General features: G+C 39.8%; 4 protein-coding genes and 1 non-coding gene across 19 annotated transcripts; 1 reads left to right on the forward strand and 4 right to left on the reverse strand.

The window, feature by feature from the left end:
* Positions 1–9,410: 9,410 nt before the first annotated feature.
* On the reverse strand, positions 9,411–78,576 carry NETO2 (neuropilin and tolloid like 2). Of its 2 annotated transcripts, none has more exons than XM_032614774.1 (9): positions 78,123–78,576; positions 66,855–66,911; positions 63,907–64,047; positions 62,997–63,245; positions 57,929–57,973; positions 57,718–57,845; positions 34,701–34,929; positions 12,610–12,723; positions 9,411–11,469 (listed from the first exon to the last, which is right to left on the reverse strand). In XM_032614774.1, exons 1-9 carry the CDS (start codon positions 78,154–78,156, stop codon positions 10,889–10,891), a joined length of 1,578 nt encoding a protein of 525 aa, XP_032470665.1. In that variant the 5' UTR covers positions 78,157–78,576; the 3' UTR covers positions 9,411–10,888. The 2 variants fall into 2 exon arrangements, with proteins under 2 accessions (XP_032470665.1, XP_032470666.1); XM_032614775.1 differs by lacking the exon at positions 78,123–78,576 and adding an exon at positions 71,430–71,527 and having other exon boundaries at positions 9,454–11,469.
* Positions 78,577–90,298: 11,722 nt separating this feature from the next.
* On the reverse strand, positions 90,299–339,690 carry ITFG1 (integrin alpha FG-GAP repeat containing 1). Of its 4 annotated transcripts, none has more exons than XM_032614034.1 (18): positions 339,270–339,690; positions 337,504–337,576; positions 332,139–332,284; positions 330,936–330,993; positions 329,653–329,727; positions 312,489–312,583; positions 271,029–271,090; positions 263,442–263,523; positions 213,343–213,437; positions 210,940–211,112; positions 162,153–162,303; positions 160,514–160,622; positions 148,637–148,680; positions 122,777–122,855; positions 99,436–99,560; positions 98,789–98,871; positions 94,231–94,348; positions 90,299–91,588 (listed from the first exon to the last, which is right to left on the reverse strand). In XM_032614034.1, the coding sequence occupies exons 1-18, from the start codon at positions 339,475–339,477 to the stop codon at positions 91,529–91,531; spliced, it is 1,836 nt and encodes a 611-aa protein (XP_032469925.1). In that variant the 5' UTR covers positions 339,478–339,690; the 3' UTR covers positions 90,299–91,528. The 4 variants fall into 4 exon arrangements, with proteins under 4 accessions (XP_032469925.1, XP_032469926.1, XP_032469927.1 ...); XM_032614035.1 differs by having other exon boundaries at positions 91,192–91,588; positions 332,184–332,284; positions 339,270–339,502; XM_032614036.1 differs by lacking the exons at positions 90,299–91,588; positions 94,231–94,348; positions 98,789–98,871; positions 99,436–99,560 and adding an exon at positions 109,632–114,247 and having other exon boundaries at positions 339,270–339,688.
* Positions 142,295–142,397, reverse strand: LOC116744853. The gene has a single exon (XR_004347181.1). It is a non-coding gene; the product is annotated as a U6 spliceosomal RNA (small nuclear RNA).
* Positions 339,691–339,737: 47 nt separating the features above from the next.
* On the forward strand, positions 339,738–555,770 carry PHKB (phosphorylase kinase regulatory subunit beta). 11 transcript variants are annotated; one of them, XM_032614024.1, is made up of 32 exons: positions 339,740–339,853; positions 342,038–342,150; positions 387,818–387,907; positions 389,813–389,951; positions 395,094–395,193; positions 400,137–400,244; positions 403,004–403,084; positions 412,003–412,118; positions 436,317–436,380; positions 447,789–447,884; positions 450,015–450,212; positions 452,825–452,882; positions 453,421–453,498; positions 462,520–462,678; positions 468,933–469,027; positions 497,828–497,883; positions 498,397–498,490; positions 503,139–503,222; positions 503,942–504,046; positions 505,190–505,272; positions 505,479–505,569; positions 520,970–521,031; positions 521,113–521,275; positions 522,380–522,461; positions 524,300–524,357; positions 526,518–526,608; positions 529,424–529,626; positions 541,634–541,768; positions 547,886–548,015; positions 552,084–552,191; positions 554,207–554,347; positions 554,999–555,770. In XM_032614024.1, the coding sequence occupies exons 2-32, from the start codon at positions 342,096–342,098 to the stop codon at positions 555,134–555,136; spliced, it is 3,261 nt and encodes a 1,086-aa protein (XP_032469915.1). In that variant the 5' UTR covers positions 339,740–339,853; positions 342,038–342,095; the 3' UTR covers positions 555,137–555,770. The 11 variants fall into 11 exon arrangements, with proteins under 11 accessions (XP_032469924.1, XP_032469914.1, XP_032469915.1 ...); XM_032614028.1 differs by having other exon boundaries at positions 339,748–339,853; positions 389,063–389,951; XM_032614025.1 differs by having other exon boundaries at positions 339,767–339,853; positions 341,244–342,150.
* A 353,146-nt stretch (positions 555,771–908,916) lies between these two features.
* Positions 908,917–968,181, reverse strand: ABCC12 (ATP binding cassette subfamily C member 12). The gene is given in 33 exon segments (XM_032613629.1): positions 908,917–909,003; positions 909,106–909,270; positions 910,866–910,979; positions 911,936–912,014; positions 913,076–913,235; positions 913,678–913,867; positions 915,570–915,659; positions 921,158–921,314; positions 924,664–924,801; positions 927,432–927,658; positions 928,339–928,541; positions 930,465–930,557; positions 931,243–931,353; positions 934,155–934,213; positions 934,287–934,406; positions 934,495–934,557; positions 934,559–934,620; positions 938,008–938,030; positions 938,033–938,204; positions 939,886–939,958; positions 942,210–942,334; positions 944,699–944,770; positions 948,294–948,415; positions 948,418–948,570; positions 953,338–953,372; positions 953,374–953,438; positions 956,021–956,169; positions 959,645–959,792; positions 960,181–960,354; positions 961,656–961,889; positions 962,181–962,328; positions 964,907–965,062; positions 968,063–968,181. Coding segments are annotated over 33 exon segments (4,086 nt in total).
* Positions 968,182–1,047,822: the final 79,641 nt, after the last annotated feature.

Consider the following 1,047,822-nt stretch of genomic DNA (forward strand, 5'->3'; position numbering starts at 1 on the left):
AACGCAGGGGACACGGGTTCGATCCCTGGTCCAGGAAGACCCCACATGTCGCGGAGCAACTAAGCCTGCATGCCACAACCACTGAGCCCATGCACCTAGAGCCCGTGTTCTGCAACAAGAGAAGCCACCACAATGAGAAGCCTGTGCACCACAACGAAGAGTAGCCCCCTCTCGCTGCAACTAGAGAAAGCCCATGCACAGCAACGAAGACCCAATGCAGCCAAAAATTTAAAAATTAATTAATTTATTAAATTAAAAAAAAATCAACAACCTAAATGAAGTGCCCAAATTCCTTGCATTCCAGAATGGACTCAAGAAGAGACAGAAAACTAAACAGCCTTATCACAATTAAAAAAAATAAATTTCCCATTAAAAATCTTCAGACAAATAAGATATCAGGCTTAGATGGCTCCACTGGTGAATTTTATCAAACATTTAAGGATGAAATACCAATTCTATGCAAAATTAGAAAATGCAGGAGAAAGTAAATTACCTCCAAACTCATATCATGAGGCTTACAAATATTCCTCATAAATGTAGATGCAAAAAATTCTTAGCAAGTATTAGAAGTTAAATCTAGCAGTATATACAAAGTGTAATACATTGCAACCAAGTAAATTTATCCCAGGGATGCAAGGTTGATTTAACATTTGAAAAATCAATCAATGTCATTTATCATATAAAAAAGAGGAAAACCATATGATTACCTCAGTAGATGCTGAGAGAGTACTTGATAAAATTCAACACCTATACAAAATAAAATCTCTTAGCAAACTAGGTATAACAGGGAATTTCCTCAACTTGATAAAAAGCATCTATGAAAAATGTGTACCTAAATAATACTAAATGGTGAAAGACTAAATGCTTTCTCCCCTGAGATGAAAAACAATAAAATAACAATAAAAAAAAAAACAATAAAAGGATATCCACTCTCACCATTTCTATTTAACATCATACTGATGTCCTAGCCAGTGTAACAAGGCAAGAAAAAGAAATAAAATGTATACATAATGTACAACTGCTTTTATTCACAGATGTTATGTTTGCATATATAAAAAATCTAGAGGAATCTATAAAATGCCACTAGAATAAGTGAGTTTAGAAAGTTTGTGTATAAAGTTAATACACAAAAATCAACTGCATTTACTTAGTTGAGGCAGCCAGGCTCCTTAGTTGTGGCTTGCTGGCTCCTTAGTTGCGGCAGAAGGGCTCCTTAGTTGCAGCATGTATGTGGGATCTAGTTCCCTGACCAGGGATCAAACCTGCGCCCCCTGCATTGGGAGTGCAGAGTCTTAACCACTGTGCCACCAGGGAAGTCCCTCTTTATTTTGAATTGAAGCACAGTGGATTTACAATATTATATTAGTTTCATGTGTACAACATAGTGATACAATATTTTTATAGATTATACTCCATTTAAAGTTATTATAAAATATTGGCTATATTCCCTATACTGTACAATATATTCTTGTAGCTTATTTATTTTATACATAGTAGTTTGTACCTCTTAATCCCTTACCCCTATTATGCCCCTCCCTCATCCCACTTCCCACAGGTAACCGCTAGTTTGCTCTCTATATCTGTGGGTCTTGTTTCTGTTTTGTTATATTCAGTAGTTTTTATTTATTTATTTATTTATGGCTGCGTTGGGTCTTTGTTACTGTGCATGGGTTTTCTCTAATTGTGGCAAGCTGGGGTTACTCTTCATTGGGGTGCACGGCCTTCTCATTGTGGTGGCTTCTCTTGTTGCAGAGCATGAGCTCTAGATGTGCAGGCTTCAGTAGTTGTGACGCATGGGCTCAGTAGTTGTGGAGCATGGGCTTAGTTGTTCCGCGGCACGTGGGATCTTTCCAGACCAGGGATCAAACCCGTGTCCCCTGCATTGGCAGGTGGATTTCTAACCACTGCGCCACTAGGGAAGTCCCTATTCATTAGCTTTATTTTTTAGATTCCACATATAAGTGATAACACAGAGTATTTGTCTTTCTCTGTATGACTTATTTCACTAATCATAATACCTTCCAGGTCCATCTGTGTCATTGCAAATGGCAAAATTTCATTCTTTTTTATGGCTGAGTAGCTGAAGTATTTCTTTAAAATAGAATTCAACAGCTTTTGGTTGTTTTTTTCTTTTTGGAAACCCTTTAATCTCGTTATAGCAGTGGTTCTTACCTGGGCTGATTCTGACCCCTCCCTCCAGGGGACATTTGGCCATATCTGGAGACACTTCTGGCTGTCACAAGTGGGGGTGGTGCTACTGGAGTATAGGTCAGGGACACTGCTAAACATCCTACAGTACACAAAGTGGTCTCCCTGTAACGAAGTATCACGCGGCCCAAAATGTTAACAGTGGTGAGTTCGAGAAATCCCATTCTTTAGGATAAGAAAATTCATTTTTTCAAAATTAGATTTTCTCACTCTCTCCTCTAATTAAAAGGAAATGGAACTCCATTTTGTAAGTCATGAGAAGCAGAAATGATGTTATCACATGGTGATGCCAGTCACAATCCTTCTGATGTCCATAATTATTTTCAGAAAGTAAAAGTGCTTGATAACATCTTCAGGAAAAACACAAACTTCATATATAGGTAGTATAATTAACATTGTAAAGTATTAAAAATGAACTTACCTTTGGTTCATTGATAAAGTTCCCCGAACATAGCGACTACCATGGGTTGCTTTTGACTGGAGTTTCTTTATGAGATTGAAGTTTCCACCAAATTGTTCATTGCTTTCAGTTTCCCCATCTCCAAGACAGGCAAAAAAGGTACCTGAGAAAGAAGCTGTTTCTGTTCTTGTTTTCTTGCTACTGGCACATTAGTACTTGACAGTGGTGCTGTACTAAATTCTGGGGCTGCTACTGAAATGTCATTAAATTCCAACTTTACACATCTGGCATGCCGCCAAATGCAGCTCAGTGTGTTAAAGTGTGGATTACGGCCCCAAAAAATCAATGCTCTAGAATTCTGCGTTTATGTAAACCTACAATTAAAAAGTGGGCAATCACTTTCTTTGCTTATCTGATGAGGGGAAGAGAAGCGAGCTGTTTTTCTAGGGTGGAGAGGTGAAAGTGTCAGCTTAAAACAGAAGCATTCCCTGGCACATCCTTTAAGACATAGCTTTTGATAAAGACAGTTTCTCTGTACACCTCTCAGCCTAGCACTGACCTGCACTGGTCAGGGAAGGTCCCTCATTTTCACAGACAAACTTTGGGAGTTTCTTCAGAGAACCTGGTTTGATGTTGTAGAATTTCCTTAAGAAATGTGTGAGCATTTGTGAGTAATGGGAAAACAAAACAAAACACTGGATCCTCATGAAAGAAGGTAGCGATAGCACGAGAGGACAGTTTTTGGACAGTGCATGTGTGGGTATGCTTATTTTAAATGACAGAGAGGTTATCCACAAGGCTCCTAGTGGAAAGGCAGGCACTTCTCCCAATCCCGCAGGAAAACAACGTAAAGCTTCAAGCAGTATAGTCACTGCCTGCCATCTAGCAATTAAAAATGGCAGGATGGGAAGACTAGAGATTCATTTGGCGCCTCTCTTCCAGAGATCAGGGTATTAAGGTGGAGCTGCCAAAGCAACAGGTACTATCCTACTTCTAGAGGCTAAGGTTTGACGCATTCATATTAGAAAGGGATTTAGGACACAGTTCTACCCACGGGGCAAAACAATGTCAGCAACAGCAGCTTCAAATTCAAAGGAAATATTTATACACAGATACAATGAAAGATACAGTTTATCTTTGTAGCAGGTAGCTGTGGCTGTCAGTCAGCTGCTGAAAACAATTTCAGAAAAAAAAAAAAACTTTGCAGAGTTGGTTTTTCGATCATTTTGACCAAAGCAGAGCAAAGCGAACCAAGGCAAAGCAAAGCAAAGCAAAAAAAAAAAAAAAAAGGAAAAAAGAGCATTCTCTTCCATCACAACAGAAAAATCTCTGTATTGAAATGTTTTGGCTACATTTCTCATTTTGGGGGTAGAGTGGTTCTGGACATGAAAGATTTGTATTTCTCAGTGCAGTCCCCTCAACCTTCTTTTTTTTGCGGGTGGGGGTGTGTTCTACTGCTTTCTTAATCAGCTTTCCCAAGAATCACCTTTTCAAGCGGAGTAATGATAGAGCTATAACTAGCTCTGCAGTCTAGGAAACTGGGTGTTAGTGTGATTGGAAATATGAAAGATTTTGACTGAATTATGGGAATACTATCTAGAATTTGAATAGAATTTTATCCTTTATTCATTTTAAGATAATTTTATCTTACTCAAAGGAGACTTGATAAGTGATTTAAAAGGGGCACTATTAGAGAGTTAGGATTTAATTGTAATCTTATTTACATTTCAAATGCAGAATCAAATTTCAGTATCTTTTGCCATACTTGAGAGAGAATGGATTTAGTTAAGTGTTTTTATTTGTGGCTGGGGAGGCTAAAATAGCTGACAGGTACTCATGTAAGGGGAAGATTAGCTCTCCTCATTCCATGCTGCCGGGTTCAAGATGTGCCCACTGCACTGATAGTTCTGCAAACATATAGCATCATGTTAGATTCCATCAATATGTTTACCCCAGGAGTGAAACTGGGACATGCCATTGTCTTTTCTAGCTTCGTATTATCTCTGGCTGCAGAACAAATTACCCCTAAGTTTAGCAGCTTAATGCAACATATACTATCTTGGGTTTCTGAGTCAGTAATCTGGGTGTGGCTCAAGGTCCCTCACAAACTATAATCAAGGTGTTGTCTGTGGTCATCTCAAGGCTCCAGTGGGGGGAGGAACCTCTTCCAGACCCAGTCTCGTGTTGCTGGCAGGATTCAGTTCTTTGCAGGTGGTTGTACTGGGGGCCTCTGTGCTGTTGCCTGGAAACCCTGGTTTCTTGTCACATAGGCCTCTCCATAGGGCATCTCAGAACATGGCAACTGGCTTCCATCAGAGCAGGAAAGCACAAGAGTAATAGTGAGCCAGATAGAAGACAGAGTCTTTCTGTCACCCAATCTCAGGAGAGACATGTCCTTTTTGCCGTATTCTGTTCATTAGAAGCAGGTCACTAGGTCCAGCTCACATTCAAGGTCAGGGGATGATAGAGGATTGTGAATACTGGGAGGTAGGAATTGCTGGGAGCCATCTTGGAAGCCTCCTACCACTTATTTAAAGCGTTATTCTTTCTTTTTTTGTATTAAAAACTAATGACTGAGAAAGTAAGGTTACCTTCAGACGCTGAATGAAAGGCAGAGGCCACATATTTGAGTCAGTTGCAGCAAGTTACTTGTGCACATTTTCAGAGCTAAATTGTCTTCTGAGGCGTTACACGTAACAGACTGATAGAGTTACTCAAAGGTAGAGAAAACTCCCCTACGATTCACATGACTATTTTTGGGTTCAAAATTTGTGAATGCTTCTCTGAAACACCACTTAATACAAAGCTTAATACAAATCCTAGGCAATGTCATCAATGGAAGAATAGAACAAGATTTGAAAAGCATGTTCAAAACCTAGATTTTTTGATGGAAATTCCTTCTAGCAATCAGCAGGTACTCAAAATGTTTCAATAAAGAAGGTACCGGCTCAAGTGGCCTGCTAGCACCAGATGTTACAGAGTATGATAGATAAAAGCTATTTCTTGATCCTAAATAACACAAAAAGTAAAATTGCTCTGTAACTATTTGCGGAGACAGACCAGTGGTAGCTACCTTTCTTTTCTTCTCCTTTTGCTCCTTGATCTGTGTGACTGAAAGACTCAAGAGTTTTTGGCTTTCTTTGCTTTCTTCTCAGGGTACACCTTTCATGAGGTCTACCCACCCACCCTTACTAAGCTTGGCTGTGTACCTCAAAAGGACAACGTGTTCTGACAGCCCACTCTGTGGAAGATCTCAGAGCCACTTCAGTGACCAGAGGCAGCAGCCTGGATACTGCAGGCAACCTAAGACCATCTTGTTCTATTTTTTTGTTTTAAGTTCCTCACTTGAAGATTTATTTGAAAACTTAAAATGGTGTAATAACCTGAGGAAGCTTTTATTTTTTATCGTAACTATGATTATTTTAGTTTGGAAGCGACCAGATAGGAAATGCCAACTTTGCCTGGGAAGGAATTTAGGATTCTTTGCGACTTCTAGAGACTTTGGAAATTGAGGCAAGCCAGGAAATCAAAACACAAGTTTTATTCCCAGTTCAAGGGTCAAATTCTTTACTGTGATGTATCAAATCGAGTATTAAGCATATGAGAAGTCTTATATGGTCTGGAAGTTCACTTCTAAAAGAAAAATCATTGCTTCAAAAGAATATACTCAAGACAGTACAAACTAAACATGCACCCCAGTCATTAGCTTCCTGGGCTTTTATAGTCATTAAACCAATCACAGAAATACATGGAAAAGTTGCTTTAAAAAAAGCAAATTCAGAATTACGAGTTTGTTATTAGTAGAGGTATATAAAACATGGACAACTGATTTTGCAGAAAGCTAAAAAAAAGATATCCGAGGTCAACTTGTCATATTATTTAGCTCAGAACTCAAATCATTCTCCAAACTCAAGAGATACAGCACACACAAGTGTTTTAATTTCTAGAGTATACTTTTTTCCTTTAGATTTAAAAAGATCACAAAAGCAAAACACTGAAAGCTCTTTCTGTCCAGTGTCAAGGATATAAATTGTTAACAAACATTGTTTATTAAGAATTCACAGTAATTGTCTTGTAGAATTTGCAGGTGCCAAGAAATCGTGGCAACAAAATTGCAGAATAACAAAGTGCTACATAAGGAAAAATAAAAGTAAAATATAATGCTTTGAAAGAAATTGTTGTAGAATAAATTACATTTTAAATCAGAGTAATTGACAGCCTTACATGAAACATCTGGGCTGCTGTTTAGAGTGGCTTTTAAAACATATAGCCAGCTAAAGCAGGGAGAGAGCAGAAAGCAAGGAAAGGGCGCTGGACTAGCTCTGAGATGTGGGCACTGCCTTCTCTTCTCTGTGCTTCAGTCTTCTCATTAATAAAGTTGGAGCAGATAATCTTTCTTGGATCTTCAAAAAAAAACAAAATCTCAAGGTTCCTTCTGATCATGAACAATACAGCAGACACCATTCCGTAAGAGAGCATACTCTTCTCTGATTGGGAATTATTCCTGTAGTCACAACTAGGCTTCTCCTATCCTGTTCATCAGTTGACACACTCCTGAAACAAGGAAGCGTCCTCACCAGACAATAGCAGAACTATAAAAATGTTCAGGCATTTAGGAGGTTCTTTTAATGCCTAATAATCATATGAAAAGTGACAAAGACACTGACACAAGCTATTAACAAGTCAAAATAAAAGGAGTGTTTTTGATCTCTTTTGTGATTTGAAATGTGGAAAATCCTTTGCTTTTTGTTAAACCTTTGGGGTGAACATCTCCCCTCACAAAAGATACATCATACTTTATTCCTACATACTTCAGATGTTGGGATTAGTAAGTTTCCTGAAATTTGAGGGCACTTGGGGATTAATACCTTGTGTTAAATTTGGGATCAGTGGTGTCACAAATGACAGTGCTGTACAAGTGCACCTAATGCTGCTTCTGAATTGAAGATATTCTCTCCTCCAGATTTGCCTTTTTTGTTCTATGTTTAACACTGGGTATTATATTCTCTGTGAAGGGTGTAATAACTTCCACAAGATGGCTAAATTTCTTCTTAAATTACTAAAATTTATGGCTTTCACATTAGTAAACAATTTGCAAAGTTTTCTCATTACCTGAAAGATGAAAGACTATATATACAGCAATTAGCATTATTCTGGAAATAATGCCTAAAATTTATTAGTTTCATTCTCTTCTCTTCATATCATATACTGCCAAATGTTTAACTAAGAAATAAATGAGATCTAATACCCACCTATAGTTCAATGAATAATAATAAGCCAGTCTCACAGATGTAGAGAACTAACATATGGACGCCAAAGTGAGAAAGTGGAGGCGGGGGTGGTGGTGGTGTGATGAACTGGGAGATTGGGATTGACATGTATACACTGATGTGTATAAAATAGATAACTGATAAGAACCTGCTGTATAAAAAAATAAAATAAAATTCAAAATAACATAAAATAAAATAATAAGCCAGTCTCAGGCTAGCTTAGCTATTGATCGTCTGGTTCTTTAGTTCCTAGACTACACTGAGATGACGTGTCTTCACTGGGTTAAGATTTACCATTATGGCCTCTCTGTATTTTGCATTTTCTTTAAATTACGAGGAAATGTCGTTCAATATGAAGACCCTCCTTTCTTTAGTTTAAGAGAAAACTAGCCTCTTGCATATAAGTTTGAGTTTTCTACCATGAAAAACAAAGATTTCATTTGTTTTAGCAGCAAGAAAATTTAGAATCAAATTTGTTGTCCAAGCTTTGCTGAGTTGCCTGAAATCATGTACTTCTGTGCTTTTTTAAATGTTAAATATCTTCTTTAAAGGCTTTGTATTTTGTAGGCCTCTTCATACCCTTTTAAGAGACAGCAAGATACAAATTTCAAAAATAAAAATACAGGGGCTTCCTTGGTGGTGCAGTGGTTGAGGGTCCGCCTGCTGATGCAGGGGACGCAGGTTGGTGCCCCGGTCTGGGAGGATCCCGCATGCTGCGGAGCGGCTGGGCCCGTGAGCCGTGGACGCTGGGCCTGCGCATCCGGAGCCTGTGCTCCGCAGCGGGAGAGGCCACAACAGTGAGGGGCCCGCGTACCACTAAAAAAAAAAAAAAAAAAAAAAATACAGTTACAAGTGACTAGTTAAGCATATTGTATTATTTTCTACTATAGATGTTAAAGAGGATTTAATAGTTTTTTTTAATGGATATAATTTTACATAGAAAATATGATAATTTTCCTTTCATTAAGAATGAGATCACAGTTATTATTTTATTAAGGATTTACTGAATATTGTCTGGTGTGTTACCTACTAAAATGCCTTTTCAGCTACTGAAAGAATTTAGCTACCTAATCTGGCTCTGGTTCATTAGTTCATTGAATACTACATTCGGTAAGTCTTGGTAAGTCTTTTTACCTTCCCAAGTTATATTTTTAAAACAGGAAATTATGCTGACTTTAAAAAAACTTAAATCAAGACAATACTATTTGTAGGCTTTCCTATCTTCTGGATAGTATATACTTTTTTAAAAATAAAAAATGTGATATAATAAGCATTTTGAAGGAGTATTATACATGTATCATGTTTAAGGTCACAGTTTTCATTAATCTGAGAAAACATACAGATGTGATACTTTAAAAAAATCAATGAAATCCAGTGAAACTTTAATTTCTCATTTCATTGAGAATTTAACTACAAAAAATATTAAAAATGAGAATTTATCTTTTAGTTATAATTCAATAAATGGATTCCTTTCCATATATATCTTAAGATCGAAAATCTCAGTGCCATAAATAACATGATTGAAGAATCATGTAACAATGTATATTTTAATATCAGATTTGTGTAGTGATTTAGAACAATAAATATCACACAGTGAAAAATTTATCATAAACTAAATGCAATAACAAGAGGAAACAAACGCTTATGTACACATTACCAAGGTCTTTACAATAAATTATAGTGTACAGTTCCATCACAGCATATTTGTATACAAAGTCACTAATGCAAACACTGAAAGAAATCTGTCATGTAGCTCTTTAATCTTGATTTAATAAAGTTTGTACAGTATCAAATAATATCAAAAGTCTAAAAAAACACAATGAGTTTTTATATCATGTTTATAAATTATTGTTTATATACCATTAAAAAAAAATAAGGTCAAAAGTGCAGTTTAAAAAAAAGTGGAAATTGTTATTCTTGGTAAGAACTAGAAAAACGTACTGTCCCAAGTAAGAAGCAATCTAAAGGCTTATACAGTTTCTTAGGCATTTTCCTTTAACTCTCAAACAACCTTGGTTACCATATCCTACAAGAAAACCAATACAAAGGGAGTAAAATAATCTTTTTATAAAAATAATACAAAACACAGATCTAGTAATGAGAAACACTGGAAATAAATATAATGATAGGCCTCCCCCAAAATGCAGTAAATGACTTTTTGCTCACAGGAATGAATGGGCTATCACTGAATGTAATAAAACTTGGGAAATTTCAAAGCATTTCTAAAAATTTTAATCTTTGTCAAGTTTTTAGGTATAACTGGCAATGGTGCATACATCCCAGGATTATGAAACTTTTTCGTATAACTAAGACAAAATATGACTTAAAGGTGCTAAATCATATCACAGAAAATAAAGACTAAGGATCCAGTAATTAAGAGGCAGCAGTATAGAAACTAGTCAAGAAGAAACAGATGGACAAAACACAACTCTGTGTCTTAATTGGCACTTATCACAGTAACTAGTTATATTTTGACAAATTCTAGAACAAATGCCTATATTGAAATACGTGTGATACATGAACCACTTATATAAGAAACTGAAAGGGTAAAATTACTGGCTTACAAAACAAATTAAATTTAGAGAAAAGAAAAAAATAAAAGGAATGTGAAGAAAAATCTTACTTTTAAACATTGTGGGATCAAAACATTGACAGAGCTGTATCAATCAGGAGCGGTCTTCCTGCTGCTAAGACCCGCAGGCAGCTGAGCCTGGCGCAACACCACCCCTCATCTCTCCAAATGCTACTAGGTAACTGGTGCTTTGTTTGTAGGACACTGAGCAATAGAGGCTTATTTTTTGTTTTTTACTGAATGGAGTAAGTTCCCAGGTTGGGTTAACATATATAGACTGCCTGAGATAATAAAAACTTCACCATTAATTAGGTTAATGGGAAATGAAGATCTTCCTGGCTCTGACAGGAGAAAAGGGTTGGCTGCTGAAATCAGTATGGGTGCTCTGTAGGCTACATACGTACATACTTAATAATTAATGTCACCTTCAGTAGAAGATTAAAAATCGATGGATATGGATGCTTGTGCAGAATCTTCCCGCCCTCTGACATAAATTTCACAGGGAATCTCTTCCATTACTCTGTCTTCTAGGGCCTGTTCAGGGCACTCGTGTGCCTGCTTGAAAGTGTAGCTACTCTTTTTGAAGGTGCTATTAAATGTTTTCATTGGCTGCGGTTGTGCAAAATCATTTCGGAAGGGAAGTTCCATGGAACTGAGGTTGGTCCTGCTTTGTTTGATGCTGGGTGCCTGCGATCCACAGTGATGGTCGTGGATGCACCGCGACGCCGTGGAGGAGCACCGCGCCTTCTGGTAGCTGTCCAGTTCCTCCGACAGGTCGGCCAGGTCCGCAGACATCTCCTTGTCTCTCAGTGAAAACAGTTCATAATGAGGAGGATCAAACACTTCTTGGAATCCAGTTTTATTAAAAGCAGTTTTGCAAGCCATGACCTTTTTTCGAGGCTGTTTCACTTGTACTAAAATAGAAATAATGAGAAGGACCAAGACAATCCCTGACGTTATGCCAATAATTGTTCCGTGAGTTTTAGTGATTTGTTCAAACAGTCCTGCTTTTTTCTTTTCTGCAGAAAAGAGAAAGAAAAACGATGAGGCTTTTAAAATTCGTTCATGAGTCCTGTCACAAATTGGTAAAGTATTTTTAAGTAAAGCAGAACACTTCTGTATTCTTTTTCAAATACAACACAGAAAATGCAATTTAAAATTAGGTTTTTAAACAAAATAATCCCATTACGACTTCTGGTTAAACTAACCAATCGTAACGCAGCTAGACAGACTACGAAAAAGGAAAAGGACTTGGTTCTTTACTCAGAAGGTACATGAATACATAGCTTGCAGATCAAAGTAATACATGAATACAGAAAACGCCAAAACAAAATACCCTTGTTCTATCAAGTTTAGCTTTCTGTTCTATGGTAGTTTTGAGTATACCCATAGTTTTTCTACTGATGGCCATAAGCAAGAGAGAACGAAAATGATCTGACTAACCCACTCAGGTATGTTATCATGGTCTACTGTTTTTGAATGATTACCTGAAAATACTTTCTCTCAAATACTTAAGATAGCCATATCAGATTACATTAACTTTCCATAGTAAGATATTTATTGAACTCTTGGGAGAATAAAAGGGAGATAAACTTTAGTACTGAAACAGTGATTTGATAACCAGTTTGTAGACATTCAACTAGTATTACCACAAGCCATATTTATCTTCCAGGGAGTATATACTGGAAATATAGTATAGGAAATTCATGGAATAAAAAAAGCAGTCCTTATAATGATTCTGTTTTTACATTGTAAGACTGAATCCATCAGTTGATTTTTATTAAATAGTATTTTCATTTAATTTAAAAAATAAGAATACTCTAGGTTACAATCTAAATTATTATGAGAATAAGGTATCTTTACAATAGAAATGACCAAGAAAATAAGGGCAGGAAATACCATGATTGACTTTTGAACAACTTTAAGGTAAAAAACATAGTCTATAAAAAAAATGCTTTTGGTGAGAATAAATATTTTTCTTCACTTTTACCACATCCCAGAGGTCTATGATCCATTAAGGAGAACATTTTATATGTGTTTATTCCAGCCAAAGCAGTTATGCCAAGCACAGTTGTAGAAAAAGACATTCTAATTTTTTCTTAATGAAAGGCAATGGATACTCCTCTCTCAAAAAGGCTGGCCTTTGCCAGTAGACTCACCTTTACAATGATTTTCATCCCAAGGGTATGCACAGTTTTGAACCCCATTACAGACTAAAGAATTATTGATGCACATGTTGCTATGGCAAAAGAAAGTGCTGCCTGTGCAGGGAGCTGTAGGAAAAAAGGAAACTTTGTTGCTAAGAACTGAAAGCATACAGATTACAACTCATCCTGATTTATTTTACATTTACTCTTATAAAGTCAATAACTTACCTCAAAGGCTTTTTTGTGAACACACTCTGTACTACACAAACAATAAGACAAAGGCCAATATTCTCTGTTGCTGACTCATGTAAACCTGAACTTAGTTTGGGCACCAAAAGACTGTTTTTAGTGTAATGACAATATGAATATACGGTCATCCCATGGTATCTGAGGGGGATTGGTTCCAGAACCCACTGCAGACACCAAAACGTGCAGATGCTCATGTCCCATAGTAGGCCTCTCCATATCCAGTTCCTCATCTGTAGATTCAACCAACCATAGATCATGTAGTACTGTAGTATTTGCTACTGAAAAAAATCCACGTATAAGTGGACCGGCACAGTTCAAACCTCTGTTACTCAGGGGTCAACTGTATTTCCCATGGTTCTTATGAAACTAGTATATAGCCCGGTATATATATATATATATATTTTTTTTTTTTGGCTGTGTTGGGTCTTTGTTGCTGTGCATGGGCTTTATCTAGCTGTGGCGAGCGAGGGCTACTCTTCTTTGCGGTGTGCAGGCTTCTCATTGTGGTGGCTTCTCTTGTGGAGCACGGGCTCTAGGCGCTCAGGCTTCAGTAGTTGCGGCACGTGGGCTCAGTAGTTGTGGCTTGTGGGCTATAGAGTGCAGGCTCAGTAGTTGTGGCGCACGGGCTTAGTTGCTCCATGGCATGTGGGATCTTCCCAGACCAGGGCTCGAACCCGTGTCCCCTGTACTGGCAGGTGGATTCTCAACCACCGCGCCATAGCCTGGTACAGTTTTTCAAAAAGTTAAAAGAAAATGTTAGCAAAGACGTGGAGACACTGAACCCTTGTGCATTGCTGGTAGAAATGTAAAATGGTGCAGCTGCTGTGGCAAATAGTATGGCAGTTCCTCAAAAGTTCATATAGGTTACCATAAGCTCCAGCAATTCTCCTTCTAGGTATATACTCTTAAGAATTGAAGGCAGAGACTCGAACAGATACTTGCTGTTCATAGCAGCATTATACACAAGAGCCAAAAGGTTAAAGCAACCCAAATGTCTGTTGACGGATGAATGGATCACCACAGACAAAAAGGAAAAAAAGCACTCTTTGGAATTTCAAAAAAAAATGTTTTAAACAGTACAGATATATGGAATATATGCCATTGAATTTCATATTTGATATAATTCTTAAAAAAACCTTAATGGTCTCAAAGCTCATCATAAGGACAATAAGTATTAGTTACATACATAAGCTGTTAGATTAAGGATAGAAAAGCCAATGAAGATGTATGGTGGTATTTTATTCAAGTACAAAATTAGCTAGTGTACCCACTTCTGTTGTGTCATATATATCATAAAATCATATTACACAAATGTGTGTACTTTAAAATAGAACAAGTGTCCTAGAGAACGTATAACATTTTTGAATTCCTCATTTCTAAAAACTGGAGTTTTGTTTTTTGTTTATATATCATACCATAATTCTATTATATACTATATCATATTACATGTTGAATTCTTATTTTACCTATTTTATCCAGTTCACAAATGGGGATACAGGGAAGAGAAGCTATTTTCAAGACAGGGTGAGTGAAGGTATAAACAGCACTGTGGCTTCTAGGTATTCTGATTTTCTGAGTGAAACTATCATCAGCTCTTAACGTTTATCAACAGAACATTATATGACAGTACTTTGATGGCTCTTCATAGTTCCAAAAGTGGCAAAAAAGACAGGTTTTCTGTAGTGTTTCTTATTGATTGAACAGTGAGTGGAAAATACCCTTATTTTTTTTTTTTTTTTTTTAAACATCTTTATTGGGGTATAATTGCTTTACAATGGTGTGTTAGTTTCTGATTTACAACAAAGTGAATCAGCTATACATATACATATGTTCCCATATGTCTTCCCTCTTGCGTCTCCCTCCCTACCCTTAGTTTTTTATCATAGAGTTCTTTTTTTTTTTTTTTTTCGGTACGCGGGCCTCTCACTGTTGTGGCCTCTCCCGTTGAAGAGCACAGGCTCCGGACGCGCAGGCTCAGCGGCCACGGCTCACGGGCCCAGGGGCTCCGCGGCACGTGGGATCTTCCCGGACCGGGGCACGAACCCGTGTCCCCTGCATCGGCAGGCGGACTCTCAACCACTGCGCCACCAGGGAAGCCCCCATAGAGTTCTTTATAACTGTTCTCCACATTATTTAAAGCAATTAGAGAGCAGCACTGATATTGTCAGATTTCGTTTTGCAGAAATGTGAAGTATATTTAAAATTACAAATGTATTAAGCTTTATGGATTTTCAAAGGACAAGCATAGCTGTTTATAATGAGAATCAATGTATGAGTTACTGACATGGGTTGCTAATGACATGCTTCAATTCAAAACTATATAAAATGGCTGAATTATAAGTCTTTATAAATAAGGGACAAAGGTAACAGCAAAAATACTGCTGTTATGAACTACCTTCTACTTACAGCCTGAGGACTTTCTCCTTTCCCCTTTACTCACTATGGGTCATGGTGTGGGAGAGAAGAGGGGGTTAGGATTTTAGCTTCCCTCTACTTCTGATGAGATGTGGCAATGATGGTGAAAGATGGTTCTCTCCTTCAATTAGGTCTGCAGGGGACCCGTAGGGCAGTATGTCACTGAAAATCACACTATGGATTTATTCTAACAAAAATATCTTCTGCTGCTTTCACAGTTCTAGTCCTGGAAATTACTTTCCTAAAACCATTCCCTTTCTTAAAGAGTGAGGTATGTATTAGTATTCAGTGCTTGGGAAGAAGTCAAACATATCCTGGTCGCTATTCTGTATCATTCATTTTAGCCAAGTTATACTATTTTAGTCACATCTGCAATCTACAATGAATAGAAATGAAGCGAATCTCTCACGTAGAATTAGTCCATTTATATAAACCTCCTCATAAATATTTTCATGGATGGATTAATAATAATTACAAATCATTAACATTTTAGAGAACAAAAGAGTTTAACAATTTGAATTAATAAGCATGTAAAAATGTACTGTTTGGAGCTCTCAAATGTGCTTATCAAATGGACGTTCTTAAACTGGGACTTTTGTTTTATAAAAATTCACAAAATCCTTTATTTTGATCACACACTTTTTTTGGAGGGGAGGTTTTCTTTTTCTTCTTGGGTAATAAAGCTACATTTAGGATATGGAGCTGAGTCTACTGCAGCCTTCAATTAGTCTGACCTTTAGTGACTAGTGTAAAGATATCACTTGAAGGAGGCTTGTCACCTGTTTACTTATCAGATTTGTATTAAAGAGAAATCATTAGTGTTTATAGAGAAAACAGCTAAAACACGTTAGAGAAGAATTTTACATATAAGTTTAGACCACTGCCAAAATAAATATTATGTGAGTTAAGGATGTGAACAAGTAGCCATATTTAAAAGTCTTTAAAAATAAACTGGTGGAATTAATTCTGCTGATAGTTTACTTAACCTAATATATCTGTGCAAAAAGTTAACGCAGCAGGACCAAGGCTGCTACCTTTAGAAGGGTCTGTGTGCAAGGCTGGCCCTTAGCTGGCATCTGGGAACTTGGCTTTCCTCTATTACCTGACTGATAAGGTGGTTCACGGTGCCTAGAGTTTGTGTTAACAATGTCATCTATGCCAAATACTTGCTTTCCTTCTGTGAATCTAGAATTTCGGTATACGCAAGGCAGACAGTGCCGATGTGAACAGCCCCCAATATAAAACCTTGGGTGCTGAATCTCTAAATGGGCTTTTCTGGGCAGAAACATTTTACATATTACTGCATTTTCTGGTTGCTGGAGAAATGAACATACTCAGTGTGCCCCACTTGGGAAGGAGAGAGCATAATGAAGCCTGTGAAAGGACTTCTCCAGATTCAGACAATCTTTTTCCCTTACCGATCCTTTCAGTGTAATGATCTTCGCTGTTAGGACGAATGTACTTTGGGCCTAGCAAATCACCCATCATGCGGGTGGTGTTGGGGAGCCCTGAAACAATATCCAAAATGTTATCATTTTAACATGTAATCAATATAAAACATTATTAATGAGACAGTTTACATTCTTTATTTCATACCAAGTCTTTGAACTCTGGGATCTATTTTTGTAATTATAGCACATTTCAATGTAGACTGGCTGCATTGTTAAGTGCTCACCAGCTACATGTGGCTGATGGACCCTGTACTGGACAGCATGGGTAGTACAGATGTTGGGAGTAAATGTACTGAGGAAAAAGTAAGAAGGCTAAAAGGCTTTCTTGCTAACTGCATCTTTGTATCAAGCACTGATTTGAATTATTTGAAACAGTAAAACAGCCTTTGTAGGGTTGTTTCTTATTTTTCAAGTTTGAAAAGTTTTCAAAATAAAACAATTTTTAGAAACAAACTGAGGTATATCTATAGATCGATAAAAAGCAACAGCACAGTCTACTTGTGGCAAATACCACTGCTGAACTCTTGACATTTCCCAATGCTCGAGGAATTCACTACACCCAAAATAACTCAACACTTTCTTTTATCCATTCAGTTTTCATTTTCCAAGTCAGTCGGGCCCCAGAAAGTGACTGTCACTTTGCATCCTTGTGGAGTCTGTCTCCACAACTCTTCTTTCACCTCACTGTCACTTCTTTGGTTCAGACCTTCCTGGTTTCCCACCTCAATCATGGAAGTAACCTCCTAAGTAGCCTCCATGCCCCAATAAAAGTACAGCTCTGATTATATCTTTTTGTAGTATAACATGCTTCAAAACTCCCCAATGCCTGTCTAAATAAAGCCTTTAGTTTAAAGGCCTTCAAATTCTAGCTTTAATCTACCCTTCCCAGTTCATTTCTCTCTGTTCTCCTTTCCACTATTTCTTGTGGGCCAAATTAACTCTGATTCTATACCTTTTTCATTATAGTACCTCTGTTGGAATAATAACCTCAATTAACATTTCTACCTTCTAAAATCTACCTACCCTCAAGGATAAACCCAAAGGACCTTCCTTCAAGGACTACTTTCTTCATAAACAATGCTGCCCACTAGAAGTAACTTTGATATTTAATAAGAAAGCACTTTGTTTTCTGTCTTAAATGGTCTTTGTCATAGTCAATCCTGTATTTACTTCAGTTGCATATATGCCACCTCACTTAAGTGACTGTAAGATCCTTTAGGACAGGGACTGTATCATCCATTTTTGTATCTTTATAGCAAACACTTCATATTGTAAAAGTTAAATAAATGAATGGAAGGCAGGTAGGAAGACTGGTTGGCTAAAATTAACTTCATAACCCAACTGACCATCTGGCAATTCAAAAAGATCTTTAAAATTAAAAATAGAAGAGTTCAGCTACAGTAAAGACTGTATATGGTCACATACAACCATGATTTTAATATAGAATCCAAGGAATAATAATATAATACTTTGAAATTATAAGTAAAGGGTAAAATTAGTAATTCCCAAATTTCTCAAGAAAAATATCTGATAATATCTTACTGTTATACTGAAATATTTACTAACTTTGGATTTGCAAAAATCATATAGCTTACCATTATACCATACTCATCAGTCAGGACATAAAAGCTAAAACATTTGTCTCATGAGGACAATAGATATTATATACCACTTATTTTTTCAAATATATGTGATGGGAACATACACATGCAAGTGTATCCAGGAAGTCTGGGTGAGTCCTTAAATGGTAGTTTTTTTCATATAGGAGATGACTGTGAGGAAAGGAACCCATTAAACAGGCTAATCAGCCCTACCCAAATGTAGATTAAAGTTAAGGGCCATTCAAAACCAAGTCAAAAACATGATGGTGTAAAAGCAGTTTTTTGTCAAGCTAATGCAATATGATCTGCACTTACAATAAGCAAAATCAACAAAATAATTATTAGGAAATACTGACAAGTCACTTGTACTTTTATAGGAGAGACAAAAGCAGTGAACCATTTTGCCTTGTGAGGATTTGTTCACTTGAATTACCAGGAGTTTAAGGGAAGAATTCTAAAATCTGTTCTCAAAGTTTCTCCACTTATAAGCTGGGTCAGTGTGTCTACACATGAGCTACAACATCCTTTAATATGAAAAAGTTCCCACATGCTCATAAAACAGTAAAGATACCTTTAAAGACTTAGGCAATCAGAAAAAGACAAAATCCCCATTGTAACCACAAGGAAGATGTCTAAAGGATATGCACAGAAGGAAATCTAAATGTGTCACTACAAAAAATCAACCAAGCACAAAAGAAGGCTGTGATGAAGGAAATAAGGCATAACAAAGCTGTTAAGACATATAGAAATCAAACAGCAAAATTGCAGAAGTCCTTCCTTATTAGTAATTACTTTAAATGTAAATGGATTAAACTCTCCATTCAAAAGGCAGAGATTAGCAGAAAAGATTAAAAAAACCAAGATCCAACTATATGATATTCTATAAGAGATTCACTTTAGATCCAGAGACATAATTAAGTTGAAAGTAAAAGGATGGAGAAAGATATTCCATACATATAGTTACCAAAAGAGAGCTGGGCTGGTGATACAAATATAGGCACATGTTGGAGATATTGCTGGTTTGGCTACAGGCTACTACAATGAAGCAGGTATTCAAGTACTCACATGAATTTTTTTGTTTCCTAGTGCATATAAAAGTTACATTTACATTTTACTGTAGTCTGTTAAGTGCACAAGTAGCATTATATCTAAAAAACACAATGTACATACCTTAATTAAAAAACACTTTATTGCTAAAAAATGCTAACCACCATCTGAGCAAGTCTTTTTGCAATAGTAACATCAAAGATCACTGATGACCATAACAAATGCAATAATAATGAAAATATTTGAAATATTGTGAGAATTATCAAAACATGACAGAGAGAAACAAAGTGAGCAAATGTTAGAAAAATGGTGCCAATAGACTTGTTCAACACAGGGTTGCCACAAACCTTCAATTTGTGAAAAATACAGTACCTATAAAGTGCAATAAAGTGCCGTGCAATAAAACAAGGTATGCCTATTATCAGACAAAAACAGACTTTAAGTCAAAACCGTTACAAGTGACAAAGGACACTGTACATTGATAAAAGGGTCAATTCACCAAGAAGATATAATAATTATAAATGTATATGGGCCAAAAATCAGAGTCTCAAAATATAAGAAGCAAACATTGTTAGAATTTAAGGGAAAATTAGACAGTTCTATGATAACAGTTGGAGACATCAATACTCCACTTTCAATAATGAATAAAACTACACAGAAGATCAATAAGGATGGAATTCCCTGGTGGTCCAGTGGTTAGGACTCCACACTCTCACTGCCAAGGGCCTGGGTTCAATCCCTGGTCGGGGAACTAAGATCCCACAAGCCAAGCAGGATGGCAAAAAAAAAAAAAGACCAGTAAGGAAATAAAGGACTTGAACAATACATAAACCAATTGGACCTAACAGACATGTATAGAAAACCCCACCCAACAACAACAGAATATATTTTTCTCAAGTGCGCATCAAACATTCTCCAGGACAGACCATGTTAGACCAAAAAAAAAAAAAAAGAAAATCTTAATTGTAAAAGATGGACATAATACAAAATGTCTTTTCCAATAACAATGAAATGAAACTAGAAATTAATAACAGAAGGAAAACTGGAAAATTCAAATATGTGGAAAATAAACTACACACTCTTAACCAACCAATAGGTCAAAGAATATATCACAAGGGAAATTAGAAAACACCTTGAGACAAATGAAAATGAAAACACAACATACCAAAACTTACAGAAAGCAGCAAAAGCAGTGCTAAGAAGGAAATTTATAGCTATAAATGCCTACACTAAAAAAAGGAGACAAAAAAGGGAGAAAGACCTCAAATCAATAACTTAAAGAACTAGAAAAACAAGAGCAAACTAAATTAAAAGTTCCATGCCTTTGTCAGAAGCATTAAAATAATAAAGATTAGAGCAGAGATAAATAAAACAGCGGAAAAAAGACACCAGAGAAAATAAAAACCACCAAACTTGGTTCTTTGAAAAGATCAACAAAATAGGCAGACTTTTAGATACAATGACTACGAAAAAGAGATTAAAAAGACTCAAATTACTAAAATCAGACATGTAAGTTGGGACATTAGTGTACATTTTACACATATACAAAGGATTAGAAAAGAATACTAAGAACAATTTGTATACCAAAAAAAAAAAAGGCTAACCTAGATGAAACAAATTCCTAGAAACACACAAACTACTGAAACTGAACAAAAAGAAAAGAATCTCAATAGATCTCTAACTAGCAAGGAGACTGAATCAGTAATCAAAAACCTTTCAACAAAGAAAAGCCCTGGACCAGATGGCTTCTCTGGTGAATTCTACCAGACACATTAGAAAAATTAACACCAATCCTCAAACTCTTCCAAAAAGTTGGAGGAGAGATCACTTCTTACTCACTTATTGGCCAGCATTACTCTGATATCAAAGCCAGACAAAGATACTAGAAGAAAATAAAACTGTAGACCAATATCCCTTATGAATATCAATGCAAAAATACTCAACAAAATACTGGCACTGAATTCAGCAACATTTTAATATGATAACCAAGTGGGATATAAGGATGGTTCAACATACAAAAATCAATCAATGTAATACACTGCAATAACAGAATGAAGGGGAAAAATCCACATGATCGTCTCAAGTGAATCAGAAAAAGCATTTGACAAAACTGAACACCATTTCATGATAAAAACACTCAATAAAGTAGGAATAGAAGAACACTTCTTCAACACGATAAAGGCTATATATGAAAACCCCACAGCTAGTAACATACTCAATGGTGAAAGGTTGAAAGCTATCTCCCTAAGATTAGGAACAAGACAAAAATGTCCACTTTCACTTCTATTCAATATAGTGTACTAGAAGTGCTAGCCAGAACAATTAGGCAAGAAAAGGAAATAAAAAGCATCCAAATTGGAAATTGGAATTGGAAATCCAAATGATAAAGTTATCTCCATTTGCAGATGATATGATCTTACAAGTAGAAAACCCTAAAAGACCACACACACACACACACACACACACACAGATTCAGAGCACATAAACTAATTTAGCAAAGTTGTAGGATACAAAATCAACAAAAATTAGTTACATCTCTACACACTAACAAGGAACAAATGGAACATTTACAACACATTGAAAAGAAGAAAATTCTTAGGAATAAATTTAACCAGGGAGATATAAGATGTATGATGAAAAGTACAAAATGTTGCTAAAAGAAATTAAAGAAGACAAATAAATGGGAAGACATCCTGGGTTCATGGATTGAAGACTTAATATTGTTAAGACGACAGTACTACTCAAAGCAATCCACAGATTCATTGTGATTCCCATCAAAATTCCAAAAGTATTTTTTGCAGAATAGAAAAACTTATTCTAAGATTCATGGAATCTCAAAGGACACTGAATAGTCAAAACAGTCTTGAAAAAGAACAAATTTGGAAGACTCTTCCTAATTTCAAAACTTACTACAAAGCTACAGTAATCAAAACAGGTGGTACTGGCATTAGAATAGACAAATAGACCAACGGAATAAAGAGCCCCTCAAATAAACCCTCACATATTTACAGTCAATTGATTTTTGACAAGGATAACAAGACTATTAAAAGGGGAAAGAACAGTCTTTTCAAGAAATGGTCCTGGGAAAACTGTATATTCACATGCAAAAGAATGAAGCTGGGCCCTTATCTTATACCATATTTAAAAATTAACATGAAATGGATCAAAGTCCTAAATGTAAGAGTGAAAACTATAAAGCTTTTAAAAGAAAACATAGAGAAAAGGAGTGATGTCAGCAAGATGATGGTGCAAGTGCTCCCTTTGTCTCTCCCCTTCAGTCTACAACCAGTAAAACATCCATAACTCAACTCTGCCCAATAGACCAGGATGCTGGTGAATTGCAGACATCTGTATATGTAAAGGTGGGTGGACTGGAACACAAAGAGGAGGCAGCACTCAGGGAACAGCAGAGTCACTGCCTGTGATCTCTGCCACTTTGTTTCTATGGCTGAGCCTGCAACCCGAGAACCTGGTAGCGGCAGGGGAGGCGGCCATACAACACCAGCCTCCTGGCTGCAGTGGTACCTGCAGCCACAGGGAACCAAAGTTACTGGGACCTGCAATCCCAGCTCCCTTCTTCCCCTCCCCCTACTCCCATGGTATCAGAGCCTGCAACTCAGTAGATCCTGGACGTGGTGGAGGTGCCCGCAATCTCAGTGCCCCAGGTGGCGATGCCAACAGCAGCAAGGCACCAACAACCCTGGAGGCACAAGCGATGACAATAAAGAAGATGACAACGAACAAAGTGCCGATCCTCAAATGTATAACCGGAGGCAGCTCCAGTAAAAGAAACCAAAAACTTGTGTTATAGTGCCACCTACTGGAAAACTAAAGAAAGGCCTCAAATTACTAACCTGTTGAACCCTTAGAATCAAGAGGGGCGGGGGGCGGGGTCCAGTGGGTAAGGCTCTGCACTCCCAATGCAGGAGGCCCGGGTTTGATCCCTGGTCAGGGAGCTGGATCCTGCATGCACACTGCAACTCGGAGTCCGCATGCCTCAACTAAGAAGTCCGCAAAAAAGCTTGCATGCCGCAACTAAAAGATCCCACATGCAGCAACGAGGGTCCTGCGTGCTGCAACTAAGACCCGGTGCAGCCTAAATAAATAAATATTAAAAAAAAAAAAAAAGAATCAAGTCGGGGGGGAAAAAGCTTTGTTACTTCAAATGTGCGATCAGAGGAACAACTCATCAAGCACAATGACGAATCACGGTAACACCATATCACAAAAAGAAAACGAAAGTCCTCCAGAAACCAAACTTAAAGTATCAAAATAATGTGATCTGACAGAGGATCCAAATTAGCCGTCACAAAGAAACTCAACCAGCTACAAGAAAACTCAGAAAGGCAGCTCAATGTACTCAGGAATAAACTTAATGAACAGAGGTAATACTGTATCAAAGTGACTGAAACGCTAAAAAAAACCAAACAGAAATTCTGGAGTTGAAGAACTTAATAAATCAGATGAAGAAAGCACTGGAAAGAGAGCAGACCATATGGAAGCTCGAAGATAGAAATCTAGAAATGAAACAGGTAGAAAAGGAGAGAATTAAGACCAAAAAACGAGGAAATTCTATGAGACCTATCTCACTCTATTAGGAAGGGCAACTAATGGGTATCCCAGAAGGAGAAGGCGTCAGAGAGTTTATTTAAATAATAGCTGAGAACTTCCCAAACCTGGGTAAGGAACTGTACATACAAGTCCATGAAGCTAAGAGAACATCTAATTACCTCAATACAGAAAGATCTTCTCCAAGACACATTATATTAAAACTGTTGAAACTCAATGACAAAGAAAGAATTTTAAAGGCAGCCAAAGGGAAAAAAAGATGGTAACCTACAAAGGAACCCCCATTAAGCAAGCTATCAGCAGATTTCTCAGTAGAAACTCTACAGGCCAGGAGGGTGTTATGACCCACTCAAAATATTGAAAGACAAAAACTGTCAGCCAAGAATAGTCTTTCTAGCAAAATTATCATTCAGATATGAAGGAGAAATATAGGCTTTTCCCCAGACAAACAAAACCTAAGGGAGTTGATCAACTCTAGACATGCTTTACAAAAATGTTGAAAGGAACTCTTCTACCTGAAATGAAAAGGCAAAAGTATACAAAACTTTGAGTAAGGTGATAGACAGAATCAGAAAATTGCAACTCTGTATCAGAATAGGTTGTTAAACACTTGATCATAACATAAGGCTTAAAGGAAAAAAAACTGTAAAAATAACTATAGCTACTTCAATTTGGTAACAAACTCACAACATAAAAAGAAATAATTGGGACATCTAAAACACAAAAGGGGAGAAGGAAAAGGTCAGGACTCATATAGGCAAATGAAAACAAGATGTTATCAACAGAAAAAAAGTATTTTAACTATGTGATATTTTATACAAACCTTATAGGAACAACAAAACATAAAAACAGAGGAAACTGAGAAAACATACTAGAAAATGACCAAACTGAAATAGCAGACAGAAACACAAGGAAAAAACCCACAATGGAGACACAGACCAACCAGAAAACAAAAAATAAAATGTCAGTACTATGTCCTGATTTATCAATAATCACCCTAAATGTAAATGGACTGAATTCACCAATCAAAAAGCACAGAGTGGCTGGACGAATTAAAAAGCAAGACCCAACGATATGCTGCCTCCAGGAGACTCACTCAGCTTTAAAGACAAACATAGGCTCAAAGTGAAGGGATAGAAGATGATACTCCAAGCAAATGACAGCCATGGAAATCAGGTGTAGCCATACTCATATCAGATAAAACAGACTTCAAGCCAAAAAAGGTAACAAGACACAAAGATGGACATTATATAATGATAAAGGGGACAATTCATCAAGATGTAAGTTATTCATATATATGCTAACATAGGAGCACCAAATTATATAAAGCAATTAACAGAGCTAAAGCGAGAAACTGACAGCAACACCATAATAGGGGATTTTAACACCTCACATACATCAAAGGATAGGTCATCCAGACAAAAAGTCAACAAGGAAAAGTACACGTAAATGAAAAGTTAGACCAGAAGGACTTGATAGATTTGTACAAAACATTCTATCCAAATGCATTCTTCTCAAGTGCACATGAAATATTCTCAAGGATAGACCATATGCTGGGACACAAACAAATCTCAGCAAATTTAAGAGTGAAATCATATCAAGTATCTTTTCTGAGCACAACACTATGAAATTAGATATCAACCAGAAGAAGAAAGCTGGAAAAATCATAAATTTGTGAAGAACAAATGCTACTGAACAAGATCAGCAAAAAAAAATCAAAGGAAAAATTTAAAAATACCTGAAAATAAGTGAAAATGAAAATATGACATACCAAATCTATAGGGATGCAGCAAAAGCAATACTAAGAGGGAAGGTTATAGTGATACAGGCCTGCCCTGAGAAACATGAAAAATCTCAAATAAATCTAAACTTACATCTAAAGGAACTAGAAAAAGAAGAATGACCAAAGCCCAAAGTCAGTAGAAGGAAAGAACTAATGAAGATCAAGGCAGAAATAAGTGAAACAGAGACCAAAAAGACAATAGAAAAGATCAATGAAACTAACAGCTTGTCTTTTGAAAAGATAAAATTGACAAACTGTTTGCTAGACTACGAAAAAAAGAGAGAAGACTCTGATAAAATGAGAAATAACAAGGATACCACAGAAATATAAAGGATTGTAAGAGAATATTATGAATAGCTGTATGACAACAAATTGGACAACCTAGAAGAAACGGACAAATTCTTAGAATATCCAACCTTCCAAGACTGAACCATAAAGAAATAGAAAATTTTAATAGACTCATCTCCAGTAAAGTGGTTGAAACAGTAAACAAATATTCCCCCAAAACAGAAGTCCAGGATGAGACGGCTTTACAATGTGAATTCTACCAATCATTCAAAGATTTAATACCTATCTCTCAATCTCTTCTAACAAATTAAAGAAGAGGGAATACTTCCTACTCATTCTACTAGGTCGGCATTACCCTGATATCAAAACCAGGCAAGGACACCACAAAAAAATTATAGGTTCATCTCTGATGAACACAGATGCAAAAATACTCAATAAAATATTAGCAAACCATACATTAAAAGGATCATATACCATGATCAAGTGGGATTTACCCTAGGGATGCATCCATAAATTAATCAATGTGATACACCTCATGAACAAAATGAAGGATAAAAACCATGATTATCTCAATAGATGAAGAAGCATCTGACAAGATTTAATACCCATTTATGACAAAAATCTCTCAATAAAATAGGTACAGAAGGCATGTACCAAAAACATAATAAAGGCCATATATGACAAATGCACATCTAACATCATGCTCAATGATGAAAACTTAAAGCTACTCTTCTAATATCAGGAACAAGGCAAGGATGCCCAATCTCGCTACTCTTATTCAACATAGTATTGGAAGTCCTAGCCAGAGCAATTAGTCAAGAAAAAGAAATAAAAGGTACCCATATTGGAAAAGAAGAGGTAAAACTGTAACTATTTGTGGATGACATTATTTTATATATAGAATACTCCAGAAAATTCACTAGGGACTTCCCTGGTGGCACAGTGGTTAAGAATCCACCTGCCAATGCAGGGGACATCGGTTCGAGCCCTGGTCTGGGAAGATCCCACATGCCGTAGAGCAACTAAGCCCGTGCACCGCAACTACTGAGCCTGCACTCTAGAGCCCATGCGCCACAACTACTGAAACCCGCATGCCCTAGAGCCCATGCACTGCAACTACTGAGGCCCGTGCACTCTAGAGCCCATAAGTCACAACTACTGAGCCCATATGCTCTAGGGCCCATGTGCCACAACTACTGAGCCCGCATGCTGCAACTACTGAAGCCTGTGTGCCTAGAGTCCATGCTCCGCAACAAGGGAAGCCACGGCAATAAGTCCATGCACCTCAACGAAGAGTAGCCCCTGCTCACCGCAACTAGAGAAAGCCCACATACAGCAACGAAGGCCCAATGCAGCCAAACAAATAAATAAATAAAATTCAGGGACTTCCCTGGTGGCACAGGGATTAAGACTCCACGCTCCCAAGCATGGGGCCTGCGTTCGATCCCTGGTCAGGGAACTAGATCCCACATGCATGCTGCAACTAAGGAGCTGGCAAGCCACAACTAAGACCCAGTGCAATCAAATAAAAAAATATATATTTTTAAAAATTCACCAAAAACTTTTGGAAATAATAAATGAATACAGTGAAGTTTCAGGGTACAAAATTAATATTCAACCACCTGGTGCATTTCTATACACTAATAACAAACTAACAGAGCAGTTAAGAAAAGAATCCCATTTACAATCACAACAAAAAGAATATAATACTTAAGCGTGAACTTAACTAAGGAGGTGTAAGACCTCTACAGTGAAAACCATAAGACCTGTTGAAAGAAACTGAAGACACAAATAAATGGAAATATACTCTGTGCTCATGGACTGGAAGAATTAATATTGTTAAAATGTCCACATTACATAAAGCAAGCTACAGATTCACTGCAATCCCTATCAAATGCCCCAAGAACATTTTCACAGAAACGGAACAAAAAATTCTAAAATTTATATGGAAACATAGAAGACCCTGAATAGTCAAAGCTATGCTGAGAAAAAAGAACTGGAGGCATCACACTCCCTGATTTCAAATTATATTACAAAGCTGTAGTATTCAAAATAGCATGTTACTTGTAGAAAACAGACACAGAGATTAATGGAACAGAACTGAGAGCCCAGAAATAAACCCACACATATACGAACAAGTAATTTACAACAAAGAAGCAAAGACCACACAATGGAGAAAGAATAGTCTCTTCAATAAATGGCACTGGGTAAACTGGACAGCCATATGCAAAAGAATGAAACTAGACCACTACCTCACACCACACACACAAATCAACTCCAAATGGATTAAATACTTGAATGTAAGACCTGAAACCATAAAACTCCTTGATGAAAATAAGCAGTACACTCTTTGATCCTGGTCTTAGCAACGTTTTTCTGGATATGTCTCCTCAGGCAAGGGAAATAAAAGCAAAAATATAAAGTGAGGGCTTCCCTGGTGGTGCAGTGGTTGAGAGTCCGCCTGCTGATGCAGGGGACACGGGTTCGTGCCCCGGTCCAGGAGGATCCCACATGCTGTGGAGCGGCTGGGCCCGTGAGCCATGGCTGCTGAGCCTGCGCGTCTGGAGCCTGTGCTCCGCGATGGGAGAGGCCACAGCAGTGAGGGGCCCGCGTACCTTAAAAAAATAAAAATAAAAATAAATAAATAAATATATAAAGTGAGACTAAATCAAACTAAAAAGCTTTTGTACAGGAGAGAAAACCATCAACAACATGAAAATACAACTTACTGAATAGAAGATATTTGCAAATCATATATCCAAGAAGGGGTTAATATCCAAAATAATAGAAATAACTCATACAACTCAACAAAAAACAAACAACTGGATTTAAAAAATGGGCAGAGGTATTGAACAGACATTTTCTCAAAGAAGATATACAAATGGCCAACAGGCACATGAAAAATGCTCAACATTACTAATTATTAGGGAAATGCAAATCAAAACAATGAGATATCACTCACACCAATCAGAATGGCTATTATCAAAAAGACAAGAGATAATAAATGTTAGAGAGGATGTGAAGAAAAGGGAACCCTCATACAGTGTTGGAAGAAATGTAAATTGTTGCAGCCATTATGGAAAATAGTATGGAGATTTGTCAAAAAATTAAGAACCAGAACTACCATATGATCCAGCTATTCCACTTCTGGGTATTTATCCAAAGAATAAGACTAATTTGAAAAGATTTATGCACCTGTGTTCATCACGTCATTATTTACAATAGCCAAGATATGGAAAGAACCTAAAGCCCTACTGATGGATGAATGGATAAAGAAGATGTGGTATATATATATATTTGCATTTGCAACAACATGGATAGACCTTGAGGGTATTATGCTAAGTGAAATAAGTCAGATGAAGAAAGACAAATACCATATGATTTCACTCATATGTGGATTAAAAACAAAGAAACAAAGAAACACACAAAGAACAGATCAAACCAAACCAAACCAAAACCACAGATACAGAGAACAGAGTAGTAGTTAATGGGGGGTGGGGAGGGCAAATGGGTAAAGGGGGTCAACTGTATGGTGACAGATGCAAACTAAACTTTGGTGCTGAGCATGCTGTAGGGTATACAGAAATCAAAATATAACACTGTACACATGAAACATATGTTATAAATCAATAAAAAAATTGTTACCAAATTAAAAAACATAGAGGAAAAGCTTCATAACGTTGTCTTTGGCAATGATTTCTGGATTATGACACTCAAAGCACAGACAAAAAAAGAAAAAATAGACAAACTACATCAAACTTTTGTATCTCAAAGTACACAATCAAGACAGTGAAAAGATAATGCACAGAATGTGAAAAAATACTTGCTAATCATGTATCTGATGAGAGATTAATAATCAGAATACATAAAGAACTTCTACAACTTAACAAAAAAAACCCACCAAGTCAAAAACTGAGTAAAGGACTAAATACAGGCATACCACACTTCCAGACCACCACAATAAAGCAAATATTGCAATAAAGCAAGTTATATTAAGTTTTTGGTTTCCCACTGCATATAAAAGTTATTTTTACACTATGCTGTATTATACTATGTAATAGCATTATGTCTAAGAAAACAATGTACATACCTTAATTAGAAATATTTTATTGCTAAAAAATGTTAATCTGATCCTTTAGCAAGTCATAATCTTTTGGCAACAGTAACATCAAAGATCACTGATCACAGATCACCATAATAAACATAATAATGAAAGTTTGTAATGTTATGAGAATTACTAAAATGTAACACAGAAACAAACATGAAGTGAGAAAATGCTGTTGAAAAAATGGCATTGATAGACTTGCTCAACGCAGGGTACCCACAGACCTTCAACGTGTAGAAACTGTAGTATCTGTGAAGTGCAATAAAATGATGTATGCCTGTAGACATTTCACCAAAGAAGGTATACAAGTGGCCAAGAAGCGTGAAAAGATGCTCAACATCACTCATCATTAGGGAAATACAAATTGGAATCACAATGAAAAAAAAAATCACACTTTATAGCCATTAGGATGGTTATTATCAAAAAAACAAAAAATAAAGTTTTGGTGAGGATGGGGACCAACCCTGCTGCATTGCTGGAGGGAATGTAAAATGGCACAGCTGTGAAAACGGTTGGTGGTCCTTAAAAATTTAAATATAGAATATCCATATGATCTAGCAATTCTACTTCTAGGCATAGTATATACAGCAAAGAACTGAAAGCAGAGACTCAAAGAGGTAACTGTATACTAATGTTCACAGCAGCTTTATTCATAATAGCCTAAAAGTAGAAACAACTCAATTGTTCATCAACAGATGAAAGGATAAACAAAAATGTGGTATTATACGCATATGGAATATTATTCAGCCTTGAAAAGGACTGAAATTATTAGAAACGTTATGCTAAGTAAAATAAGTCAGATACAAAAGGACAAATATTCCATTTATATGAGGTACCCAGAATAGGGAAATTCATGGAGATAGAAAGCAGACTAGAGGTTACCTGGGGGTGGGGGAATAGGGGCATGGGAATTATTATTTAATGGGTATGGAGTTTCAATTTGGGATGTTACATAAGTTCCAGAGATGAATAGCGGTGATGGTTGTATGATGTTGTGAATGTACTTAGTGCCACTGAATTGTACACTTAAAAATGGCTGAGGGTACATTTTATCATAACTTAAAAAAATATACAACCATTCTGGAAGGGTATTTGGCAAACTATGAAAGATTTACATCCTTTTACATCAGTAATCCCACTTCTAGGAATCTATCCAGAGGATATACCTCCAAGAATATGAAAATACATATGCATAACATTACTGATTGTAACAGTATGCTTGTAATTGCAAAATACTGTAAATAACCCATATGCCCATAAACCGAAAGACTGAATAAAGTATGTACATACAATGTACTACAGGGTTGGCCAAAAGGTTCATTTTTTTCTGTAAGCTGGCTCTAGTAGCACTTAGTTGTCTTTAACTTCATTTGAAACAATTTTGTTAGATTGTGACATCTGTCATATCAGTGTGCATTTAAAAAAAGACAACAAAATTGGTGAATTTTTGTGTAGCCATTTTAATATTGAAGATGAAAGAAAAAAAGCAACATTTTCGGCATATTATGCTTTATTATTTCAAGAAATGTAAAAACGCAACTGAAACGCAAAAAAAGATTTGTGCCAGTGTATGGAGAAGGTGCTGTGACTGATCGAACATGTCAAAAGCGGTTTGTGAAGTTTTGTGCTGGAGATTTCTCACTGGACGATGCTCCACAGTCGGTAGACCAGTTGTAGTGATCAAATTGAGAGATTAACTGAGAACAATCAACGTTATACAACGCGGGAGATAGCCAACATATTCAAAATATCTAAATCAAGCACTGAATATCATTTGCACCAGCCTGGTTATGTTAATTTCTTTGACATTTCGGTTCTACATAAGCTAAGTGAAAAAACCCTTCTTGACTGTATTTCCACATGTGATTCTGTACTTGAATGTAATGAAAACGTTCTGTTTTTAAAACAAATTGTGATGGGTGATGAAAAGTGGATACTGCGCAATAATGTGGAACAGAAGAGATCGTGGGGCAAGAGAAATGAACCACTATCAACCACAGCAAAGGCTGGTCTTCATCCAAAGAGGGTGATGTTGAGTATATGGTAGGATTGGAAGGGAGTCCTCTATTATGAACTTCTTCCAGAAAACCAAACCATTAATTCCAACAAGTACTGCTCCCAATTAGAGCAAATGAAAGCAGCACTCGACAAAAAGCATCCAGAATTAGTCAACAGAAAATGCATAATCTTCCATCAGGATTACGCAAGGCCGCGTGTTTCTTTGATGACCAGGCAAAAACTGTCACAGCCTGGCTAGGAAGTTCTGATTCATCCACCGCATTCATCAGACATTGCACCTTCGGATTTCCATTTATTTAGGTCTTTACAAAATTCTCTTAATAGAAAAACTTTCAATTCCCTGGAAGACTGTAAAAGGCAGCAGGTACAGTTCTTTGCTCAAAAAGATAAAAATTTTGGGAAGATGGAAGTATGAAGTTGCCTGAAAAATGGCAGAAGGTAGTGGAACAAAAGGATGAATATGTTGTTCAATAAAGTTCTTGGTGAAAATGAAAAATATGTCTTTTATTTTTACTTAAAAACCAAAGGCACTTTTTGGCCAACCCAATAACTATGGAGTTGTAAATAATAAAGATGATCTCTATGAACTGATATGGAGTGATTTCCAGGATATACTGTTAAGTGAAAGAAGCAAAGTGCAAAGAGTATAATATGCTTGTCATGTAAGAAAAAAGAAGCTATGAGAAAATACACATGTATCAGCTCTTTTGTGTAAAAAGAAATGCATGATGGATACACCAGGGACTAATGTGATTAGTTACCAGTAGAGAGTTGGTAGGAATGGAGTGCAAAGAATTGGGGGTTGGGACTGGCACAGGAGAGGTGAGAAAGGAACAATATTTGAGTGTATCTTTTTGTAGAGCACTCTTTGAATAATGGCAATATTCCAGGTGCTCTGAAAATAAAAGCAATTTAAAGTAACCATGATGAGGGTGGGGGGGACACAAAACAAAATATAAACAGTCACAACAATCACAAATGAACCTAAGTGTACTACAGATGAACCACACGCAAAGGAGAGAGGAAGACAACTAACCTAAGTAAATGGAACACCATATTTTGACAGCATGGCTCAAGATAAAAAGAACTGCACACAAATAGTGTACTCTGTTAGGAAATTTCTAACAGGGATATGGGTTAGCAATCCTAAAATTACTTCATGTGTATCCTAGGATTGAACAAATAAATATACCATGGATAATTAGAGCCAGATTTCTCACTAGAAGAGAAGGAAAGGGCTTTTTGGAAACATGGTTGGTTCTAAGGCTTGGGCAAGGAAAACACAAGTTGAGCCTGGTTCAGCCTGCGGAACAGAAAGTAAGGAAGTGATTAAAAAAAATAATGGGCTTATTATCCAAAGCGTACAGGAGGCAACCTGAAGGAGCTCCCAATGGCCAAAGCCGGGACTTTGAGCAATAAAGTAACTTTTATTATAGAGTAACATATATATATTACATATAAAATAATAGAGTAAAATGAGCTCATACTGACACAAACAACTGAATAAATCAATGAAGGAAAAAGAACAGCTCTTCTTCACAGAATTATAATTAAGTGTAGAAGGAATGATGGAAACAGAAAACCACGATTAGGTAAATACTGAAGCAATAACTATTACAGGCAGAAATCATTAACAGATGCTAAAACTAGTGAGCAAAAGGATATTTGCATACTCTCAAAGAAACTTATTAATTAGAAAGGAAAAATTATTATTTATAGTGGAGAAATGTGGCAGACAGTACCTTAAGGAAGTGATCCAAGTTAGTGTAAGGCAAACCACATTACATACCCCACCTCACTGGTATGATGTACTGAGAAAGGTGGAATGTGATTTCTATGGTATTCTTGACAGAAATGCATAACCTCAATTGAATCCATGAGAGAACATCGGACAAACCTAAATCAATGGGCATTCTAAGTAGCTGGCCAGTGCTCTTCAAATGCATCCAGGTCATTAAAGACTGAGGAAGGGTCACAAATGGAAGAGACTAAAGGAGACATGACAATTAAAGGCAATGTGGGATCTTGAATCAGAAAGGGACATTAATGAGAAAACTACTGATTTCTCAGTAAGATCTCTATATTGGTTAATAATATTCCATCAGTGTTAATATTCAGTTTTCCAACGGTTTTGTAAGATGTTAACATTAAGGGAATCTGAGTGAAGGGCACAGGAGAACTCTACTATTTTTACAACTTTCTATAAGCTTAAAATTACTTTAAAAGTTTTTAAAAAAACAGTCGATCTAAATCTTTGGGGAACATGGTTTGGTGGATTCACATTATTCACCAAGCTGAATTCATACTACTGATAATTATTTTCAATTTTGAAAATCTTGAGAAGTCTCCACTTTTTGCACTATCATATGTTTATATCTTTATAATAGGTAGTGTTTCAACTTATGCATTACCATGTCTTTTTTCACGCCTGACAGTTCCTTAAGAATACATACTAAGACCTAGTTACTTTTACATTCTGTGACTAGCAGTCTTTGTCTAAAGGAAATGCTCTGTAATTGTATTCTGAATAAATGATTAAGTAAAAGATCTCAATGCTATAGGAATTATTTACTTACGCTCCACAAAGGAAGTAAAGAGCATTCTGAACCTGCTAAGCCGACTACCTTCATCAGCCCACATCCGTATCACCCCAACTCCTGTTTTAAGCGTTACATCGTTGGCCACAGTGCTGCAAAACTTGGCCTTCAGATTTTCAATAGAACTGCTCCCATCGTAGACTGCAACGAAATTTCTCTTGCATTCATTTGAGTGCTCCATCTGATAATCTAGGAACCTCAAATAAATCTGTAACATGAAAACAAAGAAAAACAGTGCTTTTAAAAAGATACATTAAAATTTCTAGTTCTATTATCCAATCAATATGTAAGTTAAAACTGCATTGAGTTATAACACCTGACAGAAAAACAATAACTAAAAGGATGATGCCTAAGTAGGTAAAAGAACTAAGACTAATGGTCTGTTTCTTTGGTTGTCTTACTAATGAAACCAAGCATTAAGGAACCTAGTTTGTGTTGTGTCTGTAAAGAGAAATTTTTTGCTCCATGACTATCTTACATGTTTTCCTTGTTATAAAAGCAAACTCGTGGTACTGAGAAACTGGGAAAATAAAAGAAACATAATTCTATTACTCTAACAATTATTGTGATAAACTTTTTTTTCTTCACATCTAAAAAAAAATTTATTTTTGGCTGTGTTGGGTCTTCGTTGCTGCGCGCGCTTTCTCTAGTTGTGGCGAGCAGGGTCTACTCTCGTTGCAGGGCCCGTGCTTCTCATTGTGGTGGCTTCTCTTGTTGCGGAGCATGGGCTCTAGGTGTGTGGGCTTCAGCAGTTGTGGTGCATGGGCTTAGTTGCTCCGCGGCATGTGGGATCTTCCCGCACCAGGGATCGAACCCACGTCCCCTGCATTGGCAGGTGGATTCTTAACCACTGTACCACCAGGGAAGTCGCTCTTCACATTTTCAAAACCTAAGTTTAATTGTAAGATACACACATCCTGCTTTTGCTGTAACACATCAAAACCTACCTATACTCTTCATAACTGTAATCATGCCCATGTCTTGTCATTTATTTACCCACTATCTCACTGTTGCACATTTAAGTGGTTTTAAGATTTTACTCCATAAATTAACAATTTCTATTTTCAGTCAGAAAGATTTAAACTGGAGTTTCAAAATACACACTATTATAGTTTTCTATTTTGCTTAGTATCCCCCTTCCTCAAATTTTATAGGCAGCTTGCTACCTGGCACTAAGTTATTCTTAAAATGTGCCTGACCCATTCTTATTTGAAGAGTTCCATTAGATTGTAGGCTTAGAAAGACCTTGAGCATAATCTTCAAAAGAACAGAATGAAATAGGTATTATTCTTTATGGGCTGGAAGGAAATTAAGGCTCACAGGGATTAAGGAATTTGCCCAAGGTTACTTAGGGCGAGGATTTGAACCTAGGTTGCTCTGACTCTTAAACTGTACGTTCTTCCCATTCCCTGGGATGCCTCCTATGTGTGCAGGCACACACACACACACACTCTCTCATACACAGTTCACCTTTTGGCTCTACTTGTTCATAGGTAACTCTACAATTAAAATAATACTTTAGTGAATGAAGAATGAAGACTTCTTTGATTGCCTTTGGAGACATCTAGTGGGTATTCACCTGCTGGTTGCTATCCTGGAGGTAGCAGTATGATGCCACACCCATTCTTTATTTTAAAGGGCTTCATAAAACAAAAATGTCAGATATTTTTCCCCCTAAAATACCTTGAGGACATAAAACTAAGAACAAAAACTCAAAAATACAGCTCAGAGTTAAATTTTGACTAGTAACTTTGGCTTATTTGAAATGACCAATTAGCCACTTTCAAGAGACTGGTGGAAAATCACCAGTAATGGATTTCCATTTCAAAATTTCATAAAACCTCCAAAAATATATTTTAACACAGAAGCAATGTGTTTGCTTAAAATATATCATTTGTTTTCATTACTTTCTTCATCATTCATATAACCAAAACATACTGCCCATGGTTCTCTGGCAGTATCACTACTACTGTAATTATTTGTCTTCTCCATTAGATTGTACGGTCTTCTAATGAGCGTATCACATGCTAATTCTATCCAGTACAATTCTTGCTGACAGCAATTAATGAAAAAGTGACTAGGTTTATAAAACCTAGTTTGGTAGAGCTAAATACCAGAAAAATAATCAGGAAGTTTGAAGTATTTACTTTTTTTTTTTTTTTTAACTGAAGAAACATGGTACTTGTATAAGGCCATAGTAAATGCTCTTTAAATATATAACTTTTAAAAGTCAAGGTTTTAAGGCAAGTCATATGACAAGAATTACATTCTTTTCTATTGTGAATACAGATAAATACTGGTTAATAGTTTAATTCAACTGATCTTCAGAAAATATTTCTAACAATATGAGGCTGACCAATTGCAATGGGTGAAGGGGTACACAAACTACTCTTCTCTCACCTAAATTACAGGAGACGAGATCTTTTAGTAAACACAAACACTCTTGGCCTCTTACCCACTCCTATACCCTCCCCAGGGAAGTGGAGAGAGTCACTTGGATGGGGGGGAATTTGGTCCCTTTTTCCTTCCCTCTTTCCCTGGACCAGCGAGTACGAGAAACAGTGACCTGGGTAAGTGGGTCTCTTCTGCAGATGCACTTTCCCTGGATGGGACGGTCCAGTCTAGACTGAGGTAGGTGGACCTAGTGGGTAGGGAATAAGCAAATCTAGTTTGATTCTCTCACTAAGTTGCTTCCCCTAGCCTTTAGTGTAATAAAGGGGCTAGTCTGAATCTTCATGTTCTCAACTGGTTCGTAACTCCAGTGGGGAAAAAAACGCTTTTTACTAGAGCCCCCAAAAGAAATGCAATGAAATCCTCAGAAAGCTGTTATTTTTATGGAAAGGCCACTGATAAAAATAGACTAAAACACTACTTACATACTCAACACCAATGACTTCTTTTGTATATATAAGTGAATATTTCTTCAACATCACCCATTAAGTACTTTACCCTATTTTGAGTACTCAAGGGTTATGGTGGTCTTTCATATTTTTTCTTTTAAAGTACTCAAATAAAATCATCTGCTTACTTTCTTATTTAACACAATTTTTAAAATCTGACCCACTTTTTACAAAATAAATTTATTTACTTTTGGCTGCATTGGGTCTTCGTTGCAGCACGTGGGCATCCTCTAGTTGCAGTGAGTGGGGGCTACTCTTCGTTGCGGTGCGAGGGCTTCTCACTGCAGTGGCTTCTCTTGTTGCAGAGCACAGGGTCTAGGTGTGTGGGCTTCAGTAGTTGTGGCACACAGGCTCAGCAGTTGTGGCTCACGGGCCCTAGAACATGCGGGCTCAGTAATTGTGGCTTGTGGGCTCTAGAGCGCAGGCTCAGTAGTTGTGGCACACGGGCTTAGTTGCTCTGTGGCATGTGGGATCTTCCCAGACCAGGGCTCGACCCGTATCCCCTGCACTGGCAGGCAGATTCTTAACCACTGCACCACCAGGGAAGTCCCTTGATCCACTTTCCATGTCAACTGTGAACAGTACTTTTTATGTTAATTTTAAAAAATCGACTTACTTTTATTAATAAAAAGTAACATTCTCCACTATTCAACATTCTAGGTCACACTCCTAAAAAACTTATGAATATAGAATCATTTCTTCATGAAGTATTTCAAGAAAGAGCAAGATCTAAAGTATTAATTTCACTTAAGCATTTAAATACTTAACTATTAAATATGGTCAAAAACCCCCACCTCTGTACATTCATCCCTCAGTATCCATGGGGAACTGGTCCTAGAAAGGACCTGATCTGGATACCAAAATCTGCAGATGCTCAAGTCCTATAGTCAGCCCTCTGTATTTGTGCTTCTGCATCTATAGATCCAACCAACTGCAGATTGTGTAGTACTATAATATTTATTGAAAAAAATCAGTATATAAGTGAACCTGTGCAGTTCAATTCTGTGCACAACTGACCCTTGAACAACGTGGGTTTGAACTGTGCAGGTCCACTTATATGGATTTTATTCAATAAATATATACTACAGTACTACACAGTCTGTAGTTGGTTGAATCTGAGGATGCGGAACCTCAGATACAGAGGGCTGACTATACAGCTATACTCAGAATTTCAACTGCAAGCAGGTTGGTAGCCCTATCCCCTGTGTTGTTCAAGTGTCAACTGTACAGCTAAAGCCTTCTATGTTCCCATTATCTTTCCTACACATCCCATCCTAAGTATAATTTTTATAATTCCTATGTACAGTTTTAGATTTTTAAATTTATGTATCTGTAAAAATATATAGTATTTTTTGTATATTTTATTTACTTTTTTGTGTATTTTAAAATCTTGGATCAACTGTAGAAATGAGTCACTATCCATTTTCCTTTTGGACATTTAGCTTGCTTCCACTTTTTAAAATATTAAATACTGCTGTAAACATTCTTGTATTCTCGTTATGCTCTCATATGATGAGTATCTGGGTATTTATCTAGAAGCAGGGTTGCTGTATTGTAGGACATAACAATTTTCAGCTTTACCTGAGCATACCAAATGACTTTCCAAGGTGGCTGTAGCAATTTATTCTTCCAAAGTAAGTTAAGAGAATTTCAGTTCCTCAATCCTTGCTGACACTTGGTCACAAGACATTCAGTCAAGTCTCAAGTAATATATAATAAAATCCTCTGACAAATGCAGAGTCAAGCGACAGCCACCATAATCAAGAAGTTCCATCACCCCCCAAATTCCCTCCTGCTGCTCCTCAGCAGTCAAAATCCATCTTCAATCTTGTTTCCTGGCAACCAATGACCTTTTGCTGTCGTTCCACCTTTCCCATATAAATAAAAAAATTTTTTTTTGGCTGTGCTGGGTCTTCATTGCTGCACATGGGCTTTTCTCTAGTTGCGGTGAGCAGGGGCTACTCTTCGTTGTGATGCGTGGGCTTCTCATCGCGATGGCTTCTCTTGTTGTGGGCCCCAGAGTGCACAGGCTTCAGTAGTTGTGGCGTGTGGGCTCAGTAGTGGCTCGTGGGCTCTAGAGCACAGGCTCAGTAGTTGTGGCACACAGGCTTAGTTGCCCTGCAGCATGTGGGATCTTCCCGGACCAGGGATCAAACCCATGTCCCCTGCATTGGCAGGCAGATTCTTAACCACTGGACCACCAGGGAAGTCCTAAGTAAAAGTTTTATACAAATAAAATCACAGTATTCTGAGTCTGGATTCTTTGATTAGCACAATGCATTTGAGATTCTTCTATGCTACTGCATCACCAATAGTTCGTCTCTTTTTATTCCTGAATACATTTCACTACATAGATGTACCAAACCTTATTAACAACTGAGGAACACTTAACACTGTTCCCAGTTTTTGTTCATTATGGATAAAGCTACCATAAACATTCACATTCATGTTCTTTGTGTGTAAACATATTTTTCCTTCTCCTGGGTACCCAGTCAGGAGACTGCTGAATAACATGGTAACTTTATAGGAAACCATCAAGCTGTTTTCCAAAATGGCTATATCATTTTGCATTCCTACCAGGAATGTTATTAGAGTCCCAGTTGCTCTACATAGTTCCTAGCACCTGGTATTGTTTTTAAAAATTAGTTATTTTAATAGAGGTATAGAGCTATCCCACTGTGGTTTTAATTTTCAGTTTTGAAATGTCTAAATCTTCTTTGGTGAGGTGTCTGTTCCAACCTTCTGCCCATTTTTAAACTGGGTACTTTTCTTATGGTTGCGTTTTGAGTTCTGGGTTAAAGAAGTCTTTTGACAAATGATTTACAAATATTTTCTCTTAGTGCCTTTTTTTTTTCACTCAACAATGTCCTTCACAGAGAAAAATCTTTAATTTTAATGAAGTCCAATTTATAAGATTTTCTTTTATGGATTCTCCTTTGATGTCATACCTAAAAACTCTTTCCCTAACCCAAAGTCAGAGATTTTGCCTATGTTTTCTTCTAAAAGTTTTGCAATATACTTGTTTTTATGTAAGATATTAAGATATAAGTATAGTTCAAATTTTTTTTTTTTTGCAGTATGCAGGCCTTTCACCGCTGTGGCCTCTCCCGTTGCGGAGCACAGGCTCCGGATGCGCAGGCTCAGCGGCCATGGCTCACGGGCCCAGCTGCTCCGTGGCATGTGGGATCCTCTCGGACCGGGGCATGAATCCGTGTCCCCTGCATCGGCAGATGGACTCTCAACCACTGCGCCACCAGGGAAGCCCCTGGGTGTTGAGTTTTTAAGATTGAGATAATCATGTAGCTTTCCTTCTTAATTTATATAATGAATTACATTGATTTTTCAAATGTTGAATTGGCCTTGCATTCCTGGGATAAACCACACTTGGCTGTGATTACTTAGGTGTATTATACTTTTCATATATTGCTGGATTAGACTGGCTAATACTTGAAGGATTTTTGCATCTATTTTCTTATCAAAAATTTTTTTTGACGTGGACCATTTTTAAAGTCTTTATTGAATTTGTTACAATATTGCTTCTGCTTTATGTTTTGTTTTTTGGCTGCAAGACACGTGGGATCTTAGCTCCCCGACCAGGGATCAAACCTGCACCGCATGCATTGGAAGGCAAAGTCTTAACCACTGGACCACCAGGGAAGTCCCCTGCAACTATTTTCTGGAATAACAATTATGATACCAATTCCAACATGTGGGTCTTTTTTGCCCCCCCCCACCAGTAATTCTCAAACATCAGCTGGGTGTCCTACAATTGAACTCAATTATGACACCATCTACCCAGAGACATCATCCGATTCTGAAGGTTGAGGGCTCCCAGGGGACTGGCCTCCACTTCAGATGCCAAACACGAGTCCAGGTTGTCACATGATTCTGACTGACTGGCTATAAATCTGATGTTCCTAAGATCTCATTCTTGGGTTCCTTTAATTTGCTAGGTGGCTTACAGGACTCAGAAAACCAGTTTACTTACTAGATTATTTGTTACCCTGGTAATAAGCCTCCAACTCTTGGGGATTTCCAGAAGTCACCTCATTAACATAAACTCACTTGTGGTTGAAAGGGGCTTGTTATGAATAACAAGACACCCATATCAACTTTATGGCACTGAAACATTTTCAGGAACTGGGAACAAGAGACCAAATATTGTAACAATAGATGCTCTCATTGCTCTTATCACTCAGGAAATTCCAAGGGTTTTGCGAGCTCTGAGCCAGAAATGTGCATGAAGACCAAATATATATATATTTCTTATTACAGAGCAAAACCTCACAGGGGGAATATTGATCAGTAATTTCCTTATAATGTGTTCGGTGGTATCAGGGTGATGCTTGTCTTGAGTTTAGAAGTGTTCCTCCCCTTGTACTTCCTGGAAGAGATTGCAAAGAACTGGCATTATTTCCCCTTTAAATGTTTGTTGTAATTTGTCAGTGTATCCATTTAGGAGCTTTCTTTGTAAGAAGGTTTTTAACTATGAATTCAATTTATTTCATAAATATATGGCCGTTCAGGTTACATATTTCTTCTTAGATGTGTTTGGGCAGCTTGTGGTTTTTAAGGAATTTGTCCAGTTCGTTTGAGTCATCTGATTTTGGGGCACAGAAAGGTCCACTGTTTTACTGGAGGGTCTATAGCGAGGTCCTCTGTTTTGTTCCTGACGTTGGTAAAATGGTTTATATTCATCCAGATATTTACCATTTCTGTACCCTTTCATGAAATTCCAAGATTCTTTCCAGTGCCATTTCTCTTTTATCTAAAGAACTTCCTTAGCATTTTTTTATAGCAGGTCTGCAGGAAATGAATTCTTTGTTTGTTTTTATTAGGGTATGTACTTACTTTGCCCTCATTCCTGAAACGATATTTTTGCTGGATATAAAATTCTTAAGTTCAGGGCTTCCCTGGTGGTGCAGTGGTTGAGAGTCCGCCTGCCAATGCAGGGAACACGGGTTCGTGCCCCGGTCCGGGAAGATCCCACATGCCGCGGAGTGGCTGGGCCCGTGAGCCATGGCCGCTGGGCCTGCACGTCCAGAGCCTGTGCTCCGCAACAGGAGAGGCCACAACAGTGACAGGCCCGCATACCACACACACACACACACAAAAATTCTTAAGTTCATAGTTCCTTTTTTCAGCACTTAAAGGTTTTGATGCTTGGCTTTTATGATTTCTGAAGAGAAATCCAGTCATTCAAATTGTTTCTTTATACAAAATACATCATTTTTCTGTGTCACAGCTTAAAGCTTTCGATCTTAGGTTTCAAGTAGCTTGATTTGATATGAGTAGGCTTTGTTTTATGTTTGTTTTTATCCTGTTTGGTGTTTGCTATGCTTCTTGAATCTGTAAATTTGTCTTTCAGCAATTTTTTTGCAGTTATTTCTTCGAATTTTTTTTCTACAACAAACTTTTCTCTTTCTGGTACTTAAGTGACATAAATTTTAGGCCTTTAGAAACTGTTCCACAGGTCCCTGAGACTTTAGTATAATTTGTTTTCAATTTTTTTTTCTCAGTACTTCAAATTAGGTCGTTTCTACTGAGTCACCTTCAAGTTTACTGACTTTCCTCTATAATCTCCACTCTCCTATTGGCCCATACAGTGAATATATTTTAGAAGTTTAAGATATATTTTTTCCATTCTAAAATTTTCACTTGGTTCATTTTTATAGTTTCTATTTCTCTGCTAAGATCTATCTTTTCAGGCTTCCCTGGTGGTGCAGTGGTTGAGAGTCCACCTGCCGATGCAGGGGACAAGGGTTCGTGCCCCAGTCCAGGAAGATCCCACATGCCGCGGAGCAGCTGAGCCTATGAGCCATGGCTGCTGAGCCTGCGCGTCCGGAGCCTGTGCTCCGCAATGGGAGAGGCCACAGCAGTGAAGGCCCGCATACCGCAAAAAGAAAAAAAAAAAAGATCTATCTTTTCACTCATTTCAGGAATGTTTATCTTTACCTTATGGAACATGGTTATATTGTTGCTATAAAATCTACAATTCATCTGAGTCCTGTTAGGGTTGGGATCTGCTGCTTTCTCCTTTCAGAATTAATCACATTTCCCTGGTTCTTTATATTGCCAGTAATTTTAAAATTATATCCTGCACATTTTGGATATAACACTGAAACTCTGGGTCCTCTTAAAAATCTGTGGACAATGCCGAGTTCTGTTGCTTGTTTTATCAGGCAACCTACCCAGAAACGTTCAGACTGCATGTACTGCCTCTTTTTGTGGGTGTGGGTTCCAGTGTTGGTTCAGTTTTCAAGGCCTTTGCTGTGCTATGTAGACTTGCCCAGGGCATGCCCTACTCAGGCACTTGGATAGTGTTTATAATGTAATTTGGTCCTCAACACCTTTGCCATGTTTCTATGGGCCTGTTCCATGCATATGCAGCTCAGGAGGAAGCCAGAATTAGCACCTGTCTCTACCTCCCTGTTCTCCAAGACTTCTCATTCTCTGGGTAACACAGTTTCCTCTTCTCGGTTCCTCTGGTGGCCAGAAAGATAAGTTTTCCTCAGTTTTTAATCTCTTAACCTGTTATGAGTTCTGAGTGACTAAGAACAAAGAGAAAAAAAAATAATGGGGATCCCCTCCATACTCTCCAGACATCACCATATCCTTTTCCAAGTTCTACTGGTTAAGGAGATGGGGTTTCAGTTGCTGCTGTAGCTGCTGTGACTGGTGCTGACCTTGGGCAGAGCTAGTAAAGGGGAAAAAACAAACCAGGGACGCCCCTCTGCCCTCAGTTTGTAAGGGCCCCTTTCTCAGTCTTCTGGCTAGAGCGCTTTCTTCTGTCTGTACCTGCTTTCAGTTCCACAAACCAGCCCAAAAGACAAAGGAGAAGGAAAAAAAACTGTGATTCTTACCCTTTTGGGGTGATTATTAAAGTTTTTACTTCCTTCCCAAACCCATCTTCTAATGGTTACTTTTCAGAATCCTTATGCAATTGCTTTTAGTGTTCTATCCAGAGTTCTCAGTTATAATAAGTTAAGAGCAATAAGCTATAGTGGGCTTACTCTATCTTGGCTGGTTCTGGAAGTCATTTATTTTAATGTAGTATAATTGATAAATCTTATCTTTATGGTTTACACTTTGTGTCTTCTTTGTTTTTAATAAAACGTTTCCTAACCAAAGGTTATATTTAGAACTATACTCCTGTATTTTCTTCTAAACGTTTTAGTTTTAACATTTAGGAATGAATTTTATGTCAAGTGCAAGACAGAGATCTCACATCAATAGTCAATTGTTGTAACATCAATTATCAAGTGTCTCCTTTTGATCCGGCATGCTATATATTATATACCAAGCTTCCATACGTGTGTAGTCCTACTTTTAGAAATCTTACTCAGTTTTATCAGTTTGCATACCCCAATGATAAATGCATTCTGTCCAACTACCCCAACTTTATCTCGAAGGGTAAGTACTCCACTTTGTTTTTATTCAAAATTGTCATGGTTCTTCTGGACCCTTTCCTCTTCTTTGTGAATTTTAGAATTAGCTTGCCAAGTTCCCCAGAAAGCCGTGCTGGGATCTGGACTGGAATTTTAAATTGATAGATTAATTAGGGAACAAAAAACATTTCCATCTTCCCATCCATGAAAATGGTGCATGTCTCTCTCTTCCCCCATTTCTGTAGGCCTTCTTTTGTGTATTTCAATATAATTTAAAAATTTACTTCCTGGTACCTTATGATTTGTTCTTTTCAGTTTTTTTTTTAAGTTTTACTTTCAAACTGCTTTTGGCTGTAGTACAGAAAACCAATTTATTTTTCTAGCTCATGAACATTTTTTCTTTCTCTCATCTTGTTGCATTGACCACCACCAATAAAATACTAGCAATAGACATAAGTCTAAAGAAAATGATTTTAAGGTTTCACCATCAACTATGATGTTTGCTTTAAGGATTTTAGTAGATATTCCTCATCATGCTGAAGATACATCCTATGTTGGAATTACATATGTGGTAAACTACATCATTTGATTTTCTCATATTAAACTGTCCAAAAATTTCTAAGATAAGCCCATCTTCGGTTATGATTTCTAAAAGAAATTTGGTAGGTTTAGTTTGTTACTGTTTAGTCTTTTTTTTTCCCTCCTTCATTTTATAATTCTCTGGCTTAAAATTCTCTCATTCTATTTATTTAGTTTTGATAAAACAGGCTGGGGAAAGTTCTTTCTTCTTCAGTTTTCTAAAACAGTTTATATAACATGTTCCTTGAGTATCTGGTAAAATCTAATTTGGCTAGTTTTTCTGTTAACATACTTTAAGTACAAAATCAATTTCATCAATTTGGTAAGAGTTTATTTAGGTTTTCTATTTCTTTGATTTAATTTTGATAAATTGTATATATATACACATACATTATATATTTCAGGAAATTGTCCACTTAGACTGTTTACAAATGTATTAACAAAGAACAGTCTGAAGCACTTTGATTATGGAAAATTTCAAACATGCATAAGCAGAAAAAAGAGTATCATAAACCCATTTCCCATCCCCTAACTTTAGCTTTATCTATACCTCTCCCCACTTCTGCCTCTCATGTATTATTTTGGGACAAATTCCAGAGATATCATTTCACATGTTAAATAGTTCCATATGTACTGTTAAAGATGACTTTAAAAAATAACCTCATATTATCACACCAAACAAATGAATAATTTCCTAATATAAAATACCAGTGTTCAGACTTCTAATTGTCTCTTAATGTTCCCACCCTTCTCTAGTTTGTTTGAGTCCAAACTCATTCGACTTACATTTTTTAATCATTTGACTTACATTTCTTAATCTGTAGGGTCCCCTGCTGGTTTTCTTTTTCCCTTTGTAATTTATTTATTGAGGAAATGCTTTTTTTTTTTTTCTTTTGTTCAGCAGGTCTTCTTCATAGTTTGTCTTATAATGGTTTCTAATCTCAGCTGTAGTTGATTTACCACCTTTTCCACTTCTAACATAATTTATGTCTTTTTTTTCTAGGTCAATCTTGCCAGAAGTATGTCCATTGTTATTATTATTTTTAAACAAAGGGCCAGCTTTAGCTTTTGTTGACTCTTTCTTTTTGTGAATTTTTTTTTTTTTTTTGTGGTACACGGGCCTCTCACTGTTGCAGCCTCTCCCATTGTGGAGCACAGGTTCTGGACGCGCAGGCTCAGTGGCCATGGCGCACGGGCCCAGCTGCTCTGCAGCATGTGGGATCTTCCCAGCGTGGGGCACGAACCCGTGTCTCCTGCACCGGCAGGCGGACTCTCAACCACTGTGCCCCCAGGGAAGCCCTCTTTTTGTGAATTTTTAATTTCACTTATTTCTGCTCTTTTATTACTGCCCGTTCTTTGGATATTTTGGTCATTCTTTTAGCTTCTTGAGTTGAATTTTAGCTCATTAAGTTTAAATCTTTTTCTTCTCCTAAAAGAAGCATTTATGATCATAAATTCCCTAAAGTACTTTTAGGAGTATCCCACAAGTTTTGATATGTAGTATTTTCACTATTGCTAAGTTTTTTATAAATGTGTACAAATTTCCATCCTGATTTTTTTATGTGACCTATCAATTACAAGGTGGTATATTATTAAATTTCTAAACATATGGGTTTTTTAAAGTTGAAGTTTAGTTGATTTATAATGTTAATTTCTGCTGTAGAGCAAAGTGATTCAGTTATATGTGTGTGGGAGGGAGATGCAAGAGGGAGGAGATATGGGGATATATGTATATGTATAGCTGACTCACTTTGTTATACAGCAGAAACTAACACACCGTTGTAAAGCAATTATAGTCCAAAAAGATGTTAAAAACAAAAAGATAAAAAATAAAATGTTTAAAACGGTTTTAAATTGTAAAATAGTTAGATATCAACAACAATGAAGACACTACATATCAAAACTCATGAAACATCTAAGGAAATACTTCGTAGCATACTGATAGCCCTAAGTACCTGTTAGAGAAAGAAGAACATTTGAAAATTAATTACCAAAGAATTCAATACAAGAAGCTGCAAAAAGAATCACAAGGTAAATCCGAAGAAAGCAGAAGAAATAAAAGCACAAATTGAGAAAATGGGAAGCAAAGAAACGAGAGTTGATTTTTTAAAAAAGCAGTTCTTGAAAACAAACCTCTGGCAAACTGATAAAGAAAAAAAAAGAGCAAAGGAACAAATTTAAAATGGCAAATAGAACTGAGGTTTTAAAAACTGGAAAAGAATACCGTGTAAAATATTATACCAATAAATGTGGAACCAGAAAGCATGAGCAATATTCTAGAAAAATAACTTTAAACTCAAAAAGAGATTGAAAATCTAAATAAACCTAAAATATTAAAATAAAGAAAAATATATTCTTTTCCATTATGGTTTATCTCAGGACATTGCATACAGTTCCCTGTGGTATAGAGTAGGACCTTGTTGTTTATCCATTCTATATGTAATAGTTTGCATCTGTTAATCCCAAACTCCCAATCCATCCCTCCCCCACCCTACCTCCCCCTTGGCAACCACAAGTCTTTCTCTATGTCTGTATGTTTCTGTTTCGTAGATAGGTTTATTGTGTCATATTTTAGATTCCACATAAAAGTGATATCATATGGTACTTGTCTTTTTCTGACTTACTTCCCTTAGTATGATAAGCTCTAGTTCCATTCATGTTGCTGCAAATGGCATTATCCTATTCTTCTTTATGGCTGAGTCGTAGTCCATTGTACATATGTACCACATATTCTTTAACCATTCATCTGTCGACTGACATTTAGGTTATTTCCATGTCTTCGTTATTGTAAATAGTGCTACTATGAACATAGGAATGCATGTATCTTTTCAGACTACAGCTTTGCCTGGATATATGCCCAGGAGTGGGGCTGCTGGATCATATGGTAATTCTTAGTTTTTTGAGGAATCTCCATACTGTTCTCCATAGTGGCTGCACCAACTCACATTCCCACCAACAGTGTAGGAGAGTTCCATTTCCTCCACACCCTATTCAGCCTTTGTTATTTGTAGACTTTTTGTTGGCCATTCTGACCAGTGTGAGGTGGTACCTCATTGTAGTTTTGCTTGGCATTTCTCCAATAATTAGCAATGTTGAGCATCTTTTCATATGCCTATTGGCCATCTGTATTTCTTCTTTAGAGAAATGTCTATTTATGTGTTCTGCTCATTTTTCAATTGGGTTGCTTGTTTTTTTGTTGAGTTGTATGAGCTGTTCGTATATTTTGGAAATTAAGCCCTTGTCAGTTGCTTCGTTTGCACAGATTTTCTTCTATTCTGTAGGTTGTCTTTTTGTTTATGGTTTCCTTTGCTGTGAAAAAGCTTGTAAGTTTGATTAGGTCCCATTTGTTTATTTTTGTTTTTATTTCTATTGCCTTGGGAGACTGACCTGAGAACACATTCATATGATTTATGTCACACAACGCTTTGCCTATGATGTCTTCTAGTCGTTCCATGGAGTCATGTCTTATGTTTCAGTCTTTAAGCCATTTTGAGCTTTTTTGTGTGTATGTATGGTGTGAGGGTGTGTTCTAACGTCACTGATTTACAAGCAGCTGCCCAACTTTCCTAGCAACATATGGGGTTTTAAAGTTATTGTTTGGTTGCTGGTTCCTAATTTAATTGCATTTTTGTCAGAGGATGCTCTGCATGATACCAAGCACTGGTATGTACGGCAGACTTCCTTTTTCCATTCAGTGTATGGATCAGTTTCCATAAATGTTTCAGGCATGCTTGTAGAGAATGAAAATTCTCTGGATGTTGCAAGTCAAAATATCATGTTCCATTAGGCAAACTGTGTTGTTTAAATCTTCTAAGCCTTGACATTTTTTTTTTTGCATGCTTGATTAATTACTGAGAGGCAAAAAAAATTACATGCTATAATTGTGGATTTGTCAGTTTTCCTCAGAAACTGTCAATTCATGTTTTGTACACTTTGAGGCTATATTAATACATAAAATTTAAAATATATCTTCCTTGTGAATTCGTGACAATCTTGATTTCAATTTTAATAGCTGTATCAGCTCTTTTAGTATCTATTTTATTCCTATTTCTGTATTTTCAAAATTTCCTTTAGTTAACCTAAAACAGGATTTACTTGGATTTTAAATATAGCAGTTGGTCCAACTATTATTTTTGCCCCCAAATACCTTAATTTTGCCCTCATTTTTTTTTTAATCCACACACTGTTTCCAGTTTTTATTTCAATTTTACCATTTGAAACATTTATTTTGGAATAAATTATGTTTTATGGCTGTATTAATGCTTTTCTGTGAGGGAACCATAACTCCTCAAATTTTAACATAATTTTGTGATACATATTTGGATATATGTAAATGACCTTTTGAATGTTACACTGTCATTGTTGAAGCATTTTAATTGTTTCTTTTTTGAATTTTATTCATTTTATTTGAATATTATTTATTTTTTTACACAGCAGGTTCTTCTTAGTCATCCATTTTACACATATTAGTGTATATATGTCAATCCCAATTCCCAATTCATCACACCATCCCTCCACCCCACTTTCCACCATTGGTGTCCATACTTTTGTTCTCTACATCTGTGTCTCAATTTCTACCCTGCAAACCAGTTCATCTGTACCATTTTTTTAGATTCCACATATATGTGTTAATATATGATATTTGTTTTTCTCTCTTTGCCTTACTTCATTCTGTATGACAGTCTCTAGATCCATCCACATCTCTCCAAATGACCCAATTTCGTTCCTTATTATGGCTGAGGAATATTCCATTGTATATATGTACCACAACTTCTTGATCCATTCGTCTGTCAATGGGCATTTAGGTTGCTTCCATGACCTGGCTATTGTAAATAGTGCTGCAATGAACATTAGGGTGCATGTGTGTTTTTGAATTATGGTTTTCTCTGGCTATATGCCCAGTAGTGGGATTGCTGGGTCATATGGTAATTCTATTTTTAGTTCTTTAAGGAACCTCCAAACCGTTCTCCATAGTGGCTGTATGAATTTATATTCCCACCAACATTGAAAGAGGGTTCCCTTTTCTCTGCACCCTCTCCAGCATTTGTTGTCTGTAGATTTTCTGATGATGCCCATTCTGACTGGTGTGAGGTGATACCTCATTGTAGTTTTGATTTGCATTTCTCTAATAATTAGTGATGTTGAGCAGCTTTTCATGTGCTTCTTTGCCATCTGTATGTCTTCTTTGGAGAAATGTCTATTTAGGCCTTCTGCCCATTTTTTGATTGTCTTGTTTGTTTTTTTAATATTGAGCTTCATGAGCTGTTTACATATTTTGGAGATTAATCCTTTGTCCATTGATTCATTTGCAAATATTTTCTCCCATTCTGAGGGTTGTCTTTTCGTCTTGTTTGTAGTTTCCTTTACTGTGCAAAAGCTTTTAACTTTCATTAGGTTCCATATGTTTATTTTTGTTTTTATTTCCATTACTCTAAGAGGTGGGTCAAAAAAAGATCTTGCTGTAATTTACGTCAGAGTGTTCTTCCTATGTTTTCTTCTAAGAGCTTTATAGTTTCCAGTCTTACATTTAGTTCTCTAATCCATTTGAGTTTATTTTTGTGTATGGTGTTAGGAAGTGTTCTAATTTCATTCTTTTACATGTAGCTGTCCAGTTTTCCCAGCACCACTTATTGAAGAGACTGTCTTTTCTCCATTGTATATCCTTGCATCCTTTGTCATAGATCAGATGACCACAGGTGCGTGGGCTTATCTCTGGGCTTTCTATCCTGATCCATTGATCTGTATTTCTGTTTTTATGCCAGTACCATACTCTCTTGATTACTATAGCTTTGTAGTATAGTCTGAAGTCAGGGAGTCTGATTCCTCCAGCTCATTTCTTTCCCTCAATACTGCTGTGGCTATTCGGGGTCTTTTGTGTCTCCATACATATTTTAAGATTTTTTGTTCTAGTTCTATAAAAAATGCCATTGGTAATTTGATAGGGATTGCACTGAATCTGCAGATTGTTTTGGGTAGTACAGTCATTTTCACAATACTGTTTCTTCCAACCCAAGAACATGGTACACATCGCTCCATCTGTTTGTATCATCTTTAATTTCTTTCATCAGTGTATTATAGTTCTCTGCATACAGGTCTTTTGTCTCCCTAGGTAGGTTTACTCCTAGGTGTTTTATTCTTTTTGTTGCAATGGTAAATGGGAGAATTTCTTTCAGATTTTTCATCATTAGTGTATAGGAATGCAAGAGATTTCTGTGCATTAATTTTGTACCTTGTAGTTTCACCAAATTCATTGATTAGCTCTAGTACTTTTCTGGTGGCATCTTTAGGATTCTCTATGTGTAGCATCATGTCATCTGCAAACAGTGACAGTTTTACTTGTTCCCCGATTTGTATTCCTTTTATTTGTTTTTCTTCTCTGATTGCCACAGCTAGGACTTCCAAAACTATGTTGAATAACAGTGGCGAGAGTGGACATCCTTGTCTTGTTTGTGATCTTAGAGGAAATGCTTTCAGTTTTTCACCCTTGAGAATGAGGTTTGCTGTAGGTTTGTCATATATGGGCTTTATTATGTTGAGATAGTTTCCCTCTATGCCCACTTCCAGGAGAGTTTTTATCATAAATGGGTGTTGAATTTTGTCAAAAGCTTTTTCTGCATCTATTGAGATGATCATATGGTTCTTATTCTTCAATTTGTTAATATGGTGTATCACACTGATTGATTTGTGTATAATGAAGAATCTTTGCATCCCTGGGATAAATCTCACTTGATCATTGCATATGATCCTTTTAATGTGTATGTTGGATTCTGTTTGCTAGTATTTTGTTGAGGATTTTTGCATCTATGTTCATCAGTGATATTGGCCTGTAGTTTTCTTTCTTTGTGACATCTTCGTCTGCTTTTGGTATCAGGGTGATGGTGGCCTCGTAGAATGAGTTTGGGAGTGTTCCTTCCTCTGCAATTTTTTGGATGAGTTTGAGAAGGATGGGTGTTAGCTCTTCTCCAAATGTTTGATAGAATTCACCTGTGAAGCCATCTGGTCCTGGACTTTTGTTTCCTGGGAGATTTTTTTTTTTTTTTTGTGGTAGGCGGGCCTCTCACTGTTGTGGCCTCTCCCGTTGAGGAGCACAGGCTCCGGACGCGCAGGCCCAGCAGCCATGGCTCACGGGCCCAGCCGCTCTGCGGCATGTGGGATCTTCCCGGACTGGGGCACGAACTCGTGTCCACTGCGTCGGCACGCGGACTCTCAACCACTGCGCCACCAGGGAAGCCCTCCTGGGAGATTTTTAATCACAGTTTTAATTTCATTACTTGTGATTGGACTGTTCATATTTTCTATTTCTTCCTGGTTCTGTCTTGGAAGGTTATACGTTTCTAAGCATTTTTCCATTTCTTCCAGGTTGTCCACTTTATTGGCATAGCATTGCTTGTAGTAGTCTCTTAGGATGCTTTGTATTTTGATGGTGTCTGTTGTAACTTCTCCTTTTTCATTTCTAGTTTTATTGATTTGAGTCCTCTCCCTCTTTTTCTTGATGAGTCTGGCTAATGTTTTATCAATTTTGTTTATCTTCTCAAAGAACCAGGTTTTAGTTTTATTGACCTTTTAGTTTTATTGTTTTCTTTTTTTCTATTTCATTTATTTCTGCTCTGATCTTTATGACTTCTTTCCTTCTACTAACTTTGGGTTTTGTTTCTTCTTCTTTCTCTGGTTCCTTTAGGTGTAAGCTTAGATTTGAGATTTTTCTTGTTTCTTGAGATAGGCTTGTATTGCTATAAACCTCCCTCTTAGAACTGCTTGTGTTGCATCCCATAGGCTTTGGATCGTCATGTTTTCATTGTCATTTGTCTCTAGGTATTTTTTGATTTCCTCTTTGATTTCTTCAGTGATCTATTGATTATGTAGTAACGTATTGTTTAGCCTCCACGTGTTTGTGTTTTTAAAGTTTTTTTCCTCTGTAACTGATTTCTAATCTCATGGTGCTGTGGTCAGAAAAGATGACTGATATGATCTCAACTTTCTTACATTTACCAAGGCTTGATTTGTGACGCAAGATGTGATCTTTCCTGGAGAATGTTCCATCTGAACTTGAGAAGAAAGTGTAGTCTGCTGTTTTTGGACGGAAAGTCCTATAAATATCAAGTAAATCTATCTGGTCTATTGTGTCATTTAAAGTTTGGGTTTCCTTATTAATTTTCTGTTTTGATGATCTGTCCATTGGTGTAAGTGAGGTGTTAAAGTCCTTTAGTATTATTGTGTTACTGTCAATTTCCTGTTTTATAGTTGTTAGCATCTGCCTTATGCATTGTGGTGCTCCTATGTTGGGTGCATATATATTTATAATCTTCTTGGATTGGTCCCTTCATCATTATGTAGTGCCCTTCCTTGTCTCTTATAACATTCTTTAGGTCTATTTTATCTGATATGAGTACTGCTACTCCAGCTTTCTTTTGATTTCCATTTCCATGGAGTATCTTTTTCCATCCACTCACTTTCAGTCTGTATGTGTCCCTTGGTCTGAAGTGGGTCTCTTGTAGACAGCATATATATGGGTCTTGTTTTTGTATCCATTCAGCGAGCCTGTGTCTTTTTTTGGATCATTTAATCCATTCACGTTTAAGGTAATTATCGATATGTATGTTCCTATTACCATTTTCTTGTTATGGGTTTGTTTTTGTAGGTCCTTTTCTTCTCTTGTGTTTCCCACGTAGAGAAGTTCCTTTAGCATTTGTTTAAATGTTCCTTTAGCTGGTTTGGTGGTGCTGAATTCTCTTAGCTTTTGCTTGTCTGTAAAGCTTCTGCTTTCTCCATCGAATCTGAATGAGATCCTTGCTGGGTAATCTTGGTTGTAGGTTCTTCCCTTTCATTGCTTTAAATATGTCATGCTACTCCCTTCTGGCTTGTAGAGTTTCTGCTGAGAAATCAGCTGTTAACCTTATGAGAGTTCTCTTGTATGTTATTTGTCGTTTTTCCCTTGCTGCTTTCAATAATTTTTCTTTGTCTTTAATTTTTGCCAATTTGATTACTATGTGTCTCGGCGTTTCTCCTTGGGTTTATCCTGCCTGGGACTCTCTGCATTTCGTGGACTTGGATGGCTATTTCTTTTCCCATGTTAGGGAAGTTTTCAACTATAATCTCTTCAAATACTTTATCGGGTCCTTTCTCTCTCTCTTCTCCTTCTTGGACCCCTATGATGTGAATGTTGTTGCATTTAATGTTGTCCCAGAGGTCTCTTAGGCTGTCTTCATTTTTTTCATTCTTTTTTCTTTATTTTCTCCTGCAGCAGTGAATTCCACCATTCTGTCTTCCAGGTCACTTATCTGTTCTTCTGCCTCAGTTATTCTGGTATTGATTCCTTCTAGTGTATTTTTCATTTCAGTTATTGTACTGTTCATCTCTGTTGGTTTGTTCTTTAATTCTTCTAGGTGTTTGTTCTTTAATTCTTCTAGGTCTTTGTTAAACATTTATTGCATCTTCTCGATCTTTGCCTCCATTCTTTTTCCGAGGTCCTGGATCATCTTCACTACCATTATTCTGAATTCTTTTTCTGGGAGGTTGCCTATCTCCACTTCATTTAGTTGTTTTTCTGGGGTTTTATCTTGTTCCTTCATCTGGTACATAGCCCTCTGCCTTTTTGTCTTGTCTATCTTTCTGTGAATGTGGTTTTTGTTCCACAAGCTGCAGGATTGTAGTTCTTCTTGTTTCTGGTATCTGCCCTCTGGTGGATGAGGCTATCTAAGAGGCTTGTGGAAGTTTCCTGCTGGGAGGGACTGGTGGTGGGTAGAGCTCTCTGTTGCTCTGGTGGGCAGAGCTCAATAAAACTTTAATCCACTTGTCTGCTGATGGTTCCGTCTGGGCTCCTTTCCTGTTGGTTGTTTTGCCTGAGGTGACCCAACACTGGAGCCTACCCAGGCTCCTTGGTGGGGCTAATGGTGGACTCTGGGAGGGCTTACGCCATGGAATACTTCCCAGAACTTCTGCTGCCAGTGTCCTTGTGTCACTGTGAGACACTGCTACCCCCCGCCTCTGCAGGAGACCCTCCAACACTAGCAGGTAGGTGTGGTTCAGTCTCTTATGGGGTCACTGCTCGTTCCCCTGGGTCCCGACGTGTACACTACTTTGTGTGTGCCTTCCAAGAGTGGCGTCTCTGTTTCCCCCAGTCCTGCTGAAGTCCTGCAATCAAATCATGCTAGCCTTCAAAATCTGATTCTCTAGGAATTCCTCCTCCCATTGCCAGACCCCCAGGTTAGGAAGCCTGACGTGGGGCTCAGAACCTTCACTCCAGTGGGTGGACTTCTGAGGTGTAAGTGTTCTCCAGTTTCTGAGTCACCCACCCAGCAGTTATGGGATTTGATTTTATTGTGATTGCGCCCCTCCGACCATCTCAGTGCAGCTTCTCCTTTGTCTTTCGATGTGGGGTATCTTTTTTGGTGAGTTCCAGTGTCTTCCTGTCGATGACTGTTCAGCAGTTAGTTGTGATTCTGGTGCTCTCAAAAGAGGGAGTGAGAGCACGTCCTTTTACTCCGCCATTTTGAACCCTTGCCCTCATTCTTGAAAGACAGATTAGTTGGACATGGAATTTTCGAATTTTAGATTGCCAGTTAATTTTTTTTCCTTAGCACTTTGAAAACGTAATTCTATTGTCATTTCTTCCAAGTTTCTTAATAAATTGCCACTGTCTCCCATCCTCAAACTACTTTCTGGGTAATTTTCTCAAATTTGTCTTTCAATACTATAATTTTTACTTGAGTAAGTTCCATTTGGTTATTTTTAAAGCATACTTGGTACTTTTCTTTCTCATTCTTTTGATTACTAATGTAGGATATTTAAGACTTCAGTTCTTGGGGATCTAAGAAACTTCTTGCTGTTATGCCTGTTAACTCACTCATGGTGGGTTGTTCACCTATGTTTTCTAATTTTAGGTTGTAAGCTTACTTCAGCAGTGTTTTAGCTATAGCAATCCTGTAGCCTACATGGTTATTTTGTATTTATCTTTTCAGGTGCCTCAAAAGGTTTAATAAGTCCAGGACCATTTTGTTCATTTTGGGGCTAAGTGGTTCCTGGGCTGAGCATGGAATGTAAGTTCACATCCCAAACTGTAATAAAGATATAGGTATAAACTGGTTAGGGGAGACCTCAGCCTCACCCGCATCTTAAGACTGAGCCCAGGATAAGCTTCTTTTTTACCAATTTGCGCTAGTGGAAGAGTTTTTCTAATCTACCATTTCATGGCAATAATCTCCCTTTGAGGGCTCCAGCTTCATGTGGCAGTCCTCTCAAAGGCCACACGAACCCTAGGCCTTTTATTTGTCTCAGTGTGGGTGATGCCAAGCTCCTGCAATATCTACCCTTGAGTAGTCATAGGTTACTGAAATCAGCAAGGGGCATTTGTACCATCGATTTCAGTTTACTGCTCTGATTTATAGCTCTTTCACTCTAGTTCACAAGAATTATCTTCTTTTTTGGAGCTTATCTATGGTTTTAAAAGGATATCTGTTATATTTTATCCAATGTTTCTAAGTGTTTTGTAATAGGTAGGTTTTCAGGTTATCTCATCCATCATATTACCAGAAACTTTAAATTTGATTTTCTTAATTCTTTAAATTCTCCTACCCTCTTTCTTTTCTGGTTACATATATAAACAATAAATATAATTTTAACTGTTACTATTCCTAGAAGTACAAACTAAAAGCAAAAAGCAGAAGTAGTCAGCAACCAGTCTCAACCTGTCAGTTATTTAAAAACATCCTTCCCTGTGGTACTTTCCAATCAAAACTCTATATGATTAGCAGAGGACAGCATGGTAAGAAGAGAACTAAGATGATACTTAACTTTAACGTCTATGGCCTATTTTACCTCCTCATAGAGGTGTTTATGAATCTATGATCACACTGATCAATACCTATACTCTCCAATTAGGAACACACAGATTTTAAGAATCTTAAAATAAGAATATTAATGTATGCGTGACATTCCTGAAGTTTATGTTGTAGTTTATTTAACTACAACAATGCTGAGATGCTAGGTGTTCAATAATGTGACTGAAATAAAATTTTTAAAAAGTTGTAACGTCAGTTTAAATAATAAGTATCTGCATGAACCAAAATAATACATTATACAAATCACATCTTATTATGTTCTTCTTAGAAGTGACTGCATACTTAATACTACCTTAGCTTTTGGAGTAGCTTTAATCGTCCAGATGCAATCAACTGCTTGGCCAGGTTTTGTTTTTTCCTCTTGTTCTACCTGACTAGAACGTATTATTCCGTCAGCTCCTGACAGCTCAAACTGGCAATCTAGAAAGAACAGATGAATGATGTTCAAAGGCAAATAAGACTGATCAAAGATGCCATGAGGAAAAAGAGGTAATATACTAAACCTGGGATGGGATTTAAAATACCTCCTAGGTAAGTAAAGTCTGGATCTGTAACAGAGAAAAGAAGAAAGTCATTGGCATTGAGGTAGTTTAGCGTTACTTTAAGGATTAATGTCTTACGTTATATCTAATGCTATACTTAACAAAGCAAGAGAAAGCTTTCATTTGTGTAAACTACAGACCACTGGCTATTTATGAGCATACTGAGGTGCTCACTTATAGGATCGATATTTTAAAAATGATAACCTTTATACTTTTGATCCAATTATGAACTAAAAACTTATTTATGCCACCTGAAAACTCACAACTCTATGTCAACTGCAGTAGCTAGTCCATTGATGGATGAATGAGTAAACAAAATGTAGTATAAATAATACAATGGAATATTATCCAACCTTAAAAAGGAATGAAATTCTGACACACGCTACAACATGGATGTCTGTGGAAACATGATGCTAAGTAAAATAAGCCAGACAGTTAAGGACACTATATGATTCCCTTAATTGAGGTCCCTAGATTAGTCGAATTCAGAGACTGTAGGGAGGGAGGGATAGGGAGTTAAGTGTTTAATGGGGACAGAGTTTCAGCTTGGGATGACAAAAAAAGTTCTGGAAATGCACGGTGTGATGGTTGCACAACATTGTTAAGTGTACTTAATGCCACTGACTTGTACACTTAAAAGGTATATGATAGGGCTTTCCTGGTGGCGCAGTGGTTGAGAGTCCGCCTGCCGATGCAGGGGACACGGGTTCGTGCCCTGGTCCGGGAAGATCCCACATGCCGCAGAGCAGCTGGGCCCGTGAGCCATGGCCACTGAGCCTGCGCATCCGGAGCCTGTGCTCCGCAACGGGAGAGGCCACAACAGTGAGAGGCCCACGTACCGCAAAAAAAAAAAAAAAAAAAAAAAAAAGGTATATGATAGTGAATTTTATGTTACATATAATTTATCCCACCACAGTAGCAGCTAGTAAGTTGTTTTTTTCACAATGGCAGGAAAAAGAGAGATGACTAGATGATATATAGGATAGTCTGCCCTATGAAATAGTTCATAGAAAACTGACAACCAATAGTTTATATCAAAATAACTGATTTAATTAAGCTGGCCAGGTATTTGATTTTTATGAACTAAATCAATTAACTGAACTGATTGACACTTTAGTATCAAAAGACATTACAAAGTCCTATATAGAGTCAGATTTTTGCAAATAAGTTTAGACTGCCTGAAAGAAAAAACAAACATCTTAATCATTTGAATAATGCTTTTAAAAATATTAAAAAACAAAGCCAGGCAACTTTATATGTAAAGATTCTTTGAAGAAATGCAGTTCTTTTTCTTCTATTAGTTTTATGTATCATGAGAGCAACTTCATATGGCTTATGGTTAAAATATAAATTATAATAAAATGCTAAGGATTTCTATACTATATTACCTTATATTTGCATTTTATAGTACTTCAGAGTTTCTACAGACCTTATGTTTAATATTATGCTAATGACAATAACATCAAGAAGATCATGTACTATTCTGTTTTATAGATGAGGAAACTGAATCAGAGAGATTATGACTTTTTTAGACCATATAATGGCAACATCAGGACTAGATTCTAATTCTCTAGACAGTTTTTCTTACTGTAACATTTTTCTTTCTTACTCTTTCTTGCCTTTATAGTGTGGCTGATGATACCACAATTTTACCACTAAAAGAAAAAAAAAAGTCAAAATAAATAGACAATTCATAAATAGCTAAATCATGGCTGTCTAGTTATTTAAAGTCATATAAAGTAAATTTTGTCTAAGTATTTGTAAATACGGATGAAACTTACTAACGATGATGAGAAATTAGTATCTTCTAAATAAATGAAATTATCTGAGCTACTGGTGATATTTGTTGAGGGAGAGGCTCTTAATGGATTGCTACGTCCCGGAAGTAACTGGGATAATTCTGGAAATTTTAGTGCAATAATGACAATGTCCTAGAATTCTTTCCTACCTGTGAAGAAATTCTGATTCACCTGCCAGATAGTTGCTATGACTTTCTACTCTAATGCTGTTTAAATTTAGATTTCTCTTTGACATTCCTCTGCAAAATTGCTGAAGTGCTGTCACTCCCTTTTATTTAGGGAGGTTGGGTTTAGATTATTAAGTTAAAAAAGAACAGTCTCTGTGATGTATCCTAGATTAAGCTAAAAATTTTACTCTTACTTTTTTTCAACATGTACTTTGATAACCATGCAGAAAGTCAGTGGTTAAGATTCTGCGCTTCCACTGCAGGGGACACAGGTTCGATCCCTGGTTGGGAAGATCCCGCATGCCACGTGGCATGGCCAAAACAACAAAGAAAACAATTTTAACAAGAATTGAGCAACCAGTTACATACAATAAACTGTGAATTAAAATAGGTTTAAACAGGCTAATTAAAAATTCTGAGATCTTTTAGACTAGCAATTTTTTCATTCTGGTGGGTTGATATATATGTCTTCTATCTGAATTTTCAAATTAAGCTTTTTTTAGACTCCTGTTTGTAATTTTTAAAATTTATTTTTATTGTAGTAAAACATATAACATAATATTTATCCTTTTACTCATTTTTAAGTGTAAAATTCAGTGGCATTAAGTACATTCACAATGTTGTGCCACCACCAGCACAATCCATTTAAATAAAAACTAAAGACAAATTTTAATATGATCCAGCAATTGCACGCCATGGTACTTAGCCAAATGAGTTAAAAACTTGTCCACACAAATACCTGCATATGGATGTCTACAGCAGGTTTATCTGTGGTTGCTAAAACCTGGAAGCAGCCAAGATATCCTTCAACAGAATGGATAAACAAACTGTAGTACATCCATACAACGAAATATTATTCTGCACTAAAAAGAAACAAGCTACCAAGCCATGAAAAAACATGGAGGAACGTTAAGTAAATATTATTAAGTGAAAGAAGCCAATCTGAAAAGCCTACATACTGTATGATTCCAACCGTATGACGTTCTGGAAAGGGCAAAACTATGGAGACAGTAAAAAGATCAGTGGTTGTCAGGGGTTGGGGTGGGAGGGATGAATAGGTGGAGCCCACAGGATTTTTAGAGCAGTGGGAATACTCTGTATAATACTGTAATGGCAGACATATGTCACTATACATTTGTCCAAACCCACAGAATGTACGGCACTAAGAGTGAACCCTAGAGAACAGAGGTATGGATACCAAGGGGGGAGGGTGGTGGGATGAATTGGGAGATGGGGATTGACATATATACATTATTGATACTATGTGTAAAATAGATAACTAATGAGAGCCTGCTGTATAGTACAGGGAACTCTACTCAATGCTCTGTGGTGACCCAAATGGGAAGGAAATCCAAAAAGGAGGGGATATATGTATACGGATGGCTGAAAAAAAAAAAAAATCAAAAAACAGAGTGAACCCTCTGTTTATGGACTTCGGTGATGATGTGTCAATGCAGGTTCATCAGTTGTAACAAATGTACCCCTAGTGCAGGATGTTCATTTTAGGTTTTGGAGGTAGCTGTGTGTGTGTGTGGGTGGTTAGGAGGTATATGGTAACTCTGTACTTTCTGCTCAGTTTTGCTGTGAGCCTAAAAACTGTTCTAAAAAAAAAAAAAGCATAAATTTTACTTTTTGAAAATGTTATCGTTTTGACATTGAGGACATAAATACTGAAGTGACACTTAAAAATACCATTGACACATTTACTAACAGGGAAAAAAAAGGTGACTACATTGTTCAGGCAAAAAAGCTGGTAATCTAGCTGAAAGAACAGCATGATCTCTGTTATAGAAAATAAACAAAGTAAACAGATATAGAAAAACATCTGAAGGGATACACACCATATTGTTAATACCGGTTTTTTATTTACAGGGTGATAAGGTTATGGATATTTTCATTTGGATATGATTTAATTTTTTTAAGTTAGCAAACTTCTTGCACGAAAACATAAATAAAAGCAAAAAGATTATATAATTTTAAGTTACTTTTTCATCTTATTAAGTTTGTAAACTCTTGGAAGACAGGAGCAATAACTAGTGTATCTTTGTGCTGTCACATTAGGGATATGCATATCTTTACAGAAGACAGGCTTTGAGGACTATAAAGTGTTCCCACATAACCGTGTGGTAGGTAAGATAGAGTATGCTGATAGGTGGGCGTGCTCTCCCACCACCCAAATATATGTCCACATCCTAATCATCATAACCTATGAATACTACCTTATAAGATTAAAAAAAGTGAATATTACATTTTAAGGCAAAGGATGTGATTAAGCTAAGGATTCTGAGAAGACAGGGGATGTGAAGATGGAGGCAGAGATTGGAGTGATGAGGCCACACGTCCAGGAATGCTGGGGCAGCCACAAGAAGCTGCAAGAGGCTAGGAATGGATTCTCCCCTGGAGTTCCCACAGGGAACATGACCCTGCTGGATTCTGGCCTCCAGAACTCTGAGAAAATAAACAACTGTTGTCTTCAGCTGCCAAGTTTCTGGGAATTAGTTATGGTGGCCTCAGGAAGATATTCCCATCTTAGCAACAGCAACTCTTAGGCACAGCTCTGTGCTTAATAGTAAATTTTATAGCTAGTAGGTGGCAGAGAAAGGATTCACACCCAGATCTTTTGCCTCCAAGTGCAGAGTGCTATTCTTTCTATTCCTCAGTATTTTCTAGAGACTGTTTATTCAAATGAGTAATTGAATCTTTCCAATGGAAAAAACCTGCCAAAATAATTTTTGGTATAGATCATGAAAATAAGACAATTTGTTGAATTATTTTTTAAATGTATTTATTTGTGATATCTTTGGCATTTGATATATGCTATAAAACATATAGAAATCTAAGAAATAATGAGACACCATCTATGATATACTTCAAAATTCAAGTGACATAGTTTTATTTCTAATTTTTTGTTAAGTTTTTATTTATTCATGGACTGATTTCCCTTTGACCTTTCTAACTTCTTTAAAGCCTTGATTTGATTACCTTGACTGAATTATCTCTTTTCTAGCCTTAAGATTCTAAAACCAGAGTGAGACCTAGCCACTGAAACAATAACTTCTTTACCTGGAATAAACGAATATTTTGCTCGAAATCCTAGTCCTTCAAGTTCTTCATCAGAACTGAACTTAATCCACATGAATCTCCCTGTTGATCTAATTAATGGAGGGCTTTTCACACCACAGTAACGATCTACAAGTGGAGAGAAACCAAACGGCCCATCTCGAACTTCCAAGTTATCAAACCGACATTCAAATGATGGTTCTATATAATAATGTTCATCAAAGGTCAACTCTATTCTTTGACGTGGAGCAGCTAGAAAATAAGAGTAAGCAAATTAGGGCAACGCAAACAAGAAAAAGTAAAAATGGCCTGACACAAGTGAGAAAAGCACAACAACTGCTCTGCTACTGTTTCATAGATGAGGATCATAATGAGAACTGTTATATATAAAATTCATGATAAATGTTACATTGTATATTAATAATATAATAATAATGCTACTCCGTAGAACTATAGTAATCTTTCCCTTTGGCATATGTTATTTATTAAATTGAATGTACTTAATTGATTAAAATTAGAGTTGAGAAGCTAATGCTTAGTTCATGAGATACAATGTACCATGATGAATAGAAAAACAGAAGAAATGAAAGAAACATATAATGTAACTATGGACATAAATTTGCAGAAAGGCTAATAAGAGATACCAGTAAGCTTAGGTTTCTTATCAGAGAAGTTTCTCCTATATACTGATGCATCTAGTTAAATTATATTTTAGGAGATCCAAAATTCCTATAAAATTTCAACCATTATTTTCTTAATGTCAGTATTAAGAAATATTTATAATGACTACAGTTTAATTAAAATACATATTTAAATTTTGTTCAAACTGGTTTAACCAGGGCACTTAACCAATATATTTAGTTTTACAATAAGTAAAAATTCATCCAACGAAAGACAGAAATTGGTCAAATACCTTCCAAAATGTAGATACATTCCTTGTTTGGTGGATATGAGTCAGGATAATTTGGTGAAGCAAAATGACCTCCATTGCTGGTTCGAACCCAAATGCCACACTGGGTTGCAGGAATGTGCTTGATTCCAATATTTTGTCCATCTTAGGGAAACATGTAAAACATCACTTATAGTTCCCCCCACAGCTTCCCCAAACAACTGCCCACTCTGTTACACACAAATATATATAATTTTTAAGAACCACTGACAAATTCAGCATAACAAATTGAACATAGAAGTGAAATGAAGGTGAAGATGGTATGCTGTGCTGGCTAGAAGCATTTGCTCTAGAGGACAAGTTTGCCATGTATAAGAACGGGGAAATAAAATGCGTAGATTTTACAAGGGCAAAACCATGTGGGAGAATCTGATATATCAGTAAAACTCTATAAAATTCAATTCTGACATAAAAATAAAAGGACCCCAGGAATTTATCTCTGGTGTGGTACCTCTACATTTAGTTTAGCACGAAGTCAAATAAGATTCAAAGATTACCAAGGGATTTTATTTTAGTTAAAGGTTGTAGATTGAACACATGCATTTGGCTCTGCTCCTTCTTCAAAGTCCACTTAAACGACAGTAAACAATTTTTTTAAGGGCATAAACCCATAAGTACAAAGAGGTGGATGCAATAATAACAACTGGCAGCACTAGGTATCTCTGGCAGTGGGCGAGGAGGTGGTGAAGCTGGGCTTTTTAAAAACATGAGGCTTGGTTAAAAGTCTCTTTGGAATCAATCTGATTTCTAATACCCTCCCCTACTCCACAAATCTAAGTAGCTGCTGCTCTATCACCATATCAGAAAATGAGACTATTTCTTTGGAGAAGGTACAACAGGGTTGCTGGACCAGGGGACACCAGGCACAGCTGAGGGTAAAAATACCAACCTGAAAACAGGGAGATGAGGTGAATGTTAACATGCTGAACCACACCTCCCGTCTCTTCCCCCACTCAACTTCCCAAAGGCCTCTTGATCAGATGTAGAGCCTCTAAGCAGGAAATGGAATCTTAATCTTTTCTGGGGAATCTAATAAGCCCAAAGAAAAAGACTCAAGGATGTGGACTTGGTCACTCACCAGGGAGGGTGGCAGTAAAGAAGCCCTGTCTACACTTGCAGACAGCTAACGAGAAGATCTGCATGCTCCTCTCATAACTATGAAAGGCATGCAAGGAGCACCAGACATTTGAGGAAAGCCTCTAATATGAAAAACAGATTAAAAACAAACAAAAAAGCAACTCTGAGGATACAAAGATTATAGAATATTAAAAAAAAGCACTAAACAAAACGATCATTTAATCTCCTCAGAGAACAAGAGAGTACAGTTGACCCTTGAACAACATGGGATTGAACCGCGTGGGTGCGCTCACTACTTGGTCTGCAGTCAGCTGAATGTGAGGATGCGGAACCGCGAATACAGAGGCAGGTTTTGACTATGTGGGGATCGACACCGCTCACCCCTGCATTGTTCAAGGGTCAAATGTATATCGATAAGACAAGAACAAGGCATACTCTAAAAAACAGAACATTTAGAAAACAAATGAAAGCTTTTAAAAATAGAAGAAATGAAAAAATATCACGTTTGGAGCAGAGGTCCATAAACTATGGCCCTGGACCAAATCTGGCCTGCTGCCTGTTATTGTAAATCAAGCTCACTGGACTATATCTATGCCCATTCATACTGTACCCATGCGTACTGTACTGTCTATGGCTGTTTTCACCCTGCAACTGCAGATCTGAATAGGTGCTCCTTCGACTACAAAGGTCTTCAAAACCTTAAATGATTACTATCTGGCCCTTTATAGAAAAAAGTTTTCCAATTCTTGGTTTAGCAGATAAAGTTGAGGAAGTCTCAGTGTAGACTACTGAGAAGAAAACAGTTAAAAGAGAAATGGAAAACAGAAAAGATTTTTTTAAAAAGTAACTTAATAATAAGAGTTCCTTGAAGACAGAAGAGAGAAAAATGGAGAAAAGGGAATTTTAAAAATTAAACAAGAAAAAAGGGAAAGAAAAATTTCCTACATCCAAAGACAAAATTTTCATATTGAAAAAGCCCAACGGGTGACTTGACGTAAACCCTGAAGAGATGTAACCAGAATTATAACAATACTGATGCGGGTGCTGTGGCACAAAGTTAAAACAACACTTGTATGTGGTAGGTGGTGAAGAGGAGGTGCATGAAACAGATCAATTCTCATCCCACATGGTGGGAAAATTATTTTCTACTACCTGAAACTGAAATAACCAAGAAGAGCTGTATGGTATATAGAAGTATAGAAGAATAGAAGTATGCAGGAAAATACCAAAAGAATCAGCTAAGAGTGGCTATCTCCATGGAGAAATGGGGTGATAGGCTGGGGGACTGATTTTTCCTAATTAACTTTTTAGAATGCTTTGACTTTTGTCATGTGTATGTATAACTTTGATGAAAATAAAAATAAGTCAGGTTATTTAGGAAATGTACTAAACTCTGACATGAATATCTGGCTCAAAACTCACACTAGCTAATCCTCTTTCATAAACAAGGACAATTAGAACAGGTCCCCAGGGCTTTGAATAAGCTATTGATGGAAACGTTTCATTTGTCTACACTGGAAAAAGGGATTTTTATTTTTGCTTAGTGATAAAGCATGAATCTCATTTGATTTTTGGCCATAATCCATAGTGTTCTAGGAGTCACTAGTTATGCCAATTTTTAAAATTTATCAATGCAAGACTTTATGTTAACAATTTACTCTAGCTAACTGCAGCTGAACCTAGCCGAACTGAGGCTGACAGGTTGATGGAAAGCCTTAGGTCACTGGAACACCCCAGAGGGATTATGGAAATAGTATTCAAAAGTTGAAATTCTTCCAAATAAGCCATCCCACTGTCCTGAACATGCAGTAAATTAGCACTGTAAGGTCTTTTACCTTGGGTCTTTTGGGCCACAGCAATCCCTTCCACTACAAGTATTGTTATTAACAACACTAGAGAAATAAAAGAGAAGAGAAGTTAAAAAGTTGAATCTACATTAGATTTTACCAAGTTTATAAGAAAAATCAGGTGACAAAAAAAAGATGAACTAAAACTCCCTATTTCTTACTAACATTCACTCTCAAGATTTTTAAGTGTTAAATGTTATGTTGAGTTACTATTTGACACTTAAGAGAACCCAAGAAAAAATGTAATTGGTATTATACTCATTTATACAAGCACTAATAGTACATTTTCAATTTATGATGGATTAAAAAACACATACTTTTTTTTTAACAACAAACTAAGCTGACCCCAATTATCCTGTATTTATTTTACTGTCTCCTCAAAGACTTTACATGCATAATGGCTAGCTTTGCAATGTATTATGCCAGTAAAAGTTCAATTAGATTATTTGACTTGTGAGAACACTCATAATAAAGACAGAAGTAAGGGGGCAGCAGTTTCCTAGAAATCAATTTAAGACACTCTATAGCTGTGCGGTACAGCGCTGTGTCCTGCATTACGAAAGCTAGCATTATTTAGAAAATGGAGCTTCTCCCCACCCCTCGCCCCCAAGTTTAACATTTCTGATACCCAATGAACAATATATTGTTTTGTATATGTTTGTGTTTTGAAGATAACATGTTATTTTTAAGAATGATGCACTGATATCTTTTACTCTCCCTTTCAATGGAAACCACACTATCAGCCTCCTGTGTAAACTGGAGTTTTTATTATTCATTCGTTCAGCAAGCACATACAGAGTACCTACTGGATACCAGGCACCGAGGATACACAGATTGAGGCAGGGGAGAAATACAGCAAAACAGTTAAAAGAGAATGGACTTCAGGAGTTTGGTGGATCCAGGTTGGGGTTCAAGTTTTGCTCTGTACCACCTGTGAGGCCTTTCCAACTCAGTTTACTTATTTGTAAAACGGGGATGTTGTGCTAATAACACCAACATCACAAGGTTGTTGCGAAGATTAAATGAGGTGATGCACATTGCACAAAGCCCTTTATATGTGCCAGGCATTCTGCTAAATAAATGACAGATTTTAGGACAAACTGCCATCCTTAAGGAGTCAACCTATTGTCAAAGACAATCCACAATACAAGGTGAAAGGAGTTTAACAGGGGTCATAACAGAAAGCACAATTGAAGCAGAAAAGGGAACCATTCATTTCAGCTGGGGGTTAAGAGGAATAGAGGAAAGCTTTAGAAAAAAAAGGTATGTTCTAGTGGGACTGGATAGAACTTCTACCCAGGAGAGGGAGAAAGAAACAGCTTAGACAAAAACATGGAGCCATGAGCACTTATCTATAGGCGATATTAGTGAAATTCTGAGTACAATAGTACAGTTAGCATGTGGAGGGGAAAGCGGTACATCAGGTTAGAAATAGTAGGATGAGATCCAACTGTAAAAAGCCTTGAATTCCATGCTAAAGAGTTTGGACCTTTGACTACAAGGAGAAATCACTGTGAGTTTTTAAACTAGAGAGTGACATTATCACATCTGTGTTTCAGACCACTAATCTTGATGGCTGTGTGGAGTCTAAATTTTTAAAAAGAGAGGTCATTTAGGAAGCAAAGATGATACGGTCTTGAAGCAGAGCAGTGGTAGTGTAAATGGGAAGGAGGAGATATTTATAACATGATTCAGATATAGAGTCAACTGCAATTGGTGACTTAAAGGATGTCTAGGGGTGAGGGAGATGGAGGCACTGAAGAGATTGCTATTAAGTGACTGGTAGATGGTCAAGCCATTGTTCACTCAGTAGCATGTACCCAGCGTCTACTACCCAAAGTCACCAACATACAAAGAGTTCTTGTCATCTTACGCTGTTTACATCTTATAATCTAATCATACATCTTCATCTTTGGTTTCCCGTATCCTTGTTGACCTTTGTTTCCTCTGTCTTCTCTCAACAACTTTAATTTCCCCTCCCTTTCTTTGGTTGCTGGCAGTGTTGAAGATCTCATGCTATGTAGGAACAATCCTTCCTTCAAACTCTTAACATCCTGGCACTGGATCAGAGTTAGAGGAATGGATTTTGAACCGTTTTTAAAAAACAAAAAACCCAGAAGATTTCTGATCAAAAAGAAAAACTAGGGCCTTCTCTGGTGGCGCAGTGGTTGGGAATCCACCTGCTAGTACAGGGGACACGGGTTCGAGCCCTGGTTCAGGAAGATCCTACATGACGTGGAGCAACTAAGCCCGTGTGCCACAACTACTGAGCCTGCGCTCTGGAGCCTGTGAGCCATAACTACTGAGCCTACAAGCCACAACTACTGAAGCCTGCGCATCTAGAGCCCATGCTCTGCAACAATAGAAGCCACAGCAATGAGAAGCCCACGCACCGCAACAAAGAGTAGCCCCTGCCCGTCACAACTAGAGAAAGCCTGCCCGCAGCAATGAAGACCCAACACAGCCAAAAATAAAAATAAATAAAATACATTAAAAAAAAAGAAAAGAAAAACTAGGGAATTCCCTGGCAGTCCAATGGTTAGGACTCTGTGCTTTCACTGCCAAGGGCCTGGGTTCAATCCCTGGTTGGGGAACTAAGATCCTGCAAGCCATGAGGCACAGCCAAAAAAAAAAAAAGGGGGGCTTCCCTGGTGGCGCAGTGGTTAAGAGTCCGCCTGACGATGCAGGGGACACAGGTTCGTGCCCCGGTCCGGGAAGACCCCACGTGCCGCAGAGCGGCTAGGCCCGTGAGCCATGGCCGCTGAGTCTGCAAGTCCGGAGCCTGTGCTCTGCAACGGGAGAGGCCACAACAGTGAGAGGCCCGCATACTGCAAAAACAACAACAACAACAACAAAAATCTAGGGTAACGTTAGATATTTGACAATTCAGCAAATATGACAACTATCTGTACCAATGTATCTTGATAGAGGACACTATTCCCCAAGGCATATCATCCCAGTCAGGTGATACAGAACTGGTCAAAATTTTGTGATTATACCTTTCCTCCTGATTCACGGGCGTAACAATTTACCAATTTTTAAATTTATAATTCACAGTATTTAAGCAAGTAATACAAAATCAGGCAGAAAGGGAAAGTAAGAAATCAACAAACTGAAACCAGGAGAGCAACAGTAAAACTATGGTAAAAAGATGAATTGTGCCTAGAAAATTATTCTACATAATGACTAATAAAAATTTGGCTTTGTAAAACACTTGATTTATGGAATTTGCACAGAATATACAACTGAGGTAGAAAAAATCACATTAAAAATAAAATTACAAGACCAAATAACCCTATTAATCTTCTCTACTTTATTTAGGGTGTTGCTCACAATTTCCCCCTGCCAAATGTTTAAAACAGCTATTCACAACTCTTATCAACCAAATGAACTGCTGCCACTGAATTTAAAAAAATGATATATAAATAAGGCAAATTTGCACAACAGTTAGGGACAGAAATATTTAGTGATAGCTGTGGTGATATAGTGGTGACTATTAATCATTCTAAATTCGGTATCATAAGAAACAGTTTTCGCTTAGTTGTATAACAGGATCTTTGTAAGCTGCTTGCTATAATCAGGCTGAGACAGTAAAACAAACTCTACTGATGCCAAACATTGGAATTATCTAGTACATGAAGCAGTGCTGTTGTGCTCTGTTCTGTCCTTAATCCCAATCTATGTGCCACTTGTTCCCTTCTTTCTCTTACCAAAAGGATCAATAATTTCTCAAATCCAGAGATACCTCACACTTTGAATTCAAAGACAACGTACCCAGGAAGGCACTAATTCTTTAAGGCAGAAATCCATGCCAAAATAAAAATTCTAAACTCCACAACCACAGAGTTTGGTTATGCAGAGAACCGCTTGTGATCTGATGCTTGGAAAAAGGTACTGTCCACCACTTATGACCTCACCTCTGGTTCTGGAGTTTAATGTAGTGTAGTTTAATAACCAGTGTACAGATCTGACTTAAAAATGAAGGCTTAAATGATAAAGACAGGTGCTATTCAAGGTATTAAATACAAATCCTCCAAGCTACTCCTTTTAACCCTGAATCACGGTTATCAGAGTTCTCTACTGCGATCCTGTCCCCAGACCTTCCAGTTTAAGGCCGTACTTTCCAATCAACTAAAAATCAAGGTCAGGTTTATTCTTTCCACTGTTACTTAATAGTGGCAACTCTGGCCAATGCAATAAATACTGGAAAGGAGACAAAATTATTATTTATAGACAATGTTATTTTAAAACCTAGAAGTCCCAAGAGAATTACTTGGAAAATGATTACACCTATTAAAGGAAGAGAGTAAGACCAAAATAAATTAAACAAACAAGTAAGTAAATAAATTTAATACAATGGAGAATATGTTTTGGATAATAAAACAATGTAAAAGTAACATTTCTTCCCAGTAAGTCATACAATATTAATGATGTTTTAATAAAAATCTTAGTGTGTTTTTTGGTACTTAAAATGCTTCTGATGGTCATCTTAAATACTTTTTTATAGTGGCCAAGGAAAATATAAAAATAAAAGACTAAAATACATAAAAATAATATACTTACTATAAAGCTACAGTAATTATAAAATGTAGCCACGGTAGAGGAAGAAATAGATGATCTGTCAACAAACATTACTAGCGTCCACTGTATTTCAGGCAGTGAGTCAGTCCCTGGAACTACAATGAACCAAGAAGACATGGTCCTTATTCTCAAGGGGCCTTTAGATAAGAAAATGGAAGAGGAAAAGCTCAGAAACAGACATACATATCCCAGAATTTATTAAAATATATGTGATATTTGAAACACTTGGTGAGAAGACAGTTTTAATAAATGGTTCTGGGATAACTTGTTAATTATTTGGAAAAAAAAAAGTAGGTCCCTACTTCAAGCTATCAATAAGTAGGAAAATAAATAGCAGATTGAGAAAAACATTATATTTATACTTTTGGGAGAACACCTTCATTTACAAAAGACAGGAACATAAATAAAAACTACAAACAGATGGGATAAAAGATTATGCCACCAGGAAAATGTGCCCAAAAAAATGCAGAAATTCTGCCTTACTAATATTAAAAAGAATGTAGATTCTAGTGTTGGTCAGGATATAGGAAACTGACTTATTCTGACACTGGATTGTAAACTGGCACAGCTTTTGGGAGGTTAATCTGGTAATATATATCAAGGCTTAAAAATGTACAAATCCTACTCAGCAGTTCTTCCAGATTTGAGAAATGAATCGTTGGGACAGTAGTTCTCAAACTTTAGTGTGCATCACGTTCATCTGGAGGGCTTATTAAAATAGACTTGGTGGGGGGTTACTTCCAGAGATTTTGATCCAGTAGGTCTGGGGTGGGGCTTGAAAACTTGCATTTTAACAAATTCCCTAGTGATGCTGAAGCTGTTGGCCCTGGCACAACACTTTGAAGACCACTACAACAGGAGAGTGACAGTACACTGAAAGAAACAGAAAGAAGTTGCCTGTTTTCTCCTTTGGTGACAGTAGGAGCATGTGTGGGCCAAGATGGATGGGGCGGGGCACAGGGTGGGCACAAGGAGTTGATGAGTTGATTTTGGAAATGTTGGTGAATGCTCTACTACATATATGTATGTATACATGTGTGTATTCTCATAATGTCCCTACAAATATCTCTTGTTTCTGAACATCTGCACTTGCCACGGACCTCCCTCTGCTTCTACAAAATAATGTTCACACTGCTAAAAACCTGCTTTTTCTAGGAACTCTCCCAAGATTAATTTTATTAGACAGCATTCATACTTTTCACTTCTGTAACTCTCTATCTCTGTATGGTTTTGTTTCTTTCACTGATTTTGCACACTCCTATTATGTTAGCATAAGGTCTGGCATGAGTAATAAAAAACCCAAACTAGTAGTTTAAACAAGATAGAATATATTTCTCTGACAAGTAAACAAACTGTGCAGGTAAGTAGTAAAGGGCTAGAGTGGTGGCTATACCATTACTAGGGACCTAAGCTCCTTCTGTCTTATTGCTCAGTTGTGCGTGACTTTCATTTCCAGGCTCATCTTATGGTCCAATATAGATGCTAGAGTGCCAGGTTCCATATCTTCTTTACAGCTACCATGTCTGCATTACAGTCAGCAAGAATGAAGAAATGACACAGGGCATTCCTCCTTCCTTTAAAAACTTTTGCCCAGAATCCACAATGATCTCAAAATAAAAATTTTAACTGAACAACAGATATACCACCACTTCCCCGAAGTTGAACCCACATCTAACTGGTCAGCCTTATTTAGTCACATGGCCACACTTAATCCTAAGGAAAGCTGGAAAATCTAGTATTTATTTTGGGTGATTGTGTGCTTAGTTAAAATTCAGAGAATCACTGAAAGGTAAAATGGATACTGGAAGAAAACTGGCTATTTCTGCCATAGTCCCCTATAGCCTACTCTGTCCCCGGCAGCCAGAGATCCTTTCAAAACATAAATCAGATCACATCACAGCCTTTCATAAAATCTTCCAACAGAGTCCCATTACATCTAGAATAAATCCATACTCCTTATTCTGACTTCAGAGGTCCTATGTGGTGTGGCACCTGACCATCTATGGCTACACAGCTCTTCTTTCCATTACTTTAACACACCAAGCTAATTCTAGCCATAGGGACTAGTTATTCCTTCTGCCTAGACTCTCTGTGCATGGATGGTTCCTTCCTGTTATTCAGGTCTTCTGAGGCCTCTCCGACTGCTAAAGAAGCTCTACATTTTCTTCTTCATCTTGTTTTATTATACAAGTAATATTTTAATTATTACTTATATTACCTGCTATTTTCTTGCTTATTATCTGTCTCTTCCTACTAGAAAGAGGGACTTGTCTCTCTGAATCACTGATGCATCTCTAGCGACTAGAAGACTGGCTGGCCCATAACAGCACTCAACAAAAATTAGATGAATACATGAAGTGACTAAGCAAAATCCTGATTATACTTTCTTTGTAACTATAACATATAGTACAGAGCCCCACTAACAAATTAACAAGTACACATCTTGGTTAACAGCAGGCACAGAGATGACCCAGCTTATTTGAGCATAAATCAGGGGACAGAAAAAGAATTGATTTTTTTTTCTTTTTCAGATATGCTACTACTCTTACTTTTCTCAAGCTGACTCAATACTCAATTTACCTTTGTTAGTAATTAAATGTACCTCTTTCTCAGCCTTCCTATTTTTAGCATCTAAGCAGTAAACATAAGGTTTGGTAAACCTATCATGAGACTCCATAACTTAAGAACTGCCTAACTGGTCTCCCTGCTCCTATTTTCTATAATGAAAGCAAAATGGAGTTCAATTAGAGTCCATATACTACTTGAGGTAGTAGTAACTTGTTTTCCATTAGCTATGTTCCAAAGAACAGAAAAGTACCCTAATTTAATCAAACTCCATTTTACTTTGTAGTTAAGAAAGAAGATGGATCTTGGTGAACTTTGGGATCACTCCACCCTCCACGTGCTAATCACATTGCCAATCACTTATAAGAAAGAGTAACTGCAGAAGTGCTTTCTCTTTCCTGCAGAATGTGACAACCTTCTTGTTAGTCAAATGCTCTTGAGATGGCAGTTTTGTATGTTCTAATTATACAGGAATCCTCAGACATCCACAACAACTACCATCAGACTTTAACACGACCAGGTCACATTTTGAAGAGTATTTGATATCTTCTCACCCACTAAGGCTATAACTTCCAATACATTACTCTAGGCATATTTAAACCAACATGTTTTAATGTCATTTTGGACGAATTGAACTTTCAGATTAGTACACCCTGTAATTTTGAGAACAAAGATGCTAAAAAGTGTTAGTTCTTTGGGGGCCACTCTGATTAGCGACTGAGAGGGTGAGGGCCCTCAGCAATCAGAGCAACCTTGCTCTTATCTGTTCTTTGTTTAGTTTTTAAGTACCCACTCATAAGAGTTCCTCTGAGGGAGTTCTGTTAAGGAAAGTTTGGAAACCCACTGGATTAGATCACCTTTTAGGATTCCCCTTTCTAACTCAAACACCACAATAACTAGGATCTCAAAGGGCCCCAGGGACACAGTAAGAAAACCCCAAAACCAACAGGGACTTCCCTGGAGGTCCAGTGGTTAAGACTCCACGTTCCCAATGCAGGGGGCATGGGTTCGATCCCTGGTCGGGGAACTAAGATCCCACGTGCCACAGGCAAAAAAAAAAATTACTGTGCAGGATCATAAATTTTAAAATGACAGGAGATTGTGCTGAATGGGTAGTAACCAAGGGCAGAACTTGGATTATTTTTTAGAATTTTAGATATGAACTTTACTTATAGTTTATCTTTTTTTCTATCTTATTCCTAAAAGGACTGAAAATGGCTTTGATTTGAACTTGTTTTGTAATGCACATGTATTACAGGGCTGCATGTTTTTCCTAAAAGGTGAGTTTGGCTTCAAAACACAGATAACTTTTCAACTGTCAGTATTAAAATATTTTCTCCAACTCGGGGGGGAAAAAGTCAAAAAGTTAATTTTTCCCAAGGCTATGTTTAAAAACTTCCCTATTAAAGGGATAACTTCTCATTATGGTACTTATTTCTGTATGGTTTAATTTCTTGTAAGAGGCTTAAGGATGAAGGACAGGAGTTAATATTTGTCACAGTCTCAGATAAGATTTTTAAAATATAGTGCCAAGGGATAGTTATGCAGTGTAACGCCATAAATTTAACCACAGCTTATACAGATTTAAATGTAACTGCGTCTAATAGGATCCTCCCGAAGCGAGTGTGCAGAATGAATATGAACAGTGAGAAACGGGTTTATAAAACTAATGTAATATTTTCATGTGACTATGATACTTAACTTTGATAGAAGGCAAATCAAATTTTATAAGACCTGGAGTGATCATAAACAGTTAAAAGTGAATTATTCAGATTTAACAATATATGAAAGGTTTAAAAGCCCAGCAGAGTTATCCTTTTGTTCTCACTGCTGGAAGTAAAACAAAGAATCAATGGCATCTTAAAGTTACCTTCTACTTAAAATTTCACACAGTCATTATGGCTGATTTGTTTTAGTAGAAACTGACCATAATATTCCAAAGGCGGCTTTTGGTAGGTAATATCCATAATTATGTAAATGTCAAATAACTGCTTCTGATAAGAACCTCTTCAATGTTGAAACAATTTACACCTTACAGGATACTTAAGGGCTACTCTTTCATGCACTGGTGCACACAATGAATGGTAGCACTGGGAAAAGCCAATATTTTTTAAAAGGTGATTTTTAAAAATTAAAAACACCAATGTTTATATAGGTAACAAATGCATTTGGTTTAAAAAAAATCAAGTGATACAAATGGGTGTGCAGTGAAACAGAAGTCTTCCCTTTACTCTTGCTTCTCAGTCTCCCAGATCCCTTTCTCAGAATCAACTTTTGTTAATTTCTTGAATCTTTCCAGACCAATTCCCCATATTTATAAGCACATATACATAAACTTTAGAAGACTTAAAAATAGCTGGCTTTCTCTCTAGTAAGCCTAACAGTAACAAGTTAGCTTGAGCTTTTAAAAATATGCCAGCATGTAAAAATAGTGTAGGTTGGGTAAAATTAAAAAAAGAAAAGCCAGATACTACATTGTTTTCACTGTAGCTCTGCCATCAACCACAGAATCCTTTCCTGAAAGGTGCAACAACTAAATGCTTCACCACGGTGGCCAGAGAGGGCAGTGTGTACCAACGACAAAGGCAAAGGCAGAAAAACTGCAAAACCCTTCACCATTCCAGGAGTATCAGAGATTCCGTCCTATCCAGCTCAATTTCAAGTTCTGCAGGTAAAGCTGTATAATAGATCTACGTGATTTCTCCCCAGAGGGGGCTACTCAGATGGAATGTCATTATTATTGAACACCCTAAGGCAAAGAGGACAACGAAGCAATTCAGATAAGGAGCACTGTCAGAAACCCTACTATGCACAGAATTTATTTTGAAAAAGTAAAACAAAATCTTAATTTCCAAGGAATGGCGATATAAATTGAGAGTTACAGAAAGGAAAGACTACAGAAATTGATTTCAGAGATATAAAATTTTAATACAATGAGGAAATCATTAATAATTTATGGGGTGACTGCGAAACAATCACCAGATAGAAAGTCTTAGGTTACCTTAGCACGAACTGTACATATAAGTATACAGTGGGTAGTTAAATTGCTGAAATATCAATTATGAATTTAGGAATATCTTAACAGTAGATAATTTGTGAAATTAAAATTTAAAGCAAAATTATACAGAATTTTCCAGTAAAACAAATTTGAAAAGTGTTAATATGGAGTGGGAAAAAACCCAACATTTTTCACTGTACAAATATCAAGATACAATGAAAAGCTCTAATCAATGCCTTAACTCCATACCCAATATTTAAAAAACGGGAATATTTCATAACATTACAAACACACAGCTATTCAGTTTTCAATCGAAGTCAGTAGCGGAAAAGGGAAGCCCTTTATTGGTGGTGGTGTTTTTCCTCCGAGGACCGAAAACAGGATTTATTCATTCCGATTTTCAGAAACAACTTTCTATCACCATATTAATTATCTATGTATATAAATTTTAATCTAAAATAACACCTCCTGGAAAATTCAAAACAGCTGTAGTACGTTTTGGAGCTTTGTGTACTTGGCAAGCCGACGGTTTTAATTCCCGGCACAACAAATCATAAAGAACCAGATACCGGCGGCAGGGTATCCTGAGGTCCCGGGAAGCGCCAAAGCACAGCCCCGAGCAGCGGCGCCCGCAGTGGTGCCGCAGCCTCCGCGGCCGCAGCAGGTGGGACCCGGCCGGCGGGGAGGCCGTTCCGCCGCACGCCACCGCGGGGCTTTTCAAGAGCAGCTCCGCGACGCCTCAGCTGGGGTTTTTATTGTTTGCTTGGAATGACTTTGTTACTAATGCTGAAAAAGAGCGGCCTATGCTCCACTCACACAAACCCCACAACTTTGCAAAGCGATGTGCGGAATTCCGAGGAAGAGGCGCGAGGGCACAGCTCGGAGGGCCGGCCGAGCCGCCGCGTCCCGTTGAGCTCCCCGGTTCCCCCCGCCACGGCACGCAGAAGGCTGGGGAGAAGCCCTCGCGGAGCGAGTCGATCCCGGCGGGAGCGGGGGCTCCGCGATCCGCTCGCGCCACACAAAGGGGCGCGTCGGACGCCCGGCGCCGGGCAGGGACACGAAGACGCCGGCTTCGCCCGCAGGGGGCGCAGTCCGCAGCTCTGGGCGCTTACCTTTGAGGACCGAGCAGAGCTGCTCCAGGGCCATGTTCCCGAGCTGCCCGGCGCTTCGCGAGGGGCCAAGGCGGCGACGAAGAGGCGGCGGCGGAAGCGCGGCGTTCACGGCTCAGCGCGGCGGCAGCCTCGCTCCGTCCCCATCGCCCGCCACCAGGTTGCTACCCGCAGGGTAGGACTCAGGTCCTGCGGCCCGCCATACCCGAGCCTCCAGGCGGACTCTCGCGCTGCCCCAGCCCCCCGACGGGCGCCGCCTCCTGCTCCGCGGCGCTCCGTCCCATCGACCGCCTCGCTGCCGGGGAGCGCGGACGCGAGGGATCGGACCTCCGCGGGCCCGTCCGCCTGCAACCGCGGCGCAGGCCCCGCTGAAGTGGCGGGCGCGGCGAGCCCACGCTCATTTAAGCAGAGAGCGCTAGCGCCGCGTGCCGGCCGCACCGCCGGCGCGCATGTGCCCGCCCCCCGCCCCCGCCCGCGTGCCCCTCGCAACCCTCCCGGCCAATCGCCTGGCGAGCCCGCCCGCGGCCTCGCACCCTGGGTGGGCGGTGCTCCCCTCTGGCGACCGTTGTGTTGGGAACGGGGCGAGAAGGTTCGGGGCGCCGCCCTCTCACTCGCACCCCGAGAGGCCGGCGCAGAGGGAGAGCCCGCCCTGCGCCCCGCAGCCCCGGGCCGCGGGGTGGGCGGGTCCGAGCCCTCGAGGCCTGCCGCCTGAGGGAGGGCTGGGGCCCGCCGCCCACCCGGTTCGGCGGCCCTAGTCCGCCTGCCCACCTCCGTCCGCCCTCGCAGACGGAAGGGGGGCACCGACCCCATGGCCTCTTAAGACCTCAATTCAAGGTCAAAACTCTGCCCTGCTCAGCCATTCTCTACTACCTGCCTCGGCAGGGGGCGCGGATCTGGGCGGAGCTCAGGGCAGAGCGGGTCTGTTTAGCGCCAAGTGAGTTAACCTGACCAACGGTAATGATTACTAAGATTTACGGACCACTTCCCAGATTGCCAGGCACTGCACCAAACACTTTCCATATCAATTCTGTAATCCTCGATTCACTTCCTGCGGGATAGGTACTGTTGGAGGATGGGAAAAAGGAGGCCAGGAAGGTTAAGTCATTTGTCCAGAGCCACACAGTGAAAGAGGGAGGCAGGGCTGTAAACCCAAGAAATCTGCCTCCAGAGACTGTCCTCCTTACCAGCAAGCCATGCTGATGGGGTCGCCTGACGCCGCTGATAGCAAATCTCCAAATTTGCAAACAACTGCGTAGTATGTGGTATTCTGTTTTATTTTCTCTATAGTGATTATCACGCTCTGAAATTACCTTGCCTATCTACTTGTTTATTTTTGTTCATCACCTGTATCTCATTTACCCCCACTATTAAAATATAAGTTGCTTGAGGGCAAGGAGGCTACATTCATATATCCCCTCAACACATACTTATTGAGCATTAATTATGTGCAGAAAACAGTGATGGGTGCTGGGGAAATATCCGTGATTAAGGCCCTATCATAACAGAATATTTATGCCTGTATCTGACACGTAGTAGGAACTGCATAAATATTTGTCTAACAAAGTTAAGGACAATTTGCAGCAACTGAAAATATCTCTTTCCTTCTATCCCTCCGAAAGTAAGTATTAACAAGGTTTGCAAGTGAAAACATATTTAACATCAAATAATATTAAGGTATTTAGCCCTTTACCTAGTGTGCTGTGGAAGGTATACGAGATGTGTATGAGGAAAATCACCTACAGTTAAATTGAGATAGCACACGAGAACCAACTAGTAAATAAAACATTTAAGAGGCTTTTCCACAAATATAATAAAGTGACTTATTGGGAGACCAGGACAGTATTACCATTATTAAATCTAAGTCACAGACAATGGTGGACAAAAAGAATTGGGAGGAAGGAGCCCTCTCAGCTTCTGGAATAATGGTTCTTAATGCATAATTGTTGACTGAAGGAAGAATCCATGTGTATATGAAGTCATCAGAGAATGCTTCATGAAGGAGGTGACACACAAAGAATGAAACGGCTGTGGATGCCAAGTGGAGATGAGAGAGAGCAGAAGAGCTTTCACATCAGGCAAGGAGCAGGGGTGAGCCTCACATCTGGGGCAAGTGTTGTGACTGGTAGTGAAGATAAAGTTGAATATGGTGGGTTTTGACTATGGAGATTCTTGCTTGATTGCTAGGCAAAGGAGTTTGTACTTGACTCAGGAGGCTAGAGGCAGTTGTTTTGTTTTCTTTTTGGTTTTTTTTTGCGGTACGCGGGCCTCTCACTGTTGTGGCCTCTCCCGTTGTGGAGCACAGGCTTCGGACGCGCAGGCCCAGCGGCCATGGCTCACGGGCCCAGCCGCTCCGTGGCATGTGGGATCCTCCTGGACCGGGGCACGAACCTGTGTCCCCTGCATTGGCAGGCAGACTCTCAACCACTGCACCACCAGGGAAGCCCTAGACGCAGTTTTTAATAGTGGAGCAATGGAGTTCTGGAGACATTAATCTGGCATTTGAGTTGATACAGTAAAAGGGGAGAGATTAGAGCAACCGTACAAAGTATATACACAGCATTGTTTCATTTAGCCTAGTACCTCTTATGGTAGTGCCATTTTGGTGAAACCTAAGAAGTCTTTTCTCTAGTATGTTGGCTGGGGACTAGATTCCCAAGGAGTGGATTGGGACTGTTCATTCTGTGGCTCCCTTTTAAGACACCTATCTTTTGGATGTACCAGTGTAATTGTAGTAGATTTTCCAAGGAATGTGGTAAAGCACAGATAATAGCTGAGACTACTGTGTGGCCATATGCTGACTAAATCAAAAGAAAAGCAGTTTGCATCTCTCTCAGCTGGGGAGTTCTGTATTTGAAATATTATTTCCCTGGAAGACCACCCAGTAGTATCCAGTCTGTTCCCAGATTACCTGCCAGTGCCCAGGTGATTGAGGACTGCTTTCATTGTTCCCTGCCTGATCTTCCAGGCATACGTATAGCCCCTCCAGCTCCTCACAGATCATTCCTGTAGTTTACATTTCGTTTTCTCTGACCAAGTCTTCTGTAGCACTTGAATGGTGTTGTGGAGCATTGACTTACTTAAAAAATGCTGAATTTTATCTCAGTGTTTATGTACCAAACAGATTTTTGTTGTCTCTCTTTTTTGCTGGAGTTTGGGAGCTCTAACATTTTATTAAATGATAACCTAGAAAGGCAGGTTATGTTTAGAGATTGTTACGGACTGAATGTTTCCCTCAAAGTTCATGTGTTGAAGTTTTAACCCCTAGTGTGCCTGTTGGAGATGAGGCCTCTAAAGTTAAATGAAGTCATAAGGGTGGGACCCTGACCTGATAGGATTAGTTTCTTATAACAAGAGACAGCAGAAAGCACAAGCATGAAGGAAATGCCTTGTGAGGACCTGATGAGAAGGCACCTGCCTGCAAACTAGGAAGAGCTCTCTCACCAGAAACCAAATTGGCTGAAGCCTTAATCAGGGACTTCCAGCCTCCAGAACTGTGAGAAAATAAATGTTGCTTCAGTCACCCAGTCCATGACATTTTGTTATGGCAGTTTGAGCAGACTAATACAGAGATATAACTAAGGAAAATATAGGAATTGACACATAACCAAACTGATATTAGAAAATATATTTGTAGTAAAAAAAAAATAGGGGTCTCATACTGCTTTTCTTACAGTGTGCAGATATGGCTACAATGATGGTGAAGTTTAGTGAAAAGCAAAATCATACAAGATCTCAGTGTATGAAGATTTCAGTGTCATACAACTGTGGGGATTTTTTTAGGGAAGGAAAAGAGGAAACTTAAAATTTTTTTATTCATTGAATTAGTTGGCCTGGGTTCTCATAACTAGATACCACAGACTGTATGGCGTAAACAATAGAAATTTATTTTCTCACAGTTCTGGAGGCTAGAAGTCCAAAATCAGGGTGCCAACAGGATTGGTTTCTGGCGAGACCTCTCTTCCTGGATTGCAGACGGCAAGCTTCTTGCTGTGTCTTCACATGGCCCTTCCTCTGTGCACCAAAAACTCCTCATGTCTCTTCCTCCTCTTATAAGGACACCAGTCAGATTGTATTAAGGTCCTACTCTTATAACCTCATTTAACCTTAATTACATCCTTAAAGGCCCTGTCTCCAAATACAGTCACATTGTGGGTTAGAGCTTCAACGTATGGATTGGGGCGGGGGGACACAGTTCAGTCCATACACTCATGAACCAAAATTATCCCTGTGCTAATGATATTGAAGAAGACTTGTCTCCAGGGAGTTAAAACTGGTTCTTTCAGTAACAATGTCACCTAAACTTGTTTCCAAATTTCTGCCTAGTATAATTCCAAAGCAAGAAAATGGTTAAGAAATATTGCCTACTACGAGTACTTAAGTATTTCAACTTTATCAGGAAAATTTCTAGTCATCCAGTTACTTTCCACTGCGCCACCAGGGAAGCCCCTCTTTTCATGGTTTTAATATTCATTTCCCTAATGGCAAATGATGTTGAGAACTTTTCATGAGCTTAGTTGCTATTCATATATCTTCTTCAGTGAAGTGTCCAAGTTCTTGCTTGCTTTTTTTTTTTTTTTTTTTTTTTTTGCCGTACATGGGCCTCCCAATGCCGAGGCCTCTCCCCTTGCGGAGCACAGGCTCCGGACGTGCAGGCTCAGCGGCCATGGCTCACGGGCCTAGCCGCTCTGCGGCATGTGGGATCTTCCCAGACTGGGGCACGAACCCGTGTCCCCTGCATCGGCAGGCGGACTCTCAACCACTGCGCCACTAGGGAAGCCTTTGCTTGCTTTTAAATTGGGTTATTGTTTGGTTTTGAGAGTTCTTTATACATTCTGGATATAAGTCCGTTGTTGAATATGTGATTTGCAAATATTTCCACTGCATATGTAGCTTGTCTGTTCATTCTCTTGAAAGTGTTTTTGGCAAAGAAAATGTCTTTAAATTTAGATTTTTTTCTTTTATCTTAAACCTTCTTTAGATTTTTTGGTATTATTTCTAAGAACTCTTTGCCTTACCCCAGCTCATGAGTATATTCTCGTATGTTTCCTTCTAAAAATTTGATAGTTTTATGTTTTACATTTAAGGTTATGATCCATTTTGAATTAATTATTGTATGAGGTGTGAGGTTTAGGTCAAGGTTTTTTTTTTCTTTGCATAGGGATGACCAAATAGTTTAACACTATCTCAAAGACCACCTTCCACTGAGTCACTTTTACACTTTTGTCAAAGATCAAATAGCTATATTTGGGTGGGATTATTTTTGGACTTGCTATTTTGTTCCATTGATCTATGTGTCTATCTTTTTCCAGTACCACATTATCCTGATTATTATAGCTTTATAATAAGTCTTAAAATCAGGTAGTTTGACCTCCAACTTTGCCACCTTTTCCAAAATTATTTTAAGCTTTTCTAGTTCCTTTACTCTTTCATATGAATTTTCTAATGATCTTGTCTATGTCCACAAAAAATACTGCTGGGATTTTGATAGGGATGTTATTAAATCTATAGGTCATTTTGGGGAGTGTTGACATCTTTACTAGATTGGATCTTCCAATCCATGAACACAGTGTCTTTAAGTCTTCCTTGATTTCTTTCATCGCTATTTTATAGTTTTTGGCATACAGATCCTATGCATGCTTTGTTGTATTTATACGTAAGAATTTCATTTTTGGGGTGTATTTTAAGTGGTATTTAAAACAATTTCAATTTCCAATTGCTCATTGCATTTATATAGGAATATGATTGATTTTTTTGTGTTCACCTTTTATCCTGCTGAACTTGCTGAATTCACTTAGTTCTAGGAAGTTTTGTGTGTGTGTATAGATTTTCTAGACTATTATGTCATGTACTAATAGGGACAGTTTTATTTCTTCCTTTCCAATCTGTATGCCTTTTATTTCCTTTTCTTGGCTTATCACTTTAAGATTTCCAGCACAACATTGTAAATCGACTATATTTCAATAAAAAAATTTTTAAAAGGGATTTCCCTGGTGGCGCAGTGGTTAAGAATCCACCTGCCAATGCAGGGGACATGGGTTTGATCCCTGGTCCAGGAAGATCCCACATGCTGCAGGGCAACTAAGCCCGTGCACCACAGCTACTGAACCTGCGCTCTAGAGCCCATGAGCCACTACTGAGCCCACACACCACAACTACTGAAGCCCATGTGCTGTAGGGCCCGTGTGCCACAACACTGAGCCCACATGCTGCAACTACTGAAACCCATGTGCCTAGAGCCTGTGCTCTGCCACAAGAGAAACCACCACAATGAGAAGCCCGTGCACCGCAATGAAGAGTAGCCCCTGCTCACAGCAACTAGAGAAAGCCTGCGTGCAGCAATGAAGACCAACGCAGCCAAAATAAATTTAAAAAAATTTTAAAAATTAGAAAAAGATCCTATATTAAAACAGATCTAGGGGTTTCCCTGGTGGTGCGGTGGTTAAGAATCAGCCTGTCCTGAATGCAGGGGACACGGATTTGAGCCCTGGGCCAGGAAGATCCCACATGCCACAGAGCAACGAAGCCCATGTGCCACAACTACTGAGCCTGCACTCCAGAGCCCGCGAGCCACAACTACTGAAGCCCCTGTGCCTACAGCCCGTGCTCCGCAAGAAGAGAAGCCACCGCAATGAGAAGCCCGCGCACCACAATGAAGAGTATAGCCCCTGCTCGCCGCAACTATAGAGAAAGCCTGCGTGCAGCAACAAAGACCCAATGCAGCCAAAATTAATTAACTAATTAATTAATTAAAAAAAAACAGGTCTACAAAAAATTTTCCAGTACTATGTTGAAAATTATCGGTGGGGGAAAGCATTCAGTCTCTCATCATTAAGTAGGTATCAATATTAGCTGTAGTTTTTTATTTTTATTAATGCCCTTTATTAGGTTAAGGAAGTTCTATTATAGTTTGCTTAGTTTTTTTTTGTTGTTGTTTTTAAAATTAGGAGCGGATGTTAGATGTCGTCAAATTATCTTTCTGTGTCTATTGAAAGGATAAGATGGTTTTTCTGACTTAATAGTATGATAAATTATATTACTTTTTTCTCCCCTCAAATAGTGAACTAGTTTTGCATTCTGGGATGAAACACACTTGGTAATGGTATATTATCTTTTTATATATTTCTGCATACAATTTGCTAATGTTTTGTTGAGAATTTTTGTATCTGTGTTATGAGGCATATTAGCCTGTAGTTTTATTTTCTTGCAGTGTCTTTGTTTTGGGCATTAGGGAAATATTGACCTTATAAAAGGAGTTGTGAGATATTCCTTCCTCTTCCTTTTCTTCAAGATACTGTGTAGAATAGGTATTATTTCTTAGATATTTGTAAAATTTGCCAGTGAAACCATGTGTTCCACTGAGTTTTCTTTTGTGGAAGGTTTGTTTTTTAATATAAAAATTTAACTTTTAAAAATAGATATGGTGTTTATTGATTTCTGCTTGGGTGTGTTTTGGTAGTTTATATCTTTTAAGGAATTGATCCATTTAATCTACTTTATTGAATTCATGGGCATAGCTAGTTCCTAGTATTTTTTATTATTATGCCTTTAATGTCTGTGGGATCTGTAGTGATGTCTTCTCTTTCGTTCATTATATTGGTTATTTATGTCTATTCCTTTTCTCTCCTGGTCAGAGGTGTAGCAATATTATTGATCTTTTCAAACAACCACCTTTTTATTTCATTGATTTCTGGTCTAATCATTTCCTTCTATCTTCTGTTTGCTTTAGATTTAATTTAATCTTTTTTTTTCTAGTTAAGGTGGAAACTTAGGTTACTGATTTTAGATCTTTTTTCTTTGTTAATATATGCATTTAATGCTATACATTTCCCTTTAAGCACTGCTTTCTCTGTCTCCTACAAATTTTATGTTTTATTTTATTTGGTTAAAAATTTTTTAAGTTTCCTCTGAGACTTCCTCATTGACTGCATGGTTATTTTTATTTTTTTTTGCGGTACGTGGGCCTCTCACTGTTGTGGCCTCTCCCGTTGCAGAGCACAGGCTCTGGACGCACAAGCTCAGCGGCCATGTCTCCAGGGCCCAGTCACTCCGCAGCGTGTGGGATCTTCCTGTACCGGGGCATGAACCTGTGTCCCCTGTATTGGTAGGTGGACTCTCAACCACTGTGCCACCAGGGAAGCCCCATGGTTATTTTAAAGTGAATTAATTTCCAAGTATTTTGGTATTTTCCAGGTATGTTTCTAGTTTAGTTCAATCTTAGTCTGAAGACTTATGTTGTATTTTTATTTGGTTAAAAGTATTTTAAAATTTCCTTTGAGACTTCCTCATTAGTCCCATGGTTATTTTAAAGTGCATTAATTTCTAGATATTTGGGTATTTTCTCTAGTTTAGTTCAGTTTTAGTCTGAGGATCTTTGTATAATTTCTATTCTTTTAAATTTGGTGAGGTTTGTTTTATAGCCCAGATAAATGTATCTTTTAGTGAATGTTCCATGTGCACTTAAGACAACTCTGTGTTTTGCTGTTGTTGGTTGAAGTGTTTTATAAGTCTCCATTAGGTTGATTGGTAGTGCTTTTCAGGTCACCTCTAAGTTTTCTGATTTTCTACTTTTTCTATCAATCACTGTAGATGAGTGTTGACATTTCCAACCTAAATCATGGTGTGTCTCTTTCTCCTTACAGGTCTGTTTTGCTTTATGTATTTAGTTTATACACATTTAGGATTTTTATGTCAAGAGGAGTGGAATGAACTTAGTTGAGTCTGTTCTCTTTAGCTGAGGCAGTCCACAAAGGGGGCTGACAGCCAACTATTGAAGGCATTCCCAGAAATTAGGATAATAAATCCTTTATTTTTGAAGGAGGATCTGGACATTATAGCATCTACCAGAGAAGTAATCAGGTTTTCTGTTTGAATCTGTTTTAGTTATGTCTTCATAGGAATTGGTCTATTTTGTTAAACTTTCAAGTTCCTTGGTATAAAATTGTTCTTAACATCTTCCTATTTTTGTTTTAATATATACTTTATCTGTAGTTATATCTCCTTTTTCACTTCTGATACTGGTTATTTGTGCCTGTTTTGTTTTTCTTGATAGAGGCTCTGGGGCAGCCTATAGCCAATAACTGAAGTGGGGGTGTAAAGGCCCAGCCTTCTTACCCTAACTTAGGACAGGTTAGGAGATAGAAGAGGTCATCCTATCTCAAAACTCACTGTAGGGTTGTAAGAGGCATTCTATTAAGAATGAATCACAACTTGATTTCTGCCTCTGCCCAGTCTTGCTTCCTTCCTTTCTTCTGTACAGGTGTTGATCAAGAGCACCCCCTAATCTATTATCTATTTTATTAGTCTTTTAAAATAACTGGCTAGGTGATGTAAAGCTAGGCTGCAAGTCATCACAAGGGCTGGTTAACTTTAGTTCACTTTTATACTGAGGAGTTGGCCTTAAGTATCCTAGCTTAATCCTCAGTAAGGTCTCTTGGACACAGTTCAAATTTTTGAGTTTCTTAAGTAGTTAGTTCTAGCTATCTGTAAAGATTAATATTTCCTGACGTTTATCCTTTCTTAGAGATTTTCTAAAGAACAAAAGGAAAATTATTTTTTAAAATTAAAAAAAAGTTATTTATTTATTGATGGCTGTGTTGGGTCTTTGTTGCTATGCACAGGCTTTCTCTAGTTTCAGCAAGTGGGGGCTGCTCTTTGTCGTGGTGCGTGGGCTTCTCATTGTGGTGGCTTCTCTTGCTGCAGAGCATGGGCTCTAGGTGCGTGGGCTTCAGTAGTTGTGGCACGCAGGCTCAGTAGTTGTGGCTCATGGGCTCTAGAGCGCAGGCTCAGTAGTTGTGGCGCACGGGTTTAGTTGCTCCATGGCATGTGTGATATTCCCGGATGAGGGCTTGAACCAGTGTTCCCTGCATTGGCAGGTGGATTCTTAACCACTGCACCACCAAGGAAGTCGAGGAAAATTATTTTTTAAAACATGGAATAAAGCTCATTTTTTTGTAATTACCATATGAACTCACTGGACCCTTGTATAAATCTAAGATATCTTAATTTACCTTGGTGATCTTATTTTTAGTAATAACTAAAATTTTTTAGTTTTTATAAGATTACTTAATCTTAGTAATCTTGGTGATCTTATTTTTCCTATATCTCAAAACATTTTGCTATAGGATTTCTCTGCTTGAAAAGGCTGTATCTATGTTGCCAAGATTGTTTTTACCTTTGATGGTTTAGTAACCACCACCTTTAGTAGAGAAGCACTTCACAACTTTATAGTGATACTTAATCTGAGGGTGAATCTCTAGGTATAGCTACTTGTAATAGGTCCCTACCTTTCCTTATCAAGAGTGGGAAGGGTATAAAAAGTATGTTTATAAGTCGTTACCTTTGAACCTGAGGCCTTCTAGGAGAAACTATTTTGAGAATTAAGTTTCTGAAAATATATAGTTTTTTGGCTCGTAGATGGAGAAATATAAAGCGCTAGTCTAGGTAAATGGTGTGTTAACAACAATGTATTTATTGTGTTTACAAGTATAGGTATATCTCGGAGATATTGTGGGTTTGGTTCCAGACCACCACAATAAAGCAAATATCATGGTAAAAAGTGAGTCTCACAAACTGTTTTGGTTTCCCACTGTATATAAACGTTATGTTTACAGTATATTGTAGCCTATACAATACAGCATTATGCAATAGCATTATGTCTTTTTAAAGACAATGTACATACATTAAAAAACACAAAACAAAACCCCAATTACAACAGTAACATCAAAAATCACTGATCACAGGTCACTATAACAAATATAATAATAATTTTAAAATTTGAAATATTACAAGAATTACCAAAATGTGACACAGAGACATGAAGTGAGCAAATGTTGTTGGAAAAATGGCACCAATAGACTTACTAGATGCAGGGTTGCCACAAACATTCAATTTGTAAAAAATGCAATATTTGTGAAATGCAGTAAAGCAAAGCACAATAAAGTGAGGTGTGCCTGTATGTGATTGTTATCTTCAAAATGGTTACTAAGTCTTAATTACTCCTCCTTGTTACCAAAAGGAGGAGGATTATAGAAGTAAAGATCAGTGGAAGACAGTCAAAATGTTGTTTGTCACTGCAATGGGAAACGGGAGGGAAGAAAAGAACCAGCATTTATCAAGTACTTTCTACGCACATATTGCTACTTAAGACTCAAAATAGTTTTTTAGGGTATCACTCAGTATCCTTGTTTTACAGATGAAGAAACCAGAGCTCAAAGAGGCAAAGTGACAGACTAAAAAGTCACAAAATGGGAGAGTTAGGCCCTGAATCCTGATTAGTTTGACCTCGAAGTCTTGTGCTCTTTCCACTACAGTATTCAAAATTAATATAAGGATCTTTGTACAGCTGGCCCTTGAACAACACGGGTGCTGACCTTCTGCACAGTCGAAAATCTGAGTATAACTTTCCTGTTAGACCTCTGTATCCGAGATTCCGCATCTGTGGATTCAACCAACCGTGTACTACCACGGTACATATTTATTGAAAAAAACCATTTATAAGTGGACTTGTGCAGTTCAAACCCATTTTGTTCAAGGGTCAACTGTATTTGATTCTCAATGTTGTGACACATTTTTCACCTGCTGCCCCTTAATGAATGACATTGATGTTTCATTGAAGGTTAGTATCAAGATACAGAAACACAGTATAAAGTCACTGATTGTATTGGGTTAGCCAAAAACTTCGTTCAGATTTTTCTGTAATATCTTAAGGGAAAACCGGAACGAACTTTTTGGCTAACCCAATATTTTTTGTTCTCATTACATTTTATATGCCTATAACACTATTCCTCGTAGACTCTGACTACAAGCGAGTTTTACAACTCATGCTATATCAGTTGATTGATACTAAACCTACCTGTCTTTAGGGACAGTGTAGAAAAGTGCCTGGCACAGTGTTGTAGGTTGATAAATGAATTTAACTGGATACCATAGTCAGAGATGCCTATCTTGCCCTGATAGGCAAGTCACTTCTGTCCAAATCTGTGATTTAGACTTCATAACCTCTAGGGCTTATCATGGTCCAAAGTAATTATTTACACACTCACCAAAATTCTTTGTTTCAATACAGAATATTTATTAAGAAGACATATTAACATGCTTAGATACACAAAGTAAACCACTTATACACATGCCATTCTCAGTGAACTGTAAGGAAAAGAACCATGAAGAACAAAATTAGTTGCTTTCAGATAAGTTTTTGTGTTTTATAGCTATCATACGTCCATTTGCATATTAGGAAGTTATTAGCACTGATATATAAACTTTTTCCCAATCTTACATGTAACTTTTTGGCAAGGGGAAGTTCATAAAAATTTGCATTGAAGTCTGAATGTAAATTATAGACTGTTACAAGCTTTTGAGAATAGAAATGTGATTGAAGATTTGCATTCCCAGATGCTATCTACAGCAGTTTCCTTTCAAGAAATCAAATGCTTTTCATTACCACATGATAAGAATCAGTGTTCAAATGAAAATTATTAGGGCACATTAATTCTTGGAGGGTATTATGATATAATTTTCAGTTAATATAAACAAGTAATAAATCTTTATAGAGGGTGTCAACACCAGGAATTTAAGTTTTCCAAAGACTATGCTTTCTACATGCCTGAAAATAAAATCCTATCAAGTCTAAATATATTTTGATAATTAGTTGTAGAAGTCTGTAAAAAAATTATTTAATAATAATAAATAATGGCAACTATCACTTATTGAAAATTTACTCTATGCTAGGCACCAAGCTGGGTACTTTGTGTACATCATCCCATTTAATGTATACAATACCTCAAGTGAATAGTGTATTAGCTCTGTTTATAAACAAGAAAACTAAGGCTTAAGCAATTAGCCAAGTTCAAACAGCTTGTAAGTTGTGTAACCAGGAGTTTAAGGCAAGTCTGACTGCGATTCCAAAGCCAGCGTACCCAATCACTATATTGTATACCATCAGTGAAAGACCCCTTGACATGCTATAATGAGGGTGAATGGTTAATAATTTTATCTCTGATACATTCACAGAAGTATAATTTGCATCGTTAGAATAAGAAACAGGATGGATTCAAGTGGAAAACAAAAAACCCTGCTCATTTAAATATTTTTATTTACACATATCTTTTTCCATCATCATTATTCTAATAAGATTATAAATACGTAAACACCTTAGTACATGCAACACATTCCGCGAAGGAACAAATATGTACAGCACAATTGAAAAAAGAACCCAAATTATTGTATACAAAATGCTTTAAAAAAAGACCTTGTAACACATTCAGACCATATTTATTTGAATACTTTCCAATAATTACCAAGGGATGTATCATTTATAAATAATAAAATCGCCTGTTTTCTTCTATAAGCCAAGTTTAGTATTTCAGTTAATCAAGTGAATAGCCGTTCCATTATGCACTGCTAAAGGCAAGTCACATAGCATCAAAATGAAACCGATGGGCTTCTTGTCGTTTTTCTCTATCATCTGCTTTCTGAAAAAGAATTTTAGACTAGTTTATAAATGATAGGAAAATGTCAAGAAAAGATTAATTTAAAAAGTGGTTAATTAAAAAAATAAAAGCCCTGAGCAATTAATAGGTAAAAGGTGTGATTTTATTATGTAATAATCTTATGAAATATTTTTATAGTTTACAGTAGCTATCTTATAATGAACAATCCTCTAAATTGAATTTAAAAAACCAACAAGAAATGTTCCTTAAAAGCTTAGTTTGTTATTTATTACTTATTTGAAAGTAGGAGTAAACATTAGATTTTGTAAGAATGGAATCAACTGTTACATTTTTCCCATTCTTAACACTGCTGAATCTAATTATATTAAAGTACATTAATTATTTTGGGGTTAACCTATTGATTTTGCATATATTTATTGATCCTCTATTCCCAGCAAAGTATTGTGCTTGGAATTTTTTTTTTGGCTGTGCTGTGCGGCATGTGGGATCTTAGTTCCCCAACCAGGGATCGAACCTGCGCCCCCTGCAGTGGAAGCGTGGACTCTTAACCACTGGACCACCAGGGAAGTCCTATGTGCTTGGAATTTTGAGGGATTAGAAAACCCCTCAGTTTTGTGTCTTGTTCTCAAGGAACTTATTAAAGCCTAAAAAGAAAATAGCAAAACATACTAAATAGCTATTTCAGCATAAAATGTGAAAAATGTTACCAATATTCTGAGATTACTTCTGGGTTGGCATGATGAAAGGCAAAGCTTTGAAAAGATAGTGTTTATGGAAATGAAGAGGAGGGACATTCACTGCAAGATGCGGGAAGAACAGGAACAATCCTGAGAAGTCTGGCAGGAGCACGGGATATGTGAAAGTAACTGATAAGATAAAGACTGGAAAGGTGTATGGTAGAGTCACATGGAAGTACTATGTAGGCTATAGGCTGAGGGAGTTACACATTTTAGGCAGGGGGTGGTCACCAGAGGTTTTTGAGCAGAGGAGTGACATGATTAAGACTAAACTTAATGATGAGTAATCCGGCAGCAAAGTGCTAAATGGAGCGAAGGGGAGAGAATGGAATTTGGGAGGACAGGGAGTATTTAACAAGGAGCTGAACTAAACTAAAAGCACTGGTGTAAGGAATTCAGAAGTGGAGTCAGCTGCAGAGATTGTAGGGAGGCACAATGAGGAGGGCAACTGATTAAATCCTGTAGTGAGTAAGAAAGAGAGACAGCTTTAGGAAACTGGTTTTAAGTTGCTTGCAAGTGATCTAGGTAGAGGGTGTCATGGTGACAGTTGGAAGTAGGGGAGAGACCTTTAGAGAGAGATGAGGGCTGGGCATCTCTGAGGTAATAGCTCAAGCCATGATTTTAGATAAAACTGGCAGGGAAAGTATATAAAGAGGGCCTAGGGCAGACACCGTGGCAGAAAGAACAGCCAGTGTAGGTGAAAGAGAAGTGGTCCAAGAGGTAGGAGACAAACCACAGTATCACAGACGGAGGCAGTACACAGATATGTATTTCAATCCGTATTTGTATTTAAAACTTCAGTTTTTAGCCACTGCATCATTATTATTGTAAGTCTACAATGTTTACACTGTAATTAGATCTCCTGTGAAATCAATAAAATTAATTTCTTTTCCTTCATAGGTCTAGAGCTGTGTAATATGTCATACTATGTTCTGACATTTCTAGACAAAAGTAAATAGAGTCATCTTTGATCTTACCTCTTAAGTTGCAATTTTAAAATCAACTGAATATGTAACTTTATGTTATCATTTTTTGTATGAACGGAGTGTTTTTTTGAGAGACAAACCTATGAACATTTATTAGAACAATTAACATGTTCTCTTTTTCATAAGTTAAAACAGGTAACATAAAGCAGATGGTAATTTTAGTTAAGAAAAATGATTATCATGAGCATCACAATCTAAAAATAATAGATGCAAAAATGAAAACACTTTTGAGACACATAGAGCCCATTTTGGAGAACATTATTGGAACCCACTAGTTATGTAATAAATATATATTCATACACAAGTAGAAATTAGCTTTTTAAATTTATATCTAAACTATGAATAAATTTATGTGATAGCCTTTTTCTCTCCTCATAAACATTATATAAAAACTACATGTTTGGAGTTTTGTTTTTAATTATTATTTAGGGTGTTATACTAAAGAACAGAAATCAGTTTAGTTTAGTACAAAGAATACTTGATAGATGGAAAAGATGTTTATCACTTTGCTACTTCCCACCTAAACTCTCTCTGCTCTAATTTTTTATAAAGAGATAGCTGTTATTCCCTGAAAATAATGTCCATGGCCCTATCAGTAAATAATGGACACAGGCTCATTTAAGAAATGATTATTATTTTCCAGGCCAATATGAAATTACTTCTAATTAAGCTTTTCGATATGCCTGTTGATTTGGGGGTGTTCACTTTATTACTTTTGTACAGTATCAGAGTTTTAAAACACATAGTCTGATTTGCAGGAATTGCTAAGAGACATTAGTAACTCAGGGGGATGAAAAAAATTATCATTAATACGATGACATTACAGACAGAACTTGAAAAATCAGAAAATCTTAGTCATGTGAAAAAGTTTGAAATATAGTGTTTTTAAAGAGTAACATATTACTATTATAAAGTTAATGATCCATTTAAATGAACAAACCTTTTCCTGCCAATGTAAAATGCCAATTATTGCCAAGATGAAAACACAGACTCCGATGAGCGCTATAGCAGTAAGCAGAACAATGTTACTTGGTGTAAGATACAGTTTGGCACTCCAGCTGTAGATGAAAAGAGAAGAATTAAAATTACACATTTTAATTTAAAAATAACAAAATACTATTGAGACCAAAAAGCAAAAGAGCTTATTAATTAATGAATCAGTCCATTCATTCATTAATTCATTCACCTATCTATCCATTCATTATAAATAAAACAAAAGCAATTAAAATTAAGATAGGGTTAAGAATATTGACGATCCAGCAGAGTTCAGATTTTTACTCCAAGAACTGAAATAGAATAGAATTTTTGATGAGATGCTTTCCTATTTTTCTTTGCTCCTGTGAGAATTATTCTTAGGTAAACTTATCAAGGGTACTTTAGGCAATCTTAGACATTGTTTTTATGTCTTGTTTGACTTACTGAATTAGAAACCTTGAACTTTAAGGCTATATAGTCACATGATTTTTGATAAGATTTCTATATCTTATTTTTTGACCCCTGTTCACATATGTACTATGACTAAGTAAAAGAACCGTATGTCCAAGTAGGTGTAGATAGATGCTTGTACAAAATGTCATGTTGGAGGGTTTACATTATTACAATGACACTGAGACTTCTTACAAAATCACTTTTAGTTCCTCAGTGTTAATGGCAATATACAAACTTCAGCATAAATAGAATTAGCTCTTTCTTCTAAAACAGTCCACATAATACAGCACTTGCAAACACTGAAAAGCCTAAAACTGAGGTCTATATTACCAATACTGTAGGTGGTTATATATAAAGAACTTTTTGTTCTCTCTGGAAATAGATAATGGATATATTTTCATCTTAAAAGATTAATAAAGGTAAGATTATTCTGATAAATGGCAAGCACCAACTGACTTATTTTGGGATAATTAAAATTTACTGATCCATAAGTTAGCCTCTAGTCAATAAATCTCAAAATACACCTCAAACTAAAATCAAATTGGTTTTTATTATGTACATAAATTTGAAAAGAACATTTTTTTTCAGAAAGAGCAAGAGAAATGTGAAAAATGTTGAGCTTATTATGGAAGAAAGGCTATAACAAAATTTCCCAGAAATTCAAGAGTAAGAAAACCTTAAGAAACAAATACTGTTAATCAGTTGAGGTTAGCTATTCTCAGCACCTTACCTCATACATAAGAAAAGGTCCTTTCATGAGATTTTTTTGGTAGTTCCAATTTATCTATCTATCTATCTATAAGTCTTTATTGAATTTGTTACAATATTGCTTCTGTTTTATGTTTTGGCTTTTTGGCCCCAAGGCATGTGGGATCTTAGCTCACCAACCAGAGATCAAACCCGCACCCCCTGCATTGGAAGGTGAAGTCTTAACCACTGGGCCACCAGGGAAGTCCCGGTAGTTCTAATTTAAAAATAGATTTTAAAAACCCATGAATAAAGGAATTTCGGTAAGAAAAACAATGAACAAAAGGCCAATACTGAGTTTCTTACTCAGAAGCAGTCATTCTTCTCAGTTTCTTACATATCCTTCCAGAGGTATTCTATACATATATAAACACATACGCATAGATATTTTCTTTATAAATCACAAATCATTGCTTATTATTCATAAGTGCATTTTCCTTTTATCTTTTGCTTTACCACTCTATTTTAAAAGATTATCATGATATTGCATGATATAGAAGTACTATAATTCATATAGTTTCTTGTGCAGATTCATTTTGTTATAAATTTCAAAATTTTAATAGACTCATTAAAAAAGTCTAAACTCAGACCATAACTGTTTTTTTTTTTTCTTTGCAGTACACGGGCCTCTCACTGTTGTGGCCTCTCCCGTTGTGGAGCACAGGCTCTGGACGTGCAGGCTCAGCGGCCATGGCTCACAGGCCCAGCCGCTCTGCGGCATGTGGGATCCTCCCGGACCAGGGCACGAACCCGTGTCCCCTGCATCAGCAGGAGGACTCTCAACCACTGCGCCACCAGGGAAGCCTGTAACTGTTTTTATTGATATCTTATTTCAAGCATAATGCTGTAATAAAGTTGTTTTCTTAAGTAGTTTGGTTCTAAAGCCCATAAATCCACCATAAAATACCTCCAGGGGTGTGCTGGTAAACTGGCTCTCTGGGGGGAAAAAACCCCCTGAGTGGCACTTGCCAATTTTCATGGTGTAAACAGTCCCATTATAGCTGATTTTAACGTGACCTCCCTGAACAGAAGTGGAAAGAGATGCACACAATCAGCTCATGAGGTGGCGTGAGCTGGTTCTAGCAAACCATCTAAAAATTTAATAAAGGACAATACAACCTGCACTTGTTATTTGTTATCTTTTTGATGATGGCCATTCTGACAGGTGTGAGGTGATATCTCATTGTGGTTTCGATTTGCATTTCCCTGATGATTAGTGATGCTGAGCATCTTTTCATGTGCCTTTTGGCTACCTGTATGTCTTCTTTGGAAAAAATGTCTATTCAGATTCTCTGCCCATTTTTTAATAGATACAGTATGGGGATTCCTCAGAAAATTAAAAATAGAACTACCATATGATCCAGCAATTCTACTCCTGAGTATTTGCCCAAAGAAAATGAAAACATCAATTAGAAAAGATACATGCACCCCTATGTTCATTGTGCCATTATTTACAATAGTCAAGGTAATGGAAGCAACCTAAGTGCCCAGCAATAGATGAAGGGATAAAGAAGATGTGAGTGCTCTCCCTCTCTCTCCTCCCTCTCTCTCTACACACACACACACACACACACACACACATTTATACATATACACATACACACAATGGAATATTGCTTGGCTACAAAAAAGAATGAAATCTTGCCATTTGTAACAACATGGATGGACCTAGAGAGTATCATGCTAAGTGAAAAAAGTCAAACAGAGAAAGACAAATACTGTATGATTTCACTTATATGTGGAATCTGGAAAACAAGACAAATGAACAAACATAACAAAACAGAAACAGAGTTATAGATACAGAAAAATAAACAGGTGGTTGCCAGAGTGGAGAGGGATGAGGGGAGGAGACAAATGGGTGAGGGCGATTGAGAGGTACAAACTTCCAGCTGCAAAGTAAATGAGTCACGGGTATGAAATGTACAGTGTGGGGAATATAGTCAATAATTATGTAATAACTTTGGCAACAGATTGTAACCAGACTTAACCATGGTGATCATTTTGAAGTGTTTATAAACATCAAATCACTATGTTGTGTAACAGGAACTAACATAGTATTATAGGTCAGTTATATTTCCAAAAAAAGTCATAGAAAAAGAGATTAGATTTGTGGTTACCAGAGGTGGGAGGTGGGAGGTGGGAGGGGGAATTGGATGAAAACAGTCAAAAGGTACCAACTTTGAATTATAAGATAAATAAGTACTAGGGGTGTAATGCACAACACGACAAACAAAATTAACACTGCCATATGTTATATATGAAATTTGTTAAGAGAGTAAATCCTAAGAGTTCTCATCACAAGGAAAAACGTATTTTTTTCTGTTTAATTTTGTATCTATGTGAGAAAATGGATGTTCACTAAACTTACTGTGATAATCATTTTTTGATGTATGTAAGTTAAATCATTATGCTGTATACCTTAAACTTACACAGTGCTGTATGTCAATTATATCACAATAAAACTGGAAGAAGAAAAAAGAACAGTACAGGCTGTATTTTCAGAAGAAATGTAATAAGCCACTAGTTACATTTTAATAGCTTATTTTTTCATATTGACATGAGAGTAGCCTTAAGAACAAGTTATATTTTTCCCAATGAAATTTAAATGTTAATGAATACTTTCACCACCTACTTTTTGAAATAATGGAATCAACCTAATAATTTAAAGAAAAACAAACAGAGATAAAGATTTAGAATTAAATGCTATATTATACAAGGAATATGTTTTGCTAATAAAGATAAAAATACCTACTGTTCACTGAAAAATTACTATATGCTGGGTACTGTGTTAAGCATATTTCATCCTCATTCTTGTAAGGTAGGTATTTTATCTCCCAATTTCTACAGTGCAGAAATTGACCCTCAGAGAGAACAAAGGACTAGCTTCCAATCTCAGTCAGCTAGCAGTGGATCTGAGTTTCTAGCCTGGGTCCGCTGAACTTCAAAATTTGTGCCTAACAACTGTGGGATATATACCACTTCTCAAAGCATTTGCTAAAAAAGATCATTGCTTATAAAGTTCAGCAGCCTGAAATTTTAGAATTTATGGCCAGTAAACTGAAGACCAGTTTATTTAAGCTGAATATGTATAAATCCCTAGTTAGTTAACCTGCTGTTTTTCTAATAAGGTTTAGTTTGTTCTTCGTGAAAAATGTCAGGGACCTTTTGTGTAGGTACGTTTAGGCATTTAAAGTTTGCTGTAAGCAAATTAAGTCATGACACTCATGGGAACACAGCAGGAATAGAGAAAGTTTTTAAAAGATATAACTATGATTCAGAGTTGACAGTATTTTTACCAAATTCAGTTCAAGCAAGGACATTACCTTCGAGGAACATTGTGAGGATATGGAATGACAATTAGCTGAGAATTTGGAATGATTGCGGTCCATTCTTGTTTCCGTATAGACTGGAAAAAGAATTTAAGAACATTTAACATTCAGTACACTTTAAAAACACAATAATGATTCTAAATAAATAAGAAAAAGCTTAAGTACTCTTTGATTAACTGAAATCCTAGGTATGGATTAAGCTGAATTTACATATATTAGGCCCCAAACAGGACGCCTATCGGCAAAAATTTCTCCATCTTTTCAGGGAAGGATTATATTTCTGTCTCACGGATTCATTAATTTATTGAACACACTTATGTAGCAGGCACTGTTCGAGGTGCTATGAACAAATGCTGCTTTGGAGCTAAAATTCAAGTTGAGGTAGAGTCTGACAATAAACAAAATAAAAACATTTGGTATGTTAGATGGTGAAAATGATAAGGAGAAAAAGCAGGGAAGAGGAGGGGCAGGAAGTCTTAAGGTTTATTTCTTCAAATTATAATGTGCTCTATGTAAGGTAAGCTTTGATTGGTCACTACCAATGAATTTTAAAAATTCTTTAAATGGAATAAAAATATTTTAATTCAAATATTTGAATAGTAAATATTAAAAAATAGATTAATTATACATTTTTTACTCACCTTCTCTCCAGATGGACGGGGAATACCAACATAAAGATGATCAAGAAAATTTGCACTTCGACCTAAACCAAGTACATTGTATGGCAGTTGGAGAGCTAAATGTGCCGACTGGCTAAGTTGTCCAGCTAAATTTATTAAAAGAAAGAAAAAAGAACAATACATCTTTGGAGACATTGCTCTCATCAAACATTAAAATGATAAATGTTACAAGTTTAGGTGCTAGAACTTATCTTTAAGCATAAAAATGTGAAATGAAATGCCCAGTTCATTATACTAATGATTCATTTTTTAAACAGTAAGAGAGATAATTCACATCTCATAAACATCACCTATTTAAAGTATACAGTTAAGTGGTTTTGAGTATATTCAAAAAGGTGTTGAGCTGTAAGCACAATCAAATTTTAAAACATTTTCATCACCCAAAAAAGAAACTCCATACCCATTAGCAGTTATTCCTATTTCTAAGCCCTACACTTCCAGATACAGGTAACCACTAATCTACTTTCTTTATAGATTTGCCTATCCTGGAGATTCATATAAATGCTATCAAGCAATGTGTGCTCTTTTTATGAATAATGCTGCTGTAAACATTCACATACAAGTTTCTGTGTCAACTTATGTTTTCTGAAATGGCTGTATCATTCTACATTCCCAACATTAATAGTTGAGGGTTCCAATTTTTCCAAATTCTAACACTTTTTTTTTTTTTTTTTTTTTTTTTTACGGTACACGGGCCTCTCACTGTTGTGACTTCTCCCGTTGTGGAGCACAGGCTCGGGATGCTCAGGCTCAGCGGCCATGGCTCACCGGCCCAGCCGCTCCGTGGCATGTGGGATCTTCCTGGACCGGGGCACGAACCCGTGTCCCCTGCATCGGCAGGCGGACTCTCAACCACTGCGCCACCAGGGAAGCCCTGTCTATCTTTTTGATCATAGCCATTCTAGTGGTTATGAACTGGTATGTCATTGTGGCTTTCATTTACATTTACCTAATAACTAATGATGTTGAGCTTTCTTTTCATGTGCTTATTGGCCATTTTTGTAGCTTCGTTTTTAGGTCTTAAGGTTGGTAGCGAGTGGTCTCTTCTTTCATTCTGGATTTCAGTAATTTGAGTCTTCTCTTTTTCTTGATCAGTCTAGCTAAAGGTTTGTACATTTTGTCAATCTTTAAAAAACCCAACTTTTGGTTCAACTGGTTTTTCTCTATGATTTTCTACTCCCTACTTATTTCCTCTCACTACGTCCTGTCTTCTGCTTGCTTTGGGTTTAGTTTGCTGTTCTTTTTCTAGCTTCTCGAGGTAGAAAGTTAGGTTATTGATTTCAGATTGTTGTTATTCCTTAATATAGGCATTTGCAACAATAAATTTTCCTCTAAGAACTGTTTTTCCCTCTAAGAACTCCATATATTTTGGAAGGTTGTGTTTCTGTTTTCATTCACCTAAAGTATTTTCTAGTTTCTCTTGTGATTTCTTCTTTGACCCATTGGGTTTTTAGGACTGTGTTGTTTCATTTCCAGATATTTTTGAATTTCTAAATTGTTATTGATTTCTAATTATCATCCCGTTGCAGCTGGGGAACATACTTGGGATGATTTCAATATTTTTAATTTATTGAGGCTTGTTTTATGACCTAGCATATGGTCTGTCCTGGAGAATGTTCCATGTGTGCTTGAGAAGAATGCATATTCTGCCGCTGTTGGGTGGAGTGTTCTATACAAGTCTGTTAGGTTTAGTTGGTTTATAGTGTCATTATCTCTTCTTTATTGATTTTTTGCTAAGTTGTTTGATACATTACTGAAAGTATTAAAATTGGGGTAATAAAGCCTCCAATTTCTCTCTTCATGTATCTTGGGGGCTCTGTTATTAGGTGTGTATGTCTTTGTAGTTGTTACATCTTCCACATGGATTGACCTTTTTATTATCATTATAAAATGTCCTTCTTTGTCTCTAGTAACAATTTTTGTCTTAAAGCCCTAGTTTTATCTGATATTAGAATGGTCACTCCAGCTCTCCTTTGGTTACTCTTTGCATGGTATAATTTACACCCCCCCCTTTTTAAAATTTCAACTTATTTGTATCATTGAATCTAAAGTGTTTCTCTTGCAGATAGCACCTAGTTGAGTCATATTATATTAGCCATTCTGCCAATCTCTCTGCCTTTTGATAGGAGTGTTTATTCCATTTACATTCAATGTAATTACTGATAGGGTAGGACTTTTGCTTGCCATTTGCTATCGGTTTTCTATATGTCTTTTTAATTGTTCTGCTCCTCCATTGCTGCTTTAATTCCATAGTTTCTTTTATTATATATTTTCTGAGCTATTTTCTTAGTGGTTGCCTGTGGATTGCAATTAGCATATTAACTTAACAAAATAACAATACCTAGCACACACAACTTTCCTCCCAAATCCTCTCTCCCTTGTAATACTGTTATTATACAAATTATATTTTTATATATTATCAGCCCATTGACACAAATTTATTACTTTATGTAGTTGTTCCGTAAATCACCTAGGAAATAAGAGGAACTATTTGACAGAAATACATAAACTATATTTTATACTTATCTATAGTTTTACAGGTGTTTTTTACTTGTGTGGATTCAAGTTATTGTCTAGTTGTCCTCTCAGTTCAGCCTTAAGGGCTCCCTTTAGTCTTCTTTTTCTTTTTTTTTTTTTTGCGGTACGCGGGCCTCTCACTGTTGTGGCATCTCCCGTTGCGGAGCACAGGCTCCGGATGTGCAGGCTCAGTGGCCATGGCTCATGGGCCCAGCCGCCCTGCGGCATGTGGGATCTTCCCGGACCGGGGCACGAACCCGTGTCCCCTGCATCGGCAGGCAGACTCTCAACCACTGCGCCACCAGGGAAGCCCAAGTGTGAACTCTTTGAGTTACTCTGAGTTTGTTGAGTTTCTATGTGCAGATTAGTGTTTTTCATCATATTTGGATGGTTTCAGCCATTCTTTCTTTAGATATACATTCTGCCCCTTTCTTTATCTCTTTTTCTTCTAAGACTCGCTTTATGCATATGATGGTATGATTGATGGTGGCGCCACAGGTTCTGAGGTTGTTCATTTTTCTTTCTGTATACTCTCAATTGACCTATATTCAACTTTGCTGATTCTTTTGCCAGCTCAAATCTGTTGTTGAGCACTCTACAGAATTTTTCATTTCAGTTACTGTACTTTCAACTCCAGAATTTCCATTTGATTCTTAAAATGATCTTTACTTCTTCACTTATATCTTCTATTAGTGGGACATAGTTGTAATACTTACCTTTAGTTTTTTAATCCTAGTTTCCTTTAGGTCTTTGAGCATGTTTATAATAGCCAATTTATAGGTTCTGTTAACTAAGTCCAACACCACTGGGCACATTTTCTGTTGTTTGCTTTTTTTAAAAAAAATGTGTATGTGGCATACTTTCCTGTTTCTTTGCATGTTTTATAGTGTTTTTTGGTTGTTGTTGGAAAGTGGACTTCTTAGATAATATAACAGCTATGGAATCTCCCTCTAAGGGTTTGATGGTCTTTCGTTTTGTTACTGTTGTTGCTCATTTGTTTAGTGACTTTCTTAGATGGATTCTATAGATTCTGTATTCCTTACAGTGCCTGCCACAAAGTTCTTTTATTTTCTTATTTTTAAAGTTCTTGTTCTAAGCCTGGTTTCCGAGGAGGCATATATGACTCAGTATAACTCAGTGGTCAGCTAATGATTGGCCATTAGATTTCCTTAAATATCTTGCCTGTATATCTTCCAAACTTTGTCAGTGGGATTTGTGTGTGAAGATATGCCTTCAAACTTCAGGCACTTTACAAGATAGCCTTACCTTTCATTTCTTGCTTGAGCAGAGCCTCGAGGTAGCACACTCAAGCTAAGTATCTGAATGAGGTATTTTCTTTTCTAGGCATGTTCTTAGCCATGTAAGATGTCCAAGAATATATTTTAGCCTTTCAAAGTTGCCTGTGGCTGTCTGGTGCCTCAGGGCTTCCTTTTATGTTTTGGCCAGGCTCTTGTTCACTACACCTGGGATTTTTCCAACAGACTGTTGTTTTGGGTAATGTCTTGGAGGAATAGGGCTTTTCTTTTTCCTGCTGGGTTGAACTCTGAGTCAAATCAAATAGCCCCAACATCCTGAGAAGGGATTTTCCAAGGAGTTGCTAGTTTAGACGCATATTGACAGTGCTATAGAGATGGGAATTTTAATGGACTCCAAACTTCCATCCCGTCCACTGACTGTGAGGCTACTAGCTATTCATGGCTGCTGCACCATTCAGCAGAGAGGGGAGGTGGGATGTAAACAGCCCCAAGAAATGCCACAGACCCTGTTGTCTTAAGTATCAGGAGTTCCTCTTGGATAGACAATGCTCAGAACATTCTGTGGCTTTGGTTAATTTCCAGAGTTCTGAAATGGTTAACGTTAGTTGTTAGGCCAGTACTTTTTGTTTGTTTGTCTGTTTGTTTTATGGGGAGGGAGGGGACAGCAGGTTCATGAAGTCCTCACACTGACATTCCAAAAATCAATCTCTCCCTATCATGGTTCACTTAAAAAGACGGTATTTACTTGCTAGGTATTTGCTACATAATTAAACAGAATATTTAAATATTAACAGGGTTAGGGACTTCCCTGGAGGTCCAGGGCTGGAACTCTGCACTCCCAGTGCAGGGGGCCCAGGTTCAACCCCTGGTCAGGGAACTAGATCCCACATGCCGCAACTAAAAGGTCCTCCCCATGGTGACAAGGATCCCACGTGCTGCAACTGAGATCTGGCACAGCCAAATTAAAAAAAAAAAAAAATTACAGAGTTAGTTAATACCTAAACATTTTAATATTCAGTGGGACTCTGCTAAACATCTACTAATGTACCCAGATATATGACATCATTGGAAAGTATATATACCTGATTTTTTATACAATTCTTACATTAGTAAGAGAAAGGTATAATGAAAAGGAACACTGAATTTAGGGATAGGCACTCTTAATACAGTTAAACTATGTATGTAAAACTGTAAAGCTGCATGGGCTACAGAATCAGTTTGTCTCATAGACTTATGCTGATTGAATGATAATGCTTAAAAGAGTGCCTAAGAGGCAGTAAATGTTGTTAAACTAAATGTTAAATATGGCAGAAGCAAGAACTACAATCCTGCAGCCTGTGGAACAAAAACCACATTCACAGAAAGACAGAAAAGACAAAAAGGCAGAGGGCTATGTACCAGATGAAGGAACAAGATAAAACCCCAGAAAAACAAGACAGGCAACCTTCCAGAAAAAGAATTCAGAATAATGATAGTGAAGATGATCCGGGACCTCGGAAAAACAATGGAGACAAAGATTGAGAAGATGCAAGTAATGTTTAACAAAGACCTAGAAGAATTAAAGAACAAACAAACAGCGATGAACAATACAGTAACTGAAATGAAAACTACACTAGAAGAAACCAATACCAGAATAACTGAGGCAGAGGAATTGGATATGTGACCTGGAAGACAGAATGGTGGAATTCACTGGTGCGGAACAAAACAAAGAATGAAAAGAAATGAAGACAGCCTAAGAGACCTCTGGGACAACATTAAACGCAACAACACTTGCATTATAGGGGTCACAGAAGGTGAAGAGAGAGAGAAAGGACCTGAGAAAATATTTGAAGTGATTATAGTCGAAAACTTCCCTAACATGGGAAAGGAAATAGCTACCCAAGTCCAGGAAGCGCAGCGAGTCCCATACAGGATAAACCTAAGGAGAAACATGCTGAGACACACAGTAATCAAATTGGCAAAAATTAAAGACAGAAAAATTATTGAAAGCAGCAAGGGAAAAAGGACAAATAACATACAAGGGAACTCCCATAAGGTTAACAGCTGATTTCTCAGCAGAAACTCTGCAAGCCAGAAGGGAGTGGCATGATATACTTAAAGTGATGAAAGGGAAGAACCTACAACCAAGATTACTCTACCCGGCAAGGATCTCATTCAGATTCGATGGAGAAATCAAAAGATTTACAGACAAGCAAAAGCTAAGAGAATTCAGCACCACCAAACCAGCTCTACAACAAATGATAAAGGAACTTCTCTGAGTGGGAAACAACAGAGAAGAAAAGGACCTACAAAAACAAACCCAAAACAATTAAGAAAATGGTCATAGGAACATACGTATTGATAATTACCTTAAACGTGAATGGATTAAATGCTCCAACCAAAAGACATAGGCTTGCTGAATAGATACAAAAACAAGATCCATATATATACTGTCTACTAGAGACCCACTTCAGACCTAGGGACACATAAAGACTGAAAGTGAGGGGACGGAAAAAAGATATTCCATGCAAATGGAAATCAAAAGAAAGTTGGAGTAGCAGTACTCATATCAGTAAAACAGACTTTAAAATAAAGAATGTTACAAGAGACAAGGAAGGACACTACATAATGATCAAGGGATCAATCCAAGAAGAAGATATAACAATTATAAATATATATGTACCCAACATAGAAGCACCTCAATACATAAGACAACTGCTAACAGCTATAAAAGAGGAAATCAACAGTAACACAATAATAGTGGGGGACTTTAACACCTCACTTACACCAATGGACAGATCATGCAAAATGAAAATAAATAAGGAAACAGAAGCTTTAAATGACACAAAAGACCAGATAGATTTATTTGATATTTATAGGACATTCCATCCAAAAACAGCAGATTACACTTTCTTCTCAAGTGCGCATGGAACATTCTCCAGGATAGATCACATCCTGGGTCACAAATCAAGCCTCAGTAAATTTAAGAAAATTGAAATCATATCAAGCATCTTTTCTGACCACAACGCTATCAGATTAGAAATGAATTACAAGGAAAGAAACACAAACACGTGGAGGCTAAACAATACGTGACTACATAACCAAGAGATCACTGAAGAAATCAAAGAGGAAATCAAAAAATACCTAGAGATAAATGACAATGAAAACACGATGATCCAAAACCAATGGGATGCAGCAAAAGCAGTTCTAAGAGGGAAGTTTATAGCTATACAAGCTTACCTCAAGAAACAAGAAAAATCTCAAATAAACAACCTAACCTTACACCTAAAGGAACTAGAGGAAGAACAAACAAAACCCAAAGTTAGCAGAAGAAAAGAAATCATAAAGATCAGAGCAGAAATAAATGAAATAGAAACAAAGAAAACAACAGCAAAGATCAATAAAACTAAAAGCTGGTTCTTTGAGAAGATAAACAAAATTGATAAACCATTAGCCAGACTCATCAAGAAAAAGAGGGAGAGGACTTAGATCAATAAAATTAGAAATGCAAAAGGAGAAGTTACAACAGACACGGCAGAAATACAAAGCATCCTAAGAGACTACTACAAGCAACTCTATGCCAATAAAATGGACAACCTGGAAGAAATGGACAAATTCTTAGAAAGGTATAACCTTCCAAGACTGAACCAGGAAGAAACAGAAAATATGAACAGAACAATCACAAGTAATGAAATTGAAACTGTGATGAAAAATCTTCCAACAAACAAAAGTCCAGGACCAGATGGCTTCACAGGTGAATTCTATCAAACATTTAGAGAAGAGCTAACACCCATCCTTCTCAAACTCTTCCAAAAAATTGCAGAGGAAGGAAGACTCCCAAACTCATTCTACAAGGCCACCATCACCCTGATACCAAAACCAGACGAAGATACTACAAAAATAGAAAATTACAGAACAATATCACTGATGAATACACATGCAAAAATCCTCAATAAAATACTAGCAAACAGAAACCAACAACACATTAAAAGGATCATACACCATGATCAAGTGGGATTTATCCCAGAGATGCAGGGATTCTTCAATACATGCAAATCAGTCAATGTGATACACCATACAAACAAATTGAAGAATAAAAACCATATGATCATCTCAAGAGATGCAGAAAAAGCTTTTGACAAAATTCAACACCCATTTATGATAAAAACTCTCCAGAAAGTGGGTATAGAGGGAACCTACCTCAACATAATAAAGGCCATATATGACAAACCCAGAGCAAACATCATTCTCAATGGTGAAAAACTGAAAGCATTTCCTCTAAGATCAGGAACAAGACAAGGATGTCCACTCTCACCACTATTATTCCACATGGTTTTGGAAGTCCTAGACACGGCAATAAGAAAAAGAAATAAAAGGAATACAAATTGGAAAAGAAGAAGTAAAGCTGTCACTGTTTGCAGATGACGTGATACTATATATAGAGAATCCTAAAGATGCCACCAGAAAAGTACTAGAGCTAATCAATGAATCTGGTAAAGTTGCAGGATACAAAATTAATGCACAGGAATCTCTTGCATTCCTGTACACTAATGATGAAAAATCTGAAAGAGAAATTAAGGAAATACTCCCATTTACCACTGCAACAAAAAGAATAAAATACCTAGGAATAAACCTACCTAGGGAGAGAAAAGACCTGCATGCAGAAAACTATAAGACACTGATGAAAGAAATTAAAGGTGATACAAATAGATGGAGAGATATACCATGTTCTTGGATTGGAAGAATCAATATTGTGAAAATGACTATACTACCCAAAGCAATCTACAGATTCAATGCAATCCCTATCAAATTACCAATGGCATTTTTAACAGAACTAAAACAAAAAATCTTAAAATTTGAATGGAGACACAAAAGACCCCGAATAGCCAAAGCAGTCTTGAGGGAAAAAAAACGGAGCTGGAGGAATCAGACTCCCTGACTTCAGACTATACTACAAAGCTACAGTAATCAAGACAGTATCGTACTGGCACAGAAACAGAAATGTAGATCAATGGAACCGGATAGAAAGCCCAGAGATAAACCCATGCACCTATGGTCAACTAATCTATGACAAAGGAGGCAAGGATATACAATGGAGAAATAAGTGGTGCTGGGAAAACTGGACAGCTTCATGTAAAAGAATGAAATTAGAACACTCCCTGACACCATGCACAAAAATAAACTCAAAATGGATTAGAGACCTAAATATAAGACCGGGCACTATAAAACTCTTAGAGGAAAACATAGGAAGAATAGTCTTTGTCATAAATCACAGCAAGATATTTTTTGATCCCCCTTCTAGAGTAATGGAAATAAAACCAAAAATAAACAAATGGGATCTAATGAAACTTGAAAGCTTTTGCACAGCAAAGGAAACCATAAACAAGATGAAAAGACAACCCTCAGAATGCGAGAAAATATTTGCAAATGAATCCTTGGACAAAGGATTAATCTCCAAAATATATAAACAGGTCATGTAGCTCAATATTAAAAAAACAAACAACCCAATCCAAAAATGGGCAGAAGACCTAAATAGACTTTTCTCCGAAGACAACATACAGATGGCCAAGAAGCACATGAAAAGCTGCTCAACATCACTAATTATTAGAGAAATGCAAATCAAAATTACAATGAGGTATCACTTGACACCAGTTAGAATGGGCATCATCAGAAAATCTACAAACAACAAATGCTGGAGAGGGTGTGGAGAAAAGGGAACCCTCTTTCACTGTTGGTGGGAATGTAAATTGATACAGCTACTATGCAGAACAGTATGGAGGCTCCTTAAAGAACTAAAAATAGAATTACCATATGACCCAGCAATCCCACTACTGGGCATATACCCAGAGAAAACCATAATTCAGAAAGACACATGCACCCCAATGTTCACTGCAGCACTATTTACAATGGCCAGGTCATGGAAGCAACCTAAATGCCCATTGACAGACAAATGGATCAAGAAGTTGTGGTACATATATACAATGGAATATTACTCAGCCATAAAAAGGAACGAAATTGGGTCATTTGTAGAGACATGGATGGATCTAGAGACTGTCATACAGAGTGAAGTTAAGTCAGAAAGAGAAAAACAAATATCGTATATTAACACATATATGTGGAACCTAGGAAATGGTACAGATGAACTGGTTTGCAGAGCAGAAATTGAGACACAGGAGTAGAGAACAAACGTATAGACACCAAGGGGGGAAAGCAGTGGGGGGTGGGGGTGGTGGTGTGATGTATTGGGAGACTGTGTATAAAATGTGTATAAAATGGATGACTAATGAGAAAAAAGAAAAAAGTTAACAACAAAAAACCCCCAGAGCTCCTGATTTTTCTTCCAATACCTGCTCCATTTCAGTTATGGCAACTCCATCTTTCTACTTGCTGTGGCCAATAACACTATAGATACAGTACTTTTTTCCCCTCATATCCTCTACCCAGTCTGCCAAAAAATCAAATATATATCCACAATCCCAAAATATACAGAATCTCAACATTTCTACCTGCATGACTATTACCGTGGTCAAAGCCACCATCATTTCAAGCCATAATTATTTTACTAGCTTTCTAATTAGGTTCCCTGCTTTAGCTCTTGCTCTTCCTATAGTCTACTGTTTTACTCAGTTTACACTCCATGCCCTCATTTAACTCAGATTTCATCTTCTACTCCTTAACCCCCTTCTTTCACTCTACTCCAAGACATTGGTCTCTCCACTGTTCCTTGGAAATTCCACGAATGCTTATACCTTAAGGCTTCTGCTCTGGCTTTCTCCTCTACCTGGAGTATATCCTTCAAATCTTTGTTCAAATGACATTTTCTCAGAGAGGGCCACTCTGACCACCCTACATAAAACTGCTAACTCCTTCTGTATCCTTCTTACCCTGCTTTATTCCCCACCCCCACAGTAGATATCACCTCCTAACCATGACATAGTATTAAACAACTCACTTATTATGTTTATTACCTCTTTTCACCTACTAGAATGTAATCTCTATGAGGGCTGAGAAATTGGTCTGTTTTTTTCACCTCTATATTATAAGAGCCTAGAATAGGCCTGTCGTATATTAGGCACTCAGTACATATTTGTTCAATGAATGAATGAATAAATGAAAGAACTTCTATCCTACAAATGTGTCAGACCTGAGACTTGTAACATATTCCAAATCAAAAATACTATATCAATTTATACCACATAGATACCAGTACAGAAAGACAGTCTACCCAAAGGTAAAGTATCAGTTATATATAAGAATTCTGAACAATTTATAATACATACATAAAAGGCATTTGTGACATCAATTATCTTCACTTTATTATGAGGAAATCAAGAGGTCAAACAATTTGGCCAAAACCACATTCTTTTTTTTTTTTTTTTTTTTGCGGTATGCGGGCCTCTCACTGTTGTGGCCTCTCCCGTTGCAGAGCACAGGCTCCGGACACGCAGGCTCAGCGGCCATGGTTCACGGGCCCAGCCACTCCGTGGCATGTGGGATCTTCCCGGACCAGGGCACAAACCTGTGTCCCCTGCATAGGCAGGCGGACTCTCAACCACTGCACCACCAGGGAAGCCCTGGGATTTTCATTTTGGTAGCTTAATTCCAAATGCCACATCCATCATTACCTGTGATCCTTTTTTTTTCAGTTGAAAAAGAAGTGTGATATTTGTCTTATTGCTCTATAAAAAGGACTTCTAATGACAGAATACCATTTCCTCCCCTCCCCACCAATGTCAGTTGTTCACTTCTTTTACTGTTTGGATCACTGTATTTGTGGGGTCCTAGGATATGATATGGTAACCGGTAACGTTTTCTACATAGACATTCCAGTTAACATGGCATTTGTTGATTTTGTAAATCCAGACTGTAGGGCATTTGAGCCCAATGAGCATACCTTAGGCTTTGTGATGGTCCCATTCTATACCTAAAGCCTGAGGTATTTAAGCAATTCTTCTGTGAGATGAGCCTGGTTTATCTTGTTGATCTTCTATTACAGACATAAACTTTAATACGATTATGTTCACAGGGGATACAATTATGAACATGACAATCCTCTGGCTATGGACTAGCCCTTAACCGACACTAGAATAAGCTCAGGTTCTCTGGCTCATTCCAGATAGTTTAAAAAGTTATAATCGGTAGAGTGAAAAATTTAGGACTACTCTCACTGCTTGTAGGGGGATGTTAAAGAAACATCGTCATGTATTTGTCCCCTGTGGTGTGTGTCTTAAATTATATTTTCCTGTAAGAAAACGGTTAGAATATCAGGTAGGGGAAAATGTTTCTCTATGAGGAGAATTTATAATTGTGAGAATGGCAAGCTGGATAATAACAAATGGTAGACTAAAGTCAAGAAAAATTAAGCTAAGACTTTGAAAGAAAAATATGTTTTCATATTTTATTGTGTTATCAAGAGTGATTAGGATTCTATTAAAATCAATGGATAAAAAAGGTACTGACAAATAATAAAATTAAAAGGTTAAAAATACTTTCATTTGTTCCTATTCTAATTTAATTGCCAACCGAGTAAGTTTCTGATATAGCTAATAAAATCTTCCTAGCTATAACAATTATCATGGTTCTTTGCTCTTGAATGTCATCCTGGGGTAATAATTTGTGTTACCTAATGTGATAAGGCTCATTGTAAATGTTTATCAAATCAGATATCCTAGCCAGAAAAACTCTAGCAGTGACATTGGTGTTTATGATCTACTCTGATAATATAATCCTTTTCCTGATATTTTAAAATAATTTAAAAAGTTTCAAACAACTTACATGTAAACTTTATAGAAAAGAATCCCTATGTCAGATGCTACATATATGTATTCTAACTCTGTGGAAGTTATTTAAAAAATCTAAGGTGACCTTTGTGGCTTCTTACTAAAATACTGAGTTGATCTGTGACTACACTGTCCCAAATATTCTGGATAATATAGAATATCATAGCTGTTACAGTAGGATGATTTCTGGTAATATATACCAGTGACCACTTTTTAAACAATAAATTATCAACGAAGATAGAATAGTAGTCAAAGAAAACAAGTGATAAAATGTATTAAAACAGTGATGATTTTCAACATTTAAATTCATTGCTGAAGTGTTTAGCCACTTTTAGGGAGGGACAGATAATTCCTATACATAGAACATGGTAATTGCAAAAAGGCTCCTTATTGTCAACAGGCTAAACTTACCTGCACTTCTCAACATCATATTGTAATGTCACACCAGAATTCAGAAGTGGGGAAAAAAAGAGGGCAAAATAGATTTGGAAGGTGAGGGGAAGCCAAAAGAAATTTTGACTGAGTACAATAAAAATATTGGAATTTAATTTTAAAATTTGGCTATAGACACTTGATATTTAAAACATTTACTAAATCATAGCTTCTTCTTATTTTTGTCTTAAAATTCACTGATTTAAATTAAATGGATGGCAACCCACATAGAAAAAAGAAATGAAGCAGTTGTTCTCTGCTTGATGGTAAAATCTTCTACTGGCTTATATGACTAAGGCACATCATTTTTTTGGACTTTGAGAAAAGCTAGTTTCCAGTGTAAGTGGATTCTCACTAATCACTTACTAATTCTGTGATTAATTAGTTTGTTTATTCTATAGATATTAAGCACCATGCTATATATCAGGCACTCTGTTGACTGGAGAAGCACCTTAATCTGTGATCAAATTATAAATCTAAGACATGTTAATTTAACATCGCTATATAAACACACCTTGGTTTTTAACAGTCCTACTTAGTAATCAGTTTAAGAACAAGAAATAGGCTGTCTTCATAGAAAGGCATAATCCATGTACAGAAAGTAGTTAATACCTTGAAAAATATGTGGTGTAACCAGGTGCTACAGAATGTGGATCCAGAAGAAAGAGCCTGTATTATAGTAAGTGAACACTATATAGGGAGTTCATGAAGCTACATGCCTAAATGCTAAATTCCTGTATTTCAGAAGTTAGGATTGTAGCAATTTATAGAAATTTTCTTAAAACAATGTTTGGCTTCTTTTCCTGGTAGTCAGTGGGTGGCTTATAATGGAGAGTAAAGGAATCCACTGACGTCTGACTTAATCCTTTGGAGTATTCTGACTTATTTCTGAACTCAGCTTCTAGATAACTGACAAGGATAAAGTGATGAAATATGTGGAAGAACCTCTTACTAGACTGAAAATAGTTCCATAAGAAGAGGTGCTTAGGTGCTTCCAATCTAGTGACTTAATCATTTCTATGCCCCATTCCTAGGGCCCAGTATAGTGGCTGACACATATCAGGCACGTGGTAAATGTCTGCTCTGCTAACCTGAAGGTTTGGTAGTAAACAACAAAGTAAAGTTTGTACAGTTGTTTAACTTTAGTTTTCTTTGAGGTCTAATAATATGCCATATCAATGACTGCTGTTGAAGACCTCCATTTTGGCTTTGAATTAAAATAACTTTGATATCAGCTTAAAGGCTGGAACCTGAACAAATGTGTTCCTTAACACAGGAGACCTGTGATGTGATATTATGGAAAGCACACAGGATTTGAATGCCAAAGACAGTATTCCACACTGCTTTGTTTGATCTTTAGAAAGCCCCTTGCCCTCCCTAAGCCTTAATTTGTTTATTCATTCACCTTAACTTTTGCTGAATGCACACTGTATGCCTTTTACAGAGATGAAAACGACAAATCTTGACCTGGGGATGCTTAAACATACAACAACAGAAAAATACAACTTGAATGTTTCCTCATCTACAAAATCAGAATTACAATACCACCTACTGAATGGGTTTTATGAGACAATTACAACAACAGTACTTAACTTTTTTTTTTTTTTTTTTTTTGCGGTACGCAGGCCTCTCACCGTTGTGGCCTCTCCCGTTGCGGAGCACAGGCTCCGGACGCGCAGGCTCAGCGGCCATGGCTCACGGGCCCAGCCGCTCCGCGGCATGTGGGATCTTCCTGGACTGGGGCACGAACCCGTGTCCCCTGCATCGGTAGGCTGACTCTCCACCACTGCGCCACCAGGGAAGCCCTAACTTTTAATGTATATAAAAATGCTTTTAAAACTGCAAAACTACAAATGTTATTTGTTATTTTTATTATTATATAATCATTCCTCATATTTTCTGTTTTTTTCTTAGGTTGAATTTCAACTTGATATTAGTTCTTGAAAAACAGTATAACATCATTTTTTCATAGAAGTTTTTCTGATTTCTCTTTTGGAATAAATCAGGAAGCTTAGAACACTGGTTCAAGCTTTACCTGTCAACCTACTTCCCAGCTATAAATTTAGAATATGAGTAGTTTTTTTCCTTTTGTTAAACTGATATATAATTCACATGCCACAAAGTCCACCAATTTAAAGTGTACAATTCAGTGGTTTTTAGTATAGTCACAAGGCTGTACAACTGTCACCACTAATTCCAGAACATTTTCATCACCGCAAAAAGGAACCCTGGACCCATTAGCAGTCACTTCTTATTTCTTCTCTGGCCCAGTTCCTGGTAACCCTCACCTGCGAGTTCCTTTCTATTTCTTATAAGATTTGCTTATTCTAGACATTTCATACAAATGGAATCATGTAATATGCAGCCTTTTGTATCTGGTTTCTTTCACTTAGAATAATGTTTTACAAGGTTCATCCATGTTATAGCATGTTTCATGTTTTTAATGGGATAATATTCTATTGTATTGATATGCCACAGTTGGTTTATCCATTTATTAGTTGATGGACATTTGGTTTGCTTATTACACTTTTTGGCTATTATGAATATGAATATTATGCTATGAACATCGATGTACAAGTTTTTGTGTGACATATATTTTCGATTCTCTTGGGAATATACGTAGGAGTGGAATTAATGGTTCATACAGTAACTCTATGCTTAACTTTTTGAGAAACTAAGTAGTTTGATTTTGATAATTGCTTTTCTAGAGCTTAATGCACCTAATGAAGGAATGAAAAAAGCCATTGCCAATGCATGAAAAAATAATGCAAAGGGAAACAATAAAATAAATCTACAACTCTCATAAAGCCAAACTGCATTGGGTGCTATTGCCTGTGGAGGTCTAATTTAATGGTCAGTACTCCTGTACAGAGTTGTATTAAGCAGGTAAACTTTTCTGAGGTTATCTGCAATTATGTTCCAGCTGTCACTCTCTGGATTAAAAAGATAAACTCTGGTTTCCAAAGTGGACAGTGTGGTATAAATTAGCTAAATGGGAAAGCTTGGCTTGTGCTTTAGTGCACTTTATTTTTCAAGTTGGAGATCTATACCTCTTTGAGAGGCAAACCCATAGGCCACGGCATGTTGCTATAAGCTGTGTTTTTTGGTGGTGACAAAAACCACAAGGGAGTAAAACTGTTTAGTTCTGAAGTAGGGATAAAAGACACATAGCTACTTTATAAATGGAAGATGAGAGGCAGTGTTTTTAGTTACAAATTGCAAGATAAGTTATTTTTAGTGAAACATTAAAAACAAATGTTTATTAGGCTAGGTATCTGTCACATGTTAGTCAACTTGGAGAGACCTAGATGCAATTCTTGGCTATCAACATACACAAAACACAAATATACCTTGAATTTTTCCTTTACTAAAGTCACTTATTTCACATGTACTTTTTTCCTAGAGGACGTGATTAAAGTTGTGAAATGTCAGTAAGCACATTCTCTTAAACGCTTAAGCTTTCAACTTCTCCTTCTCCACACTTCTTTCCCTTTACTGTCTACTAAAGTCTGCACTTCTCAAACATACCTTTTTAATACTGTTGACAGGTCCATCTCTGTAAATTCTTTTATATTTGGCTCTTAAGCAAAAAGAATACATTCCTTCTAGTGATTATTTATTGTTGTATAACAAACCAACTCAAAGCTTAGTGGCTTACAACCATACCAGTTTCTTTCTCATGATTCTGTGGGTTGGCTGGGCTGACTCACATGGCTGCATTCAGCTGGCAGGTCAGCTGGGAGGCCTGAGTAGGCATCTCTCCTTAGAATCGTTCATTCTTAAGGTGACTAGACTGGGCAGATCTCAGGGCAGCATCCCAAGAGGGTAAGTCTCAAAGTCTAAGAGCTTATCAAGGCTATACTTGTGTCATGTTTGCTGATGTCCCCTTGGTTAAACAGAGTGAATGTGGAAGGAGACTATGTTATGAGTTATTGGGGCCACTAGTGTAGCAGTTTGCACTTGAATATTCATTAAGATAAACTATATTTTTTATTCCTTTTTCTCTTTGCTCTTTAGTTTGGGAAGTTTCTATTGACATCTTCGAGCTCACTGATTCTTTCCTCGGCCATGTACAAGCTGCTGCTGAGCCAATCAAAGGCATTCTTCATTTCTGTTGCAGTGTTTTTGTTTTCTAGCATTTCCTTTTTTTTTTTTTTTCATTTGAGCCCTTAGGATATTAATCATAGTTACCATAAATTCTTAAGTCTTATAATTCCAAAATCTCTGTTATAACTGAGTCTGGTTCTGATGCCTGCTTTATCTATTCAAAATGTGGGGGTTTTTTGTTTTGTTTTTTTGCCTTTTAGCATGCCTTGTAATTTTTTTTGAAAGCTGGACATGATGTATCAAGCAAAAAGAACTAAGGTAAACAGGTCTTTAGTGTGAGGTTTTATGTTTATCTGGCTATGAATCAGATTGCATTTACTGGTTGCTGTAGCTGTAGGTGTCGGAGGCTAAAATTTCCTGTAGTGTCCTTGTTTTTGTCTCTTCTGTTATCTTTGGGTTTCCTTTTTAAATAGGGTTTGAACCTTGCTCCCCTGTTGTTTTATAGGAGCCTGATTGATGTGGTGGTAAGATGTAGGGGGTGGGTAAGTGTTCTCTAGTCCTGTGATTAGGTCTCAGTTTTTTAGTGAGCCTATGACCCTGGGCTGTGACTTTCATAAGTGCTTCTCAGGTCTTTTCCCCTCTAACCTATGAAGGTGAGACAGGAAGACTAGAGGGGGGCTAGAGCTGGATATTCATTACCACCAAGTCAGTTAGGCTCTGGTAAAAAGGAAAGTTGGTTAGGTTTTCGTAAAATAATTTCCCTTGAGGGCAGGCCTTTGTTAAGAAGAACTGTGGCTCTGGGAGTATCTGAAAATGTTTATTTTCCCCCTTTCTCCTGACAGAAGCACAAGAGGATTTTTCTTAGGTCTTGACCCTGAGAACCTGTGTGGCTCACAGAGGTAAAAATCATGAAAGTTTGGGTCCCCAAAGGTAGGAGTTTTTAATCTCTTAAACTAGTCTCAAACTGAGTCCCCAGAATTACCCTTTAAGTGTTCCTGCCAGTGGCTGGCCCTAGCTGTGGCTTCTGCTCTGGTAAGCTGCCATTTTATGCATTTGTCTGTCTTTCCAGTTTGGGGGGCAGCGGTTTGCCCAGTGTCTTCAATTCTCTAATGGATCTAAGAAGAGTTGTTGATTTTCATTTTGGTCATCATCTGGCTGGGGCAGGGGTGGGAATGGAAGGGAGGATGGGAGTATGATTTCCAAGCTCTTTACATGTTGGACCGGAAACCAGAAGTCCCCAGTACTGTACTTGTTAAACAGAGACTTTTCATTCATTTGTTTTTTCTTTCTTTTCTTTATTTTAAAATATATTTCAAGAAATGGGCAACCAGGCCTATTTTACATTGTTTATTGATTAAAAAAATATAAAATCTTGAAATAAATTAAGTAGCATTCATATTTTAAATTGCTACTTTTTATAAATGTACACAATTAAGTAAAAATGTATTATAATGGTTAGTAAACTGCTCACTGAATTAAATTTTAAAATAAGAAATATTTTGTGTAAAGACCAATCTATACTAAATTCCAGGCCATTTGCCAAGCTATACAAAAACACTAAAGCAACTAAATAAAACCAATGGGGATATCTGTCTAGGATACTAGAGTTTTTCCTCAATGCACTTATGAAAATAAAAAGAAAATATTCAAAGATATTATAGCTTTTGTGTGTTGTTTTTAAAAAACAGAACAAGATTTTCTTTATTGACTGTCAAATTATTTGCTTTTTGTGTTGCTCCTAATAAAGTTACATTTTTCATGTTTTGACTTTGCTAATGCTAAATCTATATTACTTCTTGTTCATTTCTGATCCATATTATACACCAATCCTTCAAAGGAAGACTTCCTTCACAAAAATGTCACCTGTCAGTCCACAATGGCCTCTTCTTTGAGTTCCTATTGTACTTATTGTTGCCATTAATTTGATACTTATTGCTTTGTAATTACTATTTAAGAAGACACTTTAAAATACCTATGTCGGGCTTCCCTGGTGGCGTAGTGGTTGAGAGTCCGCCTGCCGATGCAGGGGACACAGGTTCGTGCCCCGGTCTGGGAGGGTCCCACATGCTACGGAGCGGCTGGGCCCGTGAGTCATGGTTGCTGAGCCTGCGCGTCCGGAGCCTGTGTTCCACAACGGGAGAGGCCACAGCAGTGAGAGACCCGTGTACCGCAAACCAAACCAAACCAAAACAAAAACCTATGTCTAGCTCCTGAAATATAAAGTTCTTGATATTTGAAATATAAAGTAACAACGTCTTGATATTTTTGCACATTCATAGCACCTGGCAAAGTGTCATGTTCAGTTATCCAGGCAAATAAGGAGAAGGATATCAAATTTTTACGAAGTCTTATAGGTAATGATATGGAATCCTAGTCTTTTCTTAAGACTCCACACACTAGACACCTAAGTCTTATAGAAGGGGCCTGTGAATAGTGAAGTCAGTCATCTTCCAGAAAGTTACTAGTCTTCTAAAAATCTTTCAGTGGCTTATCATCTTATTTTTTCTTGTTTTTACTCTCCAAATAAATTACAGACTTTTTGAGGATGATGAATATATTTTATACTTTTTTTAAAAAATGTTTTTTGGCTGCTTTGAGTATTTTTTTTTTTTTTGTGGTACCCGGGCCTCTCACTCTTGTGGCCTCTCCCGTTGCGGAACACAGGCTCCGGACGCGCAGGCTCAGCGGCCATGGCTCACGGGCCCAGCCACTCTGCGGCATGTGGGATCTTCCCGGACCAGGGCTTGAACCCGTGTCCCCTGCATTGGCAGGCGGATTCTTAACCACTGTGCCACCAGGGAAGCCCGGCACTACAGTTTCTTATTTTCTTTCTTTTGGTTTTCCAGAATATGACCGTGACCCACTTGCATCTGTGTAGATGGGATTTCTAATTGCTGAATAGCTGAATAATTTGTAAACTTCCTTACAGTTTCTCAGACTCTCTGTATTTCTTGTAATTAATTAATTCAATTTACAATCAAATGAAGAGGATGTATCAGTACTGCTTAGAGCTATTCCATATTTTCCCTCCTTCCCTTTCTCTCTTTCATTGCAGTGAAAAAAAAAATCATTATTCGCAATGCCCTCATCTTTATTTCTGTGGACTTGACTATTCCTGTGAGGTCTTTACTTGGTGTGAGGTAAGGAAAGGGAATGATTCTTCTTGCAAGAATTCATTCTTTCAGATAAGAAGAATGTCATGGATAATCCAGCAGGGCATAACAACTCTTTCCATTATCTTGTTATGAATTATGATTTCTGACACAAAAATATGCCTGAATAAGTACTGCTCAAGCTAAAATTTTTGGGTATGAGAATTTAAAACGTGATGAGTAATTAAAATAAAATGACTCAAGACTAAAAAAATTCTTTTACGGATAATTATGTGTGGAATAATGGAACATGACTATACTTTGAAGATAATTTTAGAAAATATGCAGGTGAGAAATGAGCATAAAGAATAAAATGTGTTTTGACACTGGAAGATGCAATTGACAATTACTGATTAAAATGGAGAAACCTGAAAGGTTAAAATTATAGAAAGACAATGTGCTTATATGTTACAACAAATCATTTTTTCTCGATAATCTAATGTTTACCATCAATATGAATTTTGTTATACCTAATCCAAATGCTTTTTTGCCCTTTCATATCAGTCTACCATACATTTTAACTGCTCTTATATTTGAAGCATATGATGAAGAGTGCACAGTAGTTAAAGGTTACTTATGCTTTTCTCAGATATGTTAACAAATAGTAACATTAGAGGACTAAAGGGAAATGATTTTATAACAGCAGGGCCAAATAAGCAATTTAAGAGGTAGAAAACAATTCTTGGTCTAATAGTGTTATTATTTAGAAATGACCAACAACTCCCTAATCCATACAATTTGGCTTACATGCTCCTATCTACTAAGTTCTTATTAAATATTATTTAGGAAATTCGGGTACTTATTGCAGGTCTCTGGCTAATTTACAAGAGTAGTAAATGGTTATTTAGAAAATTAATGACTCCTCTGTAATATAACTGTCTAATAACATTTGGCTATTCACGTTTTGCTAGGAAGTGGAGTAAGACCACAGAGTATTTGGTAACAATAAGATCTGTCTACAAGCAGAATGAAATTTTACCATTTGCAACAACATGGATGGACTTTGAGCATATTATGCTTAGTGAAGTAAGTCAGACAGAGAAAGACAAATACTGTCTGTTTTTACATATATGGAATCTAAAAAATAAAACAAACAAGTGAATACAACAAAATAGAAACAGACTCATAGATAGAGAACAAACTAGCGGTTACCAGAGGGAAGAGTGGTGGTGAGAGAGGCAAGATAGGGGATGGGAATTAAGAGTTAAAAGCTACTAGGTATAAAATAAATAAGATACAAGAATATAATGTTCAGCACAGGAAATGTAAGCAATATTTTATAATGACTTTAAATGGAATATAATCTATAAAAATATTGACTCATTATATTGTACACCTGAAATTAATATAACACTATAAGTCAACTATACTTCAATTAAAAAAAATTAGGACTAGCTAGATGAACAGACATGGAAAGATTTACACAATATACATTATATGAAAAATAAAGAGGGAGGCAACTCTTTAAAAAATTGATTTACTGTTATGATAATAAAGAAATTTTCCCCATTTTAAACCATCAGTGCATTCCCGAGGTAATCACCTACTTGATGGTCTTAAGTAAGTAATTCTTTCAAAATACAGATGAATTTAAATTGTTAGTATTTTAGATAGCAGTTTTGATTGATAATTCACCAGTCAGCTAAGTTTTTGCTTTTGGGTATAATGGCTTTGTATACTAGCCATAAAATTATACTAGCTTTATGAAGTTATACTAGCTTCATAAAATGAAATAGGTAACTTCATCTTTTATCCCCCTGCATTCCGAAACATCTAATCTAGAACTAAAATTACGTGCATCTTGAAAGTCTCAGAGAGTTAACTGATAAAAAATAAAACCCGCTGGTCCTGGAATCTTTTATACACAGTTTAATATATATATGAATTAAAATGTAAATAAGTAATTTGTTCAAATCAACTATATCCAGATTTATTTTAAGTTTCCTTGACTGACAGTGGTACATTAACATATTTGACTATACAGCTGACCCTTGCATAACACAGGTTTGAACTGCACAGTTCCACTCATAGGCAGATTTTTCTCAATAGTAAATACTACAGTACTATACAATTCACACTTGGTTGAACTGGAGGATACAGAGGAATGAGGGCCAACTATAAGTTATAGGCAGATTTTTAACTACACAGAGGGTTGGCGCACCTAACCTCCCATGTTGTTCAAGGGTAAACTGTAATTGAGTCTGTAAATTTCTCCTTGAATTTTTCAGTTTTTGTTTCATGGAATGTTTCTGTGCTGATGCAGTAGCATGATGACAGTATTAAATGTGTACAGTTAGCTTAAAAGGAAATGCACTCTGGTATGTTATGTTATGCCATTATATAAAATGAAAATGGCTATATAATGAGTTCTTCCCTTTTTTTAGTTCATTTAACAATGGAGAGTAACAGTAACTCTGTTTACACGTACTTCTTCATGGTTAGGACTCTAGCACTCTCAAAGAAGCATATGAATTGTTAGGATTCCTTTTCCTCCTTAGAGAACTGAAATGTTCACAGTTGTATTTATGGTGATTTGGATCGTATCTCAGCCAGCTAGCCATCTGTCAAGATCAGACATCCTTTGCTTAGTCTTATTTCCCTTTTGTCTTGATTGATTGCATTTCCCTTTATTCAAACGTAAAACAAGATTTTTCTTTATAATCATATATCAAAACATATGATTACATAATATTATATAAATCTGTATAATAGTCCACATATGGAAAAACTAGGATTTTCTAGTTTCCAATTCCACATATGAAAAAGCTAGGATTAATCTAGGAGTAGATTGGAGTCCTAATTTTTACTTCTTCTAAGATGAGCTCTGTTAACTAATTTACTATTTCATACTTTGATCAAGATAACTGAAGTAAATGCTCCCAATCTCTCTGTTACTTCAACTGAAAAATAAGGATAATTATGTGGCTCCATACAACAGGAATATATGAAGAATTTAATGTTAATAGATTTGTCATGAGGACATTTTGTAATCTACTGATGTAAGTATACAGAAAGACAACGTATAATATAAAAAGTGAAGATTTTATAAAGAATGTGAAAACACGATGATAATTTTTGTCATCCAGTTTACTTCGTTAATATATTGATTAAAGGTGCTATTATGCATATCAAGTCTTACCTGAACCATTTTTCAGATATCCATTTGCATCTACAGTTGTATACATGATATAAGGTCCAGGCTGATTCACTCCAAAGGGCTGCAATAACAAAGAAATAGTTAAGCCTTGGAAAGTAAGTGCATCATTTGAAGTTTCTGGCAAATCTATTACAAAAAGTAAACACTCCTCCATAAAATTCTTACATAGATGGCAGTTACTTAGAGAACATGTTCATAAATAGATAACCAGTGTTATCTATTAAAAACACTCTGTATTAGTAGAAAATTCTTAACACTTTAAATGATTTGATAGTTGTATTTATATAGTTCATTAATTTTATTAGATATTTCTAAGATCTAATCATGTCTTTTCTTTATTACATAAGGATGAGTATTTTAGGCAAATTTTCTTTACTACTTTTGGTCCCACCTGGAATAGTTTTATTATGACATTTCTGTTGAACATAGCATTGCTTTTCCCTTCTGGAACAGACTGGGCATAGTTTACATTTTCTCAATAAATAAAATTTCTCAAAAATATATAAAATCCATCCATAATAATCATAATAGAATAAAAAATATTGCTGAGTAGTTCCAAAACATTTTTATCTCCTGCACTAGACTTAGAGAATACATTATTTTCCACTCAAGGAAAACATCACTGGCAGAGCCTAGTTACAATGGTGAGGTTTATCTCCAACTTGTGTATTGTTCCCTATTTCTGGAACATTCCTCACACCTTGATACAATTATTTATTCCCTTTAGAAATCAAAGTTAATTAAATGGGGTACAAAGAAACCAATGTCTGCAATGGGTATCCTAAGAAGAGATGAGAAAATGATCAAGAAATGCTTTGAACACTTTGCAGAATTAAAAATTCTACTGTGCTTCCCAATAAAGTAGGGAAAAGTTAATAAAGAAGTTTAGATAGTTTAATTATGCACTACAAATGATTTTCCTTCAAGATGACAGGCAAGAAATTATTAATTTCATTGATTCTACAATAACCTGATTGATATTTTAAGAACTTTAGAAATCCATTTGTTTCAATGACCATGAGAAAACAGGTTGCTACAAGAATGGAATTACTCATAAGACATTACTAATTGAATAAGTTTCATAATAGACTATCACACAAAAAATAAAAGCAAACTTGTTAATGAAGTACTTTTATGTAGAAAGAAGAATATTATGCTTTGTACAACATACTACTTCCATGAAAGAATTACCAAAATTCTATACCTATATTGCTGTTTGTAGATAGGCAAAAGAAAGCATTTTTCTTTAGATATGCATGTTTTTAAAAAAATTAAAGTATAATTGAAAAAGTGAAGTATATTGTGTTAGTTTCAGGAGTACAGCATAGTAATTCAGTTATTTTTTCCCATATATTCCTTTAAAGGTTATTAAAAACAAGATATTGAATAAAATTCCCTGCTTCCTCTCTCCTCTGGTAACCTTAAGTTTGTTTTCTATGCCTATGAATCTGTTTCTGTTTTTTATATAGATTCATTTGTATTATTTTTTAGATTCCACATAGAAATGATATCTTGTCTTTCTCTGTCTGACTTACTTCACTAAGTATAATATTCTCTAGGACCATCCATGTTACCGTAAATGGCAATATTTCGCTCTTTCTTATTGCTGAGTAATATTCCATTGTATGTATATACACCACATCTTCTTAAGCCAATTGTCTGTTGATTGGGTTATTTATTGTACATGTTTTGGCTATTGTAAATTGTACTGCTATGAACATTGGGGTACATGTATCTTTTTGAATTAAAGTTTTCATTTTTTCCAGATATATACCCAGCAGTGGAATTGCTGGATCATATGGTAGTTCTATTTTTAGTTTTTTAAGGACCCTCCATATTGTTTTCCACAGTGTCTGCACCAATTTACATTCCCACCAACAGTGTAGGAGGGTTCCCTCTTCTCCACACCCTCTCCAGCATATACTATTTGTAGACTTTTTGATGATGGTCATTTTGACTGGTGTGAGGTGATACCTCATTGTAGTTCTGATTTGTATTTCTCTAATAATTAGTGATGTTGAGCATCTTTTCACGAGCCTGTTGGCCACCTGTAGGTCTTCTTTGGAGAAATGACTACTTAGGTCTTCTGCTCATTTTTAAATTGGGTTGTTTTTTTGCTATTGAGCTGTATGAGCTGTTTGTATATTTTGGAAATTAAGTCCTGGTTGGTCACATCATTTGCAAATATTTTCTCCCATTATATAGGTTGTCTTTTTATTTTGTTGATGGTTTCCTTTGCTGTGCAAAAGCTTTTAAGTTTGATTAGCTTCCATTTATTTTTCTTTTTATTTCTTTTGCTTTGAGAGACTGATCTAAGAAAATGTTGCTATGATTTATGCCAAAGAATGTTTTGCCTATGTTCTTTTCTGGCTTTATGGTGTCATATCTTATATTTAAGTCTTTAAGCCATTTTGAGTTTATTTTTGTGTATGGTTTGAGGAGTGTTGTAATTGATTTGTATGCAGCTGTTCAGCTTTCTCAACATCACTTGTTGAAGAGACTGTCTTTTCTCTACTGTATACATATATATATATTTTCATGTTGCTTCTGAAATCTCCAGTTGTTTAATTTTTATATAGAATCTAGGTCTCTTAGATCCATAAAATCTATAGGCAAGAAGGCTACAAGGAATTACCATAAATTAGCTGGGCTAATGGAATAAATAAAAGGAAAGTTTTCATCTAATTATCTGGACAACATAGATAGTGTTAAGCTAACTGTCTAATCTTATGGCTCTAACACTTGTTAATTAGCATAACTGCTTGAATTATCTCCCTTAATAAATTTAATTTTTAGTGAAATTGACCCTAAACCACTCCTTTTGGAGGATAAAATAGAGTTGGTGTGGAAGTCTAAATAAATTTTATACTTTTCATTTTTTTATTCAGTTATCCTATTTTACGAGCAAGTGGAATTTCTAAGTCTTTCTGTGAATTTAGTCTCTTCTGATGTCATGATCAAATATCATCAAAATGCAGTGTCCCGGCTAGAGAAGTGAGGATTGTGTTCAGGCACTGAATATTGGTAGAGCATTAAGTGAAGAATTCACTGTGCATTTATAGCATTTACCAGGTCTCAATGAACTGTCTTTAGTATTACCCTGATCTCAGTGAATATGCTGAGAATTTTAGATTCCTAGAAACAATCATAATAATAGCCAAAGTTTATTGAACATCTACAGTATGCCAGATACAGTAGTAACAACTTTATATGCATTGGCGCAACAGTCTGTTTTATCCATTTTCGAGATGAGAAAAATGAGGGCTTTGCACAGGGCCCCATGTCTAGTAAGTAGCAGTCAGGAATCAAACGTAGGTAGTCTGGCTTCAGGGTCCACACTCTTAAACATCATGCTGTACTGACAGGCACTGATAATAAAACTGGAACCAAGCACTTTTTGAAATGAATATATGGCATTTTCACAAAAACATGAAGCTGTATTTATAATTCTTCAGGATGCTGGCAGTTCAACCTGTGTAGCATTTAAAAGCCCTTTAAAATAACAACTTTATAATTTGGTCTTTCCCACAAATTGAACACTATTATCACTGCCCCCCAAAACACACCTTTCCTGTATTTTTGGGATTCTTTGACCTTCAAAGTAGGATATGCTCTCTTGGTTCCCTTGCATGTGAATAATTGCTGCAGGTGATAGGACAACCTGGGTGGCTTTTAAGCTACATATGAATAAATTTTGAATGGGACGCTCTCTCAAAGGGATTTTTCTTATAGAATCCAAGGCAATTGGATTGTAGCCCAAGGCAATCCCTGCAGGGGTTGGTTCGAATTTCCCATGCTTGCTGATCCTGCATATACATCTCACAGAAAACTGTGCGATGCTAAATTTTAGCTCCTTTGGCTTCTGTGACTTAGAGTAAAGTAGTTTTCCATGCTGGTACTTCTTCCTGGGGTAGTGTGTATGTTCAGTAAAGAGTCCTGTTGGAAGAATTTGTGTTGGGCCGTTACTTTCCTTGCTTCAGATGGGATGGAGGACTCCCACAGCACACGCACTCCCTGAAGCCAATGGACTGGTGGGAGCTTCAGGAAGCAAAAAAAAAGCCCACCCAGTTTCTGGGGTGGGGTGGGAGCCTGGATTCATTTATTAATCAGGAGTTCTTGAGACAGGATGGACCGTAACCCATTGTTGTCCCCAGGAAAGAGTCTTTAAGAACTGCTCACTTTGGACTGTTCTTTAGAGATACTCAACACAGGTCTTAATTGATATGAAACCTCTCTGTGATTCCTCCTCTGTCCGGTTGTCACTCTGAGATGACAGAACCTGAACATTCTCAAATTTATTAGCACAAACTCACAGCACGCTGTAGAATGAGAGAGAGAGAGGTGAAGAAGAGGAAAAGGAGGAAGGCGGAGGGGGCGTGGGAGGAGGAGGAGGAGGAGAAAGGGGAAGAGGAAGAAAAAAAGGGGGGGAGGGGAGAGAGAGGCGTTAAATCAGGAGCACACCCATCACATGCAGACAGGATGCAGTGGAGGCAGCAGGCTTGCGGCTGTCAGTGATTGGTCAGGTTCTTGCAGTCCAGGAATATTCTGGTTTTCTTTCTTCCTCTCTTCACCTGCGTCTGATAAGTTTAGAAGCTGAGGAGGGAGGCAAAGGCTATTGTACTAGCTTTTGGTCCCTCCAGCTTCCATTGTATATTCTTGCCTCCTCTGTAGTAGATTAACTGACCATAGGTGGGTGGGTTCATTTCTGGACTCTCTATTCCATTCCATTAATCTGTGTGTCTGTTTTTGTGCCAATACCAGGTTGTTTTGATTATTTTAGCTTTGTAGTATGGTCTGAAGTCTGGGGAGTTATACCTCCAGATTTATTGTCCTTTCTCAGGATTGCTTTGGCAATTCTGGGTCTTTTGAGCTTCCATATAAATTTTAGGATTATTTGTCCTAGTTCTGTGAAAAATGTCATGGGTATTTTGATAGGGATCACATTAAATCTGCAGATTGCTTTGGACAGTATGGCTGTCTTAACAATATTAATTCTTCCAATCCAAGAGCATGGGATATCTATCCATTTGTTTGAATCATCTTCAGTTTCTTTATCAGTGTTCTATAGTTTTCAGCATATAGGTTTTTCACCACCTTGGTTAAGTTTATTCCTAAATATTTTATTTTTTTGAGGTAATTTTATTTTATTTATTTTTTTGCCGTACGTGGGCCTCTCCCTGCTGTGGCCTCTCCCGCTGCGGAGCACAGGCTCTGGACGCGCAGGCTCAATGGCCATGGCTCACGGGCCCAGCCGCTCTGAGGCATGTGGGATCCTCCTGGACCGGGGCACGAACCCACGTCCCCTGCACCGGCAGGCGGACTCCCAACCACTGCGACACCAGGGAAGCCCTTGATGTAATTTTAAATGGGATTTTTTTTAAACTTTCTCTTTCTGATATTTCATTATTAGTATAAAGAAATGCAACAGATTTCTATATATTAATCCTGTATCCTGCTAACTTGCTGAATTCATTCATTTGTTCTAACAGTTTTTCTGTGGAGACACTAGGGTTCTCTACATAGAGTATAATGTCCTCTCAAATAGTGACAGTTTTACCTCTTCCCTTCCAATGTGGATAGCTTTTATTTCTTTTTCCTGTCTGATTGCTATGGCTTGGACTTCTAATACTATGTTGAATAGAAGTGGTGAGAGTGGGCATCCATGTTTTGTTCCTGAATTTAGTGGGAAGGCTTTTAACTTTTCACCACTGAGTATTATGCTGGCTCTGGGTTTGTGATAGATGGCTTTTACTATGTTGAAATACATTCCCTCCCACTTTGGTGAGAGTTTTTATCATGAATGGATTTTCAATTTTGTCAGATGCTTTTTCTGCCTCTATTGAGATGATCATATATGTGGTTTCTGTCTTTCCTTTTATTAATGTGGTGGACCACACTGATTGATTTGTGTATGTTGAATCATCCTTGTGACCCTGGAATGAATCAAACTTGATAATGGTGTATGATCCTTTTTCTGTATTGTTGGATTTGGTTTGCTAATATTTTGTTGACGATTTTTGCATATATATTCATTAAAGATATTGGCCTGTAATTTTCTTTTTTGTAATGTCTTTGGTTTAGGAATCAGGGTGATGGTGACCTCACAGAATGAATTTCAGAGTGTTCCTTTCTCTTCAATTTTTGGAATAGTTTGAGGAGGATAGGTGTAAGTTCTTTGTATACTTGATAGAATTCCCCAGTGAAGCTGTCTGGTCCTGGACTTTTGTTTGCTGGGAGTTTTTTCTTTTAATTACAGAATCTATTCCACTTCCAGTGATTGGTCTGTTCAAATTATCTGTTTCTTCTTGACTCATTTTGGCAGGCTGTATGTTTCTGGAAACTTGTCCATTTTTTGGAAGGTTGTTCAACTTGTTGGCATATAACTGTTCATAGTATTCTTCTATGATTTTTAATATTTCTGTGCCCCAGTCTGTCTCTGCATAGCTAGACTGAATCTTTTCTCAGATATCACGCCAAGCTGTGGTGTGGAGTGAGTGGGGCTGGGGTGTTTGCCCCTTTCAGTTGGAAAGGGCAGCAAGGTGGCAGCCACCAGTGCAAAGCTCTCTCTGCCCTGATAGTTGGCAAGCCAGCACATGTGCACTCCTTGTGAGTAGAGTCTAGGCTTCTCCAGCCCTTTTGTCCATCTCAGCAGACTTCCCAGCAGGCAAGGGGGTTTGTCTCCTCCATGCAGGACCCCAGGACTGGAATGCTGAGATTGTGGCTCAACTAGCTTGCTCCTCAGGGCAAGGGTTGGTCTGTGTGGACCTTCTCTTCCTTACAGATCCCTCCCAGGGGTGAAGGTCCCAACCTAATGCCTTTTTTTCCCCATCCTACCCGGTTCCACGGAGATCTTTCTTGCAGCTTTGGTTTTCTAGGAGTTCTTCTGCTACTTTCCAGTTAGTTTCCTGTGGGAATTGTTCCACAGGTAGATGTAATTTTGATGTGTTTGTGGGGACAGGTGAGCTCCAAGTTCTACTCTGCTATCTTGATTCCTGCATATATATGCAGTTTTAAAGCAAATCACAGTTAACTTCTATTCAACTATCTTCTTCATGCAATTATTCCTTTTTTCTTTATAAGTTTTATCATATACATAAATGTTAAAATATATTTGGTTATGCCTATTTTAAGTTTTTATGTAAATGGAATAATACTATATGTATCCTTCTGTGACTGTTTAAAAAATACATTAATTTGAGACTCATCCATGATTAAGGATGAGTAGCTGTAGTTCACTTTCATGGCTGTAAAGTATTTCACTGTATGATTATAGCATAAATATTTTTCATTCTTTTGTTGATCAACGCTTGTTCCCATTTATTTTTTTGCCATGATAAACACCGCATTCTTATGTATGTCACCTGATGTACAAGTGCAAACATTTATCAGGGGTTATGGACCCAGAGGCAGAACTGTAAAGTCATATGATATATGTATCTTCAACTGTACCAGGTAGTGCCTATTCTTTTTCTTACTGAGGTGGTATTACCAGTTTATACTCCCACCAGCTGTAAGTTGCTTCACATGCTTAGCAACAAACACTACTAATGTGGTATACACTTCTTAACATAAATTATTTCATCTCTCCTAGGTTTGTTTCTTTGTAATAGGGTATGCCTTTTAACACTTTAAATCTGTCTCATTGCAATGAGGCTTGGAGATAATACTTATGAGGCTATATTTATCACAGTGTTATAACCTCAAATTTATTTTATTACCCATAGTCTAGTCTATGTACTGGAAGATTGGTATCTTGGGCTATAAGTATTGTTTTTTATGAACCATCCCAATTATATTCTTGAATATTTTTTTCTAATTGACATTTGGAAAATTTCATACTCCTATTCATAGTATCTTATTTTACAGATTTATATAGGCTTTTCTCTTTTGTCCTATAGTCAATTAAAAACATCAGGTAAGCAAGTGTCTGTTATGAGTCCTAAAGCTGAAATTAACTTCTCACCATGCACCAGTCACTCTGATATTAAAAGACAAGGTCCAAAAATCCAGACTTGATTCCTCTACAAAGTGGTTCTCAAAATGGGGTGCAAAGACCCCTGGAGTCCAAAAATCCCATTGGTAAAAGGGTTGGTAATTAGCAGTGGCACTAAACTATGGTTATTCAGACTTGGGTATTAGCCAACATTCTCTTGAAAATGACAAATTGAACGTCACTTTTGGGATGATAATTGATAGTATTTGTTGCTACTGATAAAATTTGAGCTTATAAATGAAATTTGAGTTTTGGAAGCCTTGTATCCACCACCATGAGCCTGACATATTAAAACCTAAAAACTTTACTTATGGGATCAGCAGTGATATTAACAAATGTGATTTTAAAATAGTATGTGATGAAACGTGTTAAAATTGGGAAGATATGCATACCTCAGTAAACCAATATTTTCTAAATGGCCAATGCATGATGTTACGAAACCATGCATACATGAAAGATCATTTAAAGTACAAGACAGACCAATGGATTTTGAAGTAATAGAGTAGGGGAGAATCACTTCTAGATCTAGTAAGGACCAAAAAAAGACTACATAAAAGAAATAAGAACACTGTCAAAAATTGTTAAATTTTTTTTTGCAAGACTCAAGGAGTATCTAAGAAAAACGACTGAATCTCAGTAAAACAGTGTTTATTGTTTTTTAATCTGCCCTATTCCCATAACCCCTCCCCAGCTCTGAAGTAGTCCTGAAGACCAATAGCTTTGCTACTAAGGGAGCTTTGAAAATGAACAGCTTAGCAGCAAAGGGAGGGGCGGATCTCCCTAATGTTCCATCCTCAGAGAATTATCACTATTTGACTTGTCTGGCAGTTCCCTGAAAAGCTACATTCTCAATATTTGTCTTTATTTGGCCAGACTGAGAGCTTGCTCAGTGTGAACAGCTCTATCAAACTGGAAGTTTATTAAAAACAGTCATTAGCAATTGTTTTTATTGATGCTGCCTGAGATAGTGATATCAATTTGGGCTAATAAGCGGTTGACCAAATCTTAAAAGGAAAAATGTGAATGAGATGTTCAAAGGGGACTTTGAAAAGCTCTGACATATTCCTGGAATGTGAATGAGATGTTCAAAGGGGACTTTGAAAACCTCTGACATATTCCTGGGATTCTAGAAGTGCACACATATGTGTAACCTGTTTTCAGACAAAAGAACTGAGAAGGACCTAATCTCTCAATCTTTTATTTAAGAAAAACTGTGTCCACTCACAGCTGACAATTAAAACTTACTGAATAAGGATTTCATGGTTATATACAATAAAGAATAAAGACTTCATAGTAATAATCCAGGAAACTCACTGGACAAACAGCAGAAATAACAACAAACTTAAGGGGGGGATTTTCAGGGTGAACACATTATTTATAATGTCCAGTTTTCAACAACAAAAAATTAAGACACACACAAACAGGAAAGTATGTTTCATACAAAGAGAAAAAAAAAGCTGTCAATAGAAATTTCCCCCAAGGAAGCATAGGTGTTTGACTTACTAGGTAGAGACTTTAAATCAGCTATTATAACTATGTTCAAAGAAAGTAAAGGAAATCATGTAAAGAATTTAAGGAAATTATGAGAACAATATCTCACCAAAATAGAGTATCAATAAAGAGATATGTCATACACACAAAGAATCCCACACTACTTCTAGTGTACAATAACTGAAATAAAAAAATTCACTAGAGAGGCTCAATAGTAGATTTAAATTAGCAAAAGAAGGAATCAATAAAATTGAAGATATGTCAATTCAGATTATTCAGTGTGAGAAACAGAAAGTAAAATGAGAAACATAAAGAAAATGAACAGAGCCTCAGAGACCTGTGGGGCACCATCAAGAATATCAACAATAATAGGAGTCCCAGAGGAAAGGAGGGGAGGAGAGGCAGAAAGAATATGTGATGTGAAAATGTCTGAAACTGCCCAAATTTAATTAAATACATGAAACTGCACATCTAAAAGCTCAATGAACACCAAGTAGGATAAACTTGAAGAGATCCACACCAAGGTACATTATAGTCAAACTGTTGAAAGCCAAAGAGAGAATTTTAAATGCAACAAGAGATAAGCAACTTGTTATGTACAAGGGATCCTGAATAAGATTAAAGCTGATTTCTCATCAGAAACCCAGGAGTCCAGAAGACAGTAAGATGAATATTTAAAGTGTTGAAAGGAAAAGATAGTCAACCAAGAAATCTAAAAGGTAGCAAAATTATCCTTGAAGAATGAAGCGAAAATTAACACATTGTGAGAAAAAAACTGAGAAAGTTTATCATTAACACACCTAACTAACAGGAAATACTAAGGGAGTTCTTCTGGCTGAACTGAAAGTAGACAGGAACTCAAATCCACAGAAATAAATAAAAAGTACCAGTAAAGGTAACTATAGGTAAATTTACTAGATGCTATAAATGTATGTTTGTTTGCAGCTCTTTTCTCCTATCTAATTTAAAACACTACTGCATAAAGTAATAATGAAAAAACCATGTTGTTGGGCTCACAATGCATGAAGATGTAACATGTATGCAAATACAAGCACAAAGGGGGGGGAGTAAACTGAGGCATATTGGAGCAAAGTCTGTTTATGCTACTGAAACTAAGTTGGTATTAATATGAAGTATATTGTTTTCTAAGTTACAATGGAAACTATAATTCTGAGAGGAAACACTAAAAAAATAACTTCAAATACAGAGTACAAAAAACAAGGGAATTAAAATCAAATTCTAGAAAATATATAACACAAAAGAGAGCAGTAATGGTGGAACGGAGGAAGAAAAAAGACATAAGACATATAAGGAACAAAATAGCAAAATGGCAGAGATAAATCTACCTAATTAGTAATTATATTAAATGTAAATGGATTAAATAGTGCTACCAAAAGGCAGAGATTAGCAGAATAGATAGAAGAACATGATCCAAGTGTATGCTGTCTATAAAAGACACACTTTAAATTCAAAAACAACAAATAGGTTGAAAGTAAGAGCATGGAAAAGATATACCATGGAAATAGTAACCAAATGAGAGCTGGAGTAGCCATACTAATAATAGACACAAACAGACTTTAAGATAAAAATGTTAGTAGAGATAAAAAAGGACAGTTTCATCAATCTATCAAGAACACATAACAATTATAAACATAAATACACCTAATAACACAGGCCCGAAATACATAAGGAATTGATGGGTGAAACAGGTAATTCAACAATAATGGTTGTCGGATACTATTATAATTATTAATAATACAGCAGCGTCATTAATGGATAGACCAATGAAGCACAAAATCAACAAGGAAAAAGAAGACTTGAACAGCACTAGAAATCAACTAGATCTAGTAGACATGTATAGAACACTGTGCCCAACTTTAGTAGAATACATCTTCTCAAGCACACATGAAACATTCTCTAAGGGGAACCATATACGAGACCATAAAACAAGTCCTAATAAATGTAAAAGTACTGAAATTGTACAAAGTATGTTTTCTGATGACAATGGAATTAAATTAGAAACCAACAACAGAAAGAAATTTGAGAAATTCACAAACGTGTGGAAATTAAACAACAGGCTTCTAAATAACCAATGGGTAATGTGACAGAGTTGGAAATGTTCACTGATATAGTTTCAAATTCCACATTACAACTAACCTTTAAGTAACTGCCACTGTTGAGTTTTGGTATACTATCAGTTATCTGAACAGGATATGAAACATTCTCTTTTTCTACTATACAGTTGTGTAAGGTTAAATTTTTTTTTTAATATTTCAACCAAAACAATAATAAACAATGCAAAAGGAGATATGAGAATCTTTTTTTTTTTTAATGACAGGTACTAAGGAGATTTGAAAAAAATACAAAGGAATGTTACTCTTCACTCATTTTGTATTTTGGAAAATAGTTATTTTTCCATAAAAATAACTTTAGTTTAGGTCAACATGTAATACGTCTATTGTTTTAAAATGATTTAATAAAAACATTTAAAGTTGTTTCAGTTTTTATTTCAAATAGAGTAATTAATACTGATAAACAAAACTCGCTTAAGAAAAACTATTTGGAGTCTTCAGAACAAGAAGTTTGAGAATTGCTACTCTGTATCATGTACATAATGAGTACTCTGCCTTTCCCAATGGAAATGATATGACTGATACATGTGCCTGTGTGTTTTGGTTTCTTAACCCTTATGTCATAGCATTAAACATGTTTCAGGATTTTTTTTTTCCCCTTAAATAGTGCCATTTACCTCCATATGAATGTTTAGTACAAAATGTAGTAAGTAGGGTTATACCTTCAGCAAGTGCAAAAACTTGGATAACTTTTCCTTTGTGTCTCTTCTAATACAGTAGAGATGCTAGGAGTATTGCTGTATCTTTTAATACCTTTTACATACCTAGGTTATATTAGTGGTGGTCCAAAGAATTTCAATTTTTATAAATTTATTATTTGGGAAGTGATTGTATCATTAAGGAATTTTCAATTTAAAAGGATTAGGGATTTCTGAAACAATTAATTCCTCTAGTTTAAGTATTTATACACATACCTTGAATTCCTTTATGAAAACCTGAAAAGCTAATATGCTGGGAATGCAAACTATGGGAATATCAATCAGCAATAATGACAACACATCTGTGAAAATTTCACGTAACTTCTTTCTTACTTCTCTGAATTCTTATAGATTGAATGTTTGTGCCTCCCCAAAATTAATACGTTGAAGCTCCAATCCCTAATGTGATGATATGTGGAAGGTAGTTAGGGTTAGAGTCATGAGGGCAGGGTCCTCATGATGGCACTAGTGTCCTGATAAGAAGAGACACCAGAGAACTTGCTCTCTCTCTCTGTCTCCCCCTGCGCACAAAGCTAGGACAGGCCATGTGAGCACACAGTGAGAAGAAGCAAGCCAGGAAGAGGGACTTCAACAGAACCTGACCATACTAGCACCCTGATCTCATGATCTTGGACTTCCAGCTTCCAGAACTGTGAGAAAATAAATTCCGACTGTATTTTGTAAAGGCAGCTTGAGGTGATTAAAACAAAAATTTAAAGGCCTGTGAGTTATTCCAAATATTTCATGTCATGAGAATATTTTAGGTATTAGCTTTCCAAATTTTGAAACTAAGAATGTAGTTTTTAGAGTCAGAGAATCTGGGTTCAAATTTTTCCTCTTCCACTTATTTTCTGTATAACCTTGGGCAAATTATTTAACTTTCAGTTCCCTCAACTTAAATTAGGGATAATCATAGTACCTATCTCATCGGATTGAAGTAAAGATTGAGTAAATATGTGTAAAATAATTAGATCAGTGCCTGGCACACAGTAAGTGCTCAATATGTATGCACTATTATCTTTTTACTTTGGCCAAATAAATTAACGTCTTTTTTGGTAGTGATATCTCATTTTCAATTATGTTGAACTACGAGTGAATAAAATTATCTTGATCAAAACCAGAAACATTTATCAAGTTAACATTCATTTTCTTTAGTGTACTGTAGGATTCTAAAACTACAGGAATAATTTATTTGCAAGAATGTACGTTTGGATGAAATTCCACTTCTGAGTATATATAATTGCTGTGTAAGAAGACAAGGTTGTTAGCTTACAGTAATCCCTTTTCTAAAAGTCCAGTGCTGTGGTTTTCAGACTTTAGCATATATCAGAATCTCCTGGAGGGATTATTAAATTATAGATTCACTGGCTGCATCCCAAGGTGTTCCTATTTGGTAGGTCTTGGTGAGGCCTAGGAGTGTGCATTTCTTACAAGTTCCCAGGAGATGCACTGATGCTGGTGGTTTGGGGGCCCCTCTTTAAGAGCCATTGATCTATTGGGACTACACTTTGTATACTTTATAAAAATTGGCAGTTTATGAGAGCATTAAGTGTAACCTACACTTTTGTATACTGATTGGATTTTGACTGAATACAAGACAATAAAACCATTAATATAGTTGAGTGCATAAAAAACAATGTTTGAAACACTTCTCATTCTTTTCAGCTGCTTTTAGTGGTGCAGAAAATTGTTTCTCTAGTAGCAGTGCTCCTTTCTCAACCAGTACAAAGGCAAAGAAATTAAATGAGGGCTCACAGAATTGAAATTTCACAGAACTGAAAGCCAGTTAGAGAAAGATTTATATTGGGATCATTAAGAAGCTTTCTGAATTGTGTGATATAATCTGCAATGTTTACATTTATTTTAATTTATTTAGCTGTAAAAGGTATGATCTTAAAGTACTTATTGTGTAGCTGTTTCCTCATGACCCATACTATTATGACATCAGCATACTCATTTTTCATGCATAACTATAAAATAAAACAGCACGACCTTTTCCTCTTAAAGGCAAACTTTAGGCTATCTATTAGCTAGGTATAGTCAAGTGCAGAATCTTGCTGGAATGTGTGTGGGAGCAGAATTGCCTTGACAAGCAAAGAGGCACATGGAATACAGCAGAAAATATAGATATTTTAGCATTAAGTAACCGTTATTAAAATGTAGAAGCAAATTTTAATTTGCACGTGACAAATTCAGAGAGAGAGAATAACCATGGAGAGGAACAGTCTTACCTTCAACAACAGAGTATTTAAAATAAAAGATTCCTGTATTTTATGCAGTGTCACAAAAGATAGTTTAAAAATGATTTGGAGGGAACATCTCAGAAAAGGAAAATATCTGATTAGATGGATAATTAGGATGCTGGCTTAAAAAAGTTTAGGTGTACTGGTCAGAACACACAGCAAATTAGAGAAAGATGAGAGTAACTTGCTTTCTATTGTAGTTGTTATTCTAGCCCAGGAGTTGGCAAACTTTTTCTTTAAAAAGCCAGATAGTAAATATTATAGGCTTTGTGAGCCATAAGGTCTTGTGATGCAACTACTTAACTCTGATGTTGTAGCATGAAAGCAGCCATAGACAGTATATAAATAAATGAGTGTGGTTATGTTCCACTAACATTTTATTCACAAAAACAGGCAGCAAGCTGGATTTGGTCCACTGGATGGAATTTCTCACCCTGTTCCATCCAATAGGAGAAGTAATAACGCAGAAATTACAAACTTCTAAGAAGTAGTTTGCCTGGTATAGACATCACTCTAACAGGAGGTTACATGCCAATCCTATGTTTTAAGGTTTATAAATGTTTTTCTATACATGGGGTAAGGAAAAGGTACTTAATATACACGGTCATACTTTTAATGATATACAAAATAAGCAATCACTTTTAACTTCCTGTATTGAGTGAATAATTATGGAGTTCTTCAAAATTCCATGAGACAGTTTCTTCCATTATACAGTGAGACATATAAGTTCCTGAGTTGAACAGATAAAGGTTCGTAAATGGTGGGAGCAGGCTATGAGTCATGGTGCCTAGGAATGGACCTGGTGCTGCTTTTGCACATCCTTAGTTTCATGAGAATTTTCCAGACACACTTTTGAGGATGCAACCTATGGCAAATGGTATGATAATCTTTGTTGTCTAAGTGCAAAGAGTTCTTGCTTAATGAAAAGAATGCATACCAGGGTTTCTATAAAATGAACTGTTTTCTCAAAATTGTTTTTAAAAAAGCAGAAACATATTTTCATGGAAAATATTTAGTACATTGACTTAATAAATTTTGGTAAGAAAGGATTAAGAATAAGCTATTCCTATGGAATGCTGAGCACTGTACCCCATCATCTAGCAAGTTCACTTTCTTTGTGAAAATCTTAGTACAAATCTCCCCCAGATTATCCTACCTTTCCTTTAAAATGTCACGTCTGATATTTGAAAGAATTCAGGAAGTTAAATTAAAAAACATTACTGATTTCTCAACTTTTCCATACTATAAGTAAAAAAGAACTGTTTGGTTCCTTTTTTCTTATTCTAGGATGTGTCATACTGATGTAATGAAGTTTAGGTGTTGTATTACATAGCTTTTTAAAAACTAACTGTCTTCTATATGCATGTTGACATTATAAAATTAGGGTTGACATGTATTTTAAATATCCTATCTTCACAGCCTAAGGCAGGGCTTAGCACACAAACAATGTGTAATAAATATACAATAGTCAACCTGAAATTAAGTTCCTAAATTTTTCAGAAACAATATTCTACAACCTGGATACAGTAGTAACTTCCACATATTGGGAAAAGGGAAGATAAGAAAGGGGAAGCGGGGGGTGGGGGTAGGGCTGGCGGGGAGCCTTTATTTTCTTTTACTGCTGGCTACAATTAAAAAATAAAGGTAAAATGTTCTTAAAAAAATTAGGGCTGGAATTCCTCTATTTTATTCAGAAAGCATCTTTTTCAGTAGCCTGGAGAAATCTTGGTGGTTTCTATGTCTGTCTCAAGTACCTGATTATCTAAGGATTTGTTTTAAGGACTTGGGCTCCTACAATGAACACCAAATATATTCTATATCACTGGCTCTGGAAGGTAAAACAAAACTGTAAGAACTCATAAGACATATTATGTTAATATGTCTTACATGATATTATACATATTATATATAAAATCAGTGTCAAGTTTAATTAAGCAATATAAATGTATGATTCTAAAATATTAGAAAAATAGCTGACTTATAGTGTGGACTTTATTTTTCTCAAAGGTAATCATGCTTTTCATGAACACCCACTGATATTTTTCCTTATCTTCATTAGTGTTAGTTGCATTGCTCAGTTTAGTTCAATGTTGAAATTTTTATATTGTTTCTTATTCATTTCTTCAAGACGTTAAATTCAATATATTATTTTCTTTAATTTTGGTTATTTTCCTGTTAAAACTGTAAGATAATTTTCCTTTGTAAAGGTCTGTAAAAAGACATATCTCTGGGAACATAAATAAGGGATGTTTTCCCTTTACATCAGGGCTTTGCAGAGTGCATTTCTCTTGTGACTAAGTTGTAATTTATTTTGCAAGTGTTCACACTTAACAGAGAATATGTGATTTTGGTAAGAGATGGTATGGTAAATTTATCAATGAAGGACCATTTTTAAAAAAACCCCAATTTTAGGGAAAGCTCATTTGTTAATACATCAAATATTTATTATATTATGTGTAAGGCACTACGTCAGGGAGTAAGGACAAAATAATAATAAACAAGCACAGCCTCTCCTCCTCAAGGACTTAATAAAGATAAAATACCAACTACAAAACAGAAGTGGTAAGTAGTAAGACTAACTAAGCACAGAGTGCTAAGAAACAATAGAACATGTGTTTAGTCCTATGTCAAAGGGTAGCCAGGGAATGATTCTCACAGGAAATATCGTCTAAGAGCTCACCTGAAGATCACAGGGAAGACTGGAGAAGATGAGAAGAAGAGGCTTCAGGGTAGAGGAATAATATGCAATTGAGACAGCACACAGAACAAGTAGAGTGCAGTGTGGCTGAGAGAGCTGGGAGAGGGTGTGAGGAGGAACAGCGAGGGAGAAGGCTGAAGAGATAAAAAGAGGCTCTAACTCAATAAACTAAATTAGAACCATTTCTCAAGGGCAAAGGGCAGCCACTGAAGGTTTGTATTTTAGATCACATTGGTTGCTTTTTTTTTTTTTGTGGTACACGGGCCTCTCACTGCTGCGGCCTCTCCCGTTGCGGAGCACAGGCTCAGGACGCACAGGCTCAGCGGCCATGGCTCACGGGCCCAGCCTATCCGCGGCATGTGGGATCTTCCCGGACCGGGGCACGAACCGGCGTCCTCTGCATCGGCAGGCGGACTCTCAACCACTGCGCCACCAGGGAAGCCCTCTGGTTGCTTTTTGAAGGATGGCTCAGATGACTCCAGTCAGGCCAAAAATGATGATAGCTCAACTCAAGTAACAGGATAGAGAGAAGGGACAGTTAAAGGGAGAGAATAATAATCTAGTAGATTTGAGGGGTGAGGGAAAGGAAAAGGTAACTAAGATAGGGAACATGAGAAGAGGAGTGGGTTTTTGTGGGGACACGCTAGATTTCAGTTTTAGAGGTCCCTGTAAGACACTCAGATATAAAGGTTTGAAGCTTAGGACAGACAGCTGGTAAATAGATTTGGGAGTAATCAGTATTACAAATAGAAAAAAAAAAAAGGGGAGAGACTGAAATACTTCAAGAGTACACATAGAGTGAGAAGAGAACTTAGGATGGAACCCTGAGACACAGCAACATTTAAAGGATGGCCAGAGGAAAATCCATAAAGGAACCTGGGAGAATGGCCAGAGAAGTAAAAGGGGATCAAGGAAAGGAGAGCGTAAAGGAAGCCAAGGAAAGGGAGTGTTCCTAAAATTGGTCAGCAGAATCAAGGGCAGTTTCCAGTGGCGTGACGCCAAAGGCTTGATTACAACAGCGGGTTAAGGATATGGAAGTAAACTGGAGAGATCCTACTGTACACAACTCAAGAAGTTTGGCTGGAAGAGCAAACAGGGATTAGGCAGTGGCCAGAGGGGATGTGGGGCTTTGGAAGGTACTTGTATATGCATTTATATATAGGAGAGATTTGTGCATTCTTAAATGTTGAAGAGAAGGCACTGACAGGGAAGTGGAATTGAATACACAGGCCAGATAGAATAAGCAATGGAATGAGGTCCCTGAGAGGTATGCAGGACCCACGGCATAATTGGTGCATTAATTTTTAGTCAAGGGAAAAAGGAAAAGAGATGGGTGTGGATGAACGGATTACATTTTAGTGCTACAGAAGGCAACTGACAAACTGTTAAGCACAAGGTCCTGTGCTAGGTTCTATAATACACTGGCAAGCAAAACTGATACTATCTCTGCCCTCATGGAGGTATTTAAAAGGAATGTGCACAGACTCTTTTTGTATATAGAGTATTAAAGGACTACTTCTAAACTCTTCTGCTGTTCAAATGGAAAAGTACTCATCTGCTTGCTTGTAAACTCATAATTTATAAAGTGGGAAAAGGCACCAGGCTTTGGTAAAAAGAAACAAGTGACAGGGAAAGAAGCTATAATCTCCACTAACACAGAGGAAGGCCAAAATATGCCTTATGCTGAGGATAAAAAATTCAAAAAATTAGCTGAGTATTTAAAGAAAAAAATAGGAAATAGGAATATATTCTTCTGATTCACAGATGTTTATGGTAGCTTTCACTGAAAATATTGATATCCTCCATATTCAGATTTCATAAATTCTGTGATATGTATTAAAAAAGATTTAATACGTATTAGATAAGAAAATAAGATAAGAAAAAATCAAGAAGTCAAGTAGACCTCTAGTCCTATTCTGAAGGCAGACAGAACACCAACATTTCTCAAATATTTGGAACTCACTATCCTTACTAATAAAAGGATGTTATAGAGGCAGGGAAGAAACATTAACATTGACAAATAACAGCAGATACATTTTTTGAATATTTATTGTGTATTAGGCCTCCACTGTGATTTACCTACATTAATTTCTCTAATCTTAATAAAAAACTTAGGTGGGAGTGTGGTAAGCAGAAAAATCATGCCCTAAAGAGGTTCACATCCTAATTCCCAGAACCTGCTAAATGTATTTCCTTATGTTGCAAATGGACTTTGCAGATGTGATTAAGGATCTTTTTTTCTCTTAAAAATATGGAACACTTCATGAATTTACATGTCATCCTTGCACAGGGGCCATGCTAATCTTCTCTGTATCCTTCCAATTTTAGTATATGTGCTGCTGAAGCAAGCATCCATGATTAAGGATCTTGAGATGGGGAGATTATCTTGGATTATCAGGGTGTGTGGGCTCAATGTAATCACAAGCGTCCTTATAAGTGAATGAGGAAGGCGAGATGGGTTAGGGTCAGTGATTGGAAGATGCTGCACTGTTGGGTTTGGAGATGGAGGAAGGGGCCATGAGCCAAGGAATGTAGGTGGCTTTAAGACATGAAAGGCAAGGGAATGGATTCTCCCCAAAGCCTCCAGAAGGAATGGAGCCCTGCAGACACCTCAATTTTAGCTCATGAAGCACATTCAGTGTTCTGACCTCAAATGTGTAAGAATAAATTTGTGTTGTTTTAAGCCACTAATTTTATGGTTACTTTGCTAGCAGCAACAGGAAACTAATCTACGTGGGTACTATGACTTTCCCCATTATATTGATGTGGAGAAAGAGACTTAACAAGGGTTAAATAATTTCCCCAAAGTTACTGCAGGTAGTTGAAGAAATTCCCGTTTTACATTCTTATTTTCTCTTTGAGGTAGGAGGCAAGGTGAATTTCTAAGAACTGGAAGTTGGGATTGGCTGTAAGGGAAAATTGGGAAGAACATAAAATAGTTCTTATGAAGAATAAGAATTTCTAGCGTCATATGTAAAGTCCTTATCTCACAGTGAGGTATTTACAGAATATAAGATATGATTAATTTGCCTTAAAATAATCTAAGAGGGGCCGCAAGGGGGATAAGCAGTAGGTGGGGGCATAGGTGAAATAAGACTGGGTATATGAGGATAGTGTTAAAAGCTGGATGGTAGTATGGGCACAAGGAGTTTTATTATACTAGTGTATATTTTTATATGTATTTAAAAATTTTCCAAAAACGAATTCATGGTAAAGGGCAATAAATGTCACAGAGGAAAATATCTTGAAAAAGTCATGAAGTAAGAAAACAAAAACAACTTTTAAAATAAAGCTACACTGACAGAGAACCTATCAGTGGTGCCTGAGGAAGAGTGGGATAGGGAAGGAAGGTCAAGGAAGGTGGGAAGGAGGGATAGCCAAGGGGCACAAAAAAACTTTTGGATATGATATATTCATTATTTTGACATTCATTATCTATCATCTACATATCTCCATTAAGAAGGTATAGTGTATACATACATATACACTATATATGTCATAACATCAAATCGAATATATTAGATATGTGCAGTTTATCGCATGTCAATTATACTGCAATAAAGCTGTAAGAAATTAACAAACAAAATAAAGCAATACTGATAAAAATGCAAGGAGAGCTTCTTTCTGGCCTGACACGTAGAGTTTGGAAGTCATCACTGCTGTACTCACAACAAAAAAAGCTGAAGAAACTGAAAATCAACTCTGCTTTGACCCATCAGAGAACTAAGGTCATAGAGCAAACTGCTACCCTGAAAACTGGAGAGGTGGATACAGAGAATCACAGCTTACTGGGAGCAGAAGCCCAGAACCAGAAGACTGAAACTAGAGCCAGTACTGGCAGGAACACTTAAACTGTGATTGTGACATTACTGGAGAATCAGTGTGAACTAGTTTGAGAGTTCAAAACTCTGGGGGAGAAAGCGAGGCAGTCTTAGGGGAGCCACACTTTTGCAAGTTTTACCTCCAGGAGTTCCATCAAATTCTCAAGAGGAAGATTGGGGGAAAAAACCCTCATGCTTCTAGCACAGAGAGGAAAGTAACCAGTTAAAAATATGCCCAGAGCTCTCTGTTCTCCTTCACAACAGCTTGCCCTTAAGGAAACCTATTTTACTAGAGATTAAGTAACTTGGGATTTACCAAAAACTAATCAACTTGAGGGAAAGGAAATACCTAACTTCAGCCCCCTCTAGCCTCCCTGTTTAACCTATAGAGGAGGGCAAGCTGAGAAGCACTTGTTCAAGTCACAGCCCACACAGGCTCACTAAAAAACTGAGACACAGGATGATAGGATGCTTCTCCTACCATAGTCTTCTACCTCACCACCACATCAACCGGGCTCCTGTCTAATAATGAGATTACAGTTAAAAGAACTGCAAACCTCAGACCCATTTAAAAGGAAGTCTGTAGGGTGACACAAAGACAACAGAAGAGACAAAAGAAAGACACCAGAGGAAAATTTTGCCTCTTGACAGCATAGCTACTGCAAACAATAACACAGTCTAACTCCTAGCAGATAAACATAAAACCTCATAGTGAAGGCTTATCTACCACAGTTCCTTTCACCCAATACATCATGTCTGGCTCTCAATAAAAAAATGTTAAGCCATGCTAAAATGCAGAAAACAAAGTTTGAATAGACAAAGCAAGCATCAGAACCAGACTCAGATACAGCAGGGATGTTGTAATTATCAGACCAGAAATTTAATATTTAATATGATAAAGGCTCTAATGGAAAAAAGTAGAGAACATGCAAGAAAAGATTGTTAATGTAGGCAGAGAGATGGAAACTCTAAGAACGAATCAAAAGGAAATGGTAGAAATAAAAAATACCGCAATAAAAATGAAGAATGCCTTTGATGTGCTCATCAGTAGACTGGACACAGAAGATGAAAGGATCAGTAAACTTGAAGATATATCAATAGAAACCTCGAAAACTGAATTGCAAAGAGAAAAACTAATGAAAATTTGGAAAAGAATATCCATGAACAATTACACAAAGGTTACATACACAAAGGTTTAACATATGTGTTGTGGGACTACCAAAAGGAAAAGAAGAAGGGACTTCACTGGTGGTGTGGTGGTTAAGAATCCACCAGCCAATGCAGGGGACATGGGTTCAAGCGCTGGTGCAGGAAGATCCCACATGCTGCAGAGCAACTAAGCCTGTGAGCCACAACTACCGAGCCTGTGCTCTACAGCCCGTGAGCCACAACTACTGAGCCCATGTGCCAGAACTACTGAAGCCTGCGTGCCTAGAGCCCGTGCTCCACAACAACAGAAGCCACCATAATGAGAAGCCTGCGCACTGCAATGAAGAGTAGTCCCCACTTGCTGCAACTAGAGAAAGTCCATGTGCAGCAAAGAAGACCCAATGCAGCCAAAAATAAATAAATAAATTTATTTTAAAAAAAAGGAAAAGGAGAGAAAAGATCAGAAGAAATATTTGAAGAAATAATATAAGAATTTTCCAAAATTAGTGACAGACATCAAACTACAGATCCAGGAAGCTTAGAGAACACCAAACAGCAAAAATACCTAAAAACCTATACCTATGCATTTCATACTCAATCAGCAGAAAATCAAAGACACAGAGAAAATCCTGAAAGTAACCTGGGAAAATGAATGGGAGAAAAGGGTGTCTAGGGATCCATATAAGATTATGATACAATTAGGAATGCTCATTTGAGGTTGATGACTATGAATCACTGGTGGTGACAATATTCAGGGCTGTATATTTCTCTTTAGAAATGCCCAGTAGCTTAGATCTAGGAGTGAACAAGAAAGATAGCTGGATTAACAACGCAGGGTTGTAATTTTGCCAGGCAGGTAGAGTAAAAAGGAGAGTGCTTTATGGGAGTTAAAGGTAGTGAAGTGATGGTTGATATACGGTAGCTAAATAACGAGGTAAAGAAAACAGGTTGATACAGGTCAAGAAACAAATAGACTTAAAGTTGAATAGGTATAGTTATAATAACAAGAGTGAGAGGGCTGGAAAAATAGTTTTTCAGAGTTGATGGATGGTACTGAGATTTCAAAAGTAAAACATTTCTGGTAGATAAGGTCCACCATATGGCCACGGGAGTGAGTAGCCATAGTTGAATGAAAATGAAACTGGGGTTTTCAGCATGGAAATAAAGGAATTTGGGTGAGATTAGTTGCTGATTTGAATATTATTTCCTCTCTCCATATGTCAGATAGGTTGCCTGTAGCAGGTGGGAATATATAGGCAACAGAAGAGCATTTATTCAACTCATAATTTAACTCAAGTGATAAAGAATATCATATGGTATGCACATTTTTCCTCTTAGTCTCACACTGGGTCATATCTTACATAACAGACTATGATCAAGTGGATCTGATGTCAAAACAATATGAAGAAGGCTCACTTTATCATGAAATAATTTTACAAGTGGGAATACATTTGATATATGGAAAACTGGGGGAATATAGTGTGGATTTGTTTCTTTTAGGTTGTCATAGAATTGTGATCTATGACATCAGTGGGGAAGGAAAATGATAGATGTGAAGGGCAGTTTGACAGGATCTGAACTTCAAAGAAAGTAATAAATGGATGAATGGGAGGCAGATGTATCAGCTGCAGAAAAGCCCGAAGGTGCTGGACTGTTAGGGTAATCACTGACAGAATGTGCATGCTGCACTTTACTTACATGACTTTCTAAATGACTCTGTTCTCCATATGATAGAAGTGACTTTTAGTTTAAGATAAGGAGAAGGGGAGCATTAGTGATCTTAGAACTAAAACCTGCCTTAAGCAAACAGCCTTTCCTATCAAATTTTCTGCTAGAACTTGTGGGTAAAATGAGTGGGTTCAATTTCAACTTTTTAAAAGTTCTTTGCTTGATGAGGTAATGAAAGAGCCACATGATGGGAATATGGTCAATCAGAGAAAAGGAGAGGAACAAAGGGTCTGAATATTTCACAAACTGGGTAGACAATACCTGAATAACCAAGTTAATCTTTGGCCTCCAATTAATCAGACTTGCACTTGATTTAAAAAAATAGACTTTATTTTTATAGCACTTTTAGATTCACAGCAAAATTAAGCGGAAGGTATGAAGAGTTCTGACATACCCTCTGCATCTCTCCTCCTCAGACTCTCCCCTATTATATCTACATTTTTATAATGATATGAAAGCAGATAGGTTTGACCAGGCACTCATATAGTTCACAGTGGATGTGGTGACACAGTCCAGACCTTCCCTTCAGGACTGAGGCAATATTCCCCAAACTGCTCCAAGTGTTGGTTGTTGATAGCTCACAGCTAGGTTCTTACCTAAAAATTGCTCTCAGCCAAAGGGAGCTGGCTTGTACAAATTATAACCCCTTCCTGGGGACTGCCTGCATGCAGTGTCTAATGCAGAATACAAAGGTATGGCCCTTTTGCTTCAATCTGGGCCATCTTTGAAAAACCAGCCTTGCTTCACATCTCATAGACCTGCTTTCCTCACTACTCCAGAAGCCTTGCTCTCAAGAATAGTCTAGATTAAATCTTTGTGTGCAAATCTCTGGGTCAGGGTCTGCTTCCACATGTCTTAAATACGGGAAGTTTCCCAACCATACATAAAACATTGATAATGAAGCAGTGCTTTAAAGGTGTAGTAAAAATATGACAATATAATCAGAACACCTAGTTCTGTGTTCTAGTTTCACTACTTAATGGCTCTATGATTTTGGATAATTTATTTCTCTGAGCCTCAAGTTTCCTCATCTTTAAATGGGGGATAATTCCTTATGTAACAAGGGTTACTATGAGGGCTCAAATTGGGATGTACCAACACAAACACAAACACACACACACACATGCTCATGCTTTCAAATATAATGTAATATTCTTATTATAATTTACATGAACTGGCAATTTCAAAATCTAAGCCTAATTATTTTCACATTCTGTTATTTCATGGAAACGTTCCATTAGACAGCTAGCCAATATTAAGATTAAACCAAAAAAATTCATTAATTGTTTACTATATGCTTGACCCTGTGCTATGAACGAGGTATACAAAGATGGCATGGTTCTTGACCTCAAAGGATTACAGCCTGGGGAGAGGCATTAAATATAAACAGATAAAGTGTGCATATGCCAAGGGACTTCCCTGGTGGTCCAGTGGTTAAGAATCCGCCTTCCAATGTAGGGGATGGGGGTTCGACCCCTGGTTGGGGAACTAAGATACCACATGCCATGGGGCAACTATGCCTGCATGCTTTAGAACGATCCAGTGTGCTGCAACTAACACCTGATGCAGCCAAATAATTAATAAATAAATAATTTAAAAAGTATTATATATGCCAAAATGGCAGCAGTATGCCCAGAAATAGTGGGAGGTGTGTTCATTTTTCCAAGAGTATCAGAAAAGACTTCATTAAGGAAGTGAACCTTGAGGTGAGACAGTTTTTAGGAAAGGTACTTTATTCCCAGTAAACTTTACTTGAGCACTGAAGGATACTTTAATCACTTCTAAAAGTAACATCAATTTGATTTAACCTATAACAACTATTTTGTGTGTATCTATCATGCAGAGAACTTTCACAGAAATATTTACAACTGAAAGTTAAGGTTACTTACTGTTATCTTACGAGGACATTCATTAGGACAGAGACCACTAAGAACTGTGGAAAAATTAAAAAAAGCCTATTATTACTGTTATAATATTAATATGCCCTATTGATTCATGGTCAAGCAAAAACCAATTCAATTTCTTTAGATCTGAGTAAATTAAATTTCTTTTGTTCACTTTAGGCCAATATTTCAAAAGCCTTTATTAAGCAGTCAAGCTGCTGCCATTTTGTGAAATATATAGATGATATAATTAATTATGGTTATAATATCATACCTACTGTTGGTTCTATTTTCCAATTGGTTAGCTACATTCCAAGGATGACTTAGAATCTGACAGAGAACTGCCAAATGCAAACCAATGAAAATTTATACTGAAAAAAACAAAATAGAACATTTAACACTTCATATCAAACTAGACTATTTCAATTTATCTAGTCAAATTTTCTGGGTAAAAGGGTTTGGGCTCCCTTGATAACTTTTATGGAGAACAAAACTATAAAATAATTGATGGGTCTATAACAAAAATAATTTAATGACATATTTATTCTATAATTACCAAAAAAGAAAAGGTTAGGATATCTGAACATTCTTTCTATAACTAACATGAATTTTGAAACATAACTACACTCATGTGAAGTAATTCCTTCATAAGAAGGCAGACTTTATGTGCTATTAAATATGCTATATGTTATAAATTTAAGGAAGACAGCTGATAATACTGTTCAGTAAGCATGAACTGTACCAATAATAATTGTGATTATTGGTTAGTTCAAATATATCCATAGGAAAATTGTTCCTTATGTTGAGTTATATTTTACAAATGTGAAATGATAATCATTCTAATACAAATATTATACTTAGGCAGGGTACATAAACTGCAAAGGCATCAAGAAATGAACATGACATATTTCATCACATAAGAAGATACTTGTTTATTTACTATAGTACATTTATATTAAATTCGACCTGAGGAAACAGTGAAATAAATGTTTCATACTTGCAAATCAGTTTTCAATGTTTAAGTTCCTTACCCCAGCATAGTGCCTAGTTATCACTCTTTTATTCTTAAACACTCCATGACCTTACTTCTCCTTCTCCTTTGTTCCTCTTCCCTCAACTCTGGGCAGACACTGGTACTTCTTTTTCACTTGTCCCCAAATGATTTTCCTAAACCTTCATTAAAACATTATCTTGCTAAACAGTATATTATTCACTCAAAAGTCTGTCTTTGTACCAGTATGTAAGCTCTGCATAGTTTTTTAAATCATTTTTTCAGGGCCTAGCCAAATGTATTTGCTCAATAAATACTTGTTAAAGGAGGGAAAAGATGGATTATTCAATAAATGGTACTGGGTAATTGGCTACTTGGAGGAAAATAAAGTTAGACTTTGATTCATAACATGAAAATTACATTTGGCAAAGACACTACTAGCATAAAGAACTCTTACACTACAATGATAAAAAGACAACCCAATTAAAAAATGGGCAAAGGACCTGAACAGGCATTTTTCCAAAGATGATGCAGACATATAAAAAGCTCATGAAAAGATGCTCAGCATCGTTATCATGGAAATGCTAACCAAAACCACAATGAGACGTACACAATACACAATATCCAAGAGGTGGAAGCAACCCAAATCAATGTCCATTGGCAGATGAATGAATAAACAAAATGTGGTACACACTCACAGTGGAATATTATTCAACTTTAAAAAGGGAAGAAATCCTGTCACATGTTACAACATGGATGAACTTTGAGGACATTATGCTAAGCAAGCCAGTAATAAAAAGACATGATATCACCTACATGAGGTGTCTAAACTTGTCAAATTCAGAGAAACAAAGTAGAATGGTGGTTACCAGGGGTTGACAGGAAGGGAAAAAGGGCAGTTGTTAAATGGGTACAGAGTTTCAGATCTGCAAGATGAAAAAGTTCTGGAGATCTGTTTTACAACAATGTGAATATACTTAACATCACTGAACTGTACACTTAAACATGGTTAAGATAGTAAATTTTATGTTACATGTTTTTTTAACCACACACACAAAAATGGTTAAGATTGTAAAAAAATCAAAACAAACCCACAATGAGAAACCATTTCACACCCATTAGGATGGGTATAATCAAAAAGTCAGATAAAAACAAATTTGGGTGAAGATGTGGAGAAACTGGACCCTCCTACATTTCTGGTGGGAATGTAAAATGGTCCAGCTGCTTTGGAAAACAGTCTGGCAATTTCTTAAAAAGATAAACAAAGAGTTCCTATTTAACCCAGCAATTCCACTCTTAGGTATATATCAAGAGGAATTAAAATATATGTCCACACAAAAACTTGTACATGAGTGTTCACAACAGTATTATTCATGATAGCCAAAAAGTAGAAACCATCCAAATGTCCATCAACTGATGGATAAACAAAATGTGGCAGGTATATTCATATAGTGGGATATTTGACAATTAAAAGGAATAAAGTACTGATGCTACAACACAGATGGATCTTGAAAACATTATGCTAAGTGGAAGAAGTCAGTCACAAAAGATCACATTTTATACGAACCCATTTATATGAAATATTCAGGATAGACAAATCTATGGATACAGAAAGTAGTGGTTGCCTGGGGATGGGGATTGAGGGTGGTAGCTGAAGGGTACAGGGTTTCAGGATCATTGGTAGCTCTATTTTTACTTTTGTCATACTGAGTGAATTAAGTCAGAGAAAGAAATATCGTATGATATCGCTTACATGAGGAATCTAAAAAGAAATGATACAAATGAACTTATTTACAAAACAGAAACAGACTCACAGACTTAGAGAATAACTTATGGTTATGGGGTGGTGGTGGTGAGGGTGAGGGGAAGGGATAGTTAGGGAGTGTGGGATTGACATATACACACTGCTATATTTAAAATGGATAGCCAACAAGAACCTACTGTGTAACACAGGGAACTCTGCTTAATATTATGTAACAACCTAAATGGGAAAAGAATTTGAAAAAGAATAGATACATGTATAACTGAGTCACTTTGCTGTACACCTGAAACTATCACAACATTGTTAATCAACTATACTCCAATATAAAATAAAAAGTTAAAAAAAAAAAATAGAAAAGGGTACAGGGTTTCTTCTGTGGTGATGAAAACATTCTACAACTGATTGTGGTATGTCGGTACAATTCTGTAAATATACCAAAAGCCACTGAATTGTATACTTGAAACAGGCAAATGGTATGGTATGTAAATTATATCTCAATAAAGCTGTTATAAAATTTAAAAAATACCATAAAATTAAAAAAAAACTAATGACAAGGGGCTGTGAATTTTAAAAATATACATTACAAAGAGATATTATTGCCAATATACAAAGAGCTTCCAGATATGGGTTAGAAGATGATAATCCAATAAAAACAAAGGATATCAAGAAGCAATATCCAGAAGAGAAAAGTACAAATAATCAAAAAACCAGGAAGAGAGACACTCAACCTCACTAGGCAGGAAAAAAATCAATTTTATACCTAACAGAAAGGCAAAAAATGAAAGACCAATAAAAATGTCTGTAGGAAAAACAGAATCAAAGATAAATGACAAACTATGAAGAATATTTACAACATATATCACAAAGGATTAATTTTCCTAATATATACTATGGTACATTTATAAATCAATAAGCAAATGAAAAAGGACAAGGACCATTCATAGAAATAAAAATACAAATGGCTCTTGAACATATGGAAAGATGCTGAACTTTACTCAGTATAAGAAAAATGCAAAATAAGACAATACTTTCACTTTACAACTGGCAAAACTTAAAAAGTTTAATAATCCATTGGGTTGGTGAAGGTATTAGGAAATGTGCATTCTCCTACACTGTCAGTGGAAGTTTAAACTGATATGATTTCTATGAAGGGACACCTGTTAAAAAGTTCAAAACCAGGCAGAATTAATCTAAGGTGTTGGAAATTAAGTTAGTGGTTACCTGTAGGTAAACTGGGTTAGTAATGAAAAGGGTGGGCATGAGGAAGCTTCTGGTTGCTGGTATCATGTTTTTCCTGATCTGGGTGTACTTACATGTGTGCATTTACTTTGTCAAAATTTATACACCTGTGTACTTATGTACACTTTTCTGTAAGTATATTTCAATAGAGTATATTTAAAAAGTGTACATGTATTATTTTTTAGTAATTCCATTTTTAGGAATTTATTCTATAGGATATTCACTGTGGCGTTAATTATAATAATAAGAGACTGAAAATAAGCTGGTATCTGTCAATAAGAAACTCATTAAATTATGTTGTATCCATACACATGATACTATTCAGTAGTTAAAATGAGGTAGCTCTAGATTATATTGTTATGGTATAATCTCCAAGATATATTGTTAAGTGGAGAAAACAAAGTCTAGAACTACCATTTATGTAAAATAAAAGCATATAAACATATGTGCTTGTATGTGTTTAAGATATCTTAGACAGACACAAAGAAGAGGTTGCTTTTGGGGAAAAGAACTGGACCACTGGGAAACACGGGTAAAAGAGCGACTTACTTTTCACTATTAGACTCTTCTGTATTTTTTCACCATTTGCATGTACTACTTATTTTAAAAACAAATTTGTTACAGAAATAAAAATTTAGAGCTCTCAGATGAATATGTGGTAAACTGGACAGTGTTATGCTGATGGGATATAAACGTCTATGACTGTTGGGAAAGGTAATTTGGCATTATCTATTAACACTAAAAACATAGCCCCTCAACTCATCAATTTCATGTCTATGAAATATTGGAAACTATCTATGTGTCCACTAAGAGAGAAAATGCTAAATAAATTATGGAACATCTATAGTACTATGGAATGACATCGAACTATTAAAACAATGAGAGAGACCTGTTAAGTGCTGACATGAAAGGGTGTTTATACTCTCTTGCTAAGGTAAAAAAGTAAGACAAAGGCAAATATGTTCAGTAAGATTCTATTTACAAATGTATGTGTTAGATGAATTTCATAGACATACTACTGAACAAAAGAAGTCAGACACAAAGAGTACATACCATCTGATTACATTTATATGACAGTTAGAAAAGGAAAAACTAATCTATGGTGACAGAGATCAGAACAGTGGTTACACTTTTGCAGGGGAACATGAAGGACCCTTCTGGGGTACTGGAAATATTTTATCTTGATTGGAGTGTGGCTACAAGGGAGTATACCTATGTAAAATCTCACCAAGCTATACGCTTTAACCTTATTTCCTCTGTACACCCATTGCTACAACTTTCTTTCTACTGTCTTATCAGCTCACACCTGGGTGACTGGTGTATTCCAGTGGTTACCCTCAGCCTGACCTCTCAGGTCAGAACATCTATTTCTTTTGATGAACGTCTATGTTTTTCTTCTGAACATTGCTGCAAAATCCATCTTCTTAAACTACATATTTGATCATAGACTCTCTTTGATGAAGAGAGTAAACAGTAAGTGTAATGGTAAGTTTTATGTGTCAACTTGGCTGGGTCATGAGGTGCCCAGATATTTGGTTAAATATTATGCTAGGTGTTTCTGGGTAAGATTAACATTTAATCAGTAAACTGAGTAAAACAGATTGCTCTTCATAATGTGTGTGGGCCTCATCTAACCAGTAGAAGGCCTGAAGAGAACAAAAGCCAGACCCTCTCTTGAGTAAGAATTCTCCTGTCTGATGGCCCTCACACTAGAACACTAGCTTTTCCTGACTGATGAACTGGACATCAGTTCTTCCTGGTTCTACAACTGCTGGCCTTTTGACTCAAACTTGGACATTGGCTCTGCAGATTTTGGACTTGCCAGCCTCTGTAACTGCATGAATTAATTCCTTGTAATAAATCTCTCTCTCTCTTTCTTTTTCTCTGTATTCTATTGGTGCTGCTTCTCTGGAGAATCCTGACTAATTCAGTAAGTATCTGCAGTTATTGTATCACAATGATTGATTTGCGGATACTGAAAAATCCTTGCATCCTTGGGATAAATCCCACTTGATCGTGGTGTATGATCCTTTTAATGTATTGTTGGATTCGAATTGCTAGTATTTTGCTGAGGATTTTTGCGTCTATGTTCATCAGTGATATTGGCCTGTAATTATCTTTTTTTAGTGGTATCTTTGTCTGGTTTTGGTATCAGGGTGATGGTGGCCTCAGAATGAGTTTGGGAGTCTTCCTTCCTCTGCAATTTTTTTAGCCCATGTATTCTTAAAGATATTTAAAGTATAAAACCTTGGCTTCTAGCTTTGTGATTCACTTTACATTAGCTACTTTATACAAATGCCAAAAACAAAAAACTGCAATAATTGTGCATAAATACTGTAACACCAAACCAACGTGCAGGTTGGGACAAGGATGAGTAGAATAAAGTCAAAGCTATAAAGGTCAATACTGTATAATGGTTTTAGTAGCATTTAAAATGAAAAATCCTTGCCTGGATTATGGGTGACTGTTCACATTCAGTCTCTGAAAATGTCTTTAGTTTTTGTTTAAGACACATGAATTCTAAGCAAATATTATAATCAAATATCACGTGTAAAATAAAGACCCCCATCCTACCCATTCTTGTCATTTAGACATTATTTTAGACTCTATATGGACAACTTCTTTTGTCTGTTATTGATTACCTACCTTTCATTCATTATTTTTAAATTAAAAAATCCTATGCTTAATAAAAGATATTTTAAGACATACCAGTACTCAGAAAATATATTAGCCTATGTACAACTTTTTGAAAATCTCTTGAGGAAGCATTCCATCAAAATAAATAGGAATTCGAGTCAATAAAGGTAAAGATGTGGTATATATGTAAATGGTGACAATAAAGCCAGTAAAACTTGTTAAGTTTAAATAATCATTGATAACACGGTTGTAACTGTTACCAAATCAGTCATCCAGAAATAAACTTCCACAATATTTCAACAAAATTTGGAAGAAGGCAGGGGAATAAAAGCTTTTGAAAGGTCTCATCTTATTTGGGTAGTGAAAGGTGAAGATACTGTTACAATTTTAAAAATGCAAGGAAATACAGGTTCACATATGTTAGAAATTTGTGTTAAGTACTAGTAGAATCAGAATGCAGAACCTCTAATGTATCTGACAGGAATAAGAGAAACTAATTAGAGCTAGGAGCTAGTTCTGATTCAGGGGAGCTAGGGAACCCCTCCAATTCCACAACACACAGAGTCCCCTGTGTGAAGAGCATTCTGTAGATCTGTGGTGGTGTGGGAATCAGTGAGGGAACAGGCAGAAGGATAGCATTACCTTTCCCTAGCCACACACAGAAGCTTAGGTACCCGAATTTCCTTAACTGAGACAGTGACATTTAACATAGGCTGGTTTGCTGGTTTGAGCATTAGAGTAACAGTTACTTTAGAGCAAAATCAACTCTGGACATTGTAGATGGCTTTGAAAGGGTAATTATATGCTAGTAACTGTCTGCTTAAGGAAAACAAGTAACAATCAGAGGAAAGAGTGGAAGAGCATCTCAAGACAACTAGAAGGTTATTTTTCACAAATGATTGCTCTAAATTATCTCATTACCCATGACCTTTCTATAAAGCATGTTATTAATATTTATGTTAATATCCGTAAGTGCAAAGTTATCTTGCTTTCTTTTTTTTTTTTTTTTTTTTTTTTTTTTATGCGTTACGCGGGCCTCTCACTGTTGTGGCCTCTCCCGTTGCAGAGGACAGGCTCCGGACGCGCAGGCTCAGCGGCCATGGCTCACGGGCCCAGCCGCTCCGCGGCACGTGGGATCCTCCCAGACCGGGGCACGAACCCGTGTCCCCTGCATCGGCAGGCGGACTCTCAACCACTGCGCCACCAGGGAAGCCCTATCTTGCTTTCTAAAACTAAAACTTCCTACATCAAATTGGCTATCTCTGGGTCTGAGCTTGGTAATGTTTGGAGAAAACTTTCCTTGGGAAACTGTTAAGGTGATGGCAGTGCTACCCAGTGATACCCATCCTTGACTTAGGTAAGGAAGTTACAGGCCACAGACTCTCAAGAGACTCTGGGGTTTTTAAAATTTTTACGTGTAATTTTTCAAACATAAACAAAATTAGAAAGAATAGTATCAGGAATCCCACTCATACTTCACATAATTTCAACTGTCAACAACACATGGCCAAAGTCATTTCACCTATACTCCATTTCCCACTTGCCTGGATTAAAGAAAAACCTCAGATATGTCGTTTCATTTTCAAGTAGTTTGTTGTATCATTACTTGATTCTTTAAAGAAGCTTACTTTTTCTTGAGAAGCTCTGAAATAGCCAAATAATACCCCCTTCAAAATCATAAAGAACAGGAGACAGTCATATGGATTAAAAGTACAGAAATGGTTAGACTCATAATACCAGTAATGTGTGGCTGCAGTAGTAATGAAGATGGGGAGATACTCTTAGTTCATTCAAATAAGAGTGAATTTGCTGGTTAGAAAAGAAAATTACATTTTCTGTCATTTTCACTTCTCAAAATAAATCTCTCAATTCATTATTCTGTCGCTTTTCTGTGTTCAGCTATTTATGACCGCTTCAAAACTGTAATAAATATTTATACAAAATACTGTGTCATTTCATTCACAAATGAACAGATATGGCTGTCTTGATGTCAACTATAATAACAATGACACAAAAACAGTTGCCTTTCAACATCAATTCATGACAAAACTCTCAGCAAACTAGAAATAGGGTAAACTTCCTTAATACAATACAGAGCATTTCCAAAAAGCTAATATCATTCTTAATGGTGAAAGATGGAACGCTTTCTCCCTAAAATCAGAAACAAGGCAAGGATGTCCACTCTCACCAATCTTATTCAACATATCAATAGCAATGGAAATTCTACCTAGAAGAAGAAAAAGAAAAAAAAAGGGCACAGATTGGAAAGGAAGAAATAAAACTGTCCCTCTTTGCAAATGACATGATTTTGTATGTAGAAAATCCCACAGAATCTAAAAAAACCCTCCTGGAACTAATAAGTGAGTTCAGCAAGGGTGCAGTATACAAGATCATCAAACAAAAATCAATTGTATTTCAATACACTAAAAACAAACGTGGAAACTAAACTTAAACACACAATAACATTTATAATCACATCAAAGAAAATAAAATACTTAGGCATACACTTCACAAAACATGTACAGGATCTCTACGATGAACATAAGTGTTAGGTGGAGGAGATGGTAGATAGCTTGCATGGTTGGGAACAGGTAACAGTGAACAAATAGGTAACTATACTGAGGAAAATGGGAGTTACAGAAGATGTCTACAAACAGAAAAGATTAGAAGGAACCCTTGAAATGTTGTGTTGGATTAGAAATGGAAGTAATGGTATGAATTCATTGTTATATAATATATATAAAATAGTTTTAGGTATGTATATTTGTGTATACAAATATATGTGTTGTATACACATATATTTAGGTATGTATATTTGTGTGTACAAATATATGTGTTGTATACACATATACAAATATATGTATATATGTGTTGTGTATGTGTGATACATTACCTGTATTTCTTAGTTCTGTCCATTGAGAAAACCTAGAAGAAATAACAGCCCAGTAGCAATGAGCACACTGAGCACCCAGAACTGGGTTTTAAAATACCATCCTCTACTCAAAGGAACCAGGGCTCCTTGAAGAAAGAGATCAGATTCTAGACTTAGGGCAAGGGAGGTAAAAGATGCACCTGGAATATCTTGTTTTGCCAGAGCACATGTCAAAAAGATAAAGGAGCCAGTCTGAAGGAGCTCCTACTGCCCTCACTGGGAACAATTTTAACATTAAAAGAAACGATATTATTTATTGAATAAAATACAAATACACAGATCTATACTGATAAATGAGATAAGTGAAAGATCTTCCTTAGAGTAGAATGCCAACCAAAAATGCAGGGGTGTTGGAAATAGAATCACTCTTTGACACCTATCAAATAGATGCTTGATTCAGGCAGGAGCTATCAATGGACTCTAAGGCTGTTAGGTAGAAATTTGATATGGAAAAGTCTATTAAAGTAATATCAGAATACCAGATATCAGAATACCCCTCCACAAAGTACTAATCAATGACAAAGGGGGAAGTAGTGAATTTAAGGTGGGGAAACCTAGTAGTCATCAAGATGACCAGATGATCAAGGTTATCACCAGGGCGGCAGGACAGGTCAACATCACGTGCTTACTGATTTGATGTACTGAGAGGCCACAGCATCGGTTCCACTAAATTCCATGTAGTGGAGTTTCTGCAAAGAATGTGTAGCCTGAGCTGGGTAAAGAAGAAACAGGATTATCCTACAGAATGTAAGGCCTGTATTCTTTAAAACTGATAAGGACATGAAAAGGAACTATTCCAGATTGGAGAAGATGTGACAGCCCAGTAACAATGAGCACACTGAGCACCCAGAACTGGGTTTTAAAATACCTCGACAGACTTCTGGGTCAGAAAGAAAGAAGCCATTGTTGGGACAGCTGGCAAAATTTGAACAGGGTGGTACTGTTGTACTGAAGCTGATCATCTGCTTTGGAGAGTTGTACATACGTTATGTAGGAGCATGTTTTACTCTTTGGAAAATGTGTGTTGACAGAGAGAATACAAAATTAAATGTTATAAATCTCAGAAAGATCCTTTTTGACCCACCTCCTAGAGAAATGGAAATAGAAACAAAAATAAACAAATGGGATGTAATGAAACTTAAAAGCTTTTGCATAGCAAAGGAAACCATAAACATGATGCAAAGACAAGCCTCAGAATGGGAGAAAATATTTCCAAATGAAGCACTGACAAAGGATTAATCTCCAAAATTTACAAGCAGCCCATGCAGCTCAATATCAAAAAAACAAACATCCCAATCCAAAAATGGGCAGAAGACCTAAATAGACATTTCTCCAGAGAAGATATACAGATAGCCAACAAACACATGAAAGAATGCTCAACATCATTAATCATTACAGAAATGCAAATCAAAACTACAATGAGATATCACCTCACACCAGTCAGAATGGCCATCATCAAAAAATCTACAAATGATAAATGCTGGAGAGAAGGGAACCCTCTTGCACTGTTGGTGGGAATGTAAATTGATACAGCCACTATGGAGAACAGTATGGAGGTTCCTTAAAAAACTAAAAATAGAACTACCATATGACCCAGCAATCCCACTACTGGGCATATAACCTGAGAAAACCATAATTCAAAAGGAGTCATGTACCACAATGTTCACTGCATCTCTACATACAACAGCCAGGACATGGAAGCAACCTAAGCGTCCATCGACAGAAAAATGGATAAAGAATATGTGGCATGTATATACAATGGAATTATTACTCAGCCATAAAAAGATATGAAATTGAGTTATTTGTAGTGAGGTGGACGGACCTAGAGTCTGTCATACAGAGTGAAGTAAGCCAGAAAGAGAAAAACAAATACTGTATGCTAACCCATATATATGGAATCTAAAAAAAAGGTCATGAAGAACCTAGGGGAAGGATGGGAATAAAGACGCAGACCTACAAGAGAATGTACTAGAGGACATGGGGAGGGGGAAGGGTAAGCTGTGACAAAGTGAGAGAGTGACATGGACATATGTACACTACCAAATGTAAAACCGATAGCTAGTGGGAAGCAGCCGCATAGCACAGGGAGATCAGCTTGGTACTTTGTGACCACCTAGAGGGGTGGGATAGGGAGGGTGGAAGGGAGGGAGACGCAAGAGGGAAGAGATATGGGGATATATGTATATGTATAGTTGGTTCACTTTGTTATAAAGCAGAAACTAACACACCATTGTAAAGCAATTATACTCCAATAAGGATGTTAAAAAAAATTAAACGTTAATACTTAATAGTAATAATAAAACATACAAAACAAATACTCACCAATGACTTTAACAAAATAAGCATCTGCTTCAAAGTTATTTTTTAGTGTATGGATGGCAAAATCATTCTTTGTATATCCTTTACTTAGTACTACAATGTCCAAGATTCCCTGGAAAAAACATAAAAATGGTAAGAACTACTAGACTGAATGAAAAAAATGATGAAAATGCATGATATGTTTACCATGTAAATATAAACCTTATTTATTCAACTTGATGAACATAAAAACTTGAATATTAAACTATAAATAAAATGAAAAACACCTATAATTTTAATCTCTGAAAATAACTGTTAGCATTTTGTACTTCCTTCCAGTCATATCTGCATGAATTTTTAAAGGTCTGTGATATGGAGTACCAAAGTGTTTCCAATCATCAGAGAAAGAAGGTACCTTTTCATCTGCCCTGGCCCCCATTATTTTTTTTTCCTAAAAAAGTGGGAAGCTTTGCTAATTTTATTGGGGGTAAAAAAGGTGTGTTCATTAAAATTTCCATTCTGCTGACTCTTAATGAGGTTGACCATTTATCATATCTTTTCATATGTTAGCTACTTGTGTTTTTTCCGTAAATTGCCTTAATCATGTTCTGTTTTTCCAGTGGGAGTTTCTGGTGACTTGTATCAGTTTGAACAAACCTTTCTACGTTAAGAATATTAATTATTTAATTCTTTCATAGCTAATTTATTTCCCAGATTTAAACACAATTTTAAATTTCATTTATATTTTTATGTACAGAAATTAATTGATTTGTAGTTAATTCTCTTGATTTTCCCTCTTGTGATATTTTTACCAATTACTTTCATGCTTGGAAATTGCTTATGAAAAGTGAACAAACACGAGATTTGGTAGCAGAAAGACAGAGGAAAATAAGGACTTGGATAATTCATATAATTGAGAATTAGCCTCTTATAAAAAAAAAAAAAGAAAACCAACCAACCAACCGGGCTTAGGGTTGGACATAATGTCTTGATGGAGATTTAACGTTTTAAAATAATCAAATTGTTTTACAAGGATATACTGTGACATATTAACTCTGGAATTTAACACATTTTTTTCAGAATTTATTATTTTTCTGAGTGATAAACTGGATTACTTTTAAAGAACAAAACAGCTTGGGAGATTCTATTTTCCCTCAACAATGCCCAGAAGCACTTGATAAACTGGCTTTTGACATTAGAAAGAAGAAAACCAGGGCCCTGAGCGCCTTTCCCAGGCCACCTGGCAACTGAAGACAGTCACAAGAATCTGTAGCAATAGATGCCAACTCTAGTTCACTAGGTTAAGAGAGAGTACACACTGAACCCATTCTTCTGTGATCTTGTGCAGGTTTAAGGGTCTGTTATCTGTTGGCTGTTCTTTTCTCTACTCGTGCACATGCACAATTGCTGTGAGCATGATTCTCTAGTGGTTTAATCTGAACAAGCATAAAATGAGATAAAAGCATTTTCGTATTTCACTGTACTGATCAGTCAGTGGTGTCAATAAATGTGTTCCCTTTGTCATTTAACATTAAAAGGAGCTTTCTTTAATTAACTCATTTGCTTTCATAATCTCATCTACGTTTTCTGGTCAAATAGGGTGAAAGTGAGATAAGGTGGACGGCAATTAGATTCCAAACACACAGAAGAGCTCTGAACTCACATCTTCGTAAATATCAAAGAAGGTGGCAACCACTGCATCTCTGATTTGGTTTAGGTCCATCAGCTCCCAGTAGACTTTAAACATACGACGCGCCCCCTCACAGCTTGCATTATTACAAGGGACATTCTCCAGTAAAAAGGCCTGCTGATTGCTGTGAGACAAAGGCAATGGCATTTAGTCAATATAACATATCAATGCTGAGTAGCATCAGCTATGCTGTATTTACTAGAATCAAAGAGATGGTAAATGGTATACACTTAAGTAATATGAAAAAAATCCCTACATCTTACTAATTATTGTCCTGAGTCATAAAAAACTTAAATTGTTGGCTATTGTTTTTCAGTCTTTGGCAAAAATCCTGAGGTTAGTCAGTTGTTGGCCTCTCTCTCCTCTTTTGTGATTTCCAAGTCCATCTCTCCGCCCTTCCTTGATGCTCCACAGTCATTGACCCTGTGTTTCATTACTGAGTTCCTGGACACTGTCATCATCCCTTTAGATCTGTATAACTCCTTAGGTAAAAACCTGCATTTTAAATAGAGATTCCTGACATCCCCAAGTCTTGTAAACCCAAAGCAGTAAATCTACAATGATACAATTTGAGCTTCCCAAATGGACAGTAGGGTAGATATTGCTGAGTACCTCTCAGATAAAAGATAGAAAAAAGAAGTGTTGTACTTTGCATAGCTATGAAGTCCTCCCTTTTGAATCCTACTCTATAGGCAAAGTGGTGATGAGTTTAGATTTTGGAACCAGATTACCTGGATTCAAATTCTGGCTCTATCATTTAGCAGTTACGTGACCTTAAACAAGTTATTTAACCTCCTGAAGACTCAGATCCTTATTTGTAAACTGAGTAACATGAGTACTTAAAGAATTGTTGTAAAAAAGAAATGAAACACCGAGTGCAAAATACTTAGAACAATTCCTGTCATTCACTTAGATCTTAGTAAAAGTGTATGTATTATCATCACTCTTACTTATGTAGTGCAACACCATGCCATGTAAAAATATTTTCTTTAAATACAGAAGTAACTTTTGTAAATGGTGTGATTTGATGTAATGGCTCCTATTTATAGGCATTTTCTAATATTTACATTCCTTCAGGTCCCTCTATGTTACATAGAAAATAATAAGCTAAAAAGCTTAAATTTTATTACTGCTCAATTTTCTCTAATAATTATTTTAAATAAAACTATAAAGACAGATTTCTTTTTTTCCATATGAAAATATTACTTTGGATATTACTTTGGGTCTGGGCAACTTGGAAAAGAAAAAAGTTCTATTATAAGAAAGGTAAAATTTTCAGTGTTCAATAGAGTAAGGAAACATGCAAAATATTCAATTTACTTGATGTACTTGATATATGATTAGCTTCACATTATTTTTCTAGATAAAAAATTCTAACACAAATAGTTTAAACTCCCAGATTATAACATTTACATGGAAAACTTTGAGGTGGCTTTGATCAAGGCCTAACATATAAAAGTGTTATTCCACTAGAAGGAATAATGATTTCTTCTTTGTCTCCTGTCTAATAACTGATTTTAAAATTCTAATTTGTAATACTTTTTCCAGGTAATTTACCCATCCTACCTTTGTAGCTAAACAATTTTACTAGATATTTCACAGAAATGAAGAACACTCTATTTTGTTATTAGATTATACTAAAACATGAGAACCAGTGATAAAGGTGGCCTGCCTTTTTTTTTTTTGGCTATGCCATGCAGCTTGTGAGATCTTAGTTCCCTGACGAGGGATCAAACCTGGGCGCACAGCGGTGAAAGCACTGAGTGTTAACCACTGGACCGCCAGGGAATTCCCAAGGCAGCCCTCTATAATCTTTTATAACCAACGCATCACACTGGTGACATTTTGAGTGATAATTTGCCACTGGTTTCCCTTTTCACAACAGGGATGAAAGGGTTTCACTATTGTATTATAACTCTGGGCACAATTTCAAATACACAACATAAGCTACAACAAAAACTCTAACTGCAGTTGCATAATTTGTCATTTTAATTTTTGATATGAGTTTGTAAAGATTATAAATGCCATGCACCATGGTTTTTGTCTGAATTCTCACTAAACAGGTTAGTCTTATACTCTGGAACATGGGGTCTATAAAATTTCAGTTCTTTTAAACTCCACTGAGCCCTACAGGTAGAGCCCAACAATCTTAACTATATAAAAAAAATTCCATTTAAGCCCAGGAAGAAAGAATTCTGATTCATTCGGTTTGGAAACCCTTGGGGAGAAACAGTCTTGCTTCTTTTGAGTCAACTGCTCTATGTGTTTTTGGCAATTACAACCGATATAACTTTTAAAAAACTTTTTTTTCCCCAAAACTATTGCAAAAGTTATTATAAAATTCAAGTAATAGAGACATTTAAAAAGTTGAACTCCTCCTTTCCAGGGAAAATCACTGTTAACAACTTGGTGTGCATCTTTCCAAACCTTCTTCTGGGAACATACAAATATTTAAGTAATATATCCTTCAAAAAAAACCACAAAACAAACCCAGTTGGGTTCTACTATACATATTATTCTGCAACTTTTTTCTTTCCACTCAATAACATAGCATACACATGGGGAAAAGGGATACAACCTGAATGAGGACTTCTGAAATCTATTTTGAAAATTCCCACCAGAGAAGTTGTACCAATTTATATCCCCCAGCAGTAGCCCATCAAACTGCCTGTTTCCCTACATGCTCATTCCTTTCAATGCTTACTCCATTATACAGCTATGCCATCATTCATTTTAACACCCTGCTATTGATAATCAGGTTGTCTTCAATTGTTCCCCATTACACACACACACACACAGACACACACACACACACACACACACACACAGACACACACACACACACAATTTTCCCTTGAGAATTTGTATAAGGATTTCCAAATGAAGTCATCTGGTCAAAGGATATGCGTATTTTAAATGTGAATAGGTAAAGCTAAATGGCCTTCTAAAAAAATGTACCAATTCATACCTCTAGTATATCCTTCTTCATATCTTGCCAATATTAGTAACACTGCTTCTTATTTTTGCCAATTGGGTAGCTTAAAAATTATCTCATTCTCCTGGTTATATGAGAGAAGCTGAGTAGTACTTTTATGTTTATTATCTATTCATATTTCTTCTAAGAATTGGCACTTAAATTTTTTAAATTATTGGTTTTTAGATCTCTGATTGTTAAGGACATTAGCCCCTACCTGTTATTCTCATATTCTTATTTGCAAAATGAGTGTAAAAACAGTACAGAAATAGATACATAGATGTAGAGAACAAACTTATGGATACCAAGCGGGGGGAAGGGAGTGGGTGGGATGAACTGGGAGATTGGGATTGACATATATACACTACTATGTATAAAATAGATAACTAATGAGAATCTACTGTATAGCCCAGGGAACTCTACTCAATGCTCTGTGGTGACCTAAACGGGAAGGAAATCAAAAAAAGAGGGGATATATGTATATGTATAACTGATTCTCTTTTGCTGTACAGCAGAAACTAACACAACATTGTAAAGCAACTATACTCCAATAAAAATTTAAAAAAAACCCAATGGTACATTACCTCAAACGGCTGTTGTAAGGATTAAATGAGAAAATACATGGTAAATGGTTTAATATAGTGCCCAGTACATAGCACAACACACTTTCAATATCTGCTGTTATTATTATATGTGCTGTTATTATTACTCTGATATGTTATAAACATTTCACCCCAGCCTTTTATTGTTTTTAAAATTTATGGTTTCTTTCACTAAAAGGTTAATAATACTTATATACTCATTTATGTCAATATTTTTCTCATGCTCTTTAAGAAATGTTAAAGGAAGTCCATCAGGCAGATGGAAATAACACCAGATGAGTATCTGCACTTACACAAAGGAATGAAGAGCAGTGAAAATGTGAAATACGTAGGCAAACAGAAAGTTTTCTTGTTATTTAAACCTCTTTAAAGATAACTGATAATTAAACAACACAGCATGGTGTTAATGACATAAGCAGATGTAAAATGTAAGGTTTCCTCAAAAACCTAAATTTTGAACTACCATATAATACAGCAATCCCACTTTTGGGTACATATTGAAAAGAAGTGAAACCAAGATCTCAAAGAGGTATCTGAACTCTCATGTTTGTTGCAGCCATATTCACAGTAGTCAAGATATGGAAACAATCTAAATGTCCAAAAATGGAAGAATGAAAATGTGGTATATACATACACTGGAATATTCAGCCTTAAAAAAAGAAGAAAATCCTACCATTTGTGTCAACATGGATGAACCTAGAGGACATTATGCTAAGTGAAGTAAATCAGAAACAGAAAGACAAATACTGTATGATATCACTTGTATGTGGAATATAAAAACACTGAACTTATAGAATCAGAGAGTGGAATGGTGGTTGCCAGTGGCTGAGGGGTGGGGGAAATGGGGAGATGTCAGTCAAAGGACATGAACTTTCAGTTATAAGATGATTAAGTTAAGGGGATCAAATGTACAGCATGATGACAATAGTTAACAATACTGTACTTTATACTTGAAAGCTGCTGTGAGAGTAGGGCTTTAATGTTTTTAACTATAAAAATAAGAACAAGAAAATGGTAATTATGTGAGATAAAGGATATTAACTACCTTAATGTAGTAAACATTTTGCAATATATACATATATCAAATAATACTGTATACCTTAAACTTACACAATGTCACTATATGTCAATTACATCTCAGAAAGCTGGAAAAAAAAAGGAAAAAATAAATCAATAAAAGATATCTGGAAAATCTCCAAATATTTAGAAATTAAACACCACTAAATAATCTACGAGCAAAAGAAGAAATCAGGCGGCCCCTCAGCGCATGAGGAGCACATGCCTTTGGGAATTTTCCGTGCGCTATCTCTGTTCACCCGGCTACCTGGGCTTGGGGCTTGCCCTGGTCTCTGCCTAGAGTGCCCGGCAGGAGCTGCAGGCTTTGATCACCCATTGCTGTGTCTGTGCCCCAGTAGCCGCAACTGCCCCGAGGGCTGTTCTGGAAGAGATCTGAGAGCTGGGTGGCCTGGGTCGTGAGAGCCCCGCACCTCTCACATCGTGGTGAAGAAGAACAGTATTCCCAATGGAATAAAATGTCACATCCAGTCCTCCAGACAGTGCTGTGAAGGACTATTTTGTCAAAAGGTGCAGTTACTTTCTGTGATGTCAGCCTCAGAAGATGAATCTGCCTTTGATATCCCTAGAGTCCTTTAACTCGAACAAGCTTTAACAAGACATGGGATACTAATGTTCTCCAAACTATTTCTCAAATATTGAGCTAGACTCAATTCTCACCTCAAAACATGAAACATTTTGCCACCTGAGCAGTTCTGGAGGAGGAATCTGTGAGCAGTTTCAGGCACTGTGTTAGGCTTAGCTAGCATTACAGGATATGCCTAAAATACATGAGAGGGTCTGGGAAAAGGTCAAGACTTCTTAATGATCAGCACCCTCAAAGTGATGTACAGATAGAGGATTATGACTATGTCAACAATGGACCTGCCCAGAGGAACTCTGGCACTGATAACTGCAGAGGCAGAAATAAGAGATACTGGAGACAGGATTAAAATGGCTCAAAGAGGGGGGACCTTCAAGACTGTGGAGGAGTAAGACGTGGAGATCACCTTCCTCCCCAAAAATACATCAAAAATACATCTACGTGTGGACCAACTCTTGTTACGGAACACCTACTGAACGCTGGTAGAAGACCTCAGACTGCCTAAAAGGCAAGAAAACCCCCAGGTACCTGGGTAGGGCAAAAGAAAAAAGAAAAAACAAGACAAAAGAATAGAGACAGGACCTGCACCTCTGGGAGGGAGCTGTGAAGGAAGAAAAGTTTCCACACACTAGGAAGCCCCTTCACTGGCAGAGACGGGGGGTGTGGGGTGGGAAGCTTCAGAGCCATGGAGGACAGCGCAGCAACAGGGGTGCGGAGGGCAAAGTGGAGAGATTCCTGCACAGAGGATCAGTGCCGATCAGCACTCACCAGCCTGAGAGGCTTGTCTGCTCATCCACCGGGGAGGGTGGGGGCTGGGAGCTGAGGCTCGGGCTTCAGAGGTCAGACCCCAGGTAGAGGACTGGGGTTGGCTGCGAGAACACAACCTGAAGGGGGCTAGTGCACCACAGCTAGCCGGGAGGGAGTCTGGGAAAAAGCCTGGACCTGCCGAAGAGGCAAGAGACCATTGTTTCAGGGTGTGTGAGGAGAGGGGATTCCTTCCCTGTGTGCTGACAGAAGGCAGGGCACCGCTTATGTTAGTTCCAGAGATGGGCATGAGCTGTGGCTATCAGCTCGGACTCCAGAGACGGCATGAAACACTAACACTGCTGCTGCCGCCACCAAGTATCCTGTGTGCAAGCACAGGTCACTATCCCCCCCCCACATCCCCCCCAGGAGCCTGTGCAGCCCACCACTGCCAGGGTCCTGTGATCCAGGGACAACTTCCCCGGGAGAACACACGGTGCACCTCAGGCTGTTACAACGTCATGGTGGCCTCTGCCGTCACAGGCTCACCCTGCATTCCAATTATGACTACCGTACCCCTCCCTCTCCCCGGACTGAGTGAGCAAGAGGGACCTAATCAGCCACTGCTTTAACTCCCTCCTGTCTGGGTGGGGAACAGATGCCTGAGGGCAACCTACATGCAGGGGTGGGGCCCAAACCAAAGCTGAACCCCAGGAGCTCTGTGAACAAAGAAGGGAAAGGGAAATTTCTCCATGCAGCCTCAGGAGCAGTGGATTACAACCCCACAGTCAACTTGATGTACCCTGCATCGGTGGAATACCTGAATAGACAACAAATCATCCTAAAATTGAGGCGGTGGACTTTGGGAGCAACTGTACATTTGGGGTTTGCTGTCTGAGGCTGATTTGTTTCTGATTTTTATGTTTATCTTAGTTTACTTTTTAGTGCTTGTTATCATTGGTGTATTTGTTTATTGGTTTGGTTGCTCTCTATTTTAGTATTTTTTTATTTTAATAATTTAAAAATGTTTAAAATTTCTTTCTTTCTTTTCTTCTCCCCTTTCTTCTGAGCCATGTGGCAGAAAGGGTCTTGGTGCTCCGGCCTGGTGTCAGACCTGAGCTTCTGAGGTGGGAGAGCCGAGTTCAGGACACTGGACCACTAGAGACCTCCCAGCCCCATGTAATATCAGCAAGAGTTCCCCAGAGATCTCCATCTCAATGCTAAGACCCAGCTCCACCCAACGGACAGCAAGTTCCAGTGCTGGATGCCCCATGCCAAACAACTAGCAACACAGGAACACAACCCCACCCATTAGCAGAGAGGCTGCCTAAAATCATACTAAGTTCACAGATATCCCCAAACACACCACCAGACATGGCCCTGACCACCAGAAAGACAAGATCCAGCCCTACCCACAAGAACACAGGCACCAGTCCCCTCCACCAGGAAACCTACACAAGCCACTGAACCAACCTCACCTACTAGGGGCAGACATCAAAAACAACGGGAACTACAAACCTGCAGCCTGCGAAAATGAGACTCCAAACACAGTAAGTTAAACAAAATGAGAAGACAGAGAAATATGCAGCAGATGAAGAAGCAAGATAAGAATCCACCAGACCAAACAAATGAAGAGGAAATAGGTAGTCTACCTGAAAAAGAATTCAGAGTAATGACAGTAAAGATGATCCAAAATCTTGGAAATGGAATGGAGAAAATAAAACAAACATTTAACAAGCACCGAGAAGAACTAAAGAGCAAACAAACAGTGATGAACAACACAATAAATGATATTAAAAACTCTCTAGAAGGAATCAATAGCAGAATAACTGAGGCTGAAAAATGGATAAGTGACCTGGAAGATAAAATAGTGGAAATAACTACTGCAGAGCAGAATAAAGAAAAAAGAATGAAAAGAATTGAGGACAGTCTCAGAGACCTTGGGGACAACATTAAACACACCAATGTTCTAATTATAGAGGTCCCAGAAGAAGAAAAGAAAAAGAAAGGGTCTGAGAAAATATTTGAAGAGATTATAGTGGAAAACTTCCCTAACGTGGGAAAGTAAAGATTCAAGTCCAGGAAGCACAGAGAGTGTCTGATACAGGATAAATCGAAGGAGAAACATGCCAAGACATATATTAATCAAACTATCAAATATTAAATACAAAGAAAAAATAATAAAAGCAGCAAGGGAAAAGCAACACATAACATACATGGGACTCTCCAAAAGGTTAACAGCTGACCTTTCAGCAGAAACTCTGCAAGCCAGAAGGGAGTGGCAGGACACATTTAAAGTGATGAAAGGGAAAAACCTACAACCAAGATTACTCTATCCAGCAAGGAACTCATTCAGATTCAATGGAGAAATTAAAACCTTTACAGACAAGCAAAATTTAAGAGAATTCAGCACCACCAAACCAGGTTTACAACAACTGCTAAAGGAACTGCTCTACGCAGGAAACACAAGAGAAGGAAAAGACCTAAAATACAAATCCAGAACAATTAAGAAAATGGTAATAGTAACATACATATCAATAACTACCTCAAATATAAATGGATTACATGCTTCAACCAAAAGACACAGACTGGCTGAATGGATACAAAAAGAAGACCTGTATATATGCTGTCTACAAGACACCCACTTCAGACATCGGGACACATAGACTGAAAGTGCTGGGATGGAAAAAGATATTCCATGCAAATGGAAATCAAAAGAAAGCTGGAGTAACAATACTCATATCAGATAAAATAGACTTTAAAATAAAGAATGTTACAAGAGACAAGGAAGGACACTACATGATGATCAAGGGATCCATCCAAGAAGATATAACAATTGTAAAAATTTCTGCACCCAACACAGGAGCACCTCAATACATAAGGCAAAGGCTAACAGCCATAAAAGGGGAAATCAACAGCAACACACAATCATAGTAGGGGACGTTAACACCCCACTTTCACCAATGGACAGATCATCTAAAATGAAAGTAAATAAGGAAACACAAGCTTTAAACGATACATTAAACAAGATGGACTTAATTGATATTTATAGGACACTCCATCCAAAAACAACAGAATACACATTTTTCTCAAGTGCTCATGGAACATTCTCCAGCATAGATCATATCCTGGGTCACAAATCGAGCCTTGGTAAATTTAAGAAAATTGAAATTGTATCAAGTATCTTTTTCGACCACAATGTTATGAGTCTAGATATCAATTACAGGAAAAAATGTGTAAAAAATACAAACACATGGAGCTAAACAATACACTACTAAATGACCAAGAGATCACTGAAATAATCAAAGAGGAAGTCAAAAAATACCTAGAAACGAATGACAATGAAAACACGATGACCCAAAACCTACAGCATGCAGCAAAAGAAGTTCTAAGACAGAAGTTTATAGTAATACAATCCTACCTCAAGAAACAACTCAAATAAACAACCTAATCTTACACCTAAAGCAATGAGAGAAAGAAGAACAAAAAATCTCCCAAAGTTAGCAGAAGGAAAGAAATCATAAAGATCAGATTAGAAATAAAGGAAAAACAAATGAAGAAAACAATAGCAAAGATCAATAAAATTAAAAGCTGGTTCTTTGAGAAGATAAATAAAATTGATAAAACATTAGCCAGACTCATTAAGAAAAAAAGGGAGAAGACTCAAATCAACAGAATTAGAAATGAAAAAGAAGTAACAACCGACACTATAGAAATACAAAGGATCATGAGAAATTACTACTAGCAACTATATGTCGATAAAATGGACAACCTGGAAGAAATGGACAAATTCTTAGAAAAGCACAACCTTCTGAGACTGAACCAGGAAGAAAAATATGAACAGACCAATCACAAGCACTGAAATCGAAAATGTGATTAAAAACGTCCAACAAACAGAAGCACAGGACCTGATGGCTTCACAGGCGAATTCTATCAAACATTTAGAGAAGAGCTTACACCTATCCTTCTCAAACTTTTCCAAAATATAGCAGAGGGAGAAACACTCCCAAACTCATTCTATGAGGCCACCATCACCCTGATACCAAAATCAGAAAAAGATGTCACAAAGAAAGAAAACTACAGGCCAATATCACTGATGAACACAGATGCAAAAATCCTCAACAAAATACTAGCAAACAGAATCCCACAGCACATTAAAAGGATCATACACCATGATCAAGTGGGGTTTATCCCAGGAATGCAAGGATTCTTCAACATATGCAAATCAATCAATGTGATACACCATATTAACAAACTGAAGGATAAAAACCATATGACAATCTCAGTAGATGCAGAAAAAGCTTTTGACAAAATTCAACAAGAATTTATGATAAAACCTCTCCAAAAACTAGGCATAGAGGGAACCCACCTCAACATAATAAAGGCCATATATGACAAACCCAGAGCCAACATCGGTCTTAATGGTAAAAAGCTGAAAGCATTTCCTCTAAGATCAGGAACAAGACAAGGTTGCCCACTCTCACCACTATTAAGGAAACACTGCCATTTACCATTGCAACAAAAAGAATAAAATACCTAAGAATAAACCTACCTAAGGAGACGGAAGACCTGTATGCAGAAAAGTATAAGACACTGATGAAAGAAATTAAAGATGATACAAACAGCTGGAGAGATATACCATGTTCTTGGATTGGAAGAGTCAACATTGTGAAAATGACTATACTACCCAAAGCAATCTACAGATTCAATGCAATCCTTATCAAATTACCAATGGCATTTTCCACAGAACTAGAACAAAAAATTTCACAATTTGTATGGAAACACAAAATACCCTAAATAGCCAAAGCAATCTTGAGAAAGAAAAATGGAGCTGGGGGAATCAGGCTCCCTGACTTCAGAGTATACTACAAAGGTACAGTAATCAAGACAGTATGGTACTGCACAAAAGCAGAAATACAGAGCAATGGAACAGGATAGAAGGCCCAGAGATAAACCCACACACATACGGTCACCTTATCTTTGATAAAGGAGGCAAGAATATACAATGGAGAAAAGACAGCCTGTTCAGTAAGTGGTGCTGGGAAAACTCGACAGCTACATGGAAAAGAATGAAATTACAACACTCCCTAACACCATACAGAAAAATAAACTCAAAATCGATTAAAGACCTACACGTAAGGCCAGACACTATAAAACTCTTAGAGGAAAACACAGGTGGAACACTCTATGACACACATCACAGTAAGATCCTTTTTGACCCACCTCATAGAGAAATGGAAATAAAAACAAAAATAAACAAATGGGACCTAATGAAACTTGAAAGCTTTTGCACAGCAAAGGAAACCATAAACAAGATGAAAAGACAACCCTCAGAATGGGAGAAAATATTTGCCAACAAACCAACTGACAAAGGATTAGTCTCCAAAATTTACAAGGAGCTCATGCAGCTCAATATCAAAAAAACAAACAACCCAGTTCAAAAATAGGTAGGAGACCTAAACAGACATTTCGTCAAAGAAGATATACAGATTGCCAACAAATACATGAAAGGATGATCAATATCATCACTAATCATTAAAGAAATGCAAATCAAAACTACAGTGAGGTATCACCTCACACTGGTCAGAATGGCCATCATCAAAAAAATCCACAAACAATAAATGCTGGAGAGGGTGTGGAGAAAAGGGAACCCTCTTGCACTGTTGGTGGGAATGTAAATTGATACAGGCCCTATGGAGAACAGTATGGAGGTTCCTTAAAAAACTAAAAACAGAACTACCATATGACTCAGCAATCTCACTACTGGGCATATACCCTGAAAAAACCATAATCCAAAAAGAGACATGTACCACAATGTTCAGTGCAGCACAGGGAAATGACAAACTACTCTGAACTGAATGAAAATAAAGACACAGCACATCAAGACTGGCAGTATGTCACTAAAGCAGTATTTAGATGGAAATTTATAGCACTAAACACTTTATTAGAAAAGAAGAAAGATCTCAAATCAATGATCTCACTTTCTTCCTTAAGAAACTGAAGTATAAGAGCAAATAAAATTTAAAATAAGCAGAAGAAATAAAATAATAACATAGAGGAAAGCAAAGAAGTAGAAAACAGAAAAACAATAGAGAAAAATCAACGAAACCAAAAGCCAGTTCTTCGGGAAGAACAATTTTAAAACTGATAAACTTCCAATGAGAATGGCCATTTAAAAAAATTAAAAAGAGAGAAGATACAAAGTACAAATAACAGGAACGAGACAGGTAACAGCACAACAGATTTTACTGATATTAAAAGGATAATAATGTTATGAAAATTTTTGTGCCAATATAATTGACAAGTTAGATGAAACGAACAAAATCCTTGGAAGTCACAAATGACCAAAGCTCATTCATAAGATAAAGAAAGAAATTCAAATTGCAGTTTTAAACCTTCTGAAAAACCCCAGGTCCAGATGGCTTCACTGATGAATTCTGCCAAATTTTTAGAGAAGATATAATATCCATTCTACACGAACTCTTTAGAAAATTGTTGAGAGAGACATGTTTCCCAACTCATCTAAGAAGCCACATTACACATCAAATTAGACAAAGATATTATAAGAAAACTACACACCAATATTCTTCACGAACACAGATGTAAAACTTTTTAACAACATTCTAGAAAATCAAATCCAACAATAGAGTCAGATCTTGCTTTGCATGGTACAGTGTTCACTCAAACTCATACATATCTTGCTTCATGATAACCAGAGAACCATGCAAAGATACAACATGATTCTGATATGGACATGTTTCAGTGAACTAAGTACCTTGCAAATTGAAGGCTACAGATAGAATAAAAAGATAAAAAATCATGATCAACTTGGGTTTATTGCAGGAATGCAAAGTTGTTTTAATATTTTAAAATAAATCAGTTCAATTCACTAGATTAATAAATTCAAAAAGGAAAACCATATGATCATCTCAATAAAGGTAGAAAAATATTTGACAAAATCCAATATCCATTCCTGATCCAAAATTGTAGCAAACTAGGAATAGAAGGAACTTTCTCAACATGATACAGGGTGTTCACAGAAAACGTACACTGAACATCATAGTAATAGTGAAAGACTGAATGTTGTCTTCCTAAGATCACTCTTCCTCCAAGACAATGATGTCTGCTCTCACCATATCCATTCAACATTGAATTACAGGTTGTAGCCATTGTAAACGGCAAGAAAAACAAAGAAAAGGCAACAAGATTGGAAAGGAAGAAAAACAGTCTTTATTCATAAATTATCTGACCACCTATTTAGAAAATCCTATAATATCTATTAAAAAAACCTAGTAGAACTAATAAGTACATAGAGCTAGGTGGCAGAATACAAGATTAATATACAAAAGTCAGTTTTATTTCTGTATGCTAGCAAACAACAATCAGCAATTTCAATAAAAATGTACAAGTGACAAAAGCAATAAAAAATGCAATACTTGCATACTGACAAAAGATGAACAAGACCTGTACACTGAAAGGTATAACACACTCCTGAGAAAATTAAAGACCTAAATAAAATAAAAGGACACACACACATCCACACACACAGTGGTCATGGGCAGAAGACTCGATATTGGGCAGAAAATTCAATATTGTTAATATGTCAGTTATCTCCATATTGACTTACAGATTCAATGTAATATCAATCAAAATCTCAGGACACTTTTTTTTTTTTTCCAGAAATTGATGAACTGATCCTAAAATTCACAGAAAATGTCAAGGACCTAGAATGGCCAAAATGATGCTGGTAAAGAAGAATAAAGTTTAAGGACTTACACTACCTGAATTCACTATTCATTGTAAACCAGCAGTAATTAAAGCATGTGGTACTGCTGCAAAGATGGACAGTAGATCATTGGAACAGAATAGAGAGTGAAGAAATATACTCACCAACACACATATGGTTAATTGATTTTCAGCAAAGATCAAAGGCAATTACATGGAAAGAAGATGCCTTTTCAACAGATGGTGCTGGAACAGTTTACCAAAAAATGAACTTGGATCCATATCTTGCACCATATAGAATAATTAACTCAAAATGGATCACAGACCTACAAGTAAAATGTAGAACTATAAAAATTCAAGGGGAAAGCATAAGAGGCAATCTTTGTGACTGAATTAGGTAAAAATTTCTTAGATGTGACACTAAAAATCATAATCCATTAAAGAAAAAATCAATAAATTGGGGTTTTTCAAAATTAAGCACTTCTGGGCTTCCCTGGTGGCACAGTGGTTGAGAGTCTGCCTGCCAATGCAGGAGACACGGGTTCGTGCCCCGGTCTGGGAAGATCCCACATGCCGCGGAGTGGCTGGGCCCGTGAGCCATGGCCGCTGAGCCTGCGCGTCCGGAGCCTGTGCTCCGCAACGGGAGAGGCCACAACAGTGAGAGGCCCGCGTACCAAAAAAAAAAAAAAAAAATTAGGCGCTTCTGCCCTTTGAAAGACAGTGTTCACAGAATGAAAAGACAAGCCAGAGATGAGAGGAAATATTTGTAATAAGAGGATCTGTATATAAAGAACTCTCAAAATGCAATATAAAAAACAAATATCCCAAATAATATGTGGGCAACAGACTTCGACAGGTGTATGTATATGTCAAAACTTGTCAATGTACACACTTTAAATATGTGAAGTTTACTCTATGTCAATTAAGGCTCAATAAAGCCGTGAAAAATATACGGTACTCCTTCATGAGAAAACACTAGAAACACAAGCAATAAAAGAAAATATAAGCTTGACATTGTCAAGATGAAAACATTTGTGGTTCAACGGACACCATCACAAAAATGAAAAGACAACCCACAGAATGGGAGAAAATTTTGTAAATCATGTATCTAACAAGAGTCTTGTATCTAGGATATATAAACAGTTATTATAACTCAACAATAAAAAGACAAATAAAGGGGCAAAGGGGGCTTCCCTGGTGGTCCAATGGTTAAGAATCTGTCTTGCAATGCAGGGGACGCAGGTTCGATCCCTGGTTGGAGAACTAAGATCCCACATGCCATGGGGCAACTAAGCCCACGTGCCGCAACTACAGAGCCCACATGCTACAACTAGAGAGAATCCTGTGCACCGCAATGAAGTGAAAAGCCCATGTGCTGCAACTAAGACTATTTATAACAATTTATAAATAAATAAATATTAAAAATAAAATGGGCAAAGGATCAAAATGGACAACTATCCAAGCAAGATACACAAATGGCCATTAAGCACAGAAAAAGAAGCTCAACATCATTAGTCATCAGGAAACTGCAAACCACAGTGAGATAACACTTTACATCTATTAGGATGGTAACAATAAAAAAGACAGGTAATAACAAATACTGGTGAGTTTATGCAAAAATTGGAACTCTCATACATAGCTGATGGTAATATAAAATAGTGTAGCTGCTTTCGCAAATAATCTGGTAGTTCCTCAAATGGTTCAACAAAGAGTTCCGTTTCTAAGTATATTCCACTTCTAGGTATATTTCAAGAGAAATGAAAACATGTCCACAGAAAAATCTGTATATGAATGTTCATAGGTCTGTTATTCATAATAGCCAAAAAAGTAGAAACAACCCAAATATATAGCAACTGAACTAAACGAAACATGGTGTATCCATACAATGGAATATTATTCAACAACAAAAAGAAACGAAGTACTGATACACGCTACCACATGGATGAACCCGGAAAACATTATGCTAAGTCAAACAAGTCAGTCATAGATTACCATGTATTGTATGATTGCATTTATACGAAATGTTAGGAATAGGCAAAACTGATAGATAATGAGTCGTTTCTTAGGGATGGTGAGATTGGATAGTTATGGCTTAAGGCAGGTGTGCTTATTTTTAGGGTAAAGAAAATGTTGCAAAATTGATTGTGGTAATGGATGCACAACTCCGTGAATATACTAAAAGCCACTGAATTGTATATAGTAAGTGGGTGAATTGTATGGCAAGTGAATTATACCTCAGTAAAGCTGTTAAAAAAGAATAGGGAATCCCCTGGTGGTCCAGTGATTAGGACTCCACGCTTCCACTGCAGGGAGCATGGGTTTGATCCCTGGTCAGGGAACTAAGATCCCACATGCTGCGTGGCAAGGCCAAAAAAAAAAAGTACAATTTTATGGTTTTGACACTTGTCTTCTCCATGTCACACATGTGTGCAGAAAATTTTAACCCACAGAAAATACCTGTGGGAAATGTTTAAGTGACATAACATGTAAAATGCATATATCAAATGCCACTTCTCTGAATTGGCCAATATTTACACATCTAGTATGCAGCCTTTTGAGGCTGGTTTTAATTTCTCTTTAAGGCTATAAAATCGGTGTTATTTCTTGATAAGCTACCACGTGACAAAGTTCGGGGTATTTTAAATTGTTATTGTTAATACGCTATGTGCATCTGTCTTATTTCTCATTAAAAAAGGAAGGTAGCTGATGGGTCATTTAACTTTAAGTTTGATTTTCTCCCTGGCTGCTCTCAGAGCTTGTGGGTTCAGTTTAGTCATTTCTATCTAGTGAGTTCTGCTCTTCTAGATTGTCCTTAACTCTCTTCCTCTTAATTCCCCAATTTCATTATCAACCTAGGCTCACATGGAAGGAAAAGAGCTTCAATTTGGGGATATGTCTTTCTGTGTAAACCTTAAGAAAGGCAGTTCTACACATAGAAGAAAAACAAATTAAGAAGAAACACAAATAAGCCCATTAGGAATTCTCTAAAAAAAAATGAAACAATTGTTTTTGAGTTGTTGCTCTGAAATCCATGCTGCCCAGCTATTGGTAAATGCAGAATTCTCAGCTAAGTTTATATATATAACTTCCACTTTGAAATTACTAAAATTATTTAAGTGTTCCTGTAATACAGACTACTGACAATTAGAAATGTTCAAAAGAGATGATAAACTTGATGTCCAGAATAAAGTTCACTTGAGCTCTGGGCAAAAGCAATACCTTTATTCCCCAGATAGCAGCTAGGCTAGGAGAGTCAGTGGGCAGAAGGTAAATGTTTCTTGAATGAAGAGAGGAAGCAAGCATCTTTTGTAGAGCAACGCCAATTGAAATGCAAAACTTAATAGGATGAAAGACTGAATGCTAAGCTTCTGTCAAATAAATGGTGAGAAAAGATTTTGCAATGTTTTAATTTATCTTTATTTGAAGGCATTCCTTGTATTAGTAATTTGGCGGCCACTGCAACATTTTTTCTAGGTATTATAATATTTGTTTTAAATTATGTAAAATGAAATATAATGGTCATTTTATTTGTTAGTTGGGTAATGGTATAAACAGAATATTGAGACTTTCAGAGTGAGAAATTCATGGACACACTGCAACTTATGAAGTATACACACATAGGAAACAAAGATTGGTTAGGAAATTATACTAGTTCTTGTTTAGTTGTGAATACTGTAGAATGCAGTGGCGAGTTGGATGAGGGGAAAGGGAGAGATGAAACGAAAGAGAAAGGGAAATGAAAGATGACTTCCACATTTCTGGTCTGAATGATTAGGTGAATGATAGTACCACCACATGAGATAAACAGAAAACTAAGAATGGTTTTAGGGGAGAGAAGATAGTTTCAGGTTTGCGGTGCCTTTGGTAGAGCATTCAGGGGAAGATCCATCAGGCAGTTATACACACAAGTGTGAGGCCCAGATACAGGGATTTAAAAGTCCTAAGCTTCTAAATTGTAATTAAAATAGCCAAAGTAGATGAACATGCAGAGAACTAAGGGCTGAGAATGGGGCCCTCAGAAATACCAGTATTTAAGAGGTCAAGGTGAGAAGAGTTTTCTGAAGAGATGGTATAGGAACAGTGAGAGAGAATATAGAGAGAACCAGAAAAGTTTACGAGTAAGTTATCAACCGCCCAATGTAGACAAAAATCTGGTGACATAAAGGCTGTGAAGTATCCACTGGATTTGTCAATTAGAAGCCACTGGGATTGAATGAGAGGTTTAGTAGAGTGGAATGGCCTGAAGCCAGACTGTGGCAGGGTGAATTTGAGGTAATAAAGTAGAGAAAGCTGTCTAGAGTCACAAAAACATTTTTAAGTCTGGGGAGACTTGCACATATTTAAATAAAGATTGGGAGGAAAAGAGGGTGGAATGAGATGATTCTGAAGGCAAAGCGGGGATAACTGATGCAGTAAGATCCAGAGATATAGGCAGAATTGAAAGGGAGGGGTTACCAAATAAAAAAATCAATGAGGAGACTGTTAAAATAATAATTCGGACTAAGCAGAAAGTGTCTTGAAAGTGTCTTGCCACTAGGGAGGTGCCAGTGATGATGGAAAAGAAAAGAAGTCTGAAAATCACATTATGAAAGAGGATCGTATCTGCTTTGTGGAGGAGTCAAAGGTAATTTAACTTTCCTAGGCTAAAATGATTGGGGCCATGATGATATCTTTGTAGTAAACAGGGAAATTATGAGGAAGAGTTGGATTTGAAGAGACGGGGAGGTGTGATTGGTTTTAGACAAGGCAAGTTTTAGACAAAGCAAGAGACAGAGAGGTGTGATTGGTTTTAGACAAGGCAAGTTTGGTTTTAGACAAGGTTTTAGACAAGGCAAGTTTGAGGATTGTTTGGTTTTAGACAAGGCAAGATTGTTTGGTTTTAGAAAAGGCAAGTCTTGAGGTTTTAGACAAGGCAGGTTTTAGACAAGGCAAGTGGTCGGACAGCCACATGGCAGAGAAGACAAGGTCTGAGATAAAGATCTGGCGGTTTTTCACCTAGAAGTTAAGAAAACTTGTGTTGTAAATCTGAATGAAATAACTGAGGAAAGAAATACAGGGAAAAAAAGTCAACAGCTGAAGATTCTGCCTTGTGGAATGTCCCCAGGGGGCAGATAGAAGATTTAAAAAAACACCCAGGACTTCCCTGGCGGTCCAATGGTTAAGACTGCGCTTCCACTGCATGGGGCGAGAATTTGATCCCTGGTCGGGGAACTAAGATCCCACATGCCTCGTGGTGCAGAAACAACCACCCAAAACAACAAACCAAACCAGAAGAATGAAAAGTATATATCTCACAGTGATGGAGAGAAACTTGTATCATTCAACATTAGAAATGAATAATTTTTTGATCACGTAAACTTAAGCTAAATATGACACCCTTTCATGTGATTGTTTTGAGTTATGCAATAGACAGTCCAAGCATCCAATAACTGAAGACTGATTAAATCAACCAAATGGAATATTTTATAATTGTTAAAATGGCATTATAAAAGTAATATTACTGACATATAAAATTGTTCATAATATGTTAAATGAATAAAGCAGGTCACAACACAGTATTAATAGTATGATCTTATTTTACAATACAAACAAAACATCACACACATGTACACACTCTTGAGCACACAGAGATAGAGCTGGGTTTGGAAGGACATACACCCAAGACTAATGGTGGTTATCTCTTGGTGTGCAGGGTTTTAAGTATGTTTTATTTTATTTCTTTTGATATGTATGTAGTTTTTGTAGCAGGAAGAAAATACTGTTTTCCTGTAGTCACCAGTCATTCTCACATCACCTATTTTAATTCACTGCATAGCCTTAGCACACTTTATTTTTCTTATTTATGATTTGCTTGTTTATTGTCTACTTTTCCTAAATTTATCTCTCTTATTCAGTCTTATATCCTCAGCACCCAGAATTTGCTTCAGTAGAACAGGCACTCAGTAAATACTTTTTAAAGTAAAAGATAACAGGTAATGCTTTTTTAATAAGAAAAATAAACACTAAAAGCTTAATTTATTGTTAAGCACTGCCATCTTTCTCCTCAGCTCCTCTATTTTTGAAGTGATCAAATATGTTAGAAGCAAAGGAAAATGGAGATGTAGTCTATCTGTACCCCTGAGGATGGCCAAATACCTCTCTGGGTTGCCCTGTGAGATACCTCACAAGGCCCAGTGTAGCCTGGGATTGCTGCACAAGAAAAACTGAATGTAACAAGTTAATATGACCAATTTTTATAGAAGAATAATCTCACAACACACACAAATCTTGTGTCCTCCAAGCAAGCTTGCTGTGATGCTCTATACTTATTTCAATGTCATTGCTGAGGACATTTTTGTGATTCCTCTTTGAGGATGCCTTTGGAAGATGTTGAGTCTTCTAACGTTCCCAGTGATGGTTAAGTCTTCAGTGTGAGCAGTAAATGTGAACTTAAGTGTTATGGTTAAGGTCAGTAAATAGGTTGGTTAGTACAATATTTATACAAAATCAAAGTATATATAAATCAGTGAGACTTATGTGAGTCTGATTCTTTAACTGACTTACTTTTATTGAGACAACTAATTTACCAAAAAATTCACCATTTTAAAGTGTACAATTTAGCAGTCTTTGGTATATTCACAAGGTTGTACAACCACCAACTCTATTAAATTTCAGATTATTTTCATCACCCACATGCAGAATCCCATCCCTATTAGCAATCATTCCCCATACAGGCAATTCTTACAGAAGAACTTCTAAAGTGTTTTAAACATTATTAAATAAATGTTTATTCTACCAAGGTGACTCCTCTGGACAACTGATTCATCTGTGTTTTAGATAAATATCAGTCAGATTCATTTAGGGTTGGGGATACCAATGAAATTCAATCAAGGAAAACAAATTGTTCTGTCACCAGCCATATTTCGTGTTTACACCATATTCTAAAATCAACTTCTATGAAATATTCATTGGTTCATGAAATGTAAGAAATCCTCTGTACTTGAATACCAGTGAGATGAAAGAACTAACCACATTTAACTTCAATTTTATCTTTTGGGGAAAAGCTTGACAACATGCTGACTTAAGATAATTATGTACCTTAGAAAAAGGGCATTATCCAATCAATGAAAATGCATTAAAATAAGATTAAACCAGGAATGTATATATAATCACCTATTAAATCCTTTATTAAGCAGAGTACAAAAAATTTAGATAATTAACTAAAACTCTGAAAGAAAAAGCAGATGTAACACAATTAGTGCTTCTATTAAGCTAAAACCCTCTCCCTCATCAGGTCTTTCTTGGCCTTGGGTGACCTCAAGTGACCCAATTTAAGATTTAAGTTCATCATTCAAACTTACTTTTTACTATTACTTGAAGGAGAGACAAAATTCTGTTTTGGGGGTAACGATGGCTTTAAAACTTCTAAGTAATGGCATACTACGATAATGAAAATTTATAGAAAATATCACTAATAAACTGCGATTCTCATGTTCATGCTAACGAATAGTAAGTTGCTGAAGATGTAGAGACTGTAACTCAGTGGGAAAGACCATGAGTTCAACTTTAGTTCTGTGGGAAAAAAACCTGAGTAAGTCTGTTTAAACATCCTAGCTATAATGGCTATAATGCAAAAGGAGTTTGAATTCAGGCAATCCATGATTCTCTTTCACTCTTTAGAACCCTATTTCACATTGTAGAGTATACGAAAAATGATCATTATGTATCACTCTCATTTTGGTATTCTACTTGATTTCTGATTACTTATGTGGAAAGGAGGGAAGGAGTTTCTAAGACCTATGAACAATAGCTTTTTAAAAGCTTGGCTAACATGGATTTTATATATCATATTTGTTTCCCTTGACTGGATTCATGTTCATAAATATTTTGCTAAATTTCCCACATGTATCTGAACATGTATCAATCTGTTATTCTACTCTTTTTAGTTGACATTGGTTGTCCACCTCCTGAAAGGACAATATATGAACAATATATTTTCTTGGAATGTGAGAATCCTAGGCCTCTCCCTTGCTATTATATTTCTTTAATTGCTATTTTTTGTATTACAAAGGCAACATTTTTGAAATGCTAAATATGGGCCTGACAAAAATGCTAGCAAGTGAATACACAGTAATAGGTATTTAGGGCTTCCCTGGTGATGCAGTGGTTGAGAGTCTGCCTGCCGATGCAGGGGACGCAGGTTCATGCCCCGGTCCGGGAGGATCCCACATGCCGCGGAGCAACTAAGCACTGGGAAGACAAGCCTCTAGAACATGTGGCACTGAAAGTCAGCAGAGCTTGCATACTGGAGAGCTGGAGAGCTCTAGAAAACAGAGATTTCACTCTTGGGTGCACGTAAAATCCCATATGCTCCAAGATCCAGCGCAGAGGCAGTAATTTGAAAAGAGCTTGGGTCAGACACACTTGCTGACCCTAGAGAGCCTGCCAGAGAAGCAGGAGGCAACTGGGAGTCCTGGGGATACGGACGCTGGTGGCAGCCATTTTTGGAAGCTTGTACTACCACGATAACACTGGTGCTGACAAGCATCATTTTAGAGTACTCCCTCTAATGTATTAGTGCTGGTGGCTTACACACATACCAGCTGGTGAGCACCAGTCTCAAGAATGCCCAGGTCAAGCAGCCAGCCATGTGGGGACACAGCCCCACTCACTAGCAGGTTGGCACCAGCTGTAGGTCTCTCTGAGTCCCAACAAACCCCTCAGCCAGCCACCCCAGAAACAGGCCCCGCCCAACAGCAGGCCAGTAGCAGCCATGGGACAACCCAGACACTGAAGACAGGCACCAGAGACGTAGCCACACCCACCATCAGGTGACTCCAGTCCCAGAACAGCTGCCATGGCACCTGGTCCTGCCCACCAGCAAGCTGGTCCCAGATCTGGGAACAGCAGGCCCTGCAGCCAGCTATCCCAGAACCCAGCCCCACCCACCACTGGGCTGGCACCAACCATGGGAATGCAGGCCCTGAAGCCAGCCACCCAGGGACCTGGCCCCACAAACCAGCAGACTGGCACTAGCCCCATGACTCCCCAGGCTGTAGAGCCAGGCGTTCTGGAACCTAGACCCGCACACCAATGGATGGCAGCCTCACAATGAGGTGGGGTCTGACAGCTAACTGAGCTAGGGGCCAGCTCTGCCTACCAGTATGCCCATAATAGTCAGCCCAGTCACAACAGAAGGGCCCATGCAGCCCACAAATGGAGCACCCCTAGAGCATATACCTCTGGTGACCAGAGGGGTATGTGCTGCTGGGGCTCCTACATAAGGCCACTTCTAGGACAACATCAAGCACATTAAAATTTACATTATAGGGACTGCAGAAAAAGAGAGAAAGGGCTGGAGAACTTATTTGAAGAAATAGTAGCTGAAAACTTCTCTAACCTGGGAAAAAAACAGACATCAGGTCTAGGAAGCACAGAGAGTCCTGTACAAGATTAACCCAAAGAGATCCACACCAAGGTACACTGTAATTAAAATGGCAAAAATTAAAGAGAGAATATTGAAAGCAACAAGGGAAAAATGACTAATTGCATATAACAGAACTCCCAAAGAGTATCAACTGACTTTTCAGCAGAAACTATGAAGGCCAGAGGGAATGGCACGATACACTGAAAGTGATAAAAGGGAAAAAACCTAAAACCAAGAATACTCCATAATGCAAGGCTATCATTGACTTGAAGGTAATATAAAGTTTTACAGACAAGCAAAAGCTAAAAGAGTTCAGCACTACTAAATTGACTTCACAAGAAAAGTTAAAGGGATTTCACTAAGTGGAAATAAACGACCACAACTAGAAGTATGAAAAATTATGAAAGGAAAAATCTCATTGGGAAAGGCAAATGTACAGTAAAGGTAATAAGTCAACCATATATAAAGATAGCAGGAAGGTTAAAAGACAAAAGAAGTAAAATCATTTATATATACGATAAATAGTTAAGGGATAAACATACTAAAAGATGTAAAATATGATGTTCAAAACAGTAAACATGGTAGGGGGCAGTAAAAATGTAGGGTTGTTAAAATGTGTTTGAACTTAAGAGATCAGCAATATAAAGTAATCACTATTTATAGACTGCTATATATAAACCTCATGGTAACCAAACTAAAAATTCACAATAGATACACACACACAAAAAGAAAGGAATCCAAACATAACATTAAAGATAGTCATCAAATCTCAAGGGAAGGGAACAAGAGAAGAAGATAGGAACAAAAAGAACTACAACACTCCCCCACCCCCACTGAAAACAATGAACAGAATGACAATAAATACAGTTATCGATAATTACTTGAAATGTAAATGGACTAAGTGCTGCAATCAAAAGACACAGAGTGGCTGAATGGGTTAAAAAAAAAACAACAAGACCTGCATATATGCTGCCTGTAAGAGACTTACTTTAGATCTAAAGACACAGATGGAAGTTGAGGGGATGGCAAAAGGTATTCTATGGAAATGGAAATGAAAAGAAAGCTGGGTACCAGAACTCATATCAGACAAGAAAGACTTTTTAAAACAAACACTGTATCAAGAGATAAAGAGGGACATTACATAATGATCTTGGGATCAATCCAACAAGAAGATATAACAATTATAAATATATATGCACCTAACATGCACCTAAATACATAAAGCAAATACTAACAAACATAAAGGAAGAAACTGAAAGTAACAATAACAGTAGAGGACATTAACACCCCACTTACATCTGATGACAAACTGAAATTATAATGAAATAATCATAGTTCAAGCTTACAAAAATGGAGTCATGTGGCCATGAAGGATCTGGTCTCAGACATATCCCTGCACCACTGAGAACTTAAATTTTCTCTGAACTGTATCAAAACCAAGGACACCATGAGCCATATTTGGAACATCCACCAGTGACAACTTTAGAGTCTCAAGGTCCCCCCTTGTAACTATGCAATGGTTTCAGACCCCATAAATCCTTGCTTAACAAGAACGCTTACTTCTTGCCACCTCACTGTGGCCTTACAATTTCTTCCATTTTGTAGCCTGACAGAATGGAGTTCAAGTGCTTCTTGAATCTGTGTCTCCCAGGTTGCAGTCCTAACAAAACCCCAAAAATGCTCCATTATTTCAATCTCTGTTTCTGAAATTTTGGTTGACACATCATCCTGACAGGACAGATCATCATGACAGAAAATCAACAAGGAAACACTGGCCTTAATCAACACATTGGACCATATGGACCTAACAGATGTCTACAGAACTTTACAACCCAAAACAGCAGAATACACATGCTTTTTAAGTGCATATGGAACATTCTTCAGGGCAGAGCATACACTAGGCCACAAAACAAATCACAATAAATTTAAGAAGACTGAAATAATATCAAGCATCTTTTGGGACCACAATCTTATGAGACTAGAAAACAACTTCAAGGAAAAAAAAAAACTGCAAAAAACAAAAACTCATGGAAAATAAACAAAATGCTACTAAACAACCCATGGGTCACTGAAGAAATCAAAGAGGAAACAAAAAATACCTGGAGACAGATTAAAATGAAAATACGATGATCCAAAACCTATGGGATGCAGCAAAAGCAGTTCTAAGAGGGAAGTTTATAGTGATACAAACCTACTTCAGGAAATAAGAGAGTTTTCAAATAGTAAACTTAACCTTATACCTAAAGGAACTAGAAAAGGAAGAACAAACAAAATCCAAAGTTAGGGCTTCCCTGGTGGCGCAGTGGTTGAGAGTCTGCCTGCCGACACAGGGGACGCAGGTTCATGCCCCGGTCCGGGAAGATCCCATGTGCTGTGGAGCAGCTAGGCCTGTGAGCCATGGCCGCTGAGCCTGTGCATCCGGAGCCTGTGCTCCACGATGGGAGAGACCACAACAGTGAGAGGCCCGTGTACCGAAAAAAAAAAAAAAAAAAAAAAATCCAAAGTTAGTAGAGAGAAAGAAAGAATAAAGATCAGAGCAGAAATAAATGAAGTATAGATAGCCATATAAACTTTAGCCAGACTCAATATGAAAATAAGAGAGGGAACACACACAAAAAATCAGAAATGAAAAGGGAGAAGTTACAACTGACACCACAGAAATACAAAGGATCATAAGAGATTGCTATGAACATTATACAAAAAATGGACAATATGGAAGAAATTGATAAATTTCTAGAAACATACAATCACAAGACTGGGTTGGAAGAAACTGAAAATATGAACAGACCAATTACTAGTAATTAAATCAAACCAGTAATTTAAAAAACTCCCAACAAACAAAAGCCCAGGATCAGAAGGCTTCACAGGTGAATTTTACCAAACAATTAAAAGGAGTTAACACCTACTCTTCTCATATTATTCCAAAAAATTGTAGAGGAAGGAACACTTCTGAACTCATTCTATGAGGCCAGCATTACACCGATACCAAAACCAGACAACTAAAATTACAGGTCAGTATCACTGATGAACATAGATGCAAAAAACCTGAACAAAATATTAGCAAACCAAATTTAACAATAACTAAAAGGATCATACACCATGATTAAGTGGGATTTATTCCAGGGATGTAAGGATGGTTCAACATCCACAAATCAATCAGTGTGATATTCCACATCAACAAATTGAAGAATAAAAAACAAATGATCATCTCAGTAGATGCAGAAAAAGCTTTTGACAAATTTCAGAATCCATTTATGATAAAAAATCTCAACAAAGTGGGTATAGAAGGACATACCTCAACACAATAAAGGCTACAAATGAGAAGTCCACAGCTAACATCATACTCAGTTGTGAAAAGCTAAAAGCTAAAAGCACTTCCTCTAAGATCAGGACTAAGGATGCCAACTCTTGCCCCTTTTATTCAACACAGGATTGGAAGTCTTAGCCAGAGCAATCAGAAAAGGAAAAGAAACAGAAGGCATCTAAATTGGAAAGGATGAGGTAAAACTGTCACTATTTGTAGATGAAATGATACTACATATAGAAAATCCTAAAGATGGCACAAAACTATTAGAATTAATGAATTCAGTAGAGGTGCAGGACATAAAATATACAAAAACACGTTGTTTCTATACATTAACAACAGACTATCAGAAAGACAAATTAAGAAAACAATCCCATTTATAATCACATCAAAAAAGAATAAAATATCTAGGAATAAATCTAACCAAGGTGGTAAAAGACCTGTATTAAGAAAACTATTAGACTCTGTTGAAAGAAACTGAAGATGGCAAAATAAATGGAAAGATATACAGTGCTCACTGACTGGAAGAATTAATATTATTAAAAGGACCATACTCCCAAAGGCAACCTACAGATTGAAGGCAATCCTTATCAAAATACCAATGGCATTTTTCACAAAACTAGAACAAAGAATTCTAAAATCTGTCTGGAAACACAAATAACCCTGAATAGCCCAAGGAACCTTGAGAAGGAAGGACAATGATAAAAATATCATACTCTGACTTCAAACTATACTACAAAGCTACAGTAATCAAAACAGTATTGTACTAGTACAAAAACAGATTCACAGATCAATGGAACAGAATAGAAAGCCCAGAAATGAACTCATATATGTGGTCAATAATATAAGCAAGAACATACAATAATGAAAAGATAGCCTCTTCAGTAAGTGGTGCTGGGAAAACTGGACATCTACATGGAAAAGAATCAAACTGGACTACTTTCTAAAAACATATACAAAAATAAACTCAAAATGGATTAAAGACTTAAATGTAAGACCTGAAACCATAAAACTCCTAGAAGAAAATATAGGCAGTATGTTCTTTGACACTGGTCTTAGCAGTAATTTTTTGGATCTGTCTACTCAGGCAAGGAAACAAACATCAAAGTAAACAAATGGTACTGCATCAAATTAAAAAGCTTTTGCATAGCAAAGGAAGCTATCAACAAATGAAAAGGCAGCATATTGAATGAGAGAAGATACCTGCAAATGATATATCTGATAAGGGGTTAATATCCAAAATAAACAAAAACCTCAACATCAAAAAAACAACCTTATTAAAAAATGGGCAAAGGATCTCAATAGACATTTACCCAAAGAAGACATACAGATGGTAGCAGAAACATGAAAAGATGCGCAAATCATCAGGAAAATGCAAATCTAACCTAAAATGAGACATCACTTCACACCTGTGAGAATGGCTTTTATTATCAAAAAGACAATAAATAACAAGTGTTGGCAATGATGTGAAGAAAAGGGAACCCATATACACTGATGGTGGGAATGTAAACTGGTATAGCCACTATGGAAAACAATATGGAGATTCCTCAAAAAATTAAAAATAGAACTATCATATGGTCCAGTAATTCCATTTTTGGGTATTTTTCAGAAGAAAACAAAAACACTGATTTGAAAAGATAAATGCAACCCTATTATCATTTCAGCATTATTTACAATAGCCAAGATATGGCAGCAACCTATGTAGCCACAGATAAATAAAAGAATAAAGAAGATACGACATTTATACAATGCAATATTAATCAGATATAGAGGAATGAAATCTTGCTATTTGTCACAACATGAACGGACCTAGAGGGCTTTATGCTAAGTGAAATAAATCAGAGGAAGACAAATATTGTATATCCAGTTACATTTGGAATCTCAAAAGCAAAACAAATGAACAAACATAACAAAACAGAAAAGACTCTCAGATGCAGAGAACAAACAGGTGGTTGCCATAGGGGAAGGGCGTGGGGGTATGAATGAAATAGGTAAGGGTAATTAAGAGGGACAAACTTCCAGTGAGAAAATAAAAGTGTTAAGGGGATGAAATGCACACAATAGGTAATATAGTCAATAATATTGTAATAAGTTTGCATGGTGACAGATGGTACCTTGACTTTTCATGGTAATCATTTTGTAATCATTATATCAGGTACTCAGAACACAGTGTTGTAGGTCAATTAAACTTATAATTAAAAAGTGTATTTTTCTGTTGTCCAGTGAGTGCTCTGTAAATGTGAATTAGATCTTCTGGTTAACAGTGTTGCTTAGTTTTTCTCTACCTGGCTGTTTTTCTTTTTAGTAGTTCTACTGATTACTGAGAGAGGGGTATGATGTCCCCAGCTATGTTTATGGATTTACCTATTTCTATTCTTAGTTCTATCAGTTTTTTCCTTCACATATTTGCAGCTCTGTTGTTTGATACATACACATTTAGGATTACTATTTTTCTTGGTGAATTAACCCTTGTATAATCAGGTAACATCACACTTTATCCTGGTAATTTTCTTTGCTCTGAAGTCTACTTTACTGTGTTAAAATAGCTACTCCACTTTTCATTTGATTATTGTTGGCATGGTATGTTTTCCCACACTTACTTTTAACTTACTTATATCATTATATTTGGAGTGATTTTCTGGTAGACAATATAACACAGGTTCATAATTTTTAAATCTATTTTGACATTCTCTGTTTAGTGTGTTTCATATGTTTACATTTAATATAAGTATTTTTATTAATCAATTAATTTATTTATTTTTGGCTGCATTGGGTCTTTGTTGCTGTGCGTGGGCTTTCTCTAGTTGCAGAGAGAGGGGGCTACTCTTTGTTGTGGTGCATGGGCTTCTCATTAGGGTGGCTTCTCTTGTTGAGGAGCAAAGGCTCTAGGCGTGTGGACTTCAGTAGTTGTGGCACATAGGCTCAGTAGTTACGGATCGTGGGTTTTAGAGCACAAGGTCAGTAGTTGTGGCACATAGGCTCAGTAGTTATGGATCGTGGGCTTTAGAGTGCAGGGTCAGTAGTTGTGGCACACTGGCTTAGTTGCTCTGCGGCATGTGGGATCTTCCCGGAGCAGGGCTTGATCCCGTGTCCCCTGCATTGGCAGGAAGAATCTTATCCACCATGCCACCAGGTAAGTCCCTACATTTAATATAAGTATTGATAAGGTTTATGTTGGCTATGGTATTAATTCCTCTGTTGTCTTCACTATTTTCATTCTTATCCCCTTTTCTGATGCACTGTATGGTTTTTTATAAGAACTTTTTTTAAGGTGCGTTGCTCTAGGGAATACATTTATGCATAACATACATCACTACATTCCAGTGTTTTACCACTTTAAATGGAATGTAGAAAACTTACCAATTCGCTCTGTTTACCTTTTACGACGTAATTATCTAGAACATTACCTCTTCATATGTTGAGAGCCATATCAGAAAATGTTAAATTATTGGCTTTCAACCATCAAACATAGTTTAAATAATTCCAGAGGAAAAGAATAATCTATTGTATTTACCCAAATATTGTTCTTTCCTCATTACTGATATTCAAATTTTCTTCTGGTGTGATTTTGTTTCTGTCTGAAGAATTTCTTTTAACAATGATTTTACAGCAGGTGTGCTAACTTTGAATTTTCAGACTTTCTTCCATTGAGAATGTATCTATGTCACCTTGATCCCTGATGGATATTTTTTGCTAGGCACAGAATTCTGCGTTTACAATTCTTTTCTTCAGCCCTTCAAAAATGTTGTGCCAATTACTCCTAGTCTCTATGGTTACTGATACGAAACACGTAGTCAGTTGAATTGCTATTCCTTTAAAGGCAATGCTTCCTTTTTCTTTGATCATTTTCCTTTTTTCTTCATCTTTAGTTTTCATAAATTTGATTATGCTGGGTGGATTTCTTTGGGTGTAATCTGTTTGAAGTTTGCTCACTTTCTTCAATCTGTAGGTTTATATCTTGCACTAAATTTGGGTTGTTTTCAGACATTATTTCTTCAAGTAGTTTTCAGTCCTGCATTCTTTTCTGTTGCTTTCTGGATCTTCAGTGACATGAATGCTAGATATTTTATTGTCCCAGAGAATTCTAAGGCTCTGTTCATCTTGTCTTCAATTCATATTTTCTCTGTTATCAGGCTGGATAGTGTCTATTAATAATTATTAACATCTATTAATATTATGTTGTAATCTCCATTCTGCTATTGAGGCATTCAGTGAGTTTTAAACTTCAATTATTGTAATTTTTAATTCTAAAATTTCCATTTTGGTCTATTTTATCACTTCTCTTTCTTTGTTTTCCTATTTATTTCAATAGGGTTTGTAATTGCTTGCTGAAGCATTTTTATGGTAATTGGTTAAACTTTTTAGATAATTCCAGTATCTGTGTTATCTTGGTGTTGGCATCTGTCAATTGTTTTATTCTTATTTGAGATTTTCCTTGTTCAGTGGTATGATAATGAGCAACTGTGGGTTGTACCTTTGACATTTTATATTACTAGACTCTAGTTTCTTTTTAAATCTTTTTTTAGAGGAGTCAATCAGAATGCATGTCTCAATTCACTTTTGTGGAATTCAATTTGAATGTCAATTTAGATTTTGAAACTACTGCATTGTTCTACTGGTCTGTGTTGCTTGTTTGCTACCAGAGGCCATTTTGAACCTAGGCAGTGTTCCACACTGTAGTTCAATTATCAGAAATTTCCCTGTGTTGACTGACCCTTGTCATTTTCATGCATGGCTACCTACAGGTATACCCAGGACTTCAAACACAGATTTAAAGAATCTCTCCAGCTCTCTCCTCTCCTTAATCCTTTCTGCATTCTATTGTTAGTAGGTAATAAGGCATTGGCTCTTTGATGACATTTGCTTACAGTAGGGTGGGGATGGTCAAAAATCCTCCATTCATAGTCTCCAAAGCACTTAAGAAGGAAAGGTTGGTACATCACTTTATTAATGGAGGGTGGGAATGGTCAACAGGGCTTTGCCTCAGCCTGTTTACCAAATGAGGAGAAGCAGAGGATTGCTTCTGTTAACGCACAGTCGATATATGTGTTCCACTCCCCAGTCTCCATGGTACCCAGTAAGGAGGGTGGTGGCTTCTGTCGTGGTGTTCATTTGGAGTACAGCAGGTGCTTTGGACTGAATCATGTCCCCCCCTCCTGCTAAATTCATATGTTGAAGCCCTAATCCTCAATATAAATGAATTTGGAGATTGAGCCTTTAGGGTAATTAAGGTAAAATGAGGTCTTGTGATGGCACCCTAATCCTACAGGAGATTGGTATCCTTATAAGAGGAGAAAGAAACACTAGAAACAGAGGAAAGTTCATGTGAGAGCACAACAGGAAGGTGGTTGTCTATAAATAATGAAGAGAGGTCTCACCAGAAACCAACCCAGATGGCACCTTGAATGTTGTGCTTCTAGCCTCCTAACCTAACACATTTGGTCAAGAGGACTTCTACTGTACAAGTCCCCCATCTTCCCAATCCTCTGGCTTGAGAGCCTTAGGGCTTTTTGTTCTGCCTTTGCTCAATGGCATTTCTGAGCTGTAGGCTACTCTAGTGGCAGGTCAGAATATTTAAGAAACAAAAAACAAGTGAACAAACAACCAAAATCCCCAATTAATTATAAAAATATTACAAAAACAAAAACTAGAGAACTCATCACTGGATTATCTCTCCAGTCCTGAGGTCCCTAGCCAGTTTATGTCCTTTTGTCCACCTTTCAGAGAATTGTTTTATGTATTTTTAGGTATAATTAGTAGGAGGTATAAGGTGCATTTTGAATATTCTAACTTCTCTGAAATTGGAAACCCCCATTTACTTTTGAATCCACTCCCACTGGACTTTAATCCTTTAAAAACAATCTTGTCCAAATTACTAAGAGCTTTGCATTGCTAAATCTAACGGTGAATTCTCAAGCTTTATTTTATCCAGACTCTAAGCAACATTTAATGTAGATGATCACTTCCTACTCCTTGACACTCTTTCTTTTGGCAGCCACACTGTGATGGTTTTCTTCACTGGCCACACCTCCTCAGTCTCCTTTGCTGGCTACTTTTTGTTCCTGACTTACAAATGTGGGAGGGCCCTTATGCTCAGTCATCAGTCTGCTTCTCTATCTATACAAATTCCCTAAATTATCTCATTCAGCATTAAGGTTTTAAACACTATATATAAGCTGACTCTTCCTCAATTTTTTTTCACTTCAACTTTATTTTATCTCTTCTGAACTACATATTTACATATTCAACTACCTATGCAAGAACTCCTCTGGGATGAGTAATGAGCATCCTCACCCAAACACAGTCAAAACAGATTCTACACATTCTTTTCTCCAGTGCCCAAACTGCTTTTTCCCCTGCTGCTCCCCATCTCAGGAAATGGTACTCCCACTCACTCAGCCAGTCAGGGAAAGAACCATGGAGTCATCCTTGACTCCTCTCATTCTTAGACTCTGCATCCAATTCATAAGGAAAGCCTGCTGGTTCTACCTTTAAATATATAGCAAAACTTATCATTTTTCCACAACTTCAGTGTTAACCCCTTAATCCACCATTATCTCTTGCCTAGAATTCTGCAGCAGCTTCCTAATTGGCTTCCCTTATTCAAATCTTCCCCAACTTCACCTCAAACACATTCTCCAAAGAGTAGCAAGAATAATTAGGAATGACTCATTTAAAATTCAAATTCTGCCTCTGTTCAAACCCTCTAGTGTTTTCCCATGATACTTCAAGTAAAATCCAAAGCCTTTACTATGGCCCATAAAGCTGTAAATGATCTGGCCCCTGGATACTTCTCTGGACTCATTTCCTACTAGCATTTTTTGGATCACTCACTCCAGCCACAGTCACTTCCTTGGAACACTTGAACATGATCTTTCAGGACCTTTTCCCTCTACTCAGAATGTTCTTTAACAGATATTCCCAAGGCTTCCTGGTCACTGCATTCAGTGAGCAGCTAAATATCATGGCTATAGAAGAGTCTCACCTGATTTCTATATCCAAAATTGTCTACCATCTCTCAGCTGTCCTCTACTCCCATCCTGTTACACAACTGCTCACTTAATTTTGTTTTCCTGGCACTTATTTCTTATATTTTATAATATATTTACATGTAATTGTCTGTGGTCTATTTTTTTCCCACTACAACGTCAGCTCTAGACTGATGTTATTTCCAAATAACATGTTGAGCCAGGAACATGTTATACCCTCAATAAAATTTGTTCAACGAGTAAATTAATGACCAAGTTTTATGGGGCAGTCACTAGTTCTCATGTGGCTACCTCCTTCTCATCATTTTAGCTTAATCTCAAATGTTATTACTTTGGCAATGCTTTATTTGACAAACATGTTAGACACCTTGGTCTCAGTCCTAAACACTGAATATAAAGGTCAATGAGAAGCAAGGGCTTTATCTCTTCTTGCTCCTGTTGTATCTCTAGCATCTGAAAAAAATGCCCAGCACTATTTAGTTTCTGAGCGAATGAATACATGAACAAGTATAATTTGCTTAAGAGAAAAAAAAATACCTTGACAAACTGAAATAACACGAAGATTAGGATAGAAGAAAAAGAAAACCGATAATCAGTTTATTTGATTAAAGGAATATTTTAGGTATTTTCAAGGTTATTATGGTAAGAAAAGATAGTTTTTTCTTCTCTTAGAGAACATATTATATTGCCTCCATTTTCGCAGATGAAGAAAACACTTTTAACATTCCATACTTTTTTTAATTGTGGAAAATATACCTAATTTATCATTTTAACAATTTAAAAGTATACAGTTCAGTGGCATTATGTATATTCACATTGTTGTACAATCATCACAACTATCTAGCTCCAGAACACTTTTCATCTTCAGAAACTAAAACTCTGTACTCATTAAACACTATCTCCTCATTCCCCTCTTCCCCCAGCTCCTGGTAATCACCATTCTAATTTTTGTTTTTATGAATTTGACTACTCTAGGTAGTTCATATAAGTGGAATCATATAGTATTTTTCCTTTTGTGACTGGCTTATTTCACTTAGCACAGTGTCCTCAAGGTTCATTCATATGGTAATGTGTCAAAATTTCCTTCCATTTTAAGGCTGAATAATATTCCATTGTATGTATAAATCACATTTTAAACTCCTTTCGTCTGTTGATGAGCATATGGGTTGCTTCCTTCTTGGCTACTGTGCATAAAGCTGCTATGAACATGGTGAACAAATATCTGTAGGAGTTCCAGCTTTCAATTCTTTTGGTTATATATCCAAAAGTGGAATTACTGGATCATATGGTAACTCTATTTTTAATTTACTGAGGAACCACCATACTCTTTTCTTTAGCAGTTGCACCATTTTACATTCCCACCAGAAACACACAAGAGTTTCAATTTCTCTGCATCCTCACCAAAATTTGTTAATTTCTTTTCTTTTTTTTTTTTTTTGGCAGTACGTGGGCCTCTCACTGTTGTGGCCTCTCCCATCGTGGAGCACAGGCTCTGGACGCGCAGGCTCAGTGGCCATGGCCCACAGGCCCAGTCACTCCACGGCATGCGGGACCCTCCTAGACCGGGGCACGGACTCGTGTCCCCCGCACCGGCAGGTGGACTCTCAACCACTGTGCCACCAGGGAAGCCCTGTTAATTTCTTGTATTAAAAAAAAATAGGTATTCTAACTGGTGAGAAGAGGCATCTTATTATGGTTTTGATTTACATTCCCTTAATGTACCTTTTCAGGTGCTTATTGGCCATTTGTATATCTTCTTTGGAGGACTGTATATCCAAGTCCTATTTTTTGTTTTTGTTTTTTTTTTGCGGTACGCGGGCCTCTCACCTCTGTGGAGCACAGGCTCCGGACGCACAGCCCCAGCGGCCATGGCTCACGGGCCCAGCCGCTCCGCGGCATGTGGGACCCTCCCGGACCGGGGCACGAACCCGCGTCCCCTGCATCGGCAGGCGGACTCCCAACCACTGCGCCACCAGGGAAGCCTGTTTGTTTTTTTTTTGAAGGGTGAGGGTGGTGGCTGTTGCTGACTTGTAGGAATTCTTTATATATTGTGGATATTAACCACTTAACAGATACATGACTTGCAAATAAATATTTACTCCTGTTCTGTGGGCTGCCTTCTCACTCTGTTGATAGCATCCTTTAAAGCATAAAAATTTTTCATTTTGATGTAGTTTCATTTGTCTATTTTTGCTTTTGTTGCCTGTGCTTTTGGTGTCATAACCAAGAAATCATTGCCAAATCCCATGTTGTGAAAATTTCCCCCTATGTTTTCTTCTAAGTGTTTTATAGTTTTAGATCTTATGTTTAGGTCTTTGATACATTTTGAGTTAATTTTTGTATATAGTGTGAGGCAAAGGGCCAATTTCATTTTTTTGTATGCAGATATTCAGTTTTCCCAACACCATTTATTGAAAAAAGGGTTCGTTCCTTATTGAATAGTCTTGGCACCTCTGCCAAAAATCATTTGACCATATATGCCAGGGTTTATTTTTAAGCTTTCTATTCTATTGTATTGTCTGTCTTTATACCAGTACCACACTATTTTGATTGCTACAGTTTTTAGTAAATTTTGAAATCAGGAAGTCTGAGACCTCCAACATTGTTTTTTCAAGATTGTTTTAGCTATTCCACTAGGTTATAAAAACATAGCATTTAAAGCTCATCTATCATCTCTGATATGTCATCTTTTGTGTTCAGTTCATTCTGTGGCAACCTCAGTTGCTCATCTGTAAAACTGTGTAACAGCTTACTGGGATAGTAGTAAGGATTAAATACAAAATATCATATTTAAAACTCTGAGCAAAACACCAGGATACATCAGCAGTGCTCAGTAAATACCAGCAATTATAATGTACCTATACACAACCTGTGACAGACAGAATAATGCCCACATCCTAATCCATAGGACTTATGAATATCTCAGCTTATACGCAAAAGGAACTTTTCAAAAGTGATCAACTTAAGGATCTTGAGGTATGGAGATTATCCTGTGTTTTATGTGATTATCTGGGTGGGCCCAATGTAATTCACAAGGGTCCTTATGAGAGGGAGGAAGGAGGTCAAAGTTAGTGTCAGAAGGTGATGTGAGGGCAGAAGCAGAGGGGAAAAAAGGTGATGGGCGCAGAGCCAGCAGATCTGCAGATGTGGGCCTCAGCAGAGCCAGGATAGCTTCTAGAAGCTGAAAGAGTTAAAGAATAAATTCTCTACTGGAGCCTCCAGAAGGAACCAACCCTGGCAACAGCTTGGTTTTAGCTTCATAAGACTCATACAGAAATTCTGACGTCTAGAACTGTTGCAAAATAAATGTGCATTGTTCAGCCATTAAATTTGTGATAATTTGTTACAGTAGCACCAGGAAACTAATACATATTTTGGTGCAGGAAGTGGTGTACTGTTGTAACAAATATCTAAGTATATGGAAGTGACTTTGAAATTAGGTAACCAGTGGAGGCTGGAACAATTTTGAGGAGCATGATAGAAAAAGCCTAAACTGCTTTGAACAGACTGTTGTTTGTAGAAATATGTATGTTAAAGACTGAAGGCTCAGAAGAATGATCAAAAAAATCTATACCTTCACAGAGTATACCTAAATCATCATAAATAGATTGTCGGTGGAAAACTGGATGTTAAAAGCTCTGCTGGTGGCTTCCCTGGTGGCGCAGTGGTTGAGAGTCCGCCTGCCGATGCAGGGGACACAGGTTTGTGCCCAGGTCCGGGAAGATCCCACATGCCGCGGAGCGGTTAGGCCCGTGAGTCATGGCCGCGTCTGACTTGTGTCCAACAATTATATTAAAAACAGAATTGTAACTGATGAATGTAGACCTTCAACTGAAGAGATTCTGAAGAAAATTTTTGAAGGTAAAACTTGGTTTCACTGTTTATAAAAAGTGTGACAGGTAGGAAATACATTGAGGGAAGGACTAGTCAACAAAAAGAAACCAGAACTTGATGATTTGGGAAATTATCAGCCTATGCAGGTTGAAAAAAGATAAAAAATTAAGAGATTTGGTCAGGAAAACATGTTCAGGAGAAAATGTCAAGGACATGCATGGACAATATTTTGTTAATGTCTTGAAAGGATCAAAAATCAAAGTACTCCATCATGAATCCCCCTAAAGACATTAGGTCTGTGACTCATGTATCCCTTTAGCCATCTCAGAAGCCAAAAATGGAGATGGGTTTATCCAAGAAAGATTTGCAGAGAAGCCTCTTGTCTGATGGAGACAATTCCTCAGACACATGCAGGAGACTCACCAAGATTTTCAGAATGCTATATTAGCATAAATACTGCCAGCTTAGATGGAAAGGAACAGAGAGGATGAAATAAAAGAAGGCTGTTAGACTCTCAAAATTCTAGAGTTAAGAAAGAGGCTGATGAATTACTCAGTTTCAAACATGTACTATCCTTTAGGAAAAAAGGATGAGCCACAGGCCGTTGGATGGAGCTGAGGGCCACAGAGGATTAGACTCAGGCCTTAAAACAAAAGTGGTACGTCTGGTTGGATTCTATAATTGCTTGAGACCAATAACTCCTTTTTTCCTTTAGTTTTCTCCCTTTTTGAATGGCAATGCCTATAATTATTATCCCATGCTTGTCCCACCACTGTATTATGGAAGCAAATAACTTTTTTTCTAGTTTCACAGATCCATAAACGAAGAGTAATTTTGCCCTAATATCAATTATTCTGATAGCCTTACATGTGCCTAATTTAGATAATTTACACGATGAGATTATGGGGCTTTTGAGCTGATGAGACTTAAATGACATTCTGGACTTGAGCTGATGCACTAACGGATTGAGACTTTCAGGGATGTTGAGATGGACTGAGTGTATTTTGCATGCAGTATGAGGCTGAATCATTAGGAACTCAGAGGGTCTCAGATCATGGTAAGCTTAGTAATCGTCCCACAAAGAAGACCACAATATTCCTTATAAAAGGGAAGTAGAAGAATGGTAGCAAGGGAGAAGATGTAACAATGGAAGCAGAGATCAGAAAAGATTGTCATGGTTAATTTTACCTGTCAACTTCACTGGGCCATGGGGTGTCCAAACATTTGGTTAAACATTATTCTGGGCGTGTCTTTGAGGGTGTTTCTGGGTGAGACTAACATTCAAATTGGTAGAATTCCTAAAGCAGATTTACCTTCCCTAATGTGGGTGGGTCTCATCCCATCAATTAAAGACATGAATAGAACAAAAAGGCTGAGTAAGAGGGAACTCTGTCATTGAGTTGGGACATGTTCTTTTTTGGCTTGGGACTCGGACTGAAACACTGACTTTTCTTGGGTTTTGAGCCTGCTAGAATTTGGACTGGAACTTATACTATCGACTTTCCTGGTTCAGACGCGGACTGGAACGACACACTGGCTCTCCTTGGTCTTCAGCCTGTTAACTGCAGATCACAGGACTTCTTAGCCTCCATAATCATGTGAGCAAATTCCTTAAAAAAATCCCAATCCCTCCTCCTCCCCTCTCTCAATTTCTATCTGTCTATCTCCTATTGGTTCTGTTTCTCTGGAGAACCCTGAATAAATACAATGATGCTACACTGTTGGCTTTGACAATGGAGGTTGGCAGCCTTGAGAAGTCAGAAAAGGCAAGGGAAGAGATTTTTAGCTACAGCCTCCAGAAAGAACCAGCACTGCTAGTACTTTGATTTTAGCCCAGTGAAACTGATTTCAGACTTTTGACCTCCAGAATTGTGACAGAATAAATTTGTGTTTTTATGAGATACTATGTCTGTGGTAATACACAGTTCACTGTCATTCTTGATACTCTTCTACAATATTGTACTAGTCACCACTTGAAGCTTGAATAAATAAAATGTGGTATATCCATACTTGGAGGATTATTTAGTAAAACGAGGTATTTATACATGCTACCTCACAGGTAAACCTTGAAAACACTATGTTAAGTGAAAGAAATCAGTCATTAAGGACCAAAAATTATATAATTCCAATTATCTATAAAAATATAGATCTTGCTACCACAGACCTATTATATTTTTTGTTTTGTTTCTTTTAATTCATGTGTAACAACATTGAAAATAGTGACCCATTGTAGCATTTAATCTCTCAGCTTTAGGGAGAAAAGGCTGCAAACTGAGTATCAGGAAAGACGGGATATTTTAAGTCACTTACTGAAATCAACAGAAGAAAACTTTTTGCTGATACCTTTTAATTTTCCTTTTTCATTTTCCTTTGGAAGCTGTTGCGGTACAAAATTAACAGGAATAAAATAGCCATCAGTCCTTTCTCTGACAATCTGTGTGGTCTATTAGTGGTAGGAGATCACTTAGCTGTCATAGGTCTTTTGGAACTAAAGTTGACATTCATGTTGTTGACAGTGTAGTTTAAATGTTTCTTAATAAGGTAAGCTTTGGAGGGAAGGAGAAGGAATAGTATTTCATTTAATCACACAAGAAACTTGCAGGTAGGTATATTCATCCTTATTTTACAGATTTATAGATATATAGACAGGCTAAATACCTTGCTGTAGGAAACAGAGCTACTAAGTGGCAGCACTGGCATTTGAACTGAAGACTAAAGTCTATGTTCTCTCTTTTTTTTTTGCTATCCTAAGCTGCACTTAAAAATAAACTTTTCTTTTAACCTCATGTGATATACAATGTAGTGGAAGAAACATGTGTTTTGCAATGCACCCTAAAAAATACCTTTTGGGATAAATGCTGTCAAAAATTGAAAAAAAAAGGCCATCAGCATTATGGTGGATTGAGATGCTCCCTTTGTTCTACCCTTCAACTTAAAACCAGTAAAACATCCACAATTCAACAAAGGTGCCTCTGCCCAACACACCAGGACTCCAGAGAATTCCGCACATCTGTACATCTAAAGGTGGGTGGACTAGGACACAGAGGAGGTGAGAAAGGGGGACAGTGAAGGCAGGAGCTACAACCCTAGTGCCCTGGACCCCTGGCCGCAGCAGCTGAGCCCACAGCCCCAGAAAACTCAGTAGCAGCAGGGGAGGTAGCACATATGACTCTGGCCTGGCCTCCTGGCTACTGTGGTGCCAGCACCCAGAGGTAACTGGGCAGCAGTGGCAAAAGGTCTAGGATCCTGTCCTTCCAGCTGCAGAAGTGCCCACGACTCTGGCCCCCCCACCCCCTGCCTGCAGGGCTGGCGCTCATGAACCAGAAAACAATGGACACAGAAGGGATGCCCATGACCCTGGCTCCCTCCTACCCTTTCCCTCTCCCTGTGGTGATGGAGCTCATGACTCAGGAGATCCCAGACAACACAGAGGCAAAAAAGCACCCACCACGTATGGAATATATAAAAAACAAACAAAAGACCCAAATAAATGGTCAAACCAAACCAAACAAAAATGTAGCTACAAAGAATAGAGTAGTGGTTACCAAAGGGGAAGGAGCGAGGAGGGAGGAAGGTGACATGGGTAAAGGGGATCAAGTGTATGGTGACAAATGGAAACTAAATTTTTGGTAATGAGTACACTGTAGTATACACAGAAACAGAAATTTAATGTTGTACACAAGAACCTTGTACAATGTTATAAACCAATGGTACCTCAATAAAAAAAAATTGAAAAAGAAAACTCACCTGTGTTTTATTTCTCTTTTCATTAATATAACTGATTGCAAGTACATCTATAACAGAGAGGTCTGAATCTAAGTTTTACCCTATTCATGGAGAGGCATTTTCAATTCTGTCAGCCTGGGAAATTGATTCCATATTCCCAGTTTCTACCACCAGTAGTTTAATTTATACAGCTGGTAAGAATTACAAAAACTGAAGTTCAAAATCTTCCATGTTACTGCTCTTCTGAAGGAACTCTGTTACTGCTACTTAGAGGTGATAAAACTTTGTGGCTATTATTCTGGGAAGGAAGGATTAAAATGAAATAAAATGGATTAAGTATATATTCCAGAATGCTTTTTCCTGTTCCAGAACCTCTCCACCAATTATAAAAGTTAACTGTATATGTTGATGATTCAAAAGTTAAAAAGCTAACTTTGCTTTATATTAGTATAATTTTATGTAAAGTCAAAGTTAGCAAGGTACTCATCAATTATATAGACAATGCTTATTGGAATTTATCTTGGTGGCCATAGCGTATAAAGTAATGAAATTTATCAACATAGTTCGTCTGGAAAGACTAGCATACACTCATATAAACTTAGAATCCTATTCTCTGCAAATTAGCAGGTAGGCTGGAGGAAAATAAAGAAATTTTCAGACCTGCAAGGTCTTAGAGAAAGAGGCTGCAGACTCTCCCTGATAGAATTACTTGACTCTACCCAGAAAAATAATAGATGAATCAAAGAATGAATGGAAGACAGGAGTGTTCAATGGTGATCAAAGCAACTAGTAAACTTTGTAGCCAAATGTAAATAACTGCCACAACAAAATGTGAAAATAAATACATAAATAGATAAATCCTAGATGATATCAACATGGTGATGATATCACTGAATGAGGTCGGGCTGGGTAGGGGAAAGAGAATTTTAACGTATGCTAAAAATCTTGTCTTAAGGACTGTTTTGTCTCTAGTAGTTCACTAAAAAAATGAAGTTTAAATATATGTACTAAACATTTAACTGTAACAACTACAACAGAAATGAAATTTATGATATACAAACTATCTTAGGAACTACAAAAGGAAGAAAAATTTGAATGATCAAACAGAAGGCAGAAAAATGAGAAAAAAATGATGAATACAAACATAAAATGGTAAGAGGAAATCAAAGCATGTGTGACCACATAATAATATTACTAATAATTAAAATAACAGTAGACACTACATAGAACTTATACTGTGCCATGCAGTGTTGTGAGTCCTTGTTGCATTGCTGTCTTAGGGTTTGAGTCTATAATTTTATTGTTCATTCTTAAGGTTATTGCATTGCAAATTCCTATCAAAATATGTACCTATCAAAATGTGTGGTTTGAAGTCAAGTACTTAGAAAAGAGTCTTAAAAACATTTATTAGAAACTAAGAAAATGGGAAAATTCTATTAAGTATTCAATGAAATAAAAACAAAAACAAAAATAAATCTAAAAAAAGCAAAAAAGGGAAGGAGTTAAATACAGAATTAGAAATAAAATATTTGTGAAAAATCCATCTTATTGAAAATAAAAGTAATTTTTAAAACAAATATAACAACAAAAACACAGACATTAATGCAATAATAAAACAGACCAGCCCTAAGGCTGATGAATTAAATACAAAAGGCAAATAACATTACAAACACCTATGGATTCAAAGGAAATGTGAAAATTACAGAAGAATGCAACATCATGCCAATAAACTCAGAGTGCGGGAGTGATTATTAATAGATTGATTAAAATTGATTGCTAATAGAGTAAATAATATTTAATATACATCCTTTTAGAATTAACAGAGACTGTCAGTGTTTTAACTTACCATCTACATAATTTTTTCCCTCACAACTAATTAGTGGATCCTTTTTCATTTTAGTATAGGGATTCGTTAGGGCAGAATAGGCAACCATATTGTAGAGAAAACATGAGCTTTACAAATTCCAACTACTGAAGCTGAAGTTGGTTTGTGAGTAAAGGTTAGTCAACATAGCAGTATGAGTTCTTCCATGATGAAACAGTATGAGTTCTTCAATGATGAGTCATCCAGGATAAGATTTCAAACGCATTTTATCATTTTTTACTCTGCAACATCATACTGGGCTAATTTAGTATTCTCCCTCATTTGAGGTATAGAAGCTACTGAATAAGACAGTACAATCAGAAAAAGTTTAAAATGAAAGTAAAGCCTGATTAAGATACTCTATATTGTAAAAACTGATTTTAAAAATCACATATTGATGTTGAGCATTCTTTCATGTGTTTGTTGGCAATCTGTATATCTTCTTTGGAGAAATGTAAATCAAAACTACAATGAGATATCATCTCACACCAGTCAGAATGGCCATCATCAAAAAATCTAGAAACAATAAATGCTGGAGAGGGTGTGGAGAAAAGGGAACCCTCTTGCACTCTTGGTGGGAATGTAAATTGATACAGCCACTATGGAGAACAGTATGGAGGTTCCTTAAAAAACTAAAAATAGAACTACCATATGACCCAGCAATCCCACTACTGGGCATATACCCTGAGAAAACCATAATTCAAAAAGAGTCATGTACCAAAATGTTCATTGCAGCTCTATTTACAATAGCCCGTAGATGGAAACAACCTAAGTGTCCATCATCAGATGAATGGATAAAGATGTGGCACATATATACAATGGAATATTACTCAGCCATAAAAAGAAACGAAATTGAGCTATTTGTAATGAGGTGGATGGACCCAGAGTCTGTCATACAGAGTGAAGTAAGTCAGAAAGAGAGAGACAAATACCATATGCTAACACATATATATGGAATTGAAGAAAAAAAAATGTCATGAAGAACCTAGGGGTAAGACAGGAATAAAGACACAGACCTACTAGAGAACAGACTTGAGGATGTGGGGAGGGGGAAGGGTGAGCTGTGACAAAGCGAGAGAGAGGCATGGACATATATACACTACCAAACGTAAGGTAGATAGCTAGTGGGAAGCAGCCGCATAGCACAGGGAGATCAGCTCGGTGCTTTGTGACCGCCTGGAGGGGTGGGATAGGGAGGGTGGGAGGGAGGGAGACGCAAGAGGGAAGAGATATGGGAACATATGTATAACTGATTCACTTTGCTATAAAGCAGAAACTAACACACCATTGTAAAGCAATTATACTCCAATAAAGATGTAAAAAAAAAAAAATCACATACTGAAAGCTTCTGGAGACTTTATAAAAATCTGCTTAGGAGGAAGTAATACATACCCAGAAGTGATGTGAATATGATTCTTGAATTCAGTACCCTTATTAATTTTGAAAAACAAACATTTTACAAAAACCTTACTCTACCCCTATGTATAATTCTATAAAATACCCTAAACAAAAATATTCTTCAGTCTTCAATAAGCTGTGAATGCAGATAACTTCCCTACCCAGAGTTATTACTCATTAACTAAGGATTAGTTAAAGATTTAGAGCATAAGACTTAGCGATGTAGGTTGTAATGTCAGAAACAGGCTATTCTCCCCAGTAACATTTGAACAGATGGAAATTATGTGACATAGCCTACCAAGATGTATTTTGCAAACTACCACTAAACATTCCCCGGCAGAATAGGCATGGAATGTTTTTTCTTTTATTGTAAATTAGGAAGTCTGTTATATTCTCACATTCATGGAAATGGTGATTAACTTCATTTAAAAAAGATTATGGTGAATCATTTGAAGTATAAAACATAAAATTAGTAAGATATTTGATCTAATTTAAAATGATATGAAACCCTTTGTTACAGTTCATAATAAAAATGAAAAACAACAGTGGCTTGAAATGTACAAGTAGATACAGGCATCTGTACTATCAATCTCTTTGCCCACTAAAGCAGAACATCTGAAATATAATGTAACCCGTCCTTGGTGACTCAGGGTATCAGTGTGAACCTAAATTATTTTATAAAGCTGAGGGTGAAGATGAAAATGCAAATTATACTGAATGGGTAATTAGCTAATAGCTGCAAAAGTCCCCAGTAATTCTTTTTTGACAAAGTTCCAGATCCCGACTTGCTTCTGGTCATCTTCCATCGTTTCATATTGGTAGCCTGAATGTATACCACCAACACATCCAAATTATACCTCTGGTTTCCAAATTACTAACATAAGAGGCCACGTGCTTGCATATAATCAATCTCCTCTGACAGCAAGACTCAGAAAACTTATGGACTTTATTCATTTGTCTTTAGCTTGCTCCTTCTTTCTCTTGTCAGAGAGACTTTTACTATCTGCCCAAATCATCATTTCTAACCTCTGCTAAAAATGTGTTTTTTTGGTTATATACTACTTCCTTCTAAATTTTTTTCTTACAGGGAAAGAAAAAGGATTCAGATTCTGTGAACTTAGAGTGCTGACTGAAACTGTGTGATCCTGGACAAGCAGTCTGACTTATCTGAGACTGTTTCCATACTTACAAAGTAAAGATAATACCACCCCATAGAAATTACTGTGAAGCAATATGCATGATAATCACTTTATAAACTAAAGCCCTTTGCTTCCTGGCATTAACTGACAAGGATATTGCATTTGGCCATTTATTGATTTACTTGCCATTTAACAGATTTTGGGAGCTCTCACAGCTGATACTCAGAATCTGCTCCTTTGCTGCTAAAATCCTTTGTTTAAAAAAATTTTTTTTCTTTTAGTACTTTAGAGTTGGATTCTCTATAAATCCCTGCTGGAAGCGGAGGTTTTGCTTACAATTTCATCCACTTTCAATTTATTAATAACAATACAACTTTTCTTAACTATATTAACATTCTGATTAATATGCAATAGAACAAAGACTAAAAGTCACTCTCTTATATCTTCAGTTAAATGCTAAAAATAAGGAATAAATATGCACTGTATGCGCTTGACAAAATGATAAGTAAATCATTAACACAACTTCTAGACTACAGTACCAGTGTTAAACAAACACGCATTTATTCTGAGCAAATTACAATCTATGTTAGTTTTGAATTTTAAAAAATCATACAATATGGTTTAGAATATTAATTTAAATATGGTTTATCAAATTTTCCTATAGAAACCTAATAGTTACTCAAAATTAGTATTTAAGTTTACCTATGACATTAATATTTCTAGGGGAATATTTAGAGAAATGTTTTTTCTAACATATGCATAAAATAAAATTTCTAGTATACCACATATTGGGCAAAAATAAAATTAAACTTTTCATTTTTGTGTACTAGTTTTTCTAGTAACTGGCTAATTAAGAAATAATAGTGATTAGAAATCCATAAGGACAAGAGTTTAATTAGATAAATGGTTCTCAAATATTCTTTGTTATAATTTATCCTCCAGTTCCTTTTAAAAACGTTTTTCAGTTCTATACTAAAGACTTAGGACATAAAATATCTTTTCAGTGTTATTTTACACATGAAATTAAAAAATTATAAAAACAGAATTATTATTAGCTTAAGAGCACACTATTGGAATAATGTCATTCTAAGTGTGCCTTCTTTCAAAAAAATGAAAATTCAGACAATTAAGACAACATGACTACACACAGAAGATGACAGTAAACACAGGGCAACTGAGTAGTAATGGGACAGCCAAGGGAAGAAAACATGGCTTTCAGTCAGTGGTGGCACAGATGTAAAATGGCTGACCTCAGACTGTGTTATTTTGTTTAGAGTCACTTGCTGCCTCTATATATGTCACTAATAGAGATCTTTTTCATGTAACATGATTCTAAAGGTTAACTTTCAACAATTAGACTTTTAGCATAAAATAAAAAACAAACAGAAAGCCAAATAGCAACTCTCCTCTGAAAACAAAAAAACACAAGTTAACAAGCCACGGTTTCAGAACTTCTTTTCATGAAACACATACTGTGGATTTTATTCTTAACTGCGTAGTTAATCTCTACCTGATTTTCAAAACCTGAAGAAAAAAGGAGACAGAATTCTCCAGGTAGCAACCCTTGAAATTATAAACTGCAACCCTGTACTACTTCTTAGCAATACAGCAGTCTTGAAATCAGTTAAAAATTATAAAATGCTTTTCAACAAAAGTGAACAGTAGAAAAGGATCGTAAGGTACACTATGTCTTATTTTCCTTCTTCTATGTTTCAAAGAAAATATTATGCTGAATTTTCCTAGACAGACATCTCTCAAGTATAGGGCTATTTCTCATCTAGTGATTTAATGAACACTGAAATGCACTGAAATCTATCCTTCAATTCTCATCTATCCCAAAAGAACAAAAAAGAAACCCTGGGTTTTAAACAGTTGCTTTTATAAAAGCATCAAGAGTCTATGACTGTCTTTTACCTTATGTTTCCTATAGAGCCATAGTGTTTGTTCACTGCTGAATTAGCTGTTGATATCATCGTTATTACTGAATGGTAAAGGTAAGTTAAATATTTGATGGTTTGAAGAAGAATATGTTGATAAAGAACTTTTATGACAAAACTATAAATTGTATGTTTTTCTAAGAATAAGTAATCACACTTAAATGAATTTAAGATGTAATTTCTTATTCTTCTGAATAGGGTAAATGTTCAAATTAAAGCAATTTTTACATTTCTTTGTTTTTACGTGCCACTTTAAAAGGAATAAAAATCACATTCAACTCAGCAGTTTCTTTTGGTTACATAAGATCTGTTTCACACATATAAGTTATGAGTGTATATACTACTCTCTGTTAAGGATCATGATGCTCACATCCCTAGAAAGTTTTGTAAACACAACTCAGAGTGATTATAATTTCAAATCAAGGTCCTTAGAAAAGTTTAAGTACAGACATTTTATAATTTCTATAAATATTTAGGGACAGTCACTAATAATGTGTGGTTTTCTAAAAATCACATTTCTAGATAACACTGTTTGATGTTAAAATCAACAATAGTCTGATTTTTTTTCCAGGAAAGTTATATTGCATCATGAGCCTGGTAGTAAATGTGGAGCTGAATCACCACTAATTCCAGAGCCAACAAATGAATTAATGCTCAGAAGAAAAATTATGGATAGATACGATGTACGAGGCAAGAAAGAATAAGGGGCAAGAAATACAACTAATTGTAATATGAAGAATATAATAAAGCATTAAAATTTGGAAAGAGTCATATTTATGGAATCTGTCAAGATCAGGGTAATTGTGAATTTAACTATATTGGTTTAGCTACTGGTACCTCTATCTAAGGAAAAAAAAGTAGCAACAACATTCAAAATCATTGATAATGCAATAAATATACTCAGAAATTTTGTATTTACAAATATTATCAATTGTCATGTCGAAATTCTCAACACCATTACAAAACAAGCAACAGTAAGGCAACATTCACTGATAGTAAAGTCAGCATGTGCTAAGTATCTTGCCAATTGCCTCATTTTTAATTTTTACCTCATGTAATTTCCACTACAACTCCATGACAGAGGTGCAGTTACTACTCTCAGTTTACAGATGGGGAGTTTAGGCAATCTGCTCAAGGTCACACAGGTGCTAAGTGGCTGGACTGAGAGCGAAGCCTAGGCTCAACTCTTAACCTCCATGGTCTTCAGACTCAAAATGTAACTGAGTCATTTACTTATAAAAATTTTGACCTTTTAAAGATCAAGTTTTGTTGAATGAAAAATAAGCCTTTTATTGTTCTATAAAACAGAAAAAGAACAGGTATTCTAAGCAGCTGGGAGAAGTTCAGAGCTCACAGTGTTCCTTATTTAAGGAACTGTACCATATTTAGGTGTTATTCAGCTACAAAGTATCACAGTGAAAATATTTCACAACAATTTCTCATTTGACTTCATTTCCATACCTTCCAGATGTATTCTTCAGTATGGCAAGAGCATCTGGATAACCATCCATGTTGTAGTCTCCAATATGAAGGGTAATTGGAATTGGTATTTCAGTTGGTCGTTGTTCATGCACAAATGGCACAAAACCCCAGAGTGTGCCCTTATTGCTAAAATCCTGTAGGACAGGAACCCACTGTGGATTAAGAGAAAAAAAATCAGATTTTATAGTTATTTTAGAAAAAAATTCACCATTTGTAAAACAAATGATCCACGAAAAGTCCTCAAGGTAAGCATCACCTTATTTAAGTTCTTTATCACTACAAAATGGTAGGGTACTATAATTTACTTTGATAAACAGGTAACTTACACTTTGGAAAAAAATCATCTCCTTTAAAATTTATCACTAGTCATCTTTCCTTGAACTAGCTCACAGAGCCTTAGAAGGTTTTTCACAGAACCACAAAATCTTAAGATTGAACTGATGTTGATAATCATATACTTGAATTGCCATTTTAAAATGTGTTGTGTGGAAATACAACCTCAAATGAATATTTAAAAAATTATAATATCATGTAATACTGATGTCCTTTCGGAGGACCAGCTCAGGAAGAATTAGAACATGACAGTCTCCCTTGTTCTCTTGCTTTGCCTCCTATACATGATGACGACTTTAGTCATCATTCTCAGAGCCAAGCAGCTCTGAGGCTTACCAAACAACACTAGCCCTGACAAGCTCCACCTGCCCCAGAGAATGAGCTCTGTCACCAAAAGAGCTGGAAGCTACATTTTAAATAAATTCTTTATCTCTATATTGATTATAATGAGAACACAGAGAACAGGATCATTTCAAAATGAGCTTTTGGAAATCCCTTTTTCTTGTGAATTCCCCAATCTTTACTTTTAATAACCTAATGCAAACTAAAAATCTGAAGAGTGGAAATAATCACATTAAAATTATAGATGTGCCCATAATTAGCTAAGAGCACGGATACTGGCATATAACCTGGAGATGTCCAAACAGAAGCAGGTGCAGCTGGCTTGAAATGACAGGAGGCCAAACATGCCTACAGATGTTTTTGTCCTTATAAGCAGGTGACTCATATATATAGCTCTAAGCCAGACTACATAAAAAATGGCCTCTTGAAAAAGGTTTAGGACATAAGATATCCCAAACATTTTCTATGTTATCCAAAGAAAGCATAGTTTGCCAAGGAAAAAGCAAAAAAAGTGGCTTAACTACAAAGACAAATTTACAGAAAACGAGCTGTTTTAAAAAACTGGTCTGCATCTTTAATAAAATTTTCAATCTTTCTTAAAGCAAAAGAGTATTATATAGCATCAAAATGTTTTAATGTTTCATGTGACTCTGAAAAAAATTGCTGGTCTTGTTTTGGAAGAGGATGAGAAATTTCACAAAATGCCAAGTTTTCACAAGTTTCTGAAGAGGTTGACAGTTTATTAATGAGGATAAAGTATTTCTGTTAAGGTAAATGTATTAAGGTCTAAGAAGTAAAATATTTTTCATTAATGTGACGTTCTTAACAGTCAAAAAGGAACTGTGACATTTATCTGCCCAGAGAGAACTGTGTAATTTGAAAATATTCTTACAGTAGTCTGTCACTTGAAGATAGGCTAATAATTACTAGGTTTACTTACAGCTATGAACCAACGATGAAGTGTTACTTGACCTAATATTTTCAATGATTCAAAACTTTAAAAAAGTTCAAGGTAATAAAGGTTATGGGTGTAAGAGTTAAATGCTTTTAGAATGCTGACTGGAGGAAGATTTGTTTTCTTTAGTGTCTTAGTATAAAAAGTGATACTTCCTACCCATAAGGGCTAAAAAAATCAAAATGTAATTCTATCATTTATTACCCTCAAACAGAAAATATAACTCATTAATTCTACTACTATATTACTGGTTTCCATTCAGGTGCTGTCAATATGGAAAAAATCTCAATGTCATAACCTATCATTCCCACATTAACCCTCTGCTGTGATTAACAGATTCTAAATTATTTACCTACAAGCTACAGGTATAAAGTTGGCACGAGAGAATGAAACAGATTTAGATATCACAAATAAAAACAAGATTAGCCTTGAAAATAGGTATGATGTTCTTCTACATAACCCTTTATTATAGCTATAGTGTGTCTTACCATATTCCCAGCATATAAAAGGCTAACAGATCATTTAATTACAGGATCAAGAGTGGGTTCTCTTAACCAGAAATGATTATGCCACTACTTTTTTTCTCAATACACCAATAAAAATAGATTTAAATGCATTTCATTAAGTTAAAATAAGGAAGTAAATTTATTTTTGGTTTTTCTCTTTTCTGATTCTTCAGATACTTCTTCTAACCTCTGAAATTTTTTTCCAAGAACATAACTCTATTTACATTAAGAAACAAGTAGATATACCTGCTTTGTTCTGGATCTTGCTAAGTAAATGGTACTTTTCTGGCAGTTTTTATCTTCACAGCCTGGCAATAAGTGATCCATGTTTCCATCTCCATCTGAAAAAAGAAACAGCCACAAAATAGTGTTCTTGTATGGCAGATTAAATTTCCTATTTGTTTAAACTCTGCATCAATCTAGATAAACTGAGGAATCTGATGCATGGCTTTGGAGTGAATGTGATTCAATTAAAAAAATTATTCTGGCCCTTACTATTACCTGGACCATGTCTTGTTTTAAATTGCTCACTCTTCTGTGGTTATTTATCCAATGGTGGAAAAACTCCTCATTTCAGGCTTTGATGTTAAAATTATCAATTAAAAAAATGTAGCTTTTGACCTATTTACATAATTATCATCACTGCCACAGGAGAAAAATAAGCATGCAATAGTAACCCATTATTATGTGGCTTATTTTAAATGTCTTTACAGATAATTTATCTTTACACATACTTTTAAGTCTCTTTTATACAGCATAAACGTCAATTCAAGAGTTATAAAGCTTTCAGCAACTTAGATTCTAAAAAGCACCAATACATTTTTATCAATAAAGAGGCAAATGAAGGGAATACAGATGTCGTTTCCAACTGACTGGTTTTTAAACAGCTGCACAATGTTCTGCAAAGACTTCTAGAGATGAGGTTACTGATGAACTTGGAGTCATTTCCTCTAGTGCTCCTTCCTATCTACTGTCCCCTACCTGATGAAGTTTACAGATTTTGATGTCCCAGAGCTAAAGCTCTATGGGGACATTCACACAATGGAGTAGTCATGAAGCTTTTAAATTTAGGGTCTAATTTTGTGTTGCTTTAATCACTGATTTATTTGCAATGGCTTAATGTTATCATTTAATATGTGCCTGAGGTAGTACCTTCACTTGGAAGGATATATAAGGTTTAACAATAAAAAAAGTCCTTCTAGGTTTAAATATTAAGAGAGATATATAACTATAACAAGCCTATCAAGTCTCCAATAATGTATGCACAAAGAAAAAAAAAATTTCAGGCTGTGTGGGATGAAAATCTAGCCAATGGAAGGTGACCTCAGCATGGAAAAGTAAAAGGCATAGCACAGTGAAAAATGAATTTCTTTCATTTAATTTCATAGTTTAATTACTTATGATCCTCACGGTTAATATTCTTTGTGATGACGAACGCTTAGTTAGAGGAGTATAACATTAAATAAAATAGTTGAATTAATAATGGAGAGTACAGAGAATACATGTAATATGACAGTATATACATTTGGACTACTGTGAAAAGTTGAGAGAGAGAGAAACAGTAACTCTAGGCAGGAATACTTGGAAAGGAGAAGGCTTTCCAAGGGCATAAACATATATCATAGTTTAAAAAAAAAAAAAGGAGCTAGCCAAGAGAGAATTAAATGCAAAGTGTGATTTATAAACAGACTCTAGTAATATCATAGACTTCATTAAAAGCCAAACCATTTTACTGCAATTAATGTGGGACTAATCAGAAGAGCAATTACTAAGTCTCTGCCCTTCATTTTTACCCCAATGGCAAAATACTCAGATTAGATTTTGATGTACACTTTTCTTTTTTCCTAGTTTATCTTTCTTCCGAGTAGTTTCCTATTTCCCACAATTATTTTGACCATGACTTGGCTGATATTTAATGCTGGCAAATAACCTTCTGTTAAACATATAACTAACTCACGTCACAACATCATAATCATGCCTTTTAGTAGGAATTATCAGTAATATTTTATAGATATGGTCACAGAAATCTAGAACTCTATCAGAGAATGTGCTCCTTGTGCTGACTCTAAGTGCTATTTTCTTGATGTTTAGGGTAAGTGGCAGAAAAGCTTTCTGAGAGCCCCACTTCACACGCAAAGGAAATTTTCTCTTAAAGGCAACAAACTTTTAAATCTTACATGTTACACTTTTCTGCATGTTTTTTAAAAAAACTTTTTATTTGTAAATAAACTTAAAATTGCAATAATAAACATAGTAAAAGAATTCCTGTAAACACTTTAACCAGATTGACCTATTAACAATTTACCCCATTTATTTGATCTGTGAAATCAGTTTTTTTCTGAACCATAATTATATACATTATAGCCCTTTACCCCTAAATACTTGAGTGTGTATTTCCTAGGAATAGAAATATTCTCTTAACCACAGTACAACTATCAATTCACACAGATACTTTTATCTATTGTACTATATTCTAATTTTGTCCATTGACGTAATAATGTCATTTGTAGCATTTTTGCCCCTCTAACACAGGATCCAGTCTAGGAGTAGGAATTACATGCAGTCGTTATTTTTAGCCTTCTTTAATCTAGAATATTTTCTTTTTTTAAAAAAAATTTTTATAGGTTTTTTCTTTTAAATAAATTTACTTATTTATCTTTATTTTTGGCTGCATTGGGTCTTCGTTGCTGTGCGCAGGCTTTCTCTAGTTGCAGTGATTGGGGCTACTCTTAGTAGCAGTGTACGGGCTTCTCATTGCGGTGGCTTCTCTTGTTGTGGAGCACGGGCTCTAGGCGCGTGGGCTTCAGTAGTTGTGGCACGCAGCCTCAGCAGTTGTGGCTCATGGGCTCTAGAGAGCAGGATGAGCAGTTGTGGCACACGGGCTTAGTTGCTCTGTGGCATGTGGGATCTTCCCGGACCAGGGCTCGAACCGGTGGTCCCCTGCATTGGCAGGTGGAATCTTAACCACTGTGCCACCAGGGAAGTCCCTAGAATATTTTCATAGCCTTTGTCTTTTACAATCTGCGTATCTTTTTTTTTTTAACCTCGGCCTACAGGAATCTTTTACTTTTCCAATAAGTTATTATACCTACAGAAGGAAGTAGTTTCAGAAAAATCAGTTTCACATGAGCCAGAGGCACAAGGCTAGGAACTAGTAATAAGCAAATTCTCTGAAAAACAATGAGACTAAGAGGAATGTCATGCTGACAGAGGTACCAGTCTGTGAACTTGGCACACATTCCTTAAAGAAGTCCCAGGAATTATTAACTTTGGACTGCCTTCTCCTCAGGACTTCAGCCCATTATATATCTCGAGTTTTCTTAAAGGCTAAAATTCCTTCTCAAAGGCTCAACAGAAACTGTGACAGAAGGAATGGCACGTTAACTCATTTCATAAAATGCAGTATAAAATTTGGCCTTTTGAATGGCGGACCAGTAGAGACTAAAGTACACACTAAACACATGTTAATTTCCATCTAATGTTAACCTTAGCCAAATTTCAAAAGAAATTCTCTTCTAAAACAGATAATTTTAATGAGCTAGATTTAATGAGTCAAACTGATTTTCTGAAAAGTTTTAATTTTAAAATCAAGAGAACACTAAAGTAAAGTCTTCATAAAAATGGATTATAATGAATTTTGGTATAATAATTTTTCTGTTTTTAATTAAGCAGAGGACAAAGAAGAAGATATACATGAGAAAGGGTCACATTTATATTATGTTTCCTCTTAAACATTCATAACATTTTCAGTCTCATGAAATTAAATGACCTGTGGTATTGCTTAAGCAAATTACAGCTCATTGTTCTGGCCCCAGATTACCCATCAACTCTGTAAACCACAATTTCTCTAATGCAGTGATTCTCAAAGTGTGGTTCCCAGTCCCACAGCCTCAGCATCACCTGGATGCTGGGAACTTGTTAGAAATGTCGATTCTTATGCCTCTGTCCAGATCTAATGAATCAGAACCTCTAAGGGTAGGGCACAGCAATGCATATTTTCATAAGCCCTCTGGTTGAAGCCCCCTGGTTGAAACGCTGGTCTTCCACTGACACCAGGGGGTGCTACACGTACCCTATTTCTGTCTTAATCATGCACCTCCATTAACGACAAACTTCATTTGCTAATCAAATTCTACTATTCATTTAGGACTCAGTATGTATCTTGCTCCAGCCTCTTGAGACTAAATCCAAGTCACCTTTTGCAAATTTTTGTACCTCTTGGGCAGGTCAACTCATTATGGCAGTGAAACAAGTACTACTACATAAAATAATTGTTTTTGGTGAACGTCTTGCCACTCCATGAGAGTGTATGGAGATTTTAATGTAATGGTAAGAAGGTAGGACTAAGATCAGTTAGATTTAGATTTTTAACCTGGCTTAACTCCTAATAAGTAATTAGACATGTACTTTTGGGAAAAAAAATACTGAAAAATATTTTAAAAATATTAGGATTTGGGGAACAGGTACTTCTGTATTTTTTAGGACTGCTCAAGAAGTATTCAGGTTTTCAGAAATGTCTTTTTCCTACTCTTGTCCCCAGCTCCCCTACACAGTGGCAACCACCATAGCAGTTTTTCTTGTGTATCCTTCACCACACAGGCTATGCATACACATATACTATATACAATTTTGTACAATTGTAGTGTACACTACACACTTTTTGGTACCTTCAGCTTTTGATTTAATATATCTTTGAGAGCATTCCACAGTGATAAATTTATATCTGCCTCATATATAGTATACAGTATTACATTTTATGGGTATATCTCAATATAGCCAATTCTCTACTGATGTACAAACACTGAGTTGTTTCCAATCTTCTGGTAATCAAAAAAATCCAACAATGAATAACTTTGCACATATAATATCTCATATTTGAGAGATTATAGTATAAATTCCTAAAATGGAAATTACTGATTCAGTGATTGTATGTAATTAAAATTTTTATTTTAATCTCCATAGAGGAGCAGTTTTCAAACTAGTCTCAAGAATCCTTTATACTCTTAAAGACTGAGGACCCCAAAAAGCTTTGTTTATGTGGGTAATATCTGTGGGTATTTCTATGGGTATTAACTTGAAATTAAGACTAAGAAATATTTATATATTTAAGTGAAAATACAAACCATAAATATATCACATATAAAGATAACTAATATTTTCATGAAAAATAACTGTTTTCCAAAACAAAGACGTTTTGTGAGAAGAATGGGATTATCTGGCCTAGCACAGAAAACCTGGAATTTCATACTGCTTTTGTATTCAATCTGTTGTTTTGGTTGACAAATATGAAAATATGTAGTTGGAGGAAGTATTTTAACAGCCTTTTCAGGTAACTCTAATATTCTTCCATGCTACGATCAAAACTCAACAAGTGACAATTTCTTAAAAATTTCTTGCAGAGCCAGAACATAGGATGTGTGTTGGGGAGGGCGTCTGGTTTCTATTTCTCTGTTTGTTTACATGTAAAATTACATCTGCGGGGGGGGACCTTGAAGATGGCGGAAGAGTAAGACGCGGAGATCGCCTTCCTCCCCACGGATACACCAGAAATACATCCACACGTGGAACAACTCCTACAGAACTCCTACTGAAGGCTGGCAGAAGACCTCAGACCTCCCAAAAGGCAAGAAACTCCCCACGTAACTGGGTAGGGCAAAAGAAAAAACAGAGACAAAAGAATAAGGACGGCACCTGCACCAGTGGGAGGGAGCTGTGAAGGAGGAAAAGTTTCCACACACTAGGAAGCCCCTCCGCGGGCGGAGACTGCGGGAGGCGGAGGGGGGAGTTTCGGGACCGCGGAGTGGTGCACAGCGACGGGTGCGGAGGGCAAAGCGGGGAGATTCCTGCACAGACGATCGGTGCTGACCGGCACTCACCAGCCCGAGTGGCTTGTCTGCTCACCCGCCGGGGCGGGCGGGGCTGCGAGCTGAGGCTCGGGTTTTGGTTTTGGACGGAGCTCAGGGAGAAGACTGGGGTTGGCGGCTTGAACATAGCCTGAAGGGGTTGGTGCGCCACGACTGGCCGGGAGGGAGTTCGGGGAAAAGCCTGCACCGGCCGAAGAGGCAAGAGACTTTTTCTTCCCTCTGTGTTTCCTGGTGCGCGAGGAGAGGGGTTTAAGAGCGCTGCTTAAAGGAACTCCAGAGACGGGCGCGAGCCGCGGCTAAAAGCGCGAACCCCAGAGACGGGCGCGAGCCGCGGCTAAAACCGCGGACCCCAGAGACGGGCGGGAGACGCTAAGGCTGCTGCTGCCGCCACCAAGGGGCCTGTGTGCGAGCACAGGTCACTCTCCACACCCCTCTTCCGCGGAGCCTGTGCAGCCCGCCACTGCCAGGTTCCCGGGATCCAGGGACAACTTCCCCGGGAGTACGCACGGCGGGTCTCAGGCTGGTGCAACATCACGCCGGCCTCTGCCGCAACGTCACGCTGCCTCTGCAGCCGCAGGCCCGCCCCGCACGTAGTGCCCCTCCTACCCCCATCCCCCAACCCCCGGCCTGAGTGAGCCGGAGGCCCCGAATCAGCGGCTCCTTTAACCCCGTCCTGTCTGAGCGAAAAAACAGACGCCCTCCAGCGACCTACACGCAGAGACAGGGCCAAATCCAAAGCTGAGCTCCTGTGAGCTGTGAGAACAAAGAAGAGAAAGGGAAATCTCTCCCAGCAGCCACAGAAGCAGCGGATTAAAGCTCCACAATCAACTTGATATACCCTGCATCTGTGGAATACCTGAATAGACAAGGAATGATCCCAAATTGAAGAGGTGGAATTTAGGAGCGAGATCTATGATTTTTTTCCCTTTTCCTCTTTTTGTGAATGTGTACGTGTATGCTTCTGTGTGAGATCCTGTCTGTATACTCTTGCTTCCACCATTTGTCCTAGGGCTCTATCCGTCCATGACTTTTTTTTAAAAATTCTTTTTCTTAATAATTAAGTTTAATTGTAATAACTTTATTATACTTTACCTTCGTTCTTTCTTTCCTTCCTTCCTTCCCTCCTTTAGACAACGAATCACCCCAAATTGAGGAGGTGGTCTCAGGGAGCAGGATTTATGATTTTTCCCCCTTTACCTCTTTTTGTGAAGGTGTATGTGTATGCTTCTGTGTAAGATTTTTTCTGTATAGCTTTGCTTCCAACATTTGTCCTAAGGTTCTATCCGTCCCTTTTTTTTTTTTTTTTTTTCTAAATATTTTTTAATTCAATAACTATATTATACTTTATTTTATTTTTACTGTATCATCTTTCTTTCTGTCTTTTTTCCTTCTTTCCCTCCTTCCTTCCTTCCTCCCTCCCTCCCTTCCTCCCTCCTTTCTTTCCTTCTTTGCTTCTTTCTTCCTTCCTTCCTTTCCTCCTTTTCTTCTTTCTTTACTCATACTTCTACTAATTCTCCCTACTTTTTCTCCCTTTTATTCTGAGCTGTGTGGATGAAAGGCTCTTGGTGCTCCAGCCAGGAGTCAGGGCTCTGCCTCTGAGGTAGGAGAGCCAACTTCAGGACACTGGTCAACAAGAGACCTCCCAGCTCCACATAATATTAAACGGTGGAAATATCCCAGAGACCTCCATCTTAACACCAGCACCCAGCTTCACTCAACGACCAGCAAGCCACAGTGCTGGACAACCTATGCCAAACAACTAGCAAAACAGGAACACAACCCCACCCATTAGCAGAGAGGCTGCCTAAAATCATAATAAGGCCACAGACACCCCAAAACACACCACCAGACGTGAACCTGCCCACTAGAGAGACAAGATCCAGCCTCATCCAGCACAACACAGGCACTAGTCCCCTCCACCAGGAAGCCTACACAACCCACTGAAACAACCTTAGCCACTGGAGACAGACATCAAAAACAACGGGAACTACGAAAGTGCAGCCTGCAAAAAGGAGACCCCAAACACAGTAAGATAAGCAAAATGAGAAGACAGAAAAACACACAGCAGATGAAGGAGCAAGATAAAAACCCACCAGACCTAACAAATGAAGAGGAAATAGGCAATCTACCTGAAAAAGAATTCAGAATAATGATAGTAAGGATGATCCGAAATCTTGGAAGTAGAATGGACAAAATGCAAGAAACAGTTAACAAGGACCTACAAGAACTAAAGATGAAACAAGCAATGATGAACAATGCAATAAATGAAATTAAAATCACTCTAGATAGGATCAATAGCAGAATAACTGAGGCAGAAGAACGGATAAGTGACCTGGAAGATAAAGTAGTGGAAATAACTACTGCAGAGCAGAATAAAGAAAAAAGAATGAAAAGAACTGAGGACAGTCTCAGAGACCTCTGGGACAACATGAAACGCACCAACATTCGAATTATAGGGGTTCCAGAAGAAGAAGAAAGAAAGAAAGGGACTGAGAAAATATTTGAAGAGATTATAGTTGAAAACTTCCCTAATATGGGAAAGGAAATAGTTAATCAAGTCCAGGAAGCACAGAGGGTCCCATACAGGATAAATACAAGGAGAAACACGCCAAGACACATATTAATCAAACTGTCAAAAATTAAATACAAAGAAAGCATATTAAAAGCAGCAAGGGAAAAACAACAAATAACACACAAGGGAATCCCCATAAGGTTAACAGCTGATCTCTCAGCAGAAACCCTACAAGCCAGAAGGGAGTGGCAGGACATACTGAAAGTGATGAAGGAGAATAGCCTGCAACCAAGACTACTCTACCCAGCAAGGATCTCATTCACATTTGATGGAGAAATTAAAACCTTTACAGACAAGCAAAAGCTGAGAGAGTTCAGCACCACCAAACCAGCTTTACAACAAATGCTAAAGGAACTTCTCTAGACACGAAACACAAGAGAAGGAAATGACCTATAGTAGCGAACCCAAAACAATATGTAAAATGGAAATAGGAACATACATATCGATAATTACCTTAAATGTAAATGGACTAAATGCTCCCACCAAAAGACACAGATTGGCTGAATGGATACAAAAACAAGACCCTTATATATGCTGTCTACAAGAGACCCACTTCAGAACTAGAGACACATACAGACTGAAAGTAAGGGGATGGAAAAAGATATTCCATGCAAATGGAAACCAAAAGAAAGCTGGAGTAGCAATTCTCATATCAGACAAAATAGACTTTAAAATAAGGACTATTAAAAGGGACAAAGAAGGACACTACATAATGATCAAGGGATCGATCCAAGAAGAAGATATAACAATTGTAAATATTTATGCACCCAACATAGGAGCACCTCAATACATAAGGCAAATACTAACAACCATAAAAGGGGAGATCAACAGTAACACATTCATAGTAGGGGACTTTAACACCCCACTTTCACCCATGGACAGATCATCCAAAATGAAAATAAATAAGGAAACACAAGCTTTAAATGATACATTAAACAAGATGGACTTAATTGATATTTATAGGACACTCCATCCAAAAACAACAGAATACACATTTTTCTCAAGTGCTCATGGAACATTCTCCAGGATAGATCATATCTTGGGTCACAAATCAAGCCTTGGTAAATTTAAGAAAACTGAAATTGTATCAAGTATCTTTTCCGACCACAACGCCATGAGACTAGATATCAATTACAGGAAAAGATCTTTAAAAAATACAAACACATGGAGGCTAAACAATACACTACTTAATAATGAAGTGATCACTGAAGAAATCAAAGAGGAAATAAAAAAATACCTAGAAACAAATGACAATGGAGACACAACGACCCAAAACCTATGGGATGCAGCAAAAGCAGTTCTAAGGGGGAAGTTTATAGCAATACAAGCCCACCTTAAGAAGCAGGAAACATCTCGAATAAACAACCTAACCTTGCACCTCAAGCAATTAGAGAAAGAAGAACAAAAAAACCCCAAAGCTAGCAGAAGGAAAGAAATCATAAAAATCAGATCAGAAATAAATGAAAAAGAAATGAAGGAAACAATAGCAAAGATCAATAAAACTAAAAGCTGGTTCTTTGAGAAGATAAACAAAATAGATAAACCACGAGCCAGACTCATCAAGAAAAAAAGGGAGAAGACTCAAATCAATAGAATTAGAAATGAAAAAGGAGAAGTAACAACTGACACTGCAGAAATAAAAAAAATCATGAGAGATTACTACAAGCAACTCTATGCCAATAAAATGGACAATCTGGAAGAAATGGACAAATTCTTAGAAATGCACAACCTGCCAAGACTGAATCAGGAAGAAATAGAAAATATGAACAGACCAATCACAAGCACTGAAATTGAAACTGTGATTAAAAACCTTCCAACAAACAAAAGCCCAGGACCAGATGGCTTCACAGGTGAATTCTATCAAACGTTTAGAGAAGAGCTAACACCTATCCTTCTCAAACTCTTCCAAAATATAGCAGAGGGAGGAACACTCCCAAATTCCTTCTACGAAGCCACCATCACCTTGATACCAAAACCAGACAAGGATGTCACAAAGAAAGAAAACTACAGGCCAATATCACTGATGAACATAGATGCAAAAATCCTCAACAAAATACTAGCAAACAGAATCCAACAGCACATTAAAAGGATCATACACCATGATCAAGTGGGGTTTATTCCAGGAATGCAAGGATTCTTCAATATACGCAAATCTATCAATGTGATAAACCATATTAACAAATTGAAGGAGAAAAACCATATGATCATCTCAATAGATGCAGAGAAAGCTTTCGACAAAATTCAACACCCATTTATGATAAAAACCCTCCAGAAAGTAGGCATAGAGGGAACTTTCCTAAACATAATAAAAGCCATATATGACAAGCCCACAGCAAACATCATCCTCAATGGTGAAAAACTGAAAGCATTTCCACTAAGATCAGGAACAAGACAAGGTTGCCCACTCTCACCACTCTTATTCAACATAGTTTTGGAAGTTTTAGCCACAGCAATCAGAGAAGAAAAGGAAATAAAAGGAATCCAAATCGGAAAAGAAGAAGTAAAGCTGTCACTGTTTGCAGATGACATGATACTATACATAGAGAATCCTAAAGATGCTACCAGAAAACTACTAGAGCTAATCAATGAATTTGGTAAAGTAGCAGGATACAAAATTAATGCACAGAAATCTCTGGCATTCCTATATACTAATGATGAAAAATCTGAAAGTGAAATCAAGAAAACACTCCCATTTACCATTGCAACAAAAAGAATAAAATATCTAGGAATAAACCTACCTAAGGATACGAAAGACCTGTATGCAGAAAATTATAAGACACTGATGAAAGAAATTAAAGATGATACAAATAGATGGAGAGATATACCATGTTCTTGGATGGGAAGAATCAACATTGTGAAAATGACTCTACTACCCAAAGCAATCTACAGATTCAATGCAATCCCTATCAAACTACCACTGGCATTTTTCACAGAACTAGAACAAAAAATTTCGCAATTTGTATGGAAACACAAAAGACCCCGAATAGCCAAAGCAATCTTGAGAACGAAAAAAGGAGCTGGAGGAATAAGGCTCCCTGACTTCAGACTATATTACAAAGCAACAGTAATCAAGACAGTATGGTACTGGCACAAAAACAGAAAGATAGATCAGTGGAACAGGATAGAAAGCCCAGAGATAAACCCACGCACATATGGACACCTTATCTTTGATAAAGGAGGCAGGAATGTACAGTGGAGAAAGGACAGCCTCTTCAATAAATGGTGCTGGGAAAACTGGACAGGTACATGTAAAAGTATGAGATTAGATCACTCCCTAACACCATACACAAAAATAAGCTCAAAATGGATTAAAGACCTAAATGTAAGGCCAGAAACTATCAAACTCTTAGAAGGAAACATAGGAAGAACACTCTATGACATAAATCACAGCAAGATCCTTTCTGACCCACCTCCTAGAGTAATGGAAATAAAAACAAAAATAAACAAATGGGACCTAATGAAACTTCAAAGCTTTTGCACAGCAAAGGAAACCATAACCAAGACCAAAAGACAACCCTCAGAATGGGAGAAAACATTTGCAAATGAAGCAACTGACAAAGGATTAATCTCCAAAATTTACAAGCAGCTCATGCAGCTCAATAACAAAAAAACAAACAACCCCATCCAAAAATGGGCAGAAGACCTAAATAGACATTTCTCCAAAGAAGATATACAGAATGCCAACAAACACATGAAAGAATGCTCAACATCATTAATCATTAGAGAAATGCAAATCAAAACTACAATGAGATATCATCTCACACCAGTCAGAATGGCCATCATCAAAAAATCTAGAAACAATAAATGCTGGAGAGGGTGTGGAGAAAAGGGGACACTCTTGCACTGCTGGTGGGAATGTGAATTGGTTCAGCCACTGTGGAGAACAGTATGGAGGTTCCTTAAAAAACTACAGATAGAATTACCATATGACCCAGCAATCCCACTACTTGGCATATACCCTGAGAAAACCAAAATTCAAAAAGAGTCATGTACCAAAATGTTCATTGCAGCTCTATTTACAATAGCCAGGACATGGAAACAACCTAAGCGCCCATCATCGGATGAATGGATAAAGAAGATGTGGCACATATACACAATGGAATATTACTCAGCCTTAAAAAGAAATGAAATTGAGCTATTTGTAATGAGATGGATAGACCTAGAGTCTGTCATACAGAGTGAAGTAAGTCAGAAAGAAAAAGACAAATACCGTATGCTAACACATATATATGGAATTTAAGGGAAAAAAATGTCATGAAGAACCTAGGGGTAAGATAGGAATAAAGACGCAGACCTACTGGAGAACGGACTTGAGGGTATGGGGAGGGGGAGGGGTGAGTTTTGACAGGGCGAGAGAGAGTCATGGACATATACACACTAACAAACGTAGTAAGGTAGATAGCTGGGGGGAAGCAGCCGCAAGGCACAGGGATATTAGCTCGGTGCTTTGTGACAGCCTGGAAGGGTGGGATGGGGAGAGTGGGAGGGAGGGAGATGCAAGAGGGAAGACATATGGGAACATGTGTGTATGTATAGCTGATTCACTTTGTTATAAAGCAGAAACTAACACACCATTGTAAAGCAATTATACCCCAATAAAGATGTTTAAAAAAAAAAAAAAAAAAAAAAATTTCTTGCAATGAAGAATCTAAACCTGTTTCAATGAACATTTCTTACTCTGTTAATTAAAATCCAGTAGTCCATCTTGCACTTTGAATGGGTGTTTAACCAATGTATAACTTTGTAAAATCACACATCAAACATTTAGAAGACAGTGTTTCATTGAGTTATGTAGATTTTGCAAATGCTGAAACATTTCATTACACAATATAAAAAATTCAGATTTGTTAATATCACCACCAATCTCATCAAAAAAGTCTTTAGGTACTGAAAAGCTGTCAGCTCATGGTAGCAGATAAAAAGTTTTCCCAAATTCCAATTTTTGCTTGAAAGATCAAAATTTATCATTGGCACCTTCCCATCAGTTGTTTTCTTGAAGTCTCAAGCTCACTTTGTTCATTATAGAGAAAATGGCTACCAAATCCCCAAGTCTGAAAAACCATAGTTTGTCTGTCAGTTGTTTTTCAAGCAAAAAATGGTGAAAATGGTATTACATTAAAAAAAAAAGGAGTTAGTTCAGTTTGCAACTCAATCACACCGGTGTTTTTCATTAAGACGACCACCATACTCTGTGCAGAAGTGTTTTATGCATACGTCTTGTTTCCTGACAGAGTATTAAAAAGGTGTGTAGTCAAGGGTTGAGATCTAATAAAATTAATATTTTTTGCTTCATCAATAAACACTCTTAAGAGAAACTATTTTTCTTATTTTCTTTTTCTTTCTTCTTTAATACTGTGAGTATATGGTGGTGAAGAATACAATGAATGGTAATAAAGTTTGGTGCCACTGTTTTGATTTGTGCCAAATGGCAGCAGCTTTACACACCACTGCTTTCATATCATCATCAGAGTCAACAGGGTGAAAAAGGCAAATAATATCTCAGTGTTCTCATGAAGGTAATTTTGATCTTGTGGACCCCCTGAAAGAGTTGCAAGAAAACCTCTCCCCACCCCTTGGGATCCATACTTTGGACCACACTTTGAAAAACTTTGCCAGAAAGGTTGCACCAATAAGCAAATTATCAAATATTTTGATTTTTGCCACTCTGATTAATGAAAATGGTATTTCATTGTGGTTTTAGTTTTCTTACTAATTATGGTGTTTGTCTTTTTAAAATTGAAGCATAGTGGATTTACAATATTATATTAATTTCAGGTGTACAACAGTGATTGAGCATTTTTATAGATTTTACTCCATTTAAAGTTATTGCCAAAAAAAGGCTCTATTTTCCTGTGCTGTACAATATATCTTTGTTGATTAATTATTTTACACATAGTAGTTTGTGTCTCTTAATTCCATATCCCTATCACGCCTCGTGCACTTAGACTGGAAGAATTAATATTAAGATATCCATACTACCCAAAGCAATCTAGAGTTAACACAATCCCTGTCAAAATACCCATGACATTTTTCACAGAACTAGAACAAATAATCCTAAAATTCATATGGAACCACAAAAGACCCTGAATTACCAAAGCAATCTTGAGAAAAAAGAAGGAAGGTGGAGGCATCACACTCCCTGACTTCAGACTATACTATAAAGCTACAGTAATCAAAATAGCATGATAGTGCACAATAAAAAGACACACAGATCAATGGAACAGAATAGAGAACCCAGAAATAAACCCACCATTATGGTCAATTAATCTACGACAAAGTATGTAAGAATATACAATGGAAAAAAAAAGTCTCTCCAGTAAGTGTTAATGGGAAAACTGGACAGCTATATATAAAAGAACAAGATTAGAATATTTCCTCACACCATTTATAAAAACAAACTCAAAATGGATTAAAGACCTAAATGTAAGACCTGAAACCAAAAAACTCCTGGAAGAGAACATGGGCAGGACACTCTTTGTTTGTCTTTTTTTTTGTCCTGCTGCTAATTTGTAGGAATCCTTTTAACATTAAGACAATTATTATTTTGTCTGTGATTTACTAACACTTTCCTTTACAGCTTCTAGGTATTGCTAACAACTTAGTAAGGCTTTTCCAATTCACAGTACTTTGGTACATTACTTTTACTTTGAAGTCTTAGATTCACCTGGAATTTATTTTAGCTTGTGATGTGGGTTACGACTTTTTACAGATGGATATATCCAGTTGTCTCACACCACTTACTGAATGATCCATCATTTTCAGAAAAGAAACTCAATTTCTCTTATATTACTTATCTTTATCTGTAAAATGATCAATAGGAACATAATTTGGCCATGGAAAGGGGTCATTGTGAGAATGAAATGTGGGGAAAATGACACAGCAGTAAACAATCATAAAGGAGTATATTATCCCTATATACTCCTTCTATCACTTGTGGTATGCTGTGTGTACTTAGGACAGTGGTATACTCTGTGTAGGTAGGTGGGCAAGAGAGTAAAAAAGCATAACTCCCAGAAGAATAGAGGGCTTTTTCTTCAGAGTGCTCACTTCCAGGACTCATTGTAATGCTTCCAGCAGGAAACACTGAAACATTTGATCATGAAAAATGAAAGCAATAATTTAGGATTTGACGAATGTTACTCCACAGATGGGGGAAAAAAATTGTAAGTAGATGGCTAAATATTTTGATCTATAACCTGGAACTCTGAGTTCAACAATAAAAATAAATCAGTGATTTCTGAATTATAGAGTAGAACACATCATGACAGCTCAAATGGGGAATAAGTCAAAATGACTCCTTCCACCATCTGGAAAATTTACTCATGGATGGCTATAGCATACACAAGATATAAATATTACAAGTCACATAACTAATCAATGGCAGAAGGTTCTAAACAGAATTCAAGGCTTTCTTTAACTTTTAAAATGTGGGACCCAATGCTGAAAGATATCTATAAAGAGTTTCTAAAACTGCATTTCTTGCCAAAATGGACCCAGAATATAGGTAGAAGTAACAGCTTTTCCATTACATTTGTCAAGAGACATGCGAGACATATGACAGAAAATGTATTCATATATTCTAAATTTTTTGTTATTCATTATTAATATAAAATTGGAAATACACATACTAAAAAAAAATTTCCTGTTCACTTCCACTATAATACAGTAAGTCCCCTACACGAACCTTCAAGTTGTGAACTTTCAAAGATGCGAACATGCATTCTATCAATGTCAGGCGTGAGTGAAATTGCAGCTTGCCGTCTGTCTCCTTTTGCTGAGGATCCTTCAGCTCTACCATCTCCCAGCTCCTCTCCCTCCTCCAGTCAGTAACTCTTCTTGCCTGTTCACTCGATGCCAGCCAGCCCCTGTATGCCAGCTGTTGGACTGTACTACTGTACTTTTCAAGGTACTGTACTGTAAGATTAAAAATGTTTATTTTTTGTTTGTTTTTATATAATTATTGGTGTGAAAAGTATTATAAACCTATTACAGTACAGTAGTATATAGCCGATTGTGTTAGTTGGGGACCTAGGCTAACTTTGTTGGACTTACGAACATATTAGACTTATGAATAATGCCTTCTTGGAATGGAACTAGTTCGTATGTAGGGGACTTACTGTATATGAAGTATATCACTTAATATTTTCCCGAAGAACACATCCTTAATGTAAGAGACATTATTGGCACAGAAATACATTGAATATGATATAAAAATGATTACATTATAGCAGCCAGATTAGATTCTTTGGGGAAATAAAATTCAGACTTTTAAAATAAATGATGAATAGTATAAAAAAATAGAGGGCATGCATGGAAATGTTTGATTTCTTTTTTTTTTAAATGCTCATGAACCAAACTGTGATAATAAGAAACAGGTGCTATAAAACACACATATACACACACAGGAAAAGAACAACATGTCACCTTATCATCTGGAAAGTACAAATTTACTTTCTTCAAAATATTCATTTTTAAATAACATAAACTGCAGATTTATGAATACATATATAAGTTTGCTTATTTTTCTTCAGATTTTAAATAGCATCCAGGTTGACTTTCAAGTTGCGCTCATATAAATATATATTAATATACTTAGGCGATTAAAGATGAGTCTACAGAGTGCCTGGGCCTTAGCAGAATTCAGTGGTAAGAAACACATATTGTGAAGGAATATGAACATGATCAGAACGGAAATATTGTAATTCTTTAATAAGATGCTGCTGGTTCCTAACCTAGTAATGCTGGAAATTTTGAGGTGAGGTCAAGGGTATAGAAAGTTAACTGAATTTGTTTTAACATAGGTTTAGGCTTTGTGAGTAGCTGGTCATGAAATAGAACTTTCATGATGACTTCTTTTTCTCTTGCAAGTCTAATAACTGTTCTTTTTGAAATGATAAAATATTTTACATTGTCATTTTAGCACCTAAATATCCATCAGGTTTCAATAATGTCTCCAGGATACCATCTACTGATGCTTTTCTGCTTTGTTGAATACACTGATTCTTTGACTACTAAGTTTTAATAATTCTTTTCCTAATTAAGGATATAAAGCAAACTAATGATGTATTTATTCAACTTCCTGTTCTGAGATCCTCCTGCTCTATTATGTGGATAGAGGTAAAAGCCAACTGTTTCAGTGAGTGAAGAGGTAACAGGTGAAGAGGCCCAAATCAGCCCACTCATCATTGGGTAAAGGATGGTAGAAATGTCTCCTTAATATTCTATGTGGCAATGCCTTGTTTATTTTACTTTCAGAAGCTGGGAAGAGGGTGAAGAGAAGGTTGGATTAGATTATTCTCAAGATTCTTATGACTGAATCTAAGCTCTATGAATATTATTATATATTAATTATCAAATGTGCTCTAAAATTATAATTCTTTTAATTTTCCTTACCCAAAACTCCTTCCTTCCTTTTTCCTTTTTTTAAATTGAAGTATAGTGGATATACAATGTTGTATTAGTTCCTGGTGTACAGCAAAGTATATATATATTATATCCTTGTTCAGATTTTTTTCCACTATAGGTTACTACAAGATATTGAATATCTTGTACCTGTGCTACAGTAGGACCTTTTTGTTTATCTTTTTTGTATAAGGTATTTTTATATAAAGTGTGTATCTGTTAATCCCAAGCTCCTAATTTACCCCTCCCTCAACACCCACTCTCTGGTAACCATAAGTTTCTTTTGTATGTCTGTGAGTCTGACAAATACTGTATGGTTATTTAACTATATATGGATATAGTGTAATTTTTCTATTATGTTTATGTATCATATAAAATGAATAAATATTCCTATTAATAACGCTGTAAAACTTTTGAATATATCTTTAAAAATCAAACCATACATTATTTGACACCATGTTGGTAAAAGAGCAGAAAAAGACAAATTAACTTTATTAAGTAAGACAAGTTGCCAGCTAAGTCAAACCTATAATTTGAATTCCAAAAATAAACAAGAATCTGAAACAAAATCCTATTTTTTTTGCTTTATATATTTATTAACGTCCATCCCATACATTAGGGAAGGTAGCTGCTAGTCTCTTTCCATCAAAATAATCCTGCCTCTGAAATAAGGTCTTAATATAAAAAAACAGAAATGTATTTAAACATGAAAATCCATACTTAAGCAAAAAGTGCAAAATGGCTCAAACTCTAATTTTGATAAGAATAAGGAAGCATAAAATGACAGTACAAATAAAATTACTTTCATTATTTAAGAATTAAATCTTTATACTCAAAAGCTTTATTATTATTATTATTTTTTGCGGTACACGGGCCTCTCACTGTGTGGCCTCTCCCATTGCGGTGCACAGGCTCCAGACACGCAGGCTCAGCGGCCATGGCTCACGGGCCCAAGCGCTCCATGGCATGTGGGATCTTCCCGGACCAGGGCACGAACCCGTGTCCCCTGCATCAGCAGGCGGACTCTCAACCACTGCATCACCAGGGAAGCCCAAAAGCTTTATTTAAATGCTAACAATCCAGTATTTTAAATTTGGGCAGATATCAGAATCAAAATGCACATGATGAAATCTGTTCTAAAGAATTCTCAGAATATGTAGATATCAATGAAAAAATATATTGCCTGCCATATCAGTCAACAAAGGATGTTGCAGCCATCACATTACAGTCGCCTGGATGGTGAGCCCTGAGGGAACTCAGGAAAGAAACAAGATGCCTGCCATCTAGCAGTCAGCAGCTGCAGCTGCCTCCCATGGCCCAGCCCTGAGGAGACTCAGGATGAGAAAGCACAGGATACTGGCCCCAGATAGCTGAGGTGCATAGCAAAGGAATGATTTCAATGACCCCAGACTCTTGCATCTTCCCATACAGAGAAAAGTTCTAAGTTCTCTAACTTGGGATATCTGGTTTTCTTTAATTAACAGTAATCTTTTGAAGTTCTGATTACCTGATCTTTGTTGCAAAAACTCCTATATATCCTGGCTCCTCCCTTACCTCTCCAGACCAGTCCCTCAGAGCTATCTGAGATTCTGTGTCCCAGGCTTAAGTCCTTAGTTTTGTCTGCCAAATAAAACAGAATTCTCAACTCTTATGTTGTGTATTTTTTTCATTTGACACAGACATGTCTGGAGGTAGTAGAAAGGACAACAGATTAGGAATGGGAAAGATTTTGCTTTTAAGACTGTTCAGTTACTAAGGCGCTTGGCCAATTCAGTTTTTCCATCCATAAAATGAAAAGGCTAGATTCCACATATGACATTCTAATGAGATCGCTTCCACTAAGGGCAGAGTATAGTTTGTTTTTTTTTTTAACATCTTTATTGGGCTATAATTGCTTTACAATGGTGTGTTAGTTTCTGCTTTATAACAAAGTGAATCAGTTATACATATACATATGTTCCCATATCTCTTCCCTCTTGCATCTCCCTCCCTCCCACCCTCCCTATCCCACCCCTCCAGGCGGTCACAAAGCACTGAGCTGATCTCCCTGTACTATGCGGCTGCTTCCCACTAGCTATCTAACTTACGTTTGGTAGTGTTTATATGTCCATGCCTCTCTCTCGCTTTGTCACAGCTCACCCTTCCCCCTCTCCATATCCTCAAGTCTGTTCTCCAGTAGGTCTGTGTCCTTATTCCTGTCTTACTTCTAGGTTCTTCATGACATAGTTTTTAAGAGCATGGGCTTAGGTGTTAGAAGGACCTTGGTTCAAATCTCAGCTATCACTTGATAACAGTGTGACCATGGGCAAGTTACCATTTTCTACCCTTAGTTTCTTTAACTGTAAAATGTACACATTACCCCAACATTTTCTTGTAAATATTAAATGATGATGATATTAGTAAGAATTGAGTGTTTTTTTAAAAAGATTTTATTTATTTGTTTAATTAATTTTAATAGATCTTTATTGGAGTATTGCTTCACAATATTGTGTTAGTTTCTGTTGTACAACAAAGTGAATCAGCCATATGCATACATATGTCCCCATATCCCCTCCCTTTTGAGCCCCCTCCCACTCTCCCTATCCCACCCCTCTAGGTCTTAGCAAAGCACCGAGCTGATCTCCCTGTGCTATGCTGCTGCTTCCCACTAGCTAACTATTTTACATTCGGTAGTGTATATATGTCACTGCTACTCTCACTTTGCCCCAGCCTCCCCCGCCACCACAGCACCCGTGTCCTCAAGTCCATTCTCTATGTCTATGTCTTTATTCCTGCCCTGCCATTAGGTTCATCAGTACCTTTTTAATTTTTTTTTAGATTTCATATATATGCGTTAGCATATGGTATTTGTTTTTCTCTTTCTGACTTACTTCACTCTGTACGACAGACTCTAGGTCCATCCACTTCACTACAAGTAACTCAATTTTGTTTCTTTTTATGGTGGAGTAATATTCTACTGTATATATATACCACATCTTCTTTACCCATTCATCTGTCGATGGACACTTAGGTTGCTTCCATGTCCTGGCTATTGTAAACAGTGCTGCAATGACCATTGTGGTACGTCTCTTTTTGAATTATGATTTTCTTAGGGTACATGCCCAGTAGTGGGATTGCTGGGTCATATGGTAGTTCTGTTTTTAGTTTTTTAAGGAACCTCCATACTGTTCTCCATAGTGGTTCTATCAGTTTACATTCACACCAACAGTGCAGGAGGGTTCCCTTTTTACCACACTCTTTCCAGCATTTACTGTTTCTAGATTTTTTGATAATGGTCATTCTGAATGGTAGAACTGAGTGTTTACTATGTTCAAAACATTGTTATAAGTTTTATACTTGTATTATCTCCTTTAAACTTCATAAAACCCCTATTGTGTTATTATCCTATACTATTTCCCCCATTTAACAGAAGAAGAAACAGGTACCAAGAGGTTAAGTCTTAAAGTCTTTTAAAGTCTTTATTGAATTTGTTACAATATTGCTCCTGTTTCATGTTTTTGTTTTTTTGGCTTCAAGGCATGTGGGATCTTAACTCCTTGACCAGGGATCAAACCCACACCCCCTGCTTTAGAAGGCAAAGTCTTAACCAATGGACCTCCAGGGAAGTCTTATGTTCTTAAATGTAATCCCCATGGTAACACAAACACACAAAATCTACAAAATATATGCAGAAGAATATGAGAAGGGAAGCAAAATAGTTCACTACAAGTCAACTAACAAAAAAGAAAGAAATGAGGACATTTCTTCATGGATTAAACTCTCCAATCAAAAGGCAGAGACTGGCAGAATGGATTAAAAAAAAAAGAGGTCTATTTATAAGGTATTTACAAGAGACACAATGTAGATCCAAAGCCACAAATAGGTTGAAAGTGAAAGAACTGAAAAAGATATTCCATGCAAATAGTAACCAAAGTGAGCTGGAGATGCCACCTTAGTATCAGAGAAAATAAACTTTAAGTAAAAAAACCTGGCAAGAGACAAAAAAGGACATTATATATTGACAAAAGGGTCAATTCATCAAGAAGATATAACAAATGTAAGCATATACACACCAAAAAGCAGAGCCTCAAAGTATATGAATCAATCACTCACAGAACTGAAAGGAGAAACAGAGTTCTACAATAATATTTGGAGACTTCAATACCCCACTTTCTGTAATGCAGAACATCTAGACAGAAGATTAAAAAGAAAATAGAGTGCTTAAACAACACTAAAAAGACGACTAGACCTAATTGACATGTATAAAACACTGATCAACAACAGCAGAATGTACATTCCCCTCAGGTGCACATGGAACATTCTCCAGGGTAGATCAAAAGTTATTCCACAAAACAAGTCTCAATAAATTTAATAAAACTGAGATCATACATAGTATATTCTCTGGCTGCAATGAAATGAAGCTAGAATTCAATACCAGAATGAAACAAATATTCACAAATACATGAAAATTAAATGACATACTTGCAAATAATTAATGGGTCAAAGAAGAACCAAAAGGGAAATTAGAAAACAGTTAATAAGATGAATGAAAATAAAAAGACAACATATTCAAAGTTATGGGATACAGTGAAAGCAGGGCTCAGAGGTAATTATATCTGTAAGTTATTTATTTATTTGTTTGTTTGTTTAAATTGAGACTTTTAAAAAAAGAATAGTTTCAGGTTCACAGCAAAATCGAGGGGAAGATATAGTTAATATATCTCTTGCCCTCACACGTTCATAGCCTCCCCCATTATCAACATCTCCCTTTAGAGTGGTACATTTGTGACACTTGATCCTACACACCATAATTACCCAAAGCCCATAGTTTACATTAGGGTTCAGTCTTGGTGTACATTCTATGAGTTTCGACAAATGTATAATGACATGTAGCCATCATTATGATATCATACAGTGTATTTTCACTGTCCTAATAATCCTTGGCGCTCTGCCAATTCATCCCTCCATCCCCCAATCCTGGCAATCACTGATCATTTTTACTGTCTGCCTTTTCCAGAATGCCATATAATTGGAACTGTACAATATGCAGCCTTTTCTGATTGGCTTCTTTCACTTAGTAATATGCATTTAAGGTTCCTCCATGGCTTTTAATCGCTTGAAATAGCTGTAAATTTAATGCCTACATTAAAAAGTAAGAAAGATCTGAAATCAATGAATTAAGTATATACCTTGAGGAATTAGAAAAAAAGTGAACTAAACCTAAAGCAAGAAAAAGAAAGAAAATAGTAATAACTACAGTGTAGATAAAGAAAAGAGAGGATAGAAAAGAGAATCAATAAAACTAAAAGTTGCTATTTTGAAAACATCAAAAGAATTTACAAATCTGTAGCTAGACTGAAAAAGGAAAAAGAGCAAAGATGCAAATCACTAACATCAGGAATGGAAGTGGGTACATAATTGCTGCCTTTAAAGAAATAAAAGCAGTATAAGAGAATAGTTTAAAAAACTGTAATGCCAAGAAATCAGATAATCTAGATGAAATGGACAAATTCTTAGAAACACACAAATTACCAATCTGACTCAAGAAGAGGTAGAAAATCTCAACAGATCTATAACGAGTAAAAAGATTGAATCATTAATCAAAAATTTCACAACTAAGAAATCCAAGCAGATAACTTCTCTGGATTTAAATTAGTATTTAAAGAAGAATTAGCACCATATTCTCAAACTCTTTCAGAAAACAGAAGATGAGGGAACACTTTATAATTCATTCTATGAGGCCAAAATTATCCTGATACGAAAGTCAGATAAAGACAAAAAGGGAAAATAATTACACACCAATATTTATTATAGTAAGTCCCCTACATACAAATGAGTTCTGTCTGAGAGCACGACTGTATAAGCCCAACAAAGTTAGCCTAGGTACCCAACTAACACAATCAGCTAAACAGTACTGTACTGTAATAAGTTTATAGTAATTTTCACACAATAATAACATAAAAAACAAAGAAACAGAAAAACAAAGAAAACATTTTTAATCTTACAGTACAGTACCTTGAAAAGTACAGTAGCACAGAACAACAGCTGGCACACAGAGGCTGGCATCAAGTGAACAGACAAGAAGAGTTACTGACTGGAGGAGGGAGAGGAGGTGGGAGATAGGACAGCTGGAGGATCGTCAGCAAAAGGAGATGGAGGGCAAGCTGCAATTTCAGTCACATCTGATGTTGATGGCACAGGTTCTGGTTCCATGCTGGATTCAATTCTATCTACCCTCTTGAAAAAATGATCCAGTGATGTCTGAGTAGTAGCTCTTTTTTCTCCTCATAGATGACATGGTAGCACTGGATTGTATTCTAAATGGCTGCACAACTATTGTGTACCGTTCTGCATTCAGGTCCTGTGCCTCAAAAACTAACAGTGCCTCCTCAAATAAAGAAAATCCCCTTGCTGTTACCTCCGTCGTGAATCTCGTCAGTTCTTCAGTTACTTCTTCTTCCTCTTGTCTCTCTTCGTCCTTTCTCTGAGCCTCCAATTCTATCAGGTATTCATTAGTAAGCTTCTTGTGTTGCACAGCAAGGAGTTCAGGGAAGTTGTCCTCTTGCAGATCTAGCTCCAGCTTCTTGCTGACGTTCACTAAGTTGCTGAAGACCTCTTTGGACTCCTCATCCACCTTCTCAAATGCACAAAAATCGTGAACAAACTGCCGGCAAAGGTTCTTCCAAAGTCCATTCATGGTGATGGCCTTAACCTCATGCCAAGAAAAGTCAGTGTTTTTTATGGCCTTGTAGATGTTATAGTCCTTCCAAAACTGTTGCAAGGTTGTTCCTGATTCATCACTCACCTTTACTGCCTGACTAAAAGTGTGACATAAATAGTATTTCTTGAAAGTTGCTATTAACTCCCTGGTCCGTAGGCTGGATGAGCGACGTAGTATTCGGTGGCAGATGCACAACTTTGATGTTGGGATGAAAGTAGTCCATGAATAGGGGCTGGCCTGGAGAACTGTTGAGTAGCAAAAGAATGTTGAATGGGACATCCTTCTCTAAGCAATATTTCTCTACCTCCAGGATGAAGTAGTGGAAAAACCAGTCCTGGAAAATGGCCTGTGTAGACCAGGCTTTGGGGATACTCTTCCACACAACAGGAAGAGAGCCCTTGGCTATGTTTTAAAGGGCTCTTGGGTTCTCTGAATGATAAACTAAGAAAGGCTTCATCTGCATATCACCAGAAGCATTGCCACCAAACAACAGAGTTAGCCTATTCTTTGCTGCTTTATAGCCTGGCATCAACTTTTCCTCCTTACTGATGTAACTTCAATCTGGCATCCTCTTCCAGTACAGTGCTGTCTCATCGACATTAAAAACCTGCTTGGGTAAATACATGCTTTTGCTGCTTCACCACTTACTTTTATGTTGTGAAGGTACTTTTATGTTGTGAAGGTTGTCTCTAGCCTTGAACTGATTAAACCAGCCATGGCTGGCATTAAAAGATGCGCCCTCTGATTCTTCACTGTGTTTCTTCTTCAAGTCTTCATAAAAGCTTTTTGCTTTCTCTTGAATCAGCACTAAGCTGAGCAGGACTTGACGCTGATGCTGATCCTGCATCCATATACTGAGAAGTTTCTCCATCTCCTCCATCACTTTTCCATGCTTCTTTGATATTATTGTCGACATCATCGGCACAGCAGACGTCACATGTTCTATGATCTTGTTCTTTAGAATCGTGCCAATGGTTGAACAATACATGTTATGAGAATGAGTGATGTCTACCATCTTTTTGCCTAGCTCCACTCTCTTAATTATTTTCACTTTTGTTTCCATTGATATCGCTTGGTGCTTCTTAGCAGTACCAGCTACATCACCATTGCTTTTATGTTTGCTTCCAGACATCCTGGGCTTGAAATAAAGGTACTGTACTACTTACTGTACTCTACACAGTACTGTACAGTAGAGTACACAAAAGCACAACCACTTGTAGAGGATGCATGTACATGACAATGTATGCCAAACACACGAACCAACTTACATGACTGGACATGCAAACACACGTTCACATCTTTGAAAGTTTGCAACTTGAAGGTTCATATGTAGCAGACTTACTGTATATACAATAAAATACTTTTCAGCTATAAAAAGAAGGAATTTCTGCCATTTCCAACAACATGGTTGGACCTGGAGGGCATTATGCTAAGTGAAATAAGTCAGATGGATAAAGACAAATACCATATGATCTCACTTACATGTGGAATCTAAAAGAAAGCTGAACTCAGAGATACAGAGAACAGTTTGGTGGTTGCAAGAGGTGGGGGATGTGTGAAATGGATGAAGGTGCTCAGAAGGTATAAACTTGCAGTTATAAATAAGTCCTGGGAATGTAATGTGCAGCATGGTGACTATAGTTAACAATATTGTATTGTTTACCTGAAAGTTGCTTAAAGAGTAGATCTTAAAAGCTCTTATCACAGGAGAAAAAATTGTAACTATGTGTGGTGATAAATGTAAATTAATTTATTGCTGTAATCATTTCACAATGTGTGTGTGTGTGTGTGTATATATATATATATATATATATATATATCAAATCATTATGTTGTATACCTAAAACTAATACAATGTCATATGTCAATTATATATCAATTAAAACAAAAAACACCATAATATGGTACTGGCATAAGGACAGACACATAGACCAATGGAACAGAACTGAGACAGAAATAAACACAAATATCCATGGACAACTGACAAGGATGCTAAGTCCATTTGATGGGGGAATAATAGTCTCTTCAATAGATGGTGCTGGGGTAACTGGGTTTCCACATGCAAAGAAGTCAACTGGATCTCTCACTCACATCATGTACAAAAATTAACTAAAAATGAATTGACCTAAATATAAGGCACTAATGAAAGGCCTCAGGTGGTGGAGTAGAAGAATGTGAGCTCACCCCTTCTTATGAAAAAACCAAAATCACAAAATCACTGTCACAGAACAGAATAAAGAAAGAAGATATTATACAGAATGAAGTAAGTCAGAAAGGGAAAAGCAAATACTGTAATATTAACACATATATGTGGAATCTAGAAAAATGGTACAGATGAACCAGTTTGCAGGGCAGAAATTGAGACACAGATGTAGAGAACAAATGTATGGACACCAAGGGGGGAAAGTGGGGGGTTTGGGGTTCGGAATGGGATGAATTGGGAGACTGGGATTGAAATATATACACTAATATGTATAAAATAGATAACTAATAAGAACCTACTGTAGAGCACAGAGAACTCCACTTTGCTGTACATTAGAAACTAACACAACACTGTAAAACAACTATAACCCAATTTAAAAAAAAAGAATTAAAAGAAATGAAGACAGTCTAAGAGACCTCTGGGACATTAAATGCACCAACATTTGCATTATATGGGTCCCAGAAGGAAAAGAGAGAGAAAAAGAACCTGAGAAAATATTTGAAGACAAAATAACTGAAAACTTCCCTAACATGGGAAAGGAAACAGTCACCCAAGTCCAGGAAGTACAGAGAATGCCAGGCAGGATAAACCCAAGGAGAAACAAACCGAGACACATAGTAATCAAATTGACAAAAATTAAAGACAGAAAAAATATTAAAAACAACAAGGGAAAAGTAACAAATAACTTATAAGGAACTCCCATAAGGTTACTGGATGATTTCTCAGCAGAAACTCTGCAGGCCAGAAGGGAGAGGCATGATATATTTAAAGTGATGAAAGGTAAGAACCTACAACCAAGAACACTCTACCCAGCAAGGCTCTCATTTAGATTTGATGGAGAAGTCAAAAGATTTGCAGACAAGCAAAAGCTAAGAGAATTCAGCACCACCAGACAAGCTCTGCAACAAATGCTAAAATTAATTCTCTAAGTGGAAAACAAAAGGTTACTACTAGAAACAAGAAAATTAGGAATGGAAGAGAGCACTGTGTAAAGAGGCAAATATAAAGTAAAGGCAGGAATCATCTACATACAAATATGATACCAAAACCAGCAACTATGAGGAGAGCACAAATGCACGATGTTGGAAATGCATTTGAAATTAAAAGACTAGCAATTTAAAACAATCTTGTTTATATATAGACTGCTATATCAAAATCTCTTGGTAAATGCAAACTGAAAATCTACAATAGATACAAACAAAGAGAGAAAGGAATCCAAACACAACACTAAATAAAGTTAGTCATCAAATCCCAAGAGAAGAGAACAAAGGAGGAAGGGGAAGAAAAAAGACATAAAAGAACAAATCCAAAACAATTAAGAAAATGATAACAGGAACATACATATTGATTATTACCTTAAATGTAAATGAGTTAAATTCTTCAACCAAAAGACATAGACTGGCTGAATGGATACAAAACAAGACCTGGAGACATACTGTCTATAAGAGACCCATATCAGATCTAGGGATAGAGACAGACTGAAATTGAGGGGATGCAAAAAAGGTATTCCATGGTAATGGAAATCAAAAGGAAGATGGAGTAGCAATACTCATATCAGACAAAATGGATGTTAAAATAAAGACTGCTACAAGAGACAAAGAAGGACACTACATAATGATCAAGGGATCAATCCTTGAAGAAGATATAACAATTGTAAATATTTATGCACCCAACATAGGAACACCTCAATACATAAGGCAAATACTAACAGATAAAAGGAGAAATTGACAGTAACACAGTAATAGTAAGGTAATATAACACCCCACTTTAATCAATGGACAGATAATCCAGACAGAAAATGAATAAGGAAACACGGGCCTTAAATGACACATTAGAGCAGATGGACTTAATAGATATTTATAGAGCATTCCATCCAAAAGTAGCAGAATACACATTCTTGTCAAGTGCACATGGAACATTCTCCAGGATTTATCACATGCTGAGCCACAAAGTGAGCCTTGGTAAATTTAAGAAACTGAAATCATATCAAGCATCTTTCTTGACCTCAAAGCTATGAGATTAGAAATCAACTACAAGAAAAAAATTGTAAAAAAACACAAACACGTGGAAGTTAAACAATATGCTACTAAACAACCAATGCATCACTCAAGAAATCAGACAGGAAATAAAAAAATATCTCGAGACAAGTGAAAACGAAAGCACAAAGATACAAAACCTATGGGATGTAGCAAAAGCAGTTCTAAGAGGGAACTTCATAAGAATACAATCTTACCTCAGGAAACAAGAAAAATCACAAATAAACAACCTAACTTTACACCTAAAGCAACTAGAGAAACAAGAACAAAATCCAAAGCTAGCAAAACGAAAGAAATCATAAAGATCAGAGCGGAAATAAATGAAATAGAAATGAAGAAAACAATAGAAAAGATCAATGAAACTAAAAGTTGGTTCTTTGAAAAGATAAACAAAATTGATAAAATTTTAGCCAGACTCATCAAGAAAAAAAGGGAGAGGACTCAAACCAATAAAATTAGAAATGAATAAGGAGAAGTTACAACGGACACCACAGAGATACAAAGGAGCATAAGAGACTATATGCCAATAAAATGGACAACCTTGAAGAAATGGACAAATTCTTAGAAAGGTACATTCTCCCAAGACTGAACCAGGAAGAAACACAAAACATGAACAGACCAATCACAGGTACTGAAACTGAAACTGTGATTAAAAAACTCCCAACAAGCAAAAGTCCAGGACCAGATGGCTTCACAGACAAATCCTATCAAACATTTAGAGAAGACTTAACACCTATCCTTCTCAAACTCTTCCAAAAAATTGCAGAGGAAGGAACACTCCCAAACTCATTGTATGAGGCGACCACCATCATGATACCAAAACTAGAGAAAGACATCACAAAAAAAGAAAATTACAAGCCAATATCACTGATGAACACTGATGAAAAAATCCTCAAAAAAATACTAGCAAACAGAATCCAACAGTACATGAAAAGGATCATATACCATGATCAAGTGGGATTTACCTCAGGGATGCAAGGATTATTAAATATAGGCAAATCAATCAATGTTATACACCATATTAACAAAGTGAAGAATAAAAATCATAATAACATCTCAACAGAGGCAGAAAAAGCTTCTGACAAAATTCAACACCCATTTGTGATAAAAACTCTTCAGAAAGTGGGCATAGAGGGAACCTACCTCAACATAATAAAGGCCATATATGACAAACCTACAGCAAACCTCAAACTCAACAGTGAAAAGCTGAAAGCATTTCCTCTAAGATCAGGAACAAGACAAGGATGTCCACTGTCACCACTTTTATTCAATATAGTTTTGTAAGGCCTAGCCATGGCAATCAGAGAAAAAAAAGAAATAAAAGGAATCCAAATTGGAAAAGAAGAATAATATAAAACTGTCACTGTTTGCAGATGACATGGTACTATACACAGAAAATCCTAAAGATGCTACCAGAAAACTACTAGAGTTCATCAATGAATTTGATAAAGTTGCAGGATATAAAATTAATATACATAAATCTGTTGCATTTCTATATACTAGCAATGAAAGGTCAGAAAGAGGAATTAAAGAAACAATCTTATTTCCCATCACAAAAAAAAAACCCCAAAAAACCTAGGAATAAACCTACCTAAGGAGACAAAGGACCTATACTCTGAAAACTATAAGACGCTGATGAAAGAAACTGAACATGACAAACAGATGGACAGATCCACCATGTTCTTGGATTGGAAGAATCAACATTGTTAAAATGACTATACTACCCAAGGCAGTCTATATATTCAATGCAATCTCTATCAAATTACCAATGCCATTTTTCATAGAACTAGAATAAAAAATCTTAAAATATGTGTGGAGACACAAAAGACCCTGAATAGCCAAAGTAATCTTGGGAAAGAAAAATGGAGCTGGAGGAATCATGCTCCTTGTGTTCAGACTATACAACAAAGCTACAGTCATCAAAACAGTAAAGGTACTGGCACAAAAACAGAAATGTATATCAGTGGAACAGGACAGAAACCCCAGAAATAAACCTACACAACCATGGTCAATTAATGTATGAGAAAGGAGGCAAAACGATACAGTGGGGGAAAGACAGTCTCTTCAGTAGATGGTTCTGGAAAACTGGACAGCTACATGTGAAAGAATATAATTAGAATATTCTTTAACACCATACACAAAAATAAACTCAAAATGGATTAAAGTCCATTTTAAAGACCATTTAAAGTCCATTTAAAGACCAGATACTATAAAATTCTTAGAGGAAAACACAGGCAGAACCCTCTTTCACAGAAGTTGCAGCAATGTATTTTTTGATCTGTCTCATAGGGTAATGGAAATAAAAACAAAAATAAATAATTGGGACCTAATTAAACTGAAAAGCTTCAGCACAGCAAAGGAAACCACAAACAAAATGAAAAGACAACCCACAGAATGGGAGAAAATATTTGCGATCAACAAGGGATTAATCTCCAAAATTTACAAACAGCTCACGTGGCTCAATATCAAAAAGCAAACAACCCAATAAAAAATGGGCACAAGAGTTAAGTAGACATCAAACAAGACATACAGATGGCCAAGAGGCACATGAAAAGATGCTCAAAATCGCTAATTATTAGAGAAATGCAAATCAAAACTACAATGAGATACTACCTCACACCAGTCAGAATGGCCATTAACAAAAAAAATCTACAAACAATAAATGTTGGACAGGGTATGGAGAAAAGGGAACCCTCCCACACTGTTGGTGGGAATGTAAATTGGTATAGCCACTATGGAGAACAGTATGAACGTTCCTTAAAAAACTAAAATTCGAGCTACCATATGATCCAGCAATCCCACGCGTGGGCATGTATCCGGAGAAAAACATGGTTTGAAAGTATACATGCATCCCAAAGTTCACTGCAGCGCTGTTTACAATAGCCAAGACATGGAAGAAACCTAAATGTCCATCAACAGAGGAATGGATAAAAAAGATGTGGTACATATATAATGGAGTATTACTCAGCCATTAAAAAGAATGAAATAATGCCATTTGTGGCAACATGGATGGACCTGGAGATTATCATACTGAGTGAAGTAAGTCAGACAGAGAAAGACAAATATCATATGATATCATGTACATGCAGAATCTAAAAAAAAAAAAAAAAAAAGATGTAAATGAACTTATTTACAAAACAGAAGCAGACTCACAGACGTAGAGAACAAACTTATGGTTACCGGAGGGAAGGGTGGGGAGGAGGGACAGATTGGGAGTTTGGGATTGACATGAACACAGTGCTATATTTAAAACAGATAACCAACAAGGACCTGCTCTATAGCACACGGAACTCTGCTCAATATTCTATAATAACCTAAATGGGAAAATTATTTGAAAAAGAATAGACACATGTATATGTGTAACTGAATCAATCTGCTGTACACCTGAAACTAAGAAAACATTGTTAATCAACTATATTATAATATAAAATTAAAAAGAATTAAAGTTAGGCTAATAATAGCTACTTAGTAGTGGAAGAAGATCTCTGATTTATAGAATTTGTGGTAAAGTAATTAGGATATGAGTCAAGTTTTTATTACCTTTGTTTCAAATATAATTTATGTGATTATAAGTTATATAACTTAATATTTAATCCTATTAAGCTTATTTCTGAAAATTTAGCAATCAGCTCTCAGGAGCTGGGACAGGCTGGCTCTAGAACACCACTGTAGCTACTCCTGAGTTTTAGTTAGAACTGAATAAAGTAATGTATGAGGGAGAGCTTGCATTTGTTAAAAATCTATCCATACAAACCTCAAGGTCATCATTATTTTGAGATGTTTTAAAGCAAGTAAGAAAAGTAAAAGTTAATAGTTCCTGCCTTATTTGTGTTGGAATTTACAACGTATCCCTAAAGAGAAAATAACAAGTTAATGAACAATGAGTTAAATTTCCCTACGTGATATAGAGAAAAGGCTTTCTGACCATAAAAATGGAAGAAGATTTTAACCTTTTCTTCACTCATGGTCTAAAAAGTTTATCAATTTGGTGTTTCTTTTTTGTAACTTTACTATTTAAAATTGCTTCTCTCTATAGATAGAAGGACCAACTATTAAACTTCTAAAAGATTCCTTTAAGTTATGAGACAGTTTTTTCTGTAATATTGGGTAGCATTCAATTTTAAGACTCCTTTGTATTTGGTAATAAGAGGTACGGTGAAAAAGAGTTAACTACACTAACATTTCAAAAAGTGACATCTTTTTCATGGTCACAGAAGGTATCCCATGTTGTTGAACTCTCTATATTTGTTAGTTTGTGCCTCATATATTGTTTACCAAAGTGGAAAAATGAATATAAAGTAGATGATTCTTAAAAAAAAATAAATATAAGAGCTAAAATTATAAAACTCTTAGTAGAAAACATAAGGGAAAACCTTTATGACTTTGGATTTGGTAACAGATTTTTACATATAAAAATAAAAACAGAAGGAAGCAAAGAAAAAACAGGCAAATTGGACTTTATCAAAATTAAAATATCTTATGCATCAAAAGACATTATCAAGAAGTGAAAAGTCAACCTACAGAATGGGAGAAAATATTTGTAAATCATATATATTTAAATATACATGTTTAAATATCCATGTCAAGTATTTAACATCCAGAATACATAATGAACTCCAACAATTCAACAATAAAGAGAGAGACAGCCCAATTAAAAAATGAGTAAAGGACTTGAAGAGACATTTCTCCAAAGAAGGTATTCAAATGGCCTAAAAGCACATGACAAAATGCTCAACATCATTAGTCATTAGAGAAATGCCAATGAAAATCACAATGAAATACTACCTCACATAATCTAGGAAGGTAGTAATAGTAATAATAATAATGATAAAAAAAGAAAAATAAATGTTGGTGATGATGTGGAGAAATTGGAACCTCTGTGCATTGCTGATAGGAATGTAAAACGGTGCTGCTGCTATGGAAAAGTTTATGGTTCCCCAAAAAGTTGACCCAGCAATTTCAGTTTCAGGTATACACTTAAAAGAATGGAAAGCAGGGACTCAAAACAGATACTTGTATGCCAATCTTCATTTTGGCATTATTCAGGATAGCTAAAAGGTGAAAAAAACTAGAGTTTATCAACAGATGAATGGATAATCAAAAAGGAAATTAGTTTATTTTGATACCTGCTAGAACCTGGATGAACCTTGAAAACATTACGCTAAGCGAAATAAACGAGACACAAAGGGACAAATATTGTATGACTCCATTTACAGGAAGTATCTAGAATATGCATATTCATTGAGACAGAAAGAAGATTAGAGGTTATCAAGGGCTGGGGGGAGGGAGGAATGAGGAATAACTGCTTAATAATTACAGGGTTTCTGTTTGGGGTTATCAAAAGTTTTGCAAATAAATAGTGGAGATGGCGCCACAACAGTGTGAATGTAATTTATACAACTGAACTGTACATTTAAAACTGGTTAATGTGGCAAATTGTATGTTTATATAGATTTTACCACAATTAAAAAAAAAGCCTATTAGTGGTTGTGTGGTGCAGGGTTGTCTAGGAGAATACACATGGGCATGAGGGAACTTTGTGGGTTAATGAGAGTATTCTAAAACTGGGACTGTGGTCATGGTTACACAACTATCACAGTCTATTAAAGTTTGCACTCTACTCTTAAAACAGGAGCCTTTCATTATGCAAATTATACCTTGATAAAATTGTTAAAAATTTTAAAGTATTTAAGCAGACTCCTTTCAAAGGAATTATTCATTAAACATTTATCAAGCACTTACTATGTGCTAACCAATATTCTAGACACTGAAATATAAATATGGAACATCATGCTCTCCGTCTCCAAGGAACCCCTAGGTAAGGAGGGAAATAGAAGTAAAAAAAATATATAGTTGCACCAGAGTATGGCAAATGCTAAAATACAGTAGGTGCAGCAGGAGCAAGTCACTCTAACTTGACACTCCATCTGACATAATCATCTAATCAATCATATAAACAGTTTATTTATCCATCCGGTAAACACTTTCAGGGAGACTACTATGCATGAGGTACTGTGATTAATGTTTTAAAAATAACTATTAATTAAAACCTGAAAGATGATTATGCATTAGGTGGGTGAAAAGAGGTGGAAGGGGATTCTAGGCAAAGGGAATCTCACATACTAGGGCCTGGAAGTGAAACAAAAAAAGGAGTATGATATATTTAGAGAACTGTACATAGATCAGTGTGTCTGTGAAGTCCTGTTATAGATAAGCAAAAAGAGGCCAGATCTAAAAGGGCCTGTGTACCACAGCAAAGACTGGACCTTACCATAAGGACAGCTATTAAAGGATTTTAGTATTGCAGATTCATTTTGTGTAGAAGCAGCACTACGGAGTGAAGAATGGTTTGGAGAGGCATATGAATAGTCAGAAGGTCAGTAATCTCTCAGTAAGCTAGGGAAGAGAGAAGTTAAAGAAGCAACCCTGGGAAAGGACAGTTTAAATTTTATTTATTTATGGCTGCGCTGGGTCTTCGTTTCTGGGCGAGGGCTTTCTCTAGTTGTGGCAAGCGGGGGCCACTCTTCATTGCGGTGCGCGGGCCTCTCACTATCGCGTCCTCTCTTGTTGCGGAGCACAGGCTCCAGACGCGCAGGCTCAGTAACTGTGGCTCACGGGCCCAGTTGCTCCGCGGCACGTGGAATCTTCCCAGACCAGGGCTCGAACCCATGTCCCCTGCATCGGCAGGCAGATTCTCAACTACTGCGCCACCAGGGAAGCCCCTGAGAAAGGACAGTTTAAAGAGATATGAATGAGGTTAAGACTCCATGGGTTTTGGTGGTTTGAGGAGTACAAGGCAGTGCAGAGGAAGAAGAATTTTAGGTAGATGTTCTGGGAGCAGCAGAGGGGAAAGAAGAAACTTTAAAGGAGGATTCTGAACTCCTCTCTCTTTTATCTTTTGAAGAATGTATTGAATAAAGAGGATATTAAACTATAAGTAAATGGTCTAAAATATTGTTATTATTATTGCAGCTCACATTTATTCAGCATGTAATGTGAAGGCACTAAAGCACCTACAATACCATTTTATGTTTACGATGACCTCGTTATAACTTCATATTGTATATGAGGAAATAGATGGATAAAGAGTTTGAATGACTTACCCAGAACTGAAATTTGAATCTAGGTCTATGTGGATCTAAAGCCTATGACAAATCTTTAATAGCAAAACAGTACTAACTGCTATAGGGATTTGTAATAGATTTAAAATAAAAAATATACTTACTCTATAAGCCCTCAACTACTTTTATTGAGTTGGTGATTGATTTCAAACAGTGTTGTTGTTTTTTAACCATCTATTAAATTCCTTTTCTCTGCTGCCTTAACATTTCATCATGAAAGATTCCACTTTTAAAACTGGCAGCTTATTTTGAAAAGATTATAAGAAATATGAGATGTAGGAGACTTAACTGACATCCTTAACCCATGCCAGATATAAGCAGATCTTTCTACTACTTCAAAGGACAATAGAAATCATCTGCATGAGGCAAAAAAAAATCTTGATTTAAAAAATATGAACTAGGAGAGGACATAAAGAATTTTTATACATTTATTAATGAATGTTTAAGAAAAAATGTGTTTAAATAAATTTAGAGAGATCCTGGTCTCAAATGATGAGTCACAATTTAGAAGTTAGAGTTTTAAAAACTGACTGAAAAATACAGATATGTGGCTGCAAAACGGTAAACATCTGGAGTAAGGGGAAAAATCAAAATCAAAGAGAAATCAAGGAGCTTATTCCTAGGAAATGACCTCCCAAAGTATTCAGAAACTTTACAATAGAATGACTTCATCCTAATAAAAACTATAATTTTTTTTTACTTGATAAAGAGCTTTTCTGAAAAGCTGTCTTAACGCAAGAGATATTATTATATAGTGAATTTTGTATCGAAATGACCAATGCTTGGTTTTGATTTTTTCTGGAATCCATAAGCATTATATATTCTAGAATTATTGATATATATAATCAAATTTTTGACATGGATAATGAATTAGAAAATGGTCAGATAGTATACAAATTCTAAAAACAATTAGGGAAACGCCATCATAAAATGCAGGGAGCAGAAAGAAAAGATTCACCATCAACATATTATTTGGTTTCAAAAAACCAAAACAATGCTGACCAGGAAGTCACGGTTGGAGACCATTAAGGGATGCTCAAACAGTTTAAGAACTAATGCAGAAGAAGGGGTGTCTCACAGCTTGTGAGACAGAGCCAAGGATCACTTCCTAGCTCTACTACTTCTTAGTTTTGTGCCCCTGGGCAAGTTTCTTAACATCTGAACCCCTGTTACCACATCTGTATAACGAGGATAAATAATACTGCTCACCTCAGAGAGGTTTGGGAGGATTAACTGAGATAAATGTAAAACACATTCTGTAAAAGAGTTCCTGCCAAATAGTAAGAACAGTTAAGTATTATGAAAAAGAAATAAACAAATATTTGAAAAATACCAAACTCCTGGACTTCCCTGGTGGTGCAGTGGTTAAGAATCTGCCTGCCAATGCAGGGGACACGGGTTCGATCCCTGGTCTTCGAAGATCCCACATGCTGTGGAGCAACTAAGCCCATGCACCACAACTACTGTGCTTGTGCTCTAGAGACCGCAAGTCACAACTACTGAGCCTGTGTGCCACAACTACTGAAAGCCTGAGCACCCTAGAGCCCACGTGCCGCAACTACTGAGCCTGCATGCTGCAACTTACTGAAGCCCATGCGCCTACAGCCCGTGCCCTGCAACAAGAGAAGCCACCGCAATGAGAAGCCCGTGTACCGCAACGAAGAGTAGCTCCTGTTTGCCTCAACTAGATAAAGCCCGCGCGCAGCAACAAAGACCCAATAGAGCCAAAACAATGATAATAATAACAATAAAATAAAATAAACAAAAAAAGAAAAATACCAAACTTCTAAATCCTTAAACTCTTAAATCCTTTGTCACTGATTACAAAACTTTGAAACTTTTCTATTGACTAAATTAAGAATACATTAGTTATTTGGGGTATAATGATAGGCAGGGGCAGGTTAGGTACAGATAATGTCCGTTTGTCTCAAGGTGTAACAGAGAATAAAAGGGTACTGACTTGGTAATGTGGAACAGAACAGGAAAATGGAATTGCTTTGTGAGAGCCGCTAAGGGAATGGATTGTTGTGGACAAGGGATATAGCAAAGGGTACTTTCATCCATCCACCCACTACCTATCTATCTGCCCAACCCATAGTGGGTGAAGGATAAGCACAGAGAGCTGTATACATACCTATATCCAGAAGCACACCTCTGCTTTTGCTTAACAATGGATGGGGCATTTAAACTGAATGAAAATGCAGAGCTGCAAAGAAAATGGGGTTTAAATGGAAGCCTGAGTTACTTGAAAATGGTGTAGGACATTTAGAAAGGGGATTTTCATAAATTATTCTCAGGCTTTGAGAGTATATTATTCTAATACTGCTCTGACTGATAGCAGGGAATTCCCCTCAGGTATAATATAGTAGAGAGGAATAAATTTCACTGTCTTTTAGTCTTTCCCAGGCTGCATGTAACTGGAAGGTCTAAGAATAGGCAAGATCCTGCAATAATCACTTTCCTAGTACTGTGGCAATCAACCAACAAAGAGATAAATGTATGGTGAAGTTCACAGGTCAGTTACATGGATTGCTCCAGTTATCATAGATCCATTCTATTAATTAGGGCAGGCTTAGAGAGACAAGTGTCCCAATTAGCTGCAGGTTGTATTAGATAAAGTATTAAAAATATCACCTGTTCAATTACAAAACAGCAATGTGATAATGTAAAATATAACATTATCCTATAAACTCTTTAAGTACTTTAAATTTAATATTTAAAGAAATAATTATATACTCATAATACCATGCACCTCAAAAAAAATTAAAAGAACAATGTAGCCTTGAGAATACAGTAAGTCAGAGAAATAGCTGTACTAAAAAAACCCTCTTACCTAGAAAGGCAATACTCTACCATATACAAACTTATACATAAAGACTTCATGGATTTAGGATCCTAGTTTTTCCTCATATTTGTAATCTTAAACAAAAGTTGTACAGCCTGATAGTCTTTAAATGCTGAGTATGTATAAAATCAAGACTCTGAAGTAGCAATTTTATAATTTGTATATAAATTACCATTTCCCATCAAAAAGCATTCAAGATATTTATCAAAATCACATCTGGCATCTGTGACTCACCAAAAGAGATGCCTCACAGTCTTTGCTAGAAGTAAAACTCAGGGACTAATCACTTTTGCTATGGCAACCGTTGCAGTGTGATCGCCAAAGTGACATGGAATGGAAAGAAAATACTAACAAACTAGACATATATTAGAAGAATATTCTAAGACTGTCTACTCACTTCCCGTGAATTATGGCAATGTGTGCATATAAAATATTTCGGTTTCACCCCAAATTTAGAATAGTATGGTCTTTCTTTGGTGGCACAGGGGCAGGTCAGCCTGCCAGGTTAGAAAGAACTATTTAAATTGGTTGCTCTTTCTTTGATCTTTCAGTACAAACTGACACTAGAAAGATCCAAAAGGATATTTAGAATCTGTGCAAATACAATGGTCTGTTTAAATGTTAAATAATATAAATTCTATAGATAACGTATGTTGTCAGAATTCAGGAATTAGAAAAATGGAAATATGAAAACTAACAATTAAAATTTATAAGGACCTAGGATGTCTCCTACTGAAATCAGCATCCATCTATTTTAGAGATTAAGAACAATTTTTAGTTCAATCACTAAACTTTAATCAAAATGGGCAAAAGTAATGTTAGATCAGTTCTCATCATGTGAATAACACTAAGAAGCTTGGGTTTAGGATAATGGCTGAAGATATTTAAGACATGTCCTAAATCTGGGCTCAATTCTTAAAAACCAATTGGTTTAATCAATTAATATATTTTTAAATTAAATTATTCATTCAAAATTATTTATTATTTACAATGTGACTGGCACTGCTTCAAGGCATGAGATACAGCAGTGAAGAAAACACACCAATGGAGTACATGAGTAAAAACACCGTATATCGGATAGTGACATATGCTACGGAGAAAAGTAAAGAGGGAAAGGGGCCAGGAGTGCTGGGGGCAAGGGTTACAATTTTAAATAGAGTGGTCAAGGAGGGCCTCTTGGAGAAGATGACATTTTAGCAAGACTATAAGGTAGTGAGGGAGTGAGCCATGGGAATATCTGGAGTAAGAGCATTCCATGCAGAAGAAAAAGCCCTTAGGGGGACAGTGCCTGGCTGGAATAATTTACATTTGTAGTGTTAGGAAGAAAGGTGGGATACTTTGAGCAGGTACTCCTTTATTTATCCATTATCCATTTTCTAAAAGGTATTTAAACAAGGATATGCTGATATCCAACTCTATGTCTCTTCAGACTTTGTATCTTGCACTTGTATAACATTTTAGTGTCCAATAGATATCTCAAACTTAATAGGTCCAAAATATTGTGGGATTAATTACATATCCCCTTAAGTCTCCTTAAAGCTCCCAATTATATCTAGAAAAACCCCCAAATTCCTTACCTTGGTTCTCAAGTCCCTGAAGACTTGGCCAAGTGCCATCCTTCTTTTTGTACTTTGAACATTCATTTAGGTGTTATCTCTGCTTGAAACAGTCTTCCAAGATTTTCCTGTGACTTCATTCAACTCGAAGGTGAAATATGACCTCCAATCAGCTACAGAAAATAGGCCTTCGCACTTCCTCTTTGTACTTCTATCTGCTCAAAGCTCTTAACACTTTCTAAAAATACCTCACGAATTTACTTCTTGTTGTTTTCCCTTCCTCAACAGAGTTTAAACTCCATGAGAGCAAGGTTCTTGTATGCTTCATTCATGGCTACATGCCAAGCATCCAGAATAGTCTAAATAGTAGGCGCTGAAAACAAGTATTTCTTGAATAGGTTAATGAACATCTTGTACATCTTCCAGTACAAAAGAGGAAGAAAACTGAATGGGAGAAAAACTGATCACTCTACAATTTTAAAGAATAGAATAAACTATTTGAACTGATATGTCTGTACCATAAAATTCATGGTATTTTATGAATTATATTTCAAAGTATCATATTTCAAATTCCTTGAATCCAGCACTTACATCCAGTTGTCCATATTCCATATATTAAAGTATTTTGTATTTATATTTACTTAATAATTTCTGACTGGTGATGAAGGTGCTATATTAGTACATTTAAGAGAGACTATCTGAAAAATTTTATCTTATTGACTAATGTCAACTGGAATTCAGTGTCCCTTTTAATGAAAAAATAAATAAGGCTACTTAACAAGAGAACAGCCAATTTTCAACTATAGGAAACAAACGAACAAACAAAAGTCCACTATTAAGTCTTTGGAATGAAAAGCAGTCTTAAATGACTCAAAAAAATGAGACCAAGCCCAGAAAGCATAATACTTAGAACTCTCCCCTATACAGCCTCTTTTGTAATATAATGATCGGTCTATTTGAAGGTATTTGATCTTTAAAATACTTACATATAAGAGAATGTGAGTGGGGTACTTTCACACCCCATTTACACCAATGGACAGATCCAGACAGAAAATTAATAAGGAAACACAAGCCTTAAATGACACATTAGACCAGATAGACTTAATTGATAGTTATAGGACATTCCATCCAAAAGCAGCAGAATACACTTTCTTCTCAAGTGCACACAGAACATTCTTCAAGATAGATCACATCTTGGGTCACAAATAAAGCCTCGGTAAATTTAAGAAAATTGAAATCATATCAAGCATCTTTTCTGACCACACTACTGGATTAGAAATCAATTACAGGAAAAAAACTAAAAATCACGAACACACGGAGTTTAAACAATATAAATAAATAAATAACCAATGGTTCATTGAAGAAATCAAAGAAGAAATAAAAAACAAACCTACAGACAAATGACAACAAAAACATGATGATCCAAAAGCTATGGATGCAGCAAAAGCAGTTCTAATAGCGATGTTTAAAGCAATATAATCTTGCCTCAAGAAACAAGAAAAATCTCAAATAAACAACTTAAGCTTACACCTAAAGCAACTAGAGAAAGGAGAACAAAACAAACCCAAAGTTAGTAGATGGAAAGAAACCATAAAAATCAGAGCAGAAATAAAAGAAATAGAAATGAAGAAAATGAACAAAAATCAATGAAACTAAAAGCTGGTTCTTTGAGAAGAGAAACAAAATTGATAAACCTTTAGCCAGACTCATCAAGAAAAAAAGGGAGAGGATTCAAATCAATAAAATAAGAAATGAAAAAGGAGAAAAAACAATTGACATCACAGAAATACAAAGGATCATAAGAGACTACTACAAGCAACTGTATGCAAATAAAATGGACAACCTCCAAGAAATGGACAAATTCTTAAAAGGTATAACCTTCCAAGACCGAACCAGGAAGAAATAGAAAATATAAACAGACCAATCAGAAGTACTGAAATTGAAACTGCAATTAAAAATCTTCTAACAAACAAAAGTCCAGGACTAGATGGCTTCACAGATGAATTCTATCAAACATTTAGAGAAGAGTTAACACCTATCCTTCTCAAACTCTTCCAGAAAATTGCAGAGGAAGGAATACTCCCAAGCTTATTCTACGAATCCACAATCACCATGATACCAAAACCAGAAAAAGATATAACAAAAAAAGAAAATTACAGACCAGTATCACTGATGTACATAGACGCAAATATCCTCAAGGATATACTAGCAAACAGAATCCAAAAACATATTAAAAGGATCATACACCATGATAAAGTGGGATTTTATCCCAGGGATGCAAGCATTCCTCAATATACACAAATCAATCAATATGATACACCATGTTAACAAATTAAACAATAAGAACCATATGATCATCTCAATAGATGATGAAAAAGCTTTTGACAAAATTCAACACCCATTTATGATAAAACCTCTCCAGAAAGTGGGCACAGAGGGAACCTACCTCAACATAATAAAGGCCATATATGACAAATCAACAGCAAACATCATTCTCAATGGTGAAAAACTGAAAGCACTTCCACTAAGGTCAGGAAGAAGACAAGGATGTCCACTCTAACCACTATTATTCAACATAATTTTGGAAGTCCTAGCCATGGCAATCAGAGAAGAAAAAGAAATACAAATTGGAAAAGAAGAAGTAAAACTGTCACTGTTGGCAGATGAGATGATAATATGCATAGAGAATCCTAAAGATGCTACCAGAAAACTGCTAGAGCTAATTAACGAATCTGGTAAAGTTGCAGGATATGTTCCATTCCTATAGACTAACAATAAAAGATCAGAAAGAGAAATTAAGGAAGCAATCCCATTTACCATCGCATTAAAAAGAATAAAGTACCTAGGAATAAACCTACTTAGGAGGCAAAAGACCTGTACTCAGAAAACTATAAGGTACCAATGAAAGAAGTAAAAGATGACACAAACAGATGGAGAGATATACCATGTTCTTGGATTGGAGGATTGAATATTGTGAAAATGACTGTACTACCCAAAGCAATCTACAGATTCAATGCAATGTCTATCAAGTTACCAATATCACTTTTCACAGAATTAGAACAAAAATTTTTACAATTTGTATGGAAACACAAAAGACACCAAACAGCCACAGCAATCTTGAGAAAGAAAAATGGAGCTGGAGGAATCAGGCTCCCTGACTTCAGATTATATACTACAAAGCTACAGTCACCAAAACAGTGTGGTACTGGCACAAAAACAGAAATATAGATCAATGGAACAGGACAGAAACCCCAGATATAAACCCATGCACCTATGGTCACCTAATCTATGACAAAAGAGGCAAGAATATACAACGGAGAAAAGACAGTTTCTTCAATAAGTGGTGTCGGGAAATCTGGACACCTACATGTAAAAAAATGAAATTAGAATACTCCCTTACACCATTCACAAAAAAAAACTCAAAATGGATTAAAGACCTAAATGTAAGGCCAGACACTATGAAACTTTTAAAGGAAAACATAGGCAGAACACTCTTTGACATAAATCGCAGCAAGATCTCTATTGATCCATCTCCTAGAGTAATGAAAATAAAAACAAAAATTAAAAAATGGATCTAATTAAAAAAATAAAAAATGAATCTAATGAAAAATAAAAAAATTAAAAAATGGATCTAATTAAAAATTAAAAAATGGATCTAATTTCTTTTTCCACAGCAAAGGAAACCATAAACAAAACAAAAAGACAACCCTCAGAATGAGAGAAAATATTTGCAAACAAAGCAACCAAAAAGGGATTAATCTCCAAAATATACAAAAAGCTCGTGCAGCTCAATATCAAAGAAACAAACAATCCAATCAAAAAATGGGCAGAAGATCTAAATAGACATTTCTCCAAAGAAGACATACAGATGGCCAAAAAGCACATGAAAAGATGGTCAACATCACTAATTATTAGAGAAATTCAAATCAAAACTACAGTGAAGTATATCACCTCACACTGGTCAGAATGGCCATCATTAAAAAATTTACAAATAATAAATGCTGGAGAGGGTGTGGAGAAAAGGAAACCCTCCTACAGTGTTGGTGGGAATGTAAATTCGTACAGCCACTATGGAGAACAGTATGGAGTTTCCTTAAAAAACTAAAAATAGAGCTACCATATGACCCTGCAAGCCTACTCCTGGTATATATCTGGAGAAAAACATGGTCCAAAAGGACATGCACCCCAATGTTCACTGCAGCATTGTTTACAATAGCCAAGACATGGAAGCAACCTAAATGTCTGTCGACAGAGGAATGGATAAAGAAGATGTGGTACATATATAAAATGGAATACTACTCAGCCATAAAAAAGGAAGGAAATAATTCCATTTGTAGCAACACGGATGGACCTAGAGATTGTCATACTGAGTGAAGTAAGACAGACACAGAAAGACAAATATCATGTGATATCACTTATATGTGTAATCTAAAAAAACAGTACAAATGAACTTATTTACGAAACAGAAGTAGAGTCACACATGCAGAAAACAAACTTATGGTTAGCAGATAAGGGGGGAAGGATAAATTGGGAGATTGGGATTGACATATACACACTACTCTATATAAACAGATAACTAATAAGAACCTACAGCACAAGGAACTGTACCCAATACTCTGTAATGGCCTATATGGGAAAAGAATCTAGAAAAAGAGTGGATATATGTATATGTAAAACGGATTCACTTTTCTGTATACCTGAATCTAACACAACATTTTAAATCAATAAAATTTAAATCCAATAAAAATTAAAAAAAAACAATAAAAGAGAATATGAACATTTAATTACCCATTAGCATTTAGGCTAAATATAAGTTTTAAATTTCCATACATGGCTCACGTGATTTTCTTTTATTTCCAGATCAAAACTAACAAGAAGCAATTTTAATTCATCAAATTGTTACTGAATACACCCAACTGTAAAACAAGAGGAAGGAAAACTGCTGTTATTTTGAACTATTTCAGCTGTACCATGGTTAATTTGGAATTTAAATCCGAATTTTTATCAAGCAGCATAAAAACTTCATAAAATAACTTGCTTGTGGGGTTTTTCTCCCTTTAAACATCATTTATTTTCTACTGTACTAGGCCATTGGGATACTCAATTGAATAAGATTTGGTTTCAATCATAAGTGATACTATTTATGGGGTTCAATACTTTCCAATATGTTAGTAACTTTCACGGATGACAAAGTTTCCTATTTTCATTAACTCCTTTATCACTTATAGGATTATTTGGGCCTGATTTACAATTCCCAGGTTTCTCCAACATGCCAGTATTCTTTCTTCACTTGAAGAAAAGTGTGATCTCTTTATGATGATCTGATACACAAGATTTAGATTTGGATATATAAATTTATGTATTTTATGAGATTTAAAATATGATTCAATCTATAGAAAATGCTGACGTTCTGTTAAGGTTTGTGTTCCCCCTTCAGTTTTGCAGCTTTTTATTGATTTCTATTACATCTGGCATTGCATACAAAATTAATGTTTTCTCTAAGTGTGGTTGTATATAATCTTTTTTGATAGAAAAAAATGTACCTTATTTTTCTTGACTTTTTTTTTTTTTTGCAGTACGCGGGCCTCTCACTGTTGTGGCCTCTCCCGTTGTGCAGCACAGGTTCCGGACGCGCAGGCTCAGTGGCCATGGTTCACGGGCCCAGCCGCTCCGCGGCACGTGGGATCTTCCCGGACCGGGGCACGAACCCGTGTCCCCTGCATGGGCAGGTGGACTCTCAACCAATGAACCACCAGGGAAGCCCAACTTTTATGTCCTATGTAGTTTAACAGATACTACCTTATTTGCTGAAATTCTAGACACCTTGATATTCTAAGCCTACCTAGAAAAACACTCAACTTTAACATACAGTTTAAAAGGGTGATATAATAGGGTAAGGCACAACATGTTTTCTAGAAGATGACTGCTTAAGTATTAGAGGCATTTATGGGTTGCAGATCTCCCAAGTGTGAGGCCAGGGCCCAGCTAATAACCAACAGCAACTACTACTTATTAGCTGATTTCTAAGGCTCAGGAAATGCTAAAGAGCTCTGTAAATGACACCTTTTTTGGCCACTAGTGCCCTGCTAAACTGTAAATCCAAAGGCCTTTTCGTGGTCATCCTTGTACATCACATTTTAATATCATCAATATTTTCTGATCACATTTTAGCACTCTTTTTTCTCCCTCATTATCCCTGTCAAACTCTATTCACACTCTCCTTCTTGGAGGGCTCATTCAGTTCTTGATCTCTTAGCTCTTGGAGGACTTTCAAACTTGCTTTGGTTTTATTACTAAACTTATGTTTCATAAATGTTCCAGCTTGTTGTCTTACTAGCATTATTAAAGTAATGACTCTAAAGTATCTTAATATCCAAACCAGCTTACTCTCCTGATTACCTATCTCTATGAAAATTGGTAGAGAAAGAATGATTCTTCTAGTTATTCAGAGGCAAGTTTTTTTTTTTTTTTTTTTTTTTAATCCTTCTGTTGTCAAACCAACCAGTACATTTACTGATTATTTCTTTGCAAAGTTTCTCCCAACTGTCCCTCCAATTATTGATGTAGTTAGCTCATGCTCACACCACCTCATGTCCGACCTGTCTCCTGACTGGTTTCCATCCTTAGGAGATCGAGTATTTCAAAACTGTTTAAATCTACCCTTTTTTTTTTTTTTTAATTGGGGTATAGTTACTTTACAATGTTGTGTTAGTTTCTGCTGTACGATGAAGTAAATCAGCTATATGTATATATATATCCCCTCCCTCTTGGACCTCCCTCCCACCACCCCCCATGCCATCCCATCTAGGTCACCACAGAGCACCAAGCTGAGCTCCCTGCCTTATACAGCAGGTTCTCACTAGCTATCTATTTTGCACACAGCAGTGCACATACGTCAATCCCAATTTCCCAATTCATCCCACCCCTGTGTCTACAGGTACGTTCCCTATGTCTATGTCTCTATTCCTGCCCTGCAAATAGGTTCATCTGTACCATTTTTCTAGATTCCACCTACATGTGTTAATATTTTTTTTCTCTTTCTGACTTACTTCACTCTGTATGACGGACTCTGGTCCATCCATCTCAACAAATGACCCAATTTTGTTCCTTTTTATGGCTGAGTAATATTCCATTGTATATATGAACCACATCTTCTGAAATCCACCTCTCTTTTGGTATGAAAATCTCAGGCATCTCAGAGATTCTAATAAACTTCCCCTGACTTCCTATTCCATGTCCCAGAAGCATTACCTTCTGCATATCCCATCAGACCAGAAGATTTTGTTTTACTTTCTGAAGTTAATTTAAAACAGTACAGTTGGCCCTACATATCCATGGGTTCTGCATCCATTCAACCAACTGTAGAAGCCACAGAAATGGAGGGCTGACTGTACCATGTAATTTTCTACACTATAAGGGACTTGAATATCCTCGGATTTGGGTATCTGGCAGTAGCTGGTGGGAACTGGTGATGGTGGGGTGATCCTAGAACCAATCCCCCGTGGATACCTAGGGACTACTACTGTATCTACAAAGCTGTAGGAGTTAAAGCCTGTGTGGAAGTACATGACCTTCTCTGAAGGAGTTGTTCATGCAACTCAGAGGATAGGATAAATTATATATGAACTCAGAGGTAATATGACAAAAAAATCTAAACACTTTAAGTACATACTTTGGTTTATTTCTTGCCATAGTTGCCTATTATCCTTCTATATTTTACTTTTTCATTACTAAATTAATCTAACCACATAGCAGAAAATTTGGAAAACAGGTAATAAGATAACCTATTTTCTGACTTTAACACAACCATTATCATCATTTTGATATATTTCGCTCTAGTCTTATTTTTTTTTAAATGATCATACTGTACAACATACTGTTCTGCTTTTTTCTCCTAACAGAATCTTCATAACTCCCATTTTATTGGCTGTGTAACATTTCATAGAGTTTTATTTAGGTGATTTCTGGGAAAGTATTTGTTTGTCTTATAAAGGGAATAAATAATGTTATCATAAGTCTGAATAATTATTTCCTTGTTTTATTAGCTAGAAGTTCCTGATTTGTTTGATTTCAAACCATCCTACCTCCCTTTCACTATACCAGCACAGCCTTCTTTAAGAGTAGGTTTTTTTGATATCTTTAAAAAAATATTTTACGTTAGAAACTAAAAACTTCATCATAGGTAAAAAACTTCTGTTCCTAGACAATGCAGGTGAGCTGGGAGCCATTTAAACATTCCTTTTTGGTACAGGAGTCTTCCTGTGAGCTATATCATTTATTCATGCGTGTGCTTCAAGCATATGCGTTTTTTTAACCAAACAAATGGTGAATTTCTGATATCACTCTGACTTCCTGGCTGTCAGTCACTTCCCTTGCCTTGGTTCAAAAGGAGTGGGAGGGGTGGTGGATGGAGGGCAGGATGCAATTTACAGACATAGTCAAATGTATAGGAAAATGCATATTTTTATATATTAATATTCATAACCTTATTCAATGCCATCTGTTTGGACTCATAAGCAGTCTTGTTTTTTGATAATACCCAGCTAAAAATACATCAAGTTTTAAAAAGACAGTGTGGGCTATTTCTTTAAAATTTACTGATCCATTGAAAAAGTTTACTGATATACTCACCTAAAGTTATTAAAAATAGGGGAGAAATAGTTATGTTTAATTGACTATATCCTATATTCTGCACATTGAAAAAATACAAACATGTAAGTTAAATGTCTCTGTTTATGGTTAGCACAATTAAAAAAAATCTTTAAGTAAAGCTACTAATAACTTTGTTACAAGCAAAGCACTTCATCATACAAAACACACAATAATAAAACAAATATCTTCAATTTGGAGGATCCTAACCAGGGATTAAGGGAGGTCTGTGAGCCTCCTGAGAATTATATATTGCATATATACTTCTTTCCCTAGAGAGAGACTTGCAAAGGGATTTGTCATTAATCCAGCTAATCAAGTCCATAAACAAATTAAATTCCTGTATCCTAACACTTGACTATTTGCATTAAAGACTATAAATCAGGCCCCAGAAATTTGCTCAAAATCAAAGTAATATTCAATGTAATAAAACTAAAATACAGTACAACAGAGATTCATGTTGAAATTTTCATCAAATAACACTATCAAACTTCCTGCTTTAGTTGTCATGGGACACGTCTCTATGACACTGAACAATGAGTTGATTTAGTCAGCAAAGCAAAAAGCAGCAAAAACAAGACCAAACAAGTCCAGTGAAAAGACTGAGATTATACAATAATTTCCTGTGCACTTACTCTGTGCCTGATACTGTGCTTTACTCACATTGTGTTATTCACAATAGCCTTGTGAGATGGTTATAATCATCATCCTCATTTTACAAATGAAGAAACTGAGGCCTCTGGAGGTGGTAATATGTCACCTGCATTTTGAGGAACAGGCTGAGGTGTTTGTTGGTAGAATGAAGGAAAAGCAGGATGGGAGTGAACTTTGGACTCAGGTAGTGGTCATCTGGACCACTTTTCCATCTTACACCAAAATCCTTTTAATAATAACCCTGACAAATGATGAAAGAGCCATATATGCTTTGGAAGTTCTGAACTTGATTTATTGTGTAGAATCTTATGGAAAACAGAGATTCATAACAGATGCTACTCTTTGGAATTAAGATATAAACAAAAATGTTTTTTAATATTCAAGTAGTTTGAAGAGATCAGGTTAATTTCTTCAATATTTTTGTTCTACAGTGTGGATATACATAAAAATGTCATGATAATTACTATTCGGTATTCTCTAGAAAAGCCTCAGTAGACATCCTTGTTTTTGCATGTTACTCCTGCAAACAGGAGTCCCTTAAATTCAAACTATAATTTAAACACACGTCATGAATTGCTCCTTATTGTATTAAAGAAGTGACCACATGCCATGTATAATACTAGGACAGGCATCTTTTAAATCAGTAATAGCTCTGAAGACACTAAAGTTACTTTTAGATATGGGGAATTAATATGACTAGGTCAGAGAGATGGGGAGACTTTCAAAGACAAAAACAATCTTACCAAAGTCGGCAAATGCTGACTGTCCAACTACCATCATATTTTGAGGTTTTTCAAATACAGTACTGAGAGAGAAATTTCCATCCTGTTAAAGGCAGAAAGTTTTGGATTAGACCATCATAATCCATTCATTTGTCAAGTGTGAAACAAAGCATTTTAACTAAAGCAGAAAAATAAATAATTTAAGACTTTTGTTGTACTGCAAAAAATTATCCCAATTTTCTGTTCCACTTTTCTCATAAAATGAAAGAAACTGCTGTGAGTTGAAGACGTGCATCTGGAGTGCTTTCCTTGCTGTCAATTCAGGTATGGTATGTTTTACTAAATCATCATCATAATTTCAGACAGAATGAGTGTCTTCTACTTTCAAGTACTGTGGAAGGTTTGGGGAATATAAAGAAGCCCAAAACATAGTTCCTACCTTCAAAGAGCTTACAGTCTAGTTGGGAGATAAAATGTAAGTCAGGAAAACAGAATTTCTGAAGGTAACATATAAGTGGTATAAGTAGGAAAGACACTATGTTTTACAGATTTCAAGGAAGAAGATTCTGTTGGAGGTTAATTAAGAACAGATATTCAAATGAAATGAGAATTACATTCATCCTTAAATGGCCCATTCATTATCAACCCAAGTTTATGTATCAATGAGAAAGGGAGCAAAGGAGTACAACAGCTGCCAAGTACTAACCAGAGGTGGATAAGCTAAACAAAAAAGGAGAACCCATTAGAGATCATTTGTTTCAGTTACTCTTACAAAAATGGAATGTCTGGCTTACAAAAATAATATACATTTCTTTAAATTATTGCCTTTCTTTTCTATAACTTTAGATTACTACACAAGAAAAAAACCCCAAAACTCTGCATTTGGGTTTTGAGCTCTCAGCTTTAGAGCTCTCTTCTTATCACTGATTTCTCTATTCACTATTTGATATACTGACCCTGATTCCTACATACTTTGTATAGGATACCTATATATTTTAAGATATTAAACAATTTTAAAACACTTTTCTTCTTTGTTTCTCTAAGGATACTGCATATCTGCAAGTTAGTTTCTTAAGAAATCATTTCTAACATTTACAGAGAAATGCATTGCTACACTGATAGCATGAAGACTACATGCTTGAGAACATGAATAAGTAAAATTTGCCTTGTGACAGGCAGTTTTCCAACCATTTTAATACACCATCATCCACATGCAGAAACATGTTTCTCCTACCTACCATTATTAAAGTATCTGATATATTTTTGAATGATTTTTCTACGGAAATCTTATTTACTTGTCTTAAAACTTAGGATTCCCCTCCAGTCTTACTTAGTACCTGAAATTACACTAGAGATACATCAAAATTGCCAAATTTCTGACAAGTGTCAAGTGAATTTGCATTCTAGAAAGATTACAGCATCGGGTACAAAGTGGACATAATTATTCTTGAATGAATGGAAAAATCTCTCTTAAAATACATCAGCCTCATCTAACATAAAGCTGAACATCAACCTATTAAATGACTCAAGTGAATGAATTACCCCAGTGAAGTTCTGTTAAACTCAATAAAATATATTTAGAAATGTTTCCAGATACAGGCATACTTTAGAGATACTGCAGTCCAGAACACCACAATAAAGTGAGTATTGCAATAAAGCAAGTCACAGGAATATTCTGGTTTCCCAGTACATATAAAAGTTATTTTTATACTATACTGTAGTCTATCAAGTGTGCAAAAGCATTATGCCTAAAAAAATGTGCATACCTTAATTAAAAAATACTTAATTGCTGAAAAAAAGTGCTGTCATCCTAAGCCTTCAGCAAGTTGTAATCTTTTTGCAATAGTAACATCAAAGATCAATAATCACAGATCATCATAATAAATATAATACTATGGAAAAAGTTTGAAATATTGTCAGAATTACAAAAAGTGACACAGAAAACAAGAAGTGACCAAATACTGCTGGAAAAATGGTGCTGATATACTTGCTTGATACAGGGCCGCCACAAACCTTCAATTTGTAAAAAAAAAAAAAAAAGCGCTCTCTGTGAAGTGTAATAAAGTGCAGCACAATAAAACAGGTATGCCTGTATAACTTCATGACGCATCTCCACCAAGAAACACTGAATACTCCCCAGGTGACAGCCTCCCATTTCTAAGATGCCACATTCACCATGAATCTCAGTATAAGAAGAACAAAACCCTCTTCTAACTGTAAGAAAAACAGAATCATATATTCTTGCTACAGTGAGAGCGTGCAGAATACATTATATATATGACATAATTGGGGGAAAAGATAACACTTTATTGAATTTATCTTTCCATCATTATCATTGCTTATTCTTTACTCCATTTGGCAGTACAAACCTATAGGACTTAATTTCAGTGTCATGTACATATTTAGTATTTGATTAAAATGATTCAATAAACTTAATCATCATGATGTTATTACTCTTATTAGATGACATATTTTAAAGTGATGCATGCCTACACTTATTTTCAAAGATGAAGCTGCTTTGTACCTATTTAATGTAGGAAAGACAAATGTGATCAATAAACTGAGAGAGTAGAACAGTTTGGTAGAAAGGGAAGTAGACATGTAGTTAGATGACGTGGTTCTAGACCTTTCATTGATAAGTTGTATCACTTTGGAACAGCCACTTACTGCTCTGGGTCTCTGTTCTTCAACTGTTAGAAGGGGATAAATGTACTGTGTACTTGCAGGGTTCTAGAGAGGATCAATGGAATGAAACATTAGGAAGAGTTCTGCAAAATGTAAAGTTATCAGGCACTTTTAAGGTATTTTTATAATGTCAGTCCTGTGCTTCTGAGCTGCAAGTACTCTTTTCATGGCCTGCTATTTGAGACCACTCCACTCTGTCCCATTCATTACCATGCTGTTCTTACTTGCCTTCATTGTAGTCCTGCAATCCAAAATTGGGCCAACCCACTGCTACAATTATAACTATGTCTTTTACCTTTTCTTCCACCTGCTTGGTTTCTGGAATGACTGTGCAATGACTTAAGGGTCCAAGTTTTAGAGACAGATTTCCTAGATCAACTCCCAGCTCCACTGTTTCCTAGCTTAGAGGTCTGAACAAGTTAGTTCTTTTTTTTTTTTTTTTTTGCGGTATGCGGGCCTCTCACTGTTGTGGCCTCTCCCGTTGCAGAGCAGAGGCTCCGGACGCGCAGGCTCAGCGGCCATGGCTATGGCTCACGGGCCTAGCCGCTCCTCGGCACGTGGGATCCTCCCGGACCGGGGCGCGAACCCGTGCCTGAACCCGTGCCTCCTGCATCAGTAGGCGAACCCTCAACCACTGCGCCACCAGGGAAGCCCTGAACAAGTTAGCTCTAATGTAAGCATCCGTTTACTTATCTCTAAAATGAATTTTTACAAGGTTTTTGTGAGGATTAGTAAAATAATCCATATAAAGTGCTTATTAGCTCAGCATATGCACAAATATGTATGTAGTTAACATTATAATTGGTAGTAGGAACGCTAGTATTAATACTATTATTTCTGCTACCCACCATTGAAGCAGCTAACACACTGCCATTGACAAGGGATTTGCCATTTTCTGCTTGAATTCCAGCCACAGGTGCTATGTTGTAACAAGTATCTTTACATGGAGGACCACCTATGCTTTGGCCTGCAGGTTTTAATATTTACTATTAAAACTGCCATATTTATAATGTTAAAAAAATGATCAGGAAGCAACATAGGATGACTATCATGTGTCTACATCTTTATTTGCATAAAGCAATGGTTCTTGACCAGAGGTGATTTTGTTTGCCAGAGGACACTGGGCAATATATGGAGACATTTTCATTGTTACAATTGAGAGGCAGCTTCTAGCATCTAAGTGAGTAGGGGCCAGGGGGGATACTGCTAAACAACATACAATGCACAGGACAGATCTCCACATTAAAGAATCATCTGGCCTATGGCCAGCAGGCACATGAAAAGCTGCTCAACATTACTAATTATTAGAGAAATGCAAATCAAAACTACAGTGAGGTACCACCTCACACAGGTCAGAATGGCCATCATTAAAAAGTCTACAAATAACAAATGTTGGAGAGGGTGTGGAGAAAAGGGAACCCTCTTGCACTGTTGGTGGGAATGTAAGTTGGTACAGCCATTATAGAAAACAGTATGGAGGTTCCTCAGAAAACTAAAAATAGAATTACCATATGATCTAGCAATCCCACTCCTGGGCGTATACCTGGACAAAACTATAATTCAAAAAGATATATGCACCCCTATATTCATAGCACCACTATTCACAATAGACAAAACACGGAAACAACCTAAATGTCCATCGATAGATGAAAGTATAAAGAAGATGTGGTACATATATACAATGGAATATTACTCAGCCATAAAAAAGAAACAATGCCATTTGCAGCAACATGGATACAACTAGAGATTCTCATACTAAATGAAGTAGAGTCAAAAAGAGAAAGACAAATACTATGAGATAGCACTTATGTGTGGAATCTAAAACATGGCACAAATGAACCTATCTACAAAACAGAAACAGACTCTCAGACATAGAGATCAGACTTGTGGTTGCCAACGGGGAGTGGGGGAGGGAGAGGGATGGACTGGGGGAGTTTGAGGTTGGTAGATGCAAACTATTACATTTAGAAGAGATAAACAATAAGGTCCTACTGTATAGCACAGGGAACTATATCCAATCTCCTGGGATAAACCATAAGGAAAAGAACATAAAAAAATGTATATATATGTATACTGAGTCACTCTGCTGCACAGCTGAGATTGGCACAACATGGTAAATCAACTATACTTCAAAAAAACTCCAAAAAACAAAAACAAACAAAAAAAACAAAGAATCATCTGGCCTAAAATGGCATTAAGTGCCAAGATTGAAAGTTTCTAAGGGTGGTGGGTGTTGTCCATGGGTCTAGCTTTGCCATTCCCCTCTTAACTCTTTCCCTTCATGATACTTATCTATTCTCTTCCTTGAGTTTCAGTCCTACATTTCTAACCATTTCATTGATATGTCTCTTATCTAAAACAATTTTTTTTCCTGCCCCAAATTAGATCTTCCTTTGTCTTTTCTGTTACCCTTGCATTAACGGTCATTCTGTCTTCTCATACCTATCCCTTCTTGTCTATTCCCAACATTCTACTCCTTTAATCATCCACCTCTTTCCCAGGATATAGATTCTACCTAAGTCATCCCCCCACCTCCAGATTTCCCATGCTAACCTATCTGATATGCAATAGCCAGACTAACTGCAATAATGAAAGCTCTATTTATCTCATGCTCAGTCATAAAACCTTTAGGACTTAAGCTTCTCAATAAATTTTTAAAAGATCAAATTACTTAGTTTAGGAGTCAAGACCTTTGCTGATCTTGTCTAAACCAATTGTTCTAATCTAACCTTCCAGTATCTTTTCATATTCTGGCCCAAACCAGCCACTTTCTACTCTATGTCCTGTGTTTCCCATGCATGCCCTTGCCCTCTTCCTTCTTCTCACTTTCAACCACTAAAATCCTGCTCATCTGTACCAGCCATTTCAAATACACATCTTCCTTGAAGCCTTCCCGGATGATCCTGGGTGGTCCAAATGGAAGCAACTGCTCTGTCTTTTAACTCCTTGCAGCATGAGGTTTGTACCTCTCATCATACCAGTCAGAGTTGCCTACACTCACATCTTAGCCCTCCTCCTCGTCTTCTGTCGACTTCTGATCTCCCAGAGCACCTACCATGGGGCTGTGCCCAAACTACCTAAAAAGATTTGCTGCAGCGCATATTCTTCTATTAGCTAATATGGTTTTATAGGGTTTGAGGGTTTTTTTTTTGTCAATTAGTGTGTTACTGTGAATTGTTTGCCCAACTTCTAATTAAAAATGATCCTCCCATTTTACAAAACCTACACTTTATCTGAACAAGTTAATTTTGAGTCTACATTCCCCTTACTTTGTACTAATGACTTTTATATTATTGTTAACGTGAGTACCTTATTGACCCAGCTGTTTTACCACATGAAAAACCCTTAGTCTCTACTGTCAAATAGATAATTTATTTTCTTTAAAGAAAACAAGAAAGGTAAAAAAAGAGTCCAATCAAAATCGAGTCTCTTCATGAAGATTTTTCTCCTGTTGAGTTGCTTCACTTTATGACCTTTAAATCAGCCTAGGTTGAGAGGAAATAATATACCCAAAAGTAGTCTGTAATTTTATATATATATATTATATTTATTTATAATGAGGCTTTTCTCCCCCTGATGGATACTAGTTTGTTAATCAAAATGATTGATTTTCTCATTTTCTAATACCTCAAGATTCACTTGAAGTATTGTTTTCAAGGCTACCTGAAAACGAGTATCCTCCACTAGTGGAAATTTTCATTTATGGTAATCATTAAAAATATAACTGTATTTCTATCATCAGAAAAACAAATACAACTATATTAAAAAATATTGTACATTAAACAAAGATAAATCTTTCTGGTTTAGATGTCTTTCTTTTTCCTTGCCTCATAAAGAAAAGAAAAAAGGATCAAATTGCTTAGTTTGGAAGTAGTTAGTAGTATTTAAAAGCCCTAATCTTGTCTAAACAAAGCTCTTGCCCAATCCTAGTTTCCTTCCATGAAGAAATCTGAGTCATGACTCTTCTATAAGAGATGGCTGATAATGAGTCTTCTTCCATGAGCCTGCACTTTACATTTTTAAAAATCTGTTTATTTTTCACGAGTATTTTAACAAAAATCTACAAAATGCTATGGGTTTAATTTAGATTGAATAAAAGACAATCTGGAGTAAACAGCTGGGAAACCAAGTGATCTCAAATTAAAATTTGGTGTGTAATGTGTGCCAGGTATTTTACACACATTGTTGCATTTAATCTTCACAAACAGTCTATGAAGCTGACATGACACTCTTATACCTGTTTTCCATATGAGGAAAGTGAGGTTTAATACTCGACCATTATTTGATGAATGTCACTCAGTTGGCCAATTTGGCTTGTCCTCAAATCCTGTCCTCCATTATGTACCTATAATTCAACTTTAAAAATCTGGGTAGTCTATTCTTCATTAATTAGTATTTCATATAATCTACATCAAGCTAAAAATAAAGTAAAACCATGACGTCAGTTTGGGAATATTCTACTTGCAATTAAAAAACTATATTGCCTCGTCAACTTGCCAGTAAATTTAGTATCTGTTGTTCTTATTTTTGTATATACGCCTGAAGGCAAGTAGGAAAAATTAGTCTTTTAAAAGGGGTTTTCTTCATCAAACCATCATGCTGACAACTTAAGTGACAGGCATCTCTCTCAACAGCTGACAGCCTAGCAGGGGCCCTGTTAACATGCGCATTAGGGAAGACTGATTGGTTTAATTGGCAGGTCATGCCTAAAAACCTGCAGAGAAATTGATGCTGAAAGAATCATTTCCTTCAGCAATATTCAGCAGTTTGAATGCAGCAATGCAACCAAAAGCTCTTAAAGTTGTCCTATTTATGTTGAAACCAACCGACCAAGTGATTACTTTCATTTTACTTTCTAAGACTGTGTGCTTTTTTTTACTGAAAGCCATCATTTAAAAATGCTTCAAAGAAAAGATTTCTTACCAAATTTTTCCATATCTCAAACTGGAAGGTACTAGAGGCAGACAATGTCGTGAGGAATAAATCTAGGAGGAAAATAAGAGAATTGTAAGTTCTGTTACTGATGTGTACATTTAAAAACAGGAAGAAGTACAATACATAAAAATAGTTTTAATACAGTTGTACTTAAATGTATTTAAAATTATATATATCATATATATATACTTTTTTGTACATCGAATGATGTTTATTGATAGTTTACATGATTCAGATCTAAGTGTCATCGATGGTGGGTAATGTGACCCTCTTACAAGATCAAGGATGAATGCTACTGTTGTTTTTTTTTTTTTTGGCTGCACCATGTGGCATGTGGGATCTTAGTTCCCTGACCAGGGATTGAACCTGTGCCCCCCTGCAGTGAAACTGTAGAGTCTTAATTAAACACTGGACCACCAGGGAAGTCCCTAAAATTACATTTTAACGAGAAGAAAGAAATCAAAGAAAAGAAAGCAGATGACCCTGTATTAGTACAATTAAGGAAAATGTATTTAAAGGAAGCATTTAGTATTAGTCCTTCAAAAGCATTTTTTATTTTTAAGAACAATTATGTGTACTACTTTTTTATCTTACACATTTTAATTCTAAGGTAGGCTACATTTTTAAAAAAGATATTCTAATCATAATCACATTTTGCTTTCTCACCCTAAAAGCAACAGTTACCTATATATCATAGGTTTCATCATGATTTTAAATAACAGTATTACAGCATCCACAATCTTTGGCACTCATGTTAAGTGAACAATAAACTGTATTTCAAATTTTAATAGAATTGTCTTCATATATTCCAACTAAAAAAGTTTTATTAAAAAGTGCAAGAATTTTAATAAAATTTTTTGAAAAACAGTAGGTTGACAGTCAAATCAAACAACCTATTAATCCAAAAGCCAGGTAATCTGCAAGTCTATTCTAGTAGCAGCATTTACTATGTTTGATAATGGCAATTTTACTTAATAAATAGAGAAGTTTTAAAATGATGAGTTGACTCATAGGAATATTAAAATGACATTACTATTTTGCGCTTTAAAAAGATGAACGTGGTATAAAGACCACAACTACCTTTAAGAAAAGTTTTTTTTTTAAATCCCATTAAATGTGTTTAGAAAACTATCATTGATATGTTAATGTTTTCTGTAAAGGCTTCATGTTAATTTAATGAAGCTAATTTATGTAATAATTACAATAAGAAAGATTTTCATAGAATCCTAGGAAAACTAAGTAACCTGTTCACTTTTATTATTAGTTGAACTCAAAACTAAGTGGAACAACTGTCGATGTCAATGTATCAAATATCTCTGCATTTATTTTCACCACACTAAAGATGGATATAGAAATGTAGTCTTTTACTAAGATAATTTCTTTAATCTGTCAAACATATACTCCCAATGAAGTGTTTATTTCCATACTCCTCTAGGAAAACTCCCAAACAATATCTGCGATTTATGTGATGATATACCTACAACCAATCTTCTCTCCTTCGCCCATGTATCCTTCACACTGCCATCAGCATGATTAAAAAACAAAAGTGCAAATTTGATCTCATTTCTTCTCTTCCAGGATATAGGAATAATCTCATCATCTGTCAGGTGAAAACCTACCTACCTACATTTCCAGGCTCATTTTTTGCCACTGCCATGATGTTTGTTGATTCTATTTTCACAGCTTCACTGGCTATTTATTAAGACTTTGAAAAACAGTCAAGTGACATGAGGGATTGTAAGTACCTTATAAAACAGATTTTAAAAAAATTTCATTTCATCATTCAATTATATAAAGAGGTTATAGAAAAATAAATAATTCATTATGCAGAGAAAGAAAATTAGAGACAATTAATTATTAAAAATTCAATATGAAGAATCATGCCTCAGACTTTGAATGAAATGAGAATGAAACAACAGCTAGAAAAAAATTTTAGTCAACAAAGCGATAAAGTTCTTACCCTCCCACATGCCACGGGGCAACTGGGCCCATGTGCTGCAACTATTGAGCATGTGAGCCACAACTAGAGAGCCCGTGAGCCACAACTACAGAGCCTGTGTGCTCTGGAGCCAGCACGTCACAACTACAGAGCCCGCTCACTCTGGAGCCCGTGCGTCGCAACTAGAGAGCCCACGTGCTGCAACTACTGAGCCCCTGCACCACAACTAGAGACAGAAGCCCATGTGCCACAACGAAGAGCCCACGCATCACAACGAAAGATCCCACGTGCTGCAACTAAGACCCGACACAGCCAAAAACAAATAAATAAATATTTAAAAAAAAGAGTAATTTACACAATAAAACGAAAGGAAATGTACTCAGTAAAACTAATGGATGCTGTGACATGCCACTGAGATCCCTCACAGAAATGAAGGGCTTATTCCCTCAGCTGCTGGAAATGCTGCTGGCAGACAGCCCTAAGAAACCAGCCCTTTGGAGGACAGTTTTGGCTGAAGAGTACTACCTTGCCAAAGATTGTGACCTTTTCTGTGCTAGCCTGCATTCAATAACTAGTCAGTTCAGAGGAGTAAAGACTAGACCCCCTCACCACAACTCAGGACAACTCTGCAGGGCCATTCCACATTCAGAGGTCCCAAGGTCAGCTGAGGCTTCTACTGACACTGAATCATAGTCCAACTTTTCCCTTCCACTCGTACTGACTAGAGCACTCCCTAAAACAAACTTCTTGTACACTCATCTCCATCCCAGAATTTTCTTTGCAGGGAACCCAATCTACAACAGTTAATACCAAAAGTGATCTGAGAAAGCAGACACTAAGATTTTGGAGTTGGATCACCTATCACGGTACTGGCAATAAAGATTCCTTCACTGGGGGTAAGCAGTGCACAGACAGCCACACTGTCTTTTACTGATGCTGTCTTGGGTAGTATTCTGGTGGAAGGGAATGTTCCACTGGGTGTGATACTCGAGGCTTTTTGAGAAATATTAGATAAACACTAACTATAAGGACAGCAGAGTTTGATGGCTATTGCTAAGCTCAATTTAGGAAATAAAGGAAAGACACAAAGGTTGAGCATGATTAATGAGAAATTAAAAGCTAAATGTGAAAGCCAGAGGGCCTCTTCGAGAGCAAAACAAGAGGTTCTCACCTCCAGTAGCAGGAGGGCAAGGAAAGCTGACGACTAAGACCAGGACTTAATGGTAAGAGTAGAAGAGCTTCCAAAAAGGTTAAATTCTCAACCTAAGCAGGTCTGCTATGTTAAGGTTAGAGCCCTAGATGGGAAAAAATGATATTTGACCCATGGGATAGGTAACCTGAAAATCATGAATCCCAAGATTCACTTGAATGGATTTTCAGAGCCTGCAGGAGTGGACTGTTAAAGGTTGACATTCCCTCTTGTTTGAAGATGAAGGAGAAGTTTCCCCTAAAGGCTAGAGCTCTCTCTTATTGGAAGATGATGGAGAAGTTTCTAACTGCATTGGGCAACATTCTTCCCACTTCCTACAATCTGTCCCACCTTCTCTGCTGTCACTAAGCCAAAAAGTGGGGTTAAGTTACAAGATAATCTAACCAGGAATGTGTGCACATTTGAGGGAGAAAGGGACTACAGCCTGAATTAAGTGCAGGACCTAGCTAACATGTACTGGCATTCTGAGAGCACTTGATCAAGGTAGGGGTTAAGGGGTGGGGTAGGGAAGATGGGGTGCAAGATGAGGCACAATAAGGAGTTGGGGGTATGGTGATTACATTGGACCTCATCTACTCTAGAAGTGGCAGCAATTCATTTTATAAGAGTAGATACATATTCTGGATAGGTGTTTGCCCTTGTTTTGAAAACTAATTTAAAAATGCTAATAGAAACAATATGATGATAGCTGACATCACTGGTATTCAGTTGAAGAAATAATCCTTACCAAAAGATTGCATTATAAGTTAGTTGAAAAATTCAAGATATAAACCCCAAACTCAATTAAATCCTTGTTCATTAGATTCTTTTAACAAGTAAAATAGTGAAAATAGTCTATGTTCATGCAGTCTCTTCTCAAAATATAGACACATAGTCAAGTAAGTGTGTACAAAAACTTTAAATGGTTTATGCTTCAATTATCTCCATTCATAGCGTGAAAGGATTAAACTACTGCATTTTAATCCTTGCCAAGTGCAGCACAGCCTTCCTTTCAAATGAAGAACCCTTTCGTTAATGTTGGCATCAAAAGGAAGCCTTAGGAGTTTTAGAAACTTAAATTGGAAGTTGGACTATGTGAACTAAACCATGTTAGGAAAAATCAAAACAAAGGTTAATCATTAATAATGGACACCTAACATCCTTTTGATATGGTATAAAGGAAGAGATTAAAAATTGTGATTTCTGGCACTGTATCCCCTTCAGTGTGACATCTCAACTTTTTAAGAAAAATATTCCAATGGAAATTTTTAAAAAGTAGTATTCGTAATGTCATTTATAGTTCCTGCATGAAGAAATTCTCCTTGGATACTGAGTCACTGTATTTCCAAAGGAGTTTACGGTTCATTTGGAAAAAACATAGCTAATAAAACATTTTTGGTATTTTCTAGAAGCATCAGACATTTTCACAAAGAATGGTTCAAAGCAGTATTCTGTACTGTTTCTATGCTTGAGCCAGGAGGATCTGCCAAGTTCATGTTTACATCTGTTCTGTAGTACTGTCCAGTCTTTCTTAGTCCCAGTTACACTAGCGAAAGGGCAGCATGAGAGTGTAGAATAAAATTATCTTTCATCTGTTTCCACTTGTTCATAAAACAGTACACCGAAGGCTATGTAACTGCTGAAATCATTAAGATAAACCAGCTAATGCCAACAACTCTTCCCTTTTGCGGCAGCAGTTTAACTGCATTCTGAAGCTCAGAGGTCATCAACTCAAACGCTGTAAGGCATGAGGCTCTAACTTAAAGAAGTTAAGAGGTCCTGGTACAACCAAGATGATCAAATAGTAAAAAGGCACAGGGCATACAAACTGACTAGAGATCTCAGGATGGGGGAGACAGTAGGAAGTAGGGGACTGAGAGGAACTAAAAAGAGTCCATCACCGACCAAAGAGGACGGCAACTAGTTAGCTCCAGCCAATTGTTGTTGCTACAGAAATATAATTTTTAAATATGGAAAATCATATTTGAGAAATATTGAAATATAATTCAAAATATTTTAAGCAGCATGGGAAAAAATTAAAAACATCTCTGCAAAGTCAATTTGAGGTACTAGATTAAAACCTGATAGATTATTGCTTTGGTTACATATTTGTTCACAGAGAACTAACCCTACTTCCTATATTCCCTATACCAAACACTGCCAGATAATATTCTGTACTAATGCACTAATTTAGTAGATGGTGAGGAACCTGTTTGAATGGGTCCCCATTCACAAGATACTATTCTAAGGAAGAAGTCCAAATTTCTAAGAATCATTTTAAAATTTCAATTTTAAGTTCATAAACTTCTATCTAGACTTCCTTTCCCTTTCTTTCTCTTTCCTATCCTGAAACATTGGGGCCCAAATGAAGATTCTCTATGCTTAGCAGAGAGCTCTGACTAGACACTTAGACACAATACTCTGGAACACAGGTACACATTATTATAAGACTAAAGGCCCTTAACGCTGGGTAAACAATAAACTTACTCCCGCCCTGCCTTCTCTTATCAGTCAAATCATCAGAAGTATTTTTGTTGTAAGAAAAAAAATAGGTTAGATTGATGGGAGCCTGTTAAGTGTCCTGAAATTGAATGTTTAAGGGGGTTATAATTTTCATTTGAGGAGTATTATTAACAAGTGAGAACTGGATATATTATAATTACTACATTTTTATTATAGGGAATTTATTTTCTATAACTTGGATGTTAGATTTTTAAGAGAAATGTAATCAAGGTAATTATGGTAAATTAGTGATCTTCAAAGACTTATTAATATTTTGAATTCCGTAGTGTTAGATGAATCTCAGTTGAAGTCATTTATCTCCTCTACTCCTATGAGATCGGGGTCTTAAGGAATCTGGGGGAGTTTGCAATTATTTATTTGTTTTTTGTTTGTTTGTTTGTTTAGGCTGTGCCGGGTCTTAGTTGCAGCATGCAGAATCTTCACCATGGCATGTGGATGACTTCTTAGCTGTGGCATGTGGACTCAGCTGTGGCATGTGAACTCTAAGCTGTGGCATGCACGCAGGATCTAGTTCCCCGACCACAGATTGAACCCGGAACCCCTGCATTGGGAGTGCAGAGTCTTACCCATTGGACCACCAGGGAAGTCCCCCGAGTCCGCAGTTTTAATTTTTCCAATCTTGTAATGTTTCTATGGGTTAACACACATTAATTTAAAATTCCAATATGAGAACACACTTCATCTCCTAGAAGAATCCTCTATGTTCCAGAAAGTAAAGAATTCATTAGAGATTATAATACTTAATGATGGAAAGATCTGGAGTACAGGAACTTGGCATTAATCATCACTAAGATTTTCAGATTTTCTATTAGCTCTCATTAAAGTTAATTTTCTTGAATGAAGGTTTTATAATACAAATTTTAGAACTGCATTTGGCCTGATGATTTTTCTTAGGGCAATGAAATCAGTCTTCATACATTTGGTTTATACAATAAGGCTACCTACTTCCATTAGTCCCTTTCATTCCTGATCCTTCCTTATCAGGTCCACTCATTCAAAAACAAATGTTAGGTAAAGCTTATCTTATTAATGTAATATACACACTAAGTGTATATTACAAATTTATACAAAGGTATAAAGATGTCATACTTGCTAATTATTTAGAAGCCACCTTCACGAGCACGACTATCCAAAACCAGTTCTTCAGGCAGGTGAAACATGGCATCTAGGATTTCTGAGTACCTATATTGATGTTAAAGGACCTTTCCACCAAATTTATTTTTTATGCATTTCTGTCTAATGAGTTGTTTGATTTTTAACAGAATTCTTAGTTTTCACTACATGATGGGCTCCTACTCAGGGGCTAGGGTTAGAGAAGAAACCTCAACTTTGCGCACAAAAAGAGTGGCTAGACATTTAAACCAAATTCAACCTAAAAATAATTTATTTAAGTGGCATGATTCAATCACTGTGATAAATGCTCTAAAATTTATGAGTAGAAGCTGTCAGTCTCTGATAATTGCTATGTCAGACTGAACTGCAAAACACAATACATATGGGTCAGCAGAGTTTAGCAGATTATTCCTCTTATAAATCCAAGAGAAGAAGAGTTAAACATACAAAATGAGTTATTTAAAATGATTCAAACTCAGTTACTCAAAAGCAAATCTCTGACAGTAGGCAGTTACGTCCCATCCTCTAGAAACTCCTGATTTCTGTACTGTCTTCTATTCTTAACTTGTTTTTCTAAACACCAGAGAGGAACTTTCTGCAGACTAGAATAATAGTGGACTTAATGAGATAATTTATCTATATTATTTCTGTGCATCATTTTTGGAACATACTAGAAGGGAATATTTTTGCTGAATCTAGAGCAGTGCAGTAATAAAATGCTTGATGTGTAATAAATTCCAATAAATTGTTAAAAGTAAAGCAAAGCATTAACCTCCCTGGGCTTCATTTCCCTGCCTTTGAAATGGTGTGATAAGACTAAATGATCTTTAAGATTTCTTTTGTATCTATCTACCTACTCATTCAACACTTTTTTTTTTTTTTTTTTTTTTTTTTTTGCGGTACACAGGCCTCTCACTGTTGTGGCCTCTCCCATTGCGGAGCACAGGCTCAGGACGCGCAGGCTCAGCGGCCATGGCTCATGGGCCCAGCCGCTCCGTGGCATGTGGGATCTTCCCGGACCGGGGCACGAACCCGTGTCCCCTGCATCGGCAGGCGGACTCTCAACCACTGCGCCACCAGGGAAGCCCCATTCAACATCTTTTAAGCATATCCTATGTGCTTGGCACTCAGTTAGGTATTGGTTAAACAGAAATGAGGCATGCTCCTTGCCTTTGAGAACATCTGTCTCCTTGGAGGAGACAGATCTGGAAAGAGCACATGGCAATGGCTCAGCTAGAATTATGAACATATAAGATCGGGACTGAGTTAACAGAGGTACTGTTGGGGGGAATTTGGGGAGGGCTTCACTTAGAAGATAACATTTCTGCTGGTCACAAACTTAACAGGTAATTAGTTTTAGAAGCAATACATCAGTGAAATGCTAATGCTACCAACACATGTCATTTTACAGCATATAAGGCACTTTTTATAGGAATAAGTTAAAACCAAACAATCAGATCATTAAGAAACTTCAAGTTAAAGCAACTTGTTAAAATAATGAGACATACTCATGGCCTCTAACTCATTCAAAAACAAATGTTAGGTAAAGCTTATTAATGTAATATACTAAGTACAATTACAAAAATTGCTCATATACCCATTCCAGCCATATGAAATCTGAAGTTAATGATAATTCTGATAATTAAATAATTTTCTCAAGATTATGGAATTAAAGTAGTCTCTAAACTTCACATGTGAAATTAGAAATATACTTCTCTTAAAGCAGAAGTACAGTAAGTACAGTATTGATTAAACATGAAAAGTGTATATTAAATGCATTAAAACTTCCTTTCAAATAGCTACATAAAATAATTTAAGAAATTTAATGTTAACTCCAAAAGTATATCTTTAACAATATGGAAAACACACAATTGTAATGCAAATAGTAAGCCTTATAGTTACTAATAAAACTCTAATTTTAAAACTGTCTTCTCTGTCTTTTGTAATGTAGTGTAGAATGCTATTTATAGGTCATGTTAAGAGTGCTCACTTCAATAAGAAGAGATTTAACCTTTCTTTTTTAATGTCAAAGGGCTTTATGTAAGAATTGGAACTTAATCATTTAAAACTAAAAACCTAATTAAAACACTGTACCAAAAATAAGAAGGAATGGCTTGTTAAGCCAGATAGGAAAGTTCAATTGATGCTTTGTAAATTTATCATATTTAATTTATACAATAATCTCTAACAGAGCAGAATAATCCCATGTTATAATAATCCCATATCCACTATAAACCTTCAACCTGAAACAGCCCCCCTCCCCAAAAGTATGAGCAACAAAATTCAATGCCATAGGTTTAAACAAAATCCACCATTTGGCATTATGATGGACTACTTTTAGGTTGGCAGAAGACCACCAAATGTGAAATTTCCATCTCTGCAATGGCATTGTGAGGAGCTAGTACTGCAAACTTGCTCCCTAGCAAAACAAGCATAACTGGGGAAAATCATTGAAAAACCCAACCTTTTAAAGTCTCTGGAAATTGTTTTAGATGAAGAAACATTCGTTCAAGAAAATAAAACTCGGTAAGAATAGTGAGTCTGTGGCATTTGAACCACGACTCGCCTCTCCCTTTCCCTCCTAGCTCAGTGTGATAGAAGCTTTGCTTCAGGCAGGTGCAGACAAAACCATAGGGCACCCTTTCTCCCCAGGTACCAATCAAACTATTCCTCTATACCGACCTATTCCTCTAGTGTAATCGAGGGTTATGGTATGTTCCTGAGGTGTGGGCAGGTACCAGCATTTCTCGTCTCTCCCAGCAACATGCTACAGAGGCTAAATTCCAAGCAAGTGTAGCCAAGATGTCAGAGAATCTCTTCTTCAACTCAGCCCCCACTGATGGGGTGGAGGATCTACCTCAGGCACAGCACATTCAAAACAACAGGGCTCTGATAACCTGCATCCCAGCTCATTTGTAGGCTATTGGTTCCATGCTGGAGAGACAAACCAAGAAGATCAGAAACTACCACCCTCACCCTGCGCTCTGCTCCTAAAGTGTGGGTGTCACTGGGAGGGAAGTACATCATTGGCTATACTTCCATCTCTGGAGCCATGGCTCAGAGATTCTGGCCAGGAGGAGAGGCAGGCTGTAACACAGAGAACACCAAGGTTCTTGTCTAAGGAAGTGACAACAGAAAGAGGGGAAGTTCAAGCCTAAGGGCACACTCAAAACCAATGGCAGGAAAGCAATTAACAGGAGGTTGCCAGCTTCATGGAACAAATAACCTATATCACTAATTATTAGAGAAATGCAAATCAAAGCTACCATGAGGTGTCTCACACTGGTCACAATGGCCGTCATCAAAAAAGCTACAAACAATAAATGCTGGGGAGGGTGTGGAGAAAAGGGAACCCTCTTGCACTGTTGGTGGGAATGTAAATTGATACAACCACTATGGAGAACAGTATGGAGGTTCCTTTAAAAACTAAAAATAGAGCTACCATATGACTCAGCAATCCCACTACTGGGCATATACCCTGAGAAAACCATAATTCAAAAAGAGTCATGTACCAAAATGTTCACTGCAGCACTATTTACAACAGCCAGGACATGGAAGCAACCTAAATGTCCACCAACAGAGGAATGGATAAAAAAGATGTGGTACATATATACAATGGAATATTACTCAGCTATGAAAAGGAATGAAATTGGGTCATTTGTAGAGACGCGGATGGACCCAGTCTGTCATACTGAGTAAAGTAAGTCAGAAAGAGAAACAAATGTTGTATATTAACGCATATATATGAAATCTAAAAAAATGGTATAGATGATGTTATTCACAAAGCAGAAATAGAGACACAGACATAGAGAACAAACCTATGGATATCAAGGGGGGAAGAGGGGGTGGGATGAATTGGGAGATGGGGATTGACATATATACACTACTGATACTATGTGTAAAATAGATAACTAATGAAAGCCTGCTGTGTAGCACAGGGAACTCTACTCGATGCTCTGTGGTGACCTAAATGGGAAGGAAATCAAAAAAAGAGGGGATATATGTATACGTATAGCTGATTCACTTTGCTGTATAGCAGAAACTAACACAACATTGTAAAGCAAGTATACTCCAATAAAGAAAAAAATCTAAATCACAGACCAGATAGTTTACTAGAGAGAACTAGGGGAAGAATAAATATGAAGAACCTTCCTGGGGGTCTGAACAACCTAAAACACTGATCTAAAAAACTAACCTGCAAAGCAGTCCAAATTTAACTATACCAGACTACTAAGCAATTTATGCCCCAAGGTGTTGTTAAAAATAATAGAGCAATCAGCTGGCAATTAGTGGAGCCTAACAGGTGAGTATGATCAGGGAAAGAGACAGAGAGCCCTGCTACTCCTGTCATCCCAAGGTGACGGTGCACATGTCAAAAGCTGTAGCCTCTGAGGAGCAACATCAATGAAAAAGTAGAGGGAAAAGAAACAAAACAATATAATAAAGAGAAAGAGAGCTAGAAAAGTGGTGGCATTGCCATTTTAGGATGATTGGAGCTTAAATGCTCCGGAAGAAATAAGGTAGGTCACCTGGTCCCCAGAGTTTCCCCAATCTGTAACACCGGCAAAGGACATGTCCACCTAATATATCTGCTCTTTTTCTGACTTCATCATTCTTGAGGGTGCCTGAGCCTCTATTCCTCTAGCATAATTAGATAACCAGTAGCTTAAGGATATACAGCATGCACAATACACTATCCAAAGGACTGTACTGGTGATGAAGTATTCTGGGAGTTCAAGATAGGATCCTTGGCAGATTGGAGAGATTCTATAAGAACAAGTGGCAAAGAGATAACAGGCAAATTTGGCTTTTCTACAGTGCTTATGGAATTGATCTTCTTGAGTTTTTTTTCAGAGTTAGGAGTGACATTAAAGAAAAAATTCTGGGGAGATGTAGGAATAGGAAGCACCAAGACTCTGTCTCCTCATCAAGAAAACAACTGCACTTGCAGAATCTATCTGATGTACTCATTTTGGAATTCTATAGTTTATTGAAGGCTTGCAACTTCTAGGGGAAGGCCTGCATGATAAACTGCAGTTAATTTTGGTCTATTTCAGCTCCTAGCACAGTATCAGCCACTCATACTGCACCTCCAGCTCCATGGAAGGCAGCTGTGCACATGTTCCTGGAGCAGTTATGGTGGGCAAAAAGGACCCTGACCTCCAAATATCAGAGATGTGTTCTCGGATCACTGATTGCTGCTTCTGATTATAGAGGTGCAGAGAAAAAGGGCAAGGGCACAGCCACTGTTGTTACACTGTTGCAACCCACCTCCCTTCCAGCTGAAGCGGCTACCAGGGGGATTTAAAGGGATAGGGCCCTTCTCCACTCACCCACCCACCCTCCTTCATTTTTCTCTTTTACCCTGTTAAGAAGCCAGACATTAAATACTTGACATTAAAAAGCAAATGCATATATGGGAAAAATTAGAAAGTAACTGTGCATGTCCAGGGAAAGATGCAGGCCCAGAAAAGACCTGAGAAGACCTTAAGTTTACCCATCAGGCTGACCCTTGGCACTGAGAGAGCCTACAACAATCATAAACAAAAACAATAACAAAAACCAGCAAGACCTGGGGAAGGGGAGGATATGATTTCAAGAGTTACCACATTATATAAGATTCAAATGTCCAATGTTCAATGAGAAATCACAATGCATACAAACAAAAAGGAAAGAACAGCCCGTTCAAAGGAAAAAAAAAATCAACACAAACTATCACGAAAAAGACCTGATGACAGATCTATTACACAAAGACTTTAAAACAATGCTCTTAAAGAGGCTCAAAGAATTAAAGGAAGATGTGCAGAAAGTCACAAAAACAGTATATGAATGAAATGGTGTATTTCAAACAGTACATGAAATACCAACAAAGAGACGACCTAAAAAGAAACCACATAGAAATTTCAGAGCTAAAAAGTACAATTACTGAAATGAAAAATTCACTACAGGGATTCAAAGGCAGATCTGAGCAGGCAGAAGAAGAAAAAGCAGTGAACTTGAAGGTAGTGCAATGAACATTACTGAATCTGAAGAACAGAGAAAAAAGACTGAAGAAAAATGAACAGAGCCTAAGGGACCTATGGGAACACTGTGGGAGTTTCACAAGGAGCAGAGAGAAAATCTGAAAAACAAATGGCAAAAGCTTCCCAAATTTGATGAAAGATGTGAATATAAACATCCAAGAAGCTCAATAAACTCAAAAAAAGATGCATTCAAAAAGACCTATAACAAGACATTATAATCAAAACTTTCAAAAGACAAAGAGAGAATCTTGAAAGTGATTTATCACATCTAAAGAATCCTCAGTAATATTAAAAAATAGTTTTCATCAGAAACATTGGAGGCCAGAATGCAGTGGGCCAATATATTCAAAATGCTAAAAGAAAAAAAAAATCAACCAAGAATCTTATATCCAGCAAAACTGTCTTTCAACAGTACGGGAGGAATTAAGACATTCCCAGATAAACAAAAGCTGAGGGAGTCTGTGACCACTAGATCTCCTCTGAGAGAAATGCTCAAGGGAATCCTTCAGGGTGGAATGAAGGGGCACTAGACAGTAACTTGAAGCTATATGTTGAAATAAAGATCTCAATAAAGGTAAATACACGGGCAATTATAAAAGCTAGTCTTACTGTAACAATGGTTTATATCTCCACTTTTTGTTTTCTACATAATAATATATAAATTGTTTAAAAGAATCACTACTCTACCGCGGGGAGGGGTGGGTTGGAACAACAGGACCACCGGCTGTAGCAGTGGAGCTCTAATTTAGGCCCCAGGGTCATGGTGTGCCCCTTTGGAGCTGCAGTTGGAACGAGACTGGTGCCCACTGTGGGGAGAAAAAAAAAAAGAATCACTGCTCTAAAAATCAGTATTATCATAACTTTGGTTTGTAACAACACATTTTCTTTACAACATAATTTAAGAGACTAATGCATTTAAAAGACTTATTAATTTATGTTTTTTGTCACATAATGAATCTTGTGACATCAACAACTTAAAGGAGTGGGGATAGAGTAGTAAAGGAGAAGAGTTTATGAAGTCTATGTTTTGAAGTTAAGCTGGTAGAAATTCAAATTAGAGTGTCTTAACTTTAGAATATTAAGGGTCATCCCTATGGTAACCACAAAGAAAATAGATACAGAATATACACAAAAGGAAATGAGAAAGGAATTTAAACATTTCATTACAAAAAAAATCAACTAAACACAAAAGATGATAGTAATTCTGGAAATGACAAAAAAGCTACAGCTCATATAGGAAACAAACAGCAAAATGATAAAAGTCAAAAAAAAAAAGTCAAAAAAAAAAAATGATAAAAGTCCCTCTTTATTAGTAATTAATTTACATGTAAATGGCTTAAATTCTACAACGAAAAGGCAGAAATTGGCTGAAGAGATAAAAACACATGACCCAACTATATGCTGTCTACAAGAGACTCACTTTAAATCCAAAGCTACAACAAGACTGAAAGTAAAATGGAAAAAGATATTCCATGCAAACAGGAATAAAAGATGTTCAACATCACTAAATAATAGGGAAATGCAAATCAAAACTATGAGATACCACATTACACTCATTAGGATGGCTACTATGAAAAAACAGAAAATAACAAATATTGGCAAGTATGTGGAGAAACTGGAACCCTTATGCATTGCTGGTGGGAATAAAACATGGTGAAGCTACTGTGATGGTGGCTTCTCAAAAAGTTAAAAATAGAATTATCATATGATCCAGCAATTCCACTTCTGGGTGTATATCCAAAACAATCAAAAGTAGGATCCCTAAGAGATGTTTGTACACCCATTTTCATAGCAGCATTATTCACAATAGGTAAAATGTAGAGCAACCAAGTGTCCATCGAGGTATGAGTGGGTAAGCAAAATGCCGTATATACATACAATGGAATATTATTCAGCCTTAAAAAGTGAATCTGACACATGCTGCAACGTGGATAAACCTTTAGGATATTATAATAAGTGAAATAAGTCAATCACAAAAAGGTAAATACTTTATGATTCCACTTACATGAGGTATGCAGAGTAGTCAAAATCATAGAGGTGTAAAGTAGAATGGCGGTTGCCAAGGGCTCGGGGGAAGAGGAGACGGGGAAGTTATTGTTTAAGATGGTAGAGTTTCAGTTTTATAAGAGGATAAGAGTTATGGAGAAAGATGGTGGTGACAGTAGGACAACATTATGAATGCATTTAATACAACTGAACTGTATACTTAAAAATGGTTATGTTGTATATTTGTTATATATAGAAATAAAAAATGAATAAAGAAAACTTGAAAAATTCTTATTCAGAAAAAGTGACTTTATGTTTACTGTAAATGTAAAGTTAGTCATTAAATATAAGACCATGGAATTATAACAAACTTCATCAAAAATCTGGCTGTTTTATGTGTGGGGGATTAATAAAGCTAGAGGTAACCATAACACATTAACAGGTCAGTGTCATTTAAAATATATAGCTTTTAATTTAAGTCTCTTAAATTGACTCCAAGGTAAACTGAGCTCTCTCGCTTATGAAAATGGACTAGGACTCATACTTTGAGATATTAAACATTTTACATACTTCAGTATATAATTAACATTTGTTCCAGGATTAATACTAGAAATGTTTCTGTAAGCAATGGGAAAGGATTTACTGAACAGCACAGCAGGCTTTAAGAACTATTTTTTAGTAGTTCATACTCTAAATGTTTTTGTAAGAGAACCCATTTCTTTCTTTCATCAGCACTATATTTTTAATAATCATAAAAAATTAACTCTGGCCTAAGAGGACAGAAAAACTTAAAGTTAGATCTAATAGAGGTAACTTACAGATATATTCTGTGCTGCTTTTAAGGAAAAAAAGGTGTGTTTGTTTGGCGTGTATCAGGATGAGAAAGGAGACTTTAATTTCAAAGTGTGACAAAGTGAAGAAAAAGTTCAGGAACTACGAGACAGAATAAAACAAAATAAAACCCTCTGAAGAGGGTCTGACTTCAGAATGTTGACAGTGAGTTCAGAGACAGTCTCTTGACTCAGAGATTATAATGTGTTTTTCTTGGAGAAAGACTGTAGGTGACTGGGTTTACCTAGGATTACTGTCTGAGTGTGACAGCATGAGAGAAGTGTTATTTCCAAGAGACTGTTTGTAATGATGTACCATAGATAGGGAGGGAAGCCCATGCTGGAGGGGGGAATGGGTGGATTTAAAATAGCAGGGTCAGTCAGTGGCCTGGAGGTCTCAGCGAAGTCCAAGAAGTGTTGCAGGGGAGACCCTTGAACAGACGGCCTAGAAGGATAGGAGGTGTGGTAGGAGAGTGGGATATCTGCTTAGTGATTTGGGGGACAGTTTACTTTCTGGTACCTACAAGGTACAGGGAATGCACTGAGGTGGCTGAGGTGGGGAGGTCATGGTGCTGGGCTAGGTCATCTCTGTGGTCAATGAAATCATCTATAGTGATGGCAGGAGTTAGACAACTGCCTGGGAGGCATTGTATCTCCAGTAAGCTAGGAAACTGGTACATGTCAGCAAAGAAAAATGGAAGATGGTTGCTGCAGCTAGGTGGCAAAAGCCTCAAAGGAGTAGGAGATTGCAGAAACACAGGGCAGAAATAAGAGTGATTTGCCTCCCAGGGGACATTTGGTGATGTGTGAGACATTTTTGGTTACTACTGGTATTTAGAGGGTAGAGGCTGGGGCTACTGCTAAACATCCTACAAAGCACACGACAACTCCCCACAACGAAGAATTATCCAGCTCAAAATAATAATGCCATGACTGAGAAACTCTTAGGTAGAGGAAATAGCATAAGCAAAGGCATTGCAATGAGGAAAACTAGAGCCCATTCAGGAAAAAGCTGACTTTAGTTCAGCTGAAGTGTAGGTTACCAGCAGAGGAAGTCAGAAGATAAAGTTGGAAAGGAGGCTAGTGTCACCCTGTATGCAGGCTAAGAAACCAGCAACTGACTTAGAGGATAAAGAGAAGAGGATAAAGAGAAGACACTGAAGATCTCTGAGCAAAGAAATGACACATCATAGAGTTGGGAGGCTTTATGTATGATTGCAGTCTTATCAATAATTTGTCTTTTCAGTTTACAAGCACTTTTAAGCAAAAGTTTCATCACTCTTTAATGCTTCATTGATCTCATCTCCTTAACAACAGTAAGTCCCTGGGTAAGAGACATCAGGTCCTATAGTTAACAAAGCACACACAGCTGGCTAGCCCGACATTCAGACTTTTAGCTACAGTGCTTTTAACAGCATTACCACACACACCCTTCAACTACTAAAAATAGAGAAAACATGAAAAAATTTAATTTCCTGTCTCTTCATTTCCAGTGTCTATTTAGAGGTGCTGAGGAACAAAGAAATGGCAGGAAGCATGAGGCAGGTAAAGAAAAAAAGGCCTGAATCAATAATATAAGAAGTATCTAAATACTTCCTGAAAAAACAGAGTGCAAGCTGTACAGCTTAATTTTGGAAATACTCATGAAAGCAAAACATAGGTCACTAAACTTCTTCAATCATTTTAACCCCTCTCTACAAGAAGGAAATCATTAATAACTCAAGCTTACAAATTTGTACCACTTTTTTTTTTTTTAGCTGTCCTATAAGTTTGTTCATCTCATTTCAGTTAGCAGTTACTTTCTATAATGATGGTAATTTATAAAAGCCTGAATATAACCAAGTCAATCTATTTCAAAGAAGAAAATACTATCTTGATTCAGGTTGCCTTTCCTATTCCTGTCCCTGAAAATAAATTAGACACCAAACAAGGTCACCAAGGCAATAATGCCCCCAAATAAATAGGACTCTTTCTGACAGGTAAAGAATTTAATCTGCTGGCAGGCATTCTGTTCAGAATAATAACCATAATACCAAAGTGTCACTTATTCCTTCTCCAGTGTATCAAATGGAGCCCTAGTGACATTAAGGAGCTAATATGATGATTTCATTGGTGCTCTTTCTATACTCATGGAAAACTTATTTACCAGACAATGTTTTAGTGAACATTAATCAGAGAGAGCTCAATTCTCCAAACCACATGCATGAGAAAAATAAAAAAAAAAAGAATGCCTATACGTGTATAACTGAGTCCCTTTGCTGTACAGCAGAGATTGGCACAGCACTATAAATCAACTCTACTTCAATAAAAAAAAATTAAAAAAAAAATCAAACCACATGCATGGATCAGACTAGATAAAACCCACTGGAAGAACTTTCCACATCAAGAAGAAGAGAGCTTCTCCCCCTTAATCAGCTAAGTGTTTCCCTTGCTTCACAGATCAAATTTTGAGGGTTAGGGCTACTCTGACAGATTGCAGAGAGCATAAGAAATTTTATCAAGGTACTAGTAAACTAATTGGTATCATCTATTAATAGATAATAGATTCAGTGAAAATGAGATAAAGGGTAAATGGAGTAATACTATTAAGTGAATTTTAACAGGCGATAAATTTTATTTTCCTTCTTTAAGAAAAAACACTTTGAGACATACCTCAGTAGACATGTTTCCAACAGAAAAAGTTCAGAAACCTCATGTTCTTTCCATCTGTTATCAGCTACAATAAAGTCCCCCTCTATTTCATGCAGCATGCACTTATAAAGTACATTTTTAATACACTGTAGTTAGGCTCACAGTTTCTTATAACAAGTACAGATTTTGTTTTACCTCACAACAGTTGTATTTTTATCCAGTTGGCAAGTCAGTTAATTTTTCTAATATTTTCAGGGGTTGAAGGCCACATATAATAGTATGCCTTGTGTCTCTTGATATTAAGTAAGCAATCTGTCAGTGGGTCATGTAGTTCTCTACGTACGTATATGTGCTTTTATTGTCAAAAAGAATGCAGTGATAGACAGCTTTTTAGTTCTACCTGTTCATATATTAGAATGGAATGAAATAACCTTATTGTATTATACTACAGGCACAGTGCTGGATACTTTGCATGTGTTTTCTAACTTTATTCCTTACCGTACAAGGTAGGAACTATTAACATTCTCATTTTTACAGATGAGTTTGAAGCGTAGGCAAAATAATTTGCTCAGCTGGTCAGTGGTAGAGCCAGACTGGAATCTAGATTCACTGGATACAAACCCTGCATTCTTAACCACAATGGTGCACTGTCTTCCTTAGCAACTGGCTTTCTTTCATTCTTCCTTAGTCATTCAAATAGGTATCACAAGGAACCAGGATTGTGTCAGAAGCAGGGGCTTAAGAGCTGACACTCTTTAAGAAGAAAAAGACAAGCAAACAAGCAATTATAATAGAGTAGTAGCCATTACACTGGGGGTCAGAGAAAGCTTCCCAGAAAAAAAAGAGAGGTCTCAGCTGAGAGCTAAAGGATATATAAAAGTCAGCTAGGAGAAAGGAGGGTAGGGGGAGTTCAGAGTATTTATTTTGTGCATGAAGCGTAAGGAGATGGGGGTTAGTGAGAGCTAAGGCTGGAGCACTGGGCAGAAACCAGACCAGGAAGGTCCTTGTGTGCCATGGTAAGGAGCATGGAATGTTTCCTGTGGATAATGAAATGCCACTAAGACATTTCAATAAGCATGTGATAAGATCAAATCTCTACTGTAGATGTTAGAATGCCACCTAAAGACTGGACTTCAAGGAAGGAAACTGGTGGCTGAGACCAATCAGAAGACTGTCACGGTAATGTAAGCAAGATAAAGTAAGCAAGATAAATCGGCAGCTGAACTAGTGGTTAGTTTGTTAGAAGGTAAAATCATGAATATCTGGGAACTGACTGGATGTGAGGGGTGAGAAAGAAGGGGAACAAGAATGACTCCTGTAAATGGCTTGACAACTGAGGAGATGCTGCCACCACTGTGATAGAAAGCAAAGCAGGATAAGGAGGTTTTGAAGGAAAGATAACATATTCTCTTTTGGACATGTTGACTTTGAAATGTCTATGGGTTACAGGAGTGGTAAAATCCGTAAGAGAGACCTGGGATAGGAGATATGTATTTGGGAGATGGCAGCAAAACTAATGTAACTGACATAAGCCATGGAAACGGACAAATTGATGGAAGTGCCCAAGGAGAGTGTTTAGTGTTAAAAAAAGGAAGAGGGTTGAGGACAGAATTCTGAACTTTACCCACATTTATGGATCAGAGAGAGGAAGAGAAGCCCATGGAAGGTTCTGAGAAGAAAGAAAACCAGGTTCCACCATGGTCAATGAGAGGAAGTATAACAAGGACACAAAATTTATGTAAGATGCTGCCTAGAGGTTAAATAAGAGCAAAAAGGATAGGAGGTTGTGGTCAGGAGTTCTGGGAGATAAGGACTAGGTATGTCCATGGACTGGTGCCTGAAATGAGGTGTGGGTGATGGACCATGAAGGTTATTATCAAATGGAGGAGATTTATTTTTAAAATTTATTTTTAAACATCTTTATTGGAATATAATCGCTTTACAATGGTGTATTAGTTTTTGCTTTATAACAGAGTGAATCAGCTATACATATACCCCCATATCTCCTCCCTCCCACCCTTCTAGGTGGTCAGAAAGCACAAAGCTGATCTCCCTGTGCTATGCTGCTGCTTTCCATTAGCTAACTATTTTACATTCAGTAGTGTATATATGTCACTGCTACTCTAACTTTGCCCCAGCCTCCCCACAGCCCCCTGCGTCCTCAAGTCCATTCTCTATGTCTATATTCCTGCCCTGCCATTAGGTTCATCAGTACCGTTTTTTTTAGATTTCATATATATGCGTTAGCATACGGTATTTGTTTTTCTCTTTCTGACTTACTTCACTCTGTATGACAGACACTAGGTCTATCCACTTCACTACAAGTAACTCAATTTTGTTTCTTTTTATGGTGTAGTAACATTCCACTGTATATATTTACCACATCTTCTTTATCCATTCATCTCTTGATGGACACATAGGTTGCTTCCATGTCCTGGCTATTGTAAATAGAGCTGCAGTGACCACTGTAGTACATGACTCTTTTTGAATTATGATTATCATAGGGTACATGCCCAGTAGTGGGATTGCTGGGTCATATGGTAGTTCTGTTTTTAGTTTTTAAAGGAACCTCCATAATGTTCTCCATACTGGCTGTATCAATTTATATTCCCACCAACAGTGCAGGAGGGTTCCCTTTTCTCCATACCTTCCTTCAGCATTTATTATTTGTAGGCTTTTTGATGATGGCTATTCTGACTGGTGTGAGATGATACCTCATTGTAGTTTTGATTTGCATTTCTCTAATGATTAATGATGTTGAGCATTCTTTCATGTGTTTGTTGGCAATCTGTATATCTTCTTTGGAGAAATGTCTATTTAGGTCTTCTAACCATTTTTGGATTGGGTTGTTTTTTTGACACTGAGCTGCATGAGCTGCTTGTAAATTTTGGAGATTAGTCCTTTGTCAGTTGCTTCATTTGCAAATATTTTCTCCCATTCTGAGGGATGGCTTTTCGTCCTGTTTATGGTTTCCTTTGCTGTGCAAAAGCTTTCAAGTTTCATTAGGTCCCACTTGTTTATTTTTATTTCCATTTCTCTAGGAGGTGGGTGAAAAAGGATCTTTCTGTGATTTATCTCATAGAGTGTTCTGCCTATGTTTTCCTCCAAGAGTTTTATAGTCTCTGGCCTTACATTTAAGTCTTTAATCCATTTTGAGTTTATTTTTGAGTATGGTGTTAGAGAGTGTTCTAATTTCATTTTTTTACATGTAGCTGTCCAGTTTTCCCAGCATCAACTACTGAAGAGGCTGTCTTTTCTCCATTGTATATTCATGCCTCCTTTTTCAAAGATAAGGTGACCATATGGGGGTGGGTTTATCTATGGGCTTTCTATCCTGTTCCATTGAGCTATATTTCTGCTTTTGTGCCAGTACCATACTGTCTTGATTACTGTAGCTTTGTAGTATAGTCTGAAGTCAGGAAGCCTGATTCCCCCAGCTCCATTTTTCTTTCTTAAGATTGCTTTGGCTACTCGGGGTCTTTTGTGTTTCCATACAAATTGTGAAAATTTTTGTTCTAAAATTTCTATGAAAAACACGATTGGTAGTTTGATAGGGATTGGACTGAATGTGTAGATTGCTTTGGGTAGTAGAGTCATTTTCACAATGTTGACTCTTCCAATCCAAGAACATGGTATATCTCTCCAGCTGTTTATATAATCTTTAATTTCTTTCATCAGTGTCTTATAGTTTTCTGCATACAGGTCTTTTGTCCCCTTACGTAGGTTTATTCCTAGGTATTTTATTCTTTTTGTTGCAGTGGTAAATGGCAGTGTTTCCTTAATGTCTCTTTCAGATTTTTCATCATCAGTGTACAGGAATGCAAGAGGTTTCCGTGCATTAATTTTGTATCCTGCTACTTTACCGAATTCATTGATTAGCTCTAGTAGTTTGCTGGTAGAGTCTTTAGGATTCTCTATGTAGAGTATGATGTCATCTGCAAACAGTGACGGCTTTACTTCTTCTTTTCTGATTTGGATTCCTTTTATTTCTTTTTCTTCTCTGATTGCTGTGGATAAAACTTCCAAAACTATGTTGAATGGTGGTGAGAGTGGGCAACCTTGTCTTGTTCCTGATCTTAGTGGAAATGGTTTCAGTTTTTCACCACAGAGGATGATGTTGGCTGTGGGTTTGTCATATATGGCCTTTGTTATGTTGAGGTAAGTGCCCTCTATGCCTAGTTTCTGGAGGGTTTTCATCATAAATAGGTGTTGAACACATTTGAAAGCTTTCTCTGCATCTACTGAGATAATCACATGGTTTTAATACTTAAATTTGTTAATATGGTTTATCACATTGATTAACTTGCATACATGGAAGAATCCTTGCATTCCTGGGATAAACCCCACTTGATCATGGTGTATGATCCTTTTAATGTGCTGTTAGATTCTGTTTGCTAGTATTTTGTTGAGGATTTCTGCATGTATGTTCATCAGTGATATTGGCCTGTAGTTTTCTTTCTTTGTGACACCTTTGTCCGGTCTTGGTATCAGGGTGAGGGTGGCCTCATAGAATGAGCTGGGGAGTGTTCCTTCCTCTGCTATATTCTGGAAGAGTTTGGAAAGTATAGGTTTTAGCCCTTCTCTAAATGTTTGAGAGAATTCATCTGTGAAGCCATTTAGTCCTGGGCTTTTGTTTGTTGGAAGATTTTTAATCACAGTTTCAATTTCAGTCCTTGTGATTGGTCTGTTTCTATTTTCTATTTGTTCCTGGTTCAGTCTTGGAAGGTTGGGCTTTTCTAAGAGTTTGTCCATTTCTTCCAGGTTGCCCACTTTGTTGGCATATAGCTGTTTGTAGTAATCTCTTATGATCCTTTATATTTCTGCAGTGTCACTACTTTTTCATTTCTAATTCTATTGATTTGAGTCTTCTCCCTTTTTTTCTTGATGAGTTTGGCTAAAGGTTTATCAATTTTGTTTATCTTCTCAAAGAACCAGGTTTTAGTTTTATTGATCTTTGCTATCGTTTCCTTCATTCCTTTTTCATTTATTTCTGATCTGATCTTTATGATTTCTTTCCTTCTGCTAACTTCGGGGTTTTTTTTTTTCTTTCTCTAACTGCTTTTGGTGTAAGGTTAGGTTGTTTATTTGAGATGCTTCTTGTTTCTTGAGATAGGAGTGTATTGCTCTAAACTTCCCTCTTAGAATTGCTTTTGCTGCATCCCATAGGTTTTGGGTCATCGTGTTTTCATTGTCATTTGTTTCTAGGTATTTTTGATTTCCTCTTTGATTTCTTCAGTGATCTCTTGGTTATTAAGTAGTGTATTGCTTAGCCTCTATGTGTTTTTTTTCCCAGATTATTTTCCTGTAATTGATATCTAGTCTCATAGCATTGTGGTCGGAACAGATACTTGTAACAATTTCAATTTTCTTAAATTTACCAAGGATTGATTTGTGACCCAAGATATGATCTATCCTGGAGAATGCTCCATGCACACTTGAGAAGAAAGTGTATTCTGTTGTTTTTGGATGGAATGTCCTATAAATATCTATTAAGTCCATCTTGCTTAATGTATCATTTAAAGCTTGTGTTTCCTTATTTATTTTCATTTTGGATGATTTGTCCATTGGTGAAAGTGGGGTGTTAAAGTCCCCTACTATGATTGTGTTACTGTCAATTTCCCCTTTCATGGCTGTTAGCATTTGCCTTATGTATTGAGGTGCTCCTATGTTGGTTGCCTAAATATTTACAATTGCTATATCTTATTCTTGGATGGATCCCTTGATCATTATGTAGTGTCCTTCTTTGTCTCTTGTAATAGTCTTTTATTTTAAAGTGTATTTTGTCTGATGTGAGAATTGCTACTCCAGCTTTCTTCTGATTTCTATTTGCATGGAATATCTTTTTCCATCCCCTCCCTTTCAGTCTGTATGTCTCCGTAGGTCTGAAGTGGGTCTCTTGTAGACCGCATATATACAGGTCTTGTTTTTGTATCCATTCAGCCAGTCTGTGTCTTTTGGTGGGAGCATGTAATCCATTTACAATTAACGTAATTATTGATATGTATGTTCCTATCACCATTTTCTTAATTGTTTTGTTATTGTAGGTCTTTTCCTTCTCTTGTGTTTCCTGCATAGAGAAGTTCCTTTAGCTTCTGTTGTAAAGCTGGTTTACTGGTGCTGAATTCTCTTACCTTTTGCTTGTCTGTAAAGGTTTTCATTTCTCCATCGAATCTGAATGAGATCCTTGCTGGGTAGAGTAATCTTGGTTGTACGTTGTTCCCTTTCATCACTTTAAATATGTCCTGCAACTCCCTTCTGGCTTGCAGAGTTTCTGCTGAAAGATCAGCTGTTAACCTTATGGGGATCCCTTGCTGATTTAATATTTTTTCTTTTTATTTACTTTTTGATAGTTTGATTAATATGTGTCTTGGCATGTTTCTCCTTGGCTTTATCCTGTATGGGACTCTCTGCGCTTCCTGGACTTGATTAACTATTTCCTTTCCCATATTAGGGAAGTTTTCCACTATAATCTCTTCAAATATTTTCTCAGTCCCTTTCTTCTTCTCTTCTTCTTCTGGGACCCCTATAATTCAAATGTTGGTGCATTTAATGCTGTCCCAGAGGTCTCTCAGAATGTCGTCAATTGTTTTCCTTCTTTTTTCTTTATTCTGCTCTGCAGTAGTTATTTCCACTATTTTATCTTCCAGGTTACTTATCCGTTCTTCTGCCTCAGTTATTCTGCTATTGATTCCTTCTAGAGAATTTTTCATTTCATGTATTGTGTTGTTCATCATTGTTTGTTGCTCTTTAATTCTTGTAGGTCCTTGTTAAACGTTTCTTGTATTTTCTCCTTTGTATTTCCAAGATTTTGGATCATCTTTACTATCATTACTCTGTATTCTTTTTCAGGTAGACTGCCTATTTCCTCTTCATTTGTTTGGCCTGGTGGGTTTTTACCTTGCTCCTTATCTGCTGTGTGTTTCTCTGTTTTCTCATTTTGCTTAACTTACTGTATTTGGGGTCTCCTTTTCACAGGCTGTGAGGTTTGTATTTCCCTTTGTTTTTGGTGTCTGCCCCCAGTGGCTAAGGTTGGTTCAGTGGGTTGTGTAGGCTTCCTGGTGGAGGGGACTGGTGCCTGTTTTCTGGTGGATGAGGCTGGATCTTGTCTTTCTGGTGGGCAGTACCTCATCTGGTGGTGTGTTTTGGGGTGTCTGTGACCTTATTATGATTTTAGGCAGCCTCTCTGCTATGGGTGGGGTTATGTTCCTGTTTTGATAGTTGTTTGCCATAGGGTGTCCAGCACTGTAGCTTGCTGGTCGTTGAGTGGAGCTGGGTCTTAGTGTTGAGATGGAGATCTCTGGGACAGCTTTCGGTGTTTGATATTATGTGGAGCCGGGAGATATGTGGAGGGCCAATGTCCTGATCTCAGCTCTGCCACCTCAGAGGCACAGGCCTGACACCTGGCCAGAGCACAAAGACCCTGTCAGCCACACGGCTCTCTCTAGGCTTTTATTTTGACAGCAACAATGTGACTCTGGATGGTGTAGGCCACTTTCTTTGCCAATTGGCCGAGGAGAAGTGTGAGGGTGCCCAGCATCTCTTGAAGATGCAGAACCAGTGCTGCGGCCGCACCCTCTTCCAGGATGCACGGAAGCCTTCTCAAGATGAGTGGGGTAAAACCCAGGATGCTGTGGAAGCCACCATTCTTAGGGAGAAGAACCTGAACCCGGCACTATTGGATCTGCGTGCCCTGGGTTCTGCCCACACAGACTCCCACCTCTGTGACTTCCTGAGGAGCTGCTTCCTGGAGGAGCAGGTGAAACTAATCAAGAAGATGGCGACCATCTGACCAACCTCCACAGGCTGGCTGGTCCACAGGCTGTGGTGAGCAAGTATCTCTTTGAAAGGCTCACCCTAGAGCATAAACAGGAGTCTCCAAAGTCCATTGGCCTTTCAGGAGTCCCTGTAGCATCAGAGCTTCTGCCTGAGGCCCCTCTCTGTAGCCACTAGGCAGGGTTTTTTTGAGATTTGTTTTGTTCACATAGGCACGTGATAAATGCTCGATAAATGTTTGCTGACTGAATGACCAAAGTGGCAGAATCATTTTGGTAGTAAATCTGAAACTAACTGAATCGTTTTTTCAAACCAAGGGCTCAAAACTCTTTATGGGTCATGAAATGAATTTCGTCAACAATTTAAAATAAAGTATAACACACATAGTATGGGTAAGTGTTGAAATATAAAAGCGTTTATACATGTATAGGTATGTATCTATAAACATACATGGTATAACTGTGTGTACAGGTTATGAAAGAAAATATTTTCTTATTATAGTTCTTGGTGATGAACACTCTAAAGCCACCGTATCAAGCTATTTTTACAAATGAGGAGACAAAGTCTCAAAGGACAAAAGGGACTTGCGCAAAACCTAGGCTGTGAGGAGACGAACCCAAAGCCCGACCTGGGTGGATGCCACGGCCACCGCTCCCTACAGGAGCTTGGCTCTGGCCACCTGGAGCCAGTGTGTGTGGTTGTTAACAAACTGTTCACTTACCGTTCTGTGATAAATATCTGGAATATATTTCCACTTGTTACCAAATGCCCAATTGACTTGAACTATTTTGTTTGATCTCAACAGTTTTTATAGACTGAGCTTATAGGTAAGTGATGATTTTTATTTCTAGAATATAAAACATGAGCATAAATATCTTTGCATAGACCCAAAGAATAGATGTACAACATATTAGAATCTCGTGTACTGAAATATAGTTTTGTTTTTAACACATGAGAAAAAATTGTACTTCATGCAACAAATTCTACTTAATTTGAATCAAAGGAAGAAATTCCATGTTGTTATTCTACCCAATAATCAACATATTGCACTAATATAAGAAAAAAGTAACTTAAAAATATTTAATGTTTTTTAAAAGATCACAAAGAGACCCTATAACTGCAATGACCCACATACTACTGTTTTTGTGGAAATACAACTAATATAATAAGCACTCATTACACTTGATACTTCAATTTTTTAAAAAGATAGTTGAAATATTTATAGTATTTTTTCCCTCCTTTTCTTCATAATGAATGAAAAAAAAAGTTCATCTATTTTGTAAAAACATACCAAGCCAATATCACTGAGCTTACTGGAGTACCTTCTATTTTTTACTTTAAGAAGCTGGTGCTGAAAAGTTAAACATCATGTGGAAACAACCAGATAAATCCATAATGTGGAACCTTATATAATACAAGTGTCCTGGACTCTTCAAAAAATCAATATCATTTAAAAAAAAAAAAAAAGCAAGAGTATAGCTAGATTAGGAGATTATAGAGAAATAATAACCAAATGCATATGTGAGTTTTAACTGGGTCCTTAATAGGGAAGAAACGAAGTTATGTAAGGTATTTTTGGAATAACTGTGATTTTATGGGATATGATTTTATGGGATAACTACTAATTTTCTTAGGTGTAATAATGGTATTGTGGTTGGGTAGGAGAACTTCCTTGTTCTTTGGAGATGCATGTTAAAGTATTTACAGGTGAAGTGTCAAGATGTCCACAACTCACTTTTAAATAGTTTAAGGAAACCCTCTCTCTTTACTTATGTATGTATGTATGCATGCATGCATGTATATATATGAAAATATAGCAAAATGTTAAAAATTGTTCAAGGTGAATAGTATTGAATAAGTTTTAAAATATTCTCTGAATGCTTGGAAGTTTTCAGAGTAAATAAATGGGAAAAGAAAAAACAAAAAACGTCAGTGCTGAATGCAGAATGCTTTCACTTAATTCCTCTGATTTCTGTAGATGTTGAACATGTACGTTTATTGACCTTTCCTATTTGTACTTTTGTGATATGCCTGTCCATATTTTTTGCCTATTTTTATAGTAGGTGGTCTTTTATCTTGATTTATAATTATTTTGGAACTCAGTTCATGCTTGGTTACATATGTTGCAAATATCTTCTCCCAACTTGTGGCTGTCTTCCCAATTTATTTTAATGATATCTTCTGATGAGTAGAGGCTTTACATTTTAATATAGTCTTTAAATCATTAAAAAAAAACCCAAAATAAAATCACATGCTTAAAAAAACATCTGGTAAACACAAACCAAAGCAATAACAACATTAATATCAGGTAATGTGGGACTTTTGTGTTCTGCATCATATATGTCTGTAATGTTTGAACATTTAAAGTGAGCTGTATTACTTCATTCTTAACTGGGGATCCTTTGAGAGAATTTATGGATAGTTCTTAGGGTATTCATGAACATAAAATTTTATTTTTATGGGCATTTTTTCTTGGGAGAGGTTCTATAACTTCCCCCGGATTCTCAGAAGGGTTTAGGACCACAACAATATTAAGAGTATAGCTCTAAAGTTATGTAAAATGTATAATAAAGTGTAAGTTTAGAGGCAGAAAGCCTTTGGGATTTTATGGTGTAATTTCTGGGGAAATTATTTAACCTCTCTATGTTGGTTTCACAGTATACATAATGGGGTTAATAACAGAACTTGTTCCATAATGTTGTCATGATGATTAAATAAGTGAATCCATATAGACTGCTTAGAAGAGGGCCAGGCTCATTCTAAGTGCTCAATAAATGGTAGTGATTATTTTTATTATTAATTCTTGACTCTCAGGTAAAAACTAAAAAAATTATGGCAGATTTGATACTGTGATAAGACTTTTGGGGGGAGGGGTGAGGAAGGGGTGGGCATCTCTGGATTAAGACCAGGTACTAATAATAGGTACTAATAGTTATAAGATAAGCAAGTGTAAATTGCTACAATTTACACAGAAGTGTTTAGGTATAAACGTGTGAAAGTATCAGAGAAAGTATCAGAAAAGTTATAGGATGCTTACAAAAAGATATTTCCTAATACTTTGTCTCCCTGGTGCCCTATCCTTATCAGATAACATCAAAAACAACTGCAGTTTTTAGTAAACAGGTCTCTTCATCTCTGCTGATAGAGATCAGCTATTACTCAGAAAAGAATCTGAATCAGTTCAAACTGAATGCATTTAGAAGGGATTTATAAGATAACCTTATGTTATCTTAAGGGTTGGAATGGTTTAATTTGTATTTTTAGAAAAATGGACAGAACTCTTGAGAAATGTCTCCATTATTTTCTACATCTGCTTAGATGAAATTCCCACTGCCAAAGTTTTTAAGTTTTGTATATAGTTCTGAGAAATCCCTTGTGGTGTTTTAAAAGAAAACCCATTTAATCATGTGTTTGAACTTCTGGAAACAAATACCATTTTTATCAAGAGTTAGCTGTTGGTTAGCTGTTAAATCTTTAGCTGAAAGAGGCCTACCAATTAGGGACAGTTTGAGCACATAAAAATATGCTAGCTGTCTTCAGATTCTGTTCTGCTGCCAAAATTTTTACTATTCAACAGATATTCATCAAGTCCCTATTCAGTGCCAGGCCCTGTTCTAGGCACTGAAGAAACAACAGTGAACAGAACAGCAAAAAAATCCCTGCCCTCATGGAATTTATGATATAGTATAAGAAGACATAATAAAAATAAGTTTATATTATTTCAGCAGGTGAAAGGGCTTTGGAGAAAAACGAAAGCAGAGAAAGAGCACAGGGAAGTGCGTGAAAGTTGCAATTTCAGATACAGCAGGCCTCACTGACAAATAAGATGACATGTGAGTGAAGATGTGAAGGAAGTAAAGTTTATTTGGAGAAATAACTTGAAAGAGGTTGTTGGGGAAGCTGGTAAAGTAGTCTTGTTCAGGCTTCAGAGGCAGTACTAATGACTCTACAGCTGGCTGCATGCCAAACTGCTGAGCTACACCCAGGCCAGCAGGGGTGGTGCCAGCACACATCTGTAATCCATTAGATAAGATAGAGAGTAAGTCATGGGATTTCTTGCACCTTGAGGGTCTGGCCAGACCCTGGGGATCAAGAACAATCCAAGACTTAGAGTTAAGACCAAGGCATTTATGACAACAACCAGAGCTGCAAACTTGCACGTAGGCTGACTGTTATCAGTCTGCGGCCTGTTGCTAAAAGCTGGGCTCCATCGAGTGGCAAACTAAAGTCTTACCCGTGGGGTAGACGCACCGCCTGGGGCCTTCCCAACTGGGACTCCAGAGACTGCTGTTCAAGGGACTTCCCAGCACTGCTTGGATCTGGATGTAGGTGCTTCCCCAATTTGGTGACGTATAAACCTCTGTCTTTTCTTTCTTAGTTATACTATTCTTTTCTTAATTAGTATACTGTAATCTTTGTTAATTCAATAAAGTCTCTCTAAATTCTTGTTTAACTGAGTGTAGAGTGGTTATTTTGCCAGCAAATCCTATGAACCTTGAAACAGAAAGTAAAGCTTTCTGCAAAACAGAGGTGATATGGATATATGAAGGAATAATATTCCAGGCAGAGAAAACAGCTACTTGACCCAAGCCCTGAGATTGGACCTTGCTTTGCAGTGTTTAAGAAACAGCATACAATGCTGTTATGAGCATACAATTAGTATGCTCAATTAAACTTCTGAATGCAGCACGAACAGAGTGTTGTCTTGCTATAATGACATCCTTGAGATTCATACCATTGTAGCTCTTGAGTCTGGAGATCTTGTTTTTCATCTTTGATCCCTTGGTTTCTAGTATAATGCCTTGCAGAGTAGAGGCTCAGTAAATAATTATTGAAATTGATGAATTAGTGAAAAAGGATTTGTGATATTAAAGAAATTTCCAGGTCACATTGAAATGCAAATCAAAATTACGAGATGTCACCTCACACCTGTTAGAATGGGTAGCATCAAAAAAGGACTACCTTGGTGGCGCAGTGGTTAAGAATCTGCCTGCCAATGCAGGGTACATGGGTTCGATACCTGGTGCGGGAAGATCCCACATGCCGCGGAGCAACTAAGCCTGTGTGCCACAACTATTGAGCCTGTGCTCTAGAGCCCCTGAGCTACAACTACTGAAGCCCACGTGCCACAACTACTGAAGCCTGCGTGCCTAGAGCCCATGCTCTGCAACAAGAGAAGCCACCACAGTAAGAAGTCCGCGCACTGCAACGAAGAGTAGCCCCTGCTCTCTGCAACTAGAGAAAGCCCTCGCGCAGCTACGAAGACCCAACACAGCCAGAAATAAATAAAAAATAAAATAAATTTATATATTAAAAAAAAAAAGACAGGTAACAAATGCTATTGGGGATGTGGAGAAAAGGGAACCCTTGGGCACTCCTGGTAAGATTATAAATTGGTATAGTCACCGTGGAAAACAATACGGAGGTTCCTCAAAAATTAAGAATACAACTACCATATGATTCAGCAATTCTTCTTCTGAGAACCCATGTGAAGGAACTGAACACCTCACCAATAGATCAGCCTCTAAGTTCCTACATTTGGCTGTGTGTCAGATGCTAGGACTATGATAATTATTTGGCAGGAACAAGAAAGAGGGGTCGGGGAATGCTTAGAGAAATTGTTATAATCTATCTGAGTTGTCACAGCCAAGATCTTATCTTTGCTTGATAAATGTATGTATGTATGAAGGATATTACATTACTCTTTCTCATTACTTTGTACAGTGACCCCAGTTAGCTAGAAGCATCCATTTACTTCGGGCAGCAGATCTCAAGCTTTTTGGTGACAGGATCTCTTTAAACTCTTAAAAATTACTGAGGACCCCAAAGAGGTTTTGTCTATGTGAGCTATATCTATTGATATAATTTACTATAAAACTTAAAACTGAAACATTTTTAAAACATAAGAATACATAAGCACACATACAAGACGTCAGAACGATGAGGTCATTATATGTTTTTAAATTTCTGGAAAACTCTATTGTACACTTGTGAGACAATGAGAGCAAGAATGACAGTGAAAAGGCAAATAATGTCTTATAGTTTTTATGAAAATTATTTTGCCCTCATGGACCCTCCAAAGGGGTCTTTGGGATCCTCAGGGATACCCAGACCACACTTAGAGAACTGCTGGCCTAGGAAAAGATTAGGGTTATTAGAGCAGGACTGCAAAAAAGAGAGAATATTCAGCTTTTGATTTCCAAAAATGGCAGTTATTGAGTCTCTATCCAGAAAAAAGTATTTAAAGTCAGACTTTGTTAAGAATGAAAACAGATATCTAAATCCCCAGAATTCTGTTTACATATTAAAAGAAAAACCTAAGGATCTGAACAAATTTTACTTTAAGTCACAGGTAGAAACAACTCAAGTCTGGATGTTAGCTACCTAGGGAAGCAATGAGAAGGCTTGTGGTAAAGAGGAGGAGTCGGAGATTGCAGGAAGACAGAGTAGAGTCAAGGCCAGTTTCCCTGACCACCCTCAATGTGAGGGTTCAACCTCGAGGGGGATAACAATGATGAAGTTGAAAGGAAAGCAGAGTACAAAGGAAGACCAGGACCCTGCTACTGGAATTCAGGGAGGAGCCTATCTTTTGAGATGATAGCTATGTACAGGGGTTATCTTCACAGAACAAAAACAGAGCATGGAGGGTGTAACCTAGTATTCTCAAACTTCCCTTCAATTTCACGTGTGGCAAAGGGACTTAAGACCCCCTGTGCTGAATATCAACAGTAGCCAAGCCGAGGGCCAATGGATCTTCCAAGGGCTACTACTATGGTAGAAGGCAAATGAATTCCATGGTAGACGATGAACAGTGGACAATCCAAGTCAGAGGGCTGAATGGAAGAGGTGGAGCTTCAGAGGAATCCATTAAAACAGAATCAGATTCAAGGCAGGATCAAGTCAACCAGGGAAGACTGTGAGGCTCTGACTGAGCAAGGAGAAGAGATCAGGAGGTCTCCAGCTGCCAAATACCAGCAAGTTACTTAATACACAAGGGCCATCAATATGGCTGTGTAAGAACCTCAGAGCAGATACAAAGAAAGACGTCTTCTTCCAATTCCCTGAGGACATATAAGCCTATCCTTACGCTCACCCAGTTGCCATTTTTGCTAGGAGAAGAGAAATGGGTTAATATCCAGAAAAACTGAAAATTTAACCAATAAATTAAAACCCTCAAGAGACCAAGATACATAATTTTAATTGAGAAGTTTAAATTCCATTTCTCCAATACCTGCCCAAGGCACAGAGCCTTGATTTTAGAAAACAAAGAGGTTATGTTTCCTGTGTATACCTATGTTATAATCTGTTAAAATTTTAATGCCAGTATTTATGATATTCCTTTTAAAGTGAGTCTTCTTTTATTTAAATATAATAAATCTCTAATTTAAATGATCAATGATTCAGACTGTTCCTTTTATTTATGGCAAACCTATAAGAAGGTTTTGATGACCCACATGCTCTATAAGGCAGGACACAGGTAAACAATAAGTTCAGGAATTAATTCCTCAATAGCAAGGTATGAATCCCTTGAATCCCAAGGCCTCTTTTGAAATGCATGTCCTGTTTGGCCAGGGAAAATCTGTAGCAGCGAACCTTTACCTTGTTTTCACTTGGGCTAGGCATTATACACTGCAAAACTTTTGTTGGGATAGATTGTAAGGGAAAAGTTTACTGCAAGGGATGAAATTAACTTTGTGGAAAATTCAGGGCAACTGGGGGTCAGTTTGAGAACATCAGCTGGCTGAAGAAAAGACAGTAATGTCACCAGAGCCCCAAGAGGATGAGAGAGACCAAGTACAGATGAAGGGACCTCAAGATAGGTTTCACCTATTTCACAGCTGTACTTAAGGCCAGCATTTCCACCAGTATTCCCTTTCATTCTTCACTCTTGGATATTGACTTTAGGATGGGAGAGTAAAGCAGAAATGAAAATGTTTTGGTGTTACTTCTTTGAAGAATACATCCTGAAATCACATATCTATGTTCACATCCCCCGTCAAGCCACAGCTTTTTTGAATAAATTAGTGAAGTTCAGCCTCTTCAATAAGTGGTGCTGGGAAAACTGGACAGCTACATGTAAAAGTATGAGATTAGATCACTCCCTAACACCATACACAAAAATAAGCTCAAAATGGATTAAAGACCTAAATGTAAGGCCAGAAACTATCAAACTCTTAGAGGAAAACATAGGCAGGACACTCTATGACATAAATCACAGCAAGGTCCTTTTTGACCCACCTCCTATAGAAATGGAAATAAAAACAAAAATAAACAAATGGGACCTAATGAAACTTAAAAGCTTTTGCACAGCAACGGAAACCATAAACAAGACCAAAAGACAACCCTCAGAATGGGAGAAAATATTTGCAAATGAAGCAACTGACAAAGGATTAAGCTCTAAAATTTATAAGCAGCTCATGCAGCTTAATAACAAAAAAACAAACAACCCAATCCAAAAATGGGCAGAAGACCTAAACAGACATTTCTCCAAAGAAGATATATAGACTGCCAACAAACACATGAAAGAATGCTCAACATCACTAATCATTAGAGAAATGCAAATCAAAACTACAATGAGATATCATCTCACACCAGTCAGAATGGCCATCATCAAAAAATCCAGAAATAATAAATGCTGGAGAGGGTGTGGAGAAAAGGGAATCCTCTTACACTGTTGGTGGGAATGTAAATTGATACAGCCACTGTGGAGAACAGTATGGAGGTTCCTTAAAAAACTACAAATAGAACTACCATATGACCCAGCAATCCCACTACTGGGCATATACCCTGAGAAAACCATAATTCAAAAAGAGTCATGTACCAAAATATTCATTGCAGCTCTATTTACAATAGGCCAGAGATGGAAACAACCTGAGTCCATCATCGGATGAATGGATAAAGAAGATGTGGCACATATATACAATGGAATATTACTCAGCCATAAAAAGAAACGAAATTGAGCTATTTGTATTGAGGTGGATAGACCTAGAGTCTGTCATACAGAGTGAAGTAAGTCAGAAAGAGAGAGACAAATACCGTATGCTAACACATATACATGGAATTTAAGAAAAAAAAATGTCATGAAAACCCTAGGGGTGAAACAGAAATAAAGACACAGACTTACTAGAGAATGGACATGAGGCTATGGGGAGGGGGAAGGGTAAACTGTGACAAAGCGAGAGAGAGGCATGGACATATATACACTGCCAAACGTAAGGTAGATAGCTAGTGGGAAGCAGCCGCAGAGCACAGGGAGATCAGCTCGGTGCTTTGTGACCGCCTGGAGGGGTGGGATAGGGAGGATGGGAGGGAGGGAGACACAAGCGGGAAGAGATATGGGAACATATGTATATATATAACTGATTCATTTTGTTGTGAAGCTGAAACTAACATACCATTGTAAAGCAATTATACTCCAATAAAGATGTTAAAATGGAAAAAAAATTAGTGAAGTTCAACAGTACTTCAACAATTAAAAGTATGCTTTAAAGAATTTATACATATTTACTTTTGGATTTTCCAATTGTTGTAATGGGATGACTTGTATTCATGTCATTTTCAAATAAAACGTAAAATCTACTGAGATACCTCTTTGGATATATTTTCCAACATCTGACAACAATCACTTCCTCTTTCATAAAAAAAAAATTCCTTACAGGCGGAGTTGGTGTTGATTAAGGAAATCTAATATTACTGAACTGAAAGAAACTAAGTTTCTAAAACCTCAAACGTAAAATATACCTTTCTTCAAAAAGGAATTGTAAAAAACAAGTCTGTCTGTGAGTGTGTGTGTGTGTGAATATGAATGGAATGATGTCCATCGACAGATGAATGGATAAAGAAGATGTGGCAAATATATACAATGGAATATTACTCAGCCATAAAAAGAAACGAAATTGAGTTATTTGTAGCGAGGTGGATAGTCCTAGAGTCTGTAATACAGAGTGAAGTACGTCAGAAAGAGAAAAATACTGTATGCTAACACATATATATGGAATCTAAGAAAAAAAAAAAGGTCATGAAGAACCTAGGGGCAAGACAGGAATAAAGACACAGACCTACTAGAGAATGGACTTGAGGATATGGGGAGGGGGAAGGGTAAGCTGGGACAAAGTGAGAGAGTGGCATGGACATACATACACTACCAAATGTAAAATAGATAGCTAGTGGGAAGCAGTCGCATAGCACAGGCAGATCAGCTGGGTGCTTTGTGACCACCTAGACAGGTGGGATAGGGAGAGTGGGAGGGAGACACAAGAGGAAGGAGATATGTGGATATATGTATATGTATAGCTGATCCACTTTGTTATAAAGCAGAAACTAACACACCATTGTAAAGCAATTATACTCCAATAAAGATGTTAAAAAATAAATTAATTAAAATAAAATTTTTAAAAAAGTATTTTACGCTTTAACTCCTCAACTTTTTTGAAAAACAGGTAGCAAATAATATTTGCACAAAAACAGTTATATAGATCAATGGGAAAGGATAGAAAGCCCAGAGACAAACCCACGCACATATGGTCACCTTATCTTTGATAAAGAAGGCAAGAATATACAGTGGAGAAAAGACAGCCTCTTCAATAAGTGATGCTGGGAAAACTGGACAGCTACATGTAAAAGTATAAAACTAGAACATTCCCTAACACCATACACAAAAATAAACTCAAAATGGATTTAAGACCTAAATGTAAGTCCAGACACTATCAAACTCTTAGAGGAAAACATAGGCAGAAAACTCTATGACATAAATCACAGCAAGATCTTTTTTGACCCACCTCCTGGAGAAATGGAAATCAAAACAAAAATAAACCAATGGGACCTAATGAAACTTAAAAGCTTTTGCACAGCAAAGGAAACCATAAACAAGACCAAAAGACAACCCTCAGATGGGAGAAAATATTTGCAAATGAAGCAACTGACAAAGGATTAATCTCCAAAATTTACAAGCAGTTCATGCAGCTCAATAACAAAAAAACAAACAACCCAATCCAAAAATGGGCAGAAGACCTAAACAGACATTTCTCCAAAGAAGATATACAGATTGCCAACAAACACATGAAAGGATGCTCAACATCATTAATCATTAGAGAAATGCAAATCAAAACAACAATGAGATATCATCTCACACCGGTCAGAATGGCCATCATCAAAAAATCTACAAACGATAAATGCTGGAGAGGGTGTGGAGAAAAGGGAACCCTCTTGCACGATTTTGGGAATGTAAATTCATAAAATACTTTTAAAGGAAGTTTTATTACTTTTACCAACCACCAGGCATGCTTTACTCATTTGCAATTAGTATACTATATAAAAATGTAATTGCAAAAGCTGATTAGAAGTGTTTGAAAACTGGTAAAAAAAAAAAAAAAAAGGGAGGAATAAGAAAAAGAAATAAAAGGCACCCAAGTTAGAAAGAGAAAAGTAAAATTATCTCTGTTCATAGATGATATGATCTTATATGTAGAAAACCCTAAAGATTCTACCAAAAAAAAAAAAAACCTGTTCAGACTAATAAATGAATTCAGAAAAGTAGTAGGATACAAATTAACATGCAAAAATCAGCTGCATTTCTAAACACTTACAATGAAAAATCCACAAAGGAAATTAAGAAAACATTTCATTTATAATAGAATCAAAATGAATAAAATACTTAGGAATTAACTTAACCAAGGAGGTGAAAGACTTATATAATTAAAAACTATAAAACATTGTTGGAAGAAATCATTAAGAAGACAAATAAAGAAAAACACATTGCATGTTCATGGACTGAAAGACAATATTGTTAAGATGTCAATACTACCCAAAGTGACCTATAGATTCAGAACAATCCTTACCAAAATCTCAATGGCACTTTTTATAGATACAGAAAAACCTGTCCTAAAATTTGTATAGAATCTCAAGGGACCTCCTAAAATAGTCAAAACAATGTTGAAAAAGAACAAAGTTGGAGGACTCACACTTCCCGATTACTAAACATATTCCAAAGCTGTAGTAATTAAACCAGGATAGTACTACAGCGAACTCTCCTCAATGTTATGTGGCAACCTGGATGGGAGGGGAGTTTGGGGGAGAATGGATACATGTATATGTATGGCTGAGTCGCTTTGCTGAGCACCTGCAACTATCACAACATAATTGGCTATATTCCAATATAAAATAAAAAGTTTAAAACAAACCCAAAAAAACCCCAGTGAGGTACCAGCATAAATACAGACATATAGATCAGTGAAATAACAGAGAACCCAGAAATAAACCCTTGAGTATACAGTCAAATGAATTTTGACAAGGGTGGTAAGTGGGGAAAAGACAAGTCCTTTTAATAAATGGTGCTATGGGACTTCCCTGGTGGTCCAGTGGTAAAGAATCTGCCTTCCAGTGCAGGGGATATGGGTTCAATCCCTCATTAGGGAACTAAGATCCCACATGCTGCAGGGCAACTAAGCCTGCATGCCCCAACTGCTGAGCTCGAGCGCCTCAACAAGAGAGCCCGAGTGCTGCAAACTACAGAGCTCACACGCTCTGCAGCCTGTGCACCACAACTACAGAGAGAAAATCCCCATGCCACAACTAGAGAGAAGCCTGTGCACCGCAACAAAGACCTGACATAGCCAAAAAAATAAATATTAAAAAAAAATAAATGGTGCTAGTAATGAAGTTGGACCCTTATCTAACATCACATATATAAATTAACTCAAAATGGTTCAAAGTTCTAAATGTAAGGGATAAAAGTATAAAACTCTCAAGAGAAAATATAGGGCAAAAGCTTCATGACAGTGCATCTGGCAATGACCTTTTGGATAGGACACCAAAGGCACAAGGCCACAAAGAAACAACAGAAAAACTGGACTTCATGAAATTAAAAAATTTTTTGCATACAAAGACACTATCAACAGAGTAAAAAGATATCCCACAGAATGAGAGAAAATATTTGTAAATCATGTATCTGATGAGGGAGCAATATTATGAACACAGACTAACTAAAACTTAACAACACCAAAGAAACAACCCAATTGAAAAATGGGCACAGGACTTAAGTACACACTTCTCCAAAAAAGATATGCAAATAGCCAATAAGGACATGAAAAGGTGCTCAACATCACTAATCACTAGGAAAAATGCAAATCAGAACTACAAAGAGGGAATTCCCTGGCAGTCCAGTGGTTAGGACTCAGTGCTTTCACTGCTGGGGCCGGGTTCAATCCCTCAATCCCTGTTTGGGGACTAAGATCCAGCAAGCCACGTGGAGTGGCAAAAAACCAAAGAAACAGAACAAACCCACACTACAATGAGATATCACATTATACCTATTAGAATGACTACTATGAAAAAAAAGAAAATAACAAATACTGGCAAGTATGTGGAGAAACTGGAACCCTTGTACACTGTTGGTGGGAATGTAAAACGATAAAGTTTCTGTGATGCCCATTCCTCAAAAAATTAAACACAAAATTATCATATGATCCAGCAATTTCACTTCTGGATATATACCCCAAAGAACTGAAAGCAGGATCTCTAAGAGATGTTTGTACATGAAAGTTCACAGCAACATTATTCACAACAGCTAAAATGTGGAAGCTGAGCAAAATGTGGTTATATACAATTCAGCTTTAAAAAGGAAGAAAGTTGGGCTTCCCTGGTGGCGCAGTGGTTGAGAGTCCGCCTGCCGATGCAGGGGACATGGGTTCGTGCCCCAGTCTGGGAAGATCCCACATGCCGCGGAGCGACTAGGCCTGTGAGCCATGGCCGCTGAGCCTGCGCGTCCGCAGTCTGTGCTCCTCAACGGGAGAGGCCACAACATGAGAAGCCCGCGTACCGCAAAAAAAAAAAAAAAAAAAAAAAAAAAAAAAAAAAAAAAAAACGAAGAAAATTCTGACTTATGCTACAACATGGATGAATTTTAAGGATATTACACTAAGTGAAATAAGCCAGTTAAAAATAACACACACTGTATGATTTCACTTATTCAAAGTACTTTTAGTGGTCAAAAAGCAAAGTAGAACAGTGGTTGCCACAAGCTGGGGGAAAGGGATGAATGAGGAGTTACGGTTTAATGGGTGTAGAGTTTCAGTTTTACAAGATGAAAAGAGCTAGATGGTCAATACTATGGATGTATTTAATACTACTGAACCACATACTTAAAAATGGTCACAATGGGGTCTTCCCTGGTGGCGCAGTGGTTAAGAGTCTGCCTGCTGATGCAGGGGACACGGGTTCGTGCCCCGGTCTGGGAGGATCCCATGTGCCGTGGAGCGGCTGGTCCCGTGAGCCATGGCCGCTGAGCCTGCGCATCCGGAGCCTCTGCTCCGCAATGGGAGAGGCCACAATGGTGAGAGGCCCGTGTATCGCAAAAAAAAAAAAAAGGTCACAATGGAAATTTTACATTACGTGTATTTTACCACATTAAAAAAAACTGGAAAAAAATGAGAAGGAAGAAAATTTAAGCATTTAACCTGCCTGTCTCAACTGTACTTCGGGTGACTACAAAGATAATAATAGATATTCCTTTTGTTTGTTTGTTTTAAATAGAAAATTCCAGCTGATAATATATGTTGAGGAGTGATAGATTTAGGGTGCTATGATTTTGTAAATCCTTTTGAAATAGTGGACTTGACAATGATCATCAATAGCTGCTTAAATCTAATCACTGGCTTAGAGGAAATACAGGGGACACAGTCACATATTAACATCACGGGGACACTATCAGCAAAATCCACACTTCGAGAAATTCTGTAAGACAGGTGTTTTTTCTTCATATGTATGTACCTCATTTAGCTCCTAATTTGATAGAAACATTTAGGAGAGAATTGGGGCATTTTGAATAGTGAATAAGCATTTGTTATTAAGAGAATATTGTTAAATTTTTTAATGTTTGAAAATGATCGTGAGGTTGTCAAAAATAAAAAAGTCTATCATTTAGAGATACAGATTGAAATATTTATAAATGAAATGATACAATGCTTGGGAATTCCTATAAAATTATCAGGGTGGGAGGAGGGCTCATGGGTGGTTATACAGATGAAACAAGATTGGCCATATACTGATTATTGTTGAAGCTGGGTGATGATTAAATGTGCGTATATCATACTATTCTGCCTACTTTTCTATATTTAAAATTTTCCATAATAAAAATTTTTTGAAGTCTTTGAAATTCTTTAACACATAAGGTAAATATTTTTCTTACAATTAAATTTACAGCATTTATTAGTCAATAATCCAAATTTTGATGTGGTTAACAAACAGCAAAAAACAATAACTAAAGACTTATTTATTGCATCCAATACTTTTTACATTTTTCCGATATCACTAACTTCCTTATAACCTTCTAACATTTTGGTCTTAATGTTCAATTCAATAGCAAATGACTACTAGGAAAACAGTAAAAATCTCATCATTCTTTGGCAGCCTAAAAGAAATACTTTACATTTATGTGCAACTCACCTGCTGTAAAATCTTCAGTTAGATCAATGAACGCATGAGAATGTGGAATCCGCATTTTACTTTTAATGGTCAATGCAGGATGCCATGATAAATTCCTAAAAGAAAAATTTTTTTCTTAAGGCAAACATCAAATGAGCACTGTTTTAAAACAAAAATATCTGCATGCAAGATATTTTAAAAACGCATTTATTCTTAGTTCTGTCACATACTCTAAAATTCACTCTTCCAGAGTGTACAATTTAGTCGTTTTTGTATATTCACAGTGTGCAGCCATCACCACTATCTAATTTCACATTTTCATCACCTCAAAATGAAACTCTGTATTCATTAGTAACTTCTCATTCTCCCCACCATCAAGTCTCTGGCAAACACTAATTTGCTTTCTGGCTCTATGGATTTCCCTATTTTGGACGTTTCATATATATGGAATCATATAACATGTGGCCTTTTGTGCCTGGTTTCTTTCACTTGGAATAATATTTTCAGGTTCATCCATGTTGTAGCATGTGTCACTACTTCAGTCTTTTTTATCCCTGAATAATATTTAATTACATGGCTATATTTTTTGTAAATCTGTTCAACTGTTGATGGACATTTGACTTGTTTCCACTTTTGGCTATTACAATTAAATGCTGTTATGAATATTCATGTACAAGTTTTTATGTGGACATATACATATGTTTTTTGTTTTGTTTTGTTTGCGGTACGTGGGCCTCTCATTGTTGTGGCCTCTCCCGTTGCGGAGCACAGGGTCCGGACGCGCAGGCTCAGCGGCCATGGCTCACGGGCCCAGCCGCTCCGCGGCATGTGGGATCTTCCCGGACCGGGGCACAAACCCACGTCCCCAGCATCGGAAGGCGGACTCTCAACCACTGTGCCACCAGGGAAGCCCCCTTTGCCTATTTTTAAATTGGGTTATTTATTGCTTTGAGTAGTAAGAATTCTTTATATAGACTAGATCCTAGATATTTAACTGATGCATGATTTGCAATATTTTCTCCCATTCTGTACAGTCTTTTCAGTTTCTGGATAGTGTCCTGTGCTGTGTAGAAGCTTTTAATTTGATAAATCCAGTTCTAATTTTTTTGTGTTGCTTTTTTCTTTTGGTGTCAGATCTAAGAATCCATTTCCAAATCCAAGGTTATGAAAATTTACCCCTATGCTTTCTTCTAAGACTTTTATGTTTTAGCTCTTATATTTATATCTTTAATTCCTTAAGTGTAAGAAAAATAACTTAATATTATCATGGGTGATATTTTCCCGAGACTGGAGAATGATTATCTTTTATAAATATTAATTCCAAAGTTTTCAGCCATGAAAAAGAATGAATTTATACCCCTATCTCATACCATATACCAAAAATTAACTCAGATGTCTCAAACTGCTAAAAGAAATAGAACTCTTGTATACTGCTGATGGGAATATAAAATGGTGCATTAGCTACGGAAAACAGTTTGGTAATTCTTCCAAAAGCTAAACAATGAATTGCCATATGACTCTGCATTTCTATACCTAGGTGTATACCAATAAGAATTGAAAAACACACTGTTTGCAGATGATATGATACTATACATAGAGATTACTAAAAACTCTACCAGAAACCTACTAGAGTTAATCAATGAATTTGGTAAAGTAGCAGGATACAAAATTAATGCACAGAAGTCTCTTGCATTGATATACACTAATGATGAAAAACCTGAAAGAGAAATTAAGGAAACACTCCCATTTACCATTACAAAAAAAAGAATAAAATACCTAGAAATAAACCTACCTAAGGAGACAAAAGACCTGTATGCAGAAAACTATGACACTGATGAAAGAAATTAAAGATGATACAAACAGGTGGAGAGATATACCATGTTCTTGGATTGGAAGAATCAACATTGTGAAAATGACTGTACTACCCAAAGCAATCTACAGATTCAATGCAATCCCTATCAAACTACCAATGGCATTTTTCACAGAACTAGAACAAAAAATTTCACAGGAGATAAACCCACACACATATGGTCACCTTATCTTTGATAAAGGAGGCAAGACTATACAATGGAGAAAAGACAGCCTCTTCAGTAAGTGGTGCTGGGAAAACTGGACAGCTACATGTAAAAGAATGAAATTAGAACGTTCCCTAACACCATACACAAAAATAAACTCAAAATGGATTACAGAACTAAATGTAAGACCAGACACTATAAAACTCTTGGAAAGGGGCTTCCCTGGTGGTGCAGTGGTTGACAGTCTGCCTGCCAATGCAGGGGACACGGGTTCGTGCCCCGGGCCGGGAAGATCCCACATGCCACAGAGCAGCTGGGCCCGAGAGCTATGGCCGCTGAGCCTGTGCATCCAGAGCCTGTGCTCCGCAATGGGAGAGGCCCGCGTACCGCAAAAAAAAAAAAAAAAAAAAAAAAAAAACTCTTGGAGGAAAACATAGGAAGAAGACTCTTTGATATAAATCATAGCAAGATCTTTTTTGACCCACCTCTTAGAGTAAAGAAATAAAAACAAAAATAAACAAATGGGACCTAATGAAACATAAGCTTTTGCACAGCAAAGGAAACTATAAACAAGACAAAAAGCCAACCCTCAGAATGGGAGAAATATTTGCAAACAAAGCAATTGACAAAGGATTAATCTCCAAAATATACAACCAGCTCATGCATCTCAATATCAAAAAAACAAACAACCCAATCCAAAAATGGTCAGAAGACCTAAATAGACATTTCTCCAAAGAAGATATACAGATTACCAACAAACACATGAAAGGATGCCCAACATCACTAATCATTAGAGAAATGGAAATCAAAACTACAATGCAGTATCACCTCACACCAGTCCGAATAGCAATCATCAAAAAATCTACAAACAATAAATGCTGGAGAGGGTGTGGAGAAAAGGGAACCCTCTTGCACTGTTGGTGGGAATGTAAATTGATACAGCCACTATGGAGAACAGTTCGGAGGCTCCTTATAAAACTAAAAATAGAGCTACCAGATGACTCAGCAATCCCACTACTGGGCATATACCTTAAAAAAAACATAATTCAAAAAGAGACAGGTACCACAACGTTCACTGCTGCACTATTTACAATAGCCAGGACATGGAAGCAACCTAAGTGTTCTCTGACAGATGTATGGATAAAGAAGATGTGGAACATATATGCAATGGAATATTACTCAGCCATAAAAAGAAAAGAAATTGAGTTGTTTGTAGTGAGGTGGATGGACCTAGAGTCTGTCATACAGAGTGAAGTAAGTCAGAAAGAGAAAAACAAATACCATATGCCAATGCATATATAGGAAATCTAAAAAAAATAAAATAAAAATGGTTCTAATGAATCCAGGGGCAGGACAGGAATAAAGACACAGACGTAGGGAATGGACTTGAGGACATGGGGAGGGGGAAGGGTAAGCTGGGACAAAATGAGACAGTAGCATTGACATATATATACACTACCAAATGTAAAATAGATAGCTAGTGGGAAGCAGCTGCATTGCATGGGGAGATCAGCTGGGTGCTTTGTGACCACCAGAGGGGTGGGATAGGGAGGGTGGGAGGGAGATGCAAAAGGGAGGGCATATGGGGATATATGTATAGCTGATGCACTTTGTTATACAGCAGAAATTAATACAACATTGTAAAGCAATTATACTCCAACAAAGATGTTAAAAAAAAAAAAGAATTGAAAACAGGTATTCAAACAAATACTGGTACATGAATGCTCTTAGCAGCACTATTCACAATAACCCAAACATCTACCAATGGATGAATGAATAAACAAAATGTCATATACCCATACAATGAAAATATTTTTCAGTCATAAAAATAACTGGAGTACCGATACATGATACAATATGGATGAATCTTTAAAATATTATTCTATGTGAAAGAAGCCAGACTCAAAAAGTCACATCTTGTATGATTTCATTTATATGAAATACTCATAATAGGAAAATCCTAGAGACAGAACGAAGATTAGTGGTTACCAAGTGCAGGGGTAGAGAGGAAAGGGAGAGTGACTTCTTAATGGGTACAGGGTTTCCTTTCGGAGAGATGAAAAGTCACTGGAACTAGGTGATGGTTGCACAGTGTTGTAAATGTTCTAAATCTCACTGAAGTGTACACAATGATGGTTAATTTTAATAATGTTATGCAAATTTTATCATTAAAAAAACCAATAGTACTAAGTTTTCACATATCCTTCATTTAGTTACTCCTAATGTTAACATCTAATATAACCATAGTGCATTTGTCAAAATCAGGAAGGTCATACTGGTTAACTATTAGGAACTACAGAAAGAAGAGCAAGTTTAAATAAAATCATTTCCCCACAATTCCTCACTAGTGAAGAACACTCCAGTGTCAAAGGCATTCCTATTTATCAAGGCCCTACTTAAATCAGCTTCCTCCAAAAGGCCTTTACTCCTCTCTCACTGTTTCACTATTATACTTTTCTCTAGTAATAGCACTTTAGTTTGCATTATAGTTACTTGAGGAACTATTTCTCTGAGAGTGTATCCTAGGTACCCTGACTCATAGATATTTGTATCTACAATGCGTAACCAGGACCTGGCTCCTAAATACTGGCTGAACTGAATCGTAGTCTTAAGTAGCATCTCCTATTCTTCTCTACTTCTAGTTAGAATTTGCTATTTTTTTCACAGTATTATGTTCCAGTCCAATATGGAAGCATAGATATGTCATCTCCAAAGAGCAATTAAAGACTAATTAAGTCTAAGTTAATTGTCAACACAGTATCCAATTGAGTAGACAGCAAACAAGGTTCACCTGTGAATTTAGTTTTGAAGTGTTTGGAAAGTGGGAAGAAACAATTGACTAATTTGTTATTGGTAGGTGGATTCTGGAAAAAAGAGTAAACATTCAACAGGAGAAAATTTTCTCTATGCAAAGGGTTCTACAAACAGTAACTTCTTCCCAGTAACCTTCTTCTGCATTCTTTTTAGCACATACTGGGCCTTATCTATAACCTAAACAAGACACTAAAAACCAAACCAAGCAGTATTCCTACAACTTGATTGTATTACTTTAACTAAAACCCCATAATATAGGGTTATGATAATAAGAAAATATTAATATATATTGAAAAGTTATATTTAGCATTTGTTGTATGGTAATTCAATACCAAGCATTCATGTCATGTTTTTCTTTCATACTACACAAGGTTAGAAATGCTTAAAATAATTTCAATTAAGTCCAATTTAATAATCATTGGTTCACTTCTCTTTAAGATATGCCATTTATTCATCAGTTCTTTAAATTCTAAGCATTAAAGTTTAAATTTTAAATTACATACAAAATAATCAGGCTCAGGCTAGAGATCCTATGACAAGTTTGACATAAAGTCATTTCAGGAGAGTTTTGCATGTTCCCAACAAATTTGTAATTATATGCTGAAAATGAATTAAAAAAACACAAACTTTTACACAGTTGAGCTCCATGAGGTTAATCGTGTGGCTGTCTTTAATTACTATGCTAGTATTTAATTACTATGCTAGTTATTGATCTAATTTCCCATAGAGTTTTTTACAGGTTTGCTTTGAAACAAGTTATAGCTAGAATTTTGGAAAACCTCAACTAACTTGTGACATTTTGTCTTAGGAACTATTTAACAAAACGTACATTTCAAATGAAGAATCTAGAACAGTGATAAAGCAAAAGTCATAAGTGGCAGACTATGGGCCAAATTCAGCATAAAATGTGTTTTATTTGATCTACACATTGTTTAAAAAAGTTTGAATTCAGAGGTAAAACAAATTAAAAATCAGATTTCAAATAAAAATCAGGATTTCCAACTTCTCTTGAAATATCAGAAGGTCTGGCAAGCAACTGGCCCTTTTCACACAGAACTAGAGCCTCCAGGCAGGTCAAGTCCGAAGCTTCCCAAAGTGTTCACTCACTTTGTTTTCCTTCTGGGCCCCATCAGACACTTGAGTTTGCAACTCATAATAAAATATTAATTGTAATATTGCTATCTTGAACATTTCAAATCAATATTCAAGTTCTTCACAGTATTTTAAGTTTTACACTTGTTGCCTATACTCTGATATTTTACATTAACATCTCTTAAAAGGCAGTTAGCAGATTCTTATAGTTTATTTTACATACAGTGTCTATTTACCATTCTGATGACTACCATAGGTGGGCAGAGAAAGAGCTTTTGATTCTTTCATGGTACATTTTAAGATGACTGACAACTTAAGTTGCCTAAGATAATTAAATTGTTAAAAAATTTAAATAGGTGAAAAAAAAATTTAAATAGGTGAAAATAAAATTCATTTCTCCTTCTGCCTTTAATGTTGCTCTTTATACACAACATAGCTTTTCAGTAAGAAGCAGACACCATAATTTTCAAGCAACTATACCCATATAAACTATAATTTCCTTAACTCCATTTGAATGCCAAGGTCACAGATGTAAACTGCTCTGATGACAAAAGAAGAAACAGCAGAGATGAAAAAGTGGGCAGTTCTGAGTCATGTTGAATCTGTTGACATTTCTTGACCTCTGTAGAAAATTCCAATTACTAGTTTGTCCCCAACAGGAAACATAATTATGTCAAGGTGTTCTAATTTGTAGGCATCATCATCTTTAATCTCAAAGAATAGCATTTATCAAAGGATGAATTTAAATGTAATTAATGTCAACTGTAGCTTTTAGTTGCCTATTACGGTAACTGCTCTTATAAATGACTGCTAATCCACTCACTTTTCAATGATCAGCCTACAATGAGTTGCCATTATTTAAGATGCCCAGGTAAGGGACTTCCTTGGTGGCGCAGTGGTTAAGAATCCGCCTGCCAATGTTGGGGACACGGGTTCAATCCCTGGTCCGGCAAGATCCCACATGCCACGGACCAACTAAGCCTGTGCGCCACAACCACTGAGCCTGTGCTCTAGAGCCCGTGAGCCACAACCACTGAGCCCGTGTGCCACAACTACTGAAGCCCAGGTATCTGGAGCCTGTGCTTCGTGACAAGAGAAGCCACCACATTGAGAAGCCCGCACACTGCAATGAAGAGTAGCCCCTGCTCGACACAACTAGAGAAAGCTCGTACACGGCAACGAAGACCCAGTGCAGCCCAAAATAATTGATTAATTAATTAATTTAAAAACCAACAACAACATTCATGTAATACAACTGAACTATTAAAAAAAAAAAGATACCCAGGTAAAAGCAGTTACTAGGAGATAAGTCTAGCGTGAAGATGGGTCTAGCATGCTTCTCTAAGCCGCCTAGTCCAGTGGTCTTGAAAACTTTTGTTCCAATAGACTCTTAAAAGAATTTACAAAAACTATATCCTTTAATACCTAGAAGTTCATTTCTAAGAAAGTAATATAAATATTTTCAATGCTACAAAAGCATGTAATCTTTAAACCTATTAGAATTACTGTTGTTTTTTTTTTTTTTTTTGCGGTTGTGGGCCTCTCACTGTTGTGGCCTCTCCCGTGGTGGAGCACAGGCTCCGGACGCGCAGGCTCAGCGGCCATGGCTCACGGGCCCAGACGCTCGGCGGCATGTGGGATCTTTCCAGACCAGGGCATGAACCCATGTCCCCTGCATCGGCAGGCTGACTCTCAACCACTGCGCCACCAGGGAAGCCCCTAATTACTGATATTTTAAAATAAAATGATTACTCTAATTAATGGAACAGAATAGGGAGCCCAGAAATAAACCCACACACTTATAGTGAAGCTATGACAGTGGAGGCAACAATATACAATGGAGAAAAGACAGTCTCTTCAATAAGTGGTGCTGGGAAAACTGAACAGCTACGTGTAAAACAATGAAATCAGAACATACTCTAACACCATATACAAAAATAAACTCTAAATGGATTACAGACCTAAATGTAAGACTAGATACTATAAAACTCCTAGAGGAAAACATAGGCAGAGCACTTTTTGACATAAATCGCAGCAATATTCTTTTGGATCCATTTCCTAAAGCAAAGGAAATAAAAGCAAAAAATAAACAAATGAAACGTAATTAAAACTTAAGAGCTTTTGCACAGCAAAGGAAACCACTGACAAAATGAAAAGACAACCTACTGAATTGAAGAAAATATTTGCAAATGATATGACTGATAAGGGATTAATATCCAACATATATAAACAGCTCATATAAATAACTCAATATCAAAAAAACAACCAACCCAATTAAAAAATGGGCAGAAGAACTGAATAGACATTTTTCCAAAGAGAAAATGCAGATGGCCAACAGGCACATGGAAAGATGCTAAACCTGGCTAATTATCAGGGAAATGTAAATCAAAACCATAATGAGATATAACCTCATACCTGTCAGAATGGCTATCATCAAAAAGAACACAAATAACAAATGTTGGTGAGGATGTAGAGAAAAGGGAACCCTCATACACTGTTGGTAGGAATGTAAATTGGTACAGCCACTGTGGAAAACAGTATGGAGGTTTCTCAAATAATAAAAACAGAGCTACCATATGATCCAGCAATTGCACTCCTAGGTATATATATCTAAAACAAAAACACTAATTCAAAAAGATATGTTCATAGCAGCATTATTTATGAAAGCCAACATATGCAAGCAACCTAAGTATCTAACAACAGATGAATAAAAAAGATGTGATATATATATATGTGTGTGTGTAACATACACACACACACACACACACACACACACGTATACATACACACAATGGAATGTTACCCGGCCATAAAAAAGAACGAAATTTTGCCATCTGCAGCAACATGGATGGACTTGAAGGGCATTATGCTAGGTGAAATAAGTCAGACAGAGAAAGATAAAAGCTATATGATATCACTTGTATATGGAATCTAAAAAAAACAACAAACTAGTGAATATAACATAAAGGAAGCAGGCTCAAAGATATAATACAGAACAAACTAGTGGTTACCAGTGGAGAGGGAAGGAGGAGGGGCAATATAGGGGCAGGGGAGTAAGAGGTACAAACTATTAAGTATAAAACAAGGATATATTGTACAACACAGGGAATAGAGCCAATATTTTACAATAACTATAAATAGCATATAAACCTTAAAAGCTGTAAATCACTATATTGTACACCTGTCACCTTTACAATATTTTATAGCAACTATACTTCAATAAAAAAATTAAAATGATTACTCTTAAAAATGTGTTCAGTAGAATATAGACACCATACTGATTATTATCCACCATCATCCACATACACCCACAAACTACATAAAAAAGCTCTTCTACTCTTTATCCTTGGACTTGTACTTCTATTCTATTTCTGTTATAGAACTTTATCATGATGTAAAATGTTTTTATATCTAGTCTTTTTATGTCTCCAAAGAAATGTACATCTTCAAATTGGTATTTAAACTGGCTTTATGCATCCAGGTGTTTTAAAAAAAAATCTCTTTGAGGTTGAGTTATTTTAACTACTACTGTACAACTGATGAAAAAGCTTTGATAGCTTATTAAATCAAAGGTAAAATTTCATTGGAAATGCATTTTTTTGAAGAAATGAATGGAGCTTTAAAATATATTAGTTTACTTACCTTTAGACTAGCATGACACTGCTAGAATGAAACAGGATTCAGCATAAAGTCTACTCCTTTTCTTCATCTTTATAGATACAGATGCTAAGAAATCTTGTTCATATATGTTCATTAAAATCTCCATGGAAATTTAATATTAATCTTAATTTTTTAGGTATGATAAATACATTGTAATTATGTATTTTAAAAACATCCTTATTTTTTAGAGATATATACTTAAATATTTATGGATTAAAAATGTCTGGGGAGGGAGTTAGAGAGAGAAATGAAGGAAAAGTTGTGAATGAAATAAGACTGGCCAAGAGTTGCTAACTGTAGCTGAATGACAGGTGTATTATATGCAAATTCATTGCCCTATTTGCTCTACCTTTGCATATGTTTAAATTTTTCCATAATGAAAGTAAAAAAAAAAAGAATTTAGAGCTGCTGATTTAGCTCATTCAATTTATGTAAAATGCCTGGTATATAATCCAGTTAGCAAAGCCAGTCCTCACTGTCAAACCAATCTCCAAATGAAAGTTATTTTCTGTCAGAAAGAGTTTGACCTCATTTTTTCAATTCAAATAAATTTGTTAACATGTGTTTCAAGGAACATTACAAAAAGTACTGAAAAAAGTACAGATTATATATTGTAGGAAAGATTACTAAAAGCAGTCAAAATTAAGGTAATTTTGATAAAAACAAGATAGTAAAGCAACATGCTGTTTCTCTTTAGTGAACTTAAAGCACTGCAATGTAAAGTACAGCTAAAATAATTTATAGTACAATAAGTATGATAAAAGTCATAACAGTCCATTAAATGTATGTGAATACTGACTCTGGTATCTGGCTTTTGGAGTAAATAAAAACAGATTATAAAAATGAGAAATCACACAATTTCTTTCTTATTTCTTTAGACATACCAAATTTTTCCCTATGACTTTAATAAATGAGAAAGGTATATACTACAAAAAATTATTTGGCTCAGGAGCCAGCATGTAAATTTATTTTCTATTAATAGGAGAAAGAAAATAGTAAACATTTCATAAGACAAGATAAAATATTTGACTTTAAATGGAATTTTCTTGATATGATTTGATAAAGTAGGTATTAGCTACATTACAGAAAAATGCATACCAAATATAAAAGAAATTATGTAAAAGTTTTATCCATAGGTTTGGCAGTCCTTGAGAACGTTCTGGTCACATCTGAAACAATCACTGGCATGATCCAAAACTACATAGGCATGAAAAGTACCTTCCTTCCATTTAATTACGTGTCTTAGGGATAGAGTACTAAGAAGAGCTAAAAGGTCTGCTTTGCTGAATTTGGTGTTTCTTACGGATGCTCTGTGCTGTGCTCTCCCAGGACCCTCTCTCAATAATTACAGATTCTTTGACAGTAGTCAGGGAATGCAGGAGGCAAAGTCATTAAACAAAAACTGTCATTACTCCCACAACCCCACTCTAGCACATCTGAATTCAGAACATATCAATGTGGATCAAAATGCTTTTTGCTACCAAGCTTCATCTGAAGAGAAATAGGAAGAAATAGGAGAAGAGGAAGAACTGGAAATTCTATTAGTTTAGTATACCTGTTTCGTGCTGTACGGGTTTTTACTCCCCAGGAAATGTATAATTAGTGAGATTTAGGAAGGGTAAAGAACATGGCATTCTTATATGAAGGAGGAGAAAGTTATAGTGAAAATAGGTACGTTTTCAGGCTCATCAATTTTAGGTAGGAGTACCTATGAAACCTGAGGATCTAGTTGCTTAAATGATCTGTGTTTGCATATTCCTTTGCAAGTCTTTACCTATGGTAAAGTAAATAAACACAGCCTACCATGCTGTGTATCCAAAGATGACCACATTATTTCCCATCCCACATGCTCTTTTACATTTCAGTTAAGCCACGCTCACATCTAGAGGTAGAGTACATAATCCTCAAATTTCCTAGAATATTAGCTAATTCTTTGATTAGAATGCCACAGAAGTGATGCTGTTTAACTGCCAGTACCAAGCCTTAAAGAGATCTCCAGCTTCTGTCTATACTCTTGTATTGCTTCTTCTTGGAAAACAACCACTATACTATGAGGAAGTCTAAGTTAACCATGTTGGAGCACCACCAAAGGCCCTCTGTGACTATAACAATGGTAATGGCTATACAGAGTTGAAGGCAGGAACAAAGGCTTTACAATTTGGAAGACCAAGATTCAAATCCCAGATCTACCATTTATTTACATTGCAAGCTTACAGTGGTCACTTAACCTTTGAATTAGCTGGCTCCTTGACAGCGCCTCTTGAACTACACAGCTACCCGTTGTGGGAAAAATATGAGACAACTGATGGAAACTGCCAACCCCAGAGTTACTAAGTAGATATTCTAAAAAGCAAATAGGCTTGTTTAGGATTCTCTTTCTTCTCATCCTTCCCCATCCAACCCTGAGCCTCACAGAGGACAATAAGCTGTGCAATCCTCAGTTATGCCTCTTCAGGAGGGGCATGGTGAGGAGTACAACACATGAGAGAAGAGTGGGAAAAGAAGCATGGCTGAAGAACAGAGTTACATTGGTAAATACTTGATGGGTTATTCACTCACTCTTGGGCCTCTATTAGAATTCAAAGGTATGGGTCAGACCAGATAAATCTTAAGGACCTCTTACAAATAGCACCTTATGTTCATAAGAGAAAATGTGGCGATTTCTTTCAGCCATATCCTTACTTTGTCCAAATGTTCCTACCTCCACAGGGTGTGCAACAGTGATATTACACCTGAGAGACGGCCCTAGCAGCACTGGCTCCTAGGGCAGGAAGACAGAAGAGTAGGCAGTCTGAGGAGAAGCACAGGCCCCCATCTCTACTCAGGACTACTATGGTACTCAGGAACTCATGCAGCTCAGAGCCTAGGCCTCCAGACTGTTAAAAATCAAGTATTTGTAGGGCATTTTCAACAGAATATACATTTTTAAAACATACAATAGGACTCTAATGAAAGAGAACTTAACCTGTATTTTCAGGAATTATAAGTTATTTTGATTCATTTTACCCTAAATTGAAATGATAATATAGACCAAGCTTACTCAAAGTCTGCTGTATACACATAGCTTCTCTAACTGTGCTTGTTTGTTTTTCTTTTTCTATTTTTTATTGTGGTAAAATATATATAACATAGAAGTTACCATCTTAACCATTTTTAAGTGTACAGTTCATTGGTATTCTGTGCTTGTCTTTTTGGGGTTTTTTTTTGTGGTACGCGGGCCTCTCACCGTTGTGGCCTCTCCCGTTGTGGAGCACAGGCTCCGGATGCGCAGGCTCAGTGGCCATGGCTCATGGGCCTAGCAGCTCTGCGGCGTGTGGGATCTTCCCGGACCGGGGCCCGAACCCGTGTCCCCTACATCGGCAGGCAGACTTTCAACCACTGCGCCACCAGGGAAGTCCTCTATGCTTGTTTTAAAATTGACTTTTTTCAATACATGCAAATCGTAATAAAATAAAACAAAATGGTTTCCTCTCAAAGAAGGAAACAAAATTTTGATATATGCTAATAGAAATATGTTGAATTCAAAACACTTTTAAATATCATCAATATTAATGATGACCAATTACCGTTGAATTTACTTGCACAAAAACTCAAAAGAAGCTCTCTTTCTAAATGATTACTACAAAGAAAACATATCTTAAAAATTTTAAGATTTAACTAAAAGCAAAGTGAGTAAATTTTGAGAATAACCTCTTAAATTCACTTAGAAACAATCAAAAGTTCACTTACATACAACACTGCCAACCAGAACATAAAACAAAGCAGTATAATAAATCACCAGGGAATCAAGCGTCATTTAATTGACTCCCCAAAAGCTTCTGGTGGGACTCCAGGAAATAAAATTATGGATCCTTGAATAACAAGTCACTTGAAATAATTAAGCCACAGCATATACAATTCTAAGTTATCTGCTAAAGCTTTCACTATTTCTGTGGCTTAATTTTGAAAAGAAAAGGTTTAGGCGAGAAACGAGAGAATCAATGAATTTATCTCCAATAGCCAAGTTTCTTTAGGAAAAGAGAAAAGTTATAAAACTGATGCTCTGTTTCTATGGAAATACCAATAAAAAACTTATTTCTTAAGTCCTAATAGATTCCTTTAAACAACAATGCTCAAAATACAAATGGTGTATAAGGTGAGAAAGGGAGGGGCTTGCTAGGGAAATTCTAAGAAAATATGAATCATCTCAAAGCTACCTTTTTCTGTTAAGACTATGAGTACTAATGCTGACTATAAAGTTAAAAGCTGTCCTGATGATTATTTGGTTTTCTTTTGTGTTATAAATCTCTTAATTTTCATATTTTTTCTAAATAGATTTAAATGACAAATATCATTATTTCATTAAGATAAATATTTGCAAAATTTTCTGTAATGCACCAGCAAACAAACAAATCAGCAGTAAAAATGAAGGGTGATTTAATAAATCAGTCATTGGTTATAATGTAAGAAGATTACATAGAAAAACAGGGATTTATTCCTTCTGAATTGAGATTAAATACCTATATTTAAATAGAAGATAGTTTTTTCTGCTAATGGAGGAAAAATATCCACTCACATAAATAAGTTAAAAATGGCTGCTTTCAGTGCCATTAATATTCCATTCAAAATATTCATGCAAATGTTTGTGAAGTAAATGGAGTATGGCAAAAGTGCTTGTTTGTCACATACCTGGATTAATATTCCCAGGTATACAACTTGGGCCTGACCCAGTAATGTGTTTGAACTCAGTATATGAGTCACAGAAAATATGAACAGACCAACATTACATTTGGCTTTGATTAAAATTACAGGTACAAGTGTTTTCACGTCAATACTAAAAACAATATCCTGAATGCTTATGCAACATCAGTTTCAAATACCCTTTTACAGAAAATGCTCATTAACGATAACCTCATCACTGCAAAAGCTGCTCTAACACTTAATAGCTAGGTGTTATTTCTAAGTAATGTGGCACATTATTACATTATTTCAAGTCATTATAAAGTGAGATGGAGGCGCAACCTGAATCCTCACCTTTGTACATTTAACACACTTCAATTATCTCTGGCACCTCAGCAGAGGTTTAGCACCCTTCCTGTCCCTATCAGATAACCCCCACAGTACCAATTAAAAGGGATTCTTCTACCTATCACTGTTTCCAGCTTAGGCTGACCATCTGCACCCTTACTCCAGCCGAACTGATGTTAGTTTTACCTGTGGGCAATCTCCTGTTTCCATGCCTGTACTGGGCCACTTATAGCCATGGACTTTCCCGCACAATCCCATGGGAGCATTTAGCATTCTATTTAAAGACCATTGCAAAATTTCCCATAAAATTAAGGTGCTAGCCAAATTTAATTAAATTTAAGATAATCTTGGGTCTGGCATAAATAGGCATAATATTTGAGTTGCAAAAGTTGGTTAGATTCCTTAATAGACTGGGCTGCCAATAGACTTTTAAGTCTTTAATAGACTTAAAAGACTGGGCTGCCAATCATTAGTCATGCAAATGGTCCAAAATGTCAATACTAATGGCTTTTTCACTTATACACCTAATCATATATCTGTAACATAAAATTGATATGGCGAAATACATTTTTCTTATTTTAGTAACGTATTAATGCTTGCCCCCATAGAGACATATTCAGCTTTCTGTTGTCTGAATAATGATAACGCAAGCAATAGTCATCCTAACAATGTTCTTGACAAAAATTCTTTTCTGTCAATTTTTATAATTTCATTTTAAAAGTTATCAGGACAAAGGTAACAGGATAAATCTTGGATACAAACTTGTTACCTATAATATGGTTAGCTACTATTGTTTAATCTGTAACTGAAGTTTAAATGAGAAATATCATAAAATAGTAGAGAATTACTCCAGTATACTATAGTATGCCAGAGAATAATGTATAAAAAATAAAAGTCAATATATCTTTAGGCAGAATAATTTTTTTTTTTTTTTTTTTTTTTTGTGGTCTCTCACTGTTGTGGCCTCTCCCGCTGCGGAGCACAGGCTCTGGACGCGCAGGCTCAGCGGCCATGGCTCATGGGCCTAGCCGCTCCACAGCATCTGGGATCTTCCTGGACCGGGGCACGAACCCGTGTCCCCTGCATCAGGAGGCGGACTCTCAACCAGTGCGTCACCAGGGAAGCCCCAGAATAAGTTTTTAAAGAAGCATCAGAGGAAAAAACAATCTAACATAGAATTCAGAACAAATAAATAAGCTATGACATTATCACACAATATCTAGTAGTTTTTACTTTTTCAATTATCTACAATAGCTGTTTCTTAAGTTTAAATTTCCAAAGGTGAAACCACATCACATTAAAAATATTCCAAGTATTTCTTTCACTAAAATGGAGATTACCATGAAATAAACCAGGCCAGAAGTCACCATCACATTCTCAATCACATGTCTACCCAAGACAAACAAGCAGGGCTTGCTATGGTAGGAGTCACCTGTGCCTTCCCCTAGCCCACCCACACTCAGTTCCTCCCAGACATGGCCGCAAAGGCAAAGCAAGATCTCCATCCAGCTGGTCTCTAAAGCAGGGTTCTCTTCCAGGTACTTTTCAAAGTTTGAGGAAAAAACAGGTTTCTCATTAAAGATTCACAGCAAGTCTTTCAAAGGTCACTATGACTAGCATAAAAATACTCATATTCTTTATGGAAAACTTTTAAGAAAAGGTGATAGGAAATGTAACAGTTTCACCTCAGAACAGCTCACATTTTGATAATTTACTTGTCTTTGTGCCTGTGCATCACATTTCAGAAACTAATCATAAAAATACATTACGTCTCCAAAACACAGAGGGAAAATTCATTAGATTTATAGTGCCTGGGAAGACAGACTGATAAAGGTGGTTCTCTGCACTTGCTGGAAAGTCAAAAAAATAAATAAATGTGTTCTGTACTCTTAAAATGTTTGCCTTATCAAATACAGAAAAAATTAACCAAGTTGAAGGTATCTCATGAAAAGTATCTTGCTATCATGAATTCTTGTGTTAGGAAGGCAGTTCTATTTAAATCTAGAGGAATTATAATGGAGATCTTTGAAATGCAAGATTCCAGGCAGTTTTCCCTAAGAATGGCATTCTTGGATAATAAGAGAATCCTAGCATACAAACTGATCAAGGATAAGAGTATATATGGAAAAGTTTCCAGAGCTTAGAGAAGGAATGTTTATATTTTCAGGCAATTATTAATTGCTCATTGAACAGAAGGAACAAGGCTTATCAATGAACATCTGGGAGTTAACATGACTAAGGTAGAGAATTCAATCAAGACGGCAGCTATACATACTATTTAAATTAAATCTTTCCATTTCTAAAAACATCCAATGAACCAATATTTAAATGGGGACTTGCAAAGTTTGTATCTCTAATTTCCAGAGGGATAAAAGGATTAAACTGGCTCTACACAGAAACCAGTCGCAGGTCAAATCCATAGTGTTTGAGAAAGCTTATATGTTGACCAAATGTCCTTTTAAAAATCTGAAACAAGGATTTCCAATGAGCTGGGGTTTTTTCCCCCAATGGTTAAAGCAATCCGTTCACATAGATACACAGTCCCTCCAACAGCAACATGTACAATTAATTACATGGATATAATAATATTTACTCACCCTCCTAATAGTATTTGTGGCTGGTTGGATTCATTTGTGATACCAAATATATCAGGAATTAAATCGGCATTGAAGCTAAAAAGAAAACATTAAAAACATTAAGCAGCTATTTTATTAAATTCTCACTTCTAATTTAGTTTAAAAAGAAAAACAAACTTTGGGGAGGTGTGGTAGACATACAACAGTCAGTATCTGTTGCAATCAATGGAATGTCAGATATGACGTGTTTCACTCTGAGGCCAAAGTGTTTAATTTTCGTTATTGGACCCTCCAGTCACCTTGGCAATGAGAACATGACGGTACAGCTCCACAGACGATGAGGCCTGTAAGACACTCTGAGAGCTGGCAAAAGAGCCTATCACTGACCCACACTGGACCTGCAGTGTGAGCAAGAAATAAACTTTTGTTGTGAGATTTTGGTGTTGTCTGTAACCTCTACATAGCCTAGCCTGTCTCTGAGTGATAAGGAGACCGTTATTTCAGAATCATGACCCTCCTTATTTAGTCAGATAGGCTTAGGAGAAATAACCCACAAAAGTAATCCCTAGTTGGTATAAAAATTTATACTAGCCACTGAATATTGTAACAACAATGAAAAACACCCAATTATAAAAAAAACAAGCTGAGCACCTTTAAAAAGATTAATCTGTGAATTAAAGTTCAGACTTCTAATGGTTACTGACCTATTGATGTATGACTATGATTTTAATAACTGTACAAAAGGCAGCACTGGAAACAAGAATGTGGCTATACATTGTTTACTACCCGAATTGATATCTACATCATTACCAGAATCCTAACAGAAATTTGGATTAACTTTATCCTGGTACATGAGTCTACTCTGAGGAGATAAATGATAATACTAAGGAAGAGTTGTGAAAAGGACAAAGTTTCTCCTTAATACAGAAATCTTTCTAGGTCTCTAGAGGAAATCCTCTACCCTTCGTATCTGTCAATCAAGCACTAACACTTTTATCCAAAAACAGTTTTCTTAGTTGAGTAACGACATGGCTAGAATCAACAAAGATCCATCATGGACACATTCAAAGCTTTTAAAACAAAACCAAAAAGACAAATCTCTCCCTCTCTGCAAAATAATGAATTTCACCTTTCTCTTTCTTCCATCATGGCAAATAAATATATAATTCAGAGGACAGGCCCCTATCAGCTTTAAATGGAGAATGAATTTAGAGTCAATACAACTTAGCAAAGTAGTTTCCTATGTGAAAGATTTTATGTTTGTAAGTATAAAATCATTCAAAGGGAAGCAAGCACATACTTACTCCATAATTAATGGTTCATCCTGAAAAGTCCTATTGAGTATGGTCATATTGCAAGGATCTGTTAAAAAAAAAAGAAAATATATAAATGAAAAGGCATTTTATAACACATTATTTTTGATATTTGCACTTAGGGAAAAATACTCTTTCATTCTTTTCAAAATTTATCTCTAATTAATTCCAACTATTAGCATTAATGAGACACTATAAATCTAACTTAAATGGACATCAAGTTTGTAAAGATATATTGGGAGAGTTTATTCTACAGTGAAGACCAGCATTACAATAACTTCCTTTTGAGTCTTCATTCTGAAAATCTCTTAGATGAGTCTTCTTTACATACAATTTAGCAGTAGAGCAGTTGACAATTAAGGTTTTGATATAAAGAACCCAATACATGCAAGACTACTAGACTCTAAAACGTCCATGCCCTCCTCTCCTCCTTTCTTCAGTCTGGCTCCATGAACAAAGTTGTCCATTTAGGTATAATTAATTGGCTTTTCAGATAAGACTTGAAGATTTGTGGGTAGATATGGTAGACTGACTCTCAACCTTTACTCTAAACTTTTTGTGCTTTCCTGTACTGGGGAGACTAGAAACCAAAAATAGCATTTCTCAGATATCCTTGCAGTTAAGATTCTAAATAAAATGTAAGCCTTGCTAATTAGATATGGTGAGTTTTCCAAGGCAGGAATGAGGTGAAGGCTGTGTTTCTGCCATTTCTGTCTTAATGTCTGATCACTGAATTGTAAGTACTAAGGGGGAGGGTGCATGGCATCCATTTTGCTGGTGAGCAAGTGTCATTCTGGCACCTGTCGTGCAACTTGCCACTTTCTGATGGTAAAAAGGCAATAGCTTCTTCGAAGGCTTTGAGGATTGTTCCTGAAAGTTCAACCTCGTGTGTGTTCTTTAGTCATCACAATAACTCTGTAAAGCATAAAAAACCTTTAATAAATTCTGTCTTCCATAAGCTAACAAAGTAGATTTTGTTCCCTGGAGCTGACTGCAGACCAGTTCTAGGTTGAAAAAGAAGAACCAGAAAAAAGACTTTTAAAGAAGTTTTTAGAGACAATTACTGACACTCAAGAACTGCATTTTTGAACTGATTTCTGAACATTATTTTTGTTACACTGACCTAAGAATACCAGGCATATTTCTCCTTTAATATCCAGTGATAAATATTAAAAACTCTTAAAACAAATTCACCTAAGGTTTGATTCTGTCCCCAGAAGATAATAGCTCCTAATTCACCGTTGGCGTGATTTTTGGGAAGATATGTCAGAAGAACATCCATTTGTGAATCTCCATCATAATCCCCCGGGACTACACTTGTTATCAATGTACTGTGATTCCTAAAAGAAACAAACATTTTAATAAACAAACATTCCAGTAGAGCTATAATAGAAAAGTACACTTCTATATTTATACCATACAAAAATATTTTCAATGCAAAATTTAAAAATTCACAGAACTGATTAATTACATTCTGTTTTTTAATAGCTTATCATCCTTCATGTATGTAGGCCTCTTTGGTCTATGAAAGAATTCAGGATGGATGCAGAGGGTTTTAAGAAACAAGAAAAAGTTGAAATATTTATTAAGAGGAAGCACAGTTTTATGTTCAAGCATTGGCTTAATCCTTTCACCTAGTTCTTTTGTCAAAGATACCAGGACATATGGATGGTGTTTATACGAATGGAGGCTCAAAGGACTTCCCTGGCGGTCTAGTGGTTAAGACTCTGGGCTTCCAATGAGGGGGTGGGGGTCAGGTCCCTGGTCAGGGAACTGTAATAGCACAGTGCGACCAAAAAAAAAAAACAACATAAATGGAGGCTCATTATCAATTGCTAAAGCACTGAGGGTATCACTGTCATTTTATAAAAGATATTATCTATAGATTACTTAATTTTAGATTTTAATGCAGATTTGAAATTTACAGTGAAAACTTGTCATTTTATTTCAAGATTTGCAATGAAAAATAAGTTCTTTTTGACCAAACCTGGCAATACACTAACAAAACATACATACCTAATTCTACATTTTTAATAATAAAATATTCTAAAATGGTTTACATTAACCTTGAAAACTTAACAAAACATTCTGGAGTCTTGTCATAATGCTGTCTGAGTGACCCAATCAAAAAATAGGCCTTAAATTCAATTTACATTTAATTCTACTTAAGAACAAACAGCAAGACAGTAAGTTTCCAAACAGCCTATGGATAATTATGTTCTAAACGGCATCAAGAATATAAAAATATATATAATAGGTTTTACTTAAAGTGAAAATGAGGAAAATACTGACAAGGGTAAGACTAAGAAAAACAACAACATAATAGCTTTATTTTAATTCAGCTACTTACTATGTCTCAGATATTACATCAAGTACTTAATAGCTATTATCTGATAATCTCCATCACCTGAAATAGGTATCGTAATTCTCACTGAACAGACCAGGAAACTGAGGTTGAAGTAGCTTTCATTGTTAAACAGCTAGTTAAATGGAATAGCTGGAATTCAAATTCAGTTGGGTTGGCCTCTAAAATTGATCCTCACTATGATAAAATATTTTTTGTAATGCCAGTTTCCTCAAAGAATTCCAACAATGCTTTAACCATTCCATGAAAAATAACTGGTCTTTAAAAATGATGATATAGCAACTGCACGTGCTACTATGTAGCAAGCTGCATCTAAGTGTATACCTCTGTATGTGTACCTGTGTATGTATGCATGTGCAGTCATACAAATGCTGCACATACCTGGCAGTAATACTTGTTCAAATAAATTAATGATTTGGGGTCAAAAAGTACCTTGAAATAGTCAGTAATATATTACAAAGGACTAGATGGGAACTTAACCTGATCAGGTTTTATTCCTAAAATTGCCCTTCTTTATGGTTGTAAAAATAGGAATTAGAACTTTACAAAATAACAGACTGACACACGAATTTATCTCTTCTTCTTTAGAACCTACTTCTAGGTTCTAAAGAACCTAGAAGAATGAAGAAGAATCTTCTTCATTTAGAACCTACTAAAATGATATGGAATTTTTTTTTTTAAAAAAAAGCATAACCCTCAAAGACAAAGAGATCATGAAAGGATCTGCCTTAGCAGGGCAAGGAAACTACAGTTGACCCTTGAAGAACACATGGGGTTAGAGGCACTGACCACTTGCAGTTGAAAATCCATAGCTGGTATAACTTTATACTTGGTCCTCCACATCCTTGGTTCTACATTCACAGATTCAACCAACTGGGAATAGTGTAGTACTGCAGTATGTATTTAGTGAAAAAAAATCTGTATGTAAGTGGACCTATGCAGTTCAGACCCATGTCATTCAATGGTCAACTGTATAAGCTGAAGTGCCTGGAGAAAAGGCTCAAGAAGCTTTTTGCCCTGAAGAACCTCTGAAAGGCTCAGAATTTGGAGTCATCTGAAATAGCAGAAGACAAAAGTAAGGTGTAAGGCTGAAAACACCTTTTCTGTGATGGTCCCTTCTCCTTCTTGCTCAGCATGCCAACAACCAAGTAGTTTTCAGGCATTAGAGATGTAAGGAGAGGGTAAGATATTGGCCTTACGCTAAAAACAGGGAGTTAATGGAAAGTCTACAAAGGAACAGTTTGGCCCTTGCCCTCAACTCTGCCAAATTCCTAGGATGCCAGTCAGCCAGGAACATATCCACAGGGCAGGAGACAGGAGGTAAGTCCCATTACGCAGAGTTTCCAATTAGCTCTTTAGTACCTTATTCTTGATATAGTATAATAAAGAGTTACCTGCCTTTTAAAGAAAACTATGAGTATTAAAGAGAGCCAAAACAAATACTAATAAGGAATCTGAAAAAAACAGAGATAACAGAGGAAACAAAAGAAAACTTCAAAACCACACTTGAAGACATAAGAAAATACATCCATTAAAAAAAAAAAGAACAGCATGCTAAGAGAAAAGAACAATAAGAGAACAAAGAAAACTTCTTGGAGATAAAAAGAAAACATGACAGCTAACATAAAACTATTCAATAGAAGGCCGAAGATAAAATTAAGAAAACTTCCCATGGGGAAAAAACACAAAATGACAAAAACACAAATGAAATAAAGAAATAAAGGATGGAGTTAGGCAGTCCAATAATCAACTAGTAGGAATTCCTGAAAGAGAAAACAAAAAAAATAATCAGAGAAATAACATAAGAACATTTCAAAAACGTCCCAAGCATAGAAGGCTCTAGCTTGAAGGGAGGCTAGAATAATGAATTAAAAAGTCTACACCAAGACATATTATGAAATTTCAGAGAAAAGGGATAAAGAAGAGACCCTAATAGCTTCAAAAATTAAAAATAAGTCATATTTGAAGGATTAGGAAAAAGAATAGCAATGGATTTAAAACCTGCAACCGATGAAGCTAGAAGACTATAGGCCAATCAAAGAGTGAGTAGAAAAAGGTTTTGGAAATGGAGGGACATCCTTTCTCAGGAATTTCTTGAAGGATACACTCCAGTGAAATAAATGAAGAAGCAAAGAACAAAATGGCACAGGATCCAAGAGATAGGGATCAAACAAAGAATGACAAAGGGAAAGTCTCCAAACAGTAACTCTGCAGAAGGCCTAGAGAATGAATTCAGATTGGGGAGGAGTGCAGAGGACTCAATGGGAGAAAGAAAAAGCACAACAGGTATATGGCAGGTATGATGGAACATCTGCAAAGAAATTAAGGATAGGTACACAGAAAACAGTGCAATTTATTTTTTAAAAAACAATCATTTACTCTTGGAGGGAAAAACCATAGAGAAATGAAATACTGTATACTGCTTGGCTCTGAAGTACACATAATCTACATGGCCAGAATTTATACAATGATTACTGACCAAGCTAAAATACGATATAACTATACGGAGATGGAGCCAATTTAAAGATGCTAAATCTTTGTCTATGCTAACAAAAAATCCAAGAGATGAAGATGGTAATTCAAGAAATTACAGTATAAAAACTTATTTTAGAATATGGAAATAAACATCAGAAGAAACAGCTCAAAGTTTTAAAAGTGGTTGCATTTGAGAGAGGAACAGGGGAGAGGGGGAAGAAAACAGTGAAGGACAGTTAGTTTTTCAAAACTATACTAAATAAATACAAGAGTTTCTAACTTTTATAAGTATATAAAACAACATTACATTAATCAAAGAAAAATTAATTGGGATTTTTAAAAAACTCAGTGGAACCCAAGTCTTTAATAGCCCACAAATTCCTTAACTTTTAATCTTCCATGAAAAACCACTTCTAGGCAGTTCCTTTCTTGGATGTAATATTTATCAACTTCTGTTCCCTCCCCACTCCAAGCATGCTGACATCCAGTATCAAGGAACATTTCTCAAAAGGGATAATCTGTTTATCCATCTATAACTTTCCCCTCAACGCCTCAATGTTCTAACTCAAGGCCAATTGTTTTTTACATATGTTTAAGTTAAATATTGTAGAATCTGAGCACTCATTACCCAATGTGGGGACTTCTTAAATTTTTTGCAGTTTCCAAGTAATCTCTGATCTTTCTACATACCAATTCATCCTGCACATGGTTAACGAGTAAATCAAATCAATTTAAAATACCGTTTTCACCACCTCTCCTTTAAACAAGAACCTGTAATGATTCCCCACTTTTCTCGGGATTGAGGTCAATTCTTTCTGATACTTATGAAGGTTCCTAGTCTGCCCTGATCTCATCTTCCTAGTCCATAACTTTCCAAAGTATACCCTCCACTTCTGTCAGGCAAATCTTTCCACCTCCTCTTCACAACCTGCTGTTTTTCACTACCATCTCTTGTTAATGCTGTGTCCTGAAGCTTGAAAGCCCTCACCTAAATTTTACTTATCTTAAGGTCAAGCACAAGTCCCATAACTTTCTAGAAGCTGCCACTTTAGCCTGCACTGACTCATCTCTTCCTCCAGACAGTGATCAATCCTTGCTTCTTATAGTTTCAAAACTGCGTTGGCTCACTATCGATGATGGTCACTGTGCTTCATGCAATGCCAGTCATATAAAAAAAATATAACTATTATTTGAACATTTAAAAAATTCAGTTTGATTTTAATTTCCTCAAAATCAACCTGAGTCACCTAGCAGTCACCACCTATCAGTCAATAAATGAAAAATTAGAACAGAGTTCATTGACCCCAGTGCAAACTCCTCCCTCAGACCACCGAGGACAAAGTTGATCTGATGAGCCTGTGACTGAGCTGCTCTCACAGGCACACTCAGGATGAGGTACAATCCACTCAGGATGAGGGACAATCCCCAAGACATTCAAGAAAGCATATCAGATTGCAAGGGACTGAAAGGTGTTTATGTAGGAACAGACCCGGTTCCACTCAAAATTATTTATTTATTTTTTAAAGCAAATCATTTTTAAACTTTGGTATGCTCACTAATTTTCCTAATAAATTACTTGCTTCATACCTCATAACTAGTGGTTTTGTACCACAACACCACTTCAGAGTAAAACTGATTTCAAAGACAATCCAACTAGTTACTGCATATCTATTATTACACTAATGACTGTTTTACAGAAACAAATACATTTGTACTTACTTCAAGGATACCTTTACTTTGGGTTTAAAATAGGGTGCGTTCTGGTCTGCCAAAAAGACGATTAAATCATTTCCTAAAAGAAGCGAGTATACATTAGAAAAATGATTCCCAGTGAAACATACGATTAGTGGTTACAAGAAGCTGTCTGGGCACTGTTTTCAATAAGAAAACTTTTATTTTACTCCAGTTCGTCTGCCCTCTCAAGGTTGGTCCTATTAGACTAATGGAATGGACATTCCTAACAGTATATCACAAATTCAATATTCAAAGCAGCAGGGAAACTAGAAGGATGAACAAGGAAAAATGTAGTTGGTCAAGGCAAATTGAAGCCAATGGCTTCTGCCAGGAGTCAGGCTGATTGACTTAAAGGAAGCATATAAAGAATATGCTTTATAACTATACTACGTGTTAAGTCTTGTCTTCCCCAAACCTAACAACTCAGCCTCTTATAAGGCTGTTTAGTCCATTGCACAGATGCATGACACCAAGGACACAGAAACTCCTACTGTGGGTATCTGACTAGTAACTAGGACATGATGTCATAGTTAAGCAGAAAAAGCTGAATCCTCCAAGACTACCCTCTTGTGGCTCCTACAGAACCATCCCCCAGGTTGATGCATTTCTGGAGTTCAATGAGCACTCATTTGGATCAGATTTTTGAAACTGTTTAGTCAAACACAGGGCATCTTTAAAGGGGAGAATCTCTGTCTCCAGTTTGGGTGGAGTGCCTATAGGTTAGGCAGTATACACCCTTCTTGCAGTACATGGAGTCATACAAAGATGGAGAAATGTCCACAAGAGGCTCTGGAGTCCTGACAAGGACTCCAAGAGATCTGGGCCAAGATCCTGTCAGTCAAACTCTATGAGTGCTTCACTTTCTTCTTTCACAGCCTTGACCTTAAACAGTACCTGCTTTGTGGGTACTAGAGAATACTAAGACCCTCTAATGCCCATTGTCAGCATCAAGATTTACAAAAAAAAGTTTGTTTAGTGATGTTTATAAAGCCAAGAACTCCCAAGAACCTCAAGCTGGAAAAGAAAACAGAGATTTGGAAGACTAGGGTGGTGGCCAAAGCAAGGAAGTCTTTTGCACACAAAAGACTAGGGCAGCCCAGAAGGGAGAAAACCCTGCAGTTTGAGAACCCTTTTCCAAGGAGACACTGGGTTTATTAGTAGTGCCTGTGAAATACTTGTGAGAATTGTGGAGTGTTTAGGCCCTTGGGAAGGAACAGTAGTTTCCAAGAAAGCTGGGACCCTGACAAAGGAAGGGGAGGGTGAACAAGGTAACTGAAGAGGGAGGGAGAAGTCCTCTACGAGAGGAAATTGTCAAGTCGCACGTTTTCCAGTTCATCAAAGGGGAAGGGAGACTGGAGGAAATACAGCAGACAGGAATGAAGGGACCTTGGGAGGGAATGTAAAGGCAAGCTACAAAGACTACTGGGAATCAGGAAGGACTTTGCAAGGTGATTCCATGAGAAGGGCGGAGTGCGTGAGTGACGGCCGCGGTCGTCTCGGGAAAAAAACCCAAAAAACCGGGGTGTTTCCAGTGCTTTCGGGGGTGGATCAAACGGTGGAGTGGTCAGGCCAGGACCTGGGTTTGGAAAAGATGGGGGAAAAAAGGCAAGCTGCAAGGATGCTGGAAATAAAGGGGGAGAGGGCTGGGAGAGAAGGGCCGGGAAATGCAGGAGGACCGAGAATCCGGGCAAGGGGTGTGGGGAACACTGGGAGGGGCACGCGAACAGAGGGAGGGCCGGGCAAGCACTGACTTTCCCGCAGCACGAAGAGGTCCGTCTGCTTGTCAGAGTTGAGGTCTCCGAAGGCCGCCAGGGTGCCCCAGGCCTCGGCCCCAAAGAGCTCGGCCGTGACGTTGTGCAGTGCCCGCGCCGGGACCGGCCCGACTCCCAGCAGCGCGAGGCCCCCAAGCAGCGGCGCCAGCAACACCCAGGAGCCCAGCAGCCGGCCTGCCGCCGCCATGGCAGCCCCTCGGCCCCCGCCCGCCGGCCCACTGCTGCGCTTGACGGCAGCCGGAAAGCACCGTGCCGCCGGCCGAGAGAGAAAGAGCGTAGCCCAGACGCCCGTACGACCGCGTCCAGGCCCCGTCTCACTCTCCCGTAGGGCTGCCCCACTGACGCTCGGGAGGCCGCGAAGCTAGGTTGAAGCTCGCCCTCGCGCTCACTTCCGGCCGGTGCGCCTCCCGACAGTGTCGCGCGGGGGGGCGGGGCCGGCCGGGAGGAGCTGACAGGCGGCCCCGGGGGCGGTGGCCAAGACGGCGGCCCGAGCGCGATGGCGGGGCTCGTGGCCGAAGTGAGCTGGAAGGTCTTGGAGCGAAGAGCCCGGATCAAGCGCTCAGGTTTGGCTGGCTGGGGCGCCACCCCTTTCCCCCCGCACCGTAGAGGGTACTCCCCCTCAAGAGCCTTGGGCAGGAGGCAGATGGGGGTCCTGGAATGAACCTGTGCCCGCGTGTTTCCCCTTAGAAAGCAGACGGTGGTCCCTGACTTCCTCTTGATGTCTTTCCCCATTAGGTGGTGGTCCCACCTTTGCTCCGTTTTGCTTCCCCAACTATATTTCGTGTGTGTTCCCTCTCGAAAAGTAGGTGGTGGTGCCGACTTCTGGAGTCTTCTTTGAAATCAGGCGGTGGCCACATTCCCGGGAGTCCCCTCCCTGTCTGTATTCCTCCCCTCATTTTTACATATGACTAGGGTCTGGTCCTAGAAAACTGGCGGCTGCTTGTTGCCTTATTTCGTATCTCCTTTTCACATTACAAGTTCTGAGATTTAGCCAGTTATCTATGTGGCAGAAATTGAGGGAGACCGGGCCTCAGGCCACGAAGGGGGTCACGGTGAGCATAGTTAGGACTCAGAAGGAAGTGGGCCCCTTCCCTGGGCAAGTGGCCCCAGGACGCCTAGTTCCCAGTTGTGGCTCCCAAACCCGAGGCCACCTAGGTCAGAAGACGCTGCGCAGGCAGTTTATAGTAGTTACAGTGTCCTGAGCTGACTTGTTCAAATTGCAGAGTCACATTTTGAAGTTAGCACTTGTGGCTGATAACTCATCTGACAGCCAGGATTGAAACTTCTCTTATTCCTGTCTGGCTGGATGTAATCTCGAGCTAAAAAGTGTTCCCATAAACAGGAAAGATGGTGGAATGACAAGTCTTCATCTAAGAATCTTCCCTTTTGAAGGCTTGTTGTTACCATATAAATTAGTGTTGGGAGATGATAATGTCAAAGTCGATAATCTGATAACATTGAAAGACTAATTATGCATTTGCATTGGTATTAAGGGTTTTGTTTTTTTCCCATCAGCTAATACTACCCCATTATATTTTGGCTTTTCCCACTCATGAAGTTCTAGTTGTTGTGCAGACAACAGAGTTCTTAGCAGTCTTTTTTTTTTTTGAAGAAAGTAATTTCATAAATCGTACAGGAGAAATCCACCCAATCTTTGTTGCTTATTCCATTCTGTTTTCAAAACCTTAAAAATAGTTGTGCACTTATTTACTTAGGGTTATAGCAAAACTACCATTTGAGAGAATTTTTCAAAAACTAGTCCTTAGTACATTTTAGTGTTAGTACATTTACTTAGAATAGTCACGTCTATTTCTGTTTCACACTTTTCCTCAAACTTTTTGTGTCATACTGAAGTATTGAGTTGACCACTAACAGTGAGTCTATCTGGGCTATAAAAAGGGTTATTGAGTTGATAATTTCCTGTCAAAGAGAGTAACTGGAGTTTTCTTACAGGAAACTGAGCTCCACCCTCAACATATACTTTTACAGCATTTCTCTTTTCCTCTAATAAATGTATAGGGTTTATTTTCTTCTCCAGTCTTAATTTCCTCTGAACTGCGTGTCATAACAGTAAGCTTTGAAAACCTACCTTCTCTTTCTTTACTGAGAAAAAAAAAATCAAATTTTATTTAACTATTGTTGAATGCAGTCACTTAAATCCAGTTTCATGTACAAGGTAGTTGAGTGTATTGTATAAATGTGGGATGTTCCTATATGTTTACATCATAGCAATAAAAGAGATGCCATTTGAAGTCATCCCTCCAAATTAGTTGAGGTTTCAGATTCTTCTGATAGCTGTGACGTGTAGACTATAAACTTTCTTTAATGAATCATTGACTTCCTGTGTCATTAAAAGTAATCGCCCTGATTCTGTTTGTTACTTTTAGAGGAGTATATAAAGTGAGTTTTGTTTGAAACTTGGACTAACCTGACTATGATATAGATGCCACTGCAAAGTTCTGAGCATTGTTACATAGTAGCATAATCACTTCACTGCTCAGTAGAGCTACTCGATGCTACTCTTATGTAATGTTTAATAAGTGGCCATTATATATTTCCTGCCTCATCCATATAAGCAAATATAGCTTATCAAAGCAAAGAAAATCAAATTTTCAAGTCATAAAAGAGAAAATAAAATTATAATGAACCTCAATTATTGCCTTTGTTGCACACCGCATCATGTTAATAACTGCTCACACTGCTTTCAATTAATCTAATGCTGATTGCTTCTAACCTTCACTAAACAGTTTTGAAAATTGCTATAGTTTAGCCTGCGATGCTTATGATTAGAGTCAACAATTTGAAATGGCCAGCTCACCTGATGCAGTCGTCTCTTCTCCACCAGCTTTCTTAAGGTCTGGTAAGTGTGTAGACCCCAAAAGGGTCACTTGGTAATTTTAAATACCTTTGTTTCTGAAGGTTGATGTCACCATATGATATTGTTTTGGTTTTATTTCCTCTTTGGTGGGCCGAAGCCTGAGCACCATTTCTGTTATTGTTGGGCTCAAGTTTGCACTGTATGGTGAATGTAGTCTGTGGTGTGAGAAGCATGAGAAATGCAGAGTGGAGCCCCTGTCTTGACACTAGCTCTGTTTGACCAGGGACAATTCCTCAGTATCTGGGAGCCTTAATTATCACCTGGGTAGTTAAAAAGCTTCTTCAATAATTTTTGTCTTTTTGCATAACAGAGTAACTCTTATAAAGTAGAAAAATTTGGTCAGCATCCCAATTATTTTCTCTTCATCAACTCCTTGTGAAGTAGGTATTTTTATATGTATTTTCATAGACAGGAAAGGGAAGCCCACAGAGATGAAGCAAGTTGCCCCAGGTCCTGAGACTATTATGTTTCAAGGCCATGTGCTTTGCCTTTCATCCCATGGCTTCCTGGTGTAAGGGCTGGAGGAGGTGTTGGTGCAGTGACTGTCAGGTTGGTGAGACCCTTTGCAAGCTGGATGAAAGCTGTGGAATTGCTCTCCAGTTGAGTGCCCTGGGTCTTGAAAACAATTTGGGAGAAGTCCATGCATCCAGGAAAGACCATATATGGATTCCCATTAGGAACACAGGCCTTTGAATGTATCTGGAAGAGAAGGGCTTTGTTAAGTGGCCATAGAGCTGAAATGAAGACTGAAGCCGTAAAGATACGGCTTTTTTCTGTGGGTTGTGACCCACCTTGGGCCATATAAAACCTGTTTTGTGTGTGAACACTGGGAGAAGCCTCTTGGCAAGAGGCTGCTTTGTCTTTAGTGTGCCTTAAGCAGAATATTCAAGCCTCAGGACTCATTACTGTGAGATGACTCAATCAAAACAGTGACAGTGAAAACTTCTTTCTTTTTGGTTTCACCATAGCCTTTCAGAGGTGGTTCCCCCACCGTTTATTTCCATTTGTATTTCAAGCCCTGTTTTGGCAAGATGGAGGGGAAAAATCTTGAAGAAAAGAAATAGGAAATAGCTTACAGAAGAGTCACAAACAGGAGAAAACAAAGCTTATACTTTAAGAAACAATAATGATCCATGTCTTTAGTTGTCATCTGCCAAATGACAAAATAGTATATTATATGTAACATTGCCAATTGATTTTTGATTTAATCTTTGAACTAAGAGAACAAGAGGACATGTATCTTTGAACGGTGCTTTCTTTTAAGCATCAGGCTCTCGTTTTCATCTTGGCTTTCTTAATAAGGGCTTGATGGGTTTTCAGCACTGACAAAGTCCTTCAGCAGTTACTGGGAAATAGAATGCTAAAGGTATGCTTTTTTATGCATCAATAGTCCCGAAAATTTCAAAACCTAAGAACTGTGCTTAACATTACATAGAGTGTTTAAAACCATATACAAGAAGTTTTTCCAGTACCATATTATTAAATCAAAATAGAATGCACCAAGACACTAAACAGGAAAATACCAAACTTAATCGTTATAAGCCATTTAAAAGATGGATTCCTTATAAATTACTTTCAGTATAGACACTTGGGGTTCATCTAACCAAAACTTAGTGATAACTATAAAGAAATAAAACTATTATCTGTTAAATAGAGTGGTTTGCATTTATAGCTTATTTACTAATGTAGAAATACTTCATTTATGTTGGAAACGATTTGTTTTCTGCTATTGTAGTTCCTTGGGCGTTATCATTGTGGGAGAGTGTATAATGGTGTGATTTAATTTAACAATCTTTAAAGAATGTCCTGGGTTTATAGCTAAGCTTTTCCTTGGTACCTTTGACTAGAAACTATTTAACATTACCAAAAGTGAAAGCCAGTATCTTAATTTTGGAAAATTAATTTCTAATATACCCAGATTGTTTTATGCATTTTAACCCTCTTTATTCCTCTTGGATTTGTTTCTGCTATGTTTTTCTTTATTTCTACTCTTTATTGAATTTAGTGTGTCCTGCGTTTCCGTGCGTGTATGCCTGAGCTGTGCTCTGAATGCTAATGTGTCAGTATGTGCTGTGGTTGAATATACTTTCTTTTGTTTTAACTGCTTAAATCCAAAAAGAGATCTGGATGTCCAGGCTTTTCTTTAAAGAGCATTGTGGTAAAACCTACCGGCCAATGAATTTATAGGCAAATTCCACAACCAAAATGAATTAACTAATTATTAGGGAAGGAGTGTAACATCCAGTAACTTAGATGGCTTCCATTTCTCATTTGACTACTGCAGTTATATTTTAGATTAACAGAGTTGATCAGCTAGAGCAATGACGCTGGCATTACAAGTTCAGTTATTTGTAGTAATTGCTATGGCATTTTGTGATGAGGTAAAAAATGTCATGGCATTTTTACTTTTATTCTTAGATGATAAGATAATTTTTAAAATTATTCCTTAAAATGAATCATTGGCTTATCTCTATCTTGGCTCTGTAAGTTTATCAGTATCTCAGTGAGTTTATCAGCATGTGACTTGAGTTTTTTTCTTTATTTATTTCTTTTTAGGTTTTTTGATTGATTTGATTTATTTGATTTGATAGGCATATCAATAGCTGGTAAAGTTTTATTGTATATTCTGGGCAAAACTCAACTTTTTATTTTGTATGTCTGACACTCTCTTCTTTTTAGGCACTTATGTAGCAGCCTTGTTTCAGCCTAATTTAGTAGTCAACCAATTAATAAAGTTCATTTGGCTTAAAGAGACCATAGGCCTGAGGCTTCTGGACTGTTATGTGTTGTGGCCTCCTTTAAGAGCCTAAGGAAAGCGTACACATTTTGTGTTCAGCTATACCTGAATCTCATCCTCGCTCTGTTGTTTAATACTTGTTTGATCTTGAGCAAGTAACTTTACATCTTTGAGACTTGGTTTCCTTCTCTGTAAAAGTAGGAGTAATAAAACCTACCTGAACATATTATTCTGAGGATTAAACAAGATGTTATATGCAAAACGCTTGATATTTAGTAGCTGCCCAATAAATTTTATTCTTTATCTTTGCTAAAAAATGTTTGTCTTTTACAATATTGCTGGTATGTATTTAAGAGTAGGATTTTACAAAAGCAGACATAGTTGCTTTTCTCTTTACCTCATTTTGGTATCTACCCTCATGGTAGCCATTTGATTAAGAAAACTAGTCATGAGGGGATTTGAGAAGATGGTGAAGAGTAAGACACGGAGATCACCTTCCTCCCCACAAATACATCAGAAATACATCTACACGTGGAACTGCTCCTATAGAACACCCACTAAATTGTGGCAGAAGACCTCAGACCTCCCAAAAGGCAAGAAACTCCCCACGTACCAGGGTAGGGCAAAAGAAAAAAAAGGGACAAAAGAATAGGGACGGGACCTGCACCAGTGGGAGGGAGCTGTGAAGGAGGAAAGGTTTCCACACACTAGAAGCCCCAGCGTGGGCGGAGACTGTGAGTGGCGGATGGGGTAGCTTCAGAGCTACGGAGGAAAGTGCAGCAACAGGGATGCAGAGGGCAAAGCGGAGAGATTCCTGCACAGAGGATCAGTGCCGACCAGCACTCACCAGGCCGAGAGGCTTCTCTGTTCATCCCCCGGGGTGGGCGGGGGCTGGGAGCTGAGGCTCGGGCTTCTGTCGGATGCAGGGAGAGAACTGGGGTTGGCGGCGTGAACACAGCCTGAAGGGGTTAGTGCGCCATGGCTAGCTGGGAGGGAGTCCGGGAAAAGTCTGGAGCTGCCGAAGAGACAAGAGACTCTTTCTTCCCTCTTTGTTTCCTGGTGCGCTAGGAGAGGGGATTAAGAGCACTGCTTAAAGGAGCTCCAGAGACGGGCTGGAGCCACGTCTATCAGCGCGGACCCCAGGCACGGGCATGAGACGCTAAGGCTGCTGCTGCAGCCACTAAGAAGCCTGTGTGCAAGCACAGGTCACTATCCACACTGCCTCTCCCGGGAGCCTGTGCAGCCCGCCACTGCCAGGGTCCCATGATCCAGGGACAACTTCCCCGGGAGAATGCATGGCGTGCCTCAGGCTGGTGCAACGTCACGCCGGCCTCTGCTGCTGCGGGCTTGCCCTGCATCCGTACCCCTCTCTCCCCCCGGCCTGAGTGAGCCAGAGGCCCCGAATCAGCTGCTCCTTTAACCCCGTCCTGTCTGAGCAAAGAACAGACGCCCTCAGGCAACCTGCAGCAGAGGCAGATCCACATACAAAGCTGAAAGCCCGGAGCTGTGCGAACAAAGAAGAGAAGGGGAAATCTCTCCCAGCAGCCTCAGGAGCAGTGGATTAAATCACCACAATCAACTTGATGTACCCTGCATCTGTGGAATACCTGAATAGACAATGAATCATACCAAATTGAGGAGGTGGACATTGAGAGCAGTATATAATATTTTATCCCCTTTTCCTCTTTTTGTGAGTGTGTATGTTTATGCTTCTGTGTGAGATTTTGTCTGTATAGCTTTGCTTTCACCATTTGTCCTAGGATTCTGTCCGTCTGTTTTTTTTTTTTTTAACATAAAAAATTTTTCTTTCTTAACAATTTTCTTTTTATTTTAATAACTTTATCTTATTTCATCTTACTTTATTTTATTTTATCCTTTCTTTCTTTCTTTCTATTTTTTCTCCTTAAATTCAGAGCTGTTTCTAGGACAGGCTGTTGGTGCTCCAGCCAGGTGTCAGGGCTGTGCCACTGAGGTGGGAGAGCCACCTTCAGGACACTGGTCCACAAGAGACCTCCGAGCGCCACATAATATCAAACAGTGAAAATCTCCCAGAGATCTCCATCTCAACACCAAGACCCAGCTTCACTCAATGACCAACAAGCTACAGTGCTGGGCACCCTATGCCAAACAAATAGCAAGATAGGAACACAGCCCCACCCATTAGCACAGAGGCTGCCTAAACTCATAATAAGGCCACAGACACCCCAAAACACACCACCAGATGGGCACCTGCCTACCAGAAAGACAAGATCCAGCCTCATCCACCAGAACACAGGCACTAGTACCCTCCACCACGAAACCTACACAACCCACTGAAACAACCTTAGCCACTGGGGACACACACCAAAAACAACGGGAACTATGAACCTGCAGCCTGCAAAAAGGAGACACCAAACACAGTAAGATAAGCAAAATGAAAAGACAGAAAAACACACAGCAAATGAAGGTAAAAACCCATCAGACCAAACAAATGAAGAGGAAATAGACAGTTACCTGAAAAAGAATTCAGAATAATGATAGTAAAGATGATCCAAAATCTTGGAAATAGAATAGAGAAAATGCAAGAAACATCTAACAAGGACCTAGAAGAACTAAAGAGGAAACAAGCAATGATGAACAACACAATAAATGAAACTAAAATTACTCTACAAGGGATCAATAGCAGAATAACAGGCAGAAGAACGGATAAGTGACCTGGAAGATAAAATAGTGGAAATAACTACTGCAGAGCAGAATAAAGAAAAAAGAATGAAAAAAACTGAGGACAGTCTCAGAGACCTCTGGGACAACATTCAACACACCAACATTCAAATTATAGGGGTCCCAGAAGAAGAAAAGAAAAATAAAGGGACTGAGAAAATATTTGAAGAGATTATACTAAAAATTTCCCGAATATGGTAAAGGAAATAGTTAATCAAGTCCAAGAAGCACAGAGAGTTCCACACAGGATAAATCAAAGGAGAAACATGCCAAGACACATATTAATCAAACTATCAAAAAGTAAATACAAAGAAAACATGTTAAAAGCAGCAAGGAAAAAACAATAAATAACACACAAGGGAATCCCCATAAGGTTAACGGCTGATCTTTCAGCAGAAACTGCAAGCCAGAAGGGAGTGGCAGGACATAGTTAAAGTGATGGAGGAGAAAAAGCTACAACCAAGATTACTCTACCCAGCAAGAATCTAATTCAGATTTGATGGAGAAATTAAAACCTTTACAGACAAGCAAAAGCTGAGAGAGTTCAGCACCACCAAACCAGCTTTACAACAAATGCTAAAGGAACTTCTCTAGGCAAGAAACACAAGGCAAGGAAAACACCTGCAATAACAAATCCAAAACAATTAAGAAAATGGGAATAGGAACATACATATCGATAATTACCTTAAATGTAAATGGACTAAATGCTCCCACCAAAAGACACAGACTGGCTGAATGGATACAAAAACAAGACCCATATATATGCTGTCTACAAGAGACCCACTTCAGACCTAGGGACACATACAGACTGAAAGTGAGAGGATGGAAAAAGATATTCCATGCAAATGGAAATCAGAAGAAAGCTGGAGTAGCAATTCTCATATCAGACAAAACAGACTTTAAAGACTATTACAAGAGATAAAGGAGGACACTACATAATGATCAAGGGATCAATCCAAGAAAAAGATACAACAATTGTAAATATTTATGCACCCAACATAGGAGCACATAAGGCAAATACTAACAGCCATAAAAGGGGAAATCAACAGTAACACAATCATAGTAGGGGACTTTAACACCCCACTTTCACCAATGAACAGATCATCCAAAATGAAAATAAATAAGGAAACACAAGCTTTAAATGATACATTAAACAAGATGGACTTAACTGATATTTACAGGACATTCCATCCAAAAACAACAGAATACACATTTTCCTCAAATGCTCATGGAAGGCTCTCGAGGACAGATCATATCTTGGGTCACAAATCAAGCCTTGGTAAATTTAAGAAAATTGAAAATATTAAGTATCTTTTCCGACCACAATGCCATGAGACTAGATATCAATTACAGGAAAAGATCTGTAAAAAATACAAACACGTGGAGGCCAAACAATACACAACTTAATAACGAAGTGACCACTGAAGGAATCAAAGAGGAAATCAAAAAATACCTGCAAACAAATGACAACGGAGACACGATGACCCAAAACCTATGGGATACAGCAAAAGCAGTTCTAAGAGGGAAGTTTATAGCAATACAATCCTACCTTAAGAAACAGGAAACATCTTGAATAAACAACCTAACCTTGCACCTAAAGCAATTAGAGAAAGAAGAACAAAAAACCCCCAAAGTTAGCAGAGGGAAAGAAATCATAAAGACCAGATCAGAAATAAATGAAAAAGAAATGAAGGAAACGATAGCAAAGATCAATAAAACTAAAACCTGGTTCTTTGAGAAGATAAACAAAGTTGATAAACCATTAGCCAGACTCATCAAGGAAAAAAGGGAGAAGACTCAAATCAATAGAATTAGAAATGAAAAAGGAGAAGTAACAACTGACACTGCAGAAATACAAAGGATCACGAGAGATTACTACAAGAAACTATGCCAATAAAATGGACAACCTGGAAGAAATGGACAAATTCTTAGAAATGCACAACCTGCCAAGACTGAATCAGGAAGAAATAGAAAATATGCACAGACCAATCACAATCACTGAAATTTAAACTGTGATTAAAAATCTTGCAACGAGCAAAAGCCCAGGACCAGATGGCTTCCCAGGAGAATTCTATCAAACATTTAGAGAAGAGCTAACACCTATCCTTTTCAAACTCTTCCAAAATATAGCAGAGGGAGGAACACTCCCAAACTCATTCTACGAGGCCACCCTCACCCTGATACCAAAACCAGACAAGGATGTCACAAAGAAAGAAAACTACAGGCCAATAACACTGATGAACATAGATGCAAAAATCCTCAACAAAACACTGGCAAACAGGATCCAACAGCACATTAAAAGGATCATACACCATGATCGAGTGGGGTTTATTCCAGGAATGCAAGGATTCATCAATATATGCAAACCAATCAACATGATACACCATATTAACAAATTCAAGGAGAAAAACCATATGATCATCTCAATAGATGCAGAGAAAGCTTTCGACAAAGTTCAACACCCATTTATGATAAAAAGAGGGAACTTTCCTCAACATAATAAAGGCCATATATGACAAACCCACAGTCAACATCGTCCTTAATGGTGAAAAACTGAAACCATTTCCACTAATATCAGGAACAAGACAAGGTTGCACACTCTCATCACTCTTTTTCTTTTTTTTCTAACATCTTTATTGGAGCATAATTGCTATTGCTTTACAATTGTGTGTTAGTTTCTTCTTTATAACAAAGTGAATCAGTTATACATATACATATGTTCCCATATCTCTTCCCTCTTGCATCTCCCTCCCTCTCACACTCCCTATCCCATGCCTGTAGGTTTTCACAGAGCACCGAGATGATCTCCCTGTGCTATGCGGCTGCTTCCCACTAGCTATCTATTTTACATTCGGTCGTGTGTATATATGTCCATGCCACTCTCTCACTTTGTCACAGCTTACGCTTTCCCCTCCCCATATATTGAAGTCCATTCTCTAGTAGGTCTGTGTCTTTATTCCCATCTTACCCCTAGGTTCTTCATGACCTTTTTTTTTTCTTTCTTCTTATATGTGTTATCATACGGTATTTCTTTCTCTGATTTACTTCACTCTGTAAGACAGTCTCTAGGTCCATCCACCTCACTACAAATAACTCAATTTCATTTCTTTTTATGGCTGAGTAATATGCCATTGGATATATGTGGCACATCTTCTTTACCCATTCATCCAATGATGGACACTTAGGTTGCTTTCATCTCCTGGCTATTGTAAATAGAGCTGCAATGAACATTTTGGTACATGACTCTTTTTGAATTATGGTTTTCTTGAGTATATGCCCAGTAGTGGATTTGCTCAGTTGTATGGTAGTTCTATTTGTAGTTTTTTAAGGAACCTCAATACTGTTCTCCATAGTGGCTCTATCAATTTCCATTCCCACCAACAGGGCAAGAGGGTTCCCTTTCCTCCACACTCTCTCCAGTATTTACTGTTTCTAGATTATTTGATGATGGCCTTTCAGACCGGTGTGAGATGATATCTCATTGTAGTTTTGATTTGCATTTCTCTAATGATTAATGATGTTGAGCATTCTTTCATGTGTATGTTGGCAATCTGTGTATCCTCTTTGAAGAAATGTCTATTTAGGTCTTCTGCCCTTTTTTGGATTCCGTTGTTTGTTTCCTTGTTACTGAGCTGCATGAGATGCTTGTAAATTTTGGAGATTAATCCTTTGTCACTTGCTTCATTCGCAAATATTTTCTCCCATTCAGTTGCTTCATTTCCAAATATTTTCTCCCATTCTCAGGGTTGTCTTTTGGTCTTGTTGATGGTTTCCTTTGCTGTGCAAAAGCTTTGACGTTTCATTAGGTCCCATTTGTTTATTTTTTTTATTTCCATTACTCTAGGAGGTGGGTCAGAAAGGATCTTGCTGTGATTTATGTCATAGAGTTTTCTGCCTATGTTTTCCTCTAAGAATTTGATAGTTTCTGGCCTTACATTTAGATCTTTAATCCATTTTGAGCTTATTTTTGTGTATGGTGTTAGGGAGTGATCTAATCTCATACTTTTACATGTACCTGTCCAGTTTTCCCAGCACCATTTATTGAAGAGGCTGTCCTTTCTCCACTGTACATTCCTGCCTCCTTTATCAAAGATAAGGTGTCCATATGTGCGTGGGTTTATCTCTGGGCTTTCTATCCTGTTCCATTGATCTATCTTTCAGTTTTTGTGCCAGTACCATACTGTCTTGATTACTGTAGCTTTGTAGTATAGTCTGAAGTCAGGGAGCCTGATTCCTCCAGCTCCTTTTTTCGTTCTCAAGATTGCTTTGGCTATTCGGGGTCTTTTGTGTTTCCATACAAATTGTGAAATTTTTTGTTCTAGTTCTGTGAAAAATGCCAGTGGTAGTTTGATAGGGATTGCATTGAATCTGTAGATTGCTTTGGGTAGTAGAGTCATTTTCACAATGTTGAGTCTTCCCATCCAAGAACATGGTATATCTCTCCATCTATTTGTATCATCTTTAATTTCTTTCATCAGTGTCTCATAATTTTCTGCATACAGGTCTTTTGTCTCCTTAGGTAGGTTTATTCCTAGATATTTTATTCTTTTTCTTGCAATGGTAAATGGGAGTGTTTTCTTGATTTCACTTTCAGATTTTTCATCATTAGTATATAGGAATGCCAGATTTCTGTGCCTTAATTTTGTATCCTGCTACTTTACCAAATTCATTGATTAGCTCTAGTAGTTTCCTGGTAGCATCTTTAGGATTCTCTATGTATAGTATCATGTCATCTGCAAACAGTGATAGCTTTACTTCTTCTTTTCCGATTTGGATTCCTTTTATTTCCTTTTCTTCTCTGATTGCTGTGGCTAAAACTTCCAAAACTATGTTGAATAAGAGTGGTGAGAGTGGGCAACCTTGTCTTGTTCCTGATCTTAGTGGAAATGCTTTCAGTTTTTCACCATTGAGGATGATGTTTGCTGTGGGCTTGTCATACATGGCCTTTATTATGTTGAGGAAAGTTGCCTCTATGCCTACTTTCTGGAGGGTTTTTATCATAAATGGGTGTTGAATTTTGTCGAAAGCTTTCTCTGCATCTATTGAGATGATCATATGGTTTTTCTCCTTCAGTTTGTTAATATGGTGTATCACATTGATAGATTTGCGTATATTGAAGAATCCTTGCATTCCTGGAATAAACCCCACTCGATCATGGTGTATGATCCTTTTAATGTGCTGTTGGATTCTGTTTGCTACTATTTTGTTGAGGATTTTTGCATCTATGTTCATCAGTGATATTGGCCTGTAGTTTTCTTTCTTTGTGACATCCTTGTCTGGTTTTGGTATCAAGGTGATGGTGGCCTCGTAGAAGGAATTTGGGAGTGTTCCTCCCTCTGCTATATTTTGGAAGAGTTCGAGAAGGATAGGTGTTAGCTCTTCTCTAAATATTTGATAGAATTCACCTGTGAAGCCATCTGGTCCTGGGCTTTTGTTTGTTGGAAGATTTTTAATCACAGTTTCAATTTCAGTGCTTGTGATTGGTCTGTTCATATTTTCTATTTCTTCCTGATTCAGTCTTGGCAGGTTGTGCATTTCTAAGAATTTGTCCATTTCTTCCAGATTGTCTATTTTATTGGCATAGAGTTGCTTGTAGTAATCTCTCATGATATTTTTTATTGCTGCAGTGTCAGTTGTTACTTCTCCTTTTTCATTTCTAATTCTATTGATTTGAGTCTTCTCCCTTTTTTACTTGATGAGTCTGGCTAGTGGTTTATCTATTTTGTTTATCTTCTCAAAGAACCAGCTTTTCGTTTTATTGATCTTTGCTATCGTTTCCTTCATTGCTTTTTCATTTATTTCTGATCTGATTTTTATGATTTCTTTCCTTCTGCTAGCTTTGGGGTTTTTTTGTTCTTCTTTCTCTAATTGCTTGAGGTGCAAGGTTAGGTTGTTTATTCAAGATGTTTCCTGCTTCTTAAGGTGGGCTTGTATTGCTATAAACTTCCCCCTTAGAACTGCTTTTGCTGCATCCCATAGGTTTTGGGTCGTTGTGTCTCCATTGTCATTTGTTTCTAGGTATTTTTTGATTTCCTCTTTGATTTCTTCAGTGATCACTTCATTATTAAGTAGTGTATTGTTTGGCTTCCATGTGTTTGTATTTTTTACAGATCTTTTCCTGTAATTGATATCTAGTCTCATGGCGTTGTGGTCGGAAAAGATACTTGATACAATTTCAATTTTCTTAAATTTACCAAGGCTTGATTTGTGACCCAAGATATGATCTGCCCTGGAGAGTCTTCCATGAGCATTTGAGAAAAATGTGTATTCTGTTGTTTTTGGGTGGAATGTCTTATAAGTATCAGTTAAGTCCATCTTGTTTAATGTATCATTTAAAGCTTGTGTTTCCTTATTTATTTTCATTTTGGATGATCTGTTCATTGGTGAAAGTGGGGTGTTAAAGTCCCCTACTATGAATGTGTTACTGTTGATTTCCCCTTTTATGGCTGTTAGTATTTGCCTTATGTGCTCCTATGTTGGGTGCATAAATATTTACAATTGTTGTATCTTTTTCTTGGATAGATCCCTTGATCATTATGTAGTGTCCTCCTTTATCTCTTGTAATAGTCTTTATTTTAAAGTCTGTTTTGTCTGATATGAGAATTGCTACTCCAGCTTTCTTCTGATTTCCATTTGCATGGAATATCTTTTTCCATCCTCTCACTTTCAGTCTGTATGTGTCCCTAGGTCTGAAGTGGGTCTCTTGTAGATAGCATATATATGGGTCTTGTTTTTGTATCCATTCAGCCAGTCTGTGTCTTTTGGTGGGAGTATTTAGTCCATTTACATTTAATATAATTATCGATATGTATGTTCCTATTTCCATTTTCTTAATTGTTTTGGATTTGTTATTGTAGGTGTTTTCCTTGCCTTGTGTTTCTTGCCTAGAGAAGTTCCTTTAGCATTTGTTGTAAAGCTGGTTTGGTGGTGCTGAACTCTCTCAGCTTTTCCTTGTCTGTAAAGTTTTTAATTTCTCCATCAAATCTGAATAAGATCCGTGCTGGGTAGAGTAATCTTGGTTGTAGGTTTTTCTCTTTCATCAGTTTAAATGTATCCTGCCACTCCCTTCTGGCTTGCAGTTTCTGCTGAAAGTTCAGCCGTTAACCTTATGGGGATTCCCTTGTGTGTTATTTATCCCTTGCTTCTTTTAATATGCTTTCTTTGTATTTAATTTTTGATAGTTTCATTAATATGTGTCTTGGCATGTTTCTCCTTTGATTTATCCTGTATGGTACTCTCTGTGCTTCTTGGACTTGATTAACTATTTCCTTTACCATATTCGGGAAGTTTTTACTATAATCTCTTTAAATAATTTCTCAGTCCCTTTATTTTTCTCTTCCCCTTCTGCGACCCCTATAATTTGAATGTTGGTGCATTCAATGTTGTCCCAGAGGTCTCTGAGACTGTCCTCAGTTCTTTTCATTCTTTTTTCTTTATTCTGCTCTGCAGTAGTTATTTCCACTATTTTATCTTCCAGGTCACTTATCCGTTCTTCTCCCTCAGTTATTCTGCTATTGATCCTTTCTAGGGTAGTTTTAATTTCATTTATTGTGTTGTTCATCGTTGCTTTTTTCCTCTTTAGTTCTTCTAGGTCCTTGTTAAATGTTTCTTGCATTTTGTCTATTCTATTTCCAAGATTTTGGATCATCTTTACCATCCTTATTCTGAATTCTTTTTCAGGTATACTCCCTATTCCCTGTTCGTTTGTTCGGTCTGGTGGGTTTTTATCTTGCTCGTTCATCTGCTATGTGTTTTTCTGTCTTTCATTTTGCTTATCTTACTGTGTTTGGTGTCTCCTTTTTGCTGCCTGCAGGTTCATAGTTCCCGTTGTTTCTGGTTTCTGTCCCCAGTGGCTACGGTTGGTTTAGTCGGTTGTGTAGGCTCCATGATGGAGGGGACTAGTGCCTGTGTTCTGGTGGATGAGGCTGAATCTTTTCTTTCTGGTGCCAGGTGCCCATCTGGTGGTGTGTTTTGGGGTGTCTGTAGCCTTATTATGATTTTAGGCAGCTTCTCTGCTAATGGGTGGTGTTATGTTCCTGTCTTGCTATTTGTTTGGCATAGGGTGCCCAGCACTGTAACTTGCTGGTCATTGAGTGAAGCTGCATCTTGGTGTTGAGATGGAGATCTCTGGGAGATTTTCGCCATTTGATATTACGTGGAACTGGGAGGCCTCTTGTGGACCAGTGTCCTGAAGTTGACTCTCCCACCTCAGAGGCACAGCCCTGACTCCTGGTTGAAGCACCAAGAGCCTTTCATCCTCATGGTCAGAATAAAAGGGGGAAAAAGAAGAAAGAAAGAGAGAAAGAGAGAGAGAGTGTGTGAGGGAGGGAGGCAGGGAGGGAGGGAGGAAGGAAGAAAGAAAGAATAGTAAAGTAAGATAAAATAAACTTACTAAAATCAAAAGTTAATTATTATTAAGCAAAAAACGGTTTTTTTTAAGTAAAAAGGAAAAAAAAACAGAAGAAAAAAAACAAAACATGGCGTGACAGAATCCTAGGGCAAATGCTGAAAGCAAAGCTATACAGACAACGTCTCACACAGAAGTATACACAAAAACACTCACAAAAAGAGGAACAGGGGAGCTTCCCTGGTGGCGCAGTGGTTGAGAGACCGCCTGCCGATGCAGGCGACACGGGTTCGTGCCCTGGTCCGGGAAGATCCCACATGCCATGGAGCAGCTGGGCCCGTGAGCCATGGCTGCTGAGCCTGCACGTCCGGAGCCTGTGCTCCACAGCGGGAGAGGCCACAACAGTGAGAGGCCCGTGTACAACAACAACAACAACAACAAAAGAGGAACAGGCAAGAAAATAATATATCTTGCTCTCAAACACCACTTCCTTAATTTGGGTTATTCGTTGTCTATTCAGGTTTTCCAGAAATGCAGGGTACATCAAGTTCATTATGGTGCTTTAATCCGCTGCTTCTGAGGCTGCTGGGAGAGAATTCCCGTTCCTGTCTTTGTGTGCACAGCTCCCGGGGTCCAGCTTTGGATTTGGCCCCGCCTCTGTGTGTAGGCCGCCTGAGGTCATCTGTTCTTCACTCAGACAGGACGGGGTTGAAGGAGGAGCTGATTCGGGGGCTTTGGCTCACTCAGACCAGGGGGAGAGAGGGGTACAGATGCGGGGCGACCCTGCAGCGGCAGAGGCAGGCGTGACATTGCACCAGCCTCAGGCGCGCAGTGCATTCTCCCGGGGAAGTTATCCCTGGATCACGGAACCTTGGCAGTGGCGGGCTACACAGGCTCCTTGGAGGTTCGGTGTGGATAGTCACCTGTGCTTGCACACAGGCTTACTGGTGGATGGAGCAGCATCCTTAGCGTCTCATGCAGGTCTCTGGGGTCCGCACTGATAGCCACAGCTCCCCCCCGTCTCTGGATGGATGTGCCCGTCTCTCCTTTCAGCAGTGCTCTTAATCCCCTCTCCTCGCGCACCAGGAAACAAAGAGGGAAGAAAACGTCTCTTGCCTCTTCGGCAGGTCCAGACTCTTTCCTGGAGTCCCTGCCAGCTAGCCGTGTTGCACTAACCCCTTCAGGCTGTGTTCACGCCGCCAGTCCTCTCCCTGCGATCCGACCAAAGCCGAGTCGCAGCTCCCTGCCCGCGCCCACCCCTGCGGGTGAGCAGACAAGCCTCTCAGGCTGATGAGTTCTGGTCGACACCAATCCTCTGTGTGGGATTCTCTCCACTTTGCTCTCCACACCCCTGTTGAAGTGCTGTCCTCCACGGCTCCGAAGCTTACCCCCTCTGCCACCCGCCGTCTCCGCCCACGAAGGAGCTTCCTGGTGTGTGGAAACCTTTCATCCTTCACTGCTCCCTACCACTGGTGCCTGTCCCGTCCCTATTCCTTTCTCTCTGTTTTTTTTTTTGTTTTTTCTTTTGCCCTACCCAGGTACGTGGGGAGTTTCTTTCCTTTTGGAAGATCTGAGGTCTTCTGCCAGTGTTCAGTGGGTGTTCTATAGGAGCAATTCCACGTGCAGATGTATTTCTGATATATCAGTGGGGAGGAAAGTGATCTCAGCATCTTACTCTTCTGCCATCTTCCTCAAATCCCCTCACCACTCGTATTCAACATAGTTTTGGAAGTTTTAGCCACAGCAGTTAGAGAAGAAAAAAAATAAAAGGAATCCAATTCAGAAAAGAAGTAAAGCTGTTACTGTTTGCAGATGACATGATACTATACATAGAGAATCCTAAAGATGCTACCAGAAAACTACTAGAGCTAATCAATAAATTTGGTAAAGTAGCAGGATACAAAATTAATGCACAGAAATCTCTGGCATTCCTATACACTAATGTTGAAAAATCTGAAAGTCAAATTAAGAAAACACGCCCATTTACCATCGCAACATAAAGAATAAAATATCTAGGAATAAACCTACCTAAGGAGACAAAAGACCTGTATGCAGAAAATTATGAGACACTGATGAAAGAAATTAAAGATGATACAAATAGATGGAGAGATATACCATGTTCTTGGATGGGAAGACTCAACATTGTGAAAATGACTCTACTATCCAAAGCAATCTACAGATTCAGTGCAATCCCTATCAAACTACCACTGGCATTTTTCACAGAACTAGAACAAAAAATTTCACAGTTTGTATGGAAACACAAAAGACCCCGAATAGCCAAAGCAATCTTGAGAACGAAAAATGGAGCTGGAGGAATCAGGCTCCCTAACTTCACACTATACTACAAAGCTACAGTAATCATGACTGTATAGTACTGGCACAAAAATAGATATATAGATCAATGGAATAGGATAGAGAGCACAGAGATAAACCCATGCACATATGGTCACTTTATCTTTGATAAAGGAGGCAAGAATATTCAGTGGAGAAAAGACAGTCTCTTCAATAAGTGGTGCTGGGAAAACTGGACACGTACATGTAAAAGTATGAGATTAGAACACTCCCTAACACCATACACAAAAATAAACTCAAAATGGTTTAAAGACCTAAGCGTAAGGCCAGACACTATCAAACTCTTAGCAGAAAACATAGGCAGAACACTCTATGACATAATTCACAGCAAGATCCTTCTTGACCCACCTCTTAGAGAAATGGAAATAAAAACAAAAATAAACAAATGGGACCTAATGAAACTTCAAAGCTTTTGCGCAGCAAAGGAAACCATAAACAAGACCAAAAGACACCCCTCAGAATGGGAGAAAATATTTGCAAATGAAGCAACTGACAGAGGATTAATCTCCAAACTTTACAAGCAACTCATGCAGCTCAATAACAAAAAAATAAACAACCCAATCCAAAAATGGGCAGAAGACCTAAATAGACATTTCTCCAAAGAAGATATACAGATTGCCAACAAACACATGAAAGAATGCTCAACATCATTAATCATTAGAGAAATGCAAATCAAAACTACAATGAGATATCATCTCACACCGGTCTGAATGGCCATCATTAAAAAATCTAGAAACAATAAATGCTGGAGAGGTTGTGGAGAAAAGGGAACCCTCTTGCACAGTTGGTGGGAATGTAAATTGATACAGCCACTGTGGAGAACAGTATGGGCGTTCCTTAAAAAAATACAAATATAACTACCATACAACCGAGCAATCCCACTTCTGGGCATATCCCTGAGAAAACCATAATTCAAAAAATGTCATGTACCAGAATGTTCATTGCAGCTCTATTTACAATAGCTAGGACATGGAAACCACCTAAGTGTCCATCAACAGATGAATGGATAAAGAAGATGTGGCACATATATACATTGGAATATTTCTCAGCCATGAAAATAAACGAAATTGAGTTGTTTGTAGTGAGGTCGATGCACCTAGAGTCTGTCATACACAGTGAAGTAAGTCAGAAAGAAAAAAAGAAATACAGTATGCTAACACATATATTTGGAATAAGAAAAAAAAAATAAAAGGTCATGAAGAACCTAGGGGTAAGACAGCAATAAAGACACAGACCTAATAGAGAATGGACTTGAGGATATGGGGAGGGGGAAGGGTAAGCTGTGACACAGTGAGAGTGGCATGGACATATATACACTACCAAACGTAAATTACATAACTAGTGGGAAGCAGCTGCATAGCACAGGGATATTAGCTCGGTGGTTTGTCACCACCTAGAGGGGTGGGTTTTGGAGGGTGGGAGGGAGGGAGACGCAAGAGGGAAGAGATATGGGAATATATGTATATGTATAACTGATTCGCTTTGTTATAAAGTAGAAACTAACATACCATTGTAAAGCAATTATACTCCAATAAATATGTTAAAAAAACAAAACAAAACTAGTCATGCTAAAATACAATTGGATGGAATCAGATTAACCAGAATCTACCTCTCCTTTTAATCCATGTTCGATTTCGTTTTTGTCCGTAATCATTACAAGTCTAAAGAAATGGTTTTTGACAGTTTCCATGGAAGCTCCTGTTAGACAACAAGGAGAGCAGTCATTATTTTGCATATATTTAGAAAAGATTTTTGGCTTATATTGGGTATGCTATGGTTTCCTTCATGTAGGATGGAATTTTCAGGAGCACTATGTAAATTGTATCCTGCTGGGAGCTCTGATGTCTTCTTACTGTGTCCTACCCTGAAATCTTATATGTTTGAAGAAGTAGAAGCCCTATGATATGGCTTAACTCCCTTGGCATGAATCTTATTGACATTAAAGTTTACTCTCTTTCTGTCATTCTCCTCAGCAAAGATGATGCTTCAGATTTTATAAGTGAAATGATTTCATGATTAGTACAATGGCTTGTCTCACTGCTTTAGACTGTTAAAGAATACCACATTGTGCATTATAAAAGCTATTTTCTTCTTACTGTTTTCTTGATCTTCAGTCTTCTGTGAAGCCAGGGAAAGGGTAAGAGGATCTCCCCAGTATTCCTGATTCTGATCTAGTTGCCTGCTGAAAATTTTCATATGGGTATATATATTGAGCATCTCAAATATAACCTGGCCCAAACAGAACTCTTATTTTCTAATCCTATTCCTACCCTAAATATATGCCTCTGTAAATCTTTTCCATCTCAGTAAACTAAAGCATATTCTTCCAGTGCTCAAGCTAAAAATATGGAGGTCATTACTCATTCTTTTACTCTTTTTATTCAGTTCATTTGTAAATTTTTTCGATTCCAGTTTCAAAAACATATACAGAAATCTGCCTATTTTTCTCCAGCTGTGCTCCTAGCTCCATAGTCTAAGCCACTTTCATCTCTGATCTAAACTACTGAAATAGCCTGGTTTCCTGTCTTCATCTTCTTGCCTCACTGCAATCTGTTCTCTACCCAGTAGTGAGAAGTATCTTTTAAATATACAACAGATCACATCACCTTCCTGAAATCCTTCATTATCTTTAGCTGTAAATCCACAGTCCTTCCCTGGGGTGACCCTAATCACTTGGCTTTTGCCTGCTTCTCTAATCTCCTCATGGAATACTCCTCTCTCCCCCACTATACTTCAGCCACGCATGCTTTGGTTCCTTAAGACACAATTTGTTTTCACTTAGGCTGTCTCTTATAGCTATTTCCTCTTCCTGGAATAATCTCTTATCTTGTTGGTTGGGCAGCTTCTTCCTTTTGTTCGTCTTTTCGGTTCACATCTTAAACTCAATCTTCTTAGAAAGGCCTTTTTACCTACTCAATCTAAGTGGCTCCCAGACATATCACTCTTAATTTTGATACTCTAGTATACCTCTCACTACTTGATATTTTTCTCTTAGCGTCTCTGTATCATATGAGAGAAGAGACTTCATCTGTTTTGTTCACTCCTGTATCCATAGAGCCCAGAAGAGTGCTTGGAGGATAATAAATGCTCAGTAAATCATATTGCTTAGAAAATCATATTACTTATCACATCTTAAGTCCCTCCTGTCCGTTTTGAGAGATAATGTAATGTGGTTAGTAAATCGACTCATAAAACTAGGCTCACATCTCAGTATGAAACTTATAAACTCTGTGAACTGCTTTTTCACCTACTTTCTGTAATTATACAGTGGAGATAATAGTATATCCCTCATAAGTTCTTTTGTGAAGATGAAATAATGTTTATGAAGTATCTAGTGGTTGTAAGGGTAGTAATAATAACAACAATGATTATAATGTTGATGATAACAGTGACAATTTCAGTAGCTAATTTTTGTTGAGTACTTAATATGTGACAAATAGTGTTCTAAGTGCTTTACATTTAAATCTCACAACAATCCTGTGCTGTAGGACTGCTAACTATCTCTTGAAAAATCAAAACACAGAGAAGCAAAGTAACTTACATAAAGTCACACAGCTAGGATACAAACTCAGCCAGAGCTCCCAACCATTGTTGCCTTCCCCTTCTTCAACATGCATAGTTCTCTCAGATGTTGTGGGAAGTGTGTAATACAGTTGGCCCTCTGTATCTGAGGGTTCTACAGTTTGAGGATGTGGAGGGCTGACTGTAGCATGCCATTTTTTTTTTTTAACATCTTTACTGGAGTATAATTGCTTTACAATGTTGTGTTAGTTGCTGCTGTATAACAAAGTGAATCAGCTGTACGTATACACGTATCCCTATATCCCCTCCCTCTAGTGTCTCCCTCCCACCCTCCTATCCCACCCCTCTAGGTGGTCACAAAGCACCGAGCTGATCTCCCTATGGTATGCGGCTGCTTCCCACTAGCTATCTGTTTTACATTTGGTAGTATATATATGTCAGTGCCACTCTCTGACTTCGTCCCAGGTTACCCTTCCCCATCCCTGTGTCCTCAAGTCCATTCTCTGCGTCTGCATCTTTATTCCTGTCCTGCCTCTAGGTTCTTCAGAACCATTTTTTTTTTCAGATTCCGTATATATGTGTTAGCATACGGTATTTGTTTTTCTCTTTCTGACTTACTTCACTCTGTGTGACAGACTCTAGGTCCATCCACCTCACTGCAAATAACTCAGTTTCATTTCTTTTTATGGCTGAGTAGTATTCCATTGTATACACGTGCCACATCTTCTTTATCCATTCATTTGTCAGTGGACACTTAGGTTGCTTCCATGTCCTGGCTATTGTAAATAGTGCTGTGATGAATGTTGTGGTACATGACTCTTTTTGAATTATGGTTTTCTCAGGGTATATGCCCAGTAGTGGGATTGCTGAGTCGTATGGTAGTTCTATTTTTAATTTTTTAAGGAACCTCTATACTCTTTGCCATAGTGGCTATATCAGTTTTACCATGCCATTTTATATAAGAGACTTGAGCACCCGAAGATTTTGTTGTCCTTGGCAGTGGTGGTATGGTCCTGGAACCAATCCCCCGTGGATTCCAAGGGATGACTGCATATGATACTGGTCCTAGAGAGCCCATAGCCTGATGGAACTTTTTGCAAAGCTAAAGATGACTTCAGTGCTTTTGCATACATGCAGTCTCTAACTCTCTCCTGGCCTCTTCTAGTTGTTTCCTTCTTAACTTTTCTACCTATAGCCATCAACTCCCATTGTACTACCTCTCTAGCTAGTCTGTTCTACAAGTTCTTATCTGGGTGATTTTTCTAAGATAAAGAACTCATTCTGTTATTCCTCTGCTTAGCACCACTTGTGAGCTCCGTATTTCCTGCAGGATTAGCATGGCACTTCAGAGAAGGCATCTGTGGAGATGACATTTGTGCTGAAGGAGGATATAGGAGTCAAATGAGATGTTGGGGTGAGGAGTGTCCTAGATTAGGATCTTGGGGATAGATAGAGCTGGGTATTTGAGAACAGTATCCTCAAAGGGCAAAGCATTGTGAATGACAATAATAGGAAAGAGAGGATGGCTGGGAGGGGCAGGGTGCTGGGAGGCTTGAAGATACTTGGATTTTATTGTGATTGGAAGGAAAAACTATAGAAAATTTGAAATAATAGGGATGATAATACCTGAGTTATACTTTATGAAGATCCTCTGGCTGTTATGCAAATAAATTGGAAATTGGTGAGAAGGCAGGGAGCAGCCTAATGGCCGAAGCCATGTTCTATATGTCTCTATCTCTATGTTTAACAACTAGCATAATGCACAGTGCTGGGCATACGGGGCATTCAATCCATCTTTGATAATGAAGGGCTGTGAAAGCAAAAATATTGACTCTGTCATCAGTCTAGATTCAGAAACTGTGGCCACCTTGATTATCTACCATTTGTACGGTATCTTTTTTTTTTTTTTTTTTTTGCGGTATGCGGGCCTCTCACTGTTGTGGCCTCTCGCGTTGCGGAGCACAGGGCTCTGGACCTGCAGGCTCAGCGGCCATGGCTCACGGGCATAGCTGCTCCGCGGCATGTGGGATCTTCCTAGCCCGGGGCACGAACCCGTGTCCTCTGCATCGGCGGGCAGACTCTCAACCACTGCGCCACCAGGGAAACCCGATTTTAAATGTTTTGATAGAAGCATTTACTGATCTGTTTCAAGGATGGAAATTTTGGCTCAGGTCTCAAGTAGCCTGTGTGCAGGTATATGTCTGTGTGTGTGTTCATATGTATGTAATTTGACCATAGACAATGTTATCTTAATTTGGGTGGCCTCTCTCCTTAAGCAAAAACAATACATTAAATAAATTTTTGAACAACGGCTGAGTGATTCCAAAGTGGGCAACACTGTTAGGTTTTAACCAGTTTGGAGCTGTGGATTTGTTAGGTGACTTCACCTGGAAATTTGTAGTAAGAAACCTGGAGCTCTAGAGTACATGCACTCTGCATCATTAATCATTAGGCTTTGCTTATGATGTAGTGTAGTATATAGAGCCATGCCCCGCTGGGTGCCATTTCAAACTTTCATACTTCTAAATACATTTTAAAAATATATCTTATTTAAAAATAATTTTTTAAAAGTCATTTTTTAAACATAATGTCATTTGGTATTATGCTAGGCTTTGGTAGAGAGCATTAATTATTTCTATTGATATTCTTTCTGCTTTGATGGGATTTTTTTCCAGTCAAATTGAGCCTATTTTAAATATGGCTCATATAAGCTAGTTGATTTTAGACCTTTACCTTTTGTTTGTGTTAAACATCTTTTAAATGGTCTCCTGATAACAGTGAATTGTCCATGTTAAATATCTTTAATAAAGAGGTATTTAAAATACTTGCTTGTTTTCTCAATTTACATATTTCTGACAGTAATTATCTTTGTCGAATCTTTTTATGAGTTTTTATCTGTTGTTTCTTTCAGTTCTGAGATCCTTGTGTTTGGATATGTTATCTTGTTTTAATGGATATATGCAATGAAGCACAATTAATTTGTTATACCCACCTAATCCCAATTCTCAATAGGCTTGTAGCTTTGATAATAATCATTTGCTCAATGACTGCAAGGATAAAAAAAAGAAAATCCTAGCAGGATGTAAAGTTAATTATTATTATTTAAAGGAATAAAAAACTGAGGATTAGAAATTATCACTAGACTCTCCTTCTGTATTACTCTACATGATGCTGATATTTGTACCTAAGACCTGTACCAAATTTAAGCCTTTCCTCAATCTAATTTTTCTACCTTTTAAATATTTCTTGAATATTCCCTCTCCTCTGTACCCCTGCTGTCATTATCTTAATTCAAGGCCCTAGGATGACTATTTAACCAAAAGTGGACTCTTGTGCCTAGGGCTCACCACTTTACTGTAATCTTTCACACTGCCAACAGTTATCTTTTTAAAGTTTGGATCGTATGATGCCCTTACATAAACCTCCCCAACTGCTCTCCATTATCCAAAGAATAAAATGCAAACCTGGAGTCTCCTGTTCAGCATCTTTTGCTGTTAGTCTTCTGGTTACCTTTCTACCTTCCCTTCCTACTTACATTCTCTGCTACAGTGCTTTATTTTCCATTTGTTTTTGAATAATAACATATTTTCATACTAAATATATTTCCCCCACTGTCAAGTCCATAAAGGTTCAAAGTTCAAATTCAAAAAAGAGGTATAATAAATGAAGCAAAATAGTGACCCTAGTGTGTAATAAGTTTATGACTTGATGAGGGCATTCTTGATTGTTTTTTAGCTGTGGACAGCTCTCCAGGGCCAAACTTCATGGCTCTGACTTCCTTTGCCCCTTGCTTAAAAAGCTTGAGCAGTCTCTGTGTACTGATTTTCGCTTCCCTTGCAGGGAAAATGGAGGAAATCACGTAGATTATTCATCTACAGTTTTATAAAAATGTAAGTCATCAGTAGTGTATTTATTTTTTTTTACACATAGAGAAGATCAACGATATATAATAGGTCTTGTCTATCACACTTTAGACTTCACATAAGATACCAAGAAATTTGAACTTGGCATTTAAATTTCAGGAATATTGTACTGAAGGAGAGTGAAATGATATACTTTTAAATGAAGTGGGAAGATACTAACTTTAAAACTTTTTTTTTTTAACATCCTTATTGGAGTATAATTGCTTTACAATCGTGTGTTAGTTTCTGCTTTATAACAAAGTGAATCAGTTATACATATACATATGTTCCCATATCTCTTCCCTCTTGCATCTCCCTCCCTCCCTCCCACCCTCCCTATCCCACCCCCTAACTTTTTAAATCTTGCCACCTAGAGTAAGTTCAACATTTTTCAGAATAAGAAATGATATAAAATATTTTTTTAATAAAACTATTAAACACAGGGCTAAATAACACACTAGAGAAAAATCTATGTTTTCATGTTAGACCTCATCAGGTCACAGTGTAGCACTTACAAAAGAGAGCTCTTTTTAGGTCTTCCTCATTGCAGTTGCCTTGAACTAATAGAGATAAAAGGAAATGAAGTCTAGGTTAAGAACAGGTGCACCAAGTATATAGTGGCTGAAATAGTTCACTTATACAGCTAACATGGAGAAAGTGCAGTGATCAATACTAGAATTGCTTGGAAAACAACTTAGTATTTTGGGGAAAATTGTTATTAAAGTGGTATTTCTTATTTAAATGTTCCTTTGAAAGCAGGTTATATATTGCTGGGAATCTGTATTATTTTCATAATAAGAAATGGAAATTTCAAGAGAACAGCTGAAATAACTATATACTCAACTTCTTTGCTTGTTTTATGTGAAACAAACAAAAAAACAAAGCATACTTCAGTGTTTAAGTTTTAGCTCTTCCACTTGATAGCAATGTGACTTTGGATAAGTCACAACCTCATTTTTTTAAATCTGTAAAATGAAAATAATAACAATACCTACATAATAGGGTTGTGAGAAATAAATGAAAGCATGCATATTTGCATATGGTAATGTTAGCTGTTTTTATTATGATGCTGGTAATAAGATTATTATATTATTTTTTACCTTTTTTGATCTCTTTGGTTAAAAGTGAGTTTTTGTGTTTATATTCAGTCTGGCGTGATGCATATTGACACCTCCCACTAAGTGTAATGTTTTGGGTATATTGGTAAATTATGTTAGAGTTAAGCAGTGTCATCCTCTAAGACAGCAGTCCCCAACCTTTTGGGCGCCAGGGGACTGTTTTCATGGGAGACAATTTTTCCCCGGGGTGGGGTGTGGTTCAGGCAGTAATGCTAGCCTGGGGAGTGATGGGAAACGGGAGATGAAGCTTTGCTCACTTGCCTGACACTCACCTCCTGCTGTGTGGTCTGGTTCCTAACAGGCCTTGGACTGGTACTGGTCTGTGGCCTCGGGGTTGGAGACCCCTGCTTTAGGACATAAAGGCCAAAATAATGAATGTAAATTTAAAATCAAAAAACAAAAACAGACCCCCGAAGAGGGAGTCAAGAGATTTTATTTCTGATGTTAGTTCTCTTTTTAACTAGTTCTGCCTTCTTGAGCAAATTGTGAAATTTCTTCCATAAAACAAAGGACTTAGACCAGATGCTTGTTCATGCTCCTTTCTACTTCAAAATGTTATGGCTCTTAATCATTGACTGTCAGGGCAGTCAGGGGAGAATATTTATAGGGTTTTAGAACTTAGACTGGGTGATTTTAAGGCAGATCTTACAAGATGGGGAACTGGTTGGGATTGGGCTAGTTGATGACATGATAGCATTGGATTGGTTGTATAGCTATTCAGGGTCTTGAAGCAAGCTTTTATGAACAAGCTGTTGTTAGTCTTGATATTAAGCTATTTTGGTTAGTTCTCAGCCTTATTGTCTAGGGGTTGTGAAGTTGGATTTTCCTAAGATAACAAAGCTGCTATGTGATTTTGATCCCTTCTTCTTCTCTTTTTTCCCCCTCTCCTCTCTTGTTTTTCACAAGATGGAATAACTTCCTCTGTAGAGCCTTGGATCTCGTTAAAATGCAGATTCTGATACAGCAGGTCTGGGATGTGGCCTGTGAGTCTGCAGTTCTAGCAAGCCCCCAGACAAGGCCCTGCTGCTAGTGGATCGCCTACACCTTGGGGATCAAAAGTCTATCCATACCACCATACTTGCTGAGCAGCAGTCCTGTGTAACATCCTCATGACTTAGATCTTGGGCTCTGAATTAAGTATTCTCATGTTCCCAATCTTGAACTTAGTCTTCAGATAAATATGTCGTTATTGGCGTTGCTGATTCCTGTTAGGCATGACCTCACATTCCTATGTGTGACCATGACTGTTTCTGCAGCTTCCTTTTACTAGTGTGGCTTTCTGCTTTTACCAGTTTGCAGGTCTACTCCAGGTTCTGACTTCTGACCTGGATTGACCTGGACTAAATCCTTTTACTCAGCTGACCCAGGGCATTTGGGTTGCTAGTTCAGGACTCTTGTTTGAGCCCATTGCTATACATTAATAACAAAAGTTAATTTTCCAACAAATGTTATTGGAAATTACTGGGTATTATTCACATTTCCTTCTAGTGTCTTTATCGTACATTATTTCTTTAATTATATTTTGTGATCCTTTCTATGTCCAGAAGATCTTGTAGTCTCCATCTCAGTAGGCAGCTCTGCTTCAGGATGTAATGACTGGCTCCATTTTCAAGGAGTTCCCTAGCCAATTAAATGGAAATGAGAGGCATATTTGGTCAGCACTAGAAGTTAAGCTTATTTTTCCCCCTTGTCCAATTTATTTTCCACAAGTATTTCTTTGAGAAACTGAAGTGCTGATTGCTTGAAGATCTTTGTTGGAGGCCCCTGATGGTGGTGGTGGTGGTGATGTGAGGAGGATCTGGCCTCTTTCATGTCTCATGTGCCTTATCAGTTCAGGCAGAATGATGCCAGTAGACACTGCCTTTAGAAAAATATTTTTTTTTCTAGGCATCCTTGTAAGATAGAATTCAACAGTCTTATACAGTGGACATAAAAATGAGGGTAGGTGCTTCAGGTAATAGATATAATTGTTTGAAAAGGAGAGGAAACAATAAAAGGTCTTTAAATTAACTACAAAAAACTAGCAAGTTCCAGGCTGATTTCTATTATGGTTTCATGTTACAGTATAGTTTAATTTGCAATAGTATAAGCTGAATACCTAATACTTGTTTTTGTATATTCTTTTTAAAAAAAATTATTTATTTTTTACTGTGTTGGGTCCTCATTGCTGCACATGGGCTTTCTCTAGTTGCGGCGAGCGGGGGCTACTCTTTGTTGCGGTGCGTGGGCTTCTCATTGCCGTGGCTTTTCTTGTTGCGGAGCACCGGCTCTAGGTGCGAGGGCTTCAGTAGTTGTGGTGCGTGGGCTTCAGTAGTTGTGGCTCACGGGCTCTAGAGCTCAGGCTCAGTAGTTGTGGCACATGGGCTAAGTTGCTCCACGGCATGTGGGATTCTTCCTGAACCAGGGCTTGAACCCATGTCCTCTGCATTGGCAGGCAGATTCTTAACCACTGCACCACCAGGGAAGTTCCTAAATACCTTAAACTGAATACCTTACCTAAATATCCATTATGATGACTCCAGTTTTCATTTCGCTTTTTTTACTACTATAAAATTCTTACAACTAAATTATAATGCAAATTAAAGTACAGCAAAATTTTGATAGTGTTAATGTTCACCCAGAGTTACATTCTTTCAGTTTTGTATTACATAAAAAATTAATAGCCCATAAAAAATATGGCACAGAGTCGGGGGGACCTTCAAGATGGCAGAGGAGTAAGACGTGGAGATCACCTTCCTCCTCACAAATACATCAAAAATACATCTACATGTAGAACAACTCCTACAGAACACCTACTGAATGCTGGCAGAAGACCTCAGACTTCCCAAAAGGCAAGAAACTCCCCACATACCTGGGTAGGGCAAAAGAAAAAAGGAAAAACAGAGACAAAAGAATAGGGATGGGACCTGCTCCTCTGGGAGGGAGCTGTGAAGGAGGAAAGGTTTCCACACACTAGGAAGCCCCGTCACCAGTGGAGATGGGGGTGTGGACGGCAGGAAGCTTTGGAGCCACGGAGGAGAGCGCAGCAACAGGGGTGCAAAGGGCAAAGCAGAGAGATTCCCACACAGAGGACCACTGCCGACCAGCACTCACCAGCCTGAGCGGCTTGTCTGCTCACCCGCTGAGGCAGGTGGGGGCTGGGAGCTGAGGCTCAGGCTTCGGAGTTCAGATCCCAGGGAGAGGACTGGGGTTGGCTGCGTGAACATAGCCTGAAGGGGGTTAGTGCACCACAGCTAGCCGGGAGGGAGTCCAGGAAAAAGTCTGGAACTGCTTAAGAGGCAAGAGACCATTGTTTTAGGGTGCTCGAGGAAAGGGGATTCAGAGCATTGCCTAAACTAGTTCCAGAGGTGGGTGTGAGCCACAGCTATCAGTGCGGATACCAGAGATAGGCATGAAACATTAAGGCAGCTGCTGCAGCCACCAATAAGCCTGTGGGCAAGCACAGGTCACTGTCCACACCTCCCCTCCCAGGAGCTGTGCAGCCTGCCACTGCCAGGGTCCTGTGTTCCAGGGAAGACTTCCCCAGGAGAATGCACGGCACGCCTCAGACTGTTGCAATGTCATGCTGGCCTCTGCCGCTGCAGGCTTGACCAACATTCTGTACCCCTCCTTCCGCCTGGCCTGAGTGAGTCAGAGCCCCCAGTCAGCGGCTACATCAACCCCGTCCTGTCTGGGTGGGGAAGAGACGCTCTCAGGAGCAGCGGATTAAATCTCCACAATCAACTTGATGTACCCTGCATCTCTGGAATACCTGAATAGACAACGAATGATCCCAAAATTGAGGCAGTGGATTTTGGGAGCAGCTGAAGGCTTGGGGTTTGCTTTCTGCATCTAATTTGTTTCTGGTTTATGTTTATCTTAGTTTAGTATTTAGAGCTTATTATCATTTGTACATTTGTTTAATGGTTTGGTTGCTCTCTTCCTTTTTTTTATATGTATAATAGTTTTATTTTTTCCTTTTTTCTCTTTCTGTGAGTGTGTATGTGTATGCTTCTATGTGTGATTTTATCTGTATACCTTTGCTTTTACCATTTTTCCTAGGGTTCTGTCTGTCCATTTTTTCACTTTTTAAAAAAAATTATACTTTTTAGCACTTTTATCATTGGTGGATTTGTTCTTTGGTTGCTCTGTTCTTTCCTTCTTTCTTTTCTTTTTTAATTACTTTTTTATGTTTTTATTTTTAATAATTTTTTTTATTTTAATAACTATTTTATTTTTCTTCTTCCTTTCTTTTTTTTTCTGCCTTTTCTTCTGAGCTGTGTGGCTGACAGGGTCTTGGTGCTCCGGCTGGGTGTCAGGCCTGAGCCTCTGAGGTGGGAGAAACAAGTTCAGGACATTGGTCTACCAGAGACCTCTCAGCCCCACATAATATCAAATGGTGAAAGCTCTGCCAGAGAGCTCCATCTCAATGCTAAGACCCAGTTCCACTCAATGAGCAGCAAGCTTCAGTGATGGACACCCTATGCCAAGCAACTACCAAGTCAGGGACACAACCCCACCCATTAGTAGAGAAAAAGCCTAAAGTCATAATAAGTTCCCAGAAACCCCAAAACACGCCACCAGATGCGGTCCTATCCACCAGAAAGAAAAGATCCAGCCTCATCCACCAGAACACAGGCACCAGCGCCCTCCACCAGGAAGCCTACACAACCCACTGAACGAACCTTAGCCACTGGGGGCAGACACCAAAAACAATGGAACTCTGAACCTGCAGCCTGTGAAAAGGAGACACCAAACACAGTAAGTCAAGCAAAATGAGAGACAGAAATACACAGCAGATGAAGGAGCAAGGTAAAAACCCACCAGAACAAACGACTGAAGAGAAAATAGGCAGTCTAATTGTAAAAGAATTCAGAGTAATGATAGTAAAGATGATACAAACCTTGGAAATAGAATGGAGAAAATACAAGAAACGTTTAACAAGGACCTAGAAGAACTAATAGCAAACAAACAATGAACAATACAATAAATGAAATTAAACATTTTCTAGTAGGAATCCATAGCAGAATAACTGAGGCAGAGGAATGGATAAGTGACCTGGAAGATAAAATAGTGGAAATAACTACTGCAGAGCAGAATAAAGAAAAAAAAAAATGAAAAGAATTGAGGACAGTCTCAGAGACCTCTGGGACAACATTAAACACACCAACATTAAACTTATAGGGGTCCCAGAAGAAGAAGAGAAAAAGAAAGGCACTGAGAAAATATTTGGAGATTCTATAGTTGAAAGCTTCCCTAATATGGGAGAGGAAATAGTCAAGTTCTGGAAGCTCAGAGAGTCCCATACAGGATAAATCGAAGGAGAAACACACCAAGACACATATTAATCAAACTATTAAAAATTGAATACAAAGAAAAAATATTAGAAGTAGCAAGGGAAAAGCAACAAATAACATACAAGGGAATCCCCATAAAGTTAACAGCTGATCTTTCAGCAGAAACTCTGCAAGCCAGAAGGGAGTGGCAGGACATATTTACAGTGATGAAAGGGAAAAACCTGCAACCAAGATTACTCTACCCAACAAGGATCTCATTCAGATTTGATGGAGAAATTAAAACCTTTACAGACAAGCAAAAGCTAAGAGAATTCAGCACCACCAAACAAGCCTTACAACAAATGCTAAAGGAACTTCTCTAGGCAGGAAACACAAGAAAAGGAAAAGAACTTCAATAACAAACCCAAAACAATTAAGAAAATAGTAACAGGAATATACATATCAATAACTACCTTAAATGTAAATTGATTACATTCTCCAACCAAAATACATAGACTGGCTGAATGGATACAAAAACAAGACCTGTATATATGCTGTCTACAAAAGACCCACTTCAGACCTAGGGACACATGCAACTGAAAGTAAGAAGATGGAAAAAGATATTCCATGCAAATGGCAATCAAAAGGAAGCTGGAGTAGCAATTCTCATTTTAGAAAAAATAGGCTTTAAAATAAAGACTATTACAGGAGACAAAGAAGGAGACTATATGAAGGTCAAGGGATCAATCCAAGAAGGAGCTATAACAGTTGTAAATATTTATGCACCCAACATAGGAGCACCTCAATACATAAGGCAACTGCTAATAGGCATAAAAGGGGAAATCGACAGTAACACAATCATAGTAGGAGACTTTAACACTCCACTTTCACCAATGGACATATCATTCCAAAATGAAAATAAATAAGGAAACACAAGCTTTAAATGATATATTAAGCAAGATGGACTTAATAGATATTTATAGGACATTCCATCCAAAAACAACAGAATAAACTTTCTTCTCAAGTGCTCATGGAACATTCTCAGGATAGATCATATCTTGGGTCACAAATCAAGCCTTGGAAATTAAAAAAAAATTGAAGTCGTATCAGGTATCTTTTCCAACCACAATGCTATGAGACTACATATCAATTACAGGAAGAAATTTGTAAAAACTACAAACACATGGAGGCCAAACAATATGCTACTAACTAACCAAGAAATCACTGAAGAAATCCAGGGGGAAATCAGAAAGTACCTAGAAACAAATGGCAATGAAAACACTATGACCGAAGACATATGGGATGCAGCAAAGGCAGTTCTAAGAGGGAAGTTTATAGACATACAATCCTACCTCAAAAAACAAGAAACATCTCAAATAAACAACCTACCTAACCTTACACCTAAAGCAATTAGAGAAAGAAGAACAAAAAAACCCCAAAGTTAGCAGAAAGAAAGAAGTCATAAACATCAGATCAGAAATAAAGGAAAAAGAAATGAAGGAAACAATGGCAAAAATCAATAAAACTAAAAGCTGGTTCTTTGAGACAATAAACAAAGTTGATAAACCATTAGCCAGACTCATCAAGAAAAAAGAGAGAAGCCTCAAATCAATAGAATTAGCAATGAAAAAGGAGAAGTAACAATTGACACTGCCGAAATGCAAAGGATCATGAAAGATTATTACAAGCAACTGTATGCCAACAAAATGGGCAACCTGGAAGTAATGGACAGATTCTTAGAAAAGCACACTGTTCCTAAACTGAACCAGGAAGAAGTAGAAAATATGAACAGACCAATCAAAAGCACTGAAATTGAAACTGTGATTAAAAATCTTCCAACAAACAAAAGCCCAGGACCAGATGGCTTCACAGGTGAATTCTATCAAACATTTGGACTAGAGCTAACACCTATCCTTCTCAAACTCTTCCAAAATATAGCAGAGGAACACTGCCAAACTCATTCTACAAGGCCACCATCACCCGGATACCAAAACCAGACAAAGATGTCACAAAGGAAGAAAACTACAGGCCAGTGTCACTGATAAACATAGATGCAGAAATCCTTAACAAAATACTAGCAAACAGAATCCCACAGCACATTAAAAGGATCATACACCATGATCAAGTGGGGTTTATCCTAGGAACGGAGGAATTTTTCAATATACACAAGTCAATCAATGTGATAAACCTTTAACAAATTGAAGGAGAAAAACTATATGATCATTTCAATAGATGCAGAAAAAGCTTTTGACAAAATTCAAAACCTATTTATGATAAAAGCCTCCAGAAAGTAGGCATAGAGGGAACTTACGTCAACATAATATAGGCCATATATGACAAACCACAGCCAACATCGTTCTCAGTGGTGAAAAACTGAAACCATTTCCACTAAGATCAGGAACCGGACAGGGATGCCTACCCTCACCACTATTATTCAACATAGTTTTGGAAGTTTTAGCCACAGCAGTCAGAGGAGAAAAAGAAATAAAAGGAATCCAAATCGGAAAAGAAGTAGTAAACCTGTCACTGTTTGCAGATGACATGATAATATACATAGAGAATCCTGTAGACTCTACCAAAAAACTACTAGAGCTAATCAATGAATTTGGTAACACAGCAGGATACAAAATTCATGCCCAGCAATTTCCTGCATTCCTATACCGTAATGATAAAAAAATCTGAAAGAGAAATTAAGGAAACACTCCCATTTACCACTGCAACCAGAAGAATGAAATACCTAGGAATAAACCAACCTAAGGAGACAAAAGACCTGTATGCAGAAAACTGTAAGACACTTATGAAAGAAATTAAAGATGATACAGACAGATGGAGAGATATACCATGTTCTTGGATTGGAAGAATCAACATTGTGAAAATGACTCTACTACCCAAAGCAATCTACAGATTCAGTGCAATCCCCATTAAAGTACCAATGGCATATTTCACTGAACTAGAACAAAAAATTTCGCAATTTGTATGGAAACACAAAAGACCCCGAATAGCCAAACCAATCTTGAGAATGCAAAACAGAGCTGGAGGAGTCAGGCTCCCTGACTTCAGACTATACTACAAAGCTACAGTAATTAAGATAGTATGGTACTGGCACAAAATCAGGAATATAGATCAGTGGAACAGAAAGTAAGCCCAGAGATAAACCTGTGCACCTATGGTCGCCTTATCTTTGATAAAGGAGGCAAGAATACACAATGGAGTAAAGACAGCCTCTTCAATAAGTGGTGTTGGGAAAACTAGACAGCTACATGTAAAAGAATGAAATTAAAACACTCCCTAACACCACGCACAAAAATAAACTCAGAATGGATCAAAGACCTAAATGTAAGGCCAGACACTTTACAACTATTAGAGGAAAACATAGGCAGAACACTCTATGACATAAATCACAGCAAGATCCATTTTGATCCACCTCCTAGAGAATTGGAAATAAACCCAAAATTAAACAAATGGGACCGAATGAAACTTAAAAGCTTTTGTACAGCAAAGGAAATCATAAACAAGACAAAAAGCCAACCCACAGAATGGGAGAAAATATTTGCAAACGAAGCAACTGACAAAGGATTAATCTCCAAAATATACAAGCAGCTTATGCTGCTCAGTATCAAAAATAGAAACAACCTAATCCAAATAAGGACAGAAATCCTAAATAGACATTTCTCTGAGGAAGATATACGGATTGCCAACAAACACATGAAAGGATGCTCAACATCACTAATCATTAGAGAAATGGAAATCAAAACTACAATGAGGTATCACCTCACACCGGTCATAATGGCCATCATCAAAAAATCTACAAACGATAAATGCTGGAGAGGGTGTGGAGAAAAGGGATCCCTCTTGCACTGTTGGTGGGAATGTTAATTGATACAGCCACTATGGAGAACAGTATGGAGGTTCCTTAAAAAACTGAAAATAGAACTACCATACCACCCAGCAATCCCACTACTGGGCATATACCCTGAGAAAAACATAATTCAAAAAGAGACAGGTACCACAATGTTCACTGCTGCACTATTTACAATAACCAGGACATGGAAGCAACCTAAGTGTCCTTTGACAGATGAATGGATAAAGAAGTTGGTGGCACATATATACAATGGAATTCTACTCAGCCATAAAAAGAAATGAAATTTAGTTATTTATAGTGAGGTGGATGCACCTAGAATCTGTCATACAGAGTGAAGTAAGTTAGAAAGAGAAGAACAAATACCATATGCTAACATGTATATATGGAATCTAAAAAAAGGTTCTGAAGAACCTAGGGGCAGGACAGGAATAAAGACAGAGGCGTAGAGAATACATTTGTTTACTAGGTGAGGGGGAAGGGTAAGCTGGGATGAAGTCAGAAAGTGGCATGGACATATATACACTACCAAATGTAAAATAGATAGCTAGTGGGAAGCAGCCCCACAGCACAGGGAGATCAGCTCGGTGCTTTGTGTCCACCTAGAGGGGTGGAATAGGGAGGGTGGTAGGAGATGCAAGAGTGAGGAGATATAGGGATATATGTATATGTATAGCTGATTCACTTGTTATACAGCAGAAATTAACACATCATTGTAAAGCAATTATACTCCAATAAAGATTTTTTAAAAATAAAATATGGCAGAGTTAAGCTACACTTAGAGTAGACAGGAAACAATTTAAGCCATACTAGATAGTTTGAATAGTGTTCTGCTTGTATACATTTAGTACTGAAAGAATGCCTATTATAGTGTTCCAATTCTATAATTAAATGTATGTATTAGAATGTAGGTTAATTTGTGTTTTAATATCTTCATTATAACATGAGTATGCTAACCTAATATGCAACCTATGCTTCTTAGTGACAGAGTTGATTCTCCTCCTAAGGGTCTTGAGTTTGCTTTGTCTCCCCACAGAGATTCCATGTTTTTTGGGAATGTTTGACAGTTGGCCATAATTAGACTTGGAGGTTGCTAGTGACATTAAGGTTAGTTCTGAATAGTCATGCTTCAGAAATAGTTACTCATTTTGGTTATAAAGTTGTATTGAAGACCTGTTAGCATCACTCCTGTGTAGTTCAGGGTCATATTTTAGTTGACCTTTTCTCCCTCTTCCACCCTAAGTAATGCTCATTTATCTGGCTTGTTTAGAGAAAGTGGTAATCTTGGTTTCCTATGGCTTCTGCACATAGTCACTAAACTATGTATACCAACCCCAGGGTACTTTAATATCACATTTACAGCTCAAATTCCATTCAGTTATGTTTCTGCTGTTACTTAATTACTGATTTTTAAAATTACAGATTTAAAATCACTATGTGGGGCTTATCCATCCTTGCATTGATCAGGAGGATTCTGTTTAACAGTTAAACAAAATTCCTTGATTTCTAATTTTCTAACCAGTCCTAGGCTAAGTGCAAGAGGAGATTCAAAAATTTAAGGGTGGAGAAAGGAAGACAATAAGTAGTTAATATACAGTGTGCCAGTGCTATACTTAAAATATTTCATTTAAGTCTCACTACAATCCTGTGAGGTTAAATTTTCCCCAGCTTTACAGGTTAGAAGTCCTAGTTCAGAGAGAGCCCAAATCCACAGTGTTGTGAAGGACATAGCTGTGATGGCAGCCAAGGTCTATCTGTTTTCTCCACCCATGTTCTTTCCACAACCTCCTAGGTATTATGACAGTGTCTATCCAGGAGCTTCCTTACACTCTGGGGGATGAGGAGGAGGAATGATGGAGAGCAGGGAGACCTCTTTACTTGATTGAACCTTGGGATTAACATTATTCACTAGAGTAAAAGATGGCTTCTAAAAAATGTGATTGGATTCCATACAAGAAAGTTTTGTCAGTTATGATTTTATTGTATGTAGGTCTTCACAGAAGGCAGTTTACAGAAGGCAGGACAGCTTTGGAGCAAATCACCAAAGTCTGATGGTATAGTGTAGAAAATGGCAAAAACGTCTCTGCCCTGTTTTACTTAGCCAGTGATGTAGAGTTCAGTGCATTTTTTGTGTGTGTGTGTGTGTGTGTGTGTGTGTGTGTGTGTGTGTGGTACGCAGGGCCTCTCAGTGTTGTGGCCTCTCCCGTTGCGGGGCACAGGCTCCGGATGCGCAGGCTCAGCGGCCATGGCTCACGGGCCCAGCCGCTCCGCGGCATATGGGATCCTCCCAGACCAGGGCACGAACCCGTGTCCCCTGCATCGGCAGGCGGACTCTCAACCGTTGCACCACCAGGGAAGCCCCGAGTTCAGTGCATTTTGATGAGAAGAAAATTAGCTAGCATTCATTGTCTACAAACTCTATACTGTCAGAAGTATTTCCACTATTTTTCTGGTTGAGAATATTTTTATTCTTAGTGTTAGCTTACTTTGCTAATTCATAGTTAATTGTGATTTTTATCGATTAACATTCAAGACTTCCTCTGTTCAAGCTTACCCTATAAAGTGTTATCAGGGCAATTTATAATTAGTAGTATTAACATTCATATTAAATGCATTACTGAACTCTGCCAAGACAAGAAATACAGACCAGGATTTATCAAAGTGTAAATGATAAAGGAAAATGGTTTGTTTCCATCTTTCTAAATGCTGAATAGCTTGAAAGTATTATTTCTGTAGGACTTGTGTTGAATAACATATGACACAGCAAAATGCCTCATGTCGCATGCTTTTAATCACTGTAATAACAAGACATAATAAAATTAAGTATTTCTTGTGAAGATTGGGAATGGTGTATAGTGAAGTTCTTTTCCCCCTCCATGTAATTCAATTAATATTTAACTAAGATGCTATCATTTAAGTCTTAGAAGTTTGGAATTGAAAATTTTTACTTGTAATATAAGTGTGAAATAATGACTCTGGGTTTCTCTTCAGAAATCTTATGTGTTCAGATTAGTATTATCCTTTATAAAGTAACTCACTTGTAAGCTATATACATTTATTCTAGTGATCAAATCATTTTTAAATCATATCCTTTTATGATTTCATTCAGATCCTCCTTTATGAGCAATAGAAGAAGAGAACAGAACAGATTAAAATAGAAGAATAGAACAAGTTGAATTACTACATGGTCACAGCTTAGGGTATTGATCAGTGAGTCTTACCTAACTTTATCTGCTCTGATGAATCACCTTATTCATTGCAGCTGATTCCGAGTAATTGTTGGCAAATTTTAGATATCAGAGGATATTAATTCCATTTGTTGAATAAATATTTATTGAGTGCTCACTGTTTTCCTGGCACTATTGGTACTGGGGTTATAACAGTGAATATAACAACTACTATTGAGAAATTTAAATAACTGTGTCATTTCTGAATGCATTTTTTTTCATAAAGGGAGTTCCAGAAACTTTTTAGAAACACTAGAATTATTAGAATACAGCTCTGACCTCACAGAAACATACATTCATGCTATATTATGGGAAGGGACTCTACTAGACTATAAATAAGAAAGGAAACTGAAATAGCTAATTGAGTGATTGGTATTTATAAGGTCAACTCATGAAACATAAACCAGATTTAATATCTTTAAATAGATTTTATTGGCCATGCTCCTTCCTTAAAGGTCACTGGAAGAACTTAATACCTTTTTATTAAAAATAAAATGGGAACAGTTGAATGGCCTTTTCACATCTTATTTGGATTAGTTGAAGAGGCAAATTTTACTTCATTTTTAAGAAGTTGTGCTATTTTATATTTGCCACTTCATATTTTACATTTAAAATACGTTTCTTACCCAACTTGCCATGGAGAAACATAGACTTAAGAATTTGAGGGTTCAGATGAACTGTGATAATAAATTGGAGTTAAGTAAGGAAAAGTATACATATATGTATATATATATGTACATATAATTTTGGAGCAATCTGTTGTTTGAAGCAGAAAATGAAAACAGGGATTAAGGGCTCTTAACTCTTCTTAGCCAAGCATTTTTATGAGGTTTCGTGGTATAGGACAAAGAGCACACATATAGTTTGTCTTTAGAGAACCCCGTGGTCAAATTTAGACTGCCATTTAATAACTTCTTTGTGCTTCAATTTAATGCCAACCTCCTTCCTTTGTCAGGAAGATGAAATGAGACAATGTATTTAAAGTATCTGGTACAATGCAAAGTAGTATGCATGCAAAATTTCCCTTTCTCATTTTAAGAATTTATACAGTAAAGAAAATCATGGTTTAAGTTTTGTTTTTTTGTTTTGGAAGGAGATGTTGGTGATCTTGAAGATGCTCAAAGTGCTGAGTCATGTATAGTGTATTTGAACCTTTTAACTATAAAAGTTATTGGGTATCCATTCTAAAGTTAGGTAAGTTTTTCAACTTGTCTAATCATGAAAGTCTGAAGAGGTGGGACTAGATGATTAAATCAAGTTGGATGGGAGCAGCAGGAGATAGCATAGCCTGTGAGAATATTGTATACTGGTCATCAGAAGTTTCCTGAAAACAAACTTTTTAGGAAAACTATTTTTGTCAGCTTCTCTCCATGTTTTCCCTTTTCTTACCAAACTTTCACTGCTATTTACTATGTACTAGATATGGTCCCTGTTGTAGATCGGCTTCCAGTGTAGTATAGCACATTAATCAACTAGTGAAAATAAAATGTATTGTCATAAGCAAGAACAGTACTTAAGGTATTTACAGAGTGCTGTAAGAATGCAGAATATGGAACAATTAACTCTGCCTGTGGAATTGAAGAAGGCCTCCCCCTAATCATGTGGATCACACAGTTCAGTTAAATAAACATTTGGATTGTGAACCTCCTAGTACAAGCATTAGGGATACAAAGGTGAGAATGTATTAGAATAATTTGTCCCTTCTATAGTAGTATCCTTCTAGTTTTTATCAGTGGAGGAGTAAAAGGGAATTTTAAGATGAAGAACTTATCATCCCAAGTTAATGATTTAATTTAAATTTCAAAGTTGCTTGAAAATACGTTGTATCATAATATAGATGATAAACATATAATTATTATACTCTGGGAAACCTTGATATCTTAACACCTCAGAAATTAATGTTTTAATAATTAACTGATAAACTGCAGATGTGGTTTGCATATATTTTGTATGTTCATATACAAGGCTATCTCTTTGCTTTTCCATGCCTTCCTGGTCTGTACCCTTCCTGCCCTCCTCACCTTCTCTATATGCAAGTATAAGGATTATCCAAACCTCATGAAACTGTGGGGCTTTTTGACCCTCTACAATGCAAGGGCTTCAGATTCTTCTTAGTTCCTGATCATTTTATTGGAGAATATGTTAGCTCAGGGATTTTGGTTATTCAACTGCTTCTTTGTACATACTTTCTTATTAGTTTATTAGCCTCTGCACTTAACAGTTTTCAAAAACTTAGGCTTAAGAGACTAACGCTTTCAGAGATTTTCCTGACTGAAAAATCACAGTTCTTAATGTCCTATGTCTATAAAATTAGCTGTTTACCATTAGCTCAGGCAGAAGATTCTAAAGTTGCAGTCTTTAGAACTGGTGAATCTCACCCTGCTCCATTCCCAAAGTTAGAGAATCATGAATAAAACGCAGACAGAAGATACTGGTTGATTCTTTCCTTGGGCTAAGATTCTACTTTCACATTTTCTGTGTATTTCTCTGCTAGAACCCAAGACCTATAGAAAAATGAAAGGGTGCAGCATACTTTATGTTTTAACTTTGTGTCAATATGCATCATTGAGTGCTACGTACAGTACTTAAAAAAAAAAAATCAATATATGTTGCTCCAGGCAATTGCGATATTTAGAGACATTAATGTAGCTGCACATGAAGCTGATTATTGTTTAAGCTGTTTGTAAATATCATATGTCCATGATGGGTTTGAAATCTTGTATATAAGTAGATCGAATGCTACATTATTAGATACTAGAGTTTTTATATAGCTTTTGAAAATTAAGTTGTATTATTTCAAGAGGAAATTGTCTATTTGAATCCCATAGTTTGAGATGGTCTCTTTATAATTTAGGACAAATGGATCTTTCTATTGAATATTTTGTAACCTAAAAAAAAAAATTTGACCAATTTGATCTTTTTAAAATGAATGGAATTTACTACTTACTTTAAAAACGGTTTAAAAAACAAATTCCCAATGGATAAAATAGCTAAGTGGGAAACTTTATTTTTTTAACATTATAAAAAGCTTAGAAGAAAATTGCAGTAACTATATGTATAACCTTGGGGTTATCAAAAACCATTTTATTTATTATTTTTAAATAAATTTATATATTTATTTGTGGCTGCTTTGGGTCTTTTTTGCTGCGCGTGGACTTTCTCTAGTTGTGGTGAGCAGGGGCCACTCTTCATTGTGGTGCGTGGGCTTCTCATTGCGATGACTTCTCTTGTTGTGGGCCCCAGACTGCACAGGCTTCAGTAGTTGTGGCATGTGGGCTCAGTAGTTGTGGCTTGTGGGCTCTAGAGTGCAGGCTCAGGAGTTGTGGCACACAGGCTTAGTTGCTCCGCGACATGTGGGATTTTTCCGGACCAAGCCCCTATCAAAAACCTTTTTATGTGGCATTTATGTTCGTAAAATTGCTATGGCCAGTATGCTAGTCTAAAGCCAAGTTATTTGAAATCTCTTTATGTTTAGGGGAAGTAAGGTAAAGATCTACACATTCAGATGTTAAGTGCTCAAGAATGTGGCCCCTCTGGGGGCTTCCTTGGTGGCACAGTGGTTGAGAGACCGCCTGCCGATGCAGGGGACACGGGTTTGTGCCCCTGTCTGGGAAGATCCCACATGCCACGGAGCGGCTGGGCCCGTGAGCCATGGCCACTGAGCCTGCGCGTCCGGAGCCTGTGCTCCACAACGGGAGAGGCCACAACAGTGAGAGGCCCGCGTACCGCAAAAAAAAATAATAGTAATAATTCAATACTACTTCTTTTCGTGACATTACTGAATGCAGAGTTGGGAAGATATGTATTGTAACATGCTATTACATAGTATTTCCAATGTACAGATATATAGGTATAAATAAACTCAAAAGTATATATAATGTAGTAAAATAATTAGGAAGTGATGAGGCTTATTTATTACCATTGTTTTTAATAATTAGTTGTAATTTAATTTGCAGTTACGGCTGTGTTTCACAACCAGTCCCAAAATTCCTGACAATTTCACAGTTGACTCTCTCCAGCCAGTTCTAACTGGTTCTAGCACACTCCTGGTTATATCTGTGTATATCTGTGTTTTGCAGTATTGTTTGTGATGGTAAAAATAGGGAGCAAATTATATACCTACTGATGGGGAGCTAGTGGAATAAGTTGTAGTATAGCAAAAGAAAGAGCCATCACATTTAGTGATTTCCCTGTGTGTTGTTAAATGAGAGGAGCTAAATGCAAGCACAGGTCTGTCATGATCCCATTTTTATAAAACGAGCAAGGGCAGACTCTTCTCTCATTCTTGCCTATATGTTTGATTATATAAACATGGAAAATGTGTGGTTATGAGTACAGAAGAGGGCAAGAGGATGAGGTAAGGAAAAAAAGGACTTACATCCATGAGAAAAACAATATGTATGTTATGATCCTATATGTGGTAAATTTTATGTGTTTATGTGATATATACACACTAAAAAAATATACACATTAAAAAGTGTACGCATTAAAAAATATATACACAGTAAAAAATGCCTGAAAAGAATGCACCAAAATGTTAATGTACCAAATGTACCAAAACGTACCAAAATTTTAATGATACCTTTTTTAGGGTGATAGAATGTTATCTTTTTTTTTTTAATCTGGAAAGAAATTATTTTAATTGAGGGAGAGAATCAAAATCCTATGGTCCTTTCTATGGATTTAAATTTATAATAAAATTATCGTGTGAAAGGGCATACTAGGGTCAGTGTGTCAATAAAATTTGCCCTTTAGTGATATAATTTCTTCACCTAAACCTTCATGTGTATCACTTCAAAAAGAATCTTAGTATATAGTATCTTGTTGCATGAGACACGTGTATAAGTTTTAGAACTGTACTAGGAACTTCCCTGATGACGCAGAGGTTAAGAATCTGCCTGCCAATGCAGGGGACACGGGTTCAAGCTCTGGTCTGGGAAGGTCCCACATGCCATGGAACAACGAAGCCCCTGTGCCACAACTACTGAGCCTGCGCTCTATAGAGCACGCGAGCCACAACTACTGAGCCCGTTTGCCACAACTACTGAAGCCCACGTGCCTAGAGCCTGTGCTTTGCAACAAAAGAAGCCACCACAATGAGAAGTGTGCGCTGCAACAAAGAGGAGTCCCCGCTCGCCACAACTAGAGAAAGCCCGGGCACATCAACAAAGACCAAATGCAGCCAAAAATAAAATAAATTAAAAATAAATTAAAAAAAATAACTATATTAAGTATGTGTGCATATATGTATATATATTTATGACTTAACATCTTCCTGGAGTTCAGTTGTTACCTTCATATTTAGATGGCAATTCATTATTTGAAATTGCTAGTAAGTTTAGAGATTGCAATGCAGGAGTTCCCTGTTCTCTGAGCCCCACAGGGGGATTAAATTTTCCTGTCCTTTGTCTTTTAAGGAACTTACCACTCTACCTTGTTATTCATATATATATATATATATATATATATATATATATATATAAAATATAATCTTATTCAAAACCTTACCTTTCTTCCTAATCTGTAGGCCTTGGTAGCCTGCTAGTTGTATGGTCCAGAGTCTTATGCATTCACTGTATATATTAACTGAATGAATAAATAATGATATTTATCTTAGTCCACCACCATGCATGGAAAAATGATAAAGGTACTTTAGGGATCATCAAAGTCTTGATTAATAATATTTTTGTATGTATTAAAGAGCTTTGAATCATGTAAAGTAAGACGCCCAAATAATACACTTCTGATGTTTTGGTTTGCTGATCAGTTTTCCACCTTGAATTTCCTCATGGGTCATCTATTTCATGCTTTTAACAGTTACTATTTAACTATCAGTGCTGTTTTGTGATTTAAGAGCCTCTCCATAACACTCAGAAACCTTCTGGGTTTATAGTGCAAATTCAGAAAGCTTATACCTTTGTTAAGTTTATCTCTTTCTATAATACTGTTTATGCCTCACAGAGCAGCTCATTCTTTAGTCTTTGTTAGTAAATAGCACTTTCTTCCTTCATGATAAAGCTGTAATATTTCTCTTCAAGTAACAACTTCTGCTTCATCTTTTTCGTCACTGTTATCTGTTTGACGTAATGTGTTCTGAAATGAAGATGTAGACTGTATTTTTCTAATACAAAGTGAATTGTCAGGTAAAAAATCAGGTTGACATGTTTAAACTCATTTTACAAACTTGATAACTGATAAGTTTTTGTTTACTTTGTGGTGTTTAGATATAGGCAAAATTCAAATGAGAAAAACATGGAAAGGAGAAATTTATATTTTAAAAATTCATTTCGTTTTGAACTCTAAACATTATTAGAGTTTTCTGTTATTTTGCATCTTTGTCTTTGGGAACTTGTACTCCATTGTTGATTTCTTTCTCCTCCACGTTTGTATTGGTATTGATGCTTTTCAGATGTTGAATTCTTGTTTAAAATGTTTCCATTATTGCTTTTCCTTTCTAAGTAATTTAATTTTATGCAGTTACTTTAGAAGCAATATAGTGGTGATCACTGAAGTGTTGACATTTATCTAGCCAAGCTGTTCTTAATTTACCTTGGGCTTTCTTTGAAGATATAGGAAGGTATAAGAAAACATAGATTCTCAGTGAATTAGCTGATTTTACTTTTCTGCTTTGTTTTGAACATCTTTTAGCTCTTGCTGAATGGGTATTTATTTTCTTGAAAAGTCTGGTTTCCCATTTATTTATTGTTGCTTCTAAGAAACTCCATGGGTGATTTTATTGAAAAACATTAGATGACAGAATCATTTTAGTCTTTTGGGGGAGGTAAGGGGCACCTTAAATGTAATAGTACTTTTAAAGGAAGTATTTTTTTCACTCTAAGAACCCTGATACAGTGTCATTAAAATAACCTTTCAAAATAAATTCACCTACTATTATAATGCAAGTAGATTTCAGTTTTGCATATTCTATTTCAATCTTTATCCATATGCACATGTATTATTTATCTAATTGTAATGAAAATGTATATGCAACATTTGGTGATTTTATTTTTCTCATATAAAGCAAAATCTTAGCTCTACGAATAGCGCTCTAAATAAAAACAAATCATTTCACCACAAAATAAAAACAAATCTAAATAAAATATAAGTAAAAACAAATCATTCCATAATCATTCCACCCCAGCAAACATGTCCCCTTTAGTCTTTGTATATCCATATGCACAATTTAAAACGTGATGATTTGTACCTGATTTTATTTTATTAATTATGGCTGAATTTCACCGAGAGTGTGTAGACCCCCCAGAGCTTATCACCTAACATGCAAGCATTCCTTCCCAGCTTCCAGGCTGCCCATATACTGCCAATATACTTAAACCTACCCAGAGCTAATTAAATGCAGAGAGGCAGAAGGCATGTGTGGACCCTTGCCTCCTTTGCAGTCCTGATGCTTTCCTCTCTGTGTTGGTAGTCCTCTCCATACTTCACTATGGGAGCCATTCTCGTTGGTGTCATTGTGAAGACTTTTTTAGAAAAATCTCTTCACTCAGAGCAAGTCAATTCATATTCCCTGTTTTCATCCGTAAGTCATCTCTCTTTCTAACAGAAGGTAATGGGACTATTGCCTGAATGTGTAGAACTTTACCTTACTTCCCCTAAACATTAAGAGACTTCAGATAACTTGGCTTTAAACTAGCATACTGGCCATAGCAATTTTACGAACATAAATGCTTTAATTTTCTTTAAAAACGGATTCTTAATGCCTTCCAACACGACCCCCCACCCTGGTAAGTTATAGGTTCACTCTTGCGCTATGTTGCTAGACTATATGACGTGCTTACCTGAGTCCCAGGGTGGATTAATTGTGACTTTGAGATGTTTATAATTTCTGAGTGCTTTTAACAAGAATGAGAGTCAGTACTTATTCTGATGGCTGAAGGGTCAGATGTCTTCCTTTCAGTCAGCAGTTGAGAAAGTGCACTAGTCAAGTGAACAATTTTCTGTATCCATTTTGTGGCAGATTATCATGATTAACGTGAATTTTGTAGCTTTTGAGCAGTGTATTCTGCTAACACCTTGCTGTAGTTTCCATGGCTGAAAAGTAGAAATGGTTTCTGCTTATAGTCTAGATAATAAGGCAAGTATTATCTACCTAGGAGAAAGTGGAGGCTTCAGGCTTTCAGTATGAAAACTATCTGAATATTCATGAAGTGGATGACTTTGGAACATGTACAGTATCTTTTTCCTTGAGGTTTCGGGGGTATGATTGTTTGACAGAAAACTGCCTGATAATGCATGAGGATAAGGAATACGGTTTGGATTTCAGGGCATGTAAGTAGATATATTGATATTTCTCAGAAGGAACTGAAATTATTGAGCTACTGGACTACCACAGGAGTATTAGTGATATTTGAGATGTTAGAACCAGTATACACGAGTTAGTTGGCTTGACTGCTGGGGGTGAGGAGGGGGATAGCTCATAACATTTAGAAATACTACAAGTGCTTTCTTCTTTTTCCTTTTCCCACCCCAAATTTGACAAGTAGTGAAATGTGATAGTTCACTATAAAAATGAAAATTAGGTTGCTAAGTAGAGCTTCTTCATTTGTTTAGAAGTTTCTTTGTTTATCTGGATGAAAATGATTGAATTTGATGGGTTTTCACTTTTCTTTCAGGCTCAGTTTATGAACCTCTTAAAAGCATTAATCTTCCGAGACCTGATAATGAAACTCTGTGGGATAAATTGGATCACTATTACAGAATTGGTAAGCAAAACCTGAGGAAAACATGTCCTTAGGTAGCTATGCCTTAGTTATATTATATATATTATACGGATGATGTTCTCTCATTTGGATGTTGGGGTAATTTCAGTGCTTAGACAGCTACATATTCCAATTGCATATGATATGGGGACTATAGAAGGAATCTGACAAGTCATATCTGTCCCATGAATCATTTTGAAACTGTCACCAGTGTCCTCTGTGTCCTTTTAGCCTTCCTAAATATTACCAGATTTGAGAACTAGAGGCTGTCTCTTGAATAATTCTTACACAAAGATTTTGTAGAAGTATTCCTTGCTTATTTACCTATACATGGTTCCTATGTAGTCCTGAACCTTTTATATCCATTTCTAATTCATTGAGATTCAAAAGGTAATCTCAGGTTACTGTTACTGATATCAGGTCCCTGTTTTTTTGGTTGCTGTTTTGTTTTTGTCAGGATCAACCTGACAAATTTTGTTACTTAATGTGAGCAAGCAACTTTGAGATATGTATGTATTTAGGGGGCTCCTCTTTGTTCATCAGACCGTAAGTTGGAAATGCCTATTAATTTTTTTTGTCAGTTTGCTTCTTGTGCCATTTATGTGGCCTAGTATGTCAAATATAAAATTTGATTCATTTATCTCACTAAGGAGAAGGATTTTTTTGTGTCAGCATCATGTAAAACCTTATTTCAACTTATTTTGGTCAAGATTCTGGTATATATTCTTATGTTGCCTACTTATTATCTTTGTAGCCATAACTAGCTAAAGAGATTAAACTGCCTTTTAAAAGGAATGTCAGATTTTTACTTTGGGCTATGAGGACCAGTTTTTTACTCTGCGAAAAATAATAAATACCCTGGTATTCTGAAAGAAATGATAATGTCAGTTTAGTCTGAAAAAAGAAAAAGAAATTTAAGTCTTTAATCTCTGTGATGGACCAGAGTACTTTAGACCTTTGAAAAACTGTCCTAAAGTAGTTAACATATGCCAATCTAGATTAGAGTAACTTAATTTATTTGGGGGAAAAACATTACTCATCCATTTATAGTTAGACAGGAATAAAATAGCTTTTAGGAAATGTAATTTTAGTGTGTTTATTTTTCTATTTTAGGACTGTTTTATATAAGGTAGTAGAGTTTGCTTTCTGTATCTGCAGATGCAGAACCTGCAGATAAGGAGGGCCTACTGTATTAGCCATTTTAGATAAGGGACTTGAGTGTCTGAGGATTTTCGCATGCATGGTGGGTCCTGGAACCATTCCTGTGCATACTGATGGACACCTGGAAAACGCTGATTTCAGACTTCTTTGACTTAAGTTGAGTGTTCACAAAATAATTATTTGCTTGCTGTTTTCATGTTATATAAAGATGGGATTCAGTTTTAAAATGTTAAACATATCACTAATATAATATGTAAAATGAATACATTGCTCTTCAGGTACGAATTAGTCATCAGTGAAAAACAGGATTCTGGCCTGTTTAGGGTTGAGTTAGCTTTGGATTTAGCAAATGTATACAACTCTTTGTTGTATATTTGCTTTATTTTTCCCTATTGAACTTATTTTTGAAAATATACTTAGTTTTTTGGTTAATCTTTTTTTTTTCTGTATCTGATGTTGCCTTATAACACTTACTGACATAAAGAAGGATGTGCTAAAGGCTTTTTAAATGCCAGTTAGCTGAGTTCTTTCCTCTAAAGTGGAAAGACCCCTTCATGCAGGGTGGATCCCTACTTAGGCTGCAGTTACTTACCTGGAGTTGTTTCTACATCTTCAAAAGTTTTATACTACAGCTAAGTTTAGAAACAACAAAACTGTAGGATGAGGAAACCAAAGAAGTTTAAGACCTTCAGCTCAAGGGAAATGGATGGCTTTACAATTCGTTCTTTTTCTTGTTTTCAATTTCAGTCAAGTCAACATTGCTGCTGTATCAAAGTCCAACCACAGGTCTCTTTCCCACAAAAACATGTGGTGATGATCAGAAGGCCAAGATCCATGACAGTCTATACTGTGCTGCTGGGGCCTGGGCTTTGGCTCTTGCATACAGGTAAGCTGGTGTGTCTTTCACTAGTAACTCCAAGTCTAGGTAATAGGGTTTTGTAGCCCCAAGACAAATTGGGCAGCTGGCTCTGCTGCTGAGTCACTGTGTTACCTGCAACTGCTCACATCTCCTTTTAGGACTCTAAACGTTTCAGTTTTCCTAAGGATTTACATGAGACAAGTTCTAACATTTTATGAGTTTGTGACCAAAATTTCTCATCTCTAGGTTTGTAAATCATCATTAGTCTTTGACAGAATGGATTGCCCATTCTCGTTGAGTTGATTGGTTTCAATCACAGAGGAAATTGATGATGATTGAATTTTACAGATGATAAAACTAGGGCCTAGAGTAGTTAACAGATTTGTTCAAAATTGCACAACTAGTTAATGACAGAGCCAGGGCCTGGACTCTTCTCCTTCCCTCTCCCAGTTTAGTGTTTTTCTTACTATACTTCTTTGGGGTATCACTTAATAACCTGGTTGTCAGTCAAATAATTATTTCATAAAGAAAAATAAATCTTTTCACAATACAAAAGTTCTCCTTACTTCATTTATTTTATTATATATGGAAAGCATCTGTTGTGGGTCCTGACACATAGTCAATAGTGATACACTTTAACCGTTACAAAAATGAGGTTTCTGAATATTAATTTTCTGAAGGTGATACATGAATGTACTTCTGATTTGAAAACTGTATCTTTCACATGAACATGATTCCTCTGTCTTAAATCATTGATGTGTTGCACTTGTAAAGAAAATCAAGTAGTGAGATAATATAAAGGCAGTCACCTTCAGCACTTGTTTGCTAATGTCACTACCAGCGTTTTTTACCATATTCTATGTAAGCACAATGTAGCTTCATTAAATGTCTAGCAACTACTAGTCTTAGGACCAGTAGCACCTTAATCAAGTAGTCAAGCCAGTAATGGGACATACTGACATTAGGTGCCTCCTGATGTGGCACATTACCCATATTGACTTCTTACCAAAATGTGTAAATGGCTCTATCTGTAAATAAACAATCAGACAAAGCCAGATTGTGACTACTTGTAAGACAACTTGCCTGAGCTCTTAAAAAATGTAATAATCATAGAAGATTAGAAAATAGGTGTGAAGATGGCTAGATTATGAGAACTACATGCAATGCGTGAACCTTGATTGAATCACGCATTAAAAAAAGGGTAAAGTATATTTGGGGGATAGTTGGATTCTATTTGATATACACTATATATTAGACATTATAGTATCAATTCATTGGGTATGATAATGATATTATGGTTATGTAGGAGAATGTCCTTGTTTTTAGGAGATACTTCTGAAATATGTGTGGGTAATGATATTCAAATACTGCAGAAAATAAATTAGAGAATGCAAGCTAATTTTAGCAACTGGTGAATCCAGGTGAAGAGTAATTGTAGCATTCTTTTAGCTTTTCTATAGATTTGAAATTTTTGTAAATAAAATGTTGGGGGAAAATTGCTTAAAAAAAAACAAGAGTACCGGCCTTTTCCCAGGAGGCTTCAAACATCTGATAGAGAATTTTAAATCTTTTCTTTGCTGGGGACACTATCTATGTACTAACTCCCTGGATAATTTATCTTCTTACATAGTTAAAGTAGCAGATTTTTTGTTTTACTAGCAAGCAAAATGTGTTCTATTTGGATAAATGCAAGGGTACTTACCACAAAATTACCATGAAGCCCTTTTTACTTTCACAATATTATGTTATGATAGTTTGTTTAGAGAATCCCCATGTTGTAAAATTAGTAGAATTTTGTTTCCAGTTCTACTTTTAAATGCTAATGAAATCATATAGATTATATTAGGTGGAATTCCTCAAAAATTAAGCTATCAGTATTTTCTCTTCATGAATTTATATCAATCTCTTATTGGTAATGAATGCATAATATAAAGTTATTAATTTTTGAAAATGGAAGTAATTTGAGCTTTCTAATTGTATTAGTTTTCAATTAGTCTTGTCAAAAATCTCTTGAAACCTCACTTCTTTTTGAATTTGTGTGTGTGTGCATGTGTACTGAGGACTTAAAAGGATTATTTTATGCACATTTATATTTCATATACATTAGGAGTATAATTTGATGTTATTTAATTAAATAATTGGATAAAGTCAAGAGACAATGAAGTAACTTATTTGCAAAAATACACTTTGAAATAGTTTTCCTTAAATGTAATATTAAAGTTTCACTTTGTAATTTTGTTTTATTTTAGAGGAGGGAAGAAATACTAACTAAAATGTTTGACTTTTTAAAATGTCATTTACATATAAAGTTGTAGTCCTGAATATGCCATTGTTTAAAATTATATTATACTATATCTATATTACACTATGTATAATTATATTACATTACATTATATTACATTATAATTATATGTGAATATAATTAATATAAATAAAATTTTATATTTTATATAATTATAACCATTATAATTATTTTATTTTATAAATAATTATATTGATTTACATGGTTTAGGTTAAAACTGTTCCTGAACCTAGTCAATTATACAAAATCTGTTAAAAGAAAGTTGAACCTATACTTTATGCCATACTAAAAAGTATCATGTAGGGTTTTTGCATTTTTTGTTCTTTCTAATATAACTTCTAGAAAAAAGCATGACTTTAAATTAGGGTTTAAATATGGAATTTAGTTTACTTTTTATATTTGAGAAGAGTAAGTAATTTTTTTTTTTTTTAAATTGGGGTCAGAAGCCCACGTCTTGCTTTTTTTTCCCCCTAAACTTTATTTTTTTTTAATTTATTTTTAAATTTATTTATTTATTTATGGCTGTGTTGGGTCTTCGTTTCTGTGCTAGGGCTTTCTCTAGTTGTGGCAAGCGGGGGCCACTCTTCATCGCGATGCGCGGGCCTCTCACTATCGTTGCCTCTTTTTTTTTTTTTTTTTTTCCGGTACGCGGGTCTCTCACTGCTGTGGCCTCTCCCGTTGCGGAGCACAGACTCTGGACGCGCAGGCTCCACGGCATGTGGGATCTTCTCGGACCGGGGCACGAACCCGTGTCCCCTGCATTAGCAGGCAGACTCTCAACCACTGCGCCACCAGGGAAGCCCTAAGTAATTTTTTTGAAAAGAGTATTGACTTGAAGAAGTACTTTCAGACTGTTTAAATGTGCATATATTAGAAATACAAAAACTCAAGGCAGACAAGATACCTTGCAGTTCTGTCTAAGGGAGAGAGAGGATGCCTTCATGCAAGAAGTTAGCCAGTTCCCTCCCTTGTCAGATTTATTGCTATTTTAGGAACTGAATATAACAGGTGGCCCTAGCTTAGTGCTAGTAAACAGTCAAGTCACATGACCAAACAGTATTCTTATTTTTTTTTCCTTGAAGTTTGGCTGTGTGGAAATAATGCACCAATGATAGGATTCAAGTGTTTAGTTTCTTCACTAGTTATATATTTATAAGTATGGAATTCTGGTTCAGTTATAAACTCAAGACTTCATATTGTAGAAATACCTGATCAACATCTCCACATAGCTTGTGATCAATATATTGACTAAAGTTAAATATAAAGTTATTTATCTATTTTTTAAAATTAAAAGTATTATTGAGATCATATTAAAACTTGAATGTGCATCCACAGAGCTGGCTAAAGAGTAGAATATTGCCAGTTCCTTGTAGAAAATAGAGGAATTGTTTTGGATCACTAGGTTCATTTTAACTCTTAGGAAAGGCAGTAGATATATACTAATTGCCTAAATATTTTTACTCAAATGCAACTGTTCTTTTATTTTCTAAGTCAGAAGAGAAATATTCTTCTGGTTACCACTATTATTTGCAGAACAAAGGAGAAGCTCGAAAGCTTCATTGAAATAGGATTCCTTATTGTGGCTAAATTATTCTGGAATATTTTAGTTGTGGTTTAATGAATGTGGAAATTAGGGGCAGATAATTATTTTAAAGGCAATTTTAGAAAAACTTGACTTTTTTTTTCCCCTGAATTATTTCTTTGTTTTATGGTGAGGTGGGAATTACATACAGAACATTTCTTTGAGCTCATTATACTCCAGATGTGCTGTTTCCTTCATTTATCAGTGCCCCATCCACTGTTATCCGTGCCATAATTTGCTTCTATTAACACTTGGCTCTGACATCAGGGTGAAAATAGATCACAGAGCAGAATCATACTAGTTTTACTTTATCGCCTGCATATGAAAGGAGGAATGATGTTCTAATGACAAATAACTTACTCTTTACTGACATTCACTGTACCATGTTAAAATGATCATCCTTCTTTCCATTACTGGTATGTGAGATCTGTAATTGAAAGAGGAGGTAAAGGAGACAGGTGATGTTTTTTATCAGGTGAGGATGATGGCCAGATATTTTAGTTAAGATTTAGTAAAACAATGAATAAACTACTGTTTTTTTCATTGGTGGGTAACTCTCATTCCTATTTTTTGAAGGCCACTGATCAATAATAAAGGAACTTAAAGACAGAGGGAACTTAAAGACAGAAGGACATCTCAACCTAGTTTACTAGTTAGGTGTTAGCTGTTTTTTTTTCTTTTTAAAAGCAAGAGATGTAAACTGTGGTCAATTGATTTTAAACTAAGACCTAAGGATATAAAACTTTATGCCCAAATGCGTCATGTATCATACTGGATGCATGTTTTAGCTGAAGGCATTCCTGACTGAAGTGCCCGGCTGGCATTATTAAACACATGGCAGAACAAAGAAGACATGTGTCTACCTTAATCTACACTTCATTGAATCCAAGTGGCCGTTGCATAACCTAAAGGGATTGATATTTAAAATTGCCTCTACTTTGTAACAATGAATTAAAAAAATCTTTTGGTGGATTTTTCCAATATAGAAATATCCTTTAAAGTTTCAGCCAAGTCAGTGTTGAAAATATTATATACTATTTTTAAAGCAATTGGCTTACTTCCTTAAAAGAAGGAGAAATTTGTGCAAGTTTCATCATGGGACTTTTTTTTTCTCCCAGCATTTCTACATCTGCTGGGAAATTGCAGTTTCACTGTTACAGAATTAGTAGATGTCGCCAGAACATAGGATTAGCTAGCTAGATAGTTAAATACTTAATTATCAAAAGCTCTGCTTCCTTTTCAAATGCATTTTCAATTTGTCTCATGAGTTATCTCTCTCACCCAGGCGCATTGATGATGACAAGGGAAGGACCCATGAGCTGGAGCACTCGGCTATAAAATGCATGAGAGGAATTCTCTACTGCTATATGCGTCAGGCCGATAAGGTAAAAACACTATAGTGTGGGCTGAAATTCTCACATCATTCTGAGGCATTAATTTAACCAATATAGCAATAGCATCTTCTGAAGAAGAATGTACTTTCAGAAGGTAAAGCCACGTCCTAGGGCAGTCTAGATAGGTTAAAACAGCTCTGCCTTCCCAGCCCAGGGTTTTGAAATACTGAAATTGAAGAAATACCTTAAGCGAGATTGATTGAGAACTGTTATCTGGGCTTGAATTTGTTTGTATTTTGCATCTGGTGTTTGCTTGATAAATACTCAGTTTCTCAGGAACCTCACGATATCCATAATTCTAACCAATATTGTATTACTTAAGAAAATACTTATCAAAATTCCTTTTGGACATGTGAGTACTCTGGCTTAAGTGAACTTTAGTTTTAGACTATAATAACTTCATTCATTTACACGTAAAGAGGGCAGGATTTATAGGCTTAGAAAACAGCAAACTTTACAGGGTTATTTTGGAAATTAAAGAAATAATATGCATAATAAAACTTTTTAAACTGTAAAGCTCTATACAAATATAATGTGATATTCCCCCTACTTACATACACCTCTGTGTTTCCAGGTCCTAATATAGTAAGCATCCATATATTGAATATTTACATCAGTGTGTCATGGTTTCCCAAGACCACTCTCAGGTTTGATGATTCATTAGCAAAGATGCACTTCAGTAAATAATGCAGGCAATTTTGATCACTTAATGTTTTGTATATCTCTATCATATGAATACTATATTGTCTTTGTGATAGCACATTTTTTTAAGCCTTGTATCTGAAGTCAAAATAAAAAAAAAAAACAAAAATTTATATTCTGTCACCAGAAAATGGCAACCAAACAATGTTAGTTTGCAGAGAAAGTAAATTTATTCACAGCTGATAATAAGAGATATATGAAAAACCTGTAATCTGTCTACTGAGATTTAACTTTGCAAATCATTATTATAAAGGTTTTTCAATGTTTGAAATAAAGTATTATGTCATATTGACATATTTGAATTAAACTTGTATGTCATATAGATTGAAGTAAGTGTGATTTAAGTTATTTTTTCTTATGTGAGAAGTTTACTGTTTATTTCACATTTATCATTTCATGAATGCTTTATGTCTATGAATTCAGCTTTTCTCTCGAGGAAACATTGTGAGAGCCATGAATTCCGTATGTTTGCTAACCAGGCTGACGGACTTAAATTATAGTTGTTTATCAAAAGGAAGAAAATGATGTAATATAAATTTTTTTCTTTGTGACTTGTTTAACCAATTGTTAATGTCCTTTTCTAAATATTATTCAACTTTCCTAACCAGTATTCACAATTATGTTTTCTTTTGAATACACTTGAATGTGACTTAAGCTGTCTTGAATTCCTTAAATTACAAAGGATTATCATTTTTTGCCTTATGTAGGTATGATGGTAGACCATTAAAATAAGTGTGAGTTGTAAGAAGGTGTAGGTCACATTAGGATTAGGCATTTCTGCATACTACAAAATGTAGGGTTTTACAAATTTTAAAACATTTTCATTGTTATAATCTTTCTTGAGTCCCATAACCTTTAGAGTAGGCATGGAGGATATTACTGTAATCCACATACGACTCAGTTGGAATGAACCATGCACCCAGCTCAGTGCGTCCCACCATACCTTCACCTCTTATTGGTGCTCACCATTTCCTTAATGACTACATAGCAGTAGAGACTGTTACCATATTTTTATTTTTTAATTGCATTTTATTTATTTGTTTTTGAATTTTTTTTTTTTTATGCAGCAGATTCTTACTAGTTGTCTATTTTATACATATTAGTGTATATATGTCAATCTCAAGCTCCCAATTCATCCCACCACCCCCACCTCCAGTTACCATATTTTTAAGTATGAAATTATATCTTTTGGCCTTCACTTAAAACTAAAGTAAAACATATTTGTAGTGTTCAAGTGCTCTTTAACCTTAAGGCTCATCTTCTGAAGTAAAATCATGACTTCGAAAGTCTAAGGCTCTCCACTTTTGTTGCTTCTCATTGTAAAGCATGCTTCCTGACATATTTTCTAATAATACTACCTAAAGGAGATATTTTAACTTATTATGAATTTGAGTGAATAGAGTTTTCCTTGATTTGAAGAATGTAGAGCAGTCTTTCTATTATTGGCTTGCTGCTTGTAATTTCTACTTATTAACATTAGGACGTTTTTTACCTTTAAATGTTCATATACCTATTTTTATTAACACTTCTTAAGGAGAAGCATTCAGATTTCAAAATTGATTTAGTCTGCAGTTAGTAGTTCAACGGGCAGGGATTTGCTTTACAATAGGCTATGAAAGTTGCTGTCTCTATCTCCTTCAAAAATTTATTTAAAATGCTACCAAGTAGTTTCTAATTCATGAGAAATCATTAAACTTTTATAAAGTTTATTTTTCCAGGATTCCCTTATGAGATGATTTTTCCCACCTAAGTGCATATTTTAAGTCTATAAATTAAGAATGGATGACAGCATACTCAGTACCTTTTCCTGAATGATAAACTACTTATTCACAATGATTAAAGTTTTCAGGAAAAGTCTAAATAAAATACAAGAAGAAAAAACATTATTCTAGATTTTTTTAATCTAGAAAATTTTACTTTAATTATTCTTTATTTTTACTTGCCAAATGCCAGATATCATATAATACTAATTGATGTCCTCTTGATTTTGACTGCTTTCAAGAGTACTTTTTGTCTATATTTTACATACAGTATGCCCCATTAATTGTCAAAGCTTATAGAGTTTGGGTCTTTTATTTTTTCTGAAATTTTAAATTATTTGTCTTTAACAGCTTTAAGACTCAAAGCATAATTATATAATTCCCCACTTGAGCATCTTTAATCATTTAGTAATTGCTTTTCCCCTGACACAGTGATTGAATGAATATAAATTCTCATGCTGGGTACTTGTGTGTCTTGAAGACAAATGACAAACACTGCCTTGTCAACTGCAGCAATCACTTTATTAAACTAAGAAAACCTTATCCATCTAGATCCTTATCAAGTGGGCAAAATGTATTTTGTTTTAATTTAACCACATTTTTGTCTATGAGCCCAGAATAATGTTCAACACTTTGAGATAATAGTCATGGTACTGTGCAAGTAGTGACCACATTGATTTCTATTTGTGTAGTCTAAGACAGGAGTCCCCAGCCCCTGGCCCTTGGATGGGTACCGGTCTGCAGCCTGTTAGGAACTGGGCGGTACAGTAGGAGGTGAGCAGCGGGCGAGCGATTGAAGCTTCATCTGCCGCTCCCCATCAGTCTCATTACCACCTGAACCATCAACCCCCCACACCCCTACCAGTGGATCAGTGGAAAAATTGTCTTCCATGAAACCGGTCCCTGGTTGGGGACCGCTGGTCTAAGACTATTATTGCCAGCAGTTTCAGATACTGAGAAGGGGTAGCCTTCTCACCTTCTCTGAGTTAACACTGGATAGCTTGGTCACTACATAGATAGAGGGTGTACATCCCTACCTTTACCCTCTCTCTCTCATTTCTGATTATCTTTTGATAGGTCCTGACTTTCATTTTGTTGATTTCAACCATAGGGAGAGCTTATTTGTTTGTGCAGGGCTCTTGGGGGTGCAAAGGTGTGTTAGCTCTCTAGCACAGTACTGTCAAATAAATTTTCTGTGATGATCTAAATGTTCTCTGTTGCTGTGTTGAACAGTTACAGAAGTCACTAGTCATATGTGGCTGTTGAATACTTGATATGGGGCCAGTGTAACTGAAGGACTGAATTTCTAAATTTTATATAATTGTAATTTAATTTAATTAGTCACATGTAGCTAGTGGCTACCATATTGGATAGTGTGACTTCTATAAGCTTGTAAGATAGTGGGAGATACAGACAACTAATGAAAATAAAAGACTGGAGAAACAATTGAGTGATAAGCACCTTGACGTAGGAGTCCAAAGGAAGGAATTTTAGTTGGGGTTCAGAAGGGACTTTATAAAAGAAGGTTTTGTGGGGTTTTTTTGAGATAAGACTTTAAGGATGGAGAAGAAATTTGAAGGTAGAGAAGAGAATATGGTTCTATGTGGTTCCTTAGCCAAGTGAAACAAGACAAGATCATGAACACCCAGATACCATCAAATAGAGAAGAAAGTCATTGCCTTACATAGAGCTATGTGTTATTTCTATTCATTCTCTGTTCCTATTCATCTCATACTTCCAGGAACTAGTACTTGGCATACTTGGCATATAACTGGTCAGTAAATGTTTGCCGAATTGAATTAATATCTGTTTGTTCTTGGAGTTTGTCTTTTTGTCATTTAGTAATTACTTAGTATTCTAAAATGGTTAAATTTTTCATTTAGTTAATAAGTAAAGGTATGGCCTATATTCGCTTGGAATTGGTGCCTTAGAAATGAAAGTATGTGTGGCAAAAGAAATGAAAACACGTTGACAAGAGCATGGGTTACAATTTGTGATCCTTGGAGGAAGAAAAAGCATTTGAAGTTTTGAACACTTACTGAATTAGAATGTCGCCTGAAGCACTCTTTCATTGAGTGTCATGTAAGCATTTCCAAATAGCAGTACAGTGGGATACAATCCCTGAAATCCTGTCCCACAGAGTAAACCGTTATTTGACTCTAAAATAAGATGCAAAACATTACAAAAGCCAATGCTACTATATTAACAAGCTCCCTATTACACTTGAGTTGCTATGTTTGTGAAATATCAATTAAGTATTTAACAGTCGTGTTAACTGTTAAATTACTAGTTATGAGTTGTCTGTGTTTTGTTTCTTTAGAAAAAGTAATAACATTTCTGCTTTTTTCTATCCTCTGTCTATAAGCTGTTGCTTTCCCCATTAAAAAATGTCTTGAAAAATAATTTATAATCTCTGATCTTGGATAAAAATGTGAATTAGTAGCATTATTCAAATTTTATATTTGATTCTAGGTCCAGCAGTTTAAGCAGGATCCACGCCCGACAACATGCCTTCACTCTGTTTTCAGCGTACATACAGGAGATGAGATTCTCTCCTATGAGGAATATGGTCATCTTCAGGTAAAAAGAGAAGGTTACAAATTTTCTTCTCCATTTATACTCTACATCATAGAAGATTTGAGGCTATTTACAATTTTTAAAAAGTAGATTTCATAAATTGTTCAAAACAGTAGTAGAAAATCAACCATGAAATGAAGAAATCCCACCAGGACTGAATTAGGTATTGTGATTGAACATTAAATTTGACTGAGTTCTTGGTCCAAAAGCAAAAAGGGCAGGTGGATAGGTTATAATATTATTACTATCTAGAAGAAGGAATCCTACAGCTCTTTCAGTGACAAAAGCTTGTTCTTATTACCAAATTTAGAGGAATTTCAATATTTAGGAACTAGGGAATAAAAGACAATTAGCAGTAATATAACAGCAAATCAGAAGTTTTTGTTACATGACCGTTCATTTTTAATATATCAACCTTCAATAATGTTAAAAACATACCACTAAAATGTAATTCCAAAGGCATTTCTGGAGTCTATAAATTTTATCTTACATACTATATTAAATTTTGTATATAAATGTTATATGCTAAGAATACAGCATAAGACTGTTTTGATTTCACTTTTTCTCTCACATCTGTGTACTCCTTTTAGCAGGACATCCTATTGCCTTGTTTCTAGGATACAAATATTATATATGCTGTTTATCTTTAATGGATTTTCTTCCTGTTCATCATTTGGTTCTGTAGTCTTTAGGATAGAATACTTATTATTCATATATTCCTTACTAAAATAAGAGTATCTTCTTTGTATAGTTCCTCTCTCTCTAGAGATCTGAAATGTCTTACTTTAGTATGACTCCTCCAAACACAGAAAGTTGTGTTCCCATTTCTAGGCAGCAGAAACTCTTACACTTATTTGTAACCTGTTCCTTGGAGTTTTAGTGTTACGTGAATATGTAGCTGCTCAACCTTCTCCTTGTAATTATCACCTAATTAGGTTTTCTGTACCTTTTGCTTTGACAAATATGTTTACTATTGACATAGGGTTTTCAGGAGATAGTGGCTCACTTATTTTTGTAGCTCAGAATTTAAGCTCAGTGCCTGGCACACGGTAGCTTTCAAATAAATGCTGGTCAACCTGTTATTTGGTAGTCCCTGTACAATTTACCACTTACTGTTATTTTCTCACAGAAGCCTCCTGAAATTCAGAGCAGTGAACTCTTTGAGGTGTTTTTGTAAGTGGCTGTCAATAGTAATGAAATTTCTTTGAGGTCATTTCTGACAGACCAGTGTCAGTGCTCTAAGAAAATATTTGGGTGACCTTGGCAATGGGATGAAACTCTTCCCTACTGTGATCTGAGAAAAGTCCCTCAAGAGTTGATGTTGACCTAAAATACCTAAAAACTGGAATACTCTGTCTTTTTATGTGGCCCACTTGGACCTTGACAAGACCCCCGACACACACTGGACTTTGAGTGCTGGGAAATCAGGAGATGCTCACAATAGTCCTGGTTCCTGAGAGAGCTACCCCCACTGGTAGGCCCTGGCAGCACAGGGCTGCTTTGTCCAAGGCATCTAGGGCACAAATAATTTTCTGCCCCAACTTTCTGTCAGTTATTCAAAAAGGACTGGAGGAGAGTCAAGGAAGGCACAAGGTACCAAGGCTGTTATTGGGTAATAATCTTTTGGGTTAGAATTATATGGGGAGAAAATTACATCTTGCCTTCTCTTTGTTTTTAACTCAAGTTAGCAGTTTCTTGGCTAAATGAAAAATTTTCACTGCTTCCCATTTATTTGTTTGTTTATTACATAACAGCTTTATTGAGATATAGTTCACATAATATACAGTTCGCCTATGTAAATTATATAACTCAGTGGTTTTTAACATATTCACAAAGTTGTGCAGCCAACATCACAGTCAGTTTCAGAACATCTTCATCACCCCATAAAGAAATCCTGTACCTATTAGCAGTCACTCCCCATCTCCTTCAAAGACCCCAGCCCTAGGCAATTACCAGTCTACTTTCTGTCTCTGTGAATAAGCCTATTTTGTACATTTCATATAAATGGAATCATACAACATATGGTCTTATGTGACTGATTTCTTTCATTTAGCGTAATGTTTTCAAGGTTTGTCCATGTTGTAGTATTTATCTTTCACTGCTTGTTTTCTCTAGAAAATTTACACATCCTATTCAGAATTCTGAGAATCTTTATTTTTGGTTAAAGTGGGCATTATTGTCTTTTTCTTTGTTTTGTTTAGATCATATAATGTTTATCTTTAATAAACTAATAAACTGAGAGAAAAAACTCATTTGTTCATAAATAGATTTTAAATTATTGATTACTGTGTTCCAGCAGTTGCTTACATAAGTTCTGTATTCTCTGAATACAAGATGCACTGCCTATTGTTTATGGTGTACTGGCATAGTCCTAATGTCTTAATTGCCAAACAGTTTTTTCATTTACATACATTTGAGTTGGATTGACATTATATAGCCTGTGGGGCAAAACTGTTTCAAAGTAGAAGTACTTAGATCTAGAGTTTAAAAATAAATCTTAGAAAGCAAATGTTGTAAAAATAGTCCCTAATCAGCTGTTAATAACCATCACAATGAATTTGAGGATTTTAGAGTTTTACATACAAAGCTGAGATTTTATTATTATGAACTAAATCCATAGCTCCTTTATTTTTCATAGGAAAGGGAATAGTTTTTATATGCCATTACTAGAGCAAAAGACTTGTAATCTTAGCTTTTACATTTAATTTCATAACATAGTATTTTTGTTGTTTCCTTTAACCTATTATAATGTTTGTTTTCAGATAAATGCAGTGTCACTCTATCTCCTTTACCTTGTGGAAATGATTTCCTCAGGACTCCAGATTATCTATAACACTGATGAGGTATGATTTCCCCAAATTCTCTAGTAGTAAATTTCATCTCTGAGAATATCTTTCTTCTTCTACTTTTTCAAACTTATTTTTAGTTGTATAAAATGGCTTACTAAATTCATATAGCCAGATACTAGATTTTGGATACTCAGGCAAAAAGTCTTTATATTTTCAATGCAAAGCACTTTAAAAATGAACAACGTATGTAACAGGTTATAAAACTTTACTCCTCTAAAGGCTATATTTCAAGGGATCTGAGATAAAAACTTGTAACTTTCAGAAATTTTAGTAACAATGAAAATAAAATAGCATTTGCAGATTTTCTTAGAATTATTATGTCTTCTTTCATATCATTGCTTTTTGTAACCCATCCTTTTAAAGGTAAAAAAATATGTTTATTATATTTTGTTATTTTTATTTGTCCAACCTCAGTAGAGTTCTTGATGCTTTCCAAAAGATAAGTACCATTTTCTTATTCTTATTAGGAAATTTGAAAATAATGTATATGACAAAGTTGAGAAACATTTCTTTCATAGGCAATAATGCTTGAACAAACACACAGACAGACCCACGTGCTAACAAATTTTGAAATATGGCCACAGTTGGAGCAAAAAGCTTTCATTATTGAGATGGTATATACAATGAGAATTCCATCAAAAAGCAGGTATATTATATACTTATTATTTTTCTCCTGTGATCCAGGCAGGGAGAACAATTGTATCATATACTAAACACCGAAGTCATCACTGAACTGCACTGAGGGTGCTGTGAAATTGGTACATGTAATCCTGCCCTCTAGTAGTTCATAATCTTATACATTCATCCAGTTGTGCCTTTTTAATACACATAAGTAAAACCTATTTAGAACTGTAGCTAAATAATAAAGAAACAATAATGATAAGAAGACGTTAGGACTTTCCTGCTGGCTCAGTGGTTAAGAATCCGCCTGCCAATGCAGGGGACCCAGGTTCAATCCCTGGTCCGGGAAGATCCCACGTGCCACGGAGCAACTGAGCCCGTGCACCACAACTACTGAGCCTGCGCTCTAGAGCCTGTGAGCCGCAACTACAGAAGCACGCACACCTAGAGCCTGTGCTCCGCAACAAGAGAAGCCAATGCAATGAGAAGCCCACATACCGCAACAAAAAGTAGCCCCTTCTCGCCACAAGCAGAGAGAGCCTGTGCGCAGCAATGAAGACCCAACGCAGCCAAAAATAAATAAATAAATTTATTTAAAAAAAAAGAAGAAACCTTTGGGACCAAATAAGTTTTAGATATCAAATTTTTTTGTGTGTTTTTTTTTTTTTTTTTTTTTGCCGTACGCGGGCCCCTCACTGTTGTGGCCTCTCCCACTGCAGAGCACAGGCTCCGGACGCGCAGGCCCAGCGGCCATGGCTCACGGGCCCAGCCGCTCCGCGGCATGCGGGATCCTCCCGGACCAGGGCACGAACCCGTGTCCCCTGCATCAGCAGGCGGACTCTCAACCACTGTGCCACCAGGGAAGCCCTTTTTGTGTGTTTTGAAAAGGTGATAAGATACCTTATTTATGTTATAACCCCAGCAGGGTTTAGGGCAAAACCACATACATAGCCCCTTAATATTTTTACATTGACATATGCATATTCACATAAAGTGCGATAAATAAGGCAGATAATCTGAGGTCAGTTATGGGTTTTGCTGATAAATGAGTTAAGAAAAAACGAGTTTCAGAGCTTGTGGGATTTTCATATTGTAAATAAGAGATGGTAGACCTGAATACTAATTAGTGGTGGAGGGGAAAAACACATTAAACAAAGAAAAATTAAGAACTTTGGTCTAGTGCAGTTTGAGTTAGGAGAAAGAAGTCAGAGTTTTCACCAAGTAGGGGAGATTTGAACTGGAGCTAAAGGAAGGTTCATAGAAAAGTGTTTCAGTTGAAATGAGCAAGACCAAGCGCAACTGGAATCTATGCTTCCTGTCAGACTGTGGAGTACATGTAGGCATGCAGGCTTAGGGTGGGAAGATGAGGGAGGGTTTGAATGTTAGACATGAGAATTGTGATACTGTGTCATGATTCACAGAACCTTTCTGACAACAAAAATTGTGTGAAAAATAGCAGACCTTGGTGTCAGAATTATATGGGGGATAAAGAAGACACAGTAGCCACAGATGTGTTTCTAGACCTAGAGCATAGAAAACCAGTGGTCTTACGGTGAAAAACAGAATTCAGAAGTACTTACAAATGGTGGAAGAATTTAGAACATGGTGTTTAATGGAAAATCCAAATGGATATATTTCATAATTGGGTATAAAACAAAGGTATGGGTTATAAGTATTCAAGGGCTAGAATACCAGAATTGGAGAATTATAAATATGCATTGCAAACTTAGAATGTTAATTAATTTTTTTTTAGTCAGATTGTTTTCTTTTGTTGAGTTTTAAGTGTTCTTTGTATATTTTGGATAACAGTGCTTTATCAGGTGTGTCTTTTGTAAACATTTTCTCCCAATCTGTGGCTTGTTTTCTGAATCTCTTGACATTATTTTTCACAGAGCGCAAGTTTTTAATTGTACTGAAGTCCAGATTATCAATTATTTCTTTCATAAATTGTTTCCTTGACGTTTTATCTAAAAAGGCATCACTATACCCAAGGTCATCTAGATTTTCTCCTGTGTTGTCTTCTAGGAGTTATAGTTTTGCTTTTACATTTAGGTCAATGATCCATTTTGAGTTAATTTTTGTAAAGGATATAAGTTCTGTTTCTATATTCATTTTTTTGTTTTAATGAGGATGTCCATTTGTTCCAGCACCATTTGTTGAAGAGACTGTCTTTTTTCCATTGTTTTACCTTTGCTCCTTTGTTAAAGATCAGTTGACTATACTTAGGGGGTTCTATTTCTGGGCTCTCTTTTCTGTTCCTTTGATCTGTTTGTTTATTTTTTTGCCAGTGCCACACTGTGTTGAATACCATAGCTTTATAGTAAATCTTGAAATTGGGTAATGTGATATCTCCAACTTAGTTCTTCTTCAAAATTGGGTTGACTATTCTGGATCTTTTGCCTCTCTGTAAAAACTTTAGAATCAGTTTGTCAATATCCATAAAATAACTTGCTGGTACTTTGGTTGGGATTGTATTGAATATATAGATCAATTTGGGAAGAACTGATAGCTTTACAACATTGAGTCTTCCTATTCACGAACATGAAATACCTCTCCATTTATTTAGTCCTTCTTTGATGACATTAATCAGTTTTGTAGTTTTCCTCATATAGATCTTATATATATTTCCTTAGATTTATACCTGTTTCGTTTTTGGGGATGTTAATTTTGGATTCCACTTGCTCATTGTTGATATATAGGAATGTAATTGACTTTTATATATTAAACTTGTATCCTGCAACTTGTTATATTTGGTTATTAGTTCCAGGGGGTTTTTGTTGATTGTTTTGGACTTTCTGCATAGATGATCATGTCATCTGCCACCAAAGACAGTTTCATGTTTTCCTTCCCAATCTGAATACCTTTTATTTCCTTTCCTTGCCCCATTAAATTAGCAAGGACTTCCAGTATGATCTTGAAAAGGAGTGGCCAGAAGGAACATGCTTGCCTTGTACCTGATCTTAGTAAGGAAGCATTGAGTTTCTCACCATTAACTATGATTTTAGTTGTATATATTTTGTAGATAGTCCATTTCAAGTTGAGAAAGTTCCCCTCTATTCCTAGTTTACCAAGAATTTTTGATCATGAGTCAGTATTGAATTTTGTCAAATACTTTTCTTCATCTGTTGAAATGATCATGTGATTTTTCTTTATTAGTCTTGTTGTGATGTATTACAGTAATAGATTTTCTAATGTTGAATCAGCTTGGCAAGCCTGAGATAAATTCTACTTGGTGTGGTGTAATTCTTTTTTATACTTTTTTGGATTCAGTTTGCAAATATATAGTTTTATAAATTTATTTATTTTTGGCTGCATTGGGTCTTCGTTGCTGTGTGCGGGCTTTCTCTAGTTGTGGTGAGCGGGGGCTACTCTTTGTTGCGGTGCATGGGCTTCTCCTTGCAGTGGCTTCTTTTGTTGTGGAGCCTGGGCTCAGTAGTTGGGGCACAGGGGCTCAGTAGTTGTGGCTTGTGGGCTCTAGAGCACAGGCTCAGTAGTTGTGGCACACAGGCTTAGTTGCTCTGTGGCGTGTGCGATCTTCCCAGACCAGGGCTTGAACCCATGTCCCCTGCATTGGCAGGTGGATTCTCAACCACGGCACCACCAAGGAAGCACAATTTGCAAATATTTTGTTGAGGATTTTTGCGTCTATGTTCATGAGAGTTATTGGTCTGTAGTTTTCTTATAATGTCTTTGTCTGGTTTGGGTGTTAAGGTATTGCTGGCCTCACAGAATGGGTTAGGAAGTATTCCCTCTGCTTTTATCCTTTGAAGGAGATTGTAGAGAATTGATAAAAATTTCTTCCTTAAATGTTTGGTATAATTCACCATTGAACCCATCTAGAACTGATGCTTTCTGTTTTGGAAGGTCATAATTATTGATTCAGTTTCTTTAATAGATACAGGTCTATTCAGATTATCTGTTTCTTTTTTTTTGTTGTTGGTTTTGTTTTATTGTGGCTCTCAAGGAATTGGTCTGTTTCATCTGGGTTATCAAATTTATGAACATAGAGTTACTCTTCGTATTCCTTTACTTACTCTTAATTGCCATGGGAAATGTAGTGATGTCCCGTCTTTTATGTTAATAGTAATTTGTGTCCTCTCTCTTTTTTCCTTAGTTAGCATAGCTAGAAGCTTATTTATTTAATTTTCAAAGAACCAGCTTTTGATTTCATTGATTTTTGTCTCTTAATTTCCTTGGTTTTCAATTTCATTGGTTTCTGTACTAATTCTTATTATTCCTTTACTTATTCTTCCTTCGGATTTAATTTGCTCTTTTTCTAGTTTTCTAAAGTAGAAACTTAGAATATTCATTTTAGATCTCTTCTTTTTTAATATATGCATTCAGTGCTATAAATTGAATTAAAATTTTGAAAAGCTGTTTCATTTCATTTTTTTGACCCATATAGTATTAGTATTATGTTATATAATCTTCATGTTTGGGGATTTTCCAGTTGTCTTTCTGTTATTGATTTCTAGTTTAATCATTTGTGGACTGAGAGCATTGTATGATTTATATTTTTTACATTTGTTAAGGTGTGGTTTTGACCCAGAATGTGGTCTGTATTTGTAAGTGTTCTGTGTAAGCTTGAGAAGAACATGTATTCTGCTGTTCTGCAGTGAAATAGTCTGTGAATGTCCTTTATATCCAGTTGATTGATGATGTCATTGAGTTCAACTATATCCTTACTGATTTTCTGCCTGCTGGATCTGTTTCTTATAGAGAGGTGTTGAAGTCTTAAACTCTGATAGAGAATTCATCTGTTTCTCTTAACAATTCTGTTGCTTTTTTCCCTCACAATTTGATGTTGTTAGGCATATACATGTTAAAGATTGTTATGTCTTCTTAGAGAATCAACTCCTTTATTATTATATAATGCCCTTCTTTATCCCTAATAACTTTCCTTCCTTTGAAGTCTGCTCTGTTTGAAATTAAATAGGTATTTCAGCTTTCTCATCTGGTGATTAGTGTTAGCATAGTATATTTTTCTCCATTTATTTTCTTGAAATCTGTATGTGTCTTTATAGTGAAAGTAGGTTTGTTATAGACAACATATAGTTAGGTCATGGTTTTTGATCCACTCTAGCAATCTCTGTCTTTTAATGGGTGCATTTGGAACGTTGACATTCAAAGTGATTATTGATGTGGTTGGATTACTATCTGCTGTATTGGTTACTGTTTTCTATTTGTTGCCCTTATAGTTTGTCTATTTTTGTCTTCCACTCTTTTTTTCCCTTTGCTCTAATTGAGTTTTTTAATATGATTCTGTTTTCTCTCCTTTTTTAGCATATCATTTACATTTCATTTTTTTCCTACTTTTTTTACTTGTTGCCCTGGAGTTTGCAATATACATTTACAGTAAGTCCACTTTCAAATAACACTATACTACTTCACACATAGTGTGAGTACTTTATAATAACAAAATAATCCTAATTCCTTCCTCTTATCCCTTGTATCTTTGCTGTCATTTATTTTATTTATATATAAGCATACATAAACATATACACACATAAGATATAGTCATAAACATACATAATCAGTTATCAATACATTGTTGCTATTATTTTGCTATGATTAGGCAGTATTTATTTATTTATTGGGTGAAGTAGAAAAGAATAGCTTTATTGCTTTGCCAGGCAAAGGGGGCTACAGCGGTCTAATGCCCTCAAAACTGTGTGTACCTACCTGGAGGAGGTAGTGAGGAGTTTTATAGGAACGGTTCAAAGAGCGCGTGATCAGCTCATGGACCTAGGCAGTCTTCTAGTTAGCCTTCTATAATCCTACGGTTAGGTCTCAGTCTGTTAGTTAGCCTGTGCCTCTGGACTATGAACTTCATAAGTGTTTTCAGTTTTTTTCTCTCCCCTTAGTTAGGACAGGATGGCTCTGGTAGCCTGGAATTGAAAATTTCTGTTCCCCATGTGGAAGGTTAGAACTGGCTGGAATTGGGTATTTCCCTTCCCCAGTCAGTTAGGCTCTGAAAATAGCCCAGCAGGTCTGCCTTTGATTAACTAGTTTCCCCTAAGGGGAGACCCTCTTAAGAAAAACAGAATGTTTCAATGTATTTCAAAATGGTTACTTTTTCCCTCTCCTTGCTGGAAGCCATAGGGGATTTTCCTAGGATATTTTCTGTGGGAACCTGGCTGAGTTCTTGGAGGTAAATCTCACAATATTGTCGGGCCCCTGTTATGACTGGGTCGCCCTGGATTTTTTACCTTTCAAGAGTTTTTAAGTGAGCCTCTAGCAATTTGTCAGTTACAGTTCAGATTTTACTACCCCAGCACTGATTCCCTAGGTGGTTTCTGCTCATGAGTCTATGCTCTAGGGAGCCATAACTGCCTGTTTTTGCCTGTGGGTCTCTCCAGTCTTGGGACAGCAGTTTGCTCTGTGTCCTCCCCCCTCTCATGGATCCAAGAAGAGTTAAAAAGCTTTTTATTTGTTAGGATGAAGTGGAATGGCAATTTCTAAACTCCCTTTTTGTGGAACTGGAATGTAAGCGGTATTTTAGTTTTACTTATGGGACTTATTAGCCAAAAATGCCTTCTTGGCCAACTATTACACCATTCATGCAGCCTGAGCAGACTGCCTCACTTGGGCCCAGCCCTGGTCCTAAAGTCCTCCTAAGAGGGGGAAGAAGCAAGTATATGGACTATATACTTAAGAAGTTTGTCGTAAGAGGAAGAAGGATTTAGATGGTTTCAAATCTTTTAACTTGGAGACCTGACAAGTATTAAGTATTTCCTGTATGTTTTATAGAATCTAAATAACTCTAAAGACCATGGAAAAGCTGAAGACATCAGGTTTTATGAAATTACACCACAATTTTTATATGGGCAGGTTTTCTTTAGGGAAATAGGTAAGGTAACAAGAAATTGGGAAAGCTGGGAAGACCCTCCCCAATATTTGAAGTAAAAAAATGTTTACTGGAGGTGTGTACTGCTCCACTCTTTGGTGGAGAAGTGACAGGATAGGTTTGTGTTTTATGAAAACCTAGAATGCTCTGTTATATTTCTGTGAGGCCCCAACACCCTAATTGCTTTTTCCTTCACTGAAATATGTGAGCTGTTCTTGGCTCTGAGGGCAGATATCTCTGTGTTGGGATTGAGAATGAAAATGTCACGGATTCAACTGCCTCAGCCATTCATCATTTGTGAGAGAACGTATGTAGACTGCTTCCTGGTCAACTCTTGAGCAATGTATTTGTTAACTCTAGGCTTAGAGACTTTCTAGAGACCCTAGAGAACAAGGAAGAATCATTTTAAGAGGCTGTGTTTTCCTCTGCTCTGATTTCTCAACCAATTCTTTCCTACTGCTTTCTCTTTTTCTATAATTTCTCAAAGTTGCTAGTCTACTGGTGGAACTTTACCTTGGTTTTTAGTGTTATTATGTGTCATTCTTAAGAATATATGCATTAAATTAATTAGGTGTGTAGGGTGGAGGTCAGGGAATATGTATTACCACTTTAGAGGGATAGCGAGACAGAGGGTAGACAAGATGCACATATTCAGTATGCAATATTGAACCAAACATGATGACTAAATTAAAAACCCTGTAATTAGGACCAGTAGCCCACATAAGATATTGTTTTTATTAAAATGAATAAACTTTTATTAAGTAAGAACTGACCATAATCTTTGCTTTCCATAGTTACTATTGAAAGTATAAATTTAATCAAATGTTTGAAATCTTTACATGAAAGCTGTGATTTCTGGCCTATTGGTTGGGCCCATCTCCAACTGTAAGCTTTGAGTGTATAAAAATGGGTACCTATAGCTATAGAAAAGGCAGGAGGAAGATCAGATTCCATGAGTAATAAACTCAAGACTCTAGGTTGATCTACCATGAGACTGACTCATTTTAGAACTGAAAAATACCTTTTTATCTCCAAAGTGTTAGACTTCTTTAACATTTGACATTTTAGATTCCAAATATTATTATCTAGTATAAAACAGTGCTTTATATTTTTCTTAATTCTTAAGATGCACAGCCCTCATGAACAGTAATGTTGATAGATACATCATTGAAGAATTATAGTTGGAACATTGACAGGATTTAAATTTTATTTCTGTACTATTTATATTAGGTTCTCACTTTAGGTTTTATATTAGAAAAACCGGATATTAGAGTGTATTCATAGTAATGTAATAATCACAAAAATTTCAGCATGTTAAAAAAGTGTTGGTAGGCAAATGCATTTTGAATTTCAAATCCAAATTTTCAAATATCTGATTGTTCTTATCAATATCTAAAGGTCCTGTTATTTTACGTGTCCTTATGTTTCATCTCTTTTCTTTTAGGTCTCTTTTATTCAGAACCTTGTATTTTGTGTAGAAAGAGTTTACCGTGTTCCTGACTTTGGTGTCTGGGAAAGAGGAAGCAAATATAATAATGGCAGCACAGAGCTGCATTCAAGGTAATTTGCTGATTTCTGGTGTTTGTTTGTTTGTTTTAATTTAAATGTGTGGAGCATGAACAAAAATCAAAGAACTAGATTAGAACTCTGGTTTCTATGTAATTTTCATCTCCTTTTTTATATATATGATTCAGATGAAATTCACATAAAATTAAAGGAAGAGTCTGCTCTCAGTGCCCATCAACAGATGCAGGAAAAGAGCAGGGTGTCTTTCCCAGCTTCCCAAGGTGTCAGTACGTGCATATCAGTATCCAGTCCAAGGCTTGGCCTTTCTGCTCAACCAAGTCATTTTCTTTTTCCTCTTTGAAATGACACTGTTTGAAAGATCAAGTACATTAAAATTGCCAAACAGCAATTGTATATGCATTGCATGTAAAATTCCCTTTCGTGTTATAGAGCTGATTTTTATTGTAACAAGAGATACTCATACCCTTTATATTTTGTTTAACTAAAAAATGTAGCTCAATTAGTCCTATCCATTTCACAGTAAAAGATTTAAGAACCTAAAGGTTATCAGCTATAGGTCAGTTTAGTCTCTTTATTGAGACTTGAAGAAACAGTTTAGGAAACACTGGTTAAGAGGAATCTGCAGCTCTCTACTTTTTTGGATAGAAGGACTAATTACACACAAAAAATTAAGCTGATATAAGATATTTAGTAAACTAAAAACTGGCTTCAGATCACTAGCTATATAAGATCTCTGTGCCTCAGTTTCCTGATTTATAAAATGGAGATAGTAATGTACTCTACTTTATAAAGTTGTTGTAATGATTGAGTTAGTATATATAAAGCATTTGAACACCTGGCATAAGTAAACAATGAAATATAAGTATAATCACATATTTAAGAATATTTTAATAACAAAGATTGAAACAAAAAGGATTTTTCATTTAACTCCGGACAGCTAACATACAAACTTTTCTATAAGTTTTATGATTCATATGGGGCATTTTTATAATACAGAGTAGAATAATAGCAATATGTAAGGAAGACAGTAAAGGAGAGAAATAGTTTGTGGTAAAGTGCAATTCAGACATTAAACAAATTCTGGCAAATACTAAAAATAGGAAGATAACATTATAGTGCAGCTATAAGTTCTCAGCATTCCAGATTATCAGTCAAATTCAAGACAGAAAGTTTATATGATTGGAAAAGATGATTTTTTTTAATTTACCTTTTCAGTATTTATGATTTATCAGACCCCTTTTCTGCTTTTTAATAAATATTTAATATATGCCAGTATGGTCCCACTGACATTATTTTCAGTATAAAATATTTGGAGTAGGGTTTTTCCTATTTATAAAAATTGTAGTAAGCTCAGAAAGAACCTTGGGTAAAAGTTACCATTAACCCTAGAAAGTGAGGGTACTGAGAGGTCCCTAGGGAAAAAACAGAGGCTCCAACATGTTTTCCTGTAACTGTGCCATCTTTAAACTGAATCATTAAGGATTTTATTTCAAGGCTAGGAAGATCATTAAGTGATGTTCTTTGCTACCTTTTCCATGCAAAATTAATCTCAATTGTAGCAGGCCAGTTTTATTCAAATGGGTGGGAAATGAAGTTTGCCATTTAGCTTTGGATGATGGGTTTTATACATTTAGCATTCATCTTCTAATTTTCCATGGTAGAACACTTAAAAGAACTTCAAACCTTTTTTTTCCCCAAATGTTTCTTAGCTCAGATATCCACAAGCCTATTCGAGATATGTCACCTCTGCTGCCAAAATGGTCTGTTTTGAAACTACAGGAGACCTGAGCCCTAAGGCACTCATGGACGCAGTGATGGCAGCAGTGGTGGGAGACCAATATCTTTCTTTTTTTTTTTTAATTTTTTTAACATCTTTATTGGAGTATAATTGCTTTACATTGTTGTGTTAGTTGCTGCTGTATAACAAAGTGAATCAGCTATACGTATACATATATCCCCATATCCCCTCCCTCTTGCATCTCCCTCCCACCCTCCCTATCCCACCCCTCTAGGTGGTCACAAAGCACCTAGCTGATCTCCCTGTGCTATGCAGCTGCTTCCCACTATCTATTTTACATTTGGTAGTGTATATATGTCAGTGCCACTCTCTGACTTCGTCTCAGCTTACCCTTCCCTCTCCCCATGTCCTCAAGTACGTTGTCTACATCTTCATCTTTATTCTTGTCCTGCCCCTAGGTTCATCAGAACCATTTTTTTTTTAAGATCCCATGGTTGAACAACCTTTCCTTTGAATATGATTTGCTGCTTAAAGTTTAGGTTTCTAACTAAAAAAAGATTGCTTAATTAAAAAAAACCTCTTGATTAAGAATTCTCATTTTCTTTGTTCAGTAATTTTTCCCTCTAGTCTTTTTTTTTTTTTTTAGATTCCATATATTATGTGCTAGCATACGGTATTTGTTTTTCTCTTTCTGACTTACTTCATTCTGTATGACAGACTCTAGGTCCATCCATCTCACTACAAATAACTCAATTTCGTTTCTTTTTATGGCTGAGTAATATTGCATTGTATATACGTGCCACATCTTCTTTATCCATTCATCTGTCGATGGACACTTAGGTTGCTTCTGTGTCCTGGCTATTGTAAATAGAGCTGCAGTGACCATTGTGGTACATGACTCTTTTTGAATTATGGTTTTCTCAGGGTATATGCCCAGTAGTGGGATTGCTGGGTCTTATGGTAGTTCTCTTTTTAGTTTTTGAAGGAACCTCCATACTGTTCTCCATAGTGGCTGTATCAATTTACATTCCCACCAAGAGTGCAAGAGGGTTCCCTTTTCTCCACACCCTCTCCAGCATTTATTGTTTGTAGATTTTTTGATGATGGCCATTCTGACTGATGTGAGGTGATACCTCATTGTAGTTTTCATTTGCATTTTCTAATGATTAGTGATGTTGAGCATCCTTTCCTGTGTTTGTTGGCAATCTGTTCTGTGCTTATGCCCAGGGAGTAGAATGTAGAGCCACTACCAGTAAGGGATTAAGTCACACCTCTTAGTCTATTGCTGTAAGACATCCCAGAACTATCTGTGCCCAGTTGGATCTGATCCAAGGATTGCTTAATGCAATATCCTTGTTATATCCTTAAACTGTTCTCATAATTTTAGAAAGCCTGAAATAAAACAGTAATTCTTGCTGTAAGTACTCATACTGCCCTTTGCCCTCTAACTTTCTTTGTCATTCTGCATCTCTGCCATGCAATTCTCCTTAGCAGGAATCAGAGAGAGCACAATCTGACTATCGCCTTGATGCTCCCTAAGGCCTTGTGCTCACTGGCTTGGTAAATGTCCCTTTTTCTTTTGCCACAGTGTGCACATCCCTTCTAAACCGCATGTTGATCAAAGAAGATTACTGCCCCTGGGCCCCCGAAACATACACACATAGTATTCCTTTTTTTAGTAAATTTATTTTATTTATTTATTTATTTTTGGCTCTTTTGGGTCTTCGTTGCTGCGCATGGGCTTTCTCTAGTTGCAGCGAGTGAGGGCTACTCTTTGTTGTGGTGCGCGGGCTTCTCACTGCAGTGGCTTCTCTTGTTGTGGAGCACGGACTCTAGGTGTGTGGGCTTTAGAGTGCAGGCTCTGTAGTTGCGGCACACGCGCTTAGTTGCTTCGCGATGTGTGGGATCTTCCCGGACCAGGTATCAAACCCATGTCCCCTGTGTTGGCAGGTGGATTCTTAAGTACTGTGCCACCAGGGGAGTCCCTACACATAGTATTCTGAGGATAGAGGCTCTCTCTTCAGCATCCATGCTCAGCGGTCCTCTAATAATTGCAATCTGTAGCACTGTACAGTTACAGAATAATTTTTATTTAGGCCAAGCAGGAAACATTACTACCTTTTATACAGGAGGAAGCTAAAGTTTAGAAGGTTTTATAATTTCCTCCCCTCCACTCCTTAAATGATTCAAATCAAAAGTGAGTAGAGCTAGAACTGAATTCCAGGTGGTTGGCCTCCAAATCCAATGTTATTTTTACTGTATCACGTTGTAATTTAAAGTCTGAAAAAGTTTTCCTAAAGTTTGAAAGAATGGCAGGGTGTACAATCTTGGTGACATTTTGCTAAGTTTCAAGGATATCTTTGCTTAGCAATCAGTAAAGCTTGATTCAGCATAATGCTTTTGTCAGTCCCTTCCTGATTCTACCCTTTTCAGCCCCAGGTTTGCTGGTATCTCTTTCAGTCCAAATTCTTGAATTATTTAGCATTTCTTAGATAACTTCAGAATTGTTTTCTAAAAAGTGATCTCATTACATTTAACCAACACCATTCTCGCAGCAGCCTCATCCTTTTCAGGGATTTGGTAAAAGAGTCCCTTGCTCTAAGTTCAGTATAACTCTAAATGTTTCCTAAGTAACCATTCGCTGCTCTCCCGATTTTTCTGTTGACTTAACTTTCCTCAAGGAACATGCTCCTTTTAGTTTCTCCTAGGGTGTCTGGAACTATTTCAAATAATTCTCCTTTTTTCTTCTGTTTATTCTCTAAGTCTTTTAATAAATTCCCTTACATTTAAAAATCTTATATTATTGGATTTAATTGCATTTTCCTCCATATATTCTTCTGGTACCTATTTATTATAACACTAATTCTTCATCCCCAGAGTTACATATCCAGGTAGTCCTCTTAACTGCTCCAAGTTTAATTCAAGTTTTTAATTTTAATATTTTCCCTTCCTCATTTATGTAAGGATATTTCTACACCTTGGGGCTATCTTTAAACCCTTTAAACCAAAACTCTGTTTTGGAGAAGAGATGAGTCTTCTATAAAATGTGAATTGAATCTCAAACCTAACTTTGAATTTTTTGGCTATTGGGAAACAAAAAGGAAAGCTGTAATAACTTAGTAGTAATTTAGTAATATATGCCCAAATGGAAAGATTATTGTAGTTATATATCCAAATGGAAAGATTATTGGTTTTTTTGTGTGTGTGGTTGTTTTTTTCTTTTTTTCTGTTTTATGGTTTTATGTTCTGTTCTCTAGGCTTTTGCAATAAAGAAAGCTATCACTAAAATCTCAGATAAGTAACCACATAGCTCTACTTTACTCAGTTTAAGATGCTTTTAGTGGCCATTTTACTTCATACAGTGCTTGTTATTTAAAGTAACTACTTAGTCTCCTTAAGTCATTTTTGATGTTCCAGTCCTTGAGCTATGATACAAACAGCTATCCATCCATTCTGCTTCATTTTATGTATTTTTTCTGTACTGAGCAATTCATGAACACCCATTAAAACTATAGTACTGTAAAGTCCTTTTTCTTTCAGAAAGTATGATTGGATAGCTTAGGGAGTTAAAGCATAAGGTTAATGAATAGGAGATTGTAAATTTAGTTTCCATGCTTGCCAGTTAATTTTTTGGATTCCATGGTGGGTTTTAAATCACCTAGTCCAAACCCATCATCTTTTCTAGGAAAGCTTTCATTTATGCAATAAATAGCTTTATTACAAACTATCTCCCAGGTAAACGTCACTTTACTTTAGTTCCCGTAAGTAAGTGTTGAGGTAACGCCTTGCAAGAATCAAATTGGTGAATGTTCTGTTTACAGTCACCTAATATTAATATGTGCATTAGCTAATCATGGAATAATTTTCTGATAATGTCTTGTGCCAGTAAAATACTTTTAATTCTTACAACATACGTATTATATTTGCCAATACATGTAAGATCACAATAGGAGTGTGTTTCTGTTTCTAAATAGCTTGCTGTTGCCAGAGTTTTAAATAACCAGTAAATAATAAATTAACATATTTGTGAATTTCAATTAAGTCCAATTATTCAACCAATTGCATTGGGAAAGAAAATTAAAATGTTAAGAATTCGACCTTTTCTCTAGTCCAGGTACAGTGTTTCTGTCTTTTGTAATGCTTTATTTAGAAGACAGTTTCCAAATTCATCCCTTAGCTGTCTTTTTGCATCATTTTTAAACATAGAACCTTGGACTGGCTATATTATGTATCTCCTCCAGTACAGAATTTTTTATGTTTTTGCCTTTTGAATAAGTTATTTTCTCTCACTTCTCAAAATACTGTGAATAGTCTTAATAACACATATACCTCACACTGTAAGTGGAAGTTTTCTGGTATTACTAGGTTAAATGCCTGTAAGCGTTGGTGCACTGGGGGCTAGTGGAGACTCCTAGGGCATTGGAGGACTGCTTTTTTAAGCAAAAAAACCAGTCGGCAGTGAATGTTTTTGCATTCATTGTCAGAGCATATGACTCCTACGGGCTCTTCTAACTCTTAGGTTCTGAGAATTTAGAATTCTTATGCATGTACTGTTTGGTTTCCATTTGAAGTATGCAAGAATAGGTATGATTGTGCTGGGTGCATGTGCAGTTAGGAAGCTGCCTTAGGTTCTTAACTGGTTACCTATTATTTCAAATAAACAACCCCAAACTTAGAAGCATAAAACAACAACAATCTTTTATTATTGTTAACTCTCATGGTTCAGAGGGTTGACTAGGCTAAGCTAGGGTGCTTAGGGTCTCATGTGTTTGCCATCAGTTGTGGCTGGGGCTAGAGTCAACTTTGAAGGCTTCCTCACTCAGGTATCAGAGTGTTGACTGGGACTTTGGCAAGAGCTGTCTGCCAGAAGACCCTTATATGAAGTTTTTCCATATAGTTTCCTCACAGCATGGTGGCTAGGTTCCAAGGTTCAGTGTCTCAAAACCCACAGGCCAGGTGGGAGCTGTATTTCTTTTCATGACCTAGTCTCGGAAATCATGCAGCATAACTTTCACTACATCCTGTTTGTTAGAGTCAGTAAGACCAGGCCATATTCTAGTGATTCTCCACCTTGTGATGGGAGAAGTGTCAAAGATTTTGAAGACGTGGGCTTCCCTGGTGGCGCAGTGGTTGAGAGTCCGCCTGCTGATGCAGGGGACACAGGTTCGTGCCCCGGTCCGGGAAGATCCCATATGCTGCGGAGCAGCTGGGCCCGTGAGCCATGGACGCTGAGCCTGCGCGTCTGGAGCCTGTGCTCCGCAATGGGAGAGGCCACAACAGTGAGAGGCCTGCGTACTGCAAAAAAAAAAAAAAAAAAAAAGACTTCAAAGATGTGTTTTGTTTTTTTTTTAAACATCTTTATTGGAGTATAATTGCTTTACAATGTCGTGTTAGTTTCTGCTGTATAACAAAGTGAATCAGCTATACGTATACATATATATCCCCATATCCCCTCCCTCCCACCCTCCCTATCCCACCCCTCTAGGTGGTCACAAAGCACCGAGCTGATCTCCCTGTGCTATGCAGCAGCTTCCCACTAGCCATCCATTTTACATTTGGTAGTGTATATATGTCAATGCTAATCTCTCACTTCGTCCCATTTTACCCTTCCCCCTCCCCGTGTCCTCAATGCAGACGTGTGTTAAACCACCACATAGTCTTCATTTGGACTTTATTCCTTCTTGTCATTTCTCTAAAGTGACTTTGGCTATGAAAAGAGACTGTGTCCCTTGTCGTAAGTATACTAGCAGTACCACATGAATTGTTATGGAATTTGTTTAACCTGTGGAAGCATCAGGTACTTCTTCAGGCAGTATAAAGCTAGATAGCAGATTTGAGGCAGTAGGGCAGTATCTTAATCCCAGATTATTGGCTCAGTTGTTCTTGAGAACCAGGGTAAAATGATCTGCATAGATTCTAGTAGGGAAGAGAGTTTTCACCAAAGAGAAAGTAAGGATGCATTTGAAAGCCAGGGCATCTCTCAGGGCTTAGTTTCCTCATTTTAAAAGTAGAGGGGATAAACAAAAGAAATGCAAGACTTGTACATCAAAAACTATAAAATATTGTTGAAAAAAGTTAAGACATACAAGAATGGAAAGATATCCTGTGTTCAATGTACTCTATATCAAAAATCTGTCTTTTTTATACAAATTGACAAACTGATCCTAAAATTTATATGGAAATGCAAGGGACCCAGAATACAACATTGAAGAACAAAGTTGGAGGAGTCACACTTGGCAACTTCAAAATTTACTACAATAATGAGCTTACTGTAGTTATAGTAATCTTCTACAATACTTTAAAAGTGTGGTACTGGTATAACAACAGATATAGAGATCAATGCAGTAGAATTAATGATCTAGAAATAAACCCATCTATGGTCAGTTGATTTTGACAAAGGTACAAAGATAATTGATAGAGAAAGAGTAGTCTTTTCAACAAATGGTGCTGGGACAACTGGATAGCCATATGTAAAGGAATGAATTTGGATCCCTACTTCATATCATGTACAAAAATTAACTGGAAGTGGGTCAATGACTTGTAGTAAGAGCTAAAAGTATAAGACTCTTAGAAGAAAACGTAGTTATAGATGATTGTGACCTTGGGTTAGACAAGGTCACACCTTAGCTATGGCACCTAAAGCACAAGTAACCAAAATAAAAAAAAATTTTTTTTAAATATGTTTTTTTTTAAACATCTTTATTGGGGTATAATTGCTTTACAATAGTGTGTTAGTTTCTGCTTTATAACAAAGTGAATCAGTTATACATATACATATGTTCCCATATGTCTTCCCTCTTGCGTCTCCCTCCCTCCCACTCTCCCTATCCCACCCCTCCAGGCTGTCACAAAGCACCGAGCTAATATCCCTGTGTCTTGCGGCTGCTTTCCCCTAGCTATCTACCTTACTATGTTTGTTAGTGTGTATATGTCCATGACTCTCGCCCTGTCAAAGCTCACCCTTCCCCCTCCCCATATCCTCAAGTCCGTTCTCCGGTAGGTCTGCGTCTTTATTCCTGTCTTACCCCTAGGTTCTTCATGACATTTTTTTTCCCCTTAAATTCCATATATATGTGTTAGCATACGGTATTTGTCTTTTTCTTTCTGACTTACTTCACTCTGTATGACAGACTCTAGGTCTATCCATCTCATTACAAATAGCTCAATTTCATTCTTTTTAAGGCTGAGTAATAGTCCATTGTATATATGTGCCACATCTTCTTTATCCATTCATCCGATGATGGACGCTTAGGTTGTTTCCATCTCCAGGCTATTGTAAATAGAGCTGCAATGAACATTTTGGTACATGACTCTTTTTGAATTTTGGTTTTCTCAGGGTATATGCCCAGTGGTGGGATTGCTGGGTCATATGGTAATTCTATTTGTAGTGTTTTTTTTTTTCTATCTGTAGTTTTTTAAGGAACCTCCATACTGTTCTCCATAGTGGCTGAACCAATTCACATTCCCACCAGCAGTGCAAGAGTGTTCCCTTTTCTCCACACCCTCTCCAGCATTTATTGCTTCTAGATTTTTTGATGATGGCCATTCTGACTGGTGTGAGATGATCTCTCATTGTAGTTTTGATTTGCATTTCTCTAATGATTAATGATGTTGAGCATTCTTTCATGTGTTTGTTGGCATTCTGTATATCTTCTTTGAAGAAATGTCTGTTTAGGTCTTCTGCCCATTTTTAGATGGGGTTGTTTGTTTTTTTCTTATTGAGCTGCATGAGCTGCTTGTAAATTTTGGAGATTAATCCTTTGTCAGTTGCTGCATTTGCAAATATTTTCTCCCATTCTGAGGGTTGTCTTTTGGTCTTGATTATGGTTTCCTTTGCTGTGCAAAAGCTTTGAAGTTTCATTAGGTCCCATTTGTTTATTTTTGTTTTTATTTCCATTACTCTAGGAGGTGGGTCAGAAAGGATCTTGCTGTGATTTATGTCATAGAGTGTTCTGCCTATGTTTTCCTCTAAGAATTTGATACTTTCTGGCCTTACATTTAGATCTTTAATCCATTTTGAGCTTATTTTTGTGTATGGTGTTAGGGAGTGATCTAATCTCATACTTTTACATGTACCTGTCCAGTTTTCCCAGCACCATTTATTGAAGAGGCTGTCCTTTCTCCACTGTACATTCCCGCCTCCTTTATCAAAGATAAGGTGTCCATATGTGCGTGGGTTTATCTCTGGGCTTTCTATCCTGTTCCACTGATCTATCTTTCTGTTTTTGTGCCAGTACCATACTGTCTTGATTACTGTAGCTTTGTAGTATAGTCTGAAGTCAGGGAGCCTGATTCCTCCAGCTCCTTTTTTCGTTCTCAAGATTGCTTTGGCTATTCGGGGTCTTTTGTGTTTCCATACAAATTGCGAAATTTTTTGTTCTAGTTCTGTGAAAAATGCCAGTGGTAGTTTGATAGGGATTGCATTGAATCTATAGATTGCTTTGGGTAGTAGAGTCATTTTCACAATGTTGATTCTTCCCATCCAAGAACATGGTATATCTCTCCATCTATTTGTATCATCTTTAATTTCTTTCATCAGTGTCTTATAATTTTCTGCATACAGGTCTTTCGTCTCCTTAGGTAGGTTTATTCCTAGATATTTTATTCTTTTTCTTGCAATGGTAAATGGGAGTGTTTTCTTGATTTCACTTTCAGATTTTTCATCATTAGTATATAAGAATGCCAGAGATTTCTGTGCATTAATTTTGTATCCTGCTACTTTACCAAATTCATTGATTAGCTCTAGTAGTTTTGGTAGCATCTTTAGGATTCTCTATGTATAGTATCATGTCATCTGCAAACAGTGACAGCTTTACTTCTTCTTTTCCGATTTGGATTCCTTTTATTTCCTTTTCTTCTCTGATTGCTGTGGCTAAAAGTTCCAAAACTATGTTGAATAAGAGTGGTGAGAGTGCGCAACCTTGTCTTGTTCCTGATCTTAGTGGAAATGCTTTCAGTTTTTCACCATTGAGGATGATGTTTGCTGTGGGCTTGTCATACATGGCCTTTATTATGTTGAGGAAAGTTGCCTCTATGCCTACTTTTTGCAGGGTTTTTATCATAAATGGGTGTTGAATTTTGTCAAAAGCTTTCTCTGCATCTATTGAGATGATCATATGGTTTTTCTCCTTCAGTTTGTTAATATGGTGTATCACATTGATTGATTTGCGTATATTGAAGAATCCTTGCATTCCTGGAATAAACCCCACTCGATCATGGTGTATGATCCTTTTAATGTGCTGTTGGATTCTGTTTGCTACTATTTTGTTGAGGATTTTTGCATCTATGTTCATCAGTGATACTGGCCTGTAGTTTTCTTTCTTTGTGACATCCTTGTCTGGTTTTGGTATCAAGGTGATGGTGGCCTCGTAGAATGAGTTTGGGAGTGTTCCTCCCTCTGCTATATTTTGGAAGAGTTCGAGAAGGATAGGTGTTAGCTCTTCTCTAAATATTTGATAGAATTCACCTGTGAAGCCATCTGGTCCTGGGCTTTTGTTTGTTGGAAGATTTTTAATCACAGTTTCAATTTCAGTGCTTGTGATTGGTCTGTTCATATTTTCTATTTCTTCCTGATTCAGTCTTGGCAGGTTGTGCATTTCTAAGAATTTGTCCATTTCTTCCAGATTGTCCATTTTATTGGCATAGAGTTGCTTGTAGTAATCTCTCATGATTTTTTTTATTGCTGCAGTGTCAGTTGTTACTTCTCCTTTTTCATTTCTAATTCTATTGATTTGGGTCTTCTCCCTTTTTTTCTTGATGAGTCTGGCTAGTGGTTTATCTATTTTGTTTATCTTCTCAAAGAACCAGCTTTTCGTTTTATTGATCTTTGCTATCGTTTCCTTCATTGCTTTTTCATTTATTTCTGATCTGATTTTTATGATTTCTTTCCTTCTGCTAGCTTTGGGGTTTTTTTGTTCTTCTTTCTCTAATTGCTTGAGGTGCAAGGTTAGGTTGTTTATTCAAGATGTTTCCTGCTTCTTAAGGTGGGCTTGTATTGCTATAAACTTCCCCCTTAGAACTGCTTTTGCTGCATCCCATAGGTTTTGGGTCATTGTGTCTCCATTGTCATTTGTTTCTAGGTATTTTTTTATTTCCTCTTTGATTTCTTCAGTGATCACTTCATTATTAAGTAGTGTATTGTTTAGCCTCCATGTGTTTGTATTTTTTACAGATCTTTTCCTGTAATTGATATCTAGTCTCATGGCGTTGTGGTCAGAAAAGATACTTGATACAATTTCAATTTTCTTAAATTTACCAAGGCTTGATTTGTGACCCAAGATATGATCTATCCTGGAGAATGTTCCATGAGCACTTGAGAAGAAAGTGTATTCTGTTGTTTTTGGATGGAGTGTCCTATAAATATCAATTAAGTCCATCTTGTTTAATGTATCATTTAAAGCTTGTGTTTCCTTATTATTTTCATTTTGGATGATCTGTCCATGGGTGAAAGTGGGGTGTTAAAGTCCCCTACTATGAATGTGTTACTGTCGATCTCCCCTTTTATGGCTGTTAGTATTTGCCTTATGTATTGAGGTGCTCCTATGTTGGGTGCATAAATATTTACAATTGTTATATCTTCTTCTTGGATCGATCCCTTGATCATTATATAGTATCCTTCTTTGTCTCTTTTAATAGTCCTTATTTTAAAGTCTATTTTGTTTGATATGAGAATTGCTACTCCAGCTTTCTTCTGATTTCCATTTGCATGGAATATCTTTTTCCATCCCCTTACTTTCAGTGTGTATGTGTCTCTAGGTCTGAAGTGGGTCTCTTGTAGACAGCATATATAAGGGTCTTGTTTTTGTATCCATTCAGCCAATCTGTGTCTTTTGGTGGGAGCATTTAGCCCATTTACATTTAAGGTAACTATCGATATTTATGTTCCTATTCCCATTTTCTAAATTGTTTTGGGTGCGTTATTATAGGTCTTTTCCTTCTCTTGCGTTTCTTGTCTAGAGAAGTTCCTTTAGCATTTGTTGTAAAGCTGGTTTGGTGGTGCTGAACTCTCAGCTTTTGCTTGTCTGTAAAGGTTTTAATTTCTCCATCGAATTTGAATGAGATCCTTGCTGGGTAGAGTAGTCTTGGTTGCAGGTTTTTCTCCTTCATCACTTTCAGTATGTCCTGCCACTCCCTTCTGGCTTGTAGGGTTTCTGCTGAGAGATCGGCTGTTAACCTTATGGGGATTCCCTTGTGTGTTATTTTTCCCTTGCTGCTTTTAATATGCTTTCTTTGTATTTAATTTTTGACAGTTTGATTAATATGTGTCTTGGCGTATTTCTCCTTGTATTTATCCTGTATGGGACTCTCTGTGCTTCCTGGACTTGATTAACTATTTCCTTTCCCATATTAGGGAAGTTTTCAACTATAATCTCTTCAAATATTTTCTCAGTCCCTTTCTTTTTCTCTTCTTCTTCTGGAACCCCTATAATTCGAATGTTGGTGCGTTTAATGTTGTCCCAGAGGTCTCTGAGACTGTCCTCAGTACTTTTCATTCTTTTTTCTTTATTCTGCTCTGCAGTAGTTATTTCCACTATTTTATCTTCCAGGTCACTTATCCGTTCTCCTGCCTCAGTTATTCTGCTATTGATCCCATCTAGAGTACTTTTAATTTCATTTATTGCGTTGTTCATCGTTGCTTGTTTCATGTTTATTTCTTGTAGGTCCTTGTTAACTGTTTCTTGCATTTTGTCCATTCTGCTTCCAAGATTTCGGATCATCCTTACTATCATTATTCTGAATTCTTTTTTAGGTAGACTGCCTATTTCCTCTTCATTTGTTAGGTCTGGTGCATTTTTATCTTGCTCCTTCATCTGCTGTGTGTTTTTCTGTCGTCTCATTTTGCTTATCTTATTGTGTTTGGGGTCTCCTTTTTTCAGTCTGCAGGTTCGTAGTTCCCGTTGTTTTTGATGTCTGTCTCCAGTGGCTAAGGTTGTTTCAGTCGGTTGTGTAGGCTTCCTGGTTGAGGGGACTAGTGCCTGTGTTGTGGTGGATGAGGCTGGATCTTGTCTCTCTAGTGGGCAGGTTCACGTCTGGTGGTGTGTTTTGGGGTGTCTGTGGCCTTATTATGATTTTAGGCAGCCTCTCTGGTAATGGGTGGGGTTGTGTTCCTGTTTTGCTAGTTGTTTTGGCATAGGTTGTCCAGCACTGTGGCTTGCTGGTCGTTGAGTGAAGCTGGGTGCTGGTGTTAAGATGGAGGTCTCTGGGAAATTTCCGCCGTTTAATATTATGTGGAGCTGGGAGGTCTCTTGTTGACCAGTGTCCTGAAGTTGGCTTTCCTACCTCAGAGGCAGAGCCCTGACTCCTGACTGGAGCACCAAGAGCCTTTCATCCACACGGCTCAGAATAAAAGGGAGAAAAAGTAGAGAGAATTAGTAGAAGTATGAGGAAGGAAAGAAGGAAAGGAGGAAAGGAAGGAAGGAAGAAAGAAGCAAAGAAGAAAGGAGGGAGGGAGGAAGGAAGGAAGGAAGGAGGGAAAGCAGGAAAAAAGACAGAAAGAAAGAAGATACAATAAAAATAAAATAAAGTATAATATAGTTATTGAATTAAAAAATATTTAGAAAAAAAAAAGGGACGGATAGAACCTTATGACAAATGTTGGAAGCAAAGCTATACAGAGAAAATGTTACACAGAAGCATACACATACACCTTCACAAAAAGAGGTAAAGGGGGAAAAATCATAAATCTTGCTCTCAGAGACCACCTCCTCAATTTGGGGTGATTCGTTGTCTAAAGGAGGGAAGGAAGGAAGGAAAGAAAGAACGAAGGTAAAGTATAATAAAGTTATTACAATTAAAATTAATTATTAAGAAAAATTTTTTTTTAAAAACCGTGGACGGATAGAGCCCTAGGACAAATTGTGGAAGCAAGAGTATACAGACAAGATCTCACACAGAAGCATACACGTACACATTCACAAAAAGAGGAAAAGGGAAAAAAATCAGATCTTGCTCCTAAATTCCACCTCTTCAATTTGGGATCATTCCTTGTCTATTCAGGTATTCCACAGATGCAGGGTATATCAAGTTGATTGTGGAGCTTTAATCTGCTTCTTCTGAGGCTGCTGGGAGAGATTTCCCTTTCTCTTCTTTGTTCTCACAGCTCACAGGAGCTCAGCTTTGGATTTGGCCCTGCCTCTGCGTGTAGGTCGCTGGAGGGCGTCTGTTTTTTGCTCAGACAGGACGGGGTTAAAGGAGCCGCTGATTTGGGGGCTCTGGCTCACTCAGGCCGGGGGTGGGGGGGGAAAGGAGGGGCACTGCGTGCGTGGCGGGCCTGCGGCGTCAGAGGCGGCGTGACGTTGCGGCAGAGGCCAGCGTGACGTTGTACCAGCCTGAGGCCCACTGTGCGTTCTCCCGGGGAAGTTGTCCCTGGATCCCGGGAACCTGGCAGTGGCGGGCTGCACAGGCTCTGCGGAAGAGGGGTGTGGAGAGTGACCTGTGCTCGTACACAGGCCCCTTGGTGGCGGCAGCAGCAGCCTTAGCGTCTCCCCCCCGTCTCTGGGGTCCGCGCTTTTAGCCGCGGCTCGCGCCCGTCTCTGGGGTTCGCACTTTTAGCCGTGGCTCGCGCCCGTCTCTGGGGTTTGCGCTTTTAGCCGCGGCTCGCGCCTGTCTCTGGAGTTCCTTTAAGCCGCGCTCTTAAACCCCTCTCCTCACGCACCAGGAAACAAAGAGGGAAGGAAAAGTCTCTTGCCTCTTCGGCAGGTGCAGGCTTTTCCCCGAACTCCCTCCCGGCTAGTCATGGTGCACTAACCCCTTCAGGATATGTTCAAGCCGCCAACCCCAGTCCTCTCCCTGTGCTCCGTCTAAAACTGAAACCCGAGCCTCAGCTCGCAGCCCCATCCGCCCCGGCGGGTGAGCAGACAAGCCCCTCGGGCTGGTGAGTGCCGGTCGGCACCGATCCTCTGTGAGGGAATCTCCCCGCTTTGCCCTCCGCACCCGTGGCTGTGCACTACTCCGCGGTTCTGAAGCTCCCCCCTCCGCCTCCCGCAGTGTCTGCCCGCGGAGGGGCTTCCTAGTGTGTGGAAACTTTTCCTCCTTAACAGCTCCCTCCCACTGGTGCATGTGCCGTCCTTATTCTTTTGTCTCTGTTTTTTCTTTTTTTCTTTTGCCCTACCCAGGTATATGGGGAGTTTCTTGCCTTTTGGGAGCTCTGAGGTCTTCTGCCAGCCTTCAGTAGGTGTTCTGTAGGAGTTGTTCCACGTGTAGATGTATTTCTGGTGTATCCGTGGGGAGGAAGGCAATCTCCACGTCTTACTCTTCCGCCATCTTCAAGGTCCCCCCCTAAATATATTTTTGTGTGAACAAAAGTTTTCATTTATCTGGGATAAATGCCCAGTAGTTCATTTGGTGGGTAGTTGCATGTTTAGATTTTTAAAAAACTGCCAGCCTGTTTTTTAGAGTTCCTATATTGCTTTACATTCCTACCAGCAATGTATGAGTAGTGTAATTTCTCTGCATCTTTGCCAGCATTTGGTGTTATCACTATTTTTTGTTTTAGTTACTCTGATTGGTTTGTAGTGATAGCTTATTGTGGTTTTAATTTGCATTTCCTAATGGATAATGATATTGGATCTTTTCATGTGCTTATATACCATCTGCATATCCTCTTCAGCAAAATGTCTCATGTCTTTTGCTCATTTTCTAGTTGGATTATTTTTTATTGTTGATTTTTGAGAGTTCTTTATATAATTCTCGATACTAGTCCCTTGTCAGTTCTTTGTTTTGCAAATACATCCTCCCAGTCTGTAGCTTTTTTTTTTGTTAGCACAAAACTCTTATGAAATACATTTTATAATTTTTCCCTTCATGGATTGGGCTTTTGGTGTAAAGTCTGACAACTCTTTGCCTAACCCTTGATTCTGATGATTTTCTCTGATGGCTTGTTTTGCAAAAGTTATATAGTGTTATGTCTTATACTTAAGTTCATGATCTATTTTCAGTTAACTTTGTATAAGGTATGATGAGACTTAGGTTGAAGTTCTTTTTTTTTTTTTCCATATGAATGTCCAATTGCTTCAGCATTATTTGCATTTGTTGAAAAGGCCATCTTTCCTCCATTGAAATGCCTTTGTGCCGTGTTGAAAATAAAGTGGACATATTTGTATTGGTCTCTTTCTGGGTTCTATGTATCTATTCCTCTGCTAATACCACTGAGATGATCATGTCAATTTTCTTCTTTAGCCTACTAATATGGTGGATTATATTGATTGATTTTTGATTATCAAACTAGCCTTGCATCCCTAAAATAAACCTCACTTGGTCAGTTATGGTGATAATTCACTCCACATATTGCTAAATTCCATTTGCTAATTTTTTGAAAAAGGATTTTAATATCTGTATTCATGAGAGATACTGGTCTATAGTTTTCTTTTTGTGTATTGTCTTTGATTTGTTTTGGTATCAGCCTAATGCTAGCTTATAAAATGAACTCTGAAGTGTATTCTTCCCTCTATTTTCTGTAAGAGATTGTGTAGAATTGGCGTCAATTTTTCTTTAAATGTTTGGTAGATTTCTTCAATGAAATCATCTATGTATGGAGATTTCTTTTTTGACCATTTGAAAATTATGGATTCAATTTCCTTAATAGTTGCAGGGCTATTCAAATTATTTCATATCGGGTGAGTAGTGATAGTTTGTGCTTTTCCAGGAATCGATTCATTCCTTCTAAGCTATGTGCATCAAATTGTTCAGAGTATTTTCTCATTATCCTTTTGATGTCTGCAGTGTCTGTAGTGATATCTCCTGTTTTATGCCTAATATTGGTCATGTGTGTTTTGTCTTATTTCTCTGTTAGTCTTTCTAGAGGTTTGTCAATTTTCTTTTGCTCTTTGAAGAATCAAGTGTTTGTTTCATTCATTTTTTTCTGTTTTCTGTGTTGAGTGTCATTGATTTCTGCTGTTATCTATGTTATTTCCTTCTGTTTGCTTCAGGTTTATTTTGCTCTTTTTCTAGCTTCATTACATTGGGCTTAGATAATTGATTTGAAGCTTTTCTCTTTGCTAATATATACATTTAGTGCTGTTAATTTCCCTCTCAGCACTTTAGTTATACTACATAAATTTTGATGTTATATTTTCATTTTCATTCAGTTCAGTCTATTTTTTTATTTCACTTGAAACTTTCTCCTTGGTTCATGTGGATTATGTAGACAGGTGTGTATTGTTTTCTTTACAAGTGTTGGGAGATGTTCCTGTTGTTGTCCTATGATTGGTTCTAGTTTGATGCCATTGTGGTTAGAGAACACAGTATGATTTCAGTTCTTTTATAGACTTGAGATTTTGTTTATGGCCAAGGTATGGTCTATTGGTATATGTTGGTGGGCACTGGAAAAAATATATATATTCTTGTTATATAGAATTTTATTAGTTGATTTGTGCTGTTATAACAAAGTACCATAGACTGGGTAGCTTAAACAACAGGAATTTGTTTATTATAGTTCTGGAGGCTAGAGTAACCAAGATCAAGTTGCCAGCCATTTCTGTTCTCTGGTGAGGACTTTCTTCTGATTTGCAGATGGTCAGCTTCTTACCATGTCCTCTGATGGCAGAGAGAGAGAGAGAGAAAGCAAACTTTCTGGCATCTCTTCTTAAAGGGATACTAATCCCCAGACTTCCCTGGTGGTCCAGCGGTTAAGACTCCATGCTTTCACTGCAAGGGGTGCAGGTTTGACCCCTGATCAGGGAACTAAGATCCCACATGCTGTGTGGCATGGACATACTAATCCCATTATTCATTGGGGCCCCACCTTCATGACCTAATCTAAGCCAAATTACCTCCCAAAGGCCCATGTCCAAATACTTGGGGCTTGGGACTTCAGTTATATGCTATCTTTTGCTTTTTTGCATGATACTTCTTTTTAAAATCCTTTTACTTTCAACCTGCCTATATTGTTGTATTTGAAATTAGTTTCTTGTAAACAGTATACAGTTGGGTTATGTTTTTAAATCAGCTCTGCCAATCTTTCTTTTAATTGCCGTATTTAGACCTTTTACATTTAATGTAATTATTGATATGTTTGAACTTAAGGTTTACTCTCTCTCTTTTTCATTTCTCTGTTTTCTTTTTCCTACCTTCCTGTGGGTTCTTAAACATTTTTTAGAATTCCGTTTTGATTTCTCTATAGTAGTTTTGAATGTATCTTTTTTATAGCTTTTTAGTGGTTGCTCTATATTATTATGTATACATATGTACTCAGTGTATTGATGTCATCATTTTACCAGTTAGAGGGATTATAGAAACCTTACCTTCATTTGTGTCATGTTACCCTCCCCCATTTATTATAATATAATTATCTTAAATATTTTCTCCATGTACATTTAGAACCACAGTGTTATAACTTTTGCTGTAACTGTCAAACATAATTTATAAAACTCAAGAGGAGAAGAAAAGCCTATTGTATTTATCAGTATTTTTGTTTACCATATTCTTTATCTATCTAGCATTTCCTTTCTGTTTTGAGAACTTACTTTAGTCATACTTTTAGGGTAAATCTGCTTGTGACAGATCTCTTATTTTTCCTTCATCTGAGAATGCCTTGCTTAAATAAATAGAATATATTTATAGGCATAAGGTTCTAGGTTGACAGTTCTTTTCTTTCAATGCTTAAAAACTCTTGGGTCACATCCTTTTAGCTTTCATGGTTTCCTATAAGTAAGTCACTGTTATTTAATTGCTTTTCCCCTGTAGGTAAATTGTTTTCTCTGGCTACTTTCAAGATTTTTCTTTGTCTTTAGTTTTCAGAAGTTATGATATGTTCTAGAATGGATATTTTTATTTTATTCTGTTTGAGTTTCACTCAGCTTTTTGTCTCTTGCTAATTGGGAAAATTTCTGCCATTGTTTCAAGTGCTTTTTTTTTTTTTTTTAACTCTGTTCTTTCTCTCCTCTCCTTCAGGAAGTCCAATGACATGAATGTTAAATCTTTGTTAAAGTCCCACAGGTCCCTGAGTTTCTCTTCGTTTGTTTCTTTTAAGTCTAGTTTCTCTCTTTTGTTCAGATTTGATTATTTCTATTGTTTTATCTTCCAGTTTAGCTATTCTTTCTTCTGTCTCCTTCATCCTGTTCACTGAGCTTTAGATTATTGTATTTTTCAGTTTAAAAAATTTGCTGTGACTTTCTGTTTCTTAGCTGAGACTTTCTCTTTTCATTTGTTTCAGTCATACTCACAATTGCTCACTGAAGCCTTTTTGTCATGGCTGCTTTAAAATCTTAGATAATTCTCACATCTCTTTTGTCTCAGTGTTTCTATCTATTGATTGCCCTTTTTTATTCAGTTTGAGATAGTCCTGTTTCTAGATATGATGAGTGGTTTTTTAAATTATTATTATTGAGACATGGATTTTGGGGGTATTATAAGACCCTGGGGACTTTACTTTTTTTTTTTAGCTGTATTTTTTGCCACAACTCTGGCAGGGGAAGAGGGTAGGCACATCACCCCATTACTGCCAGGTGAGAATGTAAGACCAGGTTTTTTTTGTTGTTGACACCCAAGATGGAGACTCTTCATTACTGCTGGGTCTGGGTTGTTATGTCTAGCTCCCCAGTAGGCTTCCATTAATACCTCCCTGGCTGGGAACGATGGAAGTACCTCATTACTGATTTCCAGTTGACCTCCACTTACATGACAGGGAAAGGGTGTGGCTGCTTTACAGCTGGGCATTAGTGAAAGTTTTAATTCTCCACTGGACGTCCTCTGGCACCATCCCAAGAGGAAGGGGAGATTCACCTAATTACTGATGGGTGGGAATGAAAGTTTAGGCACCCTATGTGATCTCCACTGACACTGAGGTGTGAGAGGGGAGACTTTTGTCATCCATCAGGAATGAAAGTCTTGACTTCCTCCTTGGATTTTTCTGACACCACCACAACTGAGGTGGTTAGATGTTGGATGCAGTTCCTCATTATAGACTAAGGAGCGTAGAAGTCTAAATTTCCCACTCAGCATTTACAGGGGTGGGTGGGAGTAGGGTCACAGTTTTTTTGAGTGGTTATTGTCTAAAAGTTTTCTATTTTTCTAGGCTGCCCTTTTCCTGGTTCACTGGCTTTTGTTGGGGATTTTTTGTATGCACCTACATACATTTCCTAGTTGTTGGTTTCTTCAGCTCTAAGTCTGGTATATATGAGGCAAAAAGGATACTCAGGAGACTCACCATAGTGCTGTTCCTAGAATCCTGAGGTTCCTAGGCAGTCTGCCTTCTTTCCATTTTTCTGAGCCTTTTTATCTTTGTTTATGCAATGTCCAGGGTTTTTCATGGTACTTAGACGAATAAGGAAAATTATGTCAACTCCACCTTCCCGTTCATGTATTTCATTTAATTTTTTCAGTCTTTTGTTCCTTTATATTGACAAGTGGTATCCCATTGTACAGATAAATCACAGTTTGGTTTTTCCATTTTCTGTTGATAGGAATTTGGATTGTTGACAGTTTGGGGCTATTAAAAATAAACCTGTCATGACTATTTGGATCCAGATCTTTTTGTTAACATATATTTTTATATCTCTTGGAAAATACCTCAGTAGAATTCCTGAGTTATATAAGTGTTTTAACTTTTTAAGAAACTGCCAAACTGTTTTTTGAAAGGAATTTACCATTTTTCATTCCTACCAATAATGTATGGTAGGAATTTCAATTGCTCCACATCTTTGTCTACACTTGGTATTGTTAGTATTTTTATTTTTAATCATTCTTATGAGTATGTGGTAATTTTAATTTGTATTTTCCTGTTGACTAATTTTATTGAGCATCTTTTCATGTGGCATTTATGTATCTTCATATATCTTCATTTTGAAGTGTCTGTTCAAGTCTTTTTCTCACTTTGAAAATGGGTTGTTTGTATTCTTACTGAGTTTTAAGAGTTCTTTGTGTATTCTGGATACGAGTCTTTTGTGAGATATGTGTTTTACAAATATTTTCTTCTAGAGCGTAACTTGCCTTTTCATTTTATTAATGGTATCTTGAATATCAGAGATATTAATTCTGATGAAATCTAATTTATCAGAATTTTTTATGGTTAGTGTTTTATGTGTCTAAGAAATTTTTGCCACTTCAAAATTGAGAAGATTTTTTCCTAGGTTTTGTTCTAAAAGATTTAGTTTTAGCTTTTACATTTAAGTCATGATCTATTTCAAATTAGCTTTAATGTACAGTGTGAGGCAAAGATTGAGGTTCATTTTTTTTTCCATATGGATATTTCATTATTCCAACACCATTAAAGACTATTCTTTCCCCATTGAATTACCTGGCTCTTTGATCATATACATATGGGTTTATTTCTAGACTATTTTATTGATTTATATGTCTGCCCTGACCCATACTATACTGCACTGATAATTGTTGCTTTATGGTAAGTCATGAAATCAAGTAGTCCTTCAGCTTTTTTTTTTTTTTAAGGAATAAATAGCTTTATTTAAAACCAAGAAGAACTGCTCTACGCTACCACAGATTCTTCTCATCTTTTCAGAAATTTCTTCTTTTGCCTTCATAGTCATGGAGCTCTTCTGCCTCCGAAGTAGTCCTTCAATTTTGCTCTCCTTTAAAAAAACTTTGTTACTAACCCAGGACTTTACATTTTCACATACATTTTAGAATTAGCTAGTCAATTTCTATAAAAATGCCTGTTGATATTTTGATTGGGATTGCATTGAATCTATAGATCATTTTGGAAAGAACTGACATCTTAATGATCTTCAGTTTTCCAATCTGTGAACATGGGATAGCTCTTTATTTATTTAGGTCTTCTTTAATTTTTTCAGAAATGTTTTTCAGTGTTCAGGTCTTGCATATATTTTGTTAAGTTTATGCTAAAATATTTCATGTTATTTCATGTGATAGTAAGTGGTATTTATTTTTAACTTTAAATTTCCAGATGTCCATGGCTAGTTTGTAGAAATAAAATTGATTTTGATAGTGATCTTGTCTCCTGGGGCCTTGCCAGATGTCCTTAATAGCTCCAGTAGCACATTTTTTAGATTCTTTAGGATTTTCTATATCTGTGATCATATTGGCTATGAGTAAAATCTTATAGTATGAGTCACTCACCTTTGTGCTTTCACTTTTGTAATAAAAACAAAAAAATCTGTACCTTCTCTTAGCTCATCTTTGAGGTCCTAGATTTCACTTTATTCCTATAAACTGCATTGCTTTATCAATTCCAAGTTATTTTAAAACTTAAAATAGGCATCTGAGAGTTAATGTGTCAAAAGTTTCTCAGGTATGCCAATTAGGACATTGAATTATAAGTTTTTGTTTTCCTCTCTTTATCTTCCACCTGATCACTATCTCCATACATTAATTATCCTTTTTTAAAATTGAAGTATAGTTGATGTACAACATTATATAAGTTGCAGGTGTACAACATAGTGATTCACAATTTTTAAAGGTTCTGTTTCATTTAAAGTTATAAAATAATGGGTATATTCCTTCCCATTCACGTATTTTAAAATGTTTCCCATCTATTTACTATCCTATAGTAAAATTAATGCTTACTTGTTTAACATTTCATGTAAAACAACCCATAGAAAATATAGATCGTGATGACATAAATAGCTTAGAACAGTGGTTCTCAAATTTTAAAGTCCATTCAAGCACGTGGAGGGCTTGTTAACACCCCAGTCCCAGAGAGCAATGAGAACTGGCATGTTTCCAGGTAATGCTGCTGCTCTGGGAACCACACTTTGATAATCACTGCTTTAGAGAAATGATGACAGGTCATTAATTTTAAATGATTAATGGAATATGCAATTTCTTTGAGAAAAAACAAAAAAATTGCAATAACTAAAATAAACTAGATATTAGATCTAAAATATTTAAAGGTTGATATTTATCAGATGACAGTGTCATATATTTTTAATGAAATTTGGGTCTTCCCATTTTCCAGCACTATTGTATGAGGCATTTGAGAGGCCAAAGGGGTACACATTTTATTTCAAAGAGAAGAATATAGCAAAAAATGAGAAGTATGATGATCATTTGCTCTGTGAGCATAAAATAATGCCTATTTTATTGGACCCTAAGCAAAGAGTATTTGAATGGGTATATTAAACTACACTCTGTGGTAAGTGTATGGCATGCAACATCTTTTCTAGGGCTCAGAATTGACATCAGAAAAGCTCTGTTAGTTGATCAGAGCTAATTATGCCCACCCTGGTGTTGCTGTGCACATGTCATCATAGTACACCTTCCTCTAAACTTAATCTTTTTTTTTCCTTGAGTTAGTGAATATAAATGATACTGGAGTTAAGACTACTCCTGTCAATAGTATGACCATTTGTCTAGATCAAAGTGAACTTAGAAATATTTTTCCCTGAAGGTCACTAACTATAAGAAAGGAAAACTAAAATAGTGAAATGTCAGACTAAAGTTTCTTAGACATCATTCTTCTTAGGGAAGATGTTATAAGTGTTAATAAAGAAACTTGCCTATGAATATTCACCAGATAATGGTTCTTATTTTGTAGCCAGATGCATCAGAGTTATAAAGTATTTCCTTTTCTCTTGCAGCTCTGTTGGCTTAGCAAAAGCAGCTCTAGAAGCAATTAATGGATTCAACCTCTTTGGCAACCAGGTAAAAAATCAGCAATAGCAACAACAGACTTTGATTATTTTTTTGAATTGCATGTTTAATTAATTTGGCCATTTATTAACCAAGTCATTCATTATGATCAGAGAATGTCTGTAATTTATGTAGCAGCCCATGGTTGAACAACCTTTCCTTTGAATATGGTTTGCTGCTTAAATTTTAGATTTCTAACTAAAAAAAGATTGCTTAATTTAAAAAACCCTCTTCATTAAGAATTCTCATTTTCTTTCTTCAGTAACTTTTCCCTCTAGTCTTTCTCTTTTGTTTTTTTTTTTTTTTTTTTTTAGATTCCATATATATGTGCTAACATATGGTATTTGTTTTTCTCTTTCTGACTTACGTCACTCTGGTGTCACATGATACCTCATTGTAGTTTTGATTTACATTTCTCTAATGACTACTGATGCTGCGTATTCTTTCATGTGTTTGTTGGCAATTTGTATATCTTCTTTGGAGAAATGTCGATTTAGGTCTTCTGCCCATTTTTGGATTGAGTTGTTTGTTTTTTTGATATTAAGCTGCATGAGCTGCTTCTAAATTTTGTAGATTAATCCTTTGTCAGTTGCTTCATTTGAAAATATTTTCTCCCATTCTGAGGGTTGTCTTTTCGTCTTGTTTATGGTTTCCTTTGCTGTGCAAAAGCTTTTAAGTTTCATTAGGTCCCATTTGTTTATTTTTTTTTATGTGCGTTTCTCTAGGAGGTGGGTCAAAAGGGATCTTGCTGTGATTTATGTCATAGAGTGTTCTGCCTATGTTTTCCTCTAAGTTTTATAGTGCTTGGCCTTACATTTAGGTCTTTAATCCATTTTGAGCTTATTTTTGTGTATGGTATTAGGCAGTGTTCTAATTGCATTCTTTTACATATAGCTGTCCAGTTTTCCCGGCACCACTTATTGAAGAGGCTGTCTTTTCTCCCTTGTATAATCTTGCCTCCTTTATCAAAGATAAGGTGACCATATGTGCATGGGTTTATCTCTGGGCTTTCTGTCCTGTTCCATTGATCTATATTTCCGTTTTTGTGCCAGTACCATGCTGTCTTGATTACTGTAGCTTTGTAGTATAGTGTGAAGTCAGGGAGCCTGATTCCTCCAGCTCCATTTTTCTTTCTCAAGATTGCTTTGACTATTTGGGGTCTTTTGTGTTTCCATACAAATTGTGAAATTTTTTGTTCTAGTTCTGTGAAAAATGCCATTGGTAGTTTGATAGGGATTGCATTGAATCTGTAGATTGCTTTGGGTAGTATAGTCATTTTCACAATGTTGATTCTTCCAATGCAAGAACATGGTATATCTCTCCATCTGTTTTTTATCGCCTTTAATTTCTTTCATCATTGTCTTATAGTTTTCTGCATACAGGTCTTTTGTCTCTTTAGGTAGGTTTATTCCTAGGTATTTTATTCTTTTTGTTGCAGTGTTAAATGGGAGTGTTTCCTTAATTTCACTTTTAGATTTTTCATTATTAGTGTATAGGAATGCCAGAGATTTCTGTACATTAATTTTGTATCCTGCTACTTTACCAAACTCATTGATTAGCTCTAGTAATTTTCTGGTAGCATCTTTAGGATTCTCTATGTATAGTATCATGTCATCTGCAAAGAGTGACAGCTTTACTTCTTGTTTTCCAATTTGGATTCCTTTTATTTCCTTTTCTTCTCTGATTGCTGTGGCTAAAACTTCCAAAACTATGTGGAATAATAATGGTGAGAGTGGGCAACCTTGTCTTGTTCCTGATCTTAGTGGAGATGGTTTCAGTTTTTCACCATTGAGAGCGATGTTGGCTGTGTGTTTGTCATATATAGCTTTTATTATGTCGAGGTAAGTTCTCTCTATGCCTACTTTCTGGAGGGTTTTTCTCGTAAATGGGTGTTGAATTTTGTCAAAAGCTTTTTCCTGCATCTATTGAGCTGATAATGTGGTTTTTATCCTTCTGTTTGTTAATATCATGTATCACATTGATTGATTTGCATATATTGAAGAATCCATGCATTCCTGGAATAAACCCCACTTGATCATGGTGTATGATCCTTTTAATGTGCTGTTGGATTCTGATGCTAATATTTTGTTGAGGATTTTTGCATCTGTGTTCATCAGTGATATTGGCCTGTAGTTTCCTTTCTTTGTGACATCTTTGTCTTGTTTTGGTATCAGGGTGATGGTGGCCTCGTAGAATGAGTTTGGGAGTGTTCCGTCCTCTGCTATATTTTGGAAGAATTTGAGAAGGATTTCCTCTAGTCTTTTGTTCAGCTTTCACATTTTAAAATACTCCTGGCATTATACACCATATATTTTCCATGTCAGTTCCCTTGTTGATTTCAGTTTAATGTATATCCATGTATATGTCATGCAAAGGGGAACTTGCTTAACATGTGAAGCCAAACAATTGGAAATCGTGATCCTAGCTTAACCCTCAACTGGTTGTAATCATATGTCTAAATCTCATTTTCTTTGGGATAAAAGGGAAACCCTTAGGGTTGCCTTAAATTTTTAAAAGATCTTTGACCAATTTCTGCCCCTAATCAGGTGACCATGGATTGAGTTGTCAATGGAAGGAATAACATGCAGCAATACAGGTTACCTCTCTGGATCAAGAAGTAAACTAATTTTCTTAGCAATTTTTGTAAAGATTCCAAAGATGAGGCGGCAGAGGAGGTGTTCAACTAATACTATAATTAACCTTAAGCTATTAAAATGCTAATTAAGTCAGTGAAGATACATTTTAGGAACTTATGCAGACATGTAAAATGTGATATGGATTTTGTTATGGCAATTTTAATATTGATACTATGTACCTCAAGTCTTGCGTTTAGGAAAGTTTCATGTTGGAGCATGGTGACACAACTGCCTCTCTTCCTCTCCCTACATACGTAAACTCTCTTCTCACTTCAACTTCCTCTGGAGGAAGGATTCTGGTTAAATCCAGGAAATGAAGGATTAAGAATGACCACAGACGTGAAAGGATTGGGAAGAGGGGAGTAGCACCTCATTCTGGGTGCCCAAGAGGAGACTCTAAATCACCCACTTCCCACACTCTTTTTCTCTCAAGACCTCTGGCTGGAGAAATTGAGGAATCAGATCTCATGGGGGTTTGGGGGTATATGAACTTGTTGAAAATCATGAGAATTAATATGCTTCTCCTGGAGATTCTTGGTGTCTCTGGCTCTGATCCCTTGGCTTGTATCAACATTTCTGTCTCTCTGAAGAGTCAACATACTCATGGAAATCCTACATGTATCCTTCAGTACTTTTCATTTCCTTTTCCCCCCTGTCTCACTCTCAATACATTCATTTAAATATGTGTGTATGTATGAATATGTGTGTGTATGAGTATATAAATATTTAGAGAATATATGTATATATATATATTAGATAAGGAAGGAAGAAAGGAGTGTGTGCGTGGGAGTGTAATCTGCCATAAAAGAATGCCATTGTATTCAGTGTCACGAGGTAGGATTACTGCATACTCTGTACTCCTACCAGTGAATTTGTGACTTTGGCTAGGTATTTACCTAAGTCTCAGCTTCCTCATTTAAACAAATAGAGATATTGACACTAGGGCCTAACTCAGAAGGTAGTCATGCAAATAAAAAACTTAGCATAGTGCTTGGCAAAGATTAAACCCTCAATAAGTGATACCTCATGTTATTAACTAGTGAAGTGCTGGTAATACTAAGGAAGGGTAATAAAGCCATTGGAATCCAAAACTTCTCAGGGGTATATCAAGGAGACTGAGAAGAGTCACAGACTAAACTAGTAGTGTTACAACAGCAGTGTGGCAAGATGCAGGTCTTGCTCTTCTGCCTTCCATGGTAACCAAGTAGTCAGATGAATGGAATTGCATGTCTAGGTCAGCTATTATAAAGTAGTGGTCAGCTCTTTTTTTTTGCAATCATGCCATCTCCTTTGATGTACCTGAGTCTTAGTGTATACTGTTTACATATCTAGTATGCATCCTCTCTACCTACATATATACCCGCAAACATATATGGTACTTTCTTAACTACCTATATTTCAGGGCTCTGCCTTCAGCCTACTTTTCCCAGGAAGCTTCTGTAGATTTGTTAGCCATAATTCTAAAAGTACTGAATTGATTTACTATGCATTCTGATTCTGAGTTGTAAATATACTGCTGGTATTGTTCCCCAGCCATAAATTCTCAATCTTGGCTGCACGTTAGATTTGAGGAATTTAAAAAACAGTACTGATGCCTGGGCTCTACCCCTAGAGATTCTGACTTAATTGTCTAGAGGGAGGCTGTGGTGTTGAGATTTTTCTAAACTGCCTGGGAATTCTAATGTGCAGCCAAGGATGAGAACAACTGCTCTCAGCAGAGTTAACATTTGACCTTGTTTGGTTCATGTCTGTTTCCAGCAGAGCCGTGCACCAAATGTTTGCTGACTTGACTGTTTTTTGATTATTTCAGGTAGAAATATAGACAAATAAGGTCTTATTCCTTTAGCCACACAGATGTCACATTTGCAAGTAGGGCCTCTCCATCTTCCAATTTTTTTGGTAATATCAGAGTATCCTAGTTTTACAAATTCCCTTTTATCTTTGTTTCTGATGTGGAGAATTACAGAAACCTGACTTTGAAAATGTTAAAATTCCCACCTCTACAGCAGTTGACTTAAAAATGTACTTGCTAAACAATAGCACATTTAAAAGTGCATGTGATATCTTTAGTGTTTAATCATTTTATAATATCACTCCATGTACTTAAAAGATCTGTGGTCTAGTTAAAAGTCAGTGGCCAGGGACTTCCCTGGTGGCACAGTGGTTAAGAATCCGCCTGCCAATGCAGGGGACACGGGTTCGAGCCCTGGTCCGTGAAGATCCCACATGCCGCGGAGCAACTAAGCCCAAACGCCACAACTGCTGAGCCTGCGCTCTAGAGCTCGCGAGCCACAACTACTGAAGCCAGCACACTAGAGCCTGTGCTCCACAACAAGAGAAGCCACCACAATGAGAAGCCCGTGCACCGCAACAAACAGTAGCCCCCACTCACCGCAACTAGAGAAAGCCTGAGTGCAGCAATGAAGACCCAATGCAGCCAAAAAAAAAAAAAGAAAAGAAAAAAAAAGTCAGTGGCGGGAAAAAGAACTGAGATAAAGAAAGGTTTTTTTTTCAAGTGAAGACCTAAAGAAGCATCCTCAAGACTTGAGGGATTTCAGGTCTAATGAGTATTCTCAATTATTTCTGAAGACTATTGATACAGTGTTTTGGAAGACCTGATCATGTATCTTTTTTTTTTTTTTTTTTGCGGTACGCGGGCCTCTCACTGTCGTGGCCTCTCCCATTGCGGAGCACAGGCTCCGGACACGCAGGCTCAGCGGCCATGGCTCAGGGGCCCAGCCGCTCCGCGGCATGTGGGATCCTCCCGGACCGGGGCACGAACCCGTGTCCCCTGCATCGGCAGGCGGGCTCCCAACCACTGCGCCACCAGGGAAGCCCCATGTATCTTTAACTTAATTAATTTAGAGCTTCATAAAAGAGTACATCCGGGGTTGGTGACAACTCAGAGAGTCATAGATCTTTAGGGCTGGAAGGGCCCTTCTCTCAAAATGAATAGAGTTGAGGTGGATTCTCATGGGTCACATAACAGAGAGGCAGAACCAGGAATTAAACCAAAGCCACTTGGTAATGAATCTGGAATATAAGATATTAGTACAGGAAATCTTGGATCTTAAATGCTTTCTACCTTTAGTGATAAAAGCTATATATTATCTTTGAAAACTCTTAAGCCATTTTCTTCTTTTTTAAATTAAATTTAATTTAGTTTAATTTTTTATTGAGATGTCATTGACATATAACATTATATTAGTTTCACTAATATAATGCCCACTCTTGCCACTTTTATTCAACATAGTATTAGCCAGTCTTAGCCAGATAGGAAGTCTTAGCCAGATAAATGAGGTAAGAAAAAGAAACAAAAGGCATCCAAAATTAGAAAGGAAGAAGTAAAATTGTCATGATTTGCATATGGCATGAATATGCATATTATATATAGAAAACCCTAAAGACTCCATCAGAAAACTGTTAAAGAACTAATAAGCAAATTCAGTAAAGTTGCAGGATACAAATCAATACACAAAAATCTGTTGCATTTCTATACACTAATAATGAGCTATCAAAGAGAAATTAAGAATACAATCCCATTTACAATTGCATCCAAAAGAACAAGATACCTAGGAATAAATTTAATCAAAGAGGTGAAAGACCTGCACACTAAAAACTAAAAGAAATTGATGAGAGAAATTGAAGACACAAATAAATGGAAAAATGTTTCATGCTCATGAGTTGGAAGAATTAATGTTGTTGAAATGTCCATAATACTGAAAAATATATACAGATTCATTGCTGCATTATTTATAATAGCCATAATATGGAAACAACCTAAGTATACATTAATGGAGGAATGGATAAAGAAATTGTGGTGTGTGCGTACATACAATGGAATATTATTCAGTCATAAAAAGGAGTGACATTTGTGACAACATAGATGGACCTTAAGGGCATTATGCTAGGTGCTAAGTGAAATATGCTAAGTGAAATAAGACAGAGAAAGACAAATACTGTACGATCTCTCTTATATGTGGAATCTTTAAAAAAAATCAAAACCTCAGATACAGGGAACAGATTGGTGGTTGCCTGAGGCAGGATGTGGGAGGTAGGAGAAATGGGTGAATTGATCTGTTTTGTTTTAAAAAAGAAACATTGTATATAATTCTTTTCAGTGAATATCACAAGTTAAAAAGTTGTCTTAGTTTGAGTGATCCATGCATATTAAAGTTAAAATTTATAGGCATGTTTTTGTTATTTTTACTTAAAAGAAACAACATTGTATTAGTTTTAGGCATACAACATAATGATTTGATATTTGTATATATTATGAAGAGATCACCACAGTAAGTCTAGTTAACAACTACTACCACACATAGTTACAACTTTTTTTCTTAAGACCTACACTCTTAACAACTTTTCAAAGGTATGCTATACATTACATCCCTGGGACTTACTGGAAGTTTGTACCTTTTGACCACACCATTTTCTTCTTAATTATTGATCTTTCTGAAAGAGGTTTCCACTTGTTGAACTTTTGCCCTTTTTGTGCTTTGGTGTATAAGACAAAAGTTAATTTTTATTTTTATGGGAAATTGTTGGGTGGAATAAGCCTTTAGCTTTGGTTATTACGTGTTCCTGCACTTTCTTTCTTATTTTTTTAAATTGTTAGACTTGCCTTATTATGAAAGAAAAAGGACTCATCATTTAAATCTTCACTCCGAAACTATTTTCAAAACATATTTTTGTTTGGGAGAAAATATCTAAGGAGAAAATTTGATCAAGTGGCTTAATTTTTTAAATAAATTTATAATAAAGGCTAATTTGAAGCACTTAGAAACATACTCATATAATCCTTAATATGAGAATCACTTATTTCATAATGGTTTCAAATATTTTCTCTGTGTGTGTGTATATATATATATATATCTGTGTGTGTGTGTGTCTGTGTGTGTATGGCAATACTTGACAATATATGTAGTGATTTATAAATACATATAGTGATATAAAAATATTTGATAATACTTAAATAAATCATAATTTATAGTTAGCACATGTCACAGACATCAGCAACAGTTTTGTGATTCCTGGGTCTGAGTCTCAGCTCTATTCTTCTAAAACCCTGAGAATTAACACTCAGGTTCATCTCTCTCTGTAGTTTGAAACCCCTTTAACAATATGTGAGTAGGAATTCCTCTAGCGAGGGCTACTGGAAGCTGCTGTTGGGTCAGTAAGTAAAAGTTGGCTATTTACAGGCCACCGCCACTACAGCCGTGGCATAGAGGGGTAATTCCCACCAGGAAGTATCGTTTCTGCAGAATATGTCTCTAGGCTTGCTCACAGAGCTATAGGACAGCCTAATGCTGGACCAGGTAAGAAAGTGTCCTGATCATGGTGCTGTTTTTTTGTTTCCAGAAGAACAGAAAAGGTCATGTATAGTATTGACACAATAGATATACTGATCCGTTTCATCTTGTTTTATTCTTTGATGCTAGATGAGGGTAGTAAGCCCATTAGCTCAGGTTCAGAGAAAAGTCTAAAGAGGAAAAGAAAGGCCTGGGCAATCCTTCAAATCATTTCACTTTGAATTGAGACTAAAGAGATCGTCTTACGGTCATGTTACCTACCAGGGTTCTTGGCCTCCTTAATCAATAGGAATTGATCAGAGGCCAGACAAGAAATTCAGGCAAGGTTTTATTGGGGCCCCTGCTGCACCAGGAGGGACAGAGAACAAGTAACAGGTTCCCTTGCTCACTCGCTTGCTTGCTGGGTGAGGGTAGGGGTCAGGCCGGAGAGGTGCCTTAGGTGGTTTGCCCACCCCTTAGGTGGTGTCGTGTGCAGGGGGATGCGCAGTACCTTGCTTTTGCTTCTGGCTCTTCAGAAGTGGCTGTTGGGGTTTTGGTCTCTTTGTATCTTGTCCATAATTTGCCCAGCTGCGCATGCACAGTTATTTTTAGTCCTTTGTAGTTTCTTTGTATTTTGTTGCTCGAGGAGACATTTGTCCAGGTGCAAGCACTGCAGCTAAGGGTCCCAGGTCCCAGGTGCCAGCCTATCTGAGTCATAGATGTTACCCTTGGCCATAGATACCATCTCAAAAGTGTTTGTTATGGTCATGGAGGCCTGGGTAGATGGTTCAGTGCAGCTCTTCCCCTTCATTGGAACTCAAGTCAGGTTGAATCATCTTGTAATGTGTATACTAGAAAACAATTACAGAAACTCAGTTTGGGAGTAAAGTTTGAACTGTCAGTCTTATCTGTGCTCTTTAGATGGAGTCAGAATATTATGGCAGAGTTATGATAATTTCAGGAAATGAAAGATGAAAATAAAATATCCAAAGTTAATAAGATACTCTGGAGTGACATATACATATAAAACATCTTTCCATATTCCTGCCTTTAATTGGAGAAATCAAGATACTAACAAATGAGCTGAGGCCAGAATCTAAAAGGTGATGACTAGAAAGATTTCTCATATTACACAGTGTTCAAAGCGATGCAGACATGTCTAGCTTCCTTTGAAATTTGCAGGCCTAAAATTAACGTGTCTGATAATTTAAAGTAGGTGATAATTAATTCCATATGGAGGTCTCCTTGACGTTTTAAAAAATTTGCTTCTGAATAGGAATAGCTGCCCATGGCCTTGGGTGAATTTTATTCTTCTGTAAGTCCAGGCCATATACCTAAAGCATGGTATATTTTTTAAGATGACAGTCAGACAATATAGTTTATTAGCTTTTGATCTTAGTGTTAAAATATGATAGCATTATGAGATTAATTTTTCCTTTTGTGCCTATTTCTTAGAGGCTGGCAGAGGAGGGGACCTCAACAAATACTTTGGTGAATCTTTATTTGTGGCTAGAAAATAGAAGTTAGCTGTTTATATGAAGCAAATAATGGCAAGAATTACCAAATTTGCCATTTCATTTCATTATTTATAAATTATCCTACTTAGATTGTTGTATCTTTTAAAAAATTAAATTCAAGGCAGACTGATTTGACATGTAATTAACTTTATTAATTTTCAGCCTAAGGGGTAAATTATAAGTCCTGTTATTTTCTGTATTCATTGGCTCCCAACATCACATACACATTCATTTCTTTGCTGTCTTGTTCCAACCACTCTACTTGCTCCCCCTTCCCCCAAAATTCAGATCCTATTTCTGGTCCTCACCTTCTCCATGAAGTACCACAAGGTGCCTATTTTGTTTTCCTCCTGTTAACTTTAGAGGCTTATTATTATTCTTTCATCTAAACCACTCACCTGGTACATAGTCATATATTGCCACGTGCAATCTTTTTGTTTTGTTTAATATTTATCTGATTTAGGACTGTATATCACCTGGGTCAGCTCCTTGAGAGGAGAGGTCATGTTCTGTCTTGTTTTACTCAAAGCAGAGGGCACATTACTCTGACATTGACAGCTACTGCGTGAAAGTTTGTTGGGTTCAATTTTGTGAGTACAGATGAGAAGTAGGGACTTTCAAATAATAGACTGTTTAGAATTGATCTGGTTAAGAGACAGCCTCACTCATTCCTTGTTCACTTATTGTCAGATAAAAGAAATTTAAGAAATAATATTATGAATGAGAAGTTCTATTTTATGAGCTAATATTCATGTATGAACATGGGTTAACAGGAAAAATATACAGAGTGAGTATGATGCTTGGATCTAGGGCCTAGTACTACTAGATTTTGAGTTTCAGTCAATGTATTTTATCTTCAGGGCAAATGCATCTTTGAAGTTGGTGAGAATTGGTATGAGATTTAGAAGGTAATGAAGCAACATAAAATTTGTGATGGTGTTCTTCCTTTCCCCATGTATTTTTCTGAGTATTCTCTTGTAATGGAAGCAGTCGTGTTCCAATTTCATTCTTTGTGTTTTCAAAATATCTATCTCCCCAATAAAAGAAAAAAACCATGTTTATTTAAAAACTATGCTATTGAAAATGGAAAGCACTAATGGCTAAATAGTATTGATAAATTTTTTTAACTTGGTTAGCAGACCAATTATCATTTTTTGTTAACACTTTTTTTTAATTCAAGTTTTTGGTTCTTACTTGAAAGATAATTTTTAGTGTGGGAAATTGCATAATATAGTGTTCAAGGTGTGATCTTCTGTGTCAGACTTGATTTTGAACCCTTGCCTCTGTTATACTAAGATTTAGCATCGTTTTCTGTAAAATGGGTATAATAATATCTACATAAGGGGATTAAATGAGATAATCCATGTGAAGCATAGAACACAGTGCCTGACACATAATGAATATTAGCAAGTATTATGTACATTACTATTATTTGAGATTCTCCTGTCTTCATATTTTAATCAAGTAGTTTTTATATCTGTAATTCTAGATATCTAAATTCATTTAGTTTGATCGTTCTTTATTAGGACTGTACAATTCAGATTTTGTGAATCCAAATTAGTTCTTATTTCTTTGTCAGAAGTATTAGCTAAATGATTTTTTACTTTTATTAAAATATCCTTTATTAGTTATCTTGTAATCTATATATTTTGATTTTTAAGAAAACTAAGGAGAAATCGGAAAAATGGAAAAATAACATTTATTTTTTATGATTATAAAATTAATATGTTTATTGCAAGAAATTTGAGAAATACTGAAAGTATTTAAAAAATTAAAATCTTCTGTAATGCCACTCTCAAATGCAGCCAATGTTAATATTTTTGTGAAATTTTTTTGTCTTTTTTAAAAATTTTATTATTTTTGTAAATTGAGGTAACATTGATTTATAATGTGAAATTTATTTCAGTCAAATTGCCCAATGTTCTACAAGTTCTTTTATGTTAATCTAGGAAATTTTTCTTTCTCTCTCATTCCAGGGCTGTTCTTGGTCAGTTATATTTGTGGATCTCGATGCCCACAATCGCAACCGGCAAACTTTGTGCTCGCTGTTACCCAGAGAATCAAGATCTCATGTGAGATATTTTTATAATAAATTAATATGAACTGTTGTTTATGATTGTTACATAGTTTTGTTTCTTTTTCCAAGAAAGTACTCTAAAGTATTAAAAGTTGGCAGAAGAGATGAGAAAGAATGTTGCCGCTTACTCCTCTGGCCTGGGGAGGTCAATGTTTAGGAAGTGAACAGAGCTGTGGAGAAAGCTGCTTTGTCCTTTGAGTTTTCATAGAGCAGTACAGAACTAGATATATGTTTTTCTCTTTGGGGGAGTAGCAACATTATGCCAAAATTAATTTTTTTTGGTCATGGAATATTATATACAGTAAGTACCCTACACACGAACCTTCAAGTTGCGAACTTTCAAAGATGTGAATGTGCATTCCCAGGTCCAATCACATAATTTAGTTCACATGTCTGGCATACATTGTCACGTGCGTGCATCCTCAACAAGTGGTTGTGCTTCTGTGTACTTTACTGTACAGTACTATATAGAGTACAGTAGTACAGTGTCTTTATTTCAAGCCCAGGATGTCTGGAAGCAAGCTTAAAAGCAGCAGTGATGTAGTTGGTACTGCTAAAAAGTGCCAAGCGATAATGATGGAAACAAAAGTGAAAATAATTGAGAGAGTGGAGTGACAAGAGGAAGAAGAAGTAACTGAAGAACCGAAGAGATTCACGACACAGGAAATGGCAAGGGGATTTTCTTTGTTTGAGGAGGCACTGTTAGTTTTTGAGGCACAGGACCCGAATGTAGAATGGTTCACGAAGGTTGCAGCAGTCTTTCAGAATGCAGTCCCTTGCTACCGTGTCATCTATGACAAGAAAAAAAGAGCTACTACCCAGATATCACTGGACCGTTTTTTCAAGAGGGTAGATAGAATTTAATCCAGCAAAGAACCAGAACCTGTGAGTGCAATTGCAGCTTGCCCTCTGTCTCCTATTGCTGAGGATCCGTTAGCTCTACCATCTCCCACCTACTCTCCCTCCTCTAGTCAGTAACTCTTCTTGTTCACTCGATGCCAGCCCCTGTATGCCAGCTGTTGTACTGCACTACTGTACTTTTCAAGGTACTGTACTGTGAGATTAAAAATGTTGTCTTTATTTTTCATGTTCGTTTGTTTTTATGTATTATTTGTGTGAAAAGTATTATCAACCTATTACAGTAGAGTACTATATAGCGGATTGTGTTAGTTAGGTACCTAGGCTAACTTTGTTGGACTTACAAACAAATTGGACTTACAGACGTGCTCACAGAACAGAATTCGTTCATATGTAGGGGACTTACTGTATTAGAAATGTAGAAGAATATTTTTCATAATTTAAATTTCTTTTGAATAAAACTGCTTTCCTTATTTCTTTTCTCTCATTTGATTCACCCTTTTCTTTTGTCTGATAATCTCTTAAATGACTATGTAATACCTGATTGCAGATTTTTTGAGGGGTTATTTGTGGCTCATTTCTTAGAAAACACCCAAAATGGAACAATTTAATTATTTTAAAATAACTATTTTATAGAAGTAATACAAGATTATGATAAAAGACAAACAGAATCCACAAATAAGCAAATAATAAAAATATATCCACTCATTATTCCACCATTCAGTTATAATCTTAGGGTGATATCATTTGGGTTTGTATGTTTCCATGTATTTTTATGTACACATATAATATTTTTATTTTACAAAACTGGAGGAATACTGTTCATAATGCTTGATAACCTGTTTCTTTGAATGGACATGTTTCCATATTAGTAAACATTTCTATAATATAAATTTTAATGGCTGCTGATTTACTCAGCTAATTGTTGGACCTTTAGGTTGTTTTCTGGTTTTCACTATTATAAACAAACTGTTATGACAGACTAGTTGTAATGACTAATTAGTGGTGTTAAATTTTTACACAATGACTGAAATAACGTACTAAAGTTTGAGTCCAGTGTTGAACCTTATCATTGAATGAAGTTTTATCTCCTTTGTAAGGTTCACTAAACCATGCCATATAAACATCTGTCTGTCCCTTGGAGCACAGCAGTCTCACTGTCAGTTAAATAACCTTAGTGGCTTTGCATCTCTGTGATTCTCTTTGGGCTGTGTTGATCATATGATGACAGACACTTACTTTCCTTTCTTTTTCTTATTGCCCCCAGAACACAGATGCTGCCCTGCTCCCCTGCATCAGTTATCCTGCATTTGCCTTGGATGATGAAGTTCTGTTTAGCCAGACACTTGATAAAGTGGTTAGAAAATTAAAAGGAAAATATGGATTTAAGCGTTTCTTGAGAGATGGGTATAGAACATCATTGGAAGATCCTAAAAGACGCTACTACAGACCAGCTGAAATTAAGGTATCAAAAAATATCCCATGTCAGATAGCATAATAGAATGTTCAAAAGTACTGATTCAGGAGGCAGACTTCTTGGGTTTGAATTCTGGCTCTGCCACTTATTAGCTGTGAGACCTTGGGCAAGTTAATTAAGCTCTCTGTGTTTAATATTCTTCATTGATAAAATAAAGTTAGTACCTACTATTAGTGAGGTTTTTTTGAGAATTAAATCAGTTAATATATATAAAAGTGCTTAGAACAGTGCTTGGCACATAGCAAGCACTCGGTAAGTGTTAGCTGTTGAGGCCTATTTGCTCACATCGGGCCATGTTGAGTCATTGGGTGAGTAATTTTTCTATTGAACTTTCAGTATTTTGCCTGCCTACTATATACCATTTGTCTAATATAATAGAAAATATCTATTTGTGATTGAATTTTCAACCTTTAAGCAAATGTTCTTTTTTTCTGTTTCACTTAGACACTTCCCTCTGAAATATACTCCTCTAAATATTTGGTTTTAAAGATTTTGTATTTCAAATATACATACATATCCTATATCTAGGTTTATTCTAGCTGTTTCTAAGCTGCCCAGAAAACTGTAACACCCCCCAAAAAAGTAAGCATCCATCCACATTGCTGAAGACTTTGCTTTAATGGGATAGGTTGAAAATTATTTTTAAAAAACCCCAAACCCCTCCCTATCTGCCTCCCATTGCCTCTGTCTTTGTTGTCACACTTCTGAAGAGCATGGTGTGTTCTAGTTGTGGCTCCTTGTTTGCCTCCTACTTACTCCTTTACCTTATAATCTGGCTCCTGTCCCCAACACTTCCCAGTAGCTGTGTTGGCTTCAGTCAGTTTATGTCACTGGATCATTGTGGATGCCTTTCTAACTTTATTTCACTGGACCTCTCATTGGCATTTGAGTGTCTTAAGTAAGTCCTCTCTCAGGAGGTTCTCCTCCATTTTCTGTGACTTCATTCTCTTCCTAAGTCTCTGCTTAGTTCTCTCACTATCTTTCTTAGTCTCCTTTGCAGGTTCCTCCTCTTCTGCCTCCCTTTTTCCTTTGCTTGTCTCCTGGAATCCATCTTCAGTCCTATTCTCTTTTCATGCTATTCATGCAGTCATAGCTCTAGCAATCACTGTTAATCCCACATCTGTATCCCTAACTCATATTTCTACCCCTGAGTGCCCTACCACGTATCCAGCTGCCTTTTGGACATCCTCACTAGAATGCGCTGCAGTCTGTCTATGATCACCTTCCACCCTTCTGTCCAAGCCCCAAACCTGAGATTCATCCTAGGCTCTTCCCTCTCACTCAGCCTTCTTTGTCACTCACCAAGTCTGGCAAATTTAACTACCTTTAAATCTTAAAAACTGTCCCTTCATCTCTACTAACTTCTTCGTTTAGGCGAGTGATCCACAGCTGGGAATGATTTTGCTCCCCAGGGGACATTTGACAATATTTGAAGAAATTTTTTGTTGTTACACCTTGGTGGGTGCTACTGGCATCTGGAAGGTAGAATCCAGGGATGCTACTAACTGTCCACAGTGCACAGGACAACCCCCACAACAAAGAACTGTTTGGCCCAAAATGTCAATAGTGCTGAAGTTGAGAAACATTGATTTAGGTTAACATCCTTTCTCTTTGGATTGTTCCCAGCAGCCTTCCAGTTGGTCTCCTTATTTCTTATCCTAAAACCCTCTTCAGTACTGCCAGCTGTTCATCTAGCAAGTAAATTTGATCCTCTTCAGTGGTACCCTGTCACTTTCAGATCAAAGTTTTTGTCTCTCAGCCTGACTTCTCAGGCCCTCCCTGATCTGGTTGTCCTGACCCACCTGTTAGACTTCAGCTTTCACTGCTTCTTCCTTGCTTGTTCCAGGAATACTGAATTGCTGTGAGTTTCTTTAACGTACTTTGTTCATTAACGCATTTCTAGTTTGTACTACTGTCTTCTCTGTATGGAGTTCCCTTAGCTTATCTCTCCAGAGAAATCCATCAAGCATTAGTTGAAGCATCTCCTTTCCTATAAACCCTTTCCTGACGCCCTGGGCAGGCTCAGATGCTTCATGCCCTTGGTTCTTGATATATATACAATGTATAGACATTTTGTAACATACTGCAATTGTTTATTTACATGCCTGTCTCCCCACTACAGCAGGTTCTCTATCTTTTTGTCTTCATAGCCCTCTGTCTAGCTGATGCCAGGCATTACTAAATACTTAGGAAATATTTATTGAATGAATGACTACTCTGTGATGGATTAAATGAATGAGCTTTTGAATAATAAGAATGATGAGGGCTTCCCTGGTGGCACAGTGGTTGAGAGTCAGCCTGCCGATGCAGGGGACACGAGTTTGTGCCCCGGTCCGGGAGGATCCCACATGCCGCGGAGCGGCTAGGCCCATGAGCCATGGCCGCTGGGCCTGCGCATCCGGAGCCTGTGCTCCGCAACGGGAGAGGCCACAACAGTGAGAGGCCCGCGTACAGCAAAAAAAAAAAAAAAAAAAGTCCACTTTTGTTATTACAATAAATAAATTTTTATGTATGTATATTCTAATGATGTAAGTGTTCTAATTAATATACAGTTCTAAATTATTGTTGGTGAACTTTTTATATATTTTATTTTGTTTTAGCTATTTGATGGCATTGAATGTGAATTTCCTATATTTTTCCTTTACATGATGATTGATGGTGAGTGAACTTTTCTCCTGAAATTTAAACTGTAGGATATAACTAGTTTAAAGAAGAAAAGAAATAAAATATGACTCCTTTCAGCTAGCAAAATAGACTGCACTTATTGATGTTAACTACTCTGCATTTTTATATGCTACTTTTCTGCTTTCTGAGTTAATGTTACATCATTTAAAGAATTTTAAATATACTTTGAAGTATTTTTAAAATGATACAAATATATTTTCATATTTACAAAGAAGAATTTTTATGAATACTGTAATTTGTGACATTGTGAATGTCTGTATTATTTATACTTAAGCATAGAGAAATTTCAATTAAAAGTCAGTTTTCAATTCTAATTGCTAACATTTCTCAAATCAATTTCCTGGAAAACTATCATATGCATTTATTTGCATAACCTTTTTCCATTTTATGTTTATTATTTACATAGAAAAATACCAGAATAATTACAATTGGGTAAATTTTTTTCTAAGGTAAAATTTCTGTTGTGCTTATTGAGCTCAAATGCTATTGGATTTTATATTTTACATTTTAGGTGTTTTTAGAGGCAATCCCAAGCAAGTAAAAGAATATCAGGATCTTCTGACTCCAGTACTTCATCAGACAACAGAAGGTGTAGTTGGAATGCTTTTCCTTTTTTTTTTACATCTTTATTGGAATGTAATTGCTTTACAACATTGTGTTAGTTTCTGCTATATAAGAAACTGAATCAGCTATACGTATACATATATCCCCATATACCCTCCCTCTTACGTCTCCCTCCCACCCTCACTATCCCACCCCTCTAGGTGGTCACAAAGCACAGAGCTGATCTCCCTGTGCTATGCGGCTGCTTCCCACTAGCTATCTATTTTACATTTGGTAGTGTATATATGTAAATGCAAGTCTCTCACTCCGTCCCACCCTACCCTTCCCCGTCCCCATGTCCTCAAGTCCATTCTCTACATCTGCATCTTTATTCCTGTCCTGCCCTTAGGTTGATAAGAGCCTTTTTTTTTTTTATACTCCATATATATGTGTTAGCATACCGTATTTGTTTTTCTTTTTCTCACTTACTTCACTCTGTATGACAGACTCTTGGTCCTTCCACCTCGCTACAAATAACTCAATTTCATTTCTTTTTATGGCTGAGTAATAGTCCACTGTACCTATGTGCCACATCTTCTTTATCCATTCACCTGTTGATGGACACTTAGGTTGCTTCCATGTCCTGGCTATTGTAAACAGTGCTTCAGTGAAAACTGTGGTACATGATTCTTTTTGAACTATAGTTTTCTCAGGGTATATGCCCAGTAGTGGGATTGCTGGGTCATAGGGTAGTTCTATTTTTAGATTTTTTAAGGAACCTCCATACTGTTTTCCATAGTGGCTGTATCAATTTATATTCCCACCAACAGTGCAAGAAGATTCCCTTTTCTCCACACCCTCTCCAGCATTTATTATATGTAGATTTTTTGACAATGGCCATTCTAACTGGTGTGAGGTAATAACTCATTATAGTTTTGATTTGCATTTCTCTAATGACTACTGATGCTGAGCATTCTTTCATGTGTTTGTTGGCAATCTGTATATCTTCTTTGGAGAAATGTGTATTTAGGTCTTCTGCCCGTTTTTAATTTGGGTTGTTAGTTTCTTGATAGTAAGCTGCATGAGCTGCTTGTATATTTTGGATATTAATCCTTTGACAGTTTCTTAGTTTGCAAATATTTTCTCCCATTCTGAGGGTTCTTTTTTTGTCTTGTTTATGGTTTCCTTTGCTGTGCCAAAGATTTTAAGTTTCACTAGGTCCCATTTGTTCATTTTTGTTTATATTTCCATTTTTCTAGGAGGTGGGTTAAAAGGCATCTTGCTGTGTGATTTATGTCAAAGAGTGTTATTCCTGTGTTTTCCTCTAAGAGTTTTCCTCTAAGTGTCTTGCCTTACATTTAGGTCTTTGATCCATTTTGAGCTTATTTTTGTGTATGGTGTTAGGGAGTGTTCTAATTTCATTCTTTTACATGTAGCCGTCCAGTTTTCCCAGCATCACTCATTGAAGAGGCTGTCTTTTCTCCCTTGTATATTCTTGCCTCCATTATCAAAGATAAGGTGACCATATGTGCGTGGGTTTATCTCTGGACTTTCTTTTCTGTTCCATTGATCTATATTTCCGTTTTTGTGCCAGTACCATGCTGTCTTGATTACTGTAGCTTTGTAGTATAGTCTGAAGTCAGGCCGCCTGATTCCTCCAGCTCCGTTTTTCTTTCTCTTTGCTATGGCTATTTGGGGTATTTTGTGTTTCCATACAAATTGTGAAATTTTATGTTCTAGTTCTGTGAAAAATGCCATTGGTAGTTTGATAGGGATTGCATTGAATCTGTAGATTGCTTTGGGTAGTATAGTCATTTTCACAGTGTTGATTCTTCCAGTCCAAGAACATGGTATATCTCTCCATCTATTTGTATCATCTTTAATTTCTTTCATCAGTGTCTTCTAGTTTTCTGCATACAGGTGTTTTGTCTCCTTAGGTAGGTTTATCCATAGGTATTTTATTCTTTTAGTTGTGGCCGTAAATGGGAATGTTTCCTTAATTTCTCTTTCAGATTTTTCATCATTAGTGTATAAGAGTGCAAGAGATTTCTGTGCATTAATTTTGTATCCTGCTACTTTACCAAATTCATTGATTAGCTCTAGTAGTTTTCTGGTAGCATCTTTAGGATTCTCTATGTATAGTATCGTGTCATCTGCAAACAGTGACAACTTTACTTCTTCTTTTCTGATTTGGATTCCTTTTATTTCTTTTTCTTCTCTGGAAGTTTTGCTGTGGCTAAAACTTTAAAAACTATTTTGAATAATAGTGGTGAGAGTGGGCAAGCTTGTCTTGTTCCTGATCTTAGAGGCAATGGTTTCAGTTTTTCACCACTGAGAACGATGCAGGCTGTATGTTTGTCATATATGGCCTTTATTATGTTGAGGTAGGTTCCCTCTGTGCCCACTTTCTGGAGGGTTTTTCTCGTAAATGGGTGTTGAATTTTGTCGAAAGCTTTTTCTGAATCTATTGAGATGATCATATGGTTTTTCTCCTTCAATTTGTTAATATGGTTTATCACATTGATAGATTTGCATATATTGAAGAATCCTTGCATTCCTGGAATAAACCCCACTTGATCATGGTGTATGATCCTTTTAATGTGCTGTTGGATTCTGTTTGCTAGTATTTTGTTGAGGATTTTTGCACCTATGTTCATCAGTGATATTGGCCTGTAGTTTTCTTTTTTTGTGACAGCTTTGTCTCGCTTTGGTATCAGGGTGATGGTGGCCTTGTAGAATGAATTTCAGAGTACCCTCCCTCTGCTATATTTTGGAAGAGTTTGAGAAGGAAAGGTGTTAGCTCTTTTCTAAATATTTGATAGAATTCGCCTGTGAAGCCATCTGGTCCTGGGCTTTTGTTTGTTGGAATATTTTTAATCACAGTCTCACTTTCAGTGATTGTGATTGGTCTGTTTATATTTTCTATTTCTTCCTGGTTCAGCCTTGGAAGGTTGTGCATTTCTAAGAATTTGTCCATTTCTTCCAAGTTGTCCATTTTATTGGCATATAGTTGGTTATAGTTATCTCTCATGATCCTTTGTTATTCTGCAGTGTCTGATGTTACTTCTCCTTTTTCATTTCTAATTCTGTTGATTTGAGTCTTCTCCCTTTTTTTCTTGATGAGTCTAGCTAATGGTTTATCAATTTTGTTTATCATCTCAAAGAACCAGCTTTTAGTTTTATTGATCTTTGCTATCATTGCTTCATTTGTTTTGCATTTATTTCCGATCTGATCTTTATGATTTCTTTCTTTCTGCTAATTTTGGGGTTTTGGGTTCTTCTTTCTCTAATTTCTTTGGTGTAAGCTTAGGTTGCTTATTTGAGATGTTTCTTGTTTCTTGAGGTAGGATTGTATTTCTATAAACTTCCCTCTTAGAATTGCTTTTGCTGCTTCCCATGTGTTTTGGGTCATAGTGCTTTAATTGTCATTTGTTTATAAGGTATTTTTTGATTTCCTCTTTGAGTTCTTCAGTGATCTCTTGGTTATTTAGTAGTGTATTGTTTAGTCTCCATGTGTTATTTTTTTTTACAGATTTTTTCCTTTAATTGTTATCTAGTCTCATAACGTTGTGGTCGGAAAAGATTGCTGATATGATTTCAGTTTTTTAACATTTACCAAGGCTTGATTTGTGACCCAAGATATGACCTATCCTGGAGAATGTTCCATGAGCACTTGAGAAGAAAGTGTATTCTGTTGTTTTTGGATGGAATGTCCTATAAATATCTATTAAGTCCATCTTGCTTAATGTATCATTTAAAGCTTGTGTTTCCTTATTTGTTTGCATTTTGGATGATCTGTCCATTGGTGAAAGTGGGGTGTTAAAGTCCCCTACAATGATTGTGTTATTGTCTATTTCCCCTTTTATGGCTGTTAGCATTTGCCTTATGTATTGAGGTGCTCCTGTGTTGGGTGCCTAAATATTTACAATTGCTATATCTTATTCTTGGATGGATCCCTTGATCATTATGTAGTGTCCTTCTTTGTCTCTTGTAGCATTCTTTATTTTAAAGTCTATTTTGTCTGATATGAGAATTGCTACTCCAGCTTTCTTTTGATTTCCATTTGCATAGAGTATCTTTTTCCATCCCCTCACTTTCAGTCTGTATGTGTCCCTAGGTCTGAAGTGGGTCTTTTATAGACAGCATATATACGGGTCTTGTTTTTGTATCCTTTCAGGCAGTCTGTGTCTTTTGATTGGAGCATTTAATCCATTTACATTTAAGGTAATTATCGATATGTATGTTCCTATTCCCATTTTCTTAATTGTTTGGGGTTTGTTACTGTTGGTCTTTTCCTTCTCTTGTGTTTCCTGCCTAGAGAAGTTCCTTTAGCCTTTGTTGTAAAGCTGGTTAGGTGGTGCTGAATTCTCTTGCTTGTCTGTAAAGGTTTTAATTTCTCCATCGAATGTGAATGACATCCTTGTTGGGTAGAATAATCTTGGTTGTAGCTTTTTCCCTTTCATCACTTTAAGTATGTCCTGCCTCTCCTTTCTGGCTTGCAGAGTTTCTGCTGAAAGATCAGCTGTTAACCTTATGTGGATTCCCTTGTATGTTATTTGTTGCTTTTCCCTTGCTGCTTTTAATATTTTTTCTTTGTAGTTAATTTTTGATAGTTTGATTAATATGTCTTGGCGTGTTTCTCCTTGGATTTATCCTGTATGGGACTCTCTGTGCTTCCTGTACTTGATTGACTATTTCCTTTCCCATATTAGGGAAGTTTTCAACTATAATCTTTCAAATATTTTCTCAGTCCCTTTCTTTTTCTCTTCTTCTTCTGGGACCCTTATAATTTGAATGTTGGTGTATTTAATGTTGTCCCAGAGGTCTCTCAGACTGTCCTCAATTCTTTTCATTGCTTTTTCTTTATTCTGCTCTGCAGTAGTTATTTCCACTGTTTTATCTTCCCAGGTCTCTTATCTATTCTTCTGCCTCTGTTTTTCTGCTATGGATTCCTTCTAGAGGATTTTTAATTTCATTTATTGTGCTGTTCATCATTGTTTATTTGCTCTTTAGTTCTTGTAGGTCCTTGTTAAACGTTTCTTGTATTTTCTCCATTCTATTTCCAAGATTTTGGATCATCTTTACTATCATTACTCTGTATTCTTTTTCAGGTAGACTGCCTATTTCCTCTTCATTTCTTTGGTCTGGTGGTTTTTTGCCTTGCTCCTTTATCTGCTGCATATTTCTCTGTCTTCTTATTTTGTTTAACTTACTGTGTTTGGGGTCTGCTTTTTGCAGGCTGCCGGTTTTTAGTTCCCTTTGTTTTTGGTGTCTGCCCCCAGTGGGTAAGGTTGGTTCAGGGGCTTGTGTAGGCTTCCTGGTGAAGGGGACTGGTTCTTGTGTTCTGGTGGGTGGGGCTGGACCTTGTGTTTCTGGTGGGCAGGGCCACATTCGGTGGTGTGTTTTGGGGTGTCTGTGAACTTAGTATGGTTTTAGGCAGCCTCTCTGCTAGTGGGTGGTGTTGTGTTCCTGTCTTGCTAGTTTGGCATGGGGTGTCCAGCACTGGAGCTTGCTGGCTGTTAGTTGAGCTGGGTCTTAGCATTTAAGATGGTGATCTCTGGGAGACCTCTTGCCGATTGATATTACGTGGGGTCAGGCAGTCTCTGGTGGTCCAATGTCCTGAACTCAGTTCTCCCACCTCAGAGCCTCAGGCCTGGCACCAGGCCGGAGCACCAAGATCCTGTCAGCCACACAGCTCAGAAGAAGACGAGAAAAAGGAAAGAAAATTAAAATAAATAAATTTTTTAAAATATTAAAATAAAATATTTTTCAGTAATTAAAAAAAAAAAAGGAATAGAGCGACCAAACCAATAAACAAATCCACCCATGATATGAAGCACTAAAAACTATACTGAGGTAAACATAAAAATCATAAACAAGTCAGCTGCAGACAGCAAACCCTAATTGTACAGTTGCTCCCAAAGTGTACCACCTGAATTTTGGGATGATTCGTTATCTATTCAGGTATTGCACAGATGCAGGGTTCATCAAGTTGACTGTGGACATTTAATCCACTGCTCCTGAAGCTGTAAGGAGAAATTTCCCTTTTACTTCTTTGTTCGCACAGCTCCTGGGGTTCAGCTTTGGTTTTGGTCCCACCTCTGCATGTACGTTGCCTGAGGGCATCTTTTCTCTTCCCAGACAGGAGGCGGTTAAAGTAGCAGCTGATTAGGGGGCTCTGGTTCACTTAGGCTGAGGAGAGGGAGGGGTACGGAATGTGGGGTGAGCGTGTGGCGGCAGAGGCCAGCAGGATGTTGCAACAGCCTGGGGTGCGCCATGTGTTCACCCGGGGATGTTGTCCCTGGATCATGGGACCCTGGCAGTGGCAGGCAGCACAGGCTCCTGGTGGGGGGAGGTGTGGATAGTGACCTGTGCTTGCACACAGGCTTCTTGTTGGCTGCAGTAGCAGTGTTAGCTTTTCATGCCCATCTCTGGTGTCTGCGCTGATAGTCACGGCTTGCACCCATCTCTGAAGCTTGTTTAGGTGGTGCTCTGAATTCTCTCTCCTCATGCACCCTTAGGCAGTTCCAGACTTTTTCCCAGACTCCTTCTCGTCTAGTTGTGGTGCACTAGCCCCCTCAGGCTGTGTTCACACAGCCAACCCCAGTCCTTTCTCTGGTATCTGACCTCTGAAGCCAGAGCCTTAGCTCCCAACCCCCACCCTCCCCAGGGGGGTGAGCACACAAGCTTCTCAGGTTGGTTAGTGCTGGTTGGCACCTATCCTCTGTGCAGGAATCTCTCTGCTTTGCCCTCTGCACCCCTGTTGCTGCACTCTTCTCTGTGGCTCTGAAGCTTCCCCACCCCCACCACCTCTGTCTCCACCAGTGAAGGGGCTTCCTAATGCGTGGAAACTTCCTCCTTCACAGCTCCCTCCCTGAGGTGCAGGTTCCATCCCTATTCTTTTGTCTCTGTTTTTTCTTTTTTCTTTTGCCCTACCCAGGTACATGGGGAGTTTCTTGTCTTTGTGGAAGTCTGAGGTCTTCTGCCAGCGTTCAGTAGGTGTTCTATAGGAGTTGTTCCACATGTAGATGTATTTTTGATGTATTTGTGAGGAGGAAGGTGATCTCCATGTCTTAGTCCTGCGCCATCTTGAAGCACCCCCAGGAATGCTTTTTCAAGAAATTCTTTCTACCAGCATTCCCTTAATGTTCCTTTGAAATGTATAAATAATTCCTTTCTAAACAGAACAATTTATATTGAAATGAACGGGGCTGCAAACAAATTAGAATAATCTCTTAATTTGTTACAATAAACTTATTTTTATGAAAGGAGTTCATTAGGCAAGGTGATAGAGAGGGAGATGAATTTTAAGTGTTCATGGCTATAGCTACTACACTGTAGTTTGCCAGGTGGGTGGAGGTTCTTCATCTATTACCTACTGTAATACTCCTTCACTGGATGTAATGTGACAATAATATAAAATGACTAATTTTTATCCATGTCACCAGAAATGTTTTGTTCAGGTGAGTGCTGCCCCCTTCAGAGGGCCACTTAGGGAGGCTCTGCCCTAGCCTAAGGGTACTACCATTGCCAAGAATATTTTGACCTCCTCTTTGGAGATGTTTTCAGGGCTTTTTTCACATTAATTTGAATGTCTGCCATGGTTCTAAAATGTCATCCTTTGAGGATGGGTTTAATATTTTAGAAATGATCAAAAGGTCCAGACTTATAAATAATATATTGGTTTCAGTTAAACACCAGCAAGGGCCATAAAGGAACATAACTGAGTTTTTTCATATGACGAGAAAACTAATTCTTGAAAGAATTCCAGAGGAGAAGTTCCAGATATCTTTGGTGTTTGGAAGTATTAGTAAAATAGTAAAATATTCTCATGAGTGAACAGCTTTGACGACCTATTTATCTGAAAGTTAAAAATTATGGTGTGTTAATTAAAAAAAAAAAAAAGAGGGTGGTCTTACAGACATGATGCACAAACTGGCAATCACAGCAGTGGGCCCTATTCCTGTCTCACACGAAGTTTATGATATTCTTTAGGGTTTTCCACAGTATCTTAGAGTAAATACTTTATACTGTATGCTCACCCTTTAAAGTCTGTGTAATGTTAAAGTAGCAAAATGTTTATGGATAAACATTGAATTTCAAATAAATGTTAATGTTTAAAACCAGTTTTTTGTCTTTATGCTCCAAATAACCACTTGTCCAATGTGAGAAACAATGTAATGAATGTTGTAATGAATGTATTTAAAATCCCTTGAATCACATCTTTTAGTATTCAGTGATAGATCATTGACGCATTGAGGTGGTAGTCTGTGTATCACACTTTAGGCTTCTTTATGTTGAAAGAGTGATATTCACACTATTATCTGTGTATCATAGACCTTTTCACTGGTTTTAGACACAAATATCACTATTTATTGATGCGTGAAGAAAGAAGCAAATTTTAGGGAAATCTGTGAAGTATTATTAGAAAAATTAAGTTCAGTGTGGGATGATATTACAAAAAGTCTTCTGTAGCACTGTATTAGAATGTTGGTTTTTCTCCCTTTACATCATCCACAAAGATTCTAGTCTTAAAATAATTTTTAGTTTCTACCAAGAAATATTTTTAAATGAGTTGGTCACAGGGGGAAGATGGATTTTTTTTTTCTCTTCAGTGATATTGAATAGTAGATAATGGCCTTAATGTTTAAAATGGGGATTTCTTTGCTCTAAGCAATCGCTCAGGGTTATAATTCTTCATTTAAGATTACACAGTATCTCATTTGTAAAGCTTCCACAGACTAATTCTATTAAAAATAGCTTCTTCTATGGCTCTACATATTTGCATACTATATATTTATTGATTCATTTAAAGGTGTTAAATGTTGTTAAAAGAGATTATGTACACATTGTTGGCTAACATATAACATATCCTGTCAAATTAGTTTTAAAGTAAAGAAGCTTTTCCCACATTTTTCACTGGGAATTTCTGAAAAGAGTCAAATTTTCCTATCCTATTGGACAACTTTCTCTCTTTGTGCTTTGTCATCATTGTAGTTTTTGAAGGGAAAATTTGAGGAGGGTACTGATTTGTTATATTTTAAATATTTATTTTTAAACTCCATAGGTTATCCTGTCATACCAAAGTACTACTTTGTGCCAGCTGATTTTGTAGAATATGAAAAAAGAAACCCTGGTAGTCAGAAGCGATTTCCTAGCAACTGTGGCCGTGATGGAAAACTGTTTCTTTGGGGACAAGCCCTTTATGTCATTGCAAAACTCCTGGGTAAGTGAAGAAGATCGGGAACAGTTTTTTTTCTTATTATCAAGTCTTTAGAAATAAGTATGTCTTTGTTGACATTGACATTCTTTTTGGATTTGGGTGGTGTTTCATGCTGTTAAGAGGTCTTGGGGAAGTTTCTTAGCATGGAAAAGTACATTAATATGTCTATTGCACTGAATGATGATGGATGTTTCTGGGAAGAAAGTCAAATAGGTGTGAGTACAACTATGATCATTTTGGGCTGCATTCAGCTTAGTAGATAGGGTGCTAGCAGAAGGCTATGGAAACTTTGAGTCTCTTTTATAAATGGAATACAGTTGTGATTTAGTATAACAATCATGCTTGGTCATACCTGTAGTAAACCACTTGCCAAAAGGAATCAAGTGTCTCAAAGTTTTCTTCTTTCCAGTAAATACATGTTGGCAGTTTACTCAGTGAGGTGGAGGCATAATGGAGCCACTATTCATAATTCTTTGAAGAATTGTTTTTCAGCTTCTCCTAAAACTTCAGCTGAAGTATCTTTGGATACATTGAAATGAAAGTTAATTTAATGCACACAAAAAAGCATTATGCATCTTGCTGTACCATTCCTTGCTAAATTTTTTAATATTATTAGCATTTCCATCAAAAAGGTTATCATAATAGTCAGAATTCTTTTATGACAAACAGATTATGAAACAAGCTGACTGTAAATACTGTACCTGCACTAAAAGAACTGCTTACTGTGTGAAATACTGTTATTGTCTTTGTTGTTCTTAGTATTACTGCATAAAAGCTAAATTTGTTTGTGCTGTAAGAATAATCATCTTTGGTTCCTTTTTACATTCCATTAGGGAAGAATATTTCAAAGTCCAGATTTCCAATTCAAGCTTTACACAAATGATATATATAAGAGCAGACAGAAGCTATTCAAAGAAGAGAAAATTAAGTTAATGCTGTCTTCAGTTTGCTCATTTCCTGACTATATTTTCTGTGTCTCCATATATACTTAATCCTAATTTAAGAACCTGTAGAAAATTTTTTTCTTTAAAGGGACAGCTCTTTGATAAGGATTTGATATTATCTATGCAGGTTTTGCTTTAAGATTTTCCAAAAGAAAAAAATAACATACATAAGGTAGTTTTCTTAGAATCAAGCCAAGTTGGTAAGGTTATCTCTAGTTAGAATTTTATTTCCATCTTATTAGCATGAATACAAAGAAGCCTTGTTGATAATCAGCTAAATAAAACATATTTTGGCAGAGGAGTGGTTAACCTATCTAAGGACAAGAATTTTAACATCAGAATCATAAGTTTCTGTATACTACACTTGGAAACAAATGAGCATGATGAAATTTTTCTGTGAGTCTGAGACTGAAAACTGGTACCTGGGATATGGGATTTGAGATCTAAACCTTCTTCATCCTGCTTTTTGCTGTATATACAGCTTGGGGTTGAATGCAGAATTGACCATATTCTATATAAGCAGATTGAGCTTTAAAACACAAAGATTGAAAACAATATCAGTCAGTAACAAAACATTGGACCTTCCTTACTCCAAAATAAATGTATTGAATGTAGACAAATTTTGAGTGTAGATAGCATTTTCTTATGTTAAGACCAGAGTGAATAGAAATAATCCAGGTCATGCCTTCATCTCTGTTTTATGACCATTTTGAATACGAAAGAGCCTTCAAAGAAACAGTTTCTCCTTTGCCTGCTGCACTTCTAAAAAGGCAGTAGAGGACATGAGTAGGTGTATTGCAGACTACGAAACCACATACTTATCTCCTGCTAGAAAAAGAGATGCTGCATATTAATTAGCACTCTGACCTAGCTGTGTGTCATCTGGTTAACAACTCACTGGTTAAAATGAATAAGGTCTCAGAAGATTGAATCATTTAGTTGCTCTTGACTATTGTATAACTGTCCCCCCTGCCCCAAGCACCATCAAACTTCTATGGATGTTATTAAGATTCCACACACCACCTTTACTAACAAAGTCTTATTTATTCATTAAAGGAGCCTCAGTTGGATATCTGCTTAACAACATTTTGTGGGCAGTTAATTGGAATTACATGAGCATAATAGAACAGTAAATCTTTAAAAATATTCTGTAATATATGGCTTTCACTAATTCAGTCCAGTTTTTAATTGGTGAAATTTAATATTTTGCTCTATGTATGCCTTAGTTAATAATTATACAACAAAACTATGTGACTTTTATGTTAGAGCAAAAAGACTCAATATGCTGTTTCTTTTCCCAAGGCCTGAACTACCCATTGTGTTCTTAGAAAATAGTTAATTATTACAGTAATTTTTTTCTTTAGAAACTTTAGACTTTTAGAAAATCAGTGTTTGCTATAAAATAGGTAACTAAATCATAAACAAGGAACTACCACATGAAAAGGGCTTCCATGCTTATAGTACAACAGCAGTTGAAGACATTGCCTTCATTCTGGTCAGTGCCCCATAAAAAATGCTCCATCTCAGAAATCTCTTTTAGAATTTAGTGTTAGGAAACACTGTCTTCCCTCACTGAACTAGTTTTCTTCCTTGAAACTGCAAATACATTATTTTTATTGCAGAACAACTTTATTGAGGTAAAATTACATACATTTCACCTACTTAAAGTTTACAGTTCAATATATTTTAGCATATTCACAGAGTTGTGCAACTATAACCACAATCAATTTTAGAATATTGTCATCAATCCCCCCCCCCAAAAAAGCCCTATACTCTTTAGCAGTCACTCCCCACGTACCCCTAATCACTTCATCCTTCCCCTTAGCGCTAGACAATCATTAATCTACTTTCTATTTCTATAGATTTACCTATTCTGGACATTTTATATACCTCAAATCATATAATGTATGGCCTTTATGACTCACTTAGCCTGTCTTCAAGTTTCATCCATGTATTAGCACTTTGTTCCCTTTTTTTTTTTTTTTTGTCTGCACCGCACAGCATTCGAAGTCTTAGTTCCCCTACCAGGATCGAACATGTGCCCCCTGCAGTGGAAGCGTGGAGTCCTAGCCACTGGGAAGCCGGGGAATTCCTGCACTTCGTCCCTTTTTATGGCAAAATAACATTCCATTGTATGGTTATACCACTTTTGATTTATCCATTCATCAGGTGATGGACATTTGGGTTGTTTCCACTTTTTGGCTATTATGAATAATGCTGCTCTAAACTTTCATGAGCAAGTTATCGTTTGACATGTTTTCATTTCCCTTGCTGAGTCATATGGTAACTCTGTGTTTAACATTTGGAGCGCTTCTAGACTATTTTCCAAAGTAGCTGTGCCATTTTACCTTCCAACCAGGAGTGTATGAGGGTTCTAATTTCTCTACATTCTCTCCAACCCTTATTCTTGTCTGTGTTTTGACATTAGCCATCCTAATGGGTATGAGGTGTTATCTCATTGTGGTTTTGATAAGCATTCCTCAAATGACTAATGTTGTTGAGCATCTTTTCATGTGCTTATTGGTATATCTTCTTTGGAGAAATGTCTATTCAGATACTGTGCCCATTTTTTTTTTTTTTTTTTTTTTTTGCGGTACGCAGGCCTCTCACTGTTGTGGCCTCTCCCGTTGCGGAGCACAGGCTCCAGACGCGCAGGCTCAGCGGCCATGGCTCACGGGCCTAACCGTTCCGTGGCATGTGGGATCTTCCTGGACCAGGGCATGAACCCGTGTCCCCTGTATCGGCAGGCGAACTCTCAACCACTGCGCCACCAGGGAAGCCCTGTGGCCATTTTTAAATTGGGTTATTTGTCATTTTATTGTTAAGTTGCACGAGTTCTTTATATATTCAAGATAGAGGGTCCCCTACAAGATATTTGCAAATATTTTCTCCCATTCTGTGGGCTGTCATTTTGCTTTCTTGATGGTGTCCTTTAAGACACAAAAGCTTATTGCTTTGGCAAAGTCCAATTTATCTCATTTTTTCCTTTGTTACTTATGTTTTGATGTAATTTTGTCTAATACGAAGTCACAAAGATTTACTCTTATATTTTCTTCTAACAGTTTTATATTTTTAACTATTACATTTAACTTTTTAAATCTGTTTTGCATTTATTTTTGTAGGTGGTGTGAAGAAGAGGTCCAGCTTCATTCTTTTGCCTTTGTATATTCACCTATCTCAGTACTTTGTGTGGGGGAAAAAACTATTCTTTTCCCTGTTGAATTGTTTTGGCACCCTTGTCAAAAATCAGTTGACCATAATGTAACAGTTTATTTCTGGACTGATCAGTGGATCAGTCTGTTCCACTGATCTCTGTCTTTATGCCAGCACCACGTTGTCTTAATTACTGTAGCTTCTTCCTTTCAGTCTGGATGCCTTTTATTACTTTTTCTCGCCAAATTTCTCTGACTGGAACTTCCAGTACAATGTTGAATAGAAGTGGCAAGAGTAGACATCATTGTCTTGACTCCTGATCTTTGGAGCATAGCATTCCATCATTGAGTGTGACATTAGCCATGGGTTTTTCATAGATGCCCTTTTTCAGGATGAGGAAGTTCCTGTCTATCCCTAATTTGTTGACTGCCTTTTATCATGAAAGGATGCTGAATTTTGTCAAGTGTTTTCTGTGTCTACTGAGCTGGTCACGTAATTTTTATGTCCTTTGTTCAATTGATATGGTGTATTACAGTAACTGATTTGGGGAGGTTAAGCCATTCTTGCATTTGTGGGGTAAGTCCCTTTTGGTCATGGTATGTAATCATTTTTATATGTTACTGGATTTAGTTTGCTAGTATTTTTGTTGAGTAGTTTTGTGTCTATATTTAGAAAAGATTTTGATTTGTGATTTTCTTCCCTTGCGGTGTCTTTGATTTTGGTATTAAGGTAATACTGGACTGTTAGAATGAGTTGAGAAGTGTCCCTCTATTATTTTTTGGAAAATTTTTGTGAAAGATTGGTTTTAATTCTTCTTTAACTGTTTGGTAGAATTCATCAGTGAAGTCCCATGGTCCTGAACATTTTTTGTGTTGAAAGTTTCAGTCATTACTTGTTACACATCTGTTCATATTTTTGTTCCTCTTTGAGTCAGTTTTGGTAATGTATGTATTTCTAGGAATTTTCCCATATCATCTAGGTTATCTAAATTGTTGGCATACGTTTTTTCAGAGTATTCTCTTGTAATCCTTAAGGTTGCTAGTAATGTTCCTAGTTTCATTCCTGATTTAGTAATTTGAGTCTTCTTTCTTTATTTTTTGGTCAGGCTAGCTAAAGTTTTGTCAACTTTTGAGTTTTTCAAGAATCTACTTGGTTTCATTTATATTCTGTATTGTTTTTCTATACTCTATTTCATTAATTTCCACTCTTAATTTCCTTCCTCTTGCTTGCTTTTGATTTAGTTAGCTCTTTTTCATCTGCTTTCTTAATGTGGAATATAGATTATAGACTGGAGAATTTTCTGTTTATTTTTTAATTAATTAATTAATTTATTTATGGCTTTGTTGGGTCTTCGTTGCAGTGTGTGGGCTTCTCATTGCAGTGGCTTCTCTTGTTGCGGAGCGTGGGCTCTAGGCACGCAGGCTTCAGTAGTTATGGCACGTGGGCTCAGTAGTTGTGGTTCCCGGGCTCTAGAGCACAGGCTCAGTAGTTGTGGCGCATGGGCTTAGTTGCTCAGTGTCACATAGGATCTTCCCAGACTGGGGATCGAACCCATGTCCCCTGCATTGGCAGGCAGATTCTTAACCACTGCGCCACCAGGGAAGTTCCAAGAATTTTCTGTTTTAATGTAAGCAATTACAGTTGTCAATTTCCCTCTGAGCATTGCTTTACCTAAATCCCCTAAGTTTTGGTATGTTGTGTCTTCTTTTTCAATCATCTCATCAGAAAGTACATTAGAAAGTATTTTCTAATTTCCCTTTTCATTTCTTTTCTGACCCATTGGTTACTTAGAAGTGTGTTGTTTAATTTTAGTATGTTTGTGAATTTCTAAAACTTCTTCCTGTTAATTGATTTCTATTGTGGTTGAAATCAATTTCAACTGATTCTATTTGAATAGAATTCTATTTGAATTCTATTTCTAAATTCTGGTATTTCATTCTGTTATGGTTGAAGTATATACTTTGTATGATTTAAATCCTTTTAAATTCACTGATGCTTATTTTATGGCCTAGCGTATGAAAGGTATTACATGTGCATTGAGAAGGATGTATATTCTGCTCTTGTTGGATGGAGTGTTCTATAAACATCTATTAGGTCCAGTTGGTTTACAGTGTTTTATAGATACATTTTTGATCATGTCATTTCCTTTTTTTTTTTCAGCTGATGAATTAATTAGTCCTAAAGACATTGATCCTGTTCAGCGTTATGTCCCACTACAGAATCAACGTAATGTGAGCATGAGGTTTTCCAATCAGGTAAAGAGATATATAAAGATATTTTATTTCATAACTTAGACTCATCCAGACATTTAACACTTAATTGAAGAAGAAATTTTATTCTGAATGGGTTTTTATTGTTCCTTCTGAGGGCAAAGCTTTTCTGTCTTCTGGTTAGTTAAGATTTACCTGTGGTAAAGGGCTATTTGTTAATGAGGAAGTATGAGTCAGATGTGTCCCACGAGATGTCTCACAGGTAAACATTTTCACCTTCACAGTGGTTGTGTTTAAGGTGTCAAATGTCTTTGAGAAGATGCAGTATATATGGGTGGCATGGGGACAGATGAGATGGCTCTGTTACTGAAGGGAGTGGGGTTCCATGAAAGGCCCTTCACTTGATGTCTATCCAGTGCTATGTCTCTGTGACAGGACTGAGTGACAGACAGAGTTGTTCTTAGTACTTGGTAACATGTCAGGTGAATAAATAGTTAAAATTTTTTTTTTACATTTAGTACCTATGGATTCAGACTGTGTTGTGTCAACAAAATAAGTGTTTGCAGGATCAGAAGATTGATGTTGACTTGAGCAAACCCTCATGTATTAAATGATACCAGTAATGAGTACTGTTAAAATGAAACTGTAGTGTGAATTGTTGAAATTGCCTGAGGAGACAGGGAATGAACCTGAGTGTGTGCCTGGGATTCCAAGCACACACTTATTAAATTTATTTAATAAGAATAGCATCAGCACTTACAGAAAATATGCTTACGAAATTGAAATACTCCTTTTACTTTAAAAATATATGTATAACACATACACACACACACACAAACACACACATAAATGCTTGTTTTAACGAGAGAAAGGGAGAGCCAACCAGCCTCATTAGTATCATTAGTATTAATAGGTTCTCTCACACTGTTTCTCTGCTTCTTTTGCTGGTCCTCAAACAAAACATCTAGTTACTCTGAGTGGTTCGTAGATGAGAAGCTTTTGGGAGAAAGATGCCTATGTTAATATGTGATAAAAATTTTACACTGGCCTATTAGTTCCCATATAAGGCAGGGATTTGGCCTTTATCTTTATTTACCACTCATCTCTGGAATATATTTACCAGTCGGTAAAGTGGAATATATTTAACTTCATGTTACCTAGTGCTGTGACTCTGAGCCATTTTAAGACTAGTGTGTATCACTTACATAGCATGTGTGATGCACTTCTAGGGTGATGAAATCTCAAAGCCTTTTCTTAGAATATAAAGTGACCTATTGGTTGCAGGTTTGAGATGTGGGGGCAGGAACCAGAGAACATCAAAGCACACAGCTAACAAAATCAACCATTTAAACACTTCATGCTTGACCCCATATAAGGTGGGCGTGGGTTATATGTAATTTTTGACATACAATATTCTTGCAACTCTTTCTCTCCCACTCAGGAAGGCAGAGTACAAGTGAGTGAGAGTGAATTTTATAGAGAATTTACTCTAGGTATATTTTTTATATTGAAATCATTTTCTAATGTTGCTACTAAATTATGTGATGTACCTCCCAGGTAGAGTCATATCCTATCTAAGAACCTTGCTCTAGGGTCAGGACAGGGGCTTTTCTCCTGCAGCCATGTTGGGATTACATCCATACATTGTATATAGTTTCTGAGAAGGAAATGATAGGAAAGATTGGCAGCAGAAAATTGCCGGGAGGTGTTATCGCCCCACCCTACTGGCAGCTTGGTTGTGGTGGTATATAAAATAGTGAGGTGCCTTTTCCACTTTCTCAACCATTTAAGCAGTAGCCAAGACCTGGCATGCCCGTATCCATTGTTGGGGCTAGATGGCTTGGCTTGGTGAAATACGGAAGTCAGACAGGGCCCTCTGCCTGAAATGCTGGTGTCAGTGCCCTCTCAATCATGATTGACCAGGTCAGATCTTGAAACTAACTGATCTGTGTGGATTGACCCTGTCAAATGTCAGAAAAAGTAAGTAGAATAGTAAAGTTCAGACATTTCCTGGAAACAAGAGAAATCCCTGACTTCGAAGGAAGTTGTATCTGAGGTCCCCAGCACTCACAGGACTCAGAAGCTGTTATACTCAACACTTACAGTTTATTACAAAAAAAGGAGAGAGGATAAAATTAGTGAAGGCACATGGGTCAAGTCCTGAGGAAACCAGGCACAAGCTTCCAAATATTCTCACCCAGTGGAGTCATGTGAGACACAGTTACCCAGGAGTGATGTGTGACTACATATGCAAAGTGCTGCCAGCTAGGGAAGCTTGCTCAGGCTTGAGCATCAAGGGTGTTTATTGGGGGTCAGTTGTGTAAGCATGTAGCACCTGCATGATTGACCGCAGTTATTGAAGCTCTAACCCCCCCAGAGAAAAAGCAGATGTTCACCATAAATCACATTGTTTGCATAAACCATCTAGACAGACCGGAACAGTATGGCCCAGCACCTCAGGCATGCAAAAACATTCTTATCTGACAGAACATTCCACGAAGCCAGAAAGCCCATCCTGAAAGCATGCCTTTCTTGGGAATTTTCAAGATTTAAACAACCCAGGCCTGCTGGGCCAGCTTATTCCTTCACAGAAGGGTTATGGCAGAAGGAAGTCTTCCAGAATCCAGAGAGCTGTGAGTGTGCCAGAACTGTAGAAAGGTCCACTCCTTCAAGTGTGCATGGGGCTATTGGCACATTGCAAATCCAAAACATTGAGGACTGAATTGGCAGCTGTTGATTTTCTTAACATTACCCTTAGCAAATTTATTTTTGGAAAAGGGAAGTACTTTTGTATCCGGGGTTAAGGCTGAGGTTGGAAAAGGGTATCAGCTGGGATGACCCTCCTCACTACTCTCTCACTAGTCAGGAGTTGCTGTTTTCTCTTGATGTTACTTGGAGAATAAAATTCCCTTTTATAAATAAAGTTTAGAGGAGTAGAAAGAAATGCATTGTTAGCAGTAGCAGATATACTTTATAGTATTGTGAGATTTTGACCAAAAGAAAACAAGAAAACTTTTGCAGACCTCAGAATGTATGTTCCTAGAGACCAGAGACCATGTTTTATTCACTTTTGTAGCTTCAGTATCTGTCATAGTACCATAACACCTGTTATATAGGAGATTCTCAGGGTTTAACTTGAATGTTTGAGTGTGCTTGATGGTATGTGTGGGACGAAGGTATGTCATGGAAAATCGTGGACTTATGCAAATATCCCTAAATCTATTTCTCTAATTCTGACCTCTTTCCTAATATTTAAGCTTGAATTTCCAACTACCTGGTGATCGTCTCTCCACAGATCTAGTCTTTAAAACCCAACATTTCTGGATGTATACATAACTCTGTCTCATTGAGTTGTATAGTTTATATATGTACAACTTTTTATATGTAAATTATATCTCAATAACGTGGTTTAAAAATTTTTTTTAATGAAACCCAACATTTCTAATGCCAAATTTATCTTCTCGCTTCAAAGTAGCTCTTTTCTCCATAGTCCCTACCTTGGATAAGGACCATCTTCAATACTCCTTTGGTCTCATGCCAGTAGCTCTTACATTCAGGTGGTTATCATATTGGCTCTGCCTTCAAAGTAGCATCTACATTTGTCTCTTCATATTTATCCCCACTGCCATGTACCACTCAGACTTCATTACTACTCAATGGCATGGTTTTAGTAATCCCTCTCTGTCTTCAGTCTCTCCTCCTGTTTATTCTCTGTGCTTGAGAACACACGATCTTATAAAGTATGGATTCGTTTATGTTGTTTCCTGAAAACCTTCCATGACACTCTATACTGCCTATAGGGTAGAGTCTAAATTCCATATCCTCATACAGTCACCTCATTTCTGTGTTTTTCACTTATATCTTACAATTTCTCCAAATTTCTCCCAACCATCCCTGTACTATGATCTCAGCCAATTTGCTGATCTAATATCACAACTCACCTTCACCCACTCCCAGGCCTCCACTCTTAGTACAACCTTCATCCTGAAACCCTGGCCTCTTTTTCATATAGGATCCTTTAAAAGCCTATACAGTTCCTCTTCCTTTAACTACATATAAAAGTTACATAGATGCATTTTGTAAAAAGTGAAATAATATAGAGGAGATTACAATGCAATTACATTGTTACATTTGGTACTATTAACTATGTAATTTCCCCATTTCCAGAAAAGCCTTTCTTTTTTTTTTAAACCAGATCTGTCTTCTAAATTTTTGAATAATGTAAATGTAACCCTTAAAGAAAGTCATGAGGTAAAAGTCAATTGTGCTTTAAAACTCCTTTAAATATTAAAAACAATATTAATATCAAGAAGTAGGAGACAGATCTAATAAATTTTTATAAATCTATGCAGGGATTAAAAAGACTGTGGTAAATTGACATGAAATGGCACAAGAAGTGGATTATAATAAATGCTCAGTAAACATAAAGTAAAGGGTAGCTCACAGAATGGTGGGTTAAGAATAATCATATTGTATAAAATAAGCTATTTATGAGTACATGTTTTATCATACAAAACTGGCTAGTTCTGGGAAAGGGAGGAGGTGATCATAAAGACTGACTTTTTGAACTTTTATTCATATAATATACACTTGTACCTTTTGTGCATGCTGTTGGTTTGTCATATACTGGTTTGCATTACTACTTTTTTAATAGACCATTTAAAATTAATGCAAAATATTCAAATATAAAATGCCAAGCAGTATAGTTAAAAAAAAAAAAAAAAAAGTCTATTGTATTTATCCCAACTTCTCCCATTTCATCATTCTTTCCTTTTTGAATGTCCCTGCCTTCTTCTGTTGTCATTTTCTTTCTGTTCGCATAGCTTTCTTTAGACATTATTTATGAGTAGGTCTTCTAGCAACAAATTTCTTAGTTTTCCTTTGTCTAATAATGTCTACTTCCTTTTCATTCCTGAAGGCTACTTTCATTAGATGCAGGATTCCTGATTGACAGTTGTTTTCTTTCAGCACTAAGAATGATTGTGTACTTCTGGCCTCCATAGTTTCAGACAAGAAATCCCTTGCCAATTCAAATTTGTGTTCTTCTACAGGTAATATGCCATTTCTCTTGGTCTAAGTCTCCTTATGCCACTGGGTGGACGGCCTGGAGATAACAAACTCAGCTGATGCAGGTGTATCGGCCCACTTGCTGGTTACCCAGGGGTTGGGTAGTCTTGGCACTGCTGAGAAGCTGCTGCTGTAGGCTGCTCAGAATTCCATGCTGGTGCACTGGTTGTGGAGTGGGGGTTGGGATGGCCCTTGGAGCTTCACTGCTGCTATCCTAGATGAATTGGACTGCCCACTAAAGCCTGATTTGTGGAGCAGGGGTCAAGACAGTTCACTGGGGCTTCTTTGCTGATGCTACAGTCGTGTTGGCCCATCAAGTGCCCTGGTTGTAAAACAGAGGTTGGGTGGGCCCACTAGGGCTTTGAAGGTGCTGCTGAAGGCAGATTGGCCAACTAGTACCTCAAGTAGAGGAACTAGGGTTGGATCTCCCCACTTGGTCGCTGTTGTGGTTCTTGTTTCCCAGTCCTTTGGCCAGAGAGAACAGACTTTTATTGCTTTTGTGTTTATTTTTTTGTCTACGCCTGATGGTTGTTTCAGGCTGCAGGCCTCTACAGTGCTCAGCCCAGTGTGTATGGGATCTTAGGACTCTCACCACATTGCCATTCTTCAAGTCCTGGGGTTGGTTCTTAGCCAGCCTTCTTTCCAGTTCTCAGAGCCCTTGACTCATTATCCACTGAATTATTTCCAGGGTAAATAATTGTATTTAGAGCAGGAGGGAAAACTGAGTCTGGGCTATCCTGTTCTTTTTTGCCCCCTTTTTTTGTTTGTTTGTTTGTTTGTTTGTTTTTTGAGGTATGCCGGCCTCTCACTGTTGTGGCCTCTTCCGTTTCGGAGCACAGGCTCTGGACATGCAGGCTCAGCAACCATGGCTCACGGGCCCAGCCGCTCCGCGGCATGTGGGATCTTCCCAGACCGGGGCACGAACCCGTGTCCCCTGCATCGGCAGGCGGACTCTCAACCACTGCGCCACCAGGGAAGCCCTCTTGCCCCTTTTTTTAATGGATAATATTTCTTCATAAGTCTTTCTATGAATAAAAATTAAGAGTTAAGATCTCTTCTGTTCCTTGAATAGTCTTTTTTTTCTGTAATTTTTAAAAATAATATTTGCTATAATTTATTGAACATTTATTTTTTAATAAAAGCTTTATTGAAATATAATTTACATCCAGTACAATTCACTAATTTAAAGTGTACAATTCAATGGTTTTTAGTGTATTCATCACAATAAATTTTAGAATATTTTCATGACCCCAGGCACTCTCTACTTTCTTCAACCTATCTCTCTCTCCCTACCCCAGCCCTAGGCAACTACTAACCTACTTTCTGTCTATATGGATTTTCCTATTCTGGGTATATCATATAATGTGTGGTATTTTGTGACTAGATTTTTTCACTCCACATGTTTTCAAAGTTCATCAGTGTTGTAGTGTGTATCAGTATTTCAGTCCTTTTATGGCGAAATAACATTTCATTGTGTGTGTATACCACTTTATTTATCCATCCATCTGGTGATGGACATTTGGGTTGTTTCCACTTTTTGGCTATTGTGTCTAATGCTGCCATGAAGTTTTGTGTACACGTTTTTGTGTGACATGTTTTCATTTTTCTTGGATATAATGGAATTGCTGAGTCATATGCTAATTTTATGTTTAATATTTTGAAGGACTGCAGGCTGTTTTTCAAAGCGATTGCACCATTTTGCACTCCTACCAGCAATGTATGAGGGTTCCAATTTCTCTACATTCTTGTTATTATCTGTCTTTTTGATTATAGTCTTTTAGTGTATAAGAAGTGATATATCATTGTGGTTTTGACTTGCATTGCCCTAGTTACTCTAGTTACTAAAGTCATTGAGCATCTATTCATGTATTTTTGGGGCATATGTATATGTATCTCTTTGGACAAATGTCTTTTAAGATATTGTGGTCATTTTAAAATTGGGTTCTTTGTCTTTTTTATTATTGTGTTGTAATAGTTCTTTATGTGTTCTACATATGAGTTCCTTCTATTATTTTGAAATATTTCCTCCCATTTGGTGAACTATTATTCCAATTTCTTGATGGTGTCATTTGAAGCACAGACAATTTGCATTTTGATGAAGTCTGATTTATCTTTTTTTTTTTTTTTTTTTTGCTGTGCTTTTGGTGTCTAATCCAGGGTCACAAAGATTTCTGCCTGTGTTTTCTTCTAATAATTTTATAGGTTTAGCTCTTACATTTAGGCCTCTGATCCATTTTTAGTTAATTTTTGTACATGGTATGTGGTAGGCATTCAGCTCCATTCTTTGTATGCAGAGATCCCGTTGTCAGAGCACCATTTGTTAAATTTCCTGAGTGATCTTTTTCTTTTTTATTATTGTGGTAATATATGCATTACATGATATTTATCATTTTAACCATTCATAAGTGCACAATTCAGTGGCATTAAATAAATTTGCAATGTTGTATAACCATCACTGCTATCTATACCCAAAACATTTTCATCATCCCCAACAAAAACTGTGTACCCATTAAACAGTGACTCCCTCTACTCCCCTCCCTCCAGCTCCTGGTAACCTCTATTCTACTTTCTGTCTTTATGAATTTGTCTATTCAGGTACCTCATATAAGTGGAATCATGCAATATTTGCCTTTCTATATCTGGCTTATTTCACTAAGCGTAATACCCAAGGTAATTTTTATGTTTTACTAATGTGGTGTTTCTCTTTCTTCCCGTTGGTTATTTTTCACATACCTGGTGATCCTCATTTGTTCACTTGTGTATTAGGTGATAGATGATGGTCTGATTATTCTCAGTGTATTAAGTGGTCCTCTCCCCCTGTCCCGCAGCCCCAACAGGGAGTGAGGAAGACGTGATTGGGAGTTTTGTCTCTTGAGGATCCAGTGGGGAACAAACAAGACCCTCATTACTCTTGCCAAATGCCAGAATGTGAAGGGCTTTACTTTGAGGAACCTATTGCCAACACTAAAAGCATTAACTCATCCCAGCCAGTTTGTTCAGTATGTTAAGAGAAAAACCCCGTTTTATTGTTTCATTGCTGACTGTGGCTCCTTGTGTGGGGCCTCAGGCCAGCCACTGTGGCCTTTATCAGTTCTGTGTCACGTCTCACTTCTTCTGTCCAGTGCTTCTGCAAACCAAGTACCCTTCTGGGGCCCCTCTATTTGGTGGATCAACTCCCATACCTGTGGCAGCATTATGGTAATGCTCTAAGTGGTATAGTTTGGTTATATAGGCTTCCTCTGCTCTGCTTTCTTCATTAATGCACTTCTATTTGCCATCTTTTACACTAGAAATGTGCTGAAATATCTGATTTGATACCCCTTTTTTCTTTTTCTCTTTTTTGTTATGGCTTTAGTCTTTTTGTTTTGTTTTGTTTATTTTTAGCATCTATATGGTCATTTCTGTGGGATCTGGAGAGGAATGAGAATTGAGTGTATGTGCGAACACCACTCTCTAGAACTAGAAGCCCAGGTCTCACTTACCATGCTTGAGTCTTCTCTCATTGTTTCTGTTAAATATCTTGTTCTCCAGCCACACTCTGTGCTTCTTCAGATCTTGATTGATGAACCTAACACTGGGATTTTAGCAGGGTAGATGTTCACTGAACAGTTGTGATAGCTCCAAGTAGATGCAAACCAAGTAAATTAAATGCCAGAATTATTAAAATTGGTAAAGAAACATGTGAAGGAGAATAATTTATACCAAACTGTTATTTAATCTGTTCTTTAGTCTTGTAGATAAGGTAACAATGCCTGCTCCACTTACCCCTACTTTCCTATGTCACGTTTGATTTGGAAAAGATAAATTATACAAAAGATCATATTATCTAATCATCCTATAAATTACTCCCTGAAAACAAGTCCTAGGGGTTTAGAAGGCTGCTTTCCTATAACCCTTTGCATACACCATGTTATAACACTTATCATGCTATTGTAGTTGTTGTTTTACATGCCTGCCTCTCTGGCAGGGGTACTCAGAGCAGGGAATGTGTCTTATTCTTTTTTGCCTTCTATCAGTCTAGTTTGGTATTTGACAAGGCTAGAGAAAGGAAGTGAGAAAAATAGAAAACCGCTATTGATTGTGCTTCTGATGATTATAGGCAGGTACGAACTGTTTTATATGTATTATGTCTGATTTTAACACTTTTCTGAAATAAATATTATTATACCCACTTTATAGATAGATAATGCAAGTCTCAGAGAGGTTTGGTAATTTTTCCAAGGTCACACAGTTGTCAAGTGGCAGAACCAATATGAAGGTATTAACTGAAGAAGGAAAGGAGGAAGGCATGTCAAGCATGGAAGCAATGATTTTCATAATGGTATGAAGGAGTTAACAGAGGAAATATTTTGCTTCCTGGACAGCCTGGCTCAATATCACATCACAGAAAAATAGTTTCACCTGTGCCTTAGGAGACTGAGAGGTCTGTGGAAATGATCTGAAAAATTAAGTGGAAAGATGTTACATCAGTACAAAATGTATGCTGGGATACATTATATATAACATTTGTAATGTTAAAAGGGTCTAATTGTTACTTTCTTCTTCCCTGTTAGCACTGAGATGAGACCAAGTCCACAAGTCTAACAGTTAGTAATTTTATTAGGGAGTTCCTTCTTCCTTATCCAAAGGAAGATACTTTCCAGAGGCTAGCAAGATTCTTTATTTGAGTGTTTACTCCCCTTCTTTTTTCACCCTAACTTGTTCCTGTTAGGGGGTCCATCATTTTCTGTTGCCTAGGTAATTCTCGTGCTGACTACCTGCTGGTTATCTGTGGATGGGATTTAGACTGTTCACACTGCAGAGCCTCTGCCATGTTAATGTGAGATAGGTCACTTGGAGACTGTTTGTTTTCAGCCTTTACTACTCATTCATATTTGGAAGAAACTGTAAGCAGCTTACTATGTCCATTTCACGGATTCATTGTGTTCTGCATTATGATTTTCCACTGGGGATACGTTGACCCTAAAAAGGACATCCTTTTGTAGCGACTGGGGGCTTTTTGGAGTTCTGTAGCAAATGGACTTTATTTTGAAATGTGTGTTATACTAATCAACATATAGAAGATTCTTGGCTTAATAGGAAAACAAACTTAGTATCTTTTTAAATGTTTGCAGGATTCTATCTGAAACTAACACATTTAACAGGCAATAGAATAAGACCAGCCAGGAATTGGATTTCTTTTCTTAATTTTTAAATCAATCTGCAAAAAATTGAACTTGTTTCTTGAAATAGATATTGAATGCAACAGAATTTTTACATAAATAAGCCATTCTAATATCAACAGAAAAGTCACAGGTAAAAACACTCCGATATGAAAATGCTATTTTAGCATTCAAGAATATAAATAGTAGAGATTTCATATAGACATTCTGCCTAGCAAAACAATTAAGAGCACAGCCTCTGGAGGCACATTGCATGGGTTTGAATCCAAGTTTGGGCAAGTTGATTAAACTCTCTGTGCCTTAGTTTCCTCACATGTGAAATCAGAATAATACCTCATAGATTTGTTAAAGATTTAAATGAGTTAATATAGGTAAAGAGCTTAGAGCAGCCCCTAGTTTATAGTTAAGCACTCAATAAATATTAGCTATTATTATTTGCATTTTGATAGTTTCAATGCAGACATGGTAGTTAATTGAGGTACCCAGCAGTTAATGAAAAGAAAAGTTACAAAGTCGTGTTGCTGTTGTACATGGCTCATGATGGGAATTGAAACTATGAGAGCAGATGATTTTGGAAAGCTAGGCTTAAGGCTTAGTTCTTTGTAAGGGTACAGGTAATACAGATGGTGGAGTAAAGGGATGTTCAAGGAAGGGCAGGACAGAAGAATCCAGCCAGAAGGTAAAACAGTGTCATTGGATTGAAAGTCTGAAAAATGTTAACTGTGAGACAGTGGTTCGAGAAAGCTGACTACCTAATTAACAGGGGAGAACAGCACAGCACTGGCAGAAACTCAAATGCTGGTGTTTTGACCTTGCATTGTTCACCCCTCGTGTAATCTGGGGAAGATCTCCTAACATTTATGGACCGTAGTTTTCTAATCTATAAAATTATTTGGCTGGGTTTGATTCGTGAATCTCCTTCTAGCACTTTTGTTGCTGGCTTCCATGATCTGGGTTACAGGTAACCTTTGAGTGATTTTAGTACATAGTGTGCCCAAAAGCCAGATTGTAGGGAGTTAAAGAGTGATTAAATGATGGGAGACCATCTGTTCAGGAAGTGAGTTTGCTGCAGTCCAAGACAGGTTATAAACCTCTTCTAATTTAGTAGATTTGTTATACAGCACTCCTAGAATATGGATTTATACCTGCTTCCCTTTGTTATATTCTTGTTTCAGATCTGTTCACAGTTTTTAAAGGTTTATTAGCCTTAGGTGATTTAGGGAAACTTTGCATGAGGCTCAGTTTTATTTGTTCATTCTAATGCTCTGAAATAGTGTAACCAGTTTGAGACATAATTTCTACTTAAAGGATTAAAAAAACTCTACTTCATTAGCTTGACAAAGAAAGAAAGTGCTTGTGTGGGACCAAAAAGCCAAATTTATTTACAAGCATGGGAATGAATTTGAGTGCTGAACAGAAGTTCTTATGATTATCATAATGAAACAGAATAAAATAGTCAAGACATCAGAAATGCTTCTGAAAGTCTAGCCCGCCTATGCCACAATACACAAAGGTTCTCTTCAGGAATACTGTCTGCAGTCTTTAAGGGAAATGAAAGTCTCCTATCAACTAATATTTATACCAGAGCCAATGAAAATTAAATACTTGGTCAAAAACATCCAGAACTTAGAAAAGTTAAATTTGAAGTAAAAAAAAAGAAAAAAGAAAAAATGAGCTTAAACAAATATAATAGCATCATTCTTCTTTTTTTCAATTTTTGGCTGCATTGGGTCTTCGTTGCTGCGCGCGGGCAGTGAGCAGGGGCTACTCTTCATTGCGGTGCGTGAACTTCTCATTGCAGTGGCTTCTCTTGTTACAGAGCACGGGCTCTAAATGCACGGGCTTCAGTAGCTGTGGCTCGTGGGCTCTAGAGCGCAGGCTCAGTAGTTGTAGCTCACGGGCTTAGTTGCTCCGCGGCATGTGGGATCTTCCCAGACCAGGGATCGAACCCGTGTCCCCTGCATTGGCAGGCGGATTCCTAACCACTGCGCCACCAGAGACATGTCATGCTAATTAACCAACTGAACTTGCTAAAATTAAAATTCCAATAATAGGCATGAGATATAATGAAATATTTCATCTATAAGATGAAGACTTCTTATATTCATGGCTGAAATGTAAAAGAGGAAAAATAGACCCAAGCAAGAAAACAAGGTTTATTGTCCAAATTAACGATGTACAAGGAATATTATGATCTAGTATTGTTTTAATGAATCTACTGCAAGTCTCAATTTGTGCCCCTGTTCTGATTCAACACACTGAGCCCACTTATATTCCTGGCATTTTACTCTGAGAACAGAATCCTGTTTATTCATAAATATAAATAAATTTATGAATTTACCTGGGACTTCCTTATTTCCCTTTTTTTCTTATCCTTGAATCTACAAAAAGTTTTTAAAGGTCTATTGATCTTTGAAGAGAAACCTATCCTTTATTTCTATTCTAACCCTCTCTTATTTAATAATCCATATTATGAGGCACTGTCAACCAGAGGACTGGGCTTTGGGAACCCTACTCCCTGACAGTGAGGAGCGGTGTTCTCTCACAAGGTCCTTAGAGAGTTCCAGGTGTTTTTGCCATTGTACTAATAAAATATGAGTATTTTTGCTCAGTTACTTGAAGCAATATTTTACGTTTATGGCATAATCATCATGATAGAGCAGATCATGTGTGTTGAAGCACCCTTGAGAGAATTTATCATTTTCAGTGATACCCAAGCTTTGAATCTGAGAAGTAGACTAGCACATTTAATATGCCAATTAAAATGGATTGATCTACTTTGACAGTCTTTGGAGAAAAGGTCAATATGAAAGGAATGCTTTTTAGTCATAAAAGCTTATTTTCCAAGCTGCAAAGTTTCTAAATTTAGGATGAAAGTCAGTACGTATTTACTAAATCATGTACATATTTATACAGATCTGAGCTAAAAACATATACACTTGTTGGTCTCTCATTTTTCAAATTAATGAAGAAAAGGGGGTTTCTTACTTTGTTTTCTGAAAATACAGTTGCATAAAATTTTGTACAAATTATTTTCCTGAAGATTAAAGAATATGAGATATATATGTAATTTTTATTTTTAAGAAGGTGATATAGTATAGTGGCTTTGCATCATACAGGCCTAGCTTATATAAAACCCATTTCTTCTACTTACTAACTCAGTGACCTTGGACAGTTTAATTAATCTCTCTACACCTCACTTTCTTCATCTATTAAGTAGGGGTAATACTTCATAACTCATGGTGGTTGTATGTAATTAAGTGGTAATATATGTAAAGCTCTTAACAAAATGTCTGACATTATAAGACCTAAATAAATATTATTGCTATTTTTATTTTATTCCACATAACTTATTTTATAAATAATATTACTTTCTCATTAATGAGAATGAGAAAAATCCTAAACAGTCTGGAGAAAAACATTAGATTTTCAACATTTTGGCTATTACTATGCATAGGCTTTCTTATTATGCATAGTCTTACTGGATATTCAGTTTTGCACTCGCTAACACTTATTTATACTATCATAGTTATTTTTCATATTATTTCTATAAAATGTTGTTTTAAATGTCTATATGATGTTTCTTTATTTGGCTATGTCAAGTTTCCTGTATCATATAATGTAATATATGGCTATATCGAGTTTCCTGTATCATATAATGTAATACCCTTTAATGTAATAATTTCTATTCTAGAAGTTTATCCTAATAAGAGCCGATTAAGATTTAATGTATACTGCATTTATAGTGTTTTTAAGACTGCTGTTGTGGCTAAATAGCTTTTCCTTAAAAGGTCTCTACTTATGTATCTGTCCCTAAGTGAAATATTTTATATTCTATAGTGTTCATTAGCCAAAGAAAATAAGGCAAGAGATAAGATAAAATGATTTTTCACACTTACATAAAAATGAAAATCACTTTCTAGAAACTTTCCTTCACTAAGACACACTTGATCCAAATGTATTATTATAGACCTTAGCCTAGATTTGGGAATGTTTTATTTTTTAATCAAATGTGTCTATATAAACCATAAAACTACCCATAGCTCTGTAGAGAGGAGTTGATTTCTTCTTGTTTCACCAATAAAGTTCAAAATTATTTGCCATGCCATTATGTTTATTAACTGTACCTCACATACATGGTAGAATATTAAAAGTATATTAAGAGACTATTAAGATTATCAAGAGCATCTTGTTCAATTCCCTCATTTTATAGAGCAGGAAACTGAGATTCAAAGAGAAGTGACATGTCCAAGGTCACACAGGTACATATCCAGTGCTGGAACCCAGGTGTCCTGAAGTGTGGCCTGGTGAGCCATATACACCATGGTGAAAATGCACATTTACTACATGGTATTAGAGAAAGTACTATTCGGTGACACTTATTAAAAATGATAAGGCAGACTGTTCAGGACCATCACAATAGGTATACGGACCACTGCAGTGGGATTTTACAGTGGGGAAGAGACATTGGACTCAACTCCAAATATAGCATGGGCAAGAGGGAATTTATAGCCAAGGAGCAGGGTGGTGGTCAGTGGATGAAAAATTACTAAGAGGAAATATCACAGGTAAGTGGGATTCTGGCTAAACCAACCAACAGGATTCTTTGATTAAGACAGGCCAGGGTGATCAGATATCACTTGGGGGATGGTAGAGGATGAGGAATCTGAACAGATACAGAGGCTGAACAAATAGATATTGATGGTGAGGGTTCTGGTTAAACTGACTAAGCAGGATTCTTGCTAAAACTGAATTTTACAAGGAAGCACACAGATGAGCCTACAAGGAGGTTCAGGAGCCTGACTAAAGTTTGCTTAAGTGAAGAATCACTGCCAGTGGGGCTTATAATATTAATGTCATTTTCCTGTGTCCTCATTGTCCCTTGATTATGACTAAGGTAGATAGTCTTAAGCAGCATATCTTTCATTATTGCAGCTTCCACACAGCAGCTAGCATAGTGCTTCTATAGCTAGGCCAACAAATAATCATTTATCAACCAGTCACTTACCAGTAGGAATGTGAAACCACTATTTAGTTTCTGTCATTCCAGTCATGTCAATTCTATTTCCTAAATACTCCTGAGATCTTTTCACTTGCTCCTTCTTCATTCCAACCACTATCATCTCTCAACTGCAGCACTCAATGAACCTCCTTGTGTCCACTCTGCCTTCTGCCAATCATGTTTATATAGCAGCCATTACAAGTTAATATATATAAAATGCTTGGGCAGAACCTGGCCTATAGTAGGTACTATATATGTATTTATTACTATTGTTCTAAAAATGTAAATTACATTGAGTCTTTCCTTGTTTGAAACCCTTTTAAAAAGTAGCTTTTCGTTCCACTTAGATGAAAGCCAAATGCCTTGTTTCCTTAGAAGGCCCTTTTGAGCCATAACACCACCCTCACTTCTTATTCTTTTGCTTGCTTGTTATACTCCACATACACTGGTCTCTTCTTAGTTCCTCAAACCCTTCAAGCCTTTTCTTCTCAGGGCCTTTGCTATTCCTTCTGCCTGAGTGTTTGTTACCAGATCTTGTTCCTTCTTGATATTGAATTCAGTCTCAGATTTAATGACACCCCCCAGGAGAATTATTTTCTGACCATTAATCTAAAGTAGCCCTATCTCCAGTTACTCTATTATATCATCCTTTACGTTTATCCTTTTCATTCTTACAGCTCATATACCTTTTTCTATAAAGTCCTTCTCAATTCTCTGAGACTAAATTAGCTGCTCCCTCCCTTGCCCTCAAAGCACCCACCGGTTAATAGCATTGTATTTACTATCCTACTGAACTCCATATATAGTTTGTCTTTCCGTTCTATGGTGAGTTCCTGAAGAATAGGAATAACATTTCATCTATCTTTCTGCCATCCCTGGTTCCTACCATGATGTTTGGATGAATGAACAGGTGAACAAACCCTGAGCATTTCTAGTACACAGATTTGTTGCATTGTGATCTCATCAATATGGAAGACATTTAGATTTACTCTGCTAAGAGCGATGGTAGCGTGTGCCCCCCACAGTCAGGTCCCCGGTGAGAATCTACACGAGAAACAGTTTGGCCTCAACCAGTGAACATGGCTCTATATAGTTAAAAGCTCGTTGGATTCTAGAGCTTGCTGGGTTCCTCTGTAACTGTTCGGTCTCTAACCCAGCAGCTATAAATCTTACCACAGGTTCTCCCTTGCACTGTTTAATTAGCCCAGTCTTTTTGTTCTTGAGAAGAGCATCTAGTGCTGAAAGAGAAAGTAGTACAGGTTTTTATACTTTTCTCCCTTCAAAGCCTCTCTTAGGTGGCTTTCACATTGTAATAATTGTACATGTGGCCTGTCTATTCATTTCCACTCATACATGGAGTCATGCACTTGGCAATTCTCTAGTGTACTGAAAAGTTTAGTGTTAAGCTAGTAAGATGAGGCAGTCTGATTTGGTAGAGAGAACACTAGACCAAGTTAGTACAGAGACCTGGATTCTATTTCTGGGTCTGCCACTAACTTGCTCAGGACCTGGACCATTTCCCTTGCCTGTACCTCAGTCTCCTCATCCATCAAGTGGATTACTGATTTTTATCAAGGAAACACATTTTTCAGACAAAATCTTAGGCAGAATTTCAGCATAAAAAATAGTTTAAAAGTTGTGCTGCTCTGGCTGAAGTGGAGTCCTCTCATGGACTCCCTCACACCTTTTTTTATTACCTACTCCCAGATGATAAAAATGGCCCCTTCTACATCTGGCATTTCAACTCAAACACCAGAGAAATGATCTAGTCCGTGCAGGCATCCAAAGGAGAAAAACCAAAAACAAGTTGTCTTGCTATAACTTGCTTCCTTTTCCCCCTTGATTCTAAATAGCTGGTTTCCATTTGTCTACCACTGGAGACCTTTCATTGGTGATAACCCAATACCTGAGGTCCTTTGAAATGACATGGAAACCCTGAGAGGGAAATGGCTAGATTTTTGGAACCTATACTCCTCTTCTTCTGCCTCTACCTCCCCTATCTCACCCTCATTTTACCAGTCTTTCTCTATGTTGACCACTCTGTTGTGTTTTTATAAGTTTCTCATCATTTGTTCTTCCTGCTGGTTATGATTAAATCTGTGTGAACACCATGAGTCAGGGTTTCTCCACCTGGGCCCATATAGTCATTTTAGCATCGTTTCGAAATAAACAAGACCTTTAGCACAGTCATTTCTTTAAGATAAAAATATAGAAACATTCAGTTACAGCGTGTGCTTAGACAGGAGTAAAAACAGTTTAACAAATCAATTTGTTGTGACAAAAGGATGATTAGTAAGTATTCTCTTCCAAGATAATTGCAGTCATTGAAAGGACTGCTCTCAAAAACCATTGCCCGATTTATTCATTCAGGCATTTGAAACTGTGTCTGAGGTCTGGGAATACTTTTTAAAATTCATTTGTTTTCCTCTTAAATAGAAAGTTTGTATAGTCACTAATGCAATGTATAAATACAGGGATCCTAAAGGGCCATTTTCTCCCTGGCCTTCTCTACTCTTAAGCTAAGTTTAGCTTTTTAACCATGCTGTTGTTGGTATTTCCACTTACCACTTTCCTCTGCATCCCTATTCATTTTCTCCAAGTAGCTGCTTTGGCTTGGTTGGAAATGTCAGAATAAGATGCCAGTGTGTTCCAATCAGGATGTGCCTGTGTTCAAACTGCTGTAGCCTGTTACTTGGCTCTTGCAGGAAAAATACTGTGGATATGGTGTCTCCAGTTGGAATTGAGATGTATAAAGCATCTGCCTGGTTTCTTCAGCTAATGAGGTTTTGCTGAAAACACAGTGTAATGAAAAAATGCTGGATGTTGGCAGGACCTACTGATGAAGGCTAATGAGCATAAATGAGTTTCCCTAAGGCCCCAGAAGCAGAGGCAGAGAATGTTTCAATGCACTGCCCTTGAGGCAAGACCAGCCTTGGGTGGGGTGTGACCCGTTTATTTGTTGGCTTCTTTTATTCTTTCCTTTTCTTCCTCCTCCTGTGTCCTTCTTTCAGTAAAAGACCTATTCAAGCCAGCCACAGTAGATTATTTTATGCAGCATAGGGCATATTAAAAATAAAGCTACTTAAAAAATAAAAAAAATTAAAAAAAAAATAAAGCTACTTAGACCAGAGCTTAATACAATGTTGCAAAAATAAGAATTATGAGTTTTACATACTGTATTCATTATTTAATAGAAGAGGTAATTTTTAAATTTAATTGCCAAGAATTTAAGAAATATATTCTATCAAAAAGGAGATAAGAAAATAGGTGTTTTGTAGACACCACTTGGAGTTGAGTTTTCTTCAGACCTGATGTCAAGTGAATGAAGAGTGACTGTTGGTAGAACACAAAGGTTTTTGCTCACCACTCTGCTCCCTGTGACTGTAACCAACTGTGTGTTGGTTAATTTTATGTGTCAACCTGGCTGGGACATGGAGTGCCCAAATATGTGGTCAAACATTATTCTGGGTGAGGGTTAAGATGTTTCTGGATGAGATTAACATTCAGATCAGTAGAGTGAGCAGGTCAGGTTGCCCTCCCTAATGTGGGTGGGCCTCATCCCAGGAGGCCTGAGTAGAACAAAGAGGCTGACCCTCCCCCAGGTAAGAGAGGATTCTCCCTGCCTGATGGCCTTCAAACTGGGATATTGGCTTTTTTCCTACCTTTGGACTAGAACTAGGTCTTGAGCCTCCTGGCCTTTGGACTAGAACTACACTGTCAGCTCTCCTGGGTCTCCAGCTTGCCTACTCACCCGGCAGATTGTGGGACTTGCCAGACTTCGTAATTGCCTGAGTCAGTTCTTTATAGTAAATCTCCTTCTTCTCTTTATACATTCACAAACAAATATGTGTGCGCATGCGTGCGTGGACACACACAAGCACGCACGCACACACGCACCCTGTTGGCTCTGTTTCTCTGGAGAACCTGAACTAATACAAACCACAACAGCAAGCAGCACATAATTCATGCAGTATATACCATGACAGGCACCATACTGACTTTAGACTTAGACATATCTGCAGTCAGGTTTAAGTTCTACCACCGACCTTTGACAAATTGTTTCACCACTCTTCACTTCAGTTTCCTGATCTTTAAAAATGGGAGTTTTTGTGACAGTACATATGGCAGACATTTTTTTTTTTTTTTTTTTTGCGGTACGTGGGCCTCTCACTGTTGTGGCCTCTCACATTGCGGAGCACAGGCTCAGGACGCGCAGCCTCAGCGCCCATGGCTCACGGACCCAGCCGGTCTGCGGCATGTGGGATTTTCCCGGACCGGGGCACGAACCTGTGTCCCCTGTATCGGCAGGCAGACTCTCAACCACTGCGCCACCAGGGAAGCCCTGGCAGACTCTTGAGATATATTAATTCCTTGACATTCTAAATTGGACGACAAAACCAACGTAATCAATAAAATAATAATATAAATCTTATTACTAGGCTGTCATGTTATTTCCATGAATAAGTTATAAATGAACAGAATCTATACATCTTTCTGTGTGCCATCCTCCTAGAAAAGACCCACATGCTTCCTCTGCCCCCTCCCAAAACACTGCCCCCTCCCAAAATCCCATCTTACTGATCTTTTCTGATAACAATCTTCTAGTGCCCCCACATAAGCCAGTGGTAGTAATGCCTCTGAGTGTTTTCGGTTGAGTGGTTGTTCTACTCTTATAAGCAAAATTAAAACCTGATGTTTAATGGTTCCACGATTTAACTATAACCATGTTCAGAGATTTCAGTTGCAAAAGGTTGACTAGCCTTAAATGATAAAAGATGTGAAAAGATGACATTAATAAGTATGGTACATATACAAAATAAGGGTATACTATGCAGTTAAAACAAAATATGAGGGCATGTTCTGTGTACTAATATATGATATATGATTAAGTGGGAAGAAGTGCTGATAGTATGCTACCTTTTGTCTAAAATACGAGAAAGTAAGATTATAGCTTCTTGTTTGCTTTTATAGGCAAAAGGAAACTCTGGAAAGGGGCATAAGTAATCATAGTAATTGCCTGGTTGGTAGGTGGTGGGGTGGATGCATGGGCCACAGGTAGGAGAGAAACTTCACTGAAAACTTTTTCATAATTTAAAAATTCTTGAACCCTATGAATTAATTGTCTATTAAAATTAAATTGAAAAAAAGAACAAGGGGAAGGAAAACCATTAGGGTACATTCACATTTAAATTTCTCTGTATACCCTTTGAAAGTTGTATTATATTGTTTTATTTATAGCTCCCAGCTGAAAATCTCCTAGCCTTGTTACTTTGACCTGATTTGGATAATTTGAAAACTAGAATCTAGACAGATGTACATGCAGTGTTTTAATTACCATAGTTTTAAATTTTGAGCAAGATGGGTTGCAATATTAATACAGGTAGTGCCCAGCTCACCAGCAAGTTACACTATAAAAGTTTCTCTTCCACCGTTCACTTAAAAATGATTAAGATAAAAAAAAAAAGATTAAGGTAGTAAATTTTATGTTATGTGGGGTTTTTTTTGGTTTTTTTTTCGTGGTACGCGGGCCTCTCACTGTTGTGGCCTCTCCCACTGTGGAGCACAGGCTCCGGACACGCAGGCTCAGCGGCCATGGCTCATGGGCCCAGCCGCTCTGCGGCATGTGGGATCCTCCCACACTGGGGCACGAACCCACGTCCCCTGCATCGGCAGGTGGACTCCCAACAACTGCGCCACCAGGGAAGCCCATGTTATGTGGTTTTTTATCTCAATTTAAAAAACTGTTAAAAAACCCAATATGACTTTATTCATTTATAGAAATGATAGTGGTTTTTTGTTCTGTTCTTTTTTTAAATTTATTTTTGGCTGCATTGGGTCTTCGTTGCTGCGCGCGGGCTTTCTCTCATTGCGGCGAGCGGGGGCTTCTCATTGCGGTGGCTTCTCTTGTTGCGGAGCACGGGCTCTAGGCATGCGGGCTCAGTAGTTGTGGAGCACGGGCTTAGTTGCTCCGCGGCATGTGGGATCTTCCCAGACCAGGGCTCGAACCCGTGTTCCCTGCATTGGCAGGCGGATTCTTAACCACTGCGCCACCAGCGAAGCCCCCGAAATGAAAGTTTTAAATCAGAATATTTTCAACTACACGTTGTTGGTCCTGAATCATGTAGTTTAAATGACTTGTACAATCCTTAATAGCTTATAAAAATATGTATACTTTTAGTTATGATTCTTTCCCTTTGTTAAACATATCGTGTTCATATTTGCAAATATTTGTCCTTTATGCTCAAGGGAAGATTTGTATATTGCTAATAAAAATGTAACAATACTTTAAAAAAATATTTTTCTTCCAGACCACCGAATGAGTGCCAACTGCCTTCTTTTGGTATAATGTGCTGTGTACGTGCTAAGTGAGAAAAGAGCATGAGGCGTCCGTCAAGGGTGCACTCTGTAATTATACAGACCACTCATAAACATGAAAAAAGCCCTGGCAGAGAGATGGCAAGTGACTCATGCAGACAGCACCTGCTCTTGCTGATAGAGACAGAGACATCTTGGCATCCTGATGTTTGGGGGACTTTATGGAGGAGACTAGGTTGAAAGAGTGGGCCAGGAACTGGATAAGCAGAAAGAAACAGAAAGAAGAGTCCAAGTGTAGGACAGAGGACAGAAACTTGAGATGGACATGATGAACTGCTTTTTATTTTTTTAGTGGAGTGTTCTAAGACAGGGAACTGCAGGTGGAAGTGAAGTTGTAAAGGTCCTCAGGAAGTTGGGGCTTTATTTGGGAAATACTGGTTTTGGAGTATAAAAGTGATGTCCTAAACATGACAGAAATATGCCTGTTACTCACCTACCCACCCTTCCTCCCATTTCTTCATTCATTCAACAAATATTCTTTCACCACCTCCTTTGTGAAAATCACTGATACAAGAAAATTTCCCTAACCATAAAGTACAGAATATGGGCAAAGACAAGTGTGAAGCAGAAAGTCCAGAAAGCCTGTAACAGTGATCCAGGATTGTAGTCATGTTACTGTATTGATAAAAGGGCTAATGTTTTTTAAACACTTAAGAGTATTTGCCAAATATTTTATCATTACTCTAAGTGGAGTATAACCATTAAAAATTGTGAAACACTATATTGTACACCTATAATTTATATAATATTATACATCAACTATACTTCAATTTAAAAAAGCATGTATATTACATTGAAAAAAAAGAGTATATGCCAGACACTGTTAAATGCTTATGTATGTTATGTATTATCCTCATAACCCTATAGATACTTTTATTATCCCAATTTACCCATGAAGAAACTGAGGCTTAGAGAGGTTAATTAATATAGTCACACAACAAAGAATAATATAAATATCATTTGTTTAGCAGATTAAAGTTTGTAAATATTTTTATAGGCCCTCTTTTGTTTGATCCTCTGCCTATGTGTTAGGCCTCCTAAATAGCATTATTCTCATTTTATAGATAAGCACAGAAGAACATAGAGAAACTTGCCTAGGCAATCATTCATCAGACAGTAAGCACGTACCGTGTGCCAGGCATTCTTCTAGGCAATAGACAAGATAGATCAAGTGCTTGTCCTCTGGGAATTGTTTTCTGGTGGGGATGAATAACAGTGAATATATAAGTAAATAATACCAAATAATTTCTGGAGATGACAAGTACTGTGAAGTAGACAAAATAAGGTAAAGTAATAGAGGGGGGCTGGCCACAGTAGAAAATGAAGGCCTTTCTAAGGAAGTGATGATGGTTGAGACCTGTATAACAAGAGGGCCTCATGCAACAATCTGAAGGGAAAACATTCCAAGCAAGAGTGCAGTAAGTACAGAGGCCCTGAGATAGGAACACAGTTGTCATTTTCAGTGGAGAGAACCCAGTCTGGCTAAAACATGGTGAAGGAGAGGAGAGGGAACGAGAAAGAAGTAGGCTGGAGCTTGATTATGTAGGGACTTGTGGGCTGTGGTAAACAGTTTGGTTCTTATTCTGTGGGCAATAGGAAGACAGTGGAGAGTTTTAAACAGGGTGTTTGTGTGTATGCATGTTGTGGGGGAGGTGACATGGTCTGATTTACACTTTTTTAAAAAACCATCCTTGTTGCTGTTTGCAGGATAGACTGTGTGAATGGTGGGGTAAGACTGAGGTAGGTAGAACAGTTAGTTGACCAAGTGAAAGATCATGGTGACTTTGAGTAGAGTGGTAGTAGCAGTGGAGTTGGAGAAAAGTGGTGTGTTTGAGATGTGCTTTGGAGGTAGAGCCAATAGGACTTATTGGTGAGTTAGCCGTGCATTAGAGAGTCATACAGTACACTGTAATGTTTAAGAGACAGATGAGATTGCCCATATTTGGATCCCTACTTTGCCACTTACTAGCTATATGATGTTTAGATAAGTTTTTTAACCACTCTGCACTTCAGTTTTCTCCTTAGTAAATGAGCATAATTGTAGTAACCTACCTAATAGGGGTGTTTTGATCAGTAAATAATATGGCTACACAGTGTTCAATAAGTGTTGTCTTTTTTGTTTGTTTTAGCTGTTACTGGTTATGAGGTTTGAAGGAGAAAGAGGAATCAAGGATAACTTATACATTTTTGGCCAGATCAAATGAGTGCACAGTATGGCATCTTAAAGAGATAAGAAATAGTGGTGTTGGGAAAGCTGGACAGCCTCATGTAAATCAATGAAATTAGAACACTCCCTCACACCAAATACAAAAAATAAAGTCAAAATGTTTTAAAGACGTAAATATAAAACATTACACCATAAAACTCCTAGAAGAGAACATAAGCAAAACATTCTCTGCCATAAATTGTAGCAATATTTTCTTAAATCAGTCTCACAAAACAAAAGAAATAAAAGCAAAAATAAACAAATGGGACCTAATCAAACTTGAAAGCTTTTGCACAGCAAAGGAAAGCACAAACAAAACAAAAAGACAACCTATGGAATGCGAGAAAATATTTGCAAACAATGCAACCGACAAGGGGTTAATTTCCAAAATATACAAACAGCTGATACAACTCAATAAAAAAAAATACAAATAGCCCAACCAAAACATGGGCAAAAGGCTGAATAGACATTTCTCCAAAGAAGATATACAGGTGGCCAACAGGCACATGAAAATATGCCCAACTTTGCTATTTATTAGAGAATAACCATCATCAAAAAGTCTACAAATAATAAATGCTGGAGAGGGTGGGAAGAAAAGGGAACCCTCCTACACTCTTGGTGGGAATGTAAACTGATACAGCCACTATGGAGAACACTATGGAGGTTCCTTAAAAGACTAAAAATAGAATTACCATATGATCCAGCCAACCTCACTCCTGGGTATGTATTTTGGAAAAGACAAGAATTCTAATTCGAAAAGATGCATGTGCCCCAGTGTTCACTGCAGCACTATTTACAGTAGCCAAGACATGGATGCAACCTAAATGTCCATCGACAGATGAATTGATAAAGAAGATGTGGTACCTATATACAATGGAATATTACTCAGCCATAAAAACATTGTAATATTGCAATTTGCAGCAACATGGATAGACCTAGAGAATATCATACTAAGTGACGTACGTCAGACAGAGAAAGAGAAATATTATATGATATCATTTATATGTGGAATCTAAAAAATTATACAAATGACTCTATATACAAAACAGAAGCAGACTCACAGACAGAAAACAAACTTAACGGTTACCAAAGGGGGAAGAGAGTGGAGCGATAAATTAGGAGTATGGGATTAACAGATACAAACTACTATACATAAAATAAATAAGCAAAAAGATTTACTGTACAGCACAGGGAACTATATTCAATATCTTGTAAAGACCTATAATGGAAAATAATAAAAATATATATATATGTATAACTGAATCACTTTGTGGCACACCTGAAGCTAACACAATATTGTAAATCAACTATACTTCAATTAAAAAATAAAATTTAGGGCTTCCCTGGTGGCGCAGTGGTTGAGAGTCCGCCTGCTGATGCAGGGGACAGGGGTTTGTGCCCCAGTCCGGGAAGATCCCACATGCCGCGGAGCGGCTGGGCCCGTGCGCCAATGGCCGCTGGGCCTGCGCGTCCGGAGCCTGTGCTCCGCAACAGGAGAGGCCACAACAGTGAGAGGCCCGCGTACCGCAAAAAAAAAAAAGAGAGAAAAAAATAAAATTTAAAAAAGAGAGATAAGACATACTTTAAGGGTGAGTGAATTTAAGGATGGAAATCAGTAGTTCAGTTTTGTCCATGATAAGTTTAAGGCTCCTATTAGATAACCAGGATCATGGGAGAGGAAGTGACAAGAATGGAACTTGTTTTGTGGGTATTTCACTTCTAAAACTTGCCCTCTTTCCACTCTTTGAGAGGCAGAGTAAGTGAGTGATTATGAGCACAGACTCTGCAGTCAGACTGCCTGAATCTGAATTCTAGCTCTGCTATTTACTAGCTTTATGACCTTGGATTAGTTACTTAAAGTTTCTGTGCCTCATTTTTGTTACCTGTAAAATGGGGATGATGGTTTGTTAAAGCACTTAGATCAGTGCCTCCTCACACACAGAATGTACGATGTTCTGTAAAGTGATTGTTGCTATTGTTGTTACTTTTCAATCCTGAATGTTGCTATAGAAATGAAATGAGAAGAAGATTCAAGCAAGGTATTTTATGAAGGAAGGATTAACAGGATTTTGGTGACAAATTGGATATTGAGGGTAAAAGAGAGGAGTCAAAGGTGGTTCAGAGGTTCTGAGCTAGAGTGAGTCTATCTGAGGTAGAGGTAGGGTTGATAAGGGAGTTGAGTTTTAGACCTATTAACTTTGAAAATAGCCAAAAGAAAATATCCAGAAAGCAGTTAAAAATGTGGGAACTAGATAGAACTCAAGAGAAAGTTCAAGACTAGAAATATAGATATGGAATCATCTGCTTAGAAGTGATAATGAAAGATACCAGAGTGAATGAGTTTGGTAAGAGAGAGAGAAAGAAGTGAGATGAATAGAAGAACAAGGACTTAAAGGGTAAGGATTTCCATCTCAAAGGCAAAGCAGGATAGATGGCAGAGTACAGAGCTAACAGAGACAAGGAAAGTAAGGAAATAGTGGTAGTCTATGTTTGAGAAATAAAGGGAGGGAAAACTGGGAAGGTGGTAAGTCATCTGAGGATTTCTTTGAAAGGATGTTTGGAATTATTTAGTGAAGAACTAGTCATAAAAATGGGGTAGTGGATGGCCCTAATGTCTTAGAATGGTGGAAGCCATTCTAGGGCAACATAGATGTTACAGCAAATCTCAACAAGGAAGAGAAAGCAGCTACCCTAGGATAGGTGTGAAAACTGTAAGTACGGCTGCAGGAAATATTCGTGCCCTTTATTGTTACTATGTTTCAAATACTGTACTTGGCACTTTGTTCTCCCTGAATCCTCAGGATTCTCCGAAATATTGGAAACCACCTAAATGTTATCAAAATAAACATGGCTTGAATAAATTATGGCACATCCATATAATGTAATGTCTTTCAGCCATTTTTTTTTAAACCAGGTAGATCTATACTGGCAAAGGAAGATATCAGTGGGATACTTTTCTGTGATAATAAACACGTTTGAAAACTTATCTATCTATTGCAATAGACTAAACTCAAGGATGGGCACTGGGTTGTATTCATCTTGTAATATCAGAGTCTAGTGTGGATTCTTGTATGTCTTAACTATTGGTCAAATGAATAAGTGCATACATGCTTATAAAATGGAGAGCACTGGTACCACACTGGGCTTGAGTATGTGTGTGTGTGTGTGTGTGTGTGTGTGTGTGTGTGTGTGTGTGTGTACTTTGTGAACCTAAAAGCAGAAAATATTATAATATTATTAAGGAAAATACCATTCAGAAATAGAAGTTATTACTTATTATTAGGCAGTTTTCAGAGAGACTTCATTGGTTTAGACAGTAATTTTGGAGGTTTGAAGAAAATTATGAAAATAGAGAAAAGATAGTTCCAACTTTGTCAGTGAAAGGAAGAAAATTGTTGGGGTGGGACCGGCCACGCACAATTCTTTCTGTGGGTGGAAATGGGGTGAAGCGTCCCGCTTGGGCTGGTGTTAAAGGCCTGAGCTCATTATGGTAGATGGTTTGTGAACTGGAACTTTCCTAAATGCTGACTTTTCAAATGAAAGAGTTCTTCAACCATCAAATAGTCTCCTAATCAGATGCTCACTATGATTCAACATGTGTAATGGGCATTTTAGATCTGAGTGCTCAGTCATACAAATAGAAACAACGTTGTCTTAAACAGGCCTGTGATTCAAAAAGAAGAAACCAGTTTACCAATTAGGATCTGTAAGCTGCCTTATTTATTGTTAGTGGAATAACATCTGCATTCTAATATATGTATTCACTTGCTTTTTATTTAAAAGCTCTAATTGCCCTGAAGATTATAGATAATGGCCCACTCTAAGGTTACTTCTTTTGATGAATGGGAGATTCCATCCACGAAAAATGAAGCTTAATGTTTTCATTTGTTAGAAATCTTGACGAGACTCTGAATAATTACTTTTTCTCATCCTTTTGAGTAACATCAACTTTTAAAGTCTTTATCAAATAAAAATAGAATTTATAGCATTTTTAATGTCTATTTATTTCTGTGAGGTTGTTCCATTATATTTTTCCTCATATATTCATTTAAATCACATTGAAGACTGCCTGAAATGGCATTTTCACGATAAGTCTGGGAACCATCCTTTGTATGTTACTTACTGCTGATATATGTATTCTGGTATTTCTTGCCTTCTATCATACATAAATTCTACTGGCATATTGAATACCATAGAGAGGAACTGACTGATAGTAAATCAAATGTTTTACAGCATACTATTGGGAATGTTGGATTCATTACTATGAAGAAATTATATTTGATCACAATTTTCAGAGCTTCCTAATACTGTAATTTATTGGTGCTTCTTAATGTTCTGTGTTAGTTATATACAAGCTCAAAATTGGATTCATTTTAGCTATGCATAATATATGCTATAGTGAATCTTTTCCACACACAAAAAGTAGCAAATGTCCAACACTATGTTTGATTAGAACTATTAAGCCCAACAGCTTGTATTTAACTAACACGGTGGTAATTATATAGTCAACTGGGTAGTGCATTCTCTACCGTAGAAGCTATATATTAGAATAAAGCTGTTTTGATGTATCAGGTGCCAAAGGAAAATTGGCTAACAAGAAAGGGAATAGCTTTATGTGGTGAAGATGTCAAATGAACGGCTTTAACTCACAGTCATTTTTTTAGAGAATACGTAAGTTAGGTTTTTATTTTTAGTTCCCACTCTTCCCTTCATAGTTAAATGACGGAAAATGACTCTCGGTCCCCAAACTACTCTTCCACATCATTCAAAATAGCCCTGACAGACTAGCCCCTCCAGTAGTGGTGAGATTTATGGCTTTCCATTCCTTGGTGTTCCATTACTCTGTCTACACCATCAAATTGATTAGTAGGCAGTGGAGAGCAAGGAAAGAGAGGCAACTGCTTAGAGCCAGCTGGTGTCCATCATCTTAATGAACTGCTCAGAGATGGTTAATATTGTCCTTGATTCTCATTATAGTTGATGATGACCAGATCTTTTAAAATGTTTCCCCCCTCCCTTATTCTGTATTACAGGGCCCACTGGAAAATGATTTGGTTGTTTATGTAGCGCTCATAGCAGAAAGCCAACGGTATGAAATCCAGATGGGTGGCGTGTTCTTTGGAGGGGGAGGGAAGGGGATTGATTGCTTTAGGCTTATAATATTGAGTGTGGTGGTAGAAATTAACTTCATAGACCCCTTCACAGGGTTTCAAGGATGTCACTAATGTCACTTTAAGTGCCAGAATAACATTCTTTTCATGTTTAAAAATACTTTTGTTTTAGTTGGTGTTAATATTAATTAAAGTCTGTGACCAGTGCCAGTGTTGCCTGCTGTGTAGTTTTGAGAAATTAATGCAAACAGATTATGGGGATCCCCCAAGTTAGTGCTTACCTCTCTGGCAGCCCCCAAAGCTCACAGCTGATGCTTTGTGAAGAACCCAAGAGGGCTCTGGATTCCAGTGCAGATGACATATTGCTGACATTAACAAATGAATAGTGTGCTCCAGACTAGCATAGTCTTTCCCCTTTTCTCCTCCTCCTTCGCCATTGTCCATATAAATGCATTACTGAAAATGTCTCTTTTTTTCCCTGTGTTTTTTAGCCTTCAAGTTTTCCTCAACACATATGGTATTCAGACTCAGACTCCTCAACAGGTAGAACCCATTCAGATCTGGGCCCAGCAGGAGCTCGTGAAAGTAAGTGATTCTGCTTCTTTACTGTCTCCTTTATGTAGGTACTAGAGCATAATGATTAGACTTAGTTTATAGTCAAGAAGCATATTTAAAAATCCAATTCTGAGATAGGGTCATTGATCCAAAGTCTTTCTGATTAAGCTGAGAGACCCACTTTATCAGACACTGTTACTGAAACACAACTGCATTGTGTGTGTGTGTTATATTCATAGGTCTTGTTGATTTCTGCTCCTTGCTAAAGTCTATTACAAACCTGGACTGACCACTTAAATAACAAATCAGCCTTAATTTTAGTAGTGGTGTATAAAATTAACCTTTACATTTGATTTATTTTCCCTTTTATTAACTATTAAAGAAATCTTCTCACCTAAATATTGTTGGTAGTAACTACTTCCCTTTTTCTCTTGCCTTACTATTTGGAGTCTGAAGTAATTCCTACCCTCTTTGGTTTGCTGGGTCTCAAAATAATTATAAAGTGACATCTGAATTTATATTTGATGCAGTTACATACCTATTAGATTGGATTAAAAGATGACTTTTGAGGCCTTTTGTATGCACTGCCCTGCAGCATATGCCTGAGTTTAGGAATATTACTGCTCATTAGGGATGGGAAATTGTTGATCTCCACTAATTATTTTTAAACCACTGTTTTTATTTGGTAATCATTAAAAACAGTACAAGAATGGGACTTCCCTGGTGGTCCAGTGGTTGGGACTTTGCACTTCCAATGCAGGGGGCGCAGGTTTGATCCCTGGTCTCGGGGACTAAGATCCCATATGCCGCCTGGCCAAAAAAAAAAAAAAAAAAAAAAACAGTACAGGAACAAAGTCTGCAGTGTTTGGTGGAAATGTTTAGAATAGTCTCTCTCAAGTGATCAAGATTGAGTCAGTTAAGCTGATAAAAATGTTTTTGATTAAAACCTTGATGTTACAACAAAGAATAAAAGCTCAGAGAAGTGAGGTGCACATTGCAGGGAAAATGCAAGGCCCCAGAGTTGTTGCTAATCAGACTGGACTTCATGCATTGGCAACAAAACCAGAACCTGGGCGTTAGGTCACCCAGAGCACCAGCTCTTCAAAAGTCCTTAACAAATTAGAGCTCTTTTCTCCCCCTCGATTAAAGAGACATGGCTAAAAATGCAAGGAACCCTGGAGTAGGTAACACTTTAAAATCACACTACGAAGTAAACGATGGAAAGCTAGGTTTCATTGTAGAAGAGGCTAAATGAGGCCAGGAGGGAAGTAAGGATCCACAAGGCAAGGAGAGGAGGCTGTATGGAAGGGCAGAAAATCTAAGGTTGTAACACTGTGCACTTATCATTCAGGTGCAGGCTGTATTTGCTGATACACTTTTATGGCCTCTCACTGAAAGCTCCAGAGAATGGTAACAAAGGTTATTATTCTTTGATAAACATGCTCTCAAAACAAATTAACCTGAATCTGTATCTTCAGGCCTAATGTATATTAGTACCTCTTTCTGGTAGCATCTGTACTCTACCAGACAACATGCAATCAAGATTTAAGAGACCAACATGGCTCCAAATAACTTGAATGTGGCATTTTATTCATTCATTCATCGTAACACCTGTTCTGTGCAGAGTACTGTGTGGAGCACACAGATAAAATGACTCTGTCCCTGTTCTCAGTCAGTGACCTCTGGGTCTGTTGGGATGACAGAAAAAATAGTTAATGACAATCCACTTTGATCGGTGCTATGATAGATGTTAGTACAAGGTGCTGAGGAGTCACAGAGGTGGTAGGAAGCATTCTGTTACAAAGTGAAGACTTATAACAGGTCCTGACTTATTTTATACTTTGTTGTTTTAAAGATGGCATTAACGCATGATTTACAATTTGGGTGTGTGTTGTGGCTAAAAAGACAGATTTGTGACCAGGAGCCCAGCTTCTCTGTGCACGTGTCAGAATGGAAAATTCTCTGTGGCTACAGCCTCTGTGTTTCAAGTTAGCTGCATTTTGGGATTCACCCTCTAAGATATACTGCCGACTACATTGTTTCTTATAGTCTACCTTTTAAAAGTGAAAATGTTCCCTCAAATCTTAGTTAATACACATATCCTTATGCCAGTGGCTGCTTATTCTCTTCTGAGAAGTTGCACCCTCCTTCAGCCCACTGAAGAGGGTGTGAGGGCAGACAGCTGAGGGTAAGGCTTTCACTGTGTGTGGTTAATGTTTCATAATGTGGTAACTGTGGTTTGATTTGCCTCATGGGAGATCTGCATACACTGCAGATGTAGAATGAAGTATTTCTGTACTTCCAGGTGGTTTGGTCCCTGCTATGTGTTTCAGAGCATTAAATGGTGTGAATGTGTACAATGTAGGGACGGTATTATCTGTACCCTAGAATTCAGTGAGCATTCTGCATCTGATTACTTAATTGTCATAGACCTTCTCCACCATGGTTCAGAAAGTTAAGGAAAATTCTTTTACTGTAATAGAGTAGTATTTAAAGATTTCCTTTAAATCTGCCTAGATCAGTACATTTTAACTTGTGCATGGTTGATTAATATAATCATTTGCCTAAAAGAAGAAATCTAAAGTAGTTTAGACGTAAATATTAATGTAAGGGAAAGTGGTCTCCATCTAGTGCTGTGCACTGTAGTTTCAGTGTAGCTATACAATGCTATATAATGCTTACAGAGTACTTTTTATAGCCAGTGGACTTTGTCTAAAACCACTGCTGTTCCAGAATTAATATGCACAGCACATGTGGCTCAGGAGGACATTCACTTGCTCCCTCATTCATCCATTGAGTATTTCCTGAGCACCAGCTGTATGCCAGACACAGTGCCAACTCAGGGGGCGCTATTTTCTAGGAACATTCAATGCAGAAGGAGAAGGAGACAGCTAACTCTGACATACATGTGTGCACCATGGCAGAATGAACAGAGAGCTCTGGTGATGACATTAATTTTGTATACGTTGAGGTTGATATTTGAAATCAGTTCAAATGATAATCAGTAGATTGTGTAGAGACAGTTGGTTTGATTTTCCATTAGGTTAGATTTCTACCTCTCATCAGATACAAAAATAAATTCCAGACAGATTAAAGATTTAAATCTTTTTAATGATTTAGATATAAAATCACTAAAAAAAATAGGAGAACAGTTTACAACTGTTGTGAGGGGAAGTCCATTCTTAGAGTAACACTAGTGCCAAAAAGCGATTAAGGAAGTGATTGACAGATTTAACTAAATATAATTGAAGGTAGCATAAACAACCTGGCTCATCAAAGGTGCTTGTGAAATTTCCTAGCAGAAAAATGTTTAGATTGAAATACCAAATGCTGAAGTGATGTTTGAACTACTATGCAGTCATTCTCACATTTCACAACATTGAAGATGAGCAAATTGAATAAAATATTTGATAAAACGGCAATATTCTTAACATACCAAGATCTTTTACAAATGAAAAAGAATGACAAATGCCCAGTAGACAGGGGAAAAAAGGACAAAGTGCATAGAACATACAAATAGCTATTAAGTATATGGGAAAATGGTCCACCACAAAATATTTGAATACAGTTGTTTAAAACTAAAATGAAATGTCATTGTGACTCAAGAGAATGACAAAAATGGCCTATGCACATTTAATGTCGAAGTAATTGGTCCATTATTTCTGGAGGGTGACCAACCTGGCAGTATGTTTGAAAGAGAATGTATATTCTCTTTGATTCATCAAGTCTAAGAAATTATCCTGAAGAAGTAATCGTATACTGTCCAAAGTTGGTTACAGAATTGGTTTTGAAATAACTAAAAATTGGGAGCTACCTTCATCAGGGGATCCATGTTAAATAGGGTAAGGAGACTTCTTGATTGGATTAAGTGCTCGGCTCTGGCACTAATTAACCCCTAGTTCATTCCAAGTTTATCTGTTTTTACTTTGTAGAAAAACAATATTAAGTTTAAAAAAATGGAACACCAGATTATATAGTATATGAACCCATTTATGTAAATATATATACATGTATGTGTGTATGTGATATGGGTATTTATCTATGCACTGTTAAAAATCTATAACCCTATCTTATGCTTCTGGTGTTTCTTAGGAATCACACAATAAATTACACTCCTTTTAACACATACCAAAGTGAAATAGTTGTTGCCTAAGGGGTTACGAGAGTAACAGGACCATTCACTTGTAGCATGTGGATTAAATTTTTCATAAAATTCATATAATCGGAAAAATCAGTAAAGACATTTCCATGTTGGTGGGAAATACTTGAAGGTGGGAATCTGGTCGAAGTTATGTGGCCCTGTTTTTTAAAACTTTAAAGAGCCAAAATTTTTATCACAGAGGAAGCATTTGTTTCTCTGTGTGCTTGTATGAATCAGATAGAGCCATGCAAGTTATAAATTCATGACATGACAGTGTAAGAACAATGTCAAATTTTAGAATGTTGCTAAATGGATCTGCAAAAGTTTTGCTCTCAAATCTCCCAGTGCCCCAAAATCTAAGTTGATGTCATTAGCTGGCTTGTTTTCCTACAAGTCCATTGAATAAAGTTTCCCTGGCCTCTTTTTCTCTGGAGAAATCAGAAATTAGCAGGACATTAGTCGAGGGGGGAAAAGGGGGCAAAAAAGGAAAAGCATGAATTTTTGTCTGGCTCTGATTTACACATTTGTGTCTTACAGGCTTATTTCCATCTGGGGATCAATGAAAAATTAGGACTCTGCGGAAGGCCAGATAGGCCCATTGGCTGCCTCGGTACATCAAAGGTACTCATGAAATTTCCTTGTAGAGCAGTGTTCAGATTGTAATACCACAGACGGGAATGATGTTTGACCTGCTATGCATCCATTCTCACGTTTCATCATATACTTGGGCTAATTATCTGAATTATTATTTTCTACAAGTAAACATCAATAATTAGTTTGGGGGCTTCCCTGGTGGTGCAGTGGTTGAGAGTCCGCCTGCCGATGCAGGGGACACGGGTTTGTGCCCCGGTCCGGAAAGATCCCACATGTCGCAGAGCGGCTGGGCCTGTGAGCCATGGCCGCTGAGCCTGCGCGTCCTGAGCCTGTGCTCCGCAACGGGAGAGGCCACAACAGTGAGAGGCCCGCGTACCGCCAAAAAAAAAAAAAAAAAAAATTAGTTTTGTGTGATACCACGAACTCTTCTAAAAATAGATAAGCATCTCACTGCTCTATTGTTTCTGAGTCTTGTAAGATACCTGATTATAGTAGTGTTTACTCAAACGGAGGCTTTTTCCCTTATAGTAGAGGCGGACTACTTTATTAGCATACTGAGTCAATCAAGAAGCTGTACCTTCTTAATATTATGTAGATTTTATAAGATTATTTTGTTTGCTTATTCAGGATTAAACATCAGTTTTAATTTTTATTAGGACTTATAATACTGTACCTTTGCCTTTGGTCTGTTTTATTTATTTGTTTGTTTATATTTTTTTCTTCTTTTAAAAATTTATCCTTTACAGATTTATCGCATTCTAGGAAAGACTGTGGTTTGTTACCCTATCATCTTTGACCTAAGTGATTTCTACATGTCTCAAGATGTTTTACTGCTGATAGATGACATAAAGGTAGCTTCAGAACACCTTTTAATTGAAATGGGATGACTTTGTTTCTAGTGATTTCTATCGTATGTTGTTAAATTAAGTGCTCCTGGGTCTATGATACTGGGTTAATACAGTATCAAATATGAAAGTAAAACAACATCTGCATAGCTTTGGGGAGTTAAATTACTTGCAGCATTAGAATAATAGATGTATTCTGTTTTATATAAAGTTGTATGACTTTACTTGTCTACCTTCTACAAATGGAACTAAAGGGTATATACTGTGGTTGTAAAAACAGAGGGGGAACTGTTTTGGAAACGATGTTCATACGATAGTAAGTTTATCCCTTTTTGAACAAAAGTTGAGTTACCAAAATGATTTTATTTATGAAGAATTTCAAGTAAAACCTCACCTAACTCATTATACCCACTCAGTTAAAATCTCCTCCACTCCCTTTTCCATTTACAGAGTAGAAAAGCTTAGGGTCATGGCCCAGAGCATGAAGTCTGGAGCCAGATTTCATTTGTTAAAATCTTGACTCTACTGTTTACCAGCTCTGTGATCTTGGGCAAGTTAGTTAACTTCTCTGTGTAACTGAATAGGGCTGTCCTGAGGATTAGGAGTTCATATATGCAAAGCCCTCAGAATAGTGCCTGGCACATAGTGAAGTGTTAATGTATGTCTTTGATGGGATGATGATGATGATGATAATGATAATAGAAATTGAGTCAAATAAAGAACTCTTCATGTTTCCAATGGTCTGTATAGATTCACCCCAATCTCTTCTACCGGCTGTAATATAAATCTACAGTAACGTGGAGTGAGAATTAATCTTCTGGATGATAACCCTGGGTTGATTTTCTTTCCCTGGGACCATTCTCGAACTGTATTTATTAGGCCTCAAAAAAGGGGGGGGCACGGTGCAGCCTTAAAACATGTGTGATCTGACTATTTTTAAGAACGAAGTTTAAAATCAAAATGGTTTCTAGCTTAACTTGTATGTATTAGAACATTTCTACCCCTAAGTAGTCTATCTTATCCAGGGTTTGATTGTGAATTATCTTGATATAGAATAGTTTTGTTGGCTCTTTGCCACTAATGGTTAAGCATCCTGATCAGCTCAGATACTGTGCCATTACATCCTGCCTCATTCTTATGTTTTAATAGAATGCACTACAGTTTATTAAGCAATACTGGAAAATGCATGGACATCCACTTTTCCTTGTTCTCATCCGGGAAGACAATATAAGGTAGGTGGATGAAAGAGTTGAGGTGCATGCATCTCATCACAATTAACAGTGTGAACCCTTTGGAAGCAGGGCCTCCTTGTATTTTTATATCCATCTCAGCGTGTGACAGAGTGTTTTGCGTGTGTAAAGGGTACTTAGTACTAGATAATTAATTTCTCATTCAGTTGTTAATATGCACATTTTGTTTATCTGTTTATATTTTTCAGAGGTAGCCGATTCAATCCCATATTAGATATGCTGGCAGCTTTTAAGAACGGAGTGGTTGGAGGAGTCAAAGTTCACGTTGATCGTCTACAGGTAGTCTTCTGAATTTCAGTGTTTCTGTTTCCAGCACAATTAGTCCACAGATACAGCTATGTTTCTTAATTATATTCTGTGGAAGGTTTTTGTCTGAAGGTTTTATTCTCTACCTTCCCGCTCCTATTGCCATCACCCCATTTATCTGATCCCTCCAATCTGATGCTTGAGCAATTGCAGTGGTTTCCCACCAGAATTTCAGACTTTAAGAGATCATCTCTGACCTCAGTTTTGCATTTGAGGAAGGTGGGGTCCACCAGAGTGGTGAAGTGACCTGCTGTATAAGCTCAGGTTCTTTGACTCCCTGGTCCAGTGCTCTGTTCCCTACCACACAGTGACATCCAACCTGGAGATAATCCTTGTTCCACTCAGAATTTTACAGCATTATTTTCATAGCTCCTAAATAACAGAAGCCCTTTGTGGTTCCCTATAACCATAGCAGCCTCTCTGCCCACAATGATCTCCTACTAAACATTCTTTCTGCTTCAGCCAATACAGATTACTTACTGTGTTCTCAAATTTGTGAGGTTCTGCCCCTTTCTGCTCACTCCATTTCCTCTGCCTGGAGTAGCTTTCCTTCTTTCAACATCACTGGGCTTTGAAGTCTTACCAAACCAGACCAGTTCTGCAGAATCACTCAGACCAGAAATGATACTTATCTTTTTTAATATCCTTTTATGACCTTTAACATAAACTATTCAAATTGTAGTCCATTATCGACTTATTTCCTTTAAAAAGTTGTGATCATTCCATAGTCTTTTATGTAGTAGATACTCAATATTGAGTAAGAAAGAGGAAAATTTATAAAGAGGGACCTGTGTAGGTAATGTGGTAAATGGCATGTTTACATAATCATTCACTGGTGCCTGTATTGGCTTGGCCAAAAAGTTCATTCGGGTTTTTCCATAAGATATTACAGAAACAAACTTTTGGCCAACCTAATATTTTGCATACTTGATTGATTTTTACCTAAGTTTTTATCTTTTCCCCTTATTTTTTATTGTTTTGTCTTTTTGTAATGCTTCGTGGGGCAATTTCTTTGTTATTTATCATGTAGCTCCTCTGTTGAGTTTTGTGTTTTGCTGTCATGTTTTTAATTTTCCCTTTCTTGCTATCTTGTCCTTTCTTTCCTGGGTATTATATATTGTCTTATCCTTCTGAGAACATTAACTAGAGAGCTTTGGAAATTTTTCCTTTCTACATTATCTCTTTCAGGGTTTTTTTCTCTGTTTTGGGGGGCTCAATCTTTCATGTTGGAGACATTTGTCAGATGTCTGGTAATCTTTAGCTATCCCTTCATTTTTAAGAGTGAAAGAATAAAAACTTCATTGGAAGCTGTGTGTTTGGGAAAAAGGATCGTTGTCATGATGAATTTACTTGTAAGATAGTCTGTTGGCAAAGGCCCTTTTTGCTGGGGAAGACCCAGGTGCCAATATCTGAAGATTTTTCTCTCCTCTGCTCTTCAGTTTCCCCAGAAAATAAACATCTAGCCTTCTGCTTGAAGGACATACATTTTGCTTCCATGTCCTGAGAGCAGGGTTGGGGAGGGGAGCCAGGGATTTTGCACTGTGCCGTATATTATCAGAAACATCTCTCATTGGGACAGCTGTTTCACAAGTTGTCTCTCTCTACCGATGCAGATTCAGAAGACAATAAAATAGTACATTATCAAATTGTCCAGGATACTTACAACAGCACATATTATTTTCACGTATACAGCGCAAGTGGCTTAATTCTGACAGTACAGATGCTGGACCACGAGTTCGTGCAACACTGCACTTTGAAAGTCAGTGCAACGGATAATAACTTCCCATCACTAAGCAGCAAAGTCTTTGTTTATATCTACAACATGGACTAAAATGACAGCTCTCCAATTTTTAATCAGCTCATTTATGAGTCTTTCACTTAATGCATTGTTTAATCTTTATTTATTTATTTTTACATCTTTACTGGAGTATAATTGCTTTACAATCGTGTGTTAGTTTCTGCTTTATAACAAAGTGAATCAGTTATACATATACATATGTTCCCATATCTCTTCCCTCTTACGTCTCCCTCCCTCCCACCCTCCCTATCCCACCCCTCTAGGTGGTCACAAAGCACCGAGCTGATCTCCCTGGGCTATGCGGCTGCTTCCCACTAGGTATCTGTTTTATGTTTGGTAGTGTATATATGTCCATGCCACCCTCTCACTTTGTCACAGCTTACCCTTCCTCCTCCCCATATCCTCAAGTCCATTCTCTAGTAGGTCTGTATCTTTATTCCTGTCTTACCCCTAGGTTCTTCATGACATTTTTTTTTCTTAGATTCCATATATATGTGTTAGCATACGGTATTTGTTTTTCTCTTTCTGACTTACTTCACTATGTATGACAGACTCTAGGTACATCCACCTCACTACAAATAACTCAATTTCGTTTCTTTTTATGACTAATATTCCATTGTATATATGTGCCACATCTTCTTTATCCATTCATCTGTTGATGGACACTTAGGTTGTTTCCATGTCCTGGCTATTGTAAATAGAGCTGCAATGAACATTTTGGTACATGACTCTTTTTGAATTATGGTTTTCTCAGGGTATATGCCCAGTAGTGGGATTGCTGGGTCATGTGGTAGTTCTATTTGTAGTTTTTTAAGGAACCTCCATACTGTTCTCCATAGTGGCTGTATCAATTTACATTCCCACCAGCAGTGCAAGAGTGTTCCCTTTTCTCCACACCCTGTCCAGCATTTATTGTTTGTAGATTTTTTGATGATGGCCATTCTAACCAGTGTGACATGATATCTCACTATAGTTTTGATTGGCATTTCTCTAATGATTAATGATGTTCAGCATTCTTTCATGTGTTTGTTGGCACTCTGTATATCTTTGGAGAAATGGCTATTTAGGTCTTCTGCCCATTTTTGATTGGGTTGTTTGTTTTTTCGATATTGAGCTGCATGACCTGCTTGTAAATTTAGGAGACTAATCCTTTGGCAGTTGCTTCATTTGCAAATATTTTCTCCCATTCTAAGGGTTGTCTTTTTGTCTTGTTTATGGTTTCCTTTGCTGTGCAAAAGCTTTGAAGTTTCATTAGGTCCCATTTGTTTATTTTTCTTTTTATTTCCATTTTTCTAGGAGGTGGGTCAAAAAGGATCTTGCTGTGATTTATGTCTTAGAGTGTTCTGCCTATGTTTTCCTCTAAGAGTTTGATAGTTTCTGGCCTTACATTTAGGTCTTTAATCCATTTTGAGCTTATTTTTGTGCATGGTGTTAGGGAGTGTTCTAATCTCATACTTTTACATGTAGCTGTCCAGTTTTCCCAGCACCACTTGTTGAAGAGGCTGTCCTTTCTCCACTGTACATTCCTGCCTCCTTTATCAAAGATAAGGTGACCATATGTACATTGGTTTATCTCTGGGCTTGCTATCCTGTTCCATCGATCTATGTTTCTGTTTTTGTGCCACTACCATACTGTCTTGATTACTGTAGCTGTGTAGTATAGTCTGAGGTCAGGCAGCCTGATTCCTCCAGCTCCGTTTTTTGTTCTAAAGATTGCTTTGGCAATTCGGGGTCTTCTGTGTTTCCATACAAATTGTGAAATTTTTTTTCTAGTTCTGTGAAAAATGCTGGTGGTAGTTTGATAGGGATTGCACTGAATCTGTAGACTGCTTTGGGTAGTCCAGTCATTTTCACAGTGTTGATTCTTCCAGTCCAAGAACATGGTATTTCTCTCCATGTATTTATATCATCTTTAATTTCTTTCATCAGTGTCTTATAATTTTCTGCATACAGGTCTTCTGTCTCCTTAGGTAGGTTTATTCTTAGGTATTTTATTCTTTTTGTTGCAGTGGTAAATGGGAGTGTTTTCTTGATTTCACTTTCAGATTTTTCATCATTAGTATATAGGAATGCCAGAGATTTCTGTGCATTAATTTTGTATCCTGCTGCTTTACCAGATTTATTGATTAGCTCTAGTAGTTTTCTGGTAGCATCTTTAGGATTCTCTATGTATAGTATCATGTCATCTGCCAACAGTGACAGCTTTACTTCTTCTTTTCTGATTTGGATTCCTTTTATTTCTTTTTCTTCTCTGATTGCTGTGGCTAAAACTTCCAAAACTATGTTGAATAAGAGTGGTGAGAGTGGGCAACCTTGTCTTTTTCCTGATCTTAGTGGAAATGCTTTCAGATTTTCACCATTGAGGACGATGTTGGCTGTGGGTTTGTCATATATGGCTTTTATTATGTTGAAGAAAGTTCCCTCTGTGCCTACTTTCTGGAGGGTTTTTATCATAAATTGGTGTTGAATTTTGTCGAAATTCAAATTCAATTCAAATTTTGTTGAAATTCAATTCAAATTTTGTCGAAAGCTTTCTCTGCATCTATTGAGATGACCATATGGTTTTTCTCCTTCAGTTTGTTAATATGGTGTATCACATTGATTGATTTGTGTGTATTAAAGAATCCTTGCATTCCTGGAATAAACCCCACCTGATCATGGTGTATGATCTTTTAACGTGCTGTTGGATTCTGTTTGCTAGTATTTTGTTGAGGATTTTTGCATCTATGTTCATCAGTGATATTGGCCTGTAGTTTTCTTTCTTTGTGACACCCTTGTCTGGTTTTGGTATCAGGGTGATGGTGGCCTCGTAGAATGAGTTTGGGAGTGTTCCTCCCTCTGCTATATTTTGAAAGAGTTTGAGAAGGATAGGTGTTAGCTCTTCTATAAATGTTTGATAGAATTCTCCTGTGAAGCCATCTGGTCCTGGGCTTTTGTTTGTTGGAAGATTTTTAGTCACAGTTTCAATTTCAGTGCTTGTGATTGGTCTCTTCATATTTTCTATTTCTTCCTGGTTCAGTCTCAGAAGGTTGTGCATTTCTAAGAATTTGTCCATTTCTTCCAGGTTGTCCATTTCATTGGCATAAAGTTGCTTGTAGTAATCTCTCATGATCTTTTGTATTTCTGCAGTGTCAGTTGTTACTTCTCCTTTTTCATTTCTAATTCTATTGATTTGAGTCTTCTCCCTTTTTTTCTTGATGAGTCTGGCTAATGGTTTATCAATTTTGTTTATCTTCTCAAAGAACCAGCTTTTAGTTTTATTGATCTTTGCTATCGTTTCCTTCATTTCCTTTTCATTTATTTCTAATCTGATATTTATGATTTCTTCCTTCTGCTAACTTTGGGGTTTTTTTTTCTTCTTTCTCTAATTGTTTTAGGTGCAGGGTTAGGTTGTTTATTCGAGAAGTTTCCTGTTTCTTAAGGTAGGATTGTATTGCTATAAACTTCCCTCTTAGAACTGCTTTTGCTGCATCCCATAGGTTTTGGGTCGTCGTGTCTCCATTGTCATTTGTTTGTAGGTATTTTTTGATTTCCTCTTTGATTTCTTCAGTGGTCACTTCGTTATTAAGTATTGTATTGTTTGGCCTCCATGTGTTTGTATTTTTTACAGATCTTTTCCTGTAATTGGTATCTTGTCTCATGGCGTTGTGGTCGGAAAAGATACTTGATACAATATCAATTTTCTTAAATTTACCAAGGCTTGATTTGTGACCCAAGATATGCTCTATCCTGGAGAGCCTTCCATGAGCACTTGAGAAAAATATGTTTTCTGTTGTTTTTGGATGGAATGTCCTATAAATATCAGTTAAGTCCATCTTGTTTAATGTATCATTTAAAGCTTGTGTTTCCTTATTTATTTTCATTTTGGATGATCTGTCCACTAGTGAAAGTTGGGTGTTAATGTCCCCTACTATGATTGTGTTGCTGTCAATTTCCCCTTTTATGGCTGTTAGTATTTGCCTTATGTATTGAGGTGCTCCTATGTTGGGTGCATAAATATTTGCAATTGTTATATCTTCTTCTTGGATTGATCCCTTGATCATTATGTAGTGTCCTCCTTTATCTCTTGTAATAGTCTTTATTTTAAAGTCTATTTTGTCTGATATGAGAATTGCTACTCCAGCTTTCTTCTGATTTCCATTTGCATGGAATGTCTTTTTCCATCCCCTCACTTTCAGTCTGTATGTGTCCCTAGGTCTGAAGTGGGTCTCTTGTAGACTGCATATATATGGGTCTTGTTTTTGTATCCATTCAGCCAGTCTGTGTCTTTTGGTGGGAGCATTTAATCCGTTTACATTTAAGGTAATTATCGATGTGTATGTTTCAATTCTCATTTTCTTAATTGTTTTGGGTTTGTTATTATAGGTCTTTTCCTTCTCTTGTTTTTCTTGCCTAGAGAAGATCCTTTAGCATTTGTTGTAAAGCTGGTTTGGTGGTGCTGAGCTTTCTCAGCTTTTGCTTGTCTGTAAAGGTTTTAATTTCTCCATCAAATCTGGATGAGATCCTTGCTGGGTAGAGTAATCTTGGTTGTAGGTTTTTCTCCTTCATCACTTTAAATATGTCCTGCCACTCCTTTCTGGCTTGCAGAGTTTCTGCTGAAAGATCAGCTGTTAACCTTATGGGGATTCCTTTGTGTGTTATTTGTTGCTTTTCCCTTGCTGCTTTTATTATGTTTTCTTTATATTTAATTTTTGACAGTTTGATTAATATGTGTCTTGGCATATTTCTCCTTGGATTTATCCTGTATGGGACTCTCTGTGTTTCCTGGACTTGATTAACTTTTTCCTTTCCCATATTAGGGAAGTTTTCCACTATAATCTCTTCAAATATTTTCTCAGTCCCTTTCTTTTTCTCTTCTTCTTCTGGAACCCCTATAAGTTGAATGTTGGTGTGTTTAATGTTGTCCCAGTGGTCTCTGAGACTGTCCTCAGTACTTTTCATTCTTTTTTCTTTATTCTGGTCTGCAGTAGTTATTCCACTCTTTTATCTTCCAGGTCATTTGTCCGTTCTTCTGCCTCAGTTATTCTAATATTGATCCCTTCTACAGTATTTTTAATTTCATTTATTGTGTTGTTCATCATTGCTTGTTTCCCCTTTAGTTCTTCTAGGTCCTTGTTAAATGTTTCTTTCATTTTTTCTATTCTATTTCCAATATTTTAGATCACCTTTACCATCATTATTCTCAATTCTTTTTCAGGTAGACTGCCTTTTTCCTCTTGATTTGTTAGGTCTGGTGGGTTTTTATCTTGTTCCTTCATATGCTGTGTGTTTCTCTGTCTTCTCATTTTGCTTATCTTACTGTGTTTGGGGTCTCCTTTTTGCAGGCTGCAGGTTCATAGTTCCCATTATTTCTGGTGTCTGTCCCCAGTGGCTAAGGTTGGTTCAGTGGGTTGTGTAGCCTTCCTGGTGCAGGGGACTAGTGCCTGTGTTCTGGTGGATAAGATTGGATCTTCTCTCTCTAGTGGGCAGGTCCACGTCTGGTGGTGTGTTTTGGGGTGTCTGTGGACTTATTATGATTTTAGGCAGACTCTGTGCTACTGGGTAGGATTGTGTTCCTGTTTTGCTAGTTGTTTGGCATAGGGTGTCCAGCACTGTAGCTTGCTGGTCGTTGAGTAAAGCTGGGTGTTGGTGTTGAGCTGGAGATCTCTGGGAGATTTTTGCCATTTGATATTACATGGAGCTGGGAGGTCTCTTGTGGACCAGTGTCCTGAAGTTGGCTCTCCCACCTCAGAGGCTCAGCACTGACTCCTGGCTCCTGGCTGCAGCACCAAGAGCCTTTCATCCACACGGCTCAGGATAAAAAGGAGAAAAAGTAGAAAGAGGATAAAAGAAAATAAAATAAAGTAAGATAAAATAAAGTTATTAAAATAAAATATAAATTTTAAGAAAAAAAATTTTTTTAAACCGATCGATAGAACCCTAGGACAAATGGTGAAAGCAAAACTATACAGACAAAATCTCACACAGAAGCATACACGTACACACTCACAAAAAGAGGAAAAGGGGAAAAAATAATAAATCTTGCTCTCAAAGTCCACCTTCTCAATTTGGGATGATTCGTTGTCTATTCAGATATTCCACAGATGCAGGTACATCAAGTTGATTGTGGAGATTTAATCCACTGCTCCTGAGGCTGCTGGGAGAGATTTCCCTTTCTCTTCTTTGTTCTCACAGCTCTCTGGGCTCAGCTTTGGATTTGGCCCCGCCTCTGCTTGTAGGTCCCGGAGGGCGTCTGTTCTTCGCTCACACAGGACGGGGTTAAAGAAGCCGCTGATATTGGGGCTCTGGCTCACTCGGACCGTGGGGAGGGAGGGGTACGGAGTGCGGGGCGAGCCTGCAGCGGCAGAGGCCAGCGTGACATTGCACCAGTGTGAGGCGCGCCGTGCGTTCTCCCGGGGAAGTTGTCCCTAGATCTCAGGACCCTGGCAGTGGCGGGCTGCACAGGCTCCCAGAAGGGGGGTGTGTGGATAGTGATCTGTGCTCGCACACAGGCTTCTTGGTGGCGGCAGCAGCAGCCTTAGCATCTCATGCCCGTCTCTGGTGTCCGTGCTGATAGACGCGCCTCGCGCCCGTCTCTGGAACTCCTTTAAGCAACCCTTTCCTCGCACACCCGGAAACAAAGAGGGACGAAAAAGTCTCTTGCCTTTTCGGCATGTCCAGACTTTTCCCCGGACTACCTCCTGGCTAGCCTGGTGCACTAACCCCCTTCAGGCTGTGTTCACGCTGCCAGCCTCAGTCCTCTCCCTGTGCTCTGACCAAAGCCCGAGCCTCAGCTCCCAGCCCCGCCTGCCCCGGCGGGTGAGCCGACAAGCCTCTTGGGCTGATGAGTGCCGGTTAGCGCCGATCCTCTGTGCGGGAATCTCGCCGCTTTGCCCTCCGCACCCCTGTTGCTGTGCTCTCCTCTGCGGCTGCGAAGCTCCCCCTTCCGCCTCCCACAGTCTCCGCCCGCGAAGGGGCTTCCTAGTGTGTGGAAACCTTTCGTCCTTCACAGTTCCCTCCCACTGATGCAGGTGCCATCCCTATTCTTTTGTCTCTGCTTTTTCTTTTTTTTCTTTTGCCCTACCCAGGTACGTGGGGAGTTTCTTGCCTTTGGGGAGATCTGAGGTCTTCTTCCAGCGTTCAGTAGGTGTTCTGTAGGAGCTGTTCCGCGTGTAGATGTATTTCTGATGTATCTGTGGGGAGGAGGGTGATCTCCGCATCTTACTCCTCCACCACCTTCCCTCTCTCTCCCATTGTTTAATCTTTTTATCTTCTGCTCTCTGCTGTGCCCTATATATACCCTTGAATACAGAGTCTTAACCAGAGAATAAGCCTCTTTCCATCTTGTAAAACTGAAACTCTATACCCATTAAACAACCCCTCATACCCCCATACCAGCCTTTGTCTTCTCTTTAATATAGTAAATAAAAATAGCACCTATGTAACTTCTCTGGGATTTTATTTCAGGCCCTTCCAAATGTCCTTAGCTTGTGGTCCACAATCTCTCATCATTGGGCCTCAGCATCACTTCCTAGCTGCATCACCCAGGACATGTCTTCATGCAGTTCATTCCCAGCCCTGCTTTCTACTCCTCAAGTATACTGAGTAATTTCAAAATCTTTAATGAAATTGATTTTTTTTTCCTGCTCATGCTGTTACTGTATTCTAGAATTGCCTTTTTCTTTTTTTCCTTCTAAGTCATACTTTAATTTTATACCTTAGGTCAATGTCACCTCTTTAGCGAAGTCTCCAAGACTGGAATTAATTTCTCCTTCCAGTGTGTTTCTGTGGCATTTTCCTTGAGCTTTGCTGTAGCTCTTATTTTAGGTATGGCTAGTTTCTTGTGTCTGCTTCTCTGTGTCGATTGAAAACTCTATCAGACCAGGCTTTACTCATCTCTGCATTCCCAGAGTACTCTGCTCACTACTCTTCTCTCTGTAAGAAGTATGTAGATATTGGTTCATTGATTCAACAAATATTTACCGAGTACCCTCTCTAGGCAGCAGAGATATAATAGTGAAAAAAATATACAAGGTCCCTGATCTCATGAGACTTATTCTAGTAGGGGAGCAGAACCAAATATAAAGCCAGATAGGGGGCCAGAATAATGGGGTGGAGTACATTCTTGGGTGGTATGTTCAGTTGGAAAAGGCCTGTTGGGATATATTTGAATATCACTGAGCAGGATACCTTTTTGAATACTATATTGCATTTGACACATACATATCAATATTAAGTTGTTTAATTACCATCAGAACTGAGGTATTAATGCATAGCAAATTAATTACAATATTTTTTATAAAACTAATTCAGCCAATATTTTATAATACCTATACATGGAGTAAAACCTTTAAAAATTGTGACTCACTATACTGTATACCTGTAACTTATATAATATTGTACATAACTATACTTCAATTAAAAAAAAAACTAATTGAGGACTCTGTGCAACCAATTGAATTTTTCAAATTGAAAGCTCTAAAGCTTATTAATGGAATGGAATCTAGAACTTGTCTGTTAGTTCAGATTAAACATTTACTTTATGAGCTGAATTAAGGTGGGTAGGGTAATAAAAATAGAAAATATTAAATCAAAATTATTTTTCTTACGTTTTCAGTGTTGGCTATCAGCTTTGAGAGTTAAAAATTCTTGACTCTTTTTTTTCATAGCCCACATTACAATCCATTACCAAATCCAATTTTCTCTACCCTCAGATTACATTCAGAATCTAACCACTTCCCATCACCTCTAGCACTAACATCATGGTCCAAGCTGCATCATCTGTCACCTAGATTTTTATAGTAGTCTCCTAAATTCCTATTGGCCATAACACAATTATTAGCTTCTTCCTACTCTACCTGGTCATAGGGCAGTTAGATTATGTCACATATCGTAAGCCTCTAATGACCCCCTCTCTCACACTAAGTGAAAACCAGAGTTCTTCCAATAGTGATGCCCATGGTCTGGACCTTTTTCTCTGACCTCATCTCCTACCATTCTCCCCTATCTACTCTACTCAGCCACACTGTCCTCCTTACTACTCCTAAAACATACCCAGCATGCTCCTGCCTCAGGACCTTTACACTTGCTGTTCACTCTATCCTCAGATCCATATTGTTGACTGCAATGCTTCCTTCAGTCTCTACTTACATGTCACCCTATTAGAGAAGTCTTTTCTAATAACTCATAAAATGGCAAACCTGCCTCTTCCTACTTGTCTGCCCCAGCATTCCCCATCCCCTGCCTTTCTCATTTCAACTTTGCAGTTATCATCTGACATAGCATACTTAGGGTTTTTTATTTGTTTTTTGTTCTTTTTAAACATCTTTATTAGAGTATAATTGCTTTACAATGGTGTGTTAGTTTCTGCTTTATAACAAAGTGAATCAGTTATACATATACATATGTCCCCATATCTCTTCCCTCTTGCATCTCCCTCCCTCCTACCCTCCCTATTCCACCCCTCTAGGTGGTCACAAAGCACTGAGCTGATCTCCCTGTGCTATGCGGCTGCTTCCCACTAGCTAGCTATTTTACATTTAGTAGTGTATATATGTTCATGCCACTTTCTCACTTTGTCCCGGCTTACCCTTCCCACTCCCTGTATCCTCAAGTCCATTCTCTAGTAGGTCTCTGTCTTTATTCCCATCTTGCCCCTAGGTTCTTCGTGACCTTTTTTTATTTTAGATTCCAGATAAATGTGTTAGCATATAGTATTTGTTTTTCTCTTTCTGACTTACTTCACTCTGTATGCCAGACTCTAGGTCCATCCGCCTCACTACAAATAACTCAATTTCATTTCTTTTTATGACTGAGTAATATTCCATTGTATATATGTGCCACATCGTCTTTATCCATTCATCTGTTGATGGACACTTAGGTTGCTTCCATGTCCTGGCTATTGTAAATAGAACTGCAATGAAGATTTTGGTACATGACTCCTTTTGAATTATGGTTTTCTCAGGGTATATGCCCAGTAGTGGGATTGCTGGGTCATACGGTAGTTCTGTTTTTAGTTTTTTAAGGAACCTCCATACTGTTCGCTATAGTGGCTGTATCAATTTACATTCCCACCAACAGTGCAAGAGGGTTCCCTTTTCTCCACACCCTGTCCAGCATTTATTGTTTGTAGATTTTTTGATGATGGCCATTCTGACTGGTGTGAGATGATATCTCATTGTGGTTTTGATTTGCATTTCTCTAATGATTAATGATGTTGAGCATTCTTTCATGTGTTTGTTGGCAATCTGTATATCTTCTTTGAAGAAATGTCTATTTAGGTCTTCTGCCCATTTTTGGATTGGGTTGTTTGTTTTTTCAATATTGAGCTGCTTGTAAATTTAGGAGACTAATCCTTTGTCAGTTGCTTCATTTGCAAATATTTTCTCCCATTCTGAGGGGTGTCTTTTCTTCTTGTTTATGGTTTCCTTTGCTGTGCAAAAGCTTTGAAGTTTCATTAGGTCCCATTTGTTTATTTTTCTTTTTATTTCCATTTCTCTAGGAGGTGGGTCAAAAAGGATCTTGCTGTGATTTATGTCATAGAGTGTTCTGCCTATGTTTTCCTCTAAGAGTTTGGTAGTGTCTGGCCTTACATTTAGGTCTTTATTCCATTTTGAGCTTATTTTTGTGTATGGTGTTAGGGAGTGTTCTAATCTCATACTTTTACATGTAGCTGTCCAGTGTTCCTAGCACTACTTATTGAAGAGGCTGTCTTTTCTCCATTATATATTCCTGCCTCCTTTATCAAAGATAAGGTGACCATATGTGCATTGGTTTATCTCTGGGCTTTCTATCCTGTTGCATTGATCTATATTTCTGTTTTTGTGCCAGTACCATACTGTCTTGATTACTGTAGCTTTGTAGTATAGTCTGAAGTCAGGCAACCTGATTCCTCCAGCTCCGTTTTTCTTTCTCAAGTTTACTTTGGCTATTTGGGGCCTTTTGTGTTTCCATACAAATTGTGAAATTTTTTTCCTAGTTCTGTGAAAAATGCCAGTGGTAGTTTGATAGGGATTGCATTGAATCTATAGATAGCTTTGGGTAGTCTAGTCATTTTCACAGTGTTGATTCTTCCAATCCAAGAACATGGTATATCTCTCCATCTATTTGTATCATCTTTAATTTCTTTCATCAGTGTCTTATAACTTTCTACATACAGGTCTTTTGCCTCCTTAAGTAGGTTTATTCCTAGATAATTTATTCTGTTTTTTGCAGTGGTAAATGGGAGTGTTTTCTTAATTTCAGTTTCAGAGTTTTCATCATTAATGTATAGGAATGCTAGATATTTCTGTGCATTAGTTTTGTATCCTGATACTTTACCAAATTCATTGATTAGCTCTAGTAGTTTTCTGGTAGCATCTTTAGGATTCTGTATGTATAGTATCATGTCATCTGCAAATAGTGACAGCTTTACTTCTTCTTTTCTGATTTCGATTCCTTTTATTTATTTTTCTTCTCTGATTGCTGTGGCTAAAACTTTAAAAACTATGTTGAATAGTAGTGGTGAGGGTTGTAACCTTGTCTTGTTCCTGGTCTTAGAGGAAATGGTTTCAGTTTTTCACCATTGAGGATGATGTTGGCTGTGGGTTTGTCATATATGACCTTTGTTATGTTGAGGAAAGTTCTCTCTGTGCCTACTTTCTGGAGGGTTTTTGTCATAAATGGATGTTGAATTTTGTCAGAAGCTTTCTCTGCATCTATTGCAATGATCATATGGTTTTTCTCCTTCAATTTTTTAATAAGGTGTATCACATTGATTGATTTCCATATAGTGAATAATCCTTGCATTCCTGGGATAAACACCACTTGATCACGGTGTATGATCCTTTTAATGTGCTTTGGGGTTCTGTTTGCTAGTATTTTGTTGAGGATTTTTGCGTCTATGTTCATCAGTGATGTTGGCCTGTAGTTTTCTTTCTTTGTGACATCTTTGTTTGGTTTTGGTATCAGGGTGATGGTGGCCTCATTGAATGAGTTTGGGAGTGTTCCTCCCTCTGCTATATTTTGGAAGAGTTTGAGAAGGAAGGGTGTTAGCTCTTCTCTAAATGTTTGATAGAATTTGCCTATGAAGCCATCTGGTCCTGGGCTTTTGTTTGTTTGAAGATTTTTTTTTTTTTTTTTGGGGGTACGCTGGCTTCTCACCATTGCGGCGTCTCCCGTTGTGGAGCACAGGCTCCGGACTCTCAGGCCCAGCAGCCATGGCTCACGGGCCCAGCCGTTCCGTGGCATGTGGGATCCTCCCAGACTGGGGCATGAACCCGCGTCTGCTGCATCAGCAGGCGGACTCTCAGCCACTGTGTCACCATGGAAGCCCTGTTGGAAGATTTTTAATCACTGTTTCAATTTCAGTGCTTGTGATTGGTCTGTTCATATTTTCTGCATACTTAGGTTTTTATTTGTTCATTGTCTACTTAATTTTGTTCATGCTGTTTCCTCAATACCTAGCATAGTACTTGGCATATATCAGTGTCCAGTAAATATCTGTCTAACAGACTAGTTAACTAGAGAGCAGTATGTGTAGGTGTAATCCTGCATCCTAGGAAATATCACTCTATAGACTTCCATTGCTTCACATTTGAAATGAACAGTGAGAAAATAGAGAAAATAATATATTAAGACTGAAAAATTAACTTATTTTTAAATAATAATTTATGGCTTATTTTCTGGGCAGTACATTTCTCACTTTTATTTGACAGTTCATCAGATAATTAGAAGTGACACATAGTGCTAAGAATCATTGTGGGTTATCATTCATTTATACATTCACCATGAACCACTGACAGACAACAACTGTGTTCAAGTTTGGCCTCATTTAGTTTGTTCAAGCTATAATCAGGAACTAATGGAATATAAAATGACCAAATATTGGTTTCCAGAATGTAGATAATCAACACCTTCATGATCCTGAAAAATGGAGAGTTGGCAGCATCTCATCATTGGATAGCCCTGAAATATATTACTGTAGCAAAATCCAAAGCGTAATTATCTTTTCTGAAGACAACATTGGTATTTCATGTTTTTTTATTTCAAAATTTTATTTTCTAACATTTTAATAAATACTGAAATTTAATTGAGCTTAAAAATAAATAAGAGGATGGAAAGAAAAAACAATTCATCTCATGTTGATTCTGCTATTTATTATGACTCATGAGCTTGTAGCTTGATGTGTATGTTCTATTTCAGGGGGATTTGTTGTATGTGAAAATCTGTCTGATTGTAGAATGTTCATTTAAGAAGTTACTTAAAAATCATGGGGGTTGTTTTTGGTTTTTTTTTTTTGCGGTACGCGGGCCTCTCACTGTTGTGGCCTCTCCTGCTGCGGAGTACAGGCTGCAGACACGCAGGCTCAGCGGCCATGGCCCAGGGGCCCAGCTGCTCCGCGGCATGTGGGATCTTCCCAGACCGGGGCACGAACCCATGTCCGCTGCATCGGCAGGTGGACTCTCAACCACTGCGCCACCAGGGAAGCCCAACGTCATGTATATTTTTTAAGTAAACTTTTTAAAAAGTATTATGTATTTACAGAAAAGTATGTACATAGATCATAAGGTTGTGGCTTGATGAATTTAAGAGCTGTGACTCTTAATCACGTTTCAGACACTAATATCTGGAGCTGTGGTAGAACAACTTGACTTCTTACGAATCAGTGACACAGAAGAGTAAGTTCTTTTAGATTATTGTGTTTCTTGAGATTACATTAGGAATGCAGGGAATCTGAAACTTTTTCTTTTAAATTCTAGGCTTCCAGAATTTAAGAGTTTTGAGGAACTAGAAGTTCCCAAACATTCAAAAGTCAAACGACAAAGCAGTACCTCCAATGCTCCTGAAGAAGAACAGCAGCCAGATGTCACCATTACTGAATGGAAAAACAAACCCACCCATGAAATTCTTCAAAAACTGAATGTGAGGAAGATGCAATTCCCACATGGCCCTGAGTGAGGTTGGCAGAGCAGGAACTCCCAGGGGCAAACGATATTTCTTCTTGTCCTCCCAGAGAAGGTTGTAGTTAAACTGGAGGTAGATGCCTGTCTGTACCTGAGGCAGTAATGAGAGGTAGTTCTCATGGTCTGATATTAGTGTGGATGTCTTAAAGATGCTTAAGGAGTGTGTTGTCTTGAGTAACCCATTAAAGAAGTATAGTTTCCTTTGGGATCTCCAGATTTCTCTTTCAGTGCCCTTTGTCGCCTTTTCCCAACCCAGGTCTTCTCTCCTGTCTCAGTTTTTAGGTCTAATGCTTGCTTTGAGTCTCTCCAGTTACCGAGGAAAGCAATCCTATAACTACATTCATATGAATATTATGTTAGCAACCTAGTATTATACCTTCCTTAAGGTTATTTTCATTTTAAAGGAGGAGGGGTGGGGGTATAAGGTATAGTACGTATCAAAGGAAATGAAATTCTAATGGTAGAGCTATAAACACAGTGACATTTTATTAGACCATACAAATTTGAGCATGTAGGCTAAATATATAACCTGTCAGATACCAGTTCTTGTGATTGATCGATATTATCTATGGATCGACATAAGCATGAATATGATATAGTAGGCATAAAACATAATGCATATAATAAGTGGTCTACATACATCCCCTCCTTTCATCCTTCTCTCCACATTGGGTTGACAGCAACATGGTCTCCCATTTATGAACAATTAAAGTCAAAAAGGGAGTGATTAAATGACTTGGCCGAATCTCTCAAAGAGTGGCAGAATCAGTGTTAATGCTTGTAGACAACATATTTTCTATTCATTACTTATCTTGTTTCCTGGAAAATTTGATTATTAAATCCTACTATCCCAGGAAGCTACCCACTGTTTCCAGGATAGCTGAAATAAATAGTTGTATAATGTCATCTTACGTTCGGTAGTATAGCAGTGACATTTTATCTTTTCTCAATTGCATAGCAGAATATTTCCTCTTTGCATCGTGTGGTTTCATGATTAGTTACCCCCTGTGGTAATTTTTGTACCCATTTCATTACAGTTACTCATAGTGATTTATATTTTCAGGACTGTAGTTGTCTGGCTAGCCAAGCCATCCTGCTGGGTATACTGCTGAAAAGAGAAGGGCCTAACTTCATCACAAAGGAAGGTAAGAGTACATGTCTAAGAGAACATTTTTAAATAAAAAGACCTCTCTATTTTTGAACTTATATCAAATATGCATAATGAATATCCACTAAAATGTTACAAATTATTTTCTCCTCTGTTAAACCTTTTTTAAAAAAACACTTTTAAAAGGAAAATTCATACCCCCTTCTCTGATTGTCTGAATGGTGTTGGAACCTGGATTCTGCCTGTGACTGTTAACCTCTGATAACTCCATAGTTGTTTATCGACAGTTTCTGTTTCCAGTTTTATTTTCTGTATGTTTTCAAGAACAATATTCAATCATTATAGCTATAAAAATTAGCTCCTTCATGGTCTGCAGCAGCCATTTGAAATGGAACACGGCATTTAGTAGAATTGCACTCTCAAGACTGTTTACAAAAATAAATCATTCTAATCGTGTTCATGTCCACTCTGCATTAAGGATGAAACCCAATTATCCCTGAAATCTACACTTGTATGTTGAGTCACTACTCTAAGGAATCTTTGAATTCTACATCATGGTCTACTTCCAGCATTTTATAATACAGAATAATGTAGGATACATTTCAAGTATTTAATGTCTAGCTACTCAAAGTTTTTAGCTCATCTGAAAGTTCTCTGTCCAGAGATGCATATTGTTTAGTTAGATTTAGAAATTGAGTCAATATTCTAAACAGCAATGTAATTAATAAAACTTATAGTTCTGGTAGTGAACTAAACATAATTGTTTATTCAAATAAGGTCTACTTAGTTTTTGCATTATTGTAGCTAAGAGATAACTGGCTTGAGTATTATACAGTGAACTGAATAGTCTTAATTTTTTAACTTAATATTAAGGCAGAAGAACTTTAAGCAAATTTCAAACAGAATCCTTCATGTTTCTAATTAATCTTGAAACTCAAAGTGTAAACAGGATCCTAGTTATATTGAGGACATCAAAATTTATACTTTAAAACAATAGGATAATTAAAAAGCAGACATTTCATTAGGAACCTAGAATTCAGAATGGTTATTTTAGTAGTGCTTTAAAATGAAACAAAATTTATATAAAATAGTTTATAATGAAAATGTTGAGAGAATTATTTTTTAAACCATTTTTATAAACTTCGGAATAATATTCATCTGTTACTTAGATATTTAAAAGACTTTAAATGTTTTAAATCTGTGAAACCTTATGTATTGAAAATCATAAGCATCTACAGAATCTGAATATAATTTTATCCAATTTGTTATAAAAATAAGTTCAGGGTAAAATGATAAAGATCTTGTCCTTTACCCTTGTTTACCCTTTTTTGTGCTCTGTCCTATCACGTGGTTAATTTACTGACAAACCAGTCATGAGGCCAGACCACATGTAAATTGCTCCCAAAGAATGAAACCCAGTGGTATTTTTTGAGCACTGGTATATGATCATGCATATAACAGAATCACCATAAAGTTTTTTTGAACAAATAAATGAAGAATTATGTATAGTCAGTCTGTAGTATTTGTTCAATTTGCTATATTCTGTTTTTTATTTTCTATAGTAAATTAAAATAACTTATTTTTATTTATTAAAAACATAGATTGTGTATTAAGAAAACAATGAATTTCAAGAAATAAAGTACTTATTCCAAATCATATTCTCAAACTAAGTAGTAACAAGGGTTGGAGACATTCACACTATATATTTGGGTTACATATTTAAATATGTCAGGTAGTTCAGAACATTAATGGATGGATGTATTAACTCTAATGGAACAAAATGAAAATTCAAGAGTGTTTTTTTTTAAGGGGAATAAATGTTATGCATTTAATTAAAAGCATTTTTCAACAAAGACTCTATTATCTGATGTCTAGGTACTGTTTCTGATCACATTGAGAGAGTCTATAGAAGAGCTGGCAGCAAAAAATGTTGGTTCGTATTAGCGTCCTTGTCATTATGTTTTATTTTTATGTTTTCATATTCAGTATCCTAAAGATAATGGACCAGTCTTAAAGGTGGTTATTCATCCTAATTTTTACTTTTAAACTCCAAGGTTACAGCACTGTGACTCAGCCTACTTTCTAAGGATCTGCCTACATTGCATTTTATCATGGCTCTCCCAAGTTGTTAAAAACATGTCTGGGAGTAAAGACACCCTTAGGAATAGAACCTGGAGAGGATGCACTGGAATGATGTTCCAATTACTCTTTCCTACCCTGCACCGCCTCTGTCCCAGAAAGATGCTTAGGTTCTAATTTGTATTTGGGAAACTTGTTCTGTTAAAGAAGGTCATGAAGAGACCAGTGTTTCATTTAATCACAGGCAAAAAATAATATACTTAGGAAATAGTTCTCTCATGACTTAAGTTGAATGAATCCCAATGATTGTAGTTGCTTCATAACAAGTAACTGATACGTTCTGCAGAGGTAGTCTCTTCCCAGAGACTGAAGAAAAATTAGGTAAGTTGAGATAAGGTTGTTTAATTTCACAATGGGGTGGGTATGTCTAAATGCATGCCATCTTCATTTTTGAAGCAATTGTAACAGTTTTACTAGCAAAATCTAACATTTTGAAATTAAGAGTATATAAATATATATATTTTTTTAATAACCCATTATTATCTAATTTTGAAAAAAAAGTTTCAAGCAGTGTCATAAGAAACTCCCTTAACCTTAATGAACCTGTTTTCTAATCTCTAAAATAAGGGGATTAGACAAAACAGTCTCTTAGCAGTATTTCAACTTTATGATTTATAATAAATATAACATTCCAACCCAGAAGAAATTATGTAATAGTCCTGTGGTTAAGTCTCAGATTTTCACTGTAAATTCTCAGCACAGTAATGCGTGCAAACCAATAGATGTTGCTTTTTAGTCAGTAAATTTCAAATGTGGTCTATAATCTTATCTTCGGTTAAGCAAACCTGTATTTGCTTTATGTTTAATACTTATATTTTAGATCAATCATTAGCAAACATTTAGAGTCCTGACTGTTATGTTTAAAAGAACAAACTCCTGGAAGTTTTATTTACTGTATTTTCCCTTTTATGGCTTTCCACTGACATACCCAGGTTGGCGGTACGCTACGGGGCTGCATTTACCCAGAAATTTCCTTCCTCTATAGCCCCACACATTACTACTTTTCTGGTACATGGGAAACAGGTAACATGCACAGAATGTGGAAACTCAAGCTGCTTGAAATGTGTGGGCTTATTTGCGTTCTGAGGGTTAAATATGTCTTTTGGTCTTACAGTGTGTGGGTGAAAGCTTCTCTAAAAGTACGAAGTGTTTGTTTCACTAACTTTATCTGATATGACTTAATTTTCTACTAGTTCATCTATGTTGAGATTAAGCAATGTAAGTGTTTTTTATAGGTCAGCTCCCATAGATATCCTGAAATACAAGAAAACAGTTTTAAACCTACATTTTTATTTTATTTTCTCCATCTAAAAGTCCCACATGAATTTTTACTTTTGAGGGGGCAAAAATGTCTTATGTATTGCAGGTGCTGTGCTTAAAAATCTGTTCTCCTTACAGTCTAAGACTTTTTCAGAAATGTAAAAATAGCAGTGTGAATTCCTTCCTCCAACATTCTGGCAAGAAAAAAAATACTGGTATTTCATTGTATCACTTCCTAAAATTGAGTACTAAGTGAGTCCCCTGATCCAGGGATTTGGTTATGTAGGCACCGAAAGAAACTTGATTTAAAGCGGGTTATAGGAATAGAGGGCATGTACCAGTGACAGTCTTAATAATGAAGTTTTTAATGCAAAATCAGAATAATCAATTCTTCCTCCTATGCCACTCCCTGCCAAAGGGATAGTTAGGCTCCCTTTTCTTTCTTTTTAAATTGTTAATGGCACAAATAATGCTGGTGGCAGAGGTGAGGATGAGGTTATCCCTCCCTAATTCTGGTTGGTCCTACAGTCTGGGAGATTTCAGCTGTTAGGTCCAGTGTCCAGTGTCAGTGTTTCCTCCATATTATTACATGAGGACCTAATTGTGTATATTTTTAAGTCTCCCCATTCAGGGGCCCCACTCATTCATCATTTAGATTTGTCAACCTCTGGCCTGCTCTCTTCTTCACCCCCAGGTCGGTGGTGCGCCATACAGCAAGTCTTTTAAGTAAACTAGTGGACAGCCTGGCCCCATCCATTACTAACGTTTTAGTGCAGGGCAAACAGGTAAGTATCTGATTTTCAGACTCTTCGTCACAGTCACAAAGGTTTCTGGGCAGGACCCTGGCTTTTAAATCTGGCAAGCCTCAGTGTCATAGGTCTCTCACAATCACGGCTCAGGCATTTCTACAAAAGGCTCCTTCCCCAAGCAAAATCTAGTCTTAAAGATGCACAGATACTAAGTGTTTGTGCTGCACCTCAGAGCTTTAATTTTCAACTTCTGTGTTAACTTGAGATCAGTGAAGATACTGACAAAGAAAATGGTATGATACCTACTAAAGCACTCCAGACAGACTTAGGATAAGTAGAACAAAGACAGGGAGCAGTGAAGGGCGCATTTTCCCTTCTCCTCCACTTAAGATTCTTCTCCCCCTTAGAAATTCATTGACTCTCCAGATCCTTAACCTTCTGGACCACCTCTCCTTCCAGCTCCTCCCCTCCCACCAAGGCCAGCTCTTGTCATCTTCTCCTCACAGAGCCATCTCCAGTTAGCAGTCCCTTTCTCTGGGTTCTCACAGTAGGCCTGTGACACTCCTCACAACCTGCCCTGGATCCCAGTTCATTTAAATGTGTGTCTCTCACCCCAGGGTAGGCCGTGAACCCCCAGAGGTCATGGTCCATGTCTTGTCCAGCACCTGTCCCAGTGTGCCCAACATGGCCTTGGAGAGGCACTTGGTGAATGTGGGTTGAATTGAGCCTGTGCATGTGGCTATGTGGAGTGGAATATGGCTGCTCATTTTTTGTTTTATTTTCTATAAGCTCTAATTACCTGGCTGAATAATCATTTGATTGGAATGAAAACCTGCTTGCTTTCTATCTCTTCTTTGGGAGTATGTGTGCTTTGTCATGTCTTCCTGATAGTTAACCTAGGGATATAATAATACAAAAAACTTTAACCTTCTTTGATGGAATCAACCCATTGTTCATATCTCAGGGCTCTTAACTCATTAAAACTGAAATGATTTCATCTTGACATCTAGCTTTTGAAAAGTTGAAAGAATATTTTATTCTGTAATATTTAATAACAATGAAAAAATTATTGTACTAATAAAAAAAACTCCTGAGAAAAATTTAAATCACTTTTCACATATGTTATTTTCTCCAAATTATTAAGAGGTAGAATTTTCATCCTCATTTGTCAGCTAAAAAGACCAAGACACAGGTAGTAACTTATGGGGTTCTTTTCCTCACTGCAATCCTCAAATCCAGCCACAGAGTCCTGTATTGCTGCCTTGGACTGAGCCACCCCTTAAAGAAAGTAAACAGGCTTTGGGAAGCTATTTTTCCTTGGATTTTAGGCCCCTGTAGTATATCTGAGAATATAGTTAATTCTACGATGTATGAGAAGGTTTTGGTGATCTCTGAGGTCACTGGCACCTGACAGTTGGAGAGGAAGGGTAGGTTAGGGTTGGTCATGTCCATTCTATACACTATCTAGAGGGGGATTACAGCCTGTGATTCTGAGATTCTGTTCACAGAGCAGAGTCCTGGAGGCCTTGGAGCCTGTCCTGAGGCTGTGGCTGGACCATTGCCCACCAGACCAGCACATCTCCCAGGGAAATAGTCACTTACAGAGCTGGGTACCTGGGAGGCTGACAGCTCTGCTTCAGGTGTATGAAGTCCATTCTTTCACTGCATCTTACACTTTTACAAAAAAGAAATGAGAATGGAGCATTCCAAGTTTGTAATTGCTTATTTATGAAATTCCACCCTGAGAACTGAAGTAATATTGTTTCTACAGAGCACTTTCAGATCACCTCAAGCTCCCTGGAATGAAATAGTGCTTTAGTCATCATTGCTTCCAGAGGCAATGATGTGCCTTCTGTTTGCTTTCTTCTTTACAAGATGACATTTTAATAAAAGTAATCGCACTTGGACTAACTGGTTGGTACCAGTTGTGTTACAATAAACTAGCAGTTCGCAGTTTTCACTCCATCACAAAGTTGGGGCAGAAGACGCCTGTTCTGCTTTCTCCCCTCATCTCAGAAAACACAGGACCCTTTGATGTCCTCTTCTTTTTCCTGCATCTTATAATCGTGCACTGTACAAGGAAGAGAGTGGGAGAGGGGTAATGAGGAGGAAGGAGGGGCTTCAGACTTTTCTGGGAGGCAGAATGCTAAGGCGAGAGGAGAAAGGGGGAGCAGAGTGTTTATTTCTCTTGCCCAGGCTCAACAGCACTCTTGGCTTTGAATTTTCATTGCCATTTCCCTCTGTGCTTTCTCATTTCGCAGGCTTGTGGGCAGTCTTGTTTATTCCCCTCCACAGGCCAGAGATACATCAACAAGTATTTCAGCACTCACTGGGTGCCTAGAACTACGCCAGGAAAAGTGGGGCTACACTACAACTCTATGTCCTTACACCTGCCTTTGAAAAGATTACAGTGTTGTTAAAGAGTAAACACTTCCACATGAGAAACTGTAAAAGAGGTGAAGGATATACTCTCAAACATAGACTGTGCACTAAAGTAAAACTAGTCAATGTATTCTGGTTTCTCTGGGGGGTTTCTAGTACTAAAGTCATTCAGAATAATTTTATCTCATTAGTTATTTATATTCCTTCCCTGATTTTATCCATTCACCTCCACTCTCCTAACCAGGACCCTCACCTGCCCTTGTATTTCAGACCAGACTGAACCATCATGAACTCCAGTGGGAGTCATGCTTTGAAAGCCATTTTAATAAATAGCAGGAACGGTTATTCTACCTAATTCCCTAGCTTGCATAGAGTAATTTCATCCTGCCAGTCATCCTGAGCCTTGAATTTTTTTCTTTTATCTGTTAGTAGCTAGGAAATTTTTACAATAAAATTCTGCCACCTATAGGTAACTCTGGGTGCCTTTGGACATGAAGAAGAGGTTATCTCTAATCCTTTGTCTCCAAGAGTGATTAAGAACATCATCTATTACAAGTGTAATACCCATGATGAGAGGGAGGCGGTCATTCAGCAAGAACTGGTCATCCATATTGGCTGGATCATCTCCAATAACCCGGAGTTATTCCGTGGCATGCTGAAAATACGAATTGGGTGAGTAAAGTACTTTGCATTTGCATAAAGAGAATTGTTCAAGTGGTCCTCGGCCTCTCTGAGTGAAGTGCTGCCCCAAATCTGGTGGGTATTTAGGAAAGTGCATCTTGCCCTAAGTCATAGAGACAACATCTGGTGGTATGAAGAAATAAATACTAGTGGCCTGAAAAAAACCCTCCTGTTAAACATATTTAACTCCCAACATGAGATGTAGGGGAATAACTCTGTTCTCTGGTAAAATCAAACTCCAGGGGTTTAAACAGGTGTATCATGTTAAACAATAAAACAAACAAACAAAAACCCCATTATGCACAATACTTGTAAAAAATCCTCTAAATAAGTGGATAAGACTTAAGAGAAGAGTGGGGGTTTTTTAGTAAAATTAGGTGTCAGGAGGACACACTCAAATAAAAACTTGGTCCTTTTAAGAATATTCTTCTGTATCCATTTTCTACCAAAATCTAAATTTTAGTCATTAAAATTGTAAATGTTCTGTTTGGAGAAGTTGAAAGTAAGGCTCTGGTGATCTTGAATCTTCTTAGTCAAGCACTGTGTGAGGCAGTGCAGTAAGCACGTGACCAGGCTCTGGCATCCAGCGGAACTGAGTGCAAGTGCAGACCGCCACTCATCATCTCAGTGGCCTGAGGTCAGTGGCTGAACCTCCCTCCTGTTTTCATACCAGCCTCATTGTTTTGTGTGAGATGAAACAAAATAATATGTTTAAAAGGCCTGCCACAACCGAGTAAAGTACAAATGCGTCTTTTCATTTTTTCAAACATATTTTTGATTGTATTGAATGCAGGTACCATGTGAATATGTTCTAATTGTAAAAAAGTCAACAAAAAACAATACTTGAGCATATAGAGTAACCTAATATGTGGCCAATTTGGGGGATGATCAAGTGTTTGAAAAGACTATGTAGCCTGTCAGGCGCAAATACCTGTGAATGTGTGAGTGTGAATAAGTGTTTAGCTTGCTAGTTGTATAATTAGATCATCAATATCTTTACTATTTCTGTCCTACTTGACTTTCGATTGCTGATAAATTGTAAAATGTTCTCCTGATTATGAATTTGTCAATCTCTCCTTGCATTTTTATCCATTTTGCTTTATATATTTTAAAGCTTTGTTTTTGTCCATGTTGCCATGTTTTAACAATGAATCTTCCCTTGTGTCATTTATTTTGTAATTGAATTATTTTTTTAAAATTATTTTTAATTTCAAACATTTACAAAAATATAGAAAATAGTATAATAAAGCCCATACTATTACTCAGCTTCAACAATATCATCATATGGCCAATCTTATTTCACTCATACCCCTCCACTGCCTACCTGACCCATACTCCCGTCTAGATTTAAAGCAAATCCATCATATCATGTAATCTGTAAATACTTCAGTGTGTATCTCTAAGACATAAGGACTTTTTAAAATCATAACCATGGTCCCATTACAATGCATGAAATATAACAAATGAATTATTTGTGTCTAATATTACTGCCATGCCTGCTTTCTGTTTTTGTTTTTATTAGCTTGGTATACTGTCTTCCATTCCTTTACCTTCAATGTTCTTTTTTCATTTTGTATAGATATGTCTTTTATATTTAACATTCATGCCATATTTACTTTTAATCCAGTCTGATTATCTTTTAATAGAAATATATGTGATATTTGTGCCATTTCATTTATATTTTGACTTATTTCTACCATTATATTTTGTTTTTTAGTTACCATGCTTTCTTGTTGTTTCTTTTTTTTTTTTCTTCTATTGCTGGATTGATTTCATTTTCCCTTTCATTTCTTCGTATTAATTTTGCATGTGAGTATGAAGCACTTTATGTAAAATGATTACCCATTTTTTCCTTCAAAAAATTACATTAAAAACTTGTTGCTTATTGGAAGTATCTGAATGCCTCTCGTTTCAACAATTCTCATTCTAGGAATTTAGACATACTTTAACAGCAGTCTTCATTTCATGCTTGTTTGAAATAGTGGGCCATACAATAAAATGCTGTGCAGCCATTACAAGTAACAAGACAGAGTCAATATACTGACATTTATAAATGTCCAAGATAAATTAAGTGAAAAAAAAAGTTGCAAATATATTGTTCTATTTTTTGTAAAAGAACAATAATACTGTATATATATATGTGTGTGTATAATGTATATGCGGAAAAATATACATAAAATCAGTGTCAGTTATTTTCTCTGGGAGATTTCTACTTTGTAAGTTATGTTTTTCAGTTTTACTTAAATTTTTTTAGTTGAGGTTATTAGTTTTTAAACTGTTTACCTGATTTTAGTTAGAGTATATTTCAGGTGCGCTTCCCATTCTTTATCTCCTCTTTCTTTTGATTGAGAAATGAACTCACTCTGCATAGAACTTGACCTTCATTTTTATCCCTTAAAATAATTCCTTTCAAATATTAGGGTGTATTCCAAATCAATTATAAGAACTTTGAATCATATCCTGATTTTTCGGTCTCTGTTAGCTCTAAAATTTTCAGCTCTAATTCTTGACTATATATGAGGATGCAGAAATGGGTCTTTCATGTGAGTTGTCTCTAAATGAAAAGAGGTGTGATTCTTTGTATCCATACAGGTATTAAAAGTACTCTGTTGTCACAGATTCAGGCATTTCTCTGAGGCTGACTAAGAAGTATAGGTTATAACTCTTCCAAATCATATTATTTGTAGTAAATGTTCTATTCAGGGGACTCTTTAAGTGATAGTCATCCTTACTGTGACTTAAGCAAAGGCTTAAAGTAAAAGTTAACTGTTCCCCAGGATTTTACAATGCTGTGTTTTTCAGCCTCTAAGTAGATTTTCCTTTACTGCTTATTCAGCATTTTAGGTTAATTTATGTTCTCTCAAAAATCCAATGTAATTTTCTTCCTTGAATCCATCTGACCTGAAGCTTCTTTCTCTGCATGGGAATGAAGTATGTTTAGTTTATTCTAAAAATAGTTTTCTTCCTGTTTTTGTATCTGCTATTCTATATGTTCAGTGCCTTCTGTGAGAAATAAAATACTCTTTTTCTCAAACTGTCACCCGAAATAAAAATGTCAGGACAGAGCATCTGACTTAGTATCTAATGATAGAAAAAATCTAATGATAGAAAAAAGCCTCCTAATGGAGAAATTTGCCGGGAAACTTTATTCACTGTCCTGAAACTCATCCTGGAATTAATCGAGGCATTATATTCCCATTGTGGGTATTAACATTGTCCCTGCCCAACTTATTATATGTATTTCCCCCATATGCTGGACTCACAGGGTCAGCTCTAAACACTGGGACATTGTCAGTTGGGAAGGAGTCTGATTTTTTTAAATTTATTTATATTTTTAAAATTTACTTTTGGCTGTGTTGGGTCTTTGTTGCTGTGCGCGGGCTTTCTCTACTTGTGGCGAGTGGGGGCTACTCTTCATTGCAGTGCACGGGCTGTAGGTGCATGGGCTTCCGTAGCTTGGCTTGTGGGCTCTAGAGTGCAGGCTCAGTATTTGTGGCACATGGGCTTAGTTGCTCCGCGACATGTGGGATCTTCCCAGACCAGGGATCAAACCCGTGTCCCCTGCATTGGCAGGCAGATTCTTAACCACTGTGCCACTAGGGAAGTCCCGGAGTCTTTTGTTTTTTTTGTTTTTTTTTTAAATAAGAAGTAATTTATTTAAGAAATTTACGTCTGCTAAGGATAGAAACCAGATCTTCTCTTCCTGTCTGTATTGTGGTCTAGCCCACAAGAGATGTTCAATAAAATTTGACAGATTGTTTAATATATAGGTTATAAGTAGATTCAGGTAGTTTGCCTTGAGCTAGTGATGGGGAATTTAGGAAAAATAAAAGCATGGCTCTCTACTCAGAGAAATAAAAGACTCTTTTAATTTTGATAAATGCACTTGGTTTGTACAAGTCATGTCCTTCAGGAAATGACAAAGTTAAATAGGGCCTTGTTTATATGAAAATTTAATCATACATATAGGGAATAGAAGGATGTAGCACTTTCTCCACTTATTAATGGAATGGTGCAGTTAATCATATCAGAGCATGGTACAAATTACCTTATAATGGTACTTCTCTAATCAGCATTCCCTGTAAGGATCTAAGGGGATACATATGTGAGTAACATGTTGTTATTGCACTCAAAAGTTTACTCTGGTGAACGGTTTCATCCTCCTCCATCTCCATAACCACATGTTATTTATTGCACACCTATTACATGCTAGACAATATGCTAAAAATACTTCATATATATTATCTGATTTAATCCATACAACTTTGAGGTAGTCACTAGGACCCCCATTTTAAAGTAAACAACTTGAGATTCAGAGAGCTTAGATAACTTAAATCTGTAAGTGAAAGAACTGGGATTTATACCCAGGACTGCCTGACTCCAAAGTTCTTGTTCTTCAATCTTAAATACTTTGTGCATGTTTTCACTTATGTATAGTGTTGCTCTCTTTTAAGGGAAACAGGCCTTACTGTTTGTTTCTAAAACCTTATGACCTTTATGGTACCTTCTACATGATTTCAACCTATGACCCATTTTACATTCAAGTATTCATGTAGCAGCTATGATGTGCATTGTCTCCTGATGGTTTTTGTCTTTAGTTTTTCAGTCCTCCAATCTAGGATCAGTACTATTTAGCATTGTACAGTACAAGACACACCAAGGAGGCTGAACAGTTACAAATTAACAAACATAAAAAATAAGATTTTGCCCCCTTTATTCATCATGAGACCAAGAAAATAGGGATGATTTGGAACTAATTCTAGGTTAGCCCCTTGTACAGTGCAAGAGATATATTAAGATACTATGAAAATTCAATGAAGTTAAGTAACTTGCACTTGGTCACAATACTAAGAACCATGATTTGAACCTAGGGTGAATGACTCCAGAGTTCATGCTTCCCCATCCCTCTTCCAGCTCTCATGTATATAAAATAGGGAGGCTGTCGCTGCTTTGGCTTCTTCATTGGTTTGTGGCGGTTCTGGGTAAGGAATGTGAAGGTGTTTTGCAAAGGATAAAACTTAAACAGTATCGCTGTGACATTTGGTAATTTGAGGTCCTCTATCTTGTGGCATTTGGAGAGCAAGTACCTCTGGGGATTTCTTTCTGCAGACTACAAATCCCAAGGAGGAGGATCCCGTGCCCCACCCACCCCCTCCAACAAACACACACATACTCACCCTTGTCTTCCAGTCCTAGGTTTGCAAAGACCCTCTTCTCCCACAAGAGATGTTCACCCTCGAGGTATCCCTTTCCACCATAGTTGATTCTCCTTCAAGGCCCAGTGGAATGATCCCAAGCATTTCATAAAGAAACCTTAACTCAAAATCCCTTTTGGATTCTCTGCTGCCATCTAACATGGTCTTACCCCACCATCATCTGGTGGGACCTCATGAAGCACATGGCAGACTCTGAAAAATTGTCCTGTGGGGACTTCCGTGGTGGCACAGTGGTTAAGAATCCACCTGCCAATGCAGGGGACATGGGTTTGATCCCTGGTCCGGAGGATCCCACATGCCGCGGAGCAACTGAGCCCATGTGCCACAACTACTGAGCCTGCGCTCTAGAGCCCGCGTGCCACAACTACTGAGCCTGCGCTCTAGAGCCTGCGAGCCACAACTACTGAAGCCCGCGTGCCTAGAGCCCGTGCTCCACAAGAGAAGCCACCGCAATGAGAAGCCTGCGCACCACAACGAAGAGTAGCGCCCACTCACTGCTACTAGAGAAAGCCCACGTGCAGCAACAAAGACCCAACACAGCCAAATAAATTAATTAATTAAATAAAAATTAAAAAAAAAAAAAAAAATTCTCCTGTGCCTGCCCACGGTGCTCCTTCACCATATTAACAGAAAGGTTTTGGAACCCTGTCTCTATTCAAGGGTTATCCTCAGAGAACTGCAGTTATCCTGTCTGTGAGGCTTGTGGTAGTGCCCTTCTGAAAAGAAAAAAGATAATTTTGTATCTTTTTAATATATTTTTATTGGAACTTATTTTAAATAAATTTTACTCAGACCTCAGCTCCTTAAATGAACAGCTTCCTTGCATTTACTGCTAGCAGCAAACACATCCTCTATTTATATGTTTCTTTACAAAATTTACCTTTAATTAGTCCCTGGAAGGTTTTGCTTAAAACCTTGCTTAAGAGTAAATTATTCATTTATAGAGTCCTTGAGTGTCAAATTTCTTATAAATTGTTGAATTTCTTGCTCTTCTAAGTCACCCGTTTGTGTTTGTAGCATGATTTTAAAAGAAAGAAGGGAGGGATTTATAGAAAACACTTTTTTATTTCCTTATAGGTTAATTAAAGCATTTCAGACTCATTCATATCTGACTTTTTACTGTTGTTTCTATCTTTTAAATGTTGATTATGAGTAAAGAGATTGATAGTTTAGCCAGCTTTTAACACCATATTCCTCCTGAAATGCTAACATTCATTAGGCTGAATGGACATAAAAAATAAGAACATTTGTCTGAGTCATAGTACATCTTACACATAATTCTCCTGCACTATGTATGCTTGTATCTCTCTGTTTTAACCTCTCTCTCTGAGGTTTTTGGATTTTTAAATTTTATTTATTTACATCACCCACTGCCTCAATCGCTTTAAACCAATACCACCATGTTTCTTTTCTCTTTTTCCCAAGGTTAATCCTGCCAATGCAATTTCTTCAGCATTACTGCTATCAGGCACTCCAGTGAACAAAATTAACCTGCTCACAGGAATGGTATTCTAGTGTGATAATGATTTGATTTGCTGTCTCATTATTGATTTGTGCTCCAGCTTTCATGTTGAAATAGATCAAGTTCCTGACAGGCCCATTACTGTAAAGACCTCCAATCAACTGCTTTCTGCTCTAGGTCTATTATTCAGGAGACAACCCCTGAGCATATATGTTATCAAGTCTTTTTCATCCCTACTTTTCATACTGCCAAGACATCCTCTGTAAGCCATTATGATCCATGCATGTCTTGTCTTCTAATGCCCACAGCTGCATCTGTGGATCACACATCCAGTGCTTAAGAGAAGTCCTTTGGTGTCATAGGTACCAGACCATAACATTGCTTGTGCAGTAAAGGAAAAAGGAGATAATTGCAGCTCTGAGTTCATTAGCATGGTTTGATACTCATTCATAGTACTTTGCTTTTGCCATTTGATACAAGGTAAAGAAGTGAGATGATGGAGTTCTACCTCTATTCTGTTATGATTAGAACAGAGGTAGAGTGGGTGAGTGATTGCTCTCCAGTTACCAAACAGGAAGCTCACTTTGCCTCATCAAATTGTCACCCTCTTGGTATTAATAGGAATCAAGCAGAACAGTCCCTTCTTGCAACTTTTCATCTCCTGTCATATAGCTTAGTAAAATGTTTGCACAGTTATTTGTTCACTTGTTTAACAGTAAACTTGGCAAATACTTCTTAGTGTCTTGAAATAACCTCAAAATGATTATTTTAAAAATTGTTTCTTGCTGTGGATCAGTGCTATTCTTTATAACATTTTTTCAGAAAATGTCAGCTGTTCTGATTTACCAGTGATGTCAGATTTCCATGTACCTTATTTTATATTTCACTCCTTAATTGGGGCAGGTTGGAAAGGAAAATGCCAATACATACACAACATGCTAACCAACCTCACATTAAGAGAGTTTTTAGAAGGATAAACTTATTCCCAGGACTGTATAGGAATACTAGGCCACCTCTTCACATATTTCCAGCATTGTGGAGGAATTCATTGTCAAGCCAGACCATGCTACATTTGAAGGTTGATCTAGTCAGAAGTGTGCATCTGCCTCTCTCTCATTTGCTTATTGTCAGATAGAGCATGTCCCTGGTTCTTTAGGCAGACTGAATTTATAAGGATCTGGTCCAAGAATAACCTTCATTCTTTTGACCTTCCACAGTTGCTTGCTTGCTTGCTTTCCCCATTTTGCGTTAAGTGCTTTTACATTGGAATTGTCAAATCATGTTTGGTGACTTTGTCAGCAGGAATGAGGGTAAGAAGCCAGATTTTCCCATGCAAAGGAATTAATGCTCTTTTGTATTAGTAGTTCTAAAAATGGATTAAAATGTCTTTGATTTTCTAAACTGTGTGAATCACTTGGTTATTTACTTTCTTTAAGTGTCTGTTCATATATAAGGTTATTTGGCTGTTTCTGTTTTAGTCTTTTGAAGAATTCCAAGCTAAACAGATTAACTTGGCCAATATTTTTGAATGAATAATGTATTTTTAACAATCTGGCAAATAAGTTAGATTCATTTGTGCTCAAATGAACCTTCTGGGACTTCCTTGGTGGCTCTGTGGTTAAGAATCTGCCTGCCAGTGCAGGGGCCACAAGTTTGATCCCTGGTCCGGGAAGATCCCACATGCCGTGAAGCAACTAAGCCCATGTGCCACAACTGCTGAGCCTGTGCTCTAGCCCACCAGCCACAACTACTGAGCCCACGTGCCACAACTACTGAAGCCTGTGCGCCTAGAGCCCATGCTCTGCAACAAAGAGTAGCCCTCGCTTGCCTCAACTAGAGAAAGTCCACATGCAGCAACGAAGACCCAACACAGCCATAAATAAATTTATTTTTTTTTTAAAGTCATCTTCTTTCTTTGGTGGCTGCTGAGTACAATGTTTTCTATAATTTGCTCACAGAACTGCTGAGATTTTGTAAATAGAAGCCTGAGGGGAAATTTTTAGATCTCCAACTATCTTTGCTTATGGTACTGAAGGTTTTAAAAGGTAAATGTGATAGATAATGTTTAGTTTTAATAACTCAAGTTTGGGGAGGACCTTAAAAAGTAAGTGTTTTAAAAAATTTAGTTACTTATTTTAGAAGAGGACACCTCCTGAAGTGAAATCAATGAGGCACTTCTTCCAACCTGAGTTTGAGAAGTCAAATAAAAGGAGTTTGCTAACATAATTTGAACATAAAAATTGAACTCTATAATTTCAAAAGCACTTTAACAGTTTTAACATAACATTGTCTTACTTATTTCTCAAAATAATTTCATAAAATGAGCTGAACAAGTAATAGTAATACAGTATTCCCATTTGAAAAATAACTTGGAAATGGAGTTCAGTTGGTAAGTGACAGAATTGGTATCCAGGTCTGTCTTCATTGTTTTTTCTTTTCGTTATGAAAATATTTAAATGTGTAATAACAGAATAGTTTGGTAAATTCCTATATACCCATTATTTAAATGGGTATAAGCAATTGTTAGTAATTTATATTTACCATATTTGCTTTACTTTGTTTTGGCTGTAAATTATAAAGGAAATTTACAGCCAAATGACATTTTGACGTTTACCCCTCAATATTTTAGTAAGTATATATCTAAAGTAAGAAAAAGGACATTTTCTTAATAAACACAGTACCATTATCACACCCAACAAAGTTAGCAATAATTCCTTAATATTACCTGGTACACTGTTTTTATTCATATTTCTCTAGTTGTCCCCAAAATGACTTTGTTTTAAAAATACCAGGGTCCCAAAGAAGGCCCACACATGGCATTAGTTGCTATATCTCTTAAGTCACTTTTAATCTAGAACAGTACCCCTTTACCCCATTTTTCTTTTCATGACATTAAGTTGTTTGGGGACACCAAAAGGCTGGTCTTTAGATTTTCAATTTGATGTTCCTTCTATTATACTAAGCTGCCTCAAATGTAAATTTTAAATGTTAAATAAAGAAATAAAATAATAAATAGAAAACAATTTTGTCCAACCTATAAAATTAAAAATAGAATTTTTATACTTTAAAGAGAATCCATGGAGCAGTTTATTGTAACTGAAATGTTGCTATAACAGCTAATTAGGTTTGACATAAATGCACTACCACGTGTAAAATAGATATCTAGTGGGAACCTGCTGTATAGTACAGGGAGCTCAGCTCAGTGCTCTGTGACAACCTAGATGGGTGGGATGGGGTGGGGGAGGGAGGCCGAAGAGGAAGGAGATATAGGTATACATATAGCTGATTCACGTATCATTGTACAGGAGAAATGAACACAACATTGTAAAGCAATTATACTCCAATAAAATAAATTTTTAAAAGAACTAATTTCATAAGCAACTTTAACATCAAAACATCCAGAGTAACTAGTAACTATATCCTTGTGACTTTTATGCTTGTATAACATTTTGATTAAATGTAGTTCATAATAATGAAGATGAACAAGTAAATAAATTCTAGTCTTTGGCAATAATACAGGTTTAGTCCAGTTTTGCTTTTCAGCTGATTAGAGAAGTGCAAATTGTACATCTTAACTCCGTTACGTATTCTGTTTTGTTGCACATACCAGAAAATTCACGAACATGTTGTTTGTAGATACCTTGTCATCTTTAGTGTTCTTACCAAAGAGCAAGTATTAAATATTTGTCGTGTACTATCAGTAGTAATAGTAATGTTATATATTTTTTAAATTATTATGTTCTATCCTTGTGTATCTCTCATGCCTTTATAATCTATCTCAGTGTCATGCAACATAGTCTGCATTTGACTGGCAGACTAGTTAAATTCCTAACTTCCAGAAATGGCAACAACAAAGAATAGTGAAGAGGATAGGAAAAAAAGCTGAGAGTTGCCTTATCAGAGGGATTGGAGCAGTCACAGGAGACACACTGCCTTGTGGCTTATGGCCTGGCCCAGTGGGCAGGGTGATATGCTTGGTTGATATTACTTCCTGCTCAACTGGAAATGATTACCATTTTTCTTACCATTTTTTCCATTGAGAGAGAGTTAAGTCATTCCATGAGGATGCATCACTGTTGTTTTGCAAACCAACCTTGGCAGAAAGAAGGACTTGAATCTTTTGATTATTTCCACCTAACATTTTCATCTCTGTACCTGCAATAACCTGTAGGCAGTCTTTCAAAGAAGTGTATAAGAGAAAGATATTGAAATATTTGGGCACAGTAACTTCGCCACTTTAAATCTTTGTTGCTGTAACTAGATGTTTCTACCTGTGGGCTGGCTACACAGTACCCCCTTTGGGAGACAAAGCCTGGGTGAATGAAGACATGTTCTTTGGAGTTCTCTGTCTCTGTTTGTTATTCAGTGTTCACCAAAGGATTTAAGGATAAAGCACAGGAATCTGCTGTGTAAAACTAATTCCCTAGCTTTTCCTAATGGTCTGTAGAGTTCTGGTTCCCTAAGGCATAGTATTATTTCCTGAGTTTTCTTTGGTTTGCATAACTAGTTTATCTGAGTTCTTTCCTCAGAATACAATAAGTGAAATGAGATGAAACTGTAAAAATACTTACTAAAAGCTTCTCAAGTTAAATAATAAAATTATTTACACATAAAATAATGAAATATTTTAGGCATTTCTAGGCACATAACTACCAGGCACACAAATAGTGCTCAATAAATGCTTTCCTAAATAATCACATTAAAGCTCTTCCTGTAATACAAATGTGTTTTATGAACAGCATTTAAATATCTATTAAAGAATAGATTCTTCTGAAATCTACTGATTAAAGTATGTTCTCTGATATACTAGTATAATTAAGTTATAACTAACTGTGTGCCTGTATTTCAAAGGCAGGTATTTCTCCTCTGTCCCTTCCAATTAATGACTACAAAATAAATGAAGTAGGTAAAAAATACTTATCCTTCCTGGGAAAGAAATGTGTATATAATAGCATATCTCAGCCCATTTCTTAAAATGATTTATTTTTATCCTATTTGTTTTTTTCATATATCTAGCATTAAGAAAATAGTAGTGTGGCAGCCACTACTCATCAGTCTCATTTGGTAAGAACCTAAGTACCTGTCTATTTTCATGTTTTACTGCCTATCCACATATGCACAAGCAGGGCTCATTTTTAAGAGGCTGATCATGTCACATAATCTCGATGGAAGTAATTATATCAGCAGTTCAGGAAATTCAAATGGCCTTTTCTTCATTCCTCTTTGGATGGGTCAGTGCTGTTAAGGGCATTGCCAAAAGAAGCACAAGGTGATTTTATTTCAAGAGTTATTGATTCATGCTTTCCCTGTTTTGTTTCAGGTGGATCATCCATGCTATGAAGTATGAACTACAGATCCGTGGTGGAAACAAGCCAGCCAGAGACTTATATCAGTTGTCACCTACTGAAGTGAAACAGCTTCTGTTGGATATTCTGCAGCCTCAACGGAATGGAAGGTAATGAGGATCCTTTATCAAAGACCAGTAGATGGGCAGCATACCTAGAGATACTAATTAAAATTGTCTTCAGGGCTTCCCTCGTGGCGCAGTGGTTGAGAGTCCGCCTGCCGTTGCAGGGAACACGGGTTTGTGCCCCGGTCCGGGAAGATCCCACATGCCGGGGAGCGGCTGGGCCCGTGAGCCATGGCCGCTGAGCCTGCGCATCTGGAGCCTGTGCTCCGCAACGGGAGAGGCCACAACAGTGAGAAGCCCACGTACCGCAAAAAAAAACAAAAAACAAAAAATTGTCTTCAGTTGTGATTTTGTGTTGATTTGAATTTTATACTTTTTTCAGGTATAGATTGTAAACGTTTCTTAATCTTTATTATTCTATGCAGAATGTAACACTTCTTTCCACTTTGGTCAATTCCTCCCAACATTTTGGCATAAAAGTTTGGATTTGGTAATGTTACTTAAATATCTTGCCTGTAACTCTGTCTCTCTAAGTAGACTGTAAACTTATTCAGGTAAAACTTGTCTTAGACTTAACTTGTGCTAATATTAGAATAAAAGCAAAACAAATACTTTGGATTGCATTGAATTAAAGAGTTATTTTTATTACAGAAAGTGCTTTAATAAAATTATTTAAGCAAGCATTTATTGAGCACTATCTGTGTGCCTGGTACTTTCCAAGGTATAGTTATATGCCTAGAAATACCTAGAGAAGAAGTCTTTTGCAAAAGTATATTTGAACAAATGGAAGAGCATCCTTGTTCTTAGACAGGAAAATTCAACATTTTAAAGATGTCTGTTTACAAGTTTAATGAAATTCCAACAAACTGTTTTATGGAGTTAGACCAGTTAATACTAAACTTCCTATGGAAAAACAAACATGCAAGAATAACCAGAAAAACATAAAACAAAGACTTGCCCTAAGAGAGACAATAAAAATATTTAAAAGTTTTTATAATTAAAATAACGTGATGCTGGTACATGAACAGAAAAATAGAACAGTTGAACAGAATAAAAAGTCCAGAAATAGACGCCCCAAGAACATATGGAAATTTCATGTATGATAATTTCATGTATGACATCTCAAAATCATTGGGTCAAGGATGGACTTTTTAAATAAATAGTGATGGGACAACTGGATAGCCATTTGGAAAAGATAAAATAAAATTCATACTTTATACTGTACTTGAGAATAAACTCCAAACAGATTAATGATCTAAACGTTAAAAAAATAAAAAGAAACCATACTAGTGCTAAAAGAAGACATGGGTTGGGACTTCCCTGGTGGCACAGTGGTTAAGAATCCATCTCCCAATGAAGGAGACACAGGTTCAAGCCCTGGTCCGGGAAGATCCCTCATGCCACAGAGCAACTAAGCCCGTGTGCCACAACTACTGAGCCTGCACTCTAGAGCCTACAAGCCACAACTACTGAGCATGTGTGCTGCAACTACTGAAGCCCACATGCCTAGAGCCTGTGCTCCACAACAAGAGAAGCCACTGCAATGAGAAGCCCTCACACCACAACAGAGAGTAGCCCCAGCTCACTGCAACTAGAGAAAGCCCATGCATAGCAACAAAGACCCAACACAGCCAAAAAAAATAAAATGGAATAAATATAAAAAAATAAATTCAAAAAAAAGAAGACATGGGTAAATTCCTTTGTAACCTTGGTATGGGAAAGACTTTCTAACTATGATTCAAACCCAGGGGCAATAAAAGATTATTAAGACTATATAAAAATCAAAAGCAACATTTTGCATGGTGAAAAAATAGACAATGCCAAAAGACAACTGAGAAGCTGGAACAGAACATTTGTTACAAAGAGCTAATATCCAAGAATCTTAGAAACTGAAGGACAAAGAACCAAAAACCTAAGAGAAAAATGGGGGAAAATATGATTGATCAATTCATTTAAAAAATTTAAAAATGGACCTTAAATATTTGGAAAGATGTTCAAACTAATTCATAATTAGAGAAATGTAAATTAAAACACATTGAGATACCATTTCTCATCTATCAGACTAGCAAAGTTAAACAGTATGGCAAACATTTGCTGAGGCTGTGGAGAAACAGACACTCCCATATATATCTGGTGACTACAACTCTTCTATATGGGAATTGGACAACATCTAAAAAAAAGTCTACATTTGCACTTACCCTTTGACCCAGCAGTCTTACTTTTAGGGACCCACCCTGCAGGTTGCCTCCAACAGCATGAATAGGTATTATATATATGCACAAGGTTGTTCATTGCATCATTGTTCATAATTGCAAATTTTGGAATGCCTATGACCTTAGTCCCCATGCATGAGGGATTATTTGAATAAACTGTGGTATGTCCACACAGTGGAGTACTATGAAGTTGTGAAAAAAGAATGAGTGTGGTCTCTATGAACTGATATAGAATAATTTCTAGGCTATATCGTTACATAAAAACAGCAAAGTAAAAGGCAAAAGATTTACACACTCTGAAGAGAAACCAGAGGACTTCCCTGGTGGCGCAGTGGTTGAGAATCTGCCTTCCAGTGTGGGGAAACGTGGGTTCGATCCCTGGTCAGGGAACTGGATCCCGCATGCATGCTGTGGCTGGGAGTTTGCATGCCATGACTAAGGAGCCCGTGAACTGCAGCTAGAGAGCCCGCCAGCCGCAACTAAGGAGCACATGTGCCACAACTAAGGAACATACTGCTGCAGCTAAGGAGCTGCTGAACCGCAACTAAGGAGGCTGTGAGCTGCAACTAAGGAATCCGCCTGCCACAACTAAGACCAGGAGCAACCAAAATAAATAAGTAAAATAAATAAAATAAAAAAATTTTAAAAACCCAGCAAAGTACAAAAGAGTATGTATCGTACACTACTCTTCATGTAAGAAAGAAGGGGATATCTGCTTACTTTTACAGAAGAAATACAGGAAGGATAAATCAGAAACTAATGAAATTGGTTACCTTCAGGGAGTGGGGAGGAACAGGGTGGGAAGAATGAAAAAAATAGGTACAGTGCAGTAGGGTTGAGGGTTGAGCAATACTTCCATTTGAATATACCTTCCATTTGAGTATACCATTTGAATAGCTCTGACTCTTAAACTATGGTAATGTTTTATATTCCCCAAATATAAATAATTAATTAAAATTAATCCATGTGTGCAAGGTACCCAAAATAGAATACAAACAGTAACAACTGACCCTAACCATATTACACATGAATAATATCACCACACTGAAGGGGGAGGGGATGACAAGAATTAACCAAAGTACCTTTGGAAAACATTGACTAGACACTGTAAAGCTGAACAAAAAAGAACTGCACACAAATCCTGTACTCTGTATAATAAATTTTTTTCTCACAGAGGTAGGAATTAGCAATTCTGGAATTTATATATATTTATATATATATATATATGCACACATACACACATAGTGTTATATATATGGTGTGTATACATACACACACTGATATTAAATAAATAAGTAAATGTGGCTAATTTGAGCCAGATTTTTTTTCACTGTTGGAAAATGTAGTTACAAATAAGGAAAGAGGAGTGGCTAGAATATACCCTGTGGTTTTGGGCTGGAATTGGGAGTATCAGTATGAATTCATGAGTTTTACACAGATGTATAGATACAGAAATAAATACAGCAATAAATGTGGATGTGTATATGTGAGCATACATCCATATCTTTTCTAAGTGTCCACTGAAAGAACCTAGAAGCAATGAAACCCCAATAGCAATGGGCAAACCTAGTGCCCAGATATTGATTTCCAAATACCACTTTCTAATAAAGGAACCAGAGTTCCTTGGAGAAATGGTTGATTCCAGGGCTGGGGCAAGAAAAGTACAAGATGAACCTGGAACATCTTGTGGTACCAGAAAGTAAGAAAATGCTCCAAAAAATTATAGAGGTGTGTTAGAAGGATGCTGGAGACAATGTGAAGAAGACTCAATGGCCAAAGCTGGAAGAATTTGAGCAAGAAAATAAATAATACTATTGGATTACATCTGGTAGAATAAATATCCATGAGTCCATGCTGATATAAATAGATAAATGGGAGAGAAAGGACTTGTATTACAATGGAATTCCAATTAATAAGTATAGATGGAATGATGGAAATAAAAAAATCACCATTAGGCAAATACAAGAGTAATAACTATTGTAGGCAAGAACCACTAAATTTAGTGGGTAGAAGTATGATGAGAAATGGAAAATTTGCATAATTTCAAAGTATTTCCATTCAAGATACTTTTTAATTGTAAAAGGAAAAATTGTAACTTGACAGTGCAGAAACCCAGCAGACTCCACTTTAACTAAATGATCAAGGTTAACATCACCATTAATAAGATACACCAACATCACATACCCCCTGATATGATGTGCTGAGAAGGGTACAACTATTTCTGGGTATTCCTGTGAAAAATGTATAACCTAAGTCTTATCATGAGAAGACGTCAGACGAACCTAAATTGAGGTACATTCTACAAAATAACTGACATTTCTAAAATGTCAAAGTCGTGAAAGATGAAGATTGAGGAACTGTCACAGAGTAGAGGAACCTAAGGAGACCTGGAAACTAAACGCAGTGTGGGGTCCTGGATGGGATTCAGGCCCAAAACAAGGATATTTGTGGTGAAATTGGCAAAATTTGAATAAGGTCCGTAGATTAGTAGTTTATTTCCTGGTTTCGAATAGTTGTGCTATTGGTTATGTAAGATGACAGAAGTAGAGGAAGTTGAGTAAAGAGGAACTTCATTAATTTTTTTTTTTTACTTTTCTGTAAGTCTAATTTTTTTCAAAATAAGAAGCCAAAAAAGTAAAAATAAGAGAATTCTTCTAAAGTAATTCCTCCTCTGTGAGTATTCACACATTTCTACCTTTTATGCTGTTCTAAGCAAACATCTCCTTTTTATAGTATTAACCGTGACTTCATAGAACTCGGAAAACATCTCTTTTGTTGTTGCCAAACAAAGGAAATAGGGGGAAAAAATCAAATGCAGAATATAGGATATTCAGTTTGCATACTCATTATCCAAAATAAAACGTCATGAAGGAACTCCTTTGGCTTTTTCTCTTTAGCATAGCACTGAACCCAGCCACACAAGTGTGGGTCTACCAAAAGAAGCTGTATGTCCAAAAAAGTGCCTCCTCACTTATGTAGTGATGTAATTTCATTGGTCCTCTTTCACCAGAACAAAAATGTCTTTTTATGTTTACTGTATCATGCATAGCCATTTTCACACCTAGAAATACTGTTGGTCATTACATTCCCACTTTGTGGTTGATGACACATTTTACTCTGCAGCCTGTTTTAATACCAAGTATTAAAAGTTTATATTTGTTACTATCTTCAGCTTTTGTAAGAATATACTACTATGTCATTTGTGTGTTCTTTTCAGATTATGCAAATTCTGCATCTTTAGCAGTTTGTGATTGAAATAACTATTATATCTTTAAGGTTTAATACTTTATCCATGCAAATAATAGATCTAGAATTTTGACTCTTACATGTCGATTATTATGACATGTAAAATTTGGTAACTGATTCTTCAGCACTGGTACTTTGGCCATATTTAAATTAAGGTTTAAAACTAAATATAAGGTTTAAATTGACACATAAGTTTAAAATAAGGTAATTTCATTAGATACATCATGCTTTTTTGAGCATTCACCCACTTATCAGGTGTTTATTAAGCACCTTTCTTGGAGAAGTGTATAGGAATGATCAAGCTATATATATCAATACAATGCCCATATCTTCATGGAGCTTACATTTTATTGTATGTGAGGACCACGTGAACTAATTTTGAAAATGACTGCTGCTGTGTTTTTACATTGAGCTGCTTTACATGTTAGAAAGTCATTTAATCACATAGTGAGTTGTAAGTAACTTACTAGAGAATAACATTTTGCTTGTTAAATTTCTTTAAATCTTGGGGGTTTTCTCCTTTCCTGCAAGCTCTGTTTTCACTTTGAAATATTTAGTAACCTCTGTAACGTAGATAAGCATCATTGATGGAATTTGGCTTTTCTTGCTCACTCTATTGGAACAGTTAATCCATATAAAAGCCCTGCCTTCTGCCAGAACAAGCTTGTTTTTCAACACTGAGGCATTTTCTTTTGGTCTACAGATGTTGGCTGAACAGGCGTCAGATCGATGGGTCTTTGAATAGAACTCCCCCTGAGTTCTATGACCGAGTGTGGCAGATCCTGGAGCGTACACCCAATGGAATCATTGTAGCTGGAAGGCATTTGCCCCAGGTACAGCCCCAGTGTGTTTGTGTCAGTAAAGGGACTTCTAAAGGGACCTCAAGGAGCAGAGAGTTCTTTCCTTCTCTGCTTTGAAAATAACTTTTCTACTTATTCCATTTTCTAAGAGTATTTAAAGTAGGGGTATCCAGATACCTGAAGGGAGAAAATAAGTCTGGTCAGTTGGATTGGAAATATTTTTTCCCAATCTAAGTTCCTTTTATTTTTCAATTTTAGTGTTCCTCTATAAAAAAGCCTTGTTTTACAAATGGATATTTTGCTTGCAAGTTGTATTCAATAAAAAAAAAATTGTTTTATCATATTTCAGATGTTTCAAGGAAGTTCTCAGTTTAAAGACACCGTATGGTCAAACCTTTTGCCAATCAATCTGTCCTTCCTTTGTTTGCTTATTAGTGAATTTAGGGTTTCTTATATTGACATTACTGAGTGGTGGTATTCCTTCACCACCAACTGTAATGGGCCAGTGCTGGGGGACCTCACAAACAGGAAAACATACATTCAAAAGACAGAACCAAATCAGTCTTAAGGAACAAGGTGACTTAGTAATGCTGTGGATAAGGAAATTACTAGTTAAGAACTGCACTGAATGTGAAAATTACAGTAACTTTTTAGGTCATTAGACAATCATTTAATTGAGATGTAACTTACCGTTGGTCCGAATGAATTAGTGTTCCCTCCTTTAGATGGTTTCCCAAGTTATATAAACTGGCCTGCCTCTTTGATTTAATTATTTTATTTAATCCTGACACCTAAATCATTGTGCTTATGCACAATGATTTAGGTGTCAGGGAATAATTAGGCCTTCAAGAAATGGAGTACTGTATCTGTTTATAGTGTTGAAACATCAAACAAATTATTCTTGATGATGAAGGTCTTTATACAAAGTATTCTTTTTTTATTGAAGTATACTTGATTTACAATATTAGTTTCAGGTGTACAACATAGTGATTCATTATTTTTATAAATTATACTCTATTTAAAGTTATTATAAAATGTTGGCTGTATTCCCTGTGCTGTATAGCAGGGGTCCCCAACCCCTGGGCCACAGACCAGTACTGGTCCATGGCCTGTTAGGAAGTGGGCTGCACAGCAGGAGGTGAGTGGCGGGCGAGTGAGCAAGTGAAGCTTCATCTGTATTTACAGCCACTCCCCATCTCTCGCATTACATCCTGAGCTGCACCTCTTGTCAGATCAGTGGCAGCATTAGATTCTCATAGGAGCACAAACCCTGCTGTGAACTGCGCATGTGAGGGATCTAGGTTGCGTGCCCCTTATGAGAATCTAATGCCTGATGATCTGAGGTGGAGCTGAGGCAGTGATGCTAGCGCTGGGGAGTGGCTCTAAATACAGATTATCATTAGCAGAGAGGTTTGACTGCACAGAGACCATAATAAATCAGTTGCTTGCAGACTCATATCAAAACCCTACAGGCAGTGGCAAGTGAAAATGAGCTCAGGGCTCCCACTGATTCTGCATTATGGTGAGTTGTATAATTATTTCATTATATATTACAATGTAATAATAATAGAAATAAAGTTCACAATAAATGTAATGGCGCTTGCATCATCCCGAAACAATCCCCTCCCACCCCCACCCCGCTCCGTAGAAAAATTGTCTTCCATGAAACCAGTCCCTGGTGCCAAAAAGGTTGGGGACCACTGCTATATAGTATATACTTGCAGCTTATTTATTTTATGCATTGTTTGTACCTCATAGTCCCTTACCCCTATCTTGCCCCTCTCCTCTTCCCTCACCCCACTGGCAACTACTAGTTTGATCTCTATATCTGTGAAAATAAAATATTCTTAAATACACACACCCATACTCATTTTGTTTATATGTACATAGGGTATTTCTGAAAGGATCCACGAGAAATTGGTAGCATTCTAGTCTTTGCCTTTGGGGAAAGGAACTGTGGTCTGGGGGGACAGAGCAGCTTTTCACTGAAAACCCTTTTTAACCTTTCAGAATTTGAACTTTGTGAATCTATTATTTATTTTCAAAAATGAATAAGAACTTTTTAAAAGGATTCTTTATGCTATTAACAAACTGTTGAGTGGTTCTTGTCAGCCGCCAGTATAGGTGCTCCAGCCCTTTCCCAGATGCTCTGTGACCATTGTATGGAGCAGCTCTGTCTCCTGTGGGTGGGGAACTGGCCTCTACTGTTCGTGTCCTGCTTCTTCTGCTAGGCCTGTGTCCATGTACGGTGGACTCTGGCAATGTTTTGTTAACTTCTTTCCCAACCCCCGCTAATACCTACCAGATATTCTTTTAATTGTCTAATTCCCTGGGCCACTTACATTTAGTATTTTCTCCTTGCTAACAACAACTACATGTTAAGTATTTTTATGTGCCAGGCACTTTTCTAAGTGCTCCTTTAATTCTCACAACAGTCTTCTGAGGTAGGTACTTTATTGTTACTGTTTGACAGATGAGGAAACTAAAGCACAGCTAAGTGGTTTTTCCAAGGTCACACATCTAGGAAGTAGCTGACCCAGAGTGCAACCCCCTTCCCCGGCAATTTGACTTCTAAGCCTTTTCTCTTAACTTCTCTGCTACAGTTGCCACTTCTTTCAGAGATTGGAAAATGAGGCATCCTTGATGTCTCTTCTCTAGGTTTAACTACTGTATTGCATACTAGCTAGGTTGACTTTTCAAATGAGATATATTAAAAGGAAATTGATGTGAACCCATGAAAAGTTCTTCCTTTTCTTCTGTAACCCCATTAGTCTCATTGCTAGACATCTAAACAGTTATAATTACAGGCATATGTCAAATATTGCAGGTTTGGTTCCAGACGATTGCAATAAAGCAAATTACATAAAATTTTCTGGTTTTCCAGTGCATATAAAAATTATGTTTACACTATACTGTAGTCTACTAAGTGTGCAATAGCATTATGTCTAAAAAAACAATGCATGTACCTTAATTAAAAAGTACTTTATTGCTAAAAATTGGTAACCATCATATAACAACACAGGGTTGCCACAAACCTTCAATTTGTAAAAAAAAATCTGCAAAGTGCAGTAAAGTAAAGCACCATAAAACAAGGTATGCCCGCACCCTGTTGAACAACCAGCTTCATTTTCCCCAAATTAGGTACTACCTGTAAACATTAATATTATGTTGGATTGTATTGAATATAGAATACAATAGAAGAACCATACTGAATATAGGACTGAGGCATTATTATACCAAGCAGAATAACACTGCTGTCATTTGATTGAAAGGAGACATTTCTGCTGGGTCCCATTTTGAGTAGTACGTAGATAGATATTGTTCTGAGGCTGTGATTAAGTTCACTGTAAATCATCACTGAGGTAAAAGCAAATAAGTATGACTCACCATCTCTGCATCTCTGGTAATAATTCTGGGGACTCCATCTGCTTTCCACCATATAAGTCTAACATTTAGAGCCTTTCCTTCCATCCTTTGAAGATTATCTACCATGCCCAGATATGGTTCAGATTTGAGTTTATTTTCTGCTTTCATTTGGTTCGTGGAATGTGAACGGAAGATTTTGCAATACTCTTGTCTTAAATGAAATATCAAGAGTAGAGTAGAGAACATTTTTTTTGTTTTGCTTTTTTCTGCACATAATATTGTTTCACTTATTTGTATGCATTTTTATGCTGCCAGCTCAGAAAGGACCTGCCACAGAAATGATGTTAATTTAATAGCAGGTGACTTACATGCTGAAGTCTGACAGCCAGCGTAACTTCTTGTGTTAATTCTGAAAGCAATATGTACTCTTATTTGTTGTCTCAATTTTTGGCTGTTCCGTTTGTGTATTGAAGTGGTTTTCTAATATAGTCCCTTTTCCCTAAAAACATTAAAATAGTGAAGATAACTACTAAAAACAGGAGGTTTAATTTATCACAATAGTCAGCTGGTTGGCTTCAGTAATTTGACATATATAAAATCCAGTCATAGCTGAAAATGCTCTCTAAGGTTTTGTAGAAGCTGAAAAAGATTATTGACTAGAAAATGAAATTTTCCTATTAAGTGGGAACCAGGATATAACAATGCAGCATATTAATATTGAGTTATTTCTTTCAGCAACCAACCCTGTCAGATATGACCATGTATGAGATGAATTTCTCTCTCCTTGTGGAAGACATGTTGGGAAATATTGACCAGCCAAAATACAGACAGATAGTTGTGGAGGTTTGTATTTTAAAATGTAGATTGCTGAAGAAGTGCTTTCTATCTGTTCCCTGAAAACTAGTATAAGGAAACTGCCCAAGAGACCAGGAATTCCACTCCTCACCTAACCCAAATCTCCAGTTGAGTCCTGGAGGAGATGGCCATCCTTGACCCAAGTCAAAGCACATGAACAATTCAAACATCTTAAATCCATCAGGGTGGAAAGGCTAACTGCCCAACTTTCTCAGCTATACACTCACCCCCACAGTAAGTGCATCAACAGTACCATGAAAAAGAGGAAGTGACCTTTTTCCATTTGTCTTTTTTTTTTTTCTGTTTACAGAAATAATTCATGACTATTGTAGAAAATTTCGATAGTTCAGAAAATTATAGAAAAGAAAGTCAAAAATGTCTCTATATCCACTAACAATAGATTGCCACTATTATTTTGAGGGACACCTTTCTAGACATCTCTCTGTGAACAGAGAAGACATGTAATTTTGTGGATCATCATTGCTCCATATAAAGTTAAATGCTAATGTACACATACATGTGCGTACGCATGTGTACACATGCTTTTTTGCCATTTTAAAACATTATATCAAATACATAGAGAGAAAATAAATAAATAAGTAAAGAAAAAGGAAAAAAATACATAGAGAATCCCTCAAATGAATGGATATAATTTATAGCTCATCCTCACTTTGTCTGTTTCTCTGGGAATGGCTCCATCAGACTTTGTGTTTCTTGAGGGTGGGTAATATGTCTTATTGATACAGAAGCTCTCAGTGCTGAACTGGATGTGGCACCTTCTAAAATCCAGCATATCTGGAGCTACAGTCAGCTAAGTGAGATTCAGCCTTATCTCTGATGTGCCAGGATTTGGGAAAGAATATCAGCCAGTCAGTGTCATAGCATGTGGGAGTGAGGCAGAGACTGGGGTCAAGAAAAGATGGGGTTTTCAGAAGGGTGAATGCCTCCCTTGTGCTGTTAACCTTTGGGTATCTTGTGCCCATAGTTGTCTCTAAAATAAAGTCATTCTCTTTGCAGAAGAAATCTACATTTAGTACTTGAGCAAAACATCGAATTCTTTTGACTAAAGCCATGCCCCAAGGTCTCCCACATTGTGACCCCTGGATTTTTCTGTTTCGTTTGGTTCTTTCTGGTTCTGTTTGGGAAGCATTTCAATAAAATACATTCAGAAAGATTCCCAAGTTGGGAATTATGAGGCCTTTTTCCTGTTCCATGTCCAACTTAGGAGCCATAATCATCATGAGAAAGTCTTTACCAAGCATTGTATACTCAGATACAATCTTTGCATATTACAGTTTGTCATATAAAATGAACATTTCTACTTAGATAAATGTATAGGGTAGCCAAACAATAGGATGATGCCTTCAACCAAGATAGCTTATACAAACCAAATAATACTCATGTCATAAAGAGTCAAAGTATATTGTTTAAAACATAACTGTCCCCTGAAAAATACTATGATGTCACAGAATTATACTCATTTTGGGGTGCTAGACTCCCAAGTCATTTGATCCTGAGCCTACATCCAGAATCTCCATTGAACTCATCTGCCTTCTCTGGCTTTGTTGCCTACCACCTCTTCTGAGGCAGCCTGTGCTCCACAGGACACTGTTTTGGTGTCTTGCCACCAAGGATTAAGGCCTGAAGACCAGAAAGAGTTCAGACACTTTGGGTGAATAGGGCACTATGTACTGTTGACAGGATTAGAAAAGTCATTTTTCTAAGTTATTAGTTTTATTTAAGTAACTAAAAAACATTTCCATACAGCTACAGGGATACATACAATGAAAAAAAAAAGTGAGGTTTCCAAACAGAACTCATGCTACTAATTTGCAAGATTAGGAAGATTCCATCCATGGATGATCCTAAAGCCTATCATTGTACAGAACACACTGTGGAATATGAGGACCATGCATCAGTCTGAGTAAAGAATGAAAACATACCCAGACTGTGTCGCTTTTATGGTTCATATAATTGGCTTTCAATGTGTCTGTCTCTTCTAGTTACTAATGGTTGTGTCCATTGTACTGGAAAGAAACCCTGAGCTAGAATTTCAAGACAAAGTAGATCTAGACAAACTGGTGAAAGAAGCATTTCATGAATTTCAAAAAGATGAAAGTCGACTAAAAGAAGTTGAGAAACAAGTAAGTAGACAAAATACTTTTTGTAGAATTGCTTTTTTCTCTCAATTCTTCAAAATATCCCTAATCTCTTATCACTTAATTTATGAAACAGATTTATGGAGTACTAAATAGAGTACTTGAGAGGCAGAGGGAGGTCTGATTTATTTAAGGAATTAATGTTACTTTTTAGTTAATTACTAGTCAATTCAGCTATGAAGTTCTAACTAAAAAGAAATCTAAGAAGAGATAAATTTTCCTTTTTATAGTTAGCAGTTAAAATGTGTTTTACCAGAAAAGAGCCATAGGTTCCAGAAGGCTATAAAATTAAATTCTGGGGAGGATGGGAATGCGTAACAGGCTACATTGGTGCTGTGTACTACCTAATATAGTCCCTTCCAGGCTCTCTGTTTAATATTTTATGCTTGTCAGTAAAAAGGTTCCCTAAGTAAATAAAAATTATCAGCAAAGAGGAGAATACTAAAAATGTCTGTCTTTGTTTTATATGCTGAGAAGACACCTCAGGAAAATAAAAGAAAAACTCAAGCAGCTCATCTTTTCCATGAGGAAATATTTCTGTGAATTTATTTTTCCCTCTAGGCCGACACTGACTTTACCTGTCAACTCTTTACAAACAAAAAAATCAAACAACTTGCTTATTGTTTTCCTTTGTAGGATGACATGACTTCCTTTTACAATACTCCCCCCCTGGGAAAAAGAGGAACATGCAGCTATTTGACAAAGGTTGTGATGAATTCGCTGCTGGAAGGAGAAGTCAAGCCAAGCAATGATGACCCATGTCTGGTTAGCTAGTGAGGAAGGTGTTAGAGACTCTGTTGAGGCAGGTTTTCCAGAAGTGTGTTAAGTTTGTGTTGAAGCTTAATCGAGGCAACCATTAATGTGTGGGCTGATTGTGCTGGTGAGTGGTTGCCACACCCTTGGCAGAGTTATTGGACCTCTTGCATGCCATAAGCAATCTGATGGTAAGAACTGCTTATAATCAAGTGAAAATAAGTTCTCATGATTATGCCCACTACAATAATAATCTTTACTGAACAACAGTAATTGTTTATGAATTGAAAGTTCACCACTGCATGTTTTGTGATCACACAGCTCATCAAAATGAGTCTTTGCACTTTGGACTAAATTCCCACCTTTCTGCCAATTAAATCAATTTTCCAACTAATTATGTGTACTAGGAATGAAAATATATTGAAAGAATGGTAAATTTTTTTAAGTGGCATTATAATGCTAGAAAAAGATACCAGTATGCATCATAAAAGCAAAATCAGCCAGCTGATATTTTGATTCTCAAACTGCATTATCGATAATATTTTAGTATACAGAGCTATTGTACAATTTTTGCCTTGTAAACATGATTGTGGTTTTGTATTGGTGCTAACTGTAGTGGTTGAACTAAAATAATAAACCTATGTCTGATCAAATATTTTCTTTGTGCTCTTACTAAAAACAGAATTTAAGTAAGATTATTCAGAAGTGTGGGCTGTTCACCTAGTTTGTACTCATAAAAAACAAAATTAAAAGTCATTAAATTTTATTTCTGAATTAATGAATATATCTGGACACATTCTTTGTTTCCATTACTCACAGTATCAAGTTTATTACTCCTGAATATTTTCATTTAATTGATCAGGAGATGAAATGGAAGAGAATCTATGGTACCTACAATTACGCATATTTTGTTACCAAATTTACTTAAGCAAAGTAGATTAAACATTTAAATTTTATGAATTTATTTCCTTACTGAATATTACAGTGAAGCCCATTAATTTGAGCCCTGGCCCCAAAGAGAGTCATTTTTCTGACCAGTCTTATTATTGAGTTTCACCTGAGAAGTCAAACTTGTCACAAAAAATGCAGCCTATTTGTAGAGTCTTGAAAGGATCTAAGAAAGAAAGGACAAAGTAGCTTCAGTGACAAGTCAAACTGATATCAAATAAGTGGATGCAGGATCACATGAAAAAATCTGAAGAGTCAGGCACATTCCTCATAACTTTGAGGTACACTGCCTACATCCTGCATAAGAAATCATACGTGTGCAGGTTGGCAAAATGAGGTAAAAATCTGACCAAATAGAACTTTTTTTTTTTTTCGGAAATCAAGGAGAAAAATAACATCTATTCAGAACCTGTTATGTATTAAGTGTTTCACATGAATTATAATATCAAATTTGCATACTGATCATATGAAATAGAAATTGTTATCCCAATTTTACAGGTAAGCATACTATGGTCCAGATTATGTAATAAATTTCTCCACTTGTAATATGAAAAGAATTCAGATTTCTGTATGTCATTACAGAATCTGTGTACTTCTCACTAGTCTACCCCAGACTGATTTTTCTTCCCTCTAATGTGATTGTAGTCTCAGATTGCCACATTTCCTGGTAAAACCCACTGGGGAGAAGCCAGTAACAGTTGATTCAGGCTATGGGGGATGATTTCGTTTAGGAGGAGTTCTCCTTGCTTCTTTAGGAATTCTGGCCTAAGGCTATCTTATCTGATTGCACTATCTTTGATTCCAAACCAATCACTGGCTTCTGTCTAAAACCATGATTTTAGTGGATTACAAACCACTTTTACAAGCCTCCAGATAAATACTGTAAGCGCTCATTGCCCACTGAGAATTCCTCACTAGTCAGTCAATTTGAGTTTTCCCTTTGACTCAGAGCATAATCTGGCTCTGAAGAAAATTCCAGTAGTAACATAAATAATAGGAAATAAAAGTGGTATCACTGAAATATTTTTTTTGTCTCTAATGATCAATAATTTGAAAGAGCTAGAACAATTTATATTTGGCAATGTGGATGCATTTGTACTAAAGTCAAACTGTACAGTCTTTTCTCAGTGCCCACAGGAAATTGGTTCCGGGACTCCCCATGGATATCAAAATCCGTGGATGCTCAAGTTCCGTATATAAAATGACATAGTATTTACATGACCTACATATGCCCTCCTGTACACGTTAAATCATCTCTAGATTACTTACAATTCCTAATACAATGTAAACGCTGTGTAAATTGTTGCCAATGCACTGCGAATTCAAGTTTTGCTTTTTGGAACTCTCTGAAATTTACTTTTCTGAATATTTTCGATCCATGATTGGCTGAAATTGTGAATGCAGAACCCATGAATACAGAGAGCCAGTTACACATACACACACATGCAACAAATGTATCTATCACATTGTATTATTTGTGAACTCTGTATGTTTGCTATATAAAAATGCATAAAAAATAAAATGCTTTATTATTCACCTTGAAGAAGTACTGAAGATTAATTAGATTTGCATGAAATAATCTGAACTCCTTAAAAACCAGCAATAATAAATAATATTTCAGTGGGGAAAATTAATATGCACATAACATGCATATATTAAATGTATTTACATAGATTCAATTCCTATTTATATGTGTATGTATGTTGAATTTATATTTATACATATATTTAATTTTTTCTTCAAAAACACGCACATACATATATAGAGTTGCCTTTCTTTGTTTGCTTATTTACAATAGTGAAAATACTTCAAGGAACTCCTTTGTGAATTTTGCAGCTCTTTGAGGAAGTATCCATTTAAAATATCTGGAATGTGTGTTAAGAAAAAGAAATGACTTTACATTTTCTTGGAAGAAAAAGCAATTTCACTATGCACAAAATGGCTTAGAGTAATATAGATGGTTTTGTCACTGTATTCTTTTCTTTTCTCCCCACCCCCCATATGCAAATTCAGGAAACAGGTAAAATATGAGCATGGACATTACTTAAAATATGGCTTATATTTCAATGTAAGTTTCCTTGTAATATTATGGTTAAAGAGGAAAGTAACTTGAATTGAAATTGATAATTTGGTTACTTCCATCCTGCTTTTAGGTTTGTGCATCCAGAAAAATACAAATGCTGCTTCTCTTTTCTTTCCTTTTTTTTTTGTTTTTTTGTTGTTATTGTTGCTCAGTAATGCATCATATTTATTTTTTTCTTTTTACCTTTTGACCCCTTTCACCCATTTCTCTCACCCCCAGCCCCTTACCTCTGGCAACCATCAATCTGTTCTCAGTGTTTATGATCTTGCTTATTTTTTTTAGATTCCACATGTAAGAGAGGTCATACGGTATTTGTCTTTTTCTTTCTCTGTCTGACTTTTTTCACTTAACATAATGCCCTCAAGTTCCATCCATGTTGTTGCAAATGGAAAGATTTCATTCTTTTTTTTTTTTTTGGTGGTACGCGGGCCTCACCGCTGTGGCCTCTCCTGTTGCAGAGCGCAGGCTCAGCGGCCATGGCTCACGGGCCCAGCCACTGCGCGGCATGTGGGATCCTCCTGGACCGGGGCACGAACCCGTGTCCCCTTCATCAGCAGGCAGACTCTCAACCACTGCGCCACCAGGGAAGCCCCAAGATTTCATTCTTTTATGGCTAATATATAGTGGAATATTTCTTTATCCATTCATCCATCAATGGACCCTTAAGTTGTTTGCATATCTTGGCTACTGTAAATAATGCTTCAGTGAATATGAGGGTGCAGATATTTTTTCAAGTTAGTATTTTCATTTTCTTTGGGTAAATACCCAGAAGTGGAATTGCTGAATTGTATGATGGTTCTATTTTTAATTTTTTGAGAAACTTCCATACTGTTTTTCACAGTGGCTGCACCAATTTACATTCCCACCAACAGTGCATTAGGGTCCCTTTTTCTCCACACCCTCACCGATACTTGTTATTTCTTTTTTTATATAATAGTCATTCTGACAAGTGTGAGATAATTTCTCATAGTGGTTTTGATTTGCATTTTCCTGATGATTAGTGATGTTGAGCATCTTTTCATGTACCTGTTGGTCATCTATATGTCTTCCTTGGGAAAATATCTATTCAGATCTTCTGCCCACTTTTTAATTGAATTTTTTTTGTATGAGTTTTTTATATATTTTGGGTATTAGTCCCTTATCAGATATATGATTTGAAAATACTTTTCTCCCATTCAGTAAGTTGTCTTTTCATTTTGTTGATGGTCAAGAACATCTTAAGGAGAGGGATATGGAAAAGAAGATAATACTTGACTTGATATATTAAGAGAGTTTATGAAAAGATAATGAAGCAGCTAGTTTATAAAACAAGCATGAAAAAAACTTAAACATGAGGCCCATGAAGAGAATTGAGGACTGACAGTTCATAGCTAGGGCAACTGGAAATTAAAAAAACAAAACAAAAAAAAAACACCTTGAAATATTTAATATTTGCTGAAATATGGAGGAAAAGGAACTATGTTGTATTTTTAAGAATTAAAAAGTCCGATTAGCTGAGCAGAGTTGCCAGGAATCGGCCACTGTCTTAGCTGAAATCAAACATTTGCAAATGCATATATGAGTTTTAGCTTCCTGCTTAAATGTTACATATGCAGAATTCTGAAGTTTTCCACTACTGAAGGCATTCAGAATCTGTGACATATGTATTGAGTTTGTGTTTTGATGAAACTCAAAATTTGTTGTTGTGAAAGGTATTTTGGGATCAAGAAATCTTGATATTCCCTCTACAGAAGCCAATGTCTGTTTTCTAATTAGGAAAGAAAAATATAATAAGAATTAGAACACAGAACTCATGAATTTTAGAAGCCTCATTTGGCCTACAGGGCCAAAATGTTTTAACAGCTGTACTAGAGACTGACTGAAAATATTAGCACATTTATCCAGGCATGACAAGACTTAAATCTAATTTAAAGCTTCCTCTATCACAATGGCAGATTCATTGTGTAAGTTTATTGTACAAGCAATGTCTATAGGAAACTCCTCACTGAATGTCCAATTCAGCTACATTTCCAGAACATCATTTTAAGAAGCACGGTGTTTTCCAGATTTCCTTCAATTTTATTTAAGTCTGAAAAAGTCATATTTCAGTTTTAAAAAATCAGAGTGTGGGATCATCTTGATGTCATCTCCAATATGTGATAAGCTTGCCGTGCCTTACAGATACCAAACAACACTTATAGAATACCTGAATAAATTTAACTTTTCACCAGAACTCTAAAGATAAAGGTTCAGATAAAAGTACTTCATGAGCATGCATATTAAATACATGCTTCTACATATAAAAGTAGAAGAATCTACACAATGTGAAAACATAGTTATAACAGCACAGAGAGAACACAGTTAAATCAAGGAGAGTCTGGAAGTACGGTAGTATGCAGCCGGCTTCATAAAACTACTCTATCTCGGAAACTGAAAACGTGAATGGAAAATGAGGGAGAAAGGATCAGCAAAACGACGTCAGCAGCATTCAAACTAGGGAAGCAGTACAACCTCATACCGTAAACTCTGAATAGCAGCAGGAAGACAAAAGACCCATAGGAATTTGTATTTGGCTCCTATCCTCTCGCCTCCCAGAAGCTGTACAGGGTGAGGACAAGGTCAGTAGATAAATTATGAAAAACCTAATGCGTTTGGAGGGAATCAGATGAGAGTTGAATCAGCATCTAAGGGAAAAGAAACAGAAAATGTCCTTCCAGAATGGAAGTTCTTCCCCCACCACACATAACACTGTCCCACATTATTCTCCAGCAGGACTATTGCCAGCCCACTTGACAGCTGTGTGAATTAGAAGAAGGCACCCTTTCTGAGCACACTCAGCCCTGTGGGCACAAGGTTTTGTACCTTTGTGCAAAGAAAAAGATCCTTTCTCTGAGTAGATACAGACCCAAACTAGCCTAGGACACGTAGCTCAGAGAGCCTAGCATAAACTGGATTTCAGCCCCCTGTTATGCTCTCAACTGGGCACCTTTGTGCAGTGTGCAAACCACACGACTGCCACAGTCGTGCTCCCCAAGGAAGGGAATAGCTACTAGGAGTGGGCATTTTGATCTTTTCATCTGAGAGATTGGCAAATCAGAGAGATAACCACAGTGAATGCAAATGGAAAAGAAAAGAAACAGGGGTGAACAAGGTTGATCCAACCTAGAATTGGTATCTGTAGGTAGAGAAGGCTATGACTGGCATAGGAAAAAAAAAAAAAATTCAAAGATATGATAAAGTTTTCCCTAAATAAGGAAGAACTAAAAGATAAAGAGGATATATCGTGTTTCAGAAAAATTTGATACAGAATGAGCAACACTGAGACGTCTTGCAGAAGTTCAGACCAAAAAAACCCCATCAGGTAGGGCTGAATTTCTCCACACCAGTTCAATGTCACACAAACAGTGTGACGTAAGTTTTTTCCCAGCCAGTTATAAAGGCAAATGAAGAATTCTTATATAGGCAATAACTCGGGAATCGTAACAACCACGAACCTTTCTTGAAAATAATATTTGACTAAATCCAGTCAATCAAGGGGATCAATGTGAAGAGTATAGTAATGGAGAAAACTTGATACGTTAAAAACATAAGAATTAATCCATTAAAATATAAAATTAACAATGCAATTTGTATTTACGGAGGAGAATGTAAAGATGACTTGAAAGAAAAACTTCACAATTTAAAATAATATAACTAATGGAGTGGGACAAAAATCCTAGAGCTTGCTGACAAAACTCACTGGGGGCTGAGAAGGAAGTAAGAGTGAGCTAATTCCCTTGTCTTTCACAGCAAGATGTCAGTATTCACTTCATTTTTATAAAGTTAATAAATCAAGAAATAAAGTTTTTAAAAGTTTACCATTTGAAATACAAAAGTAATTTTAAAGTACCAGAAGGTGGCAGGGGGGTGTTCAGAAAATTGACCATATAGCACAAAATAGAAAACAAAAGAATAATGATAGATCCACTATAACTGCAACTATCTTCTTTACTATCAGACAGCATTGAATTAAAATTTTAAAAAAGCATTAAATCCATAACTAGAATACAAGTGGCCTAATTCAATGTACAAAACAAAACACAGCATCATGGTAGAAATTGCTAGCTGTCCATCAAAGTCTATTCTTCACTTGCATAGTAACAATTATAGCTTGGCATATGGCTGCTCAGATTTGCCATACAGTCTATTCTCTCTCACAGTTGAGTGTGGCCTTGTGACTTCACGGGAATGTTCTCCAATGGGATGTGAGCAAAGCTAATGAGTGCCACTTATAGGCCTGCCCCATAAACCTCCCTGCTTGCCCCTCCGTGCTCCTTCCCCATTCCTGTGGGCTGGGATGACAATGACTGCAGTGAATGTGGCAGCCAAACTGCTTCAGTCTCTTTCTAACTGTGCAGCAGTCTCTGCCGGTCCCCACCTCCCCAACACACTCTGCTTACTACAACAATCATCGCTGACTACGGGGCCAGTGTTCTGTCCAGAGATAGAAACTATCCCAGTTATTTGGACAGAAAGAATGTAACACAAAGAATTGTTTAACCTGTGTAAGTATCAAGATACATAAAGCAAGTGTCTGAAAATGCAAGGAGAAACAAAAATGTAGACAAACTATATCTACAGACAAATAATGATAGCATGGGAATAGTATAATCACTAATACATAAATATGTAATTCCATATCCAAACAACTGAGATTACACCTTCTAGTTCCCCTAAAACATTTTGAAGTTGACTGAATTTGGGTTGCCAAAGAAAGCCTCCAAGCATTTCAAAATTAGAAATAGCAATGACTGCATGCTTTTATGTAAAGCAAAAGGGAAAAAAACCAACCAACCAAACAAACAAACAAAAACCCTAGTTTCATAACCGAAATAGAAAAGAAAAAAGCCAGGCTCTTGGGGCTTCCCTGGTGGCGCAGTGGTTGAGAGTCCGCCTGCTGATGCAGGGGACACGGGTTCGCGCCCCGGTCCGGGAAGATACCACATGCCGCGGAGCGGCTGGGCCCGTGAGCCATGGCCGCTGAGCCTGCGTGTCCGGAGCCTGTGCTCCGCAACGGGAGAGGCCACAGCAGTGAGAGGCCCATGTATCGAAAAAAAAAAGCCAGGCTCTAGGAAATTTTGAAATTCCTCTCTAAATTGAAACCAAAATTGAAATTTCAGAATATCTATACTAGAATCAAATTACTACATATAAGAAGGCTAAAACCATATTCAGACATAAATTCATATTTTTAAACATAGTACTAAACAAGATGGAATGGAAATAAATGAATTAAATACTCATTGCCAGAAATTTTAAAATAAAGCATAAGGAAAGCACAAGAAAGAAAATGATAAAGCGGAACAGAAATTAATTCAAAAACAAAAACAATAAATCCAAAAGGTGGTTTTTTGAAGCAAACGTTACATAGCTATACGACTTGTTACCTTAATAGAGTAATAAAGGAGTCTAATAATAGCTTACATTTACTGAGCACTTAACATCCTAGGCACTGGGCTTAGTGCTTTATGTATATTAGCTCTACCTTACGAGGTAGGAACTATTGGTATCCTCCTTTTACATTATGAGGAAACTGAGGAACAGAGTTTAAGCATCTTATCCAAGGCCCCACAAATAGTGTCTGAACAGTCAGATTCCAGTTCACAATATTAGCACTCAGAACGATGAAATAATTATTTCACATATGCAGAGGAAGTTTTAATGGAAAATTAAAATTTTTGATACATATTAACATTGTTACATGACTGGTTTAAACATACTTCATGAAGAAACAAGCTCATCTATTTTTGAAGATTTGAGAAATCTGGGGTACGGTTAGGGATTCTCTTGCTGTCCCATAGCCCATATGCCCACTTTGCAACAGCATTGGTTCCTCTGTGACGCACCTTAGGAACAGCACAGTGGGAACCCAAGGGAGCAGTTTCCCTAAATGAAGTAGCTGGAACCCCTGCTGCTCCAAGAGAAACATTTACTCTGGAACCTGGCTAATCCTCCTTCTTGCTTCAAAAAGATTACCTGAGGCATATCCATCTGATAGAAAAAGCAGGTCCCAGTTCCATCATGTAGAACGCACTGAAGGGTACCAAATAAGCACGAAAGTTCACAGCGTGAGTGCATCTTACTCTTCTTTTGAGCCCACGGTAGAATGAGAATGAAGAAACTCAATAACATCAGTCACTCACCATCAAGTGCCATCTTCCTGCGTTTGGTAGAGAAATACAATGCGAGGTGGATAATTAACTTTCCCATCTTGTGCTCTCAGTATAGTGAACTACAGAGGCAGGTTTTAAGTGGCAATTTTGGTTCAAATACCACCTGAGCCACCAGTAGAGATGATCGGTTCAGAAGGGGTTTGGATCATTTAGAGAAGTGTTTGTTTTCTGAGCCTGAAAGTGGGTGCTATAATCAGAAATCCTTCATGCAACATGGATTTCTAGCTCTTCAGATTCAATTGTTTGTTGATGGAGATATTTCAAATTATGAAAGTACAGCTTATGACCTAGAAGTTTGGCAGTGCAATCAAGTTTTTCTTCTGGTCAACTTCATGCACGACTCTGGGCTGAAAAGAAGCAGGATGAATTCAAGCACAAATGAAATCGTTTGAATCAAATTTTTTCTGCCACTTCCTTATCCTGATAAAAGTAGGGGAATGATTCTCCAGCCCTTGAAATCATTAATCAGCCCTCAGTTAAGGATTCCATTTCATTTTAAGGTATTTTTCTGGGTTTGTTTTTTTGTTGTTGTTGTTTCTCATTGATCTATGTTAAAGGACAAAGGGCATTCACTTTTTTAGTATTCATAATTCCTTGACTCGTAAGTCTATTTTACCCCCAATTTAGAAGCTCATGCTTGCCAATTTCATTTTGGTGGTCAGTATTAATAAACATTCACCTTGCACACAGCCATTTCCTGGTCTCCTGCCTAGAACTGTGGGAAAGGACAAAAACTAGGTGTCTGAGAACTTAGTCTCAGGCCCCTGATCTCCCATTTTTCTGGATGTTGTGGACCACTCGATGAATCACTGATGCTCTCTGAACCTCAGTTTCTTTATCCTTAAAGTGATTTACTTGGGCTACATTTTTGCAAAGGTCCCTTCAACTCTGCCATTTTATCAGTCCATCTTCCATTTATGTAACTGTGTACATCAACCCCTTTGCTTTAAACGTTCACTCCCTGTTTTGCTAAGTGCTGTCTTTCAAAGAGTGCCTCCATTCTCTTGCCTTAAATATCACCTGTATCCTCATAACATATATATGTGTGTGTATACATATACACACTGTATCTCTTATTGTCCACTAGAAATTTACATTCATCTGTCCTACCATCTTTCATTAAACCCTTTCTTATCCAAATTTTATAGAACTTGTTTTTCCTCCCCAGTATAGACACTTCCCATTTCTGGCTCCAAGGTCTCTTCACTGTGGCATCCCCGTTATCACCGAACCCGTGGTCATACTTAAAGCCATCATCCTCAATTGCCAAGTCCCATTGTCTTCTTACTTCTGTCTTCAGAATCTGACATCTTCCTATTTCCATTGCCAGTACGCTGATGGCCTTGTTTCTCTGTAATTGCCCACCTGACATCTGGCTTGAACCAGGAGAAAGTTCCTCAGCAGGGAGTGGGACTGCTTGCCTGCCTGTCTCACTGTCTGTAATCACAAAATCATAAATGGGACAAAGAGAAAACATGGTTTAAGACTCAGATCTCAGCCCCGAAAAAGGATGCCCTGCTGCCCCAGGAGATGACTGAAAAGCCAGGGAGCCATGTACCCAGAGACTTCCTTTGGGATCCTGCCCAGACCCTCCCTATAGATTTACCTGGGACACCTCCCCAGGAGTTTTGGCTCTACCTCTGCTAAGCTTTTGGAATGATTTATCACATTTAACCCTAACACTCTTAGGGTTAGGGTTAAACGAGGAAGGCACTGTTATTACTCCCATTTCACAGATGAGGAAACTGAGTAACTGAGAGGTTAAACTGTCTGGGCAAACTCAGTGGCACAGCCAGGATCAGAACAGAGATCGACATGGTTTCAGATCTGGCCTCTTACATCACTGCTAATTCACTCACCTTCTGAAAAAGCTGATTTGGGTTAATTTTATTTTTTAACCATCTATCTATCTATCTATCTATCTATCTATCTATCTATCTATCTACAATCTATCTTCCTTTAATGACAATAATGGCTAAGAAAAAGCAAGTCTGAAATAGTGTTCTCAGGGAAGGGAGAATCCTCCTTGTTGTAAACACGAAAAAATGGAAACTTTCTTCATTTCTGCGGCATTGCATCCTCCCTCCCCCACCCTGAATGGAGTCCCCAACCCAACTAAGGATAGCTCTCCTTAGAACCCATCACACTTGGTGGGTTGTCTTTTGGGCAGGTACTTCCCTAGGCCAAAATTCTCACGGACATGGTATATTTGATTGACAGGGACAGTAGGGCTTATAAACATCTCTTCCCACCCAAAACTTAACAATTTTTAAGATCTATCCAAAACAAACCCTGGATTTGGTTTAAACTATAGCATGTATATGCCAGAGCAGGTGATGAGACAGAAGCTTTTCTACCTGTGCCCCTACCTCAGTCCTGGTGAGGTCCCACCTGGAGCTGAAATTCTTTATGGACACTGCAGTGGGGTCAGGGGAGGTGGGCAGCAGAGACTGTAGCCAGGCACTGAAAGGACCCCAGAGCAAGCCTCTCCCAGTCTCTAGCGCACCTCCTGAGGTTATAGGAGAGGCTGGCTAGAGTGGTGGTTTTTGAAACAGGGTGGGTTGTCCTCACGGGGGATGGTTTTCTTTAACCCAGAGGTCCAGTGTCTAACTCAGGAAGGGTACATCTTCCATGAGGGAGGGCACCTTTTATTTTCAAATTACCGTCCATGGCACACCTCCCCCCAACCCTGGGCCCCCATTGAATAGAATAGTGACCTAGATGGGGTTGTAAGGTATGTGTCTTTGTCTTGCTGCCTTAGGAGAGAAAGGATGCTATCCCGGGGGGTCAAGAATCCCTGAAGGAAATCCGGAACAAACTACAGGATGGCTTCCACATTTACAATGCTCTGAATCAATGTTTTTCCCCTCCCTATTATACCCCAAATGTCCTTTTGTATTCTTTTGTTCTTCCTGGGTTCCCCCACTGGCAGCAGATGAAAGAGTCACTTTCTGTTCCTAGAACTATCCACTGCCAAATACTTTTTCTTGCTTTTAACACCTTTATTGGAGTATAATTGCTTTACAATGTCATGTTAGTTTCTGCTGTATAACAAAGTGAATCAGCTATACATATACATACATACCCATATCTCCTCCCTTTTGCGTCTCCCTCCCTCTCACCCTCCCTATCCCACCCCTCTAGGTGGTCACAAACCACTGAGCTGATCTCCTTGTGCTATGTTGCTGCTTCCCACTGGCTATCTTTTTTACAATTTTTTTTTTTTTTTTTTTTTTTTTGCTGTACGCGGGCCTCTCACTGTCGTGGCCTCTCACTGTCGTGGCCTCTCCCGTTGCGGAGCACAGGCTCCGGACGCGCAGGCTCAGCGGCCATGGCTCACGGGCCCAGCCACTCCATGGCATGTGGGATCTTCCTGGACCAGGGCACGAACCCGTGTCCCCTGCATAGGCAGGCGGACTCTCAACCAGTGCACCACCAGGGAAGCCCTGTTTTACATTTTTTAGGGCACTGCCAAATACTTCGACTGTATATCCTCCACCTATCCAATTTCATGACTTGAGTCTAATTATCTGTTCCCTTCTGGCCATTGCAAAACTGAATGTCTGTAAACACCTGTTCATCTTGTAAATAAACCTCCCCTGACTCCTTATGATCTGCCTTTTCGAGTTAGTCCAGGCTAATCATGGTCTTCAAAACAGACAAGATGTGGTCCCCTTGCCTGAAAGGTACTTCCCTGGCTTCTCTCTACTTCAGTTCCTCCATCCTCCTGTCCCCTCCCCTCCTACTAGTCTCAGTTTTGGACAGCCCAAGGATGCCAAGTAATTCTGTACAACTATAGAACACAGACTATCTACTCGTGAGGGCAATGCTTTCTTTAGATGAAATATAAACCCTCTGAGGCCCAGCACTCAATAAAGGCTAAATAAATTGGGTGTCTCCATCCACTACTCATTTTTTTTTTTACATCTTTATTGGAGTATAATTGCTTTACAATGAATGGTGTGTTAGTTTCTGCTTTATAACAAAGTGAATCAGTTATACATATACACATGTTCCCGTATCTCTTCCCTCTTGTGTCTCCCTCCCTCCCACCCTCCCTATCCCACCCCTCTAGGTGGTCACAAAGCACTGAGCTGATCTCCCTGTGCTATGCGGCTGCTTCCCACTTGCTATCTATTTTACGTTTGGTAGTGTATATATGTCCATGCCACCCCTACTCATTACAGTGCTAAACTTATAGCAGAAGTTGAATAAATGCTTCTTGATCGACAGAAAAGAGAGTGGATAATAAATATTTAATATGAATGGGGATTTCCCTAAAGGGAGAGGTAATTTTCTGAAAATAGGAAAGGGCCTAAGGGCTGTTTTGGTACTTCTGTGTATGACTGTGCAGTGAGAGAGCTAGAGAAATTCAGTAAACCTATACATGTTTATCTCACCTAGAAAATGTAAGGTAAAAAATGTAAGCTTGATGTTTATGAGAACCACTGATGAATGACTATAGTCATTTGAAAACAAAAAGCTGAGAATTCCAACGTTGCTTTGTAAAAACAGCTTTCGAGTCACATTCTGAAGCTGGAAGATTTCACACAAATTAATAATACAAGTGATTTTTCAACTTCTATTGAACAGGGAAGTAAATAACTAGAACTAGCAGAGTCAGCAGTTAGTTAAGTGGTTTTTTCAAATGTATCCAAGGCAGTGCCATTAATTTTCTCTGTGGTGGAGGTAGAGGTAGGGGCAGGGGGTGATCCCAACACAATTCCTTCTACTTTTAACCCAGGGCCCCATATCCTTGACAGGAGTTTAGTTGGAGACTGCTTGATTAAAATACATTATGCCAGTGAAATTTTCCTTTGATTCTTTAACTTAGAGACCACGGCAACGGTACATAGTATTAACTAAAGGAAACATGTGCTCACCTGTAGGTCGCTAATGGCTCCCTCTCCCCAACAGACTATGAGGGAAGCCAGTAATCACCCTCCACATCAGAGAGGGTCATTATGAAGAGGAACGGGTGATCAATGAGAAAGGGCACTGACAAGGATAACACTTTAGCATCTAATTATTGAAGGTTGCTTGGTATAAAACAATCAGTCTGCATAGTAGTTATTTGATTACACAATTTATAAATTGAAGTTTTAACTGTATTCAGGCATTGGATTATTGTACAGAGAGGAGCCTGATTTTTACTATGTCTGCGCTGGTGTTAGAACAGTGACCACAGAGCCTTTGGCCCAAAGCTCCCGTACAGGCTAGAGCAGGGGGTCCGCAAACCCCTGCCCGTGGACTGGTACCAGTCCACGTCCTGTTAGGAGCCGGGCTGCACAGCAGCACGGGAGCGGCGGCGAGCCAGGGACGCTTCATCTGCCGCCCCCCATCGCCGGCACTAACGTCTGAACCGTCCCCCTTCCCCTCTCCCCACGCCCCCCCCGCCCCCGTCCGTGGAAAAATTGTCTTCCACGAAACCGGTCCCTGGTGCCAAAAAGGTTGGGGACTACTGGGCTAGAGGGCTCCATGAATCTTCACCAAATCCTTCCAACGTTTAATGATTCAGGACATTAGTCACCTGTTCAAGGACACTTCCCAGCCGTCATCCCATTTTATCCTCACAGCCTGCTCTGGGATGGTTCCTCGCCCCCTAGCGTACTGGCCCAGTTCAGTTCTAGTCCCCACTACCACTCTGGGGCTGCACCAAAGGCCATTCCAGCTGAATTCTGACTAAAGAGGGGCATTTTTTACCTTACACCGCCCCCCACCCAGCTCAGGCCAGAGGCTCCGTGAATTCTCCAGGCCAGAGGGGCAGGGAGTCGGGCAGCGGCTGCTCTCTTCTGTTGCTGCTGTTCTTTTAGTGTCTGTCTTGTTGCCTTTGGGAAAATGATGTCTTGCAGTGACCCATGCACCACCTCTCTGGAGTGTTGTTGTATTTCTGACCTTCCTTTTGCTGTTTATTATGCCCCAGTTGGCCTGTCCATGGGACTTGGCCATTTATTATCATCCTCAGAAGGTGAAGGATGGACAGTCTGAACTCTGAGAGCAGGAGGAATGGACAAAGGGTGTTTTGATGTGTGAGGTATAAACTGAGGTCTCAGCTGTGAAAGGAAAAGCCTTTAAGGCAGGAAGTAGAGGTAGGGTCTCCTATGGGGTTCCTGTTTCCAAAACACGTGTTTAATGAGTGAGTGTGTGTGTGTGTGCATGCGTGTGTTTGGCATGGGGGCAAGAAGTGCTCTCATCCCACACCCAGTGCATAGTCAAGAGCAAACAATGCCCAGCCAGGCTTTTTGAGAACATCATCCCTGCTTCCAGTGTAGTGTGGGTTCATTCCTGGATGTAGATGAAACCAAGGCTTGCTTTGGGCTCCTTGGGGCAGAAGCAGGTTGGCCTGCCAGGTAAGGCCAACCCCTGTAGCTGTGCTGGGATCTCACCTTCTCCTGTCTTCTCAAGCACCTTACCCATCAGTCAATCTCCTTTTCTACTTTTCACTGAATCCTTCCTATCAGCATTACTTTTGCTCACATCACTCCCATCTTAAAATTAACCTTCCTTCCTCACCCCACATGACCCTTTATCCACACCATCCTTCTCCTTCCATTCGAGCCAAATTTCTCAAAACAGTCTGCACATGTTCTTTTTTCTTCACCTTCCTGTCACTGAAATTACTAAGGTCACCAATAATTTTCCTGTCACCAAGTCCAAAGGACATTTTTTTTTTTATCTCTCAGCACTGTTTAAACAAAGAGCCTCTTCCACCCCAAAGTACTATCTTCCCTTGGTTTCCAGATCACCACACTCTCCTGGTTTACCTCCTCCTCCCTGGAAGTTCGTTCTCAGCCTCTTTTACCAGCTCATCCTCTTCTACCGACCATTAAAATGTTGGCATCCCCCTCCCCACACTGTTAGTGGGAATGTTAATTGGTACAGCCACTATGGAAAACAGTGTGGAGCTTCCTTAAAAAAACTAAAAATAGAGTTACCATATGGTCCAGCAATCCCCCTCCTGGGCATATATCTGGACAAAACTATAATGCGAAAAGATACATGCACCCCTATGTTCATAGTAGCACTATTTACAATAGCCAAGACATGGAAGCACGTAAATGCTATCAACAGATGAATGGATAAAGAAGATGTGATATATATGCACAATGGAATACTACTCAGCCATAAAAAAGAATGAAATAATGCCATTTGCAGCAACAGGAACAGACCTAGAGATTATCATACTGAGTGAAGTAAGTCAGACAGAGAAAGACAAATATATGATATCACTTATATATGGAACCTTAAAAAATGATACAAACAAACTTATTTACAAAACAGAAGCAGACTCACAGGCATGGAAAACAAACTTATGGTTACTAAAGGGAAAAGAAGGGGAGGGGTAAATTAGGAGTTTGGGATTTGCGGGTACAAACTACTATATTTAAAATAGATAAACAACAAGGTCCTACTGCATAGCACAGGGAACTATATTTGATATCTTGTAATAAACCATAATGGAAAAGAATATGAAAAATAATATATATGCATATATATGTATAACTGGATCACTTTGCTGTTCACCAGAAACTAACACAACATTGTAAATCAACTATACTTCAATTAAAAACATATTGGTGTTCCCCTTGGCTTTGCCTAGGGCCCCCTTCTCAACTCTGTGGTCTCTCCTGCTTTCAAGACATCAATGGTCAACAGCCGGTGTTTGTAACTTCAGCCCAGATCTCACCTCTGACATCAGATTCATATTCAACTACCTATTTGACATCTCAGTCTGTGGACACTTCACTATCAATATATCCAATACCGAACCTGTAATGATCTCTCTCCCAACTCCTAAAATCCTGGCTTTCTTCCAGTTTTCCGTCCATGACCCATATTCCCAGCTGTGCAGGCATACTTGGGATTCATCACTCCCACAGTCAATGAATATCAAGATCTTTCAGTTCAGGTCCTGAAAAATTTTGCATCAGCTCACTGCTCTCACGTCTACGGCCAGCACCTCAATTGGGGACACCATCGTCTTGTGGCTGGACCTCTGTGCTAGGCTCCTAACTGCCTTCCTGCTTTCACTCTTGCCTCCCTCCCATCCATTCTCCAGCCATCAGCAGAAGATATACTTTGAAATGAAAATCTGACCATGGCGGGGTGAGGTGGGGGGTAAGGGGAGAGCAGGGAGACTTAAAACTCTTTAAAATTAGAGAACCAATTATTCTAAGATAAAATTCAAAATTCCTGTCTCAGTTCCTCAGATTCACCACAAAACCTTTGCTCTTGTTTTCTCCGGCCCCTCCTCACTTCACTCCTTTTGCCTGGCTGTCTCCTACTCATCCATCAGTTCCCAATTCAAATGTCACTTTGCCGGGAGCCACTGTGGAGATGAGAAACCAGAGAGCTCCTCCTGTTACTCACTTCATTCTCCAAGAGAAGTCTATAGGAGCAATGACCACAATTGCAACTCATAACTAAGTGATTAACTCCTTTACAACTTACACTACCTTTTAAAGTAATGAAAAGACTCTAAAATAGATTGTGGTGATGGTTGAATAACCCCATGAAAATATAAAAAGCCACTGAATTGTATACCCGAAATGGGCGAATTGTATGGTATGTGAATCATATCGCTATAAAGCTGTCTTTAAAAAAAAAAAAAAAAGACAAACTTACACTAGAACGAAAGCTCTATGGGAGGCAGGAAACTTTTTTATCTCATCATTGAGTATGTAGCACCCAACAGGGTGCCTTGCACGTGGCATGTGCTTAAATATTGGTTGAATGGTGGCAAAGAGGGTGAGTAAATGGCAGGGCTGCCTTTCTGAGCAAGTCTGGACTTGTAAATGTTTTTTTCTTATATTTGGGAAAGAAAGGTTGGCCACCCTGATTAGTTGAATGCTTTTTATATAGACGCCCTTAGGCCTCTGTCACACTGCAGCAGGGAGCAGTGACCCTGAATTTGGAGGTTCCCAGTCCATCAGACCCTGAGTTTTCTAGTTTCCCCTCTGGAAGTCCTCCTCCTGCAGCCCCAGTCTGGCTCTATACCTGCAGAAGCAGCCAAGCAATGTCTAGGGTCACGGTCCCCACACTGGGGTCTGTGCTCAGCTCTGTCTCCCGGCGTGATTCCTAGGGAAATACAGCTGAGTTATTACTGTCCTTATCACTGTTATTGTACATCTCCTGAATAGTTCCCTTGTTGTTTGCTATGGACCCACAGAGGTACCACACGCAGCTATGTCACCACTGAGGAAATTCTGTAACCAATAGAAATCCGTTAGTCAGGGAGGGAGCCGTAGGAGAGAATTCAGACTGACCACACACCCTTCTTTCTACAAACCATTAACCTTTTTAAATTTTAGAATTACCCTGAAGGGAAGCAAGCACAATCGACGAGTTTGGCCCCATATAGCTCATCTCTCTCTACTTTTTTTTCTGGATCAAAGACTCAAGATGAAACACGCTCACAATTTGCATCCTAACTGGACAAACTGCCTTCTCTGTGTCCCCTGGGTGTGCATGTGGCAGCCTAGACCACATCTAAATAGAAGTGTAAGAAGAACAGGGTAGGTAAGTGGACTTCAGAAGGAGAGTCCAGTTCCAATTTCTCCTTTCCATCACAGGCTACTCTTTCCCAAGCAGCAGCGTGACTCTGACTTTGAAATTACTGCCTGTGCTCAGACTGCCTGAGACATTATTTTAAAGACTTTCCAACTGATGCCTCTTGTGGCTTGTATACGTAAGATATTAACAGGGCTGACTGCAGGATGCATCTCTGGGTAAAAATACTTAGGAATGAACGTAAGTGGCTCTGGGGAGTGAAAACTAGAATCTCTGGGTTTTGTGACTTCCTACAAATTACTTCTGTCTCCTGTCAGGTCCCAGCTGGGAGCAGAGGGGAGCTGCAGTGACAGAGTGCAGCGTTCTCTGTGAAGATTGCCAGATTGACATATTTCCACATGTGCTCTCCTGATTGCTGAGCTTTACAAGAATTATTTCTGGATTTTTTTTTTATTATTGTGAGCCTCCTAAGAGATTTATTCATTCACTCATTTAAAAATAGCAATTGAGCTCTGTTATAGGCGCTAGGGATCTAATGGTCAACAAGACAAGTGAGATCTCTGTTCTCCAGGACCTTATACTCCAGTGTGGAGAGACAGAATAAACAAGTAAAGAAATACAGTAATGTCAGAGCTAGATAACAAAAACAAAAACAGGATAGTGATTAGAGAGTTATGGAGGGAGCAAGGGGTATTTTATATAGGGAATGTCAGAAAGGCTTCTTGGAGCAGGTAACATGTGAACTGAAGGATGGGAAGGGACCAGCCATGCTGAGGCAGGAACAAATCAGCTGTGTTCACAGAGCAGAAAGAAGTCCAGAGGTGCTGGACTGGAGTGAACAAAGGGGGACGGGAAGATGTGAGTTTGGAGGGTGGGGCTGGAGCTAAATCATGTGGGAGCCCTGCAGGCCTTGGCTGGGGTTTGGCTTTCAGTCTAAGTGCCATGGGAAGACATTGGAGGGTTTTAGGCAGGGGGCTGACATGAATGCCTTGGAATAGGAAGAATTTGGGGCACTCTTTGCAGGGTTGGAAACAAAGAAAGACAGGCCCTGGTAAGGCCAAGGCTATTGAGGGTTTGTGCAGCATCTGAGCTGAGTGCCAGAGTCCCTGGCTCTCACTCAACCACTTCCCTCGGCCCTGGTTAGCCGCTTGGCCTTTAATTTGAGACCAGCTTTAAGAAAAGGCAACTAAAATTCATATGTGCCTTAGCTTCATAGTTAGCCAGTGCCCTCCATCCTTTTCAATGAACTCAAGGGCTGTTTCTTTTTGATGAAGAGGCTCTGGCCTTAGTTAAGATGACTTGAGTACATTTGCAGAGTTTGCTTTCTACCTTCAAAACTGCTCTCACCAAAATGCTAGGTGCCTAAAGCCAGCCAGCCACCTCCAAAAGCTTCCCTCCTCCACATCTCCCTGTCAGCACGGGCAGGTGCCCAAGGGCTTCCAGGGGACCTCTTGTTGAAGTGATGGCCAAGGCTCTTCTATGACATTTGTCATGGTTCTTAGAGACAGAGAATTGCCAATTATCCATGTCATCTGCTTTTGGAGTCCAGTCTAAACATCATTTCCTCAAAGTGAGCTAAATTATAAATTTTTTCTGCTGATTGCAGATAAGAGATCAGAGCATTTCTAAATATACTGCTCTTTTCCAGGAGAGGACTGAACATCCTGACACTTAAAAAATAGCATCAACAGCTATCATGTGCTTTTCCTGTGACATAGAGGAGCGAATCTTTATGTTCTTCACAAATAAGTATTCTTGCCTGGGTCATCGGGGAGTGCGGGAGGAGAAGATGACTTCGTATGGAATTCTGGCTCGACTTCATTCTCTGCCTACTTGTGATTTCAGCTCCCACTAGTGTTTTCTGGTGAGCTAATGCCGAATTAAAGCATTCTTTCCTTTAGCAATGTCTCTTGACAGCTAGAACTTAGGTTAACAATAATGGGGGTGCGGTGGGAGGAAGAAATGGATCTTTAACCAGCTTTTTTATTTGTGATAGGTGGAGAAAGTAGGGCACGGGGTTAGCTCTGAGTGAAGCCCAGGGATAGAGCTGGGCAACAGACTGACAATTTCAAAATCTATTCTTGCACATTAAAAATGTTAATCATCCAAGTGCTTTCATAATAGTCCCTCAGAAACAAGACATGATGCTGCCTGTTTTGCAGGGACCCAGCAAGGGAGATTTTGGTGGCTCACCTCCACCACTGGATTAGAAGCTGGGCATGAGGGGAAGGATGAACTCAAATAATGGAACAGAAAAATACACTTCTCTCTTCATCTCCCAGAGTCTTCGGTTGATGTGGCTGGAAGAAGTACTCTCTGGTGATGGACCTCTCCCAGCTAAGGAAAGCAGGAGACACTTTTCCAGGGCTTCTTGAAAGCCTCCAGCGCCTCCGTTCCCAGAAAGATTTCCTTACCAGCTGCCCACGGGGGTGAAGCAAGCTTCAGTAGTCCTTTAGCTCAAAGCCATTATTTCTCGGAGATTCTTGCTAAATGCATGCTCTAGGCTAATGGGTCCATATCATATAACCACATTTATGTGCATTAATCATACAGGCCATCTACAGTTAGAGCCCTAAGGTAATTCCATTCATCTTCTCTTTCCACTTTCATCACCTCTTCATGACCTCTCGTCTTGATGCTCCAAGTACCTCTTCCTACCAGCTTTTCAAACCTGAGTTGGGACCAGCTCCCCTGTAAGCATTGTGTCCAATCCAGTTCCTCTTCTTCCCAGAAGCCCTTTTCTGACTCCCCAGACTTCTTAAACTGTGTCTTGGGAAAGGTCCCAAATCTGTACTCTGCAACAGACTAGCCCTCTGCTAATGGGAGAGTCCAGCAGCCCCTTTGGTCCAGAAGCACAGCGAAGGAGCTGTCAAGATCATACCTCATACCCATCCCTGTGCTACACAATATGTGCAGACACCAGAGAATGTTTATTTCCTCTTCCCCCGTTACAGTCTTTAGTTTGTTGAGATGTCAGCTTCATGAGCACACCCGAGTTTCTCTATGCACGTACCCTTTTCCGTTACAGTCTTTAGTTTGTTGAGATGTCAGCTTCATGAGCACACCCGAGTTTCTCTATGCACGTACCCTTTTCCGTTACAGTCTTTAGTTTGTTGAGATGTCAGCTTCATGAGCACACCCGAGTTTCTCTGTGCACGTACCCTTTTCCGTTACAGTCTTTAGTTTGTTGAGATGTCAGCTTCATGAGCACACCCGAGTTTCTCTGTGCACGTACCCTTTTCCGTTACAGTCTTTAGTTTGTTGAGATGTCAGCTCCATGAGCACACCCGAGTTTCTCTGTGCACGTACCCTTTTCCGTTACAGTCTTTAGTTTGTTGAGATGTCAGCTCCATGAGCACACCCGAGTTTCTCTATGCATGTACCCTTTTCCGTTACAGTCTTTAGTTTGTTGAGATGTCAGCTTCATGAGCACACCCGAGTTTCTCTGTGCACGTACCCTTTTCCGTTACAGTCTTTAGTTTGTTGAGATGTCAGCTCCATGAGCACACCCGAGTTTCTCTGTGCACGTACCCTTTTCCTGCTGAACTATGAGGAGGCTGAGGAAGGTGCACACACACATTACACTGATTCCTTCTCTGCCACTGTTGGAAGCCCCTCTCTGCAAAATAGGGAGAGCAATACTTAGCTGAGTGGCTTGCTGTGATGTAATGTACATGAAAGTGGCACTCCATGGGATCTGTTCCCAGATGTAGCATCATTTCCCTCCACACACTTTCTTACATCTCTGTGAGCTCAGCATGCCTAGAAGGGTGCCTTGCATATTGGAAGTTCTCATTCCTCTACTTGAGGCAACCCCAGCTGGTATCCTCTGAGAACTTGCCCTGCCACCTTAACAGTCATCCAGCTGTATCTGCTGCCCCAGGTCTACCCTGTTCTGCAAACCCGACTGGCTTTGTCCCTGAGTTGTTTTATTGTTTTGTTTGTTTTTCTGTGTCTGTAGACTCTTAGACATGGGAAGGACTTTGATTCCTGTGAGCTGTCACAACTGTAAAACAAATCAATCCTGATTTTCATGCCTTCAATATAGGAGATCCCCATTAATTTGTTCACACTTCAGTATTGAAATTCCTAAATTGTTGCTCTAAAGCTTCATAGATTCTATGGATAAAGAAGATGTGGTGCATATATACAATGGAATATTACTCAGCCATTAAAAGAAATGGAATTGAGTTATTTGTAGTGAGATGGATGGACCTAGAGACTGCCATACAGAGTGAAGTAAGTCAGAAAGAGAAAAACAAATACCATATGCTAGCACATATATACGGAATCTAAAAAAAAAAAAAGGTTCTGAAGAACCTAGGGGCAGGACAGAAATAAAGGCACAGACCTACTAGAGAATGGACTTGAGGACACGGGGAGGGGGAAGGGTAAGCTGGGACGAAGTGAGAGAGTGGCATGGATGTATATACACTACCAAATGTAAAATAGATAGCTAGTGGGAAGCAGCTGCATAGCACAGGGAGATCAGCTCGGTGCTCTGTGACCACCTAGAGGGGTGGGATAGGGAGGGTGGGAGGGAGACGCAAGAGGGAGGGCATATGGGGATATATGTATATATACAGATGATTCACTTTGTTATACAGCAGAAACTAACACGCCATTGTAAAGCAATTATACTCCAATAAAGATGTTAAAAAAAATAAATAAAGCTTTGTAGATTCTAGTCCTCGATCTACCTCTGAACAGGGTGTGTGACCTTACAGAAATCAGCCAGCCTTCCTGAGCCATGGCTGGCTCACTTATAAGATGCTGGAGGAAGGGTTTGAGGTAGTCCCCAATCTCCATTTCCCAAGCTTGGGTTTATTTACTCTCTTGTTTGTGCCTCATCGGAGAGGAACAGCACACTGACAGCATCATTTCTGTAAAAGCCCTAAATGAATCCACCTCATAACATTTCAGAGGCAAAACAAGCAACAGCAACCCAGCTGGCAGGTGAAAATGAATCTCTGATTTCCATAGTTGGTTAACAGCCAGCAATAACATGGGGGGAGCTGTCTGGGGAGAGGGGCTACAGCAAGCACATGCCAACTTTGGACAGTTTTCTCTGCTTTTCGTGGTCTTGCTTTCACACATACACCTTCTAATGTCTCTCATCTATGTCAACATAGAATATGAAAAGAACTGCTGAAACAGCACCCCCTCCACCTCCCCCATTATGCTTCTGGGAGGCACTAGAACTAAGGTCCCTTTGATCCTGGTCCAGCTGCGCCGCCTTCTGTCTCTGTGAAGGCTCTCATCTCCATGCTGTGGATGAATTGCACTCCTTTTACATTTTGGCAGTGATCTCATGCATAAATCTTTTTTCTGATTTCTGGCTGCTCTTCTCCTAACTCTTTTTAAAGTTTTCCTTGCTCCTCTGGTCTGGGAAACCTTGAACTGATAGAGATGTCACCATACGAACATGGTTCTGATTTCTTTGACTCACGTCGCTATGGGACATTGTCTTTCCCTGAGGTCCCTCCATAAAACAAGAAAAACATAAAATGCATCTCTCCCGGTTTTCCTGTTCTGCTTGTTTCTGCCCTGTTAACACAGAATGGTCTGCCCTGTAAGCGGCCACAGGCAGCCAGCCTGCCATCCTCCACTGAGTTTCTTAGGGAGTGGGGAAGTGATGCCGCAGCAATTTTTATCTCTGCTCCCCAGTCAGATGTGGCAGATGGCTGGCCCTGGGAGCCAGCGGATGGAAATCGGGTCTCTTGCAGCACAGGCTGTGTTGAAGGTTCATCTTGTTGAAGGGTGTGGTGCAAAGAATGGAGTCTTAATCAAGTGAAAGCCATAGGTGATGAGGCTCCCATTTCCTCTCAACTCCACACTCTTCCACCTCCGGCTCCAGCATTACCACAAGCACAGTCTGATAAAAAAAAAAAAAAAAAAAAGCCAGTAGACCAGATTTCCTACTCCATCCCTCCTGCCCAGCTGAGTTTGGGTGGTAATTCCTATTTAATTACTGCTTTATCACCATATGGCAAATGATCTCCACTTATTTCTTACTTCCTTCTGCGGGAAGTTGCTTTAGCTAAAGCTCTCAGTCTACTCCAGTAAGGGACTGAAAGGAGAATAAACCAAGGAAAATAGCATAATAAATAATGATAGCCAGCACTGACGGAATACTCTCTGTGTGTCAAGTACTGTGCTAGGCACGTTGCATGAATTATGACTTCATCTAGTCCTCACTGCCGCTTTATAAGGTAGAAGGGAGTATCTCTATCTCAAGTCTCAGGGTGCGGGGCGGGGTGGATCAAGAGCTTTATCAAGGTCATAAGGTGATAAAATTACAATTCAAACGCAAGTTGGTCTACTTCCAGAGTCCATGCTCCCAACCATGACTCCCTGTCCTCTGGGAAGAACTGGAAGCTGGACTTGTTTTGCCAAATTGTCTGGCAGCATTTCTTACTCTGTGTCACCTCTCTTGCCTATCCATAAGCAAAGGACAGGCCCATCTGAGCTTCAAGATCCCACTAGAGTGGTTGAGAATAAATGTAACACGGGCACCCAGTGTTTTGTGTTGTGTCAGCCAGAGGGCAGGGATTCAGAAAGTGCTAGTTATATTTCTCAAGAGGAGTGTCTTCACGGACACTTGGTTTTTATTCATAAAGAGACATTTGGGTGTAGACTTTCTGCAAAAGATCTATTTTGCAGGTCACTTTATCCAATGTAAAGAATGGCCTTGCTAGTTAATGATGCAGTCAGTGAAGTGAGCTGCTTCCTCTCGAAGATTTATGTGTTAGTAGCCAAGGCGAAGGCACCCAGCTTGGTCAGCTTAGAGGGAAGGAAAGAATGATAGGCCAGAGGAGACTTCACAATGAGGCACGTTTACCTTCTTCCGCGGATCCGCGTCCCTGCCTGTGGAAGACCAGGCAGGAGATGAAGAACCTTGTTTCCCTTCTACCCTTTCACACCTAGAAGCAAATTGAAGCTTTTGTGGTTAAAGCCTATTGAAATCCTGGGGCTTCCTTCTTCAATTTGATTGTTCCTCTTGGTTTTCTAGGGGCTTGTTTCAAGAGAGGCTTAGAAATCACGCAGTGTAATTGGATGATTGGTGCACTTTAATCAAGGCAGAGAGATAAAACTTGCTGCACATTTCAGGTTGACTGTAGTGAGGTGAGGCATTGTCTGCTGGTTAAAGCTCCAAGGGCAGGCTCATTTTAGAGACCCACAAGGTAAAATTGTCATCTGTAGGCTGGTCTGTGCTGTTAAGACCATGGGGTCTCATTTGTATGTAAAAACTAGTGAGTCCTCTGAATGATCACTCCTTAATATAGCTCCATGAGGGTTGTGTCTTCATGAATAATGATGTCCGGTTCCCTGGCATTGCAGGAAATGCTCATTGCATGGAATTAAATGATGTCTTGATAAATTTTAAATCAGTCTGGTTTCCTTCCAGCTCTCAAAGCTATTCTCTTTAATCATGCAGTTTGTGCCTAGTTGAATATTTAACTAATTTTACTACTAGATTAGTCAGAGCACAATTCAGGATGTAAGAAGGAAAATATCCTAAAAATTCGACATATTCCTAGCTCAGATGTAAATTACTTTTAGATTACTTGGCATTTTGGAAAATGTGATACAATTGTATTGAAAATCAAATGTGAAAAAATAAAGTTTCCCTTAATTTTTAAAAATAAAAGCTCAGAAAACTTGAGAGTATAGCGTATGAGACATGTACATGGTTAGAGTGGAAGCCAGTGCTGTTTTATCCTGGTGATAGTTATGCATCCAGATGGCATCCCATAGAAAGCTTTCTAAGAATTGCTATTCACAGGAACTTATCGAAAAATACTTTCCTTGCATGTTCCTGATTCACATGTCTGGGCTTCTCTTGGCTCATTGCTAACACTTGGGACAATTTCTTTCTCTGGAGGTCACCTGTCCTTGGTGGTGTCCAGCTCAAGATGATGTAAAGAAATGACAACAGTGACTTACTACATAGCTCTCTCTCCTGAGACTCTCAGGAGATGGGGATGATTTGATGAGACAAGTATAACATTGTCACTTTGTGTGTGTGTGTGTGTGTGTGTGTGTGAGAGAGAGAGAGAGAGAGAGAGAGAGAGAGAGAGAGAGAGAGAGAGAGAGAACAAAGAGACAGATATCCAGAGAATACTTCTAAAGAAGTATTTAATAAACAGGGTGCTTCACACAAATGGCCAACAAATACATAAACAGATGCTCAGCAACACTAATCATCAAGGAAACGCAAATCAAAACCACAATAAGCTACCACCTCACACTCGTCAGGATGCTTATAACCTAAAAGACAAAAGATGACAAGTGTTGGCAAGGATGTGGAGAAAGGAACCCTCGTGCACTCCTGGTGGACAAGGATAGGTAAACCGTCTCCCATGTAGTTGGCCTTGTCACCTTCCTTAGTCTTTTCTAGTTTAGCTTAGCTATTTTCTAGTTATTTCTTTAGAACTTTAATGTCTAGTTGAAATTCTCTAGGGTGGGTATGTCATTTAGCTATTGCTGTGTAACAGATCACTCCAAAACAAATCAAGCTTTTGTGTCACTCATGATTCTGTGGGCTGGTTAGGTGAGGTTTTCCGTCTTGACTAGGCTTGCTCATCCATCTTTGTTCAGCTGTGGGTCAGGTAGGTGACTCTGTTGCTGTTGGCTGGGCTCTCTCAAATGTTGGGAGTCAGCTGGCTGTCAGCTGGTTTAGGAAGGCCTTGGGTCTTCTCCAAGTTCAGCTAATCCAGCTTGCTCACATTGCAGAAGCAGGGGCCCAAATTCAGAACTGAACAACATCCCTCCCCCCATTCTACTGGCCAAAGGAATTTACCAGGCCAGCCCAGATTCAAAGGGTGGCAATAGACTCTCCCTCTTAAGGGGAGAAACCACATCACATTGCAAAGAGCAAGGACACAGGGAGGATAAAAAATTATGGGCTTTTTTTGGTTTGTTTGCAGTTTATCACCCTGGGAGAACTTTACACACAGACACAGATACAAACAAAAAAGCTTGCTTTAGCTGCTGCAATGTAAAGCAATGATCAGAGTGCGTGATTAGGTCTCAGAATTTAAAAGAACACATGTTTCCTCTGCTCTAATTTTAGGTGTCCATTTTCTCAGGGTTCAACCTTGGTTATTTTGCTATTGTTGCTCATTCGACTACATTTTCGAAGGACTGGAATTTTCAAATGGCTGAGATCATCTAAGACGCAGGTCTTGGCTTAGCCCTGTGTATTTGGAAACTTTGTAGTGTGTAACTGAATACTTTTGGCTATAATAGTTTTTTTTTTTTCCCCCTAAGATGTTCATACTCAATGTTTCTTGGCAGCATTTAAAAAAGTCCTGTCTTCTAATTTAGGACTATCAAATTAGACATTTTTTTGAAACAATGTTCTGGACCAAAAAAGAAAAAGTCTTTTGTCTTCTGGCAATATTTGTGGACCTTTGATTTGCAACACCTGTAAAGTCTTAAGACTCCAGACCAGGGGTCGCCAACTCACAGGGCAAGGTAGATAGGGTCTGAGTGTAGTGCTGGGTGTGTTATCTGGGAGGTGATAGGAAATGGGGGGTCTTGTGGTAGACCAACAGTTCTTGACACTTGCAGCATGTTAAAATCAACTGGGGAGTTGAAAAAAATGCCCAGGCTGCATTCCAAACTAGTTAAAACAGAATCTCTGAGAGTGGGACCCAGATATCTGTACTTTTTAAAGCTGCTCAGGTAATTTCAAAATGAAGCCCAGTTTATGAACAAGTGAATTAAGCCAGGATTTCTTAGTCTTTAACGTTCAGACAGATGACCTCCAGGTCATCTGCAGATTCTGATTAATCAGGCCTGGGGTGGGCCTGGTATTCTGCATTCTGAGTAGGTTCCTAAGGGATGCCAGTGCTGCTGGTTTTCAGACCACTCTGAATAGCAAGGATCTGCTGAGATCTCAAGCAGCCCAGAGGCTGTTTTGTGGGGTTTCTTTTGGTTGGTCTATTGCATATTTAAACACGTATTGAGTCAACATTTCAAAACCAAGAGATTTCACCTAAAAATTCATATTTCTTATCTACTGTGAAAAAAATTAAAGATTCCTTGACACCTGCTCTGCATTTCCACATAGACTGGTGCCAAAGAGCGACTGCCCCTGATAAGGGGGTGCAGGTGGCTCACCAAGGTGAAACCACACACCTCAGATGAGATTTGAACCAGTCAAAACCCAAATTGGGACTTGAACCCACTGTCTTTTAATTGAGATTGCACACCTGGTCTGAGGACTTAATGAAGCTCAGGTTCTTTATGTCTCAGCACAGAAGGAATTCAGCAAGAGGCAAAGTGATAGGTAAGAAGTGGATTTATTTAGAGAAACACACATTCCATAGACAGAATATGGTCTGTCTCAAAAGGCGAGAGAGGTCCTGGGAGAAACACACTCCACAGACAGAGTGTGGGCCATCTCAGAAGGCGAGAGACCCCAAAATATGGAGTGGTTAGTTTTTATAGGGGTGAGTAATTTCCTAGGCTAATGAGTGGGAAGGTTATCCCAACTATTTTGGGGAAGGGGCGGGGATTTCCAGGAATCGGGCCACCGCCCACTTTTGGGCTTCAGAACTGTCATGGTGCTGGTGGGTATGTCATTTAGCATATGCTAATGTATTACAATAAGCGTACAATGTGGCTTAAGGTCTACCGGAAGTTGAATCTTCCACCATCTTGGACCTAAACGGGTCCAACCAGTTTTTGTTGTATCCTCAACGGCTATGTCATTCTTTTAAAGGTTGTGCCCTGCCCTTTTTCCTCCTGTTTCAAAGGGAAGTTCTGAAATGCCTTTTGCTGCACTTATTCATGAAAAGGATAAATGTGTCTTTTGTCCATAAGGACGCAGATCCACACACAACACACAAGTGTACAAGTACATACTCAGCAAAACCATGAAGGCAAAAGCCAGCAGTTACATGGGAAAATGTAAAAGGAGAGGAGAAGAAGAAGAATTCTTTAAAAAGAGAAGAAGAAGGATTCTTTAACACTTAGATATGTTTATTAGTAAGGACCTGATTGGTTGGATCAGAAGCCTACTGGAGCTGTTCAAGGGGAAAAAGCAGATTTCTGAGGGGAATTGATTATAAGGATATCAGGGTAGCTCACAGATACATGATGTAGCTGGGTTTCAGAAAGGAATGGAACCAAGGACATGGATGCCACCAAGAAGGATCCTCTCTTTGCCTTTATTGTGGCTCCTCTCTGAACATCTTCTGCATTCCAGGTCTTTGCTTCCTCTGTTCTCCAGGTCACCTGGTGGAAGATGGGGCCACCAGCAAAGCGTGATTTTACATGCTAGGGATCTTGCTACGCAAACCCAATTCATATTCCTGAGGATGGCATTAGGATTGGCTCAGCCTGGAGGCTAGAGAAGGACCTGAGAGGCTTCTGCTACACTAAAGAAACTTACTCAACTGAGCATGAAGTTGAAGTCTCCCATGTAGAGAGGGAGAACTAATGCTCTGGTTCTAGAATGACCCCAGTCCATCCCAGAGGTGGAGGGGATAGATGGGAAGTGCTATGGTCTCCTTCACTCATGAGGCATCATTGCCTGTTAAAGGAGAAGAGGCTGTCCAATTGCAGACTCAGCTGTTTCTCAATAACAATAATAATACCTGAAGGTAAAGCAAGGGCAACAGCGACTAGCTTCATTGATTTTTTTTCCCTCTCCAAAACACAATGCAAAGCATGAAGGTTACATAAAGACATCAACTACTGCCAGCCGATTACAGGCAAACTCTTGTGTTTTGAGTGTGACTGTGTGGGTGGGTGGCATTAAGTAAATAACCCACAGAAATTATTTCTGGAAGCAAAGTCAGGGAAACACAGCCAAGGGTACACAAGACAGAGATGCTCCAGCTGAATTTCAAAAGGTGAGGAAATTAGGGGAAATGTGAAAATGGGAAAAGAGAAGAGGGGAATGTTAATAAACTAGGTTATTGAGGAATCTGAAAAGTGTTCATAAGAGTGAATATTTACTCCCCTTTAATGAGACCTGGGATTATCTGTAAAAACATTTAGCTCTGATTGTTTCAAAAAGAAGAGCTAAAATATTTAATATATGGCACCCTGGAGTGAGCCTTTTTTCCTTATTTTAAATGATAATCCTAATGAAACACCTATAATGTGTAAGATATCAAGTCATACAGCTTCCCATCAGAGAGTGCAATTGAGAACAATGGCACAGATGTTGTGTATTCAAATGACAAGGTGAGAGCAGATTTGAGGATAAGAAGAAGTGCCTCATGTCAGACTATATGAATACTCCCACTTGGTCCTAGGACTCACCCATCTGACTTTGGCCAAGGTGTTTCATATACATAGGGTCAAATGCTGAGTTTACCTTATAATTAAAAATATACACTAGCGCTCTTCCTTGAGATCTGAAAAAATGTAATTGTATTAATAATTACCATGAGGCATTGTGCCCAGACCAGTGGTCCTAGAATGTTGTCTCAAAAAGCTGAGAGAATGCACATCAATATGTAGAGAGGAAATATGGAAGTAACTCACCCACTTTGTCCTGGGGCAAAATCTTTAGTTAAGCTTGTCAGGGGTCCAAAGTTGGTCTATTTATCTTTCTCTGGCTATATTAAATTTAGGTACTGGTCATTCTCTCTGGAAAACTGAAAGTGATACCTTCTCCCAAATAATCTCAGGTAACATGGAGACAGACATGAAAACGTCTCCCTGGCTCCTTTTTACCCCTTCCCCTGCCTTTCCCATCTTTACTTGGAATCAGGCCCTTGGAACAACACATTTATTTATCAAAATAAATCTGACTGGTACCAGAAAAAGAATTCATTTTTATTGAGGCCTGGCTTCTTTCTACAAAGAAGACTATTTGGAAAACCAAATCTTGCTTGGTGAGGTCTCCGAAATGAGAGCAGAAAAAGAACTACCTACTCTTGTCACCTGGGTGGGCTTGCGTCCCTTCTCCTAACCAGTGAGGTGGGGGTGGGGGGACAACTCTTCTCTCTTGGTCTTAAACACTCCCTCTACAGCAAGCCAAGCTGCCCTTTCAGTTGTGCTGATTGCACTAACAAGTGTATCAAATACTTTCCGGCTGCTCCAGGAAGGTAAATTCCAGCAATCTCCAATTTCAGCCCCCACATGTGTTGACTTCTAAGTCTTTCATGGAAGAGAAGACTGCCTTTCCCAGATAGGAAATAGGTCTTCCTACCCTTCTGCAGAAACCAAGAGATAGAGAGACAGTTTGAATCATTATCTCTCCATTAATAACTTTTTAAATTGTTCATAAACCTCAAGATTCCTGTGACTTCTGAAGTAGTGAATACTTAAAAATGGATCTAAAAATATTTCTTCATATGCAAGAAGTTGGAGTTTATAACCCACATGCTCCAGCTAAAAATATACTAAGGAAATGACTGACCACGAAAAAAGACTAGAGAACTTCAGTTGGGGAAAACCAGAAAATGAGGTGAACAAAAGAATACCTGTAAATGGATATGGATAGACTGACATTGTTATATAAGAGAGAACAAAAGCAAACATTCTTCAAACAGGAGTATTGTAGGGGAAATCCTAATAAATACTCCGCAAATTTATGAGCTGGGAGATGGAGATGCAGATAATGCAAAAAGGAGGCAGGTAAAGGAGGTGATTATGAAACAGACTGTGAAGAGGGAGTATAGGTGATAAATGAGAGTATATCAGAGGTCCCACTTACTGTGGTCACGTAGAAACTACATGTGTCATGGGCCCACAAAAATGGCCCTGTTGAAATTAAAGTCGGATTGAAGGGTAAAAGCACTAAACAGGATAAATAGGGAATATTATGCAATGATAAATCAAGTATGTGTGTGCCAAAAATAATAGCAACTAAATATGTGAAGTAAGGGATAATCAGTAAAAATTTAATTAAAGTGGGCACCTCAATCACCTGTCTCAGAGCTGCACAGATGATTTTTTAAATAAGCTATAACTGGGCAGGAGATAAAGATGGCAGAGTAGGAGGATGTGGAGCTCGCTTCTCTCCACAAACACATCAAAAATATATCTACGAGTGGAACAATTCTCACAGGAAACCAACTGAAAACTGGCAGAAGATCTCTTATATAACCAAAGCTGCAAGAAAGTTCCCCACATAACTGGGTAGATGGAAGGGAAAAAAAGGCATCAGAATGGGACTGGAGCCCCTGGGAGGGACCTGTGAAAGAAGAAAGGTCTACATGGGTGGCCCCTTTCCCTGGAGCCCTCCTTGCCTTCTGGGAGGTCCACTGGGACAGATAGAGGGACTGGAGGGGCCTGAACTCTGCTCATGAGGAGTGCGTGCATGCTGGCTTGCTAGCAATCAGGGCAGAGAGAGACCTGCTCTGACAGCTACCACCTCCCGCACTTCCCAGCCTGAAATGCACTCCCAGTGGGGCTGCTAGTACCAGCAGCAGCTAGGCACTGAAACTCAGGCAGACCCTGGGAGAGGATTCAGTCTAGCTGTGCAGAGACAGCCTAGAGCATAGTCCAGGCCTAAGAATTTTTCGCGCATGCAGGGCTAGGTATGGGTCCATCATAGGAACACAACTGTCAGCGTGCTTATGGTGGTGAGTGACTCTGGCAGTGGTGGGCTTTCTGAGATGCACATTGTGGAGATGGGGCTGACATTGGAGCCCATTATCAGTGCTCCCATAATGGGGGTGGGTTTGGGGGTGTGTCCAGCAGCAGAGGACTTTGTTGGTGTGCACATCAGGTGGCGGGGAGCATCACAGAATCCCGTGTCTCCAGTGGATAGCCCCTTGGTAGGAGTATGCAGTGGTTCCTCCCCAGAGTGAGTGGTCCAGTTCTGCCCTTCTTACACTGCAGCCCGTAGCTGGATCTGGGGCCAACAGGTCCTGGCAGAGACCTACCATAGAGGCAGCATATGTTCCAGGCTGCAGCACAACCACCTCAGTTCCTGCAGCCACAATGCCCTGGCCCCCAGTGACAGTCTAACACTACATCTGGGATGAACACAAAGGAGAAAGGCATGCAAACTTGGGCTGCTTCTGTGCAGAGCCGCAGATGCCTGCATGGGTGGCACGTAGGTTTGCTGTAACTACACAGGTCTCACTTGCTTCAGCACTCACCTCCTTGGTGAGAGAGCACACACTTAAGGGCAACAGAACCTTATTGAAACCAACCCTCAGGGCTTCTACTCCAACAAATGGGGAGCACACCCTGCCCCCAACAGGGTTGTGACAGCCACAGAGCAAAGGGGAAGCCCTGCCCAACATCCAGTGCAGGCTCTGGTCACCACAACACCAATCACACCCCCTATCAAGGGGATAATGGTCAGCACAATACATGGCAGGCATCCATACTAAACTCAGCCCTCACACCAAAAATATTGGGCTCATATAGTCTACACAGTGATGCTCCTACATAAAAACAACCTTTTAAGACCACAGCAGAGGGACTTCCCTGGCAGTGCTGTGGTTAAGAATCCACCTCTCAATGCAGGGGACATGGGTTCAAGCACTGGTCCAGAAAGATCCCACATGCTGTGGAGCAACAAAGCCCATGTGCTACAACTACTGAACCTGTGCTCTAGAGCCTGTGAGCCACAATTACTTAGCCCACGAGCCACAACTAATGAAGCCTGCATGCCTAGAGCCCATGCTCTGCAACAAAGAGAAGCCACTGCAATGAGAAGCTCACTTGCTGCAACTAGAGAAAGCCCACACGCAGCAACGAAGACCCAATGCAGCCAAAAATAAAAAAAGAGACCACAGTAGATAATTGTTTCTCCTAAATTCATGAAGACAGAGAAATTTAAGTAAAATGAAAAAGCAGAGGAACTACTTCCAATTGATAGAAATGCAGATCACTGTAACAAGGAACTAGAAACTATAAAGAGGAATCAATCAAAATTAGACAACTCAATTGCTGAGATAAAAACTGATCTAGGGCTTCCCTGGTAGTGCAGTGGTTAAGAATCCACCTGCCAATGCAGGAGACACGGGTTTGATCCCTGGCCCAAGAAGATTCCACATGCCATGGAGCAACTAAGCCTGTGCACCACAACTACTGGGCCTGCATTCTAGAGCCCGCATGCCACAGCTACTGAAGCCTGTGTGCCTAGAGCCCATGCTCTGCAACAAGAGAAGCCACTGCAATGAGAAGCCCATGCACCACAACATAGAGTAGCCCCTGCTCACTGCAACTAGAGAAAGCCCATGCACAGCAATGAAGACCCAACACAGCCAAAAATTTTTTAAAAATTAAAAATTTTAAAAAAGTTCGTTTAAAACAAACAAACAAACTGATCTAAAAGCAATGAATAGTAGACTAAATAATGCAGAACAATGAATAAGTGCTGCAGAGGATAGAATACTGAAAACCACCCAATTAGAACAGCAGGAAGAAAGACAAATGAAGAAAAAAAAAAAAGACAGCAACATATAAGATCTATGGGATAATATAAAGTATGCCAACCTATGCATAGGGATTCCAGAAGGAGAAGAAAATGGGATCAAAAATGTATTTGAAGAAACAATGGCTGAAAACTTCCCAAACTTAAAGCAGGAAATAGATATACAGGTATAGAAAGCACACAGGGTCCCGAACAGTATGAACCCAAACAGACTCACACCAAGACATATCATAACTAAAATGGCAAAAGTTAAAGATAAAGAGAGGATTCTAAAGGCAGCAAGAGAAAAAAACTCAGTTACAGGGGAACCTCCCCATAAGGCTGTCAGCTGATTTCTCTACAGAAACTTTGCAGACAAAAAGGAAAGGCATGATATATTCAAAGTCCTGAAAGGAGAAAACCTGCAACATAGGATATTCTACTCAAAAGATTATCAGAGACTTTAACACCCCAGTGACATCAATGGACAGATCTTCCAGACAGAAAATCAATAAAGCAACAGAGGTCCTAAATGACACAATAGAACAGTTGAACTTAGTTAATATCTACAGAATACTACATCCAAAAATACCAGATTACACATTCTTTTCAAGCACACATGGAATATTCTCTAGGATAGACCACATACTAAGACACAAAATAAGCCTCCACAAATTTAAGAGGATAGAAATTATTTGAAACATTCAAAGATTTCAAGCATTCTGACCACAATGGTATATAACTAGACATCAACCACAGAAAGAAAAATGTGGAAAAAAATGCTCACATAGAGACTAAACAATATGCTACTAAAAAACCAGTGAGTCAACAATAAAATCAAAAAGGAAATCTGAAAACATCTCATGACAAATGGCAATGAAAACACAGCCTTACAACATCTATGGGATGCAGCAAAAGAAGTTCTGAGAGGGAAGTTCATAGAGATACAGCTCTTCCTCAAGAAACAAGAAAAATCTCAAATAAACAACCTAACCTAACACCTAAAAGAATTAGAAAAAGAAGAACAAACAAAACCCAAAGTCAGCAAAAGGAAGGAAATAATAAATATTAGAGAGGAAATAAAATGGAGATAAAAAATGATAGATCAGTAAAGCTAAGAGCTGGTATTTTTAAAGGATAAACAAAATTGACAAACCTTTAGCCAGACTCACCAAGAAGAAAAGAGAGAGGACCCAAATAAATAAAATAAGAAATGAAAGAGAAGAAATAACAACAAAGACTTCAGAAATTTAAAAAAATCATAAGAGAATACTATGAACAGTTATATGCCAACAAACTGGACAACCTAGAAGAAATGGACAAGTTTCTAGAAACATAAAGCCTGCCAAAACTGAGTCAAGAAGAAAGAGATAATTTGAACAGACAAATCACTAGAAATGAAATAGATTCTGTAATTAAAAACAAACAAACAAACAAACAAAAAAACTTCCTGCAAACAAAAGTACAGGACTGGATGAATTCAGTAGGGAATTCTACCAAACATAAAAAGAAGAACTCCTACCTATCCTTCTCAAACTATTCCAAAAGATTGAAGAGGAGGGAAAACTTCCAAAGCATTTCTATAAAGCCACCATTAGTCTGATACCAAAACCAAAGACATTACAAAAAAATTACAGGCCAATACCTTTGATGACTATAGATTCAGAATCCTCAACAAAATATTAGCAAACCAAATCCAACAATACATAAAAAGGATCATACACCATTATCAAGTTGGATTCAATCTAGGGTTGCAAGGATGGTTCAATGTATGCCAATCAATCAATGTGATGATATACCACATTAACAAAAGAAAAGACAGAAACCACGTGATTATCTCAATAGATGCAGAAAAAACATTTGATAAAACTCAACATGCATTCATGATTAAAAACTCTCACCAAAGTGGTATAGAAGGAACATATCTGAACATAATAGAAGCCGTTTTTGACAAACCCATAATACTCAATGGTGAAAAGCTGAAAGCCTTCCCACTAAATTCTGGAACAAGACAAGGTCTCCCCACTCACCACTTCCATTCATATAGTATAGAAGTCTTAGCCACAACAATCAGACAAGAAAAAGAAATAAAAGGTATCCAGATTGGAAGGGAAGAGGTAAAATTGTCATTATATGCAGATGTCATGATACACGATATAGAAAACCCAAAAGTCTCCTCCACAAAAATACTTTTAGAACTAATAAATAAATTCAGCAAGGTAGCAGGATACAAGATTAATATACAGAAATATGTTGTATTTCTTTACATTAACAATGGAATAGCAGAAGATTAAAAAAATCCCATCAAAAAATAAATAAGAATAAACCTGAAAATTATAAAACATTGATAAAGTATATTGAAGATCATTCAAAGAAATGACAAGATATCCCATGCTCTTGGATTGGAAGAATTAATATTGTTAAAATGGCTGTACTACCCAAAGGAGTCTACAGATTTAATGCAATGCTTATCAAATCACCCATGACATTTTCCACAGAAATAGAACAAATAATCCTAAAACTTACACAGAAGCACTACAGCCCCAGAATTGCCAAAGGAACCCTGAGGAAAAGGAACAAAACTGGAGGCATAAACCTCCCAGACTTCAGACAATACTACAAAGCTACAGGAATCAAAACAGTTTGGTATTGGCACAAAAACAGACATATAGATCATTGGAACAGAACAGAGAGCCCAGAAATAAACCCACCCATCTACGGTCAATTAATTTTTGACAAAGAAGGCATATACAATGGAGAAAAGACAGTCTCTTTAGCAAATAGTGTTGGGAATGCTGGACAGACTCATGTAAATCAATGAAGTTAGAACATTCCCTCACACCATGCACAAAAATAAACTCAAGGTATTTTTTTTTTTTTTTTTTTGCTGTACATGGGCCTCTCACTGTTGTGGCCTCTCCCGCTGCAGAGCACAGGCTCCGGACGCGCAGGCTCAGTGGCCATGGCTCACGGGCCCAGCCGCTCCGCAGCACGTGGGATCCTCCCAGACCGGGGCACGAACCCGCGTCCCCTGCGTCGGCAGGCGGACCCTCAACCACTGCGCCACCAGGGAAGCCCAGGTATTTTTTTTTTTTTTTTAGTCTAGATGTCCAAGTAAGATATGACACCATTAAGCTCCTAGAAGAGAACATAGGAAAACATTTTCAGACATAAGTTATAGCAATATCTTCTTAGATCAGTCTCCCAAGGAAAAAGAAATAAAAGCAAAAAATAAACAAGTGGGAACTAATCAAACTTAAAAGCTTTTGCACAGCAAAAGAAACCATCAACAAAACAAAAAGACAACCTACAGAATGGGAGAAAATATTTGCAAACTATGTGACTGACAAGGGGTTAATTTCCCAAATTTACAAACAGTTCATACAGCTCAATATCAGAAAACAAACTACCCAATCAAAAAACTGGCAGAATACCTAAATAAACACTTCTCCAAAGAAGACATACAGATGGTCAACAGGCACATGAATAGATGCTCAACAGTGCTAACTATTAGAGATATGCAAATCAAAACCACAATGAGGTATCACTTTACACTGTTCAGAATGGCCATCATCAAAAAGTCTACAAATAATAAATGCTGGAGAGAGTGTGGAGAAAAGGGGACTCTTCTACACTCTTGGTGGGAATGTAAATTGGTGCAGTCACTATGGAAAACAGTATGAATAGTTCTTAAAAACTGAGGATTGAGCTACAATATGATCCAGCAATCCCAGTCTTAGGTATATGTCCGGAAAAGAGAAATATTCTAATTCAAAAAGATACAAATAGTTTATGGCAGCACTATTTACAATAGCCAAAACATGGAAACAACACAAATGCTCATTAACAGATGATTGGTTTAAGACATACACTATATATACAAAGCGGACTATTACTCAACCATAAAAAAGAATGAAATATTGCCATTTGCAGCAACATGGATGGACCTAGAGAATATCATACTAAGTGAAGTAAGTCAGACAGAGAAAGGCAAATATTATATGATATCACTTATATGTGGAATCTAAAAAAATAATACAAATGAATCTAGATACAGAGCATAAACTGTCTCACAGACATAGAAAACAAACTTATGGTTACCAAAGGGTAAAGGGGTCAGGGGCGGGAAATTAGGAGTATGAGATTAACAGATTCAAACTACTATACAAAAAATAGATAAGCAACAAGGATTTACTGTATAACACAGGGAACAATATTCAGTATCCTATAATAACCTATAATGGAAAATAGTCTGAAAAAAATGTAAATGAATCACTTTGCTGTACACCTGAAGCTAACACAGTATTGTAAATCAACTATACTTCAATAAAAAATAAATTAAATAAAATATAACTATAGAATAGTTTTAGATAAAAGAAAAATTGGGACAATAGTACAGAGAGTTCCCATATACCCCATATGAAGTTTTTCCTATTATTAACATCTTAGAATATTATGGTACATTTGTCACAATTAATTGACCAATATTGATATTTTATTATTAACTAAATACATACTTTATCCATATTTCCTTAATTTTTACCTAATGTCCTTTTTCTCTTCCAGGATCCCATCCAGGGTACCATATTATATTGTCATCACGTGTCTTAGCTTAGACAGTTGTTTATAATTTTTTGGTAACAGTTTTACTAAGATATAATTCACTTACCATGTACTTTACCCATTTGAAGTATACAATTCAATATTTTTCACTGTATCCAAAGTGTTGTGCAACCATCAGCACAATTAATTTTAAAAATATAAATCAGAGAGGAAAATAGGAAAAAACGAACAAAAAAATAAATTTAAAATGTCATTGATATTTAACTATGTAGTTTACTGGTCTTATTTCTTCATGAAATTCAAGTTACTTGTTCTTTCATTTCAGCCTGAAGGATTTCCTAAAATTCCCCTTTATTTTTTGAAGGATAATTTTGCTGGATATAGAATTCTTGGTTGACAGGTTTGGTGGTTTTTTTTTCTTTTAGCACTTTCAATAGTCATACCATTGCCTTTTGGCTTCAGCCAAAAGATGAGAAATCAGCTATTAGCCTTATTGAGGATCCCTTGTTCATGTTCATGAAGAGTCACTTCTCTCTTGATTTTTAAATATTCTCTCTTTGTCTTTAGCTTTTGACTGATTATGATATCTAGGTATGGATCTCTTCGAGTTTAGCTTACTTGAAGTTCACTGAGCTTCGTGAATGTGTAGGTTCATTTCTTTTATCAAATTTTGGAAGTTTCCACCCATTATTTCTTCAAATATTCTTTCTGCCCTTTTCTCTCACTCTAGCTTCCCATTAGGCTTGTGGGATTCCCAGTATGCTTGCTAATGTCACAAAGACCCTTAGAGATCTTTGAGAATCTGTTCATTTTTCTTCATTCCTTTTTCTTCTTATTCCTCTGACTGAAAAATTTCAATTGATCTGAATTATTTCAGTTAATCTGAATTGAATGTTCAAGTACACTGATTCTTCTTCTGCCTGCTTACCTCTGCATTATATCTTACATTGAGCCCATATAGTAAATTATTCATTTCAGTTATACTTTTAACTCCAGCTTTCCTGTTTGATTCCTTTTTATAAATTCTATCTTTTTATTTTTTTACGCTGTATTTGGTGACACATTGTTTGCCTGATCCCTTTTGTTCTTTAGACATAGTTTCCTTTACCTGTGTGGAATACTTAAATTGCTGATTTAAAATTTTAGTCTAATAAGTTCGATGTTTAGGCTTCCTAAGGGACAATTTTCACTGGATTCCTTTGTATGGATTTTTTTTTTTTGCATGTCCCATATCTTTTTTGTTGTTGAAAACTAGACATTTCAAATAATATATATGACAACTCTGAAAATCAGATTCTCTACACTACCCAGGTTTTGCTATTGCTGTTTTTTGTAGTTTTTCTTGTTTGTTTAGTGACTTTTCTGAAATAGGTCTCTAAAATCTATATATTTGTCATATGTGGACACTGAAGTCTCTTAGTGATCAGCTAATTATTGGACAGAAATTGCCTTAAATGCCTGTAACCAATAAGTCTATTGGTATTTGCCAAGGGGCTCTGTGTGCATGTTTGGAAATATCTTCAACACTCAGTCAGGTGATTTGCAGCTCTGCCACCATCTTAACTTGATGCTTACACAAAGCCTCAAAGCCAGTCAGAGGTGAGAACTTGGGATTTTCCTCAAGTCTCAGATCCTTCCTGAACATGTGTGTATCTTTATGCATGTGCATGCCCTTTCAGCCCCTATAGACACCTTATTCCTTAGCTTTTTATTTCAAGCTTTTTGGTTAGTCTATTGTTTGCCCCAACTGTTATTCACTGCCTCAGGCAACCAAGATTTTAAAACATTTGACAAATGTCTTCCAAGGACAACCTTTTAGCCCTGGACTAATTTGAGTGAAGTCAAATAAAACCTTTTGAGTGAGGTCTTCTAGGGAACCATCAGATCGGTCATATAATGGCCCCCTTTTGGTGATGAGGCTTTGAGAGAGAGCTCCAGCCTCATTTTGCTCCCTCTTGTACAGTATTAGGAATGCAGGCTATTATTTTTCAAGGCCTCCACAGTGCTGAGGAGTGGGGAATGTTAGGTTACAATGCCACAAAGCTTGCTGCTCTCGCTGAGATTTAATGTTTTTTGCTGTTTTTTTTCTGACCAGTTTGCCAGTTTTTTCATTGCTTTTATGAAGGGGGGACCTTGGCATATCCTTATTCTGCCATTTTTGCTGACATCTTAACCTTGAGAGTTTTGATTACTAGTCAAATATTTCGTGGGGTGTCACTCAAGTGGGATTTAGCCTGATTTCCTTTCTTATGAGTAGACTGTAGTATTTTCTTTTGGAGAAATACCACAGAGGTAAAATGCCATTCTTGTTACATCATATCAAGGGGACATATTATGAGAGTGACTTATCATGTAGCTGTTAACCTTGATCACCTGGATGAAGTAGTGTTTTTCATGTTTCTCCACCATAAGGTTACTTTCCCCCTCCTCTTTCTGTACTGTACTTTGTAGAAGAAAGTCACTACACACAGCCCACACTTAAGAAGTGGAAGTCTGCTCCATGTCCTTGAAAGTAGAGTTTCCAAATAACTTAGTTGGAATTCTGCACTGGAGATTTATCTATTCTCTCCCAATTATTTATTTACTCAATCATTTATTTATATCATAATGGACTCATGGAAACTTACATTTTAGGTTATGACTCAATACAATTTTATTTATCTTGTGGCTCAAATTGTTTCAACTTTGGCCACTGGGTGCTCTTTCAGTTGGCTTTACTCTCCCTTTAAGAAAAACTTTGTTAAAAAAGAAATGATATAGTAGAATTGGATTGCACTCAAACTTGATTTAATAACTGTATATAGAACTTTTACTTCTTTCAGATACAAAACAAGGTTTTAAATGTTCATGCACATGTTTAAAAATTGGACTTGGTCATGAAAAAAAACCTTAAAAATTTCTGACTATACTTTCTGATTATAATCCAATAAAATTGGAAGTAAATAATGAAAGGATTTTTAAACAATCTTAATTACTTGCAAATTAAGAAACAGGTCTTTAGAAAACACTTGAATTTGAGAAGAAATTTAAAAGAAATCACCAGCAAAGTAAAATGACCCAGCACAGCAGAACTCTCCAAAATCTAGAGCTTTAAATGTCTTAATTTATTTTTTTATTTTTTGCGGTGCGCGGGCCTCTCACTGTTGTGGCCTCTCCCATTGCGGAGCACAGGCTCTGGACGCGCAGGCTCAGTGGCCATGGCTCACCGGCCCAGCCGCTCTGCAGCATGTGGGATCCTCCTGGACCGGGGCACAAACTCATGTCCCCTGCATCAGCAGACGGACTGTCAACCACTGTGCCACCAGGGAAGCCCTAAATGTCTTAATTTTTAAAGAAGAAAGATAAAACTATTAAAGAAACAAAATACTCATCATATAAATTTAGAAAAAGTAACAAAATAAACTAACTAAGAAAAGGGAATTAATAGAGGTAAAGGTTGAAATAATGAAACAGAAAAAGAGAAAGATAAATAAATCCAGAAATTTGTTTCTTTGGAAAAAAACAATAAAGCAGAAACATTTGCAAGCCTAATTAAGATGAGAGAGAAAGAGAGAGCGAGAGCAAAAATAGACAAGATTTGGAATGAGCAAGGGGCTATAACCATTTAAAAATTACAGAAGAATACTGCATGCAACGATGACATACAGGTTTAAGGCCTAAAGGAAATAGATTATTCCTAGCAAAATAGATATCACTGGAGTTTACTCAGGAATTGTAAAACTTGAATAAACTAACGATCTTGGAAAAAACTAGAAATTTATTCGAGTTCTATCATTGTTAAGGGCACCATTGTCAAGACGAGTTTGACCTTTACAGAACAGATTATTCCAATGTGTTTTGATATTTCAGGGCATGGAAAATCCAGGCCTCCCACATTACTTTATGAAACCAGGATAATCTTAACATCTAATTTTGATAATTCTCATAAAATATACTATCAACCAATTTTGCTTATGAATATAGAACCATTGCTGAACTCTTTTTGTTAACTTTGGGGTCATTTTAAAATCAAGACAATAATAACTCTGACTAAGTATGATTTATTCCAAGAATGCAAGGTCAATATGCTAATCTATCAATGTAACCCATTATAATAATACAATAAATGAGATAGCCATATTATAACAATAGATACAGAAAAGATATTTGATAAAATTCAGTAGCTATTAAAATTGTGAATAAAATAGCAACAAAAGGAAACTACTTGAATCATGACTATAAATGAAGGCTCAATAATAACAGCAGCAAAAATGAAATAAATAGCAAATAAACTGATTTCATATGATCTGACAATAGATAGGGGATACCTACTATGGCTAGTATTTAGTATTGAGTTTCTAAAACTGCAACAATATAAAGCATGAAACAAAACTGGCGTAAACAATGGGGGAAAAAGAACAATAATGCTTTTGCTAAAGGCATCTATAAACATAGAAAATCAAAAGGTTGTGTTTTTGTGGGGTTTTTTTGTTTGTTTGTTTGTTTGTTTTTGCGGTACGTGGGCCTCTCACTGTTGTGGACTCTCCCCTTGCGGAGCACAGGCTCCGGACGCACAGGCTCAGCGGCCATGGCTCATGGGCCCAGCCGCTCCGCGGCATGTGGGATCTTCCCGGACCGAGGCACGAACCCATATCCCCTGCATCGGCAGGGGACTCTCAACCACTGCACCACTAGTGAAGCCCTTTTTGTGGGTTTTTAAAGTTGCTTTTTTAGAAGGTATCAGAATTTGGCTGGATATAAGTAGTACTATATAACAATGAATTACATTACTCTAGAAATCAGCACATGAAAATGTTAGTTATAAATGACATTGTTATATGACATTGGTTATAAATGACAAATTATGCAGTGTTTAGAATAAATTTAAAAGAAAGGCACAGGACCTATTTGAAGATAATTATAAAATCTCACTGATAAAAGAAAGGTCTCCCCAAGAAACATGTTTCTTGAATAGGAAGACTTATGGTTAGTAGCAGTTCTCCCCAAATGATTATATAAACCTGATGAAATTCCAATTAGTAACACAAATACTTTTTAAAATCTAAATGAATAATCTTAGAATATATATTACAGAATAATGCCTAGGAATAACCTAGAAAATCATAAAGAATAACCATGATGGAGAATTTGCTTTTTAAGGTTATACCACAGTCACTGTATTTAAATCAATGTGATAGTTGCACGGGAATAGACAGATCAGGGATATAGAAAAGAGACTTCAAAATGGGTGTGCCAATGCTTGAGAATTTTACATATGACAAAAATGGGTACTTCTATGGGAAAATATGGGTTATTTAATAAATGCACTAGAACAATTAGCCATCCAGCTAAATTGACTCTGATCTGACACCACATCCAAATATAAGTCCTTCCTGAACTCTCCCAGGGTTCCAGTTATGATGAACTAAGGCTACACTGCACAACCTGCCTGCCCCTGCCCCTCACTGCAGAAAACAATGATAAAACCTGGACACAATACAAAAAGTGATTACCTGAAAGTATGGGATAGTGAAGAGAAGCAGATAGACTCTAATGGGAGGTACATGCTCACTTGGTGGAGGGGCACAAGAAGCTTAGCAAGTTCCTCTCTGTGAGTCCACATGGCAGTGCTCACAGCAGCTTTAGGGGAAACAGCAAATTGAAGCTGGAATACTGTGAATTCTGGAGAGAGTTGGAGGGGGAGTGTGAACCCACATAATGACTCTCAAACTATGCATGTGCAGAAGACTCAAAGCAGCTCAGCTAAAGACAAAAGGTCTGAGCTGAGACTAGAGCTGCTGCTCAAAGACAGAGTTTGAAGTTTAAACCAGGCAAGAACGTTCTCTGCTAAAAACACTCATAAGAGAAAAATAACAGAATCCAGAATGTTCACAACTTAACATAATGTCCAGCATATAATCCCAAATTATCTAACATATAAAGAACTAAGAAAATGGAATGTATTCTCAAGAGGAGACAAGTCAATCAGGTATGACCCCCCAAGATTCATCAGCTGCTGCAATTAATAGACAAGGTTATTTAAATGACTATTACAACTATCCTCAATGAAGTAAAAGAAACATATTTTCAATTAATGAAAATATTTCAGCATAGAAGAGGAAATCTCTGCAAAGGAAATAAAAAACAGTAAAAGGAAGCAAATAGAAATTCTAGAAATAAAAAATACAATTTTGGAAATTAAAAATTCACTGGATGGACTTAAAATCCAAATGGATATGAAAGAAGAAAATGTAAGCGAATATGATGATAGAATGATAAATATTATCCAAGGTGAAGAACAGAAAGAGGATTGAAAAAAGAAAAACCATTTCGATTTTTTGCATTCTAAAATATCTTTCATGTCCTTACTTATTGTGCTCAATCGTCCTCTAGCTTAAACATATGGAATGCAGTTATAATGACTATTTTAATATTCTTGCCTCCTAACTCTATCATCTGTGTCATTTCTGGGTCAGTTTGATTGACTTTTTTCCTCATTATGGCTTGCATTTTTTTCTACTTCTTTGCATGCTTCTTAATTTTTGAATGTATTTTAGGCTTTGTGAAATTTTCCTTGTGTACATTATTCTTTAATGTATACTTGCTTAAATATATTTGAGCTCCATTTTTGGATGCAGTTAAGTTGCTTGGAAACAATTTGATCCTTTTGGGTCTTACCTTAAGCTTGGTTAACAGGGAACAGAGCAATGTTCAGATTAGGGTAAAAATTTCTCCACTACTGAGGCGAACTCTCTTTGGTATTCTACCAGTTTCTATAATTATGAGGATTTTTCACTCCAGATCATGTGAACAGGCATTATGTTGGCCCTTTGTACTCCTCGAGGACTTTCCCTTCTAATCCTTTTGATAGTTTTCTCACACGTGTGTGTTGAAGAGTATTGGGACTCCCATAGATCTCTGGAGTTCTCTTTCCTTGCAGCTCGCTCTCTCCTCTTCAACACTCTGCTCTGCTAATTCTAGCTGCCTTAGCCCCTCTGGATCCCAGCTCCTCTCTTCAACTTAGGGAGACTGCTATGCTCCACCTGGGTTGCCCTGCCCTGTGCTGCTGCCTGAGAACTCTCTCTAGGTCATAGCTAGAGCAATTGTAGGGCTCACCTCATCTGTTCTTCATCTTTCAGAGATCACTGTCCTTTTTTGGTTGATGTTCAATGTCTTGAGAAACTTTCTTATTTTGTCCTATATGTTAGTTGTTTCAGGCAAGAAAGAAAATCTGTCAAGGAAAAGATTTTGTTAGTTGTTTCAGGCAAGAAAGCAAATCTGTTAAGGAAAAGATTACAGTTACTCTATCTACTCTGGGCCTCCTCAGTATCCACATCCCTCAGTCTAGGCTGTGCATCTGGGATGCTCCAGGGTCTGAGAAGATGAAAACCAGTAGGATTTTTAAAGAAATATAAAAAGCAAATTGAAAAATTTATATAGAAAGGCAATGGACATAGAATACTTAAAACAATTTTGAAAAAGAAAAATCAATTTGTAAGACTTACACTACCTGATTTCAAAATTTGCTATAAATCTGTAGCAATCGAAATTGGTATAAGGATAGTCATAGAGACTAGTGGAACAAAACAGAGTTCAGAAGCAGACCTACACTTAAATGGTCAATCAAGTGCCAAGAAAGTTTTCAACAAATGGTGCTAGACATTAAAAGGATCATACACCATGATCAAGTGGGGTTTATTCCAGGAATGCAAGGATTCTTCAATATACGCAAATCTATCAATGTGATAAACCATATTAACAAATTGAAGGAGAAAAACCATATGATCATCTCAATAGATGCAGAGAAAGCTTTCGACAAAATTCAACACCCATTTATGATAAAAACCCTCCAGAAAGTAGGCATAGAGGGAACTTTCCTCAACATAATAAAGGCCATATATGACAAGCCCACAGCAAACATCATCCTCAATGGTGAAAAACTGAAAGCATTTCCACTAAGATCAGGAACAAGACAAGGTTGCCCACTCTCACCACTCTTATTCAACATAGTTTTGGAAGTTTTAGCCACAGCAATCAGAGAAGAAAAGGAAATAAAAGGAATCCAAATCAGAAAAGAAGAAGTAAAGCTGTCACTGTTTGCAGATGACATGATACTATACATAGAGAATCCTAAAGATGCTACCAGAAAACTACTAGAGCTAATCAATGAATTTGGTAAAGTAGCAGGATACAAAATTAATGCACAGAAATCTCTGGCATTCCTATATACTAATGATGAAAAATCTGAAAGTGAAATCAAGAAAACACTCCCATTTACCATTGCAAGAAAAAGAATAAAATATCTAGGAATAAACCTACCTAAGGAGACGAAAGACCTGTATGCAGAAAATTATAAGACACTGATGAAAGAAATTAAAGATGATACAAATAGATGGAGAGATATACCATGTTCTTGGATGGGAAGAATCAACATTGTGAAAATGACTCTACTACCCAAAACAATCTACAGATTCAATGCAATCCCTATCAAACTACCACTGGCATTTTTCACAGAACTAGAACAAAAAATTTCACAATTTGTATGGAAACACAAAAGACCCCGAATAGCCAAAGCAATCTTGAGAACGAAAAGAGGAGCTGGAGGAATCAGGCTCCCTGACTTCAGACTATACTACAAAGCTACAGTAATCAAGACAGTATGGTACTGGCACAAAAACAAAAAGATAGATCAGTGGAACAGGATAGAAAGCCCAGAGATAAACCCACGCACATATGGACACCTTATCTTTGATAAAGGAGGCAGGAATGTACAGTGGAGAAAGGACAGCCTCTTCAATAAATGGTGCTGGGAAAACTGGACAGGTACATGTAAAAGTATGAGATTAGATCACTCCCTAACACCATACACAAAAATAAACTCAAAATGGATTAAAGACCTAAATGTAAGGCCAGAAACTATCAAACTCTTAGAAGAAAACATAGGAAGAACACTCTAGGACATAAATCACAGCAAGATCCTTTCTGACCCACCTCCTAGAGTAATGGAAATAAAAACAAAAATAAACAAATGGGACCTAATGAAACTTCAAAGCTTTTGCACAGCAAAGGAAACCATAACCAAGACCAAAAGACAACCCTCAGAATGGGAGAAAACATTTGCAAATGAAGCAACTGACAAAGGATTAATCTCCAAAATTTACAAGCAGCTCATGCAGCTCAATAACAAAAAAACAAACAACCCCATCCAAAAATGGGCAGAAGACCTAAATAGACATTTCTCCAACGAAGATATTCAGAATGCCAACAAACACATGAAAGAATGCTCAACATCATTAATCATTAGAGAAATGCAAATCAAAACTACAAAGAGATATCATCTCACACCAGTCAGAATGGCCATCATCAAAAAATCTAGAAACAATAAATGCTGGAGAGGGTGTGGAGAAAAGGGGACACTCTTGCACTGCTGGTGGGAATGTGAATTGGTTCAGCCACTATGGAGAACAGTATGGAGGTTCCTTAAAAAACTACAAATAGAATTACCATATGACCCAGCAATCCCACTACTGGGCATATACCCTGAGAAAACCAAAATTCAAAAAGAGTCATGTACCAAAATGTTCATTGCAGCTCTATTTACAATAGCCCGGAGATGGAAACAACCTAAGCGCCCATCATCGGATGAATGGATAAAGAAGATGTGGCACATATACACAATGGAATATTACTCAGCCTTAAAAAGAAATGAAATTGAGCTATTTGTAATGAGATGGATAGATCTAGAGTCTGTCATACAGAGTAAAGTAAGTCAGAAAGAAAAAGACAAATACCGTATGCTAACACATATATATGGAATTTAAGGAAAAAAAATGTCATGAAGAACCTAGGGGTAAGACAGGAATAAAGACGCAGACCTACTGGAGAACGGACTTGAGGATATGGGGAGGGGGAAGGGTGAGTTTTGACAGGGCGAGAGAGAGTCATGGACATATACACACTAACAAACGTAGTAAGGTAGATAGCTGGGGGGAAGCAGCCGCAAGGCACAGGGATATTAGCTCGGTGCTTTGTGACAGCCTGGAAGGGTGGGATGGGGAGAGTGGGAGGGAGGGAGACGCAAGAGGGAAGACATATGGGAACATATGTATATGTATAGCTGATTCACTTTGTTATAAAGCAGAAACTAACACAGCATTGTAAAGCAATTATACCCCAATAAAGATGTTTAAAAAAAAACAAAACAAAACAAACAAACAAAAAAAAACAAATGGTGCTAGAATAACTATATATTCATATACAAGAAATGAACTTACACCTTTACCTAACACTAGAAAAAGTTAATTAAAAATGGATCATAGACCTAAATGTAAGAACTAAAATAATAAAACTTCTGGAAGAAAACATAGGAGAAAAATCTTTGTGACTTTGATTACATTAAGATTTCTTAAACAGGATACAGTCAGCATAAAATTTAAATGCAAACAAATTATAAAATTGACTTCATTCAGATTAAAATCTTTGGGATTTTAAGAAACACAGTTAAGAAATAAAAATGCAAGTCATAAATTGGGAGAATTTTTTTTTCTCAAAACATACATCAGACAAGGACTTGTATTTAGAATATATAAAGAACTCTTAAGAAGTCAAACATCCCAATAAAAACTGGGCAGAAGGTCTTTCTAAAACAAGGACCAAATTTGTGAATGGATATTTTACCAATGAAGATATATGAATGCCCAATAAGCATATGAAAATATTCTCAACGTCACTAGTCATCAGAGAAAAACCAATTAAAAACCATAATGACATGCCTATTAGAATGGCTGAACTGAAAAGTATTGATAATACCAAGTGTTGGTGAGGATATAGAACAACTGTAAGTCTCATACATTGCTGGCTGAAATGCAAAATTGTATAGTTACTTTACTTTGGAAAACAGTCTGGTAGTACATTTAACTGTAACCATACACTTACCATGTGACCCAGAAGTTCCACTCCTAGATATTTACCCAAGAGAAAGAATAATTTGTATCCACAAAACCATGTATACACATGTATTGCAGGACAATGTATAATAGGCAAAAACCAGTGAGTGGATAAACAAATTGTGGTTTATCTATACTATGGAATTCTATACTGCAATGAGAAGTAACAAAAGATTAATGCACTCAACATCATGGATGAATCTCAAAAACATTATGCTAAGTGAAAGAAGTCAAACACAAAAGTCTATAGTGGATGATTCCATTTATGAAAAGTTCTAGAAAAAGGCAAAACTATAGTAACAGAGAGCAGACCAGTGGTTGCCTGGAGCTGGGGCTGGAGATATAAGGCTGCATAAGAAAAATTTTATAATGATGGAGCTGTTCTATATCTTGATTGTGATTACTTTGTCATATACAATTACCATGATTCATCAAACTGCACACTTAAAATAAGTGTATTTTATTTTATATAAATAATACCTTAACTTTTAAAATCAATAAAAGAAAAAAAAGTTAAATAGGTTCCTCATGACTTAAATGCTCAAGTTTTCAAAATGAAAAAAAACACAATACTCCTGCAAAAAACTTCTGCAACTTAGGGGTCAAGGAGAACTTCTCAACTAAAACCAGAAACTTAGATATTATAAAACAAATTATAATAACCTTTGTATGGCTATTGAAGCAATTAAATGAATGGACAAAATGGAGTGGGAAAAAATCATGTAATACAAATGACAGATAAGGGGTAAGTTGTCCATATTATTCTAAGTACTTCTTCAAACTGACAAGAAAAATATAGTAGTTAAAATATCAGCTAAGGGAAAGTCATAGAGGAGCAAATTTAAATGGTCACAGATACATAAAAAGATGCTAAAATTCACTGGTAGCCAGGAAAATGCAAATTTAAAGAGCTATGAATTTACATTCATTAGAAAGAGCTACACACCTAATACTTGTGGGGATTTAAAGAAAATGATGCTTTCCTATTCCTGGTGGAAATGTGCAGTGTTATAGCCCTTGGCAGAAATAACCTAGCAGTATTTATTAAAAATAAAAACACATGTATCATTTAACCTTACCAGGCTTCTCCCAAGAATGCCAATAGAAATAAAAGCAGATCTATTAATGGGCATGGGCACTAAAGTGTTATTGCAGCATTGTTTCTAACAGCACAACGCTGGATTAAAGTGCATGCCGGTCAAGAGGGGAATGGTTGAATACATTCTATGGCATTCATACTCCATTCCGTTGAGCAATTGGTGAAATGAGTGAATTAGAGCTATAGTAGGGGGCTTTACCACTTATTGAGTAAGAAATGCAAGATACAGAAAAGGGTATATAATAGTCCACTTTCTTTTTTTAAAAAAACAAAGACTAAAATCCCAGTTTACATACATTCCTGTGTATGTGTATGTGCATATTTGTTATAGTATTGTGAGCATGAAGGAAATATACGGAAGGATTCATACCAGATTTTTAAATCCTTCTCCTAATGTGACCCATGTTGTGTGTGTTGATATATGTGTAGGTAGGGGTGGAGCCAAGCAACAAACCAAACAACAAACCCTGCATTTGGAAAGCGTGTATATAATCACTTGTGTATTGTATTGAATATGAGTCAGATAAGTTAGGTTACTCTTCAGTAGTAAACAATTTAACTATCAGTGCATCAATTTGAAAAACATTTATTTCTTGCTCACAAAAACTCTGAGGGTCTGGAAGACTCTCCAGAGCAATTTTCTCAACAGATTGGTTTAGACTTCCAGGCCATTTAGATCTTATGGACTCTTCCTATCAACCTGTATTTTCATGATAGATGCAGCAGGGGAAAGAAGTTAATGGAGAATTGTGCAACAGCATTTAAAGGTATTCTCCTGGATTTTATGCATGTCCTTTCCCTTTTCTTTTCTGTTTTCCATCCAAATCAAGGTACATAGACATACCTAAGTTCACTTAATTAGGGAAATCTGTTTTTCCTATGCTCCTCTGGAAGAGGAAGAGTAATGGAAATATTGGTGAACAGTAATGTCTTCTATATATAAATTTATTTACATAAAAAACTAAGCTTTAGGGCTTCACTGGTGGCACAGTGGTTGAGAATCTGCCAGCTAATGCAGGGGACACGGGTTCGAGCCCTGGTCTGGGAGGATCCCACATGCCGCGGAGCAACTAGGCCCGTGAGCCACAACTACTGAGTCTGCGCATCTGGAGCCTGTGCTCCACAGCAAGAGAGGCTGCGATAGTGAGAGGCCGCGATGAAGAGTGGTCCCCACTTGCCACAACTAGAGAAAGCCCTCACACAGAAACGAAGACCCAACGCAGCAAAAATAAATAAATTAATTAATAAACTCCTACCCCCAACATCTAAAAAAAAGAACAAAACTAAGCTTTAAAATAACTCTGAAATAAACATACTTTATGAACAAGCAATTTACAAATTATAAGAAATGGCCAATAAAAGTGAAACTATGTATACATTAGCAAATTGGCTAAGATTATAAATGTTGATAAGGTCCAGAGATAATGAAAGTGTGGAAAAAAGAGAAATTCTCATATTTTTATTTTTATTTCTGTGTGGGAATAACTCTGTACATCCCTGAAATACAAGCAGGCTGAAGATATCAAAATGGAATTTTGAATTATCTTTTGGCCCAGTAATATGACTTACAAACATTCACTCTTGAAAATAATCAGATAGGTGCATATGTAAATAAATATTCACCTCAGCATTATTTATGGTAATAAAAAGGAAAATAGTCTAAGAGTACATCTATTAAGGATGAGTTAATTAAAGTATGATAAATGCATATAATATGAGAACCCTTAAAAGAGATGAGGTCCATTTAATTTGTTTTAACAAAAAATATTCAAAGAATATGTTTTGATTATCTGTTGCTATGTTACAAACAACCCCAGAACTTTGGAGTTTAAAATAACCATTTTAATTTAGGAAGTCCTCTCTGGTTACAGTACAGAGAATGGATTGAAAGGGGTCATGTCTGGTTGAGGGAGCCCATTTAGGTGGCTGCTGCAGTGAGCTAAGTGAGACAAGCAAAGGCGTAGCTAACATCTTGTATTTATACTTTGAGACAAGCAAAGGCGTAGCTAACATCTTGTATTTATACTTTGGGACTTCAGTTTTTTCACTTAATGTCCCATAATTATATTTTCCCATTTCATTAAAAATTTCTTGGTAATCATTTAAAAAACCAATGATTTCACTCTGCATCTGATTTTGTCGATCAGGAATCAAGAAGGGTTCAGCTGGATGGTTTGTTCTTGATCCCCCCAGATATATCAGCTGGGTCAGCTGGGATGGAAGTATGCACTTTCAAGATGACTTCTTCATTTGCCTGTCTGGTGCCTTGGTGAACTTTGGTTTCCTCACCTCTCAACATGGAATCTCATCTTCCAGGCCTTCTTGGGCTTCCTGAAGAGCATGATGGTCTCAGGAGAGTCCTACTTCTTACATGGTGGCCAGCTTCCAAGAAGTAGGAAATGGAAGTTGCCAGGCCATTTAAGGGCCATTATGACAGCCATATTCTATTGACTGAAGCTGTCCAAAGGCCTTCTCAGATTCCAGGGGGTGGAGAAATAACCTTTTCTCATGAAAGAATGGATTGAAGGGAGCAAGGACACTTGCAGAAGTGCATGCAGAATGGGGATATTGATGTGGTCCTCTTTGGAAAATGCAGTCTGCTACAATATTATATGATTCAATTTTCATAAATATTGTTATTTCTTTATATTTAAAAATCTAGAAAAAGTATGAAGATAAAACAATGTTTCTGGGGCTTCCCTGGTGGCGCAGTGGTTGAGAGTCCGCCTGCCGATGCAGGGGACGCGGGTTCGTGCCCCGGTCTGGGAGGATCCCACATGCCGCGGAGCGGCTGGGCCCGTGAGCCATGGCCGCTGAGCCTGCGCGTCCGGAGCCTGTCCTCCGCAGCGGGAGAGGCCACAACAGTGAGAGGCCCGCGTAACGCATAAAAAAAAAAAAAAAAAAAAAAAAAAAAAAAAAAACAATGTTTCTGTGGAACAGCAATTTTGAGTAGACACTTTTTTACTTTAGATTCTTCAGTGTTTGATTTTTTTTTACAGTAAATGAATTACTTTTATAATCAGCAAATTAAAAAAAACAATTTTGATATTAAAAAGAAATAGATTGTTTAAAGTTGTTTCCTCAAGGAATTTGCAGTGCTCAAAGCATGCATTTAAATGGATGACATTTTTTTCTCTCTATGGAAAATTTCAGGAGGAACCTCTACATTTAAGTTTCCATATTTGCAGATGGAGTAGGAGTGATAACTTCTTGGCAAAATTGAATTTAAAATGGATTTAAATAATAAAAGCCATTATTCAGGATGAGCTTAATGCAATCCCCACCCAGATGATTTAGGCAATGAGATGGAGCACATAAAAGCCTTACAGCTGCCTCATGCAAATTATTATATTAAAAACTTAAAGAAAAAATTAAAAGTGAAGCAGACCAAAAGCTTCAAGGAAGAAGGGCTGAGGGGTTAAGTGGCCTTCTCAGCAGTCAGGAAAATGATGTCATCGTTTAATGGGCGCCTGTCTGGTTCCTCCTCTCTATTTTCAGGATCATCATTCCTGTGGCTGTGAGTTATCAGAATAACAACAAATGTGCATATTCAAAGACTTTTTCATTGCCTTCATCATCTTTTCAAACATACCCAGAAGTCATAATGCAGGAATTACACTGACACAATCATCCCCATGGAAACAGAGCCTGGTGTCATAAACATGGCACTATGACTTCTCAGCAGGATGCAGGTGGGATTTGGGCACTGAATCTGTAAGATTTATTTTAAAACACAAATGTCTAAGAAAATAACACCAAGGCAAAAAAGAAAAAAAAAAGAAAAAAGAAAGGGCATAGAGTTGCCCCTATAATATACATGCCTTGCTTTTTGTTTTCGATGTTTTCCAAGGATTTGTTCGCCTATAGCAGGGCTTGATTTCGCCTATTCTTTTTCTTTTTTGTTGTGTTTGACATGTTCTCAACTTATTCACTGGCTGTTCATCTTGGTAGGGGCTGCATTTTTAGATGAAGAAGTTGAGATTCCAAGAAGGGGTCTGACTTGCTCAAGTCACCTAGCAAGTTAGTAGCCCCACTGAAGCCAGAGCCCTTCTCTTGTCTTCCACACATTACAGTTTCCCTTTCAGTATCTCAGTTGTACTTTGAGAACATAATTTATGCATCAGTTAGGACATTGCTTTGGCTGGTTTAATGAGATTCCCCTCTCCAAAAAAGTAGTGTTTTATGTGAGATAGAAGTTTTTATCTCTCCCAAAGCAGTCCATGGTGTCAGGGACCCAGGCTGCTTCTATATTATTTTTCTTCTGTGTCTACTGTGTTGCCCTCATCTTCTAGGATGTCACACACCATATCTGTACTCCAGACAGAGTAAGGGGAGGGCATCCCCCACCTTTTAAGAGTGTGATCTGAAATCTGCACGTATCACTTCTATTTACATCCCATTGGCTAGAACTTAGTCTTATGGCCATTTCTAGTTCAAGGAAAGCTGGATAGCCACGTCATCAGCTACAGGTGGTTGAACTATTATTATGGGAGAAGGGAAGAACAGATATTGGCAATGACCAGGGGTCTCTGCCATAACTTGCATCCCCTTCAAGAGAATGCTGCTTTCAGGGGGCTCTCATCTAAAATTTTTCAGCTAATGAAATGGCTGGAGTCAGATAACAGTATCTATTTCCCCAAGGGTATTTAAAATTGTAATTACTATATTAGTTATAGAGATCACTGAATTGACAGAAAGATTGAACATCAGACTGAGATCAAAACAAATTAATTGACCATTAGAGTATGTATCAAGATTGTAACAGAGACTCTCCAATTCAGTGGCTGTAAGAACAAATAAATTTATTTCTTTTTTCAACTTACAGTTCAAGATGTGTGGTCCAATGTTGGTGAAGCCTTGCTCTGTGCAGATATTCAAAGATCCAGGTTTATGATAAAGCTTCTGTTTTAAACATATGGCCTCTAAGGTCCCTCTTCTTGCTGCCATTCCAGCCATCAGAAGGGAAAAATAAGAGTTCAGGGCTGGGGATTTTTTTTCTTAATATGTGAGGCAGGAATTGTTCTGCTCATTCTATTTATGAGAGCTTAGTCACTTGGCACCATGGGGGCTGGGAAATATGGTTCCTAGCTGGGTTGCTACTTCCCATATTTAAATTCATTACTGTGGAAGATGGTCACATGGATATTAGTGGGCAGCTAGTGGTTTCCTCTGCAGGGTAGCACAGTTTAAATGACTGAGTGCCAACAATTTCTTTCTTTCATCCAAGTATCTTTCCAGTAAAAGATGACAGGGAGAGAAAAGGAGAGAAAGAGAGAGGGGAGAGATTTTTGGTTAGTTAGGCTTAGGCCATGTATGCTCCCGTTGGTAGCTGTAGAGGAGGAAGGAGGAAGAATCATGGAATCTCTTTATGTACCTGGATTTACATTCCCATTTGGAGTATTGGTCAGGGGTCTCCTTCAAGGTCCTTGGCTCTAGAAATATTCCTTATTATTCCTGTTGTGTAGCAGGCCCCTTATTTCCTCTTGACAATTAGGATCAATCGCCCCAACCAACACAACTGTTTTTTGGTAGTTTATCCAGTGACATGAAGAATTCAAACTAATTATGTGGAATTTTCAACTTTTATTTCAACGTAAACATTGTTGCAACCCCCAGGGTAGAAGCCTTTTTCTCTTAAATTCTAAAACCTCTAAATTAATAAAGTCCAAATGTATAGAGATGGGAAGAAAATAGTATAAGTCTGCACTCTGATCAGTGGATCATGGTATATTCTGAGTCTGCAGGAATTAGTACTAGCTTACAGCTGGAGTCCAGCAATTTCTGAACGGTCTTAGTATTTTCATTTCCTTAATGATCAGTTACACTGGCCTCTAGTCCCACTGGCCATGGTAAGGAGATTTCCAGTACACATTTGTATTGTTTCAATATTCATACTCAACGTTCCCTTTATTCCAGAGGCTCTGGATCTATGAATTGATTCAGGCCTAGGAACTTAATAATGGGCTGTGATTCTTTTCATGGTGACTCAAGTAAGTCTTTTTGCAAGACTCATAGCATGATCAATCATACAGAGCAAGTACAGCTTTAGAGTTGCTCATCTCTTTTGGTCCTAGAGGCTCCAATGATCAACTGACTTCCATCTAACATTATTTCACATATTTCTAATCACTACCTGAACTCTGCTTCCTATTACAGAAACAATGCTCAGTTTGCAGCAGTTGTTTAAGTGCTTCTGTCACTCCTGGATAGCATCATGCTAATTGAAAAAGGAAGATCTCATTTGAAGAGTGGCTTTTCCCATCTCCTCCCTGCAAAGCATGGCTTCTATATCCTTTTAAAAAATCAATACATTCTTGGGCTTCCCTTGTGGCGCAGTGGTTGAGAATCTGCCTGCTAATGCAAGGGACACGGTTTCGAGCCCTGGTCTGGGAGGATCCCACATGCCGTGGAGCAACTAGGCCCGTGAGCCACAACTACTGAGCCTGCGCATCTGGAGCCTGTGCTCCACAACAAGAGAGGCCGCGATAGTGAGAGGCCCGTGCACCGCGATGAAGAGCGGCCCCCACTTGCCACAACTAGAGAAAGCCCTCGCAAAGAAACGAAGACCCAACACAGCAAAAATAAATAAATAAATAAATAAATAAACTCCTACCACCAACATCTTCTTTAAAAAAAAAAAAATCAAAGAATTCTTATGCCAGAAATGCAAACATTTGAAAATAAAAAATGTATGATTTATTAACAAACTAAGTAAGAAAAAACACAATCATTTTGATGAATGTATAAAAAATCATTTAACAGAATCATCTAGTTATGATTTTAAAAAAACCTCTCAGCAAAATTATAATAAAGGAAATTTCTCAATCTGAAAAAGGGCAGCTACAAACCCCCCTCATATAATTAATATCATACTTAATAATGAAATACTGAATACTTTCTTCCCCAAATAAGGAATTAAACAGGATGTTTTCTCTCATCACTTCTATTCATTTTGTTGGAGGTCTTAGCCAGCACAAGAAGACAAGAAAAAGAAATAAAAAGCATCCAAATTGAAAAAGAAGAGGTAAACTGTTGTTATTGGCAAATGGCATGATCATCTATGCAGGCAATCCTAAGGAATCTACCAAAAAACTATTAGAACAAATAATGAGTTTAGCAAAGTTGCAGGGTACAAGATCAATATGGCAAAATCAATATATTTCCATATATTTATAATAAAAAATCAAAATTAAATTTAAAAAATGATACCATTTACAATATCAAAATATATGTAAAAACATAAGGACAAAATTGACAAATGATGTGCAAAACCTGTGTACTGAAAACTACAAAATATTGCTGACAAAAATAAATAGAATGATATACCAGGCTCATGCACTGGAAGACTCAATATTATTAGGACATCAATTCTTCCCAAATTGATCTACAGATTCAATGCAATCACAATCAAAACCCACAGACTTTATTTGTGGAAATAGACAAACTGACTTAATAGATTAGTGGTGATGGTTGTATAACATTATAACGTACCTGATGACACTGAACTGTACACTTAAAAATGGTTAAACGGCAAATTTTGTGTTACATATTTCTTACTAGAAAAAAAATATTTTTGAGTTAAAAAAAGCTTATCTCAAAATGCAAAGTGCCTAAAATAACCAAAATTATTTGAAAAAAAGAACAAAGGGAGAGGACTTTCATTAATTGATTTCCAGACTTATTATAAAGCTTTAGGAATCAAAATAGCATGGTATTGACCTAAAGACAGATACAAAGAAGAGTGGAACAGAACAGAGTCCAGATAGACCCACATATGTATGGCTACTTAATTTCTCACAAAAGGTGCTGGAAGAATTGGATATCCTCATGGGGCAGGGGAGATCTTTGAACTTTACCTCATACCAGATCAAATACATAAAATGGATCATAACACAAAATGGATTATAGACCAAAATATAAAATCTACAATGAAATTTTGGAAGAAAACCTAAAATGAAATCTTAATTACCTTGGGAAATTTTCTTAACTATGACACAAAAAACACTAAAATCATATATTGAACTTTATCACACTTAAAACATTCACTCTTCAAAAGATACCCTTAAGAAAACTCAAAGGTAAGCCACAGATTGAATAAAAAAATTTGCAATGAAAAAAGGACATTTATCCAGAAAATATAAAGAACTCTCACAACTCAATAATAAAAAAAAAACCCAATGTTTGAAAATGGGCAAAAGTGGTTTTTCCACTTCTGGGAAGATGGAATAGATGTACTTATTTCTATTCTCCTTTCAAGGTATAATTAATCCCTGAACATTATATATAAAACAAACACAAGAAACCTCAGAAACATGAAGTGAAGAAGGCAGAGTGGCTAGGGACCACTGGACCTAATGAATAACATGATGATGAGTTCTCTGAGTTTTCATTTGGCCTCATATATCCCAGACTTGGAGATGAAGAAGCTGGTGACCTGGAAATAAAAATGGGTGTAGACGAAAAAATGTCCCAACAAAGGTCCCAGACAAGAGCAGCCAAGCAAGATAGAAGGAATTTAGGCAGTAACTGATCTACTCCAGGCAAAAAATATGGAAAAAAATATGGCTCTTATCCCCACCCATGCCTTCAAAGTCCTAGTGGGGAACCTAGACTTCCACCATCATGAGGCTGTAAAGAGGTATCCCAACACTACCTCCAAAGAGGTGGTGTCAGGGAAGGCCAAGTAGGGATATGGGACTTCATACCTACTAGCAGGTAATAAGATCTAATTCCTGTGGTACCAGTGGACACCATGTGGGAAACATGGACTTGCATGTCATCCAGCAGTTTTGAGGCTCCCCTTTTCTTCCCATTGGGAGGTGTCAAAGCAGGAATAGTGGAGAGTCAGGACTTTCACTATAGCCCAGTGGTAATGAAGTTACCCTTACTACAGTGTCAATGGAGACCACATAGGGAGCTGGAACTCCCACCCCACTCAGCAGTAATGAGGAGTCCTCAATGCACAGATGTCAGTGGAGGCTGAGAAGGGAACCTAGACTTCTTTTCCCATCTGGTTATAAAAAGGCACTGTCCCTACTCCTCCTGCCAGAGCAGTGTCAGAAAAATCCAACTAAAATTTTTAAAAAATAATATCCTGAGTTTCATAATTTTCAGTAAAAAATTACTCATCATGCCAAGAAGAACCAGAAAGAGCTCAAACTGAATGAAAATACAATCAACACAATTCAACACCAAAAAGACAGAAATTTTAGAATTACCTGAGAAATATTTTAAAGCAGCCAGATAAAAATGCTTCAAAGAGCAATCCTTAATAAATAATTCATTATGAATTATTTAATAGAGAAAAATAGAAAGTATCAGCAAAGAAATAGGAAATATAAAAAATAGCTAAATGAAAATTTTAGAACTGGAAAATGTGGAAATCTCAGTGTATGGGATCAATGGCAGAATGGAAGGAACAGAGAGAATAAGTAAAAATAGAACAATAGAAAACGCCCAATCTAAACAATAGATTGAAAGAAAATAAAGTGAAAATAATTTCACAGAGATCTCTGAGACTATAACAAAAGATTTAACATTTGTGTCGTCAGAGTTTCCAAAGAAGGGAAAAAAAGAGCATGGCTGAAAAAGGAACTGAAGAAATAATAACTGGAAACTTCCCAAATTTGGCAAGAGATATAAACCCACATATGAAAGAAGCTGAGCAAACCCCCCAAAGAATAAACCTAACAAAATCCATGCCAAGACACACCAGAATTAAACTTCTGAAAATTAAAGACAAAAACTCTTGAATGTCAGAGGAAAAAATGACACCTTACACATAAGGAAAAAATTAGAATGACAGCCGTTTTCTAAAATAATGCAGGTCAGAAAGGAATGGCACAATATTTTTCAAGTGCTGAGAGAAAAGAAAATTCTACCCAGAATCCTATATCCAGAGAGAATTTTTTTCAGGCTAATAGAGGAGATAAAATGGAATTATATAAAATGCTCAGTTAAAACCATGAAAGGCAGAAAAAGTGGAATACAAAAAAAGAAATAAAGAGCAAGTGTAACAAATAGAAAAGTTAGATATATAGTAGACATTAATCAAACTATCTCAATAGTCACTTTAAATGTGAATAGTCTAAATATAAAAGTAAAAGACAGAGACTACTGAAATGGATAAAAAACCACCACCCAACTATATGTTGTCTACAAAAAAAGTTATTTTAAATATAAGATCAGCTCAGTGCTTTGTGACCACCTAGAGGGGTGGGATACGGAGGATGGGAGGGAGATGCAAGTGGGAGGATATATGGGGATATATGTATGTGTATAGCTGATTCACTTTGTTATAAAGCAGAAACTAACACACCCTTGTAAAGCACTTATACTCCAATAAAGATGTTAAAAACTAAATAAATATAAAAGCACAAATAGGTTAAAAATAAAGGAATGGATCATGTATAAAAACCTACAGGTAACATCATATTCAATGGTAAAAGACTGAAAACTTTTCCTCTAGGATCAGGAACAAGACAATTATGCTCACTCTTGCCACTTGTATTCAACATAGTGTTGGAGTCCTGGCCAGAACAATTAGTCAAGAAAAAGGAAAAAAAGTCATCCAAGTTGGAAAGGAAGAAGTAAAGTTATCTCTGTTCACAGATGACATGATCGTCTATGTAGAAAACTCTAAAGATGCCATAAAGAACCCATTAGAACTAATAAATACATTCAGCAAAGTTTCAGAATACAAAATCAACACATAAAAATCAGTTGTGTTTCTGTACACTAATAATGAACAATCAGAAAAGGAAATTAAGAAATCAATTCTATTTATAATAGTATGAAAAATAATGAAATACTCAGAAATAATCAACAGATAAACAAAATGAGACATATACACACAGTGGAATATTATTCAGCCTTAAAAAAGGATATCTTGTCACATGCTACAATAGAGATGAACCTTGAGGACATAATGCTAAGTGAAATAAGCTAGTCACAAAAAGACAAATACTTTCTGATTCCACTTATATAAGGTATTTAAAAGAGTCAAACTCATAGAAACAGAAGGTAGAATGATAGTTATCAGTGAAACTGCACACTTCAAATGGGACTTGAAACCACAGGCTGGAACTCGAACCCAACCAAAACCCAGATTGGGACTTGAACCCACTGTCTTTTAATTGAAATCACACACCTGGTCTAAGGACTTAATGAAGCTCAGGTTCTTTAAGTCTCATCACAGAAAGAATTCAGTGAAAGACAAAATGATAGGTAAGAAGTAGATTTATTGAGAGAGTTACACACACCATAGACAGAGTGTAGGCCATCTCAGATGGCAAGGGGCTCCAAAATATGGGGTGGTTAGTTTTTATGGGCTGGGTAATTTCATAGAATAATGAGTGGGAAGATTATTCAACTATTTTGGAGAAGGGATGGAGATTTCCAGGAATTGGGACATGACCCAATTTTTGGTCTTTTTTTTTTTTTATTTTATTTTTATTTTTGGTCTTTTATGGTTGACCTCGGAACTGTCATGACACCTGTGGGTGTGTCACTTAGCATATGATAATGTATTAAAAGAGAGTATAATGAGGCTCAAGGTCTAGAGGATGTTGATTCTTCTGCCATCTTGGGCCTAATTGATTCTAACCATTTATGTTGTATCCTGAACAGCTATGTCATTCTTTTAAAGGTTGTGCCCTGCTCTCTTCCTTCCTGTTTCACCAGGACTGGGGATGGTGGATGAGGAATTTTTGTTTAATGGGTATGGAGTTTTGATGCTTAAAGCTTGGCCTCTGTGCACTGGTGCTGAATCGAATCTCAGAGACAGAGTTTTGGGTGAAGTAAAAAAGATTAGCTTTATTGTTTTGCCAGGCAAAGGGGGATACAGTGAACTCCTGTCCCTCAAACCTATGTGTCTAAACCTGAGAAGATTTGCTGAGGAGTTTTATAGTAACAGTTCAAGGGTAGGGTTGCTGATAAGATTAGGGTGTGTGCAGGGCCTGCACTTGTCTAATCTGGTCTCAGGTTACCTTCTTGATGAGCTTCTCTGGTTCCTTTAGCCTGGCCTCAGGTGGTCTTAAAAAATTTTTTTTTGGCTACTCCGTGCAGCTTGCAGGATCTTAGTTCCCCAACCAGGGATTGAACCTGGGCCTTCAGCAGTGAAAGCATGGAGTCTTAACCCCTGGACCACCAGGGAATTCCCTCAGTTGATCTTCTCTAGTATGAAAATTGCTGACTTCTTCCACTTTTTGGGTTTTAATTCTATAAAGAACTTAAAGGCATTGTTATGTGTATCCCTTGAGGCAGAACCAGGACCCTGCCCCAAGACTGCACTATTGTTTCTTGGCTGCTCCTCCCTTGTCTCTGGCATTCCCTCCCTTCCCCAATCAACAACTGTTCAAATTCTGCCCTTTGGAACTCAGGGAAGGTCATGGAGCCTGAAGTCTGTTCCCTACAAGAAATGGGGGACACAGAAAGGCTTCCATGCCCAGAAGGCCCACAGGGTCCTGCTCAGTTTAGTTTCAGTTTTGCCAAATGAAAAAGTTCTGGAGATCTGTTGCACAACAATGTGAATATATTTAACACTACTGAACTGTACACTTAAAAATGGGTAAGATGGTAAATTTCATGTTGTGATTTTTACCACATCAAAAAGAAGGGAAAAAAGTAAAGGAATGGAGAAGACGTACCTAACACTAATTCAAAAGAAAGCTGGAACAGCTATACTAATTTCAAAGGAAGCAGACTTCAGAACAAGGAAAACTATTGGGGAGAAAGAGATATATTATATAATGATAGAGGGGAAAATTCTCCATGAAGATATAACAATCCTTAATGTGTATGAGCCTAACAACAAAGCATCAAAATACATGAGCAAAACTGATAGAACTACAAGGAGAAATAAATGCATTCTAGTGGGGGGAATCAGATAATAAGTAAATTAGGACATATAGTATGCAACTAGTAATATGTGTTTTGGAAGAAAATAGAACATCAAAGGGGAATTTGGAGTGTTGGAGGAGAGTCACAATTTAAATAAGGAAGACAGATGAGACTTTACTACTCAAGTGACGTTTGAGAAAAGAACCTTCTGGTCAAAGGAAACAGCAACTGTGCAGAAGCTTGTAGTAGGAATCTGACTAGCATATCTGAGGCCTTTGTGGATAGAAGGGAATTCGTTAAGGGAAGGACACTAGGGCCAGAATATATTGTTATGTGGGCCATTGTGGGAACTTTGGCTTTTATTCTGAAAGAAATGAGGATTTTGAATAGAGTTGTAACATGATGTGGCTCTAGTAAAAAATATATTTTGTCTTTTTCTCTTAAAACCCTTGGAATTTCCTGAGTGATAGGAATGTCTTTTGTATGCTAATGAGATGACTCACTCACTCATGGTAGAGGTGGGGGTGGAGGTGAGGAAGGGGTGGCTAGATAGCTTCAGGATGGGGGCTGGTCACACCCACATGACTACATGGTTAGAAATTCTAGCCTCACCTTCCTACTCCCTCCATCTCTGGGGAGGGGACTGGGGTTGGAGATTGAGTTTATTCACCAATGGTCAGTAACTTAATCCATCATGCCCACATAATGAAAACTTTACTAAAACTCTGAAACATTTTGCCTAGGGGAGCTTCCAGGTTGGTGATCACATTGATGTGCTGAGAAGGTGGAGTGCCTGGGCAGAGCATGGAACATCTGTGCCACTCCACCTCCCACCACCCCCCATACCTTGCCCTATCCATCTCTTCCATTTGTATCCTTTGTAATAAAACTGCATTAGTAATGATGCTGAAAACTTGGCCTTTGTGCACCAGTGCCAAATCAAATCTCAGAGACAGAGTTTTGGGTGAAGTAGAAAAGAATATCTTTATTGCTTTGCCAGGCAAAGGGGGACAGAGTGGGCTTGTGCCCCTCAAAAACTCTGTGTCTCAACCTGGGAGGATTTGGTGAGGAGTTTTATAGCAATGGTTCAAGGGTGGTGTTGCTGATAAGATTAGGGTGTGTGCAGGACCTATACTCCTTTAATCTGGTCTCGGGTAATATCTTGGTGAGCTTCTCTAGTTCCATTAATCTGGCCTCTGGTGGGCTTCTCTGGAATGAAGAATGCTAACATCTTCCACTTGTTGTGGGTTTTAGTCCTGTAAAGAGCTCAAAGATATTGTTAAGTGTATCCCTTGAGGTGGAACCAGGACCCTGATCCAAGGCTGCACTATTGTTTCTTGGCTGTTCCTCTCTTGTCTCTGCATCCCTTCCCTTCCCTGATTAGCAACTGTTCAAATCTGCCCTATGGAACTCAGGGAAGGCTATGGGGCTGGAGTCTGTTCCCTACAAACAAGAAATGAGGGACATGAAAAGGCTTCCATGCCCAGGAGCCCCACAGAGCTCTGCTCAGTTTCAGTAAGTCTAGTGCTTTCCTGAGTTCTGTGAGTCATTCTAGCCAGTTACCAAACACGAGGGGGTGGGTGGGTCATGGGAACTTTGCATTTGTATTTGGCCGGGCAGACATGCAGCTAGCCTGGGGACCCCATTTGTAGCTGGTTTCTGAAGTGGGAATAGTCTTGTGGGACTGAAGCCTTATCTTGTTGGGTCTGTGTTAACTCTGGGTAGTTAGTGTCAGAATTGAATAAAATTGTAGGACATCCAGTTGGTGTCAGAGAATTGGAGAACTAGTTATTATTGGAAAAAAGACATAACAGAGGATCGTTCTTGGCTGTTGTATGGAGGACCGCATGAAGGGGACCAAAAACCGAAAAAGCAGGCAAACTAATCAGGAGCCTAGTGCAGTAACTCAGGGGAGACAGCAGTAATTGTGATGAGATGTGTTTGTAGTATGGATGGATCTTGAAAGTAAAGCCAACATATTTGCTGATGAATTAGAAGCGGGATGGGGGAGAGGACAGAGAGACAGAGAGAGAGAGAGAGAGAGAGAGACAGAGAGACAGAGAGACAGAGAGACAGAGAGACAGAGAGACAGAGAGAGACAGGGAAAGACAAAGAGAGGTAGAGAGAAAGAAAGGGAGACAGACAGAGACAGAGAGACATAGAGAGAGAGGGATTCCAAATAATTAGTTACATGATTATGGAAGCTGGCAAGTCCCAAGTTCTTCAGGATGAGTTGTAAAACTGGAAACCCAGGAGAGATGATGATAGTTTAGTTCAGTCTAAATTCAGAGGCTTGAGACCAGGAGAGCAGATTGTATAGTTCTAGTCCAAAGGCCAGCAGACTCAAGACCCAGGAAGAGTCAGTGATTTAGTTCAAGTCCAAAGGCAGGAACAAAACAATGTACCCGTTTGAAGGCAACCAGGTAGAAGGAATTTTCTCTTACTGGAGGAAGAATCAGCCTTTTTGTTCTATTCAGGCCCTCAGCTGACTTGAGGAGGCCACCCACATTAATGAGGTCAATCTGCTTTACTCTGTCTGCCAATTTAAATGTTAATCTCACCTAGAAGCACCCTCACAGAAACAACCAGAATAATTTTGACCAAACATGGCCCAGTCAAGTTGATGCATAAGGTTAACCATCACAACTCTGTTCATTCAGCCCTCTGAGTGACTCTGGTTGTTTCTGAATGGAAAAGAAAAGGGCAAAATAATATGGATATAGAAAGCTGTAGAAGGTCTGTGGAAAAGGAAAAGGAAATTTAGTTGGGTAAATGGATTTTGTTGGGAATGGGCTGGGACAAGACTGAATTTTGTTTCTCCTTCCAAAGTCTTGGAATACTGCTTTTGATAACAGCTTGTGAGTTCCTTTGCCTTTAAATGATCTGTATTTGCCTTAGTAAATAAGTATTGTTTGGCTGATTCTAAAAGTTCTTCTGACCTCCAGCCAACTTTGAGGTTCTTCAGAGGAAACATGAGGCATCTCAGAGAGATACTAAATTAACCAGGATTACTTGGTATGTTAAATTATATAGGAAGCATTGTCAACTGAGTAATTCCTACAAAGCTGGTATGTTTTGAAAATGTTACCAAGTCATAATTCGGGTTACTGTAACCAAGTTTCTTTACTGATTACATTGTACTCAGATGTTTAACTTTGCCCTTTTAAATCTTTCTGTCATTTATACACAATTATTGTGGTACTCTTGTGCTTTTGCAAAAGTACTTCATCTTCAAAAATGTTCATGGGGATAGCCTCATCCACCAGAGGGCAGATAGCAAAAGCAAAAAGAACTACAATCCTGCAACCTGTGGAACAAAAACCACATTCACAGAAAGATAGACAAGATGAAAAGGCAGAGGGCTATGTACCAGATGAAGGAACAAGATAAAACCCAAGAAAAACAACTAAATGAAGTGGAGATAGGCAACTTTCCAGAAAAGGAATTCAGAATAATGATAGTGGAGATGATCCAGGACCTCGGAAAAACAATGGAGGCAAAGATCGAGAAGATGCAAGAAATGTTTAACAAAGACCTAGAAGAATTAAAGAACAAACAAACAGAGATGAACAATACAATAACTGAAATGAAAACTACACTAGAAGGAATCAATAGCAGAATAACTGAGGCAGGGATAAGGGACCTGGAAGACAGAATGGTGGAATTCACTGCTGCAGAACAGAATAAAGAAAAAAGAATGAAAAGAAATGAAGACAGCCTAAGAGACCTCTGGGATAACATTAAATGCAAAAACATTCGCATTATAGGGGTCCCAGAAGGAGAAGAGAGACAGGAAGGACCCAAGAAAATATTTGAAGAGATTATAGTGGAAAACTTCCCTAAAAAGGGAAAGGAAATAGCCACCCAAGTCCAGGAAGTGCAGCGAGTCCCATACAGGATAAACCCAAGGAGTAACATGCCAAGACACATAGCAATCAAATTGGCAAAAATTAAAGACAAAGAAAAATTATTGAAAGCAGGAAGGGAAAAACAACAAATAACATACAAGAGAACTCCCATAAGGTTAACAGCTGATTTCTCAGCAGAAACTCTACAAGCCAGAAGAGAGTGACATGACATATTTAAAGTGATGAAAGGGAAGAACCTACAACCAAGATTCTTCTACCACAAGAGAGGCAACAGTGAGAGGCCTATGCACCGCGATGAAGAGTGGCCCCCGTTCGCCACAACTAGAGAAAACCCTCGCACAGAAATGAAGAACCAACACAGCCAAAAATAAATAAATAAATAAATGCTCCAACCAAAAGACACAGGCTTGCTGAATGGATACAAAATCAAGACCCATATATATGCTGTCTACAAGAGACCCACTTCAGACCTAGGGACACATACAGACTGAAAGTGAGGGGATGGAAAAAGATATTACATGCAAATGGAAATGAAAAGAAAGCTGGAGTAGCAATAGTCATATCAGATAAAATAGACTTTAAAATAAAGAATGTTACAAGAGATAAGGAAGGACACTACATAATGATCAAGGGTTCAATCCAAGAAGAAGATATAACAATTATAAATATATATGATAGGAGGAAATCAACAGTAACACAATAATAGTGGGGGACTTTTAAAACCTCACTTACAACAATGGACAGATCATCTAAAATGAAAATAAACAAGGAAACAGAAGCTTTAAATGACACAATAGACCAGATAGATTTAATTGATATTTATAGGACATTCCATTCAAAAACAGCAGATTACACTTTCTTCTGAACTGTGCATGGAACATTCTCCAGGATAGATCACATCATGGGTCACAAATCAAGCCTCAGTAAATTTAAGAAAATTAAAATCATATCAAGCATCTTTTCTGACCACAATGCTATGAAATTAGAAATGAATTACAGGGGAAAAAACGTAAAAAACACAAAGACATGGAGGCTAAACACTACGTTACTAAATAACAAAGAGATCACTGAAGAAATCAAAGAGGAAATAAAAAAATACCTAGAGACAAATGACAATGAAAACACGATGATCCAAAACCTATGGGATACAGCAAAAGCAGTTCTAAGAGGGAAGTTTATAGCTATACAAGCCTACCCCTAAAAACAAGAAAAATCTCAAATAAATAATCTAATCTTACACCTAAAGGAACTAGAGAAAGAAGAACAAACAAAACCCAAAGTTAGCAGAAGGAAAGAAATCATAAAGATCAGAGCAGAAATAACTGAAATAGAAACAAAGAAAACAATTGCAAAGATCAATAAAACTAAAAGCTGGTTCTTTGAGAAGATAAACAAAATAGATAAACCATTAGCCAGACTCAACAAGAAAAAGAGGGAGAGGACTCAAATCAATAAAATTAGAAATGAAAAGGAGAAGTTATAACAGAGACCACAAAAATAAAAAACATCCTAAGAGACTACTACAAGAAACTCTATGCCAATCAAATGGACAACCTGGAAGAAATGGACAAATTCTTAGAAAGGTATAACCTTCCAAGACTGAACCAGGAAGAAATAGAAAATATGAACAGACCAATCACAAGTAATGAAATTGAAACTGTGATTAAAAATCTTCCAACAAACAAAACTCCAGGAGGAGATGGCTTCACAGGTGACTTCTATCAAACATTTAGAGAAGAGCTAACACACATCCTTCTCAAACTCTTCCAAAAAATTGTGGAGGAAGGAACACTCCCAAACTCTTTCTTTGAGGCCACCATCAACCTGATACCAAAACCAGACAAAGATACTGCAAAAAAGGAAAATTACAGACCAATATCACTGATGAATATAGATGCAAAAATCCTCAACAAATTACTAGCAAACAGAATCCAACAACACATAAAAAGGATCATACACCACAATCAAGTGGGATTTATCTGAGGGATGCAAGGATTCTTCAATATACGCAAATCAATCAACGTGATACACCATATTAACAAATTGAAGAATAAAAACCATATGGTCATCTCAAGAGATGCAGAAAAATCTTTGGACAAAATTCAACATCCATTTATTATAAAAACTCTCCAGAAAGTGGGCATAGAGGGAAACTACCTCAACATAATAAAGGCCATATACGACAAACCCACAGCAAACATCATTCTCAATGGTGAAAAACTGAAAGCATTTCCACTAAGATCAGGAACAAGACAAGGTTTCCCACTCTCACCATTATTATTCCACATAGTTTTGGAAGTCCTAGGCTCAGCAATCAGAGAAGAAAAAGAAATAAAAGGAATACAAATTGGAAAAGAAGAAGTAAAACTGTCACTGTTTGCAGATGACATGATACTATACATAGAGAATCCTAAAGATGCCACCAGAAAATTACTAGAGCTCATCAATAAATTTGGTAAAGTTGCAGGATATAAAATTAATGCACAGAAATCTCTTGCATTCCTATACACTAATGATGAATAATCTGTAAGTGAAATTAAGAAAACACTGCCATTTACCATTGCAACAAAAAGAATAGAATACCTAGGAATAAACCTACCTATGGAGACAAAAGATCTGTATGCAGAAAACTATAAGACACTGATGAAAGAAATTAAAGATGATACCAACAGATGGAGAGATATACCATGTTCTTGGATTGGAAGAAACAATATTGTGAAAATGACTATACTACGTAAAGCAATCTACAGAATCAATGCAATCCCTATCAAATTACCAATGGCATTTTTTACAGAACTAGAACAAAAAATCTTAAAATTTGTATGGAAACACAAAAGACCCCAAATAGCCAAAGCAGTCTTGAGGGAAAAAAACAGAGCTGTAGGAATCAGACTCCCTAACTTCAGACTATACTGCAAAGCTACAGTAATCAAGACAATATGGTACAGGCACAAAAACAGAAACATAGATCAATGGAACAAGATAGAAAGCCCAGAGGTAAGCCCACTCACCTATGATCAACTAATCTATGGCACAGGAAGCAAGGATATACAATGGAGAAAAGACAGCCTCTTCAATAAGTGGTGCTGGGAAAACTGGACAGCTACATGTAAAAGAATGAAATTAGAACATTCCCTAACACCATACACAAAAATAAACTCAAAATGCATTCGAGACCTAAATGTAAGATCGGACACTATAAAACTCTTAGAGGAAAACATAGGAAGAACACTCTTTGACATAAATCATAGCAAGATCTTTTTTGATCCACCTCCTAGAGTAATAGAAATAAAAACAAAAATAAACAAATGGGACATAATGAAACTTAAAAGCTTTTGCACAGCAAAGGAAACCATAAACAAGATGAAAAGACAACCCTCAGAATGGGAGAAAATATTTGCAAAGAAATCAATGGACAAAGGATTAATCTCCAAAATATATAAACAGCTCATGCAGCTTGGTATTAAAAAAACAAACAACCCAATCCAAAAATGGGTTGAAGACCTAAATAGACATTTCTCCAAAGAAGACATACTGATGGCCAAGAAGCACATGAAAAGCTGCTCAACATCAGTAATTATTAGAAAAATGCAAATCAAAACTACAATTCGGTATCACCTCACTCCTGTTAGAATGGGAATCATCAGAAAATCTACAGACAACATATGCTGGAGAGGGTGTGGAGAAAAGGAACCCTTTTACACTGTTGGTGGGAATGTAAACTGATACAGCCACTATGGCGAACAGTATGGAGGTTCCTTAAAAAACTAAAAATAGGATTACCATATGATTCAGCAATCCCACTACTGGGCCTATACGCAGAGAAAGCCATAATTCAAAAAGACGCATGCACCCCAGTGTTCATTGAAGCAGTATTTACAATTGCTTGTTTATGGAAGCAACCTAAATGCCCATCAACAGAAGAATGCATAAAGAAATTATGGTACATATATACAATAGAATATTACTCAGCCAGAAAAAGGAACGAAATTGAATCATTTGTTGAGACGTGGCTGTATCTAGAGACTGTCATACAGAGTGAAGTAAGTCAGAAAGAGAAAAACAAATATTGTATATTAACGCATATATGTGGAACCTAGAAAAATGGTACAGATGAACTGGTTTGCAGGGTAGAAATTGAGACACACATGTAGAGAACAAACGTATGGACACCAAGTGGGGAAAGCTCTGTGTGGTGGTGGTGGTGGTGTGATGAATTGGGCGTTTGGGATTGACATGTATACACTGATGTGTATAAAATTGATGACTAATAAGAGCGTGCTGTATAAAAAAAATGTGATCAAATGTATTCTATTGGAAAGAAGCAAAAATAGACGATGTTTACTGTCTAAAAAAAAAATGTTCATGGGAGGGACCTTTTGAGAAGTAAAAGTCTCTGATAAATTTCAGACAATACTGCTGAGCTGGTAAAAAAAAAATTATAAAAATCTAATGGGAGGGGACTTCCCTGGTGGTCCAGTGGTTAAGAATATGCCTTCCAATGCAGGGGACGTGGGTTCAATCCCTGGTCAGGGAACTAAGATCCCACATGCCTTCGGGCAACTAAGCCCACGTGCCACAACTAGAGAGAAGCCCGCATGCCAACATGAAGAGCCTGTGTGCTGCAACAAAAACTCCCACGTGCCACAACTAAGACACAATGAAGCCAAAAATAAATAAATACACAAACAAACATTAAAGAAAAAAAACCTAATGGGAAAACTGATGGCTTCATAAAGCAGATAACAAAAAGATTAGTTACTCAGTGAACTGGTGAATATGGTTATAATATTTGTGGATATTTTGCATGGAATATTGTTTGGATCTGTGTTTTCTTGACATAGGGAAGCCCTTCCCCTCAAACTACTTATGACTTAGAGAAATCGGAAAAATTACACCTCTGTAGGTAAAATTGAAATATTTTTATTTTCTCTCTGCCTGGTTGCCCCAGAAATTGGAGACTCTTGGGTTCTGAGCAACCTTATCAGGTGAATGGGAAAGACTGTCTCCTGACATGTGCAGGAATCTTGATATTTTGGAGACTTTTAGAAAAAAGAAATCCACCAAGGCAGAATCTGATGGCAGGCCTTTGGCATGGCTTTCCTGCCCTGGAGAGGCCTTTCAGGAATTTAGTTTGAGATTTCTTCTGAGGAATTACACCAGAGTCAATAAGGAGGAGCCTATGTAGTCAATGGACCAGACTTATTTTGGAAAAAAATTAACCTTGGTTTGGCTATGTTTGATGGAGATGAAGGTAATTTTAGAGAAAAAGACTATGTTTCAACAGATATGAAATTCTAGTTCTGCTAGTAGAAGTCTGCATTTATGAAAGTTATTGTGTTAGCCATACTTTTGCCCTGATGTTCAGGAGGAAAGGAAAATTACCTAGTGAAGTTATCAGAGTGTAATTACTCATGACATATCACTGTTTGCTTGAGGTCTACTGCTAAAAGCACATGTACAATGCTTGTGTGACAATTGGATATAAATGATAAAATGTATGGCCTATAAAGCATTTCCTCATTAACATACCTCTGAGCTTGTTCATGATACCTGATCAGTTTTTCCCCAACGTGGATTAACTAGGCAAATATAAAGGAGGCCTAGCATCACGGGACATGATCTATACCTGGGGCAAACAGCTGAATCACCCTGGCATTGAGGGACAGATATTTTGACCATCAATGTTTTCTATTGAAACACTTGCAATCAAAAGGGGAAATGATGAGAAAAAAAGAAAAAAAATCTGAGCATATTGAAGTATGGGGAAGTCACTGTGGCTTATATATGGTTTAACTTAGATTTTACTAACCAAAGCAGCCTGCTTTGTGGCCTTTTGGACATGCATTGTACATCTACTTTGGCCACTGAGGAGGGGAATGCACTTGAAAGTCAAAATGGAGTAACTATGGTTCAGACATCTAAGGTAAAACTAAGTGACCATTGTGGATGTTATTTCAGACCCATTCTTGTATTGCTGAAAACTTGAATTTTCTGAGCTATGTCAGACTTGGGATGCCATTAGCAATTCCCAAACAGTGTCTGCTGGCAGCCGATAGCTGAAACCTTATGTTTTCAAAGTCTCCTCTTGAAACTTTTAACATTTTTAGACAATGAAATCGCTTTAGACCAGATATTAACAGAAAGAGGAGACATATGTGTAGTCGCCAATAGCTCCTGTTATGTATATGTTAATGCTACATCAGAAGTTAAAACCTACTGAGGTAAAATTAGACAGCTGGCTACAAGTCTTCCTGAAGTGTCAGGTCCAGACTGAGTTTCAGGCTTATTCTTCTGAATTCCTCAGGGAATGAGATCTATTTTGTCTATTAACGTTCCAGTTGTCACTCTTCCTACTTCTAACTGGATCTGTTGCACCAAAATGACAGACTAAGGGATTAAGATCTTAATCATACAAGACCAAGATCCGTAACTTGGAACTCAAATATTTCTAATTCAGTATCCATTCCCCCCAAACTGAGGCAGGACTACACCCTATGTCAGCAGGAAGTAGCCAGAACAGTCATAGCTCCATTCCTTGAAACACTTGGGGAAAGATAAAACAGAAGTGGGGATTAAAATCAAGTCCTCCTAAAACCAAGTTCCTCTGCTGAGTTTACAATTAGCATCTCTATCCAAAACAATTATTCCCTTTCGTGTCCAACCCCTGTTTTCCTCAAAATTGAGAAGTATCAAAGAAAAGGGGGGAGTTACACTGAGCAGGACCCTAGGGGGTTCCTGGGCATGAAAGGCTTTCTGTGTGCCCCGTTTCTTGTTTGTAGGGCATAGGCTTCAGCCTCCATGACCTTCCCTGAGTTCCAAAGTGCAGGCTTAAATAGTTGCTAATCAACAAAGGGAGGGGTTGCAGAGACAAGGGAGGAGCAGTCAAGAAACAACAGTGCAGCCTTGGGGCAGGATCCTGGTTCTGCCTCAAGGGATACACATAGCAATATCTTTGAGCTTTTCTGCAGAACTAAAGTCCCCAACAAATGGAAGATGTTAACTACTTGATGAAGCATTCTTCATTCCAGAGAGAAGGTCACAGCTTGATAACTTTGAGAACCACAGAAGCTCATCAGGAGACCACCTGAGGCCAGATTAAAAGAATGCAGGCGCTGCACACAACCTGATCCTTATCAGCAACCCAGCCCTTGAACCTCTGTTATAAAACTCCTCACCAAATCCCCTCGGGTTGGGACACAAAGTTTTGGAGGGCATGAGCCCACTGTGTTCCCTTTGCCTGGCAAAGCAATAAAGCTATTCTTTTTACTTCACTCAAAACTCTGTCTCTGAGATTTGATTTGGCACTGGTGCACAGAGGCCGACTTTTGCATTGCAACAAAGGAGCTGCTACCCCTGCCACAATCAGGAAGCCATCACCAAAATTGGAGCCTCTTCTGCTGTAATCCAAGCCAATAAAATGAACACTTCACTCCTTTAAACTCAATCTTCACACAATTGAATTGGTCTCATACAAATACACCTAATCTGTAGAAACCAAGCCACATCTAGAGCCCTAAACTTCAAGGAGTAGATTTGACCTCTCCAAGCTCTGCATCAAAGGAAGGAATGCCAGAATGTGATTGGTGTGGCTTGAGCAAGCCAAAGACAGCTAGAGGGCTGTTGGAAAGGGGGACTGATCCTTCTACAAAAGCACAACAAATATCCAGTGCAGTTACTTAACAATGTTTAAGTTACAAAAACGATTCACAAACACGTGCTACTCAAAAAAAGTCAAGCATGAATATGTAAGGAAAAACGTTTTATCTTCACCTTCTACCCTTCACAAATATTCCCAACCTCCTCATAGTTAACTGTCACCAGTTTTTTAATCCTTCCAAGTCATTTCCTATGCATTTGTGAATGTGTGTTTTTTTACATAAAAACTGTACATAGTTTTTTATATGAAAGTTATGCTACCAGACCTTGGCAGCTGGCATAGTGACCTGCAGAGAGGGAGCATGAATACCCTCACCTCACTTCCTCCTCCCCTCGCTAATCTCCTGGCAGTGGTCCCCAATGGCAGAGAGGACAAGGGAGCCTGTTGATGGGGTGCTTACATGCCAGTCTCCCCACACTGGGAGGAGACCTGAAGGGGCAAAAGGAGGACATCCAGCCTGGAGAGATTGGGAAGAGGAGATGAGAACACTGCTTGTGGGGGGTTGTGTGGAAAGTAGTCATAGATGGGGTGGAGTTCCCGATCACTGCCTCCTGCTTGGTTGGGGTGGCTCATGGAGCAGCTGCATCAATACCTTCACATTACCCCTTCCCACCCCACCACCTCCCAGGGAAGGAGTGACCTGTACCATCAGTGATCTGTGACCAACTCCTTGTAGTCATAAATAAGGTACACTATCCCTGCCCTTGCCTGAGGGCTGGGCTAAGTGGGATATTATCTTCTTAGCAGCTCCCTCAGCTGTCAGCCACCTGCTCCTCAGGCCACTCCTCTCTCTGTTCCAAGCCAGTCCATTCCCTTGGAGGGGCATGAGGAGGCCATATTTCCCTGTAGAAGAATTTAATGGGCCTGCTATTCTCCCTCCAATGTAAGGAGTTGGTGAGATGGATAAAATCTACCTTTATTTTCCTGACTAAGACCATAGGAACTAACACTAGAGCAGGTCTCTGTTTCAGTTGTATTTTCTGATCCAAACAGAGTTTTTCTCCAGCCTTCAAAATCTAGCTGAAGCCTCATCTCTGATGACAGCCTTTCTTGGGCCACCCTGATTCCTACTACTTTTCTGGTGACAGTGTACACCCAAGCTCAGTTTTTTTGTTGGTCTTCTTCTATGTACAAAAGACCAGCTGTGTGCTATTGTGGAAAGACCTGGGTGTTGGAGGGTCCAGTCATGGCATGGCCCCAGCTGGCTCAGGGACTTTAGGGAGATCCTTTCTCTTGTTGGGGGGGTTTGAACATTGCTCATCAATGGACCAGCACTGGCCCAGCATGTTCTGTTGTCCTAAAAAGTGTTTTTACTATCCATGTTTGAAACTGAGCAGGATCCTGTGAGGCTCCTGGGCACAGAAACCTTTCTGTCCCCTGTTTCTTGTTTGTAGAGAATCGACTCTAGGCTCCATGACCTTCCTTCAGTTCCAAAGGGAAGATTCAGACAGTTGCTAATCAGGAAAGGGAGGAGATACAGAGAAAAGGGAGGAGCAGCCAAGAAACAATGGTGCAGCCTTGGGGCAGGGTCCTGGTTCTGCCTTAAGTGATACACATAACAATATCTTTGAGCTCCTCACAGAACTAAAGCCCACAATAAATGGAAGATGTTAACGTTCTTCATGCCATATTAAAGAAATCAGAGAAACTCTTCGAGAGACCACCTGAGGCCAGTTTAAAGGAACCACAGAAACTCATCAGACCACCTGAGGCCAGATTAAAGAAGTGTTAGCCCTGCACACACCCTGCAACCCCGCCCTTGAATCATTGCTATTAAACTCCTCATCAAATCCTCCCAGGTTGGGACATACAGTTTTTTTGTTACAGGAGCCTGCTGTGTCCCCCTTTGCCTGGCAAAGCAATAAAGCTATTCTTTTCTAATTCACGCAAAACTCTGTCTTCAAGATTCAATTCAGCACTGGTGCACAGAGGCCGAGTTTTTGGCATCATGTTCTTCGACGTGAGTATGCTTTCCAGCTCGCTGCATCCCTCCCCAGCCCTTCCTTAATCTACCTGGCCTGCTTCATGCATTTACACTGTCTTTGTGGACCCTATGGGTATGTGCTCCTAACTCTTTGTTCATTTATTTTTAATACTTTGGGGGCTGTGTGCCCTCTTGAGGATCAATGGAAACTCTCTTCTCTCCCCAAAATGACTCACATATCACACATAGAAGAAAATCTTGTATATGATTTCAGGATACCTAGAATTGCTCTGGATCCATCCAGGGATGAGCCTCCTCCCTGAGATGCATGGACCCCTTCATCTAAATGATGTTGAAGATGCTTGGCACAATGGAGTTGGGGGATTCTTTGCAGTCTTCTGCTTCTCTGGGGTGGAGAGCACTCTGTCACTGCTATCCACATATAACTGTGCACATGTGGTTGTCATGCACAAGGGTGGGTGCCCATATCCTCAAAACAAAGGGCTGTCACAGCCCATGTAGAACATGCATAAGCGTAGTTTGGTTGACTATCTGGGGCAGCATCCCCAAGGTCCTTGACACTTTTCCCCAGGAAACTGATAAGGGATTGACTTTGGCCAAATCCTGGATGAACCGTAAACACAGGTATTACTATTGAGCTATTTCCTATCCTCATAAAAAAAAGACATTTCCTGAGACAAAAGACATTCAGTGTTGGAAGGGGAAGAGGGTTCTTCCAAGAGGCCTGGAAGTGGCTTTGCTCTGCACGTGGCTACTTACCCTCTCAAACTGTTGACAATCTCCATTAAAAATCACTTTTGTGACCAGAGAAGAAGTTCTCTTAGTGGCTCCCTCCCAGGGGCAGGGTGGGAGCTGGATTTCATCAGAGCCACCTTCCCAGGGAGGGTGGAGGATGAGGAACCAGGAGTCAGGGAGAGCAGTGAACTTGGTCGCCAAGAGATCTGAGTTCTAGTCCTGCAAGATCACAGTGTCAGCTGGACTGCTTATCGCATGCAAAACTGCCCCAAGCCTATGCGTAGATCCTATTATTCCTGTTTTACAGATAGGGACACTGAGGCTCAGAAAAGTAAGGTGACTTGCCCCAGGTCACACAGCTTGGAGGCAGTGGGTCAGGCCAACCTGACTCTGTCAAACACAACCTTATCTGCAATGCTGAGAGTTGCTGGGTGTGTGAGTCATTGAGTGGCTTAGGATCCCCACCTCAGGGTGAGTCATACTTGGTGGTGAAGGGAGGAGGAAGGGAGGGCAAGATACCAGCCAACTTCTGCAGCATCTCCTCCATGAATCCAGCACCACAGAACAGCAACTACCCCTGTGGGAGGAGCCACAGGAGTCGCCTAAGAGAGCCCAGAAGGGACTCAATTCAGAACGGGAAGCAGACTGTCCCCTTAAAGGTGTGAAAACCCTTGGGTCTGACTCATTAACCAGTTAACTTAGCCCCTTAAACTCCCCAAGGTCCCTTCTCTGGCATCATTTCATTTTCCTCTGGAATAACCCTGGGACATTGTACATTTATTTCATCCACTTTTCTGTTTTACATTATCTTTCACAACAAAAGGGTAAAAGAATTCACATATACAACTCAAGCCGGGCAGCTGGTATCGTTTTTTGCAGATGAGGAAACAGAGGTGCATGAGTTATGTGATTTGACTAAACAGAGCTGTTATGTACAGTTGTGCAGGTTTTTCACTATGTAGGGAACTCAGAAGAGAAGTGAGTAAAGCTGAAATACAGCTTGTGCTAGATAGCCAAGCTATCCATGGGCTGCATCTACTGGAGGAAAGGATACCTTTTTGTTTTGCACAAAGGTGTCTTTTGGGTTAGGGGTAGCCCAGTGCCCAGGGTGGGGAGGTGGGTCAATGGCATCGCTGGGAAGAGAGGCCAGGTCTCCACACTCCTGCAGCTCATCTTTCACACCCTCTGTCCACGCCCTCTTGTCCTATATTCCCCCAGCTGCCCTCAGTCTCTGCCTGCAACCCCCAACACTGCCTTCTACATCCAACAACCTTGGAGAGAAAAGAAAAAAAAAATAATGCAAAGGGAGTTAAAATGGAAGTGAAAACAGAAATGTAACGAGCTCTAAAAAAGGCTCAGTGGCTTTCTCAGGCTGGGACAGAAAGTTATGCAAATGGAGGAAGATGGAACTCACTTCCTGAAGCTCTTTAAAAGGGAAGAGGGCAGCCTGCTCCTGTCTATCGATGCCTCTGGGCTCCTGGCACCCTACCAGGTGCAGCGAAGAGGTCTCTCTCTAATTGGTAATTGGATGATTTCTTTTCACACCCCTGTTTCCCTGGAGTAGGTTAATTCACTCCATCTTGGTGCCTTGGAGTTCCTTTTGACCTGCCTGCTGATTCCTGCAGACTAGAGGCTCCCTGGCCCTCACTTCCATTTTCTCCAGCTTTCTGTACCCTGGACGGACAACAGTGCCCCTTGGGTGGTGGGATTTCCTTGGTCCCAGAGGCTCAGGGCACCTGGAAGGAGGGGACAAAGGAGGACAGGGCCCTCCTTTTCCACTGACTCTCCCACCTCAGGCTCATTCCCATCTGCACCTGAGTGGACGTTCTCACTTTTGCCCACCCAGAATTCGTCTTCATGCCCAGCAGCACTCTGATTCCATCTGGGAGTTTCCTCTCTCCCAGCCTGTGCTGCCTTAGGGACAGGTGTGCTCCAGGTCCCGCTTCCCCCTGCAGAAACTGAGGACAGAGCCTTCTTCTTGTTCCCCATCCCTAGGTTTGCTGGGGACTGGCCAGTGGAACAGAACTTCTTGGGAGTTAAAGCAGAGGACACAGGAACAGAGGGGATGGTTGGTGGCCCACTCAGGCTGTTCAGGTGTGAAAAGGCACCGGGCTTCCCAATGCCCATCTCCTGACGTTTTGCTGCCCTCTTGTTTCTTGCCTTTTCCCATAACCACTGCTCCATGGATTCCACCAGTGCCTTGATGTCCTCAACAGATTCCCTTTGTTTTTGTTGCTTGCAGCCAAGAACCCTCTCTTAGTCAGCTCAGGCTGCCATGACAAAACACCACAGACTGGGTGGCTTAAACAACAGACATTGATTTCTCATAGTTCTGGAGGCTAGAATTCTAGTCCAAGATCAAGGTGCAGATTCCGTTCTTGGTGAGGGTCCTCATCCTGGCTTGCAGGGCCTTTCCTCTTGCTCCCCGACCTCCTCTTTGTGCACATGTGGAGGCAGAGATGGCTTCCTTTTCTCTTCCTCTTCTTCTAAGCATCTAATTCCATCATGAGGGCTCTACCATCATGACTTAATCTAAACCTAGTTACCTACAAAGACTCTTTTCTAATACCATTGCATTTGGGGGTTAAGGCTTCAACATATGGATTTTGGGGAACACAAACATTCAGTCCATAACAAACCAGGATTGAACCAACCCCCAAATTCACAGGCTTAGTATGTTACAGCAGCCCAGTGATAAACAGTGTTTCTCTGCCATTTTATTCTGTTGAAAAGGGTGCTGTGGACAGAGCTTTCAGGCAGTGCAACCACGCCTCCTGTCCCAATGTCTGGATTCTATCCCGAGGGCTTCCCTCACTGCCTCACATTTACCTGGAGGCTGCCTGAAGGCAGCACCTCTTCAGCTCCCACCTTCCAGTTTCTTCAGACAGATACCCACACACTTTTATTTTCAGGAGGTAACAACAACACTAAGTTTAGGGAATCTTTAAAAGGATTAAAACCCAAGTTCTTTTTGATCTTGTGGGATCAAACCCCTGCCTGGCAGTTTCCTAACTGTGCTGCTTTGCTCAAGTTACTGAGTCATCCATGCCTCTAGGTTCTCATTTAAATTTGCAGTAATGATATCTATGCCTTGGGAGTTTTGTGAAGAAAAAAATGAGGTAACAAACGTAAAGTGCTTAGTATGTTGCTTAACATATAATCGCTTAGCAAATATGAACTATTATATGAGTATTGTATTATTAGAGGAGCATTTATGGCTATAGGGTCTTCTCACTGCCGTCTACCCATGATCTTTGATGATTCAGGAAGGTCTCTTTCCAGCCCTCTTTTCCCTTCCTCCTCTGAACTGTGGGGGTGACACCTAAGTCTTCACCCTTCCTGTGGGAATAGTGTCCCACCCTGGCACTGAGCATCCTCTCTGTGCACCCAGCCCAGCCACACGAGGACAGTTCGTAGATAAACCCATGTACCTAGAGCTGGTGTCTGTCCTCTTTGCCTCTATACTTTCTGTGGACAAAGTCCTCTCCCTTTAGCCCCTGAGAACTTCAGGCTTTTCTGCAGCTTCTCAGCTTTTTTTCATTCACCTTTACTGAAAGTGCTCCAACTGTCTGCTCCTCCAGGAAATGTTCTCTAGGAAATCTTCCTCCTCCAGGAAATGTTCTCTGAGTAGTTGACAGCACAGTGATGATTCTCCCCAGAGATTCAGCCTACTCACAAGCCCAACTCTCTCTGTTTGTCTTCATGGGCTAAGGAGGGAACTGTCTCTGAAGGCTGGAACTTCTGGGGCCTGGAGGGACACCAGGACTGGTGAGGAGACAGGGAAGAGTTTTCCAGGTTCCTTCCCAGTATAGTGCTCTACGGTCTTAATGCAAATTCTTAGAATCCTAGAACTCAGAATTCAAGGAACTTCAAACAATCACCTACCTTCACTGAAAACAGACTCATATTTTTGTTGAGATTATGTGACATCACAAGGTCACATGGCTGTAGCAGAAAGAGGAACTAGACTTGGGTCTTCTTCCTTCTGGTCAGAAGCATTGCTAGTGGAGCCATCCTCTCCCCAAAGTCCATTCTCCAAAAGTAGAGTGGCTTTGATTCTCTCACTCCCCCCACCCCCCTCTGTCTGTCTCTTGCTCTGTGAAAGCAAGGGCCAGTCTGTCTAAGATGCAATTGGAACATTAACAGACCCGTGGAGAGAACCCTAGAGAAGGTTGGGGGAGGGGGTCTGGATTTCTTGATTCCTCCCTCACAACCCCAGTCTTGCTCACTGGTTGCTGGAATCTGGCTCTGCCCCTGCTTGCAGCGTGGTGTGTTCCCTTCCCTGCATCCTGGTGCTTCTTTTTGAGTTGGTTAGCCTCACATCAGCATCACTACTTCCACGATTATAACTGGCCTAAAGATTCTGAGGCTCAGATCCATCCATTTGATTTCTCCCTGAGTCTCCCCACACTCTCAGGAGTTAAATAATTGGTTTTAAGTGTACAAGTTCACAGACTATAGATGTTATTAGAAGAAGCCAAGCATTTCTTGTTCCTCTGAATGCAAGGAGAGTACTTATTCAGAATCCAGGACTGTTTCTGCATTTTCCTCCACTTAGAGTGTTTATAACCTAGGGACAGGGCAGGAATAAAGACTCAGATGTAGAGAATGGACTTGAGGACATGGGGAGGGGAAGGGTAACCTGGGACGAAATGAGACAGTAGCATTGACATTACACATTACCAAATGTAAAATAGATAGCTAGTGGGAAGGAGCTGCATAGCACAGGGAGACCAGTTCCGTGCTTTGTGACCACCTAGAGGGGTGGGATAGGGAGGGTGGGAGGGAGACGCAAGAGGGAGGGGATATGTGGATATATGTATACATATAGTGGATTCACTTTGTCATACAGCAGAAACTAACATACCATTGTAAAAAAATTATACTCCAATAAAGATGTGAAAAAAAAACCAGGTTGAACACTTTTCAGATGCATTGGATTTTCATTCTTTTGTGAATTAAAGCAAGATATTGACTTGATTTGGGATTTCTATGTGTAAGAGGGTCACAGTTCAAAGTGTTAAAAGGCTCTTTAATAAAAGATGAAAGAAAAAAAGCAAGTAGCAGTGAAGAGGTTTTTTTTCTTTTCAGTTAAGAACTTGAGATTCTGAACAGTTACATGTGAAATTCAGCTGCAGCTATCTGGATATAAATAATACATTGAAATTTTTATGTAGTTAAGCATTACAGGAGTTGGACAAGCTCTGCAAGGATTTTCATTTAATTCTGTTTTCTAAAAATATGTGTTAACTAAAAATAAAAGAATTTCGGTCATGCAAAATAACTAAGACAGTAAAGAGAATTTGCAGCAGAAAATGATCTTTTTAATTTAGTGCCTGTACCTTAAACCATTCATGGGTTTATTCACATGAAAAGGTCACCTGGGGTGGGAGAAGGAGGATGCTGCTCTGAATGTTGTGGCAGGACATTTGTTTGGGCCTTCAGAAATGTTCCATCTTACTCCTCCCTGGCTCTTCCCAGAACCAGCTCTCTTTTTGCTAAATAATGCTGGAGAAACATTCCTGTAGCCAGAGAGGCCACAGATGTGGGCAAAGACAGAGGGTGAGAAGACAGGAATAGGGGAGGAAGGCCTGGAGACTCTACTCTCTTTGCCCTCACCTTCACCTTGATCCATCATTTGGGGCTTCTTCCTTCTTTTGGGCAGAACAACTCTGAGCAGGCATCCAACAGCCTGTCGGTGACTGTATTAGTTTGCCAAGGCTACCATTACTAATACCACAGGCTTGATGTTTAAACAACAGAAATTGATTCTGTTTTGGAGGCTGGAAGTCCAAGATCAAGGTGTTGGTAGGACTGGTCTCTCCCGAGGCCTCTCCTTGGCTTGCAGATACCACATTCTCCCTGTGTCCTCACCTGGTCTTTTCCCTGTGTATGCACATTCCTGGGGTCACTTTCTTTTCTTTATAAGACACCAGTACTATTGGATCAGGGCCTCACCCTTGTGACCTCATTTAACCTTAACTCCTCTTTAAAGGCTTAACCTCCAAATACAGTCACACTGTATTTGGGTTAGGGCTTTGATGTATGAGTTTGGGGGCACACAATTCAGTCCATAACATGGTCTTATAGGTGCTGAGTGGGGGTGTCCTCAGCAAGTGTCTTGAATCCATTCCTCTTTCCCTCCCCTTCATGTTGCCTAAGTATGTTATACAACTTTTTAGGTCTTGGTTTCCTCCTGAAATAAAAGGTGGAATTACAAAATGATATTTATGAGCTGTCTCAATTCTGGGATTCCAGTTGATCCTCCTGATTCATACTTACCAGACACATATATTTCTGGGATTTAGACCAACTTCATTTCCAGCTGACTCTGAAGACTTGGGAAACTCTCAACTGATCCAATAACAAAGGTATATTCTAGACCCTATGCTGGGCACCAGGGACATATCCAGCCCTTTTCATAAGGAGCCCGCAGGCAGGTAAAGCAAAGGCTGCGATGCATATAAGTACTGGTTAGAGGATGGAAAGGAGTTTGAGGGGCACAGCTCTGTCCTGGAGAGACAGGGTAGCATTCACTCTGTGCCATCCATCTCCTATGCCCAGTGCCCAGTCAGCTTGACACAGCAGACCAACTGAACTCTGTACCCCAGACACACATCTTCTCCTTTAGTCACATGATTTCACTGTGGCATAGGTACTGCTTTTTTTTTAAATTGAGGTAAATTTTACATCATATAAAATTTGCTATTTTAAGCCCTTTAAGGTATACAATTCAGCTTTTAGTATGTTCACAGTGTTGTTTAACCATCACCACTATCTAATTCCAAACATTTTTATCACCTCAAAAAGAAACGGTCACCTCCCCTTCCATTCCCCCCATCCCCAGCTCCTGGTAACCACTAATCTCTGCTTTCTTTCTCTATGAATTTGCCTGTTCTAGACATTTCGCATAAGTGGAATCATACAATATGTGTCTTCTTGTGTCTGGCTTTTCTCATTTAACATAATGTTTTTAAGGGCCATCCATGTTGTTGTGTGTATCTGTACTTCAGTCCTTTTTATGCCTAGTAATATTCCATTTTATTGCTATATCGGATTTTGTTTATCAAGTCATCAGTTGATAGACATTTAGGTTGTTTCTAGTTTTAGGATATTATGAATAATGCTGCTATGGACATTGATGTACAAGTTTTTGTTAGAAAGTATGTTTTTAATTCTCTTCAGCATATGTGTAGGAGTAGAATTTCTGGATCATGTGGTCACTCTACGTTTAATGTTTTGTGGGACCACTACTTTTATTCTCACTTAACAGGTGAGGAAATTGCAGAGCTGGGACTCCAGCCCAGGACCTCTCACTCTAGAGTCCAGGCACTGACCCTCTCCATCACATTACCCTGGAGGTGATGCTTGAGCTGGATTCTAAAGGACTAGACATTATCTTGGTTGATGGGGGCAGGAAAGGCATTCTGGGCAGATGTATTAAGTCTTAGAAGTATGAGAGAGCTTCTTTGCATTTGCAGGAAGAGGTAGTTGAGGGTGTCTAGAACATGTATTTTTGTAGGAAGAATTGCCAGGGGAGAGATGCAAGGAGCCAGACCCCCAAGGGCCTTGCATACCATGCTCAGAAGTTGAGTGCAGAAAGATTTTAAGCAGAAGAATAAGTATAGAAATATATGTAAATAAAACAAAAATGAAAACCACAACTGAAATGAAAAGGCAAGAAAAAATGTTTGCAAACCACATGACATTGGGTTAATAGTTTTGTGAATGATTATGAAAACATTTAAAACCAAACTAGATAAATGGGCAAAGGACATGAACAGATGATTCACAAAATAAGAAATGTAAAGCAGTAAGCAAACATGTTGAAAAATGTGCAACTTCCAGTATAATCAAAGACATGCAAATTTAAACAACAGTAAGTGAACCATTCTTTGCCTACCAGATTAGCAAATGTTTGTCAAAATGATAATAGCTGATTCTGGCAAGAGTGAGCTATAAGAGGAATTCCTGCGTATCTTTGGTATGTTCAAATCCCGAAAACCAAATGCTCCTTTCCCTGTAACTCTGTAATCTCAGTTCTAGTCATCAACTTACTCAGAAGCTACATCTATATGTTGTTTACAACAAAGAAAAAATTGGAAACAAGAAGGTACAGGGTGCAGGTGACCAAAGTTCAGAACATCATTCATGTGTGGACACCAGGAAGATATTCCCAGCCTCAACTTCTGGTTAGAGGTCCAGAACTACCTGAAGCCAAGCCCATCATTGTTTTCTCCAAATCTGCCTTGCCACACCCAATTCCATTTTCACTGATGGTATCACTGGCTAAATTGTAACCCAAGCTAAAACCGTGGGAGTTGCCTTTTTCTCATTTCTTCCTTACCATCATCTTACTGCTTGTGTCTCCCCTCCCCAAATTCATATGTTGAAATCATATTTCCCACAGATGATGGTATTAGGAGGTGGGGCTTTTGGGAGGTGTTTAAGTTGGGAGGGTGGAGCCTTTATGAATGGAATTAGTGCCCTTATAAAAGAGACATCAGAGAGATCCCTAGGCCCTTCCACCATGTAAGGACACAGTGAGAAGGTGCCATCTATGAGCCAGAAACCAAACACCGAATCTGCCATGATCCTGGACTTCCAGCCTCCAGACTGTGAGAAATAAATTTCTGTTGTTTATAAGGTGCCAATTTGTGGTATTTTGTTACATCAGCCTGAACAGACTAAGATAATCCTCCTCTCCTTCATTTAATCTATTTACCTCAAACTGTGTCAGTTACACCTTAGAAGGTCTCTCAGTCCTTTCTCTCGTCTTTGTAATTACCACTGTCTTAAATTACCCTTTATATTCTCACCACTGAATTGTTTCCAGAGTCTCTTATCACAGGCCGGTCACCTGGGGGTGCCAAGTGAGAGGGAGGGGGATGTGTACAGGAGAGAGATACAAGAGAGGCTTCAACAGTGTCTGTGAGTTTTTATTTCTTATTTTTTTAAAGATCTAAAGCAAATATCCTCAAAAGTTTAAGGGTTATTGAATCTGTGTGGTATGAACCAGATATTCATTATATTCTCTATAGTTGGAATATTTAATAATAAAAATCTTGCAAGTTTTCTGCCTAACCTCTTTTCTGGAAGTCCCCCTTCATCCCATCCTTCTTCCACAATTTCACTACAAATTTTAATAAATTAATATTATTATTTAATATTATATATATATGTATATATATATATACTTTTTTTTTTTTGCGGTACGCGGGCCTCTCACTGTTGTGGCCTCTCCCGTTGTGGAGCACAGGCTCCGGACACACAGGCTCAGCAGGCATGGCTCACAGACCCAGCCGCTCCACGGCATGTGGGATCTTCCTGGACCAGGGCACGAACCTGTGTCCCCTGCATCGGCAGGCAGACTCTCAACCACTGCGCCACCAGGGAAGCCCCTATTATATTTATTTTTAAAATATTAAGTAATATTATTTAATATTTGATATTTTAATTATAAATAAATCTGATTCTGTCATTCTCAACTTGAAGACTTCCATTAGATTAGTATCCCTTTTCTTACAGAATAAAACCCAAACTTATTAGCTCAACACAAGACCATCTACACCCTATGATCAAACCATGCTAAACCTAAAAGATTCTAACTAACCTAACTTCACCTAAATGACTCTAGACCCTACTCACACCTCTGCATATGCTCTGCCTCACATGCCCATCTTCCGTCTCCCCATCTGGCAGAGCTCAACTCACTTTTCAAAGCCAAGCTCAAACATCAGTTCTAGAGGAAAGCTTTTTCTGATTTCCTCAAGCAGAGTTTGGTCATTCTTTCTTTTAGGTTCTCAAAAAAATTTTTTCATGACATTTATCATTGCTCTCAGCACACTGTTTTGAAATTTTTTTTTTTACATCTTTATTGGAGTATAATTACTTTACAATGGTGTGCTAGTTTCTGCTTCATAACAAAGTGAATCAGTCACACACACACATATGTTCCCATATCCCTTCCCCCTCGTGTCTCCCTCCCTCCCACCCTCCCTATCCCACCCCTCTAGGTGGTCAAAAAGCACCAAGCTGATCTCTCTGGTGCTATGCGGCTGCTTCCCACTAGCTATCTATTTTACGTTTGGTAGTGTATATATGTCCATGCCACCCTCTCACTTTGTCACAGATTACCCTTCCCCCTCCCCATATCCTCAAGTCCATTCTCTAGTAGGTCTATATCTTTATTCCTGTCTTACCCCTAGGTTCTTCATGATATTTTTTTCCCTTAGATTCCAGATATATGTGTTAGCATATGGTATTTGTCTTTCTCTTTCTGACTTACTTCACTCTGTATAACAGACTCTAGGTCCATCCACCTCACTACAAATAACAAAATTTCGTTTCCTTTTGTTTCTTCTAATAGACTGTGAGCTCCTCAAGGACAGGGCTGGGGTCCTCTTTGCAATTCTCAGGCTGAGTGCAGTGCCAACAATAACAAGAGCCCTGTAAGTGCTCTTGTTTGAATGGAGTTTGAATGGAGGAATGAGGATGAGAGAATCAACATGCACTGGATCAAGAAGCATTTTCCTCTTCAGGGGAAACTTAAGAAAGTGAGGACAGAAGAACTGTCATCAGTTTGGATAACACATACAGTCAGTAATCAGAGACTACTGTTAGAAGAGAGAATCTAATCCAAGGAAAGAAAGCAGAAGAGAAATTTCAAGTGTTTGAAGGAAATCTGTGAGGGCGAACTCCCAGCCTGGCCTATGCAGGCACGCTGCTGGCCATCCATACTACGGATGGTATGGATGCTGTTGCTTGCAGCCCAGGTCTGCAATTGATTGAGAGCATTGAGGCCTCCATTCCCCTAGGTGCTGGGAGTGTGGCAGCCAATGGCTCTCAGTTGAGTCACTCTCTGGGAATTGCTCTCAGCCAAAGAAAACCCTCATTCAAGGTCATGTTCCCTCCTGCAGGCATCCCTCAACCAATGACTAGTCAATGAGGGAGTGTAAAGGTCCAGCCTGCTTACCTCCAGACTGGACCACTCTAAAGAACCATCCCAGCACCAGAGCTCCACATGGGTGGAGGTCTTTTTTGTGTTTGCAGCAAATTTCAGATTCTCCCCTTACTGGTTCCCACTTCTTTCACTCTGAAAGAAGGTGTTGATTCCTAAGTCACTCTCTAATACATATCCAGCTTGCAAATCTCCATCTCAGAGTCTGTTTGCCAGAAAACTAACCTAAGACAAATGATACTTCAAGGGCTTCCATTTCCATCCCAATGTTTTCACTAGATTGGAAAATACTTCCTTAGAAACAGCTACCAAGATCAACTCCACAGGTTTTTGAAGATCCTTTTGTCATTGTGGAATTTTGTTAGTGGCCCCAAGGCCAAAGAGTCCCACCTTCTGACCCGTGACCTGAGTGATTTTTTGGTAACAATTGATAAGGTGTCACTGATTTGAGTCATATTATACTTTGTCATATAGAGGTTCGAAATTAAAATAGATTTAACAGTGAACTAGGAGGGAGCAAAAACATTTGAAAAGTTGACCTCCCTCTCCATTAGCTGACTTTTTAAGAAAATTTAAACTTTTAAGGAAAACAACTTTTGAAGGAAAGATGGCTTTGACCTGACCTGTTTTTTTTCCTAGTTACTTAAGCTAGAGGGATGAGAGTCTGTTTACCTCAGATTAGGACCAAAGATGAGGCTGTGATTTAGGAGAGGTGGTCAAATTATGTTTGGGATTCTTAATTCATGGCTTGGGGTGTCAATTGTTTATTTGAGATAGCAAAGGCAGTGTTGTTCAGACATCCAACCAGTGTGGTATTTGCCCCTGAATGTTCCCTCCCAACAACATTCTTCTGCTTTAAGGACGTGGATAGCTGTAGTGATGCACTGAAAGGCAGATGGAATCTATGGGAGAGCTCTTGGAAAGTTATTGTTAGAACATCCTTTTCTCTCTCTCTCTCTCTCTCTCTTTTTAAATTCTTGGCTGCATTGGATCTTCATTGCTGCGTGTGGGCTTTCTCTTGTTGTGGTGAGCAGGAGCTACTCTTCGTTGTGGTGCACAGGCTTCTCATTGCGGTGGCTTCTCTTGTTGTGGAGCACAGGCTCTAGGTGTGCGGGCATCAGTAGTTGCAGCACACGGGCTCAGTAGTTGCGGCACACGGACCCTAGAGTGTGTGGGTTTCAGTAGTTGCCGTGTGTGGGCTCAGTAGTTGTGGCTCACGGGCTCTAGAGTTCAGGCTCAGTAGTTGTGGAGCACGGGCTTAGTTGCTCCGTGGCATGTGGGATCTTCCCGGACCAGGGATCAAATCAGTGTCCCCTGCATTGGCAGGTGGATTCTTAACCACTGTGCCACCAGGCAAGTCCCACTTTTCTCTTTATTAACCTCAGTTCCTTTTTCTCCAATTCTTCCTGGAACTTTCTCCTCACTTTTGACCCTCAGCTCCAATAGGGCCCCTTCTCTCCAGCAGCCTCTATAGCTTATGCCTCTTCATCCACATTCCTGTTCATGTTGTATCAAATTTTCTCCAGGTTCCTTAGTTCATTGTTTCATACGATTGTTTTTTAATATTTGTGAATTTATTTGGCAGGCAGACGTTGCAATTATTCTTTTAGCTTAAGAAAATTTCTTTGCCAAAGACTGGTTCCAAAATTTCATTACTTTCTGAGAAAAAGTGTGCATGGAAGCATGTGGATATTATTGCTTTCTGATTCATCTTCGAAATCCCAGCACCTAGCATAGCTCTGGGTATACTGTATGATATTGAATGAAATCCTAATGTGTTCCTATAGTAGAGTAGTTAACTCAGGAATTCACAGAGACGACTGAGATAAATTTCAGTACATTTCTAAGTGTCTTAGTCAGTTTGGGCTGTCATAACAAAAATACCAGAGACTGGGTAGTTTATAAACAACAGAAATTGACTTCTTACAATTATGGTGATTGGAAGTCTGATATCATGGTGCCAGTATAGTTAAATTCTCATGAGGGCTCTTTTCCAGGTTGCAGGCTGCCCACTTTTTGTTGTCTCCTCATATGATAGAGATCAGAGAAGGGAAGCAAGCTCACTTGTGACTCATACAAGGGCACTAATCCTATTCATGAGGGCTCCACCCTCATTACCTCATCTAATCCTAGTTATCTCTCAGAGGCCCCACCTGTAATACCATCACATTGAGGGGTGGGATTTCAATATATAAATTTTGGGAGAGCACACACATTCAGTCCATAACAGCATATAATGTCCATCCTGTGTGCTTTTGTAACTGACTTTCTAAGAATTGAAATTGTCCAAGGTTAGTAGGTAGGAGAACAGAGAAACCAGATTTTCAGTTTAACACTGTTTGATTCCAAAGTTAATCTCTCCTTCTCACCATGCTGGAGGATCTTTTTTCAATCTCTGCCCTTGGCAATTTTTTTTTTTTTAATCTCAGGTGCTTGTGTATTCTTATTTTTCAAAGCAATTCTCCCTGCATTTGGGGCCTCCTAATCAGACACCCTGTGCTTTCACCCTGCCTGTACTGCAAAGAATGGAGAAGGGGAGTGTGGTCAATAGACTTCAATTAAAATGCTGCCTCCTTCAAGGGTATTTGCACTTTATGTGAGGAATCTGGAAAAACTGACATTTAAGTCACTGAAATATGTTCAGTCAACAGTCTGAATGTCACTCTCTGTGTTAAAATCCCCCAATTGGCCTCCCATTGCACTTAGAATATAATTCAAGTTTTACACCAGGCCTATATGGCTCTGCATGATCTGGCCTCTGCCTACCTCCCTGGCTCCATCTCACTCTACTCTCTCCCTGGTTACTAAACTCCTTGGTTCCCTGAACATACCAAGCTCAGAACCACTGCACTCACTGTTCCCTTACCTAGTGCTTTTCCCTCACATATTTTCCACTTCTTCCTTCTCATTTGGCAGGTCTCCTGAGAGAAGCCTTCCTTTATCCTCTAATCCAAAGTTGCCCCCCCCCCCCCCCCCCCCCCCCCCCCCCCGCCATTCCTAGTCCACTCCCTATCTCATGATATTTCCATTTGTTTATAGTACTTATCATTATCTTATTTATTTCTTTGTCTGTCACTTCCACTACCTATCTTCCTTCTTCATGGTTGGAATCCCACGTGACCAGAACACTATGTGGCACACTGTAGGTGCTTATTAAATACCTGTAAAATGAGTTAATGTCTTTGAAGGTAACATTCAGATCTTTATAGAAGCAGGAGAGGTGGGGGGATTTTGGAGGTTAGATAACATCTCTGAAAGTAGCCCATCACCTCTCCCCTGTCACTAGATGTGCAGGCCCACTCTTGGCTCTGGTCCCAGACCTCTTGCTGAGCTGGAGCTGTGATTGGAGTCTGAGAGCTGATACATGTGTGGCTTTTCCCTGCAAGGTGCTTGGGGGCCCTTCAGTGGGTGGTATTGTACGATGTCAGTGGCTGCATTGTACTCTGGAACTCATTATGTTGTGTGATGTGAAGGAATGAACTAAATTTTGTCGAGGAGCTAAAGAAAGTTTGAGAAAGCAGGAAGGGTAGTTGTTGCTGTTCCTTGTGAGAATTCTGTCCTCCCTATTGTGTAGAGCAAGCTATGAAAGTCAGCAAGCCATATGTAATAGGATTTCTTGCCAACCATCACCTATTCTCACCAGAGGTAGAAGGAGCAGATAGTTATGGGGAGTGGCATTTCAGTGACTGAATGGATTGACTAATAACTCCGCCACTTTAATGAAATAAGTTCTTGCATTAATTGACACACATCTGCACTTAAAAGTTGTTTAAAACTTCTTTCCTTTCATTTGTGTTGGTGGATCAAGTTTTTCCCAGTGATTGGGGAGCTTTGCTGTCCGTGGTGCTGAAACAATTTTCTTACAGCAGGAGACAAGGGCGGAAATACTGTTTCCACTGTCTTCCATTTTGACGCTACAGAGGGGTTTATGGGTTTCAAAACTCTTTTCACACATATCTTATGTTTTTTTCCCTGAAAGTTTTGTAGACTTTGTAGGGAAGGTGTTTCCCTCTTCCCACATTTTATAGACTGGGAATACTTGGCTCAAATCTAAAAAGCTCTACTCCTATTGAAATTTCTCTCATATTGATAGATGTCTCTTAAAACAAATGTTTTCCACATAGGTTAAAAAAAAGGTTAATTGTGGAAATTTTGGAAATACAGGTAAACAAAGAAGAAAAAAATACTTTATGGGCCCACATCCATAGAGAACTACTATTAACATTTTGATAAATACTCCTTAATACAGATTAGATAGATGGAAAGAAGATATATGATCTAATACTGTGTATGCTCTTTTACAACCATATTTTTCACTTAGAAAATTATTAGATACTTTTTCTACGTCAATAAATATATTTTTACAACTTTTCAAAATAGTATATAATAGTATATAATTGTGGGTTTATATCATATTTTATGACCATTTTTATTTGGGCATTTAGATAATTTCTATTGTTTTGTGATTATAAGCAGAACTGTAAAAGAATTTTTGAAAATAAATATTTATGCATATTATTATCTATTTCTTCAAGAAAATGGCTGGAATTGGAATTGGAATGGCTAGGTCTTTTGATCCATGTTGCTAAATAGTCCTATTTGTACAACCATCAGCAGCTCATTTTCCTCTATGCTAATATACTCTGAGTATTATTACTTAAAAATGTATTTTAAAAATATTGTGGGTGGAAATGTCATCTTTCTGTTCTAATTTGTCTTTTTTATATTACTAGTGAGATTGGATATTTTTTCAAGTATTTTTGGCCATTTGAATCTTGCTTATTTAAATTCCTTCTCATAATCTTTGTCTACTTTCCTGTTTGATGGTTTTGAAAACTAGGTCTTCTGACTCTAAATTCAATGCTCTTTCTTTGAGCTACACAGGACAGCTTTTATGGAAATAGGTATGTGTCTGAGACTGGTCCTTAGGTCATAAAGTGGTTCTTAGCTTTCAGGCCCTTCCCCCTCAGGCTTCCAGTGTTTCCAATTCTAAGTGTAATGACTCACTAGTGTCTTTGTTACTTTTATACTTACACATTATCTCACTCAATTCTTAAAGTGTCTGGAGAGGCAGATGGGGCAAACCCTGGTGTTTGTATAACAGAGGAAACTGAGAGGTTCTGAGGTTAAGGCAATTATCCACGATGACAAATTAGTACCTATGTCAAGGTAAATCTTGAACCAGGATCTCTTAGGAGTCTAGTGGGAAAGTGATATGATAAACTAATCACAATGGTGCTTAATGACTCTCATAATGTGTTATCTTTTCCAGAGTCATTTGCATTTAAATAGAGGAATCTGAAATAATCACTACTTAATGTGCCCTGTCAAGCCAGGAGAAGAACTCTTTTGGAGTCTGGGGCCTGCTTACCCCTTAAATCACACTATGAAGATATCCACCTACTTCATCTATGCACGGTCCTGGCACTGCTGTCTCAAAATGGGTTGACTTGAAACACCAGCTATGACAATCTGAATATATAAAATATAATGCCCAAAACAGGCAGAAAATAGAAGCTGTTTCCCTTTCTCCTCCTCTTTCTTCTCTTCCTCTTCTTCCTTCTTCTTCTTTTTTTTTTTACATTTATTTTATTTATTTATTTTTTTGGCTGTGTTGGATCTTCATTGCTGCATGTGGGCTTTCTCTAGTTGTGACGAGTGGGGGCTACTCTTTGTTGTGGTGCATAGGCTTCTCATTGCAGTGGCTTCTCTTGTTGCAGAGCACGGGCTTTATGCGCATGGGCTTCAGCAGTTGTGGCACGTGGGCTCAGCAATTGTGGCTCTCAGGCTCTAGAGCACAGGCTCAGTAGTTGTGGCACAGGGGCTTAGTTGCTCTGCAGCTTGTGGGATCTTCCTGGACCAGGGCTCATACCCGTGTCCCCTGCATTGGCAGGCAGATTCTTAACCACTGCACCACCAGGGAAGCCCCCTCTTTTTTCCCCCACTTATTTTTGTCTTCTATATGCAAAAATGTGTTTTCCCATTTTCTTCACAGAATTACTCAGAGTGCTTTTCCTTTTCTCTGTGGTTAGAAGTTACTAAGTGCCTCTCAGAAATGTTCTCTAAGTGTCCAGAAGAACAATAACCAGTTATCTAGAAACTAAATGAGCAGCAGGGATTGTTCCTCTCTGCTGACCTGATGAATTCAGTTTGTCACAGCTTCCTCTGCCCACTGACCGTATATGGTAGACCCACCCTGGATCCTTAGTGGACACCGTGTCTCATCAGAGCAAGTAGAAGTGTCTCTGAACACCACGTCTCCAGTGCTCTTACTGTGTGGTGACATTTCATATTGTACAAAATCACAAAGATCAATCAAGACCCCTCTGGGGTATATTCTCCATTACCCAGGATGCTGACCTTCTACGGCCATGTCTGCCTTAGTTTTCTCCCTGGTGGATTTCACCTTAATGACTTTAAACATATTATGCTAGGGGGCTTTGCAATATTCTTTTTTGCAAAATTTTTGGGTGATATTTGGTGGTGTTCTTTTTTTTTTTTTTTTTTTTTTTGCGGTATGCGGGCCTCTCACTGTTGTGGCCTCTCCCGTTGCAGAACACAGGCTCCGGACGTGCAGGCTCAGCGGCCATGGCTCACGGGCCCAGCTGATCCGCGGCACGTGGGATCTTCCCGGACCGGGGCATGAACCCATATCCCCTGCATCAGCAGGCGGACTCTCAACCACTGCGCCACCAGGGAAGCCCTGGTGGTGTTCTTTTAATAATGATTGAGGAGAATTGCTTATTTCAGTGACTACCTAGTGCCTTGTCTATATTCTCTTTGCTTTTCTCTGTATCTCTTTTGAAGAACTTTCTAAAGGTCTTTGGTGATACTTTAATTTTTGTGGAATTAACATACCAATGCTAGGAATCCTGAGGCTCAAAGTAACTGGTATAGTATAACATTATGAATTTTTTTGTTTTGCCAAGACTTGAGGACTGACACACAGTCAACTCTAAATTGGCTAATGATTACAGGAATGAGGGAGATCACGGATAGATCCATATTTTGATCAATACAGTTAAGATTTTTATTCCGTGGTGGATTAACCAAGGTCAAGATAAGAAAAGACTGGGAATGGTCTCATATCTCTAGGGGGAAAATAATGAGGTAACAGATGATCACTATTAATTGACACCTCCCACTGGTGTTTGTGTGTGTGTGTGTGTGTGTGTGTGTGTGTGTGTGTACAGCATCCAGGAGCTCACACCCTCTACATGAGTTAGGATCAGTCCTAACTCATTCTGGACCTTTTCATGATCCTCATATTTCTTCTCCATCAAATGGTGATAATCTTTCCTGCCTTATAAACCTAATAGGGTAGAAGTCAAGTTTAAAATGGAAGGTCTTTGAGAAGACAGTGCTATACAAATGCAAAGGGTTTCGATTTCCTGTTACTTATTGGAGTAAATGGGCTAACATAGGGATCCAGAGTGCATGCTGGCAGGCCTGCCACAGCTGCATACCTAAAAGACATCAGGTTGTGTAGCTTTGAGGCAGCATACTGAAGTGCCTATATCTTTGAAGAAAACATTTCAGAAGCTAGAACGACAGATGCCTGAGAATCGATTTTTGAAACACAGCCTTTTTCAAGTATGAAAAGAGTCCAAATAATTTGTTTCAGAGAAAGACGTGCTAGCCACAAGAGTCAGCTCTCAGAGTGTCTCGGGCATGGGTGGCAAAGCTGTCCAGATGAGCAGGAAGGGCACCAGCCTCATGGCAGGCAGCTCTTTCTGCTCGAGCCAGAACTATACTTTCCTCTCATTTTGTCAGAAACAACGTGTTATTTTGGTAACTCTTTATTTTCCACACTGCAGCTTCCCATGTAATTATTGAATGCAATTAGGTATTCCATGCTGCATAATTACTCAGCTATCTGTGCCTCTGAAAGATATGAGAATAAATATCATGGAAGTCCATGGTGAAAATCCTCCATCCAAAGAAAGCCTGGGATTTCTACCTACCTGACAAGGTGTCTGAATCAGATGAAGTAAAATTTAAACATTTTGGGTTTTTCCTCCATCTGCTGTACATGTACATGAATGAAACTTAACATTAGCACAGCAGAGCAAACTGGCTTGGTTAACGTTTCTCTGTCACCTAAATCTATGGCTTCCTATTCTGGTTTGTGCAGGCATCCAAAAATAACCTCTCTATGGCATGGAAAAATAGGGGTAATGGATCAGGGTCCAAAGATAAGCTGTAAATCCAGTCTAACTAAGTAGTGCACAGGTAGCTAGAAGGTCCACATCAAGTTCATCCCTTTGCACAAAGAAAAAGAGAATAGCAAGGCATATTAAAATAGAGAAAGGGTCTTGAGTTTTACACACATCTATGTTAACCGGGATTCTTTTGATTGCAAGTGACAGAAACCCAATTCCAGCCAGCTTAAGCAAAGAAGGAGATTTAGTAACAAAATACTGGGGCATCTCAGAGAATAACAATGAGGTGCAGGAATATTTGAAGCTCAGAAACTGGAACTGGGGACTTGATTCTAAGACCCTGTCTCCCTCTATCCATCTCTTATCTTTGTTTTTCTCTCTATCTTGGCTTCATTCTTTTCTATGCCAGAAATTTTTTTCCATTTAGTGGTGATCATGACTACTAGAAACTCTGGGGTCATATCTCTGAAGCTTCTGTCAAAGGGAAGGGGAATCTTCCATGTTAGTTCTGTTAAGGAAAAAAAAAAACAAAAACAGCTAAAGCATCTGATTGACCTAGATTGGGTCAAGTACCTTCCCCTGGACAAATTTCTGGCTTGAGGGGTAAGTTACGGTGCTAAGATTGGCCCAGCCTGGGTCATATACCCAACCCTGTGCAGGGAGCAAAGTTTTGTAACCAGAAGATGGGAGCTGGGACAGGAGAAAGCAGAAAGCTGGTCAGTCTTACCTTTTTCTTGCCTCACTTAAAGATTATTTCTGAAGGGAATTTTATTTCTTTCTTTAGGTAGATAGGTACACAAGTAGATAGATAAAAATAATTACCCAATGATGCTCTACTTTGTAAAACCAGTCACAAATCGAGTATAGGACTTCGGGTGTTTCTTTTGGCCTATAAATTTCACATTGCCTAATTTGAATATTCCCAGTGTCATATCCCCAGAAAGCAAAGCCTGGGGCAAAGCTCATGTGCTATCTCTTTATTAGGGAATAAAATCCCAGGGCACAAGAGTGAGGGACAAGGGAAGTGAGGCAGAGTGGGAGAAAGCCAATGTAAGGATGCCTTGATCAGCTGGCCACCACTTGGTGAATGTAACTCTTTGCTCTATCCCATTGGACCATCTTCTGCAATGCCAGATAAAAACATGCTTCTTAGAACAGTCCATCTGGTTCAACAAGGGAGAAGAATTTCCCACAAGATTCCATCTCCCATCTGTCAGACGCTTGACCTACAGGGCTTGAATGCCCTCGTACTTTGAGATTATGCAGCATGGACGTTCATGCCTCAGTGTCAAATGGGGAAGTCCCAGGACAATAAGATGGAGGTGGGTGGTATGGGCTGGAGGCAGGGCACTGTCCCGTTGTATTCATGTGAGGTTGCCGCTGAGTCAATCTGAGCTGGTCACTGCAGTGCTGGCGCAGGCTGGAACAAGTGGCCCTAAGTCAGGTGAGGCTGAGAGCACTGAAGTGACATACAAGAAGCCCCTATTTCCCCCAGAATCAGAATGTCAAATCTCGGAGACACATTACAGGTACCTTCAGATAAGCAGATTAACACCCAGAGAGTTTAAGGAATTTGCTTAAAAAACCTCACAGCCAGTTATTTCAGTTACTGACAGAGTTTGGAACACATCTATTTCCAACTCAGTCTATTCATTCATTTACCATGGCTCCCCAAACATCAGACCCTCATATGTCGCAAAATTTCCCAAACACCTTATGCAGTGAGTAGCACGTCGACACCTCCTAAATATTCATGAGCTGTTTAATGGTTCAGTCTTGGTGGGTTGCAATATGTCTATCAGGATTTATTTATTCTCATTACTTCAATGCTGTTCTGGAGCGATGCATTATAAACAATTTATGATGTGTTGACAGGACAGATGAATGCTAGGATAATAGGCTGAAGAGGAGAATATCTCACCACGGTAAACGGAATGCAGAGGCGTGACTCTGAGTAAGGTTGATGGGAATGATATTGATGGTTTGCGTGCTTAGCCATTTATGTGCCAGCCTGCAGCCCCGCTACTTTTGTGCTACAGCAGTTGTGTGTCTACCTGCCTCTGCTAGCATTATGTGTCTTCATGATAGAACCTGTAGGATCTCTGCTTCTCAAAAGGAGGGTAGCATGGCTGGGGAGGTGCAGTGGTCAGCAGCTTGTGGGCATGAATATACTTGAATTCCTAATGTCTTAGTAATTTTAGATGGAGATGTCACCTTATTTAGCCAACCTCAAAGACATCTGGCTCAAGTTTTGGTTGAAGATTAAGTTTCCAAAAGTCAAGGCTAATAGCTCAGCCAAAATAGTCTTATCATTTAGGGCTGCCTTTTTGAAAATTGTGTCTGAGAACAGAACCAGAGCATTCTCTCAAATGCTGAATATTTACCCTTCTCTGCCATTCACAATGATAGTCTATGCTGACTACTCACCCCAGAGCGAGGACAGGACTCTGCCTTTCTCCCACTCTTACATACCTCTCCTATAAAAAGCCCCCAATAAGTAAACAAAACTCATGTTGAGCTTTTTTCTTCCCAGGATATGCATTATGGGAAAAAAATATTTGTTAAGTACTCATTAGGTATTGCCCACGTTTTACAAAGGAGAAAGAAAGAGGTAAAAAGGGGTTAAGAAATTTGTTCAAGGAGACAGAGATGGCACGTATTAGAATCGGAAATCTGAGTCCTACTGGTTAGCTCCCATCATCTGTCCTGTGAGCATTGTCATCTTTACACGGGCTTGAGGAATGTGTTTACTTCTCGATGCCTTGAATTTCTCATCTATAAAATGTGAGTTTAGATAAATTGCCTACCTAATTTAAAGGTAGGTTCTGAGGAGAAAATAAGTGGATAAATATGGAAGAGCATGAAAACAGTGAAAAGGTATGGGGAAAACAAAGGAAGGACTTTTTCCCCCTTTGTCTTTTTTGGTCGTTTGTTTGTTTCACTCAATTCTTGAGTGTCATTTGGATGGTTTCTACCAGTTATCCCTCATATCCACCACGTAGGTGAACTATGGTGCTCTGAAAAGCACATTTATGCATATTCCCCCCAATCTGATCTTCAGAATTTTGAGAGCTGGGGTGATGAGAGGGGCAGGGATGATACCCTTTAATTTCTGAGCAAACTGAGTCTACCATGGACTCATCTGCCCACAACTGGTGAATGACCCTCCCAATACTGCTCAGTAAGCTAAGTGCAGACCCCAGCACTTGGCTATGGGCTCTGTGCTCTTTCTCCACACACCACAGTCTAAACCAAGTTTTGATACAAGAAAATCTTGAAATCAGGGCTGGTGGTGTGTGCTGGGAAGGCTCCTGGGCTTGAGGTGAGGGAGAGAGGATTCTGGGTATTTCCTCATTGGATTTCTGTTCTTCCTTCACTTCTACGCTGCTTATGTGTCTTTCTGAAGCACCCTGTGCATCTTCTCAGGCTTGACCTCTGTTGCCCTCTTTCCCTTGGTACCAAGTCCAGAGTGACACAAAGAGGGAGGAAAAAATGACAGCAATCCCAGGTTGCCTCTGGTTGCAACTATTTTTAGCTTTTGTTATTTATGTTGTATAAATCATTGAATGCCTTATAAGAGGCACAAAGGGAGACTTAAAACAATAAAGCTCACCTGTTAGTGGATGCCCCTCATGAGTTGATAACTGCTGAAGCTGAGTGATGGGTTTACGGGGATTCACTAGATCAGGGGCCGGTACATTTTTTTAAAGGGCCAGAGAGTAAATAATTTAGGCTTTCAGGCCTTATGGTCTCTGTTGCAATCACCCAACTCTGCCCTTGTAGTGTGAAGGCAGCTGTAGACAATATGTAAATGAATGAACGTGGCTGCGTTCCAATAAAACTTGGCAAGAACAGGTGGCAGGCCAAATCTGGCCCATGGAACAAAATTTGCTGACCTATGCTTTGTTCTGTCTAGTTTAGTAGATGTTTTACATTTTCCATAGTAAAAATTTAAAATATTAGTGCCTGAAATTATATGTGATAATGCCTTAAGGAGTGAGACCTAGTGACAACATTCTTACTCTCTATTGCTGTGCGTAGCGCAAGTGGTCACTTAACAGTAATCACATTTTGATAAAAGGCAGCCTTTTCCAAATAAATGAAGTAGAATATTCAGCAATTATCTTGAAAATATTGGAGAAAACAAGGCAGTTTTTTTCTGCAAACTTTGGGTAAAAATAAAAATCTAATTCTGCCTGAATTATTTAGACTGGCGAGGCTTAGCTGGGGAGTTGGGTGTCAGATCTGACAGAACTCTGTTTTTTTACTTTCCAAAGTCAATAATCTACAAACTCTAGCTGCGTATCTCATGCCTTGGGTTGGGCAGGTGCAGTTTAGGAAGACACAGTTCTGATCTCACGCAGCAATTTTTTCTGACACCAAAGCCAATTCTCACTCCACTGCTGCTATTACTTCTATTTCCATGGAAATGGACACCAGCTCAGCTAAAACAAGGTAATTGCAGTTTTAAAGCAGTGATTATTTGGACTCTCATTTTCTATGGAAATGCCAGTTAACAACAAACATCACTATTTGGATCATGATTTTTTTCATCTCTGAAATACAATACCACGCTTTGTGCAACAATATTATTTGTAAAATGGGGATGACCATAGTGCCTGCCTCATAGGAACTAACCAGATAACTAAAGGCAAGTAGTAAACTATAGTATATTATGCAGCTATTAAAAATAATGCTATGGGGAGTGATGAATGGCAGGTAAAATGCTCACATTAAAAAGTTAAGTAAGGAAGCAAGATAAAAATTATCTATATGCTATCATCTCAATAACTTTAAAATATGCATATAGAAAAACTGGAAGTAATATTGTAAATGAGATTCTCATTAGTGAACTCACAAATTATTTTTATCTTTGCAAAGTGGGTCTATGTTCAATTTTTAACACTAGCTTTTAGAATTATGAATTGTTTTATGTGACTACATTTTGTGTGTTTGATTTTCAAATGATTTGAATGTTTCAGAAAGTGTGTTTCCTGGGAGCAAAAAGCTAATTTTTTGTGTGTATACAATATAAAATGATGTTTTGAATTCAGTCATTTAATAACAGCATTTCTCAAGGGATCTGAAATGTCTCATTGTAAAATGAGCTGAGTATTCTGTGTTATTTTAGGCAGGGGTTAATTTTGCTGGGCAGAACTGGAACTCCAGTTTCCTCCACTCTCCTGCAGGATGGAGTGAGTGGACTAAGTGCAGGTGTGCAACAAATGACTTGTGTTGTCTTGCCTACTTACGGCTGGGGCAGAGAAGGTGGTCCTCTTCTCTCTGTCTCTGTCTCGCTGTCTCTCAAATACACATACACACACATTCTCTCTATAGTGAAACTATATTTTAGACAAAGTAAATTAAAAACTATATTTTAGACTGTTTTATGAAATTCCTCTCTGAGAAACATTTTAAAAAAAGAAGTTAGAAAAAACATAGAAAAAGGAATTGTTAAAACAAAGAATTTCCCTATACTTGCAAAATGATTCGGTATATTGCTGGTTAACAAAGATGTCCCTTGATGAGTTATTTTGCCCTCAGAGGAAATACTGAAACTAACTCCAATGCCCATAAGGGGTGAATGGTTTAGTAAATTATAACACACTTACATGAATGGGCCTCTGTGCAACTATTAAAGATGTTTACAGAGGTTTTTTTAAATAAAGAAATTATTATGGCATATTTAGTAAAAAACAATCAAGATTTTAAATTTCAAATATAGTCTACTGATATTTATGTAATAACATATAACATAAAACTTAGTAACATATAAAATGGAAAGAAATATCCCAATAATAAAATCATAATTTGTTTTTAAGTTAATTCTTAATGATAAGAGATGCATGAATACATATTTTATGTAAAAAAAATTAAAATATTACACCAAGGCTAGATGCCCTTTGTCCACTGTGCCCAGTCTTAACCACCTGTCTTCCTCCTCTGAAATAATCACTTGTATTAGTTTGGTGTATTATATTTTTAAAGCAATCTTCTTTATATTTTTCTATTCCTCCCCAATTTTTCTACATTAACATGTTACTTTTATAGTGCATATGTGCTTTTGCAGTCAGAAAATAATTTAAAAGAGAAATGAAAAATAAAACAAGTGAAAAATAAAACAATCATAGGACAGCAATTCACATCCATCAGAGTGGAAAATATTTTAAAAATCTGATAATGCTATTTGCTTATAAGGACGTGGGGAAGGAATGGAGAATGCTCATCCATTGCCAGCAGGAGTGTTAACTGACACAACTACTTTAGATAGTATTTCATAATACATAAGACATAATTTTTTCTCAACAGTGACACTTCTATGCATATGTTCTAAAGAAATTCTCACACACAGACACAAGGAAACATGTATAAGGATGTGCATTAAAACATTTTTGTAACAACAAAAATTTAGAAACTAAATATTGATAAGTGGTAGGTTAATAGATATAGCAGTTAACATATATTTATAATAAGATCTACATGATAATGTAAAATTAAATGAAATGTTAAGCAAAGTGAATGACATAGTCTGATATAATCTGTATAAGATTTAGAAATATACAAAAACATTTCTAGTTCCAATTAAGATGAAGTAAACACACTCCATCCTGTTTTTCCACTAAAAGCTCAGGACAGAATACATGGAGCAGCTATCTGAGGACTCAGAAAAGTAAATGGTATCAGGAAGATTGGGAAAGAAAACCTGAACTTTAAGTATGATTGATATATTGGTGGTTTTCCTGCCTTTTCCCCTTATATATTCTGTGTTAGTTCAAAGGCACTAGAATCCTGGAACAGCTCACTGAATACAGAAAGAAAGAGCTCCAAGAGAAGCCCTTTTCTTCTTGACAGAGGATTAGGAAGAGGAGCCCCTATTTAACAGAGAATGAGGAAATTTTTCTGTAGTTTTTCCTTCTCTCCTTAATCCTGAAAGTGAAATCTGGCAGGGGCAATGGTGGCAGCAGTGACCAGTCAGGCAACTAAAATTCTGGAGAAGATGAATCCTTCTTTCTTTCTTTCTTTCTTTCTTTCTTTCTTTCTTTCTTTCTTTCTTTCTTTCTTTCTTTCTTTCTTTCTTTCTTTCTCTCTCTCTCTTTCTTTCTTTCTTCTGCATTGGTTCTTTGTTGCTGCATGCGGGCTTTCTCTAGTTGGGGTGAGTGGGGGCTACTCTTTGTTGCAGTGCAACTCGCTTCTCATTGCGGTGGCTTCTCTTGTTGTGGAGCATGGGCTCTAGGTGCATGGGCTTCGGTAGTTGTGATGCGTGGGCTCAGTAATTGTGACTTGCGGGCTCCAGAGTGCAGGCTCAGTAGTTGTGGTACACAGGCTTAGTTGTTCCACGGCATGTGGGATCTTCCCAGACCAGGGATCGAACCAGTGTCCCCTGCATTGGCAGGTGGATTCTTAACCACTGAACCACCAGGGAAGTCCCTGAATCCTTCTTTTTAAACCTAACTGTTGTCTGAAGCATGGAGGTGTTTCCCACTGCTTTTTTCTCTCTCTATTCTCAAACTATTTGGCCCTTGAGGTGGACCCTATTGTAAGAAGTTCATAGCACTTTAGAGAGATAAAAGCCCTGGGTTTCCAGCCAAAGGGAAGGAAAGGGGGTCCTGAGAGAGTGTGGAGATTGTGGAGAGGAGGAAGATTGAGGAAGGGATCCCATGAAGTTGCTGTGGATGAATTCCTGGGCTCAATCTCCAAGTTGTACACATGTGGATCTAATTCCAAATAGCAAATCAACTACTTTGAGGACTGAACTTTGGGGGTAGATGACCACCCAGGTCCCCATCTGGCCCCTGGGTGACACCCACACAGAATATTTTTGAATAACACTGGAAAAACCTTGTAAACAGAACTGACATTGAAACCACAGACCAAAAAATGTAGGTCAAAACTTGTGGCCTGGTCCTAATTGGGTCTATTGCCTGCTAAGCGACAACAAGCAAACAAATAAGCAAATAAATAAATAAATATTCTCCATAAGATTTAACAGGAATGAGAATCTCTTGACATAATATTCAAAATGTTCAGGATACAGTTTAAAATTATTCAACATACAAAATAGCAGAAAAATTAAAACAATATTCAAAGGGAAAGACAATTAACAGGTGTCTTCTTCAAGATGATCCAGATGTTGGTATTATAGACAAACCATGCTCCAAGAAATAAGGGTGAATACTCCTTGAAACAAATGGAAAATTTCAGCAAAGAAACAGTTGCTAAGAAAAAGAATCAAGGTGGAAGTTTTAGAACGAGAAACATAGTAACTGAAATAAAACATTCACTTAAGATCTTCAGTAGCAGAATAGAGATGACAGAGGAAAGAGTGAACTTGAAGACAGGTAAACAGAAAATATCCAATCTGAGAAACAGAGGTGGAAAGATTATGAAGTAAAATTACCTGTAAGCCATATCAAAATGTCTAATACTATGTCACTGGAGTTTCTGAAGAAGAAAAGAGTGTGCAAAAAATATATTTGAAGAAATAATGACTAACAACTTCCCAAATTTGGTAAAAGATATAAAATTACAAACTCAAGAATCTCAGCAAGGCTCAAATAGGATAAACTCAGAGAAGTCCACACACAGACATAGCACATGAAAGTGCTAAAAACCAAAGATAAATATTGTGAAAGCAGTCAGAGAAAAGCAGGCATTACATGTAGATTAGTAACAATTTGAATGACTGCAGATTTCTGTTCAGAAACCGTGGAGGCCAGCAGGCAGTGGAATAATATTTTTAATGTGCTCAAAGGCCCAGAGTTTTACACAGAGCAAAAATGATAATAATAATAATCTTTTTGGAATAAAGATGGAAAAAGGGCATTCTCAGATGAAGGAAAACTAAGAGAATTAATTACCAATATACCTGATCTAAAAGAAGTGCTAAAATAAGTTTCTCAGGTGGAAGAGAAATGATACCAGAGGAATTAGAAATTCAAGACTGAAGGAAGAGCAACAGAAATGGTAAATATATGGACAAATATAATAGACTGTTTTTTCCCCTTTAAGTTTTTAAGATGAGATATGTATAATAGTTGAAAGTAAAAATTGTAATATTGTTTAGTAGGATTTTCAATGTATGTAGATATGCTACTTAGGACAATTATAGGATAAAGGAAGGGAGGTAAAGGACCTATATGGTGGCAAAGTTTCTAGATTTCAACTGAAGTGATAAATAGTAATTCTAAGTAGACTGTGAAAAGTTAAGTACCGTAGATTATCGTTATTTACAGTAGTTATGTTCTATAAACTCTCCATGAACACTGAATTAGCAAATACTGAACCATTGCTCCTAGGGGAAATACAGGATAAGGTTTCTAGAAGACTCTGGTTAAACTTACATTAACTGATCAATAGATAACCTTGTTTGATGTGTGTTTCTGTTTAAAGGCATCTTATTTAATCTATATTGTTGATCCATTGACATTGAACTCCTGAATACATATATTTTTTTTTTCCTGTAAAGCACATCACAGCCTTCTTACACTTATGAACAGCAGACAGCACTTCAGGACTATAATTGGGGGCCATTTCAAATATTGAATTCACCAAAAAACTACAAAATATGAAAAATGTGTCATTAAATAGACCATGAAAAGGACATTTGGTTACACCATGAAACTGAAATAAGCAGGGAGAGCATCACCTTATTCTAACACAGCTGGGAACATGCATGTTGGATGACTCAAATTTTTCATCATTCTGTGCATGTCTGTGAATAACTGTGAAGGTGCCACAAGTATTGATTTTGTGGTTACAAATAAATTTTAGTGAAGAGGCAAATTCACAAGTATGAAATCTATGACTAATAAGCATTAACTGTATATTTACTGTGAATTCTAGAGCAGCCCACTAAAAAAAACTATACAATTAAACAGTAAAAAAACCCCACTGGAGATATAACTCAAAACGATAAGATTTTCAAATCACTAGGAAAATATCACAGTTCTAAATTTATATGCAACCAAAATTACAGTTTCAAAATGTATCAGGGAAAAATTACAGAGCTACAACATGAAATCAAAAATCTAAAATCATAATGGGGAATTTTTAACATCTTTCCTTCTGTGGGTGCTTGGAAAAACAGGCAAACTATCATAAGAATATAAAATATTTGATTAACCCTTTTTAAAATGAAAATCAAAATACTACACTCCATAATTACAGAATACTTGTGCTTTAAAACCACACAGGAAACATTTGCACTCATTCACAATTTACAATAAATGTTTTGCGTCGGGTCTTAAAGCAAGTCTCAATAAATTTCAAAGGATTTAAATAATTCAGAGTTAATGTACTTAAGCTGGAAATCAATTAAAAATATAACTTATATATGTAAAAATTAAGAAATATACTTCTATTTTATCCATGGTAATATTGACCATGGGTCAAAGGAGATGTCTCAATTGAAATTAGAAATATTTTGCTCATAAAAAGAGTCAGATTTGTGGTTATCATAGGAAAGGGCAGGGGGAATTGGAGGAAGGAGGTAAAAGGTCCAAACTTCCAGTTACAAGATAAATTAGGACTAGGGATGTAATGTACAACATGATGACTATAGCTACCACTGCTATAGGACATACAGGAAAATTAAGAGTAAATCCTGAGTTCTCATCACCAAAAAAGAAAAAGAAAAAGAAAAAGAAAAAAAGAAAGACAGAAAAGGTGAAAGGTCTGAAAGGTCCAAAGATGTATCTGTTTTACTTCACAATTTTGCCAAGGGCCTGCTGTACTTACTTCATAGTTGACTTTCTCACTAAAGTGTTGATTTAATTATCAGAAAACTTTGGTGCTCAAAAGCATTAATAAAAAATATGCTGTAGGGCTTCCCTGGTGGCGCAGTGGTTGGGAATCTGCCTGCTAATGCAGGGGATACGGGTTCGGGCCCTGGTCCGGGAGGATCCCACATGCCGCGGAGCGACTAGGCCCGCGAGCCTGGAACCCGTGCTCCGCGGTAAGAGAGGCCACCGCAATGAGAAGCCCGCGCACCGCAACAGGGGGCAGCCCCCGCCTGCAGCAACTAGAGAAAGCCTGCGCGCAGCAACGAAGACACAACACAGCCAAATATTAAATAAATTTATAAAAAAAAAAAAAAAAGTATGCTGTAACATTTTGGGGAAAAATGTTTTGAACTTACTGAAAATTAAAATTCTACATTCAAAACTTGCTCATGGTGTGTTAAAGTTAAAGTTAAAGCTGTGCTTAAAGGGAATATTTGAACTTTAAATGTATATAAAAAAGAAGAAAGACTGATGATCAATGAACTAAGTATCTTTTTCATGAAGTGGAAAAAATATCAAAGTAAACTCAAAGCAAGTAGAAGAAAGGAAATAATAAATAAAATAATTAATTAAATAATGTTGTTATTGACAAGATTAATAATATTTGATACCCCTATTGAGGCTGATCAAGAAAAAATGAGAGAATGCGCAAGTACAGTGCCAGGTGTGAAAAAAGAAAGCATCATTTCAAACCTCATAGACATAAAAAAGTTACTAAGTGGATATTTTGAACAGCTTTATGCCAATAATTTAACATATGGATAAATAGACAACTTTCTAGAAAAATACAACTTACTAAAATGAATACACAAAAAAATTAGAAAATCTCAAGAGTGCAGTTTTCTGTATATGTGATATATGTCACAATAAAAAAGGTTAAAAAGTAAACATAAAGTTAAGAATCACAGAGCTGGAAGGGCACCTAATCAGTTAGTTGCTTTCTTATGTGGCTTTGAACAGATTAATGTCTGAATTCCAATTTTATGAAACCTCAGATATGCAACATTATTTGAGAGGGTAGAGGTGACTTAAATTTAATTTAAATTCAGATAAATAAAAAGTCAATTTACAGTTCTTTGACATGATGTGAGTTTCTGCAAAACTGGATAAAATGATGTTAGAACTTCACCAAACTAAAAAGTTGATAACCAAGAGTAAGGCAGACTTGCATATTGTCTTCTTGGCACAGTTTTCATTGGTTCCATTCTTTTGAATCTCCTTGACAGTCAAGCCATTCTTTCTATTTTAATATCAGTACATTGTCTTCTTGTTTGAGTTAAGAAAACAACTGGCCTGTATCTGCCTGGTAACATCTCTGAAGAGAGAAATAAGTTCACTCAATTCCTCTTCTCTTCCTCAAATGAATATTATACTTTTCGCTTGTCCTGGGATGACACACTGGTAAACTATGGATACATTTTTTAGACCTATGCTGTTTTTTAAAAGAGTTTTGATTCCTTATAAATCAGGCTGGTATTGGGCTTCATCACAATACACTGTCTGTCGTGCTTGTTACCTGTTCCTTTTATTTATTTATTTTTAAAACATCTTTATTGGAGTATAATTGCTTTACAATGGTGTGTTAGTTTCTGCTCTATAACAAAGTGAATCAGTCATACATAAACATATGTCCCCATATGCCCTCCCTCCTGCGACTCCCTCCCTCCCACCCTCCCCATCCCACCCCTCCAGGCGGCCACAAACACGGAGCTGATCTCCCTGCGTTACACAGCTGCTTTCCACTAGCTATCCACTTCATGTCTGGTAGTGTATATATGTCCATGCCACCCCCTCACCCTGTCCCAGCTAACCCCTTCCCCCACCCCCGTATCCTCAAGTCCATTCTCTAGTAAGTCTGTGTCTTTATTCCCGTCTTGCCCCTAGGTTCTATATGACCTTTTTTTTTTTTTTTTTAGATTCCATATATATGTTAGCATACGGTATTTGTTTTTCTCTTTCTGACTTACTTCACTCTGTATGACAGATTCTAGGTCCATCCACCTCACTACAAATAACTCAATTTCGTTTCTTTTTATGGCTGAGAAATATTCCATTGTATATATGTGCCACATCTTTATCCATTCATCTGTTGATGGACATTTAGGTTGGTTCCATGTCCTGGCTATTGTAAATAGTGCTGCAATGAACATTGTGGTACATGACTCTTTTTGAATTATGGTTTTATCAGGGTATATGCCCAGTAGTGGGATTGCTGGGTCATATGGTAGTTCTATTTTTAGTTTTATAAGGAACCTCCATACTGTTCTCCATAGTGGCTGTATCAATTTACATTCCCACCAAGAGGGTTCCCTTTCCTCCACACCCTCTCCAGCATTTATTGTTTGTAGATTTTTTGATGATGGCCATTCTGACCAGTGTGAGATGATATCTCACTGTAGTTTTGACTTGCATTTCTCTAATGATTAGTGATATTGAGCATCCTTTCATGCGTTTGTTGGAAATCTATATATCTTCTTTGGAGAAATGTCTATTTAGGTCTTCTGCCCATTTTTGGATGGGGTTGTTTGTTTTTTTGATATTGAGCTGCATGAGCTGCTTGTAAATTTTGGAGATTAATCCTTTGTCAGTTGCTTCATTTGCAAATATTTTCTCCCATTCTGAGGATTCTTTTTTCATGTTTCGTTGTTGTTGTTGTTGTTGTTTTGAGGTACGCAGGGCTCTCACTGTTGTGGCCTCTCCCGTTGCGGAGCCCAGGCTCCGGATGCACAGGCTCAGCGGCCATGGCTCACGGGCCTAGCCGCTCCGTGGCATGTGGGATCTTCCCAGACAGGGGCACAAACCCATGTTCCCTGCATCGGCAGGTGGACTCTCAACCACTGCACCACCAGGGAAGCCCTTTTCATGTTGTTTATGGTTTCCTTTGCTGTGCAGAAGCTTTTAAGTTTCATTAGGTCCCATTTGCTTACTTTTGTTTTTCCTTCCATTTCTCTAGGAGGTGGGTCAAAAAGGATCTTACTGTGATTTAAGTCATAGAGTGTTCTGCCTATGTTTTCCTCTAAGAGTTTTATAGTGTCTGGCCTTACATTTAGGTCCTTAATCCATTTTGAGCTTATTTTTGTGTATGGTGTTAGTGAGTGTTCTAATTTCATTCTTTTACATGTAGCTGTCCAGTTTCCCCAGACCACTTATTGAAGAGGCTGTCTTTTCTCCACTGTATATTCTTGCCTCCTTTATGAAAGATAAGGTGACCATATGTGTGTGGGTTTACCTCAGGGCTTTCTATCCTGTTCCATTGATCTATATTTCTGTTTTTGTGCCAGTACCATACTGTCTTGATTACGGTAGTTTTGTAGTATAGTCTGAAGTCAAGGAATCTGATTCCTCCAGCTCCGTTTTTCTTTCTCAAGATTGCTTTGGCTATTTGGGGTCTTTTGTGTTTCCATACAAATAGTGAAATTTTTTGTTCTAGTTCTGTGAAAAATGCCAGTGGTGGTTTGATAGGGATTGCATTGAATCTGTAGATTTTTTTTTTTTTAAACATCTTTATTGGGGTATAATTGCTTTACAATGGTGTGTTAGTTTCTGCTTTATAACAAAGTGAATCAGCTATACATATACATATGTTCCCATATGTCTTCCTGAATCTGTAGATTGCTTTGGGTAGTAGAGTCATTTTCACAATGTTGATTCTTCCAATCCAAGAACATGGTATATCTCTCCATCTGTTTGTATCATCTTTAATTTCTTTCATCAGTGTCTTATAATTTTCTGCATACAGGTCTTTTGTCTCCTTAAGTGGGTTTATTCCTAGATATTTTATGCTTTTTGTTGCAATGGTAAATGGGAGTGTTTTCTTAATTTCACTTTCAGATTTTTCATCATTAGTGTATGAGAATGCAAGAGATATCTGTGCGTTTATTTTTTATCCTGCTACTTTGCCAAATTCATTGATTAGCTCTAGTAGTTTTCTGGTAGCATCTTTAGGATTCTTATGTATAGTATCATGTCATCTGCAAGCAGTGACAGCTTTACTTTCTCTTTTCCACTTTGGATTCCTTTTATTTCTTTTTCTTCTCTGATTGCTGTGTCTAAAATTGCTGATTTTAGACTGATGACCTTATTATCTGGCCAATCCTCATCTGTAAAGACTTCTAACCCTAGAGCTGGGGTAGGAGATTAACTCTGACCTGTGACATAGGAATCCAGGTTGTCCAGCATCAAGGGTATGAGAAGCGGCCTCTTGTCTGCCTTGGTTCTGTGACTGAGTCCCTCCCTGTACTCCAGTTACAGTGTCATAACTTCATGTGTGAATCTTTGTCACCGTAACCTTGCCACATGCTTCAGCTTCTCCAAAAACCCTCCTCAGGCCTCCCCTCTCCTGCCACTAAAGGCCTGTTCCCCAGTCTTGGTTGAGTGAGCCTGTCCCAGTCTCTTGCTCAGAGACTTCCGATCACAGACGGTTGTGCTGAGACATTACCCGTTGCCCTTACAGTAAAAGGCAGTATGGCATACTGCACAGGGCAAGGGGTTTAAACTCAAATAGAAGTGGGTTAACAATCCGGGTTCTGACACTTACAAGCTCGATCCTATTACTTACCCTCTTTGGGTCTCATTTTTCTCATCTGCAAAAGGAAAGTGAAAATGACTATCTTATCAGCTTGTATGAGAATTAAATGAGAAATTGTAAAACACTCCTTTTGGCCCACTCTTTCCTGAATTTCCATGACCAGATCTTCATCTTGCTCCCTGTATCCTCTTACTTGTGCAGTAACCTCCCAAGAACCTACATGTTCCTCATAATCCCCCAGTGGCCCAGCTTCTTCCTATATGATGCCTCCAATTACTTTTCAAGAGTTATGTTCCTATTCTATAATCCTGGTGGCCCAAACTTTCTTAGAAGAGAGAGACAAGACACAGCCTATCCAGTGAAATAACTTTATGTTATGGCATCTATTCTATATCAGCACCAACTGGGTATATTGCAGTCCAATTCTGACATGAACCAGCTTGAAGGAGCCTCGGATTCCTCATGTTCAAGGGCTCAGTCTTTCAGAAGATAGTGCTTACTTTAGACACCAGCCACACCTTGGGTGTCCCCCGGCTGCACTTCTGACCAACTGGCTATAGATTTGGGAGCTCCCATAACCCTCTCAGGTTTGATAATTCACTAGAATGACTCACAGAACTCAGGAAAGCACTGAGTTATATATTTTTTAATTATAATTTTACTATAAAGGATACACATAAGGTGAGGTCTGGGAGGGTCCTGAAGGCAGACCTTCCATGCCCTCTTCCTGTGGAGTCAGACCACATCACCATCCTGGCACATCAATGTGTTTACCAACTAGGAAGCCCTACTGAGCTTTGGTGTCCAGGGTTTTATTGGGGTTTCATTACTTAGGCATGATTAATTAAATCCTTGACTCTGTGGCTGAACTCAGTGCCTTCTGAGTGCCTTCAGAGAGTGGTTGGTCTGGCCAGAGGTCACTACCCTTTAATCACTTGGTTGGTCCTTCTGGTGACCAGCCCTATTCTGAAGCTATGTGAGGGTCCACCATGAGTCAACTTATTAGCATAACAAAGACACCCTATCACTCAAGAAATTTCAAGGTTTTTAGAAACATCCTGCCAAAAACCTGGACAAAGATTAGGCAAATTCTTTATTATTACTAAAGCATATAATAAGTGCTCTGATTAGGATGAAAGATTTTATCTTCCCCAGAATATAAAAGTTACATTCCAAAGCCAGAATGTGTCATGTAACAAAAGATAGAAGGCAGGCATATTTTAGGATACATTTAACTCCTGAACTTAATTCAACTCAAGGTGCACATAGCTAAGCAATTCAGTGAATGCCTTTCTAAAATAAGAATTTACCAAGTAGAATTTTCTTTCAATTCTCAAGTGTGATTTTTGTAGGTGCTGGTAGCATGTTTACTAGAAATACTTTTCTATTAGCCAAAGATAACTGTTTTGGGATCTTTGCTTTGCAAAATACTCTGTTCCACAAAGCAGGTCCCCAGCTGAAATGACTGTTTGGGATGCTTTTCAATGTTATCAAATTATTTTTCTATAAGGAAGTGCTAAGAATAAAAATAGAGATAGCACTGAAACCTGGGGTTAGTCAAGTCCTCAGAGGTCTTCCAGTTCGGTTCTTGTGTATGATGCCTGAGTTATTTCACAGTATTTCCAGCAAGGGTTTATCCAGCTGAATTTCTCCTGTAATGGGCAGTTCACTGAATCGAGAGGCAGCCTGTCCCATATTCAGACAGTCCTATCTGTGAGAGAGTTCTTCTGTTATATTTAGTTGAGAGCAGTCTCCCTATATTTTTCAACTGGTGGTTCTAGCTCTGGTTTTTGGACTAACTGAGGACTGACAAAAGGATGAGGAACATTGTTCCAAAATGTGTGAGAACAGACATTCCTGCAGGCAGAAGAGGAGCTTGGATATCCTATGAGTATTGCAGCTCCAGGAAAGATGGTGGTCAAGAGCCTGTCCTATGGCTCTTCTTAGCTGTTAATCTGGGAATTTTAGCACCAGATATGTTACCAATAATGATGATAAAGTAGATATAACAATAGGTAACAACTTTTGAGTGTTACTATGTGCCAGGTACTGGGCTAGGAGCTTTCTTTGCATGATCTCACTTAATCTTCAAAACAACCCTGTGTGGTAGACACTATTGCTGCTATCACTTTACAGATGAGTTCACTGAGGCTCAGAGAGGTCAGATAACTTTCTCAAGTTCCCTCAGCTAAGGGAGCCAGTTTCAAACCATGAATCTTAACTCTAGAACCTATATTTTTACTGATTGACATTCCACTGTCTTCCATTTTAATTTTAACAACACACATGCATTGTTGATTAGTTTTTCCTGAAGCCGAGAGTCTTTTGTCTTCAGATCTTCCTATGTGCCATTGACTCCTGGAAGAATCACTATCACTGTGGATAGGGGTAGGACAGTTTGGGTAGCTGGAGTCCAGGGGTAAGTTAGTAGCAGCAGCACAGGGGAAAGAAACAAAGTGAGAACCAAAATGATGTCTAGTACTAGAATTTAATTCTCTGATGAGTGGCTTCAGAGTCTATTTTTTCTAATCTAGACAACCTTCCTGGGAATGTCCCACTCCAAGCTGCATGTCACCTCACAATAAATTTTATGGATGATTAGTGTCACCAGGAATGCTGGCTTGAAATCGCCTCATAGATTAGTAACTGCCCAGGGTCACAGTAATGCAATAAGTGAAGGTTCTTTTGAGCTAAAGATGACAAACAGCCTCCACTGTGAAAGACTCAAGGTGAAGACAATGAAAGGGATGTTTCAGGGAATCTCATCAGAGGATGCACCCAGGGTCTCTCCCCATTTTTTTACCCTCAAAACTTTCACAAGATATCTGATTGTGCTTTTCGAGGTGTTGCAGTTAGTAAAACACACACAGTTTTTGTCTATGTGTATTTTTGCCCAGAAAATTTTCAAGAAATTTCTTTAAGAATTTTCTTTAAGAAATCCATCCAGACTAGGCATCATGGTACTACAGAGATAAATCACCTGTGATCTCTGCCTTGGAAATACAGAGATTGATATGAAAGTTAAGATGGATGCACAAATCACATAATACAAGGCAGGACATGTTATGAGTGGTCAAAGAAAGAGAGGCAAAATGATGAGGTGTCCGGAGGAGAGAGTGGTCATCTCCTCTTGTTGAGAATCAAAGAAGGCTTCACCAGAAAGGTGGAATTTTAATCTAGAAGTCACAAACTGGAGGTGACCATCTGTATCTAGTCTATAGATGTGTGGGAAGGTAAAAGATACAGTCTATATAAGGCAGCACATCAAACAAGAATCGAAACTGTATAGAAAAACTCTTTGCTTCAGACTTGTTGCAATAGAGACTAAATGGGAGAACTGAGAGACTGAACTTGAAAGATGGGCCAGGACTAGACTATGGAGAGCCTTGTCAAGGAGTTGGAAGTTTCCTTCTTATTGAATATGTGCCATAAAGGGGTCCTCACAAGGTAGAATTGTCCTATAACTCTTCAGTCCTTCTCTACAAGAGAACACTTAACACTGATGAAGGTAAAATTATCAAATGAGGTAAGTCATCACCCGCTTATTTGTTGACAGTATTCTGTGCCAGGAAGGGTTATTGTTATGGAACTCAGAAGACCCCAAAAGGATTAAAAGATGTACTATTTTTGTGATTAAACCAAGGAAAAAGCACATCTTAAATTCTATATTCTTGGGAATAAAATGTATTCTGTGTGAACTTCACATTTAAGACAATACACAAATAAAGATCCCTGAAGGAGCCAGATCTGAAGCATGGCTCCCTGGGAATAAATCACACTTGCTATCCTTCTTCCTGCTCTCCTCCAACCAGCCAGTCTGTTTGCATTATTCTGGGTATTTCAGGTTGGAAGAGTTCCACCTTTAGTTTCACTTTATTTTCATTTAATGTGCCAATTATGGGTCTTGCTGATCTGCTCATGGGCAGTTTTCCAGAAGACCTGTCTCACTTTGTGTAGATTAAATCAGTTATGCTGATTCAATTCCATTGGCAGCACATGTGGGACAATTATTACCCATGTTCTCTACTTCTCATTCCTAATTTAGTTCTGCAGCTCCTTTCAGTAATTGCCTCTCTTCTTGCATCACATCTCTGTCTGGACTCAGAGCCAGGAGTTCCTCTCTCTGCCTGTGGGATGGTGTGAATTTAGCATTGTTATTTCAGAGTCCGTATACAATTATTTGAATGCAAAACTCCATTGGCTATGTCTTGGTGCCATGGCACCTTGGCTGGCTTTTCCATAACATGATGAAGCCACTGAATCAGAGCTGGGAGGCCTGGCCATTAGCCTTGACTTTGCCAGCAACTTTCTGTGGTGGTAACTTTCTGTATCCCCAGCATACATTCTCCTATCCTCTTCACAGCAGCATCCAAAATTTCTCAGCTATGAGATTTGGGTGGACTTGTCCTACCTCCAGCTCTAGAGTGAGGCCCTGTTTGCCTTAACTCAGTCTGCATATCCCTTTCCAGTGGCCACGGCAATAGGTTCAGAGATATACCACACACAAAGCTAGGTGAATCAGGGCCAATAAAACCAACTTCTGGAATTTCAGTTGGATTATTGGGGAAATGGAATCCAGTGAGGAAGTATACATTTCTCGGATGTTGGAGGACCCATTTTGGTACCACAATAAGAGAGCCAACAGAGGGAGGACACACTAATCCCAGTCTCATCACTGGGGTCCTAGATCAAGTCTCAGCTAAACCTAGGTATACCTCTGGACTGTTCAATTACATGAGCCAATAAATTCTCTTTTTGTGTAAACCATTTGGGGTTGAAATTTCTATTTCTTGCAGCCAAAGCATCTGAACTGCTGTGTGGTGTTGGGCTAAATTACTTTCCCTGTCTGAACCTCAGTTTCTTCATCTGCCTCGCAAAGGGCTGGGCTGGCAAAGGCCCATTCCAGCTCTGAGATTCTGAGACTCTTTAATTTTTTTCCTTCCAATTTTTAATGATGCACCTGGCTATTTTTTCGCTGATGAGACAGAAAGGATATGTGAGTGGAGACTTTCTCATTGCACACTAGTTGGTAGCAGGGGTGGATTAGCAGAGGCTGCTCTGAAGGAAATGTTTACTTTTTGCTGAGGCCTGAAGAATGAGGGGCAGTAAGGGTGACAAAGCTTGGTGTGTGCTCTCCAGGCAGTAGGAGCAGCCAGTTGTAAATGGGAGATTTGCTGATGGGTTGGCTTGATGTCTTCAAGTCGTAATTATAAAAGTAAGCATCTGTCCAGTCTTGAACTCCACATGCCCATTCCTCTTCCACATCTGCCTTCATAAAGAAGGTCCTCCTCTTCCTTATAGAGGCATCTTCCATTTCTACTGTATCTGAAATTCCTTGAGCATAGAAGCTGTGTATTAATCTACTCAGTGCCTCCAGAGTGCCTAGCACAATGCTCTTTCTGGACACGACTTGAATTTCAACTCATGAGATGAGTCAAGTTGCAAAAGTGGGAAAAAGCATGACAAGTTTGACAATGGAAAGGAGACAGGGCTGGCTGGAGTGGGGACTCCGGTAGGAGAGGAGAGGAAATGGGGATACAAATTACATTTGGAGAGAGTTTCAAATGACAAAATAAGGTCTTGGGGTCACAAGTTACCTTTAAAGAGGGGACTAATAATAATGTAATCAAAGGACACATTTGTGCAACCAAAATGCATTCAGTCTCTTTAACTGTCCAGGCCACTGACAGATCATTTGGCAACAGGGGATTTGCGTAAGCTGAAAAGACATTAATGCTCTGGAGATAGCTTGGGAAGTTTCTGGCTTATGCTTTTATTCTTGGCAACCTTCCAAGAATAATCAGTTATATATTTAGGTTCATTCTCCACAGGTGCGGATAATCAGGGTGCTAGTGAAAGAATAAATGATGGTTGGAATGCTGCACTTTCAGACAGTTATTGGGGGTGGACCCAGGACAAGCCAAGCCTAACATTGATCTGCTTCCCCCACCAAACACACACACACACTTGTGTTTAGCGTCTCTTCTTAGCCAAATCCTCAGAGGAGCCTGGATTCTAAATAGACAGTGAACCACTCTTTCAACACAACATAGCCAATATATCCAAAAAACAAACTCATTGTTGTCCTCCCTCAACCCTAATCTTCTTCCTGATGTACAAATTTCTACTGTTCTTTTTCTAATAGGGCACCAATATCTTCTCAATCTTCCAGGCCTGAAAATTGACAGTCATCCTAGTCTCCACCTGCTATTGCTGCCCCCTCATCCACAACAGTCTGCAAGTCTTGCCAATTTCATCCTCATCATCTTGTCCTCTCCCTAATAATTCCTTGTTCATACTTTCATTGAGGCTCATTTGGACAACTGTTACAATCACTGAAGCAGCCTTCATTTTTGAAACAACCTCAAACTTACAGAAAGTCGTAAAAACATTTGTAAAAACATTTGAGAATAAGTTGCTAATATCATGCTCCATTACCACAAAAATAGTAGTAACCACAAAAACCATAATACAATCATCAATTTCAGGAAATTAAAATTGATACATTACTACCATCTAATCTTCAGATTCCCTTCAAGTTTTCCCAGTTGGTCTACAGCTCTTTATAGTAAAAGGATCCAGTTCAGTATTACATGTTGTATTCAGTCTTCAGTCTGTAACAATGTCCATCTTTCCTTGACACTTTTGAAGATTACAGCCATTTATTTTGTAAAATGCTCCTCGATTTGGGTTTGTTTGATGTTTCTTCATGATTAAACAGGGTATGCATCTTTGATTAAACAGGGAATATCACAGAAGTGATACAATATGCTTCTTATTGCATCTTATTAGGTGGCACACGATTATGACTTGTCCTATCATTACTGGTGACACTAACTTTGATTTAATAAGGTGGTGTCTATCAGGCTTTATAGAGTTTTTATTGTTCCCTTTGCAACTCACATGCTTTTCTTGGAGGGTGGATATCTTGAGACTATGTGGATATTCTATTTCTCCTCAAACTTTCAATTTATTGTGTCTATTGGTATGGATTCATGAAGTCCTGTTTCAGCCAATTAGTTATAATCTGTTGCTATCATTCATTTTGATGCTCAGATTATCCAAGATTTGCATAGTGGGAGCCCCTTCAAGCTGGTTTCTGTGCCCTTTTGACCTGACCTCATCAATATTTGAGCACCTAGGCTTATCTTGTACTTGCCCTGCTCCAACCCAGAAATCAATAATTCCTCCAAGGAGCTCTGGTCCTTTTTATAGAAGAATGATACTTAGAAACTCAGATCTGGTGTGCTTATTGATGCTAGGGTGTCACTGCTCTTAGGCCTTCACAGTGATGCACTAGGGAATTTATATTTACACATTGACATCTATATTTATTTCCACATTTATTTATTCATTCTAATTTTCTCCCTTTTCCTATTTGTCACTCCCTCTCTGACAATAAGAAACCTGCCTCCAAAGACTTCCAGTTTCTGATTCGCATGTAAGGAGCTTGGAAGTTGCCACTCTTTCCTAACAAGAAGCAGAAAGCTGAACAGAAAGGAAAATCAACTCTTCTTGGATCAGTGGTTGGAAAGGTGGGAACCCAGTACAAGCCACTGCCCCCCAAACTGCAGAGATAAGCAAATATAGGCAGTATTAAGCTGCAGCTTACCAGAACAGAGACACCACCAGGGGAACAAGTGCCAGGATAGAAAACTGACAACTGTAGTTGACAATTGCTAGAGGTTCAGTGTGAACAATTCTGAGAATTGAAAACTCCAGGGAAACTTACCTTTAGGAGCTCGACTAAGTTCCCACAGAAAATACCAGAGAAAAATCCCCTTTTGTTCTGGTAGGGTGAAGGGAAAAGGAGCCATTTTGAAATACACCACAGTACTCTGTTCCGAACGAGCCCTGCCCTCAGGAGAAACTAGTTAACTAGAACCTAAACTGCTAGGGCATTATCAGAGCCTAACTGACCCAGGGAAGGGAGATACCCAACTCCAGTCCACTCTAACCATCCTATCCTACTAAGGAGGGAGAAAAAAATTGAGAAACTCTAGTGAAGTTCACAGTCCAGAGGCATAGGCTCACTGAAAGGCTGAGACCTACTCACAGGGCTATAGAATCCTTTCCCTCCCTCCACACCTCACCAACACAGTACCAAAGATCTATTTATAGCAGTTCCTTTTACCCAGTATGTCATACCTGACTATCAGGAAGAAATTACAAGGCATACCAAAAGGCAAAAAGCACAATTTGAAGAGACAAAGCAGACGTCAGAACCAGACATGGCAGGGATGTTGGAATTACCAGACCAGGAATTCAACTATGATTAATATAGGGCTCTAATGGATATAGTAGACAGCATGCAAGAAGAGATGGGCAATGTAAGCAGAAAGATGGAAATCCTAAGAAAGACACCTGTCTCCATGATCTTTATCCTACTTATTTATTGACCAGCTCTTCCTTATGTAACCTGTCTCCCACTGCTGCTGCCCTTTCCACCAACGTGGACATCACTTCATCCAGTCTCTGACACCCCACACTGCCCTCCTGTGCCTGTGTGATATCCTCTTCACTCACAAGGACCTCACACCATATGCTGGGCTGCCACCCCTTGTGGAGATGCATCTTGCCCTAACTCTAGCACTCCATGTCAAGTTACCCTTCCCTCAATCACTAGGGAGCCTTCCTCATCCTTCAGCGTATTGTGCTGAGATGTCTCCTATGTCCCTCTTATCCTCCTGTCGGGCTCTACTATTCTGTGCTAGCCTGTCCTCCCAAATGTCCTCATCATCCCTCTCAGGCTTCAGCATCTTACACATGCCATCCCCCTGTGGGAATGCTCTCAAAGGGTCTACTTACAGTCAGTCTCTTCCCATGTGTAAAACAAAGCTCTGACCATGCCAGTCTACTGCTCAAAACACCTTCAGAAGAAAGACCCTAATTCAAAAACCTCTGGGAGAAAACCCCTATGTTCATCCTGACTTTCAAGCCTTCTCTAATCTTAGACCAGTTTGTTATGCTTACTATTATTGATTTTCATAGTTCTCTTGTACCTGACTACTTAATTTCTCAAATGCACCACATACTACTTTTATTCTGAATCTGGACTCCCGAAGCCTGTCTGCTCTAATAATACTACCCCAAGTTCTTGCACATCCAACATCTGTCTTCCTTATAGTCTCAGCTCAAATGCCACCCATCTATGAAGAATTTCTTGGCTGCCACCCACTCTGAACTCAGATATAATTTGTTGAGTGTTTCTATGTACCTCACACTACTCATAACACTTTTATGAGGTAGGTAAGCTTATGGAAAGGTAGTCGATTTCTCTAGTCCTTAGGAAAATGAAGATTAAAACCATAATGAGCTGTAGCTCAGTACCAAAAAAAACAAACAACCCAATCCAAAAATGGGCAGAAGACCTAAATAGACATTTCTCCAAAGAAGATATACAGATTGCCAACAAACACATGAAAAGATGCTCGACATCACTAATCATTAGAGAAATACAAATCAAAACTACACTGAGGTATCACCTCACACCGGTCAGAATGGCCATCATCAAAAAATCTACAAACAATAAATGCTGGAGAGGGTGTGGAGAAAAGGGAACCCTCTTGCACTCTTGGTGGGAATGTAAATTGATACAGCCACTATGGAAAACAGTATGGAGGCTCCTTATAAAACTAAAAATAGAAATACCATATGACCCAGCAATCCCACTACTGGGCATATACCCTGAGAAAACCATAATTCAAAAAGAGTCATCTATCACAATGTTCATTGCAGCTCTATTTACAATAGCCAGGACATGGAGGCAACCTAAGTGTCCATCAACAGATGAATGGATAAAGAAGATATGGCACATATATACAATGGAATATTACTCAGCCATAAAAAGAAACGAAATTGAGTTATTTGTAGTGAGGTGGATGGACCTAGAGACTGTCATACAGAGTGAAGTAAGTCAGAAAGAGAAAAACAGATACTGCATGCTAACACATATATATGGAATCTAAAAAAAGAAAAAAAAATTGGTTCTGAAGAACCCAGGAGCAGGACAGGAATAAAGACGCAGATGTAGAGAATGGACTTGAGGACATGGGGAGGGGAAAGGGTAAGCTGGGATGAAATATATACACTACCAAATATAAAATAGTTAGTTAGTGGGAAGCAGTGCATAGCACAGGGAGATCATCTCAGTGCTTTGTGTCCACCTAGAGGGGTGGGATAGGGAGGGTGGGAAGGAGATGCAAGAGGGAGGGGATATGGAGACATACGTATATGTATAGCTGATTCACTTTGTTACACAGCAGAAACTAACACACCATTGTAAAGCAATTATACTCCAATAAAGATGTTAACAAAAAAACCATAATGAGACGTCACTACACGCCTATTGGAATGGCTGGAGCGATTAAAATAATAATATCAAGCACTGGCAAGGATATGAAACAGCTGTGTGTGTGCATGAACATAACATACGTGTGTGTGTATATATAAATATAAATATATATATGCCTCAGGTTTACTAAGGCATAATTTACATATAGTGAAATTCACACTTTTTAGTGTATAATTCTATGAGTTTTGAATAATGCATGCAATCATGTAACCACTGCTATATTGCTTTATAGGCAATTCCTCCCCAAACCCAGCCCCAGCAACCACGGACCTGTTTCTTGTCATATAAATGGAATCATGCACCTAGAATCATACATCCTTTGAGTTTGGCTATTTTCACATAGAATAATGCATTTCAGTGCATCCATGTTGTGGGAAGCAATTGTCATTCTTTTTTATTGCTGAATTATTGTATGGATTAATCATTTTTTGATTACTATTCACCAGTTGAAGAATTCTTGGGTCATTTCAAGCTTTTGATGATTATGAATAAAGTCATTATAGACATTCATGTACATGTTTTTGTATAACCATGTTTTTTAATTTTAGTGAGGAAAATACATAAGAATGGGTTACTGGGTCATATGGGAGGTAAAGGTTTAACTTTAAGGAAACTGTCCAACTATTTTCCAAATTGATTAAGCTATTTTGCATTCCCATCATCTGTCTCTGAGTTCCATTTGGTCCTCATCTTTGCCAGCACTTGATATTATGTTTTTAAAAAAATTCTAGTCATTTTAATAGATGTGTAGTGATATCTCACTGAGGTTTTAATTTGCATATGACACTGGGAATCCTTTCATATGTTTATTTGCCAACAGTTTATCTTCTCTGGTGAAGTGTATGTTCAAATATTTTGCCATCTCTTTGGGTTCTATATTTTCTTATTAGTGAGTATTGAGAGTTGTTTATATGTATTCTAGAAACAAGTCTTTCATCAATTATTCGCTTTGTATGTTTTTTTTTCTCCCAGTCCATGGCTTGTTGTTTCTTTTTACTTCTAATAGTTTTATTGTGGTAAAATACACATAGCATAAAATGTACCATCTTAAATATCTTTTATTCTTAACAGGATCTTTGAAGAGCAGAAGTTTTAAAATTTGATGAAGTCCAATTTATCAAAAAAAATTTATGAATCACTCTTTTTGTACCATATCAAAAAATCTTTGTCTAATCTAAAGTCACAAAGATTTTCTCCTATGACTTCTTCTAGAAGTTTCATAGCTTTAGGTTTTACAATTTTGCCTATAATCCAATTTGCGAAATTGTGTATATGGTGTGAAAGATAGTAAAGATTCACATGTTGCATATCTATATCCAATTATTCCAGACCATTTAGTGAAAAGACTATGACTTCTCCATTGAATTGCCTTTTTGCCTTTGTGAAGAAACAATTGGTGATATCAGCAAGATGGTGGAATAGGAAGCTGCAGGTCCTCATTCCCCCACATAGACACCAAATTAATAACAATATATTGACCAAAGTACTGTTGTGAATAATCTAGAAATCAGTTGGGAAGCTGAAGACCCAGGGGAACGTATAGCTAAGGGGGAAACAAAGAAACCAAACCACTGAAAATGGTAGGAAATTTTGTGGCATTCTGCACCTTCTAGCCTTTTCTCCTGTCCAGTTTGTTGCAGCCTGATTGGGAGGAAACCTCCCAATTTCTGGCTCCTCCCTTGGGAGAGAAAGAAAAGAGTAATACTTGTGTTCAATATCCTAGCTAGTTTGGTGGCTGCCTCAGGGACTGGTTTCCATCTTATGACTTTAAAACTAATGGCAGTAGAGGCATAGTTTAGATATCAAGTTAGAGGCCATGCTGAAAACAGAGGCAAGCACTGTGGCATGTCAGAGCAGCAGGGAGTCTGAAGTTTTGGAGACAGGCATCAGGGAAGCAAGAGATTATAGGAAGAGGAATACAATAAAAAGCAGAAACTGAAAGCTCCTGAAATGGAGCAGGGTGAGCTTCTTAGAGGAATTAAGAATAGTTAAAAGCAGCTGTATATACTGAAATAAAAGCACACACACAGAAGTTCTGAGAATATGTATGCCAAGAAAAAGTTTGAGAGGTCCCAGAACCTCTAGGAAGGCTGATTAGTGAAGGTCTTCCCTTGCATGAAGTTAGTCTATAAAGACTGGAATTGTTCTTTAGTCAAATGCACAAGTCTCAACAAAAGATCACAAAGCATACAAAGAAATAGGGACATTCAGACCAAACAAAAGAACGAAACAAATCTCCAGAAACTGACCCTAGAAATACACATGTCTCTGAATTACCTGACAAAGTGTCAATTCACCAGGAAAATAGAATAGTTATAAATCTATATGCACTGAACATCAGAGTTCCTAAATATATGAATCAAACTTAGCAAATTGAAGTGAGAAATAGACAGTTCTACAATAAAGGCAGGGAACTTCAGTACTCTTATTTTCAATAATGGTTAGAACAACTAGGCAGAAAATCAATTAGGGAACAAAGGACTTGAACAATACTATAGATGAATTAGACCTAAAAGACATACACAGAACACTACCCCAAAGCAGCAGAATACACATTCTTCTCAAGTGCACACGGGATATTCTCCAGGATAGACCACCTTTTAGATCTCAAAATAACTCTTAAAACTTTAATTAACATTTTAATATCTTAAATTATTTAAATAGAGTGAAATTATGCCAAGTTTCTTTTCCAATCACAGTGGAATGAAATTAGAAATCAATAGTAAAGGGAAAGCTGGAAAATCCACAAATATGTAGAAATTAAGCAACATACTCTTTACCAACGGATCAAAGAAGAAATGATAGGGAAATTAGAAAATATCTCAAGACAAATGAAAATGAAAGCACAACACATTAAAACTTATGGGTGGTATGAAAGCAGTGTTAAGAGGAAAGTTTATAGCTGTAAATGTTTACATTAAAAAATGGGGGGCTTCCCAGGTGGCGCAGTGGTTGGGAGTCCGCCTGCCAATGCAGGGGACACAGGTTCGTGCCCTGGTCCGGGAGGATCCCACATGGCGGAGTGGCTGGGCCCATGAGTCATGGCCGCTGAGGCTGTGTGTCCGGAGCCTGTGCTCCACAACGGAAGAGGCCACAGCAGTGAGAGGCCCGTGTACCACAAAAAAGAAAAAAAAAAAAAAAAAGGAATGATCTCAGATCAACAACCTAACTTTATATCACAAGGAACCAGAAAAAGAACAAACTAAACTCAAATTTAGCAGAAGAGAGGAAATAAAAGAGCAGAGGTAAATGAAACAAAGAATAGAGAAACAAAGTAAAAAACAAGTCAACAAAATTAAGAGTTAGTTTTTTGAAAAGATCAACAAAATTGAAAAACTGTTAGCTAGTTTAATAAAAATGAGAGAAGTCTCAAATTGATAAAGCATAAATGGAAGAGGGGACATTACAAGTGATGCCACAGAAATAAAAAGGATTATAAGAGAATAGTATGAGCAATTAAACGCCAACAAATTGGATAAATTAGAAGAAATAGATACATTTCTAGAAAAACACAACCTACTAAGATTAAATCAGGAAGAAATAGAAAGTCAGCATAGACCTATAATTCATAAGGAGATTGAAGCAGTAATGAAAAACCTCCCAGCAAAGAAACCTAGGACCACATGACTTCACTGGAGAATTTTGTCAACGTTTAAAGAATTAACACCAATCCTCTTCAAACTCTTGATAAAAAATGAAGAGAAGTGAACACTTCCAAACTCATCCTATGAGGCTAGCATTACCCTGATACCAACACCAGACAAAGATACTATAAGACAAGACAAACAAACAAACAACCCTCTCTCCCAAAAACTTTCACAAAACTCCCAAAACCATACAGAAAAATATATTTAATGAATATGGATGTAAGAATCCTCAACAAAATACTAGCAGGTCTAAATCAAGAGTACCTTAAAAGGATTATAAGCCATGACCAAGTGGTATTTATACCTGGAATGCAAGGATGGCTCAACATACAAAAATTAATCAATTTAATATACCACATGAGCAGAATGAAGAAAAAAACCTCACCTGATCATTTCAATTGATACAAAAAGAGCAGTGACAAAATATAAGAGCTTTTTATGATAAAAACATTCAACAAATTAGGAGTAAAGGTAAACAACTTCAACACAAGAAAGGCTATATATGAAAAGCCCACAGCTAATATCATACTCAATGGTGAAAGACTGAAAGCTATTCCTCTAAGATCAGGAATAAGACAGGGTGCTTACTCTCACGACTTCTTTTCAACATAGTAGTGGAAGTCCTAGCCAAAGCAATTAGTCAAGAAAGATAAATAAAATACATCCAAATTGGAAAGGAAGAAATAAAATTATATGTTTGCAGGCAACATGATCTTACATGTAGAAAATTCTCAAGATTCCACAAAAAAATTGTTAGAACTAATAAAAGAATTCAGCAAAGTTGCAGGATACAAAATCAACCCATAAAAATCAGTTTTGTTTCTATACACTAACTAAAACAATCAGAAAAGGAATCAATTCCATTTACAATAGCATGAAAAAAATACTCAAATATACTTAACCAAGGAGATTAAAAATTTGTACACTGAGAACTACAAAGCATTGCTGAAAGAAATTAAAGGAAACACAAATAAATGGAAAGATATCCTTTGTTTATGGACTGGAAGACTTCATATTTTTAAAGATTTCAATACTTCCCAAAACAATCTATATATTCAATGCATTCCCTATCAAAATCTCAATGGCATGTTTTGCAGGAATAGAAAAATTCATGCTAAAATTCATGTGGAATCTCAAGGGAAACTGGATAGCCAAAACAATCTTGAAAAATAAGAACAAAGTTGGTGATGTCATGCTTCCTAAATTTCTAAACATATTACAAAGCTACAGTAATCAAAACAGAGCAGCACTCTTGTCTGGCATAAGGACAAGCTATATAGACCAAAGGAATAGAATAGAGAGCCCAAAAACACACCTTTGTGTATATAGTCAAATGATTTTCAACAGGAGTACCAAAGTCACTTAATAGGGAAGGGACAAATGGTGTTAGGAAAACCTGATATCGACATACAATGGAATAAAGTTGTGCACTGTTGGTAAGATTGTAAATTGGTGCAGCCACTATGGCAAACAGTATGGAGGTGCCTCAAAAAATTAAAAATAGAATTACCATATGATCCAGCAATTCCACTTTTTGATAGATATCCAAAAGAATTGAGGGCAGAGTCTTGAAGAGATATTTGTACCCCCAAATTCACAGCAGAATTATTCTCAATAGCCATGAGGTGGAAGCAACCCAACTGTCCACTGGCAAATATATGGATAAACAAAATGCAGCATATACATGTCTATTAATTTGCTAGGACTGCAGTGTCAAAATACCACAAACTAGGTGGCTTAAACAACAGAAATCTATTTTCTCACAGTTCTGGAGGCTGGAAGTCCAAAATCAAGGTGCCGGCAGGGGTGCTTTCTACTGAAGCTTCTCTCTTTGGTTTGCAGAAGGCCAGCAGCTTCCTGTGTCTTCACAATGCCTTTCTCTCTGTCTTTGCTTCCCTGTTGTCTCTTCCTCTTCTTTAAGGGCACCAGTACTATTGGATTAGAGTGCCACCCTCATGACCTCATTTAACCTTAATTACCTCTTTAAAGGCCTTATCTCCAAATACAGTCACATGGGGTTAGGGTTTCAACATATGAATTTTGGAGAGATCCAATTCAGTCCATAACAACATACAATGGAATATTATTCAGGCTTAAAAAGGGAGGAAACATGCTGCAACATGGATGAACCTTGATGGCATTATCACTTAATGTCCTACACAAAAGACCTCTATGATTCGATCTTAAAACTTGCCCCCTGTCCTGCCATGCAAAGCACTCAGCTAATCACTGCTGTCCTGCCACATGCCCCTGGGCCTTTGCACATGGCTGTTCTCTCTCCGGGAATGCATTTCCTTCACTCCTCCTATCAGGGGAATCTCATCCATACTTCCAAGCCCAGCCACAGTGCTCTCCTGTCCCCGAGGGACAGTTCATTTCTCCTCTTCTGTGCTCCCCCAGTTCTTTGTACAATACTCTATAGCTCTCTTCTTTTAGCCTGCCCCACCTCCACTACTTGTAAGCTCCCACAGACACAAAGGCTTTTCCTCTCTCGTCACCCATACTTAGCACAATGCCCATGGACAGTAGTTACTCAACAGTGTCTGTTGAATGAATATAGACACGGATGTGTAAACAGTGATAAGAGGATTGAGACCACTGTGACTCAGGTTGGGGGAGGCCACCTTGTTTAATCTTGCAAAGTGTGGCATGTGTATTACTAGTGGCCTGCAGGATGATTTTAGGTGGCACATGGATGAACAGATTTTTTTTTAAAGTGATAAATTTATTTTAATATATCCAAAAATATATGACTACATGTCAAACTTGTGCTTTCATAAATCTCATTGCCTCTCATGAGGCTAAGTAAAAAGCAGTGAGGCAATTTAACAAGAGCCACTGAGTAAATAATACTATAGTTGGTACATGGACATAGTAAAACTCCCAAATGACTAAAGATTGAGAAGTGCTGGGTTAGTCTTTGGCTTTGTCTTTGGGCAAAATTATAGATTGATATTCCCAGTGATCCTTGGAGAATGATTCATTCTATTTTTCAGTCTTCACCAGCAGGAAGGGATGGGGTGAGCTGGGGAGGGAGATAAAGGTGTCCTCACTGTCTCTCTGCCCATCTCCTAAGATGCTGTCTTTGGTTTGGGGCCGAGTGAGGGATGATGAGCCATTCTCTTAGAGAATATCAGCTAGCTCCTTTCATAGCCAAGCTCGTCAGCATTTCTGATGATTGTGCATTGTGGTATCTGTAAACAAGTGATATATATTCCACAGACCTCTCTATCAGGATGTTTGTAAGATCCATGTTAAAAAAGATGGGTTTGGTTTGCTTCCAGGTCACAAAGACGTAAGTCCTCTTTTAAACGTGTTATTTATGCCTAAAGCTGACCTTATAGAATGGAATAGGTGGGGGCAGGTGGCCACCAGCAGGGGTAGAGTGGGAGAGGGGAGGAAGAGCAAGATGGGGGCAGGTGGTAGGGTGACTTGATATCACAGAAAGATTATTTGCCTTATAAAAGGATTAATCACAGGGTTCCTTTTTTTTTTTTTTTTTTTTTTTTGCGGTACGCGGGCCTCTCACTGTCATGGCCTCTCCCGTTGTGAGCACAGGCTCCCGACGCGCAGGCTCAGCAGCCATGTCTCACGGGCCCAGCCGCTCCGCGGCATGTGGGATCTTCCCAGACAGGGGCACGAACCCGTGTGCCCTGCATCGGCAGGCGGACTCTCAACCACTGCACCACCAGGGAAGCCCCACAGGGTTCCTTTTAACCCAAAAGTTTCATGCATTTTAAAAGAGGATTTGATTTACAAGAAACTTTTCAGGAACACAGCTGCCGGGCAAAGCAAGCTATTTACACCTACTTGAAATCCATTTTAAGAGCCAGTAGTCTGGGGTCTCAGGGGGAGTGATAAAACTCCTTTCGTTTTTAATTGACGAGTGATATTGACTAACACAGTTAGGAGCCTAGGTATTGGGCCTGGAACAGGGTGTTTCTGTAGTAAATATGTGCGAATGTGCTGAGCGCTTGAGTATTGATTCATTTATGTACCTGTTTGGCTTTTGCTGTGCAGGGCTTTGTACTTTGCCGCTTTAGAGCTAAGCTGGCTTTCACAGAAGCCAGTGTCAGAATGTATCAGGTTGTACAGCATGAATCATCTGGCTCAATGGCCTCTGGGGAGAGGGCCTGGCCTTGTAAGCATGGCAAGGAGAAGCCACAAAGACATCAGTGTGGGGGAAGAGACCAGGGGGGGGTGAGAGGGCTGCACAGATGAGGAGGTGTGATGTTTGCCTTGGAAACAAACCTCAGCGTTTCTTTTAAGCCTCTTCCACCTCCCATGCTGCCCGCTAATAGTTATCTCCCTTCCAATTGTCCCACTCCATTGAGTTTTTATTATCACCTCTCTACCTTGTGGAAATTCCACACAAACCCTGGCGTCCTTAAATGATTCCCTCTTTCCCGCTCCCTGCTGCAGTGGCACAATGGTAGAGCACCAGGTGGAGAGCTTTCAGAAAGAGTGTCCTACTGCTGAGCCTCAGATCTCAACCAGGCAAAGAAAACCATAAAGGGCCTTTGTTCCACAGGTTCTAAGACCCACCCTGAACACTGTCTGTGCGATTTCATCCTGGAGCTGGCACAATAAGGGTATCATACTGTTCTCAGAGGGTAAAGATATTAGAGATGCAGTTATCAATGGCAAATGTTTACTGAGTGTCAGAGAGGTGGAAGTTTTCTAGGCATTCTATTTTGCACAATTAGGAAAAAGAAAAACGCATGGAGACTGACCTCAAGGAGCTTGCAATCTAACAGGAGAGAAAGGCCAGAGGGGCTCGTGTATTACTCTGCCTGAGGACAATGTCACACTTCAACATACTTGCTTCCCCTCCCTTGGCCATGTGGCTCCACTGCTTTAGCTGATGAAATGTAAGACACCTCAGAGACATTTGTGCTTTGCTGGACTCTCTTCTTTCCTTCAGGCAAGTACATTGGTTCACTGTCAACTGGGCTCTGAGTAAGAACAAAAAAGATGACAATGTAGGTGGTGATGCTGGAGCAAAGCGCCCAGCTAACCTGCAGGGGACCTGTGACATGAGCAAGAGATAAACCTTTGTCATGTTAAGCCCTGACATTTTAATGATGTTTGCTACCACAGCATAAGCTAGCCCCTGACTCACACTCTGGCTCAATTCTGAGTAGCTGCAAAGGTTAGTCTTAAATGACATTTAGTTGACTAATGTTAACTTATCTTCATATTATAGTAAATATCTGATAAATGCTTAGGAAATCAATATATAAACATACAATTTGGGAGAAAAAAAGAACTTTTGATATTTGTCCAACGTAGCTCTTTTCCCATCCTGCTATATTTGCTTGTTTGCATCTCTCCCTCTGTCCATCCATCGACCCAATTAGGACTGATGCATTTTAAGTGAGCTTCCACTATAGTGCTTTTAAATGATTATCATTTATGTTATTCACTTTGGGCTGGGTTGGACAATTGTACTGTTGACTTCATGTAGTTGTGAGGCTCAAATGAGGTAAGGAATATTCAAAAAGTTAAAAGCAGCATTCAAATATGCTTACCTGATAAACATCATTGAGAATGTTAGCAAGAGGCCCAGTTTTGTGTGAGGTCGCGGGGATCAATCACAGAGACAAGGATCAATCACTGTCTCTATATTGGAGGAACCTGGGGGGCTTCACTAAGGGAACAAAGTGTAGGCTTCACTTTATGGTGCTGATATTTACAATTTTAATAGTCTCAGGATCACCAGTGACCATCTTTGTAATAGACACAGACACTTGAACTTGTTAATTTGCTTCTTAGTTCTCTCTCTGTAGACCTCCAAGGTGTTCGGTATAGATACAAAGATACATACTTTCTAAGAGCACAATCATGGTCACACACCCTCATGTTAATGAGAATGCAGCTAGCGTGATGCACACGGAGTTTGAAAGAAATCAATGATTGAAAAGATGACATGGAACAAAATGAGCTCTCCCAGCTCTGAGTCCTCAAATGCCTTTTGTACTCGGAAGACTGGTTTTGGGGAGGTGGGGAGAAAAATCCTCTCTTTGCCAGCATGAGTCAGGGCTGAATAGCAAAGCAGTTTCAGGACGAAGGGGCAGAAGAAGCGTCATGCTGGGCTGGTGGTATCCATGGCAACTCGGGTGCCTGGTGGAGTTAATAACCCTGTTTTTCAGATCTCAGCTGCTCTCCTTTGCTGGGGAGAGGAGGGCTGGGCTTGACTCCTTTTAAAATTTTTATGAATTTTCCAGTTGGTGCATCATGTCAGAGGTGCCAGTCCCCTCCTGTTACATAACTCAGCAGGTGTGACTCGATGGGGTATGAGAGGCCTGATTGAGACCTGGAGACTGTGAGGGCTTTGGACAGCCTTTGGGGTTCCCTGTGGGACACAGAGCGGTGTTTGTTGCAAGGACAAAAAATGCTTTCCTTTGCTACATCCCAAAGTCAAGTTTGCCTTGGTGCCATGTCATCTCTTCAACCTGTCTTTTCCTCCTGGCGACTGATTCATGGCTGCTGAATGCCCTGCAGTAGTTTAGACTCTGGAGTTGGACACCCTATGTTCAAATCCCAGGTTGGCCACTCACAACTTCCTGATCCTCCCCTTGCCTCAGTTTACCCATCTTTAAGGATGTTGACTGGGTAGGATTATCTGTGTCCTGTGTTAGAACAGTGTCTGGCATATGTTATAATGGTATTACTCTTCCTGCTGCTGGGGAAGTTCACTGAAGGTGAGGCACACTTGGGGTAAGGTGGGGTGTGGGTGTGGGTTGTGATGGTAGGTGACACAGTGAGGTGAGTGAGGCTGACACAGGGAGATAAGCTGATGACTCTGTGACTGGAAATATATCAAGCTTGTCAATTCCTCCCCACCTCCACCTCCATCCTGCAAACCTGCCCATCTTCTCGTCTTCCCATCTTGGCAAATGACACATCCTACCCATCCCATTACCAAAGCCTGCAACCTGGTGGTCATCTGTGACTCCTCTCTCTGCCTCCCTTCCCAACCAATCTCCATGCCCTGTTAGCTCTTGGGTTAATTAATTAATTCCTCCAATACATATGGATTGGGCTTCTACTGTGTGTTAGAAATTGTTCTAGGCACTTAGATGTATCAGTTAACAGAACAGCCCAAACACCCCTACCTTCATGGAGCTAGAAGGAGGAGACAGAAAATAAACAGAACAAAGAAGTAATTTCTGTAATATTGTCAATGTCCTCCAGCCAAAGCCCACCAGGAATGCACGTGTAGTTGAGCAAGTTGGGTTTATTGCTTATTGAACCAAAGGGGATGCCCCGCGGTTTCCCTGGTACTTCACCTCTGTTGCTGCAGCAGTGATAAACTGAGCAGGCGCCGTTTCAGATGTGTTCCGGGTGGTCCATGGCCAGAGGGCACTGACAGTTAGAAGACAAGCATTACAGAAAAAGCAAAGCAAGGTATAAAAGTGGGAGGGAGGTATTCGAGGTCCTGTGGGGGTTGTCTTCAGCATTAATGGATGACCGTGGTAAGCTTCACTGCGAAGGTAAGGTTTGAGCAGAGGTGAAGAGGAGAGGGCACCGCAGGCAGAGGCAGCAGCTAGACAGAAAGCCCTAAGGCGGAAGCGAGCCCTTCTAGGCACAGTGAGGCTGGGGTGGCTGGAGCCGCATGGCTGGTGGGTCACCTGAAGTGAGCAGGGCGGTAACAGGCCAGGTGTCCCAAGGCTTGTGAGGACTTTGGCTTTTACACAGAGGTAACTGGGGAGCAATCGGAGGGAACTGAGCAGAGGCATGGTGTGATCCGGCTGACATGGAACAGAATTGCTTAGCCTGCTGAATTGAGATCGATTGTAGTTGCCAAAAACCCCTTGGAAAGTTGTTGCAGGGAATCCCCCATTTCTCTCCACTTCCCTCCCCGACCACGGTTAAAACAACACGCCAGTGCCCTTAGAAAAAAATACAACCCCCTAACACAAGTTATACAATCCTCTAGGCCCACGTTCCTCCCTGGTCTCCTTTCTTTTCTTTCTCCCAGGCACATTTTTGCTCCAGTCACACTGATTTTCTTTCAACCCCATGTTGAAATGGCACAGCCTCCCTGAATCCCCAAATCCAGGACTATCCTCCCTGTGATGTGCTGCCAGCCTCCTGAATGCCCCTCAGTGGTCCCTCACGCACTGTGTTGGAAGTTGTTACTCATCCTTTCCCTTCCCCTACCCCAACACACACACGCGCATGCACAAATGAATGCACGTGCTCGCACACACACACACATACACCCCACCCATAACTCCCTACAGGCAGGAACTGTGTCTAACTTGCTGATGCTGTAAATTTGTGCCCAGCACTGTGCCTGGAGTATTAGATATTCCCTGATTAATTTAAGCAAATGAATGCGTACAAGGCTCAGGGCCAGCCTTTATGCATAATTTCTAAATTTTACAAAAAGCCTAGGAGATTTGTAAATGATCCTCATTATACTGAAGATGAAATGGAAGCTGAGAGGCCATGCCCAGGGTCACAGTCATTAACCTCTCCAAGCTGCACTTTCCTCGTTTGTAAAGTTGGGATCATCTTATGAACCTTCAGAGGGGGCTGGAGGAAAGGGCCATCTGTGCTGGGCACATTGCCACTTGCTTCCGGGTACTCCCTCCATCCCCCTCACCAGCCCCAGCCCCCCACCTGGGGACCCGGAATCAGCTGGGGGACATCTTTCCTTTGGAGAGAAGGCTGGTGGCTGGGCTGGGGTGTCTGGACTTACGGGTTCAGAAGCAGCCAGGCAGCAGGCAAAGAAGCCGGGAGAAGCAGCGAGAGGCCCTGATCCTAGCAGGATGTGGGTCAAGAAGCCCATCAGGACTACTAAGGATACAGTCACATATATGGGGAGCAATGGAGTGCCGTTGAGTTTGGAGCACAGCAGGTCCCATCTGAGGCCCACAGGGCTGGCCAGCTGGGCTCTAATTGCATCTCTGGACCCATGAACTCCTGTGACTATTGTGAAGCCCCAGGGAGGCTGGATAGGAATACTGAAGAATTCAGTCCAGCTGGTCCCCACCTTGCTTAGACTCCATTTGACGTCCTAAAATACTGCCTCTGCAGGCAAAGCTCCCAGAAGCTCAGGTGGACATTCTGCCTGCATCTTTCCCCATGCCCTTTACTCACCTTGGCAAACCCCTTCCCCACATTGTTCCACTCTAATGATAATAGCCCACCTTACATATGAAAAGGACTTTTGTATTTAAAACCCTACTCATCCTATAAGGCCTGGCTCAAATTTGACCTCTTCCTGGAATCTCTTTCTAGTTTCTGCTTCTTCTCCACCCAGGGGATTCATTGATTTTTTCTGTGCATGCCCATAGACTCTTGTTTGTACTCTTCAGCACTTAATTCACTCTGTTCACTCAGCAGGCAAAGTCAATGAGTGAAACAGCCTGCGGGGGGAGGCAATAGGGAGTAGGAGGGACTAGGGCAAACTGGGGAGCACATGCCCCACCCCAGAGCAGCAGCCAGTTCTCTTCTCAGTTCTCAGTGACTGTCGCCACATGGAATATGGGCTCAGTACTGCCACATCTAATACACTTTGAAACTCGGCGTTGGGATTAATAGATACACACTACTGTATATAAAATAGATAAATAACAAGGACCTACTGTATAACACAGGGAACTATATTCAAGAACTTTTAATAACTTATAATGGAAAAGAATCTGAAAAAGAATATATATATATATATGTATCTGAAACACTTTGCTGTACACCTGAATCACTGCAAATCAACTGTACTTAAAATAAAGCAAAATTAAAAAAAAAAGAAACTTGGCATTGACTGTGAAATGTCCTGTCTCTTCAATATTGGCAACAAATCCAATGTAGGCAAAAATATCATGTAAGACAGACAAAATATGGGTGGGGCCAAACTAGTTTATGACTCTTTTTTCTTTCTTTTTTTTTTTTTTTTTTTGTGGTATGCAGGCCTCTCACTGTTGTGGCCTCTCCCGTTGCGGAGCACAGACTCTGGACGCGCAGGCCCAGCTGCCATGGCTCACGGGCCCAGCCACTCTGCAGCATGTGGGATCCTCCCGGACTGGGGCACGAACCCGTGTCCCCTGCATTGGCAGGCGGACTCTCAACCACTGCGCCACCAGGGAAGCCCTCTTTTTTCATTTTTATCTTACCTAAGATTGTAAGCAACCTGAGGGTGAGTCAAAGAGGTAGAGCAGACGTTGAAAACTGTGACTTAGTTCTCTTTGGGAAAGTTCTACTACCCAGGAGTATCTGATAAGCTATGTCTCATCCTAGTACTACCAGGTCACTGTTTACAACGGGCCCATGTGGGGCTTAAGGAAGCCAGTGCCTGAAATGCCCCCGTGACCTCCTAGCCATAACTGGTATCTTAGCTCAGTGCCTGGTAGGCAGTAGGTGCCTAATAAATGTTTATGGAGTGGGTGCATATTATATGGGCATTCACTTATTTGAAGCAGCAGGGAGATTGGTGCTCTAATATGGAATATAGGAGAACTGGGTCAAAATTTTGGTTTCTCCATTTTCGGGATGTGAAGTTGGGCAAGTTATTTAACCTTTCTAATTCTGTTTCATTGTCTGGAAAGAGATAATGTAAAGTCTTGGCACAGAGTAGACAATAACAGCTTTTAAAACAGGGATTTTATGAGAACATTACGGGCCCCTAGCCACAGTGTTTGGCTCACGGGCAAGTGTGACCCAAGCAGTGCCAGTCAGAATCATGGCAGAATCCTTTGCTGGGATTTTTGCTGGAAATACTGGCAAAGAAAAATTCTCTTTCCTGGGGACACCAAACTGGCAAGATGTAGGCTAGGAACTGGAACTGCTGGGACCCATCCTCGGGGCACATGAAGATAGCCCACCTGGGAAAAGAGTGGGTATGGAAGAAAGCAGAGTGTGAGTAAAGAAACTCATGTCTGGCAATATTTTTTGGACATTTAGATGCAGCTGTGCCTGAAGCTGGACCACTACGCAGCTTCTCAGTCACAAGGTTCACTAGGCCTCCTTTTTTGCTTATAATAAGTTCAGCTGGGCTTCTGTCATCTGCCCTCAAGAGTCCTGACCAATATAATCCTCTCTAAGTGAGAAAGGGGACCTGAGGAAAACAATGAGTTATTTCTAAATGTATGTGCTTGGTGGGGATTTGGACAAGTGATTTCTGTGTCAATCAGAGGTCTACATTTGCACAGCTGATAATATACAGGTGGAACACAGTGGTTTCCAAAGGGGTCCGATTTGTTCATGTGGAAGGTTAACTTATGATGGTCCAGCCTTCCTGATCAGAACAAGGGCAGATGCCATGGAAATGGTGTGTTTGTGTGAGCCTGGGGCGAAATTGTTTTTATAGATTCCTGATTCCAAGACCTTAGGAAGCAGGAGGGTCTCTGTTTTACAAGATTCATATCAAAACCAGAAATGACAAAGGAGTTATGATGATGCTTCAACAAGGTTTGGCAACCAGCTGCTGCCCTGGCTTCTCAGATCGCCCTGAAAGACAGAATCCAAGGTAGAGAAGCATCCTTGTCTGTCCTTAGCTGCTCTGATTCCTGATCAACATGGGTTTCATGAGCCGTGACTCCAAGTCAACCACCAAGGCACAACAGCCATAACCCTTGCCTCCAGCGCCCTGGTGTAGTCTGGTAGCATCTCGCAGGCAGTTTTGAACCATCCTCAGGTGTCCCTACCCTTGGGCCTCCTCTGCACTACCCTGTGCTCTGCCAAAGGGAGCTAAAATAAGCCCTTGTTTTCTCAACCCCCTGGAGCAAGGCTGACACAGTGTGCTGCCGCAGATTGGCTTGGGTGGGGGTGGGGAGGGTGCAGGGAGAAAGGAAGGACTGTGTGTGAAATCTCTCCCTCTCAAAGAGGACTTGGAAGAAAGCCTGTGTTTCAGGCTTATTTTGACAGTTCCAGGCCAGGAGTCATAGGACTGTAGCTGGAGAAAGCATAAGAAACACCTTTTGTGTTATCCCATCAAAATATTCCAGGGAACCAGGTGGTTGGGGCAAGTTGTGTATCATCACTGACATCAAAGGAGAAAAAGAAATAACTGGTCTGGCCCAGGTGCTGAAGCTCTCATCACAGGGAGGAAAATGAACATTTCCCAAGCCCCAGCGATAACAGCAAAAAATATTTACTGAGTGCTTTGCATGTGCCAGGTGCTGAGCTAAACACCTAATGGGCATGAAACCAATGATTACTCTGCTCATCCTCCGAGGCACGCTACTCTTTATAACCCATTTTAAAGATGAGGCAGTGAAGGGACTTCCCTGGTGGTCCAGGGGTATAGAATCCACCTTACAATGCAGGGAACGCCGGTTCGATCCCTGGTCAGGGAACTGGGATCCCACATGGTGCCAGGCAACTAGGCCCGCGTGCCACAACTACTGAGCTTTCGTGCCTCAACTAGAGAGCTCGCGTGCCACAAACCGCAGAGCCCACTCACTCTGGAACCTGTGCGTGACAACTACAGAGCCCACTGACCTGGAGCCTGCACACCACAGCTAGAGAGAAGCCCGTGCGCCACAGCTAGAGGGAAGTCCGCGTGCCGCAACAAAAGATCCCGCACGCCTCGATGAAAATCCCACATGCTGCAACTAAGACCCGATGCAGCACCCCTCCCTCCCAAAAAAAAAAAAGATGAGGCAGTGGAGACTCAGAGGGGCCAGGTGATGTGTTCAAGGTTCATCGAAGTAAGTGGTGGAGGTGGGATTCGAACCAGATTGCCTGGCCCAGAGCCCACGCTTTTACTCGAAATGCTGAGATGTTCTGACTGGAAGGAGTGGGGGCATCCCTCCTCCAACTCCCAGGCCTGGGCTGGGTGAGTTGCACTCATTGCCTCATTTAAGCTTTACAACATCCCCGAGGTATAGGGATTATTAGCTCTGTCTTAGAGATGAGGAAACTGAGGCCTAGGGATGCTTAAGGTCACATCACCTGTAAACAGCAGAGTCAAGGTACCCAGATGAGTTTTCCACTGGCTTCTATCAAACTTGGAAGGCTAAAAGGACCAGCTGTTCTGTCAGAGCTGAATTCAATACAGAGACAAGCAGGAAGTCTGTATCTTTTCTATTTCTTTCTGTCTTCAATCCTTTTTCTTTTTTTATTGAAGTATAGCTGATTTTCAGTATTGTGTTAGTTTCAGGTATAAAGCAAAGTGATTTGATTATACATATATATGTATATAGCTATATTCTTTTTTTCTATTCTTTTCTATTGTACTTTATTACAAGATATTGAATATAGTTTCCCATGCTATATAGTAAGTCCTTGTTATTTGATCCCTTTTCTTAAATGTAGAAAAATATGACAGGTTCTCCTTGCAGGCCACGGTGCTCAGAGCAGGGCATTCTCTCAGTTGGGCTACGTTGCTTGCCAGCAACAGTAACGGACTTGAATTAAAAGGGATTCACCGGAAGGATATGTGCTTTACTGTTATTCATTGTAAAGCTATTTATTGAGCACCTAATATGTGCCTGGCACTATTCTAGGTGTTGGGATACTTCATAGAGAAACACAGATCCTTGAGATTATTGTCCCCCTTGTTGGGGAAGGGTTGGTAGGCAAACAGACAGTAAATAATAAAGAAAAATAAGTTATAGGATATATGGGAAGTGATAGGTTATATGGAACAAATGAGAGTAGAGCAAGCAAAGTGGTCAAGAGTGTCCAAGGTGGCACTTTTAATTAGGGTGGTCAGGGGAGGCCACATGGAGGAAGGGAGACTTGAGGTAGGTGAGGGGTTAGCCATGCCTGCCAAAGCTCCCGAAGACAGACAAGTGCCTGGGTGATTCAGGGAGGCAAACAGAATAACTTAGGAGGACAGTGGCCATAGAGAAAGTCGGAGAGGAAAAAAGCGGCCCCAGATCATGTGGGTTCTTGTTGGCCACGACAGGGACTTTGGAATTGACTCTGAGTTCAACGGCAAGCCTGGAGAGTCTGAACAGAGGAGTGATATGCTCTGATTTTCATTTTGGAAGACACACTCTGGCTGTTGGGGGAGGAGACTATTATGGGGGAGGAGGCTGATTATGAGGCAGTAGCAGCAAATCCTGCAAGAGGTGATGGTGGCCTGGAGGTGGTGAGAAGCTGGATTCTGAGTATACTTTGAAGGGAGAGCCGGCAAGAGGTCCTCACATGCTGCACGTGGAATGTGAGAGAAAGACAGGAGTCAGAGATGACTCCAAGGTTTTCAGCCTGAGTAGGTGGAAAATGAGGTTGCCATCAAATGAGATGAGAAGGCTGTGGCTAGAGCAGAGTTAGGGGAGGTTCAGGAGTTAGAGTGGATTTTGGGGTGCCTGTTAAATATTTAAGTGGAGGTGACAAATAGCAGTTGGGTGTGTGAGTGGGATTGGAGAGAGAAGTCTGGGCGGGAGATAAAAATAGTTCACAGAATCCAAGGTAATTCTGAAAGAAAAACCTTTGGAATAGACAGGAACTATGGAAAGTTCTCAGTAGCAGGAATATCAGGGATTTTCCCTAAAGGAAAATCAAGGTGATCTGAACATGTAAGTGGAAATGAGAGGGGACACAAGGAATAACCATTGACCACTGCAGGGGCATGTGTGGGCATCTCTGGCATTTCTTTCCAAGTCTTCCTGCTCCTGTTAAATGAAAGTAAGTCATGTTGCTGATAGCGGGCTTTCCCATCTGCTCAGAAAAGTCTCCATGTCTGGGTGAAGAGTGATGAGATATTTAAGCTATCTTATTAAACACTGTTTATCTCCTAAAAGCAGTCAGCAGCATGTTTAATCAAAGTCAGAGCAGATGTGATTTGCAACCTCCAAAACTCACTTTTCATTCTGCTTTCTCTCCCTCAGAGAAACAACCCTTCATCCTCACCCTGAATCCTGGAGGAAAGCGATGCACTAATAACAGGGGCATCCAAGTCCTGAGCAATGGATTGGAAGGGTCCACCCTGCACCCACCCCTGACAACTCTACCTCTTCTCCCAGTCTCCCATTTCTTTGGAAATGGAAGGGAAGGGGAAACCAAAGCAGAAGTTCAAAAAAGTCTATAGTTATCTTATTCCTACTCTGATGGGAAGGAGGAAATTCAAACCACAGAAGAATCAAACCACTGCTCTTCCCATTTTGGGGCTTCCCACTGAAGAGCACCCCATGTTGGATGAACAGGTCCCATGTTCCTTTTTACTATTGAAGAAAAGTAGTCAATGAGTCTATGCCTCTGTGTCTTTCATTTCTGCCCACAAATATCTGAGGAAATAAACTTTATCCTGATGTTATGGGCTGAATTGTGTCTCCCAATCCCATTCATATGTTGAAGTCCTAACCCCCAGTCCCTCAGAATGTGACTGTATTTGAAGATAGGGTCTATAAAGGGGTGAATAAGTTAAAATGAGCTCGTTAGGATGGCTAATTCCCACCCTAATTCCTATATGACTGATGTCCTTATAGGAAGGGGAAATTTGGACAGAGGTATGCACAGAGAGAGGACACAGGGCAAAGACAGCTATCTACAAGACAAGGAGAGAGATCTCAGAGGAAACCATCCTGCCTACACCTTGATCTCAAACTTCTAGTATCCAGAATTATGAGAACATACATTTCTGTTGTTGAAGCCACCTGGAGTTGTAGTACTTTGTTATGGCAGCCTAAGCAAATAAATACACCTGATTTAAGGGTTAAAGACTCTTTTAAACAAACTCTAAATTTAACTGTTTTGCCTTTTCTTGAGAGATGATCAGGAAGGCCAAATATTTCCAGTGTAGCCCTAAAATGAAAGACACCTCATATCCAGTTGTGTTAGAAAGGAAAGCAAGGAAGAGCAAGGAATTATCAGAAAACATTTGTGACTTACTGTTTAGACAGTGTTTTCAAGATAATTTTGTCTTAATAGCCTAACCGAGGGAAATATTTATAGATATTCTCCAAGTGGGCAAACCCGTGGGACATCTTTGGCAGTGCTTGGACATCTTTGCAGCTCCACAGTAACATTCCATTTTCTTCCAACCATCATCTCATCTACTTTTCTTTAAGAAATGTTTGCTGAGGGAGAAAAAAAATCTTCCTCCTGGAAGTAAATGATTTAGTGTTCGGGATGTAGGCCAATTAAATGTGACCCTAGGAATATATTTAACCTTGAAAATGCTATCTTTTCAAACAGAATGCAGCCCTAAGTCAAGAGGGTGACTTACTGCCTCCAGAAATACTCCACTGGTCTATACCCTGTTCATTCACTCAACAAATATTTATTGAGTTGCTTAGCATGTACCAGGCTCTGCGTCAGGTGAGCAGTATTCAATGCCAGCCAATGGGGAGTCTACGGTGAAAAGACAGATGACTAAATGGACAATTATAACCCTGTGTGATGGTGATACAAGGTGGTCACAGGGTCTGGATGATTAGGTAAGAATTCTGGAGGAAGTGATGTCTCAGCTGACCTTAAGGACTGGTAGGAATTAGCTGGTTTAGAGGGACTGGGAGAGCTCGGCAGACAGAGCTGTGCAAACAAGCAGGCTGGTTCAGAGAACTCAAGGTGGAGCCCTGTGGCCGAGTGTGCAATCCCATTCTGGATGCCTGGTGGGGAGAATTTCTGTGTTCAAGGTCAAGTCTGAATGTCTAGTAAGAAACCTCTTGTATCTAAGGGAATGGCTAAGGCACTTATTTTCCTTTCTTCTAATTTCTTTCTTCCCTCCAGTCATTTTTCTGTGTTGAGCCCAAGGTTCCACGTTGCTTTCACTGCACTTTTGTACTTTGGGTACAAATGGTTTCAAGTCACCAAGCAGTATCAATAACTGAGCCTATCTCAGAAAGAAATAATTTTCCAAGATGAATTTGAGCTTCATTTTTGTTGTCTCCTGTTCATCCTTCACCTTGTAAGATTCTTACATAAGAATTTTCCTTACCAAGAAATAGCCTGTGGTTAAGAATTCTCATCGTTTTCCTTCTTCTTTTCTGTGCCTGAGGCAGTTTCCTATGAAAGTGTGTGCACAAAGGAAAACGGACATTTTCTGCCTATTCTCAGAGGCTGTGGGTTTTATTCCTAACATTCAAAAAGAACCACGCACAGCAGGGTTCCCGAGGCTCCAAAAGCATCCAAGGGTAGAGGTACCGTGTGTTAATATTAATAGGCCGAGTTGGCTCTCTAGAGGAATTTTCAAAGGGCTCATTTTCTTGCCTCCTTTTTCCTCCTTAGCCCACACTGATTTTTTTTTAAAGCTTGGATTGCTTAAATCAAATATACAAAAAGCAAATTCGTCTCTGGGAGGACAGTAATCTTTCAAGTCCTCCCGGATTGGTGTTGCCACCAGGGCAAGTTTCAGCATTTCTTTTCTCTGCTTCTTCTCTGTGGAAAGAGTCTGTGTGTGAAAGGGCATGTGGACCCAGAAAGTCAGACTGTGCCTTTCAAGAGGAGGCAGGGCTTTCCCCCAGAGCATCCTCTCGCAGTGCGGAAGGCAAGGGCTACTCCCTCTCTTGACGCTTAGATTTTTTTTTTTTTTTCCGGTACGCGGGCCTCTCACTGTTATGGCCTCTCCCGTTGCGGAGCACAGGCTTCGGACGCGCAGGCCCAGCGGCCATGGCTCACGGGACCAGCCGCTCCGCGGCATGTAGGATCTTCCCGGACCGGGGCACGAACCCGTGTCCCCTGCATCGGCGGGCGGACTCTCAACCACTACGCCACCAGGGAAGCCCTTGATGCTTAGATTTGATGTGGAAGGTCTTTCAGAAACATGAGCATATTCACCATTGAGGCCCTAAAGATTGTGAGAATGCTGTTTGAATTCTTTACATTCTGATTCTCCTAAGTTATTTAAGGCCAGAGTGTAGCTTATGTAATGTGGTGAAATAAATCACAGAGGAACCAAAAATTCGTAGAGAAAATTCCGAGTGTATTCAGAAAAGTTGAGAGATTACTACAGGGCAAGGTTCTTGAGAGACATCCACATCGAACCAGCTTGTCTGTACTTCCTGGAAGGTAAGCTCAGAAATTCATCAAATAGTCATTCAATAAATATTTATAAAAATATGGGGGTGAAAGTTGACAGTAGGGTTAAGGGACAGCAACAGACAGCCTGGTTAGAGGGCAGAGTGTGTGTTGGACACAAGCTCGCAAGAGGTTGTTACCCCTTCTTTTCCCCACTGTGCCTCCCTCACTCCACCCTTTGTGGGCAGTATCTTTGACTTTGCTATCTCTTATTGTGACATGTCTTTAGCCTGTCCTTGCCCCAGGGTGGGAGGCATGAATCCTAGTGCGTAGCCACTGCTTCACAGTGACTTGATCTAAGACTGGCTGGTCTCAGCGGCCTGTGGGACCTCCACGGGCTTCATGCCAGTGCTGGGCTGACTCTACTGCCTGGGTCCCCACAGCAAGTCCCAAACTGCTAGGAATCAGACTGCATGCTTTTTGCCATCTCTTTGTCCAAGACACACTGTTAATAATTACTCAGTAATAAAAGCAACTCATTTTGTAAAGGGATATATAGGTTGACTTTAAAAAAGACATTTCATATCACATATTCATATTATAAATGCAAATCAGCATCAGTTGCCATAAACATGAGATACCACTCTAAAACAAATGCATAACCGTTAAACGATGTTTTCCAAGTACCATGTAAAATCTCTGGTGATACATTTATCCCACCTCAGGAAAGCATCAGGTTAGACCCATTCTTTGCTGGAAAGGGGAGAATCTCAGAACCTCAGAGCCAGAAGAGGCTTTAGGAAGTATCTAGGCAGTGGTGTGTAAGCCTTTTCATTTTTTTTCATCACTGATGCCCTTTTATTTTCCTTGCCCTTTATTTTTTTAAGCCAGAAGTGTTACATAAAACAGTAGAAAGCCGGGTTGCTCTGGCTGAACCCTTTCATGGACTCTTCCTTGTTCCCTGGGGAAACCAAATCTCCCCAGAAACCCAATCTGGAAACCTCTCCCCAAGTCCCTTCCTCCCTTGGTACTCTACCTGCCCCTTCCACAAAGAGCAGTTTGTGTGTCCCCCGCCAGCCCCATCAGCAGCCCGGGGGAGGCACAAGCATGTCACAGACCAAGCATTGGGGTGGGCTGCAGAGAGCCTACTTTGCTGTGACACCAGTGCACCCCAACGTTGGATAGCACCCCAGGCCTTCATCAAGCCTTGACTGCTGTGTGTGAGAAGCCTGCCACTAACACCCCAGAAGCTGCCAGCATCCTTTCAGAGGCCCATCAGCCTGAGCCTCTGCTCTTTTTGATGCCTAGCACTGGGGAGGCTTTAAAGTGCGGGCTGCTGCCTTTCTCTGCGTGTGCATTCAGCCCTCTCTCCATCTTACCCTCCCTGTGGTCTCCCTGACACTCCTTTCCTGAATACCATTTCTTTCCCTTTTTCCAGCAGACAAAAGCTTAATGCAGAGTTCATTCTGTGAGCCTGACCTTTTGCTTCCCCACTAGGCTGGCGCAAACACCGCTTGCAAAAATGTAAATCTCAGCTGGACCAAGTACAGTTTCTGCTGTCCCTTTCCAAGCTTCTGCTTCCCTCTGGATCACCATCCAGCTCTGCGTGGAGGGTTCGGAGCACATAAGGTCTTGGAGAACCCACCGGTTGGGCTGATTTTCATCACCTGGGCTAAGACTTTAGAGGCAAACCTAGTCTCATCCAGTGGGAGGTAAGACTCCAGTTGCAGTCCTGACATTGACTGTCCTGACACTTCCAGTCCTGACACTTGTAACCTCAAGTTGATCTCCATTATAATATAGACAGAAACAATTGCTCTTGTCAAGCTCACAGGGTTGCAGTGAGGACCAAATGGGGAAGGAGGCTTGTTCACCTGAAATGCTCTAACAGTGAGGGCATTCTTTGTTAGGCACCTGCAAGCCCTTTCCAAGAGGGTCGAGCAGTTTCCTTAGAGAAAATATGTTGAAAATTGGCTGAATTCTCCCCTCTCTCCAGACCAGCAATTGTGGAGGTGGTAGGGAGAGTTATTTTTTTGCAAATTTCATCCTGATTAGATGCAAAAAAAAAGAGAGTAATGATTGTTGACTGGTTTTTGAGAGTTCATTTTCATCCGAGGGTTTTGTTTGCATATTAGATGCATACAAAATGTGATTTACATCATCGGCCTCACCCTGTCTTATGTGCCTTAATGTAATTGTCTGTTCAGATCCACTGATGGTGAAAATTGCATTTGTCCTTATCAGTGGAGATATTCTAAAAATGAGAAGTTCAAAGAAGACAGAGGCTTTAATACAGGGAAAGTGTGTTTATTTTCTTGGCTCCTTTGCAATAGTCGGATCCCCTGGAATAGGATAATCTCTTTGCGGAACACCAAAATGGATGGCTCACGGTAAACCCTTATCAGGGAAGTTGCTAAAAAAGTGGCTTGATTCAGAGCTTCTCTGCCAGTTCAGCACTGTTCTTGGGTAACCTTGGAAAATCTGGGAATGTTCCGAGAAATCCACAATGTGGGCATTGGTTTGAATGCAAAGGCAACTCCAAACTCTTCCTTTACCGGGATGCTTGCGGTTGGGAATGTCCCTCAGCTGGGGGGACACATAGGAAGGCATGAAGTTTAGATGTGGGGGAGGGGAGTGGAATCGGTTCCCTTATTAAAGTCCATACTTATAGGGTTCTTAGCATTTATTTGCTGACTTAGTACCAAATGTTTGGAGACATTGTCTCTTCCAATATTATTTACTTTCATTAGGCTGTAGGACTGTAGCTTCACGTGGAGTTTTAGACTATCAGATGAGCGTAGGCTTGCCAGGTTACATAAAATAAAAACAATAACCAACATTCATTGCGTACCCATGTGCCAGGCACTGTGCTAAGGGCTCAGCATGGATCATCTCATTTAATCGTCACAAGAACTCTTGGAGGTAGGTTCCATTGTTATTATCCCTTGTGGTTGGAAGCAGATAAGTAACTTTACCCCAGGTAACACAGCTGGTAATTGGGAAGCTGGGATTTGAACCTAGGTGTGCTGGCTTCTGCAGCAGTGTTCTTACCTACAATGTCAGGGCCTCCCAAGCACATCAGACCTGCTTAGGGAAGTTTTTGAAATACAGTGAAATGATTCTGACACGTCACTGGAGGTGGAGCCCACGGATGTGTGCTCTAAGATGGTCACGCTCAGCTTTGGGTTAAGAACCACTCCCCAAGCCAGTCGGGCTGGCTTTGCACAAGCTGGTCTGTCTCCCAGAATAACTCAGGGACATTTGTTATAAATGCAGGTTCCCAGGCCCCACTTCAGAGCTCCAGAATCAGAATTGCCCCCAAAACACCTGGGAAGCTGATTTTAAGAAAACTCTTGTCCCGAGCACTTACCCAGGGACTGTGTGGAAAGGCGCTCGTAGGAATGTACTGAATAAGCTGCATGATTCATATGGAAGGTCCTTGTGATTTGTTGTGAAGAGTGCTTGGGCTGAAGTCCTGGTCCTGTCCTGCTCTGCCCTCAGCCTCTGGGCAGCCTCTGAGAAGTCACATCTTCTCTCCAGACATCGATTTTCCGATGTGAAATGGAGAGTGGCCAAGGTGATGTTTTCTGACTCTCACATTTTTGAATAGCATTAATATTCACTAAGTCTACTGTTACTAAAAAAAACAAGGCTGCAGGCTTTGGTTCAGATCCCCCAATACTAATTTTTAGGGCAAAACACCTTAATTCGCTGTGAAATAATGAATATTTCTGGATGAGAGTCTGTTTTCTTATGAACTCTGAACACTGATAAAGCAGTCGTCCCACCAAGTTTCAACTTCTAGGTCAATACTGGAGACATTACCTACCCACTTCTCCCTGTGCCATCTCAAGATGCAATCATTTTTCTTCACCTGGGAGAGACGGACCAAGCAAGAGATGAAATGTGCCTTAACGTGAAAGCCCCAGTTTCCCAACTCTTTCCTCACCCACGGCCTCATCTGACCTTGACACAAATGTGTAGGGTGGGCAGGACAGGGGTTGTTACCCTCCTCTGGCCAAGGAGATCCCATGGCTAGTTGGCGCCCAGCTGCAGCTGCTTTCCCAACTTCTGCAGTCTGGGTGCCGGTTTCCCTGAATAGGATGTAGCTGCCACTAGAGAAGAGAGCTTGCCCGTCTTGTTGACCTGGGACCCAGAGTGTGCTGGCACACGGCAGACACCACAGTTATCTTTTTTTTTTTAACATCTTTATTGGAGTATAATTGCTTTACATTGTTGTGTTACTTTCTTCTGTGAATTCACTTCTGCAAAGTGAATCAGCTATACATATACATATATCTCCATATCTCCTCCCTCTTGCGTCTCCCTCCCACCCTCCCTATCCCACCCCTCTAGGTGGTCACAAAGCATCCAGCTGATCTCCCTGTGCTATGCAGCTGCTTCCCACTAGCTGTCTATTTTATATTTGGTAGTGTATATATGTCCATGCCACTCTCTCACTTCGTCCCAGCTTACCCTTCCCTCTCCCCATGTCCTCAAGTCCATTCTCTACGTCTGTGTCTTTATTCCTGTCCTGCCCCTAGGTTCTTCAGAACCATTTTTGTTTTTTTTTTAGATTTTGTATATATGTGTTAGAATCCGTATTTGTTTTTCTCTTTCTGACTTACTTCACTCTGTATGACAGACTCTATGTTCATCCACCTCACTACAAATAACTCAATTTCGTTTCTTTTTACGGCTGAATAATTTTCCATTGTATATACGTGGCACATCTTCTTTATCCGTTCATATGTCGATGGACAGTTAGGTTGCTTCCATGTCCTGGCTATTGTAAATAGAGCTGCAGTGAACATTGTGGTACATGACTCTTTTTGAATTATGGTTTTCTCAGGGTATATGCCCAGTAGTGGGATTGCTGGGTCATAGGGTAGTTCTATTTTTAGTTTTTTAAGGAACCTCCATACTGTTCTCCATAGGGGCTGTATCAATTTACATTCCCACCAACAGTGCAAGAGGGTTCCCTTTTCTCCACACCCTCTCCAACATTTATTGTTTGTAGAGTTTTTGAAGATGGCCATTCTGACCGGTGTGAGGTGATACCTCATTGTAGTTTTGATTTGCATTTCTCTAATGATTAGTGATGTGGAGCATCCTTTCATGTGTCTGGTGGCAATCTGTATGTCTTCTTTGGAGAAATGTCTATTTAGGTCTTCTGCCCATTTTTGGATTGAGTTGTTTGTTTTTTTGATATTGAGCCACAGTTACCTCCTGATGGAGGGCATGAGTCTGGCCCTCTCTCCCTGACCATGGCCTCTGTAGAAGTTTGTCGGTGTCTGGAAAATCATTTTTTTTTACCACTGTCATTTTATTGTTTCCTGGGCAACTGTTAAGCCTGTCTTTTTGGAATGCTGTTGAAAGGCTGTGAGAGCAGAATGTCCCAGTGTGAGAGCTATTAGAGGAGAGGCACCACCTGATGTTGGCCACCTGCCCTTGAGAAATTCCCATCTCTGTACAGTAGGTGAAAAAGAGGGGGGACTTCATCCTTCCAGGAGCTCCTGATCTAAGCTGGCCACCTGCAGGAGGTGGTAGGGTCACAAAACTATTGGTGGAAAGACAAGCAAAGCTGGCAGAACTCTGCATCAGCAAAGTCCTTCACCTTGAATTCTGCCTCTCAGATAGGACAACTCGGAGACGTGTTCTACGCAGGAACCTCTCTCAGAAAATGGGTTCTTCCCAGGGGTGTGATAAAGGCCTCATGAGATGACAGAAGGACAAGCCCTTGGCAGGAAGGAGCAAGTGTTTTACTGATACCCAGCAGTGGCATCATTATCTATTGTATCAGCCGCTATCAACTGCAACTGGCAGATGTTTTTATTTAGACTGCAGTGTTTTAAAATATTTGAATTTGTTACCAACACATTTGAAAATAGGATTTCAAATAAAATTTAGATATGTAGTTTCTCCTGAACACTAAGGCTACCTTCTCATGTGGCCAGTAATTGGCTGAAGCTAATTAGCTCTGCAATTTCTTGCTAACACGAGGTTCTTGCTTTCTCATAGTAGAGTGGTTTTCTATATGTGTGGCAAGCACTGTTGGTGCCCTGCCCGCATCCCTTGGGCCTGTTCTGTCCCACACACCCCAGACAGACGGGCTTCTGACCTCTCTGACCTGTGCATCGTTCCCTCAGGGCTTTCTTTGGGCATTCTTAGCCCACCCAGTGGGAACCCCTGGGAGCAGCTCTCAAAAAGTGATGGTGGGAGTTGGTGGATTAATACCTCCACCAAGGCACAGTCTTAGTGGTGGTTGAGGTCCTCAGCAGGCTTGAACTCCACTTGCCCCCAGTAGAACCTGCTTACGTGCACGCCCTCATTGGCTCTCTCCCCTACCCTTTCCTCCTGGATTCCTGGGATCATCTCTCAAATAAGTGACTTGCACTTAAATCATCATCTCAGGATTTGCCTCTCAGGGATCCCAACCTAAGATGGTTTGCTTGACTCCATCTCAAAAGGGAAGTGAAAGGAAGACCCTGTAGCTGAACTTGCCTTACCTGGTATCTCCTAATCGAGGGTCCTCCGAGATCACGTTTCTGGGGATGCTCAAGAAGGCACGTGACAAGCCACTGTTCCAGTGATCTTGGGCATCATTGAGCAGCATTAGGCTTGTCTCTGGAGTCTTTGTGCCTTAAGATGATCTCCCCACAATGCGCTGGACTCTCAGGAGGCCATCACATCTGGACAGTGTCCCTTGACTACCTTCAATCTTCTCCGTACTGGTGGTGAGGAGGAAGGCAGACTCCAAACACATCTGTGCCACGTGTAAGTGACAACTGCTGATGGGTCTGTCACTTCTCCCAGCATCCCCTCTTCTGGTCTAACAGCCACCTTTTTATTTTGAGGAACCACTTCTCACCTGACCTCACTCTGTGAGGGCTGAGGGTGGGATGTGAACCCAGCTAAACCCAGCTAAAGCCAAAAGGGCCCTTAACATTTCTTGGGGGTGGGTGACTGACAACCCAGGTGCTGGAGTGAGGTCTGCCACAGGGCACTCCTTACCAGCTGTGAGGCTGGGTAAGTCCTGGTCACCTTTCTGAGCCCCCATTTCTTCATCTTTTTCATGGACTTGTGAGAATGTAGATGATATAATAATCAGAAAACGCTGAGCTTTAGTTCTGGGCTCATCAAAAGTGCTCAACCAAGAATAACTATTAATATTTAAATTATTAAGATTCTAGATGACTGAAGAAAAGTAACAGAAGCACAGACATGAAACCTGAGCTACAGTCTCTGAGCTGCCCTCTGGGCGCTTCTAGAGAACTCAGACTATGCAGGTTATTCCCTTCTATTCCTTACCCCACCCCCACTCCTGAGTGTGTGTGTGTGTGTGTGTGTGTGTGTGTGTGTGTGTGTAGAACCACAATCCATTGAACATACTTCCTAAAGCTCAGCTAAGTGAGCTCCCTGCCAGGAACTTATGTGTGGCCAGCCAGGAATTGAGGCATCAAATACTATTTAATTTCACTTTTCCTTAAATATTATTGAATTCCATTCCTAGTAACTTTTCTTTTTGAGGCAGTTCAAGTAGAAAAAGAAATAGTTTAGATGCAAGTAAAAGAAGCTCATTCAATAAAAAGTCTTCAGCTAAATTCAAGGGATGGGGTGATTTTTTTTGTTTTTTTTCACATATGTTATTTAGCATAATAATTATCCTACATGTCCTTTTTTATTTCAGGGACTGCTTTTTCCATCCCCCTTGGGAGATAGCTTTTAGCTTCATGGAGCATGAATTTTTTCACTTATATAGTGATGATTAGGTATAAAAATCCCCTTTGGTAAGAGATTCCACCTTTAATGGTCTCTTCAATGAGCAGTTTTCTGTAAATATTGCATAAGCTTATTAATGGAAAATTAATGCTCTTGTCTCTGGATCCTTTGTAACCCTGCTCCGATGACAGCACCTGCTGAGTTGCAGCTTGTGGATCTACAGAGCTGACATGGATTCCAGTCCTGAGCACCTCTCTTCCTTGGGCTTCCATTTTTCTTTTCTTTAACGGCATTTCTGCGTGACCCTGGAGCCAGACTCTGTCATTAGTTTGAATGTGTGACCTTGAACAAGTTACTTCTCTCTGGCTTATTTTCCTGATCTGTTAAATGAAGATAATATCATGATCTACTTCACAGGACTGGGTGCAAATTAAATGTATTACTACTCAGATGAGTGCCCAACACATAGTGAGTACCAAACACATAGTAAATACTTTATATGCTAGTTTATCATCATCATAATCACTCAAGTGGGCCTTTATTTTCAACATACACAGGCTGCCAAGGTGATAATCCAAAATACAGTTCCCCTTGTGTGGAATCCCTCTACAGCAACCCAAAGTATAGCAGGCAGAGACTGCTAAGGTGAAGTTTGTTCACCTTTGTTTGCTTCGCACATAGTAGGTATTCAAGAAATGCTAACTGTAAGTCTTACAAGAGCTCTTGCTTTCAGCTTAGCTCTTTGAAGAGTTTAAATATGCAAAGAAAAACCAATAAACTCATTCCTTAAACAAATATTAGTGCCTTTTGTGTGCTGGGTACTGTTCTAACCTCAAGCAAAGCTAAATTATTGAATACCATGGACAAGTGGCAAGGTTCTTACCCCGTCTATTGTCAAAGGGAGGTGACTGACGATGAACAAAGAAGTATCTATGTCATGTGGTAATAAGTGCTTGGAAAAAAATAAAATTTGAAGGGGAGGGAAGTAAAAGAGGTCAGGATGGGGGGGGGGTATGGAAATAGCCAGGATGAACTAGGAAATCCTCTCTATTGGATGACATTTGAGCAGAGGCAGAGGGAAGTGAGGAAGTGAGGGAAAGCCGAGCCTTTTAGGTGGAGGAACAGTAAGTGCAAAGGCAGGAAGCAGGCAAGATCTTCTTGACTATAACATTCCTTCTTTTCTCTCCATTATTTTCTCAATTTTCTCTCCAGCCTTGGAGCTAGAATTTCCCAAAGGCACAACACTGAGAGAACATACGGACTTTAGGAAAATCAGGAGTCAACTGCTTAGGAAGACTTGAAGTCATTAGCAAAATCCCATGTCACTCACTGCCCAGGACTTGTAGAGGCAGCTGCCACTTCCCAGTCAAGTGTCCTGTTTAGTTCAGAGAATAGCCAATCACAGTCGCTAAACTGCTGATATGGCACATCAGCTAATTAAATTATTGCACGTTGCTGGTTGCAAGGCTAAAGCCAGTGGAGTGATTTGTTATTATTCTCTTGAAGAACAATCCGTGGGCAAAATATCATTAGATTTTACTTTTCTAAAAAGCTGGGAGTGAAGTTATTTAATTAAGGTTGTGTCAAAGCATGGCTCCACAGCCGCAAGGCACAGGGATATTAGCTCGGTGCTTTGTGACAGCCTGGAAGGGTGGGATGGGGAGAGTGGGAGGGAGGGAGACGCAAGAGGGAAGACATATGGGAACATGTGTGTATGTATAGCTGATTCACTTTGTTATAAAGCAGAAACTAACACACCATTGTAAAGCAATTATACCCCAATAAAGATGTTTAAAAAAAAAAAAAAAAAAAAAAAAAAAGCATGGCTCCATTTTTCCCTTTGGCTCTTTTCTTTTCATTTCAAATATGGAAATGTTCCTCTTGGAAAAAAGTGTAAAGAAACTGGTTTGTCTCCATTATTGCTAAAGTCCAAGTTTTATTTAATCAACCTATTCCCAATCCATATTGTGAACTTGCTATCAAGCCTCTTTTATGTAGGAAAAGTCTAATCAAATATAATCTATACCAGGGTGTAGCTGGACTTCATTTTGTGCCAAAATCTCAAGGAGAGACCATAGTCTGGGTAGGGACTTTGGGTATAATTCTTCATTTATTTGTTCAACTCATTGATTCACTGCATATTAATTGACCTTAATTTGGGCAAAATATTGTGCTAGGGGCTGAGTGTACAGTTAAAGAAAAGGCAAAATTATAATTCCTCTTGCTGAAAGCCTTTGAACACTGGAAAACTATAAATAAAAGAGAAATGACTTGGTGCTACCAAATGTCATTTGTTACTCCTTAGAAATGGCCCCTCCTCCCAACTTGTCCAAACCTAATCTGCCCTTTAAACTCTTGCTCAGATCAAGTCTAATTCCATAAGGCCTTCCCTGAATACTCCATTTCTTACTTGGAGTATATTTTTTGTTTTTTCCACCTGAGTTTTCTCTGAACAATCTGTACCACATAATTTTATGTTTAATTATATATTGTCTTATTTCCAAATTAGATTGCAACTTTTTTGAGGGCTCGGACCTTATCTTCTACTTCTTTGTCTCAAAACGTCCACCACCTTTATGCCGTGCATAGAGAAGGCACTCATTTGATTGGAAATAAGCAAACCCAATTTTCCTCAGATGATCTGATTTGACTACAAGAGTGTGCTTACATCCACCATCCATCCATCTATCCATCTTCAACCATTTATCTACCTACCATCCACCCATCTTTCCACCCACAGTTTATCCCTCTATTCACCACCCATCCATCCATCCATCAACCCATTGTCCATTAATCTTTCCATCCACCATCCATACAACTACCTATCCACCATCCATCCATTTATCCATTCCCCAGAGAAAAGTTTATTAAAAGTTAGTTCAACTATGGCAAAATCTATGGTTTTAAAATCCTTTTATCTTATGACTAATATTAACTACTGTATCAAAAATGTCAAGAGAATCAGCACAGAAAGTGAGGATCAGAAATGGGAGCACATGCAGATGACTGGCCTTGATGCCATTTGCTATTTCCTCCTACCCAGATTTTCTCTAGTTTTTAGAAGGCCTAGGGAGTCATCTTAGAAGCACTCAGGCAACAGAAACAGTGCAGCTGAGAATTACTAGCCTACTTTCTAATGGCTTAGTAGTCAACGGACATCTATAATTTAAGCCATTTAACTTGCTTTCACATGTTTTGTTTTAGAAGAACCAATTTACGCTAATATAATTGTTATGTTAAAAATGGTACTAATTTAAGCTTTCTAAGACTACAAATGTACAGCTCATAACTGCTCTGTTATCATTAGTCACACACAAGAGAACATGACACAAAGTAGGTATTTTGTCTCTTGGAAACAAAAACAGCATGAAAGAACAAAAGATTGCATATCAGTTCCCCAGGGTAAAATGCCAGCCAAATGGAGTGTATCCTATAAAACACTAGTGACAAAAGGAAGGTGGGAGAGAAGGAGACAGAGACAGAGGAGGTGGGGAAGTGAGAGAAGGGAGAGGAGGGAGTGAAGGGAAAGATTTTCTGAATGGCTAAGGAAACAAAAGAGAAAGAGAAAGAAGAGTCTGGTGGGAAGCGCAGTGTGCCATGATCTCATGAGGGGGGCGCTAAGCTGCTGGCCCTGAGGAGGAAACCCACTGAGCCAAGTGGGCTCTGGCAGGCCTGCCTTCCCCACGTCCCATTCTATTCACACCTGGTCCACTTGGGCCATGGGCTCTCTTTCAGTAGCTTCCCTGCAAAGCCATCTAATCCTCTTCTCCCTGTCTGAGACCCTTTCCTCACAGCCAAGCTGGCAAACCTCTCCTGGCTCACAGAACACAAGGCCGGCAGCATCCAAACACAATTAATCGACTTGATGCCCTCATCCACTGCCAAGTGGGTCTGGATAACAAAAAAGCCATAGAAAAAGCAATGTGGCTATTCAGTACACAGAAAAGAGGACTGTTGGCACCTACTGGTGGAAGCTGTTGGCTTGAACTGTATCAACAATCACTCCAGACCTTCCTTCTAAAATAAAGCAAGAAAATAGTTTATTTGTTATTTGGAAAGAGAATGTTATTTATATATTTATTTGAGAGGGAAAAGAAAATAGTGGCGGTATAAGACCACAAGACAAAAAGGAAAAAAAATGTTCTGTTCTTTCTTGAAGGATTTGATTACCAGCCTTTGCAACTTTGAGGAAAATCTTTCAGGAGACACTGATAATTTGCTGAGAGGAGCATGACATGAGCCTGAGAAGTGTTTGTGCAGCTTTTCTCACAGAGAAAAGAAATAGAAACAGCATAGTTTGTTATTCCAAGAAGTAGAAACACAAAAGAAGTCAGGGTTTCTTGAAAAAGAAGAGAATGTCTTGGGTAATTATTTTTAAATATTTCAAATGCTTACTTGGATCCATCTTTTCTATATGAGCTTGAGAAAAACATATAAAAGTAATACTACTCTCTCTAGCTCCCCAATTTGTATTTATTTAGCTAACTATAACTGCACTGAGGGATAACCAGGGTTCTCTTTGAAGTTGCAGCCAGAGGTTTGAAGCTTCTGAAATGGCATTAAGGGGTAAGAAATCAGCCTTGGTGATGGCTATACCCAGAGCGATGTCTGTCTTCTCTCTTTTTGTGGCATTTCATTCTCTTCCCAGAAAAAGTTTGCTCTGGTAAAGCTATCCAGCTCTTTCTTTTTCTTGTTCTTGTGGGAATATCAGCTAGTCTCTTCCCAAATTCCCTTCCTCCCCAGCCAAATGTGCAGACAATTATGAAAAGTAGCTTCAAAGAGTATATTATAAAATTATAATTATAAAAAGTAGCTTCAAAAAGTTCTGGGACTGAGACTGGAATCCCAGCTCTGATTTGCTGTGTGACCTTGGATAAGATAGCTAACTTTCTGTGCCACAGTTTTCTCATTGACAAAATGGGGATAATAATCTTCATACTTCACAGGGGTCGTTGAATGTTGACAGGAACCCCTTGTTCACACACACACACACACACACACACACTCACACACACAACAGTAGCTGGTACATAGTTAACAGCTGATAAATTCTAGTGTTTGGTGTTTGTTGTCTCCCAGATAGCGGTCCCCCACCCTTAAATGCATTGCCTCTTCTAGGATACAGATTTGATACTAAACTCTCTGTAAATTTCCTATTTCAAAGTTATTCATGTGTTTTCTTTATAATTCACATCACAATTTTTTTTTGCAACCATTACTTAAGTGCAAATCAATTTATTCTTGATAATCTTATTTGATGCAATTCTTATCAGTAGTCCCTGACAAAATCAAATCAAAAAAAAAAAAGCTTCAACACCTCCAGCTGCCTTATGTTAGATTTACTTGCATTAGATCATTTCCTCTAGCTTGGCATTTGGCACCTTTTGCTTAACTATTTTTCATCCCAAGAGACTGACATCTTTGCATCTGTCTATCGGGGCTTTGAATCTTGTTTTTCACATGGATGCCTACCCCCGAGTCAGTGATGAGATATTGATTCTTCTTCTTGTCATTTAACACTCTCATGGAGACCCTGGCAGACCAATTTACAAATGATTGCAAAAGTGCTTTGGCAAACTGAGAGTATTTTTGACTGAGGAAGAAAAATACAGACTAAGAAAATTTCACACTTTTCAATTGGGCTCACTTATTGCCGCCCAGGCTCTCTCCTAATGAGCATTTTCAATCACTACTAAAAAATCTTGTTTGCCTCCTTCGATCCTATGATTCACAGAGCTCCCTCACTCGTGGGGAGGATGTCTCATCTCTGTACTTTGTGGACTGGGGCTGATTCTTTTATGCCACAAAGCCTCACCTCCAGGCCCACTCCTCTCTTAAAGGATAGTCTTTCCCTAAGCAAGCACCACCATGGGGTTAATTTGCAGGTCCTCAACCCATAGGGCAGACACCACTTTTCTGGCCCATCTGTCAGGCCCTGTAGTTCATGGTCCTCCCTAGGGCAGAAGCCATGAGCCACAGAGCAAAACCACAATCAGATTGTATATTTCAGGGTTATTTATTGGCCCTTGGCTTGAAAACCTAGCCAGGAGGTTTTCACTCAGGGTCTGTTTGCCTTATGCAGTCTGTCTCCAAAGTGCAATTTGGAGATATAGAGATGTCAGGGTAATTTTCCATCCTCTGGTGACAGTGTTATTATGGGGAAGGAAGGATGAGTGCTGCTTCTCATTTCTTCTAGGAGCCCCAGGATGTAAACATGTAAGTGACTATTCAAGGCCAAGTTCCCTGAGAGCCTCACCTGGAGTTCCTCTCCCTGGGGAGATGACAGTAATGGCTTTCTTCGCAAATCCCTCTCTACCCTTGTCTCCTTGCAGGATTGTAGAGCCACTATGTCTAGAGGCCCCGGGAGCTTCTAGGATTTCCTGAGCCTGTTTTTGCCTGTTTATTGTGCAGTCTCTTCTGGGAGCTGCATCAACATTTAGTATGGTGTGTGCTAGGGGGCAAAGGAGGTGCAGAGACCAGATCCTTAAAATTCCCTGTCTCCCTCCCCCAGTTCTCCAGGCTCTCTCTGGACCCCAGTCACACTAGCCCTCTCCAGGTCCTCCAGTATCCCTTGCTTCTGCCTTCCTCAGAGCCTGAGAAAGCTCCAAGTCTAGACTGCCCCTTCTCTCTCCACTTCATCTTCTTAATGTCCGCCCATGCTTTGTACCTCAATCACCAGAGAACCCTCCATGCCTCCACCCTAGACTAGATAAAGCCCCTGTTGGAAGCTCTTAGAAATTCTGGTTTGTTTCTTTCAGGGCCTTTCCACGTTTCCTACTTAATGTTTGTGTGAGAATGTGCTTGGCCTTGTCCCCAGGACAGGCCTGCAGGCTCCCAACCACAAGGGCAGCCTGGCTTAGCTCACTAGTGCTCCAGCACCAGGGAGAGTTCCTTACCCCGGGAGTTACCTTACTTATTAATCTTGATTGCATAAACCACGGGGAGGGACTAGCCTTGGGGTATTCTGTGCGGGATTCTGAGTCAGAGGTAGGGTGTATCATGTGTCCTCACCTGAAAATGGTCTTTTCTCTTTCAGTTCACCCCTGGGAAAAGGATAGGAAAAGGATTGGCTCCATGATGGGTCATACAGATATAGAAAGGAGAAAGGGTACAAGATCCAAGTCATAGTTTTCTCGCCTTGACATGATCTGTGGGTGTGAATAGCCACCAGGAGTAAACTCAAAAGTCAGCTATATTTTAATGGGTGTCATTTCCAATAGACCTTTGGCCTGAGCAGTAAGTAGACTGTCTGTTTCAAAGTTGATGTGTGTGTGGACACAGAACTGTATGTAGAATATGGAATTTTAAATATAAAAATAGGTAAACATTGAAGCACTGGAAAAAATCATGTTTTTCCATGGAAGGGTATTGCCCGAAATAGAGCACAGATCAAAACATTTATTTTTATTCTCTCTTTTGATTATAAAAGTCCCTTTATTCTTTGTATTTATCTCTTAAATGACCCAAACACCCAGGCATCCCAGGGATTTGGCAGGGCTTGAGTCTTAGCATTCATTTAGAAAATACCCACCAGGCAGGAGCCACCTGCTGGGGGCTATGACTGTGTTTCAGAATCATGCAGGACACAGGTCCTGTCCTCAGAAGGAGTGGGAGGGGGTGAAGAGCCTCAGGTTGGGAAACACGTTCTCCTGAGTTGGAATTTCAAATCTAAAATGTACAAGCAGCATCTATTTGGCCAAGATATTTAATCTTCCCCACCCCCAATTCCTACATTGATAAAGTGAGGTTAATGCTACTTCTTTCTTAAGGTCATTTGGATGATTCAATGAGGCACAACCCTTTGAAAAGTAAATCAGATCATGGCATGCTCTCACTCAAGAACCCACCAAAGGGTTGTCATGAAATTTGGACTAGAGTTCAAAGTCTTTACCATGGCGACATGACCCACCTCTCCATCCCCATCTCTTGATCCTATTGTCTCACTCCTCTGTCTCCTTGCCCCCTTAGCAGCTCACTTTCCCACCTCAGGACTTCTGTGCCGGCTGCTTCCTCTGACTGGAGCATTCTTCCTCCCAGTGGTCACACACCTTGCCCTCACTTCATTCAGGTCTTTTTTCCAGGGCCATGTCCTTAGAGAGTGCTTTCCTGACCCCCAAGCTAAAATATTGCCCATCACTCCTATTTCTTTAACCCGCTTTCTCTTCATAGCCGTGATTCCTATCCGCCAGTATGCAGTTTTATTTGCTTACCGTCTCTCTCTGCTCACTGGCATGGAAGCTCCATGCTAGCAGGGGCTTCTGTTCTTTCTTTGCTGGCTGAGTGAATAAATGATGGAAGTTGTCTCAGCTAGTGCTTGACATGTAGTGGGAACTCAGTAAGTATCAGTTCTCTTTCTCCACCCTTCTCAGCAAGGAGCTTAAACTTTACAGCTGAAGATAAGACAGTAGGAGATGGATTTATTTGGATTTAGTTAAGCCACTTGGATCTTTTTACATCCCAATAACCATGCACTGCAGAGCCTCACAGAAAGTGAATCTCGTTTTATGTTTTAATCTATTTGTTCCACATAAAGTATGTCTGGGGTGATAAGAGCAAGTGTTAGAAAAAAAATAAAGCACTAGAACAATTGATGGAATTTACTTATTAGTTCTTGTCCTCTCAAGCCCTGCTTGCCTTGAGAGGAGGGGCTGGCTGGAGAGAAAAACCCACACTGACTATGCAGGAGGGGACATCACAATGAACAAAGTTTCCTTTAATGAATCCTACTTGAACCTTTCTGTTGAAAGATGCATCAGTGGAAGCTGTTTCTATCTGTTGCTTAATGAATGAATTGTGTGGAGATGTTTCTTTGGGGAAGTAAAAAGCATCCCACGTGGAGTACAGGCTCTGTGTTTCCTGCTCTCTAATTGACTCATGTGCTTATAGAGTGCCAATTGCTTGTCCCGTGTGGTGGGTGGGAAATGGGCGGTGGGGAAGAAACACACCCGTAGGTGTTATGAGAATGTATAATGGGGGCCTGTATCAAGTGGTGGTGGGGCGGTCGGTCCGAGAAGACTTGCCAGAGGAAAGGATATTGGAGCTGAGATTTCAAAATTAATAGGCATTAACTAGGCGAGAGGGTGGTACGGGGAGGGTGGTGTAGAATGAAAGGCATTCTAGACAGAAGAAAGGACAGTTTGGAAAACTGGATCCTGGGTTCTTATCTTATCTCCACCACCATGGAGATCCATCCCCTTTCTGTGCCTCAGTTTCCCCAATGTAACACAAGGTGTTGGATTAGTTGATTTAAGTTCTAGCCAGAAAGGAACTTTGTTTGCTCCTGTAGCGCCCTCCTTTTCTTTCCCTTACACACCTGTGCTCTTCTTCTCCTACAAAGTGCATCTCCCTTTCCCTTTCTCCTTTGACCCACCCCCCGCTTTTTTTCTTACTTGTCAAGTCACCAAGGGCAACCGAGAACATTATTTAAAGTCTCTGAGAACATTTGGGGCAGAAGGAATGGCAGATTGCTGCTCTAGCATTTACTCTCAAATTTTACAGGCAAAATATTAAGTGGGAACACTAAATCCCATGGCGGTAAAAAGAGAAACTGAGTTCTGTTGTAGCAATATTTGGGTAAATGGAATTTATTTTCTTATGAAATGGGTAGTCACTCTATTTAATATTAATCACTAACACTAGTTGGGTTCTTTCTGTATTCCTATATTACCCCACAGAATTCTCACAGCAGGTAGATATCAATTATTACCCCCAGTTTATAGGTGGGAAAACTAAAGCTCCAAGAGGACACTCAGATGGCAAGTGGTAGCAGCAGGCTTGGATCTCTGGTAGCCAGATCCCAGAGTTCATGCATCTTTACCCCATGTTGGCTGATCTGCCCCAGATCATGTGGATCGTGTGGCCCTGGATCAGTCACTTCCTCTCTGGGCTTCAACTGATCTCTACAAAGCCTCCTAGCTCTAACTTTCTGATTTGGTCACAAATCTCTGTTCTTTCCCTATGTCTAAAGTCACCATGAGACAGAGGAGGGAAAAACAGCAGGAGACTTGCTAGCTCTGTGGGAAATGCTCCGAACTATTTCAGTGACTGGACTGGGAATGTATTTAACTCAAAGGCAAAGTGAAGAGCGGGTTGAGTTTTGGTACAGTGAGATAGGTAGAGAAGCATAAATTCAGGACGAATGACAATTTCTAAGACTGCGAAGAGAACAATAAAAATCAGATTTTGCAGTGGGGGAAAGGAACCTCTCATTCCATCTGGGCCATTATACCCAGAGAGTAGTTCTTGCAAGGGGAGAACCGTGGTTTGTGAAATGTTAAACAAAAAAAATTAATAACCTGGCTCATTCTTCATGTCTGTCTCTGGTGGTACAACAAACCCTAATTCACTTTTCCTCTTCTTTCACTCTTAGTCAAGCTGATATTTGATTCTAGAAGAATTTATTTAATAGCTAGTGGTAAGCCTTCCAAAGGTTTGTCAAAAGGTAGACTCCTGAGAACTGATCCTCTTTTCCTTAAGAATGCAGGAGAGCCTAGGAATAAACCTACCTAAGGAGACAAAAGACCTGTATGCAGGAAATTATAAGACACTGATGAAAGAAATTAAAGGTGATACAAATAGATGGAGAAATATACCATGTTCTTGGATTGGAAGAATCAACATTGTGAAAATGACTATACTACCCAAAGCAATCTACAGATTCAATGCAAATCCCTATCAAACTACCAATGGCATTTTTCACAGAACTAGAAAAAATTTCACAATTTGTATGGAAACACAAAAGACCCCGAATAGCCAAAGCAATATTGAGAAAGAAAAATGGAGCTGGAGGAATTAGGCTCCCAGACTTCAGACTATACTACAAAGCTACAGTAATCAATATAGTATGGTACTGGCACAAAAACAGAAACATAGATCTATGGAACAGGATAGAAAGACCAGAGATAAACCCACACAGATATGGTCACCTTATCTTTGACAAAGGAGGCAAGAATATACAATTGAGAAAAGGCAGCCTCTTTAATAAGTCCTGCTGGAAAAACTGGACAGCTACATGTAAAAGAATGAAATTCGAACACTCCCTAACACCATACAGAAAAATAAACTCAAAATGGATTAAAGACCTAAATGTAAGGCCAGACACTATGAAACTCTTAGAGGAAAACATAGGCAGAACACTCTATGACATAAATCACAGCAAGATCCTTTTTGACCCACCTCCTAGAGAAATGCACATAAAAACAAAAATAAACAAATGGGACCTAATGAAACTTGAAAGCTTTTGCATAGCAAAGGAAACCGTAAACAAGATGAAAAGACACCCCTCAGAATGGGAGAAAATATTTTCCAACAAACCGACAAAGGATTATTCTCCAAAATATACAAGCAACTCATGCAGCTCAATATCAAAAAAACAAACAACCCAATCCAAAAATGGGCAGAAGACCTAAACAGACATTTCTCCAAAGAAGATATACAGATTGCCAACAAACACATGAAAGAATGCTCAACATCACTAATCATTAGAGAAATGCAAATCAAAACTACAATGAGATATCATCTCACACCGGTCAGAATGGCCATCATCAAAAAATCTACAAACAATAAATGCTGGAGAGGATGTGGAGAAAAGGGAACCCTCTTGCATTGTTGGTGGGAAAGTCAATTGATACAGCCACTATGGAGAACAGTATGGAGGTTCCTTAAAAAACTAAAAATAGAACTATCATAGGACCCAGCAATCCCACTACTGGGCATATACCCTGAGAAAACCATAATTCAAAAGGAGTCATGTACCAAAATCTTCATTGCAGTTCTATTTACAATAGCCAGGACATGGAAGCAACCTAAGTGTCCATCAACAGATGAATGGATAAAGAAGATGTGGCACATATATACAATGGAATATTACTCAGTCATAAAAAGAAATGAAATTGCGTTATTTGTAGTGAGGTGGATGGACCTAGAGTCTGGCATACAGAGTGAAGTAAGTCAGAAAGAGAAAAACAAATACCGTATGCTAACACATATATATGGAATTTTTAAAAAAAGAGAAAAAATGGTCATGAAGAACCTAGGGGCAAGATGGGAATAAAGACGCAGACCTACTAGAGATTGGAGTTGAGGACATGTGGTGGGGAAAGGGTAAGCTGGGACAAATTGAGAGAGTGGTAGTGTTTATATGTCCATATATACACTACCAAACGTAAAATAGCTAGCTAGTGGGAAGCAGCCGCATAGCACAGGGAGATCAGCTTGATGCTTTGTGACCAGCTAGAAAGGTGGGGTAGGGAGGGTGGGAGGGAACAAAGGGGGAGGGCATATGGAGATATATGTATATGTATAACTGATTCACTTTGTTATAAAGCAGGAACTAACACACCATTGTAAAGTAATTATACTCCAATAAAAATGTTAAAAAAAAAAAAAAGAGTGCAGGAGCTGGGGACCCTTAAACATTGCTCGGCACAACAGCAGAAACATCATGCAGTCCTTCTCTCTCCTTGACACTGGTCTCCCCCTGGGAAAAGGGACATGCTCTCAGAAGGCACGCAGGAGGACCAGATTCAAGAGTTTAGCTGCATATATCAAATCCAAATGTTTTAGGACTGGCTCTTCAGAGGAAGGAAAAATTGGCTCAATTACCTTCAAGTCCTGCAGGATCAAAGTGATGGAGTGAAGGAGGTGATGCGAAGTGTCAGAATCTGCCCAGAGAAACAAAAGGATAATAACGATCACTGGCAGAATCTGCCCAGAGAAACAAAAGGATAATAAAGATCACTGGCAGAACAGACATGAAAGTGAATGAAGTTTAGCTTGAATTATGGCACAAGAATGTGGATAAAAGTTTCTGAAAGCCTGAGATTAGGGCATTGTAAATAATATACAACGATATTAGTGCCTGTCTTATTTGCCATCCATATTTAAAATATACCAACCACCTCCATTGTTTGACATAGTACAGTTTACAAAATGGGTAGAGCACACACACAGAGTTCAGTGCCCCTCCAGATGGAATTTTACTGAATTAGCAGCCATATTCTGTTTTACATTTCTTACAGAAATGCTTGAAAAGTAGCCCTAAACAAAGAAATACTTGACTGGTATTTTAAAACACAAACCATATGCCAAATAAAATAGCAGGATGTTAAGAGCTCTTTAATAAATGCATACACTTTAAAGGCCCAAATGTACACACTCATTTCAAGTACATTTTATAAAATAATTTACTCCCAGTATGTTTTGAATAATTGTATGAAAATAGTTCATAAACATAGTAAATCTTTAACATACCCTCTTCTTGCATGCTGTTCCTGAAAGTCTCAATTTGAAGATTATGCTTAATGGAATTGTCTGTCAATTTCAATCATTAGCATCTGGGGCAGATGGCTCTTTGACTGTGCATTTGCATGCAGAAAAATCCTCTGCTTCTTTTGCTTTTGAGTTAGTTTCTTGTCGACTGACATTGTGATGGGTCGCTTTCCTTTTAGAGAATTATTTCTCTTAAACAGCAGACTTCATTATCATTACAAATGAATATATTCAGATGCATTTTTTCATCTCCTTTAATTTGTTCACCTCACACATTAGCATTTGAAATGGCACTCACTGGGGTTTGTCACAAGATGCTCAATTAGAGAGGAAATATGTGCAAAGCTCCCACCAAAAGTAGAACTAAGAAGGCAGCTGGAAAGCTCCTGGGAACAAGATTTGTCCAAAGCAGGGACAAATGCATAGGACCTGAGTTAGAGAAGAGAAACTTCATTTCTCTTGCCCTGCTCTTGGGATACTGGATTCTCCCTGGGAAGCCAGTGTCCCCAGTGGGCCAAAGGTTTGATATATACCCCTGGCTCAAGTGAATTGGGCTTTTCTCTGGAATTCTGACTATGCCATTATTTTAATTTTTTTCCAGCACTCCCCCAGGGAGAGTGGAACAAAAGGGGCATAAAGAACATGGGGTCAGAGTTCTCACTTGTGATGCGCACTATACCAGAGAGAAGACTTCAGTTGTGAAAACTGTGGCTACCATTTTAATATGTCCTGAGCACCTACTACTACATCCAAAACTGTATGCATCAGTATAAACAGATCTAAGTGTATAATATTGCTTGTGAATCTACGACACAGTGTGGTATAGTAGAAAAACATAGGTTTCTGGATCACAGGACTCAGGTTTGAATTTTAATTTCCCTCCTTGGGAGGGAGTTAGATTTAAGGCAAAGAAGGTGGCTCTGGGGTCTGTGTGGCTTAATTTGACGCCCAGCTCCCTAGCTACTAACTGTGCAAGTTTGCATGTGAACTTAACCTCTCTACGTTTCTGTTTCCTCATCTATAAGTGGGAGAGGAGAATAAAGTTATTGTGAGAATTAAATGAGATAAGGCATAAATCATAAAGAGGCACCTAAAGAACGCTAGTCCAAGGTAACAATTATACACCAGGCCTAATGCAGTACCTGGCATTTCATAGTTGTTCAAGAAATATTTGGTGAATGAACTAATGAATGAAATGATGAATGAAAATATAAGATAAACACATACACTCCTTTAGCGCTTAATTGTGAACCTGAGCGAACATACACCACGAATGTGCAGTCCTTATGCTGAAATCAGATTGCCCTAGGCAACGCACTTAACCTCTCAGCCTTTGTTTTCCCAGTTATACAAATGGAAGTAATAAAGTACCTACCTCATAAGACTGCTGTGATGAGGTACTACCTGCAGAGCACTTAGCATGTTTGTGATTATTATTAAATTTAACAATTATCTGCACACTGCTAAAAATTCTCGTTTGCTCAAAGCCCCGCTCTCGACGGCTCCCTGATGGGCCCTCTCCTGTGTGCACATTCCTTCTGGGTGGTCAGCTACCTGGCACTGAGGGGAGGTCAGGTACGGGGGAACCTTCCGCTGAGGCCCTGCCAATTAGAAACTATGATTCTTAATCATGTGAATCCCAGGAGAGGGATATTTGATTCACAAGAATTTAATTTGCATTCATTTTGCATGGAGCCGTCTGTGCACTCTCCACCCGGCTAGGGATGCCCTGTGTGTGAACCACGCATTATGCACAGAGGCATCTTCATTAGTGACCAGAGCAGTATTAGAAATGGGTAAATTGGATCATTTAATATCATTGCTCTTACCTCCAGAAAAAAAGAATAGAGGTATTTTTCCCCCATTACGGTTAATAAGACTTGAGAGGCTAAATTTTCATTAGGAAGGCAAAAGCATTCTTATAAATTCTGTCTCTATGAAGAGGGGCTGAAAACAGAAAAGTGTGAACCCTGGCAGTCATGATCACCATCTTCCCGGGGTGAAACCTTGTAGTCCCTGTGGACTCCCCCTCTGCTCTCTGCTGCTAAGTCTTTGGGCGTTGAAATCCTGCAGCCCAAAAGGGCTTTTTTGAGTTGCCCATTCACATTTCTTTCCTCAGAAATTAAACTGAGGACTCACTTCCTCCAGGAAGCCTGCTCTGGTTACCTACGAGAGCCTGGTCATGCTCTGAGCACCAGTAAGAGTTTTCAAACTTAAGTATGTACCAAATATTGTACATGTTCTAATTTTTAGTCCTCAAAAGAACCCTATGAGGTTTTGGGGATGGAGGCCACACAATTATTACGCAGAGACAGGGTCCGAACCCAGGGAGTCTGGCTCCAGAGCCCTAGATCTCATGCTGTTTGTCTTACAGGCCCACAAATCATTTCCCTAAGCCTGTGCCCTGGATCCCCCACCTGACCACACACTCTTCCAGATCAGAGGTATTCTCTTATTTTCTTTCTACCACCCAGTACTGCTCACACCTGCTGTTACCTGAGCAATGGGGCTGCATGAGTGCATGGCCTGGGGGCAGAGGGGCATAGGTGCTGGTGGAGGTGACTATGACATTTTGTCCTGACTGAGTTGCTGCTCCCCACCCTCTCAGGAGCTGGCATTTCTGCAGGCATGTGACTTTTCTGGATCAGTGTGGCCAGACCATGCCTGTTTGGTGGGTGAGAGCAGTTCATCCTGGAGGGTTCTGAGGCCCCCATGCATGGCCACTTGATGGACGAGTGAGAGACCGAGGCAGAGGGAGGAGGGAGAAGGCACTGACATTTTGCAATTTTTCTCTCTATAAAAATAAACTCCAACTCCTTCACCAATTTGATTTGAGCCAATGTTCTGACCTATGCTTGGCCTCTTTCATCCAGTGTCTGAAAAGGAAGGTGTTAATTTTTCCTCTGCACTTGGAAAAAGTTTCTTGGGCCAGCAAGGATATTGGATCAGCTCACCCTTTAAAGGTGGCAACTCCAATTTAGAAGATTTAAGTTTGGGAAAATGTACTCTCTCCTAAAAGCTCAGAAGCAGAGTCATAATTCCCCTGGCAGAGGTGTATGTGGGTTCATTCTGGAAGTTTTCAATGGGTTTAATAAAGGTGGGAGTGACTCTGCTGTCTACTGACTGCAGGGTTGACTGGCCTAGGAGGTCAGCAGGCAGCTAGCTTGCTGTGCCCCTGCTTGGAGGAAAAACAGCACCTGGTCAGAGAGGGGTCTTTCTCAAGGCATAACACAAGTAACGACTAAAGAGTTCCAGAAAGCTTGTTAATCATCTGCAACGTCTGGCCTGACTCAGCCTGGTGTCTTCACAGGTCAGTGATGGGGGACCCAGAGTCAATTCGAAATAAAGGCCAGAGGCCCAGTGAGCTTCCCTGTGATCCAGGTCCCAGCTTCATGAAGAGAGGGGTGGACCTTACTTGTTGATTTTTAGAATATGAATAGCAGATGTCTGTGATCCATGCTTCAAGCTTTAGAACAAGAAGAAAAGTAAGACCAACCTCACCAGGGTCATCAGCCTAAGGAATGCAGTGCCCCAAGAAGGAGGTTCTGACCAAAACCATAAATGACCTCCAGGAAGGTTGACATATGGGAGTGGAGAGCAACTTCCTTTGTGATTTGGATTCCAGGAGGAGAATAATGATGGTACTGGAATCTCCCTCAGTAACCCCACCAGAGAGACAGCTCCCCAGTTGAATGGACTATGGAACTGACCCCAGAGAGAAATGCTGGTCTCTTTAATGCTTGGCGGAAGTTGCTGTAGTTATGAAACCATACACCTCTGATTGAGACTTGAACCCACATGCCGGGACTTGAACCCACGGTCTTTTAATTAGAATCACTCACCTGGTGCCTGGACTTACTGAGGCTCAGGTTCTTTGTGTCTCAACACAGAAGGAATTCGGCGAGAGGCAAAGTGATAGGCAAGAAGTAGATTTATTTATTAATTAGGACGCTTGTGAGTGATGCAAGTGGGCGGGCAAGGGAGTTCTGCCCAGAGCATTAAGTGGGCTACATTTTTATAATCAAAGTAAAGTAGGGGAGGGCGAAAGACAGCCTGCTTCCTCATTCTTCCAGTAGACGTCAGACTTATATCACTAGCTCCTCCTTCATATCGGGCAGGAGAGTGTCTGACCCCATGAGGTCAAACTAGGACTGTCATAGCGCTTATTCAAATCAGCAGAAGGGGGTAACAGATACTAAAATATGTTGAATTATCTCAGGTTTCTGTATAATGAGGGTCTCCTACTTTGGAATGTCCCCTTTCCCTTAAACTCCTGTCCTTGGCCCTAAGGATCATTATTTTGCTGGACTCGACCAGCAGAATGCAGGCTTCATTTTTTTCTTTCACTTAATGGTCTGGGGCATATCTCATGCTTTTATTTATGGCTTTATAGTTAAGTAAGGCTGCTTCATTCCACAACATCCCAATAGTTTTCTTGAGCGATCATTAACTTACAGTGGTCTCCCAAATTTCCCTATGTTTTCCTCTTTATCTATAATCCCCTGCTGGGACTTCTACAACTCCCTGTGTAACTATCCTAGTTTACCCCTATCAGTTGCAGATATAGGTGGACTTAATAAATCTTTGGGTGTAGAAGTAAGTATGCAGGCATGAGTTAGGGTCAAATTCTGGACCCTTGAATGTTCCCTGTGTAGCAGCAGAGTCACACTGGGTGCCACAGTTGTGGCAGTCAATATTTATATAGCACTGATGAAACAGTACACCTCAGATTGGGACTTGAACCCATGTGCCAGGACTCGAACCTGTCCAAAACCCATGGTCTTCCAACTGACATCAAACACCAGGTTTCAGGACTTATTGAAGCTCAGGTTCTTGATGTCTCATCACAGAAAGAATTAAGTGAGAGACAAAGTGATAGGTAAGAAGTGAATTTATTTAGAGAGAAACACACTCCACAGACAGAGCGTGGGCCATCTCAGAAGGCGAGACTGGCACCAGGGTATTGGGTTGTCAGTTTTTATAGGGGTGGGTAATTTCATAGGCTAATGAGTGGGAGGAGTATTCCAGTTATTTTGGGAAGGGGTGGGGATTTCCAGAAGTTGGGCCACCACCCAGTTTTTGATCCTTATGGTCAGCCTTGGAACTGTCATGGCACCTGTGGGTGTGTTATTTAGCATGCTGACATGTTACAATGAGCATATACTGAGGCTCAAGGTCTAGTGGAAGTTGACTTCTCTGCCATCTTGGACCCATTTGGATCTAATCAGTTTATGTCATGTCCTTGGGCTATGTCATTCTTTCAAATGTTGTGCCCTGCCCCCTTCCCTCTTGTTTCACTGATGTGCCAGGCACTATGATGAGTGTTTTTCTTACTTTCTTACATCTAATCTTCACAATAACTCTATAAAGGAAGTTGGAATCATTAGCCCTGCTTTATAGGTGAGGAAACAGAGGCACAAACTAACTTGATGAGGTTAACCCTAATAGTTAGGGGCAGAACTGGTATTTGACTACATGAGTTTTGAAACCGAGTCCCTCTAAAACTGAGCTCCCCTGCTGAGTCTATGATTGACCCCTCTACCCAAAACTTTATTCCCTTTCTTGTCCAGCCCCTGTTCCCCTCAGGATTGAGGAGTATCAAAGAAAATGGGGAATTGTAACTGAGTAGGACCCTATAGAGCCCTCCCGATACAAAAGCCCCTCTGTGTCCCTTATATCTTGTTTGTAGAAAAAGGCTTTAGTCTAGGCCTTCCCTGAGTTCCAAAGAGCAGACTTAAATAGTTACTAGTTAGGGAGGTGAGGAAATGCAGAAACAAAGGAAAAGCACATAGTTCAGAGATAAAACAGAGTCCCAGTTCCTCCTCAAGGGATATACATAACTATCTGATGCATATCTTTGAGTTGTTCTGCAGAAATTGAGACCTCCACATGGGGAGGGAGTGGAGGTGACCACACAGGAGGATGGTGACTACGTGATGACCACAAGCCTGTAGACCCCAGATTGGTTGGGACCAGAAGGTTGGGGATTAAGATCCTGTTACCTCACCACCAACCAATCAGAAGAAAGTCCATAATCTGCAACCTTCACCTCAAATGTTGCCTTAAACAAATAAAGCTTCCCTGAAAGCCATGGGGGATTTCAGGTCTTTCGAGCATGAGCTGCCCATTCTCCCTGCTTGGCACCCTGCAAATAAATACTGTATTTTCCTTCACCACAACCTGGTGTCAATAGATTGGCTTTGCTGCTTGCCAGCAGACTCATGTTCAGTTTAGTAAAATGTTGACTCCGGGAATTGTCTTTTGGCCCCCAGCCTGGGGTCCCTCTTTCAGGCAGGCATGCCTGATCTAAAGGAGTGTCAGAAAAGTACCAACAGGGTCTGGAAAATGCCTGACTCCCCAGGCCAGAGCGGTTGGTGACAATACCACACACACAATCTGCCTTGATAGGGATCAGCAATGTGAGCAACCTTAAAGTATTTGAACACGGACTGGAGTATAGGGAGTGCTGGGGTTTGTCTTTGAGTCGCTGCATCTCTCTAAGCATTGTTTCATAATCTGTTCATCTGTCTTTACTGTCTCTGGAGCTTGGACTTTCCTTCAGAGACTTTCTGTACCCATTAAATTTGTTTTGGGTAAAAGCACTGGTTGGGGGTGGGGGGTGGGGCACAGGTAGTGGGAAAACTAGCATTCTGTCTCAGAGTGAGCTGAGCAAGGAAATCTGAGGAAGATGACTCACCTCGTCTTCCCAAAACCCAGGTCAAGAGTTGGTCTCAATCTTCTGAAGAGTGTCCTTCAAGTCTGTCAGACCTGTTTGGGGGAACAGAAGGACCTGGATAACTCTTTATCATTTGAGAAAAAAAATTATGATTTGATTAAGACTTTTCACATGCCTGGTAGTGGTGGTTCATATGTAAAAATGATTTCAGACCTGGGGAAAATAGCTACATTGAAAGAGTTTCTGAGCAGTCGGAAAGAACAATGAGAACAAAACTTAATTAGGAGTACAAGCCAATGGAACTGAGAAGGAGGCAGGATGAATTCATTACATTAATAATAACCTGAACTTAGGGAAGGGGAAGCAGATGGAAAGAAAGGAACACATAATGCGTTATGTTGCATTTCTTCTGAATAAATTGTAGTGTGATGAACTGTAACGAGATTATCCATCCTCTCCATCTGCTTTTGTCTAAGTAAATTCAGTTTTTTCACAAATGTCATGAATTTTCAGCTTGTAATTTGCTGTCTCCAGTGTGTGTGTGGTGCTGGGAAGCCCATTTACTACTATGTGCCCCAGCCTGGGACCTCCACTGAGCACCAGGGCCTCACAGAGCAGCAGCGAGGAGGTTCAAAATCATCCTGTTCTCAGCATGGATGGGATGTTCTGTCACAGTGGCCCCCCAGGGGGTTTGCATGGCACAGGTTGGTGGAGAAGGAAAGTGGTCTGGATTTGAGATGGGGGATAGAGTGGCAAGAGGGTTCTCTTCATCTGAAGACTTTGAGATGAAAATTTGCTTCCTCCTCATTTATCACACATTTACTTCCATGTCTTTATTCATGAAGTTTTCTCCACCAGGAATTCCATGTCTCCTATACTCCTATTTTTCAAATCTATTACTTTTTAAAACTCACTTATTTCAGTGTCTCCTTCAACTGTTTTTAGAACACACAGATTTATTTCTCTTCTCTCTGAACTGTGTTTCCCTTTCACTTGGTGAATTCCACCCTGCACTCAGTTATTTAATTCCCTATATGGTTCCTCCTGAATAAGATTGTAAGTTCCTCCTTTTTCCTGCCTTTAACAAATGTTTGTTGAATGCCTTCCATTTGCTGGTTACTTCATAGGCATTGGGGATCCAGTGATGAGCAAAGTAGACATGGTCCTTGGCCTCATGGAGCTTGAGGGCTAAGAAGGAAGACATGTTAAATAGTATTCACCCCAATAAGTAGACAATTATTGTGATGGTTAATTTTCTGTATTAACTTGACTGGTCTAACAGGTGCCCAGAGAGCTGGTAAGACATTATTTCTGGCTGTGTCTGTGAGGGTGTTTCCAGAAGAGATTAGTATTTGAATTGGTGAACTGAGTAAAGCACATGACCCTTCCCAATGTGCATGCACCTTATCCTATCTGATGAGGACCTGAATAGAACAAAAGGGTAAAGGAAAGGCCAATTCTCCTCTTTCTCTGCTTGAGCTGAGACACCTATATTCTCCTGTCCTCAGACTTCTGTGCACTGGTTCCCAGGCTTTCAGACTCAGATCAGAACTTATACTAGCTGCTCCCTGATTCTCAGGACTTGGGACTCCGACTGAATTATACCATCAGTTTTCCTGGGTCTCCAGCTTGCGGATGGCAGATTATGGGACTTCTCAACCTCAATAACCACATGAGACAATTCCTAAATTAAATCTCCTCTTATGTATTTCTCTTTATATACCCAATTTGTTCTGTTTCTCTGGAGAACCCTTGACTAATACAATTACAAAATTTAATGTGTCAAATTTAAGTCAATGTTATTGACAATAAATTTCACACATTTTAAGTATACAGGTTGATGACTTTTGACAAATGTAACCACCACCCCAATTAAGATACAGAACATTTCCATCTCCCCAAAAGTTTCCTCATACCTCTTCCCAAACTTCCTCTGCCCAAATCCTAACTGCTTACCTGCTTACCTACCATCTGATTTCTATCACTTTAGGTTATCTTTACCTTCTCTAGAATTGTATATAAATGGAATAATATAGTACATACTCTTTTGCATTTGGCTTCTTTCACTCAGTCTAGTATCTGTGATATTCTTCAATGTTGTGTTTTGTTCAAAATTACTTTTGAACAAGTAATTTGTTCCTTTACGTTGCTGAATATATACATGAGGATATATAAATTATTTATCAGTTCACTTGTTGATGGATATTTGGGTTGTTTATGGCTTTTGGCTCTTATGAATAAAGCTGATATGAATATTTGTATTCAAGTCTTTCTGTGGCATATATTATTATTCTTGAATAAATACCTAATAGTGGAATTTCTAGGTTATATGGAAACTACAAGCTTTTTGTTTTTTTTTTTTTTGCAGTATGCGGGCCTCTCACTGTTGTGGCCTCTCCCGTTGCAGAGCACAGGCTCCGGACGCGCAGGCTCAGCGGCCATGGCTCACGGGCCCAGCCGCTCCGCGGCATGTGGGATCTTCCCGGACCAGGGCACGAACCCGTGTCCCCTGCATCGGCAGGCGGACTCTCAACCACTGCACCACCAGGGAAGCCCTACAAGTGTTTTTTAAATGGATCATAGACTTACACATAAGAGCTAAAACTATAAAAATTCTAGAAGAAAACATAGGAATAAGTTTACATGACCTTGGAATAGACAAAGATTTCTTGGGAGTGTTATGCTTTTACTCAAAATATTTTTAAAAACCTCACAAATTGGACTTCATCAAAAGTAAAAATGTCTGCTCTCCAACCCCCTCCCCCAAACAAGAAAACCTCCCAAATTCCAAAACACTTTGGAATTAAAAAAGACAACTCACACATCAGTAGGAAATATATGTAAAATATATATGGCAGTCCTGCATTTTTGAAACTAGAGGCCTGTAGATTAGTTAAACCTGCACAGAACAGGTGATTACCACACCTACCACACCTTTTCCCAATCACCTTTCCCCACGCTCCCCATGCTCCCTACACCTCAGATGGCCCTGCTGCATTTTTCTTTATCCCATTAATACCCCAGCTCCTTTTCTTCTGGGAGCCAGATTTGAGATTTGTTCTCCTGTCTTCTACTTGGCTGCCTTGTGAATAAGCCCTGTCTTCACTGCAAACCATGAATGTCTCATCGTTTTGGCTTGCTGTGTTTCTGACAAAGGGAACCTAGCTTGGATAAATCACCCAGAAAAGAAAAATCCAAGACACCAGTAAGATTTTTACCACAGTTATCTACGCTGTGTGGCTGACAGAGCATTGGTGCTCTGGCCAGGTCTCAGGCCTGAGCCTCTGAGGTAGGAGAGCCGAGTTTGGGACATTTGACCTCTGGAGACCTCCTGGCTCCATGTAATATCAATTGGTGAGAGCTCTCTCAGATATCTCCACCTCAACACTAAGACCCAGCTCCACTCAACGAGCAACAAGATACAGTACTGAACACCTCATGCCAAACAACTAGCAAGACAGGAACACAACCCCACCCATTAGCAGAGAGGCTGTCTAAAATCATACTAAGTTCACAGACACCCAAAAACACACCACCGGATGAAGTACTGCCCACCAGAAAGACAAGATCCAGCCTCATCCACCAGAAAACAGGCACCAGTCTCCTCCACCAGGAAGCCTACACAAGCCACTGAACCAACCTTATCCACTGGGGCCATACACACACAAAAAAACAGAAGTAAAAACCTACAGCCAGTGAAAAGGAGACCCCAAACACAGTAAGCTAAGCAAAATGGGAAGACAGAGAAATATGCAACAGATGAAGGAACAAGGTAAAAACCCACCAGACCAAACAAATGAAGAGGAAATAGGCAGTTTACCTGAAAAAAAATTCAGAATAATGATAGTAAAGATGATCCAAAATCTTGGAAATAGAATGGAGAACATACAAGGGACATTTAACAAGGACATAGAAGAACTAAAGAGCAAACACACAATGATGAACAACAGAATAAATGAAACTAAAAATTCTCTAGAAGGAATCAAGATCAGAATAACTGAGGCAGAAGAACGGGTAAGTGACCTGGAAGATAAAATAGTGGAAATAACTACTGCAGAGCAGAATAAAGAGAAAAGAATGAAAAGAAATGAAGACAGTCTTAGAGACCTCTGGGACAAATTAAATGCATCAACATTCAAATTATAGGGGTCCCAGAAGAAGAAGAGAAAAAAAGGGACTGAGAAAATAATTGGAAGAGATTATAGTTGAAAACTTCCCTAATATGAGAAAGGAAATAGTCAATCAAGTCCAGGAAGCTCAGAGAGTCCCATACAGGGTAAATCCAAGGAGAAACACACCAACACACAAATTAATCAAACTATCAAAAATTAAATACAAACAAAAAATATTAAAAGCATCAAGAGAAAAGCAACAAATAACATTCAAGGGAATCACCATAAAGATAACAGCTGATCTTTCAGCAGAAAGTCTGCAAGCCAGAAGGGAGTGGCAGGACATATTTAAAGTGATGAAAAGGAGAAACCTACAACAAAGATTACTCTACACAGCAAGGATCTCATTCAGATTCAATGGAGAAATTAAAACCTTTACAGACCAGCAAAAGCTAAGAGAATCCAGCACCACCAAACCAGCATTACAACAAATGCTAAAGGAACTTCTCTAGGAAGGAAACAAAAGAGAAGGGAAAGACCTATAATAACAAACCCAAAACAATGAAGAAAATGGTAATAGGAACATACATACTGATAATTACCTTAAATGTAAATGGATTAAATACTCCAACGAAAAGACATAGACTGGCTGAATGGATACAAAAACAAGACCTGTATATATGCTGTCTACAAGAGGCCCACTTCAGACCTAGTGACACATACAGACTGAAAGTGAGGGGATGGAAAAAGATAGTCCATGCAAATGAAAATTTAAAAAAAGCTGGATTAACAATTTTCATATCAGACACAACAGACTTTAAAATAAAGACTATTATAAGAGACAAAGAAAGACATTACATAATGATCAAGGGATCAATCCAAGAAGAAGATATAACAATTGTAAATATTTATGCACCCAACATAGGACCACCTCAATACATAAGGCAAATGCTAACAGCCATAAAGGGGAAATCAACAGTAACACAGTAATAGTAGGGGACTTTAACATCCCACTTTCACCAATGGACGGATCATCCAAAATGAAAATAAATAAGGAAACACAAGCTTTAAATAATACATTAAACAAGATGGACTTAATTGATATTTATAGGACATTCCATCCAAAAACAACAGAATACACTTTCTTCTCAAGTGCTCATGGAACATTCTCCAGGATAGATCATATCTTGGGCCACAAATCAAGCCTTGGTAAACTTAAGAAAATTGAAATAATACCGAGTATCTTTTCCGACCACAACGGATGAGACTAGATATCAATGACAGGACAAAAACAGTATAAAATACAAACACATAGAAGCTAAAAAATACACTACTAAAAACCAAGAGATCACTGAAGAAATCAAAGAGGAAATCAAAAAATACCTACAAACAAATGACATTGAAAACACGATGACCCAAAACCTATGGGATGCAGCAAAAGAAGTTCTAAGAGGAAAGTTTATAGCAATGCAATCCTACCTCAAGAAACAAGAAAAATCTCAAATAAACAACCTAACCTTACACCTAAAGCAATTAGAGAAAGAAGAACAAAAAACCCCAAAGTTAGCAGAAGGAAAGAAATCATACAGATCAGATCAGAAATAAATGAAAAAGAAATGAAGGAAGCAATAGCAAAGGTAAATAAAACTAAAAGCTGGTTCTTTGAGAAGATAAACAAAATTGATACATCATTAGCCAGACTCATCAAGAAAGAAAGGGAGAAGACCCAAATCAACAGAATTAGAAATGAAAAAGAAGCAGTAACAACTGACACTGCAGAAATGCAAAGGATCATGAGAGATTACTACAAGCAACTATATGCCAATAAAATGGAAAACCTGGAAGAAATGGACAAATTCTTAAAAAAGTACAACCTTCCGAGACTGAACGAGGAAGAAATAGAAAATATAAACAGACCAATCATAAGCACTGAAATTGAAACTGTGATTAAAAATCTTCCAACAAACAAAAGCCCAGGACCAGGTGGATTCACAGGCGAATTCTTTCAAACGTTTAGATAAGAGCTAACACCTATCCTTCTCAAACTCTTCCAAAATATAGCAGAGGGAGGAACACTCCCAAACTCATCCTATGAGGCTACCATCACCCTGATACCAAAACCAGACAAAGATGTTACAGAAAAAGAGAACTACAGGACAATATGACTGGTGAACATAGATGCAAAAATCCTCAACAAAATACTAGCAAATAGAATCCAACAGCACATTAAAAGGATCATACACTATGATCAAGTGGGGTTTATCCAGGAATACAAGGATTCTCCAATACACGCAAATCAATCAATGTGATACACCATATTAACAAAGTAAAGGAGAAAAACCATATGATCATCTCAATAGATGATGAAAAAGCTTTTGACAAAATTCAACACCCACTGATGATAAAAACTCTCCAGGAAGTAGGCATAGAGGGAACTTACCTCAACATAATAAAGGCCATATATAACAAACTCACAGCCAACATCATTCTCAATAGTTTAAAACTGAAATCATTTCCACTAAGATCAGGAAAAAGGCAAGGTTTCCCTCTTGCACCATTATTCCATACAGCTTTGGAAGTTATAGCTACAGCAATCAGAGATGAAAAAGAAATAAAAGGAATCCAATTCAGAAAAGAAGAAGTAAAACTGTCACTGTTTGCAGATGAAATGATACTATACATAGAGAATGCTAAAGATGCTACCAGAAAACTACTAGAGCTAATCAATGAATTTGGTAAAGTAGCAGCACACAAAATTAATGCACAGAAATCTCTTGCACTCCTATACACTAATGATGAAAAATCTGAAAGAGAAATTAAGGAAACACTCCCATTTACCATTGCAACAAAAGAATAAAATACCTAGGGATAAACCTACCTAAGGAGACAAAAAGCCTATATGCAGAAAACTGTAAGACACTGATGAAAGAAATTAAAGATGATACAAACAGATGGAGAGATATTCCATGTTCTTGGATTGGAAGAATCAACATTGTGAAAATGACTCTACTACCCAAAGCAATCTACAGATTCAATGCAATCCCTATCAAACCACCACTGGCATTTTTCACAGAACTAGAACAAAAAATGTCACCATTGGCATGGAAACACAAAAGACCGCAAATAGCCAAAGCAATCTTGAGAAAGAAAAGCGGAGCTGGAGGAATCAGGCTCCTGGACTTCAGACTACACTACAAAGCTACAGTAATCAAGACAGTATGGTACTGGCACAAAAAAGAAACATAGATCTATGGAACAGGATAGGAAGACCAGAGATAAACCCACACGCATATGGTCACCTTATCTTTGACAAAGGAGGCAAGAATATACAATTGAGAAAAGGCAGCCTCTTTAATAAGTCATGCTGGGAAAACTGGACAGCTACATGTAAAAGAATGAAATTCGAACACTCCCTAACACCATACAGAAAAATAAACTCAAAATGGATTAAAGACCTAAATGTAAGGCCAGACACTATGAAACTCTTAGAGGAAAACATAGGCAGAACACTCTATGACATAAATCACAGCAAGATCCTTTTGACCCACCTCCTAGAGAAACGCACATCAAAACAAAAATAAACAAATAGGACCTAATGAAACTTGAAAGCTTTTGCACAGCAAAGGAAACCATAAACAAGACGAAGAGGCACCCCTCAGAATCGGAGTAAATATTTGCCAGCAAACCAACTGACAAAGGATTAATCTCCAAAATATACAAGCAGTTCATGCAGCTCAATATCAATAAAACAAACAACCCAATCCAAAAACGGGCAGAAGACCTAAAAAGACATTTCTCCAAAGAACATATATAGATTGCCAACAAACACATGAAAGGATGCTCAACATCACTAATCATTAGAGAAATGCAAATCAAAATGCAATGAGGTATCATCACCTGACACCAGTCAGAATGGCCATCATCAAAAAAATCTACAAACTACAAATGCTGGAGAGGGTGTGGAGAAAAGGGAACCCTCTTGCACTGTTTGTGGGAATGTAAATTGATACAGCCTCTATGGAGAACAGTATGGAGGTTCCTTAAAAAACTAAGAATAAAACTACCCTATGACCCAGTAATCCCTCTACTGGGCATATACCCTGAGAAAACCATAATTCAAAAAGAATCATGTACCACAATATTCACTGCAGCTCTATTTACAATAGCCAGGACATGGAAGCAGCCTAAGTGTCCATTGACAGGTGAATGGATAAAGAGGATGTGGCACATATATACAATGGAATATTACTCAGCCATAAAAAGAAACAAAACTGAGCTATTTGTAGTGAGTTGGATGGACCTAGAATCTGTCATACAGAGTGAAGTAAGCCAGAAAGAGAAAGACAAATACCGTATGCTAACACATATATATGGAATCCAAAAAAAAAAAAAAAAAAGGTTCTGAAGAACCTAGAGGCAGGACAGAAATAAAGATGCAGATTTAGAGAATGGACTTGAGGACATGGGGAGGGGGAGAGTAAGCTGGGACCAAGTAAGAGAGTTGCATGGACGTATATACACTACCAAATGTAAATTAGATTGCTAGTGGGAAGCAGCCACATAACACAGGAAGATCATCTTGGTGCTTTGTGAACACCTAGAGGGGTATGATAGGGAGGGTGGGAGGGAGATGCAAGAGGGAGGGGATATGGGGATATATGCATATGTATAGCTATTTCACTTTGTTATACAGAAGCAACTAACACAACAATGTAAAGCAATTATACCTCAATAAGGATGTTAAAAAATATATATATTTGGCAAAGTAGTTGCATCCAGAATACGTAAGGAACTCTTACAGCTCTATAATGAGATACAATGTTTTTTAAAAAGGCAAAATATTTGATTGAACACTGGGAATGACCAAAAGCACATGAAAATATGCTCAATATTATTAACCTTTGGGGGAGTGCAAATTAAAACTACAGTGATATACCTCTTCACACCCACTAGATGGTGTAAACAATGAAAATCCCCAGGATTAGTGAAGAGATAGAACAATAGGGTAGTGCAAACACATTGACAACCAGTTGGGCCATATTTTGTACAGTTGAACATGCGCTTACAATATGACCCAGCGATTCCACTCTCAGATAACTACTCAAGAGAAATAAAAACCTAATTTTCCCTCAAAGAGTTATGCATAAATGTTCATAGCAGCTTTATTTATAATAGCTCCATCTGCAAACAATCCAAATGTTCATCACCCACTGAATGGATAAAAAAATTGTGTTACATCCACGTTATAGAGGAACACCACTCAGCAATAAAAAGGAATAAACTTCATAGACATTATGCCAAGTGTAAAATAGACACAAAAGATTATGTGTGACAGGGTTTCAGTTATACGAAACTATAAAAAAGGGAAATCAAATTTATAGCCATAGAAACAGGTCCACGATTTTCTGGAGGTGTGTTTTGCAGAGGGATTAACTGCAAAGAGGTAGAAAGGAACTTTCTGGGGTGATGCTGGTGTTCTGTATTCTGGTGGTGTGGTTACACGTCAAAGTTATCGACCTCAGCGCTTAAAATGGATGCAATCTTTTGAATGTACATTATACCTCAATAGTGTTGATCAAAACAAACAAACAGGCATGTATCCGCTCTATGACTCTCTGTAAGTGACTGCTCTTTCCCTCCTGTCTTCCCAGGGAGAAAATGGACTCGGGAGACTCAGCATGCATCCTTTTGGAGAGTCTCTATTCACCCTGTGGGAGCATGTTTGAGATCTGCTGGGGTGCTGGTGATTTAGTTCTACATTATGCTGCAGAAAGTGGAACAGTAAGTGGATTCCATGTGACACTTGCATTTATTAGCAGAGAAACAATGGATCTGCTAAGAAAAGTGACACTCTATTGTGTGGATGTCACTTCTGATTGTCAAACTGCAGAAAACCTTCAGCTAAGTCTTCAGCTTGTTAAACCTGAAAGAGCTGTTGAAGGGTTTCGTATTTTCCTCATGTGAACTATTAAGCATTCCATTTAATTTGCAAAGGCAGAACAGGTTTTCTTGATGGCGTGGCTCCTTTGGGATGAACGCTGAGAACCACACTCAATGTGAGCACCTATGGATCTGGACCTCTCGATTAAGACAGTTGGAGTCTTAAACTGGGTTTCCCAGAGTACCAGGAGCTGTAGTACATCTAAGTTACAGTGATATGTCCCTTCACAGAGTGTCATGACAGGACTGATGGACCCTTACCATAATCAGTCATTTCTCCTCTGAAAAAGATTGTATGAGAGCTCAACGTGCCGCCCCTTCTTTGTAACAGATACTCGACTGTGAGCAAAAGCCTGTTTCCCTGACCACTCAAGCATTTATGCCAGGGTCAGCTGTTTGGACATATAGGGAAAGGGGGAGAAATCTCAGAGGGCTGCAGCCGCTATTGGTGACTGAAAGTTGTATAATATCATTTGAGCAGAGAATGGGGAAGCAGAATAACCCACTGAATGTCCTGGGTCTCTTGGAGTCCAGAAGTTTCCACCTCAGAGTTAATTTTAATGAACAAAACATTACTTGTAGCCTACAGAAGGGTCAACTCCTTGATTCTGGAAGGAGGCCAACCTGCCTAAGAAGGGCTCAAGGAGCCCTGATGGGGTTCAGATACACTGAATGATGTTGGACAAGACACTTAGCTCTTCTGATGAAGTTTCCTTACTTTTGAATCAAGTTAAAACCCAGTGCTGATAATCAGTGGCAGCTATGTCCTCATCCTTCAGTTTCCCCATTTTGAGATTTCCCTGTCTTTGCCGACCACCAAAGTAGAAATAAAACCTAAGCATCCCCAAAGAACCCACTCATATGAAGAGTATAAATGAGTGATGCCAGCTTCACTGAAGATCTGGTAAGAAGGAGAAAGGGGTTTTATTGCACTTCCCACACCTAAAGAATATTCTGAAGGGATTGTGTATGTTTGAATGAATATGTGTGTGCTTGTACGTGTGTGTGTTTAAGGGTTGTTGCTCTTCCATCGTGCAGTACTTAGAGTCCTCACCTCTTTTTCTCCTCCCGGTGTTCCTCCCAGAATTTCATATGTCTGTGTCCTCCAACAAACATAGCAATTCTACCTACACCCCAACTTGTATACCCAGACTCATCTAGGAGCTCAGCAAACAAAATAACCTCCATAGTACTTTCTCCTCCAAGAAGATGGATTGGTGATCCTCTTTTGTAGTTGCACATGATTTGGTGCTTCCTTCTTTTCATGTCAAATAGCTTATACAAATATCCATTTTTCATCAATTCTAGGACCAAGATTTCCTCATATTTTAACATCTCTGAAATTGGAATGCTACTTACAATAGAAGGCATCTTACAGTTATAAATGTCAACACTTTTCTTTCTTAGCATTTTAAATTTGATGAAACATGGCATTTCTTTCAGCTGAACACAGGGCTATTTCTCTCCAAGAGCAATTATTATTATTATAAACTTATTATGTAAAATTTTCTCCATCTCAAAACAAATTCTCAAAGTCCATGGGATTCCAAAGTCTGGTTAACAAATTATATGTGCAGATATGCCCATCCCGGCTCCTGGCTCATTTACTCTTTCTCACTGGAAAGGATAGAGACAGACAGCTAGAAATAAGGACAGGAAATTGCCTATTTATCTATAAATTCTGTTTTGTAGGCAGAAGTCATGAGTGGAAATGGAACTTACCTAGTTAAGAGGTGATTCTCAAAGTGTGGTCCAAAGATAAAGTACACTAAAATCTCTTGGCAGTCTTGTTAAAAAGCATGACTTTTGGGGCCACATTTCATGTCACCCCAGTCACATCTCTGGGGGTGGTGCCCTAAAATCTCTGTTGCCAACAAGCTCTGCAGGGAGGGTTTATTCCAAACTAGATTACTACCTTTGGGGAAAGCTGCATACCAGCCATAGGCCAGGAATTTCCATTTCAATTCACTATATTTTAAAACTCTCAAAGATATTTTTAAAATGTGCATTAGTCTTATGTTAGCAGTGGGTAAACTGAGGCACAAAGAGCTTGGGTAATTTCCCAAGTCACTACCCAGGAAATGGTGGATGCTGGATGTGAACCCTGCCTGTTTGACTCCAGGGCTTTCTGAGACCCATCTTGCCTGCACTGAACACAGAAATAACTTATACAAACTTTTTTGAACACAATTTGACAAAATTGATTGAATTTAACATGCCTATCCCCTTTACCCAGAAATTCCATTTCAAGGATATAGACTATAGAAATACTTAAGCATTAGCACACACACATGCACACGCACACACACGAATATTCACTGTAGCATTACTTGTAATAGTAAAAAATAATCAGAGTCTATAGACCCATCAGTAGGGAGAAAGTCAAATTATGATACTTCTTTTCTATGAAATACTGTGTAACAGTGAAAAAATAATGTACTTCTACATATAACAGAATGGAAAGATCTGTAGGATGTATGATTAATATAAAAAATGAAATCAAGTACAAAAATGTAGAGGAGAATGCTGTTTCTGTAAAACAAGGAAGACCTTTATATGTTTATATTACAAATGCGAAGACAAAGAAAAATACCTTGAAAGTTATATAGCAAATTGCAAACAATGTTGACCTCTTAGACAGTGAGTGGCATTTGAAGTGGATAGAGGTGGGATATAGGGGTGAAGATCACTTTTAATATTTATTCTTATTTCTACTTTGTATTAATTTTTACCCTGAGAATTCAGGTGTTAAGTAAAATTTTAAATTAAAAAAGAGCAAAACTTATCATAAACTGCTCACACACTCCTTTCAACCCTGAGGTTAGGTACAAAAGAGGCTGAAGCTGTAGGTTCTGCAGAATAGCTAATATAAAGGATCTTTGTTCTTTCTTGTTATGAATTATGTACTCTGCCTACTGGGTAGCTTGTTTTTTAAAAATCTCAAATCAGAACTGTGAAGTATAAAAATATAACTCAGCAAAATCAACAAGTGTAACCTGTGTTAGTGAAACACTCTTATTAATGGTGACGTTGGGCTTGTTGGAAACTCATCATATTTCATTTTATGCATAATTGCTTCCAAGTTTTAATAAAGAGCCCATAATATCTGCTATTTACCAAGGGAATTTAAGAAAGCTCATCAAAATGTATACAAAAGAACAAAGATGAATTGCATGCAGTGAACTGCCACATTCTTCTTGGTGTATTAGTGAAAAATGACAACGTTACTGAAAATTGCTGTCCCTTGTGTCCTTTTTCTGTTTTGAAAAACCCAAATTGGCTCATAGCAGAGTGTTTCAATACCTATGCCATTAGTCTTGAAGAGGTCTTTAGAAGATGCCTATAATTACAGGCTGTGTGGTATAAATCATTTAATTCTCAATAAAGAACAGGCTCACTGAGGGGACGCTGTGGTAATGTGGCTTGAAGTGTAGGCTGGGAAGTTTTTCATGATTTACCCTGGGCAAGCAGATGAATCAGAAATTTTCATTATTTTCAGCACTAATGACTCATCTTGCCTCCTCCATGGGTTGTCTCATTGGTTTTATTCCTTTACCATATTGTCCAGTTGGGTCAACTGACTATAGGAATGGGATATATTCACTAACAAGCTGTGTGACATTGAATGTCACTCATCCACTTTGAATCTCATTTCCACGTTTATAAAATGAAAGAGTGGCCCAAGATAATCATGCATGTCTTCATTCTAAAATTGAGAATTTGAAATTTTCCTATAAAAAGGTCAATAGCAAAGGTCTTTTCCCACTTCTCTGGGTCTGCCTGGCCTTGGGTCTTGCTTTAACAAATAGAATGTGTTGGAATTGACATTGAGCTAGTTCTAAGCCCAAGTCTCAAGAGATCTTGCATACTTCCACTCTCTCCTTTGGAACCCTGATAGCTTCCATGAGAACAAGCCCAAGCTAGTCTCCAGGAGCAGGAGAGACCATGTGGAGCAGAGATGAAACAACCTAGAATGACCTACAAAAGTGAGCTCACCCAGGATAGAAGAACCGCCCAGCAGAGCCCACCTTAAATGGCCAGTTTGCAGAACTATGGGTTAAATAAATGGTTGTTATTTTCAACCATTAAGTTAGGGGTGGTTTGTTACACAGCAAAAGCTAATTAGTACAATGATGGATATAGAGACAAATAGAAATAGTGTGAAGACATTGGGTGAAGGTCATATTCTATGATTTTCAGGGCAAAGAATAGCAATTCTTAATATTTATCATTAAGTAGAAAAATGTCAGAATGAAAAGAAGGTTCCCTAAAGATCAAAAGACCGATGAGAAATGTTTTTGATGAGGAGGTGATAATACACACACTCATACATTTTTGTGGGGATTATCAATTGGTATGACATCTTGGGAGGATAACTTGGCAATACCCATCAATTTCAATACATATACCAATTTTCCCAGCAATTATTAGGAATTTATCCTACAGATACACTTGTGATATATGTGAAAGCATGTTTAATGAGGCAAAAAACTAGACGCAATATAAATTTAAGAGGAACCTGATTAAACCATGCACTATTTATATAGTGAAGTAGTATCCAAATGTTAAAATAGATACATGCTAATATAAAATATTAATCTGTATTATGTTACGTTATGTTATGTTATGTTGTTATATTATGTTATGTTATGTTACATTCGAATCTCTCCAGAATTCATATGTTGAAGTCTAAAACCCAATGTGATGGTTGGAGGTGAGGCCTTGGGGAGGAAATTAGGTCATGACGGGAGAACCCATGTGATGGGATTAATGCCTTATTCAAAGACTCAGAGATTCAAAAGAGTTTGCCGCATCTCTCTCTGTACTCTGGCATGCGAGGATACAAGGAGAAGACCGCCATCTTCAAACCAGGAAGTGGATTCTCACCAGACACTGAATCTTCTAGCAGTTTGATCTTAAACTTCCAAGTCTCCAGAACTGTGAGAAGTAAATGTTGTTTAAGCCACCTAGTCTATGGTAGATTTGTTAGAGCAGACCAAACTGACTAAGACAATCTGTAAGGTACATTGCTGGGTGAAAAAACAAGCTGAACACTATAATTTGCTCCCAGATAAGTCAACATTCATATATGCACATACAAGCATAAATAGGAATTTACCCATGAAACACTGGAGTAGAATCCTGGATCTGGAATTTCCTTTAACATCTAAGTCTAATTCACAATCTGGTGCAGACATTAACATTATTATGGCTTTCTGTCATTCATCCTGGGCTTACAGAACATCATATGATGAAAAGGTGTGTACTTAGTGTACCTCAAGAAAGCTGTTCCAGAGTCCTCTCTTAAAACTTAAGAACTCCTGGCATGGGGAAAATTATAAGTTGTCTTCAGCTAAGGCTTGACATCTACCTAAGAGCAAGGACCTGCAGGAATGGGCTAAGGATGAATACCTAAGAAGGATAAGATGTCCTGATACTGCTGATGCCCAGTCCTAGAAAAATAACATGATAGAGCACAGAGAGCATCGGTTTTTAAGTCGGGCAGGTCAGTCAGTCTAACAGGAATTTGTGCCCAGCATCATTTCCACTCAGCCCACGTTTGATTTCAGCTGTAATTCTGGTGGAGAAGTCCATATACACAGATTGCCCTCAGAGGCCGGCTCCATCAGTCTACCAGCTTTCCTGCCTCCAGGGTCTCCTCCAAAGCTAGGGCCCTAGCTACACAGTTCCTCAAAGTCTCCAGTGGCATTAAGCCTAGTTGCTCACAGCAGTAACCAGATCAATAACATGGTTTCTGTTAGCTCTACCTTCCTTTCTTGAATCGCTCTGCCCTCTCCCTCACTCCGGTTTACTAGAATTGCTTCGAAATAAATTATCTGCACTCAAGCCTTTGCTTCAAGTTCTAATTTGGGGACAAACCAATACAGTTACTTAACTTTTCTGAATTTTGATTTTCACATCAGTTAGGGAAATGTATACATATGTATATATGCACACACGCTATATATATATATGTATGTATACACATTACTGTGTGAAATTAAATATCTATCATCTGTCTATCTATCGGGCTTATTGTGAATGCTCAACAAATAGGGGCTAGTTCCCAGCCAGGGAGCATCCTTCCCTCAATCCTGACCCAAATTCTTCAGCTCTTCCTGAGTCTGTGAGTCTCTCTTCTTTACTCCTGGTGTTTTGCCTCATTTAAGCAGAGGCACAGTAGAACACAGAAGTTTAGTTAGTAAAGCATGTCTCAGCTCTTGGAATTTACCACTTGACCTTCAGCCTTCTGTCTGCTGTGCTGTGCAAGTTTAATTTATGTGAAGGAGAGCACGCTTTCCAAAGGATGCTTGGGGAGCAGAGGCAATGTGCCCAGTTTCACCATGTCATCCTGACTTAGGGAAAAACCTGCTCAGCTCTTCAATTAGCAGCCCTGCTGGTAGCTCAGGCAATGTTTTTCACAAATCAGCAGCAAGAAATCCAATGAGAAGTCACTGTTTATGTAGCAGAATAAAGGATCCTAGTTGTCTGTCTATAAACAGTGACCCTGGCAGGTAGAATTGAGTTCATGTGGACCACACTGTGCTTAATTTAGAATATCTTTATCTCTTCTGAATATTCCATACATCCTAATATATTTTTTTTTATTGGAGTAAAATTGCTTTACAATGTTGTGTTTGTTTGTGCTGTACAATGAAGTGAATCAGCTATATGTATTCCTATATCCCCTCCTTCTTGGACCTCCTTCCCACCCCAACCCCCATCCCACCCATCTAGGTCATCACAGAGCACTGAGCTGTGCTCCCTGTGCTACACAGCAAGTTCCCACTATCTATTTTACATATGGTAGTGTATTTATGTCAAACCTAATCTCACAATTTGTCCCACCCTCCCCTTAATGGTTAGATTTCTTCAATGGAGCAGCCCTTTCCTAAGTTGTAACATACTGTGAGAATAACTTGAGGTGTGTGTGTGTGTGTGTGTGTGTGTGTGTGTGTGTGTGTGTGAAAGAGAGAGAGAGAGAGAGAGAGAGAGGGAGGGAGGGAGGGAGAGAGGAGAGAATGATTCATCAGTGAATTTTCACCTCTAGACACTTGGACCTATGCTCCTTCTGTCAGAGACCTTTTTGGCCATGATTCCCAAACCATATTTTTAGAACTTTAATAATTTAATATGACTTTGTGTCAGAATTATTTGCAAAATGAATGAGATCTCAGTAGAGAAGTTATTCTGATATTTATTTCCCTAGCCCCAGTGCCTGACTCCATTTGCCCAGGAGAAGAAGGAAAAAAAAGAAATGTCTTTTTTGGGGCTATTCTCTAAGTGTGAGACCAGGTAAATTGCAAGCACCCTATTGGATGGATATGATGATTAGAGAGAGAGACTTTTTTGCCCCAGTCCCTGCAGTAAAATGTGTCATGAAGGAGATTTGTGACCAGACAGGGTCATATGCCTTTGCTCATTTGGAGTGGAAACAGTTAATCCTGGAGTATGAGAGAGGTCTTGCTGACTCAAAGACATGTTGTAGGTGTGTGGTTTAAAAAATGGAGCACCTCTAACTCTCCAATTCGATCCAAAGCAAGATTCAAATGAGAAGCTTTCTGGGTGGGTGTGGATCGAAGATTTCCCCTGACATCCTGATGACAGCATCATGATCAGATATATCTTGCCTGTCACTGCTGATGGGGCAAACTTGGGTTTGGGAGGCAAGAAAAATATTTTGCAAAATCAACTCTAACCCTTTATTGTCTGGATCTGTGGCAATGCTGCCCTAGAGGGGCTCTGGATCACCAACATGGACACCTGAGTTCAAGTTCTCAGTGCGTGGTTTTGCTCCTGCAAAAGAGAACATTTGTGAGTGGACGGAGGACTGTGAAGTCCCCTCCAGCTCAGCTGGTTTATGAATTTAAGGAGGACGCCCGTCTGTCTCCCGTCTCTTTCTTGTTATGGGGCTGGAATTGCTACAAGAGAGACGGTTTGTTTCACTCTTCAGGCTGCGTGGCCATGGCTCCAATTAGTGTGCACCCTCTCTCTAGGGCAGCATCAACTCTCCCTTCTACGCAGCGAACAATCCAGATTATGGATGTGTCACGTATTAGATTTCTCCTTGTTTTTCTTTCCTTCTTAATATTTGAAGGATATTTTTAAGCCAAGCATTCATGGTAGCCTAACAGCAGAAACATGGGAGGAAAAAAGTTGATGGTCCGCGAATTATGTTTTCTATGCAATTAACCTCTATAGTAAGCTACTTAGTTACAAATTTGTCAGTAGGAAAACTAGGCTTCTGGACAGAGAATTGCAAAATTACAGTCTGGGGTAGGAATGTCTCTTAAGAGATCTGCTAGCATGACCTCAGACACTAGGCAGAGAAGATGTGTCCCTGTTTCACAGATAAGGAACTGATATTGGATTATGAAGGCAAGAGAACAGAGAAACTGGCTTTTCTCAGATTGCCTCAGTAGAGATTTGTCTTGAACACAGGAACCTATGGTTATGAAATAATAAGGAAAGAAGATGGGTGGAAGTTTGTGTTTTCCTGATTTCTGTTCTCCACTCCATACCCAGACTAACTCCCCAAAAGACCTGTAGATTATAGTGTCACACAGCCATAAAATAACTCTTTTATTCTTTCAGCGAATAATCTTTGAGTGGATTTTATCAGGCACTGTGTTACCCAGTGGAAGCAGAGCAGTGAACAAAAAAATAGGGTGTCTCTTCTTGCAGAGTTATGGAGATAAATAAACACAGAAATAAGCATATCATCATTGTGAATATGGTAAAAGATATGGAAAAAGAAAAGCAGGGTATGTACAGTCACTTTGGAGGACACTTTGGCTATTTCTTATAAAACTAAACATACTTTTTCCATGCCACCCAGCAATTATGCTGCTTGGTATTTACCCCTCAAAGGTGAAAACTAATGTCCACATAAAAACCTGCACATGGATTATTATTATTATAAAAACCTGCACATGGAAGCAACCAAGAAGTCCTTCAGTGGATAAGAGGATAAATGAACTTTGGTACATTCAGACAAATGAATATTATTCAATGTTAAAAAGAAATGAGCTGTCAAGCTATGAAAAGACATGCAAGAAACTTAAATGTGTATTACAAGTGAAGGAAGCCAATCTGAAAAGGCTACATAGACTATGATTCCAACTATAAGACATTCTGGAAAAGGCAAAACTATGGAAACAGTAAAAAGATCAGTGCTGGGCAGGGGCAGGAGTAGATGAATAGGCAGAGCACAGACGATTTTTAGGGCAGTGAAAATACCCTGTATGATATCACAATGAGAGGTATATGTCATTAGTTCAAACCCAACACCAAGAGTGAACCCTAAGGTGAACTATGGACTTCAGGTGGTTATGATGTGTAGTGTAGGCTCATCCTTGATAAAAATTTATATAGAGAAACCCACGCACATATGGTCTCCTTTTTTTTTTTTTTTTTTTTTTTTGCAGTATGTGGGCCTCTCACTGTTGTGGCCTCTCCCATTGCGGAGCACAGGCTCCAGACGTGCAGGCTCAGTGGCCATGGCTCATGGGCCTAGCCACTCCACAGCATGTGGGATTTTCCTGGACCAGGGCACGAACCCATGTCCCCTGCATCAGCAGGCAGACTTTCAACCACTGTGCCACCAGGGAAGCCCTGGTCACCTTATTTTTGATAAAGGAAGCAAGAATATACAATGGAGGAAAGACAGTCTTTTCAATAAGTGGCGCTGAGAAAACAGGACAGCTGCATGTGAAAGAATGAAATTAGAACACTCCCTGGAGGAGCTTCAAGATGGCGGAAGAGTAAGACGCAGAGATCACCTTCCTCCCCACAAATATATCAGAAATACATCTACATGCGGAACAACTCCTACAGAACACCTACTGAACGCTGGCAGAGGACCTCAGACCTCCCAAGAGGCAAGAAACTCCCCATGTACCTGGGTAGGGTAAAAGAAAAAAGAAAAAACAGAGACCAAGAATAGGGACGGGACCCGCACCAGTGGGAGGGAGCTGTGAAGACAGACCCCGTCCTGTCTGAGCATTATCTCACTTACCCTTCAAAAGTAAGATTGATTCTATTAGGATTCCACTTAACTGATGGAAGCCCCTTTGTGGGCAGAGACTGCGGGTAGCAGAGGTGGAAGCTTCAGAGCCATGGAGGAGAGTGCAGCAACAGGGTTGCAGAGGGCAAAGCGGAGAGATTCCCGCACAGAGGATTGGTGCCGACCAGCACTCACCAGCCCAAGAGGCTTGTCTGCTCACCCGCCGGGGCGGGCGGGGGCTGGGAGCTGAGGCTCAGGCTTCGGTCGGATCGCAGGCAGGGGACTGGGGTTGGCAGCGTGAACACAGCCTGCAGGGGCTAGTGCGCCACGGCTAGCCGGGAGGGAGTCCGAGAAAAAGTCTGGAGCTGCCAAAGAGGCAAGAGACTTTTTCTTGCCTCTTTGTTTCCTGGTGCGCGAGAAGAGGGCATTAGGGGCGCTGCTTAAAGGAGCTCCAGAGACAGGCGCGAGCCACGGCTATCAGCGCAGACCCCAGAGACGGGCATGAGACGTTAAGGCTGCTGCTGCCACCACCAAGAAGCCTGTGTGCGACCACAGGTCACTATCCACACCCCCCTTCCGGGGAGGCTGTGCCGCCCGCCACTGCCAGGGTCCCGGAATCCAGGGACAATTTCCCCGGGGGAACGCATGGTGCGCCTCAGGCTGGTGCAATGTCATGTTGGTCTCTGCAGCCGCAGGCTTGCTCCGCAACCGTACCCCTCCCTCCCCCTGGCCTGAGTGAGCCAGAGCCCCCAAATCAGCTGCTCCTTTAACCCCGTCCTCTCTGAGCGAAGAACAGCACACCCTCAGGCGACCTACACGCAGAGGTGGGGCCAGATCCAAAGCTGAGCCCAGGGAGCTCTGCGAACAAAGAAGAGAAAGGGAAATCTCTCCCAGCAGCCTCAAGAGCAGCGGATTAAATCTCCACAATCAACTTGATTTACCCTGCATCTGTGGAATACCTGAATACACAATGAATCATCCCAAATTGAGGAGGTGGACTTTGGGAGCAACAATATATATATATTTTCCCCTTTTTCTCTTTTTGTGAGTGTGTATGTATATGCTTCTGTGTGTGATTTTGCCTGTATAGATTTGCTTTTACCATTTGTCCTAGGGTTCTGTCTGTCCATTTTTTTTTCTTAAATTTTTTTTTCTTAAATTATTTTTTATTTTAATAACTTTATTTTATTTTATCTTCTTTCTTTCTTTCTTTTTCTCCCTTTTCTTCTGAGCCATGTGGAGGACAGACTCTTGGTGCTCCAGCCAGGCATCAGGGCTGTGCCACTGAGGTGGGAGAGCCAAGTTCAGGACACTGGTCCACAAGGGACCTCCCAGCTCCACGTAATATCAAACGGCAAAAATCTCCCAGAGATCTCCATCTCAACGCCAAGATCCAGTTCTACTCAATGACCGCAAGCTACAGTGCAGGACACCCTATGCCAAACAACTAGCAAGACAGGAACACAACCCCATCCATTAGCACAGAGGCTGCCTAAAATCATAATAGGAGCACATACACCCCAAAACACACCACCAGACATGGACCTGCCCACCAGAAAGACAAGATCCATCCTCATCCACCAGAACACAGGCACTAGTTCCCTCCACCAGGAAGCCTACACAACCCACTGAACCAACCTTAGCCACTGGGGACAAACACCAAAACCAACAGAAACTACGAACCTGCAGCCTGCGAAAAGGAGACCCCAAACACAGTAAGTTAAGCAAAATGAGAAGACAGAGAAACACACAGCAGATGAAGGAGCAAGGCAAAAACTCAACAGACCTAACAACTGAAGAGGAAATAGGCAGTTTACCTGAAAAAGAACTCAGAATAATGATAGCAAAGATGATCCAAAATCTTGGAAATAGAATGGAGAAAATACAACAAATGTTTAACAAGGACCTAGAAGAACTAAAGAGCAAACAAACAGAGATGAACAACACAAAAAATGAAATTTAAAATTCTCTATAAGGAATCCATAGCATAATAACTGAGACAGAAGAATGGAGAAGTGACCTGGAAGACAAAATACTGGAAAAAACTACTGCAGAGCAGAATAAAGAATGAAAAGAATTGAGGACAGTCTCAGAGACATCTGGGAAAACATTAAATGCACCAACATTCGAATTATAGGGGTACCAGAAGAAGAAGAGAAAAAGAAAGAGACTGAGAAAATATTTGAAGATATTATAGTTGAAAACTTCCCTAATATGGGAAAGGAAATAGTTAATCAAGTCCAGGAAGCACAGAGAGTCCCATACACGATAAACCCAAGGAGAAACACGCCAAGACACATATTAATTGAACTATCAAAAATTAAATACAAAGAACAAATATTAAAAGCAGCAAGGGAAAAACAAGCAACAACATAAGGGAATCCCCATATGGTTAACAGCTGATATTTCAGCAGAAATTCTGCAAGCCAGAAGGGAGTGGCAGGACATTTTTAAAGTGATGAAAGAGAAAAATCTGCAACCAACATTACTCTACCTGGCAAGGATCTCATTCAGATTTGATGGAGAAATTAAAGCTTTACAGACAAGCAAAAGGTAAGAGAATTCAGCACCACCAAACCAGCTCTACAGCAAATGCTAAAGGAACTTCTCTACATGGGAAACACAAGAGAAGAAAAAGATCTACAAAAAGAAACCCAAAACAATTAAGAAAATGGGAATAGGAACATACATACCGGTAATTACCTTAAACATGAATGGATTAAATGCTCCAACCAAAAGACACAGGCTTGCTGAATGGATACAAAACAAGACCCATCTATAGGCTGTCTACAAGAGACCCACTTCAGACCTAGTGACACATACAGACTGAGAGTGAGGTGATGGGAAAAGTTATTCCATGCAATGGAAATCAAAAGAAAGCTGGAGTAGCAATTCTCATATCAGACAAAATAGACTTTAAAATAAAGACTACTACAAGAGACAAAGACAGATACTACTTAATGATCAAGGGATCAATCCAAGAAGAAGATATAACAATTGTAAATATTTATGCACCCAACATAGGACCACCTCAATACATAAGGCCAATACTAACAACCATAAAAGAGGAAATCGACATTAACACAATCATAGTAGGGGACTTTAACACCCCACTTTCACCAATGGACAGATCATCCAAAATGAAAATAAATAGGGAAACACAAGCTTTAAATGATACATTAAACAAGATGGACTTAATTGATATTTATAGGACATTCCATCCAAAAACAACAGAATACACATTCTTCTCAGGTGCTTATGGAACATTCTCCAGGATAGATCATATCTCAGGTCACAAATCAAGCCTTGGTAAATTTAAGAAAATTAAAATCGTATCAAGTATCTTTTCTGACCACAACACTATGAGACTAGACATCAATTACAGGGAAAAACCTGTAAGAAATACAAACACATGGAGGCTAAATAACACACTACTTAATAACCAAGAGATCACTGAAGAAATCAAAGAGAAAATCCAAAAATGCCTACAAACAAATGACAATGAAATAACAACGACCCAAAACCTATGGGATGCAGTAAAAGCAGATCTAAGAGGGAATTTTATAGCTATACAAGCCTACCTGAAGAAACAAGAAACATCACAAATAAACAACCTAACTTTACACCTAAAGCAATTAGAGAAAGTAGAACAAAAAATCCCCAAAGTTAGCAGAAGGAAAGAAATCATAAAGATCAGGTCAGAAATAAATGAAAAAGAAATGAAGGAAATGATAGAAAAGATCAATAAAACTAAAAGCTTGTTCTTTGAGAAGATAAACAAAATTGATAAACCATTAGCCAGATTCATCAAAAAAAAGAGGGGGAACACTCAAATCAATAGAATTAGAAATGAAAAAGGAGAAGTAACAAATGACACTGCAGAAATACAAAGCATCCTAAGAGACTACTACAAGCAACTCTATGCCAATAAAATGGACAACCTGGAAGAAATGGACAGATTCTTAGAAATGCACAACCTTCTGAGACTGAACCAGGAAGAAATAGAAAATATGAAGAGACCAATCACAAGCACTGAAATTGAAACTGTGATTAAAAATCTTCCAACAAACAAAGGCCCAGGACCAGATGGCTCCACAGGCAAATTATATGAAACTTTTAGAGAAGAGCTGACACCTATCTTTCTCAAACTCTTCCAAAAGATTGCAGAGGAAGGAACACTCCCAAACTCATTCTACGAGGCCACCATCACCCTGATACCAAAACCAGACAAAGATGTCACAATGAAAGAAAACTACAGGCCTATACCACTGATGAACATAGATGTAAAAATCCTCAACAAAATACTAGCAAATAGAATCCAACAGCACATTAAAAGGATCATACACTATGATCAAGTGGGGTTTATCCCAGGGATGCAAGGATTCTTCAATATACACAAATCAGTCAATGTGATAAACCATATTAACAAATTGAAGGAGGAAACCTGTGTGATCATTTCAATAGATGCAGAGAAAGCTTTCAACAAAGTTCAACACCCATTTATGATAGAAAACCTTGCAGAAAGTAGGCATAGAGGGAACGTTCCTCAACATAATAAAGGCCATATGTGACAAACCCACAGCCAACATCATCCTCAGTGGTGAAAAACTGAAACCATTTCCACTAAGATCAGGAACAATGCAAGGTAGCCCACTCTCACCACAATTATTCAACATAGTTTTGGAAGCTTTAGCCACAGCAATCAGAGAAAAAAAGAAATAAAGAAATCCAAATTGGAAAAGAAGAAGTAAAGATGTCACTGTTTGCAGATGACATGATACTATACATAAAGAATCCTAAAGATGCCACCAGAAAACTACTAGAGCTAATCAATGAATTTGGTAAAGTAGCAGATTACAAAATTAATGCACAGAAATCTCTTGCATTCCTATACACTAATGATGAAAAATATGAAAGTGAAATTAAGAAAACACTGCCATTTACCATTGCAACAAAAAGAATAAACTATCTAGGAATAAACCTACCTAAGGAGACAAAAGACCTGTATGCAGGAAATTATAAGACACTGATGAAAGAAATTAAAGATAATACAAGTAGATGGAGAGATATACCATGTTCTTGGACTGGAAGAATCAACACTGTGAAAATGACTATACTACCCAAAGCAATCTACAGATTCAATGCAATCCCTATCAAACTGCCAATGGCATTTTTCACAGAACCAGAACAAAAACTTTGTGTGGAAATACAAAAGACCCCGAAGAGCCAAAGCAATCTTGAGAAAGAAAAGCGGAGCTGGAGAGATCAGGCTCCCTGACTTCAGACTATACTACCAAGCTACAGTAATCAAGATGGTATGGTACGGGCACAAAAACATAAATACAGATCAATGGAACAGGATAGAAAGCCCAGCGATAAACCCACACACATATGTTAACCTTATCTTCGATAAAGGAGGCAAGAATATACAGTGGAGAAAAGACAGCCTCTTCAATAAATGGTGCTGGGAAAACTGGACAGGTACATGTAAAAGTATGAAATTAGACCACTTCCTAGGACCATACACAAAAATAAACTCAAAGTGAGTTAAAGATCTAAATGTAAGGCCAGACACCATCAAACTCTTAGAGGAAAACATAGGCAGAAGACTCTATGACATAAATTACAGCAAGATCCTTACTGACCCACCTCCTAGAGAAATGGAAATAACAACAAAAATAAACAAATGGGACCTAATGAAATTTAAAAGCTTTTGCACAGCAAAGGAAACCATAAACAAGACGAAAAGACAACCCTCAGAATGGGAGAAAATATTTGCAAAAGAAGAAACTGACAAAGGATTATTCTCCAAAACATACAAGCAACTCATGCAGCTCAATATCAAAGAAAGGTTCCTTAAAAAACTAAAAATAGAATTACCGTATGATCCAGCAGTCCCACTACTGGGCGTACACCCAGAGTAAACCAGAATTTAAAAAGACACATGCTCCCCAATGTTCATTGCAGCACTATGTACAATAGCCAGGTCATGGAAGCAACCTAAATGCCCATCAACAGATGAATGGATAAAGAACTTGTGGTACATATATACAATGGAATATTACTCAGCCATAAAAAGGAAGGAAATTGAGTCATTTGTTGAGATGTGGGTGTATCTAGAGACTGTCATACAGAGTGAAGTAAGTCAGAAAAAGAAAAACAACTATCGTACATTAACACATGTATGTGGAACGTATAAAAATGGTACAGATGAACCAGTTTGCAGGGCAGAAGTTGAGACACAGATGTAGAGAATAAAAATTTGGATACAAATGGGGCAAAACCATGGTGGTGTGGGGATGCTGGTGTGCTGAACTGGGCGATTGGGATTGACATGTATACACTGATGTGTATAAAATTGATGACTAATAAGAACCTGCAGTATAAACAAACAAACAAACAAAACAGCTAATACTAAACTTTCTTTGGGTTCTTTGTATCAAAATATGTTAATATAAATGTTTCAGACATTACATGAAATTTCTAAAATTCTTATATGTTCTGGTATAATGTTATAATTCATAATTATAGTTATTACTTTAAAATGTACATCTCAGAAATAACTAAATTTCCTTGTCAATTGCATTATTATAAACTTTCAGCAAATCTTTAACCATGGTCATTTTTAAGTCTTTTGTCATTTAAAGACAGTTCTGGGTGTACTCTGATGCTTTTGCAAAAATGTTCCTATAAAAGGGTTTGATCTTCAAGGAATTCATGGAAAAGACTGTGACGAGTACAGGTTTCTGGTAGCTGACTATACTGATGAACTGAATAAATAAGCATTTTCAGAACTCTAATGGAAAACTGATGAATTTATAAAAGTGCTAACAAAAGATCAAGATGAAAAAGAAATTAATTACATGGGACTGAGTGAACTGATGAGGATGATTATAATATTTGTGACTTTCTGTGTGAATAAAAAATAACAACAACAACAAAAAAAACCCAAACACAACCCTGCAGCCTGTGGGACAAAAACCACATTCACAGAAAGATAGACAAGATGAAAAGGCAGAGGGCTATGTACCAGATGAAGGAACAAGATAAAACCCCAGAAAAACAACTAAATGAAGTGGAGATAGGCAACATTCCAGAAAAGAATTCAGAATAATGTTAGTGAAGATGATCTGGGACCTCGGAAAAAGAATGGAGGCAAAGATCGAGAAGATGTAAGAAATGTTTAACAAAGACTTAGAAGAATTAAAGAACAAACAAACAGAGATGAACAATACAATAACTGAAATGAAAACTACACTAGAAGGAATCAATAGCAGAATAACTGAGGCAGAAGAACAGATAAGTGACCTGAAGACAGAATGGTGGAATTCACTGCTGCAGAACAGAATAAAGAAAAAAGAATGAAAAGAAATGAAAACAGCCTAAGAGACCTCTGGGATAACATTAAACGCAAAAACATTCGCATTATAGGGGTCCCAGAAGGAGAAGAGAGACAGGAAGGACCCAAGAAAATACTTGAAGAGATTATAGTGGAAAACTTCCCTAACATGGGAAAGGAAATAGCCACCCAAGTCCAGGAAGTGCAGCGAGTCCCATACAGGATAAACCCAAGAAGAAACATTCCGAGACACATAGTAATCAAATTGGCAAAAATTAAAGACAAGGAAAAATTATTGAAAGCAGGAAGGGAAAAATGACAAATAACATACAAAGGAACTCCCATAAGGTTAACAGCTGATTTCTCAGCAGAAACTCTACAAGCCAGAAGGGAGTGGCATGATATACTTAAAGTGATGAAAGGGAAGAACTTACAACCAAGATTACTCTACCTGGCAAGGATCTCATTCAGATTTGATGGAGAAATCAAAAGCTTTACAGACAAGCAAAAGCTAAGAGAATTCAGCACCACCAAACCAGCTCTACAACAAATGCTAAAGGAACGTCTCTAAGTGGGAAACACAAGAGAAGAAAAGGATCTACAAATAGAAACCCAAAACAATTAAGAAAATGGTCATAGGAACATACATATCGATAATTACCTTAAATGTGAATGGATTAAATGCTCCAACCAAAAGACACAGGCTTGCTGAATGGATACAAAAACAAGACCCGTCTATAGGCTGTCTACAAGAGACCCACTTCAGACCTAGTGACACATACAGACTGAAAGTGAGGGGATGGAAAAGGTATTCCATGCAAATGGAAATCAAAAGAAAGCTGGAGTAGCTATACTCATATCAGATAAAATAGACTTTAAAATAAGGAATGTTACAAGAGACAAGGAAGGACACTACATAATGTTCAAGGGATCAGTCCAAGAAGAAGATATAACAATTATAAATATATATGAACCCAACATAGGACCACCTCAATACATAAGGCAACTGCTAACAGCTATAAAAAAGGAAATCAACAGTAACACCATAATTGTGGGGGACTTTAACACCTCACTTACACCAACGGACAGGTCATCCAAAATGAAAAAAATAGGGAAACAGAAACTCTAAATGACACAGTAGACCAGATAGATTTAATTGATATTTATAGGACATTCCATCCAAAAACAGCAGATTACACTTTCTTCTCAAGGACACATGGAACATCCTCCAGGATAGATCACATCTTGGGTCACAAATCAAGCCTTGGTAAATTTAAGAAAATTGAAATCATATCAAGCATCTTTTCTGACCACAACACTATGAGATTAGATATGAATTACAGAGAAAAAAACGTAAAAAAGAGAAACACATGGAGGCTAAACAATACGTTACTAAACAACAAGGAGATCGCTGAAGAAATCAAAGAGGAAATCAAAAAATACCTAGAGACAAATGACAATGAAAACACGACAATCCAAAACCTATGGGATGCAGCAAAAGCAGTTGTAAGAGGGAAGTTCATAGAAATACAATCCTACCTCAAGAAACAAGAAAAATCTCAAGTAAGCAATCTAACCTTACACCTAAAGGAACTAGAGAAAGAAGAACAAACAAAACCCCAAGTTAACAGAAGGAAAGAAATCATAAAGATCAGAGCAGATATAAATGAAATAGAAACAAAGAAAACAATAGCAAAGATCAATAAAACTAAAAGCTGGTTCTTTGAGAAGATAAACAAAATTGACAAACCATTAGCCAGATTCATCAAGAAAAAGAGGGAGAGGATTCAAATCAATAAAATTAGAAATGAAAAAGGAGAAGTTACAACAGACACGGCAGAAATACAAAGCATCCTAAGAGACTACTACAAGCAACTCTATGCCAATAAAATGGACAACCTGGAAGAAATGGACAAATTCTTAGAAAGGTATAAGCTTCCAAGACTGAACCAGGAAAAAATAGAAAGCATGAACAGACCGATCACAAGTAATGAAATTGAAACTGTGATTAAAAATCTTCCAACAAACAAAACTCCAGGAGGAGATGGCTTCACAGGTGACTTCTATCAAACATTTAGAGAAGAGCTAGCACACATCCTTCTCAAACTCTTCCAAAAAATTGCAGAGGAAGGAACACTCCCAAATTCATTCTGTGATACCACCACCACCCTGATACCAAAACCAGACAAAGATACTACAAAAAAAGAAAATTACAGACCAATGTCACTCATGAATATAGATGCAAAAATCCTCAACAAAATACTAGCAAACAGAATCCAACAACACATTAAAAGGATCATACACCATGATCAAGTGGGATTTATCTGAGTGATTCAAGGATTCTTCAATATACGCAAATCAATCAATGTGATACACCATATTAACAAATTGACGAATAAAAACCATATGATCATCTCAATAGATGCAGAAAAAGCTTTTGACAAAATTCAACACCAATTTATTATAAAAACTCTCCAGAAAGTGGGCATAGAGGGAACCTACCTCAACATAATAAAGACCATATATGACAAACCTACATCATTCTCAATGGTGAAAAACTGAAAGCATTTCCTGTAAGATCAGGAACGAGACAAGGATGTCCACTCTCACCACTATTAGTCAACATAGCTTTGGAAATCCTAGGCTTGGCTATCAGAGAAGAAAAAGAGATAAAAGGAATACAAATTGGAAAAGAAGAAGGAAAATTGTCACTGTTTGCAGATGACATGACACTATACATAGAGAATCCTAAAGATGCCACCAGAAAACTACTAGAACTAATCAATGAATTTGGTAAAGTTGTAGGATACAAAATTAATGCACAGAAATCTCTTGTATTGCTATACACTAATGATGAAAAATCTGAAAGAGAAATTATGGAAACACGCCCATTTACCATTGCCATAAAAAGAACAAAATACCTAGGGATAAACCTACCTAGGGAGACAAAAGACCTGTATGCAGAAAAGTATAAGACAATGATGAAAGAAATTAAAGATGATACCAACAGATGGAGAGATATACCATGTTCTTGGATTGGAAGAATCAACATAGTGAAAATGACTATACTACACAAAGCAGGCTACAGATTTAATGCAATCCCTATCAAATTACCAATGGCATTTTTTACGGAACTAGAACAAATCATCTTAAAATTTGTATGGAGACACAAAAGACCCCGAATAGCCAAAGCAGTCTTGAGAGGAAAAAAACAGAGCTGGAGGAATCAGACTCCCTGACTTCAGACTATACTACAATGCTACATTAATCAATACAACATGGTACTGGCACAAAAACAGCAACATAGATCAATGGAACAAGATAGAAAGCCCAGAGATAAACCCACACACCTATGGTTAACTAATCCATGACCAAGGAGGCAAAGATATACAATGGAGAAAAAACAGTCTCTTCAATAAGTGGTGCTGGGAAAACTGGACAGCTACATGTAAAAGAATGAAATTAGAACACTCCCTAACACCATACACAAAAATAAACTCAAAATGGATTTGAGGCCTAAATGTAAGACCGGACAGTATAGAAGTCTTAGAGGAAAACATAGGAAGAACACTCTTTTACATAAACCACAGCAAGTTGTTTTTTGATCCACCTCCTAGAGTAATGGAAATAAAAACAAAAATAAACAAATGGCACCTAATGAAACTTCAAAGCATTTGCACAGCAAAGGAAACCATAAACAAGACGAAAAGACAACCCTCAGAATGGGAGAAAATATTTGCAAACAAATCAATGGACAAAGGATTAATATCCAAAATATATAAACAGCCTATGCAGCTCAATATTAAAGAAACAAACAACCCAATCCATAAATGGGCTGAAGACCTAAATAGATATTATCTCCAAAGAAGACATACAGATGGCCAAGAAGCACATGAAAAACTGCTCAACATCACTAATTATTAGAGAAATGCAAATCAAAACTACAATGAGGTATCACCTCACACCAGTCAGAATGGCCATCATCAAAAAATCTACAAATGATAAATGCTGGAGAAAAGGGAACACTCTTGCACTGTTGGTGGGAATGTAAATTGATACAGCCCCTATGGAGAACAGTATGGAGGTTCCTTAAGAAACTAAAAATAGAACTACCATATGACCTAGCAATCTCACTACTGGGCATATACCCTGACAAAACCATAATCCAAAAAGAGTCATGTACCAAAATGTTCATTGCGGCTCTATTTACAATAGCCAGGACATGGAAGCAACCTAAGTGTCCATCAACAGATGAATGGATAAAGAAGATGTGGCACATATATACAATGAAATATTACTCAGCCATAAATGAAATGAATGAAACTGAGTTACTTGTAGTGAGGTGGATGGACCTAGAGTCTGTCATACAGAGTGAAGTAAGTCAGAAAGAGAAAAACAAATACTGTATGCTAACACATATACATGGAATCTAAAAAAAAGAAAAAAGGAAAAAAGAAAAAGAAAAAGAAAATGGTCAGAAGAACCTAGGGGCAAGATGGGAATAAAGGTGCAAACCTACTAGAGCATGGACTTGAGGATACAGGGAGGGGGAAGGGTAAGGCGGGACAAAGTGAGAGAGTGGTATGGACATATATAAACTACCAAACGTAAAATAGATAGCTCGTGGGAAGCAGCCCCATAGCCCAAGGAGATCAGTTCAGTACTTTTTGACCACCTAGAGGGGTGGGATAGGGAGGGTGGGAGGGAGGGAGATGCAAGAGGGAAGAGATATGGGGATATATGTATATGTATAAGTGATTCACTTTGTTATATAGCAGAAACTGACACACCAGTGTAAAGCAATTATACTCCAATAAAGATGTTAAAAATATATATATAGGACTTGTGCCTGTGGATGTTTCTACCAACTGTGCCCATTGACAGATGAGTGGATAAAGAAGATGTGACACATATGTACAATGGAATATTACTCAGCCATAAAATGAAAGAAAATTGAGTTATTTGTAGTGAGGTGGATGGACCTAGAGTCTGTCATACAGAGTGAAGTAAGTCTGAAAAAGGAACACAAATACTGTATGCTAACACATATATATGGTATCTAAAAAAAAAAATATGTTCTGAAGAACATAGAGGCAGAACAGGAATAAAGATACAGATGTAGAGAATGCACTTGAGGACATGGGGAGGGAAAAGGGTAAGCTGGGACGAAGTGAGAGAGTGGCATGGACATATATACGCTACCAAATGTAAAATAGATAGCTAGTGGGAAGCAGCCACATAGCACAGGGAGATCAGCTCGGTGTGTTGTGACCACCTAGAGGGGTGGGATAGGGTGGGTGGGAGGGATGGAGACGCAAGAGGGAAGAGATATGGGAACATATGTATGTAAATGTGATTCACTTTGTTATAAAGCAGAAGCTAACACACCATTGTAAAGCAATTGTACTTAATAAAGGTTTTAAAAAATTCATATAGAATAAAAATTTTTTTAAAAATAGATTTTATTTTTTAGAGTAGTTTTTGATTCAGAGCGAAATTAAGTGAAAGATACATAGATTCCTCATATATAGCCTGCCCCCACATATGCACAGCCTCCCCCAGAATTAAAATCTTACAACAAAATAGTATATTTGTTACTAGTGATGAACCTGCACTGATACATTATCACCCAAAGACCATAGTTTACATTAGGATTCATTTTCGATGTTGTACATTCTTGGGTTTGATAAATATGTGTCATGTATCCACCATTATAGTATCATCCAGAATGATTTCACTGCCCTAAAAATCCTCAGTGCTCTGCTTATTCATCTAACCCCCATCCCCCAGCACTGATCTTTTTACTGTCTTCATAGTTTTGACTTTTTCAGAAGGTCATATAATTGGAATCATTCAGTATGTAGCCTTTTCAAATTGGCTTCTTTCACTTAGTAATACGCATTTAAGATTCCTTCATGTCTTTTCATGGCTTGATAGCCCATTTTTTTTTTAGAATTGAATAATATTCAATTGTCTGAAACTACCACAGTTTATTTATCCACTTACCTACTGAAGGAAATCTTAGTTGCTTCCAAGTTTTTTTTTTTTTTTTGCTTCCAAGTTTTGGAAATTATGAATAAAACTGCTATAAAAATCCTTGTGCAAGGTGTTGTGTGGACATAAGTTTTATAGCCATTTGAGTAAGTACCAAGGAGCTTGATTGCAATATCATATGGTAAGAGTATGTTTAGTGATATAAGAAACTTTCAAACTGTGCACCAAATTGGCTGTACCATTTTGCATTCCCACCAGTAATGAATGAGAGTTCCTGTTGTTTCACATCCTTACCAGCATTTGGCATTGTGAATGTTCTGGATTTTGGCTATTCTAATAGTTGTGTAGTGGAATTTTCATTGTTTTAACTTGCATTTTCCTAATGACATATAATGTGGAGCATCTTTTAATATGCTTATTTACTATCTGCATATCTTCTTTGTTGAGGTGTTTGTTCAGCTCTTTTGCCCATTTTTTATATTAAATTTATTTTTTAAATCTTTATTGGAATATAGTTGATTTACAATGTTATGTTTGTTTCAGGTGTTCAGCAAAGTGAATCAGTTGTACACATACATATATCCACTCTTTCTTAGATTCTTTTCCCATATAGGCCATCACAGAGTAATGAGTAGAGCTCCCTGTGCTGTATAGTAGGTCCTTATTAGTTATCTATTTTATATATAGTAGTGTGTAAATATCAATCCCAATCTCCCAATTTATCCCTCCTCCACCCTTACCCCTGAAAACCATAAGTTTGTTTTCTACATCTGTAACTCTATTTCTCTTTTATAGATAAGTTCATTTGTACTTTTTAAAAGATTCTACATGTAAGTGATATCATATGATATTTGTCTTTCTCTATCTGACTTACTTCACTCAGGATGACAATCTCTAGATCCATCCATGTTGCTGCAAATAGCATTATTTCATTCTTTTTTATGGCTGAGTAATATTCCATCATATAAATGTGCCACATCTTCTTATCCATTCACCTGTCGATGGACACTTAGGTTGCTTCCATGTCCTGGCTATTGTAAATAGTGCTGCAATGAACACTGGGGTACAATGACCTCATTGGGGTATATGTAAATTATCGAACTACAGCGTTCTCTGAATATATGCCCAGGAGTGGGTTTACTGGGTCATATGGTAGTTCTATTTTTAGTTATTTAAGGAATTTCCATACTGTTCTCCATAGTGGCTGTATCAATTTACATTCCCACCAACAGTGCAAAAGGGTTTCCTTTTCTCCACACCCTCTCCAGTATTTATTGTTTATAGATTTTTTGATGATGGCCATTCTGACTAGTGTGAGGTGATAACTCATTGCAGTTTTGATTTGCATTTCTCTAATAATTGGTGACATTGAGCATCTTTTCATGTGCTTTTTTGCCATCTGTCTGTCTTCTTTGGAGAAATGTCTATTTAGGTCTTCTGCCCAGTTTTTGACTGGGTTTTTTGTTCTTTTGATTTTGAACTGCATGAGCTGTTTGTATATTTTGGAGATTAATCCTTTGTCGCTTGCTTCATCTGCAAATATTTTATCGCATTCTAAGGGTTGTCTTTTCATTTTGTTTATGGTTTCCTTTGCTTTGCAAAAGTTTTTAGTTTCATTAGCTGATTAAACTTAATTAAGTTTCATTACATGTAATGAAATGTAAAGCTGTCCAGTTTTCCCAGCACCACTCATTGAAGAGGCTATCTTTTCTCCATTGTATATTCTTGCCTCCTTTGTCATAGATTAGGTGACCATAGGTGCATGGGTTTAATCTCTGGACTTTCTATCCTGTTCCATCAATCTATATTTCTGTTTTTGTGCCAGTACCATACTGTCTTTAGTACTGTAGCTTTGTAGTATAGTCTGAAGTCAAGGAGCCTAATTCCTCCAACTCTGTTTTTCTTTCTCAAGATTGCTTTGGCTATTCACGGTCTTTTGTGTTTCCATACAAATTGTAAACATTTTTTGTTCTAATTCTGTGGAAAATGCCATTGGTAATTTGATAAGGATTGCATTGGATCTGTAGATTGCTTTGGGTAGTATAGTCATTTTCACAATATTGATTCTTCCAATCCAAGAACATGGTATATCTCTCCATCTGTTTGTGTCATTTTAAATTTCTTTCATATCTTATAGTTCTCTGAGTACAGATCTTTTGCCTCCTAGGTATTTTATTTTTTTTAATGTGATGGTAAATGAAACTCTTTCCTTGATTTCTCTTTCTGTTCTTTCATTGTTAGTGTATATGAATGCAAGAGCTTTCTGTGTATTAATTTTGTATCGTGCAACTTTACCAATTCATTGATGAGCTCTAGTAGTTTTCTGGTAACAGCCTTAAGGTTTTCTATGTATAGTATCATGTCAGCTGCAAACAGTGACAGTTTTACTTCTTCTTTTCTAATTTGGATCCCTTTTATTTCTTTTTCTCTTCTGATTGCTATGGCTAGGACTTCCAAAACTATGTTGAATTACAGTGGCAAGAGTGGACATCTGATCTTAGAGGAAATGTTTCCAGTTTTTCACCATTGAGAATAATGTTTGCTGTGGGTTTGTCATATATATGGCCTTTTTTATGTTGAGGTAGGTTCCATCTACACCCACTTTCTGGAGAGTTTTTATCATAAATTGGTGTTGAACTTTTTCAGAAGCCTTTTCATCATCTATTGAGATGATCATATTGTTTTTATACTTCAGTTTGTTGACGTGGTGTATCACACTGATTAATCTGTGGATATTGAAAAATCCTTGCATTCCTGGGAAAAATTCCACTTGAATGGTGTCGGGTCCTTTTAATGTGTTGCTGGATTCTCTTTGCAGTATTTTGTTGAGGATTTTTGCGTCTATGTTCATCAATGTTATTGGCCTGCAATTTTTTTGTGTGTGTGGTAACTTTGTCTGGTTTTGACATCAGGGTGATGGTGACGTCGTAGAATGAGCTTGGGGGTGTTCCTTCCTCTGCAATATTTTGGAATAGTTTCAGAAAGATAGGTGTTAATTCCTCTCGAAATGTTTGATAGAATTCATCTGTGAAGACATCTGGTTCTGAACTTTTGTTTGCTGGAAGATTTTTAATTACAGTTTCAACTTCAGTACTCGTGATTGGCCTGTCCATATTTTCTATTTCTTCCTGGTTCAGTTTTAGAAGTTTATACCTTTCTAAGAATCTGTCCATTTCTTCTAGGTTGTCCATTTTATTGGTGTATTTTTGCTTGTAGTAGTCTCTTATGATCCTTTGTATTTCTGTGGTGTCTATTGTAACTTCTCCTTTTTCACTTCTAATTTTATTGATTTGAGCTCTCTCCATATTTTTTTTGATGAGTCTGGCTAAAGATTTATTAATTTTGTTTATATTCCCAAGTAACCAGATTTTAGTCTCATTGATCTTTGCTATTGTTTTCTTCATCTCTATTTCATTTATTTCTGCTCTGATTTTTATGATTTCTTTCCTTCTACTAACTTTGGGTTTTGTTTGTTCTTCTTTCTCTAGTTGCTTTAGGTGTAAAGTTAGGTTGTTTATTTGAGATTTTTCTTGTTTCTTGAGGTAATATTGTATTGCTATAAACTTCCCTCTTAGGACTGCTTTTGCTGCTTCCCATAGGTTTTGGATGTTTGTGTTTTCATTGTCATTTGTCTCTGTGTATTTTTTGATTTCCTCTTTGATTTCTTCAGTGATCCATTGGTTATTTAGCATCATATTGTTTAGCCTCCATGTGTGTGTGTTTTTAGAATTTTTTTTCCTGTAATTGATTTCTGATCTCATAGCATTTTGGTTGGAAAAGATGCTTGACATGATTTCAATTTTCTTAAATTTACTGAGGGTTTATTTATGACCCAGGATGTGATCTATCCTGCAGAATGTTCTGTGTACACTTGAGAAGAAAGAGTATTCTACTACTCTTGGATGAATTGTCCTTTAAATATCAATTAAGTATATCTGGTCTAATGTGTCATTTAAGGCTTGAGTTCCTTGTTAATTTTCTCTCTGGATGATCTATTGGTGTAATGAGGTGTTAAAGTCCACCACTAATATTGTGTTCCTGCCAATTTCCCCTTTTATGGCTGTTAACATTTGCCTTATATACTGAGGTGCTCCTATGTTGGGTGCATAGATATTTACAATTGTTATGTCTTCTTGGATTGATCCCTTGATCATTATGTGGTGTCCTTCCTTGTCTCCTGTAATATTCTTGATTTTAAAGCCTATTTTGTCTGATATGAGTGTTGCTACTCCAGCTTTCTTTTGATTTCCATTTGCATGGAATATCTTTTTCCATCCCCTCACTTTCAGTCTGTGTGTGTCCCTAGGTCTGAAGTAGGTCTCTTGTAGACAGCCTATATATGGGTCTTGTTTTTGTATCCATTCAGCCAGTCTATGTCTTTTGACTGGAACATTTAATCCATTTACACTTAATGTAATTATCAATAGGTATGTTCCTGTTGCTATTTTCTTAATTGTTTTGGGCTTTTTTTGTAGGTCTTTTTTTCTTCCCCTCCTCTTTTGTTCTCTTTCTTTGTGTTTCCCACCTAGAGAAGTTCCTTTAGCATTTGTTATAAAGCTAGTTTGGTGGTGCTAAATTCTTTTAGCTTTTGCTTGTCTATAAAGCTTTTGGTTTCTCCGTCAAATCTGAATGAGAGCCTTGCTGAGTAGAGTATTCTTGGTTGTAGATTTTTCCCTTCTATCACTTTAAATATATCATGTCATCCCATTCTGGCCTGCAGAGTTTCTGCTGAAAAATCAGCTGAAGGCCTTATGGGGATTCCCTTGTTAGTTATTTGTTGCTTTTTCCTTGTTGATTTTAATATTTTTTCTTCACATTTAATTTTTGTTAGTTTGATTATATGTGTCTTAGCATGTTCCTCCTTGGGTTTATCCTGTATGGGACTCTCTGCACTTCCTGGACTTACGTGACTATTTCATTTCCTATGTTAGGGAAGTTTTTGACTACAATCTCTTCAAATATTTTCTCAGGCCCTTTCTCTTTCTCTTCTTTTTCTGGGACCCCTATAATTCAACTGTTGGTGCCAGAGGTCTCTGAGACTGTCCTCATTTCTTTTCATTCTTTTTTCTTTATTCTGTTCTGTGACAGAGATTTCCACCATTCTGTCTTCCAGGTCACTTATCTGTAAGGTCCGTTGGCCCGGGTGAAAGGAGGCCCAGGGGGTAAGAGAAAACATCGACCAGTGTGAGGTAGGAGAGGCATCAGGCCATAACGACCTCAACAAGAGACTCTAACTTCCTGCCCAGAAAACAAGGGGGCTGACGGGAAGGGAAAATGGGCTTACGCCCCACAACAGACCAACCAACACCTGGCCCTGCTGTATCCTCACCAAATAAGGAATTACCCTGTATAGTAAACCACCCCCTCTCCTTGCAAGCTGCCTTCTGCTTTTACCCCAATAAAAATCCCCCTCATCCAGTACTGGGCACGACTTCTCTGGCCCCTTTCTCTCGGACCAGTGAACCTCGCCTGGGAGCGCTCCCTAATAAAGCTCACTTGAAGCTTTCCTTTGTTTCGCGGTGCCATTTGTTAAGATCCGACCTTATATTATCCATTCTTCTGCCTCAGTTATTCACTATTGATTCCTTCTAGTGCATTTTCCCCTTCAGTTAATGTATTCCTCATCTCTGTTTGTTTGTTCTTTAGTTCTTCTAGGCCTTTGTTAAATATTTCTTGTATCTTCTCAATCCATGCCTCCATTCTTTTACAAGATCTTGGGTCATCTTTACTATCATTACTCTGAATTCTTTTTCAGGTAGATTGCCTATCTCCTCTTCATTTAGTTGTTATTGTAGGTTTTTATCTTTCTCCTTCATCTGTAACATATTTCTTTGTCACACTGACTGTGTTTGTGGTCTCCTTTATGTAGGCTGTAGGATCATAGTTCCTCTTGCTTCTGCTGTCTGCCTGTGGTGCGTGAGGTTGGTCCAGAGGCTTGTGCCATTATCCCCTTGATAAGGGTTTTGATTGGTGTTGTGGTGACAAGAGCCTGCCCTGGATATTGAGTGGGGCCTTCCCTTTGTTCTGTGGTTGTCACTGCCCTGTCAGGGGTGGCGTCTCCTCCCTAGTAGAGGCCCCCAGAGCTGTTTCTTAGCTGTGTTTGTGGTCTGCAGTGCAAGGTAGGTGGGATTGGGGCACTCCCACTGGGAGAAAAACCACCAAGTGTTCCTCCTCTGGATCTGTTCACCTGTGAATGTGCTCTATTCCATCTCCTTTTGCCTGTTTTGCAGGCTCACAAAGTACACCATTGTTGGCACTGCTCTTGGTCTCACCTTAACTGTGGGTATGCTGCCGATTGGCTCTGGTGGTGACTCTCAGGCGTTGTTTTCACCAGGCCACCAGTGCAGATCCACTGAGGTCAGGTACCAGGACTGCAGTGGTCATGTACCTGAACCCACTGTGGGAACTATGGAGGCAGCTCATACTCTGGCTCGGCCCAACCCTCTTGTGAACATGTCCACAAACCCCACAGCTGCTAAAGCCAGACCTGCCCCAGCTGCAAGAGCACTTTTCCTTTTAGATGTTTCACAGGCACTGAATTTGTGAAGCTATCGGCATAGGTGTAACTCTGCGGTTTGCACAGCTGCGAGGAGAGATTTCAGTTCTTCTTCCTTAGTCACATGGCCCCTGGGGCTCAGCTGTGGTTTCATGCCCACCTCTGGGTGTGTTCTTTCCACCAGAGTCTGCTCCAGAAGTTGCTGGAGCACATGAGCCCATCCGGTAGAAAGGGCCGAGGAGGTGATCAGGGCAAGCAGGCCACCCAGGTGAGAGGGTGCTAGGGTAGGAATTGTAACGCAGGTGGCAATTAGGGCGAGTATGTAGCTCAAGCTGTCAGGGGCATGGTGGAGGAGGTGATGGCAGGGGTGCACGAACCAGCTCTGGCGGGAGCTCTCCCTAGTGTCCATGGAGGCAGGGGCTGGTGCATGAGGAGAGAGGTTGCAATGGCGGCCCCACCCTTTGTGAGTTACTCAACCCTGGTGCTTCTCTTCTGTGGTGGTCCAGGCTTCCTCCACGAGCATTCTGGGTTGAAGAGCACGACACTACTATCCCCATCAGGCTGTATCCTTACAGCCAACAGCAGTCCCCTCCACAGGTCTGCTCTCCAAACCCCACATTCCAGCACCCAGCCCCTGTGCGCACCAGTGGACTCCCATCTCAGGGCAGGGCTGGGGCTCACAGGGCTGTGTAGTTCTCACTTTGTCCCGCCTGCCACAGACTGGTTGCTGGGTTCTCCTCCCAGACTCTGAGGCTCCCCTTTTGTCCCAGCTGATCTCCCCACCAGTGAGAGGGCTTTCGCAGATGTGGGACATTTCCTCACCTTCAGCCACCACCAGGGGTGCAGGTCCTGTCTTGCTTCCTCTCCCCTTCCTTTTCCCTTCTTCTTTCTTTCATCCTACCCGGTTACATGGACATCCTTCTTGTCCTTTTAGGTGTCAGAGGTCCTCTGCTCATGTTCAGCAGGTGCTCTGTGAGAACTGTTTCATTTGTAGATGTATTCTTGATGAGTTTGTTGGGAGAAATGAACTCACATCCTCTTACTACTACGTCATCTTGGAAAGTCTGCTATATACCAGGCATTGTCCATGACATTTGGGATCCAACAGCAATCCAAACAGACAATGATGTTCGCCCATGTGGACCTTGTATTGTCTCCAGGGTCTGAAGCTCCGGGGGGGGTTGGAGACCACTGCTAGTCTGCTGGCCTATAAACTGGGGTCCCCAGTCTTCACTTCACTTTGCCTCCCTGGGACTGTGCAGCTTAAACCACCAGTTCCCTACCCAGCCCTCTTTTGCCCATTTTTTTTTTTTTTTTTTTTTTTTTTTTTTTTTTTTGCGTTATGCGGGTCTCTCACTGCTGTGGCCTCTCCCATTGCGGAGCACAGGCTCCGGACGCGCAGGCTCAGCGGCCATGGCTCACGGGCCCAGCCGCTCCGCGGCACGTGGGATCCTCCCGGACCAGGGCACGAACCCGCGTCCCCTGCACCGGCAGGCGGACTCCCAACCACTGCGCCACCAGGGAAGCCCTGCCCATTTTTAAATTGAGTTGTTCATTTTCTTATTGTTGGGTTTGAAGAGTTCTTTATAGTTTTTATAACAGTCCTTTTTAAGATGTGTCTTTTGCCAATATTTTCTCCAAACCTGTGGCTTGTTTTCTCATTTTCCTGATGTTGCTTTTTGCAGAGTAGAACTTTTAATTATAATGAAATCCAGCTTATCAATTATTTCTTTCAGATCTTGTCTTTGTGTTGTATCCCAAGTGTCATTGCCAAACTCAAGGTCATCTAGACTTTCTCTTATGTTATCCTCTAGAAGCTTTACACATTTGCATTTTACATATAGGTTTATGATCTATTTTAGGTTAATTTTTGTGACAGGTATAAGGTCTAATGAAGGGTGTAAGGTGTCTAAATTTTTTTTTTTTTTTTTGCATGTAGATGTTCATTTGTTCCAGCACCATTTGTTGAAAGGCTGTCCTTTCTCTAGTGTCTTTATGCCTTTGTCAAAAGTAAGTTGAATGTGGTTCTATTACTGGGCTCTCCATTCTGTTCCATTGATCTATTTGTCTATTCTTTCACTAATACCACACCGTCTTGATTATGTAACTTTATAGTAAGTCTTGAAGTCCAATGGTGTCAGTTATCTGACTTAGTTCTTCTCCTTCATAATTGTGTTGGCTATTCTGGGTTTTTGTCTTTTCATGTAAATTTTAGAATCAGTTTGTCTATATTTGCAAAACCTGATGGGATTTTGATTTTGATTATACTGAGTCTATAGATAAAGTTGGGAAGAACTGACATCTTGATAATATTGAGTCTTCCTATCCGTGAACATGAAATATCTCTCCATTTATTTAGTTCTTTGATTTCTTCTATCAGAGTTTGCAGTTCTCCTTGTATAGATCTTGTACACATTTTGTTAGATTTATCTCTAAATAATTCATTTTTGGGAGTTAATATAAATCATATTGTATCTTTAATTTCAAATTCCTCTTACTCATTGCTAGTATATAGGAAAGTGACTGACTTTTACATATTAAACTTGTGTCCTGTTACCTTGCTATAATTGCTTATTAGATACAGGAGGGTTTTTGTCAATTACTTATATAAACAATCATAGACAATCACATGATCTGTGAACAAAGAGTTTTATTTCCTTCTTCCCAATAATTATACCTTTTATCTCCTTTTCTTGTCTTATTGCTAGGACTTAGTAAGCTAGGACTTGTCTTATTAAGCTAGCTTTTGTTGTCTTATTAAGCTAGGACTTCCAGTATGATGTTGAAAAGGAATGGTGAGAGGGAACATCCCTGTTTTTTATTTTAGTGGGAGATCCTCTAGTTTCTCACTATTAAGTATAACATTAGCTGCAGATTTTTGTAGATGTCCTTTATCAAGTTGAAGAAGTTCCTCTCTATTTCTAGTTTACTGAGAGTTTTCATTAGAAATGGATAATGAATTTTGTCAAATGCATTTGCTGCATCTACTGATATAATTATGTAATATTTCTTCTATAGGCTGTTGATGTGATGGATTACAATAACTGACTTCCAGTGTTGAATCAGCCTTGCATACCTGGGACAATCCCACTTGGTTGTGGTGTGTAATTCTTTTTATGCATTGTTGGATTCAATTTGCTAATATTTTGTTGAGGATTTTTGCATCTATGTTCATGAGAGATATTGGTTTGTAGTTTTCTTTTCTTATAATCTTTGTCTGGTTTTTGTATTAGGGTAATGCTGGCTTCATAGAATGAGTTAAGAGATATTTCCTCTGCTTCTATCTTCTGGAAGAAATTGTAGAAAATTGGTATAATTTCTTCCTTAAATGTTTTGTAGACTTTACCCATAAACTCAATTAGACCTGGTACATTTTGCACTAGGTGTTTATTAATTATTGATTTAGTTTCTTTAATACATATAGATTTATTCAGATTGTCTATTTCTTTCTTTTTTGAGAGTGAATACTTTATTTATTTATTTTTATTGAAGTATAGTTAATTTACAATGTTGTGCCAATCTCTGTTGTGTAGCAAAGTGACTAAGTTATACACATATATACATTCTTTTTTGTATTCTCTTCCATTATGATTTACCACAGGATATTGAGTATAGTTCCCTGTGCTATACATTAGGAACTTGGTTTTTATCCATTCTGTATATAATAGTTTGCATCTATTGACCCCAAACTCCCAGTCCATCCTTCTCCTCACTCCCACCCCCAATTAACTATTTCTTCTTGTGTGAGTTTTTACAGTTTGTGCCTTTCAAGGAATTGGTCCATTTCATCTAGGTTATCAAATTTAAGGGCATAGGATTGTTCACAATGTTCTGTTATTATCCTTTGTCCATAGGACCTATAGTAATGTCTCTTCTTTCATTTCTTTTTTTTCCTTTTTTTAAATTAAAAAAAATTTAAATCTGGCTCTCTTATTCAATATCACTTTTAATTTTATCTTATATACTTTATATTCCTATATACAAAAACCACAGGCATAAGAAACACTGAATATATCAGAAAATGATCTTGAAACTCATATATCTATTTACAACTTTACTGTTATTATTTTCTATTAGAAGACTTCAAATATTTTAGATAGCAAGTAAAAAATAAATGATAAAATGTAATAATAGTGCTAGCAGAAAAAAAGGATAATCTGACCTTTAGTCTTATGGTGAAAATACGAAAAATGGAGAGAGAGAAATGGAACTTTAAGGAAAAGAATTTTTTTTTTTTTTTTTGGGTGGTACGCTGGCCTCTCACTGCTGTGGCCTCTCCCATTGCGGAGCACAGGCTCCGGATGCACAGGCTCAGTGGCCATGGCTCACGGGCCTAGCTGCTCCGCGGCATGTGGGATCTTCCCAGACCAGGGCACGAACCCGTGTCCCCTGCATCGGCAGGCAGACTCTCAACCACTGCGCCACCAGGGAAGCCCAGGAAAAGAAAATTTAAAGCAGAATCGAAGAAGACTAAAACTAAATAGTTTTAAGAAACTGGAAAAAAGAACAAAGGAGTATTATTTGATATAAATAAAATGAGAACTGAAATAAGTCAGACGGAGAAAGACAAACACTGCATGTCACCATCTATATGTGGAATCCCCAAAATAAAACAAATGAATGAATATAACAAAACAGAAACAGACTCACAGATGGTAACTAGTGGTTACCAGTGGGGAGTTATTCTTTCATTTCTGATATCAGTAACTTGCATGTTCTTTCTCTTGCTCTCTTTTATTTTTCAGTTAGCCTAGTAGAGGCTTATTGATTTTGTTGATCTTTCGGTTTTGTTGATTTTCTCTATTGATTTCCTGTTTTCAATTTCATTGATTTCTGCTCTAATTTTTTACTGTTTTTTATTCTTCTTATTTTAAATTTAATTTGCTCATTTTTTTCTAATTTCCTAGAGAGGATACTTGGATTATTGATTATATATTTTTCTTTTATTAATATATGCACTAAATGCTGTAAGTTTTCTTTTCAGCACTTCTCTTGCTGCATTCCAAATTTTTGTGTTTTATTTTCATTTTCTTATAGTTAAAACTATATTTAAATTCCTTTTGAGATATTTTTCTTTGAGCCATGTGATATTTAGAAGTGTGTTATTTAATCTCTAAGTATTTTTAGATTTTCAGCTATCTTTCTGTTTTTGACTTCTAAGTTTAATTCTGTTGAGGTCTGAAAACAGGCATTATATAATTTTTATTATTTTTAATCTTTTAAGCTCTGCTTTATGGCCAGAATGTGGCCTATTTTGGTGAATGTTCTGTGTGAACTTGAGAAGAATAAGTATTCTGCTGTTATTGGATTAAATAGTCTAGATATCAATTATATCTAATTGATTGATGATGTTGTTGAGTTCAACTATGTCCTTACTGATTATCTGCTTGCTGGATCTGTCCACTTTTGATAGAGGAGTGTTAAAACCTCCACCTATAATAATGGATTTGTCTAACTCTCCTTGCAGCTCTATCAGTTTTTGCATTTTGATGTTCTGTTGTTAGGTGCATACACATTAAAGATTGCTGTCTTTTTGGAGAATTGACCCCTTTGTCATTATGTAATTTCCCTCTTTGTCTCTGATAAAGGGATGATTTAGTGGGAAATTCTCAGTCGTTAGGTTTTGAATGTTCCCTTTTCTCTTTCTTTTCCCTCTGGTATTCCCATGATGCATATGTTACACCTGTTGTAGTTGTTCCACAGTTCCTGGATATTCTGTTCCATTTTCTTCAGTCTTTTTTCTCTTTGCTTTTCAATTTTGGAAGTTTCTATTGACATATCCTCAGACTCAGAGATTCTTTCCTCAGACATATCCAGTTCACTAATGTGGCCATCAAAGCATTTTCATCTCTGTTACAATGCTTTTGATCTCTGATATTTTAAAAATTCTTTCTTACAATTTCCATCTCTGTGCTTATATTGCCTATCTGTTCTTGTATGTTGTCTACTTTTCCATTAGAGCCCTTAGTATATTAATCTTAGTTGTTTTAAATTCCTGGTCTGTTAATTCCAACATCCCTGATATTTACTGTGAAAATCTGGGCAAGCTCCTGGAGGTAAAACTCACAAAATTGTGGAGGACCTCCAAGACTGGGTTTTCTTGGCTTTTTTATCTTTCAGACTTGTCCACACTGAACTTCCAGCAATTTGTCAGTTACAGTTTAAATTTTCCTACCCAGGTACTTGTTCCCAAAGAGGTTTCTTCTTAGTTAAGCTGTGACTCCCTGTATTTGCTTGTGTGTCTCTCTAAATTGGGGGGGCTTTGGTTTGCCCTGTGACCTCAATTCTCTGAGAGATCTAAGACGAGTTGTTGCTTTGTTAGTCTGTTCAGCTCTTTACTTGACATCGGAATGTAGTGACAATTTTGAAGCCCCTTACATCATGGACCAGAAACTAGAAATTTCTTTTAAAAATATGCATTTGGGGGCTTCCCTGGTGGTGCAGTGGTTGAGAATCTGCCTGCTAATGCAGGGGACATGGGTTCGAGCCCTGGTCTGGAAGGATCCCACATGCCGCGGAGCAACTAGGCCCGTGAGCCACAACAACTGAGCCTGTGTGTCTGGAGCCTGTGCTCTGCAAAAAGAGAGGCCACGATAGTGAGAGGCCCGCTCACCGCGATGAAGAGGGGCCCCCGCTTGCCACAACTAGAGAAAGCCCTCACACAGAAATGAAGACCCAACCCAGCAAAAATAAATAAATTAATAAACTCCTACCCCCAACATCTTCTTGAAAAAAAAAAATATATATATATATACATTTGTTTGCATTAAAAAGTGAGTCTGGGGCTTCCCTGGTGGCGCAGTCGTTGGGAGTCCACCTGCCGATGCAGGGGACACGGGTTCGTGCCCCGGTCCGGGAGGATCCCACATGCTGCGGAGCAGCTGGGCCCGTGAGCCATGGCCGCTAGGCCTGCGTGTCCGGAGCCCGTGCTCCACAGCGGGAGAGGCCACAACAGTGAGAGGCCTGTGTACAGCAAAAAAAAAAAAAAAAAAAAAAAAAAAAGAGTCTGAATATAAGGACATTACTTAAAATAGTACAATTGATATTATAGTAGCTTGAGTTTGGGAAACACTTCTGTGGCCCATGGCAGGTGGGGACAGAAACTGTCTTTCTTTGTTTATTTCAGCTCTTTGGCCTAATAACCACTCCTGGATGCATGCGCAGTGCCCTAAGCACACAAAATCCACATGTGTGCTCCAGTGGCCATCTGTCTTTGAAACAAAAGGTGTGCAGAGCAGAAAGCCCTGCCCCATCAGCTGTGATTTATGAACTCCTGAGTTTGGAGGAGCAGCTGGTCCAGTCTGTGCTGACTCAGCACTCTGAGGGCAGCCTGTCCTGATGTTCTAGCCTCCCCTGGGGGAACATGTGACTATGTAGTCACTGTCCAGACCTGGAATCCCAAGAATGTTCTGCTTTGTCCAGTTCACCATCAGGATTTCCCCTTTTCCCTCCTCTCTCTGCAGAAGGCAGTCTCCCTTCCCAGCCCATCCCACATAGCCTTCCTACCTCTTCTCAGCTGGGCTGGTCTGACCTGCCTTGGGTCTCTCTCTCTACAACTGTGAGGCTCATCTGAGCACCCTGTTCATTATTCACTTCTCTTTTGGTGCCTTTGCCCATTATACCTCCCCTCACTTTGCAGGCAGTTCTACCCTAGAAGAGTGGAAGAAAAGGAGGACTCAGAATCAAAAGACCCAGGTTCAAGTTCTCACTCTTTGCTAAAGGTGCACACGTGTGTGTGTGTGTGTGTGTGTGTGTGTGTGTGTGTGTAGGAGAGAGAGAGAAACAACGAGTTTGAGCAAGTAATAAACATCCCCGAATCTATTTCCTGTGAGTGACCCTCTGGATTAGTAGGCTATCCTGAACCAAATGCCCTTTATCCCAGTAACACCCAGATCTTGCATTGTATACTTTTGAAGAATGGCAGTTCCTATGCTCACCTCTTACCCAAGAAGCTGAGGGGCAGGAATACTTCTTCTACCTTCCATCTATCTCCCATCCCAGCCAGGGGACAGGTAGCTGATGTAAGCTCAGTAAGCTTCTCCCTCTTATGACCTTGCCGATTGGTAAAAGTTGGAGTGACCATCTGGAGGTCAGATCCTTGCCCAACCTGGTAGGGAGTGTGGGCCAGACAAATCTTGCTGCATGGCCTTGATTCCCACCCACCCCCAAGCCGGGTCTTCCAACCTCCCAGTGATTCTTTGAATCCCTGTTATCCTTTCATCACATTCCTTTTTACCTAAGAGAGCCAATCTGTTTCTGTTTTTTGTGACAGTCTAACTGGCACAGCCCCTGCCTGTAAAATAAGAATAATAATGTCTAGCCAATAGGGATTTTGTGTTGATTAAATGAGAAGATATGCCAACACTCCTAGCTTGGTACCTGGAATGTAAAAATTAAGTTTACAGAAAGCTTCATATGTGTCAAGCCCTCAGATGAGCAATATACAACCTTAGCTCATGGAATCCTCACAACGACACCATCAAAGTATTACCATCTGCTGGTGCAGAAACTGAGGCACAGGGACATTAGAAATCTTTATCAATGCTCCTCTTCCCTCATTTCTATGTCCTCCTGCCCAACTTAGCTTCGAGGGCTGTCAGTGTGGATTTGGAAGTAAAACCAAAGGCAGGTGTAGGGACCATGAATCCAGGGCACAGCCCTCAGGGTGAGGTCCCATGGGCATCACGTCTACTAAATCTGAGGGTAGTACCTCTTGTCTGCTGAGTGGAGCCATACCTTCCTCGCTCTCTTGCCATGAAAAAACTGCTTGACTCTAGGCCATGGGCCGGGCTAAAACTCAGCCCAGGGAGGAGGCCGCCATTGTTTCAGAGTTCACAGGCTGTGAGCCTCTTGAAAATGTGACTCAGGCGAGAGAACAAAGGCCAAAATGATTCACAAAGTATGAATCAACTGGAGCAAGGTCCCTGCAACAGTTTTGGGGATTGATGTGTGGTTTCCATAGGAGAGAGCTGGAGTGGAGGAGGGAATGGGTTGGGAGGGATCCAGGGAGAGGCTGGGCCACGTGAGGCCACAGCCTCTGCTCAGAACCCAGTCAACCGGCCTCCGAGAGGCCCCAGCTCAATTCTGCAACATCTCCAGAGTCTGGGGAAGCTCCTCCAGCAGTACCAGGGCCCTGAAAATTCTGGTAGTTTTGTGGCACCTGCCTTCATACCAGCCAGAGCTTCTCAGTTGTGACAGTCAACTTAAAACTACGTTTTAAAAGATGAATTCACAAGCCTGGCAAATGTGCAGGCTGTGGGGGGGAAACTGCCACCAGGCACAACTGATCTATATGCTCAAACTGTGTCCCCAGGACCCTTGTCTTTCCCACAACTTGTCTTTGCTTCTCTCTGTTGGCTTCCTTCCCCTCGCCCCCAATGATGGCAAACACAGCCCCCAGCAGCTCCAGGCCTGTTTTCTCCAGCCTGGCAGTCACAGCTGAAAGAGAGCCCTTCTCCAGTGGGTCCCCAAGCATGGATGGCCCTGCTCGCCCTGCCCAGGAGAGAGGGGGCTGGGAGTCAGCCCCACCCAAACTGGGGACTCAGCCTTCTGGCTTTGGGGTGAGAGCCTTTCCACCCGCCTGGCTTCAGCTCTCTTACCTGTGTCCCACTGGACTCTGCCAGAATCTGGAGAAAGGGAGAAGGAAGGCAGAAGACCTAGGTTAGATTTTACTCCAGAAGCCTCTCCATGCATCCTGACGATCAAGCCTGTCTCTGTTCTCTTTGTACCTCTTCCCCTCTCCCCCAGTGACTTGCACATAGTAGATGCTCAGAAAAATGAATTTGATGGTAGAATATTGAGAGAAAAAAGCAAAAGAAGGCAGTCCCTGCCATCTAACTTCCAGCCCCTTCTAGTCAGAGGAGGGTGGACATTCATCTCTCAGTCCCAGAGCCCTGCATTCTCTTGGACGAGACTGTCATTGTGGCCACTTCCCTGCCTGACTCATTTGGTTGGACGCTATGGAATGGGGGGAGGCAGAAGATGGAGGGGATCTGGCGCTGCTCTGTCCCAAGGACCCGAGAGCAGAGGGCCGTGCTGTTCAGGGTCAAGTCCAAGGCACTCACCGCCCTCCCCCCGGGAGAGGCTCTGGGGCCTGGGGCCGCCTGTGAATGTTAATGGGACACAGTTTAACTTTATGTGACTATTAATGCTGCTGCAATAATCCATAGCACAGAATGTGCATCGGATGCAAGTTTACTGTGTAAGAGCTATATCTGAATCATGTTAATTGAAGTTTCAGAGCAGAGGGGCTTCCCTTTCAAGCCACGTCTTACTACATTTCATTAGCACCATGTTAATGGCAGCATGATAGCAGAAACTCTGGACATTAAAACAATTTTCTGATGGCTCAACTACATTTTCTGTGCTGTTAACTCGAATGCTAGCCCGGTTAGTCAGGATTTCTCTGCTGGTTAAAGAAGCCTTCTCTCTTTGTGTCTGCAGAAATTCCAGAAGCAGCAGACAAATTCAGGTTCCAACATTTAGAAGAATGTTACCAAGCTAATAGTTTTTCTGGCTTCCAAAGAATCTTGGTCTAGAGGCAGGGCTGGTCCTAGGCCCAGAATTGTGCTTGCCTTGCTGCCTTTTTTCCTTCCTTTCCTGACTATTCCAAAATGGATTTGAAGTGGCTTATAAAATATATACAACAGGGTGAAAATAAATAAGATCAGTATAAAAGGGAAGCTTGAATTCAAACACTGACTCCATCACTTCCTAACTCCATGATCTCAGATGTGACTTTCCCTCTGAGCCACAGTTTCCTCATCTATAAAATGATATCAGGGTCCACTCCAGGGCTGCTGTGAAAGTTAAGTGGAAGGTGCTTGGGTGGCCTGTGCAGCTGCGGGCAGAGAAGATGGAGAGGGAGCTCGGCTCGGGCAAGTCTGCAAGGTCTGCAGTAGGACCCAGCTCTCTCCTTGGGGAGGTGGAAGACCACTGCGGGGCTGTGAGCAGAACAGAGAGAGCCCTGGTATGACTTACACTGTGAGAAAGGTCTCTGGTTGTCACGTGAAGAGAGACTAAAGGGGGCGGTGGGGGGGAGCAGGGCCATATCGTAAGAGATGGACTAGTCCACCTTGGACTAGTGAGGTGGTCACGGGTCTGTTTTGGAGGGGAAGCCAACAGGGTTTGCTGAGAGATGGGGATTCGAGAGAAAGGCAGAAGCCAAGGGTGGGTTAAGGGGTAGACGGGCATACTAAGGGCTCGCCCTCCCAGGCCCCAGTGTAGCCCTGAGGTCAGCCTTTCTGCCCCCTGGTCCAGTGCTCACCCCCTCTGTCCCCCTGTCTGCTTTCTTAACCAGATGGATTCAATCTCAGCTTCTGATGAGCAGGTCCTGAATCACACCAGACACGTAAGAGGACAGGATACAGCAGTGAAATCTCACATGGACTGGGGGAATCCAGCTGACTAATATCATGAGCTTGTGTATTGTTTCTCATATGCTTTAAAGCGCTTTCACGTAGCTTACCATGTTTTGCTTCCCACGCCAACACTGCACGTTACAAAAAGCATTAAATTATCCTATTTCACAGGTAAGAAAACAAATCTGGAGAAGACAAGTGACACATCCAAGGGCATATACTCAGCTGTTACCACGTGAGGATCAGTGAAATCACCACATGAAAACTCTGGGTTCCTACTGAAGAAAGGTGTCAGATAAATCCAAGACATTCCGATTTCATGAAAAAAAATATTTTTGTAAAATCTAATAATAAAGTTTAAAATGTTTTAATTTAAAATATTTAAGTTTAACATTGGGCTTCCCTGGTGGCGCAGTGGTTGAGAGTCCGCCTGCCGATGCAGGGGACATGGGTTCCTGCCCCGGTTCAGGAAGATCCCACATGCCTCGGAGCAGCTGGGCCCGTGAGCCATGGCTGCTGAGCCTGCGCGTCCGGAGCCTGTGCTCCGCAACGGGAGAGGCCACAACAGTGAGAGGCCTGCGTACAGGTAAAAAAAAAAAAAAAATTAAGTTTAAAATGTAATAAACGTAATTATTCCCCCACCATTTGTCTAATGATTTGGGGATAAAGTTTGCTCGATAAGAAACAGAATGGAACCCATGTTTGATCTCCTTTTGTAAAACCCTATATTATACATAGATTTTCCCAGTGAATCACAGTAAGGACCCCAAGAATAAGCATCATTACCCTCATGTTACTGTTCCGGTCGCGGAGGCGCTTTTGGCCCTCAAATAGCTTGTATTCTGTAGATGCCTGAATGTTGCACTCAGTGGAGTAGCTGTCATAAAAAACAGCCGGGAAGCAGTTTGTGTCATCCATTCAGAGGGTATCACGGCAGGGCTATTTCTCCAGAAGCCTTCTAATGTCTGCCATAAACATGGATGTCACAACATATTACCCTCTGGGGAGGCCGCAGCCATCCCAAGATTGCATGCTAAAATGACTGAAACAGAAAAATACAGCTCTTGGATTGACGACAGAAAGCCAGAAGTTTTCATCTCGGGCAGAGCTGTGTATCAGGTAACCTTCGGCGAAGGGAGTAGGCGGCCAGCACTCCCGGGGGTCCCCAGGGGACCCTGCAGGGAGCAGTGGGCCTGGCCTGTGGCTGGAAATCCATCCAATTGTCAGGGCCCTGTCTTGTCGTTAGTCAAGCAAACAGGAGATGTCACAGTAGATTATGCTTGTGTCAAAGAGTATCCCGGCTGAAAATACATCTGAGATTGAGAAATATTTCACCTCAGAAAATGGAGCGGTTTTGAGGAACAGCTGCTCTGGAGAGCATCGGCAGGCCGGTGTGGATGTAAATTTTCCTCTGTTAACGACACACGGGCAGGCGGCCTTCGGTGGCCACGAGACAGGGCTTCTGGAAAGACACCCCTGACTCTGCACTCACAGAACAGTCTGGAACCGCCCCCCCCCACCAGTGAGAGAGGGAGTAGGCCAAGGACAAAATGTGTAAATTCAAGGGTGCAAACTGGTTACCCTCAGATCAAATGTGGCCCACGGATGCGTTTTTCTGGTTGACTAGCGTAGTGTTTAAAAAAAATTTTAAATTGTGAATTAAAAAGGAATTGCAAATAAAACCCCCAAATTTTGGCTTTTCTGGAAAGAATGGGAGATCTGGCAATTCTGGGCCCATTTTCCAACATGAAAAGGTGGCTGAGCTGAGACGTAGCTGCCTCCGTCTCGATGGAGAATGAGCTCTCCAGCTGCCTCGGTTCTTTAAATTTCCCGTTTATTTAAATTACCTGCCTGGCCCTGTCGGCATTCACATGTGCAGTCCTGATTTAATGTGGGGTCCCGATCCCAAGTTCTTTAAAGGAGCCCCCAGTGCCCCTTCCTTTGGCAGGTTCTTCCTCCCGGCCTCGCCCCCCACCACCACCAAGGCAAACCCCTGAGGGTCAGCTTTGCTTCTTGACAGAAAAACTTCCTCCCACCCTCCACCCCCCTCCACTACCCACCCCCTTCACACCCCGGCCCTGTGGTTTCATAAATAAGAATACAATTTTTTAAGTGTCCTCATAAGTAGATCAGAGATTTCCCATTTCTTTCCCTTCCTAGCTGGTCCTGAATGAGAAGGAACAGTTTCAAAATTTAAAGAGAAGCCATTTCACATTTATTTTGAAGCTGCAGATGTGGGAGAAGATCCCACCCCACACCCCGCTTCCCCCAGTTCATTCTGCCTACTTCGTTCTTCTACTAGCAAGAAAGGGTAGAATTTTAATAATATCTCCCTGGAATGACTTTCTTCATGAATGAATTATCTCTCACTTACAAAGGTTTGGGAGATGCTTTTTTTCCTTCTATTTTTTCGCTGTGGAAAATGATGACTGTTTTCATTGCTAGACACATCACTGTCAGAACTCATGAAGCTGATGGTCAGGGCTGCTTCCCACGGAGTCCTTCTCCAGCAGCCAGCTCAGCTTGTCGCGTCCCTGAAATAGCGGCTCTTGTCAAGGCGTGTATAGGGATGTCACAGTCACGCTGGCAAATGGCAGGTGACTGCTGTGGTTACACTGCTGGCACAGAATAAAGGCAGATGAAAAGCTGTGGAGGGCTGGCTCTCTCTCTCGTTTGATCCTCATGAAAACCTTTTATGAGGAGGTATGTTTATCATTTTTACAGATGAAGAAACAGAAGCTCAGAGAAGTTCAGCCACTTTCTCGAGGTCACTCAGCCATGTAAATGACTGAACTGGTATTTGAATCTCATTCCCAACACTTTGATCACCAGACTGGGCTGCCATTCCTGTGTTCTCTTGGGGATTTCACCCAGGGGTGTGGCTCACATGAGGGATGGGGGATGATTTCTGAGGTGTGTGGGCACGAGATGGTGCCAGGGCAAAGCCAGCAGTGGTGATCCTTTGGGAACCATGCCCACCCTTGAAAGTATCAGTGGGTTTGCGCCCCTGTAGCACCTGCAGCAGCCTGCCTGGCACCTCCTAAATGTTACCCCATCTAAGCCTTAGAACACCCCTTTGAGAGGGATATTGTTCCTGTCCACTTTACAAATGAAAAATTATGCTGTGCATTAACTCCAGAACGTTTTCATCATCCGTTTCCAAGTTTGTGCCCTTTAACAAGAGCTCCCCAATTCCCCCACCTCCAACCCTGGTGACCACTGTGTTCCCTGTTCCCATGAGTTTGGCTTTTTCAGATTCCACATAAAAGTGAAATCATACCTTGTTTGTCTTTCCCTGTCTGACTTATCTTACTAAGAACTTAGTGTGCTCACCACATAAGCAAAAGAAAGCGTAATTATGTGACATGATAGAGGGGTTACCTAACACCATCGTGGTGATCACAATGCAATATATAAATGTACCAAATCAACATGTTGTACACCTGAAACTTACATGGTGTTATATGTCAACTATATCTTAATTAAAATAATCATTAAAAATAATTATTTTTTAAAAACTGAGGCTCACAGAGTTTTTGTGACATGCCAGGGATTGAATAACCTAGAAAGGGAATTTGAACTCAGGCCTGCCTGGTTCCAAGAACCACTGTCCTTTGCTTTCTATTTACTGAGAACTTCTGAGGGCAACTGTCCCAAAGTGAGCATTCATGTCCCTGGGGGTACATGAAATCATTTTAGGAATTCATGGACAAACCTTTTTTATTTTAATGGCATGGAGTTATAATCTGTGCTAGAAAAAATATTTTAAAAAGAAACCAAACCTACAATTTTATAAATGTTATTGCTTAAGCTAAGGCCAAAATTACTTAAGTAAAATAAGTGAATTGATTAAAAAATTATGTAGATAACAGGAGAGGTGGTACCCAGAAATGGCAAGAATTGTCAAAATGGTTTGTGGATGTCTGAAGCTTGGAAACACTGAATAATCATCCCATGACATTAAAGAATGGGATTTCCTGTACAAGCGCCTACATAGTAAGGCCATAGAGGACATGCTTGGGGGGTGTCTCCCAGCTTGCTGTGTAATTACATCTTCTCTGATAACTGTTCCCTCCCCTCCCTAAAGCATTTTACAGTGAGAGAAGCCATGTTCATATAGCATGGCCACAACCCACAGGCCACAGCTGGTGGTTGGTCCACAGTGGCCAGTGCTAGCTGGGCCAATCAGTTGCTTCCCAACAAAAACAGGCTGGTATAAGAGCTGGCAGGCTTAGTTGGAGTGCTCTGTTGAAAGGAGGCTGTAGGAATTCAGGAGCTGTTGGTAACCACCATTCTGCCTTGGGGACAAGAAAGCAGAGTTGGCCACTCTGTTGGGTGAAAAAAGAGTGGAGTAGGCATGCCAAGAGAAACAGAGATGAGATGCAGAGAGAGAGGCCCCCTATCCCCCTACCAGTCTCCAGTCCCTGGCTCTGTGCTGTCCTCAAAAGCCAGTGGGCTCTATAAGGCACTCCTGTGTTCTTCCCATTATTTCTCCTTGCCAATGACAGCTCCAGTGGGGATCAGTAACTGCACCCAGAAGAGTTGGAACCTACACAATGTGCCCCAAGATTGGTGTGACTGCTAAGCACTTACCTTTGTCAGTGCCCTTTCCTCACCTTCATGCCTCCCTGGGTGCCAGGAGAGGCAGCGGGGCACACGCTCCACCTCCTGGTGTGGACCCTTCGTGATGAGACAGGTCTGATCTCCTTCTCAACCTGGCACTTAGGGTCAGTCAACACAGCCCTATCTGGAGGCCTGGAGATCTCCACGTGCACCTACCATAAATAAGTCAGGAGGTGTGGATATCTCTGTTCCTCTGGGGGTGAAGAAGGGCAGCCTCTGTAATGAGGGGAGACAGGTCATTAAACTTCTCACAACAGCACTTCCTTGCATAGAAAATGGTTCTGCAACTGAGCCCCCAATTGCTTGGGCTTGCTCTCTCTGGTTCTCTTCCTCAGGAAGGAACGCATTTCTGGCAGAAGTACAGGATATGCCCCCAGGGAACCTGGAGCCCAATCTCTTTTTTTTTTTTTTTAACATATTTATTGGAGTACAGTTGCTTTACCATGTTGTGTTAGTTTCTGCTGTATAACAAAGTGAATCCGCTATACGTATACATATATCCCCATATCCCCTCCCTCTTGCACCTCCCTCCCACCCCTCTAGGTGATCGCAAAGCACCGAGCTGATATCCCTGTGCTATGCAGCTGCTTCCTCCTAGCTATTTTACATTTGGTAGTGTATATATGTCAATGTTACTCTGTCACTTCGTCCCAGCTTACTCTTCCCCCTCCCTGTGTCCTCAAGTCCATTCTCTACATCTGCGTCTTTATTCCTGTCCTGCCCCTAGGTTCATCAGAACCTTTTTTTTTCAGATTCCATATATATGTCTTAGCATATGGTATTTGTTTTTCTCTTTCTATCTTACTTCATTCTGTATGACAGACTCTATGTCCATCCACCTCACTACAAATAACTCAATTTCATTTCTTTTTATGGCTGAGTAATATTCCATCATATATATGTGCCATATCTTCTTTATCCATTCACCTGTCGATGGACACTTAGGTTGCTTCCATGACCTGGCTATTGTAAATAGAGCTGCAGTGAACATTGTGGTACATGACTCTTCTTGAATTATGGTTTTTCTCAGGGTATATGCCCAGTAGTGGGATTGCTGGGTCATAGGGTAGTTCTATTTTTAGTTTTTTAAGGAACCCCCATACTGTTCTCCATAGGGGCTGTATCAATTTACATTCCCACCAACAGTGCAAGAGGGTTCCCTTTTCTCCACACCCTCACCAGCATTTATTGTTTGTAGATTTTTTGATGATGGCCATTCTGACTGGTGTGAGGTGACACCTCATTGTAGTTTTGATTTGCATTTCTCTAATGATTAGTGATGTTGAGCATCCTTTCATGTGTTTGTTGGCAATCTGTATATCTTCTTTGGAGAAATGTCTATTTAGGTCTTCTGCCTATTTTTGGATTGGGTTGTTTGTTTTCTGATATTGAGCTGCATGAACTGCTTGTATATTTTGGAGATTAATCCTTTGTCAGTTGCTTCATTTGCAAATATTTTCTCCCATTCTGAGGGTTGTCTTTTGGTCTTGTTTATGGTTTCCTTTGCTGTGCAAAAGCTTTAAAGCTTCATTAGGTCCCATTTGTTTATTTTTGTTTTTATTTCCATTTCTCTAGGAGGTGGGTCAGAAAGGATCTTGCTGTGATTTATGTCATAGAGTGTTCTGCCTATGTTTTCCTCTAAGCATTTTATAGCCTTACATTTAGGTCTTTAATCCATTTTGAGTTTATTTTTGTGTATGGTGTTAGGGAGTGTTCTAATTTCATTCTTTTACATGTAGCTGTCCAGTTTCCCCAGCACCACTTATTGAAGAGGCTGTCTTTTCTCCATTGCATAATCTTGCCTCCTTTATCAAAGATACAGTGACCATATGTGCATAGGTTTATCTCTGGGCTTTCTAACCTGTTCCATTGATCTATATTTCTGTTTTTGTACCAGTACCATACTGTCTTGATTACTGTAGCTTTGTAGTATAGTCTGAAGTCAGGGAGCCTGATTCCTCCAGCTGGAGCCCACTCTTAAAGCATTTCTACAGCACAGGTTCTCTCTTGCCTAAAATATACTGTACATAATGCTGCTGGGTCAACCTCAGTGATCCAGTTACATCTCCAATTCTTTCCACATAAACCCTCTTTTCTGGTCCAGCTGATTTTGTTAGGATGCCCTGTAGTTGACATACCTGTGGAGTTCCTGGGTCTCCTCTGAAATCTTGCATCACCCTGGGAGCAGATCCCTGCAGCCCTCTTTCCCACACCTCAGCTGACTGGATTTAGAATGAATCTGGGGAGTCTCACAGAGGCTCTAGTTAGTTGCAGAGCTAGGCTGGAAGGTCTTTTGGACTTGGGGGGCTGTGGGGTGAGCTGTGATTTCCAGGCTGGACCATGTTCCAGTGCAATAAGTGAAGGTGGTCCAAGTGAATTCGGGTATGGAGTGAGCAACAGAAAAGATGCCATTTGTGCGCCATCTTGCTAGTATTCCAGACCCTTGTTCCTATTCGTCTTGACATCCAGGCATGTTTGTTTAACTTGAATATCAGGAAATAATCTTATAATAAGTCTACTTTTGATTAAGTTATAATTTATATGTAGCAAATTGCTCAAATCTTGAGTGGGTTGCTGTTTTTAGATACCGAATGGTGCATAATGAGCTATTTCCCCACATGATTTCTATTTCATTGTCCCCATTTGTTCATGCTGCCTCCACTTCAGTTGTGTCCTCCCTGCTTCCCTTTGCTTTCTTGAGCCCTCCCCATCCTCCATGAAGCCTGCCTGACTCCCCTAGCCCAGAAAGGGCTCCCTGTGCTTTGAGCCTGTCTTAGTCAGTCTGGGCTGCTATAACAGAAACACCACATGACTTAAACAACAGAAATTTATTCCTCACAGTTCTGAAGTCTGGGAAGACCAAGATCAAAGTGCTGGCCAACTTGATTCCTGGTGAGGACTCTCTTCCTGGCTTGCAGATGGCTGCCTTCTTGCTGTGTCCTCACATGGCAGAGAGAGGTCATCTCTCTCACGTCTCTTCTTGTAAGGGCATGAATCCCATTCATAAGGGCTCCACCCTCATGACCTGATTACCTCCTCAAGGCCCCACATCCAAATGTCATCACATTGGGGATTGGGTTGCAATATATGAATTTGGTTCAGGGGGGGAGCACACAAATATTCAGTTCATAGCAAGCCTAAGGACACTGAAGCAGTCCAGTTAACAGTCTTGAAATGAGCTTCTTCTCTGGGCCTGGCCTGTGCTGGGCACTAGGGACATAAAGCTACAGAGACACAGCCTTCCCTCTAGGCACTCACAGCAGAGGGGACAGACCAGTGAAGACACAGTCGTAACACCATATGACAAGTGTTAAAATGAGAGCCTTTCCTTCTGTTGAGGGAGACATGGGGTCCTCAGGGAAAGATGGAAAATAGGGTGATGTTGAAATTGAAGGATGAATGAAATTTTGCCAGGTGCACAAGGGGAACAGGACCTTCCACACTCTTAAATTGTAGTTAAGAAAAAATTATTCTGACACCTGTTAAAACAGTAAGGAAGATTTACTTAAGACTGTTGCAACAGGACTATTGGAATAGGGAGAGAGATTAGGCTCAACTCTGATTACAGCAAGGTCAGGTGGGGATTTATAGCCAAGGAGCAGGGTGAAGGGGCCAGTGGATGGGAAATTGCTAAGAGGAGACACTAAGCGTAGGGAGACTTGCTAAACTGACCTAACAAAATCCTTGATAAAAGGGAGCCAAGGACTTAGACAACAAATTTGGGGGATGAAGAATTTGATCAGATATCAAGGGTAAAGGATGACTTAGCAGGAGTCTTTGCTTAGACTTGTACGGGGAGGCTAAAGACAGGATGAGGGCCCAGGTCAAGGCCTTGTGGAAAAGATGGCTCAGAGGAGCCTGTCTCAAGTTTGGTCGAGGAGAGTCTTTGTTGTAGTCCAGGTCCTGCAACATTATCTAATTATTATGTGTGAAATGGACTTCTCTTCTGACTTGCTCCAGGCAGTTTTCTTTCAGAGATCTAGGAATCTCAGCATCTAGAAATCACACACACACACACACACACACACACACACACACACAATGGTAATGCAACCATCTTGGATGTGTACTGAGATGTAGAAAAGGAAGGGAGAAAACTCTGTTTCCTTCAGATTTCTAAAGGAGCTAAGAATTGAAGTTAACAGGCATGGAGGCAGTAGACCAAGGCTGGTAAGTAAAGAAACCCACATGTAGGAATGGCCCCACTTTAGGATCAAGGTGCTTAGGCAAAGTTGGGCTTCTCTAATTTTGCAGAAAGTAGGAAGCAGGCCTGATTTATTTCTTGAGGTGCTATAGACTGGGCTCCATCCCTATCTCAGCCATCTCTATGGCCCCTCAGTGCTTTGCACAGACTAGTGTCTCAGTTAGCATCTGTTATATCAAATGAAATTTGATTAGAAGCCATTGCTTAGTTACCCTAGTCACAGATCATAGCATGATATTGTCAGGACCAAAAGTAAATTGAATGATGGACCAAAAATACATTGTAGGTATTAAAAGGAATTCAGAACAGCCTGTCCTTCTTTTCAAATATCTTTTCTCCCATTCATTTTTCTTGACAAGAGTTTTGAAATAATGAGTGCTAGTAGGTGATACATGAGTGTCCTTTATTTTTTACAGCAATGAAAAATGTAAGGAGCTTGGCTGAAGAATCCTATCTTTATTGTCATCTACCCTTGGTGGATATGTGAATTGGTAGAGCCTTCAGGGAGTAGATTTGACAGTATCTATCAAAGTCGCATAGCACCTTTCCTTCCACCCAGCAATCCTAACTCTAAGCTTTCTGTTCCCGTTATCCATGGCTACGCAACAAAGCACCCAAGAACTTCGTGGCTTGAAACAACCATTTATTATTACTGCTCGCGCTTATATATGTTGACCAGGCTCACTTAGGGTTAAGTGAGAAGCTCACTTAGCGTTTCTCATGTGGTTGTAGTCAGATGGAGGCTGATGCTGCAGTCATCTGAAGGCTCACCTGGGCTGGACATCCAGAACAGTGCACCCCTGTGGCTGGGAGTTGAGAACGCTGATGGGGCTGTTGCCTGGATTACTTCACGTGGCCTCTTCATGTGAATTAGCTTTTCATAGCGTGGTGGCTGGATCTCAGGAGGGAATGTGTCATGAGTAAGTGTTCCAAAAGACAAAAAATGGAAGATTCCAAGTCAGTTAAGGGCAGTGCCCAGAACTGGTCCAGTGTCGCTTCTGCAGGATTCTACTGGTCACAGCAGTTACTGGGTCCACTCTCTCCCCAAGGGTCCATATGCCCTCTACTCCCTTAATATATTCTATGAAATGTTTTCCCACAATTCTCTTTCTCGTTTTATAAACTCTCAGAACTCTTTTGCATACAAAGCTTTTTCAGTGAGGGTTCTTCAACTCTAAGCAATAGAAACTGAGTGTAAACAGTAGATAACTTACTGGATGAGGAGTGGCTGAGGAACCGGGCTTGGAGCAGGAAGGAAGTGCTGAGTGGTCTCTCCCGGGTTCTGCTGCCGGAGTGAACCAACTCTGTGATTGACTCCACTCTTGCTTCTCAACTCGGGAGGCAACATCCCAGGAGAGAGATGCTGGTTGGCCGAGGGTAGGTCAGGAGCAAAACCCTGGTCTTTGGGGAGTGGAAGAGGAACTTCTGGGGACTCCTACATCTTCCATGGTGGAGGGCAGGTGCAAAGATTTCCATTCCAGCATGACTTAACCCGGTGGGGGAAGACAATATCCCAAAAGGGACAACAGAGACGGGATTAACATGCAATAATGGACATCCTTCCCACTGGGTTTGCTTTCTAATGACTCCTCCTGATGTTACACACAACCAGATATGAATCTGGGTTGCAGTTCAAGGAGGATGGACTTTGGAGCCAGACATGGACAATCACTTAATCTTTCCTGGACTCAGTTTCCTGACCTGTAAAATGGAGGTAAATGGTGCCTAATTTTCAGGGTATTTGTGAAAATTAGAGACGACCTGTATAAAGTGCTTTGCATGGTCTCTGGCCCACAGTAGACCCTTAATAAGTGGCAGCCATTGCATCATTCTTCAAGATGGAGCATCCATGGACCTGCTCCCCTCCCTCCCACCACCTCCTTGGGACCTCCGTCCTTATTCCATGATTGGTGATGAACTCACTAGCTATCCAGATCATCGTGTGAACTGGGTGTGAACTGTGGGACCTCAGAACACCCTGGGAAGGGAGCATAGCTGACAGGGAGCCCCCCGCCCTCCCTAGGAGAGTGGTATTGTCTGCACACATAGTTTTGGAAGGAGGAGCTTACGCCTTGGATCCATATGACAACATGTTTGAGCCCAGATGCTCTCACAGCTGCCACTCCCTCCCAGGAAGCCAGGCACACTATGTGCTATTTAAAGCTATGATTCCATGGGCAGTTACACCTCTCCTCTTTCATTCCTGGGCTTTTCTGTTCTTTAAAGAGACCTTTGTTCTTTTTTCTTCTGTCCCTCTAGGAGTAATGGGATGAGTTCATGACTGCTGTCACCCTCAGAATTGCCTGGCTTTGAGATTGTATTCAGAATCCTTCAATGGTGCTTTAATCTCAGGAGCAAAATGAAGACTTTCCTGAGTCTTTACAACATGCCTGAAGGGACAAAGTGGTCTTGTCATAGGCTGTTGTGATGCTCTCAGAGCTTTGCCACAATTCATCTTGTAACAGATGGACTCTTCGTTAGGTGTGCACATTGCATCCACCTGGGAATTCACTGTCTTTGCTTGAGAGAGATTTGATTTCAGCTGCAGATAATTGCTCCCTTTCTTGTCTTGACCCTTAGTTAATAGATTATCAACAAATTCAAATTCTTCTGTCTTCTCTTCTGCTGGATTGGAATGTGAGAAATAGGTTGGATGTAATCAGCTTTCTTTCAAACGGCTTGGCTTGGACTCAGATATCAAGACCAAGGTTATTAGCGTTTGGCGGGGAGTGCAACACGGGGCTTCTGTCATTCATATCCATGGAAATCACGGATGACAGCAGATTCCATTTCTATTGTTCTTGGCATCACTCCACTGCAAAGCGCAGGTGAGGGCCCCAGTGACCTCCATGTGAAATCATCCTTAAAACCCTCCCTTCCTTGTCCTGGTATTTTCCCTACCACTCTGACCATTATGTCTGTCTTGTTTTTACAGGTTTCTCTTGGCCATTAAATATTTGAGGAAACTCAGGCTTAGTCCAATTTCTTTTCTGTTCTCATTCTTTAATCTCTTCTTGTATCATCAGTGCCCATGTCTTCAGTTACCTCCTATGGGCATTTTGAAAAGCCTAAACCTAACCTCTGAATCTCAAACCCATACACCCGGCTGCCTTCCTGACATTTCCATGTGGTTGTTGTGTCAGAGGCTCCTCAAACTCAGCCTGTTAAAGTCTGAACTCAGTATTTCCCCTCAGAAGTTTGTCTTCTGAGATTTCCATCTCCACGGATGGTGGCCCCCTCTACCAACCTTCAAAAACCCAGGTGTCTTCCTTGCCATGTCTTTCTCCCACCCTCTCCTATCCACTCTATCATTAATCACTGCAATTATATCTCTTGAATATCCCACATTGCTCGGCCCATTTACACCCCACCAGCAGCACCTTAGCCCATGTCATCTTTCTGGCGGAGATTACTATGCTTGGCCCCAGTCTGTTTCCCATGTTGTAAGCTTTCCAAAACATAAATCGTATTATGTTACACTCTGCCTAAAAGCCTTCAGGGCTTTCCAATTGATTTTAAGATAAGAACCCAAATCCTTAACATGTCCACAAGGCCATGCTTGCCTGACCCCAATCCAGCCTTCCACACCTCCCACCTGTCTTCCCTCTGCCTGTGTCTGTCTCTGCTACAGTCACGGCGAGGCTTTCTCACATACTGTTAGCTCTACATTCCACACCCTTTCCCTGTATTTTACTTTATTATTATTTTATAAATTTATTTTATTTCTTTTTCGGCTGCATTGAGTCTTTGTTGCTGGACGTGGGCTTTCTCTGGTTGCGACGAACGGGGACTACTCTTCGTTGCAGTGTGCGGGCTTCTCATTGCCGTGGCTTCTCTTGTTGCGGAGCACAGGCTCTAGGCGCGTGGGCTCAGTAGCTGTGGCACATGGGCTTAGTTGTTCCACGGCATATGGGATCTTCCCGGACCAGGGCTTGAACCCGTGTCCCCTGCATTGGCAGGCGGATTCTCAACCACTGCACCACCAGAGAAGCCACCTTCCCTGTATTTTAGATAACATTTACTCTGGTTCAGATTTCTGCTCAATTATCAGCCCCTTGAGGAAGGCTCTCCCTTACCTCCCACACAGGTCAAGTCCCTCTCGTGAACACTCTCAGAGCACCCCGTGCCTCTCTATCACAGCACTTATTATAATGGATCTGTGGGGCTCTCTGACTACTTGGCTCTATTCCATGAGAGCAAGGGCTGTATCTCTTTTTGCTCATCATTATGTTGCAGCCCCTAGTACAGTGACCACACGCATAGTAGGTGCTCATTAAATGTTTTTTAATGAATAAATAACTAGTGAAGTTGAGATGAAACTCATGCCGTTCAAGAATTAGACAAGATAAGTCTCCATGGGACCTCAGATTCTGGATAGAAGAAGAAAGAAGATAATTATTCACAAAGTCTGGTTTGGGTCTGGGGGACACTGTGGTCTCTGCTTTTATCATGAAGTCTTTGTTGTATGCCCAGGGTCAGTCTATGCCCAGTGGGGTTTCTTCAGTTGTACAGGCTGGGTTTGTGATGGGAAGGAACGTGCTATCAGAGTAGAGTTCTGTCTGAAGGACCACTCTGTTAGTTGCTAAATGTTTAGTTCTACTGTGTCCCATTCCTGTGCTCACTGCATTCGAGGAACTCAGTCTAGCAGGAGGGCCAGGACAAATCAACATGAAATCTGAGTGTTGAAGCCCAGGGTGATAGACCAGGTTTAGAATCAACTCTTCCATTTCCCAGATGTGAGACCCCCAACATGTTTCTTAACCCCTCTGAGCCCAGGTGTCTTCATCTGTAAAGTGAGGATCACACCCAAGGTGGGTTTGAGGATTCAAGGAGCTAATACTGGTGGGGTGGGTGCCGTGCTCAGGGAGCAAGGGTGTGCTGTAGTTACAAGGACTGACTGGGGCAGTGTGACTTCTGGGAAGAGGGGAAGGAAGGGTTGAGGGGATGGAGTCACAGAGGAAGGGACCTGGGCTGGGCTTTGGGATATGGGGTGGGTTAGGATGGGGAAGAAGAGGGACAAGAGGAAGAGGAGAGAGGTGGGATTCCGTGAGAAAAGGAACAGAGGCAGGAAGGGAGTTTGCTCTGAGGGGGAGGGGAATAGCATTGAGGTCTAGTGAACAGACCCACAGGGGCTTAGATTTCGTAGCATGGTGAGCCTGGGTAGGTCTGTTAGCAGAGAAGGATCTGAATATTTCTTATGACATATCCCTTTATTAAAAATAAAAAATAAGTAATATTTACCATGTGGAGTTTGACCTTGGGTTTGTTAGGTATTTTTATAATACAAACAGAATTGTAAATCGCCTGGGCTCTGTGCTAAGTAAGTATTTCAGCCCTTGATTTTATAAGTAAAAGAGAAGAAAGCACACGGGCATTGGTGTCGAACTATGTCATGATAACATGACATTTAATGTCTCTCAACCTCAGTTTTCACACCTTTGAAATGGAATTAAAATGCCACCTAGTAATGCTAAATAGCTTCTACGTGCCTGGCACTGAAGTGTGTTAAGTAAGATACGCATTGATTAAACTTCGTGCTATGTGCTTTACATGAATTTGTTACTCATGACAACCCACTGAGGTAAGATTATTATCATCCACGTCTTCCCTGGGAGGCACAGAGAGGTTTAGTACATCAGCCAGGCAGACTCCAGAGCTCTGACCTAGGATGCTGGACTATTCTAATTGCCACCTCACAGGGTTGCACCAGGAATGTGTGGGGTAGTGTATGGAAAATACCACCTAGTCCACTGCCTGGTTTGTAGTAAGCACTCAACACATGTTAGTTCTCTCACATTTGATTATATTTAGCTCAGTAATTTATCACACTGTTCCTTATTTGTTTCAGGTGTTTCTCTTTTCATCCAATAACAATGGTAAAAAATTTCTTAAAGAAGGACATTACAGCTTGTGTTTCTTTTGTAGTTTTCACAGTGCACCTAGAGGTTCTCTATAGAAATTTCTTAAAATGAAAATGAACGGAATAAATACCTGCTAGTTGAATAAATGAGGATTCAATAAAAAAGCAAATGTAGAATATGACTGACTGGCTTTTATGTCTTATTTATTTTAGCCTACCAAATTCTAAAAGAAGATTCGAGGATGATTGTAAAATCATGAAAGTTTCAACAGGATTAAAGAAAAAAGTGAGAAAATTGGAGTGAGAGGGAAATAAAATTAAACCAGGGGTGTTTCATTTCTTTGTCATTTTTGGATAGAAATTTGTCAGAAAATAGCCAAGATGAAACTCAGAAAATTTTCCAAGAACTGAAATTATTCCTGTAGAATGTTCCTTGGACTCTGATGAAACACAGCTCAAATCTCAAAGGGGGAAGGAGTTATAGTTTGAAAGCTGGGGAATGTGGGACTCTTTCTGGTCTGGCTCCTAAGAAAATACCAGGTTTTCCTTAAGACCAATGCACTCGGACCTCTCTTTTAAAAAGATAGTTTGCTCGGGCTTCCCTGGTGGCGCAGTGGTTGAGAGTCTGCCTGCTGATGCAGGGGACACGGGTTCGTGCCCCGGTCCGGGAAGATCCCATATGCCACGGAGCGGCTAGGCCCGTGAGCCATGGCCGCTGAGCCTGCACGTCCAGAGCCTGTGCTCCGCAACGGGAGAGGCCACAACAGCGAGAGGCCTGCGTACTGCAAAAACAAAAAAAAAACAAAAAAAAAAAGGTAGTTTTCTCAAAGGTAGAGAGAATCGTGTCCCACTGGCTTACATTATCCCATCAAACCTCCCTCATTTCTTTTTCTTAATTTATTTTTTTATTGAAGTATAGTTGAATTACAGTGCTGTGTTAATTTCTGCTGTACAGCAAAGTGATACAGTTATACATATACATATCTACACATTTTTTTCATATTCTTTTCCATTATGGTTTATCACAGGATATTGAATACAGTTCCATGTGCTATATAGTAGGACCTTGTTTTATATCCATTCTATATATAATAGTTTGCATCTGCTAATCCCAAACTCCTAACCGATCCCTCCCCCATTCCCCATCCAACCTGGCAACCACAAGTCTGTTCTCTATGTCTGTGAGTCTGTTTTTCTTGTTTCATAGATAACTTCATTTGTGTCGTATTTTAGATTCCACATGTAAGTAATATCATACGGTATTTGTCTTTCTCTTTCTGACTTACTTCACTTAGTGTGATAATCTCTAGGTCCATCCATGTTGCTGCAAATGGCATTATTTTATTCTTTCTATGGCTGAGTAATATTCCATTGTATATATGTACCACATCTTCTTTATCCGTTCATCTGTTGATGGACATTTACATTGTTTCTGTGTCTTGGCTATTGTGACTAGTGCTGCTATGAACATAGGGGTGCATGTATGTTTTGAATTATAGTTTTGTTCTGATATATGCCCAGGAGTGGGATGGCATCTCTATTTTTAGTTTTTTCCACTGTGGCTGCACCAATTGACATTCCCACCAACAGTGTAGGAAACCTCCCTCATTTCTATTTCTACCTGATCTCCAGGATGTATCAACATGTGTCCAGAAGTCTTGGAAGAAGCTTATAATCCCCCCTTCTCTCCTGGATTTAGAATCAATTAAGAATAGACACAATAGGGTCTGTGGAAACCAAGGATGGTAGAATAAGGTTAACATTTTGCCTCTGAGGCTACCTATCCCTCACATCTCACTTGGCCTTTTCATATAGAAATTTCTCCCTATCAGTGGTTCTCAGTCCTGGCTGCACTTTAGAATCACCTGGTAGCTTTAAAAAATTACCAGTGCCTGCACATCATCTGTGGAGCATCTGATTTAATTTAATCTGGGAGGGGCCATGCATTATTATCTTCTAAGCTCCTAAGTCTAATGTGCATCTTAGTGTTGAGAACTGTTTAGCATGGATCAGAATCCCCTGCAGGGCTTGTTCCAACGCAGATTGCTGGACCCCACCCCAGAGCTTCTGATCCAGACGGTGGATGAGAAACAAACTTGTAGGTGATGCTGATGCTATTGATGCTGGGGCCACACACTGAGAACCACTGCTTTAAACCAACAATTTAGCCAGACGACCTCAGTGTTCACAAAAATTCCAATATAGGGCTTCCCTGGTAGCACAGTGGTTGAGAGTCCAGCTGCTGATGCAGGGGACACGGGTTCGTGCCCCGGTCTGGGAAGTTCCCACATGCCGTGGAGCGGCTGGGCCCGTGAGCCATGGCCACTGAGCCTGCGCGTCCGGAGCCTGTGCTCTGCAAAGGGAGAGGCCGCCAACAGTGAGAGGCCCGCGTACAGCAAAAAAAAAAAAAAAATTCCACTATAGTGAAAATGTTTATTGTTATAGAGGTTATTTTGTATGTTTTTCTTTTTGACTTATTGAACAAATAATACTAGAAAAAGAAAAATGGGAATGGAACACAATCTTACAAACTTTACACATATACTGTCGTATTGTGGAACAGCAGCAGCTGTGACTAGCATTTATTGTGTGCTTCCTATGTCTCAGGCATGAGCTGAAAGTTGAAGGGCATTCTTTCCTTCCATCCTCATGACAACCCTATGAAGTAGCTACTTTACTATCCCATTTTACAGTTGTAAAGTTTGCAACACAAAGAGCTTATAATGGATATTTTACACACTTGTAACCAGAGCATAAAATCAGCCTCTTAATACAATGGCATATTTTCCATATTCTGCCATTGCATTCCCATGGTATATCACGGTGTTTTTCTCATTGGACATTTAGATAATTTCTGTTTTTCACAATTATAGTTAACACAGTAATGATCAATTTCATTTTGTGCTTGTCTTAAATTATCTTTTTAGAATAGAGCCTCAATCAGTCAAAAGGTAAAATCACCTAACTTTGCTTACAATGCACCAGAACAGAAAACATTTTTTTAAACCAAATATTTTTCAACTTTTTTAAACCAAATTGTTATCTGAGTTTATTTATTTTTAATTTTATTATAGTATAGTTGTTTTACAATGTTGTGTTAATTTCTGCTCTACAGAAAATGACTCAGTCATACATATATATGCTGAGGACAGGGAATTACGAGGTCTGTGGAAGGGACAGGCAGAGCTCCCAGATCTCCACTCCTACTGCCAAGAAACAGGCAGTAATGCTCCCACAAAATGGAATAGATAGCCTCCAGATTCAGGGACACCAGGCACAGATGAGGCAAAGTGTGCCAGGCCAGACCCAGGGGACTGGGTGCAGGTCTGCATCTTGAACAGGGAGACCTCCAGCCCCTTGGCCAGGTGAAATCATGTCATTATGGTTCCCTAACTGACTCAGCAGTGAGTCAAAATTTATGAGTTTAATATTGAAAATACTTCATATGGGTTTATTCAAAAGTTGTGCTATAATCATATTAGAAGGTTGAGTTGAAGAAAGGTAAGATATGAGAGAGCCTTATCTATTTACTTTAATAGGAAATTGTATTCAATATGGAAATATGGAGGTAAATAAAGGGTACACAGCTAAAATTGTTAAAAGGGTTGCCTCTAGGAAGGGGGATAAGGGAGGGGGTGTTATATGTGTGGGGACTGCTGTTCTTTCTTTTAAGCTTGTAAGCACTAATTGACTTTTTAATGATGTGAGTGTATTTCTTTGATAAATTAAAATTCAAGGAAAAGGGGAAACTTGCTCGGGCACTGTTTACTACTTGATTTCTGTATGTAATGAGTTGGATTTCCATAAATGGATTTTATTCAAGCCAACCACTCATGGAGATTGCAGGTTGTAAATAAGAATTAATGATATTGGGGAGATAATTAATTGGTCTGTCGCCAAAGAGAGAACTCTTCTCTCGATTCCTAAGACAGGAGTCTAGGTTCCAGCTTACAGAGTTAGGATCTCTACCGTGGGCTTCGTTCTGACCAAAATTCTAAGAGAAACCCTGTACTACTCTACACTTTGCCATTCAATCTAGTTGATGAGTCACCCATACTGTGGGTGAGAGTCTAACTAACCATCATTCCAGCTAGGAAAATGCTCCGTGCTGTCTCTCTGTTGCCATAGAAACAGTGCAGCTCAAGTCTCTCTGTTGCTTTGGTAACCCATCCCCCCACTCCCACCCCCATTTCCTCACATCACTACCTCGGGGGTACTTTGCTGCCAAGATAATTGTCTCTATTGTGGATTGAATGTTAATGGGGCAGCAATCTACCCCAGCCTAACACAGCCCCCCTCTGCAGCTCCACATTTGAAGGCCTTGTCTAAGTGGTGTCTCAATGAGACGATGATAGATGCTCAAATCAGATGGAGAGGGGCTGTAGTGGTTGCTGTGGTAGGGGTTCCTTGTTATGCGGAAACAAGGGGTCAGCTCCTAATCTTGAAAAGGGAGGAAGGGGGAGATCATCTGTTAGAGGGACCAGCTGTTGTCAGGCCCCTAAAGCCAGTGCTCTCAATCAATAAATGATAATGATCATAAGTGAAGCTTGTTAAACGATGAATATATGCTAGGCACTGGGTTAAGTACTTCATGCTCATTGAATCCCTATTTTACAGAAGAAGAAAAAGGTAAGCAACCTATTCAATATCACACAGACTTCTCATTTGATTCCAACTCAAATCTTAAACCCTGCACGATAGTACCGCTCGAGACCAGGGAAAACAAGAAGAGCACCAGAGAGTGTCCTTGCACCAAAAGAGCTTACTCTTCAACTGGAAAAAGAAATTTAACACAAAGGAAAAAAACAGAGAGATAAGTCTTAAGGCGTGTGGTGAAGTGTGAAGTGCAGGTGCCATGTTCACCAAGAGGGTTGAGAAGGCACAGAAGTCATAACAGATTTTCCACAGGGATAAAGAAGAGGGAGGGTCCTGCAGGTACCGCGAGGGATCCAGGAGCCAAACCTTATACGGCGAGACTCGGGTTTTACGTCAGGCTCAGGCCCAGAGCAGGCGTTTAGCCCAAGTCACCTCCAGGTGATGGCAGCCTTTTAGTTGCTCAACAAAGGGAAATCTTTCACTCCTCTCCTCGTTCCCATGTCCTCAAGCCTTATGAGATTCAAATTTCCTTGATACTGCTTGACTCTTTTACTTTGAAATACAAAAAAATATTGGAGTTTCATATGAAATTGTTTTAAATTTTATGGCTCTCAGTTTCACAATCCAATAATTCTATTTGCCTTCCAAGTAAAGTTTTTTAGCCACCTCAAGTTCTCATGGGTTTAAGTGGAGTATAAATCTTCAGAAATAGAATTTTTATGGTGTCTTGATTTTTTTAAATCAGAATTATAATGCTTAGACATGTCCTTGTGTATCCTCTAATTTGCCTACATTCTCCTCCTTTTAATACTCCAAGCCATGACAGTCACAGACAGCAGGCTGGAGGGACCATGTGGAGTTATAATGGAGATACTGAATTCTCCAAGGGGAACTCAAGGGTGAAGCGCCCTAACGGTCCCATCTGTGGGGTCTTTTTAAGCCTAAAGCAGTGGTTCTCAATTATGAGCTCTCTCTAGTCACTGAAAAGAACATAAAAAATGCTCAACTGTCAAAGTCAAATGAATATAAACTTGCTTTTCCTTTTTTTTTTTTTTTTTTGCGGTACGCGGGCCTCTCACTGCTGTGGCTTCTCCCGCTGTGGAGCACAGGCTCCGGACGCGCAGGCTCAGCGGCCATGGCTCACGGGCCCAGCAGCCCCGCGGCACGTGGGATCCTCCCGGATCGGGGTACAAACCCGTGTCCCCTGCATCGGCAGGCGGGCTCTCAACCCTGTGCCACCAGCGAAGCCCAAACTTGCTTTTTCTTTTTGTAACATACACGTATGTTGTTAGGAAATATTAAAGGGAACTGAAGGCAAAGGTTTATCTGAGCATAGTATCAATTGTTGGTTAAGTTGGTGGCTCATGAGTGGGACTGTTAGATTTGAGTCCAGCTCAGCTTCTCTGTCTCCTTCTCTTTCTCCCTTTCCCAGTAGCTCTCCTCTCTCCCAATAGCTGTGTGACCTTGTACAAGTCACTTCATTTTCTTAAGCCTCAGTTTCCTCATCTGCAAAATTGGAAAAATAATGATAGTTCATTTTTATGCAGATTAAATGAGGCTTTGCGTGTAAAGAGTTTATCGTGATCCCTGACACATAACGCTTAGCAGATATTAACAGTTTTTACTCTAGGAAAAAGAAATCCACCAGGTGTTTAAGATCCGAAAAACTCCTCTCCCTTAGGGTTTGGCTTCTTTCTGGCAGTCTAGCCTGTTTCAGCATGTGAATTTTGGCATATGGTATTATATTCCAATATACTTACCAACTATTTCTGCAGTTTCTCTTCTAGGCTCCTACCTGGATTTGACAATTCAGACTCTGATGTCTTAAGCTTCTGACCTTGTGTAGTGGCATTCACCCACTACATCCATACTCTACATCTTGATTTCTGTGGTTCTGCTTCTGGACTCAGGATTAGATCTTGAATCTTAGTTGCTCCCTTGCTCAGCAGTAAATTTCCAATATGCTTGATGGTGAACTGTACCTCAGATTATAATTAACACAATCATGGAGGGGATTTGGGCCTTTGTAGGAAGAAATCAGATGTCTTGGCATCAGATGAATTGATAATTACTGCCCCAGAATGCAGAGGGAATTTTATTAATCAACTACAGTGAGTCTGGTGTCAAGGCCTAGAATTTAGGAAGTTTCTAGCAAGAGTGGACAGCTAGTCTTCATTAGCTTTGTCTGATTAACCATCTCCTCATCTATGGAAAGGCTTTATCATGAAAAGAGCATTTGGCTTCATGCTGTGAGGAGAAAAGGGGGACCCCCATAGTCACCAGAGCAACTGAGTCAGTTTTGGTGGAGTGATGGTAGTAGTGACTCAATATGCTCACATTCCCAATAATTTATGGTTTGCAAAAATTGAGAAAGTTTACATACTGCCTTCCATAATCTGATGAAATTGTTGGGGATGGGCAAACGGAATCAGATACTTATATAGAGGATATGTATACAATATATGTATATGTGTATGCGTATGTGTGTGTATAACAAACTCTAATGGCTACAGAGTTTGAAAAATACTTACCGAAATGTGGCAGAGCTGAACCAGAGTGGTTTGGGGGGTGGGGTAGTACTCAAGGTAATTATTTATGTTTGGTATTTGAGAGCCATCAAAATATAGTGGATGTCAACTTGGAGAGGTCAACCCAGTTCCACATCAACCCTCACTTTACTGTGTGAACCTTTCTTTCTATGTAATGTATAAATCTACTGTATTCGGATAAAAACAAATAATGAATATGACATTGATTGGAAACATGTAATTGTCATAGAGTCAATGGTTCAGTAACTATTGTGAGTCTGTGTCTTGCATTTCAATACATCTAGCTGCTTTTTCTACATGGGAATTCATAATTTTATTAATGGAAAGTTTACTGAGTTGGCCATGTGCACAGAGTGGTGCCAGGTGCTGGGCAGGTGTGACTGGTGGACAGTGGCTCTCTCTTGGCTCTTCCGAGTGGGAAGAGCCTGGAGGCTCAAAGGGTTTCACCTGGGCACTGAGACAGCCCCTAACTAATTTCATGCCTTCCTCTCATGCTTCCCTCAATCCTTTCTCCATGCAGGAGCCAGAAGGACCCAGTTTTCTCTTAAATATAATATTTGATACATTATATGTATATTACATATATATACATTATATGTATATTACATATATATAATGTTTATGTGTATATATATATATACCATATATATATGGTCAAGCATAATCAAATGAATACTCAAAACCAACCGTCCCCCTTAGGACACAACCCAGTAACTACCTACGTGTCCCCTATCCCACACTTTTCCTCTTCCCAGAGGTAACCACTATCCTGAACGTCATGTTTATAGTTCCCTTTAAAAAACATTCTTTCATCCCGCCTATATCCTCAAATAAAGTATTACTTAGTTTTGTTTGTTTTTGAGCTTTGTAAAAATGGTATCTCAGGCTTCCATGGTGGTGCAGTGGTTAAGAATCCGCCTGCCAATGCAGGGAACACAGGTTTGAGTCCTGGTCTGGGAAGATCCCACATGCCACGGAACAAATAAGCCCACAAGTTGTGCACCACAACTACTGAGCCTGCGCTCTAGAGCCCGTAAACCACAACTGCTGAGCCCACACGCCTAGAGCCCATGCTCTGCAACAAGAGAAGCCCGCGCACCACAACAAAGAGTAGCCCCCGCTCACCGCAACTAGAGAAAGCTCACGCAGCAGTGAAGACCCAATGAAGCCAAAAATAAATAAATTTATTTTTTAAAAAATTGGTGTTTCACAGTATCTTTTTAAGATGCTCCATGTTGTTGCAAGTAGTGTTTGTTCTTTCATTTTTACCTCTGTATACCCAGTGTGATCTTAAAAAATATATCAAATCATATCACTCTCCAACTAAAATACTTCAGTGGCCTCCCCTTGAATTTAAGGGAAATCCCAGACGTCTCACCTCCAGTACAAGTCCTTCCATGATTTATTCACAGTCCTGAGGTCCTCAGGCAGCCTCCTCTATTCTAGGGATCTGCTTCTCCGTACCAGTCTTGGCCTATTTTTGCCTGTGAATTTCAGAATGTGTTCTCTCCTACCCTCTCCTGCACCCTCACTCCTGTTCCTAAGTGGCCTTGGTAATTTGGAGGCCCCCTCATACCTCTCCAGGCTCTGCTGTCCCCACTCTTACACATGTCTGATGTCCCAGCCACACTGCCCTTTCTTTCCAGTTCCTATACTCCCACCTGAGGGCCTTTGCACAGAATGTACCTTCCACCTGGAATGCTACTGTTCCTTATTCTTGATCTTCTAAAGCTAGATGACCCTGCCTCTAGCCAGCTGACTAGATCAAGTGGCTCTGTTCAAATCTCTCATCCTGCCCTGTTCATTCTCTTCATTGTACTTAATGAAATGTGAACTTTAATTATACTTACTCATTTCTGTGATTATTTAGTTACTGTTTATTCTCCTTCTGGAAATTCAATGAGGCCAAACACTGTCTTTCTGTTTTTTTTTTTTTCTTTCTTTCCTTTTTTAACATCTTTATTGGAGTATAATTGCTTTACAATGATGTGTTAGTTTCTACCTTATAGCAAAGTGAATCAGCTATACATATACATATATCCCCATTTCAAGCACTGTCTTTCTTATTCACCACTGTATCCCTAGAACCTGGAATAGTATTGGCAAAAAGTAGATACTTAGAAAATATTCGTTGACTGAATACATGCTTGAATGCATAAAAGAAATAATGAATAAACTTATTTTTAAAAATCTGGATGGGGCTTCCCTGGTGGCTCAGTGGTTGAGAGTCCACCTGCCAATTCAGGGGACACGGGTTCGTGCCCCAGTCCGGGAAGATCCCACATGCCGTGGAGCGGCTGGGCCCGTGAGCCATGGCCGCTGAGTCTGCACGTCGGGAGCCTGTGCTCCGTAGTGGGAGAGGCCACAACAGTGAGAGGCCTGCGTACCACAAAAAAAAAAAAAAAATCTGGATGGGACCAGCATTTGTTTACAAGACCATTGCTATGGGCAGCCACATCTCAGTCTCACTCTGTCTGTCTCCAAAGAGCTTTGACTTTCTTGTATCCCCACCTTCAAATTCCAGATAGCTGCATTTCTGTCTGTTGCTGGAGTCCTGTATCCCTGGAGGCCCACAGTTATGCAGTTAAAGTTGTGCTGCAGGAAATCCTTGATACAAATCCCCAAGCCCTGGAGTGCAATATCTGCCCTTGCCTTCCCAAGTGTAGGCCTTGAATTGGTTTTCTCTCTCTAAAGTACTGGCCCTCCCTTTGCATTTGTATTTTCCCCTACTTGGAAGAAAAGCGTGGTAAATATGAGTATGCTGAGGGTTAATTTGGCAGAGTGTCTTGCCGGAGCCTGAAATGACATTTTTGCTTTGACCTGTCAAATCCTTGTGACTTTCCAGAAATGAATTTGGGTAATGACTTGCCATTATGAGTAATTAGCATTTGCAGATGTCTGAGAAGGCCTGCCCTTTCTTTTAGCTTTGGAAACTTTACTACCCTTTTGACACATCTAGTGAAGTCACACATTTGGCAAGGGTGAGATAAAATCATGGAAATAAAGGTTATTCATCAATGCCTATAATTAACCCTTCACTCTCCTGAAATAAAGTTGTTTACATTTCTAGATGTAGTAGACGTATCTTCCAGACTGGACCAGATTTCCATTAAACACTACAAATTAAAGTTAGCATTTATACTTTGATATTTGGAAGGACAGAAGAGAGCCATGGTTGTATTTTCTTATCCAGTGTGTTTGACCACACACCAGGGAGTCTTTGACTGCTTACTGACCTTAGATATGCCGGTTGATTTATGAGATGTTGGAATCAGACTGAATCTTAGACTCTGACTAGCCCAGCCCTCTCATGTTACAGATGAAGAAACCCAGGCTGCCCCAAAAGATAAAGTGACTTTGTTTTTAGTTCTTAATTTATAGTTTGGAGATTGAAGTAGATGACCTTTAAAGTTCTTTCCAAATGTATGACATACAGAACAAAGTGTTTTAAAGTTTCAGCACTCATGGGGATTTTCTGGGCTCGCAATACTATTGACCTTATTTAGTTCTATGAAGACAAATTCTGGCATGTTCACAAATGGATCGTCTCAGTTTACACATCATAAGTATCTTATCTGTTCTGTTATCAGGGCTGCGTTGTGCTGGAGGCTCAGTCAAGCGCCTGGAAACTGAACGGTGAAAAACAAAGAGTGCTGCTCGGGTGCTTTATGGACTGGAGAGATATGAGCCATAAACACATTCATGGACTCTCACAGCCATCAGGGAAGCCATGAAGGCAGGACATTGCTACTCTTTGTCTTACCAAAGTCACTAAACTGTAAATTGGAGTGAGGAAAGTGTGGGAAATAGCAAACCTGATCTTGATGTCCCTTTGACTAACCCAAGCTTGCTGCTCGCGTGTTAGAATAACAACATCATAAGATGATCAGGTGTATGTATAATGCAATTGGCTTTCGGGGAAAAAAATCTGTGTGGCTTCAGAACTCCCCCCTCCGTCCCTTCCTCTCTGCTCCCCCTCCTCCTTTTCTTCCTCCTTATTCCTCATTCACTCCTTCCTTTCTTCCATTCATCTTTCCTTACCTTTTTTCTCTCTCCCTCCCTCCTGCTTTTTTGCTCCCCCATCCTCTCTTTTTTCCATCTTTTCTTTTTCCTTCCTGATATTATGCTGGGGTTCCTTTCCCTTTGGCTCCCAACCTAGATTTTCCTGTTTTAATGAAGAGTGCTGACAGAGTCTAGGGGTTTTCAGAGTGGAGTGATTGCAAGAGCTTCCATTGCTAGGCAGAATTAGAAATTCTAGTTCTAATATTTAGTGTATTACAATATGAAAAGTTAGGTCTTACTAATGTATCATTATATTTTTATTGACAGTGGTACAAGATCAAAGAAGTTTGGATTTCTTAGGTTTGATCAGAGCAAAAGGGGCATGTAGAGTAAAGAAAAATTAGAGTTCTGGTCCCAGATCTCAGCACCTTGCTCTGTGATCTTCACCAAGATGCTCAATTTCATTACTGAATGTTTCATGCCACCTTTATTTGCTAGACGGGAGTGGGAATACATCAAGAGTTTAACTCTCTTCTTGTAATATGGTTTGTTGCTTTTCTCCAGCTGCCAGGTAAGCTGTGGCTTTATGAAACCTTCCTTCTCAGTATATTGTAGAAGCTGGTCTTCACCCCAGGCACCATGTAGTGGTGCAGTGCTAGGACCAGCTTTTCCCATAGGAATACAGTGAGTGATGGTATGTGTGTGTGTGTGTGTGTGTGTGTGTGTATGACTAATGCAGAGTCAGGCCTGTCTTCGTACATTTGGTAAATGTTTACTGAGTGTCTCTGGGTAAGGTACCGTGAGCCAGGGACTTGGGCTGCAGAGATGAATAGGAATGGGTTCCACTGTCTGGTTGCAGACATAGACACAGACAATTGCAACAGAGTGTGATAACTGCTTTGACAGAGGTATTGTGTGTGCAACCACGATGCAGGGGTTCCTGGAGTGGGTGCTCAATGCACTCTCTCTCCATACACCAGTGCTTTTCAAAAATGTGGTGCACGGCCCCTGATAAGCTTGCTGAATGTGCAAAATCCTGGCTACCACCCCAGAACCGGAGATTCTCTGAAGGCGGAATGTGGGAACCTGCATTTATAGCAAGCTCTTGAATAATTTATGTGATTCCAATGGAATATACCATTTAAAGTATACCTGAAAATCCAACATTTGAGATCCATTTTTTTAGGTCTTAAAGCCTTTTGAGGCTTAAAAATCCCAATTTAAAACACAAGTGCTGGTCCCTGTTGGGAGAAACCTTGTGTCATATTCTTTACATATGTACCTTCTCATACTTGCCACCCAGCATCCTCTAGGTATTCAGTCAACAATGACTGCGTGGAAAAGCTGCACTGAGCACGGCTGAGCCCTCAGCTTTGAGGGGAAGCAGAGAGGGAAGACAGAGAGTGAGTTGTGTGTAAACAATTGAGAGCAAGTAGAGGACAAATCAGCAGGAGTGGAGAGAAGGACCCTGAAAGGGAGAGTGGGAGTGAGGTAACGAAAAACTTAATCTGTTTCACAATGTCCAATAACCTGTATCAGGTGCGACTGAGGACAAAACTTACCCTTAATTTTTATATTCTATCACTACCACTATTTGCTACTGGGATCTGGTCTAATTCTAAAATATATGCATATTTTAAACTTACAGATGAGACTTAGAGTCTTATCAGGTTTGATATTCTGGCTCAATCCCATAACAGCTATGCAAATCAGATATCTCTTTCTCCCAGACTTAGTTGGCTTCGCTATAAAGCAGAGATAGCAATACCTGCCTGCCTCACAGCGTTGCCATAAAAATAAAATGAAACAATATAAGCATATTTTAAATCTGGGTTGAACCATTTCTTAAAATATCAACACCAAGAAAGCAGAGATATTTGTCCAGTGTTTATTGCTGTGTCCCCAGCACCTGGGACATTGGCAGCTAATCGTAGGCCCTTAAATGCTGGCAGACAAATGACTTCTGATGACTTATCTGATGAGGTGGATGAATGTATTGGAGCAAACTTCAGACCCACGCAGAGATGGGTTCAGATGACAAGGTCTACCTCTGATTGTTCTGTGACTCTGGGCAAGTGACTAGGCAACTCTGATCTTCATTTTTCCTCCATAACATGGGAGTGATAATATCTATCTTGTAAAGTGCAGAAACCAAAAGATAATACATATAAAGTTCTTGGTACAGTTCCTAGTATTTGGTTGACAGTCTAAGGCAGCTTTATTATTAACCAGAAGCTTAAAAACCAAAAGTAGAAGAAATGCAGAGAGCACAGAACTATATTCTGGAGTCATAAATACTTCTGACATTGGTTGAGAACATGACATACTTTCCAGAAAAAAATCACACACGTGGATATTATGCGTAGAATTTCAGAGTCCATCTTGAAGCCATTCATAGACTCATAGTCACTGACTTTTTCAAGTCATGATTTTATTTTATTATTTTTATTTTTCGCCACACAGCGCAGCTTGCGGGATCTTAGTTCCTAGACCGGGGATCCAACCCGTGCACTCGGCAGTGAAAGCACAGAGTCCTAACCACTGGACCTCTAGGGAATTCCCATGTTTTTTTTTTAAACGTATGATCATGGTAAAAAATGCAAACAAGGCAGAAAAGAAAAAATACTGAAGAAACAAATGAACTAAACCCCCAGTGCCTAGAAATAACTAGTGCCTAGAAATAACTAATATTAACACTCAGTGAGCACGATTCAAAACATTTCTGTATGAATATATATATGAATCAGAGAGAGAGAAATCTGTAAGAATACACGTTTTTGAGAAAATAAAAAATTTACATTGAATTTTGCATGAATTTAATAGAAGGGAAAGAAACTGATGCAAAATTGAAGGACTTTTTGAACTTCTATTAAACACTTTTTACTACAGGTATCATTAATTCCCCCCAACTTCATTAATTCCCAAAATATTCTGTTATGGTCAAGAAAATATATATTATAGAATCTTTGAGTCAACTCTATTTTTAATTCTATTTCAGTTTTAGAGGTGAATTTTGATCTTTACTATGGTAGGTGGGTTGATTATTATACTGCTTATTTTTTGCTTCCTTCCTCTCCTGACCACTCAATTTTTGTTGGCTATATTATTCTTAGTTTATCAGGGTGTTATATGTTTATATTCTATACTGAAGCCATAATCTTCTCAATAACTTAACGTTTATTCTATGTTAGTGAACTCTTGTCAGAAGATTTTTTATAGTGTTTATGCTGTTTTGTTGGAAGTCAATTTTGGGGGAGAGGTATAGTAGACTGGAATGTCAGGATATAGGATAGCATATACTTATGTTATTTCCAAGTAGTCCAGGGGATGCAAAATATTAACACACAGTCTTGGGCCAATGGATGGGAGTTAGGATGTAATCTGACCAGATTATTTGAAGAATGCAGGTCAAGGGCTGGAAACACAGGCCTGCTGGTCAACCACGGCTATGACAAGTTGGGCTCCGGTTCCTGGGAGAAGCCATTGGTTGCCAAATTCCTTGGAGAGGACCATCTGTTAGACTCCACCCTCAACCTCTCCACCAAGTCCCTCAGAAGAGGCGATTCTTCAAGGCCAGGCACCTGTGGTCTCGTGTCCAGCCGACTCCTAACCCTATGGCTCGCTTCATGCTTGCTGTTCCTTTAACGGTGATGGTCAGAGGGGAGGGGGATCTCTCCCCTTTTCTGCTAATGCCAATCAAATGTTTAAAATGAGTCAGTGCACATGCCTAACCCAGCCTCTGCCACATAGGTGCTGAGTTAATGCTTACTTGAAATGTAAATTGAAGTAACAATTTAGTGTTTTATCTGAGTTTAGTCAGCCTATCCTTGAGGGTTAGGGTCTGCTATCAGCTTTCTGTCAGTATGCACTAGGGAAGTGAGGTAAAAGGGCTCACACGGGGAGAGGAGGAAGCCAGAAAGGTAGACTGAGGTCACAGATGGTGGAGCACATGCTCTGTGTTAGAGGGCTGCTGTTTACCACCAGCAAGGAGGGAGAAATAGACCAAGTGCACTGAGGTATTTTTGTCCTGCAGCTGCAGAAGCAGGCAGCTCATTTTGCATGATTTATAAGGACCTTTCTAGTTTGTTCTTTTTAACCTAGCTGACTCTGAGAAAGAGCTCCATGCCCAGGGGAATCATTCACTTAGCCATCCCTCAGAATAGGAATGTCTGTCTCCATGGAAGCATGGATCTGGACAGGTCTCTTAGAGATCATCCCTTCCAGTGATCTCAGTCCTGGCTGCACACGGGAATCTTCCAAGGTGTTTTCAACAACACTGATGCCTGGGCGCTGCCCCTAGGGAAGTACAAATCATTAGTTTATCTGTGGAGGAAGCCATGCGTATGTACATTTTAAAGCTGCTCAGGTGATTCTAATATGCAGCCAGAGTTGAGAAAGCCTGAACTATTTCAACCCTCTCGTGGTACGGATGGGGAAAGTGCAGGTCAGAGATGGGAAAGAGCTCACCCAGTGACACACAGTTACGTTAGTTATCCAGTTGGGACAAGAACCCAGGTGTTCTGACTCCCGTGTCGATATTCTCTAGAATGTCATCATGCCCTCTTGTAACCAGACCTTTGGAAATAGTAACTAATCTCTCCTGACTCCTTCTCACAAGGCTCAGAAATGAACTTCAGCTATTGCTACCAGACAACTGTTGATACACTCCTGCAGGGATTATTTTAATGAAATTAATTCTCATGCAGAATCGTACAGAAGGTTTACCAAGAAGGAACAAAGCATGTCCAAGAGAATAGCCAGAGGGTGTTGCAGTGTGAGAAAGGATATTGCTGTGACCACACTGTTTTGTTTAAGGCAGAGGGTTTGCCCTCCCATCACTAAGGTTTTGTTTTTTTCTGGTCTTTGCTTGGGGTGCGGTGCGCGACCACGGAACAGAACAAACTGAGTAATCCACACCCCCTGACAAAGTTGATGCGCTTTTAAAATCAGATATTGAGAATTTTGCACCTTCACATGGTTCTTTTCCACCTTGGGTGTCAGGAGGCTCAAAGTAACATTCTATACTCATTCAGGTCTAGGTCTCTACAATAATACTTTCTGTTTGGTCTCTTTCAATGTTTGCTTCTTATCATTTAAGTCTTGTTTTTACAGGATTATTGGACATGTATCTTTTGATGTAAGCTACCTCACATCTTTTGGAAAGTAGTCAGGGGTATAAATAACATATGGCTCATGAGTTTGGTCCAGCCGTGATCTGAGTGTGCACGGATGCGAGGTACCGGGGTGGAGGTGGGGTGGGAGAGCTCTTACAGTTCCAGACACTGGTGCTGAGCCCTCTGAGGTCTTACTCACCCATTTATGGGGACGTTCCTGTGCCCTAAATTGAAATTTCTGCACAACTTTCCTCATTTTGAAAGTTTTTGTGCTGATTAGGTCAAAGTAATTTCCTTCCACCCTTCCTCACCACACTCCTTTCCTGTGGATTTAAAAGCCAGAGGCACAGGCCATTTTATATTTACAGTGAAGTTTTGTGAGCAAGCCCAGTCTGAAAGAGTATCCTGGCCAAAGCACCCTTTTATGCACTTTCATCACGGCAGATGATAAAAGTCAAGAAGTGATAGGGCAAGAGCAAAGTCCACACTGAAAATGACCATTCGAAGCAGTTGCTGGCTGGTCTTTACCCTCCTGGCTCTATTAATCTGGGATGGCCATTAGTACCACGTGACAGGAGCAGCTGTCATCTGGGGCTGGAGTTGTCAGCTCGGGTAGCAAGCAGGGGACAAAATAAAGCCCGTGGGTAGGTGCTCTTTGATGTGGTTCTCTAGTGAGGCTCTCCTTCCGTATTTACCCCAGGACCAGTCAAGTGGCCAGTGTCATCTCTAATGAGGTGGGATCTGTGCCAAACAAAGCTATTGTGGCTCCTCTGTCTTCTCTCTTAATCCTGGGAACAAACATGGAGGTGGTTACTGTCACGTCAATCTCCCTCCCAATCTGGGGGACAGCAGCTTCTTTGGTGAGGAAATTATACCCCATTCTCTGTCCTCCTGCCTCATTGTCCATCTCTGCAAAAGGTTCTGAAAGCGATAGAAGAGTTAGTGTCTATGATGGGTGGGTTGACAAGATAACAGATGACTCTGTTATCCAAAGTCAGTAATCCTCTCCTGGAACCTCATTAAAAGCAATTTTTGTGTAACTTAGTTGGTTTATTCTCAGGATAATGAGAGCATGAGTTTGAGAGGCAGACAAATCTAGACTCAAATCTGTGCTCTCTTCCCAACACACACACTGTTTACTAAGTGTGTGACCTGGGGTAAATCACTTCTCTCTGAGTCTACTTGCTCATCCATAATACGGGGATAAGTGTAGCACCTGCTTCATTGGCATGTTCTGTGGAGATGGAGTAAATGAAACATGCACGTGCAAGGCTTAGCCAAGTGCCTGGCACGTAGTAAGTGCTCAATAAAGGGTAATGGTTAGCATCCAGCATGGATGGTAACAACACCCAAAGGCATTTCTCTAGGGAAGCTTCTGAGAGTCAAAGAAATGAATTTTGGCAAAACAGTTTCCGGGAGACTTTACAAGCTCAGTTCTCAGACCTCCAAGTTCTGTAGAATAGCAGGTCTGAAAATTCCCATCTGATGTGCTATGTCCATGTGGCTCAGCTGAAGACATAGCATGCAGCCTTAATAGATCTAGAGAAAATTGGGGAGTGTATTAAAATTGGCCACAGCGTTTCCCTGGTGGCACAGTGGGTGGGAGTCCGCCTGCCGATGCAGGGGGTCACGGGTTCGTGCCCCGGTCCAGGAAGATCCCACATGCCGCAGAGTGGCTGGGCCCGTGAGCCATGGCCGCTGAGCCTGCGCGTCCGGAGCCTGTGCTCCGCAACGGGAGAGGCCACAACAGTGAGAGGCCCGCGTACCGAAAAAAAAAAAAAAAAAAAAAAAAAAAAAAAAAATTGGCCACAAAAACAAGCAAGAATCAAGCTCTATAATTAGTGTTCAGCCTTCTATAGACTGTGAAGTTTAACAAGATGGTCTAAAGGCCAGGGGTGGGACTTAGCTAAACCCAGAGAGGGAGAGAGAAGAGAAATATCTTGTTGCCTGACCATTTCCATGTTCCAAAGACCTCATGTTGGGGAATCATAGGAATTCCAATTAAGCCTTTTCATTCTGATTTCTCATTAGATCCTTAGAATATCTGCAGAAAATTAAATCGAGCTGGAGACCTCCAGCAGGGAGATTTATCCAATTTAATGTTTTGAAAGAGACTTATTATCTTGTCAGGAATAATTCGAAAATTCAAATAAGAGCAATTGAATCAGCAGAATTTAGGCCTCAAGATAACGATCATTTTGCACACCAACCATAGCACTGAAACAGCTGAAGTGGCATTTCCAAAGCTGCAGTTCCCAACAGTTTCGTCCTTCCAAAACCTCAGCCCTTCCTCACTGTACCCTCTCCCTCCCCTCCCATCACCCACCATTTCTTAAAGACCACAATAAAAGACCATGGCAATAGCATTCAAACTAAACTCATATTTGGGTTCCTCACTCTTGCTTAATCGGTGTGCGGATAGGCTGTAGCCCAGTGGACTTCCAGAATGCTTGCCCTGCTCCTCCGGGTGTCTTTGGCTGGCTGTGTTTGCCATGTGAGATAGCAGCTGGCTGCCTTCCTCATCATCTCCTGGGATGGGGGCTCATTGCTAGAGCCAACTAAATGGGTTTCAAAATGTAATTGGGCTTTTTTTTTTTAAGCCTTCCAGCTACAGACAGCAACTGCATTGAGAGATCCAAGGAGCAGGCTGTTTCATGAATAACCAGAGCCTTCAGGTTAGGAGGTGTGTTCCACCATGCCTTCTGTCAGAATCCCCGTTGAGGCCGTGTGGATGCTGAGATGTAGCCCAGTGACATGCGTCAGTCCTGAAGGACGCTGTCTCTCTAAGTATTGTCAGCTGCCCTGGGGCTGCCAGGCCCCATCGCTCTCCAGCCTGCTCCGCTGAGACTGGGCTAGAGAGTGGGGAGAGGGAAGGAGGCAAGCAACACACTCTGAACTTGCCAAATAATGGTTTCTCCAACTCGAGTCATGTAAAGAGTCTCTTCTGGTTTAGAACAGTCTCTTTTGGGTAAATATTTGGTCAATTCAAAGCCATTTCTTCTTTCCCCTCCTCCTGCCTCCCCTCTGGGGGTGGGAAAGCTTTGAGTCCTGCTATGGAGGTTGTGCTCTTTCTCTCATCTTCACTGTTGGGTGGCCGAGCTGCTCTGATGGCTGAGCTAGTGTTTGTTTAGGTACCACTGTCATTGCCTCTGGTCGTTGAGGTCCCACCCTTGATGGCCTCCTGACCCAGGCTTCTGCTATACTAATAGTCCTCTCTGTACTTTGTCTCTTTCACTGAACATATAGGAACTTTCAGGTCCCCCGAAGCCCACACATAAGCCTGAGATCCAGGAATGTCACCACAGGGTATCCTCTCTGGCCCTTCACTCTGAGTGGCTGTATCCTCCCTGTGCCACATGGGTGTGGCCATGTATATGTCGTTTTCCCCAGGCAGTGCCCATAGAAGAATGATTCTTTCCAACCTCCAGCCCCACGATGATCTTGGCTCCTCCTTACCTATCAGGATATTTCTACCAACCCCAGCAAAGCTTCCACCCACTGAGGAAGACAGTAGGGACATGTGTCTGACATCCTCACCCTACTTCTTCCTACACTTCATTATGGTGGAAGGGGTGTTTCATCTCACACTTCCCTTTGGAGAGCACTTATCCTATTTCCCAGGGCACTGAGTTTCAGAGCTCAGACTTAATAGCAGAAGGAGAAGCACCCTTGCTACATCATGGAAGAAACTCTATGATCTGAGCCCTTTTGGGCGAGGTTCTTGATGTCAGAGCTCATATGACAAGGAAAGAAGGATTAGCAGGGACAAAAGTTACACTGGTTTAACTTACCTCCAAATATCCTCACTACATTTACAGTCCACCCTGCCTTCTAGGGGAGGTGGATCCCAAGAAGCAGGCTTTGTTATTGGGCAGGGGCTGAGTGCGAGGGTGCTCCCTGGAGATTCTAAGAGCATGAATCTCACTGCCCTACCCAAAGAAGGAAAGACAGGGACACACGGAATCTGAGTAGCCTCTGGCAGGAAGGAGGCAGGGTCTGGCCTGGTTGGGGAAGCTGTAGGAAGGGCTACTCCGGAGAAGAAAGGGGAGATCAGTTAGCTGGCATCTGGAGAGAACTTTGGGGACAGAGCAAAGATGTTTAAAGAGAATATTTATGAGGTTTGGCCTCGTGGTATGAAATATATACTCCTCTGTTGCCCCCCAACCTCCTGGAAATATAACATTGTGGATTTGGATCTAATTCCAGGATGTGCGAAAGCTGAGCCTTGATTCAAGGTGGGCATGGAGTGAGATCTGGGCTGTGCACAGGGATCCGGTCACAATGCAATCCTGTTTCTCTCTCCCACTGCTTTCTGCTCCTAAATGAACCCAGGAGGTTAATGAGATCTGCAACCTTTCCAATTTCCCTTAATCTCTCCTCTTTCTTTTTTCAGGGGGGATTTGTCCATATTTTTTGTTGAGCTATTTTTTTTTTGTCACTCATTTCGGAAAATGAGTTTTAAAAATTTCATTCCCCTAACCAGTCAGTTTATCGATATTTGCTGAGTGCCCATTTTGTAGGAGGCAAAATTCTAGGCACCTGGGAGAGTGATGAACACTACAGGCACAGAGACTGTCACCATACAGTTTTGTGAGGAAGACAGACATTAAATAAAGAATTCTTAGATGATTTGGTGGATAATTCTAAACGTGTGAAGTCTTATAGTAGAGGAGATGTGGTACCCTTAAAGACTCAGCATCTTCTAAGGGGTCAGGAGAGGCTTCTCAGAGGAAGGGTATTTGGCTGAGTTGTCCTGAAGGATGAGCTGACATGAGCTAGGGAAAAAGAGGAGGAAGAACATTCTACAAAAGGGACCAATAAATTCAAAGTTTGGAGACACAAGAGAGCACACCGTCTTCTAGAATAAGGGTGGCCAGCCTGGGCAGCGCACAGGATGTGAGGGAGGTGTTGGTAAGATGTGAAGCTGGAGACATCACCAGGGCCTCTCCTGATGGAGACAACACAACACAGAGCTAAGTGCATAGGCTATGGAGTCAGAAAGTCTGATTGCCTGCCTCCTAAATTAGGGTGACCTTGAGAAGTTGATCTCTCTAAGTTGGCTAATCTGTAAAATCAGAATACCTGACTCATAGGCTTGTTTTGAGAATTACATGACTTAACCCACAAAAATCACTTAGCACAGTGCCTGGCCCTTAGCAAGCACATAATAAGTAAGGCCATGATGAGGAATTTGGATGATACTTTTAAAGCAATGGGAAAACATCAGTGAGTTTTAAGGAGGATTTTGTCATCTGTCTTGTGCTTTTAAAGCATTGTTCTGGCAGCAGAGAGGAAAAGGGGTTAGAGAGGAAAAGGAAATACGGTGGTGTCAATGGGAAGAGGATGGCAGATGGGGGTCAGGGGTTGACTGGTTCAATGTCCAGTTCAGCCTCCCTCAAACATGCCTTCCTGTGCTGCAGAGGCTGCGGAAGACCAGTTTCCAGCTCAGGTTCTGTAGCAGATAACATTCCATCAATTACAGAGATTTAGAAGGTGGTCTCAGCTGGCATGATTGGTCATGGCCATTGGCCCTCCCAGCAGCAGCAGCCCAGTGTCAGGCACCAGCAAAAGGGCCACTAGAGGCATCTTCACTGCCTTTGTGACCCCAGATCACCTCTAATGTGATGTTCTTAGGGTCAAAATTTCCAGTGATGGCTTCCTGACTCTCCACCTTTCTGATTGTGGTAGGGGAGCAGTTCCCCTGCCGGGCTCATTTTGTGGTATTGTTCTGGATGTTATTTCTGGAAGCCTAACCCAGAGCCTTCCAGTCCTTCCAAGATTGTGCAAGCTCCTTGTTTCCTGTATTAAAGTCCTTTATACATAAAAACTAAAGTGTTTTCTATTTCCTGCAACTAACCCCTAATTGATATAAAGATTATAAATGGAGACATAGAGATTATTGTGATATTTTAGACAAGAAACGATGGCTAAACTAGCATACTGTCATGGGAAAATATGTAGAAAGGGATATATCTGAGAGATATTCAAGAGGTTGAATTAACATGACTCAGTGATTGATTATGTGGTTGGGGAGGAATAATAAATGACTCATAAATTATTGACTTGAGAAATTATGTGGGTGATGGTGATATTTCTTAAGGCTATCAGGTTGGAGTTGGAGCAGTTTGGGTAGAAAAATGATGCATTTAATTCTGGACATATTCTGTTTAAGGCATATTTAAAGTAGCCACAAGGAAATGTGGCAAAGTCTGTTGAATATATGAGTCTGGAGTTCAAAGGAAAGGCATGAGCTGGATATCTGTGAATCCATTGTATAAAGATGGTAATTAAAACCTTCGAAATGAATATAGTTGCTTAGGGCACAAGCAGAGTGAAAATAATTTAGGTTCCAGATAGATCTTCACAAGATGCCATCATTTAACGGACATTGAAAGAAGAGGAACCCAAAAAGGAGTCAGAAAGGAGCAGCTGGACAGGCAGGAGGAGCACAAAGAGAGAGAAGCCAAGAAAAGGTAGTGAAGCAAAGACTGAGGGAGAGAAACAAGTAAGATGGGAACTGAAAGACGTCCATTAGATTTAGCAAAATTGAGGTCAGAGGTAAAGTGGCAGGGGAAGAAACCAGATTGGAGTGGGCTGAGAAAAGAGTAGGAGGTGAGGAAATGGAGGAGGCACACGTAAACAGCACCGCGGGGCAGCGTTCACCAGCTCATGTGTCAGAAAAGCTCAAAATAACAATAAGAGTGGCAGGAACATCCTGAAAGGTCTCCCTTCTGGCCATATATTGAGTTCTCCATAATCCTTCCATAAGGTGGACACTTTATGGTCTTCATATGAAGGAGAAATGTAACCATGAATAAAACACCCACAATCTAATGCTGAAGTTTGGCTATGAGAGAGAAGAGAAAGGAATGCAGTAGCCATAAAGAAGGTGGGCCTGAGAGAAGCTTTAGTGTTTTAAGATGGGAAAGGCTTGAGCTCGCTTCAGTCCTGTTGGGAAGGAGCCAACAAAAAAGAGAAAGGACTATTGATTCTGCAAGATTCCTGGGAAGACAGAACGGCACAGGGTCCAGAACACAGGAGGAGGCATTGGCCTTGAATAGGAGCAGGGATCACTCTGGTCCAACAAGGGGAAAGGAGGGGAAAAAGTCAATGGGTATCTTACGTCAAGTTCCCTAGAAGCAGAGCTCAATATGGAGATGTTTGTGTTAGTGACTGATTGAGGGAGTGTTCTCAAGAAAAATACTTAAGGCAGTATGGGAAGCAGGGGTTGCAGGAAAAAGCTAAGCAAAGGTGTGGTTTTAAAAATCCAGCCTCAGCCCAATCCCTCAGGGAGCTCTGGTGTGTGAACTGCTTCTGCTGAGTTTGTCTGTCTTTGAGGCAAGGGGGCTAGACCTCTATATCCCTGCCTCAGGCAGTCATTACCCATTGGCTGCTCTGCTGGAAGTGGAGTGGGGTACATAACCTCCCTGGCATCTCTGGGTAAGGCGGCTTCCGTAATCAAAGGGCATAATCTCACACCTTAGAGAAGGGTGCAGGAGTGACCCATTAGCAGCCAACTCCACAGCAGCTGGGGAATGGGTATGCCTCTCTGTAAAGGATATCTGGGTGGGGTCCCAATAACAGATGTTGTAGGAGTAGTGCAGGAACATATGCATATTTGGTTTCAAGGATAAACAGTAAATGAGGAGGCAAGAGAATCTGAGATTTAAGAAGAGGAGAAAATGTTGAAAATAATAGGAATATGAACTCACCAGGAAAACATAGTAGACTTCCTGGACAGTTGAGGTTGGTGACCATGCATTTCTAGTGGTACCAGTGAGCCAACTTGTGTAATTTCCTCCAGTGGTACCCAACAGTCTAGATGCAGCCATAGAGGAAGCAGTTAGATTCATCTGGGGCTGGAGTCAGGGTAGGTGCTTTGAAAGGACAGAAGATAAGGGACATTTAGGCACTAGTTATGGTCCTTAGGGTCTAGCTGGCATAACGAGAAGGGGAAGAGACTGATGGAGAGGGAGAAAAGAGATAAGAGTCAATGGCTGGAGGTTGCTATGAGGTTGGAGAATAGATCTGGTGGGGGGTTGTTGAGTGAACAAGCTTAAATGATAGAATTTCATGGGCATATAGAGAGCACTTTGAACATTTGATCTGATAGAGTGGACGATGGGAAAGGAAGCCTGACTGAAGCAAATACCAGAGTCATCAATGAATGAGACTGGAAATGACTGAAAAATAAAGAGCGTGGCAAAGTGGTGTGCAGAGTACTGCAGTGAGAATGCACATGCCTCAAGGGTGATGAGATTTTACTTCCTTTCAAGGCCCTGGGGATCCCCTAAATCCCCCAATCTAGCAGGATTTGGTCACCAAGGCAACCTCACACTAGGCTCCTTCAATAAGCTGTGATTATTTGTGTTTGTTTCTACCGTTCCTTAGAACTTCTCAAATTCTGTCATATTTTTGTCCCCTTGAGGAAAAATGAATTCAACAGCGTGTTGTATTCAGAAGAGAGAGCCAAGGGGCTGTGGTCCAAGGTGAGTATTTCAGCCTCAGTGGAGCCTTGTGTCCTCAGGTTCAGTACCAAAGTAGCATCACTTTAGGACACTGTCAGAGAGAGAAAGACCAGTTTTCTTTGGGGGATAACTTGATGTAAACAACTATTCCCTCAGGTGCTTTGGGAACAGGTAATGCTCCCTCCTTCCTCCCCACCTGGGGAAGGAGGCAGCACGTTCAGTGATTTCATGACTGGGCTTCTGGATCCAACTTGCCTGATTTGATTTCCAGTGTGATTTTCTAGCTCCACAAGTGTGTTTCCTCTTCTGTGAAATGGAGCCAATTATACTTCTTAACAAGTTTTTGATAAGAATTGACATGTTGCTGCTCTTAGCACAGCTTCAGGCACATAGAAACTCCTCATTAAAATTTAGTCATTCCTATTTTTGCAGCAGTCCACCTCCCTTTATAAGTAATGAGGTCTCATGGAAATACTGGCCTTTGGAGTCAATATGGGCTCAAACTCTGGCCTCTCTACTTGTTGGTTGTATGGTCTGGAAAAATTACTTACATCTTAGAACCTTGGTTTCTTTAAATATAAAATGGGAGTAAGCTCATAAAAACAAAGAATAGAATGGTGATTGCCAGGGGCTGTGGAAAGGGGGAGATGGGGAGTTGCTAATTAACAGGCCTAAAATTTCAGTTATGCAAGATGTATAATTTCTAGAGATCTGCTGTATGACACAGTGCCTACAGATAACAGTACTGGATTGTGCACTTAAATATCTGTTAGGAGGGTAGATCTCATGTTAGGTGTGCTTACCACAATAGACAAACAAATATGTTTTAAGTTGTTAATGCAAAAAAACGGGGTAGTAGGAATTTCATAAGGATCAAAGAGATAATGTATACAGGAAACTGAGTGGTAAACTACTGCTCACACTGGTCTTTTTGGCTGTGCCACGCAGCTTGCGGGATCTTAGTTCCCTGACCAGGGATCGAACCCAGGCTGCTGGCAGTGAAATCATGGAGTCCTAACCATTGGACCACCAGGGAATTCCCACATTCACAATTATTATTATTTCCGTTTGGAAATGTAACAATGTTAACACTGTTGATAAGAACTAGTTAATTGGACTTTTGGTACTAAATCTAAGGCCTTTTGACCAAAGTATTTTAAGATTTTTCAACATTGAGAGTGAACAGAGGAAACTGAGCTTGTTACATGTTTAGAGTTTAAGAAGATATGGATGTTTATACAGTGTGAAGACTTTTATTTTTGTTGACTGTGAAATCCACAAGAGCCCTTAGAGTCCATCCAGCTCACCCATCCTTAACACATGGGGAGCTTTGGCCTCAGAGGATGATGGAACTGCCTCAGTGTTGGGGTGGTACCTGCATTGTGATAGTCTAAAATTTAAAGATGTATCACACCACATAAAGCTTGCCAATAAATTACTATTAACTCAACTATAAAAGAAAAAGAGGCAGTTTACATCCATTAAGGACAAAATGACACGGATTTCACTGAGTCAGAGAAATCCTCCCACCAAAGGCACTAGACGTTGAACAGCTGAGTTGGCAGGTGAGTTTTAGTGTGCTTTTCTACTAGTTCAGCTCGCTCCTCTTACCTGATAGATGTTCTACAGTCATGATAGGATCTCAGCATGAAGACCAATGGCAATTTCTGATCCAAAGGGAGAATTTTATCCCAGAATATAAGTGTGGAAGATACTTTCTCCAGGACCATTTCTATTCTTATCTTGAATCCTTCATTGACCGGAATTGCATCTCAAAGGCAGGAATCACTATAGAAGAAATGTCATATTTCAAAAAAAAAATCATGTATAAATTCCCTGGCAAGAAATCTCCTTTTTAAAGCCTATGATTGTTTTAATTTTCTTCACCCAGAATGGGCTGTGTCACTCTAATCAGTCCACACGAGCTGCATGTCCAAATCATCTATACACCTCATTGTACTCTACCACCTCAATGTTTTATTCATCAACACCTGCTTCTCTGAGTGGCACTGAAACTTGTTTTGCTCAGAGTAGCTCCCTTTCAGCCTTTTATCAAATAATCTCCAATCCCCCATTAATAATTTGATGACAAAAAACTGGAGATGATGTTCTCCACAGTGTGACAAATATACCAGTGGTTTCATTTGAATTACAGCAATGGAGTGTCTACCTTTTCAATCAATGATTTTTCTTCTTTCCTTGGATGATAATCTTTATTATAAGTAGTGTTCAACAAACTTGATAACATTCGCTGGTGATTTTCTATAACAGCAGCCGTACGGAAGTGTAATTTCAAAGTCCCGCAGATCTCATTCAGCTTTATGCTGTTGGATTAAATGCCAAAGTTGTCTTTGTACCATCTGCAAGATTTCTTCTATGCTGAATACTCTTAGTTTGCTCTCAGTTATCTGGTAAATCATTCTGTACATTTATCACTAGTATTAAATTTTAAAATTAAAGCTGTTCAAGATTATTTTGCCTCTAGTTTTAATAATATGGTAGTAAAATTGATTCCCAAGTGTCACGAACTGTAGAGGTAGATCCACAGGGGAGAAAATTTGATTTTTAAAAGCATCACACATATCCCTTGGGGTCCTGACTAATAAAAGCATCTCATAATGTCTTAAAACACATTGGCTTATGTTTTTTCTTTTCTTTTCCTTTCTTTTTTAACATCTTTATTGGAGTATAATTGCTTTACAGTGTTGTGTTAGTTTCTGCTGTATAACAAAGTGAATCAGCTTTATGCATACGTATAGCCCCATAATTTCCATTAACAAAATAGAGTTGAAAGTAATATGCTTAAACAGGTTTAGGATAAAGAGCATGTTGAAGATAGCAAATATTGGAATATTTATGTATACAGGATTGGTTAAACAAATATAGTAGCTCATGCTATGAATATGCAGCTATTAAAGAGTGCAGTGGGTCAAAATTATTAAAAGGGATGGAATAATTTTTGTTAGCAGAAATTATAATACACAGAGAAGAAAATAATAGTTATGAATCTTTATGCAAAAAAAGCTAAGAAGGGAAATATGTATAATAGAAATGCTTAGAAATATATGAAGAATTTGATAGAACCATATTAATATTGAGAGACTTTGATCCAGGTCTTTTGGAATTTGATAGGTCAATTAAACAAAACATAGGGCACAAATGACATGAATACCACAATTAACAAACTTGAAATATATTTGGTGTACTACAAATAGAGAACACACATTTCTACTTTATTATTTTTTTTGCTTATGCTCATGTATAAAATCATGTATAAAAACTGGCCCTTTACTTGGTTACAAGCAAACATAAACAAAAGCCTTAATAAATTCTCCATCTATAAACATTTTTGGACCACAGTGCATAAAAAGACAAATCAATGAAATTACAATCTCCCCCCAAAAAATCCCACTTTGAAATTTTTTTAAAACTGCCTTTTTTTTTTTTTTTTTTTTGCGGTACATGGGCCTCTCACTGTTGTGGCCTCGCCCGTTGCGGAGCGCAGGCTCTCGACACGCAGGCTCAGCGGCCATGGCTCATGGGCCCAGCCGCTGTGCGGCATGTGGGATCTTCCCAGACCAGGGCACGAACCCGTGTCCCCTGCAACGGCAGGCGGACTCTCAACCACTGTGCCACCAGGGAAGCCCTAAAAGCTGCCTTTAAAATAGTTTTTTGTTCAAAGAAAAAAATCACAACTGAAATTAAAATTTATTTGTGATTAAAGATATGTAAATCCTTTATCTTAAAACCTTCAGAATGATCTTTCTAAAGTAGAATCAAAACATGTCACCCCCCTGTTGTTTAAAACACCTCAGTCTATTTCCATAGGAACTTGAATAAAAATTCAGACTTCTTTCATGGCCTTCAAGTGCCTACATGGCCTGTTCCTGCCTAACTCTGCAACCTCACCACTTACATCTCTCCCTTCTATCGGTCCCCAGCAGCCACACTGCCTTTCTTTTCATCCTGCAGAGTGTCAAGGTAATTCTCATCTTAGCTTTTGCTTTTACTTATTTTTTCTGCCTGAAAATTACTTCTTCAGACCAGTGCTATCCAATAGAACTTTCTGTGATGATGGAAATGTTCTATATCTGTGCTGTCCAATATAGTAGTCACTGTCCACATGTGGTTATTGAGCACTTGATGTGTGAATATGGCAACTGATGAACTGGAATTTAAGTTTAATTTAAATTTTTTAACTTATTAAATTAAATTTAATTAATTAAATTTGGTTAGCTAGTGACTATCACTTTGGACAGTGAAGCTCTAAATCTTTGCTAGGCTGTTTCCTTTCATTCATATTTCATTCATCAATATTTCAACATAAATGTTGCCTCAAAGAAACTTTCAGCAGGTGATCAAATAAAGCTTCATGATTCAGTTTTGGTAAGTTGTGTGTTTCTGGGAATTTATTCATTTTTTTCAAGGTTATTCAACTTGATATAAAATTATTCATAGTATTCTCTTATAAACCTTTTTGATTTCTGTGACATCAGTTGTAATGTCCCATCTTTCATTTCTGATTTTAGTTGAGACTTCTCTTCTTTTTCACTTAGTTAAATTAAAAGTGTTTGTCAATTTTGTTGATCTGTTAAAAAGACCAACTCTTAGACTGGTTGATTTTTTTCTGTTTTTCTGTTTTCTATTTCATCTACCTCTGCTCTAATTTTTATTATTTCCTCCCTTCTGTTAATTTTGGCTTTAGTTTGTTTTTCTTTTTCTAGTTTTTCTCTTTGAGCTATAAAGTCAGGTTGTTGACTTGAGGTCTTTCTTCTTTTTTAATGTAAGCATTTACAGCTATAAACTTCCCTCTTAGCACCGCTTTTATTGCATCCCATAACTTTTGGTATTTTGTGTTTTTACTTTCATTTGTCTCAAGGTATTTTCTAATTTCCCTTGTTACTTCTTTGACTCTTTTGGTTGCTTAAGAGTGTGCTTTTTGGGACTTGCCTGGTGGTCCTGTGGCTGAGAATCTGAGCTCCTAATTCAAGGGGTTTGGGTTCGATCCCTGGTCAGGGAACTAGATCCCACATGCTGCAACTAAGAGTTCACATGCCGCAAATAAAAAGACCCCACATGCAGCAACAAAGATCCCGCACACATGCAGCAACTGAGATCCAGTGCAGCCAAAGAAATAAATAAATAGTGTGTTGTTTAATTTCCATGTATCTGTGGATTTTCCAGTTTTTGTTCTGCTACTGATTTCTAATTTTATTCCATTGTGATCAGAAAAGATACTTTGTATGATTTTAATCTTCTTGAGTTTGTTAAGACTTATTTTGTGGTAGTCTGTCCTGGAGAATATTCCATTTGCACTTGAAAAGAATGTATATTCTGCTATTATTTGGTGGTGTGTTTTGTATACATCCAATAGGTCTAACTGGCCTATAGTGTTGTTCATGTCCTCTTTTCCCTACTGATATTCAGTCTAGTTTTCTATCCATCATTGAAAGTGTGATATTGAAGTCTCCTATTATTGTGCTGCTATTTCTCCCTCCAAGTCTGTCAAAGTTTGCTTCATATATTTAGGAGCTCTGAGGTTTACAGTATAAATATTTATCATTATCATATCTTCTTGGTGAATTGACCCTTTTATCATTTATAATACCCTTCTTTGTCTCTTGTAACAGTTTTTGACTTAAAGTCTACTTTGTCTGATATTTGTATAGCCACTCCTGCTCTCTTCTGGTTATTATTTGCATGGAATATCTTTTTCCATTCTTTGACTTTCAGCCTGTGTATTCTTAAAGGTAATGTGAGTCTCTTGTAGACAGTATATTGTTGGGTGCTATTTTAATACATTCAGCCAGTCTCTGTCTTTTCACTGGTAAGTTTAATCCATTTACATTTAAAGTAATTACTGATAGGGAAAGGTTTGCTATTGTCATTTTGTTAACTGTTTTCTGTGTATCTCATAACGTTTTTTGTCCCTCCGTTCCTCTCTTACTGTATTCTTTTGTGTTTTATAGTGACGTGCTTTGATTTCCTTCTCATTTCCTTTTGTGTATATTCTATAGACATTTTCATTGTGGTTATCATTGCAATCACATAAACCATCTTAAAGTTATAGCATTCTATATTAAACTGATAACAGCTTCAATCACATACAAAAACTCTATCTTTATAAATTCACTCCACCTCCCCACTTTGTTATTGATGTCACAAATTACATCTTTAGACGTTTCATGCCTATGAACAAATATTTATATTTTTTTATGCTTTTGCCTCTAATTCCATGCACCAAAATTACAATAATACAGTTTACACATTTGTCCATGTATTTACCTTTACTGGAGAACATTATATTTTTGTACAGCTTCATGTTGCTGTCTACCATCTTTTTGTTTCAACTGGAAGGACTCCCTTTAGCATTTCTTGTAGGACAGGTCTAGTTGTAGTGAACTCTCTTGGATTTTGTTCATCTGGGAAAGTCCTAATTTCTCCTTCCCTTTGAAGGACAGTTTTGCCAGATGCAGTGTCCTTGGTTACGTTCCTTTTTTTCTTGCAGCCCTCTTAATATATTATCCCACTGCCTTCTGGCATGTTGGGTTTCTGCTGATAAAACCACTGGGAATCTTACAGAGGATCCTTGTACATAAGGAGTCAATTTTCTTTTTCTGTTTTCAAGATTCTCTTTTTATTGTTGACTTTTGACAGTTTGTATTGTGACTTATTAACTGGGTCTTTTTCGGTTTATCAGAGTTGGAGTTCTTTGAGTTTCTTAACTATGTATGTCCATTTCTTTCCCCATATTTCAATCATTATTTCTTCAAATAAGCTCTCTGCACTTTCCTCTCTGTCTCTTCTCCTTTTGGAATCCCCTTAATGCATATATTGATCTACATTATGGTATAATGCATATATTGATCTACTTTCTAGTATCCCATAAATCCCTTAGGCGCTCTTCACTTTCCTTTGTTCTCTTTTTCTTTTTGCTTCTCTAAGTGGACAATTTCCAATAACCTATCTTCAAGTTCACTGATTCTTTCTTCTGCCTGATCAAGTGTATTGTTGAACCACTCTAGTAAAATTGTCAACTCAATTATTGTAATTTTCAGCTCCATACTTTCTGTTCTGTTCTTCTTAATAGTTTCTATCTCTTTGTTGATATTCTCATTTTGTTTATCCATTGTTTTCCTTAGTTCATTTAGTTGTATATCTGTGCTCTTTTTCAGTTCATTGAACATCTTTATGACAGTTATTTAAATCCTGTGTCAGGCAGCTTATGTCTCTGCATTTCTTTAAGGTATGTTTCTGGAGTTTTATTTTGTTCCTCTGATTGAGCCATGTCTCCATGATTCTTTGTATGCCCTGTGATCTTTTCTTGATATTTGGACATTTGAATAAGCAGCCACCTCTCCCAGTCGTTACAGACTGGCTTTGTGCAGGAAAAGACCTTCACAATGAGCCTGGCTAGAGGTTATAGGATCTTCCAAAGTCTTTCTGATCTTTGGGTCCCTTTGACATCTGCCTGCAGAACTTCTGCTATAATGTCCTGCAATACTTGCCTCTGTTTTCAGCAGCTTCCAAACTCTGGCACCAGTGCCCTCAGTACTCCAAGTCAGGCAAAACAGAAACCAATCCCTCAGGCAGCTCCCAGACAAGCCAAAATGTTGGGTGCACAGTCCTCTTTTTGTTTCAGACCCAAAGAAGAAGCCCTGGTATTGGGGGTGGGGGAAGCCTCACTAAGCTGTGTAGAGGGAGGGGAAAGTACGGTTATGCAAAATGCCACAAAATTTTCTACATCTTTCTCTGGAATCTTTTCTTGGTTTTACATTGGCCTGGATGCTGTAGCTTCTCAACTGTCTCTGGAGTTCTCACAGAGTTATTATGGCCCATATATTGTTGTTAACTCATTGTTTCAGAGTGGGGGAGGTGGAAGGCCTGGAGCATCCTAGTCTGCTGTAATGGTTTAACTCTGATGTACTATAAACAAAGGACTGGGCATCTAGAAAGAGAAAGAAGCTCTTCATTGCTTATTATTTTGCACTGTTTGAAACAGTTCAAACTATACATTTTTTTTTTTTTTTTTTTGGTACGTGGGCCTCTCACTGTTGTGGCCTGTCCTGTTGTGGAGCACAAGCTCTGGACGCACAGGCTCAGCGGCCATGGCTCACAGGCCCAGCCGCCCCGTGGCATGTGGGATCTTCCCGGACCGGGGCACGAACCCGTGTCTCCTGCATCGGCAAGTGAACTCTCAACCACTGTGCCACCAGGGAAGCCCCAAACTATATTATTTTTTAAAAATTAAGAAATATTATTGAAACAGGCAATATGTACAATGTCTATTATGGAAAATCTGAGAAGAGAGAGGCTAGAGAGGTGGCCCTATGTTTCAAAAAGGTCTAGTCAGGAAAAGTGAATCCACACCAGCTGTCCAAATAAAGAGAATTTAATATGGAAGACTCATTACAAAGGTACAAATGTGTTTGGAAGATTTGAGAAGTCAAACAGGGTTAGTGAAGCAGCCCAGAGATTAGTAATACAGATAATAGGGTTGACCATGGAGGAGACTAATCACTACCAGTGAGGCTACTCCTCAATGATGTCTCACCTCCTATTGGATGAACCTACCTAGAAACCAGTTGGCAAGGGAGCCTTGGAAACAGAGTTTTCAGGGGTCAGCTCCTTGCATACAGAGCAGAACAGGGCAATGAATTAAAGAACAAAAGGTAAATGACTAGCACATTCTATAACACTTGATAGTTCTCTACAAAAGTGGAGATCACTTTGGATAAAGGAACTATGACATGTATATTCTTTTTTTTTTTTTTTTTTTTTTTTTTTTTTTTTTTATGCGTTACGCGGGCCTCTCACTGTTGTGGCCTCTCCCGTTGCGGAGGACAGGCTCCGGACGCGCAGGCTCAGCGGCCATGGCTCACGGGCCCAGCCGCTCCGCGGCATGTGGGATCCTCCCAGACCGGGGCACGAACCCGTGTCCCCTGCATCGGCAGGCGGACTCTCAACCACTGCGCCACCAGGGAAGCCCTGACATGTATATTCTTTATGTGCAAGCATTATGATCTTGAAGAAATTGTTCAATCTTACTGTAAAAGTAAGTAATTATTGAAAAGTAATTATTCAATCTCATCTGTAAAATGGGGATGATAAAAGCACCTACTGGACAGAATTTTGAGGCTTAAATAAGTTAAAATATGTAAAGTTCTCAGAACAGTGCATGCAAGTGCTTGATAAATGTTTACTATCAGTATAAACGTTAATGAAATTCAGGACTTCAAGCAAATATTAATGCATATAATGTAACCATGGTTCCCTAACTTGTGAACTAATTGGGCTTGCCCGTAAGCATCCTGATGTTTGGAATTCCCTAGTGGCACAGTGGTTAAGAATCTGCCTGCCAATGCAGGGGTCATGGGTTCGATCCCTGGTGCGGGAAGATCCCACATGCCATGGGGCCATGCACCACAACTACTGAGCTTATGCTCTGGAGCCCTCAAGCCACAACTACTGAAGCCCACATGCCTAGAGCCCATGCTCCACAACCAGAGAAGTCACCTCACTGAGAAGCCCATGCACCGCAACAAAGAGTAGTCCCTGCTTGTTGCAACTAGAGAAAGCCCGCATGCTGCAATGAAGACTCAATGCAGCCAAAAATAAATGAATAAATAAATTTATTTTTTAAAAAGTGGAGATCAAACTAAACTTTTAACAATGGAGGAGCTTTGGGATAAGTGAGAGGAGGAGAAGAGGATGTCAAGGGTGAAAATAAACATGAACCTTGGAAGACTGAGGAGGCAACTCAAGATGGAGTTGTTGGAGATGAGATTGGTTTAGGAGAGTGGATCCCCATCTTGTGTAGTTTTGAGCAATGGTAATTTATGGAGGATCATAACAAAATAGTGTTTTAGGCAAATTAGCTTGACATATGTGCAGAGGGTAAATTGAAAGGGGCTTAAATTGGAGTTGAGGATACTTTTAAAGCCCCCACTTGAGACCACAATTAGAAGCATGAAAATTATGAAAGGAAAAATCTCATTGGTAAAGGCATATATGCAGTAAGGGTAGTAAATCAACCACATATAAATCTGTTAGGAAGCTTAAAAGACAAAAGTAGTAAAATCACTTATATCTACAAAAAGTAGTTAATGGATACACAGACCAAAAACGATGTAAAATATAATGTCAAAACGTGGTGGGAGGGCTTCCCTGGTGGCGCAGTGGTTAAGAATCCGCCTACAAATGCAGGGGACACAGGTTCAAGCCCTGGTCCAGGAAGATCCCACGTGCTGCAGAGCAGCTAAGTCTGTGCACCACAACTACTATGCCTGTGCTCTATAGCCTGCAAACCACAACTACTGAACCCACATGCCACAACTACTGAAGCCCGTGAGCCTAGATCCTGTGCTCCACATCAAGAGAAGCCACCGCAGTGAGAAGCCCGTGCACCACAACAAAGAGTAGCCCTCACTCACCGCAACTAGAGAAACCCAGCACGCACAAATGAAGACACAACACAGCCAAAAAACAAAACAAAACAAAACAATGTGGTGGGAATGGAGTAAATATGCAGGGTGTTTAAAATGTATTTGAGCTTAAGAGATTAGCAACTAAAATAATCGTGTGTGTGTGTGTGTGTGTGTGTGTGTGTGTGTGTGTGTGTGTATCGTGGTAACCACACAAAAAAGAGAAAGGAATCCAAGCATAACACTAAAAACAGATGTCAAATCACAAGGAAAGAGAGCAACAGAAGAAAAGAACAAAAAAGGACCTACAAAAACAACAACCCCCAAATAATGAACAAAATGGTAATAACTACATACCTATCAACAATTACTTTAAATGTAAATGGACTAAATGTCCTAATCAAAAGGCATAGAGTGGCTGAATGGTTACAAAAACAATATACATATACTGTCTACAAAAGACTCACCTCAGGTCTAAAGACACACACAGATTGAAGGTGAGGGGATGGAAAAGGGTATTCCATGTAAATGGAAATCAAAAGAAAGTTGGGGTAGCAATACTTAAATCAGACAAAATAGACTTTAAACAAAGACTGTAACAAGAGACAAGGAAGAACACTACATAATGATCAAGGGATCAATCCAAGAAGATATAATAATTATAAATATATATGCACCCAACATAGGTCCACCTAAATGCATAAAGTAAAATTAACAGACATAAAAGGAGAAATCGACAGTAACACAATAATAGTAGGGGACTTTAACACCCCACTTACATCAATGGACAAAGCATCCAGACAGAAAATCAATAAGGAAACACTGACCTTAATTAACACATTAGATCAGATGAACTTAATAGATACATATAGAACATTCCATCAAAAAGCAGCAGAATACACATTCTTTTCAAGTACACATTGAACATTCTCCAGGATAGATTATATTCTAGGCCAGAAGTCTCAGTAAATTTAAGAAAATTGAAATTGTGTCAAGCACCTTTTCCAATCACAATATAATGAGACAAGAAATCAACTACCAGAAAAAAACTGCAAAAAACACAAAAACATGGAGGCTAGACAATATGCTCCTAAACAACCAATGGGTCACTGAAAAAATCAAATAAGAAATTTAAAAATACCTAGAGACAAGTAAAAACAAAAACACAACAATCCAAAATCTATGGGATATGGCAACATCAGCTCTAAGAGGGAAGTTTTTAGCAATACAAGCCTACCTCAGGAAACAAGAAAAATCACAAATAAACAACCTAACCTTACACCAAAAGGAACTAGAAAAAAGGTAAACAAATAAAACCCAATAGTAGAAGGAAAAGAAATCTTAAAGATCAGAGCAGTAATAAATAAAATAGAGACTAAAAAAATAGAAAAGATCAATGAAACTAAGAGCTGGTTCTTTGAAAATATAAACAAAATTGATAAACCTTTATCTAGACTCATCACACACAAAAAGAGTACCCAAATCAATAAAATCAGAAATGAAAAAGTAAAGTTACAAAGCACCACAGAAATACAAAGGATCATAAGAAATTACTATAAGCAATTATGGGCCAAAAAATGGACAACCTGGAAGCAATGGATGAATCCCTAGAAACATGCAATCTCCTGAGACTGAAACAGGAAGAAATAAAAATCTTGAACAGACCAATGACCAGTAATAAAATTGAATCAGTAATTTAAAAAACTCCCTCCCCGGGCTTCCCTGGTGGCGCAGAGGTTGAGAGTCCGCCTGCCGATGCAGGGGACGCGGGTTCGTGCCCCGGTCTGGGAGGATCCCACGTGCCGCGGAGCGGCTGGGCCCGTGAGCCATGGCCGCTGGGCCTGCGCGTCCGGAGCCTGTCCTCCGCAGCAGGAGAGGCCACAACAGTGAGAGGCCCGCGTAACGCATAAAAAAAAAAAAAAAAAAAAACTCCCTCCCCAAAAAAGTCCATGACCTGATGGCTTCACAGATGAATTCTACCAAACATTTAGAGAAGAGTTAACACTTATCCTTCTCAAATAATTCCAAAAACTCACAAAGGAAGGAATGCTCCTGAACTCATTCTACAAGGCTAGCATCATCCCGATACCAAAATCAGGCAAAGATATCACAAAAAAAGAAACTACAGGCCAGTATCACTGATGAGCATAGATGCAAAAGTCCTCAGCAAAATATTAGCAAAATGAATTCAACTATACATTAAAAAGATCATAAACCATGATCAAATGGGATTTATCCCGGGGTGCAAGGGTAGTTCAATATCCACAAAACAATCAACGTGATACACCACATTAACAAACTGAAGAATAACTCATATATGTAGAATCCAGAAAAATGGTATAGATGAACTTATTTGCAAAGCAGAAATAGAGACACAGACGTAGAGAACAAATGTATGAATACCAATGGGGGAAGGGGGGTAGGATGGATTGGGAGATTGGGATTGACATATATACACTACTATGTATAAAATAGATAATGAGAGCCGACTGAATAGCACAGGAAACTCTACTCAATGCTCTATGGTGATCTAAATGGGAAGGAAATCCAAAACAGAGGGATATATATGTATAGCTGATTCATATACATATATATATATGTATATATGTATAGCTGATTCACTTTGCTGTACAGCAGAAACTAACACAACATTGTAAAGCAAGTATACTCCAATAAAAAAATCATATGATCATCTCAATAAATGCAGAAAAAGTTTCTGACAAAATTCAACATCTATTTATATCCACAAGAGGGTATAGAGGGAACTTAACTCAACATAATAAAGGCCATATGTAATAAACCTACAGCCAACTTCACACTCAATTGTGAAAAGCCAAATTTCTTGCTACTCCTATTCAACATAATATTGGAAGTCCTAACCACAGCAATCAGACAAGAAAAAGAAATAAAAGGAATCCAAATTGGAAAGGAAGAAGTAAAATTGTCACTATTTGCAGATGACATGACACTATACCTAGAAAATCTTAAAGATGCCACTAAAAAACTACTAGAGCACATCAATGAATTTGGCAAAGTTGCAGGATACCAAATTAATATATAGAAATCTGTTGCATTTCTATACACTAACAATGAAATATCAGAAAAAGAAATTAAAGAAATAATCCCATTTACAATCTCATCAAAAAGAATAAAATACCTAGGAATAAATCTAAATAAGCAAGTAAAAGATGTGTACTCAGCGGGCTTCCCTGGTGGCGCAGTGGTTGAGAGTCCACCTGCCGATGCAGGGGACATGGGTTCATGCCCTGGTCTGGGAAGATCCTACATGCCGCAGAGCAGCTGGGCCCATGAGCCATGGCCGCTGAGCCTGCACATCTGGAGCCTGTGCTCTGCAATGGGAGAGGCCACAACAGTGAGAGGTCCGCATACCGCAAAAAAAAAAAAAAAAAGAAAAAAAGATGTGTACTCAGGAAACAATAAGACATTGATGAAAGAAATTGAAAACAACACAGACAGGTGGAAAAATATACTTTGTTCATGGATTGGAAGAATTAATATTGTTAAAGCGTCCATACTACCCAAGACAATCTACAGATTTAATGCAATCCCTGTCAAAACAACTTACAGTTTTCACCAGACTAGAAGAAATTATCCTAAAATTTATATGGAACCACAAAAGATTCTGAACTGCCAAAGCAATCTTGAGAAAAAAGAACAAAGCTGGAGGTATTATGCTCCCTGACTTCAGACTATACTACAAAGCTTCAGCAATCAAAACAGCATGGTACTGGCACAAAAACAGACACATAGATCAAGGGAACAGAATAGAGAGCACAGAAATACACCCATGCACCTACAGTCAATTAACCTAAAACAAAGAGCCAAGAAAATACAATGGGGAAAAGTCAGTTTCTTTAATTAATGTACTGGGAAAACTGGACAGTCACATGTAAAGCAACAAGATTTGAACATTTCCTCATGCCATATACAAAAATTAACTCAAAAGGGATTAAAGACCTACATATAAAACCTGAAACTATGGAACTCCTAGAAGACAACGTAGGCAGAACACTGACTTAAATCATAGCATGGATCTGTCTCCTAAGGCAAAAGAAATAAAGGCAAAAATAAACAAATGGGACCTAATTAAACTTAATAGCTTTTGCACAGCAAAGGAAACTGTCAAGAAAATGAAAAGACAGCTTATGGAATGGAGAAAAGTATTTGCAAATGATATGACAGATAAGGGGTAATATCCAAAATATATAAATAGCTCATATAACTCAATAACAACAGCAAAAAAACCCAACCTGATTAAAAAATGGGCAGAGGACCTGAATAGACATTTTTTCAAAGAAGACATACAGATGGGCAACAAGCATATGAAAAGATGCACAACGTTGCTAATTGTCAGAGAAATGTAATTCAAAACCACAATGAGATATCATTTCACACCTGTCAGAATGGCTATCATCAAAAGGACCACAAATAACTAATGTTGGTGAGAATGTGGAGAAAAGGGAACCCTAGTTGGTGGGAACAACCAACAACTGAAAACAGTATGGAGGTTCCTCAAAAAACTGGAAATAGAACTACGATATGATCCAGCATTTCCACTCTTGGGTATATACCTGAAGTAAACAAAAACATTAATTCAAAAAGATACATGCACTCCAATGTTCATGGCAGCATTATTTACAATAGCCGAGATATGGAAGCAACCTAAGTGTCTATCAACAGATGAATGGATAAAGAAGAATATTACTCAGCCATAAAAAAGAATGAAAACTTCCCATTTGCAATAACATGGATGGACCTGGAGGGTATTATGCTTGGTGAAAATAAGTCAGATGAAGAAAGACAAGTGCTGTATGCTACCACTGTTATGTGGAGTCTAACAAATGAAACAAATAAATTAATATAACCAAACAGATATAGATTTACAGATATAGAGAACAAACTGTGGCTACTAGTAGGGAGAGGGAAGGGGGAGGAGCAAGATAGGGGCAGGGGATTAAGAGGTACAAACAACTATGCATAAAACAAATAAGCTGCAAGGCTATGTTGTAGTGCACCGGGAATATAGTCAATTTTTTATAATAACTTTAAAGGGAGTATAGTCTATAAAATATTGAATGACTGTGTTGCACACCTGAAACTAATATAATAAAATTAATTAATTAAATTAAAAATCAAAGTTTGCTTGAGTATTTCCTAAGGATTTTGCACAATTAGTATTAGATACACACAACCTAGACTAGACCAATCTGATCAAATATATCTTATTTCTCTTTTAAGATGCAGAAACAAGAAACTTCAACTTTGCAGAGCACTATATTTTCCAATAGAAAATCCATATCTTGTTTCTGTTTTCTGAAGTAATTTTCTATAAATTCTTGGACGAAGAAAGGAAAATCTGGAGGCCACATTCTGGGTAATCTTGGTCAACACATTCCCCTTGAATGATTCAGATAATTCAGATAAGTGTTTGTCTGAATTTTTCATATAGTATCCTCAGTTCTCCACTTTGTTTTTTAGACTTAGCTCTAGGCTCTAGGTCCAAGGTCCCACTGGGTTCTTTATTGAGGTCTTCTTTGTTTTGTCTGCCCCATACCCTCTTCTGAGTATATTGCCCTTTTTCCTGCAGTGATAACCACTGCTGATCCCAGTTCTCTGCTTTCACAGCCACAGAGGTGTGTCCACAGCCCAGGCCACATGGGTTCTTCCCTAACATATTTTGAACTGGAGCTGGGGCAACGATGTGGCTACTCAGTATGAAATGAGACTCAATTTCAACCATGTTGTTTACCATGGGTCAGAGAGAATGAACTTAACACATTGAAAGAGGCCGAGAAAAAAACAAAAAACAAAGCCTTTATCCTTGGTTCCTGTTGTCCCTTGGCCTGGCTGCATCCTTGCTCTTACCACAGTTATGTGAAAAAATACTTTCCCCTTTTTAACCAAACTGATTCAAATTGGGTTTCCGTCACTTGCAATCAGAACATGTCATGTACAACCCTTCAAGTGTATACAAACTATTTTGGGGAACCAAATTCTCAGAGGGCTCAGAGGTCCAAGGTAGTTTAAGAATCCCTTTTCTAGGCTCTCTAGTGCGTTATTTACCTTATCTTGCTCCTATTTTTTGGTCTTTGAGTTCTTCACCCAGAGATCGGCCCTACTAACCCAGGGTATGAACCAAAGACAGGGATCATCCCTTCTGGGAGAAAGTTCTGGAAGGGGCTTCTTCCTGGAAGAAAGAGCTATGGGGAGTATAAGGAGTTCCCTGTTGGCTGGCAACGAGAGGCATATGGACTGTATGAGAGGCACGCTGGCAGAGCATGGATTCTAGAACTAGGCTGTCTGAATTTGAACCCCAGCCCTCCCACAAACTGACTCTGTAATCTTACAGAATTTACTTATTTTCTCTGTGCTCTAGTTCCCTCATCTGTAAAATGGGGAGGCCTATATCCACCAGACACCCCAGACCACCATCTTATCAGCTAAAGGACAAACAGAAAGACCAAGGCTTTTCCCCAATAATTCTAGTAAAAGTCCCAGCAATGAGTCTGATGGGCCAGCCTTGAGTCATATGCCCTTTTATGAATCAATCAGAGGACTGAGATAGTCTGAATGGTTAGCCCTGAGTCATGTGACCATCTACGAAACAGGAGAAGAGGCAGTGCTAAAAAGCCATACAATCTGAGAGTGGAGGTGGGATGGTTCCTCAAAGGAAGTCAAGAGTCCTTGAGCAGCACAAAGGAAAGTGGACACAGCTCCCCTGTGGTGGACTGTGAACCTCCTGTGTGTGGAGATGACAGCTCATGCTTTTCTAAGCACAATCTTACGTACTGTGAGTGCATAGTAAGTGCTCAAGAAATAATCTTCCCTTTAGCCTGGCTATCACCAGACCTGACTGATATTGAAAACTCCTTGATTCTCAGTGTTATGATTCCATCCTGCTTTTTAGGCAGAAAAGTCTAGGGCAATATTTATGATCAGAAATATAGCACAAACACTTAAAAAAAACCTTTCTCTGACTTTGTTCAAAGTTGTGAAGGTGTTCAGTAGCCTCAGACTCAGACTTTGAGCAGCAGACTGCAAGGCGTCTTTGGAAACTCAGATGGGCCTAATAGTCTTTCAAATGCATGCGGGTCACATGACTCAGGACTAACCATTCAAATACTTGGTTAAATATGGACCAGGTCTAGTGCTGTCAGTTTAAACAGGTCTTTATGTGGACACCATGTAGGGTGCCAGTGAGCACTAAGTTTCTCAGGATCCCTATGGGGACACTGCTGCAGTGGATTTGTGACCCTGGCCAGCCTGGGATGGAGACCTCCCAGGACACAGTTGGGTTTTGCTTTTCAGCTAATATGCTGTGGAAAGGAAGTGTTTGCCTGTCTGTAAATCTGCTCAAGCCCAAATGCCGAGACAATTCTTTAAACACAAGCAAAATCTGACCAATATAATAACACTGATGGAGGCTGCCTGGTTAAATGTCATGAAAAAAGGGAATTAGGGTAATAACAAGAACAAGGAGAAAATCTCCCTCTGTCTTCTCGCCAGCAGCTCCGAGGCTGCTCCCTCTAAGGAGTGCTGATGGCCGGCTCAGGGAAGGAGAGTGGGTGACTGGGTGCCTTGGATTCCTCCAGCAGGTGTGAATTTGGGGCAGGGAGCCTTGACAAGGTTTTGGTCATTAGACTCTTTTTTAAAATATAAGAAAGCCATTGGGAAGAATCACACAGTCAGATCCTAACAGGTAATCTTTTGTTGGAAAGAGAGAGAAAGACAAAGAGAGACGGAGAGGGACTATATGAGCATGTGTGTCTTGATACTCTGCATATGATTGCATCATTATCTCTTGTTGTTGGTAAAAAGGGACGATCTAGAGAAAGGAGCAGCTCCTGGAAAGACTCATCATAGTGAGTGGGCGGGAGCAAAACAGCTTTGTAATTCATGGACATCTGGTGGAGGAAGAGGAAGTGGAGGGTGTGCTAGTAAATACCGTCTGCTGTTCCTGCCCAGCATCACTGGCCCTTTCTGCTGGGAGCTCCTTTAGCCCTTTACCCATGGGGTCAGTCTTGATATTACATGCCCCTCCTATAGCCATAGTTGATTGGTCAGAGGTGGGCACCTGACCTAAGATGGGCCAATGATAGTATCCCTGCCATCACGGCCATGGCTGATTGGTCTAGGAAGGAGCCTCTGATCCACTTGATTCAATAAGCCTCTTCCCTAGGAATCTATATTAGAACCACAGAGCTTGTCCATCCAATGTCTCTCTGGTGGATGAAGTTAATATGGAGCTGCTGGTAGCCACGTCCTCTGCCGTGTAGACAAAGCCTCTCTGCGGAGAGTGGGAGGTGAAGCTGAGGGGTAGAAGGGAGCAGGGATGCAGGCGTTTAGTGGCATTTGAGTCCTGGCCTCCATCTGCTCCTGAGGCCCATCCCTGCCTTTCTGTGCCTGACTGGCCAACCTTTCCTTGGATTCCCTTGAGCCTACAAACTTCCTTTATTGCTTTAGCAGTTTCCAGTGGCTTCTGTTGCTTGTGGCTGAAAGAGTCCTAACAGCACAGGCACTTAACAATGGTCCTGAGAAGACAGAATGTAGCAACGTGGCTGCTAGGGCCTGGGAGGAGGGGGAATGGGGACTTGTAAAATGGGTAAAGAGTTTCAGTTCTGCAAGATGAAGAGAGTTCTGGAGATTGGTTGCACAACAATGTCAATGTGCTTAACACTACTGAACACTACACTTAAAAATGGTTAGAAAGGTAAATTTTATTACTGTATTTTACCACAATTTTTTAAAATGGCCCTGAGAAGAACAAAACAAAACACACCTCCCACAGATTTCAAAGTCAAGGGTCAGCCTTGCGGTGGATTCAGACCACCAATTATTTTCTCAATATCAGCTGTGCAACTGAGCTTGAAACTTTTTTCACCCCAATCTGACTAGATCTCGTCACTGGTCACCCCTGCTTTGTGTGACCTCATTTTAAAAACATGGGGTCTACAAGGCCAAGCTCTAATAAGTAATTCAGAAGATACATTGGTTCCCTCAGAACCAAGTTCATTCAATTTCTTCCAAAGCCTTGTAGAAATGATGTGGTGTCCTCAACCTGGTGGCCACCCTCCATCAGCCCAGATGACTGACAGTGGCCTGAGCAGGTGCACACGTGTGGGAGGGAGGGCTTCAGTCTGGATGTAGGTCTCACAAAGGGCGAGAGAAAGAGCCTCTGTTCACAGCTCAATTTTAAAATCCTTTTGTGTGGCTGAAATTGGGGGAAGGGGATCCTAATGGATCCAACACGGTCCCCAGTGCAGCCACAGTCTCCTGAACAAGTCGGCTGAATGAGGGTGATAAGGGAGATAGGGCAGTGCATCTTCCCACTTTGGGAAGCTTTTCTCCAAGGGCTCAGCCAGGGGCAAAACAATCAACAAAGACAGGATTTCAATAAAGAAAACTCCAGAGCTGATTTCCCTTTAGTGTATTGAACAGACCTATCAATCACAAATACAGAGCTTTGTCCTCCAGATACCCAAATATTTTGTAAGTATTTGTGTGTATAATATTCTTATCCACAAACCGAGAAATCCCTTTCTTTTCAAAATGTGCTATTAAAGATATAAAAAATCTTCAAAACATCAAAAGGGAATTGACTTGTCAAGATGAAAATCCATCCCCTGCCAAGAGGTGAAAATGGAAAAAGATGTTTATAAATTATATTGTGGAGAAGGTGAGTTTGAGTTTTAAGAGACATGGAAGAAGCTGTGGGGGTGGGAGTCATAGACCTGCCTGCTGTAACACATTTCTCTTCTGAGCTAAACGCAGGAGGTGTTTTAGAGTGCAAAGTGTAAATTTTTAAAGTCCTACGGCTTTAAATCTATGCATATTAGTGTCCCTGAGGACACCCTGACCGGTAGCTCCACTGCTGATGCTACACATTAACATTCTGGGTGGCAGCAAGATAATTTGATTTTACCAAATTTGAGAAGCTATTTATAAAAGCCGAATTGAAATAAATCGTCATCCTGAACATGCTGGCTGCTGGACTTTGAGGGAAGGTGAGAATCGTGAGACTGTGCAGTGTGAAAAAAAATGAAAACAGTTCCCTTCTGAGCATCCGGCTGGGATGCGGTAGTCGAATCACCAGCTCTCTCTGCTGGAACCAACCGTCCTGCTGATGTCAAGTTTGCTCAGGACTCCTCTCAGTGCTGTGTGAGTCTGGACTAGCCCTTACCCTGGCCTTGCTCTTCTTTTCTTCTTTTTTCCTTCCTATTTCAAGGACACATATATACACTGGAGTTCATCCTTAACTACTTCTGCGAAAATGTGATTCACCTTTTTCAAGAGGGCCAATTGCTCTGGAAGAAGTTTCTTCAGACTCAGAAAGATTGATAGAAATACATGTTCTGCTTTTTTTTTTTTTTACAAAATCCTTAGAAATGGACTTGGACAAAATTATGCAATAGACAAGGTATATCTGGGTCACATTAGCCCATAACTCCTATTGGCATAGCCCTCCTATGGACCAACCTGGTTTACTTTCCTACAGTCCATGCAGGCACCCTTTGACCTCTGGAGCTTCTCCCGAACCTGTTTTCCATCCCTCAGATCTCTCTCTTTTCTAGGGAATAACAGGTGATAGTGGTTTAGTCACCAGATAACAAACTCTACTCAGTTAACTTTCAAGGGAAGAAATCCGTAATTTAGTCAGAACATAAATTTTTAGCAAGTCCTTGCAGTGCAGTTGGTGTTATTGGAGGGTATTTAAAACACAGCAGGTGTCCAGTGAGGTAGGGCAATTGGGGGGCAGTCAGTGTGATGGCACTCTTTCTGCTCCTGGCCTGCCACTAGGGTTAACTTGACATTCAATTAACTTCCTTCTCACCAGACCATGCTGGTTCAGTTTTCTGCTCATGGGTTTGCTGAAAATAAAAGTAGCTACCTGGTATTTTAAAAAGGCAGACATTATTACCTCTAGCCAAAATGATAGCACAGCAGCAGGAACAAGGGGGCCCATCGACCAAGAGGACCCCCAGCTTGTGGGGGGGTCCCCACTACCATCTTCCCACTTGCCATGTCTAGACTTTGACGGCGTGGAGTTAGCCTACCAGAACAACGCCAAGGAAAAGAAGTTCAGAATTTGTTTTGATGCTGAGGTGATGTACAGATCTCTATCGGTGACCCTAACAATTGAAATCTTTTTAGAGGGTGTGAGTTTATGTGAAAAACCATAAAGCTGTCATACAAAATGACCCCAGTCATTGGTTAGGTAAAGTGTGTGCTACGATGGTTCTTGCAATGACTAGTTCCAAGAAGGGGATGATGGAGTTAGCTCCTGTCTGGCTTCCAGGTAGTTGGGAAGTTCTGAGATTGACAGCTGACATTGCTACATTACTTGATAATAACAAAAAAGATGTGCAGGAGAGCAGATTGTTAAATTTAACAAAACAGCAACAACAAAAAAACCCAAAAAATTATTCAGGGAATTACATATCTGCTCTATTTGTTGAGATAATTCCCCAGCATTTCTCTGGACCAAGATCCAAGTCTATTTCCCTTGGCTCGTGTGCACGCACATTTGTATATGTCTAAGCCCTCAGAACAGACTTCACAGACCATGAGAAGCACACAAAGTGTATTTTAGGTCAAAGCCAGGAAGTGTGCTTGTGCGTGCATATTTGTGCACATGTGTGCATGTGTGTCATTGATGCTATTTGCTGGCAAGACTACAAAAACTTGATGAAAAGCAGATTGAAGGCAGCATGGAATTGCCCTGTTCCCCAGCAGTGCTGAACACCTGCTGTTCCCAGAAAGGATCCAAGGCACTATGTTGTTCCCCACTCCTCTTTTCTTGCAATCAGGTCTCATGAGCTGGAAGGTCCTCTTCTATACATCATTCAAGGCTCAGCTTAAGCATTTCTTTCAAAGCCTTCCTTGACTGTAAAGAGGCAGTTAGCCATTTCTCCCATGGTGCCCACTACACCTTGCATTCTCCTCTGATAGAACAATAAGCTTCGCCACCAGCATTTATTTACATGTTTCTCTCCCCAGCTGGCTCAGCTAGAGCAAGGATTACACCAGACAAGACATGCTTCTGTGGCCACGGGTCTGTACTGTGCAGAGCTTGAAGGCACTCACCTATGAGGAAAACACTAACACGGGACAGCCACTGACACAGGCACCCATCTGTGGGGCACCACCTGTGACCAGGACCTTCCTGGAATCTTATAGGAACTTCTAAGGGCTCACAATAAGATCTCAAACCAAAGGAGAGAATCATTTTGTCTCACATCTCATCTAAAGAATATTTTGATATCACAGAAGAGTTTTAGAAAATGAGGAGATTTCTTTCTGGGTAAAATTGATTTTCTTACGTCATTTGCATATGAGACAGAAAATTTTGATTTTGCAGCTCATCTTAGTTTTTGCCATTTGTTCATTTACTCGTTTGGCTAATGTTTACTGGGTATCTGAATTTCAACTCCAAAATTACCTCATGCACCTGAACATGACACAAAAATCTTTATTCAGACACAGTGTTATAATGTGGAATTTAGAAATACTGGCGATAAAGCCACTGTATTATCCATCTGTGGTAGCTGCCTCCCCTCCCCAACTTAATCTTTCCTCTAAGGAGCCCAGAGACCCTGATCATGGAGTTCACAGGAAGCTTACCAGCTCCTTCTGTGAGCACCTGTCTCCACATACAGGGAGAACGGCAAAACACAGTGGGCCCCAATGAAGGAAAAAGAAATCAGTTAATATTTATTGAACATTTGCTACATGCTTGACACAAAGAAGACACAAGGAGAAAATGAAGTAGTGCTCTCCTGCCTCCTTACTCTAGTCTTACTGGAGTGACCAAACTAACACATGGGAAATAATTGCAGACAATGGAAGACAGTTCATTCCCTCAATCAGCATCTCCGAAACTTCTTCCATAGGACTGGTCCTGTGGGAGCCCTGGGAAATGCAGGTATAAAGATTCAGTCCCTGTCCTCCTGGTTTAAGGGCCATCAACACGTAACACGTGTAAACTGTAACAATGGAGCGTTGTGGCTGCCCAATGAAGCAAATAATAAGCTGACTGGAGGCCAGCCAGCCTTTCAGAGAGGATGATGTGGGAGGGGTGAGTTCACTGGGGAGGGGCTGGGGCAATTAACTGCTATTGAGGTATTCTCAGGAGGTATTCTAATTATACTGGGGTCTGATACCAAATAGTACTATCAGTGAGTTTGAAGAAGAAGGGTTTTAAATTTGCTAAGCCCACATTTGATTCTAAGATGCATCTTAAGCCAAAATGACCCTGAAGGGCATGTGTATACATAAAGGATTTTCTTTGTTGCTTCCTTTCCCATTCACTTCTTCATTCATTCAACAAACTTTATTGAAGTCCCAGGTGCCAGGCAGGCTAGCTCTGCTCTTTACTAAGTGTGAGACCTTGAGTAACTTTCTCAAGCTCTCTATGCTTATTTCCTCCTCTGTAAAATGGGGATAATAATATTATTTATCTCATCTGGTTTTTGGCAAAATTAAATGTGTCAATACATGTAAATTGCTTAGAATGATACCTAGCACATAGTAAGCTCTCATTAAGCATGAACCAGCTCATTACATCTCTTATGTGACCAGGAAGAGATGCAAAACAGTTGTCATGGCTGCAAGGTCTCTCCCTGCTGAGCCTCCTCTTAGAGTACTGGGCTTTCCTCCCACACCTCCTGTGACCTTGAAACCCTGCAAAGGGCAAAATGAGTGTTGATGTGTAGGACCAGATCCCAGGATGCAGCCAACCATGGCCCCAGGGAGGCAAGGAGAGCAGCCCACGCTTCCTGGCAGCAGGAAATGCATGGGCTCGAAAGGGGCACAGCAGCTGCAGGGGTGGCAGTCAGTGGGAAGGGCTTTCTGCAGCTGGGCACCGAACAGCTTCAAAAAGAACTGAGCACCGGTCCCTCCATCCTCTGAAACTTCTCTGAAGGGCTTGGAACCATGCTTAAAAGTTTACTTGTGGGTCTACTGTTTGCATAGGAATTGAATTATACACCCCTGAATTATATACTCTACAGTTCCCTCCTCTTCATTTCATCTTCTGAAATCTTAACTTGTCTTTATAAAAAAAGACAAAAGGTGAACTTGTAGGGGACAATAAGCTAAGAAACTCTCATGTCTCTAATACTCCACTTGCTGGGACCATTCCTGCAGTGATGCTGCTGTTTGCCTTGGACATGTGGCAGGGTAGCCCTCTAAATGCCCAGGAGTCATTTTCAATTCACCCATGTCAGAACACACAGTCCTTTCTTTATGGACCCTCCACTCAGCTTGTTACCACAGAAACTGCCTCCTGTGTCAGAGCACCTCTGAGAGGGGAGGAAGGAGGCATGAGCTGCTGCCATAGCAACACACGTCTCCTCAGCAGCAGCCCACACTCGGTGCCATCTCGATTCCAAAGAGGGGGGAATGGTCATGGGGAGGCCTGAGTAGTTTCCCTAGGCTGGGAAGTGGAAACTCAAATAACTGATCCTTATCAGGAATTCAGGCAGCTCTGCCTTCAATCAAAGAATCAGAAAAGTTCATTTCAAAGTCCTGAGATGACCACAGGGGTCAGAACCATTTGAAGCCAAAGTACCAGTGAGGCCACTTGCCAGTGTTGAAAAAGTTAAAGTATTAATCCTAATGCTGCCACTAACATTCCACTTACATGACTAATGTACATAGCATCATGGTTAAGAGTAAGCTCAGGGGCCAGACTCCCTGGAGTCAAATGTTAGCTTTGTCACATATGGGCCATGTGACCTTGGATAAGTCAATGAGTCTGTGTCTCAATTTTGTTATCTGTAAGATGATAATAATAGTCCCTACCTCACAGGGCTGCTATGAGAACTAAGTCACTGAGTTTACGAAAAGCTCTAAATCCCATCATATAATAATTCCCCAACAAAAGTGAACTGTTATGACTACCACCAGTAATGATGTGACAGTAGTTATGAGTGCTTAACCGGTACCAAGCATGTGCTAAGCACATTACTTGCAGTATGGCCTTTAGTCCTTCAATAACCCCAGGTGGTGGTGCTCTTTTTATTCCGTACATGCCAAGAGCCGAGGACCCAGGAGGCCAGGCCTGTCAGTACCATCTCTCTCGAGCCTGCATTCTCAACAGGGCAAAATCACCCCCAAGGGGTAAAAATTGACTCCTGGAAGGGTGGGGAGTGAAAAAAATCTTACTCTTTTTAGGTATAAGCAGAGATACATATAGTACATAAACAGACATATAGTGTATCTGTGGTACTAACATTTCATGGGCAGGTGGAAGGCAAATAAGGAGAAATGTCTAAAAAGACTTTTTAGGAAAGTGATAATGAAACAGGGTTGAGAAATCAGCAATCGGATAGGAAGGTTTGGGAAGCTAAACTGAGGCAAATCCAACCCCAGCCCACACTCTCTACAGGCTGTCAAGGCCAGAACGTCCAAACCATCTTCCTTTTATACCACCTAGGTATTAAGAACACCTTCCACAGTGACCTTGGAAAGAATGAGCCCAACATCCAAGAAATTGCTCTGAGCTTGTAAGAAGCAAGACCCTGTGTAAACCCATAGGGTTGTTGTGATTCTTGCACTGAAGGTGAAGTCTGAGGCTGCTGTGGAATCAAGCCCCAAAGCCCTTCTCTGACCTGTGAAAGGACAGCAGCAGAGCAAAGGCTGGGGTGGAGGAAGGGGGAGGGGGGAGCCAGCAGACTCCTGCCCCAGTCTCCCCAGCTGCTGGGATGGATAAGTTCGATCCCTGACTAGTCCCTGGATGTCTGGGAAAAGGCCAACAGGGATAAATTCTCCTGGAAACATTTCCCAAAGAACTGGAAGCTTTTCTATCCCCGTCGCCTAAGCAGCTAACCTCTGGGCATTGAGCTTCTAACTGGAAGAAACGGCACCCCGAGGTCAGGCAGGTGGCAGCAGCCACAGGACAGTGAGATGGGAGACTCCCTCGGAGCCTGTGATGACAGTCGCATGACACCCACCCCCTCCATCTGCCCCCAGATATGTGAACAAAACCACTCAGCAGAAGTGAAAATCAACCTGGATATCGATGATGTGCAACATTTTAGAATTTGCTAAGCAATTTCACATCCATCAGAGCCAGGAGAAGTCATTGTCATTAATATTATTATGATTAGGAGAGGTAGAAAGAGAGAGGGCAGGACCTATCCAGTGTTTTCCCAGAGGGACCCAATAGCCCAGAGACCTTCAGACTGTTTTCGGTTGTGACTAAACTTAGGAGGGACAACTTTACACTGTAAACAGGTATGTGCATACACGTATGTGTTGAATTGAAACAAAGTGTTGAGAAATAATACTTATCCTGAATATGGATGATGCGCTTTGATGTTCCCAGTTGGAGCGTGGTGTAGTCTATTTTTACAAATGCATGATTCACTAAAATGACTTTGTGGGTCACAAGCCAAGACGTGGAGAATGCTGTGGCAGATCACATGTGACTCTTTAGAGCAGTGATGCACAGATGTTAACCTGGGCGCTGGAGTCAGATTCCCTTGGTTCAAGATATCAGTGGAGAGTTCAGCCACGTTACTTTACTTCTCTAGTCCTCATTTCCTTCTTAGCAAAGTGGGAGTAACATTTTCAGTACCCAAGCCCCAAGGACTGCTCTGAAATTAAGTGAAATAGTGCTTATAAGGGACTCAACCCGGTGCTTGACATGGCATAGAAAGTGGCTACTAAATGGTACGTATCATCATTATAACTGCTGCTACTGTGTTTGTTGCTGCTTTTAAATCATGTAGAAGGAGGCATGTGCACCAAAGTGTGGTCATTTGGGAGTTCAAGCCTGGATAAAGTAGTGGTGGAAATGAAGCCAGGCCCAAAAAGAGAAGGATGAGCCCTAATGTAGTAAGAAGAAGGAGAGGGTAAGGGACAGAGTGGGGAGATCCCAGGGTGGATTGGAAAGGGGCACCATTCCCATGACAAGGCTGGTGTATATGTTGGGGTTGGGGATAGCCTCAGAAATCCTCACATACAGAATTTCTTTTCTTGCAGAAGTCCAGGGCTGACTTGTTTTTAGACCACAACCAGTAGCAACGTGAATTCCAGAAGAAGATGCAGTGGCTTAAGCAAACCTGGATGCTTGTGGTGTGCTAATCGAAAATTATACACTTGGTTTTCTTTTTTTTTTTTTTTGCTGTACGCGGGCCTCTCACTGTTGTGGCCTCTCCCGTTGCGGAGCACAGCCTCCGGATGCGCAGGCCCAGCGGCCATGGCTCACGGGCCCAGCCGCTCCGCGGCATGTGGGATCTTCCCGGACCGGGGCACGAACCCGTGTCCCCTGCATCGGCAGGCGGACTCTCAACCACTGCGCCACCAGGGAAGCCCTACACTTGGTTTTCTGACTGCCATCCACGGTCCAAGGATGATCTTAAATACAAGTCTGGGTGCACAATTTACCCGACTGCTGACTCACAAGCTGTGTTTATTGAGCTGCCGAGATTGCTGGTGAATCTGCAGAAATAGCTCGGTTTGGCCTGCAAATCATGATGTTCAGACCAGAAGCTGCGTGCCAGCTCCTCGCCTTTGCCCGCGCCCTGCAGGACAGCCAGTCCAGGTGCCCCCAGAGCCAGGTGGTCAAGGTGGGGGGATGTGCACACGTGTCCCCGTGGAGGGCAGCAAAAGCAGATGGCTCCCAGGAGTGGTTAAGGAGGAAGCTGTCTTCTGAAACTGATCACTGCTTGTCTCTGAGACCCAGGATTGGAAAGGAAGAGATAGTCATGATCATGATGATGACGTTGATGATGACGATAATACAAAAATATTTGTTGAGCATTTATTTTACACCAGGCATGGTGCTGAGCTCTTTAACTGTAAATTCACATTTACTCTTCACGGTAACTGTGTGACATAGCTGTTACTATTACCCCCACTTTACAGATGAGGAGTCTGGGCTCAGAGACATCAAGCAACCAGCCCAAGGTCAACTAGCCGGCTAGTGGCTGAGCAAGAACTTGGATGGTTTGACTTAAAGCATATCCTGAGGGAGGCAGCCAACAGGTGCATCTTCCACTGGGGGGAAGGTGGTCTTCCAAACTGGGTGCAGAGCTGTCCCAGCTTTTCCAGGTTGAGATGCGGGGGGTTTGCTGTCATCTTCAGACAGTTTGGGGTACTGAGAACAAATGGGAAGGAGCAGGTAGGAGAGTTGGAAGGCTTTGCTTGAATGTCTTTCCAAGAAGTACAGACTAAGATACATCCATTGGAATGGCCTTTTGGCTTTGAAGATAGGGACATTGAGACCCAGACAGGGGAAGTGACTTGCTCAAGTCCACACAGCAAGTTAGTGGCAGAGACAAGATGAGAATCTACATTGAAAGACTCTCAGTCCAGAATGCTTTTTCCACAGTCCCAATGAGCACAGTGAAGGTAATAGCAATATAATAAACATTTATTGAGTGCCTATTATCCACCAGAAACCATGACAGGTATGTTATATGTATTAACTCAGATATACCTCACAACAACCTGATAAGGTCTGTTCTATTATTATCCCCCATGAAAAAACAGTGACACAGAGAGGTTAAGCAACTTGCTCAAGATCACGCAGCCAGGAAATGATCGGTGTCCATCAAAGCCAGACAGAGGAGTTGTTCTCCTTCCCTGTTTCCTATGCTCAATTTATTTGGCCCATTTTCCTCCCAGTTCCACGTGCCCTCAGCTGCCTGCTCTCCTCTTTGACCCCCTCTCCTCCGGAGAACTCAAATGATCCTTTCTCCCTTCATCTCAAGGAGTTTAGGCTGAAGGGTCTGGGGGGGTGTGGCAGGAAGCCGGCAGGACCAGGAGCAGGGTTTCTGCTCTTCCGAACAGAGAGCTTTCTAAACAGTGCAGCAGTGCCCACTACTCAGTGGCTGATTGGCCATGTGGGAGGCGGGACCTGGGCTGCTGGACTCCGTGCACAGTGGGCACAGCTCTGGGGCTTATCTGTGAGTGGTGACTAATAGCTCTGCACCATCCTCACAAATTCCACTTTGAATCGGGTGTCACTTTAGACAGAAAGGCTTTTGTTTAATTTCAGTTATCTGGGTGGCAGTTGTGTTTTTCACCTTCACCTTACCCTTTTCATAGCCGTAGATAATCTTTCTCTCCCTAGACAGGCCCACAAAGCAGTGACTCCCTGGAGTAGCCGAGGCACCTTCACAAGCTAGGCTCTCCCTCCCCAAGCTGGCTCACTTGGAGGGGCTAGTGAAGGTGACCCACCCCACCCCAGTGGAATAGGAGATGAGATCTCAGCCTGGTCCAAGAAGAGTGAATAAAGAACGGGAAGGAGCAGTTGGGAGGCCAAGGGGTGACGGGGTGAGAGGGTTTCCAGTGGTATGTGACCTGTGCCAGGTTCTCTGGGCTTCCGGCTCTGGAGTCAGACCCCCAAGCTCAAATCCTGACAGATCTGCTGACTGGCAATGTTATCTGAGCAAGTTACTTAACCTCGCTAAGTCTCAGTTTCCTCAGCTACAAAATAGGGATGATAACCACACGCCATCGGATTATTATAAAGACATAAAGAACAGAAAACGTTGAATACAGTACCTGGCACACCAGGAGGGTTCAAATATGTTGGGTGTTATTTTCATGAATGTAGATGAACCTTAAAACATCATGTTGAGTGAGAGAAGCCAGACACAAAAGAGCACATACTGTCTGGTTCCCTTGAGAGCAAGTTCTAAAACAGGCAGGACGAATCTGTGGTGAAAGACATTAGAGCAACAGTTGTCTCTGAGGTGGGAGGTGGGGACAGGTAGACCAGGAAGGGATGCAAGGGGTCTTCCAAGCGTAATGGAATTGTTCTATGTCTTAATAGGGGTGTGAGTGCAATTCTCAGAACTCATTGAACTGAAGACTTAAGACCTGCATTTTACCATATATAAATTATACCCTCATTAAAAATTACCAGTAAAATCATTATTATTAATTATTATTCTACTTGTGTTTAACATTTTGTGCCCTAAGATCAGTCTTAATGAGGAGTCCTTCAGTGATGGAGACCAAACTAGATTAAACAAAAAGGGGGATTTATTGACTCTCTTAGTTGGGAAGTTCAGGATAGTTTGGCTTCCGGAAGAGCTGGATTCAAGGGCTACGTCATTCACATCTCCTGTAAAATGCGGATGTCATTAACTTCCCAGCCTGCATCATGGTGATCAGAAGATCCAGAGAAGCTGATCTAGTGAAGGTATTTTGAAAATCACAAGCACTTTCAATAAGAGTTCCAAGAAAGAGTACTAAGCGCCCTATAGAGAGACACTTGTCTGTCACCTTAGCCACCTGCAGGTTGTCAGAGTGAGTTTCATTGGCCAGGGCCCCAAAGGAGGCTCCTTATAAGCCCCAACCCAAGCCTGAGCAGGAGATGCTGACTTAACCCCGTTGCAAAGCACTTGTGACCCCTCCGCCCCAACCCCATGCCTTCTGTTTGGCTCCCATGGGGTTCTTTAACATCTCTAGGACAGAACTTAAGCATACCCTTTGATGCACTTCCACGTCAGAGAATCTCCCTTATGATGTGGTAATTCACACATACTAAGACCCCAGTAAAGGAGGGCTCATTGCAACATGTTTGTGATGGAAACATTACAAAAATACCCAAGGGTTTATTAATAAAGAGATGGTTAAACACATTAAGGTACATCTGGATTATGGAATGCTTGGTGGTCTCTAAAAAGAATGAAGTAGGTCAATAGCTCTGTTTCTTGAAAAAAAAAATAACTTGAGGAAGAACTCATTTATTCATCCAGCATTCAGCAAATATGATTGACTGCCTACCGAGGCTCTCTTCTGGGAACTATAATAAAATTTAATAAACAGAAATCCCAATTAAATAGAGTTGGGAGACCAAAGAGGGGAGTTTGCACACCCTGCAACTATAGCAGAGCCAAAAAGAAGGAGGAACAATTCTCTTCTTTCCTGGCAAGGACTTGGCCAGTGGAAAGCCATGGACTCTTTGTTTACTAGAGCCCTCCCACCTTCCTTTCCCCTCTATAAAAGCATTCCCCTTCCATTGCCCTGTGGGGACTTGTGTGTGTCTTGCCATGGTTGCAGACCCAGAACTGCAATTCTCTGTTGATCGTGAATAAACCTCTCTTTACTGGAGAACTATCTGGCCCTCTACTTGTTTTAGGTCAACAGGACAACAAGGAGCAATACAGACACAGTCCTGGTTCTCATGGGCCTATTTTTGGTATAAAAATGTTGGTGCCACATCCTCAGAAAATGCCTGCTCAAGGCCGCTGTCCCCAGGGTGTGGGATCTGGGGAAGCCACAGAGACCTGGGGGAAGGAGGGTGGTGTTTTCACTTCTTCCATTGTATATATTTATGCTATTTGAATATTTTTACAATGAGCATTTATCATTTTGTAATTTTTGTAAAACCAATAGAGGAGAGGAACTCTGGTCTGAAGGGCTGTTGCAAGGCTCCTGAATGTGGCACTCTGTGAGCAAGTGAAGCTAGACAACACACAAAGGGGAAAAAAATGTATGCTAACAAGAGGGAAATAAATAGAAACCAACTATTCTATCTCCTGAACCTACTTCATTAAGAGCTGTGTGGCTAATAGAGTCTTGGAGCTCAGGCCGGGTGTCAGGCCTGAGCCTCTGAGGTGGGACAGCTGAGTTCAGGACATTGGACCACCAGAGATATCTTGGCCCCATGTAACATCAATTGGTGAAAGCTCTTCCAGAGATCGCCATCTCAACAATAAGACCCAGCTCCACTCAAAGACCAGCAAGCTCCAGTGCTGGACACCCCATGCCAAACAACTAGCAAGACAGGAACACAACTCCACCCATTAGCAGAGAGGCTGCCTAAAATCACAAGTTCACAGACACCCCAAAACACACCACCGGATGCAGTCCTGCCCTCTGGAAAGACAAGATCCAGCCTCATCCACCAGAACACAGACACAAGTCCTGTCCACCAGGAAGCCTACAAACCCACTGAACTAACATTACTCACTGGAGGCAGACACCAAAAACAACGGGAACTCCGAACCGGCAGCCTGTGAAAAGGAGACCCCAAACACAGTAAGTAAAGCAAAATGAGAAGACAGAGAAATATACAGCAGATGAAGGAGCAAGGTAAAAACCCACCAGACCAAATGAATGAAGAGGAAATAGGCCCTCTACCTGAAAAAGAATTCAGAGTAATGATAGTAAAGGTATCCAAAATCTTGCAAATAGAATGGAGAAAATACAAGAAATGTTTAACAAGGACCTAGAAGAACTAAAGAGCAAACAAACAATGATGAACAACACTATAAATGAAATTAAAATTCTCTAGAAGGACTCAATAACAGAAAAACTGAATCAGAAGAACGGATAAGTGACCTGGAAGATAAAATATTGGAAATAACCACCCCAGAGCAGAATAAAGAAAAAAGAATGAAAAGAATTGAGGACAGTCTCAGAGATCTCTGGGACAACACTAAACGCACCAACATTCGAACTATAAGGGTCCCAGAAGAAGAAGAGAAAAAGAAAGTGTCTGAGAAAATATTTGAAGAGATTATAGTTGAAAACTTCCCTAATATGGGAAAGGAAATAGTCAATCAAGTACAGGAAGCACAGAGAGTCCCACACAGGATAAATCCAAGGAGAAACACACCAACACATATTAATCAAACTATCAAAAATTAAATACAAACAAAAAATATTAAAAGCAGCAAGGGAAAAGCAACAAATAACATAAGAGGGAATCTCCATAGGTTAACAACTGAACTTTCAGCAGAAACTCTGCCAGCCGGAAGGGAGTGGCAGGACATATTTGAAGTGATGAAAGGGAAAAAACTAAAACCAAGGTTCCTCTACCCAGCAAGGATTTCATTCAGATTTGTTGGAGAAATTAAAACCTTTACAGACACACAAAAGCTAAGAGAATTCAGCACCACCAAACCAGCTCTACAACAAAAGCTAAAGGAACTTCTCTATGTGGGAAACACAAGAGAAGAAAAGGATCTACAAAAAGAAATGCAAAACAATTAAGAAAATGGTCATAGGAACATACATATCGATAATTACCTTAAATGTAAATGGATTAAATGCTCCAAACAAAAGATATAGACTGTCTAAATGGATACAAAAACAAGACCCATATATATGCTGTTTACAAGAAACCCACTTCGGACCTAGGGACACATAAAGACTGAAAGTAAGGGGATGGAAAAAGATAGTCCTTGCAAATGGAAATCAAAAGAAAGCTGGAGTAACAATTCTCATATCAGACAAAATAGACTTTAAAATCAAGACTATTACAAAAGACAAAGAATGACACTACATAATGATGAGGGGATCAATCCAAGAAGAAGATATAACAATTGTAAATATTTATGCACCCAACATAGAAGCACCTCAATACATAAGGCAAATGCTAACAGCCATAAAAGGGGAAATTGACAGTAACACAATAGTAGGAGATTTTAACACCCCACTTTCACCAATGGACAGATCAACAAAAATGAAAATAAATAAGGAAACACAAGCTTTAAATGATACATTAAACAAGATGGACTTAATTGATATTTATAGGACATTCCATCCAAAACAACAGAATACACTTTCTTCTCAAGTGCTCACAGAACATTCTCTAGTATAGACCATATCCTGGGTCACAAATCAAGCCTTGGTAAATTTAAGAAAACTGAAATTTTATTAAGTATCTTTTCCGACCACAATGCTATGAGATTAGATATCAGTTACAGGGGAAAAAAACTGTAAAAAATGCAAACACATGGATGCTACACAATACCCTACTAAAACAACCAAGAGATCACTGAAGAAGTCAAAGAGGAAATAAAAAATTACCTAGAAACAAATGACAATGAAAACACGACAGCCAAAACCTGTGAGATTCAGCAAAAGCAGTTCTAAGAGGGAAGTTTATAGAAATACAATCCTACCTCAAGAAACAAGAAAAATCTCAAATAAACAACCTAACCTTAAACCTAAAGCAATTAGAGAAAGAAGAACAAAAATAAAAAAGCCAAAGTTAGCAGAAGGAAAGAAATCATAAAGATCAGATCAGAAATACATGATAAAGAAATGAAGGAAGAGATAGCAAAGGTAAATAAAACTAAAAGCTTCTTCCTTGAGAAAATAAACAAAATTGATACACCATTAGCCAGACTCATCAAGAAAGAAAGGGAGAAGACTCAAATCAACAGAATTAGAAATGAAAAAGGAGAAGTAACAAGTGACACTGTAGAAAAACAAGGATCACAAGAGATTACTACAAGCAACTACATGCCAATAAAATGGACAACCTGGAAGAAATGGACAAATTCTTGGAAAAGCACAACCTTCTGAGACTGAACCAGGAAGAAATAGAAAATATAAACAGACCAATCACAAGCACTGAAATTTAAACTGTGATTAAAAATCTTCCAACAAAGAAAAGCCCAGGACCAGATGGATTCACAGGCGAATTCTATCAAACATTTAGCAAGAGCTAACACCTATCCTTCTCAAACTCTTCCAAAGTATAGCAGAGGGAGGAAAACTCCTAAACTCATTCTATGAGGCCACCAGCACCCTAATACCTAAAACAAAGATGTCGCAAAAAAAGAAAACTACAGGGCAATATGATTGATGAACATAGATGCAAAATTCCTCAACAAAATACTAGCAAACAGAATCCAGCAGCACATCAAAAGGATCATACACCATGATCAAGTGGGGTTTATCCCAGGAATGCAAGGATTCTTAAATATGCACAAATCAGTCAATGTGATACACCATATTAAAAAAAATGAAGGATAAAAACCATATGATAATCTCAATAGATGCAGAAAAAGCTTTCAACAAAATTCAATACCCATTTATGATAAAACCTCTCCAGAAAGTAGGCATAGAGGGAACTTACCTCAACATAATAAAGGCCATATATGACAAACCCACAGCCAACATTGTTCTCAATGGTGAAAAACTGAAACCATTTCCACTAAAATCAGGAAAAAATCAAGGTTGCCCACTTTCACAACTATTATTCAACATAGTTTTGGAAGTTTTAGCCACTGAAATCAGAGAAGAAAAAGAAATAAAAGGAATCCAAATCAGAAAAAAAGAAGTAAAACTGTCACAGTTTGCATGATAGAGAATCCTAAAGAGGCTACCAGAAAACTACTAGAAGTAATCAATGAATCTGGTAAAGTAGCAGGATATAAAATTTGTGCACAGAAATCTCTTACATTCCTATACACTAATGATGAAAAATCTGAAAGAGATATTAAGGAAACACTCCCATTTACCACTGCAACAAAAAGAATAAAATACCTAGGAATAAACCTACCTAAGGAGACAAAAGACCTGTATGCAGAAAACTAGAAGACACTGATGAAAGAAATTAAAGTTGATACAAACAGATGGAGAGATATACTATGTCCTTGGATTGGAAGAATCAACATTGTGAAAATGACTCTACTACCCAAAGCAATCTACAGATTCAATGCAAATCCCTATCAAATTATCAATGGCATCTTTCACAGAACTAGAACAAAAATCTTCACAACTTGTATGGAAAGACAAAATACCCTGAATAGCCAAAGCAATCTTAAGAAAGAAAAATGGAGCTGGAGGAATCAGACTCCCTGACTTCAGACTATACTACAAAGCTACTGTAATCAAGACAGTATGGAGCTGGCACAAAAACAGAAACATAGATCAATGGAACAGGATAGAAAGCCCGGAGATAAACCAACGCATATATGGTCACCTTATCTTTGATAAAGGAGGCAAGAATAAACAATGGAGAAAAGACAGCCTCTCCAATAAGTGGTGCTGGGGAAACTGGACAGCTACATGCAAAAGAATGAAATTAAAACACTCCCTAACACCACGCACAAAAATAAACTCAGAATGGATCAAAGACCTAAATGTAAGGCCAGACACTTTACAACTATTAGAGGAAAACATAGGCAGAACACTCTATGACATAAATCACAGCAAGATCCTTTTTAACCCACCTCCTAGAGAAATGGAAATAAAAACAAAAATAAACAAATGGGACCTAATGAAGCTTAAAAGCTTTTGCACAGCAAAGGAAACCATAAACAAGACGAAAAGACAACCCTCAGAATGGGAGAAAATATTTGCCAACAAACCAACTGACAAAGGATTAATCTCCAAAATATACAAGCAGCTCATGCAGCTCAGTATCCAAAAAACAAACAGCCCAATCCAAAAATGGGCAGAAGACCTAAATAGACATTTCTCACAAGAAGATATACAGATTGCCAGCAAATACATGAAAGGATGCTCCACATCACTAATCATTAGGGAAATGCAAATCAAAACCACAGTGAAGTATCACCTCACACTGGTCAGAATGACCATCATCAAAAAATCTATAAACAATAAATGCTGGAGAGGGTATGGAGACAAGGGACCCTCTTGCACTGTTGGTGGGAATGTAAATTGATACAACCACTGTCGAGAACAGTATGGAGGTTCCTTAAAAAACTGTAAATAGAACTACTATATGACCCAGCAATCCCACTATTGGGCATACACCCTGAGAAAAGCATAATTCAAAAAGAGTCATGTACCACAATATTCATTGCAGCACTATTTACAATAGCCAGGACATGGAAGCAACCTAAGTGTCCATCGACAGATGTATGGATAAAGAAGATGTGGCACATATGTACAATGGAATATTACTCAGCTATAAAAAGAAATGAAATTGAGTTATTTGTAGTGAGGTGGATGGACCTAGAGTCTTTCATACAGAATGAAGTAAGTCAGAAAGAGAAAAACAAATACTGTATGCTAACATATATATATGGAATCTAAAAAAAAGAAAAAAATAGTTCTGAAAAACCTAGGGGAAGGACAGGAATAAAGACACAGACATAGAGAATGAACTTGAGGACACGGGGAAGGGAAAGGGGAAACTGGGACGAAGTGAGAGAGTGGCATGGACATATATACACTACCAAATATAAAACTGATAGCTAGTGGGAAGCAGCCGCATAGCACAGGGAGATCAGCTTGGTGCTTTGTGACCACCTAGAGGGGTGGGATAGGGAGGGTGGGAGGGAGACACAAGAGGGAGGGGATATATGTATATGTATAGCTGATTCACTTTGTTATACAGCAGAAACTAAAACACCATTGTAAAGCAATTATACTCCAAAAAAGATGTTAAAAAAAAAACACAATAGAGGAAGTAAAATAAATGAGCTGCATGCACCCGTGAGCCCACACCATCCGTAAAGAGCCAGGCTGGGAGGAGATAGAGGGGAGTAGGGAGAATCCATGTGAGAGAGAGAGAGATCTTCCCCTGTCCCCAGGGAGGCAGCTGAAAGGAAATTGCTTTTGGAGTCAGCAAATTTCTCTAAGTGTTTCCTACCTCAGTGCTCCCGTTCAAGGACCCAGGCCTGGCCTGAGAATATGGCCCCTCGTGGTCCTGGGTACAGAAGGGGCAGACACCAGCCAGCATGTGCTGTTCCCTTTTCAGGACAGGAGGCAGGTCTGTCCTTGCCTTCACCAGGACTTCATCATCTTCTCCAGGGTCCCCATCCTGCTCTTTACAGTATAGGACAACCCAGGCCCCTCATATAATCATACAGAGCTCAAGTGCTAGCTGTATCACTCCTGAGAAGTGTAACGCCAGGCAACTCCCTCCACCTCTCTCTGACTCAGCTTTCTCATCTATAAAGGGGAGATGATGATAATGATAGTATTCTGAGGTTCTGATAATGAATATGCTGAGGGTTTAGTAAGTTAATACATGCCAAGTGCTTAGAATAGCACCCAGCACACAGTAAGAGTTCAGTGTTAGTTATTTTATAGTTGTTGTTATGATTGCCTTTTACCATGGTGATCTTACCATGCAACAAGTAGAGCAAGTTTTTACTTGGCCCCAGTGGCTTGAGATATGATTATCATCCAGTTCAACTACCCTCAGAGTTGAATATCTCAAACTCAGAAGGCCTTAGAAATCCACAACCCAACCTCCTAGTTTACAGATGGAGCCACTGAGGCTCAGAGAGGCCAAATCTCAGTTCCTGCAACTCATTGGGAGTATGGATTCATCCCTCTGCCCCTGTGTTAAAGAGTGTGTAGGCAGAAAGGAAAGCTCTGAGGGTGCGCTAATTTGATTTCTACCATGAATTGTAGTATAAAATGATGATACTTATAAAAAGGAATGAAATTGAGTTATTTGTAATGAGGTGGATGGACCTAGAGTCTGTCATACAGAGTGAAGTAAGTCAGAAAGAGAAAAACAAATACCATATGCTAATGCACATATATGGTCTCTAAAAAATGGTACTGATGAACCTAGTGGCAGGGCAGAAATAAAGACACAGATGTAGAGAACGGACTTGAGGACACACAGGGGGAAGGGGAAGATGGGACGAAGGCAGAGAGTACTATTGACTGCCCAATGTAAAATGGATGGCTAGTGGGAAGCTGCTGCATGGCACAGGGAGATCAGCTTGGTGCTTTGTGACAACCTAGAGGGGTGGGATATGGAGGGTGGGAGGGAGGCTCAAGAGGGAGGGGATATGGGGATATACGTATACATATAGCTGATTCACTTTGTTGTACGGTAGAAACTAAAACACCATTGTAAAGCAATTATACTCCAATAAAGATATTTAAAAAAACGATGCTACTTAAATTTCCCTGTGATTCTCTTGTGGATATGACTAAATATAAATTCCTTGCTGCTATGTGTATTTTCATCTTGGACCACTGTCACAGTTAATTTTATGTGCCAACTTGAGCAGATCACAGGGTACCCAGATATTTGGCTAAATATTATTTCTGAATACTTTTGTTAGAGTGTTTCCAGAGGAGACTAGTATTTGAATTGGTAGTCTCAGTAAAGTAGATGGCCCTTCCCAATGTGGGTGGGTGACACCCCATCCACTGAGGGCTTGAGCAGAACAAAAGGAGGAGAAAAGGAGAAATTTTCCCTTCTCTGCCTGACTGCCTGAGCTGAGACTTTGGTCTTCTCATGCCTTTGGACTGAGAATTATACAGCTACCTTGGTTCTCAGGCCTTCTGACTCAAACTGAATTACATCAAAAACTTTCCTAGGTTTCTGGTTTACAAACAGCAGATCATGGGACGGTTCAGCCTCATAATTGTGTGAGTCATATGTAGCCAATCTATATCTGTGTGTTTATGTATATATTTATACAACCATGTATCTTTTAACTTTTTATTTTCAAAAAATTTTAGACTTACAGAAGAATTACAAAGATAGTACAATGTTTCCACATAATTGTCATCCAGCCCCCCCAATGATAATGCCTTATATAATCATAGTACAGTTATCAAAACTAAGAAATTAATATTGATGCAGCACTGTTAACGAAACTACAGACTCTATTTGGATGTTCTTTTTCTGTTCCAGAAACCAATCCAGGCCATCACATGGCATTTAGTCATCAGCTTCTTTTTTTTTTAATTTAATTTAATTTATTTTTTTATACAGCATGTTCTTATTAGCTATCCATTTTATACATATTAGTGTATATATGTCAATCCCAATCTCCCAATTCATCACACCTCTCCACCACTTTTCCCCCCTCGGTGTCCATACGTTTGTTCTCTACATCCGTGTCTCAATTACTGCCCTGCAATCCGGTTCATCTGTACCATTTTTATAGGTTCCACATATATGCATTAATATATGATATTTGTTTTTCTCTTTCAGACTTACTTCACTCTGTATGACAGTCTCTAGATCCATCCACATCTCTACAAATGACCCAATTTTGTTCCTTTTTCTGGCTGAGTAATATTCCATTATATATATGTACCACAACTTCTTTATCCATTTGCCTGTTGATGGGCATTTAGGGTGCTTCCATGTCCTGGCCATTATAAATAGTGATGCAATGAACATTGGGGTGCATGTGTCTTTTTGAATTATGGTTTTCTCTGGGTATATGCCCAGTAGTGGGATTGCTGGGTCATATGGTAATTCTATTTTTAGTTTTTTAAGGAACCTCCATACTATTCTCCACAGAGGCTGTACCAATTTACTTTCTGACCAACAGTGCAAGAGGGTTCCTTTTTCTCCACACCCTCTCCAGCATTTGATGTTTGTAGATTTTCTGATGATGCACCATTCTAACTGATGTGAGGTGATACCTCATTGTAGTTTTGATTTGCATTTCTCTAATAATTAGTGATGTTGAGCAGCTTTTCATGTGCCTCTTGGCCATGTGTATGTCTTCTTTGGAGAAATGTTTATTTAGGTCTTCTGCCCAGTTTTGGATTGGGTTGTTTGTTTTTTTTAATATTGAGCTGCATGAGCTGTTTATAGATTTTGGAGGCTAATCCTTTGTCCATTGATTTGTTTACAAATATTTTCTCCCATTCTGAGGGCTGTCTTTTTGTCTCATTTGTAGTTTCCTTTGCTGTGCAAATGCTTTGAAGTTTCATTAGGTCCCATTTGTTTATCTTTGTTTTTATTTCCATTACTCTAGGAGGTGGATCAAAAAAGATCTTGCTGTAATTTATGTAAAAGAGTGTTCTTCCTATGTTTTCCTCTAAGAGTTTTATAGTGTCCAGTCTTACATTTAGGTCTCAAATCATTTTGAGCTTATTTTTGTGTATGGTGTTAGGGAGTGTTCTAATTTCATTCTTTTACATGTAGCTGTCCAGCTTTCCCAGCACCACTTATTGAAGAGACTGTCTTTTCTCCATTGTATATCCTTGCTTCCTTTGTCATAGATCAGTTGACCATAGGAGTGTGGGCTTACCTCTGGGCTTTCTATCCTTTTCCATTGATCTGTTTCTGTTTATGTGCCAGTACCATATTGTGTTGATTACTGTAGCTTTGTAGTATAGTCTGAAGTCAGGGAGTCTGATTCCTCCAGCTCTGTTTTTTTCCTTCAATACCACTTTGGCTATTCAGGGTCTTTTGTGTCTCCATACAAATTTTAAGATTTTTTGTTCTAATTCTGTAAAAAATGTCATTGGTAATTTGATAGGGATTGCACTGAATCTGTAGATTGCTTTGGGTACTATAGACATTTTCACAATATTGATTCTTCCAATCCAAGAACATGGTATATTTCTCCATCTGTCGGTATCATCTATAATTTCTTTCATCAGTGTCTTATAGTTTTCTGCATGCAGGTCTATTGTCTCCCTAGGTAGGTTTATCCCTAGGTATTTTATTCTTTTTGTGCAGTGATAAGTGGGAGTGTTTCCTTAATTTCTCTTTCAGGTTTTTCATCATTAGAGTATAGGAATGCAAGAGATTTCTGTGTATTAATTTTGTATCCTGCAACTTTACCAAATTCATTGATTAGTACTAGTAGTTTTCTGGTGGCATCTTTAGGATTCTCTATGTATAGTATCATGACATCTGCAAACAGTGACAGTTTTACTTCTTTTCCAATTTGTATTTCTTTTATTTCTTTTTCTTCTCTGATTGCCATGGCTAGTACTTCCAAAACTATGTTGACTAGTAGTGGTGAGAGTGGACATCCTTGTCTTGTTCCTGATCTTAGAGGAAAGGCTTTCAGTTTTCCACCATTGAGAATGATGTTTGCTGTGGGTTTGTCATATATGGCCTTTATTATGTTAAGGTAGGTTCCCTCTATGCCCACTTTCTGGAGAGTTTTTATGATAAATGGGTGTTGAATTTTGTCAAAAGCTTTTTCTGCATCTATTGAGATGATCATATGGTTTTTCTCCTTCAATTTTTTTAATATGGTTTATCACATTGATTGATTTGTGTATATGGAAGAATACTTGCATCCCTGGGATAAATCCCACTTGATCTTGGTGTGTGATCCTTTTAATGTGTTGTTACAGTCTGTTTGTTAGTATTTTGATGAGGATTTTTGCATCTATATTTATGAGTGATATTGGTCTGTAATTTTTATTTTTTGTAGTATCTTTGTCTGGTTTTGGTATCAGGGTGATGGTGGCCTCATAGAATGAGTTTGGGAGTGTTCCTTCATCTGCAAATTTTTGGAAGAGTTTGAGAAGGGTGGGTATTAGCTCTTCTCTAAATGTTTGACAGAATTCACCTGTGAAGCCATCTGGTGCTAGATTTTTTTTTGTATGAAGATTTTTAATCACAGTTTCAATCTCATTCCTTGTGATTGTTCTGTTCATGCTTTCTATTTCTTCCTGGTTCAGTCTTGGAAGGTTATACCTTTCTAAGAATTTGTCCATTTCTTCCAGGTTGTCCATTTTTTTGGCATAGAGTTGCTTGTAGTAGTCTTTTAGGATGCTTTGTATTTCTGCTGTGTCTGTTGTAACTTCTTCTTTTTTGTTTCTAATTTTATTGATTTGAGTCCTCTCCCTCTTTTCTTGGTGAGTCTGGCTAATGGTTTATCAATTTTGTTTATCTTCTCAAAGCAACAGCTTTTAGTTTTATTGATCTGTGCTATTGTTTTCTTTGCTTCTATATCATTTATTTCTGCTCTGATTTTTATGATTTCTTTCCTTGTACTAACTTTGGGTTTTGTTTGTTCTTCTTTCTCTAGTTCCTTTAGGTGTAAGGTTAGATTGTTTATTTGAGATTTTTCTTGTTTCTTGAGGTAGGCTTGTATTGCTGTAAACTTCCCTCTTAGAACTGCTTTTGCTGCATCCCATAGGCTTTGGATCATCGTGTTTTCATTGTCATTTGTCTCTAGGTATTTTTTGATTTCCTCTCTGATTTCTTCAGTGATCTCTTGGTTATTTAGTAGTGTATAGTTTAGCCTCCATGTATTTGGGATTTTTATGGTTTTTCCTTGTAATTGATTTCTAATTTCATAGCGTTGTGGTCAGAAAAGAGGCTTGATATGATTTCAATTTTCTTAAATTTACTGAGGCTTGATTTGTGACCCAAGATGTGATCTATCCTGGAGGATGTTCTGTGCACACTTGAGAAGAAAGTGTAATCTGCTGCTTTGGGATGGAATGTCCTATAAATACCAATTAAATCTATCTGGTCTACTGTGTCATTTAAAGATTTTGTTTCCTTATTAATTTTCTGTTTGGATGATCTGTCCACTGGAATAAGTGAGGCATAAAAGTGCCCCACTATTTTTGTGTTAGTGTCGATTTCCCATTTTACAGCTGTTAGCATTTGCCTTATGTATTGAGATGCTCCTATGTTGGGTGCATATATATTTATAATTTTTATATCTTCTCCTTGGGTTGATCCCTTGATCATTATGCAGTGCCCTTCCTTGTCTATTGTAACATTCTTTATTTTAAAGTCTATTTTATCTGATATGAATATTGCTACTCCAGCTTTCTTGGGATTTCCATTTGCATGGGATATCTTTTTCCATCCCCTCACTTTCAGTCTGTATGTGTCCCTAGGTCTGAAGTGGGTCTCTTGTAGACAGCATATATATGGATCTTGTTTTTGTATCCATTCAGCAAGCCTGTGTCTTTTGGTTGGAGCATTTAATCCATTCACGTTTAAGGCAATTATCGATATGTATCTTCCTATTATCATTTTCTTAATTGTTTTGAGTTTGCTTTTGTAGGTCCTTTTCTTCTCTTGTGCTTCCCACTTAGAGAAGTTCCTTTAGCATTTGTTGTAGAGCTGGTTTGGTTGTGCTGAATTCTTTTAGCTTTTGCTTGTCTGTAAAACTTTTGATTTCTCCATTGAATCTGAATGAGATACTTGCCCGGTAGATTAATCTTGGTTGTAGGTTCTTCCCTTTCATCGCTTGAAGTATGTCATGCCACTCCCTTCTGGCTTGTAGAGTTTCTGTTGAGAAATCAGCTGTTAACCTTATGGGAGTTCCCTTGTATGTTATTTGTTGTTTTTCCCTTGCTGCTTTCAATAATTTTTCTTTGTCTTTAATTTTTGCCAATTTGATTACTATGTGTCTCAGCATGTTTCTCCTTGGGTTTATCCTGCCTGAGACTCTCTGCATTTCCTGGACTTGGGTGGCTATTTCCTTTCCGATGTTAGGGAAGTTTTCGACTGTAATCTCTTCAAATATTTTCTCGGGCCCTTTCTCTCTCCTCCGTCTGAGACCCTATAATGTGAATGTTGTTATGTTTAATGTTGTCCCAGAGGTCTCTTAGGCTGTCTTCATTTCTTTTTATTCTTTTTTCTTTATTCTGTTCCATAGCAGTGCATTCCACCATTCTGTCTTCCAGGTCCCTTATCCGTTCTTCTGCCTCAGTTATTCTGCTATTGATTCCTTCTAGTGTATTTTTTGTTTCAGTTATTGTATTGTTCATCTCTGTTTGTTTGTTCTTTAATTCTTCTAAGTCTTTGTTAAACATTTCTTGCATCCTCTCGATCTTTGCCTCCATTCTTTTTCTGAGGTCCTGGATCATTTTCACTTTCATTATTCTGAATTCTTTTCTGGAAAGTTGTCTATCTCCACTTCATTTAGTTGTTTTTCTGGGGTTTTATCTTGTTCCTTAATCTGGTCCATAGCCCCCTGCCTTTTTATCTTGTCTATCTTTCTGTGAATGTGGTTTTTGTTCCATAGGCTGCAGGATTGTAGTTCTTCTTGCTTCTGCTGTCTGCCCTCTGGTGGATGACGCTTTCTAAGAGACTTGTGCAAGTTTCCTGATGGGAGGGACTGGTGGTGGGTAGAGCTGGCTGTTGCTCTGGTGGGCAGAGCTCAGTAAAACTTTAATCTGCTTGTCTGCTGATAGGTGGCACTGGGTTCTCTCCCTGTTGGTTGTTTGGCCTGAGGTAACCCAACACTGGAGCCTACCTGGGCTCTTTTGTGAGGTAAATGGCAGACTCTGGGAGGGCTCACACCAAGGAGTACTTCCCAGAACTTCTGCTGCCAGTGTCCTTGTCCCCACAGTGAGGCACCCCACAGCCACACCCTGCCTCTTTAGGAGACCCTTCAACACTAGCAGGTAGGTCTGGTTCAGTCTCCTGTGGGGTCACTGCTCCTTCCCCTGGGTCCCAATGTGCACACTACTTTGTGTGTGCCCCCAGGCCTGTTGATGTCTTTCAATCAAATTCCGCTAGGCTTCAAAGCCTGATTCTCTTGGAATTCTTCCTCCTGTTGCCAGAACCCCAGGTTGGGAAGCCTGACGTGGGGCTCAGAACCTTCATTCCAGTGGGTGGACTTCTGTAGTATAAGTGTTCTCCAGTTAGTGAGTCACCCACCCAGCAGTTATGGGATTTGATTTTATTGTGATTTTGCCCCTCCTACCGTCTCATTGTGACTTCTCCTTTGTCTTTGGATGTGGGGTGTCTTTTTTGGTGAGTTCCAGTGTCTTCCTGTCAATGATTTTTCAGCAGTTAGTTGTGATTCCAGTGCTCTTGCAGAGGGAGTGAGAGCACGTCCTTCTACTCCACCATCTTGAACCAATCTAGTCATCGTCTCCTTAATCTTCTCTAATCTGTGACAGCTCCTCAATCTTTTCTTGTCCTGCTGACCTTGACACTTTTGAAGAATACCAGTTGGGTATTTTGTAGGCTGTATGAATTTGGCTGGTGAGTTCTTATGATTAGACCTAGGTGGTAGATTTGGGGAAGTGTACCACAAAGATGAGGAGCCCTTCTCATCCTATCATGTCAGGGGGTAGGTGAGACCAACACGTTTTATTGCTGATGATGCTAATTTTCATCGCTTGGCGAAAGTGGTGTCGATTGTTTTTCTCCCTATAAAGTCACTATTTTCCCCTTTCCATACTCTATGCATTAGAATTGACTCACAAAATCCAGCCCACACTTAAGAGGGCAGGAGATAAGCCCACCCTCCTGGAGGAAGACCTGTCAAAGAATTTGCAGGTATATGTTAAAGCCACCACAGCAATTAATTAATATTTGAAGGGAGATACTTTGAGGCTATGCAAATATCCTATTTCTTCTTAAACTTTCCCAACAAATTTTAGCATTCATGAGTGGGTTTTGCCTGCAGCAATGATTATTGTGATGCTCTCGTGGTGATTTTCTATTTCCCTCATTCCTTCTCCATTTATTAATTGGAATTCTTCTGTAAGGAAGAGTTAGGCTTTCCCCTCCATTTATTTATTTATTCAATCATTTATTTATATCAGTATGGACTCATGAATCTGTATTATACTCTTTGGGTTAAAATTCAACACCATTATTATATATTTTGTTGCTGAAAATGGTTTAGTTTGTCCATTGGGAGCTCTTTCAGGTTGGTCTCTGTGACTTTTTAATATGTCTCCATCCTTTTGTGGTTTGGTTTTGCTGTTTTGTTTCTCTTTTTTTGGTACAGGCCAAGTAATTTTCCCCTCCCAAACAGAAATCTCTTTACTGTTTATCTTATTATTTTTTTTTTAGCTGCATATATTTAAAGCATCACTTAGACATGTTAGTCTTCAGCTCCAAACCTTCTACTGGTTCCCATTGGACTTAGAATAAGCTTAGAGTTCTCCCGCAGCACACAAGTCCCTGTGTGATCTGGCTTCACTTTTCCTGCTCTCTTGTCTCTTGCTGACCTTGGATCCCTCTGGCTTTCTTCTTATACCTTTGACACACCTAATTTGTTATCTGCAAGCCCTTTGCTCCTAGGTCCCCTCTGCCTGGAGTATCCTTGCCCAGATGTCACCTTGGCTAGCTTCTTGTCATTCAAGCCAAAGCTCAAAGTGGCCTCCCTGACCACAAGCAAAGTGGTAGGAACACTCAGAGGAGTGACTGAAGAGAGTTTAATGATGGCACAGATTACAGAAGTATGCGTGGGCTTATGGGAATCAAGAAGGAAGAGTAAAGCATTGGGGACAAGCCAGATGGGGAACATTACCAATCCCCAGCTTGGAGGGGCAAGAGGAGGAAACAATGTTATCAGTGCTTGGCAAGAGCTGGGGCCACAGGTACAGGAACTCAATCACTGCCCAAGCTGTGGTCCCAGATGAGTCAGGGGTGGGTCCCGGGGTGTACTTACCTTTCCCTCCCAATCTCCAGTCTCCTGTCAGTGTTCTCCATTGGCCAGACCCAATATGGAGCCAGAGGACACGTCTGCTGCTGCACCCAGCAGTGGTTAGCCTCCTGGCACACGGGACAGGGCAGAGAATGGGTCTTCAGGGGCCAATGGAGAATATAACCCCAACCAAACTGTGTCCATCATTTCATCTTGTTCCTTTCCCACCCCATAATGCATAATCATTATCTGAAACTGTCTTGTTATTTACTGCTTGTTTACAGTCTACCTCCCCACCCCATGACATAATGTGATCTCCATGGAGAAGGGACCATCTTGTTCACCACTACATTCATAGTCCCTGGCACATAGTAGGTGTTCCATAAATATTTGTGCATAAACAAAAAGTGAATCCATGTTCAAAGGTGAAAACACATGTTTGGGCCCATGGTACTCCCAGCTGCTTTTTCTCCCTTCAGAATGCTTCTGTGGCTGGGATGATTTGTATTAGAATTTCTCCAGCACCTCTGATCCACCCTCACCTCACATATTCCTCATCAGCATGGCTGAGCTGATTTCCAGTGCAGCAGTGATGTGCCATCTTTCTCACCTTCCCACCCCTGAGGCCTAGCTCCACCTGCCTCCTCCCAAAGGCTGTCTGATGTCTGCAGCCCTCCTACTATCACCATTCCTATTTGGAGGCATGTGCCCATCGCCTCCCACTGCTCACTAGTTTCTCTTAATCTGCACTGTCCTATGTAGCAGCCACTAGCCACATGTGGCTACCTAGCACTTGAAAATGGCAGTCAAACTGAGATGTGCTAAGTTTAAAGTACACGCCAGATTTCAAAGAGTTAGTATGAATAAGAGGATGTAAAAATCTCGATTACATGTAAATGATAACATATTGGGTATATTGGGTTATGAAAATTAACGTCACCGATTTTCAGTTTTTTAATTTAGCTACTAGAAAATTTGAAATTACATATGTGGCTCACATTCTATTTCTGTTGGACAGAGCTGCTCCAGATGAAATGTCTCCATGAGCACCATTTCATTTGCTGCAGCATTCCCAGGGCCTGGCACAGAGCATGGCAAGTAGTAGATGCTCAATAAATAATTGTTGGGACATAGAAAACAAACTTATGTTTACCAAAGGGGAAAGGGGGGAGGAGTTTGGGATTAACACATACACACTACTATATATAAAATAAACAACAAGGTCTTACTGTATAGCACAGGGAATTATATTCAATATCTTGTAATAACCTATAATGGAAAAGAATCTGAGAAAGAATATATATGTGTGTTTGTGTGTGTGTGTGTAACGATCACTTTGCTGTGCACTTGAACGTAACACAACATTGTAAATCAACTATACTTCAATAAAAAAGAAAGAATGAAAAAAAAAAAATACCTGCTGGACAAAGGAACATTCCCCACTAGAAGTCTTCCCCAAAGGGATCATGAACTACTGGAGGACAAGGCAGGGCCTCTCTGCCTGCCTCGCAGGTAGGGAGTGTACCCAAATCTCAAGTAGACTAAGAGTGGCCTACAGCCCATGTTTGCTGAATGAAGGTGAGTGCCTTCATTCAGGTGGCTGCAGCTCCAGGAACCAAACCTGGTGGGGCCTGATGTGTGATAAAGGAAGTAAATGCAAAGAAACAGATTGGAGAATATGTGGTGTTACTATTCTACTAAGAATAGCTCACTCGAGGGTTCTAGAGGACACAGGACTCTTACAGAAGGAGCTCAGGACCCTGGAGACCTGTTTTGCTCAGGCTAGGGAGGTTGCCCTGTGCCAGTTTCCTTGACAGGAGGAGGCTCGTTTGTGCTAGCTCTGCACATTTTCACCTGACAGAGCAGAGAAATGTGTAACCTTCTCTGCTGCAGGAAGTTGTAAAAGAAAGAGCAATCTGCCTCTCCCCAGAGGCAGAGCTTGAGCCAGACGCTGTCGTGAGTACTTGAGAACTGTTATTTCATAAATCCCTTCAATGCCTCTGTGAGGCAGGTAGTATTACCAGCTCTGCTTTACTGATGAGGAAAATGAAGCTCCAGGAAGTGAAGTCACTTAGCCAAAGTCTCAGAGAGGCAGTGGCAGAGTCAGCGCCAGAATGTAGTTTTCTTGCCTCTTTATCCAGTGTATTGTCAACTGCAGCACACTGCCTCCATCTCTAAACTGAAAGAGAGGGAGAGAGGCAGAGGGAAAAAGAGAGAGAGAGAGAGTTGGGTTTCAATGACTATTTGGTCAAGGAATAGAAACACACATTGTGCTTCAAGAATAAAGACAAATACCGCATGCTAACACATATATATGGAATTTAAGAAAAAAAATGTCATGAAGAACCTAGGGGTAAGACAGGAATAAAGATGCAGACGTAGAGAATGAACTTGAGGACACGGGGAAGGGGAAGGGGAAGCTGGGATGAAGTGAGAGAGTGGCATGGACATATATACACTATTAAATATAAAACTGACAGCTAGTGGGAAGCAGCCGCATAGCACAGGGACATCAGCTCAATGCTTTGTGACCACCTGGAGGGGTGGGATAGGGAGGGTGGGAGGGAGGGAGATGCAAGAGGGAAGAGATATGGGAACATATGTATAACTGATTCACTTTGTTATAAAGCAGAAACTAACACACCATTGTAAAGCAATTATACTCCAATAAACATTAAAAAAAAAAGAATAATACTGGGCGTATTCTTTTTTTTTTTTGCGGTACGCGGGCCTCTCACCACTGTGGCCTCTCCCGTTGCAGAGCACAGGCTCCGGACACGCAGTCTCAGCGTCCATGGCTCACAGGCCCAGCCGCTCTGCGGCACGTGGGATCCTCCCGGACCGGGGCACGAACCCGCGTCCCCTGCATCGACAGGCGGACTCTCAACCACTGCGCCACCAGGGAAGCCCCTGGGTGTTCTTGATTTGTAACATAATGCTACAACAGATTTCTATTGCATTCTGGTTCATCATTTCCTTGATTTTAATATTTCACAGGTCAAATCCCATCTCTGAAACTGAACTACATCTGACTTGATGTAATCGGCCAATAGTCAAATCCCATTTTTCATTACCAAGGTGGTAACATTTCCACTACAATAACATAGAAACTTACCCCTAGCATTGAGAGTGAGCGCTGTTCTCCAATTGCAGTTTTCTCTGTGCGTGAATTATTAACGACCAAAGCTCCCCTTATAAATCTACGCACTTTTCCATGGCCTTTCCAGATTTTAGAGCTTGCTACTTTTCTAAGAGCATTGCATGAAGGTTTGCTGTGTTTAATGGCAAATGGGTTGGGTGTGTTTATCAGCCATGTAATCATAGATATGTAGGCATATCTATGTAAGTAAAGACAGACTGAGTAGAAGACAGTCCCTACCCTCAAGGAGCGTAGAGTCTCGTTGGGAAGATGATATACTCTCCGTAGTGACACAAGCCAGCCACATCAGTACTACAGTGTGTGTGTTGTTCAGGTCAAACCGTCACTGAAAATGTCACCTTAAATTCCCCAGTTGAGGCCATGGAATCACATGTTTTTTAACATGTTCTCAAATCTGACTTCTGTAGTTTGGATCTCAAAAGCAAACATGAAAGTTTGAAAAAAGTTCAGTTTTCTGAAATGATGGTTTCAAATCTCTGATCAGCAATGCTTAGGTTTCTCTGGCATTCCTTTCAGCTTAATTTCTTGTCTCGTCATGGGTATTTTTATCAGTTTATGGGAGAAGACTAATTTTATTTGATAAAAGAAAAATAGAAGCACTAGACGGTAAGCATTCATCTCATTTTCGGTTCATGTTTCATTATGAATTTGCATTGCATCTGACACTCTTGTGTTAACAAATCCTTGGATGTATCATCTTGGAGTTAAGACAATAATTTGCCTGTAAATTTGACAAAAAAATTCAGTAAGGCTGGAGATCCATCATACAGATATAATTTGCTACTGCTGTGATCATTTTCAGTAAAATGATCCAATTATACTCTGCATAGCTTATTATTAGCTTCCTTCCCTCAATCAGCTGGAAAAGGGAAAATAGTGTCACTTTATTAGTAAATGGATAAAGTTTGTTTTGTGCAACTCAAAGTCTGATTTTAACAGTGAATTTTGGGGACATCAAGCCCCAAACCTTGTGATCACATATTTGCTTAACAAATACATACTATGCAAGACATTGTGCTGGGTATAAAGAGGAGCAGGAATAGTAATTCAAAAAAGTAAGACAGGAGGGCCCCAGTCTCAGTGCCTGCAGTTGCCACACTGCTGACATGTATGGCCCAAGTGGGCATACGGGGAGTCAGCAAATGAGAGGCCACAAGCCCTGCCTACTCAGCTCCAGTCACCCATCACCTCATGCGAAGGTAAGGGGAGGAGGAGTGGCCAGATCATCTAAATTTTTAAAAGAAGCCATGAACCTGGGCATTTAGTGAAATGTCCTGATTTGAAAATGCTCTCTATTGGCCTATTGCTGCTAATTGGCATCCCCAGTTGGAGACAGGATTCCTGTCCTCAAGAACAGGAGGCAGCAGTGGACACAGGTCACTTGCTACAGAGCAGAGTGAGATTAGTGATGGGATAGATGTATCCCCAAAGTGCTAGAGAAACAAGAAGGAGGGGGAGAGCTCTCCAAGCATGGGTTTCAGCAGGAGTCTTCCCTGTGAGGCATCTGTAAGACTCAAGCATTCTTTCCTTTGAAGACCCCACCCAAGACATGGTAATCATATTAAAATGCACCCAGTTCTCATATTAAATTTAATATTTTGTTGTCTAAATTTATCTTTAAAATATTATTTTGATTTTGCAGTTTTTGTATTTTGGAGTTCATTCTTTCTTTCTGAGATGAATCTCCACTGCAGGTCTCCAACATTGTCACAGTCTCATGAAAACCCTTTGGGGCCTGATGGATAAAATACTCCTGGGGTCAAGAATGATGGTATAGATCTTGAAAGAAGAGAGTATTTCCACCAGCAGAGAGGGAGCTGAAGGGCTTTCCAGAGAGAGGAAACAGTGGGAGAATGTTCAGGAACATTCTGGAAAGGATGAAGTATTCAGCCCTTGCCAGAGGCGGTTTAGAGAGAGGTCTGGAAAGATAGGTAGGAAACAAATTTTGGAGACTAGACTTTTTAGGCCATGAAGAGCCACTGATGGTTCTAAGAGAAGCATGACCTGTCCAGAGGACTGTAGGAGGGACCGGCCTTGGAACGCTCCAAGGAGGTTAATCTAAAACCTGACTTTGATGAATGAACCTCAGAGCAGAGCTTGGTATAGAACCCACTTGCTTTCTGCACTGACTGTGCTCCTTGTTTTTCTTAATTCCTTCTTATCACATTGCTTTTCAAGCCTCCTCACTTCCTTTCTCAGCCACCATGTTCCCTAGAATGTATTTTACTTCTCCTTCCTGGTTTCTAGCTATCCTGGTGCTGGCCCTGCTCTGTCTGGCCTTCTCAGTCAACTCTTCATTGGTTATTAAATTTTCCTCTTCCAAAACACATTTCCCAATAATTCACACTATAGCTTCTTTTTCTACCACAGAATGAACTTATTTATAGAACTTTAATGCTGAAAGGGACATAAGAAGCCAATCACTCTTCATTGCCTCAAATTTACTTGCCTAACGTCACTAGAATGAGAGAGTTGAGACAAGGATCTGTGTCATCTGGCTCAAATAAGGTAGCTTCTCTCTACCTGGCCACCTCCTGTAGGTATAACCTGGAGATTAAACTGACAAAGTGTGAGCTTTCAGATACTAAGAAGAGACACAATGCTCTCTGAATTGAGATTGGTGTCCTCTGAGACAATCTAGAAATACTTTTGGTCATGGGTCCTTGGGGTTTGTGACCAGACCATGTTGTCTTGGGGTCAATTATACTGACCTTGAAATACACTCTCCATGGATTCTTCAAGTCAGTCTCTGATTTCCTTCCTTTTTTAACCTTTTCAAATAAGAGTGAGTGAAATAAATGTTGGGATTGATCAGCCACCATTTTTCTGATCCTCCTTTTTTTTTTTTTTAAGGCCACTGTCTACCCTTGGAAAAATAGTAATGTCAAGCATAGCCATGAGCTTCCTTAGTCAGCTAACCTGTCTTCCCCACCAGTTTTTCAGAGAGGGCTTCCCAGGCATCACGAACTCATGAAATCTTCATTTGTCTTTAAAGGAGATTTGGTGCTGGAACTTTCCATGGCAGTCTTTAAATGTCAATATAACTCATGGTGATAGGTTGTGTTGTGGAGGCAGTGGTGGTGAGCAAAGTAGCCACGAAATCACCCAAAAAAGAACTGTCTCACTCCCTCTCTGGCACTGTCTTCAGAGAGCTATCACACCCCTTCCTGAAAATCTCCAAGAAGGGACACCTCCGTGCCCTGACTCCGTAGGCTGAACCTGATGTTTTACCATTAGACTTGCACAAAGCTGATTCTCTGATCAAAACTGCAATCCCTTCAACATCCATTTAATCTCTTCCTTTCTCAGTTTGATCCCTAAAACATGGAAATTACCACTTGACTTTGTTCTTCCCCTTCGTATTCTTGCAGATGACACAGCTTCTGTTGGGAATGGCACCGAGGGCTCTCGAGGGTAAAGGCAGCTTGCAGGGAAGGTTTCCTTGCACCCATGACCCCAGATGCTCACTCTGGGATGCATTTCAGATAGGTCCTCTTGGAGAAGGTGGTAGATCACTTCTCTGCTGTCTCTTCAATTTCTTCAGGATGCCAATGAACATACTGCCTGCAAAATGAGAGTTCTTCCCTTGTTTGAATCTGTGCTTACGGTTTCTAATTAAACAATAACTTTCACAGCATTCTGCTGCTCTAAGCCTGAATAGCATTTCCGTTACCTCTACAAGTGAAGTCAAAATTACAAGCCTGTCATTTCCTGGATTCTCTCATAAATGCAAGCATTAAGTTTTACCTACACTCACCCATTAGTAACTTCTCTTTGTGGTGGGTGTTGAAATGTCTTCTAATGACTCTACTACCTCTTCAACTTTCCATCCCTCTCAGAATAGTAATGAATTTCACCTTGTCCTAGAGTTCCTGTCTAGTTTGTCTTCTAGTTTCTTGATGTAACATGCATTTGATTTCATAAAGTTCTTTTTTCCTTCTCTTTGGGAAAGGAAAAGAGAAACATCTTTCTTATGCAGTTACCATTCTTTAAAGAGTGAGAAGCTGCTAGAAGAAGAATCAGCTTTCAGCTTTCAAGTTTTTCTTTGGGAAGACCTATAGTTTGGGTCTGACTGCAGACAGACTGGATCCCTCCCTCTGGGGTTTTAATTATTTTTGCCCCTTGATCACAACACTTGTGTTCTGGGTGCTTTATGTGTATTGACTATTTTAATCCTTCCAATAACCCTATGTTCCCATTTTACAGATGAGGAAACTAAGGCAAAGAGGTTAATGAACTTTCTCAAGATCACACAGCTAGCAAGTATCAGATACGGATTGAACCCAAGTGGTCTAACCCCAGAGTCCACATATCCATCAGAGTTTTTTGAGTTATAAGTGACAGAAGCTCAACTCAAATTAACTAGGCAAAAAGGGAAAGTTTGTTTCCTCACAAGACCAATCCTTGAAAAGAACAGGAAGGGAACTGCTCACTAAGACAACTGAGACTGGGAATTTGACTGCCCTCAGGACTCTCTATCTCTGATATCCAGGTGTTTCCATAGTTCCTTCAGGCTGGCTTCTTCCACAAAGCTGGAGTCTTATTTCTTAGCTGACACCCCCCTAGCTTCACAATGAAAAGAAGGCTCTTGCCCCCAAGCTCCAATTGTTTAAAAAAGAAAAGAGAGAGAGAGAGAGAGAGAGAAGAAACAGGAAAGGATACTGATTGGCCAACTTGAGTCACATGCCCATGACCAGGACCCAATCACTGTGGCCAGTAGGGTGAGGTACCAGGATCATTCAGGCTGGGTTAGGCACCTATCCTTGGAGAAGTTATTGCAGAGGGAGAGATAAAGTAGCTTCTGATAAATCATATTTTAGAGTCATGGAATATGAGAAAAACGAAACAAATCCCTAAAGAATGGAGAAAGCACAGCTTTGCCACTGGAATAATTATTGCAAGCTAAACAGCTTCAGGAAAAATAATTGATCTTAACCTTTATGTTCCTGAGTTTTATTGTTGCTCCTGAAGTGGCTGGAACACGTCAACAGATCTGGTAACACTAGACTTGCAGGTGTACAGTCAGCTGGAGCTGAGGACCAGGTCCTCAGGTAGGATGAGGACAGTCCAGTTTGTCAAACCTGCCATCAGGTCTGCTTTGCTCATTTATGTGGCCTGCCTGGACCCTGTAGACATTTGAGCTGGAGGCAGGTAGCTTAGTGTATCACCATATAGCACATTCAATCTTTGGGATGACCAATGAGAGCATCCATTTCCTCCATTGTATTTGGCCAACAGCCCATGAAGAAGGTTAATGCTTTGAAGAAGAAGGAGGAAAGGCAAAGCATCTGGCAGTTAAAAACAAGAGTTTTCTTGACAGAATGGCTTATGGCATTTGACAGAATTATTCAAGGCGCAGAAAAACAAGTTTGACAGCATGTGTTTTAAGCAGAGATTCGTATATGGCACTTCCAAAGTCAATCACTGCCAGCCTGTGTGTGAGGTGGCAGAAGGGAGGGAGGGGGACTTCTTTTCTCTCTCTTTTCTTCTTTCCACCCAGGGCCTCAGTCTGCTCTCTTTAGATGCTTGTGTGAATAGGCAAACCCATTTCCCTCTTGTTCCCACTAATTTTCAAGGTACTGTCTGCCTTGACATTCCCTTTGTGATGATGCTTAGCAGCTCCTGGAAAGCCATGGACCCCAGGGCATCATACAACGCCTAGCTTTTCAAAATGTGTTTCAGGAGATTCTTCACTGACTAAACCAAGAGGTGTTTTCTGGCAAGATGCCTGCTTGAAAACCTTCTAGAGCTTAGAGAAAAGATTTTGTTTTCCCTGATGGGCTGGGACAGAGTGGGCTGGTAGTGGAAACATAGAATGAAAGTTTCATGCTTCACATTCAGTCTTCATTTTTCTCCACATCTGGAGCTGCACAAATATTGGGAGGGGAGGGCAGTGACCCTGAGCTGGGAAGTGGAAAACGAGGGAGAAGGAGATGATCATTTTGGAAAAGACATGACATCACACTGGTCAAGCACTCGACCTAGTTTCCACTCACTGAGTGCCTGTACGAAGATGCATCTCCTGCTTCCTTTGATGGAATGATTGGCTCCATTATCATATTTGGTGTGGAGAGCAAACTTGGCCACCAGTGACTGTCTCCTTCTCTTGTCCCTTTTGGAATAAAACCCATATTTATGCAGTGGATTCGGTTTTCCTGACTGCTTTGCAGCACCTCTGGGCACTATTGTCCTCCCTGTAACTTGTGTAATCACCCTGCTACATTCCTAAATGATTTTGGTGTTCATTTGTATGTTTTCCTCTCTTTTCACAGACAGAGAAGAAACAGTTTATTGCTCCCTAGTTGCACACCAGTAAGTCTCAGCTTCAGCTTTACTATTAGACTTAAATCATCTTGTCCAACTCCCCATTTTGCTGATTTTTTTTAAGCCAAGAAACACTGCCTTTATCAAACTCAGTTTTTGGCGAAAAATAAATGAGAATGTTTTTAACCTCATTTTTTTGAATTTATAACCTGTGTTCAAGTTCATCCTTAATCTAACAAGTGATTATCTCTCACACCAGGTTAGTCATCCATTTACCCATCCATCCATCCATCCATCCATCCATCCATCCATCCATCCATCCATCTGCCCAGCCATTTAACAAGCATTTTGTTGAGTGAATACTGTGTGCCACTCATGAACAGGTTCTTTGCTCTTAGCAGGTGCAAATAATATTTATTCAGATATAAACACGAGATCAAAAAACCATCTTTTTATATTTGAATTTATCCCAATGATGTTATGGAATCAGCTACATCAAGAATCATAGGTACTGGACTTCCCTGGTGGCTCAGTGGTTAAGAATCTGCCTGCCAATGCAGGGGAAATTGGTTCAATCCCTGGTCCGGGAGGATCCCACAAGCTGTGGAGCAACTAAGCCTGTGGGCCACAGCTAACTACTGCACCTGCACTCTAGAGCCCGTGCGCCACAACTACTGAAGCTCGCGTGCCCTAGAGCCCGCGCGCCTCAGCTACTGAAGGCTGCATGCTCTAGGCCTGTGTGCTGCAACTACTGAAGCCCACACGCCTAGAGCCCATGCTCCGCAGCAACAGAAGCCACAGCAACGAGAAGCCTAGGCACCGCAAGGAAGAGTAGCCCTTGCTCACCACAACTAGAGAATGTCCACGTGCAGCAACAAAGACCCAACACAGCCAAAAAAAAAAAGCATAAGTACTATGGAGACATCAGTTTTTAAAACAACCAAAGAAGCACTTTGACTAGGCAATATTTAAGTGCATAACTGGACTTTTCTGGAGAGTATTGTTCCTAAATCCATAAAAGTAATTTTTAGTTGTGGAAGTAAAGTATGACCCTATTGCTTAAAAAGAAAAACAAAAGGAAGGAAAGGAGGGAGAGGAAAAGAGGAGAGGACATTGCAGATGTCCCTTTGCTAAGGTCTCTTTGCTCCCCTTGCCCAACCTTGGTCCCTTCCCTTTTCCCTAAAGGCCACCATTGTTATGAGATGAGAGTTGCAGACCTTTTTAGATGCATTTATATAACTATACATTATGACACAATTTATACCGTATCATACTGTATATTTAATATATATTATACTTTATTATATCTAATATATATTTATATTAAAATACACACAAAATAATGTCACATATTTCTCCATGGATAAATAAAAGTACATGCATTCCCTGATTTCTTTTTTCTTTTTTTTTTTTTTTTGCGGTACGCGGGCCTCTCACTGTTGTGGCCTCTCCCGTTGCGGAGCACAGGCTCCGGACGCGCAGGCTCAGCGGCCATGGCTCACAGGCTCAACCACTCCACGGCATGTGGGATCCTCCCAGACCGGGGCACGAACCCGCGTCCCCTGCATCGGCAGGCAGACTCCCAACCACTGCGCCACCAGGGAAGCCCCCCTGATTTCTTTATCGCAAGCAATTTCAAAGAGTTCCCATAGTTTCAGTAGAAATGGACGTACATCATTTATTCCTTGTTTTTTAGCATAAATTTGGAAGATCCTGGTTAAACACCAGTGCTTTGGGTGGCAGCAATGTCTGGGCTTGGGTCAGAAGGCTGGCATAAATTTGCCCATATCAATTAAAATTCAAAACCACCCACTTTTACAGAGGGCACTCGCTACACTACCAACTTTGCCCAAGGCGTTTCCTCAGGAGAGGCTGGGGATTAGGAAGCGCAGCCTATCAGCACCCTCTGCTCAGGCTATAGCCCCTCCCATCAACCCACTTGCTCTCAGCTCACTCTCCCTGAATTGAGAGCGGAAAAGTTGCCACCCCCAAAAAAATAACTTGAAGAAGAGAGAGTCTAAAAGCGTGGGGCTGTCATGATATCAAGCCCAAACTGGAGGTGGTGGAGGCATAAGAACAGGGCCTTAAGTCCCAAGGCTAAGCTTGCTATCATTGACAGGAATCTTTCAGCTCTTCCTTCACATCATTACTTTGTTATATATTCACTTTTTGCTTCGATCTGGTAAGGACTGATCATAATAAATTCATTTGCCTTTAACACAAGAGCTCATTCCTCACCCTCTGCCCCAACCTTATCACCAGCTCTGCACTCTCACATGGATGAAGGAAGCAGGGTGTCATACTTCAACAACAGCATAGCCATACATTAACATACAGAGAAATTCCTAAACTGGAAGGCTTTAAGTTTAAAAAATATGTATCTGAGTTATAAATCACCAGGATTTATAGACATATTCAAATAGTCCAGGTAAACATGAATAATCACATATGTTATCCTCAGAATCCACATTAAATTATTCATCTCTACAGTGGATTTTCCAGCTAACCCAGGGTCCTTTTTCTCAAGATGCTTTTTTTTGAGAGTAATGATTGCATTGGGCTGTTTGTTTTCAACAGTTCGTGTTTATTATAAAGAATTTAAGCAATGACAAATCTATAGAGAAGAAAGTAAAAGAATTATCCCAAATCTAACCCCCAGAAATATCATTAAAACAATGTGAATATTTTTTAAATTACAAAAATATTACTCCAAATATGTCTTTCTCTTTTGCATATATACAGATGGGAGGCCAGATAAATCAAGTAAACTATATTTCTATGAATTGGATGATACTATACATGCTATTTTTATTTTTTAATAAATTTATTTACTTTATTTTTATTTTTGGTTGAACTGGGTCTTTGTTGCTGTGCGCGGGCTTTCTCTTGTTGTGGCGAGCGGGGGCTACTCTTCACTGAAGTGTGCAGGCTTCTCACTGCAGTGGCTTCTCTTGTTGCAGAGCTCGGGGTCTAGGCATGTGGGCTTCAGTAGTTGTGGCATGCAGGCTCAGTAGTTGTGGTGCACGGGCTTAGTTGCTCCACGGCATGTGGGATCTTCCCCGGCCAGGGCTCGAATCCATGTCCCCTGCATTGGCAGGCGGATTCTTAACCACTGCGCACCAGGGAAGCCCTATACATGCTATTTTTTAAAAATTAATTTAATTTTACTTAAATTTAGTAGGAAAAAATGACATTAAACTAAAATAATTTATGAATTTGAAGTAAAAAATTACTGTACCACTAGAGGTATTTTTTTTCTGCTTAAATTTTTATTATTTTTAATTTTACTTTTTATTGGAGTATAATTGCTTTACAATGTTGTATTAGTTTCTGCTGTACAATGAAGTGAATCAGCTATATGCATACCTATATCCCCTCCCTCTCGGATCTCTCCCCCGCCATCCCACCCATCTAGGTCATGACACAGCACTGAGCTGAGCTTTCTGTGTTTTATAGTATGTTCCCACTAGCTATCTGTTTTACACATGGTAGTGTATATATGTCCATCCTGATCTCCCAATTCATTCCACCCTCCCCTTCCTACCCTGTGTCCACATGTCCATTCTCTATGTCTCTATCCTGCCCTGAGAATATGTTCACCACAAGAGGTATTAGTTCCTAAAAAAGCCTTCTTAGATTAAGATAATAATAATAATTAAAACTTGAAAATGTCATTTTTACCTTTCTATATCCATTTTAAATAATATTTATCTACTCCATTCTATGCAAAATATGGAAATCAGCACTACCCTCTCCCTACTTTTGTTGGCTTTTTTTTTTTTTTTTAGCGGTATGCAGGCCTCTCACTGTTGTGGCCTCTCCCGTTGCGGAGCACAGGCTCCGGACGCGCAGGCTCAGCAGCCATGGCTCACGGGCCCAGCCACTCCGCGGCATGTGGGATCTTCCTGGACCGGGGCACGAACCCGCGTCCCCTGCATTGGCAGGCGGACTCTCAACCACTGTGCCACCAGGGAAGCCCCATTTTGTTGGCTTTTTAAAAAGATTTTTCAAGGTTTATGACATTTGCAGGCTAGTCTATAAGTATGATTCCGAATTTATTTAGTCCTGGTTTATGTTGAAGTGACTCTATTGTTCAGAACCTGCTCTTTTTCCATGGCTTCTTTATTGTGTTGTTGATTGTTCTTTTCAAGAGGACTCAGGGTGCTGTTTTTGCATGTTTCTTTCCAATGAGAATCTTGGTCTGCCTCTGTTACAGCCAAATGACATCTTGTTGGAATAGAATAGATTAGGAAGGTGTGTTCCATCCAGAGCCTTGGACAGAGATGCAGGCAACATCGCACTCAGCCTGTTGGGTTTCAGTGGACCCAATGTAGTCCTACTTAAAAGAAGAAGAAGGAAAAGGGGGGTGAGGAAGAGGAAGAGGAAAATGCGCTAGAGGGGCAGGGGTTGGAATGATTAGATTCTGCTTGAGCCTGCATGAGGGGAAGGTCCCCTGGTCCCCTCTGGGTATCGAGGAAAGGCTGCCCATCGGAGGGTGACCCCCACCCTTGTTCCAGCTCTCATTTCAGCTGCACATGGAATCCAAAGGAGGAAGGCAGAAGCCCCCATGAAATCTCAGAGGACTGGACGTGAGCCTGCCAGGGAACGAAGGAGGAATTCTGCCACCTGAGAGCCAAACCCTCTAAGGAAAAAGCAGAATGAAACTAACAAACTCAATCAGAGCAAAAGCAAATGAAAGGGAAGTGAGAATAGGAGGGAATGAAAAGGGGTGATCAGGCGCAGCTGGCGCATTCAGAGCAAGCTGAATATCTCTCAATTACAGGATGAGCTCTGCTCTTCGATAATATTCATGCTCATTTTCTCATTCAGTACTCCTGCAAGGTTGACAGTTCTAGCCCATTTTACAGCAAGGACACCAAACTGGGAGATGGTGGGGCTGAGACTAGGTCCTTACGTGCTAATCCAGCTGGAGGCTCCTATGTGCTGCCTCTGGTATATTCAAAAGACAGTGAAATAAAAAGACAAAGAGGATTAAACCGGGAGCTTTAGACACTTTCCATTATAATTTTTTCATTGTCTTTTGCAAGATGGAGGCTGGGCCAACTATGTAATAGACTTCCATCAGCTTTGGCTACCCGCCAACATCCCTTCCCTGATGGCCCACCACTTTCTTGTTGGGGAATCATCTTCCGCCCCTTCCCATTGGAGATGGTCTTGGTGAAAAATAATACCAGGTGACCACCTTTCACTACAAAAACTAAGGGGGCCAATCCCACCCCAAGATAGTGAGGGCATGTGTTCTCTCCCCAGACCCTGAATCTTGAAAAATGCTGACAAGTGTAAATGGTTGGAGGTCATTCATCGTGGCCATGGCGGAGGCCATGGCATCCACGCTTCGGATGGAACGGCTCCTGCCTGTTATAGCTATCCCATAAATCTCCGTTTGTACAAAGAGGCCAAAGTTGTTTGCTGTTGCTGGCAGCCCTGACCCCTAACTGACACAAAGTGTTGGCAGGGCTTAAAATCTTTCCAAAGTTCCAGCCCCCCTCCTCGGTCACTGAGGCCCTCGGTGGACAGCCAGGAACTGGGAAGGGAGCAGAGAGGGCTAGGTTCTCCTTAGGCCACACGGCTACAGGTGAGCAGATCCCGAGTTTGGTGGCTTGTCAGCAGCATCCCTGAGTCACAGTGAGAAACTCCTGGAGTCTGCTGGATGGTGGATTCCTGGCCAAACAGAGGAGTTCGTGTCCCAAGGGGGACCCTGGGACTAAATGCTGAACTGAGCTGGGGCTGCCTGTGCACAGGCTTTGTACAGGAACATCCCAGGGGTGCCTCTCCATCACAAAGCCTGCTCGAAGTTTCATTTCCTCCTGCAGCTGGTTCCCTGCACCAGCAGAACGGCAGGCATCCTATAGAAAGGCTACCCTCTATTCTGGCTGCTGTTTGTAGCAGAGATGCTTGAAAGAGCCGGCCCAGGAAATGTCAGTGAGTCAAGTCTGGAGTGCTCACCCCTGACCTTGCACCGGGGAGGCGTCCACTCCCTCGGCTGCCCTTAAACATACATTTTCCATTTTACAACAGAGCTTTGTTTCCAGAGTGCTCAGGGAGTGGACGGGCGCGAGAGCCTCTGTAAATCACATCTTGGAGCCCACTTCCTTCAGGCTCTTTCCTGCTGCCCTCGGGGTGGAGAATGCTGCTTCCCTAGTGCTGTGGGTCCTCTGCTTCTTTCCTGTTTCCTCCTCTTGCTGCCCAGGAAAAGTGACATGTTTGCTCCTTGTGGGAGTAGCTGTTAAATGAAAGAGTTGTTAAACTCCCCCCAAAGTGTTTATTTTACCTTATTCATTCCTTCATTCTTAAGAAGTCTGCTTACAAAATAGAGGTGAGGAATAACTGATATGCCTACGGTGACAGAAGCAGCAAATCCTTCTCTCCTGGCTTCCCCATCTGAGCTGCAGGGCTGGAGAGCAGCTGGACAGTGCCTCTTCATGAACTCCTCCGTTTCAGTCTTTCCTTCCTAGAATGGAAGCTCCACGAAGGCAGAGGCTGTGTGTTCTCTCTCTGCTGCATCTCCAGGGCCAAGGAACATGCCTGCGACTAGGGAGTGGGGAGCACCAGTGGTGCCATGTGGCAGGGTGTCTTTTCCCTTCCTTTCATAGCCTGGAATAATAATGTAGAACATACAGGGACCTTAGTGATGGACTCCAGTGGCCTCATTTTATTTTTTTTATTTTTATTTTTATTTTTTGCGGTACACGGGCCTCTCACTGTTGTGGCCTCTCCCGTTGCGGAGCACAGGCTCCGGACACGCAGGCTCAGCGGCCATGGCTCACGGGCCCAGCCGCTCCGCGGCATGTGGGATCCTCCCGGACCGGGGCACGAACCCACGTCCCCTGCATCGGCAGGCAGACTCTCAACCACTGCGCCACCAGGGAAGCCCCAACGGCCTCATTTTAGATGAAGATGTCCAAAGAAATAAAAGGATTTTCCCCCTCCCCACCCACCAAATCACACAGCCAGTTAGTGGTAGGGATGGGACTCAAATGAGACAATTCTATCCAGACCACAGAGGTAGAAGTCCCCCTAAAATACTATTTTTTCAGGCTACATTAGAAATACAGGATTTTAAAAATCTAGTTGTATTTAACATTTAACATGAGATCTACCCTCAAAGATTTTTTAAGTGTACAATGCGATATTGTTAACGATAGTTACAAAGTTGTACAGCAGACTTCTAGGACTTATTCATCTTGCTTAACTGAGACTTTATGCCTGTTGATAAGTAACTGCCCAGTTCTCTCTCTCCCCAGCCCCTGGAAACTAACATTCCACTCCTTGATTCTATGAGTTTGACTCTTTTAGATACTTCATGTAAGTGGAATCATGCAGTATTGGCCAGAGACATGGTATAGAACTTTGCATGTTTTAGAACCTCCCTCCTTTTTAAGGTTGAATAATATTCTGTTGTATGTATAGACTACATTTTTTTTTATCCATTCACCCACTAATGGATACTTAGGTTGTTTCCACATCTTGGCTGTTGTGAATAGTACTGTAATGGACATTAGACTGATCTAATACTGACTGAAGACAGTATCTCTTCAAGATCCTGATTTCAGTTCTTTTGGGTAAATAAATTGGGGGGGGGAATTTTTTCATTTTTTTTAATCTGCTTCCAATTGTGGGAACATACTTCTCTAAGCCTAAATATAGAATATTCGATTGAATTAATAAGATAGAGACTACCGTGTCTCCTCTTCATTTCATCTTAACAAGTGGTTAGTACATGAATACCCAAAATTGAGATTGCTGGATCAAATGGTTTAAAAGGAAGAGAAGAAAAATATATATATATATGGTCTTGGTTAAGTGCCAGATTTTAAGGGGGATAATTCTTTTGAAAGAATTACTTTGACAACTTGGATGAGCTGAAGAAGAATGGTGAAGGGGTCTGAGAGCCATATTGTTTGAGAACAAGCCGAATACACTGGGAGTTTGGAGAAGGTAAAGCAATGGGATGGAGAGCTGCTATCTTCACGTATACATCTTTCTTCCCCTGCAAACCCTTAGCACAGAGTGGGCTCACCATAAATATTTGTTGGGTGAGTGATTTAATTGCTTTACCTGGAAAAGAAGGGGATGACTTTCTGCATGCTGCTTCAGAAAGCTTGATGATAGCTAATGAGTAAAAAAGTTTCAAAGAGCTTTTGGGGGAAGTGGGTGGCATCTGTCAGAGCTGAAGAGCAGTGATTCTCAAATTTCAGTGTGCTCCTAAATCACATGGAGCTCTTATTAAAGTGCAGACCCTGATTCATTAGGTCTGGGTGGAGCTGAGATTCTGCATTGCCAACAAGCTTCCAGGTGATGCTGCTGGTCAGGGACCACCTTTTGGGCAGGGAAGGTATAGATGAAACTCTTCAGCGAGGTTAGTATTAATCATCATTTTAGGTCACTTCCTTCTCTAAGAGTCCCTGAGTGCTGAGCCTTTCACAAAAAAGACGAAGTTGAGAAATCTGGCATGGTGTGATTTCCAGACATACAAATTCATCTTTATATTTATGTAAATCCAGAGATCTCTATGCTGGGAACTGTGATCAAAGGATGTCTTTGTATTTTCACACCAGAAGAAAAGCATTCCTGGTGGCTATGATTCTACTAAAATACTCAGCATATGTACTGCACTTCACAACAGATCTGCTCAGTTTGATGCATTTAAAACCTGTCAAATGCTTTACAAACAGAAAATACATAACTCATGCAGAACCCATGAGGCGGTTAAAGCTCTCAGCAAAAATGAGGTCCCTCATATACCCACAGTGACTCCACTGGGTCTGTTTCTGAGTTACCAGCTTTTCATACAGATTTTCACCCTAATGCTGCTCCTCCACTTGGCTCTGGAGAGCCTGGGAAATTGCCCTCCGGGCCCTTGAGCTTACCACACCAGCCATTCTTGAACCACTGGCCATTCCTTCCTCAGCAGAGATCGCGGAATTGACAGCTTCTGTTGGGAGCGGGGGTGGCAAGTTGATAGGGAAGGAAGACGCGGAGGAGGAATCACACTGCTGTGCACCGACTGCATGCCAGACAACGGACCAGGCTTATTCCACACATTTTCCTTCACGCTCATTGCACTATCGTTAGAGGGCAATGGAAGGTACCGACAGAAAAAGAAGTTTCCTGATTATGTATGGGCATCAGAGGTGAGTCAACAGTTCCCGGACTGCTCTCCTGTCCCTCTACACACAGGTCCCAACTTTGACTGTGTCCAGAACTCTCCCACTGTCTCTGGGGGCCCAGGACAGACACCAAAGTATTCCCAGATCAAGGCTGCCTGGCTGCACAGGGAGAATCTAGCGATGATGGGCTCCAAGTCGTTATCTTCTCCCAGTGTTGTCTGCTCCCAGGGGAGGCTGCAGACAGCAAATGCAGAAGTCCTGCCCAGATTCTGCACTCACAAAAATTACGGATCCTCTCCTGGAGCCTGAAATGCCAAACCATAGAGTGCCAGAGCCCAGACCAAAACGTTGTGGCACAAACACCTTGTTATCAATGCTGTCGATTTCAGGTCCATTTCCAATAGAGGAGGAATGGGTTTGTCTTTTTTTTTTTTTTTTTCCAGTTGAAAGGGGCTAAATTAATAAGCAACAGTGGGTATCTTTATGGACAGCTGCTCACACTGGTAAAAAATATCCCAGGTAAGAACGACAGTAATAATAACAACGACAATAATAACAATGCCACCATGCCCTTTTAGCACATGGAGGAAATCTCTCTTCAGCAGGGAAGCATTTTTCCAGCTTTCATGTTTTCAGCCACAGGCAATAAAGCAAGCATTGGACCTTACCCTTTAATTCACTGTTTCTCCCATCTAGTGTCTATTTCTTAGTAAATTAAATAGGTGCAATTTACGGGCTTTTCTTACTCTCCTTGTTCCTGTGAATTCTGTTTTCAAAAGCCTCTCAACTCTTCCCCTACCCCTCCCTCCAAATATCTAACTTGGCTCTTCTGAGAAGAATTTATATAAATATTGTTAAACTACAGTAAGGTATCCTGCATGTAGTAGGTGCTTAATAAATGTTGCCCTGGATTAAATTGAAAGACTGATAGTTCCTTATCTTGGCCTCAGCCCAGTGGAGAATTACAGAATCCAGGGAAAAGACACCTTGCCTCCCCAATCTAGCCTGCTCTCTTCCGTGTTCATTACTCGAGGTTTGCACCCTCAGAGGAGATCTTACTCCCTTATCAGTGTGTTGGAGATGAAGCCCCGAGCCCAGCCCAGCCCTGCCCATGTCAGCCACAGCAGCCTGTGCATATCAGCACAAGGCCCCCGGAGCCCGGATCAGCCAGACGGAATCTCCTGATGGGGCTGCCCCAGTAGGGCCACTCTGAGAAAGGAGTCATGTACTTGCTAAATGGGGGCGGGGGGGGGCAAGCATACTACCCATATCCTCGGAAATTGCAAGAATATTCACGAGCTGAAATAATCCCGGCTTTGTCTTTCTTTCTCCCTGTTTTTAAATAGCGCTCTGTTCTCCATCTACTCCTTGCCCACAGCAGCCCCTAGTGGCAGCAAGCTAGGCACGCAGGCCTGCGGAAGGATCCTCGGAGTTGAGACTGCTCCGGAGAGGTCTCCAGACCCCACCCTTCCTGCTCACCTTCATTGAGATACTTTTTATTTCTTGGGGGCTCAGGTTAACCTTTTGATATTTCAGTGCGCACAAATGCACACAAATGAATGTTCACAGATGAATCAATGTTCACACTGACTCTGTGTGGGGTGGGACCAGCCGGGTCAAGGAGCCTTTCAGGTGGAAGGGAGTGCAGGGCTGCAGACTGCTGAGGAGGGGGAGGATGTCCCAGCAAATTCCCATGTTTACTGGTCCAGTGTGGCCTGGGAAACTGGAGCCTGGCTCTGACTTGATTTTTGTCCGGAAGAGTCATCTGTCAAAGAGTGAGGGGTGGCCAAGCCAGGCCTCACACAGGGACTGACAATCCCTGCTTTTATCCTCACAGCCCCACAAGCGGCTGCCAGCAGCCAAGGTGAGAAAAGCATAATGGCACCCTTGAGAGAGAGCCCTTCGTTAAGTAGCAGAATGTCTTCTCTCTTCCCAGGGAATGAGCTCATAAAACCTCAAACTCCTACCTTGGATGACAGCCTAAACAACTTTTCTTAAAGAAAGTCTAAATGCAGAAGCTTATTTCAAACAACGTCCCAAGGGTGTCCTTGGATCCCTAACCCAGTTGAGGAATTGATGCAAAGACTACTTTCCCTTAAGGGAATCTAAATAGTCAAGCCCCTTCACAACCCCCCTTCCTGGAATCAAAGGCCAGTGGAAGCATCAGGGTCCTCCCAGGCCCAGTTTGGAAGGGCTGGGAAGGGAGGGGAATTGGATTTGTGGACGCCTACTGAGGGCTGAGACTCCACTGGATGCCTCCTTCACTAAACTTAGCTCACTTCAGACTCTGCACAGAGAAACCAGCATGGGAAGAATTCCTCTGGGAGGGAACTGACACTTGGGGGAATGGAACTCTTGTTCCTGCCTTTAATGGATCCTGTACATGTTAAAATGGATTCAAATACAACTGAAACTGAGTTGGGTGATTTTGACATCAGTTAATATACTCCAATAAAGTTAGTAGAAGGGGTCTTTGAATCAAGCTCAAGAAAAAAAGACAAGAATCAACAGCTCTTACACTTTCTGCTTGAAATTAAAACCGCATACAGTTCCCTCAGGGCTTATTTCAAAGTCTCAGAAGATGTTTAACCCATGAGGAAAAGCCTGGAGCTCTGGATCTTGGAGAGGAATGTGAGTTAGTCAGTAAGGGGACAGCAAATCCTTCCAGCCATGTGTGATCTTGGACCTGGTGTGGCCTGCTTCTCAGCAGTTTGAAAGATGGATGTCAGAGCAGGCAGGCTGGGCACTCAGGGGTTAACTTAAGCCGAGACCAGGAGAGAAGGAGACCCTCCCAAGGGCCGCAGGCTGTTTAAGAACCTGAGCCTCCTCCCTGTCAAGACAGGTCCTCACCCTTCTGTGGGTGACTTGGGGCTGCTGAGCATTTATTTTCTCCTCCCAAATCTCAAAATGTGTTACACATGAACTGTTTCCACCTGTCCATCCACCTTTAATTGGCTGCATCACTAAAACAACTTTGGGGAAGGGCACCACGTTGAGCTCCCTCTTCCCATCCAGATCCACGGACCTCTTCCCAAGCCTTCCTGCAGGTGACCTGCCTCTCTGAGCCGTTCTCCTCATGGAGCTCCTGAGACAGGCACACAAGGAGGTCTCCTCTCCTTCTCTGTTCTTCCTCTTGCCCCTCAAGCCAACCTTGGTGATGCTCTCTGTGGTTTGGTAGTGGGCATCCAGTCTTTATACCAATCCAGTCCTCGCTTCCCCTTTATCCATTCATTCCACCATATTCATTAAGTGCCTACCATCTGTCAGGCACTCCTCCAACCCAGGGGATGCAACAGGTGGATATAACAGACAAAAGTCCCTGGGGCTTAGATTTTCATGCAGGGGTTGGCTAACTTTTTCTGTAAAGGACAAGACAGTAAATATTTCAGGTTTTGCAGGCCAGATGGTCTCTGGAGGTCTCTGGATGACTCAGCTCTGTTGCTGTAGCTCAAAAGCAGCCATAGGCAATGCATAAACACACATGGCTGGGTTCCAATAAAACTTTATTTACAAAATGGGTTGCAAGGGGAGGGATTTGGCCCGTGGACCTCAGTTTTAGTGGATTAACAGCACCCCCAATTTTTCTTTGGGCAGACACCCTTCTCTACTTTCAGTTCATGTCTGAGCCCACTCCTCAGACCTAAGGGTGGTCGTGTGACCCAGGCTCAGACAAAGTCATAGTGATTGCCTCAGGGATGGGCGCAAGGCCAGTGAACTGATGAGAAGCAGCCTTGCTCCTTTTTCTGTAAGTGTTGAGAAAGACATACTCCCTTTCTGTTGGGATTACTAAGCAAACAGAGTAAGTCCTCAGGGTCACCTTTGCTACAACACAGGGACAACATGCCTGAGAATGAAGCTATCCAGAAGGAAGGTAGAAGGAAGAATCCTCATGACATCTTTGAGCACCCAGAATCAGCCATGCAACCATGTGTGAAGCCATATGTACCTCTCCTTGTGCCTTTGGTTACTGGAGTCAATGAACATTCCTCCTGTCTCCATTTTTTTCCCTAATCCAGTTGAGTTGGGGTTCTATCATTTGTAACCGGAGTCCTGACTGATACAAAACCCAAGCCCATTCTTGAATACCCTTTCTCTTTATTCTACATATTTCCCTGGGCAATCTCGTCTACCTCCATGAGATTCTGCTGTTATCTCTATGTAGATGACCTTCCTATCTTTATTTCAGGCCCTAACTTTAACACTGGGCTCATATTATCTACTGACTACTGAAACGTTTCTACCAAGAGATCCTGCAAGTATAACATCTAAAACTCAACGCAAGAGGGAAGACATATGGGAACATACATATATGTATAACTGATTCACTTTGTTTTAAAGCAGAAACTAACACACCATTGTAAAGCAATTATACCCCAATAAAGATGTTAAAAAAAAAGAATAAAATTACAAAAAATAAAAAAAATAAAAAAATAAAACTCAACTTATTATGCAGCCTCAACCCTCCAGATATCTTCTTCTATGTCTCATAATACTACTGAAAATAATAACAACAAATAAGTTATTACTCTTGCAAAGCCCTATAGTAGGCAGTATATATATGCATTATTTGTAATCTTCCCAACTAACGTGCAAGGCAGATAGTATAAGTCCAACTATACAGATGAGGAAACTAAAGCTCAAAGAGTCTAAGCTCATTTGATTTGTATGTAACTGAGCCACAGTTTAACTTCAGGCCAACTGTACCCAATCCTTGCTGGCTGCCTTTGACTCCACTATGCCAGGCTGGCTGCCCTCCTGTTTGGTTAAGAGCACCACCGTCCAATGAGTCATGCAAGTCAGCAACTCCAATATCCTTTCAGTCACTAGGGCCCACTGAGTCTTCTTCTATGCATCTCTTCTATCTTCCTCTCTCTAAACAGCCTTTGTCTTGGTCCAAGTTCTCATTCCTGAGGAAACACAGGATGTGTTTCCCTCTAAATGCCCTCTCTTTCCCTTCCACTCCAGTCCATACTATATTACATTACATAAAATATAAAGCCAAACCTCAAAGAACAAAAATTTAAAAATCTCTGCATCTTGATACTCTGCTCAGAAATCAACAATTACTCCATTATCTATGGGATAAAAGCCAAGCACCTTAGCTTGCAGTCAAGGCCATTTTCTTTCTTTTCATTTTTTTTAAGCAGTTTTATTGAGATATAACTTGTATACAAGAAACATACACATTTAATATACACAATTTGATGAGTTTGGGTATATGCATATACACATGAAACCATCCCCACGATTAAGGTAACAGACATCTCCATCACCTCCAAAAGTTTCCTCGTGTCCTTTCGTATGTGTGGGTAAAAACATTTAACATGAGATCTACCCTATTAACAAATTAAAAAAATTTAAGTGCACAATACAGTACTGTTATCTATAGCCACTATGTTCAATTGGGAAAAAGTTTCAGTTATACAACAACTAAGTTCTAGAAATCTGCTGTGTAACATAATCAAGACCATTTCAATCCAACCCATGACCTACCTTTTTAATCTTCTCTCTGGCCCACCATTTAATATATTCTTGATCTAGAGACTACTTCCAGAAAATAGCAAGTTTAACCTGCTTTTCTAGAACTGTTGAGACCACTTCAGCTTGTAATGATCCATCTGCTAGCTAACTCTCCTTAAATCCCTTCTCAGGCTCCAATTCTCCCACAAAGCACTCCTGAATACTTGAAATTACTCTCATCTCCACACCTCCTGAAAATTTTTTTTCTTTCCACTCATCTGGAAAGTTCTCTCTCTCTCTCAGTTTTGTGCTAGTTTGAAACATCTTTTCTTTTGAGTCTTGTCTTGGTTGATTAGTTAACACATTCATTATTTTTTTAATAAATAAATAAAATTAATTAATTAATTAATTTATGGCTGCATTGGGTCTTCATTGCTGCACGTGGGCTTTCTCTAGTTGTGGTGAGCGGGGGCTACTCTTCGTTGAAGTGCACGGGCTTCTCATTGCAGTGGCTTCTCTTGTGGCAGAGCATGGACTCCAGGCACACGGGCTTCAGTAGTTGTGGCATGTGGGCTTCAGTAGTTGTGGCTTGCAGGCTCCAGAGTGCAGGCTCAGTAGCTGTGGTGCACAGGATTAGTTGCTCTGCAGCATGTGGGATCTTCCTGGACCAGGGATCGAACCTGTGTCCCCTGCACTGGCAGGCGGATTCTTAACCACTGCGCCACCAGGAAAGTCCCCACATTCATTATTTTTTAACTGCATCTTATTTCTCTAACTAGGCAGTAAGTACTTAGAGGTCAGGATTTTTTTTTGAACCTTGCCACAGTTTCTAGCACATTTCTTTTTACACCTCTTCTCAACCTTGGCTATACTTTAAAGTTTCCAGTAGAACTTCGCAAAAAATATAAATAAATGCCAGGTCCCACGACCAGAGATTTGGATTTAACTGGTCTGATGTGAGGCCCAGGCCCAGGTTCTATTATAAAGCTTTCCAGGTGATTCTACTGTGCAGCCAGGCTTGAGAGCTAGTGGTGCAGCACCTCACAGGTACTCAGAAAATGGTCAATAGATATTTGATTGATTGAAGAGTTCAGACGTGGGACCAAATTTCATAATTAATTGTTCCAGGTTTTTTTGGCTACTGTCACAATGTACCTAACCCAGCAGACTTAATAAATATTGTCTGGGGCTGAGGATGATAATGTCATTGATGATGAGATGGTGGCGGTGATAAAAACCTGAAACATATTCACTCTTGTGTTTCTAGTCTCAGCACCAGGCAACAGTTCCCCAGTAAGAAACCAGGTCAGCCCCAGTTTGATCTCTGAAAATTCTTTTCTTCTCTCGTAGGTGCCTTGTGCCTTCCTTGTCACTCCACACAGGACTCTTTGCAAGACAATATTAGTGGAGCGGACTCACTGGGAATAACCCAGTTCCTCCTCATCCCCAAGGCCACAGTTTATTAAAAGCTTAGTTAATTTGTCATCTGAGGAAATTTGGGGCACAACTAGCTCTTTTCTTAATAAAGCCTGGTTCCCAGGGAATGGACAGGGACACAGACTTTTGTCTATGACCTAAAATCTTCTTGAAAGAAAAGGAGTTTGCGTCAATGGTTGTCGCCAGCTGTTTAGAGATTATTTGCTAATGAGGCTAGTGTCAGGGCTCCATCCCTACATGGAATAACAAGGTTTGCTTGTTCTGTGAGTGGAGTCCACGCCTAATGTCACCCAACATCTTGCAAATGTCCTCAGAGCATTCATATAGATGGTGAGAGGGTGTGGAGGATGGCTCATTACTGCTGGATTAGAGGGGCCATCTTTATCCATGAGGCAGGCCTTACAGTTATAGCTAAGCATTCAGGACCTGGGGGCTGTTTCTGCTATGTTATAGAATAATTGATTAAGGACTTATCTTGGTTAGAATTCAAATGACATCTAAGATGCAAAAACCAGGCGTATGTTTTCTTTCTCTTTAGTCCAACTGCCATTTAAAGTCAAAAGAAACCAAGGCAGGTCTGAGCGGATCAGAAAGAGGGGGCCTTGGGCAATGCTTATTTGGGGGACCATATGGAGAATAGGTCAGGGGATCAGAGTAGTATAGCGGTCAGGAACACAAGCTCTGGAGTCAGCCTACGTGTGTTCAAACCCCATACTGACCTTAGGCAATTGACTTCACCGCTCTAGGCTTTAATTTCCATATTTGTAAAATAGGATAATAATAGTAAGTAATAGTAACAATCCTGGAATGTTCTGGGCAAGGGTAGAGGGAAATTGTGAGAACTATGGCATTGAGGGGCCCCTATGGCTGCTGTGCGATAGTGACGTTGACCCAAATCCTTGCTCCTTGCAGCCTGGCTTCTGTTTAGCACAGTCCTCAGTTAAGGGAATCAGCTTCTCAAAGCATAGGCCAACAGAGGTCTTTCTGGTCTCCAACCCATAGGACAGACCACTATTTTAACCAGGATCCAGTCAAAAGCACAGAAATCACTCCAGGTCTTCCAAACAGAAGCAGTTTAATATGGGGAATTGGTGACACAGGTAAGGCAAGAGCCAAGAAGCCAAGCAAAGGACAGTGAGGTGAGCCAGAAATTAGCAATGGCAAGAAGTCATTACCATCTGAGGGCTGGAAGGACAATGGGAAAATATGGGTTTGCAGGGTCCAAAAGCCATGCTTCCAGGTAGGAGCTAAGGCCATATGGGGCTGATAGGAAGTACCTGGGACATTGGTGGGAGGGACTGTTTGGTGGAAGCTAAAGCCATGGAGGAGACAGAGCCACTGGCAGAGACAGCACAGTAAGCAGAGGGAGATGGGAAGAAACACCCTGGCTTTTCTCCTCCTCTCATCCCATCCAGTGAGCAAGGGAGTCTGGGAAATGTAGTTTCCTACGACACCAAGTGAGATAGAGAATGCAGGCAATAGATCTGAGAGAGACGGGTAGTTGACAAGCATAGCCTCCTTTCCCAGTTCCTAATGCACTTGTCTCCCCTGGAGCTGGCACAGAATTTTGTCTCTTGAGTGAATTAAAATGCAAAGGAACATATCTCATCTGGGAAGTATCAGAAGGCGCTGGGTAAACTGGTTAGAAGCGTCCTGGAACCACACTACATACCCAGGGCTGCTCTGTTAGGATAAGGAGTACTATAGATAGCAGGAAGGGAAATGCTGCTGGGATTGGGGGAATTACATTTGCTTGTTTTCTTTAAATTTTTTCTGGCAAGTGCCTTAGTTCTTCTTATTATTAACCTGGCATTTTTCTTTCGTGTTCTCCATATATCTTTGGAAGATTAATTTGAACAAAATCTGTAGGGCTAATCCATTTTTCTGACTCTTTGAACAAAGGACAATTATTATTTCTTATCAACAGAAAAGCATAGCTCTTTGAGTTAAAAGCCCAAGAAGTTCCCTGCCTCCTTGGCAATCTGGAGGCTTGAGACTTGGTTGACAATCTCAGCACAGGCTGAGTTTCTTATGGGATTTTTAACATAGTGGGAAAGGAAGGAAGAAAGAAGATGGCTTTTGCCACACCAGGCAAAGACTTTAGGACCCTGAGCACTACTCTCCCTTATCCTCCTTCCACCCCAGTTGTGTGAAAAGGGCAGGTTTCCCCTCAGCCCGTGAGTAAATGCATAATGGGGGAGAGGGTTCTGCTGTGAGCAGAAAAGAGTCTTCCACCTTTGATCCGAAGTTCACAAGCTGGGGCTTCTGGCAGAAACTAAATCATGGCAGAGGCTGCCCAGGGGCGCTGAGAGACCCAGAGATACCAAATAAGCAGAGAGATTGGGAAGGAGTACCCCGGCTTTCTCCTCTTCCTGCCCTCCAATCCTGGAGCTAGCATCATGGTGAAGATATGAAAATGACACAGTCTCAGAGCTAGAACTTCAGCCTTCCGACAAACGTCTCCTCCCTTAATACCCCCCAGCCCACAACACACCCACACAGAACCCCGATGCTGTTAGGATGCGCATGGTGCCGGGAAGCTCGCTGTCCCTCCATCCCCTTAGCCGCTGACCTGAGATCTCCACTTCTTCCTTGCGCCCAAGGGAAGAGGGCTCAGTCTGCCCCACTTGACAACCCTTCAGGCCTCCCCCGTCTCTCAGGTATCCTCTGTCCTGGATGGAGAGCCTGTTATTCTTATAACAGAAGCGCCTCTTTCATCTTTTGGTTTTATACGTCTGCCTGCTAACTATCTGAGCTAGGTTTATCCAAAATGTGTCACAGTGTAAGAATTGATACTCCTTGGAGGGAAAAAAAAGTTCTGTGGTCAAATAAGTTTTAAAAATTCTGGGTTAATAAACTTTGGCAGTCGCTGTCAGCAACACCCTTGACTCTTCAGCGCAGGCGACCGACCCTAGTTCCACGGTCAGATCCTGCATTTCTGTTCTTGAAGTCTTTGTTGGACCCTGGAGCCCACCCTTACAACACAGGACCAGCAAGAAGTGCCAAGGCATGAGCACTCCTTAGGAGCAGCCCTCAGACAAAGATCCACAGAAGTGGTGTGTGTCCACCCAGCTCTCCCACCCTGCCCTTTTGGGCAGACAGCAGGCCAGTATTCTCACTGCTGCAAAATTCCCCAGTGGAATCAAGCTTCAGTTCACAGGGGTCACTGGCCCTATTACTCATCCTTCCCTGTCTCACTTCCCCACCTTCATTCTCCATCCTTCAGGAATCAGGAAACTTTACCTCAGTCAATGCTCTTGGAAAACCCAAATGAAGACACAGCCAACTTACACCGTAAATCTCCAGCCAAGGGCCATAGTCTGAGGCCTTCCCAAATATATTTGACCGAGGAACTCTTTTCTCACAGTTCCTCTTGAAGGGCTGGGGTTCCAGAGAACACTCTTTGGGAAGTACTGTTCTAACTCCTGGGCAGGATACACACCTGTCACAGAGTTGTGTCCAGGGAAGAAGTCAGGGATGGGATGGATGACCAGGATGTGAGGCAGGAGGGATGTTGGCGAGGGAATATTCGGCCACCTAGAAATATCCGTGGTTAGGACTCCTCAGGAACAGAGCCCTCCCAAAGGCCCAGGCTGTGGGTTGAAGTGGACATTAAACTGGTTCACTTGCTGTCACGGGGCCTACTTTGAATTCCTGTTCTCCCATTTCAAGGGCAGTGTGTGGATTAGGCTAAGTCCTAGAGGATTCACACTTCACAAACAAAGAATATTTTGCTGCCTATGAGGAAACAAAGCATCCTGCCCTGCTCCTACCTGTAAGGAAATGCTACCAGTCTCCTCCAGCTGTGAGATGGAGAGTCAGCGACACCCCAGGACCAGGCAATTATCTCAGGAAACTCAACATTTGAGATGAATGGAAAATGGCTGGGGAGGATTTTTTTCCAACAACTTGGCTTGAGCAGGATTGATTCCGGGACTGAGAGGCATTCAAGTGACACAGAGCCTGCAGTGTTATAAAACAGGATCATTTTATAGTTGGGAAATCTAAGGCGTGCCCTACCATCAAAGCACAGGCCTTTAATGATGTTGGTTGAAGATGCAGAAGCAGTGAGGGGGGAAATCAACCATGAAATGCTGGGTGAAACCTATGTTTGGAGTCCAGAGCATCACAAAGGTACAGGGAGACATCCTCCAAGTTTTGACATGGACTGGGAAACTTTATCTTTCCCTGAAAGGACATGGAATGTTCTCTCTTGGACACCCCACAGCACTGGCCCAGGAAATCTCTGTGATGTTCCACAACAGACAGGAAATTCTGTCTGAGCCTGCTCACAGATCCTTAGGCCTCCACTTGACACGTGCTGTACAGTTCAGCATTTTGTGATCTGTTATGCATGTGATGGGATATAATTTTAGAAGGTGAATGGTCCCAGTCATTCTTGATCCCCTCCCCACTCATGAACATTCTGGCTGGGCCTGTTCCCCACCCTCTGAGAGGGGCACTGCTCAGCAGAGCAGCTCTTCAGACTTGGTAGCAGAGAATCTGAAGAAGGGAAGAGGGAGAGAAATACAAGAGGTCTGGGAGGTGGGGCTTAGAGGAGAAAGTTCTTCAATGTGGTTTGGGAAAAGTAAGTTCAGAGCTGCTGTAGTACATGAGCAAAGAGGATGAGAGAGAAAACAGGAATGTGTTAAGAATGGCTGAGGTCTATATGTGCCCTCCTTGGTGTCTAAAAAATATAAACCAAGCATAGGGTGCCTGTTTTGAAATTAATCTTGATTGTTGAGTCTTGACCTCAAAACCACCTTGGGACTGGGCTTTGTGGGTCATGGCTTAAAGCACTACATAGATGTATATCCAGTTCCTGAGCTTTTAAACAAATCCACCCACCTACGAAAGGTATGGCTAATGACCAACGAAAATAAGCATTGGGACCTCCAGCCCAGTTCACAGCAATGTGTCTGGGATCTTCTCTCTCTTCCCATCTTGTTCCTCACTGTTTACTCCAGTCTCTTCTTGACTTCTGACTTTTCAATAGTTCTCCCATTTTGGCTCTGTGCATCCTCCTTGAACTTGAGTGTAGAAGTTGATGTCCCTGGTATTGATCCTTGTTTTCCTTAGGAAACAGCTTTTTTCTCATTCTGGTTCTCTCCTGTCCTAAACCCCTAGCATGAGCACCAGCCCAGCCTGCCTCCAGTCCCTGGACCACCTTGATGCCTCATGTTAGCTGGGCTTGCTCTGCAGCCCACTGTCACCTTGAGGGTCATTTGATGATGGAGAACATGTTTGTTTCCCCCTAGACTGTAGCTACTCCAGAGCCCAGTTATGTCCTGTTTACATGGTGTCCTTCCCACTCCTAACCCTGCATCTTGTCCAGAGCAAGGACTCAGCAAGTATTTACTGATTCCCAGTCACGGAATCAGCGTTAGGTCTTAGACTGGGAGAAACATCAATAAGAATGGTGACACTTGGAATTTACCATGAAGACACATGAGTTAACAGAAATTTTAGAATGCCAGAGAGGCTTCTGGATAAATTAGAAATCACAGGAAAGAGCTATGCTATTTTCTGACCAATACCAATCATTAATGATTTAACAAAGTCAGTAGCTCACGGCTCCTCCATGACTTTCCCACATTGAATCGTTGCCTTCCTTTTGCTTTTAAAGAGCAGTCCTCTCCTGGTTCAGCTGATTTTTCCCGGCTGGACTGCACTTTTCCTAGGCCCCTAGACTCCTGCCTTGTGTACTCCTCCCCTCCCTCCTCCTCCTCTGGTTCTAGAATCTGGAACCAGATAGAATCCAGATTTCTGTAGGTCTGTGTTGGAGTCTTGAGTTGTTTCTGATTAGATGATTGTTTATTTTTCCTGTTTTTGTTTACTTTTTTCAAAATATTTTGAGTATTTGCTATGGGTCAAGCCCTCTGCAGAGCTCTGGGAATTCAGTGCCGTCCCAACTTTAAGAGGTTCCAACACAATGGGGAAGACAGGCAAGAAATTTAAAAAGGCTGTTGTGATGGGGCTGGCATGTTGCAGAGGCAGAGAGGAGGGCCTGCCTCTCCTCTCTGTGTGCCCCTGTGTGTGGTGGAGGGTGATGACGGAGGGGAGTAGAGGTGAGAAAGGCTTTCAGGAAGGAGCAATGCCTGAGAAAACCTTAAAGGATTTGTAGCAGATAAGTTAGTCCAATAGAGAAGCCAACAGAAGGTATTCTAATCTTCAAGTCTTTGACTTGCATGCTCTTGAAGCCTTTTTTGCCTGATACATTTGTACACTTCCTCCAAAGCCCCGTTCAAAGGGCTTACCACCTTTGTAGGGTCTTCCTGATCACCACCCCCCGACACACACACACACCTCAGCTTCTGGGCTTCAACTGTTTGCTTTTCTCATGGTTCTTTTGAACCCAATGCAATAAGACTTCTTCTACTGCATCTTCTTATTTAACACCCCAGAAACTTATTTCTTTCTAATACTGCTCATACCACGTGTTCCATTCAGGTCAGCTGGTGATAGGAGTAGGGAGAGAAGGAGGATTCTTCTTCACGTAGTTATTCAGGAACCCAGGATGATGGAGCCTCCACCATATGGAATGGCATCTCGAATGTGGCCAAAACAGTGGAAGAGACAACTGGAGGGTTTTGCACTGGTTTTTCCATGCATGAGTCCATGTTGACTTGTATCCTTTCCATTTAAGCCTATTAACCAACATTGTAAGAGAACTGCAAAACTCCCCTTGTAATAGCAAGAGAATGGTGGGGGTGGGGAAGGAGCCAGTGGAATGTTTGGTGAGACCACTGACTCTGCTACAGGTGGGAGCTAAATTTGCCACTGGCTTTTCTTCACCAGATGAGGAAGATGGGCACCACTTGGGGGAAGTCAACTCACACTGCCCAGCCTGAGATCCCATGCCCTGGCTCCCAGTAACACACAGGAAATTGAGAAGCATGAAGCCTTCCAAACACTCTTGTTATGTCCATCTTTCCTCGGAAATGCTACTCACCGCCCAGATCTCACCGGTCCCTGGCCTTCTTCTGCAGGGTGGTTACCAACATACAGGAGATCTCCATCTTCAGGCAGGTGCCTGGAGTCCACGGAGCAGTGCTTCTCCACTGCATCCACCAACATCCCCGCCTTCCTCCAGGAACTCTGCCCCCAGGTACGCTACTTTGCACACAGTTGCAAAACCCAATTTTATAGCACCATGCTCTTCACTTTCTTGATTTTCAACTTTTCCTCTGCTCTCACCCTCATTCTCCTTTCTGGTGCCAATCCCTTGAATCCTGCTATGTTATAATGTTTCAGTTTAATCAGATAGCTCATCTCTGGGGCTGCTGTCACCAATGGCTTCAAAGAAATAACTTTTGGCAATCATTTTCCATGTCTTCCCTCCCCTCCCCTACACCCCTGCCCCCCAACACCTCCTGTTGTCCTCTGCATCTTCTTTTTGTTCGTAGCTTGGACTCATTCATGAAAGTCATTTTCATTTGTTGTCTGCTTGAGTCTATTAATATAATGCATTTCCATGCTATTGCCCTCATTAATCTTATTTGTGCTGCCGACTTCGACTCAGGAGATATACATCAATTCACACGTGGTAGCTTTTCAGAAGAGAGAGGGGAGAGGCTTGGCTTAGTGGTCGGAGTTTGCATTGCCTCTGCTGACTTGCTTTCTTCATTACCTCCCTAGTTCAGGTGATACTTTTCATTTGCATGGGTTTCTCTTTCTGACTATGGACTCCCCTCGGCTTTGGCCTCCTTCCATGTTTTTCTGCATTAGTGACAGCCCATGGGCCTGGCTGGCTGGCTGCTCAAGCACTCCACTCCCATCTTCCTCCCATTCACTCTCCCAGACGCTCATGGTCTGGGGCAGAGGAAGACCAGAGTCCTCACAGCAGCCCTGTCACACACGGGAGCTCTAACCATCCCCCGGGATGGTGGTCCCTCCATAATATACTTGCCTCCCATCTCAGCTCAGAAAAAAATTAAACCTTAAACTCCCTTGGACACTGAGGACACTTTATGGGGGGAAATAAAGTCATCTGGGTTTGAGCTGAAACTCTACCTAGCTTATCAGAGGGACCGTGGCTAGCACAGACCACCTGCTCTTTCTGAACTTAGAGGGAGGTCGTCCAGGTTAGGGGGTTGGAGGGTGAAGGTGGAGATGAGCAGTTTCTGAGACAGTGGGCAGGCACAGTGTGTGTGTGTGAGAGAGAGAGAAAGGGAGAGAGAGTTGCAGAGAGACAAAGACAGAGAGAGAGAGAGAGAGGCACACCCCTCTGAGGAGCACGATAGAATAAAAGAGCTGAGAAGATTAAGACCCCAGACCCCAACTTGCTTTCAGGCAGACCTCTCTCTCCTTTGACTCTCCGTCTCCCCCGCAGTTAGATGAGCAGCTGGAATTGCATGGTTTCCGAAATTCCCTCCAACTCTGAGCTTCCATGTTTTTTGGGGTCTTTTGTGGTACGCGGGCCTCTTACTGTTGTGGCCTCTCCCATTGCGGAGCACAGGCTCCGGACACGCAGGCCCAGTGGCCATGGCTCGTGGGCCCAGCTGCTCCGCGGCATGTGGGATCTTCCCGGACCGGGGCACGAACCCGTGTCCCCTCCATCGGCAGGCAGACTCCCAACCACTGCGCCACCAGGGAAGCCCCTGAGCTTCCATGTTTTTGTGAGTGAACTCTGACTTGAGAGTCCTTGTCTGACCATAGGCAATTTATTTCAACTTTTTATGCTTTGGGTTTTTTTTTTTTTTTAATTCAGGAAACTGTTGTGACGATAAAAGGAGATTAAAGATGTAAAATCATTGAAAAAAACTCAGTGATACTTTTAAAATGCAGGGTCCTTGAGCAAGTAACTTTACTTGCCTGGGCCTCAGTGAAACGTGGATCTCAGCTGTGCTCTTGTGAGAAGTGAGTGAGGTCATCCTGCAAAACTCATAAAACAATGTCTGGCACGTGGCAAGCACTAAATAAATGTGTTCTTATTTCTGTGCTTCAAGATTCTGGTAGGAGAGTATAACAGAGCAGGAGACCCCCTGGGACTGACTTGTAGGAGGAGGCTTCGTGCAGGGGAGGCCTGGGCCTGAAAGAGCATCTGGCTCCTAGCCTAGCCTTCTGGTGAGGGGCCTTCTCCCCATTCAGGGCACAACACAGAATAGCTCTGGCATGGCAGGTAGTTTGGGGGCTGGGAAGCTCCGGGGGCACCAGGAGTCAGTAGCCCATCAGCAGCAAATCCCCAACAGAGACCAAGCTACCCAAAAGAGATGAGGAATGCCCAGGGCACATGGTAACATCTTCCCCATCTCTCAGTTCTGCTCTCTTCTGCATTGGCTTCTTTCTCAGGCAGATGCTGTCCTTGAGATATCAAAAATGGCATCTGGAAGCTGGAAGCTAAAGAGGTCTGTGGTTCCCTCCCCCCATCCAGGAAGGAGAATTCCCCGTTTCCCCCTTAGCTCCAGCTAAAGTCTTGGCTTTGACTCTGACTGACCCGGCCTGGGTGACGTGCCCACCACACACCTCTCACAGCACCACAGAGGTGTGACTCTCTGATTGGCCTCTTCTTATCCCAGGCCCACCCCAGGAGATAGCTGGTGAGTCAGCATCTTCTGAACTGCCTAGGGCCTGGGCTAAGAATAGAGTGGGTAATGGTCCCCCAAGAGGTGCTGAGATCTTGAAAATGATGGGTTTGGATTTGAGCTGAGATTTCTTTGACCTTCTGTCTTAGGTAGGCTTTCCCAGAAATAGACCCAGAGATAAGGATTTATATGTTACTAATTTCTCAAGGAAGTGCTCCCAGGGAAAATCTGTAAAGGCTGAGGGAAAGCAAGACAAGGAAGGGGAGAGGTTCAGATTCTGGCCAAGTCCTGTACAGACTCCCTTCAACCTAATCCCGCAGGGGAACTTGCAAGTGTGTGTTACACTTCTGAAGAGTCCCACCCTGAGACTCGGGAGCTGGCCTATCAGCTCAGAGCTGCCCTGGAAGAACGTAAACTTCTAGGCTCTTCTGCCTTTCCTTGTGTGAGCTGAGTGGCTCCAGTAGCCCAAGGTGGTCCTGGGAAGAAGAGGTAAAGGTAGAGCCCTCTGGAAGCGAGAGCAGGCTGAAACATCCCACTGACCAGAGGGATCCGGGCAGAGCACCAGTAGCGTTTCCTAGAAGACCGGGGCCCAGGCTTGCTTCTCTCCCGCACATGCCCTGTCCTTCAGTTTGTCTATCCTGATATTAACATGTTGCCTCCACTTAGAGTGAGGATACCTGGCTCTAAAATCCCCACGTCAGAGAAAACTGAGGAATTAGACTAGTGCTGTAGCACCGTTACCACCACCTACCAAGGAAGCCCTTTGGTTGCCAAGCCAAATGTGCTTTCTGCACAGGGTGGCCTCATCATTTCCTAAATGGTCCTGCTGTGCAGATCATCTCAGACTTACCTATTCCAGAAACAAAGAGACATGCCGTGGAAACGGATGCGCCAGGGGGAACTTGGCTTCCCTTCCACCGAGCGCCCGGGAGAGAGCTTCCCGCTGGCGGGCAGCATGCACGATACAGGCTGGTGAATGTGACCCTTGCATGTCCCTGACAGTTTGTCCTCAGGACATGCATCCTGCCCTGGGGATGGGGCGTGATGTGGTGGAACCAACCCATCTCTGTCCTCCCATCATTTGTTGGCTCCACTGGCTCTGTGGCAGTGGGATTGTCCGAGACCCTGCTTTGCTTGGCCAGACTCCCTGGATTGCTAATGGGCTCTTCCCAGCACCTGCCCTAATTGGTTCCACAACAAACTACATCCAATTACATCCAAGCCATTGGTGGTCTCCACCTGTGTTTGGAGATGCAGACATTGAAGCACCTGACAATTTTCCAAACAGTTCTCAGTGCTAGTTAGGCAGTCACCTGCCATCTCCCTCAACCAGGCGTCATCCTCACCTGAGGTCTTTGGATGATTTCCCCAACCAGGAACACCCTTCCCAGTCTCCCGCCTTAGCGGCCCCTACTTGTCCTACAGGGACTGTCGGTTCTTTTCAGAATCGTTCTCACCACTTCCAAACTTCATTCACTTTCCCCTTTTTTAAATGGAAGGAAGGATCAAAAGAGTGAATGATCACATAAAATACTTAAAGAATGAATAAATAAATAAATAAATGAAAGAATGAATGAATGAGCTCATGTCTAATGTTACACTCCATCCTCCGGCATTTTACTGTACGCTCTTGGGCACTTTTTTTTTTTTTTTTTTGCGGTACACAGGCCTCTCACTGTTGCGGCCTCTCCCATTGCGGAGCACAGGCTCCGGACGCGCAGGCTCAGCGGCCATGGCTCACGGGCCCAGCCGCTCCACGGCATGTAGGATCTTCCTGGACCAGGGCACGAACCCGCATCCCCTGCATCGGCAGGCATGCACTTTTAAGTCACTTCCCCAGTAATATTATAAGCTTCCTGGAGGAAAGAACTATTATTTTTTATTTCTTTTATGGTTCAGGTCACAGAACTGGGCCACCGTCGATCTTTTTGAGCACAGTCTGTGCATCAATCAGTGTGGCGTCATGGACGCAGCACCAAGTTGGAATTCAGGATCCTAGTCCCCCCACCCCCCCCACCCCGCTACTCTTCAGATGAACTCAGACCAGTTTTAGACTTTCTGGGCTTTAGCTCCCTAGTCTTTAGAGCGGAGGGATTGAACTGAGTGGGCTCTTGAGTACAAATCCTGTTTCCTCTGTCTACAATTTGGGCAGATCCTGTAACCTCCTTGAACAAACAGGAAGACTTAATGAGTTGCTTTAAATACTTAATGATATGCCACATGTTAGGTGTTTAGCCCACAGCTGATAATTACAGTCTCTAAATTCCTGTCCCTATTCTGAAACAATGAGAATATTCGTTCAAGACACTATATCAGAGAAGGAATTTGCAAGGTGGTGGAAGACTGTTTCTTCTGTTAAGATTCTTACATGCTGTGCAAATTTCTCTTTAAAAGAAATGCAAGGCCAATAAGCACATGAAAAGATGCTCTATGTCACTAAACATCAGGGACAAATCAAAACCACAGTGAGATACCACTTCACACTTATTAGGATGGCCTTAAAAAGGAATGAAATTCTGACACATGCCTTGAAGACATTATGCTAAGAGAAATTATCCAGTCACGAAAAGAAAAACACTGTATAAATCTACTTATATGAGTTGCCAAGAGTAGTCATATTCACAGAGACAGAAAGTGGAATGGTGATTACCAGGGGCTGGGGGGAGGGTGGAACTGGGAGTTATTTTTCACTGGGTATGGAGTTTCAGTTTGGAATGATGAAAAAGATCTGGAGATGGGTAATGGTGATGGTCGCACAACGATGTAAATGTACTTAATGCCACTGAATTGTACACTTGAAAATGGTTAAAGTGGTAAATTTTATGTTATATATCTTTTAACATAATAAAAAATGTTTTAAAGAAGTATAAACAATTGCCACAAACCAAATTTAGGTTCCTTTGGGTGTGAGTTTTGCCAGAGACTCATGGAGCTGAGGGTAAAGATCAGCCTGGCTGTCTCCGTGTTTCTTGCTGAAACTGTAGAAACAGCCTGGGTCTGGCCCTTTAATGCCAGCCCCACCAGAGGGAAAGCCTTTCGGCAGAAGCCATGAACATACACATCGGGAAGTCAGGCAGGCAGACCCTCTCCATGGAAATCAGCATGTATTTGAAGGTTTTAGTGCCCGATTTAGCCTCACTCGGAGGTGACCTTCTACAAAGGGCCAAAAGAAAAGTGGTTTCTTTGATCGTCCATCCGACCCCAAACTGACCTCCTGTGCTTTTTAATTCATTTAAAATCATGCTTTCTGGCCAAAGTGACTCCAACTCCTAGCAAAGAATATTTCACATTTTGACCAACAATTCTTGGCTGATTTCAGATCTGTTCACTTGAATAGCAAGAATAAAATCTGTGAGTTCTTTCTGGGTCCTTCTGATCTCAAGCAGCAGGGAGGGAAGGTGAGGGAAATATTCATATGTGGCATGAAGCTTTGGCAGGAGATGAGAATTAGAAAGTCCTTCTTGCTTGGATGTGAACTAGTGCCCATTTGGGCCACTTCTAAGGTAGAGAAAATGGGTGTGACTCCAGGGCAGGGACCCAGGTTTGCTTTTCCTTGGGTCAGGCTCAGCATCTTCCCAGGAAGGAGGATGTCACTGTCTTCTGCATCGTTCATGATGTTTTTGGCCACAAGTAACAGTAAGTCAACTCCAGCTGGTCTAAACCATAAAGAAAATGCAGCCTCTCACATGATAAGAGGTGGGGTGACTTCAGGGTCGGCAAAACAGCAGCTCAATGTCATAAGCAAGAACTTATGCTCCGTCCATCTCTCTACTTCCTCCGTGGGCACAAGGTGGCTGCCGCAGCTTCAGACACCACGCACACACACCAGGCCACGGGAGAGAACGCTTTCCAGAAGCCACCCTCCAACCCTCAGCTGACTTCCCTCTTACGTCTCATTGACCTGAATTGCATTACACACCAATGCCTAAACTTTCTCAGTAAAGGGCCAGGAGAGTAAATATTTCTAGCTTTGAGGACATGCGTTTGGTCGCAACTACTCAGCTCTGCCAAAAAGTAGCCAGAGGTAATACATTAACAAACGAGGATGGCTGCGTTCCAATAAAACTTTATTTATAAAAACAGGCAGGCTGGATTTGGCATATGGGCTGTAGTTTGCCATCCCCATTCTAGATCAGCCGTTCTGAAGCATGTCACGGGCAATTTGTTATTAATTTATAATAACAATGCTTATTGGTGGCTTATTCTATTCTTTGCTGGCACCTAATAAAGGATATTTGAGAAGTTCTAAGTCATAACATTGAACGTATGATCACCTAATAGACAGGCAGATTAAGAGAAGACAGCAAAACCGGGGCACCAAATAAAGTGAGAATAAAAATGTCAAAGTCCTTCTAATGTCCTAATGAGCATCAAAGTAGACACTAAAGGAAGAGTCAGAACTCAGTTAAACCTTGTTCTAGTTATTTACAAATTTAACATTTACAAAAATGTTTAATTACATTTAGGGTTCACTATAATCCCCTCGGAAGTCCAAATTCCAGTTTTACGGTACGCGGGCCTCTCACTGTTGTGGCCTCTCCCATTGCGGAGCACAGGCTCCAGACGCGCAGGCTCAGCGGCCATGGCTCACGGGCCCAGCCGCTCCGCGGCATGTGGGATCCTCCCGGACCGGGGCACGAACCCGTGTCCCCTGCATCGGCAGGAGGACACTCAACCACTGCGCCACCAGGGAAGCCCCCATATCTCCTTTTTATTCCTCCTGTATTGAAAGTCAAGACTGAAAAGAACTGAGTCCAAACCCCCAAAATTTACAGATGAGGGAATGGAGGCTCAGAGAGAGCAAGCTACTTTCCCCAGATCACACAGCCACTCAGTGCCAAAATTAACACCCAAACCCAGGCTGTGGTAGGTTGTAATGTTGTTCAAAATATCTGCTGTCCCTCCCAAGAGGTGGATTATATAACTCCCTGCAGGGACAAGCTTGACTATGTGCCTTGTCATGCCCCCCCCAACCCCTGCAGGTGGAGTACATGCCTCACCTCCCTGTTGAACTCAGGAATGGCCAGGTGACTTGTTGCCCATGAAATGTGGTGAGGTGGCACGTGGCACTTCTGATTGCTCTGCCAGCCTGGGCTAGAGAATGAAGAAGATAAACAGCACAGGCACAGATGACCCATGGTGGACACGTCATGTGAACGGGAAATAAACCATCGAGCTGTGAGGCTGTTTGTTACCACAGCATAACTGAGCCTAATCCTGACACAGGCTTTACAGCTCTGAACACTGGACTCTTTCTCACCTGGAGAGTCTCAGGTTTCCAGCAGAGCACACATTCCAGCACCAGCCTGCCTGGATTCAGATTTCACTCTCTGTGTGACGCTGGTCCAGGGGCTGTCAGTGCCTCAGTGCCATCATCCGTAATATGAAGGTAACACTGATACTTTCCCCACAGCGGTGTGGTGAGGATTCAGTGAACTCAGTCTGTGTTTTGAGGGCTACAGGCACACCGCACCTGATTGCTCTTTGCCTTATTGCACTTGACAGATACTGCGTTTTTTACAAATCCAGGGTCTGTGGCAGCCCTGCCTCGAGCAAGTCTCTCAGTGCTATTTGTCCAACGGCATTTGCTCACTTCTTGTCTCTTTGTCACACTTTGGTAATTCTCACAATATTTCAAAATTTTCATTATTACTGTATTTGTTATAGTGATCTGTGATCAGTGACTTTTATGTTACTATGATTCACTGAAGGCTTGCATGATGGTTAGCATTTTTTAGTAATAAAATATTTTTTCATTAAGACATGTACTTTGTTTTAGACATAATGCTCTTGCACATTTGGTGGACTACGGTGTAGTGCAAATATAAATTTAATGTGTGCTGGGAAACCAAAAAAAATGTGTGACTCACTTTATTGCAATATTTGCTTTATTGCCATGGTCTGGAACCAAACCTGCAGAATCTCCGAGGTCTGCCTGTACTGGCTAAACATTGGTTATTATTATTCAACATACTTTCTCCCTGACCAACATTTCAGCGATAATAGGGGTGGGAGGGGAGGGCTCCCTGAGACCAATCCATGTCATTGCACATGCAAGCAATAATCATCCCTCCGGAAGTCACTCTTTGCTGGGTGCCATACTGACAACCATCACTGTCCCTGCTACAGGATGAGCGGGATGGGCATGAGGGGCTCTTGTGGAGGGGTTAGGAGCAGGGTGCTAGAGTCAGACTGGTTAGGGTTCAAATCCTGCCTCTGAGTTTTCCTTTTGTACATCTATAGCTAAGTTACTAACCTCAGTGAGCCTCAGTTTCTACCTCTGGAAGATGGGAATAATAAAAGCGTCCATCTCCTGCTGTGAGGTGAAGAGTCAATGAAATTACTCATGTAAAAATGCTTATCACTGTGCCTGGCACATCACAGGGGTGAGTCAGGATTGGTATTCTCTTCTGGACAGTACAAGCCAAGGGGAGCACAGGCAAAAACAAGCAGCAGGAGATGATTTATATTTTAGTGCATCTGAATGAGCCACAGGGATCTTTGGAGCCTTGGCGCCCTCCTGCTCTCCTGGAAACACCTTCCTGAAATCATAGACTGATTGTCTGGCTGGTGCTGAGTTGGTAGAAAACAAAGCATCCTCCTCCATCACACAGCTGGCATGGATTTCCACGAGCAGTACAGACTGCCTGGTCTGCTTGCCACACGGGGAGTCACTGGACATCCATCCATCAACGTGAAGGCCACACTCAGCCTGGAGTAGCTGCTCCAGAGCCCAGTGGATGCGGATTTGAAGACCTCAGATCAGCCTCACATACTGTGATGAGGCAAGAATCAGGTCAGGACAGTGAACCATTCTAAGATACACTGTGTCCCTTCACAGGGAGATCTGAACTTGGCATGGAGCTGCCGTGAACGGAGCCCCCTCACTCGTGGCCTTTTCAACCACATCCTTCTTGCTCTGTGCCCTCTGCTGATGGCAGAATTGCTGCCCAGCTACCTTAGCCAGGGCCTTAACGGTCACCAGACGGGGAGCTCTACTTGCAGCCAGCGGTGCCTGCTTCACCTCTGGTCCTGCAGACACCTGCCCAGGCCTGGCCAGAGGAGAGCTGGAGACTGATTTGTTGGAAGCACACGCCACAAACCCAGCCTTTGAGATGCTAGTGGATGGCTTGTGTGCCCTAAATCTCAGCCTCTCCTGATTAAACCCTTAACATGTAAATATACCCTGGGAGTAGGGAGATGGCAGGTACCTGCCAGGATGAGTTCATCATGGTGTCATGCACTCATGTCACTCATTCTTGAGTACTATGTGCCAGGCTTGCCTTCCTCCATGTTTGGATGGATAGGGTGAAGGATGGAACCAAGACTAAGAAGGGTTGGGGCGGGGGCTTCACTGGCCAAGGCTGCCCCATGCCACTCACTCCTGGGCTGCTGGGACTATGTCTTTACTGCCTCCGTCATAGCAAACTTTGAGGCTGGAAGGAAAGGTTTTATTTGGGAAACGCTGTGGAGGTTTGTTACTGAGTCAATGGAGAAAGCAAAGAGGGTCTGTGAGAGTAAATAGTACAGAAACTGGAATATCTTCAGCAAAATAATTGCAAGGCAACATTTCAGGGTAGTTTAATTTCCTACTGCATTTTAATGACCAATATAGAAGATATAAAAATGTAATTTACAGAAAAACTCCAACATTTTGTTTCCCTGGTTATTCTAATAGAGCAAATGGGACATACAATATGATTATTTAAAAAAAAAATTCACCAAACACTGTAATCAATCTTTCATGCTACAGATCTGTGTAGTTACTGCTTGTCACACAGTCAGTAACACAGTAACATGTGTCCAAATAGATGTGAATGGGAGTTAAGCAGGAAGAAAACTCTGCTCTTTTCCCTTCTGATAACAAGGCAGGAAACCTTTACAAAGTCCATCCTTAGGCATTTTTCCATTCTGTTTGACCAGTTTTTAACTGAAAGTTACAATGGTTCCATTCCCAGGCACTGAGGTGGTAATGATAAGGACACATGAGGGATAGTTAGGGTTTTAGAAGGTGAGGGGCAGTTTTTTAACCCACAAGCTTCTTCTGCCTCTGTTCATCATCTAGGACCAGACCCATGCCCTCCAAGTGAGGTCAGGAGGCATGTGCTGGGCGAGGCAAGGAAACAGCCTCCACCCCAGCTCTGCCTGTGCTCCAGGTGTGGGAGGGATGGTGGACCAGAGCTGCCCCCTGAGATAACGGCCCCTCCCCCTGCAGGCACATCTGACTCATCTCACACAGCCTCCTCTTCCTCTAAAATCAGCTGATGTGGCCCCTATGGGGACCTTTATAGTTAGACTTTGTTTTCTGCTGCTAGTAACATCGCAAACGCAGAATTTGGCTTCTCAGCAAGGACTTCAGGCTTATCAAACTCGACCACCTGAAAGTCAGAGAAGGAGAGCTGAAATTGTCAGAAAATATCCACCCACCACAGAGCCCAAGCCACTGAAGCCTCTGGAGAGGTGACGCCAACTTCCTGCACCTTCCCATTTTCCAGGACCAGGACGCAGTCAAAGTTGAGGACCGTGTTGAGGCGGTGGGCAATGGTCAACACAGTGCAGTCTTTGAAGGCATCTTTGATGGTGCTCTGAACAAGAGTACCAGTCTTAGAGTCCATGGAGGCAGTGGCTTCATCAAGGAGAATGATCTGTTGAGGAAGGAGCATTGCGAAAGTCACACCAAGCCAAAGCTATACCTAGAGGGAAACTTATAGTCTTACCTCAATTTATTAAAAAAGAAGGGCTGAAAAGTAATGAGCTAAGTATCCATCTCAGAAAGTTAGAAAAAGAACAAGAGAATAAAAGTCGTATCGCACCACCTTCATGTTCCTCAGAGGGACTTGCTGGAGAAACAAGGTTGTATATTCTTTACTCCCCTTTTTGTGAATGGTTTATTCTAATCCTACAAACCAGTAAGAAGAAATGCCCCATGGTCTTTATCTACTGTACTACATGAGTTAGCATGAGATATAATAACAGTACTTGTTACGTTTCCTACTGCTGCTATAACAAATTAGCACAAATTAGAGGCTCAAAACAACACAAATTTATTATCTTACAGTTCTGGAGATCAGAAATCCTAAAGCCAAGGTCTTGTCAGGAGTGCATTTCTTTTTCAGGCTCAAGAGAAGAAAGCCAAGGTCTTGTCAGGACTGCATTTCTTTTGCAGGCTCAAGAGAAGAAGGTTTTCTTGCCTTTTCCAGCTTCTGGAGACTGCCTGCATTCCTTGGCTCGTGGCCTCTTTCTGGCATCACTCTAACCTTTACTTCCATCGTTGCATTTCTTCTTTCTTTCTGACTCTCTTTCCTCCCCTTATAAAGACTTGTGTAATTACACTGGGCCCACCAAGGTAATCCAGGATAATCTCCCCATCTCAAGATCCTTGACTTAATCACATCTGCAAAGCCCCTTTTTCCCAGGTAAGGTAACATGTTCACAGATTCCGGGCATCAGGACATGGGCATCATTGCGTGGGGGGGGGGGGGCATTATTCTGCCTGCCACAGAGCTGGTTTGCCAGTCAGAGGGCTTGAGTTCAGCTCTAACTCTGCTTGACTTTGGCTAAATTACTTGACTTCCCCAAGGCTCCATTTCTTTGTCTGTAAAAGGGGGTTACACCTTATCATGAATACAAAATGCAAGGACAACACATCAACCACTCAGTACTGTGTAGTGCCACAGTCAGGACTGAATGCATGCTTGCTCCCTTCCCTGTCGTTAACACATGTAGAGAGCACACACGATGGGTTACACTTTGATCAGGGTTCAGAGAATGGGATTTCTAAAGCAACAGCAATCCCTTCTCTGAAATCAGTAAGCAAAGATGGCTAAGTCACTAAGAAAAATGAGTATAAATTTTACAGTCCTTATATCCTGGCATTCTGAAGGCCTTCTTTAGTATCTTGAGTACTGTTTATCAGGCCTCAGAATCATTCAGGGACAAAGGGAAAAAGTTGAGAGGCAGATTTCTCAAACCCAAACCACTTAGGAGGACAGAGATGATACCTAAGCAAGACCTCCCAGGGAAAGGCCCAGGGGAGACAGGTGCTACTGCTGTAAATGGCTGTTATTTTTCAATTTTTTCCCCTCACAACTTTGTCTTAAGAAAAAGTGATTGGTTTTTAAATGGCCCAATTGCTCTCTCTTTATTGAAAGACAAACGCCTGGCTCCACCTCCCAGCTTGAGTGGCGCTGCAGGAAATATCCAAAATTGGACCAATCCATTTTCCGCGTTGTTTCCTTACTTTTGAATTATGGAGAAGCGCTCAGGCCATACAAAGCAGCTGACGTTCCCCTACTGAGAAGTTTTCTCCATTTTCTGTGACTTCTGCCTATAATTTTTCTGGGAGTTTCATTGTCTGTAGAACACAGAGAATGCCATATTGTGCTGATGATCTATAAAATTGTCCTGTATCCTCCATATTGATTGCCCCCTTCTCTTGCATTTATCGGCTGGCTTTATTTTACTGCGGAAAAGAAAGTGCAAAACAACAATCATTTCAATATTGCGAACAGGCACCAGGGAAAGACCAAGGAGTAGGCAGTCATTAATAATTTAAAATCACAGTGTGATTCATAGAGCCCCGCGGACACCTCGCCAAAAGATGATGCACACATGGCTCCAGAGAAACACAAACAGGTGTAAATGGCTTTCAGGATCTTTATTTCTATGCATAAAATGGAGATGGGATGGAGTTTTCTGGTCATCAAGGAAAGGTAAAGACAGGGTCTGATTTATCTAGCAGGACAAGTCAAAGTGGCTTTGGGCGATGCTCACCTTGGTACCAAGTCCTGGGGAAAAAAATTCCCTCTGGGCTGCAGAGGTGGCCACGCTCACCTGCTGACCCCAGCTGCAGCTCTTATAGGACAGGGTTGCACCTCACAAATGGTTCATTCCATGCCATGCCCTCTCACCTTCCCAGAGTTTATCTGCTTCAATAAGCAAATGAGGCTGTTGGCAGAGCAGTAGGGCACTTCCTCTGGTCTAGAGTCAGATGGGCTTGGGGTCAAGTCTCCATTCTGCTACTCACACCTGACTACCCTGAGTCTTAGTTTCTGCATCTCTAAAAGTAGGGGTAGGAGTACCAACCTCAGAGGGTTGTAGTTGGGACCAACTGAGATAATGCAAGTAGTGCTCTTGACTGAATCATTGCAGTGGCCTAATAAATACTGTTTATTGTTGCTTTTAACAAGGAGTAATTAGGATTGACATATGTGGTGCCAACAAACAACTGGCCAAATCTAAACCTAAGCCAGGTGTCTGGGGCACTGGTGCTGGGAATCGGACCCATCCCGGACAGCCCCAGAGACCTACTGTGTCTCTCATGAATGTTCTCTCCAGAACCTGCCAGAGCATCTCATCACTGTGACTCTCAAAGGGATCCAAGTTGTACCTGCAATGAAGGAAAGGAGAGGAAGCTGAATTTCTGAGGCCGAGAGAATGGGAGAGCATGTTTTCCACAGCATGAGGGGGAGAGCAGGAGATGGTGTGTGATGACACCACAGCAACAAGAGCAGTGCTTAGTCCAGGGCAGTGGTTCATGAAATACCAACCTCAGGCCGAGAGACCAAGGACCCATGACTCTGGGATGCAGCAGAAACCACCAAGGCGGGCAGACCACCAACCCTGCCAAGAGATAGCCCCGAGCGAGGCACCGGGGAGACACATTTGGTCCTCTCCATGGCCGTGTGCAGCAGAGCGGATCTGACCTCATGCAAATTCTTGGCAGAGAGAGAGGCAGTGAGCAATTCCACCTCCCGGTGTGTTCGTTCTGCCTTCAGAGGCAAGAGCTTTATCTGAAGCTCCCGGGCCTTGCAGAGGGTGAGCACCTTACATGCAGGGTGTGAGTCTAGCATTTCAAGATGCGGAAGGTCCTTTTCATTCAACTCTCAATACAGCCCCCTACTTCATTTGGTGCTCAATGGGGGAAATGTCCCTCTTGTTAGAGGGGCAGCCACTACACTGGGGTAAGTGAGTAACGGTGGTTTTCTCCTTGTGCCTTGACAACAGATCTTGAGCCCTGTAGAAGTTGCAACCCTACTGTTCTTGGACTTGAGCAGTTTCTGTTCACTTCTTAGTGGGAATGAATTGACGTACTTCCGAAAGGATAGCTACATACGTAGAATAACCATTTATTTGATTGTGCAAACTGGGGTAATTTAGGGAGTGGCCACTGCTAAACCTGGTAGGATGCTGAAACAGGCATAAATCAGGGCTCTCAGGGCCAACTGGGATGTCTGCTCACCCTGCACATAAGCATCTTGCGTATTTGTGATGTAGTTTATGAAACACAAGTAATGTTCAGGTCCCTAGTCCTCAGCTCCTCCCAAGGCTTGTAAGCATCTCAGGATAGGACAGCCCCAGGCCAGCCACGGCACAGGCGCTTCACAAAGCTCTTGCTGGTCTGATTTCACTATCCAAAACTAGGGATGTGCAACGATCAAAAACAGCTACCTTACTGTACCTACAAACAGGACAGGATCCTGGGGGATCACAGTCAGCTTGGTTCTGAGGTCTTCCAAACCAACAGTATAGATATCCATGCCATCAATGAGGATTGTGCCACTGGCGGGCTCCACCAGACGAAACAAGGCCATTCTTAAGGATGACTTGCCTGGGAACGATAAATGCAACAGCAGCACATCAAACATCAGTTTGTATTTCATCATACCTGAGTATCTATCTAATCAAGGGAATTTTTAATGCAATGAAAATGGCCTTGTGCAGACAGAAATCCCACTCTGCAGGGGCACTCAGCTACCCTAATACAGTTAACCGGTCCATCCCTGCAGGGGCTATTAACACATGACTCATCCTCTGGGCCTCATCTCACCAGAATGATTCTCACTTAATTAATTCAAAAACTGATGTGTGTTTACTTCTAACTCCACACATCCATCCAACCTGAAATCCTAATTTACAGTAAAGAGATGTCAGGGAAAAAAAACCCAATCCTCCACGCATGCACATCACCCTCTGGTGTGATTTAACTAGCATGCCCAGTGGAAATGCAAAGAAAACAACCTGAAAGAAACACAATCAGAGCTTGTCCTCACCAGAACCTGCTCTTCCAACAGTCCCAACTGTCTGCCTGCTCTGGATGTTCAAGTTCAGCCCGTTGAGAACGAGGGGAGTGTTGTTTCTGTATCTCATCTGATAGTCTCTGAATGTTATCTCCCCACGGCTGGGCCAGTCGAGGGAACAGGTCCCTACTTTGAGGGGGTGAGTGCATTCAGGCACACAGGTCTGAAAAGCAGAATAACAAATGATGGGTTAATAGTCATTTGCTTTTCCATTCATTTCATTCATTCATTCATTCACACAATTCTAGGTACTGGTATTCATGCTGGTGAACTAGACCAATAAGGCCACTGCACTCCAGAAACTCACATTGCAGTGGGGAAGTCAGACAATAAACAAGAAAAGAGATGAGAAATGAAGACAATAAAACAGAGTATTGTAATAGAACACACAATGTGTGGGGTGGAAGGGTAGGAGGAGTAAAAGTTACTTAAGTGTTGAGGAAGGCATCTGTGAGGATGTGACATTCGAGCTGAGACCTGGAATGCTGAGAAGATGTCAGCTACAGGAAGATTCATTCCAGGCAGAGTAGACAGCTAGTGCAAAAGCCCTGAGGCCAGAATGAGTGTGGGGACTTTGAGGAACAGAAAGAAAAGTCATGTGGCTAGAGCTTAGTGAATAGAATGCATGACTGTAAGTGGCAGCTCATACTGGGCCTTGTGAGCCTGGGCAAGTGTCAGCAGTGTGACCTTGAAGCTGTGTGACAAATCCAGACCAAGCCTTGAGATTTGCAGAATTCAATCAGATACAATTTCATTATCTGCAAGAGTCACTGTGGTGTTAGAAGCAGGAAGATGACAGTAGCACCGGGTGTCAAGTTCAGAGTTACATGGAAAAGGAATTAAAGTTTTATAAGAGCCCAAGAAATGCAAATTTCCTCCAGTTAAGGAGGAGAGCAACTTGACTGCATTATAAGACTAACCCCTCCTCTGAATTATCAAGTACCTGTTAACCAGGAGAAATAGAGCTCCCGTGTTCCCCATTAGGGTGGCTGACCAGCCCACATCGCTGGTCGAAAGGCAACCACAATTAGCTGAGAAAATAATTGTATTCCTAGACAGTGAGTATTTTTAATCCCTAGAAGATTTAGAATTAGTAATAATAATATTTAAGAGAAGCATGATTGGAATAGTAGTATTTTTAGTTTATGGAATCTGCATATTTGGTGCTTTAAGTATTCATAATGTTAACAACATTCAGGCTTGTGATTCTAATTTAAAATGTAAAATTGAATAACTTATTTTAACATGGTTTTAAGTTTAAAAACTTACTGTTTATATACAGCATTGGGACTGTCATGAGAACTTAAAGCTCACCATATTTATAAGTTTAATTTATTAGATTTATATAACCTCAGGAAGGTTTGTTTGTTAAATCAGATTATCAAGGTACTTAAAAAGGAAATGGAATGCATTAAATTTTAAAATGCAGCTTAAAATGTTTTAAAGTATTTAATTAAAAGGGGCCAAATGCTGTTCAAAGGCCCTTAAAAGTGATTGCTTGAATTGGCAAGACTGCTTTTCAAAGAATAGCAGGATTTGTAAGGGGAACAGAAAAGCTTTTAAAGAAGAAGAAGACAGTTTTTTTCAATTTACAATTTTAGTCAAGTAAGTATTAATTTTTAGAAACTAAAGTAAGCCACTGAATTCTCTCTTCTGTGTACAGGAACAGCCCTTGAGGAAATTTTTTTGAAAAGAACCTCTCCCTCATCATCAAGGACTTTAGACTATATTGTAAATATGGGTGTTAAGAAAAGGGGTTGTGGTCTGATTTCAATTTTTAAAGAGATCCCTTTCACATGTGAAAAGATCAAATACCTAAATTCTGCCAGAGTTAACTGGCTCCTCCTCTTGCACTGATTTCTTACCGAAATGTACTCCCTGAGCAGCTCCACGGAGGTGAACTTGGCCTGGGTCTCCATCCCTGTCCGCAGGCACACTTGGAGCAGCCCACTCAGCTGTGGAGGGGGCGACAAACAGCCACAGTCAGAGCCCTGTCTGCCTTCAGGGCCGGCTTGTGAGTCACCCTTCCCGTCTTACTCAGGACCACACCAAAAGCAGGCCTGCGTTCCCAGCCAAGTGTCCAGATGTAAAGACACTCCTGTTGGGGTGTTTTGCCTTTAAACACTTCCTTTGTATTTAGAAACAAATGGTAATTATATTCTCTCTGGCACTCCAGATGGGCAGAGTCATCCCACCACAGCACCGCTCAGGCACAAGCTTCTTGGTTGGAGGGGTGGGGAACTGCTGTGAGCAGGAATTCTCCCAGGGCCTCCGCACTGCTGGAAACCCAGCACTTGCGGCCACCTGGTAGGGTCCTGCACCTCTGTGCCCTCCCCGATTACCCCACCTGCATCCTGGAAGCACCTGAAACCCAATCACCACAGGTATCAGAAGTGGAAGGAAACCATCAAGCCCATCTGCTTGCTTCGGACATGAGAAACTCTAGGCTTAGACGGTGGCCTGCTAAGGTCACCCACCTTAGGCCAGGATCTCCCAGAAGCCAACCCTGAGATTTGAGGGCAAGCAGGTTGAATGGAGGTCCCCCCCAAAGATATTCCACATTCAAATCCCTGGGACCCTTGAATCCTACCTCATTAGGAAAAGGGTCTTTGCAGGTGTAATTAAGGACCTTGAGATCAAGCTGGGTTACCTGGGTGGATCCTAAATCCAACAAGTGTCCATATAAGAGACAGAGGAGGAGGAGACATGAAGACAGGACAGAGATTGGAGGGATGCAGCTACAAGCCCAGGAAGCCAACAGCCACCAGATGCCGGGAGGGACAAGGAACAGATTCTCCCCTAGAGCTTTCCAAGGGAACATGGCCCTACAGACACCTTGATTCTAGACTTCCAACTTCCAGGACCACAAGAGAATACATTTCTCTGGTTTTAAGCCACTAGTTTATAATTTGTTACAGCAGCCCTAGGAAACACCTCCAGGAGGTGGACCCAAAAAGTCCCAGTAGGAGCTGGGAGAACTGAGGCACAGAGGAGGAGAGTCCGGATAGGCTTCACTGTGGGCAACTGAAGCTTGACGCCCCTGGGGGTCCTGGGAGTCCGCACGGAACACACCTGACTTGTCCCGAGGATGCGGCTCCATCTCCCCTAACTCCCTGCAGGCATTGCTGAGGCGCTGGGAGGACTCCCCATACCGCAGGTGCAACCTGCCTCAGCCTTGAACTGAGCACCTTCCCACAGCAGTGGGAGGCCAGCTGGCCTGCCCTGGAAGGGGGGCCACCAACAGCACCTGCCTCAGTCGCAGGGTGGGCTAGTGGGCTGGAGGAAGGACCAGGTCTTCACTAGGTGAGCAGTGACTGGGTGCCGGCACAGTTGGGGCTGGTTTCCCAGGGGTGAATGTGATAGACAAGACCCCTGAAGCCCCAGGGCTTGCATTCTAGTGGGCCGGCGGGATGAGACACAGGCAATGTCAAGGAACCCTAAGAATGTCAGTTATCTGGTAAGATGTGAAAGAGGGGCTAGGGCTGGGCTGGGGCGTTACCTTAGTTGGGGTGATTAAGAAGACGGTGTGTGCTGAAGCATTCATGATAAGAGTCTGCCAAGCAAACTCTGGGTAGCAGCAAGTGGCCTTAACAGGAAGGAGGCAGTGTGTCCTGAGCAGGTGGATGAGGTGAGAGCAGTGTGGGTCCAGACCCTCCTAGAGCTCACCTCAGTGGGCCTCCCTTGCTGCCTCCCAGCTTTACACATGCCACTGGCTTCCCATTTCTCTTAGGGCACTGGCTTTCAGCCGGGGTGATTAGGCACCCCGTTCCTGGGACATTTGGCAATGTCTAGAGACATTTTAGGTTGTCACGACCTTGGAGGCGGGAGATTCTACTGGCATCTCCTGGTTAGAGATCAGGAAGACTGCTGACATCCTGCAACACACAGAACAGCCCCTGTCAAAAAGGATTATCTGGCCCAAATGTCCACAGTGCTGCAGGCGAGAAAGCCTTTCTTAGAAGACAGGTGACACCCCTGCCCACGGCTGACGGAGCCCCGCCGACCCCTCATATCATATTCTCCACCACCCTGCTCAGGCCGCAGGAGCTTCTGAGTTCCCCAAAGGCACCAGTCTCCTGCCTACCCCCAGCCTTCCCTGGCCCCTTAGACTGAAGCACTTCCTTGGCTCCTTCTTTATCAAATTCAGGTGTCACCTCCCGGCAGAGGCCTTCCCTTGACTATATGGGGTCTAATGCTGCTTCCCCACTTACAGTCAATTACCCTGCTTCATTATCTTCAAAACAGTTCAACAGTTTCTGAAGTCTCCTTATTTATTTACTTGCGCACTTATTTATTCCATCCCACTTTATATCCCTTTATATCCCACTAGCATGTAAGCTCCATGAGTGCAGAGATCTGTCCAGCTTGTTCACTGCTGAACCCACAGCAGCTGGCATGGTTCCGGCTCCTGGCAGGTGCTCAGTGGACACGTCTGCTGAGTGAATGAATGAACTCTGCTCTTGAGAAGGGCATATAAGTATTTTGTTAAGTTCAAGGGTATCAGCTTCTCAGGGCCCCGGGCAGCCCTCCATGGGCTTAGAATTCCCTTATCAGCACAGTGCTGGCCCCAGGAAGTGCTCCTCCTCGTCTGTGATGTTATGTGATGTTACTTTGCACTCACTTTCTGCTCTGTGGGACTTCACACCAATTTCTCATCCACCTAGGGAGTCTCCTCTGTTCTCAAGGGAAGCTCTGTCAGCTGGATTTTCCGTATTCTCCAAAGGGGGGCTAATGCTCAATAAAGCACAAAGCCAGCTGGAGGGGAAACACCCCGCAGATCTTGAGGTGTACAAATTCTCCAGCCTCACAGGAATGTTTAAAAACAATCTCACAGAAAGCTGGTGATATATCCCAAGAGCATAACCTCAGTTGAGGAAAGCCATTTCACTTGGACCAAGTAAGGGAATCTATTCAACATCATCTGTTTAATATTTTACTAGGTAACAACAAGTAAAATCATCCATCAGGGCTTCCCTGGTGGTGCAGTGGTTGAGAGTCCGCCTGCCGATGCAGGGGACACGGGTTCGTGCCCCGGTCCAGGAAGATCCCACATGCCGCGGAGTGGCTGGGCCCGTGAGCCATGGCCGCTGAGCCTGCGCGTCCGGAGCCCGTGCTTCGCAACGGGAGAGGCCACAACAGTGAGAGGCCCGCGTACCGCAAAAAAGAAAAAAAGAAAAAAAAATCATCCATCAATGAAGAAAAATGACTACCCAAGGAAAACTCATTTCCCTCACTTAACATAGAGTCCTGAGCATATATTTGTTCCTCTTCCTTTCCAAAACATTATTAAAATGATAGCACAGAGATTGCAAAAAGGAATAGACTGTAACAGCAAGGGGCTTGGGAAGAGATATCAAGAGATATCATTGAAGGAGAGAGTTACACATTTCTGGAAGATGGAAAGAGGATGAAAGCCTTTTGATAGGATGGAGGCAGAGTGTGCTGCAGGGGCTTCCAGAACCTTCTGTCCAGCAGAAGTCAGAGAGGCTCCAGGTAAGAGAAGGGGTCCACAAAGAGACAGACTGAGGTGGCTTATAGACAGCTACTCCCGTTGGGCCCATTTCCTGCCCCTCCTCATCTTCCTCCCAACCAGAGGTAGCTGGGCAATTTATCCCTGGGCCAAAACACACACACACACACGCACACGCACGCGCACGCACACGCACACACACACACGCACACACACACACGCACACACACACACACACTTCCCTAAAGAAAGTGGATAAATGACTTGGAGATAAATGGGGCTCCCAGATTAGTATCCTAGATAAAATCTCTTTAAATCTAGCCTTTGGGTGTCTGAAGGCCAGCTCTCTGGCTGCTTTCCTGAAGTGAAGCCAGCCTGTGGAAAAGTCCAACCCACCTATCCATAGTTATAAAACGTCCCATCAAGGGGAGACCTACCAAGGCATATACAAAGGCAGATGAAAACATGAAAATCCAACCAAGTTTCTCAGTCTTAACCACAAATGGATCAAGAGACATATGAACAAAACCAATGGCATGAAAGAGCAAGAACCAGATGAACAAACAAACAAACAAAAAACCTGATCCTGGAAAAAACAGGTATCAGTCAAATAAGAAAGGAGAGTTTAAGAAAGGTGAGGAGCCCTAATTAATATCCTCAGAGAGATTAAAAATATGGTGCACCCATTTTAAAATGATTTGCTTAAAAACTCAGAGAATAAGAAAGAGTTTGTGGAAATTAAGTATACGAACATATGATCTTCAAATTCAAGAGAATGGCCGAATGACAAAGCAAAGGAAAATTCCCAGAATAAAGATAAAAAAACAAGAACATGGAAACTTTGAGATGAAAGAAAGGAAACACAGAGGACTGATGCAAGAAAACCAATATTCAACCAATATTCAACCAATATGAGTGACAGAAAAGGAAAACAAAGGGAAAGGAGACAAGGAAATTATCAAGAGGAGAAAAAGGAATAAAGGAGGAAAAGGAGAAATTTTTCCACTTGAAGAGAGATTTGACTTTATTCTGTTCCCAGCCTTGAACAGAATAAGTGGAAACAGACCCCCACTCAGACTCACTGTCCTGGAATGTCAGAGCACCGAGGATAAGGAATGCATGGGAACAGCTTCCAAAGACAGAGGTGTGAGGTATGTAACGAGGAGCAGATGCAGACTCAGATTGGTATCAGACCCAGATGACGTGGATTCAAATCCTGGCTCTCGCACATGCCGGTGTGTGATTCTGACAAGTCTTTCTGGACCTCAGTCTCCTCACCTGTAAAACCGGGATTATGGCATCCCTACCTCATGGGTTATTGTGGGGATAAATGAGTTAATTTATGTAAAGAACTTACAACAGTGCCTAAAATGACATGTGTTTCCCTATTATCATTATTATTCCCTATTATTATTGTTTCCCTGTTATTCTTATTTTTCAAAAGAAAAACACCAAAGCAACCAAAAAGAGAAGTGGGCGATTATTTGTCATGGACATCATGGCTGCCCCCCAGCATTCCTTTCCCTCTCCCCATTGTGGGGCAGCGGTGTGTGACATGAGAGCAGCATGGGGTATGACTCCATCCTTTGGCCTAAGCCAGTCATCCGCATCCCATCGAGCCACAAATTAGTTTGGGGATGCCTCAATTAATCCAGTGAAAGTAAAACATAGGGCTTTTGTTCAGTGGCTGGGGCAGGAAACGTTTTTCTCCTGCTTCCTTCCTGCTATAGCCCCCAGAGGCTGCCAGTCACCATTGCACAGCCACGAAGAAAGTCATCCCAGGAGGAGGACAAACCCAGGGGCCGTGATCCAGCTGTGCCTGAAGCCCATACAGCCACCAGACCTTTGAATGATGTGAACTTCACCACTGAGCTCTCCTTACTGTTTAAACCCGTTGAGTTGGGTTTTCTGTTATGTCCATCTTCCCTGATACACTCTATGCCAGAGCCTCCAGGCCAGGCCCAGCCTTACACTAGGTGTTACCTGGATGATGTAAGACAATGACAAGCCTTTGGATGAAGCACTGATTGAGGAGAAACTCAGGGTCACCAACAAGGCCACAATGAAGGTGATGATGTTCATGAGGATGTCCATCCTTAGAGCAAACCACCTGAGAGCACAGTTAAAGTATAGGAGATGGCTGCAGTTTTCATCATTTAGCATCTGAAACCTAAAATTAAGAAATCAGACAAAACAGGAGGTCAGGCTGTGCTTCCATAGACTTAAGGTTAGGGCTACTGGAGAAATAGGGTGAGAGGAATTTTTACTCAAGGGCCAATGTATTCTTTTTTTTGTGGTACGTGGGCCTCTCACTGTTGTGGCCTCTCCCGTTGCACAGCACAGGCTCCGGACGCGCAGGCTCACCGGCCATGGCTCACGGGCCCAGCTGCTCCGTGGCATGTGGGATCTTCCCGGACCGGGGCACGAACCCTCGTCCCCTGCATCAACAGATGGACTGTCAACCACTGCGCCACCAGGGAAGCCCCCAATGCATTTTTATATGGGAATCTCTTACAAAGATGAGCATATCTTCATACTCTTTAAAATCTGCTGCCATGGGCATCTTTGATTTGCACATATTTTGAGAAATCCTACATGGCAGTAGCATATGGTGCTGAGTGGGCTCTTTCTGTCTTTCCCAGAACTGGCAACTGGAACCCACAGCTGAGAACAAAAGGGGCTGAGAACCTCACAGTGTATCTCCAAAGGACCGCTGTCTTGGAGGTAGCCACCCTCCAAAGGCCCTGTGGAAATGACCGTTGATCCCTTTGATCTATACAGGGTGGGAGGTGAGGAGATCTCAATGTTTGTGATGGCAGAGGAAGGAAAAGAGGGTGCTGGATTGGTTCTCCTCCCCAGTTCAGGGAAAGAAGAGTCAAGGCAATTGTTTATAAAGGTGGAGGAAAAAAAAGAAAGCTGACATCTTGTACACCTGCTGCGTGTCCCCTGAGCCAAAGAGGAGAAGGAGCACAGGGCAGAGCGACAGAGACGTGACACTGCCGAGGGATGAAGGCGAGACCCAGCCCCGGAGCTGCTCGGTCCCCAGATGTACGGAAGGTGGGTCCTGCCCGTTCCTGCAGTTCCTAGAGTTGGGGTGCAGAGGGAAGATGGCATGTGAGGCTGCCAGGCGGAGCTCACGGGAGGACCCGCCAGAGCCTGCCCATCGGCAGTGCCCAGCAGAGCAGCTGGGGACCTGGGTCCCGTTGGGGGCTCTCCCCTGCCACACCTTATCTGTACCGGGAGCTGGACCAGAAGAAATCAGCAGCAGAAAGGAGAATGACCTGGACAGGGTGGTCACCTGAGAATGTGTCCTTCCCCACCTCCATCCCCCTGCACCAGCCTCAGAGAACCAGGCTCAGGGAAAAGGGAGAGAGTGTTTAAAAGAAAAGACTGGGTGCTTCCCAACAGTGACCCTGCCCCCTTGCCTGACACATAGAGCAGCCCAGCATGCCCACGCCAAGCCTCTGAGCAGATGGAGGGTGGGGGGCTGTGACCTGAGTACCTTCAAGATTGAAGTTTTAACTGGACTGAGCTAACCATTGACCAGAAGGGACATTAATCACAATTGCCACTGAAGGTTCCCCTGACTTACTGGGAAAGGGGCTTCATCAGAACAACTGGTAGAAATTATTAGAATAAAAATAAAAACTTTCCATGCTTAAACCCCTAAAGAGTTGAGATTCCTCCATTGGTGCAGTCACGACGTCCTCAGGCATTGCTGCTCCATCCTGTTCTAAACCTCCTCAAAGGATTCTGGCTGGAAGCCCCTCTGACTACCCAGGCTGGGCCATGTAGCACCCTCCTCTCTGTTTCCACTCCAACTAATTTTTCCCAGAGCTTAGTTAAAATATTCTTCCAAACACTTTGGTCTTTCTACCATGTCTCTATAAAGCCTACAAATTCAACTGACAGCTTAAGTGACTTAGGAGTCACCTGCGGTCTTACGTGTGTGGTTGGTTAGGTTGTGCAGAAACAGAATCACTGGCAGGGATCAAATTGGAATTTGACCTCGAACCTTTTTTTAGTGCTGTAGCATTTTTGTCTGTTCACAGAAGCAGTGCAAGTGAGAAGCCCAAGCCCTCTGGAAACTCCATGAAAGGAACGAAAGGATTAAAAGAGGGGAAAGCCCATCAATGGCATAGGGCTCAGCTCTCCTATAGGATCGTTTTGGAAACCTTGGGGGAGAATCTGCAGGAAGACAAGGATTGAATCTGTTCAGTTTGTTGTGAGTTGATGAATGACCCATGACCAGGACACTGGAAGGGTGGATGTGTGATGCAGGACTCTTGACAGATGATGTTCAGGTCACGCCAGTAACAGGGCTAGCTGCTGACTGAACTAAAGACAGGCCGGGGTGCCAGGTCCACACTGAGATCGTGGGTGGTGGGGAGAGAGAGACACAAACTTTGAAGTGTGTGTTAGGATTTTAAGGAGGGAAAGGATGAGGGTGGAGAAAAACCATGTATGTGGCAGAGACGCTATAGATTCACCAAATTCCATTTTCTTTTCCTCCTGTGGCCACAGCTGGACTACATTTCCCAGCCTCCTTTGCAGTTAGGTGCACCCATGTGACTGAACCCTGGCCAATGAGTGTGCAGAAATGATGAGTGCCTTCATTGGGGTCCTCTACCCACATCTCTCCTCTTACCTTCCAGTTAGACCAGAGGATTCTGGAAAGGTCCCCAAGGCCCTCAGGATGGAAAAGCCCCAGATGGAGAGAGAACGTGTACCTGAGTGTGGAGCAGAATCCCCTACCCCTGCCCCATGGACCCTCATTCAGGTGTGGCTTGAGGAAGAATAAATATGTATTGTGTTAAGCCCCTAAAATTTGTAGTTGTTTGTTACCACAGTGAGCCTACTGTGATTGATACACACTAATTATATGTAATTATACGGTGTTTTAGAAGTTTGGAGCTGGAGGACTCCAGAGAAATTTATTAATCTAGTCCCGACATTTTAAAAAGAAGAAAACTGGTCCATCTACGAAGTGAGATGTAATGTGGTCTTTAAAAATGACTTTTACAAGGAATATGTAATAACATGAAAAATGCTATTTAAAAATAAAACAAGACAAAAATGATTGTAAATACTTCAGAAATAGAAAAAAAGAAAAGACTGGAAGGAAATACACAAAAATATTAATAGGATTTGGGTTGGGGGCCCATGGGTGATTTTTTTTTTTTTCTTTCTGTTTTCTCCTATTTTCCTGAACTGAACACATTTTACTTTTAGGGAGAAAAAAATAAAACATGTAAAACCCTGTACTGAGGTTGTCATTGGATGAGGTCGAGTCTTTGGGGACCTCGGACACTGGGGAGAAAAGCCTAGTGTGTGAGGGGCACCTCCTCCGTTCTACCAGCTCTCCGTCCACAGTCAGGCCGCGCCACCCAGACTTCCCTCCTCAGAGCCAGAGCAGCCAGCGTTTCTGGGCCTCCCGCTGGGGCTGACAGGGAGCGGAAGCCCTGGGGCAGGCCCTGCCCAGGACTTACTTGCTGACGCAGTCCTCCCTCTTGTTGTAGGCGTGGATGGTTCCCAGACCCTTCGTGGACGAGGCTACGTGGGAGAACCGGGGGGACCGGCTGACACTCTCGACCTTCTTGAGCTCCTGGAGTCCTCTGTGAAAAATGCTGCGGGGGGCTTCCCTGGTGGCTTAGTGGTTGAGAGTCTGCCTGCCGATGCAGGGGACGTGGGTTCGTGCCCCGGTCCGGGAAGATCCCACATGCCGCGGAGCGGCTGGGCCCGTGAGCCATGGCCACTGAGCCTGCGCGTCCGGAGCCTGTGCTCCGCGACGGGAGAGGCCACAACAGTGAGAGGCCCGCGTACCGCAAAAAAAAAAAAAAAAATGCTTTGGGAAAACCAAGAGTGGCCCGGAGGGCCCCAAATGGGGTCTCCCAGTACTCCCCTCAGCTCAAATCCAGCTGGGCACTCAAGACAAATTTAAGACGGACGATGCTATCTAACCAGGGAGGAGGGGCTAGCCCGCCATTCTCCTCTTGGGGGGCCCATCCCTGTGTGTGAGGGTGGGGTCTCAGAAATTTGAGCCACTCCTTCCTGTGGTCTCAGTTCTGAAGGCTTCTTGCAGCGTGAGTGTCTCGCGGCACGAGCTGTGACTCTCTTCTTTGAAGACTAGTGTTTTTCACACAGTGCAGCCCCTAAATACAAGCCAGCTACTTCTGGGTACCCGACCAAAGAAAAAGGGATCTGTTCCAATTGTGAAGGAAAATCTGGATCTGGTGTGTCAACTGCCAATATGCGATCTTCTAAAGACATTTTCAAAGGTAATTTTGAACAACATTTGAACGTTGTCACCTCAGGAGCTGATTTTAAAACCAAATGCTCCATGGGATGTAACTCCCCCAGGGCCCCGGTGAGTGCGAGACCACTGCCCTCGGCACGCACGTTGGCAGCTGGCCCGTGACAGCGAATCTGATCTGGACTCCAGACTCAGCTGACACTCACCCAGGAGAGAGGAAGGGAAACCTCATTCAGAGCTCAAGTGAGTTAGTTGGAAACATTGGGTAACTCAGTCTGGATCAGCCTGATCTGGCCTGTCTTGTAGCAAGAAGTAGGGGTGCAGGGCAGAGAAAAACCTTTTACTAAGTAAGTCAACAGCACAGAGGGGAGAACAGACAGGAACAATGGTCAGACAAACACACAGATTACAAAAACAAACACCAGCCCAAGGAATCCATTTTAAGAAGTGGCACCCAGGACCTGTTATGGTTTGTAAAGGACTTGCAGAAATTATTTGTATTTGGTCGCTGCAATAAACTCTTGATCTGGACACTGAGGCCCGTGTGTCCTTTCTCAGAGTCACAAAGGAGGCAGTGGGAGACTGAAGCGAGAGCCCAGCTCCCCCAACTCCCAGGGCACATGTGCTAGTTCCCATGGCGACGCCAGCTTCAGCCAAGGATGTGGAGTCAGGCTCTCTGACCATGCATCCCTACACGCACATTCTGCACTGTCTGTGGCATCATCTGTGGACTTGATCCACAACCTTGAAGCATCCAAAATCAAACCGGGAATCTTGATCACCCCCAACTGCGTCTCCTCCTGTATCACTCATATCTGTCTTCACAGCACTCCCCGTCTTGGACTCATCCTTGGCCTCTCCCATCCCCCAACCCCAACGGACTATCTGCGAAATGGCTCCCGAATCCACCTCTTTTCTGGCCTGACTGCTGCTGCCTACGTCTCAGTTCTCACTCAGATTCTATACTGCAAGAGTCTCCAATCCTATAGGCTTGTCTCGGTCTTTCTGTAGCTTCATCCACCCTCCACACTGTGCAATGGCCACAGCAATATTTCTAAAACTCAGCTCTGAGTGTGATGTTCCTGCTTACAGGTGGACGTGGGTCTACGATTTGTGGGCTGGATCCTTGCAATCTGGGCACCCTCTTCAAGACCCTCCGTGTCCAGACCAGGGCTGGGCACATTTAGGAACGTGATAAACATTTCGTTGAGTTTTATAGAAACTCAAAGTTTGCATAATATTGTGTCCCATTTCTAATTTACAAGACACTTATTGATCCTCTGAGAACCCTTGCAGAACAGGCGAGGCGCATGTTTCGATGATTACCATTTTAGAGAGAAGGAGACTGAGGCCTGCAGCGTTCCTCCGACTTCTCCAAGGTCCTCCAGCTAGTTTGGCAACAGAGCCGGGACCCTGTTGCAAATTTCAACTGATTTCCAATCCTTAGCCCTCACGCAATACCCAGCAGGCTACCCGATGAGAACTCCAGCTCGCCCAGGGCGAGGGAGGGCCTGAGGAGCTGGGTTTCCTGGAAAGCTGGGACCGATGCTGCCCTCCTGCTCTCCCCCAGGGTGGGTGTGAAGGTGGGCACGGGGACCCCTCAGTGCCAACCAGCCAAGGCCTTTCTCTCACCACATCAGTGGCCAGGTGGGGCTATTTCTCAAAGCTCGGAGAGACTGGCCTCCTCTATCCTCCAGCAGCAGGAATGGCAAAGCCCAGTGGTTAAGAACATAACAGCAGGTAGACAGCAACCACGGTCGCTCATTTCCTGGCCTGGGACCAGTGACTTAATCTCCCAGCCATATCCACCCCTCAGCGTTGCTCTGAGGCTCAAATGCCAGATGTATGCCGAGCACTTAGCACATCACCAAAAATCAACGTGCTCCACCATTCAGAGAAGACAGCAAGGACTCAGTACCACCGGATACTACCGGGTCACTGCACAGGGTTAACCAAATATGCATAGGTTTCGTGTGCTCCTTTTTAAATCGTGCACTGACCTACCGTAAAAGAATGAAGAAGCCTACAGCCAGGCCGGCCAGGACTAAAAGGACAGCAGGAAACACAGCAGCCAGTATCACGAGGATAAACAGCACCATAAAAAACTGCTGCAGGAAGTTCTCGGCATGGAACGGCAGCCTCACATCCAGCTCGTTCGTGTCCTCGGAGAAGCGGTTCATTAGCCGGCCGGAGGGAGTCCTGTCAAAGAGACTCATCGGGCTCTCCAGGATCTGTGGGCGATGATGGAGGGTCAGGGGCTAGGTGCCTGTTTGGTGACCCCCACCCCTGCCCCGTCCGGCGCTCCCTGGGGCTGGGATCGCGAGCCAGGCCTGAGGTTTTTTCTGGGGGCCGACACGATGTGCCAGGCCGTCCTGGGAAAGCAAGAATGCGGCCCTTTCTCGCCACCACCGTGGATGAGAGTGACCCTGGAGGGGTTCAGCCTCCTTGGAGGAGGGAGGGATTTTTTGCCCAGGGCAATAAAAGGCCAAGTGTGTGTGTGGCAGGGTGGGATGGGGGACACACCTGTGTGCTCCGGCCAGGGCCCTCCATGGCAACAGCGGAATGAAGAGGGGGCCTGATGTCCTCAGAGCTCCTTGGAGCAGGAGATGCCCTCTGGGCCTGCACACGTCTGCTCCAGGGCAGTGTCCCAGGGAGACCTTCCTGACCACTCACACCTTCACCCCCAGCCCTGCCTGGGCCCATGACACACCCACAGCTCCCTGAAGTTTGCCTTTGTAGTTGATAATTAGATACTGGGAGACTCTTCCCAGACTCGACTATAAGCTCCGTGAGCAGTGTCCACCCCAGAGCTGAGCACAGTGTCTGGCACATCGCAGGTGATGAATAAACCCCACTGACTGATATACCGATGCACATGCAGCCCCTGGGGCGGAAGATGGGGAGCCTGTACCTTGTCAAACACTCGGTCGTGCAGTGAGAAGGATGCCATCAGCGTGGTCTTGGTGAAAGTGAAGCCTTGGGTGATACCAAACACCAGCACGGACACCATGCTCCCTGCATACGCCCACTGGTACACCCTCGGCCTGGTGTCTGCCGGCACCGGGCCCACCTCACACGTGCTCATGACGCCGTGAGGCCCACATGTCATCTTGGGAGGAAAACAAGAGGCACCAAGAATTGATCAACTGTCAAAAGAATGGGAATTTTTCAGAGAATCTTTCCAGGGAGAAGAAACTAAAAAGGAGTGCATACTTGTTAAGAATGAGTCAGGTGGTAAAATCAAGTCAGTTCCCTGTGGGGACTCCTGAGCTTTGCAAGGGTCCTCCTGCTGGGCCGCTGGGCCCCCAAGGGCCCCTGGCTGACGAGGCTCAGCACAGTCAGCGAGAAAAGCAGAGCAGACAAACCAGATTTGTACAGGGCAGTCATCTCAGAAATCAACTGCACCTCAGGAGACCAGAGGTGATGCTGGGCCAGGAAAATCACAGAAGCAACAATATCTGGGTTCCATATGCTGGCCGAGCAACACTCAGGCAGCCCAGACAGGCCAGGGAATCAGAGACCTGATGGCAGAAACCACCAGGCCTTCGGGGAGACTCAGGAGCTTCTCTGTATGATGGGCCAGCCCCCCCCCCAGGGCCCTCTGCCTTTCCTTTTCTCAGGGTGCGCCTAGGAGGGCGCTGGTCCACTGCCCTGAAGTCGGCGGTGGGGAGGAGGGAGCCTGATGAGCCAAGGACTCTGGGAGGATTCAAGGAGACCACACTCCATCCTGCACGAGGAGAACACGTGTTTTCGCCTGCATTTCTGGAGGGAGGCCATCTCCTCCTCCTGAAAAAGTGGCAGTTTTGCTTTTCTCTGAGCCATGTGCTAAAAGTCAAGACTGCCTTTGGGGAGCGAACAAGCATCTTTCTTCTAAATGCCATTTTGCTTATTACAGCAATAGCGGAAATGGAAACCAGAGGCTGGATGAACATCCATAAAAGCAAAAGCATCCCTGGGGAGCTAACTGACCAAAGGACCATCTTGAAGAGGAGGTTTCGCTGCGCTGTGGGCTATGCCCACAGTGTCTGGTGGTGGCGCCAATGCGTGGGTCAGCCATCATTGCTGCTGCCCAATTAGAATGGCACTGGCCTACTGGAGAAGCACCACGTGTAGGGAGAGGCTCTGCTCTGACTCACCCCTTGGGTTCTCCAAGGAAAGGGCTCTTCATGAGCAAGCAGGTATCTGGGGGACATTCCAGAGATGGCTCTCTTTTTGCACAGAGAAGGCCACCCCTTGGCTTCTCCCCTTGGGACTGGTCTCAGGGAGCTATGCCAAATTCCAGTAGGGCAATCGCATCCTCTCCCCTGCCCATGTCTTCCCAGGACCTCCTCCCTTTGGTTGTCACAGAAACAGAACTGTACCCAAATGTAATCTTGGAGGATGGGCAGGCAACCCCACAGCATTTCCCGGGGCTCCAGGAAAGCTTTGAAACCATAGGCCAAAATCTGGGAGAGTTTCCAGCAAGCTTGAGGGAGAGCAGATTTATCTGTCCTTCCCAGGAGGGGCTTGGCCTAGATGAGAGCTGGGGAGGCAGAGAGAGGCCCCCCAATGGCCCTACAGCACATCCAGGGACCCAGTCTGACTTTTGCATGTCTTATTCCTGTAGGGGAGCAGAGCCAGGTAGAACTCTCTGACACCAGACAGTGTCCATGACAAGATGCCAGTTCCTCTTCAGAGGCAAGAAGACAGAAATCTGTGTTAGGCTTCCCCAGCCCTTCCCAGACACTCCTCAGAGGTGCCTTACGACAGAGGTTGCAGAACTGACCCTATCCTGCATGTGCACGACTCCAGCCATGCTGCACTTGCCTGGCACAAGCTTTTTAGCCAATCCTTTAACATTTGAAGGTGGCACATACAAATTTGGATGCCCCGCTTGTCTTGAAAAATCAAGAGGGATTTCAGGAGTTGAGTTGTGTAGTGTAAGCAGCTGCCCTCAGCCTCGTGGAGAGGGCTGTGGAAGGCTCATTGTATGGTGTTCAGACTCTCCATTAGGAACTGACTCAGCATTTCCCAAAGCCAAAAGGGAACTCAGCTGTGAGCCTTTGTTTAACCAGACACCCAGCCACACGTTGCTGAAGACGGAGCTGCGGATCATCACGAGGAAGAGAGACCACGGAGAGAGGAAGTACCCTGCGGGGGAGGATAGAGGGCCAGGGGTTACAGACGCCAGGGGGCTGTCGGGGCCTCCTCTTCCTTGGGTCCAACCCTGGTGGGAAAATCAAAGCCTGTAGGAAAATGGCCTCTACCCCGGGAACCACTTTCTAGGCTGATGTGACAAGTCTGAGTGTTAGGTCCCTGAACCCCCCAATGGGAACATCTGTTCCACCTGGTTGGAACACGGGTCCAAATTGTCAACATATTAAAAAAACAAACAAACCTCACTATTCACTTTAATAGATATGACTCAGTATTTTAAAACAAACAAAATCCCTGAGGGGAGACAAGGAATGAAACTCTCAGGTATGTTTTGCTCGTGGAGATGACTCTCGCACTGAAGACAGGCAACGAGTGGGTGGCTGCTGTCCTCAGCGATCAGAGAGCGAGGTTACACAAGAACCATAGCTGGGTCATGCTGCTGCTCACTCAGATTCAATAAAGGGAATCTGGCAGCTTTAATGGAGATAAAGGATGATTCCATTTAAAAGGCTGTTTTATCAGACTTTAGATTTTTAGGAGGAAAGAATAAAAGCACTGATAAATGACCCTAGCATAAAGAGAGTAATTGTTAAAGAAACCATAAAACATGAACCCAACAGTTTAAGAAAGAATTTTTTAATGCAAATTAAATCAAGAAACCTGTTGTTTTCTACCGAACCTCCAGAAGCCTTAATGTACGTGTGATAAGTTTTCCAGGTCACGGTTCCTCCCCGGGGGGACTCAGTCTGGATGAGCTGGTGCAGAGGAACCGTGGGGACAAACACAAGTCCTGCGGCGCTCCCCGCGGGGCAGGCCCCCTCCCGCCCACTCCCGGCCACCGCTAGGGCCAACTGCCATCCTTTCTTCCACTAACCCTATGCTTTGAAATTTCCAACATACTTTTTGCTCATTTTGTTTTATTTGGTCCTCATTACAGCCCTGTGAGGCAGGTGATTTTCAGTGTTTTGAGAAATATATTTATTAAGCACCTACTATGTGCTCAGCCCTGGGGAGACAGGGGTTGTCTTGATCTAGTTCTGCAGAAGCAGATCCTAAGAAGAGGATGTGAACGCATGCAGTTTACTCCAGAGCTAAAGGGTACAGGGAAAGGAAGGCAACAATAAAAGGTGTCTCATCAAGGCAGCAGCACCCATGGGCGATGGGAGCTTAACCCAGCACAGAGAAATCTCAGGCTGGGACAGAACTACAACTCAGAGGTCTTTCTCGTGATCAGCGGGATCTGGGATGTTTCTACACAAACTCCCGTTGGCTGTTGGGTGAGGGCTCTCCCCAGGGGCTAATTTCCCAGCACTTCTACCTTGACCTGCAGCTGGCAGCTATGAGAGAGCCCCAGGCAAAGGGATGCAGGTATGGCAGCTGGGTGTTGGGTTGTGTGCGCAGAAGTGCTAAGGGCACCCGCACCATCTACTACAGGGCCAACAAGAAGGCAGCTACCATGGAGCTCACACCATGAGAAGAAACCTGGGGCATCCTCCCAGGTGGGTTGCTGATTCCCTCCACGTGGCTGTCCCAAGTCCTCTCCATTTTCCAAAGGGTGAGGGCAAATGACCGTCAAGCTCTCATTGAAACAGCTTTCAGAGGTGCAGGGAGGCTGCCTAAGAGCTCCCAGAAGCCAGGGTTGAATGCACATCTCTTCCCTCTCCTACACAGAGGAGCATGAAAATGTCCGCTCCGAAGCAGCACGCTGTAGTTATACCTGGCTCTTGTAAACAGAGATAAATAGAGCCAGACAAGGGGGCCCCCCTTCGCAGGGCTGTCTGCATCCTGCCCTGGCAAGGAGAACTGTCCCATCTCAAAGGCGCCGCCATGAATAGAGCTGCCATTATCCTCTCTGCCTGGGAACCCTCGCGCTTCTTTGAAATGTTCAGCCTGACTTTCACTCATTGTGTCTCCCTCTGGGGCTGCAGCGTGAGGGGGTCACCTCGATGGGTCGGCAGAGCCTAACGAATGGCACCCTAGAGCGTAAGAGGAACTGTCAGATCCCCTTGCAGCCCCCGCCCAGTCAGCCAGGCTGCTGATGCTCTGCTCACCTTCGCTGCCCCTGGAAAATGCCCTCATGCCAGCCCAGTGGGCTGTCACCTTCAACCCTTCCCTTCCTATAGCTCTCAGGGCATTTAATTTCACACTTTCCCTTTCCTCTCCAGAGAAGGGGCATGAGGAGGAGAATAGGGGCAGGATTTACTCTCCCCACAGGACCCCAAATCCTGAGCAGCCTGGAGCTTCCCTGGGAAAGCGTGGAAGAGACTACAGGCCCCCCCGACTTCAGCCTTGGCCGCCTCCAGAGTGATAAAAATATATTGTCTTTCCAAATGGGCACACATTTGTCACAAGCACCATTAATGGTGCCAACTTTCATCGATAAGAAGACTCACATTTTTTCCCTGCATTTTAGCATCTCTGAAATCAGGATGTGTCCCATTCGGTAGTATGCCATATCATCTAATTGGCAGAGACTTTTCTTAGTGCTACATAAAATGATGGTGCTCTCAAAATGGATGGCATCTTAAATTTGATCAAATATGCTAAGGGTTTTCTTCAGCTACACATTTTTGAGGGATCTTGCTGTGGGCACTTTGAGCTAGGGGTATTTTGATCTCTGCCCTCTCAGTGCCCAGTGAGGGGCAGGGCACAGAGTAGGTGCTCAACAAATGTTGACTGGATAAAGGGATGGAAGGCAACAGAGTCTAAGGAGGAGAGACAGCTCACCAAGTTTATCTCCCACATCTCTCCTCTCTGCCTTCCTGGAATTGCCTGATGCCCTCGAGCCCAAGTCCTCCCCTTTCCCCTCCTTGTCACCAGAGTGTCCCTGGCAAGCTCCTACATATGCTTAAAGGACCAGTCCAAAGTTCACCTCCTCTGTGAAGCCTTCCCTGACTTCTCACTCCCACCCCCGCTCCCCATTACTCTTATCACAGTTTCCCATGATTATCCTCTTGCAGGTGGCTCCCACCAGACCAAAAGATTCCGAGGACAGGGGCATATTTTCTTTCTCTTCCCAGCCTAGCTTAGTGCCTGGCACATAGTAGAATGTTGAGTCCCTTTGTGGAAAGAATGAATAACCTTATCCCACCTCAGTCTCTTCACGGTTGCACAATGCTTTCTCAATGCTCCCCATAAAGACTGGGAAACATCTCCTGTGTGCACTTTTGCGTGTAATTAATCTCTGTGCATTGCTTTGATCTTTCCAACTACTCATCAGCATCATCGTCATTATAACAACAACTACCGAGGGTTGCTACATGTCGGCACTGTGTTATTCATTCTATGTACAGTTTCTAATGTAATCTTTGCAAGAACCTATGAAGTTGGTACTCTTATTTCCCCCATTTTATGGATTAAGGAGCTAAGGTTCAGAGTGGCCAAGTACCTTGCTTCAAAGTCATAAAACTAGTAAGTGGTTGAGCCAGAATTTGGACTCTGGCAGTTGAGCCCCGAGGCTCACACTATAGTGAACCACATAATTCTAGCTGCCCCAAAGGACATACAGTGTGCCTACGCTTCTCTGTCCCCAATGGTAGGTGCCCAACACATAGTTAAGAGTATGTAACTGAGGGAATGAAAGGTAAATACCTTTTATGTCTACAAACTCTGATTCTGTTTCAGGTTCTTTTCCATCATGTTTCTCATCTCTGGAGCCAAAACTAGGGTGAGAAATAAGGAGAGATCTGTGTCCACTCGTGAGCCATGGGTGATAAGAGAGGCGTGATTGGAACTCTGATTGCACCAGTTTCTTCATCTCTCTCAGCAGGGCTCTCCTTAAGGCCTTCCACCACTGCTGCATCATAAATGTGCTCAGGATCCTGGAGACAAAATGAAATTGCTCTGAAAATGAAATGAAAGAACTTCTCCAGGCCAGAAATCATGAGGGAAGGTACCCAATCTTTTGCACCCAAGGCCGAAGAGTTTTAACTTGAATTGCAACCCTCAGAGGTTGTGAATCAGTTTTGCATAGAGTCCTCTCTCCTCCATTAACTGTTCCCTTTTCACAGATCTCTCCATCTTCCAACAAGATGACTTGGTCACAACACTCCAGGAACTGCAGAGATATTAAAGCAATCTACAACGAGCTTCTGCCTTGGAAGAGAGAGAAGAGAGCCGTGCCAGACTCCCATTCAGCAGTGTCCCAGGCTCATCTGGTCCAGGGGTTCTCAACCTTGGCACCACTGACATTGAGGGCCATATAATTCTTTGTTGGGGGGTGGGGTGGGGTGGGGACTGACCTGTGCATTGTAGGATATTTAGCAGCCTCCCTGGCTTCTACCCACTAGATGTCAGGAGCACCTCCTCCCCCAGGTGTGACAAGCAAAAGTGTTTCCAGACATTGCCCAGTGCCGGCTAGGAGGCAGAATGGCCCCCAGTTGAGAAGCACTGATTTAGTGCCCACGGGTCTCGTGAGTATAAAAGAGACCTTTGGTTGCCACTGTGAAGCATATTGAGCCTTCCTTTGCCATTGCTTCCTACCTGAGCTGCTGTGCTAAGAAATCTCGTCATGGAGACCTGGGAGTATGAAATTGACAAAGTCACTGCAGCCAAGGTTTGGTGGAGAGGGGAAATATGACCTCAGAGATGGCTTCCCTCTGCTGTAACATTACAAGCCCACCTCATCATCCTCATTTAGGCTACAGGTGATGTAGCCTACCGTGCAGTCTCCGGCCTCCAGGCCACACTACCTGACCTGAGGAGTTTACACCAGCTTTATCTGTACAATAAAAATATAGCCGCATTTCATGATAGCATCCTACATTTTGCCCAAAGCACTTCTGTTTTTCTAATTTGAGTTCCCTTCATTTCCATATCATGCCTGAAATCAAAGAGCTGCTAAGAGGAGTTTCCTTTCATTTTGGAATGAGACCAAGCTCTCCCCATAGGGTCAGCCCATCTAGGGGCAGGAAGACCCTCTTAGAGGTGGACAAGATGCTGTGAGATCTAAGATCGTTCAGCCAAAACAGGGCCTTGAAATACAGGCCTTTCCCCTGTGCTTTGGGGTTCACCAGAGGTCAAATCTACCTTTGATGCTCTTGATTGAAACCCTGAAAGAAGTAGCTGCATTTGGTCCTTGTGCATCTGATTGGGTTTGGGGGGAAGAGGGTGGTGCCCAAAAGGCCAAATGACAGCAGTTTCGCTTGGCTTTGGACAGCTCCAGCCTTCCTGCTTCCTTTGTACTATCTGCCCTGTCCACTTTCCCAGACAGCCCAAGAAGGGACAGTCTGGCTTTTAATGTCCGGTTGAGACACTTTCTGACAGAGCCATTTTCCTGAAAATCACCTCTCACCTTTGCACAGCATCTTCTAACTTTCAAAGACCGATCTCGTCTCCTATCTCTCAGTCTCCCACAACCCAGTGAAGAAAGCAGGTCGCATTATTATCAGCCCATTTCTCAGATGTGGAAACTGAGGCACAGATGTAGGGGCACACATTCCAGCCCCCGAAGTTCCTGGTGCAGCCCCTCTGGCCAGCAAGTTCCCAGTTCTCTCCAGTGAGATTAGGTGTGATCTGAGCAGCTTTGTTCTGCAAGCTCACGAAATCTGGCCCTGGGTTGGATTTCAGTGGCAGGCCAGCGGCCTCATTTCATTTGTTTCCTCAAGTAATAGAAGGGCAATCGTCCAGCCTGAGCACCGGGAAGCATACAGATTGCCCGCGGGCCCCAGAGTAAAAGCAGCCCGAGAAATGTTCTGGAAAAGCCCACAGGCTCCAGGTCCGGGCTCTGAGTGCCTCCTCCCCAACAACTGATGGGCAGACTGAGACTCCAGTGCCATCTGGTGGCTACCTGTATTTTTCAACACACAAAAAGTAAGATGAAATGACCTTGGTGAAAAATAGAGTCTCTGAGGCCTCCTGGGTTCTTGCCTGAGTTCATACCGCTGGTGAGTGAGGTTCAGAGATTGGGCCAGGGCCAAGGTCACATTCTCCCCCCGTGAGGACTCCTGCAAAGACAGCTCTGACCCACATCCATCAGGTGCCGGGAGTCTCCCTGTGCACCCCCAGGACTCCAGGAGGACAGCCCTCCCTGCTACACATGGTCTCCAGGGACGGGACCCTTGCACTGCAGAGCTGTGGTCACCATATTTAGCACCCTAGATGGGCGAGAGCCCGTTCCCAGTCACCTCATGGGGGCCCAGAAGAAATCCAACCTTCTCCTCACCCTGGTCCCTTGCCCAGCAGAGGAACGAGGAGGTCTTGTCTGCACCAGCCCAGCTGGATGCTTCCTGGAGGTGACAGATGCCACTCAGAGGAAACCTGAGCAATCCCCACATGCAAAATTCAGATGCTTGGAGCTTATTCTGAGGTCTCTAGCCCTCAGCAAACAGAGGCAGAGGCTGGGGGCAAAGCCACAGGTATAGGAAGGCCTGGTTTTCCTGGGTCTTGAAGAAACTTTTTCCTCTTTGGCCAGCCCTTCTGGCCACTGACAGAGGAGGCTAAAGATGCTGGCTACAGCATACTGTAGCCATGGCAACTTCATTTGCTGCCAGCTCCCATCCCAGCTTGACTTACCTTTGCAAAGGCTGAGAGTTCTGCCTCTTACCCCTAGTTTAACATTTCTCCACAGGTGGCAGGAGAGTCAGAAGACAGGACTTCTGCTGCCTCTGTTCCAATTGACCTCTCATTACAGGCCAGTCCTGTGGGCTCTCTCCTCCTGCAGGGGATGCACACGCATGTGCATGCACACGTACACCCACACACAGAGCACATCTCTGGGGAGTCACTGTAGGACAGGGGTAACCTGGCTTATCTCAGGGTAGAGAGGGGTCCTGGATTCCCACCAGGCATCCAGAACCCTTTACATGGGGCTGACATTGTAAGAATTGTCCCCACCCTGCCAAATTCCCAAGCTCATTCAGGGGATTCAGTCAGTCCCCTTCCTGGGCAATATTCATGTTCCTAAGCCTGAGAGCGTGGCTCTGGGCAGGGAGAAGCTTCTTGCCTTAGTTCTGAAGTCCTGGTCTCCAGCCTTTTTCCCCTGGGGAGTGGTGCCAGGGGTATCTGGACCTCTCATCAAGGGATCTGTCATCTCCTGCCACCTCAGGCCTGCCCAGCCCTTGCGGGAGGAAAGGTTGGTCTAAATGTTCCTACCCGACTTCCCATCTCCCCACCGTCAGTGGTCCAGAGCTGGAGAAGCTGCCCTGTGTTCACCCCACAGGTAGGGGTCAGTGGTCCAGAGCTGGAGAATCTCCCTCTGATGGAGGAAAGGTCTTGGCCCCTTGAGCCCAAAGGTAGGGCAACGGAAGCCGTGCACAGAGAGGAGCAGGCAGGGCCAGGTGCGAGCCAGGATGGCCGGGGACGGTCACGGTGTCTCCTGTGCACCTCTCCCCTTCCCTGACCTGGTCCAGGTGAGGGCAACAGGTTTAGGCAGAAGAAGAGACTCTGTGAGCATCAAGTACCGTGCCCATTTCATGACCTCACGGGTCCTGCTGGTCCTAGTCACCTGCAGCTGGTGGGTCACCAGCTCTTCCCCCTGAGCGCCTTCTCAATGCACTCCTCAAAGATGTGCTTTCCCATGTGGGCGTCCACGGCCGACAGCGGGTCATCCAGCAGGTAGATCTCATGGTTCAAGTAGATGGCTCGGGCCAGGCTGATCCTCTGCCTCTGTCCCCCAGAGAGGTTGAGGCCCTGCTCCCCGATCTGCAGACAAGGGCAATGCTACTTACTTACTGTCCATCGCTGGACCCCATTCCCCACCCTGCAGTCCTTGGGGACCAGGAACTTCCTGAAGCTTCTCTAGATTCTTCTTCAGACTGCTCATCACCCCTTTACAGGAACCCCCTGGCCACACCAGTTACCCTGGAAAGTGGAAAGGTCCACTTCTGCAGGAAGCCTGATGGGCAGTGGCAAATAGGGAAAAGTTCCTTCCGGTGTTGAGTGAGGGGTACCTGGCTCACAACAGCCCCATCCCAGTGCAATCCTGTAGGGAGGGGCTACATCTTGACCACTAACACCAAGGGGCATTGTTGAGTAGGAAGCTCTGGGCAAGTGGACAAGTGAACAGGAAGGAAAACTGTCTGGGAGAAGAGGGACAAGGGGTCTCTCTTTGTTTACCTGTGGATCAACTTCCCGCCCCCACTAGGCAAGTCTAAGCTCCATGAAGATAACAGACATGTCAGCCTTTTTTGTCATTACATCCCTAAGGCCTGGCACCACACCTGGCCCAGAGCAGGTGCTCAATAAACATTTGTTGGAAAGATGAAAAGCTTAGGTTGCCTACTTCAGGTGATTCTATCCAATGGACCCCAAAGTGAGCCTCCGGGAGTTCAGCCAGGTGTTGTGCTGAGCACTGGGGCTGGACACATGAAGTGGGACCAGAAAATTCCCCTGTCTACTGGGAACTAGCATCTTAGCGGTGTGGGGGGGGCGGGGGCGGTTGCTAGTTATACACATAATAATGGCACAAAGAAGAATTTAACAAGTGCCAACTGAGAAGCATAAACTAAGTACTTTGGGGCAAATTACTTTAGACTCTGGGTCTGGGGAAAGTCTTCCTCAAGGGTATGGATTTGGGGTGGGAACTTGAAGGGTGGCAACTGGCAGAAGCAGAGGTCTAGAGCGTGGAAGGTGAGCGCACACCTAGGCAGGCAGGTAGGGGTGGGTGGAAGCAAACCCTGGCAGGAAGGCCAGGGCTGCAGTGGCTGTGACGGCCATTTCTTTGATGCAGGCACACGGAGGTACCAGCAGAGAATGACAATGTGCTCTGAACTGGGCTTTCTTCAGGATGCCTCATTCTTTGGGCTCCTGTGCAGAGTGGGAAGACTGTGCAGAGGGTACACTGGGATGGGAAGACAGAAGGTGGCCCGGTGACTCCCCTGGGTCACCTGAGTTGGCAGGCTCAGCCCAGGACCCAGCCAGCCCTTTAAACAAAACCCTGGGGGGCAATGTTTGGAGATGACCCTTATACTCCTGGGCGGGCAGGGCCAGTGAGGCAGGAAGGGGCCCTCGAGCCTCCAGCCACCATGCTGTACCCTTGGCCTCTGTCTTAGGATGACAGAGCTGGCCCAGGAGGTGAGGAAGCACCTTTCACCAGAAACCTTCCCTGAGACGACAGGCAAATTGGAAGTGACACCAAGAGTGAACAGGCTGAGCCCAGCACAAGTGGAGTTGGTGTCACATCCATTGTGGTATCTCCCAAGAAAGGACCCAGGTGGAGAATGCAGAACGGTAGAACCTGACTTTCCCCACATTTCCTGGGATCTTTCTGTCCTCTGGGGCACACGGATATGAAGGAGCTGGTGCCTGCAGAGCTTCAGCCCATAGGACCTGGCGGTTGATCTGCCATGAGCCGCTGTGGGGCTGAGCTCTGGGTTTGACTCACCTCAGTCAAGTGTCCGTAAGGTGGGGTGCTCAGGTCCACCTGAAGGGCACAGACACGAATCGTGTGCTGATACCTGTGGGTGGAAAGCTAGAAGTCAGCACGGTGAGAAAGACCCCACGTCCATGCAGCCCTAGGTTGCTCCAAAGGTGAGCTGGTGCCATGGACGGGCGAGGAGGTGGCTGATTGCTTGGTCTTTGATGTCCAAGGGCAGCTTCCCCTTGACCTCTGCCCTGCTTACCTGATGCAGAGTTGACTTGGGAGGGCCCCTCTGCTCACAGGCTTCCCACCATTCGAGAAAGATGAAATCAGTGCACATGAAACACCTGAAGGGAAAATTGCTCGTGGGAGTCAGAGCAGGGAGTCACCAATGAGGGCTGAGGTGGCTGGAGGAGGCCTCCCAGAGGCCGCAAGACCACTAGTAGACGAGGAGAAGCCTGTGGGTGGTGCCAGCTTAGAGTGAGCAGGCAGGTCACAGGTAGCTATCCGGCAGGTGGCGCACTACGTCCTGGCAGCTCTTGACGCCCTGAGCATTGTGCCCATGTGTCAACTTTAGGGCTGGTGTGCCTGGTGGTTAAGACCAGTAGCTTTGGAATCAGAACAACCTGGGCTTGAATCCATCTGGGTAACCTCGAACAAATGACTGTACCTCCCTGATCTTCACTCTCTACTCTACACAATAGGCTAATAACTCTCATTGGGTTGTGAGAAGTGGGAACACACATATCAAGCCAAGAGCATGCTGTCGTGTGCAAATTTTCCATCAGCAGTGGTTATAATTAATGTTATCACCTTTGCCAATCTTTGACTATGAGATTCAGACTGCTCAGCGCACCTTCATCTTCTTGCCAGCTCCACCCCCATCTTAAACTTCCCCCCACCCTCCTGCTTCCTGTGGTCCTGAGAGTCTCAATATCCACCCCAGGAGTAGAACCCCTGCTAGAGATGCCACATAGGAAGGTGCTCAGTCCATCCTTCAAGCCCAGTTCAAGCGCCACCCTCTCTTCCCTCTTGTGACCTCTGCTGCCTCTGAACGGTCCACCACAGTCTCCTGCCCTTAGCACATTCCTCCTTGGCCCGTTATGCATCTCCTACAACCCTTTACAGACTTGAGCACCTCAAGGGCAAAGTTACATCTGAGCCACTCTGCTGGCCCACATGGTCCTGCATAGTCCTGTGTCTTGCAGGTATTTGGTAAATATTTGCTCTCTGATGTCCTAATAATAAAAGACAGGAATCCCTCCCTCCAGTCTGCTTCTGGCGAAAGAGAAGCCATTCCAGGCAGGGCTGGGAGGAGGCACAGGCAAAGGCAGTCCAGGAGATGCTGAGCAGAACAGTTTGGCTGGTGCCAAGGACTCCCTGACTGAGCCTCTTATGACAGGATGTCGTGGCCAGGAAAAAGGAGGGGAAGCAACAGATCTCTTGCTGAGAACCCACATGCTGGCCGATGTCGTCAGTAAGGATAGAGTTTGTGGGTTCAGGCAATAAGATGTGAAAATCCAGACCACAGTTAAAGAGCTGACAGCCAGATATGTAAAACCAACTCCATTTGTCTTTCCTTCAGCATCATGGCACTTGAGGGGGCTGTCAGGCAGTTCCAGTGGGAACAAATGATGCTGGCCTGCAGTTCCTCTGACATTTAATAGCTTTGACCTTTGGCAGGTCAGCTCTCCTCTCTGGGCCTCAACCTCTTCATCTGTAAAATGGGGATATGATGCCAGGACCTCCCTTAAATGGGTGGTTATGGGGCTCTAACGAGAGAATGTACATGGCAGCACACCAAACTCGGCAAAGAACCTTAGGAAGCTATTTCCAGAGCTTAAATACAATGGTCCAAAGTGAATTCAAAAATTATGACTTGAACTTTGTTTTCATTCCATTAGGTCGTTTTGAGGACATCAGCAGTGATATATCCTGAAAACTGGTGTCAATTAATAGTTTCAGGGCTGACTAATTGCATACCTGCTGCACTCAATTTCAAGGAAAGTTCTTGTTACTTGGCCTCAAGCAAACTTGCCAGATTCCTCTTCCTCCAGTCAGACACCATATGCACTGTTACAGAGAACCTCAGAACATATGCTACTCTGCACTGGGACTGAGTGGCGATTCCGTACGTTTCTGAGAGCGTGATCACAGGTCTGCAGAAGGCACCTCTCCTGAACTCTTGGATCAGGAAGAGAAAAAGCAACATCCATTTGGATCTGACAAATGTTTAATCAGAACTCGTTAAAGAAACCCAGTTAGCAATCATTACCAATGCCATCAGCATCTGTAGCAGATTATATACCAAATACTAAAACGCCTCATGCTTTCAAAGTTAATATTACCTTTGGTGATCATACTTTTCTCCAAATAATATGTTTTCTCTCACATTTCCCTGAAAGATCCATGCTTGCTGGGAAACGTAGGCCAGAGTCTCGTTGAAGGCCACGAGCCCTTGTTGTAACTGCATCTGGAGCAACAACACCAGAGAACCTTCAGGAGCCAGGCCTTGCCACCTTCTCCTCGGGGCGGGGGCGGGGGGGGCCGTTGCACACTTGCCACCCACTTACTGTATGAGCACTGAGGGTGACAAGCTGTCTTGCCACACACTGCAAAGCCCGGCTGTGCAGACCAAGGGTCTCAAAGTCAAACATCTGCGAGAGGCCAGGTGGGCATGTTCCAGAAGGGGCAGAGGTGAGCCCTGTGCTCTGGAGAGCACAGGCTGCAAGGCTGCTGCTGGCACACGTGCACCTTTGTGCAGCTAGGATGAAATGCTTTCTGAGCAGACCCATCACAAAGGCTCCCTCTTCCCCCAGGTGCACTGGCTAGAGTCCACCCTCCTCAGCCAGGCCCCCAGGGAGAGGGCACAGCCTGCACTGCTGTGGATGGTGGCCCTGGCATGCCCCATCCTAAGGAAGCAACCTTGACTCCATCGCACAGTTGGTGCCAAGCAAGGATGCAAGCCTGCTGTGGCGAGTTTCTAATTTTTCAAGAGGAGTTGGAAAGTCTAGTTTCATGTAGAACTTCTGAACTTTCAAAACAATGAGGAATCCAATTAAGAAACATGCATGGGCTCCGGTCTGTGACCCTGAGTACCCACGTTCATTTAAGATAGCCCTTCATGGTGAGCCTCAGCAGATAACGGGAGAGGCTAGTGGTGGTGCCATGTTTGTAGCTGTCAGGAAAGGGTGTATGAGGCAGGCCGTGGTGCTCAGGGCTGGTGCTCATGGGCCAGTGGCAGTGTGTTGGGGACAGCCAAGGACGATAGCCAAGGTGGCCGAGGGATGTGACCCCATTCCTCCTCAGGAATGGTCTAAGGGATAGAGAACATTAGACTTGGAGGAGAGAATGATAATAACAATGACAACAACGACAGCAACTATGATAATAACAGCTAAAATGAATAGGGTGTATGCCAGGCACTGTGTTAAGTGCATATAAAATGCTAATCACTGTGGCTGGTGCTGGGAATTGTCCTGTAACTACTGTTATATCAGTTATCTCATTTAGTCTTCATCACAACATCCTTAGCCCCATTTTACAGATGAGCCAACCAGGGCTCAGAGAGGTTAAGTGACTTATCCATGCTCATGAGACTGAGATAGCTGGTGAAACCATGCCGTCCAGAGCCCACTCACTTAACCCAGTGACCATGTGAGGGGCCTCCCAAGTGACCACGTGAGGGGACTGATCCCACCACTGTCACATGGGAGATGGATTCTGTTTTCTCTGGGACATTCCACAGGAGCAGACCATAGGGTAGAAGTTAAAAGGAGGCAAATTTCACTCCCATATACCTCAAATCTCTCTAAAGAGATAATGAGTTCCCCATCACTGGAGGCATCTGAGCATAGGTTGACTCATCTCTTATAGGATTCGGTGGAAAGGACTCATGTTATTAGGTGGAGAATTGGGCTGGGTCACCTGTAATGCCCCTACCGACTCTAGGTTATCAAAGGCACTCACGCTGAATCCCGGAGCCTGAGGGACCGCCACAGCTCACCTAACTCAGCCCCTGCCTCCGCCTTCAAGCAGGGAAGGAGTTTTCACTCTTTCTACAAATGAGTCAGCTGAGGCCAGAATGAGTCACCCTGGTCTGGAGGGGCTCTTCTGAGCCTAGCATCCCCCTGTCTCTATTGCAGGCAAAGGCAATCCCAGGTGTCCAAACTTCCCTTTAGGAACACAGAGTGGAGAGAAAGAGAACTTAATTTCTTTCCCCAGAAAATTTCTCATTCATTTGGAATGAGAAGCCTTGGCAACTGTGAACTATTCATTTACCGTGGATACGGTGAATGGCTTGGCCATTTCCCTGGGGTCAAGCAGCTAGAAGTAGCAGACAAAGGAGGAAAGTGCACCCGCCCTCCCTTGCTACCGCGAGGTGTGCTCTGGTTCACACATTCATTAAGCCCCTCCCCCATTGAGGAACAGCTGCTCAGGGCAGACACTGGGGAAATGGAGATGGATCTAAAGTCACCGAGAGTCGCAGGTTCCTGGGTTTTTCCCGCCAAGCTGCCTGGCCGGCCTTTCTATTTAGCACAGGCCAAGCATGTCATGAGAAAACCATGGATTTAATGATCCATTGCTTCCTTTGACCAAGATGGAGCTCCAGGCAAGGAAGCTATCACTGCTTAACTCATGTCCTCAGGAGGCAAACCGGGGAGAGTGCGTGGAAGGCCCGGCCCTGCCTGCCATGGGCCTGGAACTGCCAAGTGCATTGACCTCCTGGGCATCATCGTTAACTATGAGCACAGAGTCCAGTGCGGCCGAGCCCAGGGCCCCAAACGTGGCCAGCAGGGAACCACTCCATCATCACAACGCTCAGCACACAGCTTACCTGTCCTAGGAGAGCTGCAAGGAGGGAGCTCTTTCCACTTCCAACATTCCCACAGATGCCCAAGACCTTCCCCTACCAGAGAAACAGAAAAAAGACAGTCATTCTCCGAGTTCTTAGAGGGTCACCACCAAACTGCACTGGCCAGGCCAGGCAGGGACCAGTGGGGCACTGCTGGCTCTGTGAGGTGGTAGTTGCAGCCTCACCCCCCAACACTGATACACGGCCTCATAGGAGGCAGGAGCCTCAGTCTGCACAACCCAGCACAGCACCCAGAGGGCTTCTAGAAGTCATGTATAAGCACCGGTGCAGAACGGCCTTGCACTGCTCTGGGACACACAGGCCCTGAACCGAGGGTGGTCCTGTGCCAACTCCAGGAAAGGAAATCTAATGGACGTCAGAGGCTGCACAGCCCAGAGGGACTGTGACAGCCTGCAAGTACAGAAGGCCGGGTGCTTTTTAAAAGTCCTCTTAAAGCATCCTTCCTCCATCACAACTCGGTCTGAAATTACTGAGCAGTTATGCTGTTCCAGCGTGTTGGCTTCATGGATTTTTCTACAGCTGCAGATTTATCAATTCAGCTAACAAATCATTGCTAAAGCCTGCTTTGTGCCAGGTGCTGTGCTGAACACCAGCAATAGCAAATACAGCAAAGAACCTCACAGTCAAAAGTCTGGGTCTGCCCGCACGGAGCTTATGTTTTAGTTGGGGAGACAGTAAACAAGATAAGTAAGTAAAATATGGAGTATGTCAGATACATGCCATGGAAGCAGATAAAGCAGCGAGGAGATGGGGCCGGGGAGCCTTACTGGACACGTGGACCTCTTAGCTTGAGCTCTCCCAGAAGGAGACCCCAAAGCAAGGAATTGAATGAAGGTAGCTTGCTGGGGAGCTGCAGAAAACACCCGGTGGGGGAGGGGTATGGTACAGGAGGAAGAAGGTGGCCCATCAAGGGAGTGCTCTTAGGTCAGCTCCCACAGGAGGCAAATGAAGCTCAATGCTGCTGGGAAACTCAAGGAATTGCAGAAACTGAGCCTGGCTTTGTCCCCCCAATGGCTGAGGGAGTCAGGTTAAATAGCCAACAGTCAGTGTTTGAGAGCTGCTCCCTCGGCTGTTGACGTCTTGGCTTACTGAGGGTGGTGGGGAGGGCCCTCAGGCACACAGATGCAGATCTGGCAGCTGGAAGATGGCCAGGCCACACGGATGGGTCACTGACAGTACCTGCTACAGGTGATGTCTGAGTAAGACCCGGAGGGGGCAAGGGAGTGAGCCGTGTAGTTATGGGGGGGGGCACAGCTGGCAGAATAGGAGTCCATGTGGAGACTCTGAGGCGAGACCACTCTTGTGTTCAAGCAGATATTGCAATGCAGCAGTTGGAACATCTAGAACATTCTCACTGAGACCTGCTCCCAGTGATGCCTCAGAGCAAAGATGCCCAGCACGGGGCCAAATGTGGCTTCTTTCCCACCTGAGCTAGACCAGAGGGCCCCTCGCCTGCCTGCTACCCCCAGCACAAGAGGGTTGTTGCCTGTCATCATTCAGCCCTTGGAGAAGTCTTTACTGAGCGCCAGATACTGCACTAGGCACTGGCAATAAAGCAGTGATCAAGGTAGACGCAGTCCCTGCCTTTACTGTCACTGGCGCTGCAGGTAAGTGAAGCGGATCCATTTTAATTCCACCAAAAGGGCTACAAGGAACCGGGGCATTATGAAGACTTTGGGACAAAGAGACACAGGGATGGATCCAGCTTCCCTAGACATTTGGCTCTTTGTTGAGTCCTGTCCACTACTTGTGGCCAGATCTAAGCCTTCTAGATTCATCCTTGTCTTCAGCAGGAAATCCATGAGGCCTGCACCCCTGAGTTTCTGATTATTTGGAAAACATTATTGGAAACCTACTCTGTGCCGGGCTCTGGGCTCAGTGTAAGGCCACACGACTGTGAACAAGTTCACAGATACGTGCCCTGACCTCAAGGAGGCTATGGTCTAATGGAATCTTAGAACTAAATTTGGAAAAACATAGATGCCTTGAGTTTAGGACATTTAAGGGCAGCACTTAAGCTGGACATGATTGTTAGAGGAAAAAGGCAACAGCAATAGCTCCTGTCCGTGGGGACTTAGCATTTGTGCGTGATGTGTCTTTCCGTCCTCCCATCCACCTTGTGAAGTGGGTACTATTATTAAAATACCCATGGAGCAGGTAAAGAAACTGGCTTGAAGAGGTTAGGCAATATGCTTAAGGCCATGCGGCTGGTGAGCGGCTGGGACTGGAACCCGGGTCCACCAGGCTAGAGAGGCATAGCCCTAATCCCCAAGATATTGTGCTGCACCCTTTGTCTTCACCTTATTTCACAAACTGTTTGACCATGTCCTTGACGACAAGTCATGAGCCACCAACGTACTGAGAAGGAGGAAAGCGATTGAAGGGCTAAGAGGAGGCTTCTTTACAACACGAGAGCAGTTCACTGAGTCCTCTCTGGAGCAACGCTGAAGGCATGGTTGAAGTGATCTGGGTGCTGCACGTCATAGGCGGGGAAGAGTGATGAGAAAGCAAGTGGGCTGCACACAGCAAGACTTCACTGAGAGCCAAGCTCAATTGCACTCAGCCAACCAAATATCATTTCCAATGAATATGTGCAGAGAGCCTTGTTAGCTACGAGGTATCACTCTACACCAGTTACGGAGCCTAGCGTCACATAATACATGAGAACCTCTCCCTCTATAGTGCTCACATGGGGAAAGGGTGAGTCAACAAGATGGGAGATTAAAATACTAGGCACGAGATTAATGCTGAGCCCTTTGCAGCAAAATCAACACTGCCATCGGGCTGTGGGCTGACGAGTACCCAGGGCAAGAAAACCACATGCAAGGGAAGGTCAAACATTCCCCAAATGCAGAGCTGCTCTAAGGACTCTACCCCCCAATCCCGAGGGGAGGGGAGCAATCAGCAGAATCTGGCTGGCTTCTGTTCCTAGGCTGCTTGTGGCACTCATTTTGCTTTTTACAAGAGCAGTGTCGCTTGGTGGTTAAGAGCAGATGGTGGCACCAGGCACCCTGGGTGTGAAGCCCTCTTCTGCCACTTTCGAGCTGTATGACTTGGACGAGTTATTTAACCCGCTGTGCCTCTGGTTCCTCAGTCATAAAGTGGGGCAGCTATACACGCACCTCATAAGGTTATTGGGGTAGATAAATGAGTTAATTATGTGCCTCGTAAATAGAAATTGCTCATAACTGTCAGCTATTATAATCTATTATTAGACTCCAACGTGAAATTAAGAACAAATCTGAAAAGATTTATGAAAGCTAGTCAGTTTGAGTCTAGCCACCTGAAATGGATTGTCCATTAAACACGGCAACTGGCTCTCAACTCCTGTGGAATTTGAAGATTGGCACTAATACAACCACTAAGACAACAGTATTCTCTCAGCTTGAAGAGATGTCTCCAGGGTTTATTTGCATAGCTTTAAAATTTGGGGAGAAATGGAGACATCCCACCACGACCTCCTGCTCAAACTGAATTATATTCAGCCTTGAGAAGGCCATGGTCATGTGACACAAGGAAGAAGGATGGAGGCCACACCTTTGGAACACACACCCACCTTTCTCACCACAAAGCTTATATTGTGTAGAACCGATTTGGGGCTGCCACGTTGCTCCTGGGCACTGGTGACTCCCTGACCTGATGGACTCAGACTGTATGCCTCTGGCCTCTGTTTCTTAAAAGATGCTTCTTCTTGTTCTGCACTGTCTTTAGGTCACTTTTCCCCCTGGTTTCTTGCTCCCATGTCAAGGTGGCATTTGCTAAAAGCAAGACTGTATCTGGCTCTTCTGGTTGGGTGATGTAAGATGGGGGGCTTTTAGCTATGAGAATTTTCTAAGAGTAAAGAAACAAAATTAACTTGGCAGACGTCATCCATTTGCAAGAATCATCCCAGTATATCTTCTAATGACCCCAAATCATAATCTTGGGAATTCTACCTGGGACATCCAGGAAAGGTATTCTGAAGATATTCCCCCAGGAGAAGCTGCAGCAAAAATAGTCTATTAGCTCATACTATGTAGAACCGATGCCTTTTTAACCACAAGGCCTATCTGGGTCACCCACATTGCAGAATGCTGATCCCAGCTACAATTTACCCTTATGCCCAAGATGGCCAGCTTTTGCCAGTCTTTGGGTGGTTGGCTTCACTGCTTGACACTAATGCTTATGAAACCAAGGTCACATGTTCTGTCTCTGCTGTGTCTTCTTCCTAAGTCCCCACTCAGCTCAGTTCAACAAAACACCTGCCAAATGCCTACTCTGTGCCAGATTCTGGGGTAAACGACAGAAATGCAAATATTAGTCATAAGGCATGCTTCCTGTCCTTGAAGAGACTGCAGTCCAGGCGGAGATGGGAACATGCACAGATCATTTCAGTGAAACGTGACAGGGACAAAGCCCTGTAACTGCCGGGGATGGGACACTTGGCTCCGCATCCTGGAGGCCCATGTAATTGATGCCTGAGCTGAGTCTGTACAGTGCTGTACAGGCAAAGATGAGGGAGGGCTTAGGGGAGGAGAGCTTTCTAGTAGAGGGCACAGCATGAGCAAAAACAGGCAATAGCATGGTTTGGGGGGATGAGAGGTGTAAGATGAGAAGTTCCGTATAACCGAGGGCCAGAGCTCAAGGTAGGAAGGGGATAAGAAATGAAGTGGAGACATAACTGAGGACGTGCTGATGGGGGACTCAGGCTCAGTCCTGGAGAGTGAAGGACAAGGATTTCAAGCAGGTTAATGTCAGTGATCAGACAAATATTTTAAAGCTCAATTAACAGTGCAATATGTATTTGAAAAGGACAACATTGGAAAAAGACAATTGGTTCTTCAGTCACTGTGATAGTTCAGATGAGAGACTATGAAGTCTTGAATGAAGGTGATGACACTAGGGACAGAGTGGAGGTTGTGGAGTCAAGAAATAGCATTGTTCCTCTAGTCTAAGATATTGGGTATCGTTAGACAATTAATGTCATGAGGTTAACTCTGTGTTTTGTTCAAAATGTAATAACTCAACAGTGCACCTTCCAATCCAGTCTCATAAATGGTGCCTCTTAAAATTGAAGGAATACAGTGATCAGGAGGTGAGTCAACAGGATCTTTTTTTTTTTTTTAACTATTATTTGTGTCATTCTTTTTTTGTTTTTTTAAATTTTTGGCCACATTGGGTCTTCGTTGCTGTGTGCAGGCTTTCTCTAGTTGTGTCGAGTAGGGGCCACTCTTCGTTGCAGTGCACAGGCTTCTCATTGTAGTGGTTTCTCTTGTTGCGGAGCACAGGCTCTAGGCACATGGGCTTCAGTAGTTGTGGCACACTGGCTCAGAAGTTGTGGCTCAAGGGCTCTAGAGCGCAGGCTCAGTAGCTGTGGTGCACGGGCTTAGTTGCTCTGCGGCATGTGGGATCCTCCCGGACTAGGGCTCGAACCCGTGTCCCCTGCATTGGCAGGAGGATTCTTAACCACTGCACCACCAGGGAAGTCCCAACAGGATTCTTGATTGGTTAAATGTGGATGGTAAGGGAGAAGAGGGATACAGGCACCTAGGATGCTTAAAATGACATCCACATTTCAGACGTGAGTAAATAAGATCTTCCAATCAATTCACAGAGGTCTGAACGCACTGTTCTCTTGACTGACATGTGCTTCTCCTTTTCCTTTCCTTGCCTCAACTTCAAAACCACTTTATCTGCCCTTCCTACACATCACTTTCACCCTTACTATATATAGCAATTACTGGGATACCTGGTCCTGTACTAGACTGGAGGCTCTTAAGAGTAAAGACTCTCTCCTTATATTTGCATTTTCCACAGTGCCTTGCATATAGGAAGCATACAGTAAATCTTTTTTTAATTGAGATATAGTTGATTTACAATATTAGTCTCACATACACAACATAGTGATTCAAAGTTTTTATAGAGTATACTCCATTTAAAGTTATTATAAAATATTGGCTATATTCCTGTGCTGTACAATATATCCTTGTAGCTTATTTATTTTATACATAACAGTTTGTACCGCTTAATCCCCTGTTCCTATCGTGCCCCTTCCCCTTCCCTCTCCCCACTGGTAACCACTAGTTTGTTCTTTATATCTATGAGTTTGTTTCCTTTTTGTTATATTCAGGGTATTTTGCTTTCTTTTTTAGACTTCACATATACATGATATCATTCAGTATTTGTCTTTCTTTGTCTGACTTATTTCACTTAGCATAATGCCCTCCAAGTCCATCCACATTCATACAAATGGCAAAATTTCATTCTTTTTGTGGCTGAGTAATATTCTATTGTGTATATGTACCACCATCTTCCTTATCCATTCATCTCTCAACGGACACTTAGGTTCCTTCCGTATCTTGGCTTTTGTAAATAATGCTGCTATGAACATTGTGGTGCATGTATCTTTTCAAATTAGTGTTCTGTTTTCTTCAGATATATACCCCAGAGAGTAATTGTTGGGTCATATGGTAGTTCTATTTTTAGTTTTTTGAGGAACCTCCACAGTGTTGTTTTCCATAGTGACTGCACAAATTTACCTTCTACCAACAGCATACGAGGGTTCTCTTTTTTCCACATCCTCCCTGACATTTGTAATTTGTGTTCTTTTTGATGATAGACATTCTGGCAGGTGTGAGGTGATATCTCATTGTGGTTTTCATTTGTATTTCCCTGATGATTAGCGATGTTGAGCATCTTTTCATGTGCCTGTTGGCATCTGCATTTCCTCTTTGGAAAAATTTCTATTCAGTTCTTTTGCCCATTTCTAATTGGGTTGTTTGGGTTTTTGATGTTGAGTTGTATGAGCTGTTTATATATGTTGGATATTAACCCCTTATCAGTCACATCATTTGCAAATATTTTCTCCCATTCAGTAGGTTGTCTTTTCGTTTTGCCAATGCTTTCCTTTGCTGTGCTACTGTCAATTTCTCCCTTTATATCTGTTAATATTTGCTTTATGTATTTAAGTGGGTCCTATGTTGAGTGCATATGTATTTATAATTGTTATATTTTCTTCTTGGATCGATCCTTTGATCATTATGTAATGCCTTTGTTTCTTGTAACAGTCTTTGTTTTAAAGTCTATTTTTTCTGATATAAGTATTGCTACTCCAACTTTCTTTCGATTTCCATCTGCATGGAATGTCTTTTCCATCCCCTCACTTTCAATCTGTGTGTGTCTTTAGATCTGAAGTGAGTCTCTTGCAGGCAGCATGTATATCGGTTTTGTTTTCATATCCATCCAGCCACTCTATGTCTTTTGGTTGGAGCATTTAGTCTATTTACATTTAAAGTAATAATGGGTAGTTATTGTTATTTTGTTAATTGTCTTGGGGTTGTTCTTGTAGTTCTTTTTTGTTCTTTTCTTCTTTTGCTCTCTTCCTTTGTGATTTGATGACTATCTTTAGTGTTATGTTTGGATTCCTTTCTTTTTTTGTGTGTGTGTTTATCTATTATAAATGTATGGTTTGTGGTTACCATGAGGTTTATATATAGCAATCTATACATATATATACACGATTATTTTAAGTTGCTGATCTCCTAATTTCAAATGCATTTTAACAACCCTGAGTTTTTACTCTCTTCCCCCACAAGTACTGTTTTTCCATATTTTACATCAATTTGTTTTGTTATCCCTTAACTATATATTGTGGATTTAGATGATTTTACTACTTTTGTCTTTTAACCTTCCTACCAATTTTATACATAGTTGATTAACTACCTTTACTGTATATTTGCCCTTACTGATAAACTTTTTCCTTTTGTGATTTTCATGTTTCTAGTTGTGTTCTTTTCTTTCTAGCTTAGAGAAGTCCCTTTAACATTTCTTGTAAAGCTGGTTTGATGGTTCTGAACTCTTTTAGCTTTTGCTTGTCTGTAAAGTTTTGAACTCTCCATCAAATCTGAATGAGAGTCGTGTGGTGTAGAGTATTCTTGGTTGTAGTTTTTCCCCTTTCATCACTTAAAATATATCGTGCCACTCCCTTCTGACCTGCAGAGTTTCTGCTGAAGTCAGCTGATAGCCTTATGGGAGTTTCCTTGTATGTAACTTGTTGCTTTCCCTTGCTGCTTTTAATAGTCTCTCTTTATCTTTAATTTTTGCCATTTTAATTACAATGTGTCTTTGTGTGGTTCTCTTTGTGTTGATCCTGTTTGGGACTCACACAGTAAATCTTTGATGAATGAATAAATAAAATGACTAAATGAGTGTATAAATATGGTGTCTCTCCCCGCCACCGTCTTCATCACTTCTGTCACCACACACATCCTAGGACAAACTAGGTAGGCAAAGGGGAGATGGTTCAGTGCAAACTGAACTCCACTCCTGGAACGAGTTAAGAGTTATGGCTTGGAGAAAGAGTTGAGGGTCAGGAACATAATCTCCCTGGGTGGAGACCCCATCTCATTTTTACTAAAAGGGCAGGCCACCTATAATACTCTGCCTATATCCTGCTTGATGCATATTTGTGTATCCAACACTGAATGGAGGGTCTTCTCCCAACACCCACCAAACCAGTGACCCAGCCCTCCAATGGGTTGACACAGCCTCCCCTTATCTGGGAATTTTCCTGCCCCAAAATGAGAATTTTCTTCCCTGCTCACCCAGTGTTAGTTATATCTTCATTCTCCTTAGAGAGACACTGGCTTCAGCCAATGACCGAGAAAGGTAAGATTGCAATTGAAAACTCCATTACATTAAACATGGCAATCACACTAAATGCCTGAAGAACAAAAGAGAGGTATAGAATTCAGGATGGGATGTTGCCTTGGCTTTGAACCATTAAGTCCATGGGGATTAAATTTCCTGAGATGAGAAACAGTAGCACAGTTGGGATTCTCAGAGGAAAAATTTTCTCATTTCATGGCTCAGAAATCATGGGTTGGCAAATTGAAGGTATTAACATCTTAAACTATTTTGCGTTTGGATTTTCACCCAAATGGTGGGAAACTTATCCCCTTATCTCTGTCAATCCAGAGGATAAGGTCTGAAAAGGGCCTCTAATTGAGGGCCTTTGGAAATCTCCATCCATACAATATCCTTATTTGGTCTAGACCATTCATTCAAAAACCTATGCAGGGCTTCCCTGGTGGCGCAGTGGTTGAGAGTCCGCCTGCCGATGCAGGGTACACGGGTTCGTGCCCCGGTCCGGGAAGATTCCACATGCCACGGAGCGGCTGGGCCCATGAGCCATGGCCGCTAAGCCTGAGCGTCCGGAGCCTGTGCTCTGCAACGGGAGAGGCCACACAGTGAGAGGCCCGCGTACCGTGAAAAAAAAAACCTATGCAGATTTTTCCTAAATTATCCCCTTCTCTCTGTTGCTTCAGAGGCATCTAACCCTTCAGAGATAGAGCATCCTTTTACATACCACACAGAGACCAGTGTTGAAGGTGGAAGCTCCCTAGAATTATGTGCCTGGCCAAGGCTGGTTGCTGGTTCTCCTGCCCTCAGGGTCTGGTCTCCATGCCCTGCCTCCACACACACATAAGGGACCAATTTGAGAGCCTTGGTTCCACTGTCATTTCCAAAACAATGAACAATGACCCCCCTTCACTAGGGCCTTCCCCACTGAGCCCTGCCTGGTGGGTGGATAATATCATATAGCCTCAATGAAGACAAGTTTCCTTGCTCTGTGGGTGCCCCACAGGGGGCATGATCTCATCTCTTTCAGCTTTCATCTTCTCATCTGTCCTTGTAATTAGCAGCCTCTCCCTAACCACCCATCTAAGAAATTAAAAACACAACTTCCATCGACAAATCTGAAGTGATCCTTCCTGCTGTTGAATGGGCTCCATGGACAGGGCCCCTAGGCTTCAACTAATCCTAGGTAGTTCATTAAGAGGATGATGAAAGATGCTCCCTTCATCACATCTGGTCCAAAATACATCCCCAAAGAGAATTCAGCTCCCCCAGGTCCTAGAGCACTCTTGGCTCAAGAAACCCAGGCCCTGGTTAGCAGAGCCCCCGGGCTGCCTGATGTGACAGCTCCTCAGGGCTGACCTCCTACTCATGTGGCTCTGGCAGAGCAGGAGACTGAAAGGGATTCTTAGGCCAAAGAATACGAGCCTCGCATTCAGGGAATTTGTTCTTGGTCTAGATTTCTTCTAAATCATCGTTTTAAAAAATATTAACAATGTGCACTCAATTTGGTTTCAAATTAATTTGCTTGGTGTGTTCTGGGAAAAAAATTTTTTTTTGGTTTGGGGTGGTAGACAGCAGCCACTATAATCCAGTAGCATTCATTCTGTACATCAACCATTGCTGTTCATTTTGGCTTTCGGTTCATGGCTATGTTCAAGTGCCCAGAGTGTGTGAGAGAAAAATGTGTGTGAAGAAACTAAGAAAATTTAAGTATCTCCCAAAGAAACACGGGGCAGTAATTGGATTGACAGCGCCACAACGAATGCCCCAGAAGAGGATCCTGCCTTCTCAAACGTCCCTCCACCCTCCCCTCCAGATCCCTGATTTTTGGTGCAATTCTTTTCTGGTGAGCATACCTCTCCTTTTTAATTTCATTCTCTCTCTCTCTTTTTCTTGCCTTTACGTTCTTTCTTCCAACCACTTGCCCTTCAGACGCTGCTTTAATATCTGAAATGTTTGTTTCTTTATTTCAGTCAGGGGCCATTTCCTCTCTAGCTCAGGTCCTGAGCCCCTCACGTTCACTCCAATTCTCCTTCTGAGGCTTTCAGCCTGAATATGCCTGGCCTGGGTGAGCATAAGGCTAATGAGAACAGCAGCAACTTATACAGCATTTACCGCATTCGAGGTGCTGACCGAGTGCTTTGTGGAAGACAGCGTCCATCCTCATTACGATAGGGACCGTCATCACCCCATTTACAGATAATAAAACCGAGACAAGAGAGGTTCCATGAATTGCTGTAAGTCATAGCTAGCAAGTGTGGAGTCGGACTTTAAACAAGGGGGACCCTGATCCGGACACCACACTGCCTCTCCCAATACTGACACCCCTCCAACCCGGAGAACTTTCACCAACTCTCTTCTTGACGTATCTATGGATAAATAAGAATAAAATAGCCAAGGGCTCCTTTGGTTTCCATGTCCAAATGAAAAATTGTGTTCCAGCATTAACTACTACCCCTGCCCTGCTGTAGACTGAATAAGAGTTGCTACTAAGCTCTCCTCGGCTCCCAGTCAGCTCAAGTACTTGTTTTAGAAGTCAGGGTGGAATTCTGCTGTTTTCTGGCTCACCGTGATTGGGTGTTCTGATGCCAGTGCCAGAGGAGCTACCCACCTGGCACTTGCAGAGTTGGGTACAGAAGAGGCCAGCTCTAAAGAGGTGCTTACCACTGGGGCAGTGAGCTTTCATCTCAGGAGGATGTGGCAGGTGAATATCAGTACAATGGCTACGGTGGATGCAGTGGGGGCCAGCGTTGAGTTTCCACTTTGGACAAATCCAGCTTTTTCCAGTAATCTCCTTTCCCTCTTCCTTATATCTGTGAAATAGAAGCAGTCCACGGTGGTCTTATTTTGCTTGTCAAGCACCAGCATTAAGAAACGTATTACTCAATGGAATACTCCTCAGCCATAAAAATGAATGAAATATTGCCATTTGCAGCAACAAGGGTGGACCTAGAGATTATCATACTAAGTGAAGTAAGTCAGACAGAGAAAGACAAATATCATATGATAGCACTTATATGTGGAATCTAAAAAAGTAATACAAATGAACTTATCTAGGAAACAGAAAGAGACTCACAGACATAGAGAATAAAGTATAGATACCGAAGGGGAAGGGGCAGGGGGAGGGATAAATTAGGAGTCTAGGATTAACAGATACACACTACTATATATAAAATAGATAAACAACAAGGATTTACTGTAGAGCACAGGGAACAATACTCAATACCTTGTAACCTATAATGGAAAAGAATCTGAAAAAGAACATATATATATATTATATACATACATATATAATATATATATGTATAACTGAATCACTTTACTGTACACCTGAAACTAATACAACATTGTAAACCAACTATACTTCAATTAAAAAAAAAAGAAACATATTACTCCTGCCCTGTTCTCCTGCACAGACAGCCCAGAGCACAATGCCAGCATGTACTGGGGGTTCAGTACATGTCAGCTGCCATTGCTGGATGGTTTCCAAGGTCCCTCCTGATCTGATTCTCTGTGTGTCAGGAGTCATACACTCAGATGCCTACAGGGGTCAGGCAAGTAAGGTAAATGAAGGGAGTGGGCAGAGAGCAATACCAGAGCGAGGATGTCCCAAGGCTCACCAGACTGTTTTGAAGTCTGAGATGTGGAATTTTATGAGACATCTCCCTACTCTTAAATGTTGGGAACTAATTGAAAAAGTTAAAGTACTGTAGGGGCCAAACAAAACACATATGCCAGCCTGAAGACTGCCAGATTGAGGCCCCTGCCCTTTTTGTCTCAGGAACAGCTGCAAAAACCCAAGAGCACATCTCCCTTCCGTAAGTCCAGATGAGGCCATGACTCCGCACCACTCACACATAAAATTCAAGCTTCCCTCCCCTGCTGTTTAAAGAGTCCTTAATGGGAATCCCAGCGTCCTCTGCAAAAACCCTTTCACATCAGCAACATGGTGTCACAGCCCTTCTCGCTGAGTGCTGCCTACAGATCAGGTGCTGGGCTGAACCCTGCACGGGCACGCTCTCCCTCGGCTGCTCTCACCACAGTGTGACACGGCAGAAGCCATCATTATGCCCTTCTGACAGTAGAGGAAAGGCTTAGCAGGTTAAGTGACTTGCCTCTTAAGAGGCTGGGATCCAAAGCATGCTGTCCACACACCCTTCCCCTCAAGAACACCAGCCACCTCCTTCCCTCCACGCCCTGCTATCCTTCAGGGCCTGTCTAAAACGCCACCTCTGCCAGGAGGCTCATCTCTCACACCCGTGGAGCTCCCCTCAGTTTCTTTTGTGGCATTTTACCCATTTTATCCTATAATTAATTCCCATGTTCACTCATTCAGCACATTTTAACCTGATGTCTGCTATATGCCAGGGGCTGTGCTGGGTGCTGGGGAATATAGGGACAAACAGGGTCTCGGCTCTTCCAGTAGGGGCGATAGACAACAAAGAAACAAACAAGTAAATAAGATAATTACAAACTGTGTTGGGTGATATGAGAGAAATGAACAGGATGAAGTGATTAAGAGGTGAATTGGGACTGGACCTGCTTGAGACTGTGGTCAAGAAGGCCTCTTGAGGGCTTCCCTGGTGGCGCAGTGGTTGAGAGTTCGTGCCCCGGTCCGGGAAGATCCCACATGCCACGGAGCGGCTGGGCCCGTGAACCATGGCCGCTGAGCCTGCGCGTCCGGAGCCTGTGCTCCGCGACGGGAGAGGCCACAGCGGTGAGAGGCCTGCGTACCGCCAAAAAGAAGGCCTCTTGAGTCAGTGACATTGACTTCAGGAGACCCAAAGTTAAGACAAAGTCAGCATGAACATCTTAGCAGAAGACATTCCAGGCAGAGGGAACAGCAACGGCAGAGATCCTGAGGCATGAATGGGTGTGGATCTTGTTCTAAAAACAGAAAGCTTCTGTGGCTCAAGCTGAGGTATCAAGGCCTGGGATAAGATGTGATGAGATCAGGAGGTCAGCAGGGCCCCGACTGTGCTAGATCTAATAGCCCATCGGAAGGAATCTGGACTTCATCCAAAAGACCTAAACTTGAAAAAAACCTAAGTGTGATAAGAGGCCACTAAAGCTTGTTCAGCAGGGGAGAGATAAGATCTGACTGACATTTTTAAAAGGTCACTCTGGCTGCTGAGTGCATCGTGTGTTTCAGGGGAAGGAGGAAAGCAGGGGTTGCATCTAGAAGTTCTTGCCATAGGCTGGAAGGGAGAGGATATTGCTTGGACTAGGGTGACGGTAGAATGAAGAGAAGCAGAAAGATTCCAGATATATTCTAGAAGTAGAGCCAGCAAACTAATAGCTATTTCTGAGCTTAGTTGACTCATCCTCCCTCAATTTTAAAACTAGGGACACTTTTCCTAATTATTTTGTGTGACTCCCATGGCCTTGCACATAGTAGGAACTTGGTACGTATTTATTGAGTTAAACTGACTTGAATTAAATTGAGTTTTAAATTGAATGATGTCAAATGGAATCAAATTTAATCACATCAAATAAATTGTATTAAAGTGAGTTCAGTGTGTGAGGAAGTATTTCTGTGTCTTCAAAGAGGGTACAATAGGGCTGCCAGCATCCCAACCTGGGGGCACTTCCTTTGGCAGTCTCAAAAGCAGATTTTCTAAAGCCACTTCCTAAAATGTGGATACACAGCTTCGGGCCCAATTACATGCTGGTCTAAAAGTGTAATTGTGGATCCAGAGAGTTAGTTGTAACGGTGGTTCAAATCATTAACCGGTCAACCACCTGAGTCTATGTCAGCAATTATGTAACTATTCCTGCGATTAGATCTGCATTTTTATTTGATTGAAATAGTCTTTATATCGTTTTTAAAACAAAAGAGCTATATATGCATTCTCTTATCTACCCAAAGCATGTCATGTCAGTGAGACAGAGGCTGCTGCCGGCGAGGAGGGGACATGTGTGTAAGTGTTAGTGTGTGCGTGTGTCCATGTGGACATCTTCCCAGTCAAGGAAATAGGCTGAGCCAGCTCTTCTCCTGCTCGTAATGTTTTAGTGGACTATTTTTGTGAAAGGTAACTGGCCAGTACAAGGATTCACTGACCTCAGTATGGCTAAACCATATGTCGCTCACCTGCTGAGCCCTTGGGTTCAGCAGAAGAGATGCCTGAGTCTATTCTAAAATCTCTGTAATTTTTTGAAAAGCCTACAGATCAGCTCGGGGGTCGCTTCAGCCAACTTTCAGAATGCCAGGCCCCAGGACCCTTAAGAACCCCTTAGAAGAGCACATTCTACAGGGTAAGTGGTTCTTTCAGCAACTGCTCATCTTACCTGGGATGGCGTTCGTAAAAGATTTCTCCCGGGTGTACATTTTAATCACCTTGATGCAGGTCAGGAACTCATTCATCGTCTGAACTCGCTTATCTGTCACTGAAATTGCTGATCATAGAAAAGCTGACTTGAGCTTAGCCATAAACATCTGAAATCGAGGTACAAACAGTGGGTTCAGAGAATTGCTGAGTTGCAGTTGGCCTAAAAATCCAGGGATGGGAGTGTAAGTGTCAGGCCCGAGATTCTCAGCTGAATCCTTCCCTTGAGTTGTGGCTGACGTGCTCTGGGGGACACGACTGGGGTCAGGGCAGATGAGGCCAATGCGTGAATTGCCAGGATGCAAGGAAAGTGCTGGGGACTTTGACAAACTGAAGAAGCATGCTCCCCTTCCCCAGGGTATTCAAATTCAAGTTGTATAAAAACTGTACTGTCTGTGAGCTCAAAGTACGGGCCCAGGCTTCAGGGCCAGGCCCTGGACACAAAGTCCACTTCAGTGAGAGTGTGTGTGAAGTACAACAGCAGAGACCTGCCATTACCTGGATGGGGATGAATAGCACACACACGGATATCCCGACGAGAGCTGTGGGCCCCACAATGAAAAAGGCGTACACCACACAGACAGCCATTAGGATAAGGATGGTGGCTGGCAAGGGACAAAACAAGGCAGCTTCAAACAAAGAATAACTATCACTTGATAGTATATTGAGCACCTGGAAAGAAAGCACATGGGTTCAGCCTTTGGAAGGGCCACCTAAACATTTCCTCAACTGAAGGCTTTCGGAATGGCTGAGGGGGTCTGAGGAAGGAAGAGAAAAACTGACATAGGTGGAGAGAATTGTCAGAGGACCAACAGGGTGAGTTTCGTGGGTCTCATTTTAGTATGACTTTGGAGAGGCCTGTCTTTTAGAACTGAGAATCCCAATGAAGAAAGGCTTAAGTATCACCTGAGAACATGCCGGCGAGCTTGCCAGCTGCCTACCTGATAGCTCTATCTCCTTCTTCCTTATTAGTACAACCCTGCTTAATCAGGGCATCTATGGGCCCAGCAAAAGGACCACATTTCCCAGCCTTCTTTGTGGAAGCATGGTGACCATGTAATTATGTTAAGGGCAATGAGGTATAAGCCAAAGTGCTGAATGGAACTTTGGGGGTGAATTCTTACAGGGAGCCAACTCAACTTGGAAGTCTCCTTCCTCCTACCGGCTCTCTGAAATATGGTTGGGATGGCTGGACCTGCAGCTTCCATCCTGAACCATTATGGGAGCCATGTGCTGAGGTAGTGATGAAGAACAATAGAAAAGCCTGGAAGTCCCCACTCCAGCCCCGGATCATCCTCTTCCAGACTCCTTTTACACAGAGTGAAATAAATCCATCCTGTTTAAGCCACTGTTTGGGGGGGTTTTCGGTTATATGCAACTGAATCTAATCATAATTGATATAGAATATTTTGAACAAACTGAAAGAGCAAGTGTAAGAAAGAAACAAGTCTTTTCCCTTACCTCACACCACCTAGGGTTCCCTTGGCCAGGGAAATGTTCTTGTGTAAAGAGTGAAGATTTTATTGCTAAGGATTAAGGGCTTAAGAAAATGTCAACTCTGAAGTCCAACAGGCATGGTCTTTATTGGGACTTGGCATCCCAAATACTACACAGTTGGAATCATCAGATCCATTAGTCAATCAATTTTGTTAAATGCTGTAGTGTTCTCTGTACTGCTTCAGTGTCCTGACTGACGGTCAAAGGGATTGGATGAGGTCACCCCTAAGCCCTGTTCCAACTGGAACAGGGAAGCCTTTCCAAATTCTCCAGCTTGAATGGAGCTCTCCTTTCTCTGAATTCTTCTGGTGTTTTGAGTCTCCACCACTTCACTAGGCAAGGAGATGGGACATGATGGGCAAGATATTGACAACCAAAAGTGGGGCAGATATTCCATCCAGGAAGCACATCTCACACATATTCAGAAAACTCGGAATTTAGTTTCTTAAAGTTAAACTCCTTCTGGACCAACTTACCTCACCAACAGAGATGTGTGTCAGCGTCTTGAATGACACCAGGTTTTCGAAAACCAGGGTGGAGATGGCCACCTTCAACCAGATCACCGTGCAGTAATTTATGGCCCAGGCAAGGGCCCAAAAGAGAACTTTGGTAAACTCGGTGATGAAAAGGGCTGTGCACAGGCTGATGCCAACCCAGACCTTCCTGGAGGTGCTCTGGGTCGGCTGGAGGATTTGGTGAATGAGAGTCATCTGTAGAACAGCGCGGTGAAGAGAGAAGAGTGCTGCTGGGGGTCAAGGTAGGTACAGGAGGCCTCAGATAATGTCAGCAAGCTGACTTTATGAGGCAAACTTTTAAATTAATTTCAGCGGCTGCTGCTGTGCTTGACAAAAAGGATTAGCTTTATGAAAATTCACCCCCAAGAAGCACAAAGATAACAGCAACGTACTAAACCCACCAGATCGTAGAGGAAGTAACTAATGACATTCCTTGTCAGTCTGGGGACCTGGGAGACAAGGCAGAAGAAGGGCCAGTGCGCTCACCGGCCCTATGGCTGCCGTGATAATGCACAGGATATTGGCCACGATATCCATCAAAACATGCGTCCTCTGGAATTTCCAGACCACTCGGCCCAGAGAGGCTTTCTCGGGACCCATCTTTTCTACCTCTTCATCCCAAAGGGTTCGAAATCTGTGATGAAAGAACAGGAAGAAGGAAAAAGGTTTACATTACCACTTGCTGGTCAAAGCTACTCTGATGGAAAAAAGTTTGCAAGAATTCTTAGCACAACCCCCATCCCTGGCAGTGGTGGAGTCAGAAGAATAGCATTTGTTTTCCCTTCTTTTGGAGGGTGGATGGGACATAAGCGAGGCAGCGGGCAGAGCCCTGACACAGCACAATCTGGTATCTGGCATTTGGGCTCTTTCCGGGCCTTGATTTCCTCCTCCTGCCTGTCTCTGGCACAATACTGGTTGTGATAAAAACACTGAGGCAACAGAGAAACCAAGAAAAAAATCTTCTCCAGGGCAAGGAGGAGCTTGTCCATTTCAAAGATCTGAAAGGAGGCCAGTGTGACAGGCGTGTGGGGACACGGGGAGGCAAGGCAGGGCCAGATCTCATGGGATCTCACGGTCCTCACGAAGGAGATTAGATTGCAAAGGAAGCCACTGCAGGCTTTTAAGCCAACATGACAAGATCATTTTACATATCTAAAAGAACATCTGGCTGCTGTGAGAGTAGTGGGTTATGGGGGTGGGGAGTAAAGATGGAAGCAGGGAGACCACAGTGGGAGACCATCGGCATCCAGGTGGGAGGTGGCAGTGGCTTGACACTGGATTTAGGGAAATGTGGTCAGGGGAGACAACAGGACTTACTGATGAATTAGATGTGGGAGAAAAGGAGAAGGGGGATCAGGGGCCCCAGTTTTCTGACTTGACCAACTGTGGGAATAGAGTTCACAGAGATGGGGAAAGGGGGAAGAGGGAACATCGTCAGGTGGAGCTGAAGATCAAGAATGCAGCTTTAGGGCTTCCCTGGTGGCTCAGTTGTTGAGAGTCCGCCTGCCGATGCAGGGGACGCGGGTTCGTGCCCCGGTCCAGGAAGATCCCACATGCCGCAGAGCGGCTGGGCCCGTGAGCCATGGCCGCTGGGCCTGCACGTCCGGAGCCTGTGCTCCACAACGGGAGCGGCCACGATGGTGAGAGGCCCACGTACCGTAAAAGAAACAAAACAAAAACAAAAACAAAACAAACAAAAAAAAGAACGCAGCTTTAGATATAGGATCCTTGTGAATCATCCAAGTCCAGTCGGATGCTGGGTGTATGAACTCAGAGTCTGGAGGAGAGGCATGGACCGAAGATAGTGTTATTAAGGTTGTCAACATGTGTTTGGTGGGTCAGCCTTTGGAGGAGAACATTAGCACAGAAGGGAAGAGGATCTAAGTTGATGTTGGGTAGATGGAAGGCAACATTAAAAACCGACAGAGAGGTAGAAGGAAAACCTGGTCCACAGGCACTGGTCCAGGCCCTTTCTCTCCGTGCTCCCTGGCAACTTTCTCCAGACTATAGATTTTGGAAACTACTACTGACAGAGATTTCTGCAGGACACAGATGAGGGGATGCACAATTGTAGGAGCAATTGCAAGAGCATGATTATAACTCCCAGCCCTTCAAGCATATGAGGCCAAAGAGAAGGAGAATTCCAGAAGAAAGAAATGCAGAGAGAGGGCGATGAGATCTTCCCCATTGTTTAAGACCTGAACCTTGAAGTTCAATGCAGCCGTTAGAAAGAATGAAGTTGAGGTTCTGGGCTGTGGAAAAATGGAAAAATCTTCATAAACTCTTCACTGAAAATAGCAAAATGGTTAACCATGAGATAGTATGCTTCAGTTTTTGTTCAAAGAAAAAAAGATGACCTGTGAGTAAGGAGGAAGAAGAAGAGGTATTGATCTGCAGAAGATGGTAACACAGGGTGTGTTTAATCTGAGTAGAAAAAATCCAGGACAGTTGCACGCCAGCATTTAACAGTGCTGACCTCTGGGGAGTGGGGCTGGAGTACGGTGGGGATACTTCCACTGCTTAAACTTCTGTTACTTTAACATTTCTATAATGAATCTGAATTAGGTTGAATCAATGAAATACATGTTTTTGCAAGTCAAAATTGTCAAATATTGGAAGTTTTAATTTGGTTCAACCTAAACATAGTTTGTAATATAAAAGCTCACAATATTCTGTAATAGCCTAAATGGGAAAAGAATTTGAAAAAGAATAGATACATGTATATGTATAACTGAATCACTTTGCTGTAACACCTGAAACTAACACAACATTGTTAATCAACTATACTCCAATATAAAATAAAAAATTTCTTTAAAAGTCCAATGACAATTTTTAAAGGGAAATACAACACCATGCCTGGAAGCAGCCCAGGTGGTGTCCATCCAGCACAGAGCAAAGTGAGATTCCGGCCACTCTTGCCCCGATGCGGTGCTCCTACAAAATAGCCAATGGCCCTGTCAGAATGGTCCTGAAGCCTCAGGCTCTCAAGAAGTCCATTCTCCCTACCAAACCTCCCCAGTACTCACCTCCCCAGAGACTAGGCCACGAAGGTCAGTCAGCCCAGCCCTCATCTCAGAGATAAGCCATGAGAACAGCCACCAAACCAGTGGGTGCTGATTTCCGCAAAGGGAAATGGGAGCACACACAAGGACTCACGGGTCCCTTCCCAAAGTGGGCTCCTCTCTAGATGTGACCCAGACAAATCCTGGTACCTTTTGCCATTGATGTCGAATGAGTCATACGGTGACAGTGGGGGCAGGGTGTCCACAGTCAGCGTGCGCTTGTAGCCTCTCATCATCACTGGCGTGAGCCAAGAGAATGTGGGAAAGGAGAGCAGCCCTGCGTCATCCACAGGGTTGGGTGCCAGCCTAAAACAAGCGAAACACTCGGTGTTCCAGGTTGTTGGGGTCATTGCCTTGAGTCCCCGGCTGGAATTCTTAACTACAGTGCTAACCACAGCCACGCTCAGACCTGTGACTCACATCATCTGCCCCATGAGCAGCGGTGTGCTGGGCCAGCTCCTACCAGCTTGCAAGAGCTGATTGTTCGATTTTTAGGAATTCTGCAAGTCAGTTCTTAAACACAGCCTATATTAAAAATTAAATTACATAAATGTAAGTAAATTATCTTAAAGACAAAGGCAATCAATACTCAAAACTCATAGCTTCCAAGATTATTTTACTAGATTTTACTCGTATTTGTTCTTTAGATTATATAAGTCTGTGGTGTCTGTGGGGGAAATACCATAGAGGATAGGGCTCTATTACCGTACGTCTGTTCCCAACTTTGCGCTCAGTGACATCACGTTGAAATCAGCCATGGTAGGAGAATTTACACCAAAAAAGTGATAAATGCTATGGACCAGGGAATTTTTTAGTGAGCCAGTTGTTGAATATCTACCAGTGACCACCCCATGGGAAAGAGGGTACCTGCTCCATTTGGCATGAGGAAATGGAGACCCAGTAGCTGATCACCAGAGGAGTTGGATGCCTGGCTTTTGCTCTCAGGAGGATGGGGAGGGTCAGAGTACAGTGTGCCAAAGTAGAGGTGAGGCTGCAAGGAGGCAAGAGCTAGAGGCAAACTTATGGTTTATTGTGAGGATTAATACATGTAAGCTGCTACATAAATATTAGCTAGCAGATAAATAAGGAGGACAGGGGAGGTAAAAGGAGGGAGAAAAGAGAAAGGGAAGTAGAGGAGGAAGAAGAAAAGGAAGAAACAATGAAGAAGGAGGAAGAGATATGTTTCTGCCCTTGAGGAACTAGCCATCTATGATGGAATGAGAGTCAGAGACACAAGAGTGTTATCTACTAATTGCTGAGTGTTTGTTATATTCCAGGCCCTGAAAGAGCTTGGTATTTGTAGCAGATGCTGTCAAGATGCCCTGAGTCACAGTCCCTGGTGGCGCAGTGGTTAAGAATCTTTGTCACATCCACCTCCGATCTCAGATGTGGAGGACAGTGCTGTGCAGCTCAGACTCATGCTGACAGCATCCCATCTCACAGGTATCCTGTACCTCTTCTCACTACTGGGTTTGGGGTCTTCTCAGAGTATAAGTGCAGCCCAGAATTGCAAGGGGCTAATGTCCCCAAGAAGAAAACCTAACTAATGGAGTACAGGAGCCCACGGACAAATGCTCCCACCGCCCATCCTATGGGTGGAAAATTGTACACTTCTCGGAGGGACCTAGTAGAATCCAGTCCCCATGTCTACAGCAGTGACACTGATGACACACCCCATGTTCTCCTTCCCTGCCTCACTCTCCCTAAATCTTCCCTCCTGCTTCTTGAAATCACCTCCCAAATAAGCTACCTGCATCCAAGATTTTGATTCAGCCTCTGCTTTTGGGAGAACCCAAGCTAAGATAATATTAATAAGGTACTATGTGCCTGGTGCATAGTAAATATTTCCTAGAGAGTAACTTTAATGATGAAGTCATGCATTACCTCATATAATCCTAACAACAGCTCAGTGAGATAGGTAGTTGAGAAATATTATGATCCCATTTCATAGACAAGAACATCAAGGCACAAAGAGGTTAGGGTACTTGCCCAAAATCTTATAGCTGGTCAGTGGTGAAGTAGGGATTCAAACCCAATGCTTGCTGACTCCAGGGTCCCATCATTCTCTTAAGCACTATCCCACATTTCCTCTCCACAAAGAAATTGTAAATTGAGCCAAAACGGTGGGTAGTTAGAGCTCTTCTGCATGGGGCTAAGGATGGTACACCAAGCCCTCACTTTTCAACCTTCACCTCTCACCTTAGAGGGCTCACAGGTGTATCTTTGGTCCATGGACTCTAGGAGAGAGCAGTGCTGTATCACCTCATTATAAAGATGCTACTTGACCTTCTGCTGCTCAGAGGGCAGGCTATAGGGCACTTCTCATGTAGAAAAGGCAGCTTTCTATAATGTTATAGTTAATGTAATGTTAAGAATACATATATATTATAATATGATGCTATAGTTAAGCATGTGAGCTTGGAAATCAGCCTGCCTGGGTTCTTATTCTGTGGTTCAAAACTGACCCAATTCTCTCTCCTCACCTGTATCCCAGACCCTTGGAGCTCCATCCTTCAAGACATTTCTCCACACCTTGAATCTGTGCTGACTTGTGACTTGCTTTGGCCAATAGAATGCAGTGAAAGAAATGGTGTACCGGTTCTGAGCCTGAGTCTCAAGAAGGCCTATATGCTTCATCTCATCCTCTTGGCCACCTACTGCATTACTATGTGATCGAGGGCAGGTTAGCTTGTTCGAGGTTCATAGCCCATGTGGCCCACCTTCCCCCAGCCAGTCAACCCCCAGAAGCATAACCATCTTGTTGACCAGCAGATGCATAAGAAAGCCTGGTCAAGACCAGATGAATCACCCAACTAGGCTTAGCCCAAGTTGCTGACCCACCCATAAAATTGTAAGGTAAATAAATGGCAATTGTTTCAGGCTACTAAATGTAGAGGCAGTTTGTTACAAAGCAAAATCTACCTGATTAAATTTGTGCAAGTTATTTAACCTTGCTGTGTCTCACTTACTCACCCATCAGATAAAGATAATCATGACACCTCCAGGGTGGTTGTGAAGAGTGAATGAGAAGATGTTTGTAAAGCACCTGAACAGGTCCTGGCACATGGAAAGCTCTCTTAAACATTTTTTATTGTCTCCCTTTCACCAAAGGACAGGAGGATTCATGAAGTGAATGGTCAATAAATGAAAAAAATGGATGGATGGATGGATGGATGGAAAGACAAAAAGACAAGCATATAGACCAGCAGCATGGGGAACAGGGTCAGGGTCCACTCTCCTGATGGGCTGGAAATGATTCCTAGAAGTTCTGCCCAGGACCTCCCTCCAATCCTCCTCCTGGCTTACCTTGCATAGAGTCTCACTGGAATCATGGTCTTCAAGCTGGGGTCATATCTCTCTGAAAATGATCTCTGCTGGCCTCGCCAGTCCAGATCAGAGATAAGGCAGGGGCCATCACCCACCATCTTGATGGCAGTCTAGAGCCCTGGGTTCCTGGCTTTGGGACCTTCACTCTACAGCAGGGAGATGAGGAGATGAGAAGATTCTCTGGAATGAGATCAGGCAGCCCCTACTCCACCCAGACCAGCTCCTTTTCTCTGACCACTCAGACCTGGTTTCACCAATCAACCCTCCACATTCATGGGAGAGCGTGGCCAGAGACCCCACAACTCCCTCAACTCCACTAAGAGCTTTCCTTATTAGCAAAGACATTCTGTTCCTCTTCTTTCCCATTTTGGGTTGACTGGGAGCAGAAAAGCCTGTTACAGGTATTCTACCAGGAGCCAGCCCATGACCAAGACTGAGTCCCAGCCTGGCAAAAGAACCCCAAGATGGTGGATTTTTTGCCTTGTTGTGACCCAGAATGAAGTTTGTCACACATACAAACCCTTTTTTTCTCTCTTATTCTTTCAGATACCCAAGCTTGTGCATCCACGTTCCCATGTCCCCACACCCAAGGATCAGAGAACTTCAACGAGACCACCTCTCAGGACGAGGCATATCTGAACAAGCCCACATTCTCCCCACTTCTGTGACCACTGCCACAAAGGGAAACCAACAATCCAGGTAGAGAGGACACTTTTGGGAGTGCCCGTCCAGTCCACAAACCAACCACCCCATTCACCAATCACCTAAATGAAAAGAAAAAAGAATGATTCCTGAAGGTTTTCTAGTTCCAGTTCTTCCCTGATACACAGCTCTATTCTCGCCCTAGAGTTCTATGACATTCTGCTCCCCATATCCTATCAATAAATTCTCTTTTTTAACCTAAGTATACCAAGTTGGTTTCTGTCACTTGCAACCAGAAGCCTCACTATTATATATACATGGGTCCCCATCTTACGAATTCTCTCTGGAATTTTTCATGGCTATAAACATAAAATAAACGAATTCCCATTGAGGTTTTAATGGCTGATAAACCTATGGCATGTCAGAATTAGAAATATCCTCAAATGCAATCTTTTATAAACTCCTCATTGAACAGAAGAGGAAACAAAGGCCCAGAGAGACAAAGGGACTTACTCAAGAGTATATGTAGTAGTGACATCAGATTCATGACTAAGACATACCTCATTTGTGCTTCCCTGATCCCTGTCCAACAAGAGCAATTTTGCAGGGGAATCCACAGAACGTCTGAGAAAACCTCAGTGTCCCTAGCAGGGCTGACAGAAGGTATTTCTCTCCCAAAGGCAGTTAGTAAAGACTGGAGGAGGTGACTACTACTTCAAATGCATATGAAAAGTCTAACAAAGAGATAGGAATCATTAAAAAGAACCAAAAAATCATGCTGGATCTGAAGAATACAACAAATAAAATGAAAACTGTAATAGAGAGTATCAACAGGAGGAAGAACCTGTGAGTTAGAAGACAAGAACTTTGAAATTATCCAGACAGAGGAGAACAAAGGAAAAAGAGTGAAGAAAGCATACATAATATGTGGAATACCACCAAAGGAAACAATTTGCAAATTATTGGAGTTCCAGAAGGAGAAGAGAGGGAAAAGGGGCTAGAAAACTAATTTAAAGAAATAATGACTGAGAACTTCTCAAATACTAGAGATTTTGATATCCCATTTCATGAAGCAAATAGGTCACCAAACAAACTGAATTTAAAGAGATCCTCTCTAAGACACATTTTAATAAAACTGTCAAAAATCAAATACAAAGAGAATCTAAAAAGCAGCAAGAGGAAAGAAGCTTGTTACGTACAAGGAAATCCCCATAAAGGTATTAGCAGATTTCTCAGCAGAAACCTTATAGGTCAGGAGAGGGTGGGATGGTATATTCAAAGCACTGAAAGAAAAAAATGCCAACCAAGAATACTCTATCTGGCAAAGATACTAGTCGCAAATAAAGGAGAGATAAATTTTTTCCAGACAAAAGCTGAAGGACTTCATCACCACTAGACCTACCTTACAAGAAACGTTAAAAGGAGTTCTTCAGGCTAAAATTAAAGGATACCAATTAGTATTCTGAAAACATATGAAAATATACAGCATACTGGTAAAAAGTATATAATCAAATTCAGAATATGATACTAATATAATATGGTAATGTGTTAACCATTCAATTCTAGTGTAAAAGCTAAAGGACAAGAGTATTAAAAAAAAGCTATAGCTGAAATAATTTGTTAATGAATACACAGTATAAAAGAGGTAAATTATGACATCAAAAACACAAGGGGGGAAATAAAATGGTAAATGCTGATAAAACTTAAGTTGTTATCAGCATAAAGTAGACTATTATATCTGTAAGATGTTTTATGTAAGCTCATGGTAACCACAAAGCAAAAACCTATGGTAGATTCACAAAAGATGAAGAGAAAAGAATCACATCATAACATTACAAAAAATCATCAGTTCACAAAAGAAGCCAGCAAGAGAGGAAGAAAGGAACAAGAGAACTACAAAACAGCCAGAGGACAATAAGATGGTACTAGAAAGTCATTATGTATCAATAGCTACTCTAAATGTAAATGGATTAAATTCTCCACTCAAGAAGCATAGAGTGGCTGGATGGATTTGAAAAAACAAGACCCAACTATATGCTGCCTACAAGAGACTTATTTCAGCTTTAAGGACACATGTAGGCTTAAAGTGAAGGGATGTAAAATGATATTCCATGAGAGTAGAAACCAAAAGAGCTGAATAGTTATACTAATATCAGAAAAAATAGGTTTTTGGCCAAAAAATATATGAAGAGATAAAGGTTATTACATAATGATAAAGGTGTAATTTTATTAAGAAGATATAATAATTATACTGGGGATATATATATATCCTTAATATTGGAGCACCTAAATATATTAATACTAACAGATGTGAAGAGAGAAATGAATAATAATATAATATTAGTACGGGACTTCAGTACCCCACTTTCAACATTAAATAAACCATCCAGACAAAACATCAATAAGGAAACATTGGACTTGAACTATCTTTTAGATCAAATGGACCTAACAAACATATATAGAACATTTCAATTAACAGCAGTATAACACACATTCTCCTCAAGTACACATGGAACATTCTCCAGGATAGATCATGATAGGTCACAAAACAAGACTTAGCAAATTTGAGAAGATTAACATCATATCAAGTATCTTTTCTGACCACTGTGGTGTGAAAGTAGAAATCAATAGCAGAAGGAAAGCTGAAAATAATTACAAATATGTGGAAATTAAACAATACACTGCTGAACAACCAATGGGTCAAAGAAGAAATCAAAAGGGAAATAAAAAATATCTTGAAACAAATGAAAATGGAAACAAAACATACCAAAACCTATGGGATGCAGCAGAAACAGTTCCAAGGTAAAAGTTTATAGTGATAAATGTCTACATTAAGAAAAAACTCAAATAAACAATCTAACTTTACACCTCAAGGAACTAAAAAAAGAACAAACTAAGCCTAATAAATTTAGCAGAATGAAAGAAATAATAAGTATCAGAGCAGAAATAAATGAAATACAATATTGAAAAACAATAGAAAGGACCAGTGAAATCAAAGGCTGAGTTTTTTTTTTTTTAATAAAATTGAAAAACCTTTAACTAGTCTAAGAAAAGAAGAAATGAGGAAAGAAAGAGTAGGCCTTAGGACTGATACCTCAGAAATACAAAGGATCATAAAAGACTATGAACAATTATATACCAACAAATTGTCTAACAGAGAACATGGATAAATTCATAGAAACAAACAACTTATTAAGACTGAATCATGAAGAAATAGAAAATCTGAACAAACCAATTATGAGTAAGGCAATTGAACCAGTAATCACAAATCTCCCAACAAAGAAAACCCAGAACCAGGTGGCTTCACTAGTGAATTCTACCAAATATTTAAAGAAGAGTTAATGACAGTTTTTCTCAAACTCTTCCAAAAAATTAAAGAGGAGGAAACACTCCCAAATGCCAGATAAGGATGCTACAAGAAAGGAAAAAAAAAGAGCTACAGGCAAATTTCCCTAATAAATATAGATGCAAATAATATAAACAAAATACAAGCAAGCTGAATTCAACAACACATTAAAAGGATTATATATCATTATCAAGTGGGATTTATCCCTGGGATGCAAGGATGGTTCAACATACACAAATCAATAAATTAATACACCACATTTATAGAATAAAAGATAAAATCATATGATCATCTCAATAGATGTAGAAAAAACATTTAACAAAATACAGCATCCTTTCATGATAAAAACTTTCAACAAATTAGCTATAGGAGAAAAGTACCTGAGCATAATAAAGACCATATATGACAAGCCCACCCCTAACATCACACTCAGTGGAGAAAGTTTCAAAGCTTTTCATCTAAGATCAGAAAGACAAAGATGCCCACTCTCACTATTTCTATTCAACGTAGTATTGGAAGTCCTAGCCATACCAATTAGGCAAGAAAAGGAAATAAAAGGCGTCCAAATTGGTAAGTAAAATTGTCTCTGTAGATGATATGACCTTATATATAGAAAATTCTGAAAACTCCACGAAAAGAACCATTAGCACTAATCAACAAATTTAGTAACATTGTAGGATAAAAAAATCAGCATATAGAAACCAGTTGTGTTTCTATACACTAAAACAAAATATCTGAAAAAGAAATAAAGAAAATAATCCTATTCACAATAACATCAAAAACAATAAAAGTACTTAAGAATAAATTTAATCAAGGAGGTAAAAGATCTGTACACTGAAAATTACAAGACTTGGAGGAAAGAAATTGAAGAAGACACAAATGGAAAGATATCCTGCGTTCATGAATCAGAAAAATTAATGTTGTTAAAATGTCCATACTACCCAAAGCCATCTATAGATTCAATGCAATCCCTATCAAAATTCCAATGGAAATTTTCACAGAAATAGAAAAAACAATCCTAAAATTTGTATGAAACCACAAAAGACCCTAAATAGCCAAAGCAATCCTGAGAAAGAAGAACAAAATTGGAGGTATGACACTTCCTGATTTCAAAGTATGCTGCAAAGCTTTATTAATCAAAACAGTATGGTGCTGGCATATGAATAGACTCAGACCAATAGAACATAATTGAGAGCCCAGAAATAAACCTTCACATATACTGTCAACTAAAATTTGACAAGAGAGTCAAGAATACTCAAGGGGGAAAGGATAATCTCTTCAATAAATAGTGTTGATAAAACTGCATAATCACATACTGAATAAAATTGTTCTCCTATCTTACACCACCCACAATTTTATCTCAAAATGGATTAAAGACTTAAAACATAAGACCTGAAACCATAAAACTCCTAGAAGAAAAAAAAGGGGAAAATTTCCTTAATATTGGTCTTAGCAATTATTTTTTTAATATGACACCAAAAGCACAAGCAAAATAAAAAGCAAAAATAATTAAGTAAGGCTACATCAAACTAAAAAGCTTCTGCACAGCAAAATAAACAATCAACAAAATGAAAAAGTACCCTATGGAAAAGGATAAAAAATTTTAAAATCATATGTCTAAGTGGTTAATATCCAAAATATATAAGGAACTCAGTAACAAAACAAAAAACAATTCAATTTTAAAATGGGCAGAGGAACTGAATAGACATTTTTCCAAAGACACACAAGTGGTCATAAAGTACAAAGAAAAGTGCTAACATAACTAATCATCAGAGAAATTCAAATCAAAATCATGAGAACATAAGAACTCACACCTGTGAGAATGACTATCATCAAAAAGACAAGACATAACAAGTGTTGGCAAAGATATACAAAAAAGGGAACTTTGAGCATGGTTAGTGGGAATGTAAATTTGTACAGCCTCTATAAAAACAGTATGGAGGTTCCTTATTAAATTAAAAATAGAACTACCTTATGATCCAGCAATCCCACTTCTGGGTATATATCCAAAGGAAATGAAATCAGGACCTCAAAGAAATATCCGCACCCTCCCTCACGTTCATGGCAGCTTTCTTTACAATAATGAAGATATGGAAACAACCTAAGTATCTATCTATGGATGAATGGATAAAGAAGATGCAGTGTATATATGGTTTACCCTTGAACAACATCAGTTTGAACTGTGTGGGCCCACTTATATCCAGTTCTTTTCTTTAACTACAGTATTACATGATCCAGGGTTGGTTGAATCCACTGATGCAGAACCACAGATACAGAGGGCTAACTATGGGACTTGAGCATCTGCAGACTTGGATATTTGTGCCAGGTTCTGGAACCAATGCCGCTTGGATACCAACGGACAACTGTACATGAGTTTACACTGCATGGGGTGTCAGTGCCACCCACCCCTGCTTTGTTCGAGGGTCAACTGTGTATACAATGGAATATTAGTCAACCATGAGAAAGAAGAAAATCCTGCCATATGAGACAACATGGATAGAACTTGAGGACATTATGCTAAGTGAAATAAGTCACAGAAAGACAAATACTCTTTGGCATCACTTATATGGAAAAGCTAAAAATGCCTGACTCATAGAAACAGAGAGTAGAATAGTGGTTGTCAGGGCTTGGGCCTGGGGGTGGGGGGAGAAACAGGGAAACATTGGTCAAAGGATACAAACTTCCAGTTAAAAGATGAATACGATCTGGGGGGTCTAATGTACATTTTGGTGATTATAGTTAATGATACTGTATTATACACTTGAAAATTGCTAAAACAGTAAATATTAAATGTTCTCACCATAAAAAAAGAAATAGTAATTATGTGAGTAGATAGAGGAGTTAACTAATGCTACTGTGGTAATCACTTTGTAATATATACATGTATCAAATTAACACATTGTACACCTTAAAATTACACAATGTTATATACCAATTTTATCTCAATAAAGCCGGGGTGGGGGGACAGTATATGTAAAATGAGTAACACTTTCTCATCTGAGGCAGTCTAGATATAGGTAAACGGATGCACACTCTCTTCTCCAATAACCTTAGAAAATCCCTTGCTTATATTATATTCCAAAAAGCAGTCCTCTGGAATAATTCTTTTTTATAATAGAATTTGAAAATCAAAATGTCTTCACCTCAAAAAGAGAAATCCCCCAAAGTGGAAACTGAGGCATTATAGACAACTGGACAAGGCACATGTTTTAGAGGCAATAATTCTGTTCAAAATCTCTTCAATCATTTGATTAGTGAATATTAAAGACATGAATATCATGGATGCAGCTCTATATTCCTGAAAAAAATTAGAAGTTATCCAATAGGTACTCCCTAAACTTCTTGCCAACCTGCACCATACTCCACATTCCACCCCCATTTGCTTCACCTAACACGATGCTCCAGCCATGCTACATGGCTTACTGCTCCCTGAGCAAATTGCCAGTTGCTCCTGCCTCTGGGTCTTTGCAGTCACCACTGCCACCACCTGAAACGACCTAACATTACTCCCTTCACTTGAAGAAGCTTGCACTTCACTGCTCAGCCTTCAAGGCTCAGTTCAGACATTTCCTCCTTTGGGAAAACCTTCCTACTTGCTTATCTATTTCCCCAAGCAAACTGTGGGCTTCATATCTGTCTGATTCACAGCTATATTTCTAACACTTAGAAGTCCCTGGCACACAGTAGATGTTTGATAACAATATGTCAAATGAATAAATGAATGAATGAATAATGATGATATGAGAGAAGTCTAAGACAACTCCTCTCCTCAAAGAGGGAGAAATAAGCACACAATAACACACATGAAAATATAAAGCCATAGCATAGCGTTAGCCCTAGAAAACACACACACACACACACACACACACACACACACACACACACACACAAATAAAGACTTAAAGCTACAAATTCATTCTAGGAAATAAAATGGAGCAATAAATTGTAGATTAACCCCCCAAAAATATAGGCAAAGAGGAATAGAGAAAGAGCAAATAGAAGACAAATAGCAAGCTGACAGACATAAACACAATTAAATCAATAATTATATTAAATATAAATGGAGTAAACACTTCAATTAAAAATCAGAGATTGTCAGATTGGATATAAAAGCAATACCCAGTGATATGCTGCTTATGAGAGATCCATTCCATATAAAGACATAAATGTGTTGAAAAATAAAAGGATGAAAAAAAACCATGCTAACAGTGTTAGAATTATCAACCCATAGCCTTTTGAGGAACAGCTTTATCCAATGGACACAGTGCTTCCAAGAGTACAGTAAATACGGAAAAGGGAAAAAAAAGAGTAACTTTACAACGAAGAAACCTGATAAGCATTACCTCCAACCAAGGTAAACATCAACAGCGACAAGTCATTAATCAAAAGAGGTAATTTTGGGCTTCCCTGGTGGCGCAGTGGTTGGGAGTCCGCCTGCCGATGCAGAGGACGCGGGTTCGTGCCCCGGTCTGGGAAGATCCCACATGCTGTGGAGCGGCTAGGCCCGTGAGCCATGGCCGCTGGGCCTGTGCGTCGGGAGCCTGTGCTCCGCAACGGGAGAGGCCACGGCAGTGAGAGGCCCGCGTACCACAAAAAAAAAAAAAAAAAGAGGTAATTTTGGGGGGCTTCCCTGGTGGCGCAGTAGTTGAGAGTCTGCCTGCCGATGCAGGGGACACGGGTTCATGCCCCGGTCCAGGAGGATCCCACATGCCACGGAGCAGCTGGGCCCGTGAGCCATGGCCACTGGGTCTGCGCGTCTGGAGCTTGTGCTCCACAACGGGAGAGGCCACAGCAGTGAGAGGCCCACGTACCACCCAAAAAAAAAAAAAATCACAATGGAGGAGAGCAAAAGAAGGGAACAAAAATGAACTACAAAAACAACCCCTAAACAGTTAACAAAATGGCAGTAAGTACATACCTATTCATAATTACTTTAAATATAAATGGGCTAAATGCTCCAATCAAGAGACATAGAGTGTGGATACCTAAATAAGACCTATATACATGCTGGCTAATTCAGATCTACACACACACAAGGTGACTGAAGGTGAGGGGCAAAAGGTATTCCACACAAATGGAAATGAAAAGAAATCTGGAGTAGAAATACATATATCAGAAAAATAGACTTTAAAACAAAGACTGTAAGAAGAGACAAAGAAAGACATTACACGGGATCAAGGGATCAATCCAACAAGAAGATATAAAAATTGTAGACATATATGCAAGCAACATAGGGGCACCTAAATACGTAAAGCAAATATTAACAAACATAAAAGGGAAAATTGACAGTAACACATAACATTAGGGGACTTTAACGCTCCACCTACAACAATGGACAGATCATACAGACAGAAAATCAACAAGGAAACACTGGCCTTAAATAATACATTACACCAGAGGGACTTAATAGGTATACATACAGAACATTTCATTCAGAAGCAGCAGATCACATTCTTCTGAAGTGCATATAGAACATTCTCTAGGATAGATCACATGCTGTGTCTCAAAACAAGTCCAAATAAATTTAGAAGATTGAAGTCATATCAAGCATCTTTTCTGACCATAAGTTATGAGACTAGATATAAACTGCAAGAAAAAACTGCAAAAAACGCAAACTCTTGGAGGCTAAACAATACGCTACTAAACAACCAATGGACCACTGAAGAAATCAGAGAGGAAATAAAAAATACCTGGAAACAAATGAAAATGAAATGATCCGAAATGTATGGTACACAGCAAAAGCACTTCAAAGAAGGAAGTTTATAACAATAAAAGCCTACCTCAGGAAACAAGAAAAATCACAACTAAACAACCTAACCTTACACCCAGAGGAACTAGAAAAAGAAGAACAAACAAACCCAAAGTTAGTAAAGGGAAAGAAATAATAAAGATCAGAACAGAAAAAAAGATCAGTGAAACTAAAAGCTGGTTCTTTGAAAAGATAAACAAATTGTTAAACCTTGAGCCAAACTCATCAAGAAAAAAAGCAGGCCCAAATAAATAAAATCAGAAATGAAAAGGGAGAAGTTACAACTGACAACACAGAAATACAAACAATCATAAGAGACTACTATGAGCAAATATCCGCCAATAAAATGGACAACCTAGAAGAAATTGACAAATTCTTAGAAATGTATACTCTCCCAAGACTGAATCAGGAAGAAACAGACAATATGAATAGACCAGTTGCCAGTAATGAAATTGAATCAGTAATCAAAAAACTCCCAACAAACAAAAGTCCAAGACCAGATGACTTCACAGGTGAATTCTACCAAACATTTGAAGAAGAGTTAACAACTATCTCAATATCTTCTAAAAAATTGAAGAGGGAGGAATGCTTTATGAGGCCAGGATCACCTTGATACCAAAAGAAGACAAACACCATAAAAAAAGACAATTATAGGGCTTCCCTGGTGGTGCAGTGGTTGAGAGTCCGCCTGCCGATGCAGGGGACACGGGTTCGTGCCCCGGTCTGGGAAGATCCCACATGCCACGGAGCGGCTGGGCCCGTGAGCCATGGCTGCTGAGCCTGCGTGTCCAGAGCCTGTGCTCTGCAACGGGAGAGGCCGCAACAGTGAGAGGCCCGCGTACCGCAAAAAAAAAAAAAGAAAAAGAAAAGAAAATTATAGATCAATATTACTAATGAATATAGATGCAAAAATCCTCAACAACATATTAGCGAACCGAATTCAACAATACATTAAAAGGATCATACACCATGATCAAGTGGGATTTAATCTCAGGGATGCAAGTGTGGTTCAATATCCACATATCAATCAGTGTGATACACCACATTAACAAATTTAAAAGTAAAAATCATATGATCATCTCAATGGATACAGAAAAAGCTTCTAACAGAATTCAACACCCATTTATGATAAAAACTTTCAACAAAGTGAGGAAACATACTTCAATATAATAAAGGCCATATGTGAAAAGCCCACAGCTAACATCATACTCAATGGTGTAAAACTGAAAGCATTTCCAGTAACATCAGGAGCAAGACAAGGATGCCCACTCTTGCCACTTTTATTCATTACAGCCTTGGAAGTCCTAGCTATAGTAATCAGACCAGAAAAAGAAATTAAAAAATCCAAACTGGAAAGGAAGAAGTAAAACTGTCACTTAGCAGATGACATGGTACTATATACAGAGACTCCTAAAGATGCCACTAAGAAACTATTAGAACTCATCAATGAATTTAGTAAAGTTGCAGGATACAAAATTAATATACAGAAATCTGTTGCACGTCTATACACTAACTACAAACTATCGGAAAGTGAAATTAAGAAAACAATCCCATTCACAATTACGTCAAAAAGAATAAAATACCTAGGAATAAATCTAACCAAGGAGCTAAAAGACCTGTACTCAGAAAACTACAAGACATTAATGAAAGAAATGAAAGATGACACAAACAAATGGAAAGATATACGTGCTCATGGATTGGAAGAATTACCATCATTGAAATGACCATACTATCCAAGGCAATCTGCAGATTCAACAGAATCCTTATCGAAATACCAATGACATTTTTCACAGAACTAGAATAAAGAATTATAAAATTTGTATGGAAACACAAAAGACCCCAAACAGTCAAAACAATCTTGAGAAAGAAGAACAAAGTTGGAAGCATCACACTGTCAGATTTCACGCTATACCACAAAGAGACAGGAATCAAAATAGTATGATACTGGCACAAAAACAGATGCATAGATCAGTGGAACAGAATAGAAAGCCTAGAAATAAACCCACACTTATATGGTCAATTAATCCACAACAGAGGAGCAAGAACATACAATGCGGGAAAGACAGCCTCTTCAATAAAATAATAGTGTTGGGAAAACTGGCCTGCAACATGCAAAAGAATCAAACTGGACTACTTTCTCACACCATATATAAAAATAAATTCAGAATGGATTAAAGACTTACATAAATATAAGACCTGAAACCATAAAACTCCTAGATGAAAACAAGGGCAGTATTCTCTTTGACACCGGCCTTAGCAATATTTTTTTTGGTTATATCTCCTCAGGCAAAAGAAACAAAATAAAAAATAAACAAGTGGGACTACATCAAACTAAATCTTTTGCACAGCAAAAGAAACTATCAACAAAATGAAAAGGACCCCTATTGAATGGGAGAAGATATTTGCAAACAATATATCTGGTAAGGGGTTTATATCTAAAATAAAGAATTCTTACAACTCAACATCAAACAATCTAAAAACTCAATTAAAAAATGGGCAGAGAACCTGAATAGACATTTTTCCAAAGAAGACATACAGATGGCAAACAGGCACATGGAAAGATGCTCAACATCACTAACCATCAGGGAAATGCAAATCAAAACCACAATGTGATATCACCTCACACCTGTCAGAATGACCATCATAAGAAAGACAACAAATAACAAGTGTTGATGAAGATGTGGAGCAAAGGGAGCCCTCATGCACCGTTGGGGAGAATATAAATTGGTGCAGCCACTGCGAAAAACAGTATGAAGTTTCCTCAAGAAATTAAACATAGAACTACCATACCATCCAGCTATTTCACTTAATGAAATCTTGCCATCTGTGACAACATGGGTGGGCCTAGAGGGTATTATGCTACGTGAAATAAGTTGACAGAGAAAGACAAATACCATGTGATTTCACTTATACGTGGAATCTAAAAAACGAAACAAATGAACAAACATAACAAAATAGCAACAGACTCACAGATACAGAGAACAAACAGATGCTTGCCAGAGGGAGGCAAGGGTGAGCGAAATAGTGAGGGAGATTAAGAGGTACAAACTTCTAGTTACAAAATAAATGAGTCATGGAGTAACATACTGTATCCATATTACACAATTCGTCCATTTTCCTACTGATGGGTGTTTTAAGATGTTACAAACAGAGCTGCTACAAATATTCCTGAAGAGGGGCCACAAGGATATTTTGTGCATGAGAGTCTATCCTTTGTGGATTGTTTGTTTATAAATTGAACTTTGTTGACATCAGTGAATATGAGAGAAGAGAGGCTAGCAGAGGTAGGTGAGAACTTGTGAGGACGGTGGGAGGGAGCAGGCAAAGTTGGCAGCCACTCTGTAGGTGACTCCTTCCACAGGCGGAATTTGTTCAGAGCACGTATATACCTAAGGGAGAGAATTGCTGGCAATGTTAGTAAGGTAATCTTCAATTTGACCGGATAACACCAAATTGCTTCGGACAAATTATACTCCCACCCGCAGAGTTTAAGAGTTCTGAATTTATTTTTATATATGGTGCTCTACGTATATGCTAAGACAGACAATTTCCAGGCTTTTTAATATTGCCAATCTGAAGAATGAGAAATAGCTCTTTTTGTGATTGTGGTTTTAATTCACACTTCCCTGATACTCAAAGGTTGAGCTTTTTTTTTTTTTTTTTTTTGCGGTATGCGGGCCTCTCACTGTTGTGGCCTCTCGCGTTGCGGAGCACAGGCTCCGGACGCGCAGGCTCAGCGGCCACGGCTCACGGGCCCAGCCGCTCCGCGGCATGCGGGATCCTCCCGGACCGGGGCACGAACCCACGTCCCCTGCATCGGCAGACGGACTCTCAACCACTGCGCCACCAGGGAAGCCCAAAGGGTTGAGCATTTTTGTATGTGTTTCTTTGGCTCAACTGTGAATTAATTGCTTGCTTATATCTTTTGTCCACTTTCCTAATTGATTGTGTTTTTGTTATTGACTTATTTGCACATTCTTTGTAAACTCTGTGTACTAATTCTTTGTAGTTAAATGAATCACATTTATACCAGCATGTTGCTTCTCTTCTTGATCTTAATTTTTTTTTTTTTGAGTTTCCACAATTTATTGATAAGTGAGGAAAGCAAGATACATATATCCCAGTAACACAGAACACACCCGGTGCCCAGATCTTGGTTTCTAATACCATTCCGCAATAAAAGGAATCAGGGCTTTTTGGAGAAATGGGATTTTACTACGAACATATTTAACAGTAAATGAATATATTACTGTTTTGCAAGTATGTGAACTTTAACATATGGTTATCAGAGTGAATAAATTTTCCTGCAACCTGCTTTTTTTCTCTCTTGATTTACGATATTCACATAGGTTGATGTGTGGACTTAGTTCATTCATTTTTACTGTTGAATAGTAACATATATGGAATCATAACACATACATCATACTAATATAAGACGTTAATAAGAGGAGGAACCCTCTGTACTATTTCTGCAATTTTCCTGTAAATATAATACTGTTTTTAAAAATAAAGTTTATTTTTTAAAAAATGAATTAGAAAGATACACACCGATTTCAAGCTGCTGGTTACCTATGGGAGGTAAAGGAATGGGATCAAGAGGTCATGTGGGGATTATCCCATGACATTGTGATATTTAATCATGTATTTAAGAATATAAACCCTGGGACTGGGCTGTCTGTACTCAGCATCACAGAGTAATACAGATCCCCTGTGCTACCCAAGTTCTGCGAAAGGAATGATCAGGACGGTCTGGGAAGAGGATGGGTTTAGGGAGGACTTCTAATTGGAAGTGAGGCTAGAGCTGGGTGGTTAGAAGCGGAGGAGAGGAGAGAAGGAGAGTTTGAGGGAAAGCCCAGGTGGGACGTTCTGCTGAGATTGGGTGCGTGGTGCGGGCGTAGTGAGACTCTTAAGGGAACCACGTGCATGAGGTTTGGGCAAGAGTCAAGAGCGACAAGGCTGGGAACAGCAGTGAAGGGCTTTAGATCTGCTCCTGCTTATGTGGACAGCAGCCTGCTGACCCCTGCACAGGCCCAACCCTGGGTCAAAGTCCCCCAGGAGCCTCTCCCACAAGACTTTGATTGTCTGTTTACCAGAAAGCCCTTCACAGCTCCCGTAACCAAAGCACCATGCTCTCCTGGCTTCTCGGGCTTTGCTGCAGGAAGACAGTGGGGGGAGGGGCAGGGGGGCTGACACCTGCTTCTGCAGGGACGCTCCGACTGAGAAAAGTAAAGAAATTGGCCTCTCACCCTTGGATGGCTCATTGGCTCCCTGAATATACGCAATCCATCTCTGGCCAGAGAAGCTGGAGGAGGGAAATCGGCTCACAGGCACAGCCTTGGATGCAGAGTCTCTCGGGATGCTCCTGTATGCAGAGAATCCCCATCCTCCCTGTTACTGCCACAGCATGGGTCATTAACAGCCACGCTGTGGGCCCAGACACCTGCCCACAGCTTCCCACGGCCTCTGGGCCACTTCCCTGCCTGCAGTGCCCTGAGGGCTGCACAGAAGTTTAGAGTGAGCAAAGCAGAGGTAGGAAAGCCGATTAGCTGATGAAGAAAGAGCTCACTACAAGTTCTGAAAATATTTGGGGGAGAGAGAATCACAGAATCCAAGAATTTTAAAAATTCAAGAAGACATCAGACATGACAAACTCAGTGTCCTGAGTGAGAATTTCCTTCTGGCCAAGCAGACTGTGATTCAACAAGCTTGGCAACAGACCCCAGTCATTCTTTTCAAGACGGCCTTCATGCAGTATTTCTGCAAACAATGGATAACCTGAATCTGGTCACGAGGACATATCAGACAAATCCAAAGGGACATTCTACAAAACCAAAACCACTGGCTGTGCTTTTTGAAGCTGTCAGCAACATGAAAGACATAGAAAGGCAAGGAGACATTCTAGGATAAAGGCAACTCAAGAGACGTGACAGCTAAAAGCAATATGCAGTCTTGTATTGGACCAGGAAAAAAGTTAGGATGTTATTGGGACAATTGAAATTTGAAGATGGACCGTAGGTTACATAAGATTATTATGTCAGAGTAAGATTTCCTGATGTTGATAATTGTACAATTTTATAGTTGATAATTTTGATGATTATGATTATGGAAGAGAACATCCTTATTCTGAGGAAATACATATTGAAGTATTTAGAGGTAATGGAGCAAAATGTCTGCAATTTACTCTCACATTTTTCAGAAAAATAATGATTATGCGTAGAGAGAGAATGTTAAGGCAAATGTGGCAAAATGTTAATTTGCAAATCAGAGTGAAGAGTAGTTAGGATTTCTTAGCATCATTCTTATTACTTTTTATACATTTGAAATCATTTCAAAATAAAAAGTTAAACCTTTTTTAAAGAAATAGCCCTACAGGGGATGAATTGTTTTCCTTCTGTGGAACTGAAAGCAATTTGCGTGCCACAGTTGCTCTGCCCTCAGGGTCCGTGCAGATCACATTTATGCCCTCTTTATGTGCCCTCACATCCGTGAAGACAATAGCCGTGTCCCTCTGCTCACCCCTAGCAACCCATGTGCGATTCCTCTCTTGTGCAGGCTAAACGTCCCCAGTGCCTCCAGTTCTGATCCTCCTTCTGAGAGGCTGGGCCTCCCCATCTGTGGAGAACCCTCCTATCACTTCTATTATTGTCCTCATTTCTCTAATGGCAAAGAGGCCTGGCAGCAAGCTGTCATCAGCTTGTCTTAAGGGGTCTGGACTCCAAGATGCCAAACGCAGGACACCAGGCCTCCCTGGCTGGGTTTGGGTAATCAGAGTGCGTAGGAAATTAGGGCTGGGAGGTAACCTCCTTGAGCACTGCACAGGGAATGCAGAGTTACGATTACCTAAGACCACTTGGAAACACCGCAGCTGGAATGGCACTTTGCTAAATTTGGCAGCCCCAGGGGGAAAAAGAGACTTTTAAAATCAGGAAGCCTGCTTTGGCTAACGTCTCTATCCCCATCTGTCGTGCCATCCTTTGCCAGGAGTGAGGAGCTGCCTGGAGCAAGAAATCTGCTTGCTGGCAGTCATGGGGTGGGGGTGGGTTGGGTGGGGGGCGCTGATGAGCCTCACGCACAAGCCAGGGCGCCTGCAACCATCGTGACTCTGTCCCTGGCTTGCCATTTTCCACTCAGAGCATCTGCGAGATGGCAGGAGATGGAAAAGTGTTCCTGGTGTATCCCTTTGCTTGCTGGTGGGGTATTCCTAACCTGACTTCAATAGACCAGAAAAGGCAGAAGCAGGAAGTTCTCATTTTACGGCAGAGGACACAAACTCATAGATCATGGACTGCATACAACTTGCAAGTCTGTTTTATTTGGCCTGCACAGTTTTTTAAATTTTTTGAACTTGTGGAAAACATTTAAAAATTAAAAGATAATCTCATTAAGAGAAAAAAGACCTCTGTCTTTTGTCAAAAAATGAGGAGCTCTGTATACTCATGAGCTACAGTCAGCTCACGCAGAGGACCATCAATCCTTTTTTGGCAGGGCACATGTGCTTTAGTTTGCCACAGTCTCCACCACTCCTTAATGTCTCCCTGACTCTGGGGTCTGGGTGACTTATCATTTATCATCACATTTGCACTGCCATTCTCCTTACAGTGGATTCATTTTTCTCTATCCTTGTCTCTCTCCAAAGACGGAAGCCAAAAGATACCTGCATTTCAAGAAGAAACATTTTCCACACCTACCCATTTTACTCCATTATGATCCATTTCTGCCTCTCTAACCCAGAAAATTAACAATTAACGATATCTTGATTGAGAACTGGATTCTCAGTTTCCCTTGGTGCCCATATTGGAAATCCTTCCTTAGGACTCCCCCGCATCAGTCAAATGCAGATACACTTTTAATCATAAAATCCTTCACAGATATGAGATTATGGCCCCTGTCCCTCTCTTAACAACTCCATTCTTAATTTAAAGCCATCAAAATTACCAACATCTGATGGTCTCATGTCCTCCCCTGCAAATCCCACAGCCCCTTCCTCCAGCCCCTAACTATCTTTCAGCTCAGAGGAGAAGATCTGGGAAGCTTTCCTCAGCCCCTTCCCCTCTGCTCTCCTGTCTGTCCAGTCCAGCTGTCCCTAGTATCCATGGGGTCAGCCAGACCTAGGGCTGGTGTTGGAGAGGGAGGATGGTGGGGAAGAGAGGGCAAAAGGAAGCACGGGCAGGTGAGAGCACATATAGCCTGGGGTGCAGGAAGGGCAGGGGCTTTGCTCAAGTCCTCTCATCCCCAGATGGCCCTAAAAGGTCACCTGTGATGGGGTCTCCAGGTGAGGGCATCCGCTCAGTTACAGAGACGCTCTGAAAAGATTGAAGAAAGATGAGAACTCCCATACACCTGTGTGAACCACACGAAGGGTGCCATGAATTCGAGGTCTTTTAAAAAATAAACCCTGTGACTAAATTGCGAACAGGTGTGTGTGTGTGTGTGTGTGTGTGTGTGTGTGTGTGTGTGTGTGTGTGTGAAAGGGCTTCATTTATTCTTGTAGGCTTTTGTGTATCAGATTTGGAGATCCTGTCTTGGCATTTCTACTCTTTTTTTTTAGCAACACCAGGGGACTGCCAAATGGCACTACCCCAGGCCGCCCTTGTGCTCTGGGGGCCCCAGGTCTCTGCTCCCTCCCACGTGGGCAGCCACGTTTGACGCAGTGTTTCCCATCACAGCCTGTCTCCAGGGTGGAGACAAGGGCCCCCAACACTAACTGGCGGCTGATCGCTCTAGAGAGGAGCTTTACCTGGGCAGGCAACGCTGTCGCCCTGAGGACAGGAAGGAGAGGAGGCGGGGTCAGAAGCCATGGGGCTCAGAGGGTGGGCCCTGCTCTTGCCTGGGTCTCCTTCTCTCCACAAGCCTCAGGTTGGGCTTCCTGTCCCTCCTGCCTGGAGGCCCCCTCTCCAACTGCCCCATTCAACTGCTGCTCCCACTACACTTGTGGGGGGAACCCTGGGGGACCAACATTCCCTCTGCCCACATTAAAGGGCACTGCCCCCTCCCAGGATAGGCCTGTGACACTGTCCCACTCCTTCGGTGACAGTCCAAGCTCATGGGATGTGATTACACAGCCCACCCCCTCCCCAGCCCATCACATCACTCCTTGATATAAGATGAGAAAATCCTCCCCCAGGTCCCATTCTACAGACGAGGAGGCCAAAGAACAGAGGGCTTTCCATGACTGGCTTGGGACAAGGCTCAGACGAGTAGACAGGTCTCCTGACTCTCAGAAGGCAAGCATTTCTCCCTCTATGTTCCTGCAAAGGTGAAGCAACTCTGAGGTCAAGGGATGGAGGGAATCCAATCTTCAAAACAGAGAAAATTTCATTCATTCATTCCCCATTTATTTAACCAAAAATAAAACGCAATCTGAGCTTAATTTTTCTTCCTGAATTAAATGAAAGGTAAGTCTGGGACTGGTACTCTTGCATAGAAAATGTTCCTGTTTATCTCACTTCATGCTTGCAAACTCTGTGACACAGGTTTTTTCCAATTTCTTGAGTCCTCATGACTGGCCTCAGTGCCTTGCTCAAAACATGTGCCAAGCCCAGAGGTGGCTCAAGGATTCCACAGTGGCCAGTGAATGGTTGGGAGGGAGCCACATCTCTAAATCCAGCAATAACAAATCTTGATTCATTTTTAAGAATTATTTACACACCTTAGAAGACCTTCTTCATCTGACTCACATGGATTTTATGACAAATTTCACTGTAGTATTTCAAGCCTGCCAAGGCCTCTTCCTACTCTTGTCCTGGTCAATTCCGCCCCCCTCCCCACACTGCTGGCTGACTTCTCCATGTCCTGGGGGTGTAATTCACAGAGGAGGCACAGAGAGAAAAGACTTCAGGTTGCCAAGGAGGGTGGGGGGTGGGAGGGATGGATTGGGAGTGTGGGATTAGCAGATGCAAACAGTTGTATGTAGGTTGGACAAACAGCAAGGTCCTACTGCAGAGTGCAGAGAGCTATATTTGATATCCTGTCATAAATCATAATAGAAAAGAATATGAAAAAGAATGTAGGTATGTATATATAACTGAATCACTTTGCTATACAGCAGAAATTAACACAACATTGTAAATCAATTACACTTCAATAAAATAAAATTTAAAAAATTCACAGAGGAGGCTGCCCTCACTCTGCATGCCTGAAAGGGAGGTGGGAAATGGGGAGGGTCTGTAGACGGTGCCCTATAGGAAAACCTTCCTGTGAGGAAGCTTCCCTGGCCTCAGGGTGGGCTGGGCCCCCAGAGGCTTTCGCTATGCGAGTCTAAGGGGTCTCATTTTACTTGCTCCATTCCTTCCTCCATAAATGCAAATCACAGCTAATAATATTACTTGACATTTGTAGGGCCCTTTGTGTATCAGGAACTTCTGCATCCTTTTATCACTTGATCTTCACAACAACCCCAGGAGGTCTCAGAAACACAGCACAGATTCACCTTCACAAGTTCCAAACGGATTCAAAAGCTGTGGGGTTTATGGAAGATCAATGGGCAGTTTTCTTCCATGTCCACCGAAGGTCTAGCAGCGGTGGATTTCTACCAAGACAGTTTTGCGTACTACATCAAGAAGATCATTTGCACTATTGAGCAGCAGACTGTGGCATGGGATGATGGAGAGGGCTTGTGCAGTCTCCACCCAAGGGAAACTCCACCTTAGGAGAAGGGTAGACAAGCTCCTGTCCAGGCGGTGCGTACACTCATGGAAGGTGGGGGAGTAATAATATATAAATATTATTTATATAAAATTAATAATAATTTTATTATTTCTAATAAAAATATTAGAAATCCTTTCTAAATTTGTCCTCATCCTTATAAAAATTCTACTTTTTGTGTGTACAGATATGTTAGTCCAGCGACATACACATATATGCCGTACATCATTGTAAATAAATGTACATGCCTGTATTAGGAGTCTGTGATGCTGTGCTTGGTGCAAAGTTTCAGGACCACTCCTCTGGAGGATCTTCCAGTTCTGAGGTTGTGTGAGGCCTTTATTCCAAAGTCAGTCTCTGAAATCCTCCCTATTCCTGCCCTTCAGCAGTAAAGCATAAAAGGCATGAACTCAATCAACCTCAAAAAATTGTTTAATAATTTTTTAAAAACATGTATGTGTGTTTGGGGGGGGGAGGAAGGAAAGAAGGAAGGAATGAAAGAAGGGAGGGGGGAGAAATAAGAGAGGGAGAAAGAGATAGAGATATAGAGAGAAACAGAGACAGACAGAGACACCTGGCTCGAATGCCCCAGGAAGCTCAGATCTGAGCTCAAAGTCTCTAAATTTCAATTTCTCCAGCTATAAAATGAGAATACTAACTTCCAAACATTGTAAATTAATTGGGGATTAGATAATGTAGGTGCTTAACACAGTGTCTTAAACATGGCAAACAATAAACAGTAGCTATTATTTGTGAACAATAATTTTTTAATTAGCAGGATCTTACAGGAAATAAGAATTCCACCTCCTGGGCTGCTGTTGGAAGTTCACAAAATATCTGCTAAAGGAAGGGGTTTGGGGTTCTCATTTTTGTTCTTTTGCCTGTGAACTATGGAGAGAGATACAGGGGGAAGAGCAAACAAAGTTGATGTCAAATGATTTTGGAAACTACTTTGGAATGTGAATGGGCTTTTAAAACAGGAAGTTGAAGCAACATAAATGAGTGAACCAGAAATGCATGCATATAGCAATTAGAGAGCAAACCTCTAGGAAAGCACAAAACAAGTTCTTGGACAGAAAACCTGTGTTCTGGCTCAGCTCTACCACTCAGAGCTTAAAGATCTGAGCACATCTTTAGAGAGATGAACCTGAGAATACCAAGTTGCCCCACATGTAGAAAAGATGACCCTCCATTCTCGAGACCGGGAAACCTCTGCTTATTGTGAACAACCACATGTTTTTTCTTTAAGAGGTTGGGTCATGAAGATCTGGTAACACATCTTCCTTCCTTCTTCGTGCTGTTAAGGAGCTAAGTGAAAGCTCTTAGCCCTCTCTAGCAATGGTGCACAACCTTACGGTGTGCATTTTGTGTGAACTGATATGTGTGGACGTGCTCTGCAAGCTCTAAATCACGAGTCAGGCAAAAGCCCAGAACCATGAAGTATGTTGATGGGTGTAGGCAGAAGGGGTGGGGAACAGCCCAGTGAACGCCGAGTGAGACTGGGACTCTCCTATTGGAAGAGAAGCTTCTGGATCCGTTGTCGCTAGAGCACAGCACAGATGGCACAGCATCCAGGACCCAAGGATTGGCCAGGGAACATTGTTATTAAGTCAGAAAATTATACTCCTCTTTGCTGTAATGAGAAATGGTTTTGCCCTGATACCGCTCAGAGCTGCTGCAACGATGGCAGGAACTGGAGAAGGGTCAGCTAGGCAGCAGCACAAGAGTTTGTGTGAATGGGTCACCCTCTGCTCTGAGTAGGCTGTGCCCAGCCATGGTATTGGGTGAGACCCTTCTCTCCAGCCCCTGCTGCTCTCCTGTCCCTTCTTTTCCTCCCTATTTTAGATTCGAGTCCCAAGCCAGCCTGCTAAATGCCAATGGCGTAGTTGTGGGCAAGAAACCTTCTCTGTCTTGGACTCAGTTTCCCTCTGTAAAATCAAGCATGGAGCTAGATGAGGGTTCTTAACCCTTTTTGTGCCATGGATCTCTTTGGCATTCTAGTGCCCTCAGAATAGTGTTTCTAATGTATAAACTAAAATACATAGGAGTGCAGTGAAAAGCAATCATACTGAAACATGGTCATCAAACGACGTGTAAAAAGTCAAAATCAGATATTGTCACATATATGCTTCTATACTGATGCATTAAATAACAAGATCTAGCAGTGGGTCGAATAACTACTATAATTTCAAAGCAGTGATGCATACGAATGATATTTTGAGGCATCTGAAACAGTGGAGATGAGATTTGAGAATGCTGGTGATTTCTGTTGAGGACGAAGAGTCACAGGTAGTGCTGACACTGTTATAGTTTGTTGCCTCCTTCATAATCAGTGGAAATTTCTGTTAGTAAAATTTCAGTTATTAAAAATAAAGACATCATTTTTCTCCCATCCAAATTCATGGCTCCCCTGAATCTAGCTAAGGACTCCATGGACCACAGGCTAAGAACATCTGAACTGACAATCTCTGAAGTTGCTTCTGACTCTGAAATAGCTGGAGTCCACAGACTTGGATAGAATAGGACGTTTAAGATAATGGGGGTGAAATGTTACTATCCTAACAGCTGACACCTATGGTAAGGTGGAAACTGATTTTTGTTTAGAGAACTGCCTTGACCTGTCTCTTGAGGTAAGCTATGAGACCCTGAGGACTTGCCTGGGAGAAAAAGGCATCAACAGCAAGAACTAAACTGCTCTGTGTAGCACATGCCAGGGACTGGGAGGTGGAAGCAGAAAGAACTCCGAGGGTGCTGGTGAGCAGCACGGAGGAGACTGGGATTGAAACTCCCCTTTGGCCCAACCTTCATTGAAGTCATCTACACCTACAAAGGAAATAAGGGAAAGTGCTGAGTTCTCCTGAGTCAATGTGATGTAGAAAAGGAGAGTCTGTATGGCCCAGTGAGTTGCTCCAGAGGTCTGAACCAAAAAAGGTCATAAAAATAAAAGTGCTCTGGAAATGCACAGAAACCCTGGGGAACACATTGGAATGAGGGTTTGAACCTTTGCAGTCTAGAGCATATGGGACAGAGTGATCTTGCTGAACCCCGGGTTCTAAGAGTGTGGTGCTGGGTCCAGCATCAGCAACATCTGGGAACTTGTTAGAAAGGCAAATTCTCAAGGCCCACCCCAGACCTCCTGAATCAGAAAGTATGCGGGGGTAGGAGACCTGGCAAGCTGTGTTTAGCCCTGCAGGTAATTCTGATGCTCATTCAAGCTTAAGATCCCCTGCCATTGGCATTATTATGTTCACCACGGCATCCCAGAGTCATATACCCCCTAGAAGTTATCTAGTCCGATTTCCCACGCATAAAGAATCCCTGCCGGTACTCAGTCTTGTGGAAACCCTCTCCGAGCCTGGGGATATCAACAGTGCCCCTCGCCCTACACAGGGGAGAGCTGTCCAAATCAGAAGAGGCTTCTGACCAGGGGGAGCTCCCTAGCCAGACATTTCTGATGAAAGAATGTTCATGCCCCTTGGCCTGGGGCTGCCCTCTGGAGCTGCTTCTAGAAGAAGCCCTGCAGGAAAGTGAAGACTGCCTCTTCCTTCCTGGTCCCTCTCACACCATGGCTCAGGACCCCTAGTGGTCATCCTTTGAAGAGCCTCCATTTAATAGTGTTTCTCTTAAAACAGTGTCCAGAGCTGGAGACAGAGGGCAGGCCAGGGCCAGGGCCAGCAGGACGACTGTCTCCTTTGATCTGTACGTCTGCCTGCTGTCACTGCAGGGCATCACATAGCTTGTGTTGAAGTCTGCCCACAGCACTAAACCAGGAGGGGGGCTAGGCCCTGAGGACAGATGGAGCCTTTAGAACCCCTGGACACTAAAAATACTCCCCCAGCCCCACAGGGATGTAATTGAAAATACGAGTAATAGCAACCATTAAGTAAATATACGGAAGTAGAGCTACATTCCCTCATTACAATTATTTTTATTTTATTTTTGAAATATCAAATATCAATTTTTAAAAATTTTATTATAACATAGTTCAGATGCCCACAAATATATAAAGAATTAAAGAAGGGCTTCCCTGGTGGCGCAGTGGTTGAGAGTCCGCCTGCCGATGCAGGGGACACGGGTTCGTGCCCCGGTCCGGGAGGATCCCACATGCCGCAGAGCGTCTGGGCCCGTGAGCCATGGCCGCTGAGCCTGCGCGTCCGGAGCCTGTGCTCCACAACGGGAGAGGCCACAGCGGTGAGAGGCCCGCGTACCGCAAAAAAAAAAAAAAAAAAAGAATTAAAGAAACCAAACTCATATAGTCATCACTCAACTTAAGGAATAAAATATTTCCAATACTGTTGAAAAAACCCGATATACGATTTTTCAAATAATTCTTCTTTATTGCTGCTTGGAGCCAATGGTTCTCAAGTTTTGCTGCACACTAGATCCACCTACAGCTATAAAAATCCCAATGGTCTCTACCCCAAACGAACGAAATCAAAGCACCTAGGAGTGGACATCAATCAGGGTGTTTTAAACACTGTGGGAGACTCCAGCGTGCTGCCAAGACTGAGAACTCCCTCCCCCCACCCCAAGGGAGGCTGCTGGGAGGGAAGATGAGATGAGGCCCTGAAGCCCGAGTGGAAATGGGCTCTAGTTCTTGTCCTCTAAGGCAGCAGTCTCCGACCTTTTTGGCACCAGGGACCAGTTTCGTGGAAGACAATTTTTCCCTGGACGGGGCAGGGGGGGTGCGGGGGGAAGGGAGACGGTTCAGGCGTTAATGCCAGCGATGGGGGGCGGCAGATGAAGCTTCTTGCTGGTTCCCCTGCTCACCTCCTGCCGTGCAGCCCAGTGCCTTACAGGCCATGGACCGGTACCGGTCCCCGGCCCCGGGGGGTGGGGACCCCCTGCTCTAAGGGATTCTCAGTGGATCTACTGGGTTGGCCAAAAAGTTCGTTCGGTCGTTCCATCACACCTTACTGAAAAAAACGCCAACTAACTTACTGAAAACCCCTGACGAACTTTCTGGCCAACCCAATAGATCTGGAGCCGGCAGGCCATCCCCACATTTTTGGGAAGAGCCTGCCATCTGCTGGCCCACTGAAGGAAAACAGGCAGCTAACTTAGGTCTAAGGAAAGACACTGGGGTCAAGTATCGGGCACTGAGCGTGCAGAGCACTTTCTCATACAGGACTCAGGCATCTGCAGCTAAGGCAGCTCTGGGAGGGGGCAGGGCAGGGAGTGTAGAGTGACCTTCAACTTGCCGATAAGCGGCTCTGCAAGCCTGCAGAGCTGAGCCAGGCTGGGAGCAGGAGGGGCCCCTCTTCATGGCCCAAAAAGGAAAATGCAAGGACAAAGGGGGAGGGGATCAACCAAACAAAAGGATTCCTAAGACAGAGAAGACATTTAGCCGGGAAACACCCTGGGAAGAGAAGCGGGTGCTGCCTAAGAACCAGGAAGGGCACAGACGTGATGCACACGTCACTAGCTCCAGGTCCAGTGATTGCATCAGCCCTGTGATAGTTCATTCCCACAGGGGTTTGTTTGCTGTTCTCTCTGCCTGGGACAGTCCTCCTTGCCCTAATCCTGGTCATTTGAGCAAATGTTTGTTCAGTTTTCAGGTCTCAGTAAACCACAACCTCGCTTCCACCAGGAAGCCTGCTCTGACTGCCACCATCTCCTGCGCCCTGTCCTTGCCTCCTGTCACTTGGTTCTGGAACCTCCTGTTTACTTGTTTACTACTTACTCTCTGGAGGGCAAATTATATGAGGGCAGGAACCTCATGGCATTACATCCCCAGCACCCACCCCAGTGCAACAGAAATACTTGTTTATGGAATTGATTTTTCTTATGGCAAAATCGGACGCTAATCTGAAGACAAAAGGAAAGTGCTTTGAAACATACTCCCCCTGAACAATGAGGCCTCTCTAGAAGTAAATTGAAAATAATTACCTTTTCTATTTATATATATCTATAACCTGGGGGGGGCAACAAATAATCTTATTTCCGGTTGGCATATGTTATAAATTAACTCTTTATTTCACCCATCTATGCTCCAATTAGTAAACAAACATATGGTAGACAGCTACTGTTTCGGGCCTGTCCAGCATCCATTACCATTCTCCCTTACCGCAGTAAGAACACCCTAATTTTATTTTGGGGAAACAACCTCCTCCATTCTCTATGTGATTCATTCAGGGCAGCTGACTCCATCCCCAGGCCCAGGTGTGAGCGTGTGACTCAGGCCTGGCCCATCACTATATTCCAGCAGCCTAGCACGTGACTGGTCCAGGGATTAGTACATGACCCAAGTTGGCCCAGTGAGATTTAGCCCTGGAGCTTCTGCTGGAATCCCCGGAGAAAGAAGATCAGGAGTACTGAGCTGGTGGGACGTGAGCCTAGACCTGCTGGCAGCCATACTGTCACCATGAGGAGAGAAGCCCACAGAGTGAAGCCAAGCAAGGAAAAGTAGAGCTGAGAGAAGAAAGGCAGAGTCTGCAAGGCAGACATCATTTTGATACTGGCACTCAACCCAGAACTTTTTCTGGAACTTTCCATTACATGAGCTAATAAAGTCCCTTTTACCAGAAAGCTTAAGAGCGTTTCTGTTCCCTGTAGATGAATGAGTACCAGCTAACAGAGAAAGCAGAACTGAGAATGTGACTTTTTCCTTCATTTTTTTACAACGTCAGTATATCATTTGCAAAACTTTTAACACCGATCAGGAAACTATTATTAATAAGCTTTACCATTATTACAAGATTCCTCAATGTATTACTTAAAAAGAGACACATGGTCATTTGACCCCACGGTCTTCAGTGGTGCAGGGGTTCTCAGGTTTGGGGAGCCACAAGGTACCCTATTCTAGGCTTTGCTCCGTCAGTGTCCTTTTCCCTCCCATCACCAGCACCCCAAGCACGTTCCAGCCCTGCTTTCCAGAGAAGCAGCTGTCTCTGCCAAGGAGGTCGCAGGCTGCAGCCTCCCAGGCGGCTCCCATGCACCGTGATGGGTTCGGCTACCCGCCTTCACTGCGGTCTCCCTTCTCCTGAGCTCAGCGAAGAACTGGCTGTTGCCAGCAGGGCTGCAGACATGGACCTGGGCTTCTTCTGCAGGACCTCAGGCCTGTCAAACTCCACCACCTGGGAGGCGGAGAGAGGAGGGGAGGGGGCGGGGGCACAGCTGAGCTTGGTCCTGAGGGACCTGAAGGCCTCTTGTGGCACCGGCCTGGGCACCATCCTCCCAGTGGCCCCAGGGGTGTCCCCTCACCTTCCCGTTGCTCATGACGAGGATGCGGTCACAGTTGAGGATGGTGGTGATGCGGTGTGCAATAATCAGCACTGTGCAGCCCCGGATGCCTTCACGGGTTGTGCGCTGGATCAGGGTGTCTGTCTCCAAGTCAGTGGAGGCTGTGGCCTCATCAATAAGGATGATGTGATGGATACGAAACGGGTGTGAAGGCAGCCTCCTCTGGCCGAGACCTGGGTCTAGTCCTGGGTCTACCACTAGTTCACCAAGTACCTTAGCTGGAAAATGAGATCTTTGGACTAGGTTCAAAACCCACTTTGAGGGCTTCCCTGGTGGCGCAGTGGTTGAGAGTCCGCCTGCCCATGCAGGGGACACAGGTTCGTGCCCCGGTCCGGGAAGATCCCACATGCCGCGGAGCGGTTGGGCCTGTGCGTCCGGAGCCTATGCTCCGCAACGGGAGAGGCCACAACAGTGAGAGGCCCGCGTACTGCAAAAAAAAAAAAAAAAGAACGGACTTTGAGTTCTAAGTTATCCATCACATTATGAAGAGAATGTTATCTCAACCAAGAGCTAACTATTTTTTAGTGACCAGAAAATTAAGTTCTTAAAAATGAAAATGTGTCAGTGGCAACTTCTTGTTTTATGAACCAGTTTCCTATTTGTCTGAATTAACGTAGAGCAATGTTCCCCAAAGTGGGGGGCCACTCTGGGTGCCACTCTGGGTGGCACAAGAAATGGTGTAGCCAGTATATGGATAAAGGTACTTTTTACTTTAACATTTTTGTATTTCTTTCATTAACAATATGCATTAGAAAAATCTAACTAGCACAGAAAGTGTGATTTTACAAATGCTACCGTATGAGATGAGGCCGTTTTTTAAAAGAAGTCATCACGAGTAAATCATAGGGTAGGTGGTACGCAGATATGACAAAAATCCTTAAGTGATGACTCAATTTTGAGAAACTATATAGAGAAAGCAGCTTTCAAGCCAAGTGGCTGAGTAACTGTGAAATACGGAACCGAGAGGTTAAGAAAGTGCTACATACATACCGCAAGTCCTGTCACCCCTCTGTCTTAGCAAGAGGGGGCAAGTTCTCCCTCCTCTGAAACTTTCTCCCTGCTTCTGGCCCTGTTGAGCTTTGCCTGCTCTTCCCCACAGCTCTGAGAGTCCGCAACATTTTTTGCATTGCTCGTTAATTGACCACGTTGTGTGTTGCATGTGCAACGTGTGTATACGTGTGCAAGTATGTACATACGTGTGCGTGTGAAGGTGTGTGTATGTATGTGTGTGCGTATCACCCCACTTGTCAGGGAAAGTTGGCTCCTAACTAGCCCCCGTAGTACCTGAAGTTACAGGTGAAATATTTGGGAAACCTCAAGAAGCACTGTCAGATGAAACTTTAAATATATATATCATTTTGCCCCAGAACAGCTGTCATCTGATTCTCCATCCTAATAAAGACGAAGGAGTATCCTGCATCCAAGTTTTAAAAGGAAAGTACAGTGGGCAGTTTTGAGTGAATACGTTTCTAGCCTTGTGGCTTCGTGTAGGAGAAGCGCGTTGGGGCTTGGCTGTGGCAGTCGGGATGCCAGGATCCAGAGGCCCAGGTGGAGAAGCTCCCCCCTCCCCAGGCAGGTGTGCGTGGAATGGCAGAAAGTGACACAGCAAACCCTTCTCAGATTTGTGGACAGAGCCCAACATGGCACCCAGAATTGCATGTGCCCGAGGGAGAAAGAGCCAGTGTGTTTCCCATGCCAGGCATCCCCTGGATCCCTCACGCCTTGCCAGCTCTCACCTTGGAGCTGCGGAGGAGGGCCCGGGTGATGCAGAGCAGCTGCCACTACCCCACTGAGAAGTTCGAGCCATTTTCCACAACTTCTGCTTGTAGGCCTTGCGGCAACTTTGAGATCTGTGATATTGGGGAAGATGACCGTGCACCACTGTGGGGTGAGCCCTAACCAATACCCCCTTTTACCTTTCCTGTCACATTCTGACACTCCCCCAAACCCCCGTCTGTCTGTCTCTACACTCCAGCCACTGGCCTTTCTCCTCCTCAACTGTGCCTGTCTCCCGCCCCTCTCAGGGTCTTTGCATCTGCTATTTCCTGTGCCTGGAATGTTCCCTCAAAGATTGGTATTTTTTGGCAATCTTTTGGCAAAGATTGGCAGCCTTCCCAGCTGCCCCCTCAGTATTTGGTCTCAGTTAAATAAGCATCTTTACAGAGGCCCTGCCTGGCCACTCACTGCAGTCTGCAGGTCTCAACACTACTTACACAGCGCTTGCCTCTGTCTGAAAGCATCTCTCCTGAATCTAAGCATTGGGAGGGCAAAGCCGTATCCACCTTGCCCTTGCTATGCCCTCTGAGCTGGAACATACCTGGCTTACTGCTGGTGTCATCAGCCTTTATGCTTTATCTAGGGATCCCAAACCATCTCCTCCTGTGAGATGATTTAATCCATGCAGAATGAGCAGAGCCCAGAGGACCATCAGGCTAAGACCAAGAATTCAGACTTGCAGCTACTCACCATCTCGCTCAAGGACGTCCTCTCCAAGGCATCCCAGATCTGCTCATCTGTGCGGTGGTCAAGAGGGTCCAGGTTGAACCTGCCTCAGGAGAGGAAGAGAAGTGTTCAATAAGCACCCTTGACCATTGAGCGGTCTGCCCCACACACAGCAAGTGACCAAGGATGGTTAGAGCTGGATTACCGGGTCCAGAGAAGCACATTGAACTCCCAAGAATGGTCTTTCTTGTGCCTTCCCAGTACCCCTTCCTTCTTCAGGCAGCAGCCCCCAAGTCTTGTTTGGGGGCTACCTCTTCCCCAGCCATCAAACCCATGTGGTCCAGGTGGAGCTTCACCACCAGCACCAGGGTGGAGCAAGGACTCAGTTAAAAGCAAACAAGCACGCGGTACTCCTGGCCACAGAGATTGGCTAGGGGTGGGAAGACAACCAATCAGAGTGTATCTCAGGACTTTTACAACAATCACCAGGAAGGGGGCTTGTTCTTTCTCGCTAACTGAACAAGAGAGGCTGCAACCATCTCATCTTGGGAGTGGGACACATGGCGCCCCTCAGGGTCCTCATGGGAGCCCAAGAATGAAGCCAAGGCAGAGTGAGCGGGACCCTGGGCCCTTGAATCAGCCTTGGCCTTCCCAGTATTGTGAGCCAAAAGAGGCCCTTTTAGCTGAAGCCACCTGAAGTGTGTGTGTGTGTGTGTGTGTGTGTGTGTGTGTGTGTGTGCGTGTGTGTTAGCATATACATAACATAATACCATTTTAACCATTTGTAAGTGTACAATTCAGTGGTGTTCAGTACATTCATAATGTCGTGTAACAATCCACTAAAACTCATCATCACCAATAAAAGCTCTGCCCATTAAACAGTCTCCTTCTTCCCCACTCCCTCAGCCCCTGGTCACCTCTTTTCTACTTTCTGTTTCTATGAATTTGCCCATTCCTGGTACCTCATTTAAATGGAAATATACAATATTTGTCCTTCTATGTCCGGCTTATTTCACTTAGCATAATGTTTTCAAGGTCTAGCCATGTTGTAGCATATATGAAATTTTCACTCCTGTTTATGACTGAATGATATTCCATTGTGTGTATATATCACATTTTGTTTATCCATTCATCTGCTGATGGACATTTGGGTTGTTTCTACCTTTTGGCTATTGTGAATAATACCATAAACACGGGTATACGAATATCTGTACAAGCCCTGTGTTCAACGCTGTTAGGTATATACCTAGAACCAGAATTGGTGGATCATATGATAATTCTATATTTAACTTTTTGAAGAACTGCCAAATTGTTTTCCACAGTGCCCGTGCCATTTTACATTCCCACCAATAGTTCATGAGGGTTCCAATTTCTCAACATTCACACCAACACTTACGTTCCTTTTTCTTTTTTCTTTTCTTATTATAGCCATTCTAGTAAGTATAAGGTCATTTTTTCTATCTCTTGCAGTGAAAGAATCCTAACTGATCATCCAGGCGACTGACATCAGATTGGGATTTAACTGGACTTTATACCTATTAAGGTTTGCACTGGCATTTGGCATAGGAAACATTATAAACTCTTCCCTGTTATGCAACCACTGAGTCCTGATTGAAACCCGTTCTTAACCTCTGCTTTATCTTTCCCCAGTTCTGGCAGCCACATACATTTTGTGTGTAGAGCTAGATTGAATTAAAGAAGCAGAAGGTAAAATGCCCTATTTGCATGATATTTGATAGTTTCCAAAGCATTTTCACAGATGGACTCATTGACATCCTCTTCCCCATGAGATAGATATACCCCTTGTATTGATGAGAAAATTATGGCTTATCAGTGTTAAGTGACTTGTTCAAGGTCACACCACAAGTCAGTCTGAGAGACAGGCTGGAATCAAAGATACTCAGAGATAAATGGAACCTTAAAGGGCAGAGAACCCAGGTCTCCTGTACTCCAGTCCACTCTTCCTGATGCAAGGGGGAGGGCCATCGCTGGTTAAGCGGTTGGACTACCTGTGGTTATATCTCATCTTTACCATTTATGTGTGTGTCTCCTTCACTTTTCCTCTCTAAGTTCAGTTTCTTCCCTTATAAACAGGGGTTAATAACAGGGCCTACTTCATAGGATTGCTGTGACAGTTAAATGACACAGAATATTAAAGCATGGGGCTGGCACAAATAGATGCTCAATAAATGTTAATTCATACGTTTACTTCTCCTATACCTTGGCACCATAGATTTGGCCAAGTTCTACCTTAACACAGTAATCTATCATTAAATGTTATCTCACTCCTCTAAAACAACACAATCATTACAAAATTCTCTGTCTGTGCACATATTATGCACTCTCCCTGGAAAGACTTTCTCCCCTTTTACTGCCAGGCAAGCTCCTACTTATCCTTCAGGACCCTACTCAAATGCCCACCCCCCTCCTCTAAGAAGTCTTTCTGGATTCCCCCAGGCAGAGTTATTTGTCCTACTTGTGGGCTGCCTTAGCACTTAGTTCATATCTCTGATCTAGCAATTACCTCCCTGTATTATAATTTGACAGGTCTTACATCTCTACAACGTCCCCACCCCCAACTATACTGTGAACTTCTGGAGGGAGCACGGGCAGTAATCATTCATCAAACTGTCCCCAGTCCCTAGCACAATATCTGGACCTGGCAGAGGCTCAGAAAAGGCAAATTAAGTGGGTAAAAGAATGAAGGAAGCAATGCACAATGAGAAAATAAACAAATGGATGATCAGAGCTCTGGGGTAAGTTATCCTCTTGCCTTTAAGAATGCCACTTAAATATCTCTGGAACGTGTGGGGTGCAGCTTTTTTTTTTTTTTTTGCGGTACGCAGGCCTCTCACTGTTGTGGCCTCTCCCGTTGAGGAGCACAGGCTCTGGACGCGCAGGCTCAGTGGCCATGGCTCACAGGCCCAGCCGCTCCGCGGCATGTGGGATCTTCCTGGACCGGGGCATAAACCCGTGTCCCCTGCATCGGCAGGCAGACTCTCAACCACTGCGCCACCAGGGAAGCCCTCAGCTTCATTTTTAGTGCCTCATTCTTCCTCAGTCTCCATGCCTTGGGTTGGAACAAGTTAACGAGCACCAAGCAGCAGCACTAATCTGGATGAAGCTCATTCCCCGAGTTGACTTCCAAGGAAATAGAAAGTATGGAGGGGAGGCTAAGAGACCCAGTTCTGCCTGCTTCACTGACGGGACTGCCTGGATTGCAACGTGCATCGTAACATCCAGCCTGAACGCCCCGGTCGGCCTTACCCAGTGGGTGAGAGAAGAGAATGAACCACATCCATACGTGGAAGGATGTGGTGAGCCACAGGGCAAATGCTAATAGTTACCTGAAATCTGACCAATCCCATCAGATTTTTTAAAAATAAAAAATGCCTGGCTTTTGTTTAGGAATCATGGTTTACAACGTGCTCTTGTGTATATCTGGGCCTCATTCAATCCTCAGGAACATCTCGGAGAGGGGGCTCAGGCGGGCAGGAGAGGCCCTGTGTGCAAGGAGAGAGCGGAGGCCCAGAAATTGAGGCTCTGGCCACAGCTGACCAGACGCAGCCCAGCCCCGGAGATCCGTCCTGCAACTCCTGCTGGGAGCCTGTCCTCCGCACAGGCTGGCCTCGGCCCAGCACTCACCTGATGGTCCCCGACAGCAGGACAGGATCTTGAGGGATAATCGAGAACTTGGACAGCAGGTGCTCCAGACCGAGGCTGCAGATGTCCACGCCATCGATGAGGATGCGGCCCGCGGCTGGTTCCACCAGGCAGAAGAGAGCCACCCCCAGGGAATGGGGCAAGAACAAGGAGACGGAGCCTGTGGGGCTCCGTCTCCTGAGTCTGCAGGAGGGGTAGCACAGGTCTGACCTGGCATCCAGCCCTGACCCACCCCCTGCATGGCCTGTTCCTTGTCATCATGAGCACTGAGAGGGCAGAAGAGGCCCGGAGTCTCCACTCCAAGGGGTGCCCGAAACCACGAGCAGTTTGTTACTGCCTCAACCAGAAGGCACAAATGGAGCCCCTGGATAAATCCAGCCCACACATATGTTTTGTTTCACACACACACAACATTATTGTTGTTTTTCAAATTCTTTGCCAGCATTTTAAAAAAATCCAAAGACCCAATATACAAAAATTCAAACTGCATTCTTCTCTTGAAAGTCAGTAGAACCGGCAACACTGGTCCCATATCTCTCGGGGCAATAGGCAGCTGGAGCCGAGTGTAGCTGTTTCCTTGAGAGAGAACAGCCTTCAAGTTCAGTGCGCTGCCCTCCCCACCCTCCTTTCATCACACCCCAGGCCCATTTCATGCATCTTTGTTACTTGCTGGGCCCTAAAAGCATTTGAGTTTTCAACCTCTGCTCTCAAAGATAAGGTCAGTGTGAGGGGCAGCCATGTGTCTTGTTCACCTTTGTGTTCCCACGCCTGGCATATGGTAGGTGCTCAGTAAATACCTACTGGATGAGTACAGTCAATTGGACCATCTCTACTGAGAGCTTCTCTATGTCAGACCCAGTCTTCTCAGCCCAACTGTGGGCAAGAAGTAGAAAGGGAAGAACACACAATAGAATATAGCTGGGAACTCTTCACCTTGCAGTAGTGCAAGGCCTGCAGGGGCCTGAGGAGGCAGAGACCCACAAGGCTCCAGTCATCCTGGGGGGCTTACCTGGAGAGGCAGCCCCGGGAACACAAGGCTGGGGTCTGAGCACTGTCTTTGAATAATGCAGAAAGTGGGAGGGGATGACCCTAGGGTCAGACCTCCCAAAAGTGATAGGACAGGAAGAGAGGAAAGAAGTCAACCAGAAGAAAGGAAGTGGGGAGAGACAAGGTGGCGAAGGAGGAGGCTGACTAGAGAGGTCTAGAGGGGGAGGGAGGAGGAATAGAGGAGCCGGAGCCCTGCACGCCCCCTGATGGAAGCGCTTGTTCCTGCACCCTGTTCACCCTTACTGTCTCCCTGCAGGCGTTGGCCTCAGAGCCCACACCACTGTAGCTCAAGGGCCCACCAACCCCATTACTCTGTAACACACCCCTCTCCATCCCCACGGCCTTCACCACCAAGTCAGTCACCTCCCTCATTTCCTTATTTGATGACCGTTAACATCTGTCCCCTCCACTGGAATCCCATGACAGCAGAAACTTTGGGTTTTGTTCTCCCAGTACAAAGTGAGGGCCCAGTAAGTATCTCTGGGGTCACTGAGTAAGCACAAGTCCAAAAACAGGTCTGATACCCAAAGGCCAACAATGAAGACGGGGGTATCCCAGGCACTCAGCTCATCAGAGCCCATCCTTCCCACGATGCCCACCACTTCCTGGCCATGAATCGTCAGGTTGAAGCTGTAGAGGACAATAGGCGTGTTGTCTCTGTATTTCATCTGATAATCCTGGAATGTTATTTCCCCATGCTGCAGCCACCCATGGGGACACTTTGTGTCTTCTATATGTAAAGGAGCTTCAGAGGCACACATCTCATTTTTAAAGAAAGAAAAAGAAATCAGTAGTTACCCTCCATCTCTGCCCATCCCCTGCTGACCCACTGGTCTCTAGCTGTTGGGTGTGTGACGCACCCCAGCCTGCCCTGAACCAGGGTCAAGCCACCACCATGTGATCAGAGGACACCCCAAGAGGAACATCCCACCCCCAATCACCTGAAAAGCACATGATTTTATCCCTAAAGAGTGAGAAACCATATAGCTAGTCCCCTTGTTATTAACATAGAAAACTCTCTCTAATTTATTGTATGAGACTCTAAAGAAACAGAATCCAGAATAACGATAATAAGGACAGCAGAGCTAACTCACCCCTGTGGGGCATGTTTTATATCTCAGAGCCCTCATGCAGACTTAATCTCTCTCGATCCCTATCCTAGGGGGTAGGCAATTTTGGATGATTTCACAGGTGAGGAAATAGAGGCTCAAACAGGTCAGATGACATGCTAACACCACACAGCTGGTGAGTGGACGAGCGGGGACTCAAATCCAGGGCTGCCTGGCTCCAAGCCCACAGCTCTGCATCGAGGACGGTGGGTGTATTGGGAGGAAAGTCTCCTCCTCTGGATGTTGGGGCTAATAATTCAGTCAACCTCCTTAAATTGTTTTGTGATTCCATGAAATAATCTACATATCATTATAGTGAACCTTTACTATGGGCCAGGCACTATGCTAAGTGATTTGCATGTGATGTTATTTAATCTTTGTAATAACCCAATGAAGTAGATACTGTGATCTGTCCCATTTCAGAGACGGGGAGCAGAAAGGCTGAGTAATTCACAAGGGTACACAGCTGACTCACGCGGCAAAGCTTAGACCTGAACCCAGGTGATCTGGCTCCAAAATCTGGGCTCTTAAATACTAGGACATAAATAGAAGCAATATTAATAACAATCATTATTGTCATCATTAGTATTATTATATTTGTGCAAACCCCTCACTTCTAAAAAGGGCAGATTATTGCCTCTATATCCAAGAATGCCATGAGGGATGTGGTCAAAATGAGTCAATGGGTGTGGAAGAGCTTCTGAGAGATGATATGCACAGTTCCAGGGGAGATGGGGAGGAAGGACCAGGAGCCCAGCTGCCTCCTGGGAAAATCTCAGGGCCCCTGAGGTGTTGGGGCTTGCAGAGGCCACAGAAGCTGAGCCCCAGGCTGGATGTGAGCCTTCTAGATCTCCCTGCATAAAGCCCAGACCTGTGCCCCACCTTCATGTACTGCAGCATCCTCTCCACAGCTGTAAAGTACGCCTCTGTCTCTGAACTAATCCGGATACAGGCCTGGAAGTTGGACGCCAGCTGGAACGAAGGAGAAGCATCAGGCTGGCAGGCTGTGGGGGTGAGCTCAGGCCCTCTCCACTCCTGAAGACTGGGAGTTGCCATTCCTCCCGAGCAACTCTTCAAACCAAGGCAACTTCCCTTATAGGGATGGAGCAGGTACCTCTGGCGCCCCCCCTGAGGCTACTCCTAAGTTTCACTGAAGCTGTGGTGGGCAGTTGTAGGTGAGCAACCCTACCAACCCCGTTCCACCTCAGGAACCCTCTGCTTTCCATTCAAAACATTCATCCACACCACAGGAGCCCACTCAGCCCATGTGCAGCCCAGAAACACGGGAGTTACGGCCCTTGGGAGCAACCCTCAACTAACAGGGAAAAGAGCTGGCAGACGAAGGCTCCTGTCTCTCAGCCTTCGGGGGACAATCCTGGGAGTTGAGTGCTGATGACCTAGAGCAGTGACCTCAATGGCACACTCTCATGGTGAAGTTCCTCCTTCCCTGTCTCGTCTCGTGCTCCTGTTCCCTTGGTCCTCTTTCCAAGGAGCATCTCACAAATAATCTACCTGAATCTGAGTCCTTGTCTCAGGCTCTGCCTTCAGGGAAATCCAGGTTAAGAGGTGTCTCAGGGATTCTTGGGAATTGGAGACACTATAGATAAGGAAATGGAGGTCCAAAATAGGAGAAATGGTACACAGAGAATCACCTGGAAGCCGAAGGCAGAGCTGGGATGGGGGCCCAGTCTTTATGCTCTGTACCCCCCGGCCATGCAGAAGGTGCTGGGCAACAACTCCGTTATACAGTCAGTCTTTATGCTCTGTACCCCCCTGGCCATGCAGAAGGTGCTGGGCAACAACTCTGTCATACAGTCAGTCAACAAACTCTCATGGAGGTGCTGGGCCAGGCTCCATGCTTAAAGTGCAACAGACACAGTTCCTGCCCTCGAGGAGTGCCCAGTCGGATGGGGAGATAGGTCAGCAGAGAAGGCAGATCGACAGAGTCAGCCCACAGCACTGTTGTGGCCAGGGGACAGTCACCAGACAAGGGCCACAGGGAAGGCTTCCTGGAGGAGTTGGCACTGGAGCTACATTTTTAAGGAGAGGTGGGATTTAGCCAGCTAAACACAGGTGGAGAGAGGCATTCCTAAGAGAGGGACAAAGTCTTGACAGTAGTACAGTGGCAGCATACATTCAGGACCCTGCAGGCCATTTGACTGCGGCTAAAGCGAAGGGCACGTACAGACCAGGGAGGCCAGGGAGAGAAAGCCTATATAAGTCAGAGAAGGGCTCACTATCCTGAAATGACACTGAGCTGGGAAGGGATATCAGACACAGTTGATTGCCTATCCACAGCTGGTCCCCTCTTCCTTCCTTGCTAACACATCCTCTGTTATGTTCAGGTGTCTACAGCTTGGAGTTCCGGGAAGGCTTGGTTACTCCAAACCACTCATGTTAATCTCTCTACTCTTGCCAATGACTGGTTTAGGAGTGAGCCATGACACAGCTCTGGCCAACAAAGCACAAGGAAGACTCAGATGCGAGCATTCCAGGAAGCTACTCCTTGTTCTTACAAGGGGACACATGGAAAAATTATCTACTCTCCAGTCTTTGGCAGTTTCTGGGTGAGGATGTGCTGCTTGGGGCTTCAGCAACCATTTTGTGAACTTGAGTAGACAATCCTGAGGACAAAAATCAGGCGTGGATGCCAGAGCAGAAAGAGCAAATGATCATGGGTTCATGCTAGGCCAGTAAATTAGCCAACAGAGAACAGCCCTACCCCAGCCTTCCGGTCACATAGGATAATAAGTTGCCAGATTGTCAAGGCCATTTTGAACTGGTTCTTTGGCTTACTTTGGCTTGCAACCAGAAACATCTCTAATATTTACTAAGAAAACCCTTAGGGCTACAAAGCAACATGGTGTGTGATACCTGCCTCCCAAAGCCTGAATTTCCTCAAGAGGGCACGCAGAACTCAAAGTACCCGTTTGACCAGAGAAGAGAGTGCATGTGGGGTCTGAGGCCAGATTTAAGAGCCTGGAACGTAGGTCCATGGCTTAGGTTTGGTGCATAAGGAGACAGGGAGTCTCTAGAGGTTCTAACCAAGTCAGTAACATGAGGAAAACTAGAATTAAAGATCACTCTGGAGAGAGTGTAGAAGGTGGATGGGAAGGGGCTCGGGGGTGGGCGAGGCAGGGAGGCTAGGAGGTTGTTACCCAGGATAGAGATGAGACACTCAAACAGGGCAGCAGATGTTGAGAAAAAAGGATGAACCTGGGGTCATTCTGACATCATCACACCCCCAGGCAGAGCTCCTCCTTGGTGGCCTGTGGTGGGACAACTGGTCGACCTTGAGCGGACACCTGTATGCATGGTGCTCCTGGGAGAGCTAAGCCTCCACCTGCTTCCTGCACCAGCACTGGACAACCTGGGCACAGAGTGCAGCAGGCAGGGGCATCTCTGGCCTTAGTGACTCTGCGTCCCCCAGGACTCCAGTGTGGAGCCTCTCCCCAGAGTTCTGGAAGGCTCAGGGCCAACTCTGCACTGGGGCATGTGTGCATGTGTTTGTGCATGGCCGAGCGTGTGCTTATGTATGCGTGTGTCAGAGAGAGGGAGAAAGAGAGAGAGAGAGAGAAGAGTGTGCCCCACCATGGACAAATCTGTCTCTCAGCAGCTGTGGGAATATGGGCATATTAACTCCAGAAACTCTAGTTTCCTATCTGTAAGCTGGGAACAATAACAGCAAACATTTATCCAGCACTTATTCTGGGGCAAGGTTTTTAACATGCATGAACCCTCAAGTTTACATACATTCTTCACAAGTCCATGATTTCAGAACTTTTATCATCTCCCTTTTATAGAAGAGGAATCCCAGGCATAAGGAGGGTAACACACTTCCCCAAAGTCACACAGCTGATAATGGACAGAGCCTGGTGTGAACTTGCACGTTCCAAACCACACGTTCTTAACCGCTTGGCCGCATCTCATGGAAGGTGGCGAGAGTTCAATGGAAGAAAGCACAGCAAGTACCCAGCAGGGCATGGGCTCAGTGCAAGCTCCCCAATACCCTGGTTATGGCACGGGGCAGCTGTCTGTGGGCATGAACACTGCACAGCTTCCTGCGTGGCCCATGCGCCCTCGGAAGGGTCTGCACACAGGCATGGGCATGTGGGCACAGCACCGTATGTGCGTGCAAACATGTGTCTGCCACAGGGCTCAACAAGGAGCACATGGGAGCACCCAAAAGGATGCCTCAGTGTGGGGCACACGAGACCTAAGCCCAGTTAGAGAGAAAGCATCCAGAGAGGATAGTTAATGAATACCCCTGGGGGAGGGGACGGCCAGGGTTCCCTGAGCCAGCATCTGGCCTTCATGGAGAGCCCTTCCCCAGGACTCTGTGGACATGAACCTTGGCCCCACTGCCTGGCATGGAGGAACTCAGACCATGAGGCCTGCCAACTGCTACACCAGAGTCCCCCTGAGAACCCATTTTTAAAATTAGATTCCAAGACCCTGCCCAACAAGGACTTGACTCCTAATCCCTCCAGCTATGCTCTCTCCTGTCAGCCCCACAGGCCTGGCTGAATCAGCCTGGCAGGCTGGGCCGAGCGCTCGGTTTCAAGCCTATACACTTTGAAGTCTCAGAGGCCTGCTCCAGGGGAGGACTGGGAAACCTACATTTTCCACAGCTCCCTCGCCCAGATACCTCAGAAAAGTTTGACAACTGAATCAGGGTATTAATAGTAAAGTGAAAACACACCAGACAGGAAACCAAAAGGTCAGAGGTCTTGCCCTGGCTCTGCTTCTAACGCTCTGTCCGTTCAGACAACTCCTTCCCCTCTCTGAGCCTCAATTTCCCCATCTACACAATAGGAGGGTTGGACTCTGTTGTCTGTGGACTCCCCTTCAATCCCAATATTCTATGATTCCGTTAAACACCTTTAAATACAGACTTCTCAGTTCAAAGGTGACAAGGAACCAGAACAAAGCTGCGGATTCAGAAAGCCAAGCACATCGTTCGTAAGGTCACAAACGGCCAAAACCCAAGGTGTGATCAAAGTCCCATGGACCCCTGAGTCTGACCACAGACCACTGGCCACCACCTGCCATCTGAGAGTCCCTCCCTCACCTGCAGGACAAGGCTGATAGCCATGGATTTGTAGAATAGGGGGCAGAGGAAACTCCAAAAAACGTGAACAAGGCCACCATCAAGGTCACCATGCTGGTCACGAGCTCCAGCTTCAGTGCCACCCATCGCGTGGAAGACAGAAACATCAGCGGGTAGTTATTCTGTGCATCCATCAGCCTTTTAAACCTGAGAAGGAAAGGACAACATGAAAGACACATGTATTTGTCTAACCCAGGGTTTCCCGAGGTGGACACTGGTTGCTGCCTACAGCATCCAACTCCCCACTCTCATCAAAGAGCCAACAAAGAAAATTGGGGGGATTCCTTCCTACCCCTTTCTCAGCCATGGAGTTCACCTGACCCCAGATCTAGGAGTGGTCTCTGACCGATTTAGGCCTATCAGCGGTTCTCTTCCCCTGGCCTTGATGATTGGCCCAGGGTGGGCAAGTTACCATAACTGGGCCAATGAGAGTGAATACATGCCCAGATTTGTGAGTGAGTGAAGGGGAGTGATCCCTTCCTTGTATGTATCCACCTTGTTTACTGCTGTATCCCAGTACGTTCTCAGTGTTGACCGAATGAATGTGTCACTCCAGGATCCCCTTAGTCCTATTGTCTGCGCAGTCCTTGGGTCTCTCCAGTGCCACTGGGAGAGCTGGCACCATGGTTCATCCAATATTTCAGCCAACAAAGCACACGCCATCTCACGTGCCCCAATTTTCCCGGGCTTCAAGGCCACCTCAGATGCTGCCTCCTCCCCAAAGCCTTCCCTGATCCCCAGATGTGGGTCGTCATTTTCTCCTCTGAACCCCCAGGGCATTTTACCTGCTCCTCTCCTATGCTGTCTTATCATATTCAACACTGTCTTATTACAAAAACATACGTCTGTGTCTCCTGTCTCCCATTAGACGGTAAGCTTCTCGTAGTTCAGCACAGACCATGTTTGACTGATCTTTACAAGTAGATAAGTTTATATTACACAATTAAACTTCAGCAACAATCGTAGGATTTGTTTGTTTGTTGCAACAAACATTAGAAGGCAAATCTGTGGCTGTGAATAGTGAAGAAAATTGTGTTATTTAGAGAGCTCTTGTTCTTTATTATTTTATTATATTTACCTGCCTGTTTGGAAGCGAAAGAAAAAAGAAAACCAATGCAGTAAGTGCTAACACAGTAACACATCTTACCATTAATTATATTGATATATGTATATAACAGCCACAGATCTTTTCGGGCCTCTCACTGTTTTGGCCTCTCCCGTTGCGGAGCACAGGCTCCGGATGTGCAGGCTCAGCGGCCATGGCTCATGGGCCCAGCCGCTCCGCAGCATGTGGGATCTTCCCGGACCAGGGCACGAACCCGTGTCCCCTGCATCGGCAGGCAGACTCTCAACCACTGCGCCACCACGGAAACCCATAGCCACAGATCTTTAAGGTTGACAAGCATTTTTCATATCACTTACATTTTTTATTCTTATAAGCACCATCTTCCAGATGAGGTTCTGGGGGCTCGGAGAAACAAATGGGATAAAACAGCTCTCTCTGATTCTTCTGAAGATGATCCTATTTCCAGATGCTCTGTTTCCTGGCTTCCTGCGCCCCACCACCCCCAGAGTGCTCATCACCCTCAGACAGCAGAGGGACTCACTTGCTGATGGAATCTTCAGTTTCTCCATAGACATTGATAGAGCTCAGGCTGTGCAGAGTGGTGAGGATGTGGGAAAATAAAGGGGAACTGTAGTTCTCCAGGCTCTTGAACGCATTGCTGGCCCTCTTGAACATTCTGCATCAAGAATGGGAGTGAGTAACCTGGGCCATCTGCCTCTGGGACCCTCCAATTCTAGGTTGGTCCTAGATCATACCCCAAGTCACAAACCTCATTCACAAGCAAAAAGAACCCACTCACCTAAAATAAACGAGGCAAACAATGAGTGTTACGACTCCCATCAGCAGGACAGAGGGAGACACCACACTGACAATCATCAGGATGGTGGTCACCACCGAGATCAGGAGCAGGGACTGTTCAGCCACAGTGGGCAAGAATTGGTCTAGCTCATGCAGGTCCCCTGCAAAGCAGTTCAGGAGTCGGCCTGTTGGGGTGGTGTCAAAGAAACACATGGGGCAGCGGGACACCTACAAGGACAAAAGCAACCCAGGTCATGAGGTTGGCTGCAGGCCTTGCTTGGGGCTTGATGAAGACGCCAGCTACCCTCAGGCTCTGAAGAGGTACAGGATGCAGCCTGAAGGGTATTCAGGGAAGGCAACATAGAGCAGTGGTTAAAAGCAGGGGCTCCAAAGTCAATTTGTCTGGACTCCAGGGCTGCCCCACTCTTCCACCTACTACTATGGGACTGTGGGCAAGTTACTTAACCCCTCTGAGTCTCCATGTCCTCACTTGTAAAATGGGATGATAACAATGCTTCAGAGTTGTGATGACAGTTGCACAACTCTGCAAATATACTAAAATATACAATTTAAAAGGGTATATTATCAGGTTTCCCTGGTGGTGCAGTGGTTAATAATCTGCCCGCCAATGCAGGGGACTAGGGTTTGAGCCCTGGTCCGGGAAGATCTCACATGCTGATGGGCAACTAAGCCTGTGAACCACAATTACTGAGCCTGTGTGCCACAACTACTGAAGCCCGTGTGCCTAGAGCCCGTGCTCTGCAACAAGAGAAGACACTGCAACGAGAAGCCCGCACACCGCAACAAAGAGTGGCCCCCACTCGCCATGACTAGAGAAAGCCCATGCACAGCAATGAAGACCCAACTCAGCCAAAAATAAAATAAATAAATTTTAAAAAATAATAAAAGGGTATATTATTGTATATTACATATTATATTATTGTATATTAAAAATATACAAGTTAAAAGGGTAAATTTCATGGTATGTGAATTATATCCTGATAAAACTATTATTTTAAAAAGGAGGGCTTCCCTGGTGGCGCAGTGGTTGGGAGTCCGCCTGCCGATGCAGGGGACACGGGTTCGTGCCCTGGTCTGGGAGGATCCCGCGAGCCGCGCAGCGGCTGGGCCCGTGAGCCATGGCCGCAGGGCCTGCACGTCCGGAGCCTGTGCTCCGTGGCAGGAGGGGCCGTGGCAGTGAGAACCCCGCATGCTGCAAAAGAAAAAACAAACAAAAAAAAAACAGTAAAAAGGAAGGAAAGGGTGGGAGGGAGGAAGATGCAAGAGGGAAGAGATATGGGGATATATGTATATGTATAGCTGATTCGCTTTGTTATAAAGCAGAAACTAACACACCACTGTAAAACAATTATACTCCAATAAAGATGTTCAAAAAAATAAATAAATAAAAACAAAAAAATAAATAAAAAGGAAGGAAACGATAATACATTAAAAGTCCTCAGAACAATACCTGCCTCCTGGTATTGCTATTAATACTAACTCTTACGTTTCTTTTCAACTCTTACTCTTACTTTTTTCTCAATAAAAAAGACGGGACTATTTCACTCAGTATCACCAAAAATTAGTAGCAGTCATTCCACCACAATTGCATAAGATAGAATCTTGGGTAGATTTTAACCATGACTGCCCCTTCTTGAAGGTGGCATCCCAACCTGACCTCTAAAAGCAGTGGATGTGAGGTCCTTTGGAGATCAAAGAGCATTTCATATTACAAAAGTTCTAAGAAAACCACCTAGTTCATCCTCCTCATTTTACAGATGAGGAAACTGAAGCCCAGAGAAGGGAGAGCAGCTTAGTGACTTGCTCAAGGTCACCCAAGTAGTTAACGACAAAACCATGACAGGACCAGGCCTCCCAAGGCTTCCCTCACCCCCAGCACAGCCACTCTCTTCACTGGAGGCATTTCTTAAAAGGTCAAGGCACGGACCTGCTGAACACTGACCACTTTCATTTCCCCATGTATTTCTCAAGACATAACACAAAACAAAGAAATGAATAGAAGTTATTAGTATCTAATAAAGCCAAAACTAAAGGAAGCAATGAAAGGAGAAGAGAGAAAGGAAGAAAATACATTTTGCCTATTAATAAATTATAATTATTTGAGTCATGAAGTGTCCCTTACTTACAGCAGCCCTCATGGCAAACACCTGGATCCTGCTGACCAAGTATAGTTCATTTGCCGTCTAAAGTGGGGAGCAGCAAATTCAGAGGGGCCAACTGTGAGCTTCTTTGTTTTCTTTTCCTGCCTCTAAATTGTCTTTAATTTTATCTCCAGAATCTTTTGTTAAATACATGAGCTAACTAAAGCAAAAAGAATTGTCACAATCACTGTGACAAATCAAAGACTAAAACAATCACCCTCTCTAGGATGCTAAGTGCTCATGGGGAGCGGGGCGCAGGGAGAAGGGCTTGGGAGCAGGACTCAGCTCAGCTGCGGCATGAAAGGGGTCTGCGAGAGCCCACTCTCACGAGGGATTAGAAGAAAACGGTGGGGACACAGCCACAGGGGCTCTGGTTGCCTCCTTAAGTATCAAAATAATCTGGTTCTGTTTTTGTTTTTGCAGTTTGTAGATTTTGCCGTTGAGTCAATTTTTTCAGAGATTTGTCCTTTACTTGTGATTATTTAAAACTACAAAGGCAAATTTAAAATCAATAAAGCCATAAAAGGATGAGAAAAAGGAAAATGTTTTAAATATGAAATGTATTTTCTAATGAGAAAACTTGAACATTTCTTAAAATTAAAATACAGAATATCTCTTTGAGGCCTGGGCATTAGATATTTCTAGAATCTGGGAATGCAGAGTCAGAAACTTGGAGACCAGCTAGCCGGTGTCACCACCACAGGCCAGGTGGTGAAGAGTGCCAGGCCTTGGGTAGAATTTCCCCTCTCCTGCCTTCTGGCTCCACCAAGCCAGTTGCTTTATATGAGTTGTGGGGAAATGCCCTGGCCTCACCCTCCTAAAATGAAAACACAATTTACATTCAATCTACAAGGACTGATGGGTGGCCTCCTTGCCTCCCGAGATCCCTCTGAAAGGCCCCTCTCTACAGCTCTGAGCTCCAGCCTTCCTGAACTCCATGCAGCTCCCTGGAAATGCTCTGCTTCTGCTCGCCTCTTAATCTTGAACTGGTGAAATCCCATTCATCCTCAGGTCTTAGCACAGAGGTCACTTCCTCCAAGAAGCCTTCTTAGACTCCTACCTTCCTTCCACCACCACCAAGCTGGGGTTAGGTGCATCCTGTTCTTATGGCCCTGTGTGCCCCACCCCATGGGTAACTCTGCACACCATATTACAGCAGCCTATTTTCTTGTCCCTCTCCCTCCTTAGACTATAAGGCCATGATGACCCAAACCATACTTGCAATGTTCATTTACCATTGTAAGCCCAGTGCCCACCCCAGAGCCTGGCACATAGTAATATTTGATAAGTGAGAGAGAGAAAGGATATTTCCAAGAGGTAGTGAAATACCATAGACAATTTGGTATTCTAACCACAACACACATTCTAACCATAACACTTGTGGGGTTTCAGTTTTCTCATATGTAAGATGAGGCTAGAATACCCACTTCAAAGGGAACTTAAGGAAATTATAAACAACCCTTTATGTGACAGTGCTCAGCCAACGGAGGCCAGCATTGGTAGCTGAGGGTTGACCCTCCAGCAAGGGACACTAAACTTTTACAATCATGCCTCCACTGGTAGGAGAGTTTCAATGTACCTATCTCATTCTCTGGCCTGCTCTCACCCAGCTAGTGACCCAGTATACACTTACAACTATATGACATTACATTTTCCAAACCATGGAGACAGCAAAAAAGATCAGTGGTTGTCAGGCGTCTGGGGGAAGGGAGAGGGAGGGATGAATAGGTGGAGCAAAGGGGATTTTTAGGGCAGTGAAACTATTCTGTATGATACGTGATGGTAGACACATGCCAGTATACATTTGTCAAAACCCATAGAATGTACAACACAAAGAGTGAACCTTAATGTAAACTCTGGACTTTAGTTGATAGTGTATCAATATTGACTCATCAATTGTAGCAGATGTCCCCCATTAAAGCAAGATATTAATAATAGGAGAAACTGAGGATGTGGTGAGGGATAAAAGAGAACTCTGTACTTTCTGCTCAATTTTTCTGTAGACCAAAAACTGCTCAAAAAAAAAAAAAGTCTAGTAATTAAAAAAAAAAAAAGTTGAGCAAGGTCAGGGCTCAGCCTTTGGCCGCGCCCAGTGCCCAGGCCCATACCTTGTTGAAGAGCTTGTTGTGCAACGCTGTGGGTGCCTCCCTCACGACCTTGGTGAAAGCCGCCGAGGTGCAGATGCCCATGCAGACCGCGAACAGGGCGCTGAGGCCATACACCAGTTGGTAAAAGGGTAGCTGAGGATTGTCCAATATGTCACCTGGATCTGCAGTGGTCCTATTGCTCTCTTGACTGCTATTGGTCTTCAAGAAAGGACAGGGGGTGTGGTATGATAAGGAATATGCTTAGGCTTTGTCCCCAATTCCTGGCACAGAGCTCCTAAAACACTTGCAATTTCCTAAGTGATGGGGGTGCTCAGAGCATCATTTGTGGTTGTATTTGGCCTTTGACTCTGGTTCCTGACACAAGCGCTTCTAAGACCTTTGGGGTCTCTGGAGCAATAAGAGAGTCTTTTGTAGCTAATCAGATGACTAGTAGCTGGGGGCCCCTATATAACTTCAGGATTGGGGCTGGTCACCAGAAAGACCAAGCCATGAGTCCAAGCTTGGAACTTTCAGCTCCGCCCCCATCCTCTGGGAAGTGGGGAGAGCCTGGAAATTGAGTTAATAATCGATCATGCCTATCTGTTGAAGCCACCATAAAAATCCCTAAAGCACAGGGCTCGGAGAGCTTCCAGGTTGGTGAACACATCCATGTGTCAGAAGCTCCCGCACTTTGGACCCTTCTGGACCCCACCCTATGTACATTTCCATCTGGCTGTGCATCTGTATCCTTTATTATATCCCTTATTTTAAAAACTGGTTAAAATATTTCCCTAAGTTCTGTGAGCCATTCTAGCAAATTAGCAAACCCAGAGAGGCAGTCATGGGAATCCCCAATTTACAGCTGGTTCATCAGAAGTACAGAAAGTCAGACTTGTGATTGGCACCTGAAATGGGAGCAGTCTTGTGGAACTGAGCCCTTAAACTGTGGGGTCTGTGCTAACTCCAGATAAGTAGAGTCAGAATTGAATTGAATTGTAGTACACCCAGCTAGTGTCCAGAGAGTTGGAGAACTGGTTGATGTTGGGAAAAACCTGCACAGTGGGTATCAGAAACATCGTGCGTGAATAGAGGAAAACTGTGAGTTTTCTTTTTCAGAGGGTCAGACCATCTGAGTCCAGGGTGAAATTCAGCAGGGAGAAAAATCCTTCTTCCTGGGGCTACCTAAGACTCAGTAGCTGGTAGAAGATGAAACTATACATTACAACCTCCCTGCTCAGTGCTGTTGCTTTTCCCTTCTCCTTCCCCGCTGCCCTGCCCTGGACTAAGCCCTCATTTTCTATCCCCTGGACCACTACAACAGCAGTCTCCCTGACTCTAGCTCTTGCCTCCACTCTATCTCCCACTCCACCCTGACTGCTCTAAACTCAACCCCACAACATTTAGGACTTCTATTCATCCCTCTCTCAATCATCTTTGTCCCAAGGCAGCCTGCTGTCTAATGTGGCCTCTTTTCTTCTGTCAGGGTAGAAAATGGTTGATAAATTACTTCACTCTGTGGTGTTAGAAATCTGTGCTAGATGATCATCCAGCCTCACCTCTGCCCCCTTCCACACTCTCCACTGCAATTCAGGGGAGAGCTTGGGAACTCGGTTTGCCAGACTCCTTGCCAGCATGGTGTGAGGTTAGATTCTGCCAAGGAGAGGCACTTACAGGAAATCTAAAGGTTCAAAGAGAAGAAGCCACCACACGCTGGTGGCAACTGTTGACAGGTGCGTGGCACGTGGAGTTCGGCCAGTGGTTTGCAGGCATCCTTCCAAGGATCAGCCCCCTCAGTGCTGCCTGCTTCTGAGACCACTGGAACCTGCTTCCCCTCTCCCCACCAGCCCTTCCAATGGCTGTGTAGCCTCTAATTTGTGTATTAAATCTTTGGAAGCTCTAAATATTTCAAATGGCTCCTGCTTTCCTGATCAAACTGTGTCTGACAAATGACTCAAAAGTTAACCAAATAGAGCATTTGAAAAACATGGCCTGGATTCAAAGCACAGAGTTCAAGGCACCTTCACGTCTCAGGGCAGCCTCCTTAGCCTCTCTAGGCACTGTTTCTGCAAATATAAAATGCGATCAGTGACACCTACCTCAGAATGAGCCGGGAAGGTTAATGAGTTAACGTGGCACATAATGGCTGAGAGCCACAGAACCCTCAACACGGAACAACTCTGTGCCAACTCCTGCACTAAAAGACTTGACCAAATTCTAGCATGGCTTCTAGAGGCTAAGGCATGTCGCTCAGAGGACCCCAGCTCCCCCCACCGTCATTAAAATGCCTCTGCCAGGAAAGTTTACTGTTTCTTCCAGCCTGGACCTGATGACAGGCCCCTGATCTCCCTTCCTCAGAGCACTTACTAAGAAGGGCTCACAGTTGTGACTATGTATCTCCTGCAACTCAGAAGCATCTCTCTTAAGGACCTGAGAACCATTCCTTTGAAATGTAATCATCAGAAAGGACAGAGCCTCTGTCTCCCAGTCTCTGTGGGAGGGTAGACAGCTTGCTGGCTACAGACACAGCTGGCCGAATCACACTGACACTCACCAGCCTTTTGTACTTTTTCACTTCTCTGACCCAACTGAGCCCCTGCTTTCCCTTCTCCATCATTCTCCCTTTAAAAAGCCCAAATCACCTCTGTGCAAACCAGACTGGAGCTCAGCTCTTTCTCCGCCGTCAGGAGTGACAGATAAAACCTATTTTCCCTTCTCTAACTAATGTCTGGTCATGTCCATCTTGGGCGTGGCCTCCCAGCCCACCAATGGGGAGTACAGAAGCTTGTTTTAAATAATGCAGAGCAAGAAGGCAAAACAGCTGCCAAAGGAAAGTCACTCAGGCAGACTGTAAAGCAATCTTGGGGAGCTGCTTGGGGACAGAAACCTCTTGGTTTTGTCCCTATGAGACTGCATAGGTGATCACGTGCTCTGTGAACACAGGAGGCCAGACCGGGAGGAAGCCCCAGAGTTCTGGCTCCCAGAGTTTCCCTCTAGAGCTCCCTTCATCAACACCGCAAGGGCAGGCAATGGGCTTGCCATGGGCTTCCCTAACCCGTGCCCACAGGGCCCCAAGGAATAAGAAGCCCCCCACTCCACCCAAGCCCACAGAAATGCACCCCACCCCCACCATGGCACTCACCCCTGAGCCCTGCTCCAGCCAATAGCTCAGCCGCCACAAGTTGAACATTGTGAAGAAGGCCGTCATCACCAGGAGGAGGAAAACCATGGCCGAGACCAGATAACCTGGGGAGGGAGAGAAAGGTGACACACAGGTGCCAGAAGAAGGTGCACAGCCATCCCAGGCACTTGGATCTCCCTCAGACACCTTAGAGGACTGGAAAGAGCTGGGTTCCAAGGTTAGAAAGCCCTGGGTTCAAATCCTGGCTCTACTACTTACAAGCTATGAGAGCCTGGGCGAGGGACCAAATGTCAGTGACATTCCACTCCCCTACGTATAAGATGGTGATGGTAGCCCTGCCAACCTCATATGAGGGGTTGCTCTGAAGATGGTATGAGGTAACATGTGTCAAGCACCCAGCCCAGTGCCTGGTGCATAAGCAGTGTTCTAGAGAAGTTAGTTCCCCTTACGCAGGTCCTGAGTGTTCAACGTTCAAAATAAAACCAACAGTTTCCTTTCACTTGATAGGTACTATTATGTATCATACACCAGGCAGAGTAATAAATATATGCATTATTTTTTGAATTGGGAATTCCTATCCCTATTTACTGAGTCTCCAAGAGAGGAAGTAACTTGCCCAAAGTCACAGAGCTGGTGAGTGCTGAAGCCAAGGATGAGTAAACAAAGGGTACACGCCATCCTTTAGCACCTGCCTCTTGCCCTGGCACTCTAGCCACCTCTCCAGTCTGTGTCCCATGCCCATATTCTTTTTACTGAATTCTACCCTTCCTTAAGCTCCACTCAAGGGCCACCTCTCTTTGATCTGAGACATCTGAGATTATTCCTGGTCCCAGAGATCTCTCTTGCTACTGGTGGATGCAGCATCCTAATTCTCCAACTAGATTACAGGGTAGTTTCTTAGGTGACTTTATACCCCCTTGCCTCCAGAGCTCAGCACAGAGCCTAGTCCATAATAGGTACTTCCTGAATACAGATCAATTGGTTTCTTGATTCATTCATGCATTTCACAAGTATTTGCTGCTCCCCTGCTTTGGTCAGCCTCTGTGTTACGTCCTGCAGGGATGCCTACGGTGGAAGGGGTGAGGATGGTGATCTCCTATGTGCAGCCTACCTCTTCCTCCCCTAGACAGGTAGAGAGAAGACACACCTTACCCAGGGTTAGGTTCCAAAATCAATGAAGCATAAAAAGTTGGCATGGAATCAAAATACTGTCAAAAATTAAATTACTCAAAAAGCACAGTATCATATACTTGGTTTTGTGTTTACAACATTGTATAGTTTAGTTAGGGATCCATAGTAATACTTTTCCCTTCGTGACAATAATTTACATGTCTACGTGTCTTACCATATTTGATTTTGAAATGCCAAGTCCACATGAAAACATAACTTCCAGCGTTGACTATGGTGGTAGAGTTACTATAGTTGAGTATGGTTGGGATTATGTAAGTTAAACCCATGAATGGCATGAATTTGTTTAGTTATGTGTGTGAATTTGGTAACATACACCGTTTAATAAAGCAGTAGCTTTGAAACTTTTAATTTTCATCCACCTTCAGAAATGCATTTTAATACATACCAAAATGCAAGCTTCACCAATGTTACTTTTGTGATACATGCAGATATTTTCTACTCTATTCTCGTTTCTATTCTCACTGCTACTTACAATCCACTCAATTGATTTCACAACCCACTAGTGGGCCAGGACCTGCAGTCTGTATAACACTGAAATAAGGAGTATGGTTAGCACTCTTTATTTCAAGGAAATATATTAACAATACTTTCTTATTTTCCGTATTCCTAACGCTGTGTTATTTGGGGTCTTAATCCTGAAGATTGCTCCTCCCAAGGTTAGCTAATTCCTAGAGAGAGCAAATGACTCCTTGTGAGCACATCTTTGATATACAAACCAACTAATCTACAGCCCACACTCCCAATCACCTCTTTTAGCAGACTCTCACACACCAAACCAATATTCCCCCTGCCCTAAATCACCCCAGGACCAGGTACCAGACAACTAGGACCAACCCTATAGCCCAGAGCCTGCCAGAATTGTTTGAACCATCAAATCCTAAGTTTACTCAGTGTACCTACCCTGCCTCACCCTCTCCTTCCCACAAAAAACCTAATAAAGGCTCTGGGCCATGCTTTCTCTTACCGCCCCTCTGCCTCCCGACCAACCCTGGTGCTTCCCCTTCATGGCATACCATGCCTGTTTCTAGGGATCCATAGTAATACTTTTCCCTTCGTGACAATAATTTACATGTCCATGTCTTACCATATTTGATTTTGAAATGCCGAGTACACATGAAAACATAACTTCCGACATTGAATATGGTGGTAGAGTTGCTATAGTTGAGTATGGTTGGGATTATGTAAGTTCAACTCATGAATGGCATGACCCTTTGGGTCCCTGTACCTCACATGACCTTGCACATTCTGGTCTGACCCAGCTTCAGGGATAGACCTGGCCTGGAGCATCTGACAGCCCGTACCTCCGGCTGCCTGGATGTAATGGTGGTGGATGCTCCACTTCAGGGACTCTTTTTTCCATCTTCTCCTTCTGTGTGAGCTGATTTTCTAGCACTGGATCAGCGAAAAGAAGAAGGAAACAGTATGCCTCCCAATCTCCTGTATCTCCTTCCCGGGTCAAGAGGAGTCCTTGCAAAGCCTTCTGCTCTGGATGCCACCCAGTGCCCCACCCAAGTCTGACTCTAACCAGCAGGGTTTCCAGGTTTGCCCCGGCTCCAAAGTCTGAAAAGGGGGTCCATCGCCAGCCATTCAATAAACCCTGGAGGGCCTGCGGTTCCCAAGGGCTCGGTGGCTTGAGAGAGACAGCAGGAGAGAATGAAGAAAGCACTGACCTAGGACTAGAAAACCTGGGTTCCAGAATTATCATCATGATACTGTACGACTTCAATCAAATCACTTAACCTCTCTGTTTCCTCATCTGACAACTGGCGGGCTTATAGATGATTGCTAAGATGCTTTGTAGCAGTACACTTCTGAGACAACTCCTCAAAAAACAGTTGTGACGCCAGCCCAAGCAGACTCTTGGCCTACAGCAGGGCAGAGAGACCAGGTGCCTGGAGATATCAGTAGATGTTGCCAATGACAACTACAACAATAACAGGAGACAGCCCTGCGGGGGGGACATCTGTTGTTTCTGCCCGACGCTCTCCCTTCTAATAGCAACACCACAGTTCTCCCTGGAGAAGAGGGCTCTCTTCGTGGAATTTTAATTTTGAGGGAAATTATACTAGAGGAAAAACGTTTGGAGTAGGTTTTCTTCAAAAGGATTCTGTACGTGTTCCTGCTACTTTAGACCCCAAAGTTGCTGAGGCCTGGCTCTTCAACTTTTCCTTTCATTCCGTGATCTACACCCTTTTCTGCCAATAAATTCTTTTTCTGCCCAAATTGGTTTCTGATCTTTGCAGCTGAAGACTCTATTGGTGACAGAAACCTACAATGTGCCAGGCACTGTCCTGAGACCTTCCCTATACCTGACCTCTTCTAACCTCCACTACGACCCTGTAATGTAAGCACTATCACCTCTACTTTTGCCAGTGAGGGTTCAGAGAGTTTAACTGGCTTGGCCAAGGTCACACAGCTTTGTGAGCAGCGGAGCTGGAATTCAAATCCAGGACTTGTCTTATTTTAAAAATGAAAGAGGGCTCCCCTGGTGGCGCAGTGGTTGAGAGTCCGCCTGCTGATGCAGGGGACACGGGTTCGTGCCCCGGTCCAGGAAGATCCCACATGCCGCGGGGCGGCTGGGCCTGTGAGCCATGGCCGCTGAGCCTGCGCGTCTGGAGCCTGTGCTCTGCTACGGGAGAGGCCACAACGGTGAGAGGCCCGCGTACCGAAAAAAAAAAAAAAAAAAAGAAAAGCAAAAAGAAAGACTTTCTCTTCTGCTACCTTGTCTCAGAAAAGAGCAAGGCCATGAGCTTCTGGATGCCTAGGACTGAGCCCAAATCATTACTAACTTTCAATACCTTTGCTCTCAAAAAATATGTGTAATGAATTAATGGCCCGGATGCCTTGCAAAGTTTTAAGTTTGAGCCACTCGAGGTCAAAGCTACCCCCATCCTGCCTCTGCCTCTGCACACGCTCAGCTGTTTCCCCACCGCCACTCACTTCCTGGATGCTTCAGGCCTCCTGACCAGCACAGTTCACTCCCCACAGCCCTCAGATACTTGGATCTGTAGACTGTATGTGCGATGTCTGGGACCCCATTCAGTGAGTGACATGGCCTGGTCTCTCATCCAGGAGGAAATGCCAGGGCCTCTGGAAGATGCAGGCAGGCAGAGGTTCTCACTCTGTTCCCCAGCACTTTTACCAGCATTTTCATTGAGACGCTCTTCTGGACAAGTGGTCTGGGCCCGACCTTCCACCTGTATCTCTTCTGCTGCTTTTGCTATGCCCTGCAACACGCCCTGGGGAGAAAACACAAGCTGTGGATGCAGGGGGTGGTCCTCCCGGTTGGGTCAGGAGTGAGAGTGGGGTGGGATGGAAATCACCTGTATGGCTTCCCTATGCATCTTCTGGGTGAGCTGGGCATATCGCCCCTTCTTCTGTATTAACTCACTGTGAATTCCTTTTTCACAGATTTTTCATCTTCTAACAAAATGATCTGGTTGCAAAACTCTAAATACTGAAGAGTCAGAAGAAATAAGGTCTTCAGTAAACATACAAAAAAGCTATTCAACTTCACTATTCAAAAGGAAAATGTAAATTTAAATCATGACAAGGTATTTTATGCCACCAGTTTGGCAAAAACGTAAACACTGGACAACCCCGGTGTTGGTAATGGCTGGGGTAAGTGGAATTCTTATAAAGTTTGGGGTGGGGGAGGGGCTGTAGACTGGTACATCTACTTTGAAAAACAATTTGACAATATCTAGCAAAGTTAAAGATTTTTGAAGAATTATGAACCAATAATTCTACTCCTAAAACACTACCCTAAAAAAAGCCCTCTCAAACATGTGCGTAAAAGCACATGTAGAAGCATGTACGTTGAAGCATTTCTTGTAAGCGTGAAAAATGGGAAACAACCTAAATGCCTATCCTGGAGAAATAAATTCTGGAATATTCAGATATTGGAATACAATGCAAGTGAGAATGAAATAAAATTCCATGTATTCACATGGAAGTTTAAAAATATAAAGTTGAGTAGAAAAGCAAATTACCGAAGGACACAGAAAGGAAAATGTCAATTATATAAAGTTTTTAAATATGCAAAAGAACACTTGCTCACATCTGGAGATTCATACGTATGTTGTAAAAGTGTGAAGACATACATGGGAACAATGAATAGCCAATGAGTGGGGCAGGAAGGAGGGAAGAGAGTGTAATTGAGGGCCATCAGCGTTGGACTGTGTCATCTGGGTGGTAGATATATGGGCTTTCATTAGATTATTTTCTAACCTGTTTTTATGTCTTAAATATTTTACACCAAAAAATAGTAAAGCCAGGGCTTCCCTGGTGGTGCAGTGGTTGAGAGTCTGCCTGCCGATGCAGGGGACACAGGTTCGAGCCCTGGTCTGGGAGGATCCCACATGCTGCGGAGCAACTAGGCCTGTAAGCCACAACTACTGAGCCTGCGCTCTAGAGCCTGTGCTCCGCAACAAGAGAGGCCGCAATAGTGAGAGGCCCGCGCACCACAATGAAGAGTGGCCCCCGTTCGCCACAACTGGAGAAAGCCCTCGCACAGAAACGAAGACCCAACACAGCCAAAAATAAATTAATTAATTAATTTAAAAAAATAGTAAAGCCAAAATAGAAGACGAGGGAGAAATAATAATAGGGTCTTAAGGCCAAAACCAGGTATGAACATATCTAGGGAAAAGGACCTGTGAGAGGCAGCACCCAGAACAGCCACTGCGCTTGATGGAAGAATGTGAGACTTGGGGAATTCTTCTCTCAGGGAGTTTTTTCTTTTTTTGTGTAACTTCAAAAGTAGTGGCCACGGGCTTCCCTGGTGGCGCAGTGGTTGAGAGTCCGCCTGCCGATGCAGGGGACACGGGTTCGTGCCCCGGTCCGGGAAGATCCCACATACCGCGGAGCGGCTGGGCCCGTGAGCCATGGCCGCTGAGCCTGCGCGTCCGGAGCCTGTGCTCCACAACGGGAGAGGCCACAGCAGTGAGAGGCCCGTGCACAGAAAAAAAAATAAAATAAAATCATTTCTCTAGGTATATATTAAAAAAAAAAAAAAAAAAAAAAAAGCAGTGGCCACCCACACAATTTTGAAAATGAAGGAGACTTTAAAATTTGGTTTCAATTTCTACCAGCCTATGTTCTCCACGTGGAAAACAGAGGAAATCAAGTTCTCCCTGACTTCGGGGTCTGTCTGAGATGAGGGGGTAGCTTCTGGGAGGCTGTTATTGATCACACTGAGATGGCAGGGTCTTGAGGAGCTACATTATCTGCCAATCACGGCCAGAGCCCTGGGAGGGTGGTCACCTGCAGCTGGTGGGTCACCAGAATGACGGTCTTCCCCCTGAGCGCCTTCTCAATGCACTCCTCAAAGATGTGCTTCCCCATGTGGGTGTCCACGGCCGACAGGGGGTGGTCCAGCAGGTAAAGCTCGCAGTCAGAGTAGACAGCTCGGGCCAGGCTGATCCTCTGCTTCTGCCCCCCTGTGAGGTTGAGGCCCCGCTCCCTGATCTGCGGACAGGCAGCCAAAGGCACTGTGTCTAGAGTGTGACCCAGCCAGGTGTGCTCCCACCAGCCAGATGGGCAGGTGGACAGACTGAGCCCCCTCGATGCACACTGCTGGACACCTAATGATTTGGCACTCCTGGCATTTAAAAAATACTTTTCAAAATCTGCTTAGTAGGGAATGAAAAAACTGATTTTCAGTTAACTAAAATTCGTAATTCATAATTAGATACAATTTTTCTAAATCAGTCAGCTTCTCAGAAGGCGTATTAAACTTTTCACAGTTTAGTTTATAAAGTAAATCATTTATTCCCAAGAAACAGCACCTTCTTACATCTTATCCATGTTTTAAATCTCCGTTGACTGCAACCACCAACCGGAAGGACCACTGGCCTGGGTTTGGGGTATTGCCCAAGACTGTTTGCACCATAGCTGCGGTGGTGGGCAGGCTGTGCTGTGGCTGCCCTGGGAAGGGCCACCTTCCATGACACCCATCGTGTCAGGAGTCGAAGGTGCAAACCAGAATCACTGGGCAGAATGCCTGGGGTCCCCTAGCAGACTGGCACCCCAGGCAGCTACCGGCCGGCGCATCCCTCAGCCAGGTTCTGAGGATGAGGCAGCCAAGGTCTAAGTCCTATCCCTGCTCTACCATGAACTCTGGAGACTCTGTAGAGAAGAAGCAGAGTTTAAAGAACAGCAGGGTGACCTGTTGTCACCGCTCCGCCTCCAGTTCACCATGTGACCATAGATAAGCTGCTTGACCTGGGCAAGGCTCAGTTTCCCTGCTCACTCAGCAAAGACTGAATAAATGCCTACTGTGTTCCTCTAATGAGGGCGTAACACCTACACTATGCCAGGCGCAATTCAAAGCATGTATGTATCAACTCACTCAAACCTCACATCATTCTGATGAACTCAGGACTATTACTGATGCATTTTACAGAACAGACCTGGTTCTTCCTACTGAAAAGACGACCCTGAACAAGACAGCTGAGCTCTCTGCCCTCCACACGCCCATCCTTAAAGGAAGGATAATAAAAGAACTGACCTCCTGGGGTTATCTGAGGCTTAACTAAGACAATACTTTAGAGTTGCTAGAATAGTACCTTGAATGCAGTAAGATAATCTATCTATTATTAGATAACAAAATCAAGACAACAATGTTGCTTTTATCTTACGGAGGTCTTATATGGAATAAAGGTGGCTACAGATGTGCAAGATGGAGAGTTATCAGGACAACGCAGCAGTCAGAACTGACACTGCCGTGGTGGGGCCATGCTTGTCATTCCCACCGTCAAAGGAAGCGCTGCCAGAGAGGAGCAGGGCAGTGGGTGGGGCAAAGGTGGACGTCGGGAAGCTTCTCATCTTCACAGGGTCTCCCCTCTTGCTTCAGAAGGAGAAGTCGGAGGTCAGCTCCCACCCTTGTGGGGCAAGATAGCCTCTCTGTCAGCTCCCAAGGTCAGATGAGCCCCAACTTCCCTCCCTCGGTGTGGGAGGCTCTGAGGCTGCAGAGCCAACTCGGGCTGCTTTGGGAAGGAAGAGCCGGGGTCCTTCCTCTACCTACCCAGGGAGGCAGGCTGGGGACCCCAGAACACCATGACAGGGGCTCTGTCACAACAGGGCTGGGGGACGCTCGCCTCCCGCTCACCTCCGTCATGTCTCCGAAGGGCAGAATTTCCAGGTCGTGGTTCAGGGAGCAGCAGTGGAGCACCTGGAGGTACCTGCGAAGGACAGGGAGCTAAAGGGACAAGTGGCCGGGCCACACACCCTCCAGCCTTCCCAAGCTTGGAAGGGAAAGGTTTGCATTCCATGCTGAGAAATTTGGCCTCCATCCTCCATTTAATGGTAAACCACAGGAGGCTTTTTTCGTTTCCTTCCTCCCTTCATTTCTTTTATTTTTTAACATCTTTATTGGAGTATAATTGCTTTACAATGGTGTGTTAGTTTCTGTTTATAACAGAGTGAATCAGTTATACATACACATATGTTCCCATATCTCTTCCCTCTTGCGTCTCCCTCCCACCCTCCCTATCCCACCCCTCTAGGTGGTCACAAAGCACTGAGCTGATCTCCCTGTGCTATGCAGCAGCTTCCCACTAGCTATCTATTTTACATTTGGTAGTGTATATATGTCCATGCCACTCTCTCACTTTGTCACAGCTTACCCTTCCCCCTCCCCATACCCTCAAGTCCATTCTCTAGTAGGCCTGTGTCTTTATTCCTGTCTTACCCCTAGGTTCTTCATGATCTTTTTTTTTTTTTTTGTAGATTCCATATATATGTGTTAGCATAAAGTATTTGCCTTTCTCTTTCTGACTTACTTCACTCTGTATGCCAGACTCTAGGTCCATCCACCTCACTACAAATAACTCAATTTCGTTTCTTTTTATGGCTGAGTAATATTCCATTGTATATATGTGCCACATCTTCTTTATCCATTCATCCAATGATGGATACTTAGGTTGCTTCCATCTCCTGGCTATTGTAAACAGAGCTGCAGTGAACATTTTGGTACATGACTCTTTTTGCATTATGGTTTTCTCAGGGTATATGCCCAGTAGTGGGATTGCTGGGTCGTATGGTAGCTCTATTTGTAGTTTTTTAAGGCCAAAGAAATCTTGAGAACCTTCATTTCTTTTAATCCAGCACGAGTGCTTGGTAAATATTTGAACAGAACAAAAGGAAGAAAAGGTGAAAAGCGAGTCTCCCTCGCATCTTCGACCCTTAGTTGCTTTCTGCGGAATCAGTCACTAATAGAGTTTCCTATGCACATATTCAGAAATAATCTACTGATATATGTACACGTGCAGCAGATATACGTTTATACTGTTTTAATGACATTACAGTGTTCCATTATATGGATGCGCCATAAATTGTTTAACCAGTGCCCTAATGCTGGACATTTGGGTTGTTTCTAATCTTTTGCTACCCTGAATAATTCGATGTGAACATTCTTGTACATGGGTCTTGGTGTTCATGGGGGACATAATCTATGCATTAAATACCTAGCTGTGGATTTTCTGAGTCAAAAGTTGGTGCATTTTAATTTTTGACAGATATTTCAAAACTGCTCTATGAGTCATATCAGTCTGAAAGCCGAGCAGCGACAAGATGAGAGCTGTCTTTTAGGACAACTGACCTGGCCGCGGTGCACAGAGAGGAGCAGAGAGGGCGAAAGCTAGAAACAGGGACCCAAAGGCAGGGGCAGTGGACACAGTTTAAGCAGGAGGTCACAGCCCAGAACTGGCAATGGAGATGGAGAAGAGAAGGGAAATACAAGAGCTTTTTAGGAGGTTGAGTCATCCAGGGTTGCTGACCAATTTGATGTGGAAGGTATCAGAGGTGGAGGCGTCAGGCTCCTTGGGATGCACAGTTCAGTGATGCCGTTAAGCCTAACTGGGAATCTGAGAAGAGAAGCAGGCGGGGTGGGGGCTGGGTTAGCAGGGTGCTCACAAGTCGGCATTGGACCTGATGTTGAGGCGCCCACAGAACAACCGGCTGGAGATGACCGATTTATACACCCACATATCTATTCCCCTCAGCACTGTTACAAGGGGCAGATTGCAAAATCAAGCAAACAGCCGAAGGAGGCCAGAGGCCAGCAGAGTTGGAAGCACAGCTGCAGCAATCAGGGCACTTTTCCTGGATCCTCCACTGACTAGACTTCACTCACGATTTCCAAGCGCATGTCTCAAGCAGGTCCACCCCGGGGCCCTGGGAGGGAGAGGCCTCAAAGGGCAAGGAGGGGTGTGGGTGGGAGGCGGGCGGCCCACTGGGCTGTGAATCCAAACTCCTTCCCTCTGTGTTGCATGACCTCGTCACCCCATGTGTTTTCCCTTTTGACTTAGCGGTTAGGAATTAATTAACGCAGTTTTAAAGTAACATTTTTGGAAGGGGAGGGTTATTTTGAGCCAAAATAGCATAATAGTTAAGCCTGAAGTTTCTGAAAGCAACCGCGTTCAAATTCTGGCTCTGTCATATCCTAGCAGCTGAATGATTTTGGACAAATTATTTCACCTCTTGGGGCCTCACCTGACTTGCCTAGAAAATGGATATGGTAAGAATATTTCTTTTCTGATGAGAAGGAAACACAGGGATGCATATAAGTGAGCACACAGCAAGAGTTAGCAGTTGCCAAGTCACTATTAGCAGCGAGGGGTCCCTCCGCAAACCAGCCACACACCCTGACGTCCTGCCCTACCCCTCGAGAAGCTTACCGGGCCTTGTCGTACTGGCTTCCTACGAGAATGCTTTCCCGAATGCTCCCCCGATGATCCAGGCCTGCAGGGGGACATAGACCAGGCTTCCGTGCACCCTCACCGAGCCCTCCAGCAAGTGCGTCTGCGGCGGAGTGAGTCCAGCCTCAGGACCGGGTCAACCAGGGCACAGACCCCGCCTGGCTCAGCAGCCACAGTGCCCAGGGCCCCACTGTGCTCTGGGAGCCTGGGGGCTCTCCCATGTAAATGGGATCTTAACACGGTCCTGCCAGGTCCACTGGTGAGGCTGAGGGAAGGCCTGAGGACATGGGGCAGTATTTGGAGTGAAGCCAGACCTATTCCTGCTGTGGCTGAATCCAAGGTTTGCATTGAAGTCACCCCATACTTTTTTTCTCTTATTTCCCCAGCCCCAATCCCTAGCAAGGAGTGCCTCCCTGATGTTCACCGTGAGATGGAAAGTTTCAGGCCATCTCTGTCTATCCCTGGATATCACAGAATTATTACTAGTTTGTTAGGTGTGATAATGTCATCATGGGTAGATGGGAAAATGCTCTTATTTTTTGGACATCATGATGAAGTATTTAGTGGGAAAAGTGTCATAATCTCTGTAATTTAAAATACTTCTACAAAGTATGTTTCTATATAGATGTGGCAGATAATGCAAGCACCGTATCAACTCTTGAATCTCGGTGGTGGGTGTACGGGTCTTTCCTGCAGTGTTCTTCCTGCTTTTCTGTATAATAAATTTAAAAGCACACATTAAAATAAATCAAGGCCATAACTCTCATGCCCAGGACCCCAGCAGAGGATCTCAACATCGTGTACTTCTTTATTATCCTGTGCTCCCTACTTCTGATTTGAAGACAGGCTTTAATTTAATAAGAACAAAACTTTAAAATGACATCTCTTTGTTTTCCTTTATTGGAAGGAAAGCAATTGGTTCATTTGAAGAGGAAACTGATATGCCCCTGGCCATGTAGAAAGGTGGCCCTGAATGGAAGCTGCCAGGAAACATAGCTATGATGAGAAGCAGAACTCTGACATCAGCTAGACTGGGTGTCAGCCCTGGCTCCCCCTCTCACCTGCTGGCGATCTTGGGCAAGTCACCTCTCTCAACCTCATTTACACATATATAAACTGACCTTAATGTCCATGCCTTCCTCATGGGGTTGCTTTCAGGTCAAAGGAAAACAATGGGAAGCTCTGAGCACAGGGCCTGGCATGCAAGTACTATTCAAACTATTTTTACAGTTAAAAAAAAAGTGGGGCTTCCCTGGTGGCGCAGTCGTTGAGAGTCCGCCTGCTGATGCAGGGTACACGGGTTCGTGCCCCAGTCCGGGAAGATCCCACATGCCGCGGAGCGGCTGGGCCCGTGAGCCATGGCCGCTGAGCCTGCGCGTCCGGAGCCTGTGCTCCGCAACGGGAGAGGCCACAGCAGTGAGAGGCCCGCGTACTGCAAAAAAAAAAAAAGTGGAGTCTTTCTTCTCCCCAGGTGCAAAGAAGTTGGGGAAAGGCCATCACATGTGGAGCCAAACAAATGACCCATCAGACTAATGTATTAGGAGAGAACTGCTGTTGACAACATGGCCACTTTCCTAGGAGGTGACGAGTTTGGCTATGGACATCCAGAAGGAGGAGGTGAGGGAGAAGCACAGTAAAGGAAGGACACCAGCTAGTTTTCCCAACCACTGGGCAGGAGGGACGGTAGGCAAAGTAGGGAGGGGGAGGGAGAGAAGCCCCAGGACGGGGTGAGACTGAGGCTGAATATGGAAGTGCTGGTGAGACCCCGGTGGTGAGGGAGCCATACACATATACCAGGGGTCGTGGCCATTTTACGGTGCTGTTCACTAGGAGGTGTACAACGTGACCTCAAGTGTTTTGGGGAAATGGGTTGGTTTCTTTGGAAACTGGGGTGGGCTGAGCCACATGCCTGCACAGCTGCAGACGAAGCAGCCCTCCAGAATGTCCAGAGGCAATGCAGTTAGACGGTTCAGATCTCAATGGCAGGGCACCCGGCAGGCATGTGAATTCTGCTGCTGGAGTGGGACTGAGCCGGGCCTCCTCTCCTCATCCCCTCCTCCCTCCTTCCCCTTCTCCCTCCCTCCACAGTTCACTCCCCATGCTGTCTCCCAAAGGACACGTGTCCCACTCCGAATCTGGCTTCGTGAGATGATTTTTGTTATCATATTAAATGTTGAGATGCCCTGTATCATCACCTTGGTAGCTGGTTGATTACAACACAGGGTGGGGAAAGCATGGAGAACAGATGAGGGTGGATCTCTAGGTGTCCTAAGAGGCAGTACCCCCAGCTGGAGGGTGAAAGGGAAGCACCGTTCATAACTCACCTCCCCCTCAGTGCATGCTCAACTGTTTTCAATTTATAAAAACTCTATTGGCTTAGACCCCCTTCGTGGAAGAAAGTGGTGGTGTGACTTACTGGGGGAACTGGAGCCTGGGAGGGGAGCCCCTGGTCCTCCTGGGGGTGGACATGCATGGACCACAAGACACTTACCTCCCCCAGGATGGCTGACAACAGGCTGCTCTTGCCACTCCCTGTGTTGCCACAGACACCGAGCATGGTCCCTTGCAAAGCCAAGGAGGACAGACCGACACTGGGACAGGTGACTCACCCAGGGTGGGTCTATTGTCTGAACACAAAATGACAGACAGAAAACAAAATACCCACATGCACCCCCAAGGCCCCTCTGACAAACAAGGCTCAAGAGGAACTCAGAGGCTGGTCTGTGCAGGTGGGATGGGGCAACCTCAGAGGAAGGAAATTGCATGGGAGTGGCAGAGAGGAATCATGGATAGATGGTCCTGTCAGGCAAGAAACCCAAATTCCAGATCTGCATCTGTTCTATTCTATGTTCCTGGGCAAGTCACTTAGACTTTCTGTGCCTCAGTTTCTTCATCTGTAAAATAGGGATAACGAAGCCAACCTCACCAAATTGAGCATACGTTCATTCATTCATCCATCAAATAGTCATGTGCATTTCTTCGTGTACCAAGTAATGAAGAAAAGAACTCTCATTAAGTTTACAACTAGTGGGGAGAGACAACCCATGAAATAAATAAGAAAACAAATAAATAATTTCAGATGGTGGTAAGTGATATAAGTAAAATGAAATTGGCTACCATGACAGACAGTTGGAGGTTAAAGCAATGTTAGATGAGCTGGCCAGAGAAGCCTTCTTAAAAGCACGTGTCATTGCAGCCGAGACCTGAATGACAAGAGGAGAGAGATATAGGAAGATCTGGAGGTTTCACACCATGGGAACAGCAGGAACAAAGGTCCTGAGACAGGAACAAGGTTGGCTGCCAAAGAGTGGTGAGAGGGCTGGTGTGGAGGGAGCGAATGGGAGACAAGCTTGGAGATGTGGGCAGGTGCTCAGGGAGACCTGGACTCTATCCTAAGTGCAGTGGAAAGTCACTGAAGGGCTTAAGCAGGAGAGTGACTTGAATTGGTTTAAGCAGGACATGTGGTGAGCTCCAAGGACAAAGAACAGATAAACTCAAAGGGCCAATATTGCCAGAGCAAAGAGTAATGGGACTCCTATCACTCTGTCACGATGGGACCATTGCAATGTCCCAGAGCCCTCCCAAGCAGCATGCCCTGTCCCTTTCCCATCTCACATAAGGAAAGACATTTGCCCCATTTTTCTCCCGCTCAGCACACTGAAAGTATACATACTCTGCCCAGTCAGCGGATGACTTGCAAGTTCCCTGGCTATAGAAAGAGAAAAGCAACCCTTGCTCATTGTCGACTTTCTCTGGCTACCAGGAAGTCAGCCAGCTGTTCTTGCAGCAACCCTTCTCTTTAACAAACTCTATCTTCCTTACATTCTGCCTTGTGCCTGGAAATTATTGTCCAACCTGCGCTCAGACCACCACAGGAGAGTGACTTGAATTGGTTTGTTTTAGAAAGCTCCCTCTGTCCACTGTGTGTAATGGACTGTAAGAGGGCAAAAGTGGAAGCAGAGAGTCTGGGAAGGGGTGGCTGGGGCTAGGGCAGTGGAGGGGGCTGTGGTGAGAGGAGGCTGGTCCGGGAGAGATGCTGAAGCAGAGCTCCCAGGCCTTGCTGACGGACTGGATTGGTGGGAGGAAAAGACAAGAATCAAGTTTGACTTCCAGGACCTCGACCACTGGAAAGATGGTGATGCCATCTCCTGATATGGGGAAGACATGGGGAATAGGTCGGAGAGGGTGAAAACCAAGAGTTCTTTTTCAGTCTTGTTTTGTTCGAAATGTTTGGTAGGCATTGAAGAGGAGATGGTAAATAGACAGTTGAGTCTGGAGCTCAGAGGAGACTTCAAGGCTAGAGATAATACCATAGAGATGGAACTTAGAGCCATGGGACTGCAGGTGATCACCAAGGGGGAAAGTATACATATCTAATTGACATGAGATATTAATATTAATTGATATTACTATTTATTACTCTTAGATGTCTATATTGATTACTATTAGATATTTATACCTGTTTTAGATATATCTATCTTAGATCAATGTCTACATTCTATATCTATATTATTATTAGACATTAATATCTATAATATTTTACCAGATATTAATAGATAATAGAGAAGATAAGAGATTTGGACAGAGCAGGGAAGCCAGTCCTTGCAAATATTAGTCAGAGAAGAAGCCAAATGATGTCAATTCACAGAATAACCAAGTTGAAACACGTAGCACAGTGCTTGGCACACACTAGGAACTTAATAAATGTTAGCTTAGTTTCGTTCCCCTTATCCTTGGTCCCTCCAAAGACCAGCGCACACACAGCTTGCTGTTCTGTTTTTTGTTTCTTTGTTTGTTTTTGTTTTTGTGGTACGCGGGCATCTCACTGCTGTGGCCTCTCCCGTTGCGGAGCACAGGCTCCAGACGCGCAGGCTCAGTGGCCATAGCTCACGGGTCCAGCCGCTCCGCAGCATGTGGGATCTTCCCGGACCGGGGCACGAACCCGTGTCCCCTGCATCGGCAGGCAGACTCTCAACCACCGTGCCACCAGGGAAGCCCTTTGTTTTTGTTTTTTTAGATGACTTTGAATCATCCACTTACATCCATTTTAATGAAGAATTAAAGGGTACGCTGTGTTAAAGACATATTTAAAAGACTAGCAGTGGAATAAGACAGATGAATCAAATTTTGTTGTAGCCTAAATAATTACAAGAGATTTTGAAAACGTAGTGTAATTCATGTTTTCTTTCCAGTTTAAAAACTTCTATCCATTGCCTCTATTTTTGGTGTCACTGCCACCAATAAACACAGTATACAACTTAGAAACCTAATTACTATCTTCAACTAGGAAAATGTAAATTAACATTATTTCTTTAAAAGTAAGATATAAAGAATGTGGTCCAACTTAATTTTGTCTCATGGTCCCAGAGTATTCTGAAATATCATGCCAAAATGTAAAAGTTTAAAAGGGACCATCATCATTTGTCATGTTATTACAAAACAAGTTTAGATGATCAACTGATTTACACTTAAGGTTGAAAGACTTCCTATTTGCCCTCCATGGAAATTTTCTTTTTCTCTCTCTCTCTCTCTTTTTTTCTCTCCATGGAAATTTTCTATTTTAAAGGGAAATCTTGGAGAGGGCAGTCTTTAGCCAAGGAAATGGTAGGGTGCCAGGTCAATCTTGCAGCCTCAGGCCCCAAAAGTCTGGCAGCCAGCCCGCCTGCATGGCCCAGATGAGGCTACCTTTGACACCACCAGGTTTATCTTGTGCAACTCTGGGGCCTGGGTGTCCCCTTTGTCCTCTGGCCTGAGGGCACCCAGAGGTGGCTGAGCCCTGGTCATCCCCTCAGGAGTGTGTCCATTCTTCTCCAGCTCCAAGGCTCCACTGACGATCCCAGGGCAGGTCTTTCTCCACGACAAGGTGGCCTACCCTCAAACCACTGTTTTTCTGGGGTCTTTTGATGCCTTGACATATATGACAGGGCTCTCCTGGAGGAAAAATTTCTGTACAGAAGAAAGGAAAGGAAGGGAGGAGGAATTCAGTTCTTTAGTCCAGTAGGAATATATACCCATTTTACTGGCCTGCCCATTGGTTTATGAACTTCTAATAAATCATAAAAGTCTGAAGAACCAACATCAATTAGAAGAGGCTAGATTTGCTGGTGAAAATTCTACATCAAGGTTTTTCAGATCTCAGACTACCAGGCACTCTTTCATGTTTGTAATCTTCCTGCACTATGAATTATTTTCCATTTTATTTTACATCAACTAATGGCATAAATTACATTAGTCTCATCTTAAGTGATAACAGCTGTTGAATCGCAATATTGATGGGCAGTTTTTCTCATTAAATTTCTTTTATAAGTATTAAAAGTAAAAAGGTCTGTCCATGCACCATTCTGTGACAGATGCTGTTTGGGGTCCTATATTTCAAAACGTGGCCATTGGCAGATCACTTCTCTCTGCATCTCATCTTCCTGTCTGTAAAACACAAAAGTTGAACTGCATGAATTCTAGCACCAAAAAAAGGTGGGTGGGAAGTATGATCTCACTGATCAAATTATATTCACATGTCTTCACCTGGAGATATGCTCAGAAAGAGATCTAGAAAGACACTTACAGACATTTTGGACAATTGGTTTTATCTGTAGGTAGTAAATGCTGAACAATTTTTATTCTCTGTATCTTTTTGCCTTGTCTGAATTTTTACAATGAGTATATATACAGCATCTTAAAAAAACACAACAAAAAGGCATTTTCAAAAGAAAAAAGATACTCGGGCTTCCCTGGTGGCGCAGTGGTTGAGAGTCCTCCTGCCGATGCAGGGGACACGGGTTTGTGCCCTGGTCCGGAAAGATCCCACACGCCGCAGAGCAGCTGGGCCCATGAGCCATGGCCGCTGAGCCTGTGCGTCCGGAGCCTGTGCTCTGCAACGGGAGAGGCCACAACAGTGAGAGGCCCGCGTAACGCAAAAAAAAAAAGAAAAAAGATACTCAGCCATAAAAAAAGAATGAAATAATGCCATTTGCGGCAACATGGATGGACCTAGAGATTATCATACTAAGTGAAGTAAGTCAGACAGGGAAAGACAAATATCATATGATATCACTCATATGTGGAATCTAATTTAAAAAATGATGTAAATGAATTTATCTACGAAACAGAAACAGACTCCCAGACATTGAAAATAAACTTATGGGGGGAAAGGTGGGCGGGGGAGGATAAATGAGGAGTTTGGGATTGGCAAATACATACTACTATATATAAAACAGATAATCATTAAGGACCTACTGTATAGCACAGAGAATTCTAATCAATATTCTGTAATAACCTATATAGGAAAATAATTTGAAAAAGAATGGAGATATATATATATATATATGTATATATATATATATATATATGAATCACTTTGCTGTACACCTGAAACTAACACAACATTGTAAATCAACTATACTCTAACATAAAATACAATTTAAAAAAAGGAAAAAAAGACGTGGTCTGTTTATTTTTTTAATTGGACCTCAGGTATATTGAACCGAATTAACAATAACATTTGAGTCAAGCCATATAGTTATCAGTGGGAATTGCATGTCCCACTTTATTTCATTTAGCTAGTTGGGCATTTACTTCTTTAGCTATTTTTACTAACATAATGAATATCTGTGAGCCCACCACTGAACCCAAGAGCCATGATTCTTACCGATCGATGGGGTCCTTCCCCATCTTATCTGCCCACTTGGTGTGGACAAAGCCCTCCTCGCTTCCCAAGCCCTCCCCTTGTGTAACCACTGTCCCAGAATTTGTGGTTTTCATTCCCTTGTTTTAAAAAAACACAAAGATCATGCTGACTTAATGTGTCAGTGTGACAAGCAAACGTCTGGACCTGAATCAACACTGATAATCTGGGTTATGGTGAACAAAAACAGGGTGTCCTTGACCCCCAAATAGTCTAAGCAATTTCTCAATCTATAACTTTATTGATGCCATTCAGTGATTTTTCACTTATTTTTTTTAAATAACCAGTGCAAAGGAAAAGGTGATCTGGAATGCCGGCCCAGGGGCCTTGTCTGGAGCTCCAGGGTACAGCCTCAGCAGCATCCAGCAGCCAGCTCACCTCCTACCTGCGGCCACTTGCAAGGAGGCAGCCGCCCTGAGGGCTCACAGCTTCCTTCTCCCTGCACCCTGCCCTCCAAGCTGGCTCCTCAGTATAGCCCAGGGGGGCACACAGGAGAAAAAAGGCAGCTGGGGCTTCCCTGGTGGCACAGTAGTTAAGAATCCGCCTGCCAATGCAGGGGACACGAGTTCGAGCCCTGCTCCGGGAAGGTCCAACATGCCGTGGAGCAACTAAGCCTGTGCGTCACAACTACTAAGCCTGCGCTCTAGAGCCCACGAGCCACAACTACTGAGCCCAAGTGCCACAACTACCAAAGCCTGCACGCATATAGCCCGTGCTCCGCAACAAAGGAAGCCACCACGATGAGAGGCCCACGCACAACAATGAAGAGTAGTCCCCGCTCGCCACAACTAGAGAAAGCCTGCACACAGCACGAAGACCCAACACAGCCAAAAATAAATAAATAAATAAATAAATTTTTAAAAAGAAAAGGCATCTGGCCTTAGAGATCACTCCTCCCCCTTCCAGCCTGGGGGTCTCAGAGACAAATACCTATGGGTCAGACAGAAAACTTAGGTGACTAAAACAGGAAGGGTTAAAGATGTCCTGAAGTGAGGGGACTTGTAGGGTCAGTACCCATCCAGAGTGACAGTCCTACACAGCCCCGGCCCCCTGAGGCTTTGAGGAAGTGCGGCTCAGGGTCCAAGATCATTGCCCTGACCCCTCCCCTTCCTCTGCACCATAAGTACACCTATGCCATGCTCCAGCTGTCTCCCTGGTCATTCCTGCAGCCAACATGCCTACCTGCCCTTCTGAGCCCAGGCTGTAGCCTACTCATCTCTGCCCACCCGTGCAGGTGGACACGGGCACAGAAGGAGAGGGTGGGAGAACTAGGGCACCAGTAGGGAGGCGGAGGCAGCAGAGGCCCGAGTGGCCGTGGTGGAGAGGTTAGGGGAGCTCCTGAGGCTGTTGGCAAGTATAGGACTCTCCGGTGTTACTCAGACAAGACAAATTCATTCCAGCCTCAGGGCTTTTGCACTTGCTGTTCCCTCTGCCTTGTCATCATCACTCAGCTCAAAAGTCGCCTTGGCAGACAGGCCCTTCCTGACCAGCCTATCCACTGTGGCCCCAGCCCTCCCCACACTCTGCTTTATTGGCATCACAGCCCTTCATGTGAGCTGATGTCATCTTCTTTGACTGTTAATTCGCTTGTGCATTGCCTGTTTCTAATACCAGATTGTAACCCTCTGAGAGCAGGAACCCTACTGATTACTCTCACTGTGGTGTTCTCAGGGCCTGGCAGGTGGTAGGTGTTCACTACATTTTTTTTTTTTTTTTTTTTTTTTTTGGCCACTTTGTGCGGCTTGTGGGATCTCAGTTCCCCGACCAGGGATTGAACCTAGGCCACTGCAGTGAAAGCCTGGAATCCTAACTACTAGGCCACCAGGGAACTCTCCCCTAATTTTTTTTTTTTAAATAAATGAATGAGTGATGAATGATATAGATTAGGGACTGCACACATTTAAGTGAGATGACTACAAAATGCTTTTAGAAATCAGTTTAGATTAGACTGATTTTTCAACTCTAATGCCTGTAGGAGCAAGACCAGAAGCGTAAAGAAGTGAAGGAAGCAATTGCTAAGAGGATGAATGAACTAAAAAAAAATTAAAAAATAAAAAATTTTTTAAAATAAATCATTAAAAAAAAAAAAAGAGGATGAATGGTAAGACAGACCCAGGCCTGGCGGTGAGACAGGGGGTGGTGGAGGCTGCAGCAACCCCACCTGAGTGCCCTGACTAAACGCGGGGCAGCTATCTCTAGCTTCCGTGGCCACAGGAGAACGCGGGTCCACTGTTGCCGGATCGCCTGATTATTCAAGAGAATCCAGAAATCTGAGTTTTTAACAGACAATTTCTAGCTTTTTAAATGCCAGCAACAGATAAAATTTTTTAAAAGCAAAACCATCAGCATAACTCTACACACACCTAGACAGGGTCTGCAGGTCACAGGTCTGAGATGTAGTTTGGATCCACTGTCCTAAGATGTCCTTGGGGCCTGGGAGCCAGCCTGACTCATCTGTCTTCCCAGGCCCACCCAGCCTGGGCACAGTAGGTCAGTGAGTTAGAGGGTCCCTCTCCAGCCAGGCTGAATTCTGCCTTGGCCTGGGGTCACATTCAGGAGGTCTATCGTAGGGATGAAGGCAAATGAGCGTGCGGAGCAAAGGGCTGTGTGGCCAGGCCTCTGACAGCTCACCTTGAACCTCTCCGAGGCAGACCTGGACATTGCGAGGCCTTTGGCTGTGAAGGGTAGTAAGACCACGGACAGCCGCATGGGATTCAGGGTGGCCACGGTGGTGAAGGCCTGGAAGAGGTGGAGAGGAAGCAGTGAGTGTCACAGCCTCGTCCTGCTCCCCCCACCCCCTGAGACCCCATCCCTGAGCTTCAAGCCACAGAGCCAGACCCTGCAGCTTCCAACAAACAGGTCCTTCATATGGCAGACGCCAAGCTGGTATTTCGGGGAGACTGGGAAAAGTGGGGGAAAGAGCAGTCATCTTAAAGTCGTTGAGTGAAGGCCTGGTCGCTCTTGTAGCTTAGCTACTGGGTAATTCTGTGACTTGGACAGGTCACCCTCACCACAAGCTCAGTGTCCCCATTGGCATAATGCCCCAAATCCTAAAGGTGGTACAGGAATAGTTGGGAAGCACTGAAAAATTACATGTGAGAGAGCTTTGTCTACTGGAGACGTAGCTTTGTACTCTTATTGTTGTTAAAATCATATCTATTCTTATTTGCCTTAGATGCTCTTTTCTTTTCTAATATTTAAAATCTCCCCACGCAAAAAACAGAAATGTAGATCAATGGAACAGGATAGAAAGTCCAAAGATAAACCCACACACCTACGGTCAACTAATCTGTAACAAAGGAGGCAAGAATATACAATGGAGAAAAGACAGTCTTCAATAAGTGGTGCTGGGAAAATTGGACAGCTATATGTAATTAGAACACTCTCTAACACCATACACAAAAATAAACTCAGAATGGATTAAAGACCTAAATTTAAGGCCAGACACTATCAAACTTTTAGAGGAAAACATGGGCAGAACATTCTATAAATCCCAGCAATATCTTTTTTGATCCACCTCCTACAGTAATGAAAATAAAAACAATAATAAACAAATGGGACCTAATTAAACTTAACAGCTTTTGCACATCAAAGGAGACCATAAGCAAAATGAAAAGACAACCCACAGAATGGAAGAAAATATTTGCAAACGAATCAACTGACAAAGGATTAATCTCCAAAATATACAAACAGCTCATGCAGCTCAATATCAGAAAACCAAATAACCCAAACAAAAAATGGGCAGAAGATCTAAATAGACATTTCTCCAAAGAAGACATACAGATGGCCAAAAAGCACATGAAAAGATGCTCAGCATCACTAACTATTAGAGAAATGCAAATCAAAACTACAGTGAGGTATCACCAGTCGGAATGGCCGTCATCAAAAAATCTACAAACAATAAATGCTGGAGAGGGTGTGGAGAAAAGGTAACCCTCCTACACTGTTGGTAGGAATGTAAATTGGTACAACCATTATGGAGAACAGTATGGAGGCTCCTTAGAAAACTAAATATAGAACTATGATATGATCCAGCAATCCCACTCCTGGGCATATATCCAGAGAAAATCATAATTCGAAAAGATACATGCACCCCAATGTTCATGGAAGCAACCTAAATGTCCATCGACAGATGAATGGATAAAGAGATATGGCACATATATACAATGGAATATTACTCAGTCATAAAAAAGAATGAAGTAAAGTCATTTGCAGGAACATGGATATTATCATACTAAATGAAGTCTAAGTCAGACAGAGAAAGACAAATATATGATATCACTTATATGTGGAATCTAATTTAAAAATGATACAAATGAACTTATTTACAAAGCAGAAAGAGACTCACCAATCTCGAAATCAAACTTATGGTCCCCAAAGGGGAAACAAGGGGGGAAATGATAAATTAGGAGGTTGGGATTAACATATACACCCTGCTATATATAAAACAGATAACTAACAAGGACCTACTGTATAGCACAGGGAACTCTACTCAATATTCTGTAATAACCTATATGGGAAAAGAACCTGAAAAAAAATGGATATCTATATCTATATCTGAGTCACTTTGCTGTACACCAGAAACTAACACAACATTGTAAATCAACTACATTCCAATAACAATTTTAAAAGTAAAAGAAAAAAAAATCTTCCTAAGCATCAAGCCTAATCCATGCCTCACCCTCTCCGGAGACCTCCCCTGACTATGGCAAACCACCTTTGGCCCTCAGGATCCCAGAATGTGACCTCCTGGAGGTACCGTGGGGACCTTCCAATTCATGCCATTCATGGTCCATCTCCACCCACTTCTGGGTCCAGCTTAATCTCAGTTCCAATGGAGCAGGAACGCTTTGGTCTAGCCTGGCATGGTGTGAGTGCAGCGTGACCCTAAAGTTCCACTGAGCGTTCCCCTTACACAGCCTGCTGTCCACCCACCAACTCGCCGGGGTGTTTCCCTGGTGTGTGCCGGGGCCTAGCAGAGGTGACTGCCGTCTGGAGTGCAGAGGAGCCCTTGGTTGCAGACTCTCAAATGCTCCCTCTCTTACTTCAGTGTGGTCTCCTGGCCTCCCTGGCTGGCTTCCAACCTCTCTAAGAGCAGCACTCTGTCCTATTCTCCAAGAATTGGATTCCTAACCTTGAAAGGCAGCTGCTGCTTCCCACGCCCAGGGTCAGACCACAAAAGAAACAGAAGAAGCTAGACTTTTGTATTTAAAATGCATTTTCATTTCCCTATTTTGGGATCAGAGGAACTCCCCACTTTAGGATTTTCAACTAGGATTTTCAATCTCAGCGTCGTCCGGGTGTTAACCACAAATTTCACCTCCCCTGCACCCCCAGATGACTGTTTCCCCTGCCCCACAGCTGCTATGCAAGGGATATCAGTTCCTCAGATGGACTGAGAAGGAAGAAAGCTCGAGACCCTAAAAGTCTGGAAGATCAAGATCAATTTGTATTATTCATTTGCAAAATCTTCAGACCTTTCAGCGGCCTAGACTAGAAAAGGACACATGAGAAACCTCCCTGTCAATATGGGGGAGGAAACAAAGTACCCCAAACACTCACTACTGAAGCTGTGAGTTTCAGCCGTAAGCCTGTGAGGATGAGGAACGTCACTACTGAGGCCATGGAGGAGGCTGTGAACAAGGTGGTAGTGGTCAGGCTCAGGAAAAACCCATACTTCTCCAAGAGCTCCATTTCCTTTCTTCTGAGATCTGGAATTCATCACAAGAACAGCCTCCCAGGAGCACAGAGCAAGCCCCAGAACATGAAAGAAATCCCCAGAAGGTGAGAGGCTTGGCCTGCCATGACATTCCCAGACTCTGAGCAGAAAGCCAGAGTTTCTGTACCTTTAATGATTTTTGAAAATTGTTTCTCCCAGGTGTACATTTATTTTTTTAAGATTTTTTTTTTAAGATTTTTTTTTTTAAGACTGTTTTTTTTTAAGACTGTGGTTTCTTTTTGTGGTACGCGGGCCTCTCACTGTTGTGGCCTCTCCCGTTGCGGAGCACAGGCTCCTGACGCGCAGGCTCAGCGGCCATGGCTCACGGGCCCAGCAGCTCCGCGGCATGTGGGATCCTCTCGGACTGGGGCACGAACCCGTGTCCCCTGCATCGGCAGGCAGACTCTCAACCACTGCACCACCAGGGAAGCCCAACACTAACAGTTTTTAAAGGCTCAGCCTGGGGTACATCCTGGGAACTGGGAGGACATCAGGTTAAGGTTAAAAGGACATCACTTCTTAGGGATTCAGGTTGGTAATTCCAAAAGACATTAATGAATCGATTCCTCAAAACTTTTGTGACTTGGAATGTCAGCTTTTATACACCGAACTAGGCAGTATATGTTGGGGAGGTAGCGAGTGGGCCAAAGAGTCTATAGCAAAAAAGAGAAAGGAGGAGGAGAAAAAGCCTCAGCTCCTGCCCAAAAATGCAGTTAGTAGTGGTAGTAGTAAAATGAATGGAATAGACTAGACTAGACTAGAATAGAAGACTATAAGCTGCTCTCTGGAATGTGGCTGCTAGTAGTAGTAGCAATAGTATAGAAAAATATAACTATTATTGGGCACAGTCTATGTGTGCAGGTATTTATTGACATTGTCACACCAACCATATAAAGCAGGTATAATCATTCCAGCTTTACAGGTGGAGAAGCTGAGGCTCAGAGTGGCAAAGTAACTTGTCCAGGGTCACACAGCTAGTAACAGGAGAGCTGTGAACCTGGTGTGTCTGTCTCCACTCTGCCACCCTGCCTCAAGCCTTCCTGCCTGGAGAAGGCATGACGAGCCCACCTGCCACATGCACATGTAGCCTCTTCTGGGTGCCTGGAGAGGTGACACCTCCATGGGCTTATTGTCTTATAGGCCATCAGCTTCTTCACCAGTGACATACACCGCCTGTCTGAAGGGGTGTACTATGGGCCCCTGGCCTTGCTCACCTACTCACAGCTGATAGCCTGCATCAGCACCTCCTGCCTCCCTCTTGGACCCACAGCGCTCATTGTCGTGCTTTGCTCTGTCCTGAGTTTCCCACTGGAGGTAATGTCTTCCTTTGCCACCCATTTGATGTTGGACATTCCCTAGAACTCCTAGGGCTCTGGAATCCAGGGTACTTCTCAGTGGGAATGTTGACTCTTGTTGACTGCTCGTTCCACTGCGGGCGAGATTCAGCTTCAATTCCTACCTCAGATGGTTCTCTGGCCACAATGCTGGCCTCATAAATAGGAGGTGCATCTTATGGGTGAGGTCCACCTCGTAGGTTTCTGTGATGGATTACCTGCTTCACAGACTTTCCTCAGTAGCCACCCTCTGTGTAAGATTTTGGTTCCTTCTTTTCTACCCAGGATGTGCTGATATAATAAAGCGGATAGCATTTAACATTGGCACAGTATAATGGGGGAAAGGAAGCAAATTTGCTGCCCACGATTCAGCTGAAATAAAATTGGGCAAAACAGGAAGTGACTCTTGGATTTGTGTGCTCTGAATTATTGAAATGGAGTGTTTTCCTCCCTCAGCTCAGGTATTCTGATCAAAAGGTGATTGTAGTCCTCCTGTACAGCACAGAGAACTATATATTCAATATCCTATGACAAACCATAGTGGAAAAAGAATATGAAAAAGAATATACATATATATCTATAACTGAGTCACTTTGCTGTGCAGAGAAATTAACACAGCATTGTAAGTCAACTGTACTTCAATAAAATTTTTTTTAAAAAAGGTGATTGTAATTGGTAGAGAGTTTAGGGCTCCCAGAGGCAGAGGAGTCGTATTTCTGTTTAGTTAGTCATGGCTTAGCTTGGGACCCAGAAGAGAACGCCCCCCACCCCCCCCACCCCACCCCAGGATGTGTGAGGCAGGTGCCCAAGGCATGATGGCGTGGAGAGGCTTCCATTGGAACCCTTCAGTAGAGACCCGGAACTGAGAGTCACAATGGATTCAAACAGTGCTGGATTAGACCCAGGTATTCAGTCCACAACTGGAGTTTACCTTTGGAAATACTCTCAGTTGCCACACTAATGCCAGGCCACACTTTCCTGTCCTTATAAAAGATGCTCTTGCTGCATCCCGACTGCAGATATTCCTGGCCAGAAAGGTTGTGAAGATACAGAATCATGCATCTGAGGTCAGCGACCAACCAGCACACCCGCGTGACCAGTGAAGTTCTCACATGCATTAAGTTAATTAAAATGTACACCTGGGGCTTCCCCAGTGGCGCAGTGGTTGAGAGTCCGCCTGCTGATGCAGGGTACACGGGTTCGTGCCCCGGTCCGGGAAGATCCCACATGCCGCGGAGCGGCTGGGCCCGTGAGCCATGGCCGCTGAGCCTGCGCGTCCAGAGCCTGTGCTCCGCAATGGGAGAGGCCACAACAGTGAGAGGCCCGCGTACTGCAAAAAAAAAACAAAAAAACCTGTTAGTGTTGAGGGACATAACTTGGTAGAGACACTCTGGAGGGCAATTTAACAGTATCTTTTAAAATTAATGATTGCACAAACCCCATGACCTGCCAGTTTCATTTCTCTGTTGAGAAACATTCTCCTGTGCTGGAGGAAGCACATATACAAGGATGTTCATTGCAGCACTGCTTATCGCAGCAAACCCAGAAACACCCTAAATGTCCATTGTTGGGGAAAGGTTAAAGCGTCCAAGAAGTATTGGATAATATTGATGTAAAAATCTCACCCCAAAATCTATACTCTACATTTTCTATTGGTAAAACCAAGTTGCAGAACACTTTGTAAAATGCAGTATCATTTATGGAAAAACACGCACACAAATACAATATGTTTTCTATGGGTAACTTGCATGTGTACCTAAATGTACTTTAAAAAGTTTGGAAGGTGATGGTAGTCACCTCCAGGCATAAGGGGGGTGATGAGATGTAGGGGGTCATCTATACTATTTTATTTTTTTTCCAAGAAGAATGTATTCAGGTGTTTTCAAAATTAATTTTAATATAAAATTTATGGGAGGGATTCCCTGGTGGCTTAGTGGTTGAGGGTCCGCCTGCCGATGCAGGGGATGCGGGTTCGTGCCCCGGTCCAGGAAGATCCCACGTGCCGCGAAGCGGCTGGGCCTGTGAGCCATGGCCGCTGAGCCTGCGCGTCCGGAGCCTGTGCTCCGCAATGGGAGAGGCCACAGCAGTGAGAGGCATGCGTACTGCAAAAAAAAAAAAAATTTATGGGGGCAGCTCTCTAGAAATCCTCATATGAGCAACTACTTCCATCCCCAGTTCCAAATGGGTCATGTTGTTTTCTGCTTCTGTGAAGATGTTTGGGGAAATTGGGCCTCACATACAGTAGGGACTTAGAACAGAGGCAAACAGAAAGGGAGCCAGGGTTGGCCTCGGTGCAGAAAGTCTCCTCAGTGAGGCAAGTGAGGGCACTGGTTCAGAGCCTGGAATTTGCAGCCAGGCTCTGCTGCTTACCAATCATGTGACTTGTCCAAGTTTCATACCCTTTCCTGGTGTCAGTTTCCACCTCTGTGACAATGCGAACAATAAAGGAAACTACGCAAAGAGGGTCGTCAGAGGACCAACTGAGCTAAGTAAAGCCCCTGGGACAATGGCTCAGAGGAAGTTAGCAGTTACTGTGATGACTCTGCTGAGATGAACAGGGAGAAGGGCTTCTGTGAGTCCTTTAACTCCAGTCAAGTGCAGGAGGACAGGGCAGCCTCCTGCTTAAGCCCTAACAGAAATTAATGATACCATTTAACACACGAATCACCGGCCCCCTTCCACATACTTTACATGTAAATACTAACTCATTTTATTCTATGAGACAACAATTCTATAAGGCTGGCCCTATTATTATCCCACAGCTCCAGAGAGGCTGAACAAGTTGCCTAAGGTCACAGAACTAATAAAATGGTGAAGAATAACAATAATGATGATAACAATAAATATCTTATATTTGTTAGCATTTGAATTAGAAAAAGCATCTACTCGGTGCTTATTAATGGTTAATACAGCAGACATTATTTTGGACATTTTCCTGTGTAATTTGGATTCTGGGCTTTTCCAGGGATAGAGTAGTGAATCTGAAATGGTTCGTGTCTTTGAAGGGGGCTCATTTGAGTGGAACAGCCAGATTTGTGCTTGGTGGGGAGTGGGGGCAGAGGGTGGGATCTAGAGACACTATCATGAAGGAGAGGACGTCTCAGCTGGGCCTTGAAGGATGAACAGAATTGTAAAGGGCAGAGGCAGTGATGTGAGCAAAGCTGCCAGGGGATGGACATGTCTGGTCTATCTGGGGACTGTAGGTTTAGCCCCACCAGGCTGGGAGGGTGGAAGCCAACCTAGGACTAGAGGAGGGGACACAGAAGGAGATGAGGCAGGAAAGTTGCTGATGCCAGATCACAAAGGAGTTTGGCTTGAGGGTAAAGAGCCAAAGCAGTAGTGAGTTTTCCAAAAATTAAAATGTGTGTTTCAATATAAAAGTAATCCATGCTCCTCAAGGAAATTGGTAAGCAGTAGAAAAATAGGGAAAGTAAAATTAAATATAGAAAATTCCAATATCCCCCCCATGAGTCTGGGCCATAGTTGGTCATATCTTTCTTCAATCTCTGCCATTGTTTGTCTGTGTTATGCTGTAGGGAGCCCCAGACAATAACAATAACCAGGCCTGTAAGTATTCCTCCTCTGCAAATAAGAAAATTAATACTGAGAGGGTTTATCTCTGCTCGCTCTTCCCTAGATTTCCCTGAGCTACCAAGTCCTCCCATACCTTCTTCCCCAGGTTGTCTTGAGGGGATATGCTTTCTGTTGTGCCTCTACTCAGGATTTGTGCCTTTTGGTTCACTGCTGTCTCCCCAGGGCCTAGAACAGGGCCTGGCCCAGAGTAGGCCTCAGGAACTATTTGTTGAATGGATGGATAAATCCTCTCTAAGGTTCTGAATACAACTGGCATCCCCCTGGGTTGTTGTT

This window comes from Phocoena sinus, chromosome 19, assembly GCF_008692025.1.
Source record: "Phocoena sinus isolate mPhoSin1 chromosome 19, mPhoSin1.pri, whole genome shotgun sequence".
Classification (NCBI taxonomy): domain Eukaryota; kingdom Metazoa; phylum Chordata; class Mammalia; order Artiodactyla; family Phocoenidae; genus Phocoena; species Phocoena sinus.

Bases quoted from the DNA above. Each gene is read 5' to 3' on its own strand.
- NETO2 (XM_032614774.1), bottom strand. From the start codon at position 78,156: ATGGCCCTGGAGCAGCTCTGCTCGGTCCTCAAAG. The intron at 57,846-57,928 runs GTTTAGTATATT...TGTTCTTTCTAG, and splicing joins TATTTTAAATCCCATCCCAG to ATTGCCAGTTTGAGCTGTCA. The intron at 11,470-12,609 runs GTGAGTCTACTG...TCTTTTCTGCAG, and splicing joins GGATGAAAATCATTGTAAAG to AAAAGAAAAAAGCAGGACTG.
- ITFG1 (XM_032614034.1), bottom strand. From the start codon at position 339,477: ATGGCGGCGGCAGGCCGGCTGCTGGGCTCCTGGGTGTTGCTGGCGCCG. The intron at 271,091-312,488 runs GTGAGTTGCACA...TTTTCCTCCTAG, and splicing joins AACTGAAGATTTTACAGCAG to ATTTATTCCTCACGACATTG. The intron at 91,589-94,230 runs GTTTGTTCATTT...ATTCTTTTTCAG, and splicing joins TTTTACATTGGCAGGAAAAG to AAAGCAGATGATAGAGAAAA.
- PHKB (XM_032614022.1), top strand. From the start codon at position 339,787: ATGGCGGGGCTCGTGGCCGAAGTGAGCTGGAAGGTCTTGGAGCGAAGA. The intron at 447,885-450,014 runs GTGAGATATTTT...TATTGCCCCCAG, and splicing joins CCAGAGAATCAAGATCTCAT to AACACAGATGCTGCCCTGCT. The intron at 453,499-462,519 runs GTGTAGTTGGAA...TAAACTCCATAG, and splicing joins ACTTCATCAGACAACAGAAG to GTTATCCTGTCATACCAAAG.